This window comes from Diorhabda sublineata, chromosome 3 (assembly GCF_026230105.1).
Source record: "Diorhabda sublineata isolate icDioSubl1.1 chromosome 3, icDioSubl1.1, whole genome shotgun sequence".
Taxonomy (NCBI): Eukaryota; Metazoa; Arthropoda; class Insecta; order Coleoptera; family Chrysomelidae; genus Diorhabda; species Diorhabda sublineata.
The window spans coordinates 26207778-27321842 of record NC_079476.1 but is presented as its reverse complement, the minus strand read 5'-3'; the positions used below and the strand labels follow the sequence as shown (position 1 = coordinate 27321842).

The window sequence follows — 1114065 nt, the reverse complement described above, 5'->3', positions numbered from 1 at the left end:
GTAAGACACTGCGTCGTGTTCAACAGTAGTAGGCAAATGAACCAAAATATGATCATGACAAGAATTTAAAAAAAAAATCCAGTTAACTTAATTACACTGAATATAACTAAATTTCATACTTAATAATTATATATTAACGAGAACAAGGTGCTTACATCTCCTTGGAAAGTTTGAGTAAGTTAAATTTGTATGTTGTTGTTTTCGGCAATAAGATCACTTCTCAGTCTACTATCTGATAGTGTCCATGCTTGAAAGATATTTGTGGAACCAAGAAGGGAAAGAACATCAAACGCGATCTTTTTCATCTGATCGTAAGAGTCAGGACTACTAATCCAAGCGTTGAAAATGATCATATCTCCTTCTCCAGGTAAATTCAAAGCAAACTGTTTGTGTTGTGAACTAACATCTGAAGTTTAGATGATGTCGAGACTATTGAGATTAGGGTTAAGGTCTAGTGTAGAGGCTATCAAATTATATTCAATGTTAATTTAATTAGACTTCTTCGAAACTAGTTTTCTTCGTTTGTCTTATAAAGGGTGGATTTGAGACTATCCGTTTCCTAGATTCCTTACAACAAACAAACATTTGTAGATTAATTAAGAATGCGTACCGTAATAGTTTGCTGCGGGCACCCGTTTGAATTCTCTTTCCTTCATTTCTGCATCTTTTAGTTCTTTCCGATCGCGCATATTCGATTCTCTAGCTGTTCTGGTCGACTTATACATACATCGTTGGATTTTAGATATATACCAAATATTGTATGGTCTTTTTTACGCCCATAAATTTTATTATTTGTATATTTCCATCCAGTTTGAAATTAATTACAAACAAAAAATAATGTACAGAAGAATAATTTCCATAATTTAAAGAAACGCGTCGGCTGCTGTGAACATTTCGGTATTCAGAACGAAACCATTCTTCACTCTCCGTTGCACTCGCTATTGATAAATTCTTTTATTTTCTGAAGGGAAAGCCAATAAATAAGAAGAAACCGAAGTGGATCGTCCAGCATGGTGAAGCGTACGACCATTGTTCAATTCATATTAACTGAACGATGTTGTTTCTACTATTATGGAAACTTGTATTATGGTTGAGATAGAGGGGAAGAAAAAATTTACCACCTTTCACTTTAACTCATCGAACTTTCTTACGCCAAATGAGTCGTTAATTAGATCGTTAAAATATAATTAATAAAAACGATAATATACATACAAGGTAATTGAAATTCGAACGTAAAACGTATGTATGATTAAAGTTATTATTTCTAATAATTACAAATAGAAATAATATTTTCATAAATAGAATCGACGGATTAAAAAATTGAATGGATTTAGTTTGGCCAAACAAACAAGAAAGTGATGTTGAAGAATATACAGTTAATACAAATCCGAAAAGTAAACATAGGGAAACTCCGAATGAATTATACCTACTACCAAAGTTTAACTTGTTTACTTTGGAATTACCTTCTACTTGACGTTGTCGGTGTATCTGCAATTGGTGACAGGTTGCTTTTGAATATTCAATGAACATTCACAGACGTAATAAAAAAAACAGTTTGAACTAACAGATGGTGGTTATGTAGTAGCAGGCGATCTTATTTACATTTATTACGGCATATATTTTTTTAATTAAAAATAAAATTTGTTTTAAAAAAAAGACGAATTTTTTAGTAAATTAAACTCTTGGAAGTAATAACATATCACCTAATGACGATAAGATCGAGGGAGAAACAAACATTGGTTGAAGAAATATAATTTTTATAATTCAGACCCCAGATTTAGATTCCACAAAACATATTATTAATCAAATTGAGGTGGTTGTGTGTGTGAGTAGGAGTTGAGATGGCCTCAGACTAAGGCTATTGACATCAGACATTTCTTTGTACCTACATGATTTAAACTATTCTTTCTATTATTGTATCTAAAATAGCTCTATTTGTGCTGGCTAGGACAGAGATAATATTTATGGGAAGAGAAAAGTTGCGATTAATCAAACAAACGTATAAATTAGCCCCTTTCACTACAGAAAAATATGATTAGTATCCCCTATCGATACGTTGACGCAGCTGTAAAACTATAGTCCAGTCAAAATAGACATTTGACTTAGGCAAAATTCGCATAGCCCTGAAAATTGGCTGAGATGTTGAATATATCATCATAAATGAAATGACAAAAAACCCTTCGATCCTACTTCTGAAAAAAATTTTATTCAAGGTCAAAAATACAAAGTTAAGTTTTTTTTTCCATTTTTCTGAAAAACGGTAAATATTATCGAGAAAACAGGTTAGGCAAAAGTTGTAGATCATACAATTCTCTACAAAAAAGGGGTCCAATCATTTTTTTACGACTCTCCATTCATGAGATGATATCGCGGTTTTAATAATTAAAAAATTCATATTTTACATAATATGCACACATTTCTGCATCACTTATGAGGTAATGTACTTGGCAACGTGATTTCCCCAGTAGGTAAACTCCACGATCTATTGTAATAAAGAAAGTTTGATCAGATCCTATCCTATTAATTGAAAGAATAGTAATATTGCTAAAGATTAAAGTGGAATAGGTCTAATTCTACTTCGACAATTATTTCTTCGTCTTCATTCTCTTCTTCTTACAGAATTTCTGTTCGCTGTTCTAAGAAAAGGGATGCATCAATAGTCTCTTCATTAATATCATAAATATCTTTATTTGTTGTATTTGTTTCAATATAGGAGCAAGTCTGATCCTGACAATTGATGCATACTGGCGAACAAAATAATCCCACTTTTTGACAGCCACAATTTTTACTACAATCTGTCTTGCAGTTACAAAAAAATAGTATTGAGTAGTTTCTCTGAAGCAGGCGGGAGTAAAGTTTGAATTGGCTCCAAATAATTATCTGTTAATTTCCAATCCCATCCTTCTGGCTCCAGCTCATTGCCTAGCCACACTTGAACTTGATAATACACACGATACAAGTGTTGAAAGGCAGAAGCTGATGTTGGAGGCAGAGAAGACAACTGTATTGTTTTATTATTCCATGCAGATTTTTCAACCTTCAAATATCTATATTTGTCTATGGAATCAATTTTTTTTGGAGCACCATATATTGCAAGAAGAAAACGAATTCCATTTGTAACGATGTCGTGTGGAGAAGAGTCAATCTTTGTAAATACTTCTGCGCAATGAATTAAATCATTACGTTTCTCAAGCAATTTAAATACTGATGTTTCACCTCTTTTAAAAATTGCTGATGTAGTATCGCAACCAGTTGTTGCATGTAAAAATAAAATATGAGCTTGACATTTCGGATATGCAGTGAGACTTTGTGATGAATATATTGTTGATTGTACTTGAGCTTTCCCAGGTTTTAAAAAGTAAATAATTTTATCATTTGGAGTCCGCGCAGTCATCAACATCTTCCCCAACAACGACAGTTGTATTTGAACTTTTCCATTGTTCTATTGCTGTTTCAATTTTAAGGACATCAGCATCATTATCAGCTTGTTTTATTGAAATACCAGCAGCTGTAAATTAGGGAATTAGGGACTAACAGTACAGTCGTATATTTTAAAATCTCCAGTTAATGTATCTAAGTTTTATTGTGTAAATAACACAAACCAATAGTTTCTTATTTTCATTTATATTTAACGTCCGGTGACGTATATAGGCCGCATTTTAGTGCATATTATGTACAATATGAATTTAATAATGATTAAAACCGCGATATCTCCCGAATGGTGATTCGTAAGAGAAAAAGTGACTGAACCATTTTTGTAGAAAATTGTATGATCTACAACTTTTGTCTGATCTACTTTCACGATAATACTTACTGTTTTCGAGAAAAATGGAGAAAACCTTAATTTTGTACTTTTGACCTTGAATAAAATTTTTTGCAGAAGTCGGATCGAAGGGGACTTTTGACATTTCATTTATAATGATGTATTTAACGTCTCTGTCAATTTTCAGCTCTATGCGGAATTTGGCTAAGTTATGACTTATTTTTGTCTATTATGACTGGATATATGACGAATCGAAAAACAACAAAAGTTTAATATTAGTCGGGTGATCGTTGCTGTGTATTTTTTACTATATTCAAAATTTGTTAATTACATCAGCAAGACAGTTTAAGTACCCTTCTAATCTGCAAGATTACCTATATAACAGTTATGACCTTTTACCCATATAGGAATAATTCGGTTTTTTATTAATTTATTATTTCGAAAATAAGTTCTTGATTATAAATATTTAATAGAGACCAGCTTAGATAACTGGTAAAACTGATTTTGAGTCTATCATTATGTGGTTTCTTTGATGCATTTGTATATTCCAATAGATAGATACGATGGTTGCTATTTAAGTTTTGAGATAGACAAATGAATATTCGATATGGATTTATTTATTTTTTTCAAAATATCCTCCATTGCGATTAATACACGTTGGTATTTGTTTGAGGTACCTTCAAAACATGTGATTTGAACGCATCAACCGCTTTTTCAGGTGTAGAAAAACTTTGACCTATCAATTTATCTTTGATCTGCGGGAATAAGAAGATATCATTGGGTGCCTGTACGACGGATTATCCATTAATTACATGTTTTGACTGTTCTAAACAATTTTTTGTTTGAAATGATGTGTAAGACCTCGCATTGTCGTGGTAGAGAATTATTCGTTTCCTGCGATTGGTTTCAATGATTTTTTCGAACAGTTCTGGCAAACAAATCACCATTAAAAATGTCAAAATATATAATAACAAAAACTTTGATAGGAACCCTCGTAATAATAATCAATTAACCGTATGTTAATGTTATTATGTTATTTAATAATTTATTTATAATAAAAACCTATATTATTTGTTTATCAAGTTCCTCATCAGTATTCTCATACCAACAAACACGATATAGATATAGCTACCGATATATCTTGACTTAACCCTTAACAAGTAACATATGCCCTGTCGTATTTAGTGTAATCTGGCTTACTCCGACCCCACAACACCCCTAGTAAATCCTGTATAAAAAGCTCTCCCTACTTCTCTTATCTGCTGGTTTTTCACGGTTGTCTACGTAATCAAGTGTGACACTATAATATTAACGATCATTGTGTTTGGGGGAATCAATGAGTGAAAAGTACTGAAGAAAAAATTATACGCTGAAAAATTTATTTACTTTTTGATTTGTCGAATTTCAAAATGACTCACTTAATATTAATTTTTAAAATAGTAGTTGTTACTTTTAATACCATGTTCAGTAACAATAAAATTAACTGGATAACCGAATGATTCCTAACCTTTAGTAAGTAATTTTTATTTTACTTGTGACGAATAACTATCTGCTTTGTCTAGAGGATAAACTTCTAATGGTATCGATAAATAGCAAACGTTTGTGTTTCAAAGAGATATACACATTTTTCTCAGTGTAGAATTAGGGGGCTAAAACGAGATAACATCTTCATAACAAGAAAATTGATTCGCTGCGCGGGTATATCAACACAATTGATGACATTTTTTAGATTTAAGTGGCAATAAATTTTCACTAGTGTAAGGGTTAGTTACATAAAAATGTAAGGGTTGCGGCTATTTTACGTTGAATTTGGGTAATTAACGTTCGATTGTTGTATAAACGTTTGGCAGATGTGGTGGCATATTTCGAATAGAGCTACAAACGCCCCTTTATTCTATAAAGAAACTTAATAATGAAGTTAATTAAGAAAAAACTTCTGTTTGATAAACAGGATTTATGATATATCTCGTATGAGAAACATTTAATACGTCAGGATCTCTTTTTATGGATTTCCATTTTTTTGAGCAACGTTACATTTTTTGTTTTTATAAATACAATTTTTTGATGCTAATTTATGTCGAGAAAAGTTTCACAACCATTGGAAAAAGTTTATTTTGAGATTACAATATTGACCAAATACTGTCACTTTGATAAATGGATAAAGAATTCGATTTTTTTTTTCATTCATATCAAAATCCCATATTCAACCCTCAAAACTAAACGCTTTTGAGGTTTTAATGTTCAACTATTGCTTATAACTTTTGAAAACTTGCTACTGACTCATTTTCTTCGTTCTTCGGTTCTAAAATCGCTTATTCTGTTATAGTTGATGTGAAAACGTTTTTTACGCAATTAGAACTTGTTTTACGTGAATATAAACATTTATATATGGAAGACAAAAAAGGAAATATCTTCGGTTTCTTCTAAATTAACAGAAAACAACAATTCTATTACATCGTCATTGCTCCTTTTCATTTTTTTTTTCTATGATCGAATACACAGTGAACGATTTTTTTCCAGCTTTGACACAACGAAGGCGCAAAAAGGTAAAATTGTGAGAGATATAGTGGCATTTCGAGACGAGACTCGAATGTGATATGAGTACGAGTACATGCAGTTCTTTGAGATAATGGTGGTCTCTTCTGTTGCAGGTGGTCCCCAGTAGTTCAATACGACTGCGAAATCCACATTGCAATGAAAACCATAGACCAGTTTATGAAATCGAAAAAATAAAATAAAATTTCTCGATTAAGAAATAGGCATCATACATTACGCGCATCTCTTAACAATGCCTAATTCATATTTTCAGTTCATTTCTCTCCGCTTCATATTTTCATAATTACTAGATTTGAAGGCAGCCGACATCACTTCTTCATTGTTGGAAAATCTTTGATCACAGAGCCATTTTTTCAAATCTGTTCAAATCTTTCAAATAGGATGCCTCAAGTAGCAATTCAAACTTTAATTCATTAATTTTGGCCATTGCAATAACGGATGTGTGAGCTGGTGCAATGTTTTGATGAAACAACACTTTCTTCTTGGGCGTATTTGCTTCATTTCGTCGCTCAAACGTTGCAATAAGTTCGCTGTCGAAAATTTTTCCTGTTTCGAGATAGTCCATGAAAATTATAACACGCGCATCCCAAAAAACCGACGCCATGATCTTGCTTGCAAATGGAACGGTCTTTGCCTTCTTTTAGAGTCGGTTCTCCTTGTGAAACATTTCCAAACACTCGATGGAAACATCTTCTCGCCACTGTTTTTGTTTCATTGTGTAATATACCGCACTTTTTGAAACGCCTACTATATCTGCTAGTTCTCGCACTTACAATTTACGATCAGTACCGCTTTGTAGGTTTTCTTCAGCATTTCTGGAGTCGTCAACTCATTTGGTTGACCTCTGCGATGCTGATCTTCGCAGGTCGTACAACCTCGTTTAAACTCTGCTACTCAATATTCAGTCTCACCCAGAGTACACCTTTTATATTGGTTGCGATATGGTCTTTCAAATAAATGTATTAACCAATTTTGTTCACTATTGATGGTTGCCAAACTAAACATCGTGGCGACTTCAAACTTAAAACAATTATCTAGGTCAGGCCACATACTTCTGAAACTATCTTTGTATATCGTCTGATTTTCCTCAAATTTTCGACTAAGCTCTAGAGCAAGCTTCTAATATGAAAATGTTGAGGTGGCAGAAAGTTGTTCTTTCAATTTTTTACTGGTCTAAATTTCTTGCCGATATGTGTAATACCTCCCATATCTTATTAGTATTTATAAGCAGAGCTCCTGCATTTTACTATGGTATTATGAGATGAATACATACCAATATTATACAACCGTAATTCAAAATGTCAGTAAGTAGATTTATGAGAATCTTACACCAATACAAGCTGTGTTTAAACAAGAAAATTTTTTTTTATAATATATGGTAGATTTTACTCGTTTTAATCATTTTAGAAACTAAACAAAAAGTAATCGTATAATGGATATGAGAAAATTAATTTCTCACTCTATATATATCGCAAATATAAATTAAAGATTCTTATGCTAAAGCTATAAGTAAAAAAATTGCTTGCATGTACTTCTTATACATTATTTAAGAAATGTCTTTGTTAATATTTTAGAGAAATTTTCAATTATTTGTTTCCTTAGAAATACCGAAAATTAAATCACCTACGATTTCTCTAAACGCATCCTGGTATCGTTTATATTTTTCCCCGTGGCAAATTACTGAGCTAAACTTGGCATCGGCCCCTTTTGTCTTCACACTTTGTTAAAAATTAATCATTGCAAAGAGCGAGAGCACGCCACTCATTATTTTCACCAAATTTAAACCGAAAAGAAATATGAGCGTTCGTGTCTGGTGGCAGTATATCATAGGAGGAAAGAAGAAAAAAACTTTTCAGTGACAGTGCATCTAATTCAGCTTGCAGCCTTAGTGGCGCCTACGGAACGTTCTTTTCTGCATCCGGACCTCAAGATATTATCAAACAAAAATTTCAATTCAACAAAGTATATTACGATTTATTTAACAAACCGTTTTGTTTTACAATAGTTGAGATTGTATACTGTCGTTACATAATAATGTTAGAACGAATTAGAACGAAAAAGCGACATAACTCAATATCTCAATATCTTTTTCAATAATACGGCGCTCGTAAACGCACGAAAATGTGTTTTATTTTAAAATGTTATTCAGAGACTATTACATCCTTATTATCCTATTTATTTTCGACAAATATTTATATATGTAGGGCTGGATTACACGGCTCAAACCGTTTAAATCGTGAATCGTTTTCCCTGTTTAACAAGTTTGGGTACCCAAACGTTCCATAGTGTTAATTTTAGTTCAATGTTACTACTGTTCAAGACACAAATCATTTGAAATGTGTGCAATATTTCCAGCGTGTTGGACTCAATATATTTTGTGGTTTTTCCATGTAACTGTGATTAATTATCAAATTTCAGTTTGAATACAAATCTGTTTTTGACTTTATATTTTCGTGTGTAACACTAACAACGAACAAAAAAACTCAAAGAATCAGATAACAGTATCAAGATTCACCATTAAAAAACAATCCTTTTTATTTTTTTACCTCTATGTGGCATTTGTTTCATCATGGGAAATGCTACAGTAACACAGAACCCCGCAAATCATCTGGTAGACACATGGTAAGCTCTTTAACGGAGTATCATTTCGAAATTCTAATTATAAGATCACGATCTAAACACTTTTCCGTTAGAATTAAGATCGGTTATAGGTTTTAGATGGTGTATAAAGACAAGTCCCGCCGCCAAATTGTTTTAAATATACGGATACTTTATTTCTAAGGCATATGTTTGGGTTTCGAAGAAAATATGATTGATGATTATGTGTCTGACCCGTGGCTAACTTGATGCCGATTTCGAAAATTAATCGTCTGGTGTCAAAAATTTCGGATTAACAGTTTCGGTCTCCCATTTCGTAAAATACTCTAATAAGCTCATTAAATCACAGTAATAGGAACAAATATTCAGTAAAATAACACTGAAAATACATGAGATTTTTCTATTTCTTTTCATAATTATGTAACATTTCAATTATAATTAAAAAAAGTTGTAAGCCGTTACTGTACTAATAATATGATGCATTTCAACTTGTAAAAAATGTGTTTAACACCAAAGAATGCTTTTTACGGTAACTGAAGTAATTTATTTGCGAGATAAAAATAAAAAATGGTGTTTAAAAAATGTATTTCCTCTCTCACCTTATGATTTATTTTTATTGTGTTAAAGGTTTATGAGCACATATAATTACTGTTTATCATGTCGTGTGAGATGTTCCTAGTAATTGCTCTAATCTCGACGTTCTCTTCTTCTTATACAGTTAAACTGATAATGCTCTTAATAGTCATTTGGAAAAAATAAACTTTTAATTGTAAGGTCTACTTGGAAATCTTGAACATAAAAAAAAGAAATAGAATCATTTTAATCTCATACACGCCGGACGATGAGAGTAACTGAGAGAGTTGCTTCGTTCAGGTCAGACTTCCACTTTAATGTCATAAAACCCTAACCAAATAAGGATAATAATTTCCTAATTGGAGTTTACTCCTTAAGAATCGATTTGCATATATAAGGGGCCCGGTATGAGAAAAATGTGAAGAGTAAAATCTATTCATGAATGACCTCGTTACGTTTTTGGTGCGCACCCTATGATGCGCAACTTTCTAATTTGTCAGTGTCAATATACTTATATTGCTGTCATTGTGAAGTTTTATTATCATTGTGTTCCGCTAAAGTGAACTGAAAGTATTTTCAAATAACTATGGCAGAAAGAGGTGTAGATGATATTGCCGGAACATCTAACAAACACGTGGTTGCAAGGTACGTTATAATTCATGTATTATATGTATGAGCATGTGCAATTTGTATTTATTAAATATTTTAATAATTATCGATGTAGTTCATATAAATATATATTTGAAAACAACACATAAAATTAGATAATCAACCCAATATGAATTATTGAGCGCATCCACATAAAATAGAAAATTTCTAACCTAACCAAAAATTAATTTTTTTGTCGATATCTATAAATTCTTCCACGTTATTATGATTTACTTTATAAATAATTTTTAAATATTAACAACTGTAGTCAATAATTGGATAATATTATCAGAAAAATCGACAATATTTTTTCATTATAATGTTTTTATATAATTTTCTTTCGAAAAGTTATTTTTTAGCTTATTTAAATAATTTTCATGTACTATTTATTATTGTATGTAAAAGATTTAGTGACATAATTATCTTTTTATAACCATTTTTGTTAATTATTAAGATAATATTATATTTTAAATAAAAAATTAATTATAATAATTTAAAAAAATGTTTATAAAAACCTTTTTTTATCAATTTTCTTAAAGTCGGTTAAAATATTTATAATTATGCATTTATAAATTTGACAGCGAGCGTACAGATTAAAAAAAAATTAATGAAGGAAGCCCAAAATATTCTGGCAATCAACCAATCTTTTTTAAGTTAAATAAACTCTTTTTGCCTCTGGTTAGACTATCGAACTTAAGGAGTAAACTCCTGTCGTGCGTCGGAGCTGACACACACAATTTTTTTCCGGATAATTTACGTAAATTTTAGTTAAACTTGAAAACAAATTATAATTACAGAGACGACTGGGGAAAAACTAATCTAAACTAATCGTTTATTATAAAAGATTTATTCTCGGCATCAATTGTTCTTATTTCACCGTTGAGTTTAATATCGTTAACATTATAATTTTTAATAATTTCATGAATTGTCTTTTTCTTCTAGTTGCTTGAAACTTCAACTGCATAACTCGTAAACTTCCACATAACGTACGATTGTAAATAAAATAATATTTGAACCACATTTGTAACCTTTCGAAACAACCCTGCTTCCTAATGTTACCGATTCTACTATGTAAATGGTGCGTATTAAAACCATCCATCTCTTTCTTCCGACCAACACAAAAATGAATGAAAATATCAAATTGAAACAGTCTCTGCCGGAAGGTATCACTTGTTTTTGGTTTAACTTGCGGTTACGAAATAGAAAATATTTTGTTATACGACTTTTAATTTTGGCGTTTGTGGACGTAAATGGTTTCCATATAGCGAGTGTCGCATTCACATTTTTTATTTATTTCATTGGTCACTATAATCTTTCATCCTCGATCGTATTGTGTCTTCTAATTTCGTAAAATGATAGCGACAGAATGTAAATTGTTGCTTAAGATATGCAATTAACTCAGTGCATACAAAGGGATGAACAATTAAACAGATATTAACTTACTCAGAGATATAACGTTTATTAGTGGTTAAATTAATTGTTAATAGATGCCGTTTGTTAGTGGTACTAATCGGTCTTCTCTATTGATATTTAATACCAACAATGATTTTATAGGGTGATTTTGAATATTTATATAGTACAGTGATTGATTCAACGAATTTATATATAATTTAATTCCTTCCAATTTTTGTACACCTTTTATGTTTAACGACTTTCAAATCTATCCTCGTATAACAACATTGATGAGTTGGTTCAGTTAAACACCTCAACTTTTGATGTCTAATCATCGAAGTGTGATATTTATATAAAGTTAACGAGATCGTTAATCATATGCTGTTTTACAGTCATCGACCAGTCAAATCAAGCACGATGCCAAGTGGAATTTGAGCCTCACAGATTATTTGGGTTATTCAATCGACTAAGCTCACAACAAACATTAACACCACCATACATTGAATCTCGATGAGAGTTAGCTGGTTTTGTTTGCGTTTCACGCCTTATTTTTTTTTTTCACTTCGTTTAATGAATCGTTCGTTATATTTGTTACGTGCAATTACGGCTCCACCTGTATTATTACTAGAAATATGAGAAAATAATCTAATGCTATGTCATAACATTGAATTTTCAAACAATTTAATTTTCTCAAAAATGTTGTACAATCTTATATATTAAAAAAATTGATGATTTCCATTCCGAGTCCGTTCAGGCCTTTTACCCAACCGATTTGCTTAATTTTTTTTTCAATGAAAGGTATTGATGCACAGATCAGCCATCAACCATCGGATTTCATCTCATTTTCACCATTCTCAAGTTATACTCAAATGCGATTTCCCCCTGTACATTACTTATGGGAGTTTTTCACATACACACGTTCTATCCTCATTATCTCAGGTTCTATTCAAGATAGAGACTTCGTTTTAAGTTAAGAACACTCGCTGAAACATCCTCTTTCTTTTGAGTTTTTGAACACTTTAATCGGTCGAGTTGGAGAGGAACTAGGCGCGGACATTCAATGTGGAGTTAAGGATTTTTGTGGGTTTTTGGCAATTTTTCTACATTCAAAGATCTATATCTCAGGTTCTAATATAGCTAAATAGTTCGTTTTGGTTTAAGAACACTCGCAGAAACACCTTCTTTCTTTTGAGTGTTTTAACACTTAAATCGGTTGAATTGGAGAGGAGCTAGGCGCGGACATTTAATGTGGAGTTAAGGATTTTTGTAGGTTTTTGGAAATTTTTCTACATTCAAAGATCTATATCTCAGGTTCTAATATAGCTACAAAGTTCGTTTTGGTTTAAGAACACTCGCTAAAGCACCTTCTTTCTTTTGAGTTTTTGAACACTTTAATCGGTCGAGTTGGAGAGGAGCTAGGCGCGGACATTCAATGTGGAGTTAAGGATTTTTGTAGGTTTTTGGCAATTTTTCTACATTCAAAGATCTATATCTCAGGTTCTAATATAGCTAAATAGTTCGTTTTGGTTTATGAACACTCGTTGAAACACCTTCTTTCTTTTGAGTGTTTGAACACTTAAATCGGTTGAATTGGAGAGGAGCTAGGCGCGGACATTCAATGTGGAGTTATGGATTTTTGTAGGTTTTTGGCAATTTTTCTACATTCAATGATCTATATCTCAGGTTCTAATATAGCTACAGAGTTCGTTTTGTTTAAGAACACTCGCTGAAATACATTCTTTCTTTTGAGTTTTTGAACACTTAAATCGATTGAGTTGGAGAGGAGCTAAAGCGATCTGAGTCAAAGCGCTTTTTGAGTAAAATCAAAAGATACATTTGAAACTTAATTGTATGTAGTAATTTTTAAAAATCGATAATACTAACCAAGCAATAAAATAAAGTTATCATATTGATATATTTCTATTATAACGATTTCTGATACTTATTTAATGGATTCGATGCGAGCGAAGCCGCGGGTAAAAGCTAGTAAATATATAAACTTGAAAATTTCTCAACAAAAATTTTATCTTTATTTCCAATAATGATAAATTTGGTAGTTTATGTTTAAATAGGAACCATCGCATTATCGATGTATTGATCCACCCAATTGAAACGCAAACTAAAAATGCAAATAAAAAAAAATGAATGGAATAAAAAGACAGAAAACCTTATACCGAAAACATGCATGTCTATTGTGTAACGATCGCCATAAATTTTACGCATTGACCTGTTTTCCGAATTCGGAAAAGGTAGTCTAGTTGGCTTTGTTTTCTGATTCGTATAAATTATCGAATTCGAAAGAACAAATGGCGGAGAACAAAAAATTTTGTTTTATATTCCATTTATTTTTAGTTGAAATCACATTGATATATAACTGAAGGCATGAGAATACTTTATGTGGGAAAAAGTCTACGTAAAAAATAAATGCATCTCCTTTTCAACAACAAAATCTATTCGTTTTTAATGAAAAAATTCAAAAAGTATGATATCGTTTATCCCTAATCATCGATACAATCTAGAAATTCCCCTTATTTCGCGATTATCACAAATACCTTTTGAAAAGCTGCTTCGTGTGTTTCACTATTGCCATTTTGACAAGGCAGGTGCAGCTGTATGATATCTTGGATATTACAAAGGACGCACTCTCCCTAACAAGCAGGTTAATGTTTTTATCCCTCCGTATCTAAGCTAAAGGACAAAACGTTTAACAGGCGTAGATAGCGCGCATTTTAAACCCAGATAATGATTCCAAAGGACAGGAACAAATTTTATACTGTTTGGAATCGTTTGGGAGGAAAATCTGACACACTAGTTAAACTCATATTCATTACATGATTATTATAAACTAAATACTCTCGTCCAACTAATTGTTATCATATATTAAACTCATATTGATAACCAAATTTACTATGTTTATATTAGTAGTATTGGAATAAATAATGTTTTGAATCAATACATTAAGGTACACTCTGTAGAGCTCAATCGACCAAATCCATTCATCTTATAACTTCCGAGAAATTCATTTTGTCTCTAATTACTAGTTCTCTTTAACTATGTTTGTAATAATCACCATTTGCGTTCAGAGATGTTGAGAATTAGCCGCAATTAGTCACGTGAGTAACTCGCTTATTCAGTTGACACAGATAAACTAGGCTATATTGATCTTCGATTGGCTAAATTGAACCGAAATTTCAGGAATGTCGTCTTGAGACAGAGAAATATTACAATGAACAGAAGTGGTTTCAGAAGAAAATTTAGAAATCAACCAACAAATTTGTTATAATCTGAATGTAACGTATTCAAAATGCATTGTTTTGGGGATATAATTGAAGCAAAAAAACGATTTACGGCTTACCAATATATAAAAATGTTCAAACTAACAGATCTTAAAAGCAGAAATTGCTGATAATGTTATTTCATAATTCAACAATAACTAAACTGGGATAAATTTGCAATAAAATCGACACGCTTTTATCTACCCCATTAAATTTACCTAAAACGACCAAAAAATGTATATATAAAAATCCGCCCTTAAGGCTTGGGAACAAAACGACCTGAATAAGGGAAAGAAAACCGAGAACAACGGACTTGGAAATGAAAAAAAAATCTCCCATCAGGAAGGAAGTAATAGGGCCAGTCAGCGGTCCGTAAATGTGACGTATAAGAGAATATATTGAAAGCACTTGTAGCTGGTATTATTTCTGAGTTCATTTCTGATCCGAAACCGGTGGGCTGAACACGTGCTCGACACGCGTATAATATAAACCCATTCATTAGTGCAACCACACTGAAAATCTGAACTATAGGGTTCGCTATACGCCCTACGCAGCGTCCGTGCTTCTATCAAAGGTTTCGAGCACGTTGGGCAAGGGCATGTTTTAATGCCCTCAACTTTTTGTGAAAATTGGATTCGTTATGAGCGTTTGATGGATGTGATTAGTGATATGTGATGAAGTTGATGGGAAAACAATTTTTGCTCCGTTCATTCTTGTTTTATTATTTTTCAACCCGTCTAGTGGTTCACTGTTTTCGATTTAATTTGATACAATGAATATGATATCCACGAAATTTTTATATATATATATATATATATATATATATATATATATATATATATATATAAATAAATTTTTTATTATAATGATCGATCATTTTTCACAAGACAACCACCACGAAACGACCAGATATCACGAAAACCCATCGACCGCAATCACATAAACAAAAATATATTCAATAAATAAAAGCTGACCCCGAGGTCAATCTGAAAATATAAATATCCATCAATTATGTTCGAAACGTCGACGTAGCCTCCCAGACAGACCCGGCAGGGGTCCGTGTTTCGGGCACCCGGCGAAAGTGTATCAAAGGTACCCCCCGACCGTTTTATCAGCCCTGAGATGATAATTACATGACAACACGTGGTTTATAGAGGGCGTTGGGGAGTCGATACGAGTGGGATTTTTGCAGGATTTATTAACAATATTTCGGAAATGAATTGCTGGCTGACACGATGTGTCAGATTAGAAGTGGCTAATTCGTGTCTTATAATTTAAATTAATAAATTGAAATGTTTTCAAGCGAAATTTTCTTTGTACATTTGGAATATACAATCTTAAAAGTAACAACAATAAACTTTGATATTAATTTCAATGTATAGAGAGAGAAAAGATTTCAACTCCACCTTATTACCATATGCTTTCTGATTCTCAATAATTGTATCCCGGGGGATCGTTTTCACGGCCTCGAACCATCCCGACGTTATAGTCGGAGGAACTATAAAACGAGAGAAAGGGATCGTAGAAAGGGCGAATCGACCCTTGCCAATTAGCGTGGTACATTATCCGGTGAAATAATGACGGCATGTGTCACATTGCACTTGCACGCTTGTTGATTTCGAAGCTCTCTTATTGTGTACTTTTTTTTTATACGACACGTGAATACTCTCTTCTGTCTTCTTTTTCCAAGTTCTAATTTAAAAATAAATGTTTGTAATTCTGTTGGTTTCTTGGACTAGCCGGAACCGCGGCTTGATTAAATATTTATAATTGTCATCGTCGGTTCTATTGTACGGACTATCTAACCAGTAGGTGGTGATTTTAACGGGAAAATCAAATAGATTTGTGATCATTCTACGATGCGGGTCCGAGCCCCAGGAGTCGATGACTGTTCTCTTTAACATCGTGCTCTATATATTATTATATTAAATACCCTTCCGGCACTAAGATCTATCGATAAACAAACTCGAAATAGGTACTACCATTACGATATTGTAGTTCCGAAAGTGTTTGAAAGTTCGTAGTTGGAATAACTGAAGCAATTTGATGATATTCTAATAAAAATTTTCAGTATTTAATGAATTTTTGCACACGTCAACACTTGCAATAATCACGTAACTTCAATACAGAAGAAGAAAAAATAATTCCAAATATAAAGAGATAGAAAATGTAATAGAGACTAAGTGTAATCAGTTTTTTTGAGTGTAAAAATCATTTATGTTGAATCAACTACATCAAATGTGACTTTTGAATACTTTTAAAAAATATTTATTTTTTTGTTCATTTCATAAGTTCTTAATATGAAATAATGTCAGAAAGTAAAATATTTAATTGAAAATCGTAAAAATTTTTCTGCTCGACGTTCACAAGGTTATCGTTGCCGGCAACGTAGCGCGTGCTGTTATAAAACAGTTTTCATCTATTAATTACATATAAATAAAATGTTTTTTTATATATATGTAAAAATAGAGTGAATATACCTTTTATATTTTAAGCTCTTACATTATTACATAATGACGTTAAAACTTGAAAACATAATAAACTTAATTACTATAAAATATTAAAATAAGTTAAATGTTAATCTTACTTAGGTTAAAATGATCCTGGCAACAAAAATAATTACAGCTCGCAGGATCGTCAAAAGAACCAATGAATTCGAATTCGAATTTCTTGGCATCAAAAAAAAAACTTTATCAGGTGTTTTAGTCGTAGTATTTTTACATTCTGACACAAAACACGATTTATATACCATTTTCCATATTAATCAAACTTTAATAATAACGCCTATTTCAGAATAACCGAGAGAATCGTATGATCGGTTTTTATTTTAAACCAATGGCGGCCATACTGAAATGTTGAAACTACCTACAAAATTTTTGAATTTTCAATAATTTTTGTCTCTATATATATAGGTATTGATCAAATTTATACATTTTCAAAATTAAAGTTCTTAATTGTCGAGAGAAATAGAAATGAATCTACATTATTCTAGACCACATGGTATAATATTTCTTACTTATTTCCCACCCACATCGATACTAAATTATCAAAATTTTACTCTTAACAATTATCTCGAAAAAAATTTTAATGCATACTTGGTCGGAAACAGCATGTGATTGTCGGCACTCCGTCTATAATTGGAAACCGAAGAAAAAGTCAATGTTTGTATATCTGTGTTGTCAATTACGTGCAATTAGTTGCATGCGCTTTCTGTCAACTGTTCGCGAGAGTGGGTATATCTACCAGTTCCCCATCTTAGTCTAATGGGTGAGCATCTACTTCTATAGATACCCAGAGGATGACAAAGGCATTATCGAGGAAATGGGAATCGAGACACGAAAACTTTCGAATCACGCAAAGCCATCGGAAAGTTTTTTAAGTATAACCACAAAATCCGTTTCCGGTCCGAGATACAGAAGAAATCATAAATAATAATATAGTCGATTTATAAGTTTTGAAATTAGTTTAACAAATAAACTATTTTAAAGCCTTTTGTGGTTAATTATTTATAATTGGTCCTTTTTCTATACATATATCTCATTCCTTATAATTTTCTGAACTTTTTTCTTTTTAATCGTTGTTTCCATTTCCTTGACATCTTTTTAGTTACTGGTTGATTTGATAAAGCTGCCGATATAGATTTTTAACCAAACAAGAGTCATTATTTGACATATATGTTTATATTTACTAAGAATATTACACTGGTCAACAATGGTTTTGGTGCCGAAGATTTTGGAGGTGATTTCTTATGAATTTGATGCTCTGAATTCAAATATGCTATTAGTTTTTGCCTATCACCTCGAATTTTTAAGATATCAACATTTTTGTGAATTATACATAACACTATTTTAAAAGAAAAACTACGGTTTAAAGAAACAAATTAAACAAGGAATTTTTATTATATTACTCAGATATTACAGATATTATTTATTATATACAATAGAAAACAGAAAAAGTCATCATTTAAACCAATTACTCACTAAACATTTCGGAAACTTCTTTTGCGTGACATTCTTGAATGTATTTTAGAACAATTCCGTTTTGTTTTAAAGACCAGCAGTAATCTGCCATCATGTGAGTATCCCATAGTGATCCTCCATACATTTTTTATCTTGTTGAAATCTTTCACCTTGCTCCTGACTAATGTCGCCTAAATTATCAGGAAAACGGTCCAAGTGGCTGTGTAAATAGTGCACCTTAATGCTCTTGTTATATCCAAGTGATCTAAAATTATTCAGAATCTCATTGACTAATTCAACATAGTTTTCAGCTTTGTGTTTATCCAGAAAATTTTGGACAACTGAAACAAAAGAATTCCAGGCTTTTTGTTCAATCCATTCTTATCAAGAGCCTTTACAAACATCTTCATTAGACCCAGCTTGATATGCAGTGGTGGAAAGATGATTTTCTCTCGTGGAACTAAAGGATCATTGATGATATTCTTTTCCCCAACATCCATGTTTTCTCTCCTAGGCCACTCTTTTCTAACCCAGTGTTGCGTTTTATCTCTGCTATTCCAGAGGCACAAGAAAAAGGATACTTGGTGTGGCGACTTTGCTGTTTAAAGAGAAAGTTTACAAAACCAAAGCTTTGATGTCATATTGCTCTTTCATTTTCGTTGAGTGAGCAATTGATATTGAGCCATATTTGCTCCCATTATGTAGAAGAACACACTTCAAACTTTGCTTTGAGTTGTCAATAAATAGGCGCCAATCATCCGGAAAATAATCAGGAACCACTTTTACCAGAAGCTCTCTAATAGCATGGCAAAACACAAGATTTTGTATTTCAGAGAAAAAAGGTAGCAGATCTTTCTCCCTTGTGCGATAAAATGTAATTTTCGTTTTTTGTTCAAGTAATTTTTTTTCCTTCAACCTGGAAGCCAGTAATTCAGAAGCTTCTTTCGACAGGTTGAGATCTCTAATGAGGTTATTTAACTCACCTTGGTTGAAACATTGAGGAATTGATGATATCGTTTCAAACTCACTGTCACCTTCAGTAGTATCAGAATTCTGATCAGAGAGACAATATGTGTCCTAACAGCGTTCTGGTATCTGGTGAAAACTTGGAATTGGCACTTCTTCTGAGTGAGGGATAGGGCGTCTTGCAGAGACTAAATCTGGATAAATCCACTCGTTGCGGTTCTTTCAATTGATTCCAGTAATATTTACTAGGCAGAAATAACAGTCATCGAAGTGTCGTAAATGCTATGTACAAGTTTTACAGACAATATGTGGAACCCAGGTTTTATCCTGATTACCAAGCTTAACAACAAAATATCCAAGCTAAGACCTCTTTACAAAGTCACTAATAGTTTTTCTGTTTTCCAGTAACGTGTATTCTCCACATATGTAGCAAAAAATATCAGGATGATTTACACAGCTTTTTCTACTTGAACTCATTTTATTTCTATTCAAGAACACAAATACAGCAATTCACATTAATAATCTACTTTTCAACATCTCGTTACTAAAGAAATATTTTCATACGACGCTAATTTCTATCTATCTGCACCGCGGGAATTCACAAACTAACCTCAACTCTCAACTGCAGTTTAGAAGGTCACTTCCGATACTGGACAGCTCCATCTATCGGATTTCTATGGAACTAACTGGATGACAGTAATAAGTAAGATTAAATCCCACTTGTTAACAATTTGTCAACCAATCAGTTATATATCTCGTATTGTTAGTCTTCTTTTTGTAATGAATGAATTAAAATAATAATTATTTTTTAAAATAATAATAAGTCATTTCATAAATATTATTATTTTAAGAAGAAGACTGACAATAAGAAAAATATACAAGAATCTATCCCTGCATAAATTTTACAACACTCATACTTGAAAGTATTAAATAGAAAAAAGCATAGATAGATAAGTTAATTTTTCTAAAAATCTAGAGCTGATACAGAAAAACTGCTTTCATATTTAGATTCAGCGATAAAAATATAGTTGAAATTAGTTCAAAAATACTAGGCACCCAAAAAAAATTTTTTGTAAGCTTGTATTATCATAGGTAAAGGACTTTATCTCATCATCGTTCTATTAAACCATTCTTTCATGCTAAGAGGATTTATTTTTATTCTATATTTCATTATTACAAGATTTAGATATATTCTATGAAATCTTCATTACATCGAAATAGTAAAGTCATCATACATAATTTTATTACAAAATTGATCAACTAGTGTTGTGCTCGAAATTTTTTTTGTATCTTTTCATAACTACCATGTACTATTAGATATAACTGAACAATTGATGTACCCAATTCGCACCAACCTTATGGTTAATTACGTAATGTTTTATCAGTGTAGGGGAATATAGTGATAATGAAGAATAATTTTCGAATCTAGATTCCCACGACTACCTGAGAACGGGAATCTCAGTTTATGATAAATTATAGTCTGTCATAAGTACCAATACCGAATGTCAAATATTCGACAGACCGACCCCAAATTACATACAAAGTTCTACATTAACGAATTGTTTAAAAGGTAACGATTTTGAACTATTCAAATTTAGATATGATCATTTCACCTACTAAATTCTAAATTAAAAATTCTAATGTTTTTTAGCTTATGTCGGAAATTTTGTATGTTATAGTTTATTTCAGAAATGTATAGAGCAACAAAACTCATTAGGTATGCAAAGGGACCACAGAGTGTCCCAACAAATATCTAAGCCACTTTTATAGTTTGGCATTGATTTCGATGTAAAAAATTTTTTGTTTATCAAGTGTAGGTAGTACCACCCGGGTTAGGGTCAATTTATTGGTTTAGCTTATTGTTATCCATTCACAAACACTGAAAATAGTGTGCCAAAGGCGTGCCGGTAGGATACTCGTAAAAAGGAAAGAATTTTTTTTTAACAGAATAAAAATTAGGCATTATGTACACTCATTTTTTATTGAATATTATACAAAAAATACATTATATAGAAATTAAATTATAAAAAATCATAATATTCTTCGTCATCTGAGGAACTGTCATCTCTTCTTGACGTTATAATTAACGAGTCGACGGTCCGATCGATCAAGTCGTCAAGATTCCACATTTTCTCCTCTTCATTAATGACATGCTGGACTGGACTGGACTTCGCCAGTTCTCTGGTGTCACCTCCTTAATGGCTTCATCAAGCAGTAGCTTAACGTCTTTCATTTTGAATGTCGTGTTGTTTCTTGCTACAAATCCTTTCACTTGCGTCCATATTCAAGTTCTATAGGATTCGCAATGATATGGCGGTGTGCGCAGCACAGTTACGTTTTCTGCTATATCTTCCAATTTGCTACAGCTAATAGTTATTTTTTTATAAAATTATATTCAAATTCAATACTTTTGATGGTTTACCAGTCAATAATTTCTTGTTTTCTCCAAGTTGGAGTCTTTTCTATGAGTCCAGAATGATAACTTGCGTTATCTATAACTACTACTGAATCAGCCGGAAGATATTTTATCATTTGACCAAAATAGTCTTCAAAAACATCCGGATACATGTCCTCGTGGTAATCTCCCGTATGGCACTACTGAAAGGTTAGCAAACCTTCTTTTAAAAATCCTCTTCGTTTCCAATATGGACGAGTATTAGTCTTTTTCCTTTACCTGAAGGCACCTTAATACCCGTTGACAGGCCTTTCATGAAATTTTGGCGAGCACTGGTTATATTTTTGTCTTGCCACATTATTGGTATTGTATAACCTTCATTAATTCTCGTCTCATCAAGATACAAGATTTTCTTCTGCTCTGTTCTGTACTGCTTTATACTTCTTAAGTATTTTCGTCGCCAGCAACAATTTTATCACTTTCCAGTAAAAGTGCTTCACGGTTATTCTTTTCCCAGGAAAAATCCATATTTCTCAAAGTGGCCCATAAAAGTTTCAACGGAATACTCTCATCCTGGCCAAGCTCCATTAAAATCTTATCTATGGTGCAAAAATTATTGGAACATCTTTTCGTTGGTGTAAATGTCGCCATTTTATTACTAATCACTAATTACGGCTTAACAGCAAATACCGATGCGTTAAACTAAACAAATATAATTATAAAGGTCTAAAATTTTTGGGTAAGGTACCATTGTTCTTACGGTGCATGGTTAAGCCGAATCTGAAATAGGGTTTTAATTAGGCAGAGGCACTAATAGAAGGTTAAACGGTACCTGTTAGACGCAAAACGTAATTGTATAATCTACTACCTAAGTAATCCCTACACAATATTCCAAGACCTACACCTATGGCCGACATCGAAATTGAGCTGAACTGGACAGAATTCCCCATTTTATTGCTCTATATATTTCTGAAATAAGCTATAGATTTGATTACCTCATTCTGTTGGAATGTCTATTTCCAGTCTGGCTCTTCCTGCTCATATTTATTTGGTTCAAATGTAGTGGAAGACGTAATTTTCTAAGATAGTTTTCCCTCAAAGCATATTCAATAGTCTGTTTTGAATCGATAAATTCATCATTCAAAGTTTTGTAGACTTTAGCTTCAACATAATCACCAATTGTATTTTTAGACAAGTACTTTCATGCAAATTTGCCGCCAATCGGTACAAATGGGCATAGACGTTGTTTCGAAAATACTCTCCGGTTGAAAAGCGCTGTGTACCTAGTCACCTGTTCAGTTCTAGAAAAAGATGCTGGTTGCTAAGTGAGAACTATGCGGTGGATGATCGAAATTGTTTCAGATTACGTTTGGTTGAACCAGATGGGTGTGAACGAGCCTTGTTATGAATAAACAACCTTCCAGAAGACGTTTGTTTCAATTAGCTATTCGCAAACGTCGTAAAAGGAAAACATGTTTACATGGTGGTAGTACAATGCAATAAAATCCGTAATTTATATTACTGAAAAATAACTTTTTCATATATGTATTGAAGAAGTAAAAGAATAATAGAATGTAAAATATCACTAATGGATATAAATTATTTTCCCATAAAAAAAGTTACCTTTAGACATCCGTTGAAATTATGTTACTGGCCACAAATAAACTGTCATCATCGTCTATTGAAAGAGGCTGTGGTCGTAGAAAAAATTTCAGCAACGTCATCCTCTCATCGACGAATTTTTTAAAAGATGAATGATTATATTTGCTACTGTTAGTGGCGTGATTAAGTGAATTGAATGCTGCTTTTCGTCGATAATGCGATAAAGAGAGAATATCATTAATTATCGTTTTGAAGAATTTCGAAATTCATTGTTCTTTTTATTTAAAAAAAAACTATCGTGTTTCTTGAGAAAAGGATGTATCTATAGTGACGGGCTGAAAAATATTTATCACTGTCATAATGTTTATCATATGGTAATGTTTAGGTAAAGGCAAAGAAAATATGTTTTCATGGGTGAATAAAATAGGGTGAACTGCCGTTTCTAACGACTTGGATACAAAACCCACAAAGAAGATTGATTCGATTTCTTCGTTTTTAATAAAATAACTCTAACTTACCCTAATATAAAAAGGAGAAAACTAAAGTTTTTGGCATAACACTGATTTGGAAACATTAGACAAAGAAAAAGAAGTTTGAAATTGAAGCAAACAAGAAAAGTATGATTCAAACAGCACAAAATGGAAGATCGTGGTACTGAAATTGTTCTTTACCTTTGAACAAACTTTCTACTTGTGGTTATCATCGATTATTATTATTTGCTATGTATGTGTGATAACCATTTTGAATTTCCGTTCATGTCCATACATATTTTGCGGTTAATATATTCATTTAAATTTCTAAGCGGTTGTCTATCAAATGTAGTCGGTGATCATAATCTTTAATGATACCATTCCTAAATAATATTGTAAAGCGATAGTTCCGACAAGCTTGAGTGATAGCTCTAATCTCATACCTCGGATAGAAAATGCACTTGTACTATATAATTTGCAATGTTTATATAAACTAGTTTGAATTGTAGATACATTTTTTTATTTAATTAATAAGAAAACATTAATTATATTCTCGAATGGAATTGGCTCTAACAATATGTAACGTGTGTCTTTAATTTTGTCTGTTCAATGAATTCTTTGGATCTTAATCAATCTTAATCAATCTTCGATGCCTTTGGCTGGGAAAATTTGCTTCATTGTTTCCCCATAAAAGTCAAGATCGACCATTCGGTCTTGTACCAATTTTTCCCAAACGAATCTTTCTCTTGCCAGAATTGATTGATTAGTATTCTCTATTGAGCTTTCCAGTTCTATGTTCTATAATGTTCTGTCGTCTCTCGAAACATCTTCCTTTTGTAGTAGTACCAAAATACTTTGACTTGCTTATAGTCGTCTACGATGATGCTCCGACTCGTAAAGATTTAATTTGTTCTAGTTCTTTTGGAGCCCCATATACTCTGCTTCCTCTCCATATCTGATGAAAGTTCTTCTATTGTACTTTTCCATAGTAGCTTGACTTTGCAAGTTACTGTCCGCACAAAGAAGATTTGAGTGACGTAAAGTAGGTCAAACTAAGGAATAGGAAATTTCTCATAACCTATTTGATAAAATTCGATTGAAATATGAATCGTGTACATTGTGTATCATAATCCACGACTAACCGTAATAAATAAATCTCAATCATGGATAATTAATTTCTCACGGGTGCGATGAAAGCATCCACGAACAAGAGACGGTCTGATTGAGATGTCAAACTTGGTTGGAATAAAACGGCGGTAATAAATTATCGAGCTTACCCTTGGCTTTGGGTACTTTGGATCATTTGTCAGGGACGGAATTAACATAAATTATTTAAAAACAATTATTTAATAGTAGCATAGCTCATAATACGAGTACTAAATTCACCTACTCTTTTTCGAAACCATACAAAAAGTGAAATTTGGATAAATTGAAACACTAACCGTGATGAAACTGCTTTTTAATGGCTGGACTGGTACAGGTTTGAAATGTGTGATAGTGAATGAAGTCCGTCTCTGGAAACAGTACTTGTAAGCTTTGAACAATTTTTTTCCGAATCGAATGAGTTGCATTTTTGAACAACTTTAACGGCTTTCATTGCCGGCTATAATTAAATTATTAGGTATTCTTCACAGCCGGTTTTTCATCTTGTGGACTCCTATTATTAAAAAATGCCCACAGATTTTTTGACGGATGTTTGTTTCTTCTATTTTTTTTTTCTCTTCGAAGAAATTTGGCGCTGATTATATCGGTACGTCAAGACTTAATCATGAGAATCCTTACGTTCGTATTGTTTGGTAAATGATTATTGAATAAAATAGAATTCTAGATAAACTATTCTAATTCAATCCACCTAAAGAGCGTAAAAATATGAAAAAAAAACTATATTATATACTTTCGATAATCAAATAAAATATTCGTTATTACTTATTTACAATAAACAATTAGTAATTTATTATTTAGTCATTAATATACGTACGGGGCTGTTTCTTTTGAACGGCGCGACCCCTTTCATCATCTACCTCTGACGTTTATACTGATCGAAAAAACATAAACCAAATTGAAATATTAAAAAATGTCGGCGCGTAGTTTCAACAAGTTGGGATGTTGAGTTACGGTTTTCGCAACGCCAATAAATGAGTCCACAAATTGAATATAAACCAACGATTTATCACCCGCCTTTGGGCTAACTAGTGTATATATACAAGTGAATAGGTATCAGGATTTCGTTCATGCGAAAGATATATGAAAATGAGCGATAAATCATATCGTATAAATTGAAAAAGTGTGACAGAAGATAGTGAAGTTTTTTTGAAAAGTAATAGAGAACTAGTATTATTAGTTAGTTAGTTCAGTAGCCAATATTTTATATAAAAAATTATTTTCGTGTTTGTAATATAAACACAAAAGCGAAAGTGAAATCGTTAGATTAAAAATAAAGAAAATTGATAGAACGCAGTAAATAGGGTGATTGCAAGATAAAATAGATAGACATCAACATTCCTTAATGAGCATATTAACAATTAGTAAATGCATTAATGTATTTATGATGCAATTCAAAACAAAATACGCAACATATTTTACGTGTGATGAAAAGATATGGTGAATGATTTTTTTTATAGCAGCAATTACTTGAGATGCATCATTTTCGCGCGTTTCGCTTTACCAACTATCGTCATCAGAGACCGAAAATGAACGGTTTAGTAATAATAGTGAATAGAAGGTAGTATTAATATCACCAACAGTTCCAGAAACTCCAGTTTCAGCAGTGATTTAAAGAGTACCAAAGAGGCTCACGAAATTTAAACTAAAACAACTGTATACTTTCAATTTTACTACAGGTTGCTGGAGTATTTGTGAAGGAGAGTAAAATGTGAAAAACGGGCCAAACACTTTTTTCTTCATCATAATAACACGTTCTGCTACAAGTCCTTGTCTAAAGGAAACGTTTTGATACTATTCCGGACATGGACAAATCAAATAAATCATTTCCAAAAGAAGTTTTCGAGAAATGTTTGGATTTAACGTTGGAGCAACAATAAATTAAATTATCAACAGAAGATAAAGCAAATAACTGGTCAAATGAATAGATCTATTAAGAAATTAGTAAATCTGGCAATGGTTTCACAGAGCCGTAATTTTGATTTCGTGCAATATTTATTTTTATAAATGAATGCTATTAGGAATCATGTCAAAATATTTGATTATTTTTGGTTTGAACATTTTTTTCTTGACAGAAAACTAATTCATTGGTAGATCAGTTGTTAAAAACGACGGCATCCAATTATCTCCGGAAAACGCACGATAATAAAGTTAATTACACGAACGACATGTCGTTATGTACATAAATTACTTGTAGGTACTTAAACTGTCATATCTCAAAACTTTCTTTCTGAATTATTACAACAAATCACACACCGCCCACTCCGTTGGCAAATAAAACAAGTCGACGTATTCGTGAATCTATTTGAATTTATAAATCAATGAAAAACGATTCCTTTGATAAATTATTGTGCTATAAGTGCTAGAATATTAATCATGAAATTAACATTGGATGTCGGGAAAAGCTACAAATGTATATTGACTGTATTCAATTTAAGAGAAAGAATCGTTTTATTGTGCAATTTCAATTCTAATACCCATCAAATTCCTCACCGTACATTTTCCTCTAATTTGTCCTGCTGTTAAAATAAAACGTAGCCATAAAGAAAACTTATGATCATGTGATAGCGTACCAGTCGAGTTGGTAAAATATATCTCCGAAGAAAAAGGTAAATACAAAGAAGTAACTTAGCAGCACGATGATGCTGTGACAGGAAGAATGCCATTACGTGTGTCTAACTTGATCAGATAAAAACAGTAAAGGGTCAATGGGTCACACACTCACGCTGTCGACCCAGCCACTCATTGTGGTGAGCTTCAAAAAGCATGACTAAATCCTGAAATTTTTCAACAAGTTGTTCAGGTACGGAGTTACCCATAAATTTTACAATTTATGAAGAGAGAGAGAGAGAGAGAGAGATAAGATATTCATATTGTGACGTTTTACGTATTTATTTACACTCTTTCTATTCGTGGGGTGAATTAATAAATATTGTCTCTCAATTTATTTACACACTACAACTAAACTAAGCTTATAATAATTCACTTGTCACTAACACTTTAGTAATTTATTCAAACTTTTTGACAGTTTGCTAATTCGTTCTGTTCACTACGACTATTTATTTAAAATTAAACCAACTGCGTTTACACAAATCATTTATACAACTAAATAAAAAGAAGTAAATAAATAGTCTTTCCTAGAAATTATTTAGAAATAAACCGACTGCTACTGAAAAAAAGTTGTATACAAACATCCGCCATTTATAAAAAATGTGAAACACTCCGCGCCAATTCATCAAATTTTTAAAATTCCACAGTAGCTGGACAGGGACAGGCCTAGGTAACCATTTTGCAAACTTTTTCGTAACAAGCATGGTATTCATTTATGAATACAATATCGAAAAAGTTTGGCATGAAAAAATTATATAGGAAATTCATATGGTATTCTACAAAATTCATAAAATTCGGTTCTGTGTTTTTCAACACCCACTGACTATATTTTTCTTTTTTGAAATGATAATACATATTTTGAAACCATATAATAAAAACAACAACATTCCTTAACGCCGTTTGCATAAAATTTTACGAATAATAAACTTTTTTCACTATAATATTATCCAGACAATCTAAAGCCCAAGGATGTATTTAGAGTCGCTTGTAATTTGTCATAAAAATAAATTGAAATTAGTCCAGGAAAATTTAGAGTATTTCCAAACGTCAAACCGTACAATTTCGATATAATCAACTATGAGTTATTTCAATCAAAATTAATAACACTGTAAATTTTGTCTTTTGATTATACTACAGTTATAAACGCGTTTTAATGATCATTACATTCGTTGGAAATGTGAATTTTGAATCCATATCTATACATTAAATTTTATTATATCTCTTTATAATCATCAAAAAAACTGTGCACCTAATAATTATTAAACTATTTTCCCACAAATCATAATAAAAAAGGACTTTTATGGCAGTTTAATTCAAGACAGCGTCCCAAACAGTAAAGTAAACAGAAGTCTGAGAAAATGTTGAAAAAAAAATTACATGGAATTCCTGAGAGTCCTTTAATTTAATTTACACCTGATACCTGTACCTACACAGCAGGTGTTTAATAACTCTGTAGGATTAACACAATAGTTATTATAATAATTTATAAACTATTTTCAGATTGTACTCAGCGGGTTTCAAATTTTTCGAGAAGGTACGCTTGAAAATTTATGAAACAATCTCACAAGCTAATCTATTTTCATCAAATCTGACAAATTACAAACATATCATATAATTAAATAATTCACTTCAATTTTTTTCTAAAAGAAACTTATCTTCATTAACGCATCCAATGTATCTAGAAATGATAACTCGAGGAATGTCAACTTCTTTCTGAAACCCAGGAAACGTTTTATCATAAAATCGCTATCAACATCACTTCGTCCTTCTTGTTAATGAACCAAATAGATTAATAGCCGATCCTGTCCCGAAAACTATTTGAAATATTCCGACGGAATGACCAAACATCACACAAAAATGATTTATCGCCGATGAAGTCTATACCAGCACTAAAAATAACGATGAATGAACTGAGATTTTTGAAGGTGTTTTGTATATAAGTCAGTAGATAATCATAAAATAAAACTTTCTTTTCTAATGGTTAGTTTATCATTAAAAATTATATATACAGCGGGGGTCTTACAGCGTCCCGAATTTTGAACGCCACCTTTTCTATCTATCCACTCATTTTCCTGGATAGCTCTATCTTTCATATTTTGTTCAATTCCTTCCTTCCAGTTCCTTGAAGGTCTTCCTCGTCTCCTTATATTCTGCGGTTGATACATCAATTTTTCCTTCGTCCACCTGTTCTACTCCATCCTCCTCATATGTCCGTACCAGAACAGTTGCTTAGTCTTTAAATCGTGTACACTTTGACTGTTCTTCGTCGTATATCTTCATTCCGTATATTCTCTGTTCTTGTTATCCTGGCACGATCTTTTCAAGTAGTTCACTTCCACAGCTTCTAGATTTTTCTACTGACTATCTGTTAGTTGCCAACACTCACATCTATATGTTAAAATATTGTAATATTTTTGTTTAGGTTAACGTTTGTCTCACCACAGCAATGAATTCAGAATTTCAGCAACTTCCTAGGTATTTGAATTCGGAGTCTCCTTGTGGGCTTCCTACTGGCAGATATACTATTTTTGACATATTGCATTTTGCATATTTGTCGTCCAACTTTCTCAGCATATAACCTGGTTATTTTTATATATGTTTGATATTAATTCTGGTTGCTCATACATTTTTTGCAGCATCAAATCTAATGTATTTAAGTATCTAGGTTATGGAGTTTGAGTTGATCCGATTTGATACACGTCGCACCAGTTCAAACTAACCGCCACAAAATATTGATTTTATTTTTGCTGGTAATAACAGTTTCGAGCTCCAGAATGTAATTTGATCGTCATAATTTTTCCGTAACATAAAATTCATATCAATTTAGTATCAATATCGTTTTCTTTTTAGTTTTTTAGTTACCTAATAATCAAATACAAATGATTCTTTTAAAAGATGCGTGTAAAAGTTAAATGAAAAATAATTTTGAAAGGCGCCCGCGGAAGATTGCTTTTCCTTCGCTCGTAGTCAATAAATAACAAACTAAACAAATATTATGAACAAATTATAATTTTAATGCATACATAATGATCTCGACCGAATCATAAATTTTGTTTTATTTGTTCTTTGAATGTAGGTTCGAGTATGAAATACTGTTTTGTATTTGATTTGGGTCGTAAATTTTTACAGAGCTGTTAACTACCTGCTGATCGAGAATTGAATCAGCTCTCATTCGATTTTTTGTGAGTACTACACTAAAAGCCAACGATATATGAATATTCATTCGCTTCTTCAACTTAATCATTGATTGCACTAACGGTAACAATTCATTAAAAGAAAAAAATGAAAAATAATTACAATTTATTAGTTTCAGACTATCTATTTTGAGGATATTAGCGAATTTTACAGTCATATTATCCCCCTCTCATACATTAAATAAATAAAATGAATAGATTCATTCAAAATTATGAATTCCTCATGTTTTTCGAAACTCTTTTTCTATAAATTACTTTAAAAATGAGGGTATACTCCGGTCAATTTAGAAATTCGTTATATCGATTCATAATAAGCTGAAAATCTATGAAATCGTTCAAAATATGATTATAAACAAAATCAGAAAATTCCCCATCCCTCCCCTTTTTGCAAAAAATTTTATTCAAGGTCAAAGGTCGAAAAAATGAGTTTTTTGCGATTTTCAGCAAAACGATAAGTTTTACCATAAAAATACATCAGACTAAAATTGTATATCATAAAAATATCTACAAAAAATGTATCGATACTTTTTTTCCTACGAGCTACCGTTTCTGAGATATAACGATTCAAAAAGTTGTAAAAATTGTAATCGTCATAATATGCACACGTTTCCACGCCACCTCTAAGGTAGTGTACTTAGCGCGTATTTTTAACGTGGTTTCTCCAATAGGTGTATTCCACGGGTCAGTTGTGATACCGTTTAATTTGAAACTATTGGAAAATAATGAAAATCAGCAAAGACTGGCAAAGATAAAAGCGTTGTAAGTTAAAACAAAATAGTGTTTAATCATCAGATTCGTAGCTTTCAGATTCTTCTTCTTGTTCTTCTTCTTCTTGATCTTCTTCTTGTTCTTCTTCTTGTTCTTCTTGTTCTTCTTCTTGTTCTTCTTCTTGTTCTTCTTCTTGTTCTTCTTCTTGTTCTTCTTCTTGTTCTTCTTGTTCTTCTTCTTGTTCTTCTTCTTGTTCTTCTTCTTGTTCTTCTTCTTGTTCTTCTTCTTGTTCTTCTTCTTGTTCTTCTTCTTGTTCTTCTTGTTCTTCTTGTTCTTCTTCTTATTCTTCTTCTTGTTCTTCTTGTTCTTCTTGTTCTTCTTGTTCTTCTTGTTCTTCTTCTTGTTCTTCTTGTTCTTCTTGTTCTTCTTCTTGTTCTTCTTGTTCTTCTTGTTCTTCTTCTTGTTCTTCTTGTTCTTCTTGTTCTTCTTGTTCTTCTTCTTGTTCTTCTTGTTCTTCTTGTTCTTCTTGTTCTTCTTCTTGTTCTTCTTGTTCTTCTTGTTCTTCTTGTTCTTCTTGTTCTTCTTGTTCTTCTTGTTCTTCTTGTTCTTCTTGTTCTTCTTGTTCTTCTTGTTCTTCTTGTTCTTCTTGTTCTTCTTGTTCTTCTTGTTCTTCTTGTTCTTCTTGTTCTTCTTGTTCTTCTTGTTCTTCTTGTTCTTCTTGTTCTTCTTGTTCTTCTTGTTCTTCTTGTTCTTCTTGTTCTTCTTGTTCTTCTTGTTCTTCTTGTTCTTCTTGTTCTTCTTGTTCTTCTTGTTCTTCTTGTTCTTCTTGTTCTTCTTGTTCTTCTTGTTCTTCTTGTTCTTCTTGTTCTTCTTGTTCTTCTTGTTCTTCTTGTTCTTCTTGTTCTTCTTGTTCTTCTTGTTCTTCTTGTTCTTCTTGTTCTTCTTGTTCTTCTTGTTCTTCTTGTTCTTCTTGTTCTTCTTGTTCTTCTTGTTCTTCTTGTTCTTCTTGTTCTTCTTGTTCTTCTTGTTCTTCTTGTTCTTCTTGTTCTTCTTGTTCTTCTTGTTCTTCTTGTTCTTCTTGTTCTTCTTGTTCTTCTTGTTCTTCTTGTTCTTCTTGTTCTTCTTGTTCTTCTTGTTCTTCTTGTTCTTCTTGTTCTTCTTGTTCTTCTTGTTCTTCTTGTTCTTCTTGTTCTTCTTCTTGTTCTTCTTGTTCTTCTTGTTCTTCTTGTTCTTCTTGTTCTTCTTGTTCTTCTTGTTCTTCTTGTTCTTCTTGTTCTTCTTGTTCTTCTTGTTCTTCTTGTTCTTCTTGTTCTTCTTGTTCTTCTTGTTCTTCTTGTTCTTCATCTTCATCCATTAGCGATGTATCGCATGTCACTTCGTCCGAATCAAACGAATCTTCCATTGTCGGTGATTCAACATTAGAACACGACCGGCCTTGACAATTTGTACATGCCAGAGAACAAAACAGTTCAACTTGTTTGCAACCACATTTTGCACTGCATCCCTTTTTGCAGTTGCAGAAAATCGTGTTCAGCAGTTTTTCCGGCGCAGGTGGAAGTAAAGATTGGACTGGTGCTAATGCATTGCTCACCAACTTCCAACCCCAGTCTGTAGGGTCTAGTTGATTACCAAGCCACACTTGAACTTGGTAATATACCCGAAAAAGATGTTGATGAGCAGCAACTGAGGTCGGAGGAAGACAAGCTAATTGAACTTGTTTTTTACTTTTGGTATTTTTAACAAAACATATCTATACTTGTCTAAGCAGGTCGTTTTTTAAGAGCTCCGTACATAGAAAGAAGAAAGCGAATGCCGTTAGTGATAATTTCTTGTCGAGTTGAATTACTGTTTTTAATAACTTCGGCACTCCTCCTGTAAACTGCAGATGTCATATTACAACCAGTTATTGTTGCGTGTAAAAATAGTACATTATTTTGACACTTTGCAGAAGTAGATAAGCTTTGTAATGTATACATTTCCGATTGATGTTGACCTTTTCCTGGTTTTAAGAATAGTTTTCTCAGTTGGAGTCCGAGCAGTGAGTAATACGAGTAAGTCTACATCTTCACCAACAACAATAGTTTTATTTGTCAAATTGAATTGCTTTATTGCTGTTTCAATAATCAATACATCAGCATGATTATTAGCTTGTTTTACCAGTATATTTTCAGCAGTAAACTTTTCTTTCAACATTGAAATAAACCGAGATTTGTTGTGGATATTTGTAAGAAATTTTTGTTGCCTGGTTGGAACTGTCATATGTTCATCAAATAAAATATCAGAAGAAGAGGGTGTTGCTAAAGTTGGACGACGTTGTTCTGCAGCCTTTATATTTCTTATGCAATCATTATAGCCTTCAAATACGACAATAACTCTGGAACCAAAGTTAGAAAAATATTTAAACATATATTACAACTCGGGAGATGTATATACATAGCGTACTCATGCATATTATGACGATTACAACTTTTTGAATCGTTATATCTCAGAAACGGTAACTCGTAGAAAAAAGTGTTGATACATTTTTTATAGATAATTTTATGGTCTACAATTTTTGTCTGAAGTATTTTTATGGTAAAACTTACCGATTTGCTGAAAATCGCAAAAAACTCATTTTTTCGACCTTTGCAAAAAGTGGAAGGATGGGGAACTTTCTGATTTTGTTTATAATCTTATTTTGAACGATTTTACCGATTTCCAGCTTATTGTGAATTGATGTAACTTCACTCTTATTCTTTGGTCTAATTTGACCGCACTATTATGAGCAGCGCACATGCATCAAGCGCACGGGTACATTTAGAAAACATTTCGTGCAACTAGCGCAAATCCGGAAGATCGTTCGACGAACGCACAAGAAAATTTGATCTGCCGAAGAGAGTTTTAGAGATGGGCAAACATACGAACTTTTCAATAATCATTATCATCAAGACAAAACGAAAAACCATCAGCAACATCAAAGATTTTCCGAAACGAGCAAATTTGCGCGGACCAGTTTAACAAACCTGCATTAGTGCGTGACATACCTATTCTGCGTTATGCTTTTTTGTTGGCTTATATTTCAACGTAATTTAAGATTGTAGACAGTAATGATAAATATAATGAGACTAATAATAGTTGAAACATGTATAAAGACTGATGTGATGTTAATTGTATCAACTTCTTGAGAAATAATTGGGAAAACGGTTTATTTGGAAAAAAGGAAAGTATTTCTAATAAATGAGACATGAATCTTCTTGATAACAAAGTAAAAGAATTTGAAAGATGCTTTAAAAAGAAAATTTATCAAACAATTAGTAATAGAATCTCTCAGTCGTCGTCTTTAATTTCCCAAAGATTTATCTCACGTGTTTGTTTCGCCCTTCTTGTTCATGGTATGGTAACGTTTTGTCATTAAAATTCCTTGGCGCCAAATGTACTATTTCCGATATAATATATTATAGTGGAAGTGGGTGGGAACCGACCCCCATAAATCCATACTACGTGACGTTCTTCTTCGGCTAAATCATTAAAACGATTTACATTTTAAAACAAATATAAACCTCCCGGGTATCAACAGGTACTACTTTTTATATACACTGTATTGTTACTGAAAGATTGTTATTAATGGCTTCTTTTTCTTTATTAGAATTAGATAATTTTTTTCCAATTAACCTCTTTGGCCTTATTAGCAGATATTTCTTGTAAAATATACAAAAACAAGAATAAGTTCTCTGATACACATCTATATATAAATATATACCGGTATGTAACGCAATTATTCAAATGAATTACTATCATTTATTCCACAAGCTGTTAATGCTTATGAAAAATATGTAAAGTGTAAAATAATGGCTACCGGTAAAAGGAAAATGGTTGCTATTAACGCGATACTGACATGAATCAAGTAACTAAGGTAAGTGAAGGTCAGCAAAAAACTTCATAATATGCGAGCTGATATTAATAAATAAGTTAGACCAGTCAACCATCGCACGGTTTCATTTGATTATAATGAAAAATCTCTGAATTTTTTTTACCCCTAAACAGTTGACGAAATTGATAATTTAGAAAGAATCTTGAGGGTACTGCGAAAATACAAATTTATGTAGAGAAAAAGAGAAATGCTTTATTGTCAAAAAACTGTTACGACTTGTAGACAAAAGCTTGTAAAAACTAAAAAACAAACCAAGATACAAATAAAATTTTAATATACCAAAGAAAACCACAATGAATAACAATATTATAAGTAATAGTAATGGATAATCATTAGTATATAAGATTTGATTTCAATTGGCAAGTGATTGTGCAATTTTTTGCATTGTGAAATATTGAGCCCTCAACTAATTGTGAACGTGGAGTAGGTAGGTGAAGTTCCTAAGTGGATAGCCGTGCAACGTCATTTCTGAAATTGGAGAAGCGGGAGAAATAGGAATTTTGGAAAATCCCGGAGTCAAACCATAATGAGTTTCAAGATTTTAAAATGCTCAAGACTTTCCTATATCATCGAGTGTACTTATTTTTAGGACGATATCTTAGTTGCTTGAGACATTAGGATAAATAAAATAGCCCCCGGAAAATTTCAAATATTCTAATAATAACGTGGTAATACAAAGAAATTTTCGTGTTGAATGACCATTAATAAGTGTGAAATATAAGTAATAAACGTATAATTCATTAAACAAATTTCCAAAAAGTGTTAAAAACTTTATAGTTCATATCTATAATTAATTCCTTAATATAAATTTCTAGATAATATATATCACAATGGAAAATGAAAAAAAAAAACCTGAAAATTTGAATAAAATGTCCATTTTTCGAAGATGTGAGATAGTAATCGCCTACTTCTGAACTTTAATTAAAAATTTGTAATTTATACTGATGGAAAGAAATTCAAAAACGCATTCAATTAATTTTTGAAATTTTCGAACACACAAAATCGAGAACTAAATCGAATCTAATTTAACTTTTATTGTTGAAAAGTTCCGTATTTTGATAGAAACGCTATAGATGATTTTTAACGAGTGCGAAGTTCTGACGAAACTCGCATAATTTTTCTTGTAAATCATATAAGTCAGGACTCGTGCGACATATTGCTGGGCGATAATCCGACAGATCAACTGGTGCGGGAATAGGAAATAAGGGAATAGAGATTCGACGACCCTCCCGGAACACAATCCGCGAACTGAAATACGAAGCGATTTCTCTTTGTTTCGTTTGAACGCCCGCCCGAACAACATATGATCGAAATTAAGCTACTTTGGAACTACTGCCAGACGATCACGTTTCTTTGGGGAAAGTTAATGTTTTCGTTTTTTTTTAATGGGGGAGTTTATAATTGGATAGAAACGTTCCCATTCTGTTCTTGTTTTATTCACTTAATCATGAAGTTCACTTATCAACGTTTTGATCAATTTTTCAAAAAAATTTCAAAGTTCATCTTTTCAATTTAACGGTTATAATTAAAGTTGTGATTTGAAAGATTCTCAAGACATCTGAGAACATTTCGATTCGGATTTTTTAATTCATGAAATTTCTTCATTATATGAGGCAAACTATTATATTTGGCAATATCGCAATCTTAAATACTACGAGGACTGTTACTTAAGTTTCGACAACACTGACGTGGTTACAGAGCCGGACTTAGAGTCATCGTGGCCCCCGGGTCAAAATACTTAAGGGGCCTATGTAAGGCGGGCGTTTTACGTGAATTCTTACGTCAAGTTGATTTTTCATTATAGTCAATTTATTCATTATTTCTAACTAAAAATAGTACAAAATTACGTTCATAAATTAAAAACATTTTTTTCTTATTTTGCTACCTACAAATTCTTCAATAACACTAGTGCAGTCAATCGATTTCAGTAGCTCATTTTCATGGATGTATTTTTTCGCTTGCATTCATATGTTTAAAAATCAATCATATGGCTCGTCGCGAGGCCCCCCCGCAGCGGGGGCCCCCGGCGCACGCCCGAGTTGGCCCATGCCTAAGTCCGGTTCTGCGTGGTTATGTCAAATCTGATATTGCCAACTTAAAGTTTGACATTTTTAATGGAAAACGTACTCAGAACGTGTTGTCATACGAGTGTTATTGAAGTTTCCTTTCAGTTATGGAGAAATTACTAAATATTTAGCAGATACACAATTTTAATGACAGAAATATTGAAATAATTATAAATAGCGAATCAACGAATGTCTCCTTATTCAAAGAAAATATTTGACAACCTCGGATTATGTTTTTGCATTGAAATTTCGTCAAAGTAAATAAGATTTTCAAAGTATTGAGTTCTACTTTACGTCTTCTGTAGGTACGTCATTAATAGTTATGTGTGGAAAGAGGCGTTAATTTTGGTTATTGGCGCCGTCGGGCCTACATATTAACAAAGTCGGCATTAACCTTAATAACTCAATAGTATAAAATTTCAAAAGAAGAACTAACCATGAAGGTGTCGCTCCATTTGCTTGCGGAATAATTAAAATACTACTAAAATTCAACACCGTTTGCCTTCCAATGTTACCAGTTTCCATTAAAAGCCAAATCAATTTTCATCAACATAATAACTAGGTCAAATAATAAATAATAAAAATATTACGGTTTTCGGAATTTATTTTATTCTAAAGTTTTGTCATAAATTTTTTACAACAGATTTAATAATTTGTAACAAAATGCGATTAAAAAAATTGAAAAGAATATACTACGAGGTACATCCATGATGTAAGCTCCGTTCATCAATACTGCGATCGCAGATCCAAGCATGCGCGACAGATTCAACCAGGGCCTGTGCACTGGAATGGGAAAAGTTCAGGACGATTTTCAACGCCATCTCTGTTACTGGATCACATCTAAAAGCTTACTTTTTGGTGTTTTATTTTTGAATTTTTGTCAATCTGGATTCAGAAACTAAGTTGCAATCATGCATCGAGAAACAACCAAGATTATTGAATGAACAACGTCCATCTCTTGTACTGACCCCATTACAGTCTGATTCTTCATTGTGTACGTTGTTTACTGAGTGTTTAAGACGCCTCCGACAATCGTCAGTCCCGCCGATTGTGAAGTACGATTTCTTAGTGCTGAAGGCGTAAAACCGATCAATATTCATCGTGAGATCTGTAAAGTTTACGGACAAAACATTATGAGTGATGGAGTGGTAAGGAAATGGGTGAGAGCATTTAAAGATGGCCGCACAAATGTGCATGATGAAGAACGGAGTGGGCGTCCTTCGGTCATTAATGAAAATTTGGTGCAGAAAGTGACTATTTTCCACAATATTCTCGTAGTGTTTTGTATCGCATTGTGACCGACAATGCCCGTCCACATGTGGCTAATCGGACCAAAGACCTTATCAAATCTTTTCAATGGGAAACTCTAGATCATCCTCCCTACAGCCCTGATCTGGCGCCCAGCGACTACCATTTGTTCCTGCACTTAAAGGAACACCTGGACGGTCAGCGTCTTCAAGACGATAACGAAGTCAAAACAGTTGTGATACAGAGGTTAACAAGTCAAGCGGCAGAATTTTATATTCAAAAACTAGTGCCACGTTATGACAAGTGCCTCAATATTCACGGAAATTATGTAGAAAAGTAGATTAAAGTACAGGCTTTCATGTAAAAATAAAATTATTGCGATGTGCCTCGTATATCTTATATAAACCATTTAGTTGAGAAATTTAGATGGTCGGACCTGGTTGTTACATAAATTGTAAACGAAACCAAAATATTTTACAAAATACTCCATTTAAGCATTTTAATTTCAGGTATTTATATTTTCTTGTGAACAACAATATTTGAATTTGAAATAAAAGTATTTTGCATAATACTTTTGTTTCATTCACAATTTGATGCGACAACTAGCTTCGAGCATTTAAAATTACTCGAGTTATTTTCAAATTTCCCGCGAAATTAGCATGGAACCTTAGATCAAATCTTTGATTATTGAAATCTTTTTTCTTGGTACGGAGCCAGCCGGAGAGATGTCGCTAGGATCGAACTTTGTCGTCAAATTTTTATACAGAGTGGCAAATCTATCGAGTATATAATCTTTGGATTTTCAAATCTCTGCTGTCGACGTATTCTTTGTAGTCTTTACGAAGTCAGCCTTAATTGAGAAGCAAAAAAAGTTAAATCGAGAGAAATTCATGCTATGAGTGAAAAATCTTATAAGATAGGTTAGACATATCAATGAAGAACGATTAATTGGAAAGAAGGTGATACTTGATGAAGAGTATAGAACTCACTTAGTGAATATACCTCGTATTTTACAATGAGGTGTGAACTGAAGGCGGTCTTTTATGCCAATTGTAAATTATTTGTCAGCTCTACCTAAATTACAGCATCCTTATAACACCTGCTGAAGAAAATCTCAATGATACATCATTTTGGAAAATCTTACGTCATTATTAAACTATACATATAAGAAAACCAAAATATTGACTATTCATAGAATTATGAATATAATACAATCCTTGTAGTCCTTAATTTTAGAATTGGGTATACGAAATTCATATTTTGTAAAAGACACCTTGTATAACAACAATAATGTAGATTCAGCATGTTTTCCAAAAAAAAGTTGAAGCATTTCACATTGTTAATTTCCAGTGGATAATTAAAATTAATCGTAACAAAAGAGATGTACAAAACGCAATGCCCTTTTGGTGATTTATAGTAGCTCTGATTACAGATAATCAGGATAAACGTAATACAATGTTATCACATTTAAAATCTCCTCCTTCCGTTTTGTTATTTTCTTTATCTAATTCTTCTAAAGCGAATACTTTCCCGTTTATACAGGATGATTAAAACAATAACAACAAACATAGAATGGTTCTCTCTATATTTCACCTTGTGCGCACAAGAAAATTTGACCTGCCGAAGTGAGTCCTAGACATGGAGAAACATACGAACTTTTCAATAATTATTAGCATCAAGACAAAACGAAAAACCATCAGCAACATCTGAAATATTCCAAATTGCGCTCGATACAAGTATTCGAAAATATAAATGCGGTTCGAACTTTTGAATTTATCATTAAACCTTTTTTGGTTTGTGTCACTGTATCGTCTTCTTTTACCCTAAACATACAATATTCGGTTTCCATCTATTCTCAATAATCGTAATTCCGTCTTCAGTAACTATCTCTTATCTTTTCAACAGCAGTGCTAATTTACACGATCCTACTTTTACGAAAACAATAAAGCCTGTTGGCTTCTAAGCGAGTTCAATTATTTCATTATTTTTTTTTGTGTAAATACTCAAAAAAAATGCAAATTTCATATAGTATCTTGAAGTTTCACTACAAATGGAACAATTTAAAGCTAGGTGCAAACTAAAGCCGCGGCGGGCCTCAACGCATCACATTGCAAAATTGCGCCAAAGCACATAGCAGGCGTATCGGGCCTCACCGCAACGCAATATTTTGAATCAGTCGGGTTTTGGCAATCGTAGAAGATGGTTAGTTCTGACGAAGACCTTTTTTTATTCAATATGCTGTTTAACGAAGAGATGAAGGAGAAAAGAAAACGTAGCATATGGGTACACGAGATTTGCATGAGAGAAAGTTTTTTCAATATTTTAGAATATATGAAAAATATTCTGAGCTTCTTGATACATTGCGCCCAGTTTTGAAAAAAACAAGTAACTACATTTCGTGAGCCAATTAGCCCAGAAGAGCGATTAGCGGTTTGTTTAAGGTGAGTTAAGCTATAGTATCAATCTTTAAGCGGGTAAACTAAATGAAACGAACAGTAAATTACGATACAGAAGGAAAACTTTATTTAGAAAGATACGTTATATTATTTATTCAATTTGAGATACTCATCAACTGTGTTTTGGATATCAGTATTCGGATGTAAAGTAATAGTCATTGGTGCGGTTTCAATTTGAGATATTAATCGATTTTCTTCAGGTTGCTGCGTATATGTTTGAAGTATCTTGTACAGTAGAGGGACGACTTTCAACAATACGGACCTCGTTCGTATTTCCAAAGTGATGATTATTCCTTTGTGTTTCAGGATCAATAGAATTATCGGTTTTTATCCTATAAACTTCTCACAATTGTGAACACTTCGCACTTGACACCTATTTGAATAGCTTCTGGAAATGATTTTACTGTTTGCCCCAAATTTTCGAAAAAGGCAACTATGGGATCAAGTTTCTTTTGAATATACTCTTCGAACAAAGAGTGGGTTGCTGTGTTTTCCGTAACATCTTCTCTAGCTCGCGGTCTTTTATATATTTGGTACGGAGTTTTCTTCTTCTTTTCACCCTCTTCGGTTTTAGTAGAAAAATCTGAAGCTTGAGTGAAGCTATCGTCATCTGCACAGGCATTACTCGTTGAATCTAAAGCTGGTATATTTGAGTCCGTATCATTGTCTTAGTCTAAATCTTTAATATTTTTGGCGTTTTGGCCACTTTTAGTTTTCCACAATTTCTTAGCACGTCTGTAATTCTCCCTAATCCTTTTCCACATCTCTCTACAATCTTGAGCTGTAAAATAAAAAAAATTAATTTAATGAAATGCTTTTTTTCAGATTCTTGGCTACAGGGAACTCCTTCAAGTCATTGGCTTTTAACTTTCGGTTAGGAGAATCAACCTTAAGGATGATAATCTACGAAACTGCTCAGCCGTATTTGAGAAGCTATCACCAATCGTCATGCCTCCGCCTGATGAATCAAAGTGGAAAGATATAGAATGACAATTTAGACTGAAAGGAAACTCTCCACGCTGCATAGGGGCATTGGATGGAAAACACGTGCACAGTGGATCTCTCTATTATTGTTACAAAAAAGTTTTTTCAATAGTATTACCATTAGTTGATACAGATTATCATCGTTTCATAATTGTCGATGTGGGTGGTCTTGGGAAAAACTCTGATACAAATATACTGAAGATTTCTAATTTTTGTAAAGCATTCCTTAACGGACGGCCAGATTTACCTGCTACCAGGAGCAAATTTGAGGATGCCTTACGCAATAGTTGGGGATGAAGCATTCCCTTTGAACAAACACTTGATTACATCTTAATCTTGGAAATCAGTTAAATAATGACAAAGAGTAAAAGGTTTTCAATTACAGACTCATTAGGGCAAGTTGAGTTAGTGAAAATGCATTTGGCATATTAGTCCGAAGATTTAGAATATACGAGAGGCGCATGTTAATCTTGTTGTCTTAGTTATTTGTTGTTTGCACAATTTTTTAGTAACTGGTAAGTGTCATTGGGATGAAGAAGACGCGACCACCACAGAAGCAATCCAACATTTACCACACACAGGATTTCATGCAGCTCGATAAGCGGTTCGTATTAGTGACAACTTTAAAAAATATATTTTATATCACGTACCGGCTCAGTTGAATAGCATTGGGCAAACATTACAAGAGGAATGCAAATAAATTCAATTTAATAATGAAATAAGAGGTTATAAGAAAGCATATTCTACGCTAAGTTCGTGCGAATACATGAACGTACCTCTTTGGATTCCACTTATTTTCCGTTATTATAAAAAAGTATATTGCAATTGTCACCCCCCTGACAAATACAGTGAAATTCCCCTTCACGGACACCCCTCATACACGGACACCTCCCTTAAACGGACAGTTTCTCATGGTCCCGACCGACTCTCATATAATTTGCATTGTATAAACTCTCTCTTGGACGAACATTCTCTTGAACGGACGCGGACACGAGAAAATGTTCTCCTAACCGGACAAAAAACAAAATAAAAAGAAACGCCTTGTCTTATTTTTTTTTCTGTTGAGAGTATCGCTCACATTAAAGAAGGAAAAATGTGTTGGGGGTAAGTATCCCAAAGAGAGGTTTACAATTTTGCATTGTGTAAATATGGCGGGTGAAAAAGAAAAACATTAACATAAATGACCTGCCTGTAACTTGGAAATGCAATAAGAAATCTTGGATGACAGGACAAATTATGACAGAGTGGTTGCAAGACCTAGATTGGAAAATGGCTAAAGAAAAAAGAAACATTTTGTTATTTTTAGACAATACGGAATCTCATCCAAAAGACATCCGCTTAAATAATATAAAAATCTTATTTTTGCCCCCTAATTGTACAACAGCTTGTCAACCAAGGGATTATAAAGAGTTTTAAAACTTATTACCGAAGTCTAATACTCAAACACCTGCTAGTAAACATTGAAACTGCTGGTACAGCTTTTGAGTTAATAAAGAAAATTTCGTCATTGGATGCAGTTTATTTGGCAAAAACCGCTTGGGACCAAGTAACCAAAGATACAGTTCAAAATTGCAAAATTTAAGCATGAAAATATCCAAAGTGAAAACCAGTTAACTGAGGCTGATACACCTGACCCAGAAGATGACTTACCACTTAATGTACTTTCAGATATCCTCAAAAATAAGAATTTATTGAAATTGACTGATAATGAAAACCTTAATGATTTTTTGAACCTAGATGAAAATTTGTATGTTGAAGAGCCAGATTCAGGACAACAAATTGAAAATCCAGTTGAAATACAAGAACTTTCCGAAGATTCTGATGTCGATGAGGTTCCAGTACCAACAGAAGCTATCCCAAATTATGGTAAAGCTATTTCCCTGACCAAGCAGCTCAAAAGTTTTGTCGAAAATCAGGGAGATCAGAGTCTTTGGAGCTTCTTTCTAAATTAGAAATACGATTTCAAGACGCCAAAAAAAGGAGGAGACAAACGACAATATATGAATTTTTGCGTCCTTAAAGTGACTTTTCATTTCATTGTTTTGTGTATGTACATACATACATATTATATTATACATATGTACATACATACTTTGTATATATCTAAAGGTAACAAACCTTTTTTTTCTTAAGCTTAAAGGTTTTTGTTTATTTTAAAAACATTTATATACATATACGTTTTAAATGTCCCAGTTTCTTTAATATATTCAGTTTTCATTAAAAACACGATTTTTGTTGTATTTCTTTTATACGGACACCCCTCTTGAACGGACACTTTCAGTCGGTCCAGTTGGTATAGGTCCAAAGGAGATTTCACATTATATTTATTACAAATAATAAATTATTGTAATAATACCTGGTTGTTTTATGATTCCGCCTATTTCTTCCCATATATTATTCCTTCTTTGTACATCGTCGTATTTGGGGTGTTGTAGGTCGTACAATTCGTTATACTGCTCTACTAGACCGGGCGCTGGATGGAGTTGAGTGTGCAAAATGTGAGGACCGCATTAGGTGTATGGTTTTGAACTAAGAAAAGAATGCAGATTATGATTCTGGATGTTGCCAGGAGCCATATTGGTCAATTTTTTTTACACCCCACCCCCTTAGACATCTAGTAAATGGAGTGAATGTTTTAGTGAGAATATCCAATTGATTTTTATGATTAAAAATACTTATAGCTAGTCAAGTGAAAAAACAAGAGGAAAATTAAAAATAAAAACAATTATTATTTTTATATTATTTATATATATATATTTTATAATATTTCTTATTCTGACAATCGTTATTAATGCATTTGCATAAAGAAATACAATAAATATGTAATTTTTTACAAGAGCAAGCCATTGTTTTACAATTGGATGCACACTTACACGGTTGAATCAACAATTCCGGCAGTGGTTGCTTGGTCATTTGTCGTGGGTACAAATTACCATCCTTCCTTTCGTAGCCTAAGAAGGTGCAATCAATTGGCTGTAGTTGAATTTGGTCAGCATCTGATGTGCAAATAACTTTTAATAAATTTAAGCCGAAACCGATATTTTGAGAAATTAACTTATACCGAAGTTCATCAGCAGTTAAGTTTTTTTTTTTTTTAAAGATAGGTGCAAATGTTTTCCAACTCTTTTAGCTGTTCGACACTTAGGTATGGATTTCCCAAATGCTTTAGAGCTTCTTGTACAAAATCCTTCAAAGCATTTTTTTTCGAGCCAAATCTGCTAGTCGAATCGCAACCACTCAGAGCGTGTAATGCTGGCAAAATACCATAAATATTTTCTCCAAGGGATCGAGCAGCCAAATGACATCCCGAAATGAATTTTTTCTTATAGGAGCCGTCGAACCATAAACCTTAACAGCCTAGACGTGCAAGCTTGTTCAAAAAGTAAATTCCGAGAATCTGTATCAGTACTATAATGATTATGATATGGCCAAGTTTGATTTTCACTGCGTGAAATATGCGACGAAACATCCTTGAATCCGCTTCCAAATGGTTAGACTTCAAAAAATAAAGAACCTTGTAATTTGAAACATTTTGTTGGATCATCAAATCCTCCATAAATATATAATTCGCAATCTTCATTTATTTGTGCATATCTAGGGGCAGCATTACATAGAAATCGAACTAGCTATAACTTATTTCTCGACGCCTTTATTTAAATAAATAACACTAATAAAACAGTCGACTGCGAAAGAACTTAAATACGCAAAAATAAACCGTCATGCGCTACAAATTCTTTTCTACTGACTACTCCAAGCGCTATGACTCAGCAACGTGCCGAGCCGGGAGAAATGGAAGAGGATGAGGGAAACGGACCAGCACAGCTGCCGGCATCATGTGATTTTCTATTATTTTGCATATTCAACTCCATCCAGCAACAATTCTTCATCCATGCTGTACCTACCTAAAATAACCCTACCAAACGTGTATGTGAAACAAGCGCGTGATAGGCGAAAAGAATAGTTGATAAGCGAAGAAAATATTAAACATTAGTACGATAAAAAATTACCTGAATAAATATTGTTAACAAAGATTCGGCTTCTGTTTGATAATTCACGAACAGCATTCGTTCAGCCGTCTACTTGTCGCGTCTGCCAACGCACACTCAGGCGGGCCGCATTGCAACGAATAACTTCGCCGCAAAAATACGCCTGAATAGCGATGCGGCCCGGTGCGGCCCGCCTGAGGTGTGCGATAGCTCATACAAAATGTATGAAACTGATTTCAGGACGATTTTTGTAATGCGGTGTTACGCGGCCCGCCTCAGTGTGCGCCTACCTTAAGTATGGGAGCATCATTGTTTTTGATGAAAAAAGCAAGCACAAGAGGGAACTAACCTATGGGCGCTTATTTTGGTGTTCAAGAGAGAAACAACATAAACGATAGTTTGATAACTTTTAAAGTTTTAAAGTTTTTATTATTAAACATAAGCCCAAAATTGGTATTCAGAGCTTTCAAGTGGCCCTTCACTGCTTGGTTTACGCTAACAGAGTTGAGGATGATGTTGCCGAAAAAGCAAAGCAGCAGTACATTAATTTAACCAATGCAGCCAATCTGCGTCTTCACCATGAATTTGAAAATTTTTTTAAAGTACCCACAGATGAAGTTGGTCTTGATAAGTTCTTTTTTGACATTTCGGACGATGATAAAAATTTCGCAGAGTTGTGGAAAGTTGTTAAAATGTGCTTAATCTTCTCGCATGGAAATGCATCTGTTGAGAGTGGATTTTCGATCAACAAATTTTTGTTGATTGAAAATTTGCATGAAACCATATTGGTTAATCAAAGGCATGTTTATGATGGCATTTTAAAAGCTGGCGGCGTTCAGGCTGTAGACCTAAACAAAAACCTTCTGTCTTATGTTCGAAGCAGCCATAAGAGATACAAGACAGATGTTGAAAGTAAACGTAAAATCGATAAAAAGGAAGTGAACAAAGAAAGAATTGTAAGAGAGGAGAAAAGGAAAATAAAGGAATTAAAGGAAAGGAGGAAATAGATTAGAAAAGCTGCTGAATTAGAAGAAGCTGCAATTGAACTTGAGCTAAATACCTTGAAAAAAAGAAAATTATAAACCTTCATATCTAAATGTTAAACTGCTAAGAAATTAAAATTTAGTTTTTGTTAATGTGTACTCATTCTTCAGTTCTCTTTTCTTTTCCTTTATGAAATCATAATTTATTTATTTGAATTGAATTTTAAAAGGAAGATTTCGGTAAGTATTTTGTGCTTTTTTTTCATTTTCTATAACAATTTATTATGCTACAAATTAACCAAATTTATTTTCTCTTTCTAAGTTTTTATTAATTTTTTATAAAAATCAATCTGAAGCTAATTGAAAATGCTTTTAAATTAATTTAATTAATACTAATAATAATGATTAATACTACTATTAACATTAAGTAATCCAAGCTGATTTTGCGCGTACCTTTTGGTCAGGGAATTTTTTGAGTTTTGGTCAGGGAAAATCAGGGAATTTATCAGGCAAATTTTGCTGGGAACCCTGCTTTAGCTTAAAATTATAAATATCGAATGATTAAGCTATGTCACGCGAGGGAAGTCTCTGGAAACGCTTCGTGGTCTCGAGACGGGATGAAATTTTCTACGATTCCAAACGCCTCGCCTGGATTTGTGTAAATATGGAACAAAGAGCAGATATAGAAGGTTTTGGTTTTTCGCAAAGTCAGGTATATTGGGGAAAATTACTTTAATTGTATGTTGAATACCAAGAAAGTTACTAGGAATTTCCTAGATTATCATTTTATCGAGGGAATTTGTTCGGAGAAATGTCTACCTGTATCAAGTATTATTAAATGGTCACATGACCCGTGGATATCGATCCCGAACTAGAACTTTTCTTACTGCTCTGTTTTTAGAAATTGTATTTCCATTGTTTCCAATGAGCTAAATTTGCTTAGCACAAAAAACGAATGGGCTATATGACATAAATAGTATTTTCGAAATTCCTACTTATTCCGAAGTTATTCGTGATCAATTTTTTAACCTGATTAGGGTATATTTTGTTAAAATCATAACCGATAATTTGCGCCCTTTTATAACAAGCTTTTTATTGAAAGTTATAGTTTTATGTAAAACCACCCTCTATGAATCACCCTGACCCACATTCCTAATTATCTACATTAAATACTATATATACCTTTCAAAGCCATGAATGAAAACCTCCACAATCTCTCTTCAACGACCTACTCGGAATAAACAAGAAAAATCTGATGACAAAAGTAACAGTTTTTCTACAAATGTCAGCGGCAGATACTATAAAGTAGGCGTTGATCGTATTTGGAGGGGCGATTGTGGACGTTTCGACTGATTGGACGGATAGTGAACATCGCTACATAGAATAGGAGTGGCGCCAGCTTTTGTGGGGCTGACAAGGTGTGGCTTGTGCAGCATCCCTATGTGATGATACACGGGGCTCTTAGATGCGACGGTAAAGTACAAACGGACGCCGTTCAAAGCTTATATTCAGACGGAAGATTTTTCAGGGGTTTATTCAGAGGGTTTTTGGGTAACGTAAAGTGGCACGCGAAAAGTTGTTTTTCGAAACATTCATCAAAAAATATAGCCAAGAACGTTGTTGTTTTGTGATGTGATCGTAATAAGTGATTTATGGATCTGAATTGATTGGTAAATATTCTTTTCATTGATTTTTACGTATTAATCTGATATTTCTTTAAATCCATGTATAATAAACACCTTGAGATGTAGGAAAACTTGGAGTTGTTGGTCATTTTGCCAATTGGATATTATAGATAATAAACAAGAGTGTAATTTGAAAAATAATGAAAACCTGAAAACCTCAGTCATTTATTTCTGATAATAATCTAATAATTTGTTTTTACCAAAATCTTTTAATTTTTCTAATAATTTTTGCTATTTGATTTTTAATGTTTATTGTTTTTTATAGACAGTGGTATAAAGACGCAAATCATACTTTAAAAAGTGCGATTAAACGATTTGGACGGAAATAATACTTATAATAATAATAATAATAGAAACTTTTAAAAATATGTCAAAACTTCTACATATACACCAAAAAGCGGGTATTGAAGTGTGAACCTTTTTTGCAGAGTAGACACAACCCCAAACTATAAAGAGATATTTGAAGTGCATTCAAGTGTTTCTGTCGAAGAAGAGATTACCTACACTTGTCTATATTTTCGACAGGTACCTACTATAAAGCGAAATGTGAAAGAGAATTGCTTTTTCAGAAGATACGTTTATAAAAGAATTCTTTGTGTCTTTATGCCGTCAAAGAATTTATTTTTAGTCGAGAGTGTAAAGAAGGCGGCACATGGATATTTTTAACGTATGTTTATTTGATTTGTGACGTTCTTCCTAAATAAAACCTCACCTACTGTCAATTCCTCTTCTATTTTCATCTCCTCTAAAGCCATTTTGTCGAATGTTTCCTGAACACAGTCGAAAAAGTTATTGGGCGTAATCATATAGATCAGGGGTCTCCAAACTACGGCCCGAGGGCCACATCCGGTCCGCGGACAGATTTTGTCCGGCCCGCGGAGAGATAGCATACTTGAAAACTCCTTTTAGAATAAAATTCCAACAAAGATGAGTCTTGATATTTGTTCATAATTATATCACTGCACTGTAGATCAATCATTTCCATTTGAAGTTCCGGGGCTAGGGTTTCAATGTCAGTATCAAAATTATTTTGAAAAATCTTATTTGATTCGCAATGGCATCAAAGTCCGAGAAACGAGTATCAAAATTTATTTTCAAAGCACTCAAAGTTTCGATTGCAAAATCGATAGGAAACTCAGTCTCAGTGGTGTGAATATTTCACATGTTTTAAAATGTGAAAAACATTTACTTCGTAGTTGTGATTGAAACAGTATCGATTTCTTCCGGAATGATTTGATATTAGTGTATAAATCAGGAAGATCCTGGTTTTCTCCTTGCAATCTCAAATTCAGTTCGTTCACATGTTTCGTCAAATCAACATAGAATGCTAACTTTTAAAGCCATGCTTTGTTTTGTAATTCAGTAAGAAGGCGATGCTTTTCATTCAAAAAAATTTCGATCACTGCTCGAAGTTCAAAAAAGCGCTGAAGGACTTTCCCACAACTAAGCCAACGTACGGCAGTATGATAAGGTAAGTCATTTTCTCGAATCTCTTCAATAAATTGTCGGAATTGTCGGTGATTCAGCCCCAAAAGATCTGAAAAAATTAACAGTTGATATGACTGGTTTCAGAACTTCACACATATCCAAACATTTTCCGCACAAAGCCTGTTGATGAATGATTCAATGTAAGACTAATGGTTTTGAACCACCGTCATTTTCTACAGCCTTTGACACAAGAGCGACCACTCCTTTATCTTTACCACTCATGTTTTTGCCTCCATCAGTTGTAATACATTTCAAGTTTTTCCATCGAAGGTTCTTTTGATTAATGGCCATTTCAACTCCTTTAAAAATATCTGTACCAGTAGTTGTGCCATGAATACTATACATTCATGCACTTCATAGCTTTTATCTACTCTTCTTCTTCTTCTTCCTGCTGTGTATAGGCATCATTGCCTGTTTTTGTTCACATCATTGCCTCAGCTCAGTCACCTGGGAGGTTGTCACTCCATCTTTTCCTAGGTCTTCCAAGGCATCTTTGTCCTGCTGGTGATTTGTCCCTCGATATTTTCACAATTCGTTCTTCCGTCATGCGGTCAATGTGCTCATTCCGTTTTATCTTTCTATCCAGTACCCAGTCATTGATGTTATCTATCCCGCATGTTCGTCTTATGTTTTCACTTCTTTCTCTATTCTCTAGTGTTCTTCCCGCTATTATTCGAACTATTTTCATTTCTGTAGTCTCCAATATCCGTTTCGTTTTAGAGGTCTCAGGTCGGGTCTCTGTTGCATAGGATAATATAGGTCTGATTGCGGTCTTATATATGCGGGCTTTTGCTTCAGTTCGAATGTATTTATTTCGCCAGATTGTGTCATTTAGGTATGCTGCTGCTCTTGAGGCTCTTGTAGCTTGGTTTCTTATTTCCGTCTCCACGTCCCCGTGTCCAGATATTTCGGTTCCCAGATATTTAAATTTCATTTCCTGGTGTATTATTTTGTTATCCACCACAAGCTTACATCTGATCGGTGTCTTGGAAGTAACCATAGACCCACAAATGTTATCAACTCCTCGAATATAAATCAACACCTGAGCAGTATCTGACTCATCCGAGGCCAAAGAAAACCACTTAAGATGTCCATTTTTGTCGAACAGTTGAGAGGATATATTTCGAGCCACAGAGTTTGCAGACATACTGACAGTTTTTAATAAATTTACCGTTTCAGGGCACATTTCTTCGGCTACTGTAATTATACATTCTTTGATCATTTCTCCATCGGTGAATGGTTTTCCACGTTTTGCAATTTCAAGAGCCACACGAAAGCTGGCACGAGTTGCAGCTTCTTGTTCAGTTTTGAGTTTTGTAAATGAAGATTGCTGCGCTTTCAATCCGCGCTTCATAGCTTAGAATTTTTCTGTGCGCAAACTTCCTGTATATTTTGAGTAATTTTGAAAATGTTTTGTTTCATAATGACGTTTAATGTTATATTCTTTGAGAACAGCTATGCTTTCATTGCGAATCAAACATAGCGCTTTGTTATTGGACTCAATTACGAAATACTGAATGTTCCACTGAATTTTGAATTTTCTGCATTCACTATCAATTTTTCGCTTCTTTTCCATACTATTAAATCACACACAAAAGCAACAATTCAAATCAAAATACTGTTACAAAGATTTCTTAAACTTAAACATGTTTTAAGGAGGTACGCACTATTTTATTTCACAACAGTGTCATAGCAACTGACTTGTGGTTGCTCCACTAGCCTTCTTATATATTCCAATTACTGCCATTTAGAAGTGAGTGGAAGACACCAGAACTTTCTCGAACCAACGAGATTATTCTGTACATGCTATTAGCGCCATCTGTTAGCGTTGTGTCCAACAGATGTCATGTCACGTTACTCCTCATGTCTCGTACTCTACGACTACTCTAAAAATTACAGATAATGACAGTAAAATTAATAATATGCAGTGTTGCCGATTTGCAGCCTTTTCTAAACGTTGCGTACTTTTTCGGAGTTTTTTTCCATCAGTGGACTATTTCACTTTTTACCACCGGCAACAATGATAATATGGTTCTGGCCCTCGGAACTTACTGGAGTAATCAGTATGTCCCTAAGGCTGGAAAGTTTGGAGACCCCTGATAAAGACAAATACAAGCTACAAAACTCCTCATCATTCAACCCAAATTTGTGCAGAGCTTCTTTCACAATGGCTTCCATCCATTATGCTCTTCGCATTCTTAGTAATGTCTAAAGACCCGGAAGTGGCATGGAACAAAATCTGTTAAGTAAGTCGGATGTTAACAGAAAGTCTTTTATTAATCACCACTTCACAAATCGACGCATTACCATGATGAGAAAGCTACACCACATCGTAAAGTTCACGGTACGAACTTTAATGGCATTATGTACCTACATGTAATCAAAGAAAAAAAGGCGATGACCTTCATTTTCGACCTTTTAGGTCAAGTTGTTTTTCCATTCAGAACCCAGGATGATAACTTTTATTTGTGTTTTTTGACATCTATTTCAGCTTTAACCAATTTGTTTAAGATTTCATAGATGCTACAAACACGATATCATTGAAGCAGGACGATTTAAACCAGAACATAGCTCATAGCTTCAATACACGATACTGTGTACTAGTTGATATAAGTTGATGCAAAATTATTGTAGCTTTTCGTCGTTCCCACTCCTTTTTTTCCCTGATATGCCTTCCATTCCATGTTATGTCTATTCTTACCAGTTTCCATAGTTATAACTAGTATTATGACCACTCTGTAGAAGTTTATGAAGCCCCTTCTTCTAATAGCTTTTGAAATTGTCTCTAATTTTATCTTTTTTAGTTTTTTATATTATTCATTACTCAAAAATGTAGAAGTTTTTCTCTATTATATCTTTAACTATTTATTATAAAATTAGTTTGGAGACAAAAATAATCACTTGAAGTCTAAAACATTGAATAGACTCCGTTTTATGTAGTCAAAGAACATAAAATGCACTCTGTTAATTTGTTAATTGCTAATTGTAGTTTGCACTTGTCTGTTAAATTTATTGAGTTGCAACAATACTCGGCGGCCTGTCATGGTATGTTTCACTTTTAACTTTATAACCCATAACAACTGATAAACACCTACCAAATGACAATTTTAATGATTATTTAAATTTAATGCTCTGCTACTGGTACTTAAATGTACGTAAGAAGTTTAATTTAAACAAAAGTCCTTGTTTTGGCATAATAAATTAATAGTTTTGTGTTTTTTATATCTTTTGACCGAAAAATAAACAGTAATTTATTTTTTATCACCAATGAGAAAACACGATAATTGTTCTACATTTCTCACTTTAAACGTAAATGAATAGGATTTCAAAAAGTCCCTTAGTTACGATTAAATAACATTAAAAATCTTATATGTACTACTCAATGAAAAATTGAAGCTTTTGACATAAATTTTCAATCCCATAATTAGAGCTGAGTATTTTACAATTCAGTAGAAAACCAAAGAAATGATAATAGTGTCGATACCATTAAACCCCCGAGGAAATAAAATCCTCCAGGCCAATAGACCTACTACCTGTAATGTCCAAACTTTTTTATTTTAACTTTAGACTCTATTAATGCAGGTGAACCTCAAAGAAGTCCAATATCTTCTCTACACAGTGGATTTATCAACTTTCCAAAAACTATGTGTAAAATTTCATTACATTTCGATAAGTCAAAAAAAACTGACAGCCATTTAAATGAAGATACTTTTGTTAGTTTCAAAACAATTTCGTGTGATAATTTATCATTGCTTCTTGATGAAAAAAAAAATACTGTACAAACTCAGCAATGGCTTCAAAAGTGTTATACGGACTCTGCTCCATAGAAAAAAACTATTTGTAATTGGTTTGCTGAATTTAAACGTGGTCGTACAGACACCAATGATGGTGAACGTTTTGGTTGTCCAATTGACGTGGTTACTCCAGAAAACATCGACAAAGTCCACAAATTATTATATCTAATCGTAAATTGGAATTGCGTGAGATAGCTGAGGTCGAAAAGACATCAGAAGGCAGTTTCTTTACAATTATTCATGAGCATTTGACCATGAGGAAACTTCTTTCAAAGTTGATTCACAGTCGATCAAAAACAACAACGCATTGATGATTCAGAGCACTGTGTTACCATGTCTCCACGTAATAACTCAGATTTTTTGCGTCGATATGTGACAATACGATGAAACGTGGATCCATCTGAGCGGACTGCAGTCAATGAACCACGTCCGAAGCTTCCAAAGGTACAACAGTCAACTGGGAAGGTTATGACTTCAGTATTTTGAGATGCGCATGGAATATTCTTCATCGATTATCTCAAAAAAGGAGAAACAATCAATAGCTAATACTATATTCTATTTCTACCGATTCACAGTAGTTTAAAGTGTAATACTTCATTGTATTACACTTGGGCAATATTACAAATCTGGTCGGATTATATCGCCCACAGTAAAAATCTTCAAACTTAAAGAATATTGATGTCGTTTTAATTTATTTAAGATGAGTTTACAAAATATTAAACTAGTTCTAATTCATAAAAAAAGTAAAATATAAAGAGGAAACATTCAACAGCATTGGAACTCTTCATCGTCGTTAGGCTGAAGACCAACGCATTCCTCGTGATACCAAGTAAAACATTTTGAACACATTCGCATATAAAGTTGGTCTTCTGTTTCACAAGCTGCATATAACCATGACTCCTGTGTAGCTTGATTACACGTGGACTGTGGGATCGAAATTCCTTGTTTGGAAGTTGACGGAACTGAAAGTTTCGAAGCTAGATATTCCTTAGCTGCTTGGCCATGTCCCTCCATGAAAAGGCTTTTTGTTACTTGCTGCGCTTTATAATTTAACGCATTTCGCCCAACCCTAGTCTCTCCAACATTCTTTCCTTCGCTAGGGGTCGGAAGTATTTCCTGAAGAGACGTATTCATTGTATTAGTTGGAGAAGATTGTTGAGAAATTGGTTTGCTTCTTCTAATTAAAGTCGCCAGTGGGACATTTTCATCGTCTGAACTCGGAAGACTTTCATTTATTTCATGGGGCAAGGGTCCTTGTGTTACTAAGGAAGGTGGGAATGCGGCATCAGGTACTGCGTCAGGATTTAGAGGAAACAATCCTGTAGCTCTAAATCCGCTCAAAAAATTTTCCGGCGACATACACTTGGGCCAAACACGGGAAAATATTATGTTGATCTACTCTTGTTCAGGCTCCTTTGTGGGAAGGTATCCCAGTATCTCAAAAGTTCCTTATCCCAGTTTGCTTCAAAAGAGCGAAATACAGCCTTATCCAATTGCTGGAGCTCGTGCGTTGTATTTGAATTCAAACAGAATAAAGTGATACCAAGAGACTCTGCTGTTTCAGCAATGGTAAAATCTAAATGGATTGTAGCTCCACCAAAAACAAGCAGTGTAGACCCGTTCGATTTATACTGAGTAAAATGTCTTAGAAAGTCATTGATGAGGTGTGTCGTCATAGAGCCTTTAGGTTCCATTTTTACCAGAGTTCCATGAGGCAAATTATCGCAAATTTCCGGTTTTAAGCGTTTTCCTCGAAGCAATATCATAGGTGGAATGGAGTTGCCCCTAGCATTACAACAAGCTACGATGGTTACATTTTCGGCGTGTTCAGGCGCAACCATATGAACCCGCCGTACTCCTCTCTCGGACAGAACGCATTGTTGATGGTATATGGTGAGGCGGCCGCCTTTCTCGTCCATCTTGTATATATTCTGGGGTTTATCCTTAATATTGAATGTTGTCATAAGCTCGGTTATCTTGGTGAAGTAGTCGCTCACAACTGCCTTGTTAAGTTTCTGAGCACGGGCAGGATTCATGGGCTGTGCCTTGCGAACGGACAAATCGTCATTTCTTTTTAAAAACAAAGCAAGTCAGTCTTTTCCAGCAAGCTGTTTTTCTTTATTAAAGTTATTGGAAATGTGGTTGATATCACAATATGGAAACATTTGATGTCGCCCAAGTTTGGGAGTGAGAGGCAATCTAATTTGAGAGTATCGCTTAATCCGTTGCACAAAATTTTTCTCCTGTTCCCGATTCAATATACTTGGACGACCCAGTTTCTTTTCTGACAAGCCTTGAACTAAATATCGCCGTAACTTGCGCCTTGGTACCTCGAATTTAGAACATACATTTCTTTGAGATTCTCCGCTTCTGATTGCTGTTACTGCTTGTTCAAGTTGGTCTTGAGCCCAATGCTTGCGCAGGTTTTTGCAAATGTTCCCCATCTCAAATCTAAAGCAAACAAAAGAAATAGATAACAGTTTTAAGGTAATTCCACTGGCGGATTATATAACCCATTGGTTATATAGCCCCTGGACCATATAACCCATCACATCGTCAGGCCATATTAACCTAAAGTACATCCAGACAACACAATGGGTAAAAACAACACTTAATAAACATTCTATGCATAGCTACTTCACTACGTACACTTACCTCTCTTAATTGGGTACGGCGTTCACGTTGATTCTTACAGAAAAACGTGCTTAAGAAATTAGCGGAAAACTTATACCAGCATGTGCTTAGCGCGGCAGATATTATAATGGTGTGCGGAGGGGCATATTGGGCAGTTGCCTACTGATGTCAGACTGCGAATAAATACTTTTTGTGCTAGCAATTTTGGGCCATATTACCCGCTGGGCCATATTCACCTCCACTACCTTAGCTGTTGGATCGTTTGAATGCAAAAATCAAGGAATAGCCGCCTCATATGTTGAAGAAGAAACCACTGTTTCGCCAAGACAATGCACCGATGGTTGAATTGAACGAATTACACTTCGAATTGCTTACTCATCCAGATCTGGTCCACAGTGAGTACTGGCTATTCGCTAATCTCAAAAAATCCTCGCCGGTTAGAAACTCAATTCAAGTGAAGAAGCAACTGCTGAAACAGAAGCCTATTTTGAGGCAAAAGACAAATCGTTTTACGAGCACGGTATTGAGAAATTAGAGAATCGTTGGAATGATTGTATTTCTCTTGAAGGAGATTACATTGAGAATAAACTCAATTTTTGGCAAAAAAAATGTGTTTTTTTAGTTAGTCACACGACTTATCGAGTGATGTGTTACACACGAAATATGAAATGACATTAACTGCAATCAAGATTACTCTAGATAGAGTCTTGGCTGAATAAATAGCGATTCTGATCGAATAAAAACACTATTTTAAGATACTCTGAATTATTCCTTAATAAGATTATTTAGGATATGTCAAATAGCAAGAGAAGATATTAAACAAAAATAAGTATAACTTTCTGTACGATGTTAAAAGCCCATCCTATACACGCTCGCTCTATCTCGTACTTATCGTTACAAAACTGTTGCTCAATAATCCCAATGGAGTTTACTATGAACCTGATTAATGAACCACTCTGTATACTACAATTAGTCATAGTTATAATAACTAATAGCCATTTACGTGGAAAGAAACTGGGTCAGTTTTCATCAGTGGCATGGCATGAAAAGGATTTTCAACAGTCAATCAAGAATCTAGGGTAGATCCCAATTCTCGAAAGGTTTTAGGTTTATTAAATTATTTACTCCTTTTTATAGTTTTAGAGGGTGAAATTGCGAGTTTCTTAGAATAATCTGATAGTCAAACTTTGATCTAGACAGATCTTCATCCTATTTTTAGTATATCGTTTTTAGAGCAAATCTAATCCACCAACTTTCCTTAATTAATGATAACAGAAATGCCGATCAATTTTCTCATCAAAATATTAATCTTTTTCATATATTTCACGTTTTTGTTTATCAATGAGTCCTCTACATGAAATTCTTCATATGTTTCTCATCAAAATATAAAATCTCCTGTTGCATCTTATTCATGCTACACCATTGGCGCCATTAAACCAGATAGAATCAAACGGCGCTTCTTCGGGCGCCTTCATCATATACTTTTCTCGCCAGCCAGTCACCAAACGGTCAATATATTCGTCTTTAATAATTTTTTTTATTTTTCAGAACTACTACAAGTACCGTATCCGCCGTATAAAGACCAGGCAGTAGTGCTGATGATGTTGAAGGAGCGAGATAACGCGTCATCTCCCTGTTCGAGTCTAGGAGGTTCCTCCGGGATGGAAGTATCTTCGTGTTCGGGATGTGGAGAGAGAATCCACGATAGGTACTATCTGTTGGCTGTTGATAGACAATGGCACGCGTCTTGTTTGAAATGTTGCGAATGTAAATTACCTTTGGATTCGGATCTGACTTGTTTCGCTCGAGACGGGAATATTTATTGCAAAGAAGATTATTATAGGTAAGTAAGTGCACTAATTATCATAATTTACCAATTTTTTCCCTCTCGAATTATTATTAGTCGACGTACAAAATATTATGACAAGAATAGAGATAAAGGTTTCAAAAATAACAAAATTTTATCGCTCTATCAATCACGACATGTCCGATTCGTTCCCATCAAAATCATATCTCGACAAATCGAACAAACATTCCCGAGTCTTTATTAACAGCCCTTCATCGACACGCAGACAGTTTGCCATCGTTATTAAATATATATTTTTTTTTGAATTGACAGTTTTGTCATTTATGAAACGATTTTATGATAATTTTTTCTTACAAAGAAATATATCAAAAAGTTGTTTCACATAAATATAGAAAATACTATCCGTATATCGCTTAAACCTTCTTAGTCATTTTATATTTTAACAAAGAAACTTTTTTTTCCTAGATACCTCTTAGCTCTAATTCCGACAATACTATTTAGTGCCCATTTATAAAAAGAGACTTTATTACCTTTTCACAAGTAAAAGACCATTTTTGGGTTTCTCTTTGGGTAGGTATGCATCTCCTTAAGTGGAATCGAAGTTTAATTGCCTTCAAATTACGTCAGTAAAAAATAAATACGTCCCCTTTTAGACTAGAAACATATGACGCTACCAAAATATTGCCCTTTTGACATGAATGGAAAAATGAAAAAAATTAATAGATACATTGCTATAAACAAACATATTGTCATATATTATATTTCAGTAAGCTCGGAATCTCTATATCAGCATGGTTTTCATTCATTTTTCAAAATTCTACAATAGGAACATCATTCGGTTAATTTTTTAACAAAATTATGGTACTTAGCACAACAATAATAACTAATTACGAAACTAATAGAATTGCGCAGTTTAAACGAATTTTATTTTGATTCTAAAATGTTTTCTAAGGTTAATTTTTATCAAAACTAATTTGCGAGAGTAGTCCATAAATTTTTATTTGAATTGTAAACTGTTCTTGATTGAAATATTTCACACTAAACCAAATTGAATAGAACGATCTTATAAAAAAACTTGTTTCCGATGTCAAACATATCAATATCTATTTTTTTGTTTTGTCTATCTAACAGGCGGAATTCAAATAATTATTATTTACATTACATCACTTTCAACGTGTACATTCACAAGCCTTTGATAAATATTGATATGGGGTGTTATGATGGATTTACACCGACAGAATAATAATATTTTCATTCGGGGAAATGATGTTATTATTTCACACAACTCCTATGTTTGTGTTAAGATATTAAACGTCTACTAAATGTAGAATACATTTAATGCAATCATTTTTAAAAAATGAGGTGGTGAGACTAATAAATAACAATTTCTACACGGTAATTATTTTGAATTATAAGTTAAACATAACTTGGAATAATTGGAAGATCAGAATTGCTGTTATGGAGTTATAGGAAGTTCCCAGTATATATTAATTCACTACTATGAAGATTGAATTCATTATCAACGTCTAATGCTCACATTTCCATAGCTAATATCGTCTCTCTTCAAAACATTTTGTATCTTGTTTATGCCCTTTCTTATTCTTAATTCTTAAAACAGCTCAACAGGCCTTATAGGCACAAAGCTTAGAGTCGCTCTACTGTCTTTTGTTCAGGACTGCTTCACGCCAGTTCTTCATTCCGATTCTTTCTAGATCTCCATTTTTTTCGCACCTATTCTTCTAAAGTAGGATTTTTTCACACTGCTATCTTCATCCTTTCTGGTTAGTCTTTTTGATCTCACCACGCACACTATCTCGGCTTGACCATACAGTAGTTTGATTTCTGTATTGGTTCGTTTGTATCCACGAACGTTCTGTTCCCTCTCGGCGGTATTTTATCGATTTCTCTGGTTCCATCTCCTTCGTTTGTCACTGTCACTGTCACAAGTATTCGAACTTCTGGATTCTATCAAATCTATACTCCCTGTTTTGCGTAAAAAACTGTGTAATTACGCCACATAAATGGGAGGCATAATTTTTAACTATAAATTCTATAAAACATCAACAACAACAGCAAAATTTCTTTATTTTAATGAAAAAATCCTGTATATTATCAAGTATCTGGATAGAGCTACTCATAGGGATTCAACATAGAGTTTTGGTACTTTGTATTAACTGTTTTATGAGATTAAAAAACAATAAGCGATCTTTATACCTAAATATTGAAATTTTTAGTTTATTAGATCTTCATTTGAAACCAATTCGGTAACAACAACATCCAAAATATAAGAAATCGGCAGGTAGTAAAACATAACTAGAAAAAAATTAATCACATCCAATTAAATTTAGAGTATAAACACATCTTTCAAAAGCGCGCCCTCTGTCGAAAGTTTCCCGTAAGAATTTTAATGAACCCCTCAAGAATTTGTTCTCATTAAAAACGTTGCGTAAGATCCTAAAGAATTCAGAAGTTTTATGTAAAACTAAAATAAAATGAAGAAAAAAACGTTGTCAATGGAAAAGTGTGGTCGAAGTCAGGATTTACTACCGAAACTTTTAGATGAATGACACTTTTCGGCCAGTAGAATTTTAAAACAAAGAATATCGATTCTGCTAATTGGATCCAAGATTTGTTATAAAACAACCAGAAACGTAACTAATTTCATTTCTATACAGGATGTCCCGACAATAATTGATAATATTCCTGTTTACAATATTATTTTTTGTTACAGAATGTTCGCTGTGACGAGATGCGGAAGATGTCACGCTGGTATATCAGCCAACGAACTAGTAATGAGAGCACGTGACCTGGTCTATCATCTACATTGTTTTTCTTGTGTTTCCTGTGGAGTTCCATTATCGAAAGGTGACCATTTCGGTATGCGGGAAGGTTTAATATATTGCAGGTACAATGCTAAATATAATTTTTATAAAAAAAATAAATGATTCGTTTCGTTTTGTTCCATAGGCCGCATTACGAAATCATAGATTTTTGTGATCCCATGGACGTGATGTACAACGGAGGAGTGTCACCAGGATATTACCCTTCAAGTACACCACCTCAACAAACCAAAGGAAGACCGAGGAAAAAGAGGATAATAGCCGAAGATGAAAGCTCTTGTGGGGAAATACCAGTAACGATGAGAATGGCTGCTGCAACGTTGGGTAAGTAGAAAACTATTTTATCGAATTGTTTGATGTTATAAGTATTGTATACGAGTGGCCGTACATACATTTCTAATTCTACGTAGGGTATTTTATTCGTATTGGGGAGGTATAATGGGAAACGGTAAAACTTGAATTTATTGTTTGGTAATCCATATAAATGGGCGAAAGAGAGGGGTAAAAACAAATACAAAGTACAAAAACAATGAATGACAAAAAAAGAGTGATTAGTATGAACGTTTCGAGTATTGACAATAATAAGTTATTTATGTTTAACAAACTGTTACATGTACAGGGGATAATTTTCGGTTCAATACTCATTCATAGTTATTATGTGATTCTGTATTACAATGTTTAAATGCGACAAAAATATCTATCTATATCTATAATATAGAGGTTGTCTCTCAAATAATGTTTTCCCTGTTCACTTTGTCTATTAAATAATCATTCAAAAAGGAATCGTTTTATATGGTTTTAAAACAAATATCTTTAAACCTTGCTGAAACCATTATTTACGCTTGGATGCAGATGAAACCTCATTAATCGCATGAACTGTCCACTATATACCTCGGCACTGACGGATCGGTTATCTGAAATGCTTTCGAAGTACACTAAACCTTCATAATTCCACCTCTCTTTCCTATAGATTCCGGCTGTCTAAAACCACTGGTTGCCCATGTTTGGGTTGTTTAGTTGAATTCATTTTTCATCACTAGTAAAACAATGAACTCAATAAAACAATCCTCTATCCGTAGAACAAGGCATTTTTCGAAAACTTTAACAACTTCCCCTGTATTTTCTCTCTCCTCTTGGAATTTGGTGTAGATGCGCAGACAGATATATAATTTAATTGTAGATTTTAATAAAACTATAAGGTCGTCAATATTAAGATTAGTTTTATAAAATATATTTCAATAAATTAAGTCCCTTTCTTATTTTTTCTTCTTAGCGAAATATATGGTTCAAAAGCTCAGTTGTTTTCTTGGACGAGCTTACCCCGCCGTTACTGGTTGTCAGATTTTTTTCCTCTCATCGTTTCAACTGTTGTTTATATATTTAATTAATTATTATAGCTATAATACTCATTATTAATTGTTCTATTCTGACTAATCATTTTCATCAACCATTATTTGTTGAAAATCGTGAGCGTTTTTAGACAAATTACAGGTTTTTATTCATATATTATCCTAAAGTTCACACCTCTTTTTGATCAGATGTAGGTACTGCGCTTTATTTTTTCCGTATCCAAATACTTTTTTGTGCAAGCCAAGGAAAAGATGTTTTCAGTCAATTAGTATCGATCTCTTTTTCGAATAATTATATCGGCGATGGTAATAATATTTGTGATGAATGTTAGCACTCGAGCACGTCTCCAGGGGTTGTTAGCAAACTACTCGCGTACTTCACGTCCTTAGCCCGCGTGAGAGACTTCAAACCCTGCACCCGACGTCGTTCGAGAAGAGCACTTCAGAATGACGCTCGTATGCATTTTTGAATAAATATAATTATAACGCGCCTTATATGTTGAACAAAAAAAATTATCTTAGTGTTTAGTTAGGGAATACGAAATAAGAATAAATTTAGGATTTGACCGTGAGGAATAATAAAAAAAAAATTATTTTGTTTTATACCCAAAACGAGTCTTGGAAGGACCAAACAACGGCCTATCATCGACCACATATCGAATTGGTATCGCGAAGGTTATTTATGGTTTCACTTAAACGGTGGGTGGCCCGGTGTTGGGTACGGTGACAGATGAAAAGTATCCCGAGATCGAGGATTGGATAACTAGAATCCGGTAGCCAATTGGGCGGATGCGATGGCCGGTATTAAATATTTATATTCTTGGAAAGATCTATCTTCTAGAAATTCTCATTTGGAATAAATCGATGCATTTCGTATACTTATAATGAAATTTAGTCGTATACGATTCCAGTTCATATATAGCATAACATTTTCCTCCATATTTTCTCCAAAATATCTCTTTACATGAAGAAAAATTGTTCTACACACAGTTCAAACTAGGAAATTTTTTATAGGAAGAAGGCTTAAGGGAGTTGTTCTGGGGTTGTAGAGGTCTGAACATTAATAGGAAAAGCGAACTATCATTGGTCAGAACAAGAAGAAAAGACAGTTCTAGCTTAAGTAAAAACGTTTCTTCGTGGTTCGGGTTTGCTTTTTTTATATATAAAATGTTTTTTGATTTAATTTTGATCCGGTTCACCAGGTTACAGGGAAACCGCAGAAAACCTGCTATACCGACGATCGAAGAAGTGTCTGTAGTAGAGTTTCATCTGATAGATATGGGAAATTGTCTAGAAAGTTAAATTAGTTTTCAGGGAAGTCTTCGTATGCTGTTGCTAACAACCAAAGGGATGGATAGGGGGAGGATATTGATGAGCCACGGGGTAAGAAGGGTTTTTTGGTAGCGGAATTGTTTGATTCGATGGTACAAATCACACAGCGGGTTTTGGAGGTCATTTAGACGTCTTTATACAGCTGGTTCTATGTATTGTTAATCACTCTACTTGAATGTATTCAAAACACCTTGTATATATGTACTAATATTTACTGTATTTTTAAAAATTCCTATCTCTTATTAATAGAAAGTTTTGAATATAATTTCTTAGCTTTATTTTTAAATTGTCACTAAACTAAATTTCCCCCATGAAAAAAAGTAAAAATATCTCTGGTTATCCGAAGATCTAAAGTCAATTAATAGTTTACACAACATTGAAATTGTCCATCAAGAATATCTTATCTAAAAACGCATCGACTAGCTTCTAAAGAGTTTTGAGCAGGTGCTCCAAATTATTTCAACGAATAGTCTCTTGGTTCTATACATTCTATATCTGCGCACCAAATCTCAACTATACACATTTATATCCGGTTATAAAGTCCGTTATATAGGGTAGTCAACCTCAAAAAATATTAATATGAATATGAAAAAAATCTAAACAGAATATCATTTTGTTTTTCTGTCCACCGAGTATAAAATATCTCATTATTTTCGATACGTTTTTCGACATTTCATTCATGGTATCTTCCCATTGTTTATTATAATCTAGATGGTTATTAAAGATACATACGGATTTATTTAATTTGGATGAAATATTTAACATTAATAACAATAATTAAGATAATGAAATTTGATGAAATAAAACCTACCGTTGAAGACATTGGCGGAGAACGGAAACTTCTCGGAGATACAATTATCATAAATATTTGAATCAATTTCTATCTATTAATATATATTCGGATTTTAATGAATTTATTAAAATCATCGTTTAAATATGAACATTTAGTATAATTAGAGTTATGATTATAGGCAATCATATGTTGTTTTAAAACGAAATTGTAGTCTTCAGGTTTAATCTCAACGTAGAATCTTTAATTTTATAGATGTAAACAAGATGATTATGATTTGTTTCAATTAAGCTTATTTGACCATTTAAATAATATTATCGATACAGAAGTTCTTTATCAACTCGTTACCAACGTTGACTATTGACAAAATTATTCTGCGTCTTCTCCCTAGTCTTCTCTTACCATCCACTTTGCCTTAGACAAGCAGCTCCAATGACGGTATTTGTCATGTCTTAGTATATGGCCAAAACACTTCCGTTTCCGTTTTATTATTATAAATACAACTTCCACATTACGAAAGCCTCGGTTATGGTCCTAACCTCTACAGCTTAGAACAAAATATGTAGCACCTAACTGGTCTTTGCTGATATACAGTTTCTTCATGTTGTTAAGCGCAGCTCGAGCTTTTTCTATCCGTGATCATATTCTCATGCCTAGTACCATTTCGCGTGTACTGTGGTTCCGAGGTCTCTACGAGGTCTTGATGTCTTGACAGTTTATCGTTAGACCCACTGAAGGATGTTGATATCTAATGTTGCTGATTGTTTCTCCGTTGATTTTGATTCCATCTGATAGCTCTACGAGTGGTTTTCTAAATATATCTTCTAAGTAAATATTGAATAGGAGAGATGACAGATTGCAGGCCCGAATCACTTCTCTCTTGACAGTACTTTATCTACTTTTTTCTTGCATTTTGACTTCAGAATCTCGATAAGTTTTTCGTGTTTGACGTTACCGAAAGCCTTGGAGAAATCGATTGTACGTCTTTGTTCATATCTCTGCATCTCTGAATGAGAACCTGTAGGTTTAAGATGGCTTCTTTTGTATCCAGTGCGCTACGAAAACCAATTTATTGTGTTTTACAGAAACTATATGTTTCTATTTTTACGTATCTTTCTAGTATGTGTCTTTTGTGTAATTGTATTGTATCCCCACGCGCGCTACTGTCTTCTGTATAAAAGGGAAGTCGCCTTCAATTCCCAAAATAAAAGTTATCATAACGAAATAGATTACGAATGCAAACCCGTGAAATTAACTATAGTCGGAGATATATAACAATGCTTATGTTAAAATTTATTACGTTTTTATATCAATGCCGGCCATATTGATACCGGCGTTATTAAAATGAAAATGTTTAGATTTTTTTCGTAGATATGGAAATATAATTCATTCTAGCATGACTGATAAGTGCCGAAAAATGTTTAAGGTAATTGGCGCTTAATTTTTCATCAAAGTACGAATCAGTCAAGCGTGAAAGGACCCAAAATAACGTGAAACTTTCCAATTAAAAATCAAAAATTAAAAACGTGCTGCAAGACGACGAGACTAACATGAAGAATGATAGTGCTAACGGAAATACGTCATTCCGCTAATTAACAAATTTTATTGAAAAATCGCAGAAATTATGATGGAATCCTTAAAATATCCTGGCTCTAGGTTGTTTACAATTCCATCCTCTATCATTCAATTTATATGTGGTTCCGTTGTTTGTGTGTTTTTCCGAAGATCCGCCTAAAAACTTGATGTTTCTGGGCTTTTTTCTGATGTACAAGTCTGCTTGTTGCTTTATAAATCAATTTTTTCATTTAAAAAACTTTCCACAGTCTTACAAAGAAATTCTTCTGGACCAAAATTAGTATAACATCATTTATAAAATTGAAACTGGATCTATTCCTTCCAATTCTCGCGATATATACTACAAGAAAACAATTTAATGGAGACAATATAAAAAGAAATGAGAAAAATATATAATTTAACGAGTAAACATCTAATTAGTAGCACAATTTTTCGAATAACTGGGAAAGAAAATAAATCATAGATTTAATTGCAAGTACCCCTGTCAGGATGAATGTCGTGTATCAATCAATATCCTTCAGACATACGAACATCGGAGAGCGAAATATAGAAACAGCAGCTGCCCTTGATTTCCGCGGATACCGGTCTAACGTAGAGATGGGAGTCAAATTATTGAAGTAAAAAAGTCGTTACGATTCCAAAGGCTAAAATAATAGTTATTTATCGTAGGAATTGCCGTCGAACTCGTGAAAAAAAGTATTACTTTAATCACTTGTTGCATAAATAACTATTTTCTAAGTCCGTTATTCACGTTTTTTTTCATTCATTTGCATTCATAAAGAATGAATTTGAAGTGAACGCTTTCTTTCTAATATCAATTCGTTTCTCAGATAAACTGTCACGCTTTTTTATCTTGATATTCGTTCAAGAAAATCTGTTTAATTAAAAGGAGTGTAGTATTATTATTAGTGATAGAGAGTAATAGTGAAGAAAGTTCAAACTGCACACCAGAAGATGTTGTTAAATCGGCAACCGCAACGACTATGAATCTTCTCTCTCCCAATAACTATCACCCCATTAGTCTCACACCAATCATCTGTGAGATTATGGGATCTATAATTTCAGAATATGTCAGTGAATTTGTTTTGATCGAAAGAATAATACCTAAACAACAACATGGATATGTAAAAGGTAATGAATGGACAAAATCTTTAGACAAGAAAATCCCGACGGACATCATTTACCTAGATTTTGCAAAAGCGTTCGACCGAGTGCTAAAACGAAGATTACTGTATAAATTGGCATACGAGGTGATCTACTGGAGTGGATTGACTCATTCTTAACAAATAGAAAATTCTGTGTGAAAGTGGGAAATTGTTTTTCAGCTGAGAAACCCCTATTAAGCGGTATTCCGCAGGGATCTTTACTGGGTCCTCTCTTACTTATAATATACGCAAGTGACCTCCAATTTCATACTCAATGCAACAAAGTTTTCTATGCCGACGATTCGAAAATATACGCTGATTCATCTCTTCATATAAATCTTCAAGAGGACTTGGATTCGATCTCTAAGTGGTGCTTAGACTGGATGTTGTCTCTTAATGCAGATAAGTGTGTAGCTCTTTACTTAGGCCTTAAATGAAGTGAATGCTTATAACGAGCTCGGTGTTACAATTACTACGGATTTGAGTTGATCCGAACATATTATAAGTATTGCCAACAAAGCAAAAAGTAAGTTGTATCTCCTCCGCAAGTCTTTCGGAAGGATATCATTACATAATTCAACTCGTTTATATAAAACTTATATTCGCCCAATTATGGAGTATTGTGGAACTGTGGGGTGTCCGGAACTAGATCTTTTCGAAAAAGTTCAGCATCGATCAACCTGATTATCCCTCGGGCGCACAAGACCTAGTTATACAGAAAGACTAAATATAATGGATTTACCGACCTTTGAACAACGTCGTCTTCGTGGGGATATGATAATCATCTATCGCATTTTAAATTTCAATTATGGTAACTTAAGAAACATATTTAATGTGGACACTGATAATCGGTTTCGAGGACACAGATGGAAATTGAAAAAAGAAAAAATATTTATAAGAATGGACTGGATGCTTTTCTATTTTCTAGTTAAATCTTTTTTTTTCCCTTGTAATTTTCAAATTTCTAGCTAGGTACTTTAATTATTTTAATTTTATTGTAATAATAATAATAAATCCAGGGAACAGTATTTTAAAAAATTCTTTCATGGACTGGCGTACTAAAAAAGGCATAGACAGCTTCACAGAAAGAGTGTTGGTAGCTTACTTTGAAATTTAATCCAAAATGTGGAAGTCTTCAATACTTTTGTCGACTTATTCAAAACTAAAATACACCTTAATGGTAAATAACGACGTAGACATCAGTAAACACTCAAAAAATCTAAAACATTTGCCCGTGAAGAAATTAATAAGTTTCTGTTGCAAACTCCAGATGATCATTATCACATGCGTAAGGTATGACAGCAAAAAATTTTAATATAAGCTTAGATATTATATATAACATCTTTCAGGTTGCTTAATATTAGGAATCACATCTCTGCGGTGAGAGGAATTGTATAAAATAAAATGTAACGTTTTTAATAATACTGGAAATATTTTAATTATCATAGTACCTGATACAAAAACTCATATTCAACGTCGATTTACTGTTAAGATTAAACTTGGTATAAAAATTTATAAAAAATATAAAAACCAACGACCCACAAATGTCAAAACATATCATTTCTTTTTGCAGTAGAAAAATGGAAAATTCAAAATCCAAGTTGCAGTTATCAATACCTTTTCAAAAATTCCCTCGCTTATCCCAACATATTTGAATTTACCAAAAAACTACACTGGGTTCTTCGGCGTCTCTATTAGTGAATTTTGGTGTTGATATAATTCAACTAGAGAAACACGGTGGGTGGAAATCCAACACAGTTGCGGAGGGTTGCGTGAACGACTCAATAAAAACAAACAATAGACGATGTTATTTCTTTGAATTCGTTAAATTTTGTCAATTCAAGTACCAATATTAATGTAACTTCTTCTTCACTTCAAATTAATAATGCTCATAGCTGTACTTTTAATATTACTAATACAAAATAAACAAAATAAAGTTTTGTCGAATTCGTACGAACGTAGAAAAGTTTTTGTATGAAATTCGTGAGTAAAGTAAATTTTAAATCGATAAATAAATTCTATATCGTATTAATTTCATTTAAAATATATTTTTCATCGATTTTATTCTTAGTTTCCTTTATATTATGTCTCCAATGATTACTTAGCTTTTCGTTCTTATTAACTTATAACAAATCAATATAACGTTGCCATCTCTACTCTATACAGCGACAAAACTACTTTTTGCCGATTTTTACTACTTGAATCCTTTGATTGGTCAGGCGGTTGATAATGGGAATTTTACAGATGGAACTTTTTTTGTCGATGAATGGAAACAATTTGTTAGGCATTTAGATAACAGTTAATTGTTATGGCTGACTTGTAAGCATGTTTTCGGTAGGAATTCTTATTGAAAGTGGTACAGAACGTTTTTTAACGTACGTAATTGGAAATATAACGTTTTTTATTAAATTCAGATAATCATTGATATAAATTCATTGTATATACTTATCGAATGAAAAATGATTCTACTTTTTTTCGAATCCTCAATCATATTTTCATTTTTTTCAGAAATGCTTCAACAAGGAGACTTATCATCTTCATTAGAATCTTTGTCGTATGATTCATCCGTGACATCACCAGCCTCAAGTAACGGCCACCAGAGTCAAAGGACAAAAAGGATGAGGACGTCGTTCAAACACCATCAATTGAGAACAATGAAAACCTACTTTGCTATCAACCAAAATCCTGACGCTAAAGATCTAAAACAACTCGCGCAAAAAACGGGACTTTCAAAGAGAGTTTTACAAGTATGGTTTCAAAACGCGAGAGCGAAATGGCGAAGAAATCTGATGCGACAAGAAGGTACCAATAATAACAATGGACAAACGCAATGTCCAAACGGTCCTTCGTCATCTGGTTCGGGCGGAATGGATTCCAGCATGCCACACCAGAGTTTGGACGACCTCCATCACCACATACATTCCCAAAATTCACAAACTATTTCGTTTAGTGATATATATTAAATTAGTCGATTATATATTTATTTAAATAATTTAAAATTGTGGACAAGTAATGTTTGTGAGTCTGTTATTTAAAAAACCAGATACCAACAAAGTAATACGTTCGAAAGAAAAGTTAGATCAAACCCCAAGATTGACATTACGTCCAATATAGAAGAGTAGATGGAAGAAACAGTGAAAGAAGAATGTGCAGGAATATTGTAAGACATATTAGAAATGTTTAAAGGTTGAAGGTCAAATGTAACTGTAAATTCCACAAATATTACATCGACCATCTTCCTAATAAAACCAGAAACATATGTTGGAAGAATACCAACTGGGAAAAGTATTTATGAAGGAAAGGAAAAGAAACGTACATATACTATACACAATGATCGCTATTGTATATAGAAATAATATCAATAATTTGAGAACCCATAAAATGGAAACTGCAAAATTCAGATTAAAAGACAGAATCTAGATATATTCCAGAAAGAACTAAGGGATATAAATATGGTAGTAGTTGAGAAATTTTGTCTTATTTCTAAAACTTTACACTTTAGATTTTAGCGTATACACGAAATGTTCCTTTACAAATATAGTGATAATTTGTATGTTAGATTCTGAAATAATGGAACCTATTAATATCTTTGTTAAAGAAAATCTCATCAAGTGAACAATGATTTGATATTATGATACACGTGCATTCACAATTTCAATAATTAAAAAGAGAGTTGCAGGACTAAATAAAGAACTTGAACTACAGAAATCGAAATATTAGGAGATTTCAAATAAATTACCGGAAAATTTTCTTGTACATAAAAATATACGTGCAATTTGAAACATATTTTTTGGTGAAATATGTAAATATTTGTACTTTTAATGTTCATCCCAATCCAAAAGGATAATATTAAAGGAAAAAATTCGCTGTTGATTTTTTGTAGAACTATAATCATTATATAACTGTTACCATAAAATTATTTTCAAAAAAAATCATTTTGATAAAAGTGTAATGAATGAAAAATGGTTCAAAAACATCGACTTTACATTGTATAAAATGTATAGTAATAAATTTATTCATTTCTACACGTGTTTTTATTTTATTAATTCACCCCAATCATGGTCGAAAATAAAGATATGATAGGTATTCATATATACAGGGTGTTTCTAAATGCATACGACGAAATTCAGGTGGTGATTGCTCGTATGAAATTAAGATGGGTCTTGCTGAGGTAAAACACATCTTGATTTCATACGAGCAATCACCTCCTAAATTTTTTGGTACACCGTGTATATCAAATGTTAAACATCTGCGAATTTATACTTTGATGGTTTATATTACTTCACTTTCTGATTTTCGTCACACCAAATCGGTTTCTTAGATACCATTATGATAAATTGTCAAATTTTTAGGTTAGATAGTCATTATCAAAATGTCTAATAAAATATTTCTAATAACTATCGCGATATTAGAAGGAAGACATTATATATGGGAAAATATGGACTCTGTTGTTCTTATTAATATAGACAAATATCGAAAGGCAACAAGCGTAAAAAAGAATTCTAGTTCTCCTTATTATAACGAGGTATCAATGTTATAGAAGTCACTTTTTCGTATTTTATTGTTTAAAAATCTTTTTCAGTATTTCGTTTTTGAATTTTATACAACATTGGATATCCTATTACACAAAAATATTACAATTATGGTGAGTAAATATTTAAAATAGAGTTACAACCCAAAGATAGAGGAACCAAATGGGAAAATACATTAAAAAACCTAATAAAACCTAAAAAATATAGAAATGGGTACATCATCCCATTTATTTACTTTTAAAGGGAAGATTTGGTTGTTTTTTTATTTGGCTCAATATTTGATTGGGAGGATTTTGTATGGTTCTGATATAGGATTCGCTTCTTCTTCAGGGCATTGGTTGGGATCGTTTTTAGTGGGCTTGTTTCAAGTATGTTGTTAAATACAGAGGTAAAAATATGCCTCGGAAACAATTGAAAGAGTTTTAAGCTACAGGAAGATTACAAAAAACCTGCCGAAGAGAAGCTATAATGATAAAAAATTAGTGTTGTAAAATAGTTTTTATTTTTCACGTAACGCTTTTGAATCTAGGTAATACAACCTCGGAATTTATGGCGAAAAAGGAAATTATTAGGTGAAATAAAATTGGACGTAGCTACAGTATGGCACCAAAAACGTAAGATCAGTACAAATGTTCAATATTCATAGTTTTACGCAGAATATTAGTTTCCGCTATACTGACTTTTTGCAAACTGATCCTATTGATGCATGTGATAATTGTAGATCACCAATTTTATCACAAATGGGCGATACTAAATAGTGCCAAAGCGGAAGTGTATAGTGGTCCCAGGGGGTATCTTAAAGTAGATATATGCGTATTGACCAAAGGAGAAATTCCAAAAACGCCTACAAATATAGTAAACGATAACATCGAAGGGTGAGATATATTTTCCAGCTATATTGTTATTATTTCATCTAATGATTTTAGAAATTTGTTGTTATCCGAAGGAAGATTTGTGGAAAGACAAAGAGCTACTTATATTTTCGACGTTTATAGTTGTAGAAATATCATAGAAAAACCGTCTATCACATTTGAAAATGATCTATCACAACAATCTACGAAAAATAAGCAATCAATGTATATAGAAATTACTTTTGCTGGTGTTTCTGTAAGTAAACATAATCGATAATTGAATCGGTACGAAATTCTAATTTTAGGTGAGAACGTCTACTAAAAAAATAGCGTCCTCTATAGAATTCAACGAAAGATTATTTATAACAGATTTGTTTCCACCGCTGAGTCAAACTATAAAAATTGAAGCTTGTTACACTGATACATTTAGAAAAAATGTTCATTCTCAAAAACAGATTGGTCTGCAGCAAATATCAAATGATAAACACGAAGGATTTTTACCAACTTTAGGACCAACTTTTCTACATTTATATCCTGATAATATCATGGAAGGATTTGCGGGAACAATTTTGATGGCTATCGATACTAAACTGGATGAATCGGATGAGAGAAAAGAAAATAAAATTGAAAACATTCCTCCTCTAAATGAAGTATAAGTAAACTAATTTTATTCGATTTATTCTAATTTAAATTTGTTTTATAGAAAAAATATTTTGAATCGAATAATATAATATTATTTACATGCATATCGGATTTGACAGGTATCAGTAAAAAGTTTTCTAAAAAGCCTGTATGTATAAGAATGACGTTTGGTGATACATTTTTCGACGAAAAACAAATTTCTATCGATACAACTGATAGGAGTAAACCAAAAAAGATTCTAAAAAATATTTTCTATCTCGATTATTATACACAAAATCCTTGTTTGTGGATATTTCGAGAAGTACCTTTTTTCAAAAAACGTACTTATAATTCAAATATGTTACATAAAATCGCAACCCAACTGGTAATTAATATACATTAAATTCGTATGGAGATATTTCAAATAAAAATTTGTTTTTAGAAAGAAAAACTTTCGGAAATTGAAAAACTTTTCGAAAATGAAAATTCAGCGAAGAGATATAAAGTACTTAATCAACAAATTTCAAAAGTTTTAGATTTTGTAGCAGCAAGCGCTTATAAATACATCGATATTTTTGGATCTTATAACGAAAATTATGTGACAAAGTTGGATATAGAAAAAAGAAAAATGTGCTTGCAACAACTGGTACGAAATTATCAACAAAATTTTTGACTACTATCAATTTCCAAATATTTTAGACAAATATTGCTGAAAACATAAAAAATGTCGATTCTCAACATTCCAATAAAAAGAAGTTTAGAAATTTACATAAAATTTTGAATCGGATAAGTTCTCTAGTAGAAGATGTGAGTTATATTTTCAAAAATGATATAAAAAAATTTAATATGCAATACTAAAAATAAAATTGAAGAATTCAGGCTTATTACAAAGCTACTCCCAACGAAGAAAACACAATAATCTTCTTTCAGCTCCATACACTTTCGCCAGCGATGTTCAATAAATTCCAAAACCTTTTATATAATAAAAATAGCCATTTACTGCCTACATCACCTCTTCGTTGTTGGAAAATCTTTCACTACCGAGCCATTTTTTCAAGTCTGTTGACAGAAAATAATCCGAGGGAGCTAAATCTAGCAAATAGGATGCATCAATTAGCAATTCAATAATTTTGTCCACTGCAATAACGGATGTGTGAGTTGCTGCATTGTCTTTCTTTTTATCCAAATGCAGCCATTTGCTGACGTGCGCTGGTCTTCATCGAAGATAATAAATACTGTTGAAAAGTCTGTTGTTTTGTATATTGGTAGCACATTGTGGCCTTCATTGATGTTTGATGTAGAATAAAATAGAAATATCAATGTCATTGAAGCAGGAGACAAGCACGATTATAAATATTGACCTCAGCTTTTTTCTCATGACCAGTAAGGTTAAATAGAAAAAATATTGATGAAACAGGATCTGTGGGTGAATTAATTGTTGAATTAAACTAGTAGGTTGTAATAATGCTGAAACATAATACGATAGGTCTCGCAAGCAATGGTTATAAAGTTTTTATTTTCTGACGAATCCAGGTTCAAGATTGCTGGCCGGATATAATATTATGGTTTGTATGCGGGAAGAAAAAAGTCTCGTATATTAAAATTCCAGCTAGAGATGTAATATATTCACCGAATCCAGAAGAAAAAGGAGAATACTGCGGTGTAAAAAGGACAATATGTTTTTATGTGAGTTAGGAATAAAATTCTACTGATTTATTAAAAAATTTTTTATATATTTAAGGAAAATTCCTTAGACGATAATAGACTTACAGCAAAAATGGATTTTACTATGTTTCTCTGTTTAGAAAAACATAAAATACCATGTTTGAGTGAGATATCGTCTATTGGTCGATATTTACTTGAAAAAGTCGATTCAATACCGACACATTTGGTGGAAACAAACAAGAAAGTGAGCATTATATTCAATTCTGAATAATTTAATATAATAAAAGCCAGTTTTCCAGTGTTAGTCATAAGAATAGTTTAAATCATATTTCACAGCCAATTGAAAACACACTTACTTGTTGATGATATTTCACTCTATATTAAATTAATTATTGAGTTTGTCCAGCATAGCAAACATAACAGTTTATTATTTTTAGCTGTTTCAGCTGCGATGTTATTTATTTCAAGGAGAAATAATTTGTGGATTTGACCACAGTGGACTGAGTGATCCATTCGTTAGAATAATATTTCAAAACATGTTACAAGAAACCGAGGTACCTAGTGCTTGATCGAAGTCCTAATATGTTTAGAAATGTTCGCAAGCAATCTATATGTTGAAACCAAAAAAGTACCGCGTTTTTCAATATTCTAGGTTATAGAGAATTCATTAGATCCAGTTTGGGATCAAACATTAGTATTCAATGAAATTTATATGAACGAATCTGATGTACCTTCAATTTTATTTGAAATATTAGACAAAGACGACTTCGTGAGTTTTATGATTATTTCAAATTATTACATATTATGAGAAACAAGACAAATTTTAGGGAAAAATTGAATTTATCGGAAGATCCATCATAAATCCCCAAATAAAATGTCCAGAAAATAATTTGAAATTGAAATGGTATCAAACGTACAAAAATGACGAAGTTACCGGTGAAGTTCTTGCCGCTTTTGAATACGTAACCGTAAAAAAATGAGACATTTTTATATCTATGTTATACATATCGATATTTATTTACCATTTTAGGAGTCTGATGTATCAGATCTACCTAAAGAAGGTAAAATATTCTCTATTCCCAAGGCATTAAAACCCACTTTAGTTTCGCATAAATTGGATGTTTTATTTTGGGGAATACGAAAACCGGGAAAAATAAATTTAATACCAATAAGAAGACCGAGGATAACAGCTCTATGTGGAGATTTTAGTTTAAATTCCGATGTTCTTGAGAATGTATCGGAGGACCCCAACTTTTCACATCAGTCAAACAGCATTTCACTGGTAGATATTTTATTAATTCTCTTTATAATAAGCTCATTATTCACCTCAATTTATGTGTATAGTTTTTTTATAGAAATAAAATGTTGTAGACAATTCCGACAGAAACAGAGTATGCTCCTCCATTCCGTTTTGAAATGTACGATAGCAAGAAATTTGGAGTATACACTTTCGCTGGTGTACACATTACTAAATGTTCGTCTTTCATTGTAACTCCAATAACAAGAAAACAAAGACTGGAAAAATTGGCCGGACATGTTGAAATCTACAATAGCTCTGATTCTGGATCCGGTAGGCAGGATAATTCATACATTTTTCCTCTGATAACAATTTTATCATGAAAATGAATATACAGTCCATCAAATGTATAACGTTACAAACATGATTAAACAAAAACTTCATACATTCTCTCCTTTTTTACTGTAATGATAAGTTGGATGTCTAATTCTAACATTTTAATGCCGATAAGAGATGATAATAAATATTATTAATGAGGATCTAGTCATTTAGTCGTTATCAGATAACGTCACGTTAGTATTTTCGCTTCCAGCTAGAATTTTATAATTGGTTATTCCAAACCAAATTACAATTTGGTAAAAAGTCTTTCAATGATATTAGAATCTAGAAACCGTGTCCACCGAAACGTATTTAGAAAAAAATCTTTGGTATAGAAGAATGAGTCTAACAATAACTAATATATAGAAACTTTTTAAGACTCTCTTCTATTCTTGCAACAAAACTTGGAAGAAATAAAATCACCCATTCGCCCCAGTGAAACTAAAAAGAAAAAACCGAGAAGCTGCTTATTAAGTCGATGTTGTAGATATTTCTGGAATAGAGATAATAAAAGTAAAAGTGTTTTCTGGAATCAATCTTCCGGAATTTACGAACCCTTGAATCAAGAAGATGATGAAGATGTAGAGGATTATGACTGGTGGACGAAATTCTATGCATCAATTAAAGCAAGTACAACAATAATCTAATCCAATGTCGATGTTTGAAGAACTATCTGTAATTTGTTGAAATTTGTTTCATATTTTCAGGACGCTGATACTTTGGAATTAAAAAAATTGAGAACCCTAAAAGTAAAAATTACCACAAAATTTTTATTGTATTTTGCATACTTTCGAAATTGATATATTTTAGGTCTATGATTCGGAACTTGAATCGCAAACGGAATTCAATGGATTCACCGATATACTCACATCATTTCCAATTTTCAAAGGAAAACGTACAGGTGACGAGGTGATTGATCAAGAAAAAATCACGGGAATTTTTAAAGGGTCAATAAAAATCTACAGATATCCAATAATAGGAGACGATGATTATGTTTTTCCTAATGGAGTATCCGTAGAACAAGGATACTTTTCCCATTATCCCGAAAATCATCCAGTTAGGTACCTATTGAGGGTTTATTGTATCAGGGCATTAAATTTAAGACCGAAAGATCTTAATGGAAAATCTGATCCCTACATTATATTATCGTTGAATAAACAAGAAATTAACGATAAAGAACATTATATTGCTAAGAATGTGAATCCCGTATTTGGACAGTAAGTTTTTCTAAATAATGTCTCATTCGAAAAACTTATTATTGAAATTATTGAAATTCCTCAAATATTTTCGAGATAACTGAAGATACGTTTGCAATTTTTATCTGAAATTTGATAATATAAATTATTTTTAGATGTTACGAATTTAAAGCAGTATTCCCACAAGATTATCTCTTAAAAATTAGCGTTTGGGACTATGATTTAACAACAGCTGATGATTTAATCGGAGAGACTGAAATTGATCTGGAAAATAGATTTTATACGAAGCACATGGCTTTTTGCGGTATAGCAGAAACCTACGAAGAGTGAGTGTTGCAATTGAATGATGAAATACATGTGGTGGTTTTCAAATCAGAAACTCTTATGCCAGAAGATCTTTTTTCTAAAATATTTTGGTTTTTAAAGGTTCGGTTATTGTACTTGGAGAGACCAGCACAAACCGACCTGTATATTATCGGAAATTTGTCATAAATGGAACGCAGGTACTCCAGAGTATAAAGAAACATCAGTTCAAATTGGCGATAAAGAATTTTTGGCTGATAATTTTAACCGTAAGTCAAAAGTAATTGAAATAAAAAAGTTTCTATTTCCATTTTGCATTATTTACAAATACTGTGTCAACTGTGCCTCCAAATTTATCGTTATTTAAATGTCACAGTAAAGAATAATTTTTGATTCAGTCTGTAACACTTTCGCCATCTCTTGATAACTATTCCAACTTATACAGAGTCTCAAACAGAAATGATCGAAATTCCGAAATCGATTTTTTAGCAAGTGGCGATTTCGATTACGATAAAGAAGTTCTCGCATTATTCGTTTTACGACGATGGAAAGAGATGCCTTTAATTGGATTTCCTCTAGTTCCTGAACATGTCGAAACGAGGTCGCTGTTTCATCCCTCCAAACCGGGTATCGAACAGGTAGATGATAAACATTATTGACCATGTAAACGAGAAAACTTGTGAAATTGGTACTACATTTGGACAAACAATGAGATTATTTATTAATTTTGGTTAACCAATTTTTGATAATAACTTATTCCTAATGATATAGTACGAATACACACTCTGCAATTTTAGGCCCTCATGCCTTGATCAAATAGATCCCTGTAAGAAATCTGAAATGAAATCAAACGCTTAAGCTACTGAACGCAGTGCGTCACTAATGATCATTCATTTTTATAATATACGTTGTGGAGAATGCAGTCATGTTTTAAAAACATAAATAAGTTAGAAAATATTTGAAGAAAATTATTTTATAATCACGTATACAATTGCAACAAAATTTAAAACAAAATCTGGGATACATTTTTTTTAGAAGATATCTGTATTTTCAAATAGGTTTGAAAAAGAAATCTTCATAAAGATCGAGCGCTTCATCTATTAGGCAAGAGATGTCACCACCATTTAAAATAAATGTTGGATGGATTGAAGAAATACACACAAAGAGTCTATAAACGAATTACACGCTTCATCTACTAGTTAATAGATGTCGATAACGACAATATAATTAATTTTTAAAATGATTTCGTTTTAAAGTTAATTAGGGAACATCTTCAATTTTATTAAGATATTGATTAAACATTAAAATATTTTATTGTTAACGTAGTTCATAAATAATGGTTGGGTGACTTTTATACTTTTAACTTAATAGCTTTGAATATTTCTCCTTTGGTATCTAAATAAAATATTTGTATAATTAATTAATACTGGGTTTTTCTTTGTATAGATTTCTTAACTTTTTTTAACAGGGAAAGTTACAATTATGGATAGATATATTTCCAATATTAGATATCCCTCCTCCAGGAAAAGTGGATATAACATTACGTAAGCCGATCACTTATGAACTGAGGGTTATTATTTGGAACACAGAAGAAGTTCTATTGGACGAAGATGACTTCTTCACCGGAGAAAAAAAATCTGATATATACGTTAAGGGGTATTTATTTTCTTCCCAATACTTCATGGAAGTATAATTTCTATAATATGAGAAAAAAAATTATTTTTCCGTACAAAGAAATGCTAAAATTAATAAATCATAAGACGTGGAATTTTATTTTGTTTTATGACGTTGTTTTGTTTAGATGGGTAGGTGATAATCTTCAAATTCAAAACACCGATGTCCATTATCGTTCTCTAACCGGCGAGGGAAACTTCAATTGGAGATTTATCTTCAATTTTGATTATATACCTGCGGAAAATAAAATTGTAATAAGAAAAAAAGAAAATATATTCGCAATCGATCAGACTGAATTCAAAATGCCTTGTAGATTGACCTTGCAGGTGTGGGATAATGATACGTTTTCGAAAGATGATTTTCTGGGTAAGTAATCAAAATAAGAATTACATAATTATTAGCTCATTGAATCGATAGAAATTATTTTCTTTCAACATAAATTTGTTTCAAAAACTTGCTGAGTCTCACAGTATTGTTCAAATATTGGTGATAAACATATCCATGTTTAAAAAATCATGTACACCAAAATAATAGAAGCATTGAGATGAAATTCGAAAAAAATGTTTAAAAGGGTTAGATATATGTAGAAAAAAATTAAAACGTTTATTGATTCTACGGGGTTGGAAATAGGTGGTATCAAATTTCTTCGATTATTGATGAAAAACATACGCATGTTTGAAAAATCATCCACGACAAAATAATGAGAGCGTTGAGCTGAAATTCTGGAAAGGTGCTTATAAGAGCTAGATGTATGTGAAAAAAATTCAGGATGTTGCTGGGTCTCACAGTATTGGAAATACGAGGCACGAAACTTGTTCAAATATTGATGAAAAACATTTGCATGTTTCAATAATCATCCACGCCGAAGTAATAAGAACATTGAGCTGAAATTCTACAGAGGTGTTTATGAAATAATTTTTCTATGATAATTAGAAGAATAAATAACTAAAATAAACCTACAAGATGTTTAAAACAAGAATGAAAGTGTCCACTTTTCGAACATTTTCGCTAAGAAATATTCTGAAATTTAGGTGTTTTTATATTCATACGAATTTGACACTACACAATTTATTATGATTATTATTGATAAATAATTCTTTAGAAACCGTTATTTTAGGTACATTATCTTTAGAACTAGCAAAATTGTATAGGCCTGCAAAAACTGCCAATAAGTGTACGTTGAAAATTGTTGAAAGAGGAGCGCCAACCATAAATCTATTTAAAATACGGCGAACGAAAGGATGGTGGCCCTTCAAAGCCGGTTATTCTAAAAATGAAACTTGCACGGTAAACATCAAACCCTAATGTCATTAAAAAATACTTATTGCCTTCATCGACAGCACATATTAGATATATTGAATGAACTATTTGGTCTTTTAAGGGTAAAGTTGAAGCCGAATTGGAACTGATTAGTTTGGAAGAAGCTTCAAAAGAACCAGCTGGTAAGGGAAGACACGAGCCTCAATCTTTACCCACACCAAAGTATGTTTCTATTTACTTCATGCTATATCTAATCATAATTTTATAGTCCGGTCAATTAAGACATTAGCAGTTACATAAATTCCCACCAAGCTGATAATAAACTTACCGTTTAGATGAAAATCGCGAAAAACCCATTTTTTGACATTTGATTTAGAATAAAATTTTCGCTATACATGGGGAAAGTTCAAATTTTTGTTTATATTTTAAACAATTTTCAGCTTGAAGCTTATTTAGCTTCATTCTTATTTTTTGGTCTAATTTGACCGGACTATTAATGATTTATTTTACATATTTGTCTCGACGTTTTAACAATTAATTTCGCGAGAGAAGACCCCTATGCCGTTCGATTCTTTATAGACGCTTATATGGAGAAGCTCTGATCAATTGATTTCTATCTCGTTTTCTTGAGGAAAATAATTAAAGTTGATTAAACGCAAAAAGTAACGTGTTATTGTGGTATGTTGTTTTATAACTTTTAATTTAATGAAGCCACAACAACGACAAAACACAACAGAAATAGCACTGACGTTGCTTTGGGGGAAATTAACCAACAAGTCGAATTAATTTTAAGATATAAAATAGTTAGAAAATGGATAAAAATGAAATAAATATGGAGGTAATATAATGTACGTAATAATAAACTCCTGCAAATCATCGGAATATTCTACTTCTTCAGTTTCCAAAAGGTCCAAAAGGTTTTTCAAAATCTACGAATCCATTATCTAGAAATTGGTATTAACGAGCATTTTACATTCGAATTCCCATGATTATCAATATGGTATTTGTTGCGGAATAAAAAATTTTTGTATGTAAATAACTAACTAAATGATGAATTAATTGAAAGCTTTTAATAAATTTTATTGTAGTCGTCCTGATACATCGTTTACTTGGTTCAAGAATCCTTTAAGAACGTTCAAGTATGTTATTTTTAAATTACATAAATGGAAGCTTATAAAATGGTTGATATTTTTGTTATTGGTATTTATGATAGTCGCCGCTATGTACTCCTTTCCTGGATATACGGTGAAAAAAATTCTCGGAGTTTGAAAAATTCGAAAATATATTTACCCAAACCAATTTTGAATATTTTAGCATGTACTTTGTTCGTTATATGTTACCGATCAAACCCGATTTCAGTATATCTAGAAAATCAAAATAAATTGAATGAAATATTCCGTAATTGGAAAGATAATCATTTTTATTAAAACAATAATGATTCGTCATTAAATAATTGGTTATACAAACAATCACACTATAACAAATAATGAGTGTTTTTTTGATACAAGCAATAATCGTACCTCAATTATTACAATTGTTATTTATTTTTACATGATTTACTTTGGTCGCACTTATCATTGCCTAACTAACTATCTAACCTAACTTCATTGATAACACATTATAATGAGAAGACTTTTTACTTTCGCTTTGTAAAATTTTGTAAAAACTAAACCGTGCAACCATATTGGAAGCTCTGAATCGGTGTAGACTAGAACTTACTAGTTTATTCTAGAGTGTGCGTATTTCAGGATCAACTAGTTTGACCTGAAATCAGGTTTGGCCGTAACATATATACATAAGTTTAATAAAATGTTACATTTTAAAGATTTTGTTTTATTTGTTTGATTCCTAACCTGTTAAATGTGCATTGCATCGATTTACATCTTTCCAGAAAACATTATGTTGGTTTGGAACTTAAAGAAACTCGAATAACTTTTCAATTGCTCACGTTTTGTGATAAAAAATTTGTTATTGGTAAAATGCAAAATCTCATAACTTTTCTATTTTGAATACCCGTGTACACGAACTTGTCACCATCGTCGAAAATTTCATTAAAGTAATGTAACATGGGAAAAAATTAAACGCCTCTGGGTGTTAATTTTGTAATGTATATTTACATAGAGAGGCGCGCGTCAAATGATTCGATTCGATCGTATACATATGAAGATTGGTCCTGGACGAGGTAATGTTTATTGTTATGACTTTCCTCTTTCTCTGAAAATTTGTTCCGGCGATTTTTCGTTTGCTACAAGAAAGGAAAATTTGTATACTCATGTCAGTGTTAAACCACGTGAATTTTAAAAAGGTAACAACATTTTTCATACATAGATTTAAGTTTATTCTATAGTCGTTTATTTTCAATGATTTTCTCTCGACTTTTTCTATATTTGAATATTTCAGACATAGATTTACATCTAGTAAGTTTTCACTTTCATCAATATTCCATAAAGCATTCGTGTTGGACCCTTTTCGTATTAATCAAAGTTTTCTCTGCGGTGTCTGCATTTTATCAACAATTTCCTTTATAAAATGGAAAACTTTTTGATCCCCACACTCTACGTAAATTGTTTCATGAAATTCGATGCTGATTAAAACTTTAAATTGTACAATACTCCTAACCATTTAAACTTTTGTAATTGATACGTATAAATTAATTATTAGAAATTCGATTCTCACTATATTAAAGGGTCAAGGATTATAGCGGACGATGAGGTTGAATTTGATTTTGTCAAAAATATAACAATCAACGTTTGTTATTTGAGGAGTTTTCCAGTTTTCACAAGTCTATTTTTCTGAAAATCTTCATCTGTCTCAGACTGTACACTATATGATGCGTTTTCCTGGTTTTTCCTAGAGTCAGAGCGTAATATATCCATTATTTTGGTCCTTTATAAAAAGACGTCCTTTAATTCAATATAGATAGATAACAAAATAAATATTTGAATAAAGGTGTGAAAATCGCAACAATTAGAAAATTAAAAGGCATTATTAGTTGAAGTGCAAACAACTACATTTTTAAACCGTAAGTTTTTCATACAAAATAAAAATCGATTAATTTTATCAAAATGTCAACCCTATATCGTTAAAAAAATATTTTACGAAATAGTCAATCAACTAATTGAATGTTTTCTATCGAGACTTTCTTCATTATTATCTAATTATGTCTATCGTGCCATAAACATTTAAATTTTAATACAAGTAGCGTCCTTGGGGATACCTACAATTTTTTGGTTGATCGGACACATGTCAAGCAAATATAGATTTTTTAATAAGACGTTATTCAGTATTGCTCAATACAGGTTATATCATTCGATTTTATTAGTATCAGATGAAACAAGTCGCTATTGGCAAAGAAGGTAATAATAGATTCAGACGATGAAAAAATATGAAAATTTCGGTGCACAAATACGAAAAACACAAAAAAAATAGACGTCCTGTAAAAAATATGACAGACGAAAATTGTTATTTTTCGCTTAATTCTAGATATTTTTGAAATTTTCTTTTGAAAATGAGAATTTCAGAAATATTAAGTATCTATTGTGTCCCCATTTACTGGAGGACCCTGTGTTTACAGCTGATCTATGAATCCCACACCTTTCAAAAAGTCTAGAATGTGGGATAGCTTCAATTACCAGAGATCTTCGTCTTCTATTTCATACGCACTCAGGTGTAGTGCTCTGGAGCTCCTTCTTGGAGGTTTCATCCTCTGTGGAACAAAATCTATATGCCGCATTATTTGCTAGGTCTAGCGGCTTCAGGTGTTTGTTGAGCGACAGTGCCCCGATAGAACTGTTAGATTGTTCTTAGAATGATACATTCAGCAAGTCTACTCTGGTTATAGTTTCCTAAAGAGTCTTTGCCTTTCTCAACCCCTGTAGGGCGTTCGAATAATTGGTTTTGCTCCAATCTACCTTATTTCCTAGTGTTTTTTTCCATTGTTCTGTAACTGATTGCCCCCGCTTTAGCGAGCTTATCGTTTAATTTTTCTAGGCAATCCTAAACAATTTTGGATTTTATCTTAGTATACTAGCTTTTACCCGCGGCTTCGTTCGCATCAAATCCATTAAATAAGTATCAAAAATAACCTACAAAAATCCATAACTCCACATTGAATGTCCGCGCCTAGCTCCTCTCCAACTCAACCGATTTAAGTGTTCAAATACTCAAAAGAAAGAAGGTGTTTCAGCGAGTGTTTTTAAACTATAACGAACTCTGTAGCTATATTGGAACCTGAGATATAGATCTCTGAATGTAGAAAAATTGCCAAAAACCTACAAAAATCCATAACTCTACGTTGAATGTCCGCGCCTAACTCCTCTCCACCTCAACCGATTTAAGTGTTCAGAAACTCAAAAGAAAGAAGGTATTTCAGCGAGTGTTCTTAAACTAAAACGAACTCTGTAGCTATATTAGAACCTGAAATATAGATCTTTTGAATGTAGAAAAAATGCCAAAAACGTACAAAAATCCATAACTCCACATTGATTGTCCGCGCCTAGCTCCTCTCCAACTCAACCGATTTAAGTGTTCAAAAACTCAAAAGAAAGAAGGTGTTTCAGCTAGTGTTCTTAAACCAAAACGAAGTCTCTATCTTGAATAGAACCTGACATATTGAGGATAGAACGTGTGTATGTTAAAAACTCCCATAAGTAATGTACAGGGGAAAATCGCATTTGAGTATAACTTGAGAATGGTGAAAATTAGATGAAATCCGATGGTTGATGGCTGATCTGTGCATCAATACCTTTCATTGAAAAAAAAAAATGAAGCAAATCGGTTGGGTAGAACGCCTGAATGGACTCGGAATGGAAATCATCATTTTTTTTAATATATAAGATATCATCTTCTTTGGTTTTTCTTCCTTCTTATTTATTCAGTTTTATTTTCCTCTATTTTCTTTTCCATTTGAAAAGATTTGTTTATTCAATATTTTTTTATATTTCAGTAAAAATATTTCAACAAATATACAATTTTTTTAAACATTTGTTACATATAAAAGCAAACTTCTTGAATTCATTTTACGTACATACTTAAAAAAAGTTTCATGTCTTACATGAACCCACTATTCTAACCATAGATCGACCCTTTTTCACCCTACCCTATATTTTATACTAAAGGTATGGCAGACACGTGTAGAGTTTTCTTTATATTGGATTCTTGGAATTTTCATGTTCGTTTTTCTTTTTCTTAGAATACAATGAAAAACTTTCATTACCTTGTATAACGTTTCGATTTTTTTACAGAAAATAAAATAAAAAATAGAACGTTTTCCAAAATGCAGAATTTTCGACAGATTCTTCAAACTATTTCCAATTGGAGGATAGATACTAACGATGATTTTTCTCAACCACCCACTACGCCGATAATCACAGTTATACCGATTGTGGACGATCCTATCAAACAAAAACTGGAAGAATTACGATTGGGAACACAGGATAATAAAGATCGAAAACCTATAATCCAAAATAAAATGGTAAGTAATGGATATTCAAAACTAGAAAACTCTTTTCCACGTCCTATGAAAATTTTATTTTACAATATATGAATTATTCCAATATAATTCATTATAATTCATAATTTATTATTTACAAAAGAAAATGGTGTATTCATCGAAAAAATGGAATAAAGTGATGTTTTCAGGCAAATTTATGGCTATTAATGTGCTCTGCGGCGATTTGAAGTGCTTTACTACAAATTTTGTTATAATAAATTGTGTTAGACAGGAAGGAGCAGCTTTTTACATATCGTATCATCTTACCAAAGTACATAATTTATTTTATAGGGCTTATCACAGTCGATTTTGACATTTTTAATTATAAAACAAATGTTCGTTCTCCTATCCGTACATTTGAAATTTATGTGAGTAGAAGGGTCCAAAATGAGCTACTGTCTTATGTAGAAACACAAAAAATAGGCAAAGTACAAAACTTCCATCTAAAGTGGGTCTTCTATATTGCCCGCTATTTTCTTCCGCTTTAATAAACCAGAAATTTAACTTGAAGGGATTTGTTTTACCCAACAACTTACCGTCGATATTTTCAGCAAACAAAATTAAATGATTATTATTTATTTAAGTCGAGTAAGAGCTTTTTTACTTTGTTAACGGTTTCAAAGAGAACTTTGTTTTATTTGTAATGCCCGTAGCGTCTCATATATCAATTTTCTAATTTGGTAAAAGCCCTAAAGACAAGCGTTCAGTATGATATTTCATTATAATCGACTAATTAATTCCATCACATCTACGAATGTCATTTTGTGTAACTCACAATTTTATCCGTTACGTAAATCTTTTTGTTTTATTGATCTTATTGGAATGAATAAACGAAAATATCAAAAAGTGATTTTAGTGATTAAGCAGCTTCTGATCCAAGCTAATTTCAATTATACTATTTAGAAAATACTCAATACTTGAAATAATCAACCGAGGAATCTGTTTTTTAGACATGGATTTTATCGTCGTTCCAATCGTTAAAATTGAAAATAGGATTAAAGGGTGCTGTAGGAAGTACTGGAGGATTACAGAATACGTTATCGACAGATCATGGAGCAGGACATAGGCCCAGTAATGCTTCAGAAAAGCCCGCGGATGGTGTTTGCCACATTTCGCAAAGTCCCTTCAGAATATTAAGAGTAAGTTATATCATTCTGGAATGTCGGGTGAGAAACAAACCTGTTTAGAGCTAGATAGTTGATCAAAGCATTGTTAATCTTATGAAACCATTTCTGTTTTCTTTACAGAAACAAACCTTGTACAATACTCTGTCACCAGTTTTATTATTCATTCCACATTTTGTGTATTGCAAGGAAATTTCATCAGCTCTAGCTCAGGAAAAACAAATTAGTTGTTCTAAACTCTCATTTGACACATTGTTAATTGTTGGAGGAGATGAAAGTTTGCACTGAGACTAGTCGATAAGCTCAATATAATCTGAGGCAGCAAAATTGATGGTCTGTTAGGCACTTATTCTCTTTTCGAATCTTGCTTTCTAGCTTTTAGCAATGTTCGAAAAGTTAACTGCCCAACATGGATTCTGTCATTTAACGCCATTGCTAACAATAAACTTTCGTAAAGACAAAAAACGCAATCCTCTGAATCACAGGATCAATGATCAAACAATGCTGCCACTAGTAAGTAATTTCATGTCAAACCAGACCACTATTAATAATTCTCAGTGAATTATTTTTTAATTGTACTTCTTGATCTGTGACTTCTCTAAATGTAGTAGTAATTGGTATCTGTACATTGTCATTTTTTTTATCTTGAAATATTTGTTTTGCAATATTGAGTTTGTTTGCAAGTGATGTCTCTAAATCGACTATTTCCATCAGCCGTGTCGTTTGAGCTCTAGTATATCTTCTCCAATATCTACAAGAAGTGTTGCGGTTGGTCACCTGAAGCAGTGACCTGTGTATAGCTCAGGATTATCCAAATTCAGAAATTTTGCAATTTCATACGGAATTTTAGCAAACGTGTTTACACCAATAGCTTGGACTGTGCACTTTTCATTTCGGTAATTAATAAAAAAAAAACGTTTATGTGGAATATGACTGGAACGTAATTTCGTGTATTTAAGGTATAAATCAAATTTTAGCCTTCTTCAACCTCACATCTAATAACAAAACTTCTTTCGTTGTCAGTTTTTGAACTTACTTCTCCTTCAGTATTCAATTTTTGGCGCTTCTTCTCTACGATATGCTCCAGCGATGCCAAATATTGCAGTGACTTATTTTTTCGGAAAATACTGGAATTCTGAGTTTCTTTTAGAAATTTATGTCCCATATTAAATACTTTGGACTTTTTTGACAGAAAATATGTTTTTTAAAACACATTTAGGCATTGTCCACCAACTAAAAACGTATTTTTAAAGAAATATGTCACAAAATATTATTTTATTACCATTGGACAAACAAAAAGTTTTAAAATAAAATATTAAGCGATTTAAATTTTTTTTCAAACTTCGAGCAACATGCGCCTACTAAAAATGATAATTTATATTTTTTTTAATTTTTACTGAATTCTACGTAAAGAACTGCAACTTTGGAATGGTAATGGACTTTCGAAATCACAAAATAGTTATTTTCCTAACAAGTGCGGAAAGTGACTGCAGTTATCCCGGGCAAGCGGTCAAGTGCGGCAAAGACACTTTACTCATGAGTTATGAACATTATTTTTTCTATGACCGTATATACAAAAAACTACTAATTATTATCAATATTAATATTAAGAACACAATTTGTTGCATTCTGTAGACTAGTAAGAATTGCCGGTCCAGTGGAATTATTTGGTTTCAACTGGAAGGTAGATGACGTCGATGAGGATGGCATCGGTTGCAGTTCGCATAAAGATGACGATGACGGTGACGGCAACGGCTTTACGTCATTTGTAGTACAGAGAATTTGATTTGATATTTTTTCTTCTGATTCTCGGAGTCCTCCAAATAGCCCTCAGCGACAGTAGTAGACTTCCAGCCATCGAGATGCTTTAGGTTGGTTATTTCTTAGCCGGAGTCTGCTAGGAACGTTGCCAAAGAACGTCTGAAACTGTGTCCTGTATAACGTTCCGAATCTCTGCTGGCATCTTACCAAAAGTGTTTACGCCAATGCATTGAACTGAGCATTTTCCATTCTTATAATGGATAAAAAATCGGCGGTGTGGAGTGGTAGGTGGTCGTAAATCTGTGTACTTTCTGTACAGCGTCAAATAGGTTCCATCATTTATTTCTTCAGAGAAAACAAATGATCTTGACGAATGATTTTTCGAATCAGAAATTTTCACAACAATTAGGTTGTCTTTATCTTGAATGTCGTCGACAGTGATATTTACAAGCTCGGATCTGCGGAGAGAGCCAGCCAGTGCAAAAATGGTACTCACTTTAATCATCAGGTATACCTCATCGGGAGCTAGCATAACCCTGGATATATCTTCTTTGGTAAAAACTTTCTGTGCTCGAAAACCAATATTTTTTTGTTTAAGAAACGACGTTAGCTTATGGAAGTTTCCTATTTCCAAATTTTGTTTTATATTTACTAAACTTTTTACCATCGAATAGCGCGATCATAATGTATTAGATTTGAAAACCTTACTTAGGTCTGAAAAATACGCCAGAAATACCTCTTCCTTATAAGTTTAGCCCCTTTTTCCTTATACCATGTGACAAAATGGTCGTATTGCTTCTCATACCTTAGTCTGGATTTGGCAGGTAACAGTTCGGAATTAGTTTCATTTGCAGCCTTCAAAATGGCTTCGGGAAGTTCTTCGTCGGAGGAATCCATTAATATTATTGTATCGGATTCGGTTTAATGTGGTTTAATTTAGAAGAAGATTGTACTTATTCGGTCACTTCCAAGACGTTTTGAATAACTTTGAAGTTTTAGTAAGAATTACACGCCTGGGTTATCATAGCAACTGATAGCAAACCCAGGTGGTTTGATAGTTGTTTTGTGACACTCCTTTGAAGAATATACATAGTTTATTATTTTATACTTTCAAAAAATTAAAAATGCTGCAAAAAGCTAGTAAAGGTTTAAATTTTATTCGATGGACTATTTCGTAAATATTTATTTACCCGTAATAACAATAGTTATAACATCCGAAGTAAAAAACTATCTAATAAGGTCCAAATTTGCATAATTTTACTTTCAAAACTAAAATGCGTGCGGGAAAGTGGGTTAAGACGCACGGTCGTAGAAAAGCGTTTTTTTCGAACTATCCTAGAGAGAGATGAACCGTGTTTTTCTTAGTTTGGCATTTAGTTCTTTGAACTTATCTCGTATAAAAAAATTATCAAAAAATAAGACGGTACGTATATTTCTCGTGACTGTTGTAGATATGAACCATGGTGAAATTCTACTGAAATTTAGTTAATAGTTTAGACTAGAATTTTTTTAAAAAAATATGATTCTCTCAGGATATACAAAAGTTTTCGTTTTGTAAAATTGTTTCTCATATACAAAAAAATGTACGAATAATTGAAAACCAATAATTTTTATAAATAAATTTATTATATAATGATTTGAAAAGTTAACCAGTTAAGTTAAAGATAACCATTTTCGCTAAAACTAATGAAAATATTTGAAAATCTATTGGAAATATTGTAGAAGGTCTCTCGTACATTTATGGTGGTGTCCATAGAACAATTTAACCTATTGATCAATATCTTGAACACGAAAACAAATTTTTATCTAATCCACTAGATATTATCATTTAATAATTTCTACATAGAATTGAAAAAAATTACATTTAATTCGCCATATATCGACACGAGACATTACAATCGATATAAATTTAAATACGCGATACCGTATAATTGGAAAATTTGTATAAAACCTTAATTGCATATGTTGAACCATATTTAAAAAAGACGTGGAATTAAAACCAAACAAATCCAATTAAATTTATCAAAAAGCAACTTCTAGTTTAAAAACTGAAATATAATTTTCAAAAGTGGAAAATTTAACAATTGATTTTTCCTTATATCCGAAAATATTGAGTTGCATTAACGCGCTGTTGCCGAAAGTTTTATTTTTCTATATTCTGGGAAAATTGCAGAATAAATTATGATGAATACTTCAAACGTAGTAATATACTTTTAGTGAAAAAAAAATATCTTGTTTACTTTGAATGACTTTCGGTTTGTACTAATTTTTCTTAAAAAATTCTGAAAACATCGAAAACTGCTCGGGTATGACTGAAATTTGAAAAAGTTATTAATTGATCCATTTGAGGAAAAGTTATGCTTTTATACTTTCAGTAGTAAGTAACGTTATAAATAATACTAAAGTTTCTTTTATTAAAAAAAGTTTATTATAAAAAAATCAATATTTTGCAATACTAATCACCCTAAGTATAAAAGAAATAAATGTTACGCAAAAAAATCTAATAATTGCATCAATAAAGCAGACGGTTGAAAGAAAAATTAATATTATTAATAAAAAATAAATAATAATAATAAATATATAATTATTTCTTATCCTATAAAGACTTTATATAAAAAGTAGTTCGTTATAGGTTTTTATTATTTTATATGCCAGAAATAAAAAAAAATGCACGGTTTTACTGCTTTCCCAACATCATCAAAAACTTTTGATGTTCGAGAAAAATCTTCATTCAGATTCGGCGTATGAGGTACGGTAAATACGGCCAAGCAGATTATTCGGAAGCTCCGGCTATTCAGTTGATATCGCGACGTGAGTTTCTAAGTTCGTCAACCAATTTCTACCATAAATTTTTAACCATATTTATATACGTAATTTGAATAAATTATTTTTAATGATATTAAAATTTTTAACCAAAGTTATGAAGTTTTCGTAAGTTTTACAAAATGCAATTTTAAATATTTTTAACAAAATTTACTTTATTTTTGGAAAAACTATTTGAAATAAAATTCCCTAAATATATTATCTTATAATTTTAAAAAACAAAAGTTCATTTAAAAATTGTAATCAACGATCAATTAAATTAAAATAAAATTTAAATTACGTGTTATAATCAAAGTTTACTTTAAAATCAAATATTTAAAAATGTCATAATTAATATGATAAAAAACTAGTTTTCTAAGAAAATTAATCCCCAGTGTGATTCAGAAAATGCGTGGGAACTTATTATGAGAAGATTATAATTTTGAAATGAAACTGGAGGATTATTCAAACGAATCAAAGTGCCATTTGAGAGAGAATATAAACTGATGTTTCGAGAAAAATAAATGCAAAAATATTAAAACCAAGATTATGTTTATTTTTGCGACTGTGATTGATGAAATGTCGGATGAAATTTCTCTTCACCACTGTGCTTACCAAAAGAAAGATTAGTCTTTCAAGACAGACTTTATGAGGAAATTTATTGATTATTAATTTTCAGTGCTCTCAATTTCGTATGTCTAAATGCGATCTTCTTTATGGATGATTAATCTGTATTACGTAATCAAAGCATTCCAATTTCCCATATCATCTCTTTTAAAAGTATGTGTTTATCTTGCCTAATCATTGTCCTAAGTTCATTATGACACTAATACAGTCATAGTTTAATTGTTAATATTCCATTACGTTGTCATACAAGCCTCTTTCTTTATAATTCTTATCTCTCTTTGTATTATTTTTGATTTTTACTTTTACATCAAATAATACTGTATATCTGAATAGTACCATGTCTTCTTGAAAATATGGTTTCAATCTTCGCCAATCACTCTAATTTCTTATCCATATTTCAATCGAACGTACCTAAAGTCTTTCACCGATCATACAAATAAAATTTTCATATTAAACGCATTTTATATAAATTAAGATGTAACGCGTGTTGTTTAATTTACTTATTATGTAAGTAATGCGATTAGCTATTAAAATATAATGGATATATGTATGAAATTGAAGGTACACGTGGTTGAAAGCATGCAATTTCCCAATACTGCTATGAAACAAGATTGTATATTAATATTCATAGTTAGAGATACTGAGTATAATTCAATTTGACGCACAGTCACGATATTCTTTCAACAATAATCCATTTTCGGTATACGAATTTGCTTATCCCGCAAAAGATCTATTTTCTATTAACATTCACACGAAAGAAGTATATATTGAAGAACATTAATTATTTTTGATAATAGCTTGTCTGGTGTATGTTATGAAGTATCTTTCGCGAGTTTCACGAAACAAAATTAAAATATTTGAAGGATTAGAACTAAAAAAAAATTATTTCATTTAAAAAATAACGTATTTGAAAGTTTTTGTGTTGAACCGGTTAAAAGAATTCATCAAACTGGGATATAAACTTACCAAAAAAGCCATGGCCATCAATGGGTCAATAAGGGCTTATAAACAATGGACTAAAGTATTGTTCTCACCAAGAAGAATGACCCCAGAGGATGTCAGTGAGGTTGTTACGGTAAAGTATTTTCAGTCATTTAAAAAACACCACTGTCAGTTAAAAACTTTTTTTCATCGTTCACATTTTTAATGAGATGTTATGCCAGCTGGAAAGAACTCGAATTTTTAACGAGAAAAATTATTGCGGCTCCTCTTTTTTGTATATAAATAAGTTCTTCTAATTACAGGCGGCCGAGAGTGGTAATTTAGATATTTTCCAACGGCTTTACTATGACGATCCTACTCGTCTGGTTATACAAGACAGCCGTGGAAGAACACCCGCTCATCAAGCTGCTGCCAGAAACAGAGTCAATATTCTACAATTTATCCTAGAACAAGGAGGAGGTTAGTTAGATCTTCTAGCTTTACAAAGGTTAAGAAAACTAAGTTGGAATTTCTGGAACCGTTGTTGATATTCATACTGAACACACTGTTTACACAAAGCCAACACTCACAATTACACTGTCTGAAGATTAACCAGTTCACCTTCAGTCTCTGAAGACGATAACTTGGTTATCGAAACGCGTGTCAGATAATTTAATTGCGAGTGTTGGTGTAGTCGTGTGCTCAATAGAACCAGAAAATATTTGGGTAGGAAAACACGTCGGGGATTTTTTGTAATTTCCAGAGGCTTCAGCCACCATTGAAAGTGGACATATTATAGAACCTTCTATTCTTTCAATCATCCAAATTCCAATTTATTGGACTCTCCCTTGATATGAAACATTTCAACATTAAGAAATATACAAACAGCTGGTCGATTTAAATATAAAAAAATTTATAAAATAAAATAAAGAAACATAATTACTGAAGGCGAAACTAGTAAATATTTCTTAGAAATCAAAGCGTTAAAATTCTGTAGAGACTGTTTGGTGTTTCTTTTGGATTTTCCTTCTCCATGAACTCTTTCTTGTGGGTACATATTTCTATACCAAAAGAATATTTCTATTTAGGCTTTTACGTAACTATCTTAATTAATATGTGACTACCCCCGATTCCCAAATGACAAGAAATCTAATCTAAAACCATCTTTGAAGTTTTAAAAGAAATATTAGATTAGATAGATCATATGGACGCTAACACAATAATATTTAAAATTAAGTACCATCTGAAAACTACGACTTTATTTAGAAATAAAAATAAAACTCAAGTGCAAAGGAGAAACTAAAAAAGCACGACTGGTAACTGACGCGTTATCCACTTTCTGAATTGTACACGTTCGTCTCTAAGGATTACTGAAAATAATTCGTGAGCTCCAGATATTTACTTATATATTTATACAGGAAGGAAATAACGCTTCATAAAAAATATTTCATTGAAAATAACAACCTTATTATTAACAATGTTTTTTTTCGCAAAGTCTTGTTTGAAATACATACAATCTAGGGTCGAATGATTTCAATCCTACTTCTTGATAAATCTAACTATGTTTATATTGATAATACCAGGGTTGCTACTCAATCAAGTGTTGAGCTAGACAAATAAAAACAAATATTTGATTGAGGTACCTTCAAAACATGTGATTTGAACGCTTCAACCGCTTATTCATATGTAGAAAATTCGATGTTTTGACTGTTCAAAAACGTTGAACTAATGTATAAGATCTCACATTATCTTGTTGGATAATGCTTGATTTCCCTGGTTTTTCCAACACTTCTAGCAAACAAATTTTGGTGTTCCATTCAGGATTGACATTTCTACGGAACGATAACAACATGTTCAGTTATTTCGAAAAAACAGGTGACCACTTGCTTTGAAGTGCTTCTTGAGCGAACAACTTCTGTTGGATTTGGCTCGTCTTGAAATACCCATACAGAGCAAATCTTTTTGACAGCCAAATTTTGAATGTATACACAACAGCCGATTTTGGACGACCTTTACGCAATTCGTCCTGTAGCGAAGTGTGTCCAGGATTGAATTCTAAAAGCCAATGAAACGCCGGGAGTCATAGAAAATCATCGCACGAAAATGTTGGCGATTTCAATCCATTTTTTTAACAAGAAGAATATTTCAAGTATCTGTAAATAACTCAAATAGCACTTGTATGACAACAAAAATTAAAAATTCTAAATATTGAATTAAAATATTTATCTTCTAATTACAGACTTGAACATTTTGGATTATGCAAACAATACACCTCTGCACATAGCTGTTGAACACGAATCGTTGGACGCCGTTGATTTTTTGTTAGCTAAGTAAGTAACAAACAACGTATTCGAATATATTTTCTTCAATGTCTTTAAATTTTATTTGTAATTATTTTTGTTAATTCCAGAGGTGTGAAAACTGATATTTTAAACGAAAAAAATCAAGCTGCTATCCACCTGGTGACGGAACTTAATAAGGTGAAGGTATTGGAAGTGATGAGTCGACATAAAGAAAAAATCAACATCCAACAAGGAGGCGAACATGGCAGATCGGCGCTGCACATCGCCGCTATTTACGATCATGAAGAATGTGCCAGAATTTTAGTAAGTCATATTATTACATACCTATAAACATCCTTGGATTTTCTATTTGAATAAAGTCAGTTTCTAAGTGCTATGCCGTTAAAAATTCGTTTCGAAATCTGGAAAAGAAAATTAGAGATAATGAATTTTTATGTATACTGCATAGAACGACGATGGAAAAGTAAAATACGATAATCTCGTATCCGCAGAATGTGGAAATTTCATGAATTAGCTGGTGAAAAAAGTTGGTAGTGTTTCAGTTTATTCAAAATACGAAAAAGTTTTTAGAAATTTTCGTTATTTAGTTGAAACTTGTTGAGACTTTCTCTTGAAAGAAATTGATTAGAATTATTTTTATCGCACAATTAAATAATTTTATTTCTATTTTATTATTTTATTTCTACTTTCATTGACGAGTAAATCGATAACTATCATGCTCTATGAGGAAAAATATTTTATTTTGCTTATTTTTTTTTAAAAAATCGTTACTTGTTTCGTATAAGCATTGTACATTGTTTAGTTTCGAATTGATATAAAATTTTATACAAAAAAATGCAACTTTAGTCAATATTTATTATCTTTTTTCCAAAACGTATTATTTAATCTATATTATAAAGAGTATCAATAATTTTAGGGACAAATAGGAAATGTTTTATCACTAATCGACAGAAAATTTTGATAAACCATTTTTTATCGGGACATCTTTTCCTGTCTGAGATAAAAGATTTTATCTTCCTTATTTTTCCCATAAAACTCGTTCGTGAATTCCAAATAAATAAAAAAATGTGAATATTATTACTGAAAATCGGCGTTTATTAGATTTCAGAATTTGGCGCTTGTCCGAAGATACCTTGTAACAACGGCTATTATCCCATTCACGAAGCTGCCAAGAACGCTTCTTCAAAAACTCTAGAAGTCTTTCTACAATGGGGTGAATCTAGAGGATGCAGTAGACAGGAAATGATCTCGTTTTACGATTCCGAAGGTAACGTTCCACTCCATTCAGCTGTCCACGGAGGTGATATCAAAGCTGTAGAATTATGTATAAAGTAAGATATTATCGAAATTATTGTTATAAAAATTTTTACAATTTTTATATTTTCGTTTACTAGATCCGGTGCTAAAATTTCCATCCAACAACAAGACCTTTCAACGCCCGTTCATTTAGCTTGCGCTCAAGGTGCCACCGAAATAGTTAAATTAATGTTCAAGATGCAACCCGAAGAGAAAATGGCTTGTCTACAATCTTGCGACGTCCAAAAAATGACGCCGCTCCATTGCGCCGCTATGTTCGACCATCCGGAAATTGTTGAATATCTAATACAAGAAGGCGCAGATATCAACGTTATGGATAAGGAAAGAAGATCTCCAATGCTACTAGCCGCTCTTAGAGGTGGATGGAGAACGGTACATACTTTGATTAGGTTAGTATCTACCTCATACAATTCTCTCGATAAAAAGTTACTTATTTCTCCTTGGTGTTCACATATTCGAATTTCAGTTATAAGTTGATTGATTTCATTTAGATTGGGTGCAGATATAAACATCAAAGATGTCAATAGAAGGAACGTGCTTCATTTGGTGGTTATGAATGGAGGGCGATTAGAAAAATTCGCAACCGAAGTAAGTGAGGTAAACACTAAACTTGTAGCTTCATTTTATTTTTCATTTTAGCTATTAGAAATTTGAGTAGTACTACACTGAATATAATTTTGCCATTTTGAATATTATTTATGGCAATTACGACAATTTTTTTCACACAAGTAAATTAGATTATAGGTAAGTATTTATCTAGATGTATATCGACACTGAATAAGCATGTTTTTATTTTGAAAACACGGTGAGTTCAAATTTATTTCGAAATTTTTTAATTCACTAATTTCAATTAAAAATACCATTTTATTATTTGTAATTAATATAATTAATTAATTAATATATAATATAATTAATTATATAATTAATTAATTAACAAAACATAGTTAAACGTTTAACTTGCATGATTCCTTTAAATTTACTTTGATTCGCTTTCTTCTCTTCTTTGCTCTATTAAGGAGGCTCCCGCGCTTAATGTCGAAACATATTATTATTTTTTTATAATTTAGAGTATGTGTTATCGATCAAAATCTAAAATAATTCGAGTTTAAAATTCCCATCTTTAACATGAGTTCTTATAGGAGCCATAGTGAATTTCCTTAATTACAAATTAAATCAGCTCTCGCATTACACACTCCTCCACTGTTTACCTCCAGGCGTCAGTCGGCGTTGTGCTACAGCCATGTTAACATGTCCGACATGATTGATGCTCTCGCCAAATGTCAATTGCGAAGTATGATTCGTTTTCTACAAGCTGAAGTCCATAGTACCGCATAAATCCATCGAAGAATGAGTCGTGTGTATGTGGGAGAAATTTCATGAGTGAATGATATCGAAAGTTTAAAGATGGCCGTATTGATTTGCTTGATGAAAGGGACCAAGGCTGCAAATCTGTCGTTTCAGTTGACCTGGTTCAACGAGTTGACAGAATGGTTAAAGAAAACTGCAGATTCAGCATTACTGCTTTGTCTACGGAATTACCAGAAGTTTCGAGGTCTATTTTGTCCTCTATTGATACTAGGCTACATTTGCGGTAACTCTTCGGTGATTATGTCGAAAAGTAACCCTATCTTTTGGTAATAAAGTTTTTGTTTTATATGAACATGTCTTTTATTCGATCTATCGGTTATTCGGTTTGTTGGAATTACTCCTCTGCAGAGCTGTTATATAAGTGTATGTGTGGCAATACTGGACGCTCAATGACTGTTGTTAACGTTTAATTTAGCAACTTTTATGTATTGTTTATAAATCAATGAAATATTGTTTCAATGTGACTAGTTCGGTAGACGCAGGCGATGGTTTGATTATGAGTGAGAAACTGTGTCAATTAACTAAAAACTTGAAGAGGGTTATTCTTCCAGCAGCCCTAAATGTAAATTATATAATTTTTTAGCCATTCGAATATATATATTTAAAGGATAAAAAAAAGTTTATTTCAGCGGATAAAATTAAAAAGACCGCCGATACTTTTAGGTTATTTAGTTGTCACATGTGATACACCACAAAATGAGAGTTGAAATCCTCTGTAAATTGCTTGTTTCTGAGTAGTTTGTGATACGGTAAATTATTTGGAACAAAAGTCCAGACGTATTCGCAATAGAAAGTCAAATTACGAGAAAAATTTAACAAATATTAAGACACATACCAACTTTTATTATCTTATTACGTACACAATGTCAAGCGCTTGCTTTATCTTTTTTAGTAATAAATTTACTTCCTATTATATGTTTAATTTTGTTAGACAACATAATTAATGATAATCGATTTTTTTGTTTCCAAAGTCGAAATCTAAAGAAAGCCTTCTTCAACTTCTAAACGAAAAGGACATCAACGGTTGTTCTCCTTTACATTACGCCAGTAGAGAAGGGCATATTAGAAGTTTGGAAAATCTTATTCATCTAGGAGCTTGCATTAATCTGAAGAACAATAACAATGAGAGTCCCTTACATTTCGCTGCCAGGTTAGTAAATATTTATTTAGAACTAGAACAGATTTATCTTTTTTATCGTATTGACGATCTTTCAGTCTATTTTGTAAATACTGAGATGTCTGCCCTATGTAGACAGCGTCACAATTAGTACAGGGCACTTGATATATAATATTACTTCTTTTGCTTTTTGATATTTTAGATTTTAATTTAGTGAAATATAACTATTGATGAGATTCTACAATGTATGAACGTTAATTGTTGAATTATATTAAGAACGTTGATTTGAATTTCTTTTTACGTAAGGTATGGCCGATACAACACCGTTAAACAACTGTTAGATTCAGAAAAAGGCACTTTTATAATCAACGAAAGCGACGGCGGTGGATTAACCCCATTACATATAGCTTCTCAACAAGGGCACACAAAAGTTGTTCAACTTCTACTCAACAGAGGAGCATTATTGCACAGGTAATACACACAAATAGTATCAGTTAATTTATCCAATCTAACTATACTAATTTTTTAACTGTGATATTTACGTTTACGTTTTTATCTTAACGCTTTCCGAGAGCTGAAATAGTGGAAAATATTGCGTCTAATTAGGGAAAATACACAATTTATTCTACAAATTTGTAAAACAAAGGCTGCCGACACGGTTCACTCGTCACTGCCTATTACCGAAAACCAAGAATATTTGCATTTTTATTGCATTACTGCGATTCGGAGCATTCTAAATGGAAATGAAATATAACTACAATCATTTTTCGTCATGTATCAACAGTAGAAATACGAGGTTTGTCTATTAAAGGACGAGACCGGTTACGAAAAAAGCCACACACCTTTCCATACGTTTTTCCATCGATCTAAGCAGTGCTGGAAGTCTTCTTTGGTGAGGAACTCTGCTGTTTTTGGCTTTACCGTTTCCATCGACTCAAATCGGGTCCCTTTTAAAGGCGCACAGTGCCAAATCTGCTACAGATAGCGCGTTATCGGCAGGTGCGTGCAAAATCGGGTCGTTTTTTACGAACTCGTTCTCGCAGTGTTGTCAAAACTGACAGTCTGACCGTCTGGAACCCATTTAGTCATCACGATACCGTTAAAGTCGAAAAAAACTATCAACATCATCTAGAATTTTGATTCGTTTTGTGTCACATCACTAAAGCTCTTACACCACTCAAAAACACGCGCACGAGATAGAGAAGAGTAGAGATTGCATCAATGTATAGCATTCAGTTGGAATTTTTTTTAATTTAACGAGAAATTTGAGATTGATACGTTGCTTCTGTTTTTCGTCACACATGGTTTTCGAAGAAATACGTTCGTTTAATACAAATGCACTACTCGTTTTTTATCTTACCCGTCTAGGGCTTCATCTAAGCGCGAAGTCTCGTTTTTAATAGCCAGACCTCGTATTGAAGGAAATATTAATCTCTGGATAATAGCTTTTTCTCAATTTGAACGATTTTTTCTTGTTAAATAATGTCCAAGTACAGGTATACTCGAAAAATTTGTCTTAAATGCCAATTATAACACAAAAATACTAATGTGAAAAGTAGCAATCATACTGAGTTTGATTATTTATCAAAAACAAAACCTTGTGGGTTTATTATAGTTTGAAAAAACGTTAAGAAATGTGAATATTTCTTCATTTTAACAATGTTTCTTCCTACTTCATATTTCGTAAATAAAACTGAGTAGTACAAATCCTTCAAATTATTATTTAGTTTGGCCTATTTATACTAAAAATTAAAAAACTGAATCAATTCGTCTATTTTTGAAATTATGGTGAAAGCGCTGGGATATTAAATTATTATTTCTCCTAGTTTCTGAATAAAAATCATATCAAATTCAAGGTTGATTTGTATCGTGTTAGGGCTGATTCAATTTAGCATTCTCTGCGTATTACTTTATAATCCTAGTAAATTGTTCAACTTAGTATTCTGGCTACACGTCATACCGGCTCTTAAGCCCCTTTCTAATTATTCTCCTAATGAACAAAATCATAAAACAGAGGCGTAACGCAGAAAATTATATTGGGAAACTAATTTATGATACGTTTTTTCTCTTCTTAATATTTTTTATATTTAAAAAAGGGGATTTTATACTTTTCCGGTCCCCTCGTTTTTTTGGGGCTCTATAACATAGAAAAATCATCCGATTTCGATGAATTTTTTTTTAAATCTTCGTTTTTACGACGGATTTACGAAAAAAATATATAGTATTAGAAAAAAATTAAAACTTATATTGGTTTCAGGGCTTTAAATGTTCTTGAAAACGCACTTATTCACGTATAATTGTTGATAACTTTTTTACAAATAATCAAATGAAGTTGTTATATTTTTTTCTATAATCTACAAAAAAAAACGAACAAATTGAAAATAATGTATACAAAAATGTTGATTTATCATGTTTTTACAATTAAAAATAACAATTTTTGACTTTTTCTCACATATAATCGTTTGTACTTTTTTTATTAAGTAATAATTAAAATTACATTAACAAAATTATTCTTTAAATCACTTATTGTAATCAAATGTACAATATTAAAAGTTAATTTTTAAAAAATTGAAAATTTTCACCATTAAAAAAATGGTATCATACTAAGGTTGTCTGTTAGAGATAAAAATGAATAAACAAACATTTTTTTCCAAAATGTTCTTTTTTTGTGTAGATTAAAAAAGATTTTAAAAAAAAATTCATCGAAATCGGATGATTTTTCGATTTGCTAGAGCCAAAAAACGAGGGGACCGCCTAAATATAAAATTACCATAAAAAATTTCATATATTATTATTATACGTCGTTTATCGATTTTAATTCAATATCTATGAAACGAATATCTTAGATATCTTTATGGTAAATAGCAATTCGGTATTGACATACATACAGCACGACATAAACTCTTTCAATTATATCTATATCTGTCCCCAGGGACCACAACGGCAGGAACCCATTGCACTTGGCAGCCATGAACGGATTCACTCAGACGATTGAATTGCTACTATCTGTACATTCCCATTTACTCGATCAAACCGACAAAGACGGGGTGAGTTCAATAATTTTTAACAAAAAATATATTAATCTGTATAGTTACTGAAATTGTTTCATCTTTCAGAATACTGCACTACATTTAGCTACCGTAGAGAATCAACCAAACGCGATTGCCTTTTTGCTTTCAGTGGGTTGTAAACTATTATATAATCACTCGGAAATGACGGCCATAGATTACGCCATCTATTATAAGTTTCCCGAAGCAGCTTTAGCTATGGTTACTCACGAAGACAGGTAAGAAAACGTTTTGATTTCAACAAACTTATCGACAACCGAATTACGAAAAAAAAAAAAAAAATGTGTGTGTCAGCTCCGACGCACGACTGGAGTTTACTCCTTAAGTTCGATAGTCTAACCAGAGGCAAAAAGAGTTTATTTAACTTAAAAAAGATTGGTTGATTGCCAGAATATTTTGGGCTTCCTTCATTAATTTTTTTTAATCTGTAAGCTCGCTGTCTCTCGGCTGGAGTTTTTGGAGGTTTAGATTTTTTCCTAGTCAAAAAATATAAAAAAAATTAGAAAATTTATAAATGCATAATTATAAAAATTTTAACCGACTTGATGAAAAAAGGTTTTTATAAACATTTTTTTTAAATTATTATGATTAATTTTTTATTTAAAATATAATATTATCTTAATAATTAACAAAAATGGTTATAAAAAGATAATTATGTCACTAAATCTTTTACATACAATAATAAATAGTACATGAAAATTATTTAAATAAGCTAAAAAATAACTTTTCGGAAGAAAATTATATAAAAACATTATTATAATGAAAAAATATTGTCGATTTTTCTGATAATATTATCCAATTATTGACTACAGTTGTTAATATTTAAAAGAATATATAGACATCCACAAAAAAATTAATTTTTGGTTAGGTTAGAAATTTTCCATTTTATGTGGATGCGCTCGATAATTCATATTGGGTTGATTATCTAATTTTATGTGTTATTTTCAAATATATATTTATATGAACTACATCGATAATTATTAAAATATTTAATAAATACAAATTGCACATGCTCATACATATAATACATGAATTATAACGTACCTTGCAACCACGTGTTTGTTAGATGTTCCGGCAATATCATCTACACCTCTTTCTGCCATAGTTATTTGAAAATACTTTCAGTTCGCTTTAGCGGAACACAATGATAATAAAACTTCACAATGACAGCAATATAAGTATGTCGACACTGACAAATTAGAAAGTTGCGCATCATACGGTGCGCACCAAAAACGTAACGAGGTCATTCATCGATAGATTTTACTCCTCACATTTTTCTCATACCGGGCCCCTTATATATGCAAATCGATTCTTAAGGAGTAAACTCCAAAAATTATGCTGCAGAAGATGATAGGAATCGAATAACTGTTTTTTCTGTTTCTGAATTTATTTATTTCATATGAATTGTAACAGATTTTTGTTTTAAAATGGTAATCATTTTTTGTTATTATTTAGTAAAATTCAATTAAATGTTTTCCCAAATTTTGTGATTTTTCGCTTTTTTTAAAAAAAATTTCTGTTACGGAGACGTGATTAAAGTAAGGGGGGACAAAAAAGGAAATATAAACGGGGTACGTACCGGGTGTCCCAGTAAGAATGGCTCTCGGTCATATCTCGGGAACCGTTTATAGTACAGCTTCGGAAAAACAAAATTTATGACAAAAGTGACCTCGAAAAAAACCTGGAAATTATTTACAGACTTGTAGGTCCACCGCAATTGAATACAAAAAATTATAAAATGAATATTTTACAAATTTTGCCTAATTAAGATGCATCTAAACTATGATTATCGTATTCTTTAAGAAATTCAGCGTATATTTGATTTTACAAGTTTTAGTTTATCTCTTCAAATTAGAGATGGGGGGAAGCGGGAACTTTATTATGAAAACGCCTGTAAGTCCAGTTCTACTTAACCTATCTATGTAAACTTAGTCTTTTTGAAGAGAGCCCCTTTCAACCAATGTAAAACCTATAATTTGAAAAATGTTGAATGGAAACATGCAGTTTTAATTGAGGAATATAAAAGTAGACCAAATTAGCAACAGAATAGCGAAAACCGCATGTCGATATCTTTTTCGTATTGCGACATATCCTAAGAAATGGTAAAAAAAATCCGTTCAGTCAAATCGGAGTAATTTCTGTTTAAAGGAAAATTCTTAAAATTCACACATTTCTTAAGATATCTCGTAATACGAAAAAGATATCGACATGCGGTTTTCGCTATCCTGTTGCTAATTTGGTCTACTTTTATATTCCTCAATTAAAACTGCATGTTTCCATTCAACATTTTTCAAAAATAGTCATAGTTTAAATGCATCGTAATCAGCCAAAATTTGTAAATTATTCATTTTATAGTTTATGGTATTTAACTACGCCCTCTAGGAGAAGACCTACAACTCTGTAAATAATTTCCAGGTTTTTGTCGAGGTCACTTTTGTTATAAATTTTTTTTCCCGAAGCTGTACTATAAACGTTTTCCGAGATATTCTTATTGGGACATCCGGTACATTTAAAAATAATGATAATTCAGGACTACAGCTTCCAATAGCTCATGTTTGAATTTGTTTCAGGGCACAAGAAATTTTAAGCTTAAAATCCAATAAACATCCTTATGTAACTTTGGCTCTAATAGCGTCAATGCCACGAGTTTTCGAAGCCGTTCAAGATAAATGCATCACGAAACCGAATTGCAAAAAAGATTCCAAATCCTTTTATGTGAGTTCAAGTACGTAACATAAATATGTTTAAAAAATTTGAATATATATTTATATTTGTAGATCAAATACAGTTTTTCCAGTCTTCAATTGCCTGCTTCGTCTTTGGAAGATGACAAAAATGCTAAAAGGGAACCTTTACCGGCTTTAAATGTAAGTTTTTTCTAAATAATCCAATGCAGTTTAGTCCTGCGAATTCACATTTCAATCTAAATTTATTAAATCCGCTTCATAAATGAATAATTTGAAAACTTGATTTACAGTTTTCTATATTCCTAAATCAAAATAAATTAACGAGAGCAACGAAGAAGAACGAATCAAACTATTTTTTATATAAATAAAATTTATAAGGAAACTGTATAAGAAGCAATTTTTTGCTGTTTTTAATGTTTTGTTATTTGTAGGCGATGGTGATTCACGGTAGAGTCGAATTATTGGCTCATCCTTTGAGTCAAAAATATTTACAAATGAAATGGAATTCGTACGGGAAATACTTTCATCTAGCCAACATCACTTTTTATAGCGTGTTTTTAGCTTTCATCACGGCTTTTTCTTCTCAATTGATTCAACAGGAACCCCCTCAAGCTAATATCGATTTCAACGTTACAAATATAACCCATGAGGTAGTTGAAATATTTTTTTCTCAAACAGGAATCATTATAGATTCTATATATTTTTAGGAATACGTGATGATGAGTAAATTACGTATACTACGACATATCCATATCAGTCCGATGATGTATATCTGTGCCTTGGGTATAATAGTCTACATTGGTATTAATATATTCAGAGAAGCTCTTCAATTGTACCAGCAGAAATTTTTCTATTGTATGGACCCCATGAATTTGGTAACGTGGTTATTGTACGTTTCGGCTCTCGTTATGGTTTTACCGATATTTCGTGGTACCGAAACCATGTTTGATTTGCAATTTTCCAGCGCTTCGTTGACCGTATTTTTGAGTTGGTTCAATTTGTTGTTGTTATTACAGAGATTCGATCAAGTTGGAATATACGTGGTCATGTTTTTAGAAATTTTACAGACGCTAATCAAAGTATTAATGGTATTTTCGATATTGATTATAGCTTTTGGTTTAGCTTTCTACATATTATTATCAAAGGTAGGTTATTATTAAAGATATAGTGAGTATTTACTAACCGCGATTGTTATTTTTAGGGTGAACATCTTTCTTTTAAGACAATTCCTATGTCGTTAGTTAGAACGTTTTCTATGATGTTGGGGGAAATAGATTTTCTCGGTACTTACGTTAAACCGTATTATTTAACCAACGACGGGCAAGATCGATCTTTTTTACCCTTTCCGATTCCAGCTTTTTTCATTTTGGGTTTATTCATGGTTCTAATGCCTATTTTGTTGATGAATCTTCTCATTGGTTTAGCTGTTGGAGATATAGAATCTGTCAGAAGAAACGCTCAACTCAAGAGATTAGCTATGCAGGTAACGATCATTTTATTATCAAAATTTTTACTTTGTAAATGTACAAAATCTAATGCTAAATTCTAAGCTAAAGCTCTAAGCTAAATTCATAAATCTAGAATGATTTAATTATTAAATAATATCGAAATATTTGTTGTTTTTTAGGTTGTTTTACATACCGAATTGGAGCGTAAACTTCCGACGTTTTTGCTGGAGAAAGTCGATAAGATGGAATTAGTTGAATATCCTAATGAATGCAAAGGCAAAGGTGGTGTATTAGACTTAATTTTAAGGAAATGGTTCGGTTGTCCATTTTCAGATGATGGTAAGACTTTCAATTTTATCGCGAAAAAATAAAATTCATGAAACAAACAACTCGACGATGTGTTGTTGCTAAAAAAATGTTTTTAGGTGCAGTTGATATAGCAATGGACAATACAGATGATTACATAGTTGCCGAATTGGACAAAACTAAGAAAAAATTGAGGGAAATTACAAAAACATTGGAGAGGCAACAACAATTTTTACGTCTCATCGTACAGGTAAAGGATATAAAATGATCAATATACCAAAACTACGATTGAGCTAATCGACGTTTCTTAATAATTACGTCTCTATATTTTTTTTTCTGCCGATTGTAGAAAATGGAAATAAAGACTGAAGCTGACGATGTAGACGAAGGAATTCCATCTAGTAACTTGAATAGGGTGAATTATGGTTCTAATAAATGGACGTCACCGAAAATTCGAAAGAAGCTCAGGACTGCTATCAGTTTCACAAATAAGAGTAACTCTTAAAATATTAGACAAAAAGTTATTTGAAATTTATATTTTCTTATTGTTATCACGAATTATCAAAAATATATTCATAAAAACAAGAAAAATCATTGTTGAGAAAAGTTACTAAAAACAAACAAAATGTTTTGTTACTGAAAAAAAAATTAAAACGAGAAATTATTGATATTTCTATATAATCAGTTAGTTAACCAAAATTGATTCAAATATCTCATTTTTATTTACAAATTCATTTACTAATTACGATAAAAACGATAATTTCCGCCCGTCCATCATTTTCCTCGAATTTTTTTCATCCATTCTTTTTAGCCACTCTGTAGATGAGATAAATATCTTCCTGAAGGTCCACTTTCGCAGAGCTTTTTTCGTCGTCACCTCTGTATACAATTTGATCTCAATCGGTTTATTTTTTTTCCATGTGCTTTTTTTGTAATTTTCCATTTAAATTGCTTTTATAGCTATTTCCGTAATCATTATCATAAATCATTATTGGTATTTTGCGTGATCACACATTATATTTTTTATTTTTATAAACTGCATCATTTTCGTAAATAGTGAATTGATACAAATTATCATTTAAAACAATTTTGATATTTATTTGCTAAACAATATCTTAACCAATTTATTTTATATAAAACTGTTAGATAAATGATTTATTCATCATTGAAATGATGAAAATATATGTCGTGTTAGTTTTAAAAAATTATATTGTATGTTGAAAATTGGAAAATATTAATTTTTGTATGCCGGCAGAGCAAATAAGCACACGTTTGTCAATTTTCAAAATAAAAAATTCACAGAAATATTTAGTTTTATTTAAAACCTAATAAAACTTCCTTCTTTAAATGAATAGTTATGCAAAACAACATACAAAAAATGATAGATTATGCAACCATCTTTACAACTTTTTCTCTTAAAGCAAATTCAGAGAAACGATATACAGAAATACTTAAACAACAAACACCCTAAATGTTTTGACATATTGTCCAGAAATGTTTGTGATTGGTATTGATTGACGTATTTTCTAAATTGATTCATCAGATTTTAAATTACATAACTAATAGTTTAACAACGGTAACCCGCAGATTTAAAGGAAGGTGTCAAGTATCTACACAAACGTAATAAGTCATGAATGTGGTCTGATTTTTTATTTTCACTGGAATTAATCCTATAATGCTTACTTTAGATTTGTATTAATCGATATTTTTTAAGATTCATAAATTCTAAAATAGATAACTATTAGTTACGCAACTAGATTAATAACGGTCACGTGCTAGTTTAAAGGAAGGTTGTCAAGTATTTACACAAATGTAAAACACTGAATATTTTAAATCATGAACGACTATTTGTGGTCTAATTTTTTATTCTCACTGGAATTATTCCCATTATACTTATTCTAAATTTGTATTAATCGATTTGTTTTCATTCATAAATTCTAAAATAGATAACTAATAGTTATGCAACCAGCTTTATAACTTTCAATAGCGAGTTGATAGAGAGGTTATGCAACGACAAGTTGAAAGAAATCGTTATTTTATCACTTTTATTTTTTTCTCTATCAGAAAATGGTATTAAAACACATATTTTAAAATATAGCTTTTATTAAAAATCATCTTTATAAACATATTCATATGGAAAAATTACAAGGCACTTTCTCCTAGAATAAGATGGCACAACTTTTAGTGCTTTAATAACAAAATAATAAGTAATAACAGTTTTTAAGGTCCAAACATTTTATATATATAAAAAATACGTACAAATGAGATTTATCAGAGATTTTGTTATAATATTCGAATTAATAAAATCTTAATGTTTTAACTTGATAGTTTCGTAAGAAATAGCAGCTTCTAGTGACATCTACCAAAAAATAATAAAACTATTATTGATTTATTGACGCTGATTAAAAAGTTTTCTTCTCAATTTTGAAGTAGGTGCAAAAACTAATTAATTATGAGATTTGAATGTCGAATATCGTTTTTGGTCGATGTTAGAATGACGCTTTTATTTAAAATATTCTTAATTATATCAAAATATTCGTATTGTACAAAATTTATTAAAAATTTATCACAGATAGTTTGGGCAAGAATATTTAGGATATTGGCATCACTTTTCCCCTCAATAACTCACCCTAATAGTTAAATACAAATATGTATATATACAAAAAAGAAACGTACACAGGAAAATTGTAAAATCCAAAATACTATAGTGATAGTAGTTCGATTTTCATTTTTCTTGTATCATTTCATATAGTAAAATTTCATGCAAAAATTATGTACATAAGTTTCGCCATCTTCATGGCACTACAGTTATTGTCAATTATTTTGACTTTTAGAGTTCATATATAATCTAATTAAGTAGCATTTAAAACAGTATCGTTTTTCCACAGCCTCGCCTCCGCATTGAAAGTACAAATGCAAACAAAGTCAAAAACAGCTCCAAATTTAAAAATTCAATCGCGTATTGCGTGTTTTTCGATTTCCCTGTTGAGTATAATATGGGGATAGGCTTTTTGAAAATTCATATACAAGATTGGTTGAAAATATAAACGACATAGATTAATTTTGTATATGTTGTACTTATTTGGCGAATTCGGACCATGATATTGCAATTTATACTCACAAACCATCGTGGACTGGCAATATACTCAGATCGCGATTATTTCGACCACAAATCAGAAGAATTTTGAATTATCCTGAAGAATCACATAAAAATATGAAAATTGAAGTTATTAAAATATTCGATGAGTCAAATAAAAGTTTTGGTACATTGCCAGAAGGTTTGGTTTGACTTCCAAATGTCGTTTTGTTCCAAGGAGTGTAATGACCATCGTTAATCAAATATAATAATGAACTTAGATAGAAATGAGCTTCTCCAAGCTTACTATTAACTGTCACAAAAATGTCGGTAAAGAGTTTTTCTCTGGTGCAACAGCGAGATATTTTGCATTGGCAGAAAGTGCTTCGGCTCATTAATGTTCAAAAATAAATAATAATGGGTTTTAATTCGTTAATTGATTTTTTATTAACGTTATATTCCAAAAATAGAAACGATCTACGTTTTCCGTTCAAGTTTTCTTCAAAAAATTACCTTCATGTCCTACATTCTCTTTGAATCTATATCGTTGATATCATATCAAGCGATCTTGAAATCAAATTACATCAATTTTGTTGACTTCGTCTTAATATATGTTTGTACATAATTTTTTGTACATTAGAAAAAGAAAAGATAAAATCCCCGTATATTTTTTCAAACGATAGCCCCGTTTATATTTTTCTGCAGAGGTTGTAATTCTCTTTGCAGCCTATCGAAATCATTATAATACTCGTGATCGGATTCTTCTTCGGTACTTTTTTGCGGTAAATACATTTGAGGTGGTTTAAATCCGGATGCTTGGCCTAAAGTACCCGAGGAAGCGTTAACGAACTCCGAAACTGTGGGAAGTCCTACTGTTTGACTAGGCGTATCGTTATTCATCAGGTATTCGGGATTATCGATGTTGTTTTTGTAAAAATCTTGGTAATTAGTATAAGAAGTTGAAGGATCAGACGATTTGGAATCGATTAAATCTACGTAGGTGGTAATTCCTTGACCTTGTTGCGGAGAAGGCATCAAATAATCGTCTTCGTCGACGGGAAGATCTAATTTCAATGTACCTACTTTAGCTTGCGATCTAGCTACAGAATCGTATTCGTCTGAGCCGATATCGTCTCTCATTTTCATTAAACTACCGCAGTATTTGATGCTGGATGCATCAGATTGTGTAGGAACTGAGGAATCAAATCCATGGGATTGAGCGTACCTCAACAACTTTTGATTCAGATGATTTTGATTTTGGGATGAACTACTATCCGATAGCGAAGTGTGTAGGGGAGCTCTAGATTTGGGCTGTAGGTGGTTATCGTTCTCGAAGGTACTATGCGATGATTCCATGACGGAAGCTAGACTTCGAACAATTTCTCTGTCATTCTAAAATAAAAAAAAATTGTTAAATTTAACATTTCGGGATATTTATAATAATTAGTATTTACCTGTGGGTTAGGGAAATTCGTCAGTCTCATAAATTTATCTCCGGGAATAGCTAAATATCTTCCGGGATCTTGTGCCATCTTGGAAAAATCTTCTTCTAATTCTTTGAAGCAAGGTCTACTTTCAGCGTCCAACATCCAACATTTGATTAGTATCATATAAACTTCTATACTGGCTATTTCAGGTTGCGGTAGCCTTTCGCCTTTTTCTAATAATTCAGGTACATCTCTAGCGGGGACGTTGTCATAAGGGCGGTCGCCGAACGTGAGTAATTCCCATACCGTAACACCAAATGCCCATACGTCCGATTTATGTGTAAAGATACGATGTTGTATACATTCTAAAGCTAACCATTTGATAGGCATTTTACCACCAGCGGCTTTGTACTCTTCTTCATTTATATCTAGTAGTTTCGCTAGACCGAAATCGGTTATTTTAACTAAACCGGGAGTTTGAAGTAAAACGTTCCTAGCTGCCAAATCCCTATGTACCAAACGTTTTTCTTCCAAATAGGCCATTCCTCTGGCTATTTGCGTAGACCAATTTAAGAATGTTTTAGAACCTATTCTGTCTTTATTATTTCTTACAAAGTCCAGTAAACAACCGAGGTACATTAATTGAGTAATCAACATCATTTGAGAAGTCATACAAACGCCTAAAAGTTGAAGCAGATTCGGATGATCGACTGTAGCCATAATATAAGCTTCGTCTAAGAAATCTTTACTTGTATTGGCTCCGGTATCTTCTCTTAATACTTTAATAGCGACGGGTATTTTCGCCGAATTATGACCTTCACCTTCCAAATTCCACACACCCTGGTATACTTTACCGAAAGCGCCGCATCCTAGGATATTAGATTTTCTCAATTCCGTTTCTTTGATGATTCTCAATTTTGCTATATTCGGCATTACATTCGTCGGTCTTAAAGGTTCGTCGTCTTCTAAACCTGTCAAAGCTAGAGTCATTTTCATAGCGTTTTCTTTGAGTTTTTCTTTTCTCTGACAATAATAGAAGAAACCTGCTAAAAGTACCAAAATACAAACGCCTACTATCACTCCTACGATGATAATGATCATTTCCGATGTGTGTTTCTCGGAAGCTAACATAGAACTGGAAGCTATGTTTGAACAGTACGCGTTAGCATCCACCGAAAAAAGTCTATAGGGATAATCTATTGGACAAGTAGTTACGCAGGTGAACTTTGTACTGTTCAAATCGATATAACCGTCGGCGAAAAATTTCGTACTTTGACATTGAATACAATTATCCGGACCTGGACCGGTACAACCTCGGCATTCTTTATCGCAAGATATACATTCGTTAGTGGTAACGTCGGGATAATAATCTGGGGTACATTCGTCTTCGCATTGTTCGCCTTTTTTGAAATGGGTACATTCTTGACATATTGACTTGTGGAAACCGTACTGCGTACATTTCTTGCATCTATAAAAAATATTTCGTCGAATTAAAAACACTCTAAACATTTATTGTTAACAACTTACCTAGGATGACATTTTCTACAGACGGCCGTCGTATTAGGATTCGAACCTTCCAAACTGTGCGGTCCGATATATTCAAAATAATAACCGTCAGGACATGTATCCTTCCTATTCAAACAAACGTAATTATTCTCTTTGATAATGGCAAGTTGGCACGCGTCACATCCTCCTTTTCCAAGAACATTAGAAGGACCGGTACAACTTTCGACGCAGTTTTGGTGGCACTGTTGGCAAAAACCGTGTTCTTCATATTTATTTAGCATACATTTTGACACGCAAAAATTGCCGTCGCGTAAATGTTTGCAAGACGTACAGTTATCAGCTCCGGGGCCGTGGCAAGAAGAACCGCACTGTTCGTGGCACGGCTTACATTCGTTCGTACTGGCTCTATATAATCTACAACAAATAATTTTAAATGTAAAAAATACGTAAAATGTAACCAATTTATCAACAATATATTATAATAGTCAATTATAAATAACTTACCCTGGTTTAACGTTACAGTTCTGCAAACAAGTGCGGCCTAATCTGTAGTTCAAACAAGAGAGACATTGATTAGGTCCAGGACTCCAGCATCCGTCGTCGCTACATTGGGAATCGCATACCAGTCCTCTTTTTTTACAGCTTCCGCTATCACTATTATTCGATAACATAAGATGACTTTCGTTGCTTTTTTGTAGCGATTTCCAATTGATACCTTCGGCGAGACATAAATGTTGGTTTTCTAGTATAGCAACGGTTCCCATTTTTATAGTTTTCAACGAACTGAGTTCCAATGATTCCAAAGACGTTTTAACGATATATAACGAAGTAGAATACTCGTATAAAGTTCTCCCGCCGATTTCTTCTAAATTTCGGAAGCACGAAAGGTTCTTAAAATCGGGATGGTAGGCTTGTATATTTAAATATCCCGTTATTTGTTTCAACGAACTGAACACTTCTAAGGCACTCGGATGCATCGGAGGGTATCTTTCGCCGAAAGTGAAATTATCGTAAACGTGTTGGTAACCGTTCAAGGAAGTCTGAAGGATATTGATATTTCCTTCGAGAACGGTACAGTTCCGAAACGAGTTGATGTTACCGTAATGTATAGTACCGTCGCTGGTACAAGGTTTGGGACACGGTCCTTCACAAGGTACACATTCACCATTCTTGGCGTGTTTATTAGCCGGACAGGTCCTTACGCACGCTCCGTTATCTTTCAATAAATGTTCCGGGCACTTTTTCACGCACGTAGCACCGTAAGCGTATTTTCCGGCGGGATTTGGTTCCCAGGAATATGTACTAGGATTGTAGATCTGCATTGGAGGACATTCTTGTGTACAAACACCGTCATCGTAGAAATTTACGCAAGCTATGCAATCGGATTGGGTCGGACCGGTACATCCTCCGGCGCAAAAAAGGTGACAGCATTCTCTGGGTTTGGTACCGAAACATCTACCACCCGCGCACTGTGGACTACAGAAAACTTTGGAAAACTGTTGACAATTTTTTTTGCCTTCGCCCCAACAGCCGTTTTCACATTCGCGATCGCAAGCGGGACATTGCCTTTCGGGGGATGTGAAATTGTAGACGTAAGAGAAATTTCCGTCCGATATTATTTCTTTCCAATTGATAGTTTTAATGTGGCAAAGATTGTAATTATTCAAAAATCCAACGTCTCCTTTTAAGACGTCTCGCAAAGCAGGAAGTTCTAAACTCATCATCTTCGACATTGTTACTATAAGGGTAAATTCTTCGTTAGCTATATTCATCAAAAATACATTTCTTCCTCTTATAATTTGTAAATTTGGTAGTACCACCTTTTTTACATCGACATGCGAAATTAAAACATATCCTGTTACTTCTCGGATCGACTGTAAGAAACTGAGATCTTGGTTGGGTTCTTGTAGCCATGTTAGTTCGAGATTACCGTCTACGTAAGTGCAATTTGTGTATCTATCCTTCAAATTTCTGTAGTGTCTATCCCGATTCGATGGAACTGATAATCGGCCGTTCGTACCAATACAAACTAGAACAAAAAAAAAACACTCAGTTTTTGTAAATATTGAAATTTCGATCTAATCAGAAGATCAAGAGATTATTTCAAAAATTGATTAAACCACGAGACAGTTTCAAGTCTCTCTATATATTTTTTCGAAGCAACTTTACTCACACCTTGAGAAGAATTTGATTTTTAAAACCTTTCCTTTTACTAAAGGTGGGAAAATGTTTGTTTTATCAACATATTAACACTTTTCTAGGCCAAAATGAAGAGAATTTTTTTAAAAAATAATACGAAAAAAGAGTTTGCGAGAATTGATTCTTCTTCCATAAAACCATTCAAGTTTATTATTCATTTAAGTATCATCTGAAATAGATTCATGCCAAATCCTCATATTCCCGAAAAGTGAGATTTGATAAAACTGGTACCTTGGAATGGTAAAGAATCTGAAGAACACCAATTCAGGGCAAGGGCCCACGTGCTGCCTACTCTAACACAATGTTTATTAAATTGTTAGACACCTCCGTTTTAAGTTGCAATAATTCAAATGTTGAGGTTATAACATACGTCACCTATTCGATTTTTGTCATTTGTAATAATCAATTAGTGGGCAGAAAAAGAATAATTAACAAATTAAAATTTCAAAATATCGATTTCGTTAACATAGTAATTTCCAGAAACATTATATTCCGATCGTAAATTCAATTTATTACCATAACAAATACGGGTTAGTAGTTGATTTAAATTAGAGTATGACGTATTTTTTTTCAAAAACAAATAGAGGCACTGTTATGGCTAAAGATCCTAAAGAATGCCGCAGATATTTGAAATTTAGTCACGGATTCGTGTTACGTTTGCCGTAACTTGTTCGCCCACATCAGAATTCAAAAGTCTCGATGTTGAAAATCCAACGGAATTTATTTTATAAAATCAGTTCAATTGATTCATTATTGAATGCCCAGTTTGATAATTTATAACAAAAAGGAAAGAATAAATAAATAAAAAGGAAATTTGGAATAAACTCGTCTTAAGGAGGTAGTTGTCATTGAAGAATGCCAATTTATATTTCAAAGTCATCATAGTTTTGGATTCTGTCTTTTTGATATCATATAATTTTTTTTAATGTTTTGTGCGTTACGTTTTGCAAATTCTCGAAGCATTCAAAGTCCGATTCTGTTACGTGATCTCTGCATTATAGATGCATTTACCTGTTTTTAATTTAAGTACAGGTATGGAAGGTTGTCGGGCACTCTTCAGGGGGTGTGCGGTGTTTCAAAGTAGCTGAGATTATTCCCGTTTTATATATATATATATATTTATATATATATTATAAGAGAGCTCCTTGGCGCCGTCGTTGAATTCATTCTCGCGAAACAGTGACGTACAAGTTGTAAAAATTTAATTGTTTATGAAATGAATACAATACAAGAAACACCCATTAATTCGTTAAATATTCAAAATTGAATATTCTATTACATCAATATATTTTACGAAACATTCTTCTCATGATGTAGATACATACATATATTGACTAACGTTCCCATTTAATACAAAAGAAATCTATCAACTACATATTGCAAGTCATTGTTCAATTTCGACATCCTTTTATTTCTCGAGATTCAATACACTTTGCTTCTTTTGATCAAAGTGAGACATGGGTTTATCGAAATAAAAAACCATGTTTTATATCTCGCGTTGTATATAGTTGATAGATTTGGTATGAAAAGCTTTGATTTCTGATGCAAAAGAAGAATGTTAATTGATACTCTTTGAATGTATTGAAAAACCAGATTCTAATCGTTCTATTTTCTTAATATCTTCACCATAATACGGCTCTCCGATGCGAAACTTCAATTCCTCTATGTTTAACGTTCATCGTTCAAGTGAGATAATACCCAACTTCGCCATGGTTCTTTTCTATACAAGGTTATACGCGTAATACTAATCACTTTGTCTTCTTTGATATTGCTCCTACGAATTCTGCCATTTTTCTGTCAGTGGGAAGCAAGAAGTTTCAACAGAATAACTCCCGCAATAACCATCATGACTGACTCCTAAACCACGCGATAAATTGAAGCGACTCTCAATCTCTCTAAAGCTGTGCTAGTATTTTTTAACACTTCATTATCGATGCTTAAAAAGCTTAAAAGTGCCATTAGCTTAACTGTTTTTTATCCTGCAAACTTGTCTTCCTTCAATTTTACTATGTTTGTTTATTGTACTATAAGGATAATTGTATAAAAAGTCATTTAATTTCAAAGGAAATGAATTTGAGAGTAAGAATTTTTTTTTTTGCATTTTTGTTTGTATAGATAAGGTGTCAGATTACTACAAAAATTACGTATCTGTTCAATCTCCAAAAAAATTACGAAATTTGATGCCTGATATTGTCCATACAAATTAACCTATAGGTTATTACACATTTCGGACACGGTAGAACAATTACTAAGAAATTAATTGCTAAATTAACCATAAAATACGTTAATCTAAGACCTTTCGTGACTATACAGACAAAAAACATCGATCAGTGTCATAATATTCGTGTACAAATTACATAATATGGATGTAAAAGAAGTTTCGCTAAATTTTTATGTTCATATATCTCTTATATTATTGTTAAGATGTATGTCCTATATACTAGATTCTTATATTTTTGTACAAAAGTAGTCTTCCTTGAAAAGATAAAATAGGAATTCAAAAATCACAACAAAAGTCGTACTGAAGACAAAAAAATGTTGTGCAAATTGTTAGGAACAGGTAAAGTACTTTCAAATTAAGTTGGAATTGCAATGAACGAGTAAACGTAATATTGAAGATGTAAAAGGATATCCTGAGGAATAATTTATAATATTAGGGTCACGAATTTCTTCTTTATCTATTACTGATTCTAGAAATTTATAAAACGGAAGCCAATAAAAACATAATTTAAAATTTAATTGACATTTAACACCATATGATTATTTTTACTACATTTGTTTGAAGGAAATAGTTTGAACAACCATAAGAGAAAACACATAGATTCTGTTGTTGTTATTTTTATGAATTCACAAAATTATGATTTCAAATGACATCAAAAATACTAAGAAACTATGTAGAGGTAAATAAATTGTATTTAAATTAGCTTAAATATAACAATACGTATTTTATGTTTGAATTTCAACAGAAATTTTCGTGTAACCGTTTTGTTTTATTTACCGAAGCATCTCTTAATTTAAGGGATTTATATTTGTTTGATTATAAACTGTAGTGTCTTATCTTTTATATCAACATAATCACGAGATTGTTGTACTTTTTTTTCTATATATTTCAACGTATTTTATTAAATATCTCGCCACTTTTTATAACAAATCAAATTTTACTTGAATTGAGACTATCATCATTTTAATTTTCTATATTCTATACATATCGCGGGATGTAAATTCGGCCAAATCAATCACCTGATCTACGTTTTCACAAAGATCGTTGTAAATTCATTGGTCAAAGTATCACAGAATAGAATTTTTGGAAAATTTTAATCAACGATTGAGTTCTTAACACTTTTGGGGTATATGAGTTGAAAGAAATTTATTGTCGTATAGACAGCTGGTGAAACTAGGTGGAAGTGCTCAAAAAATTTGCAGTGCTTCAATTTGTACCATTGGCGAATATTGATTAGGTTAGGTTTCACTCCTGGGAGCTATAAGAGATTTGGTCGGAGTGTATTTTCGAGCCTGAAAGGGACAAAAACAGGGAGTGAAGCTAAGTAACAGTTCAAAACTACTAATGCCGAATAGGGGAAACTGGTCTAAAGTTTGGATGTACAAATATTGCATCCCGAATTTCTCTGGCCGAAATTACCACACCAAAAGGTCATCTAGTTGTTATTTGGCCGAGTATACGGTTTTTATATCATGATAATGAGATTTGATTTAATAGTTTTCATGAGGATAGTTCGATGACTAATTTTTGCCGTTGTCACGATTATTTATCGAAGAGAAGGTATTGAAAATTCGTGTCAATTTGATTATTATCAAACAAATAAAGCTTAAAATTGCCAGGTGTGTCAATAATACGAAGAAGATATCGGTGTACCTAATATTTGCTTTTCTCAGAAATTTATCAGTAAATAATATATCCTTAAGTTAATATACGTTTAATAAAATTTCTTGTGAAAATATATACGTGCGCAAGAATATATTTGAATTTTTGTCAACGATGTTACTAAAATTGTTTTTTTTTCAAATTATTAACCTAAATAATGACGTAATAAATAACATATGGTAGAAAAAAATAATAAATGATTAAATACCTACATTGCTTCCTCTAATTGATACTTAAAAACTCTCGTATTTTTTATACAAACAATTTTTACTTCACGTAAGATGTTTGTTGTACATCGTTACTTGTGTAGGCAAAATAGAAAAGAACACACCTACGTCCTTGTTCCACAACATTTCTACCTACTGAAAATCAGAAACAACTCGAGTTTCGATTGCTCATATTATAAAAGAAACAAATAGTAAATATCCAAATATATTTCTACCGATGTTAAAAGTAGATTTAGAAAAATTATGAATGTTACTTTATGTATAGAAGTACCTGGCCTGACCTAGAGATATCTGTAGTTACTTGAAATCTACTACTGTCTATACAGCATATGTTTCAAGTTTGAAGACGCCACGTTATTAAGTATTCATTTGGCAGCCATCAGTAGTTAACGGTTGGTAGTACTGATTCACGTTTGACAGTTGGCTTGGAAATATTTGATTTTAAAAGTTTGCTCGAGTCATTCGTTATAAGATTAAGTCTTTCCAATAAATTTCTTCACTTTAGTTTTTATATTTCATGACTACATTTACTTTTCCTAAAACCCCATTACAATTTATTGTAAATAGTATCTTAAAATTGAAATAACCGCTCAACACCTTGACACATGACTGAATAATACAGTGTCCGGTCAGCTGTCAAAATGAAACTCTTATCAGGGTTACCAACTACTAGTTAACAAAAATCGTTTCTTACACGATAATACATGCAAGAATAACATTGTTCTAATACCGAAACAGAGAAAATTTGTTTTACTTTCATATTTTTTTGAATTTCTGATAAATTGAAAATTCTTTGTGCACTTTAGAGCGTCTCCGTATTTTATTGTACTCACGAAGATTTAAATTTTTTCACGTAATATTCGTCAAATCAACGATATGATAAATGAATAGATTCGTAAGTAGTTTGTACACATGTCTGTAAGCAAATTATTGACCAAAGTTTGTATACATAACTAATTATAGGTTCAAATTGTTTATAGTTTATATAAACATTAAATTTGTTAATAATTAATGATAGTTTAATTACAATTATTGATGCCATTTCAAAGTCAAAGTCTCTTCTATAACTTTGCCTTTTAAATATTAAGGATTTTATTTTGTTTCAAACAAATTTAAGTAAAATTACCAACTACCAACTTCATTTTAATGATAATACACGTAAAATATTTGAAAAGTATTACCTGGCAGGCTATTTTAGTCGAAAAAGAAGTAGAAGGATTTTATATATCTTCTATAAGCTCTTAGCAGCACGCAACTCGGACTTTTCAGTGCTGATTAACGAAGTGTTCGGACTTTTTGTTTTGTTACCGACCAAGCCTGTATATTTGAAGCAGAGGTGGTCCGTCAGGGTTAAAAACTCGTAAAAAATATTTTTTCAAATATATTCAATATTAAAAGCTTCGTCGAATCGTGAGTGGCATTTTATCTTGGTTTTTTTGTCAGTGGTGTGGATTTCCAAAAACTAATATTTTAAAAACATAATAATTTCTATTGCAAATTGGTTCTAATTAGTGATAATATTCCAATCTACTAAGAATTGGCAATGTACGGAACCGGTCGACCTACTTCAAACCAAGTTTGATCAAGAAGAGAAAGGCAGTTCAAATGCTTTCAACTCAATTATTAAATTGAACAATTGTAGCAATTTTTTACGACATAAATTATATCATTAGAATGAAGCGTAAATTTCGAGGCGTATTTAGTATATTAAACAACCAAAAATTAAAAGGAAAGTTTCTAAAGTTATCTAAACTGCTTTGCATAAATACTCCTCCTAAAACGCAAGAACGAGAATCTGTTTGCCTAATTCGTAGGTACGATTCTCCAATTTTGCACAGCTATCCATTAGGAACACAGATCTCAACTCCACGTTCGGAATTAGCTAAGGGCTCAATATTTTACAATGCAAAAACTTGCACAATCATTTGCCAATTGAAACCAAATCTTTGATATCTTATTATTTATTACTTATTTTAGGATTGTCGTATAGTTATTTTCACATGTATATTCTCAAAGGTAATTTTTTATTTTATTTGTGTCTTTATTGAGTTATTTGTATGTTTGTTTCTCAGTTTTTCTCAACAAATGGTAAACAATGGTGACCATAAAGTATTCCTCTCTCTCTAGTAATAGAAAGAAGTTTATTGCGTTCTTTAAGGTATGTATGAGGACATTATTCATTTGGAAAAAAAGATTTATTAGATTGAGCCCTGATATAGGAATTTTTAATTTATCAGTTCAGCTTAGTACTAAAAATTCATTTTCTATATTCCTTGTGTGGTAATTACAAAAATTGTTTTTCACGCTGTTACTTTTGAATAAATTAAAACCACATAAATACAGTTTACAAAATGAATATATGTAATAAACAATCATGTTCGCCGTATTATTTATGTAAAGCGAAAAAGAGTTATGTCAACTTACTATGAAAACAATTGAACACTTGCACAAATTTTACACAAAACTGAAGGTGAAACAGGTCCGCTTTCAGTTCATACAAAACAAACTAAAGACATTGATTAATCTAGAAAACCGTTTTAATTTTTCAAGGGCGTACTATTTCCTCAATTTCTTTTCATAGTAGTTTGTACTTTTAGATATTTTAAATAAAGGATCTAGGCATATGAACCCGAAACTAAATAAAGATCGTCTGTAACCAAATCCAACAAAAGTTTTTCACGCACGATGTACTTCGCGAAGCAAACTTGTGTTGGATAAATCAATCGCAGAAATCGAATCACTATCCACCACGACAATGCTCAACAGTACTTGTTTGGCATCTAATGATTCCTTCTAATTTCGGCAAATCAAAAATAAATTACGAGGTCAACGTTCAAATCACATGTTTTGTCTAAAACTGGATTGATTATGATGATTTTTTCCATTTATTTCTTGAACATACTTTCTTATTTATCTACTTCCATTTTTCTTCTTGTTTCCTCTAGTAATAGCTTCAGAGTGATACCCAAAGAAGTTTTTATTGGTGGAATAGTGCGGAAAGGGGAAAATTTCCATCGATTAACTCCTAATAGTTAGATGAGCTAAGGCTTGAAGCCTCGCTAACATTTTGACCTGATGATCTATCTCTCTTCTATGTCTTAAAAAAAATATTTTCAGTTACTTGAAAAACCATCTTAGTCTATTTTTATTTCTTTTTCTTTTGCTCTAATTTTCTGGGCTCAAAACTATTTTTCAAAGGACGAGCCGCAATTATAGTAAATTGTAGTTAGTTTTTTTTTTTTTTTCGTTTAGTTCAAAAATATTAAAAGTCGTACCTGGATTGCGTTTTGCGTGTGTTTCCATATGATTATGCGACTGAACATAGTTATTAGTTTTAAACAAAAACGTCTACATTTCAAAAGAAACTCTTTGTCTCGAAGGCAACTGTTCGTGAAAAATGTCCAGAAACATTATGAAAATTAGTGACTGGTAAGCGTGGGATCAAAAAAATTGTCTGGATAATTACGTTGTTAAATAATAATTGAAGTATGTAGATTTTACTATTCCTTTATGTTGGTATCAAATTATAATTTTTCCAAATATGAATATTTTCTTTCAAAATAACATGTGTGGCTATTAAATAATGAAAATAAAACCATTAGAGTTAAAATACAATTTAACTGATTATTTAACAGTATTATGGAGTTTTTTAATATAATTTTTAGACTTGTACACAGAAAGCTCTTGGTATAACAATTTTTTTTTCAAATCTAGTTTGAATTTTGAACAAAAGAATCATATATATAAAAAAAAACATCTTTAAGATTAATGTAAAAAACGATTAGGTAAATTCAGTGTAATTATAACTAAAAGTGTTTGTCATGACTTGATTGCTGGTCCAATATTTTTTCATTATGTTGGTTATTAATTTTTAAATTGGTTTTTATTATGTTGGCATTCTGAGTATGATAACCAATCGAATGTATATACGGGGTAACCCGCAAAAGAACCGATACAAAGCAAAGACGTATAGGGGAACCCAAAATATGATTATTCGCCTCTGTACCAATTTGCATCCCTCAGGAGTATAGATCTCAAAGAATTGGCTATAAAGTTAATTTTAACATTAAAAAATGTTTCTCTGCGAGGAACTACGTGAATAGGAAGCAGCCTCTTTAGTTTTTTTTATAAATAAAATTGTTGAAGTAATGTCTTTAGTAATTTTACATAGTTTTATGAAAAATTATAATAGCGATCAAGTTTTATAATGAAATTAGTTATAATATAGAAATAAAATTCACAGATAAAAAATATTTAAGGTATCTAACTAATCCTTCAGAATAGTTTGATCGTCTTCTACTTACCAGTTTACCAAACTTGGTATTCCAAAGTTAAAGGGTTGAAAAGAAATACATTTTTACGAAATTTTAGGCCCTATAATTATTTATCAAAGATGCAACTAGGTATAAACATTGGTCATAAATACATACATTTAATTTGTATGCTGGGAAAGTTAACTAAGCATCATCAAGAGATGAAAATTTCCAAATGAAATTTTTCTTGTACATATTGTAAATTCAATAAGCACTTTCACAAAAAACAGATCGCAAATATTACTTTTAAACTGTTTTTAATTATTCTCGTTTTGATTATGACATAAGCAGTATACAAAAATTCAGTAAATCAACGTCCTTTCACTCACTGCATTTGCGAACTAAACTTTCTCCTCCTATTTATTGCGAATCGAACAAATTTCTTGTATTGAAATCTGTAGCAACTCATATTTTGAAACACAAACTAATAAATTAGTTATATCTCGGAAGAAAATGATGGTATATTTATTAAAACAATTAAAACATCAAATTTCGACGTATTACAATATATGAGTCAAAAAATTTGTACTGTCGTATGACAAAGATGTCCAAAACATACAACGACTGCCTCAAAAACAAAAGAAACTGTCCTAGTAAAATCACTACAAATGCGATTTTTCACTGAATATTCAACTGGTACATAATATTTTTGAACTTAATATTAATACAGACACATAACGAATTTTCCATACATTAAAATTTGGAAAAAAAATGAAATAAGCCTTTTCCACATTTTCAGAAAATAATCTGAATACAACAAAACGGGTGTAACTTGATATTTTTGTCGTTAACGAATTTACACAAAACGCATTTTATAAAAAACCTTTTAGGCCTTTGATTCTCTTTCATTCTTTATTATTTTTTGCTTTCGTTTCCCAATTCTGAATTCCTCTTTCTCTTAGGTCTTCCATCATGCTCTGCGTACCATCTTTTCCTTGTTCCTCCATGTTCTATGTTTATATTTTTGTTGCTCTAAAATCTGGCATTCTCTACTACTTTGGATCTTATTATTTTGCTTAGTTCTGTCTCCTTGTTTATCGTCTAGTATCTTAGTATTTTTCTTCCCTATATATCTTTCTTTGTTTTGTAGAGATGCAGCTTTGTTTTTTTGGAGATTTTTTGGGATCTTATTATCGCGTTCAGCGCTCCCAACTGTTTACTTTGCCTCGTCATATTTGCTTCCAGTTTTGCGAGGGATTAATATTTAAAAATAATTATTTGAAATGTATTCCAAAAACGACTTAAAATGAACTTAATATTGCGTTTTGTCGATATATTTTTTATCTACTTCTCACATAATGGAAAATGTTATAAAAAAAATTTATAAAAGTATAAATAATATCTAAAAATCACCAAAAATGTTTGGTTAGAAATAGAAAACCAAAATAGAACTATATTATTAAATAGCTGTTATGTTATAGTGAATTTATTATTAAATTGTAATTATGTAAACAATTTAGATCTTTGTTTTTTTTTCTAAAATAAATTTCAACCGTAAAAGTCGAGAATCGACCACGAAGTAACGCTCTAAGATCATGATCATGACATTTTTGTCAACAGCCCAGCAAAAAGTTTCCAGATAACACATATTTGCATATTTTGCAAAACATAAATAATTAAATTAGACTAGATTACATATAGTTCTAAAGTTACTTATGACATCGTTTTCAGTTTTTATATAAATATTTTCCACGAAACGTGATTACAATAAATTTATATCCATTAGGAAGGTTATTTTTTTTGTAAATACCCCGAAAATTTATAATTTAGCATCATAGGATATTAAAAAATTTATACTAGAAAAAAGATAAATCTAACAAAAACGATATTTTCTATGAATTATTAAAAAATATCATTAATTAGAGTGAAATACTTTCCAAGTAACCAAGAAAATCGAATTAACAGATATATTACTTTGAATCTTGCTTTATTTTGATCTCTTTTTTGATACGATTAAAATAATTATCATTTTACCTACCGACTTTCCATCTGAAACAACAAAAATTCTCAATTATCTCAACTTACTCTTTTCTTTATTCAAAGTATTAGTTTCCTTTTCGGCTACTGGTCCCCTGGAAAGCATATGTTGTTGTATAGCATGCGAAGTATTTGCCTGTCCTTTATTCCTGTGCTTACCACATTCAATACCGTTAATCACAACCACTATTACGAAAAGGGTAAAACACAATTTGAATATCCCCATATTTCGATCGGGGGGATACATTTTGATAGAGGACATCTCGACGTATGGTCACATGACGCGCGATGTTGTCCGGAAAGCATCGTCCGTCGTACTGATTGATGTAGGTGCAGTTTCTTCCATCGTTCTGTAAAACAAACCTTAACTTAGTTTCTTGGTTTACCTGAGCGGTACCAGTACCGCCGCGCTGTTGCCAAACTTAATAATATCGCTGGAAAGAGTTTCATTATTATTTAGATAGATATAAAATAGAATGTGTCGTTGAAAAAAGACCGTAGAAAATAGAAATGAATGGAAAACTCTGAAATGATTTCCAAGAAGAAATAAAAATATCTATCTAAATGTATAACGTAGTCGAAAAAATTATGGAAAATTGATAAATTAGAAGTATGATGAACAAAAAAACAATTTAAAGCTCACTTATAATAATATTTATAACAATAAACAGTTAAAATAGAAGATCCTAACCAAAGCAAAGAAGTTTAACAAACAAAGCTATGAGGATAAAAAGATGATGTAGAAAAATCTGTATTCCATACGTATTCTGGATATTGATTCTTTTTTTTTAAATCCTTATTCACTAAGTTGGGATTTATGGAACCTTTGATGATATTCACAACCGTTAACACTGTTTATCTTCAGCTCCTGAAGGATAACTGGGTTAATAAAATATTAGTAGCAGTAAACTTTGTTTTCAGTATAAATAATCAATCACTAGGTATATTCGACCACTTTTTCGTCCAATTTTAATCGATTGATTGTAGACTTCAGCATTACTCATTATTCAAAAAAATCTTCTATACGATAATCTGATAAATTTGATAAGTTTTGGCACCGCCGCTAAACATCTTAGTTTACCTGGCCGGTACTGGTACAGGTGGGTAATAAAATGTTCATTTCGACGAAGCGGCAAATCGTGAGATGGTTGATGAGATGAGCTAGAAACTTTAACATGCATATTGGTCGTGTTAGGCAAGTGTGGTACAAGAGATGGAGGCGATTATGGGCATGTTTAATTTGATGCGGTTTGGGGTTAAGAAATTGATGACGTTAACTATAATTCATCTGTGTTTTGTATTTAATTAATAGGTAGTGCAATTACTAATGAAGAATTATACGGGGGATGGATTTTCGAAAATATAAATACAAATTTTCAGGAAAAAAATATAATATTAACAAAAATTTTTGGTATATCAAATATCATTTATATGAGCAGATCAACCCTTTCCCATATATCACTCTTAAAAGGTGGTGCGTAAAATTGAGATTTTATTTTATTTCTAAAAGTTAAAAACTTGAAATACTGTAATTTCCTGGCATTCGCAACGGATTAATCAAGGGCATTTTTTTATTATTTTAGTTATATTATACAGGGGCGAAATTGGCAGCTCTTAGTTCATTTTATATCGAAATTTTTTCTAAGAATATGTTTTGTGAAATAAAATCATAACTCAAAATCTTTGTTTTCTTTAAAAATATTATTTATTGTTGTAGAAAAAAAATAAACACCATAATTCATAATTTTATTAATAAATTGAAACTTGTTGTAGGAATGACCCGAATTTTTGTCGCACGAATTTAGAAACACAATGTATGTTACCAAATAGTCCAATGGAAATACTTCACAATTCGAATCTATTTTCATTTGATGCTTATTTCATATATTTTCGCGGGTTTCTTCTGTAGCCTCTAGTTGATGTCTTTCAATGATTAATATCATCCATCCCACTTCTTTCCCTTTTCAGCGCGTGTTAGAAGGAACGTTCGTTTTTGCGACGTTGCCATTAACGAGAATGTTCTTAAATTAAAAGACTTTTTTGTTGAAAATTTAGTGTTCGAGAATTATATTCTCAAACCAATGAATAATCATTCGATTTTAGAATCGATGATCTTTCAAAAATGATTAATAAATTTACGACTACCTGATCTCAAAAAAAAATGAGAGGGAGTTGTCAGTGTATTTAAAAATGAAAAGTCAAATTAATTTCTCTTGATGAATTAACATAGTTCTTTTATTCAATTTACGTTTCAAGTGTTATTTACTGTATTTGGGCGCAGGACAAGTTTTGTGTTTAACATTTTTTGTAGTGTAGTCATATTTTATTATAACTTTTTATCCTGAAAGTGTCTCAATTTATATCGACAGAAGTCAATAAGGCACCAGCTACTGTAGCTTTACGACCTAAAGTAGTTGCTAAATAAAAGATTATTCATAGTGGCGTATGTCTTTTAGCCTTATACTAAAATACCGTTTTGTGCTACCAAAAATCAGCAACTGCTACAGTCTAAGTGCTGTACAGTTAACAAGTACGTGCAGCGCTTAGATATAAATAGGCGTGTGGTTAAAGTAGTTGAAGAACACGGTCATTTTCCAACCATTTAGAATTTTTTAATTATTATGGACCTATACCAAAAATTCTTAGAAAAAACAATGTTGCTCGTTTTGGAAAAACTTAAATGTTGCTGATGGTATTTTGTTTTGTCTTGATGATAATGATTATTCAAAAGTTATTTGTCCATTTCTAGGACTCACTTTTGCAAATTTTCTTGCGCGCAACTATAAAATACAATAATTAGTTAAAAAATGATCGAAATAAGATACAATCGTATCTGTTTACGTAATTAATTGCTACGGATATCAATTTATTTAAATTTGACAATATTCTGAAGCATATTGTGTAGTAAACGAAACTATACCTCGCATAGAATCAGAGAAGATTTAATTTTTCGTTTTTTAGAAACACAAATTGATCCCTACTCATTTGTCTTACACATAAAAAAACTCGTCTACGAAAATCTCATATCAAAAGTTGATAACGAAGATCCTTTTGATGAAAGTTCTCTACGAAAATGTATCTAGTAGTAAATTACACTTTTTGAACCCCAATATTTAATTCCACTCAAGGAATAGAGTGTAGTTCTTACAATACGATTCCTAGAACTATTTCAGGTATGTTTTACATCAAAAAACACTTAGATATACTTGCAAAATCCAAGTCAAAGACATTACAAATCACTGGGGTAATGTCATAAAATTGGGGGTACCGTCAACTGTTTTTGAGAAAAACTTCTAAATATTCATATCTATCTATAGATTAATCTGCGAGAAAATATCTTCATACCGCTTTCTATCGAATGTTATAGATGGTATAATATAATAATTTAGATTTTTTCTCTAAATAAAACTATATCAGGGAATTTACTTGTAAACTATTCAAAGTGGCAACGTCGCTATCTGTTAACCACTTATACATCTAAGAACTCGTGCTTTATTCTTCAAGATATTCAAGTAGAGATCATGATTCGAACGATGCGGCAAAAAATGTTTTGATATCACGTTAAAGGTCTTTGTCAGTGTGGAATTATTATAAAGTGGAGATCATAAAGTCAAGAGGTCTTTTAGAAATTTATTTTATTGTCCAACCTGGCCGCAAACCCGGACTTTTATTATATACAGGTATATAATAAACTCAAACCTATTAGTATACATAATATATTCTTAAAAAAATGTTTTTGATATTTTTTGTCTATTTACAATATAATATCTAAAATAATATATACGAAAAAAATATTATTTTAAACAACTAGCAGCAACGATAATAATCGCCTTTATTAGAATCGAAAAAAAGTGAAATTTCACTTCCACTTTTGATGAGATACTTATAGTTTTACCAATATATTTACCGAAGAAACTACCAGTGAAGAGAAAACACCGAATGCTGTTTTTGAATTGAATTTTTCTGTATTCAGTAACACTATTTAAGAAGAAAAATGTTATTCATATAAGATAGAACTTGATTTAATTAAGATAAATCAAAGTATTGTGAAAATATTGACTGCCAAAAAAATAGATATATAGCTAATAAATGAATGGTGAAGAAAATAAATCCATATATAAACAAAACCACAATAATAACGAATATAACGACAATTGTTGCGGTAATTACACCATAACTTTCGACTTTCATTGCAGTCGAGTGCATTTAAACATATTTTCAAGGTATTAGTTGTCTTAACAAAAACAATGAGATGCTTTAAAGAACGCCTATGAAGTTGCAATTCTCTCGAGCATCGTTCCAGATAGTTTGACATGTTTACACGTACGGTGGAGAATTTATAATAACCAGTAAATTGGAATACTCCATGGAAAATGGACGTCTACAACATCATTTCGAAAAAGAAGAATTTAACGGTCGTTGTTATTAGCAATAAAAACATTGGAATATTTGTAGAATTCAACACTCAAAATTTAGCATACAAATCTTTGTCATTGAAAAAGTTAATTTTTATCAAAATGTCAAAATCCACTTTATTTAATGGACAGATTTTATCTTTTTAGTAATGGTTTAAATTAACAAGTGACATTTGGTAGAAACAATCTTTAACGACCGATCGGATTCGGGATCGATTCGTTTTATTCGTGACACGATTATTGGTTAAATAATAATGGAACCACTTAAAACTGGATCTTTTTCAAAACCCAGCAACAACAAGATTATTAAATGTTCGTTATTATAGTGCAATATAGGAAGAAGAAGAAGAAGAATACAAATCGTAACCTAACCAAACATTTTTTTTTCTTGTAGATACAACATATATCTCCAACGTACACTAAGATATGTAAAGTACGGCGCCATCGTACCGAGAAACGTTCTTCATGTTATTGTTTCGTTCCATCCATATTAATCGAAAAAAAAAACGGTCGATCATGTTTACTAATTTGTAGATGTTAGAACTACTATGTCGTTATAAGCATTACTACGACTCGTTTTACCTTATTTGGTCGGACTCTACCATCAAGGTCGGAGCAATCCGAAATGTGATTTAATACAGAATTCATAATTTCCGTTATAGGGAGATCGAATATAACGAAGAAAAGATAATAAGTAACTTCAACCGTTACAGAAATGACATCTAAAAAATTAGAAATGCAGTAAAACAAATTTCGGCACGTGAAATTTTTCTGATACGACCTCTCGTTTCTGAGTTACTTTCTCAAGTAACTGAAAGGTTTTCTATACGTTATTCAATCTATTTAAAGTAGAAAAATCGGTTACAAAATACGATTCTCAATTGAGCTCATAAATTATGAGATCAAAAACGAATTTATTAATTCGAGAACAATTTCAACCGGTTTTTACACTCAAAAAACTGAACGTAATACAGTGCAACCCTCATATTTGAATTTAACAACCAAATAATTATTGTTCAGGACTATTTTTATCCATAGGTTCGAATTTATTTAAAGAAGACGCGACTACGACCTGGTTAGGTTATAAAAATAATATATACAAGTCAGTTTAAAAAAATTTAGACTCATTCGTGAATAGTACATTGAGCCAATGCTAAACATTCCAGTTCTAACGGTTTTCGTCAAGCTTGCAGTCTTCAAAATCTATTCCATGCAGATGTATTAATTCTACAGTAGTTAGTTATTGATCGGCGAAAAAAAATAATAATAGACACAATAGAAATCTTAAATAAAGTTGTAGGAAAACGTCGTTTTAGCAGAACAAACTGTAACGAATCGAAAGAAGTTATTGAAACAATCAAATATGGAACTATTCTTATAATATATAATTGGAATGAACCAAAAGATCATATTGTAAACTATCAACTTTATGTCCCCGAATTTGTTGCACAAGGACATACGTAATCATCCATTAAGGATCCATAATATTCAGCATTCAGCAGACAGATATTTCATAGCAAATTTAGATAAATAAACACGTGTAATTGATTAATCTACTATTTGTAAATCTATAGTCCCAAAGACTAAGCTTATAAATTATTACAGATCATAAAGGAGTTTCTTTAAAAAAGAAGTTAACACAAAATTCAAATAAAAGTATGTTAAATTAATAATTAATGTATAATTAATACTTTTGTATGCAATAGATTTTGAAGACTGCAAGCTTGACGAAAACCGTTAGAAATGAAATGTTTAACATTGGCTCAAAGTACTATTCACGAATGAGTCTACTATTTTTTTTAACTGATTTGTATACATTATTTTTATAACCTAACCAGGTCGTAGTCGCGTCTTATTTAAATAAATTCCAACCCATTGATAAAAATACTTCTGAACAATAATTATTTGGTTGCTAAATTCAAATATGAGGGTTGAATTGCATTACGTTCAGTTTTTTGAGTGTAAAAACCGGTTGAAATTGTTGTCGAATTAATAAATTCGTTTTTGATCTCATAATTTATGAGCACGTAGAGTGTATACAATTGAGAATCGTATTTTGTAACCGACAGCTACATGATTAGTCGTTTATTTACGATTTCAGTAAATTAACTTCCACCTATTCAAAACTCGAATTTTATAGTCTATTGTAAAGTCAGTAATAATATCTAGAATAAATATCGAATTTATAGGCCGGTCTGATTTAAATGAATTCGTACTATTTGTACCTTGAATATATAAATTATACCATACAAGTCATATTTTATCTAATTTGAGAGATTTTTTCAGATCTCCTAAATTATTTGTTTTTCCTTACATGACTGATGGGTAAATTTTAAATGGAGTGCAGAAACGAACATTTTAAGCATATTTATTTTAAAAGGAAAGAAAACTGTCGTGGTTCACGAAGAATTGGTCTAAGAAATTCCGCTATAGAGATTTTTTCCTCAAAGATGTACTTAAGAAGCTTGATATTTGGGTACCTCCTCACGAATTGAAAAAAATTCATCTAAAACAAAGCCTCAACATTTGCCATATATAACTTAAACGAAATTAAACGGATCCTTTCTTGAAAAGAATCATCACTGGTGAGGAAAGATAGGTCATGTACAGTAACATAGTTCTAAAACGATCATGGACCACCACAAACCACATCGAAAGCTGAAAAATCAAAAAAATCTCATCCTGTCAGTTTGGTGGGATTTTCAAAGGTGTTTGTTTTTTTTGAACTGCTTCCAAGGAACCAAACGATCAATTCTGATGTTTACTGTCAACAATTGATGAAACTGGATGAAAGGTTCAGTGTTCCACCTCACACATCTTTGACAACTCGTGGGAAACTATTGGAGCTTGGCTGGGAAGTGATGTCAAATCCCCCATATAACCCTGATTTGACACCATATTATTTCCATGTATTCCTAAGTTTGCAGAATTCTTTGAATGTTCAAACTCACAAATGATGATGACCTTCGCTCGTACCTTATTCAGGTTTTTGCTGATGAGGACCAGACATTTTATTAGCGCGGAATCATGTAGCTGAAAGAAAGATGGCAAAAGGTCATTGAGCAAAATGGAAAATATATAATATGTAAAAAACTGTCACCAACCCAAAATAATAAGATATACCTCTATAAACTCTACAAAACGATGGAAAATAATGAAAATAGAAGGATTAACGATGTAAATTGAATTTTTTCTTAACATTCGGTATATTATATGTTTTGTCTTTAGATAGTAATCAATTTTATTCATTAAATTATATAAAGAGTAAACATTCCTTTATCGTAAATTCTAGTAGATATTTTGGTGGCATTGAATCTTGATAGGACTGAAAATAAATTTATCTTTCGAAGAATTTCAAAAGTTTTCCACTCGAATTCATAATCCGTCTACGGGGCGTAAATCATCGGAGTCACCACCAGGTGAGAGGGTCTCTCTCTTTTTTGACCTATAGAAAATTTACCTTCAGTTTTTAGATGTGACTTGTGTATTGAAAAGATGATTATTTTCAAATTTTCAACACAAAAGAAATAAGTTTCAAGTAGCAGATGGTTTTTTGAATACGAATAGATCACAAGATTTCTTGATGAAGAACTTGACATTTAGTGAATACGAGGGTTACTACATAAGTTTTCAGATATTTCAACACTGATGTAAATACGTCTAATTTGACATGAGATCGTGACAGAAAGTGAATCAAAGATCTAATATTTTTTGGACTGAGAAGAAATCGATAATTAATCAATTTCACATCGATCTTAACACATTCTCATTATCTTTAAGTTAATATACCATTTCAACGTCTTTAACCTGCAATTAAAAACTATTTCGGGCTTTACCGCCCTCTTCAGAAACTTTTCATGTATTGTTCCCTTTACGGTTGTTATTTAAGATGAATAGGAGCCTTTTATGTACCCAGCGGGTAAGAAAGTATTCCAAAATAAGTACAAAGAGATTGGAATTGTTTTCTAAAGCGGTAGGTATAGATTTACCGAGAGAATACCTGGTTTTTTGAGAAAGATGTAATTGAATTACAAAATTTCTATTGTAGATTCGTTTTCATCCAAACAGGTCGCTCTATATAATAATTTTTATTATAATCTATATAGCTACTACTTTTTATTTTAGAATATTGATTACGAGATAAAAAACCCGAGATCCAAGAAACGCGGAATCAACCTGCACTCAACTAGGGATTTTTATGAAAACAAAAGGTTTGACGTCTAGACAAGTGGAATTTATCGTTGATGACCCCATAGTGAGCTTCATAAAATTCGGGGAACGATTCCAAACGGAGCAATTAAATACATTAGACCCCGACTGTTATTTTTTTAACAATAACCCCAAGACCGATCTCGATTTGGGATGCAGATCTTATGTCACATTCTGTAATTATTTCGAATGTCGCGTATCCATAAAAGTAGTTGCAAAGAATCAACACATACAAGGCTATTTCATAGTTATTAAATAATTATGTTCTTCAGAAATAGAAATATAATAATTATTATTAGTTATATAGTTGAAATAGGTCGGAAATTGTTAGGTAATAACCTTGATGATAGTTTTACCTGTGAGAATATATATTATATGCATATATTTTTTCAAAAAAATCTTTACGCTTCAATTTTTATTTAAATAATTGAATTTATTATTGGTTTTTGAAGGTTGAAACCATTTTATACAATGAAGCTTCTGAGAAATCGTGAAAAGATTTAGAAAAGACGGTTGGGAATTATATAATAAGCAGTTCAATCTTTTTGTGAATATTTATATATCCAATCATTAGATCTTAAAGTTAAACGAACAGCAAATGAGAAAGTGAAAACTGCGTTGACAAAAAACTTATTCAAAAACAAGTTAATGAAGAAAACTGATCCTCAACATAACCCCTTTCCATTTTGTCATCAATATAGAAGAACGTTCCTTGTAATAATTATGGTATTGGTTACATAGGAGAGACAACTCACTATTCGTGAAAGAGAATAATAAGTCATCAAAACAATGTAAAACATTAACAAACCATGAAATATCAAATCAACATACATTTAATCATAAAACATTGTTGTTAATTTTGTATAGTTAAAAAAAATAAACTAAATAACACTTTTCTTCAAAATCGCTCCATCTATATTTTAAATTAATATCAATGGTACTTAATATATTTTTTACAGTGTCTCGATACATTAATATTAAACATTTCGAATTTATACATAAATTTATGCACATTGAACTATGACACTATTTAAAATTGGTGCCTCCTCTTTATTAGAAATTAAAATTTTTATTCCAACATTAACATGAATTATTTATTATGAACGGTTTGGTTTTTTAGATATGGCGTCGATATAAAAACATTAAAGGAGCTAAGCGCGTAGAATTAAAAATAATATTAATGAAGAAAAATATTGAAATGTAAAAAAACCATCCATAGTTGCCGTTTGCGGAACGGTCTGCCGTTAATGATTTTCAACATAAACGAATTTTATTTTTTCCCCTCGGACGTTCGTAGCAATATACAAGAGCCAATTACAAGCGTTTGCGTTTGTCACGTGATTTTGACGTATGACGTTAGAGTGGTTATCAGGCTTTGCTTGTTTTCTCTCCGTTATTTTACCGGATTATAAACAAAAATACAGGAATATCACAAAAGCAGTACACACATCAAAAAATATTTAGATTTAGACGTCAAGTTTATTAGAGCCCAATTTCTCATAAACAATCAATTTTCGGCTTTCAGTAAACTTTTATTCAATGTACCTAGGTAGGTAAGACTGAAGTTTTATTAGAGAATTCATAATATATATTAAAATTCCAATACAACTTGACAATACCGTTGCAAAATGTTTTCGCCTATGAGATAGAATGACTCATGATAATATAAAATGCTAGGTTTTCGTTATATACTAGTTGGATACAAGATAATAACTTACTATAGACCAGTTCTACAACTCAAAAACTTTTCTATTCATTTCATATTTTGTTTTTAGGGCGACTGTAGACAGACCAATCTCTGTGATAGTACAGCTCCAAGTTTTTATTCACGGTTTGTCGTTTGCGGGTGTATGGGGACATCACTAGGTCGATACATAATATTTATCGATTAATTTTCGTCTTGTTCAAATTTATCCAGAACTCCAGTATACGTTCGGATTAAATGACATTTGAAGCTGACACATACGTTCGACAACGTTCTACCACAGAGAGATCTCAATAAATGATTCATTTTGATATAGGAAAACGAACCTTTACGGGGCCTAGTTGCTGATATAAATGATATAAATCAAAATCAAAAATTTGCCATAAATCAAGAACGCCTTTAATTTTTTTTTAAATTTGAACACTAATAGCTATGTAAGGGTTCGTATTCCTATATCAAAATGAATCATTTATTGAGATCTTTATGTTTAAAGCGCCATTTTGAATCTCGTGAAACATAAACATTTATTTAGTGTTTCACAAAAACGACATTTTGGAACAAAGGTTTGAAACATTTCGCAAGCATGCGCTATTATTAAGTAATATCACACCAAAATTGTTATTACGAGGATATATTGAAAAATTCTTAGCCTACTATAGAACCGTGTCAAAATATTTTATTACTCAACATATTCTCCTCTTAATTGGACACAGCGAACCTGCAATGTCTCTAGAACTTTCAAAAAAAATGTTTTTTCTTGCTCTGCAAACCAGACCTTACAGCTTTTATTACCTCCTCGTTGGAAGAAAATTTACGACCTTCTAATCATTTTTTTCAGTTGAGGAAAGAGATGATAGTCGGACGGAGCTAAACCTAGTGAATAAAGGGGGTGTTCTAGTAATTGCAGATTTGTCTGCAGGGGCGTTGTCCTGCAAAAACAAAACTCCTTTGGATAGCTTTCCGCGTCTTTTCTTTTTAATTTTTTTTCGTGGTAATGTCGAATAGTAATCCCCAGTTATCCAAAAAATCAATGATGATTACTCCATGGCAATCCCAAATAACTGAAGCAGAACTTTTCCAGCTGATTTTTGGACACGAAACTTCTTAGGTCTTGGAGAACCAGAGCGTCGCCATTCCATCGATCGTTGATTTGTTTCTGGATCGTAGAAATGTCTCATCCATAGTAACAATTCGGATTAAGAAATCTACAGCGGTTTCAAATCGAGCACAGATCCAACGCGATGCTTCTACCCTTTCACGCTTTTGGTCAACATTCAAACATTTGGAAATCCATTTTGCAGCATTTTTTTTCATGTCCAAATTGACGTGAATTATATGATGTAAGCGTTCGTATGAAATATTTAATGCTTCAGATATCCGTTTTAGCCCAATTCGACGGTCTGATAAAATCATGTCATGAACTGCATCGAAATTTTCGGGGACTGACACAGAAACTTGCCTTCCCGATCAATCATCACCAAGTCGATTTTCACAATTTCGGTGGACACCTGTTTTCTTCTAATTTATTGCGTAATTCTGGTTTACTTTTTTGACGTCAAACTTAACACTGACCCTTCTAATAATTTATTGTTCGTTGCTATGGTAACGCAATATTTTGTTTATACATGGAACTGGTATAGGCTAACTAGATATCAATACACCCTCGTATCTTCAAAAACAGATTATTTTTTCTTTAAATTTTCGATCTCCCTTATTATAAACATCTATTTTAGATATATTTCCATTCGATCGGGTTTAAATTAAACGATAATACTTTCCGTTTTAAATAACTCGATTTCCTGGTCTATTTTGCAATAAAATAACTCCTTAGGAATGTAAGACATACGCCATAGACTTGTATGACTAGTTCTTCGAATCTTTTATCTTTGTTTCTTAGAAAAGGCGAGACAAACTCAATAGTACACGATACGAGAGAGAGGCTGCAGATTCTAAACGTAAAGTGATATCGAAGAGAAGATAAAGTGAGTTGATGAACTGAAGACAACCGAAAGATATATATATTTACAGTTATTTCGTACCACGATAATTTGAATAATTTAAATTCTTACGTTTCTAAACGATTAGGCAGTACCAGTATCAGCATTTCTTACTTATGATTATTTTACATAATTATATTACCGAGAAAAGTTATTAAAAACATTAATAATATCTATAACTATAAAAACAATCCCTTATAATTATTATTAGGGTGTTTTCGACAAGAAGGACTGAATTAAATCTTCTATCAACCACCATGAGGCCACGTCTATTATTCCTTGTCTATCGGTGATCTTAGACCTATCGTAGTAAAGTCTCAAATGATCATTTTCAACCACCTTCTGTGGCTGGTACTTGTAGTACGTCGTATAGAACTTGTTGTCTACGTTCTAGTGAATGATGTTGCACACTTAATTAAGCCTCTTCCACCCTCTTTTCGGGGTAATGTGGCTCTAATAGTGGATGACTTCGAGTTGTGGTTGTTATTTTTCGTGTTAATTGTTAACCTTTGAATACCTTCTAGCATTGTTTTCACCATTTCAAAAAATCATAAGAGTTTGGGTATCGATTGACTGGACCAGTGTGTATTGATCCTGTTTTCTAATTTTGAAATCCCAGAAATATAAAGAAAGATCTACAATATTTGGATACAGAGATATTATCTGCAAGAGATACGTCGAAAAAATTATTTTCAAGCCTTGTTTCGTAATTTTGGAGAATTAGTATAATTTTCTAATATTTCGCCATAAATTGTTTTCAATTCTGTCTTCTTTGTGGGCTTTACCTTTTCTCGCAAGATCTTGACGGGTGCTTCCGTAACTCATTTTGTGGTTTCACAAATTGGTAATGGGGAGGAGCCGGTTTTTATATACCCTTACCAATACCGGTAGCTCCGACAATTCCATAACACATTTACATGGGATAATTGGACGTAAATAGTTCGATAAATTATGATCGGATCAGGTGTTAATTGGACCATGTTTTATGTCTATTAGGGCGGACTATACGATGTACAAAAAAAGGATATAAAATTTAATCTTGTTAAAAATAGTTGCCCCTTTGCAATAATTAATAAATATTAGGATTATACGGAAAATTATATGGAAAATCACATCAAAATAATTTTTTTTTGAATATATGATTTCTTATTAATTTATCAAGTATATATGGTATTAGAAAAAAAAATGAAGGAAAAGATATTACTGAAAAGTCTTATTTATCGAAAATCAAAATTAAAGGTATTCATTTTGAAGGTAGATAGTAAAATCGTCAACCCACTTCCGAACGTCCACACCTGTGACATTTTTTTTTCGTGTTGAAAACATTTACATACACATCGTGTATCTTTTTCTTTTCTATTCTCACTGGACGATAATCAACCATATCACGAAAAAAACTAGTTTCCGTCTTTGTCTTAATTGTTGAAACGTTGTTTCCGTCTCTGTTTAAATATAAGAAGTTGGGCACGTGGATATGTCAAGCCATGTTTGATAAATAATGTCGTTTGGTTAAAAATTTTAATACGTATACCGAGGTCAAGGACTAAAATAAGTTCAAATAAACAATTTTTTTTAATTGTTTAGTATATTTTAGAATTAAACTACATAAGACATATTTTGTAATTTGATATTATATATTCAGAAATAACGTGAAAATAGAAATTAAAATGAATTTCAAGAAAAGTTTACATTGGAAATAAAAATATCTGTGCATAGCTTTAGAACAAAATAAATAATATTCAAATAACGACAAACAACAATAAAATCCATTTTTAGATGTAGAATGATTTTTATTAACTATCATATACCAACTGATCTTTTTCTAACACTATTCCGTCCAACTATAAGACCAGTTTGAAACAAGAGTAGAACTTGAATAAAATCTTAATTTACCATTCTAACGGATTGTAAGTAGAAATACTTCGGAATAATATTGTTTAGAATGGATTATACGGTTCTATACTCACAATATTACAAAGAAATGTGGGTTGTAGGGGACTGTAGGAGCTGCAACTCTTTTTATGAACCAAAAGAGAAATTACCATGCATCGCCTACTTGTTGTATTACGTCACAAACAATTTTATGGGTTTGTGTTCTGTTAGATTTCTATTTGCATAATTTTTACGTTATATTTTAATTTTGGTAGTATTTGCGCTTACATAAAACCAACTCATTTTCCGGTGAAAAAAATCTTCTTTGAATAATAACAATATTACTAAACAATAACACAGTTTTTTATTTCCTTAACCAAAAGTTTTATTTCCGCCAGGATTTTTTTATAAAATTATGAAAAACTACGTTTGTTCGATATACACTGTAGTGATGTTTCGAAAAGTTTTCTTATATTTCTTAGAAGTTCTCTTGAATAAGAATTAGCTGTAGGGGATTTATATTTGAAAAATTCCCATAGAATTCAAAATTGTGAACCTTATCATTAACTAAAACGTTTCTCATTAACATAATCGTCGACTATTTGCCTGGAGACCTAAATCCGACCAAAAATTCTACATATCAAACTATAGAGGTAATCTAAAAAATAGTTTTTATAACAAATGGCAGATAAAGTATTTAGATTGAGGTGTTTCTGTGAAAAATATTCCTTGCTTCGAGGTTGTGTAGCAGAAAACAGCTAAGAGTTTCTCAGTTCTTCAAACCAGGTAAATATCTTCGTGACGAAATATCAGATGAAACTATAGTAGGTCAAATGGTTAATTAGAACAAATAGCCGAACTACAGATTACCAGATCTATTCTCAAATCTTTCATTTGGTTTAGGATTTTAAATCAGAATAAATAGTCACTGAAGGGCAATTGAAGTTTTATTTTTATTTAATGTAACAGTTCACAGTAGTGCTGGAAACGAAAAACTGAGATGTCAGCTTGTTCAAAGGACCTAAATATAATCCAGAAAATGCGCAAACTAATGTAGTGTTTCCCAATCTTTATTGTACCATGCCCCACTCAAACCCTTCTAATATTCTTATGCCTCTTGTTTAATGAGATTTTAAAGCGTCTGGGGGTCCACGCGGACCCTGTCTACCCCAGGGAGGTTAACTGGACCCAGTTGTTATTTTGGTCTCGTCAAACGAATTTAATATATTTGTTGACCGCAATTATTTGAGAATTCACTTTTTTCTTTCAATTTTGGTACCGAAATCTAGCATTGTATTTAAATAGCCCAGAGCCAACCATTTACTGATTTTAAGCAACTGGAAAATCATTCTTACATTACCTAATGGTATTTTTTTATTAGTACTGCTATCAAAGACAGTTTCAAGTATTAAACGAAAAAGTTTAAAATTAATAACAGTTTTCATTAACTATTATTCAGATTGAATAACGACTTGTTACCTATTGACATAACTGGTTTATTTTTCTCTTTCTTAGACTTGGTTTACGGCCATCTAAATAATAAACGTTGATTTCCATTGCAGAAATGAATGATACATTATGGTAAGAAATATCGTTTTTCAATGGGTCATATCTCAAGTAAATTTGACATCTCGAAAAAGTGAAACAATTCTTGCTAGTATATGACGTATTTGTACTTTTTTTTATTATACTGACCACACACATGTAGGTAAAGCTTATTACTACAGATGATAATGATAATATAAACGATGATCTTAGAATTTATACGATTTCACTAATGATTGTTTTGTAGTTGTTTGCCTTTAGTCTTACGCTTTTCCAAATTTTTCATGTCGATTTATCTTTAGTCTCAAAATAGTCTCATTCGATTTACATTTTTTCCCTTATAGTATAAGGCAGATACAGGGTTAATTCAAAGTTTAGTTAATTGAATTTGACAATTATTTTTATGATTGGTGTCGGTCCAAAATCATGCGGCAATAGTCACTATCAGTTCGTATTCGATCCAACCGCTACTTTATACATATTTTCTTATGTAACCAGCTCTTCTAGATATTTTGATCGTTTCAAATGTATTTTTTCGTTTCAAAAACAATGCAAAATTGAATTTTTGACTGGTATATTAGAACCAATTTATTCGCGATTGATTCTGTTGGAAATTTTCTTGGCCACCCGCACTGTACTTTGAAACGTGACTGAAACAATTTTCAAATACTAAATTATTTAAAATTCGTGTTGTGAACCACAAACATGGTGTTTATGCTCAAATGAGTATTAAATAACTTTTAGTTTATCGGTTAACAAGGAGAAATCAGTAATTTAGAACACAAACAATGTACCTGTCTCCAAAATTATAACCTAACTAATTATTGTGAAATATGAGGTACTGAGCATTGTCAATACACGAGGGCCGTTTTTTTTCAACCTCAGGCGTCAGTCGGCGTTGTGCTACAGCCACGTAAACATTCGCCATTATTGATGCTCCCGCCAAGTGTGAATTGCGAAGTGTGATTTCGTTTTATTCAGACTGAAGTCTATAGTGCTGCAGAAATCGGAGAATGAGTGGTGTGTATGGGGAAAACTTCATGAGTGATGGTGTTAAAGTTTAAAGATGGCCGTAATGATACGTACGATGAAAGTGGTCAAGGACGCAAATATATCATTTCAGATGACAAGATTGTTTCCATCAATTATCGATTTTAAAAAAGCTTTCATAACATTCAGATTCATGAGTTTACACTTAAAACTTTTCTTTGCTGTGATCTTTTTTTATTTTTAGATTTTGTTTGTCTGAGATAAGAAATTAGAAAACAAACAACATAACTCTATATAATTTTGACGGAATTTCAAGTTATTCAACTTTTTTATCAAAATTTAAAGTAGGTTATTGAAATTGATAAGACTATAAAAGTATAATGTTTGAACAGACAGTACTTAGGTAAACAAATTGTGTCAAAAGCATCAAGTAACAAATCACAAAAGACTTACTACCTTATGATTACAAAATATAGATAACTTTCAAGAAAAATTTGAATTTTATAAGTTTTAAGAAAACACAGACCTGGAAAATATTTTATCAATCCAATAATATACGAAACAACGTTTTTAAATTCGTTTTTCGGTTAAGAACTAAATGATTCGCTCTCTCTAGTTTCATGGCTACCAATTGTGGTATAATTATAAAAAATCGCTGTCCAAACAATCGCATCCCAAACAATAGTCGAAAATACACTTCAACCAAAAAATTCATTATTCGGTCAATCGTAAACTATACACGTTTCATTTTGTAGTCAAGTGCTAAATCACTATATGGACAAAAAGCTTCAACTTCTGCCTGTACGGACAATTCTTAAAGTTTAGGCTACCAGGTGAGCGTTGGTTAAAATATTCTAATAGTATGAGATGTCATTCGGCCAACTAGTTGAATAAATCTTGTCTGGGCATCGGTTGGTGCTTGAATTATTATAAGCTAGCGAGAAAGGAAGTATCAGAGCCAATTGGTTGTTTCCCAGTCAACTTTCAAGCGAACGATTACTTGCTAAGTTGTTCTTATCTTATTACGACAAGCCAGACCAAAGACATACCATCACTCAGTGAGATAGAACTAAAGAAAATTACGAGGATGATCATGTGAGGAACATGGAAAACGTTTCCGATAATATCTGTCATTTGTGCCAACTATAAAGAGAAAATGGGAAAAGAGAAGGAAAAATTTAATAGGAGGAGGGTTTGTTGAAATGGACCCTGATATAGGAATTGCTCCTCTGCAGGTTCGGGGTTTTGGTGGTTGCATGGGGCTGTGTTTGCTAACTTTTCTAGCGAAGGAAAAGCGGAGAATTAGGATTTTTGGATAGAAGAAATCGAAAAGAGAGCTTGCAAACAAACCGTGGTATAGCTGCGGCTGCGTTATTCTCTATCGACGGCTATTTGGCTGGGGAACCAGTTCACTAGGTTGCAGGTAAACTTCCAGCTCCGACAATCGACGAAGAAGGTGTAAATGGGTGTGAGAGGTCGGGTTTCATCTGATGTACTCCAGTAGGAGGTTTTTGGGTAAAAACGAAGTGGATTAGATCAAGGTTTAGCATGCCTCAAATAAAAAGAGCATTCCATCGTCTTTTTTTCATTCTATTCTATCTTTAACTCACTTTTAGGTCTCTTCAAATCGTTCGTTTATTGACTTTTTTGTTCATAGTCTATTCATGTTAATTCGTCTATTATCTTATTTTGATTTTAGTTGAAGTATCTATTATTAGTTCTTTTAGTTTTTTGGTCTATTTTGGGTAATCTTCTCGCAATAAATTTCATTTAAACTCATCCTGTTGGTGAGTTTTACTATAAAATAAATTTCTTACATGGTTATAAAGTTAACTGAGCAACTTTTTTTTTAATTCGTCGCATACCATTTAAACATATTTTTCGTTCAGATTTTTCCACCGTCAATTTATTTACCGCAATTACCGAGCAATGCAACAACTCCGCAAAGGTACTTTTCTAAATTCTTTCTTTTTACCTGATTGTTGCAATAAGAGAACTCAAATTCGAGAATATACACAGACACACACATATATATATATATATATATATATATGTACGTCTAGCTATTATAAATAAATTCTTAGCGTGTTTCTTTCGGAATTTCTCCCAAAGAAGCACAATACACCAGGCCTTTAATCGGCCGACGTAGATATATGGCTGGTACTTTGGAGTTGGATTTACTAAATTAGGTACGTGGGGATCGCAACAAACAATTGGTGTGGATGGCCGAAATTTAACTCATTATATTTACTGCAAGGTGATAAATTTTATTTTGACATTACAAACAAAATTGTCCAAAGAAAAAATTAATAAGAAGAACGTTTAGTTTTTAAAAAAGAAGATAAACATTTAATATTTCCAGCTCAAGGTAGTACAAATTTGATCAAAATGATGATGTACGAGGATCGCTTCTTAAGTTTTGAAATACTTAAGTGAATATGTCAAATATGATAGTTTCATAAGAAAAATTGATATTTTTAAAGAACGTAACATTCTTGAAACATGCATGTTTTCGTGCGATGATTTTCTATGGCTTTCGACGTGGATTAAACCAACAACTGGTTGACGACCAACTCGCTTCGACTTTGGTGATAAAGCACCATCTCGAATCACCGTGTTTCGCTGGTTTACCGAATTCAATCGTGGTGGCACTTCGCTACAGGATGAATTTAGAGTATGTAAAGTATGTAAGTGACGTAAATATTAATTCCATTCGCAACCATTGGTGCAAAGAACTCTTGGAAAGCTTCAAAAGACACCTATAAGATCGTGACAGGCCACAAATCTTGGATCTATGTATATAAACCCTAAATTAAACAATTGATTGTATGGGTCTTTCAATATAAGCTAAATCCTTCTAAATGTTTCGAGCGCCTCGTTTGTTTTTTTGGAATAACTGGACATGTCCTCACCGTTCCATTAGAGCTATATGGAACGGTCAATTCTGATGGTACACCAGCATTTGTTTGCTCAAAGGGTTCGAAGAAATCAGGGAAACCAAGACTAATCATACTCTACTACGACAATGCGAACTCTCGCTCTTCAGCTCAAAAAATTTATGTACTCTATTGAGAAAATTACTAAATACATTTAATAAATATTCTCATCTTTTAATGCCTTGACTATTAATACTTCGAAGGGGCAGTTAATTATCTCGAATCCTTTGAACAGCATGGCGCCGAATGTCTTAAGGCAATAAAACAAGCCTACAATTAGTACACCTTTCTTTTATCAACCAAACAAATACTCACGAAGTTAGGCCGGTAAAAATGTTTTTACGGCATTCATAAGATTGAGAAATTATCTCAAGAGTTTTTCCAATGAAAAACTGTATCGAATGTATATCACACAATATAGTTTTAATTAGAAAATTCAATTGCGAAGTAAGAATTCCAAATTAATATTTATCTAACGTTGTATTCAGAAAGATTTAGGTCGCAGATTATTGATTAAATTTACTGTACTGTAAATAGAGGTGTATGTAGTTATTTTAATGAGCTATTATTCCTGAGTAGAAGATTCGATAGAGCACTGAAACGATTTGGAATCTCATTACCTTACATTAAGAAAGATGGAGTAAGGTCTAGGACTGAATTTGGACATACGCTTTTAAATAAATCTCATTATAAGACATTAACAAGTTTGGGTCTGATAATTTTTGATTTCCAGCTTGGTCATTGCCACTTCTAGAGTAATTAAGTTAAGAAACGGGAGAGATGGGAATTATTGTACTAGAAAACTTTGAAATGTTCCCATCTACTTGATGTCATTAACATTTTTATTTATATTTGTACCAAATTTTATATTAGACACAAATAATTAATGAAAACTTTACTTGTTTTTTTATATAGGATAGAAATAGTAGACAAATATCAAACTTCGAGAAAAAAAATTGAGAAAAAACAGTACAAGTAAATTAACACGAATTGCGGTTAGCTTTCAACAAATTGGGGGTCTGGATTGGGAGATTTTCTATTTAGATTTTTGAAATGTAAAGTATTTTTTTAAGATTTCACGATTTCTATTAGTTGCGTTCAGAAATTATATATTTATATTATTCATAACATAAATCGGAGCAGTTCGATTTTCTGTCTGATTTTTTGAGTGTCGTGCCTGGCCTAAAATATATTACGTCTACGTAGTTGGTCAACTATTTTATAGCCCAAAATCTGGTACCTGACTTTCGAGAAGAAAACAATTGTCGGTCTACATGGGCCATAAAAACAGGCTTAAGTTCTATTGTGTTGAATATTTGACATGTTACCTACATTTTCAAAAATAATAACTGTTTTTATAAGCAGGTGGATGACAACAATCGGGATCAATGACAATGTCATCGATTTAACTTTTCGTTTCTGGTTAATTTATAGACATAAAACAATCAAAATTTTAATTGATGAAAGTCGGAGCTCGAAAAAAATATGAAAAACACGGAATTATATATTAACGATGGAGTATAGAGAAAATATTGTTATTAAAAAAAAAACAAATTTATTATGTGATGTATTTATTGTTAAAATTGATAACATGTTCGACCTTGTCGTTAATTAGTGTAAAATAAATTAGGTTATGCTAATTTTCCTTCAAATTTCAACTAATTTGAAATTAAATGTAATCATTTTATATATGCGTTATTTAAAAAAGTAATAATCAACAATGTTGCTTTGTAATTTCATTAATATACAATAATTTTACCATAAAAATACAGGGTGCGGCAGCATAACTTCCTTTTTTCAAAAGTTAATAAAACTTATTGTATGAATCAGAAAATTTTTATTCGTTTTTTATAATACAGGCACATACATAAAGTTTTGTTTTACTGAGTTCTGAAGATCAAATCAGTTAGGTGACGTCCCCCATTCTCCATACACTGAGTAAACCGATTTCTGGCGTTTGTCATGACTCTTGCCAGCATAACAGGCGTTATGTTGGCAATTTCTTCCTGGATGTTCGTCTTCAAATCTTGTAGGGTCCTTGGACGGTTCACATACACACGGGATTTCAAAAAACCCCATAGGAAATAATCACAAGGGGTCAAATCGGGAGAGCGGGCTGGCCACTCCAAATCGCCCCTAATTGAGATAAGGCGCTCTGGGAAGTGTTCCCTCAAAACAGCCATCGATGTTCTTGAAGTGTGTGCCGTTGCTCCGTCTTGTTGGAACCAAGTGTCCCCTAAGTCCAACTCATCTAGCCGTGGGAAAAAAAATTCCTGTAACATGTTTACATACCGGTGTGAATTCACTGTCACTGTGACTTCATTTTCCTCAAAGAACCAGGGACCAATAATTCCACGTGAGTAAATTGCACACCACACTGTGACTTTAGGTGAATGCAAAGGCCGTTGATGCAATTGTCGAGGATTGGTATCAGCCCAGTAGCGCATGTTTTGTTTGTTTACGGATCCACACAAATGAAAATGGGCTTCATCACTAAAAAAAACAATAGCGTCCTCAGGAACGACTTCCAGAAAAACCTCACACGCGTTCCTCCGAGAATTGAAGTCACGTTCAGAAAGTTCCTGCACAATTGCCATCTTGTATGGATGAAAATGAAGATCATCATGAAGTATTCTCCTCACAGAACGATCGGAAAGTCCAAGGGCAGACGCATGTTTGCGCGCAGAACGCCGTGGTGATCGCAACACTGAAGTTCTAACTAACTCAATGTTCTCCGGTGATCTAATGGGCCGAGGGACTCCAGTTCTTCGTCTTGTCACACTTACAGTTTGTCTGAACGTAGTGACCCACGTAACAATTGATTTCCGGTCCGGGACAGGGGCCAAGGGGGCTAAATTAAAGCGATTCCGAAAGGCGCGCTGGGTTGCGATCACAGAACATCCGCTCGAAAAGTAAACCTCAACGGCAAACGCACGCTCCTCACTGTTCCAACGCATGATGGCGACTGAACTGTGCCGGGACAAAACTTTATAGTCCCCCCTCTCGAACGAGACCACTAGCACTCCGTTACGACATCTACCGACTAAATGGCGAACTTTTTAAAAAAGGAAGTTATGCTGCCGCACCCTGTATAACTTAAGTCGATTTAACGAGATTTCGTATAGAACTGAACATGTTGTACAACTAATATTATCTAATATCAACTACAAGCGATCAAATGCAATAGTTTTCGGTAAAAAAACGGTAATACAGATTAGTGAGTATCCTTTGGTACACCAGGACACACGAAAATTGCACTTGAAGAAGATACAAGAATTTCGAAGGACTAAGGACGGATCTAAACAAATGAAGAAAAGGAATCATCTATTAAAGTGCCTGCTAATTCATGAGGATTGGTAGGAACACTTCAATGAATCGTTTTTTAAGGGGATTATTCTAAAAGAGACTGATGTGTAAATATATTTATACATTTATGTACATATTTTCAACAAAACCTTGAAATGACAAAAAAATGTACTTAATTTTTGTAAACAGAAAAATTCCTAACGTCCATTTTTTTCATCGACAAACCATTAAAATACACGTAATCCTCTTAGCGCGAACTCTCTTATTTACTTTTTTTATTGACGCTTTGAGATGTGTTCAAGTCCATGTTATACCATTTGCTTAAGCAGTATAAAACACGTTCGGCGGCATTTTTTCCCTCGTATTCTTGCGGATATTTAATAGAGATCGACCGGAGATCTTTTTGATCGGCCATCAAAATCAAAAACAATACTATCAGTTTTACATCAATCCGCCAAATCGTTACATTATACAGGGACAACCGATATAAACAAGAAAACTTGTGTAGATACTCGTCATACACCTGTCTCTTTTCAACGAGAACACGAGCGTAGCAAAAAGAAAAATAAATACAGGGTGGCGCAATAGAACGTTCATCTACTAAGTATAGGCTACAAAAATAAATACATAAGGTATTGTTGAAATAAAAGATATGATGATTAGGCACATAAATAAAGTTTATTTTTTAAAAAATAACATCATCTAAATGACGCCTCTCTCGAAGACGACACTACTCTAAACGCGAACGCAGATTTGTTAAAGCTGCCATTTCCTGACGCATATTTTCCTTTGGCCGACTGATTTCCCTCGTATTGTTTATGTTATCATTATGTTTGAGGTGTCCCTACAAAAATAAATCAAGAGGCGTCAAGTCAGGGCTACGTAGGGGCCAAGGGATATCACTTCTTCTGGAAACATCTGTGTCACAACCGCCGTAGAATCATTTGATGTGTGACAGGTCACTCCGTCTTGTTGGAACAAAGTTCTCATATTCTTTGCTTGAGATTGCTGTCCATACCGTTACTTTCAGACTAAGCAGTGATTTTTGATGTTTTATTTTCGGTCCAATAATGACAATTTTGTAGGTTTACGAACCCATTTAAATGAGTCTCATCTGAAAAAAGAATGTTGTCGAAAGTGGAAAATCAACTTAGCATCAACCTTGCTTCAAAGTCTGTATTACTTATTAATTCCTGTGTTAACTGAAACTTATAAGGATGCAGTTTAAGATCCAACTTCAAAATTCCGATCGATTCCAATCCACATGCGGATTTTCTAGTACTGGCTCCTTCATCAATATCGTCCGTGGTCCTAGCCGTTCTTAGTCGACCTTTTGCTGGTGGTTTAAACGTGGAACCGGTCTCTCCAAAACGTTTAACCCATATTTTAATTAAGAGGTTCATTAATGTGTCTTAAGACGTATGAACGACCGCTCTCGTAAAACGTTTTACGTCGAAGTGACTAATAAAACTCCACGAGTACATTTATCCAACCAAGCTAGGCTCTTGATGAACTTCTTGAGAGGTTAAAATCAGAGACTGCAACTTTGTAGGCTTGGTTATTAAGAGACGACCGAGATCGAAAACGAACTACCAAACTTTCTAAATCCTTGTCAATTAATAGCATCAACGCTCTAGTAGTGCTCATGCAACTTTGAAATTTCTTTATAGACTCTTTGGTTGATATTTGGTACGACATCAAACAAAAATTTTGATTTAATTTGTATCTAAATAACTTCAAATGTGAATTTAAATTAAAAGGATAAATGAAAAGTTGTATTTTTTTAATTTTGTGAAGCATTTTATCGAAATTACTTATCCTTTTGAAAATGTTGGTGATACTTCTGTGGACAACCCGAAAGTATTCGAATTCGATATTGATTAGATCTAGATATGCAGTGAGATAAACGTTGTGGTGAATTTTTCTTTTATGGAAATACTGAAACCAGCATTTTTTTTCAAAAACTTCGTGTTTACCGACTATTAAACTCCCATTTGGAATAGCAAGTTGCTGTAAAGACGATTTATTCGTGTGAATTTTCAAGCAATTGCATTAAATGGAGTTTCGACACCATATATAAAGGTGTTTCGTTTATTTAAACATAAAAGGTTTACCCCCTGAAATAGGTTTCTAATATAGAGAAAAATTCTGATAAATATAGAAGTATAAAACATAGAAAAAAATAATAAAAAAATAGCTTGTTTTAGTATGAGCATGTAGACAAAGGTAGAAGCTTCTAAATATAATAATAAGTGAAAAAAATAATAATAAGGTGGAACTTATTGGAAAAGGAGGAGAATATAATAAAACTGAAAGGTACAATAATAATTTACGAGCGATATGAGGTCTCGAGGGGGTGAGTTTTTAAGAGTAAAAACGGTTTATTTCGATTTCTAGCAGAACTACATGTCTTATGGAAAAAAATTAATTAGCAAGGTTGTAGGTAATAAAAAGATCTACAACTTTTCTATGAATTTTTTCTAAATAACATCGAAATTTTTGTCAAAAAATGAAATAACAAAATTTTTGGTTATTTCTATTATTCACGAAAAACACGAAATTTGGTTAGGTGAAAAAGAAATTTAATTTTTAATCTTAAATTCTCCTATCGAAATATCAGCTTTTTTTAAAAAGTGGCGAGTTTTTTGTTTTGTGAAATCTCTACTTTCTGATGGTGTAAAAAAATATTACCATCACTATTGTGAACTCTCTCGAAAAAGCAAAAAAAACGTAAAAACTCCCATATAAATTTTTTTTTGGATAATTTGGATAATCAACTATGAATAGCACATGAAATATCTCGTTTGTCTTTAATAAGAGAATTAAATTTTGATTATGAACTAAAAATTGTACAAGAGAAAATTTTCGGATACGGATACATTTATTTTTTGGCTTTTCTAAGAAAATTTACCATAGTGATGGTAATTCTTTTTAATTACTCTGAGAAAGTAGAAATTTCAACGAATAGAAAACTCATTGACTTATAAAAAAACTGGTATTTCGAGGGGAGAGCACAGGAAATTCCGACGATGTCAAACTTTTCCTGAATATGAAGTGTTGCCAAATGTAATTTCCCTTCGAATCTAGGACCAATTGATAACTCTGTATAGAAAAACAAAGTGAATTATAGTATTCTCAACGAATTTGAATATTTGATACCCTTTCGTTCCATCAACCCTAGAAGACTGCGGTGATGAAACGAATAAGGAAATAAGATAATATACAAAAACTGTAAAAACTGTTGAATTCACAACATAATTAGCGACTATTATGATACGTTGTAAAACATTCAATGATAAAATAACAAATTGTACTCGCTACTAAGTTTGTTTCAAGGTATCAATCAATCAACCTGAGATAATTGAATTATGTCACCAACAACAATGCTATTTCACAATAATAATTGTTATTTGTTGATAATGTTTACAAGAATTTTCCTTGAGCAATAGTTATGATGGTGATTAGAAACTATAGATTAAAACATAATACTACCCCGATTGCAATAAATCGAATATAAAGAATTATTCTGCAAGGTTGCAATACAAGGAAAAAAGATTCTAAAACACTTATAGTTATACTTCAATTTTTATATCTTTTGTTTGTCATATATGTAAATAATTGAGTGTGAAAAATATGAAATTCGCGTATTGTCAAGACATTATTGGAAACAAAAATTTTAGAGCAACAGTTTCAAGGAAATCTGAGCAGACCCGTTGACGCAAGAGCTTTTGGTCAACAGTCAGATTTTTTAGCACAGACTTTTGTCTTGTGTAATTCCTCGTGTAAAATATCTTTAATGATCTGCACACACAATTTGGTTGATTTTGGTCACTGTTTCCGGAGTTGAAACGGTCACAAGTCGACCTGGGCGCTGGTCATCTTCAGTGCTCTCGTGGCACTCACTAAAGCGCTTACACCACTCAAAAACACAAGCATGAGATAGAGAATTGTCCCCATATGCCTCTTGCAGCAATTTATAGCATTGAATCGGAGTTTTTTTTTTTAAATTTAACGATAAATTTGAGATTCGATTTAAACCGCTACTGCACAAATACTATAATAGTGACGGAAACGTGCTTTGGGACGTGCATGGATAAGATATCTAGATACCCACCCGTCTAGGGCTTCTTCTAAGGCCGAAGGACTCAGTACACTCATACCCTCTTCTTGTACAGATACATATATCTTCCTATGGAAGTTGTGCATACGAATCTTCCTCTTGAAATGTTGGTCTTTCAATGATATTATCTTCTAAACTGCATCTTCCCTTATCAAGTTTTTATTTTCTAACCAGACCTCGTACTACATTGTTTTATATCGTTTTTTATCGTAATTATTATAATTTTGTATATTCACTAAAAGTATTTAAAGTTAAGACCTTCCAAATATTTAAATGAAAGGATAGTTCTTTATGATTTATTATTCAATATATTGTACCAAATATCCGGTTCTATGTATCTAACTCTTAACAGAACCGTAATTTTTGGCGCCGGTCTAGGTACATAAAAGAAATTCGACAATTCCAATAGAAAGTTTTCGTAGTACTTCCTGTTTTTAGAAAATATTTATTGGTACTGTTTAAGAAAAAAAAACGTATATATATATATATATATATATATATATATATATATATATTTAAAATCCTTGCTTTTAAATAATTTATACAAATGATTTCCATAATTTTTTTGCAACAAATATTTTTTGTTAAAGATTATTTAAATGTATAATATGCAGTACATCAAATATATCGACTTTAAAGAGGAATTTCCAGTAATTCAGTATATAATTTTATCTCATATTTATTAATATTTGAGACAAAAACGTCTATCTATAATCAGGTCATTTCAAACCAAGTAGTTTCAAAATGTGGGTGTGTAGTACTGAACATTTCGTTTCACTTTTGAATAAAGTACTTAACGTAAATTATCCGTAATTATTTTTTAATGACAGAAAAATGTATAGAAAATAAATAATTAAATTGGAATGTCGTTGTTTAAAAATTTATGTAAATGCAATCTTCAATATATACGAGGTATAGCATCAAATTTTAGTATCCATCAAAGTACTTTTGGCACTTGCTGGTAAGTCGTCGGGAATAGTGTCAAAATGTTCCAAATTTTCTATTTCAAAAAAGAAGAAAGCGATGATCATAACATTCGGATCATCCATCAACCTTAATCCAACTTCAAATCGCTCAAACTACTTGTAAGCAGTCTCCAAGGTCATTGCTTTGTCAGATTTTAACATTTCGTATTGGAACTGACTAAAACTTGTTATTGCTTGTGTCAATATTTGAGATTATGACGATATGATGAAAAAATAAAAATTTCTATATGGAGTTTTCAAAGAATACGTAATTAATTGAAATACATCTTCATCAAAGAAAGTGGTGGAGTGTACTATGTTCATATCAACAAAACTCCTTGAGTGTTTAAAAGTTTTAGTTGCAGCAGGAATATAGTTGAGTATTTTCTTTGCTCTATCTATCTCTATATTGCTTATATTTAAACTGCCATTACTGCAGTAACAAGATTGACAATTTTTTCGCTTATTTCAATTGTGAAATGTTTTGATTTTTGACCTCACTATCAAAACTAGTTTCGACTATAAGTTTACCAAGGTTTGTTCATCACCTCGAACATAAAATCAACGTTCATTTGTAAACTAATATTAGAATAAAAAAAATAATTGGTAAACAGATTTTAGTTTCACAGCACCAATCAAATTAGAGTTTTAGATCCAATACTAAATTTTTGATTATCGTACTGTTTGTTTAATAATAATAATGTTTACGATCTTAATGCATCAATAGTACCATTACTGATTTTATCAGTTTGCTTTTAATGGGTGTCTAAAATGAAAAGTACTCGTATATAGAAACTTTGGTACAAAAACTACTTACATCAGAACATCCGAAATCGAAAATATCCACACAAGTACTAACAATTTTTTAAAACTATTTGACTGTTCTATTGGGAAAAATAAACGTATGTCACAATATGAAACAAAAACAGCAGAAACAAAACGCAGATGTATGCAACGAACCGCGCAGATCGTACTCCGTTATAACCTCAACTATTCGATCTTCGGTACGCGGGTCTGATTCGATTTTTACAGGTAGGTTTTGGTACCTACGACTTTGACTCGAATGTGTGGTACGACCAAGCACGTTAAGTAAGATGATATGTTTTAGACCCGGTACTAATAAAAGAATATATTTTTTAATTGTTACTATTATTTGCCAATTTCGTATTACGAAACTGGCCTAAAATATTTCACAGAAACAATTTTTATACATATGTATTAGGATCTTTTGTCATAATTTAATATATTCCCGTTTTTTTATTGATCTAATTCCGAGCAGTTGTCGAAGTGGTGTCGACTTCATGAATTATAGAATAAAATAAAAACGAAAAGATCTTTTCGAAATGGTTAAATGATGTGTTTGTTTGATTTTTATATACATTTTGTGTAGAGCGAGACTACCTACCTGTCAACCATTTACAAAAAACGATTTACATTACGAAATGTTCCGGATTCATTTTAATTATGATTGAATTTAGATATTTACAGATAAGAAATTGAATATGCGATAACAGGTTTTATGAATGTTTCATATCAGACTATAAACATATTGAATAAATATTTCTAACGGTTTCCACTTCAACTTCAATAGAACTAAAATAAAACTTTGTTAACCCTGTATTAATTCGGCACAATTTATACCCACATTTATATATTTTAACAATCAAACTGCTAATTCTAGCATAATCATGCTCCTAGGTTTGTAAATACATGAAAAAATTATCAAAACAACTATTAAATTAAAAGTAGTGGTCTCTTAAATCACCTGGTCTAAATCTACTGGATTTTTTCTCTAAAGACTAGCACATAAGCAATATAACATAAACCGGAATACAATGATATCACTCATTGATGCAAAACTCACAAAAACTATATCAGGTAGGATCAAGCTCCCAAAATACATCATCTCTTCGTTGTTAGAAAATCTTTGACAACCGAGCCATTTTTTCAAATATTTACCATTGCAATAAAACATGTGTGAGCTGGTACATTTTCTTGATGAAACTACACTTTCTTCTTTGCCAAATGCGGCAGTTTTTGCTTGATTTTTCCGCTCAAACGTTGCAATAAGTTTGCATAATATTCGATGTTGATAGTTTTTTAATTTTTTAAATATATTCAATGCAAAATTATTCCACGCGCATCCCAAAAAACCAACACCATGACCATGTTTCTTTGGAGCCGGTTCTCCCTTTTCAATCCATGGTTTTGATTGTTCTTTTTCATCGTGAGTGAAGTGATGGACCCACGTTTTATCCATGGTTTTGAAACAAAGTTATATTTCTGTGAAACATTGCCAAACACTCAATGGAAACATCTTGACGAAGTTGTTAATGTTCCATTTTGGGCAAACGCTACACCCACATTGCGCACAAGTTTATAATGTCAAAATTTTCAGTTAATATACGATGTACTTCACTTTTTGATATGCTCAATTTAACTGCTAGCTCGCGCATTTCCAGTCGACGATCATCGTGGATTTTCTAGAGTCTTCATCTCATTTGGTCGACAACAACGATGCTGGTCGTCTTCACAGGTCGTACAACCTCATTGAAACTCTGCTACCCAATATTTTACTTTTGATAACGAAGGATTAATATCACCTAGAGTAGAATCTAGTTCAGTTTTTATATTGGTTGAGTCAATGCCTTTCAAATATCATATGACCATTGTTTACAAATTAACTGAAAACGTTCACTATCAATGGCTAGCGAACAAATACTAAACAACGTGTCGTCTTCAAACTTGAAACATTTGCCGTATAGACAGGGGTAGTTTTAAAGCAACTAGCGACATCTCTAGGTCAAGCCAAGTACTTCTTGAACTATCCTCGTACGAGAACACGACATGAATCTTAGAAAACGGTTATTACAACTTTACTTGTATTTCGTTGTTTCTTTTTTGCTTTCAAAAACGAGATGATGAAACCTTGTTACGATGATAGATGAGGTGCTGGTCATCAGAACAATAACTCCGAATAAATGTCTGTCGAAACGCGCTTCAGACAGTGTAATTTCGAGTGTAGTAATGGTGTAAACAGTGTATGAATATCACCAACGGTTCCAGAAATTTCAACTTAGTTAAATTCCAATATCATAGTTCATTATTTAACATATTCCGATATACACGGATTAATATTGATATTTCACAATGATATACAATGTTTTTAACACATTTCTGTTGGTATTTTGAGTTTATTCAAATTTTTTTCTTATGTCACACTTGATAGATGAACTAACAGGTAATTTAATCTTAAGAACAGGTTTGCTTCATTACTCTTAGGAATCCTACAGCTTAAGAATGTAAAAAAGCCCATTCACTCCACTATTTTTTTTTAAAGAAAGATATAAATTGAGGTTATAAAAACCATTTTTATTTTATGACGATTGAAATTAATAAATATCAAAATTCTTGCTGAAGAATGTTAATGTTAACGTGTTTACACAAAAAAGATATTTTACATATATATATTAATGTGAGTATTTATAAAAATATATCCAGGGGCGACTAAAAATAACAAAATGGCTGCTTCAGAAACACCTAGTCATTACTAAAGCCGTATCCAAAATAAATTTATATATAAGGGCCGCTGGCTTGTAGAGTGAACCAGTTATGAAGAAATGCGGCAAATAATGATGAGAGAGTGCCAGAAGTACTTTCCGAAATAGGCCAGTTCAAAATGAATTATAAAACTTGTCGATCTATATAACAATTTATTTAAAATAACTTCGCTTTTTGATACTACTGTCTTTTATCTATTATTAGATGACATAATAACAACTCTAAATTTTTCCTAGTGAAATTCGGAACATTTTTTTTTTGAAATTTTGAAAAACTAACTTTGTACACCATCAGGCCTAGAATACTTGTGCTCGAAAGTAATCACGCATGCCGTGATCTTCGTGACTTCGATCCAGATAGCGGCGATCAAAGTGCATGATGGCGAAGTGGCTCGCGGGGGAAAATGGTGGAGTACCATCGTATCGCCTTATCAACCGTCATCGTGACTATGTGGCCAACATCGGCAACGGCAAGCCGACATTACTAACTATCTCGCCGGTACTATCATCTTCGCGATGGGATGCTGTGTGCTAAGTAACGAAACAAAGAACGCTTAACGAAGGTCGTCGCTTCGACCGGTACCAATAAGATAATTAAAAAAAAAAACTTCGACGAAATATAAAGAACCTTAAAACTAACATTTAAAAAATCTTTTCTACGAATATACGTCAGTTCAATAAAAAAAATGTAGTAGAAGCTCCAGTTTTTCGTTAATTACGAGTTTGATTGATTATAGTTAATTATACATCAACTTTATAATAGTTATATACACAGTGGTCTAGCTAAAGATAATATTAAATTTGGTTTATGACTTTCTATTCCCACAAATTAAATGATTGAGAGTGTAAAAATTAGGAAAACGAATAAAATTTTAACATCTAACATTGTGTATTCGATCTTGAAATATTGGGATTGAATTTCGAACACCCTTTATACCTTAACCGGACACTGCCATCTAAGATATCACCTTCACACCATGGGCATCACGGATGATCCGGAATGCCGCAGAAGCATGGAGGAGGACGCATGGGTAAACCCCACAGCCTGCCTAACGACATCAAAGGTATCAAGCCTGATCGGCTTCTCAAAGGACATCGAACTTTGGTAAACTATAAACCTTTTATACCGACAGTGTTATTATAAGATAAAATTATAATAATTTAACCTACCTGTGTTAGTTGGCGTCGGTAAAGTGGTGTTTCACGCATTATTCTTCTTTCTTATTTTCGAACTATATCTTGAAAGGAACGAAACGAATATTTCTTGATTTTTCTTCTCTATATCATCATTCTTAACTTAATTAAAGATCTTGATGAAGTAATTAACAAAAATCTATGTAGGAGTTCCAATGAAAAGCAATAAATTTGCATAATAGCTTTAGAATTACTCTACTTTTCAAAAAACTTTATAACATGTTTGAAAATTCATTTGAATTTGTTTTAATTGCTCTAGAAACTACATTCCTCAAAAGAATTTTGTATAATTTTACAGTTTAATTTTATTATTTCAAATTTCTAATGGTTGTGATAAAGATACCTACGAATTTTCTAAAATAAGATTTAATGTTGATTGAGTCGTAAAATTCAATATATAAATTAGTTTTTAATTGATAAATATTAAAGTTAAGACATTATAATGAATGTTTCGTTAAATGAAATATGAATTAATTGGTTAATTATTATTTAACTGAATTTCTAGAAAAATAAAAATTATATAATACAAAAAAATCTTGTTACTATATCTCTTATTGAACCATCCTGTATACTGGGCTCCTGAAAACAACTTTTGATTATTTTGTATTAAGTTATGAAACCACTTAATACATACAATATGGTGCAAATTATTTTTAAACATGCTATTCGTATGGATACCTTTTTATTTTTGACGTCATCTAGGCGAGTGTGATGACGTCATTGCTAAAGTTTTTAATTGGTAATGTAGGTGTTTTTATATACCTGTTCAGCCATATCAATATGTCTGATTGATTGATTGTACTTGTATAAAAAACTTTGGTAATTGTATCATTAAACCCTCACAGTTCCGATGACCTTGAAAAAATCTTCACTCAGTTTTTTTTTGTTGAAAATTGAATCAATATACTGATTTTTTGCAAAACTTAGTAGTTTTTGTTTACATTTCTCGAATATATGCTATTTGTATGATATATGAAGTCAGAATGATTCCACAGTACAAATTTTAGGTTAGGTCAGGTTAGGTTAGGTCAATAGTTGCGTCACAATTGCTAATAAGCTCGAAAAATTTGTTGCTAGTTAAAAAAACTACTAATAACTAATAAATAAATAATTTATTCCTTTCATTTGCACCATACAGTACGAATAAAAATATGTAAACAATGTTCAAAGCAAGTTTCAAAGTAATATCATCTGGTCAACCTTCCTCAAATGATTTTAATAAAATTTGAATTTCGACTATAACATTATTCGTGACCGTCTGGTTCCCATAAAAACCCAAACGTAAAACAACGAAATGTTAATAATTAAAAAAAACGAATACCTATTCAAAAACTACAATAAAAGAAAAGGTTACCAGCTGTGTAACTGCTGTTAATTTATCAAAGTCAAAATGGTGGAGCTTTTGTGGTTACTTTATGAGATCTCAGTAGGTTACGCCGGGTCTCTTGATCTTCTGATAAACGTTCGGTCAGCTCAAACTTACCTGAAATAAAACAAGCGTGTTAACAACTAGAAACATTAAAAATTATAATACTAATAAAATAAAGAAGTATCCTCTCCAAAAAATTATGTCTACAGTTGTTGACAGTTTATTAATTTCATCAAAAGATCTGGTGTTGACTTTAGTAACGTTAATTGGGATAAAAAAACTTGAGTTTAAACTCTAGTTTAAACCAAGAATAAACAAAAATTTTACGATATTTGTTTTAAAGTTGAATCGCTTAAGAAAGTTTTATAAACAAAAAATGTTGGTTCAATTTCTCTGGAAATGAAGCAATGGTTAACTTTGTGAAGAAATACAAAGGAACGGTCAAATCCAAAAAAGTGAACTTGGAACAAAAAGAAAAATGGTTTGGCAACGGATGATGAAAATAACAAAAACTGTCATGTTTTTAATACAATAATTTAAAAATTTAAAATTTAAAAAATAAATTTAAAAATTTGTACTAGGACGAATAACTGTTTTGTTTTCTCTATGCGTCAACAATTTTGATAATTTCTTCATCATCATCGTCGAGTTGATAAAACATAAAAAGCAAATTTCCAATGATTTCACCAAAATTATTAATAATATCGTAAAAATGTGTACAAGTTCTGATCTGAACTGAAGTTTAAACAACCCCCTAACGTTTAAAGCGAAGTTTCTCGGTAAACGCCATCTATAAAACGTGAAAAAATCTATTGTTTAAAGTGACGTTTGGAGTTTGAACTTCATTTGTAAAATTGTGCCCAAGACATTAACCCGAAGAAGTTTATTGATAAATGAAATAGTTTATTTATTTTTTCTTCATTTTCAAAAAATTTCTGTTATTCAGAAAAATGAGTATTGATGTCATTTGATTAATTTAATGACGAAACGTTACTGATACGACACACATTCATTATATTGACATCCTTCTAATATTTATAGTACTCGTAATGTCTGAATTTCTACCTAAAGTTTTATTAAAAAAAAGAAAAATATCTTAGATTCGTTAAATCATCAGAATCATATGTTAATAACTTGATTGTAAGTGACATTTTCGACAACCAATTGTACCAATACATTTTTGCGAACATCCCATATTTATAAATAAAAAAATACCACTTATATTATCCAACGTAATGAATCAATTTTTTCCGTATGTTACTTTTTATAAAGTGGAATACAGCATGGTTCGACATAAACGTTTAGTCGAAAAATTTATTTATATATTGTCGAGAATTCCCGCGGCGAATTTGAAGCACGGCAGGTCTGCCACATAATTAAAATAATAACGAGAAAAACTTTTAATACATTGCTAAAAGGGTAATTTACACGATTAAACTTATGGTAAAAAATAAAAACAAAGTTATCTTATATTGAAGCTGGTACCACACGATGCGTTCAATGTTTTCAACGTTGAAGGCTACACATGGTGCGTTCAATGTTTTCAACGTTGAAGGCTACACATGGAAGTCGAATCTAAAAAATTCCATTCATCGATCTGAAATCTGGTACTCGAAGGTTTTTAAAGGTTTATTTTACATAAACTTACTCACTTCACCCCCCAACAACAACCCCTTTGCATAAAACAATAAAGTTACCCATCACTTCCAAGGTTTTCGAATATCGACTTGAAATTGGTCTAGAAAAGTGAGAAGGAGTATGAAAAGATTTTTTTGACCAGGAAGATATATCATTTGATTAATTGTAACTCTAATGACTAAAAATTTTAGGGTTTTGCATGTGACTTGGTTATTTCGTCCCAGTGTGAACATTGTGTGTGAATGCTACGTGTTTTTTATGAAAAACCAAAGTTACCACTATCAACCAGTTTATTTTAAAAAGTATTTATATCTGTTGCATGATGTTCATCACATTTTTACCACTTTTGCATTTATAAAGGTAAGGTTCCAGAATTGGCGTTGGACGCATCGTGTAGTACCGCCTTAAGTAAATTAATACCATCGTTGTGATAGGAAAAAAAACACGGTTCGCTGTCACTGTTCAGACAAGTTATGCGTTTGTTAACAACATAAATATAACAGAAAGGTGCTGATTTTATTTTAAAACAACACGTGAATTATGTTCAGTTTTTTATTTTCAAATCAAGGCGGGATTTAATTTGTAAAATACGTTAGGATTTGTACTATGCGATAACTCAATATATTAAAACTGAAAAATATGAATTTCGAAACTTTTTTATTATTATTACTTGATAAAACTTGGAACAATTCATGTAAACGAGTCGATAAAATTAATAACTTATATAATTTAAACTAAAACAAGTGAGAAAACACTACGAGGGGCAGGTAAAATATTAAAATTGATATTTTTGAATATAACAAAGTCATTTTGGTTCTTGTATATCAAATATTGTCATATTTATTTGAGATAATGGATAAATCTGGTACTCGAAGGTTTTTAAAGGTTTATTTTACATAAACTTACTCACTTCACCCCCCAACAACAACCCCTTTGCATAAAACAATAAAGTTACCCATCACTTCCAAGGTTTTCGAATATCGACTTGAAATTGGTCTAGAAAAGTGAGAAGGAGTATGAAAAGATTTTTTTGACCAGGTAGATATATCACTTGATTAATTATAACTCTAATGGCTAAAAATTTTAGGGTTTTGCATGTGACTTGGTTATTTCGTCCGCGTGTGAATGCTACGTGGGCAAGTAAAGTATTAAAATCGATATTTTTGAATATTACAAAGTCTTATTGGTTCTTGTATATCAAATATTGTCATATTTATTTGAGATAATGAATAAAAGTATGAATGTTTCGAACTTCATGTCTAAACTTGCTAAAAAACCATACGAGGGATAGCCAAAACGAAAAAGTATCTATGTTCATTCATTTTACATTTTTTTTTGTTTCTAAAGGCTTATAACTTGATGAATATTAAACAACTTGTTCGTTTTTATTATACAGTTGAGTAGAAGACGTATGGTCGCGTGAGAAATTTTTTTTACGTCACTACCGAATTTTTTGCTTCTGTCCCGGAGCACCCTGTATTTTGCTGAACTTTTTATCTATATCGAATTGCATATTCCAAATTGGTACAGAACTATATAAATAATCAATTCTGCTCAATTTCTAACGTGTTTATTTTTCATTCTATAGCAAAGTTACTAACTTATTTTTTGCAATAAACAAATTTGAGGATTTCTAATATCTCTATAACTAATCGATAATTTAATTACACTTCGACCGTATAATAAGGAAGTAATTAGTAAACGTTATTTTAAAATACTTACAGCATACCTTGTTACTATAAACGACTAAAAAAAGGAGGTATACGTAATCGAAATAACGTGTAGATAGATATAGAAGGTGACGCCAATAGTAATATTTGCATATTTCAATGTAATTTGCGATTATATTCAAAAGAAAATATGCTTGACCATTTATAGAAGAAACGCATTGAAAATAACTTATATTTGAAACGATTTTTATATCCGATGAATTTCCAACAACTCGAGTTGAAACGTGACATAATTAAAACAAAATATTTCGATAAAAATCGTAATTAGAATGAAACATAAGAAATATTTTTTATCACTAGAAAAGTTATTGATTAAAATAGACCTAAAATAAAGATAATTAATATGAATGATTAAAAAAAACTGTTGGTTATATATTTAGATATTTTTTTAAATAACCAGACTGGCATTTCTTGGAATGTATTAAATAGAAGTAGGGATAATAATCAAAATATGTTATGTACAAGTTTATTACTTGCTCTTATGGATGACCACTGGTAAAGAAAAACATTGTTGCCAAATTTCAAGCACTATTTCCATCTTATCGATATGATAGATCTCTTAAAAAGACCATCCATATATGCTGTGTAATTTCATTAAATCTGTTTTGATTAGAAACTATAAAACTAAAATTTATTAAATATACAGTCGTGAGCAAAAAAAACGACTCAGTTGGAACCACTGCAATCGTAAGTCACTGATGAAAAACTGTACACGAAATTGTATTTTTTGATCGAGTAGGTCTTGCAAATACTGCTGTAAGTGGAATTATATTGAACAGCCGAGATGCAAGTATGCAGAGTATACAGTTGTTTGTCTGAATGATAGCTCCGAAAACTATCCCAAGTGAATCATCTGTGTTGTAAACAGATTAGAACGAATTCAAATTCATTTTTGGTATGAGAGATTGATTTTCCGAAGTTTGTATTATTATATATCGAAGTGGCAACGATGTACTAACTGGCCTCTGGCCGTACGAGAGCCAGATGATGCGATAGAACGACCAAGAAGACCGAACGTCCGTGACCTTCCTTCTTCACTTCTTTCGTTTCACCTCCCGCGTTCTTTCGGAAAATATTACTATTGCTTACTAGTCAGAAGCGCAGAAGACAGATGGTCATTAAAAAAATTGATAGTAATATTATAATTACTATGAAGAAAAAATTACAACAATAGTTACTCTGGTTTCTTCGACATTTTTGTCAAGTGTGATTGACGTTAAGAAATGAATTTATTTATAAGTAAATATATTAATAATTCAGTTTTAAATGATGGAATTGTAATGGAACGATTGCCAAACGTGTTTTGTTTCCGTTACTTCGTAAAAATTACTCAAATCAGGATATTTATTTATAATAATGTCAAAAACGGATGTACTACATCTTGCAATAACGCGTAAACAAATTTTAAATAATAAATTTTGTTAATAATTCTCGGATGCGTAGTTGCCAAATAAACCAAATATTTCTTCAGATATGATAAAAGAACAAACACAGACTCTCTACACCCATACACCAACGGATTATAATTATTACTAGACTGTTATAAATATAACTCGACTTTTCCAAATAAGATAAAGTAACTCCACAAGCAAACAAAATAAAATTTCTCACAAAGACTCGTCTCACGTTATTCGAATCTTACTTGATATGAGTTCAGACAACAAATATTTGATTTTTAATGTAGAGAAAAAAATATAAATAAACAAACACGCGTTTATACATAATACATAACCTATTTCATTGTTCGCGCGATAATTTTTGCAAATACATCATTTATAGATCGCGATATATCTGCTATTTGTGTACCTACTACTTCAGAGATGATACACGTTACGAATAATCGTTATATAATATCAATAAAATGTAAATAATAAAGATGGTTTATCAAACAACAAACTTTTATGGAAAGCTAACCGATGTTTGAAAGGAAATTTATGTCATAGAAGGTTTATTGATAAGAATTTGAATATCTTCTATTAGAGATAGTATTTTCATCTGCAAATTTTAACGTTTTGGACCAAATCTGTGTTAATAAATCAATAAGAAGGTCTGTACTATGGATTGACCATATTTCGTGTCGAATTTGTAGAGAAACATCAACTAAAAGAGGTGAAAACTTGTTTAATCATAAACGTATCTATGAAAATTCAATTTATTATCAAAAAAATATGGACGCTTTCAAATTATCACTCAATCTTCGCGCTCAAATTTTTTTATTAAATACTAGAGTGCGCATTTACATCAAGTCGAAAACTTCTCGTTTAAAATTCTATTTGTATTTCCATTTTCGAATAATTTTCTACACGAAAACCATGTACTTTTTGGATGTGATCTATATTAGCCGAAACCACCGGGGAATACGCCTCCTATAGATTTCTAGTCATTATTTCTGTCCCTTTCGATTACCTCCTAGAATCCCTGCATTCAATTCCTGGACACCATGTAGAATCGACTTTTGATATTGTTTTTTAGTGATGGTAATAAACAATTAACAATACAAAACTTGACGTAATTTCATCAAGTTTTCATTAAAACTAATTATTTTAGTTAATGATTTTCGTATACGGCTACGTAAATGGTATATCAAATAACGAAAGGAATCTAAAATGTTTTGCAACGGAACGAGAATTATTATGAAAACGCGTGCTTGACCGCAAATACGACAGTAGCGTACTGTTCACAATCATTTTTCAATTTAAAAATAAACAATTAGAATGTTGAAAATATCTGAATGAGAATTAAAAAAAAATTAGGATGAAAAAAGTTTTAAAAACTATGAATAAAGAAGTAAAAATGTTTGTCCTGCGTAGTACGAAGTACACAATATATTCTGTCGTAGAAGATAAATTACCGATAAAAATATTTCATATTTTTATATCATAGTAAACAAAAATAAATGGACGTTATAACATTTTTCTAAATCTGTTTTGAATTCTCGAAACCTCAATTTCTTATGCTACAACATTTCGAGGTGGTTTGAATCGATTGTACTGCAGGTTTTCTGCTGTAACCAGTCAAATGATACAGCTACAGCAGTTAGCATCAATCTACCCTTCTTAATCCACCACAGCTTCAGATTTGCACAGGAATATTTACCTATATCAAAGCCAATCCTAAAATATCTCTCATTCCAAATAAATAACATCCCTATCTTATTCACAAACAACCTAACGAACCTAAGAATCTAATAATTATGTCTTCTTCTAACGTGGCATTTTTATTATTTTGCTATCCTCGAATGAGTGCCAACTCTTTGTTAGATCTGTATTCTATAGGCAAAAATTTTTCCTTTGTAGGAATTATCATATTGTCACTTGTTCGAAGTTGTAAAAACACTGTCAGTCGATAGAAGAAAGTTCAATGAATAATGAAAAGAAAACTAAAACCAAAAAACATCAAGATATTTTCTAATAACATTAATCTTCTCCGAGAAACAAACGACAATTAACCATTATTTAAAAATGCTTTATGATCGCAGAAGAAAACACGCTCGAAGAATTATCATAAAAATATCTTCAACTGCATACATAACATACCCAAGCTCCCCAAATTAAAAGAAAGAATTGCAGCTATTAAAGCCCATCAGTCTTGAAGTTTTTAACACACATTCATTTTGTCCGGTGGTACTTTGAAGAAGAATAGAGTCGGAGTTGTACTTTATTTATAGTTATTTTTTAGTAGCAAACAGTGACAAAGTAATTGTGAAAGGGGTGCAATAAATAGTGATCAAATGATGAACTTAAGCACTTGAGAATATAGTATTTTCGATATAAGACTGTTACTACGAATAGAACGAAAGAAAAAAATTGTACTAGAAAAATCTGAACTGTAACTCTAAATAAAAAACAAACTAACAAGAATTTTTCAAAGTAATCTTACGATTTTCTGATTATTTAGCCGTACCTTTCAAAGTTATGTTTTTGAAGTATTTCTTTTTAGTATTTCCTGTCGTGGATATTAAATTCAAATTTTTTTCATACAACTTCCACACGCTGACTAAAATAACTCTTCCATCTCTAACCGTAGACCACAAAATTCGAAAAAATCTCATTAAACGCATTCCAAGGGATTATTCAAAAGTTTTTGTCGACATTTTATGACCTGATATTAATTATTAAATTATTATTGTTGAGAACATAAATAATATTTCGAAATATTTGTGTCAGTGCGTGTGGCGTACATAATGAAAACAAATTTATGGCTCGTGTATATATATATATATATATATATATATATATATATATATATATATATATATATATATATATATTCATCTGAAGTTGGGTCGTTTGGAACATTGGAACAGACCAAGTACCTACCAGGACTTTTTTTTTAAATTCAATACCATAAAAGTTTTATGGAATGAAATAATATTCATTATCTGTAGCTATAGCTATTAGAGTATTTACTAGGCGTTTGAATTAATTTTTTATTCATAAATGAATGAATATGAAATATTTAATAACCTACATCTATAACTACAATATTTGAGAACCCTGTACGTAGGATAAATGAGAATTAATTGCTGACACATTCATCTCAAAAACACCAAGTCCTTATACGACCGTTAAATACCTTGGTCTTCAAATTCTATAATTACTATAACATTAAGCTGTTTGACAAGTTATGACGAATATTTAATGAGTTTCATCTTTGAGAATCGTGACGTAAATTTTTTACCAGCAGTAGTTATTAATAAACAAAATCAGTTTATTCGGCAGACTACACATTCATTAATTTAAAATCATGGTGAATTATTTGACCTGAAAGTATTGTTTTTACTTATAACTTAAACGAATATATTTTCAAATTCAAATCTTGTACAACCCTCGTAGTTATTGATGAGTTTCATAATGTACCATAATATCGCCCACATTAAAGAAAATTCGTCCCAGTTTAGGAATCGTGGGAGATAAGATTTCAAAATAGCTAGTTATTATTTTGATTACTAGATAATCAAGAAATATCAACAGCCTACGGATTTCATAAAAATTGGGTTCCAATTTTTTAAATCATGATTTCAATATTCCATGTTTATTTAGATTTACTTTTATCTTCACTATAGGCAACCAGTAATGAGTATTTTTATCGCCATCTTATGTGTAGTAGCTCAACTAGCATTCAACTTCTTTGAACTACTAAAAATTATTACTATAGAGTTCTTTCGTTTAGTGTAGTTTATTACTATCTTCATACGATACTTTGTAAAATAAAGCTACTCGTGTATAGATGGCAGCAGTCATTTTGCTAGGAAATTAAAATAATTAAAAGTGAATTCTGAAATAAAAGACTTTTGATTTAAAATAAAATCGTGGAATATATTTTTTAAAGATATAATTTTGTATTATTTGGACTGACATATACTTTTCGAGGTACTACATTTACGAAAGTTGCATGTAATTTCGTATAGATGGCGCCATGTGATTAAAGTGAAAATTACATAGTATGTGAAGTAAATTATTATGGAAGAAAAGAAGAAAAACGAGAAGATTTTGAATGTATATCGTTGTACTTTCTAATTAGATTAGTTTTGTGCTAGTTAGTCAAAGGATTCATATACCGATAATACATAATTTTTCATAGGAAAATCAGAAAAAAATAAATTATGAATCTGTTTTCTAATAGATTTGTGAAACAAATTACGTTCGAGTGGATGGGAATGAGATTACAGCAATATATCTTTCTGTTATGCTTGGTTACGTATCAAACATATTATTTTTATTACGCGTAATTGCATTGGACGGTAAAACATTGTATATAGATAGGAAATATAGTAATCAGAAGTTTATGTATCGAAGCAAACAATTATTTTCTTTATCTATAAAAAAGTATTTCCATTTTCTTTCTGTTAATGCTTTATACTGCTCTCAAAACGACAATTGTTGTACACCCCTATCTATTACGTAGTTTGTCGATCTCTTTAGTTCCACCACTGACTCATAAGTATATAAGTACCTTCAAGGAACTCCCTCAACCATGAATTTTAGAGATACTTTCTAACAGCGTTGCCAAAGTTTCGTATGTTATTCTAAATTAAACGATCATAGAATAATTTTTTCCGATTTAATTAAATCCAAACAATTCGAGTGCCGCAAAAATATAATTTAACGGTCATTAACTCATTAAGCAAGGCGTGTATACAAAAAATATTTGACTAATATTATCATAAGTAGATTTTAAATTTGAAAATTCCTCTGGTGAGGTTCCAAGGAAGTAATCCCTGTATATATTGTGCAAATGGCCGAACCCAAATTCCAGAATACTAATAAAACAACTGATTTATAAATTATTGTTGTTTTTATTATGAACAATAAAGGTTGCATACGTAATTGATCTGAATTGAGAAGGTCATTAAGTAAATGTTATAATTAACAGGTGTTTCTAAACGTGTTTTTCATGTTCTAGAAGAAATTGGAATATAAAGAAAATCGTCTAGTCTATTCGTACGCGAAATTTTTCATTTAATTCTCTTCGTAATTGAGGTGTCAAACAGTAATTTAATAACATAACAAATATCTTAGTATCATTAGTTTTTCCTTTAGATAATTTTGTGTATTTTCTACAGTTTTCTGTCTCTTAAACATTTACCGAATCAATATCGTTAGTAGGTTGTTTCTTATGTCCTAAAAAACATCGTTAATTTTATATTCAGTACAGAAACAGCATAATTTCAAGTATATCTACACGATAAGGCAATATGTTAATAAGTATAATGTCTGGAAAAAAATGCGTGTGTCTATACAGTTTAACAACCTTAATTTGGAATCAGACACCGGAAAGTTATAAGTTGGGGCCTCAGCATGTTCTGAAAGGGTGTAGATACAAACAAAACTGCTTAAAATCGTATATAAAAAATTATTTGATCAAATTTGTATTCGTCAAAACACAATATGAGAAAAAATTAGAATTATGACAGTATCTGACCGAGCTGTTATTTAAAAATAAGTGAAAATAAGAAAAAGAATCAATAAAAAGAAAAAGAAAAGTTCAAATAATATGGAGACGGTAAAATAGATGAGAAGAGATGTAGTGATTGTAAAAAGACAACTAAATAAAAAAAGTGAAGATGTCGAATCACAGACAAAGAAGTTTCTAAAAATATTGAGCATCCCTGCGAATATATATTGGATGTGGTCATAAAATTCCACTTCTGGTTATTTTACTGCCTATCATTGTTGGGTTAATGGACCTTTTAATTTTTATGACATATTTATCAACAGCAATTCAAAGTTTATGACATATTTTTTTCGAGTATCCAATATCCACTTAAAAGCAACAAAAAACTATTATTAAACAATTAAGAAAGAAATAAAATCTTTAGGGGAACGAGATTATTGTACTCTAAATAAAATTTTGTTTAAATATTTGAATTGTATACAAAATTTTTACTTTTCTTGTCACAAGTTTCCTTGTGAAATCAAGATATTTTCTTAAAAAGTATAACTGCTACATTTAGAGATATGATTGCTCAATATGATAAATACTTATGATTTTCGTGAATATTTGGTATCTAGAAGATTTTCAATAATGATCAGCTAGCTCAATATAATAAATACTTATAATTTTCGTAAATATTTGGTATCTAGAAGATTTTCAATAATGATCAGCTAGCTCAATATGATAAATACTTATAATTTTCGTAAATATTTGGTATCTAGAGGATTTTCAACAATGATCTGCTAGCTCAATATAATAAATACTTATAATTTTCGTGAATATTTGGTATCTAGAAGATATTCAATAATGATCAACTAGCTCAATATGATAAATACTTATAATTTTCGTAAATATTTGGTATCTAGAAGATTTTCAATAATGATCAGCTAGCTCAATATAATAAATACTTATAATTTTCGTTAATATTTGGTATCTAGAAGATTTTCAATAATGATCAGCTAGCTCAATATAATAAATACTTATGATTTTCGTTAATATTTGGTATCTAGAAGATTTTCAATAATGATCAGCTAGCTCAATATAATAAATACTTATGATTTTCGTGAATATTTGGTATCTAGAAGATTTTCAATAATGATCAGCTAGCTCAATATAATAAATACTTATAATTTTCGTGAATATTTGGTATCTAGAAGATTTTCAATAATGATCAGCTAGCTCAATATAATAAATACTTATGATTTTCGTGAATATTTAGTATCTAGAAGATTTTCAATAATGATCAGCTAGCTCAATATAATAAATACTTATGATTTTCGTGAATATTTGGTATCTAGAAGATTTTCAATAATGATCAGCTAGCTCAATATAATAAATACTTATAATTTTCGTGAATATTTGGTATCTAGAAGATTTTCAATAATGATCAGCTAGCTCAATATAATAAATACTTATTATTTTCGTGAATATTTGGTATCTAGAAGATTTTCAATAATGATCAGCTAGCTCAATATAATAAATACTTATAATTTTCGTGAATATTTGGTATCTAGAAGATTTTCAATAATGATCAGCTAGCTCAATATAATAAATACTTATGATTTTCGTGAATATTTGGTATCTAGAAGATTTTCAATAATGATCAGCTAGCTCAATATAATAAATACTTATAATTTTCGTGAATATTTGGTATCTAGAAGATTTTCAATAATGATCAGCTAGCTCAATATAATAAATACTTATGATTTTCGTGAATATTTGGTATCTAGAAGATTTTCAATAATGATCAGCTAGCTCAATATAATAAATACTTATAATTTTCGTGAATATTTGGTATCTAGAAGATTTTCAATAATGATCAGCTAGCTCAATATAATAAATACTTATGATTTTCGTGAATATTTGGTATCTAGAAGATTTTCAATAATGATCAGCTAGCTCAATATAATAAATACTTATAATTTTCGTGAATATTTGGTATCTAGAAGATTTTCAATAATGATCAGCTAGCTCAATATAATAAATACTTATGATTTTCGTGAATATTTGGTATCTAGAAGATTTTCAATAATGATCAGCTAGCTCAATATAATAAATACTTATAATTTTCGTAAATATTTGGTATCTAGAAGATTTTCAATAATGATCAGCTAGCTCAATATGATAAATACTTATAATTTTCGTAAATATTTGGTATCTAGAGGATTTTCAACAATGATCTGCTAGCTCAATATAATAAATACTTATAATTTTCGTGAATATTTGGTATCTAGAAGATATTCAATAATGATCAACTAGCTCAATATGATAAATACTTATAATTTTCGTAAATATTTGGTATCTAGAAGATTTTCAATAATGATCAGCTAGCTCAATATAATAAATACTTATAATTTTCGTTAATATTTGGTATCTAGAAGATTTTCAATAATGATCAGCTAGCTCAATATAATAAATACTTATGATTTTCGTTAATATTTGGTATCTAGAAGATTTTCAATAATGATCAGCTAGCTCAATATAATAAATACTTATGATTTTCGTGAATATTTGGTATCTAGAAGATTTTCAATAATGATCAGCTAGCTCAATATAATAAATACTTATAATTTTCGTGAATATTTGGTATCTAGAAGATTTTCAATAATGATCAGCTAGCTCAATATAATAAATACTTATGATTTTCGTGAATATTTAGTATCTAGAAGATTTTCAATAATGATCAGCTAGCTCAATATAATAAATACTTATGATTTTCGTGAATATTTGGTATCTAGAAGATTTTCAATAATGATCAGCTAGCTCAATATAATAAATACTTATAATTTTCGTGAATATTTGGTATCTAGAAGATTTTCAATAATGATCAGCTAGCTCAATATAATAAATACTTATTATTTTCGTGAATATTTGGTATCTAGAAGATTTTCAATAATGATCAGCTAGCTCAATATAATAAATACTTATAATTTTCGTGAATATTTGGTATCTAGAAGATTTTCAATAATGATCAGCTAGCTCAATATAATAAATACTTATGATTTTCGTGAATATTTGGTATCTAGAAGATTTTCAATAATGATCAGCTAGCTCAATATAATAAATACTTATAATTTTCGTGAATATTTGGTATCTAGAAGATTTTCAATAATGATCAGCTAGCTCAATATAATAAATACTTATGATTTTCGTGAATATTTGGTATCTAGAAGATTTTCAATAATGATCAGCTAGCTCAATATAATAAATACTTATAATTTTCGTGAATATTTGGTATCTAGAAGATTTTCAATAATGATCAGCTAGCTCAATATAATAAATACTTATGATTTTCGTGAATATTTGGTATCTAGAAGATTTTCAATAATGATCAGCTAGCTCAATATAATAAATACTTATAATTTTCGTGAATATTTGGTATCTAGAAGATTTTCAATAATGATCAGCTAGCTCAATATAATAAATACTTATAATTTTCGTGAATATTTGGTATCTAGAAGATTTTCAACAATGATCTGCTAGCTTTCCTGGAATCAATTTCCTTTGAAAGCGCTTCTTTATTTAGGAAATGTCCTTATGGAACCTTCCAGCTTCATTCGTCACTCACAGTACCCATATTTACTGGAAAGAAATAAAGATGAGAGTCCACACATACCTATATGGTGCTAACATAAAACAAGTTCCACGGTAAAATACTGACGATCTGGTCGATTTGAAGGCTTTGGAACGGGCAGATAGGTATTATGTAGTACGAGTCCGTTGGCTTGGATACTTGGTTTGGTTGAAATCACTGGTGTAACAAATTGATGTGTCTAGGTTCTTGATCATGTGGAACCCAGGTTTTCTATCATGATTAATGATCTCAAATTTCGATGTTGAGATGTAAAAGTTAATTCTCCAAACATACAACAAAAACTGTAGGGATTGTGACATGTATAAAAGATCAGAAAATTTTCCCTTTTTTATTTTAAATTTTTTTTTAATCAATAAACTAACCGTGTTCTTAAAAGGAATGGTACACCGCTGGTAGCAGCGGAGATTATGGTATAGGGTGACCATAACAGGTCATGGGCAGAATGCAGGTACGAGATTCTACTACCATACTCAGATTTCTTTTCAGTTCCTCAGATTTAAAGAAAGAAGACATATTGCATCCGCTTATAATTTTTATCGCTTCCATATGCATACCATACAAAAACCAGTAGGTATATAAAGAGGTAAAAGTGGATGTTTAATAACATTGTTCAATTTAATTAATTAAATTGTTAAAAAAAGAGAAATACATTGATAAGTTGTAATTCATATATGTAAATCTATATTTATGACGATGTAAAAATCGAATTTTAAATTATGTAGTTAGTGTTTAGAAATATACATTTCGCTATGAAACACGCAATATTTCCGAAGAAGTTCCGCCGATTTGTATAAATGATTACATGATATGGATTCAATAGGTAATGCAACGTTGCATCGTAATTCCAAGTAAATTTTTACTTGAACTTAATTTCTGACCTTGGTACTATCAAGAAATTTTACTTTGAAATTATCAAAATACTTAGTAGTAGAAAATTAATTCGCTACAGTTGAAAAGATTGAAGTTATAATATAATGGATGCCGAAAAAAATACCATACGTAATTTTCTCGGAATATTATTTGATATAATGATGAAAATATTTAATAGAATAACCATTTAATCAATCATAATTGAATTAAAAACACATTTCTGAAGTATAATAAACGAAATTTGCTCTATCTAGGGGTGTAAAACAAAAGATATACGAAACCGCTCCATCGACAAGGATCAGGATTAAGTACCATTAAAAAAGATGCTGGTATGATGAGATGGTATCTCATTTTACGCACCCTTAACCAAATAAAATTTCTTTTGTTTTATCACGTAGTTCTCGATGAGATTTTTTCAAACTGAAAACCTTGCGTTGGGAATATAATAAAGTTATTTTTTCAAACTAAATGGGTAATTCTCATGAAAGCTCGATAAATTGATGAAGAATATTTAAATTAGTTCATCTTTATTTGCTCTGAAATTTGTACTATTTATGGGGAAACGATGGTTATATTTATTTTTCAAATATATGTAAAGTTCGACCAGGTTATATTAACTAACAAATTATTAAATAAAAAAATGGTAATCAAAAAGTTTCAATAAGCAAAAATGTACGAAAACCGAGTTGATCTAGTCATTACCTCATAAACCAAAAAAATACTCTAACAAACTTAAAGTAATTCGCCATTCCGTACTACCAACTGTCAAAAACTAATGTTAATATTACCAAAGTCCCTACTTATCGACTGTTGGTAATACTGTGAGGGAATGATTATTTTTCACGGGCTCAAATATTGAGGTAATAAGTATTTAATGACTTATGATCCTAAATTCGGAGAAATTTTGAAAGTTTGTTGTATTTAAAATAAACAAATCATAGTTCCAAGCCAATCTTTTGAAAACTTCTTAATAAAAACTTTAAGCAATGTTATAATCTGGTTATTGGGACTATATATCTTTTATTTTTCACAAATGCCCGTACGATCCTAAAGTAATTACCAACATTTTTAACCTTGATAATGGAAAAATCCTGTCCTACTAGGACAGAAGTTTCAAGATTCCATGTGAATTACCCAAATATGGAAGTAATTAAAGCTTAGTTATAATTAAGAATCGATGAAATACGGCATAAAATTTTTGTTTACACAATCGTTTATCTCTGATCCACCATGTACTGTAAAGTCAATTAAACGTTAACCTCTGCAAATCAGTGAAGTTTATCGATGTGAAAAAATGCCAGTTAACAAGTCTGTCATGTTAATTTTCTATACTGCAATGCAATCGAACATATTAGATGAATAACAGTTAGTTAAGGAAAAATTTATGGACGCGACATATCTGTATCACGTGTCCTATCGATTCGACTTTGTTTTGGCTTATTAAAATCTTTGCGTGTCCGATATGACGTCATCAAGTTTTTATTCGTCCAATGAGTCAGTGTCCGAAGCGATAATTGGTCATTAGAAATTTTATTTAACATGTTTTCTACTCAGCGTGATCTTATATGAAATTTATTAGTTATCTGAGAAACTTTTTATGATCGTGATAAACAGTTTACAAGAATTAATTGATATATTAATGGTATTTCGTAATAAAGGCAAGGCCTCAATTGATGAAATAGTTTTGTTAATATGTTATTTTGATTTAGTTTAACATCAAAATTTTCTAATCAACTCAATTTTTGAATAAGAAACTTATCATTTTTAACAATACTTTCATAAAATTTTAATTGAGTTGAAAAGGAAATATGTTTTTCATTGTTGTATACATTACTTTTGTTTTGAAACCCTCCAAATTCTGTTCGAAGTTATGGTAAAAACAAATTTCGTGATTTTGAATCTTTCAACTTAATTTATTACCAAATTATTCGGAAAAATCATACGAGATGCTATTACGACAAAATGTCACATCTGCTCACCTGCTTTTTTAAAAAAAAACTTCCACCAACACATTCAATAGTGGCAGGTAGAAAACACCATACAATACCGATGGTATTATTACCAATATATTGTGAAAAAGAATGAAGAACCCCAGATAAATTGTAGGGTAGGTATAATAATAATACGCGTTCAATACCATCAATAAAATGTTTTTTTTTTGGATGGTATTTTTGATAATTTAGAATCGTGGGAGTGCAAAGAGTAAATGGACGATTTACAAAATTTTTAATTTAATTTAATGATAAATACGTGAACAATGGTTTTAATTCCCAGAAGATCAAACGACCTACTTACAACAAACACAAACAAAGAACAAATGAAGATATAATCGAAGAGAAGAAGAAAAAAAACGAATATTATATTCTTCCCATGCTTTACGAATGACACGCCCGCTTGGGAACGTGTTTTTATTCAAAAGTTCTCGTGATGGGAACATTCTAAATACAGACATTCGTTTAAATCATAACGTAAACCAGAGCTACTTGTAAAAAAAAATCTCGAGTGCCTCTTAGAACAGTGCAACGTTATAATTGACAGTTTTACAATTTTTATTAGTATAAAAAAGATTTAAAAAATACCCTGTACAGTCACGATGTTATTAATTCAGAAGATAAGACCGGTTGACGTGATGGCGGACAACGTGCACGAAATTGCAAGTTCAAAATATTGCATAGATGAAGATTGCACGTTGCTTGACTTTATGTATGTCTCTTGCTATTATAATTATACCTGCCACTAACAGAAATTCTATTAGTAAAAGTAAACGAATCCAATTTTTCAACGTAAGTCCATTTTTTTCCAATTTTCAGGTTTTGGTGGTTTTGTAGTTTAAACATCAGAATACATCGATTTTTGTTAAAAAACCGACTTTATCACGAGTGGAAATGGGTCAAAAAAGGGCGCAAGTTCAAAATAGTTTTCTTAAAAAATTTCACTTCCTCTATGGATTCTGTTGTTTGATTTCTGGACTTTCGCCTGTTATCTGCAGTCAGCTGTTACTAAACACATTGTACAGTCTTTATAGGCTTACTATACAGTGTTAAAAGTTTAGTAGTTGTAGGTGACAGGATAATGGATGAAAAATAGTAATTGGGAACTGAACAGCTTCGTCTGTTCAATGATAACTGTTCAGGCCAAAAGAACAACAAAGCGATGTCAAGGTTCTGCTTATACCTGACCGATTCAAATCGTTTCCAGAAGGTCAGTCAGTTCGCGGCCACAGTTTTCTCCCGTGTGATAGGGATTTCGGATTAATATCTAAAGCTTTAAAGAAACACAATGTTCATAAAATAACTGACATAATTTTGCAAAAATCGTCGCGATTTAATAAGTTCACTGTTCTCGAGATTACATCGTTTGATATTGTAGATTTCAGGAAATGGCAAAATAGGTTTTACAAAAAATCGTGTATATCACAAGAAACAAAAGGAAAAAACACAGATAAGAAAGGTAAAATGTGCCTTCTAAGTACTGGCTAAGACAGAAGCAGATACTCTCTCCTAACCTTTGGTTAAGGCTTACCAAGGTCGCGTGCCAATAAAAACTGAGAGTCTACATTCCAGACAAGCATCGGGGATTTTTCGAAGAAATTTGTGACATTCCGACGTTGAAGAAAATAACGATGACCCATTAATGAGAAATTTGGTCTCAAATTTACAATTTCGATTTTTCTCCTCTTTTAAACCCATTTAAGTAATTTTAGTATCTTTTTAGTATATTGTAAAGATTGTCTTACAATAAAAATAACAGTTTTTACTAGAAATTTAATAGTTTTTCCTGTTGTAAATTGAATTTCTTTTTTTAGTTTTCCGAAAGTTTACGCCCGTTTAAAAAAACCGATTCAATTTATGTTTGATATTTTGTGAAAGTAACAAAACTAAGTAAGTAACAAAGTGAAAAAGTGATCACTGTCAATAATCTGCTACTGTCTTGCTTTTGGATCCTGATAGACAGGTTGCAAATGCGAAATCTTCCATGAAACAATCAGCTGGTCGTCATATGCCCATGTTTTTTATCAAAAAATATTGTGCCTTGCATTGCACGTTGCATTACAACATATCAAATATATTTTTTCCGTCTTTTTATCTCACAATAAACCAGCAATCGTTTCCCTTCAATATTTTTCGTAATTTTGCTCAAAAAGTTCGTCGCCGACTTTCCTAAAATTTTGTTTATTGGTATTTATTACAAAATTCGTGCTTGAAATATCTTTTTATGGTTCGGACTGGGGTAGCAAGAACTTCAAAAAAATTCATTTTAAAATGTATCTAAATTGTAGCTAATTTCAATAGCAGTAATTGAGTACAATTTTTATTCTAGTAAGAGAGTTAAGTTTTGAAATTCTTTTAAAGTTTTTTTGACATTTTAAAATGCGCAATTTTACGCCCAACCATTAAGAATCTGAGCCATATTCGACCATCCTGGTTCTTTATATTATTTGTATTCTTTAGTACCATTTAAATCTTGTTGTAACCCTTTTATTTATATAGTCCTTACCTGGAGTGCTTTCTAAAAACGTACTTTCATAAACAGGACGTCTACGATAAATTGAGGAAGTTAGGGCTACATCCGTTTTGAAGAAGGGTGGATTTCCGATGGGATAGATATAAGGGAATTTTTTCGATCACTAGAAATATGCTAGTCAGATTTTTGGCTATAAATTTCTTTAATTTCTTATTTGTTTGATATATTAATGCATCTAAATGTTATTCATTTTAGGTCTCTTCTGTTTCAAAATTAGTTTCAATAATAATTTTTAAAATATGATATTGACACTGACATTGATTGAATAGAAATATATTGAGTGGATTGCTTTCAAATACAGTTTTTTGGACGTTGAAACAAAGTAAATAATTTTATTTTAACCTGTTTTCGTATGTGCTACATACCATGCGATCTAAAGATTTAGTCATGCTCTGATAAAATCCATATAGATATATATCAAACACAATTTTTTAATTTATATTTATTCTATAGACCGTAACTTATTATAAAGTAGTCACCAGAGCAAACAAATTTTCACATTTTGCATAATATTTTTTGTTCTACTTTTTTTTTAATTGAACTGAAAAAAATAGCGATCATTTCTGGGCATGGGTAACAGTCACTTTTCTTTTGAAGGGGTGACAATTAAAATTGACCGTTCTACGTTCCGAAATGTCCAGTTATTCTTTTATTAGATACTGCTCATCTTCAAAGAACTATACAGTCGATAGTTGTTTGATTTTGAGTTCATCTTGTAGACGACTTAGGAAGCACCGTCATTGAATTTTTTCAGCATTTTTTTGCACCAATCGAAACGAGCGGCATCCAAATCTTTTTGACAGACAAATATTGAATGTATGTGCACACAGCATCGATGTTTTTTTGGCCGATTTTGAACGACCTTCACGAAATTAATCCTGTAGCGAATTGAATTCGGAAAATTTTAATAAAATCTCACTGAAACATTGATAGAAATTTTTTTCTCCTTCGCTTCATAACGCATGAAGTTATTTGCTTGCGTTGCTGAGAAATCTAATAACTTTTAATCATCGAATCTCATTATATTAGCTTTCTTTATATTTATCTTAAGCAAAGTACAATGAATAGTTGTCAATTTAACAACATTCGTTTCGTTTTCAACAATTTTTGCTCGTCAGTGTTTATTGTTTTGATCACATCAACAAAAAATATTTCTGATGATGTGGCAGATAAATACGAACGTGTCTCGTTGCTGACGAACCGATTTTTTTTGTTTTGTCTTTGAATTACAATCAATTTCCAAGCAAAGATGTTATTATAAATAATTTGTTACCAACATTTACAAATAAATTAATATAATACGCGAAGCGAGACCGTGAAATTTTTCATTGTACAGTTAAGATCTTCTACAAATACCTCGTAGATATTTATTTTTTTAAATAAAAAGCGAGGTTATTGACGTGCCTTTCTGTATTAAAGTTAAATAAAACTAGACAGCCTGCAGCAATTTGCAAAAGCTGCTGTTCATGAATGAGAAATCTCGTCGTACTCATCTATGGAAACTGGTTTTAGCGTTAATATCCAAGAAGTTTATTAGAGAACATCCCGCTAAACCTGTTGCAGTATGCAATTAAAAATATCGAATGCATGTATAGACAAGGGATATTTGAAAGTTTAAGTAAGAGTTCGGTATTAAAAATTTTATAAAATTGGAAAAATAAATAACTATAAAATATTTTTTAAAACACGAATTGCTGCAAAATTTGTTATTTATAAATAGAGGATAATAATTAATTAATATTTTATCTGATTCTAATGACGAGTTTGAAGAAATTCAGCGTTTAGACTGAATATTTAAACAATTAAAATTACCAAGAATTTGAAATAAAATTGTGATGATTTTCGAAAATAATTGATATGTTAATGTTATTTTTCTTATTTTTTAAGGATCCCTGTGTCTTATTCTTCTGTTTTTTATACGAGAATATTTTAAAATCTCTTTTTAAATCAAGATGTAGCCAATTTCAGTACGCCGTGAACCGTGGGATACATATTACGTGATCAGTATAATCAAGGCCGCTTATTGGTCCAGCAGATCACGAATAGTTGATGATTGCTTCAAAAAGAAACCAACTTTTTCTTTCGTCGATTTTTTAAGAATTTTCTTTACACTAATTTAACTTCGATTTATTGAAATAAATCGACGGATGAACTGGACATTTTAATGTCACAAAATACAACCAAAAAACATAATTAAAAAATGAAGATTCATACTACCATATAAAACACAAACTTCCAATTGACATGTGTTGAATTTCATTGGAATCATAAAAAATAATTGATCCAACTTTGACAAAAAATGTGGAAATTAGAATTGCCTAAAACGAATTTTGAAATATCAGACTTTTAAACGGATACTGCCATCTAAAACATCACCTTCACACCATGGACATCATGGATGATCCAGAACGCCGCTTGTGCATGGAGGAGGACACGTGGACAAACCCCACAACCTGCCTAATGACATCAAAGGTTTTTTTTTCAAAGCGCCTGATTGGTTTTTCAAAGGACATCGGCATCTGGTAACTTCTAGTGGGGCACGACGGGTCTATCTGAAGGCCTATGTGCTCAACGGCTTCAAGGCCGCCCACACCTACGAATTATAAGATATCGCTGCAGAAAACTGGTTATCAAAACACTATCTATGTTTTTACGCTTAAGTACACCTAATGCCGACCTAAAACAATGAATACTGCTTCATATCGTGAGCTATCGCGACGAGGCTAAATCAAACAACAGTCCCATCTGCAGTGGATCCCCCATTCTGAGTTACCGCAAGGTCTGTACCCGCAAATTTGTTTAACAATGTCAGAGGTCACCTCAACGGATTGGCGGGAGACTTCTCCCAATAGACAACAGAGTTAGCTTTTAAACGATGTATTAATTAATGACAAAAAATAATAATTTTTATTTGTAAAAATTATGAGAACTTACAACGAACTAAATATATTTAGTTATAGTGTTTTTCTTTGAATTTCTATTAACGTTTACTAATTATTATTGCCACCGTGGATACCTCTTATTGGCGCTGATATCATGATTTAAATTTCTTGGTTAAAATTCCAAGGATAGTCTTAAATAACTATAATCAATATTCCGAAGACGTTGTTTTTTCAACATACATATCACACATTAAATATTGATTATTCGTGTTACTTAATTCCAGTTCTTGTTAAGTACAGTTAAAACGTACGTGGTCTAGCTCGTAATTTGCCAATTTTTCGTTGTATATGTTTACAGACTTGAAATATAATAATAATATTGTTTATAGATACAGATTCAAACACTATACGTTTTGATGAATCGGCTACAAAGAACGTAAAACCCCGATTCGGGACGTCGAGGTTCTTTCAGTAAATGTTCAATTCCCAGAAATGGTTATCTGGAAACCCAAAATATTTATTACTGTATCCGTCGAGGGTTAATCAGAGATTTAGCTCTAGTATATCCAAAATAATGTCGTGTAATATTGCTCCTTCTTTCAGAAATATTTGAATGAAATTTGATAATTTCCTATATAAAAAATTTTTTCGTTCCTTGGGGGTTTGAGGGAGAAAAATCTGGAAAAAAATGTAGAGTTTCCCTTGAGTAAGTTTTTGAAAATATAGAAAATATACCAAAAAAAGCACAGTTGATATCAGAAATAAACAGCTTTTAAGACAAGGTATTCTTCTTTTAAATGTTCTCAAAGTCAGTGTAAAAACGACCTCGATAAATATGTTTTTTTGTTTTCTGCGTCTATTTTACTTTACACAATGAAAAGTCAAAAGTATAGTTTCTTTTTTTTCACTATTCACTATTCAATATCGAATTCCTGAAGTTCTTGAAAAGGCAAAAATACACAACAGACCAAACAATGTTTGTTGATTACCTCAATGATACCCTCAATTCTATTTATATGTTCCACTTGAGAATGAGAATAAAGATGGTGATATTGAAAATCTTTGAAGGCTGCCAAAAAGGCATAGCGAATTTGATTATTGATGCGGAATTTTTAAAATATCACTATAGATATACACTACAGAGAACATAGTTTTATCTACGGGGACATTTTGAAGGATCATATGTTTCATTAATTTTTAACAAATTTGAATCCTCGTATTTATAAAACCGTAACACTAAGCAAGATGTCGATTTTTTCATGATACTGAGATCCTTCAAGAGGATTGTTCCAAAATTTGGATTCAATATTTCGATTATTTCAGCCCAGTTAATTTTTTGAACAATCTTTTGTTTTTCATTTATACTTTAACAAATTTACGGCCTCGTATTTCCGAAACCACGACTATTAGCAATGTTTCGATTTTTTTCGTTATACAATGGTCCTTTAAGAACATCTCTATCGAATTTCAGCTCAATATTCCAATTATTAGAGCTTGAGTGACTTTTCAAACGAGTATATGTTTTTCATTTATACTCGAGCAAATTTAGAGCCTTGTATGTCCAAAACCACAACTATTAGCAATGTTTTGATTTTTTTCGTTATACAATGATCCTTTAAGAACATCCCGTTCAAATTTCAGCTCAATATTTCAATTATTAGAGCCAGAGTGATTTTTTAAATGAGTATATGTTTTTCATTTATACTCGAGCAGCTTTAGAGCCTCGTATTTCCGAAACCACGACTATTAGCAATGTTCTGATTTTTTTAGTTATACAATGATCATTTAAGAACATCTCTTTCGAATTTCAGCTCAATATTCCAATTATTAGAGCTTGAGTGACTTTTCAAACGAGTATATGTTTTTCATTTATACTCGAGCAAATTTAGAGCTTTGTATGTCCAAAACCACAACTATTAGCAATGTTCTGATTTTTTTCGTTACACAATGATCCTTTAAGAACATCCCGTTCAAATTTCAGCTCAATATTTCAATTATTAGAGCCAGAGTGATTTTTTAAATGAGTATATGTTTTTCATTTATACTCGAGCAGCTTTAGAGCCTCGTATTTCCGAAACCACGACTATTAGCAATGTTTCGATTTTTTTCGTTATACAATGGTCCTTTAAGAACATCTCTATCGAATTTCAGCTCAATATTCCAATTATTAGAGCTTGAGTGACTTTTCAAACGAGTATATGTTTTTCATTTATACTCGAGCAAATTTAGAGCCTTGTATGTCCAAAACCACAACTATTAGCAATGTTCTGATTTTTTTCGTTATACAATGATCCTTTAAGAACATCCCGTTCAAATTTCAGCTCAATATTTCAATTATTAGAGCCAGAGTGATTTTTTAAATGAGTATACGTTTTTCATTTATACTCGAGCAGCTTTAGAGCCTCGTATTTCCGAAACCACGACTATTAGCAATGTTCTGATTTTTTTCGTTATACAATGATCCTTTAAGAACATCCCGTTCAAATTTCAGCTCAATATTTCAATTATTAGAGCCAGAGTGATTTTTTAAATGAGTATATGTTTTTCATTTATACTCGAGCAACTTTAGAGCCTCGTATTTCCGAAACCACGTCTAATAGAAATGTTTCGATTTTTTTCGTTATACAATGCTTCTTTAAGAACATCTCTTTCGAATTTCAGCTCAATATTTCAATTATTAGAGCCAGAGTGATTTTTTAAATGAGTATATGTTTTTCATTTATACTCGAGCAACTTTAGAGCCTCGTATTTCCGAAACCACGTCTAATAGAAATGTTTCGATTTTTTTCGTTATACAATGCTTCTTTAAGAACATTTCTTTCGAATTTCAGCTCAATATTTCAATTATTAGAGCCAGAGTGATTTTTTAAAGAGTATATGTTTTTCATTTATACTCGAGCAGATTTAGAGCCTCGTATTTCCGAAACCACGACTATTAGCAATGTTTCGATTTTTTTCGTTATACAATGCTTCTTTAAGAACATCTCTTTCGAATTTCAGCTCAATATTCCAATTATTAGAGCTTGAGTGACTTTTCAAACGAGCATATGTTTTTCATTTATACTCGAGCAACTTTAGAGCCTCGTATTTCAAAAACCACGAGTTTTAGCAATATTCTGATTTTGTTCACTATACAAGGATTCCTTAAGAACATCTCGTTAAAATTTTAGCTCAATATTTCGATAATTACAGCCTGGGTGATTTTTTAAACGAGCATATGTTTTTCATTTATACTCGAGCAACTTTAGAGCCTCGTATTTCCAAAACCACGAGCATTAGCAATGTTTTGACTATTTTCATCATAAAATGATCCTTTAAGAACATCCTGCTCAAATTTCAGCTCAATATTTCAATTATTAGAGCCAGAGTGATTTTTTAAATGAGTATATGTTTTTCATTTATTCTCGAGCAACTTTAGAGCCTCGTATTTCCAAAACCAGGACCACTGGCAATGTTCTAATTCTTTTCATGAAACAGAGATCCTTCAAGAGCATTGTTTCAAATTTTGAATTTGATTTTCTAAATGAACATTTGTTTCTTGTTGATAACTGAAACCTGAACCAATTTTATTCAAATGTTTCACTCGAGTATTAAAGTCGATATATCGAAAATATTTGAACTCTACCAAAAAGGCAGAGTGATACTGCAGAAAACAGTCACTTATTTAACTTATAAAAACTAATTTTGCATTTAAAATTGATAGACAGATTTTCATAACTGTCATACATCGCGAATTTTTTGGCCATTATAAATGAAAACAGATGTTTGGCCCCACGTATGTTTTTGCTTTGGTAATAAAATTCTTCAACTAACACATGTGGTTTTATATCAATTAAATTGAAAAAGAAAAACGAATTTTAGTGAATAGATTCATTTAATAAAAAACAAAGTATAATATTTTTGTTTTTACTTAAAATGTGATTGCGTCTTAAGTAAGATACTGACACATTTTTTTCTTAATAGTAAATCTTATGATGACTACTATCAATACACTTTTTTATCTTTCGTAATTCCATGGTTTGATTAAACGTTTGATAAAAACCATAGCGTTGTAAATCGAAGATGTAAAAGTATAAAAATTGATATTTACCATGAACTCTCGACGGTAGTAGTCGGCTTCACTTGTCTACTCTTTAGACAATGACGAACCGTTTTCGTCGTGCTCATCTCAAGCTCCTTACTCAACAGGAGAAAAAATACGATTATAACAATTATAATATTATTTATTCCTAAAAATATTCATTTCTTGTTTCGTTTAACATATCACTTCAAGCTCTGTGTTCGTTTCTACTAATTCCAAACAATGTAAATGTTTTTTCGATTTGATTCAGAAACATCACGGATTTTTATTCTTCAACAAGCTAAGCTACTGTCCATGGTAATAAATTAAGTGCCAGGATAATAAAATGACAAAATCGTCTCCTAAAGTTATAAGAAATATTATAGATAATGTTAGCAATACTAATTCCTCTTTAGTCTTCATCAATTGAATATGAATAATCAAATTCCTTCTCGGAACAAATCAAAATGTTATTTTACAGTAAAATAAACTTTGAGCTACTTCCATCAGACGCAAATTCATATAAATATCCATCTGTTGAAGGTGAAGAAATTCACTGCATTTTCTTCATGCGCTGATGACTCTTAGACATGAAATAGAGACGGTATGGCATGAGGTGAAGCTTGAATTATCTCGATTCTACAGACTACATATTTTGGATTAAAACAATCGGATTTTCGAAATTTGAAATCAGCAAAACAGCTCGACATTTCCGGCACAAAAATAATAAAAATTCCAACTTATTTGCAAATAAATAGAAATCTGAAATATAAATTAGCTCGCGTCTTTAAGGAAATATTAATAACAGGAAATAAGGAGTGTCGTCGACGATCCGTTTTTATTGTATTGATCCGACGACTAGTCAATCCGGTTCAATAAGAATCAGGAAATGGAATCTTGAAATCAAGAAACTGAATGTTTTCGAAGAATAATAATTCAAACAGTTAACGGTTGAAAATTGTAATAGGTAGTAATGTAACAGTTGTTTACAAATTGTGATCGTCTCATAAATACGAGGATTCTTAGATGTTAGTTTCACTGAAATAAAGCATGGATCCATCACTTTAAACCCAACACGAAAAAACAATTAAAGAAGGTAAAGATAGTTCCATCTGCAGGCAAAGACATGCCGTGGATTTTTTGGCATCAACATTGGAGCGAACAAATCAATCCAAAACCACCGTATTTGTCTAAAAAGAGATGGTTGTTTCATAAAGATAATCACGAGCTTACACATCCGTTATTTCAATGCACAAAATTAAGTAAGTACAGTTTTAACCCCCTCGGATTATTTTCTGTTCGGTGGTCAAAGATTCCCAATCATGGTGATATAGGCAGTTTTTTCTTTGTTGAGTACTTCCGGAACCCTCCTCGTACATCTCATGATTCTGACTGTTCGATCACACTCGCGTTCGATTATATACATTTTCGAACACTTTTCGTTCCGAATCTTAAAAAGGAGTTTCCAGATTCGTTTAGACGTGTGACGTTAGTATTTATGAAAATTCAATTTCGAAAATTGGCAAAAATAATTACTGCATTTGCAGAAAGTTTTTTAGAAAACGAAGTACATCCGAAAAGCATAGATCATGGAAAAGAGGTTATCGCAGGATTTATTGGAAGTCACATTTTCGAATGAATTCGGATACATTTGATACATCTGGCTTTAGGTTAAGTTTCTTTGGTTAATTGTTTACTGTTCTATGATCTATAATCACGTGAAAAAGATCGCTGTCTGCTCGCTACGTTCCATCAGTCATTAGAAATTAATTAATCATTACCAATTTTAGTTCGATACAAATAACAAGATAAGAGTTTATTCCTTATAGGAAGGAAGCGATTGAGCACCTACCGGGTATTCAATTTAAACTTCCGTTTGTTGTTTACAAATGAAAAAATCTTTTATATGAGAACATATGTCCTATCACACAAAATCAGCGCGAACGTGACGATTTAAAACAAACCTGGATTATTAAATGTATCAATTGAATTTAAAAGTTTTTGTCTAGGGTATTAAGTCTGAATTAGCCATACGTAGAGGATTAAATCTGATTTTATGGGGTGTTAGTAGTAAAAATAAACAATAAAGACAAACATTAAAAAGGATATTTAGAACATAATTAGAAAAAAAAATAAGTAATTTACTGTTGTTAGAGTACAATCAATGAGTAAGTAATAATTACAGAAAATGTCTGATTATTTATTCTATTTGGTATTTAGAAGGTTTACTCGTCAAAAAATAAACTAAAGAACAAAATTGCAGGTCGAAAAAACGTTAAAAGAGCTCACCAGAATGATGATGACTGAGTATAAATCACACACGAGAGAAACCTCAATAATTCGATATAAATCGTGGAGATAGATTATCATCAGTTATTACTAAAGATGATAATAACGAGACGTGCGAAAAGTCTAAAAGAAACATTCTTTGAAATCGAGCTGGAAGCTATTAAAAACTGACTAAAACTAAATGCAGTGAAACCTTAGTATATGGAGTTGAATAAAGAGATAAAATTACTGAAAGGATCCAAGCAGACTACCAATTATACCATAGATTCCGATTCCTAATTTTACTCAAAAACATCAGTAGACGTACTACTGTAACCTACAGAGAAGAGGCGATGAATTTAACAAAACTAATGAAAAAAAAACTTAATACACTCGAAAGATAAGAAGAATAAATCTTAAATGAAGAGACTATCACCGGATATATGAAATTTCGATGCCTAGGACACATAAAACAAATTAAAAATAATAGTGAAACTAAAGAAAAAATAACGGAATGGAAGCCTCATGGAAACCCTCTCAGAGGAAGACCGAAAAGCCAGCTGTAGGCCCGCAAGACCAAAATGAGCAGATAAAAAAAACCAGAAATAACGTACAATCGACAAAACTATTAAAAGAAAATTTGACTACAACAAGAAAAATGTTACGAAGGCTTTTGTAACTTTGTGATTTGTAACTCAGAAATTGTATGATTCTCCGAAGCTACATCACTCGAAAATAATTGTCTTTTTTATTAAACGACATGAAATATGAATCAATTAATTAACACAAATATTCATTAGGTTTACTGCTGTTTTCGATCTGTACGTATTCAATTTAAAATTATTTTGATTGTTCCATTAAAATGATTTATACATTCCTTGTATAAGATTTCTTTAAATTTTCTTTACATAACTGTGTCTTTCTATTCCCACGGTTTTGTTTTAAATTTATCTTCATTATTCGATTTAATATTAGTGAATAAACTTTGAATACCTCAAATGATTTAAACACTTATAACGAAAATATTTACGTAATTAATTATAATTAAATTGGTCTAATACAGAATGCTTTATTCAGTAGAATCAATTTACAAGAAAAATGTAGTGAATAACAAAATAATGATTATAGTTTTCCTCGGAAATGATCAATACAAATCATCCATTAACAAATATTTAAAAACAAAAGACACTTTGAACTTGCTGATAGGTTTACATCATGAAGATGAAATGAAATATTCATTTTGCATGCGGTAGACCCTTTGAAATCATCAAAGATACTAAAAATCGTTACAACTTTGTAACTAGAAGGTTTCTTACGAATCCAATCACAATAGACTTTAATTTGTATTGGAATGTATTCTTAAAATTATTAGTATTGTTTAGATGATAACCCTTCAAAAAACTTGTTATTTTAAAAACGATTGAAATGGAAAATAGAATCTAGTACCAATAATAAAATAAACATCGTTGGATTTAAAAATCGAGTTTATTTTTTAAAAAAAAATGCTGAACAAAGAAACTTAAAGTACCGTTGATAAATAATAAGAATATGTTGAAAATAAAATGTATAGTCAGTAACAAGTCACGTAGAAGTTGATTCTAGTGAATACGTAAGCATTATCGTGTATCACAGAGACATCCTCGTTAATATGAAAGATGAGAGGCATACAAGGTGATCCATAAATAAATATATAGATGACATATTAAAAAATTTCGATATTGATACTATTTCCAACAACTATCAATTCTGAGATATTTATAACGTTTTCTATACAATTTTTTATGAACGTGTTCGGAATATGAGACAGTTTCGTAGGTAAATGTCAGATGAAGAGTGAATGATGGCAACGGTAGTTAAGAATTTTTGAAAGTTGTTTCAAATATCTGTTGATTTTAGAAAAGATAATAACAACAAGTGTGGTTTAACTGAAATTATCTATCTATATATATATACACTAGGTCGTGGAAAGTCGTATCTAAAAGCTTATGGAATAATATAAAAATGTATTGATATAGAAAAAAAGTTTTGTTAAAGTAATTAAAGGAAATTTAACTTGAATAAAGAGGCACCTACGAGGTTTGACTATTAAATAACGAGACTGGTTACGAAAAAAGGTTTTATTATAAAAATTATTCTACATTCGAATGCTTTCCTTCAATATACTCCCCCTTCCCCACGGCACACACCTTTCCATAAGTTTTTTTCATTGATCGAAGCAGTGCTGGAAACCTTCTTTGGTGAGGGTCTTCAGGAGCTCTGCCGTTTTTTGCTTTACCGCTTCCATCGACTCAAATCGGGTCCCTTTCAAGACAGATCTTTTTCTAATCGTTCAAGAAAATCTGTGCAGACCCGTTGACGCAAGAAATTTTGGTCAGGAGTCAGACAGGGCACAGACTTTTGTCATGTGTAGTTTCTTTATCGGCGATTGCAGCCACGGTAATCCTCCGAATTCTCATTCGACGATCTGCAAGCATAATTTGGTTGATTTTGGTCACTGTTTTCGGAGTTGAAACAGTCACAGGTTGACCTCGGCTCTGGACATCTTCAGTGCTCTCTCGACCCTCACTAAAGCGCTTACACCACTCAAAAACGCGTGCACGAGATAGAGAATTGTCCCCATAGGTCTTTTGCAACAATTTATAGCACTCAGTCGGAGTTTTTTTTTTCAATTTAACGATAAACAAATGTAAATAAAAATTTTTCGTTTAGTTGCAAAATGTTTTTTTAAGATGAAGTGATTCGATTGTAATAACTAATAGAAGTGAGCGGCGCACATACTTAATCTTCTTCTATTTCTTATCTAGATTTATGCAACGTACAGTTTATTGACCGTCAGCCAAGTGTCATTATAATTCTCGTTCGCTATCTCTAGAGTTTCGTGAAACTGAGAATTATATAAATTGTATGCAAATATTTTCGAAACGTTGAATTTCAAACAGGTTTTATTTATATTTTATTTATAACAACCGTTTTTTTCTTTATTAAACGAAGCTCTACTTCATATTATGAATGATGATAACTGTGTAGAAGTTATTGTTTTAATAAAACCAAAATCAATTGAATTTAAATGTATCTTCCGTATTTCCACGAATTTTTACCACTTGTTGATCTAATTTAAAAGAAAGATCAAAACACAAATAAATCTGTTGTGGTAGATACAACCTGTATCATATTTGGCACAATTAATGCTGTCATTTAACGTGTTAATTATTTTTGTATAATTGTATTTCCCTCTATTCATTTTCCAGTTTCTCCCATATCTTCCTTATACGGAAGATGAGGTGATGACTTCAGAGATGTTGAAGAAAATCCACTGGATGATCATCGACTGAAAGTTCTCGAGCTAATAGACATAGTAGACATTTCAAAATGAAAATTTGGACATGAGAAAGTTATGTGCGAGATGGATACCGCGTTTGCTCACAATTGAACAAAAACAGCAGATGTTTCCATCGAATGTTCGGCAATGTTTTACAGATACAATTATCAAGTTGTTGGGTTGTTTAAAATGTTGATGAAACTGAAAAAGTATTTGTGAAGTTTGAAATTGATAACTATAGAGAAATCAGCATTTTGATTCAATTGGATTAGAACTTTTACTACCCTGAACTTAATTCTGGGATGTTTTTACTATAAAGAATCTAAAAAAAACTCATGTATCTTTTTTATTCTTTCTGATTTCAGGAGGCCACAAAATAATAATTTTTCACGTAATGAATGTTATATTTAACCCCAAATAATCATTTTCTGTGTCCTTGTTTCAAATGCCGTTGTTAGAAACACCATTTTCAAATTGAATTTACCTACCACCCCATAGTTTTTTCCCTAAAAATAAGATTGAACATAGGGACCGATGCAAAATAGTTTAACGAACTCGCATAATCTTATTATTTAAAAATATTCAATCTATTACTTAACGTACAAGAATTTTTATTTGCAGACGTCAAATTTTATTCATATTACGTAATAGGATCCGATTTTATCGTCTATCAAATTCAATCGACTGGCAGTTATGCAGAAATTCGACACCTGTCTACAGTTTCAACAAATTTTTTTAACTTCATATTATGGGTACACGTATTTCACAGAAAATAATAATCAATTTATTTATTTTCTTCAAATCAACTACGGTCTCATTTCAAAGGAGCTGTCTATAAAAAAATAAACAGTTCGACATCTTGAATAGAAGTTGTAACCAAATATGGCTTCATATATATTCGATATATTCTAGATATAACAAGATGGATGACATACGACCATTTTTAGTTGGTTTTTGCAACAAGAAAATTATACTTATAGGGTGAGTTAAGTTTTAAAAGCGAGTAGTATTTATAAATTGCAACTTGCAACCATTAAAAATTTCGAATTGTTTAAAAAATTATCTCCGCAAATTTAGTTGTAAGATTTGATGTCTTACAACAGAGGAACATAAAAAACGCAAGGACTTTTTAAAAATGGAAGAATATTTGATGACTTTCATATATTTGATACCGATTTGGAAAAAAAAAGGTTGATGACTTGGTAAAAGGTAATATCAAAAAAACGCCGAGTTGCCAAAAACGAAAATTCAATATTATATATTTCTTTTCTTGAAATTCAACCTCAATATTTAGGTAAAAGCTGTATTTTACAAAGTATATAAGATACAGAAAGTACCCTTTAAAACCTAGTAAACCCTATATTGCAAGAATAGGAAAATTAGTATAAACAAATTTCAAGATAATGTTAAGGGAGTTTCATTATTGATATTCTTATAAAACACCCTGTATATAGTAAACCATAAACCCCCTACTCACATTTTTTTAATCCCCGAGGAATAATTACATTTTGACTTGGTTGACCACCGTATTTAGTAGATCTGACTCCCAGCGAGTTTTTCCCTTTTTTCTAAACTCAAATTTTCACTTAAAAGGAGACAATATAATTTTAGAAAATCCTCGTATAAATTCGACGACTTTAGTTTTTATTTTTAACCTTCATCAATTAGTTCCGCAGCTGTTTAATAACAAAAAAGTCGATTGAACAAAAACGTGATGTAGTGCCCTGTGCTTTGTTATATTAATTAATCACTTTTTCAAAATTAACAGTTAGTCTTATCGAAACTTCGTTTGTTAAACTGTTTTTCGTGAATCGTCTTCATTCAAAATGTCTCACACCTCTAAAGGATTGAAGGCTTCAGGATCAAGCGAGAGAATACCAATTTATTCAATTAGATACATAGTGTGATCCATAAGTTCTATACCTCATTTACTAAGCTATATAGATCCTGAATTCTGATAGAATTATAAAATTCGGAGGATCCGCGGCACTTTTGATGTACATTGGAAATACCCGAAATCCGTTTGATGTTTTTCTAGAACTTTCGAGAATTCTTTTCAGATATATAAGGACGGTATAGTGTAGCACAATTTATTTTAGTTTATAATAAATAGTCGTAGTGAACAGAACGAAATAGAAAATAATCGAAGAATTTAAATAAGTTATTGAAGTTAGTTAAGTGATAAATGAATTATAAGTTAGTGTAGTGTGAAGTATTTAAATAAATTAAGAACGTAAAAGACAGTTTCTATTAATTCACCCCACGAATAGAAAGAGTTTGATTAAATACGAAAAACATAACCCACCTAACTATCATATTTAAGTTTAACTTAAAATCAAAATGGCTCACACTTTCTCAATGACGATTTTTTCCCAAAATTTTTACTCTGTTTGTCCTTATTCGCCACTCCTTGTGTATCTATTAGATCTTTGGGTTAAGATATTGAAATGTGAAAAATTTTTGAATCATATTTTCGATCACGATTTTTTCCTCAAAAATTTTGCATTTTCACTCCTATTGCAGGGAATCCATAAATATAATAAAATTGATTTACAAATTAACTTTATATTAAAAATAACGCGTCTTCTAAATATCGAACGATGACTAGATTGGAGTTGAAGTTTAATAAAATAATCAAATACCTAAATGGAAAGTATAAAGACACCCGGTGACACGAGTAATAATCATTCTTAATTGTTTGACAATGCCAGCGGTCTGTGGACTATTTTCGGTTCCCACGCCGACTCACATCTGTTTAACACCACAAGTGGTTGTTGTTGGTTGTTCTTTTCTTCTTTCACACATATGCGTTGTGTGTCTACGTATATATAACTACCGATAAAGCTCAAACGTCTTAATGAAAATTCACAAACGTATGAATTAAGAAATGAGTTACTTGTAGTTACGAGGATACTTCCAGAAGTCATTGTTGGAAAAACTTTGACCACCGAGAATCTGGGATTAAAAAATGATCCTAGGGGGCTAAATCTGGAAATAGGGTGCATGTGGGAACAATTTCTTTACTCAAACGTCGCATAATATTCGCCGTTAATGATTTTTTTTTCTCAAGAAAATCAATGAAATTTATCCCACTCGCATACCGAAAAACCTTGGCATTGTTTGGAATATTGTTAAACACTTGTTGGAAACTATTGATGATCTATTTTGAGCAAAGGTTGCACCCACAACACATTTTGAAATGTCGACGATCATCGTGGATTTTCTTCAACATTTCTGTAGTCGTTCAAGTCATGCCAATTACTTCTGGGATCATCCTCGTATAATGTCAAGTTTCCCAAACATTCATTTCATAACTAGACATGAAAATTTCGAAAAATTAGTTTAAAAAGATGATATTATCGTGAACGATACACAATACACGTCAGTTAAGGAATGGATAAACTCCATAGTAGACGAAACGTTGGGTCTAAAGTAGGATTTGGAAAAGAAAAAAATAGTCGTGTTGCTAATTATACGTCCCGCTCGTAATAAATAACATTTTGTTATTCTCATTAAGTTGTTCTGTTTAATTTGTTAAACTTAATCTCTAATCTAACGCCACTTAAAATTTGACCAAGCAGATGGTTGTTTTCAAGATTTAAACGGATTCGTCTCGTTCACATCATATCAAATTTCAAGAAACCCGAAAAACTAAACTTTATAATTACATTAAAAAATAATTTTCCCTACACGCATAAAAAGATTTAATTTAATTTGTTACAGACGTTACGGGGGTTGTTTGAAAAGACAGTCTACGTTAACTCTGTACAATTGATTGTTTTCTAAATATTGGCGTGTACGTTTGCGAAAGCTGTTGAAAATCTTTCTTCTGCAAGCGAAAATTTAAAGTTAATTATTAGGAAAAAATCGCTTTGGGTCAGATCTAGTGATCTGACCGATTCGCGTATTTTAGCTATGGAAACCATCGGAATGAGAAGGTGTAAAAACACTTATTCCTCAAAAGCGATCACACAATTTTCCACCTTTTCCAGAGGATTTAATATTTGAAATAATCTTCATTATTATTGTATTAAAAAGTCTTCGATTCCGCTAAAGTATGATTTGAAGATATTTCTAACGATCCGGGCCTCTTTAGATAACCTGTTGAACGTTGTAACTGAGCTACTTTTTTAGTAATTAATAGAATCTTGTAATTTCACAGAAACCGCCACTTGACTGTCATTATACCAAAAAAATACTCTCTCTTTAGTGTTTTTTTTTTTCGACATTATCACTATTTTTGGCCGTTCCGAACGCTCGCTGATACTGCCCAAAATTTTACTGTCTCAAATGTTGGTGCAGAGTCTCCGTACGCAGTATCTAGTTTATCTTGAATTTTGATAAGCGCATTATCAAAAACACATGTTCAAACGACAGCTTTTAAATTTTTTCCGTTTTTACAAAAATCTTCACAACGACTACTGACGCATACAACTGTCAAACAATAACTAAGCGTCCAAGATCCAAATATATTTTCCAAGTGACATCTTCAAGTTGAGGTCGTATAATTTTTGATGACTAGTACCTGTATTACATGTGGGAACTATACCAGGTGTAATTTTTTACCTGTATTATCGAAATTAGAAGAAATTCGATATTTATTCAACATATTATCTCAAGGGCAGGTGAATGGTTTACCATTTCGATTTCAAACAAAAATAGGACAAACTAGACTATTCTATTTAATTATTTCGTCTGCGACCTACAAAATATATCTGCTACGTTGCGATTCCGTTGGCATTTTGACAAAACCGATTTTGTAATTGCTACTAAAACTTGCATTTTATAAATAGTCCGGTCAATTTAGAGATAAACAGTGTTCAAATAACTAACAATCCAGGAGAACCAAATATTGGTGGTGAATTGGGGTTTACAATTACAAATGAAGTTTTGAAAATTCCCATCCCATCCTATGTGTCCTACAAAAGTTATTCTAGGTCAAAAGTCAATTTTCGAGGTTTTTTGGAATTTCCTCGAAAACGGTAAGTGTTGTCAAAAAACTTCAGTCCAAAGTTGTAGATCTTAAAATTGTCTACAATAATGTTCAGTGTACTTTTTTTCCAAGAATGACCATTTCTGAGATATCGCGATTCTAAGAGTCACATTCTACATGATGTACACATATCGCGATATCTCAGAAATGGTAACTATTAAGGAAAAAATCACACAGAACATTTTTGTAGAGAATTTTAAAATCTACAAGTTTGCATTGAAGCTTTTTTTCACAAAACTTACCGTTTTCGAGAGAATTCCAAAAAACCTCAAATTTTTACCTTTGACCCCGAAAAACTTTAGTAACAAACACAGGATCGATGGGAATGTTTAAAACTTTAATTGTATTGGCAAACTCTCCACCAATGTTTGGCTGCCCTGGAATATTTGTTATTTTATGTCTATATTGATCGGACTATACTTAATACTCTCCGGATATAAATCCGAAAGTTTTTAAATGATTTTTTATTTAAAATTGCCGTAACATAATTAGTGAAATAAAGGAAATTAAATAGATATAAAATTATGCCAAGGCTCAAATATGAGATTGCACGTTCTCGTTAAATCCATTCAATAGAAAGAGCGTTCTTGTTTATTATAAAACGAAATAATTAACACTGAAAATTGTGTGAATCATCTCCCTACAAGTAACCAGATGATGAGAATAATAATTAATGAAAATCCATGTTCTTAATCGATTTCATCTTCGCTCCAAGATTAAGAAGTTAAGAATACAGAAAAAACTAATGATGATAATAATATAGAATAATATGATAATGTGGTTTACACTAAGAAAACAATAACTGAGATTGAACTGATGGATTTTTAAGCAAATGAAATGTATGTGAGATTAACTTCAGTTAATAATAATTGTATTTACTTATATAATTTCGATTCGACTCCATTGAAATGTCAAATTACTAAATTTCTCACGAAATTTGAAATGTAGTAGTTTAGATTTTGAAATCTACTTAAAAAAGAACAGAAATTTGAATCTGCTAAAACTGTGAACGTCTAAAGAAGTTATAAAATGACTTTCAACAATATTTTAAACAATAATAGATGGACGAAGCTAAAATCGAACTCCATGGTGTAAATCAACGAGAACTAGACCGCTGGAAAATTGAATGTAAACCACGAAATATGCCATTGAGAAGATGGTATGTACGTCGACATAATTGATCATCTAAATACAGTATTAAAAAGTCCGGGATTGATCTAAAAAAAGGTTTAAAAGCGTAGCCTTGACAGGGAAAGTGTCTGTTGAAAGAGAGCAAAAGGTGGCGCTTTAGTAGCAAATGGAAAGATTGCACCAGGCATTATTAGAGTAGGATACCGTTAAATTCGTATCATTTCCAGAAAGATGGACACTTTTTCAAATTTCCTGCTTCAAGATATTCTCAGATAAGCTCAAAATGGAAACTACTCGACGAAACCTTGGACCAGAAGTGGATAGTTAGTAGATTGGAGAACAAATCAAAATTAAAAGTTTTACAACGTCAAGTCTCTCAATTTGGTAGCTACTAAACTGATAATCACACTTTCTAATTATACAATCAAATATCTAAACTACAATATATAAAATTAGACATATTCTAAAACTTTTTAGTGTTTCTAAGATCTAAAAAAACGTATCCCCATGTTAATATTAAGAATGTACATGCACATCAGAACATACAGCGGCCAATTGACTTCTGACCTTTGTTGTCTCTATGACTCAATACAAGCAACTTAGATATAAGATTCACCGGGTAATGTACACTGAAAAAACTGTAACATCGTCATTCTTTGTCATAAGAAATTTGACAAAAGGGATTCTCAGTTATGCCAAATTTTCTTTTAAAACTATATTTTAGTATATTATAATAAAATTAGAAATGTTTTACTAAAAATATTAGTATACAAAGTGTAGATAAGAATTAATTACTTTCTTTTGTAACATGCGTAATGTCAAAATAGATTATTTAATCAATATTTTATTCACACAATTAGTTTTATCAAAAATTTTATCAGATAGTTGAAATATTTTCAAAGTTATGATTCAATAGTTAAATTGATTATAAATAATGATGACTCTTCAATAATCATCGTAATAATAATAAAGAGATACTTGACAGGACATTGATAATAAACATTTTGATGTTTCCCTTTAAATTCACAAAAAGTATTATCGATATCCTCTCGTAAAATTCACATCCTATTCGATGGTATCTTAAGACAGACATCTGGACTTTGAGGGACCATATTTCATCGAAAATACCGGAAGTTGTAGTATAAAAAGGAAACAGTACGTGTAGTATTTTTTTTAGCAAGAAATCTGAATATGAAGATGTTTTTTAAAGGAAATCGTCGAATTTGCAAAAATGTGTCTAAATTAGGTCACTCAAATAAGTACAACTGAACAGATTTTATAAAAAACTCAAAATCTGCCTCAATGGCCTTTTCAAATCAGTCGCTTCCTAACTAAAAACTCGTTTGTCAACTTCAATAGCTTACCTTCTGTTTTTAATTTCTTGATACTTATCAAGTTAAAAACCTCCTTACTGCACAATATCCCACAAACACACTATTATTCTAAATTATTATTCGATTTAAATCGCTATACAATTCGGAAAGTCAAGAAAAAAATTATTTACAAACATCTAACCACGATATTAAGTATTGCGTTCGATTAAACAACTCAAATTTCTCCAGTCGAGCGCGCCTCCATTTTAGACCGCCGGGATATGGAAAGAGCGCGCAGAGCAAAATGGTTATTGTGTTATCTCACACAATCGACTACCAACACTAAATTTTTTTTGTCGTTTCGTCACCACAACACACCAGACACCAAACAATATTCAAAACAATGGGTTTTTCCTGGTAAATCTGTCTTAAATAAGACCTAGGTGGATTCCTCAGCTAATAAAATCATGGCGATCGTTCAATTCGTGTTTCCACAAATGAAATCTCAATTTCATTGAATAAGTCGCGGTCTTGTTAACCCGGACTCGTAATTATATATTTATATTTTTTTGGTTCAACTCTTGAAATATTTTGCGTGTGTGTGTGTATAAATGTATCAGTTTTTGGTCCAGTTCAGTCATTGGCACTGGTGTTCATCTTACCGTGAAGTACACTCAGTTGGAAATTATATACAGCGGCTAACCGCAACTTCAAGAATGTTAACAAAAAAAACTTTGTAATATACATGAATATCGACATCTTATAAACGTAATTGAGATTCAATCTCGATGTATAAGAGAATTTTTTTTCAAATTGAATCATGTACTAGACCAATAAAAATAAAATAAATGAAAATCGGTTCTAAATTCTTGGGGGTATATGGAAAAACAATTCTACAATATTTTGACGAATGTATTCAAATATTCTTGAAGCTCTAGCACGTTGTGCAAAATGTCGTTTCACTCACATAAAAAAATAACAATAACTATTCAATCAACCTTAGTATTCATGGACCCTGAACTGGTGCGATGGTCCGAACCTCAAGATAACCGATAGTGAGCGTTGATCGATGATCCTTGTTGTATCCGTACCCTCAGTTTTCTTTTAAACAATGGGAAGCGTTCTTAGTTTCTTATATAATGCTATTTCAATACCCTTCGCAAACCTTATGTTTTGCAGAATTGAACATGGAAGAAAATTACAAAAATATGCACCAAATGAACCTGCAGAAACGACCAGAGAGACGATCTCAGCGATCTGTAGATAATTTCAGTGTTAAATAAGAGCTATTTGGATTCTCCAGTCAATAAAGTCTTGGCGATCGTTCAATTTCGTTTTTCCAAAAATGTAAATTCCACAAAGAAATCCTATTTCGATACCATTCGCAAATCTTATTTTTTGGAGAAACGTTAATCAAACTGTATGCAGCCTCGGTGCAAAATGAATACAAATTAATTTTCTTTAAAAGGAATCGCTTGGAAAAGATTTTCAGGAAAGGGAATATGGAAAGTAGAGACCAAAAGATGGACCAAATGAAGCTGGAGAAGAGACCAAAAGATGGACCAAATGAAGCTGGAGAAGAGACCAAAAGATGGACCAAATGAAGCTGGAGAAGAGACCAAAAGATGGACCAAATGAGCCTGCACAAACGACCAGGAAGACGATCTCAGCGATCTGTAAATAATTCCGGTGTTAAATAAGAACTAGTTGGATTCTCCAGTCAATAAAGTCTTGGCGATCGTTCAATTTCGTTTTTCCAAAAATGTAAATTCCACAAAAGAAATCCTATTTCAATAACCTTCCCAAATCTTATTTTTTGGAGAAACGTTAATCAAAATGTATGCAGCTACGGTGCAAAATGAATATAAATTAATTTTCTTTAAAAGGAATCGCTTGGAAAAGATTTTCAGGAAAGGGAATGTGGAAAGAAGAAACCAAAAGATGGACCAAATGAACCTGGAGAAGAGACCAAAAGATGGACCAAATAAGCCTTCAGAAACGACCAGAGAGACGATCTCAGCGATCTGTAGATAATTTCAGTGTTAAATAAGAACTATTTGGATTCTCCAGTCAATAAAGTCTTGGCGATCGTTCAATTTCGTTTTTCCAAAAATGTAAATTCCACAAAAGAAATCCTATTTCAATAACCTTCCCAAATCTTATTTTTTGGAGAAACATTAATCAAAATGTATGCAGCTACGATGCCAAATGAATACAAATTAATTTTCTTTAAAAAGAATCGCTTGGAAAAGATTTTCAGTAAAAGGAATATGGAAAGTAGAGACCAAAAGATGGACCAAATGAGCCTGCACAAACGACCAGGAAGACGATCTCAGCGATCTGTAGATAATTTCAGTGTTAAATAAGAACTAGTTGCATTCTCCAGTCAATAAAGTCTTGGCGGTCGTTCAATTTCGTTTTTCCAAAAATGTAAATTCCACAAATGAAATTCTATTTCAATAACCTTCGCAAATCTTATTTTTTGGAGAAACGTTAATCAAACTGCAGCTACGATGCAAAATGAATACAAATTAAGTTTCTTTAAAAAGAATCGCTTGGAAAAGATTTTCAGGAAAGGGAATATGGAAAGAAGAGACCAAAAGATGGACAAAATGAACCTGCAGAAGCCACCAGGGAGACGATATCAACGATCTGTAGATAATTTCAATGTGGATAAAGTACTATAGAGAGGAGATAAATCTTAGTTAATTTTCTATATGAATCCTTTTTTTCACATTAGATTATATTAGAAGTTTGTTTATGGAATAATTGTAATGGTTTTTAAAAAATAAAATCAGCTCAAAATTAAAACGGAAATACTGAAAACCCATTTCCAAAGAGATAGGTTTCAAAATTTCTTTCTTAAATTTGAAAATCTTTTATTTCATGGTATAATATAATATTTTTAATCTTATTTCTTTCCGGGGAAGATTCTACGTATGACAAGTAGTTCCTAGAATATGTTTTCTTGATCCCCATCCCCAAATTTGATCTTTTCTTCTTATTTTATAAAAAAAAACTTACCCCTTTCGTCTGTGATGTGTTGCGCTCCTAATTGGCCGAAAACGGCAAAAAACAATAATAATTCCACAATGGGTATATCCATTTTCAAATCCATATTTCAACAAAAACAATCCATCTCACACAAACATATAGATTTAAAAAAATCACAAAAAAATTGATAATATCGCAACAGTTTCACGTATAGTCACGCTCTAATATCCAAACGAAAATTCAAAACAAAACACTAACACAACCTGTTGATGGACAAGCGTTCGAAACGTTCGTGCGTCGCCTCCCACGATAACTTCGTGCGAAATGACGCTGGAACTTCTGTTAGTTACGTCAAGTTTTAGAGACGATCTGAAAGCTTACGCTGTTGCCATATCTTAACGAATTAAAGATATTTAGGTACAAATATTGTAATAGTGACATTCCTAAATATAACGAGTATTGAATTTAGAAGTTTTCGGAATAAAGGGTTCGGTAGGGGTTTTAAATCAATTAAATGTAATTTTTTTATGGCTCAATCGATTCTGTACTATTTGTATATAAATAAGATAGATTGGTAAAAAATCTGGAAAAGTAAGATTTGTTTTCTATTTTAATTTTTTTTATTTTTCTCCGAACAAAGAATAAATTTATACAGGGTGTCCCACGACGAGTTGAAACTATTTGTATATGATAAAATACTTATATTATATTATATTAAGTCATGAAAATTTCTACGTTTGGGTTTTCGGATACGATCTTTTTAATTAAAATATTTTCAAAGATAGCCGACTTCCGGTTCTACCGGAAGTTGACTGTTATTTTGTTATTTTAAATAAAACAACCTATATGTTAAGGCAATTTTGAAATATACGTAAAATTTTAGTATACTTTTGTCTGAAAACTTTTTTCGAAAAATGCATACTTTTGAGTTATTAATTTTTTTGTAAAAAATTTGACCGTTGCAGGCCGTTATAAATTATTTTTTTACGAGGATACCCTTAAAGATATGAAAATGGTTTTTATTCGGTTGCTTTTAGCAAGGTCGGACGTATTTGAATCTATGTTGAAAAATTTTTCATTTTCTATATAGAACCACCCGGTTTTTTCTATTTTAATGCATTCGGGAGTAAAAAATAAGGCAAATTCATGCCTACTTTTCTATACCTAAACCTTACCGTTATCGAGATATTAAATGGTTTTTGTGAATCTTTAGAGATGCCGATGTGGTCTAAATTTTATTTTGACCCGTTGATACAAGCACTAAGAAATAAAAAAGAATTTGTCTTTATCTTGTTAAGGTCTGTAAAAAAAATCGAATCAAATGGTATTTACTAATCCTATTCCAACTTTTAGTCGTTTCCAAGATATTTGAGGTTTTAAATTATTATTATATTTTTTAACAAGTACGTAGGTTTTGTAAAAAATGACACTTATTTAACTGTTATTAGTCAATTGTTGTAATTAAAATAGAAAATACCGGGTGGTTCCACTTGGAAAAATAAAGAAATATGATATTTTTGAAGTTAAACTTTGAACACTTTCTATACACACCCTGTATAAAATGAAAAATTTTTCAACATAGATTCGAATACGTCAGACTTTGCTAAAGGCAAGCGAATAAAAACCATTTTCGTATTTTTAAGGGTATCCTTGTAAAAAAATCATTTATAACGGTCCGCAACGGTAAAATTTTTTACAAAAAAATTAATAACTCAGAAAGTATGCATTTTGCGCGAAAAGTTTTCAGACAAAAGTACACTAAAATATTACGCAAATTTCAAATATGAATTATTATATAGGTTGTTCTATTTAAAATAACAAAGTTACAATCGACTTCCGGTACAACCGGAAGTTGACCATTTTTGAAAATATTTTAATTAAAAAGATCGTATACGAAAACCCAAACGTAGAAATTTTCATGATTTTATTATAAGTATTTTGCCATATACAGATAGTTTTAACTCGTCGTGGGACACACTGTATATAAAGTGACGTTTATTGATTTCTACAATTTGATCATTTCAAATTCAAAATTGTTGATAACAACCCGCATTTCATACCAAAACGATATATCCAGTTACTAAATTAAATTCATGGTATAAATAAGCATATTTGAGAAACTTTTATATTTATACAATCGATTTGGCAGCACTGTAAGCTCCCCATACCCGTAGATAAATACTAGTCTTGGCTTAACAGGTAAAAAGTATATTTTAACGTGTATGGGACACGATTTGTAGATGCAACAAACTCTTAAGAATTTTGATTTGTTATCATTGACGATATTAATTTAAAAAATTCAGTTTATCAAAAATAATAACATAAAAATAATAAAAATAACACAAGCAAAGAAGAAAATGACGTTTTTTTGTTCTTCAGAAAAAGAAATACATAATTGGAAAACTATGTAAATGTAGAGAGAAAAGACAACCAAGAACGAGAAATTCATGAAGACGACATTGAAAATAAATCTAAGCTGGAGATGAAAAAAAAAGTTTCGTCTGATCCCAATTACACCGTAAGCAATTATAGCATGGGGATACTTGCAATAGCTATCGAAAATCTTATGCAAGCACCAGAGGATGAACGCTATTACATCCTCAGGGTATGCTTGTAAGCATAGGCGAGCAATATTCCAAAGATAAACGAATCTCGACCTCGTAGAGGATTAGAAGTTACTGCGAAGTATCTAACTTTTTATTCTTAAGAACAAGAAGTTTTTGTGAATATGCCTTGGCTAAAACCGCCAGGTGACTATACCAGGACATATTGCTACCAACCTCAACATCCAACAAACGAACTTACAGTGATGTTGATATTTTTTATCCACACAGAACCAAATCTTGAGCTACAACCTGTAAAAATAGTAGCCTGGGTCTTTGCTGTATTAAACTCAATCAGATCGCTTACAATCCATTTCTAGTCGAGAAAACTATTGATCAGGTTTGTAATTTGCAAATGAGGTCACAGGATGCATTCCACCAGCTTTCACATCGAACCTTTAATGGACCAAAATATTCCAGAAATAATGGACACCGCTTCGAGAGGATTTGAAGAGGAGAGCAGGACGTACCACAACATCCTGCCGAATTAAACTAAACCAGGCATCCGAGATCGAGGAAACAGTTGAACCACGACCAGAACTGAACAGACCAGGAAAAATGATAAAGAAGAATAAAGAGGCACCAACTATAAAATATATGAAAGAGAACATCAAAAAAAGAAGTGTTGAAGGAAAGAAGAAATGAATCGGGGAAGAAGCGACATAGAAACTGATATTATTGTAGCACGTGATTGGTGGTGAAAATTCTTGTTTTTTAAGGGATGCATTCTAAATAGAAGGGATTATTTTTTATTTTATTCTTATCCTTGTATGCCATATTATGTAATTTCATAATATAGTTGTAATCATAGTTGTAGGATTTTTGGGGGATTTCAATGAAAAAAAAAATCAGTTTTATTGAACAAATTTTATTAAAATTAAAGTGCTTTCGGTTAAAATTAACTCAGTGAGGCACAATATGCATTTTCTTCATCACATTTTCAATAAACTATTTGAATAATACAATAAATAGTAAAAAAGCGAAAATATTTTTTAATGTTATCAAAATAAATATGACGCGCGTCATCCAGAATATTTCACATACAGATTCTCTCATTTTCTGTAGAAATTTCGTTGATATATGCGAAAAATATAAAAATTTACGTTGTTTGTTGGAGTTGACGGCTATAAATACATAAGTTTGGCAACTATGTTCGTTCCAACCCATCAAAAAACCGTCCGTGATACGGTGTTGATTTTACGCAATAGAGAAAACAGAAAATTTTAAACGTTCCAAGAACAATCCAAACTTGCGGGTTGGAACAAACCTAATAGCTTTGTTCGAGGTAAATACCCCGAAAATATTCTGTCACCAGATTCATACGCAGTTTGAAATTATGCGTTCGCGGTGCTAATAAAAAATATTCAGTGTGTTTGTAGATTACAAATTTCTAATTCCGAACGTATTTTCAATACGTCCAATGTATCCTCGTACATAGATAAGGATGTTTAATATTGCGCATGTGTATTCATTCACGAAATAACCTCTAATCGATCTTAGATTGTTCTTGAAGGAATGTATGATCAGAATACGTCCAGAAGATATTCAGGATACATTGGAATGTGTTCAAAATATCTACCGCAAACGAAACTATTCTTAAGGTCAATTTATAAACGTTCGGGCTCGCGCTAACGCTCTCGTTAGTGTTACGTTCGAGCCTAAGTTGGATCGCTAGCGTTTGTGTTTGTAAATCACAGTTCGTAATCTGTTTAGTTTATTATAACTTGTCCTTTAAACTGATTACGAAGAGTGATTCTTAAACACAAACGCGTTCCAATGCCTAACCAACGGGAAGTCGAACGTAACGCCAACGAGAACGTCAGCGCGGGTGCAAACTTAAGAGTTTATTCGAAATATGAAAATTATATTTAAAAAACGAAAATCCACGAATCTGGTGCATTAAACTTGAAACGAATAAAAGTACAACGTAAATTTTGATTAAAATTGACGCACGTCTCCATTGGCAGGTAAAATTAACATTTGATACTACCTGGAAACAACAATTTTGCGATTTAGTTAGATAAGGAAGAATGTACTTTTATATCTTTCAAAAACTAACCTATAAATTCATAAAAATAATGACCTTTGACATTTGATACAAGCAGAGGGAAGGTTCAGAACAGATTCAGGTTAAAGGAGAGATATGGAGGGGGAAATAAGCTGATACGAATTCGCATCCAAATTTCTAACGATGCCTTGGAACCTCCATTTTGATCTTTGTATAAGATTTATTTCCATATCTCTGGATTAAAGTATTGAAACAATGCGTGAATACTATTAGAATTTTTGAGGTTAAGTTTTTTAATTCTTACTTTGTTTTAAAAATGCCTCGGAGGCGTAAAGATTCGTCGCGGGTTCGAGCTACAAAAGTCGGAGTAAATCGAGAATCTGAGAAAACAACGGCAAAACGATAAAATTTTTTGAAAGCAGCTGAAACTTTTTTTCAAATTCGAGTTCGTTGTTTGTTGTTTCAGATATGTCGAAGCGATTTTTAAGCAAAATTTGCTTTCAATCACTTTGATTCATGCTCAATGCGAGCGAAATCGTCGATAAAAGTTAAAAACACCTAACCTAACCTAACCTAAAAATAGTTATTTTTAGTTTCTTCTAATTACATGTTGTTTCTAGGTACGATTTTTTTAAATCAAAGTAAAATGTTTATTTTAACAATTTAAATGGTTTTTCCATTATTATCTGTACAACCAAAGCTTGCACTAGGACTTATGAGAATAAAAAACGTTCTATTCAAGCAGACCTATGTAATTAATGTCAATAGCATTTCTAGGCTTTTCGACAATTATTCATGATTGTGATTTTTTTTATTTTCGACTTTCTTGCGATATTAATTATAGTTTAATGCAAAAGCCATAAATTCAACAATCGAAAAATAATTTATTTGTCACAATTTTTGATTTACGTGTACCTTATACTCAATAGGGTACTTGCATTCCTTAAAAATAATTTTCATATCAAGTTATTGATATGAAATAAAGTCAGTAAGTAAAATTTTCATTGAAAATCGCGGAAATTCCAAATATTTAACTACATAAGAGAACGATTTTCATTGTTTTTTAATTGTGACGTCGTAGGTTTAATAAAAAGTAGTCGGCTTGATGATCACGAGGTTTTCAGCATCATAAAAAAACTATATCAGGTGTTTTAGTTGTGATATTTTTCCATCCCGATACAAAAATCACCATTTATATATCATTTTTCAGATTAATGATGGCGTCACACAATATTGCGGTCTTACTAAAATGTTTAAACTACCTACAAAATTTTTGAATTTTCGATCATTTTCTTCTCTATAAATATTGATCAAAGAATTAAGAAAATTATAATAAAAGTTGTATATAAACTATTTTTTTCTCAAACCACGCAAGTACCCTATTTTAACCTATTTCAGTTCTAATTTCATATGAAATAACCTCGATATCGATGTACCACAAATCACACCATCATTTTCGTAACAGAATTCAAATCGATAAAATTTGAAATTGTATCCATTTTATTATTTATCTTTTTTTTTTAGAAATCGTGTTATATAATTTCTTCCCTCATGTATATACCATTATTATTTATAAACAAATTTTTTCTACTGTATTATTTTTGACGTAAGAATGGCCGCCATATTTAACCCAAACTGAGTTTATTTATCACTGACTAAAATTTGTATTCATATTATTAAACCATTGAAAAATTTTTTATTAAACATCTTGTGAGTATTAATTGCGATTTTATAAACGTTATTATGAAAAGAACTAAAGTCGAGTATGACGGCCATTCTCGTGTGACCCCACTGTATCTAACAATCCACTGTAACTTCAATCAAACGTAAGCGACCTCTCTGTTTAAAGTATACTACTAGTTACTGCAAATAGAAGGAATCTACAGTCAACTATATAGAACACTTCGGTAGTTAAGCGATACCTTCCGATAGATAGTGCGTCTATAATTTATGTTCGATGTTACTCGAAGATTAATCATTAGAAATCGGCAAAACAGCGTTGCCAAATGAAATATAATTATCAGATAACATAATTTCACAATGTTAACGTAATTTAATTAGATCAAATGACCAAAAACTTGTTAATATTGGGTATTTTCGCGAAAATAGTTTATAGCGCCATCTAGGCTTATGAAATAATGAAATTTCCAAACGAAACTTTATCCTCCAGTCTCAGACCCGCTCAATCCTCATGGAAATTTCATTGAATATCTTTGTAAAAAATGTTATTGTATTGTTATAATCGTTGTTATCACGTTTATAATTTAGAAAAAACAAACTTTTTCTCGGAAGAAATATTTAAACAGAATTTCAAAGAAAATCTGATAATTTTGGCAACACTGCACCATAATTTCATCGAATGTACCTAACGATAGTTAAACATTAAGAGAATCGAATGAAGATCTTCCACCATTTTGTTATTGACAGTTAATTATGATGTATGAGTTTATGGTTTTTGTTAACATTCGGTAGAGTATAAGATGTTGTATAATTTCTAAACTAAAGATATGTGCTTGTTTAGAGTAAGAGCGGCAGTGGTCTACTTTTTTTTTCAATATAAATTCAAATTTCTGTACTGAAATTCATCGCAATTCCGAATAAATACAAAAAAAATGACACCATATCGATTGCTTGATTTTGAAATCTCGACTCCCCATCAACAACCAAATTGAACAATTTCTATATGAATAATTTGATCTAGATTACGAGGGATAACGGAAATGTTTATAAACACAGATTAATAGATAAACAGGTCCGTATCTAGAGTCCATTATTTCGTAATATAATTTTTATATGAAGCGGTGGGGAAGAGAGGGGCAATTTTCGTTAAATAATTTTTTTTTCGGTTTTAGAACTTTTCAGGCATAGTGGCAGTCGTATAAATTTCAATACAGTTAAATGTTTATTTATATATAGTTTAGCAGACGACTGCCGATATGGGGTTTTCGGTAATGTGGATAATATTAGACGGCCAATGCCCCGTGGGGGACATTTTCGATTTGAGCAATTCTTCTAACGAAGCTTTACGGTACATTGCCATTTTGGTTGGAGATAGAGGAGCAACTGCAAAATAAGAAAATTCAAATCGAACAAAACAGATAAATAAAAAAAATTTCAATTTCATTTATATGTTTTTGTTCTCGAGTATTTAAATTTTTCAAAATATTTTACCTTCAAATGCATTATTAATTAATTTTTTGTCAATTCAATATTTACTTTTTATTACAAACGTCTAAAAATACAAGATTATACAAAATGACGGTTTTTTGTAAGCACCCTGTTTTTTTTCTCTGGTATACGTTTGTACAAAATATCTAGTTGTGCTTGCCTAACGGGTAAATATGTATAAACGGGGCTCCAGCCAAAAAAGGAGCCCAGACCCTCACGCTAGATATAAGTTTCGACGAGATGTTGGTATATAAGCAAAGGCACCATTATACAGGGGTGGTATCAATTAAGAAACGGGGCTCCAACCGTAGCTAACTCCAAAAAAAGAGGCGTTCCTCCAGCCCGGACTCTGTCACGCTTGATATAAGTTTCGCCGAGATGTTGGTGTATAAGCAACGAGGCCATAATACGAGGGTCGTATCAATTAAGAAATTAAAAAGTTGAAAATAATGTTCAAAGTAAGCTGTTGGTGTGTGTGCTTAGTTTAGTATTTCGAGAGTGATCTAAATATGTTTATTTTGTTCCGATGATTGCCGAGTGGATACCACCGGTTTTTTCGTAAAGAAAATAAGTAAACTTTGAGGTTAGAGTGTGAATCATTATAATTATATAACAATTTTAAGTACTTTAACGACGAATTTTTTCGTATTTGAATTTTGTGAGATACAAGACAAAAAATTATTAGTAAAATAATTGTTTATCACTGATAGATCGAGGTACGAAAAACATATAAACTAGTTTTGAAAATAGTACTAATGCAATAAAAACAAAAAGTATCCAAATATTATACAATATTTTCTCCTAGAGGTAAAATTTGTTAATATTGATTTTAAAATGATAAAATGTTCTTGCAACTGAAATAAAATCATTAGATGTGAAAATTTTTCAGTTGTAAACGGGGTTTGTCAAAATGAACCCTTGATAATTCGATAAAAATTCTCAGAGATCCTTATCACGCCAAACCGCAGCATACGCCTCCGCAATCAGGCGCTTGTGGCATACTTCACATACAGGGTGAATCGACATATACTATCGATGTCGAAATAGGATTTAAAAAAGTATATACAGGGTTTGTCGAAAAATACTATTGTTAATAGTTAATTTTCGGATAGACGCTGAACAAAGAAGATTTTGGAGTGTACTAGAAGACATTGGATGAACGTCGTACAAAAGGATTCAATTACGGGCTGCTCAAGTCCAGCAATGGATTGAGATTAATGAATAACCAAATAAATGATCTTCCAAGAGTCACATTTCCTACAACAGTCTTTTTCAAAAACGAAATTTTTTGACGTACCCCGTATAAAACTGAAAAAATTTTATACCTGAAGATTGTGTTTCAAATTTTAAAAACTTTTCATCATTATTTTTTGATTTCTAAAATTAATAATAAAAAAGTTTCCTAATTAGGGGAACATACTGTATATATATATAAATTTATTCTAATAATCTACTGGATAATATGTTAATTTGTTTAATTTAAAATTAAATAAATAGCATAACATTCATACGTGCTCAAGATACGCTATAAATTTCATGCGGGAAATGACGCGATGATTATTTAATGACATCATCAAAGAAAATGAAAGATAATCGTTTCTAATAATCAAAATAATTGACGCAACTTTCCATAATCCGAAACGAAAAGAAGAAGAAATACGTTGTATGAAAGATGGGCCTGACTTTCAACGTACATTTGAATGACATAAAATCATAGAGATAATTTTAAAGATAAAGATATAGCAGAGAGAGAGTTAATCACTTTCTATTTGTCTATGATCTATTCTGATTGCATCGAAATGGCGTTTAAGTTTCGAGAGATGGGAACGGCAAAGATGGAGATTAGGAAGTTTTGATTTGAATCGCGAGTTGAGAGAGATAGAGAGTGGTAAATCGATGTTTTTTCTTTCTCGATCAATCTATCTTTAATATTTTCTCTATGTTTATAATTGAGATATGGTGAATCTAGTTCGGTTAGTTTTGAAAATTATCACAAAAATCTTTTTTTTTTTTGAAAATGTCAAATAAATAGGAAAAAACAAAAGATGCGGCTATCAAAATTTCCTATTGAATTACAAAATTTGGAAAACGAAAAGAAATTATTTTTATTTTTTCAGTACGAATAAACAAATCTGTTTTAATGAAAGATTTTTTTTAAATTAAATATTTTGAATATGTCAAAACGAGAGAAAATATTTGGGAAATTATACACTTTCACGGTCACCTGGTTTTTTGGCTCTAGAAAATCGAAAAATGGATGGATTTTAATGATCTTGGTCTCAAAATGTTCTATTTTACGACGAATTTATGAAAAACACGGGGGTAGTGGCTGAATTTGCGGTTTTTAATAGTTTTAAACCTTAAATAGTAGAAAAACTTTTTTTTTCAAAATATTCATTTTTTTATGTAAATTGCGAAAAAAAATATACGAACTTGATTCCACGACGTCAGAAATAGTTACGAAGGATTATATGTAGAAAGTCATTTTTTTGCATTTAAAGTCATGAAACTGTAAAAAATATTTATTTTTTTTAATTTTCGTATTTTTTTTATAAATCCGCCGTAAAATGGAACATTTTGAGACCAAGATCATTAAAATCCATCCATTTTTCGATTTTCTAGAGCCAAAAAACCAGGTGACCGTGAAAGTGTATAATTACCAATATTAGAAACTACACTGATTCTTGACAAAATATTTTGTTGGTTGTCGTAGTTTTATGAACCAAACTGAACAAATTTTTCACGTACCACTTAAAATTCCGATTTATTCCCAAGTGACTTCGATATTTCTATAAATAATCGCTTTTAATTGGAAATATGTTCCCAAAGAGGTTATAAAAATCCAAAAATATTGAAAATTGATGAAGAAAATCTATAATTATCAGATACTAAACTGAAAACCAAAATTATTTATATGCCAGAGATCACACGCTTTTTTTAGGATTTACCTTCTAGAAATAAACAGCTAGATCTCCGACGATCGACTTGTATGGCTAAAACAACAAACCTTCACTACATCTGCCAAAATTAAGGAATCATTTCCCAGATTGTTGTCAAACGATACGTTAATTAAGTTTTAAATACGATCACGTTATTAATTTAAAATATATAATCGTATCTTATTGATCGACACCGTCCAATGGGGTGAGATTGATCACCAAATCACTTTTCCAGAAATTTGAATTTAGCGCCGAAAGTAAACGTTCCAATGTATTGTTTCTAACCTCAAATAAAAGCATCTTGTATTTGTATATAAAAGCAAACATCTGGAACTTTTTTTGTTTAAGTAATTGGTCACACTGGAGTCAGATTCATCAGGTATACGAAGGTAGATTGATCATAATTACAGTGATCAAGTTCATCCCATATTAAATTAAAATATGCCACGAAAATATGAGAGGAGCCTCACGTCCAGATAGAGTCTACCCACAAGATCGAGTTGAGGAAACTTTGAAAAAAATTTCACGGAAAACGAGAAAGAAAAAGCTTTTGATGAAGCAGCTGATCGATGTTAAGTTGCTAGGTCCAAGGAAAACCTGCCTGGCTAAAAAAACACGAAGGTACAATAAAAAAGTCACGTGCTTATTTTTTCAGAAAAACCATAGTCCAATTTTTCCATAATTTGAAAAGAAAGTGTTTAGAAGGTCCCTTCTACTCGTATATTTAATCACGATGAGAAAATGTGGCAACAGTGGACAGAACTGGGCCCAAAAGGCTTCATATACATGGACTGAAACCGAAACTTTTCCGGATTAGTTTGAAGTTGATTTTTTATCCCACGACAAACGTTTGGCAAGTCGCAAAGTTTTCGTCGCAGAAAATTACGTATCCCGCCAAAAAATTCTACCAACATTGATTGTTGGGTTTTTCCGTCCTATTAAATACACTATTTACCACATTTGCCACTAGTTATCTTTTCCAGAAACTAATAACTTGACTTACCTGTTTTATACTGAATTTTCCCGCCAACAAACCTTCTCCCGCGTAAATTAATTTTAACGGGAAAACATCCTTGAAGGGTATCTTCAGATTTATTCCTTGACTATTAACCTATAGATCGGACCAAAGGACCTTACAGCTCACTGTATATTTTAACAGTCAAGGAATAAATCTGAAGATTTCCGCCAAGGATGTTTTCCCGCTAGAATCAATGTCCACGGGAAAAGTTTTATTGGTGGGAAAATTCAGTATAAAACAGGAAAAAAAAGTTTTTTTGTCGATCAATTCAACTCCAAATGGCGGTATTTGTTAAAAAAAATTATCAAATGAAAACTGATATGAAAATAATAGAGATGAGATTCAATAAATATAATCGTTACGAATAATGAAAAATTTAACACGTTTAATATCACATATCGGTTAACAAACACTGAGTCGATGGAGATGTATTGCTGAAAAATAAAAGAAAAAAAAATAAATAATTAATAAATGTGGCAATCGCTTGTATGTGCAATCATAAAAGCAGAACATCATCAGGGAAACTGTGTCCATCATTTCGAAAAAATATTCTTCTGGGATAAACGATTTGTTATTGAATCACAAAAATTGAAGTTATAGAAAAACTATTTTTTTTAATCACATAAGTTTTATTCTTATAAATACAAAATGAAAAATAACTACGAACGTGTTTTTTTTTTCTATTGAAATAAAACAAAAGAAATCTACCAAATTCATTAGTTTTTTTTATCTATTTCTCGTTCTTGGAAAATGTAAACGTGTTTAAATGATTTTCCACATTTCACTGTTAGTTTTTCATTCTTTGACGCACTTAATTGGTAAAAAATAACGGGAGGGAGGCTCCAAATATTCCAGGATAACCAAGAGGACAAACTGTTAAAGCAAATGGCCGACTACTACAATGTTCTGGTGCATTCGATTTTTATCACGATCTATTACCACAAAAAACTAGTTCATTGTCATACCTCAGTCGGTTTACAGTTTTTTTTGTTTATACGGTTAAAAAAAACCTTCATATAATTTTCCGGATGTACCCTGTATTATTACGCACTATTCTGCAATGTTCTGATTGTGTTGAGGAATCAACAGGATATTCGATTATCGAATCGGGTGTAAAATCAACGTGCGACAAAAGAAAAGGAAAATTGGGGGGGTTGATTTAAGATTAATTAATTAGATTAAAATTTTTTTATAAATATATATGATTTTAGTGGATTAAAAAGCAAATTATTCGTTTTTAAATCAATTTATCGTAAGGCGTATAAATCTTGAAGAAAAATATATGTTTGAAAATTGATTTAGACATTTCAGTATTTTTCTAAGACCGTTTCAATTCTCGGACACAGTTTCACTGAATTAGCTGTTGGTTTATAGTGATTAAAATAAAATTTACGAGAAAAAATTAGCGGAAACGACGACGACGATGAGAGGAAGATGATAACATAATAATTATTTTTTTTTATTTATTTACCAATACATACCATTCGCGCATATCCAACCAACGCAACGCAAACATTGTAAAAATAAATAGATAACTCAGTGTATGGTTTTTGTGTTTTATTTATCGTATCTACAATTAATTTCGATTCCTAACAAACACCTTTTGATAAATTATACAAGTCACCGGAAATAAACGATAAATATTCGAAAATCATTCAAAAAAATCAACTCGATAATCTTAAGCAGAGATTAAATAAAACCTAATAATGAACTTGTAAGATGTATGAAAAAAATTACGATTTAACGAATAATATGATTTATATTAGTTTCATATAAACGCATTACTTTGTAAAAACTATTTATTAAGCAAAAAAAATAATTAAATTTAGTTTACGACGAATGTCAAACTATTAAGAACAAAAAGTTTCCGTGTACAAACCGCCTTAAATACTAAATCCTTTCACATACAAAAGTTATAATTAATTATAAAAATCATAAGAAAAACATTTCCCATATTATTTTTTATGAATAGATAATAGAAACGAAGATTAAAAAAAATCTAGATTCAAAAATAAACGGGGTAGCCGCGATAATATGAAATAAGCAAAAATATATATACGTGTAGAGATATTACTCATTTTTTTTTTCAAAAGGAGTTCGTTGACAATTTTTTTTTATTTTAAATCTACATTGCGAAGCAGTGTAGTGAGCTTGTATACAAGTTGCAATAAAAAGCCTAGACATAATTATCATATCATCGATTACATAATAAATAAATGTTGAAAGCAAAATTATCAAAATATATATTTTTTTGTTCCATAAACGTCGATTCTACATTAACACATTTCGTAACGTGATAATTACCGAGAAACTAGACTATTTTTTTTTATTGTAACAATCACTTACCGTATCCTTCGCCCTGTAGAAATAATCTAAACGCCTCACTAACTTTCGCCGGTTGTTCTTCTAAAATCATCCCGCAGTCGGAGATCTAGAGGAAAAAACAACATCGCGAAATTTAGATTAAGGCGAATCATCTACCGGAAACTGCGAAAATTGATTCCGAAAGCTTTTCCTTCGAACAATATTGATCTCGGTTTTGGAAGATTCATTCGCGTACGAGTGATTATAAGAAAGATAAATGTCAGCGAATGATTGATAATTCAAAATTATGAAAAATAAAACAATTTCCGAACGAGTACCGAAGCAATAAACACAAAACATTCGCATGGTACCTACCGAAAGCTTTCACCTAATTTCCCAACTTCCTTTTCAAACAACTGGATTTAGAACCATTCCAAATTGAATCCAGCCTACGAACAGCACAAACGTTTGACCCATCTGGTTCACGTTGTTGTACTTGCAACAGCTTCGTAAGTCCAGGATTTTTGAAACTGTTATTTTGGTGTCGCCGACCTTCTAATTCGGTGTAGCTTCGCTATTTTAGCTTCCATTGACTTCTAACTTGCAGTAAGTCGGTTGTTTCGGCATCGCCGAAGTTTTTATTCGATATAATCGATTTGAATTCACTTATTTTGTCGACGACCTTCCAACATGCAATTTTTCGATTATTTTGGCCTCGCTGAACTTCTAACTTATATTAACTTGATTTTAATTCAATTTTTTGACCTCGACAACCTTCCAACATGCAATAAATTAGTTATTTTGGCTACACTGAACTTCTAACTTATATTAACTTGCATTAACTCGATTTTAATTAAAATTTTTGGTCTCGACGACCTTCCAACACGCAATAAATCGGGTATTTTGGCCCCGCTGAACTTCTAACTCGTATTAAGTCTGTTTCAAATCGATTTTTTGGCCTCACCGACCTTCCAATTCGCAACAAATTTGTTATTTTGGCCTCGTCAACCTTCCAACTTGCAAGAAATCGGTTATTTTGGCCTCGCCGACCTTGCAACACACAATAATTTTGTTATTTTGGCTTCGTCGACTGTCCAGCTCACAATAATTCGGTAATTTTGGCCTCGTCAATCTTGAAACTCGCAATAAATCGGTTATTATAGCCTTGCCGACCTTCCAACTCGCAATAATTTAGTTATTTTGGCCTCGCCGACTTTCCAGTTCGCAATAATTCGATTATTTTGACCTCGCCGACCTTCCAACTCGAAATAAATCGGTTATTTTGGCCTCGCCAACATTCCAACTCGCAATAAATCGATTATTTTGGTCTCGCCGACCTTCCAACACACAATAATTTTGTTATTTTGGTTTCGTCGACTGTCCAGCTCGCAATAATTCGGTAATTGGGGCCTCGTCAACCTTGAAACTCGCAATAAATCGGTTATTATGGCTTTGCCGACCTTCCAACTGGCAATAATTTAGTTATTTTGGCCTCGCCGACTTTCCAGTCCGCAATAATTCGTTCATTTTGGACTTGCCGACCTTCCAACACGCAATAATTTTGTTATTTTGGCTTCGCTGACTTTTCAGCGTCGAACTAACGTAATATTTCAATGTAATTTGGGTAAAAAGCAACTTGTTCCGACCTTCAGAATAAACATATTCAAAATCCGTAATAAACAATTCCAAGCTCGTACTCAATAAACACATGAAACTCAACATCAAATCAGTTTATTTTATGTTATGAATGCGAAAGATATTTGTAAATACGTCTAAATTTGATTGGAGAAAGAAAAAAAAACATATGAAATGGTTTTGAGCAAAGTTTTACTGTTTTTTCTAAGGGTAAAATTGAGTTAACCACCCTTTTGATATAAACTTAACGTCGTGTGATTATAATTTGCGAATATATTCCAAAAACGGTATCAATAAATCGATAAATATATAACGCCCGACATAAAACAAGAATCAATTAAATATTACCATCTATTAACAATTTTTTGGTGATTAATGACTCACCTTCATCCAAGAAGAATTGGTAGGATCGAGTCTGCCGTTAAACGTGACCGTATCTTCCATATGAGGACTCATAGATCCCGTAATATTCATAACAGGCATCGCTAGACTCGCATTCTTCTTTTTCAAAGGATCCATTTCTCTGTATATATTTAAATCCGTCCTCCTGACGTAGCTGTCAATGAAGAGAGCTAAATTCGTTGGATTCACGTTCCTTTCGAAATAACTTTTATAAACTTGAACTAAATCGTGATTCCTCTCTTCTGTTTGCTGTAATAAATCGAATAAATAACACCTTTTTAACCGAAATTGGCGGTATTATAGATATTCACCCTGCCGAAATGATGCCACATCAGATAATCCAACACACCTTGCGTCATCCCTTTCGAACGTAAATGTCTAGTATTGAGTTTTTGATAACCCCATTCGATCCAACCCGCTTGAGTGCTCACGCAATTTACCAAACACAAAGCCGAAACGTGTTCGGGGTGATTTAGGGCGTATCTGCACAAGATGTTAGCGCCAGCACCGACACCGAAGCCTATGAATTGTTTCAAACCGAAATGGGTCATTACGTAACAAATTTGGTTCGCTAATTCGTCCATTGAAGGGTAAATATAACTGAAAAGACAATTTTTCGTACAAACCTTGTATAAACAACTTAATTACTTACTCTTCGGGAAGTGTACGGGCACCTTCTTCTTGCCCGGGAGCATTGATGTGGTAGACGCAGAAATTTTCCAGCAACGCCCTCATATCGATGTAATTGAAAAAAGCTTGGAAATTTGAAACATCTGAAAGAAACGGCACAATTTTCATCCACGGCACAACATTTTCCTACCCCTCGATCCAAGTACAACAAAATAATTTCTAATCCTTTCCTATTTCCACATAATCACCAAAAAAATTGAGGCTCTTATCATCATATCGACCATCAAGATGGAATCTCAGTAACTCGCACCTGCAGTTATCTTTCTAAGAAACAAATGAGAATCACACCTCTTCGTGTATGGAGTTCAAAAGCTGCCAAAATAAAAAGAAGTAGCACGAGGCTAAATGTGCAGAATGCGGTGGATGAAGCTGCAGTTCGTAGTCTAATTCCGCCAAAAGGACGAGGTTAGAGGTATGTGTCAATACGTTATCGTGGTGGAAGAGCACTTTTTTGTCAAATGGAAAATTTTTTTCTTATTGGTAGAGCTCTGCAACTATTTTGTTCTCATATAGACAAAAAAAATGTAGATCACACCTTATAATTCCGCGGAATTACCTTCCCGTCTTCAGGATCAGATAAAGTCCACTGGTTCTTTGATTTCTGGTTTGTACTAGTGGTTCCATATTTCATTAAATCGACGCAGAAACTCTTAAACAGCACTCAACATGATTCTGAAGTAATCTCAATGTTGCACTTGTTGTCCGAAGTGTGCATCCATCGCCGACAGCTTTCTGGTTAAGACCCCTTTTGAAATGCCCATTCTTTCAAACATCTCACGTACATTGAAAAGAATTTTTGTTAGTATATACTTGGAAATCGTTTTCGGGGCACCTGGATGTGTGATTATTCCAAAATTGATTTTGTAGAAACCCATTAAATATATTTTTAACAAATCTGCTTACAGAACAAAGCTCCCGAGTCCAAATCGGCTGAAATTTCGACAGTAGCCGTCAAAGAACAAGTTTTGAACGATATTAGGCTGTGTAAACAACTGTTTTATACACAAAGTTAGATTCAACAAAAAAATTAATAGAAATTGTTGCGGAAAATATGGATGATAACCTTAATTGAACTTACAGTTTAATCCCAGATCGTGGTAAGTCAAAATGGCTGGTTTAGTCCTAGAACCTTGCACCGCAACAACAACATTTCCACGATCGGTTTCCACGATTTCTTCCATTACGGAAGAATCGTCTCTGGATAATGATCTCGCTGTAGGAAATTGCAATTGGATATTTTTCAATTCGATATCGTCCATGCTATCGGAAGGCATAGTACTACAAGATATAAAAAAACAGAAAAGTCAAGTAAAATTTTCGACTATACACATGATTAAAAATCTTTTTAAATTATTATCTCAGTAATTTCGACTTTTGACATCTTCGTTTTTCATTTGAAAGGCATTGAACTTCTCTAGAAGTAACAGGGAAGACCGATTTTTACAGTACTTCAAAGGAAAGTTTATCTTTTGTAAGGAAAGGAACTAAAAACCTAAACATCCTACTGTCAATATACACGGCCAATTATCACACATGGGGCAGTGGTTTAGGGCTGCTCTAGAATAGGCGAGCGGATCACCCCTATTTTTTTTCATGTACCGACCAATCGCGTTCCAGTCGCTAAAAACCGTTTTTCCCAAAGTTGAGGGAACATGGTCAAAATCGCGTTTCAAGTCGAAAATCTGGAAAAAATGAATCGTCGATGTAGGTATATTTCTCAACAACAATAAATGTACTTTCTCTTGGTTCTAGCCCACCAGCTAGACACACTTTTTTATTACCACCAGCCATAATTTTGCATTGAGGCAAATGTTCTTTCAAGTATTCACAAATAAATTTAGTAAGGTTCCATTTATTTTCATTATTTGAAAGTACTTTCTTCAAGTCGTTTAGTGGACGATTTCCAGAGATATCAATTTTATTATCGCCACATCCGTACCTACGCCTTCGTTCTTCTTGTTTTGGATTTGGATTTACATCGTCGTAACGCATCTTGAAATCGCTGTGTCTTTTTTTCTTCTATATATTAAAATCTGAGACTTTTCCAAAAACTTATTCACATCAATAATTTTAGTACCATGCATTCAGAAGTAGTAAAGTTCCTCACTCAACTTTGTCAATCGTATGCACAAAGTCGGGAGAGCCTAAGAAAATTTTTCCGGAATTTTCTATACAGCCGAAAAGTTTTTGGGGGGATTCGGATGTATTTATTTACTTTTTGGATTGGTTCAAGGGTATGCCAAAAAAATTTCATGAAAAAATACTCATTATTCGCCAAAATACAGCGAGTAGAACAGAAAAAATCACGAATTCATCCATTCAAAACTCGATTTTGCCCATGTTCCCCAATTTTGGAGAAAAATAAATGACATATTTGTATTCAGCACCCTCGAAAATATAAAAATCAATGGTTTTTAGCGACTAGAACGAAGTTGGTCGGTTTTTCGTTTTCTAAGTGACTTTTTGGGGGTGGTCCGCTCGCCTAGTTGTGATTCTAAATCTCGCACTAAATCACTTAGAATGTTTAAAAACGTAACAACCACAGAAAAACCGTCTCTAAATAATGATCAAACCTGGGACATACCTAGAAAAAGTCTAGAACTGGAATAGGAGGCTATGGGACCAGAACCAAACACTCTGAAAGTCTTGGCAATATACCAAGCATCATCATCCTGTCCAATAGCCAAGGAGCTATTAGAGCTTTAAGCTTCAATATTATAAAATCCAAGCTGGTATTCTGTAGGAAAATTGAACGAGTAAGGCAAGACCCTTCATTGGATCTGTACACTGTAGAATCAGCTACAAAAATATAGAAAAAGCATTGGAAAAGGAGGTAGATAAGACTCAAAGCAATTATTGGGACAACCTACAGGATCTGAGAAAAGCAAAGACTCTGTTGGTAAACTATAACCAGAGTAGAGAACAATCTACAAATACTAACAGGAGTCCTATCGGTTCATAACAATCCCAGCTCTGCAGAATTAAATTTTCCCAATATCAGGACTATTCCATGTAACCTCACTATCCAAAATAAATCAACGACTTCCTCTCTTAAGTAAAAGCTGAACTGATCGTATAAAGTAAAGGTGAGATATTTTTGTTGAAAATTTTTGTCAACTTTATTTGATTTTTTGATAAACATGATAGCCGAAGGATAAACATGGCTGCCGTGGGATAAACAATTCTCCTACGTATCCGTCTTGGCTTTTCTTGGGTTTCTTCCGTAGTTAGAGTTGTTTTGTATTATTTTATGGACTCCATAGATACTTTTTAGATATGTTTCAATGGAATTAATCTAGAACAATTGTATTTATTTTTTTCTTTTCTCAAATTACGGTAGACATTAATTTCCACCGTAGCGTTAAAGTTTATCAAACATGAGTACTTTTTAGGTTACAAACTGATGCAACTGAAGGTACAATCTCAAAGTTTTGGGTGGTAAATCAACTCTTTTCATTAGATTGTTAGAATCCTGCACAATTTTCCAGTAGCAACTGTTTTTGCAACAGAACTGGAAATATTAAATAACTTCACAAATCACGTAGAAACTTTTGTTTATCCCACGGCGGCCATTTTCAAATTTGCATTAGTTGATTTTGACAACTCGTCAGATATCTCGTTAAAAACTATGTCAATCATTGTTAATATTTTGACGTAAACTGCTCGAGGTTATTATGACACATACGTCAATAAACATGTGATTCATTAGTCATGTAACTAAAACCCAAAAAATTTCACGTATTTTTGTATACATAGCATGTACATGTTCGTTCCTAATTACACGAAATTAAAAGCCCATCTGAGATTAGCGATAATCAAATTGAAACTTTTACAAAGAAAACATTCCGAGTATGTACAGAAAACTAGAAAAGAGATTGCAGATCTAATTTCAACCGGAAAATTCCAAAAAGCGAGATTCAAAGTCGAGCATATTATAGCCGAAGATCTATACGTGGACGCTTTGGAATACGTCGAGATGTATTGCGATTTATTATTATCTCAATTTTCTCTGATAGTCAACAACAAACAGTTGGAGGAGTGTATAGCAGAAGCAGTTTCAAGTATCATCTGGGTAGCGCCGCGTCTTACTCACGATGTATACGAATTCAAAATTATTTCAAATATTTTGAGATGTAAATACGGTAGTGAATATGCCGAGGCTTGCGCAGAAGGTAACGTCGCGACTATCAGTGAAAGTTTAAGAAACAAATTATCCGCGCCGGCTCCATCGAAATTACGCGTTGAAGAATACATGGTTCAAATAGCTAAAAATTATAACGTTAATTACGAACCTCTCGATAATACTGCAGATTTAAAATTTTCGAATACTCAAACTTTAACACACACTCCTCTGGTACATTTCAGTTCTATCTTTCCATTTGGAACATCTAGTAGTACCCATATTCAAACGTCGGATCTTACAGATGACGATGACGAAGTCACTTTAGATATACCGAAAGAAATCGAAAAAAAACTATTAGCTTTGAATAATAATAAAGTGGGAGCGGTTCAATCTTACGAAATGCCAGAATATCCTTTCGAATTCAACGATATTATTTACGACGTTTCGGATTTGAAGCCGGCGTCAGATAAAAGTGAAGAGTTAAGGTTAGCTAAATTGAAAAGGTACGATTTGCCGTTTTCGCCTTTGCAACCGAAACCTTTCGATAGTTCGAATGATTTACTCAACAATTCATCTCCTAATGCTAATTATGACGTCGAAAATAAAACTAATTCGCTACACACACCGTCTGGATCGAAAGATAAAACTAAATCTACATCCGAAGATAAAACATCATCAAAAGAGAAAAAAAATCTAATTATGTTACTTTTTTCAACAGAAAGGGATAATTTAGATTCAGCTATTAACGAATATAAAGATTTTTTAACGTTGCCTTCAGTGGTTAAAGATGAAATTAGTGATAATATTGGAGAAGATAATTTTCTAGAATTGCCAGTCGTACCGGACGAAGATATTGACGTTTTACCTGAATTTCCTTCTATACCTAGTTTAGAAAGTCTGAAAAAAAATCGTACTGAGGTCGATTTTGATGAGTTGTGTGACAGATTTAATAAACTTAGAAAAAAATAAATAAATAAAAATTATATATTCATCTGAATCTTAGGTAGCGTTATTTATTTTGATGCTTTGAATGTTTTATATACACAAATAACAAACCGCGTTTCGAAAACTATATTATCACCTTCAGGTCATATATTTCAACCATATTTAATTCTACTTTTTAAGTAGATTTAATCTGGCTTAACTCCATATCAAAATTTATCCTAACCAAAAGTTTTCTTTTTCTCATTTGCCGGTTTCCTATGCATTCTGATGTTTACGTCAATTTCAGACAAATTTCCACAACCAAAAATCGCTTTCTCTTGAAGTCTATCGTCTTCGACGTCTTCTCCCTGGTGTCTTTCGTTGCAGTGTGTGTGCTGGTCATATTTGAACGTAATCGTTTCATTACATTCTACTTTATGTTTTCATGAATTTCAGACGAATTTCCACAACCAAAAATCGCTTTCTCTTGGAGTCTGTCGTCTTCGACGTCTTCTCCCTGGTGTCTTTCGTTGAAGTGTGTGTTCTGGTCATATTTGGACGTAGTCGTTCCATTGCATTCTGATATTTTCGTGAATTTCAGACAAATTTCCACAACCAAAAATCGCTTTCTCTTGGAGTCTGTCGTCTTCGACGTCTTCTCCCTGGTGTCTTTCGTTGAAGTGTGTGTTCTGGTCATATTTGGACGTAGTCGTTCCATTGCATTCTGATATTTTCGTGAATTTCAGACAAATTTCCACAACCAAAAATCGCTTTCTCTTGGAGTCTGTCGTCTTCGACGTCTTCTCCCTGGTGTCTTTCGTTGAAGTGTGTGTTCTGGTCATATTTGGACGTAGTCGTTCCATTGCATTCTGATATTTTCGTGAATTTCAGACAAATTTCCACAACCAAAAATCGCTTTCTCTTGAAGTCTGTCGTCTTCGACGTCTTCTCCCTGGTGTCTTTCGTTGCAGTGTGTGTGCTGGTCATATTTGAACGTAATCGTTTCATTACATTCTACTTTATGTTTTCATGAATTTCAGACGAATTTCCACAACCAAAAATCGCTTCCTCTTGGAGTCTGTCGTCTTCGACGTCTTCTCCCTGGTGTCTTTCGTTGCAGTGTGTGTTCTGGTCATATTTGGACGTAATCGTTTCATTGCATTCTGATATTTTCGTGAATTTCAGACAAATTTCCACAACCAAAAATCGCTTTCTCTTGAAGTCTATCGCCTTCGACGTCTTCTCCCTGGTGTCTTTCGTTGCAGTGTGTGTGCTGGTCATATTTGAACGTAATCGTTTCATTACATTCTACTTTATGTTTTCATGAATTTCAGACGAATTTCCACAACCAAAAATCGCTTCCTCTTGGAGTCTGTCGTCTTCGACGTCTTCTCCCTGGTGTCTTTCGTTGCAGTGTGTGTTCTGGTCATATTTGGACGTAATCGTTTCATTGCATTCTGATATTTTCGTGAATTTCAGACAAATTTCCACAACCAAAAATCGCTTTCTCTTGAAGTCTATCGCCTTCGACGTCTTCTCCCTGGTGTCTTTCGTTGCAGTGTGTGTGCTGGTCATATTTGAACGTAATCGTTTCATTACATTCTACTTTATGTTTTCATGAATTTCAGACGAATTTCCACAACCAAAAATCGCTTCCTCTTGGAGTCTGTCGTCTTCGACGTCTTCTCCCTGGTGTCTTTCGTTGCAGTGTGTGTGCTGGTCATATTTGGACGTAATCGTTTCATTACATTCTACTTTATGTTTTCATGAATTTCAGACGAATTTCCACAACCAAAAATCGCTTCCTCTTGGAGTCTGTCGTCTTCGACGTCTTCTCCCTGGTGTCTTTCGTTGCAGTGTGTGTTCTGGTCATATTTGGACGTAATCGTTTCATTGCATTCTGATATTTTCGTGAATTTCAGACAAATTTCCACAACCAAAAATCGCTTTCTCTTGAAGTCTATCGCCTTCGACGTCTTCTCCCTGGTGTCTTTCGTTGCAGTGTGTGTGCTGGTCATATTTGAACGTAATCGTTTCATTACATTCTACTTTATGTTTTCATGAATTTCAGACGAATTTCCACAACCAAAAATCGCTTCCTCTTGGAGTCTGTCGTCTTCGACGTCTTCTCCCTGGTGTCTTTCGTTGCAGTGTGTGTGCTGGTCATATTTGGACGTAATCGTTTCATTACATTCTACTTTATGTTTTCATGAATTTCAGACGAATTTCCACAACCAAAAATCGCTTCCTCTTGGAGTCTGTCGTCTTCGACGTCTTCTCCCTGGTGTCTTTCGTTGCAGTGTGTGTTCTGGTCATATTTGGACGTAATCGTTTCATTGCATTCTGATATTTTCGTGAATTTCAGACAAATTTCCACAACCAAAAATCGCTTTCTCTTGAAGTCTATCGCCTTCGACGTCTTCTCCCTGGTGTCTTTCGTTGCAGTGTGTGTGCTGGTCATATTTGAACGTAATCGTTTCATTACATTCTACTTTATGTTTTCATGAATTTCAGACGAATTTCCACAACCAAAAATCGCTTCCTCTTGGAGTCTGTCGTCTTCGACGTCTTCTCCCTGGTGTCTTTCGTTGCAGTGTGTGTTCTGGTCATATTTGGACGTAATCGTTTCATTGCATTCTGATATTTTCGTGAATTTCAGACAAATTTCCACAACCAAAAATCGCTTTCTCTTGAAGTCTATCGCCTTCGACGTCTTCTCCCTGGTGTCTTTCGTTGCAGTGTGTGTGCTGGTCATATTTGAACGTAATCGTTTCATTACATTCTACTTTATGTTTTCATGAATTTCAGACGAATTTCCACAACCAAAAATCGCTTCCTCTTGGAGTCTGTCGTCTTCGACGTCTTCTCCCTGGTGTCTTTCGTTGCAGTGTGTGTTCTGGTCATATTTGGACGTAATCGTTTCATTGCATTCTGATATTTTCGTGAATTTCAGACAAATTTCCACAACCAAAAATCGCTTTCTCTTGAAGTCTATCGTCTTCGACGTCTTCTCCCTGGTGTCTTTCGTTGCAGTGTGTGTGCTGGTCATATTTGGACGTAATCGTTTCATTGCATTCTGATATTTTCGTAAATTTCAGACAAATTTCCACAACCAAAAATCGCTTTCTCTTGGAGTCTGTCGTCTTCGACGTCTTCTCCCTGGTGTCTCTAGTTTCAAAATGTATTCTGGACATATTTGGACGTAACCATTTCATTGCATCGCTTCCTCCTAACCATTGAGATCTTTAACGCCTATGAAGACGCTGAAATGCGACATTTTATGCATTCTGCGCTGTTTTCGTAAACTTTTTCATTTCTTCCTAGTATCTCCCATTTTATTATTGGTTATGGCCGTCTGAGCGCTGTCATTTTTTTGGGCCTCCTTGTCTGATTGTAGTTTTTGAGCTATTGAGCTTTCTACTTCCTTCCGTTGCCATGTTAACTGCAGATCTTGTTACTTGTATGCACATTACTTTATAATTTTTATTTCGTGTTATTGTGGTTGGTTTTACGCGCGATATTTTTGTCTTTATATCTCTTACACACGTATCATAATCAAAAAACCAAAAAAAAGTGATAATATTTGATATTTATATTATAGTACTGATAGAATCTAAAGCGAGCCTTTCCTAAATCGTTTCTGTTTACATTAAGAATATATTCGCTGTTGAGGTACAAAAATATCGAAACTGATCGCAATTTCTACATGTTTGTTGATAACGATGATATGAACGTTAATAAAATCGAACGCTGTTGTAAAAAAAATGCTTTTCAAATAATTTTTCAATTATTGGTAAGTAATCATTGATAATAAGGGGGAAAACGTATGTTTTTATTCGTATTTCGATTGATTTGACATTTATTATAAAACAGTGTAAAAAAACAACAAAAACTACCAACAAGCTGAAATTAAAAATTAAAAAAATTACTTCACAAATTCCATTCGCCAAAATCTGTTATAATATCTAGACTAAACTATTGAAAAAAATATTTCTAAAAAAAAATGATTTAAGCTGATGTGTCCATGTGTTTCTTACCCCAAAAGGGCTGCCTCTTCAGCTAATCCGGAAGAGGGCATTTTTCTGTTTGTGTTTGTGTTAGCACTATCAGTCCTAAAACAAACAAAATCCAGTACGTCAACTACGAAATTTAATGCAAAAACTATTGAAAAACAAAACAACGAGTCTATAAACTATTTCACTTAATGTTTTGTAACTGAAAGACATAAATAATGACGAAACGTTCACATGCAAATAGTTTGTAGTCGTTTTTGTTTGTATTTAGAATATTTCGTTAAAGAAAATTGTCAAAAATAATAATAATAATAAAGACAAAACAAATGGCAGACATGCTTTTTGCTACGTATTTGACTTACCTTATAATTCTGTTGGAATGTTATAAAAATATCCAAAATTATGATTTTGAATTTGTTGATATTTATTGGTTTTTCAACAAAACACTATTTTCAATATTAATTTTTTCTATAGACAAAAATATTTTGAGGTTAGTTCCACGTCTATGATTACTATGTAATTTGGGTCCCAGAAGTATCTGGCCTGACCTAGAGATGGCGTTAATTGTTTGAAAACTACCACTGTCTATACAGCATATGTTTCAAATTTGAAGACGAAACGTGAGTCCATCACTTCACGCCCGTAACAATGGACTGAAAAGAAAGACCAGGCTCCAAAAAAGGCAAAGATCTGCAGGCAAGGTCATGACGTCGTCCGCATTTCGCTAAGATTTGAAAAAATGGCTTTGTGATCAAAGATTTTTCAACAATGGAAAAGTTGGTGTTGAAAATTTGGAACCAGTGTTAAAATTTGGTATAAATTTTTAACATTACAATAAGGACTGTTTGGAAAAGCAGCTTTGGATTCGAACCGAAATAATTTTCTCCCTAAAATCTAGTAATGATTCTATTAGTGACGATTCGCCAATTTTGTCAAAAAGCTAAAGCGTTTTCAGAAAAACGGTACCTTCCGCATCCCTCGAATTACCCAGATTTGTACTACAGCGAGTTTTTTCAGTTCTCAGATTATAAAATCTCAAGGAGATGTTCGCTATACAGATCTTTTTATGAGAAGTTGAAGCCTATTTTAACTTTTCATTCCACCTATTATATAACAAATGATATTACACTCAAAATCGTTGATTATACGGGGAGTAGTAGAGATAAAAAGGATCTTTGGGTGTTAGTCGCATTATAATCATTTAATCATAAAAGCATGCACGTATATTTGGACCAGTTAACAGTTAACATTGAAGTGATAATACACTTACCTTGTTAATTTCGTTTTTTCGCTATCTCTGAGTAGTACCTCGCTGTTTCCATTCGATTCGGCAGTTCCCGAAACGAAATTAAGAGCTCTCCTGAACCCATATAGCAGACCGCCGGCCACCGCGCCGGACTTGACCGGCGGTTGCGTTCCGGAACCGGACGGCACGACCGTGGTGGACCGGTAAACGGCATTCGAACCGGTCAATGAACGGTAAGTGCTCGTCAGACTGCCGATGGGCATGTCGCTTCCTCTTCGCTGCTTTCTGAGTATGATACCATCACATCAAAAGTTCATTCGATATCAGACAGGCAAAGTTGGATCTAGTTTAATCAAGCCGCTAGATTTTTCCATATCTCGATTCGTTTTCGAGGTATCGATACCTGAAATCACTTTATAGAACAGATGATTAAGTTTCTTCGATTTCAAGTATCGATATCTCGAAAACGAAGCGAGATATCGAAAACTTTCATTCCCCATTTTCTAATTATTTTGGGTCGATTTACAAAATGGCATCCTAGCGCTTCGGAAATCGTATTCTTGTCAATTTATACATAATTTCTTTGTCTTTCATGACTCGATTTCGAATTCATGATTTTATCTCATGAAAATCAATAAATATTTCCGTGAATACAATTAGTTTTAGTTGAACTGCCATCTAACTATTATTATTGATTGGTTAAAAAACCTTGGGTGGTGAATTGTAGTTTAAAATTTGCTTTGGGAATTCACCTCACGTCTAACCAACCCCGTTTGACATTTGAGTTACGTAAAACTAGACCCAACTTGTAAAACATGCACATTAAAGCAAAAAAAAGCACATATTACAAACAATAAATAAGAAGTGACATGCTGTGATAATGAACAAATGTTTAAAAAAATCATTTGGATTCAATACGACACTTCCTTAATGCATTAATCTCGATTATATACATTGATAAAAATGTTTTGTATTATAAGTTTTTAAAAAATCTTTGTTATATCCAAGATTTGGATATCGATTACTTCAGTATTAGAAAATGACAACACCCTCAAAAATTTAGCTAAATACAACGTCCTCGCTTTTTCCGCATTAATATAAACAAATTGGCACTTACCTTATTAAGTATAATGGTATTTATTATTAACAAATAGTAACACGATAAATATAAACTTCAACAAGATCTTATAGTGACGTATCCTTATAAACTGTTGTAACTCAATGCTTAACTCGGTCTTATTGGTTGATTATATACCACGTGATCCAAGTAATCAAAGCTATTCCAACACATAAACGTATCCTATTGGCGTTTTAATATTTTTTTATAATTAAAAATATATAAGTACAAAAAATACTTAGAATAAATAGAGAATCTTTTGAAATAAATAATACTTTTATGTTAATTAAAAAATTATTCATTTATTAGAAGCTTTTTAGTGATTATATTGATAATAAACGAGTCGCTTATGATTTGTGACTATGAGCTGCAAGAGAATTATTGATCATAGACCGCTTGGAATCATCAACAGCGCCATCTAAGTCTGAGTATTGAAACGACGATTAACGTTAACTTTACTGTCATGCATATAAGAACAACAGTGGTTTCAATAAGTTTCACTAGATGGCAATAGTAGTTTCATATAAATTTTTACACTAATGGCAATATCATCTTTAGGGTAAAATACTATTATACTATTTAAATATAAAACACAAATTTCTTGGATGTATTCAGAAAAATTTTTGGTTGAAATCCTCTATTCAGGTTAATGGCCATATTTCTTTTGACTTGAAAATGCAATTTCTTATCAACGTTAATAATTATAATCCATTTTGTACTTCAATTATATATTAAAAATTATGTTAATGGAACTCGAAATGAAAATAAAGGTTCGTTCTACATAAAGGTGAATGCATTCCTATTTTTTTATCGATAAGTAAATGTAGGTTGAAGTTAAGTATTGGAAACTATGTCGAACAATTAAAAATATTTATAGTCTGAAAGGGTAGTTTCATTATTCAGAAATATATTGTTGTATACACGATTTCGAAAACTAGGCTTTTTCATACTTTTAGTGGATTATGGCCGCTTGACATGATGCAAGACAACGTGCAATTCAATGCAAGATTTCGGAAGCTATCCATTAGACTCCAAAAGCAAGACTGAAGCATATATAAATATTTCCAGTGTTGTACTGGCCACTTTTTTTTTGTTTACTTTGATTAGTTTTGTTGCTTTCAATTTTAAACTGCCCAGAACATAATAATAAAGTTTGAGGTTAGGAAATTGTTTACTTTTACTTTCGGAATTGCGTAATGTTAAACGACATGCAATATTCGTCAATGTAATTTTTTGATTTTTCGAGGAATTGCATGTAATTTCTTGTACGTTGTCTTGCACCATGTGAAGCGGCTTTTAGAAATTGTATTCTTCAAGTAGACTACTGTTAAAGATATGAATCATTGAATTGGTACTATTTTTTTTAAAATATTAATATGCAAAATTTGATTAATGACGAAAAAATTTCATAAATAAAATATTTGTTTATTACCTTTATAATTATAACCGACGCCTATACTATTTTCAATCAATTTTATCAATAAATTCATAATTTTCATTATACTTTAAAAGTAACCTGTAGTAGAAGTATTCAGCACCTGATAAACAATTATCAGTTAAGGTGGAAAGTTAATGTAGTAAAGATGTTTGGATTGAAGGTAACGAGTCTCGATTCAACTAAATTCAAGTATACAGAATTAACTAAATATACTTTAATCATATTAATTATTTTTTAGCTTTTTTCGTATTCATTTATACTGATTATAACAACATCAGCCAATGGAGAGCTCTACACTTTTTTTCAAGATATCATAACATCTTTAGTTGACTTAACAGGCATACAACCGTTCTTATCACCGTTATATCCAGACAAAGAACTCGAAAGTAATCAGCAATCTTTTATATTTATATTAACATTTTTGTATGCATCCATAGGATCTAGATCCTATCATCTTATCAAATTTATTCATTATCATCATAGTGCGAAGCAGAGAATACCTGTTGTGGTGAAACTATGAGGTTGCTATCCACGAAGACTCTCCATCTCCTTCTGTTTTTAACTACATCTGCAAACTTTTTCTATGTTAAGTTTATCTTCTGCAATTAGTTCTCTATAGCTCTCAATGTTCATACAGGTATTTTCTTAGTCTTTTGTCCGTTGTATCCATAGTTTGATCGTTGTTGTCCGAGTCGTACGAAAACCAATTCATGGGTTTATATTATAGAAGCCTATTTCTTGTACTAAACGTAGCAGCTCACATTTACATATTTGCTTTCTTGTCCTCTGGAAAATCCCGGAGAGGACACTTGGGAAATACTTCTGCAACTCGAGCATCTTGCATGATGCCAATCGTCTTTGTCTTTGTCTCTAGCACTTCTATACATTAGACTTTTGATGACACCATCTTATTCCCTAACATCAGGATGTCTATGGACACGCATAATTGTTTTTTAACAGTTGTTGAAGCTCCTCAATACAGTTTCGTTGGTGTCGCAACAGACATATGGATGTGTGTTCATGTGTTTTTCGTAATTTTTTTTAAACCGTGCATCAAAATTCTTTCTATTGAGCCCACTTCCTTCCGGGGAGATTCCTAATTATTTTCTTCCTAATAATTTTCTTGGAAAGCCTTCAAAGTCTCGAATTATGTGTGTTTACGCCCTCACTAGGTTGTGGATGATCTTAAATTTTGATTTCTCAAATTCCTCTCTTCCAACAATATTTATCGAATTTTTAATGCAATTTTAGTTTTGTTGCATGAACAATGGGATTTCATCATAATCGGATCGAGTCCTTCAGGGATAGTTCTAGCAAACAGATTAACTGAAAATGAAAATATCAACGTTTTATTACTAGAAGCTGGCGAAGAAGCTAGTGTCTTAACAGACATACCAATAATCGCAGGAGCTTTCGGTTCTTCAAACTATGATTACGGATATAAAACAGAACCTCAACCGCATTTTTGTATAGGTTGTACTGATAACAGAGTAAAATGGGAACGAGGAAAAGCTCTTGGTGGTGGTACTATCATCAACTACATGCTTTACGTTAGAGGAAACAAGAGAGATTTCAATCTTTGGTCGGAAATGGGGGGTTCGGGATGGGCATACGATGATTTACTACCATATTTTAAAAAAATAGAAGATACCCGCGTAAATAAAATTGACGAAGACTTTAGAGGAAAAGGAGGATATTTAACTATTTCAGATGAACCGTGGAGAACGAAAATTTCAGAAATATTCGTAAACGCTGCGGAAGAATCCGGACTTAAATACGTTGATTATAATGGCAAACAACAAATAGGAGTGAGTTAAAAATAATTTTTTTTCATTAAATTATATTGTATTAAATTCAGGTATCGTTTGTACAAACAACAACGAAAAATGGTTTAAGAGATAGTGCGGAAAAAGCTTATCTGCGACCTGTACGACATAGACCAAATTTAGTAGTTCAAACTAACGCTCAAGTAACTCGTATATTATTCAAAGAAAAAACCGCTTACGGCGTTCGATATTTCCATGACGGAATTTTTAATAAAGTAACTGCTAAAAAAGAAGTTATTCTATCTGCTGGTACCATAAATTCAGCACAATTGTTAATGCTATCGGGGATTGGACCCAAAGAAGACTTACAACAATTAGGTATGATACAATTTATGTTAGTTATTTTTCCATATAAATCCTTCTTTTTATTATACGCTCTACCAATCGATGTTGTTGATGGTGCTTCTTAGAAGGGTCCAAACATTAAAAAGTCACTCGATGATAAGGCTGGACTAGACTAGTTTCTATCTACAGGGGTTGAGACAGGCAAAGACGCTCTTGGAATACTAAAACCAGGTTACTGAGGATCCTGTTTACATCAATAAGGACAAAATACATTTGGGTTGCAAAGTACAAGATATCTTACTACATGCAGACATAAATACTTGAGGTATAACGATCGCTGTAATAAATAACTTGGTTGATATCCATAAAAGATATCAAAAACCATGAAAGTAGAAAACTCCAGATCGTATTAAATAGAAGACGAAAATTTCTCGCAGTTACAGCCATTCCACTTTCCAAGAGATGTGGGTTAATAGATCAGCTGTTATTACTGACGATCCTCTTTACAGCAATGACATCATTTGGATTGCAATGTACAAGATATCTAACTACATACAGACATATATACATGAGGTCTAACTAAAAAGCCGTGGCTAACAATTTTCCCGAAGACATTCAAGTTTATAATTTCATGCATGCATCAAACTTCACCTTCTTTTTCAAAACATGCTAGAAACATTTTATAATTGCGGCTTTTTGATTATCATTCAGCAACTTTGGAACTGGACATGCTTCTGAAATTCAAATGCTTTTTAATGAATATGTAACTTACAGTATTGATTAACAATTTTAACAGCAGTAACTAGTAAAGCGTTCAAGTGGAAGATCATGGAATGCTTAGAAGAATTAAATGAACTGGTCAAAAAAGTCAAGATATTACTAATCTAGGTGCTAATATATAGAGGTATGAACGGAAAGGAAAAAAACAAAAGAATCTGACTAAACAAGGGGCCGGGACACTCTTAAAGGGAAGCTACTTGAAAGCAGATCAGAATAAAATAGAAAACTGCAACCTTCTATATCCGGTATCAGAACCGCGAAAGGTCTAAGAATATATTAACCTAAGCAGGATAAACTACACAGGAAAGTTCGTATTTTGGAATAAATTTGTTGGAATCTATTCCAAATTTCACTTTCATACTATAATATTCTAGGTATACCAGTACTACAGAATTTACCTGTTGGTAGAAAAATATACGATCATTCCACGTTTCCTCTAATCGCTTACCAATTGAATGAAAGCGTGACCGTTGATACAATAGATTTCCTTAATCCTTTGAATTTATTAGATTTGGCAAAAGGAAAAGGAAGATATACTTCCACAGGTTAGTATAATGTAAAAACTTGATAAACAACGAGTTTGAATCACACATTTAAACAGGAGGTGTCGAAGTCCTGGCTTTTGTTAAAACAAATATTTCAACGGACCCCGATCCTTTATATCCTGATGTTGAACTCTTAGTTTTGGGCGGTAGTGTAGCAAACGATGACGGGATAATATTTAGAAATATTTTTAACATACCACCGAATATTTACGATGTTATATTCAAACCTTTAGAAGGGAAATTTGTTTACCAGGTGAGTAAAAAACGTTTTGAACTTCTGAATGTTCACTTGATATTTTGAAGGTTACACCAATACTATTACATCCCGTTTCACACGGATTTTTAAAATTGAAATCCTCAGATCCATTCGACGCTCCATTATTATACGCTAATTATTTTTCTGATCCCAACAATAGTGATATCAAAACTTTCATAGCCGGTATACGAGAGATTCAAAGAATCAACGAGTTTCCGTCTTTAAGGAAAGTTGGTGCTACCCTCGTAACTACACCTGTGCCAGGTAAACCACTATTTAAGGAGGTCTTGTCGCCAAAAGGAATTAAATCGAATGTTTTAGGTTGTGAATTGTATGTTTTCGATTCTGATGAATATTGGGAGTGTGCTTTAAGGATCGTAATAGGTAGTTATTTTCATATGGTTTCATCTTGTAAAATGGGTCGTTCCGATGATAAAGAAGCGATCGTTGATTACGAATTGAAGGTATTCGGAATAGACAAATTGCGAGTGGTGGATGTTGGCGTGATACCACTACCTTTGTCAGGTCATACTATGAGTCCTGGTTATGTCATCGGTGAAAAAGCCGCCGATATAATAAAACGGTCCTGGAATATTTAATAAAAAACTAACAAAAAGTAATTCGTCTTGTTTTCTCTTTTTGAAAAACATAAAAATTTTGACGTTTCGACTACTTTCAGTCTTTATTAAAATAAGAATATTTAGAAATATATACAGGGTAATTCACGACGAGCTAAATAGATATGCATATGGAAAAGTACTGGGACTAATGTTCTGAAAATTTGCTTGCATGGGTTTTCCGAAATGTTCATTTCAGCTAAAATCAGCAAAAACTTCCGGTTATACCTAACCAAACTTCGTTATTTTTGTATTATTTCGAAATTTTTGGACACATGCAACTCTCCACTAAAAAAATTATATTTCCAAGTTTAAGTGAGTCACGTCTAAAGTATTTGAAATTTGGATAAATAACACTTACAGCTGTCAAAATATGTGAAAACCTCGACAAAAATTTATACAGGGTGTTCAGAAAATGGTGCCGAATATCGCAATGTAAAAATTTCGTAAACTTAATTTTTTCAAATGGCAATTCCCATTTTTCTCTTTACCATTGGATTTGACGTTTTAAATTAAAGGGACTTTGTTAGTAAATTCATATATCTCAAATTAACGGTTGTTGTAGAAACTTGAAAAAACTGAAATTTTCATGGTTTTTAATTGTCGGTTATTACTGAAGATTATTTCAATTTTTTATATATATTTTTATATATTCTCAAGTTTATTAATTAAATAATGGGAAAAATGGGAATTGCCATTTGAAAAAATTAAGTTTACGAAATTTTTACATTGCGATATTCGGCACCATTTTCTGAACACCCTGTATAAATTTTTGTCGAGGATTTCACAGATTTTGAAAGCTGTAAGTGTTATTTATTCAAATCTCAAAAATTATCAGACCTGACTCACTTAAACTTAGAAATATAATTTTTTTAGTGGAGGGCTGCATGTGTCAAAAAATTTCAAAAATGTGAAATAATTAAAAAATGGTGAATTTTAGACACACAATGCCTCATATAAAGTTATATTGAAATTTTGTTTAGATTCCAAAAAATTTAAAAAAAATCATAATATTCCGTTTAAAATAACGAAGTTTGGGTCCACTTCGGGTATAACCGGAAGTTTCAGAAAACTAAAATTACTTTAGCTGAAATGAGCATTTCGGGAAACCCATACAAGCAAATTTTCAGAACACTAGTCCCGGTACTTTTCCATATGCATATCGATTCAGATCGTCGTGAAGGACCCTGTACAGTGGGTTGATATTAAAAATTTAGAAGCAATAATTTTAATGACATGACATACTTTTTTAGACACACCTTGTATAAACGATTCGGATATATTACATCGGTTTATTTTCTTTCCGTCTACGTTAGGTCAAGAATTAAATTAACTGTATATTAAAACAAGTTAAATCAGTCACATAACGGTTATATAAAGATTTATATACGAATTTTGTTGTTGTGAAACATAATTTGGAAATAAATTGTAAGCCCCTACTTTCTCTTAAAGGTCATATGAGGATAAATATTCAATTATTATTACATCCAATAGTAATTAGATGAATTTAAACAAATCAATGTTAATAATTATTGAAATCTATCAGTAGTTTAGTCATTATTGACCTCAGAAAATCGACATACCCAGTATATATAACGCCCTCTATCTCGAAAACAGTTCAAGGTATAAAAAAATGTTGATAACAAAAGTTGTAGAGAATTAAATTCTCTACAATATTGACAAGGAATACAACTACCGTAAAACTCATAGAAGACGAGATATTTGCAAAATATGTAAAAAAATTCATTTTTGTGATTTTTCACCTTTTGAGAATAGTTTTAGGATACCAAAATACAAGTTTTTACATACTGGGTATGTCGATTTTCGGAGATATTCATCATATATGCAACACTTTATAGTAGAAATCGGTATGGTGAGTTGCCTTTAATTTAAAACTGACCATTAATAATTGCAGACCGAAAATGTTATTAGTAAAACTTAATAAATATCGAGCGAATACACAAAGCGTTTTCAAATTCATGTTTAATACAAATATTTCTAATTTGTTATTTAGATGCAATATGCAAAATTCAAGGCCATAGACTTAATATAGAATATAGAGAGAGCGAGGTATGAAAGTTTGTTTATGTGTACTAGAACCGCTGATAGAAAGAGAACGAACATCGTTGTACCATTCTTTATCTTTCTAAATTCTGATTCTGATTGGATCGCCAAAGTAATGAGTGGTGGGGACGGCGAAGGAGGAGAATAATAGGTTTGATTTTATTGGCGAATGGACCGTAACAGAGAATGGTAAACCGATGCTTTTTCTCTTTCTTCTAATAGTACAATTTCTTATATATAGTGTCGTAAAATAATAATGAACAAAATGGAGGTTATACGTTATCTACGGCTGACCTTTTTAATAAAACAATCTGACAAAACACAGTTTCATCTTGTTTATTATTGTACCCGAAAGTCCAAACGGTTGTTTGGACTTTCGACGACATTTTAACTAAATTTGCAACGAGATGTTGGACATCGAGTAAGAATTTACGACTATTAAACTTATTCCACCATGTAGGGTAGTAGATTTAGTTCTTGTTAACACTTTCAAGTTTAAGGAAAGTACGTTGCTACTTTGTTTTGGGGTTGTGGAAATACTTTTTACGTACAATGTGTGGGATTGGCTCCTCGCTGCGGGGGAAGCCATACCCACTAAAACCGCACCTCTTTCTGACTCCAACTTTCTAAACTTTTGCTCAGGTTGTCTAATATATTATATCAGTATATTACTATTGAGTTCTGAGTTATGTAACTTAATTGACAAACTTTATCTCAAGATTATCTTTCATAATAAGTCATCAGGAGTTCCGAAACATCATGTTCAGTGAGTGCCTGTGTAAAAAAGAAATTCATTTCGTCGTGTTTTCTGTTGATATACTATGAGAAGTTTTAAATAAGTGCTCTGCACACTCTTGCCATTCAAGGATATGTCGAGCCGTAGTTTTACCAATAATTGCTTTCTCTATAAACTGGAGCTGTCTAGAGAATGGTTGGGTAGGCATCTGAACACAGAATTTGTCTTCTGTTCGCGTTTAGTCGTACTACATTTGGTACCAATAACTTTTGATGTATTCTAGATGCGAAATTTTTAGTTTTTTGTCCAGACATACTTCCAGATACTTTAGCCTTATTCCTGTTTTCTTCTTTGAAATCAATTGAGTCTAGTCGTCTTTCTAATGTCAGTAGAATCGATTATTTTTTTTTCTGGAGCTAGCTTTAGTTTTGTTGTGTTTATCCAGAATTGTGATTTTTATAATAAGTTGACCCATGAATCACAATATAAACAACAGAATTCACTTTAAAGCAATTTGTATTTAATTTGTAACAAATAAAAAACAACATTTTCTAAAAGGTTTGCTTGAAATTTTACATTCAAAACGGAAATTCATTAATATTATTTGAGTTTTATTATGCCTACATACATTAATTGCTCACACCGGAGTTTGTTTACAGTCATGTTATCGAAGAGAGGGATTTAGACCAAATCTTTTAGTCTACATGGTCGAGTATTCTTGAGTTGACCATCGCTTGTGTGTGACTTGTGCAAAGGTTATTTAAACACGTAATTAACCAGTATTTTTTATTCGAAATCTTAATACAAAAAAAGTGGGATTGAAAAGATGTGAGTATTTTTTTATAGTTACCAAAAAATTTCACAGCTTTCGGATTTTTATTTATTCACTTTTGATATTCCATTATTTGTGTATTACATAATGATTAACAAGGGGGCAAATCTATACAGTGGGTTTAAAAAGTAACCCTTAAATTACATTTTAATATGTTTTTCTTGATAAATAGTCTTTTTTTTACGTTTCTTTTGAAAGAAAATTAGTTACCTAAAAACAGGTTAAAATTGACGATTCGACCTATTTTAGTCAAAATATTGATAAACAATAAATTTGATTTTTTTTAAACTATCATGTGGGGGTGAATTTTTTGATTCGCCGAGCTAATTTTAAATTAATTCAATATAATAGGAAATTTAGAGTTCCTTAAACAATATATTTTTCTCAATTTCTAGTTATTTTTCTTACACACGGCCCCAATTTCGATATAAACATCTATAGAATTTAGTTTCGTAAATTCAAGAAAATATTTTTTTTATTACAATTTCGAGATTTATAACAAATTTTAGTATAACATTATATGACTACTAGTTTTCAGTTGAACAAATTGTACGGTCCTGAATTATTAGAAAACCAATTAAAAAATTGTCAGTACAAACCTGACCCTAACCTTCATTATTTTTGCGAAAAATATGAATGAATTTTCATTTCCAAAAATATAAAAAGCTTCTGGTGTTGTACGAGCTGAGTTATTCTTTTCCAAATTTATTTTTTGAATTATTGACTCGAATACGAGGTCTGGCTATAAAATAACGAGACTGAGTGCTATAAATTGATGCAAGAGTCCTATGAGGACAATGCTCTAACTCATACGCGTGTTTTTGAGTGGTGTAAACGCTTTAGTGAGTTCTGAAGATGACCAGCGCCTAGATCGACTTGTGACTATTTCATCTCCGGAAACAGTGACCAAAATCAACCAAATTGTACGGAAAAATCATCGAATGAGCATCCGAATGATTACCGAGACTGTAAACGTCGATAAAGAAACGGTTAAAAAACAGACAAAAGTCTGTACGAAGCTGGTACCAAAAAATCTGACTCCTGTCCAAAAGCTAATTAGAAAGATTAGAAAAAGATCTGCTTTGAAAGGGACCCGATTTAAGTCGAAGGAAGCGGTAAAGCAAAAGCTCCTGAAGACCCTCACCAAAAAAGACTTCCAGCACAGTTTAGATCAATGCAAAAAACGTATGGAAAGGTGTGTGGCGAGGGGAGGAGAGTATATTGAAGGGGAGCTTTCGAATGTAGAATAATTTTTATAATAAAACCTTTTTTCGTAACCAGTCCCGTTATTTAATAGTCAAACCTCGTATGTGATATAGTTATATTGAAATTCACCGTATATTCTAAAAATATATAAAAAACACTTTTAATAAAAACAAAGTTGAGCATAATTGAAAGCTGTAGATGACTAAAGGAATTAAAATTAATAAGAATAAAGTTCAAGATCAACTTCAACAAAGCATGTACAATAATTTTTCCATTTTCTGAAAATCTACGAAGCATATTTTTCAGGTATAAAATCATTGTTGGCATAATTTTTAAATTTACCTTGGTTTCCTCTTCTATTTTATTACCCATATATGAAAAAAATAATTTGGAAGGTAAGTAAATTTTTTTCATTTTATTCTCTTTCCCATCCATTTTTGTAAATTAATTTGTAAAAAAATTAGAAAGTCTAATTACGTGTCGCTTTGCAAATCTGAGTATCTACATTTGATTGATAAATCATCAACCTCCCTCATCGCTCGCAATTTAGAGCGACTTGCGAAGTTTATAACGGACCGTGTGCACAAGAAATCAGTGCACTTGTATTGATAAATTGGTGATCTCGGGGTATACTTGGGAACCGAGCTCCAAATGTACGAGTAATATTTAAAAAATGGACGAATCTGTACTTGTGGAAGATTAGAAGCTGTTGCGGGATAAGATAATTCGACCACGTGACATATAACACCCAAATTTAACACCAAGTTTATTAATCACGAATGTAAATAAACTTTTACAGATTGTGATTTCAGATCAATGAACTAACAATTTTTGATTGATACTTTTATTGAATCGAACAATAAAAATCTTTTCTACGTACTGATAAATGAATGCATTAACGATTTCATAATTAACTCACGTTCTAACTTGACTCATAATATTCTTCTTCTCTATTTGGTCAAAGGAAATGGCATCGATTGAGAATTAATCAGAAACATATAACCATCGTATTCCTGTGATACATGTATGTGTTCCAAATTATGTACTTCAAAATTATTTTTTTAGGAAAATATGGCGCAAACCAAACTTACGATTTTATCGTAATCGGTTCAGGACCTTCTGGTGCAGTAATCGCAAATAGGTTATCAGAAGTACCAGAATGGAACGTATTATTAATAGAAGCCGGTACCGTCCCTAGCGTCCTTACAGATATCCCTGCGATATGCGGTAGTTGGCAATTTACAGGGTATGATTGGGGATATTGGACACAACCACAACATCAATTTTGTAAAGGTAAATTGTATAGTAATAAGCCTCAAAAATTGATCAAATGTTATAAATTTTGACTCCTTCGCATGTTTTGACGCCAGGGATTTAAGATTCAAAGTCGAAAATTGTGTAATTTTAGTAAAAAGCTCAAAAATTGATCAAATGTTATAAATTTTGACTCCTTTACATGTTTTGACCCCAAGGTTTTAAGATCCAAAGTCGAAAATATGTGAAATTTCAATAATAAGCTTCAAAAATTGATCAAATGTTATAAATTTTGACTCCTCCACATGCTTTGATCCCAAGGTTTTAAGATTCAAAGTCGAAAATTGTTTAATTTCAATAATAAGCATCAAAAATTGATCTAATGTTATAAATTTTGACACCTTCACATGTTTTGACCCCAATGTTTTGAAAATCAAAGTCGAAAATTGTGAAATTTTAGTAAGAAGCTCAAAAAATTAGATTAACAGTTCATTAGCTGTATCATTGATTTCCAGGTGCTTTTTCTTTGATTTAGGTATCATGTACGAGACAGAAACGTGAGTTTCACGTCCTGAAAGTCTAATCCTTATTCCTAATTTGTTGTACCCTCCTCGACAATATTCCGACTGCACTCATTGAGCACCCTGTAATAAAATTCTATACAACGCAGATGGTTTGTAGTACCAGGAGTTGAAATTTTCCCAAATCTGGTATGTCCAGGTCCCGGTCCCGATTTACATTTTCTCTTTTCATCGAAATGGGGCTTAAAGTTGTCAGCATTCAAGAAATGTTTTCCTCGTCAAGTTCAGGATGATTTTGGTACACAATTATTGGAAATACCTTTGAAACAGGTAGAAAAATCATGCTGCTCCTAGGTCCTGTAGCTTACAAAGGTGGTGAATCAACTTACCACCCTTGAGTGGTGGTATTATACCTCAAATTGTAAAGGATGGACATTAGCTTAATGTAGACTTCGATCTCGATTAGTAGTTTGGTAGTTTACACGAAGAATGACTTCCAAGTTAACATCGGCAAAATAATAATGTGGTAAAAGTGAAATTTTCATACCCTACCTATCCCACGTCCATCCCTAGACAGAGACGCCTAGACGCCATGGCCATTTCAAACATTTAAAGCCTGGTCAACATGAGAACCACGTAGCTCTGTAGAAATTATGTAATAATTGCAGGTTGTATCAAAAATTCCCTCAAATATGGACACGGGAAAGTACTGGGAGGTACCAGCATAATCAATTTCATGATACATGTACGAGGTAATCGCAGGGATTACGACAGATGGGCTAAATTAGGGAATCCTGGATGGTCATACAAGGAAGTTCTTCCTTATTTCCTCAAATCAGAAGACGCAAGAATAGAAAAAGCAGATAAAGGATATCACAATAAAGGAGGATATTTGACGGTTAGCGATATATCATTCAGAAGCCAGTTGATTGAAGATATGGTCCAGAGTGCTATAGAGGCCGGATATCAATACGTCGATTATAACGGCAAAGAACAAATAGGAGTGAGTAAAAGATCATTTCGAAAACTCGAAAAATTAAATCAGATTTTTAGTTTATTTATAAAAACTTTAGGTTTCCTATGTTCAATCTCAAACACGCGATGGAAAACGTTGTAGCGCGGAAAAAGCTTTCCTTAGACCCATAGCGAATAGAAAAAACCTAAAAATTCTTTTGAAAAGTAGAGTAGTTAAAATTCTCATTGATCCAAATACGAAACAAGCTTATGGTGTTAAATTTGCCAGAAACAAAAAGTACTACTACGCTTTCGCTAATAAAGAAGTAATTTTAAGTGCTGGTGGACTAAATTCACCTCAATTGTTGATGTTATCGGGTATTGGACCTGAGGATCACTTAAGAGAGCTTGGTAAGTCGAAAAATTCATAAAATTTGCTAAATAGTAGAATTAACATCAATCTTTTGATTGGGAGATATCGTTAAACACATTATCTGTATCAACTGCTATTTCTAAACATTTCTAATTGGTTATATATCTTTATTATGAGAAAGTTATTTAAAATTAACAGGTAAAACAATATTGATAATGTAAAAAAACGACATTATAAACATTCAAAATGTCTAAGTATTGATCTATAACTCAATTCGTGCGGATTGATAAGAGATGACGTAACTTGTATAATATAACATCATTCCAATATTTCGAACCTGCATTGGAAACCTACTGTTTTTGTACGTCTTTCCAGTATATGTCATTCATTTGAAACGTTAACAACATTTTTTTTCACTCAAATATGTCAAAAAACTGTTTTTAGGGAGAGTTCTTCTCCATTACTTTAATATGAAGAAAAATGCAGCCGTAAGTCGTCGTATTTTGGTAGAAGTTTATGGTGAACACGCTGTAGCTGAGCGAATGTGCTAAAAGTGGTTTGCACGATTTAAAAGTGGTGATTTTGGCTTGGAAGATGGTTAACATCCTGGGCAGCCAAAAAAGTTTGAAGATGAAGAACTGGAAGCATTACTCGATATGAAGATTGTTGCCAAACACAAGAAAAACTCGCTGCATCTTTGGGTGTAACTCAAGCAGCCATTTCAAAACGTTTAAAAGCAGATGGATACATTCAAAAGCAAGGAAATTGAGTTCCACATGAACTCAAGTCGAGAGACGTCGAAAGGCGGTCTTGCATGCCCGAAATGCTACTGGAACGCCACATTTTTGCATCGGATTGTTACTGGTAATGAAAAATGGATCCATTACGACAACCCCGAGCGCAAAAAATCATATGTCAAATCCAGTCAACCAGCCAATTCAACGCAAAGTCGAATATCCATGGCGCGAAGGTAATGGTGGGATCAGAAGGATGTACTGTATTATGAGCTGCTAAATCCGGATGAAATCATAATTGGAGAACGCTACCCAACCCACTTAATCCGTTTGAAGAGATCAGTAACCGAAAAACGCCCAGACACGAGGCAATAATTTTCCATCATAACAACGCTCGGACGCACGTTGCCATTCCGGTTAAGAACTATTTGGAAAACAGTGGAAAGTTTTACCTCATCCGCCTTATAGCCCAGACCTTGTCCCTTATGACTACCATTTGTTCCTGTCGAGAAAGAACGCTCTCACTAGAACAGTTCACATCAGAGCAAGATATCAAAAATTGGTTTGATTCATTCTTGGCTACCAAGCCGGCGCAGGATGGGATCCTTAAATTGCTAGAAAGATAAGAAAAGGTCATAGCTTCAGATGGGCAATACTTTGAATAATACTATTGTATTAAATAAACGTGCAAATTTTGAAAAAAAAACCGAACGAATGAAGTTACTGACCTAACTAGATTTAACTTATGAGATTCTGCCTACAATTAAATTTATATTAAGTATAATCGTTCTAGATGTGAAATGATAGATTCATGATTCATTTTTGTCACCATTAACTCCAAATATTGCTCAGAATCATCAATTTCTTGTTATTTTTTGTCGGTTGCGAGCTAGCGCGGCATCCATTATGAACAGAACTTTCGATTACGCCGCACGATATGTCCAACACGTTTCTATGATATATTCAGATTTCCTGCTATCTCAAACAGTTTCTTTTCACAGTTACTCGAAATTATTTTGTGAACATTTTCGATATCGTAGTGAGAAAGAGCCTTTTTGAGGCATCCTACTTAAACTGTATGTGTCAAAATAATCATTTTTATGAGTTAGCTCACGTTGCAAATGGCATAAAATGTGATCACCTACCATGTGCACATCTCCGAGATCTCGTCCAGAACCAAATATGCAGCTCACGACGTGGATGTTAGTACCTTGAGCTTCAAGTCGAGGACCTAATTTTCTTCTAGTACACCACAACATCAATCTCAAACCTAACCTAGTCAATAACTGTCATCACTAAGCCCCTAAAAGCTAACTCGTTGAAACGGTGGATCAGATCTGATGTACTTTGAGTGATGATTAGAAACAATTTTCAAATTAGTTGCTTAAATCAAAATGGTATAATTTTTGAACTAAAAGTAGGATAGATATTAATATTATAGACGTGTTTTTTGAAGGTGAGAGTTAACTGAATGTCGTATGGATTTAATACTAGTAGCGCCATCTATATGTTAAACTACGAACTACGAAATTTTAACTTTGATTGGTAGGTGTATTGATTTGATTTTTCAGATATACCTTTATTAGCGAATTTACCTGTAGGTAAAAAAATGTACGATCACGCAACCTTCATGGGACTATCTTTCGAAATAAACGAAAATATATCTCTAGATCAGATAGCAATAATAAGAAACGTCACTACTCTAATTGATTTCGTCGAAGGTAGTAAAGGACCTTATACCAGCATAGGTGAGTGTTTTATAAAAAATTCTACGTCCTTTATTAATATTTTAATTAATTTAATTAATTTAGGAGGCGTTGAAGGTTTGATTTATCTACAAACGAAAGAGTCAACGGATCCTGATCCGCTTTACCCCGATATGGAATTAATACTTCTAGGAGGAAACTTAGGGTCTGATAGAGGCCAAACTTTCAGAGAAATGTTTAACATACCTCGCAGTACTTATGATAAAGTTTGGAAACCGTACGAAAATAAAGGATGGTATCAGGTAATTTATTCAACTTCAACAATCGATTATTTGATACAAAAAGATAAAAATTTTAGATAATGCCGATGTTATTACATCCTAAATCGGTAGGTTCGTTAAGATTGTCTTCAAAAAATCCATTCCGTTGGCCCAAAATATACGCTAATTTCTTCACAGATACAGAAAATAAAGATATTAAAACTTTCATAGCCGCCATAAGAGAAATTCAAAGACTTAGTAGAACTAATGTTATGAAAAAATTAGGAGCTAAGTTAATACGAACGCCAATACCTGGTAAGTAGTACTGAACACACTACACCAACACTCACAATTACACTGTCTGAAGGTAAGCCAGTTCCACCTTCAGTCTCTGAAGACGATAACTTGGTTACACAAAACGCACGTCAGACAACTTAATCGTTAGTGTTGGTGTAGTTTAAACAGTGTGTTCAGTATGAATATCATCAACGGTTTCAGGGATTCCAGCTTAGTAGAATCGTTTGTTTTAATTAATATTTTTTTAGGTTGTGAAGGTGAAATATTCGACAGTGATGATTATTGGGAATGTGCACTTCGATCTCTAACTAGTTCTTTGTGGCATCAAATATCTACTTGCAAAATGGGTCCTAAACAAGATCCCGAAGCTGTGGTAGATAATGAAGGAAAAGTACATGGTATCCGAAATCTCAGAGTGGCTGATACCAGCATCATACCGATCACTTTGAGTGCTCATACTGCAGCTCCTTCTTATATGATTGGAGAGAGAATATCTGACTTTATAAAAGAAAAATGGAACAAGTTTTGAATTATTTATGATAATTAAGTGTCATATTTTCGAATAGCGAATTCTGAGTTGAGGATTTTCGATAGTTTTTTTCAAAAATTTCATTTATTTAAAGTCGTAGCGATTCTATAAGTATCAGTTTTCTTTCGGACCGAAGGTAATGTTTATGAGCTTCGGAAAAGATTTATTTTGGTAAAATTTGTTCAAAATTTTTTCAATTTAAATTCATAATGTAGTCAGATTATTAATTAAAAATAATGTATTTTTGACTTGTAAGTCAGAGGAGATTTGGAAAACACTTAGTAGTCTAAAATAAAAAGTTTTACCCAAGTTAAAAGGACGTAGATTATAAAAAACTATCAACCTCGTAATATTATTATTTGTGATAAACCAAAGCAAGATAGTTTTCTAGTATTTTTTATAAAAAAAATTTATACAAATAAAAAAAATGAAACCAATCGCTACCTTTTTTTTAAAAAAAACTATGGAACGGTTTGGAAAATAGAAATAGAATGAAATCTATTAGAAAAAAAGAAGAAAATTACAAAAATATTGTTGCTAATAGAAAATTCTACAATTTTTGTGTATTCACTTTCCCACATAATCTCAAAATTTATGTAAAAAAATAAAATCAAACACACATACAATTTTTATCAGTTTAACAATTTTTTTTCCATTTTCTGAGAAAATTCATCATAGTATTGTTAATTTTTCCATACTATCAAAAAGTAAAGTTTTCAATAAACTAAAAGCCCAACGATTTTTAAAAAAAAACGATATTTGGACGTAAAAATTCAAGATTGAAAATTAGTCAAAATAAGGTAAAAATAATATATTACATTACAAGGGAGGAAAGTCGAATTTTTGATCCTGCGCATCATGATTCCCGAGGTAAAACTTTCGGCACGTGTAGTATTTATGATTTTTCTCCATACCCGGTCGAAAGTTCGTTATTAATTTCACTTTTTTTAAATTTAAATGTTAATAAGCATGTTTTTGACACCTGCCTAAGAAAATTCTAGGCATAAAAAACGATAACAAATATAGCGACTTGATATTTTAAACAAGCAATACCAAAAAATTACTCGTTATAACATAACTTGTACTGAAATTCTAAAATTCGACAAGCGTGCACCGGAATCCGTTTGATGTTTGTTTTTTTCTATCAGTTTCTATAAAAAACGGTTTATTTATTTATTTGTTTCGTTACTTTATTTTTCTAGAATTCTCAACAACTTCGTTTGGATATATAAACGGGTTGGTTTAGCGCAGCTCAGTTCAGTTTATACTAAATAGTCGTAGTGTAAAGAACGAATTAGTAAAGTAATCGAAAACTTCAAATAAATTATTGAAGTTAGTGTATATCGATGTTGGTGACGAACAGTCAAAACAACAAGAAGTGGCGCCGACAATAGGATTTCTGTGTTGACATATTTTATTTTTATTATCGAACAATCACTACCTATATGATAAAAACTATATTCCAATAAAAACTTACTCGTCGAAATCTACGAAGCCGAAGTTTACGTGTCCGGTGTCATGTTTAAAGTACGCCAATCGACCTGTCGACCCTTCTGACCTCCCTTCGACGAAATTATGGACCTCGGGGACTTCGAGGGCAGCAACACTTGGATCGCCACTTGAATTATTCACTGTTCTCGTCGTACAAGTCCCGCTCCTTCCCCTGTCAATCTTCCTACACGAAATAAATTCAAGGAGAACTTTTCGTCGTTTTACATATAGGGTTGATCTTTGGTTTGATTATGGTCGATACGGTGTTTTAAATAACATAACATTGATTATTCCTACTTACTATTAAGTCTATTTTATTATTTCCACTTACTCTAAGTTTTTCTGGTACCATTTTTGAAGATCTGCCGCGTTTAGATTCAACATTTTTCACAAACAAACTAGTTTAATCTAGTTTGTTGCTATAAATAACAATCAACCTTTTATTTATTCGAAATTATTTTATAGCCAAGTAAATTGAAACAAGAATTTTGGTACTAAAAGTTATTTATTCGTAATACAATTTTTCTAAATATTATCATTTTTTTACATATATAAATTGTAGCATTCCATAAATTATTATAAGAAAATGTAATATTGCGTTATTGCCAAATGTAAACATAGAATTATTTTGAAATTTATAAAATTTCGTAAGTAAATCAAAATCATTTTACCAGTCTATCGAAACCAGCCCAAATAAAATTGTAAAGAATAATAGACGGGAGTGTCCTTCAATAGTTTGTAAAACCGATTTTCATTATTTAGTAATCACTAAAAGTTGATTAGAAATTTTATCTTCAATTTTATAACTTTTTATTGTTGATACTCTCGAGAGTTTCAATTTCTATAGCAATGAAAACATCAGAACGTGAATAAATTGATTCAAATAGCTCAAATTTAATCAAAATTCACACTAGTTGCATTGAAACTTGGTTCAATACTATTTTAGTAAATGATGGTTTATTTTCTAGCGCGACAAAAAGAAAAATTTAGCTTTGAAGCAACGTCATGTTTAACTTGAAAAGTTCGCTGCAATCCGTGCAATTCTAGGTTAGAAGATGCTTTTTTGCGACTTTATAGCACTAATCACTAAACTATTCACTAAATTATCCACTTAGTCTTAATTAATCACTAAATTATATCATTTATTTGAATTCATCGTTTACTTTTAAATCTCGATTTGTTCACGACGACATTCAATTATTCACTGACTATTACGGCTGTAACAGACCCGCTTATACACGCTTTAATCAAATACAGAATGTTCCTGACCTCTAATTTGACGTAAATAAAAAAGTAATTGTTTCAATAAAAATTACTACAACATACTGTAAATAAGGTATAAAAACAATGTGAAGAAATTAATTGACGGCGTACATAAAAAAACATAAAGTGAAATTGCCCGCTACATCCGCCAAATTTTAGATAATAGAACAGGACGGACTTCACGATCTACGTCATAGGATGAGATCGTAGCAGTAGTCATTAAGATCAAGAAATGTTATGGTTCATTTAGATGTGACATATAGAGGCATTCTTGGGCTTTAGTTCAATACGAATACATTCAAAATGGCTGTCAAAAAGATTTGTTAGTATTGGATACCGCTCAAAAAAAGTTCGTGTCGATTGGTACAAAGAAATGCTGAAAAAATTCAATTCCGGTGCATGTTTAAGTGCGTGACAGGCGACGAATCATGGATCTGAAGACTATATGTGTCTTTCAAGACGAGCCAAATTTGGTGAAACCACTCGTAGAAGACGAATCCTTCTCCTAGTTCGAACAAATGCGTTTTTGAACAATCAGAACGTCAAATTAATGGGTTAACCGTCGTACATTCGTCGTCGTACATACAAAATAAATTGCGGAGTCAACGTTTTTCTACACCTCAAGAAGCGGTTGATTGAACCATCTTGATGAAGAATATTTTGAAAAACAATGTTTTTGTTTATCTATATCAAAACTTAAGGAGCAACCCTCGTAAGTATATATTGTCAAAAATTTTTAATTGTATTAGATTTTGTGAAACTTTTGAATTTGCTCTTCGAGTACATCACGGACGCGTTATTTTGGTGAAAAATTTCTTAAGATGGTCAAGTTACTGGAAATTTTAAATCTGTTCAGATCATTTTTGAAAATTGAAATATAAAAGTTTGATAATAACGTAAAATGCTTGGTGATTTATATTTTTCTTTGTAATCTAAGTTTCAGTAAAGCGATAAACTTTCTACAGGGTGAGTTTTTATTTAAATTATACAACACGTAAAATTATGTACCACGAGTCGACACTGCATAAACTGTAAGAAATATCTAGTCAAATTAGAAAAATACGGAAAAGGAAATAAGTAAAAATTTAAATGAATGAAACAAATTATAATTTATAAACAACAGATACATACAAATTCAATAGAAATGTCATATTTCATTCAACTAAGTTAAAAATTTAAATGACTAGAAAATGACAATGAAAACAAAAATTATGTACATACAGTTTTCAAAAACGTAATGTCAAAAGTTTTAATTTTTTCTTACGCAATTTGATGTTGACAGTTTTGTAATTACATGAAAACCAATGCTGCTTTGGATTTATTTACTAAACAAGGAAACAGTTTAACTTTCAATCGACCAGCGAGTTTTAAGAGTCTTTTGCGGAGGCCCAAAAGTGAAAAATTACTCTCTAAAAGAGGTTTTCGGATCTAAAAATATCGATCACATACGATACAACGGCAACGTTGTAGAAAAAGATATTAAAACGAAGCTTCAGACTGTTGTATCTGCCTCATGATAACACGTGCTCGTCGAGTAGACGCATTTTCATAATGATACAAGTTCATTCTTCACTCAATGTAGAAGATGTGTCGGAGATTATAAAAAACGGGCTTTGTTGCCGACGCGCCGCGTTTTGAACGACCGGTATCTGTAACAACCAAATCCTCCACGCAGATTATAATTTTGCGAGTGGTACCTCGAATGATCCGCAGTTCCAGCATTCCAAAATGTGGTCATAAGAAGCTGCCTCTGAGTTAAACGGTACGGTTAATCGACATAAACCAGTGGGTACTGGAACGACCAGAATCCACACGACGAGGATTCGTTGAAGATCATGTGACCCGCCTCTTAGTTGAGAAACATTGCCGTTGATAAAAATGGGCACAAATTTGGACAATGTTTTCACCACCACTGCATCAACACTCAAAATTACTCTGTCTGACGCGCATTTCGGTAAGTTATCGACTCCAGAGACTAGAGGTGAACTGGTTTACCTTGCAGGTCAGTGCCTTCGTTATATTCGACTTTGAAAATGTATTTTTCCCATGCACAAATCCTAGTTTGATTTCCTATTCAGAGTTTCTCGAGGCTCTTCCGAATCGAATGGCATTTTGTTGCATCTTGATCCTTCTTACTGTTTTGACCTTTTTGGACTTGGTGCTTCAGTTTTTGCTATAGCATTGCAATTAAAAAAATAAGTTTTCTATTCAAGTATTCGAAAAATGTACATAATTTTTGGATGTAGATTGAACTGAAGTATTAATCTATACAATAAATTTATTTTGGATTAATAACTATAATGTCCTATGGCACTAATATGAGTATTAATTCAAAAGAAAACACTCTTACAGTTAATATTTATTTACGTAATTAGTCTAAAGAAACGATCAACGGGATACCATACAAAAAAATCGGATATTTTGACGAAGGAGAATGTAGAAAGATTTATAAAAGAGACTGAAAACGAAATTTACAAAAATACAACTTAATTTACTATAATTTTGATATGATTTATTATTAAATAATCTGTCTTTAGGTCAATACGATAATAGGAATCGCGGGAGCGCGCAGAACGGCTGAACTAGAGTTCCTACGAGAATTCCAGGATACAAAACACTTTACAAAAATACAACTTAATTTACGATAATTTTGATATGATTTATTATTAAATAATCTGTCTTTAGGTCAATACGATAATAGGTATCGCGGGAGCGCGCAGAACGGCTGAACTGGAGTTCCTACGAGAATTCCAGGATACAGAACATACGTTATTTACGGAATTTATGCTGAAAATATTGCTCAGTACTTGGATCTACAAGTTGTTTAAGACACTCGTCACTGCGTCTCGTGGTAGACTTTGGAGCAGAGAAAGGAAATCCAGCAGTTTAGCCGAAGGTTCATTGGAAAATGAGGAAAGAAAACATTTTGAAACAAGCCCCCTGGCAAAAATACTCAAGCTAGAATATTAAATACTAAAAATATAATCTTTTCAAGTAAGTATTTTCAGTTTGAAGAAAATTTACATCATACAACGATGTGGAAATGTGAAAATAATATAAAAACACTCAAAATGACGTTCGTTTTGTTTAAATTTTTCAGTCACTTGTCCCTTTAGGTCCCAGTTGTAAGGCTTCTTCTACTATTTCTTGATTGACGAAGCCTGTACTGCGCCTATTTGATAACCTATTTTTCGATCTTCTTTTTCTTTGCGTTTCACTCCTATCTACACTGAAAAAGAAACAGAAAACACAATTTTTTCAATCTCTAAATCTCGTCTCGGTACTTTTCAACAGTTACCAAAACCATTGTTTGTGGTAGCAAATTTTTTAGTCCCTGCGTTAAGGTCAACTAAATCCAGTTTGATATTGACATCTGAGATATGACATTATTCAGAAGGTTATCGGTTTCTATACATTATAGATTAAACTGTGACGTGATGATAATTATTTCGATTTATAAATGGAACAGATAAGGAACGAAAACATCAGTCTAGGTTTGGAAAATATACGCGTCAATAGATTGAATGATTTATCACAACGCTTAGTCATTATTTGATTTCCTAAGGCCACGAAAATGTTGAAAGTGATATTACATCCTTAGAAAACGACTGCGCACATATTTCTGGATTTGACGATACCGATTTGTCACCAATCTGACTTTAAAATGGTCAAAACACCGATGGATATTCAGTTATTTTATAATTTACCATAAAACTACTTTTTCGTAAGATTCATTCCTTGAAATCTTTAAAAAAAAAACATTAAAAATCTGTCGTTGATAATTACTTACTTGGAATTGTTTCTTAATTTTACTGCAGGATGATCGGCAGGATTATAATTATCAGGAACTCCGTATTGCGTTCGACATGGTGCTACATTATCCGTTTTTTCATTAATGAAACTATTTAAGAAAAAAAAAAGAATATCACATTAACTAATTCATTCCTCGATATTTGCGTAATGAAATTATGTATTGAAAAAACTATTTTTTGTCGCCTAAATTCATATAGATACGAGGATGATACCAGAAGTATCTGACCCAACGCAAATTTTGAAACCTCCATACACTTTTCCCGGCGATGTTTAATAAGTTCGATATCCTTTTTATAATAAGAATCGTAAAGCTCCTGAAAATAGACGATATCACTTCTTCACCGAACCATTTTTGCAAGTATGGGGACAGAAAATAATCAGAGGAGTCTTAATCTGGTGATTAGGGTATGCAACGAATGAAACAACACTTTTTTCTTAGCCAAATGCGACCGTTTTTGCTTCGCTCAAACGTTGCAATAAGTTCGCATACTGTCATTGATAGTTTTTCCTTTTTTCAAAATATTCTATGCAAAATAATCCAAAAAACCTAAACCATGACCTTGCCTTGCACACGGAATGGTTTATGTCTTCTTTGGAGTGGATTATCCTTTTTCAACCCATGGTTTTGACTGTTTTTTTGTCTCTGGTATAAAATAATAGACCCAAGTTTCATCTATGGTTATGAAGAGGCTTTATTTCAGTCAAACACTCGATGGAAACATCTTCACTACACTGTTTTTATTATGTACTGCACTTTTTGGAATGTCCATTCTATCGACTAGATCGCGCACTTTCAGTCAACGATCATCGTGGATTTTCTTCAACATTTCTAGAGTCTTCACTATTGATGGCTGCCAAATGAATACTAAACAACTACCGTTATCTCTAGGTGATGCTAGATACTTCTGTGACCACCCTCGTAGACGACGTTAGCAGTTCAATGAATCGTTATACTGAAGATTGAGTTTCAAATTTGATTTTTAAACATTTGATTTCATTACATCGACATGGCAACATGTTAAAGCGATTTATCAAATTTTTGCTAAATATTATTTTCGTCAGGTCAAAAACTCAATTATCAAACATGATATTGACACGAAATTCATTCGACGATATTCATGAATTAATAACGAAATTACTGTTATCACCATTGTTGAAATAAATCATTTGAATGTTGTCATGAAGTTAATAATTCCTTCATTATTACACGTTTATTTTAGCGAAGGGATTTTCTATGATTCTAATTAATTAATAAATAAATTAACTAATGCAATCTTGATAAGTTTGTTATGTATAAATGTTGATGAAAAAAAATATTTATATTACATTCTCGCAAAATGATTTTAATAACATCATATTGTTAATTTCTTCATTATCTTTAACTCCCTTTTTGATTTGTAATCAACCCAGTAACGTCGACGAGAATAACTTAGAAATCACACATGTCCGAATCAGGTGAATATGCTGTATAGTGTGTGATTTATTTTTCTATTTCTATAATTAAACTGACTATATTCTATACAGTATTTAATCTTTCAATTCTTCATTTAATCATCTCACTGATCTACTGATTTCGGTGATTTATTATCATAAAACTTCGACATTTTTATCCACTTGACAAAAAGAAAAAAAATCATAATCGATTCTTCAAAATCACCTGATTTTGATTCTTGTATCGTAAACAAAAGACTTAGGGGTAAATAAAGTTATTTCGAAAGCATTTAAATGAAATATTACTAGTGAAAAACGAAAAATTTGTTTGCTCTAAAGCTAATTTTAACATTTATTTATATAAATATCAAAACCTGCTGCTTTAAATGATGATCTTAATCTAAATCTATGAACTAAACGCGTCTGTATGGTGCACAAGATTCTATTTAATCCGAGCTCTAATTATATTATTAAAAAGCCTCAAAAGTTTTCTCCAAAATAAGGTCACGATTATAAATACTAGGGGTATGTCTATGGAAAAATATAAAACATTCTATTTTGATATTATGTATATTTATTTATTACCACGTTGAATATACACCCCTCCTCTATTACTACATAGTTCCAAGCGAATCTTCCTTTGTTCTAAACACTGCAAGAAGTCAGTTTCTTCAGGACGCGCGTCGCTTTTTCTCTCAGATCTTCAACAGACTAAAATCTTGATCCTTTTAATGCAGATTTGATTCGTCACAAGTTATTACCTTTTCTAATCAGTTTGAGTCATTTTCAATCGCATTCAAAGTGTCAATAACTTCTTGTTGTTCAAATATGAAGATTTTAGGCATATACTTTTCGCATGTTAAAACTTTCACGTAAAATCTACCGTCCACTTTATTCCTATAGATTCGGCAATTGCACAAATACTAATTTCATTAGTTTTTTATATGAAAAGGCGAACGCCTCGGTCAGTTGTCAATTTTTTTACATCTGTCATACGCATTCGAAAGAGTACGTTCCACGTTAAACAGCTGACAGTCATTGTCGCTTGCATACACAGATTGAACGCGCTCTAGACGTTCATAAATATCAAAAATAGTTTAAAAAACGGTGATAACGTACACAACGATCACGCTTATACGAGTTCTTGACGTCGAAGTTAACCAAATTTCTATTTTTGACGTGCTGAACGTCAAAAACATAACCTCACTTTTCTTGTGTAGTTTGTATTTACAGATGACTTATCTGAGTGAAAGGCTGATGGAATTTGTACGTGCTCATGAGTGTTTATTTAACAAACAATCGACTGGATGCAAGAGAACTAAGATTTGGCGGAATATAGAGAATCATTTTCTTATTTGAAAACTTGGAATTAACTTCCTGATCTAATCGATAATCAGATTTTCTTATTGAATGTTTTGTAAAGTCTCTGGTAAATAAGTTGTTCATATTAATCCCAATTCATTTAAAAATTTGTCTGAATTTTAAAATGTTTTGTAGAAAAGTAACAGTAGATTCAAATTGAGGGATCTAACCACCAACGCCGTGCTAAATGTCGGTTTTATATATATTTCTTTATACATTTATACAGTGAAATAAATATAATAATAATTCGAAACTCGTTATAAATTTCTTTATGTGCTTTTGAGGTTATATCTGTTATGGCGTCTAAAGTGCGTCATGTTCGAGACTTTTTGAGGTTATGTCATGAAATATCTTATTAATTTGACATTACAAAATTGATATTCGTATGTCAAATTATATTCGATCAAATGTCAACGTATTATAAGAATGTTTTTTCCTAGTTTATTATTTCTATTGATATTTTACACTCAGTTGAATCAAGGTTACATTTATCCGCTTTTTACCGAATCGTCTCGTCACAACGAAGAATATTTTTCAACAAAATCCTTAGTAGAAGAAGACAAAGATTTTATTATGGATATTATCAAAAACATCGTTATACCTATCAAACACGGTATTTGTAATATATGGTTGAACTACTTGGAAGTTTACGAGTGTATTTTATATAAATTGTCGTCTATCGAAGAAGAAATAGAAAAAGAAACTTCTTATATACAAGAAGCTCTAACTTGGATGGGTTTTAACGAAGAAGAGGAAGTGAATGCTAAATGTTCTTATTATTCCATCACTGTTGTAACCGGGACTTTCACTATTATCGCAGCTTTGGTATATTCCATGAAAAAAACCATCGATTATTTCAGAGAAGAGGATTATTTGAACGAACAGTTTGAAGGTAGTTTTAACAAAAGATTAAAAATGTGTAGTTGTAAATTAAATAGAATTATTTATGAAAACTAATCATCATTTTTTGTTTTTCAAATTGTATGGGCATATTTATTTACAAAATTTTTAAATATCTCAAATTAATGATTTGGTTGATGTTTATGATCATTATTTGCGACACTAAATTAGGTGATAACATAATCTTCATAAATGATTAAAAATTAGATAAAACAACAGACAAAATATCAAATTTTCCAATAAATTTGATACAGATATTCGTAAAATACTTAATTTCCTATTTTTCCAACTATTTCCGCAAACTCCAGCAGTTTACTTAGAACAGTGATTACTCTAAATTACCATTCGTCTAGTTGATCAAATGTAATTTAAAAAATGCATTTTTTCATCTTTTTTGACTAAATTATCGTTTACATATATATATATATATATATATATATATATATATATATATATATATATATATATATATATATATATATTCAAAACATTTTGACTAGTGCTTTCAATTATTGTTTTAACTGGTTTACAAAAAACTATTGGTATGAAGATAATATAAAAATTGATTGATCAAATTATCAAAAACTTACCTTTCATTGGCGTATGACATTTCCACGTTCCCATTTTCCATTTTAAAACTTTCGTAATAACAACATACGGCTAAAATGAGATATACTACTCGAAATACGTATTTCGTATGAACCTTATCAGTTATCAGTATTAACTAAAATGAAAAGTAATCAAGTGATATAGTGATCAACATAATCTATTTGGCCTTTTAATTTCAATCTGTTTAGATGCAACATTAAACAATGGCGTAGATTTTATTAAATCAATTATTTTTGAATTATTCTGTTATAATAGTCGCTTGTATCATTAATAGATAATTAAAAGTATAATAAGAGCTATAGTTTACAATAGAAATATATCAGTACTAACACATCATCCCCATTATTATCAAAAATTAGTACCATAAATAAATAGCTAGTCCGACACTGTATTATTTCAAGATAAATTTATTTACTAAATCTATTAGTATATGTTTGAAGGTTGATATTAGTAATTTCATGGACGATAACAAAGTAAATAATTTCAAATATACAATAATGAATAAAAGTAGTTTTCAAAAAAACATTTAACCAACCACGAAATATTTATATGCAGAAAATCCATATCAATATAAAATTTGTATAGGCAACCACTAATACAAGTAAATAAAAAAATTGCCTATTACTGTAAAACTCATTCTCGTGTTAATAGAATTTGAAAAACAATCGTACATATTGAATAAGTTCCAATAAATGTCGTTATCATTATCAGTAAATATTTTTTTATGTTTAATAAATACAATAATATATAACATTTGCTTAATCAAGAATACACGCAAGAAAATTGCGTTTAATTAAATAACTCGTTTTCTCGTATTAACAATTGGAATATTATAATCAAAAATCATATATATTAAATAAGTACGAATAAAAATACTAAATTCCATGATTAATTGAGGGTAATAATGATTATGCACGAGAAATAATAAATCAATGTTGCATAGGCAACCAATAATACACATAAGTAAAACAATTGAATATCACTAAAAATTCGTTTTTTCTACAAGCCTATAATAATATTTATATTATTTTCGGCAACACACTTCGTAGAAATAACCTACTTTAACTAGAAAAATTATGAACGCTCATTATTGTACTAGTAACAAAATAATGAGAAACTATAGCAACGTCTTATTATGGGCTTTGTAACCAAGTAGACAGGAACTGTCTTTCAATTTTTATTTAATTTTATGTTGATTTGATGCTAACGCATCGGCAGTTCAAGAGTCTGGGCTCAACAATACTCCTTGTAACATAATGTGTTATTCTTCAGTTAAGAATAAAAATGAACTATTATTAATCTGCAACTTTTGAATAAAGAAGAAGAAATAACATATCAGTTAAGTTTGCATATGCAACCAATAATACATATATGTATATAACTGAATGAATTCAAAGTAATACATGTTGTTTATTAAATAATTAGAAACGAATTTCTTGCTAGATGTGAACGAAAATTTAATCATATTATAGGAAAAAACGTATAATGATATAACGTTTTCATATTTTTCTGGATACTCGCAAAATAAAAAATAATGTACACCACATTACCTACCAATAATCGTAGAAGTGATACATTCACATTCTCAGACCTATTTTCTTTACCTACGTATACGAGGAGTATACTAAATTATTGGATTTTATTAATATAAGATCGTTTTGGTTTAAAATTTTGAGTACGAGTTTAGGTTATAATTGTTTAAATATAGATGACGGAAAATTTAAGTTAACTGCCTTATCGATTCATAATATCAACAAATACTAACAGGTGGCGTACTAGAATAATCGAATTATGATATTGTGTCAAAAAAACTGTATTCGTATGATAAAAAAAAAAAACTTTTTCGATTCAATTGAATCAACCCCGTATACAACTTTAAAATGTATTGGAAACGTGAAGCAGTAGCTTCTAATTTATCGTATCACTATGTTCATGTAAAATTTAATAACGACCATGATCTGTTGGTTATTTAAAAGTCCAGGCAGGTTTCTAGTTCAGGAGTCAGATATCGAGATCGGGAATCATGTGGGAAGGAAGGGATAATATAGGACAGAGGATGTTTCGAGAATATGTACTGACTTTAGTAATCGGTATATAATATATGAATGTGTATGTAGAGTATATATTTCAGACGTAAATCTGATTGAAATTTATTAGAGAACATCAAAGAAGTAAATTCTAAATGTGATTGGTAAGATTCTATTGAAAATATATTGATTTATAAACTTCTATGAACTTTGAAGAGAAATATATTGTTTCATGAAGATAAAAAAAATAATTATGATAACAAAGTTGAGTAATTGTAGATAGAAAGATAATTGGGAAAATATGATAAAAGAAGTGATGGAGGTATTGGTCAAATAGTGGGAAAAGATATATTTATATACGGGGGAATGTAGATAGTTATACATTTAATTCTTAGATTTTGAGAACAAAAAAAGATTTGAAAGTTCGAACTCGTATTTTGCAACATATAGAAACTTTTAGATTTTCGAAAAAGGCGAATCGAAAATGAAAGTAAATGGAAACGTGAAAAAATCACAATTATGATTACGTATGAATATACGAGGATTCGTGAAAAATTATATCCATAATCATTTTTCTACGAACATGGGTTTGAAAATTACAAAATAGAATTATCAGTTGGTTAGTAGATAAAATTTGATATAATTTCCTACCTATGAACGTATTAACGAATCATTAAACTACATTTTCTAATCATTACACTTATATGAACTTATAATACAATTCACCAGAAATCACAAAAGAAAACTCTTTTCTCTAAAACCATTCTTCCACAGAAAATGAGTCAGCAGGTAAAATAAAACGAAAGCATAACTATAATCCGTTGTAGGCTGAGAAGTACAGGAACGGACTGCGAAAATATTGTTAAAAAATTGATACAGAATTTTTAATTTCGTCATACTGCGAGTTGCCTCCTCGTCAGAATAGTAAACATGGTCGGAAATTTTCAAATAATGAAGTTATATATTGTTAAAAATAAATAGAACGTGAGCTTCGCTACAAATCGTCCCAAATTAGCCTAAGAATCATATCAAAAATTCATAATTTCCGACATATAACTATCCTGCAGGATATGGGTAAAACAGGAAAGAAGAGTACAAAGAATCAATTAGCTCTCTAAAACGGATTGAATCATTTTTATAAGTCTATAAGTCAAATTACCAAAAAAAAACAGCATAATTTTTTAATATTTATTTGTAACATTTTTTACATATGCATACCTATATATTTTTTATTCTATTATTATTTCTATAATTATTTCCAATACAGACCTGTGCTTTTCCGTATATGATCATGCACCATGTGACTCGTTCAGTTTTCTTTAATTCATTCAATGTTACGCTAACCATTTTGAGGTTATTGCTATTTAAGGTGACATCATTAGTCGATTTAAAATATTTATTAGGAACGTGTATTATACTTTATCGACAATCACTGTTGCTTAGTGACGTCGAAAAACATTTTATTACTCTAAATACCCCCAAAAATATTACTGGGACAAACTGTATACCGTTCAAAACTGATAAAGAGGCACGTAACATAGGTTATAATCCCGTTTCATATTCGGTTTCTTCCCTACAGGTATAGATATAATCCCGTGACATTTCGACGAGAGTTCATTCAACAAGGTATTTGATAAGGGGAAAAATTCCTCCAAGGACTTTTCATATAAATAAATCTCATTGAAAACAACAGATTTATCCGTAAACATGAAATAATTGGCATCGAAGCATTTTTTAATGAATTCGTATCCTATTATTGTATTATATTATACTTCTGAAATAATTGCGTGTATATTAATGTTTTTCATGCTAATTCACAGTTATATTCATGATAAGAATACTTCCAAAACTAAAAATAATAGTTTTTGATTACATTAAACTACACGACATAGCAACATTAAATCAAAAATTAACAAACCTAACCTAACAAAAAATGTTTGTAGACGTCAATTATTATACTATAAACAAAGTTGTATTATTTTATATAAAAAATAGATTAGTCATAGCGAATTAATTGATTAAACAAATTATGTAATTACATAATTCAACTAAGGTTGTTGCTACAATTTTTTTGTATATTTATCCGGAATTTACATTAAAAAACCACTGTTATTATAATTACTTTTTTTCTCTTTTATTTTTTTATTATTGTCTGCATCTGGTAAGTAAACAATGAACTCATTCAATAACTGATCAATTAACAGGTTAAAGTTTCGGTAGACGTTTCACGTATTTGATGTGGAATTAGTCACGTGTATTTTTTAACCAACCAGGCGTAGACCTGTGGCTTCTTCATTTCCACTATTCGCATTACTTGTGTGCTGGAAAGAGATAACTATTGCCAACGTCAGAGCTGCAGCGTGGCATGCTTTCATACTCGTGGCGACTGCTGTATTCACATAGTCATAAAATAATTTAAGTTGCCAGATCTTCCATACAATCAGAATTTTCGTGAAGTTTATTCGATAACAAATAGATCATTTTATATCGAATTCAAACTTTTCAAATATTTCAATGAACACTCAACTAATATAGTATGAATCTTTTTATAGTTTTCCTATTTTTCAATTGATAGCTGTATTTCCCTCCATTATCAAATTTTAAAATTATTTCTTAGTATTTGAGAATATTTTTTTTATCATATATAACACAACTTTTGTATGTATTAATATATATTTTTAAATAGATAATAAAACCATGATATAGTTGGATAATTTACAATGAAAACTGACACCACTGCCTGTAAATTTGTGACAGTAGATATCTAATTTTCATTGCTATCTGGCGGAACTTCTTTAAATCGGATGGTTCAGTTAAGTTCGCAACTTTGTTGTGTTTGGATAAGAAAAAAATGTTTTCTTTCACGATATCAATCAGTGTATTTCTAGTCGTATTTTTCGCTGTAGCATACTGCGATAATGATCTCAAAGTTGAAGTGTTGTATAAACCGGAAATGTGTGAAAATAAATCAAAAACTGGCGATATGTTGACCATGCACTACACGGGTACTTTGACGGATGGTACCAAGTTCGATTCAAGGTAAAGTTTATAAATTATTCGAAGATTCATTCAATAACAATTATATTGAAAATAATAGTTTTTGTTTATTAAATTTTTTATGTGATAACTTGAGTTAACCTATATTTAACGCGGTAAAAGGTTGTTATCCTAATTTAAAGTTTTTTTTTTAAATATTTTGTACCTTTATAATAATTATTAATAATAATATAATATTAATGATGCCTCTCAACGTGTTTCACGTAATTAATGTCTTGAAGTAAAAGAATAAAACTTAAACAACATTTTCAAGTTCTCTCTTTAAGTCGAAAGTACAAACTTTGAAAAAACTTTGTTCATTTTTCTACTGTCATATATTGTACGCATCTTGCTAATAATTACGTTATTTTCAATAGTGGTTTGGGTTAATATATTTGAAATAAATAGTTTATTGATTACACTGAGAAAAAGAAAAGTTCTATAACGTCATCAAATAAACCAATCAAGAAATTTGATAAAAACAACACTTTGTTTGAAACAAAAATTAATAAAATAAGTTAAACCAAACGTTTTATTACTTCCTACAACAGCTTTTTATCTTTGAAAAAAAAAATATGATGTCTATCAAATAACATAATCTAGTTTCCTGTAGTGATTTCGATTTTTTTTCCTATCCTGTGATAAATTCACTTTAACTTAACCCTCCCAACAACCTCTTATATATAATATACGAGTAGTAATATACCTCGTTCGTCATTGTTAACTTGACATATATTACTAGATTGGTGTCGGTTATATCAATTTATAAACGTTCGTTTTAACGTATTATACGAAAGGGACGCGAGGTTTTATTCTACATTTTTCATAAATAAAAAAAAATACCATTCTCGAAATTGATGAATAAATTATTTAACTTGATATTCAGATCTAGAGATAGAATAGAAAGGACCAAACGAATCGAGAAAGTCAAGTTATAGTTGAAATATTACACCATTTTAATTGTCTATTATTATTAAAAACAACGATTCGAGCTTTGACTCTACGATAACGGGACTATAAATTTGTCATAAAACTTTTTCACAATCGATGAGGAACGATTTTTCTTGTATCTAACACGGTGAACGCGTGCTCTAAACCGCTTAAAATCTAAGATTTCCGCATTTGTTGACAGTTGACAGATTAGGGTTAGTAATAATGTAGCGTTACATCATATATCAACGTGTCTTCATTAAAAAATATTGAAATCTTGGCGACCGCAGAATATTTTATACAAAATATGATCAATTTCGTCCAATATAAGACAAATAATTAAAGCATTCCGGGAAACAAAATACTAATTTGTTGTATACGTATACACACTAAAGATCTGCGTCTTCATGCTTACAAAATTCAATTGACATAACATCGAAGCACAGCGAAGAAAGTTTGTTAAATGGATAAAGTACATTTTCGCCTTGATGAGTTTGTTAATCGGTAAAATGGCCACTTGTAGGGCGAAAAACCAATCCATAACGTCTCATTTTTATTTTTTAATTATCGTATCGGTGAAGTAACTTGGGACAACCCGTATATATGGTGATTTCGTCCTTTGATTCAATTAAGAACAGAAAACTAAACTCTTGTATTAATTCTTTTAACGTGTTTTTATATTATTTGTTTTCATCTTGCTAATCCTTCCCTCGGGAATAAAAATGCTAATTAATGAAATGGTTTTCATGTAATTCTTAAATAGAAACAAACACGGCAGCAACTTTTGTCTTTATGTTTCAAAACTTTAATTAAGGTAGAATAAAGTACGTAACCGAAACGTATATAAGTCCCGAGTGGAGTTTCGTTACGGAAGTTTCTTGAATTTCTCGGTTCACATTGCAAAATACAAAGTCGTATAATCAAATTTTCTTATTTTCGTCAACAATTCAATCAATGTCATAATTATTCTAATCTCTATGATTGATCATAAACTCTACATAACTTACTTGAATCATATTTGTATTTATATATAACAAATGAAAATCTACTAAAACTAATTGTAGTCCTACTTGGAACTACTTAACTTGCTTCAACTGGATATTAAATTATAAAACGTAAATAGACGAGTAAAATGTATCTATCTGTAAAGGCGTTTGGTTTAAACAGGATACCAGACGTGAACAGATCTTTTTTTGTATTCCATTCGTTTTTTTTTCCTGGAAAACGAAATATCAAAGTAAAAACCATAAAGGAATATAAGTTATTTGCAAATAAATAAAAGAAAAAAAAACATTTCAAATCCAAATTATCTTTATAAATAATTATAGTCGAACCAACTGAAATTAACTACATCTAACTGTCAAACCATGTTTCATTTAGATGAATTATGTGACTATTAGTCCTACGTAAAAAATCTTGAGTAGCTTTGTCAACTGATTTCAGTTTTTTTACATGTTTTTCCAAAGAATGCCATATTTCTATTTATTTGAATAAATTTATGTACTAATGAACGAATCTCACCAAGCGACGCCACTGTTTATCGCAGACTGTCTGACAGGAATATTTCGAAGAAATTGTGTACATACGTTTTCCGACAGCTTTGACCAATAGAAATGCATTTATGTTTACGATTCGATGTTTTAATTGATAAACAGTGGAAATGATGAGTCCTCGTGGAGTGACGGTTTGTTAGATAGAATTTTATACGGGGAATAAACATTATTTCTTAATTTAGTATGAGTGCTGTGCGTTTTTATTGAAATATTGTTTCTCGCATAACTGCAATTGATATTAGAAGATCTATATCTTCGTATCTTATTTACTTTGATTATCTAATACACGCGGCTGAGTTGGTGATGAAAATTGAACACTTAAGACGTTTATGGTGTTTATTCTTCATTATGGATGGATTTTTGCATAATGAATAGTTTTGTAGTACAATCAAACCCTTTTTCTACACCTATGACTATATTCACACATAACCTTACTTTGAAACGTCTTTCGATAGTTCAGTTGATCTTAGACATTAGACGAATAAAATGTATCTGTTGGCGTTTGGTTTAAACAGGGCACCAGACGTGAACTGAGCTCATTTTTTGTACCCCATTCGTTTTTTACCTGGAAAACGAGATTTAAAAGTAAAAACGATAAAGGAAAATAAATTTACGTGCAATTTCATTATCTTTTTTCGGTCATAGTCTTAAGCACGCCATATTTCTATTCATTTAAATAAATTTATGAATTAAATGAATCTCACCAAGCCACACCAATGATTATCGCAGACTTTCTAGTGGGAATATTTTGAAGAAATTGTGTAAACAGTGGAGATGATGGGTCCACGTGGACTGACGGTTATACGAGAAGTAAACATTATTTTTCATGTCTTAATTTGGTATGAGTGCCGTAGTTTTTGTTTATGAATTACCTTCCACTCAGAATAAAAGTGTTTGGAGGTTTCCTTTGATTCTTCATAGAAGCGACGAGAGTGTTTTCCGACGTTTTTCAGATAATATTTCTGTAAACATTTTTCGAAGCTAACAACTCGCTTATTTTGGGACATCCTGTATTAGAAATAACTTTCTTTATTTATTATATCATATACATACAATACATGTCATTTCATTCCATTTATAAAGTTAATTGACTACGTATTATGTGAGAGAAAGTCAAATTGATGGGTATTGATAAACATTCATTTTACGTACATACGAAGCATCTTTCTATTTATTATTACATTTTACAATTTACGCATCATCGTGAAATCTACAGGGTAGACAATTAAAATCTAAAACCAATAGATTTATTTTTTCAGTACAATAATGTATTCACATACAAAAGAATGTTTAATTAAACGTTTGGAAATGAAAACTGTGAAAACAGTGGCCTGAAAAACGTAGCAAATTCTAGTGGATTTTCTTCGTGGCATTCCACAAATCCTCCACCAACGAGTTGTTGAGTCGACTTGACAGATTGAAATATTTCTTTTGGCAAATATAAATGTTTATAGTATGGAAACGTTATAATCGCACCGTAAAGAAGAATATAAACTTCCAAGGGATAAACATAAAACAAATTATACCTTTATACAAGGACCGGCTTTTGAGATATTTATGTGTAGTAGCGCAAATTAAAAGAACCTTCATTTAACTAAAATTCACAAACTAACCTTTTCCTTCGTTTCCCGACATTTTAAAAACCACTAGGTAATATTAGACCGTATTAATCAGCATCTACTTTTTCTAAAAGTAAAATCTATTTTTTTACTCGATAAAACGCTATTTCTAAATCTATAAATCACTTTAAAAGCTTCCCCGAGCGGATTTTTCGCGCTTGATGTAATGAGACACTTTCGCGAACTTAAGACCATAACCAAAAGGTGACACCATTTGCTTTTGGATCCCGTTATCAAAAATTCTGTCTATCAAATCATCTAATAACCTTTGCTGTACGTGAATCCCTCGTAAAGGCCGAAACACACCACAAAAATGACGAGTTTGAACACCGTAGTTCACACCTAAAGTGCAAACTATTCGTTTAAAGTCAGCAGGACCTAGGATTGTATATCTGTAATGAATCAGGACGATAATAAGTAAGAATATACCCAAAATTTCTTAATTTTCCTCTTCTAAACAAATTTCGACCATCGCAGTTGCTGAAAGGCGAATATATCGAGCTGAAGCTGTCCCGGTCTTTAACTGTTTGCTTCATCCATTAAACTAGACCGTTCTCCATCAGCAGAGACGTTTATGGTAGTGAGAGATCGAAAAAGAGTGGTCCATGTGGAACTGGATGCGTAATCATATTTTACTTTGCAAATGACCCTCGTAAATTCTGTTTGGGTTTTTTTACCTTCATTTAACATTTTTCTGTAATATTTTCGTCTTTTTTCGAATTTCAAGTCCGTCCCTTATTTTAAAAACATAACAGCTGGAATTTTATTTATCTTTTTATATATTATCCACGAAGTTTTTACAATACCCCGTGAATATATGACATCGCGGTCGCTTGTGCATGCATCTGATGTAATTTTTAGTGATAAATTATCTCAAAAGTATCATCCAGTTATATTTCTTTGTATAATAATGAGTCTAGCGATTATTTTCTAGAATGAGATGGGAAAATTCGAATTTATAGAAATCTTGTAACATCAAATCTAGTATACGATACAGGTTAATTTATAGACGTTATTAGAAGAGTTTTTTCATTCAATCACTCTATATAATTGCTTATTTAAAAAAAATCATCAAAGTGAAAATTTGGTAAAATGGCAAAAACTTATAACTGGAATCTAATCTTCCTCAAATCTTTTTACTGTTGATTCAAGTTGAAGTTTTGATCTCTTCTACGATTTCCAATTACTTGGATTTGAGGCGGTATTTTTGTTCAAACATACTATGCCAATAGAAGCAATAATCTAATTAAAAGATCTTTCCAATTATCGAGATATTTATTTTAAAAATATTTCATTTTTACCAAACACGCCTTTTTATATACTTTAAATTATGTATAAAAAATTTTCACGTATCTTATTTTATGGAAAACCTGCAATTTATTCCACCGTGAACTCTACCTGACCTCAATGTAAAGATTAAAATTAAAGAACTCGGAATTTATCATGCCCTAAGGTCAACGGAACTATCGAAAGATGTTTCAAAGTGAGATTATGTGTGAATATAGTCATAGGTGTAGAAAAAGGGTTTGGTTGTACTACAAAACTATTCATTACGCAAAAATCCATCCATAATGAAGAATAAACATCATAAACGTCTCAAGTGTTCGATTTTCATCAACAACTCAGCCGCGTGTATTAGATAATCAAAGTAAATTAAGATACGAAGATATAGATCTTCTAATATCAATTGCAGTTACGCGAGAAATAATCAATATTTCAATAAAAACGCACGGCACTCATACCAAATTAAGAAATAATGTTTATTTCCCGTATAAAATTCTATCTAACAAACCGTCAGTCCATGTGGACTCATCATCTCCACTGTTTACTATTGGCCGAAGCTATCGGAAAGCGTATGTATACAATTATTACTGTCAGACAGTCTGCGATAAGCAGTGGCGTCGCTTGGTAAGATTTGTTCCTAAATTTCTACAAATAAATAGAAATATGGCGTTCTTTTGAAAAACATGTAAAAAACTGTAATCAGTTAACAAAGCTACTCAAGATTTTTTACGTAGGACTAATAGTCACATAATTCATCTAAATGAAACATGGTTTAACAGTTACGATGTAGTTACTTTCAGTTGGGTTGACAATAGTAAAAATTACTGTTTGAATGGACCATGTTCTTAACAACCATTCATAATTCAATCAAATGATGACTCTAGTTCAAACGAATACTATAATTATTTATAAAGATACTTTGGAATTGGAATGTTTTTTTTTCTTTTACTTTATTTACAAATAACTTATTTTCCTTTATGGGTTTTACTTTGATATTTCGTTTTCCAGGTAAAAAAAAACGAATGGGATACAAAAAGAGATCAGCTCACGTCTGGTATCCTGTTTAAACCAAACGCTTTTACAAGCAGATACATTTTACTCGTCTATTCACGTTTTATAATTTAATATTCAGTTGTAACAAGTTAACAAAGTATGAAAATTATTTTTCCCAAGTTCCAAGTAGGACTACAATTAATTACATGATTTATAATGATTCGATTGCTTTTTAACTCATACTTTCTCGCTTAAAATATAACTATTTTTAAAAGTATACATAAAAATAATAAATTTATAAAATGAGGTATCTACGCCTATGGTAGATCAAACAAAATTGTTAGAAAGGGTTTTTACAATCTGCAATTGATATTTGAAGAATTATAACGAGTGGGAATGCGTATGACGCTGCAAGTCAAGTGAGGAATTTACGCTTTTGTATCTATCACTTTCCGACGAGTTTTGTACAAAATTTTTCCCACGGTTCCTTTTTTTTTTGAAATTACATATTTTCAAATTAACAATTTAAATTATTTACATAGCAACAGTAATTTTTATTTGTGATAGTTACAAATATTTATTGTTTGGATAATTAGTAAAATTAAATGGCGATTTATAATTTGCAACTGTAGTTAATTTGAGGGTTGTCCAGATCAGGATTGTCGCGGAAAACTTTTAGTACATTACCAACTTTGTTTGAAAGGATTTATTCCTTTTTTAGCCATTTTTTCGTGAACATGCGAATTTTCCTTTGAATAATTCTCTACATATGAGCTTACCATTTAAAATATTCAAAAGCCTCACAGATGCAAGCACGACACACAACGGATCCTGTACAATTTGCATCTTTTCTTCTTCTTATTTCGATGTCGCATGGGCGACCACGAAAATTTTTGTAAACGATTTCGCGATGCGAAAGAATCCTGATGGAACGTAGTATGTGCGGTTTGGCTTTACTCTGCTCGTATGTATGAATGATCTGTTTTATTCATTCCAAGTGTATAACATTTCTGCAGAAAGATCTGTATGCTGAATATTCCAGAGCGTTTTTGTATCGGAAGGGTAAAATGTATTAGAATTCCTTTACATCCTCAACATGTTGGATACGAAAACGTTAAAAAAATCAAGAATTTCACTTCGTCAATAAGTGGGTATATCTACAGAGTAGTTTTGGGGAAAAATATGCAAAATATCCATCATAATCCATTAAAGTTGATGTTATAACAAACCTCGATAAGCGTCTACACAAACACAAGTTTTTAAACGAAGTGTTTGGTTTGGAGCGAGCGATGCATCCAAGTCTTGTTTCTCGTGGTTGTTTCAAATCGTGTGAATTTACCATAATAATTTCATTGTACCACCGATATTATCAATATTTTTTCACAATGTAACCAACAGATACATTTTACTATTAATATTTATAAATATAATTTTGAAAGTTGCCCCTCAACATTTTCTATATAAACATTTAAAAACTTCCATTCGTTTCCAACTATTTAGCATAAAGAAGAAAATATGTTTATGTTGGAATGTTCAATGTTTTCTCTCGTTCCCGATATTTTCAAATGGTTACGGAACAAGTTACCGGATTTAATTAAAAGCCAAGTAGCGTGGTATTTGAATTACAGTTAAAAACGTCTGTATGTTAGTCGGAGCGAGAAGCGATTTTTGAGCCGCTCTATTACGTTAAAACCGCGCGGAAAAGCCTTTCACACAAAAACGAAGCCGCTCAAAACAAATATACGCAATTAAAATCGCGAGAAGATGATTTTCCACATGGAATTTACCATTACAAGATTTTCAAATAGCAAAAACGCACACCATCAAATATTCACCCTCCAATGTTCTATTAGTACGTTATGTGGTGTCCTCCTTTTTGGAGAAGTTTTGTAGACATGAAAACTAACAAAAACAAAAAAAAACTCTGTCAATTTTCTTGATAAATATCTTCACAACAATGATTTAGATGAATCAGAATCCTTTCATCAATAATACTGTTTCTTTGCCAAATTTCCTAATCAGAAATTACCAATACTCCAAACAAACACCTTCGAAAAGTGTTGTTGACACTTTTGTCCCACAGAGGGCGTTCGAAAACAAACTTTGGGACAAATCTACCGTATTCTCAGACTTTTTGATTTTTTTCTTCTCCTTTTGTTTCCAAATGAAACAACCCGTCAGCTGATTGAATTTACCCTTTAGTCTACAAGAGTTGAAATGATCCCATATCCATTTTAAGACTTTTTTCTCTGTAGAAAGGAAAATCCTCATCGACACCCGGCGTCATTATCAGGTAGTGTCGGACTTTTACCCCTCTAAAACCCCCCATGAGCTCCCGCACTTTTCAGTCGTATCCCCACTCTCGCAAGTTATGTCTAGTTCCTTCTATCTTTCTGTTTGGTTTCTATTATAGCTTGTATCGTTTCATGAGTATTTCCAGGACTTCTCTGATTCTAACAAGCATTCCATCATGTTCTTCCACGTTTTTGAGCATACAAGTTTCTTCCCATCTGGAGCAGTGGAAGAGCGTAAACTCCGCATCATCTTCCTGCAGTAGGTGCTTTCAGGAATGTATGATGATCCTCGCCTGGTATAAACCGTCCATGGCCTGTGATTGCTTGTGTTAAGAAGTAGTCAGTTTCCTCTTGCTTCCAGTTCACCCAGACTTCGATAATAGGAATGATACGGTGGGTCCATCGCCCCATTTCACTTCATAGGAGCCATCCCTTTACCCCTATTCCTTCGGCAGTTACAATCCGGTAGGCACTGCATATGTGGATAGCTATCTTCCTTTGTAGTACGGAATCCGCTTGAAAGGATTTGAAAGGATACACTCCAGAAATAAAGAGTGTTTTTTGAAGCTGTCTAGCCAAACGCCTAGATATTTTACTATTTTAGTAGACCTAACAATCATGTCTTGTACACTAAACCATATTTGCCCAATTTTCCTTTCATGCCTCAACAGGACAGCTTCTGTTTTTATCTGGCACTAGCTCTAGACGTTTGCTTTGAAGCCAGCTTCATTTAGAGTTGTTTTGTGACAGCTGTTACCGCTAAAGCGACATCGTCTGCAAATTTAACTAGGATAACTCTAAAGAGTCCATCGTATAAGATGTTCCATGGAGTTGCACAGATCCTTGTAGTACTCCGCTGTTCACGTCGAAGAACCTGGAGGCGTTAACTGCTTCGGCGATTATCTATTCGAACTATAATTAGTTTATAAACGTAGACAACAATAAACATTATTAAGGAGCTGTATAACGAGCGAATATAATTTCAGTAAAATTAAATACAAAGATAAATTTGTTGGGTCACTCTTAAAACTTAGAATAAGCACTTTTTGATGTAAGTTACTCATAGTACTAGTAAATGTTTAGCGGAAAAAGTTGTTTAAACATTTTTTTTATTTTTTCTGATTCTACAAATTCATTATTCAGTTTGCAGTGGGGCATCTCTTATCTCTATTTATGGTGATAAGATTTCTGTTTGTTTGGCTGTAATAATATTAATCGATATATGGAAAAACGTTATTTTTCATCTACAAATAATAATTGTCAATTTCAATAACTTTTTGATCATAAATTCCCACTGGATATTATTTCAATGTATATATCAAATTCAATAGCTAACATATATGTCAATTTTACGAGTACATACATTAAATTCAGTCATTGAATAAATAATTCGATTATGATTAAACAGTGTTGAAAGCAGTTTTATCGACTAGCAACGGCGATAAACTGCTAAATCGACAATAATTCGTTAGTCAGTGTTGTAGGTTTCGTTCATTTCCAGTAAGTCTCCCTTATTAGTTACCTAATTAAAGGGATTATTCAGATACCGATCTAATAGAGACCTCGCTTGGAAACGTTTGACAGATCGGCCATATTTCCCTCGGGAGTTATACTTTACGTACGACTACAGGGAATTCCCTTGGTCGGTGTAAATCGGTACTTGATCTCTCTGACACCATCATCGTCGAACCTGACTCAAACCATGAATATATTTATAACAAATTTCGTACTACGAGGGTTATATATTTAGTCGTAAATTAAAGTGGATGCTAGTATTAAACTTTATCTAGTTTTACTTGGAGGAATGTGAAAAATATCAAAGAATTCCGAAGGAGTTGCTAGACATTGGAAATAATAAACTCGCAGTGGACACCTCGACCGGATTCATTTCATTACCCACAGATTTCTTTCACTACACAGACTCAAAAGAGCTGACAATGATGACAATGACAGATTTGACATATTCACAACGCAACCAACTGTTTTGTTGTTTTGTTTTTTAAAAAAATTATCACAAAGAATTTGAAAAAATTGATGGAATCTTTATTGGAATCGATAGAACGATCAATATAATTTAATGTTTGAAGATGATTTCATGCAAATATTGGCCACGGCTCCGTTTTGGTACCCCCAATGCGCTAGGTCCAATTTTGGCATACTCTCTCCAATGTATCGGCCGGTATTTCACGAATAAATGCTTCAATATTGGCTTCAAGTGCGTCAATCATTGCTGGTTTATCCCTGTAGACATGACTCCACAAGAAATAATCCAAAGAGGTTAAATCACGATCTAGGCGACCAATTGACGGGCCCCAAGCGGAGATGAACTGTTCACCGAAGGTGGCTCTCAATTTGGCAATTGTGTCGCGTACCGTGTGACATGTGGCGCCGTTTTGTTTAAACCACATGTCAGGAATGTCCAATTCTTCCATTTTGGACAAAAAAATCGTCAATCATCGCTCGCTATTCACAGTAACGTTCCGGCTTTTGAAAAAGTACGCCTCATAACCAAACAGTGACTTTTTCCGGATGTATTGGTAGCTCTTGCAATGCTTCTGGCTTGTCTTCACTCCAAATGCGGCAATTTTACTTGTTGACGTATCCATGAGCTTCGTCGCTGAACACAATTTTTCGATCAAAAAGTGGATCTCCCTCCAACTTTGCCAGTGCTCATTCACCAAATGTTAGACGTTGTGGGAGATGGTGTAGAGTCGATTCATGCACCAGCCTTACCTTATTAGGTTTTACACCAAAATCCTTCGATGCTTTGATGGTAAAATTCAGTAATTTGTAAGCGTTGTTTGTTCGTAAGTCGATTCATGATTAAATTCTAGACCAAACTGAACAAGTTTGACAATGACACAAGACACGATTGACGCGTGATCTGTCAAAAACAGTGTTACCAGAAATATACCAGCAAAAGAATCACTATAATTGGCTGCAACCTATTCTGAACGTTAGATAGAAAGTTACCTCAGACAAAAAGAAACAACAAGAGTTTAAAATAGATAGTAATTAAAAATTTTGTATGTAAGTAGTAATTGAAATTGGGGATGAAACATTTTGTTTCGTATTCCGTTCTCCGTTTCGAACAAATCAAAGTTTTAGGAGTCACTAAGGCCATAAAGGATTTTTCTTCAGGTTTCTAAAAAACATCTGCCGACCACTTTATGTTTATTGGTTCGAGATAAATTATAAATCGCGGGTAGGAGTTTCGAAAAAAATAAAGTGTATTTCAGAGACGGTTCGTAATAAAATTTGCAGTTTGAAGTTGTTAAGGTTCGAGACTCCACTCGCAGATTCCGGCATGTATTTTGGATAATATAAATAATGGTTGTCATATACCGAGTATATTTCGACGTTTTATTTATTTATGTATATACGAGGTTTGAGAAAAAATAACTGCTACTTGTTTTCTTTTTTGTTTACTTCATAAAAAGATATCGTGGTAATTTTGAAGGGAAACTTCCACGGGTAACGTTAAATTTGCATATTAAAGTCTTTCTACTTATACTACTTATAAGGAAAAGGAATAACAATGAGGTCTCATACTACCAAACGATATTTAAGCTTTACAGCAATGTAAGATGTAGTATACCGATTGTCCCATTTAAAACATTACATCATTCAAATGTGGACTTTTTTGGACGTATTAGAAACTGGTATATGCTATACTAATGATCTAAAAACACCCAAAACCAGTTATACTTAAGAAAGAAGCTCTTGCTGTTGCTGCAAAATAATTAAAATTGAAGTGACCATTCAAAAGGCTTGCATCCATTGTCCAAAGTAAATTGGCCCTAGTTTAGCTATCGAAAATTGTTAACCATAGTTAAGAAACGAAATTTCAAATGAATATATCGACTAAAAACATTGAAGAAATATTAATTGAACTTTATATATGAGTTTGATGTCACTAAAATGAAAACTTGCTGTGATTTGCGACATCACAAAATTGAATTGTGTAAATGCATTGCGAGTAGTCCGTCTTATGCCTTATAGAAAAGTCATTGGCACAAACAGAGAAGAAATGCGCCTCTGGAACAAACAGAGAAGAAGAGTAATTGTGGCACACACAGTGAAGAAACGCGCCTCTGGAACAGAGAAGAAAAGTAATTGTGGCACAAACAGTGAAGAAACGCATCTTTGGAACAAACAGATAAGAAACGCGTCTTTGAAACAAACAGAGAAGAAAAGTAATTGTGGCACAAACAGTGAAGAAACGCATCTTTGGAACAAACAGATAAGAAACGCGTCTTTGAAACAAACAGAGAAGAAAAGTAATTGTGGCACAAACAGTGAAGAAACGCGCCTCTGGAACAAACAGAGAAGAAAAGTAATTGTGGCACAAACAGTGAAGAAACGCATCTTTGGAACAAACAGAGAAGAAAAGTAATTGTGGCACAAACAGTGAAGAAACGCACCTCTGGAACAAACAGAGAAGAAAAGTAATTGTGGCACAAACAGTGAAGAAACGCACCTCTGGAACAAACAGAGAAGAAAAGTAATTGTGGCACAAACAGTGAAGAAACGCATCTTTGGAACAAACAGATAAGAAAAGTAATTGTGGCACAAACAGTGAAGAAACGCACATCTGGAACAAACAGAGAAGAAAAGTAATTGTGGCACAAACAGTGAAGAAACGCGTCTTTGAAACAAACAGAGAAGAAAAGTAATTGTGGCACAAACAGTGAAGAAACATGATTGCGGCATAGAGGAAGAATGTGATTGTGGAACAAACATTCGTTCATTATTAGTTTTTCATCAAATAAATACTTTCTCTCGTATTTTTTATGTAAAAATTCGTTCAAGCCGCAGTCTGATAATTGCGTTACTAACCTCGTTTAATTCATTTAAAAAAAAACGTTTTGCTTCGACAAAAGTATTCTTTCTAGCTTATATATATGTATACCGTTTTTCGTAACTGCGGCAAATTTTACAACAGACAAGTGATGAATACCAAACAGTTTAACTTACAGTACTTTCTCTTCGTTACGTTCAAGTTTCTTTTAACCGTTCTTTTGTGAAAACAATGACCTGCCAACTACAATTTCCTAAAATTACACTATGTTAATAACAAAATAATTATTATTTATATTAATGTTAATCAGTTTGTACACGTACGACATTGAAAACATCGACATCGACATTTTTTATTCGTGTGTATGTTAAAACGAAAGCGATTGTTGATTCAGTAAACAGTAACAAAACAATTTTTGGATCAGTTTTTCTTATAATTAATCGTAATACTATAAAAAAGTGATTACCAATAAAGAGAAGACATTAAACAGTTCAAAAAATTGCGTTGATGTAGACCGAGGGTTTGAATGTAGCAAAAATTTGACTCAAATAGTACATTATTAAAAATTTCAACGACCTGCATTGTATAAAATAAGATATAATCAATCATAATTACTGTAAAATTCTCCCTGAACCTAACGTGGCGCTACCCTCATTTAACATTGACACTTTTTCATAATACACAGATTATTTTCGTTACCTCTAACCACCATAATTGAAAGTAGGGTGCAAGTCGCGAAGTAAACTTTAGTTTATTTAATCTGATAACATTATTCTGCATTGCAAATTAGCAAAGTCACGTCCCACGGTATGGTAGCTTTGCAGGGCTTATTTCAAGTTTCATATAAAGCTTGGTATAAATTAATTTAATTCAAAACATACATCGATACATAAATGAATTTAAATCATAAAATGATGACGATACCTATCAAACGGTAGCAGCAACACTTATCTATCATAACAATTATATTTCAAATATGGAGATCGAGCAACTTTAGAGCCTCGTATTTCCCAAACCACGACTATTAACAATGTTCTGATTTTTTTCGTTATACAATTATCCTTCAAGAACATCTCTTTCAAATTTCAGGTCAATATTCCAATTATTAGAGTCTGAGTGATTTTTCAAACGAGCATATGTTTTTCATCTATACTCGAGCAATTTTAGAGCCTCGTATTTCCGAAACCACGACTACTAGCAATGCTATGATTTTTCTCGTTATACAATTATCCTTCAAGAACATCTTGTCCAAATTTCAGTTCAATATTCCAATTATTAGAGTGAGTAATTTTTCAAACGAGCATATGTTTTTCATCTATACTCGAGCAATTTTAGAGCCTAGTATTTCCGAAACCACGACTATTAGCAATGTTCTGATTTTTCTCGTTATACAATTATCCTTCAAGAACATCTCTTTCAAATTTCAGGTCAATATTCCAATTATTAGAATCTGAGTGATTTTTCAAACGAGCATATGTTTTTCATCTATACTCGAGCAATTTTAGAGCCTCGTATTTCCGAAACCACGACTACTAGCAATGTTATGATTTTTCTCGTTATACAATTATCCTTCAAGAACATCTCTTTCAAATTTCAGGTCAATATTCCAATTATTAGAGTCTGAGTGATTTTTCAAACGAGCATATGTTTTTCATCTATACTCGAGCAATTTTAGAGCCTCGTATTTCCGAAACCACGACTACTAGCAATGCTATGATTTTTCTCGTTATACAATTATCCTTCAAGAACATCTTGTCCAAATTTCAGTTCAATATTCCAATTATTAGAGTGAGTAATTTTTCAAACGAGCATATGTTTTTCATCTATACTCGAGCAATTTTAGAGCCTAGTATTTCCGAAACCACGACTATTAGCAATGTTCTGATTTTTCTCGTTATACAATTATCCTTCAAGAACATCTCTTTCAAATTTCAGGTCAATATTCCAATTATTAGAATCTGAGTGATTTTTCAAACGAGCATATGTTTTTCATCTATACTCGAGCAATTTTAGAGCCTCGTATTTCCGAAACCACGACTACTAGCAATGTTATGATTTTTCTCGTTATACAATTATCCTTCAAGAACATCTTGTCCAAATTTCAGTTCAATATTCCAATTATTAGAGTGAGTAATTTTTCAAACGAGCATATGTTTTTCATCTATACTCGAGCAATTTTAGAGCCTCGTATTTCCGAAACCACGACTACTAGCAATGCTATGATTTTTCTCGTTATACAATTATCCTTCAAGAACATCTTGTCCAAATTTCAGTTCAATATTCCAATTATTAGAGTGAGTAATTTTTCAAACGAGCATATGTTTTTCATCTATACTCGAGCAATTTTAGAGCCTAGTATTTCCGAAACCACGACTATTAGCAATGTTCTGATTTTTCTCGTTATACAATTATCCTTCAAGAACATCTCTTTCAAATTTCAGGTCAATATTCCAATTATTAGAATCTGAGTGATTTTTCAAACGAGCATATGTTTTTCATCTATACTCGAGCAATTTTAGAGCCTCGTATTTCCGAAACCACGACTACTAGCAATGTTATGATTTTTCTCGTTATACAATTATCCTTCAAGAACATCTTGTCCAAATTTCAGTTCAATATTCCAATTATTAGAGTGAGTAATTTTTCAAACGAGCATATGTTTTTCATCTATACTCGAGCAATTTTAGAGCCTCGTATTTCCGAAACCACGACTACTAGCAATGCTATGATTTTTCTCGTTATACAATTATCCTTCAAGAACATCTTGTCCAAATTTCAGTTCAATATTCCAATTATTAGAGTGAGTAATTTTTCAAACGAGCATATGTTTTTCATCTATACTCGAGCAATTTTAGAGCCTAGTATTTCCGAAACCACGACTATTAGCAATGTTCTGATTTTTCTCGTTATACAATTATCCTTCAAGAACATCTTGTCCAAATTTCAGTTCAATATTCCAATTATTAGAGTCTGAGTAATTTTTCAAACGAGCATATGTTTTTCATCTATACTCGAGCAATTTTAGAGCCTAGTATTTCCGAAACCACGACTATTAGCAATGTTCTGATTTTTCTCGTTATACAATAATCCTTCAAGAACATCTTGTTCAAATTTCAGTTCAATATTCCAATTAGTAGAGCCTGAATAATTTTTCAAACGAGTATATGTTTTTCATTTATACTCGAGCAACTTTAGAGCCTCGTATTTCCGACACCACGACTACTAGCAATGTTATGATTTTTCTCGTTATACAATTATCCTTCAAGAACATCTTGTCCAAATTTCAGTTCAATATTCCAATTATTAGAGTCTGAGTAATTTTTCTAACGAGCATATGTTTTTCATTTATACTCGAGCAACTTTAGAGCCTCGTATCTCCGAAACCACGACTATTAGCAATGTTCTGATTTTTCTCGTTATACAATTATCCTTCAAGAACATCTTGTCCAAATTTCAGTTCAATATTCCAATTATTAGAGTCTGAGTAATTTTTCAAACGAGCATATGTTTTTCATCTATACTCGAGCAACTTTAGAGCCTCGTATCTCCGAAACCACGACTATTAGCAATGTTCTGATTTTTCTCGTTATACAATTATCCTTCAAGAACATCTTGTTCAAATTTCAGTTCAATATTCCAATTAGTAGAGCCTGAATAATTTTTCAAACGAGTATATGTTTTTCATTTATACTCGAGCAACTTTAGAGCCTCGTATTTCCGAAACCACGACTATTAGCAATGTTCTGATTTTTTTCGTTATACAATTATCCTTTAAGAACATATCGTTCATATTACAGCTCAAAATTCCAATTATTAGAGTCTGAGTGATTTTTAAAACGAGCATATGTTTTTCATTTATACTCGAGCAACTTTAGAGCCCCGTATTTCCGAAACCACGGCTAATAGGAATGTTCTGAATTTTCTCGTTATACAATTATCCTTTAAGAACATCTCGTTCATATTACAGCTCAAAATTCCAATTATTAGAGTCTGAGTGATTTTTAAAACGAGCATATGTTTTTCATTTATACTCGAGCAACTTTAGAGCCCCGTATTTCCGAAACCACGGCTATTAGGAATGTTCTGATTTTTCTCGTTATACAATTATCCTTCAAGAACATCTTGTCCAAATTTCAGTTCAATATTCCAATTATTAGAGTCTGAGTAATTTTTCAAACGAGCATATGTTTTTCATCTATACTCGAGCAATTTTAGAGCCTCGTATTTCCGAAACCACGACTATTAGCAATGTTCTGATTTTTCTCGTTATACAATTATCCTTCAAGAACATCTTGTCCAAATTTCAGTTCAATATTCCAATTATTAGAGTCTGAGTAATTTTTCAAACGAGCATATGTTTTTCATCTATACTCGTATACTCGAGCAACTTTAGAGCCTCGTATTTCCCAAACCACGACTATTAGCAATGTTCTGATTTTTTTCGTTATACAATTATCCTTCAAGAACATCTTGTCCAAATTTCAGTTCAATATTCCAATTATTAGAGTCTGAGTAATTTTTCAAACGAGCATATGTTTTTCATCTATACTCGAGCAATTTTAGAGCCTCGTATTTCCGAAACCACGACTACTAGCAATGTTATGATTTTTCTCGTTATACAATTATCCTTCAAGAACATCTTGTTCAAATTTCAGTTCAATATTCCAATTATTAGAGTCTGAGTAATTTTTCAAACGAGCATATGTTTTTCATCTATACTCGAGCAATTTTAGAGCCTCGTATTTCCGAAACCACGACTACTAGCAATGTTATGATTTTTCTCGTTATACAATTATCCTTCAAGAACATCTTGTCCAAATTTCAGTTCAATATTCCAATTATTAGATTCTGAGTGATTTTTACAACGAGCATATGTTTTTCATTTATATTCGAGCAACTTTAGAGCCTCGTATCTCCGAAACTACGACTATTAGCAATGTTCTGATTTTTCTCGTTATACAATTATCCTTCAAGAACATCTTGTTCAAATTTCAGTTCAATATTCCAATTATTAGTGCCTGAATAATTTTTCAAACGAGTATATGTTTTTCATTTATATTCGAGCAACTTTAGAGCCTCGTATTTCCGAAACCACGACTATTAGCAATGTTCTGATTTTTTTCGTTATACAATATTACTTGAGCAAACTAAAAACCTCGTATTTTCAAAACCACGATTATTATAATAATGTCTAATATACCAATCATGGGTGGCCATCATGAACCACATACCGCCATCTATTAAACAGTAGTGACAGCTCTTCTTTTGTGTTTCCTAGTTATTTATTATTAACTTCATCACACATAATCATAATTTTTTCACGTTTTACTTAATAAAATCGCGTATTTAGAATATTTTTTTATAAAAGAAGTATTATATTACGAGTAAGTTTTATCTATATAGTAGACATAGTTGAATTTTTAGGTTACATCCAGCCAGCTCAATGTTTTCGTTAAAAAAAGAAAATGAACGTTTCCCTTGGGAACCTTTCAGAATATGGTATAGAGTCGCGGTTTTAAATATTTAAATATAGTAGTGCACTTTCGCAAGATCACCTTGGTTATATAATTCATAAATAAATTTTTACCATATCAAGATATATCTTAAAAACTTTGGGAATCGATAATGAAACGTATCTTATTAAGTTTTTTGTACGTGGGGTCGAGTGGGGCAACGATTATTGGTTTTATTCCACATAGAAGTGGACGTACTGTATAAAAACTATATTTCTAACGATTTATCAGTTCATAGCACACTCTGTCGTTTGTAAATACTGCATCAGAATTATTATGATCATCATTACGATTATTCAACATTACGTAATGATGTATATTCAATATATCAATTTATCGGATGAACAAAATTTGTTTAAAGATGAAAATTCGCTTCCATTTCATAACAATTATCCACGTTTATGTTTGTATATCGTTAAGATTCTCAATTTATTAAAAATTTGTGTATCTACGAAATTTAAATTTAAATAAGAATCGATTACCTAAAAGAATTAACAGACGACATTTAAAAAGACCAATAATGAGAATATCACCTGCCAGATTGAAAGATTGTAGAATGGTTAGAAATAATTAGCAAATAATCCACATCCACAATTGATCAAGATATGGAGTTTATTAATAACTAAAATCAATCCAAAACAATCTCCAAGTTTGGACCAAATTACTGGAGAAATTATGAAACAAAATCTCATTATTGTCTGTTATGTCTTATTAACAATCGACCAAGTCCATAGAATGACCAATATTATAGAGAAAACAATTGTGTTGATATCTTTCTTGATGTAGCACAAGCGTTTGACAAGGTTTGACATGACGGCCATCAAAACTTTTCGTACCAAAACAATATTCAGATATCTTCCGTTTACATATATCTCAAAGATAATTTAGAATCAAACAAGAAGAAGCATATTTCAATATTGAAGAAATTAAGATTGGAATACCACAAGGAAGTGTTCTAAACATACCATATCCGACGTTCAGCGCATCTATGGACGAGGAGATGGAAAATTAATGGTTCTAATTGCACACTATTACTTTAGATAGAAAGTTCATGTTGAAAAGAGATTGGACTGAAATTTACTGGCTAATTAGAATAAATTCCACTCCACTAATCAACGATGGGAATGAACCAAAACAAACAACTTAGTAATCATTCTAAGATTCCAAAAACAAGCACTGAGGAATAAAGTAAAAGTTCATTGGTATATTCTCAATACTGGGAATGGACACTGATGACCAGACCTTTAAGAAATTAGCCGTCATCATGTTAATATCGAGGATAACCAGTTTCTTGATAATACTGGGTTAGAAAGAAGACTTTAGAGCATCAAACCCTTCGAGTTAGTTAAACTTTAGTGCAATTTATATTACAGAACTTAAGGAACGTTGAAGATTATACCTCACTTTTGAATTTCAAACTTTATTATATTAAGTTAGAATTGAAATCTTCATTGGTCACTGTTGACCAGATTGAATGAATTCTAAATGCCTTTATGAGTGTTTAATTGGAAAAAAATATATTTAGATTCGAATTAGGATTAGGAACGGATCCGTTTTTTGTTTGTATAAAATATGATATCTTTTTATATTCAAGAGAAACTGCGGTTTTTTTGGATTCATAAATCTATTTCAGAAAGTAGAACTGGAAGAAAATAATTCTAATTATTGGTAATTTTCGATTTCTGGGACTACTTCGTCTTACAATTTTTTGTGAAGATCCATGTATGTGTTTTTTCCACACATTTATCTCATCATTTTTGGTAATTACCTTATTTTTTTGAAGCTTCCATTCATTTCACACTTTTTTTTAAACAGATGTATAATACGTCTCCATCAACTTATCAAATATCATTTACCTATTTAGTTATTCATATTTACAATTTCGTAACATTGATTTTTCAACGTAGATCCATTTATTTGATTATCTTTAATCTAAAGTGAATTTTTTATGTTTTTTTGTATGTCTTAACGGTTATGTTGTTTTAGAAAGTTGTTGATATACTGCAGATAGTCGTAACTCATATTTATTAAGATAAATTTGTGGTAAAACTGCGTCAAACTAATATAATAAATTAAGAAGAAATAGAACTTCAATTTTATTTTAAAAATTTATTACCCGTAACTTTACTTCTTTAGCTAAAATATTAACTCAACTTTCTTGACCTAGAGATGGATTAATAACTACCACTCTATTAGAAAGTAAATTCTACACAGCATATGTTTCAAGTTTGAAGACGTTGTTTGGTATTTGTCTGGCAGCCATCAATCAGTGAATTTGTTAACATGGAAAAAATTGGACATCGTTATGTGATACATTTATTTGAAAGGTTTTATCCCAACCAATATACAAACCGAACTAGATTCTACTCTGGATGAGATTGCTCCTTCGTTAATAACAGTAAAATATTGGATAGCAGAATTTGAACGAGCTGGTAGAACCTGCGAGGACCAGGTTCGTAGTGGTCGACCAAATAAGGTCACGACTCCAAGAATGTTGAAGAAATTCCACAAAGCGGTATTAGATGATCGTCGACTGAAAGTGTATGAGCTAGCAGACATAATAGATATTTCAAAAATAGCGTCGTGAAGACATTTTCATTTAGTGCTTGGTAATGTTTCACAGGAAGAACCAGTTCCATCTGTAAGCAAGGTTATAGCGTCTGTTTATTGGGATAATTTTCATTGATTATCTTGAAAAAAGAAAAACTTTCAACGGCCATTTTTAACTAAGAGAAAGTGTTGTCTTGTTGGACCTGGTACTTCTGGGAAACATCTTTACACTGTATTTGGAAACAGTATTCGATAAATGAAAATCTATATGCAGAATAATCCGTTCTAAAAAACTTAGATCATGTATTTCATTCTATTTAGACGACAAAGTGCTATTAGGACTAACGTCAAAATGATCTTGTCGTTTCCTATGATCCCTTTGTTGCTTTTAATGATTCTAGAATAATTAAAAATCGTTTTCAAGGATTTTATTCGAAAATTTCATGAGAATCGGAAGTGATTTTAATCCTAGTCAAGGAATCGAGACGTTCGATTAATAAATGCAAGATTTGGAATCGATTTTTGAAACAATGAACATCTTTTTTTAAGAAAACGAATTTCTACTGGTTCTACTGGTTGATGGTAGACCTAATATATGTTTTTCCACTTTTTGTTATAAATAATACGAGAAGCAGTACACTATGTAATTGTATTATCGAAAATAACTTCAAATTCATCTCTTTCATCTTCCATTTGCTTTCGAAATTTTCTATTGATGCTCCTTTTTTTTATTTTTGCAAAAATAGAAAATCCTCACTGGTTAACGTTAATCCTAATATATGTTTTTCCTCTGTATCTATTGCCTTTATTTATTTTCTTCATTATTTTATCAAAATCTACTCCTTGTTGTCCTAGTGTCTATAAAGCATATAATTTCCTTATGAGTGCTCCAGGTTCGCGAAAGGCTTCCTAGAGGCAATTGACACGAATCTTTGAAAGTGGAGACAGCAAAAGTGCTAGCTATCCACACTCTCGATTTATTCAGTTATTCGATATATATACTACAAAATGAACGTGATTTAACTACAGGAAACGGATTTAATAGCTTTTTTTCCATATATCCTCTACCATGTGTAGAGTACGTACTTTAGACACACTTTCGAGGGCGTAAAAAACGTATTATTAAGGTCTCCGTAGCGTATTGGTTCACATGCGAGCAGTTCCAGGTTCAAGTCTACTTATTTTGATAAAATTTTCGCTAATAGAAAAATTATTGTATACAATTCGTGTGTAAATGCTTTTTGTGATTGTCGCTTGGGCCAAAATTATATTTATTGTCCTCAAGCGCCAGAAAAATCGAGATAAGTGCCTCGTGAAGAGTCTGGATGGAGCTATACAAGGAATATCGCTTCTGTCAATTTTTATTTCCTTCCATAACTTTCTATATTTAACTTTGTCATGTCTTTCTTTTTGATCCTCCAGTTTCTCTGTGAACTACCACTTTCTAAGAACAAAAATACTTAAAATTATATTTTTAACGTTTTGTTTTTTGTTTTTATACTTTTAAAGAAACATTTTATACCCCTATTTTTTATTACATTGTCAAGTAAGTTTACGGGGTTGCGCTTTTCTTTTGTAATATGCATGGCGTGATATTTATTCATGTCGAGAGGAAATTGCTAGATATACACTACATTTTCAGGATGTTGAGCATTTCTACTTATTTTTTTTATTCTTTACGGTTTTTATGATATGAAATATATTACTGACTTTATCATTATCCTCACATATCACTCAGAAAAACTGATGTTTTCATAAATAATATCGCGTGTAACATATTTAGGAAACGACATGTTTTAAGGACCAAATTTGAAACGAAAAAATGTTATTTTGAAATAATGTGATATTTTACTTCATAATTTTTTTTTGTTGTACTAGTAGGTGATTTATTTTCATCAAGTTTGCAAATTTTCGACTCCCTTTGCTTCCAAATTATAAGGTTAGCGTTCCCTTAAGGATTTACTAGAAGCGACAAAACTTTTCAAAATTAAGAAAGTAAGTAACAGCTGAAGATAAGGCATTTTGTTTTCAAAAAAAATCGTTCAATATTTAAGCGAGATGCTCGGTGCGTAACGATAGTATAGGGAAAACCGACACGGGAAATTTAGCGACATAAAAAAACTCCTTTTTACCTTCAGAGGCGGTACTCTTAAAATCAAATAAAAAAAATAAATTGGAAAATAGAAGAACCTGGACTGAAATTCATCGAAATTTGGTTACAAACGTATTTAATGATACTCAATAACTATATAATTAAATGGATAATACTAGACATGCAAACTATTTAATGGAAAACAAAAGGGAAATATCTAGAACAGATACTAGATAGTAAACTCCTCTGGAACAAACATCAGAAAGAGGTAACCATGTAAACGAAGATCTTGCTGTTAATGAATGTATGGGACACTAGTTTGGGGTGCAACACCTTGTCCGAACTCCACGAGGAACAAATTCTTGAAGATACAAAGACTGGTTTAAATATGTTCCAAAGATCACCAAAACTGGGACGTGCAGACACACAACCAAGCACTCTAAAAGTCTGAACAACATTCCAAGCATTTGATAAACGTGTCCAGTCCGAGCAACTATTAGAGCTATAAGCTCCAAACTAGTTCGGGAATACTTGGACAAGTTAAAGGAGCTAGACAAGAAGAATATAGAGAATTCCGAAACGAAATAGCTAACGGACTCACTAAAGTAATCAGACAATCTGACAACTTGAACCCTTCTGAAGAATCAGCTACAGATAGTATTGGAAAACAAACCCCTCCAAAAACTACACCTGAAATTGAAGACGAAGATCTCTGGGACTTTCTAAAAGGAATGGAATTAACATATCAGCTACAAATACCGGGAAATCATTTATTTTACTAGTTTTAATAATGAGGGGGCCTCGTAATTGCTATCTGGGGAACTGTAGAATCTTCCGGAGTTAAAAACAACGAAATCATATCGTGTTAATAGGAGTTACAATATACGATCCAAGTTATAAATGAATTTTCTGGCATATGCCATGTCTCTTTGTTTTTCATCCATTCCCATTGCCTCATAGCAGCTGTATCGCTTTTTTCCAGTTAATTGTATCAATTTAGAGGGTATTTAGAAAATGTTTTCGCACGGTACTGTTTTTATAAAACAACAGTCTTAAAATATTCAGAAACTCATGCATACCAAAACTTTCTTAACATAAACTCCACTGCGTTTAAAGTCGATAATATAGCGAACGGTAAATACATTATTTTTTCATTAATTATTATTATTTTTTTTTTAAATTTAATAGTTCGGTTTAAATGTACAATATCCAAACTTTCTTTTTAATTATATAGTAGGATTTTCCGTGGTACTTTTAGGAGTTAATTGACTCACTCATCGTTAATTCTAGATTAGATAAGAGGATGACTATTTTTATCTATACTAGCTTTCTACTATTAAAAACAGTGGCGTCTCCATTTTTTTCATCACCTTAAGTTTATTATTTTACTTATATATGACCCTCACATTGTAATTCTTATTATTAATTACTACCGATTAAAAACACCTTGACTGGCCCATGTATTTGTATGGGAATCGACCTTTTCGCCATCTGCCATCGAGGAACCTACACCATTCAAATCCTTTACAGATTTCTCCACTTAATATTGATTTAAATCTTCTTCATTGAATACATAGGTCTTTTAGATATGTCGATGTTGCTAATTAACTTTTTGAATTATATTTTGCTTACCATCAACGTATTTCGAAAATTCGAAACCTATTATTGTTGAAGGCATCAACTGTTTCTTCAGTTGGAGTAAAACTTTGAAATCGCAATTTACTTTTGATCTGCGGAAATAACAAATCATCGGGTACCAAATATACGACATACCAATTCGATGTTTTGATTGTTCAAAATCGTTTTTATTTTCAAATACTTGATGGTGTACAATTCAGAATTAACCGTTCTGCATTGTCAAGTTATTCCGAAGTATCTGGTATCCATTTACTGCGAAGAACTTTTGTTGGATTTGGTTCGTCTTGAAAGACCGATACAGTCGATTGTTTGTTTCTTTCAACTAGTTTTTTTGTCAAATTGAGCGGTATAAAACGCGAACAAATCTTTTCGACGGCCAAATGTTCGTGCAATATTGAATGTATGAGAGAGGAAGCCACAGCATCGATGTTTTTTGGCAAAACAGCTGATTTTGGACGACCTTCACAAAATTCATCCTGTAGCGAATTGCGACCACGATTGAATTCGGGAAACCAGCAAAATACGTTGGTTCACGATGGTGCTTCATCACCAAAAGTCGAAGCGAGTTGATGGGCATATTGCTGTTGGTTTAATCCACGTCGAAAATGATCGCACACAAAAATTAATGTTTCAAGTATCTTAAACAACTCGTATAACAACAAGTTCTAACAAAACTTAAGTAACAACCCTCGTATTTATTGTTAAGGAATTTTAATTAATTTTTTCATGATTTGTTTTGGAAGAAAAGATAAATTAGCAACGTTTTACAAGGAAACCTTTTTATTTTATAGAATGTGTGTTTAGGGTATTCTTAATCTAAGATTTGAAGCCTTTTCTATTAATATTTTTGAGCCCCATTTCACCCTATTATAAGTACTATTGATATATAATGTACACGAAAATTTTTGGTTTCAAACTGTAAAAAGTATTTTTTAAACGATAGTCGAGTGAAATATTTTCTGTTCCAGTTTGGATAGGGATCAACCTTTCTCTTTTCAACTAGGCGTAGGTCAAGTGATAAAAGGCTGGGATCAAGGTTTAACGGATATGTGCGTAGGGGAAAAACGTAAACTCACCATCCCTCCGCAACTAGGATACGGCGATAAAGGTGCCGGTAACGTGATCCCTGGTAAAGCGACTTTGATATTCGAAGTAGAATTGATCCACATCGGCGATGCTAAGCCGGCTAACGCGAACGTTTTCAAAGAAATCGACGCCGACAAAGACAATCAGCTAAGTCGAGAGGAAGTAAGAGAATTTGTAAATATAAGTTTCGTTTAGTAGAGTCTGGTTGTTTTTTTTTATTTTAAATAACAAAGCCGGACTCGATGTTTCGAACGGTCTAACCGTTTGATGGTTTTAGGTAAGCGAATATCTCAAAAAACAAATGGTTGCGGCCGAAGGTGAAGTACCTAGCGAAGAAGTGAAGAACATGCTGGCGGATCACGATAAATTAGTCGAGGAAATATTCCAACACGAAGATCAAGATAAAAACGGTTTTATTTCGCATGCTGAATTTTCGGGTCCGAAACACGACGAATTATAAATTTTTATTTCGTTTATTTAGTTAATTATTATTGATATTTTTATATTTTTTGTTAAAATTCCGTACTTACTAAACCAAAACCATCTCAATTTACAGTTGTAGCAATTTGATTATTTTCCAGAATTATTTTATTCAATTGACGTTATTGATCTTATTTTTTGACTAATTCAAGGTTGTTGTTACGTAATTAATTATTTACCTCGTTTATATTTGTTCAAAAGAATAATTGTAGGAAACTGTTTTTATACGATTTTACACAAAATGTTGTTATAGGTACGTGGTTTGTAGACAAATAAATCTTTTTACCTAAAATTCTTTTATTTCACCCTGTATACCAGAAATTGTTCTCCTCCAACTCTAGCAGGAGACGCGTAACTTTTGTGCCTCTTCTGAGAAGATTTTTCCAAAGAAATTACCATCAGAAAGTAGGAAAATCCATCAACTTTTTTAAAAATGCCTAAATTTTGTGGTTTTTGAGTTTTTCACGTATATTTTTAGGTTATGTGAAAAAAGTGTAAACATGTACATCTTTGTAGTTTTACCGTGATTTATAAACAAATAAATTTTTTTAACTAAGACTATTTAATTTCACCCTGTATACGAAAAATTATCCTACTATTCTAATAGTAATTCTAATAATAATATAGTAATGTGTCCTTAAAGTATGCAACCATTTATACCTTGGCTTGCTTAATGTATTGTCTATCTTCACATCTGGTTGTGTATTTTACATAGTTGCCACGTTATAATTTTTATCAGGTTAGTATAAATTATTATCGTGACTATGATATAATAGAAAATTAAATCGTAAATTTTAAGATATTCTAGTTTGAAACTCTTTTTTATCGTATCTATAGAATCAAAAATCATTCAATTTATAGTTCGATAGTCTGACAATTTTCCGAAGTTCTTCATCAATATTTCATTCGGTTCAACGCTGTTGTTATTAATAATTTATAAATTTCACACATTACATTCAAATTCTCCTTTTTTTAAATAATTTATAGTTGTCGTTAAGCAATCAATTATTCAATTGATTCTATTGATTACAGCAGTAAAGCGAATGTAGTATGTTCTAAAAGTATGCAACTATTTATACCTTGGCGTGCTTAAAGTATTGTCTATCTTCAAATCTAGTTGTGTATTTTATATAGCATCCACGTTGTAATTTTTTTAATCAACTTTACACATAATGTTGTTATAGGTACATGGTTTGTAAACAAATAAATCTTTTTACCTAAAATTCTTTTATTTCATCTTGTATACCATACCTATATCCTACTACAACGCTAGCAGTGATCATATAAACAAAAAAATCTCTTTAATTGGAACACGAAGTAAAAGTCAATCAAAGAAGTGAAATCTACAGCCAGAAAGACGAAGATTTATATAATTTATCAGTCATTTACAATTGAAATTCAATATTATTTATTGAATATTTTACGTATGCAACCATTTATACAACGGCTTGTTTAAAGTATCGCCTATCTTTACAGTTGAACAACTTCCGTGACTCCAGCTGACGCCACGTCATATGATTGTCAGCTCAAAATGGAAAAAAATTTCGTCACTTACCTCATGAAAATTTTTATACATTGATTACTGAAGTTGAATGAATATACAGGGAAAGTGAAATGAAAACAAAAAAGGTTTAACAAAAACTGATTTTATTATACATTTTGAACAAGTACATACTAAATCGAAAATAACATAAAACACAGCATTAAAAAAAAGAAATAAGATAAAAAAGGAACCTATAATAAAAGAGGCGGATGTTTTTTTATCGAAATTAATAATAAATGTACATTTTTCATGCCATTAAATCTCCTTACAATCAAAATAAGGATAAAGGAAGTTATGAATGATCCTTGCTATAATTACGATAATCATCCATGGATAATGTAATAATTTTCTGATTAGTGAGTAATTTTTTCTATTCAGATCGATTTTAACTTCTGGATTTTGTTGGATTTTCTAAATTAATAACAAAAAAAAAATATGATCCATTTTTTTTTTAATTTTTATGAACGCTTATTTACCGACCATACATAAAAAAGCATTTCAAATATCGAAGCCAGAAGCTAAAATCACGTTTTGAAGTTGATAATTGAAGACTAGAAGCAACTTAAAAGACGCTTTCTGTTATTAAAAAAAAGTGTTAACAGCTGTTTCTCGTCCCTTATAAAAAAATAATAAATAAGAAGCTAAATCGTAATAAACTAAAAAAAAATATCTAACTAAGTACACATAAATAATAGTAAAAAAAACAACGAGATGAGTGAGCAGCCATAATAGTATCACATAACAAATTCAGTATAAAAAAAATGTTTACAACTTATTAACAGATGTTGTAAAGATAGTTCCACAACTATTATTTCAAATTATGATACAGTTTGCGCAAAAACTATTGATGTATATTTAAAAAAAGCTATAACAGTAGTAATTCACATTAACGACGCCATATTTGTATTCCTACACCGATTACGTCATCTATTTAACCAGAGACGAAACTAAAGATTAAAAAAGAAGAAAAACTACAAGAGTGAAATAGCGTTGACAAGTTAAATCACGCTCTAACCACCCTATAGAAAAGATTAAGACATTTTCACGAAGGTTTGTTTTGTCGATTTGTTTTCTCTGTAATTTCGATTCGTATTGTGGAACTAGCCCGTTTTAATGGTGAATTCATGAAAATTTTTTAATAGGACACAGCACTTTTTGATTTCCAACTGATTTCTATAATTTTTTTTTCAATATCCTTTAATGAAAGCTGACAGATGATTTTTCTCTTCTTCGGATAAACCGTTTTTCAGCGTTCTGCGAACTAAATAAGAGAATTTCTGAATAGGAACGATCATAATTTAATACTAAATTCAAAATATACAGTGTGTCACGTATAAGAAAAGCAGACATTTCACGTCGACTCCAACTTTTGGTTATCGGATTTCTCTTTGAATAATAATAGATAAAAAAAATGACATTTTAAGGTTAGATCATCCTAATTAATTTGTTAAAAGGTTGCAAAGGATTCAATAGTTTTCGAAATTTTAGTTCTTATTAAGAAAACAACCTTGTATAGAAGTAACAGTCATTGATTTGTTCTGTTTCGGTTCGTATGCGGGACACCCTGTATAGAGTGATTCATAAAGTGAAACATATTACGAAAATAGTTAAATTATATATTTCGAAAATTCTCATGAATCACTCTGTATACTATGATGCAAATAAACACAACAACAATTAGTAATCATACAGACAACGTCAAAAAGTTAGTGAAAAGTTATAAAGATGCATTAAGTTTTTTTGGAAAAAAAACGTCACACCCACATACCAAAGTCGATTATTTCAAGGAGAATCTCTGCTACCAAACGGGTTATTTTCCCTAGTTCTAGACCTTTTTACTGTATACAGAATAAATTTAACGTTAATAATATTCGCATTCATTTATTTCAGTTTATATCATATAAAAATTTAATGCTTTCCTTTTTGAATAATCGCACAATTATTTTTCCGAAATTGTTAAGTTTGGCAACCCTGCTTAACAGTAACTTCGTTGTATACAAAAGGTCGATTCGTATACTAATGATCGTTAAATTTGTGGGACGTACTGTAATATATTTAAATAAACATAACCTCAAAATATTCTGGTCTTCTTATATTTAGTTTTATAAATTTACATGTATTTAAAAAAAATTAATCAGGGTTCTCCAAATTTCGTATCCTGATTTTTTCTTTAGGCACTCGAGTGATGCGGAGCCTCGACTGATTTTGCATACAGAGAACAAATCATACCAAAACCGAATCCTACCGACGAATACACACGATACAGACTGACAGTTCAGTACAGAAACTGTATTTGCTAATGATGGAACGTCTTAATAAAAAATTAGTACTGTAAAAAATTCTCTAGCAAACCAGATTTAAAATAAAGACGTTTTACCAAAAAAATAAATTAAAAGATCTAAGAACTAAAAAAAGAAATTCAGCTCTTCAATATAACAGTTTTAAGTAACAGCGATTCACTCTACTCACATCACTGCGTTCGTACATAATACGGTTACAACGTTGCCACGTTTATTTTAAAATTTTACGAATTCAATTAATGTACCATGACTTATAGTGAATAATGAATTTAAATTATAATTATAAAAGAAAAGTGATTTATTAAAATTTATATGAATTTGAAAAATAAAAAATTTTAATTGAAACGGAATTCGATCTACTTACGAGATTTTCTGTCGGCGTGCCTGGTTCTTTTCCTTTCTCTAGGCGCTGTTCTTGTCGAAGGAGCTTTGGTTGCGGTTTTCACCAACGTTTCGATAAGTTCGTCGTCTCCATCAGTCAAATTGCCGTTACCAGGACTCAAAAAAGATCTGTTGCCGTCTTTGCGCGTTCTCCTCCAAGGTAAAGTACCTTGTAGACTTTCTACGTCCGACATATCGCTACCTAATAGTTGTCTTAATTCCGCGTCAGCTCTATCTTCTTTCGACCTAAATTTACCAACCTAATAACAAAAAAAAATTAAATAGAAGTTAATTATTATTTTTTTTTCTCAACTTACGTCCGTAATCATTTTTCCTCTGGTCTTGTTTCTCTCTCTGTGATTAGCTTTTTTTTCTAGTTGTTGAAGTACTCGTTCTCGTGTCGTTCTGTATTCTAAAGCGAATTCAGATACGATTCTACAAAACTCGTTTGGTTTGGTGTCGGAAATTTGATGTATCGGTATCCCTAACCAAAGTAAAAACTTGTGGAATCTGAAAAAAATCATTTCTTGAACCATATGTTATACTATCACTACGTTATATGGTCGTTCGAGCCGGGTAAAAACCAGTAAAACTTGAAGTGTATACTTTAGGTCGTAGAAAATGATTATTGTAACTCGAGATAAGAGTATATCGTGAAAGAATATCACCCTGTACGTATAACAATCGCGATGATAACAAAAAATTATAATTTAACAATTCGAAACATTAAAATAATTTATTTTGTTTCATATAATTGGCAATATTTTGGAACACCTCCTGTAGATTAGAATTTCATTGAAACACTAACAACGCCATTTGCTATATTTTTTTTTGAATTTGATGTAAGTGTAGGTATTTAGTATAAAAAAATGATGAAAATTAATTAAAACCCAAAATACAATGAATTTATTTTTGATTTGATTATTTTTTAATAGAATAAAAAGATCGCAAATTCAGAGAAAAATAAAAAAAATTGGAATATTAAATTCATTTTTCCTATTAGATTATTATCGAAACTTTTGTACACTTCTTTTAGTTTAGAATTACATTCAACTACAACAATATGAATCGAATATATCTAAGTTTCTATTTTTTTCTTTAGTGCCAATAGATGGTGAAGAAATATATTTAGAGATCTAAATAAATTTTTGAAAGTTCAAAAAAAAGTTCCGTTTTTTTATATACTAAATAAAATAATTTTGAGGATATTTGACATAAAATGTTAATGCTGCCATCTACATTATTACTGGAAAACAAAAATCAAATAGATATCTACTTCTAGACCTAGACCAAACTGATTTCGGATAAAACATCGATTAATAAGTTCTCGATTTGACAGATAGAGGCCACCACAAGTTGGTTTTAAATTAACAAAGGACAAAATAAGATGGATATCACCTCCAAGTATTCATTTATAGAAATTAAGATTAAAATATTTAAAATGAAATATCATTAACACTATTTAATGTTTAGTAAATCTAGTGGCAATATAATACGAGGGTAATTAGAAAAATAAAAGTTTACCTGTTGATGATTCGTCTGTGTACGATTCCCAATAGAATAATCCTTTCAGCACAATCTGATAAAAAATCAGACATTTTCACTTTCATCATGGTGGAACCGTCATGTTTAGCAATTAATTTCAGGTGGTCCCATGAGGCTTTACAGTCCGATTCGAGTCTTTGGATATTTAAAGCTAGTTCGTCGAAATCGATTTTGGAAGCCCTGGTAATTGCACCAATCTAAACAGAATAAGATAAACAAGCCTCTATTTATACAAAATGGATTTCTCGATAATTCCATTTCTAGAATATAAACAAACGAAATAGTCCAGGCTACTAAGGTAAATTTGCATACAAAATTGGAATTGACTTACCTTTACCATCAAAATCTACCCCATGACGATATGTGCTTATTAATCTTAGGGGTGAAAACTACCCCTCATGGAAAAATATTAATAAAATTATAAATATGAGGATTTAATAATTAGAAAGATACTTTCAAGGTTTGAAAAAAGTATGTCATCCCTCATAAAACATCCCCGGTTAATATGAAATTGAGAAAATATTATTTATTTATTTCGTGACTCTTTTCAAATTGACATTTTTTTGCTCCAACATTTAAAAAAAAAGTGTAATTAATTTTTTGGCCATATCTCTGTTAATTTTCAAGCAAATTACTTGTTCAAAACGTAGATTTATAGGGAATTTTCTAACCTATAAGTTTGTAAACGTTTCAAATTTCTTTAGCCCTCATATTTTTTAAGTGCAACGTTTAAAGGGTTCGAAAAAAACTTTTTGAATCTCATCAATTTTTATGTATATCCTATAGTTTTTCAGGAAATTTTTTAGAAATTTCGAAAATGATTTGTCGACTTTAAACATAATTTTTTTTCGAAATAATGTATTCTTAATCGTTCATACTTCTAAAAATCGTTATTGGTATGTGAAATAATGAAAATAATCACCGAGTTAAATTTTTATTACAATTTGGGTACTATTGCTAATGGTGAAATTCAGATTTTTTTCTACAAAAAAATATAAATCGATTTAATTTCAGTCATAACTTTCTTAGTTTTTCTACTAGATAGTTCTAGTATCTCTCATTTTAAAGCTTTTTAAAAGTACATTGACAAAGATTATATGCGATTATCTCGAAAAGTTGATCGTTTTTCCGTTAATCGATGTTGAATTTTGAAAAATTTTCATTTGGTAAAAATATTCAATCTTCAATAAATCATAACTCGGTTTGCATTATGCCTAAAGCAAATTAAAAAAATTCAATCTCTTTGTGTTTTTATAAGCTACAATTTTGTTCATCATACTTTTTTTGATAAAATCGAAAGTATTTGAGTTATTCATAAAAAATCGATTTTTTTCAAGAAAAATATTCCAATTGCGCATAACTAGAAAACTATTGATTTTTCGAAAAAAAACCTAATCACATTTTTTGCTTAAAAATTGGTCGTCTATGAATTTCCGCGGTTATTACATAAAAATTTTCACCCCCTAGTTGGGGTTGAATTCACCCCTAAGGCAAAAATACACATCGGCGTAGGGTAGATTTCACTTTTTAATGTATTCACTACATGCTGTCGAAATTTTAGGTAAAAACCTTTGTAGCCTGGACTAAAAAGTTCATAATACATCCTGTAAATAAATTATAAAAAAAAATCGCCGCCGAATATAAAAGATCCTTGCGAGAATTTCCGCATCCCCCAAAATCTAGTTTCTATTTACTAGAACAGGACCGTCTTCACAATCTACGTCAGTATGCGTGTTCGTAACACGAATATACACTAAAAAAAATAAAACTTACCTCCGAATACAAATCAGTGGCGTCCGGAAATTTCTCCATAACGATATGACAAAGATGATGCAGCAGAGAATGTTTATGAACTGTATCCTTAACTTCAGGTACTTTGGCGAGGTACTCGATCTGAAATCCCTTCACTTCGTTCCCGTTCAAGAAATTCCCGACGGATAATAGTGTGCTCAATATCCCCCTGAACGTTTTATTCACTTTCAATACTTCGAAACCCTGTTTGAGATCCATCAGAGGTTCGGCGATTTCCCTTTCGGAATTTTCGAAATCTAATTTGAAAGCCCAAAGTTTCAATCTGGCCGGTAATTCGGAAATGGAGGCGAGCGTAAGCAGAAATTGTTCGGCGCTACCTAGAGGAATTTCCGGATTAGCGGCTTGAGCTTCTTGGATTTTGGTTCGTTCTTCTTCTGTCGGTAACATCGTGAGGAGTTTTTCGATGCCTTCGCGGTTCATGATCGTCGCGTCCATTTTTAATATGGCGGTTTTGATCGAACGAGGCGGCGGGAGTTTCGTCATGCCGATGTTTATAGCGTTCGAACGTTTCGGATCCAGTACGATTATTTCTTTGTTTTTGTTCATTTCTTGTTGTTTCTACAGAATTTTTTCATATAAATACACTCGCGAGCAAAAAAAACCACTCAAGGCGCACAATCGCAGTCAAAAGTCTCTAGCAAAAAATTTGTAGCAACACGCCACGCCACGTATCGATTTCATTCATTTCTCTGCGTACACAATCAGCCGCCACTCGTAGCACGATGCAAAATTCTCATACGACATATACACATATATTCAACACGTGGCGTGGAGTAGCGTGGCGTGTTGCTAGTGGGTTTCAACTTCTAGTCTTACTATTAGTTTTATAATGTGACGGTTTATATTGTTATTGATTGGTGAATTACAAATAACGAACGAAAAGAACTTTTAAACAATAAAATACCCAAAAGCAACGTTTTCTTTTATGCAAAACTGCGCGAATCTTTTTTCAGATCTTCTGTAAACACGTCTGCTTTAATCTGAGAAGTTCGTCATTCTAATTAACGTGTTCTCAGGAAAATTAGACGTGTTGCTTGTTCGTTTGAGATCAGCAGCTGGCTTTTTTGACTCAATATTAAGTCTTCTTCTGATTGTCCAACCACTCGAGTTTCTGGTGACAATTAACGAAATTTTCTACTTTTTCTTCCGGAACCGCGTTTTTGATGAAAGTTCTCGCTGATTCTGGGCCTTTAGTGTTCAGTTTTTTTGCCAGTGACTTGCGATTGCAGGGGTGTTGCCTGAGTCGTTTTTTTTTCGCTCGATGGCGTTTATTTTTTCTAGTTAATAAATATTAGGGTTATTAATATTGTAGGGATTTTAATCTTGCGTTTTTGGCTTGAAATATATACTAGGTGTGATTAAAAAAATACGATGAATGAATTGTTAAGTGGCAATCATTAATTCTGCATTTATTCATATTAGAAGACTTCATAGCTTCATGTTTTGAAGCGAAGTACCAAAGAAATGTCAAAATTTGTCTATTACTACGAATTTAAAACCAAAATTGAGAATTCCTAAGGAAATTTTGATCTGTCAATAAAAAACAAAGTACAGGGTCATGGTAATGGATTTTTACGATTACGGAAGGCTTAGAACAATCAAAACTGGTTCTAAGAGGAATTTTATCTGGAGATACTGGATTATTTCCTAAACCGAAAATATACCTAACCAGATTCGCAAAGTCCAAATCGCGAAAGAAATTTTTGACATTAAAAACAAAGACAAGACAGAACTTTGAATATTTTTCATTCATAAATGCTTAGAGCCGTGGATTAAACGTTAAGGTGAATTCACTGCTAACCAAGGACAGTATTTGTTGCTAATTGATCGTATTTTTTCAATCACACCTCGTATTTCATGCAATAACTACTTATTCCAACTTAGAGTCAAATTTAGAGGTTTATAGAAAGGTATTAAGAAAAGTTGGGGCAAATATTAAATCATATTTTATCTCCGGTTATACTATACATGCTTTGACGTAAAAAGAAGAAGAGAAAAAGAAAATGGAGGAAAATGTAGCAGCCATATTTTCATGCTTTGTATATAATGCGTAAGTTTTGGTGATATTCGTATAGAACACGCTGTATAATACAACTACACAATTACGTTGTTTGGTACTTCGAGCCGGGTAACAATCATGAAATATTCGATGTACCAAACAAAGCGATGATATACAGTGTGTTGATTCAAATTTTAATTTTATTTAATAAATAAGCTTAACTAATTTTGAAAGTAGGATTTTTGTAGAAATATTGAGGGTGGAATATGGATAAAAATAGAGAGGGGTCCATCACCAAGATATGGAAAAAAACACTCACCTCCTAAAACCCGCACATGCGTAGCGAAGATCACCAAAGAAAAAGAAAAAATATATATAAAAAAATGTTTTTCTTTCTCAATTTTTTTGAAATACTCACAGAAAAATTTCGCATTTTGCACTAGTTGCGAACAAAACTAAATCATTTACAGTATTAATTTTTTGACGTTTCGATCTATTTCGTATCCACCAAAAAAAATTTGAAACGTCAATATTTTTAATTTTTTCAACAACTTAATTTTCATTTAAAAGTAACCTAAAGTCAACACGATTTATTAACAAAAAAATGCAAAAAGTAAAAAATTAGAGTTAAATCATTATGTACAGTGCGATTCATTATTACTGATATTTTATTTTGATTAGAGTAATTAGAAATAGTAAAAATAATGAAAATAACTCACTTTAGTGATAAGATCCTTTGCCCTAGATTCGAAAAGGTGTTCCAGTTTTTGAGTATCCACATTAACCGGCGACAGTTCATCCCATATGAAACCGGTTTTCAATTTCAAATGCGTAATCGGATCATCCCTGACTTCTTTCCAAAACAATTTGACGGTTTTCTTATTTTTCTTGATGGGTATTTTCGTTTCGGCCGTTTTACAAGTCCTTTGGTGATTGAACGTCGGCGGGGCAGGTGCCAGTGGCGCTACCCTAGGAGGTGGAGGCGGTGCGGTGCATATATCTTTAAGAGGAGGCGGCGGTGGGGGTATTCCGTTGGATACAGTAACCGGGGCTAATATATCCACTTCGTCGTCGCTACCCAGATCGGTGAAATCCATATCGCATAAATTTAATGATCTGTTAAGGTTCGCCGTTAATTCCTCCCAACGAAGTTCGTTTTCTGATTTTTTCGCTTCGGTTTTAGCGAGATTTTCGTTAGTCGGACTCTTGATTATTTCAATTTTCGATTTACTTTTCGCCAGACCTTCCTTAGCCTTCGATATCAATCCCGACATATCTCCGATCCTGTTTATTTTTTCTTCCGAAGGACTGTTGAGTATGTTTTGATTCGCTAATTTTTGCGTTATATCTTTGACCGTGTTTTCGCGTTTCAATTGGAGTAAGACGTTTCGTTCGTTATCGTTTCCGTTTTCGATTTCGTCTAATTTTTCTTGATTTTGGATCACGGAATAAATCCACGGTTGTTTTTCATCGGAATCTAATTTGTTAACGGCGTTCATTAAGGGTGTTAAATCTTTCCTACTCGAATTACGCATTATGGAAGTCCCGTTGGATATGCGTTGTTGAAATTGGTAATTTCCTGAAAATAATACGTGGATTCAATAGAAGATTTATTGTTGTTGTATTTGGGAAGGAAATTTGCTGATAAGCCGGCACCTACCGTTTTCGTTTTCGTTTTTTCCTTCGTGTAAAAGGCAATTCCTGAAGAATCCCGTCGATTCTTGTTCTTTCATGAAACTTCTTTGTCTCTCGGCTCTTTCTCGGCGACGTTTTAAAGCTGGGGTCACGCCAGCTTCGTAAGCTAAGCAAAGCAAAACTATTTATGCAGCAGTTATTTACATTGGTTCAAACAAGCAGAAAAACACCTTAATTTAAAAATAGTGGAAATCAACACACACGAAAATGTTAAAATAATTCGTATTTACCTCGTTATTATCAAATTACAAAAACTTTAATATGAAAAGACAAATTTTTTATTATTATTATTAGGGAACCCAAAGTTTCTGAGCTCATCGATATTTTATTATCAGTCATCAGCTTATTGTATATTTCGGAAGCGTGCCAAAAACATTTTTTTTTTCAATTTTTACTCATTCAATCCTCTTCCTACCCTTGTGGGTGTATGGAATCGCGATTTTTCTGTAGCCCACTCAAGTTGGATTCGTCGAACCATTTTCTTTTGCTGTTTATCCTCCAACTAGTTTTTCTTCGTCACTATTCCAACTTATTCTTCATTTTTTTTTTCTAGCAATCACTTCTTCTTTTCTTTTACGCCTTTTCGAGATTCAGAATTTTGGGGTATTAGTTTTCATTCTCCTTTTATCGATTTTTTCTTTCAATTGGTGTATTGCTTTCCCCTTTTCCCTCCTTTCTGTGCTACTTGTAGAATCTAAGTTTTCCTGGGTTTTCCTTTCCTATATCTTTTTCTTTCCTTTTCTTTACGAGTCCGTACCAGTTTAAACATCTATTTTTTTTATTGGTTTTGAGCTTTTATTTTTCTGATCTTTTCCATCGTCATTGTCTTCTTTACCTACTCTATTTACTCTTCCTCCATTGATTATTAACCCTTTCCAATGTTCATTTTTTTATGCTTTTTGATTTTCTCAAAGGTTTCGTGCTAATTGCAGAACTTGAAACAAATCCTCTCGAGACAACCGAGAAAGTCTTGAACCACCATCAAAGAGCTATTGCAGAAAAATAAACAAAACGAGTGTTTGGAATAGCCATAATCGATTAGGAAAAAACAGTCTTTTACAAGCAACGTATTGCTTTAAAAACACTCTACAGAACAGTTTTTTGATAATTGGAGATTAGAAATTGATCCAAGATGCAAAAGGCTTTAACTAAATGACCACGAAGTACTGTAAAACCGGATTAACATCCCCAAAAGACACTTTGGATCTTTGGTGGAGAATAAAGTGGACAAACTTTACGTGTAAATTTTTTTTGAACAATTGGATCCAGAGTACAAATCTTCAATATTCAATAATGATGTCCAAAATGCCATATCGAGATATTTTAGTCAAAAACGATGATTATAATACTCGTAATCATCTTTCTAATCCCCCTCTATAATTTCAGGTAAAAAACTATTATTTTATGTACAAACACAAAAACATAAAAGTTAAAATAATAAAAATGATCCTTACCTTTATTATTATCCTTATAGCTACCATTGAGTTGCGTATTGTTTATCCCAGAGCTCTGGGAACTCGACGATTCGTCATCTTCGTCTTCCCTATTAGTTTGAAGTATCAAATTATTCCTAATCATTCCTGGTGTATTTCCCGTGGAATGTCTTCTACTTTTTCTCCTTTCCGCCGATTCTACAACCGATTTTCTATTCCTTATCGTTTTTCTCAAGCTCTCGTCTAAATGTCTGATCGGTGTGGTGGTTTCGTCGCCGTCTTCGTATTGCAGTACCGCTTCGTAAATTTGAAACTGTTGCAACAGATCTAAATCTGTACCTGGTTTCGACATGTATCTCTGAATCACAGATTCCAAATCTTGTTCTTCGAGCGCGTCGCTTTGATCGTAATAAGTATCTTGATCGGGGACTCCACCGAGGATTTTGTTTATAAGCGTCATGGCGTAGATCAAAAGTTCCGTATCGGCAGATTCGAAATCTTTCAACAATTTCATTATATTGTGATAGGGGAAAACACCTTGCGAATAATCAACTGAACGTATAGCTTTTATCAATAACATACAATTCGATTCTGTATATTCGACGAATACGAGCAGGAGTTTCAGCGCTGTTTTTACTACCAATCGGAATTTAGAAGATATGAGACTGTAGAGCCATTGGATGGTTTGGTTGTGTTCCATAACGCCGTTCATTCCGTCAACGTAAAGCATAACTTGACCTAAAGCTCTCAATATATAATTCTGGTAATTCTGATCCGCTTCCGAACCTACTTTTATCAAACATGATAACCCGTCGTTTTGTACGAATTCGTGTACGAGATCTTTATCCTCTTGGAAAATTTGTTTTAACGAAAACAGAGCTCTTCGGAGTTCGCGCCCTTCAGACGTCAGCAGTTTTTCTAAAAAGAAAAAACACTCAATTGGCGATTCGATTTATACCCGCGTCTATAGAATATTTGACAAAAAAGTAAAAATTATAAGTTCAACAAGTCTTATAGGCATCCCTTCATCTATTTATTAGTTCCAGGATGCTTTAAACTGATTCTCTATTCCTATTCTTTCTAAGTCTTCTCTACATCGTTTTTTTTTCCTTTAACCACGATTTTGTCCAACTATCTTCAACCTCTGAGGTTATATAACCTTTCTAACAGAAAAACCTTTCATTTCTATATGTTTATTTCATGATCAAGATCCAACACTCACTGCCATACAGCATCCTTGTCTCATGATTCCTAACTTGGTGGCTCTTGAAATATGTTTTAATCTCCTAGGTGTTCGATCTCCTGGATCTTATCAAATCTACACTTCCTATCGTAAGTTTCAATTGGTTGGAGTTAATCAGATCCCTTCCCTTTATATGTAACATTCTGGAGCATTCTGCTAGTCCAAACTTCCTATCATATTATGGCCGACAAAAAGACTTTAGCTTCAAGATCTAAATCAAAACTATCGTTGGTTGTTTCCCTTTCCACGTCCAAAACTATTCATTCGCGTAGATTTTAAATGAAATAATGTCTTAATGCCTTAAAAAACTACAGACCGGATCAGCTAATATTCTGGAGATACACAGATGAATCCAGATTGGCTGGCTTGACCGGAGTAGGTTTTTACGCAGGGCACCTTAAAATAAGCGAAACTTCCTCCCTCGGAAAACATGGAACCGTCTTCTAAACTTACGTATTTGCTGTGATGGAAACAGCAGATTTTCCATCGAGCTATGACCTTCGAAATTGTATGTTGGGGTGTGAGAAATTAATACAAGAACCTATCCATAATGTAGTTAAAAGTTTATCAACGGTTTGCTTGGAAGACAGGATCTGGCATAATACCAGCTACAGATAAGCGTTTTGGCTCTACTAAGCAATTTCTTCTCTTAAATAGACGCGAAATTCAACTAGTTCAAGCCGCAGCGTCTATGAACTCTAAACATTTAAGTTGTCTTCTTGCTCCACACCATGGGTATTATGAAGAGCCTAAAATACCGCAGGTACCTGGAAAAAGGGAACCACGTAATCTGTGAGTTCCCAGCTTCACATGGACGTGATACTCACACTTAACTTAAAAATGCACTACGAAGACTTCTTTCTCCACACTATGGTATTATAGAAAACCTAGATTGCAGCTGGTACATGAAAGAGGAGGCTACGTCATCTTTGGAATGTCCAGCTTCACACGAACGTGATTCTAACACTTAAGCAAGCTTCACAGCTTTCCTAATGATGTTAAACTGTTCAAGCCAAAGCGTCTATGAGCTACGAACACTTTTTGCTCTCTTTCTCCACACTAGGAAAATTATAGAAGACCTAGATTGCAGCTGGTACATGAAAGAGGAGGCAACGTCATCTTTGGAGTGTCCATCTTCACACGAACGTGATTCTAACACTTAGGCAAGCTTCACAGCTTGTCTAATGATGTTAATCTGTTCAAGCCAAAGCGTCTATGAGCTACGAACACTTTTTGCTCTCTTTCTCGACACTATGGGTATTAAGAAGACCTAGAATGCAGCTGGTACATGAAAGAGGAGGCTACGTCATCGTTGGAGTGTCCAGCTTCACACGAACGCGATTCTAAGTCTCGCAGTTAGCCTAATGACGTTAGAAGGTTCAAGTTGCCCTTTTTCTCTTCAAAATAGGCGTTGTCTGATGGAAAAGCACTTTAGTTTACCTTCTCATGTTATTATTTGCTTAAATCGGGTCAGTTTGGCCAAGAAAATGTGATTTGTTGTTTTAAATAATGAACAAAACGTTAAACACTAAAATGTAAAGCCCTTTGTAAGAGGATTTTTTCAAGAATTAAGATCATGGAGTCATAAAGAACATAAGACATAATCAATTATTGTTAAATCGATTTTAAGATACGATTTGAATAAGTTATAAAGCCACTCAAATTTAATGGGATAGTTAAACGATCATAAAAACGAATTTCCCATCGAAATACAAAACGTCGTGACCATCAATTATAGTTTCCGGTCATTTCCAATAATTAGTTTTTTTCTTTAACAAATCCGAAACTTTCGCTTCGTGATCTAATTTTTTTTGAAATTTGATCGAGATTAGAGGTGTTTCTACAAAGTCGTTTGCTAAATTTTTGATGATCTGTATCGACACGATGTAATTTTTGTTTTACAAGCCTTCGTTTTTGAATTATAAGTGGATAAAGTTTCAAAACCATTCAGCATCATTCAATGATTTCGTGAACGTTATATTTTTGGTTTTTCATTTTTGATACATGGTAGAATCTCAGGTAAACATACAGGAAAAATATAAATTAATACTTCTTAACGTTCTATTAATTAAATGTTAGCAGTCAGTTGTTGGAAATGGTTAAAATTTCAAAAAATACTCACCAATAATTGTGTGAACTCTGACAGATAGCTGCGTCCTAAGAACTATCGAATTCTTTTTACTGAAACAAAAATAGTTAATTGGGTATTGAAACAACAAAATTTCCATATTATAAGTTGATAATTCGAGCTCTAATCCCTTTAGTACAACAAGTTATTAAAGAGCTACAAAATGTTTCGTTCATAACTTGTTTCAAGTTTCAAACGCTTACTCGCACGAATATATCGATCCGAAGATACTTAGCAATCCTAAAAACAACTTCTTCACCTCACTGCAACAATTTGGAAGACTATTCCATGATTTCTGGATCTCTAACTCATCTAATTTGATTTTCAACTCTGTATATTTTCCAATTTACAAAGCTTCAATTCCAAATGTCTAAATATAGATTTCGTTACTATTTGTGTTCAGAGGATCTGCTGTTGAAGCTCTAATGCTTTGATCCATCACCGTGTCAATAGTTTGGTAATGGTTCTATCGTGGTGTTGCTATGTTGTTATGCAAAAAGAATTGATTTTTCTTCAAAAGAAACCTGCAATTTTAGATTTAGTCGGTTGAATTATATCCATTATAATATACAGTTTTTGCAACCATTTGTCGATTTTTAATTCAAGAATGTATTTATTTCGTTCGAGCACAAAGCAAAACGTTTTATCCTTTGGAAAGCAATTCCTTAAAGGTTTATTTTGCTACGAAGAGTCGTTGTTGTCTCTAGTTTATCCCCAGAGCGTTAGAGACCTTCTTTTGGCTCTTCGGAAGACATATATCTGATGAAAATAGAAGCTTGCGACGTGTCTTTCTGTCGCATAGATAAAAATATTTTAGATGTTTTAGCTTGTACTGTTTTAGTGGTTTTTGTATTGGTTTGGTTTTGAAATCATAAAACAGTTCTTCAGATGCAATATTTGGCGTGTGTCACAGAGGAAACAAAAAAAAAAGCAAAAGATGAATCGATTTTTCCATACTTATACCATAGATTCATTGGGAATTTCATGTCCATAGATCACGCCTGTTGATAATATAAACAAAAGTAGAACAAAAGATCAAAAAAATTTTGAAACAAATAATCGTGACATAAAAACACACGAAATTGACCTTGAACAAAAACGAAATTTGTAATGAACCATATCTAATTTTTGTAACCTAAATATTATTTAGAAAAAAAAAATTATCGATTATAAATTTATAGATTTATGTTTCAAATATAATAGAAATAGAAAAAATTGAAGTAATTCCGTTTATAAAATGAAACAATAACAAGAGAAATTAATATTTATGATACCATAGCAGTTCTCATGATTTCAAAATGGGAACATTGAAACGTCGAGTTCTTATAGGTACTTAGTTATGTTGCTAGCAGCTATTTTTTTTCAAATAATAAATCCTAACAAGGCTACATATTTTCCTCCTTAAAAAACCTTGAACTTTATGCTTTAATACTATATACAGAGTCGAAGAAAGCCTCAATATTAAAACAAAAACCTCTATAAATACATAAATTGTTGGGTTTTATTCATCTGGGATACACGGACATGTTCTGCACGCTCTTTCCATGCATTAACTCTCGTCGATGAAACCAATGAAAATATGACAAAGACTACACACTATTAAGAGTTCATGTCATTTAAGAGGATTTCGTCTCACCTGCAAAAATAGCACACGGGGCCCAGAGTGCAATTTTCCGATAGAGCAACTAATAAATCAGGTTCACGATGCGCGATGCTTCTACACGGTTGCAAAGCGAACACGTCACTATAAAAATCCTCATCGTTTTCTTCGACTATATCAACGTCGGTATCACTAAAACTACTACAAGTTGAACCCAGTGAATTCGCACGCTTATCTTCATCTTCGTCGCCGCCTAAATATCGTAACCAAAATAGAGACGATCTCGTCTCTAATTCGTGCAACCATTGGGATAGAAGATTGTGGGATGATTCTTTATAGTATTCAAGTTTATTTACATCTTCGTGTTTATCAAGTTCTGAAGATTCGTCGTTCATATTCGCTACAGAATTAAATTTAGAGAAGGGTATATATTTGAGCCAGTCAAAGGGTTTTTCAGGATCTATCAATGTCATATTTACTTTTATTAATACTCAAATTAACCAATAAATAGATAGTACGAGGTTCTAAACGAATTTTCACAACGAAAAACACGTTTATTGGTATTGAATAGTACATGTTTGGAAAACTTAGACTTCGGTTGTGGAAAACAATCCTTCCAAGGGTTTCTCTAATACTGGAAAGAGATGGTAATCACCGGGGGATAAATCTGGGCTGTAAGACAGCATCCTATCCAGTTCTGCATTACTAATGGAAGTTTCAATCTTTCACAGCTACCAAGACAATGATGAACGTCGCCAAGTTCCATCTAAAAGCGTTCCTAGCTTCAGCAGCTCTTTGAGAACCTCATTTTATTAATAACCCTCATATTTTGTACGGAATTTGAAAAATTGATCATCATCGTCTTAGATCAACTATTATAATAGCTGAACTAGATGCTTCTTCTTTATAAACTATTGGGTATAAACGAGGAGGTAGGACCTGCGAGGACCAGGTTCGTAGTAGTCGACCAAATGAGGTGATAACTTTAGAAATGTTGGAGAAAATTCACCTGGATAATCGTCGATGGAAATTCAACTACATTCGTAATCAATTCGGACTAAACTGTTCAGTTTTTTTTGGCCTGTGAAGTTTCTGAAATAAGTTTTTATTAGAGAAGATGAAGATCTATCAAAGGTGAAAATGTTTGGGGATGGAACTTCATTAGTAATAATGATAAAAGAAAAATTTGGACCTCTAAAATAGGCCAGTCAAGAAAAATATTTTAAACGTATGTTAAGTATCATGTATTTCATAGATCTTGAATTAATACAGAATGTAGTTTCTTTTCGAATGTATCAAATATTTCGGGCTGGCCTAGAAGAAGAACACCTGTTTGACGTCCATGCATATACACTGTATCGAATTGTATGCGTATCTGATGGAAGAAAGAAGAAAAAGAAGAGCTCGAAGGCATAGGTAACCTAGTGACCGCAGCCGGTCTGTTAGGGCACAGGGACGTATTTAGAACAAAATTTTTTCGCAAATATATAAGGAATAATAATTAAGTGAATTATTGAGAATAAATGAAAAATTTAATATATGATTTAGATCACATAAAAGTAAATTAAAAGTTTATTTGATTGTGGCTCTTTTTTATAATAATAAGTTTACAAAAAATTACAAAAAACAGAATGAGTCAAAAGAAATAAATTAACAAAAAATTGATACATACGTATAAACAATGATCCAATATAATTTTTTTACAATATTCAAAATTGTAGAATTAGAAACAAAAGATGTTTTTCTAAATACGGTCCTGTATTTTACTTGATGAAAACGATGAGGATGAACGGGCAAAAGAAGAAGAAATCATAAATGCAATCATGTTACCCAACCCATATTTTGGCATTTTTGTAAATTTCTATTATAAAAATTATTTAAATAAACATAAAATGATTAGATTTTACTAATTAAAATAATATAATATTTTCGTGGATTATCTAGTAAATGAGACAAAAAGACAACTGGAAGGACTCATCTAAGCTGTAATTGAAAAAAAATCTCAACCCAATCAGGACCTTTCTTAACCTGCAACTACAATCAAATCAAATTCACTGGATCGAAAATTTCAAATAATAAAAATTGATTATTCAGCAAATAACGACAATTTTGATAGCTAATATTCTATTTCGATTCACGTAGGAGGTTTACAAAGACAAATTACTATTGCAAAGAGGCTAAATTTTTGATGTTTTGTATCATTAGCCTTCGTTTTTGAATTATAAGTGGATAAAGTTTCAAAATAATTCAGCAAAAATTAGAATTAATTTCGATTTGCATGATTTCGTTTTATTTAAATCCCAATTTTTGATTTGTTTATTCTTGATACATGATAGAATCTCAATTAAATATACATGGAAAATATAAATTAATACTTCTTAACGTTCTATCAATTAAATCACTATTGTAAACGATTGGAGTTAGTAAAAAATAAGAAAATGGATGATTTTTTGAGTTTGATTTTATTAAATTAAATTAATTAACAGTGTATCTAAACGTCTTAATATCTTAGTGTATACCAGAACCTCGTAGGATTCGTAGAGGATGCAATATGCAGATTCTGTTATATACAGGACACATTATCTGGATGTGAGTTACATTTGGTAAAGAGTGAAATAGAAGATGGAAATCTTTTGCAGCTAGAGCCGCACCAGGCTTGAAAGAACATAAACACAATAGTTGTTTTGATCCAACTTGAGTTGGATCTCGCAAAACCCTTCACAAAATCTTCCAATTAATTAGATCAGTTTAGGGTAGTTATTCTCGGAATATATCGTTCTAAAGTTATTTAAAAAATGTCAATTACGTAAAAAATCCGCATTCCAAGATATTTAGAAATTTATTTTCTGGCGCCTATGAATATTTTAACTAACGCGCGTTAGATCGTTGGAATATTCCAATCAATTAGCCGTGAAAGTGTTGATTTATTGTTAAATATTTTTATGTAAGAATACATATTAATAACAAAACAAATATTTGCGTGAAATCAACAGTTACATGGATTTAAAATTCGGTTCCCAATGAACCAGACGCTCAGCAATTTTCGAATGAAAATTCATAAGACAAACATAAAACACTACATATATAAATTTCCCCTTAATTTCGATGCGTTCTCCCTTAGGATGTGCACTCAAACACCCCAAAAAAGAAAAGGGTCCAACAATACGTGCCGTGGAGTTTCATCTTAATCTTAGTTATTCGTCGACACCTTCTTAATACAGTTTTGACCCTCTGGAGGTGATATCAGCTCTCCTGGGTGATTCGAAACCTTGTTGATTGTCGCATTAGAAAAAAATTATATTTTTTTCTCAGAGATACCCTTTTTCTTCAAAACGCCTCTTCGTTAATCATCAAATTATCCAAGGGGGTTAAATTTAGCCAATAAGGTGTACGAGGTATCAATTCAAACTTTAATTAATTAATTTTGTCCATTGCAATAAGGTGTCTTCATAAAACAACATTTTGTTCTGAGCTGATTTGTTCAATTCCTTCGCTCAAACTGACGCCATGACTCTATCTGTAAATGAAACGGCATTTGTCTTATTTGGAGCCGATTTTCCCTTTTCAGACCATTGTTTTGATTGTTTTTTTTTTGTTTCAGTTGTGAATTGCTGAATCCACGTTTCATAACACTTCACGACGCTGTTTTCGTTCGATTATAAGCAAACGCGACACCCATATAGCTCGCAGCGTCCAAATTTTCAGTTAATATGGGATTCACCTAATTTTTTCAAAATTTCTGGAGTCTTCACCTCATTTGGTCGACCACTGGTCTTGACCTCGTTCAAACTTCCCTATCTCGCCCCAAAGTAGAACCCAGCGGTCTTTCAACGACTATTTTTGTTTTAGAAATCTAGGAGAATCATCTTCTCAGTTCTTCTTATCTGGTTCTGTAATTGTAGAAGTTCACACTCGGAAGTTAGAACGTCTTTAGTTATAAATGATGTTGTTTCAAAAACGTATCACTCAGAATTTGTTTCAAGCAGATTTAGATTCTCGTAAACTTATTTCTTTTTTTTTGGTTTTTATTATCTTCCTTGGTACAGTTATCTAAGTGTCGAAAACAGAATTTGCTGCGGGTTTCACTTGTTAAATCACGTTATAAATATTCAAAAGGATTAAAAAAATGTTATTAATACATTATGTCGATTTGAAGTTATGCAATGAATTTATTTGGTAGTTGTAACACATTTCTCTGGTTTATTTTCAAAATTATCTAATTATTTTATTGATAAGAACCATTTTAGTTATTTGAGATGAGAATGCGCCAACTCGGGTCAGGAATATTTCAGGTAAACGAAAAGGTAGTCCGACTACGTATTACACACTTGCAATTGGTTAAAATTTTACCGCCAACAATGCCACCACCCTTTGTCAAATTAAAATAATAAATTAGTTGCTCCGTTCTTCATTATTCATCCCCTATCAACCCGCTTCCTATTACTATTGCTGGTAATTGATGATTTTCAATTTGAAAAACAGATATTACCAAAATTTGGCAAATATTTTTCATTTTACAAACAAAATCCCGAGCTGCGTAATGTTCCGTAACTAGTTGTCTAATCTTCATGACAACCACGATCACAGTTGAAATTTTATGGTGGTTGGCGCACGCCCAAAACGTCAAAAACGACACAATAAAAAAGTAAATTAACCGAACGAAAAATTTATAGATCATATTGAGTAAAAATAATTCATCATTGTCATGTCAATTTTTGAATGGAACATATAAATCAAAAGTTTAAAAATTACTTCATCCTAAATTTCAAAAAATATTCAATAGTTTTTATTTAAATTTAAAAACATTTTCGATATCAAATGTCGATTTGAATATTGATATTTAGATGTTATGAATTCAATAATTTTTTTAAAAGAAATAACATTTAAAACACCGCATTTCTTAACAAATTAATTCCTCGATGATAAAGTATTAGAAAGCTCGGAAATATATTAGAAATAGTACACAGTAAGAAAATGATGAATTCGGTTCAAATAACTATATTATGTTTCTGTTTTTTTTTTTATATTTAATTAGGCTCAAATATAACCCTTCACCTCAACCCTAAAAATATTATTGGAACAAACCAGTTGTTAACCACCATCCCCTTTTACTAACGACCACTATTAGAAATCCACCCGCGATTGTATCCACTCACATAGCGTCAAATAACTTAAAATCAAACCGACACTATTTAATTAGATGAAATTAAAAAAAAAAAACCGAAGCTCACTGTAAGTCAAACAGCTGAGACTGCGGATCAAGTGAATGGGGTACACTCTGCTTGAGATCCAGTACCGACAATCTGATCGGTTCGTGAATGGAAATTAGATTTCAAGCCGGTGTTGCCACATGTTTCATATTTATTATTTGATTATAAAAAATCGAAATCGTTTTTTATTTTTTATATTTACGATAAAAGTTAGACCAAAAATCAAAAAGACCCCGCTCAATCTTTATAGAAATTGGGATTCTGAAACTAGGCGCAAATAGTTTCGAATGGGCTCGAAACCCCAATCCCCCCATATGATAGTTTGAAGTCAGTCTCCACCCAAAACTACCCTCGAAAGGTCCGAGAGCATCTTAAAAGGAGGGGTGTCGGCTATTTCTTTTCAAACTTGACACAGTGATAATTCAAAAAAAAATATTCAAAAATCTTAAAGGTAGTTTTGACGGGATTGGGGGGATGTGATTTGAGGTTTCATGTCCATTTAGATTTTCAATCAGCTTCCTTTGAACTATCATTGTGTCTAGTTTCACAATTAATTATAGTCCAAAACCAATTTATTTATTCCCATGGTAACTTCGAACAATTCAGGGGTAGTTTTAGGAGGGTTATGATAGTTTTAGGGGGTTATGGAATTTCGTGTCGATTGAGACTTTCAATCAGCTTTATTTGAACTATCATTGTGTCTAGTTTCATAATTAATTATAGTCCAAAACCAATTTATTTACTCCCATGGTAACTTCGAACAATTCAGGGGTAGTTTTAGGAGGGTTATGTTAGTTTTAGGGGGTTATGGAATTTCGTGTCGATTGAGACTTTCAATCAGCTTGATTTGAACTATCATTGTGTCTAGTTTCACAATTAATTATAGTCCAAAACAAATTTATTTACTCCCATGGTAACTTCAAACTATTCAGGGGTAGATTTAGGAGGGTTATGTAAGTTTTAGGGGGTTATGGAATTTCGTGTCGATTGAAACTTTCAATCAGCTTGATTTGAACTATCATTGCGTCTAGTTTCACAATTAATTATCGTCCAAAACCAATTTATTTACTCCCATGGTAACTTCGAACAATTCAGGGGTAGTTTTAGGAGGGTTATGTTAGTTTTAGGGGGTTATGGAATTTCGTGTCGATTGAGACTTTCAATCAGCTTGATTTGAACTATCATTGTGTCTAGTTTCACAATTAATTATAGTCCAAAACCAATTTATTTACTCCCATGGTAACTTCAAACTATTCAGGGGTAGTTTTAGGAGGGTTATGTAAGTTTTAGGGGGTTATGGAATTTCGTGTCGATTGAAACTTTCAATCAGCTTGATTTGAACTATCATTGCGTCTAGTTTCACAATTAATTATCGTCCAAAACCAATTTATTTACTCCCATGGTAACTTCGAACAATTCAGGGGTAGTTTTAGGAGGGTTATGTTAGTTTTAGGGGGTTATGGAATTTCGTGTCGATTGAGACTTTCAATCAGCTTTATTTGAACTATCATTGTGTCTAGTTTCACAATTAATTATAGTCCAAAACCAATTTATTTACTCCCATGGTAACTTCGAACAATTCAGGGGTAGTTTTAGGAGGGTTATGATAGTTTTAGGGGGTTATGGAATTTCGTGTCGATTGAGACTTTCAATCAGCTTTATTTGAACTATCATTGTGTCTAGTTTCACAATTAATTATAGTCCAAAACCAATTTATTTACTCCCATGGTAACTTCGAACAATTCAGGGGTAGTTTTAGGAGGGTTATGTCAGTTTTAGGGGGTTATGGAATTTCGTGTTGATTGAGACTTTCAATCAGCTTGATTTGAACTATCATTGTGTCTAGTTTCACAATTAATTATAGTCCAAAACCAATTTATTTACTCCCATGGTAACTTCGAACAATTCAGGGGTAGTTTTAGGAGGGTTATGTCAGTTTTAGGGGGTTATGGAATTTCGTGTTGATTGAGACTTTCAATCAGCTTGATTTGAACTATCATTGTGTCTAGTTTCACAATTAATTATAGTCCAAAACCAATTTATTTACTCCCATGGTAACTTCGAACAATTCAGGGGTAGTTTTAGGAGGGTTATGTTAGTTTTAGGGGGTTATGGAATTTCGTGTCGATTGAGACTTTCAATCAGCTTTATTTGAACTATCATTGTGTCTAGTTTCACAATTAATTATAGTCCAAAACCAATTTATTTACTCCCATGGTAACTTCGAACAATTCAGGGGTAGTTTTAGGAGGGTTATGTCAGTTTTAGGGGGTTATGGAATTTCGTGTTGATTGAGACTTTCAATCAGCTTGATTTGAACTATCATTGTGTCTAGTTTCACAATTAATTATAGTCCAAAACCAATTTATTTACTCCCATGGTAACTTCGAACAATTCAGGGGTAGTTTTAGGAGGGTTATGTTAGTTTTAGGGGGTTATGGAATTTCGTGTCGATTGAGACTTTCAATCAGCTTTATTTGAACTATCATTGTGTCTAGTTTCACAATTAATTATAGTCCAAAACCAATTTATTTACTCCCATGGTAACTTCGAACAATTCAGGGGTAGTTTTAGGAGGGTTATGTCAGTTTTAGGGGGTTATGGAATTTCGTGTTGATTGAGACTTTCAATCAGCTTGATTTGAACTATCATTGTGTCTAGTTTCACAATTAATTATCGTCCAAAACCAATTTATTTACTCCCATGGTAACTTCGAACAATTCAGGGGTAGTTTTAGGAGGGTTATGATAGTTTTAGGGGGTTATGGAATTTCGTGTCGATTGAGACTTTCAATCAGCTTTATTTGAACTATCATTGTGTCTAGTTTCATAATTAATTATAGTCCAAAACCAATTTATTTACTCCCATGGTAACTTCGAACAATTCAGGGGTAGTTTTAGGAGGGTTATGTCAGTTTTAGGGGGTTATGGAATTTCGTGTTGATTGAGACTTTCAATCAGCTTGATTTGAACTATCATTGTGTCTAGTTTCACAATTAATTATAGTCCAAAACCAATTTATTTACTCCCATGGTAACTTCGAACAATTCAGGGGTAGTTTTAGGAGGGTTATGATAGTTTTAGGGGGTTATGGAATTTCGTGTCGATTGAGACTTTCAATCAGCTTTATTTGAACTATCATTGTGTCTAGTTTCATAATTAATTATAGTCCAAAACCAATTTATTTACTCCCATGGTAACTTCAAACTATTCAGGGGTAGTTTTAGGAGGGTTATGTAAGTTTTAGGGGGTTATGGAATTTCGTGTCGATTGAAACTTTCAATCAGCTTGATTTGAACTATCATTGCGTCTAGTTTCACAATTAATTATCGTCCAAAACCAATTTATTTACTCCCATGGTAACTTCGAACAATTCAGGGGTAGTTTTAGGATGGTTATGTTAGTTTTAGGGGGTTATGGAATTTCGTGTCGATTGAGACTTTCAATCAGCTTTATTTGAACTATCATTGTGTCTAGTTTCACAATTAATTATAGTCCAAAACCAATTTATTTACTCCCATGGTAACTTCGAACAATTCAGGGGTAGTTTTAGGAGGGTTATGTCAGTTTTAGGGGGTTATAGAATTTCGTGTTGATTGAGACTTTCAATCAGCTTGATTTGAACTATCATTGTGTCTAGTTTCACAATTAATTATAGTCCAAAACCAATTTATTTACTCCCATGGTAACTTCGAACAATTCAGGGGTAGTTTTAGGAGAGTTATGTTAGTTTTAGGGGGTTATGGAATTTCGTGTCGATTGAAACTTTCAATCAGCTTGATTTGAACTATCATTGCGTCTAGTTTCACAATTAATTATCGTCCAAAACCAATTTATTTACTCCTATGGTAACTTCGAACAATTCAGGGGTAGTTTTAGGAGGGTTATGTTAGTTTTAGGGGGTTATGGAATTTCGTGTCGATTGAGACTTTCAAACAGCTTTATTTGAACTATCATTGTGTCTAGTTTCAAAATTAATTATAGTCCAAAACCAATTTATTTACTCCCATGGTAACTTCGAACAATTCAGGGGTAGTTTTAGGAGGGTTATGTCAGTTTTAGGGGGTTATGGAATTTCGTGTTGATTGAGACTTTCAATCAGCTTGATTTGAACTATCATTGTGTCTAGTTTCACAATTAATTATAGTCCAAAACCAATTTATTTACTCCCATGGTAACTTCGAACAATTCAGGGGTAGTTTTAGGAGGGTTATGTTAGTTTTAGGGGGTTATGGAATTTCGTGTCGATTGAGACTTTCAATCAGCTTTATTTGAACTATCATTGTGTCTAGTTTCACAATTAATTATAGTCCAAAACCAATTTATTTACTCCCATGGTAACTTCGAACAATTCAGGGGTAGTTTTAGGAGGGTTATGATAGTTTTAGGGGGTTATGGAATTTCGTGTCGATTGAGACTTTCAATCAGCTTTATTTGAACTATCATTGTGTCTAGTTTCACAATTAATTATAGTCCAAAACCAATTTATTTACTCCCATGGTAACTTCGAACAATTCAGGGGTAGTTTTAGGAGGGTTATGTCAGTTTTAGGGGGTTATGGAATTTCGTGTTGATTGAGACTTTCAATCAGCTTGATTTGAACTATCATTGTGTCTAGTTTCACAATTAATTATCGTCCAAAACCAATTTATTTACTGCCATGGTAACTTCGAACAATTCAGGGGTAGTTTTAGGAGGGTAATGTTAGTTTTAGGGGGTTATGGAATTTCGTATCTATTGAGACTTTCAATCAGCTTTATTTGAACTATAATTGTGTCTAGTTTCACAATTAATTATCGTCCAATACCAATTTCTTTACTCCCATGGTAACTTCGAACAATTTAGGGGTCGTTTTAGGAGGGTTATATTAGTTTTAGGGGGTTATGGAATTTCGTATCGATTGAGACTTTCAATCAGCTTGATTTGAACTATCATTGTGTCTAGTTTCACAATTAATTACCGTCTAAAACCAATTCATTTACTCCTAGGGTAACTTCGGACAATTTAGGGGTGATTTTGGGGGGATTGGGGAGTTTTTGAGGTTTCGAGCCTGTGGATATTTCAACTATCATTGCACCAAGTTTCAGAATAACTGGTCGAGATTTCGGAAACATATTAGGGAATTTATGGTTGTTATATTTTTTTCATATTTTGTAATTTTGATTTTAAATATGTCGAAAAAAAGAAAAGGGTTGACACCCATTTTCAAACATTTGCTTCAATTTAAATGATTTTTTGAATTTCATCAATTATTATATACGAAAAATTAATAACAAATTTTGTTGTAATAAGATTTTTATAATTTATTTTTTAAAATCTCTTTAATGACATTTTGTAATCGTCTATTATTTTAATATAATGAGTACTATACACATTTCGTATGTTTCAATGATTAATCTACGTACGCGGCAACGCTGTATCACTGACCACGGTTTGCTGAGATGCATGCATAGTGACACATTTAGCGAACCCACATTCACGGTGAGTTTGGTTATGTTACAGACAACAGACAGAGGCTGAGAAAACGATAAAACGTTGTGAACCGGAGCAGCACACCTTCCTTCGCATTTTTTTAAATTGTAAATAATAATTTTCGTATACGAGGTGCGGCTAATAAATAACGAGACTGGTCATATAAAAAGTTCCATTATATCGCAGCTACAACGGACTTAAATAGTTTGTGTCATATTTAAATCTCAATCAAAGTGTCAATAAACGGCTACACAGGTTTGTCTACATACATCGTATGAGTACTTTTTGTGTACCGGCGACACACATTTAATTAAATACATCCATTAATAAACTGAAATTAACATGAACGTTATATTTGAAAATAAAACTTTTTCTCGTAAATACATTTCGAAAAATTACTACTAATTGCTGTTCTGCTATATGCGGTTTTAAAGTTGAGAATAAAAAAGAAAAAATGTTTAATTTTTGTCTGTTTCTTGTGGTAAACTATCTAATTCAAGATATTCTCAGTTCTAACATTCACCGCTTTGAATTTTTCTCATAACCTGATTCACATGTTAAATAATGGCAATTCGGACAATACCACAAGATAAACATTTTCATTTTTTAGAGGTCAAGGATGTTTTTATTGTTCTCTAGTTAAAATTCTTATTTACGTTTCGTTTTTTTTAAATTATAACTATATATACAGCATGTATACAAATTTCTAGTTTCAGTATCATCTATAAAAATATATTTTGTAGATTTTTTTTTATATTTTTTGGTTTCTTCGAAATACTGTAGGATTTTTAATATTTTTCTCAATATAGGAATTAATTTTTATTAACAATAAATATACTGAGTGGATCGGAAAAGATAGTTTAACCCGACTGAAATACGATTAATGTTGTTTAAATTATTGAAATAAATTATTTTTTTATAATCACATTTACGAGAATGATCCTGGCCTGACTTAGAGATGGCGGTAGTTTCTTGAAACCTACTACTGTCTATACAGTTTCAAATTTGAAGACGCCATATTGTTTAGTATTTATTTGGCAGCCATTTAACGAAAACACTTGATTGACATTTCACGACTAACTGGATCCTCAGCTCGTCTAAACTTCCCTTTATTTATTTATTTATACAAATAACTTTTGAAAGAGGTATCATTCAACTTTCCTTGCAGTATAAATTTTTAAATGGCGTTTAAAAGTATTTTTATAAAATGTGTCCCCTTTGAATTCGATGTTTTTGAATGGTTACTTCGGGACAACGTTTATAAACAATTGATTATTTTTATAACAAGGACGTCAACTGATTCTTAAATTATACAAAGCATTAATGCATATTACGTGTATAAAGTTATTTAATTAATAATAAATCTGGTATTTATCATTTTTAATGTCAAGAAAAATAATTCCGTGTTTGAATCATCTCAATAAACTAGAAGATCAACATATTGATTTTTGAAAATATATGTATAAGAAAAAATTGAAAATATTTACATATTTAGTATTATCATTTACTCAATTAACAATGTAAATAGGTACCTGGAGGGGTCAAAAACGTCGTACGTGAGGTATCCCATTTTCCAAACGTTTTTGTTTTTTTTTTTTTGAAAAAATTCACATATCAGAAATAATATTATCGAGTCGTTTGTTTCGTTCGAACTAAAATCGAAAACTGAAAATATTTCTGTTCTCGAAATTCAAAAATAAGTTTCCCGTCGATGCCAATTATACATTATAATAAAAGCTGAGCCAAATACTTGTAGCAGGTGTTTTACGATAATAATTTTTAATCAAAGTATAACAATCCATCGTTGCTGTCTAATCTGCCGCCATTTTTTGTTTCCTAACGTTTCGTAACTTTTGTCTGGTTAACTTTTTTGATCTCCCACGTATATTTCTCTCGCTGGATGCCGTATCTCAGGAACGGATTATATTAAAGCTTTAGGGAAAAAATAATAACAAAAATTGCTTCGAGAAACATGTGGAAATTAATTTCAGAATTCGCGGTCCACCCACTAGATAAAGTTTTCGAAAATATAAAATTTAAAAAGAAAATTCTTCAAAATTTGATGATCGAATTCTTCGATAAATTCTACGTATTTTTCAATTTAAATTGTTTAGTCTATATCTTCAAATAAGAGATGGGAAATTTGTTGAAACAACGCCTTATAGCACTCACGATACTAATTAAATTGCTTAGTATTCCTATATTTTGTATTAGTGGATAAAAGATTTTTCAACATCGAGTTTATAAAAATCGACTGAGCAGAACCGGACTTACAAGCATTTTTTTCGTAACAAGATTCCCACTCTCCCTCACCTGTTATTTCAAGTGATAGATCAAAAATTCTAAAATGAAAAATGTGCAGAATTCGTTAAATAATTCGATTATCGTATATAACATATCCCTTAATTGGGTAAATTATAAAAAAATTTACTAAAAATAATTTCCACCTGTTTGTCGAGGCCACTTTTATCGCCCTGTAGATATAATATAATTTGTTCCTGAAATATGACCGAAGACCGTTCTTATTTGCTCACTCGGTTTTGTTTGTTTAAGCAAAATTTACTTGAAAATCTTTTCCAAATAGATTTTTGTATCAAAACATCGATTTTTTTCAATTCTTCGGAAAATCCTATATACAGAAATTAACAAAGACTAAATGCTAAATATCAACGAAATCAAATTATTATTCCCCATTTTTTTATTTCTTTGGATTTGACCAGTAAAATGACTTATCCCTGTATATTCATAACAAAAAAATGACAATTAACTTTTCTATGGTAAACGGCTCTCGTACTATGACTAATTCAAATCATTTTTCCACTTTTACTTAAACATTTTCCATTTCATAATGTATTGTAACATAATCGATATCAAATTACAAAATTTTGTAAGCCCCTGTATATTCATAACAAAAAATTGACTATTAACTTTGTCATTGTAAAGTAACATCAAACGGCCCTCCTCCTGTAACTAATTTAAATCGTTTTTCCACTTTTCTTCAGAATTTTTCATAAAAAATTGTTTTGAAACATCATCGATATCAAATTACAAAATTTTGCAAAAACCCCTGTATATTCAAAACAATAAATGTTGTCAAATTGCCAAGAATCATTCCAAGGTTATATCATTTGGCAAATAAACTGTGCTTATTTGAAATGATTCAACCCGATTACTCAAATTATATTCTACAACAGTTTAAATTTACTCACAAGCTAATTTATCTCATGTTAAACTCGTAAAAGATTTGCTTCTATTATAAAACCCATCAACTTGTACTATAAAATTGTTAATAAATAGATTTTATAAGATATACTATTACCGATTAGTATGCAACCACCAATACGGTTGAACGCATTATTAGTTGCCTACGGTTCAATTTTAATGACGTAAATAAATAGATTTTGATAATACATGCATATGTAGTATGTAGTATGCAGTTGAGAACGTATAATTTTTTAGTTCCACATATTTTTATGTACGATGATTTATATGTATGTTGTAGCCGGTTTTGAAACCAGAAACTCATCAATGTAACAATGTAACAGTATCCGGACAGACAACTGAAAAATACAGCACGGGAAGAAACCTAATTTAACCTTTCGTGACCCCATTTCTCAGGTTTAATCGGAATAAATAAACGTACTGGAAACTATTAACAAATTAGATATCCTCAATTTATATTATTTATTTATTTTTTTTTGAATATATAGTCGACTTACTTTGATTGAAAACCCTCAAATTCTTCTTGTTGTTCGCTGATAGAGGCCTCGAGGTCAAGATAAGATCCATAATCGCCATCTTTGTACAACTGAAGTGCCGCATCATCCAACTGTAACAGAATAAATCCTTATTATTTTTCATGAATAGTTCAATAAATTTTGTATTTATAGTCATTTCGTACATGAGCGCACATACATAAATTATAAAGAGGGATACACTTTTTATACTCTTTTTCCATTTACATTGATTCATGTTGTATTTAAAATTCTTCTTTTCAAACGTCAGACGTGGATATGCCTTTTATGTATTTATAAACAGATAACCGACAAATATTTATAATTAATTATTACATTTAGAAAAATACGTTAATAATTATATGTTAAAAAGGAAAACTGTGGTTCTGTCAATAAAATAATTTGTCGATGGTGTTTGATATTTATGACGTAATAGATCTGGGTCATAGAACTAAAACTTTTTCAGCTTTGACGTTCATAATTATGATCCTAAATAGGATATTTATATTTCGATAACGGCACTATGGACTGTAGTAATGATACCAGCAATTAAACAGACATAAAATAAATACCTATTTCATATTACTGTCAATTATTCAACGCAAATAGCAATCATTATCCAATCTCAATAGTGACAATCCAACCTAACCTAACTAAATTTGCATAGCATCTTTAGATTCGGTATAATTCAACGAAACCGTTCGAAATATTAATGGATGTCGTAATTCTGTAATATTTACGACGTCACGTAACATATTATGGTAATGTTGGCCGTTGTCGACTACTTCTCGCCGCATGACGTGGGCTTGACAATATTTATTTGTAATTATAACCATAAAAACTTCTACGCGAGAAAACTGTGAAATATGAGTCTAGAAAATAACGTATCAAAAATCTAGTTAAGAACTAATCTGAATATTAGTGAAAATATTAAAAAAAATAAGATGATTGTAAAAATAATTTACAAGTTCAAACAAATATTAATCTAATAAATGTAGTTCTTAGCGGATGACCCTCGTAACATCATTTAAATTCGGATTCGAAATAGGGCGCTTACATTTGATTGTTTATTACTTTGTGATGTGAAAACAATTACATGTCAAATCTTACATGATTGTTATAAACCACTGATTTACTGCTACCATAAATAGATATTTGATTTATATTCTAAGAATTTAATCAATTGAAGAGTTATTGTGTATGAGAATGTGTCATTTGATTTATTCACTTCTAGTTTGTTGAAAACATAATTTGATTGACACAATTTCGGATCATAAATAGGAGATAAACATTTTTATTGTATCCAGAGAGAATTAGTTTCAATCCTAACGAATGTATTTCAAGGTTATTCATTTCTGTAAGTTTGTGACTATTTGAAAATAGATTGTACTAAATATAAATTCTAAAACGAAAATAAAAACATCCTCTAACTTGACATGAACATTTTTATTGTTAATATTAATTTAACGTTAAATAATTCTAATAAATATAATATGCAAATATTGAAAAATATTTCAGTATTGTGAATTTGTGACTGTGTCACCCTAGAGTAGATTATACGTACTGTTGCCATAATTCATTCCGAAAAACCAAAAGGAATAGGATATACTGTAATAAATGTAATGAAAATATATAAAGATATTTTGGTAACGAGAATTGTTGACTATATGACTTTAGAAAAGTCTTTAGCAAAAAATCTGTATCTTCAATTCGATTAAATTGTAACTATTTGAATCTAGCTGGCCACCTATTGCCATAATTTCATATTATAAAACAAAATAGCTCCTAAATACGATATTCTTAGAGTCTATATTCGTATGTATAAAACATGATTTGAATTAAATAGTTTCCATCCTATCAACATAGTTGTTTGTGGTTCTCAGAGATAAGACTATGAAGAAAAAAAATCTAAACAAAAAGGCAAAACAATGTATCTTGAATTCTTTTTATCTCTTACAACCACTGAGAGTACAATTATATAAACCCCTGAAGCGTTAATTGGTCTTAAACTAAGATAGGGAACAGTAAACAGTTAAAAGACTGACAGATTAATTCCACCAAAAAGAAATTGTTAAAACAATTATATATACATATATGAGTAATTCAAAAATATCTTTGTAGTGACACCTATGGCAAAAAAATGAAGATTTAAGCTTTATAAACATTAAAATTATTATTAGGAATATTATCGTTGTAATAAGTACTACGAATAAGAATCAGTTTTTGATTTTTGGTGGAATATTTCGAAGGAGAGTACTAAGCAATAACAAATAAAATCAAATGGTGAATTTATAGTTGAGAGTCCCTGTGAAATATTTACTGAAGAAAATTCTCCATTAACTACTTTTATGCTTCGTATTAAATACCTTCGGGGTGGGTACGAGATTCACCAGTGTCGGGTATATTAAATTATTTAAATTTCTTAGACCTTTTGATACGTTTATGTTTCTAAATAGTCTTGATTTTGAGTTTCTTCCAATTTAATATTAAATTATTTATTCACTAGAAAATCAGTGGCGTACAAATAAAATTTCGATATTGTCCAATTTATAAACGGGTCGAGTTCATTTTTTTTACACCTGTAAAAACCGTGGTCCAACAAGATCCAATTTCAAATGGTAAAAAAAGTCGGCTAGAAAAAATTAAAATGAGATTCTTATTAAAAATATTTTTGTGCGACACCTCTTTGCACGTGATCATCGTTCTGATTCGATTCGAGTTAATAAAGCGTTTAAATTTCTTTGAAATATTACAATATAGTTTGATATTGAATGTACTCTTTAAAGAGTTAATGCGGCTTACCACTTTCACCTAACCTCAATGTCCTTCAGGAGACCGTTGACTTCGACTTATTCACATCGGTCCAGTACATAGGCGTACGGAAAAAAATCTATCATTCAGTAAAACATTTTTCAAATAGTTATTCTAAAGAAAAATTACGTTAAAAATTATTATTTAACCTAATCTGTTACAAATGTAGTTTCATCTATCACATCCGGGACACAGTGTATACATAAATTGAGAATAGATGCCATTTCAAATCCCACAGTACCTCTATAATATAAACAATTGATTTTATTATGAGAATACGGTTTGTTCAAATCTCACACATTATACTAATTAATCTGGCAACAGCGCATCTAACTAGAATGTTTATGCAGGTTAGTTGAGATAAAGATGGCGCTAACAGAAAAGTAACGTCAGAGTATTAAAAAATATCAACACGTTCTTCTGCTACTATTTTTCAAATTTTATCAATTAGATTGTAATTTTTAACTAACAAACTAAATTCCTGTTCAACGGAAATGAAATAATTATTTTCTTCATTTGCATTTATTCATTTTTTCTTTAGCAGATTCACTCAGCATGACGTTCCCACGCGTTGGTATTGGAGAAATAATTACAGAAACGTAGGACTCAGGGAAACCCTTCGGACAACAACAAAAAAAGTATTCTCCACTATATTATGTTGATGGTTTTGTTTAAATCGCCGTAAAAATTTTAAATAGATTCGAGATATTATGTATTCATTGTTGTCTGCTCGACGACCCGTATTATTTCGATGTCGTGGGTTAAAACATAATATAAAAAGTAAAGCGTGTCTTGTCGCTTCGTATTTTCTTCACAAAAAAGTAAATAAATATTGTACCGTGATAAAAATATCTATTTTAATATATTCCTAGCGTTTAAAATTAGTTTTAAAACACTGATGTTACAGAAACTATTTATTATATACTACATTTTCGAACAGTGAAAATAACTGTTTACAAATTCCATCCCATCTCTACAGTAACAGTATACAATATTCTTTGTTTGAGACCCCTTAGTGTGAAGAATAGTTTGTTGAACATCGTCCGACTGTATATTTCGTAATACAACTGGAGTAAACCGTGACAAAAATATTTGTGTATCAATATTTGATATTAAACTCACGTTTCACTTCCTTTACCTCTCTACCCATAATATTACGAACGAAACGACGTTAGAACGTAAAGACAATTAGATATTTTGGAAGCTGAGAGCAATAACCTTCTATAAAATATTAAATTTTCATTATATAACCATTATACTTATAATTCTTTCAAAGGACAATAAACTACTAAAAGCCGTTTGATTTTATTAAATCGATTATTCAACAGTTTTAGATAAGTACAAATAAAGTGTGGTTATGTTCATCTTTATTAGAATATGTAGGTATATCCAAATTATTGTAGTTTTTAATGAAAATGAGGATAATATAAAAAAAATATTTCTTTGTGATTTAAAAGAAAACAAAAATAAGTAATTTCATTTGAGTGCTTTTAGTAAACAATGCTACTGGTCTCGTACCTGTGAAAACCAAGCTACGTTGAACTATAGGTTATTCAAAGTCACGTGATGTTAACGTTTCGACCATTTTGTGCGTAGAGCAATAAATATCATTTTACCATAAGGAACAAATAAATCTATGATTTTTTATGTATAAGTTAGTGAGATATCTATTTTAAGTAAACTGAATAGAAAATATCTTTATAGAAAACTGTTTTGTTCAGATTACAAATATACAGATCGCTAAATCTGGCCACAAAATATACTATTACATCTATTTTTACATAAATCTACTTTCAAAATCTGGTTAATACGTGTCTGTCCTACGCGAAAAATGGCGGACGTAGATTATAAACTAACGATCGGTTTTTAGGTTACAATTGGTTATAAATAAATTCTTGGTTTTCACCAATGAATATCCCGATTACGATCCCCGAAAAGTTTTCTTGAAGACGTTCAATTTGGTTTCTCAAGTATTTATTTTTTGTTGATAAATATATTCAAATTATTATATAGTTTCATCGTTTTTTTATCACATTACTTTTTTTTCAGTGTATAATATTTCACGTAAAATCTTATTGTTTATTTTGTGATATTTTTATAGAAATATTGACAAAACGGTTGCGTCAAAGCTTGGAAATTTAAAATTAAAATTAGTCATGTGCTATTTTCAAATTTAGTTTAGATAGGTGCACCTATGGATCCGAACGTATGATACAGATAATAAAACGAAAAAGTATTTTCGGTTCTGGTCAACTTTACATAATATGTACATTCCGTTAATTTTAATTCACGTTAGGTGCAAAAATACGATAAAAACTAGCCCATTAACCCTTTTTTGTAACCAGTCTCATTATTTAATAGCCAGACCTCGTAATATAGACACTGGAAACAAATCAAATTTGAAGAAAATGATTTAAGGGGTTTTTGATTAGGGTTTTATGGAGATAAATTTTTTAGAGTTGGGAACACTGTAATATCGTGTATTAGTGTTTGATTTGTTACCTTTTTTTATATTTCTTCTTCTTTTTTTGATTATTCAATTTATTGTAATAAAATATTCCGTCTAGGTGTAGTTGTTTTATTGTTATTTTTGTAATAATTTGACTGGTCTATTATACCGGACATCGACCCTTTTACTTTTTGAAGTCTCCAAATTCTATTTATAAACATACATTCGACAGTCCGTGAAAAAATATGTTTTCTTGATGCACCTGTTCGTTCTCGTTAATAATTGCAATTTGGTTCCCATATAAAATTAGGTTCAGACGTAATCTTAAGACATTTAATTGAAAAAAATTAAAATCTAAATTGATAGGCATCATGAATAATCTACCACGACACCAACACTCACAATTACACTGTTTCGATAAGTAAATTATCGTCTTCAGAGACGGCGAAGCTCAGTTTATTTTCACACCGAATATTGACTGTTTTTTTTTACTTTTATTAGTAATTTCATTGGTAAATTATTTTATATATTCTACCACGTAAAATTTTTTTGTTCTTGCTTTTAAAATCGATTTTTATCAATAACATTATGAACAGATGTCGATTTCGTATTGCCATATTTTCTTAAAGAGAAATTGTCCTCTTTAAATTATATTTTTTTTGATAAAAATTTGAAATCGTTTACCGCTTTAATTATATAGTATTAAAATCAATATATTACCATGTTATTGTTAAATATCTTAACAACAAAAACCGGATTGAATTTTTTTATTTTTAGAAGGTCTTAATGCATTTTAGATAAAGATCGTACATATTTTTTAAAAATAACTTTCCCTTAAATAATGCAGACTTTCCAATGAAATAATAATTATACCTACAGAATTTTTTTATATAAAAACCTCCATGAAAACAACCAACTTTCTATTATCTATTATTGTAATTTCAAATTGAACATAATCGAATTTTTTACTTTCAGTAGCATCATGTCCAGCTTCTTTACAAATTGGTCTGTCCAATGAGCTCCGCCTGTTTTCGTTCTTTAACCCACCTCACCACATCCTGAATTCATAGTATATTACAAGGCCAAAACTATCATAATCAAGGTTAGAAGCATAAGAAACTAGACCAGAAACATCAGAAACGAGGCTAGTAACATCAAAAACGAGACCAGAAATATCAGAAACGAGGCCAGAAACATCGGAAACGAGGCCAGACCATGAGAAACAAGACTAGGAAGATAAAAAACGAGGCCAGAAACATCAAAAACAGGACCAGAAACATCCAAATAAGGCAAGTAATATCAGAAACAAGGCCAGAAACATCAGAAACAAGGCTAGAAACATCAAAAACGAGGCCAGACCATGAGAAACAAGACTAGGAAGATAAAAAACGAGACCAGAACATCAAAAACGAGGCCAGAAACATCAAAATAGGGCAAATAATATCATAAACGAGGCCAGAAACATCAAAATAAGGCAAATAATATCATAAACGAGGCCAGAAACATCAAAATAAGGCAAATAATATTATAAACGAGCCAAGAAACATCAGAAACGAAGCTATGAATATCAAAAACGAGGCTAGGAATATCAAAAACGAGACCAGAACATCAAAAACGGGGCCAGATACATCAAAATAAGGCAAGTAATATCAGAAACGAGGCCAGAAATATGAGAAACGAGGCTAGTAACATCAAAAACGGGACCAGAAATATCAGAAACGAGGCCAGAAACATCGGAAACGAGGCCAGACCATGAGAAACAAGACTAGGAAGATAAAAAACGAGGCCAGAAACATGAAAATAGGGCAAATAATATCATAAACGAGGCCAGAAACATGAAAATAAGGCAAATAATATCATAAACGAGGCCAGAAACATCAAAATAAGGCAAATAATATCATAAACGAGGCCAGAAACATCAGAAACGAAGCTATGAATATCAAAAACGAGGCTAGGAATATCAAAAACGAGACCAGAACATCAAAAACGAGGCCAGATACATCAAAATAAGGCAAGTAATATCAGAAACGAGGCCAGAAACATCAGAAACGAGGCTAGGAGTATCAAAAACGAGACCAGAAATATCAGAACCGAGGCTAGTAACATCAAAAACGAGACCAGAAATATCAGAAACGAGGACAGAAACATCGGAAACGAGGCCAAACCATGAGAAACAAGACTAGGAAGATAAAAAACGAGGCCAGAAACATCAAAAACAGGACCAGAAACATCCAAATAAGGCAAGTAATATCAGAAACAAGGCCAGAAACATCAGAAACAAGGCTAGTAACATCAAAAACGAGGCCAGACCATGAGAAACAAGACTAGGAAGATAAAAAACGAGACCAGAACATCAAAAACGAGGCCAGAAACATCAAAATAAGGCAAGTAATATCATAAACGAGGCCAGAAACATCGGAAACGAGGCTAGGAACATCAAAAGCGAGATCAGAAACATTAGAAACGAGACCAGAAACATCAGAAACGAAGTTAGGAACATCAAAAACGAGGCTAGGAATATCAAAAACGAGACCAGAAATATCAGAAACGAGACCAGAAATATCAGAAACGAGGCCAGAAACATCAAAATAAGGCAAGTAATATCATAAACGAGGCCAGACACATCGGAAACGGGGCTAGGAACATCAAAAACAAGATCAGAAACATTAGAAACGAGGCCAGAATAATCAACCTTCTCTTAAGCTCCAGCTTCTTTCAATTGGTCTGTCCAATGAGCTCCGCCTGTTTTTTGCCCAAATGTTTTCTTTTAACATTATTTCCTCAACCTCGTTTTCGTTCTCACCACATCCTGAATTCATCTCTTAGGTTCACTTCCTCGAACCACATCCTGAATTCCTAGTTCTTTTCTAATATCTTGACTTTTCATTCTACCTCTAGGTTCACGTCCTCATTGGTTTAATTTCAGTTACGGCTTTTGTTAACAACAAAAAATTTTAAATGATCATTTCCTAGGTATTAGCTGGTCGTCTTCTTCTTTTTCATAATATATCTAGCTCCTTCTTCGATATTTGTTTCGTGATTGACTTCTACTTCGTGTTGCAAGTGCGTAAGTTGTTGACGTTTACAGCTGTACTACAAAATCCGCGCATGTCAATTTTTTTAATGGCGTCAAATCTCGTATGAAACGTTTAAATGCTTGGCAAGTCTCGATGAATATACTTGCAACAAATATAGCGTATGTTTACGTTCCGTTCCCTTTTTTTTATTTATATTTTATTTAGATATATGTCGAGACAAATAGCTAACACAACTTGAACGTCGATGTCCGCCGTGTTTACCTACACAGCTTGCTTGTTCCGAACACGCTAAAGGGTATAAAGCGTTTGTGAACGTTCCCCAAATGTCAACAATTGTATTTGACAGATTTGTTGCAATAATAAGGTTTGTAGTTTATTGACATTGACATATTCTTTATAACTATACTCCGACTAAGAGAGGTCGCCATCTTTGTCAACGCAAATTTCAGCGTCGTTTGTTCCCACACAAAAACTGTACGCATACTTTATGAATGAAGTTAGTACAATCGATTGTTCTACTTGTACTTCCTTTCTAGTATTAAAAATTATCGTGACTAGAACATTGATTAGGTCAAAAACCGGATCGGTTAATTCACAAGATCTTAATAATGGCATCCTACTGAAATAAATCTCGTTCTTGAACAGGTAACTGAGTGTACTTTTAGTTTTATAGGTCAGACAAGCGGTATTTATGTAAATGACAACGTTTACATAAAATATGTATACATTTATAACATGTAGACCGCTTTCCCTATCTTTGAACTAAATTATTTTTATAATAACTTATTACCGAAAAAAAAAACTTCTAAATTTTCGTATCCGCTACCGAAATTTAGTATCAAGTTTCCGTATGAAGGTAATTATAGTTTTCATGAATTCATACGTTCAAAATCTGTCAGGCAACAGAGAAAGAAATACAAGTATATATATCAGAAACAAGGCCAAATCCTACAAAAAAAATTATAAATAAAGCCAGAAACATCAAAAACAAGGCCAGAAATGTCGGAAACATGGCCAGAAACAACAAAAACAAGGCCAAAACCATCAAAAGCAAGACCAAAAACATCATAAATAAAGCCAGAAACGTCGAAAACAAAGCCAGAAATATCATATATCGAGCCAGAAACATCAAAAACAAGGCCAGAAACATCAGAAACACCGGGAACTAGGCCAGAAACATAAAAAATGGCCAAAAACATCAAAAACAATGCTAGAAACATCAGAAACAAGGCCGAAACCATCAAAAACAAGTCCAGAAACATCATAAATCAAGCCAGAAACATCAAAAACAAGGCCATAAATAACATAAATTAAGCCAGAAACATCAAAAACAAGGCCAAAAACATCAGAAACACCGGGAACAAGGCCAAAACCATCAAAATCAAGGCTAGAAACATCAGAACCAAGGCCAAAGCCATCAAAAACAGGGCCAGAAGCATCAGAAACTAGGCCAGAAACATCATAAACAACAGAAACAAGGCTAGAAACATCAGAAACACGGCCAGAAAGAACTGAAACAAGGCCAGAAACATCGGAAACAAGGCCAGAAATATCGGACACAAGTCCAGAAAGACCGGCTTTCAACGTTGGGCGCTGTTATGATTGGACGCATCGTGTGGTCTTAGTACGCATGTCATTCGACGAATGTTTTGCTTCCAACGTTGGCTATGGAAAGTCGGTACAACCACACACGCTGTTGCATGATAACTTCTTTACCAAGTTTGCATTTCTTTAGATAAGGTTCCAGAATTCGTCCAAAGTTTAACCGTACGTTGAAAGGTGAATATTGGGAGTAAACGTTGACCGCATCGTGTAGTACCCGCTTTAAAGTATTATTTTTCTAGTCTACAATAATCCATAATAGATATTCCATTTTAAGTTTTTCGCTAACATTTTTTGAGTTAAAATTTTTTTTAGGAGTTTAATTTGCTATTTATTTTCAAACTTTTATCAGTTTTTGGATTCGTTTTTCGTTTGCACCCACATGGTGACTTAAAAATATAATTTATAGTCATGTGTTCATTGAGAGCGATGATTTACTATATTTGAATCGATTTGTTTTGGTCTAAAATATCGATAAACTTATCTACAGACAACTCACGTATCTTATATTAGAGTTTTTAAATTACATTGTTTCGTGCTTATAATTAATTCAGTACCTACTCTTTTACGTATTCCACGCATGTCAACCTTAGAGTTAATATAAAAGAGAGAGAGATAGAGAGCGCCATGTAAATAGAATTCGGTTATGAATTCCCTACCACTCGAAAATTTGTCCAATCAGAATAGAGTAGAGAGAGAGATAAAGAGTGTTATACCGATGTTCACGATACAGGCACGCGCCATCTCCCTAGTACAAAGTGACGTCACGTTGAAATCAAAAATATGTGAAGTATAATGTGTTGTTATAAAATTGATTTTGATTTCAAAAATAATATTTGATGCAAATACATATCTAGTGGAAGTACACTTTCTGTTTTCCACTCAGTGACTTCTCCGTCTAGCTGGAATCCTTCATCATACAATTTACGAGATAAATGTGCCCAAAAACCTACATACGTTATATTTAGAAAACATTAAATTTTATGCACATTCGTGGAAAAGTTTGTAAATTATAGATGTTTATATTTTTGTTTGGGATATATCTTTATTTAATTTTTTTTTTTTTCGAAAAACGTATATACCACTGCTGTTATTATATATGACATACCATATGTCAATATCGTTGAATTTATACAGTGTCTACCAAAAATATGTTACGAAAAAAAAATTTGTTAAAAGTTTAACTTACCCTGTGAGGTGATTTGAGCAATCGATGTATGGCCGCTAATTGATTGATGAGCGGCAACGTAAGGCTGAATGTATGAAGGGGAGGTCTCGCCGGATCCGGAAAATTGGTAGTATAAGAAAATGGGTCGATGTCGTTCAAATATTGAACTCGACATGTCAGAGCCATAATGCGGCAAAAAGCACATCACAAAAATATCCACACGATAAAAAAGTTTTTTTTTCTTTTCAATTCATAGTCGAAATCTTCTGTTTAATAATATACGAGGGAAGGTTAATAAATAAGAGACTTTTTGATATTTTTTTATTAGGAAATAACAGAATGTTAGGGGATTCCGTTAAATTTTCAAAAACAGAAGTTTATGTTCAAAAAGTCGAGTATTTATTAACCCACCATCGTAAAATATTGGTATCTAGTATGTAAAAAATTGATTCCAATATTTATTTTATTTATTTGTATTTGTAACAATCACTATTTTTGGATATGAATCCAAAGAAGTCTTTTTTCATTTTGGATTTTGGATAAAACAGATTTTAAGAAAAATGAATCTTGCGTTATTACCTAAATGTATAAAAACAATTACAATAAAAAAATTGGTTAAAAATTGGTTGAAATTAGAAGCTCTATCAAAAAATATAAGGAAAATGCTACATTGAACAAAGTTCAAATTAGCCTAAAGAATAAGCAACAAAATCAATTTTAAATGTGGTCTTTTTGAAATAATTTTTAAACGGCTCTACTGATCGATTTCAAAAATTTATCAGCTCTTAACTTCAAAAAACCACCGCCAGAAAGAAACCCGAAAATATTCCGGCAAGAGAATTGAAAATTTTGAAAAATCGGGAAGTTATTGGCTTTACCCCGTTTTTCGAAAATCGAGTTGTGTGCATGTGACCTTGAACGTATGAGTGGCTCGACCGATTCCATCGCGAAAGGACTTGACCAAATTCAGATTTTGAGTAAAATTTGAACCGATTTGGATCAGTAGATTTTAAGATATCCCCAAAAATATCAATTCAAATGTGGTTTTTTTGAAATAACTTTTAAACGGCTTTATCGATCGATTCCAAAAACTAATAAGCCCTTAACTGAAAAACGTAGTCAGAACGTGTTGCCGTACTAGTGAAATTTGAAAAATTTTCTATCTTTCGACGAAGATTAGATTATTTTGGAGGTACCTCAATCGGAGTTGGTTCAAATGCAATCAAAAGTATATATAAAAAAAAACAATAAAACCGTATCTAATTATGAAATTTTTATTTATTTATCTCGAAATTCAAGTAGCAACCCTGATAATGAGAAAAAAATCAGGCCTAGACGATGATGATGATGAAAATGTTGATGTAAAACAGTGTTTCACAAACATCCTGTATATTACGAAAGGTAATTTAATAACTTAATTTGACATTATGATTGATAGACCTAAACGATTTTTAATTGACACAATGGAATCCCGAAAAATTACCATAATTATTATTTTACGAAGTTTAAAACAAATAAAAAAACTCATTTGGAAATATTAATCATGTTGTTAAAGATAAAATCCTTGTAAATGGATCGATATTCAATTTTGAAAAGCATTTCAAATTGACACCCCGTATATACATAGTGTTAAAAGAACCTTCAAACTGTTTTTTTTTCTACTTACTTCATCTGCATTTCTAATTCATAAACTGTTTATGAAGATTCATAATAAGAATAATGTTTCTTCGATAATAAACATTAAATGATAATTAGAAACGTCTTAAAATTAATGTCAAGAACGTATTTATAAACAAATGATTTTTCTTATATTTCTGGAAAGCTTAAGTATCAGATTTATAGATTTTTTATAGTACAACCTTCAACTTTGACTAGTTTCTTCATATATATCTCGTTCGAGATATTTTATCTATACTGCGCATGCTTGAGATTGCACAGAACCGAGCTTGAACCTCGTTGTCATTCTATCCTCTTTAGTGAGTTTCTTTTCTTTCAATAATTTTTACAACATTTATTTAGAAAATATTTGCGTTCCGTGCCTGTACTAGTCTTAGTATAAATTATGTTAAATCTGATTACCTTGTACGTAAAGAGTTTATTAGCATATTTCAAATAAATGATCTACTTTCTCTTTCTAGAGCAATATCGTGAACAGAATGTTTCTTCTTTTTTTTATTTTGTTAACGTTTAGATTTTTATAGCTATGGGATAAACGAGAAACTTTTTGTTGTAACTGATTTTAATGAAAGTTAAAATATACAGAAGCGATTTGCATTAGGATTTATGTCGTTAATATACTAACAGCTGTTTTAGTTTGAATCAAACAATTTATTTAGTTTCTAATATTATGACAACTGAATGATGACTGTCACAAAAAATAATAAAGGTAACGAAAGAGAAGAAGTAAATTCAAGTCACTTCCGTTCTAGAATTATTTTACGAACACCTTTTCTGGTACTGATATGTATTTGAGACATAAGTGATAGAAAAAAATTCATTGCATTCTTTAACAATAAATAACAATAGTGAATGCGGTTTTTATATAATAAGGATATTCCTTGGTAAATACCTATCTGCCATTCCTTATGAATCAAACATTTTGCACGTTTCAAAATAAATAATTGAAAACGTAACATTCACATGAAGTTATTTAATTTACATTAAAAAAACATTAACATAAGTCATTTACCTCAGAATAGTTGAAATATAAACATTTCCAAGAAACTAAGCCGGTTTTTTGTCAGTTAAACTTTTTGTTTCTTCGCCAAGTACTTAATAGTACGAGGGTTGTCTGTAAAGACGTCAACCAAACACAAAAACAAGATAATTAGGCCAGTACATATATCCAACTCTTTCTAATTATAGTTTCCGTCTAATTTTCTCCAAAATATGGCTACAACCTCCTCGTTTAATGAAAATCACTTTTTTTAGAAACTAAATTTTTAGGTTTAGTCAATACAGAGTAAACAATACAAGGTTAAAAAAATTAATTCATTAATTTTAGTCATTGTGAAACATGGGCAGTTTTCCATACAGTAGCCGTTAGAAACCCATCGTTTTGGCTATGTTCGGATTGGAAACTTTTCGAACAATCCTCGTATTCACAAACTTTTAAATTGTTATTATCAAGTAAATGTGTATAAAAGCGTGATTTATTATTAAAATATTAATAAAATGTTGATTCTATTGATATTAGGACATCTTCTTTTATTGAATTAAATAAAAATGTCACTAATTTTTCAAAGGATATTTGTAATGATGTAATCAGTTTGGTTCGATGACGTTATCTTTTGAAAATAAAATTACTCATTATTTTGTTTCAAGATAATGAGTAATATCGATTATATTGATTACATTTTTTCTAAGTAAAACCTTTTTCAAGTTTAATGTTATGACATTGAGTAATAGTAAATAAACTTTTACTTTTCCCATCATAAAAATTAATTATTTCCAAATATGGCAGCAACCCGACCAGCTAAATTACGCGATGTTGCCATATATCTGATAATAAAATAAAGCCTCTATGAAATTCAATTAATTTATTACTTTTTGAACATGAATATTTCGACTATACCGAGAAAATTTAATAATTAATATTTGTATAACAATAGAAAAGTATAATATATTAATCTTTGTGGCAAACTATTTCATCTTCATCAATTTGAATTTATTATTGTAAATAATTTCTTGAAATTGCCTAAATATCATAACGTAATATTTTGAGTTATCCTGGTATAGAAAATGTTATAGGAAAATTTCACTTTATGATAACGATACAAAGCCAATTTTATTCTCAGCTTATAAAACAAGTTGAAAGGTGTATAATATCGGTAGGTGTATTCTTTGTTCGGCGTAGCTCCTAACCAAACAGGTTACTGAATTCGTTAAATTTTAAATTTCAAATCAGCTGATTGCTGAAGTGGAATGGCCGATGTCACATTAATTTCTTTATATAATATCAATGAACTGTATAATACAGTCCCATAAATATAAACGGAATAAGAAAATAAAAAAAGGGACATCAAATTATTATTGTAATCAAACTAAGATGGTGTATCTCATCGAAATTGTGGTTGTTTTATTTCATTGTATAGTTTCATTTATTTACAATGTAATTCAAGTTCAACTTTTTATTTTATGTGATTCATTTTTCTTTAAAACTTTATTGATTTCAAAACTATTAATTGATCAGTGAATACATAACCTCAAATTCGTTGCTATCCAAAATCCAAACATCGATAATTCTTTAAGATTATTTTTTAAATAAACAAAGCACAATTAACACTAAAAGGATGTGAATATTAAAAAAAATCACTGGTATCACCGGTTTTTTTCTGTCGATTGGAGAGAAAAAAATGTACCCGACTACCTGTTGGTTTTTTTTAAATTTAGGGTCCAACGTCCTATTTACAAGACAACCACGACGAGACTGTTTCTTTGGTACGGTTTGGTAAGGTTGGTTGGCGGTTTGTATACACACCGGCAATTTCAGCAAGCAGCGCAGATACACACTGGACAGTCGGGAAAAAATTAGGTAGGTCGTTGAAAAGCGCCTACGTATGTATAAATTATGTCAAAACTTTTCCAACAAAGTTGGACGATAATTTTTTTTCATAATTAAGCGATATAATGTGTGATGTATTGAGTTTAATTTTAATTATTGTCAATAAGGATAATGAAATCTAGTTCCAACAATTTCTATACGAAATATACAAATTTTCGGAACCGTTGGTGATGTCTGACGCACGTTTCGATAACCAAGTTAACGTCTTCAGAGACTTGGCTAACGAAACACGCGTCAGAGAGTGCAATTGTGAGTATTGGTGTAGTGATAGTGTAATCAGTGTGTTCAGTTAGGTTAGGTCCGAATTCAAGGGATCTAAACAGGCAACATCTTGTATAAAGTGGTGTATAGTGCGACCTAAAGGATCCTTTCGTGAAGTATCCTAATATAATTAATTCGTTTATGGAAAATATGGTCAGTCAAATAAAAGATGCTAATTATTTTTTATCATAATTATTTGTCATAATTATGTACTTTCTTTGGTTCAACGTCTGGTCTAAATTCAACAATCTGTACTAGCAACAGCGTGTGTAAAGCCTCTTAATGATAATACAGGTAGAGTTTCGAAGTAAAAATAGTTGGGATAAAATTACCAAAAACAACTTTCTTTTATATATAAATAAATAACTTTCAAAAATTACTTTCCATTGCGAAAACGACAATTCTCCAGTAGAAGCCTGTGGTATTTTCAATTTAAGTTGATTAACAGTAGCTGAATCCTGTTAATTTTTTAATACGTTTACGTAATATCCTCTTAATACTATTAAAGAGGATTTGTATTTTTTTTTAATGTCGTAATCGTCCTTGACTTTGAACATAAATTGATTCAATAAACAAAAACTGTTAATGGTATATCACATCATTTCATTGTAGCTAAAGATTTTTTACAAAAAACATTTTTGTTTACTAATAATACAGTGAGGTTCTGAAGTTACGAAATAAACAAGTAGAATTTGTTTATTCGATTTATAAGATGTAAAACAAAACTTACCTTAACTTGTTGGGATTGTCCATATTCTCTGAAATGGAAAAAAATCGTTAGAATGCTATTTTGAACATGATTTTGAACAAGTTGATAAAATAAGGAAGAGAAATTGGGAAAAGTAAATCAAGTATTTGAAACCACAACTGATCGAACTAAATAAATCGTTACATGATATGATCCAATGAAGAATTAGTTGAATAATAATCAAAAAGTGAAGGAACAAACAGAAAATCTAATGAAAAATGAATGAATGAATATATAGAACATACGTAAATCATGGAAGAAGTGGAAATTACAATAAATAACACTTGAATAAATGAATAAATTATAAAATTCGAAAAAATCATGAATAAAACGCTGAATAACTGCCAGAATCGAATGAATAATGAATAAAATAATGAATAAATATCAGCATTGAATAAGTAATGAATAAAACATTGAACATATTGAAAAATTGAATAAATGACACATAAAACGATGAATAACTGCCAGAATCGAATGAATAATGAATAAAACAATGAATAAATATCAGCATTTAATAAGTAATGAATAAAACATTGAATATATTGAAAAATTGAATAAATCACACATAAAACGATGATTAAATTTGATAAATCCGAATAAAACGATGAATATTTGCCAGAATCGAATGAATAATGAATAAAACAATGAATAAATATCAGCATTTAATAAGTAATGAATAAAACATTGATTATATTGAAAAATTGAATAAATGACACATAAAACGATGAATAAATTTGAAAAATTCGAATAAATCGTGAATAAAACGATGAGTTACTGTCAGAATCGAATGAATAATGAATAAAACAATGAATAAATATCAGCATTGAATAAGTAATGAATAAAACATTGAATATATTGAAAAATTGAATAAATGACACATAAAACGATGAATAACTGCCAGAATCGAATGAATAATGAATAAAACAATGAATAAATATCAGCATTGAATAAGTAATGAATAAAACATTGAATATATTGAAAAATTGAATAAATGACATATAAAACGATGAATAAATTTAAAAAATCCGAATAAATCGTGAATAAAGCGATGCATAACTGCCAGAATCGAATGAATAATGAATAAAACAATGAATAAATATCAGCATTGAATAAGTTATGAATAAAACATTGAATATATTGAAAAATTGAATAAATGACATATAAAACGTTGAATAAATTTAAAAAATTCGAATAAGTCGTAAATAAAACGATGAATAACTGTCAGAAATGAATGCATAATAAATAAAACAATGAATAAAAAAAGTTTGAAATGAATAAAACAATGAATAAATGAAGTGTGTTATGAATAAAACAATGGATATATTGAAACATTGAATAAATATCACATAAAACGATGAATAAATATCAAAATTGTATAATTAACGGTAAAAATAATAGAAACATCGAAAAATTTTTAATAAAACCACGAATAAATTTTGAATTAGTAAAAAAATCGAATGAATTATGAATAAGCAGAAAAATTAAATAAATAATGAATAAATAGAAAATTATAATGTAGAATGAATAATTCAACGAATAGATAATTGAATTGATAAATAATTGAAAAGTGAATAAATGAATAAATTTTGAATAAATCAATGGATAAAAGAAAAAATCGAATTAAAAATGAAATAATGGAAAAAAGATATAGAAAATGAGTAAAACGGACAACACGTTAGAAAATTGACAAATGATGATTGAATGAAAATAGGTATAATTAAATAAAAATATCGAAGAAAAAGTGATAATTAACAATAAGATTAAATAAATCGATCAATAAATGAAGAAAATGATAAAAAATTAGTGAATCAATAAAGAAACAGGAAATTAAGATCAAAAAATTATGGAAAAACATATTAATCGATGTTAGTACATACATTTTACCGGTTTGGACATTTCCCACGGTCTGTTTCCCTTGGAAACAACCCTCAGCACGTGTCGTTTCCGCATCATTCCCATATCCATATATTTTATCCAAATAAGGGTTCCAAACTTGCGTACTACCTCCTAGTACTTCATCGATATTAGTATGTTTCGAAATAAACAGTCGAGGAATTTCGATTTTAGTGTAACTAGCAGGTACGTTATCGTAAGGACTTTGCCGTCCTTCCGAATCCTTCGGCATCTCTAGTCCTTCCGGACTCGCTCTATCGCCCAAAGGAGGTTCGTTACTTTGATCTTGATCGTCCAACCACCATGGCGTTTCTTCGGTATCTCGATGGGGAACTGTGTATTTCTGTTCATCTTTTTGGACTCCTTCTACCAATTCGGAAACGTTTTCCGAACTGTTCAACCACCAAGCGCGTTCACCCGAATCTATATGTCTCAATTTATGTTGATCTAAATACTCGCTATCCAGCGGATTATTTTTATTGGAATCCGTTTTTTCGGTACTGGTAAGCCACCAAGAACTCTCGTCGGATTCGTTGTTTCTTTTTTTATAAATTACTCTACCGTCTTGAGTGGTACCGTCTTCTTGTACCCAATTGGGGTAAGTTTCAATACCTTCTGGTATCTCACCGTTTTCGTCCAACCACCAAGGAAGCTCACCGGACTCGACGTGTTTAATAGAAACTAATTTTTTCGTATTATTAGACTCTTCGGATTGTTTTTGTTCGGATTTAGTCGCTTCGCTAGTTTCTTGTAACCACCAAGGTAATTCTCCAGATTCTACTCTATGGATAATTATTTTCGCTGGTAATTTAGTGACATTTGTATTTATTTGGTTTTCGTTATTATCTTCTTCTACTGGAGACACAATTTTTTCCGGTGATCCTGTTTGTTTTGTTTTAAATAAACTAGTAACTGGAGCTAGAGCTCTCATTAGGAAAGATTTAGCTTCAGCTTCATTTTTCGTATCTTTAACACGAGGACTTTGCGGAGGTTTTGGGGATTTATCGGAAGATAATTCATCGGCTGAAGAGACGTTAACGGACGTTCTTGAAGATCCTCCACTTCTTAATTTCTTATTATCCTTTTTGCTTTTTATATCTTCTTCGCTACCACTGGTAGTAGCGCTAACGCTCGCTTCCGAACTTGGAGATCTCCGATTCGATTTTCCGTCGGATATTTTTGAATGATACGATTTGCAAGTTGCTAAATTTTCGGATACGTCGGTTGCGTCGGGATCGGCAACGTCGGAATCTGCTGAACTTGCGGAATGACTACGTCTACCGATTTTCTTATTGGATCTTCCTTCGGGATTCATATTTAAAACCGATTTTCTGAAATCTTTATTCGCTGGATTGGAGGAATGTAAAGAATTCGTTTTAGAAGAGTTTTCACTTTTCGGTATTTGAGGTGGTAGTTGTTTTTGTTTGAAAGGCAATTTAGACTTTGACGATTTACTTTCTTTGGATTTGTCGTGTTTGACGCAGGAATGTTGGATGCTTTTCGAAGAACTTTCTCTTGATAAACTTTTCGGACTTTCACATTCGTTAGTAGAATTTTTCGGTTTCGAATTTGGACTGGAAAATTTCATATCTAAAAATGAAGACCAAGGTGTTGAAGATATACGGGAAGCTCCTACGAATCTCGACATTTTCGTTGAATCGTCCAATCGATCTGATTGTATTTCTTTATCGACCATGGTATGAATCGGTTTTTTAGGTCGGGTTATTTGTTTTTCAACTGTTTTAGCAATTTCCAATCTCCTACTACGTAAAAAATTATTAGGTTGAGACATTTGTGTTGGGGAAGTTGATCTGGTAATAACTGTTATCGTTACCATTTCGATTTCTTTTTTAATATCTTTTTTTGGTGAAATATCTTCTGTTGTTAGTGAAGAACATCTACTAGGAGATCTACTGAGTCTTTCTTGTTCTTGTTGTATATGTAATACGTTGAGTAATTCTCTATTTTTTCTACTAGATTCGTTTGTCCTTGTTGTAGAAGGTCTAGAATACGCCGTATAACTTTTCTCGACACTATTTTTTGGTAGGAATCTACTGTTTATATATTTTTGTGAACCAGAAGAAGACAGATCTTCTCTTGGGGACGTTCTATCTCCTATTTTATATCTAGAAGAAGAAATTGGTTCTTCTTTAGATAAAGAAGATCGTCCGGAATATTTAGATACGTCTTCTTTATTAACAGACGTTCTTCCCGCATATCTGGGCGATTCTTCTTTAGTTAAAGATGTTCTTCCGACAAATTTTGGTATTATAGATGTCGAACCAATTGATTCAGTACGTTCTCTACTTACAGATCTCTGTATCGGTTTAGGATATAATTTATTATAATTATATCCCGATGAAGATGTTGAGCTTTTTTCAGATTTTTCTACTGGACTTGGATCGCGCGATCGGGAACCGGTTCTTGTTATTGGTCTGTAGGTTATTGGAGGATGACTGGAGTCTTTTTTATCCAATAAAGGTTTCGCTCTTGTCGATCCCGAATAACCTAAAAATCAAATTACGTATTATTATAAAGCAAAAAAAATTCATTGGCATGTTTAATCGTATTTTAACTTACTTAATATAATATTTACCTGTAGATGGTAAGTTGTCCCGGTATCCGGTAGAGAAAGAATTATACCTGGAACCGATTCTACTTTTTTCATCTTCAGTTTTTTTGGCTCTACCCAACGATGAGTCATACTGCAAATTAAAATAAATAAAATAGATCGTAATCAAATACATTTCGTTCAAATTTCAAAAAAGATAACACGTATGATTATCCTAGCCTAGAAAACAGTTAGATGATAAACATTGATGGGGAATACACCAAGGAAATCAGTAAAAAAAGTCAATTAATTAATTTTTGAAAGATCTACGGGTTTCATTGAAAGATCAGCAGATTCGTGAGTAAAGAAAACCCTATCTAGTGATCGTTTTCAATTATTAAGAAGAGAATCAGGGCATGGTACTGTTCTGAAAATACTTCCATTAAACGTATTGGAGTATCGATGTAAACTGTTGACCTCATCGAATGAAATGAGAAGAGGTTGTGCGTGTGATGAGTTTTTCCAATCTGAATCTTAGTAAAAGAAGTCTCTTTATGAAACTTTCATTAATTTTGGCTTTTGAAATAACGGACGAGTGAGCTGGTGCATTGTATTGATGAATAACACTTTCTTTTTATCCAAATGCGATCGTTTTTGCTTGATTTCTACGCACAAACATTTCATAATACTCGCTGTTGATAGTTTCTCCTTTTTCAAGGATAGTTAATCCCACTCATATCCCAAAAAACCGATGCCATGCGGATGGAACGATCTTTGCCTTCTTTGCACCTGGTCCTCCCGCTTCAGTCCATGGTCTACCTTATGAAACATTGCCAAACACTCTATGGAAACATCTCCACGATGCTGTTTTTGTTTTATTGTGAGCAAACGCGGCATCCATCCTGCACACAACTTTCTCATGTCCAAATTTTCTGGAGTCGTCACTTTATTTTATCGATAACTGCGATGCTGGTCCTTGTAGGGCTCGTTTAAATTCTGCTCTGCCATCTCTAGGTTAGGCCAGGTACTTCTGGGAACAGTTTAGTAATACGAATAAATAAATTATTGATCAAGTAATTTTTTTGTGTGTACGCTAATGTGAGGCTTTTATTGTTTTCACAAATTGGTACAATTATATTCAAATGCATAAATTTAATTGTCGAATATTCATATTTATAAGTTATGAAGGTAAGTTTGTATAAAAAATTTAGAAAATTGTTTCACATAATGAAATTTTCTTCTCCAGACTTTAAAATTTATACCTATTGGAATTCTATTTCTCATAATATCAAGTGTAGATTGTCGTATTTATCTTTTATTAGCAGAAATAGTGAATTTTCTATTGGAACTTACCAGAATTCAACCGCTACTTTTTCCTCAATATCAACAATCGAGTATTAGTAAGTAATTTTTTTAATAATAAGTTGGAACAAATTTAATTACATTTCTTAAAAGGGTAAAAAGTGGATAACGAAAAACCTCTAGTATTACAAAGTTTTCCTTCCAAGCTTATTCAGGTAATAAGATTTCTACGAACTGTAAGTACCAGGTAACTATCATCATCAAAAGCGGTTGTTACTTTTTCACTTTTTCTTAATTAGTTTCATGAATCGATTATTCATCAGACTGTATTAGGTTTTAGAAGACTCTTCGAAAATTAATTTCTTTCCTACCACCAAAATTCACTCAACTAATTGGAGTCTGAAACGAGTCTCATTATGGAGCTTAAACCCAACTAATTGGAGTCTGAAATGAGTCTCATTATGGAACTTAAGCCCAACTAAATGGAGTCTGAAATAAGTCTTTTTTTGGAGCTTAAATCCAACTAATTGGAGTCAGAAAGAAGTCGAGTCTCTTTATGGATCTAAAACCCCAACTAATTGGAGTCAGAAAGGAGACTCTTTATGGAGCTAAAGCCCAACTTATTGGAGTCTAAAACGAGTCTCTTTATGGAGCTTAAACCCAACTAATTGGAGTGTGAAATGAGTCGAGTCTCTTTATGAAACTTAAACCCAACTAATTGGAGTCTGAAAGGAGTCTCTTTATGAAGCTTAAATTCAACTAATTGGAGTCTGAAACGAGTCTCTTTATGGAGCTTAAATCCAACTAATTGGAGTCTGAAACGAGTCTCATTATGGAGCTTAAACCCAACTAATTGGAGTCTGAAATGAGTCTCATTATGGAACTTAAGCCCAACTAAATGGAGTCTGAAATAAGTCTTTTTTTGGAGCTTAAATCCAACTAATTGGAGTCAGAAAGAAGTCGAGTCTCTTTATGGATCTAAAACCCCAACTAATTGGAGTCAGAAAGGAGACTCTTTATGGAGCTAAAGCCCAACTTATTGGAGTCTAAAACGAGTCTCTTTATGGAGCTTAAACCCAACTAATTGGAGTGTGAAATGAGTCGAGTCTCTTTATGAAACTTAAACCCAACTAATTGGAGTCTGAAAGGAGTCTCTTTATGAAGCTTAAATTCAACTAATTGGAGTCTGAAACGAGTCTCTTTATGGAGCTTAAATTCAACTAATTGGAGTCTGAAACGAGTCTCTTTATGGAGCTTAAATCCAACTAATTGGAGTCTGAAAGGAGTCTTTTTATGAAACTTAAACCCAACTAATTGGAGTCTGAAACGAGTCTCTTTATGGAGCTTAAATCCAACTAATTGGAGTCTGAAAGGAGTCTTTTTATGAAACTTAAACCCAACTAATTGGAGTCTGAAACGAGTCTCTTTATGGAGCTTGAATCCAACTAATTGGAGTCAGAAAGGAGTTTCTTTATGGAGCTCAAACCATTGTTGAACAATTTGGTTAAAGATTTGTGAAATAGTTTTCATAATACGATTTTTACACTTTTGAATATAATGTCCTAGATTTGCTTAGGGCTCAAGATAATTAATCGGAAATAAAATAAATAAAAAGAAAAATTTTTCAAAACCCGACATTATATTATCATCTCCAATAATGCAAATTTCAAAATTTATTGTACTAAAAAACATAAATTGTGTCTCTCTAATTCGACATTAAAATTTTGATAACTTTAATGGAGTTAACACTTTCCCCTGACTCGATAGCAGTTCAATATTGGTTTTTTCTACTTTTTGTTCTTATTTCCTCTCTTTAAGTTTGTTTATTTTCATTCTTTATTTTCCCAGTAGCTGTTCAATGTCCACATTGGCCGAATTCAAAGTTCTTAAGTCTTAAGTATTTGCATCGGATGTTTTGAAATGTAGTTTTGTGAAGTTCTTTATGGTCGTAGAAAGTGTTGTTCATTCTGAGCTCGTTAATGGCGACACAGATTAAACCGAAAACCAAAAGAATGATGGAAACAGCAGAGATTAAAGTGCTACGCAGGATAGCCGGAAAAATCGAAAGGATAAGAAGTGAGAGCATCAGAAGATTGTGTCAACGAATGGATTCTATCAAGAAAGAAAGAATGGAATGAGCACATAAGTCGTATGGATAACTGAGGAAATGGAAAGGATGGAGATTCTGATCTAGCATAAGCTAGTAGACAAGATGTTGCCATATCGTACTCAATGTTACCAATCTCATTATTTTGCTCAGATCATTTGTTATTTGTCTTATTTTTTCAGTGTTTTGTTCCATTTTAAAATATATTTTTTATTGTTCATATCTTAACAGGAGTTGGAGTTTTTATGTTAAATATTTTTTGATTGCAAACTTTATCTTGTTGAACGTGGTTATAATTGTTCTATAGATTACCACGTGCTTAATTTAATTATAGTTTTTAATAACATTATTGTTTTCGAATATTATGATTAAATTTTCACAGCAAATAATATAAAAAATGCATTTATAATATAATTTTTAGGAGAAAATGTCAAATTCGATTTTATAATAGTTGGAGCAAGTCCTTCAGGATCAGTCGTAGCTAATAGATTAACAGAAAATCCTGATGTGAATGTACTATTATTAGAAGCTGGTGAAGAACCTAGTTTTATCACGGACGTACCATTCGTAGCAGGATTTCTAGAATTTACATCTTATAATTATGGTTACAAATCGGTACCACAAGATGGATTTTGTAAAGGTAATATCACATTAATTCAAATAAAGAAAAGCTGTAATTTATATTTTACTTCTAATGGAATCATTCTTCAAAGCTTTCCAGTCAAAATTGGTGAAATGAGAGCTAAATCGGTGTTACAGAATGGATGGAATCAATGTTCTTTTATATAACGTTGCCGATTTGACTAGGTTTTACTGGTGCTACCACGGCAAATCCTCTTTCGAGCTGTCTAATTCCACCTAGAGCAATTTTCGGAAGATCTACTCGAAAGACTTGGCTCAACAATACTGAATTAGCCTACAGGCGCTCAGATTTTCTATTTATCAAGATTCATTTCTTTGGAGAAGTGTAAAAATGTGGATTCAGCTGCTAAAGCACGTCTTTCTCGAGCACTACAACCTACAGAAGTTCAAAATCTATAGTGCTAAAGGATTTACTCTCTTGTGCTTGTTTTTTACATAAAAAGCCGAAATTGTCTAGAAATTAGAGCCCAGTTTCTACATAATCAGGTTTTTGTAAATAATAAAGACAAAAATTGACGATATGCCAAAAAAACGCACGTCTCTCCCTTTAATTTCACGTAGTTTCCTTGCTACAATGACTGCTTTTAACTTTAGTTTCCAAACACGAACAAATATGTAGAGGCATTAATGGTATACAATGATGGTCCCAGAATTACCTGGTCCAACGAAGAAAACGTGAAAATTTTGGAAAAAAATATATTTTCCCTTTTCAGCTCTATATTTCTCCCAGCGACGTTCAATAAGTTCGATACCGTTTATAATAACAAAGATTCGTTAAGCTCCTCAAAATAGTCATTAACTGCAGACTTCACCTCTTCATTGTTGGAAAATCTTTGACCACCGAGGTAAATCTGGCTAATAGGATGTATGAGGTAGCAATTCAAACTTTAATTCATCAATTTTAACCAATGCATCAACTGATTTTTGAGCTGGTGCATTATCTCCATAAATCAACACATTTTCTTCGCTAAATACAACCGTTTTTGCTTGATTTTTTCGTTCAAACGTTTCAATAAGTTCGTATAATACTTGCTGTTGGTAGTTTCTCTTTTTTCAAAAATAGTTAATGGAAATAATACCACGCATATCCTAAAAAATCAACGCCAAGACCTAGCCTTCAGATGGAACGATCTTTGCCTTCTTTTAGAGTCGGTTTTTCCTTTTCAGTCCATTGTTTTGTTTCGGGTGTGAAGTGATGGCGAAAAAATTTGGCTTCATTTTTGTAAAACATTGCCAAACACTCCATTGTGAGCAAACGCGGCACCCATCTTGCGCACAGTGTATTCCGTGAGATCTCATTAAGTACTGATAATAACTGATATTATCAAGAATATATCAATCAGATTCAGTCAATAAGAAGATATTTAGACACTAGCGCTCAGCTTTATCATCATCATTTAGCAACTTTTCTCATCCATTGCGGCACAAGTCTTACTTAACCTAGACTAGTTTGATCTATCTTGTGCATCTTGAATCCAGTTGGAAGATATCGTATTTAAATCATCCGTCCATAGCATCGGCTCCTGTTTTTAGATGCTTCATCCCTGGGACAATTGCATTACTAACTTCTGTTCTTTGATGCAGTTCTTCGTGTCTGATTTTATAATGCCCCTGCCCAAACTGACGCATTGATCAAACACTGTTTGAAACCTGTCGGTATATCTTCACTCGAATAAATGTCTCAGCTTTCTAAATGCAGCTCCTTCTGCAGGTCTCTACCCATTCTGATCTCATGTCCCAAATATACTTTTTCCTTCTAACATTAGGTTACGATTGGGAACTAAATTTGTGGAAAATTAAGTTTTGCTAATGTTTTTGTTTGATCCTACTTTTCGGGAAGTTGTAGATGACGGAGGTTTAGCTTCCCTCTATTCGCGTTTATGCCATATTCGATTATGAAACGACATAATTAGTTAAACCTTAATGTTATTCGTTATCTAGGATGTATCGATAAAAGTATGGAATTATTCCACGGGAAAGCGCTCGGAGGTAGTAGTATAATAAACTATATGTTGTTTATCCGAGGAAATCCCAAGGATTTTGATAATTGGGCTGATCTAGGAAACCCTGGATGGTCTTACAAAGACATGTTACCTTATTTAAAGAAACTTGAAGACGCCCGTGTTAAAGTGAAGGATTCACAATATAGAGGAGAAGGAGGACCTTTAACAATTAGTGATATTCCTTATAGAACAAAATCTGTTCATCATTTTGTTAATGCTTGTATAGAAGCTGATTACGATTATGTTGATTATAACGGTAGAAAACAAATCGGGGTAAGTCAAAAGTATTATCTATAGATTGAGATAGAATTTTTTTCAACTTTTAAATAAATTACAAACTATTTTTCCCATATTAAAGGTAGAAGAACATTTTTTTTCAATCCCCTGAAGAATATTTTTCATTTTTGTCATTCAAAATGCACGTGGACACGTTAAAATATTTCAGGTGTCTTATGTACAAGGTACTATAAGAGACGGTGCACGCTGCAGTGCCGAAAAAGCTTATCTTAGACCGATAAGAAATAGAAAAAATTTGGTGATCCAAACGAATTCAAAAGTTACGAAAATTCTGATGAATAAATATACAAAAACGGTTTTCGGCGTCGAATATTTACATAACGGTGAAAGACACGAAGTTTTTGCGGAAAAAGAGGTTATTTTATCAGCGGGGGTATTCAATTCTCCCCAATTATTGATGCTATCTGGAATAGGACCAAAAGATCATTTAGAAGAAATCGGTAGGTAACGATCATTCATATAATCAAATCACTAAATCAATATTTTCAGGTATACCATTAATAAAAGACTTACCAGTTGGTAAGAAAATGTATGATCACGCAGCTTTTCCTGCTGTTATTTATGAGCTGAACAGCAATGCTGTTATTGATCTTATACCAATTCTCGCGAATCCTCAATCCTACATTGAATACTCGAAAGGGACAGGACCATTTACTAATTTAGGTTGGTAAAATTATTCATCATTCTTTCCATTTTTTACTTGTGCGAAAATATATTCTACTGCTTGAGGAGACAAATGTGGTATTCAGTCCAGTCATTTTCTCGAAAAAAAATTATTATAGGCGGAAAATTCATGAAAGTAAATTTTTTTCGGGAAACTATTCATTTGATCTCGGAACTGACATGATTTTTGGAGTTTGCGGTCAAAAATACGTGATATTCCAAGGATTTTTTTAAACTTTTGACGTAACGGTGTATTTTCAACTATTATGTGAAAAAAGCTAGGAAGAATTTGACATGCTTATTAAAAAATTCTATACTTCCGAAACCATTCAAAATATCCAATTGTTTTCGATATGAATCAATTGAGAAAACGTGTGTTTAAGTGACTTCATATATTGAATTCGTTCAGTTCCATATTTTTAAAAAATATACAGGAAAATCCAGAATTTAAAAAAAATCACATGCTTGTAAAAAAATTGTATATTTCTGAAACCAGTCGAGATATCGATTTGTTTTTGACATGAATCAATTGAGAAAACGTGTATCTAAGTGACTGCATACATTGGATTTCTTCAGTTCCATATTTTTAAAAAATATACAGGAAAATCCAGAATTTAAAAAAAATCACATGCTTGTAAAAAAATTGTATATTTCTGAAACCAGTCGAGATATCGATTTGTTTTTGACATGAATCAATTGAGAAAACGTGTATCTAAGTGACTGCATACATTGGATTTCTTCAGTTCCATATTTTCAAAAAATATACAGGAAAATCCAGAATTTAAAAAAAATCACATGCTTGTAAAAAAATTGTATATTTCTGAAACCAGTCGAGATATCGATTTGTTTTTGACATGAATCAATTGAGAAAACGTGTATCTAAGTGACTGCATACATTGGATTTCTTCAGTTTCATATTTTCAAAAAATATACAGGAAAATCCAGAATTTAAAAAAAATGACATGCTTGTAAGAAAATTGTATATTTTTGAAACCCATCGAGATATCGTTTTGTTTTTGACATGAATCAATTGAGAAAACGTTTATCTAAGTGGCTGCATATATTAAATTCCTTCAATTCCATATTTTCAAAAAATATACATATAAATCCAAAATTTAAAAAAAATGACATACTTGTAAAAAAATTGTATATTTCTGAAACCAGTCGAGATATCGATTAGTTTTTGACATGAATCAATGGAGAAAACGTGTATCTAAGTGACTGCATACATTGGATTTCTTCAGTTTCATATTTTCAAAAAATATACAGGAAAATCCAGAATTTAAAAAAAATGACATGCTTGTAAGAAAATTGTATATTTCTGAAACCAGTCGAGATATCGATTAGTTTTTGACATGAATCAATGGAGAAAACGTGTATCTAAGTGACTGCATACATTGGATTTCTTCAGTTTCATATTTTCAAAAAATATACAGGAAAATCCAGAATTTAAAAAAAATGACATGCTTGTAAGAAAATTGTATATTTCTGAAACCAGTCGAGATATCGATTAGTTTTTGACATGAATCAATGGAGAAAACGTGTATCTAAGTGACTGCATACATTGGATTTCTTCAGTTTCATATTTTCAAAAAATATACAGGAAAATCCAGAATTTAAAAAAAATGACATGCTTGTAAGAAAATTGTATATTTCTGAAACCAGTCGAGATATCGATTAGTTTTTGACATGAATCAATGGAGAAAACGTGTATCTAAGTGACTGCATACATTGGATTTCTTCAGTTTCATATTTTCAAAAAATATACAGGAAAATCCAGAATTTAAAAAAAATGACATGCTTGTAAGAAAATTGTATATTTCTGAAACCAGTCGAGATATCGATTAGTTTTTGACATGAATCAATGGAGAAAACGTGTATCTAAGTGGCTGCATACATTGGATTTCTTCAGTTTCATATTTTCAAAAAATATACAGGAAAATCCAGAATTTAAAAAAAATGACATGCTTGTAAGAAAATTGTATATTTCTGAAACCAGTCGAGATATCGATTAGTTTTTGACATGAATCAATGGAGAAAACGTGTATCTAAGTGGCTGCATACATTGGATTTCTTCAGTTTCATATTTTTGTTAACTATACAGGGCTTAAGTAATTTTTTTTTGTAAATTAAAAAAATATAAACTTATAGTATCTACAGTTCTGCAATAACAACGTTGTAATCGGAAAAGAATACAAAATACAACAGCTTTTTCGTGATAATACAAAGCGAGTTGAGGAAAATTCATGAATATTGGATTTTCTCATACTCAGATACAAAGGATAAATTTATTTTTATACTTAAACTAGATAATCCAAATTCGATAGTCAGAAAAAAGTAACATCCATTTAAGGGAAGCTACTTTTGATATTTTCAAAACAATAGAGTAAAAACTATTTCGTAAGTTAATTTATCATTACTTCTTAATGAATAAAAAAACTGTACAAGCCCAGCAATGGCTTCAATAGTGTTATTTGGACTACATTGAAAATAGACACCGATAATGATGAACTTTCTGGTCGTCCCTTTAGGGTGGTTACTCCAGAAAACAACAAAAAAGTCCACAAATTGGTCATATCTAATCCTAAATTGAAATTTCGTAAGATAACTGACACGCTAAAGATATCAGAAGGCAGTTTATTTACAATTTTTCATGAACATTTGACCATGAAAACGCATTTTTCAAAATGGATGACACGTTAACTAACATTCTATTAAACACAACAACGTGTTAGTGATTCAGAGCATCAGATTTTTTGCACGATATGTGACAAAGGATAAAACATGGATCCATCACTTCACTCAGGAATCAAAACGATCATCATCTGAGTGGACTACAGTCGGTGAACCACGTCCGAAGCGTCCAAAGGCCCAACAGTCAGCTGGGAAGGTTATAGCTTCAGTATTTTGAGATGTGCATGGAATATTCTTCATCTATTATCTCCAAAAGGGAGAAACAATCAATAGAGAATATTACATAGAGTTGTTGGAACATTTGAATGCAAAAATCGAGAAAACACGAATATAAAACTACTGTTTCATAAAGACTAATGCACCGATTCACAAGGCGTTGGCAACGATTGTTGAATTGAACGAATTGCTTCCTTATCCACTGTTTAATCCAGATCTGCCCCCCAGTGACTACTGGCTATTAGTTGATCTCAAAAAAACATTCGGAAGAAAGTAAGAAATTCCGCTCAAATGAAGAAGCAATTGATGAAACTGAAGGAGATTAAATTGATGAATAATATCGATTTTTATGAAAAAAATATGTTTTTGCACAACTTATTGAGTGATTATTAACGTATAGTTGTACAGATTGATTTTCCTAAGACCTGTGTAGTAGTACTTAGCCATGTTTTATTTTATATAAGATGACTTTGATGATTTCTAGGTGGCTGTGAAGCTATTGCTTACATAAATACGAATACTACAAAAAATCTTACTGATATTCCTAATATAGAATTATTAATGCTTGGAATAAGCTTCAGCACCGATTTCGGTATTGCCTTTAGAAAAATCTTTAATATACCCTCAGAAACTTTCGATATACTTTTTGGACCGTTAATAGGAAAAAACGTTTATCAGGTGATTCAATTTTCACTTGTAAATTCATAAATTATTAGTTCGATTGTAGGTCATACCAACATTGATATATCCGAAATCGTTTGGATGGATTGAATTGAATAAAAAAGATCCAGAAGGTGCACCTTTATTGTATTCTAATTATTTCTCTGATCCCGATAACGACGACATTAAAACTTTGATACAAGGTATCAGGGAAATAGAAAGGATAAACCGTATGCCTTCTATGCAGAAACTTGGAGCTAAAATGGTGGATACACCAGTTCCTGGTGAGTTTTTTTTTTGGGAAAAATAGATAATTTCTACATATCATCAAATTTCTAGGTTGCGAGCATTACAAATTTGATTCTGACGATTATTGGGAATGCGCGTTAAGAACTTTAATAGCGAGCTACTATCATCAAGTGGCAACTTGTAAAATGGGTCCTAAATCAGATCCAGAAACAGTAGTTAATCATAAATTAAAAGTTCACGGAATTAAAAAATTACGAGTTATTGATAATAGTATCATACCAACACCACCAGCGTCTCATACAGTCGCTATGGCGTATGCGATTGGGGAAAAAGGTGCGGATTTGATCAAATCTTCATGGAATTTGTAAGAATTATTACAATTAAATGTATTTTCCCATTATACTATAATTAGAATGTTATTGCTTTCTTTGTACCAAAACTACCACATTTTCGAATATTTATAATTTCAGCGAGAAATTCTAAAAGAGCTTCTCGTAGAGCTCTTAATACATTTCTCGCAACACTGTCATATTCATTTCTTTAACTGTATTTTAATTTCTGTAGCTGATTTTTCAATTCATCAATGATTAATTCCATTGAGACACGCTTCAACACGTCGTGATTTTTTTAGTTTATTTCCACATTTTGCCCCAGGAATGTCAATTTTCTCGCGGTTTTCTCGCTATCTATCTTCAACATATACTTCAATAAACTCTGTTTGATGTCGTTCTTAAATCGCATCGGAGCAAAAAAATCTTGTAATAAGAACAGTGAGGATTCGAATTTTCCCTTCCATGACATAAATCAACAAAAAAAATTTGTAAAATTGGGATAAAAGATATTTTCAATATAGCTTCTAGCTTTTCGTAAATATTTTCGTGTGTCGAATAAGCGCTCCACGAAGTGTTTTGAATAAAAGTTTACATCTCATTATTTTCGTTCATTCTTGTATATAATTGAGGTATCTTGGCAGGTTTTTTTCCTGGGTGTATTGGCTCAGCAAAGGGTGCACGAGGTAGCAATCGCGACCGTTTTTGCTCGATTTTTTCGTTCAAACAATGAAATAAGTTCGCAAAATACCCGCCATGACCTTGTCCGCCAAATGGAACCATCTTTGTCTTCTTTGGAACCTGTTCTCTCTTTTCATTCCATTGTCTTGATTGTGAAATGATGGACCGACGTTACATCCATGATTATGGATGACAACGCTGTTTTTTTTCCATTGTGAACAAATGCTGCACCCACGACGATCATCCGGTACCGCTTTGTAGAGTTTCTTCAACATTTCTGGAGTTGTTACCTCATCCTGGTCTTCGAAGGTAGTAAAGTCTCGTTTAAACTTTGTTGTACAATATTATACTGTTGATAAAGAAGGAACAATCTCACCTAGAGTAGAATATAATTCAGCTAAGAACTAAGGACTAAGAACTTGGATAAAAACGTGAAATTACTTGGATGATACCAAGAATTACCAAATAGATCACGTTTTGATAACAAAATGAAGATTAAAGATGATACAAGAATTCAGATCTTTTAAATGTTTAAAAAGTTTATGCAATATTAATAATCACCAGAAACTATTAACAGATTTTTTCAATATAATTTAAATGATACCGTAAAATTTGATTTAATATTTAATTATTTCAAATTTTCGTAAATTATTCAATGCTGAACACGTACTTTCGATAACCTAATAAACTACTACTGCGACCTTGGAATTTTATTAAATTTATTTCAATATTTTCCAAATTTTCACAACAATAAATCATTTCCTCTATCATCTACGTGACTAGATCAGAAAATTCTGAAAATTTTATGTGTACGTACCTTGGGAATACCAACGGCGATTTCGTTTTTACCAGAATAATTCGTACCAGAAGTTGTTTTGATATTCCATGGACTCTAAAAAAAATGTCAATAATAACGAATAGTATTCAAACTCGTGTATACCAAATTTTTTTCGAATATTGCGTTGGTACAGATTTTGAAATTTTAAAATAGAAAACGGGATATTCAGTGAAACACCAACACAGTTTCACTAGATGTACGTAATTCGTGGGAGTATTATTTTTGTTTTTTCAGCCACGTACGCCAGATACCTCAACGCAAGGTCGTTGGGGCATCGTCCATTCAAATTTATAATTTAATCAAGGAAATACAACAAATCTGATCTAAAATTTAACCGATAACAAAGTAAATTACCTGTATAAACACGTCAATAATAAAATGTCACAATATCTATATAATATTAATACAAGGTCTGTTCTAAAAGTAGTAGGAATAGACAAGAAACGATTTGAAGTTGAAGAGGCAGATCGTTTGTACTATCGAACTAGAATCATGAAACGTTTACTCATATTTGTGTAAACGATCAATAAGACATGATTAAAAACGATTATTGTCATATATCGAGTATTTTTTATTAGCAAAAGCTATTCCTAGTAGTTGGTGCAACAGTGAAAGCTGAAGACCTTTCGATTAACAATACCAACGGATATGATCAATTAAACTGTCCCTCGTATATAAAATTCGAACTAATAATGCGATTTTCATGTTAATTGACATTAAAAGTCTCGTTACTTAATGTAAATATCTTATTTTTATCTGTTTTGTAATTAGAAAAACCTTCGAAGCTTCATTCATACTGTTAGTCTTCACTTCAATTAATATGACCGAAACTCGGATTAAAAAAATTATTTGGAAACTTGCGTGAATGAAATTTTGTGAGAGGAGAAAGAAAAACGTAGTTTCCTCCACAGGGTTCCGCGACCGACAATGAAGAGAAATAAAACAGCGCTTTAATAAAAACATTTTGAAGACTTGAACACTTCTGTGAAATCGGCTACAAGACAATAGACAAAACGCTAGAAAAAGAAATTTAGGCACTTGGTACTCCTGTGAATCTATAACCAACAGAAATCTAATGGATGAATCTACCTAAGTGCAAAGTGCACTAGGTTTAGATATAGAGAAATGCAAACTTTCTAAAAGGATGAGTCAGTTGTAAACATTGAAGATTTCCATATATACGTAGATGGTTCTAGAAGTACTTGCCCTGACCTAAAGATGGCGGTAGCTGCTTGAAAAAGACCACTGGATTGGAAAGTACACAGTTTGAAGACACCACGTTATTTAGTATTTGTTTGGCAGCTATCAATAGTGAACATGAACGTAAATAAAGGCGGTTTATAACCATGAAACGTGGGTTCATCACACCAAAAACAAAATAACAATCAAAAACAATGGAATTATAAAAGAGAATCGGCTCCAAAGAAGGCGAAAACCGTATCATCAGCTGGCAAGGTCTTGGCGTCGGTTTTTTGTAATACGCATGGGATAATTTCCATTTACTATCTTGAAAAATGAAAAATTTTCAACGACATGTATCAAACAAACTTCTGCCAACGTTTGAGCAAAGAAATCAAGCAAAAAACAATACACCAGTTCATACATCCATTATTGCAATGCACAAAATTAATGAATTAAAGTTTGAATTGCTACCCTATTCGACAGATTTAGCCCTGACGGATTATTTTCTGTTCCCAGACCTGAAAAAATAACTCAGTGGTCAAATATTTTCCTACAATGATGTCTGCAGTTTATTGTTATTTTGAGAGTATCGAATTTATTGAATATCGCTGTGTAAAGTGTATGGAGGTGAAATAAATATATTTTTTTCCAAAATTTTCTTTGTTCTTTCTACCTCGGGAACCATCCTCGGATATACAAACAGATGCAGTCTTTTACTTAACAAGTAAGACAATCTTTATAAATGAAACCACTTTTATATTAGTTAATCAACAAAATTGTAGATATTTGAAGCAATGATAAAAAATTCAAAAAAAAGGAGTATATTGAAATGATACTTTTCCCCTAAATTTCGTTTTGAGAAAAATTTTTTTTCAAGTTCGTTGACTCAAATTTAATTTAATTACATATTCTAATAGTCTCGAATTTCATTTCCAAATTATCATGTTTTTTTACATCTTTCATTTATCTTTAATTAAGTTTATTTCATTATTATTTAATTTATTTCTAGTGTTTTCAATCTCTTTTAAAATTATTGCTTCTCCTGGACGAACGGACTATAATTATCGTCGTATAAATAACGCGTCAACAGAAGAGTAGCCACTACCTATTTAATGTCATATATTTGATGAATCCAAACGGTAAAAGTTATTTTTAGTACATTGAAGTTGCCTAATAGGAATAAAAGGTAAACAGAATGTTTGCTTTGATATCCCTCGAAATAGAAATTGGCTGTAAAGGTACAATGAGAAATAAAATTGGCACGTGAAGTTACAAGAACCAGAAGTCATCTGGAATTTTCCATTTGATTTATACACGACAATTCAAATTTCGTTCATCTCATAGAAATTCTTTTTACGCCCTTATTATCTAAATATTTATAGTAGGACATGTGTGACTTAAAATTGTTGACACCCCAACAGATTGGACTTATATAAAACACCTTTATTAATGCCAATAGACATTCAGACTTTATTTATATTAGTTACTTCCTGTTGAACGTTTCCGGTGTCAATTTTAGGTTCGGTCCCCTATTAAAGAAGCAACGCCTCAACAAATTTTATTGTCTTTTAATCTGCTAAAGGAATGAGGCTTCGCGTATACTTAGATATTTTAATTTTAAATTAGCTTGGAATGAATTAGTTGAATAGTAGAAAAAATTAGTTTGGAAATATTGTTTCTAAATTTAACTTTTATTTGTATTTCTTGGCTTGAACAATGGAAAGTTATATAACAAATTTGATTATTTTTATATATCGATAACAGTTAATGAAATTTATTGTTCTCGAAAAAAATTAATCATCTAAAAATTTATAATAGTTATAGTCACACCCTGAAGTTATATGTATAAAATACTTCCAAGTATTGTATATTGCCTATATTTTCGGGATAATTTATGTTTTTTTATGCCTATTCGGTGATACTACCGAATATTTTGAAGCATCCATATTATGTACCAGTAGTTAATTTAGGACAGAAAAGTAATAAAAAAAGTATGGCGTATAAAGAATTTCATATGGACGAAAACCACGTGTCCATAGATGACGCGGAATTAGTCTTCTATAAGGGTGTTTGCTGTTGTTTAGTTTTTTTTGTGTGGTTTTAGTTGGATTTTGTTTATTTCTGTAATTTCCGTTATTTACTAAACGTGTTTGTGTGGTTAGAACAAAAAGTTGTATTTAAGAATCGGTCTAAAAATGATGAAAATTCAAGTAACCTTGTTTAACATTATGGAATATATTGGAGAAGCAGATCACAAAAAGAGAAGTGGTTTTTAAAGTATTATGGGGCCTGGAAGAAACAAATTTAAAAAACATCGAAAATTTGTGTCAACAGACGTCAGACTACTTTTATGAGATAACAATTAATCTGAATGATATTATTAACTTTTTCGCATTTTTAATGTTTTCGAATGATGTGTGATTGTTTTTTATATCAAAAAAGCACTTTAAATAGATATATTATTGTTTATAAAACAACAAAATTGGTTCATATTTTGGCTTTGTTGTTAATCTTCCATTGAAGTTTGAAAAAAAAATTAATAGATGTCACTCACTTCGTAATTGCGAATATAATAGTTTAAAGATGGGACTAATATAATAATGTATATAGTTACTTTTAGTAATAAAAAAATGTTTTCAGTCAAAAAAGACTTAATAATATTCAGATTGTTGGTTATATTTCTAGGAGATATTCCAAAAAGGTTCTGAAACTCGATACTTTAGTGGCTGTCATTAAAAAAAAAGGAATTAAATTTAGAGATATTCCATAAAACAAATCGTTAACTTCCGTATATCAATCTCACTTCTAAAAGAATCCAAACCGTGTTTGAGTGAATTGAGTCAACATAAAGAAGATATGTTCTATTTCCAGCACTCAAGCAGTCTATAAAATAGTCAACAGTAGTTAACAATTTCTTTTAATCGGAGGTTCTTTCGTTATTTTTAGTGCTTCCCATTTAATGTTATGAAATCGTTGAGTTTTTTATTTCATAATATTTCGGTAAAACATATGGCGACATTATGAAACATCGATCATTAATAAGAAGTTAATATTTAAATCGCATAGTTGTATAAAAGTTCCTATTTTACTAGAGAATAACACTAGATTATTAACAGATTTGACTTAAGAAAATGTTATTTGTAAACGAATACGTTTCCCACCTCTATATCATTTTACAATTTTCTGTGCGATTTGGTCTGAATTGATTTTTTTTTAGTTTGCAGTTTATAGCTCAGATGGCGTGACTTATAATTTTTATTGTTCCTAATAAGGCAACGAAATAAATAGTAGGGTGTAAATTAGAATCAAGGAAGTATAACTAACAAAATTTTCGTTAATTGAGGTCATGATGGAAGACGATTTACAAATTTTAAGTATTCCGTGTATGAGAGTAAAGACCCCTTCAAGCTCGAAATATCAATTTCAAAATCGTTTCCCATATAATTTTCCTTCCGGGTGTAATTTTTGGCAAACGGTATTATATGATTTCTTTTATTACGTTAATACATTGACCCAACTACAAAATTTAGATCGAGAACACAAATTAGCGAGCAATAACATGTGCTGGTTTCATACACGAAAATTATCCGGACTCGATCTAATTTTATTACATTATTACATATGTTTAACTCGTAAATTATATTTTTTTTCAATTGTTCTACATAAAGCGCTTCTAGAAGTACACCGATGAGCAAAAAAATCGACACAGGCAACATCCCTGCAATCGAAAGTAAAAAAAATTGAACACCAGGACATCACCTTTACTGGTGTCCAACAAGAGCTCATAGAAACGCGAGTGGTTGGACAATCAGAAGACTTAAGGCAGTTAACAATTTCGGCCTAAGCATCAAACTGTCAACCAGTTGCCAAAGGAAACTTTAATTAGACTGTCGAAATATCTGGACCTGAAGTGGACATAAAAGGTCGAATTCTAGAGTCGATTTTATTACTCGCAAGCATTCAAAACGTTCAATTTCATCAAAAATATCTTTCTTGTGTTTAAGTATGTCAATAATTTCGATACATAAAACCTCCTGGTTTAATAAACAACCTATCTTCAGAACCCAAGAAGCAACGTCTTCGTACTAACTGACCTGGTGGTTTTTTTCTTCCCTCTTTTATCGCAACAATCAATTTAACCTTGAGTATTCAAAAATTGAAACCCTGAAATACTATAAATATATGCTAAAAACTAAAAAAAAACTGGTTAACGAGCTCTACCTATAAGACAAATCTTTCAAGTCAGGTGGATTCTGTATATTTCCGGAACATATTATTTTGGCGTCTTGGACGTATTGCTTGTTTTCACATATTTCTTCGTCTATGTTAAAAAGGAAAACATGAATAGACAACTTCCTCTGTTGATAGTTTTATTTTGTTTTGTGTAGTGGCATCAACGTTTCAGGCTCGTTCAAATCGTTGCAAAAATTAATTGGGAATAAATGTTATTTTGATTTCGATATTCTAAATTTTGTGTTTATATATTTAATAATACATAAACATAAAACGATTATGCATAAATGTTTTTTGTTGTTCTCCATATGTTTGTTCAATGTATGCCTATTTATTGCCAATAAAAGTTTAACACCGATCTGGTTCGTCTAATCTAAATAAGCGTTTCTAAAAATATATTTATTGTCTATCATTAAAACTCATTTTTGATAATAAAACTCCTTAAACATAACCTTATAAAAGTATAACTCTAAAAATTGAATATAGGTTATGTTACTTATTACAAAATGGGAGAATACGTATTTGCCATTATTCGAAATAAGTAACTAAATCATAATAAAAAAGGAAATTTGATATTTGTTGTATAAAAATGAAAACTTACATATGATCTGTAGCCACTCATTATTCAAAAACTAGTAAAATGAACCACTTCATCAAATCACACTATAGCACTAAATTACTAAAAACGTTCTAAAATCACCCTGTATATATTCAATTAAAAAAAAATGATAATGCTCTACTACTAACTAAATTTAACTAGTTTTTCATCCATGTTTTTACTAATTTTTCATTAAATTCGAAAGACAAAGTATATATGAACATTCCGTATAGTTTGTGCATTATTCTATCTACTGTTTGAGTGTCTGAGTATTTTTGTGATTTCGACGCTCAGCGTCTTGGGCGCCTAGGCGTCGAACGTCGACGAAAAAATCCGGCCATTCACGATAGGACTATTTAAAGAATTAATTTTCGAATTACTTCAGACTATTTAATGATAATTCTTATTATTATTAACATCTATACTTTTGATACAAACATGATTCTAAATATACCTGTATGTAATTAGTATTCAAACTGATTTTTTCCTCAATTATATCCAACAATATTCATCAATAATATAGTACGAAACAATTCATAATAATATCGATCATTTCAATCGAAAACTTTACCATACTAGACTAAAGCGCAAAAGAAAATTTAAATAATATAATTATTTTATCATACTACTCGTATAATTATATTTTGACTAAAATAATTCGTATCTAGTTCTTCTTTTGACTACCTACTATATCTGCAAATCTTTCTACAGTAAATCATTGTGTGTTGCATAGAATATTTTAAGTTTTGTTTTTCAATTCTAGTGTTTCTGTCGGGTATACAATACTTAATACATAACCTACAACGTATGCAACCATTTTTATAAGTTTATACATTACTCAATACATAACCTACTACGTATGCAACCATTTTTATAAGTCTTTATATTGTATGCTGCATAATATTAATTACTTTCAATACGGGAAATTAGAAAAATAATAAACTACGTGGATTTTATTAAATATATATGTAAACTTGGATTCTAATAGATTATTCGTGTTTTAAGGAGTCTTTGTGTAAAAATATAAATGCTAATCACAAAATCTAGATTATGAATTTTGGATTCCTATAAATCGCTTGGTTTCAAGATATCGGTAAAATAAGGATGGTATTAAGGACAATGAGATTTAGCAATGATGGGTGATTTAGTAAATCGAACAAATGTTTTTCACATTACCCTCGATATTTTTTTTATGTTTCAATTTATAGTATAGGAGGAATTTTATTTTTCATAATAAAAAAAATGGCCCATGGGGGGATCGAACCCGCGACCTTCGCGTTATTAGCACGACGCTCTAACCAACTGAGCTAATAGGCCGTTGAATAAAAACTGCCTACAGCTATATTTGTATATAAAGTTGCGTATAATGAACCAAAAAATATATTTGTAAATATTAAAGCAATCATAAAAAGAAATACTTAACATACTTTGACATAGTAACAGAAAAACCGAAGTAGGTCGAAACGTCAAATTATTACCGATTATTTTCAACTGATTTTATAAGAAAAAAGACCTAAAATCAAGAAAAATTTAAAGAAAATCATTTTGTTATGTAGAGGTTTACATTGATTAAGAAACCATTTGTTTTTTTTAAATGAGTTATTGAATATATTTGAGTTATCGGAAGTAACATTTTTTCTAATACTAAAAGAGTATTCAGTTTTTATGAATTCCTCATCTGACATAGTCATATTATTTAGGAGAATGAATGTATACTAAACAGTACACGAAGAAAATATAACTTTATTTCCGATATATATAGAATAATAGAGAATATTATTTATCATTTGTTTATAATGAAAATTCGTCTGTACTCGTAGAGGACAAAAGTATTTGAGTCATAACCTAAATATTTGAAAATAGAGTGGGCGTTGGCATCTATCCAGGTTCAAAATTGGTTTTTAGCTACGAGAAAACGACGAATTATGAAAGGAGGTATTAAAAAATCAATTTAGCAGCTGTACAGTTTAATTTTTTTATCCGCTTTTATCTACCCTGTATCTACATTTATTGAAATGTGATTGTCCATCTTGAACATGATTAATCTGTGTAGAGATGGGAATTTAATTTAGAAAATAACACTTTTTCGCATCATTTTACGAAAGACAAAACAAATACTTTCATGTCTATATTCAGCTACGAATATTGAATTAAATTATCTGTATTATATGACATAACTGCTTCCACTTCCAAAATGTAGTTCTAGAAATGAACTAAAAGCTATTTTCACTTCTTAAACATTTTTTTAAGCAATTAACAATTAATACAAAAAAGTCAAACCTATTGGGTAGGCAACCCATAACAACGCATCATCCAAACGTCAAATCTAAATTCTTCGTCTTCTTTCAGCATTCCTCGTACGTGCTTCTTCCATAATTCTATTCTTTTCTTCCCTTAACCAAATCAGAAAACACACGTTCTAGATCGTACACGTGTCTGTAAATCTCATTTATAACGTGATAACGAAATTTCTTTGTTTACATATAAGCTTTTTTCTATGGGAGCTTTCTCTGTACTTTTTATTTATCTATTGGCATTTTGTTTGGTTATATTTTCAAAAATATCTTTTGTTATTTTTACCAATAATTAAATGACAGATTATTTTGAATAATTTAAGACGAAAACATGACTACCTATGTATTTTCCAGTCTGAATCCTTTGGCAAAATCATTAAAATTTAAAGTAGGTAACGACTGATAAAAATAGAAAGGTTAGTAGCTTCGGAATCATGTCGTGACTAATGATTTGAATTATATTTTTTTCGTAGTATGATTTTCGAGTTTCTCTTTATAATTAGTTTCATCCATTTAGAAATCATATTGGCATTAAATAAAATCAAATACAATTAAACGTACAAATGATATAACAAAAATCCAAAATTACACATCAGGTGAATGCTCTGCCGCAGTTATTTCCAGAAATCAGGAATGGAATGGAATCTTATTACGAACGTATATCAAAATATAAAACTGTTGGGTCGGCGAAAAGAATTATTTCACCAGGTAGTGCAATGTTGCCATGTTATTTATTCTTATTTATACACAATTTTCGACTCAATATTCTTTATATTCTACGCATTCAATCCAGAGTATTTCGGTTCCGCCTCTGTTATTTCCTCTTCATTTATCTAGAATCGCTTTGCACCACGCCGAATTTAAGATAAAAAAATAATCAAAAAGATCCAGCTCAGGTAAATACAGTAAAGTATAATAAACAAAATATTTCTGTTACTACTTGATTTTAATCACGCGTTAAGTTTATCGTTCATTCAAAATATTATTCATACGATTTTATTTATTTCCGGAGAACGTTAACAACGTGGCAACATCGTTGGAGTGAGCACCTCCACATCGTTATTAACCGGAGTTAACGCGCGTGTCTATAAAAGGATGCCCCCCACTACAGGTAACTTGAGCTAAGCACCTCTCAGCGTAGCTGTCATAAAACAAATTCAGCGGTGTTGTCGCGTCTATTTATTTATCAGCGTATCCGCGATGTGAATTTTACAATTGGTTTTCGAATATTTTCGTGGTTTTTAATTTTGTTTTTGTCGGAATGTATCAAAATAGGCAACATCGTTAAAAATTTATATATAACTTTTATTCGGATAGCGAGTAATAAAAATTCTCGTATAGAAACAATAGAAATTTAAACCAGAATATGAATTTTATTATAATTAATAGTCTGTAACGTTTCTTAATATAGTCGCTTGACTAACTAACCGAAAATCGATTTTATTCATCAATTTAATCTCCTTTAAGAGCGATACAATCATTCCGATGCTTCTCTGTTTGTCTTTTGCTTCAAAATAGTCTCCAGTTTCATTAATTTAATCGTCATTTGAGCGGAATTTATCGACAGTAGTCACTGAGGGTCAGATATGGACTATACGGTGGATCAGGAAGCAATTTGTCCAATTCAACTATCGTTCCAATCGATTTGTGAATCGGTGCATTAGTCTTGGCGAAACAGTCGTTTTTCCTTGATTTTTGTATTCAAATGATCCAACAACTGGATCTGGATGATTTATACTGTGGATGATAAAGCAATTCGAAATGTAATTGTTGTTTTTTTCTGAATATTCCATGCGCATCTTAAAACACTGAAGTCGTAACCTTCCCAGTTGACTGTTGTGCATTTGGACGCTTCGTACCTGGTTCACCAACTGCAGTCCATTCTGATGATGATGGTTTTGATTCCGGAGTGAAGTGTTTGATCCATGTTTCATTTACTACTCCATAAAAGTCATATGAAATCCCTCTAATTGCTTTTCCACGTAAAAAATAATGTTTAGTAAACAATCAAAACAGTTTTTTTCATGTGATTAGTACATCAGATTCATGTTATATTTTGACAAAAAAAACTGACAATTATGGAGGGTAGACAGTATGAAAACAATCTGTGAGTACGTCGAAATACGTTAAATAAGGGTGGTATTCATTAGAATTAGGGTAGATTTCTTTTAGGTTATTTTTTCATACAACGTAAGTCGTTGAAATTTCATAAGATGATTTAATGTATCTAAAATACTTATTTATATTTAAAATCTTCTTGTGAACTTCTAGAGTACGTTGTGTATGAAATTTTTTCGTAAATTCCACCGGTTGAGTCTAACATAGTAGTTTGATTACCAAAATGCACGTGAAATGCATAAAAAAATCGTCGAAAATAACCCAGAAAAAACATGAGTCACCGCCGGTGCGCAAAGTCGTTCGCGTATCTATTCCAAAACGCATGTGCCGTTCGAGACGCCTGACTTTATTCCGACGACGGCCGTCCCGACGCTCAAATACGAACGACTCAGCCACCACTTTCAGGCGGCGAAGGCACGCGGGTTTCACCTCTGAAATTTTCGACGGTCAGTGCATACTCGACTCGATCAAATACCAAATAGTTGAAAAGAATTTAATATTGATAAAATGGCTTCTTCCTCAGTGGCGAGGACCTCCAAATACTCGTATCGTTCCTCAGGAACTGCAGGTGGTGCCGCCGATGTCAGCATCGAATACAGCGCGGACTTGACTGCTCTTTCTAGGCTTGAGGTAAAAATAAAAATCGTCATCGGGATCATGTTGCAACGTTGTGATAATTTTTTTAGCCAATTTGTGATATTTGTGAAGTGGATTTTTTGTAAAAAAAGTGATTTTTTGGATTAGCCTTTTGATCGGTAATTTTTGTGAGTGGTCAAAAATTAGAATTTCTATACAAAAATTTTGTAAAAAGTTTTTATAGTGCAAAGTTTGTTTTTATAAAATTTGTATTACGTACGATTTTTTTGATATTTAAAATTTGATAATGAGGAATTTTTCCAGAAAATTCCTATATTTTAAGCACCTATTTTTAACTAACTTTTTACCACGTTGCCATATCTCAATGAACGAATTTCCTAGTACAATTTTATAAACTTGAGAATGTTCAATGTTCAAATAACGTTAAAATAAATGAAAAATTTTCTTCAACAATTGTTTTTAGATTCAAATTTGCATAAATCACTTTTGTATTAATACCATATTTTTACTAGATCTTTTTTTTCCAAAAATACACGATTTCAATCTAGTTTTCATATAAATCTTAATTTAAAAAAGATTTGCGCTAAAAAAAATCAATTCTAAGTAACCTCTAATTACATATTTTCATTATGATAATTCGAAAATTGCGAATTAACTAAAATTATTATTTCAAATAATACAATTTGGCAAATTTTCAAGTCGAAATTTCGACGTGAGTTATAAATATAATTATTTGGCTTGTATTACATAAAAAACATCGAAATTCGTTTTTTGAAACATTAGATTTAAATTGTAAAAACGAATTTAATCGATTCGTCCGCCAAAAGTCGGGAAAAATTTAAAATTATGGTGAACGCGCGGTAAACCTCCACCAAAATTATAAATGGGATACCTTAATGATAATTTTTTGTTTCACAGGATAAAATCCGTCTCCTTCAGGATGACCTCGAAATTGAAAGAGAACTTAGAGCTAGAGTAAGTAAATATTCAATAGTATTAATTTTAAATGTTCATGCACAAACCATATTTCGTTTATTATTGAAAATCTAAATGAAAAATTCGTTACTTGATGTGTTGTTGTGTATAAATAGTAAAAAATATATCAAACCAAGTTGAAACTACAATTTTTTTATATATTTCAAACCCAAGATGTTATTAAAAATAGTTTTCGGTATTATTTTCTTATCATTTTCACTAAAATCGATGTTTTGTACTGTTCAATTTGATTTATTTCATATAATTTTCAGAAAAATTTTATTTTTAGTCCACCAATTCACAGATAGATTACTCACCTTCTTATTTTAGAATTGTGACTCAATTAGGTTACTTTTATTTTTAATTTATGAAACGATTCATTTATATTACAAGGTTGAGAAAAATAACGTGCAAAAAGTAATAAAAATTTTTGAAATATTATCATTATTTTCATAAAAAATGTATTTTAGAAAAGTGAATCGCGGTTAATTAGTTATTTGTTTTGTTGTGATAGAATATTCAAACTCGTGACACGATTTTGAATCGGAAAAATAATTTTTCATTGAATTTTTGCTTATGTCTCGAAACAATTCAGTTCGAGATAAGAAAAGGCAACTTTAAAATCCATCAGGTCCATCAAATTGTGTCATAAAAGTCACCAGAATAAAACATAATATTTATTGATGTGTCACAAGCATTCGGAAAAGTTTAAGACAAAGAATTGGAACATGAAATGAAGATGTACATTAAGTTTTTTGATATCTCTATATTTCAGGATTAAAGCGTAGCTCGAGAAAATTAATTTAGAAGTGCTACAGGGATGTGTTTAATGACCTTTTGTACATTAATTACATGCCTAAATTAGAAAATGATAATCTAATTAACTTTGCTATACTTCCAGCAGGAAATAGACATGAAGAAGCTGTAGATTTAGGTATCAATCAATGAAATAGGCAAATGGACAAATAAGTGAAAAATTAAAATAAATGGATCCAAATTTATACTTGTAAACTCACCAACAAAATACTAAGTTTGATTCAAATATTGATAAGTGTTTACGTTTTTAAACTTCTTAATTTTAGGTCTCTTCTGATTTAAAATTAGTTTTTGTTTATAGTTTTTAAAAGACAGTCGATTACTTTCAGTTTTCACCAAAATATGATTTGAAATTATTAAAAACAACTAATTTTAAACCAGCAGAGACGTAAAATTCACGATTTAGAAACATAAACATATAAAAAAGATGTAAGAAATAAAAAATTGAAGATATTTATGAAAAAATGTATGTAATTACTCAATCTATTAGTATTATATTGAAATATGGGATTGTGCTAGCCCAAACAGTGTCCAAATCATTGAAATATTCCAGAATAAGGTACTAGAAAACATCGTGGATGTACCTTGGTCCATTAGAACCAGTAGTTTCTACAAGAATCTAGATACCGATAGCGTTAACCAAACCAAAATCTCACTCTACCTTCCTTATTTATCTTTGAATCCGTTTGCCTAATTTGCCTAAGCAGGTTCTCCAATTTCAGAAAGATCGTTGCAAGGTTATCCATTTAGGAAATTAGGCTCAATATTTTACAATGCAAAAAATGCACAATCACTTGCCAATTGAAATCAAATTCGCAATAATTTGAAGGCATATTTACGTTATTTTCTTTCTTAGTTGGTTACCCAGATCAGATTGTAATCCAAGGATAATCAACTGAATAGTATAGCAGAATAAGATACAAGAATTTGCTAACATTGACCTTTCGTTCTTTATTTATAGTGCTTAAAATCTTTTATTTTTTCTCAGATCGAAAGAGAAAAGGCCGATCTCAGCGTACAGGTAATCCAGTTAACTGAACGTTTAGAGGAAGCTGAAGGTGGTGCGGAAAGTCAGGTAAGCTAGTTTACCTTGGTATTTACAAAACGATTATTTTTTCCTGGAGGTTATACATATAATTCGAAATTTGTACTTTTTTCTCATTTTTTTTTTAGTTCTTTATGCCAATTGTTTGTAATTTTATTTTGTTTTTTATAAAAACCCAGCTTTCTCTACCATTTGCGTTCGAGTCTTATAAATTTTGAGTTTTTGGACACGCGATTGTTGATTATTTACTGCATTAAATAGATTGAGGAAACTTCCAACGCACTGATTTATCCCTGAATTAGTTTTTATTTTACTCTGGACAGGCATTTAAGAGCTGAAGAAACAAACAAAAAGCAATTTCGTCTTAGTTTTGAATTTTATTACATGCTAATAAGATTTAATTTATTGTTTTGCAAACGCTCCAAGTATCTGAACTTATCGTTTGTTTGATGATGGAAAACTTTCATTTCTGTGTTTATACTAAAAAATGTATATGTAGTAGTTATGTGTGTATCATAAAACCATTATTTTCTATCCTTTTATCATTATTTATGTAATTATTTATATATTTTTGATACAAACCTGACTATTATAATTTTAATTTTCAATTTACGTAGTTTGAAATCAACAAAAAACGCGACACAGAATTATTGAAGCTTCGTAAGCTTTTGGAAGACGTACACTTGGAATCCGAGGAAACGGCCGCCATTTTGAAGAAGAAACATCAAGAAATCGTCGTCGATTTCCAAGAACAAATTGATTCTTACGCTAAAGCTAAAACTAGGTGAGCCAAAATACAAAATATATTAATTAAACATTTTTAAAACTCCTTTAATTTTAACTCTATTAGACGTACTCTGAATCTAAGAATTAATAACAATTTGAGATAAAATTAATGGTTGATGATGATCGTTGGATTTGAGCGTGGATCTGGTACACTCCTTTCTGTTCTTAAACCAATCATATATAACCTTCTTCAAACAGTTTTGTTTAAAATAATCGAGACAGGAAGTCTGCAGCTCGCAATTTTCGAAAACTTCTTCAGGTGTACCATACCATTGACTTTTATATCGTACGTTGCTTAAATAAAACGTCTTTTAGACGTCTTTCAAAGCACCTAGATTGAATTTTTTTCAGCATTTTCTTGTACCAATCGGCACAAGCTTCTTTTTGAGATTTTGTCAAATTTTTCGACCGAACATTTTTGAAAACCAAATGATCATGCAATATTGAATGTAGACTATTGAAACTAATGCTAAAGTTTATCTCAATCTCTCTAATATATTAGTTTACGGTCAGCATCGATGTTTATGGGCACAGCAATTGATTTTGGACGACTTTAAGAAAATGTAGCTTCATTATAAAATTCGAAGCGACTTGATCGACATTGCCATTTGTTTAATCCACGTCGAAAGTCATAGAAAATCATTAAACGAAAAGTATTTGTATGACAAGATGTTCTGAGTACGTTCACCGATAAAAATGTCAAATTTAATCATGACAATGTCAGATTTGACATGTTTACATTGCCATATCTCAAAAATTAAGTAGTATGTGTTTCTTTTAAACAGTGGGACATTCCGTAAATATTTTGTAGTTCAAGAATTGATTAAATTTTGAATATTTATCATTAAAAATATTATCAATTATTTGAACACCTTCGTTATAATTTTTTTACAAATTTATTGTATAAAAATGGGGCGTCGTTTCAACAATCTAAATCTTTGAATCAAACTTTGAAATTAGGTAGTATGTAGATTCAGATTTCTCTCGAATATAAATACGACTAGAAACTAATCAAATTCGATGATACAAAATATTTTTTTTAAGATTAGATAATAGTTTGAGTTGGAACCGTTTTAAACGACAAGCTCGGCGCCGATAAAAATAACCTCACACGTATCCTAGCCTTATTTGTCTCGCTCAAATACAACGTTCTGTATATGCCATGGACGAGGACGTTTTCCGCAACAATTTTTTTCAAAAGCGTTATCGAATTTTCCGTAATTTTTATCATTTAATACTGACCGAAATCTTTAAATGAAAAGTATAACATCCTATTATATGATTATGAATCGTTAATAGTTAATTAATTATATTTTTACGATTAATTTCCAATTAGTTTGGAAAAAAATATCATTGGGAAGTGAAAAAGTTGAAAAAAAATTTAATACAGTGATCAAAATTATTTACAAGTTAATTTTCTTTTGTTATTTCAAGGGAAACCCTTTGGAATGAAAATTAAACAAATTCTTCGTATTTATATCAATTTTTTTTTATTTGTGATATTTTCTACATGACTTTTCAATGAATTTATTATTTCTTAGTGCAATTAATGAAAAAACTTTTGAATAACTCACTTTGTTTTGGTCAATTTCACATTTACGAAAAAAAATCAAAAAGAAAGTTTCGTGTATACTTGTATATGTAAAGAAAAATAACAATAGACGAAAATTGAGTATTGGAAAACTCATGATGTCAAACTATTTGAAACAACCCCTATTCTTATTTCATCTTTTCCTCGTTGGAAAAAGCAGCAACCAAAATTTAAAACATCCCTAATTATGAATAAACCGAAACGACTATTTCTAAATTTGATCAATACCACTCATTACAATAAAATTATGTATACTGATGCATCAAATAATCAAACGACATCGTTTACCATCTTTCGCTAGCATCTACGAGTTATATCAGATCCTCAAATTTTTAATTATCTATCTTCATATAATCAATTGTACGCACAGATTTGCTCGAATCAATAAACTCCATTAGACAAATATATTCATGACTCTATTGACCATTTTGTTCTGGTACTACCATCACTTTAATTTGGATACCATCTCACACAAGAATACATGGGTGCGAACTTGCAGAAATCGTTGTAGCCACTAGGAAGTTCGCTCCAAGAAAGTCTTGGTTATAATTTTCTTCTTCATCGTCATCATCGTTTTCTCTAATAGTCGTGATAATCAAGTTGTTAGAATATTTGTATGGGATGATTTTGATTCTAATTAGTTCAAAGGCTCTTCATATGTTAAAATATCTTCAGTTTTTTCAGTGTGGTGATGCAATTCTAAGCTTATACAGCTATTTTGATTTACATCAAATTCTTCACGGTTTTGCCCTGATTAATTATGATTGTTTATAGTACAGTTTTAAGCTTTCAAAATCCCCTTCGGTTGGAATGAGTTTCGACGACGATATGAAAGATATATTATGAAAAACCAGAGTTTCTTTTTTCGATTCAAACCCACCTGTGTAAAATTTTCTATAATCCAACTGCAAATTAGCGATGGAAACAGTTAAATTGCCAACGCGAAAAAGCGTCCAGTTTTCGATCTAAAAATAAACGTTTATAATTTGTACGTATATACCTACGGCAAGAATTTGGAGCAAATTCATACTCGTACATATTTTCGTAGGTTAAAAATAAATTTCAAATGTTTATGAGAGAAATATTCAAGAAAATAAACCATTAAACGGAATAGCTATTTATAATTTTGTATCATTCAACAACTATGGTAAGCTGTAATAATCAATTTCAACATTAGTTTTAATTATTCGAAAATTTATTGTCCAAGTACGTAAAGACAATCAATTTCGAACAAATTATAGTCATAAATGTCAAGCAGATCGCAAGAAACTAAAAGAAAAAAAACTGAAAAGATGTTTGGAATGTAAAAATCTCGTTCAAGTTGATGAAACTAATAGAAATGAAGGGATGAAAAAAGAAGATGAACTAACAGCAAAATTAGTCTTACCACTTACCATTACACCCTTAATTTGAGCCCAGTCATTTCATCTACTACTATTTCTTTACTTTCGTTTTGCTTTCGTTTTGCTTTCGATATTTTCAAATTGTATCTCAATGCCGAATTATATCATTTTTTTTGGGGGTTGATAATGAAAATATAACTCTTCCAGGGCCGAAAAAGAAAAAAGCAAATTCCAAACTGAAATCTATCAACTTCTAGCTCAAGTTGAAAGCGTCACCAAAGAACGCCTAATTGCTATCAAGCAAGTTGAAAAATTAGAAGTAACCGTCAACGAATTAAACATCAGAATCGAAGAATTGAATCGTACCATCGTTGATATAACTTCCCACAAAACTCGCCTTTCCCAAGAAAACATCGAATTAACCAAAGAAGTCCAAGATCTTAAAGTTAATATAGAAAACGCTCTCTATCTCAAGTCGCAGCTCGCCGGTCAATTAGAGGATGCCCGCCGCCGAGCTGAGGATGACGAGAGAAGACGTTCCCTTCTGGAAGCCAATCTCCACCAGGTCGAAATCGAGCTCGAATCAGTCCGCGTACAACTTGAAGAAGAAAGCGAAGCCCGTCTCGATCTAGAACGTCAATTAGTTAAATCCCAAGGTGAAGTTCAAGTTTACAAATCGAAATATGAGACCGAAGTCGCCGCTCGCGCCGAAGAAGTCGAAGAACTCCGTCGTAAATTCAACGCCAGAATCCAAGAACAAGAAGAACACATCGAATCTCTGTTGGTTAAAGTTAACAATCTCGAAAAACAAAAATCTCGTCTACAATCCGAAGTCGAGGTTCTCATTATCGATTTGGAGAAAGCTAATAACACGGCTAGAGAACTCCAGAAACGCGTCGAACAACTTGAGAGAATCAACATCGATTTAAAAACGCGTCTCGATGAAACCGTTCAATTGTACGAACAGAGTCAACGCGATCTTCGTAACAAGGTCACCGAACTTCAACGCGTCGTACACGAATTGGACAAGACTCGCGAACAAAAGGACCAGCTCGCTAGAGAAAACAAAAAATTATGCGGTCAGTACTAAATATTTATTAATTATATAATCACTAAACTTTTTTTTATTCAAGATGACCTTTCTGATTCCAAAAATACCATCAGCGAGCTTACTCGTCGTCTACATGAACTCGACTTGGAGGTTCGTCGTTTAGAAAACGAACGCGATGAGCTGACTGCAGCTTACAAAGAAGCTGAAGCTGTAAGTATTAATCTAACTTATATTTTCGATAGTACAACTAAATTGATAATATTTCTTGTGCAAGGTGTCACAAAAGAAAGTTAACATTCTAGGGAAAGGAATAGGTTTATTAAAAAAAAAAAAATTTATATATCGGAATATATTGCTTGGGAATTTATTTCTCATAAATAACATCGCGATCATCGGTTGGTTGCTAGTCGTAGGTTTAAGCTTTAGATTTGATATAACAGGAAAAAGTCCATAGGTATTAAATTGGGATTACATGGAGTCTATGTCAATCCACCACGCAGCACTAACTAGTGACTAAATTCCCAAAATCCGGAGTATCGATTGACATATCTCCTGCGTCCCTCTGAATGGCTACGTTCACGCAAATACAAAGATGAACTTTTTTTTGAGACACCCTATATTGAAACATTTTTTTTTAATAACTGTGTTTTATTTGTTAATATATTTTTGAGAAGCATCATTATAAAGATTTAAAATCTACAATAATTTCAAGAAATCGTGAAATTTTTGAAAGTATGATCCTTTTTTATTTTATAGGGGTGTTAATTTTTTTATTTAACTTTCTACTTTTAAAAAGTTACCATTTTTCCAGCGTGTTTTACATTATTGTTCATGGTTTTTCTTTTTTTTTTTCGTTTTCGTGACATTATACTTTCCAAAAACTGGTTCTGTGTTATCCATGTGCTTTATCTCACATTCCTTCTTGTGTTCTAAACATCTCTGGTATATCATATGTCTACTTTTTGTTTCTTTATACACGCATTTCAATAATTCGCCGTTAACATCTTTTATTTCCATGTCATTCCATATTTTAGTTCGTGAGATTTTATCAAAAGTATACTAATTTAAATCTTGTCATATTTCTAAACATTATTTCTTTTATAATGAACGCTTTTGCTTCTCCTAAATCCAACTCACGTCTCTTTCAAATCTCTTTCCGATTGTTTATTTTTTTCCTCTATAATTGTTGTCTCCCCCTTTATATGCCTCCCAAATATCTAAACCATTTTTTAATATTTAGGAATATTTTCTTGTGTCCATAGTAGAAAGTAACTTGTTAATTTTCAGGGACGTAAAGCTGAAGAACAACGTGCTCAACGTCTATCTGCTGAGCTCGCTCAATTCCGTCATGAAGCCGAAAAACGTCTACAGGAAAAAGATGAAGAAATTGAAGCTATTCGGTAAGTTAATCTCATTAATTGTGTAATGAATCTCGAAAACTTTCTTAGTTTGTTTATATAGCATCTAAAATAACTTTTTGGCAGTGTTAAGAAAGAGTAAAGGTTGGGAAAAGGAAAAAAATAATTCAAATTTTCAAAATAAATAACGTTAAATGTTATACAGATGGTTTTAAAACCACCGAAGGAGCTGGCGATGGAATATTTGGAGCAGGAATAATAAAATGCTTGTATTAGAAAGAAATTCGAAGGATGGCAAACACCATGTCCAACAGCGCAGAGTTTTTCTATTCATTTTTCTTTGATTTTTTTCTCGTTATATGATATTTATTTAGAAGATGTGTTGAAACCATCTAACTCGTATTTATAATACCAGTATAATTGATAGTTGATTGTAAGCAGCTGTTCTTGATAATTTCACCTTATAATTTCCACTGCCTGTACAACCTGTATAACAAAAAACCTTTTTGAAGAAATAGTCGCTATAAATAACAAAAAAATCTACTTGACATTAATTTTGAATTAATTGAGAGCAACTACTAATAGAAATGGTTTTTTATTAATGATTTTATATATTTCATCAAGTATATAAAATGTGTTACACGTTACATAGAAAAAGTTTACGTATCGTTGGTTTAGAAGCCACTACTAATTGATATATAAATAGTAATCTAATAATTCTGCATTTAAATGATCACTGAATCGGAATGCATTTGATTTATTTACATTCTAAATATATACAACCGTGAACTGCCAATATTCGATTAGTTGGCATAACTAATAGATAATCAAAATATATAAAAACACAGAGGCATCAATAAAAATATTCAGTTGTTAATTAAGCATCAAAAATGGCGGTATCGAGTAGCAAATGGCGTCCTAAGACTTCCGCTTACGATTACAACTATGGCGTCGGCATCAATTTCTATCAACCAATGGTGGATTTTATAGAAGATAAAAGTAGGGGAAGGAAAGTGATTATGCCCCACCTTCCGTGGACCGACGAACTGGGCTTGGAACAATTCGATCCCCTGAAAATAAAATCATATTCGCAAGAAGATCTATCGAGAATTTCTCGACAAACGGAAGCTAGTGCCAAGACGAAATTGAGAGATTTCAAATCGAGTGCTAGTTCTAGTTTTGTGTTACAAAAGTCAGTGTCTGCGGCTACTATCACGCAAAAAGTAAAAACCGACACCAGAAAAAAGAAAACTATGTTGAGAGATATTAGAAGAATCAAAGATAGAATGTACGAAGATTTGGAAATGTTCAATCCCGATAAAGACAGGGATTTGGAGAGAGAATTAAAAGCCTCCCAGAAGTTTTTGAGAGGTAGATCTGCTAAACAAATAGAACAACAGCTGTTATCTCAAAGTAATAAAGCTATTGCTGAAGCGCTCGATGAAGACATTCAAAAATCTAGTCATGTATCGTCTAGCGGGAAATTCGTTAAGAAATTAACGATGAGAAGTCACGTTAAATTCATGGATGAAAGGATTCAATCCCAATTGGAGGAAAGTTTTAAGGAACCCCTCGAAAATCTAAGCGTCGAGCTGAAGGACTTCGATAGACGATCTGCGCATTTTTATCAGGATAAAAGGTGAAGAATGTGGTGTTTGTTTTTATAGTTAATTGAAAATAAATGTAAGTAGATGTTCGTTTTGCGTAAACGAATTTTATCAAGTTTATTTTTTTCTTACTTTAAATATTTTACAGTTTTTTAAACGGTCGAAAAGTACATACTTGGAACTAATTTACATCGAATGCGTTTTTAGTACGAAATAACCTCAAACTTCACTTCTTTTTTAGAAAATTTATTTCCATTTTCCGAATATATTATGCATTTCTATGAATAGGTAACAATTAAATTCTAAATTTCTAGAAATATAAACTTCTAACCCCTATTTTACACTTATAAGGGTTGATTTAGTACTTATAAAGATGGTGGAGAAGATTTTCAATAAGTCTTCAATGCTGGGCTTACTCTATATGTCTGAAAGTATCAATCTTGAAGGCCGCTTCATAAATTTGACGTTTGCCGTTGCCGTTTGACGTTTGTAGAAAATTCTACATCCTATGTATAAACTTGACGTTACTTCCGTTAACCTAAAAATTTTGTTACTCTTTTTGACGTGTGTACTGCTTTTTTGTTTTTTGTTTGTAATCCGGTAGATAATTATGGGCAATAAGGTTCGAAATAAAACTAATGAAAAGTGGTTAAGAATCTTGCGGTAATTTCAATTACCACATAAAAATGAAGTCATGAGGTAAACAACAATCTTTCAAATTAACCAGGATGACTATTGACGGCTCTTTTCAATTTCTACGAAAGTTGCTACGAGGGGAAAAAATAAAACTCGGTGAAAGGGAAACTATAAGTCTTTCAGACAAAACTTCAACCACTTTTCACCCTTTATATATACAATGTGGAATTTCCAGTAATCTCCATGAAACATTGACCAAAACGTTTCTCACTTTATCTATCGCGAGAAGGGGGATTTTCCCTCACCCCCATTCTGTTCTTTTTCCTTTTAAGAGGTGGAATTATCAAAAACACGGCGTCCCTTATCTGGATTTTGCCCACTATTTTAAGCTTTGTAGAACCGTTTTCAGGAAAATCTCTGTCTACATCTTTTTATGGCTTCTGCTTGATTAGCAGCCCTGTCCATAGCCATTCATATCCAATACCTCACCCCCATTTTGTTCTTTCTCCCTTCAGGGGGAGGAATTATCAAAAACACTTCGTTCCTTATTTGTTTTGTAGAGCCGTTTTCAGAAAAATCTCTATCTGCGTCTTCTTATAGCTTCAGCTTGATTAGCAGCACTGTCTACAGCCATTCTTATCCAATTCCTCACCCCATTTTGTTCTTTCTCCCTTCAGGGGGAGGAATTATCAAAAACACTTCGTTCCTTATTTGTTTTGTAGAGCCGTTTTCAGAAAAAGCTCTATCTGCGTCTTTTTATAGCTTCAACTTGTTTAGCAGCACTGTCTACAGCCATTCTTATCCAATTCCTCACCCCATTTTGTTCTTTTTCCCTTCAGGGGGAGGAATTATCAAGAACACGTCGTTCCTTATCTGTTTTGTAGAGCCGTTTTCAGAAAAATCTCTATCTGCGTCTTCTTATAGCTTCAGCTTGATTAGCAGCCCTGTCCACAGCCATTCATATCCAATTCCTCACCCCATTTTGTTCTTTCTCCCTTCAGGGGGAGGATTTATCAAAAACACTTCGTTCCTTATTTGTTTTGTAGAGCCGTTTTCAGAAAAAGCTCTATCTGCGTCTTTTTATAGCTTCAACTTGTTTAGCAGCACTGTCTACAGCCATTCTTATCCAATTCCTCACCCCATTTTGTTCTTTTTCCCTTCAGGGGGAGGAATTATCAAGAACACGTCGTTCCTTATCTGTTTTGTAGAGCCGTTTTCAGAAAAATCTCTATCTGCGTCTTCTTATAGCTTCAGCTTGATTAGCAGCACTGTCTACAGCCATTCTTATCCAATTCCTCACCCCATTTTGTTCTTTCTCCCTTCAGGGGGAGGAATTATCAAAAACACTTCGTTCCTTATTTGTTTTGTAGAGCCGTTTTCAGAAAAAGCTCTATCTGCGTCTTTTTATAGCTTCAACTTGTTTAGCAGCACTGTCTACAGCCATTCTTATCCAATTCCTCACCCCATTTTGTTCTTTCTCCCTTCAGGGGGAGGAATTATCAAAAACACTTCGTTCCTTATTTGTTTTGTAGGGCCGTTTTCAGAAAAATCTCTATCTGCGTCTTCTTATAGCTTCAACTTGTTTAGCAGCACTGTCTACAGCCATTCTTATCCATTTCCTCACCCCATTTTGTTCTTTTTCCCTTCAGGGGGAGGAATTATCAAAAACACTTCGTTCCTTATTTGTTTTGTAGAGCCGTTTTCAGAAAAATCTCTATCTGCGTCTTCTTATAGCTTCAGCTTGATTAGCAGCACTGTCTACAGCCATTCTTATCCAATTCCTCACCCCATTTTGTTCTTTCTCCCTTCAGGGGGAGGAATTATCAAGAACACGTCGTTCCTTATTTGTTTTGTAGAGCCGTTTTCAGAAAAATCTCTATCTGCGTCTTCTTATAGCTTCAGCTTGATTAGCAGCACTGTCTACAGCCATTCGTATCCAATTCCTCACCCCATTTTGTTCTTTCTCCCTTCAGGGGGAGGAATTATCAAAAACACTTCGTTCCTTATTTGTTTTGTAGAGCCGTTTTCAGAAAAATCTCTATCTGCGTCTTCTTATAGCTTCAGCTTGATTAGCAGCACTGTCTACAGCCATTCTTATCCAATTCCTCACCCCATTTTGTTCTTTCTCCCTTCAGGGGGAGGAATTATCAAAAACACTTCGTTCCTTATTTGTTTTGTAGAGCCGTTTTCAGAAAAATCTCTATCTGCGTCTTCTTATAGCTTCAGCTTGATTAGCAGCACTGTCTACAGCCATTCTTATCCAATTCCTCACCCCATTTTGTTCTTTCTCCCTTCAGGGGGAGGAATTATCAAAAACACTTCGTTCCTTATTTGTTTTGTAGAGCCGTTTTCTGAAAAAGCTCTATCTGCGTCTTTTTATAGCTTCAGCTTGATTAGCAGCACTGTTCACAGCCATTCTTATCCAATTCCTCACCCCATTTTCTTTTTTCTCCCTTAAGGGATGAAAGGATCAAAAACACTTCGTTCCTTATTTGTTTTGTAGAGCCGTTTTCAGAAAAATCTCTATCTGCGTCTTCTTATAGCTTCAGCTTGATTAGCAGCACTGTCTACAGCCATTCTTATCCAATTCCTCACCCCATTTTGTTCTTTTTCCCTTCAGGGGGAGGAATTATCAAGAACACTTCGTTCCTTATTTGTTTTGTAGAGCCGTTTTCAGAAAAATCTCTATCTGCGTCTTTTTATAGCTTCAGCTTGATTAGCAGCACTGTCCACAGCCATTCATATCGAATTCCTCACCAAATTTTGTTCTTTCTCCCTCCAGGGGGAGGAATTATCAAAAACACTTCGTTTCCTATTTGTTTTGCAGAGCCGTTTTCAGAAAAAGCTCTATCTGCGTCTTTTTATAGCTTCAGCTTGATTAGCAGCACTGTTCACAGCCATTCTTATCCAATTCCTCACCCCATTTTCTTTTTTCTCCCTTAAGGGATGAAAGGATCAAAAACATTGATTTTAAACTTCCTAAACGAAATTCAAAATAGTAATATTTGCATTTGGTGAACTTTTATACAAATTTCCAATTTTTAAAATTGAATTTTACGGTATTTTCATACATACAGAACTTTATTTGTTTCTCGCCCTTTTTATGTGCAATAACACGACGTTTGATATATGAACTTTGGCCACTCTTTTGAGCTTTATGGGGCGTTTTTCAGGAAAAGCTCAGTCCCCATTTTCATTACACTTTCAGATTGCTAAGCAGTCCCTTCCCATTTATGATTATCGATAATTATTTCCAAGCAATTCCTTGCCTTAATGTTATTTTTGCACCCTTATGACGTGAAATTATTGGAAATGTTGATAAACATGTTTAGCTCAAAATTCAAAATAGGAAAATTTAAATTAACGAAGTTTTATAAAAATTTCAAAACCCTAGTTAGTCTGTCCTCCAAATTGTTTTTATTCGACCTTCTAATATCCCAAATGAGTTCAATTGAAGGTGAGTTATTGGTAATTGAATGGAAAATTTCAAAGGAATATAAACAAAAACTAAATATATATATTTTCAAATTTCTTTTATCTTGTTTAAAAAACGAATATCTAATTCGACTCATTGTATAGAGGACAATGTTATATAAATAAAATTGGCAAGACAATCTCGCACGAGTTGAACTTAACATCGAACAATTATAATTAGACTGCATTGTCTGATTAGTTATGTAAATCTAATATTTTTTTTTTAATTTAAAAATAGTACTTCTTAATGTTAAAATACAACGTAATGTTTTTACTATTCGATTATTTTCTAATTAACACTATTTCACACACTAGAAACGTATTTCGTAAACTCGAAATTTTCGTTAAAAATTATTCGTTTTTGGTTTTAGTAAGGCTACCAGCATCGAAATCGAACAGCTTAATGCCCGCGTCGTCGAAGCCGAGACTAGACTCAAGACCGAAGTAACTCGCATCAAGAAGAAACTTCAAATCCAAATAACGGAATTGGAAATGTCCTTGGACTCCGCCAATAAACTGAACATCGATCTCCAAAAGACCATCAAGAAACAATCTCTACAGCTAACCGAATTACAAGCTCATTACGACGAAATCCAACGTCAATTACAAGTTACTTTGGATCAACTCAGCGTGTCTCAAAGGAGAGTTCAAGCACTCACAGCTGAATCTGAAGAAATCAGGAGCAATTATGAAAGTGTAAGTATATTAAATGACATCACACATATTATAGGGAATGGAAAGATTGAAGAAAAATTAAGAAGTAGAAGAAGAGTATGAAGAAAATATAATAAGGTATATAAAACCACAAAGACTAAATTGGGCAGGATACATCTTAAGAAGGAAATCTACAGAAATGGTGAAGGAAATAACACAATTGAAGAAGATACCAGAATTATAAGAATAGTAGACTGGAAAACCAAATGCGAAAATAATGGAGAAAGGTAATGAACGAATCCAGGACTAACAAAAGAACACAGGAAGTAGGTAATCACCGAAAACGCCAATAATAATCCAAGAGATTAAACAGCATGATAATGATATTGAATGATAGATATTAAGTTTGTTATTTATTTTAGGCTCTTCGTGGTAAGAGACAAGCTGAACAACTTGCTGAAGAAGCTGGAACTCGTGTCAACGAACTCACTACAATCAATGTCAATCTAGCTTCCGCTAAGAGCAAAATCGAACAAGAATTATCGGTCGTTATTTCGGACTACGAAGAAATCAACAAAGAACTTCGTATATCCGACGAACGTTACCAACGCGTGCAGGTAAATTCAATTCTAGTTTATATATTTTTTATATAAATTTGGGTGATTAACTAGATTAGGGCGCGGAAATCATCCCTTCAGATACTTTTTTCGTTTTGATAATCAAATAATTTTAACTATCGATTTTTATGAAACCATCATTGGATTTTATTAAATGATTATTTGAAAATTAATCATCGAAAGGAGTGGAAGGATTTGGGGGAGGGAAGGGGTGTTGAAATTTTGTACTATTTTTATACACTATCTTAATACAATCAAACAAAATAAACGAATAAACGAGGGTTGTTATACCTCTCTGATGAGACGTGATAACGTCGAAACTAGTCAGTGGTTACAGATTATAAACCCTTCCTTGCAATTGCAAGCCATTAACCAGCTGGCAAATAATTCTTTTTAATTATGTATATTTATGTTCCGAAATCGTCTCGAATTTAATTATCTTCTGTTATAAAATGAGTTTTTTTTATAATTTTTGAAAGACAGATAAAAATTTTATTTACTTATTTATTTCATTTCGTTTATTTATTTATTATATATATTTTAGAGATATAAATTTTGATCCGTCTTTCAAAAATTATAAAAAAAACTTATTGTAAAACAGAAGAGACCTAAAATCAAAAACATTTAGAAGCATATATGCATCAAAATAAACGATTCCTACTATTCACCTCTAAAATAATTAATTTAAAATTTCGAAAATTTGTTCTGCCGTTCTTCAAAAGAGAAAAAAACTACTTTCCTGACTAATACCTCGACGAATATTGAATTATATCCCCTCTTAACATCCCCAATGACTCTCAGCTGCAAGGAAGGTTTTGTAACCTCTAGTTTCGATGTTATAACGTTCCATCGGAGTGGTTTAAGAAGCTTTAAATGAAGATGGCGCCAGTTGGCGTTCGCTAGAGAATGTTTAACTACCTGAACCAATTAGCGACACTCTTTGACGTCTTCAGTTTGAGTTCAAGACCAAACAAGGATTGTTAAACCACTCTGATTATACGTAATAACGTCGAAACTAATCAATAGTTACGACCTCTTCTTGCAATTGCGAGCTATTGGTCATATAAATATCGACGAAAAAGGATTATCGATATCACGCTCATCAGAGGAGATGTAATTCAATATTCGTCAACGCATTAGTCAGGAAAGTAGTTGCTTTCTCCTTTGAAAAACGGAATCGTTAATTTTGATATACAGCGTAATTTTCTCTATAAAATACTAAAATTTTAACCTAATTTAGATAATGACCAAAAATTGTTGTTATTTATAGGCCGAATTGAAACACACCGTCGAAATCCTTCACGAAGAACAAGAACGCGTTGTAAAGATCGAAGCTATAAAGAAGAGTCTTGAAATTGAAGTAAAGAATCTGTCTGTAAGATTAGAAGAAGTCGAAGCGAACGCGATCGTAGGAGGAAAACGTATAATTAGCAAACTGGAAGCACGTATTAGAGACATCGAAGCTGAATTAGACGAAGAAAAGAGACGTCACGCCGAAACCATCAAAATCTTACGTAAAAAAGAACGTACTGTTAAGGAGGTTATGATCCAATGCGAAGAAGACCAAAAGAATATTGCCCTCTTACAAGAAAGTTTAGATAAAGCCAATTCGAAAATTACCATATTCAAGAGACAACTTCAGGAAGTCGTAAGTACCAAAAAACTTTCGGTTTAAGAAGAAAAAATGTTGAATAATTTTTTTTTGTAGGAGGGTGTATCTAGTCAAAGTATAACTCGCGTGCGCCGTTTCCAAAGGGAATTGGAAGCAGCTGAAGACCGCGCCGAAACCGCCGAAAGTAGTCTCAACTTAATCCGCGCCAAACACCGCACTTTCGTCACCACCAGCACCGTACCCGGCTCTCAAGTCTATTTGGTACAAGAGCAACGAGCAACTTCCGAAATCTAACCATTCTACACACTATAGCTACTAATAGACTGCCTACAACAGCCTTTCAATATTTTATTTAAATTATTATACACATACATCAGAATTGCTATTTAAATAAAATAATATCAAAACTTCAACTGGAGTAGTAGCCACTGCTAGTTTTACCTCAAAATTTGAAATGAAAAACGTCGCTGTAATGTATGAAAGATACGTTCCACAAAATTCAATATCTAACTCAATTATCAACAATATAATTATAACGAGCAAACTTCACTTCGTTGTCGATTATGATGCAGCGCTATTTACGGATATAATTGGAACTAAACTACGTTACAGCGACGTTTTTTAATACCCAACGCGCCTTTTTGTATTACGGCGATGGCATCGACATATACGTGTCTTCTGGATTGTGACGCGGTGGAAATCGTACCAAAATATATTTTTTTTGTTTCTCTTTTCGTGCACATAAGTAAATAATACGTACTCTCTTTGAAATATATTGAAACGTACATATTTCAATGTAATCACCGATTCATTATGGTGTTTATAAATCGCGTGAAAGTGTCCTATAGAAAAAGAAATTTGTAGGTTTCGCATTGTAAAATTTTAATTATACTTAAATGTGTGCTCCTGTTAGAGGTACTTACAGGGGTTAATTGGATTGTAATTTATAAGTTTTTGAATGTAACGTATAGGAAATAAATTGCTTATAAACAAATCGTTTTTTTAATGTCTTTCCCGAGCACTACACCCTACAGTTCAAGATCTCAAGTGATTGCTTTTTACAAAAAAAAATGGTATTCAAAATTAGAACCACTGGAAAATCTACTTGAAGTTAAATATCTAATAAAAGTAGCATTTATATTCTAAAAATTAATTTTATTCTAAATTTACGATAAAGGAAAGACAACACAGACATTCTGGTAACATTTAATTTTAAAACTAATTTGCCTAGAAGCCACGACGAACTTTATCATTAAAGAAAACAATAACACATATCTTTGATAGCAATTTTTATCCAATCTATCACCCCTATACTGCTCTTTTACCCTTAAAGGGTGAAATTATCAAAAACCCTAATATATATATGTTTATTATAGACCATTGTATATTTTCTAACTTCATTATTCAAAATAGCAAGATGTTAAATTTACGTACTTTTATACAAATTTCCAAATTCACATTATTCTCATTCCGAAAGTTATAACTTATAATAAATGACAATAATTATTAAAATAGTTTATTAAACACATTTAATAGCATATGAAGACAACCGTTGATGGAAATTTGGGGAAAATTACCTATTTTAAAAACCAAACAGATTTTAATTAATTCACTATTATTAAAATTACGTTTATGATAAAAAAATACATCTAAAACAATCACAATTTATCTAATTACTATTAGATTCGGAATCAGTGTCTTTTTCTTTCTTCTTAATCTTTTTATGCTTCTTCTCTTTTTTGTGTTTGTGTCTCTTCTTTTTCTTGTCAACATCGCTGCTACTAGAAACATCTTCCTCCTCGTCGTCACTCGATGTATAATTTTTTCTTTTTTTACTTTTTTTCTTGTGTTTCTTTTTCTTTTTAGTATTTTTTAATTTCTCCTTCAATTCTTTCTCTCTAAGTTCTGTAAGGGGAGTCAAGTAATCCATGTCTGATTCACTACTAGTGCTACTTACATCCAAAACTATTTCCTTATTTGGGTCTACTTTGATAAAATTTCGACACTGATATGTTAAATGACCAGCGTAGCCACATTTTTTACACGCAGCACGAGTACTAGTCTCTTTAGCAGGCGGTAATAATCTAGAACCGTATTCATTCATTACGTATATTAAAATTAACAAATTTCAATTCAAAAATATTCAATAAACTTGGTTAAGTACTACACCTTCTACTTTTGACAGCTGTCACTAATAATAGTCTTCTTTTCTATCCATTTGTTTGATAGTTTTTAATAGAACGTATCGTTATAACAATGAAATTGGAAACTATAATAACGAAAAAGTACATTTATTATTTATAAATTTCATGTATACGGGATGTGTCCAATATGTACTTTGTAACTATATCCATAGACAAACTAAAATAGTGAAAATTTCGTTGTAGTAGTGATTTTTATATTATTGCTTCTACAGCAAAATAATTGAAAAATGTATCAACAAATATGTGTATATAAAACTACCTTGATCCTATATTAATAAAGAAATTATGAATGAACCTCATTCCTTACAACTTAATGTTCTAAACATAATTCTGTAGTTTAACCTAAATAATGACGTATGTCATTGAGATGTTTGTTGTTACTGTGCATATAGTTTAATTTGTTTTGAAAATTTTTGAACGAAACGATTAGAAAATACTTGCAAAATGAATGAACAAGTGAACAAAGACTGTTTAACTCCTAAATCTCATAAAAACAAGAGCACGTCGAAGAATAACGGTTCAGAATTAATTGGAAGTATCAACGCATGTCAGATAAGTGATGAATTTTTTAAAAATCTTATGAGCGATCCTTCAAAAAGAGAATTAATATTAAACATAATAACATCGGAAAGAGATAAAATAGATGCTTATAAAAAAAAGTTAGAACTAAAAAACCAAAGAAGTCCTTTTTATAAATCGTTAAAAAAACCGTGCGAAAGCCCCACGGCTTTACACAGAAGACGAGTATTAGAGCGATTAAGAAATCCTCAAACTTCTGATAGTACTTCGGATAGCGATAGCAGTAGACCAACATCTAGACAATCCACATCGTCTAAAGTAAATTCTTCTGTGCCTTTCGATAAGATTTTAGATGGCGTTATAGCGTTTGTAGAGGTAAAAAGTGGCGTACGAGATCGTTCAGAAGCCGTAAAATCACATTTACGTTGTATGGGAGCCGTCGTTAGAGAAAAATTTACAAAAGACGTTACACATGTAATATTTAAGGTTAGTTTTTTTATTTCTTTAATATATTACGTTGTTTTTGAAGTGAATATTTTAGGAAGGACAATTTAGTACGTACCAAAAAGCAAATTTAATGAAAGTACATTTGGTATCAGTACTTTGGTTGGAAGCTTGTAAAACCAGCGGTACCAAAGTACCTGAGAAAAAATATCCTGCTTTTGGAACTACAAATTATGATCATAATGTATCGATTCTTTGTTCTGTAAGTAGATATTTCGTTTAAATTTGTGTAGAATTTTGTTAATTTAATGCTGTTTTTATTTATTGGGAACAAATTTCAGATTTGAACTGTTTTCTTAGTGTATTAATAGCTAATTTCATATTATCGCGATCTTTTCGTTTTTTGATTCTATAAAATCGAAAAAAACATCAGATTTTAATGAATTATTTTATAAAAATGTTCGTTTTTATGGCAATGAGAAGAAAATGAAAACTTTTATTAATTTTCGTCATTTTAAACGTTTAAACACACTCCTCCACATGTATTATAATATGAATATATTCGAAAGAACTAACCTACTGTCATCATCTACTTGTTAAACGCTAAAATATTCAAAACAATGTACTTATTGTCCCTTTTCAGTAAAGACGAGGAATGCATACAAAAGAACGCACCTACTGTAATTATCTATTTGTGTAAATTCGAAAATACTTAAAAGAACGCACTTAAATAGGAGGAATGCATTTAAAACACAACGCACTTGTCATTATAAATGTAGTTAAATTTGAATATATTCAAAAGAACGCTCTTATTATCATTTTTTAATTAAATAAGAAAAATGCATTCAAAAGAACGCATCTACTGTCATTATGTACTTGTGTAAATTCGAAAATACCTAAAAGAACGCACCTGATTAAAAGGAATGCGTCCAAAACAACGCACTATTCGTTTTTTGATTCGAGTCGAAAAATCATCAGATATCAATAGATGTTTAAAAAAAATTTTTTTTTTCTTTGATTTACAAGAATAATAAAAATGAAAACTTTTAATAGTTTCAGAGGCTTAAATTTCCATACAAATCCACATATAATTGTTTATAGTATTTTCACATGTAATTGAATGAAATTTTTATTTTTTTCTCAATATTATACAAAAAACAAATTGAAGAAAGTTATCCTTTTATAATATTTATATATTATGATATTAAATTTAACTAACTTAGTGTCAAAATGTGGGATTTGAACTGTTTTCTCAGTGTATATATTATAAATTCTCCATGAAAACAAAGTTTTTAATAACAAATTCATCGAAATCGGAGAATTTTTCGCCTTACTTTAAAATTACAATTGTTTTTACTAGCAAATCCAAAAAGACTATGAGGAAATAATTCGCGAGGAATACCAAAGGACTAAACAGACTGGTACTTTACTACCATCAACGACATCTCTCGTTGATAGACGCAAAACCTTCACAAACCACGTTACAAGAACCAATAAAACAGGTTCTCCTACAGATAGTTATATATTTGATGATGATACAGCATTTGATGAAGATTCTGATACAAATCCGATCATAGATGGAGATTTTTCCGAAAATAACAGTGAAGTTTTCATTAGTAGAAGAAAAATGGGAAATTTCGACGAAGATATGGATTTGACTAACGTACTTGGAGAAAGTAGTAAAGAAAACCGTTCTCCTAATAATAAATCGAAAAATGATGATTTTTATAAGAGAAAAACACTCAGTAATTCGAATACAGATAAACCAAAAAGTACTCGTATATTTAATAAACAGGAATTGATAACTGATGATGCAGTTATGAATTTAACACCAAGGACTCTTCGTATTTTTAATAAAGACGACGTAGTTGATGGTACAAATATAGAAAAACCAACTGAATCCACCGGTACCTGTATGTCTTCGTTACGTATATCAGACAAATCGAAAAACGGAATAAAAACTAGTTTCAACAGTGAAACATTCGAAATATCTTTCAGTCCTCTCCCTCCGAACGTAATTAACGACGTTTTGGATAAATTACGAGATAGTTCCGAGGAAAACGATTTAAAAATCGTAAAAAACAAAACACCGATGAGTAAAATGAAAATTACTTCTCCAAAAAAAGATCAAAATGAAATTAAAACGAGAAGACAAACCATGAACGTTGCCATTTTTAATAAAAGTCCGTCTAAGCAATTAAAACGAAGTAAAAGTTCGATAGATTTAGGTAAAAACCTATCCCCCGATTCGCAAAATAAGAAAAAATTCAGAAAATTGTACACCCCTACGGATTTTCGAGAATTAGTCGTAGACGACGAAAAAGAACGAGAAGAAAAAAGAAAAGCGAGAAAACCGAAAAGTAGAAGCGGAGTGTTCATCAAACCGATAACGCTTTTTCAAAAAAATAAAGATCCCGTTGAAAAAAACGAAGAAAATATAATAAATTCGATAGAAATTCAAAAACCCGCTGATAAAAAACGTGATAGCGATGAAGATGAACAAGTGGGATTAAAAAAGGAAATTTTAAATAAACAAATTGATAAAGAAACGCCGAGAAGACGATCCGTAAGATTGATCAATATGAAAAACACCCCAGTAACCCCATCGATTAATAGAAGGAGTACGTTGGAATTTCAACCCCAAAGCGCGAAGAGGAAATTGAAAATAGACGTTTTGAAAAAACCGAGTATAGTTTGTACTAAGATGCATAAATCTGAAGTTCAAATATTTTTACAAATCGTTAAAAAAATCGGGGGTTTCGATGTTGAAGATGAAGTTTCGGAAAAAACCACCCATTTAGTGGCTGGGGAACCTAAAAGGACGATAAATATGTTGAAAGCACTCGCTATGGGTTGTTGGATTTTAAAAAAAGAATGGGTAAGTTTTTATTCTCTGTATAACACATTTTATTTTCTTGTTCTAGATAAATCATCTTGATTTTAGGTCAAAATAAACTAAAATCCGACGATTTATAAATAAAAACATACAAAAAAGTGTAAAAAAAACAATTATTTGATTCGATTTCAATATATTTTTGATAAAACTTCCGTTTGCTATCGAAATAATTAACGTATTCTCATTATCATCAAAAATAATTTCTCGTTTACTAAAATTAATTTCTAAACAATTTGGCAACCCTAGAATTCGGGAATGTTGAAAAACGACATGAATTATTACTAATAAAAGAAAAAGAAGAGACCTGTGGTGATTTAGCGATTTAGAAATAACATTTGATATAGGAGAAACTATTTTTGGTTCTTGTTAAAATAATTTGACATAAATTTTGTTATATAATTAAATTTCAAACGATTTATTATGAAAATTTACAAAAAATTTTATTTTATTTCAAGTTAAAATGAATTCGAATCTAATATCGAAATATTTCATGTGTTACGTTTATCATCGAAAATATTTTCTAGTTTACCAAAATTAGTTTCTGACGAATCTGTCAACTATAGAACTCGAATATGTTAAGAATCTAACTTATTTCTACATAACCATAGATAAATCAACGTTTTCATTTATGATCAATTATTAGAAAAAGAAGAAAAAACTTTTACGGTTTATGTCTAACAAGCAATGTAGAAATTATTTTTAATAATAAACGGTACGCGTGAATTTTTGTTGTGAAAGTAATTTGGCACAATTGTTTCATAAAATATCGAATTAAATTACAGTTATTTTCTTCGTTGGAATCCGGTAAATGGCTTCCAGAAGAAGATTTCGAAGAAACCGATTTCTCGCCTGCGGTGCAGGTAATTTATTATGAAATAATTTTCATAACATTCGAATACAACTCGTATCATTTTTTTATTCAGAAAAATCGTATTCAACGTCAAGCCTTCGGTCCCTCTTACACAATGGATATTTTCCGTGATTACGGACCTATGTATGTTGCCAAAGGCAGTATACCGAGATGTTCGGATTTACGTGAACTTATTCAGTTATGTAAAGGAAGAATAACTGCCGTTCCTCGATGCGCTAGGATCATTATAGGAGAATATGTTGAATACGACGCAGTTATTTGCGTTAAGGAAACTTGGGTTTTAGATTGTATCAGTCAAAATAAAAAATTCCCATTTAAAAAATATCTCATCAAATAAATTTCCTTTCAGTCGGATCTTTATCAAAAATATACGATTTTTAAGTCGCAAATATTTATTTACAGTTATTGTTTTCAACTATTATTTACTGTTTTGTTTTTTCAACAATATTTTCATTTCTTCAAATCTTCATATTATTACAATTTCACTTGAAACGATTTTTATAAAACTTGTTGATGCTCAAATATATTTTTGTATTTTATTCTTTGGGTTTTTATTTTCCTCACCTTTGATCACTACACACCGTCAGTGACAGCTTAATATGAAAAAAGCAATGGCGAAATTTGACACATAAATATGGCATTAATGAGATATAAAAAGTATGTCAGTATAAAGTTAGTTAATTCTTGTATTTTATTGGTTGGTTTTAATTATCCAAACATTTTATTACAACAAAACAAGTTTGAAACATAAATGCATTATTAGTGGGGTAGAATGAAAAAAGGAACTTTATTACAACAATACTATAAGAATTAGTCAATTTTTAAGTCATATACAAACATAAATTTATGAATCAGAAGTAATAAGGTCAACAAAATGACGAAATTAAATATGCTAGGTACTTAATTCTTAATTAAATTTAATAATAAATCTTCGTACCCCTCCCTAATAAAACCAATATACAACACTTTGTAATTTTCTTTAAATAATGACAATTGATAGATTGAGAAGTTCTCCTTTACTCAATTTTTTGACCTCCACCATAATATTACATAAAAAAATATTTTTATGACAGTTTTACCTATTTTCTAATTAGTATGAGTACATATTCCCACCTCTATAAAAGCTTAAACGTATTTTAACACTTAAATGAGATATTTTAATGAAATTTTCAATCGATATTCTAAATATTGTTTGAATATGATACTTAATAATTTTAAATACCATTAATGAACAGCAATTCGTAGCAATAGATACGGATGTTATTATGTATTCAATAAAAATATAGAATTATGATGCAAATAACAATATAATTATTTCTCCACGACGTATTGTTTTAAATTAATAATCAAAAATTGTTAGCAAAATTTTTTCATTGATAGGTTGCTTCAAAAACGAACAAGTAAAAGGCCAATCTATGTTATACGAAAAGAAGAACTGATTCATGAAATGTCATTCCAATAATATTCTTATTCAAGTAATAAGTGTAAATTTTGTTTGTTTTTACGTAGCTTTGATTATTACTAAAGTGAATATATCTCGTTGAGTAAAGTCGAATTAATATATTCTATTATTTAAAATGGTGGATAGTGACAGATTAAGGAGCTGGTTATCAGTTGTAAGACAACTTTTCTTATTGATAATTAACATTTTGATAATCACTAATAATAATGTTAATTTCGTTTAGATTTTTTGATTATATCATTGAAAATACAGATAAAATGATAGTAACAAAGAACAATTAGATTATATATATGTATATAATAAAGATAAGATATTAAATTTATAAATATGGTGATTTTATACTTTGTTTATTAACTTTCATTCTTAGGATACGTCTAATGAATAATACGAATATGTCAAAACTATTAAAATATATGAAAAAAAATGTGAATATAATAGTATAAAGTTTCTTTCAGATTTAATTTCATATGTTTTTTTAGTATCACAATCCTGATCTGGCTTACAGGGAAATAATGAGTGTTAATCAACAATATAAAGGTTTACATCCAGAACAAAACACTTACAGTGAGTATTTATAGTTGTTTATCATAAATGTATTGTTTTAAATTTAATTTAAGTTTTTAATGATGGTGTTAGAATGGAACTTGTAAATTTGAGCGGTACCATTCCAGTGCGATACAAAGGTAACTTATACAATATACCTATATGCATTTGGTTAATGGACACTCATCCCTTAAACGCTCCCATATGTTATGTAAAACCCACTATGGATATGTCCATAAAAGTATCCATGTTTGTAGATCAAAGTGGGAAAATATATTTACCTTATTTACATGATTGGGTACCGGTAAGTACTATTTTACTATAATCTTTTTTATTTCATATTAATTTCTTTCGAATATTTCAGTTTTTATTTAATTTTGATTGGTTTATGTTAATAATTCATTTCAATTTTATAAGATCTTTTGGTTTTGTATTTTTTTTGTTTTGGTTGAAAAAAAACTCGTTAATTGTGATGAAAAACACGACTATTTCATTTTTGAAATGAAAAGAATTTAAGAGGTGTCACTAAAAAGTAATAGTTATAATATATGGTGTAAGGTCGATTCATACGCAACCGTACCGGTCCGGTACCGCAAATCTTCGAATGGACATTATTCATTTGAATTTCATTTCATTTAAACTTTCTCAATTTTTCGTGAAATATAAATTATATTGACGTATAATTTGAAATAAAGGTGATTTCACGCGTTAATAACATCGTGTTGTCGACATTACTTGTTTCTTTACGAAATATTTGTTTCAATAAAGAATATTAATTGGAAATCTTTTGGTATTCAATTATTTATTGTTTGGTTGACGTAATGGTTATTTTTTATAACATAGATCAATTTTTAATAAAATCATCATTATGTACACTTTGAAGTAATGGTATTTTCACGCGGTAATTACACCGAACGGTCGCCGTTACGCGGGCGTCGACCTTAACCAATCAAAATTCGCAAATTATATGTAAACTTAAATCTTCTTTCCAGAACGAGTCAGATTTGTTAGGTTTAATTCAAGTTCTAATAGTTACGTTCGGCGATCATCCCCCCGTTTTCGCTAAAGTCAAAGACAACGTTTACCCCCCGTCAAATCGTGAGTATTTAATACGAAATTCACTAAAAAATTTTTTTATGGAACATTTTATTCTTTTAGCGTTTATGCCCCAACCGGTTGGAGGTTATAATATGCCTCCGAATCCTGCTCCTGTTTACGGTCTATCTGCAGGTTTCAATTGTCCTCCTTATCCCCCGCAACCCGTTAGACATATGAATTATCCTTTCCCTTTTCCAAATAATAATAATTTCGGAGGCTCAGTACCTCAATCGGGTACAGGCACTATAAAAGAAGAACATATAAGGGAGTCATTATTGACTGCTTTGGAGGAAAGATTGTTGAGGAGGATGAAGGAGCAATTCCAGCAGAATCAGGCCGAATTGGAGACTTTGAAACGTACCCAAGAGGAATTGAAACAAGGGAAAGTCAAGTTGGATAATATACTTAGTCGTTTGGAAAAAGAAAAGGTTTTTTATCAGTTGTTTTTTTTTCGGAATTTAGGGCTTGTATTTAGGAGATTTGCTTTTTAGAACGATTTGGATAAAAATATTACGATGTTGCAAGATAAGGAACAGGAATTGGATAAGGCGATCGAAAGAATAAGTAATCAGGAGTCGATAGACGTCGATGATGCCGTTACAACTACAGCTCCTTTATATAAACAGTGAGTTTTAATATCGTGATATGGAAATTTTTTATTTACAACTCCCAATTTCGGAAACAAAATGTATATCCTCTAGTCTCCCTCGAAAAAATCTCATTTATTTCCAGGTTCACATTAATGAAAGAGGATTTAACGTAATTTTTCGCTTTTTTTTCAATTTTCCAAAAAATCGAGTAGTCCAAAATCTGGAAATCTTGGTGGCTGTTTAATATCATCTCTTCCACCTTTCAAATTGTTCAGAAAAACTACTCTTATGATATTTGGAGCGACATAATCTTGTTGATGATACTATTAAAGTGCCAGGCAGTGAACGTGTTGAAAAATTTGTTATAGGAGACAAGTTTTTCCATAATCTCATGGAAACCGTAATAAATTTTTGGAATTCATGGTGCTATCATGGAAACCTCCGGACAAATCTGTTATATACAATAAAATCTGCTATTTCGGAACCATTTTAGGACCATTTTCATACCATTTTATGGTATTTACCATTTATCGTATGGTGTTTTCATCTCGATTGCTTCTACAGCTAAATTTTGTGGTAAATCTTTTTTCTCAAAGCTCGGTATTTCGTCCTGATGCGTGTCCCAAGTTCATCATTTTCCTTTGGTCGTTTTTCATTATTAAATCCTTTAGAGTGACATAGAGGTGGAAGAATCACTTCTAGCGCACGTTTTGTTTATGATTTCGTTCCTCGTGGTGTTCAGACTAGTTGTAGTACCTCAAACCACTGCCTCATATGTGATGTTTGGTCAATTCAAGCAAGATATTCGAGCTACGTCCCCAATTTCTCACTGCGAAATATCTGCACACAGTCAGCCTTTTATGGCTTTATGGTTATTACCTTTTCATGTTTTTTCTTGAGGAGTGTGAATTGGCACGTTAGATTTGCGATTATTTTGTATTTTGGTACATTGAAACTATGGAATCAATATATGACGTGTTATTTTTCTCGTATGCCCCATTTTAGTACATTACAACATTCCTATGCATTTCTACCATTACTGGAACATATTCCTGCTAATAATAACGTCCATGACTCAATATTTTAGTTGGTAAAAAAAATTCTAGGTTGTTGACAGCATTTGCTGAAGAGGCGGCACTAGAAGATACGATTTATTACATGGGGGAAGCTCTGAGGTGCGGCGTCATAGATTTGGACGTATTTTTGAGACAAGTAAGGAGCTTGTCGAGAAAACAATTCATGCTTCGAGCTCTTATGCAAAAATGCCGTCAAAAAGCTGGTTTATCAGTATGAAAAACCGTTCTAAAGCCATATATTTGATGTTTTTACTCATATAATTCTTAATTTGAATGTTATAAAGAAATTAAAGTTTTTATTCATTTGTACACTGTTTTACGCATATATAATCGCAAATAAATTGGTTTCTATTTCTTCCTATGTTTTTATTTCATACGCCTCTTCCTTTTCTAACAAAATTTATATTGTTACTAACCTGTCCACTGACATAAATCGCGAAGCCGATCCTGTTCTAATATGTTATCCACCATAAAATGCTTATAATTGAAAGAGAATCGATTATTTGAAACTTTTTCTATATGATATGATTTCATTCGATTGTAGTTAATAAATAAAACGGAAAAGGCCGATTATTTTCTCGATTTCATGTATTTGCCATAGCGAATTAAATAAAAAATCGTTGGAAGAGCGATTTCGTGAACTGATTTCATTCGAATGCAGCGAATTGACAGACGATTGTTTTCGTGAATCAATTTTAATCGAACTCATTGACAGATAATTTCGAATAACGACTTTTGGTATTTGTAGTTCACACGATACCGTAAGATGCTAATAATTGAAGAAGAATCGATTTTTGAACAAGATTTTATTCGAACAAAGTGAATAACTGATATATATATAATCGATTGTAGATCTCTTGTTATACAATTCAAATTCGTGTTTTTGAATTTTTTATGGGATATGGGAGATGAGTACAATAAAAGACATGTTTTTAAAATTTCGTTTATTCCTAACAATATATTGAAATCGTCGATAATATTGTTAATAATTGCACCTATATTTTCTCTCATATTTAACGACGACGTCAATATCTTGACAAGAATTAAAAAAATTAACAATGAAATATTAAACTCGAATAGTGCACAGCATAAACAATATAAACATTATTAATATAATAACCAAACAAAAACAACTGCCCATAAAATTTTAAATCAAAAATTCTTTTATAGGGATAAATATTTATACAACAAAAAAAATAGTCGTAAATAGGCTCACTGCTTTTTTTCGCAGAATCATTTTCAGTATCACAGTATCCTAAGTGATCCTTAAATACATTCGAGTTGATTTCAATTTTTTAAAAACATTGCAGCTCGTTTAACAAAAACTCAAAAGGGTTTACACTTTATTAACATCAATTTAAATATATTTAATCGAATAATATTGAAACCCTTTTCAGTTTTTAGATATCAACGCGAATATATTTAAGATTTTTTTTATACAAAGTCATCATCAGTATCAAAAATCTAAAAATAGTCTTAATATGAGTGAATATATACATCTTGTTACAGCAAATTAAGTCTTCTTCTTTTTCTTATTTAAATAATTTCGTAGCGTAGCACCAAATGCGGAAGAAATATTCGTCTTTCTTTAATAAAGTCCCTTTGGAATAAGAATGAATATCCGCGTCCATGCTGTTATCTCTCAACCAAGAAGTCGAGGTTTCAGTGCTGTACGAAGTGGGTTCTCTATCAGTCGCTTCCTTGAAGTCTTCTTGATCCGTATCTAAAAAAAAATATATTTTTTGGTAATTGTGCTTAGTTGGTTAGACCCGTCGTGCCCCATTTGTCGTTATCAAAAGTCGATGTCCTTTGAAAAGTCGCTCAGGAGAACCCTTTGATATAATTAGGCTTGTCCAAGTCTTTAAACCGTGCTCCTTTGAGTACAGGTCATTCATAGTTGCAGTAATTGTTTGACGTGGGACGCAGAAGGTCTATCTACATGTGTCTTGCTTGTCTCATGCCAAGTGTCTTTATTTCATTTCTGTCGAGCCCGTCTTGCAAATAGATCGAGATAATAATGAATTTCATCCGATGATACACGTTCGAAAGCCAACGAAGTCAAGCCTCTGACTAGCATCTCGAGGCTTCAATTCTTGCACCAAATGGATTTTGTAAGGTCGCAGCCCTAAATCTTTGTGTAAAATGGGGTGGATACAGCTTATCGCCTGTTATTTCAGAATATATATACAGAAAAAAACTACAAATAGTTGATCTATCAGTAGAAGATTGAAGACAGGAGAATATTAGAGATGCTAGCTAGTGGCGATTGATGGTATTTGTTAATGATTGAGTATCTAGATCAGGCGAATATAGTGGCTTGTATATCTGGAGCTAATGAATGAAGAAAGAGCAACAAAAAAGATATATAGAAGGAGAGTAGAATGAAAAAGAGGGAAAAGCTTACGAGAAAAATTTGAAAAACAACACCAGGAGTTGGGCGAAAAAAAGCACTGTACTGTAGAACTAAATTTAAGTAAGCACGCGATATTAAACAAGATTTATTTATTAGAAACAATTATTTACCTCCAGACGGGAGTACTTTGAAAGGTTCATCAGATTCAAGAGGTTCACTGAGTCCAATTTCATTCTTGGCAAATATTCTGATCATATATTCGTGATCTTCTTGCAAATCTCTTATAGTGAATTTTTGTACGCCCTTCGGTACACGTCCGATTTCCATCCACATCGTTTTCTTCGTGTCTCTGATAGCGACGTTATAACCAAGAAGAGGAGAACCTCCATCTGATTCTGGTATACCCCATTCTACTACTATAGCGTTAGGACCGATTGTTCTTATTTCCAATGGCGGAGTAGGAGGCGAAGGCACAGCTGTAATAAAATTAGATAATTAAATTGTTTCTAGTTTCTTCGTCGATTAACTTACTGGCAAGCGTTCGCATTTGTACAACTTCCGAATTAGCTGGAGGGCTAAGTCCGACGCAATTTTCGGCGTACACCCTGAATATGTAATCGCTCTTCTCTTTTAGATTTTCGAAAGTATATTCTAAAGAAAAAGCTTCTAAAGTGAATACTTTTTCCCATTTAGGCATGTATTCTAGTTTCTTTTCCACGACATAACCAGTTATTTCGGTACCGCCGTTATTTTCTGGTGGTTCCCAGGTAAGCGTAGCACTTCTACTTGTCAAGTTTTTAATCTTGAGGTTGATAGGAGGCGATGGAGGTGCTAGAAAAAACGTGTTTTGAAAAAAAAATCATTGATAAGTTGAAGTACTTACTTCTATGTTCTAATTTAGTCGGCGGGAATATTCCTAGTAAGCAGTACAGCGTTTCGTCAGTTTTATCAAACTGATAGTTAATTCCTGCATTTGAAGCAAAGCAAAGTGTTAAAGCAACGAAGCGTTAAAGATAACAAGCGTCTTAGTAGAGAGAAGCTTTTTTTTATAGATAAATTATAAGCATTGTTAGTGAAAAAATTATAAAAAAAAACTTACTTATTCTGGATCCGGCTATTATCGTATCTTCTGGTAAATAAGGTTCACTAACACCTATAGCATTTCTAGCTGTAATTTTGAAATTGTAGCCATGTCCTTTATCCAAATAGTTGATAGGGAAGTTGGTAATTTCTCCTTTTGTAGCCCCAAGTTTTTTGAAAACCGTTTTAGATTTAGCCTCCTTCATTTCAACAATGTATTCTATTATAGGTGAACCACCATCGTTTTCCGATGGTTGCCATTGGATGGTAAAGGAAGTATCTGTCATTCCAGATATTTCCAGAGGTCCTCTCGGTGGAGACGGTTTATCTAGAAATAAACGTCATATATAAAGAGGTTTATGTAGGGAAGACTTTTTTATAGTTTTTTTCAATTTATGGTAGACCTTCACAAGGAATAATTTGATAGGGATAATGATACTAGATAATCCTCAAATGACTCATACCTGTTATATCAGACCAACGAATAATTTTTGTCTCAGGAACGTTTCTAAACATCAGCCAAACCTCTGATATTAAATTCATATTTGGAGTATATACATTTCTTTGCAAGGCAAGATAAACATAAGGTACTACTAAGTTAATTTAACATTAAAAACCTCCGAAGGTTTCAGAATAAAGCTCTTGAAACTATTATGAACGCCCCCGATTCCATCATCGAAAAAACCTTGAAGTAACTTACGTTGGAGATGAAATCAAGAACAAAATATTAAATACCAAATTACCAAATTAAGTGTCGACTCTAATGTATTCATGAAATATTTAGCAAGATAAACCTACGGGATTACACCCAGTCAATTCAGTACCACAAGAAAATATACTTGGACCTAGACTCTATTTAATTTATGTTTCTGATCTACCAAATATGAGGAAAACAGAAGTAGGAAAATTTGTTGATGACACAGCAATTTTTGCATACCAATCAAAGTAGAAATTCAAGCCTAACGTAGATAGGGAATTAACATGATAAAGGGGAAACAACTTAGTATTAAATTCAGAAAAATTGAGCTACCTGATTGGTAGATTAAACCCATACGGACCTGTGGTATCCAGTTCTAAGGTATTGCAAGTTAATTTATATTAAAAACCTTCGAAGGTTTCAGAATAAAGCTCCTGGAACTATTATGAACGCCCCCGATTCCATCATCGAAAAAACCTTGACGTAACTTACGTTGGAGATGAAATCAAGAACAAAATATTAAATACCAAATTACCAAATTAAGTGTCGACTCTAATGTATTCATGAAATATTTAGCAAGATAAACCTACGGGATTACACCCAGTCAATTCAGTACCACAAGAAAATATACTTGGACCTAGACTCTATTTAATTTATGTTTCTGATCTACCAAATATGAGGAAAACAGAAGTAGGAAAATTTGTTGATGACACAGCAATTTTTGCATACCAATCAAAGTAGAAATTCAAGCCTAACGTAGATAGGGAATTAACATGATAAAGGGGAAACAACTTAGTATTAAATTCAGAAAAATTGAGCTACCTGATTGGTAGATTAAACCCATACGGACCTGTGGTATCCAGTTCTAAGGTATTGCAAGTTAATTTATATTAAAAACCTTCGAAGGTTTCAGAATAAAGCTCCTGGAACTATTATGAACGCCCCCGATTCCATCATCGAAAAAACCTTAAAGTAACTTAGGTTGGAGATGAAGCCCAGAACAAAATTTGAAGTACCAAATTAAGTGTCGACTTTAATGTATTGATATAATTTTTAAACAGTCAGTCAATTTTTAAACATAACTAATAAAAACTTTTTAAAACGTTTTGTCCGTTTTTATTTTAAACTTACCTCCGATTTTCAATTTTGAAGAAGTTCTAAGTTGATATTTATCCACGGTACATGAATATTCATATTCGTCTTCGAAAGTAGTCTTACGTACAATCAATCTTCTTATTCTACCTTCTTTAATGATGGAATATCTTGAGGATTTTTCAATACGTTCTGATTTTCTGTACCAAGTAACTTCTACGTCTTCTTTAGAAAGTTCTACTTCGAATTCGGCATCGGTGTTGATTGGTACAATCGTAATTTCTGGTAGAGGTCTGATAAACGTACAAGTCGGTACTTGTACGGTGAGTTTAGCTTTTGATGATTGCGTACCCAATTCGCAGGAATAATTACCTTCGTCTTCTGTTTCTGTTTTGTATATTTTCAATTTTTGTCTTTTACCGTCTATAGAAAGTTGAACGTGTTCGGAGAATTGTATTTCTTTACCGTCTTTGTACCATCTTGCTAAAGCGTCGCCTTTAGAAAGTTCGATTTCGAAAACGGTTTTGTCTCCCTTATTGACCACTTGGTCTTTGAGAGGTGTGATTATTTCCGGTGGTAATTCAATTACTGTTACCTCCGCTTTGCATTCTTCGTCGACTAGTTTACAACTATATTCACCTTCGTCGTGAATGGACGTGGTTCTGATTAAAAGTCTTCTTACACCGCCGAGTTTTTCTGTATCGAATTTATCGTCAGTTTCTTTTAAAGGCGTACCATCTTTGAACCATTCGACATTAGCACTGTCTGAAGTTATTTCGACTTCTAATACCGCCGTGTCTTTTTCGGTTATTTCTAAATCTTGAAGTTTCTTAACGAACTCTAATTTACATTGTTCTACTTTTACTTTTGTTTCAGTTTTTTGATTTTTAACCGTACATTTATAAGTACCTTCATCGTTTTTATTGATATTTTTAATTATTAATTTATGAGTACGACCATCTTGGGAAACGACGCGGTGATCCATTCCACTAATTTCTGTGTTGTTAAACCACCATTTCGTTCTAACCGAATGGGAAGTTTCACATTCCATTTCTAATGTTTTTCTTTCTACGGTTTCGTAAATTTCTTCAAGTTCTTTTGTAAATTTAACTGTATCTACCTCGATGGATATTTTAGCACCATGAGAAGCTTTTCCTGCATTATTCACAGCTACGCATTTATAGTCTCCTGAATCTAATTCCGAATTGGTTTCGTTTATTTTCAATTCTACGTTTTCGCCATCGAATAATATTTTAATTCTATCGGATGGTTCCAACGGTTCATTATTACGTAACCAATAAACTTCGGGGATTGGTTGGCCTGTCACTTTGGCTTTTAATGTGAGAGGAGATTTCTGCGGTACTGTTTGTTCTTCGAAACGTTCAACGAACAACGGTGGTTCCTGGTCTTCAGGATAATCTGTAATTATAATTAAAATATTATTATCTTCAAAACAAGTTCCATAATAAGCTACAAAAGCGAAATATATCGATGAGAAAGGATTTAGGTCATATAAAGAAACACCAGGGTCGTACTAATCAATAATCTGACGTTTCATGCCTGTCTAGAACACTTTAGATACTTCCTGATTCTCTATTTTTGAAATTTTTAGAAATCTAGAAAAACCTTGTTAACATCCGGCTCGAAGGACCACATGTACAGGTTAGGTAAGGTTATGATTATCTATCGATGTTAAGACTATTTTTTAAGTATTGTTGTGAATAAAAACATGATTTTTTTGTTATTAAACGTAAAAAAATAATTTATAATATTAATAAGTTTAAAATATGAACATTTTAATATATGGGGACAATATGAAATTATGAATTTTAAGCAATGATACATTTTATAATCATAATTCAATCAGAAAAGTGAAAATAAATCAATAATTTTACCTCATTTTTATAGATACCTAAAAAACATTCGACAGCATCAATAATCAATTTAAATCACTTAAAATGTTGTTTTATTTGAAAATACAACATCCCGTACTTCACTACGAGGTATTTTTTTCATAAATAATCTTTGTTAGATAAATACACAGTGCAGTTTGGAAAATTAATGTTAATTATTAAAAAAAAAATAATTTATTTAGAAATAATGTAAATATAGCAGCCAACTATAGAAGCATTCTTTGGTAATCTAAAGCTCAAAATTGCAGGCAGATCTTCTTCATTTACTTGCAGATGGTTTATTAGACGAAGCCTACAAAGCAAAAGCATCGATTTTCGAATTCTTCCTTTGATTCCTTATCCAAATACTAAAGCATAGCGGAGAAACTACAAAATATTCAATAATTAAGCAGAAGCAGTTATAATAATACAGATGAAAACAAAATAATTTACCTTCAACGGTAACACTCGCAGTGGTTTCTACATAACCTAAAGAATTCGTGGCTCTAACTGTGTATTTACCAGTATCTGATAAAGTACTTTTTGTAATATTAACGGTGTAGGTATTATCGTATTTTTTGTATAACGGTTTACTCAACGGTTTACCATCTTTAAACCACTCGATAGTTGGTTCTGGATTACCAGATATGACAGTTGACAGTTTTACGGGTTCTCCTTTTCTTACGGTAAGTGATTCCAACGGCGATAATAATTCAGGAGGTTCTTTGCTCTTCGTTGTAACTTTAAGAGTGAATTCTACGGAAGCTTCACCTTCTCTATTCTTCGCTACAATCTTGTATCTTCCTTCTTGCTTCTTTTCCACTTTTTTTATCTTCAAAATAGTTTTGTAAGTATAAGTTTCCGATGTAGTTATAATTATAACGTTTTTCTTTGTTGATAATTTCTTGCCGTTGCAGTACCATTTGATTTCAGGTTCCGGTACACCGACTAGGGTACTTTCTACTTCGACGTCTGTTTCTTCTGGTATACATTGTGGTTTAGGTTTCTTGGCAAAAGTAGGCGGAACACCTTCGAGTATATCAGCGAAAGAAGAAGTACGAGATAAACTTTTTCGCGAAATAGAAGTTAAATCTGAAGCGTGAGATGATAAAGGTCCTTCGACGATTAATTCTGTGGTACTGGAAGCGAAACCGGCGGAATTTTTAGCCACGCAAGTGAAAGTTCCGGCGTCTTCCGGGAATACTTCTCTTATTATAAGTGTAGCTACGTTATCGTCGTCGTAATACATTTGGAAATCTTGTGTTGTTTTGATTATATGAGTTTGTCTGAACCAAGTCACTTGTGGTCGAGGGAATCCTTCTACTTTACATTCAAATTGTACGGTGTATCCGTCCGGAGTTATGATTGGTTCAAGCTTCTTGATAAATTTGGGGGCTGAAGCCTTTTCTTTCGATTTAGGCTCTGAAAATAAGAACATAAAAGATGTCACGGGGTATTTTCGGAAATTTTTGATCAGTACTTACTTTCAAACACGGGGAGTTTATCAATTTTCTCGTTTAATTTTCTCTGTACGTATTGCTGATATTGTTCTTCTTTCATCAGTATTTTAGCAGGAACCCATCCGGTTTCTTCTGTCAAATGTTTCTTCACTAACCACCAATCCGAATCTGGGTTTTCGATAACGTAAACCTTTTCACCTTCTACCATATCGATTGCCTGATCGGCTTCAGCGTCGTAGATGGTGATTGAATAATAAACGTCTCCTACTTCAACTTCTTCTTCGTGTATAACCTCTTCAACTACTTCTTTTTCTTTCGTTATGCTTAGAGAAACTGCTTCTATTTGGAAAAATCAATAAATAATTAAATAAATAAAATGTATGAGTATTGAAATTACCTTCGTCGAATATTACAGATTCCTTTCTTTTTGGTTTAATTGTGAAATTGCCCTCGCCCTCTTCTTCATAATCGACTTGTTTGATTGGTGTCTTGAAACTGACTTCTTCTTCATTTTCTTCCACGACTGAGTATTTCCTGGAAGGTCTTCGTTTGAAAGAGATATGGAAACTTTCCGAGATATCATCGTCTTCGGGAACTTCTTCTTCAGGTTCATCGATTATTTCTTCAATAGTCGGTCCTTCGTTTTCAATTTCTTGCGTGATTTTAACAGTATCTTCAGTTGTTTCTTCGGAATATGTTAGTGGTTTTTGTTTCTTCAATTTCACTTTTGTCGATAGAGATATTTCTTCTTCTGCGTATTCGTCGAGGGATATTTTGAATTCCGTTTCGACGTCTTCTTTTGTTTTCGTTGTTTTTGGTCTAAATGTAACAGTTTCTATTTCTGCTATATCTGGAACTTCCGGTTGAGATGGTTTCCTAACTGGTTTCAATCTTTGAACAGTTAATTCATCAGATTGCTCTTCAACGGAAGGTGTTTTTCGTACTGGTTTCTTAACCTTTATTTCCACGTTTTCTTCGACATTTTCCGGCTCTTCTTTAGGTTTCATAGTAATTTCGGCTTCGGTATCTTCCTGTTCAGGTAACTTCTCTTTCGGTTTCTTCTTGATGATTACTTCAGTTCTTTCATCTGTTTCTTCTAATGGTTTGTCATCGACGATTTCGTATTTTTTAATTGTAATTTCGTCTTTTTCTTCGCCTACGGGAGTTTTCTTTGCAGGTTTCAATTTTAGCTCGGCCTCTTCGTCATCTGATACTTGTTTCGGTACTGTAACTTCATCTTCTGTCACAGGCACATGCTTTTTAATCGTGATAGCATCTTCTTCTTCGTCTTTAAATTTGGGAGTATCTTTTGTTTTTTGTATTGTAATTTCAGTGTCTTCTTCTACTGTTGGTTTTACCTCAATCGTTATTTCTGCTTCCTCCTCTATCACAGGTTTACTTTTCTTCTTAGATTTTGGTTTTTTGATTTGTACTTTTACCTCTTCCTCACCTTCAGGCTGCAGCTCAGGGATATATTTTTTGATCGTTAGTTCATCTTTGTCTTCATCTTCTTTCTTAGGCTTGGTCTTAGGCTTCTTAATAGTAACCTCTTCTGTGCTCTTTTCTTCCTCAGGTTTGGGTTTTATCGTTATTTCAGCCTCAACCTCATCTATAGTTTCTCGTGTTTCGTCTACTTTGGGCTTGGGCTTTATTATGACCTCAGATTCGTCAGTAGGAACCTCTTCTTTTTCGTCTTTGGGTCCTGGAACGAATTTTTTAACAGTAATCTTATCTTCGCCTTCATCTTCTTTCTTTGGTTTAGTCCTGGGCTTCTTAATAGTAACCTCTTCTTTGTCTTGTTCTTCGTCTGGTTTGGGTTGTAAAGTTATTTCTGCTTCAACCTCTTCAACAACTTTTGGTGCTTCTTTTACTTTAGGCTTGGGCTTAATTATAACTTCAGATTCGACAGTAGGAACTTCTTCTTCCTCTTTGGGTACTGGAATAAACTTTTTGACAGTTATTTTATCTTCTCCCTCATCTTTTTTCTTAGGCTTAGTCTTGGGTTTCTTAATAGTAACCTCTTCTTTGTCCTGTTCTTCGTCAGGTTTGGGTTTTATCGTTACTCCTGCTTCAACCTCTTCAACTGCTTCTGGGGCTTCTTGTACTTTCGGCTTGGGCTTAATTATAACCTCAGATTCGACAGTAGGAACCCCTTCTTCTTCTTTTGGTACTGGAACGAATTTTTTAACAGTAATCTTATCTTCGCCTTCATCTTTTTTCTTTGGTTTAGTCTTGGGCTTCTTGATAGTAACCTCTTCTGTACTCTTTTCTTCCTCAGGTGTGGGTTTTATCGTTATTTCTGCTTCAACCTCTTCAATAGTTTCTGGTGTTTCGTCTACTTTGGGTTTGGACTTTATTGTGACTTCAGATTCGACAGTAGGAACCTCTTCTTCTTCTTTTGGTACTGGAACGAATTTTTTAACAGTAATCTTATCTTCGCCTTCATCTTTTTTCTTTGGTTCAGTCTTGGGCTTCTTAATAGTAACCTCTTCTTTGTCTTGTTCTTCGTCTGGTTTGGGTTGTAAAGTTATTTCTGTTTCAACCTCTTCAACAACTTCTGGTGCTTCTTTTACTTTAGGCTTGGGCTTAATTATAACTTCAGATTCAACAGTAGGAACCTCTTCTTCTTCGTCTTTGGGTCCTGGAACGAATTTTTTAACAGTAATCTTATCTTCTCCCTCATCTTTTTTCTTAGGCTTAGTCTTGGGTTTCTTAATAGTAACCTCTTCTTTGTCCTGTTCTTCGTCAGGTTTGGGTTTTATCGTTACTACTGCTTCAACCTCTTCAACTGCTTCTTCTACTTTCGGCTTGGGCTTAATTATAACCTCAGATTCGACAGTAGGAACCTCTTCTTCTTCTTTTGGTACTGGAACGAATTTTTTAACAGTAATATTATCTTCGCCTTCATCTTTTTTCTTTGGTTTAGTCTTGGGCTTCTTGATAGTAACCTCTTCTTTGTCTTGTTCTTCGACAAGTTTGGGTTTAATTGTTATTTCTGCCTCAACCTCTTCAATTGTTTCTGGTGCTTCTTCTACTTTCGGTTTGGGCTTTATTATGACTTCAGATTCGACATTAGTTTCTTCTGTTACTTCTTCTTTAGGAGCAAGTTTCTTAACTACAATTTCATCGCTTCCTTCATCTTCTTTTTTAGGTTTGAACTTCGGTTTTTTTATCGTGACCTCTTCCTTTTCGTCAAGTTTAGGTTTAAGTACAACTTCAGCTTCAACCTCTTCTACAGTTTCTGGCTGAAGTTCTGGTTTCGGTTTGATTAAAATTTCTACTTCTACGGTTTCATCTTCTTTAGTTTCATCTTGAGGAAGAGGAACGAGTTTTTTAATGGTTATTTCTGCTTCTTCCACAGTTTTCTTTTTAGGTTTCGTTCGTTTTTTCTTGATTGTAACATCTTCAGTCTCTTCCCTCTTAGGCTTTAGGAGGATTTCATTCCCTTTTTCATCTTCCTTTTTGATTTCACCTTCAGGTTTGTATTGAATTTCTGTTTCTTCTTGTGGTTCTTCCACTTTAGGCGATTCCGGTACTTCTTCTTCGACTATGGGGGTTTCTTCAGGTTTTTTCTTCGGTTTTTTCTTCAATTTTATTGATACTTTTTCGGTTTCTATCATTTCTGTTTCTTCAACAGTTTTAGTACCAGGAATAATGATATCATTCTCAGTTTCTTCCTCTACTCTGCTATCTTCTGGTTTTTTACTAATTTCAACTTCTTGGATTATTTCTTCTTTAGACTCAGGTTCCTCTTTTTCAGGTATTCTGAATTTAATATCGGCTTCCTTTTCTGGACTAGTTTCTTTTGGTTTTCCTTTGACGAGAACGATTTGTTCGGGCTCTTCACCGGGTTTGTCCTTATCTTCTGGTTTTTGTTTAGATTTCTTCTTTTTAGGTTTTTCCGGTTTAGCTTTGTCGATTTCTGGAAGATCTAAATCTTCTTTTTCTGGAGACTTCCTATCGATATCGTATGGTTCGAAAGGTATTTTTTCAATAAGTGTTTCTGGTTTCTTTTCACTCACTTTACTTTCTTCCGGTTGTGGTTTTTCCTCTTTAACCGTTTCTTCTTGTAGAGTTTCTTCTTCTTTGGAAGGTTTACTTTTAAGCTTAACTTCTTCTGATTGTTCTTCTTCTTTAGGGATTTTCCCTTTTTGTTTCTTTAGAGGTAAAGTTACTTCAGGTTCTTGTGGTGTTTCCTTTTCTTTCTTTTCATACCGATATATATCGTCTACTGTTTCTGGTTTATTTTTCTTCAGTTCTTCAAATTCCAAGTCCAATTTTTCTAGATCTGTAGGTTCTTTTTCTACTTCTTTGAGCTTACGCCTCTTGGTTTTCAACGTTTTTTCCGCTTCTTTTACGTTTCTTGATATCTCTCCAGTGCCTCTTATTGTATTGAGCTCTGTTATTTTTAGAGTATGTAAAGTCGGTGGATAATCCACGTAATTTATTCTACTCTTCAACCTTGGTTTCAATTCTTTCTTTTCTTTTGGTTTTTCAACTACTTTCGGCTTCGGTTTTGGTTTTTTAAGTTTAATTTCATCTAATTTTTCAGGTTCTTTTGGAGTTTCTGATACAACATCTTTCTTTTCGTCTTCTTGTTTTTTTATTGGAACGATTGGTTTTTCTTGTTCTGGTTTTTCGATCTTTTCTTCAACTGAAGTAGTTTCAGTATCAATGGGAACTTCTAAAGGTGTTTCTTCGCTTATCTTTTCTTCTGGTGATTCTTCTTGTGGTTTTTCTTCGCTTGAAATAGAAGGTTCTGGTTTTTTAGTACGTTTCTTTTTAATAACTTTCTTTTTAATTTTGTCTAAATCTATATCAATATCACTCTCTTCTTCTTCGTCATCTTTAATATAAATAACGGTTTGAGTAGGCTTATCTGGAATTTCTTCTTTTATATACAACACTTCTTGGTCGTCCTGTTTTTTGAATGGTTTTAATTTTATTCCTTCGGGAGTATCTTCAGGTTTATCTTTTTTAGGAATTCTGAATTTAACTTCTTCCGGTTGTTCCTCTTCGGGTTGTTTAGGTATACCTTTTTGTAATAAAAATTCTTCAGTTTCTGGAAGTGGTTTGGTCTTCTTCTTTTTAACATATTTTGTTTTATCTTTTGGAGGTTTTTCTTCTTCTTCCTTTTCTTCTTCCGGTGGTACGTATTCTTCTTTTTCTATATCGTTTCGATCTATATCGAACGGTTCGAAATCTATTTTGTCTTTAATTTCTTTTTGTTCTAATTTATCTGGTATTTTTTCTTCATCTTTCGGCTTCGGTTTTGGTTTTTCTTTTTCGGTCTCTTCTTCCGGTTTAGGCTTTCCAGGTGTTTTCTTCAGAGTAATATTCTCATCTGGAATTTCAGGAGCATCTGGTACTTTTCCTTTACCTATTTTAATTGTAACTGAAGGTTCTTCTTCGTGTGCAGCAGGTTCTTTGGGAGTTCGTGTGAATTTCGCCGGTTCTTCTGGTTCTTTCGGTGCAGGTTTTTCCGGTTTTTCTATTTCCAAATCCACTTTTTCCAATTCGATTTTTTCGGGTTCTTCTTCTTTTGGTTTCACTTTACGTTTTATTTTCTTCAATTTCTTCGCTTCTTCTATATTACGGGAAAGTATGCCATTTTCCCTTACAGCGTTTAATTCAGTTATCTGAAGTTTCTGTAATATTTCTGATAGAGGTGGGAAATCGATCCAGTTTATTCTGCTTTTCAATTTAAGTTTCGGAATAGTTACACTCTTTTCTTCTTTTTTCTGGGGAGCTTTAGACTTTTTCAGTTTAATATCGGCGAGATTGATAGGTTCTTCTTTTATTTCTATTATTTTTGGTTTCTGTGCTATAACTTCGATTCTAACAATTTTCATAAGAACTGGTTTAACAGGTTTCTTAATGACCTTGGGTTTCTTTCTATAAGCTTCATCTACTTGTTCCGGTTCCGCTTTCTTTAGCTCTTCAAATTCTTTATCTAATTTTTCTAATTCCTTCACTCTCACTACTTTCTTCTTTTTAGGTTTAACCTTTTTCGCTTCTTCTACATTTCTAGATAAAACTCCATTTTCTCTATAAACCGGCTCTAATTCAGTGATTATTGGTTTGCATTCTTTCTCATTCAAAGGTGGGAAATCTATGTAATCTATTCTACTCTTCAGTAAAACTTTCGGTACAATTTTCTTAGGTTTTATATCTTGTTTAACCGCTTTAGGTTTCTTTAGTTTTATTTCGGCAAACTCTGGAATTATTTCACTGATAGTTGGTATTTGTGCCTTTTGTACAGGTATACGTTCAATCGAGACGCGTACAGGCTTTTCAGGAATTGCTTCGTCAACTGCTTCCACTTTTGGTTTCTTAACTTTAGCTTTTTTCACTTTACGAGGCTCTTCCTCTACTTTTAGCTCATCAATTTTATCCTCTTCAAGTTGAGAAATCGGCATTTCGTATTTTTCTATATCCTGCTGTTCAGGTTTCAATTTTTCTTCCTCTTCTTCTACTGTAGACTTATCTTTCAATTTTTCTTCCTCTTCTTCTACTGTAGACTTATCTTCTGTAGGAATTTGCTGCTTTGTATCATCTACTTTTTCTTCTTCCAGCATAAAAGGTTCTATCGACTTTTCTTCTTCATTTGGAACTTCATCTTTAGATTTTGATTTTGGCTTTTTGATTTTTCTTATAACCTTTTTCTTTGTTATAACATCTTCCTCTTCTTCTGCTTCTATGTATTCTACTGCGGATTTGAGTGGTTCCTTGGGTTCTTCTACAGTTACTGTATAAATTTCGTTATCATCTTCTTTCTTAAATGGTTTGAGTGTAATTTTTTCTGGGCTTTCTTCGGGCTTTGGTTTCTGTTTATATTTTTTGTCAATTTCTGGTACATCTTCTACATCTTTTGGTTTACCTTTACCCATTTCCAGTTGATGTTCTTCAGTTTCAGGTTCTGCTTTTTTCTTTGGTTTTTTCGGTTTCTTAGAAACAGTTTCGGGTAATTTCTGATCAGTTTCTTCTTCGAATGCTCGTGGAATATACTTTTCTAATTCTGTATCCTCTTTATCAAAATCTTTGGGTATAAATGGTTCCAAATTAGGAGATTCTTTATCGTCTATAACTCTGGAAGCAGGTTTATCTTCTGTACCTTTAGGAACTTTTATTACTTCTGGTGTTTCTTCTTCGGAAGGTTTTTTAATTATTTTCTTAAGTTTTATCGGTTCTTCTTGTGGTTTTTCCTCAGGTAATTTTCCTTTTCCGATTTGAATCTTTTTCGGTTCTTCTTCGGTAATTTCAGGCTTTTCTTTTGGTTTTTTAGGCGTTTTATATTCTTCGTCTACCTTTTCAAGTTGTTTTTTAGATTCTTCAAAATCTTTATCTAATTCTTCCAACGATTTTATTTCTCGTTCTATATCTTTAACTTTTATACGTTTTTTCTTTGGAACCTTTTCAGCGTCTTTGATATTTCTCGATAAAACTCCATTATCTCTATATACAGGAGGAAGTTCTTTGATTATGGGGATAGTTTGAGCCTCGTGCTCAGGCGGGAAGGGTACGTGGACTATCCTACTTTTAAGTAAAAATTTAGGTACCTTGGTGGTTTTTGGTTCTATTTTTGTGGGTATTTTGGGTTTCTTCAATTTAATTTCCCCAAGTTTTACTGGTTCATCGAGAGTTGTTACAACCGAATGTTGGACTTTGGTTGGAGTGATTTCAACTTTGAGTTGTAATTTTTCTGGTTTTTCGTCTTTTTCTAAAGGTTTTACTTCCTCTGGTACTGAATCTGCTGCCTTGGTTGCTTCTTTCACCTTCTTTTTCTTGATTATTGTTTTCTTTTTAATTTTCTCTTTTTCAGTTGTTCCTTCGTTTTCGTCTTGTGGTAAGACTTCATCCACTGTTTCTTCCACGAGAGTTTCGGTTTCAACTTCTTTAATTTCTTCTATCGGAAATTCCTCGACTTTTTCTTCTACCGGCAACTCTTCAGGTGATTTAATTTCTTCAGCTGAAGACTCTTTCGATTTTGATCTCATCTTTTTAACTTTTTTCTTAGTGGGCTCTTTTTGTTCCACAGTGTCGATTATTTCTTTTTCTTCTACAGAAGGAATTTGGGGAAGTTTCGATGTATCATCAGTATCAGGTTTCATTTCCTCTTTTTCTAACGGTTTCATATCCTCTGGAATTTCATCTGCTGCTTTATCTGTTTCCTTTACCTTCTTTTTCTTAATAATCGTTTTCTTTTTAATTTTTTCTTTTTCAGTTATTCCTTCTTCTATTGGTATTTCTTCCTTGTCTGGTAATATTTCATCCACTGTTTCTTCTAGAACAGTTTCGGTTTCGTCAATTTCTTCGTCTTTTTCTTCATCTGGTACTTTAATTTCTTCAACTGAAGGTTCTATCGTTTTTGGTTTAATCTTTTTGACTTTTTTCTTGGTAGGTTCTTTCTGTTTAACGGTTTCGATTATTTCTTCTTCTTCTACAGTAGGAATTTGAGGAAGTTTCAAAGTATCATCGATATCCGGTTTCATTTCTTCTTTTTCTTCGTCTTTTTTGAATGGTTTTAGAGTTATATCTTCAGGTATAGGTTCAGGTTTAGGTTTCTGTTTATATTTAAGATTTATATCACTTTCGTCAGGTTCTTCTTTTTGTTTTGGTGTTCCTTTTATAAGAGTGATTTCTTCTGTTTCTGGAGGAATTTTAACTTTCTTCTTCTTAGGTACTTTCTTCATTTCTGGTGTTGGTTGTTCGATTGTATCTTTTTCTTCTTCAATACGCTCTGGTTTTTCTAATTCGACATTTTCTCGTTCTATGTCGTAAGGTTCAAATTTCAATTTGTCGCGCGTGTCTTCTTCTTCTTTCACTTTAGGTTTATCTCCAGAAGGAACTTTCTTAATAACTGGTTTTTCAGAATCTTCTTCTTTTTCAGTAGGTTTCTCTGGTACTGCTTTTAATTTAACTTGTTCATCAATGTCTTCTTTTTCTGGTATTTTACCTTTCTTTTTAATAATTTGTTTAGGTTCTTCTTCGGAAACCGGTTTTGATTTTGGTTTAGCTTCATATTTGAATACGTCATCGACTTTTTCTAATTCTTTCTTTTTCAGTTCATCAAGTTCTAGATCTAATTTTTCTAGATTTTTCATATCAACGTCCTTATCTCTAAGTCTTCTCTTCTTTGTTTTCGGTACCTTTTCAGCTTCTTTAACATTACGTGATAAAACTCCATTATCTCTATAAACAGGTTCTAATATCGATATTCTCGGTAAACTTTCCGATTCCGTTTCAGGTGGAAACCGAATAAAATCGATTCTACTTTTCAATAGGAATTTCGGTTTTTTAACTTTATCCTCCTTTCTTTGTACTATTTTTGGTTTTTTCAATTTGATATCCCCAAATAATGGAACATCTTTCGATTCTACTACTTTAACTTTTTGTGCTTGAATTTCTTTCCTTTCTATAGGCATAAGTACCGATAGTTCCCTTCTAAGTTTCTTGGGTTTCTTTTCCTCAGATATCTCTTCTGATGGGGTGTCTTCTATCGGTTGTGCTCCTGAAGGTTTTTTCTTTTTCACCTTTTTAATTTTCGGTTTCTTCAATTGATCTTCTTCTTCATCTTGATCTTCTATTTCGATAATTGAAGAATCTTCTTTTGTTACCTCTTCTACTTCTACCATTTGTTCTTCTAGTAGTTTCTCTTCTTTAGGTTTCTTCTTTTTAATTTTCTTTACTTTAGGTATTTCCGCTATTTCTTGTTCTTCCTCTAACACTATACTATATTGTGGTTCTTTTCCTTCTTCTTCTATACAAAGGATTTCTATTATTTCGTCTTTTGTCGCTTTAGGTTTTTTGAATCTTCTTTTTATTATCTTTTTCGTTGGTTCTCCTTCATGTACTTCACTTTTGGTTATAACTACTTCTTCTGGTAGCTCTTCTATGTAAGATGGTATGCAACTTGTTACTGAAGGTATCGTTAAAAGTTGTTCCGACGATAATTCGTGTTCTTCTACAATAACTGTAGTTTTAGGAAGTTCACCCTCTTCTGTTACCGAGAAAATTTCAGTAGTTTCTTCTTTATTTCCTGTTATTTTTTTAATAACTTTCTTTTTAGAAATTTGTTTTTTAGGTACGCCATGTTTATCTATATGTTCGATAACTGTAACTTCTTCGGGACTTTCTTCAATATAAGATGGTAAAGAAGATACTTCTTCTGTTACATCAATTTCTTCTATAGTTACTGATCCCTGAGGTTTTTTATCTTCTTCTTGTACTATTTCTATTTTGATTATCTCATCTTTGCTACCTTTTCGTTTCTTCAGCGTTCTCTTTTCGACTACTTGTTTATTTGGTTTACCTTGTTTATCTGTTTGTTCGATTATTTTTACTTCCGAAGGAAGTTCTTCTATAACTATTTCTGGTATTACGAACGTATGTGAAAGAATTTCTTCAAATACGTCTTCCTCATCAATTACAACTGAGGTTTGGGGTTCTTTACCTTCTTCCTCTTTTGTAACAATATTTGTAGTATGTAATTTGTTTCCTTTACGATGTTTTATGGTTCTATGCTTGACAGTACTTTTTTCGATACCTGTTGGTGTTAGTTTTTCTATTATTTTTACGTCTTCGGGAAGTTCTATTACATATTCAGATTCGTCGATAGTTAAATCTTCTTCTGGTACGATAATTTCTTGAATTACCACCGTGGTTTGTGGTTTTTCACCTTCTTCTTCTCTAGTTATAATTTCCGTTACTTCTTCTTTGTCATGACCCTTACGTTTTTTCATTATTTTCTTTTTGATTGTCACTTTTTTATCATCCTCTATTTTAGTTTCAACTTCTTCTGGCATCTCAATAACTACGGTAGTTGGCATATCTTCTGGTTGCTCTTCCTCAACAACTTCTTCTATTACAATTGACGTCTGTGGTTGCTTTCCTTCTACTTCTATTGTACGTATTTCTGTTATTTCGGTTTTGTCATCTTTTTTCTTTTTCAAAATTCTTTTCCTTACAGTTTTCGTCAGAGGTTTACCATTTTCATCTTCTATTTCTATAATTTGAACGTGTTCGGGTAGTTCTTGTAATACTTCGGGTTTGCCGATAACAACAACTTCGTTTTCCCTATGGGCAACTTCCACTGTCGGTAAAGCTAACGCTTTCTTCAGAAGTTCGATTTGAATCATTTCCTCAACCCCTTCGGTTGTTTCTTTCTGAGATAATGTGGGAACTATCAAAATATTGTCTTCCGTTATTAATGTTGGTTCGGTTTCTTTGGGTTTCTTTTTAATCTTTTTCTTTATAGTTTTCGTTTCTTTAACATCTTCAACGATAACTGTTTCTTGTGGGACTTTAGCTTCTTCTTCTTCTTCTACTACTTTAATTTCTTTATCGTCTTTTTGTTTCTTTATAATCTTCTTTTTTATCTGTTTTTCAATACCCTGTTCTTTTGGAACTTCCTCGATAATTTCAGGTAATTCCACTACTGTTATGGTGGTTTCAGGTTTTTTATCTTCTTCTTGGACAGTTAGTATTTCTGTTACTTCTTGTTTATCACCTTTTCGTTTCTTTATCGTACGTTTTTTGGTTACAGTTTTTCTTGGAACTCCATCTTCGATAGTTTCGGCTACTGTTACTTCTTCGGGTAGCTCTACAATAATTGGTTTCGTTGTTTCTTCTTCGATGGGTTCTTCGCTGATCATTATAGATGTTTGTGGCTCTTTTCCTTCTTCTGTTACAGTTACGATTTGAGTTAACTCTTTCTTGTCGCCTTTTTGTTTTCTAAAAACTTTCTTTTTGATTATTTTCGTCTTTGGACCTTCCTTGGTGTCAATTTCAGCAACGGTTATTGTTTCGGGCAATTCTTCTACAATTGTTGTTTCTTGCGTTGTTGGTTTTGTTGATTGTAGTTCTTCTTCTCGTTGTTCAATTTCAGTAATAGTAACTGTAGGTTCTAGCATTTTGCCATCTTCTTCAACGGTTGAAATTTCTGTTGTTTCTTGCTTTTTACCTTTTTGTTTTCTAATAACACGTTTAGTTACTTTCGTTGTTTTTACTTTTCCTTCATCGATGGTTTCCATGATTTTAACTTCTTCTGGTAGTTCCTCTACGTACGTAATTTCTTCTTTAGGTTTCTCATCTTCTTCGTATACTGATACGGATGTTTGAGGTTCTTTACCTTCCTCTTGTACTGTTAGTATTTCTAGGGTCTCTTGGACACCTTTTTTTATTTTTTTAATGACTCGTTTCTTCAATATAGTTTTCTTCGGGACACCATCTTCAATAGATTCGATAACTTGCACGTCTTCTGGTAATTCTTCAATATCTTCAGAAATAACTGATGATTTTTGAGGTTCTATTTCTTCTTCTTCTACAAAAAGGATTTCTGTGGAACCAAGTGTGTCACTTTTTGGTTTCTTGACTATTTTCTTTTTGACGATTCTTTTCTTCGGGGTCTCTTCTTCAAACGTTTCTATTGCTTCTTTTATCTCTGTCTTTTCTGTAACTATTTTGAGGAAATATATTTATTAATGAAGAATTGAAATTTTCGACATGATCTCCTACAACTTACCTTCTATTGGTTTTTCTATTTCAGGAATTTCATCGATTGGTTTTTGAGTCTGTATCGTTTCTATGACTACTGATTCTTGAATTTCACGTACTATTTGAGCTTTTCCTGATTCAATAGATGGAGTTTCTAAAATATAAGTAATCAGTAATTCATGTTTCAACAAGAACTAGTAGTGGTTATTTGACGTCAGACTTAATAGCAAAGAAAAAACCTTATTTAACATGTAAATAGTTCTGATCAAACCACTATTTGTTCTTTTAAATGAAAATTGAATGTCAGCTTACCTACTCCTACATCCTGTGTATTTTCAGATGTGTAAACTTCAGTAATTTGTTTTGGAGTGAGTGGTGTGATTTTTGGTGTTAAAGTTTCTGGTATTATTAGTTCAGGCTCCAATGGAGAAGTGACTTCGTTGTATTCATGTATATAAACGTTTTGTTGAGGTTCTTTGTTTTCTTCAAAAACTGTAACGATTTCTGTGGCTTCTATTTTGGGGCCTAGTTTTTTCAATAACGTTCTCTTTTTTGTTATTTTCTTCGAAGGTTTCTTACCCGCGGTACTGATTTCAATAACACTAATATCTTCAGGCAATTCAATGAGAGCAGCTATCGGATGACGTGATTCTTCCTTTTTAGGAGCTTCAGTGATTTGTACAGATCTTACAGATTCTTCATTATCTTTATCTTCGGTAAAAATCTCTATTATTTCTTGTTTCCGACCTTTCGGTTTCTTTAAAGGTCTCTTTCTTATGATTTCTTCATCCCCGGTTTCTGAATATCGTTTGATGATTTCTTCGGGATATTCAAACACAACTGCACATTTTCCAAGTGTAACGTTGAGTTCCAAAGGCATTTGAGGCAGAGGATGAGATAGATGCTTTTTAATCAACTCTATTTTCAAAATATTCAATATCTCTTCATCAGTGAAATCACTTTTTGCTTCATGTAAGGAAGGGACGAAGAGAATTTTTTCTGGCTGGACTGGTTCTTCAGGAACCTTCAGTTCTTCTATAGTAACTGTTGTCACTGGCTTTTTACCTTCTTCTTCGACAGTAACAATTTCTGTCTTTTCCTGTTTTCCGTCTTTCTGTTTTTTGATGACGCGTTTCTTTATGACCTTCTTCTTTTTGTCGCCTTCTTTGGTTACCACTTCTGTGACTTGTACTTCCTCTGGAAGCTCTTCAACAACGAAAGCTGATTGTTCAGGCGTAGTCTCTTCAGGAGCCTCGAGTTCCTCCACAGTAACTGTTGTCTCTGGTTTCCTGCCTTCTTCTTCGACAGTAACAATTTCGGTCTTTTCTTGTTTTCCGTCTTTCTGTTTTTTGATGACGCGTTTCTTTATGACCTTCTTCTTTTTGTCGCCTTCTTTGGTTACCACTTCTGTGACTTGTACTTCCTCTGGAAGTTCTTCAACAACGTAAGTTGGTTGTTCAAGCACTGCCTCTTCAGGAGCTTCGAGCTCTTCCACAGTAACTGTTGTCTCTGGTTTCTTGCCTTCTTCTTCGACAGTAACAATTTCTGTCTTTTCTTGTTTTCCGTCTTTCTGTTTTTTGATGACGCGTTTCTTTATGACCTTCTTTTTCTTGTCGCCTTCTTTGGTTACCACTTCTGTGACTTGTACTTCCTCTGGAAGTTCTTCAACAACGTAAGTTGGTTGTTCAGGCACTGTCTCTTCGGGAGCCTCGAGCTCTTCCACAGTAACTGTTGTCTCTGGTCTTTTGCCTTCTTCTTCGACAGTAACAATTTCGGTCTTTTCTTGTTTTCCGTCTTTCTGTTTTTTGATGACGCGTTTCTTTATGACCTTCTTCTTTTTGTCGCCTTCTTTGGTTACCACTTCTGTGACTTGTACTTCCTCTGGAAGTTCTTCAACAACGTAAGTTGGTTGTTCAAGCACTGCCTCTTCAGGAGCTTCGAGCTCTTCCACAGTAACTGTTGTCTCTGGTTTCTTGCCTTCTTCTTCGACAGTAACAATTTCTGTCTTTTCTTGTTTTCCGTCTTTCTGTTTTTTGATGACGCGTTTCTTTATGACCTTCTTTTTCTTGTCGCCTTCTTTGGTTACCACTTCTGTGACTTGTACTTCCTCTGGAAGTTCTTCAACAACGTAAGTTGGTTGTTCAGGCACTGTCTCTTCGGGAGCCTCGAGCTCTTCCACAGTAACTGTTGTCTCTGGTCTTTTGCCTTCTTCTTCGACAGTAACAATTTCGGTCTTTTCTTGTTTTCCGTCTTTCTGTTTTTTGATGACGCGTTTCTTTATGACCTTCTTTTTCTTGTCGCCTTCTTTGGTTACCACTTCTGTGACTTGTACTTCCTCTGGAAGTTCTTCAACAACGTAAGTTGGTTGTTTAGGCACTGTCTCTTCGGGAGCCTCGAGCTCTTCCACAGTAACTGTTGTCTCTGGTCTTTTGCCTTCTTCTTCGACAGTAACAATTTCTGTCTTTTCTTGTTTTCCGTCTTTCTGTTTTTTGATGACGCGTTTCTTTATGACCTTCTTTTTCTTGTCGCCTTCTTTGGTTACCACTTCTGTGACTTGTACTTCCTCTGGAAGTTCTTCAACAACGTAAGTTGGTTGTTCAGGCACTGCCTCTTCAGGAGCTTCGAGCTCTTCCACAGTAACTGTTGTCTCTGGTATTTTGCCTTCTTCTTCGACAGTAACAATTTCGGTCTTTTCTTGTTTTCCGTCTTTCTGTTTTTTGATGACGCGTTTCTTTATGACCTTCTTTTTCTTGTCGCCTTCTTTGGTTACTACTTCTGTGACTTGTACTTCCTCTGGAAGTTCTTCAACAACGTAAGTTGGTTGTTCAGGCACTGTCTCTTCGGGAGCCTCGAGCTCTTCCACAGTAACTGTTGTCTCTGGTTTTTTGCCTTCTTCTTCGACAGTAACAATTTCGGTCTTTTCTTGTTTTCCGTCTTTCTGTTTTTTGATGACGCGTTTCTTTATGACCTTCTTTTTCTTGTCGCCTTCTTTGGTTACCACTTCTGTGACTTGTACTTCCTCTGGAAGTTCTTCAACAACGTAAGTTGGTTGTTCAGGCACTGTCTCTTCGGGAGCCTCGAGCTCTTCCACAGTAACTGTTGTCTCTGGTTTTTTACCTTCTTCTTCGACTGTAACAATTTCGGTCTTTTCTTGTTTTCCGTCTTTCTGTTTTTTGATGACGCGTTTCTTTATGACCTTCTTTTTCTTGTCGCCTTCTTTGGTTACTACTTCTGTGACTTGTACTTCCTCTGGAAGTTCTTCAACAACGTAAGTTGGTTGTTCAGGCACTGCCTCTTCAGGAGCTTCGAGCTCTTCCACAGTAACTGTTGTCTCTGGTATTTTGCCTTCTTCTTCGACAGTAACAATTTCGGTCTTTTCTTGTTTTCCGTCTTTCTGTTTTTTGATGACGCGTTTCTTTATGACCTTCTTTTTCTTGTCGCCTTCTTTGGTTACTACTTCTGTGACTTGTACTTCCTCTGGAAGTTCTTCAACAACGTAAGTTGGTTGTTCAGGCACTGTCTCTTCGGGAGCCTCGAGCTCTTCCACAGTAACTGTTGTCTCTGGTTTTTTGCCTTCTTCTTCGACAGTAACAATTTCGGTCTTTTCTTGTTTTCCGTCTTTCTGTTTTTTGATGACGCGTTTCTTTATGACCTTCTTTTTCTTGTCGCCTTCTTTGGTTACCACTTCTGTGACTTGTACTTCCTCTGGAAGTTCTTCAACAACGTAAGTTGGTTGTTCAGGCATTGTCTCTTCGGGAGCCTCGAGCTCTTCCACAGTAACTGTTGTCTCTGGTTTTTTACCTTCTTCTTCGACTGTAACAATTTCGGTCTTTTCTTGTTTTCCGTCTTTCTGTTTTTTGATGACGCGTTTCTTTATGACCTTCTTTTTCTTGTCGCCTTCTTTGGTTACCACTTCTGTGACTTGTACTTCCTCTGGAAGTTCTTCAACAACGTAAGTTGGTTGTTCAGGCACTGTCTCTTCGGGAGCCTCGAGCTCTTCCACAGTAACTGTTGTCTCTGGTTTTTTACCTTCTTCTTCGACTGTAACAATTTCGGTCTTTTCTTGTTTTCCGTCTTTCTGTTTTTTGATGACGCGTTTCTTTATGACCTTCTTTTTCTTGTCGCCTTCTTTGGTTACTACTTCTGTGACTTGTACTTCCTCTGGAAGTTCTTCAACAACGTAAGTTGGTTGTTCAGGCACTGCCTCTTCAGGAGCTTCGAGCTCTTCCACAGTAACTGTTGTCTCTGGTATTTTGCCTTCTTCTTCGACAGTAACAATTTCGGTCTTTTCTTGTTTTCCGTCTTTCTGTTTTTTGATGACGCGTTTCTTTATGACCTTCTTTTTCTTGTCGCCTTCTTTGGTTACTACTTCTGTGACTTGTACTTCCTCTGGAAGTTCTTCAACAACGTAAGTTGGTTGTTCAGGCACTGTCTCTTCGGGAGCCTCGAGCTCTTCCACAGTAACTGTTGTCTCTGGTTTTTTGCCTTCTTCTTCGACAGTAACAATTTCGGTCTTTTCTTGTTTTCCGTCTTTCTGTTTTTTGATGACGCGTTTCTTTATGACCTTCTTTTTCTTGTCGCCTTCTTTGGTTACCACTTCTGTGACTTGTACTTCCTCTGGAAGTTCTTCAACAACGTAAGTTTGTTGTTCAGGCACTGTTTCTTCAGGAGCCTCGAGCTCTTCCACAGTAACTGTCTTCTCTGGTTCTTTACCTTCCTCCTCTATAGTAATGATATCAGTTCTCTCTTGCTTTTTGTCTCTCGGCTTTTTATCTATACGTTTTTTAATGATTATTTTCCGTTTTATTCCTTCGGGTGTAACAGTTTCCAATATTTCATCTTCAGGTATATATTCCACCACGTATTGAGATGGCTGAAACACATCAACAACTTCGGGTTTCATAATGTCGGTCGCTCCTCCTTTTTTGAAAGGTTTAAGTGCTATATTTTCGGGAATTTCATCTGGTTTTGGTTTTTGTTTATATTTCAACGACAAGTCATCTTCATCTGATTTGTGTCGAGGTTTGGGAATTCCTTTATCGATGGTTGTTTCATCTGTTTCTGGTTTACCTTTAATCTTTTTCTTCCTCGGTACCTTATGTTGATCTTCCTCTATATGGTCTTTTATTTGTGTGTCATCAATCTTGACATCTGGTTCACCTGCATCATTCTTTCCTCTTTCAAATTCCATTGAGTCAAATCTAAGATTGTTGGTATCATCATCTCCTTTCAAAGTTTTCGATTCAAGGGGTCTAGGCATATTTTCTTCTTTTACTTCATAGGTATCATCCTCGACTTTTTTACTAGGAGTTGGCTTCAATTTTACTACTTCCAGCTCTTCTTCTAATTGTGGAATTTTTCCTTTTTTGATAACAAGTTTTCTAGGCTGATCATCTGGTGATGGTTTCTTCTTAGATACTCGATCCTGTTTATACATATCATCTAATTTTTCAAGTTCGCTCTTTTTCAAATTATCTACTTCAAGATCCAGTTTTTCCAATGCAGCTGCATCATAGTCTTTGTCTCTCAATTTCCTTCTTTTCGGTTTCTTTATTTTTTCAGCTTCTCTCACGTTACGAGACAAAATTCCATTGTCTCGGTATACAGGTTCGAGAATGGATATCCGTGGTAGCTGTTCCCTTTCTTGATATGGAGGAAAGTCGTCAAATTTGATTCTACTTTTAAGTAGAAATTTAGGAAGTTTCACTTTGTCGTCTTTCTTTTGGATGGATTTGGGTTTTCGCAGTTGGATTTTGGAAAAAAGAGGAATATCCTTGCTATCGACCACTTGCGCTTTCTGTGGCTTTATTTCTTTGCGTTGTATCGGCATCAGAACAGACATTTCTTTTCTAAGTTTAGTTTTTTTGTCATCTTCTGTAGTAGCCTTAATTTGAGGCTGCTCAGTGTCTTCTAATTCTGATTCTTCCACAGTAACTGTTGTCTCCGGTTTCTTGCCTTCTTCTTCGACAGTAACAATTTCGGTCTTTTCTTGTTTTCCGTCTTTCTGTTTTTTGATGACGCGTTTCTTTATGACCTTCTTTTTCTTGTCGCCTTCTTTGGTTACCACTTCTGTGACTTGTACTTCCTCTGGAAGTTCTTCAACAACGTAAGTTGGTTGTTTAGGCACTGTCTCTTCGGGAGCCTCGAGCTCTTCCACAGTAACTGTTGTCTCTGGTCTTTTGCCTTCTTCTTCGACAGTAACAATTTCGGTCTTTTCTTGTTTTCCGTCTTTCTGTTTTTTGATGACGCGTTTCTTTATGACCTTCTTTTTCTTGTCGCCTTCTTTGGTTACCACTTCTGTGACTTGTACTTCCTCTGGAAGTTCTTCAACAACGTAAGTTGGTTGTTCAGGCACTGTCTCTTCGGGAGCCTCGAGCTCTTCCACAGTAACTGTTGTCTCTGGTCTTTTGCCTTCTTCTTCGACAGTAACAATTTCAGTCTTTTCTTGTTTTCCGTCTTTCTGTTTTTTGATGACGCGTTTCTTTATGACCTTCTTTTTCTTGTCGCCTTCTTTGGTTACCACTTCTGTGACTTGTACTTCCTCTGGAAGTTCTTCAACAACGTAAGTTGGTTGTTCAGGCACTGTCTCTTCGGGAGCCTCGAGCTCTTCCACAGTAACTGTTGTCTCTGGTTTCTTGCCTTCTTCTTCGACAGTAACAATTTCTGTCTTTTCTTGTTTTCCGTCTCTCTGTTTTTTGATGACGCGTTTCTTTATGACCTTCTTTTTCTTGTCGCCTTCTTTGGTTACCACTTCTGTGACTTGTACTTCCTCTGGAAGTTCTTCAACAACGTAAGTTGGTTGTTCAGGCACTGTCTCTTCGGGAGCCTCGAGCTCTTCCACAGTAACTGTTGTCTCTGGTCTTTTGCCTTCTTCTTCGACAGTAACAATTTCTGTCTTTTCTTGTTTTCCGTCTTTCTGTTTTTTGATGACGCGTTTCTTTATGACCTTCTTTTTCTTGTCGCCTTCTTTGGTTACCACTTCTGTGACTTGTACTTCCTCTGGAAGTTCTTCAACAACGTAAGTTGGTTGTTCAGGCACTGCCTCTTCAGGAGCTTCGAGCTCTTCCACAGTAACTGTTGTCTCTGGTATTTTGCCTTCTTCTTCGACAGTAACAATTTCGGTCTTTTCTTGTTTTCCGTCTTTCTGTTTTTTGATGACGCGTTTCTTTATGACCTTCTTTTTCTTGTCGCCTTCTTTGGTTACTACTTCTGTGACTTGTACTTCCTCTGGAAGTTCTTCAACAACGTAAGTTGGTTGTTCAGGCACTGTCTCTTCGGGAGCCTCGAGCTCTTCCACAGTAACTGTTGTCTCTGGTTTTTTGCCTTCTTCTTCGACAGTAACAATTTCGGTCTTTTCTTGTTTTCCGTCTTTCTGTTTTTTGATGACGCGTTTCTTGATAACCTTTTTCTTCTTATCTCCTTCTTTAGTCACCACTTCTGTGACTTGTACTTCCTCTGGAAGTTCTTCAACAACGTAAGTTGGTTGTTCAGGCACTGTCTCTTCGGGAGCCTCGAGCTCTTCCACAGTAACTGTTGTCTCTGGTTTTTTACCTTCTTCTTCGACAGTAACAATTTCGGTCTTTTCTTGTTTTCCGTCTTTCTGTTTTTTGATGACGCGTTTCTTTATGACCTTCTTTTTCTTATCTCCTTCTTTAGTCACCACTTCTGTGACTTGTACTTCCTCTGGAAGTTCTTCAACAACGTAAGTTGGTTGTTCAGGCACTGTCTCTTCGGGAGCCTCGAGCTCTTCCACAGTAACTGTTGTCTCTGGTTTTTTACCTTCTTCTTCGACAGTAACAATTTCGGTCTTTTCTTGTTTTCCGTCTTTCTGTTTTTTGATGACGCGTTTCTTTATGACCTTCTTTTTCTTATCTCCTTCTTTAGTCACCACTTCTGTGACTTGTACTTCCTCTGGAAGTTCTTCAACAACGTAAGTTGGTTGTTCAGGCACTGTCTCTTCGGGAGCCTCGAGCTCTTCCACAGTAACTGTTGTCTCTGGTTTTTTGCCTTCTTCTTCGACAGTAACAATTTCGGTCTTTTCTTGTTTTCCGTCTTTCTGTTTTTTGATGACGCGTTTCTTGATAACCTTTTTCTTCTTATCTCCTTCTTTAGTCACCACTTCTGTGACTTGTACTTCCTCTGGAAGTTCTTCAACAACGTAAGTTGGTTGTTCAGGCACTGTCTCTTCGGGAGCCTCGAGCTCTTCCACAGTAACTGTTGTCTCTGGTTTTTTACCTTCTTCTTCGACTGTAACAATTTCGGTCTTTTCTTGTTTTCCGTCTTTCTGTTTTTTGATGACGCGTTTCTTTATGACCTTCTTTTTCTTATCTCCTTCTTTAGTCACCACTTCTGTGACTTGTACTTCTTCTGGAAGCTCTTCAACAACGAAAGTTGATTGTTCAGGCGTAGTCTCTTCAGGAGCCTCGAGTTCCTCCACAGTGACTGTTGTCTCTGGTTTCCTGCCTTCTTCTTCGACAGTAACAATTTCGGTCTTTTCTTGTTTTCCGTCTTTCTGTTTTTTGATGACGCGTTTCTTTATGACCTTCTTTTTCTTGTCGCCTTCTTTGGTTACCACTTCTGTGACTTGTACTTCCTCTGGAAGTTCTTCAACAACGTAAGTTGGTTGTTCAGGCACTGCCTCTTCAGGAGCCTCGAGTTCCTCCACAGTATCTGTTGTTTCTGGTTTCTTGCCTTCTTCTTCGACAGTAACAATTTCGGTCATTTCTTGTTTTCTTTCTTTCTGTTTTTTCATAATACGTTTGTTCCCCTTCTTCTCACCAACTTTCGTATCTTCAGATATGTCACTATCATCAACAGTATACTCATAGACTTTCACTGTTTTTTGCGGCAACTGATTGCCTTCTTGAATAGTTATTATTTCTGTTGCCTCTATTCGCGGTCCAATCTTCTTGAGCAGTTTTCTTTTGGTAATTGTTCTCTTATACGGTTTTTTTCCTTGAGGTTTAGCCTCTATGATCGTGATATCTTCGGGAAGTTCTATAAGAGCGGCACTTGGGTGTTGAGTTTCTTCGGTTTGAGGTAATTCGAGAATTTCAACAGTCATTTCAGGTATATTATCAGTTTGTTGCTGCGAATATATGTTTATCACTTCTTGTTTACGACCAAACTTCTTTTTCAATACTCTCTGCTTGATAATCTCCTCCTTTCCGTTTTCCAATGTCCTTGTATTTGTGACTTCAGGATATTCGAACACAACCGTACACTTTCCCAACGAGACGTTTAATTCTGTCGGCATTTGAGGTAATGGATGTCCCAAATACTTCTTAATCATTTCTATCTTCAAAATATTAAGTATCTCTTCATCTGTGAAATCACTTTTATCTTCATGTAAACTAGGAACGAATAAGTATTTTGTTTCGAGAGCTCCTAACTCTTCTACAGTCACTCTTATTTCTGGCTTCCTTCCTTCTTCTTCAACAGTTGCAATTTCCGTTTTTTCTGTTTTACCATCTTGTTCCTTCAATAGAGTACGTTTCCTTATTGTTCTTTTCCTCTTCTTGCCATCTATATCAACGATATCGATGATATCAACTTCCTCAGGAAGTTCTTCGATAATCTGGTACGGTTCTTCGTCTTCAACACATTTATCGGATATATCGATAACTTCTACGTTAACGATTGTTTTCGGCCTTTTTCCTTCTTCTTCTACTGTCAAAATTTCAGTGATCTCCATTTTTGCACCTAGTTGCTTATTAATTTTTCGTTTTTTAATGGTTTTCTTCTTTTTCTTTCCATCTTTAGTTATCGAATCTAGAGTTTGTATTTCAACAGGCAATTCCTTAATTATACATTTGGATTGTTTTGACATTATCTTATCCGGTAATTCTAGCTCCTCCATAGTTACCGTTGTCTCAGGTTTTTTACCTTCTTCTTCCACAGTAACTATTTCGGTTTTCTCTTCGTTGCCATCTTTAACCTTTTTAATCACCCGTTTCCTAATCACTTTCTTCTTTTTCTTGCCGTCAACAGTTACTACAGATTCCTGAACTTCTTCAGGCAATTCCTCGACAACTAACGTTGGTTTTTCTGGCATAGTCTCTTTCGGTGCTTGTAATTCTTCGACGGTTACTGTCGTTTCGGGTTTCTTGCCCTCTTCTTCCACAGTTACTATTTCGGTTTTCTCTTCTTTGCCATCTTTAACCATTTTAATCACCCGTTTCCTAATCACTTTCTTCTTTTTCTTGCCGTCAACAGTTACTACAGATTCCTGAACTTCTTCAGGCAGTTCCTTGACAACAAACGTTGGTTTTTCAGGCACAGTTTCTTCTGGTGCTTGTAATTCTTCGACGGTTACTGTCGTTTCGGGTTTCTTGCCCTCTTCTTCGACAGTTACTATTTCGGTTTTCTCTTCTTTGCCATCTTTAACCTTTTTAATCACCCGTTTCTTAATCACTTTCTTCTTTCTCTTGCCGTCAACAGTTACTACAGATTCCTGAACTTCTTCAGGCAATTCTTCGACAACAAACGTTGGTTTTTCAGGCACTGTCTCTTCCGGTGCCTGTAATTCTTCGACGGTTACTGTCGTTTCGGGTTTCTTTCCCTCTTCTTCTACAGTAACTATTTCAGTTTTCTCTTCTTTGCCATCTTTAACCTTTTTAATCACCCGTTTCTTGATCACTTTCTTCTTTCTTTTGCCGTCAACAATTACTACAGATTCCTGAACTTCTTCAGGCAATTCCTCGACAATAAACGTGGGTTTTTCAGGCACGGTCTCTTCCGGTGCCTGTAATTCTTCGACGGTTACTGTCGTTTCGGGTTTCTTGCCCTCTTCTTCCACAGTTACTATTTCGGTTTTCTCTTCTTTGCCATCTTTAACCTTTTTAATCACCCGTTTCTTGATCACTTTCTTCTTTCTTTTGCCGTCAACAGTTACTACAGATTCCTTAACTTCTTCAGGCAGTTCCTCGACAATAAACGTGGGTTTTTCTGGCACAGTCTCTTCCGGTGCTTGTAATTCTTCGACGGTTACTGTCGTTTCGGGTTTCTTGCCCTCTTCTTCCACAGTTACTATTTCGGTTTTCTCTTCTTTGCCATCTTTAACCTTTTTAATCACCCGCTTTTTAATCACTTTCTTTTTTCTCTTGCCGTCAACAGTTACTACAGATTCCTGAACTTCTTCAGGCAATTCCTCGATAACAAACGTGGGTTTTTCAGGCACGGTCTCTTCCGGTGCCTGTAATTCTTCGACGGTTACTGTCGTTTCGGGTTTCTTGCCCTCTTCTTCCACAGTTACTATTTCGGTTTTCTCTTCTTTGCCATCTTTAACCTTTTTAATCACCCGTTTCTTGATCACTTTCTTCTTTCTTTTGCCGTCAACAGTTACTACAGATTCCTTAACTTCTTCAGGCAGTTCCTCGACAATAAACGTGGGTTTTTCTGGCACAGTCTCTTCCGGTGCTTGTAATTCTTCGACGGTTACTGTCGTTTCGGGTTTCTTGCCCTCTTCTTCCACAGTTACTATTTCGGTTTTCTCTTCTTTGCCATCTTTAACCTTTTTAATCACCCGTTTCTTGATCACTTTCTTCTTTCTTTTGCCGTCAACAGTTACTACAGATTCCTGAACTTCTTCAGGCAATTCCTCGATAACAAACGTGGGTTTTTCAGGCACGGTCTCTTCCGGTGCCTGTAATTCTTCGACGGTTACTGTCGTTTCGGGTTTCTTGCCCTCTTCTTCCACAGTTACTATTTCGGTTTTCTCTTCTTTGCCATCTTTAACCTTTTTAATCACCCGTTTCTTGATCACTTTCTTCTTTCTTTTGCCGTCAACAGTTACTACAGATTCCTTAACTTCTTCAGGCAGTTCCTCGACAATAAACGTGGGTTTTTCTGGCACAGTCTCTTCCGGTGCTTGTAATTCTTCGACGGTTACTGTCGTTTCAGGTTTCTTGCCCTCTTCTTCCACAGTTACTATTTCGGTTTTCTCTTCTTTGCCATCTTTAACCTTTTTAATCACCCGCTTTTTAATCACTTTCTTTTTTCTCTTGCCGTCAACGGTTACTACAGATTCCTGAACTTCTTCAGGCAATTCCTCGACAATAAACGTGGGTTTTTCTGGCTTAGTCTCTTCCGGTGCCTGTAATTCTTCGACGGTTACTGTCGTTTCGGGTTTCTTGCCCTCTTCTTCCACAGTTACTATTTCGGTTTTCTCTTCTTTGCCATCTTTAACCTTTTTAATCACCCGCTTTTTAATCACTTTCTTTTTTCTCTTGCCGTCAACAGTTACTACAGATTCCTGAACTTCTTCAGGCAATTCCTCGATAACAAACGTTGGTTTTTCAGGCACAGTTTCTTCTGGTGCTTGTAATTCTTCGACGGTTACTGTCGTTTCGGGTTTCTTGCCCTCTTCTTCGACAGTTACTATTTCGGTTTTCTCTTCTTTGCCATCTTTAACCTTTTTAATCACCCGTTTCCTAATCACTTTCTTTTTTCTCTTGCCGTCAACAGTTACTACAGATTCCTGAACTTCTTCAGGCAATTCCTCGACAACAAACGTTGGTTTTTCAGGCATAGTTTCTTCTGGTGCTTGTAATTCTTCGACGGTTACTGTCGTTTCGGGTTTCTTGCCCTCTTCTTCGACAGTTACTATTTCGGTTTTCTCTTCTTTGCCATCTTTAACCTTTTTAATCACCCGCTTCTTAATTACTTTCTTTTTTCTCTTGCCGTCAACGGTTACTACAGATTCCTGAACTTCTTCAGGCAATTCCTCGACAATAAACGTGGGTTTTTCTGGCACAGTCTCTTCCGGTGCCTGTAATTCTTCGACGGTTACTGTCGTTTCGGGTTTCTTGCCCTCTTCTTCGACAGTTACTATTTCTGTTTTCTCTTCTTTGCCATCTTTAATTTTTTTAATCACCCGTTTCTTAATCACTTTCTTTTTTCTCTTGCCGTCAACGGTTACTACAGATTCCTGAACTTCTTCAGGCAGTTCCTCGACAACAAACGTTGGTTTTTCAGGCACAGTCTCTTCCGGTGCCTGTAATTCTTCGACGGTTACTGTCGTTTCGGGTTTCTCGCCCTCTTCTTCTACAGTAACTATTTCGGTTTTCTCTTCTTTGCCATCTTTAACCTTTTTAATCACCCGTTTCCTAATCACTTTCTTTTTTCTTTTGCCGTCAACAGTTACTACAGATTCCTGAACTTCTTCAGGCAATTCCTCGACAACAAACGTTGGTTTTTCAGGCACAGTTTCTTCTGGTGCTTGTAATTCTTCGACGGTTACTGTCGTTTCGGGTTTCTTGCCCTCTTCTTCGACAGTTACTATTTCGGTTTTCTCTTCTTTGCCATCTTTAACCTTTTTAATCACCCGTTTCCTAATCACTTTCTTTTTTCTCTTGCCGTCAACAGTTACTACAGATTCCTGAACTTCTTCAGGCAATTCCTCGACAACAAACGTTGGTTTTTCAGGCATAGTTTCTTCTGGTGCTTGTAATTCTTCGACGGTTACTGTCGTTTCGGGTTTCTTGCCCTCTTCTTCGACAGTTACTATTTCGGTTTTCTCTTCTTTGCCATCTTTAACCTTTTTAATCACCCGCTTCTTAATTACTTTCTTTTTTCTCTTGCCGTCAACGGTTACTACAGATTCCTGAACTTCTTCAGGCAATTCCTCGACAATAAACGTTGGTTTTTCTGGCACAGTCTCTTCTGGTGCCTGTAATTCTTCGACGGTTACTGTCGTTTCGGGTTTCTTGCCCTCTTCTTCGACAGTTACTATTTCTGTTTTCTCTTCTTTGCCATCTTTAATTTTTTTAATCACCCGTTTCTTAATCACTTTCTTTTTTCTCTTGCCGTCAACGGTTACTACAGATTCCTGAACTTCTTCAGGCAGTTCCTCGACAACAAACGTTGGTTTTTCAGGCACAGTCTCTTCCGGTGCCTGTAATTCTTCGACGGTTACTGTCGTTTCGGGTTTCTCGCCCTCTTCTTCTACAGTAACTATTTCGGTTTTCTCTTCTTTGCCATCTTTAACCTTTTTAATCACCCGTTTCCTAATCACTTTCTTTTTTCTCTTGCCGTCAACAGTTACTACAGATTCCTGAACTTCTTCAGGCAATTCCTCGACAACAAACGTTGGTTTTTCAGGCACAGTTTCTTCTGGTGCTTGTAATTCTTCGACGGTTACTGTCGTTTCGGGTTTCTTGCCCTCTTCTTCGACAGTTACTATTTCGGTTTTCTCTTCTTTGCCATCTTTAACCTTTTTAATCACCCGTTTCCTAATCACTTTCTTTTTTCTCTTGCCGTCAACAGTTACTACAGATTCCTGAACTTCTTCAGGCAATTCCTCGACAACAAACGTTGGTTTTTCAGGCACAGTTTCTTCCGGTGCTTGTAATTCTTCGACGGTTACTGTCGTTTCGGGTTTCTTGCCCTCTTCTTCTACAGTAACTATTTCGGTTTTCTCTTCTTTGCCATCTTTAACCTTTTTAATCACCCGTTTCTTGATCACTTTCTTCTTTCTTTTGCCGTCAATAGTTACTACAGATTCCTGAACTTCTTCAGGCAATTCCTCGACAACAAACGTTGGTTTTTCAGGCACAGTTTCTTCTGGTGCTTGTAATTCTTCGACGGTTACTGTCGTTTCGGGTCTCTTGCCCTCTTCTTCGACAGTTACTATTTCGGTTTTCTCTTCTTTGCCATCTTTAACCTTTTTAATCACCCGTTTCTTGATCACTTTCTTCTTTCTTTTGCCGTCAACAGTTACTACAGATTCCTGAACTTCTTCAGGCAATTCCTCGACAACAAACGTTGGTTTGTCAGGCACAGTTTCTTCTGGTGCTTGTAATTCTTCGACGGTTACTGTAGTTTCGGGTCTCTTGCCCTCTTCTTCGACAGTTACTATTTCGGTTTTCTCTTCTTTGCCATCTTTAACCTTTTTAATCACCCGTTTCTTGATCACTTTCTTCTTTCTTTTGCCGTCAACAGTTACTACAGATTCCTGAACTTCTTCAGGCAATTCCTCGACAACAAACGTTGGTTTTTCAGGCACAGTTTCTTCTGGTGCTTGTAATTCTTCGACGGTTACTGTCGTTTCGGGTTTCTTGCCCTCTTCTTCGACAGTTACTATTTCGGTTTTCTCTTCTTTGCCATCTTTAACCTTTTTAATCACCCGTTTCTTGATCACTTTCTTCTTTCTTTTGCCGTCAACAGTTACTACAGATTCCTGAACTTCTTCAGGCAATTCCTCGACAACAAACGTTGGTTTGTCAGGCACAGTTTCTTCTGGTGCTTGTAATTCTTCGACGGTTACTGTCGTTTCGGGTCTCTTGCCCTCTTCTTCGACAGTTACTATTTCGGTTTTCTCTTCTTTGCCATCTTTAACCTTTTTAATCACCCGTTTCTTGATCACTTTCTTCTTTCTTTTGCCGTCAACAGTTACTACAGATTCCTGAACTTCTTCAGGCAATTCCTCGACAACAAACGTTGGTTTGTCAGGCACAGTTTCTTCTGGTGCTTGTAATTCTTCGACGGTTACTGTCGTTTCGGGTCTCTTGCCCTCTTCTTCGACAGTTACTATTTCGGTTTTCTCTTCTTTGCCATCTTTAACCTTTTTAATCACCCGTTTCTTGATCACTTTCTTCTTTCTTTTGCCGTCAATAGTTACTACAGATTCCTGAACTTCTTCAGGCAATTCCTCGACAACAAACGTTGGTTTTTCAGGCACAGTTTCTTCTGGTGCTTGTAATTCTTCGACGGTTACTGTCGTTTCGGGTCTCTTGCCCTCTTCTTCGACAGTTACTATTTCGGTTTTCTCTTCTTTGCCATCTTTAACCTTTTTAATCACCCGTTTCTTGATCACTTTCTTCTTTCTTTTGCCGTCAACAGTTACTACAGATTCCTGAACTTCTTCAGGCAATTCCTCGACAACAAACGTTGGTTTTTCAGGCACAGTTTCTTCTGGTGCTTGTAATTCTTCGACGGTTACTGTCGTTTCGGGTTTCTTGCCCTCTTCTTCGACAGTTACTATTTCGGTTTTCTCTTCTTTGCCATCTTTAACCTTTTTAATCACCCGTTTCTTGATCACTTTCTTCTTTCTCTTGCCGTCAACAGTTACTACAGATTCCTGAACTTCTTCAGGCAATTCCTCGACAACAAACGTTGGTTTTTCAGGCACAGTTTCTGCTGGTGCTTGTAATTCTTCGACGGTTACCGTCGTTTCGGGTTTCTTGCCCTCTTCTTCGACAGTTACTATTTCGGTTTTCTCTTCTTTGCCATCTTCAACCTTCTTAATCACCCGTTTCTTAATCACTTTCTTCTTTCTCTTGCCGTCAACAGTTACTACAGATTCCTGAACTTCTTCAGGCAATTCCTCGACAACAAACGTTGGTTTTTCAGGAACAGTTTCTTCTGGTGCTTGTAATTCTTCGACGGTTACTGTCGTTTCGGGTTTCTTGCCCTCTTCTTCGACAGTTACTATTTCTGTTTTCTCTTCTTTGCCATCTTTAATTTTTTTAATCACCCGTTTCTTAATCACTTTCTTTTTTCTCTTGCCGTCAACGGTTACTACAGATTCCTGAACTTCTTCAGGCAGTTCCTCGACAACAAAAGTTGGTTTTTCAGGCACAGTCTCTTCCGGTGCCTGTAATTCTTCGACGGGTACTGTCGTTTCGGGTTTCTCGCCCTCTTCTTCTACAGTAACTATTTCGGTTTTCTCTTCTTTGCCATCTTTAACCTTTTTAATCACCCGTTTCTTGATCACTTTCTTCTTTCTCCTGCCGTCAACGGTTACTACAGATTCCTGAACTTCTTCAGGCAATTCCTCGACAACAAACGTTGGTTTTTCAGGCACAGTTTCTTCCGGTGCCTGTAATTCTTCGACGGTTACTGTCGTTTCGGGTTTCTTGCCCTCTTCTTCCACAGTTACTATTTCGGTTTTCTCTTCTTTGCCATCTTTAACCTTTTTAATCACCCGTTTCTTGATCACTTTCTTCTTTCTTTTGCCGTCAATAGTTACTACAGATTCCTGAACTTCTTCAGGCAATTCCTCGACAACAAACGTTGGTTTTTCAGGCACAGTTTCTTCTGGTGCTTGTAATTCTTCGACGGTTACTGTCGTTTCGGGTTTCTTGCCCTCTTCTTCGACAGTTACTATTTCGGTTTTCTCTTCTTTGCCATCTTTAACCTTTTTAATCACCCGTTTCTTGATCACTTTCTTCTTTCTTTTGCCGTCAACAGTTACTACAGATTCCTGAACTTCTTCAGGCAATTCCTCGACAACAAACGTTGGTTTGTCAGGCACAGTTTCTTCTGGTGCTTGTAATTCTTCGACGGTTACTGTCGTTTCGGGTTTCTTGCCCTCTTCTTCTACAGTAACTATTTCGGTTTTCTCTTCTTTGCCATCTTTAACCTTTTTAATCACCCGTTTCTTGATCACCTTCTTCTTTCTTTTGCCGTCAACAGTTACTACAGATTCCTGAACTTCTTCAGGCAATTCCTCGACAACAAACGTTGGTTTTTCAGGCACAGTTTCTTCTGGTGCTTGTAATTCTTCGACGGTTACTGTCGTTTCGGGTTTCTTGCCCTCTTCTTCGACAGTTACTATTTCGGTTTTCTCTTCTTTGCCATCTTTAACCTTTTTAATCACCCGTTTCTTGATCACTTTCTTCTTTCTTTTGCCGTCAACAGTTACTACAGATTCCTGAACTTCTTCAGGCAATTCCTCGACAACAAACGTTGGTTTTTCAGGCACAGTTTCTGCTGGTGCTTGTAATTCTTCGACGGTTACTGTCGTTTCGGGTTTCTTGCCCTCTTCTTCGACAGTTACTATTTCGGTTTTCTCTTCTTTGCCATCTTCAACCTTCTTAATCACCCGTTTCTTAATCACTTTCTTCTTTCTCTTGCCGTCAACAGTTACTACAGATTCCTGAACTTCTTCAGGCAATTCCTCGACAACAAACGTTGGTTTCTCAGGCATAGTTTCTTCCGGTGCCTCTAATTCTTCGACGGTTACTGTCATTTCGGGTTTCTTGCCCTCTTCTTCGACAGTTACTATTTCGGTTTTCTCTTCTTTGCCATCTTTAACCTTTTTAATCACCCGTTTCTTGATCACTTTCTTCTTTCTCTTGCCGTCAACAGTTACTACAGATTCCTGAACTTCTTCAGGCAATTCCTCGACAACAAACGTTGGTTTTTCAGGCACAGTTTCTGCTGGTGCTTGTAATTCTTCGACGGTTACTGTCGTTTCGGGTTTCTTGCCCTCTTCTTCGACAGTTACTATTTCGGTTTTCTCTTCTTTGCCATCTTCAACCTTCTTAATCACCCGTTTCTTAATCACTTTCTTCTTTCTCTTGCCGTCAACAGTTACTACAGATTCCTGAACTTCTTCAGGCAATTCCTCGACAACAAACGTTGGTTTTTCAGGCATAGTTTCTTCCGGTGCCTCTAATTCTTCGACGGTTACTGTCATTTCGGGTTTCTTGCCCTCTTCTTCGACAGTTACTATTTCGGTTTTCTCTTCTTTGCCATCTTTAACCTTTTTAATCACCCGTTTCTTGATCACTTTCTTCTTTCTCTTGCCGTCAACAGTTACTACAGATTCCTGAACTTCTTCAGGCAATTCCTCGACAACAAACGTTGGTTTTTCAGGCACAGTTTCTTCTGGTGCTTGTAATTCTTCGACGGTTACTGTCGTTTCGGGTTTCTTGCCCTCTTCTTCGACAGTTACTATTTCGGTTTTCTCTTCTTTGCCATCTTTAACCTTTTTAATCACCCGTTTCTTGATCACTTTCTTCTTTCTCTTGCCGTCAACAGTTACTACAGATTCCTGAACTTCTTCAGGCAATTCCTCGACAACAAACGTTGGTTTTTCAGGCACAGTTTCTGCTGGTGCTTGTAATTCTTCGACGGTTACTGTCGTTTCGGGTTTCTTGCCCTCTTCTTCGACAGTTACTATTTCGGTTTTCTCTTCTTTGCCATCTTCAACCTTCTTAATCACCCGTTTCTTAATCACTTTCTTCTTTCTCTTGCCGTCAACAGTTACTACAGATTCCTGAACTTCTTCAGGCAATTCCTCGACAACAAACGTTGGTTTTTCAGGCATAGTTTCTTCCGGTGCCTCTAATTCTTCGACGGTTACTGTCATTTCGGGTTTCTCATCATTTCCTTCTTGGATATCAATTTCAGTTATATCATAAGCCGTCGCTTTATGTTCAACAGAAGGCATGATTTCATCTAAAATCTCTTGTATAACAACACTACCACTATCTTCTTCACCCTTACTCCTAATTGTCGTCTTTCTCTCAACTATTGCTATATTATCAGTACCATCGGGTGTTGACCTAAACGTTGTAATAATCTCTTTCGTTTCTTCTGTGTCTGTATGGTGTTGAATGTTTGTCTGCACGTGCTCTGCCATATTATCCTGAGTACTTGTTCGTGTATGTCTGGCTTGTGTTTTATGTAATGCTGGTACTTCCAGTGTTCCTGTAATTCGTATCGTGTATATAGTAAGAAAATGTTTCAAAAAAGGATAGTGTTAATGTGTTTTGTGTATGATATGGTTCACCTATTAATGGGTGTGATAACTTACCCTCTAATTCGTGCAGCAAAACTTCACTTATCTCTACACTCGGAGTCAAATCCTCCATAACAACTTTGACTTTCTTTGTTGTGGCTTGTACATTTTCTAATAATTCTAAACCTTCCGAAATTACTTGATCGCTTATAATAATTTCATGTTGAGGAAAATCCGCGTACTTCATCTTCCCTTTATGCGGTATAGTAGAATCCGGATTTAATATATCGTGCGATTGAAGACTCATCACTTCTTCATTGATAAGAGATACTTTTTGAAGTATATCTTCGCTCGCTGTTGTTTCCGTAGCTGACGTTTCCAATATTTCTTCACCAGTTTGACCGTGGGTTATTATTTCCGTGACCGTTATACCTTCTTGAAGTGTTAAAATCTCGTTAGCGATTTTCGAATCCGGTATTTGCGTTGTTATAATTTCTGTATTTGATTGAGTTTGTACCGTCGTTTCTGTAACTCCATGTAAAATATCTTGTTGAGTCGAAGCTTGACGAGGAAATTCTTGTTTTCGTGGTGTTAATTCTCTTAAACTATCCAATGATTCGACATTTCTCTCCACTATAGAAGTATGTTCGATTATATCCGTAGAAGCGTGCTGTTTATTATATTTTTCTTCTCCTAAAGGTTCTTCAATTTGGTTGGTTAATATTTGTGAAACTTCAGCTGTTTTTCCAGGTTTTTCTAAATTAATATCAGCATTTGATACTTCTTCTTTTTTAATCTGTTCAAAATCTATTTCTTTTTCCGTTAATATCGTTTCCGTTACGTTGATTTGATTCAAAACGATCAAATCTTTTGAAGCGAATTTTTCTTCTTCTTTACTTATAGTTAAATCACTTATATTTTGATCCGAACGTATTTCTGTTATTTCCGTAGCTTCTTGTGGTACCACCGTTTTCTCAGCAGATGATATTTCAACTGGTTTCTTAACGAAAATATCTTCTAATTCCGTTGCTATTATTTCACTTATGGAAACGTGTTTTTCTGGTACAAAATCTACTGTTACCGTTTTATTTTCAACTTTATCTTCCTCGAAAGGTTTCTCGGATTCTTGTACAAGTTTTTCAGATATTAGAACAGTTTCTTGTTGATCTTGAGTGACTACAACATTTTCTTGTAACATAGGAACTTCATGGAATTTATTTGTCGTATCTCCTGCTATTATTTCTGTTTGCGTTATGGATTTTATTGGTACTACAGTTATTTCTGATTTTCTTTCTATTATTTCTTCTTGTGGTAAAGGTATTTCCGATTCCCTTGTTATTACTTCTGAAACCCCTACGCTATCTACAGGTGTGATAGTTTTATTAGCGGTTTTCAAATCAACTATTAGTACATCGTTGAGTTCTTTTTCAGTTTCATGTACAACGTTTTCTGTTGTTATAATACCTTCAATTGTATCTCTCTGAATCTGCACCACGGATTCTAGTAAATCTTGTATGCGAAGATCTGAAATATTTTCTGTAGTAAGCACTTCTGAAGATTCGAGATGTTTTCTTGTATCTATTTGTTTCTCGGCTTTGCTTGTCGTGATTTTCGTAGTTTTATCAAATTCTGTCGCTACTGCTTCTGAATGCGTTTCGCTTATAATCAATTCTGATAGGATATCGAGTTTTTCTTCTGCTGTTGTTTCATTCGGTTTCATTATATCATTAAATTTATCTATACTTTCAACTACAATTGGTTGACTTTGACTAATAGATTCAGAAGGATTAATTTTAGATGTTGCTGTTTCTTTTTGTATCGATTCGGGTTTAACTTCTTCTGTTTGCGAATGTGTTAAAACCTCAGTTATTTCTGCACTTCTATTTTCTAAAATAGATTGTACTGCTGAAACCGATTCTGGTTGTTGGAATTTATCAAAAGTACCTTCTACTTCTGCAGGTATAACTTGTGTAGCAGATAAAGCACTTTCTATGTCTATTTTAGATTCAGCTTGTCTTTTAGATGTTTCAATAGTTTCGTATTCTCCTTCCTTTTCTTGTACTTGATGATGAGTTTCCACTAATTCTTGATGTGGTATCATTTCAATATTCGCGTTTATAGAATCTTCTTTTGTAGTTATTAATTTTTTAAAAGTATCTTCTAAATATATTTCGGAAGTTTGTGGTACAGTAATAGTATCAATTTCTAGATTAGCTATTTGACTAGGTTTAGTACGGAAACTATCTAAATTATCTTCTTTATCTTGTACTATCAACTCAGTTATAGTGATTCCATGAGATTTTTCTTGTAAACCAACATTAGCTTCGCTCGTGAAAGGTTTAAATTGCCCTGTAAATTCAGTTTCGCTTTCTTGAGATAAATTTTCTGTGATAATCAAAGGATTTAATACTTCTTCGTTTTCTTTAGCGACAACTTCTTCTGAACTAACTTCTTTATATATTCCAGTACTTTCTATTATATTACTAACATTCTGTTGTACAATTTTATGTACAACATCGATTTCTGATTGAGCTTGTTTGGTTTCTGGTAAAACGAAGGGCTTTAGTACACCTTCTTTTTGACCTAATATTTCTTCATTAGTTGTAACAGATGTTTTAGCTTCGAAACTAACTGTAGCGGAAAATTCAGCTTCTCTAGTTTCTTTTGAAAATTCCTCCTCATTATCTATAATTAATTGTTCCGATATAGTTATATGATCGTGTGGTAAATTAGTTTCTATAGCATTTATTGATTCTAAAGTTTCGATAGTAAGATCTTCTAAATCGTATTCAGTTAAAGGTTGTGATTGTGAAGCTATAATTTTAGTATCTGTTAAATTAGAATCAGCTACTTTAGTATCGATTTCCATTGGTGAAAATTCTATTTCGTTTTCTTGTACTATAACGCTTTCTACTGTAATAGATTTTCCTTCATCTATAGAAATTGAAACTTCTTGAGATTTTGGCTTTTGATCTTCAGGAGCAGTACTTTCAACTTCAGATGTTATAGTTTCATATTTTACTGCGGTTGATAAAGTATCAAATTCTGTATTAGCACTAACTTCAATAGGTTTATCGATGTTTATATCACTTATTGTATCCATTATTTTATGTTCAGTTGTTAGAGGAATTGTATGAGATTCTAAATCAGTCGATGCTGTTAATACATCTGGTTGAATATCAGGTTTTAAAACAGTTTCAGCTTCATTACTAACAGTTTGTATTACTGTTAAACTTTGATCAGCTATAAAAGATATATCTGCATTTTTGGAAGGTATATCGAATTTTTCAAAATACGTTTCAGATTCTTGTACTAAAGGTTTAGTTTGTACAACTGCTTCAATAGTTGTTTGCTCAATATCCGCTGTAGTTGAAAGTATTTCATCTTTTCTAACGGTATCCGTAGATTCTTCTATTTGTATAATTGTAGTTTCGGCTACTGGTTGCATATCTATTAAAGAAGTTGATGGTTTTTTAGGAATATTTTCTTGTATTTGATAATCGGTTTCAGTTTCTGATGGTACTACTTCAGTCGTTTGGGAAACTGTCAAGTTTTCGAAGTTAATATCTGCTGTATATTTAGAAGGTTTTGCACTTTCGTTAAAAGCATCTTCCTTTTCATTAATTATAGTTTCTGTATTTATAATACTTTGATTTTCTGATTGTACTGTAGTAGCCGAGTATGAAATAATATCATCGTCTTTAAAATCTTTAATATTATCTTGTATAAGTACTTCTTGTATTTGTATAGTATCTTGTGGTATCAAAGTTGAACCTACAGATTTTACGTCAACTTTTTCTTCATCTAAAGGTTGTTCTTTCATTTCAGTTAATACAGTTGTAACTGATAAACCTTCTGCTTGTTGATAATCACTTTGAGCTTGTTTAGTACTTGGTTGTATTTCAGATAAATAACCTTCAGTTTCGTATGTAATAGCTTCTGTTGTAGTCAAGCTATCGATTGGTAATAAATCAGAAGAAGCATTTACAGTATCGAATGACTTATCTTCGAATTTTGATATATTTTCGTTTGATAAAATTTGTTCAGTAATAGCACTTACGAACGGTACTACGGATGAAGTACCTTCTACTCCATCTGGAACTTTCGTTTCAGATAAAACATTTTCTTTATCATCTGTAGTTATTTCTGTTATATTTAAACTCACAGTTTCTGATATTTCTACATTTGCTCGTTTCTTATCAGGTACTATATCGTCTGGTTTATCTTCTTCTTTTTCTCCAATTGTTATTTCTGTTTGTATTAGAGAGACTGTTAGATCTTGTGTAGTAGCAGCATTGAAAGTTACTGGTACTTCTTGCGTGAAATCTCCTGGTACTGCATTTGCTATAACTTGTTCTTTTACTGCTAAATTTTGTTCATCGATATTAACAGAAGCTGAAGTAGTTTCAACTTGTGGTACTTTTAAGTCTTCTTCTTTTTGATCTACTACAGTTTCAGTTACAAATAATGCTTGTCCTGGAAGTATATCTACGTTAGCTTTTTTCGAATAAGGTATATGATCTTTTGGAAGTTTGTGTTCAACGTCTGTTACATTAGTTTCTGTTACGATAAGTTCGTTAAAAGGTTTCGTGAACTTTTTAGCTTTGCCTGTTGGTATTTCTTGTTCTTCTATTAAATCAGCGTGTACTACACTTTCAATTTCGGATGTTACGAAAACGTTTTGAAATTCTAAAGCTTTAGAAGCTAAAACTTGTAGTGGTTTAGGCTGTTCTTCATATAAATCTTCTTTTTCGTTCAATACTACTTGTGATACATTAACTCCTTTAAGTACATCGCTTATTTCTACTACTATATTTTTACTTTCTGGTTTCTTTTCTAAATATTCTTCTTCTTTTTCCGCTGTTTCATGCTGGGTAATTTCTATTGTGCTTAGAGTTTCTTGCTCTGGGATAGCTGTAGCTTCTTGAACTGCTTCAATTTTAAAAGTATTTAATGATTCTTGTATTTCTGTTAAAATATTACTTGCTACTTGTTGTGCGGATATATCTAAAGTAGCTTGAACTCCTGATGGTCTTTCGTTTGGTGAGTACTGCTTTTCTTTGTCTTCTGAAGTAGTTTCTATTACGTTCAAAGCTTCTTGAGGAAGTATTGTTTGTGTTGCTTGTTTTGAATCTGTTTTAACGTCTTCAATTTTTTCCACATCTTCTGTTATTTGTGCTTCACTTACTACAATTTCATTATGTAACGATTGCGAAAATTCTGCTGTACTCTCGATATTTTTAATCAATTTGAGACTCTCTATACTATCATCTGCTATTATTTCTTCAGTCACTCCAGTAGGTAAAAGCGTAGTGGGAACTTGTTTTACTTTTTGCGTATCTGGAAGCTCAAATTTCTTTAGATGTTTCTCCATTTCTAATAATTGCGATTCGGTTATTTCCACTTCCTGTAACGGTCCAGTTAAAGATGTTTCTATATTATAACTTTCTTTTTGAGTTACTTCGTATGTCGTATCAGTTTCTATAACGTTTGTTTCAGTTACGTGAGTTGCTTCTTGAGTTTCTATATCTAAAGAAGCTACATCAGTTGTAAATTTAGGATAATCTTTAAAACTATCTGGTAGTTCGTTAGTTTCTATTTCTTCAATTGTAAGAGATTGGTTGGGGGAAAACGAAGAAACTGGAAGTACTTTTGTTGGTTGGGAGTATACTGGTAATTCATTTTCTGATTCCTCAATTGTAGTCATTGTGTTACTAGGAATCTCTATCAAATTAAATGATGTATCAGCTGTTTTGAAAGAAGGTTTTTCTTCTTCGTAATGTTTCTCCATCTCGTTGAAAAACGTATCTTGTGATACCAAAGCTTCTAAAGGTGATAATTCAACGGTACTCTTTTTATAATCGATAGTTTCTTCTAAAATTTGCTGTTGAGGTTGCTGACAGTCTGTTGTGGTAACCACGATTCCTTCGGAAAACAAAATATCTTCTGTAGCTTCAGCAGTTTCACCTTGTTGAAACTTTTCTAGCACTTTTTCTTTCTCAGATATTTCTGTTTGTGATACAATTATTCCTTCACCGCTAGATATATTAATCTGAGCTAATTGTCCTGGAGGAAGTCTTCCAGGGATATATTCTCCTTCTAATTCGGGAGCAATAGTTTGATGTTGCGATAAAGATTTTTGCGTAATGAAACTTTTTGAAGCTATTTCAGTAGCTACGAAGGCTTCTGGAAAATGTTTACCGGGTTTATCTTCAGCTAAAACTTCTTCTACTGTTAGAGCTTCTCTCGCATCTAAATTGTATTTTGGTGTTACAGCTTTTGGTTTTTCTAAAATTAAGCCCGCTTCTGCCATACCTTGTTGGACTTCCTCGACGTTAATACCTTCTTTAGTAGAAAACCCTGTATCTGCATGAACTTCTTTGGGTCTTGTGAAATCTTCGAGTTCAACTTCTTTTTGAGAAATCAATACTTCCGAAATATGTGTAGCTTCTTGAGGTATAATATTTATGTTTGCTAATCCGTGTGCGGCTTCTTTTTGTTGTAAATCAGCAGGTACATCTCCTAAATAATTTTCTTGGATAACTAAACTTTCTTTGGATATAAATTCTGTTGAGGCGCTTGTTAAATTAGGCGATGTTTGAGTTATATAGTCACCTATAGAGTTTTGAACATTAGTTTCAGTTATTTCGAAAGCTTCTACAGCATCTATTGATCTAGTAGCAAGTGAAGTACTAGGCTGGAAATCTTTACCAGATCTTTCTTTTTCTTCTGCAAGAACTGTTTGTTCCAAAATCGCAACGTGTGGTACAAGATCCACAGTAGCTTGAAGTTTTTCAACGTCTTCATCAGTTTGGGCTACTTCGCTTGTACTTGTAGCTTCAGAATAAATAGCAGACATATTTATCTCAAGAGGTTTAACATTTTCAACGGAAGCTGGAGTAAATTCAGTCTCTTTTAAAGAAACTTCTGTTTCTGAAATAGTCGTAGCTTCTTGTGGAAGTATAGACATTGTAGCTTTGTTGTCAGGAACAAAATGTTCATCGTACGTCGTGGAAGTGTCACCCAAAGTCACTTCTTCTACTTGTACAGTTTCATGAGGCTGTAAACTCTTTTCAGCATTGATCAAATTTGGTGTTTTCTGTGGGATATGATCACCTGTAGAGCTTTGAATAGTAGTTTCAGTTACTTCAAAAGCTTCCACAGAATCTATCGATTTAGTTGCTAATGAAGTACCAGGATGGAAATCCTCACCGAATCTTTCTTTTTCTTCTGCGAGAACTGTTTGTTCCAAAATCGCAACATGTGGTACAAGATCCACAGTAGCTTGAAGCTTTTCAACGTCTTCATCAGTTTGAGCTACTTCGCTTGTACTTGTAGCTTCAGAATAAACAGCAGACATATTTATCTCAAGAGGTTTAACATTTTCAACGGAAGCTGGAGTAAATTCAGTCTCTTTTAAAGAAACTTCTGTTTCTGAAATAGTCTTAGCTTCTTGTGGAAGTATCGACATTGTAGCTTTGTTGTCAGGAACAAAATGTTCATCATACGTCGTGGAAGTGTCACCCAAAGTCACTTCTTCTACTTGTACAGTTTCATGAAGCTGTAAACTCTTTTCAGCATTGATCAAATTTGGTGTTTTCTGTGGGATATGATCACCTGTAGAGCTTTGAATAGTAGTTTCAGTTACTTCAAAAGCTTCCACAGAATCTATCGATTTAGTTGCTAATGAAGTACCAGGATGGAAATCCTCACCGAATCTTTCTTTTTCTTCTGCGAGTACTGTTTGTTCCAAAATCGCAACATGTGGTACAAGATCCACAGTAGCTTGAAGTTTTTCAACGTCTTCATCAGTTTGGGCTACTTCGCTTGTACTTGTAGCTTCAGAATAAATAGCAGACATATTTATCTCAAGAGGTTTAACATTTTCAACGGAAGCTGGAGTAAATTCAGTCTCTTTTAAAGAAACTTCTGTTTCTGAAATAGTCGTAGCTTCTTGTGGAAGTATGGACATTGTAGCTTTGTTGTCAGGAACAAAATGTTCATCATACGTCGTGGAAGTGTCACCCAAAGTCACTTCTTCTACTTGTACAGTTTCATGAGGTTGTAAACTCTTTTCAGCATTGATCAAATTTGGTACTTTCTGTGGGATATGATCACCTGTAGAGCTTTGAATAGTAGTTTCAGTTACTTCAAAAGCTTCCACAGAATCTATCGATTTAGTTGCTAATGAAGTACCAGGATGGAAATCCTCATCGAATCTTTCTTTTTCTTCTGCGAGAACTGTTTGTTCCAAAATCGCAACATGTGGTACAAGATCCACAGTAGCTTGAAGCTTTTCAACATCTTTATCAGTTTGAGCTACTTCGCTAGTACTTGTAGCTTCAGAATAAACAGCAGACATATTTATCTCAAGAGGTTTAACATTTTCAACGGAAGCTGGAGTAAATTCAGTCTCTTTTAAAGAAACTTCTGTTTCTGAAATAGTCTTAGCTTCTTGTGGTAGTATAGACATTGTAGCTTTGTTATCAGGTACAAAATGTTCATCGTACGTCGTGGAAGTGTCACCCAAAGTCACTTCTTCTACTTGTACAGTTTCATGAGGTTGTAAACTCTTTTCAGCATTGATCAAATTTGGTACTTTCTGTGGGATATGATCACCTGTAGAGCTTTGAATAGTAGTTTCAGTTACTTCAAAAGCTTCCACAGAATCTATCGATTTAGTTGCTAATGAAGTACCAGGATGGAAATCCTCACCGAATCTTTCTTTTTCTTCTGCGAGAACTGTTTGTTCCAAAATTGCAACATGTGGTACAAGATCCACAGTAGCTTGAAGCTTTTCAACGTCTTCATCAGTTTGAGCTACTTCGCTAGTACTTGTAGCTTCAGAATAAACAGCAGACATATTTATCTCAAGAGGTTTAACATTTTCAACGGAAGCTGGAGTTAATTCAGTCTCTTTTAAAGAAACTTCTGTTTCTGAAATAGTCTTAGCTTCTTGTGGTAGTATAGACATTGTAGCTTTGTTATCAGGTACAAAATGTTCATCGTACGTCATGGAAGTGTCACCTAAAGTCACTTCTTCAACTTGTACGGTCTCATGAGGTTGTATAATTTTTTTAGCACTGGAGCTCGAAGGTTTGAAAGTACCTTCAAATTGTTTTGGTATATCATGAGATGTTTGCTCTGATATTTGTAAAGCTTCGACGTTGTCTATACTAGTCTGGGCTTTTGTAGATAAATCTGTAACTTTGTCATATTTCTTTCCGCTTTCGTTTATTAAAACTTCTTTTTGCTCAATTGCTGAATGTGGAAGAACTTCAACATCTGCTTTGGAATCAGTTACGATTTCGTTTAAGTGAGCTAAAGCTCCCGTTGTAACAGCTTCCGAAACGACTTTCGAAGTATTTAAAGGTAATTGTTTATGAGATGGTAGTTCGATATCTTCTAGAGGTCCTAAATCTTCTTCGTCCATACCGAATTCACTAGTTCTAGGTTTATACATCTTTATTTTCTTTTTAATATCTTTAGTTTCGTCTATAATTTCTTCAATTTCTATTTCTTCTTCTTGTTTTAGATCTTTTTTAGCAGTTGGTTTCTTTAAATCGATGATTTCCTCGATTTCTACTTCTTCTTTATCATCGTCTTTTCGTTTTTGTTTTTTAATTCTAATTATTTTTTTCTTAACGTCTCGATTTTCCTCAACATTTTCATTTGTCACTTCTTCTACAGTAGGTTGTTCTTCTTCTATTTCAGTGATCTCGGTGATTTCTACTGAATGTTTTTTCTCTGGTAGTCGACGTTTAATGACTTTTTCTGTATCTTCTTCTTCTTCAACGGTTTCTGTGAAAGTGTATTATGATAGTTTTCGTGTTTTTGTGCGATAACTTATCAATATTTATTGTTATGTGCTGCGTATAGGCTTAAGCTTAAGCTATAGCCTAATTGTTTGTGGCGATTGGTGAAGATGTTATGCTAAATTATGATCTAAGAGTAATTTTGTTGTGAACGTTAATATAGAACTCACCTTAGCTGAGCTGTTAACACTATTTAAAGCCATGCTTCACTTTATCTACACTTCCTACGACACTACGCAAAAGCTGATTTTTTTTTTGGAAGAAAAATTATTTCTATAGGCTTGCGTTAGCAGTTTTCACTATTCTATGCACAAAATTTTTTTAAAAATATGTAGATATGCGACCCGATTTACACCAGAAGCACTTACTAACTACTAGTGTAATTAAAAAATTTTCGAAATATAACAATAACCAAAAACACATAAATCAAGTTATCTCACCTTCAATATCTTTCTTCTCTATCCTATCCTTTCTTGTTATTCTTGAATCTGAAATTAAATTTCTCAAATTTTCGATTTCGTTTTTAATATAAACTCACCTTCAATTATTTCAACTTCTTCTCCAATTGTAACAATTTCTGTAACTGTCTTGGAAGTAACCTGAAACAAACGACGTCTATAAGATCATGACAGGCATTTGGGTCTTTTAAGATGAGCCACATCCAACAAAAGTTGTGTTCAAGTTCGCCGGCTCCATTAGAGCAAGGTAGAATGGTCAATTCTGAATGATACAACTACCTTCGTTGAAAAAATCAGGGAACCAATCGCAGAAGATGAATCATTAACCACGATGATGTGAAATCTCACAAATCAATTCAAAAGAAAACGTTTTTGAACAGTCTAAACATCGAATTGATGAGTAATTCGCCGTGCAGTTCTTGTTTGCAACCCAATGGTTCAAATAACCAAATTATTCGATCGCAGAACCTCAAATAACTGGACATATCGTCATTTTTCTATTAGAGCAAGGTAGAACGGTCAATTTTAAGTGGTTCGAAAAAATCAAAGAAACCAATCGTTCTCCACCACGACAATACGAGCTCTCAAACATCAAAATTCAATCGAGCAAGCAAATCCACACTTAACAAAAGGAATTAACAATCCGAATGAAATATTTGAAAAGCATTAGATTTACCTCAGTTACTTCTGCAGTTTCCCATAACCGTTGAAGGAAATCCTGAGGAGTAAAACTAGTTATGACTTCTTCAATAGTGACATAGTTAGCTTCCACCATTTTCATGAACGCTCTGAAACCTACAGTAGCAGCAAGTACAGTTTCGTCAACGGTACTCTCTTCAGTTAAAACTTCGGATACCAACGGTCCGTATCCTTTACGCTCGACGACGTTCACCATGGCGGATTGGGCTTGCGGTGATTTCAAAGAGGGGAATCTGTCTTCTTCGTAGAGGACTGTAATTTCTTTGACGGTAATACCGTTTTTTAGTAAATAGCCGATTTCTGCTATTTCTCGTAACGGATTTTCTCCCGGTCCGAATTCTTTAGGTTTTATAAATTTGAGCATTTCCGAAACTTCTTTAGCCATTTTAAGCTCGCTTTTACGAATAATCTTTTCACAACGTTCGATAATTTGTTCCAAATTAACTTCTGTTATATCAACTAATTCGGTTACACCAGACTGAACAGTTCTTGTAGCTTTAGATGTTCTCGGAAGAATCTTTTCTATATCTTTAATAATTTCTTCGGTAAGTATTTCTTCGGCGTAAGTCGCTTCTGCCGGCGATAGTAATTCTGTAGCTTTTTCTTTTGGTATTTCTTCTGATTCTTGATCATCGATCTTTTTAGCTGTAGCAATGGCTTCTGTTTTAAGAGGTTCTTTAATGTCTAATATAGGTTTAGCTTTAGCTGGTTTTTCAGCTTCTGGTATTTCTTCAGTTGATTCGATTGCTTGTATTTCAGTTACATCTACTGGTTTTTCTTCATCTGTTATTGTTGTTGTTACGCGTTTACGTATGTCTTTCTTCTTTTCAATCTTAACGCGTTCTTTCTTAACTTTTTCTTCTTGTTCTTTTGCTTTTCGTATTTTGATTTGTTCTTTTTTATATTCTGGTATTTCTTGTACGTTTAAGGTAGCTTTAGTAACGGCTTCTCCTATTTCGCTTATTGCTTTACAAACGTATGTTCCCATATCTTCAAGTTGTACGTCTGTAATATTTACACTCGTTGTATTATCTTCAATCTTCACTTTGATACGGTCAGTATTCCGAATGATTTTGTCGTTGTGATACCATATCACATCTGAAACAAAAATTATCAGAATCATTTGATTCTTCTATATCTTTTTTTGATATTTTCACCTGGTTGAGGTGTCCCAGAAATGAAACATTCGAATTTTATGGTTTCTGCTTCAGTTGTGAAAATGTTGGTGATTTCTTTAATAAACGTCGGGGGACTTTGCGCAGCTAAAAAATTCGAAAGCTTTAGTCATTTGATTATAGAATTTTTTTTAAGATAATGTTAACTACATAACTTATTAATAATGGAGAAGGAAATATTTTCAAACTCATATTATTAATTTAAGGGTAACATTTCTTCAATAATAACATTTAAGTATTGCACAAAATTTTGGGCTAATTATTTTGAATGCAAAATCAGATTTTGTAAGTTGGATTTTCTTCGAAGTTACACAATTAAAAAGAAATAATTTGCATATTATGATGATATAGCCAATGAAGACATAAACCTCTCGAAGATCATCCTAGTTTTATTTACTAGAAGAAAAAGCCCTCGGAATGGACGAGGTCCATTTATCTCTTGAGTCAGACTGACATAGATGCAACACCTCCAAGCAGTAAGCCATAAATGATGGACTGAATGTACAAATTACTATGAAACATTGGAAAAACAATCCTAGATAAGCTGCAACGCGTCCAACGGCAGCACTACGAGTTGAAACTTCTTTTATATTATCTTTATAGAAAGTGATTGAATACAGCGGACAAAGAAGTCCCCAGCGACTTGACTGGGGGATATCAGCATTCTAAATAAATGTAGGGTGTCCATAGATGCCATGTCTTCCAAACTATGCTTCAATAAAAACACTATGAAATTAGTCTACAGTAATGGAGAAATTGAATTCCAACGAGGTTCATTTATGGCGCAAAAATGAAACATGGACAACTTGGATCAAACTCGATATCTCAAATGGTTTATAACTTCTCCATCTGATAGATATTAGACCAGAGCAGCCATTTGAGTACTTGATTTTTATAAAATTGAGTCAAAGCTAGTATGGGACTGCGCCCAATCTTTGATATCTGATGTATACCTGGAGTAAACAACAGTTAGATGAGCTAACTAGAGTTATTGGACACTGTTCCATCTGAATATCATCGTAAAAACTTCCTACAACTCTTGTAGTTTCTTTAAGAAAGGAAAAGAGACCACTGAACGACAAGCTTTCTACTGCCCGAAGTGGTAAGCCTCAATTTAAAAAGTCTTTGCTAATTTATTGGTAAATTCCCGGCCCTTAGATTGCAATTCATTTCAAGATGGTAGGGTGAACAAAACGAGATCGAGAGTCATCTAGAGTTTTAGATAATAATGAAGAATATCCAACTCAAAGGAATAAAGTTAAACTAATTTAGACTATTGATTACCTGTTTTTTTTTTCAAATGTTCATTGTCTCGCCATGCTGGAAGGTATTCTACTGGTCTAAACAAGATGCACAAAAACAAACAACAACAAACATAAAATTAGTATCACGTCACACACATCCGGGGTTAGATGTTACCTTTGGAATGTTCGTAATTCGAAGAAAGGAAAGCGGAAGCTAATCCTTTATCATTATCTCCCATACACTCGCTTTCTAATAACAAAAATTCTTGTAATTCTTCTTGACTATCAGCGGTGTGTAATTGGAAGAACGCGCTTGGATCTATCTCTCTAGGTTCCAAGGGATACATAGTACTATTATCTACTATTTCGTAGTCTTCTTCGTCTTTTGAATAATTTTCTTTATTAACCCTCGGGAATGTTTGATATTTTTCTGGCAAATATTTACCGTCCATAGGTTCTGAAGATATAACGTTACAAGAGCTTGAGTATTTACTAAACGATTCGTATCGTCTTTTTTCGGAACCGTTACTTCCCTTCAAACTACTGCTTCTAGTAGACGGTTCGCTTTTTTCTTCTATAGGTGACAGTATATAGAAAGGTTCCGATTGATTATCGGGTTCTAGTATATCTTTATCGGAAGAAGCAGCTTCCGCTTCGAAATATTCTTCGGCGTCGTACGTACCAGTTGAATTTATGAGTTCCATAACGGAACTAAGGGAATGTCTGTGGGAATTTAGATAATCGCTCATTGCTGTAGAGATAAAATTGTTGGTTCTCTGTAACGCAGCAGTGGGTTCGCTTTGAATTGAAATATGCGATGAAGCTTCGGTTAAATGTACTTCTTTTAAGTAAAAATGTTGTCTAGTTTCTTCGTTTTCTCGGCGTTGTTCAACCTTACCTTGCTTTGGTATGTTTTCTAAGCTATCAGCTGATAATTCTGATGAAATAGCATGCTGCAAGCTGGTGTATTTGTGTTTATTACCTTTAAGGGCCGCGGATAATTCTTCCATATGTGTTACCCATTCCGGTTTACGGTATTCCTTTGTACCTACAATACCTGTTGAAATATATCGATATTAAGTTATTGGAAATTATTAGATTTTGAGATATTTGGTCGTACTGTATATAAAGATCAAAATGTTTCAGTTTTCATATGGAAATTAACGTTTTATAACGATGTGAATAATACGTTTAGTAAAATCGGTGTCGTGTTAAAAATATGTGGAAAAACCTGGGGGAATTTAAAAGGAAATAGGTTCGAAGCCACAATCGCTGAAATAAAAAATATTATTCATTATCTAAGAATTAGAAAAAAAGTTTTACCTTCGACTGTTTCTACGACTAATTCAGTTGTAGTAACGGCTACACCGAGTGGATTTGTAGCTTCGTAAACTATATCTCCGGTATCATCAGGAAATACTTCAGAAATTGTTAAAACCGAAGTTCCATCATCAAAGTTTTCGATAATGAATTCGTTAGAAGGAATTATTTCTTCTCCGTGCTTCAACCATTTTCCTTCGGGTTTTGGTTTACCAGTAGCTTGTACCTCAAATCTAAAACGAATGAATGCAATATATATATATATATATATATATATATATATACTGGATGTTTCAAAAAAGATCTTTAGGATATGTAGAAAAAAAATTTATACGCACATAATACGATTTTGCCGAAGCTATTGACAACATTGTAATTGTTTTCATATATATGACGCTCATAGAGGGCGCTAGTAACACGGTTCGTACCATGTAGTATTGAACATAACTTTTATAAGGTCAGATTTAAAAAGATGAAAGTCAATACTATATATCAGAGTATTTCGAATTGAAAATAACGAAGTAATAATCGTTGCAGGTATAAAACAATGATAAAGATATTAAAATTAAACGAAAAATCACTAGAAGAATGTAAGGTTAGAAGGAATAAGAATATAAAGCAACTACACTAAATAGTTCTTTGTCTTAAGAATTTAGTACAGTTGGAAAGCATGTATGACCTCTTTTCCTTCAGATATGACCAAAATTTATAGCTCAAAGGATTAACATCGCATGAACGGATTTCTTTCTACACTTTTTCTTCTCCAACTTCCATGATTGTCTCTTGTGCATGTGCAAGTGCATTTTCCTTCCGTAGATTGTTTAAAAAATGTTTCTTTCTCATAATATTTCTAATTTAGTTTTATTTAGACCATAATTTCTTCGTCTATGCACAATCAAACATATAAATGTGGATGTTATTGAATCTTCCAGAATATCTGTTACAGAATGAGTTCTTGGCATCACGCATTAATCGCAAGCGTTAGTGACAAGTCTCAGCAAGCTTAAGACAAGTTTCAACTTGCTGCTTCGAGTTGTTGTTTTGTTTGAAAAAATATCACAAATCCAGTTTTAGCTAAAGAAGGATTAAACACCTCGCTGAATATTGGAATCATCACACGCGTTGGAGGTCCTGTGAAGGTGACTACTCCAGAAATCATTAAATTAGTAGAAGAAACTTTTTTAGATAACCGCCTAAAAGCAAAATAACCTTGAGTATATAGAGGTCTTTCCAAAACAAGTAATCTAAGGATCCTATATGAACATTTTAATTAGAAGGGGCTGCAAAATCAACCAAGTTGCTTCATGCCAATACTCGAATCCATCGCTTTCCAAGGTAACTGAACATAAATGTGCTTCGCAGATATTATAAACTCTTGATATGATCCCCGATCCATGGAAAATAATAAAATAAGTATCGTACCTGGTTATTTCTCCATCTTTAGCTTGAATCACTTGCGGCAACTTTTTGATTATCTTTGGAGCACATTCTACGTCGCTGTCCGATGGGAAGTAGTCAGTTTCACTAATAGTCTACGAAATATAAAGTTAATTGTTTTGAAAAAATAGTAAAAGGAATAGTTTTTTTTACCTTATCGGCTAAAAGGTCTTCTTCGGATCCAGTCATTTGTCCTAATTCAGAATCAGGAACGTACTCGTAAGCTTCGACAATTAAAGAAGCTTTACAAATAGCTTCTCCTTCTCGGTTAACGGCTAGACAAGTATATTCACCAGCGTTTTCCGGAAAAACTTCAGTAATAGCTAGAGTACAAACTCCTTCTGTATCTTGATAGATTGTAACGTCTTTAGCTTCTTTAACTGGTAAGTTCTTATGGAACCATTCGACTTTCGGTGTGGGTTTACCTGTAACTACACAACTGAATTCCACTCGATCTCCGTCCATAACTCTAATAGGAGAAAGTCTTTTGACGAATCTTGGATACACCAATTCGGTTGTTTCTTCGAAATCTGTATTTTCTATTATTGATATTGTCGCTGAACAAGTTACGGAACCTGCTACGTTTTCAGCTCTGCAAGTAATCGATCCTGCGTATTGTGGGGTGATTTCGGAAATTAGTAGAACGGATTTGTTGTCTTTTGTAAATATACGCGTAGCTTCTGACGTTTCTATGGGTGTAGTTTCGTGGAACCATTGGAACGTAGCGTCTGGAACAGCTTCAACTTTAGCTTCCAGTATAACGACTTCCCCGAATGTAGCTTTTTGAGGTTTGATAACTTCTGTGAATCTCGGCGGTTGGGCGTCGTATGTTTGTTCGACGATTTGTACGGAACCGGAAGATCTGGCTTCGCCTCTTTCATTTTTCGCTCGTACTTCGTATTTTCCACCTTTCTGTTTCTTGTTCACTGTTTTCTTTATTATAAGTTTTGTGTTATTATCAGTAGTTTCGATGTTATAATCTAGATTTGGTTTGATTTCGGTACCGTTTCTTAACCAAGTAATTTCTGGTGTTGGAGTACCTTCGAAACTAGATTCCAAAACTATATCTTCATCGGATCGAGCTAATACTGCTTCTACAGGTTTTGTTATCTTCGGTGCATGCATAACGATCGGTTGTGTTACTGCTAACGATTTAGAAATAACTAAATTGGCCCTACATTCGGCGCTACCAAACTTATTTTTGGCTTTAACACTGTAGACTCTTTCATCTAATGGTGTCGGTTTTAAAATTTCTAACGTAGCCGAACCAGTTTCGGGATTAAAAGCAATTTTATGTTCAGGACTCGATTTGATAGGTTTTCCTTCTTTGAACCAAGATACTTTTGGTGTTGGATGACCGGTTACTATGCATTCCATTCTAGCTACGTCCGTTTCTTTAACTATTTGAGGTTGTAGAGGTTGTACGAAATGAGGAGCTTCGCCAGTTTCTTCTTTTTCTACAAGAATTAATAAAAAATAAATACATAATTAAAAGCAAGGTATAAAAAGCGAAATTTTTAAAGAGAGCAGCGATTGTTAAAGGCAACACAGGCGATTTTATAATTAATTCTTATTTTGATTCGAAGCCACACTACAAATTATTTTGTACCTAAAATGACAAGGTTAGCTGTAGATGTTGCTGCACCAGCCGAATTTGTAGCTTTGCAAGAATAAATAGCAACATCTTGAGGTTCTACTTTCGCAAACTCCAAGGTGACTGTATCTTCAACGATATTAACGAAAGCTCTTTCGTTAGCTTGGAATATTTTTTCGTTTTTGTACCATGTTATTTCGGGGAATGGAGTACCTTCAACTTTACAGGTTATAATTGCCGGTTTACCTTCTTCCGCAACAACAGGTTCAACTCTTTGGATAAATCTGGGAGCAACGGTCTTCTTTTTGGCTCTCCTTCCGATAGTTTTTTCCATTACTGTTTTATGCGTTGTCTTTTCTTTAATTTCTACATCGTCAGTTAGATTTTCTACTGGTAATTTATCGATTGTTTCTGTTATCCTTTTTTGAGAAATTATCTCTAATTCTGGAATAGGTTGACTATCATCAAATGAAACCATCTTTGGTTTGTCTTTTTTGATTTTTTTAGATGATATTTTCACGGTAATATCTTTCTGGAATTCTTCTTGATCTTTCTCTTCCGTAGGCTGTTGCACAATTTCTTCGGGCGTCTTGGATACTACTTTCTTCTCTATTAGTTTTATTTCAGTCGTAGACATGACTACTTTGGTGTCTTCTATGGGAACTTCTTCTACTTTTTCCGGTTTTAGTTGTACAACTTCCTCAACTTCTGGAGTTTGATAATCTATCTTTTCTTCTACTAGTGATAATTCCGGTTTTTCTGTTTCCGGTATTTTTGATTTTGTTTTCTGCTTCTCTTTCTTGGTTTTCTTTGCGATTGGCTTTATTGATATTTGATCTTCGACCTCTTCTATTTCAACTTCTGTTGGAGTTTCTCGTTTTACATCCTCCGTTTCAATTTTATATTCTGGCAGAGCAGATTTATCTTTGGAAATGGGTTTGAGTTTGATATCTTCTTTTTCTTCCTCTGGAATAGGTTTTCTTTTACCTTTAGGCCAATCTTTGGATTCCTCGATTTCTTTCGGCTTTTCTTTTGGTGTTCTCCTCCAAGGAGCTGTCGTTTCTTCAGCTATGGGTTCTGCTTCTCGAATTTCATCCGATTGTGCCACCGGTTGCATTATTACGACGTCAATCTTCTCTTCTTCAGTTTTTGAAGGTATCTGTAAGTTAATTTCTCCTAAATCTTTAGATTCAACATCAGTTTTTGGTATTTTCTTTGGTGTCGTGATTTCCGTTATTTTTTGGACTTCTTGTGGAGTTTTCTTAACTGGTTTCAAATTAACCTCTTCTTTTGTTTCCTCTTTTTTAGGTATTTTTCCTTTTCCAATTTTAATTGTAATTTTTTCTTCTTCTGGGATATCCTTCTTCGGTTTTTCTTGTCGTTGCCATGGGATACTCTGCGTTTCTTGTTCCTCCTTTGGTTTTTTGTCGAAATCGACTTTATCCGCCACTTCAGGAATGTATTTATCGTTATCCTCAATTTCAGGCAGTTCTTCATATTTTGTTGGCTTCTTGGGTTTAATTTTTCTTGTCGTTTTCTCTTCTATTATAGTTTCTTCTTTGGGGATTGGTTTCAAACTGACTTTTTCAATTTCAGTTTCTTCTTCAGTCTTAGTTTCGGGACGCTTAACTGGTTTCAGTTTTACTTCTTCTGGTTTTATTTCTTCTTGATCGTATTTTTTAGCAACTTTAGGTTTAAGCTTTTCTTTATCTTCTACTTTTAATACTATAGTATCTTCAACTACTGTAACTGTTTCTATTATAATCGAATCTGGTATTTTTTCTTCTTGATCTCTCTCTTCTTCTTCATCTTTTGATTGTTCGACTGCCTTTTCATCAGGAATTGCAGTTTTCTCTGGTTTTACCTTTCTTTTCTTCTTTCTTATCTTTCGCTTGGATTTATCGGTATGTATCTCTTCTTCTTCCTCTTCTTCTGAGGATGATGAAATTATTTTACCTTCCAAGGTCTTTTTCTTCAAAGGTCTAAGTTCTACTTTCTCTAAATCTTTGACATGTTCTTTCTTTTGTACTTGTGTTGGCTTGAGTTTTACAGCTTCTTTATTCCAAGGAATAATTTCTTCCTCAGTTTTTTGAATGATAATTTCTTCCTCGTGTACCTTATATATATCTTTAACTGTTTCTTCTGGCTGTTGAGTTTCTTCAGGCTTGAGTACTTGTTCCTGGGCGTCTTCGCCTTTAATTGGTTGTTTCGGTTTACGCCATGATTTTGTTTCAGGTTGCTTGGTTTCGGGAACCTCTTCCACCTCTGCTGATTTGGTTTCGACTATCTCTTCTTTAGGAAACTGCACTTCTTGATCTTGTTCTTCAATTTCAATTCTTTCATCTTTCAATTTTTTGTCTTCTCTAACTTTTTTGATACTCTTCTTCCGTTTTTTCAAATCAATATCTCCCTTTTCTTCTTCTACATCTTTTATCACATCTTTCTCTTCGATTTCCTCTTTCTTGAATGGTTTCAGCTCTACTTTCTCTAACTCATCTTTAACAATTTCCTTTCGTTCCTTTTTAGTTCGTTTCAAAGTAATAGCTTGTTTGTTCCATGGAACTACTTCTTCTTTTGGTTTTCGCAAATCAATATCTTCTTCTATTACTTTAAATATCTCTTTTGGAACTTCCTCAGCCTGTTCCTCTTCAAGAACAATCGGTTTTTGCTGCTCTACCTCCGGCTTCAGAGGTTGTCTAGGCTTGCGCCAAGATTTTGTATCAAGCTGTTGGATTTCAGGAACATCTTCCACCTTTGCTATATCTGTTTTCACAGTTTCTTCCTTTGGAACTTCCTCGGTTATCTTCTGTTCTTCAATTTCGATTCTATCATCTCTTACAATTTTGTCTTTTTCAATCTTCTTGTCAACTTTCTTTCGTTTATCTCCTTCTTTATCCTCTTCCACGTCTTTTATAATAACTTCTTCTTCTATATGCTGCTTCTTGAATGGTTTCAACTCTACTTTCTCTAACTCATCTTTAACAATTTCCTTTCGTTCCTTTTTCGTTCGTTTCAAAGTAATAGCTTGTTTGTTCCATGGAACTACTTCTTCTTTTGGTTTTTGCAAATCAATGTCTTCTTCTTTTACCTTGTATATGTCTTTAGGCACTTCCTCAAGTTTTTCTTCTTCAGGAACAACTGGTTGTTGCTCCTCTACTTCTGGCTTCAGAGGTTGTCTAGGCTTCCGCCAAGATTTTGTATCGGGCTGTTTAGTTTCAGGAACATCGTCCACTTTTGCCATATCTGTTTTCACAGTTTCTTCCTTTGGAACTTGCTCGGTTATCTTTTGTTCTTCAATTTCGATTCTATCATCGCTTACAATTTTGTCTTTTTCAATCTTCTTGGTAATTTTCATTCGTTTATCTCCTTCTTTATCCTCTTCCACGTCTTTTATAATAACTTCTTCTTCTATATGCTGCTTCTTGAATGGTTTCAACTCTACTTTCTCTAACTCATCTTTAACAATTTCCTTTCGTTCCTTTTTCGTTCGTTTCAAAGTAATAGCTTGTTTGTTCCACGGAACTACTTCTTCTTTTGGTTTTTGTAAATCAATATCTTCTTCTATTACTTTAAATATCTCTTTTGGAACTTCCTCAGCCTGTTCCTCTTCAGCAACAATCGGTTTTTGCTGCTCTACCTCTGGCTTCAGAGGTTGTCTAGGCTTGCGCCAAGATTTTGTATCGGGCTGTTGGATTTCAGGAACATCTTCCACCTTTGCTATATCTGTTTTCACAGTTTCTTCCTTTGGAACTTGCTCGGTTATCTTTTGTTCTTCAATTTCGATTCTATCATCTCTTACAATTTTGTCTTTTTCAATCTTCTTGGTAATTTTCATTCGTTTATCTCCTTCTTTATCCTCTTCCACGTCTTTTATAATAACTTCTTCTTCTATATGCTGCTTCTTGAATGGTTTCAACTCTACTTTCTCTAACTCATCTTTAACAATTTCCTTTCGTTCCTTTTTCGTTCGTTTCAAAGTAATAGCTTGTTTGTTCCACGGAACTACTTCTTCTTTTGGTTTTTGTAAATCAATATCTTCTTCTATTACTTTAAATATCTCTTTTGGAACTTCCTCAGCCTGTTCCTCTTCAGCAACAATCGGTTTTTGCTGCTCTACCTCTGGCTTCAGAGGTTGTCTAGGCTTGCGCCAAGATTTTGTATCGGGCTGTTGGATTTCAGGAACATCTTCCACCTTTGCTATATCTGTTTTCACAGTTTCTTCCTTTTGAACTTGCTCGGTTATCTTTTGTTCTTCAATTTCGATTCTATCATCTCTTACAATTTTGTCTTTTTCAATCTTCTTGGTAATTTTCATTCGTTTATCTCCTTCTTTATCCTCTTCCACGTCTTTTATAATAACTTCTTCTTCTATATGCTGCTTCTTGAATGGTTTCAACTCTACTTTCTCTAACTCATCTTTAACAATTTCCTTTCGTTCCTTTTTCGTTCGTTTCAAAGTAATAGCTTGTTTGTTCCACGGAACTACTTCTTCTTTTGGTTTTTGTAAATCAATATCTTCTTCTATTACTTTAAATATCTCTTTTGGAACTTCCTCAGCCTGTTCCTCTTCAGCAACAATCGGTTTTTGCTGCTCTACCTCTGGCTTCAGAGGTTGTCTAGGCTTGCGCCAAGATTTTGTATCGGGCTGTTGGATTTCAGGAACATCTTCCACCTTTGCTATATCTGTTTTCACAGTTTCTTCCTTTGGAACTTGCTCGGTTATCTTTTGTTCTTCAATTTCGATTCTATCATCTCTTACAATTTTGTCTTTTTCAATCTTCTTGTCAATTTTCTTTCGTTTATCTTCTTCTTTATCCTCTTCCACGTCTTTTATCATAACTTCTTCTTCTATATGCTGTTTCTTGAATGGTTTCAACTCTACTTTCTCTAACTCATCTTTAACAATTTCCTTTCGTTCCTTTTTCGTTCGCTTCAAAGTAATAGCTTGTTTGTTCCACGGAACTACTTCTTCTTTTGGTTTTTGCAAATAAATGTCTTCTTCTTTTACCTTGTATATGTCTTTAGGCACTTCCTCAAGTTTTTCTTCTTCAGGAACAACTGGTTGTTGCTCCTCTACTTCTGGCTTCAGAGGTTGTCTAGGCTTGCGCCAAGATTTTGTATCAAGCTGTTGGATTTCAGGAACATCTTCCACCTTTGCTATATCTGTTTTCACAGTTTCTTCCTTTGGAACTTCCTCGGTTATCTTCTGTTCTTCAATTTCGATTCTATCATCTCTTACAATTTTGTCTTTTTCAATCTTCTTGTCAACTTTCTTTCGTTTATCTCCTTCTTTATCCTCTTCCACGTCTTTTATAATAACTTCTTCTTCTATATGCTGCTTCTTGAATGGTTTCAACTCTACTTTCTCTAACTCATCTTTAACAATTTCCTTTCGTTCCTTTTTCGTTCGTTTCAAAGTAATAGCTTGTTTGTTCCATGGAACTACTTCTTCTTTTGGTTTTTGCAAATCAATGTCTTCTTCTTTTACCTTGTATATGTCTTTAGGCACTTCCTCAAGTTTTTCTTCTTCAGGAACAACTGGTTGTTGCTCCTCTACTTCTGGCTTCAGAGGTTGTCTAGGCTTGCGCCAAGATTTTGTATCAGGCTGTTGGATTTCAGTAACATCTTCCACCTTTGCTATATCTGTTTTCACAGTTTCTTCCTTTGGAACTTGCTCGGTTATCTTTTGTTCTTCAATTTCGATTCTATTATCTCTTACAATTTTGTCTTTTCCAATTTTCTTGTCAACTTTCTTTCGTTTATCTTCTTCTTTCTCCTTTTCCACGTCTTTTATAATAACTTCTTCTTCTATATGCTGCTTCTTGAATGGTTTCAGCGCTACTTTCTCTATCTCATCTTTAACAATTTCCTTTCGTTCCTTTTTAGTTCGTTTCAAAGTAATAGCTTGTTTGTTCCACGGAACTACTTCTTCTTTTGGTTTTTGCAAATCAATATCTTCTTCTATTACTTTGCATATCTCTTTTGGAACTTCTTCAGCCTGTTCCTCTTCAGGAACAACTGGTTGTTGCTGCTCTACTTCTGATTTCAGAGGTTGTCTAGGCTTGCGCCAAGATTTTGTATCGGGCTGTTGGATTTCAGGAACATCTTCCACCCTTGCTATATCTGTTTTCACAGTTTCTTCCTTTGGAACTTGCTCGGTTATCTTTTGTTCTTCAATTACGATTCTATCATCTCTTACAATTTTGTCTTTTTCAATCTTCTTGTCAACTTTCTTTCGTTTATCTTCTTCTTTCTCCTCTTCCACGTCTTTTATAATAACTTCTTCTTCTATATGCTGTTTCTTGAATGGTTTCAACTCTACTTTCTCTATCTCATCTTTAACAATTTCCTTGCGTTCCTTTTTCGTTCGCTTCAAAGTAATAGCTTGTTTGTTCCATGGAACTACTTCTTCTTTTGGTTTTTGCAAATCAATGTCATCTTCTTTTACTTTATATATCTCTGTAAGTTTCTTTTCGAGCTGTTGAGTTTCTGGTACAACTTGCTGTTCTTCTTCTACACCAGCCTTGAGTGGTTGTTTTGGTTTTCGCCATGATTTCGTATCAGGTACATCTTGTTCCTTTGGAATCTGTTGAGATTCTACTTCCGTATCTTTAATTAGAGTTTTTTCTTCAACGTGATGTTTTTTGAAAGGTTTGAGTTCGTCTTCTTCCACGATATCTTTTACTTGTTCTTTCTTTTCTATCTTAGTACGTTTAATAGCGAGAGCATGTTTTTTCCATGGTACAATTTCCTCTTCACCTTCCTCAAATGTGGATACTTCTTCTGTTACTTTATATTGCGGGATTTCAGTTTTCTCATCTTCTATTCTCTCTTTAACGATTTCTCTGTGTTCCTTATGCGTTTTCTTCAATTTAATCTCTTGTTTATTCCATGGCATCTTAGGTTTTGGTCGTTCTTCAGTTTCTGGTTTCTTGCGTTGTCTCCAATCACGTGCTTCTAATTGTTGACTTTCAATCACGTTCTGATTCTCATCTATTCTTAAAACAGATGTATCTTCAACAATCTGAGTTGATTCTATTTCTTGTTTAGGTTTCCTCATTTCATCTTCATCTGGTTGTGTTTCAGATCCGGCCTTTAACGGTTTTAGAGAAACTTCTTCTAATGTTTCTTTTGGTATTTCTTTTTGTTGTCTCGGTGTCTTTTTCAATACTATTTCTTGTTTATTCCAAGGTATTGGTTCTTGTACTGGTTTTTCTATTTCTCTTTGAACTTCTTCTTGCTTTTTATGTGGAATATCTTCAGTTATTTTTTTCTTTCTCCAGTCTTTGAATTCTGCAGTCTGTTCTTGTTGTTCAGTAATATTTTCATCTAATTTTAACAAAATTTTGTCTTCTTCATGGAATTGTTTTTCTATTCGAGTTCTTTGCTTACGCCAATCTTTTTGTTGTAGTTTTTGATCAGTCTCGATTAGTTCTTGTTCTATAATTTTCAATTTAGTAGTATCCTCAGTTTCAAGGTGTTGTTGTATATGTTGTTCTGGTCTTCTTTCTTTACGCCAATCTTTCTTAGACAAACCTTTTTCTTGTGTAATTTGTTCTGTTTCGAATTCTAACATAGTCTTATCCTCAGTTTCTGTATAAGGTTGTTTAAGAGGCTTCAAAGTAACATCCTCTAATTTTTCTCTTTCAATATCTTTCTTTTCTATTTTAGTTTTCTTTAGAATTATCTGTTGTTGTGTCCATGGTTGAACCTGTGATTTTTGTTGTTCTTCAATTCTTTGAAGACTCGTTGAATCTTTCCTGTAAGTTTTTCGCACTCTTTTTTGTCTCCAAGGCAATGATTCATCGCCTACTGGTAATTCAATATCTTCTTGCAGTTGTTGCGAACCTCCTTTCGAACCTAATGTTGCTTTTTGTGAATTCGTTCCCGGACCTCCACCAATTCCATCCTTAATGTATGTTTGTTTGTCTTCACGGTCTATTATTTCGGTTTTTGATGTTTTTCGATACGTTCCTACGCGTTCTGAAAAGTTATTTGATCTTACTAATGTAGAAAATATCCTAAGTACACAAATTATAATAATTTTATAAGAAAGAAAAAGAATTTTTTAACCTGACCTCGTATATATTATAGAAATAATAATATAAAACATAAAAAGTACGAAAAAAGGTTTCTGTTCTAGTTAGTTTCAACTAAAATTAAATAATAAAAATATAAATAACAGAAATATTTTATTTATTGTGTATACATAAAACAATTTTTCATGGTGTATTATTTATGTTATCCTAATTTCCAGATATTGGTGAAGTCTCACATATGGTTTTTTCTCACATTTTGACCAATTGCCAAGTTATGTAACTACTAATTATTATAATAAACTAAATATACATTCGCGAGCAAAAAAATTGATTCGAGTCGTACAATCACCATCTCATAGCCATTGGTCCTAGCTTTATAATGAGTTATCTACGTTGTTATTGAGTTATTTTTTTTTATAATTTATTTGGAATTAACCCAACAATATTTCCCTTGATCTAACAACAGCTTCCAATCGATTTATATGGACGGGCATTGTCTTGGATTTTATTTAAGACTGCGCGAATTTTTCACTGGCTCTTCGTCAACCTCTAACATATCGTAAGCGAGCCCGAGCTTGGGATTAATTTGAGGCCAGTACCTGGCCTTTATGACTTAAGGTTAGTTGCCTTGATTCTTCTTTTTACTTTGGAAACGACAGTCAACTCTGGTAACAGAAAATCTCGCTCTGACCTCTAATCACAGGAGTCTGAGTTGCTTTTTTGTTCACGAGATATCAAAAAACTTGAAATTCTATTATTAAAAATTGTGTCAAACTTTTCGTGACCTTGAAAAATCCCTCGACAGGTAAAATAAATTCTTGGCACTCGTATTATTTTTCGGATAAAACAAACAATATGGAAACAGTAGTTTGTACAATATTCAAGATAAATGAGTCCTGATGTCATTGAAAATTATGAATCATTAATCAAAACTGTGTGTCTTGCAGAGGCGGTTTACGTGTAGTGCCAATAATCGTAAATGAAAATTGGCTGGGTTGTAAAATTTTTCTTTATAATTTATATTCACTCGGATTAATTTTATATCAGAATAAATCGAAATTTTCAAAATAAACTTCCTATTTTAAAAGCCACGTGAAAGATTTTAATTTAGACACATTATCATTATAAAGTTATTAATTTTTTTAATGAATTTTCAATAAAAAAAATATTATTTTCAAAAAATTTAGTCTTTTGTTATATACTCTGTCTAAAGAGTTGTCCACCACAAGACCTGATAATTTTACAGAGTCAACGACGACGACTTCACCTTTAGAAACTTTGTTTGCAAGAAGACAACCATGCGAGAGGTGTTTCCCCGTAGACGATTTCGAAAAGTGCCATTTTCTAATGAAACATTTTTAATGTCATTAATTGTACTAAAAAGCTCTGCTAAAACTAGGGGGAGGGCATATAAAAGAAACTGAAATGTCTCGCATGAATTTAGAAACACCCTGTATAAATTTAGTTATAATTTTTTTACCGCGCTTTAAATATAGTTATTACAATGTTGTCATATATTTTGTGATAATCGCCGGTACGTTATTCGAAATTGTTTAAATTTATTTTTAATTTCTAATTTAATTTATTTGTGAGATAAAATAGATGAAACCTCCCGAAATCTATTTTTATTTCGTATATACATCAAAATTTTATAGTTATAACTCTCTATGATGTAATAACCATGGGTGAATTTAAAGATAAACATTCTAAGGTTAATTTTCTCGTGGAAGCGATTACTAAATATAATTCATCATCTCCCGCGTATTTTTATTTTTGTATGACCAAGTTTGGCCTACTCTTTGACGTTATTTTTAGCATAGTGACTCAAAAAAAGTACAATTGAAATTTAAAAACTAAATTGAAAACGTTGCACACGTCACTCGGCGGCCCCCACCACGCTGTGTGTCATATCCAACGGCCAGACGTATATTCGGTTAAGTTGCAGTCGTGTTTTTAGTATTGGCGCGTAAACTTAGTGGAAGTGATTTACGTGTGGTTTTTTGTGTTTGTGAAATAATTTCGTCGCCACATAATATTATAGATTAATATAAAGGGTTAAATATACTTTCAATTATAATAAAACGAATTGTTTATTTAAAACTTTTGAAATTACATCTATAATTTTATGTGGCTCGTATTGAACAGGCTAGACTTGTTGGTGTATGTAAAATATTGATCAAATTCCAGCTTATTGTATATAAAAAAATTGATTGTTCACTGATTTTCTTTTCTGTATTTCACTAACAAATAAAATAAGAACTTATTGTAGAATTTCTTTCTGGAAAACCGCCAATTATCGTAGTGAGAGTGATTCATAGGATATAAAAATTATCATCGTAAAATTTACTAGGAAAAAAAATTTGGTTGTATTTCAAATTACTCTCTGTTATATTTTTAAGGTGTAATAACATCTAGCAAGGTGCAAAGATCTCGGTGGGGTCTCCAAATTTAGAACGCACATAACGTACAGTTCGAAAATAGTTTCATTATGTGTCATCGTGCACACGGCCCCACTAGTTTTACAAAATTTCTATTTCTTCGAAACGGATTTAGAATTTTATGATTAATGTTGTGACTGACAGATTTTATACGTTACGACGGACTTATCGTTTAATAAAAAAATTTAAACAAAAATTTGTTTTATTTCATTTTGAAGCATATCGAAATCGTATATACAGGAGGGTGAATCATTTTCTAAAACTAATATTAATCTATATATAGAAAAACAAAATCTACAAGTTTGAGCTTTAAATATCAATTTTTAGTATTTAAATATAAAGTTTCACCGTTTAAAAAGCATGTAAGAAATTTTTATTTCTAAAACCACTTTTTTACGATAATACAAAATAGTTTGATGGATCTTGTGGAGAATTTTATACTTTTCGAAGTCGTTGAAACACATTTTTCAACCAGTGCGAGTTACCCCCAAAAAATGATTTCGAAGAGCACAAAATTCTCCACAAAGTTGATCAGACTGATTTGCATTATTGTGAAAAGTGAAAAGAAAAAAAAAATATTTGTTACATGTATTTTATACTTAATACACGATTATACTGTCTGACGCGCGTTCAGTCTCTGAAGACGATAACTTGGTTATCCAAAACGTCAGATAGTGTAATTGTGAGTATTTGTGTAGTTTAAACAGTGTGTTCAGTATAAATAACATCAATGGTTTCACAAATTCCAATATTTTAAATGGTAAAACTTTATATTTAAATCGTAAGTACCAAAAATTGATTTTAATACTTCTAAATGTTTTTAATTTTACGTCTCTTCTGTTTTAAAATTAGTTTTTTTTCAATAATTTTTGAAATATTGATAAAAAATTGACTTTTCGATTTAACTTCAGTCTTTATCAAAATATTTTGATCAAAAATTATAAAAAAAACTATTTTAAAACAGAAGAGACCTAAAATTAAAAACATTTAGAAATATTAATATATTAAAGGATCTAAGAAATAAGAAATGGTATTTGGAACTCAAAGGTGGTGCGATTTTTTTTTTCTATACGTAGATTAATATTTAGTTTGAGCAACGAAAAAATTTTTTTCGAAAATAAATCAGTGTTAAGTGTATACAGGGTATACACTTAACACAACCCTACACACTGCCACTATATTTATTTTTTTTCAAATTAATAAAAATACCAACGAAAATAAGTTTTTTTAATTTTGTGTAGAATCAATAATTTGTTGTCGTATATGTATTAGGGAAAATAATTTATAAAGAGACACTAATTATTATACAGGTTACTTGAAACTCGTTTTTTTTAATAATAGCATTTTATTAAATAAATTACGGCATTTATACATGAAATTTTAAAACTTAAGCCAGCTTTCAGCGTATTAGAGCCAAAGCTGCGTGTATATATATATATATATATATATATATATATATATATATATATATATATATATATATATATATATATATATATATAATATAATCATTCCTCAAACATATCACGTGGAACTTGAACAACATTTGACGTCACCATTGCTATTAACCTAACTTTTTGGAATTTTTTTCCTCTCAATCCACTGATTCATTGTTAAAAACAAAACGATATTTATAATGATCAATCAATAACTTTTCATGAAAATCGCTATTGATTAATTATTATTTTGTAAAAAAAAATAGAGCAGCTCAAAGCTGTAATTACTAATAACAACTATATGAATCAAAATTTAACAATTTATATTTTATAGCAATCATTTCTTACTTTTGACTATTAGTTTAGCGGATTGTTCAACTTGACCTGCCGACGAAGTTGCTCTGCAAGTGAAAATTCCTGTGTCTTCTTCGTACGTCGAAGATATCAATAAAACGGCATTATTTCCTTCTTGAATCATCTACAAAGATATTTCAATTAACGAAATGAAATTTTCGAAGCTGTTTATTTTGAAAATATTCAGAATAGCAGAGCAAAGATAATCGAAAGATATTTTTAGTTTCATTTTACCTAAAATTTTGTATAGCAACAATTGTCAAGAATAATCCTTGACAAGACATTGTTCAACTAGGACCTCTTTCATTTTCTACCAGAATTAATAGTCATATTAGAAAACTAGTAAGGAGATGTAGTTTGGTTTAGATACGAAAATGTCTACAGTAGAACATTTTTCTGATCCACAAAAAATTAACGACCTTCAAAATACTTCTTTGTCTTCTCGTTCCTTCTACAAGAATCATTGACAGTCTCTTCCTTACGCTTGTCTACTTTAAAAAAATACAAAATTTTATATCTCTCCCGCTCTTTTCATCTGAAATACCCAATCATGGTTACCCACATCTGATCATATTTTGTAGTTGCAAGTTTGTCATCGAGATCAACAATTCATCAAGATGTCTTTTGGAGAAGAGACAGCAGCTATCAAGACACATGTTTTCCTAATAGTACAACCTAAAGAGGTTTCAATATCTACAGGAATTTCTTTACCGTTACTCTATTTTTTTTCTTACTAAGTACCATGATAAAATTAGCAAAACAGAATGAAAAAATAATCTGTAGTTTAGATACGATTTCTTACCTGAAAATCTGGCGATTCCGGTATGAGGAAACCTTCTCTCAACCATTGGATAGTAGGTTTAGGTTTACCAGAAATGGTAGTTTTAAATTGAGCTGGACTACCTTCGAGTACGGTTATATCTTTCATGGGGGACAAAGATGGAGCAACTTCTTGAGTTTCGGGTACTACGACTTTTAATTTTGCCTGAGTTGATACGACACCGGCTGGATTTTCAGCTACGCATTTATAGATTCCTTCGTCTTCGGGGAAGGCTTCGGAAATCTTTAGCATACAAAAATCTCCTTCTTTGGTCATTTGAAAGTATTTGGAGGGTTTGATAACTTTGTCCGCCTTTTGCCATTTGATAGTCGCAGTCGGTTTAGCTGATATTTTGCATCTAAACATTACGGCTTGGCCTTCTTTTATTGTTTGATCTTTGAGTGGTTCTATAACCGTAGGGGCTTTCTCGGAACCTGGAGTTGTTGGTTTGGAAGGTTTTTGAGATGAAGATGGAGTTGTTATTATACATTCAGCTTCGCATCGAGCTTCGCCCGAATTATTAATAGCCACACATTCGTATTTTCCGGCGTCTTCAGGTACCACTTCAATAATCAATAGAGTATATACCTCGTCTTCTTCCAAAGTTTTGTATCTTATATCTGAAACGATTTTCTTCCCGTTTTTCAACCAATAGACATCGATGGGTTTGGTACCGTCTATTTTAGCGTCGAATCTTACCAACTGTCCAATATTGGTTCTGGTACTTTGAATTGTCGTGGTGAAACTTGGGGGAATAGCGCCGCGAGTACCATGTCTACGTCTTTCTTGTACCACCAAGTTAGCACTACATTTAGCAGTACCGCCACGATTTTCGGCTACAACGCTGAACACCCCCGAATCTTCCATAAATACTTGTCTTAGTTGTAGAATAGATTTTGTACTGAAGGTGTAAATTTTTAGATCGGGGGAGCTTGTTATAGGGAAGTTTTCTCTGTACCAGGTTATTTTTGGTAACGGATCCCCATCGAATTCGACTTCGAATTTAGCCGAATCGTTTTCGAACGCTCTCACCGGTTGTATCTTTTTAGTAAATACCGGAGGGTTTGTTGGTAATACTTGTCCTTGTACCACCCTTTCGGTAGTTTTTCCTTTATGTTCAACGTCGGTTGTTTCGGTGGCTGTGATATGTCTCGTGATTTCGGTATCTCCTTTTACTTCTTTTTGCGTTTGTTTTTGTTTTGATACGTGAATTTCTCTTCCGTGTACACCGGATTCTGTAGGTTCCGGCGGATACGCTCCTTTTTTCGAATCGATTTCAACTTCTTGTTGTATGAATTCTTGACCTTTATCGGTTTTTCTTAATCTGACCATATCTTTATGCGGTACTTGTTTAGGTTGCTCGGGTTTAGGTAGACGAGGAATCGGTGCTAAATTAACGTCATAAGAAGGTTTTTCTTCCCTTTAAAAAAAAAACAGAAATTATTTTTTTCATATCTAATCGTATTAATTATATACTTACAAATTTTCTTCATATTGTTGTGCCATTCCTCTGGTGACAGTACTGCTTACAATCTTTTCTCCCGGTATAGCGAATTGATGAGATTGCTCGCGTAGTCTAATTTCTTTAGATACTTGTTGATTTTCAAGTTCTTGTAATTTGCTGTAATATTCTTTGCTTTTTTTGTCTTTTATAGTTTTTTGCCATTCTGTATCTGGTTCTGAATATTCTTTGGATTGCACGTGAATTCCAGTAACATTCATACCAGTTTCTCTTAAAGTAGTATTGCGCTCATCAAACACTCGTTCGAGTTCGGTTTCGGTACGTTCTTTTTGATAATCGGCTAGCTCCAGATCATACCAAGCTAACAAATCATAATAAATATGAGCGTCACCAACAAATTTTTTAAAAATAACATAGAGTAATTTATTTTTGTAATCACCAATTAATTTAATACCATCTCTTATGAGAATGTATAAAAAATTTATAAATTACTCTATATAACGACAAATTTTAACACTGTACATACACTAAAATAGTTTAATAAAGGTAAAACATTATAAAATTTGAATGAAAAAGGTTTTTAAATTCAACGTTTATTGTATGTATTAAGATTTATAGTACACGATCTTAATGAGGACCCACATCATAGATGATCGATTCCGGGTCTCCCTTGATGTTTTAATACAACAAATATGGTCAATCATCATAACTTTTACATTGTTTATATTCTCTAATTTTATAATGTAATACCTACAATATGCACAATGACAAAATTCTGAAAACAGACAAAATCTCAACAAGTTTAGTTGCTTATGTCATTTTCCTTTGCTACGTCCATAGTGGAGGCGAGGCTTGTCTGAAGGATCTATCAAACAAAAAATATATTTCTACAATATACCGAGTCTTAACGCGAATATAAACGCTGTAAACTAACATATGCAGTTGAAGAAACCTCATATTCTGGTTCTAGTAGAAACAAAGATGAATTTAACAACATCCAAGGTTCACTTTGGATATCCTATATATATTCAAATATAATTTTGGACTCGTTTCGATAGGGAAGAGAACCTTGAGCTTTCAGATCAGCTGGTTGCAGCAGAACTAACGACGAGAGGTATGAAGCTGAAGATTTTTTCACGGACTGAACCAACTAGAATCCCCGATGACTTTGGTAGCCTCTTAGATCTGTTTCTAACAACAGACCCTAATCTGTATAACGGGATCTGTACCTGGGACTGCAGCTCAGGATTTGGTCATATCTGATTATGAAATAAGATCATTTGGTTGTTTGGAGTTGAGGTCGCGTGGCCGAATTAGCTAAGACAGCTCCACAAAAACTTGTTGTCTTCTTTGAGACTAAAAAGTTAGGTACTAAGCAACAGCTTCTAATGGTCTACAAGTCCCAAATTCGAAATATTGCCCGCTTATTTGGAGTTCGACATCCAAGCATACCCTAAGGAGGCTTGACTCGATACAGAAGGAGGTGATTCGGTTTATAGCTTGATCAGAAACCTGAACAGCATAAAGCATAGAAGAAAGGTCGCTGATATCAATCTGTTTTACTGATATTATCACAGCTGTTCCGAGCTGTCTAGCATAATCCCACCTAGAGCAGCTTCTACTAGATCTATATGACAGGCAGACGTGGTTTATGAATGCCTAGTTCGTCTACAGACCACTAGAACGAGACTCTTTTCTTTAGAGAAGTGCCAGACTGTAGAATCAGCTACCAAGGGATGATTTACAACGAAATGAACACTAAACTTGGTTGAGATTTTATTTTTGTACTTATTTTCCTATTTGTGAAATAAAACAAATGCAAAAATGAACAAAATTTGAAACTGAGACTTTCGGTTCAAACGAAATTATCTTGAAGTATAAGCGTTTAATGGTACATAAAAGAACTAAAGCACAACATCTAATGCATACCTGTCCGAAAACCTTCATCGGCGTAAGCTTTTATCCTGTGCTTCAAAGCGATTTATGGCTCAAAGAAGAAATTTGAAAGGAAAGGAAACGAGGTGAAGGAAAGAAAAGAAAATGTTTCAGAAAAGTTAGTGTATTGTGCGAAAATGCGATCTATGCCTTTTGTAGTTGTTAATTGTAATGTGCATCGTATATATATAGGGTGTTTTAATAGTAAACAGTTAAAATTTAACGATCAAGTATCCATTTTTCAGCACAATTTGATCATGAAACCATAACTTTTTTATTAAACACCCTGTGCATGTGAGTATATAGCTTGTGTATCAATTTCTCGAACAACTTACGTCTCGGTGAATTCTTAAGAACTCCGCGGTAGTCGTCATGTCTTGGTATGATTTTTAGTTCAGTTTCGGCGATGGCTTCGCCAACCGAACTACGAGCGATCACCTCGACCTTACCAGTATCGTACTGGCGAGTTTTCGGTATATCCATATGGTACATTCCGTCGTAAGTAAGCTTGTAGCGTGAGCCATTAACTACAGTATGACCGTTAATTAACCACATAACACGAGGACGAGGATGACCGGTGACTCTGCAACAGAATCTCGCCCATTCTCCTTCTTCGACTGTAACTGGTTCGGGTTTGCTGACGAATACCGGTGCTTGACGCGGTTTAGCGTCCTCGGGTGCTTCTTCTGGTACACTGTAATAACAAATTATTTGAATATTGGATTAATTTATTTTATAAATTGAAATTACATTTGCCAAGCGGCTTCGAGTTCTCTAATTTTTTCAATACTCTTCATTCCTTTAGGTAATTGCGAATCGTAAATTATTCCAGGTTTACCGGTTGTTTTAATTATAGCTCTAGTTTCGTCCATGCCATACAAATTCGTAGCTCTACATAAATATTCTCCGCTATCTTCGGGATAAACCCAACCGAAATTCATAGCGACGTAACCGAAATCGTAAATGGGGGTAAATCTATTTTCTGGAAATTAAAAAAATAAATCCATTTTGAGATTTTTTAAAACGAAACTTGATATAAGATACTTACTATGTGGTAGAGGTTTTCCGTTGAGGAACCATTCTACTTTCATATTAGGATCTCCGACAGGTGCTAATTGACATTCGAATTTAGTAGTTTGCATTTCTACTAATTCAGTTTGATCTTTGATTTGCGTTACGAATCTCGGAGGTTGTTTCTTTTCTACATCATACAAATCGTCTTCTGTTAAATATATTTCTGAAGTATACTTTTTAATTGCCGCTTCCATTTGCATAAGAGTCTCGGATTTTTTCATACCTTTCGGTACTTGATTTTGTAAGATGATATTCGGTAGTTTTTTACAAGAAACGCTGGCTTTAGTAAAATCTTCTCCGTAATCATTGACAGCTCTACAAACGTATTCGCCGGAATCTTCGGAATAAACGTAAAGGATATCAAGTGATATGAAACCCAGATCGAAAACTGTTCTATAGCGATGTCCTGATGGTAATAATTTACCGTTTCTGTACCATTCTATTCTAAGTTTAGGATCATCTTTTGGTTCGACTCTACATTCGAAATGTACCGATTCGGCTTCTTCGACTGTGGAGGATTCGATTTGCGTGATGAATTTCGGTGGAGAGTAAGTTTTTTCTTTATCTGGAGCTTGAGAAACCGGTCCTTTTTCGAGTTCTTTAAGTTTTTCGGCGCTCATACCGGAAGGAAGTTGACTTTCTGTATCGATATTCTTTTTTGTTTTAGTAGTAACTGTAGCTTTAGTTGTAGCCGTTCCCCATTTATTAGTAGCTCTACAAATATATTCACCAGCGTCTCTGGTATACGAATAATCTATATCTAAAGATATAAATCCGAAATCGTTGATTTGATGTACTCTAGAACCTGTCGCGAACGGTCTTCCGTTATGGAACCAATCGATTCTCATAGTAGAATCGTTTACTGGTTCGACTCGACAATCGAAATGAATAGGACCACCTTCGGGTACATCAACATTATCTTTAATTTCAACTGTAAATCTCGGCGGATTAGGTTGTTCTTCTTCTGATAATAATTCTTCTTTTTTATGAAGTTGTTCTTCTAATCTCTGTATACTTTCGGTTCCCGTACGGAAATTTGAAGGTAATTGCGGTTCCATGATGATACCTTGTCGTCCTTTCACTTGTAATTGACATGAAACTGTAGCTTCTCCATGGCGATTTGTTGCTTTACAAGTATATAAACCGGAATCTCTTTGATATACGCCTGATACTTCTAAAATTACGAAACCGAAATCGTTGATTGTTTTAATTCTAGATCCCGACCAGAGCGGTTTTCCGTTATGGAACCATTCCACTCTCATACTTTGATCGTTTACGGGTATCAATCTACATTCGAAATGAGCTAAACCGTTTTCGTTTAATATCAAATCCGAAGGGGAAGTTATAAATTCCGGTGGTTTACCGGTATCGTCGTCTGGTGTTAATTGAGCAGGCGCGGCTCCTAATCCTTCTAATTCGGCGATTTTATCTATAGTACCTTCCATACCTTTAGGTAATTGTGATTCAAGTATGATACTCCTTTTACCGGATACTTTCATTGATGCTGTAGTTACCGCTTCGCCGTATTCGTTGAAAGCTCTACAAGAATATTCTCCGGAATCTTCGGGGTAAACCGGCGAGATTTCGAGTATTACGAAACCGAAATCGCAGAAAGTACGGAATCTCGAACCTGTTCGGAGAGGTTTACCATTCCAGAACCATTCAACTTTGAGTTTAGGATCGTCCGTTGGTATAAGTCTAGCTTCGAAATGAGCGTTTTCTCCTTCTCGGAGACTGTCGATATTCGACAATGGAACGGTGAAAACAGGCGCTTTACCAATCTTTGTGTCTTCTCTTTCTTCTTTAGTTCGTATCATCGAGTCTTCTAAAGTTTGTATTTTTTCTAGACCACCTTCCATGCCCTGAAAAAACAATTATTTACAATAAATTTCGAAGTAAGAATGATTTATTAGTAAATTTACCCGCGGGAGTTGCGAGTCCAAGATCAAATTCGTCTTCGATACGCATTTCAAATAAGCCTTAGTGGAATCTTGACCGTATTTATTGTACGCTCTGCATTCGTATTCTCCAGAATTTTCTTCGTAACAATATAGAATATCAAGAATAACGATACCGAAATCGTGGAAGGTACGGTATCTATGACCGTGAGGTAGTTTCTTACCATTATAGTACCATTCTACTACAAGATCCGGATCGGTAACTGGAGTAAGACGAGCTTCGAAGTGCGCGCTTTGTCCTTCGACCAATTTCGTAACGTCTTGTATTTGAGTGACGAATTTGGGTGGTTCGGTAACTGGTGTAGACGGAGCTTGAGCTTGTTGACCTTGTAAACTTTCTAATTCCCTAATTTTAGCTAAAGATTCCGGTTGTAGGGTATCGGTGAATACGCCCGCTCTTCCACGAGCTGATATCGTAGCTTTAGTGAAATCTTCGCCGTATTTATTATAAGCTCTACAAACGTATTCGCCAGAATCGTGGTCTTGAATATAAGAAATATCCATTACGACGAAACCGAAATCGGATACGGTTTTTATTCTGTTTTTATCTAAAATTGGTTGTCCGTTATGGTACCATTCTACTTTAAGATCCGGATCGTTAACTGGGATCAAAGTACATTCGAAATGAGCCGATTGGCCGTCTTTAAGACCGACAATATCTTTGATATGAGTTGTAAATACCGGTTTTTGTCCGGAAATTTTCTCCGTACATTGTAAGGTGACGCTTTGTTCGGCTTTACCCCATTTATTAGTAGCTACGCAAGTGTATGTACCGGAATCTTCAATTTTAGTTCCGAGAATTTCTAATACGACCATACCGAAAGCATGTACGGTTCTAAATCTATGGGAAGCTTCGATAGTTTTACCATTATAAAACCATTCGACTTTCATAGTTTGATCACCTACTGGAGTTAAACCAGCTTCGAAATGGGCTATTTCTCCTTCTTTAAGATTAGTGAGGTTGGTAAATTCGGAAGTGAAGACGGGAGCGTGTCCTTCTTCGAGTTCAGCTTTCGGCATATCCGGTCGATGAAGCGAATCCTCCAAATCTTGTATCTTCTCAAGACCTTCTTGTCCTTTAGGATGTTGAGTGCGTTCGATTAGATTAGATTTGCCGGTACAGTATATGGTAGTTGAAGTAAAAGCTTCGCCGTTTTTATTGGAAGCTTTGCAAGTGTAGATACCTTGATCTCTTTCGTAAACATCGGTGACATCTAATGTGACGAAACCGAATTCTTGCGTGAATTTAAATCTGCTACCGTGTTCGATGGATTTTCCGTTAAAGAACCATTCGATTTTCATGTTAGGATCTTCTTTGGGTTCTACTGTACCTTCGAGATGCAAAGGTTGTCCTTCTGTGAGTTTAAATTCGGGATTAAGAGGAATAACCCAAACGGGTTTACCGTAATCTTTTTCCGGTGCTGATGTTTGTCTTCTATATTTGCCGGCGATGGCCTCTTCGACGTCTTGTACAGCTTCGAGTCCGGCTTTACCTTGAGGATGTTGAGTATCTAAATAGATGTTCTGTTTGGGAATACAACGTAACGATCCGGAAGTTGTAGCTGATCCTTTGCTGTTGGTAGCTTTACAAGTATATATTCCGGAATCGGATTCATAAGAATGAATTATGTCTAAAGCTACGTAACCAAAATCGTAAGTCGATTTATATTTGGCACCAGACGGAAGAGGTTTTCCATTTACGAACCATTCTATTTTAAGAGTTGGATCTTTTGAAGGTTCCACATTACATTCAAAATGTACGTTATCTCCTTCCATACATTCGACGTTGTTTAAATGACTTATGAAAATAGGAAGTTCGTATACTGGTTCGGGAGTATCTTTTTTAACTTCGGGATGTTTTTCGAGTGCTTCTAATTTGGGAATAGCATCGGGATGTAAAGTTTGTCCTAATAACCAATGTCTGTCTTCGATCTTTAACGAACACGTCGAAATAGCTTCTCCGAGTTTATTAGTCGCTTTACAAGTATATATAGCCGAATCGTCTTCTCTTAATCCGTTAATAGATAAAGTAACTAAACCAAAATCGAAAGTACTACGTAATCTAGTACCGGTAGCTAAAGATATTCCGTTCTTAAACCATTCGATACGTAAATTAGGATCTGCTCTTGGTTCTACTTGCGCTTCCAAATAAACGTGTTGTCCTTCTACGAGTTTATCGTAACTCTTTAAATGCGTAGTAAAAACTGGTGGTTGTTGAGGTGTAGTATCGACAAACATTTCTGGTACTTTATTCATTTCGGCTTCTTTGAGTTGAATCTTTTGCCAAGCGTCGGGTTGCAAAGGTTCGCCGACGATATTAGATCGAGGTTTAACTTTCATAGATATAGAAGAAACTGCTTCTCCTGATTTATTGATAGCTTTACACATATAAACTCCGGAATCTTCTTTTACCGTAGACATAATATCCAAAGTAACGAATCCGAAATCGTGGGTTACTTTGAATCGCGATCCTAGTTTGAGTTCGACTCCGTTGACGTACCATTCGAATTTTAAATCGGCGTCGCCGACCGGTACGACTCTAGCTTCAAAATGAGCGTGTTGTCCTTCCCAGAGTTCGGAAGGACCGGTGAGTAATTGAGTAAATATCGGTTTTTCGAATTGACGTTCGGGTTCGTCCGGTTTAGGAGCTTGCGGTTGTTCGAGAAGAGCTATTCTCTTTTGAGCTTCGGGATGTTGAGTATCCAACAGGATGCTGGCTTCAGCTAAAATATAAATTCGTTATTAGATTTAATATTTATTATATATAAATGTTTTACTTACTTCTAATTTTCATAGATGCTGTCGTAACGGCTTCTCCGAGTGGATTTGTAGCTCTGCAAATATATACACCTTCGTCTTCAGCTCTTATATGTGTGATATCGAGGGAGACGAAACCGAAATCGTGGATTTTAGTTATACGAGAACTATCTTCTAACGGTTGTTCGTTTCTGAACCATTCTACTTTTAATGTTGGATCTCCTACGGGAATCAAACGACATTCGAAATGAGCCGTTTGTCCTTCTTGAATAAAATCGATGTTTTGAAGTGGTTGTGTAAAGACAGGTCTTTGTCTAGTGACGGGTTCTTCGGTTTCTGGACGTTTATAAGGTGTATGTTCTTCGAGTTGTCTAATTTTTTCTAAACCTTCGGGTCTTTGTGATTCTAATATGATATTACTTTTAGCGATTACTTTGAGGTTTATAGAAGAAACGCATTGACCTAGATTGTTGATAGCTTTAACGGAATATTCACCGGCGTCTTCGGGTACGGCGTGACCGATATCGAGAGCTATATATCCGAAATCGAAAGTAATATGGAATCTGGAAGCTGAAGGTAATGGTTTACCGTTATGGTAGAATTCAATTCTCAAATTTGGATCGTGAATTGGTTGAACTTGAGCTTCGAAATGAGCCGTTTGTCCTTCGTAAATTTCCGTAGTTCCTCTTAATTCCGTTACGAAAGTAGGAGGTGTAGGTGTGGGTTCTTCTATCTCTAAACGAGCGTGGTGTCCTTGCGCTTCCAATTCCCTAATTTTTTCTAAACCTTCCGGATGTTGAGTATCGAATATAATACTTTTTCTACTTCCACATTTAATCGTACACGTATTTACCGCTTCCCCTACTAAATTAGTAGCTTTGCACATATATGTACCGCTGTCTTCGGCGTAAGTATACAAAATATCTAAAGCTACGTATCCAAAATCGTGCGTTGTTCTAAATCGATGTCCAGCTCGTAATTTTACACCGTTTACGTACCATTCAATTTTTAGGTTAGGATCGTTCACAGGCTCTACTCTACATTCTAAATGAGCATGTTCGCTTTCTTTGAGATTCTCCAGACTTATCAATGGAGTTAGGAATACCGGCTTTTGTGGAGCGGTTTCGATTTCTTCTTTCTTTGGTCTTTCGTAGCTTTCGAGTTGTCTTATCTTAGATAAACGTTGTTCATCGAGAGTTTCTAAATAGAGACCGGATTTTGCTGTTACTGATACACCGGCGGTTGTTACTGCTTCTCCCACGGCGTTTTTAGCTTTACACATATAAGTACCGGTATCTTCTGCGTAAGCGTACAAAATATCTAAAGCTACGTAACCGAAATCGTAAGTAGTTTTGAATCTGTGACCAGTTTGTATCGGTCTTCCGTTACAGAACCATTCAACTCGCATAGTCGGATCGTTTACTGGAGTTAAAGTAGCTTCTAAATGAGCGGTAGCTCCTTCTGGTAAATTTTCGATTGTTTTTAATCCTCTACCGAATTGTGGTTTCTCTAAAACGATAGCATCTTCGTGTGATATACGTTTATATTTTGAATCGTCTTCTAGATGTTGAATTTTTTGGAGAGCTCCTTCGTGTTGAGTATCTCTAATAATTGATGATTTAGCTGAAAATATGTTAGAATTAAATAGATATCTAATTGTTGAAACGTTTTAACTTACATTTAACGGTTGTTACGACTGAAGAACTAGCTTGCCCGATACGATTTGTAGCTCTACAAGTATATTCACCGGTATCTTCAGCGTAAGCTGTCAATATATCGAGACTGGCGAAACCAAAATCGTAAGCTGTTCTAAATCTATGACCAGTTGTTAAAGGTTTATCATTATGGAACCATTCTACTTTGAGATCGGTATCCATGTACGGTTCTATTCTACATTCGTAATGGGCACTTTGTCCTTCGAAGATTTCGGCTGGACCGTTTAATTTGGTAGTGAAAATCGGTGCGGTAGTGATTGATATTTCTTCTTCTTCACGTCTTTGGTATCTACTAGAATCTTCTAGTTGACGTAATTTTGTTAAAGCTCCTTCGTGTTGAGATTCGAGTTGAAGAGATGCTTTAGCTATAAAACGAAATTATATTTATAATTCTGAAAATTTCGGCTCCCATTTCGAAGCCATTATCAAGAAAAGAATAAGCTTTTACTAATAAGAAGTGATCCGATTCTGTAAATCACATTTCAGTTGATTCCGAGGCCTCAATCTGTTTCTTTTTATATTTGTTGTTTCAGCTTTTATTATCTTTGGAATTGGCAGATTGAAGCTTTGGAAATAGAAACAAATCATTACAAACACGAGAAGATCTTAGAAAAAATAACTTACATTGAACAAACAATGTTGCTGATGTAACTGCTTCACCTAAATCGTTTACAGCTCTGCAAGTATACGTTCCAGAATCTTCCGGATTGACGTATTTCATATTAAGAGCGACGTAACCAAAATCGTGCATCGTAGTTAAACGATTTGCTATAAATAAAACGATATATTAAAAAAAAAATTAATCCGACTAATATTTAGTACTTACAAGCTTGTATAGGTACTCCATTTCGTAACCATTCGACTTTCAAACGAGAATCTCCTACTGGAATTAATCTAGCTTCGAAATGAGCTGCTTGATTTTCTGCTACTTTTAAATCTTTAATCGGCATAGTGAAGCAAGGCGCTTGACTGATTGTTTCTTCTTGTACAGTTTTTCTTTGATACCTCGAGGAATCTTCTAGCTCCGTGATGCGCTCCAAAGCTCCTTCGTGTACTGATTCCAAGTAAATTGATTTTTTAGATTGGACGTTACAAATGGCAGAAGTTACAGCTTCTCCTAAAGCGTTTGTAGCTCTACAAGTGTACGTTCCTGAATCTTCCGGATAAGTATAAAGGATGTCTAAAGCTACGAAGCCGAAATTATTGGTTTCGGTGAATCTGGAACCAGATTTTAACGGTTTTCCGTTATGGAACCATTCGACTTTCATAGTAGGATCAGATACTGGAATCAATCTACATTCAAAATGAGCTCTTTGTCCTTCCCTGATATCGATATTTTTTAAGGACGTCGTGAATATAGGAGCTTGTGTTGTTAATTCTTCAACTTCTTCTTTTCTATGGTATCTAGAACGATCTTCTAGATGTTGAATTTGTTGCAATCCAGTTTCGTTTTGAGTAGAAGTGATTATCTGTCCCGAAGGTCTACATCGTAAGACGCAGTTAACTTCATCGGTTCCGACTAGATTTGTTGCTCGACACGTATAAGTTCCGGAATCTTCAGATATAAGATCGACAACATCGAGAGCTACGTAACCAAAATCGTGAATTGGTCTAAATCGGTGGCCCACCGTTACCGGACGACCGTTTTTAAACCATTCGACTTTCAAATTCGGATCGGTTACCGGTTCGATTTTACATTCGAAATGAGCGTGTTTACCTTCGGTCATATTTTCCAAATTCTTCGGTTTGGTTACGAATTTCGGTTTAACCGTAACTTGTTCGTCAACGAACTCGGTTCTTTTGTATCTAGAGGAATCTTCTAGATACTGGATTTTTTCTAGACCCGCCGGATGCTGCGATTCGAATAATAAATCTTTTTTCGCGATTACTTTCACTGAGCACGACGTCACCGCTTCTCCTAATTGATTTCTAGCTTGACAAGTATATACACCGGAATCGACGGGATATACGCTCAAAAGATCTAAAGCGACGTAATCGAAATCGTAAGCTGGTCTGAATCGGTGACCAGTTTTTACCGGTACGCCGTTTACGAACCATTCAACCCTCATAGTAGGATCACCGACGGGTTGAAGACGACATTCCATATGTACATTAGTACCTTCGACGGTTTCGATATTATGTAACGATCTAGTAAACTGCGGAGCTTGTAAAACAGTCACATCTTCAGCTATGTGTTTACGATAGCGCGAAGAATCTTCTAGATGTTGAATTTGTTCGAGGGATTGCTCATGTTGTGAGTCGGTTATTATATCTGACGATGAGGAAATAACTCTAACGCAAGATGAAGTATGCGCTGAACCTAATTGATTAACAGCTCGTACTGTATATTCTCCGGAATCGGCGGCGTTCGCGTGGATAATGTCTAAAGCAACAAATCCGAAGTCGTTGTACGTTCTAAATCTAGAACCGACGGTGACTGGTCTTCCGTTGCAGTACCATTCTACTCTCATCGTCGGATCGCCCATCGGTTCTAATCGACATTCGAGATGAATATTTTTACCTTCAGATACCGGAGCTGGATCCGATAGAGGTACTACGAAGACCGGTTTCGATTTACATAGTTCTTCTATTTGGTATTGAGGCTCGACGAATTTAGATTGTTCGATATGTTTGGTTTTGTCGTATGCACCGCGATGCATACTTCTTGTATCGATACTGGATCTCGCTATAAAAATAAATACGATTCATATTTTATCAAAAAAATATTGAATATAATAGATTGTCGATTTTACTGACAGTTGATTATGACGAAAAGAATTCACCAATAGGATTTTGCGAACAAAAGAATTTTTATTTTAGGCAATAGAATCAAAGACGCTTGGTGATCATGCTTCGATCAAGCATCGATTGTTGTTTGGGTCACTCTAAACGTAAAATTCCAGGGACAATTATATTTGAATCTAATATGTTCAAAACCGAGCAAAAAGATCCAGGTTAAGACAGGTTTATGGACTTATAAATGATGACGATAATTAGATACGAATACTTACTTTCAACTGTCATGCTGGCTGATAATTGGGCTTCTCCTAGAGCGTTTCTGGCGACAACCGTGTACGTTCCCGCGTCTTCTTCTCTTACACTTAAAATATCTAAAGCGACGTATCCGAAATCGTAATAAGTTTGTATTCTGTTTGCTGGTTGTATTGGTTTACCGTTGAAGTACCATTCAATTTTCAGCGTGGTATCACTTTGAGGTTCTACTCTAGCTTCGAAATGTCCGCGTTGTCCTTCAACGATTCTATTTGTGCCTTTTAGTGGTCCCAAAAACCTAGGTTTTTGCGTAACTTGTACTTCCTCTTTGGAAGTTCGATTGTATCGAGTGGAATCTTCCAAGTGTTGGATTTTTTCCAAACCACTTGGGTGTTGGGAATCGAAGCTAATATCTTTTTTACTTACGACGCTAAGTTGAGCTGTAGTCGTAGCTTGTCCTATAGCGTTGTACGCGCGACATGTATAATGACCTACATCGTGTATTGTTACATCTTTAATAGTTAATGCTACGTAACCGAAATTGAAGAAGCTAGTTATTCTCGAACTGGCCTCTAAAGGATGATTATCCTTGAACCACTCGACTTTGAGAGTAGAATCTCCCACCGGTTCTAAGCGAGCTTCAAAATGTGCGAATCCTCCTTCTCGTATTTCGTTTTGATCCTTGATAGGTGTCTTGAATACTGGCGCTTGAGTACTTTCGGGTGATTCCAGAACGTACTTTTGATGTTGTTGTTGTTGATAAGCTTCTAATCTTTCGACTTCTTCGATGTATTTTTGTTGTTCTGGTATTCCCAGATCACCGGTGACTGAAGATTTTGAATAAACGTTTATATTTGCTGTACTGATAGCTTCTCCTAAATGATTTACTGCCCGCACAGTGTACGATCCTGCATCTTCGGCCCGTAGGTGCATTATATTGAGAGAAACGTAACCGAAGTTGAAGATGGTGGTAATTCGTGAACTGGCGGTAATAGGTCGGCCATCTTTGTACCACTCCACTTTCATAGTCGGATCGCTTACTGGAGTTAGTTGAGCTTCGAAATGAGCGTTTCTACCTTCCTGCAATTCTCCTAGATTTTGGAGTGGACGGATGAAATGAGGCTTTTGATTTGTTCTTTCCTCTAAACTGTCCATTCTTTGATATTTTGAATAGTCTTCCAAGTGCTGGATATATTGTAAGCTATCAGGGTGCTGACTACTTTGTTCAATAGAAGCCCTGGGGTTAATGCTAAGCATCGCGCGGGATTCTACGCATCCCGTTGCGCTTGTAACTCGACAAACATATTCGCCGCTGTCGTTCATTATTAAGCTAATTATATCTAAAGCTATAAAACCAAAGCGAAATATCGACGTGGTTCTACTACTAGCTGCTAAAGGTTTTCCATTCAAAAACCATTCTACGCGCATCGTCGGATCTCCAACTGGTTCAATTCTAGCTTCGAAGTGGATTTTTCCCCCCTCAAACTGAACTGCATCCCTTAAAGGAATGATAAATTGAGGCGGAGGATATACACGATCCTCATCGCCGGGTGCTGCTTGAGGACGAGATCGTTCAACGTGGCGAAGATAAATCACTTCTGGGCCAGGTTCGGGTCTGAAAAAGAAAAATCTTCATCATACCTAAATATTACATTCCTAATAATCAAATTTCCATTGGTTTAATCATGAAATAATGCAAGCAGATCTAGGGGATAGATATTCCAGAAAGATTTCTAAATTCGTTTCAAAACTACTTAAATTATCGTTATTCTAAAAGTGAAAAGAAGAAACTGCTTTCTTTTTTAGTCACATCTATTGATAAATCATCGATCTAGTAGACAAAACAGAAGAAATTGCAGGAGTTTAAAGATCCTACAAGAGTACTAGGTGGATGCTTTAACTTACTAAGGCAGATGCGTCAAAATCAACCGAAATGTGCGCTTTCCAAAGCCACTAACGTGGATTCAAGGCAATTAAACACCTTCTGACTTTTTTTAGTTCGCAAATCTGAAGGCCGAGTTAAGAGATGAAAGATTCAGCAACGAGGCAAGAGAGTCGGCGAATGAACATTTTGACTCAAACATCTTTCTTTTTGTATTCTCTTTAGCATGAAAATCGGCTGCAATATCAGCGTTAATTAAATGATATTTATTTTCTTTGAGTATTTTTTGAAATTCGAACAGATTATGGCCGAAGCGCGAGCAATTGAAAACTCAATTTGACCATCAATTCCTTTTTGGAACTCCAAATTATTACTGGTTGTTCGCGATCACATCTGACCATTTCATCCTGTCTCTGTTGGTATGAATTTTTGTTATTGTGAGGCCTATTTTTGCCCAATCCTCTTCTTACTTTCTTCTATTTTGGAATAGCACAGACCATGAGTAACATTTTGTGGATCATATTTTGAGGTTTAGGTGAAAAGCTTGTCAAAACTTTTTGGTTCAAATTGTAGCAGGAAATGAAGTCAAAATTTGACTGCTATCGAGGTAATTTAAGTAAGTAGTAAGAACATTATTTTTGCTATTAGATTCATAAAGAAACACGAAGAAAAGTAATGACACTTTCTAACTTTATAAAATAAAATTTATATGGAAAATAAAACATTAGAAAGATGATAAAACATTTGGTATTAGCTGTAATCTCTCTCGCCGAGAGTACGACGACTTTTTTTACTAGTTTACCGTTAGCAATCAGTAAATATTAACAAAAATAAGTTACGAAACATTTTCTATGAGAAAAATGACATTTTGATGTATTTATTTAGTTTTGGGACAGTTATACAGGAATGAAATGATTACTTACTCAGGTTCGATGACTTTCGTGGGCCTAGGAAGATGTAGGCGTCTTGGTTCGGGCGTCGTACTCTGCGGTACTTGTACGAATAATCTAGCGCGAGTAGCGGTGGAGCCGGCGACATTTTGGGCAGTACATTGATACCAACCAGCATCTGAAGCTTTTGCTCTCGGTATGTCCAAAGAGGAAGCTCCACCGTCAGTCGCAATCCTAACGTCGGGACTGTTTACTAGCAGTATACCATCCTTCTGCCAAGTGATACGTGGTGTGGGTGTACCGACGGCTCTAGCATTCAATATTACCGGTTCTCCTTCGGCCACGTTAACAGTTGTGAATCTTTCGACGAATTTAGGTGCTACTACTTGTTCTTTTTCGATAACGTTGAGGTTACATTGGAAGGAGGTTTCTCCAGTTTTGTTTCTAGCTACGCAAGTTACAACACCGGAGTCGTTTCTACTAACTGTTGTGATCATAAGAGCGTGATTACCGGATTCGTTTACTAATATCTTATGATTGTGGTCATCTACTACTTGTTTACCGTTGATGAACCAAGTAACTTCCGGATAAGGACGACCAGTGACTCTACAATCGAACCTAGTCATTTTTCCTTCGGTTACATCTCTGTCGTTGCAGACTCTTACGAAGTTTGGTGCTAACGTTTTACTAGAATCTGTTTGATCTATTTCGATTTGTTGTTGTTTGAAAGTCGATTCGTGGATTAGACCTTCTTGTGTCGTTACTGGTTCAATGGCTAAATATGCTGAAGAAACAACGCACCCTTGAGGATTTTCGGCTAGTAGGGTGTAATGACCGGTATCGTCGGATGTAGCTTGTTTAACTCGTAAAGAAGCTTGATTATTCGTAAAACTAGTTTCGTATTTTTGAGAATCGGTGATTCTTTGTCCGTTTTTAAACCAAGTAATTCGAGGTCTTGGATTAGCTGATAGTTTCGAGCTGAAAACCGCATCAGAACCTTCGAGTAATTTGGAATTTCGCGGCTTTTGTGCAAACTGCGGGGGTGCTGGGGGTCCCAAAGACCTTTCGATCGTCGTCGATATTTGGGAATCTTTTTCGTAACTAGATCTTCTCGTTATAGATTCTCTAAACGAAACTTCTCTCAAAATTCTATATTCGAAAGTGTCAATTTTGAAATCTTCAGTTATCGTAGTAGTAGTACCATTGGTATAACTGGTCGTTTGATCAAATTTAGAAAACGCTTGTCTTTGAGGTATCTGCATACCTTCTGGAGATATATAAACCGAACAAATAGCGGCGCCGTATTGATTTTTAGCATTACAAACATATTCCCCTTCATCTCCGGGTCCGATATTATTTATTTCGAAGATAATATCCCCGGTAGATTCATTATATGTTAATCGATGTTTTTGAGTACTAAGTAGAGGTGCTCCGTTTCTCGTCCAGGTTACTGTTGGTTGCGGTTTTCCCGTTACTCTACCTTCGAACGTAGCTTTTCCTCCTTGGGCGAATCTGGCGTTGCTGAACACCTTCTCGAACACCGGAGGTTGAGCGTTAGGGCCAAAGCCGGGAATTTGCTGAATTTGTTGTTGGGACATCTGACCACCTGAAACAACACGATTTATACAGTTTTAGAAATAAATACGAGGGTCTATGAATATGAAGCTGAAACTGAACAATAATCGATTGTATGGATCTTTCAAGATGAACCAAAAATGGTGAACTGGCAACATAGACCGGTCAATTCTGAATGGTACATCAGTCTTTACTTGCCAGAAGTGTTTGAAAAAATCAGTTAACCAATCGCAGAAGACGAATCATTCTCCACCACGACAATAAACAGTCAAAATATCGAATTGATGGGTCATCTGCCTTACTCAACGTTTTTCTATGTATGAAGAAGCTTTTGATGCGTTCAAATCACGTGTTTTGGAGGTACCTTAATCGTAATGGAAAAAATTCTTCGGTAATTGGTTCAAACGCATGCAAAAGCATATTGATCTTAATGAAATATATTTTGGAAAAACTTGACTTGAGAAAACAAAAATTCTATCAAGAATAAATCAAATTCAAAAAAGTGATATAAGGAACCAAAAAAGCTCAATATAAGATAACAAGATAGTATAATAAAGTTTTTTAATTTCGAAACACAAAATGGAATGAATGTAACTAGGACTGCGCTTCCAAACCATAATTTCTTCAGAAGCATTTGAGGAGACCACAATATTACTGAGGGGTTAAATAGAAATCACCATGAATATTTGAATGGAGCTAGAAGATCGTTCGCATCTTGTCAAATAGTACCATACAGACCAATCAAGATTCGAGCGAAACGTCTAATTCTAATAGTGGTCGGATTGTTATTTGACAGATTTGACCTAACAATTCGCACATGGAAAATCAGTGGTAAGACAAGAGAGAAAAGTTTGATGCAATTCTAAAAGTTCAGGGTTCTTCGAAATGTATAAGGTTTGACTTTTCACTACTAGATTACTATTTATTCAGATCAGACAAGACAATTTAGCGTGGGAAAAGATTTAAATTCAAAGGAGATGCTGAAAATGCCGTAAGACTTTTTTTGCAAGTAAGATCAAGATCTAAAGGATTCTTGAATACAGAAACTTTTTTTTGTTAAAAGTTACGTTTGTTACATGGTAAATATTCGCCTTTTGGATTTGAATGGATCCAAAAGATCATGTAATTGATTGTTACTTTTATTTGTTTTAAACTAAAGCCTCCACCACCGAATCCAAACACACTCCAGCATTCGCCGAACTGTTTGTGCTGAAGCTTCCAAATTAAGCAAAAAGTCTGGATTCTGATCCTAGTTCAGAAATTGTTCTTGGTCAACCCAATAAGGAGAACTTTTGGAGTCTAGATTAATCGACTGGAATTTACTTTTTCCTGGTACTTATCTGAAGCAGATTGAATTTTGGATATTATCCAAGTTACTGGCGATTGTTCATTGATTCCTCAAGAACTAGCTTGGAAGCTATACAACGGAAACAAATGTCCTTCATGGTGCCCATGGTTCTGATATGAAAGAGACTTACGAGAACATGGAGTTACTTCTTGAAAAAATTAAATACAACATGTTTGCGGATATTTCAAAGTCAGTGCTCTTTTGTTTGATGTTACATTTGCTAGTGGGACAGGAGAGATAAAAAAAAGTAGTGGATCGCTTACTCCAGGTCAGAAAAATGTTCAAAAATGATCCTTTGGTTAACCCTGAGGATATACTTTCATCACCGTTACATATAAAGCATTTTCCAAACTCAGCGATAAAATTGAGGATACAAACTTTGAAGGAAAGCTGAATTATTTGGAAAAAGTGGCCTGGAAATGTTTTGGAAATTCTTCATCGAGAAGCTTTTATTCCCTGGGTGGTTTCATCAGCATATTTCCTTAATAGAAAAGCTCTAACAAGGAAAAAGAAGTCCAGAAACGTTAAGACTACTGTTGGAGATCTACCAGAAGCCGTACATTCACGAAAATCATAGATATTTATTGTACATTAAGAAACAAATGATTTTGGTAGTGTTTATGAAAATATATGTCTTGATGCTACAAATAAATCTGATGCGTCAATTTTTTTTCATTGATATATTATTGTTTCGTGGATTATTTAGAATTTGTTGTGACAAAAATTCAATTTTCTTGACCAGTGTTACAAATTTAATATTAGAAACCGTTTGTATTTATAAAACACTCTCTATATTACATGATTATGAGCTTTTCAATAAAACTCATGTAAGTATTATGTAATTTTGTTTTATTTATAGCTGCTTTTGTTCTAAATAGATTGTTTTTTAGTGTAAAAAAGTTTAAATAATCCATATTTTTAACCCATTGGAATTCAGTTTATTACGAAGGCATTTTTTAGAAAATGACAACGAGAGAATGTCTACAAACATTATACCGATACTATTTTAGCCCGTTGGATCGCGTTTCAGGTTGCCATTTCGGGAGCAACTATTTTTATCAAGCCAATCATCAACGGCGATGTTTTAAAATACAGAGTGCTCGGTTCATAACCGACGCGATATAGATTCATACATATTTATTTTTCAAAAACCCTTTCCAAAATTTATCTAAATATGTATCCCTGAGAGTTATTTACTTCTACTGACTTCTTAGATTTGTTTCTTCTTCTTTTTTTCTTTAAAAACAACTGTAATGTGGTTAAATCAGTTACTTACCCCAATCGAAGTCTCTAATTGTAGTTAGAAATATTTTTTCAAAATAACAATTATATACGTAAATTATATAATGATTAATAAATTGTTTTGTAGTATTTGGTAAAAAACTTTTGAATAAAACACATTGTAAGTCGGGGAGAAGTAATAAGCACGCTTTTTAGATACAATATGTTTATTTTAAGGGTTTAGAGGGGTCAAAATCTTGTAGATTGTTATTAGAATAGGTCATTTTGGAATCTGAAGCTACGTCAAGAAAGTAGAAGTGAAAATTTTATTTATATGGATTGAAAATTGTTTTTATTTTGTATAAACTTCTAGAACTTACAAGGAAAGAAAGAAATGGATTATTTTTGTTCCAAAAACTCATCAATTTTAGAAACGTTATCACCAGAATCGAAATTCTAGTTTATATCGACTCTTTTAATCAAAAATTTTTACAAAATAAATTATTTGGTGTGATGCCAGAAAACACCCACACAGATCCAAATGAAAATAATTCTAATAAATCGTCGGTTGAAAATTATTTATATAAATAATGCATCCTTTTAAAATAAATGTATAGGAAGCTTTTAGTATCATGAAAGCAATTAAAACTTTTTTCATATTGAAAGGAATTGAACAAAAACTTTTCAAAAAATGTATAAAGCAACAATGCAGACGTTTCGGTTCCCACCATTATCATGAAAAGAGTGGTCATAAATAATATAATAAAACCGTCAATGTTTTGTACATTTTTGGTTATTTTTTTAAGCATCTGTCTTCAACTTTAGACTCTACATCAGCTAGAATTTACACTTTGATCGATTTCTTCAGGTGATACATCTAATTATTATCTTCAAAACGTAATTATCGTTTTATATATTTCATTTATTTTGACTTGTACAGATTCAAATATCCAAAAATCCAATCGGGATTCATATTTTTGCAATTAAAGCAAGTGCAAGCCTTAAAACCATAGAAATTTCGAATACAATTAGGTTAAACCAGTTATTCATATGAAGCGACAGTTTGAATTGATATTTTTTTAGAAGAAAAAAAATAATTCTAACCTGAAACATGTCCGGTGACCTGCCGGGTAATATGTTGTTCAGTTCTAGTCACCTTTTGCGTGTGCTGAGTTTGACTCTGTTGCGTTTGACTCTGTTGAGTCTGCGAAACTTGCTGTTGTCGATTCATTCTATTCATTTATTTTTTCACCACAAAACCACACAAATCGGAGGAAAAAGAATCACAAAAATTTTAACACATAAAAATCACAACTGGGATAAAATTACTAGTCTCTTTTATATTAATCGTTTGCCTTCCACGGGCTCAGTTAGCAGAAGTTTAAGTCATCATACCCGATATCTATACCAAGACGTCGGTCGTTTGCTAATTGCGAGCGAAGAATAACTTTGGAAACGTCTCCCGCCTTGGACGCCTCTGAAACCTTCTGGTGGGGGAGCCTGAAACGCTGCAAGCGTCTTAAAATAGTCCCCTAGAGCATTATATTTGTAGTAGAGATGGGAACGGCTGAAGAAAATACGGAATAGTTACTTCAGATACTCTTACTTCCATGTGAGTAACTCCGAGTGATCGTTTTTCAAATCGATGCAATATTAAATTACGTTATTTCGACATTTAATTCCATCTACATATTGAAATTTATTTATCAGGAATAAATATCGGTTTCAAATGATTGAATAAATACTTCCCATCTCTAATATTTTGTTGACATGCGATCCGATCTATTCGAAGTAGCTTATGCTTCTGATGTGACTCAGTAAAACCTACTTTATAATTATTATCTGTCACCTTTACTCACAGGTTAATTTTAAATTATATTGGCGAAATTTCTAGACCATATTTTCATGGAAACATTCCATAATCATTGAGTGAGTGTAATTTTCTATCCAGCTCTAAGTTTTATCATTATGTAGACTACTCTTTCAAAATAAAAAGGAATATTCCCCTCTTCAAATAAAAAAATATATCGAGATTACAAATTTGCAAAGTTTGGTTCTTCCTAGAGCTGGAAATATTGCAGCGTTGCCAGTTGCAGTTTTACCAATATCTGAATAAATTCCAGGGTTCAATATACAAAACCATATCAAAATCACAGACCTGCTAGACCTAATTATTCCCAGAACTAGGAGATTGGATGATACAAGAATATCTGGTGTTTACAACGTTGTCAGTCGGTTTTTTTGCAAATCTAAGTAAATTTCAGTCTTCGATAAGAAGAAATATATCGAGATTATAAAGTTGGAAGTTTGGTTATCCCTAGAACTGGAGATATTCAATGAAACAAAAAAAATTGCTGCTTACAGCGTTGCCAGTTACAGTTTTACCAGTATCTGAGTAAATTCCAGAGTTAAATATACAAAACCACACCCAAATCATAGACTTGCAATACCTAATTATCCCCCGAACTAGGGAGATTCCATGATTCATGAATATATGATGCTTACAACGTTGTCAGTCGCAGGTTTTCCCAAATCTAAATAATATCAATCTTCAATATAAGAAAAAATATAATGAGTTTACAAAGTTGCGAAGTTTGGTTCTTTCTGGAGCTGGAAATATTGAATGACACAAGAAAATCTGGTGTTTACAGCTTTGCCAGTTGCAGTTTTACCAATATCTGAATAAATTCCAGGGTTCAATATACCAAACCATATCAAATCCACAGAGCTGCAAGACCTAATTAGCCCCAGAACTAGAGTTTTCGATGATACAAGAATATCTGGTGTTTACAGCATTGCCAGTTGCAATTTTACCCAGACCTGGGTAAATTCCAGGGTTTAATATATAGAACCATATGGAGATTATATCGCTGGGAGGTTTATTTTCATTATTTTGCATATATACTACAAATTAATATTTAACAATTGCAGCAGTGCCAATTCCAATTTTACCTACAACTATGTAAATATCAAAATTTACGGGATCAAATAAAGCATAAAAGGTTAAAAAATGAAAATATGTTGTGATACGTGAGATTGAGAAAATTATGATTTTTCCGAGCAATAAGATTTAGTATGAATAATTTACAACAAAAAATAGTTGGTAATAAAATTTTCGAAACAGAGACAGTTCTATCTGATTACCCATCATTGATTGCATGAAATAATTTGATATCTATTTATTAAATTACAATCAACATAATAATTAAAAAACTATGGATATATTTCAGAAAAAAATTCAGTATATATGTACAGGGTGCTTAGATTTTTTGGTACTAATTAGTAATAACAAAAAAAAGAAAATTATGAAGTATTAGAAGCTAGCTTCTGCTTGTAATCTTCATTCTCTTAGCAGCTCGACTTTTTCCTGGACTTATTTTGCCAAATATTTGTATTTGTAGACAACGTATTGTTGTTTGTTTCACTAGATCAAATGCCTTTTCATAATCAATAAATCATATATATACTTAAGCTTATTGAAGCTAAAAGGGTAAGCCGCGTGGTCCAGAGCTATCTGACTGGTAAACAGTCTTGGCAAGGAAAATTCACTGTCTTCAGACTCCAGTTTATCTAATTTAATAACAAGTGAAACGGTTTTGAATAGTCTAAACACGTGAAAGGATTAAATTATTTACTAATACAGTGTGTGTGTGTGTAGAGGGAGCCTTGGTCTGTTTAATACCATATTTATATGGATAGATTAGTAAGAATCTACCAATTTTGCAGAAGAGTTAGGTCATTTTTTAGTTGTAAAGACATATAACAATTCTAAAATAAATCATTTATTAGTAGAAATAGTTTCTATGTACAAAATAAACGTATATATATTATATTCATATCATATATTAGTATTATTATATGTATATACATAAATATTGTCTTAGTTATAATTTTCTAGAAGACAGTGAAGACCAGAAGACTTACCAATGGGAAACGGTAAGTTGCCAGGAGATACCGGACGTTTATATAATTCCAAATCAGGAGAAATATTCCTTTTGACAGTAGTAAATTGTCTATATGTACCGTACATATGAGAAGGAACACCTGTAAAAAATTATTAGATTTAATTGAATAAAAAATAATTAATAGAAGGTTTGATACAACAAAATTTATTTTTTATTATTTCATCGGCTGTTAGAAAAAAGGGATTGTTTCAATGTCCTTGCCAAGGACAGATTGTATATGAGATAAAGTTAAAACAAAAGTTATAAACACCGTTAGTCATTTTTTTCGAAAAATCTTGTTATTTATCACTCCCACGTATCCAAACGCCCACGTTGAATATTTTTCATGTGAAACGTGCATTTCGAAATCTATTTTTGAACCAAGTTGATTCAATTTAAGTCAATATTATTTGAAATTAGCACGATTTCTATTTCTTAAAAGTCTATTTCGCTTATATCTAGTCAAATGCTTTTTATTAATCTATAAACACAGCGAGATATTTCTTCCTACTTTAAGTGTCGCATAATATGCTATTATTTCCAATCTAGAAACATAATACTAGAAAATATGAAGCTTTAAAATTTGCGAAAAACTGCGACTGGCAATGCTGCAAATACATTATCGAATATTTGCAGGGAGAACCAAATCTCGTATCTATGTAATTGAGATACACTCAATTACTCAAATCTGGGTGAAACTGTAATTGGTAACGTTGTAAATACACAATTATACTTGTTTAAATGATTATCCTCAGCTCTAGGTATTACTAGACTTGGCAACTCTGTAATTTCGATATATCGAACGCTGATATTTAATTAGATCCAGAATTTCATTAATTGGTGAAGTATAAACTACCTCTACATGTTTTAACCGTTTTTCCCCTATAGTTACAGAAGTAAATAAAGAAAAACATCCCTTTAGTTACGTAATAATCTTCCAAGTTTATTCTATTCAAGACTGGTTGAATCCTACAACTTAATTTTATTTTTTTTGTTAATGACTACTTAATTTTTGTTAAATCTGTTACATACAATCATTTAATTACTTCGTAATGATTTTTAAGTAGAATTCAAACGATAAACTGCAAAAAATTCGATAAAACAATTTGTCACGGTGTCTAAATTAAACTTGGCAACATCTGGTTCAAATTGTGGCCAAGTGATGATTTCAGTTTTATTTGAGACATGCAACGCTTTTAGAAATTATGAAAAGCTAACAAAATCAATCGTGTCTTAAATAAAAATCTCAACTTTATTTTTAGTTTGAAAATTTCACCCAGGTGTTAAAAAATTAGGGAATGGGGACATCATAGATGTTATTATAAAGAAACTAGGATGATATTACTTTGTTTTTTAAATGTATACTAAAAAAACATTCTACTAACAATAAATTATGGTTTAATCAAATTAAAAACTAGGAAAAGAAAGTTTTATTTAAGAATAAAGATGCTGATGAAAAAATTAATGTCACTGTTATAAAAGACATTAAACTAAACTTGCTTTTTTTCACCAATAGATCTAAGTCTTATTTCCAGTAAAGGGATTATTCACAAAGTAGGAATTCCCTTTCCATTATTAGATTTCTGCATTTTCTCCGTGGGTCTACGTATCATGCATAGGGCGATGAAGAAAATCTAGTACCAAAATGGATATAGAGAATCTTCATTAAAAAGTGGACGTATGGTTTATTCTCCATTAATATCAATAGACTTTTGGATGCGTTTGAGCTAATTTTAACTATTGAGGTACCTCCAAAACATGTGATTAGAGCGCATCAACTGTTTCTTCAGATGACTTCGCAATTTATCATTTATCAATTCGTTGTTTTGACTATTCATAAACGTTTTTGATTCAACTGATGTGAGATTGTCGTTTTCGAAAACTTCTGCTGGTGTACCATTCAGAATTGATTCTTCTGAGTTGCTCAAATAAAACTGTGGCGACCATTTGCTTTAAAGTGCTTCTTGCTCGAACAACTTTCGTTGGATATGGTCTTCAAAGATCCATACAGTCGATTGTCGTTCTTTCGAATTAACTAGATTGAATTTTTTCAGCTTCATCACCAAAAATCGAGTTGATTAACGCAGTGAGTTTGGTTTCATTTATAGAAAATATTTGTAAACAGCTCAAATAACAATCGTTTGAGTACGTTCAATCATTCAAATTATTGAATAAGTAATAAGTAATAAGTAATAAAATTTTTGGTAATTATCTAGATTAGGTTGCACCGATTTCGTTGAAATTTTAGTATGTTATAAAGATAATTACGCTGTTCAAGAATATGTATATATATGGCGCAGAAATCATCCCTTCAGGTACTTTTTCCCGTTTAAAGAATCCAAAGAAACCTGACCTAACCTACATACTTCTCTACAAAATGAAATCCAATCACAAGCAGGGGTTGCTGTTATCGAAAACTCTTCAAAATATATATATATATATATACAAATATATACAAACTGTATGTAGAATCATCGCTTATTTTATTTATTGTCGACCACCCTACATATTTTTGTTTAACGTAACTTTCTTTATAACATACTAAAACTTTAACGAAATCGGAAGGTGTAACCTAATCTGGACAATTACCAATTTTTTTTTAAAGAAATAGTTAATTAATTTTTCGTATAAATTTGAATAATAATCAAGAGGCGCCCAGAGCGTTGGTGGTGTTAAAACCGGCACTCCTTGTACATATGATATAAATATAATAAAAGAATTTCTGTCGAGTTGAATCACAAAAAAATTCATCTTATAATAATAAGCAAGTGTAATCAGAACCGAATATCTCACACACGAAAATCTATTTTCGAACGCTGTTGGGCACGATTCCACGGTACGTGGGGGTTCGATGATTTCCATGCGCTCTCATTGGACGAAACTGATATTTTTTCGTAACCAGAGTGCCAGTTTTTATTGCATATGAGAAATTCGCGAGGAATTTGTTTTGAATTGTGTCAATCGGATATTATAGAATCTTTTGTTTGTTAGTCTGCAATCAGTTGAATTTATTTACAGTCTCTTTTAGATTTATAAAATATCGTTTGCCAAATGAGGTTTCAATTCGATAAAAATCAAAATATAGTACTCGTATTTTCTGCAGTATACTAAATACTTAAACGTTTCTAATTGTGAACTTTGGAATCGAATTCCAGAAGTCAATAGACACGAAAAAAGATAAATAACCTATAGCAAACCTTAAATCCTCTATTCTACAAGTTATCATTAGTTTCAGAATCGCTCCGCCCGGCACGTAGATCATTATAATCTCAAATTTTCTCATTTAAATAAAGATTTCATTGTGTTTATGCCATTAAGATAAAAACGTGAAACTTAAAAGGCTTTCATATTATCTGGTGCATTGCTCTACAGTGCATCCAACATCAAGAGCTCGTGTTTCAATCCTAAAACTCTAGAAGACCTCAGTAATTGCGCTGGTGCGCTAGCCCACCCACAGAATCTTCATTCGCTAGTTTTTACCAGATCTAACGTACGTTAGAACTGTTTGTGAATCTATTTGTACTAATTTCCTAAGGGATTTTATTAAATTTACTAAACAAAGCATTTATACATGAGAAAGCCTCTATAATAAGACTCTAAATTGTACTAATACTATCAAAAATTCACTTATTAGTCTTGTATTATTCTGATTTCAGATTTCATTGGTAAGTTCAAATTATAGCATTGGAAAACCTCCCTTTTAAAAGCTTACCAACTAATATAAAAGTTCATCTAAAAAGTTTAGAATCTGGAAGTTAATTGGAGTTGAAAAGCTTCACCACGGGTACTATACAGATCACTAGTAAACATCCTATACTATAATCTTTTTTCAAATTTGCTGATTTCTTCTTTGTTGTTTGGAAATTTCAGTTAATCACTCTATTTTTCAATTAGAGACGTACCATGGACCGGCTCTATCACTTTTTTGGGTTTTAGTTACTGGCTAAGCCCCAAACAAGATGCTTTAAAACGGATTTGTATATAAAGAACTGATTTTAGTATAATTATCATGATTATCCAGTACATTTCTTGCAATTTGAGCCCTAGCTGTTCTACCTTGGACAATATATGCTTCTTCAAACTCAATATTCCATCCAGATGTATGCCTTTAAGGATGATACCTGGCTTGACCTAGAGATGGCGGTAGTTGCTTGAATTTTAAACGAGGTCGAAAACCAGGATCGCAGTTGTTTCATAACCATGGATGAAACGTGGGTCCATCACTTTACAATTGAAATAAAAGAGCAATCAAAAGAATAAAATGAAAAGGAAGAACCGGCTCCGAAAAAGACAAAGACTGTTTCATCTGCAGGCGAGGTTATGACGTCGGTTTTTTGGGATAATTTTCATTGATTATCTTGAAAAAGGAAAAACCATCAACGGCGAGTATTATGCGAACTTTTTGTAAGGTTTGAGCGAAGAAATCAAGCAAAAACTACTGCATTTGGCTAAGAAGAAAATATTGTTTCATCAAGGCATTGCAACAGCTCAATTATCCTTATTGCAATAGTCAAAATTAATGAATTGCTACCTCATGCACCCTATTCACCAGATTTAATCTCCTCAGATTATTTTCTGTTCCCGGATATAAAAAAGAGACTCGGTGGTCAAATAAAGAGATAATGTCGGCAGTAAACAGCTATTTTGAGGAGTTTGGCGATTCTTATTATAAAATGGGTACCGAACTTATTGGGAAAAGCGTTTTCTTTGTTGCATCAGGTCTTTCTCTGCAGGTTGCTTAGGAAGACGGATGGACGGTATCCTTCAGCGCAATTTAAATGTTATATTTTGTCTCATTTTCTTTAATATACTTTTTTGAAATCATCTTACAAATTTGAGATCGATCCCATATCGTTTTTACATTTTTTATTCAGTTGTATTCACTATATATTCATTTTCTATTCGGGTATATACAAAATTAATACTTTTATTTATTTTCTTTTATGATTTATCAGCAATCAACACAAATACAACTCTTTTAGATGATGATATAGCTTCCGAGATGATGTCTTCTCAAACGACAAGTCTTCTTTATTTGTAGGTATGCTGGATAATTTTTTTAGTCTTCTACAGTCTTGTGATTTTTATAATTAACCATGTTTCTGTTAAGATATTTGCGCAACCTCAGAGGTCAATACCATACATCACCAGTATGAATCTTTCCCTTTCAAGTTGATTTGTTTGCTTTTTTTAATGATATGGTCTACGAATTTTGTTTCATGGAAGCTGCAACTGGATTTTCGTTCGATTTTTATTCTTTTAAATAAATTTATTTTCTTTGTAATTATGAATGAAATTCTGTGCTAGAAGGTCATTACAGGACGTGCAGGTGGTTGAAATTTTTGCGTTAATTTTTATTTACAATCCAAAACTCACCTTAATACCCCAATGAAGCACCAAAGATAAAAGGAAAGGAAAGGTGCAAAATTATAATTAAAAAATGTAAATGCGGAAAAGCTTTAATAATGAAAAATAACAGACACAATAAATAAAATAATTTATAGTTGAACGTAACAAATATTTAAACATACATTTTTTTTAAATTATTGTTTAGTGAAATAAAAATTTTGAAAGAAAAAAATCGATAATAACCACAAAAACAAACACTTTTTTTTCTATTTAAAACACTATCGATACATTTTTGGCAACATGTTTAAGGCACTTTCTGACTAGTTTAGGACTGCTTAAACGGCAGAGTGAAATAATTAACAACCATGTTAAGATACCACCACCATCTACTTTATATATTGCGATCTGCGCTCACCTGGTACTTCTAGAGTAGCTGTCGTATTGGCAGTACCTACTGGATTAGTAGCAGTACAAGCGTACACTCCCGCGTCCTCTGGAAGACAATACAACGTTAAGAAATTTCAATATTCAAACTGGCAACGTTGAATTGGTGTAATAATGTTTGATTAAGGCTCTAGTGAATAATACGAATCATTATAATTGTAGAAAAGATACTACTAGGTAATTATCTGCAAGGTATGTCTGAACAGTGGAAATCAAAGCCTAAATACGATCCTTCTATATCAAAATACACTTTTACAATCGAAATTCCTACGCAGCTTAGGCTTCCCTTCCTGGAAGGTTTCAACGAGATGGTCCCTCATCGTAATTGCTCCAGAATTATTAGGGAACTCCAAATATTGCCCTTTCAGCGATCTTCTTAGCAAAGAAAACATAAAGAAGTATATGGAGGCTGTAGGCTGTGTTGTTATGGTGGGGTTTCCAAGAATCGTTGATATCTGAACTGACCCTTTCATATTAAATTTAGCAATAACTGTTTATAGCAGAAACTCGATCTTTTCCGATCATTCCGATGAATGATTGGAGGAGGAGAAGGAGGCCCACGGTGATGCTTCCATGTCTAGATCGAGTGTTCCTGAATGGCCGATATGGTGACAGAAAACTTAAGTTTGTTGGAGGTTGTTACAACTGGAAAGGGATCTGCTAAGATCTTCTTGGATCCGTCAGACTTTTATCTATTCCCGACGTACGAAGGGAAGCATCACGACTCGGTGGATGCGGTCCAACAGCTTGTGACGTTTGAGCTGAATAGAATTGCAGACCAAGAGTTCCTGGAGGGAGGAAAACTCGTTATCAGCTGTGTGCAGATGAGGAAAGATGCTACCTTGAAAAATTTATATCGTTTGTACAACTTTCATGAACAAGTTTCGTTTTTAAATGAGTCCTACTAATTTCTTACAGTCCACATTATATATCTTCATACCTAGAGCAATCTATTACACCTAAAGTTAGAAAGAAATAAGGAAACACAGCCTTTGATCAATATGAAGCTAGTTTGGAAGTAGATTTGAAGGTTAAAGAGAGGAAACCTCCTACAGATATCAACTTACCAGGATAAGCTTGCGATATGGTCAATCTACAAACTCCATTCCTGAAATGAAGTTGATAATCCCTCGAATCTTGGATGATTCGTCCGTTTTTCGACCAGAGAATGTTGGGTTGTGGTTCTGATTGAACGATGCATTCGAATTTGGCGGCTTGACCGGCTACAACGGCGATATCACGAAGAGGCTAAAAACACAATAACTAAGAATAATTTATTTGATTTAAATTATAAATGGCGGATTACCGTTATAAACATGGGAGCTCTAGCTTGGGATGGATTCAAAATGTGTTTACCATGAATACTGCCTGGAGTGCTGGGACAACTCGGTGGTGTTTGAGGTCTTCCCGGTACTATAATTCGATTTATTATAATTATTAACGAATAAATATGATTTATTCATATATTTTTTATATGTTTCGTATTTTGTGATGACTAAATATATTCCGAAACGTTGTAATTCTATTTATAAAAAATGTATGAATAATAACTTGATAAGCAATTCATTTAATGATAGTTTTGTTTTTATTTTGATAAAATTCATTCAATATAAGAATGTACATTATATAGAATGTTAAAAACAAAACTTTCATGAATATAAGCAAAAATATTTGAAGAAAACTGTTTCTAAATACACATTTTTGCAAATATTCCACAGCAAATGAATTTTTCAATTCACAGCATATTTTTTATGCTACCTGAAAGCTTTTAAGCAAATAAGCTGCTACAAATGATCCATATGTTAATTTTTGAAGTATAAAAATCAGAAAATGTTCAACGTCATCGAAGCCTACCTAATCGAATTCAATTCAACAATCTTGAAAGTTTAAAAGAGGAAGGAAGGAAGGAACTAGATGATTGGCATTAGGCTCAGCCCTTGAAAAGATTTTAAAATTTCATTCTGATCTCCTGCCAACATGATAAAACCAAATAAACTCCTTCAAAAACTGAAATCAGCGCTACTGAAGTGATCGCAACTATGACACATTTAGAAGGACAAATTATTAATAAGAAAGAAGAATATTTCTTTGGTTCCCATCTAAGGATGGCGAAAAATCAATCAGATGTACACGTTTTTCAAAATGTAGTTCCCGATGTCGAAATTGCATATAAATTTTGGTTCCAATGACGATAAGCATTAAAAAACATTTTATTTATCCATGACAGAGGATATTTCTATTGAAGGTCTTGTAGAAGCTGCCACTTTAGTGTAGAGAATAATCGTTCTAAAGTGAAACTAGTTTTCTCTGAAGTTAATAGGCATTCAACTTTGACAGTTCAGGCTAATGTTCAGACCTATGTCTGCAAAAAAATGATTTCTACTATTCGCCTCTGAAAATTATTTCGAAAATATATTCTGCCTTCCTTCAAAGGAGAAAACAACTACTTTCCTGGCTTAAGCCTCGACGAATATTGGATTATATCTCCTCAGAAGAGGAGACACATCCGAGAAACTGAACTAGACATTCACAATGATACTTTCATTTTCACACTCATATAATTTTGTAAAAATGGAGATGAAAATATGAAGATTATATTGTTATTATCATTAATTGAAGAAAAAATGAAGCATTAGAAACTGTATTGTGGAAAATTATATATTTGTATAAAACATGAACTTTCATGTGTAAGAGAAGAATGATTTAAGCGCTCTAAACAGGCTCAATCAACACTAAAAATATGAACCTTATTTTGAACCTGATAATAATTTAATCCGCAACCTTTTACATCCAAAGTTATTGTTTCAAAATACTTGGAAACATCAAGATTTCAATTGCTGGTACGTATAGGTTAACATCAATTAACGAATAATATTTATATTTGTATTTTTGAAGATTGACATTCAAGTCCGATTCACTAAACTGTTTTCAACGTTGTCTGTCTTTAAATTCAACAAATAATCACTTATAATACAGTCTGTAAATTGAGCAGAAACAAATTTACAAATAAGTGAAAAGATCTTTCGCGAAAAAATGCCTAATAAATAGGCGTTAAGGTTAGCTTATACTACAAGGCATTTTTGAGGTTATGTTATCAAATAACCTATATGATATTTTGTGTCTAATCATCTTCTTTTTGAATAATTTCGGCGCCTATTTCATTAAAACTTCGCAGATATACTGCTGTTTACATTCAAGAAACATTTTTCAAAAAGATACAGTTTTTTTTACGAATTGCAGAATCACTCACAAACTAATCACGAAGAAAAGTGTTGAAGAGAATGTAATAAACAGCAAAGAAATTAAGTACATAGTATAACAGATTCTGATCCAAAAATTTCGTTATAAGTTAATTCATGTTAGCAAAAAATTAATGTTTCAATGACCTTCGAACTTTTATCTCCCAACTTTTAGGTTCCTTCAACAACCGATTTTAGACGACCTTCACCAAATGGTGCTTCATCACCAAAAGTCGAGACAATGTTCACCATTAAAAATGTCAAACTTCATTGAAGAAACGTCAGGTTTGACATATTCACATCGGTGTTGTCATATCTCAAAACTTTACTAGCAATCTTCTTCAAATTTGAATATAAACTTATATAGAAATGGAATTGAACCTCGAGTTGAATTGGTGAAAATGTTGAGAAAGTCTACAAATCCAAAGAGATTTAAATTGGAAACTGTTGAGGTCTTAGTTAACTATTAATCCCTAATTCTGTTTGTTGTTGATATATATATAATTTTCCACATTGCTGTATCATGCGACACTTAGTACCTGCGAAAGTATTATTAAAAGCTGGTGACGTGCTAGGTAAACTAGGTGACAAAGATGCGGGACTACATGAAGACGGTTCCCATCTCGAACCTTGCAACAAATTCGCTCCTTTACCATCTCTCTCGTAATCCGACATCTCGCTTTCCGAAGTCGGTTCCCATTTCCCGGACTTATTAAATTTTTTCGGTTTAAATTGCGTCGAAGAATTGAGATTAGGAGTCGTTTTTTCGTGGTAAACCGGCAATTCGATGTCTTTGGTTCTTTTAGGTGGTTCGATGACTGTCTTCTTCGGCGCGGGTACCACCCCACCTTGTTTACCACCTTCACCTGGTAAGATTATGCCGAATTCGTAACCGAAATCGTACTTGAAGTAGATTAGGCCGGTATCTGGGTCTACGTGTTTTGTTCCTGAGCAAAAACATATACAAATATTCATGCAAGGACTAGAGACAATTTTACAAGGAATCTACTTACCTCTAAGACGTTTATAGTCGAATAAGTAATATTTAATCATCGATATTTACTGGACTATTGATAAGTTCTCAACCAATTTGACTTAAGACACAGGATTAAAGTTTCCCTTCACCAAATGTAACTATATAGTAAGTACTTACCGTATTGGGCGGCCCTAGATTCCTCCCTATATACTTGCGCATCTCCATCAGGTCCATTTTTCAAAGTTTTCTGTTTATTTACATCCTCCATAATGTCAGTAACGAATTTTTGAGTTTTCGATTTGAAAGCTTGAGTCATGCTGTCCATGTGTTGAGAAGCGACTTTAGTGGCTGTTTGCTTAACTATTCTTTGATCAGTAGCGTATCCATACTCGGGAGGAGATCCAGGTTTGAGTCCAGGTTCGTGGGAATAACTCCTTTTTACTAAATTCGTATTATTATTTTCTGTGAATTTTCTATAAACGGAATCGTAGTGTTTTCTACTAGCGCTGTCTGTGTAATCTAATTTAGTTGGTGGCGTATCAAAGTCCATCGGACTTAGTACGCGATCTTTTGGTGCTGGAACGCTAGAAGATCTAACAGCCGCCGGGGCTCTAACTCTCCTATATTGATTCCTATCTTCGCCGCCGCGCGGTGTCCATTTTTGTTTTATTTTCGTATTCTCTACTTCGCTCTCGTAATCGCTTTCTCTGAATTCTCCCGGTATGAATTTTGTCGGAGTGGGAGGTGGAGGGACGCTGGTCGATCTTCTATTACGTTCCGGTTCAGGTTGGAAAGGAAACGGTTCTAATTTTTCTTCTTTTTTATATTTATCGCCGAATTTGATGATTTTATGTGTTTGTTGTACGCTCATCGTTCTGTGACAATTTTCAGTTGATTCGTTGAAATGAACTACATTGGAAGTTTCTTGTTGAATAGCATTCGTATAGGGGGCGCTAACTGTAGATTTGTAATACTGCGTTTTCTTCGGAGCAGGAGCGTAAGCGATCTCAGGAGGAGTGCCAGGTTGTAATACGATATCTTTCTTTATATATTCTGCAGAAGTCGCCGATATAGGTTTAGGTTTATAAACGACGTTCTTCTGCGCTGGTTTTATTTCGGGTTTGATAGGTTCAAATTTGGGTCGAGCGGGTGAAAAATCTTGGGGCGGTCGTTCAAACTCGGTGGGTGGGGTAGGGGTGTGTCCGTATTGTTGACCATGCTGTTTAGTCGGGGTTAGAATCGGGTGGACCGGTTTGAAAGATGGTTCTTGATTAGAACCCCATATTGCGGGAATCTTTTTTTCGTAATCGCTTTCGTAGTCACTTTCCCGGAACTCACCTTTGACGAATCTCGATGGACTCGGCGGCGGTGGTACTTTCGTTTTCGCTTTTTCTGGTTCCGGTTTGTAAGGAAAAGTTTCATATTTCACCTGACTTGTTACGATTGGCGTAGTCACTAGTTCCTATATACAAAAAATCATTTTTTCAAAACTTTGACGTACAATAAATTCACTATAAAATATTTTATATTGTAAATAACAATTTACGAGGAAAAAATGATATTTTAGGAGTCCATAAGTCATTTACGTTTTGTTTCTAGTGTCATCCGTCTAAATTTTACATTAATCATTAATTCAAAAAACACCTTGGTGGTAGCTAAAAAACGAACTTTTCGATAAAATTTTTTCTACCGAAAAATCGCCCTTGTATATACAAAATTATATCCATATTTGACAAAAAAAAAATAAAGATATTTTGAATGTTGTTATTTACAATAAAAATTGTCCAAATTCAATAAAAAATCGTCCAAATTGCGCATATGCAAATAAATTGAGTATGTTTGGTTGCATATGTACTGCCAATTTCCAACTTTGTGTATTATTTCACGCACGATATGATTCAAAGAAATTTTTTAAATTGAAACCTCAAAAATTTTATTTAAATCCGAATATTAATTTTTATTGGTTTAAATAAATCGTTAATTGAAAGATTACACAATCCAATATTTCATATTATAAATAACAATGTATTTTCGGACTTAGCGATTCAACCTCGTAGTTAATTAATTCAAATAAAGTCCATTTCTGGTTGCCTAATACTTGGCGAATAAGAATCTCTGGAAACATCCGAGAGATGGCAAATCACGTTCAACTAAATAAAGTATCTTTATTTTCTTTCAAACAAAATAAACGGCAAATGACTACAACCATCATATTGTATTTAGAATGTATGAGGGTAGTTGTACGAAAAATTGACATTTTAAAAGTCAATTACTTTTATTTTGTTCATTTCTGCTTTGTTTCTAATGTCATCTGTCAAAATTTCACATAAATTTGATCCAAAATTCCAAAGAGGGTTCGATAGAAAGCTAAATAATTAAAATTCTTAAAAAATATGTTTTTATACAAATCCCGCTCATGTATACAAAATAATATCAATATTAAGCAAATGTAGTTTGTCTGGTTGCACATATAGTATTAATTTCCAACATTTACGAAGATCGAAATATATAATAAATGATTTCACACGTGTGCAATTTGAAATGATATCTATTAAAACTACACGTATCGAATAGAGAATTTTTTATCAGTTCTACAGATAAGTACTGACTGGGATAATTTTAACTATAGCAATTAGAATTGTATGTATAACTGAGGATTAAATTTTGACAGTTGCGATCAAAGATGCGACGTTGCCAGAGTGTTTCAAAAAGTTAATATCGCTAGAAAAATTACGGACTTTGGAAAATTTCGGTTTTTTTCGTATATCAATGGCGAAAATTGATATGAGAAAGAAATTGAAGTGCAGGATTGAAATATAAATGAAATTGTCCAAAATAGAAGATTTAAACGATTTAGTATATTTTTCAGTAAAAAAATTCGGAAATGAATGAATCAAATAATAAATCGATTCAAATTCCTAACATATATTTGTATTTGATAGTAGATTGTAACACAAAGTTGGAAACTTATAAACAAAGCGGAATATCAAACTTATCGTTATATTTGAGTAGGTGTCTCAAAAGCGAATGTTTTAAATATCTTTGTTTCAAAAAAATTAGTCTATGGTGTACCAAACGAAAACAAAACGTGAAAGCTTGAAGTAAATAATGTTTGTCACTTTATTTTCAATTAATTGTGCTCCAATATAAGGTAATTTCTCCATGGATACCATCTTATAATTCGTTTTTAGTTACATGAAAACATTATTTACTTGAAAAAAATGGAAAACAATTGTATGAAGCGTCCATACAAAAAAATCAAGATAGTTGAAGCAAAATGTCCCATATGGACGAAAAAAAAACCATGCAAATACGAAAATGTGATTAGTCGAGGATCTAGGATAAACACATAAACCACACAAAAATTCAAGCGAACCTTATGGAAAGTTTGGGTCTTCTTAACAACCCTAGGTTTTTGCGCAACCTTTTGGGTTTCTGTAGTATATTCACTTGTTTTTAAAAGCTGTGTATACTCGTCCTTACAGTACTCCGTATCGGCCATGTATCCATCTACGAATTGGTTTTGCTTGGATTTGGGAGAATCGGGTTTTTTCACTAGGGCGGGAAAGTGAACGGGTTGAGGAGCTTGAATTGCAATTCTTTTCGAATCCCTAACGTGTCTTGATAATTTCTTCACTTGTTTGAATTCGTCTACGTTCACTTCCGGTCGAGGCGGTCCTTGACTCACCGGCGGCTGTTCGAATTTCGAAGGTGGTAAAACTTCGGGTTCTTGAGACCGCGATCTCGTGAAATTCACTTTGGGAGCGGCGACTTTACGATAACTAGGTTCTTCGGTATCGCTCATAGCCGGTTTCCATTTGGCGGAAATTTTCGCGCTTTCGAAATCGCTTTCGTAGTCGCTATCGGTGAATTTGCCTTTAACGAACTTCGATGGGGTAGGAGGAGGGCCTATTCTAGGTGGCTTGGGCCTCTGAGGTTCGGGTTTGTACGGAAAAGGTTCTAAATCGGGAAACTTTTCAAAAGGCGTGAAATCGTTAAGCGAGATTTTCTTTGGCTGCTCGGCATGCTTAAGAGGCTTCGCAGGAACAGGAGGTGCTTGTGGTATTACCTGTTTGGGGGGCAAAGGCGGAGGTGGGGCTACCCAATGTTTCACAGGTAGTTTGGGAGCCGCCCATTCCTTGGGTACTTCCTTAGGAGGTGGAGCAACCCATTCTTTTCTTTGCGGTATTGTAGGTTTAGCAGGGGGGGCGTAAGCTATCTCTGGTGGAGGACCAGGCTCTAAATATACTTCGTCGGTTATATCTTGTACGGAAACAGGTCTTATCGGTAGAGAATCTATTGTAGTGAAAGTTTTAGTTTCAGTTGGTGGCCAGGATTTAATTATTTCCGAAGGTTTTACGTTGTTTTCTTCTACTATATATTCAGATTTGCTCATAGATTCCGAAAGGATTTGTTTATTATCAACTATACTTCCCAAATTACTAACTTCCGCTATATAATGTTGCTTAGGTGTTTGTGGTTCTACTTTTGGCGTCCATTTTTTTTCTAACGTGCTGTCAACCGACCAAGAAGGTCGAAATTTAATATCTTCTTGTTGTGGTGGCCAAGATTTTTCTTGATGGGTTTCCGAAAATTTATGCGCCCATTGCTTCTCCATTATCAAACCTTCTTGCGATGGTTCTCCTTGAGCTGATAGAGGTCTACCAAGTGAAAGTTTTTCGTAAGGTGTGTAACTTGAAGTAGTCGATTTTGGTCTTTCGGTTACCCAAGAAGATTCTTCGGTTGATTTACTAGCGGTACTTTCAAAAGTACGACTATACGATGAAGAAGTCGTTTGGTATAAAGATTGTTCGTTTATTTTTTGAGTTGACGGGAAGATTCTAACGGCTCCTGTTGGTACCTCGTGCGGAGAAAGTTCTTTTTGATTTTCTGATATCTTTTTTATTCGTTCGGTTACTTCTTGTTTTTTGTAAGATTGTGGTTTGGGTGCGTAACATATTTCCGCTGGTGGTTCAGGTTCTAATTTCAATTCTTTTATAACTCCACTATTGGATATCAACGAATCTTGAGGCTGTATACTTTGAGACGATGTATAAGACTGATATTCGTGACGAATTGTTTCAGATTTCGTAGGTACTGGAGACGTAGATTCGAATTTTTTATAAACATCTTGTTTAATAGGTTCGGGTTGAGGTAACTCTTTTTGTATATGTATCGGAGTTTCTCCCTCTTTGATTTTTTTAACAAAAAATTGTAGAGACGATTGTGTAGATATAGAACTAGTTTCAATTCCTTCTTGCACATCAATTTTCTTTTCTTGTACGATTTCTTCTTGTTTTGGTAAACTAGCTGGACGATTTATTTCAATTTCGTGTTGTTTTTGAATCAAATTATCTTCTACTTTAGATATTATTTGTTTTGGCATCGGTATATCAGGGATTTTATGCTCTAATTTAATAATTTGTTTCTCTTGTGATAATATATTCTCAGTAGTAGATGTTACTTCAGATTTAGCGGACGTAGATTGAGATAGTTGATTCGAAATTAATTTCAAAGGTACGGGTTTGGATTCTACGGTTGATATTTGATCTGCAGCTGAAGCCTGCGTTTAGAAAAAAATCACATAACCTGATAAATTCGAAACTTTCATCGATTAATATTATAAATTAATTAATGTTATTAAATTTTGTTACTTACGAGTGTTTCATGTTTCTTTATATCTTCAAAAACGACGGTTTTAACAACTTCTACCATACTATCTGGAGCTGGTTCGATAACAGCTATATCTGCTATACTTTGAGCTTCTCCTCCAGAGTTTACAGCTCGTACCATAAATCGACCGGAATCGCTCATTTCAGCTAAAATGAAACGTTATAATACAAACTAGAAAATTAGTACAAATCACACATGGACTACTAAATATGGTGGTGGATACAAGACATAATTTTCTCAATTATTATGGTACAGAAAAACCTGTAACTTCAATAACAGTTTACCAATGAGTATAAGGAACTGGAAACATACTAGATAAGAAGCAACCTTTTTGGAAATTTATCAGAAGGTGTTAAAAGGGTAAGGAAAGCAATAATCAGAATCTTATGATGATCAGAAGAAAGCTCCGGATTAATAGTTAAAGGACTAGACGAATTTTGATTAATTGATTATTTCACTGAACTCCAATATACATAAGAGTTATTTGTACTCAGAAAAAGTGACATTCTGGTACGCTCTTGGATTTTCGAAAATGACCAGATCTCTGTTATTGTTGAATTAGCTTCAAAAAGACGAGGATTTCCTTAAAAAGTATTTGGTTCCAGCAGGAAGAAGCATAATCACATAGCACGATCATTTCATCAACAATTCTTAGATGCATGTTTACTGGAGAGATTATTTTCGGTCAATCAGATCTCCTGATTTATCATTGTGTGTTTTTTTCTACTTTGTGAACCAGAAACCACGAAATTTGTACCATGTAACCTAAGAAATTGCTACCATACGTATTAATATGGAATGGCAGTTTACTTACCTTTACCAATAGTAAGGGTATGGTTTTGTCCCATCGATTTTATTTTATAACCAGTTTTCGTAGAATCGCCGATGAGGTTCCCATCTTTATACCAAGTAACGGTTGGTTCTGGGGTACCGGTCACTTCGACTTCCATTACGACCCTATCACCTTTTTTTATAACCTGAGCTTGAAGACGACGACCAAAAACTGGAGGGAAAATAGTTTCTGGAAAGAAATTACAAAAATAATTATTCTCGTTTGTTTTTAAAAAAGAAAATTACTTACTTCTAACCACTAAATCTGCGGTACTAACAGCAGTACCGGCTTCGTTGATAGCTGTACACGAGTACCTTCCGGCATCTTGTACATTAACATTTTTAATCTCCAAAGTGGTTTTATTTAAATACCAAGTAGTAGTTAGTCTGTTATCTTCTTTGATATCTTCGCCATTCTTAGTCCATTTTATTTGAGGAGTCGGTTGACCGTCTAAAATCCCCTCGAGAATAACATCCACATCTTGATCCACTATTTTACCAATAACCGGCGAAATAAATTTAGGAGGTCTGATTTTAGACGGAGTTTTTTGAATTAGTTCTTGATTTGACGTTATATGTTTTTGAGCGTTCCCTATAGCGAAAGTAGTCGAAGTTTTTTCGTGAAACACCGGCGGTTGATCTCCAATTTTGTGATACTCCTCCGTTTTTTGACATTCCCTCACATCCGGAGTTTCTTGATTTATTTGTTTGAACGTTTGAGCTTTTTGAGACGAGACACGATGTTCCTCGATATACGGTTGAGTCATTTCCGAATTGGTTGATATTATTTTGCTTGTGTGAGACGTTGCAGATTGAGTCACCACTTCTCTACTGATTCTATACGAAGTTTCCGTATGTTGGGTCTTTTCGGTGGATAGAGGTAAGATAGGTCGTAATTCTAATTGATTTTCTTGTTGAGAAATGGAACCAGCTGGTTGTATTTGTAGATTTGCTATGCAAGTAGCTTTACCAACTTCGTTTTCCGCGACGCAGGTTACGGTACCGGAATGTTGTTGTTTGGCGTTTGGAATGGATAAAACTTGTCTATTACCAGAAGTTGATATCAAAAAATCTTTGCCTGGAAATTTAATTATGAATTAAGAGTTTATCCGATAATAAAAGGGACGAATTTTGCAAGCAAAAGATCAGATAATCAAAACTCCTAACTGAGAAAAACTGGGGGTATGGGTAGGTATGAGTAGGGATCAAGCTTTTTTTCTAAGGGTTTTTTTATCCTACTTCCAATTCCTTCGAGGTACCTAATAATTATGTTGAAATAGGCAAGTAGATGGCTTATCTGCAGTTTTTGTCTTCTCCAATCGTTTTAAGAAGGTATTAGATGAAGCTGTCTGCTTCCTCGTGGCCTGGTATACTCTGGTGGCTTAATAGCTACTTAAGGATTATTTCGTTTTTGATAGGGACATCCCATCTATAGTCTTCAAAGTCTAGAATATGAATGTGATGTATAGTGAGGTTTATATCAACTCCAGATCCATTGATATCAGCTATATATTTATCCGGTGAGTGTGGAGAGTTTACGAAGTAGCCCAATCGATCTTCTAATCATCTGTATACCACAAAGATGTATTTGGAGCTCGAAGTAGATCTTTATCGTCCTGTGATTGGTGGTCATTGTTTACCACTTAAAATTGGATGTCTGGAACCATCATCCTTTGGTTTGTCACTGTTTTCTACTTTATCGATGTTATAAATCTATTGGATTTGCTGGCTGGAAATGCTTCTTTCAAAAACATATGAAAAAAAAGACTTGCGTGTTTCGAAAATTATTTCAATTTGAACCCAAGCTTCTTCTTTTGCTTCAAGAGCTGACCTTTTCTCTATACCAAATAAAAGGAGCATATGTTCACTTTATTAGTACTGGTGTTAAGTTATGAGTCACATGATGCTAAATCTGGCTGATAGTTAGGTAAAAAAAGACTTTTAGACTCTACAAAACTGCAAAGCAGAATGAAGATTTATCATAATGAATGAAATATTTATGGTTGAGTTTGCATATCTCTTTTTGACAAAACATGGTTGTTATCAATCTTTATATTATGTAAAAGTTAATTTACTATTAATTTACCTGATATTTGTTCGCCATTAAACAACCATTTTACTTTCGGTGTGGGTTTTCCCACGACGATACATTCGAATTTTGTGGAACTTTCTTCCACGATGCTCCTATCGCTGAATCCTTCCTTAAAATCTGGAGGTTGCTTCTGTTCTTCGTGTTGGACTGTCTCCGTTGGTTTAAACGATTTCACTATCAACTGAGCAAAACATTTTGCTTCCCCTATAGAATTCGAAGCTTTCACAGTATACACTCCTTTATCTTCTGGTTTGACGTTATTGATTTCTAGCCTAACATTTCCTTCGTCGTCGTAAGTGAAAATAAAATGTTCAACATCGGTTATCGGTAAATTATTTAGCAACCATTTTATTTCGGGTTTCGGTTCGCCGTTTACATTTCCTTCTAGAATAACTTTGTCTCCTTCGGAAACTAACACGTCCGTTAATAATTTCGAAAATTTCGGCGCCGTTCCTGATTTTTCTTCTTGTAGTTTCTCTGTATCTGATTCAGTTACGCTCAACGTGCATTTACTAGAAGTCTCGCCAGCCGAATTCAACGCGACCACTTTGTATTCACCAGCGTCTTCTGGAAGTACTTCTAGAATAATTAAAGAACAACGATCGCCTTGGAAAAGTAGCTGAAAGTCTTGGGATTCTTTAACGGGTTGATCGTCGTGGTACCATATTACTTCTGGTTCCGGTTGTCCGACTATTACACAATCTAGTCGTACTCTGGTGCCTTCTTTAGCATTGGTATTGGTGAGAGGTAGTTGTACTGAAGGTTTTATTGGTTCCATGTCACTTGCTATTTCGGAATCTGAGGTTTCTGTTGGTAAACGACCTTTAACGGAAACGCTACAGGTGCTAGTAGCTTCTCCGGCTAAATTTTTGGCGATTATCGAGTAAGTACCAGCATCTTTTGGGAATGCTTCTAGTACTAACAGAATTGCTTTGTTACCTTCTTGCTGTAACTGCAAAATGCACACGTTTTAATAAGAAAAAAATTAGATTTCTCAAAAGAAAAAGAAAAGAAAGTTGAAGAACAAGAAACAATATCCAGTGAAGGAGGACAAATGATAGATGATATTTTAATATTGAGAAATGTGATAAGAAGAAGAACAAGCAAAGATGATAAAGTTTTATGATGGAAAAAAGGATAAAACAAGGAGGTAGACTGAGTTTTAGGCTTACTATATGCAGACGACATCGTACTTATAGCAGAAAATAACAGAAAGTTGGAAGCACTAACAAAAATTTGGATAGAAGAGGATTGCAATGGATTTTACCAAAACAATGATAATTAATGAGAAAAATGGATACAAAGTTGGACTTACAGTAAAAGAAACTAAATGGAATAGTCACAACTTTTAAATAACTTGGTACAGAGTCAAAAACTATAGGAAAAAGGAGAAGGAGCTGACGAAGACAAACAAAGATGATAAATCAAATGGTGATACTGGCACTGCAAAAATCGATACAGTTAAAATTACCAAGAATTGATGAAACTGAAGTCTATATTAAGGCAAAATACTTGTACAAGCATGGCATCAAAAAGTTTTTAATAATGAATTAATGTGAAGAAAAGAATGTAATCAAATTTTTTGTACTGATAAAACTTACCCTAAATAAGTTTTTTTATTTAATAAAACATTAGAAGTAACTGAAACTTATCTTAACTATAATGAAAACCAAAGAAAATGGTTGAATATGCAACGAGGACTCTTAAAAATAAACCTCACTATTTTAAAATGCATTTCAAACGAACATTGCCAAAAAAACTAACGACCCAAATCACACACAGATAAATAATACACGTTAAATATAAATTTTTTTGATAAGAATCTTTTTAAAAATAAAAGTGTTAATTAAAAAGAAAAAAAGAAGTATAGTACTTACTTTAATTTCACGAGTTTCTTTGACTGTTTTCCCGTTGTGTGACCAAGTTAGAATTGGTGGGGGCAATCCCGAAATTTCACATTCCAATTTTATCTTCTGACCTGCCCTCGCCATTACGTTCGACAATGGGGTAATAAATACTGGAACTTCAGCAGGTTCAGACGCTTGAATTTAAAATAAATATAATCAATAATTCATAATAAATCCATTATTTATAAATAGACTTCAATTTTAAGTCAAAAATTAATCGAAAAAATTATGTAGTAGATACGAGGGTTAGTTTATATGTTCATATTTCAAACTATCTTAATAACGTTCCTATAGATGCTAATTTGAATCAGAAAAATACGTATTTTTGAATAATTATTCCATTAGAGTAAATATTTATCAAAAGCTATTGCAAAATAGTGAATTAATAATTTTTTTCTTTTCCTCGATTTCCATAATACTTTTAAAGCCCGGCAACGTTGTTAAGCTATAATATACTAGTTATTGTAACATATAACTTACAATTTATTCATTCTCTTTCATTTTTTTAAACAAAAATACAAAGTTTCGATTAATAATGTATGTTCTTTTAACGCACCTCGTAAATCGTTGTTTCTGAATCTTGTAACTACATAATTTTCTTTTGAATCTAGATCTTTAGGAAGATAATTATTGTAAGGTCAACAATCCATTTTAAAAATAGAATTAAACGGCTATTAGTAGAAATCCCTCAAAATTTCCATGCCATTTCCTACTGCTTGTTTATTTTTAAATATGGTCACAATGATTTCTGCCAAAAATTAATCTGGGGTTATTCAACTTTTCGTTTTTTCGGAAATACGATTTTATAGCACAGGTCATTTTTTCCATTATTAAAAACGAAATCCAAACTAAAAAGTTGTTAAGAAAAGTTAAATATAAATCGTCACTCAAGAAATAGTGTGACTGACACATAGATGGCGTTGTCATTATCAACTGACTATGTGCTAAATTCCATGATTAGTCGATCAGTCAGAAAAAAGTGACAGCCATTTGAGTGAAGCTACTTTTGTTATTTTAAAATCAATTTCGTGTCTTATTTATCATTATTTCTTGATAAAAAAATACTGTACAAGCTCAGAAATGGCTTCAAAAGTATTATTTGCACTCTGGTCGTACAGACAACGATGATGGTGAACATTCTGGTCATGGTTACTTCAGAAAACATTTAAAAAATCCACAAATTGGTTATATCGAATCGTAAATTGAAATTGCGTGTGGTTATTGGAGGCTTCAAAGATATCAAAAGCAACCCTCGCATCAATACTACCAAAGAATTAAAAAAAGTAATAAAATATGTATTCACTTACGTGTAATTATTAAATTGGCGGTACTTTGAGCAGTACCCAGTTGATTAGAAGCCTTGCAGGTATATTCGGCTTTATCATCCAATCCCACTTTCTCAAATTTCAATATAGCATTTCCGTTATTATAAGTAATACCAAACTCAGGAAAATTATCGATACAATCAGAGTTTTTGTACCATTGAACAGTTGGTAGAGGATTCCCGTCCACTTGACATTCGAATTGAAATGTCGTACCTTCTTTAGCTACGGAAGGTTGAAGTAATTTGACGAAAGACGGTGCGGCTAGCACTTCTTCAGGTTCGTTTTCTTTCACCGATAATACCGCCGAAGTTTCGTCTTCTCCTGCTTGATTCGTTGCTCTACACGTATACCTCGCCGAGTCTTCCGCGAAGGTTTCTTCTATTGTTAAAGTGCACAAACCATTTTGAAAGGAGGTTCTATAATCTGGGTTATTTTGTATTGAAAGTCCTGCTTTGTACCAATGGACTATTGGAGTTGGATGACCTGTAACTCTACACATGAAAGTGAATTTATTTCCTTCTTCGATTACCGCATCGCTGAGAGGTGAAACGAAAACAGGAGCTTCACTAGCGTCTTCTACAATAGGTATTGGTGATGGTATTCTTTTATTAGCGGCGTTTTGTATCTCTATTTTATGTACGTCGGTAATTTCAGTTATTTCTAAAGTATGTTTCTTCAGTTCCGATATTTTAGCTTGTTCCGCTTTTTGTCGTTCTTCTTCTAATCGTAATCTTTCCGCTTCTTTTTGTTGTTTCAATTTAATTTCTTCGAGTTTACATTTTTCTTCGGCTAATCTAGATTCTTCGGATCTTCTAGCTTCGGCTAATTTAGCTTCCTCGGCTCTTCTAGCTTCCTCTTCTATTTTAGCTTGTTGTAATCTTTGTTTCTCTTCTAGAAGTTTTCGTCTTTCTTCTGCTAATCTTTCTTCTTCTGCGCGTTTAGCTTCTTCAGCTTGTCGTCTTTCTTCGGCTAGTCTTGCTTGTTCGGCTATTTTTACTTCTTCAATTTTTCGTTTTTCATCGGCTAATCTCCGTTCTTCCGCTTCTATTTTTTCTTTAGCTATTCTAGCCTCATTTGCTAATCTAGCTTCTTCTGCTTTTCTTCGTTCTTCGGCTAATCTAGCTTCTTCCGTTTTTCTTGCTTGTTCTGCTAATCTTTCTTCTTCTTTACGTTGAGCTTCGGCTTGTTGTCTGGCTTGTTCCGCCAATTCAGCTTCTGCTTTCTCTCTTTCCGCTCGCTTGCGTTCTTCTTCTGCTTGTCGTAAATTATTGGCTAACGTGTTAAGCTCTTTTATAATAGATTTGAAGGATTCTAGCATTTCTTTGTTCCCTTTTAACACCGGAGCGTATTTAGATTGATCTTGACCGTATAATTTCACTGCTAATTCCGATATATTTTTTATTCTTTCGTTTTGTTTTTCTTCTCCAGGCGTAAGGAACTGGGAGATTTCGTTAAGTAGTTCTTCAGCTTCTTCAGGCTTCTTTATTGCTGTGGATTTTCTTGCTATGGTTACTAAAAGTTTACTGCCTTCTCTAAACCATTCGTCGGCCTATATTAATAACAAAAACTTGTATTAAAATATGCTTTAAAAAATTTTTATGTCATATTTTACTCCTGAAATTGTTTGGAAATCCGGCAACGCTGCGTTATGAAAAACTTATGCAAAAAATCTGATTTTTTTCGTGTAAACTTAATCAAACACTGCTCTGAACCCATTATATTGAAAATAACAAAAGTAGCTTCATTTAAATAGCTGTCACTTTTCTCTGACTAATCCAAATGACATGAAATTTTATACACAGTCTTTTGAAAGCTGGTACTTCATTAACGTCATATGAATTTGACATTAGCAGCGCAATCTGTGTGCTAGTCACACGACTTATTTAGATTAACGGCTTCACTATTTGTCTTACAAAAATAGATAAAGAAAAAGAAAGTACTACAGTTGTTGTCATCAATTTTCAACCTCAAAATTCGTAGGCAGCAAAACAAACGATTTTTTTTGGATTTTCATTTTGATTTTCGCATAAAAACATTCAAATTCATTGAAATTCGTTGAAATGAAGCTCTTTCTAGTCACAATAATTATACATCCAGTATTTTCCAAGAAATTGACAAAAATTTCACTATTATCTGATCAACGAGAAAAAGTTAAGTTTGTAGGTTTTATCAGCTGTTGCCAGATTGTAGGTTATATCAGCTATTACAAGATTTACTTGAATATAAAAGATACACATCCATACACATAATCAAAAATTCTACAATAATTTTTGTTTCCAGCATAACCTCAAAAAATTGTTCCAAGCAGCTGTTGCCAGATTTGTTCCAGTAGCATTTCCATGAGCTGCATTTCGAAATTCAACTTTAAACATTTATTTGATGTATGTTACCATAATAAATAACGAAATATGATTTCAAATTACCTCTTCTACAAACTGGAAATATCTAATGCTGGTATCTATGAGGTTCCTAATTGTTTTCATTTGATTTTTCAAGTTATTCCATTTATCTTGCAGAGCGGATATTTCATTTTGGACGTGTGGTGATTCCTTATGATTTTCAGATATTAATTTGTCACTAGATTTAATGAAAGATTGAATTCTTTGTTCTAAAGTCTGAAACAGTGATATAAAATTAAGATAAAATATTTTAATTTAAATTTAAAAAATATAGGGTGAGCAATAATGGACAACATTCATCTAGTTTTGCAACTGTGAATATTTTAATTAAAAAAAATTCAATCAATTATCCAATTTTGTTGTCCAAAAAAGTTTCGAGTCACAATATGGTTTTTTACTATACCAAAACCCACTACCTAACACCAGATCAATATTTTATAAAAATTAATAAAATTGTTATTTATCAGATGCAATTTCTTTTCCTAACCTGAACACTTTCCTCCAAATTTCCAAAAGCTTGTGACGTGGCTTTAGCACTTGATACCGCTTCTCCGTATTGCCCCGTAATATTTGTCATCTGCCTGTCTAAATCATCTATGCTATCATTAATTTTCATAAGATCGTGGTCGAACGATGATATTTGTCGATGGGCTAACAAAGAATCTTGTCTCTGTCTCCACTGATCTTCAAATTGCGATGTATTGAGCTCTAAAACATGTTTAAGTTTGTTGATGTCGTGTTCGGCAGCTGTTTCCGGCTCCTGAAATTCATAAATTTACATAAAATACAAAGTAAAAAGAGGAAATAATCATTTAATAACTCTTCAATACCTTTTTACTTAGATATAAAGCTAGTAGAGGATTGTAAAGAATCACCAAGACATCGTAACATCTTCAAAAGGATAGAAACATTAATAAAAGCTCTGGAAGAGAATAGATACATTCTATATGCTTCCACTACGTGCCTTTTAGGTAGTACAAGATTTAAAAGAATTATTGAGCCAATAGAGGCTCTATAGAAAAATTTAAGCCAGAAAATGTTCTTCGAGAGATTTCAGACATTCTACAACCCTTTATTATATCCCTTCTCAAACCACAAGGTAGTATGAGATTTAACAGAATAATCTAGGATAGAACCATCGATAACGAAGTCATCAAAAACTCCTGAAGAGAATAACCACATTCTATAAGCTTCTACTACAAGTTTTATTTGAGCCAAAGGTAGTACGAGATTCAAAATAATCATTAAGCCAACAGAGGCTCAGTAGGAAGATATAAACATCATTAACCAAGCTAGACCTCTAGGTGATTCAGCCAACAGATAAGCTTTGAGACATGCATCAACAAAAGTTCTTTAAAAGGACGAACACCCCATAAAGACCCCAATTAATACAAGAGTCGTACGATGTCTATTTGCATTGAGCATGTCTCACCTGTTTCCTGATCCTTTCGGCGACCTGGTCACATTCGGCTTGAGCGAATCTCAATCTTTCAGTTATAGTTTGCTTTAAAACCTCGTGTAGCTGTAAGAACCTATCGACAGTGGTAACATCTTTAGGGTAACCAGTTTTTTCCAATTCTGCGTTATATACTTCAACTTTCTTTTCGATTTCTTCCAAATTTCTAAAGTATCCTATTAGAACTTGAGACAGTACTTGATAATCCGACACCGCATCTTGAAGTTTCTGATTAATTTCGTCCAGTTTCTTCTTAACGGATAAATTAGTTTCGTCTTTATTTTGAGTTTGTTGAATTAGAGCTTCTGTTGTTTTTATCTTTTCGTTAACGTCTGCTTGAGATTTTCGCACCTCGGGGATGAGTATCGATAATTTATCTTCGATGAAATCGGCTATTTGCTTTGGTTTATTGGAGTCGGTGGTTATCACAGGGTATAGTTTGTCGTCTAGTTTCGAGACTAAGTTGATTGTCTGAAATTGAAGAAGAATAATCTTTAATATACGAGGTGTTTCTAAATTCATGCTATAAAACTGGTCTGAGGACGGTTATCGCAATCTGCGGTTAGACGGACGATAAGGATACTACGACTTAGTTCATATTCGTCACTTTCGTCCCCAGACCAGCTTAAAACATCTACTGAGGTGATTGCTCTTATGAAATTAAGGTCTTTTCTATAACAAAATTTCCTCAGTCAACTTTAGATATGAAAAAAAGTGAGCATTATTGAAATTTTCAAATATTAGAAAAAAATTAATAAAACTGAATTGTAGTTACCATCTTTTGAGGGTGGTGAGGAAATTTTGTTGTAGGAAAGACCCATCTTAATTTTACACGAGCAATCACCTTCTGAATGAACACCCTGTATATTTTTTTACAGAAAAAATTTAGTAGTAGACTCACCAAAATATCTCTAATTGTTGTCTGGCTCCAAAAATATCGTTTCAATAAAAAATATATGAAAATAAAAATTATTAAAAAAGTAAGAAGAACTATTAAATGCATGCTTTATAATTTGAGCACTGTAAACAAACTAAATAATGGTTGTGTAAGAAAAAAAATCTTCGTGGGAAGTATAAAATATAGATGCTGTACATCAGTATCAATTTATATAATTTATATCAAAGTATATAAATTTTCGTAAAACTTTTTTTTGAGAAGTATATAGCTAAGATTGATGTACGGTTTGCAAATTTTCTGTGGGACATTCTGTATAACTCTAAGTATACAGTTTTATTGCAGAAGCTAGAAAATTTCATTTATTTCAAGAAAAAGGATAAAGAAATTTGATTTCTGCATCGTGGTTCTAAAAATAAAAGTCGTATCCAACTGATTTTATTTCAACAAACGATGTCAAATAATAATTTTCATGACTCCCACGTAGTTATTTCCAAAATAATTATATTGCCGCAGATTTCATGCCAAAATTTTGATTCTATTAAATAAGAAACGCAAAGTTTGGAATCAATATTGGAATCAATATTTGAAAAAAAATTTTTCTTACACTGATGATGATTGAAACGATTTCTTTTAGTGAAAAAAGTGTCATCACTCACAGACTAACAAAAAAATACTGAGGCGAGATTTTAATTTAAAGTTTCTAAACATATTTTTTCGTAAAAATAATTTTCACTTAATTATCGCAACTGTCAATATTTGGAGACCTCCCAAAATAAATATTTCAAAAAGAATAAAAAAATTTTATTCATTCCTAAAGATATTTATAAATCTGTGAATCGCAAACACTGAAACTAACCGATCATCAAGAATTCAATAACTAAAATCCAAAAAACTAGATAAAAATTTTCAAAATTTCTTTACTTCACATTGTATTATTGACGTCCCCACTCCGAATCTCACAGGTGTCACTGTAAACACAGGTGTGTGTTAAAAAAAATTACTAACCTTGGAGCTTTCCTCCATGGTCAATTCGAGGCGCACCAGAAGTTCGCGTTTCTCCACCACCTCGGTGTGGAAAGTCTGCCAGTTTCTAGTTACGACTAACTGCCTTCCTGACAGTCTCTCAAGAATGGACTCAACGCACAGACATGCCCGTTGAGTGTCGAGATGTGGTTCGGATATCTGGAAATATAAAATTAGAATTAGATTTAGAGAAATGGCGTGCATTTATCTTTTTCGAATGCTCAGACACGTTATTTGTTTGATATGTTGGTAAATATGCATTGTATATACAGAGTGGGTAAATAAAATTGACTACATTTTTTTTTTCGCTGAAATTCAAATTCTGACATCTGATTTTAAAGATACAGTGCGTTTGATTATTATTTACATATAGATTACGTAGTCTGCATTTTATCTCATTGAAATTTATGTTTTTCGTGGGATCAAATAATACGAGGGTCGTTCGAATCAAATGATTCACTTTTATAGAGTCATACTGTGGTTTTTTTCTCCAAAATTGCTTAATTATTTTATCTATTCTATTCTCAATCGTGAAACGTCGAAGTTTAGTACTTATTTCTTACTTCCTTCTTTAAATTCGTGTCACTCGTATATACTGGGATGCAGAAAACGAATAGACTTCAAGCTAGATCTTCATTGAGGACATCATTGAAGAAACAACAAAGTCGAAAATCATATAAATGTAGTACGCCATCTATTAACAGAAGCCGATAAGACTCAAAAAGCAATGGTCATCATTTTATTTGATCTACAAATGATTTTACAAAATTTTTTCTCTTACCAGCGATTTATTAATGAATTCTGATATATTTTGTAATAAAACATTTTCTTGGCAACATTCATGAAAATTTTTCATTTTAAAATAAATCGTCGGATCGTGTTGGTGTGGAATTGCAATACAAACATACTTTTTTTATTCTCAAAATACTATTTTAATATTCTAAATAGATTGTTTCTAAAAACAATTTTGTATAAAGTGCAAAGCATAGATTTAATAAAGAGAGCTCAAAATAAATCAAAGCCATTCAACACTAAATTAATATATTAAATATTTTATGAAACATTCTGATTGGGGTTTCACTAAAACCTCGATAAATGTAGCCAACTAAAGATAATTTTACATATTATCCTACTGACTGCGCCAAATAATTGATATTATTCAAAATAATTTATAAATTTTCATTAAAAATATATAAATGTGGATTTACTAGGATTGAATTGATCATAACCATAGAACCAATTGAAGCTTGAAAGCTTCGTTTCTAGAGATATCCTGCGAAAAAAATAAGTATGAACTGAACTAACTTTGGTTTATAATGAAAAGTATGTTTGGAGATTTGTTTCAAAATTTAACGATTCGACTTTTTCGTATTTACATTAATAAAACAAATAGAAAAGAAATTTACACTGATGGTGTTCGTACGATGTGTGAAACATTTTAAAGTATACAAATATTTGTAAAACAAAACAGATTTGTAAAGTTACTGGACGAATGACATGATCCGTTATAAAAATTGGCAGTTCTATGGCACAGAGGAACCATAAAAAACTGAAACGTTTCGAGACGATAAATTTTTGATGAAATTAAGTTAATTAGTCGATATATTTAACGAATTAAAAGGATGTTACTAATCGGTAACTACTTCCTAAGATATCTTAATTGAATTGGAAGAAATCTCCGTAGATTTTACTATTAGGTCCAAGCATTTCGTTTATTAATCTCATGTTCAAATAGATTATCCTACTGACTGCGCCAATTACCTAATAACCACGTCGATTTCTGTTTTAGAAGCAAATTTAATTACAAAAAGATTAATAAACTTGTGATGCAATCGCAAGGTATAGAAATTTATTTTACTGTCTTCATTTTTCCAAAAGTTATAAATTCCACTATATATATTTTAATATTGGGTAAATATTGAAACAACAGGTTATAGTATCTTCCCTTTGGTTAGTAGAAATACATATGACACATAAAATAATTTTGGAATATTAGAAAGACGACAGCTATTTCTGTTTTGATTTATTTTGAACAGTTGCTGGTTACTGGAAGACACTTTAATCTAAAAATAGCGATGATCGGTAACGAAATGCGATTCTCCAGCCGATTTTAGTACGAGCGCATCGCCGTATCAAATAAAAAAATTAATTGAAGCTCAAAAAATTTATTATTGAAATTATATATTAACCACTTATTCAAACATAAATAGTGTGTCCGTACTAAATTCGATATAGACGATTTTTTTTACCAATCACAGTGCCCAAAATACAGAATATTTGGTGCACTGGAAATTTTATCAAGCACGTCATCAACAATGTGAATGAAAAATGAAACCAGTTCGTTAAACTTATTTTCAGATGGAATGTTTGTAAACTAGCTCAGCAGTCTTCTTAAGCTAGAGAAAAATTTCTCCAAATTGTTAACAGATATGGAAAGATAGTTTTTAAGAGGACATAAAAGTCATTACAGTTTACAATATAACCAGTAGCAATTTCCGGAAGACTTTCAGGATTTTCTTGGTTTAAACCAGTATATCTATGACGTTAGTAAGGTTTCTCAAAACCTGAGAGAAATCTGTTTTGAGTCATCTTCTATTTTAGGAATAAACTATCTTCAACTAAAATCATCGAATCATGTCTTTCCACCAATCGTGTATCGCTTTTGTTCGAGATGAAATTCAGTTATTGTTGAATTCAAGATATCTGATCTCTTATATGATATGATTTAGAGCACACAGACTTTTTTGATGAGACCCATTGTCGAATTGGGCGTCCCCTTTTCCATGTGTAATCTCCTTCTTGTCGTCCAAGTCGACCCTGTTCGTGAAGGGTATACACCCTTGTCAGCACTTCTAAAGACAGTTCCCTTAGTTCTGTAGGAGATTCCGGAAGGTCCTCTCTTCTTGTAAATGTTTAGTTCTATGGTTATATAGCCTTGTCAGCACATACAGCATGAAATTACCTGGAGATCTACTCTTCTGGTGAAGGTGTAGTTTCGATGACTATGAACCTTTGCCAGCACTTACTTCTTAAGTAACCGTGTCTGGGAATGTTTTCTTATGAGTTAACTATGATCTGTTTTTTGGGAAAGTTTCATCTAACAGGTCTTCATCGATTTGCACGTCGTGTTTTTCACGTGTAATCTTCTTCCTCTCCTATTAGATCTGTGGAAGAGTCTTCTGTACTTGTGGAGGGTTAGGAACAAGAGGAAAAGTGGTTCGAGATTTAGATTTTTAATTAATTTTATAGAAAAAAAAACTCACCGATTTTGCTTGATTTATAAAAGTGAGTCCAGTATTTTTTGCGCACTCGTAAAAAGGTACTATACTCTCGAACTTCTCCTCCAACTTTCGCATCGTTTCGTCGTCTACATTATCTTTATTTTGAACAAGGAGATTATCCAATTTGTCCATTTCTTTATTAACTATATCCGCTTCTTTATGGAATTTGACGTATATATTCGCCAATTCCATTCTTATTTCCAAGATATTCTTCAGCTTCATCCACCTTTCGTGGAGTTGTTCGACTTTAAAGTCCACGTCTTTTCTCTGATTATCTTCCAAGTATTCTAAAATAGGGGGTAGTGTTAGTAGAAGCGTGTTGATTTCGTTACCTTTGATCTGAAACAAAACAAAATTACAGCAAATTGAAAACCCATAAATAAAAAATAGAATTTGGAATTAGGAAATGTCTTTAAGCCACCAGTGAGAGGAATAGAAAAAAGAAAACAAATATCCCCATTATAGATAACTTTCAATAAATATAACTGTCTAATAAACTCGTTGTCATTACCGAAGTCCTTTGTACAGGTGTTCAAACGCTTTATTTAACCTTTTGACGTTATTAATAAAAGTGTGAGGCTTCTTAAGTGCTCAAACCGCGCCCTTGTGATTCACAAAAGACTTGGTATGCAGTTTCTTACCCCTTTTTGCACAGTCGGCACTCCGGATCATTCGTGAAGCCTATAAAGCGAAGCTAGAATCTTATATGATCGTGTTTGGTTAAAAATATAATCACTAATCAAATTTCGCACCTATTTAAGTGCTAACAGATCGTTGAGAGATGTAATAGCAATACCAGTTTCTAGGTCTATTAGTGGATTTGCCAATATTTAGAACTGTTAAATAATTTTTTCATACCTGTAAATCGTTAAGCAACTGATTATGTAACTCGTAAAAATCGCTAGCTAATGGTAAATCGCTTCCCATATCTCTGTGTCCTTTAAGAAAAGCCTCCGCTATGGTTAACAACCACGTATAGATTTCGTTGTGTTTTTCCAAAAAGTTATTTAAAGCAGCGTTCACTCTAATATTTTCCTCCTTATGTGCAGTACATAATCCTTCAAGGATTATTTTCTTGTTTTCCAATTCTTCTACCATACGTTGTATACCTTCAGTACCGGCAGTACCACGTCCTGAAAATAAAAAAAACAATGATTAAGTTAATCACGTGGATAACTTTGTTTTAATTGATATAGGTTTCTAATACAAAAGTCTTTTCACCTGCAATGTCTAAAATGGCGTATCCTTCGGTTATGGGAGCTCCAGTAGCATCCTCTATCGCTTTCGAACATTGTTCGTGAAGTTGTACCAATTGCGGAGATGTTTTCGGAAGTTCTGTTGCTGTTAATTGAATTTCCAACTGATTCAATTTCGTTAAAACCTAAAATTTATTATTTTATAACAAATATATTTAATATATTTCTTCGACTTACTGTTTGTGCTGTCCTGAAGAAAGATTTAACCCTCTCCAACAATGATTCTCTTGTCTGAAGGTCAGTCAAATAATCAGATGTAGAAGACAGTACGGCGTAAGATTGTTGCGAAGCTTCTTCGCCAGCGAAACATCCTGATGCTACTAATTGTTCGGTGGCTTTGGTGATTTTCAAAGCTCTTTCTTGAAGCTGTTTAGCTTCCGGAAGTAATTTCATGTGTTCGTGGAGAAATAGCTCCGCACTAGATGAAGAATCTCCTGGAAACGATACTAGTATTAGACTAAATAATCTGGAATTCAGATAAGACGCTTACCATATTGATTGCTATTAGCTAGTAGATCTCTTCGATGTTGTACAGTTTCCTCCAATTCCCTTAAATCAGTTGCAAGAATCGCTAAAGCTAAACATTGTTCTAACTGGGTCTTCCTGTCGTTGAAAGTCCCTTCTAGAACTTGTCTTCTCAAATGTAAATCATCTAGCCATCCTTGTACTTGGGATATAGCTGAAAAAAAGGAGTTGAAAACTTTACTCACGTGCCAAGCCATCTATGTTTATTGTACAGAATCTGATCAATGAATATAACAATAATTTTTGTATTTTTTTCAAGAAGGCTTTTCAAAATTTGGAAAGATTGTCTCTAATGATGAATCGAGGGGTAAAAACTTATTATATACCTTAAAATCAGACGTAAATTGAAATGATATTATTGTTTTCAATCTGCTTCAATCTTTTGGCATGCAATCAACATTTTTTCGACTACTAGAAGGTTCAAATGTCAACACGAACTTGAATTTAACATAATTAGTTCATGACTGGATCGATAACGGTTATATGATTTGTAAATATAGGACAAACATCACGATATTATAAAAATAGATCAACAAATCATTTAAATCATAAAAAGTGACAAATTATATTTAACTGAAAAAATTACCTCTTTTAACAGAGCTTCGAATTCGATTTGGTCTGGAATCAAGTGTTCCTTCGGCTCCAAGTTCCTTCAGTTTTCCCAATAAAGAATTTCCAGCTTGCAACGCAGCCATTAGAGATTCCAAAATGGTTCTTCTTTGATCGTGTATCGATGTTAGGAATACTTTTACGGTTTCAATTTCTATTGGAACTGTTTTATCTTTAGACGAGGCGTCCAAGGCATCCGATTTATGGAAAAAATCTTCAGCTCTCTTGTGATACAAAACGTTTAGATCTAGGATGAATTTTCTGATTTCGAGAGTGGAATTTATGTCTTTCCAAGCTCTGCCGAGGGATTCCGCCATAGCGGCGTAAACTTCTGCCCGTGGTTTTTGGGTAGCGATGAGTTGATCTGCCTGTCGGAGGAGTTCCTCCACTGGACTCTGTTTATTCTGGGAAAATAAAATATTTAGAACGATACATAAAAAAATATCAACCTGTAGTATATCACTAGATATCAGTGATTTTCTGTTATTTTTTATTCTATTAACTAAAGCTACGTATGGTCAATAAATCGTTTTCAGAACTAACTATTTGTTTGTCCAATATAACATATATATTCCCATAGATATTCTGGAAAATTATTGTGGTTAACGACAAAAAATACAGTTTGGCAACTCTGGTAATTTCTCGACCTACATCAGCACAACCATTTTTTTTATGAACTGTATTATATTACAATAGTTTTTCATAGTTTTACGATATGGATTTCCTTTGACCACTCTGTATATTTTAAATATTCGTATTCAAATATAAATAAACATGTTATGGCATTGTTAACAGTGTTTGACCTTTAGCATTATTTTTTTTTCTGTATTTCAAATTCAAATTTGTCATTTGAAGATGTCTGAATGGATAATAAAAGTTGTTTATATAAAAAAATAATTATCGACCTTGAATTTTTAGAATATGTTACGAATTCATCTCATTCTATTTCAAATATAACAAAAAATAGAATGAACAGAAAAAATAGTGTTGACACTCCTTTTTTATTATACTAGGAGTACTTGGCTTGACCTAGAGATGTCGGTAGTTGCATGAACATCCTATATTAACTGGAAATTTGAACATGAGAAGGTTGTGCACAAGATGGGTGCCTCCACAGGCCGTTTCATCTACAGGTAAAGTGATGGCGTCGGTTTTTTTGGATGCGCGTGGGATAATTTTCATTCATAAAGGAAAAATTATCAACAAAACTATGAAGTGTTGTTTCATCATCCCCTTAACTAAAATATTGTTTTGGTTTGTTATACAAATAAAAATCTACTGCTCAGGATTTTCTTTTTCAAATTTCTTTCGACACGAATATGTATACAGAAAGTACGTTGTTTGTTATAACTGAGAAAGTAACTGTGTTCCAATTTCCTAAGTTCTAAAACCGGCGATTTAATAGAGGCATTTACAACAAATTAAATTTAGATCTAATTTTAAAAATACTGTTATGAATATTAGAGATGTAACTGTTATTTTTAAATAGCAGCGATATAAAGTTTATGCTGATAGAATCTTCTAATTAAAATATAATCAAATCCACTAAGATTATAGAAAAAAAAAATGAAAATTTCAATATATTTCTGATAAAATCATATGTGAAATGAAGTATTTGAATTATATTTCTTACCTGTAGTTGTCGAAGAACTTCATCATGTGCTTTTTGTAATTCGAGAGCTTCATCCAAAGTGTTTCCTAATGTTGTTAACTCAGGTGTGATTTCCAAAATTTTCAAACTGATCCAATCTCCGCACTAAAACAAAAATGGTAAACTTAAAACATCTGATAAGCATGTAATAATAATTTAAAATATACTTCAAGGACATTACTTCCTTCCAGTTAGAAAGTGATACCTCTAGATTTTCAAATTCCATTCAATTTGTATGGGGTTTGATAGAAAAGAGACTTACATTTACCTGAACTACCTCCTACTATCATTTTTAATTGATACTTATTTTCGCACATCCCTGTATATTTTATCCTGAATAAAGTTTTTTCTTGAAAAGTGCATATATAAACAAAGTAATGATTTATCCCGTAATGTTTACAGTACGTCATAATTAAAAGTGTCAATAAAAAAAATAAATATTTAATCAAAAAGTACAAACAAGATTTTTTTAAAAAGTTTTGAATCGAACAGAATTCATGAAGAACCTGATATACTACACAGTCTAAGCATTGTTTCATTATGATCATCAAGTATTGAGATATTAGAATGTTAATAAATTTTGGGCATACACCAAAAGTACGTGATATTTTGATTATATTATAATAAACTGGTAGGTAGACATTCATTAATATCATTAAATAATTATAAGTTGTGTCACTATTCGTAGTGTTGGTTTTTTTTTGTTAACGGATTAATAATTTAAAAAAAAAATCATTCATTTACTCCTAGATGTACACTAGGAAAAATACAACATTTTAGAATATAGTAGCGTTCAAATTAGATATAAATTTAATCTATAATTCAAATAAATACATTACAATGTTTACTCGAATTAAAAAACAAACGTCTATCGATAAAATTATTGTTAGTTTCATTGAACTACTATTTTCGTTGTATAAATATTTATAAAATTTCCATTTTCGCAAATTCGTTTCAGTCTGATTTATTTAAGTTTATTAATTAACTTGTTTATTAACAAATCTTTTATTCTATTGATAAAAATCACGATTATTTAAATGAGGTAAACAAAAAATATTCGATGTGTGAATTATTTCCAGTCATAAAAAAACGTTTACTAAAAATAGCAGATGATCTGACGTGTTTATAATACTCAGATTATACTTTGCGCTACCTCACTGTATATATTGCGCAAGCAAATTTCTTTTCACACTACCTTGCGTAAAATACGTAATTCAGAGTGTGTAAAACGTTAAGAAACATACTTTAAACAGTAGTGAATAAAAAAAAGTTATTAATAAGGTCTTCGTAGAGGTTAGACTGCAAGGCGGAAGGTCCCAGGTTCAAATCGCGCTAATTGTGTGGACAATTTGGAGTTCCTTCTTAGAAGCTATTTTTATATTTAATATATTTATCTCTTGAACGTGGGTTCTCCACTCTTTCATATTAGCTTCTTCGTTGTCTTCTCTGAAGGCCAAAATAGTTCTGAATATTATCGTGGAAGTAACTTGTAATTTAGACCCTTATGACAAACTTCATCCGAAGCCTTAGCCATGTTTAGTTAAGCAACAGAACACACTAGGTTTCCCTTCAAGAAGTTTTCGATTATATCTGTGATCTTATGAACTTAATTCGATGGTTTTTTCGTAGAATTCCGAAACAACAGACAACAAAGCAACAAAGAGACAGTCTGGTAGGATGTAACAACAGATTTACCTTGCTTAGGTATCATAATCAAAATTAATCATAAATAAAGTTGGTAATTTGATTAAAACTTTGCGTGGAAGTTGATTCAGTATTTCCTCAATGATGAGGTCAAATCGAGGGCTTTCTTAGGGTTTAAGTTAATTACAATTTCTGTAGAAATTTCTTTTGGAGAAGCAGGTCTAACAATGGACTCATTCCAGTGTTTTATCACCTTTGTTGGTGCCTTTTGTTTATTATCTCTTGTCCAACATTCATTTTTTCTTCTTGGTGGTTAAAGTAAAATAGACATTCCAAATCCAAATCCAGTATTTAATGGAAAAAATGTTTTAGTTTGGTGTTATATTGATATAATATTTTTAATATAAAAAAAGTATGTGATCGTCATTATGGTCAATTATAAATCTGTCACAATAAAACCTTGATAGAATGGAATATAAACATACTTGTCTCAATATTTCACCTTGAATCTCAGAATCGAATACAAAGTGTCGTAATATTTTGCTTTGGTTTATTATAAAATTAAATCCACGACTTGCCTTGGGCGATGACAATTGATTTCACTCTTAGCAAACTGTTTTATCGCCTTTTATGGATCTCACAATCTTCGTGAATACACGTGTTTGAAGTTATGAAACGAAATTTCAGATTTCAAAGGGACTGACCCCTTTAACTTTGCCCATTATTTTTTCGTGATTCATCTTCAAGAAAAGTCTTTACGAATTGTTTTATAACGCTTAACATATATTGAATCTACAAGGTTTAAATGGAATGGCAATCAATAATGGAATATATTATTTTTAATATATATTCGAAGGTTTCGATTAACTATATATTCATCATCAGAGAATTAATTAAACAAGAATTACGCTGAAATATTATTTTAATGAAATTTAAAATTCAAAACACAACCCCTTTTAAAATAATAATGAGACATAAATTATCAATTTATATACATGCCAAATTATCCAATGAATTATTAATATGATATGAGGTATTTTTGGTTAAATGGCTTTTCAATATCGGAACCAATTTTACGAAGATTATATTTTATACTATGTGGTAAGAGCGTGTGCTTTCCCAAACGGATTACATGTGATAGTTCACGTTATTTTTAAATTCGTTTATTTGTTCACTTCTAAACATTATCTCAAATTTATTTTTACTCGTATAACTAACTAGATTAACCGGCTTCTGAAATCTGTATAACGAAATTCAAATTCGGTAGGTGGAGTTTGTACATCGTAAAAAATTTTGCTGGAAATGCAAAGCTTGTTCTATTTTCATTTGAAACAAATGTTTGTTTCCGGATTATACGATTTCCTTTGACATATTTTCCTTATTTGTCGTCTAAATCGAAACGATTCGCCAAAATATTATTGTTTGGCTCATATTTGGATCTAATTGATTTGCTTGTTATTTTGTAAGTAATACAGACTTGAGGTTCTCAAAATTTCAGTCTTATATCTCTTATATTTCGTTTTTGATCGTACAAAAAAATCATCAAAATTTGTAGGAAATTTAATACTGTATACAACTCAATTCAATTTTCGAAAAATTGATCCAAACGTTTATCAATATCTCCTTTTAGCTCCATAAACAATATAATAAGGTATGAAAATTTGGTTTTATCATGTATTAAGGCATTAATTAATTAAAGTTTTGAGACCTCAAAACGTAAAAAAATCAAATTTCCTATATTGTTACACCTATACTAACCAGTAGGAATTTAATTATATTTTTCACCGAAATGTCAAAAAAAACATCTGCAATTGTTAAGGAAAAAACTTGCATTACGATCAACCGCCTACCCATTCGTCTTTCATTATTGCAGTAAAATCACTCGAAATGTGTTACTGATCTAATTCACCTCCTACTATCTATTTCAATGTAATAAACAAAACTTTTTACTGATAATGCCGATTGATATAGACCGTGAAGCAGGCCTTGTTACGATATGATAGTTAAACTAACCATTATACGATTATTTTTATAGATAATTTCTCAAAAGACCTTTATTTTGTTTACTCAAACTAGAGATTCTCGGAAATCGAAGATTCTAGAATGTTATTATATTATATAAATAGAGAGTCGAGATTTAATATAATTTAATACATCGGAAAAGTAAAAATGAATAAGAAAATTTATTTAAATAAATACTTAGAATGTGTACATACGTTTAAGTAAATAAATAACCTACATAAAAAAAAGTTTGACAACGAATATGATCATAATATAGAAAATAACACTGTTTATTTGTCTACCCTGTATAATAAATGTCTAGAGATATTTTAAAATCGATATTTTAAACTGGAAAATGAAGTAAAAAAATTTTGTGAGTTAAGTTCAGATTATTATTATAAATAAGTTACTAGCAGGTTCCTGCAGACTCGACTTAAGTAACAACGTTCATATTATATATTAAAACGTATAGGAAAAGTTGAAAACGAAACAGATTATAGTAGAATATAATTACACTTGTCTACCTTGACTTAAAAAAAATTTTTATATTGCTAACTATAAAAAATAACGAGTATATAGTATGTAAACTATTTTTAAGCTATTAGCAACTCTATATAATCATACATTTCTTCAATTTCCTATTTCGTAGACACTTTTTTATTTGTTTCTAGTAATTTAATATAGAATTAAACAGTCGGTGTTTCCAATAATAATTCTAATAAAACAATTAATAAATGCCATCATTCAATAAATTGAAATTTTATTCAATTATTGGCCTCTAAATAAAACTAATATCTATTTGGTGAACGGAAAACTCAATTATCGTTTGTTTCATCACTTCTGGTAATGAAAATACTCACCCTTGTACTCAATTACATCCCCTAAATTGTTTTTATAATCTGTTTGATTCCCCAAAACTTCTTTAAATTACACGCAAACTCTTCTTTCAGTTTAGCTTTCGAGATATGTGGTTCATCTTCAAGCAATGTCTTCATCAACTGTTTTAAAAGTCTTGAATCTACAAGATTCATATGTATAATATTCTAATCAGTTTCAGAGGAATCAATAAAGACCCTCCAAGTTATTTTCTTATATAAAACCTTCATTAATTAGATCATTAATATTTAGTTGATCTGATTAAACCATTTTGCCTCCACAACTCTACAATTTTTTGTAATATGAGGCTTGTCCAAAAAATGAGGTTTCCAGCTAATTTTTACAACGAAAAACATGTTTATTGCATTGGATAACACACGTTTAGAAAGATTAGACTTCCCTCTGCTTTTCGACATTTACATATTCTTTATGATGGGTCGTAGAGGTCTGCCGCCGCGTGGTGAAGCCAGCTCAAGACCTATTCTTGGTTGGTTGTGAAATACGCGGCTTCCAAGTGCTTTTCCAATTCAGGAATAGAGGGCAATCTCACACAGTTGGAAATGAATGTCCACCGGCACATAAAAAACAAATCACGAAGCGTAATTCGCACCTGGAGTGAGAAGCTAATATTTCACGGCTACCAAAAACAAGAATGAACGTTGTAGACAGCTCAGTGGGCCAGGAACTTATAGAAATAGTACCAAGCTACAAGCTAGTGACACTAAATCATACCTGCAACATGCTTAGCATCCGTAAACAACTTGGGAACATTTCCACTATCTTGTTCTCTAATTTTTCTTGTAATATCAGTTTTTCCGTTAAAACAGTATTTATGTCATTGAATGATTCAGTTAACAAATTTACTGTTGTGACCATCAATGTCAATACGACAACAGTAGTAATCATCAACAGATTTAAGGATCTTAAGTGTTGTAGTTCCCCAAGAATTCAGTCAATACCAGAGGAATTTTGTGATTGGTATAATGCGCCGTGACGTTTGAACAAGTTTTACAACGATGTTTTGGTTAAACACATCGTTCAGCTGTCGTAGTAACCAGATTAAACTCCCTTTGACTTTTTCTTTCTTTCGAAACTTAAAAATCCGCACCATGAGAATATTGAAATCAATTCGAGTCTAGGTTAACAACAAGTGTTTGGACGTACAGTTCAAATTTGATCGTATGTCCAAGAAACGTGAAAATGGACTTTTTTGAACGTCATCTACATCCATAGGATCTATTTTTTGGACTATTTTCAATTATTAAACAGCTATTCGGTTGTTTTAATCAATATCCTGTTTTATATAAATACTTTTTCTGTTATTATTCGAGAATATAATATTTTCTGGTTAAATATTTAGAATTGCATCACTATTAGTAAATTAAATGCGTTGTCTAACATAAGATTTGAATATTTCGTTGGTAAAAAAAAAAGAATAAGTAATCGGTTGTTGGTATGGATGTTCTGCAGACTGTGAAAAAATAACAAAGAGCGGTCAAGGTGTGTTAACACCTTTACTACCATAACCGAAACTATGCTAATAACAGTTTTAAAACTCAACGGTATGTCGAAACAGTTTATACGGGGTTGTGTGAAATATTTTCTCAATAATATGCAATTTTTTATTTTATCCTTTCACCCGGATATAACCCAATTTATTACGTCATTACTTTTTTCTGTATTTCGAAAATAAATATTGAAAAATGTGATTTTCTAGTTTTGAAATCGATCAATTTAACAACGAACATTTAAAATGTCGCATAGATGATGAATACATAAGTATTAGAAAGCTTGAAATATATGACAGTTAGTACACTTTGGTGTTTAATTTTGCCACAATCCCACTACTAAAACCTTGTATATACTTTGTGGGTATAGGGTGTATTTGTTTTTTTTTGTTCCCACACAAATATTTGCTTTTTTTTTGTATTTCGAGCTTTTTTCAAAGATTTATTTGGACGTTCTCGTTTCCATTTCTCCAGCTTGTCAAATTCTTTTGACAGTCTGTTGCTTTCCATTCTATGAAAATGTCCAAATCTTCAAAACTGTTTTGCTTTATTTAGTTATAATATTAATTTGACTTCATTTCAAACTGCTTCTTCGATAATTGATTTTTTTTAAATCAAACTGTTGTAATAATCTAAGGTCAAGTGAAAGTGTCATTAGGTAATCAAAATTGCAACCAAAAACAGTTTAATGTACTTGCAAATGAACAGAAAGTTGAAAATGAGGACTAAAATGATAAGTAAATCTTGGTAAATGTTTATTTTTAAATTATGCAAGAGATAATGTAGTTGAGGTTATTGACTTTATTAGTAATAATTTTTTTTACTTAACCCTCAAAATTATTATAATTACATCAATAAAACAAAGAGTTGTAATATTATAGATCTTGAACTATAGCTCCAAAAATATACTCGAATTGTAGAATTTTGGGATAGTTTTATTTGAGAAGTGACCTTGGGGATCCTGCTCATAATTTGTTGCTCTAACGTTCCTAAACGTTAAATTAACTTGGGGTAGCTACCTGCGACATCTAGCGACACTAAGAGTTCCCATTATTAGTCCTAAATCTCTTCTTTTACAATTTTTTTTATGGAAGTGATTCCTAAAGATATTCAATTGTGAAGCTGGTCTGTAGCAGTACCAACGCTCGTGAATCTTGAGAAAATATCGAGGCCTTAGAACTATCATGACTTTTGGATTTAAAAACACTTTAATGGAATGGTATCGAATCATTTTCAGAACCGATTTTTTTTACAGATTTTACAGTTAATGGGGTAGTTTAGAATGAAATGTCATAATGAATTGTTGTTCAAAGCTTTCTTCGTTAGTATAATGAAACTAAAATTCTAATGTAAAGAGAAAATTATTGAAACTAGATGAACAGATATGGGTGTTTGCCTTGAACGCTAATTTTCATTTCATACTACCAGTTTCTTATTTTTCTCTATAAAAGGATTAAGTAGTGACCTGGACCTAACCAAAAATAGACATAGAAAGTTATTTTGATGTATTGAATTGCGTAAATTCGTGTTTTTAGTAAAAATAGAAAAAAAAATACGAATATAACTTGATATAAGAATTTAATTCATATCCATACATTTCCAGAGCTTTGAAGCACTTTTAGAAAATCATTTTTCATGAAAAAAATATGAATTAAAACTTGTTGTACGAGATTTGTTAAAAAAATTATAAATATAACCACCTACTGACTATTAAATTTTAATAAAACTTTTAGTATATACAAATATTGAATGCAACGAGTCATAAATCTGAAGTTTTTATTTCTTTTTAAATAATATTTCGTATAATTTCCATAAATTTGTTATATTAAAAGTGTGGGGACAAAAAATACGCACATTTTTAGACAGCTTAGCAAATAATATGGCAGGTTTAAAATGTCCCAAGTATAAACATTTTCTTTCAAGTCTGGAAAATCTAAAAAAAACGAACGATCTGAAACAACTGCCCAGTTTTCTGAACAAAATCAAGATTCAAAAATTCGATTGAAAGAAAGGTAAATATCCGACTGAGAAGCAAAAAAAATTGCCAAAAAAGCTTCTGTTAAAGCGAATACTGGGAGTCAGTTCGATAAGAAATATGTAAGCAGCATTCTAAAATAATGTAGTTCAAACATAAAGAAAATCTACACTCAAATAATTCAGAAAAGCAACAATTAGAACAAAAATCAAAACTTAGAAGTTTCAGAGTTGGTATGGTCGGAAATGAATTTCCTTAACCGTCAAAATATACGAAAAATAGTGTGTGTTAGATCTAGATTAAAGCAGTTCATGAAGAACAAGCAACCTGAATGAAATTTTGTGTTTTGACCAGTTATGGAAACTGCTTAAACGTTTTCTGAAAGTTGGAAAGCAACTACACATGAAAAAATATTCCCTAAATTAAAGCACAAATAATTGAATTAATATAATATATATAATTATATCACCATATTTGAAAAAAACCTACATGTAATAAAGCTATAACAATCCTAGTTTTTCCGCTTTGTACTGCAATCGTACTGATCGTTGTAGTTTTAGCCATCGAACTCGATGGTATATCTTCGTATCTGGTTCCATTCTCAACCGGTCCCATAGCAGCATCCATCTTTAAATCCTTTATTATTTTTTTTTTTTCAATCTAAAAACCTTCACTAACTCATAACACTAATAGATTATAAAAATAGCGGCTTCTGTCACTTTTATCACGAGAAAAAAAATCGGGAAAGCGTTTTGGCAAGTGTTTAAATAACGCGTATTTTCTTTTTAAAATTATGTGTTCGGTTTTCGGTTCGATTTCGTTGAATGTCTCTAACACGGAGCCTCGGAACACACTGCGTTCAGATTTCAATTTTTGATACGCGACCTCCTTCCACTCTAATAACAATATGTACCATCTCGCGTTGATGGTCATGCTGTTTCTCTTGTTTTCTCTGCTATTTGGTCTGCAGACCGACTTATTTTATACAATGAGATCCTAAATTAACTGTATCATGATATATTTCGTTATATCGATTCTTATTTTGATTCAGGTCACTTTTTAACCATGTTGTACATTATCGGAAAATAATTTCCAGCTCAAACCTTCAATTTCCATTATATAAAAACATTTTTTTATTTTCATTCATAATTAGAGTCGTAAATGATTGTTTAAATGATCGAAATACAAACAATCACTAATAATTGGTAATTACCAGATTTTTCTTCATTTTTTAGACAGTATTTCTCTAGATCTATAAAATACTACGTTTGGCAACACCACAATCTTCATATGTAATATCTGTAATTATTTAGGGAGGCATCTCCCTTGATTTGAGAAAAATCGACGTAATGACAATAAAAAAATGTTTCGTCTTTAAATTTCTGTAGATTTGGAGAAAAAACATTTGGCAACAGCTCAATTTCCAAATGTAACTGTAAATAAAGTCGTTACATTTTTCTAGATTTAAAGGAAACTGCGTTTATTAAAAACCTATGCTTTTATATAATCAATTTTTAATTTCTTTATATTTGGGGAAAAATAACGTTGGCAACATCGCAATTTCGATATGTAATTGTACAGAAAGTTGTTATATATCTAGTTCATATTAATTAGTCGTAAAATATACCTAGATGGAGGAAAAACTTTATTTTGCAACATTGGAATATCCTAAAAAGTATTAGGGGCTTCATTTTAGTGGATCTAGAGGAAACTAGTTTCGATACCTTTACATTTATTATAACTAGTCGTGAAATTTTCTTAAGAGTGTGAATTATTATATTTGGCAACATCGCAATATAATTTTATCAGTTTAATTAATCAATAAATGGATGTGGTGCAAAATTTATTTGGTAACAGTCTAATTTCAATATTTTTTTATTTTATCGTAGAATTCCGTAGATGTGGTACAAAATTTCATAAGGCAACACTGTGGTCTCAATATTTCTTTATATTTCACTAAAATTGGGGATAGAACTTTATCCAAAGATTTTTGTATAATTGTTTATTTTTAATACACACCAACTCAATTTTCTTTTTATAGCTAATCACGAAAGTGGAAAAAATTGAATGTGGCAACACTGCAATCCTCAAATATTTTTAGTTGGCTAGTTTTCTTAAACTTGAAAAAGAGATTGGATGACGTCATTATTTCGATCTGGTTCTCATTAGATTTTTTCAGATTCGGAAAAAAATGTATTTTAAATATTATTTTCACTGTTGCTAAAATCTTTAGAACCCGTGAATGTTCATTCAAAAAATTATCAAGAATTTAATACAATCGCCCACATACGGTGACGCAATTGCGATATATCTTATTTCAAAATCAAACATTAAATTTAATAAAACACATCATCATACATCATAATTTTCTTTCTACGTGCTTATTTACATTTGGTAATTAATTTTAGTTGATATTTCACACATTTTTATATAAATTGAACCCATTGTGGTTTGCTTGTTTCTACCATTTTGTGATTCACGAAATACCACAGACTATAAATACACACACCTGTCATTTAAACGATAACCTACACATAAACGAAATGAGATATTACGTAAACGAAAAAACGATAATAATCTCAATGTTTTTCAGAATTCAAGAATTATTTTCAAGTGCTTAAAGACAGCCATAAACTATATAACATTCATATTTCCAGAAAACTAACCTAAAATTATAGACTCGTGATCAAACAAATAGACACACGAATTTTTTGTAAGGTTTGAGCGAAGAAATCAAGCAAAAACTGTCGCATTTGACTAAGAAGAAAGTGTTATTTCACCAAGACAATGCATCAGTTCAAACCTTAGTTGATGCAATGGTTAAAATTAATGAATTAAAGTTTGAATTACACCCTATTCGCCAGATTTAGCCCCCTCGGATTATCTCTGTTCCCAGACTTGAAAAAATAGCTCGTTTGACAAGAATGAAAAGGTGATTACGGCAGTTAATGACTATTTTGAGGAGCTTGATGATTCTTATTATAAAAATCGTATCGAACTTATTGAACATCGCTGGGAGAAGGATTTGAATCAATTTTCTTGCTCACTAAAATACGTTTCAAGTTTGTTATATACTCCTCAAATGAATGTGTATATAAAAATATAGAAACGATAATTTTTAATTAATTTCAGTTAGTATAAACATATTTTTAATGATATGTCGAGTGTATCGATAGAAATATTCTTGCTGCTAATTTTGAAATTTGTTATGACGTTATTCTAATTTTAATCGTCGTAATCAGTAAAATTCGTAAATATAATTCAAGCCAGAAAGTATCAAAAGTATTTTTAGCTCATAAAACTGTTCATTGTTAAAAAAAAGTTTTCGATTTAAATATATAATAAAACTAATTCAATTTCTTAATTAATTTCGTATTTTATCATTATCTTCTTATCTTATTCAAAATTTTCAATCTATAAGAAGTTGTCTTGTTTATTCTTATCAAATAAATTACAGCGTTGCCATATGCTCGTATATATAATAAGACAATGGAATATTGGAATTTTTGTAAATATGCGATTTATTTTATATAATAAAAGTTTCCATGAAAATACTTTATTAGAACTTCTGTGGATGAAAATACATATAGAATATCTGATAAAACTCTTGAGATATTGGAATGGCTACGAGTGATTACATCAGAGTTAAAACCCGTTTCCAGTTGTCATAAAAACTAATTTCCATTTGATAGGTTCCGGATCATTAAAACACAGTGAAGAGCTATGGACAATTGCCTTTGAGTTAAAAAAAATTGAACGTTCCAGTCAGATTCTTTGTCGTACTTTTCAAATTATAAATTTAAAAAAAAATGTAATTTGAATAGAACTTTAATAGAATCTTCTCGCATTCCAAAAGTTTGAGTATATGGTGGATAATTGAGATAGAGGTTTGCATATGAATATGTCAAAAAAACAGAAGATCTGCCGGTAGAAAGCACTCGAAGAGGCCCAAGAAAAGACGATATAACAAATAGAGTTCAACAAGTACAAAAAACCAACAAACATGTAATTTGAATAGAATTTTAATAGAATCTTCTTGCATTCCAAAAGTTTGAGTATATGGTGGAGAATTGAGATAGAGGTTTGCATATGAATATGTCAAAAAACAGAAGATCTGTCGGTAGAAAGCACTCGAAGAGGCCCAAGAAAAGACGATATAACAAATAGAGTACAACAAGTATAAAAAACAACTCACTACTTTGTCAAAAAAATTAACCTAAACAAAAAAATAACAATATACAAAGTTATAGTGAATCCTGAAGCTGTGATGGATAGACAGGGGAAAACGATAGAGATTGTGAAAATCTTGCAGGATGTTCAGAACAGAACATATACAAAATGATATACGACGAATAGTCGTGGGTAGAGTATCCACGACTTCAGAGAGAATACAGTTGGCCAAAGAAAGTATTGATGTATCAGAATAGAAGAAAACGAGAAAAACACCCAAGGACCTGGAAAGAAAGGATTGAATAGACTATGAAAGGCAGAGGTATACTGGAAAACGAGTAGGTAGAATAGGGAGGCGTACAACTTCTCTGTATGCTGTAATATTTATTTATTTGGATGTAATTTGTTGTTAGTGAGCAAATAAAAAGCACAAACGTACGAAAACAAATTTATTTAATAAAATAAAACAAAAACAATAACACAAAATATAATAATTATTAACTCACGATAAGAGACAGTGTATCCAAAAGACAAAATTTAATATTTTTCTAATTACATCAATTTTTTAAACCTTTTTTGTATTTGATTATACTTCCAAATTAATTTTGAGAGATATATGCATTTTTATTTAATCACTCAAAAGTACTTTTCCGAATTTTTTCTATGCCTGAGGAATATTTTTTTTACTGAAAATTAACCATTTAAAAAAATTATTAATAAAATAAATTGATAAAGGTTAAAACGAGTTTTTTTAACTTCTTGTTTAAAAGCACGAAACAAACAATTTCTTGAAAATAACTAATAAAATAATTGGTTAAAAAACATCGAAAAACTTTTTACTTTTTTTAATCGTTTAACATGTCTATAAAATATACTGAGCGTTCAAAAATCACTTTTATTGAATTATTATCAAAATAAAAACCATGAAAAAATTTATGAGACACTTTTTGTTTCAAATTTTGGTTGAAAAAAAAACATTTTTCGATACTAATGAAAGCTAATATATTAATAGATTAGTAAGGTACATTTACAAAACAAAAAAATAAGATAATTATAAAAATAATAAAATATAAATACGTCAAAATTTATTTCGATTTATTATATTATTTATAAGTAAATACCAAATATCAAGTTTCTAGTGAATTTTTTCATTAATCTCCATTTACCCCCCCTTAATAAGATAAAATATTTGTCAATTATTTATTTTTAAATGTATGCATATTCGAATTTAATTAATTTAATTAATTTTTAAATATTGATTCACTTTTCATATCAGCAGATTGTTTCAAGACTTTTGATTTACACTGTATCTTTTTATCGTTAATATAAGATAAAACAACAAAATTTATTAGTAAATAAAACACATGCGTTAGCAATTTTCATAAAACAATAAAAGCATAATAATTATTAGTATTATATTTTTGTTAATTTATTATAAATAATTTATAAAGTTTTGTATTACAAAAAAAATAAATATAAACAATCAATATATGTTTAAATAATCAGTCATTATATTAGACATTTTTTAAATAATTCGAATAAATATAGAGGAAATAATAATTGTTTGAGCAAAATGTTTAAAAAAAATCACTTAGTTTTCTCAAAAGAAAAGATGACGTAATCGTAGTCACTTTTTTTTAGGTCTAGATAATGAAAAAATCCTCCGATTTCAATGAGTTATTTCAAAAATTTCGATTTTCACTGCGGATTTGATGAAAAAATTAAGAAAATAAAAAAATTAAAATTCATAGTAGGTACCGAGCTCATTCAATTAGATTTGATAATAATTTTCTACAATTATCGAATGGAGATTCACTATTTTTTTCTTGATATATACAGCAAAACATACAAATAGAAAAAAATTAAACAAAAAGTTGTTTTTTCCTTTTTCACCCACTTGAAATAATGTTACCAATCATCCACTAAAATAAACCGTGATGCCGGTCCTGTTCAATTATATTAATCAATGTTAAAATTTGGCGAACGCGCCTATTAATCACATACTTTCACTATAGTGGCTGATTTTGTGTAGTTTTTTGTGGGTTCTTTACATTATGTTTCCAAAGAAAAATTTGGAAATTCTATCTCTTAGGGCACAACTCTCCTATGACCTTGAAATATGTCACTTCTTGGTTCATTATAAGCATCCTTCATGTTTTTTTCTATCCAAAAATTCGTACTTCCAAATTTTCTATACCTTCAGGTCTAGTAGGTACTAAACTAACCAAACCTAATCAACGTCAAGGTCATAAGAGAGTTGTATCCTAAAAGATAAAATTTTCAAATTTTAGGTTGAGTTAGTTTTGTACTGGCTACAAAAATGGGAGCAGTGTGCATAGAAATGGAGGCATGAGCTTACATAAACATGCCCCGAATGACATATATCAAGATCAAGTTCAGAGTTGTCCTTTAATAAATCGAATTGTCGAAAATTTCTGAAAAAGACTTTAGTTTACGGCAAATTAGAAATGTCGAGCATACTAGAAAATGATTATAGTATATATAAACGAGTCTCTAGCAATATTAGAAAATGATTATAGTATATATAAACGAGTCTCTAGCAATATAGTTAGTAAATAATTTGATGTCATAGTGAATACATCGGTATAGTAAAAACTAAGCGATACGGCGTATTTAGGTTAGGTTAGATTTGAAATGAGTATGATCTAACTCTAAAAAACAATGTGATATAGTTAATAATTAGCAGTATAAACCTTTAATGGCATATTTAGTAGCGTTATGATAATTTTTCCATGCTTCAGCATCACATTCCCCTACCTCCTTCAACCTCTTCTCCAAATCTCCTTCATTCATCTTAGTTTCGATTTGATCTATCACTTCACCATCTTCGTTTGTTATTTTTATCATCTCCTCTCTTCTAACACACGTTCCTGGTTCATTATCTTTGACTGTTTCCGAAGTAAGTACGAAAGAAGATACGCCGAGACTATGAGATTGTTGAACCTAAACAAAATCCAAAAAAAAAATTAATAATCTACTAAATAATCGTAGTTTGATTAGTATACCTTCAAGTGGGTGGTTTCGGTGACTTCTCTAACGATTTTTCCTGCAGGAACTTCCGGGGATGATTTAAGAACTTCCTTAGCGAGAGGAAGCTCGGGTAATCCCACCGCCAATACCATTTTTTCTTTGGTTATATCTTTACCGAGATCTTCTTTACCGTGTTCCCACCAAGGGGAGTAGCGATTCTCGCATTCCGATGCGGTGTTGTACGAAGAAGATCTCGAATGTTGAAGAGTACTGTCAGAAGCGGTTAGGAATTCTTCGTCGGATTTGACATCTTCAAGTTTAGGAGGTTTCTGTAGTAAACAACAAACAACCTATTATTGAAATGTGTTGGAGTTTTCAAGATAGTCAAGAAGATGTTGAAGATGGTGAATAGAAATAAATAGAAATTTTTGTTTACTAAATTTTACCTCTGGAAGATGTGGTGAGTTCTCCATTTCTTTTCGCAAAGTTTCAAGTGAAGTATGTTTGCTTAAAGAAGACGTCGACGTTGATATAGAAGTCGTGAATACTAAACAGTCTTGTTGGGCGCTTTGTAGGGCCGAATCGAGTTCTTCGGTCAAAGTACCAATTTCTGAAAGTCGTTCTGAGATCGCTTCGACGGCTATTTCATTCTTCGTTACGGAATCTGAAAGATCTTCTTCGGAACTCGAAGATAAAGAGCACAACGACCTGAAATGAATTTTCCTAATTTATTTTGAACATTTCATCGATTCCATGGTATACTTAAACAATTATTGAGCACATAAATATTTTTATTATCCTTTAAGAATTGATTTTGATAACGCTTGTACCAAATAATCGGTGTAGAAACAGCGTTAACCTTGTAGTTACATTTTTTTCTAAAAATAATTTCAACCTTTACTGAAAAAAAAACGATTTGTGTGATTTTGGAATGGAAAACAGCGATGATAACCAAGGTGTGATTCATAAAATGATATTCAAAGGAAATCAGAGGTGAAATAATTTTTTTTACTTACAGTTTTTATTCGGATGTGGAACTTGGGCCGGTCTCACTACCACTGCCACATTTAGTTTCCCCACCAATACGTATTTCAAAATTAGATTTCAAAAGTAGATGAACTCGAAGTGCACTTTCTTTAGAAATATCTTAATTTCGGGATGGGATTTTCGACGTCTAGGGTTAGGAATTGTTGAGATATTCCTCGTACAATGCAAAGAAAATTCTTTGTCGATGATATTGAAATGTTTGGAGAAAAATATGATTATAGTGCTTGAATTATAATGATGGAAGATAGCTTATAAGTAAATTTCGAAATGAATCTCGACAGTATTCATTTTTTTTGTAATTGAATAACTTGTATACAAAAAATTATTTGAATAATTCATGAACTTTTGAATTTTTTGCCTTCGTAAAACGTTCACGTGACTGAATTATGATAGTTTTTTGTAATTTTTTTCAAGTTATTAAATTTCTATTTTAAATAAGTCACAGAATTTTGTAAAAATTTAAATTAGAAAACATTTAAATGATATTTTTTCGGAAACTATGCTTTGAAAAATATTTTTTATGACTAGTTTTCTATAGGACAAACATTTCGTTAGATTTTTTCATATATTTCTATAATTTGATGAAAAAATGGTAATCCTAAAATATAATTTTGATAATTTTTGGATACATACTACGATATAGCTTTTAAAATTTTGCATACTGTGACTTGAAATAATTTTCAAATGATTGATTTTGCATGCTTTTTTGATATTTAATCAAAAAAAATAGTAAGTATAGACTATAATTTATATAAATTTGAGAATTGAATGCTTATAAAACCGTTTCATAAAGGATTTTTAGTTCTTTTCTTGACACTAGATCAAAAAATGGTAACTCTATTACGTAGTTCTAAATATTTTGAATACTTTTTTAATATTTAATCAAAAAATGGTGAGAATAGACTATACTTCACATAAATTTGAAAATTTGATACCTGAAAATAGTTTCATCGACGATTTTTATGTTTTTTTTGAAACTAGATCAAAAAATGGTAAGTCTATTACGTAGTTCCTAAAATTTTGAATACTGTGACTTGAAATAATTTTCAAAGGACTGATTATATAAATTTGAAAATTGAATACCTAAAAAACGGTTTCATTTTTATGTTTTTTCAAACAAAATAAAAAAATGGTAACTTTATCACGTAATTCTCAAAGTTTTGGATACTATGACTAAAAATAACCTTTAAAGGACTGTTTATGTATACTTTCCTTGATATTCGATCAAAAAATGGTGAGAATAGACTATACTTCACATAAATTTGAAAATTTGATACCTGAAAATAGTTTCATCGACGATTTTTATGTTTTTTTTGAAACTAGATCAAAAAATGGTAAGTCTATTACGTAGTTCCTAAAATTTTGAATACTGTGACTTGAAATAATTTTCAAAGGACTGATTATATAAATTTGAAAATTGAATACCTAAAAAACGGTTTCATTTTTATGTTTTTTCAAACAAAATAAAAAAATGGTAACTTTATCACGTAATTCTCAAAGTTTTGGATACTATGACTAAAAATAACCTTTAAAGGACTGTTTATGTATACTTTCCTTGATATTCGATCAAAAAATGGTGAGAATAGACTATACTTCACATAAATTTGAAAATTTGATACCTGAAAATAGTTTCATCGACGATTTTTATGTTTTTTTTGAAACTAGATCAAAAAATGGTAAGTCTATTACGTAGTTCCTAAAATTTTGAATACTGTGACTTGAAATAATTTTCAAAGGACTGATTATATAAATTTGAAAATTGAATACCTAAAAAACGGTTTCATTTTTATGTTTTTTCAAACAAAATAAAAAAATGGTAACTTTATCACGTAATTCTCAAAGTTTTGGATACTATGACTAAAAATAACCTTTAAAGGACTGTTTATGTATACTTTCCTTGATATTCGATCAAAAAATGGTGAGAATAGACTATACTTCACATAAATTTGAAAATTGGATACCTAAAAAACAGTTTCATCGACGATTTTTGGTTTTTTTTAGAATTAGATCAAAAAATGGTAACTCTATTACGTAGTTCCTGGAATTTTGGATAATGTGACTTGAAATAATTTTCAAATGACTTATTTTTCATGCTTTTTTTTGATATTTAATAAAACAATTGTAAGTTTAGACTATAATTTAAAAAAATTTTAAAAATTAGGTACTTAGGTACTTAAAAAACTGGTTCATCAACGATTTTTAGTTTTTCTCTTGAAACTAGATAAAAATATGGTAACTCTATTACGTAGATACAAATTTTGAATACTGTAATTCGAAATAACCTTTAAATGACTGTTTTTTTATACTTTCCTTAATATTCAATCAAAAAATAGTAACTATAGACTATAATTTAGATAATTTTAAAAATTTGGTACCGGAAAAACCTTTTCATCAACGATTTTTTCTTAAGAAGAGATAAAAAAGGTAACTCTATATCGTAGTTGTTGAAATTTTGGATACTGAGCTTTCAAAAACTTTTAAAGATACATTTTCAATATTTTCTTCAATATTCATTCAAAAAAATGGTAATTTTGAAACATAATTTAGTTTAAAGTGTAAATTTTCAAAAAATAAATCATATAAATCCGTAAATTACCCATTAGGAAAACATTTAAACGACTTATCTTCGATTTTCTTAGAATTTAATAAAAAAATTAACTAATTTACATAAAAAAATATGAAAATTCTTCTTCACTATTCATGTTTCGAAAATTTCCAAGCAATTTCGTCTTTTGAAACTTATTTAGTAAAGAAATTCATACAAACTGAAGATATATTACGATTCATAAAGATTAAATGATATAAAAACAACTTACTGTTCATCGGAACACAAATTTTCTTGTAACCGATTCCTCAACATCTTCCCCAACCTAACCATCCTTCCTACCTCCACCATAATCTTCTCCCTTTTACCAAAATAATACTCAACCAAGTTCTTCTTTTTCGCTAGTTCCATCAACGGAATCGTGGCAACGTCTTCCCTTAAATCTCTCAACTGGTTGCACTGTTCTTCAACGGAACGATGAAACACAGCAGACACCCGTAACCTCGTCATTTGCTCTTGACTAATCGAAAATAATTTCTGCCAGGAGGTTTTTAAACGTTGATATAAATTAGCGTGATCGTCTAAAGGAAGTTTACAGGATTGTCGTAAAATTAAGGAAGCATTGAGTAATTGATATCCGTAATTGTATGTGCCCTACAAATAAATATAAATCAGTGGAATAACTAATTTTTATAAATATAAAATTTACTTTTGCTGTTTCTTGAAATAAAAGGTGTTCTTCTTTTTGTTTCTGTATTTCGTAAACGGTACAACCCACGTGATTATGGTATCTCAACATCACCTTCAACAACTCTTCCAACCATATTATAGCTTGAACTGTGTCCTTTTCGTAATCGTCGATATGCGTTACTTGCTTGAGGGTTAATTTTTGTAATTCGACGCTATCGGTGAAAATGTTTTTACGCGCAGTTGTTGCGTCCAAGACGTCCTTGATATTTACGATGTCTTCGGAATAATCGACGGGTATATCGCGGCCGAGGCAGTCTTTAACTGGCATTGAAAGTAGGTCTGATAGTTTTTCGCCTTCTTTGCGAACTTCTGATTCCACTTGATCTACATTTAAATTTCCATATAATCTACGCTTTTCGTGGACGAATTTCGAGTTATACAAGTGAAAAATATAATAATTGTTTTAGGAAACAAGCTTTCAATTATTTCGAATACCTTAGGTTTCTGAGAGGTTGACGTGTTAAAAAATCTTATTGGATGCTATTTCATTCCAATATTCAATCAAAAAATGGTAAGTTTAACTTATTATTTATATAGTTTCGAATGTTGTGGAAAAAAGAAGAAGAATTTGGAAGGTTCGTCAAAATAATTATATAATGTACTTCATGAAATTTTTGAGACTGTGTTTTAGTAAAAAGTCTATGTGACTTGTTTTCGATATTTCTCTCAATTTTTTATTCTAAAATGACAGTTTAAGTTTACAAATCTTATAATTACCAAAATTTTGTACTAGAGCATCTGTTTGATATTTATTTTAACTTTATCCTAAAAATAGTGATATTACGACGTAGATAACAAAATTTTTCTTTAAAAAATTCTGATTGTTGATTTTTTTCTTCAAAAAATGGTAACTGTAGACTAAAATTCATATAATTTTGAAAAACATTGCATCGCTCATGTCGTCAGATTTTTCATAATTTTTTCGAGAACACGTCAAAAAAAGTTAATTCTATTTGAGTTTAAGAGATAGGTATTGAAAAATCATTTAAATGATACTTTTTTGGAAATTTATTCCTAAAAGGTTAATTAGACGACGTAGATTTCAAAATTTTGGATATTGTGGTTTGACAAAACTTTTAGATGACTGGTTTTTGAAATTGTCTTCAATATTTAGTCAAAAAGGTAATTTTAGATTATGATTCATATAATTTTTGAAATTTACCACTGGAAAACCATTTAAATGTTAGATTTTTTGTTATTTTCCTAAATTTAGTCACAATGGTAATCCTGGCATATATGTATCAAATTTTGGGAAATGGGCAGTCGCAATATACTTTTTTTTTTAGAAATTTATTCCTAAATGGTTAATTAAATGATGTAGATTTCAAAATTTTGGATTCTTTGCTTTTGACAAAACTTTAAAATGACTGGTTTTTGATATTGTCTTCAATATGTAGTCAAAAATGGTAATTTTAGATTATAAGTCATAATTTTCGAAATTTTTCATTGGAGAAACATTTAAATGTTAGTTTTTTCATTATTTTCCAAAATTTAGCCACAAAAAATGGTAATCGTGGCAAATATTTATTAAATTTCGAGAAATAGGCAGACACGAGAGATTTTAACGATACTTTTTTTAAAATTTATTCCTAAAAGGTTAATTAAATAACGTAGATTTCAAAATTTTGGATACTGTGCTTTGATAAAACTTTTAGATGACTGGTTTTTGATATTGCCTTCAAATGTAGTCAAAAATGGTAATTTTAGATTATAATTCATATAATTTTCGAAATTTTCCACTGGAAAAACATTTAAATGTTAGTTTTTTCGTTATTTTCCGAAATTTAGTCACAAAAAATGGTAATCCTGACAAATATTTATTAACTTTTGGGAAATAGGCAAACACGAGACATTTAAACGATACTTTTTTTGAAATTTATTCCTAAAAGGTTAATTAAATGACGTAGATTTCAAAATTTTGGATACTGTGCTTTGATAAAACTTTAAAATGACTGATTTTTGATATTGTCTTCAAATGTAGTCAAAAATGGTAATTTTAGATTATAATTCATATAATTTTCGAAATTTTCTATTGGAGAAACATTCAAATGTTAGTTTTTTCATTATTTTCCGAAATTTAGTCAAAAAAATGGTAATTCTAGCGTATAAGTGTAATTAGACGACGTAGATTTCAAAATTTTGGATACTATGGGAACTTCCTCCAATATTCCATTAGGAGATATTCCAGAAACTGTGTGAAAATTTGTTTATTTAATCTTAATATATAGAAAGTCAATTTGTGACATACTACTATTATGTATTTACCTAAATACTCTTGGCTCTTCTCCAACATCTTTAACTTCTCACCGGCAACTTCGAATTCCGTAATTTTCGTCCCCATAACTAAATTATCAAAAACTTCCGCCGTTTTATCAAAATATTCCGAAACTAACCTATAAAATCTCAAAGAAGTTATAAGAACGTTCCGTCGCCGCTCTAATCGCATCGCGAAACTTTTACAAACAAAATCCATGAAATCCTTTTGGGATATCAAATCTCTATGTTGAGCGGTCAATGTTTCGACGTTAGCAAAATTATCGATCTTGTGTATTAATTCCGCGTAAGTGCCGTAAGTTTCCCAACATTCCAATTCAATTCTTTCGTGTTCTCTTCGAAGTTCTTCGGCGGAAGCGACGTCGTAACCTACTTTTTGGTAAGAGTTGAGGAGATCTTCGGCCGGTCCAAGAATCCAATTGATCACCTTCGCGATATTTTCTTCTAAGCAACCTAAAAATTTGGAAAAAAAATATGAAATCCTCAGCAAATCTCTAAGGAATATTTACCTAAATCTTTGGTATCAGTATAAACTTTTTGCATCTGAATCCACGCTTCTTCTATTTGTTCTTGCTTCTTTTTAATATCGTTAATAATTTCGTCTATTTTTTTCATAGTATCCAATGTGTCTTGTGGGGTTGTACAATCCACAGGTTCGGAAGCTAATTTTCTTGTTCTATTATTATATTCGATATTCTCCACGAGTTCTTTACCTAGAATTTAGAACAGAATATATTTATAAAGAATTAATTTTTTCAATATAATATTTTTACCAGTTTCAGTTGCATTAAAAACTAACATTTTAGTCGATTCTGCCATATCTGAGCTCGTATTCATAGCCTCTTGGACTTGACTAGCTCGTAGCAGTTTACTTGCCAATACATACTGGTAAAGTTCATCTAGTTCTTTGAGAGTTACATCACAGTCTCCATAAAACTCCTCAACTTTCTAAAATGTACCAATTAACTTTCAAAAGTATTCACTAGCCAATGAAATCTCTTTAATAAAGTAAACAATTATTCTTTGCACTTCTTACAAAATTATTCACCTCTGGGAACGTCTTGGCCAGCCAGAAGACTGGATCTCAACTCTATTGACATTTTTACATAACATTTCATAAAAGAAGGCGATTATTCTATGAAATAATCAAGAATTAACAACTTGGATAGTCAATGAAGTAAAGACTTTAAAAAATTATGTTTTGAATCACTGATATCATGATACTGATTAAATTATATTATATAAAGAAATGTGAGGGTGTTTTGGGGATTCTAAATATTTCAGGGGTCGTATAAACTTACTTTGATTTGAACAAAACTATTTCATTTATTTAAAAAATGCCAGTGACTTTCTAAACTATTCAATTCACTTTTTGAGACGTAAAAACTTTCAAAAATGATGTTTTGAATTAATGATATCTGATGGGAGTTTGGGGGTTTTAAACATTTTTAGGAGCCGTATAAACTTACTTTGATTCGAAAAAAACCATTTAATTTATTTATAAAATGCCAGTGACTCTCTAAACCATTCGATTCACTTTTTGAGCCGTAAAAACTTTCAAACACGATGTTTTAAATCAATGATATCATGATACTCATCAAATTACATTGTATAAAGAAATATGAGGGGGGTTTGGGGGTTCTAAACATTTTTAGGGGCAGACAGTGTGATTTAAAAATCTATTATATTTAAATATTTCTAATAAGTATTAAAAATGTTTGTCCTGAATCCGTACCTGTCTATTTTCGATCCACTTGTCATGATTATAAAAAAAGTTGCCACCTAGTTCAGTGGGAAGTTGAGATAAGTCCACAAACTTGCACAAACGGGATCTCGGAATATAGAAAACCTGAAAAAAATATCTAATTGATTAGTCTACTTTTTGTAACTCGTATATACACTGCTGGCTGCACCACGTTCAAACATAATTATTTATCAATTGTTACGACAGCCCATGAGATAAATAAAAGAAATACACACCTTTATAGTGTATTGTTAATATCGAATAACTGAAGAAAACATTCTTTTATTTACTTCCAAGTTATTGGACAATAAACATATATCGTTTCCAAATTCCGTTTCCTATCATAAAGATTATTCAGCTTCTAAAAACACGTGCCTTCGACTAATTTTTACCTGAGGTTACATGGGTTCGCTCAGAAACAATTTCAATTAGTCAAAACTTGTGGTTTCTGCGGTGAAGAGGTCTTAATATGGTAAAACCATGTGATATAAAGGCAAACTCGAACGTGAGAATGGTCATCTCGTCAAGTGAAGATAATATCATTGGTATTACCAGCTACCAAAGGTTTAGCGTTTCAAAAAGAAGAATTTACGTTCTACGAAGTGCCCAGGCCCAACAATCAAGCATAGTAATGGTTCAATTATCATCTAGTCTTGCTTTTCTATAAATGGAAATAGCGATTTGATTAAAATTAACGGAATTATGAAAAAGAAATAGTACAAACAAATTTTTAGAATAAAATTTCGTACATTCGGATTTGCGATTAATTGGAGATATAACAATTTTTCAAAATACTCAATATAGGTAGAGATTTTTACGAAAATCTTCCTGCGATAAAACGATAATCCGTCCACATCTGACTGCATGATACCTGACCCAGGAAATTCTAAGTAATATTAAGTCTAGCGGTCATACAACCATGTCATTGATCCCAAGTATAGTTCTCAACTATACTGTACCTCAGTACAAGGCAAAAGGGGTGTAAATAAATACGGTTTGGCCTCCTTAGAGACCGGATCTCAATCCGATTGAACTTTTGAGAGAAAACCTTGATAGGAACGTCGGTAATTTTGATGAAGCATCGCGTGAAAAAATGTACGAAAGTTGTGAAAAAATACATAAAATATAGAGGAAGATTTCTTGATGGAAAATCAATTTAGTTAATTGTAGCCTTTTTCAGCATGGGCTTTTGATATTCCTTTACGCTTTTCGAGTGTATTAATGTCAAAAAAGTATTTCATTGGATGATTAAACAGTTTAATAGTGCATTGAAGTTTTATATAATATCCGCCGAAGAAGACGACGAATATCTCCAGTTAAGATCATGACGTTGGTTTTTTGGGATAATTTTGAATCTTGAAAAAGGAAAAACTTTCAACGACTAATATCATTTCAGCGAAAAAATTAAGCAAAAACGTTTGACTAAGAAAGAAAGTGTTGTTTCATCAAGACTGCTCAGTGGTCAAAGGTTTTCCAATAATGATTATAATTATAAAAATTTTTTTGTTTTCTTTGTTTGGCCAGACGCTTCGTAATACCAATACGTATAATGAACCTCGTTTGAAATAAAAAAATGTATCATTGATTAATTGCATAATACAATGCATTCAATTATAACCTTGAAAGTATATTGAAACAATTTGTTTTTTAAATAAATTCTCGTATCAACATCGATTTTTTTTCACACTCTTTGTTGTCGGTTAGTCTAATCTGTAATTCGATATCAAAATGCATAAAGTGCAATTTGATATTGTAATTAAATACTGAATTATAAAAAACTGTTCGTTGAAGTACATTAAAATATTTTTAAGATTAATTTATTATTAATATCGTAGTAACAAAAATATTTATCTACACTATTTGTAGAAACTCATTTGTAGCATGCTGAATATGTTTAAAAATCGAACCAGGATCTATTAAGGATATCGCTCCATACAATAGACAATGTGGACTATAATTTACCAATCACTCGATGGATAAAAGCGCAGATTAGTTTCTACCACTATGAGTTAAGCCCAATACATCTCATGTTGAAAATGAAAGAACAAAGAATTATGTTACTTCCTAACCTAGCTTAACCTAACCTCAAAGTCGTAGATAAAACTTATCGAACATAGAACTGAATTTATCCACCTCCTTAACAGTTTATTATGCCCTTATTGAGTCGAAATATATCTAGACGAAGAATTATTTTACCTGTTTGTCGTTTGATGAATTTGTACAATTTTCCACTCTTTGTTTGTCCCAAAAGGCATCAGGTCTTACCACGATTAATTTCGATAGCTCTTCCGGCGTAAATATTGCATTGACTTGCCGAATACATGACCTTGCAATCTTCCAAGATCCTTTTCTAGCGTCAATGATCACCGTTAGACCCCGCGCTCGACTGGTTTTACTGTAACAAATTTTATATACACTACAAGTCGAAAGTTTATTCATCCACCAGGAGCTTTGGCGATATAAAACGTTTAAGGCGGATAAACCACAACCACTGAAGATAAACGAATTGTATTGATCAGTAAACGTGATCTATAACTTAAAGATACCAGCTCAGATCAATAAATCTAAAGATCTATCTTCGAGTACTACACATAGAAAAGTTGAATTGGCGAAGTTGGCAATGACGAAAACGTCAAAATAAAATTAAGAGCTTGCAGTGGGCTAAAGATAATAGAGAGTTTTATGAGTCAAAGTTTGAGTATTTTGGGTGTAAGAAAAGTTTTTAAACGCAGGTCAAAAAGAAAATGGTTGTTGAATCCATATGTAATTACCATTGTAAACACTAGACTCGGTGACCTGGTGGAAATTAAAAGGATTTTAAAGAAAGGGGGCTATAAAAAAGATTTTAAAAAAATTTAGACAAAATGACAACGATCTCAAGCATTTGAAAGAATTCAAATTAAAGAAAGTAATGATTTGAATGTCATAGTCGCCAAACCTTAGCTTCCACACTAGAATTTTTTGTGAGGACTCGATAAAGACCTTATCAGGTCAAGATAACCTGGCAAAGACTTGATGAGGATGTAACGCAGATCACTGATGAGGCCCTGATCAGGTGTATCTTATAGTTTTCGTCAGAATTGCCTCAAATACTTTCTTTCGTGATTAGTACTGATCAGATCAGATTTTAATTTGCATGGTTAAGGTTAGGATTGAAGCATGCGGTCCTGATTTCGATCACTGGTATGTATGAGAGTTAACAGGTTAAAACATGCAAACATTATTTATAAAAATACTTTATTGATCATAGAAATGTTGAAAGATTGGAAATGATCGGGAAATCCTAAAGAAAAATTAATTTATTTTCAATGGGGTCATTTTAAAATGATTATAGTGTGGACTCCACCAGGAAAACCTGAAGAAATGTTCAAATCAATTTTTATTTTTCGACATTATAACAGAAAATGTGAAAGTTGTGCACTGAAATAATAAAAGCAATCGATATTATTTTCAAGTGTTGTGGGTATTGATAAAAACTAGTGTATATCGTAAGTGTAGAGCACGAATTTCACGTTGAAGATAGTTTCTCTTCATCTTAAGTAAACGTATTATAGAAAAACAAAAAATAAACAGGGAAATGAATATAAATACGACCCTGTACAACCTCGTTCTCACCTGAATAGAGAAAGTAAGTACTGAAGCGGCGGTACGGCATCTATTTGAGGAGAGTCTGATGGGATGGTTATTAAAATTAAAGAATGCCCTTCTTTATCACGTCCTCCAGGTATTATTACTTGTTTTCCGTCGAGACATGAAACATCATATCTACTTTCCATAGCCTATATAAAAAAAAAGCATTATTTATTATTAAATGTTAATTTCTTCGTGGTACTTGCTTCGCGTACCAAAAGAAAACTTTTATATAATAAATTCATAAGTTTCTCAAAATTATTCATGCAAGAAGTGACTGGGATCCATCTACGATTAAGAGTCGTGATGAATTGGATCTTAGAAATTTAACAAACTCTTTTTTTCGCTATATAAATGGTAAAAGCTATAGAGTACCACTGGAATAAAAGCATTATTGTAAATGTAAACGTCCATTGATACTTATAGTTATTGATAGAAGTTGGGTAAAGTTCAATAAATGAAGGTAGTCACTTATCAAATTTCATATTTTTTAAAATACCTCGTGTACGATTAAAAGACTTGGACGCAACTCTCATAGTATAGAAAAAGGATCAATAGATCCATTAAGTTGAGCAGTTATTGATATTCATACTGAAGACCTCTATGGTTTCATAGTTAAAGAATGAATTTGAAGGAGGTTTTCCCGCTGTAATTATTTTTTACCGTTAGAAAGTTTATTGGTGAGAAAAGTCAGTATAAAACAGGTAAATCAAGTTATTAGGTTTTAGTTTGCCCTCAGGCTATGAAGACGATAACTTTGTTGTCAAAAAGCGCGTCAAATAGTGTATTTGTGAGTGTTGGTGTAGTGTAGTTTACACATTGTATTCAATTCCAAAGATCTATGTTCCAAAATGTTCCTAGATACGTCTTTTCTTTTCATAACATTTCAGATGTTAAACATAGTTTTTTAACTTCGTAACTTATGCCGAATGACGACTAAGAAATTAAATTAATCTAATAAAATATAATAATTAATATTTTTCGTTGGTAACTGAATAATTTTATAATATGTTTAATTTTAAATTACAAGGTTATTACAAATATTAAATAAAAGTTTATTATATAGGAGTGACATGTTCAATAATGTCAATTATGGATTGCGTGACAAATCTTTGAACAATAATCATGTAATAACAAAACATACGAGGTGTATACATAAAGAAAATCGAAATTTTTTAAATAAGAATCATACTGTATACAAATTACATACTATCTCTAACGGAAGTAGATATATTCTAGATGAAAATTGTATTATTACTAATTCTAATCCACATCGAAGAATATCTGTCATCAAAACAGAATGAACGTGTCAAGTTTTGTGTGATGATTGTTAAATTTTATCTAGCGAACAAAATCTAGTAATTCGGTAAGTTTCAAGACTGTTTTCAGGACTTTGTCTGCAGATGGAACGATCTTTGCCTTCTTTAGGGCCGGTTCCTTCTTTCCAGGAGACCATCCCCGTAAATACCTTCAGTTAGTAACTCCAATGAGTTCCGGATGAAGTAGTGGAAAATATTTGCTAAAATAGAGGCGAATAAATTTTTAGTAAGACCTAGGTTCTTCTGTGTGTGAGAGACTGTACCTCTGGGAGCATATTAACAGAAAAGAAGATTACAGCAAGATAGGGAAATCGATAGAAGTCCGAAAAGTTCCGCAAAGAGCAAAGACAAATTATATTTCTGAATAATAATCAACATTCTCAATCTTAGTACCTTATTACTTTTTTATAATACCCTGTATCATAGTTAACTTACAACATAAATAAAAAAATATAGAGAATTTATTTTTTTTGTAATAAATATTTTAAATAAACTAAAATTTATTAAAATATAATTAGTAGTACCTCAATTCCGGATCGACTTTTGAAACGAATCACATAATGACCGAGTACCCACTAAAATCGAATTCTCGACGCACCTTGAAGCACGTGGTACTACCAATGGTACCGTCGTGGTACTGCCATAGTAATGCTGGAAAAGTTGTCTCCTTGAATCCGGATGCGCTGTTGCCACTAATATGTGGTACATGGTCAAGCCAATATAAATAATTATAAATCTCATTTTCTACATCGTAGAAGTACTTTAAGTCATACCCTCAAACTTGAATTATGAATATTTTAAATTTTACATACAAAGTTGAGTGACTTTGAATGCTTGGTGACAAATCTAGGTATAAATAGCGAGGAGTCGAAAAAAATGAAGGAAATCGACCAGATAGACCAGCCGGATGGACTGCTATTAGATATTTAATATATAGATAGTAATACTCTACGTATTTAGTCAGCAACTCATTCTAAATTAACAAAAATAAGTATTGTACTTGATTTTTACAGAAAAAAAGTTTCAGTACATTATAAATTATGACTTTAAAGTCCGAGAAATGAGTAATAATTTTTTAATTCATTCTCAATTAATTTTAAGAATATTTATAATGTAAATTTATCAGAAATATTCGTATTTATATATAAATAAATGATACAAAGTGAGTTTTTAATATTTTTTTATTTCCTCAGTTTCATCTACAACTGTATATGTTTGGCAACACTGTATAGTAAAGCCCGGACAATGAGAGTGTGTCAGGGCAGACACGATAATTTTGGTTACGATTACATATTTGTATACGTTGAAAAGTGTCCTTCGTACACCTCGTATATATATACAATTTTTTTCTATTATTCCGAATACTTGAAACATCACATATTCCCACTTAAGTAGAAAAATTATGACTTAAATATTGTAATGAGCATATTTATTAGGTGCTATCAAGATACAAGTTTGCCCACTACAAAGTTCGTTGCTCCCACAATAAACTTCTGGGTTTTCTCAATTCTTCAATTAGCTGATGGTCGAAAATTAGTATTTTATATCGTAAGAATCAAGCTGAAATTATGAACATTCAAAATAATACAAGCAACAAAATCTAATTACATTTTTCGCGATTTTAAATTTATACAATTTATGAAACCTAGTTACGATTGAATAAATAATTTTTAGTTTATTATCATTCCATAATAACCTCAACTAATTTCGTTTCGTCACCGTCATCGACATTTCACATTATAGAATAACGTAAAATCCAATGAAACAATGTCATCAGACAGGTCAAGGTAATTTATTCTACTTTCATCTTGGAAATGCAAAATATCACTGCCCAACACAAATTTATCTGATTTGATGATACAATTTGTATGAGCAGTGTAAAATTATAATGGACAGTGTCGAGGTACCGTTGGTACTGCCTCGGGATATACTCTCACAGCAGTAGGGATAACACCAATAATTAAAATCGAGCACATCCTCTTTAGCCAATTTATTTAACAGGTTTTTTATCATTGTTTGGTTTATATACTAAATTAACGCATTCATACTGATAAAAAACGTGAATATATTATTTGAATTAATTTTTTAAAATAATCTTTCACATCCATATTGTAATTTTTTTTTATTCGCATGAATGAATGAATCCATAACATTAAAATAGATTTTTCAGTGTTATGCAACAAATAATACATATGAATCATTAATATTTAAGAGTTATAGTTTCTAAACCATCAAATAAAACAATTAATTAAATATTCTAAACTGTAGATATGCAACACTTTATACTTCTATTAACTACGGAACATAAAACAAGTTTTGTTCTATAGTATTAACTTCGTAAACTTAGTTATGCAACGCAATATACACATAAGTTGGCAGCTGTCACTGATTCGATGTAAACATATCCTCAATAATTTTTTTTTAAATTAAACTACTAATTTTACTTAAACATTTTTATTTTATTCAAATATCAAACAGATACAAATTCAAACATCAAATAGAACAAATTCAACGTATCAATCAAGTTACATTTTGAACTCACCCCAACCCATGAAAAAATAAAACATTGAAAATATATCCCCTAAATCGAGTCCCATATTTTTCACATCCGTCAACATTTTTTTAACTTCTGGTAAACGCACGACGTCTTCAACAATAATTTTCGTCTCCGGCGTTTTCAATTTTTCCAGTATCTTGTTGAATTTTTTGTTATCTCGTTGTTTTTCGTAGAGTTTCATGATGATATCGGTGAGCGGGACGACTTTTTCAACGTCAATCATGAAAGATGTCAAATTTTTTGGCGTATCCTCTGGAACTTCGGGTACCGTCACCATTTTCAAAAATGATTCCATACAAAATATTAATGTATCGACAGGAAAACCGATCGTCGAGAAAAATGATTTGAAACGTATCCATTCCGGTTTTCCTCTTATAATTTCCACATTTTCGTTCCAATCATCACTTTTCATGAATTTTATCGCTGCTTTGAATCCGTCGTCGCTTACTAAATGATTCTTAGCAATTTCAGTAACTTTTTCTCTCGGTATTAGTTGTAGGATTTCGTGTATTTCGGCTTGAAGAGAATCAGGATTTTCCGTCGTATTTTCTTGGCCACTTAGAACTCCTATTCCATAATAAATACATAAGGAAATGATGAAAAGACACTTCATCGTTACAAACGAGACAAAATTCTTCTTAAATATTGCAAAAGCTGATATAATATGGAGCTCTGCTTTTCAGGAGATTATTCGAATGACAGATCTTCAAATTAAATAGTCGTTGCTAGGTAACTAGCCGTTTTTTGTTCTTCTATTTGTGACGTTGATTTTCGGCCATATTTAAAATTAAACAGCGGCGACGGTTGAACTTATTTTTTAGGGTACAATTTATTGATAATAAAAACAATTATTATTAATAAAGATTTGATGAAAATTCTTTCAATATCAGTTGTAGAGTAAATAAATTCAAATACATCTCACCTAGAGCAGTATCTGTAAGACCTAATAAACAGGCAGACAACAAAAATACTCATAATTAGTACGTATTATTATTACGTTATCTATATACATTAGTATTAGATTGTTTTCAGTTAATCAATTTTCATGTCCAAAAAGTGAGTCATATCTTTTTTAAAACGAAATAAACTTCGAGCAATCTCCCTCCAACATCTCCTTCGTGCTTTCTTTTATGTGTTTTGAAATCTTATTGTCCGTCTTCAGATGATACCTAATAATAAAGTTGGTGGATACGCCCGTTGTTGTGGCTGCTTAAATCACAAATGTATGTTCGCCAATCGTTTCAGTCTACGAAAGTTGGCACTCTAATTCTAAATATACCTACTGAATGAACCTGATGTATTTGTAACAATGGTGTCGTGATATGTATTAGTGGCTATGGGGAACGCTCACATCAAACCCCATCCTCGACAAAGACACAAAAAACAAGTGCATTGGAAAGCTGCTGGTAAGATTTTTCTATTTTTTGTTGGTTTCCCGAGTATAGTTTTCGAAATATATTGTTTTTCGATCGCGGAATGAGAAGTGTAAGCGCTATTTTTGGACACTTTGCTGTTATATTTTTATCTTACTTATATATCGGCAGTGCGGTGGAATTTTGTTGATATTATAACGAATATTCAGTTTACAAAAGTTCTTTAATTTCATCAATACTGGCACTATTAACTTTCGATCTCTGAAGACGATAATTTGATTATCGAAACGCGTAAACGTGTAATTTTTTGAGGTGAAAGTAGTAAATAAAATATCCAGAACGCAATTGAGGGTAAATTATAATGTCAATACAATTTCTTATATTTATAATTGATTTTTCATTTCGTATTGTTCACGATGACTTATTTTTATCAGTTTCTCACTCCTTTTGCCAAAAAACAAATCTATAAACAAAATTAATGTGTCTTAATTATAAAAAATATATTCCACAAAATATCCAATAATTTGTTTAAGTTTGTGACTTATTGAACAGAAATATTAAGCGCCACACAATACGTTGCAGTATTATGGGTTGCCTAACAAGTAGGTCTTTTTATGCTATTTGGAGTATTGAAATTTTTGATATTTTAATACTTAAAAGACAATTAAAGTATTTTATCTCATGTTAGTACAATTGAGATTATGAAATTATGAAAATCAATAATCTAGTATTATATTTTGAAAATTAACTGAATGTTTGGAATCATTTGAATATTCTTAATAAGAGATTTTATGACTAAACATTCAGAATAACGTATTTTATTATGGGTATTATTGGAATTACTGGTATATTAAAACAACTAAAATAATTTTTATTGATGTTATATAACCCAAATAATGGATTTTCTACTGAATGTTTGTTACGTAAGACCATTGAAAATTGGGTTTGTGGGTTTACGATTATAAATTGGCAAAAGTATTTAAAAAACGAGATCAGATCAGAAATAATATATTTTTTGGCCTGTTAACAATGTTCTTGATCTTATTCGATAGGAATTAGAATCATAGCAGAACTAAGAGAGGCATGGGTAAATCATAGATATCATCAATGCCCATTATTTCCAAACTTACGATCTTCGAAGGTAGTCCCACTACGAGATCCTCTTCAGAACGTAAATTTAGTGATTTGTGATTTCATCCACGTCTAGCTACGTTACTGATTTTCAGTATTTGTGTAGAATGGTATCGAATGGGAAATTTCACCCAGCGAAAATGTATAAATTAACGTCAGAAATTTGGCAATGTGTTTGTTTGCTTTGCTAACTGATCAAAATAACAAAGTAAAAATGAAATTAGTCAGTTATATCGATAAGTAAACACATTCGAAATCAAGCATACATCCGAATTTCTATAACTTTTTTTAAATAAATTCCAATAACTTCTCGAAGCTCCATCATCTCTACTGCTCATATTCCATTCTTCTTCTTTGTTATTTATATTTCAGCGCGACCTTACGCTCCGGGAAAACCATTCCTCGTCACCGACGTAGAACCAACTCCGGATCTGGTGACTATCCGATGGATAAAACCAATCAGCGATGGAGGTTCACCCATATCCGGTTATTTAGTAGAACATCGACGAGCTGGATCCCCACATTGGGTCCGAGCTACCCCATTATTAGTACAAACCAATGAGCTAACAATAAGTGGACTGGAACCGGGATGGCGGTACCAATTTCGCGTGACAGCTGAAAACGCCGTAGGAATTTCTGATCCCAGCGAACTATCCGAACCGATAACCGTAACTTTACAACGATCAGCTGTTACAGCTCCTAGAATAACGCAAGAACTGAAAGACACTGATGCTTTAGAAAACGAAAAAGCGGAATTTGTCGTTCATTTCTTAGGACAACCGCCTCCGAAAGTTTGTTGGTATAAAGACGCTTTTGAAATATTTAGTAGTAGAAGAATCCGCATACTCACCGAATCAGATAGGAGCGTTCTAACAATACATCAATGCTCTCTATCGGACGAAGGGGAAATTAAATGTACTGCTACAAACCGCGCGGGTCACGTAGCTTCCAAAGCTAAGCTTGTAGTGCAAGCTCCACCTAGCGTACGCCTTCCGAGACAATACGAAGAAGGTTTACTTTTCGAAATAGGTGAATTGATCAGACTGAAAGTTTCAGTCGCCGGACGACCGACTCCTTTGGTATTTTGGAGCCATAACGGAGAATCTATTAAGAATAATGATCGATACGAAATGGAGTACGTGGATAACTCAACGATATTAAAAATAACCGACGCAAAACGCGAAGACAGAGGCGAATATTTAGTGAAAGCTGTTAATAAACTAGGAGAACATACTCAATCGTTTCTAGTAACTGTAACAGATAAACCCTCACCTCCAGGTAAAGCCAGAGTATTGATGGCGCTTGGTAGATCCGTTACCCTCACTTGGAGCGTTCCCAATGATGACGGTGGTTGTAAGATAGGCAATTATATAGTTGAATATTACCGCCTAGGTTGGGACGTATGGCTCAAAGCCGCAACTAGTAGACAGGTCACTACTATGCTAGGTGATTTAATAGAAGGAAGCGAGTATAAATTCAGAGTTAAAGCCGAAAGTCCTTACGGAGTCAGCGAACCAAGCGAAGAATCAGAAGTTATTTTTATACCAGATAAAAAAAGAGGAATATTGGAACCGTCAGCTCGCAGTAGAAGTCAACCTAGGGAAATAGAGGAGCCCCCAATGGTTAAAAGAAAAAATAGGTCTGCTACAAGGATGGATAATTTACCATTAATACAGGAAGACGAACCTCCAAAACGTCCTATACGTACAAAAGTGAAAAGTCCTTCGAAAACTCCGGAAGCTTCTCCACTACCTACCAAAAAAGATTTAAATAACCTTAATAATAAAAGAGAACTTGAAACTAAATTAAATAAGGAAATTTTCGAAAGATCTGATAGCTTAACACGAGATTTAGCCTACGGAAGTCCAGGTATCAAAGTAAGAAAAGAACTTTCGCCAGAGTCGAATCAACCTGATATTTCTACTAAAACTGCAACTACGGATCATGCGGTATTTAAAGTTCGTATAGAACCTCCTGAAACTGAACAAAATCCTTCAAGTACTAAAGACAAATTACCAAGAGACAATAGCGATAACTTCACAGGTAGCTCGGAATTTATGTTGGTTCTCTATCCTGATGAAAACCAAAAAGGTAAATTATATTTTTTTCCATCTTTCCGAATTTGAAGTTTGTAAATTCATAATAACATGAAGGGTCAATGTCAAGCGTGTTATAGCTTTCCTTATGCTTCTTTTGGTTGGTGTTGACAAAAAAAATTATAGAAAAGACTTTCTGCAATGTCAACCGATTCAATTCGTCAACTATTACTATGCTTTTCAGAAGTATCAGCGTCTGTCTGTGAACTTTGTACTGCCTCCCAAAGCTCTCTATGTTCTAAAAACGTGAATTTTCACTTATTTCGATTTAAGAAATATTATAGCTATAAATTACAGATTCCAGAGGTTTTATTTTTATTCTTATCTTCAATCTTCATTCAAATATTTCTTTGTTCAGTGAACGAAACAGTTTTTCAGAAAAACTGTGCTGATTTAATGATGGTTAATTATAATTGTAGGTCAGACAGATTTCGATTTGGATGACGATATGATGCCGCCTCCAATGTCATTATCCGCCCCCGAATTAGGTAACGAAGCTCCAATATTCAATCCGATAAAATCGTCTGCTAGTTCTACGGAACTTTTACATGAAAGAGCCATGAAGAGATTGTACGAAGCAGCTAAAGCCGAAGAAAGGGAATTAGAAAGAAGAAGAATATCTGCTGATATGAAAGGACTTAACATAGAAATACCAAAAATACAAATCAATTCGAAAGATCAACCGGAAATAGAGAGAATAAAAAGAAGATTATCAGGCGGAAGTGCGCAACAATTTTGGACAAGAAGACATAGTTTGAAAAATTCTGAAGAATTCGGTAAATTCAATAATAAAAGATCTAAATCTGAAGAAATAGAAGAAGAAATTTTCGAAAAAATCAGGTCGGGAAATCAATCTAGAGAAAAACGTAAAATAAATATAGCCGATGTAGAAAAATGGGCCGATGATTATGTTTCTAGTACAGAAGAATCCTCAAATGAAGAAGACGATAATAAAAATTGTTATTTAACAGATGAAGAAGAACAAACTTATCATCCTAGGGGACTAAGATCGATGTCTTTTAGCAAAGAAGAACCTTTCGAAATATTAACAAAAAGAAAAGAGCCTCCTAGTCCCGATTTCGTACCGAAACCGATTTTAAAGAAAAAAGAACAAGAAGATACGCAATCTCCATCAACATCGCCTAAATTAAGAAGATCAAGTTCCCCTATACCTCCGAACATCACTTCAAATCCAACAATTAATTTTCCTTTATTACAAAAAACGATACCAGAAGAAACTTCTAGATCTCGATCGTCTTCCCTTACCCCAAATGATAAAAAAGAAAATAGACCGAGTAGTCCGAGGAAACGAGCGTTTTCTTTATTACCACAAATCGATCTTTTTGAAAAATCAAATCAAAAAGAACCATCTAGAAAACGATCATTTTCTCTAATACCGCAAGAAGATTCTACAGAAGGAGTTATACCGGAAACTATATATAACTTACCCTCGTCGAAACCTTCTTTTTTAATGCAAACAATATCAGCAGCAGCTACTATATCTGGTATAACAGCAGCTAGTATAGTAATACCCGATAGATTAGCGGAAAAACAGAAAGACGCCGAGGAATCTAAAGTAGTCGTAGATCACTACAGTGATATCGTTAAAAATTATGGAAATAGAACAAAATCTTTAACACGTAGTAGGGAATCTTTACAGAAGAGTAAAGATTCTTTACAGAATATTGAAGATACTAAACTAACACAAATCAGTAGTGAAACTCCTCGTAATTATCATGATAATTATCCTTCTTACAAAAACGTTTCGTCTGATTTAAACAATAAAAATACAGTTTTTTCATCAACTTCTTCAGCTGAAAGTGGTTATATTAGTTCTAATACATCTAAAGTTACAACTCCTACAAAAGAGGAATCATCATTTATTCAAAAACATCCTACAATTAGTCAAAATAGCGAAAATCCAGTAGAGAAAGAAGAATCAATAAAACCAGAGGAGGTGATATCCTCATCGAGTTATAGACCATTTTCTCCTAATAAGGAAAAGAAGAATAGACCGTTTTCTCCGTCTAATAGATCCCCAATGAGAAAATCATCCACATCTCCTTTAAATAAACCGGAAAAGAGAAAAACTCCTTCGCCTTATCCCAAATCTCGAATCAATAAAGATGATATAAAATCGTCTCGTTGTATCGAAAAATCTCCTGTCAGGATACGACATCCCAAACTAAAAGAAATCATGACTCAAACTTCCGAAGGATTAGGATCAATGGATGAAAATTATCCTGAATTTTTACGCCAGCAACGACAAATGGAATTAACAGCCGAAGCGGAAATCAAAGTTCATAATTTTTTCGATTATATAACAGATCTGGTTATGTTTTCTTTAGCGTGTTGGTTTTATCTATTCAGTAACGAGTTATTTGCCATTCCTGTATTGTTGGTATTGGTCTATAGGCAACTGCAAGCGCAATATAGGCATTTTAGAAATAGATGTAGGCAGATACAAGATAATATGTCGAGAAGAATACCTTTATGGTTTTTGAGGTTAATACGAAAAAGTAAAAAGGAATGAAATTTTCTTCTTTTCATTTAGAAACGTCGAAATTTATTTAAAATTTCATATAATTGATATTCTTTATTTTAACAAGTTATAGTATAACTTTTTGAGCAACCCTCGTATATGCAATTTATTTTTAAACGTTTAAAAATTTTCTTGTATTATAAAGTCAATTAAAACAAGTTAATACAGAGGTATAGAATATTCGTTTTGATTAATTTTAATGTAATTGTTAATTAATTATAAAAATAAAACGTTTTTATATACATTATTTGTTTTTATGGATAACTCAAAAATACACGAAAATCCTCTTATAGAAACCTTCACTCACTTAACCTTACTAAAACTAATATTCAACAGAGAGAACTATAAACCTTTAACAAATATATTATAGGAAACTATCATTGTTATAAAGAATTCTATAATGTAGTAATGCCTTACTATAACTACTGTTCAAAAGATGGAAATATAAACCTTTTATAGAAAACTGTGATTTTTAAAATGGATTCTATGATGTAGAAAACTTCAATGAAATTGAGACAAAATATCATGAAGTATGTATAAAACGATCTAACAATTAAAAAATTAGAAAAATTTATAGCCTCCCATGCTGTACATTAGTTTTACTAAGGTAAGTTTTGTAGTGAAGGTTCGTCTTCATCTTAAAATAACAAAAAATTTATTAAGCGTTTATATTGCCATCTATTGAACATTAGAGTAAAGTAAGGTAAATAGAGAAGGTTTCTACTTCATAGAATCCATTATAACTATGACAGTTTCCTATCAAAGATTTATAGCCCCATCTGCTGAACATTAGTTATAGTAAGGTAAGGTAAATAGGGAAGATTTTTACATTATAGACAATGACAGTTTCCTATCAAATATTTATGAAAGGTTTATAGTTTCCTCTGTTGAATAGAACTACAAATATATGTTTTCATTTCTCCTTTTTTATCCAAATTATAGTAGTAGTAGCATCTATAAACAAAATACAATCCTAAAAGTAATAGCTTCAATTCACGTCGTAATTTTTTTATTTTTAGTATAAATTTTACTACTGCTTACCAGATGACAATGTAAATCATAAATTAATTTTTCAAAAACTTTCAAACGCCGAAGTGAAAGTTGCATATTTAGTAGGTACTATAACCATACTATTTGATTATGAAATTTATGTTAATAATTTAATTAATACAGTTAGTTTTAATAATAAAAAATAAAATTTAAATTTACGGAACAATGCCAGATGTGAAAATAAACTTAAACTTTTCATTTTTATCTATTTTAAGGTATTTTAGTTACAATTTGCTTGAAATAGAATCAACATAAAATTATGTACATCATTGTTTATTCCCGGCATTCGTTTAATCTATTTTTACGTATGATCTGCACACCCTTCATGCTAAAAACGATTGCCAATTTTTAATAGACCAGTTTATTATAGTTAAACCAGATTTTAATTAAATATACTTTTCATTTTCATACGGTTTCTTATCGTTATAAAATAAGAAAAAACAATTAATTATAACATCTAATATTTATATGAAATGTTTGTAATACTTATAAAAAAAGTTATAGCTTGAAATTTTTCAACTCAAAAGCTGGCCTACGTTTACTTTTACACATTTTCCGAATGATTTCAGAGTTTCATTTCTCACTCTAAATATTGTCAATACGGTATCGATTTTTATAAATTTTTCTTTAATAAATTCACGTTTTTTGTTTATAATAATGTATTGTGGAGATTGTGCTGAAGCTACTGCAGAAACTTTGGACGCTATATCCAAAATAAGTGGAGTTTACAAGTATTCATATGAGGTAAGTACAGAAGCAATGTTCTTATCAGAATACGTATCAAATCGTTTCTTATATTTGTTGACCTTGAGTTTTTTTACAACATAACCGTGTTTAATACAACTTATGATGATAATATACAATTGTGGAAAGTATTGATTATCGATTTACCAATGGATACAAAATAAAATCAGTCAAACAAGCGGCAGTATAAATAACTTGTCAAATATAACGTAAACATATTTTTTTAATACGAATTTTATTTTTAAATATTTTTTAACTTATAAAATTGAAACACCTCCTGTCGCTGGAGGGAAATAATCAATAGTTTTGTTTGAAGGGCGTGTTTTTCCACCCTGTCTGACTATGTCGTCAAAGGTTACTTAGTGTTATTAACGAACATTTTAGTTCCAATGAAACAGCCAAGTTTTCTAGATAAAACTGGAATTTCATCGATTTCTTTGAAAGGCTAATACTTGTAGCTCCATATATTTTCATAATTTTCACTTCTTATACTTTTTTTGTATGTTTTCCGTGATTATTTGTCATGATTTTTGTATATGTGGAATATCTATTTATCTATTTGGTTTTGGTAGTTTCAAAACTTTTTATGGTAATAGTCGTTGCATTAAAATACGAAATTTCTCTTAAATAAGTATATAGGAAATAAAAATGTCATATTCAACTTTTTAATCAGTTAAATCACCTATAAATCGTAATTAATACAGTCCCTTCTTTTTTTCTTATACCGATTCTTATCAAATGCAAGAGATACGCACTAATGATAAAATTACAGGTCATGAAAGTATTGTTTTAATGAATTATCGGATTAAGTTCGTAGGGTAGTAGAACAAGGCCAATTTGAGTGAATCATTCAACTCGTACAAAAGGTTACGAATCCCTTCACCGCACTTCATTGTATTCTTTAATATATTTAGGTCGTGTTAATTTTCCCACCTGCATTTCCTTATCTACGATTTCTGCTCTTCCTTTTTTCTTATGGTATTTACTTTATAACCTATTCAGGTATTCGGTTGTCTAACATTCTTTTTAGATGATCACTCTACAGTAGTTAATTGGTTCTAATATCATCGACGATTCCCACATCTTATACTGTTTCCTCTGGATTTATTTTCGACAAAGAAATCATCAATATTTAGTTTAATTTCGTTTAAATGTTGATGAATGGTATTTGCATCTTATTACACATTATTTCGTCTTCTTTATTGTGTATGGAAGTTACGTGTGTACTTTCTAATCCGGATTATATTAAAAAAAAAACATAATGAAAACGAAATGACTCCTCAATGTTATTTGCATATAATATGACTGTTACGATATAACTATAACTGGAATTAATACTATTTTTATTATAATTTTCTAATATAAGATTGGAAAAAACAAGCATAAGATGTTTATGGGGCAAAAAACTATGGAGAATCATACAAATTTATGATTTATGAACAACGTAATAAGGATAAATACAAAATCGTAGATTTTTTTATAGAAAAAACGAAAGGAAGAAGGCGATTTGACGCCCTTTTGTAACCATTATAGCCTTAGAATGTTCTCAAAAAATTATTTACTTCATCCTTAATCGTGAGACGTCGAAATGTATAACCAGAAATTACATATAGACAAAAGCTCGTTGGTTTGTTTGTGATTTGTATAAGAGAAGATTTTGCTCTAATATAGAAAAGATTGCAATTTTCGGGGAGGTCGTTAGCATGAGAAAAGGGTGATAGGGAAGTTTCCTCTTGGGTTTTAAGGGAAGGGACCGCTCTGTGGGTTTTTGACACAAAAATTTTTGGATTCGATGGTACGAATCTCAAATCTAGAATTGTACGTCCTGTATAAATTAATTTATATCAGTAGTTGTTGACGTCAGTCGAAATAATTCTAAAGTTTATTCAACAATAACAAATATTTGGTAGTTTTATCTGTCTGTACACTTTTTTTCACGTTCTTCACCTTGAAATATAGACGTAAATGCAAATTTCAAAATCTGTTAGTTTACCTTGGAAGTCTGTTTAAAAAAAAAAGAAATATTCTCACTATCGAAAATTGAAAAGAAACGTAATCATTCATCACATCGACTTTGTGTTCTAAATTGAATTTAATTTTCCTCAATTGATCAGGGACTCAAAGATGGAGTCCCATGACATTAGTGGAATTAATTATATTAATTTTAAATTGATCCTTTAACCCTTAATCATAATTAACAAAATTGATGTTAAAGTTTTTTTTCTTTAAACCCGAATAAAACAATAATGTATTCTTTAATACGAGGAACAAACTAAAGGACACCTTCAGGAACTAATATAACGAATTTAACTAATGAGATGCCTTCAAAAACAAAATTTACGACTTAATGTCTCTCGATATAATTTTTTCAATGTTTCCTTTCGTTGTTGGTTATCCATATTTCGCAAATCTACTTTGAAATAAGAGAAAGTGACTTTTTACTGTTAGTATATCCCACCACTTTAATTGCTTTAGTTAGACGAGTGTGCTAAAGCCTCATGTCGTTGCCGCTTTAAATTCGTTCAGCAAATTTTCTTTTTACATCGTAATACATTTTACAATTGTCTACCCTCCCTGCACTCCAATACTAAAGACGTTTCAAGTTTTCTTTCAAAAACTATTTTCTACGTTTTAGTATAATGTGATTCGAAAGGGTATTTTTTTTATTTTTAAATCGTATTACAACGAAAATGGTTTTTTTAAGAAAACATAATGACATTCAATACCAACCCTTCTAAATTACTCTCACGTATTTGAGATATTCTCAGAAAAAAAAAACGTTTTATAAGATTATAACAATGAAATGTGTGACAAATTTTGTTAATTGAAGTTAACATCTATGTCAGTATGCAGCCATTGTCTTTTTATTCAATTTGGATTAGCGGAAATTGAATTAAAAATACCGTTGGTTGAAAAAAAGGGACAACATGTATAGGTTAATTAGTCAAACAGATTAAGCAATTGTTCTAGGTTTATTTGCCCTCAATTATTTTGAGATAACACATTTTACATTCCGAGGAAGTGACATCAATTCAAATATGTACTTGAGATGTGTACAAAAAATGTTTATGAATACATTATTGAACTGAATGACAATTTTCATTAAGTAAAATAGTTTTTTCTATAAAAATATAATTAATAAATTGTCGTATATAAAAATATTGTTATAAGAGATCAAATTGTTTACGTTTTATCTAGGTAGTTGAAAATTGTATATAAGACGCATCCTATTAACTGCGCCAATTCATTTTTATGAAACGGTGATGTCATATGAATGTTTTGTATTTATTTTAGATACAAAAAATGTTTTTTTTTTCAGTTCATATAATATCAATTTTGTTAAAACTAAATGAAAAAGTTAATGAAATAATTTTATTTATATCTTTTCCTCTTTTGTTTTAAGGTCATTCCCACATTTTGTTAACTGATATGGTAAACGTAGTGAACTATAAAAGACACACCTACCTAGACGGAATACGTTAAATGATTAATAAATTAAAACAACCCTCTATTTTCCGTGACAACAATTTTAACTGTCATAAGCGGAGTACAAACTTTTTTCTCGGATTTTCCATAGTAGAAACAAACTTTTCAAAAATGAAATTGCTTAGTAACGTAACGAGCTTTACGGAAAACCAATTAGATGAAATCAAATATGGAGATGGTCACAAGCGTTGTCAAAATTGATAATAAACATAAGCAGATTTTTTATAATCAATTTATTTGTAATCGTTCTACATTTAGTTGAACCAAAATGGTACAAAGATTCTAGTGGAGATCTTTGCATTTAGGCAAAGATCGTTAAACCAAATAGATCAACTAGCTACATGTTTTATTCCCAGATGAGAAACTTCTGCAATTCCATGGCCGAACTCAATACTTTGAAAGTTTTAAATTCTTCCTCGTTTTTACAACTTGTACGGAAGCCATTTGAGCTAAAGCTTAAACGGAAACTATGACCTCCCAATAGACTTCTTTTTGAACGACGTTAGTAAACCTTGACCTCTTCAAAGGTTCAAATTGACACTATATATATTATTGAAGTCTATTCCGTTGCTTCTCTACAACTCATAACAATACCTGGCCTTACCTAGAGATTCAGTAGTTGCATGAAAAATATTAGAAAGAACACAATTTAATACATCAAGTTTCAAGTTTGAAGACCTCACGTTGCTTAATATTTGTTTGGCAGCCATCAATAGTGAACATTGGTCATCGTTATTTGAAAGGATTTAGCCCAATCAATATACAAACCGAACTAGATTCTTCTTTGGGTCAGTTTCTCTGCTCTGCTTCTTCGTTATCAACATTAACAGAGTTTAAACCAGGCCTTATGACCTGCGAAGACCAGCATCCACAAAATGAGGTGACGACTCCAGAAAATCAACAAAGCGGTACTGGATGATCGTCAACTGAAAGCAAAGATCGTCCCATATGCAGGTATTTCATTGATAAAGGAAAAACTATTAACGGCGTGTATTAAACAAACTTATTGCAACGTTTGGGCAAAGAAATCGAGCAAAATGGCCACATTTGACTTAAAAAAAGAAGAAATTGATTAATTAAAGTTTGAATTGCTACCTCATGCACCCTATTCGCTAGATTTAGTCCCCTCAGAATATTTTCTGTTCCTAGATATTAAAAAATATCTCGGCGGTCAAATATTTTCCAATAATGAAGAGGTATAGTTTTTTTTTCAATATTTTGATAAGTTGTATAATATACCTTAGCAGCAAGTTTTTTTTTAAACGTTTTAAGTACCTTGTATACTATTTTTTAATGCTATAATTAGTACAATACGTAATTGGTACCATATATTTAATTTTTTGTTTATAAAACTATAAAAAAAACGTTTCGTTTCAGTCTTTTCTCCACGTCTATGTTTTTATACAAGCTTTCCTTCCTATCACTTTCCATTATAACATTTTCTCGCTCGCAATTCAGTGACGAGTCTTAAAAAATCACGTGCGGTCTACAGTTGTTCGCGTACATCGCGTTAACTTAGTTGTGAAATTCGCCACCACATTTTTCTTTTAAATCAAAAGTGTTTAAACTTCCACCTGAGCGAATATAAGACTTTTAGTTTCATACTTTGATGTGTGCTGTTTTTTGGATCAAAATTCAAGTGTGGGACAATTAAAAAATGTGTTTTTTTAAGTGATTTATTAGGGTGTACTTAGCACTACATTTTAATTCATTTAGTTTTTATAAACATTCAAAAAATATCAAAAACTAGTACAAATATCTCCACATTTTTACTTGTAGTAGATTTAGTTTTTTAATAATTCTAAATATACATAAATTAATATTCTTTTTATTATCGCTAACAACCATTTTGTGTTTTTGATATTATTTAAAATCTATTTCTTTTTTATTGAAAACAAAATTCAATATGTATGAAAAGTATTTGAAAATTTTAAAAAAGTAGAATCGTGTTTTGAACTACGAAAAATCAAATAAATTGATACTATTATATTTATTTAACAATCGCACTTCGTTATAATGTACTTTTCATGTACCAAACACCATAAATGTTATTAAGAAACATAGAAATTTAATTAGTGCGAGTCGGCGGCCTTCAATTTGTTTTGGATGTGTTTTTTCGAGTGTCCCCCTTTTGTGGATTCACCAATCATGGCTTACGTCATTTGGAGAGTCGTAATGAACAAATATTCAAAAATTCGGTTGGGGCTAGCTGGATCAACGGTAATAATTTATTTATTTGCTTAATAACAATTATAATTTTATTATAAGCAATTGTTAATTTGAAACCTCTGTACTAATTTTCGTTATACTGTTACACAATCTTAATAATTAATCAATAATTTATGTTTATATCATTTGTCATTATATTGTTGTTAATAATATAATAATAATAACACATTATAATCAATATTAGAACGAAGTAGGAGGGTTGCTACTAAAGTAAACAGGTAGACAAAAATTATAATTTGATATTAGTTTATTTGTTTTTCAAAATATTCTCCATTCTTTTTATATATTTTTCATCTGTAAATTACTTTTTTCAACTTTCCCGTATTACATATTTCCTTATTGCAACTTCCTCATCTTATTATGCAGAAACCAGTTTCCCATCGCTATTTATTTGGATTAAGTTACGTTTTCGATTTAATTGGGTGTTTGTGAATTGTTTTTTTTTATACGAACGGAAGTACGTCTTTATATGCAATTTTTGATGGGTATCTGATGTGTATATTCCCGTCAAACAATGGGTTTGTTGTTTAGTAAATTGTCCTTTTTATAATAAAAGTGCTAATACGTTTTTTTTTGCTAAAAATAAACGTGACAAGGATGCAAATCGATAACAATAAGTGACTGTTTTAATAAAAATTATTTGTTCGAATGAATTTTTGTTCACATGACCTACTGTACAAATTATTATTAACCTAAACAGATGATTAAGCTTTTGAGTATTTATCAGGCTTAATCATAGGACAAATTTTTTGCTAATTATATAAAAAATATAAAATAAAAACAATTTACTCAAAAGAAAATAGTAAAGTGAAAATACAGACGTATTTTATTTTATGTTCAGGGTACCCTCGTTTTTTGGCGCTAGAAAATCGAAAAATCACGCGATTTCGATGAATTTTTTCGTTTTTATGGTGGATTTATAGAAAAAAAATATGGAAAATATTTCACCTGGAGATTTCATATAGTTTTATGATTTTAAATGTGATCATAAATGCATTTCTTCGCATATAATCATTCATAACTCTTTTACAAAGTATATACAGTGCTTTTCAGATAAAAGTATCCACCTTTAATAACTTTTGTAATACTGGTATTTAGAAAAAATCCAAAAACACGTCAATTTATGTTGGAAGGGGCAAGCATTATGGCTTATTTGAACTTACTGGAAAAGCCACCCCCTCACCTCTAGCAGCATCCCCCTTTTTTTTTTAAATTACTTTTCATATTTTTTATGTAAAATTTGGATACTCCTCTTTGAGCTGATTTCAAAAATGTATAATACTTGTAGGTTAAAGTGGTTAGTTTATGAGATAAACAATTTTTCTTTTAAGAGCACAAATTTTACTTATTATTTACTTTCACCTTATTTGCCTGTACTAAAATGGGTTGTACAACAGTTCAAACTCTTTAATCTTTTTAACTGTGCTATTTATTATGAAGTTACAATAAGTGTTCAAAATGAGTACCATTCACTTCTATACAATGGTATAATCTATTTTGAAATGCCTCTCTGACATTGCTTAATACGGCTGGATTTAATTGTCGACATTCATTTTCTATCCTCTCTCGTAAATCATCCAGAGATTCTGGTTGGGTAGCATAAACTTTTGTTTTTAAATACCCCCATAAAAAGAAGTCTAGGGGTGTTAAATCCGGTGACCTAGGTGGCCACTCCATCATCTGCCCCCTTCTATCTATCCAACGAGCGGGGAATGTTTCGTTTAAAAATTGTCGGACAGGCATAGCATAGTGTGGGGGAGCTCCGTCTTGTTGAAATACCAGTAAATCTTCGGAAAGGTTATCATCATTTTCTATTATTGTTGTAATACGTGGGTCAACCCCTTCCCTGAGTAACTCAAGATATGATTCACCATTTAAATTTCCGTTGATGAAGAAAGGTCCGACAATGTGGTCACCTAGGATACCACACCAAACGTTTAACTTTTGGGGATGTTGTGTATGGAATTCACGCATAATATGTGGATCACTTTCAGCCCAATATCTACAATTATGCCTACTTACTAAGCCATTTAATGACCATGAGCATTCATCAGAAAAGCAAATATTGTTTAACAATTGTAGATTGTTATTGATAATTTGCGTCATTGATTCGCAAAACTCTAGACGACGATCAAAATCATCTTCATTCAACTCGTGCACCAACTTAACTTTGTATGGGTGGTACTTGAATTTATGTAGAACTCGGAAAACTGTAGAAGATGAAACACCGATCGCTCTACTTATTGTTGACAACGATTGGGATTGTTGAGCCTCTAAGCTGACTTGCCCTAAAATTGCCACTTGGATTGCTTCGTTATTTACGAGTCCCTCTCGCTTATGCACTTTATTGCAAACAGACCCTGTTGTGGTAAATTTCTCCATCAGTTGAATTACATACTTATGAGTTGCATGTCTTCCGTCATGTAATTCGTTAAATATTCTAGCAGCAGCTTTTGCACAATTATTATTTTGGTAGTATAAACCTACAATTTCAATTCTTTCTTGCAAAGAGTAAACCATTTCAGAGAAAAAAAAATAAATAATGTATCAAATTACACTATCAATAGTGACTACAAATTCTAGTTGACAATGTCAAACTTTAATAAAAAGTAGAGTTTTTTGTTGTTTGGATTTTTTAAGTAGAATAAATAGCACAGTTAAAAAGATTAAAGAGTTTGAACTGTTGTACAACCCATTTTAGTACAGGCAAATAAGGTGAAAGTAAATAATAAGTAAAATTTGTGCTCTTAAAAGAAAAATTGTTTATCTCATAAACTAACCACTTTAACCTACAAGTATTATACATTTTTGAAATCAGCTCAAAGAGGAGTATCCAAATTTTACATAAAAAATATGACAAGTAATTTAAAAAAATAAAGGGGATGCTGCTAGGGGTGAGGGGGTGGCTTTTCCAGTAAGTTTAAATAAGCCATAATGCTTGCCCCTTCCAACATAAATTGACGTGTTTTTGGATTTTTTCTAAATACCAGTATTACAAAAGTTATTGAAGGTGGATACTTTTATCTGAAAAGCACAGTATATATAAATCGATTAATTTTTGATTACAAACTTCATCGCCCCTATTCACAATACAAAATCTTCCTCCGCTTATTTTATATCTATGTGAATAGTTTACTTTCGGCACTCCTAAATCGTAAACAAAAACAGACTAATGGATACGTTGAGGTGGGCTTATGACCGAATCTAAATTAGTGTGTCATTAATTTCTTAATATCCTATTTCGACATTAATGATTCCGAAATGAGATAATATACAAGGTTAGTAAGATAGTTTCTACAATACAGATTTAATACGTGACATAACCTCACAGGATAAACTTCATAGATGTCAAATCGAGACTGCGTGGACGCTAACTTATGTCACATCTTCTGAAGATCAATTTGCCATAAAAAATTTGACAAACTCGTGTCAGATATCTGTTAGTTACTGCTGGAACTAAGTGCTTTGGTTATAACCATTGAAGATTTCCAGTTCAGCTGCAATAAGAAACATGAAGTTGAGCTTTATTTTGAAACCCCTGGTATGGAAACTTGAAGGTACTGAAAGCTACGAATTGGTAGAAAAAATTGAGATGTAAGATAGAATGGTAAAAGATGGTACAGAAAGTGGAAATATATGCAATTCTTTGGTAGATATAACTAAGTAAAAATGAGAAACCTTAGATATTATTGGTTTAAAAATTAAATAAAATATACGTGGATGGCCCCAAAAGTACTTGATCTGATCTAGAGATGGCGGTAGTTCCTTGAAAAAACCACAGAACTAGAAAGTACACGATCATAACAACGTTTATTAGACAGTCAGCTTTGTCGTTGGAATGTTGCAGATATTTCAATTCGAGTTTCCAATATAAATCAAGATTTCTTTACTAGCCTCTCGTCCCAAGTGAAATAGAGCCCTTTAGCTCAGCAATTTGACTATTGACATGACAGTTTTGCTTGAAAATCTGCCTGTCAATGACCAGTGGAGTGGAGAATTACCAGTAGCTGATTCCTGTGAGGTTCAAGACCTCATTTTCTTCTTCTCAAATAATATTTGGGAAGTTCCATGATAGATTATCCAGATCTGTAGTGATTAGTGATTTTTTCTATGGTCAAACGCCATCTGTCGAATTTGATTCGACTATACGTTATGATAGTTCATGAAATTTCAACTTTCCCGAATAATACACAAATAAATTACATTAATAAGCCTTCTTGTCATCGCCTAGTGTTGTTATTTACACAAAAGAATTCATTTATAACAGAATGACATTCTTTCTGAATCATAATAGCAAATAAATATCATCTTAAAACCTAACTATTTCTCAATGTGGGAAAGGAACAATAATGAAAGTGTTGTAATAAGAAACAATTTTCCGCTTTAAAAATTATTAATAGACGTTTTATTCACACAAAATTATAATAGCGGACGTTTGTTTTGTTTCTTATTGTATAAACGACACTATAGAAAGTGAAAACCTCAATCCCAGTTAAGATTACGTTGAATATTAAGTTACAAAATATTTAAAAACAGAAAAAAAAGTTGAGTAATTTGATAAGTGGTTAAAACGAAGATTTATTTTAGTTATATATGTTGTAACATCAATAATAACAATGGTAATAATACCAGGTACCTAGACAGACTTAGAGATGGCGGTAGTTGCTTGAAAAATGCCACACATATGTTTGAAGACGCCATGTTGTTTAGTATTTGTTTGACAGCCATCAATAGTGAACGTTTTCAGTGAATTTGCAAATATAGAAGCTGAATTAGAGTTTAAATGAGGCCTTATGACATGTGGACTACAGAAATATTGAAAAAAATTCACAAAGCAGTACTGGATGATCATCGACTGAAAATATTAATTGAAAATTTGGATATGAGAAAGTTGTGTGCAAGATGGGTGCCGCGTTTGCTTACAATGGAACAAAAACAGTGTAGTGAAGATGTTTTCATCGAGTGTTTGGCAATTTTTCAAATAATAAACTCTTTATTTCACACTCGAAACAAAAAATAATTAAAAGAATTGACTGAAAAGGGAGAACCGGTTCCAAAGAAGGCAAAAACCGTTCCATCTGCATGCAAGGTCATGACGTTGGGTTCTTGAAAGAGGAGAAACTATGAAAAGTTTGAATCGGTACCTCATGCGTCCTATTTGTCGTTTTCTTTTCCCAGGTTTGAAATAATTGCTCGATGGTCAGAGATAAAACTTTGGTCTTTTCAGATTCCCAACCAATTATTAGGTTTCAAGAATAATAAAGAATATTCGTTATTTTTTGTATTTTCGACGTGGTTTAATTCAAAAATAGTCCAGGTTTTCACCCTTTTCTTTTTAGTTGTTTCGTAATTTATTTAAAAAAACTTATTTGTTTATATTATTAATGAGTATTGCACGCACTCATTACTTTATAATTTTATTAAAAAAAACTCAGGAAAGTAGGTAGAATTATATCCAATTAATTAATAAATGCAACAGTGAACAATATAAACATGTTAGCCTTGATATATTCTAGAAACTTCGCTTTTTATTTTTCTAATTGATAGGAACTTACGTCTAATTTATATGAAAGCGTTTATTGTATTTCAAATATTATCACATTTTTTTATACAATTGTATATTGTATTGACAAACATATGTTTAATAAGAAATATTGTTTTTATTATTAAATTAGTTTAATGACGCTAGATTTCGACATAAAAGAATCAGGTTCAAAGTGTGAATTAGAAGTGGAATTAGGAGCATAAAAAACTGTTTCATTTATTATTGATCGAAACAAGAAATTACTACAAAGTCTAAGTCATCTAAAAGAAGAAGAAGCCTTGTTGCCAAGTTAAATGATAACGATGTGGATGTATCATCTTTCTGTAAAACCCGAGTTAGGCTCGTTGATAATTTTGGAATAATCTAAGAAACGAATAGAACCAAACGACGATTATTTATCAAAATTATTACAAAAATTAAATCTTAAACTGTTTTATAGGGTGGGCAAATTCTTGTAGTACCGATTAACACCCGGTACAACGAATTGATTAAGACTTTACCATTTCCAAATTCGTTATGACTTAGTGACCAAATTTTCTAACCCATTTTTATCTAACCTCTTTAAAATCGTTAACGAAAAAATCAAACAATTTAACGCAATAATTAGTAATATCCTTTCGTCCTTCATGGTATTTAAGTAATGATGTGCGCACCTTAATAAAATTGACATTATTCCTAAATAAAAAGCACGAAACTGTTTAAGAGGCTAGGCACTCCTTTATTTGTTTAAACAAAGTACCGCCACTGTGTGGGTAGCCCTAAAAATGATCCTAGAATGTGGTAATACAAAATACTTTAATAATGAAATTTTATTCATTAATAACTTGTTTATAAAATTAGTCAACAGATGTCTCAAGTTGTAAATTGAATATATTTAATAATAATAACAAAATGGGTGATTATAAGTCTCTATATATTATATTATCTTCCTACAAATATTTTTTATATTCGATGATTCATATATAAATCAAAGCCTACACAATTTGACTAACAATTATTTTTAATACTAAATTTGTACTTGTTGTATTCAATGAAATTCATATACATATATTTATCTAACAGTACTTGTTTCAAGGACGATTACACAACAATAAAAATTCAGTTATATGAAAGAGGTACTTTATCGTTGAAATTACGCAATAAATATATTAAAATAAACACTATGATTCTATTATACCGGTTTTTGTTTTAAAATTTCATAATGTAAAATTAATTTTTTAATACAGTGTAACTCATTTTTCATTTAATTTCTAATATTACTAAATTTATTATAGTTATAATTAATTTAATAACACACGCCACCTATATTGTCTAAATTCTAATTACATCCAATTGGTGAATGTAAGAAAAGTTTCCTACATCAAATGTTTATTGTAGATGTCTAGTGAAACAGTAGCGGCCACTTATTCCATTATACACTAGGTGGCAGTAGTAATAGTTAAAATCAATTATATTCATTGTTTACATTAGACTTTAGAGTTTTCTAGCATATTTCTAAGAAATGTGAAAGAATAAATATAAAAATAATGAGGTTCAAGTACATGGAATGTGTTAAGTAAAGTAAAAAATTGTTTTCCGCGAGTTTCTGCTAATAAATATCTTTAGTATGAAAGTTCAGAGAAAAAATTACGTATACAGAAAATCGTTCTGTTTAAACAAAGTATTAGATGTTCACCGAGTTCTTTTTTCATCGAAAAATGTAGAAGGATTAACGACAAAATGTTCTTGTACGTCTATACATGATTTTATATTCCTTTTACTGCTTTTAGTGAGTAAAATTTGAAACCTAACCTAAATTAACCACGACGACGTTTTTTTCTGCATATAATGGACAAATTTTATAATTTTACAATACTTTGAATTGTTTTTTTATAGTCACTTTTCATTTTTAGTTTGTTAGAATATAGTTCATATAACATTAGTTAGTTTGATATCGCTTATATAGATTTCTACAAAGTTTTTGAAACCCCGTGGAAAGAGATTAAAACGAAGCATGTTCGTAATACATCAACAATTTCCAAACTTGCGGCTACCAAATCGTTCAACAGTATAAAATACGCATCGGAGATTCTTAAAAAGGGGCTCTGTTGCAGACGCGCCGCCCAGGCGATCAGTGCGGTCATAAAGAAAACTCCAAATATCTTTACGACGAATGCTGAAACACATACACAATCGAGTCTTCATTGGAGAAGAATTAAATCTGCCTGGGATGTATTTGTGGGTTTCCATCCGGGATATCTCGTGGGTCCATACTTTTTTGGGGGTCATGTGGCGGGCTTAAGCTGCCAGAATGCTCGAAGATTTACGTGGGCAAATGGCAAATAGGCAGACGAGGATTGGTTGAGTGGCCCGCACGATTAGGTGACCTGACATCTTGTGATTGGGGTTTTTCAAGGATTGTATTAGAACCACTTACCCTTCCAGACCTTCAAACTGCAATTGCAGAATAATTCGAAACTTTTCATTTACCCTTTTTTCGAATCCATTTTTTGAATAAATTTCTCGGTTTATCTCTGTATTAGAATGTGTTTCCAAGAAATGAATTATCAGTATATTAAATGATATAATACTTGGCGAATGGTATCTCGTAGAAAATACCACATAATAATACATCATAGTATTTATAATCTGTTTTAGCGGTGTCATGTCAAAGGGTATTTATTTGTAATAATAAGGTGCGCCGATTTATTCTGTAACGCCCAGTATGTTGCAAAATTTTCATCAAATAATGGTAACAATAAAATAATTCATGAATAATGTCAGATGATATCATTTCGAAATAAATAGAGAGAAAATGGACCTTGAAATAGTTGAATATGTATATTCATAGAATTGTAAGTTCAACGAAAGTCACAAAACAACGCATTTTCAAATTTTAATTACACACAACGTACGTAGTAAAAATTTTTATAAGACAGAACCGTTGGAATGTGTAGAATGACTTCCAATTTTGGTCTTCAATAAATTATCAATAATTGCTACCTTGTTTTGTTCTCTATCACTTTCAAAAAATGCTTAACAATGCCTCTGAGGTGCATCTTCGTTAGATTGCAATTTATTTTATAGTATATAGACACTAGATGACCTTCTTTGGTAAACCAAATTATCATTTTGATATTTTTGTTTCGAACGAAGAACGGTGAGTAGCTTTCACCTGTTAATTTAATTTAGTAAAGGTCTTTGTGATTTTCTTTTATTATATAATATAATGTCATTCAAATAAACTGCATTCGAATATGTTGGAAAAGGAATTTAAATAAAAAAGAAACATCAACAGAAGCATGGAATAGAAGGGGAGATACCAGTCTCGAAACTCACCCAAAATATAATCTGACATCGCCATCATAAAAATTGACATTTTGATGAATCACCCTCTAGTTGGTTTTCCGTATTCAATCGTCGTCGTACTGAATGAATTTCGTGTCCAAGGTCGCCCAAAATGTGCTGTTGTGCTTAAAAATTAAAAAAGAAGTTCGGGGCGATTGGTGCTGTGCTTCAAAAGACCAAATCCAACCTGTTTTTACGAAATTACTGGAGATTTCGCCATCGTTTCAACGTAACAACGTATAAAGGTCAATTCTGAATGGTACACCTGCTTTCGTTTGAAAAAATCAGTGAAACCAATCGCAGAAGACGAATCATTCTCCACCACGACAATGCAAGCTCCCACACATCAATTCAAACATGTTTTTGAACAGTCAGAACATCGAATTGGCGGGATTTCTTCATATTCCCGTAGATCGAAAGTAAATTTCGAGATCAACGTTATTCTACACCTAAAAAAGCGATTGATGTGTTCAAATCAAATGTTTTGGAGATACCTCCATCGAAATGGAAAAAAATGCTTCGACAAATGGATTAAAAGCATGCAAAGGTTTAATAATTTAGATCAAAAATTAACAATTCTAATATTTGGTCTCTTTAGTTATGAGCGTGTTTAATGGAGGTGAGCTTAAAGCATCTTTGGTTGGTTAGTATAAAATTTTTTGGTGAAGAATATGGTTTAACCACCGGAGGTACTAAGTTCTTATAAGTACGAGATCTACGAATGTTACTATCGATCATGTAATACCTTTTGGTGCTTATATTCATATAGAACCAAGATCGTTTCCATCCACAACAAATTGTTCCTTATAGAACATCTGTAGGAAGAGGTTCTAAAGTCATCGAATCCAAACTGCCAAATTTAAGAGTGATAACATATTCTGCAAGTCTTCATTCCATTTGACGATTTTGAAATAGTCACGAATCTTCGTGAATCACGTTTTTAATGAGCGTGACTACAACTAAACTAACAAGTGACGAAGTTTCAATTTCAAGTCAATAGTTTGATTTAATGGTTGGGTAATTTTGTCCAGGAGTTTATCCGGAATGAAATGGTTAGTTTTTCGATTGCTTTGTTCTATTTGCGTTCAAATTAACAATGGATCAAGAAGCTGATCGTCAGTATCTTTTATATGTTTGTAATATTATTCAAAAGGCGTATAAATATAAATAATGCATCAGATATATATCTTCAGATCTTAACTGACAATTAACTACCTAGTATGAAATATTCATGGGTACAACTAGCTACAGAGACGGTGTCTAAAAGAATATATATTAAGTAAACTTACGTGGAAATTTTTTTATTTTTGAAAAGTGAAGAAATATGAATAAATCGATGAAGTTATTGTTGAAATTCGAGTCTATTATAAGACAGAAGAAGAAGCGTGACGGAAAAATGTAATTTGATCAAAAAACAATTGATTATGTGATGAAAATACGAAAATAAAGGAAATTTTATTAAAAAAGTTACGACTAATATATATTCCGAATCAATTCATAATCAATTCAGTATTGATTACGAACGGGTTCAGAATTTTATAAATAATTTGAGGACTGAAAGAAGAGATTTTTTTTCACTTTTCAAATGTTATTGATGCATCTTAGCTTTTTTACGTCTTGTAGCTTGCTCCACCACTAGCAGGTCTTCGATTTTGTGTTTGAACGTTATTACAGAAAACTTACACATAGTTTCATGCTGGTTCTAGAATCTACTCAAATTTTTCTACCAGCTCTTCGACTATAAATTTGTCTTTTGTTAATTGAATGTTGAACTGAACAAAGTTGGGATCAGGACCTGGATAATATTTTTTAGATGCAGTTTTCTCAAACGTATTTATTTCCTTTCAGAAATGATGAAAATTATTAATTTATGTTCACTAATATTGCGGGGTTGCCTAAATTAGTTTTTATCCAGCAGAACTGGACACATTTTTTAGATTTCAGTGATGCCAAATATATCTTTGAGGAAATATAAGATTTGGATAACGTTTTTTAGATGCAGTTTTGTCAAACGTATTTATTTCTTTACAAAAATCATGAAAATTATTAGCTCATGCTTACTAATATTGCGCGGTTGCCTAACTTAGTTTTTATCCAGCAGAATTGAAAACATTTTTGAAGATTGCAGTGATGCCAACTGTTATTTTTATCCAGTTTTCTAAGAAAAATGATGAAATAATAAATTTATATAAAAAACGTAAGCTCGTTAAGATTTCGGCGTAACGTAATATTTATCCCGTGTTTAATGAAATGGAAGACCGGCTACAGGGTTGCCAAATGTAATTTTTTCTAACATAAATGTGATTGTGATCGATATATAATAAATTTTAAAGAAATTTCACTAGATTTTACTAGATTTGGAGGATTGCCATACGCTAGTATATAAAAATTGATGTTTGACGGAATAGATAGTATTTAGTTCCAAATTAAAAATAATAGTATTTTTTCAAAACCAAAATTTGGATGAAATGAATGAAGTTTCATCTAATATCGGCTGTGTATTAAAAAATTATCTCCAAAAAAATACTAACAACGAACAACAGTTAGTGACATCGATTTGTATGTCAGTTCTGATCAGTTCCATGCATCTTTCGTCAATTGTTACACAATTCAGCGACCAGACAAGCATTTCACTTTCATTGTATATGTCTAACGATTATAATTGAAAGTCGAAAAAAAAATCAATCGTGAACCGTTACATTAAGATCCTGTCATCGTTAGCATTCTCAAGAATTTCATTCGCTTCTTTAAATAACGTACGTGTTATAAAATATGAACAAGCGGACATTTTTTTTTGTATTTTTGATTGAAATTGTGATGAATGATTCGGCGAAAAATTCCAAGTCAGAACATTCTCATCGGGAATAGCGAAATTTCTAAAAAAATCAAGCAAATTTCGAAATAATTTCCTGCCAGAATTCTCTGTTTTGAATATTTGTTCAAGTAAACAAAAATTTTAGAAAAAAATGTTAATTACTTTGTATTTTTGATTCATCTTATGATATGTGAGTTAATTAATTAATTTTTAAGCATTTTGGGAGGCTTGAGAAAGGAAAACCAAGACTCGAATGGTTTGGACATGGAAGACAATACGAGGAAAAGAAGAAGAAGGTCAAAAATGAGATGATTTAACAGTGTCATGGATGATCGTGATCTCATGATCCTCTACCATCGATCCATGACTAACCAATATTAACTAGAGTTTATCTTTATTAAATCTAGTGCCTTTATATCTTTATAAATCAATTCGTTGTTCTCATCATATTCCTATACAGCTAGAGAGACCGCTTTCTCGTTTCTGGTGCTTTGAAAAACCGAACGGTCATGGCAGCTTCTGTTTGAGATCATATGCAAAAAGTCTGGATAGTTAGGACAGTACTGCAATTGCTGGATTATCTTCCCGAGAAGATCTACTGGACCGCTGCTTTCCCTTGAGCATCGTGAACTTTTAAATCCCATTGACCATGTTGGGCATGAGATGGGGAGACGTTTACAGAGACATCTATCTGCTTCAAGACATTCTAAAGAGCTTCGAGACATACTGAATTTACAAAGGCACTTTCCAGTAAATGTGCCCTCAAATTATTACGGAATGCGGTAAAAGATGATATCAATTTGATTCCAGCTGGCAAATGATTGTGCATTTTTTTCGCATTGTAAAATATTGAGCCGTGGAGTTGATAGATAGAGGTCGTGCTCCGTGTTCCTGGAGAACCGTGTTTTGGAATTAGACAAACTGATTCAAAGATGAATTTTTAATCTTTTAAAGAATTCCCTGCAGTTTGAAGATTCCCTCAAATATTTTTATTCAAGCAGTCACCAAACGACAGTGTATTTCGAGCGTAAACAAAATTTCATTCACTCGGTTGCCCGGATACCGACGCCGGCGCGATCCGACGCTTAACGTCGATACGATGTTTATTCGCGACGTCTTTCGGTCTACGCAGTGCGTGTAAAATGTTAGTGTGAATTTCCCACCCGATTTTGACATTTCCTATATACAATTGGACCTTACGCGCGTGTGATTAAATTACTAATGACGTGCGGAGAGATATTTGTTTTCATTTAGACAATGTGAGAAGTTTTTCTAATAATTTTCGTAATTTTACATCAATAAGTTAGTGAAAAAGAAGTTGCATTTCGAGTAGGGTTACTAAGGGAAGTTGAATCAATTTCTTCAGTTGAAATAATCGCTTATACATCTTTCTTTGGGATAATTTGGGGTTATCGAGTAGCTATCACAAATTCGTCGTATACAATTCCAGGTTAGAACGATTTAAAGAATTTGAAGCTCTTAATCATTTCTACAATAAATAATTTATCTGTTTTTCAGTTTTTTTTTCATTTTATGATACCATAAATTAATTTCTAATGGATCTACTCGATTCGTTAATAGAAATAAAATCGTATTCGTGTTTGTTGTATCAAAATTTTTTTCTAGTTTGCGTGTTATACTGTACTATTGTTAAATTATCGATCCAACAGCGTTGTTTGACCGGGTTATTTGCAGGTAGGTCATTCAATACCACGGATTTCACTCGTTTTTGTTCAACAACGTATAGTTTCAAGAATATATTCATTATATACCCGCTTATTTTCGATTCTATATGACTATTTTTACATGAAATATTCCTTATTCTATTCAATTTCGTTTCAGTTTTCCCATCAAATATTTTTGTAACAAGCATCGTATATATTCTTCATTATAGAAAACTTTACTTCGAATTCTAATAGTTTTTCATCACTACATACTTTTTCTTAGTGTATATTTTGTATTAATTATTTTTTTATGCGTAGTATTGACCTCTACTACACTCGACTCAATCGAATTATAGTCCATTCGTAGAACAAATTTTACTTCTCTGAAAGCAATAACAATAAAAAGATTCATCATCACTTATAGTTAAACATTATTTTAGTTTAACCTTCTTATTTATATCTAGAATATTCATTTGAACATTCGATTCATCTAGATAAAATAGTTACTTGACATAACCTCAAAGAAAATAATCGAATTTCTTCGAGTAAATAAATTTTGTGTTTTCTTCGAACTGTTGTCAAAATCTTTGATGGAGATTTTCGTCGACCCATTTAGTGGATTGGATTTTGAATTACTGTACAAGCTAGATTTTGAAAGTTTGTAAGTCAAGATGGCTCTTTAATATTTGGAAGGGCACAATCCCAATTGCAGCAAACTGATGCATTGGATGTTCTTCAATGCAGCGGCTACAACTTTTTCAGTACAAACTTTTTGGTGCACATCATCAAAGATTGAAGAAGAGAACATTATTGATACTAAAACAACAAAAATCAACTATCAGTTGTTATATAAATTAAAAAAATACATCATGTTTATCATCACCAATTATTAATAGACGAACTTTCTCAGTTGAAGCTTTCAAACCCATCCATAAATTCTTCATAATTTGCTAAACTTCTGTGAGATATCTGAATAGATTAATTTTACATTTATTCTTAATTTCCCTTTCCAATAAATTCTTTCTACCAGTGCTATTTCCAAAGGAAACTCAAGTTCTATATTTTTTTCAGTTAGACCGGTTTCTTTTACATAATTAGATCTGCATATAATTTAACAATATTTAAATTCATCGTTGATGTTATTTATCTCACAAAAATCGTTAGTTTTATTATTTATAATTGAGCAAATTGCTACCTACACTTGAAGAATAAACCATAGCTTTTCAGATCGTTGTACCAAACCAAACAGCTTGTAGTTTTAGTTTTGAGTGCCCATGATTCAATTTTTTATTGGTTTCAACATACTAAAAATTCTTTTCTCAATCAATATTTCGCGTTTCTAACGTTAATAAGTTATAAAATAAAAAGTTTTTGTTCGGAGGACGACGCTGGGTTTTTAATAGAATTAAACTTCCATAGATAAATTTTGGATTCGTGTTTGAAACTTTCACTATTATAATTTCAATTTTATATTAACTAATTTTCATATATTTGTCATAGTTTTGATGCAGACATAACTTGAAAGAAATCAAAATGAAAGCAGATATCTCTTATACCATTTTATCAATGTTTCTCAACTACATACTTGAAGCAGTACCAAAATGATTAAAAGAACTCGTAAGGTAAGTCAATAATTCCTAAATTGATCACCCCGTGAATATTCTAGAATGTAATATAACTAAAAAAAAAATACGACATATTTATTTTTGTATCAATCAAACTTCCCTAAAACATATTTAACATGTTGTTGCATGTAATCCGATATATCCCCAGATGTGAGGTTTTACTTGAGATAAAATAAACAGAAAACTAAAATTAATTTTTCCTACTGAAATAAAAGAGAAATGATAAAATTTCTTCTGAAATAAACATCAAATTATCGATTTATTTGCATGTTATGATTGAGTATAAACTCTAAATTCCATGTGAATTATTAGAGTTGATTCACCCCTAACAATCAGGATTTATGTCAAAAATAAATCCAGAGATATCGTCAAAAGGACTGAATATATGATTGCATTTTTTCAAAGTGCAGTATTCCAATGTTTTCCTGGAAACAAACATTTTTCTATGTGCATTGGATGGAACAGAAAATTAAATACCAAGTTTCTGCAATTGCCTTATTTGGAGCCGGTTCTGTCTTTTCATTTTTGTTTTGTTTTGATTGTTCTTTCTCAACTCCCAATAAAAAAAGTTCGATTTTCAAATTTTCCCTAGATCTACTTCGAATTTTCTAATCAGACAATGTTTTTCTTTGTACGAAATCGTCGATGATATATCGAAATGCATAAAAGAAAATGCGTATAATCAATCATTTTCTTTGTGCACACGTAATGACGCGAATGAATTTTCATTCACTTACTCCCCTTATTAGATAACTTAGGGATACTGCGGTGTAAAAATACTATATAAACAGTGTTGACAAATTTCTTGAAAATACTATTTAACATGATTCTGGTAAAGTTTTTTCACCACGTGCTGAATTTATTATATACTAGCTTTTACCCGCGGCTTCGCTCGCATCGAATCCATTAAATAAGTATCAGAAATCATTATAATAGAAAAGAACGAACTCTGTAGCTATATTGGAACCTGAGATATAGATCTTTGAATGTAGAAAATTGCCAAAAACCTACAAAAATCCATAACTCCACATTGAATGTCCGCGCCTAGCTCCTCTCGAACTAAACCGATTTAAGTGTTCAAAAACTCAAAAGAAAGAAAGTGTTTCAGCGAGTGTTCTTAAATCAAAACGAACTCTGTAGCTATATTAGAATCTGAGATATAGATCTCTGAATGTAGAAAAATTGCCAAAAACCTACAAAAATCTATAACTCCACATTGAATGTCCGCGCCTAGCTCCTCTCCAACTAAACCGATTTAAGTGTTCAAAAACTCAAAAGAAAGAAAGTGTTACAGCGAGTGTTCTTAAATCAAAACGAACTCTGTAGCTATATTAGAACCTGAGATATAGATCTTTGAATGTAGAAAATTGCCAAAAACCTACAAAAATCCATAACTCCACATTGAATGTCCGCGCCTAGCTCCTCTCCAACTAAACCGATTTAAGTGTTCAAAAACTCAAAAGAAAGAAGGTGTTTCAGCGAGTGTTCTTAAACCAAAACGAACTCTGTAGCTATATTAGAACCTGAGATATAGATCTTTGAATGTAGAAAAATTGTCAAAAACCTACAAAAATCCATAACTCCACATTGAATGTCCGCGCCTAGCTCCTCTCCAACTAAACCGATTTAAGTGTTCAAAAACTCAAAAGAAAGAAAGTGTTTCAGCGAATATTCTTAAATCAAAACGAACTCTGTAGCTATATTAGAACCTGAGATATAGATCTTTGAATGTAGAAAATTGCCAAAAACCTACAAAAATCCATAACTCCACATTGAATGTCCGCGCCTAGCTCCTCTCCAACTAAACCGATTTAAGTGTTCAAAAACTCAAAAGAAAGAAAGTGTTTCAGCGAGTGTTCTTAAATCAAAACGAACTCTGTAGCTATATTAGAACCTGAGATATAGATCTCTGAATGTAGAAAAATTGCCAAAAACCTACAAAAATCCATAACTCCACATTGAATGTCCGCGCCTAGCTCCTCTCCAACTAAACCGATTTAAGTGTTCAAAAACTCAAAAGAAAGAAAGTGTTACAGCGAGTGTTCTTAAATCAAAACGAACTCTGTAGCTATATTAGAACCTGAGATATAGATCTTTGAATGTAGAAAATTGCCAAAAACCTACAAAAATCCATAACTCCACATTGAATGTCCGCGCCTAGCTCCTCTCCAACTAAACCGATTTAAGTGTTCAAAAACTCAAAAGAAAGAAAGTGTTTCAGCGAGTGTTCTTAAATCAAAACGAACTCTGTAGCTATATTAGAATCTGAGATATAGATCTCTGAATGTAGAAAAATTGCCAAAAACCTACAAAAATCCATAACTCCACATTGAATGTCCGCGCCTAGCTCCTCTCCAACTAAACCGATTTAAGTGTTCAAAAACTCAAAAGAAAGAAAGTGTTTCAGCGAATATTCTTAAATCAAAACGAACTCTGTAGCTATATTAGAACCTGAGATATAGATCTTTGAATGTAGAAAAATTGCCAAAAACCTACAAAAATCCATAACTCCACATTGAATGTCCGCGCCTAGCTCCTCTCCAACTATACCGATTTAAGTGTTCAAAAACTCAAAAGAAAGTTATTCACGCAAATTCGAAAATTCCTATTAAGTTATATATAAATGTCTAATACTCAATTTTTATTAGATTCACCGTATATAATTAGACAAAAATATCTTCTTATTTTTTTTTTCTATTAACAAATTATAAGTATGTAAGTGAATTTACCATGCAGCAACGCCTGTCTATTATCTAACCATAAATGGTATATGGAATTTATATTCACATTTAATTACCGTACTTGTGAAGTTATAATGTTCTATATCATATAATTTTTACGGTTCTACTTGAGTATACAGGGTGTTTCGGACAAAAAATTCGGGAGTAAGTAGATGAAATGATTGACTATAAAGCAAAATCTTGGAATACTCTTACAAATTACAAGAATTTTATCAAATTGAACAAAGAGTATTTTTTTGTTGAAAAATAGAATGAAAAATCTATTTTTACTATCTTTATATTGTACAGATTGCCCCTGCAAAAGTTATGGATTGTTAACCACACGTATATAAGTATTGGTTTCGCAACTTTGCAGGCCTATAACTCAGAAACGATTTATCGTATGAGAAAATTTTTTTCAATGTCGCAGTTTTATTTTTGTTTGGAACACTCTGTATTACGTTGAAATTAGATGATTGTTCAGTAGAATCTGTAAAAACAGAAAATTTAATTGTTTCTGTTTTGTTGTTGAAAAAACTACGCAAAAAAAGATTAGAAAATCAATATTTTCGATTTTCAAAGAATCATAAACACATTTTTTAAAATCGTAGTATTCTATACCTTGAAACAAGTTTTTCTGCTTGTGGGAACTTTCGTATAAATATAAGATGTTCCTGAAAATTGCTTATAAAGTTTTTATTTCAAACATTCTGTTTACTGGTTTCCATTTACATCAAAACTCAGATTATTCTCATTTTTGACTTCAAAACTCAGTACAATTCATCTTCTTTTTCAGTGTCAGACCTGAGTTTTTAGCAGCAACCTGCACAAGCTTGACAGCGTGTTCTTTAGTGAGTTTTGTGATCTAAGATTAAAAGTGAGGTTAAGGATATGACGTTGTCAAATTTTGACATCGAGATAAGCAAATAAGTACGCAATACTAAATTTGAAATTGAATCTAATCCAAATAAAATACTCAGAATTTTCCATACAGATTTTCAAATCAAATTTCAGTTCTTTAATAAATTATGTCACGCTTTGGTATAGAAGCGACGTGTCGCAGCGTCTGATTGACCGTTATAACGAAATTAGAAACCTTCATTATATTTCACGTTAAATGGATATACAAACATCGATATCTGTCAACGTTATAATGTATTAACAGCTGTCATATTGTAAAGAAAAAAAATTAATTGAATTTTAATAAAGTTGTAATTATGTTTATTTAATAATCATTAGGATTAACCGTTTTTTTTGTAACATAATATCGTGTTTCAACAACAGATTCATGAAAAGTTGAGAGAGATTCGAGGTTATGTTATACTTAAAATCAGTGCCGTGGACTTTGATTTTTTAAACTTAATATAATTTTTAATCGCAAAATTACTAGATCAAAGTTATTGGAAAGCTATGTAAAATTATCACCCTGATTTGAATTACATAATTAAAAAAAAAGATAATCTTGAAAGTAATTCGCTTTCGCACTTTTTTAAGACGATTATGATTTTGGGGATGATACAATTAGTGAATAGGGTGGTTATGATGATGCTAGAATCGTTCTGGAAGCTAGAAACTGCTTAAGACTCATAGTAGCAGGGTGAATTGTCCTGATATAGCACCCTAATGTTCACGAACTATTTAGAAATCTACTATGAACGTCTTAGAAGTAACTGATGCAAATTTTGGGAAAAACCAGGGATGTTCAATAAGTTCAATACTTTCTAATACAGTGGTATTTTCCAAGCAGCTACCACCATCTCTAGGTCAGGCCAGATATTTCTGGAACCATACAAGTATTAAATTTCAGCCTCCGAATTGCCTAATTTAATACAAAATTAGTAATTTATCTCAAATATTAATAGCCACATTTTTATTACTAATTGTAGATTAGATTGAATCATCAAGTCCTTTAAAAAGCTATGAGTTCATGTCAATAAGAATTTTTTTAAGGTACTTCACGCGAAAGCACAAAAATTTAAATGTCTATATCTGACTTAATTTTTATTGAACCAAAAAGGAAAAAAAGAAAAACTCGTACAGAATTTTGAGTATGATTAATAGTTTTTGAGTTTTTATAACTGTTTTTTTTTCAAATGGAGTGGAAACGAGGGTGAGATTTTTTCCAACGAAAAAATATTAATCAAAATTAATATCTTCAAAACTCGCTAGAAACTTTTATAAGAAATAAAAGCAAATGTTTTTTAAAAAAATGTATTATTTTTTGGTTATTGTAAATATATTTTGAAAATATCAATTGACTTTCAACAAACGTTAATTCCGTTTTTACATTTCCAGTAATTCCTAAAAAAATATTCGAAAACGACGTGGTTTTCTGTCAATTTCACTTGCGATTAAGTCAAAAAGTATTGACTTTAAGAAAAACTTTATAGAAAGAAAGTTGCTTATAATTAGTCAGTTTATCAATTTCCGCACTTATTTTTGATGAAAAATTGTTCGTTTCTGAGAAAAAGTAGCATCCACGCCGAGGGAAAAAATAATTTTTGGTACAGTGTAGATTTTGAAATAGACTATAATCTGTACTTTATGTGACGAATACACAAAAAAATTGTTATTAGAAAATAAAAGAACAGACTTTAGAAAATACAATGTCTATCTGTAGTCTTTCAATTTTAGTATACGAGGGTTGCTATTTAAGTTTTAAAACACGGCGATACTGATATGACTTTGAACGTGTGTTATTTGAGTACAAATATTTGTTTTTATTTGATATCTCAAAACACTTCTGTAACCAAATTGTATCTTTTCTAGTTGAATTATTAAAATTTGGAGGCATCTGCGACACGTCACTGGTAACAAAGCAAATTCAACTGTTACCTAATTTAATTTCTTCGCGTTTACGAACGAAAGTGATCTTTTTATACGCTTCTACACAGTGACATTAATAGGATCAACGTCACTCAAAGTTCGTGCTGTTTAAGAGATAAACTACAAAACGTTTCTCGAATACGGAGTTAATGAATTTAAGTTGTCGGAATCCACATATTCGATTCTAACTAAGTGATTTTTTTGTATAAAATATCATTTCATAGTTGATTTTATTATTTATTATAATTTTTTTTACTATTTTGTTATAAAAAGGTTTTGGTTTATTAAAGAATTCCTCTGGACTATAACATTACGAAATTATCTTTTATCTCTATTATTGTAATAATTATTAGAAACAATGTTTTTGAAAGCGATCTATCAGTAGATTATTGTTGAATAGAAGAAATTTTTGCTAGCTAAGTGTCAGTGAAAGTAATTTTATTATACGCAAGTTTCCAATTTAGCTCCAGCAGAAGAGGAATACCAAAAGGAAAAGAATTTTGAACGTCAAAGGTCGGTTTAAGTTATTTTTTTCCTTTTATAGTTGGCGTCAACTGATAAATTTCGTTTTAAACATAATCAACAGTCTGGAAGTAATTTAAACTACAGTTTAACATTATTCGTTTTTGTTATTTACATTATTGAATTTCCTACCAATTTTTTCTATTTTTCTCCCAAGTTATCGTATAATTTTTTTGTATTCGACCGTTTCTATTTATTTCTACACAACGTTAACGAAAACTATTTTTGTTTATTAAACTTTCTTAAACGATTCAAGTTTAACAAAAACTTTGTTATATTTGTGACAATTGGTAGAAAAATTTTTTATTAATCTGTGACCTATGAAATAAAGCAATTTCGTCCATAGTTTAATCCCATAGGTTTTAAATTTACCCCTAATATTTTACAATCTAATACACGATCTAAAATACGTGATATACGCGGATCGATATGTTTCTGATAGTCTCTAACTAATACTAACCAAGCTCATATTCTTGTTGGAACGTCAAACTTTTTAGGTCTGATTTCACTTGAAACAAAAGATTCTTTCGAAACTAAACGATTCCTTCGAAGTAATAAATCTATTTTTTAAATCTGTAGTACACAAGTACCTAGTAGTTCTCAACGAGCTTCAAACAAAGTTTCAATTTTGTGCAAACAACCACTCAGTTAAATTGTCTTGAAAAATGACACAAATTGAGCAATTCAAAAACAAAACGAAACCTGTTCATAGCAAATTGTTTCGCCGAGGACTAGGAGCATTAAAAGATGATGATGATGATTCCCAAACAAGTAGTATATGTAAGCATTTAAATATGACAAAACTTTGTGAAAGGTGGATGATTCGAAGACTCAACGCAGTGCCATAGCAGTAGAGTCGAGTAGATCTTTACCTCGAGTACCAAGAAGATGTGAAAAGAAATTCCATGGAGTGGCAAAGCACCCAAAAAAGTGATGGCTACAATATGTTGGGGCTTCTCGGTTTTTGATGTATGTAGTATGCTTATCGAGCAACAGCAAGACCTTATCTTTTTTTTCTAGGCTTGACAACAAAAGCAAAATGTTCCAACCATTGATAGAAAAGTTCACGGTTACCAAGCTTCCAGGTGGAGCTCTTTGAATATTATCAAGGCTGGAATAAATTAACCAACGATCATTGTTGTATTATAACATCTTCCACAGCTGGTTAATGCTTAAACTTGCTTTTTTCTTTGCCACCTACAACTTTTTGGGGCTTATTTCGCATTGTTTGGAATCCGTTGTCATCAACATTCAATGTTTTGTTGGCATTCAGCTGTTAGTGTTAATTATTTGCTCATAAATATCAGTTTCGTATGCTTTCTATATTCCTTAGCAATTTGGTCAGCAAGTCTTCTAAAATCTGTGATGGTAACCCAAATATGTGTTTCTTCAATAATAATATTATACCAAGGCAGTTGCGTCAAAAAATTGTCGAAAAGAATCAGCCGCGGTATGGACTTGCTTCATGTCAGTGCTTCAGTCAACACTGTTTGGTTTTTTAAGGTTATTGAACACGAATGAGCTTCACAGAGATTAAACTCCCACCACATATCCTTAATCTGATTTCTTGTGATTATTAATTGCTCGTGAATTTGAAGTTTGAGTACGAAACTTATAATTATGCGTCATATTTTTATAATCAGACGTTTTGAAATAATATGAGAATAAATAAATTGAAAAATAATCACAGTTTTTGTTTATTTATGACCTTCTTTTCCTTATCTGATGGACCGCACTAGATATATTATCATCTGCGAATTTGTTTGAATAGAAAATCGTTTTTTGGTGATATTCACTTTTCATTTTAAATTTCCAGGTAACGCCAACGGTAACAAAGGCCGTTACCTATGACGAGGAGTCATGGAAACCGTCCCCCGAAGATATATCAAAAGACGAAAGAGATTCTTTAAAATCCTCGGAAATCCGGCAAAGTAAAACGAAACGCGTAAAAAACTACTTGAAAAAATGTAAAAACGCATTGGGTAGTGGTAAATATGCGAGTTTAGACGTTTCGTCAGTTTGCAGTGCAAATAACTCTTCTTGGTACATAGAAATCAAAGAACCTCAAGTTAATGAAATCGAAGATTTATTTGAAGACGTTCAAGTTTGTTTGAATATAAACGATTGCAGTAGTTCGTTTCAAGTAGCTAATGTCGTTGAAGTTAGGGGACCCAAAATCGATGAAGGCTCTAAAGTTACCTCCCCGTTTTTGAAGGAATTTCAAAAACAGGAGGACGGTGAACGGGAAACGAAGGAAAACCGAATTGAAGAGAACTTTCCAAAGGTAAGTGATTCTATAATATTCCAATATCATCACGTAATCGTGATAATATAGAGGTTGGAAGTCGTCACCAAAGATTATCAATCGGAAGGCAAAAGCCACAACTTCATGACCATTTTGTCATATGGTGATAGTCTTTCTTATATGAACCAGGCAATATCTAGAAAAACAACGAGGGCGGTTCAAATATAAACCGGAATTTTGTTATAATTTTTCACAATCTCATAGAGAGGGTGTTCGAGGGTGTTTATAATCCAATTCGTTGGAATTGGAATTGGAATACCGCGATGTTTTGATCTGTAAACAAGTTTTACCATGTTTTTAGGTTATGTTAGGTTAGTATCTAGAAAAACAACGTGGATGGTTCAAATATAAACCGGAATTTTGCTACAATTATTTTCAATTTCACTTAGAGGGTGTCAGAGGGTTTTCTAACCCAATTCGTTGGAATTGAAGTTGGAATATCTCGACGTTTTGATCTATAAACAATTTTACCATGCTTTTTAGGTTAGGTTAGGTTAGTATCTAGAAAAACAACAAGGATAGTTCAAATATAAATCGGAATTTTGCTATAATTTCTCACAATTTCAGAGAGAGGGCGTTCGAGGGTTTTCTAACCCACTTCATTGGAATTGGAATTGGAATATCCCGACGTTTTGATCTATAAACAAGTTTTACCATGTTTTTTAGGTGGTTATCATAAAACTACGCGTTTGAAGTTCGTTATTCAGTAAGAAAATCAACTTCTTTCATCTCCCAAAACACGGTACACAACATCTTTCTTACTGATATGTAACCTTCGCTTCAACTGGCGAGTTTTCATCTTTATTCATCAATTCCATAGACGTGCGTTCACTCTACATAATATAATAGTTTACCTGAAGCTAACGAGTGATAAATCTTCGTGGTAATAAATTATTTACTTCTTTTTCATACCGCTGCAAGAAACGCGCACAAACTTGCCAGCGATTGAATTAGTGTTTGAAATTCAGAGGTCTTGGTACTCATCTGGTTCAAATTTTTGGGTAACAGAGACGTTCATCAATTATTTGTACCATATTACCTAGACTAATGCCCCATTGGTCACTGCATACTTCCATACTAGGCTGAGGTTCTGTTTACAACCACTTCCCGACCTTTTTGGATTCATTCACACACTTGAGTCTTGGAGAGGCATTCTCGAATTGCTTCAGTAATTTTCATGATTCAGAATGTTCTCTACGACTCGTAACAGACCAGACAAAGACTATTTCTTTAAAAGTCCTTCCTGGATTAGAATATAATGTATTTAATATAGATTTTTCTTGTATAATTCAATTTCAGATGTCTTAATTCATGTTAGTTTCGTAAAACATTTCCATTGTTCACCAACAAAATCCTTATTTTCTCAATTTTCAATTTCGTGGTAAGTTTTTCGATTTATTCAATTAAACCTGTTGATATTATGAAGTACACTAAATAAGAAACGATTTTATTCATAGATTCACGCTAAATACAATCGTCCTTACTTCTCTTCAAGGATTTTTGTAGCTTACTCGTGCTTTTCCTATTTCTTATAAATGGTGTATAGGTCACAGTTCATTGGAAGCCAGGAAGTTCGGTAAACGTTGTCAACAGCACGAGTCCACTTTCACTACTTCTTAATATCATCAACTATATTAAATTCGTGGCCAAAGGGCCGTAACCAATTTTAAATTCGAGTTATAGCTGAAGGAAATCGACGACAACGGAGTTAATAGATCGTAAAGATATTTATTTAAACGAGCCGATCAGAAATTATACAGAGAGGAATTGAATTCCCCAAATTTAAATTGTTAATTATTTCCTACAAGTTTTGTAATTGGTTTTTTAATCATGGGATTCATATGATTCCGATTCGAACTATTCCGAAAAAACTCGTTAACAATTCATCTTTCTTTTGGATAAAAATCTAACATTCAATTTTCGTATTGGAACTTGGTCTTCATCGTCAAATTCAGTTTCAACAGAGCTTTCCAGTGCAATTAATGACATAAAAAATAAATCCTCAACTGGTATATTCTGTGTTTATGCAAAGCAAGATGCTGGTTTTTTGCACCAGTGATTTTTTTTAGATACTTCGACCTCTTACTCATGTTTTTAATCCTCTTACAATCTGTTTGATCCTCTTGTTGAGGACGTACAACAGTCCATGATGCACCAGCTGTTGATTACATAATTCAATTTGATTAGAATGATTACAGATCTAAATGTAGTGCACAAGTGAAAAATGAACACTCTGTATATTCAATGTCGTTATAATTTTCATCAATTCAAAAAAAATTGAATGGACTTATTAGAATTATTTGTTCAAGATGGTGGTTTCTAAAGTATGTACAGATGAACTCGTTAAAATCTAAGATAGCTTTATTTGGTGACACAATATGGTTATGCTATTGTGAACTACCTGTATAGTAATAAATACAGTCTTATTGAATTAAAAGGATCATTGTTTATTAGAAATAATGATAATGTCGGCGCTTTTGATATCGTTGAAATTCAAGATACGCGTATCAGCAACAACCTTTTATAGGCGTTCCGGGATTTGATGCGAAAAAAAAACTTTTTTTAACCCAATAACAAGTAGGCAAAACTTATATACTTTTTAGCAAAAAAGTCGTACGCAGGCGCTCTAACATCTCTATCATATATTATATCTCTAGTACCAGAAACTAATATTTTAGACGACGCCATCCGAAAGTTATTCGTTCTGTATTAATTTACATACCGAAAGTTGCGTTTTGAGTGTTCCATGTAGTGAAAGTGACAGTTCCGTACTGTAAAACACTTTCAGGACGCTCTGGAGTAGCCACATCAATGTTGACAGTTGACAGTTTCACTTCGATGATTTTGCGTAACATTAAATTTTTAATTTTCTGAAATTATTTGTTTTATCCGAAGTTTTGTCTAAATTAATGAATAACAATGAATGAAGATGAAAAAAATTAAATGAAGATCTAAAGCAATGCAGCCGTTATTAATTCGTTGCCGGATAAATCTCGTGCAAGGTACGAAAAACAGTAAGAGCTCTTTATGAAGTGGTGTCACCAGAAAAAGGCGAAAATCCCAACGGAAAACGTAGTGCTCGCTTATTTTTCAGAAAAATCTAAAATCTGGAAAAGTTCTATTTCGTGGTCTACATTCTCGATGATTAAAAGTATTCTCGCAATAAAACAAGATGTTCACATCAACAAATATCCAAAACTCATCAATTTCCTGAAGAAACAAAACAAAATGTACACTGCAAAAAAATCAAAAATATAAGTTTTTGATCTTGTGCGTCGTCTAAAAAATGTTGTGTACGCCGCGGCTGAAATACTACCTTGTTGGACTCGTCTCGCAGCGCTCGTCTCGCAATTTATAAAAACTTTTAATTTAAAGGTGGTCAGTGTAAAATTATTAATAAATACTCACCAATTAACCCCCTCTACATCCTATGTTTGCATCAATGGTTGCCTAGCTGCAGCTGGGATGAGGAAGATTAGCTCTATACCATTTTGTAGATGGTCAAGATGTATTTGGTTTCTCTTCTTTTCAAATCATTACCAACCTGTCATCTGATATTCAGTCCACGTGATCTCTCTCTATTCGTTTCGTCGATTTCTCGCCCATCTCACTACATCCTGGTTATCAAATATCTCCCTTATTTCATCATTTCTCTTAATGTGTGTCCCGCTATTGATTCCTTCCGCGATCAGTAATTCTTAGTTATGGTCTTCACTGATTTTATCGCGTATGTCATTACTGATCTCAAACAGATCTTGTATATTGTGATTGTGCTCCTGGTAGTCATATATTTATCCCGCCCAATTACATCTTTCAAGTATCCTGATATCCTGATATTAATTCTTTAGTTTTCGCTTCTAAATATTTGAATAACATCACTTGGTCTACACTCTGATCGTATATTGCGTGTTCAAATCTTCTCGCTTTTCTATATACTGCAAAAGATTTGCGGAAGCTGTCGCTATTTGTTCAAACCTATGCAGTAGCTTTTGTAAATTATCTGCGTCATCAGCATAACAAACTATTTGTATTTCTTTGTTTACTATATTGTCCAACTTGCTTTACCTTGTTTATAATCAACTGAGACATGAGAAATTTTGATTTGATTCATATGAATATCGTTGGTGGTGTATTAGTCACGTGATGGAATACCTTCTACTTTTAATTGCGTATTTAGATGCCTCGTATTTACAATTATCTCTTTGTAACCAACGGTAAATTATTTTTTATAGGTTTGTTAGTAAAAGTGAGGTTTTAGTCACGAAGGCATTGAAAAATGGCACAATTCATAGACTAAATAATAATGTCTTTGTTACTTAGCCTCGAGTTTTATTTAGACTTCCGTCATTTGATTTTGACGTTTTCTGTTAATATTATAATACTTTTTCATTAAATCTTCATACCAATTCCAAAATCATCTTTCAATTATAATAAAAAAACTAATACACCGACCAACAAATTTTTTTTTTAACATGAAAAGTTATATCAAATCCTGCAACTGTTAATTACACATACGGTTCCAACAGGAATGTCTTGGCCGGAGCAGGCTTCTGCAAAGGACGCCCCAAAATAAGCGAATACAAGCTGTAACAGCTGGAAAGATATGCTCTAAGCTAGCGCTTAATTACAAGAAATTCTTACAAAATCTGGTGAGTGATGGCTTCAAGAACCAGCTCGTTTTGGTGCCCGGTAACTCGTACAACAAAGACGACGATGAGACGGACTCACTAGCCAGACTGCGATGAATCCAGAACCCACCTTGGTATTGGTTGGTGGGATTGGTAGAGATGAATAGAGACACCTGGTACACTTAGATGGATTTTGTGACTGATTGCTATCTAAGACGCCATATATACATCATGAACATCACAGACGATCCGGAGTGACGTTGGTGCATCTTAGAGTGTTCTACTACTTGGACAAGCCTCACAGCTGCATGATATATGATTATCTGGAGGCTTATGTGCTAAACGGCTTCTTAGCCGCCAACAATGTAACTATGAACTATGAACTGTTGATTGAAGGCAAGATCGAGGGCCTTAGAAGGATCAGTTACTGTATTTGTAGATCTAAAAATATTCCATCTGTAATCATTTCTCCGCTGGATTTTGGTGAAGAATATGTCATGTCCATATACACTAAAGGATTATTTGTATAGCTCGGACTATGTTTTGTGTAGTCCAAGCAAAAGTGAAAGTATTCAAGGAAGTTTTTTTCCGTTAAGCATAAATATTGCATACAAATTAGTTGTGCCAATGAGCAAGTTAATAAATTCATCAAAACAGAAAGTTTATTACAATAGATCAAATTGCCTGCTTTATAAAAGTTTTGTCCCATCTTCTCGACGTAACAATACCTCAGGGAAGGATATTCGGCCTCAGAAAAAGATGAAATATTCTAATTTAAATTAGTGTCGTAGATCAATTTGTGATTTATTATTTTGATTTCATGTTAATTTTTAATCTCCAAAATGCCTGATATCAAAGAAAACACCCTCAAAGGGAGTTGATTGACTCATAAGTACATGGCGGAGATTTTTTTAGTTATGGTAGTAATTTAAAATGAATTTTTCACATTTTTAGTAGATTTAAAATGAAGTTTTAATAACACAGTGTGTGTGAAAGTGTTTGTATCTACCTGTGGAAAGATTAATATCTCATTTAGTTTACACCAAAACAACAAAGATGGTGGATAGATAATTAAAAACAATAGTTTATGCGTGGTACTTAAATCGAAATAATTGACACACTTTTATAAGCTGGATACATATAGGTTGTCCCAATCGTACGTTCAAGATATTATTCCAAAAACATATTCTAACATCGTATTTGTCATGTGAGGATTGCTACTCAAGTTTTGTGATATTGCAACACTGAAGTGAATATGTCAAATCTGACATTGACATCATAAAGTATAATGGTGAACGTACTCTAAACGAGTTATTATACGTGTGCTATTTGAGTAGTTTATAGATACTTGAAACATTCTTCTTGATCAAAAATTATGTGCCAATCAAATCGTATCGACTTTTGGTGATGAAACCTTTCTCAGGCCATCGATTTGTTCGCGTTGGATACCGCATAATTTGACATTCGCTCAAAAAAATCTCGTTTCCATTGCTGAACAAATCTAATTGCCATTGCTCAAAAGACGTCTTATATAAGATCGTAACAGACGAAGAATTATGAATCTAAGCATACGAACCCGAAACTAAACGATAATATACTCAACGAGCCAAATCCAAAAAAAGTAGTTAGCGCACGAAGCACTCCAAAACAAATGGTTGCAGGTTTTTTCTGAATATGTGGAAATGTGTTCGACAAGATCAGGGAAATCAAACGTCGTTTCCACTCCGACAATGCGAGCCCACACACATCAGTTTTTGAACAGTCAAATCATCGAATTGATAAGCAATAAAGCCATATCCGATTGTCTACTTCAAAACGTATTTTTCACAAAATATTTCTAGAATTCTATTTGAAGTAAAGTAAGGGAAACAGAAAGTGTTATAATATAGCATTCCTTTAGATCATTATTGTGAAAAATTTCACTCCGTTGGATATATTTATTCTTGGTAACAAAACGGAACGTATTCAGGTGTGGTACTTAGACTACAATCGATTTTGTCATCAAAATACTAGTCATAGACCGAGAAAACACGTACAAAAAATAATAATACCTCTGATTCTCCAAATGGGAATGTTAACAAATATGTAACGTTTCTTGTTTCAAATAAAAACAATTTAACAGTTTTTATATAAATTCTTGATATTTCCAGAACTAATTTGTTTGTAGTTATGTCAAATCAAGTTTCCAATAGATGGCAATGTTATATTATAAAAAAAAGGTTAAAATACAGAACTAAAATTTGAGAATCAAGGCTCAACCATCATATTCCCCAGATTTGGCTGTCATTTCTTTCTATTTTCAAAACGCAAAAATCCACTTCAATGAACGTGCCACAAGTTCGTTGAAATCATAAAAAATAATTATCTTAAATTAATGAATGCCATCTCAATCGAGGCTTTGCCCAATTTGATTTAGTTGTGTATCTTCAAAAAATGACAGAAATCATTCAATATCTGGATAATAGTAAGATTTAGGTATAGGGAAATATATGAATTTGCTTTATTTTTTACCCCTGAATGCATTAGAATAGAAAAAAACGAGTGGTTCTATTTAAAAAAATAAAAAAATTAATATTTATTAAGTTAAACTTTGAATACTTTTTATACACACCCTGTATAGATTGAAAAATTTTTCAACGTAGATTCAAATACATCTGACCTTGCTAAAAGTAACCGAATAAAAATCATTTTCATATCATTAAGGGTCTCCTTGTAAAAAGATAATTAATAAGGCTCTGCAACTGTCAAATATTTTACAAAAAAATTAATAACTCAAAAACTACGCATTTTTCGAAAAAAATTATGAGACAAAAGTTTACTAAAATTTAATGTAAATTTCAAAAATGTGTTAATATACAGGGTGTTTATTTAAAATAACAAAGTTACAGTCGACTTCATGATTTTAGTATTTTGTCATAGTTTTAACTCGTCGTGGGACACCCTGTATATTACAAGGAAGTTATTGTAATATTTATTATAAAATTCACTTAATTCCTTTCATATTAATTACCATTTCGAAACTTTCTTTTAAAACGTTCATATTTGTATTCAATTAATCACTTAATGTACCACCAATTTTTCAATTAAAAAATCTACGAATCAATAATATTAAACACACTTTTCTTGGTCTATTAGCATTGGTTCGTATAACATACGGTATATTTCTTTTGAAATTACATACATAAGTGAAACAGATAATGATCATATTATGTACGGTTGTTTATCAAAACAGTTGCATTCTGAACGAGATTATTGGTAACTGATAAACGAGAAAAAAATATTATTAATGATGTACGTGATACATCAACACCGTTCAACACTTTATTTTATCATTTTCTATAAATTTTATTACTTAATAAGTTTGAAATTGTACAATTTATATCGTAGAAAGTATCATGATATAGAGGGTGTACGATAAATTCGAATAAAACATCGCTTTTGTTAATCCCATATCAATTTAAACTGTTTCGAGTTGAAAGTTTGAGGTTATGATTGAATTCTTTTAAAAACCATAATCTAGGTTCTAATTTTAACTTTCTAAGACTATTCAAGATGCTACATTCCTAATAGTTTAAAGAAAATTTGTTATAAAACACGAATAAAAACTCCATTGAAGACAATTGACGTCTACTGTTATTTGATATACGTGAAGAACGGGTTGATGCGTTCAACTCACATGTTTTGGAGGTACCTCAATCGGAAGGGAGAAGTGTATTGATCTCAATTGATAACCATCTCAAAACATGACACGAATATCATTTAATATCTAGAAGAAGTTTGTTAGATTGTGTCACTTATTTTGTAACGACTTTGTATAACCAGGAAGGTTATACAAAGTATAACGTGTCCCATCTCCGATACCATTGAACTCGATTAACACCAGAGGAACAAATATCGATGGAATTACCATAAATTGAACAAACCATTAGAAACCATCGTTTACTGCGATGGAAAATAAATATTTGTTTTTGAAATATCGAGAGCGTCTTAGCGAAATTATTTAACACTGAAATTTTTGTTTAATTTGAATAACAGTTATATTAGTTGTATAAATATACAGGGTGTTTCAAATAAAAGAAATATCGTCTCTAGGATAGATAGAAAAATATTTGGGTTGATGATATTCCGAAAAGTGTATAAAATTAAATGATGTTTAAATTTACATGAAATTTTTCTTAGTAAATGTTCAATACTACTTGATAAAAACCGTGTAGCTGGCGCCCTCTATGAGTGTTAAACATAAAAATATTGGATGTATCAGCTACAAAATCTTAAAAAATATTAATAATATTCTTTTCCTTCAACGTCCTGTATCTTGAATACGAATGACTTTACGAAATTTTTTTACCGAATAAACCCTAAATATTTTTCAGTTTTCTATCTATCCTAGAGACGGGATAACCTTTTATTGAACCACCCTGTAGAGTTGTGATATTGTGAATGCGCACGTTTTATTTGGAATTTTTTTGTAGGCAAATATGATTGTTGGTAATGGAGATTTACCACCGATTGAAATAGACGTTCTGCAACTCAAAAAATGGATTATTTTGGGTTTATAAATTGGAAAAATGAGAAGTGAGATCTGTCACGAAAGAATCATTGATATCCTTGATGTTTTGAATCGAATAAAATTAACTAAAATTGTGTTATTCATATTTTTTTACAATATTTATTTAAGAATCAATAACTCTTCGTAAATTGAGTTAAAGCACACAAAGTTTTATATTTTGTTCATACTGCAGAATCTTCTGATTATGATACATTCAATTGAAAATATTAATTAGTATACAAAAATAACTGATGAATTTTATTGTGGTATGTGTTTGAGCTTGGACATAAACTGCTCGAAAAATTTTTAATTGCATAAAAATGTGGTTCTTTTTCATTTTATTTGGTTTTAAATTCTCTTAATCTATTGATTTTTAGTTATGTTACAAGTTTCGGATACAGGATGACTTTTATAAATTAAGTTCAAACAAAAAATCTCGCTTCGATATTTAATTTGAACAAGAAAGGCTCTTCTACATTTATTTTTAACTGAAAATTGAATTAGGAATTTAGGGAACAGAATAAATAATTTTCACATTTTAATTTTGACAAAAAATTAATTTTTAGAATTTAGTTTCGACAAGAATTAGTTTTAATTAATTTAGTTTTGATGAAAGTGTTTAATGATAATTAATTTGGACAAGATATGGTTTTATCAAACCAAGGGAGTAGTGAAAACTTTTCCTTATTTAAATTGGTCAAAAATGCTTCAATATATTTATTATGGAGCAAAATTAGTTTTTCCGAATTAAATTCGAACTGAAAATGAGTTTTTCAGATTAAGGTTTCTTCATTTTTTTGACAAAAATTGATCCACTTTTTGCTTTTTGGATAAAAATTGGAATTGGACTGGAAGACAAATGGTTTTTGTTATTTGTTTTGAAGAAAAATTGGTCTGATTTTGTGCTTTGAACATAAAATGGATTTTTTTATGCTGGAGTGAGGAAAAAATGGATTTTTCGAACTTACACTGAAAGAAAAATGACCTCCTCTCATTTAATTTTGACAAAAATTGATCCTCTTGTTCCTTTTTGGACGAAAAATGGATTTGGACTGGGAGCAAATGACTTTTTGTTATTTATTTTGAGTAAAAATTAGCCTAATATCTGTGATTTGCATGAAAAATGGTTTTTTCGAACTTACACTGAAAGAAAATGGCCTCTTCACATTTATTTTTAGAAAAAATTGATCCACTTGTTGCATTTTGAACAAAAAAAGAATTTGGACTTGGAGCAAATGCCTTTTTGTTATTTATTTTGTACAAAAATTGGCCTAATATCTGTGATTTGCATAAAAAATGTTTTTTTCTAAGTTACACTGAAAAAATGGCCTTTTCTCATTTATTTTGGAACAAAATTGATCACTTGTTGCATTTTGGACGAAAAATGGATTTGGACTTAAAGCAAATAATTTTTGCTGTTTATTTTGAACAAAAATTGGCCTAATAATCGGTGTTTTGGACAAAAAATGGTTTTTTGAACTTACACTGAAAGAAAATGGCCTTTTCTCATTTATTTTTGAAACAAATGCCAAAAATGGATGTTGATTGGATGCAAATGGTTTTTCCTTATTTATTTTCAACAAAAATTGGTCTGAATTTCGACAAAAACTGAATTCTTCAATAAAATTTAACTTCCAATTTATTTAGTCTGCCAAAAAAATTGAAGTAAAATAGAAAGATGAAATGGTTAAGGGTTTTTTCTTATTTTCTTATGGGATTTGGACACAAAAGCTTCGAAACACTTATTCTGAACTAAAAATGAAACCGATTTTTTTGTGTCTATTTATTTCCAATAAAAATTGATTGAATTTTTTCAATTTAGACAAGAAGTGTATTTTCAAAATTTATACAGTAAAAAAATTGCTATTTTTTAATCGACCCGAATAAGTTGTTATCAAATTTGAATACAAGTTAGTACAATATATTGATTTTTCACCAAAAATGAGTTTCACAAATTTATATATGAAAAAAATCTCTTGTTTTCATTTCATTCATACTGAATAAACAATATTCCTCGAAAAAATCCAATTTTTCCAATTCAAATTCCATGAAAACTGGTCTAAAAAACATAAATTGTTCAAAACTATTTGAAACAAATCCATAATTTTATTTTATCATAATTCACGTGCCCTTTAATCAAATCCAGTTGTACTATCATCATCAATGATATTTTCACTTTATTTTTTAACTTTTTTTACGTTTATGAGTATTTTCTTGAATGATGTTGGATATTTTGAGAATAAACCGTAAAATCAGTAAAACAATTATTAATTTCTTTCCGATACCATCGAAGATATTTATTTCGATCTATTATTAATACCATTACACCTTTCCACTATCTGACGCGAGTTTCTACAATAAAATTACCTTTTTCAGAGACCAAAACACTTCACTTTCAATCTCGGTATTCAAATCATTTAATTTTATTTGAATTAATTGAACATAACCTAGTTTTTCTATTACATGATTCATACTAAACGTCTGTCAGTATAAAGTAATGTTTCTTTTTAATTATTAACAAATTACGACCACCGTTGTTTAATGGTTGTGTAATAAGCATCACGATCGCGAGTTTCATTTGCAAGGAAACAATGCGTTCATAGATTATTTAGATTGTTATAAGAATATTAAAGAGAAATAAATATTCAGTTAGTCTCGTTGAATGATAAATAAACGAGAACATAAAATGAGTCAGAAATCTCACCAACAATCAAAGATTATGGAATATTTTCGCTTTTTACGATCTAGAGTCTCGCATCAAAAGTTTAGTTGAAGTATTCGCAAGAATATTCTGGTGATTTATAATTTGAAAAGTGTAGAACATGATTATATACAAGGCTATACATTTTAGTTTGTTTTATAGTCGCCAAACTTTTTTTTAAACGAACATTAAAACTTGAACAACTTTGAAGCCTTATATTTCAAAATCCATTTCAGTAGACAACGTTTTGATTTTTTTCCTGGTATAAATGTTCCTTAAGAATACAGTTTTTAATCAATATTTCAACTATTTTAGCTAGAGAGATTTTTAAGGCGGACATATGTTCTTAATTAAAATTCGGACAATTTAGAAGCATTGTATTTCCAAAACTATGAGAGTAAGCAACATTCTGGTTCTTTTCTTCATTTGGGAATCCTCTGAGAAGATTTCTCCGAAATTTGAGCTCAATATTTCAATTATTTCGACTCGAATGAGTTTTTGACTGATTATATGTTTTTCATTAAAACTTGACCAACTCGTATTTTCAAAACCGTTACAGTTAGCAGTATCCTGATTTTTATTCTCATTAAGAGGTCTTCTGGAAACATCTCTTCGAAATTTGAGCTAAATATTTCAATTATTTCGACTCAATTGAATTTTTGAATGAATATATATTTTTCGTTAAAACTTGAACAACTTTGGAATCTTGTATTTTCAAAACCATTGCTGTAAGCAGGATCCTGAATTTTTTTCTCAATTAAAGGTGTTTTAGAAACATCTTTTCAGAATTTGAACTCAATATTTCAATTATTTCGACTCGAGTGATTTTTTGAATAAATATATATTTTTCATTAAAACTTGAACACTTTTGGAGCCTCGTATTTTCAAAACCATTAATTTAAGCAAGATCCTGATTTTTTTTCTCAATCAATAATCTTTTGAAAACATCTGTTCAAAATTTGAGCTCAATATTTCAATTAGTTCGACTCCAGTGATTCTTTGAATGAATATATGTTTTTTATTAAAACTTGACAAACTTCGAAACCTCGTATTTTCAAAACCATTGCTGTAAGCAGGATCCTGAATTTTTTTCTCAATTAAAGGTATTTTAGAAACATCTTTTCAGAATTTGAACTCAATATTTCAATTATTTCGACTCGAGTGATTTTTTGAATAAATATATATTTTTCATTAAAACTTGAACACTTTGGAACTTCGTATTTTCAAAACCATTAATTTAAGCAAGATCCTGATTTTTTTTCTCAATCAATAATCTTTTGAAAACATCTGTTCAAAATTTGAGCTCAATATTTCAATTAGTTCGACTCCAGTGATTCTTTGAATGAATATATGTTTTTTATTAAAACTTGACAAACTTTGAAACCTCGTATTTTCAAAACCATTGCTGTAAGCAGGATCCTGAATTTTTTTCTCAATTAAAGGTGTTTTAGAAACATCTTTTCAGAATTTGAACTCAATATTTCAATTATTTCGACTCGAGTGATTTTTTGAATAAATATATATTTTTCATTAAAACTTGAACACTTTTGGATCCTCGTATTTTCAAAACCATTAATTTAAGCAAGATCCTGATTTTTTTCTCAATCAATAATCTTTTGAAAACATCTGTTCAAAATTTGAGCTCAATATTTCAATTAGTTCGACTCCAGTGATTCTTTGAATGAATATATGTTTTTTATTAAAACTTGACAAACTTTGAAACCTCGTATTTTCAAAACCATTGCTGTAAGCAGGATCCTGAATTTTTTTCTCAATTAAAGGTATTTTAGAAACATCTTTTCAGAATTTGAACTCAATATTTCAATTATTTCGACTCGAGTGATTTTTTGAATAAATATATATTTTTCATTAAAACTTGAACACTTTGGAACTTCGTATTTTCAAAACCATTAATTTAAGCAAGATCCTGATTTTTTTTTCTCAATCAATAATCTTTTGAAAACATCTGTTCAAAATTTGAGCTCAATATTTCAATTAGTTCGACTCCAGTGATTCTTTGAATGAATATATGTTTTTTATTAAAACTTGACAAACTTTGAAACCTCGTATTTTCAAAACCATTGCTGTAAGCAGGATCCTGAATTTTTTTCTCAATTAAAGGTATTTTAGAAACATCTTTTCAGAATTTGAACTCAATATTTCAATTATTTCGACTCGAGTGATTTTTTGAATAAATATATATTTTTCATTAAAACTTGAACACTTTGGAACTTCGTATTTTCAAAACCATTAATTTAAGCAAGATCCTGATTTTTTTTCTCAATCAATAATCTTTTGAAAACATCTGTTCAAAATTTGAGCTCAATATTTCAATTAGTTCGACTCCAGTGATTCTTTGAATGAATATATGTTTTTTATTAAAACTTGACAAACTTTGAAACCTCGTATTTTCAAAACCATTGCTGTAAGCAGGATCCTGAATTTTTTTCTCAATTAAAGGTATTTTAGAAACATCTTTTCAGAATTTGAACTCAATATTTCAATTATTTCGACTCGAGTGATTTTTTGAATAAATATATATTTTTCATTAAAACTTGAACACTTTGGAACTTCGTATTTTCAAAACCATTAATTTAAGCAAGATCCTGATTTTTTTTCTCAATCAATAATCTTTTGAAAACATCTGTGCAAAATTTGAGCTCAATATTTCAATTAGTTCGACTCCAGTGATTCTTTGAAAGAATATATGTTTTTTATTAAAACTTGACAAACTTTGAAACCTCGTATTTTCAAAACCATTGCTGTAAGCAGGATCCTGAATTTTTTTCTCAATTAAAGGTATTTTAGAAACATCTTTTCAGAATTTGAACTCAATATTTCAATTATTTCGACTCGAGTGATTTTTTGAATAAATATATATTTTTCATTAAAACTTGAACACTTTGGAACCTCGTATTTTCAAAACCATTAATTTAAGCAAGATCCTGATTTTTTTTCTCAATCAATAATCTTTTGAAAACATCTGTTCAAAATTTGAGCTCAATATTTCAATTAGTTCGACTCCAGTGATTCTTTGAATGAATATATGTTTTTTATTAAAACTTGACAAACTTTGAAACCTCGTATTTTCAAAACCATTGCTGTAAGCAGGATTCTGAATTTTTTTCTCAATTAAAGGTATTTTAGAAACATCTTTTCAGAATTTGAACTCAATATTTCAATTATTTCGACTCGAGTGATTTTTTGAATAAATATATATTTTTCATTAAAACTTGAACACTTTGGAACCTCGTATTTTCAAAACCATTAATTTAAGCAAGATCCTGATTTTTTTTCTCAATCAATAATCTTTTGAAAACATCTGTTCAAAATTTGAGCTCAATATTTCAATTAGATCGACTCCAGTGATTCTTTGAATGAATATATGTTTTTTATTAAAACTTGACAAACTTTGAAACCTCGTATTTTCAAAACCTTTAATGTAAGCAAAATATTTTATTTTTTTCTCATTTAATATTCCTTTGAAAACTTCTCTTTAAAATTTGAGCTCTATATCCCAATTATTTCATCTCGAGTGATTTTTTGAATAAATATATGTTCTTTTCGGCCCCTTGCTATTAGATTATTTCATACTGGCCTATCGTTTGAACACATCATTATTAACATTTGACAAAAAATTTTAAAATGGGAATTACGTAAACGATACGAACGAAATTTAACCTATGATGAAGTCGACTTGCTGATTGGAACAAGTTAATTATGATAAGAAGTTCGAATGGGTCAAAACGGTTTTGTCTTTATACCAACACTTCCTACTTTTACTTAGATTCGTTAAGTTAAACATATATTGTTTGTATTCGTGATTACTGTCAACGAATTAGACATAAATTATTTCATATAAAATATACGAAAACGATCAAAAATAAGTATATTCGTTATTCGGATGATTTCACAATTAATTAGCTTCGGTACGAATAATTCAATTAATTATTTTTAAAATCTGTTACTAGAAGACGGTTAATCATTTGTCAAAAACATCGTCAGCTCTCATTTTCGTCTAGATTTGACAAAAAGAAAGTGTTCTTAATTCAGATACTTCTATTTTCATCCGAGATTCAGATTATAATTTGCCTTAGAGACATTGAATTTTTTTCTTATACCCGTATTTAAGTCAAGCCAACTATTTTTATTAGAGATGGGAAGTTTTTATATCACAGTATGACTTATAAACGTAAGATATTAATTTTTTTCGCCGTTTTTAGAAGAATTTTGATATAAGTAGGTATTTTTGACTTTTGACTTTCTACTTATGACACTTTTTATGCGCAGGATTCGCTTCCCACATCCATTTTATACGTCATCCATTCCTTCTGGATTTTTATATACCGTTTTTAGATCCTAGGTACTTTTTATATGTCGAACTTACTTTCTAGAATCATTTTGTGTGTCTTTCTTACTTCCTGGACATTTGATATGTTGTTTTTAGAACTTAGCCGCTAAACTCATTTTATATTCCGTTCTTGTTTCCTAGTTACTTTTCATTGACGTCCTCGTTTTCTAGACATATTTTATATACTTTCCCCGCTTTATAAAATGATTTTTTATGTCATTGTTTCCCAGACATTTTATATACTGTTTTCCAAACCCAGACTTTTTTTATATGAGGAATTCGCTTCATAAATTCATATTTTATATGCAACTTTTGCTTTTCATGTAATGTTCTCGCTTTCTAAATTTATACTGTTTCCAGATTTTAGACACTTTTTATATGCTGTTTTGACTTTCTAAAATCATTTTTTTGTCGTCCTTGCTTCCCGGACTTTTTATATGCTGTTTTCGCTATCTAGAATAATTTTTTTGTCGTCCTTGCTTCCTGGACTTTTTATATGCTGTTTTCGCTTTCTAGAATCATTTTTTTGTTGTCCTTGCTTCCTGGACTTTTTATATGCTGTTTTCGCTTTCTAGAATCATTTTTTTGTCGTCCTTGCTTCCTGGACTTTTTATGTGCTGTTTTCGCTTTCTAGAATAATTTTTTTTGTCGTCCTTGCTTCCTGGACTTTTTATGTGCTGTTTTCGCTTTCTAGAATAATTTTTTTTGTCGTCCTTGCTTCCTGGACTTTTTATATGCTGTTTTCGCTTTCTAGAATCATTTTTTTGTTGTCCTTGCTTCCTGGACTTTTTATATGCTGTTTTCGCTTTCTAGAATCATTTTTTTGTCGTCCTTGCTTCCTGGACTTTTTATGTGCTGTTTTCGCTTTCTAGAATAATTTTTTTTGTCGTCCTTGCTTCCTGGACTTTTTATGTGCTGTTTTCGCTTTCTAGAATAATTTTTTTTGTCGTCCTTGCTTCCTGGACTTTTTATATACTGTTTTCACTTTCTAGAATCATTTTTTTTGTCGTCCTTGCTTCCCGGACTTTTTATATGCTGTTTTCGCTTTCTATAATAATTTTTTTTGTCGTCCTTGCTTCCCGGACTTTTTATATGCTGTTTTCGCTTTCTAGAATAATTTTTTTTGTCGTCCTTGCTTCCCGGACTTTTTATATGTTGTTTTCGCTTTCTAGAATAATTTTTTTTGTCGTCCTTGCTTCCTGGACTTTTTATATGCTGTTTTCGCTTTCTAGAATCATTTTTTTGTCGTCCTTGCTTCCTGGACTTTTTATGTGCTGTTTTCGCTTTCTAGAATAATTTTTTTGTCGTCCTTGCTTCCTGGACTTTTTATGTGCTGTTTTCGCTTTCTAGAATAATTTTTTTTGTCGTCCTTGCTTCCTGGACTTTTTATATACTGTTTTCACTTTCTAGAATCATTTTTTTTGTTGTCCCTGCTTCCTGGACTTCTTATATGCTGTTTTCAGATCTTAAATACTTTTTATATGCTGTTTTACCTTTCTAGAATCATTTTTTATTGTAGTCCTTGCTTCCTGGACTTCTTATATGCTGTTTTCAGATCCTAGACACTTTTTATATGCTGCTTTCGCTGTCTAGAATCATTTTTTTGTCAACCTTGCTTCTTGGACTTCTTATATGCTGTTTCCAAATCTTATACACTTTTTATATGCTTTCTTCGTTTTCTAGAATAATTTTTTTTGTCGTCCCTACTTCCTGGACTTCTTATATGCTATTTTCAGATCTTAAATACTTTTTATATGCTGTTTTACCTTTCTAGAATCATTTTTTATTGTCGTCCTTGCTTCCTGGACTTCTTATATGCTGTTTTCAGATCCTAGACACTTTTTATATGCTGCTTTCGCTGTCTAGAATCATTTTTTGTCAACCTTGCTTCTTGGACTTTTTATATGCTGTTTCCAAATCTTATACACTTTTTATGTGCTTTCTTCGTTTTCTAGAATAATTTTTTTTGTATTCCCTGCTTCCTGGACTTCTTATATACTGTTTTCAGATCTTCAACACTTTTTATATGCTGTTTTCGCTTTCTAGAATAATTTTTTTGTCGTCCCTGCTTCTTGAACTTCTTATATGCTGTTTCCAAATCTTAGACACTTTTTATATGCTGTTTCCGCTTTCTAGAATCATTGTTTTGTCGCCCATGCTTCCTGAACTTCTTATGAGCTGTTTTCAGATTTTAGACGCTCTTTATTTACCGTTCTGTCGTTGTGACCTCCTCAACTGTTTTGTACATTTGTTTCCTAGACGTTTATTATTATGCTTAGTAGTCCCATTAGTTACGGTTGTACCACTTTTATAAATATTTTATACTATTTTTATATTCCTTCTTTTTTTCTAGTATCTATTCATGATTTCTAGACTTTCCTCTAGGCTATTCTCGCTTCCTATGTATTCTTAGCTTTCTGAAGTGTTTTATGTATCAATATAGCTTTTTATTCTTTTTTAATTTGCTATTCGTGTTTCATCAACTCTTTATTGATGCTGATCCTTGATGGATCTTGTGAAATTGCAAAATACTCGTACTATGTTTCGATTAAAAAGTGGAAATTAGCAAAAAAAACCATTTGATTTGATAGTTTAATAACGGTACTAACTCGATACAAGTTTTGTCATCTCTACTTGTTATTATATCCACGTTATCAAATTCGTAAGTTATCTTAAACGGTATCTAAAACATCAAAATTTAATGGTCGCAATCGACCTAATGTACATATTAAGATAATTTAATGTATTATAGAAAATTATATACTGAATGAAAAATGAGAAGAAGAGAAAGTGAAATTTTTAAAAATCGATATGAAAGTCAATGGAAATCAAAGCCTATATTATATTAGTGATAAAAACAGATCATTTTTTAAATTAGATTTATCCGAATACATCCAAATTACTACACTAGAATAAAAAAGTCAAATGTGAATAACGATCCCTTTTATAGTCTGAAATTTAATCTTCTCTCCCTGGAAATGATAAAATTATCCAGCTGGAACGAGAAAGAATAAAACGTCTTGTAATTTAGTTCTCGCGAAATTTAACGCCAACATAAAACTGCTTAGATAGATTAAATAAAGAGGAAATGTGCAAATGTAACAATAAAGTTTACATAAAAGCAAATTTAAAAACTCTCTACTGTAAACTTCTTTCTTGGATGACCAGAATAAATTCAAAAAAAACTTTTTCAAAATAATCTTTATTTTTATTGTGTTTATATCTGTCTGACGCAAGTCTCGATCGGTGTTACCAAGCTAACCTCTCAAAATTCCCTTTCTAGACCGCGAAATTCGAATTAAAATATAAAAATGCTTACACTAGAAAAAGTTTAACGTACAAATCATTCACAAATCATAATTCAAAATATGACGAGAAATGGTAGATGCCCAATGATAACCATCACTAAATAAGTCTAAGAAAAACACATTTTTTGCCAAAAAATAGATGTTATTCATCAATATAATCCCCTTGAAACTAATACAATCGTGCTTGTAGAAGGATTTGTCTTTTGCCTCAAAGTAGGCTACAGTTTCAGCAGTTGCTTCATCTCAGCTGACTGTTGTGTCTTTGGATGTGGTTTACTGGCTGTAGTTCACTCAAATGATGTTTGGATAACACTTTTGAAGCCATTGCTGAGCTTTTACAAAATTTTTTCTCATAAAGAAACAATATAAAGTAACACACGAAATTGTTTTGAAAATAATAAAAGTAACTTCACTTAAATTGCTGTTATTTTTTTCGGACTTCGGACTATCGAAATGTCATGAAATTTGACACATAGTTTTATGAAAGTTGGATTTGACATTGGAAGCGCCATCTGTGTGTCAAACACACGACTTATTGAGTGATGTTATATGTATCAAACCACCCAATCGAAGAGGACCTAAATGTACTAACAACGAAAGAAATTATTGAAGAAAGAATAAAAAAAGATCTAAAAATACACTTCAAGATCTGTTAGAACCCATACAAAAAAAAACTCTAGCCACTAGATCTTAATTGAAGTGTTAAAGAATACATCGTTAGATGTAAACAATGCAGATGTTTCGAATGAATAAATTAACGTGAAAAAATATGCAAAATATTTCGAGAAAAGTTTTCTAATATATTTGAAAGTGACGACGAAAAAAATCTGGTTTTGATCACCTTTCATCAATGCATCTCATTTTCGTTTATCTCTATAACCAATCTACAAATATGTCACTATTCCACCAATCCTAATTAACGAGTGTTTCACTCAAGTGCGTCCCTAATTAAAAAAAATAAACAATTAAAATTTACGAAGCAAATTGTATAGAAAATACTGTCAGCGCAATCGATGGGAAATAATTGATCACAAGGATAAGTGAAATTTGTAGTTCTCGTCCGAAATTATGTCATTGGACCCAAAAAAAAAGAAAGTAATAATAATTTTCGATTGTATCATTTCAATTATTAATTTTTTATATATTCGCTACTATGAATATGACACTTCTGTCAATCATTGTAGGAGCTAATTCGTTTATCTCATCCTAGATTATTTCTTGTCGTTAAGGACACCAAAAAAGGACACTTTAAGGATCAGAAGCATTTTAACATCGTAATATGACTCGTAACTGTCAAATATATTATATGTATTTTATAATTATTATTTACAGCTGTTTTGTTACAAAAAGAAAGTCCCAATATCCAACGTATAACCCGTAGTTTTAATCAAATATTCAACAAGTTCAATACCATCAAAATTACTCTACGTAACTTCAGTTGTCCACTATATTGATAACTCAACCATCTGAATTCATTTCTAATTAAATTAAATCTTCACAATTCCAAAATTGTCCACTTGAATTGACTTCTGTTTGTGACAGGTCCTTTGGCTAGTCACTTTTTTTCAGTGTATTTTTTAAGACAATAAAACTAAATAAACACAGTGAGATTCATTTTCTTAGATAAAATTAATTATATTCTGATTATTGTCTTGTCGACTCGTTCTAAAACATATTTATTAGTGCTGAAGTTGTCTTTCAACAAAATGCGATCCTCTAAATTGAAGAATGAACTATATCTAACCACTAACTGTTTTAGTTACTGAACATCCCTCACATTAAGGCCATTATAATATTTACATTCAACCGGAAGTTCATATACCCGATAAGTGTGTTCCCTACGTGCATAAAAAAGAAGAGGGTGATTCGCACACTTGATCGGAGCCAAATTACATTCGATTGTTGAGTGTAGCTCCCTCTATCGGAAACTGGAAAGCAATAATATTTGTTGTTGAAAAAAAAAACAGATGCTTCGATGAATGACGAATTAGTGCTTATTATTTATAATACGAGGGTTGATACTTAAGTTTTGAGATCACAAATATTTATTATTGGATATGCTTTTCAAAATATTCTCCATTAAGATCAATACACTTTTGGATTTGATTGAGATACCTACAAAATATGGTGACGACTTATCAATTCGATGTTTTTAAATGTTCAAAAACGTTTTTGTTTCTATAATTCTTTTGAACATTTTTAGCAAACAAATATTGGTGCACTATTTTATGCCAAAGACTTGTTGTAGTTCATTTCAGAGATTTCAAAAAGTTTTTTATAAAAAATTGAGCGTTTTTCCGTTATTTAACCTAAAAATGTTTAACTGCGAATTGAAAGTTTTTTCCACAACGCATATCTCGGTAAATATTACAGCTATGACAATAATTAAAAAAGCAAAATAATCAATAACTTATTTACTTTAACTTTGCACTAATTTATTTTTTTCGGAAGATGCATGGTTTTTAAGTTATTTAAGTTTTTAAAGTTTTTAAAAAAAAGTTAAGCGTTTTTCCGTTATTTAACTTAAAAATTTCCAACTGCCAATTGAAAGTTTTTTCAACAACGCATATCTCGGTAAATATTACATCTATGAAAATAATTAAAGATAGCAAAATAATCAATAACTTATTCACTTTCACCTTGCATTAATTTATTTTTTTCTTAAAATGCATGGTTTTTATGTTATTTAAAAAAAATGTTCGAAAACATGCATTTTTGTATCTAAAAACGTATTGACTAGTTTTTTGAGAAAAGTTGAGCATTTTTCCGTTATTTAACTTAAAAATTTTCAACTGCGAATTGATAGTTTTTTTAACAACCCATATCTCGGTAAATATTGCAGCTATGAAAATAATAAAAATAGCAAAATAATCAATAACTTATTCACTTTCAACTTGCACTAATTTATTTTTTTCTTAAAATGCATGGTTTTTATGTTATTTAAAAAAAATGTTCGAAAACATGCATTTTTGTATCTAAAAATGTATTGACTAGTTTTTTGAAAAAAGTTGAGCGTTTTTCCGTTATTTAACCCAAAAATTTTCAACTGCGAATTGATAGTTTTTTTAACAACCCATATCTCGGTAAATATTGCAGCTATGAAAATAATAAAAATAGCAAAATAATCAATAACTTATTCACTTTCACCTTGCACTAATTTATTTTTTTCTTAAAATGCATGGTTTTTATGTTATTTAAAAAAAATGTTCGAAAACATGCATTTTTGTATCTAAAAACGTATTAACTAGATCAAAGAGGTTAGTTTGCATTTATTAGCTTCTACCCCCGAAAAGGGGTGGCGTTAACCTACTGGTTATGAATACACAATATAATGTCATAATTTTACGAAATAATTGCTAGATCCTTGGGGATCGTATATATTATACACTAAAATAAATAATATGTAAAATACTGTTAATCCTTTGAAATATATGGAACGAATCTCCTTTCTCCTTCAACTAGAGATTGATTTGTTTCACAATGACCATCAAGATCAATAACTAATTGTAGGAAGTTAATATCATTGTTTAACATATCAAAATTGACGTTGTAAATCCGAGAGATATCTTAAAATCGGTCTATTAGTGAAAGTTCTAATTAAATGATAGAAAAGTCAATATTTTTTTGTTTAATGTCCTTAATACAACTCTGTTTAACTCCGAATTTAGCGTACCTAAAATTTATGTGACAAGTACTCGATATATAATTAATGGTTTTCATTTCGTTGTTATATAATTTCGAGACAGGTCAAGTGCACGGGATTCGGTTATCGGCATAGAATGAAGATGAAATACCTGGTGAAATAAACATATAAAAACCGGAAAACAAAGTTTGTACCAATAGAAATTACCAATAAACCCAAAGCATCTTAAATTTCGTAGCATTTAGAAGTAAAAGTTTTACCATTAAGTTTACACAATATATGAATGAGAAACTAGATGAAAATTTACAGATGTCAATGAATATAAAAATACAAAAAACAACAACAGAAAGGACTAATATATAATCAAGAGAATTTCACTATTCAAATTCTTCCAAAATTACAAGCAGAAGAAATTTTAGAAAGCTACGAAGACGACAATTAATTAGATGCTACAACAAAACTGGAAAATGTATAAACAGCTCTGGTTATAAACGTTGTATTTCCAAAAAGTATTAATTAATACATTTCAAACAGTCATTCCTTCAAAATAAGCACATTGGAGTGCCACAGACTTTTCTTCCTCAACTATCTCCACTTCTTGTAGCAAGCCTGTAAATTTGACAATGTTAACATCTTTAGAACCACTTTCTTCTGCTGGCGAATAGACTCAATCGATCCCACAGGAGCCTGATTAAAGTCGTGTCTTAGCACTTAAAAATGCGAGGACAAGCCTTACAGTTCTTCGAGTTATGTTGAACGTTTCAAGTTAGTTTTTCAAAGAAAATCGCTGTCGTGGTGACCTGACGAGGAATCCATTCTTGTCGTAGCTCTGCTAAGATTTCGCACAGGTATCTCGTCATCTTTCACCTCTTCAAAATTTTCTCAAAACTACAACATATACAAAAAATGTAGATAAGAAATCCTCTCATTTATTTTGATAACCAAAAATTATTCTTTCAATCTGAATGTCTCACCCGGTAGGTATAATTTTCCGTAACGATTACAGGTAATTGCCTCACTTCCATCATGTCACGAAATGAGGTAAGTAATAAATTTGACCCCAATAATACCGCATAAACATTCTTTTAAGTTCCCCCCAAGCGAACAAGCGAAATTTCGACTAAAATAAAAATAAAAAGCTCGAATTAGCATTATGGAAATCTAGATTTTGAAATGTATTGTTTTTACCACGAATTTAAACGTGAATGTACATGATTATTTTTTCAAAACTTTCGCTATACTTATGAATTTGTGTGAAAAGTAATAATTAAAACCAAATCAATAATTTTTCTTTCTTCTATAATAGATCTAACGAGACCAGAGACAATTAGTTTAATGTAGATATTCAACCATCAAATTTTTAATTTAATTATACAGAAAAAAATATAAATAAGTTCTTCAAAATAGAGGTCCAGTTACTTTGGGTCTGTCGAAGGTCTAGGGCTGGCCAGATTAGGATCATTAAAACAATCAATGATCCTAGAATCCATTATCGGTGTAGCTATTACGATCCTGAGTAGTCTGCTAATAAAACAACTTCTGAGGAGACGGATAGAGACAGTTCACAATTAACTGCTCTATTTAAACTTCTGGTAACTGGTCTTCGGAGATTTTTAAGATGCAATCTCCATCACGAACGATCCAGAATGTTCAAATGTTTTGTTTGAACACTTAGCCTCACAGTTTGAAGGTGCTTGGTTAGTACAACGACCCTTAGTAGTTTTAAAGGCTCTATGCGACTATGAAAATATTGAAAAAATCGAAAAATATAAGATGTAATATCATATATTATAATACAAGTTTATCCAGGTTTTGGAAACTTACCAAAACTTATAAGAAATATATAGAGATGCTTTTTAATGGATCGTAGACGTAGGAGCAGCTACCAAATCAATGCCCTCATCATAACAAATTCCTTAGTTATTCAAAACACTCTTTGGTTTATTAAAACAGAGCTTTACATTACCAAAGATGAGACTTTCTATGGATCCTATCCCAAATTGAAATGAAGACGATCTTAAATCTTTTCGTCTCTGGCTAGGACATATCAAATTTACCCAAGAAAAAACTGTGGACTGTCTAATATATTTAGTGGCCTATTTCGGGATAATAACTATGGTAAAGTGATAATATTTTTAAAAATAATCAATGTACTCGATTATTTCCCAAATAATTACGGTTCTGTTAAAAATATGGACTATAAAAAGGTGTTCAGTACACCATTATTGAGTGTAGGTCCCATAATTTTGTTATTATTAATGTTTTGGTAAGGGCGTGGTATCTTTTCCGATTTGATCGATATCTGTTAATAATGGGACCTTGTTTGGACATTGCTTTGATTATAATTAATAGCTTCTCTCATACGTTCAATTTAAATAATATTGTGCAATCTAATTTATCATTTTTCAATCCAGTGCATTAAAATCTGAAAGATTTTATTTATATTGCAGTCGCTACAAATCTTTTAAGGTCCATCAATTTCATGACATTAATAAATTCTTTCTCCTATTCTATAAATCCTTCTTCAATTAATATTTCGATTTTGTTTTCTTAGTGTAGTGGTTCACCTTATTACTAAACCATATCATGTAGAAAAATTATCGTTTTTTGAGGTTATAATTATAAAAATGGGGCAGGAAAATTTAAACGAATTTAAACACTTCTTGTACTGTACTAAAATAGGGCGAAATTATCATTTAATTAGGTTCTAGAGAAGAAATTGAGTTCCTCATTCAAGTAAGTCTAATAAAATATTATATATTTATTGCATATTCTATTGCTTATTTCTAGATACTGTTTTCTCAGTGTAGTAGCTCATTTTTTTACCAAATTATAGTAAAATAGGAAGAAATTATCCTTTTTTTTTAGGTTATATTGAAGGAATTGAATTCTTCATTCAAAAAATTCTAATCAAATTTCATATATTTAATGCATTTTCTATTGCCTTCTTAAAGATGCTGTTTTTTCAGTGTAGTGGCTTATTTTGTTACTAAACTGTACTAAAATAGAAAGAGATAACCATTTTTTAAGGTTATATAGAAGAAATTACATTTCTCATTCAAATAATTCTAATCAAACTACATATATTTAGGGGGCGTGGTATATTGCTTATTCCTAGACACTGTTTTCTCAGTGTAATGGTTCATTTTGTTACCAAACTATACTAAAATAGGAATATATTATCATTTTTTAGGTTATATCGAAGCAATTGAGTTCCTCATTCAAATAATCCTAATCAAACTTCATATATTTATTACATATTCTATTGCCTACTTATAGATACTGTTTTTACAGTGTAGTGGACCATTTTGTTACCAAATTATAGTAAAATTGGAAGAGATTGTAATTTTTTTAGGTCATATCGAAGAAATTACATTCTTCATTCAAATAATTCTAATGAAACTTCATATATTTATTACATGTTCTATTGCCTACTTATATATACGGTTTTCTCAGTGTAGTGGCTCATTTTGCTATTAAACTGTACTGAAATAGGAAGAGATTACCATTTTTTAGGTTAAATCGAAGCAATTGAAGTCCTCATTCAAATAATTCTAATCAAACTTCATATATTTAATGCATTCTCTATTGCCTACTAATAGATACTGTTTTCTCAGTGTAGTGGCTCATTTTGTTACTAAACTGGACTAAAATAGAAAGAGATTACCATTTTTTAGGTTATATCAAAAACATTAAGTTCCTTAAACAAATAATTCTAATCAAACTTCATATATTCATTACATTTTCTATTGCCCATTTCTAGACACTGTTTTCTTAGTGTATTGGCTTATTTTGTTACTAAACTATACTAAAATAGGAAGAGATTACCATTTTTTTAGGTTATACCGACGAAATTACATTCTTCATTCAAATAATTCTAATCAAACTTCATATATTTATTACATATTCTATTGCCTTCTTATAGATACTGTTTTTACAGTGTAGTAGACCATTTTGTTACCAAATTATAGTAAAATTGGAAGAGATTGTAATTTTTTTAGGTCATATCGAAGAAATTACATTCTTCATTCAAATAATTCTAATCAAACTTCATATATTTATTACATGTTCTATTGCCTACTTATAGATACGGTTTTCTTAGTGTAGTGGCTCATTTTGCTACTAAACTGTTCTGAAATAGGAAGAAATTACCATTTTTTTAGGTTAAATCGGAGCAATTGTGTTCCTCATTCAAATAATTCTAATCAAACTTCATATATTTAATGCATTCTCTATTGCCTACTTACAGATACTGTTTTCTCAGTGTAGTGGCTCATTTTGTTACTAAACTGGACTAAAATAGAAAGACATTACTATTTTTTAGGTTATGTCGAAGACATTGAGGTCCTCATTCAAATAATTCTAATCAAACTTTATATATTCATTACATTTTCTATTGCCCATTTCTAGACACTGTTTTCTTAGTGTAGTGGCTTATTTTGTTACTAAACTATACTAAAATAGGAAGAGATTACCATTTTTTCAGGCTATACCGACGAAATTACATTCTTCATTCAAATAATTCTGATCAAACTTCATATATTTATTACATATTCTATTGCCTACTTATAGATACTGTTTTTACAGTGTAGTGGCTCATTTTGATTCTAAACTGTACTGAAATAAGAAGAGATTACCATTTTTTTAGGTTATATCGAAGCAATTGAGTTCCTCATTCAAATAATTCTAATCAAACTTCATATATTCATTACATTTTCTATTGCCCATTTCTAGACACTGTTTTCTTAGTATATTGGCTTATTTTGTTACTAAACTATACTAAAATAGGAAGAGATTACCATTTTTTTAGGTTATACCGACGAAATTACATTCTTCATTCAAATAATTCTAATCAAACTTCATATATTTATTACATGTTCTATTGCCTACTTATAGATACGGTTTTCTCAGTGTAGTAGCTCATTTTGCTACTAAACTGGACTAAAATAGAAAGAGATTACCATTTTTTAGGTTATATCAAAAACATTAAGTTCCTTATTCAAATAATTCTAATCAAACTTCATATATTCATTACATTTTCTATTGCCCATTTCTAGATACTGTTTTCTTAGTGTATTGGCTTATTTTGTTACTAAACTATACTAAAATAGGAAGAGATTACCATTTTTTTAGGTTATACCGACGAAATTACATTCTTCATTCAAATAATTCTAATCAAACTTCATATATTTATTACATATTCTATTGCCTTCTTATAGATACTGTTTTTACAGTGTAGTAGACCATTTTGTTACCAAATTATAGTAAAATTGGAAGAGATTGTAATTTTTTTAGGTCATATCGAAGAAATTACATTCTTCATTCAAATAATTCTAATCAAACTTCATATATTTATTACATGTTCTATTGCCTACTTATAGATACGGTTTTCTTAGTGTAGTGGCTCATTTTGCTACTAAACTGTACTGAAATAGGAAGAGATTACCATTTTTTAGGTTAAATCGAAGCAATTGAAGTCCTCATTCAAATAATTCTAATCAAACTTCATATATTTAATGCATTCTCTATTGCCTACTTATAGATACTGTTTTCTCAGTGTAGTGGCTCATTTTGTTACTAAACTGGACTAAAATAGAAAGAGATTACCATTTTTTAGGTTATATCAAAAACATTAAGTTCCTTATTCAAATAATTCTAATCAAACTTCATATATTCATTACATTTTCTATTGCCCATTTCTAGACACTGTTTTCTTAGTGTATTGGCTTATTTTGTTACTAAACTATACTAAAATAGGAAGAGATTACCATTTTTTTAGGTTATACCGACGAAATTACATTCTTCATTCAAATAATTCTAATCAAACTTCATATATTTATTACATATTCTATTGCCTTCTTATAGATACTGTTTTTACAGTGTAGTAGACCATTTTGTTACCAAATTATAGTAAAATTGGAAGAGATTGTAATTTTTTTAGGTCATATCGAAGAAATTACATTCTTCATTCAAATAATTCTAATCACACTTCATATATTTATTACATGTTCTATTGCCTACTTATAGATACGGTTTTCTCAGTGTAGTGGCTCATTTTGCTACTAAACTGTTCTGAAATAGGAAGAAATTACCATTTTTTTAGGTTAAATCGGAGCAATTGAGTTCCTCATTCAAATAATTCTAATCAAACTTCATATATTTAATGCATTCTCTATTGCCTACTTACAGATACTGTTTTCTCAGTGTAGTGGTTCATTTTGTTACTAAACTGGACTAAAATAGAAAGACATTACCATTTTTTAGGTTATGTCGAAGACATTGAGGTCCTCATTCAAATAATTCTAATCAAACTTTATATATTCATTACATTTTCTATTACCCATTTCTAGACACTGTTTTCTTAGTGTAGTGGCTTATTTTGTTACTAAACTATACTAAAATAGGAAGAGATTACCATTTTTTCAGGTTATACCGACGAAATTACATTCTTCATTCAAATAATTCTGATCAAACTTCATATATTTATTACATATTCTATTGCCTACTTATAGATACTGTTTTTACAGTGTAGTGGCTCATTTTGTTACTAAACTGTACTAAAATAGGAAGAGATTGTAATTTTTTTAGGTCATATTGGAGAAATTACATTCTTCAATCAAATAATTCTAATCAAACTTCATATATTTATTACATGTTCTATTGCCTACTTATAGATACTGTTTTTACAGTGTAGTGGCTCATTTTGATTCTAAACTGTACTGAAATAAGAAGAGATTACCATTTTTTTAGGTTATATCGAAGCAATTGAGTTCCTCATTCAAATAATTCTAATCAAACTTCATATATTCATTACATTTTCTATTGCCCATTTCTAGACACTGTTTTCTTAGTGTATTGGCTCATTTTGTTACTAAACTATACTAAAATAGGAAGAGATTACCATTTTTTTAGGTTATACCGACGAAATTACATTCTTCATTCAAATAATTCTAATCAAACTTCATATATTTATTACATGTTCTATTGTCTACTTATAGATACGGTTTTCTCAGTGTAGTAGCTCATTTTGCTACTAAACTGGACTAAAATAGAAAGAGATTACCATTTTTTAGGTTATATCAAAAACATTAAGTTCCTTATTCAAATAATTCTAATCAAACTTCATATATTCATTACATTTTCTATTGCCCATTTCTAGATACTGTTTTCTTAGTGTATTGGCTTATTTTGTTACTAAACTATACTAAAATAGGAAGAGATTACCATTTTTTTAGGTTATACCGACGAAATTACATTCTTCATTCAAATAATTCTAATCAAACTTCATATATTTATTACATGTTCTATTGCCTACTTATAGATACGGTTTTCTCAGTGTAGTGGCTCATTTTGCTACTAAACTGGATTAAAATAGAAAGAGATTACCATTTTTTAGGTTATATCAAAAACATTGAGTTCCTTATTCAAATAATTCTAATCAAACTTCATATATTCATTACATTTTCTATTGCCCATTTCTAGATACTGTTTTCTTAGTGTAGTGGCTTATTTTGTTACTAAACTATACTAAAATAGGAAGAGATTACCATTTTTTTTAGGTTATACCGACGAAATTACATTCTTCATTCAAATAATTCTAATCAAACTTCATATATTTAATGCATTTTCTATTGCCTACTTATAGATACTGTTTTTTCAGTGTAGTGGCTCATTTTGTTACTAAACTATACTAAAATAGGAAGAGATTACGATTTTTTTAGGTTATATCGAATAAATTGAATTCCTCATTCGAATAATTCTATTAAATCTTTTATCGTTTTATATTTATGTGTGTTTGCATTTCAATTATTATTGTTTGTTATTTAAGGTGTGTCATGTGCAGTGTCTCGAGCATTATTCCAGATATAAAAAAGTGCTTTCTCACGATAGACGTTCGCTGCTATTATTTGGACCAGAACAGTACCTAAGGGCTTGATTAAACAGCAGTTTAGTCATATACTCGATGCCCATCCTGTACACAACATCTAATAACGTTTAATATATGTAATCGTAATATAGATACAGTGCATAACCGAATAAAGTGTCATCAATTATCGAAAAAATCAGTTTTTTTGGAAAACTTGACAACATTGTAATTATACGAATGATAGGTAGATAGAGCATGAGCATAAACGGAAGTTACGTTTCTAGAAGGCGTGTTTTTGAAGTAAACACCATTTTGAAATAAAACCGTATTTAAATAATTAACGTCGTTTATTTTAATAACAATTCGTTTTGACATCACTTATGGAAACTACAGAGAAGATAATCAACTTCATTTTAACCAAATTTACGAGTTATATCATGTGTTTGATCAGCTGCATCTTGATGAGAACTATCTTAAAACAGAATGATCCACGAGTAAAACTTCTAGTCGAAACCTCACAGCGTCTATTCCTATGGATTTTCTGATTAAATTCTTCCACCAGATTAATAGCGTTTCTCCTTGTGCATATCTGTGTGTCCATTTTCAAAAGCTTCAATCCTCAAAATATTGTTTTATAACCATAAGAAGCTCTGATTATCAATATTTGTGATTTGATTAACATCTTGATGCAAAGCGGTTGTTTTTGTTTACAAATTCACTGAAAACGTTCACTATTGATATACTAAACGTGGTTTTTTTCTCAAGCAACTACCGCCATCTCTAAGTCATGTCAGGTACTTCTGGGAACGTCCTCGTATGACCCAAGTTTCAGGTTTAAAAGGATTAACCGATCCCTAAGGACCCTCTCTGCAGCTAGCGCCTCAACTAAATATGGCGCATGAATCGATGAATATATAATTACATAAATCGTCTTTGTAAATAGTTTATAAACACGCATATGAACCCTTTTCAAAATTTATTGTGGAAAATCAAATAAAGAAATACAACTCATGCAGGAAATTTTAATAAAACATAATTTAAATACTCTTGGGTATTATTTAACTTGAATTTATGTATTTACTTACAGATCTACGGTATTAATATTTACTAGATATATAAATTTATGGGTTTGTGTAGTAATTTTGGGGTTCTATCAAGAGACAGTGTCGTAAAAATATTTTAAGAATAAAATATTGCGATAAATTGTATCTACAGTTCAATAACCAAAAATTTGGGGGATGTCAAATACTTGAAGAGAAGATTGAATGATTTTTAAACAAACACAAACCCAAATTTCGTTTAGACCATAATCGAAAACTGAAAAAGACTAAACCCTACGAATTAGTTTATTATTTAATGTGAAAAGACTAGAAATAATTTATTTATATATAGAACGCAAGTTTTAATGAACATGGAATGTTTTTAATCGCTATTAAGTAATTAATAACCCCGCTAGGTACTTTTAAAAAACATTTTTAACAAAAAAAATCAAAGTTAAATGTATTATGATCTTTTTTGTGTCAAAACTCCAAGAGATTATTGAACGAACGTTATAAAAATCATAATAGTCTCCACATCTAACTGTTAAACGTTTTCTATAGGGATTAATCTGATTTTATGAACCATTTTTTTAAATAATTAAATAGTTTTTAGAAGGGCAAATAGTTTACAAACATCTACTCACCATTTCCCTCGAATCTCAATTCGACAACTTTTATAGACCGTACCTGAAGATTTTAGATGGCGATATCTTTAGAAGATCCAAAGGATTTTTATAATTGACTTAACATCCAATGTTGATAGAAGATCTAAACAATCTGATTGAGTTTAATGCAGGAAATAAACAAGCTGCTGTTTTCACAAAGAAAGCTGGTACTACATCTCAAGATTTTCACCTGTTTGAACAAAAAGCATCACCGTCACCGCAAATTCAATTGTTAGGTATTGAGGTTGAGTCATGTGGATGAATTAGTGAAGGCAGATTAACAAAAACTAGAAGCAAAGACAACAAAGCTAATTACTTCCTATTCAAACAGAAAAGAGGGATGTTTAGACTCTGTTTCACCGATACCACCACAAATGCTCTTCCGAGCTGTCCAATATAATTCCACTTAGAGCTAAACCTTCTCGACAGGTAGACGTGGTTCGTGAACATCGAATTCACCTACAGACGCACTGGATATCAATGTATCGGGGTTACTTTCTTTGGAGAAGTGCTAAGGTGTGGAATCAGCTACCAAGAAGCGTCTTTGACGAAAACTACAACCTACAGAAGCACCACTCGGAACTACTTGTGTGTAGGTTTGGATATTTGGGCTTACTGTTTATATAAAAAAAGACCTGAGCTGTTCTTTACAATTGCAACTTGCAAGCAATGAAAATGACACTAAAACGACATGAAACAATCAGTTGAATTTCATCTGCGCATGGTTTTGATAAAAAAATATAGTGTCCTGTACCACGTTGCATCATATCGAGCGGCCTTATCATTAATTGTAGCCCTTCATGTACGCCAATGCGGATAAATAGTAAATTATGTAGTTTTTTCAAGCCGGTAACGCCTATTAGACAAAGTGATGGTTAGTTAACGTTGCATAAGGGAAATCTAGACCATCATGAGGGTATATCGTCGAACAATGGGGAGGTAATTACAAGGGAGAAAAACGTTTTATTTGAACCTTTTTTTTCCTCTCAATTGGTAACTTTGTGTTGTATGAGATCTGATTTCCTGTTGTGCTGGGTGGGATTTTTTTTAACTACGTTTATCCATTAAAGATGAAAGGATGAGTAGAATGGGGGTTTAAATTGGGAAATTCGTCACGATTTTGAAAAAAAAAATATTATAATAAATTCTTAATAGTATTAATTAGTTCATCTACAATTATTTCAGTTTTAATATAAGCAAGGATAAATTTGAATTCATAAAGATCCCGTTTGCAACGTCCATAGTGAAACTTGAATCTTCTACAAGGTATTAAAGATTGATTTAATACAGAAAATATTAGATATAATATAACTCACTCGTCATTAGTTGAATTTTGTCCCCTTGTGCTAAATCGGGTCTAATTCAGTTCACAGATCTTTCAAAACTTCAACCTAGTTCACTCTGTGGTCGGAAGAGACAAATTTCTTGTGAACAATACCACTAGAAACAAACAAAACTATTAAAATTTGTCTTCACATTGGATCGGCTTTCCGTTTAATTTTAATTCCTCACAGAACTCAGTCCTTTATGCTTTCTGTGCGATGTCTTACAATTTCTTCATCTCGAGCTTACAAATTTTTGAATAATCATACAAGGAGGTACCCAAAGGTTGATTCCAAGAATTCGATGTGGCTTAGATGGTTGTTTTTGTCGATTTTGTTTTCCCATACATATGATTGTGGACACTCCCCAACTTTCCTCCAGTCTAGGTGCACTTTCCCTTCAAGGGATAACGAACCAGCTACTAAAGGTGATATTGGCGCAGACAAAGCATAAAACCTCGCCAAGGAGCCAAAGACATCACCTCATCCAGGCGTTTATATACCATCCAATTTAGTACAACTGGAATCATCATTTTTTTTAAACTGTGATTTGACAGGTCATCATCCATAGTTTTAACTGCGAATCTACGATTGTTCACTTCTTCACGGTTCGTCTTGACGTTCCTCCGGGTAATAAAAATCAAAGTGCTCTGACCAGTACAACTTGTCGACGTCTGCAACCTTTCAACTTGGATCTAAACAAATCCCGTTGTCTATCTCTAATATATTTCATTTTGGTTTCCATTCCACATAATTAAAGACCTATTTTTATAATATGTGTATGTAATTTGAAAATAAAAACAAACTTTTGTAACAATTAACGTAATCAAGAACCGAAAAGTTCTTAATACGCGCGTGTTCGTGATTAATAAACATTATCATTTATTTCTGGTGAAGCGGAAGTTATAAAAGACGTTCGTCTATTATTTTATGCACATCTCCGTGCACTTGCTTAATTATGAATAGTAAAAGTATAAAATGTCACTTTATAATTTATTAGACAGTGATATGAAAATAGAAAGAAATTATCAGGTTATGATATAGATTTTGATCTTGATACATAATCAAAAACCTTTTTTTCAATGTTACCGTCAGGTATATTAATAATTTAGTTCTCAGTTTATGAAAGCTTTTAATCCCGAGGGGGTTTTTAATAAACCGATTAACATGGAAAAACTATTAGAACTACAACACCTGTTTATAGAGTATGATTATACGCATTTTCGATAATTTATTGGAAAATACCGAAGTGAAAAGCTCTGAAAACAAACTTAATAATCTTATCAATTAAGTTAGCTCAACTATTTTTGATTACTGAAGCTACGAAGATGCCATTAAGTATCTGTATATCAAGACTAAAAGTATTTCTCACTTTTTTTAAATCAATGCGCTGCTATTTCTAACTCACATAATTCTAATGTTAACTTAAGTACCATACGAATACGAGCTTGCAACTGCTGCTGTCTTTCGGAAGTTTTATTACAGTCGAAAATCAAAGAAACTTCAGTAGCTTTAACCGACACAATTCCTGCTGCTTCTCCTGCTCACCTTTCGAAAACTGTAGCATTTGCTGAAGGATACAGGTAGTTATCGGTATACTTTTGTTTACCAAAAAATCAAAAATAAAAACATTTCCCACTAAACTAAATGTTAATTTGGCAGCTTCTATACATACTTCAGTGGATTCTAATCTAAACTCGAAGAGTTTTTCAGTTCTTGCTCGGCTATCTACTCCTGGTTCATAGGCAAAGCAAATATGAACTACTTGTAGAAGAGATCGAGCTTCTAAAAGCTAAATCTGACTAAATACATGTTCGACTACTGAATGGTAATGAGATCACAGGTTCAACATGACATCTAGCTCCCAGGGGAAGCCCAGATATATGGGAATGGAATAAAAATCAACAACAAGGTCTATAAAAGGAATACCAATGTCAGTTTTCATTGGATCCATATCAACAGGTGGTGCCAGTTTAACACTAATGATAATTCTTCACACTTACAACGGTTCCAACGTGAAAAAGACTATATTTGAAGCCGAGTAAAAAAGTAAAAAATAAAAACGTCCTATATGTAAGTCGCAGTTACCTATATGTCAGTTTTTTCTCCAAACGTGTGCCCAAATTTTTCACACCACTTTTTACAAAATTATCCCTCTTAGTTGCTCCTAGAAATATCACTTTTACTATGACAGATTTGATGATATTGAAACGTCAAAGTTTTCCAAAAAAGAGGAAGAATTAAACAATTCTCTTGATAGAATTGGCATGATTTGAATATCATTAAATGTTTCAGATTACTTTTTGTATATCCCACGTATATGATTTTAATTAGTTTTGACGACGGTCCTGTCTTTGTCCATAAATTAACTAATTTAGGTACGTATACGTAGGAGTATTGTTCATAATCAGCTGTCGATGACCGATGCGTTTTGCATCTGTTGTGTTTCATTTTCGTAGCTGTGCCATGTGGCCAATCTCCATAGGTGTGACACAAGAGCTCCTGGAATGCATCAATTATTTAATATCTACAAAATAATTATAAATAAATCGAATACTCAAAAACATCACACTCGATTTTTAGGTTATGATAAGTATAATACCGAGTTCTGAATTTGTATTAACAGTTGGCGAATCACAGCTTATTTTTTCACGTGTTCTTTGTTATTAAGTTGTTGTTTGTAGTAAAATAAAATTCAAAATGAACGAGAAACGACACGATTGATAGATAAACTAATCCTAAGATCCTAAATAAGTTTATAACCAAGCATGCGCACTACAGTGATCCTAAATTACCAACTGATTCCGAATCGATTCTAAATTGATCTCGAACAAGTGCTCGTAGTAGTCTGAGATCAGGATAAGTTGCTAATAACCTGTTTTTTGATATAATTGATGAATTTTATACCAGGCGCATACCAAAATGCAAATGCCATAACCTTGAACGCTAACTTTACAGTCTTACAACGCTTTGGAGTCGGTTTATCACGTGTAGTCGATTTGATTGACTATTGATTGGATTCTTATGTGAAATAAAAGAACCATGTTTCATCCATGGTCAGATATCAATACAAAAATTCGGGTTTATTTAGTTGCAACGGCTTGAAACACTGGTCATAATCATTTTTCGAAACTAAAAATTGTTGCTTTAGCTAAACTACCAAATTATACACGTGTCTTTTGAAGATAAGGGCTAATTGAAAATCATATTGATTTAATAGTAGTAGCACCATCTATGTGTCCATATACGAACTTCTCAGCCCACCTAATGTGGGTGAATATCTATCTAGGTTGTTGGTTTCGAATTTTTGTATTAATTTAAGGCGATGGATGTTCATTTCATCAATCCAAACATAATGCTTATTGTTGTCCGTAATGATAAATGTTCTCTTTCAACGCTAAACAAATAAATAAAAATTTCGTGTTATTATCTCATTGTTGGAACTACCTGTCAAACGTTTCAATAAAAACACTGTTAGAATGACTAATTCTTCATTATTCGTTTCGTTTATCATCCGGTAATAAATAAAATTACATACTAAAGCTTAATTAATTATTTAAAAGAGTCGTAAAAGACGAAACAATGTCTTCTTCTTACCCACATACCTAAACGACACCTTTATGGTATTCACGCGTCTGGTATAACCCACTAACCTCCATATTATGAAAATACTAAATAAATTTTAATAACCGTTTGACATAACGATGGATATATTATTCAAAATACATTTGTTTATCAAAAAAAAAACTGTTACTTCTCCTTATTTTTCAAAGCAAAGTAATAAATTGGTATTAACGAGGTTATAATCATAATCAATATTTCGCACGTCAGAACGTATCTATACTGTCAAAAATTTCAAAACACAGATATACCAACTGTCAATAAATTAAAATATACTTGTTTATAGAAAAAAACAGTTACTTCACATGATTTTATAAAGTAAGATGATAAATTAATATAAATGAGGGTACTATCAACAAAAAGTTCTACTTCAAATGATCTTATAGGTCAAAAGGTCCAAGAAATAAGAAATTAAAGTAATTATTTTGATATTAATGAAGTTTTGATCGATATTTCGCACTTAAGAACGTATCTATACTATCAAAATATCCAAGCGGGATAGTGGTAGATGTTTTAACTGTATACAAATCAAATTAGACTTAGATTAACATTTCACACTTTGGAATATTATCAAAAATGTTAAAACATTATAGCGACAGATATACCAACTGTCAAGAAATTGAAATATATTTGTTTATAGAAAAAAATTATTCCTTCCTATGACATTATGAAGTGAGGTAATAAATTGATATAAAAGAGGGTAAGATCAACATTTCCCGCTTCAGAACGTACCTATACCATCAAATATGTCAAAACATGATAGCGATAGATATACCAACTGTCAACAACGTAACATATACTTGTTTATTGAAAAAAACATGTACTTCACGTGTTCTTATAAAGTAAAGTGATACATTGATATTGAAGCGGTTTTGATCAATATTTCGCACTTCAGAACGTATCTAAACTATCAAAAATGTCAAAACAAGATTTACCAACTGTCAACTACAGGGTTGTCTCGGCTAATTACATAAATATTATTATTTTTTTTTTAGTTTTTCCTGATTATATCAATGTAAATTTAATTTTTGATATATTCGTAAACGAAAAATATAAATTCAATCCTATAACGACAAAGATATACCAAAAAATTTTGAAAAAATCTTTGTCTTATACGCTATGTTGCCAAGTAGAAGATTAGAGCATTATTTAGTTGTTTTAGCTCTTTAATAGGGACTATATTCAAGCCTTCCGATTTGAAACTTGTATTGAGAATTTGTATAATAATGTTTAACTAGATATTACACGTTCTCTTTTAACGTTAAGTAGCAAATTTTTATGTACATTTAATGGAATGACAGTAAACTTCGTATATGTAGGAAAAATTATAGTTTCAAGAGGGTCGGATATATGAATAGCTGCATAATCAATAGTTTCTAAAGCAAGATGGTTATCCAAACAATACTTACTACGTATTATCTAGCTTGAATTATAATTTTGATTTATTTGTTTCAGATAAAAAGTGACGTGGAAACTTTGGTTGACAAATATTTCGGGAATTTGTACAGAAATTACGAACATTCCCGAAAATGTTTGATCAGGCAAGCACGTGACGTACTCGTATGTGAATATCATGGTTGCCTGCAGAAGTTCGAAGGAGAATTTTGCGTTCAAGCTGAAAAACTGCTCAGATATATCAAGGTATATTATAAATCTTCTATATTATTATTTCCACGCTTATTATTTTGATAATTATCTACGAGAGTGCCACCTCGTGTAGTTCTAGAAGATCAAAGATGGACAAATCGATCTTTGATTTCAAAATATCGTAGACTATCATAGGAAAAATCTTTTCTTTAGATAGATTTTGATTCTATACTTCAATCTAGTTGCTTCTGTAGACGATGTAAAGGTTAGAGCGGTCACAAAAATTTTTAATACCGTTTTTATAGTACGATTAGTCTTTAGCGTCAACGTTTAGAGGTGGTTCGTCACGTGTCAACTGTCAATTGGATACTGGTGTGAAATTATTGAGTCTTATTCAGATCGAACAGCTCCAAACATTGCTTAGATTAAATAGTTCATTTTAACAACACTCGTATATCCAAATATAAATTCACTATATTGCTAATATCTTCATAATCTCAGCTAATTCAATCAGCTTCATTTTACGATAACATCTGGTTTGTTGAGGCAAAGTCTGAATTATCAAGCTAATTCTGGATTTATTTAATAATATTATTTCAACAAAAAACAATGTTTTGTATCACACGATATTCCTTTTATTTTATTTTCTCATATTAACCAAAGTAGATCTATTTAAAATGCTTTTATATGAATCGATTTGTTAATAGTGGCGCCATCTATATGTTTAAGAATTTTTCAATCCATTATTTTTGATATAATTTGTATTTAGAAACGCCACGAAGACAGTTTTTTGTTGAACTGAATTAATTTACATCGTAAATCCATCCAAAATAAATGCTTAGTGTGCTTAATAAAAAAAACACGAATTATTACAAATTGGACATTTCCTGATACCTTGACGGATTTACAACTACTGACATTTCATCAAGGTGCGGCGCTAATTAAGTAGAAAATTTTTTTGAGGTCTCACAATTAGTTTCCTAGATTCTTCGGATTATAGTAGTTATACCAATTATTTTCATTAACACGAAGAAAACGATTGTAGAATCACAATATATTTTTAAAGCTTGCACTTAAAAAAAATTTCCAAAGTTTTAGTAAAAATCATCTTCATGTGAACATATTGTTGCCAAATACTCTTAACGATTGACCGTTGATCAAGTACTTGTTGAAACCTAACCTAATCAAATCGATTAATAATAATATGACAGTGACAGAATGATTGATTAGATTCAGGAATGCTAGTATAACTTTAGACACAAAAGATCTGCATCGCTAATATGAAAATTGAACGAAATATCTTCATTGGATATCGTCTCTGAGGTAGCCTGGTTCTAGCGTCGTAAACAGCGGCTGTTCTTCTTGGGTTGCTGGCTGCCCCTGGAACGGAAATTGCACTAAACCATGACACTCAAGAGTAGAGATTTGAGAAAGACTTTGAGGCCAAACGCAATTGGAAATGTACGATTTTCGTTTCTTTGACCTGTCTGTGTTTCAGTTGAACCGCTTCAGCACACGTCCAGCATCTAGTTTCACCTTGTAATGGCACGAACCAAGGCATTCAGCTACAGGTAAAAATGCACCTGGACCCGAGGGCTCATAAACTGGACGGATACGACGATGACAATGACAGAATTAATGATTGCTAGAGTTCAATTATCAGTTTCCTCGTTCTTAATAATCTTTTCTTCAAATTATTCATTTCTTAATTGATGTAAATTGACCTTTTTATGTTTATACACGAATATCAAGTTTCCTAATTATGTCGTGGGAATAATTATTAAATTTGTAATCAATATATTTTTAAAACTTTCTCATTTATATCAATTCTAACGTCCAAAAGTTAAATTACGTTCGGAAGATAAAACGGTATTAACCGATGGGTAATAATCATGTCTGGTGTATCGTATCTCATTCAAAATTTCTCAACACTCAGATTAGTTTACAACCTACTGAATGTTCAATTAGTAACAAACGGCAATTAACGACAAAATCTCTTATTAAAAAAATACTCCTACGTCGATGTCCAATACGCTTTTGAAAAAAAAATATTGTAAATGTTTAATTATGGACGCGTTTAGATTCAAAAACGCAGCGGGATGAGACACCAAATAATATATCGATGTTTTCCGACTTATTTCAATTAATATTTGTGTGGTAAGATGGGTTCGTCAAATATAATATGTAATAACAGGGCCGGTTCAAGTAGAAGAAAACTTCAATTGTTTGTGAAAAAGAAATATAAAAACCGTCACGCTCGCCAAACTTTGAACTCTTCCATTATAACCGAACAGTATCGGCTTCACGCACGATGTCGTGGAAGTGTTTGTAACAATAAAAATGAATCTCAATTCTGAAGTAACCGAGAATAGTTGATATTTCGAGTTTGAAGTATATTTATACTAAACTTGTACCCAAATATCTAAATCTTTCACAAAAACAACATAGCTGAAGACGCTTCATAAGTGGTCACGAAACGTGGATTTATGAATATGACGTTGAAATTGTACTAAAAATACCAAATGGGGGTTAAAAAATGAGCCGTGACTAGATTTGTTGGTAGACAACTTAGGGGTTAAAACGATGTTACATTGCAGCATGATTTTGACTTGTTTTTTACCAAAACACGAAACGTTTTCATCAGAATTGGCTCCCTGTGATTTTACCGATCTTGAAAACATGCTAGAGTAGGGCTGGAACCAATTTAATTGAGTCTAATACAGGCTGGCACTGCAGCTTAGAATTTGAAACTGCTTGCACATAAAACACCGCAAATTTGCTTGTCTGGAGCTAAAATTAGTAGTAATATTTCTTTATAGTCTCGTGACCGAATTAGCTAAGGTATCCTTACAAAAATTTGTATCCCTCTTCAAGACTAAATAACTATGTACCCCGCAACAGCTTCTAATCCTCTACAAGGCCTAGATGCGTTCATTCTTGGAGTATAGTTTGCACATTTGGAGCTAGGCTCCCAAGAATAGATTCTCCACTCAATACAGAAGACTTATAGGCGATTCAAATATGACCTTGGGCAGCTTAGAGCAGAGGAATAAGTTGTAGGAGACCTGTTGTATCGATACTACCACAGCAGATGTTCTTCCGAGTTGTTTAACATTATACCACCTAGAGCAATATCTGCAAGACTTACTTGACAGGTAGATGTTGCTCATGAAGATTGAAGTCGCCTGCAGAATATCAATTAATACGGACTCCTATGTCTTTTTGTGCTCGATTTTTTCGTAAAAACATTTTTTTGAAGGTTTCAATAAAGATATTAATTGAAATACGTGAAAATCTTATTAATCTTTATCAATGATACTGCAATCCAAAGGGTTGTATTCCCTAATTTTGATGTCATACAGGCAATGCTTAGTTTTTTCTATCCCTCAAACAACGAAATTTATAATTTTTTTAATATACATTATTAAAATCTACGCTGAAATCAACTTTTATCCAAAATGGTGATTCAAACCCTATTTTTTGAACTATATATTCTTTTTATACCTTTTCCTTGACAAATGGATTTGATTTTAGGTTTTTTTAATTGCGACGGTTTTCTTTTGGATCTAATTTCCATATTTATTAAAATATTCTTCTATTTCTCACTATTATTGAAGTTTTAATGGTCCTTCGAGTCTGGTTAAAAAATAAATTAATATTTTCTGAATAAAATAATGTAAGTGGCAATCAAATATATTATTTGTGGATGTTAAATTAACAAAATAGACACAACCAACCCTATAATCCACCCTGGCTACCTGCCATTTCCTTTGTTTACCTAAACCTACCCTAAAACTTGTATCCTATGCATAGATCTTATCGGGACATTACGCCGCGTGTGATAGATTTGAAATTTTGATTTTCTCACAGGTGAGGTAAGTGCTTCAATCTCCTGAACAGAAAAACAATGTTAGGCACTATAAGCTCGCTGAGAAGATTTATCTATGCGATATAGGTAAAGCCGACAGTTTTTTCTAAACGACTTACATACAAGGGTAGATGAAGTTTTCTAGGAAATTTACCTAATGAGACTCCTACGTTTTTGACCACCCGTGATGCTGGAGACGTGGAAATATATATTACTGAATATATTCGTTGTCTATAACTAATTTTTTTTTTATTTTTAAGTAAAATTCATGTACAATATCCTATATTTATCTTTAAACGTTTCAAAGTTATCTAAATCGAGGTGATTAGTTTTGTATTATTACGAACAAGTTCGAGAAATGGGTCTTTAACATTGCAGGCGGTTTATTTACAGTATTTCTTTAAAATAAAATCTAGGAAAGTTGTGTTTCTTTTTGTTTTGTTCTAGAAGTTAGTAGAATTCTATTTAGGATATATAAGGAGTTCTTTAATTCTAAATAAATAGTCGTCGTGAATAAAACGAATTAGTGAAGTGTATAATGTGTAAATTAATTAAGAACGTGAGAGACAGTGTTTATTAAATCACCTCACGAATAAAAAAAGGTGAATAAATACGAAAAAACATTACAGCATACAATATTTTTGACATATCTTCACAAAAAGAGGTCTAATAGCGTCAGATCAGGTAATCGTGTAGGCCATTTTACATAAACTTAGATCAATACTCTCAGACTTTGATTTGGAAATAAATCAATAGTCCATTTTGCTTGAATCATATTATTTTCGAAGGAACTTATAGGTATTCCGGATCAGAATATTAATTTCTTGAAATCAGTATAATATTTTGGAGCAGTTCTAAATATTTATATTCATTCAAGTTACCCTCAATTGAATAAGTACCTACGATATAATTTAACGGCAATTTTCACAATTAACATGTTTAATTTTGAGAAAAACCCAAATTCCTTCAATTTTTATTAAATTACTTGTTTATTGAGAGCGAATTAACAATATTTCAATAATTTTAGACCAATATGAACAATTTTCAAAACAATTTTTTTCTTATTTAGGTTATTATTGACGTTAATCTCAAGAAAATTGATTGTGTATGAAATAAATGAAAATTCTGGGAATTATTCTGATTGCCAGGAACTTATGATACTTTTACAATATTCATGATCATAGAATCCTCTTTGAAACTATCTAATCGTTTGTCCCATGCTTATTTACGAGTAAATGTCAAAATTTCGTGATTTTTTGCCAAATCTTTGATCATAATCAATAAATTAAGAATATTCCAACAAATCTATGTCGATATGAAGGATTTTTACATCAATTTCTTCAGATTTAGGAAATTATTGACGTTATTTTTATTGAAATTAATTGTATTTGGGATAAATGTTAATTTTGGGAATGCTTCTGATTGCCACAAACTTATTTCATGATACTATCACTTTTACAATCTTAATGATCATGAATTCCTTTTTGAAACGATCTAATTGTTTGTCCAATGTTTATTTTCGAGTAAAAGCCAAAGTTTTGTGATTTTTTGGCAAATCTTTGCATCATAATTAATATTTCTTGAACCATAGTATTTTCGAAGGAACTTGCAGGTATTCCGGATCAGGTAATGAGTTTGTCGAAATCAGCATATTATTTTGAAGCAGTTCTTACCTTCATTCAAGTTACCATCAATGGAATAAGGACCTACGATATCATTTAGCGGTAATTTTCAGGAATGAAATGAAGTGTAATTGGGCTAATATCAGATAACAAAACATCTTCTTAGTAGTAAGTAATTGGATCACATTCCCATCATAGAAATCCTCTTCCATGAGGTTCCTTCAAATAACGTATCTAGCAAAAGTTTTCGAAAAAATTTGTTGGCTACAATTCAATTCTAAATAACTAATATCTCAATTTTTAAATGACATTTTAATTTTTGTCAAATTTAAACATGGTTATGTACTACAAGCTAGATATCTAAAAAATAAGCATATATGTCAAAAACTGAAATTGTGAATACATTTAAATAGCAGATTATATTGTCGTTTTGACTTTTTATATGAAAATAAGTGATGTACTATCGTGTTTAAACATTCCAAAAAGTGTGCTGTCTAAAATTTTGACTAATAACCAGTAAAATCGATTGGTAGAATAAGGTGAAGACAAATTAGGAACTTTAACTCTTCTAAATTATCCTAATGACGTCCAAAAAGAAATTTGAAGTTCAAGTTTTCGTTTGGTATGCCATATCTTCCAAAATTGATTGAATTTATTAATACACATCATCCCAATAAGGAAATAATATTTTAGGAGCTTCAGAATAACCAGATATTGTATTGGGGCTCACGATATATCATTTGTATGATACCGATCCCCCAAACTCTCTTTATTGAAGAGTTGTGGACGATATTGAGTAAAAAAATGTGTGATAAGGACTGGGAAGCCGAAGCTTCGATGTAGAATATTTCAAAAAATTGATATTCGAACATAATATCTAATTTCTTATCATCACTTTCTGCATTGACAGTCATGAACATGAATAAAATCGCGAAACTTATTCTTTGATTTTCTAAAAAATGAGAAATTGAAATACCCAAGTGCTCAATTTTGCTAATATTAATGACGAAATTTAAAAATTACCTCACTAATATATGAAACGATAGTGAAACTCATAATTATGATCTAGAATCTCATATTTTCTTAATAAAATTCTCATGGTAATTGGAATTCAGTGCGTGCAATAATTCCGTTAAAATCTACAAAAATATTCCCACACTTTTTTTTGTCGTTAAGCTCATTATCAATTATAAATAACTAATGAAATTAATTTAATTGGCAACAGCGATAAAAGATCACATCTACATTAGTATAACGAGTGTCGCATATTTTTTCCAAACTATTTTAATTCATTAAGCAGAATTTTCATTTTAAAATTTCTGTAGTAAAATCTCCTCCACATTCGACGAAATTTCTGTATAAATAGTCAAAGATTGGATGAAATAATTAATTAAACCCACTTTGAAGTACTCCTCTTGTGAAAAAATTTGCAGGGGCTAAATCTGGCGAATAGGGTGCATGCGTTCTGTTTATTTTCCTCGCCCAAACATTGCAACCTTTTTCAAGATAATCAATGGAAATTATCCGAAAAAACCGACGCTATGATCTTACCTGCAGATGGAATAGTCTTTGCCTTCTTTGAAGCCGGTTCTTCGATTTCATTTCATTGTTTTGGGTGTGAAGTGATGGTTCCATAGTTTTTATTTGTGTGTAATATTGTCAAACGTTTAATGGAAGCATCTTCTTTTGTTTTAATGTGAACAAACGCGGCATCCATGTCCAATTTTAAGTTAATATGAAATACCTACTACGTCTGCTAGTTTCGTACATTTTCTTCAACATTTCCGAGTCGTGACCTCATTTGGTCAACCACTGAGTTGTTGATCATCTCAATTCGTACAGTCTCGCTTAAACTATGCTACTCGATATTCCACTGTTAATAACGAAGGATCAGTCTCACCAAGAATAGAATCTAGTTCAGCTTTTATATTGGTTGGGCTAAGTCCATGGAAATGTTCAGTATTGATGGCTGCCAAACAAATACCAAACAACTTCTTCAAACTTGAAAGATTTGTTGTATAGATTGTGTACACTAAGTCAGGAAGACTGACAGCTGAGAAAATAGTGTAATTTATGAATGCGAAACGAATTTTGCAACTATTTAGAAAACTATTTCTATACGCCTTCGTTTTCCTTGTACAATTAAGAAATGAATCATAGAATTAATTGCTACCTCGGAGTAATAATTTATGAGTTGGTATGCGTATTAGAAACAGGCGGAATCATATATGAACACATATTTATAATATCCATCGAGAGTGGTAACTTCTTTTACAAGGTTGATGAAAGTAATTTAATTCAGTTTATCAGATAATATTAAATTATAGCGATGGGAAGACTTATAAAAGTTAAAAGCTTATTTTGGACTTCAAATTGATGAATATCATATCACAAACAATTTAAAAGTACTAGTCGTTTGTTTAATTTGTATATAACAAGACTACAATTGGTTAATAAACAATATTTGAACAATGTTAATAACAAATTGATTTTATTTAGGAGACGGTATACGTTTATTTCATTGGATTTAATCATATATTGAGTTAAATAGTCAATTTTACAACATTAATGAATATTAATTCTCCTTTAGAACGAGCTAATTGTTTGTCCAATGTTTAATTTCGCTCAAAATCCAAAATTCTATAATTTTTAGTAAATAATTTAGAAAATGATAACAATATTTCAACAATTCTAGACCGATATGGACGATCTTCATAACAAATTCTTCTTTTTCAAGAAATTATTGACGATGATCTTATTAGAATTAAATATATATGTTAATTTTGGGAATGATTTTGTTATTTTACAATATTAATGATCATAAATTCTTCTTTGAAACGATCTAATTGTTTGTCCAATGTAATTTTGAGTATAACCCAAATTTCTTCAACTTTTATTAAATCATTTGATTATTGTGAGTGAATTAACAATATTTCAACAATTCTGGGCTGATATAAACAATTTTCAAAACATTTTTTTTCTTATTTAGGTTATTATTGACGTTAATCTCAATAGAATTAATTATGTATTATGTATTTTGGAAATTATTGACGTTAATTTGATTTTGGGAATGATACTAATTGCCATGAAGTTATTTCTTATTAAATATCGATTCACTAACATTTTAACAATAATAGTGATCATAAATTCTCTTTTAAAGTCATAGAATCATTTGTCCAATCTTTAACTTCGTTTAAAATCGAGAAATTTCTCAATTTTCAGCAAATGTATCAGACAGAGTAAATCAATATAAAACTAGAATGAAATAAATAATTATTTGCTATAATCTGGGTTTTTGTCGAAATTTAAATTATCAGATTTAATCATTTGTCAAATTAAATGATGCTTTTAGGCCTTATAGTGATTAATTTCACGAATATTTCAACAATATTGACATCAATGAGTTCTTTGAAACGATCTAATCATTTGTTCAATATTTAATTTTGAATATTAGTGATTCTCACAAATTTATTTAATAGACAATGAAAACGAAATTTTCCATTGTCATTTCAGTTCTAATAAACAAAATCGAAAGTTAATAAATGATGTATAAATTCACGAAAAACACATTAAATTATTTTTTTTAATATCGTTTTAAACAAAAGAGAAAACTGACCTACGCTATCCAGTTAATATGAGAAATTGGAACACCTCGATTATATTGGATTTTGGTTTTTGGTCACGTTTTCCATCTCCAAACCTTTATATGATTACTTCACACCTAACAATTCCACCAAAAATTCTACTGCGATTTTTATGAAGACGTTAATTTCATTGGAATCAATTATGTTTAAGATGATTGTTGATTTTGGGAATGCTTCTGATTGCTACAAACTCATGTTATGATAAGGATCAACTCAATATCATTTTTACAATATTAATGATCATGATTTACTTTTTGAAACGATCTAATTGTTTGTCCCATATTTATTTTCGAGTAAAAACCAAAGTTTCGTGATTTTTCGGCAAATATTTGCATCATAATCAATAGATTGAGGAAATTTTAAAACATCTAGGTCGTCTTTTTTAGCAATTTCATCTTATTTAGGAAACTGTTGACATTAGTTTCGTTAGAATTAATTATGTTCAAGTTGATTGTTGATTTTGGGAATGCTTCTGATTGCCACAAACTCATGTTATGATAAGGATCGACTCAATATCATTTTTACAATATTAATGATCATGATTTACTTTTTGAAACGATCTAATTGTTTGTCCCATATTTATTTTCGAGTAAAAACCAAAGTTTCGTGATTTTTCGGCAAATATTTGCATCATAATCAATAGATTGAGGAAATTTTAAAACATCTAGGTCGTCTTTTTTAGCAATTTCTTCTTATTTAGGAAACTGTTGACATTAGTTTCGTTAGAATTAATTATGTTCAAGTTGATTGTTGATTTTGGGAATGCTTCTGATTGCCACAAACTCATGTTATGATAAGGATCAACTCAATATCATTTTTACAATATTAATGATCATGATTTACTTTTTGAAACGATCTAATTGTTTGTCCCATATTTATTTTCGAGTAAAAACCAAAGTTTCGTGATTTTTGGGCAAATATTTGCATCATAATCAATAGATTGAGGTAATTTTAAAACATCTAGGTCGTCTTTTTTAGCAATTTCTTCTTATTTAGGAAACTGTTGACATTAGTTTCGTTAGAATTAATTATGTTCAAGTTGATTGTTGATTTTGGGAATGCTTCTGATTGCCGCAAACTCATGTTATGATAAGGATCGACTCAATATCATTTTTACAATATTAATGATCATGATTTACTTTTTGAAACGATCTAATTGTTTGTCCCATATTTATTTTCGAGTAAAAACCAAAGTTTCGTGATTTTTGGGCAAATATTTGCATCATAATCAATAGATTGAGGAAATTTTAAAACATCTAGGTCGTCTTTTTTAGCAATTTCTTCTTATTTAGGAAACTGTTGACATTAGTTTCGTTAGAATTAATTATGTTCAAGTTGATTGTTGATTTTGGGAATGCTTCTGATTGCCACAAACTCATGTTATGATAAGGATCGACTCAATATCATTTTTACAATATTAATGATCATGATTTACTTTTTGAAACGATCTAATTGTTTGTCCCATATTTATTTTCGAATAAAAACCAAAGTTTTGTGATTTTTCGGCAAATATTTGCATCATAATCAATAGATTGAGGAAATTTTAAAACATCTAGGTCGATTTGAACGTTTTTTAGAAATTTCTTCTTATTTAGGAAACTATTGATCTTAATTTCATTGGATTTAATTATTTTCAAGATGATTGTTGATTTTGGGAATGCTTCTGATTACCACAAACTCATTTCATGATAAAAATCGACTAAATATCATTTTTACAATCTTAATGATCATGAATTCCTTTTTGAAACGATCTACTTGTTTGTCCCATGTTTGTTTTTGAGTAAAAGCCAAAGTTTTGTGATTGTTTTCTGATTTTTGACAAATCTTCGCATCATAATCAATAGATCATGAAAATTTTAACAAATCTCGGTTGATATGGACGTTTTTTTAGCAATTTCTTCTTATTTAGGAAACTATTGACGTTAATTTCATTGGAATTGATTATGTACTCACTTCGAAATCCTTAACGTTTATTTTCTCTTCTTTATGTACCAAAGGTAATGATTTGCACGTGAAAATAATTATTTTTTGAGGCTTGTTCAAGCACTTGACATCTATATATTTATTTAAAAATATATTTTTAGTGGAATTGATTGAGCTACTTCTAAATTAGGTAGGTATCTTCTTTTGTTGTCGTATATAGCTTAAATACATCATTTTTTCTCTATATAATATACCCGCCTCACTTTCTATTTCATTTATAGGATAAATTTGCTTATAATAACATTCAAAATTCTTATGAAAATAATATAATTAACGAAAATGACGAATTTTTGCAATCAAGTCTCTTTCGAACGATGCTATTGATCAGAATCTATTTATCGCTTCGAATTTAGACTCTGATTATAAATGGATTTAAGGGCGAAGGGTACACAAGGTCTGTGGCCCGAGACGAACAATCTTATGACAGACAATACCCTAATCGACCATTCAAAAATGACGAAGATGAGGGCGTTAATGAAAGCAACATTGTTAATTTGATGATGTGGTATTCCGTTTGTTTCATCCAACCGACATTATTAGTAGTTATTTTACTACATTGTTGCCATATGTTAAATCAGTTTTTGACAATATTAATATATATCATAACGTCAATTAGTGGTGTTGTTCCAGCAATTTTGAAAGTGAATAAACGACATATTTGACACTGAATTATCATCAACGTTCAAACTTCATTCTTAAATATGTATCCTGAAGACGAGATTCATTAGAAATTAATCTATGTGACGGTGATTACTGTTGTAGAATTTTTGTGGATCAGGTGAAGTAAATAATAAACTCGTGAAAACTGAATACTTTAATTAAAACTCGTAACTCGAACGTTTACAAGTAAAGCAAATAACCGACTGACTCTAGTAAAAATACGATACACTTTTTAGACCTCTTTAAACAAGAAGAGAGCGTCATTCTTATCGTTAGCAAAACATACACATAAACGAAAAACTAAACCAGTAGATATAAAAACGGTCAACAAATGTATCGATTACAAAAAACTCGTATTTCAGCCTAAAAATGCCGACACGCTAGTCAGTGATGCTTTTAAACACTTCAATAATTACTTCAAAGAAAATTGAATTTTTCTAAGGAACCGGCACCTTAAAGCAAAAGAAATTGCAAAACAATTGTTCTAAATATCCTTCATGAGCGTTTAAATATTACAAATGCAAAATGGGTGCTTGGAGTTCTTCGCAATGCAAAAGAAAGTGTAGCCCAATCAATTTTAACGCCCTAAACAAGTTATGGCCACGAAAAGCGTCCAGAAAGTGATGACTACAATATTTTGAAACTCATTTTGATACTTAGACTTACATAGGCAGCCGGGACTTGCGTTTGCTTCACTATATGGCCCTGACCTGGTCCCGTCCGATTATTTGTTGTTCCTGAAGTTGAAGACCGAGCCAAAATGGTTAACGAGGAAAATTTACAAAGATGCACCATGTTTTACTGTAATACATATGTCTAAAAACAGTGTTCGGAGTTTAAGAAAGTGTTTTTATTGAAAATAAGTAGGCCTTATTAACAAATATCAAACAATCTCTTATTTATAATAAAATAAGGTGGACATAAATGGCGAAAAATATTTTCTTTACTACTTTCCGTTGATTTTTATAATGCAAACCACGTTCTTGAGCAACTTTTTCCCAACCGTTCTAAATTAATGAGGAGAAAAAGAAAGATTTACATGGATATGGTACCATACTCATATAAATTATTGATCTTATTTAACTTTAGCTTAATTACTAAAAAAAAATACTTTCACATGCCGACTAATTTGAACCCATACACGTGATAACTTCTATAAAAAAAATGAGTGAATGGATGTTTTGCTTTCGTTTAACTTTGACCTCGATAAATGTCTTGTTATATTTTATGACGGACGCCTATGCCTGCAGACAATAATACTAACACTTTCTAAGAAATTCCACACGTTTTTTCTTATAAACATTTCAATAATTATAGTTTTCCCATAAATTTCCTTCTTTTTATCTAATTTTTAACACACTGTATGCTGCTACTATAACGTTACGTTGTCTGGTCCTTCGAGCCGGAAAAAAACATACACTACTTAGTAGATTGTATCTAGGAAAAGTAAAATTGGCTTTAGAATTGAAATAAACTATGAAAGGAACGGATATTTTCTTATTTTCTCTTCTAAAATTAATTATTTAATCCTCACTGATTCCTTATGTACCGCCTCTGTTTCTAGATAGTTTAATTTCCCCTAAAGGGACAACTGAGATGAAAACTCGTTAATGGAAACAACTGCAACCCTTTGAATGATTTGTTTTGATGGTTTCCCTTCACTTCAATCAATTAACTGTTCGTTAACGTTATTTTTCGAAACTTGTTGTGAGAGTTGATTCAAGATAGATTCTAAATTCGTTGGAAATACGTTCTAAGACACAACCAAGTTTAATATCGAGTGATTCACACCACTTATAGATATCTTCACAAAAAAAAATCGAGAGGATTGTGTCCAGGTGACCTAGAGGCCCAAGTTTCTGCTTTCCAGTTGTAGAGTTTTTATATTTCTGGGTCGTCTAATGTACAATATTCAACACTCAGTATATCATGTACATGTTTCTGAGAACTTCTCATCTTAAAATGGAGTGACGGAATAACAAATATTACAGATTACTTAGGAAACATCCTGTATTTAAGTAGTACGGCTACTGAATAAAAATGGAAAGCTGCATTGTCAGGGATGGTGAATTTAGGTGAATTGAAGGCATTTCACTTTTGAACAGAATAGGCTATGGAGAAAGTGGAAAAGAATCATCAACAATAAAAAACTAAACGATAAAAAGTATGAAAAATAAAATATTTTTATTAGAAAAAAAAATTTAAGAGAAGTAAAGACTTTTTTCAATCATTGAAAGTCAAATTACTTCTATGTGTTTGGTATAATAATGAATATAACAAAACATTAAAATTAATTTGAATAACGGTAAATATTTTGTGTACTAAATAAACGAAGTTGAAGTTATAAACTGTCCACGAGTTGTTAGTGCGTTATACACGTGCCGAAAACCATGAGTAACATATCAATCCCAAATATTTCGTTAAATTGAGAAAAACACGCGACTGAGTGCTATAAATTGTTGCAAGAAGTCTATGGGGATAATTTTCTATTTCGTGCTCGTGTTTTTGAATGGTTTAATGCTTTGGTGAAGGCCGTGAAAGCACTGAAGATGACCGGTGCCCAGATCGCCCTGTGACTGTTTTAACTCCGGAAACAGTGACCAAAAACCACCAAATTGTGCGTGCGAATCGTCAAATTAGCATCCGGATTATTACCGAGACTGTAAACGCCGATAAACAAACTGTTAGAATAATTTTACACCCGACAAAATTCAGTGTGAAGCTGGTGCCAAGAAATCTGACTTCTAACCAAAAGCCTTTGCATCAACGGGTCTGATCAGATTTCCTTGAAAGGTTAGAGAAAGATCTGCTTTGTAAGGGACCCGATTTGAGTCGTTGGAAGCTCCTAAAGGCGCTCACCAAAGAAGACTTCCAGCACTTCTTCAATCAATGGAAAAAACTTATGGAAAGGTGTATGGCGAGGGGAGAGGTGTATATTGAAGAAAAATCTAGTATTATCTTCAATTACTGCATCTAATTCGTCTTAACTTACTAATTTCTTATCGTTAGATGACTTGTAAAGTTAAATAACTGCACCAATACTATAAATATAAACTTTGTCTGTACTTGTAGTAGAAAAAATGTAGTACAACATTTGAAACGTCATTGCTGGTGATTCAATATGATTGTATAAGCAAAAAACCTTTTTATTTACCATAAAAATTCGTTTAAATAATCATTTCTAAGGTCTAGATCCTTTTAAACCAGATATCATTTCTCATATTATTTCATACGTAGAGATCGGTCTAATTTCCATTTACACATTCTATTTTGATAAATCAAAAGTTAGTTTAATCGGTTGGTTGAAGGCATCAGCCGGGCAATAACACCAATTGCATTAAGTTAATTTAACAACAATTAAATTATTGTCAATTGACCGTTTAACGTCCTTCTTTAACTGCGTTCTGTAATTGAAATCGTTTATTGTTTCAATTAATTGAATTATGTCTTTCTGTGTAAAGTTATGTATATTGTCTACACTTCACTTCACTACACTCCAATCCCTAAATAATCTGGAAAATATTCCCTTCCACCCTTATTTAATAACTTGTTATTCATAGCTATCAATGCTTCTTACCATGTGGGTTTTGTCTTCAAAACTTGTCTTATCACCACATGACTTTCTCTATTTGTTTTTTGTTATCTTTTGGTTTCCTAAACGTTTTTTACTTGTCTCGAATTACTCGTTCTCTGTGGATATCCCCACCAGCTCAATTGCCTTTTTTCAATTTCACCGCAATTTCTAATTTTATCTTTTTTTGTCATTTTTTTCTTTACTCAAATATTTCTTGTCTATAGCTTGTTGGTTTAGCACTCATGATTCGTAACCATAGGTCAAAATCTAGTTCCAAATACTTCCATTTTGGATTTGACACTTTTTTCTTAGCTATGAATCCACATTTTCAATTCTTCCGCATTTTGTTTATTATCGTCACCTTAGTTTTCTTTCTATTCATTTTCTTTATCATCAGCAAATGTATAATATGAAATTTTTAATGAACAACATTTTTTTCCTCATCTTGATCCTTTTTTTTGTTATAGATGTGTCTTAATTTTCTTAAGATTTCTTCCCTATACTTTTCGAACCGTATCTAACACCTTCTCCACATCGATAAATGAAAAATACTATCAATATTTTGTTTAGTATTTCTTTTAGTGTAAAAATGTGGTTTTGTATACTTTGTGAAGTATCGTTTCTACGATACATCTCAGCTTTTTTTCCATTATATTTTCATAACCATATTTATCAAATTCCTTCCTCTATATTTATCACAAATCGCTTTGTTACTTTTTTTGCATTATTAATTGCATTCTCTAGCGCATATTTGAAATAACACAACATTTCAGATGTTATTTCATCATCTCCGGGGACTTTTCGTTCTTCAAATAATAAATTGCTTTTTCCAGCACTTCTTTTGTTGTTTTCCCATTTTTCTCGTGGTTTTTTTTGCAGTTAATCTATTATATCTTCCTCTGCGTTTGTATTGTTGCTTTATATCCTCGTAAATTATTCAACACTTTATAAAATAATGTTTGTTGCTATTTAACTATCTAATTTCAAATCGTATTTTTCCTACCTCCCAGGTAAAGGTTTATAGATCAATATAGACTTACTATTCATGTTAAAAAATTCGTTTTTCATTTACTTCTCATCCCCATACAAAATTTTTTATACAGTTTGAAGTATATGTTTCAAAATTTCGTTCGAAACGAGTATCATCATCAGTAGTTTTTTTTTTAATAATACAGCGTCTACCGACTGTTCGATACCGGGGATACGAGCGTGTTGTGGGGGCTCTCAAAGCAGTTCGTCGCGCCGTAGTACATTCACATTCACAAACTAATCTTTGATCCCATCCGATCGAGGTCTATCCATTTACTATTCATCCACACGTTGGAATAACAACAACTCCGTTGGTCGCGGTTAATCGACGTTCCATCCGGCTCTTCCGTTGTGGTTTTCCCAATTCGTGAATGTAGTTTTTGAATATTTTTTCAGCTCTCGGGACGGTGATTTTTGTTGTGCCGCGTCTTGTAGTGATTCCGTCTGGTGTCATCCCAATTTGTGATCATCATTATTTGATAAAATATATAATGGATACTTGAATATAATTGAGGTAATTTTTAGTAAACGAATATTGTTATATATATTACAAACTCGAAATAAAAATATTCACGCAGATTTATAATTATTTTCTAATTTTGACGCAATTTTTTGATAGAAATATACAAATTTTGTAAATTCACTAAATTCACTAAATGTTTTTAAATTCATTCTAAATAAAAATTATTGCCAAATTAAAAATTATAAAAGGTTTATTTTTGTTTTAAATTCCGGATACATTCTGTATGTATTCACAACTTTTTGATTGTCAAAATGATAGTGAAAAAAAACCGTTTTCATCTCGAAATAAATCTACAGTCACAGATTTGAATCAAATTCGAAAAAAATCTCGTAATTTTGGATTTCCCATCAAACTAAAAATAAAATCCCAATGGGTATGTCAGAGGGAGTGTATTTTTCATCATTGCAAACGGAAATAAAAATATTCACCGAGGTTTATGATTTTTTTCTAATTTTAACGCAATTTTTTGATAGAAATATACAAATTTTGTAAATATTCACTCCCCAACATTTAAAAATAACCTCGTAAATTCACTAAATATTTTTAAATTCATTCTAAGGGTTTACAATTACGTCTGGATCAACTACATTGAATTATACTAATTTTTTTTTATAAAAAATCTCGTACCAAATATATATGATTGCTAAATCATTTCATACAATATAATACAAATATTAAAAATTGTTTTAAATAAAAATTATTGACAAAATGACAAATTATGAAAAGTTTATTTTTGTTTTGAATTCCGGATACATTCTGTATCTGTTTACAACTTTTTGATTGTCGAAATGATAGTGAAAAAAAAACCGTTTTCATCTCGAAATAAATCTACAGTCACAGATTTGAATCAAATTCGAAAAAAATCTCGTAATTTTGGATTTCCCATCAAACTAAAAATAAAATCCCAATGGGTATGTCAGAGGGAGTGTATTTTTCATCATTGCAAACGGAAATAAAAATATTCACCGAGGTTTATGATTTTTTTCTAATTTTAACGCAATTTTTTGATAGAAATATACAAATTTTGTAAATATTCACTCCCCAGCATTTAAAAATAACCTCGTAAATTCACTAAATGTTTTTAAATTCATTCTAAGGGTTTATAATTACGTCTGGATTGACTGCATTGAATTATACTAATTTTTTTTTATAAAAAATCTCGTACAAAATATATATGATTGCTAAATCATTTCATACAATATAATACAAATATTAAAAATTGTTTTAAATAAAAATTATTGACAAAATGACAAATTATGAAAAGTTTATTTTTGTTTTGAATTCCGGATACATTCTGTATCTGTTTACAACTTTTTGATTGTCGAAATGATAGTAAAAAAAGTTTTTATCTCGAAATAAATCTACAGTTTCAGATTAGTATTAATTTCAAAAAAATCTCGTAATTTTGGATTTCCCATCCAACTAAAAATAAAATCCCAATGGGTATGTCAGAGGGAGTGTATTTTTCATCATTGCAAACGGAAATAAAAATATTCACCGAGGTTTATGATTTTTTTCTAATTTTAACGTAATTTGTTGATAGATTAATACGAATTTTGTAAATATTCACACCTCAACATTTAAAAATAACCTCGTAAATTCACTAAATGTTTTTAAATTCATTCTAAGGGTTTATAATTACGTCTGGATTGACTGCATTGAATTATACTGATTTTTTTTATAAAAAATCTCGTACAAAATATATATTATTGCTAAATCATTTCATACAACATAATACAAATATTAAAAATTGTTTTAAATAAAAATTATTGACAAAATGACAAATTATAAAAAGTTTATTTTTGTTTTGAATTCCGGATACATTCTGTATCTGTTTACAACTTTTTGATTGTCGAAATGATAGTAAAAAAAGTTTTTATCTCGAAATAAATCTACAGTTTCAGATTTGTATTAATTTCAAAAAAATCTGGTAATTTTGGATTTCCCATTACAGTAAAAATAAAATCCCCATGGGTAAGTCAGTGGGAGTGTATTTTTCATCTTTGCAAACGGAAATAATCATTAAATGAATCAAATAATTGGTTGTTGCGCTACCTTTTTTTTCGAAAATAAAAGAATGTGTTGGTATTAAAAATAACTCCATCAAGGCAATACCACTATGGATAAAACGTCGTTGACCTTCCTCGACGTACCTGCATTGAATTGTTTCGCATATTTTCGATTGTATCAGCCATTTGTCAATGTTTCACTCGCACTTTTTACCCGACACGTTCTTAAACAACCCTACCATTTAAGGATCTGAGGAAGGTATAGCAAAATCGAAACTTTGCTCTATAAGATTTATAGAATACATAAATAAATAAAAAATTGTACAATACGGTCATAGTGAGGTGTATTCGACAACGAATAAAACGATAATAATTCTATTAAAAAAATTTGTTAACTACGAGGCGCAGTCAAAAGGTTATATATTTTAGCGGTTATAATATAATAATTACTGAAGAACAACTACAAGATATAGAACTTTCTCGAAACACAGTTCTGGATCTAATTCTTTGCTTTTGTGATAATAATACGAGGATGGTTCCAGAAGTACTCGACCTGACCTAGAGATGGCGGAAGTTGTTTTAGTATTTGTTTTGCAGCCATCGATAATGAACGTTTTTCAGTGAATTTGTAAACATGGAAAAAATTGGTCATGAGATAAAATAGTTTTAGCTGAACTAGATTTTACTCTGGATGTGACTAATCCTTCATTATAAACATTAAAATACTGGGTGGTAGAGCATCTACTGGACGATCGTCCAAAATTAATGTATTTTGGTAACCTTGTGATATTTATTGTCGATTTATTGCATTACAACCCCCAATAACGATTTTCAGTTGTAGTTCAAATTATTATTCGATGTCACTGACACTGCACCTACGCAAATAATTTTTTCGTCGTTAAATGAATCATCGATCGACTTGTTAATCTTTTTTCTCGAATCGGACATATCCAACTATTACGAAATTAGAAAAAAATGTAACTGTAACTTCAACGGAAACATTATCTAATGTATTGCATGTCATCCAATTTATGAAACAAACAACATGTTCGACGAAACTTGTTTTTAATATCTTTTTGTTGTAGAAACTTACAGACAGTCATCAATCACCAATATTGTTGATAAACAAATATATCTGTATATACATATCATTAGTAATAAATATTATTTATATACTTTATAATTATTTATTGTTATATCAATACGAGGATTTACTAGAAATTTTCCGACCTCAAAAAAACAAAAATTGTTTATAATTATCTCAAGTTCATACAGTTCCAATCCAATTTTTTTCATATCAGAACTATAATTATTCATCCAGGTATGGGTTTTTAGCAAAAAAGCTTTAAAAGAAAAATTGGTTGTCTATATCGTCTTCTCTGACTTCTATTATTTTATTAGTCTTTTCCAAACTTTTCTTCGCCTTTAACAAATATTTGTTTTTTTGGAATTTGAATTGAAAAGCAGATTTAAAGAATATAAATTTTCTATAATACCAAATCAAATAAAATGATCGAAACTGCTTTTCTTTATCTTCCCGATTTCTGCTATTCACAAAATTCTAGAAACAATGTCATCAGTATCTAACATTTCATCATATCCATCATTTTTTGTTGTTCTAATGTCTGACATAATCTATTCATTCGAATCTTATTATTTTATTAAATTCCGTTTCTCCATATTTCGTTATTTGTTCTTCCAAGTCACCATTCCTTCATTTTTCTACCCCCTAGTATCCTTTTCCATTACTATAAATATGAATTTTCATCGTTTGCTTTAACCAGAACTCAAATTTCGCGCGTTGATCTTATTCTTGTTTTTTGTAGATGTAGTGGCTTCGTTATGTCGGAGATTTTTTTGGAACTTATTCAGTGGTCCAAATTGTTTCCTTCCTCGTCATCGTCGTCTTTGATAACCACCCCAAGATATACACTTCCAGGTGATGAAACCTTCTTCTACATCGTCTTCTCTGTCTTCTTTTATTTTATTAGTCTTTTCCAAACTTTTCTTCGCCTTCAACAAATTTATGAACACAAATATTTGTTTTCTTTTGGAAAATGTTCTAAAATATGAAAAGCAGATTTAAAGAATTTATCTTCTATAATACCAAATCCAATAAAATGATCGAAACTGCTTTTCTTTATCTTCCCGATTTCTGCTATTCACAAAATTCTAGAAAAAATGTCATCAGCATCTAATATTTCTTCATATCCATCATTTTTTGTTGTTCTAAAGTCTGACATAATCTATTCATTCGAATCTTATTATTTTATTGAATTCCGTTCCTCCATATTTCGTTATTTGTTCTTCCAAGTCATCATTCCTTAATTTTTCTACCCACTAGTACATTTTTCCATTACTATAAATATTAATTTCCATCCTTTGCTTTATCAAGAACTCAAATTTCGCGCGTTGATCTTATTTTTGTTTTTTGTAGATGTAGCTTCGTCTTCTTGGAGATTTAGTGGTCCAAATTGTTTCCTTCCTCTTCACCGTCATCTTTGATAACCACCCCAAGATATACATAACTTCAAACTTACTCTAGCTCATTAATCTTTGTCTTCATTCAAACGTATTCGAAAATTTTTGACTGCTCCTTTTCTTTGTGGTGTTATTTTCGTTAAATCGTATATTCACTGTCTCTGCCATTTGTACAAAGGCTCTAAACATTTCGTTAAGCTCTTCTTCTGTTTTTGGTACTATCCAATCGAGTACTATATTGAACAGCTTAGTGGATAAAATATTTTCTTGTTTCAATCATGTATTGGACTGGTTACATTTTGATAATCCTTGGTTAGCCTTTATTTTCGTTTTTGTATGTTTAAGTTTCATTTTGGCCAAACTCATTACTTTTTCTGAAATGTTAAAATCGGTCATAATGCTGTACAAATAATTTTGACAGTACTAGTTAAGGATAGTAATATTTGAAAATGTATACTTTGATTTTTTTTAACTTTTGGTGGAATAAATAACTATTTGTAGTAGACGTATTATTAATAATTTTTGTAATAATTTATGTTCAATAATAGAATTGATGGGAAATTGATCTAAATCAGGAAATAATTTTTTCTATATAAATATACAGTGGAATTCATTAAGTCTCTTTTTCTTTATATTAATTATTAGTATTACGATTTAACAATAAACAGGAAACAACAAATGATAATTGTCTATAAAAATATTCATCCTTGTAAGGATATACATCCAAGCTTTTAATTAATTTATAAATTTTTCATTCTTTCATTCCAACTTATTACCGTGAGTACTTTTTTTAGTAAATTCCACCAAAAGGAACAATTCAAAGCATGATTCTTGCTGTTTCTTCCTATAAAAGAAATGATACTTTCGTTTAATTTAATCATCCTGTATCTATAAGGATTTGTTTCAAGGTTTCAAGTCGTTTTTTCCGTACATCAATATTTACAATTATATACCATGCGTTCAAATTAATAATTCATACTCATACATTTCTCATAGAAATATTTAGACGATTATAATATTAATTTATCCTGTTATCCTAATATAATTATACACTAATTTAGCATACAGTCCAGTCATGGAAATGGAATATTCTACGTATGCCCATTAATTATGAATTTATCGACATATGGCGGACCACCCGCATTTCATCTCATTGATTCGCTTATTTCTATCCCGTCAGGTATTTCTTGAATAAAATTATATACGAGGATGATCCCAGAAGTAGAAAACACAAAAATTTGGGTAAAAAATAGTCCATTGTTATTTCGTTTCTGGTGCATTTCTGTGGAATACTGGATGGAAACATCTTCAAGGCACGATTCCAATCTTGCGCACAGGTTTATCATAATCAAATTTTCAGTTAAAATGTGATGTACTGCACTTTTTGAAATGCCTACTATGTCTGTTAGATCGCGCACTTTCATCCACTGGATTTTCTGCAAAATTTCTTAGTCGTCGTCATCTCTTTTGGTCGACCACTGCGAGGGACATTCGGCCTCGTTTAAACTCTGCTACCCTGTTTATAACGAAGAAGTAGTCATGTACTTCTAAAGTGTTGACAGAACTATCAACTGCACAAAAATGCGTGATATAAAATTTGTAAATTGGACTAGAAATGGATTTGATTTAAACGATTGTTCAATAAAGATACTAATTCAAAACTAACTTCCAAAAGGGATCAAGGAAAGAAAAGCGGCAGGCCTAATTACTTTCCACCCCTCGTATTTATACTTATATTTCTGTAATAATAAATAAGTTTGAAAATCAAAACGTTTCAAATGATTTTCCACGATAAACACTAATACGCCTCGGCTATTTACTTCAATTATGTAAACTCGTCGCTTTATTATTTTTTGTCGAAATTGCGATTTGTACCAGTACGTCCAATGACAATGACATTGACGTACGCGTCTTCTGCGCGGCCTGCTTTGCCAAGAATTATCAAAACGTTGAACTTAACTGAACCAGAGACGTACTTAGAAATTTAATTTTGTTTTTCGTATACTTCATGGTTTGTTGTTTTTCCTAAAAGTATTTCAATAATTACAAGATGTTTAATTAACTTTTTTTGGGTGTTTTAGATTTTAGTTTCGGGCTGTAGTACTCTAATTATAATTATTTATCATACTTTCTGTATTTCTCCTTCTTGGAAACGATGTTCATTATCATCATTTTCACTACCTCCAAATTTCTTCGTTCTCTATCATTTTCTTTAAAAGATCTTTTAATTGGTAATTTATGCAATTTTTTGTGTCGATGTGTAAGCGCTTTAGTCAGCGCCGAGATAGTATGGAAGATGATCAACACCCAGATCGCCCTGTGATTGTTTCAACTCCGGAAACAGTGACCAAAATTAACCAAATCGTGCGTGCTAATCGTCGAATGGTCATCAGGATGATTACCGAAGCTGTAAACGCCGATGAAGAAACGGCTAGAAAAATTTTACACGAGGAATAACACATCTGACCCCTGACCTAAAGCTCTTACGTCAACGGAAATGCTCAGATTTCATTGGAAGGTTAGGTAAAGATCTGTTTTGAAAGGGAGTCGATGGAAGCTCCTAAAGGCGCTCACCAAAGGAGACTGCTTCGATCAATGGAAAGGTCTATGGTAAGGGGAGGAGGGCGTTCGAATGTAGAATAAATTTCCCTTTTTCGTAACCGGTCTTATTATTTAATAACCAGACCTCGTATGCTACAGAAATTTTTAACAAAAATGGTATTTTTCTTATAATTTCTACTGTATAATATGAAACAGCTGGTAAAACGTCTAACATCTGTCCTTAGCTAAAGCCCTCGTACATATGAAATGGTTGCAACTCAAATTTGGGGCTGTTTGCCTATATTTTGGATTGTTTATTTTTCCACGGTGAAATAAACATAGCGGATTATTTGATTTCATTTGATAAGGGTGTAATTGAATAGGCACTTGCAAATATTAAGGGTGTGGTATACATTAAAATCTTTTGTTGGGGTGGAAATGATTTATGTTCAAATATTAACAAATAACATTGAAAAACATTTCTTTTAGTATTTCTCGCGTGCCGAAAATATTAAAATCATAGTAAACGCCTTCCATTTTCTGGTATAACGACCTCTCGTGCCATATTTATAGAAATGTGCTATGAATAGAGATGCACTTTTAGAGATTTTAAGCTCTGTTTTACGAGGGTTGTTAGACTAATTGCGAGATAAAAGAACTATCAAAACAACGGACTGAAAAGGGAAAACCGTCTGAGAAAAAAGTAAAGATTGTTGTATCTGTAGGCAAAGTCATGGCGTTAGTTTTTTGGGTTTCGCTTGGGATAATTCACATTGACTATGCTTAAAAACTATCAATGGTGTACTTATAGCAACGTTTGTGCGGAAAAAAACGGTCGAATTTGGTTCGTTTCATCGAGATAATGCACCTGATCACACATATCTGTGATTGCAATGAGCAAAATCAATTAATTAGAGTTTAAATTGCAACCTCATACACCCTATTGGCCAGATTCATCTGCCTCGGACTAATTTCTGTTTTTTTTTTCGGACCAAGACATAATTTCACCAAATCTGCTGTAGTAGAACCTAAAATGGGCTCAAACTAGAATCTTTTTCACTTTTAAGTCGCTAATTTTACTATTAAACTGTCTTTAAAGTCACTAAATTATCCACATAGATAAATTTTGACAGTTTTAAAGTTTTTTTGATGCATTTTTCAAATTTAAACGCTAGTTTGTGTCGATTCGTTGTTCAATTTCCATAATTTTACCAAAACTGCTGTAGTAGAACCTAAAATGTGCTTAAACTGGAATCTTTTTCACTTTTAAGTCGCTGATTTCACTAGTAAACTGTCTTTAAAGTCACTAAATTATCCACATAGATAAATTTTGACATTTTTAAAGCTTTTTTGATGCATTTTTCAAATTTAAACGCTAGTTTGTGTCGATTCGTTGTTCAATTTCCATAATTTCACCAAATCTGCTGTAATAGAACCTAAAATGTGCTTAAACTGGAATCTTTTTCACTTTTAAGTCGCTGATTTCACTAGTAAACTGTCTTTAAAGTCACTAAATTATCCACATAGATAAATTTTGACAGTTTTAAAGCTTTTTTGATGCATTTTTCAAATTTAAACGCTAGTTTGTGTCGATTCGTTGTTCAATTTCCATAATTTCACCAAATCTGCTGTAGTAGAGCCTAAAATGTGCTTAAACTGGAATCTTTTTCACTTTTAAGTCGCTGATTTCACTAGTAAACTGTCTTTAAAGTCACTAAATTATCCACATAGATAAATTTTGACATTTTTAAAGCTTTTTTGATGCATTTTTCAAATTTAAACGCTAGTTTGTGTCGATTCGTTGTTCAATTTCCATAATTTTACGAAATCTGCTGTAGTAGAGCTTAAAATGTGCTTAAACTGGAATATTTTTCACTTTTAAGTCGCTGATTTCACTAGTAAACTGTCTTTAAAGTCACTAAATTATCCACATAGATAAATTTTGACATTTTTAAAGCTTTTTTGATGCATTTTTCAAATTTAAACGCTAGTTTGTGTCGATTCGTTGTTCAATTTCCATAATTTCACCAAATCTGCTGTAGTAGAGCCTAAAATGTGCTTAAACTGGAATCTTTTTCACTTTTAAGTCGCTGATTTCACTAGTAAACTGTCTTTAAAGTCACTAAATTATCAATATAGATGGATTTTGATATTTTTAAAGCTTTTGTGTCGAATCCTTGTTCAATTTCCATAATTTCACCAAATATACTATAAAGGAACTTAAAAGGGGCTCAAACTCGTCATTATTTACCTTAATATAGGAGGGTAGTACTGAAACTAGTCCAAATAACTGCAGCATGAGTAATAAACCGACTACCTCTAAAAAACTTGTTATAGATACATAAATAGATGTCGTTGTCATTTTTTTAAATCCAGACCAGATTGGTATCGAAGAATTAGATGTTATTCACATTGACTATCTTGAAAAAGGAAAAACTATCAATGGTGAATTTATAGCAAGATTTTAGCGAAAAAATTAAGCAAAAACGACCGAAATTGGTTCGTTTCATCGAGATAATGCACCTGCTCACACATATCCGTGATTGCAATGAGCAAAATCAATTAATTAGAGTTTAAATTGCAACCTCATACTCCCTATTGGCCAGATTTATCTGCCTCGGACTAATTTCTGTTTTTTTTTGTTGGACCTATAATTGATTAAGACCTAATGATTTATACCCTAGAACTTTTTTTACGTGATAATAATAAATCAAGTCATTAAACTTATTTGAAGAAGTTCAAAAACATCAGTTCGGTTATGGAATTTACCAAGACATTTATTTAATCCAATTAGATACGTTTTTTTAGTTCTTTTCTGCTTTTTATCCGATTTAATGCTTTTATACCTTTAAAAATAAATGAACCGTGTCTTTATTGGATTTATCGATCATATTAATAAATCAATTTCAATACAAAAAATAAAATCTAATAGAATTCATACTATAGACGTTATACAATATTTAAGGGGATTTTATTTGCTGTATTGCTCTAAATTGATTCATTGATTTCTCACCAAAAAGTCAGACAATCGATGCACATGTCTGGTACAAACAACTGCCGACGATTAGTAACAAAAAGTGTCGTGTTGAATCATCAAGAACTTTCTCACTACACTTGGCGATATATTGAATGAATGACATGTCATTTATTTCTTTATTTCACTCCGGAATGCCTTTTACACCAACCACAATTGAATAGCGCCCAAATCTAAAAAGAATTCTGAAGAAATGTATATCAAAGTCTGTTTTGTCTGCATATATTAAAAAAAGGCGTCAATCAACAAGCAGCAGCAACCGTAGGCAAACAATCCCCTCAGAAATTCGTCTAGACTACAGTCGCCATTCAAAATCTATTCGATAAATCGTTGCAGATCGCGGACTAATCATTAAGTTCGTTCGCAAGGCTCGGTTAGGTTAGGTTAAGAGGCGTCCGCGCACGTTTAAACATGTGCTATGAAAATGGAGTTTACTTATGACGGTAGTGAGTTTATTCGGTGCTATGAAAATGGAGTTTACTTATGACGGTAGTAAAGAAAATAAATAACTTCTTACAAGAAAGAACTCAACTACGGGATTTTCTTTTCTTTTTGCGTAAAGCTAGCTGGGGGATAGCGCAAGCGCTTTATCACGAACGACGAGTTTTTCTTCGGCCAAGCACTGATTATGGACGCGCTACCAACGTTCGATAAACTGCGCAAATAAACTGCGTAATCATTATTTTTTTTAAACGAAGCTTACTTTACAGATATACCTCGTATTCTGATATGATACTGTATGGATTTCGACAAATATAATCGTTCTATTTTAGTTAAAAGACATTTCTATAAATATATTAATTAATGTCGTGATTCCGATTTCGATATTGACATTTGTTAAACTATATCTTAATGGTAATAGTTTAATTAACACTATAAATGGTTGTAAGGTAATATTCATTCGGAAATTATGAGTTTCAACGAGACCGTGAGAATATTAGTAGCTCGGACTCCTCAATACATAAAATAGGAACAAGGCGTTTCCTTCTTAGGTCAGATACGTACTGGCAATTTCATGCCCGGCGTTTAATCAAAATTTTAAACAAAACAGTGGTAAAATAAAGTTATTAATGATTCATTAGTCATATATTGAGACATAAGATTCAATCGTTACAACTAACATCTACACCCACCCATATAAATGTCAAGATTTCAAAAGAAAACTTCTTAGGAATTGGTAGTTAAAGTATATAAATTACTGGTACTTATATCTTCAAACTTGCAAGCAATGTTCGAAAGATTGACGAATCTAGAAGATTAGCAGCTGTTACGGACCTTGTTGGTATTTCTGAAACTACCATAATTAATTTAGCTACGTGGTTATGCCGGGTCAAGTTTCTCCCAACCTCAATACCCAATAGACATCAGAATTAATGTCCAGCAGAACCTTCTATGTAAAAACATGGTTTTTTGTTGTATTAAACTCAATTAAATTGTTTCTATTCCACACCAGGGTGTGTGGAATTGACAACGGTGATCTGTCGGGTGTTTGCCTGAGTTTACAGGACACATAAACCTTGACCTCAAACCTTTCTGAATCGTGTCCATCGATAGCGACTTGGTACGATGTATTATCACTTGTTCAAACTATTTTTCATAACCATTTCATTCGATTTTGTTGTTGTTATTATTATCTGCTATACTGCCATAACTATTCTTTTAACCATTTATACGTTTTGTTTTATATCTAATCCTGTTCGTTTTAACGTTTAGCGACTAATTAACGTTTATATCTCGTAGTTTCAAAGTTTTCATTATATTGTTAGCTTAATTTTCTTTACTTAACATTTCTGTTTGATCGTGTTTTAGTTACAAATTGTAGTTGTTTTAGGGCGAATACTTGGTCTGTGGTATCTATGCCTTCCCTTAATTTCTTTTCACAAATCCACCCAAAATTATTTGATTTAAATCCAGTTTTTTCATTTCTATTTGTGACGAGGGTCTTTGTTAACATTATTAGATGAATTGACATCGTTTTCGTAAAATAGTACGCTGATTATTCTTGAAGAGAAGAGAAAAAACGAAGGTAAGATTTTTAATTGCGCAGGTTCAGAATAGAGCAGCTGGGCTGTTTTCATTAATTCAATAACAATGAAATGTATTATTATATAAATAATTTGTTCATTGGTTTTACTAATAAAGTTCCATTCATATGAATAGTGAATTGTTTGATAAGAAAAAAACGTTCTAAATGAAAAATACAATGAAATTCAATTAGAGCAATTTATACGGTCGAAAATACAACAATAGAGAAAAAACAAAATGAATATACAATAAAAAATATTTGCAATTTAAATTTCGGCAGAATAAAGGTCAAGCTATTAAATACAAAAACCAAAAATGGCAGTTGTTCATTAAGAAAGTATTCAAAATCAATGTTGCAGATATACAAACAAACGTAGGTGATTAGTTTAGCTTGCGAATGAATTAAAGCAATGAAAATAATAATATTCATAAATTATTACCGTCATTTTGAACGATATGGAATATAAAATCTAAATTTTTAAATTTTTTGAGAAATAAAAGCTAAGCTTCAAATATACATGCAAAAACGATAAAAAAACTTGTTAAAACAATTTGAAGAAGCTTTTAGGTAAGTCTGAGGACAAAAAATAATTTGAGGGGGTTAAATATGACGCATAAGGTGGATGAGGTAGCAATTTAAACTTTGTGTGTGTGATATGGTGTATTGCTTTGAAGAAACAACATTTTCTACTTAGACAACGGAAATTATACCAAAGAAACCTACGTTATGACCTTGCATGCAGATGGAACTGTCTTTCCCTTTTCAGTTTTCTGATTTTTCTTCACAATTTTTAAAGTTTTCACTTCATTTGATCGACCACTACGATGCAGGTCGCTTAAACTCTGCTACCAAATATTTTACTGTTGATAACGAAGGATTTATCTCACCTAGAGTATAATATTGGTTGGGCTAAGTTTGTTTATGGTCATCCTCTATTCCGATTTCCAATCATTTTCAGTCTATCGTCTGTCATTCGACATCTGCTAGTTCCTCTACCGCCCCGGTATCATTCACTCTGTTTCTAGTCGCTTTTTCTTTGCATTTTTGTTCATTCTTCTAATTCCGAGACTCACAAATGGTCTATTTAGAATGAAACACATCCTTTTCTACATGTTATATCAACAGATGAAGTATATAAAACAAATAATTGTATTCTTGTAGAAGCACCGACATTATTATTTGATAAATCTCGCGTTATAAAAAATATGAGTAAATAAACTCGTGTTGTTGAAACAACGAGTAGATTAGTATCTAAAACGATGCTTGCATTATTCATGAAATATAAAAAAATCGTGCTTTCTTATGAATCCGCCAAGGTTAGAGTTTAACGAACTTTCAAACTCATGTTTACAGTTTTAGCAAAAATTAACAATTATTCATAAAACCATAAAAATCTAGTAGAACGTTTTGTCGACCATATCGATTCCCTATTTCAATAACGATTATAAATGATATATTTTCTTGACCAAATTCGGTGCACATACAGTTTTAAGATACGACGATGATCCAAGAAGTGCTTGATCTGATCTAGAGATGGCGGTAGTTGCTTGAAAACTACCACGCATATGTTTCAAGTTTGAAGACTCCAAGTTTAGTATTTATTTGACAGCCATCAATAGTTTTGGGTTCAAGACCGATGCATCTGCAGACAAAGTCATGACGTCGGATTTTTTGGGTTCCACGTGGGATAATTTCCATCTATCTATCTTGAAAAAGGAAAAACCATCAACGTTTGAGCGAATAAATCAAACAAAAACGGCCGCATTTGATTAAGAAGACTAGTACCAACTTCCTCGGATTATTTTCCATTTTCAAACTTGAGCTTGGACCTGTCAAAATGAAGGATACATAAGGAAGTTGATAAATGACAAGATCAAGAACGGGGAGAAAAAAGACGATATAACAACTGTGATAAAAGATCTAAAGGTTAAATGGTTTGGATTTATACGAAGAAGAGATCTGAAAGGTAATAGATTCAAAGTAAGCAATTAGATGGTGAAGATGTCTATCTAAAGCACATCATGGGAAGCTGTGATAGATTGGGAAGTAGAAAGGAAGCTCAAAAGGTGAATCCACAGAGCCTGAAAGTTAATATATGTTCAGTAGAATGATTTAATTTTATTACTACTAACCTATCGAGTATTGCCAGCGTGATTTATGACTCCACCTCAGTCTATTTAATCTCCTTATATTTTCCTATAAATATTTTCAATATGCAAACCTGTAATTTAATATTGTGTTATCTAGACAAGCGTTGTTCCGGTTGGCAAATAAACTTATTGTCGTTTATATTTATCGAACATATTTATCTATTCATAGAATGTAGCATATTATATAAATAATATCGATTACATGGGATTTATGAGTCTCGAATTAATATTCTTTGAAGAATCATGATAACTTGATGATTAAATTGTATTCTAAGAAGATCAGAAAATAGTAATTAACGAAATAAAAGAAGAAATTATAAGATAGATATTGAATAAACGATTTGAAATTCTGAAGAAAAAAAATAGTACTGGTAACATCTATACATAAGAAAGTAGACAAAAATTAATTTTGTTCTAACTAAATTATGTTTATAAAAACTAATACTTTTATAGAAATCGATGATTATATTAGACACAAGATAAAACATGTTTGGAACAAAAGAAACATCTACCATTCATACATTTTGAAAAAACGGTTGGGTTAAGACAGAAAATATTAGAAAATAAGTCGTACGAACCCATTTAAACTTTCCTACTCAATATTTTATTGTTCATATTGAAGGAACAGTCTTTCCCAACAGTAGGATTTAGCCCAGCTTCCATATTGGTTGAGCTAACGTTTTTCAAATAAAAATTTTCTATCACTATAACGAAGACCAATTTTTTCCATTCAAAATTTACTCCAAACGTTCAGTATTGATGGCTGCCTAAAAATACTAAACAACAAACTTGGAACATACATTATATAGATTGTGTACTTTTTCAAGCAACTACCGCCATCTCTAGGTCAACTCAGCTACTTTTGGAACAATCCTAGTAAACTGAAATTACTAGTAAATGATTTCGAGGCAAGAGCTATTGAAAACTTCTTAAGAAGCAGATAAAAGTCTTGGGGTACTAACTCAGGGCTATAAGCTAGATGAATCAAATATTCGTTTCTGTGAATCCTGGAAGAATGTCTTTACGGTCTCAAAAAACAGCATCAAAAATTTGGTTTGATTTTACGTATTATTTTTCGGCAGATCGATGAAATTTCTTTTAATGGAATTGGTCAATCGTGAAGTCTCCAATTAGATCATTTATCATTTCTAATCTATTTACTACTCGTTCTGAAGCTTCAATGAAGTTCGAAACGTAAATACACAAACTCAACCTCTCAAGGAACGAGCGAAAATGTTTATTGGTTTGATGGCTAACCGATAGGGTTGTATACCCTATTAGCCCTTTACAAATCCGGTAGCCCACGGGACGCTACTAGTATACAACGATAGTGATATTATGAACAAACATAAAAAGGGTAGTTATTGATCATTGTGGAAGTGAAAGAGACATTTTGTAGTTATATGTTTCGTGTTCGGTTTTTTTGACAGTGAATTGTCATATTTCTATTGTGAAAAAATGAAAAAATCGTGTTGCAAGATTTAATGATCAAATATTTATCATAAATTAAATATGTAATTTTTAAAATATTACTAGCGCAATGTCGTCACATTGTTTGAATGTTGCATCGAGGAATTTTACGATAAACGGAAACAACTAACAAACATTACAAAGAGACTTCATTCATTATCGTGACAAAATACAATGGACTCTGTCTTCACAACGTAAATTTGTGTTTAGAATTCCTTCAGCTCAGTAACTTATTATATAAATATTTTCTAACACGTAAACAAGTTCGGAAAAGTTCTTTATTTCAGATAAGGATCTTTTATCAAAGACTACTCTGCATACAAGAATCTTTATTACTAAGTATATGTTAATACAGGGTCGTATCTAGACGAAATTTACATACATTACACACGAAAATTTTTAGTTTTAATTTTCTGAGTATAAGGCAACATTGCACGAATGTAACCTAGACAGAGATACAATCTCTTGTGTTAAGTGATACAAAGTGTCCTTTATTTCATCCTCCATTAACGTATCATCTCGGATTACCTAATTTTTATATTAAATTAATGTGAATGTGAAGAATATTAAAAATAACCTACCTAACTTTAAGTTATTATATTCGTTAAGATTTATTCCACCCTGACCACTCCTTATGGGAACTAACGTCATAGTTAAGCGATTCCAAGTGTCTCTTACACACTTGAAGTTCCATTAAAGTAATTACTTACTTTTATTTTATATTATTATTGTAATCATAAATATAATTATCAAAGCTTTTTTTCAACAATAGACTTTTTGAATTTAAATCGGTTTGTAAACAGATACGAGATTCTTAATAATTTGGTTTTTTCGGATTATTGAAACCGAGCTTAGTTTATATAAAGTAGTTTCAATGTTGTGATACAAGGAATATGGTCAACCATCATTCATTACAATAATTAAATAACTCATTTGTTGTTAAAAACAATTTATAACGTGATCGATAAATATTATTAAGAACCCAGTATCAGAGTACAAACTGACTTAAATACTAAATCTCATCGTATACAATAATAACAAAAATAACTATGAAATCAGAAGATAAGGATATTTATAAAATACCAGCTGCACTCTAGTGATACTGCTGATAAGGATTTGTAGAACTTTGGAAAAAAAATTAAATTATGAAAAATTTGATTTGATAAATTTTTTTATCGTGATAGTGTATTTGTAATCATTATTTAACAATTCTTGTGTTGTTTAAAGTGAGGTTAATATATTTTCTAGCTTTCTCAGTGAATTTCTTTATCGGCGCCGAGAAAAGTGAAACGCTTTTACTCAAATGGCAACGATTTCCTCTCAATTAGAACCATATTAGTCTTAGAAGTTATCAACGAAGGTCGCCCTATCAAGTGATTTATTTATTTTCATTAAAAAAGCAAAAAGTAATTGATTATTTTTATTATGCCAGAGCTACATATTTTTAATAAGCTTTGTAAGGTATTGGAGCTCGTGGACTCGGTCCCGGTTTTCAAAAACACATAATAATTCTATGAGAAGAAACGTGAATCGATATCAATTGATAGGAAACAACATCGAGTCACAATCGATCTCAATCGGCATCAGTGGATAGGAAATCGACAAAATCTGACAAAAGTAGATGCCAATTGCACTTAAAAGATATGAATTTTAACGTGAATGGATATCAATCGACGTCAATAGACTTCAATCAACATCAAGTTACAATCGGCTTCAATGGATTGTGAATTGACAAATTCTGGCAAAAGTAGATGCCAATTGCATTCAAAAAACATGAATTAACGTGAGACTGCAATCCACGTCAATAGACATCAATCAAGTGACAATCGATCTCAATCGACTGCAATTGATTGGAAATCGACAAAATCTGACAAAAGTAGATGCCAATTGCATTCAAAAAACATGAATTTGAAGGTGAATGAATATCAATCCACGTCAATAGACATCAATCAAATGACAATCGATCTCAATCGACTGCAATGGATTGTGAATTGACAAAATCTGACAAAAGTAGATGCCAATTGCATTCAAAAAACATGAATTTGAAGGTGAATGAATATCAATCCACGTCAATAGACATCAATCAAATGACAATCGATCTCAATCGACTGCAATGGATTGTGAATCGACAAAATCTGACAAAAGTAGATGCCAATTGCATTCAAAAAACATGAATTTGAAGGTGAATGAATATCAATCCACGTCAATAGACATCAATCAAATGACAATCGATCTCAATCGACTGCAATGGATTGTGAATCGACAAAATCTGACAAAAGTAGATGCCAATTGCATTCAAAAAACATGAATTTGAAGGTGAATGAATATCAATCCACGTCAATAGACATCAATCAAGTGACAATCGATATCAATCGGCTTCAATGGATTGTGAATCGACAAGATTCAATTCAAATGTCATGAAATTTTCAATATAGTATTTACGGAACTTTTTTTCGGCTTCTTCGACTGTTCTAGGACGTAAACTTATAATCACCGTAGCGATTAAGTTTTCTGCTAACAATTTTCGTATACTTCATGTTTATATAGTTTAATTTCAACAAAAATTAGTTTTTTTTTAATGAAATATACTTTTCTTTTAATATAGTTGAGTACGTCTATGGAGGCAGGTTATTTCAAATTCGTTACGGCCATGTGGTACGACTAAGCCGCCAACAATTTACGTCTCCGAAGAGATATACGACCCATTGCAATTTAAACAAAGTGCTGAATAGCACAACTTCAAATTTTTCACTTTTTTTTTCCAATTAAAAAAAATGGTTAGGTAAAAGATCTCGTATGTAAATGTGATTCGTTGTTTTGTCTACGTTCCAAATATTATTTTTATTTTTCGACTCAAAACAGCAACGATTCCGTTTATTTTCACATCGGTGTTGAAGGTTCACATTCTTCCTTCCCAATTCTGTCAAATACACAAACTTCTAGGAATGCAAAACATCCTCAAACCATCCCCAAATCTCCTCGAGATTAAATATGGACCTAACATCAATAACAACGATGTTTCAGTCTAAATTACACTCGGACTAAACTACAATCATAAACACCGAAGATATCGTTTCGAATGAAGTGGGCAAACTTTTTGTACAGTAGTGTATATTAATTCCTATTCGACAAGTATATAAACGAGGCGAAACATTTCAAATTCTTAACAATTCCATGTGTATTATTTCCTAACTGTAACTGATAGAAATTTTCTAATTTGTTTTAATGCATTACTATAAACAGTATTCCGTTTTTCATATAAAATAATTAGTTGTAGGAATCTGATAAACTGTCACGTTTAATATGATTCATACATTTGTCGACTACGAATAGCGGAAACATCAACTTTATACGTGTTATGTACTTTATTTATCATATAAGGAATGAACCGGCTTTTTACTAGGATTCGAAACTAACAATAAAAAGGGTTTTAACAAACTTCGAAATATCTTTTTAAATAATATATATATAATTACTTGTTTGAAAGTATGGTATAGGGTCGCAAAATTTTCGCTGAATGAATCAGTGTTTCGAAAAATTCGAACTGAAGATTCCTTGTCTGAAGAATGCGACCGAACGGGTCTCGTAATCTCGATTATATAGGGTGATATCGAGAAAACAAATCTTCTAGTTTAATAAATCATTTTTTGTTAAATTTATAAACAAAAAATATGAACAGAAAGTGATTTTTCTGCAATACGAGGTCTGGCGATTAAATAACAAGACTGGTTACGAAAAAGGGATCCTTTTCAAAGCAGATTTTATAAAACTCAAAAACGGCTGGACCGATTTGATTAATTGAAAAATAAAAAGGAGAGGATGTCTTGATTTACCATTCGATTTTAAACGTATACAATTTTCGGTACGTCTAGGCTTTGTAATAATAATAAATAAATCGCAAGGCTAGTAGTTGGAAGTTTGCGGAATTAACTTTGAGTTGTCCTGTTTCGCGCATGGATAATTCATACATCGCGTGTTTGTGAAAATACGTAGAAAGCTTTAAATTGATTAAAAGACTATATAATAACTGTATGTGTATGTCAATATCAAATTGAAAACTTATAAATATGTAATTAGTCGAAAATAATAATGAAACTTCACTTATATGGAGCATTTTTTTTATTTTATTTTATACAAAAGTTTAGATTTTTTATTTATCGATTGAGGCAGTACGGGGTCTGTTGGATCAGTTAGTTTCACTGATATTTCGCTGAAAATTTCGAAAAAAATCATGAATTTTGATTTCTTAGACATTGTTTCAAATTATAAGAAAGAATTTCATCATTTTCTATGCGTTTTTACAAGGAGTAATAGTTTTTTGTTCGGAAAAAATTTCAAGCTAAAATATCATCCCTTGGGCTTCAACCACCATAACTTTATAAATATCAGCAATAGTCAAACATATCCTATTATCTTTTTTGCATAAAATTAGAAGTTCTAAAACTTTGATTGAATATTTTTTAACTTTTGAAGTTATTCTAAAATTCGAAAAGTGAATTTACTCAAAAACTCGTATTTGAAATCTTGAACTATTTGATAGAAATTCTGTGAAAATAAGTCTTGAGATGCTGGTCAAGACTAAGGTAATTTTATAATTTCGTGGCCACCTCGTTTTTTGGCTCTAGAAAATCGGAAAATCATCCGATTTCGATTAATTTTTTTTAAATCTTCGTTTTTACTCCGCGTTTATGAAAAAAATATGGGAAATATATCACCTGGAAATTTCATATAGTTTTATGATTTTGAATGTATTTCTTCGTAATAATCGTTCAAAACTTCTTTTAAAAGCATCAAACGCAGTTTATGTCTTTTTTCAATTTACTTAAAAAATAAACATTTTGGAAACAAAAAATTGAAAAATGTTTGTTTATTCATTTTGTATCTCATTAACAGTGAACCTTAGTTAGATACCATTTTTTTAATGGTGAAAATTTTCAATTTTTCAAAATTAACTTTTAATATTGTACATTTCATTATAATAAGGGATTTTAAGAATATTTTTGTTCATAAAACTTTAATGATTACTTAATAAAAAAGGTACAAACGATTATATGTGAGGAAAAGTCAATTTTAAGTAAAATTGTCAGGTCCCGATTAAGCTAGAGGCTTGGGGGGGCTATAGCCCCGGGCCCCAGGTCCAAGAGGGCCCCTTCATTCTGTATTTTTTGATATGTTGATACCACAAATGTAATGTACTGATATTATTTTGTGAATTTTTCCGGGTTTCCGAATTCTTTAAGGGGGCCCCGTCATTATTTTAGCCCCGGGCCTTATAAATCTTAATCCGGCCCTGAAAATTGTTATTATTTTTAATTGTAAAAACATGATAAATCAACTTTTTTGTACAAATTTATCTCTCAATTTATTCGTTTTTTTTGTGTTGATTATGAAAAAAAGGATAAAATCTTCATTTGATAATTTGAAAAAAAGTTATTAACAATTTTACGTGATTGAGTGCTTTTTCATGAACATTTAAAGCCCCGAAACCAATATAAATTTTTATTTTTTTCTATTCCCATAACTTTTTTCGTAAATACTCCATAAAAACGAAGATTTTAAGAAAAAAATTATCGAAATCGGATGATTTTTCTATTTTTTAGAGACAAAAAACTAAATTAAATACATAAATCTAGGTTTTGATTCGAATCACACTATAAAAATCGTACCGCTCGTTGTAGAGGTTACTAGTACACCCATCTGGATGTTCACAATTTATTTGAAACACTAATAAAATCATAGAAACAACTATTATCATATTGTTTTTGGAATTTATATGAACGTTCTAGTTCCCACCTCTAATTTTATCTATTTTAAATAACCGTTGTATTTGATCGTACCGTATCGGAAACAGAAGTACCCGCGGTACGCGATTATAAAGCAATATAGATAGTTATCTCGATTGAATAAGATAATGATGGTATTACCCATATCACCGTAAAAGGAATTAGCAAATTTCTTTATACCATCAGAGCTAACGGACTGGTGTTATCTGTGACTGTTAGACAACCAAACAACAACAAGAAATAAAAAATATATTGTTTTGTGGGTTTTGTTCAACGTGGGAAATTTTCTAATATCATACAGTATGTGTATTATTTAAACGAATGCATTGTATATAACAGCGATTCTTGATAGGAAGAATGTTGAGAGAGACTGGTCGTACTGGCGCCTCTATAGAAAAACAGTTAGGTATGAGTATCCATCTTTATATGGACTGAACTAATAGCGAAAAACTCCACCAAAAGCTTGGTAAAAAAACAATTCACTCGATGTTTATAACCAAACCTAGAAACTACAAATACATCAAGGCAGTATCATAAGAATTCACGAGAACTAGATTTTTTTAAGGTTATGGACTTTTCTGTAGTATAAAACACAAAATACGTTAACTAATTTTCAGTACTATAATTAAATAACTCAATTCGCCGATTTGCTTTTTTAGAAACAATTTATTTGGCAAACTGAGGATTTAATAATTTAAAGTTGCAATTAGTTACACAAATCTGACTGGCGTACTAGACGAATATCAAATCGAATGAACAAAATATTAGTTTTACAGACTTCTTTATATATTAGTTATTATCTTATACAATAATAATCACAAAATTAGATAAACATATTTATGATTATAGACAATACCTTAATGGGGTTGAAGTTGAATCTATAAAACTGAAGATATAGTAAACATAGACAATTTATAGTAACGATAACTTAGTTAGGTTAGAGTTCATAATAATAAATAAGTAATTAATGATGATGCGCCGCTGTGAAAACGGTTGTTTTGGATTACTTAACTCTATTATATTACAAATGTTTGATATATATCGAAAAAAAAAAAAATTATTAATGTTTTTACCCACGTGCTACAATTTACTATGTTTTCAATTTGCGTTGTAAACAAGCTAACAACAAGACCCATATCTGGGTAGAATAAAAACGAAATTCGAGTTATTCTGATGCTGGGGATTGTGGGCGATATAATACATATCGTACATGAAGTTTACAGTGTCTCAAATCGTTTTCAAACTACACCAGATGCTTCTAAAAGCTTTAAAAGAACATAGTTTCGAATTTTAATTGTGTGTAGGGAAAAACGATGATTCCATATTGGAAAATTATATTATTGCAAATCTTGAAATATAAAGTGAAAAATATATGATTTTGAATTTTTTGTAGCTCCACCAGCCAAAGCAGCGTCATAAAAATTTCGGGACTTAAGCTCTACTCACCCCCTTATCAAAATGTATCTGTACCGAATGGTGCTTTTCATTTTTTAGTGAAAACTGCCTCCAAAAAAGACAGCTCCAAAGGCGAATAGCCGTTTGATTGTAAAAAAGACAGTCTCTAAGGGAAATTGACAGATTATTTGAAAAAAAGCCGTTTGCTTGTAAAACAGACAGTCTCTAAGGGAAAGTGACAGTTTATTTTAACAAAAGCCATTTGCTTGTGAAAAAGACAGTCTCTTAAGAAAATTGAGAGTATATTAAAAAAAAGCCGATTGCTCGTGAAGAAGACAGTCTTTAAAGAAAATTGACAGTATATTTAAAAAAAAGCCGTTTTCTTGTGAAAAAGACAGTCGATTTATTTCTCTTAAACAGTCTCTGAAAAAACTGTTTGCTTATTTCTCAAAAAGACAGATTCTTCTTGAAAAAGACGGCTTCTAATGACTAATTACTGTTTATTTCTAGAAAAAAATAGTTCCTAAAGTCAAATGACGCTTTGGTTGCAAAAAAGACTGCTTCTTAAAGCAATTTATAGTTTAATTATGAAAAAGACATTCTAGAGATAATTGGACAGATTGTTTTCAAAAAAACACAGCTCCTATTTTTGAAAGGAATATTCTCTGACGGCAACTGTTGGTTGATTTCTATAAAAGACAGTTCCTAAAGTCAAATAATGATTTGGCTTTAAAAGAGACCACTTTTTAAAGCAATTAATAGTTTACTTATGAAAAAGACTGTCTCTAAAGAAAATTGACAGATTTTTTTAAAAAGACATCTTCCAATAACAAATAACAAATAAGACATATGCCGATAAATTTCTAAAGCAGACACTATAAATAAATATGAGACATTTTTTATTAAACACAGTCTCTAAAGACAAATTACAGATTGCTTTTTGGGAAGACAGCTTCTAACGACTAATTACTGTTCATTTCTAGAAAAAAATAGTCTCTAAAGGCAACGGCCCGTTCATTTCTGTAGAAGATAATGCCTAAACTCAAATAACGATTTGGTTTCAAAAAGAGAGTCTCTAAAGTAAATTGACAGATTTTTTTAAAAAGACATCTTCCAATAACAAATAACAAATAAGACATATGCCGATAAATTTCTAAAGCAGACCCTATAAATAAATATGAGACATTTTTTATTAAACACAGTCTCTAAAGACAAATTACAGATTGCTTTTTGGGAAGACAGCTTCTAACGACTAATTACTGTTCATTTCTAGAAAAAAATAGTCTCTAAAGGCAACTGCCCATTCATTTCTGTATAATGCCTAAACTCAAATAACGATTTGGTTTCAAAAAGACAGTCTCTAAAGTAAATTGACAGATTATTTCAAAAAAAGCAGCTCCTATTTTTGAAAAAAATAGTCTCTGACCGATTTATTTCTAAAAAAGAAAGTCTCTAAAGAGAAACGACAGATTCTTTTTGAAAATGGCAAATAAGGAATATGACGACTTATTCCTAATAAAGACAGTCTGCAAATAAATATAACAAATTTTTTGGTAAAGACTGTCTATAACGACAAATTCTCATACCCAACCGGACAAATACAAAAAGACAAAATCCAATACGATGTTGTAGCTGATTAATTTCAATTTTAGTTTATTATTTAATCCTACATCACCGGAATATCTTGAAAAATTATTTCATTGATCTCTTTTGCTATTTTTTCCAAATTTTAATCCTTTTTTAATAGTATTTTTACTATTTACTGTTTTACCTTCTAGATGTAACATCAGTTTGGTTATTATCCCCACGGCTTAAGTCAATATGATTCAATGACACACTTCCAATGTACAAAACCTTCAATTAATACATAAATTTACTACTCGAAATGCGCAATTTCGTTTTATATACAGAGATAATTATTTATTTTAGACAGGTATTTACAGTTTGTAAAACAATTCGGTAAGTTGAAAGTGAAACAAACCGTATAATTAACCAATATTGATCCGCAGACATTTTCATTGCTTACTAATCATCATAATTTCCGGTGAATGTTCCTTTTTCCGAATCCGAAGACATATCTACAGGGTGGACTATAGATTAGAACCGGTTCAGTGTGACATATCTAGATATCTACATAGTTTGCGAATTGGTGAATGTTTTGCTTTTAGTTTTGTTTTCGATATTAAATTTTATTGTTATTATTTCATTAAATGAATGAATACATTTGTACTGGCACGATTTACATCGTAAAATAATGAAATCCGAACGAGAATCATGTGTAATTTCAAGTTTTATTCGTGATAATAAATATAATCTCTTTGACACCGTTTCATAATTGCTAGTTTGCATAAATGACTACGGCATTAAGTACGCTACTTCATTTATTAAATTTTTTCACTTTCTAAAAAAAACGTTGTTTATTTATAGTTATTTGTTTGTATTTCTATAATTAAAGCATGAGTGATTTTTTTCTAAGCGAACATTGAAACTTGTTCAACTTTGAAGACTCATACTTCAAAAACCATTTCAGTAGGCAACGTTAGGATTTTTTTTTCCTGGTACAAATATTGCTTAAGAATACCATTCTCAAATTTGAGCTCAATATTTAAACAATTTTAGCTAGAGGGATTTTTAAAATGAACAAAAGTTTTTAATTGAAATTCGAACACATTTGAAGCTTTGTATTTCCAAAACCATAAGAGTAAGCAACAATCTGATTCTTGTCTTCAATTTGGAAACCTCTGAGAAGATCTCTTCAAAATTTGAGCTCAATATTTCAATTATTTCGACTCGAGTGATTTTTTGAATGAATATATGTTTTTCATTAAAACTTGACCAACTTTAAAACCTCGTGTTTTCAAAACTATTACAGTGAGCAGGATCCTGATTTTTTTTCTCATTTATAGGTCTTTCATGAAGATCTCTTGAAAACTTGGGCTCAATATTTCAATTATTTCGACTCGAATGATTTTTTAAACAAGCATTTGTTTTACAATAAAACTAGATTTGGAATAATCTCAATAAAACCGATAAAAATATTTTTTTATTAGGTAATTTTTCTGTACTCTTTCACTGTTTATTTCTTTGTGTGTTCACCCCAGTGAAACAAGTTTTTATTTAACACTTTCCAGGACCTGTTTCGCTGAAAGTAATAATATTAAATCAGACTTTGCACAAACATACACAATGTGTTTGTTAGATTTAAATAGTGAATATCGGTACTGAGCTTTTCGAAAGTAATTTATTCACAACATTCACGTACTGAAAAAAATTTGCATTATCAGCCAATGAAATAATAAATATTTCAAGATGCTATCGTAGATTAAAGAGATAATAAAAGAAAATAAGAAAAAAAATTATTTTTTCTTCTGTATATTCTCATATAATTAAACAATTTCAAATGAAGCGACATAAACATTGACTTATGATGGAAACTTTGAACGAATTGGGTTCTGATAGACTGGAACACCCTCTTTATAGTCCAGATTTGACACCATGCCACTATTATTATTAAAACTGAATCAATAATATGAGTATTAGCTAAAACGATGTCTGTTCATGTGAGTTTAATTATTATTAAAATGAATTAAGTGGAACTAGACAAGAAAAAGATAAAAAGGAAACTGAAACATCCTCGATGCACTTTGCGTATGTAAGTAATTAACATGAACTAGTGGGTGGTATAATATGAAGGCCGTTTCTGTCATTACCACTCCATGTTTACGTTTATACATATATGAACATTTATTGCAAATAACTCATTTGAAATTAAATAAAATTTTATCATACTAGGTGAATTGAAACGTAATTTATTGTATTATGTAATGAAAAAACGTACAGGCAGTAAATTTAACTCTTGAACAACTTTGAAGCCTCGTATTTCAAAAACTGTGATCCTAAGCGAAATCTCAATTTTTTTCCTTATACAAAAATTATTTTAGAGTACTTTACTAGAATTTGAGCTCAATATCTGAATTATTACAGCCCGAATGAATTTTTGAACAATCATATGTTTTTCATAAAACTTGAACGACTTTGAAGCCTTGTATTTCAAAAACTATTGTTCTAAGTAAGGTCTTAATTTGTTTCCTCATACAAAGATTCTTTATGAATACTTTACTATAATTTAAGCTCAATGTCTGAATTATTACACAGCCTAAATGAATTTTTAAACGTTCATATGTTTTTCTTAAAATTCGAACGAAATTGAAGCCTTGTATTTCAAAAACTATGATCTTAAGCAAAGTCTTGATTTTTCTAGTTATACAAAGATTCTTTATGAATACTTTACTATAATTTGAGCTTAATATCTGAATTATTATACAGCCTAAATGAATTTTTAAACGTTCACATGTTTTTCATAGAACTTGAACGACTTTGAAGCCTTGTATCTCAAAAACTATGATTCTAAACAGAGTTTCCATTTTTTCCCTGTACAAAGATTCTTTTTGAATAAGTCTTCAAAATTTGAGCTAAATATCTGAATTATTACAACCTAAATGAATTTTCATACGTTCATATGTTTTTCTTAAAACTTGAACAAGTTTGAAGCCTAGTATTTTCGAAACCTTGATCCGAAGTGCGTTCCTGATTTTTTTTCTTTCACAAACGTTCTTTAAGAACACTTCTTTAAAATTTGATCCCAATATTTCACATATTTTAGTCTGAGTGATTTTTTCATCGAGTTTATTATATATTCAAAAATATATCAAACTCATATTTTGGCATAAATATGTGCACCTAATTAGATATAAAGATAATTTTACATTTCCTCGTTTTTCATTCTCTTTTTTTAAGCGCGGCAACGTTGTACTACCTTGAAACGACTTATTAAGTATACGGCGCCCTCTGTAATTAAAATCCAAATTCCACTAATAGTATAGCGATTTGGTACGGCGCTAAATGAAACGTATTATTAATATTAGCCACATTCAAGATAACCTTGCTATATCTTCTTCTTTTTCGTGTTTAAAAAAGTACATTTTAATTATAGTCTTCAAACATATAATTAGATTATTCAACTGATTTCTATTCTAATATAATAAGTCTGGCAACTATATTATATTAATATCAGAACGAATCTATTGGAGTGTTGTAAATTATTGTTACTTTTAATTTGTTTCTTGAATTTAAAAAAAATCATTTTTGAGGTTATGTCACAATTTTTTATTGCCTTTGTGGCTTTAATAAAGAATATACTTGCATTTTTGACAAAAAATCAGAGAAGTTATGGAAATATTACATTAAACGAAATTTCTCACTTTGATGTGTAAAGTAGAATAAACCAAAATTAATGCTGAAAGTATCACAAAAATCGAAATTCCGTGCCAAAACTTAGCTCATGGTAAAAATAATACTGCCGAAATTAATGTTGAAAATATTATATCAATCTCAATTTTGTGGCTGAAAATTTCACAGAAAACAAAATTTTATGGTGGAAACTTAGATAATCCCAAATTGAAGCTGATAATTCTATATGAATCGAAATTTATTGCCAAAAAAAACCAAGTCGAAATATGCTGAAAATATTAATTGGAGTTAGTGCTGAATCGTGCTAAAAATTTCACTTTAAACAAAAATTCGTACTAAAAATTTCACATTTCATGAAATTAGTGCTGATCATTTGACACCAACCAAAATTTCATGCTGAGAATTTGACATGAATAGAAAAATCGTGCTGAAAATTTCACTTCAAACAAAATTTTGTACTAAAAATTCCACATTTCATGAAATTAGTGCTGAGTATTTAACAACAATCAAAATTTCGTGCTGAGAATTTGACATGGATAGAAAAATCGTGCTGAAAATTTCACTTTAAACATGATCCTCGTGCTGAAAATTCCACATTTCATGAAATTAGTGTTGAAAATATCACACAAATCAAAATTCCATTCTGATAATTTGACATAAATCGAAAAATCGTACTGAAAATTTAACATAAATCATAATGTCGTGCTGAAAATTTCAAGTTCAATGAAATTAGCGCTGAAGATATAACAATAATCAAAACTCTATGCTGAGAATTTAACATAAATCGAAAAATCGTGGTGAAAATTTTACATAAATTATAATTTCGTGCTGAAAATTTCACATGAATGAAAATTTCGCGCTGAAAATTTCAAGCTCAATGAAATTAATGTTGAAAATATTACATGAATCACAATTACATGCTGAGAGTTCAACATAAATCGAAAAATCGTGCTGAAAATTTCACGCAAATCATAATATCGTGCTGAAAATTCCACATTTAATGAAATTAGTGCTTAAAATTGAATACAAATCAAAATTCCATGCTGAGAATTTAACATAAATCGAAAAATGCCGTTGAAAATTTTACATAGATCATAATTTCGTGCTGAAAATTTCACTTCAAACAAAATTTTGTGCTAAAAATTCCACATTTCATGAAATTAGTGCTGAGTATTTAACACCAATCAAAATTTCGTGGTGAGAATTTGACATGGATAGAAAAATCGTGCTGAAAATTTCACTTTAAACATGATCCTCGTGCTGAAAATTCCACATTTCATGAAATTAGTGTTGAAAATATCACACAAATCAAAATTCCATGCTGATAATTTGACATAAATCGAAAAATCGTGCTGAAAATTTAACATAAATCATAATGTCGTGCTGAAAATTCCACATTTAATGAAATTAGCGCTGAAAATTGAGCATAAACCAAAATTTCATGCTGAAAATTTCAAGTTCAATGAAATTAGCGCTGAAGATATCACAATAATCAAAACTCTATGCTGAGAATTTAACATAAATCGAAAAATCGTGGTGAAAATTTTACATAAATTATAATTTCGTGCTGAAAATTTCACATGAATGAAAATTTCGCGCTGAAAATTTCAAGCTCAATGAAATTAATGTTGAAAATATTACATGAATCACAATTACATGCTGAGAGTTCAACATAAATCGAAAAATCGAGCTGAAAATTTCACGTAAATCATAATGTCGTGCTGAAAATTCCACATTTAATGAAATTAGTGCTTAAAATTGAATACAAATCAAAATTCCATGCTGATAATTTGACATAAATCGAAAAATCGTACTGAATATTTAACATAAATCATAATGTCGTGCTGAAAATTTCAAGTTCAATGAAATTAGCGCTGAAAATATCACAATAATCAAAACTCTATGCTGAGAATTTGACATAAATCGAAAAATCGTACTGAAAATTTAACATAAATCATAATGTCGTGCTGAAAATTTCAAGTTCAATGAAATTAGCGCTGAAAATATCACAATAATCAAAACTCTATGCTGAGAATTTGACATAAATCGAAAAATCGTACTGAAAATTTAACATAAATCATAATGTCGTGCTGAAAATTTCAAGTTCAATGAAATTAGCGCTGAAGATATAACAATAATCAAAACTCTATGCTGAGAATTTAACATAAATCGAAAAATCGTGCTGAAAATTTCACATGAATGAAAATTTCGCGCTGAAAATTTCAAGTTCAATGAAATTAATGTTGAAAATATTACATGAATCACGATTACATGCTGAGAGTTCAACATAAATCGAAAAATCGTGCTGAAAATTTCACGTAAATCATAATATCGTGCTGAAAATTCCACATTTAATGAAATTAGTGCTTAAAATTGAATACAAATCAAAATTCCATGCTGAGAATTTAACATAAATCGAAAAATGCCGTTGAAAATTTTACATAGATCATAATTTCGTGCTGAAAATTTCACTTCAAACAAAATTTTGTGCTAAAAATTCCACATTTCATGAAATTAGTGCTGAGTATTTAACACCAATCAAAATTTCGTGCTGAGAATTTGACATGGATAGAAAAATCGTGCTGAAAATTTCACTTTAAACATGATCCTCGTGCTGAAAATTCCACATTTCATGAAATTAGTGTTGAAAATATCACACAAATCAAAATTCCATGCTGATAATTTGACATAAATCGAAAAATCGTACTGAAAATTTAACATAAATCATAATGTCGTGCTGAAAATTCCACATTTAATGAAATTAGCGCTGAACATTGAGCATAAATCAAAATTTCATGCTGAAAATTTCAAGTACAATGAAATTAGCGCTGAAGATATCACACAAATCAAAACTCTATGCTGAGAATTTAACATAAATCGAAAAATCGTGGTGAAAATTTTACATAAATTATAATTTCGTGCTGAAAATTTCACATGAATGAAAATTTCGCGCTGAAAATTTCAAGCTCAATGAAATTAATGTTGAAAATATTACATGAATCACAATTACATGCTGAGAGTTCAACATAAATCGAAAAATCGTGCTGAAAATTTCACGTAAATCATAATATCGTGCTGAAAATTCCACATTTAATGAAATTAGTGTTTAAAATTGAATACAAATCAAAATTCCATGCTGAGAATTTAACATAAATCGAAAAATGCCGTTGAAAATTTTACATAGATCATAATTTCGTGCTGAAAATTGAACACAAATCAAAATTTCATGCTGAAAATTTTACATAAATCGGAACTTAGTGCGGACTATTTCACACGAATCAAGTTTCCATGCTAAAATTTCACATTTGTTGACATTAGTGCTGAAAATTGAACAAAAATCAATAATTCATGCTGAAAATTACCTAAATATCAAAATTAACTGCTGAAAATTTCATACATAACGAAATTAGTGTTGAAAATATCACACAAAATCAAAATTTCATTCTGAGATTCTGACATAAATCGGCATTTAGTGTTGAAAATGTAAAGTACATCGAAATATCGTGCTTAAACTTTTCCATAATTCGAAATAAATAGCTGCAAATATTTCAGTATGCAAAATTTCATACTGAAAATTTCACATTTAACGAAATTAGGCCTGAAAATATTGCACAAATTGAAATTTCAATCTGAGAATTCGACATAAATCGAAATTTCGTGATGAAATTTTACTATAAAACAAATAAGTGGTAAAAATATTATAAACGCCGAAATTTTATCCCAAAAATTTTCTAAATATTCTAAAAATTTTTGAAAATATGATGTAAAACGAAACGTCGTGATAAAAATATGATATAAATTGAAATTATATACTTTCAAGCAAAATGTTTGATGAAAATTCACAGAAATCGAAATTTGTGTCTAAATTATCACATTTGGCAAACATTAATTGACATTAGTGCTGAAAATATGTGATACAACAAAATTTCGAGCTTGTAATAACACGTCAATAATTTTTTTTAATGTCGCGGCTATCTCTTCAAAAAACTCAGGTAGTTACTTCCTACATTCTTTTAACTTCGATATGATTTCAGTTTTTACCCACGGCAAAACCAATGAGTTACATCTGTCGCTATTGAGAGACAAGTACACAATGAGTCACTGGAGGCAGTACTACAGCCTGTAGTACTGCACTAGTAAACATATTAAAAGTGAAAACTTCCGTCTTTCGATGTACACGATTATAGCAAATCGATTAACATCTCGGAATCGTCAAGCAGAAAATTTCCGAATCGAGCTGTCGACTCTAATGATTTTTCACCATGATGTGAACAGGACGAATCAAGTTCTTCAATGTGAAAGATTCTGTTTCATTTAAAATTCAACGTTAAATGATGCACTCACACCGAATCGTCAGTAATTTTGTGATGGACATTATTATGAATAATATTTTCTCTTTAAGGTGTTCGAATGGTAGCCGCCCAGAGGCGAAATTTCAAACATAATCCTTGACCTTGATCAAATTTCGGTTTGCGTCCGTTTTTTAAACAGTCAGGTTCGTACTTTCACGATGACTTCTTTCATATAAAGCGAAATCCCGAGCTGAAAAATCAAAATTTCAAAATATTACACAAATTGATATGTCGTGTCATATAAATCGAGATTTTGTGCTAAAAATTTCACGTAGACGGAAAATTTATCCTGAAATACCATATAGAGAGTATTTTTGTTCTGAAAATTCCTCATATGATGAAATTAGTGCTGAAAATGTTACACAAATCGAAATTTCTCACTGAAAAATATCTTGAAATCAAATATCCATGCCAAACAATACACGTAGATCGAAATTTCATGCTGAAATATTACATAGAGCGAATTTTTTGCTGAAAATTTCCTATAGGATGAAATTGATGCTGAAAATCCTGAAACCATTACACTAATTGGTATGCCGTGCCGAAAATTTCATATAAACCGAAATTATTTTGTACTCAAAACTCCATTGGTCAAAAGATATCCAAATTTCATGCTACAAATCACACAGAACGTAATTTTTTGCTGAAAATGTATTATTTTAGAAATTGGTGCGCAGAAATCTGAATTTCGTCCTAAGAAAATATCACACACATCGGAATTTCCTGCTGAAAATTCAATATAAATCGAATTCAGTGCTAAAAATTCCACATAAACCCAAATTTCATGCTAAAAATCACACAGAACCTAATTTTTGCTGAAAATATCTCATAAATCTAAATTAAATGCTGAAAATATCACGTATTGCAATATTTTATGCTGAAAATTCCACATAAATCCAAATTTCATGCTAAAAATCACACAGAACCTAATTTTTGCTGAAAATATCTCATAAATCAAAATTAAATGCTGAAAATATCACGTATTGCAATATTTTGTGCTGAAAATTCTACATAAATCCAAATTTTCATGCTAAAAATAACACAGAGCGAAATTTTCACTAAAAATTTCTCGTAAAGCGAAATAAAGTGCTCAAAATATCACACGCATCGGAATTTCCTACTGAAAATTCAATATAAATCAAAATTCAGTGCTAAAAAATCAACATAAAGCCAAATTTCGTGCTAAAAATCACACAGAGCCTAATTTTTTGATGAAAATATCTCGTAAATCAAAATTAAATGCTCGAAATATCACGTATTGCAATATTTTGTGCTGAAAATTCAATATAAATCGAAATTCAGTGCTAAAAAATCCACATAATTCCAAATTTCACGCCACGAATCACACAGCGCGTAATTTTTTTGCTGTAAATTTTATACAAAACCAAAATTCACGGTAAAAATTTCAAATGATTCGCGTTTCCATGCAGAACATTCCAAAAATATAACGAAATGACTACCGAAAATAATAAAAAGAATAAAAATCTTTATGGAAAATTTGATACAAGCATCCGTTATAATCGACGTTTAAAGCTCCCGTTATCAGTATATTTATTTCAAAAATTCTCATTACTCGAGACTATCATTAAACTTAACGTACGTCTTGTATAAAGTGTGGCAGTTGTGCCGTATTAATGAGAAACGATACCATGAATCATCTCGGCTTTATATCTGTCAGAAGCATCATCAATGTAAACCAGAAATCCACATGGTCTGACACGGAAACGTTCGGCAAAACTCAACGTACTTGCGCATGTTCCTTTTTTTTGGACAACTATATCCTTATAAGTACACCGACTAATTTCTAATGCTCCAAGTTAACTTGAAAAAGACAAGTAGTTTATTGAGGACAGTAGCGGAGACGCAGATAATTTTTATTAGAAGATAACAATTTTTATATATTTCAAATAATATAAAACAAATAATTTATTCTTCATTGACTAAAGAACTATCCTTTTCACAAGGACAAACAAGAATGTGACTGGAAAGAGCTCAAAAGGTCTTCCATTTTTGAACCTAAATATTCCATTAGGAGGACAGTAAACAAGCTGAATCTTCTTCTTCTTTTTTTAGTCATTAACAGATGTTGATTATCCAATTGTGGAGCCTTGACTTCCTCTTTCTGCTCAATAAGCTACATCCTTCTATCTTTGTTTTTATCAAGAGTTGTAGCTGATGGTACTATTTACAAATACAAATAATTTATTTCTCATTGACTTACGATCGATTCTTTTCATAAGGAAAAACAATAATGTGAATGGAAAGAGCTCTCAAGGTCCTCCATCTTTGAACCTAAATATTCCATTAGGAGGACTGTAAACAGACTGAATCTTCTTCTTTTGCTAGTCATTAACGGATGGTGCTTATCTTTGTCCAATTGTGGAGCTTTGACTTCCTCTTTCTGGTTAATCAGCTTCATCCCTCTATCTTCTTTTCTATCAAGAGTTGGAGCTTTTCACTTTATTTTGAATCTTCCTAAAAATTTCTTCGTTAGTTTTGAGAACTGGACCAATCGGCCGGGCGAAAATTTGGTTGCAAAACGTGGCAATATACAAAAAAAACGAACAGAAAACCTTGTAAAGATCTTTGAATGAGTTTCGGTTTAAGATATATTTTGAAACTTATGTATTACGTTTCGACCATCGGGTTGAAACTGTTCAACAAATCCATATATTACTTTGTGGAATGTTTATTTTGCATTGTTTCTGACATTTTTTTTTGTAGAGATATCAACAGCAGTTGCGCCTACAGACCGACAGAGCACCCACGATATTCGTGATGACTGTAACCTTGCAAACTAAACTATACCACATGACCCAAAACGATGTTGTCACGTTTTTATAATCAAACAATGATTCAATATTATAATAATAACGAAAAAAAATTTTTTTTTTTGGAAAACGATGGCATAAATTCGTAGAACAGTAAAAAAATTTGGAATTTGGATTGGAATACAGAACAACTGGTATTGACATATGTCAAACACAGAACTAGATCGGTTATTTGTATAGCTTTGTCTGTCACACATTCGTTCGCTCTTATCTCCGGTGAACCGTTACGTGTATAACAACCATAAGAGTTAATTTACTGTGCAAGTGAAGCAAATCAAATTGATGATCGTAAATATAAAGAAAATTGCATAATTATCGTGAAATAACACTAGAGATATCTGAAATCATTGAATTTACCATTTTGCATCAACATTTTTGGTTGCTCAAAGCAAAAACGGCTATTCAAAAAGCTGTTGAATCGAGATCAGATCTAATGTTGTACAGAGTCTTTAAATGTCTAGAGATCTAGAGAGACGCGCACCAAGCACCCTATTCCTCCAGAAGCTCGAAGCTCACTACAACCTGCTGCGTTGCCAATTCCGCTTCCTACTTAGCTCTATGGACATGCGCTGTTACATATAATAGCTTTGAATGAAAATGTGACTTACCCTGTAACTGCAATTGAATTGAAGATATTGTTTTCATTAATAGAGAAAAACCAGTAGAAAAATATAATTTGGATAAAGATAATAAGGAAAAAACTTGATTTTGAAGAGGTTTTAGGAGCTCAATATCAATTATGTTGTAGATAATTATGAATTAAAAATAGTTGCAGCATATGAATTAGCAATTGACGTGGTTCTATTATAAATTTTTAATCGTCATATTTAGAGAAACCATTCGAATTGACATTGGAAGTTCTTGTGAATTTATAATTGAATATTTCTTGTTATAGCCATTTTTAATGAATCTGAAAATAGCACTCGAGTTTTAATACCTAAACTAATGTAAATTGTGGTTGTTGTGGCAACGTCGCTTCTAGAAAATGTTGTAACTGAAGCTTTTATTATACGCAATTAGAGTTTATGTGTGTTTGTCAAAGTTGACGGTGTTTAACCAGAACCCGCCTTCATTTTATTAGATTTCATTATTGTTATAATATGAATGGCAGACATTCATCGTAAAGTAACTTGACACCGATTTTTTGTTGTTGTTAAATCGTGAACTTATGCGCATTGCAATAACGTAGAAATTTTTTTTACTCGCCATTTCTTAGGAATGTCTGTACGTTAATAAATATTCGTTAAGGATATTTCTTCAAAGAAATGAAATATTTGCGCATTAATACAAACATAATAGTATACAGGGTGCTTCTAAAAAAAGCGACTCCGTCTCTAGGATAGATAGAAAGCTGAATGCCGTCGTTATACACTTTTTTCACAATTGTATCGAAACTTTATACGAATAACTCGTCCACGACATAAAGCCGGCTTTGTCCGGTTATAATGTGAGTCTAAAATTTTGCGCAATAGCTGCATGTTCGTTTGAAGTTTGTTTTTTTGATCACTTTCCAGAATTCTAGAAATATCGTTTATGATATATATATATATATATATATATATATATATATATATATATATATATATATATATATATCGAGCATGTTTAGCGAAATTAGTTAGTTTATAATATATAGTCATAGTGAACAGAACTAAATAGATTAAACAATGAATTTAAATAAATTAGAAACGTAATTATACAAGTAGTGATAACTAAATGATAACATGGTAAACAATGCAGAAAATACAAATATTGTCACAAAGTCTTATCTACACGATACCCTAGTAGTCGTCGACTGCCCTACATTTATTTAGAATTGAATGTTTAACTACATTAGAACACGTACAGGTATTTAATTTTATATTTATTTGTAAAAGTCATTAAAACGATAAAAAAATATAAAACAGACGGGCTTATTTGAGGTTAGTTGTAATGTGGAAAGTATGATTTCACCAACTTGCATTGACAAACTTGACAATTATGGAAATAATCGAATTTCAGTTCGTAAAATCGATAATTATGTAAAGATTTTGTTTTTTATTTTAGAATATTTCTTTCATCGTTTATAAACAAATATTTGTATAAACTTGTACAGTTTTGAAAATATAAACCTATTAGATATTTTTTTTTTGGTTTTAAAATAACACTCTCAAATCTGGCCGAGTTTACATGCATCCCAAATATCTCTGGCGGAATTTACTACCGCCCAAAACTATGACGTATACAATCGTTGTTAAAATCAGTTATAGTCTTTTCCTATTTGTTTTTTTAATGTATTTTATATTACAAGTAAATTGTTTTTAGTGAAATTAATCTCACAATATCTGTACCAAGCCCCACCCAAGCAATTTGCCAAATTCTAATATTTAAATAAGTTTTTTTCCCAAGATGAAAGCAAAATTTTTTTGTTTATAATTCACGTATCGAAAAAAGTGTTTATTACAAACGAAATAGAGATGGAACTAGTTTATCAATAAAAATTATAACAGTTACAATGAACAATGAACAATGAATAATCAAGATAGCTGCCAAACAAATACTAAACAACATGGCGACTTCAAACTTCAAACATATGCTGTATAGACAGTGGTAGTTTTCAAGCAACTACCGCCATCTCTAGATCAGGGCAAGTACTCAGTGACTTGAATCTATTAAACGACAGTTATTTATATCCATAGAGATAGTTACTTACAACTCTATTTTCAGTAGCTATGAATAGAATATTGCTTGAGGCTTCTACGGAGATTAAATTCAAAAGATTACTCAATTATTTTCATATTTTATAATGAATGTTCAAAGAATTACTTTCTTTGAATAGACTTTCATATGAAAACTATCGAAGTATTTTCAAAACTTCAAACCAAATTATGTGGATCACTCAGTTCACTGTTTTTGCTTTTAGAATTCACGTTGTCATCATCAGAAATATCATCCTCATCAAAATGAGTATTAAAGAGTTTTCTTTCTTTTCTTTCTTAATACAGCAAAATCAAAAATTAATTATTTTTACAGTTTCAAATGTTTCCTTCAGATCGATATCTCAAATTTTCTCAAATATGTAGTTAATTATTGCAACGACTTTTTACATGGTAGGTTTTCACTCAGAAAAACCAAGACTAATTCAAAAACGTCAGACGAAGTTTTTTTTGAGTGTCTACGGTTTTTGCCAGAACAAATTACACATAGATAAAAATTTTTAGCTAGAACTGGATCATGCCTTTGGTTGTTTATGTCTTAAATCTTTCAGATCAATTTTATCAGAGTTAATTTTCTTTGTTATCTTCGATCTATAATTGGTAATTAATAATAATCAAATTTAAATTAATATATTTTAAGGTCCTTGTCGTCCTTTGAAACTTTTCCATTTAGTATTTATTGTCTATTTATTAAAATCTTTCTCCTGCAAATGAGGCTTTGAAGTTTGGAAACAGAAAAACGTATATGGGAGCCAGATCTGTCGAATACGGTGGATGATTAACCAATTCGAAGTGCTATTCATGCCACAGCTATCAAGTAAAATATAATACAACGTTGTATTTTTTTCTGCAGTCTTCAAACTAAACTATCAGTTACCAAGCTGTTTATTTCACAGACCACTTTCAAAATTTTGGATCAGTTGGATGCCTGCAACTACATTACTTATAAATTTCCCAATATGGAAAACGAAATTAGAAGCTTTTGCAGAATTCCTCGCGGTCCAAGATATTTTATGGGTATTTACATTCTTCATTTTCATCAAATGGATTTATGATACATGGTGGTATTTCCATCTACAGAATATCTGATTTTAAAATCATCATGCAGGGTAATCAAATGCTGAACGAATGTCTGAATATCTTCAACACAAATTCGAAAACTGCGCTGATGAAAATTTCAGGTCATTAGGGTTGACGTCATGATATTTTTCGAATAAATATGTCAAAACTGCTTTAAAATTGATTATTTTCTCACGTAGACCCTCCATCGAGTCTCCTCTGGTGAACACTTTGGAAATCAAGGATCTAAACTAATCTATCCATCCACGTCATTTATATCTTATCATAAGCTGATGGTAGTGCTCCATATGGTACTTTACAACCTTCAAAAAGGAAGCATCAGCTTTCTAAGACTTAAAACCAGTAAAAGCTTCAACTTTCCATGTCTTGATTTTCTAGAAAATTCAGTTTTTGTGTGTGGTTCGCTCATTTTCTTTTTCGCTGGTATCCCAAACAGTACCGTTACATCATAATGAATTGGTTGCCTGAATAAACATTTACTTTGTTTCTTTTGTATGTTCTAATTCAACCCTTATCAATACTACCCCAAGCTTACATTTATCTCTTTCATGTTTTTGGTAGAACGTGAAAGATGATGTCTGATGTAGAATCTTCAGAGGTTTTTATTGAGGTTGATTCAAAGTCTCTAAATAACATATTTATTTGCTGAAAACTCGATGAAGAATTTAAAGATGAAAATAATATAGTCTCCTCTGGGAGTTTTTTTGTATCAAACGTTTAGCCTTGAACCATAAATTTCCTTCCCAAACAAGTCGAGAAATCACTTTTAATATCCATAAATAAACAACGTCTCTTTGGGAATTAAAAAAAAGACAAAAATGGACTTAACAACATCGACGAGTGAGATTTCTATTATTTTGTAGTAGCTGAATCATGGTCGTACAAAAAAATCTCATTTCAACTGATTCATAATTCAATTGACACACATTTAAATAGACAGGGGATATGAGTAAATATCTCATTCATACATTGATTAACGAAATCCATTTCTAGAAACCTTTTATGATATTTATTACTTACAAGCAGTACTCTTAAACGATTCTCTATCGTTTATTCTAATGATAGAGCCAAGAAATATAACTCAATAATGTATATCATCGTCATGGACTCTTTTTCTTTCTAATAGTCAATAAATTTTTCAAAAAAAAAGTGCCTCTCATAATTCCCTACTATCTAAAAGGAATTTAACACCTGCTGAAGATAGCATCTGCGAAAACTAAGAATATAACCAGCTAAAGATAGTACAGGGGATACGATAAAATGTGAACAAAGATTTTATCATTTTTTATATTCAGAATTTTCAATGGGAAGTTTGTTTGAGTGAAATTCTTCAACACGTGTGCATTTTATATAAAAACTCATTGCAGAAGATTTTAGAGTAACTAAAGTGTATTTATTTCTATTTATCGGCATGATTTGAGCCCTTTTCGCTCTGTTTTCTTGTGTTTTACATCGAATATAATGTTTTTTGTATCGAATCGTTCCCAAGAAATCAGTTGATCTTTTCTACTAGTTTTACGTAAGAAGAAAACCATTAAAACACAAATTGATAATCCATTTGGACGTTATTTGACCTTCAGATTCAAATTAAACATTTAAAGAAGGCATTTGACGCATCAAGACTCGAGTCTCGAGGCAAGTTTAATATCAAGCTATCAATCTGTTGGGCTTTTACCTTTGATTGGTGGAAAGAAACACCACTTGTAACAAATGATATAGCGACAAACATGCTACTGGAAATCGGGATTTCTTCTTTCGTTTTCCATGAACAACGGTCAACGATGACGAAAAATGCGGCGTTGGCGTTGTTGATGAAATAAATTCAAAACTTAACAGATTTAATATAGTTTCCATTATTGATTGCGTTTAGATTAGGTTAGTTTATATTCAATATCTTCTACTAGTTTTTCTAAACATCTACAGCAGTGTAAAAACAAGCTTTTCGGATATTATAGAAGACAAATTCGTACTTATCTCTCGTACTAAATGTTTCTGATCTAGTGCAACTGGTTTGTGACACCCAGAGGCGTCAAAAATGTCATAATTATTTCCTTCGCTGGACATTAATTCCGTTTGAAACGTACAAAGGATAATAGCTAAAAAGATACTTATAGTTTAAGAATTTACGTAAGCTTTTTCATTGCGAAATTAGAATGGAAAGAAAACGCTTAATTTCCCCTATCTATTCGTGTATAGTAGCAATCTATTGTATCTTTGGAAAACGTATCACATAAATCTTAATTTCGTAATTTGATGGGGTACTTATTACCAGAGGAATATCTCTTCTCACGATTACTAGATCCCCTCGGTCATCACGACATTGTAAATAGTATACACTGAATTTAGAGGAGCTTGAAAAATCGATTTGGTTTAATGAAAACACGGGAAAACCAAGTTACAGCTAAAAAATCAAAAGACCAACGATGGTTCTAGATTTTCCAGTTATTTCACGGTTGACACAGCTTCCTGGTGTCAAAATTTCCAGTTAATAAGCAATGTACTGAACGTTTTAAAATCACATAACGATGACAAATTATTCCCATATTTACAAATACACTAAAAACGTTCATCAAATAAATACTAAACTTTTTAATAATCTGGTATTTTTTTAAACAACTACCACCATCTCCAGGTCAGTCTAAATACTTCTGGGATCATCCTCGTAGCCTCTATGAGCTTATAACATGGTAATAACTAACTAAGAGAAAAATTGAAGCTTTTCCTTAGACTAGTCTTTGATTTAAGAAAGACAAACTCCATGGGGGACTAGTTTGTGTATTTATATTAGGAAACATGGAAACCGCGGCCAATAAAGTAGTTCAGAATTGATGTAAATTGTGGAAAAATAATAATTTTGATTGCAAAACATTCCAAGATGTTAGTCAAAGTCTAGTTATTCTGAAGCTTGCCACGTGTCCATCGATACAGACAAACTTAGAGAAAAATTGAAGCTTTTCCTTGGACTAGTTTATGATTTAAGAAAGACAAACTCCCTGGGGGACTAGTTTGTGTATTTATATTAGGAAAAATGGAAACCGCGGCCAATAAAATAGTTCCGAATTGATATAGAGTGTCGAAAAATAATAATTTTGATTGGAAAACATTCCAAGATGTTAGGCAAAGTCTAGGTATTCTGAAGCTTGCAACGTGTCCATCGATACAGACAAACTTAGAGAAAAATTAAAGCTTTTCCTTTGACCAGTCTATGATTTACTAAAAACAAACTCCCTGGAGGACTATTTGTGTATTTATATTAGGAAAAATGGAAACCGCGGCCAATAAAGTAGTTCCGAATTGATATAGAGTGTCGAAAATTAAAAATTTTGGTTGGAAAACATTCCAAGATGTTAGGCAAAGTCTAGGTATTCTGAAGCTTGCAACGTGTCCATCGATACAGACAAACTTAGAGAAAAATTAAAGCTTTTCCTTTGACCAGTCTATGATTTACTAAAAACAAACTCCCTGGAGGACTATTTGTGTATTTATATTAGGAAAAATGGAAACCGCGGCCAATACAGTAGTTCCGAATTGATATAGAGTGTCGAAAAATAATAATTTTGGTTGGAAAACATTCCAAGATGTTAGGCAAAGTCTAGGTATTCTGAAGCTTGCCACGTGTCCATCCAAACAGACTTTTAAGAATCAGAGTTTTTGTCTCAATCGATTCATGTCAAAAACGAATCGATATCTCGAATTATTTTCGAAATATAAAATTTTTTATACACGTACCCCAAATATTTCTTAAAACTTTTGTATTTTTGAGGTAATAGTTGCAAATACAACAAAAAAAAACAATTATAATAATGCATAAAATTTCATTACGTGTATTTATTTTGAAGAATGTAATGATGATAATAATTTTCTACGCTATCTTCGATTAACTCCAACGACAGTTTCCTGATAAACTATTTTCTTGGCGAGTAGAGAACAGAATCTCTTCTATTGACCATAATGGGTAAAATGTGGGTCAGTAGAATCGCAAATGTTTTCCAAATATAAACTTCTTTAGATTATTCTAACATGGATCGGACTCGTTTACAAAGATTTCCATTTCATAATACAAAATAGATTAATTTCAATAGCGCAATAAAACGAGCATTTATTAAGTATAAGCCTAAAACAATAAATAATTAAATGAAGTTATTTTTTTTTTTTCGAAAATAACATCATCTAAATGACGGCCCTCCCGAAGACGGTACTCTCTAAACGCGAACGCAAATTTATAAAAACTCTTGTCAATAAATCTAGGCTGATTGCTGGCAAAAAAATCAAGAGGCGTCAAGTCAGGGCTACGTGGGGGCTAAGGAAAATCACCTCTTTTAGAAATTAGTCTTGCAGGAAACATCTGTCTCACAGCCGCTCCGTCTTGTTGGAACCAAGTTCAAGAATTCGCTATTCTCGCAAGTTCTGGAGTCTTCGAAGAAGAAAGGACCAAAAATTACTTTCGGACTACGCAGTGGTTTATGATCTTTCATTTAAATCGGTACATTTTAATTCCTGTGTTAAGTGGAACTTATAAGGATGCAGTTTGAGATCCAGCTTCAAAATTCGTTGTAAACTTTGTCGTGACTAGTTTAAAGCCGCCAATCGTTTCCAAGTAGACACATGCGGATTTTCTTGTACTGATTTCTTCACACTATCAATATTGTCTGTGGTTCTAAACGTTCTTGGACGACTTTTTCTGGTAGTTTAAACGTGGAACCGCTTCAAAATGAAGAATTTGTAGAAAAATAAATATAATTTAAGATTTTGGACAGAGTTGAAGATATTTAAAGTCGTGAAAAGATTAAAAAGAAATTAAATAAAATATGAAAGCAGATAGTTCTAGAAAAAAATAACAAAAAGCACAAACCCAAAAGGAAAATTCGTGTAGAAGAGTCGATGATTTTTTATAATAAAAACGAATATCAGAAAAAAAATTTGCTGATTATAAATAAGGTTGAAGATTATTTGGGAAGTCGTTTTGACTTTTAAGTCACTTCACAAGGTTTTAGTCCTACTAATTCAAGGTACTTAAACCTTTTGATGAAATTGGTAGGACATTTGCGAAGTAGTTTATCCGATATTTCCTCTGCAGTTGTCTTTCTCTACCAAACCTTGGATAAGATAGTAAAAACAGTTGAAGAATGAGGAAAACTATTAGATATTATGAGTGGAAATAAAAATTTTTATTTTTAATTGTCGAATTTGTAAGAAAAAACGAATCAAATGAAAAAATAAACATCTAACATGATTTGATATGTTAATGAAAATGATAAAATAATTGAAGAATATAATAAAGCGAGAAAATTATAGTGTATCAGTACGGTCCTGGACATTTCTACCTTCTCTTTTTGAATAATTAGCGACGTGAACGTGTCTTAGGAAGACAATGTAGACACTAGATAATTGCAAACATAGAAAATGTCGATAGATATAAGAATTCTTGACCCTGCAACGTGAGTTTAGAAAATATTTTGTACACGAACTTCGTAATCTGTGACAGATTTTTACTTGAAAGAAAAATAATAATTTCCACGTTATACAATATTCATTATAAATTATTTCTTCTTCATCATTCTCGTCACCGTTTAATTGGACTTCTTAGGGCTTCCGACATTGCAGTATTTATATACCAGAAGTTTTCGTGAAAATCACGGAATCGAATCGTTTTCCACCGCTACAATGCGAGCTCTCAAACGTCAGTTCAAACTAGAACGTTTTTTGAACAGTCAAAACTTCTAATTTCGTTTCGCTTGACACCTAACATTTTTCCTTATTTCCACAAATTAAACATAAATTGCGGGGTCAACGTTTTTCAAAGCACTAGCAATAAAGCCATATTCAATTATAACTATTTGTTTGTATTTGTCAAAATTAAAGTTGCAACCTTCGTAAGAATGATGTCAGGTAAAATCTTCTTCGCTATTAAATAAAATCGATATTTCGTTTTGTAATTTTTTGATTTTGATGTCGCATTTAAGCAATTTCGTTGGTGATCTCATCTAATCCAGGTCGATTTTGAAGAGATTCAAAATGTTTTAGCTTGTTAATTCTATGATTTTATCTTCCCTATATTCATTTTCTTTTTGTTGTATAGATTATTTCCACTTCTCTGAGTTTGATTCTTTTTCGACTTCACACATGTCTCAGTCCATGTCTTTTGATAATTTTCCTTCAATTTTCTTCAGCGTTTACCTCGTTTCGTTTTCTCCGATAGATGTTCTAGTTTTCATGAATCTAATTTCGTATTTATCGAATATATTTTTTATACATCCTGTATAATGAGAACTTCCTCAATAGCATCTTATTTACTTCTTTCGTTTACCATACTAACTGTTACTAATGCCATAATTCTGTGGTATGGTATGAATCGAAAGTAAATAATACACCATGGCTTTGACGTAATTACTATGGTTGTTTAAAAATTCTTAAACAAAATCGAAAATTACCGTTTAATTCGTCGACACCCACTTTCATTGGTCAGGGAATTTGCATATTTTCTCTATATTATTCAAAAAAGTTTATTTTGAATTAAAAATACTGAAAAATAACTGGAAACGAACGTTTATTTTGTCGTTGGACACACAGATGGCGTTGCCATTGTCGAATCCATATGACGTTTATGAAGTACCAACTGTCAAAAGACTCTTGATAAATTGACTTTCTGATCATTTGCAAACGAACTGCGATGCTTAAGAGCCAAGTCTGCTTGTCGAATAGATCTACAAAAATACTGCTCTAGGTAAGATTGACAGCTCGGATAAATACCTGTCAGTTTTTACCTCCATCAAAACGCATCGATCTGCTTGAAATTTCAACAGTAGACAGTAAATATCTTAAAAAGCAAAATCTACTCTAAGTTTTGGCCATTTTTACAATAATTTGTTAATCTTGGAATGTGTCTGGATAAAATTCTGAGATGATACCATATTTTTATGGTTGTTCACTGGACTATATCCTCCAAGGATAAACAATCCTGGGGGTTATGATGATTTTTTATATATAGATGATGTTTTTGGTGTTTTGAACTCAATCAGATTAATTCTAGTCCACTCCAAAAGTCGCTAAAAGCTGAATCTGGAAAATCTAGTGGTTACAGAAGCAATTAGAACTTACTGTCATTGTTTTATGAATGATTATTAGACGAAACAGATTATGGATCGTTATGATTTCATTCTCTAGTTTATCTAATAATAGTGACTACATTTTTTTAAATAATCGATTACAAATATACAGATGCCTCAACCTTGAGTTATCAATCAACAGATTATTTGGTCGATGTATCAAATATGAAACTTCCTTATAAATTATAGGTTTATCTGATTACCTCTGACTTAAAAATAATAATAAGATATAAAAGATGAGTTATCCTACAGACAAGACCTACCACATAGCCCTTTTATATCCTTTCACAATCTTTATATACGTAAGTATTTACCTAAGGTCAGCGACGATTACCTGTATGGTGGCTTTTGGTTATTGATTAAGTGAATCTGTTTATAAAAGGTGTGATGCCTTCGCGGCTCGAGGCGCATTCTCATGCACTTTGGACCTTTCTATATACGTAGCTAAGTTTGTCATATGTAAACGGAATTTCCTTCTAACGCAATATCTTAATCGTGAATTTATTGTAAAGATAATGCACTCGATGAATCAAAATAATTATTAATTTATTCTTAACTGTTGTATTAAAGATTACTGAGCATTCCATATTGGTAACTGACCCCTAAAATGTCTATAAAGTACAAGAAATATTGAATATGAAGACGAGTTTTAAGTCTCTAAATAAAACTGCAAGTGAGGATCATACTCTGAATAATTCTTTCGTTTTTTTTACATCTGCTCTTATGTGATCTTGTCCATGAAATACTTCCACCAGTATCTTTATGGAAGGTAGTTTCTCTTTTGCACCCATCATTCAGCACTCAAGTGGTTAATGCTGTTTAAGGATCCCTATGGGCGTATTAAGAGTCGGTGGTGGAGTTTTTCCATTATAAAATAATTTTGTACTGGTGGAATCTTGGTAAAACTGTTGCAAATGGATTTACATCTGCTCTTATGTGATCTTGTCCATGAAATACTTCCACCAGTATCTTTATGGAAGGTAGTTTCTCTTTTGCACCCATCATTCAGCACTCAAGTGGTTAATGCTGTTTAAGGATCCCTATGGGCGTATTAAGAGTCGGTGGTGGAGTTTTTCCATTATAAAATAATTTTGTACTGGTGGAATCTTGGTAAAACTCTTGCAAATGGATTTACATCTGCTCTTATGGGATCTTCCACCAGTATCTTTATGGAAGGAAGTTTGTTTTAAGGATCCCTAGGGGCGTATCAAGAGTCGGTGTCAGTCATTTTAAGAAATACAACGGTCAATGAAGAATAATTATCTCTAAGAATATTCCAAACAGTTCTGGTACTAATATTTACTTCATCAGCAATTTTTCTGGTACTAGTTGGTCAATAATCTGAAGAAAATAGTTCTTTAATTATGTTTTCGCTTTATCTGGGTCGTCCAATTTCTTTGATTTAACAAAAACTCCAGTTTCTTGATGACGAAAACCTTAAAACTAAGGTTTGACACGGCATTTGACAATATTATTATTTTTGTTCTTACTTTTGGTAGTGTTCACAAAAAAATTAATTTCATTAACAATCAGAGCTTATTTATTACAAATAATTGAACACCCAGTATCTTATTAATGAGAAGACTTATCACAGATGTTTATAGGAACTTTGAGTCTCAAAAATATCTCATTACACGATATTTTAGATTACTTAGTAAACACCTATATAGGATATTTTAAAATTTAAAATGGAATATGTGATACTGTATGTTTAAAAATTAATTTTTTTCTATTAAAAACATTCTCGATTTTTTTAAAAACTTATTGTAAGCCTAATAAAAGGATATGTCATTGTAAATTCCATTGGAGGCGGTTTTATCAATGTAATTCAATATTGCTTAACGATTGTAGTTCGTAGAAGTAATAAAATAATAATAAAAATTAATAACAATGTCATTTTTGCATATAGACTCGAGCTATTCCCTTGTATTATTACACATACATTTAGAGTGGTAATAAATAAAACTTTATGACATAGTTCGAAAAAAAAAAAATATACGTATACTTCGAAAATTTTTACAGACGACTCTTTATTCTCGGTATAATTAGAAGTTTACTTGTACACTGAAATATTTTTCCAAACCACAAATTTCCATCTCTATGAATATTTTCTACAGTTTTGCGTGAAATAAAAAGTTTGGACTGGTTAAAAACCCTCTGTATTGAAGATTGAAGCTAGACACTTCAATTGTTCCAAATCATTTACGGAAAACCATTTATGTGAAAGTGTTGATGACGCAGTGTTTGGAAATCTACGATTTACTATTAAAGAAAACAAATGCTGCGAGTTCCAAACGTAAAGTTACAAAAAAAAACAAAATTTCGAATAGAAAATCGTTTGAAAGGAAAACTTTGAATTTTGCGTTCTTCTTTAGACAAGAATTTCCGACATTACACAAAGTTCTTATCAAGATTCGAAATGATAAGAATTATCCTGAATTTTATCCATCGCTGGTGGTGGATTCCTTCAGCTTATCTGGAAAGTATGAATTCTTCAACATCAGTCGGATCCGTGGGGTTTTTGGACGGACCTGCAGCTACTTCATATTCAGAATAATCTGGAACCACGTGGTCGTGATGTTAGATAAGATGTGAGACAGCCTCGTGGAGATTTGATATTTTCCTAGAGGCACGTCGAGTTTCTTTGGTGGTCAGGGTGACAGACAACGTATGGTTCGCTTATTTTTAGTGCGAACTTCGTTGTGAAGACATTCCAGGATTTCCTCAAGGTATGCGCGTCTACGAGCACGTTATCATTGATCTTAAAAAGTCGAGTCGCAGTTTATTATCGAACAATTCATCTATTGACTCAAATCCACCAATTGCAAAGGGGTTAGGTTAGGTTAGGTTAGGTTTGGGGTGTAAATTGATAATAGTACATAACTCCAATTAAAAGGGTTTTGATTCCGATGACTACCATTAAACTCCTAAAAAAAATGTACATCTCTTAGTTGTAGTAAAAAATATGTTTGGTATATAAAAAGGTTTAAAGATCCCTATTTTATCTTCGTTCTGTCACTGTTTGTTATTGAAGAAATCTCAACAAGAGATGTTTTATTACCACCCTAACCATGGGATGTCAAACTCGTTCCATGAGACTTGTTTTTGTTAGAATTTTCACAATGATGATTTATCACTTCTCGTTTTAAACCTCTCCACATAATATATATATTTATATATATATTGTGTGTGTATTATTATGTTAAATTATCAACAAAAACCCCGGTGTGGTAAACATTTTATTGCATAATAATTTATCTATCATCCATTTATATTACATTTCCACGAAAATTTGAAGGTGCTATTATACACATAACGTCAAGATCTTAAACCCTTGAGGAAATCTAATAATTTTATTTATTGTATACAAAAAAGACGTTAATATGTTTAATATGTATGACATTTCTTTTATATTAACCATATCTTCATAATCTAATCTTTCCAGACCTAAAAAAAAGCAAAAAAATATAAAAAACAATTAATTAACTAGAGGACTTATCGGAAATTAAAATCCAAGTTCAGATAGAACACTGATTGAGGATCCTAGCCCAAAACGAGATTTAGATCAAATTTTTCGAACATCGCGTTCAATTTTCTATTGAAATTTCAAATTTAAAACATTAAACAAAAACTTCTTTAAGCGTTAAATCTTCAATGATATTTATTCAGTTGTATAACAGATTCCAAATGTTATTGAGCAGTTAATAAAGACTGACGGATTTTCCACTAAAGTTTCAAGCTATTTTCAAGCTGAAACGCCCAAATGATAAACACCACAAACCTCAGTAACCTTTGACAGCCATTTAAGGAGAATAAATAACTTAATAAGTACAAAAACTATCTGAATCATCATTATTATCATCTATATCATTACTTTTAACGCTTTAAAATCCTTTTTTCAGGTGGTTTACTCCTCGTTTTCTGTTTTTGTTTTCTTTATAGTTTAGGTTATTAATTTCTATCTTATTCGTTTCCGGGATTTTGCCCTTCAGTTCTCTATATTAAGTGTCTTTCTCTATTTCGTTTCTCCAAACCTTTCTCGGCCTCTTCTCCTTGGCCACAATGAGGTCCATCATTATCATCATCTATATCATCACTTTTAGCGATTTAAAATTCTTTTTTAAGATGGATTACTCCTCGTTTACTATTTTTGTTTTCTTTATAGTTTTTGTTATTATTTTCTATCTCTTTCGGTTCCGGGATTTTACCCTCCAGTTCTCTATATTAAGTGTCTTCCTCTATTGCGTTTCTCCAAGTCTTTCTCGGCCTCTTCTCCTTGGCCACAATGAGGTCCATCATTATCATCATCTATATCATCAATTTTAGCGCTTTAAAATTACCTCGAACGTGTTAGTTTCCGAACAATCAGATCATTGTCTGGTTAACTGGATCATAGTTGAAGCAAAAGGAAAATCATTATGTAAAACCAGTGGAGAAAGGTTAGAAAAACTTTGTTCTGTCAAATAACTCATTAACAGATATCTATTTTATCTTTGGTGGAATGATTATATGGACAAAATGCCTCTAGTATACCGGCAAATTGTCTGTAATCTTCTAAAATTATGACTCAACTTGACTTGTAACTATTCATGCCTTTACATGCATTCGTAGGATCTCTTAATGAATTTAAGATTTAATTTGTAAATGTCGGTTTAAGAAATAGGCCGAGCTTTGAATCATTTCCACTGAATTCATTAGAAACTTGAAATTTGTTTGGACATTATTGATTTGACAACGCGGAATTTATAAAAAAAAATATTGTTTATCATCTTATACAACAAAAATTTACCAAAAACTAACCTATAAAGAATAATTTATGTCTTATGTTTCACCTGATGTATCTGAAAATTGAATTAATGAACTGAATGTTGTAAATTATCTTTTAGATCAAATATTTGTATGAATAACGTCTTATTAAATAGAACGTGTACGTTTATTACAATAAAATAATTAGTAAAGTACTATATAATTAGTTTTTGACGGTTTCACTTTCAAAATTGTTTCTTAAAACTACAAAAATATCGTAGCTAAACAATCTTGATTTATATTTTTTTCTGATAATCGTAAAGTTTGTTTTTACTATATAAACAATTTTCTAATAATGTTTTTCTTATTTATTATATCCTAATCTGTTCTGTAGATCTTTAACACTCTATTTACATTCATGAATAACATCTTGTTGTAGGTGGAAAGCAGTTTAATCTTGTTGAACTAGGTAAAACATAGAAAGTGACATTTTTTCCCCATTGAAATCAAATGTGAATCAACTTGCTATCCATATTCCGTGTCAACTATAAACGACTGCAACTTGAGATATTTATAACTACATAATAGACAAAGAACACCTTGAAAAAATATTAAAAATTATATTTTTTTATGTTTCACCTTTGGTCAAACGTATAGGAAACACGATCTCGTCTATTTTTCATTTTCATATAAGGCCATCGAGTATATCTCGTGGATTTTCTTTCTGTAATCGTAGAAAGTAGAGAAATAATTAGATTTACTAGGAATTCATGCAAATATTTGTTGATGAGATGTTTATGTTTAACAACCATGTTTGGTAATAAACGTATATTATTCCAAAAGTAGAATTTACTCTCGATTGGTTAACCTATCCCATCTATAAAAATGATCTTACGAATATAAATTTTATACAGGACGGTTATTCTTCTTGAAAATTGTCGTGTTTTCATAACAAACACGTAACTAAGTCCATCCTATACTTTAAAGAGAGCTTGTGAATCCCGGTCTAGACCTTCCACGAGGCTACACGAAAAAAAGCGATTTGAAATCGATTAATGGTAGAATCGATTCCTCTAACCAAATAAACCGATGTCTTAAATCGAAATGCTGTACTGAATAGATTCGTTCAATCAATATTATACACTTGAAAATCGACAATAAATTTTTTCTTAGCGACGCCGCGTGGATCCCAATAAACTCGATTTTTTAGAATCGATTTATCAGGTTACGATTCGAATCGAATAAAAAATCAATCTTTTTTGGAAAGAATCCCCATCGCCTCACTTTATATATTTCTATGAGTATCCAAAACTTATGCTACGACCTTTTAGGAGTCTTCTCGGGAAAGTATGAACTGGGACTGACGTTTTTTAGTAATTTATGATTTGTTATTAATAATTGATCTAGAAGAAACATCTAGAATGTTCAATATGGAACGATTTATGCAAAACTGACAGTTTAATTCAGTTAAGACCATTTCATAATAAATATTTTCACTATAAATTAATCCGTATTTTCTTCTTACTTATTTCTACTATACATTAGCGTAATTTTTCAGTTCCTGTATTATTATCCTTCATTATTTTCAATCTATTACTATTTCCTTCCAATTCTTAACTTCCAGAATCTTCTTTTCAACTATTATCTTTTCTTTGTATGCGTCTCTCCGGTTTCTTGTTCTTTACCATATCTCCTCTTTCCTTCTGGGTCCTTTTTTGTAGTTTTTACGATCCTAGCATTTTTTCAAATATTTTTCGTTCCTAGTTTATCTTCGTCTAATTTTTACTGAATATTGTATCTTCTAAATACGACTACAATTGCTGGCCACTACGTAGACGGGAAGTGCTCGCCGATAAAACCATAAAAATTCCTGCTCAAACCATCCACAAACCTTCTCCAAATGCTACGTTTTCTTTCATGATACATTCTGTTTTGGTCTGTAAAGACAACAAAGCCTCATAGTCTTTCCAATAAGCGTAGACGTGCTGCTCTGAGAATTGAGGTTAATTTGGATTAGTTGTTAGATTAGTTCTCTGAGCTCTTGTTGATCTTGGATCACCAGTAAGGATTCTGTTTCTTAGCGATGTACTACCAATGAATCTAGTATCTTCATTCAACTATTTTTGCCATTAAAAAAAAAAGAATGATGAAATATTGACGAAGAAATCTTTTGTTACAGTATGATCATTCTTGCACATCATCTACCCCAACCGGATGGCCTTTATGCGTCGGAAAATCGGCCGTAGTCCTCCATTTAGGCCAACTGGACCAATCAAATGTGAGAAATAAAGACTGTTACGTTTGTGTTCGAAAAAAAACCTCATCACCAGGTTTGGAAGTTGTCCTTTTCTGGCGACAACAACATCAACTTCACTGGTATTCAATAGCTCAATTTAAAGATCCAACGCAATCGTTAGATGACATAATGTGTTCAAACCTCAGGTACGTATAACAAATAAGATCCGAGAAGATGTTTTCGATGTTATTTGTTCCAGATCCATAGCGGATCTCGAGATACATTCCTATGACGATTACGATGGTAACGAATTACCGGAAATGCTACAAAATTTATTAGTTTCCGTCGAGCACGCCATCGAACGAGTGCCTTTGGACGATTTAACTTTTCCTTGTCCGCAATGTCACCAGTACGTGCCTCTGGATAGACAGGAGGACGATGTTATATCGTGTTCGTGTCAGTGTTCGTGTAAGTTATCAGACAATCAACTAACGAAGAAAGATTCCTCGATACAGACGAGTCCCATGTTTGAATTCGTCGGTTCGATACCGCATATCGATAGCGACGAAGATGATGATAAGGAATCTATCAAATCAGGTAAATCTTTATCCCATTCCTTCTTTGAAACTCCCCATTATTGATATGAGTTCTTCTAAATCAAATATCTGGTATAACTTTCATGATTTAAAATCGCATAAACCTGATTTGTACCCTCTGTATAATATTTTCAACAAACATATTTTCGTCTAATCCAATTTCCTTATCATAAATTATCAACAACTGACAAGTGTAGAAATCTGCTACATAGACAAAATGGAAGTAGATAAAATGTTTTTGGTGGAATGAACTCGTAGGTTTATACACGATTAATATTTTTCCACTTTCGTTTAAATGTAACATTGAATTAATTTATTTCTTTTTGAATGGGAAGATTGTACTGCAATTATTTCACTATAGTTTGTAGTTTTTTTTTAATTCTCGTTTGAATGATTTAGGCAAACATTTCAATTAACCAATCAACTGGAGGCTGGAAATCGTATACGAAATATGTAATTTATTGATGTTCAGTGACGTAGTAGTACTTTTTTATATTTCGATTAACAATTTAGAGTAGTGAATTATTATAAATATAGCTTCAAATGAATATCAATTGAATACCTAAGAAGACCTTTTTTGTAAAATGAATTGTCTCGTCGAAATTTACTTTTTTATTAACAAATTCAAAAGTATACATAATTACAAATTTATCAAAACTAGTACTAGAGTTAGATTGATATGGGTGACATTTTAATAACTGAATCAGTGTTACCAACGCTCAATAATTTATCTCACTAAATCTACAATCAAAAATCCCTAGAATCACCAGGGATTTCCCCTAAAACAATTCATTATTTATGAAATGAAAAATTAAATATTTTTACTTAAATAACATCAAAAATAATGAAATCGTTTTTTTCAAACTCTTTTTTTATAAATTATCAAAAAGTTCAAGTAACAAATCACCTTTTTCGGATTCTGATTTTTTAAAATCATCATATTGACATTGTTTGATTTTAATATTTTTGTGGATGATTGGATGATCCACCATCCCTTAAAAATTCCATCCCACATTTTCCCTTTAAATTTGAAGGAAAAACCCCTAAGTTTGGAGCTCTTTAGTCAGCTCGCAACTATAAAAAACTGAGTCTGACTTTTGTCAGAGATTGCTCAAATAGTATTTTTTAATTCTTCATCTCTAATTTGTTTACAACCCTTAGAATCCATACTCCTTATCGTTTTTGACTTTTTTGCCCAATTTTCGCAAAATGACCACGATTTTTTCCATGAGTCACCTCAACCAAAGCTTCTGATTTTCTTTCAATCGAAATATCTGTCTTAACGCACACCGATAAATATCCTGAATTGTCTGGTCGTTCCCATTTATTCAAATCTTGATTTTTCTTCATTATATTTTACGTCTTACGTTTTCTTTTGGATTTTCTATACTTTAAAATAAATTTCTAACATATATCCACCTTCAACTTGCTATAATTTCACCTTGGAAACGACTGGAGTAAGGCTCTTCCTATGGAGTGTCTTACTCCAAGTGCCTTTTGAGTCCAATCTAGGATTCTTTCCATTGTCGCCGTTGGACAGGTCTTTTTAGTTTTATTTTCTTCACCGTTGGATTATAGTCGACCCTACGTCCTCTCAAACTGTTTTTGACATTTTTCCTTCAAGTTCACTAGGGTTCTAGCTTTCTATTATACGAACGAAATTGCATTGATTATAGAATTATTTGTGTTGGCAACACTGTATGTTAAGATATAAAAATTTCTTCTTCTCTACGCTACTGTATCGGATTTTCATTTTTCTTTTATCGCAAGAGTGGAAATTGATCTTGAAACAACCAAGAAAGCTGCATTCATCATTTTTAATTATCACCTGCAGGAATTGAAAGTGATTCTATTCAGTATGTAATAGAACTTTTTCAGGAAGTTGTAGTCTTCTGTCATGTTATTGTAGTGCCAATAAAACATAATAAAATTGAGATTATATCTCAAACGGTTCATAAAACAATAAATATTTTGTATTGCTAATATTATATTTCGTAAAAACAACTCTCGTGATATAAAGTTCGATTGGATTCTACAATTCATGATTAAATTGTTAAAAAAATTCTTTGAACCTCAATTTACCTCTGGGTATCAAATATCTACGTCTTAATGATAATTTTAACAACATAGAAAATCAAATGGTTGCATTATAGTCCAGTCAACGACGGTCCATCGAAACTAAAAATCAAAATAGTTAATTGAGAAAAGATTTCAAAATATCTGTAAACCGTATGGAATATGGATCTCTAGATAGTTTGTTAACTAGAATGTTGTAGATGTATCTAGTATTTATGAGGATCCGTAGTAACTAGCCTGACCTAGAGATGGCGGTAGTTGCTTGAAAACTGGTCGCCCAAATGAGGTGACGACTCCTGAAATGTTGAAGAAAATCCACTGGATAATCGTCGATTGGAAATGCACGAGCCAGTAAACGTTATTGTAAACATTTTTGTCCTATTTAATCATATTATCATTTCGAAATATACAATAATTTATCAAAAAGTGAACGTACGATCACATCGTGTCCCGAATGCATATCAAGTCTCAAAACAAGAAGAAATTATGCAACAGTAAGAAGACGCCAACGTACATTTACGAAATTGAATCATTTTATGTCGTCACGTGATCTATAATGAGTTGTCAACCCACTTGGTAATTATAGACGGGTTTTCAATTCCTGCAACCGAACTAACAACGAATTATTATAAATGTAAATGACTCTTTAGGTAGATTGTTTATTTACATAGCGCAACGACAACTTGATGTCTATCTAAGTGAGCGAATGCTCGACTCTATTATTATGAAAATTTACTTAATTGCGAATATATTTTACATAATTTTTTGTTTAATAATAACATTTTATACGCGCACAAGTTTTAAAAACTTCACAGTCTTATAAATCCACTTAGAACTAACTATCAGTTTATAAAAATTGAGAATGCTGATAGTCCAATGTCAAATAATCCTTCTAACGAAGACATTATAGTTGAAAAAACAAATTGTCAATGGTATAGATGAAGTACCACCAATCGTATTAAAAAAAAACAAATCCTCTTTGCAAAATGTTTTCTCTATCTTACAAAAGAGGTCATGGAGAAAGTAGCAGAAAGACATCTTGACATTGTTAACATCATCAGAGGAATCTCCTGGTCTATCACCAACGTATGGGCTAAAGTTATAGAGAAATATGGGAGATCCCGAGTAATTACACTAGACAAGGTTTGGCTTTCTCGATCGGTCATCAAACCAGGTTCCTATCGATGAACAAATCTCAGAATATTTTTCCCAGCCACCTCCAATCCGTAGACCATTACCCGGGGAGTTTTACGATCCCGGATAGAAAACCAAGAAGCTACACGTCGGCATTTTGATCTCCTACGACTAACACCTATCGAACGACGGACCTTACGAAATTACTGAACGAAAGGAAGATCAAAGTCCGCGGAAAAGGAAAAAAACTGATTGAAATCGGGATACATACTGAACGAGACATCACCAGATGATAATGATGTTAGTATCCACCTACGAAGTTGACAGGTACCAGCAGCAGCAACAGATATCTCGAACATCTAGATCTCTGCGGAGCCATACTGTTTTTAGAGATTCGGCACGCGCACTCAAAGAAGAGATAAAGAGGATTGCTGAAGGTCATAAACAATGACGTAAACTTCAATTTTTCAAGTGAATTATTGAGGACAGTAAATTATTTAGTAGATGAGGTGGGTTTCTTTCGCGTAAAAAATATATCGAGCGTCATTTCCAATCGCCTGCCCCTGGACTATTATTAATAGATTCACGTGGGATTCTTACGTAAATTATTTAAACTAAAACTGTCTAGTAACAACATTCGAAGAAGGAAATGAAAAAAATCTTAACACAGTGACAGGTATCGTGGAAGTAGGTCGAATTTGTTTTCCTAAGCATTTATACTACAGGTCGTTAGCTTAGATATTAGTTGGAGTAAAAAAAATATTTTTAAATCAATGAAATTAAATGTCGAATAGTGGAACAATAACTTGCCATTTGTTGTACCCTTCAGTTTGTACAATAATATAATTTAGAAGGGTTTCCACATGTTTTTTCCGATTTTATTTACGTTTATCAATCCCACTAGATCCTGATTTCTCTATCTATTATCTCCAATGTTCACTCTCTTGATTTTTCTTAATGCTTTTATCACCTCCTGAATTAAATCTCTTTCACTATGTTGTTATCCATAGTTTGCTATCTAATCTATGACCATTTTTTGGGTTTTCTTTAATAAAATGTTTTAATATTTATCTCGTTGTCTTTATCCTAATCGGTAGGCGCTGTTTTTTTATATAAAAAGAAAGTAAACTCTTTCACACTCGAGATACTTGCGGATATTGATCTTGAACATCTTTAGGTTGTAGTGCCCGGCAAGAACGTGCCTTGATAGCTGATAAATTGAAGTTCTAAGCGTCTGCAGGCAAACTCGATATTCTTAAATCACGTTTACCTGTCGAGTAGCAAAAACAACTGTAGTTCTAAGCTGTCCAAGTTTCTGGGTCGCCTATAAACCATCTGCTCTCTTCTGTATTGAGTCCAGCATCTTCAAGGTATGTTTGGGAGTTTCTCCGTGACCTTGGCAATGACCGAGACCAAAGCAATCAGACGGTAGTTATTTGGGAACCGTTTTTTCTCTATTTTTGTGATATGGATTGAACCATTGGGGCCAGTCGACTAGGATAGTCTCATTCTAATACTCACGATACACTCGTGAGAAGTCAATACCAAGGAAATTGAACAAGATCAGAAGACAGAAGACCTGGGGATAGTTTCGCGCAGTGTTGTGTCTTTTGAAGGTGGTTTTTAGATGGTTTGGGTGGGAAGCTGAAATCGAGTTGGTTTTCATTGTAATTAACGGCGAAGCACCGATATATAGAAGAAAATTCAGGAGGTCACATCATTATCTACGCTAATATTAAGATTTTTTTGTTTTAATAACAAAAAAAATTATTAATATACGTTGACAAGTCTATTCAGTTGATTCAAATGTGGTATAAAGATTCTTAGGACAACTTGTATATAAAAATAAGTAACATCTCGATCTAAGAATAATATTTTTAATATGTACGCTGGTACGGTACAGTTAACACATAATGGTAATGAATAAATATATGGAGACCATACAATTATGGTAGAACTGATAGTTGAACTAACGGCTGTACTACTGAGTTACTTGCCTCTGGTGACAAATGACTTAGTTTGTTCAAATAAGTGATATTTGCGAAATGGGACATTGAAATAAACGGAAGAACTTTGAAATTACATCAAAACGAACTACAACAAAAAATAATTGGTATTAAATGTTTTAAGAGAATTTAATAAATATTCTTTTAGATTTATTTAGTATATAACATTAGTTGATTAAATCGTTACTAGATATGGAATGATTAAGGAATTATCTTACTTTCAGAATGTTTAATAACTCTTTCCATGAATGGTTATCTATCTAAATTTGTCCTTACGGAATTGCCTTCGGCGCAATGGTCGTGTCTTTGTCTTCGAATTTATGTTTTGAATCTAAGTATAATTGTGTCTTTTCTAATACAAGCGGTATTTTCCAAACAACTACCGCCAGATACTTCTGGAACCGTCCTCGTATAATAAAAAATATCGTTCATCACACATCCACAAATGGATTTTTCCGTCATTCGCACATAGAAAACTCCTTATCTATTTCATTTTTTCGTTAATATTTAGCAATTCGTGATTTGTATAGCAAATTTCGAGCGAGGTATTTTTTAAAATCAATATTTTCCAAAAATAATTTATCCATTCTACTTTCCGTATAATTTTTATTAGTATCAAAGCACCGGTTTTGGAAAGTCCTACAGTACTTTGAAGCATTAATCAAGATTCAAAAAATTGATCAAAAAATACACTGCATAAGAATTTTTTGATTAGAAATTACTTCTGAATGTAATTGATTGCAGTTTCGATTTGATTTTTATTATCCAGAGTATACGTAATTTCCCATTTCGTTTTTGTACGGCCCTAATCCATTCTATACGATTCAGTAATCATATGATTTCATCATAAAAATCAGTAATTTGACGATGAAAATCATCGTATTAAAACTTGTATTAAATTTGAGCTAACCTGTATAAAACATTCAGTAGCATTCATACTACAGGTCAATAATCTCGTAAAAACTTTTTCTATCGGATTTAGTATTCATTCATATATATATCGAGCATTTTCAATAGAACATAAAACCCTATAAAAACCCATTGATGCTTTATGAAAAAACATTGAATGACATGTAGTTAGGTTTGTTTATAGAATTGATGAATTGTCGTTTTGTTTGTTAATTTCCTTTATTGTTTGTTATGAATAGACTTTTTTATAATTTAAAATTTCAAAACATTCTTTTTGACTTTTTGAGGTAAAAATTATGTTGTAAAACAAATTTCGCAAGGTCGCCACGTGTTTCTTCTTCTTTTTATTCGTTTGTAGGTCACGGTTAAACCATGTGCATATTTTAGCATCGAAAATAATGTTGTACTACTGGTTATATAATTTTGAAGTAATTTCCAAGTAGGCGATCGAATAATCAAGTCAGAATTTTTTTTAATACGGCTATTGAAGAAAATATAGGAAATAATTTATAATTACGTGAAAAAAATTTTTTATTTATTCATTTTGTACTAAATATCAATTTTTTTCATGAAGATTACGAAAAAACAAAAGCAACGCTAGAAATAATCTAATAAACTACAGTTTTGATACGTTTTTGTCTTCGAAATCAACCAACGCCTCTTGCATTTGCCATTTCACCATATCGTGCACCTGCATACGTTGTTTAATAATTGTATCTAAAGCCTACCACCGGGTTTTCACTACCTACACGGCATTCCTTCAAACTGGAATTAAAATAGTTTGATAAGAGGTAGGTGTGACCTACTTTAAGGTATCATTATTTCACCAAGAAACAGGTTCGATTAACATTTTTTTAGAAATATTCGAATTATAGAAAACTACAAATGTTTAAATTCAGGGTAAAACCATCCGTTTTATCCAAACAAATATGAATTTACACTTTAAAAACCAGGAATAATTCTCGTTTTTTTATTAAACTTTTCTATTTAATAAATCTTTCATCTTCAATTATATCAACGACAAGTTTATGAATGATTTTTAAGGTTTTTCAACCGGAAAAATCTGACATAGAATTGAGCAATGTTTTGATTTCAAAAAGTGCTAATTTTGGAGGCTATTATAAATTTCTAGCCGATAATATCTTCATTGCTATAAACACGTGCGTTGTGAGCAGTTCTATAAACGTACGAAGATGTTTCCAGAAGTACCTGACTTGGTACTACTGTATTAGAAAGTACACAATGTTTCACAATAATAAACCAAAGTTTTTGACCGGTTTTATAACCATGAATGAAAACGTGGGTCCATCACTTCACACCAGAAAAAAGAATAATCAAAACAATAAATGAAACAGGGAAAAGAACGGAAAGACTGTTCCATCTGTTAGTTTTTTGGGGGGATAATTCTCATTGACTATCTCGAAAAAAGAAAAACCATCAACGGCGATTATTATGCGAAATTTTTGCAACGTTTGAGCGAAGAAATCAAGCAAAAACTGTCGCAATTTAAATTTGAATTGCCACCTCATTATTCTCTTTTCATAGACTTGAAAAAACGATCGACTATTTTGAGGAAATGGACGATTCTTATTATTAAAATGTTAACGAACTTATTGAAAAGCGTATGGAGCTAAAAGTAGATTACGTTGAAATATAATTAAATGTTTCTCCAAAATTTTAGTGTTTTCTTCGTTGGGTCAGATACTTCTCGAATCCCCCTCGTATATATATGAGAAACGCGTTCTTCTATGCTTCAAAAGCTTTGAAAATCCATTGAGAAATCAACTAAACGATTCATCTTATGAACGATTTCGAAAAAGTGTTAAAAGTTTTAGTGATACCAGATGTTTTTATCGTTTTAGATAATTTGGAAACCACTTAGAACTTTCCCCACACAGATTTTTAATATTATATATCGTTCGTTGAAGAAAATGGATTATGGACTCTATTCCTTCATGTTAAAGAATCCTGATTCTACAGTTATTTTTGTAGCGGAGACTACGGTAGTTGGCGGCACTGCTTGTGACATTAAGTGCTGCCATCTTGACTTCTATTTTACTTCATGTATGATTTCTAGTGCGCTTGTATTCTAAATTAAACCTCTTAATGCACAGTGCAGAATTTATTTGTCAATTGTTATTTATTCGAATACTTTTACCGATTTTTTCAATATTTTCATCCATATTTGAAGTGAAACCCGAACGCTCAAACTTTCCCAACGATCATTTTTACGGCCACCGCTACACTGATTTGTCTATAGACTCAGTAAACATCGCATTCCAAAAATTAGACTTCGGGCAAAAACGTTGACAGTCGCTAATTTTAGACACATGCGTATTTTTTCTGTGGCAACAGATGTATCGATACTGATTGAACATTTTTTTTGTTTCAGGCGCATTTAATAAAAAAGTGGAAATAGCTAGGCCTAAACGTATAAGTGAACTACCAGATAAACTTTTAATGTCCGGGATAAATCTACCAGGTACGTATATTTCCGTGGAATTCACTAGGTATTAGATCTTGTGATTTCGCAGGCGTTTAATGATAAAATAAAGTTTTTGACCTACTGAAGTGATTTTATTAATCCAATTCGATTTTTTTTAAACAATAAACGTGTGATTACATTTAACAGCGTTACATAAAATAATATTATCCAATTTAAATGTTAATTCCAAGGGAAAGTAATATAAATGATAATTTAACGTATTAACACAAATACCGTTATAAAAAGAAAAATTCTGTAATACAAATAAATGAAAACACGCGTGCTTTCAAAGCATAACATTACGTTTAAATTCGTATACAAGGTAAATCGAAAAAACATACCTTATCTTGTTTATTTACAATGAAATTTGTATAAAAAACAATCAGATGTATCAAAATATTATACAACGAATTGTTTGTTCGGTTGACTATATCATGTGACTTATAGTGAAAATTTTGGGAAACTATCTTTTTGTGCCAGTTACCTGCTTGATTTCATTAAGAAAAAATAAGCTTTTTACAGAGTAGAAGGCACTACTTCCAGTAGATATACCTTCAAGTTATTGCGAAATACGAAAAAAGATGTTATAGATTCGACTACAATTGGCAAATGATTGTGCACTTTTTGCGTTGTAAAGTATTGAGCCCTCAACTAATTCTGAACGTGGAGTGGGTATGTGAAGGTCGTTCTATGTCTTCATGTAGTATCAGAATACGGAAATTACGTATAAACAATCATTTTGTTAAGAAATATAATGATTTCACAAGGTCACAAGGTTCAAATAACTCTAGTTTATAAGGGAGGAATCGATTTGATGGACCAATTCGTAGGATGGGAAAGATTTCCCTATTTTTTTCTGGGTTATAAATATTTGTATAATCCAAGGATGTTTATTACATAGTTGTTTAGATTCTAGCATAGACTGTTTGCAATTCCATAGGGAATATATTCTGCACAGTCTCCAGGATTAAGGTCTGGAACCACACCTAGCTCATACAACAAGAGATGAGCTTGGTTTGGTGGGGTTAGAACATTTAATTATAAAAATAGAAACCAAATATAAAGTGATTTATAAAAATAATTGATGTCATCATCCTAATCCTGATTTGATGGGTAGAAAGTGATCAGAAACAACTTCAATTGCTTGACCATAACATTTTCAAACAAAAATACTGGAAAAGCTTTTTGAAAAAAGTTAAAAATAGAAAAGTGGATTCAAATAGTTCAGGTACCCTCTTCCTTGGTTTTCATTGCTCTTCAGAACATCGCTTGCCATATTGTAAGACCTTCTAGAGTTTTAACTTTCGTTTTATTTAGCTGAGGTATTTTCTTAGACTAGTCTGAAAAGTTTGTTGCAACTATAGTAGTTTTGAACTATCTTCAGCTATATTACTGGAGCTGTACGTTTTTCTCTCTCTCCTACAGCTCAATCCGCAAGCTATGAACCTCCACTGCAAGTTCCGTTTGGCTTTCTTCAGGTTTATCTATTTGGTCACCAGCTTAAATGTCTTGAAACGTTCCAGAATCAACTTAGAAAGCATTAACGCTTTTCAAGTTTGCCATAACATAGAAACTTGTACGATTCTTGTGGTAAACTTTTTGGTTAGTTAAATAATCTCTTTTGGTATTAAATCTATTAAAATTCTGGACATATCGTCGGTCATTTATTTGAAATCTCGATTCAAAATTTTCACGGCGACAGTTGTTTGTAGTTGAGAATGTTACAGGAAGTATAAAAATTACATTAAAGTTACTTGTCGTGATTAATCAGCTATTCAAAAGACTACTACTTGAATGGTGAATAGAAGCTAGTTGTTTCTACAAATACAAGCTATGACGTTTCTCAATAATACACTAAAAAAACGTGAATCTTAGAAAAAATAAATTTTTGTTCGAAAGAAACATTAATACAGAGGGTAGGAATGTTAAAATTCATTAATCTTCGTAATTTGTATCCATATCCTTATCCGAAAATCCTTCCATAACACGAATTAGTTTCCAAATTATAATGAAATTTTTCTCTAAAAAAGTCTTTTATTAGTTAGACATTTTTTGAATTTACAAGAGGCACTTTTGAGATTTTGGTTGAAATTCGGATAAATCACAACAGTTATCAACCACCAAGACAAGAGCTTCTACAAAGCGAAAATGTTCACCTCTCGAAATATAACTATGACTGACACACAGATGGCTCTGCCATCGTCAAAACTATATGACGTTTATGAAATACAAACTGTCAAAAAACTATGAGCGAAATTCCATGATTAGTCGATCAGTCAAAAAAAGTGGCAGACATTGAACAATTTCGCTTATTAATGAAAAAAATACGGTACAAGCTTAGCAATGGCTTCAAAAGTATCATCAGGACTCTGCTTCATCGAGAAGAACCTGAATTCAAACATGGTGAACGTACTGGTCGATCAATTGAGGTGGTTACTCCAGGAAATATCAAAAAAATAATGAATCAGATTTTTTGCTTTGATTATGTGGCAATGGATGAAATATGGATTCATCACTTCACTCCAATTATCATCTGAGGGGACTGCAACCGGTGAACCACGTCCAAAGGCACAATCAAGTCACAGGCACAGCTGGGAAGGTTTAGGCTTCAGTATTTTGGGATGCACGCGAAATATTAATCATGGAATATCTCCAAAAGGGAGAGACAGACAGTTTGAATGGAAAAATCAAGCAAAAACGGCCTCTTACGTCGAATAAAAACCACTGTTTCACCAAGACATTGCAACGATGGTTGAATTGAATGAATTACGCTTCCTTATCTACTGTATAGTCCAGATCTGACCTCTAGTGCTCGCCGGTAACAAATTCAGCTCAAATGAAGAAGCAATTGCAGAAACTGAAGACTATTTTGAAGCAAAAGACATGACATCGAGAAGTTAGAGAAGCGTTGGAATGGTTGTTCTGCTTTGATAAATAAATCCAATTTTTAAAAAAAAATGTGTTTTTTTAAGTTACACGACATTTTACATCCTTCAAGAAATCGCTCGTCGTAGTAAATTTTCAGTTGGAAGACTGGGCAATCCCATGTCGTAAAACTAATAGATCCGATCGATTTGACGTCCATTAAGTTCTTCTATTGTCACTGAATGGATAATAATTGGTATAGAAGGTTTCTATTATGTAATAACAAAACTTTTAAATTATTTTTTTATAAACAATCGTTCTTATAAAGAAAATACTTGATATGCAAGACCTGTATTAGATAGTAGATATAAGAAAACACGGCATTTCTTTCTATTTTCAAGTTATAACTAATTTATACATAGGTTATTAACAATATTAACCTCCAATTATTAAATAATCAAGTAAGATATTTGCGTGCATCGAGTATCAATAATTCAAACTCGAGAAAACGAGATACATGACTTACTTAACCTAGAATTCTCATGCAGGGATGGTAAGTAAATATTTAATGACAGCTATGCGGAAGCCTCCAAGGGTCGTAGGTCATCCACACCTGTAACCGATTGACCAGATCCATCTTAAACGTGGGGGAAATCGAGGCATTTAATTTTTTCGCTTCACTTCGTATTTCTCATTATATAATTGAATAAAAAAAAATGTCACTTCTTCTTGGTTACCACTAATGTATTGTTAACATTACAGAAGCCTATGTAAATTAGTAAAGGTCGCGGAAGGTTCGTAAACCGTGAGAAAACTACTAAACGTGCTTGAATATTTGATTATTGCAATTTAACGAACTTAAACATTGATAAACTACAAAATAAACTATTAGAATTGGGAAAAAATTATTTCATAATTTCTTTTCGAATTTAAACAGACTCTGGGGTGATTTGGAGAAGTAAAAAAGCGAGATTCTGATAGAAAAACCCATCATGAAACGACTAGACAACGACTAACGTCTCAACGACATTAAATATATAAAGAAAACATGAATTTCAAGCTTTTTAAGAACTAGATACTACTAAATCTCAAGAAAGAAGTACCACAAACATAAAATTGAAAGATGACACACACAAAGAAACGCGCGCAAAACAAAACCCGGTTCTGTTAAGTATCCACCCTTGGTTAAATCCACGGATGGATGCATAGCAAGACATTCATCCACCCCTTGTTGATCCGATAGATCCTAATCTTGTTCTATGATATCTTTTAGTCTTGTTTAATATAATATCCGCTATGAGTACAAAATGAAGATAATACAGATCCTATTCTTATTATTTTCTTCGATTCTAAGGTTCCAGTAGGGGTTCCTAATTATTCTCAGGTCTTAAATGTTAATTTCTGTTTCTCAAAATATCATTTCGATCTACGTCTCCGAATATTTGTATCGGGATTTACACTGAGTAAAATTTTTGCTACGTACAGCATTTATAAACTCGAGATATTTGGCTCTAACTTTATTTGTAAATTTTCTTAATTAAATTTAAAGAAAAGCTACAAATTGTACTTATTATCAAATAAGAAGTTATAGGGAACTAGTTGAGAAAAAACTGAAACATGTATTGTAGTTAAAAGTTACCAAAGACTTTCCTCGCACTCAATCCAGAAACAAATAATATATTACATTATTCTGAACGAAAAAATAAACCCAATTAATGTATAATGTATATTCTAATCACGAAATTTCAATTTTACAGCAACTTAAACATTATTATCAGTTATTAGTATTAATTAAAAAGAACTTTCCTTCCTACTATGTCACAATTCATTGTTTTTGACGTTTGAATGTTATTATAATTAATATTTTCTCTTGTAAACCCTCATACGTGAACACATTTCAATTATATCACCTTCGGGCACTCGCACACATATGATTAGAAAATTACACTATTAAACGTCAATAAAACATAGATAACAGTTAACAAAACATTCACACAAACACGTAAATTCAATAAAAACAATTCGTCAAGTACAGGGTGTTGCTATAAATAATAATTTTAAAGATATTTACGTCATTTATATCACCATTAATCTATTATTGGGACTAAGGTAGCTCCATCTATAAATAAATAAACGTATAGACAGAAATAAACGGTACTGAAACGGAAACAAAGATGTCTCTGTGTGCTCGCTGTCATACCCAAGCTTAGTATTAATTTCGCTCAAACAAATTCTGCCGATTTCATGGTACAAGTCTGCGATCAATTCACATCACGATTTAATGAACGTTTTCCGAGTAATTTTGAAGGTTATTGGAAAGTTCCAACGAAAAGGAAAATCTGGACATTCCAGGATAATTAACGACAACAATAACCATGAACTTATTTTTAAAAAAATCTTCATCAATCCTATCAATTCCCGTTAACCATTGGAGGTGTACCTGGATCAGTTTGGGAATCATTTTTTACATATTTCAATGTAGATTTTACCAATAGTTAACTAAATGATACACATAGATTCCTAATACAATTTCAATATTGATTTTTGACATTTAACTGTTTATATCTTGTTTTCAAAACTTACTATCTTTAAACAGTCACCAGAAATCTTCTTCTTCTTTTGCTAACAATTAATTGACGTTTACGATCACTTCTGACCATTTTATTCTGTCTCTGATGCTATAAATGTCTGTTATTATGACGCCATTACATCCTCTATATTTTTTCTATAAAGGTATCTCTAGATTTCTTCTTTGGCTCCTCTTAAACTCTCAAAATTATTCGGTAGATCTCAAATGCATCCCATCTGTTCATGGTGTTAACTTTCATGTATTATTCTGAGTTTAAGGTGAAAATCAGAGTTCGTAAATACGTTTTCATGAATGAGCTTCTTGTTTTCTCTATCCTGCACTTGACTTCTACGTCTGATGACCAGTTTAAACATAACCCAGTTCCCAGATAGTTAAATTCCGATACGCGCTCAATCCCTTCGCGATTATACTATCTTTTATGTTTTTTATGTTGATATTGATTTCCATGAGCCGATTTTGTATTCCAACTACGTCCAAGAGGACTTAGAGGTTATTATGTTGTTTTTACAATCGACAAATAAACAAAATTATAATATATTTTTAAGTAGTTACATCCTGTATAGCTTCTAGTTATCAGGAACTCAGTGCAAGTGTCTATACATAAACTATCCAATTTACGCCGTTTATACAGCCATCGGGCCGTTATCGAAAGAACGTGTGGTCTTTGAATGGTGACAGTAAAAGAGAAAATATTGTTGTTGAATTATGCATTAACCTCTCCAAACTATAACTAATTCTTCTTGCCTGACAGCAACTTTTGAGATATTGAGGAAAATACTTCTGGTTTGACAATTAACTTGATGGAACGTACTTTAAAAAGACAAATTGAATATAATTGAACTGTCATTTTTATACATTGCAAATAAAATTAATAATTAAGGATTCATTTGTCATTTTTTATGAGGAAAATACATTTTTTCGGATTAATTTTATGCGTTTTTGTAATTATTACATTGTTCAGTTTTTTTTTCACCTCGAAAGTTGTTTTAAAAACAAATAAACCACCAGTTATGAACTGATTTTATAATGTATTGAAGGAAAAATTACAAAATGTCCATACAAAAACAGTTAAAGACATTTTCTTAAAGAAAACTTCTGTTAGATGTTTTCCTATCATATTCAATCGAAGGAAATTCTCTCGAACAGTAATCGACTATCATTTCTGTGTTCTTGGTATCTTTTTCTAATATCTCGATGAAATCTCTCACTTTCTCTTCGTTTACGTCAAATTTTCCGAGAAATCCAAATGGGAATGTGAAAGGTGAATTTTCACGCTGATAAGACAATATTTTCATCACATTTCAACATAGTTTTGATCTTTATTATTTCCTGTACAACTTTATCCATTAAACTCTTCTTCTGTGGCACTACAAAGATGATTCTAAAGAAGAATATTCTAAAAAACTATTTAAAACAATTTCCTTCTTTTTGCAAAATTTATCATAAATTCAAATTTGATGGAAATTGGTAGTAAAACTTTTCACAAACAGTAATTCCTCTAGATTTGCATAGTCTTCCTTTCAAGTGCCATTATATAAAAAAACAGCTTTAAGACTCATCAACTTGATCAATAATTCCTTGGCAGTACACCTTCACGACTTTTCTTTCTTTAACCTAGACCCCAGTAGTTCAGAAAGGTCTTTTGGAAATTCAAAATCTGGTCTGGTTTGTGAAAATAGTTGTGATTGGTTTTGACCTGAGATTGATTGTTCTAAATCACTATCCATAGCATAGAGTGAGCTGTGAGCTCAAAAGCTTCAAGTACTTTCTTTCATTCCATTGTAATCGTGACCAAGATCTCGTCATCAATGATTACTGGTTCATTGCAGAGCAGAAAATAATAATCCAAGTGAAGAAATAAGTCATTAACGAGATTATTATCCATCTAAGGTGATCTAAATTTGGGAGAAAGATTTTTCCATTTGTTAGAAGTACGTACTGATGAAATTAAACCTCATGCATACATTTTTCCCTGCTCCCCTTTCCACCAGATTTATTTTTATGGTGATTTTTTATTCAAATTAAATCTACTTCGACAAAGATTTTAATAAAAAAATTAACGTCTCGAAATGACTAGAAATCCTCATATATACGAAAAACGTGGCTTACTCTAGTCGAACCGTCCTTATTTGGAATATTCTCATTGACCGATCATAGCCTTAAGTAGGCTAATATGTCTGTTGTCAGATCGACAATACCAAAGCTAAGATAATTTCTCGAATTGGGTATCATCGTGCGGCACGCCCCTCAAATCGTGATATTATTGTTAACTTGTTAGAAACGGCCGCGCCGCTTCAGCTTGACGCTTTCGCGAACTTACTTTCGATGCCAAATTTACAGAATGTCGCTAAATGATATGAATGAAATAACAAGATTTCATTGCGGACGTACTGTATTAACTTCTCGGTTACTTTGTACATAGTCTACCGATGAAAATGTCTAAAGCATGTCGCATTGTTGTTTTAACAGGGTGGGATCCAAATTTAAAGACAAAACTGCTTCTTTCAACATATGTCTATCAAATTTGTATCATGTAGTTTATGGTTTACAGCCATTGATAGTTGACCACCAATCTTTCAATCATTCCTGAACGTACTGCAACCCCCTACACCTCTACGATCTGCATTTGCCATACTAAAGATTTGCTTTAACAGATTAGTTACCACAAACCAAATTTTGGGAAAAATCCACGATAACCAACACCAAGATGTTGTAGTTGATCCTGAATATGTTATTAGTACTAAAAAATGTCACTTTTTATCTTAAAATACAGCTTTAAAATACTAAAGATTCAATATTGATACTGGACGATCTGCATTTGCCTTACTAAAGATTAACTTTAATAAATTAGTGACCGCAAACCAAATTTTGGGGAGAATCTACGATAAACAACACCAAGATGTTGTAGTTGATCCTGAATGTATTATTAGTACTGAAAAATGTCACTATTTATCTTAAAAGACAGCTCAAAGATACTAAAGATTCAATATTGATAATGGACGATCTGCATTTGCCTTACTAAAGATTTGCTTTAACAGATTAGTTACAAAAAACCAAATCTTGGGAAAAAAACCACGATAACCAACACCAAGATGTTGTAGTTGATCCTGAATGTATTATTAGTACTGAAAAATGTCACTTTTTATCTTAAAATACAGCTTTAAAATACTAAAGATTAAATATTGATACTGGACGATCTGCATTTGCCTTACTAAAGATTAACTTTAATAAATTAGTGACCGCAAACCAAATTTTGGGGAGAATCTACGATAAACAACACCAAGATGTTGTAGTTGATCCTGAATGTGTTATTAGTACTGAAAAATGTCACTTTTTATCTTAAAAGACAGCTCAAAGATACTAAAGATTCAATATTGATAATGGACGATCGGCATTTGCCTTACTAAAGATTTGCTTTAACAGATTAGTTACAAAAAACCAAATCTTGGGAAAAAACCACGATAACCAACACCAAGATGTTGTAGTTGATCCTGAATGTGTTATTAGTACTAAAAAATGTCACTTTTTATCTTAAAATACAGCTTTAAAATACTAAAGATTCAATATTGATACTGGACGATCTGCATTTGCCTTACTAAAGATTAACTTTAATAAATTAGTGACCGCAAACCAAATTTTGGGGAGAATCTACGATAAACAACACCAAGATGTTGTAGTTGATCCTGAATGTATTATTAGTACTGAAAAATGTCACTTTTTATCTTAAAAGACAGCTCAAAGATACTAAAGATTCAATATTGATAATGGACGATCTGCATTTGCCTTACTAAAGATTTGCTTTAACAGATTAGTTACAAAAAACCAAATCTTGGGAAAAAAACCACGATAACCAACACCAAGATGTTGTAGTTGATCCTGAATGTATTATTAGTACTGAAAAATGTCACTTTTTATCTTAAAATACAGCTTTAAAATACTAAAGATTAAATATTGATACTGGACGATCTGCATTTGCCTTACTAAAGATTAACTTTAATAAATTAGTGACCGCAAACCAAATTTTGGGGAGAATCTACGATAAACAACACCAAGATGTTGTAGTTGATCCTGAATGTGTTATTAGTACTGAAAAATGTCACTTTTTATCTTAAAAGACAGCTCAAAGATACTAAAGATTCAATATTGATAATGGACGATCTGCATTTGCCTTACTTAAGATTTGCTTTAACATATTAGTTACAAAAAACCAAATCTTGGGAAAAAACCACGATAACCAACACCAAGATGTTGTAGTTGATCCTGAATGTATTATTAGTACTGAAAAATGTCACTTTTTATCTTAAAATACAGCTTTAAAATACTAAAGATTAAATATTGATACTGGACGATCTGCATTTGCCTTACTAAAGATTAACTTTAATAAATTAGTGACCGCAAACCAAATTTTGGGGAGAATCTACGATAAACAACACCAAGATGTTGTAGTTGATCCTGAATGTGTTATTAGTACTGAAAAATGTCACTATTTATCTTAAAAGACAGCTCAAAGATACTAAAGATTCAATATTGATAATGGACGATCTGCATTTGCCTTACTAAAGATTTGCTTTAACAGATTAGTTACAAAAAACCAAATCTTGGGAAAAAACCACGATAACCAACACCAAGATGTTGTAGTTGATCCTGAATGTATTATTAGTACTGAAAAATGTCACTTTTTATCTTAAAATACAGCTTTAAAATACTAAAGATTAAATATTGATACTGGACGATCTGCATTTGCCTTACTAAAGATTAACTTTAATAAATTAGTGACCGCAAACCAAATTTTGGGGAGAATCTACGATAAACAACACCAAGATGTTGTAGTTGATCCTGAATGTGTTATTAGTACTGAAAAATGTCACTATTTATCTTAAAAGACAGCTCAAAGATACTAAAGATTCAATATTGATAATGGACGATCGGCATTTGCCTTACTAAAGATTTGCTTTAACAGATTAGTTACAAAAAACCAAATCTTGGGAAAAAAACCACGATAACCAACACCAAGATGTTGTAGTTGATCCTGAATGTATTATTAGTACTGAAAAATGTCACTTTTTATCTTAAAATACAGCTTTAAAATACTAAAGATTAAATATTGATACTGGACGATCTGCATTTGCCTTACTAAAGATTAACTTTAATAAATTAGTGACCGCAAACCAAATTTTGGGGAGAATCTACGATAAACAACACCAAGATGTTGTAGTTGATCCTGAATGTGTTATTAGTACTGAAAAATGTCACTTTTTATCTTAAAAGACAGCTCAAAGATACTAAAGATTCAATATTGATAATGGACGATCTGCATTTGCCTTACTTAAGATTTGCTTTAACATATTAGTTACAAAAAACCAAATCTTGGGAAAAAACCACGATAACCAACACCAAGATGTTGTAGTTGATCCTGAATGTATTATTAGTACTGAAAAATGTCACTTTTTATCTTAAAATACAGCTTTAAAATACTAAAGATTAAATATTGATACTGGACGATCTGCATTTGCCTTACTAAAGATTAACTTTAATAAATTAGTGACCGCAAACCAAATTTTGGGGAGAATCTACGATAAACAACACCAAGATGTTGTAGTTGATCCTGAATGTGTTATTAGTACTGAAAAATGTCACTATTTATCTTAAAAGACAGCTCAAAGATACTAAAGATTCAATATTGATAATGGACGATCTGCATTTGCCTTACTAAAGATTTGCTTTAACAGATTAGTTACACAAAACCAAATCTTGGGAAAAAACCACGATAACCAACACCAAGATGTTGTAGTTGATCCTGAATGTATTATTAGTACTGAAAAATGTCACTTTTTATCTTAAAATACAGCTTTAAAATACTAAAGATTAAATATTGATACTGGACGATCTGCATTTGCCTTACTAAAGATTAACTTTAATAAATTAGTGACCGCAAACCAAATTTTGGGGAGAATCTACGATAAACAACACCAAGATGTTGTAGTTGATCCTGAATGTGTTATTAGTACTGAAAAATGTCACTATTTATCTTAAAAGACAGCTCAAAGATACTAAAGATTCAATATTGATAATGGACGATCTGCATTTGCCTTACTAAAGATTTGCTTTAACAGATTAGTTACACAAAACCAAATCTTGGGAAAAAACCACGATAACCAACACCAAGATGTTGTAGTTGATCCTGAATGTATTATTAGTACTGAAAAATGTCACTTTTTATCTTAAAAGACAGCTCAAAGATACTAAAGATTCAATATTGATACTGGACGATCTGCATTTGCCTTACTAAAGATTAACTTTAATAAATTAGTGACCGCAAACCAAATTTTGGGGAGAATCTACGATAAACAACACCAAGATGTTGTAGTTGATCCTGAATGTATTATTAGTACTGAAAAATGTCACTTTTTATCTTAAAAGACAGCTCAAAGATACTAAAGATTCAATATTGATAATGGACGATCTGCATTTGCCTTACTAAAGATTTGCTTTAACAGATTAGTTACAAAAAACCAAATCTTGGGAGAAATCCACGATAACCAACACCAAGATGTTGTAGTTGATTCTGAATGTAATATTGAACTTAATTAGTCACTTTTTTATCTTAAAGACAACTTAAATATACTAAAGAAGCAATATTGATACTGGATCATGGAAAATGGATGATTTATGTAATCAAATTTCAGCACGTGGCTTATCCTGTTAATACCTATAGCTAAGAAGACAGCACACGTCAAATAGATAAGCTATGATAATAAAAATGAACATTTATTGAAAATTATTTACCGAAGATGATGAGTTCTGTAGGTGCTGGCCCCCTGGTTTTTGTTTTGGGGCTTCAAATGGTTACCGCAGACCAAGGATATAAATTAAAATAAAATCATGAATTTTTATAACCTTTTCTTTTCATATCACGAAAGGAAAATTTCATTAATTACTAAGAAATTATGCATTTTGCTAATTTTAAATTTATTTATGGTTAAATCGGTCTCTAATGCCAAAAAGTTTTACTTTAACTTGAAGCTAATACTTTCACTATACTTTTTAATGAAAAAATTCTCTTGATCTCAATATATATTAAAATATCCTTTCAAGTTACATTTTTTTCTTGTGAAATGCCATTTTATATAAAATAATGTGATAGTTAAGTCCGTTTTCTGCGAAACGTCAGGTGAAAAAATTGTATACGATCATCTCTCGTCGATTAACCTATTTAACAAAGGTAATTAAGATCAACAAAAGTTGTAATTAGTTGTAACAACATGAATTAGGCCGGTTATTATAATTTTATAAACATTTTTGTGACTTTAATTTGATGCTACGGGAATGAAAAACGTTAATTCTTTCGAAAAATAGCCCATAAAGGTGTTTTACCATTGATTCACTCAACTATTAAAACACGAGAAGCTTAGATGGTCAAAATGGTGAAAATCAAACATCAAAATTATCCGTTACCATGACTTTACATGCAGATGGAACGGTCTTTACCTTCTTTGAATTTATTTAATGTTTATTTACCATGACACATGTTATAATTCATCTACTGTCTAATAGATGGCGTCAGTTACCCCAGTACTTCCAATAAACGTTATAAAATGTAAAAGTTTACGTTGGAAGATTATGTTGAAATTTCTGGACATAATAAAACACCTCAAACGTTTAAAAGATATGTAGTTTTTGTTTCTAATGGTTTATTTTAATTAAAAAGATATTTGGAAACTCAATACCGAAGTTTTAATATTTGACATCCGATAAATATTATTTTGGATTCATTTTACTTTAGTTTCCACGAAATTTAATCAGTTTTTTTGACAACGAAACAAATATTTTATATTAACAGCACGCAATGAAGATTTTTCATGTGTGTCAAAATTTTTGTCAGTTTTATCTGTTAATTTAAATATTCTCAGTTTTTTTCATCAATATTGAAGTACTGATATATTCGAGGTAGCTTATCTAGATGCTTCGACAAACGACAATAACGAAGCGGACTAATAATTTTCATAAAGCATGCGCAAACAAATACCAGGTGTAACTATCAAATAACAAAAAACTTGTTTCTTTTAATAAGTCGCAAGGTTTTTTCGATATATTCATCCATTTTAGACGTGAAAGGGCGACCTGAACGTGAAGTATCTTCAACAACGTCTCGACCATCTTGATAACGCTCAAATCATTGAAAAACGATAAAAATTCAATAGCATTAATCAATTATGAGTTACAGATGCAAGTTTTCGAATTTTCGTTTGAAATTTCACAACAATACGTTGCCTCTATACAAACTAACGCAACGGCTATACTGGTTTGTCTACAGACACGGCAGGTATCGTAATCGAAAGAATAGTTAAACAACTGACAGTTGTCTATCGTTTGTGCTTACAGTATTTCGATTTGTATTACTGTTTAATAACATAAAATATGGTATTATTTTGTCAGAATAAGGCAATTTCACAACCTCAGATCTCGGTCTATTCATAATACAAAGTATTAACTTTCTCTACACCCGCAATAAGCTAATTTGTACTTTATTCGGTCCATTAGATAAACAAACTTAGAAAATAACGTTTTGAACATTATAAACGATTCTTTTTATAATTTTTAATATTTATTTCACGATAGGCAGATGCTGTGAATAATTGATTTTAATTATAGATAGAAATTTATTTTCAGAACATCTGCATGCTAAATTAATTCCATCGAATTCTGTTTTGCTAATTGTTGTTTTTAAATTTAAATCTAAATCATCTTATCACTGGTGTTTGATTCCAAAATAGTACATTTAAAAATTGAAAAATAGAATAGAATAGAAATAAAAAATAAAACTTTGAGCACTGAATGTGTTTTTCTCGTCTGAATTTCTAAACTTTATAAAAGACTTTTGTTTCAGACCTTACTACATATTTCTGTAACCACTTCTAAACCATCAAATTTTATACTTACTTCTATAGTAAATATACTAAAATCAAATATTGAATAATTCATATTCGCAGCTAGATAAAGAGCGTTTTCGTTGTGGGATTGTAGTAAAATTAAACACCAAAGTGTTGTATTCCCAAACGATAAATACATGAATATTAGAAAGCTCGGAAATATATTAGAGTTAGTACACCTTAGTGTATAATTTCACCACAAAAGGATTACCTGGTACAACTTTTAGAGATAATATGATTTTTTTTGAGGCTCAAACATTATTTAACTAATCAAAATACCATTTGAATATCGAATATACAATTTATATGTTTCGTTTAGGATTTTTTCATGAATTTATTTGTTTGTTTCAGGAACTACCGATGTCGATGGTAGACCTATAATCTTGTGCTACGCAGAATGTATATCTAGAGCTGGATTGAACAAATATGAAATAGCAAAATTGTTGTTATACTATTTTTCAATTCCACCGTGAGTATTATCGTTTTGTAATAGAAAATTGTTATATCTTTGAAGGTTAATCCTATTGACAGCGCCAGTTACTTTATACGTTTGTGACTATAAACACAAAACGAGCGAAATTAATTGATTTTTCACTTTTGAATAAGAATTAATAAAAAATTTATTTACTTAACATATGATTAATTGAAATTATTTTATTTGTTTCAGAACCGAAATTAAAGAAAAAGGTTTTACTATACTTTTATTAGCAGAAAACGAAAAAAATCACAAAATATTGGAATTGTTAGATAAAACTGTATGCCTTATAGGTAATTCGAATATAAACAAATTCGTTATATGGATTCCAGGTACTAAAGGCATTAAAGAAGTAAAAAAATTGACGAGTCAATGTCAGGTATATCCATAATTTTCATACTTACTAAGAAGTTTATTTTTTTTATTCTCCTCGTATACTGAGTGCAGTTATTCCTATAGATAAAATGATGTTCGATCGAGTGCTCCTCAATCAATCAGATTTAGACCCCAAACAAGTTTTTTCCATCACAATTTAATATATAATTATTCTTGAAGTCACTATTTTCTAACCTAGAAGTTTCTAGGTGTTTAACAAACCGTTATTACTATTTCCAGGCTGTCATATTGACAGAAGAATCATCTATAGATAAATACATAACGAAAGATCAATCTCCAGCAAGTTGCGGTGGTATCTGCACCCATGACCAATTAGAATGGGTGGAGTTTTATAAACAATTAGAACCGTTTTTGATAGATTGTAAAACAGCTGGAAAAAATTTATTGACGACTTTATCTTTACTGCAAAACGACAAAGTGTCTAATCAAGTAACGAGAAGGTTTTTGAATCATCAATATCGGTAAGTTAGGAATGTTTTTATACAACAACCGCGCATCGTCCTTCCGGTAGCCACGCCTTATAAATTAATATAATAAGATGGGTCACGACCTGTTTTTCAACCCAAAGGTGTGTCTAAAAACGTTTCCAACAGTTTTAAACTTAAACTATATCATGATTAATAATATAAATAGATTTGAATTGAATTTATACCATCTGCGAATCATAAATTAATAAACCGAGCATACCTACGAGGGTTTTACCAAAAGTAAGATTCCCAATGAGATACAGCTTCGATGGAAGATCTGTGCTCGACAGATATTGCCGAAAAGACGTCTGATAAAGTGAGTCGTGATTTTTCACGACAATACCTCATACCACGTACAGCCTTGGAAACCACTCACTTAATTGTTGTTGTTTCCTGTTTAAGGTTAATTCAGCTTCAAAAATTGTCGCGTTTCAAGGTCGCGTGAAACTATTTTTACAAGCGGAAAGAACTGTTTTGTTTTTTGTATCAAATAGTATCGTAACTACATATAAATATGAAGCGAAGTTGATTGAACACATTGTATATCAGTAATTATGTTAAATAAACATTTTGTGATAAATTCATCACCAATTAAATGTACAGATAAGACAGTTTGAATAATGAAGTATTGCCAACATTCTAGTATGATTTCAAGGAGTTCCTTATTAGTAACATTGATTTGAAGACAATATCTGTTGATTTATGACGTAAATCATATACGGTTACATTCAAGTGCATACTACGAACACACCTTAATCTTCGTCCTGTATTATGAAACTTAGAAATACCACAGATCTAATGTTAGTTGAGAAAGGTATGAAATTTGTGGAAACAATTCGATCATTTTTCATTTTAAATTGATCTAAAGTAGGATGAGGAGGTTTTCTATCAAGTGATTCAATCTACGATTTTTCTACGTTCTGTTTTCTTTTATCACTAAAAATCGATCGAGTATCCATCGAGTAATGAGAAACCTTCACAATTTTTACTTTAGTTTGATACTTTTTGACTTTTCTTGATATAAATAACAAAAATGTTCAAAAATGGAAACTACAATTTATGTAACTATGTATTAGATTTTGAAGCAGAAAAAAAACAGTGAATGACCACCTGGAAAAACTTCTAATACTACGTAAAATATAAATTAACAAACTATAAGATTAAACAGTAATTTCATACATTATACGAGTCGAGTCATAACCAAGTTTGATATACCCAAAGAGAGAGAAATTAGTTTTGGATTGGAGGAGCTTCATTGGATTTGGCCCTGATATAGTAACTGCTTCTCTGCAGGGCCTAGATTATAGTGATTGGTTAGTGATTGCACCGCTTCAGGCCAGAAAAAGAAAAAAAACGAACGACCAAACGAGATTTGAAGAAAGAATGAGAAAAAGCAGTTTCTTTTGGATTTTAAGGAAAGGTGCCGCTGATTAGCGGCCCGGAAGGTCATTTAGACAACTTGGAATGGAAGTTATGTCAATATTGACATAAATGGTGTTAATGATGGTGAAACGGCTCTTGTTTTGGCAGTACCAGAGAATAGACTGTTCACAAGATGAGTTCACAAGTGTTTACAGCTGATCCATCAATCTAATTCCTTTTAAAAAATCTAGAATGTGGGATGACCTCAATTTCCAAAGATCTTAATCTTCTATTTCATAGGCTTCCAGGTGTAGTACTCTGGAGTTTCTTAGTGTTTAACATTTCAAGAGAATGTAAAGCAAAATCTGCACGTCACATTATCTGGTAGGTTTAGCGTCTTCAGGTGTTTGTTGAGGCGACAGTTCCTCAATAGCACTGGTTATAATTTCCCCTGTTAATTAGAACTTACTGTCTAACTGGAAATGATTTTAGATGGTTCAAAGTATATAAAGAAAACAGTGTGATGCAAAATTCAAGCTCCTCAACGAATTCTTTTGTATTTTTTATTATAGAAAATTATTTTACAAAAACAAATTATATCATCAGCGTTTTCATTGTGAAAGAATGTACTGTCATTGCCACTACTTCCAACAAATATTTAGTCATACAATTGTTTATACCAAATATGCATCATACAACAGACATTTTCTATTTAATTATTATAATCTGATACTTTGTTTAGTCAAATCACGAAAGCTCTAGAATTCGAATTGGTGACCAAATTAAAACGAGAAGGTAGAAAAACTTTGAGTAGTTTAGTAGAAAGAAGTCAGTGGTTATCTGGAAGCAAAGACGTCCAAAGAGGAAGAAAATTTGCTGGGGAATCATTTAACGCCGTGGATAAAGTAATAAAGAAATTGGAACAACTGAAACAGGAGAGAATAGATAAAATGAAGGAACTTGCTAAGTTCAGGACGTTGCAAGATGAAGCTGATGAGGTAAGTTGATACATTATAAGGAACTATGAGTTTTTAAACTAAATAAAACGCATCAAATTGATGTAGTCTAAAGGATATAGTGAATTAAGCTGCAAATTAGTTAGAAGACAAGATCGTTTAACCAGATACTATAAAAGTTTATGTACTTCCTTATTGTGTCCATGTGGATTCGTGTCAGCGTGTTGCATGACATGAAAATAACAAAAAAAAAACTGAAAATGTTTCATGATAGAAATTGTCGTGCTTCCAGTTTGTAAATCAGAAGTTCGTTTATCCATTATTCAAAATTGTAAAATACGAGGGTTGCTATTTAAGTTTCGAGACTGAGAGAAAGATTCGTTGGAAAGAATTTGGTAGCCTCGATGTTTTTATGCCAAATTTGTTCGAGATGATGCTTCATCACCAAAAGTGAAAGTAGCAGCCTTCGTATAAAAGTTATGATACAGGATGTCTTAGTTTCATTAATACTATAACTCATTTTCAATGAACCAGCACGACTTTTCCTTTTTCTTTTAAAGTGAATATCCTTTGTGGCCGTATAAAACTTTCTAAATACATTTTAAGATGTAGATTTGGACTTTTCTTTCTGTCCTTTGTTTCTTATTCTAATTTTTTCAGGTACAACTCTTCTTCTCTTTTCGTTATTAGTGTTTTGTTTGTTAGTTTTTTTAACATCTTCGTGTTGGCATGATTATTTTCTTCTATTTCCGATTGCTTGTAATCATATTTAAATTTTTATACTTCAAATTCATAATCTCCTGTTTCTTTCTTAAACATTTTCATCAATTTCTTCTCTTTTTGCTGATACTTTCTTTAGCATACTTCTTTGTATGTTATTTTGACATTTGACGTGTCTTACATTCGTTTTATGCTCAAAAGATAGATGAAGTCTTCTTTCAAATAGTGTAAGAAGAAGAAAATAACCAATATTCCGCGACATATTTTTATTCTCTCAAACAAAAAAAGTGTAATAGAAAGTCGATGAGGTGAGGTTTGCTGCAAAGTGGTCGGGATTAAGTAAATCGTCTTAATAATAATCAAATAAACACTATATTCATCAAAATCGTGATTGATGGCTATCACAGTAAGAGGATCTCGTTTCAAGTCGACCTTTTTCGCAAGTGAAATAACAGCTAGAGGTGGTTTTGTGCTTTGTGGGTGGCCGTTAAAACAATATAATTATTTCTATAGGAAGTAAAGCAGCAGTTATATTTATATTAATAGCCTAATAAATTATTAACAATCTTGATAATAATCATTAAATGATATTATTGTGAATTTATATCTCATTATTACCCATATTTTAGTACGTAAATTTGTAGATTAGTTGAGGTTATGTTAGATAATTCCAAATTTTGATTGTTTTAAAATAATCACATCAAAAATTGAAAATATAACCTATATTTGAATTAAACGGTGAAATTTCGTTTAAAAATCAGTTGACAATCAGTTTGAAACATTGAATAATCTGAAGAATTATCGATTATACAGGATGTCTCATTCACAATTAGATTGAAATATTAAGGAATCTGTGAAATTTCCAATCTTAAGGGTTGTTTCATTGACGAATGGTTTGAAATATTGAATAATCTGAAGAATTATCGATTATACAGGATGTCTCATTCACAATTAGGTTGAAGTATCAAAGAATCTGAAGAAATATCATTCGTAAGGAATGTACCTTTGACAAACATTTCGAAACGTTGAAAATCTGAGGAATTTCCAATCTTAAAGGTTGTTTCATTGAGAAATGGTTTGAAATATTGAATAATCTAAAGAATTATCGATTATACAGGATGTCTCATTCACAATTAGGTTGAAGTATCAAAGAATCTGAAGAAATATCATTCGTAAAGAATGTACCTTTGACAAACATTTCGAAACGTTGAAAATCTGAGGAATTTCCCATCTTAAGGGTTGTTTCATTGAGAAATGGTTTGAAATATTGAATAATCTGAAGAATTATCGATTATACAGGATGTCTCATTCACAATTAGGTTGAAGTATCAAAGAATCTGAAGAAATATCATTCGTAAGGAATGTACCTTTGACAAACATTTCGAAACGTTGAAAATCTGAGGAATTTCCAATCTTAAAGGTTGTTTCATTGAGAAATGGTTTGAAATATTGAATAATCTGAAGAATTATCGATTATACAGGATGTCTCATTCACAATTAGGTTGAAGTATCAAAGAATCTGAAGAAATATCATTCGTAAGGAATGTACCTTTGACAAACATTTCGAAACGTTGAAAATCTGAGGAATTTCCAATCTTAAAGGTTGTTTCATTGAGAAATGGTTTGAAATATTGAATAATCTAAAGAATTATCGATTATACAGGATGTCTCATTCACAATTAGGTTGAAGTATCAAAGAATCTGAAGAAATATCATTCGTAAAGAATGTACCTTTGACAAACATTTCGAAACGTTGAAAATCTGAGGAATTTCCAATCTTAAGGGTTGTTTCATTGAGAAATGGTTTGAAATATTGAATAATCTGAAGAATTATCGATTATACAGGATGTCTCATTCACAATTAGGTTGAAGTATCAAAGAATCTGAAGAAATATCATTCGTAAGGAATGTACCTTTGACAAACATTTCGAAACGTTGAAAATCTGAGGAATTTCCAATCTTAAAGGTTGTTTCATTGAGAAATGGTTTGAAATATTGAATAATCTAAAGAATTATCGATTATACAGGATGTCTCATTCACAATTAGGTTGAAGTATCAAAGAATCTGAAGAAATATCATTCGTAAAGAATGTACCTTTGACAAACATTTCGAAACGTTGAAAATCTGAGGAATTTCCAATCTTAAGGGTTGTTTCATTGAGAAATGGTTTGAAATATTGAATAATCTGAAGAATTATCGATTATACAGGATGTCTCATTCACAATTAGGTTGAAGTATCAAAGAATCTGAAGAAATATCATTCGTAAGGAATGTACCTTTGACAAACATTTCGAAACGTTGAAAATCTGAGGAATTTCCAATCTTAAAGGTTGTTTCATTGAGAAATGGTTTGAAATATTGAATAATCTGAAGAATTATCGATTATACAGGATGTCTCATTCACAATTAGGTTGAAGTATCAAAGAATCTGAAGAAATATCATTCGTAAAGAATGTACCTTTGACAAACATTTCGAAACGTTGAAAATCTGAGGAATTTCCAATCTTAAAGGTTGTTTCATTGAGAAATGGTTTGAAATATTGAATAATCTAAAGAATTATCGATTATACAGGATGTCTCATTCACAATTAGGTTGAAGTATCAAAGAATCTGAAGAAACATCATTCGTAAGGAATGTACCTTTGACAAACATTTCGAAACGTTGAAAATCTGAGGAATTTCCAATCTTAAAGGTTGTTTCATTGAGAAATGGTTTGAAATATTGAATAATCTGAAGAATTATCGATTATACAGGATGTCTCATTCACAATTAGGTTGAAGTATCAAAGAATCTGAAGAAATATCATTCGTAAGGAATGTACCTTTGACAAACATTTCGAAACGTTGAAAATCTGAGGAATTTCCAATCTTAAAGGTTGTTTCATTGAGAAATGGTTTGAAATATTGAATAATCTGAAGAATTATCGATTATACAGGATGTCTCATTCACAATTAGGTTGAAGTATCAAAGAATCTGAAGAAATATCATTCGTAAGGAATGTACCTTTGACAAACATTTCGAAACGTTGAAAATCTGAGGAATTTCCAATCTTAAAGGTTGTTTCATTGAGAAATGGTTTGAAATATTGAATAATCTAAAGAATTATCGATTATACAGGATGTCTCATTCACAATTAGGTTGAAGTATCAAAGAATCTGAAGAAATATCATTCGTAAGGAATGTACCTTTGACAAACATTTCGAAACGTTGAAAATCTGAGGAATTTCCAATCTTAAAGGTTGTTTCATTGAGAAATGGTTTGAAATATTGAATAATCTAAAGAATTATCGATTATACAGGATGTCTCATTCACAATTAGGTTGAAGTATCAAAGAATCTGAAGAAATATCATTCGTAAAGAATGTACCTTTGACAAACATTTCGAAACGTTGAAAATCTGAGGAATTTCCAATCTTAAAGGTTGTTTCATTGAGAAATGGTTTGAAATATTGAATAATCTGAAGAATTATCGATTATACAGGATGTCTCATTCACAATTAGGTTGAAGTATCAAAGAATCTGAAGAAATATCATTCGTAAGGAATGTACCTTTGACAAACATTTCGAAACGTTGACAATCTGAGACATTTTCAATCATGAGGGTTGTTTCATTGAGAAATGGTTTGAAATATTGAATAATCTGAAGAATTATCGATTATACAGGATGTCTCATTCACAATTAGATTGAAATATTAAAGAATCTGTGAAATTTCCAATCTTAAGGGTTGTTTCATTGAGAAATGGTTTGAAATATTGAATAATCCGATGAATAATCAATTATACAGAATGTTTCATTCACAATTAGTTTGAATTATGAAAAATATTATCTTATACGGATTGTCCTACTGTCAATCTCATTAAAAAACAAATATTATCAATTATAAGGGTTGTCTTACTGACAAAAAGTTTGAAATTTTGAGGAATTCGTTCAAATTATCAATTATATGGGATGTCCCATTGTCAATTACCTAGAGACATCGAAGAATCTGAAGAAATATCAATTATAGAGGATGTTCCAGTGTCAATTAATTGAAAACATCGACATTCTCGGTTATACAGAATGTCTCGTTCACAATTCGATTGAACTATTGAAAAATCACTTATACGGATTGACTCACCGTCAATAGTTTCGAAAAACAAAAAATTTCTACTTGTTTAGTAATAACCTGAGAAAGTCACGTAATTATTCATCTCAAAAATGATTCAAATTTGTGTTCTAAAGTATTTTAATGTCAAAAAAATAATTTTTGAAACGTCTTAGAAACTTATAAATGATATTCTACTATCGTTTAATCATCTGATTATGAATAATCCATATCCTTTTGAAAAAAATTCGTAAGTACGTCTATGCCTATAGTTTAATATAATATAAATACAATTGTAAACACAAACGAAATGTTACTTGTTGACTCAAACATGTAATTACTCATAATATATAATGTTAAGTCAACATTAAGTCTCGAGTAGATGCGTATTTAACTTAGATATATGTTAAAAGTTCAAACCTCTTAAGCTGTTTGTACTAAATTTAAAAATACAGTTTCCTACAACTACATCAATATTTTAGTCTCTGAAGACGTTAACTCGATTAACGAAACGCGCGTCGTAAGGAATATCGTCTACGAAAACAAACCATCCAATCTTTATCTAAATTTATACAAATAATAAACATTCAATTGATATATTTAGACCAATAATTATCAATTATTTAGTACCAACGTTTCATTGCAGCTAATGTCATGGACGAAACAAATCGGGGAAGAAACTCTTAACAATCTTATGGTGCTTTTACGATCGGCAGTAGACGCTGCTGCAGTAAAAAACGTCGCGAACGATTTTGAAAAGTTTTTCTTCAACGCATGGGTAAGTCAACAACTTACCTATAAAATGTTCCGCGATAAAAATCTTTATTTATTATTACAACAAACACTAAACCGTTTTCGAATTGAAAACTATCTAAAACTAATACTAATATCTTACCATAAGTTAACCATACTACAAAGAACCGGAGAGATTCCGTGGAAAACGCACTTTAGGTACATTCTGAGATTTGTAGACTTTTACCTCATCTGTTGGATGAAACCTTAGTAAAAATTGAAAAATGAAAGATCGGCGTCTTCTTCTTCAGTGATGGTTGGCGCATTTGGTGTTGGTTCAACATGGAATATGTGGAGGATGATGTAATGGACCACTAAAAGGATTTATCGTGTTCGCTTCTCTTACTACGATACCGAAGAACCCACCAGAATGTGGGATTAGTGTTCGAGCGAATGTGGATAGAGGTTTCGTCTTCTGTGCAACAAAATCTTCACGTCCCATTATCTGCTGAATCTAGAGTCTTCAGGTGTCTATTGAAGCCACACAATCTGCCATATTCTAAAATGCTTTTTCTAATGTTTTGTAGCTAATATTCCAGAAAGATTCAGGTCCCATGAAGGGCTTTTCCACCCCTGCTTTAGCGAACTTACCAGCTTCACTCCGGTGTGTTCCGGATTCCATTATAGGGTAACTTTCAAATCAAATCTAAGATATTCGATTTTGGTCATTTCAAAAATATGCGATTCATTATTTTTTCACCAATTTTGGAGGCTTTGTATGATATCAGATTTGGAATTTTGAGGACACTGTACTTGAGATAATAAAACTTTTTTTTTGAGTTCAAAATTTTGTTTTTTCGGAATTTTGAGTCACTACTTTTCCCCCCACTACAGAAAAAGTCCAGGAATCGCTAAATATAGAATTTGGAGCCGTAATTTCCGGAGGAGCGTCCATAAGTGGATTGGGCTCAAAATATTTTAACGATTTCCCAATATCCATTTGCAATGGCTCCGAATTGCATTGGGGGTCTTGTTTTGGTATAGAAATCGAGGTGAAAAACAAAATTGTAACCTCAAAATTTCAACTTTGTCTTTTACATTCGCTACTACCATAATTTTGTTTTTCTCTTTGTCTATTTTCAATCAGTTTTCTATCAATTGTTTGTTCCAATTGTTTCGAATTTTTTTGAAATTAAAAAAAAATTACAAAATCGAGTATTTTTCCCTTTCGACATGTTATTTTTTCATGAATCCTAATCGTTTATTTTCATATATTGCCGACTCCTACGGATTATAGTTAATTTCAATTATAAATTCAACTCTCCTCAAATTTCCATCATTAACTTACAATCAAAGTCTGAGCAGTACATTCTTAGTCTTGTTTTGATTCCGCTCAATTCCAATTCTAATTTGCGTTTTATCATTTTGTTTGCGCGAATTTTTATATTTTAACGAAACTTTCAGAGGCAAATCGAAAAGTCCAACGACCTTTACGAAGAATGCAAAATTATAACGAATGCCAAAGGGCAACAACTAAAAGAAACGTCGAATAATTTGCATTTCCTGATGAAAGCGTTTAGAGAAAAACTAGAAGAAGGACGAGAAACTATAGAAGATACTTCCAGATGTTTTTTATTACTAGAATCCTGTCAGGATATTTTAGACGATGATAGTAAGGAACAGGAGGAATTTTTTAAATTAGCACATAATTCCGGGAATGAAAAATTGATACAGTTATGTCAGGTGAGTTTGTGTGTATATAATCTCGTTTTGTTTTAGATTTTTCACATTTTCGTTTACAATCTCGTCTGAAATCTCGCACAGGAATGTCACAAAAGTTAAAATGAAAAGTTTTGATACATAAACATAAAAAACTGCGAGCAATTCTCGTGCAAAACATGATTTTGCGAGACGAAATTTTTTTACCGAAACAAAACGAGATTTAATCGCCACGTCTCGTATGTATTTTCTAATAATTAATTTTTTATATAGAAATCGCAGTTTATGAATAGCAATTATAACAAACCTCCTGATAAAGATGAAGATATAAATCTCTCTTATTATCCTTCGGAAATAAGTGCTTCAAGTACACCAGTCAAGCATCAAAACACGCATATCAGGTTAGTTTTTCATTCATACGAAATGGTCCTAGAAATATCCGACCCAAATAGAAAACACAACAAATTTGTAAAAAATTTTGCTAGATTTCTTTACTCAAACGTTGCATAATACTCGCCGTTGGTAGTTTTCTCTTTTTCAAAATAGTTAATGTAAATCGCATCTCAAAAAAATCGACGCAATGACTTTGCCTACAAAGGAAACAATCTTCGTCTTCTTTAGAGCCGTTTCTTCCTCTTCAGTCCAATTTCAATCGAAAATTATCCATTTTCTTCAACATTTCTAGAGTTGTCTCTTATCCAGGCCTTCGTAGGTCGTACGGTCTCGTCTAAACTACGCTGTACAATATTTTACCATTGATAACAAAGAAATAGTCTCTCCAAAGTAGAATCTAGTTCATACTGGTTAAGCTAAAGCCTTTAAAATAAAAGTATACCAATTTTTTCCATGTTTGATACTTCTGGGATCATCCTATCATAGTTTATTGATAGTTTTTGAACGTAATTGGTTAACGGCGAAATAAATTATTTTCAGGAGAAGATCGGTGAGTTCTCTGGCCTTCATCTATCATTGTAACCACCATGCTGCTGGGGAAATGTGTAATTGTTGCGAATCTGACACGGAAAATACGGTATCTTATAAACTGAAGAAGAAATATATTCAAACATTACAAAATTGTCCTTGCAGTTCTAAAGAATCACTAGAAAGAAAAAATAGCGGAACTTTAGGTGATATTAATCATTATTCTATTATTTTAAATTATATTATTGAGCATTCCCCGTATAATTATAGGTGGTATTAAAGAAGAAAGTGTAGAAAATCTTCTAGAAAAAATCGATTCCGAACATAATGATTGTAATAGATGCGACAGTGGTGTATCTACTGCAGAAAACTCAGTTGGTGATGAGATTTTATATAAACAAAAAAAATTGCAGTGGATTTGCTCGTGTCAATATTATAAGGAAAGTTGCGCTCTATGTAGCGCTGGTAGTTCTAGTACGGGATCCAATCAGGATAATACAGAGAATCAACAGTATAGTATCATCGAAGAAGGAAGCGAAGGATTCATAAAAAGGTTCATGATTTACTTAATATAATTTTTTTATTTACTTACACAATTTTAAATCACAAAAAGCTGAGATTCATCTATATACACGGTATATCTTCATTTATACACTAAACACTTACACTTTACACTTCACATCTAATTTATTTAAATAAACCGTTGAGTTTATGTGTTCATTAATTCTTCATTAACTCCTACAACTGCTAGAACATCGTTTTATATAATATCATGGAATTCTACCATCTTGAATCGGTGGAAGTTTCTAATTTATTGCTAACAAACAAACAAAATGTTTCTATAAAGAATGTAAATAGGTCACAAAAAAAATTCTAACAAAATTTAGCTCCGATTCATATATTAGAATAAAACCTGATTCACCGTCTATATCATTGAACGAGTTTTCAATAATTATTTTTGCATTGTTGTACTGAAACTTAAATATTTAAAAATATCCGCAATACATTTTTAAAAACAATATAAACCCTTAAAAATGTTTTTATCTAAAAAAATCATTGCTGACATAATTTCTCGAAGATTGTGATTTACTATCAATTAAACTTGGCAACGTCGTAACTCATTCTACAAATAATGACAGTTTCTTATAGGTTATGTTAAAAATGGCGGATATTATGAAACTTAATGAAAGATATTGAAATGTAATAAACTACGTCACTCAATAAATCGTGTAACTGGCACTCAGATGGCGCTGACATTGTCAAATCCATATGACGTTTATGAAGTACCAACTTTCAAAAGACTGTGTGTGAAATTTACATGTTTACAAGTAATAAATCAATTTTTTTGCGCCAATATGTAACAATTGATCCATCACTTCACTCCGGAATCAAAACGATCGTCGTTTGAGCGAACTGCAGCTGGCGAACCACGTCCAAAGACACAACAGTTAGCTGGGAAGGTTATGGCTTCAGTATTTTGGGATATGCATGGAATATCCTTCATCGAATATCTCCAAAAGGTAGAGACAATCAATAACGAATACTACATAGAGTTGTTGGATTGTTCAAATGCGAGAATCAAGGAAAAACGTCTTTATATGTCGAAGAAAAAATCACTGTTTCACCAAGTCAATGCACAGTTTCACACGTCGATAGTTAAATTGAATTAATTACACTTCTAATTGTTTCTTCGTCCACCGTATAGTCCAGATTTGGCTATTGACAGAAACTGAAGCCTACCATGACACATAGAAGCATGGAAGGAGATAGATTACAAGATATTTTCTGGGATCATCCTCGAAAACAGTGCTATTAGCAACAAAAAAGCTGTACATTTTGACAGGTTTTATACAACAGATAAAATCAACTATAAAACAGGAAATTATAGTAAATTTTATGTAGAGAGGAAGATACAATTTTGAGTCGAGTCGGTACTGCAACGAGTCGAAGATCAAATATTTGTAATTTAGATCGCTACCTAATAAAAAATGAATTTACCATGTTGCCAGGTTTAATGCATTACTGAGATTTCAAACGATTATTTTATATAAAATCAATTTTTATACTAATGGAATATGATGCCCACTTTTTTCTATTTATTATTTCGAAATTGTTCAATAAATTCCCACTATTTATTTCTTGGATATTTTTATGTTTTTCGTGATGATTTACCCTAATTTTGAGTCTCAGCTTTTGATAGAAAATCATATTTTGATAAATATCGAAATAAATCATTATTTTAAACTGATTTTCTATTAAAAAGACAAATCATAACGAAAAAAAAATTTTTAATCCTCTCAGTATGACGGATGATATAGAAGAAGATCATTTTTCCGAAGAAAGACGAAAAGTACCTCCAGTTTCAGCCAACAACCATCTTTATTGTCACTCCTCAACTCTAGATTTGCCCTCGGATGCTTTATATCACAACATGGACGCAAAAACTCAAAAGTAAGAACAAATTTAGTATCCATAAAATATTTTAACACAGTTTTTTTTTCCAGGACTTTGAGTTACATCATTAAAGAAATGATAGAAACCGAAAGAGACTACGTAAAATCATTGGATTACGTAATAGTGAATTACATATCCGAGTTACAAAGAGACGATATTCCGCAAGCACTTCGTGGACAAAGAAACACGGTGTTTGGCAACGTCGAGAAAATATACGAATTCCATAGTCAACATTTTCTAAATGAATTAGAGGAATGTATCAATAATCCTTTACAAGTAGGACAAATATTCCTAAAATACGATAAAAGGTTTTATTTATACGCTCTGTATAATAAAAATAAACCGAAATCGGATTCGTTGATGTCCGAATACGGATCGTCTTTTTTCAAGGTAAATTCAGGGAATTTCTCATAATCCATTTTTCAAAACTTAACTACTAAATTGGCATTTCCGGCACCGTTCATGACTATCATAATGAACATATTGTGTACACTACACCAACACTCACAACTACACTATCTGACGCGCGTTTCCATAACCAAGTTATCGTCTTATAAAACTTCATTTGAAGAAAAATTGTTGAAAATATACATCTAGGGAAATTACACCGTAACATAGATGGTTGATTGGTAGTACTGATTCATGTTTGACAGTTGACAATCCTTAGAAAGTACAATGTATTTAAAATCCAGACCTGTTATTTTAGTATTTAGATTAGGGAACAGAGGGCGCGTGAGTAGTAGGAGTAATATACAGGGCGACCAATCCACTACGAAAAATTACCAAAAATCATTTGAAAATGGATTCCGTTCTAACATAATATTCTCAGATTTTTTCTGTCTTGGTTATATTAAAGAAATCGCTGTTTCTTACATACCTTTTTATGCATTTTTATATAATTTCAATACTGATAATAATTTAAAAAAATATGTTGTAGAGTAAACAATTAGAATTAGGTGATAAAATGGATTTGGCCAGTTACTTATTGAAACCGGTGCAAAGGATGGGCAAATACGCTTTGTTACTTCAACAGATGATGAAAGCTTGTCCCCCGCCTACGTTAGGTTCGTCCGATAGGGTATTGCAAGAGATGGAAGACTTGAAATTAGCTGAAGAAATGGTTAGGTTTCAATTGAGGCACGGTAATGATCTCTTGGCCATGGATTCCATAAGGGAATGCGATGTAAGTCAATGTTCAACTCAACTTTTTTAACTTCGTTTAGTCGTCAAAAATATTTATTTTAGCATGAATGTGGAGGATTTATAGTTAAAAATGTTCGGTTTCATTTTGGGGGTGGAAAATTATTGGTAACTGTCTTTCTTTTTTATGAAAATTTGTTAAAAATGTTGATGGATGTGATAAAACAGAGATTTGCAATAGAAACTAAACGATTTCCATACAAAATGAGGTTTTGGCAATAAAATTAAGGTATTGGTATATAAAATGGGATTTTTGTGATAGAAACTGATTTTATCGCTTAAAAAAGAGGTTTTTGCTGTGTTAACTGAAGTTTTTACAATAAAAAATGGATTTTCGTGATTAAAATTGAGGTATTTGCTTAAAGAAAAGATTTTTCTGTGGAAACTGAGATATTTGCTATGAAAATTGTGATTTTTCCAATAAAAACTGAAGTTTCCAAATAAGAAATGGGATTTTCGTGATAAAAATTGAGGTATTTTCTTTAAAAAGAGGTTTCTGCAATGTAACCTGAAGTTTTTGCAATAAAAAAATGTATTTTCACGATAAAAAGTGAGGTATTTGCTTGAAAAAGGAGTTTTTGCTGCGAAAACTGAGATTTTTGCAATAAAGAAAATGGAGTTTCATGATAAAAACTAAGGTATTTGCTTAAAAAAGAGGCTTTTGATGTGAAAACGGAAATTTTTGCAATAAAAAAATGGATTTTCGTGATTGAAACTGAGATATTTGCTTAAAGAAAAGGTTTTTCTGTGGATACTGAGATATTTACTGTAAAAATGAGGATTTTTCCAATAAAAACTGAAGTTTTCACATAAGAAATGGGGTCTTCGTGATAAAAACTGAGGTATTTGCTCAAAAAAAGAATTTTTTGTGTGAAAACTGGGATTTTTGCGATAAAAACTAAAGTTTTTACATAAGAAACGGGGTTTTCGTAATAAAAAATGAGGTATTTTCTTTAAAGAGGTTTCTGCTGTGTAAACTGAAGTTTTTGCAATGAAAAAAATATATTTTCGCGATAAAAAGTGAAGTATTTGCTTGAAAAAGGAGTTTTTGCTGTGAAAACTGAGATTTTTGGAATAAAAAATGGAGTTTCGTGATAAAAACTAAGGTATTTGCTTAAAAAAAGGGTTTGTGATGTGAAAACTGAGGTTTTTGCAATAAAAAATAGATTTTCGTGATAAAAAGTGAGGTATTTGCTTGAAAAGGGAGATTTTTCTGTGAAAAATAAGATATTTGGAATGAAAACAAGGATCTGCGATAGAAACTGAAAGATGTCGTTAGAAAATGAGGTTTTTCCAATAAAAACTCAGGTAAAAACTGAGGTATTTGCATAAGAATGAGATTTTTGTTATAGAAACTAAGGAAATTGCAATAAAAATTGAGATTTTTCTAATAAAAACTGAAGTAATTGCATGAGAAATGAGGTTTTCGTGATAAGAACTGAGGTATTTGCAGAAAAACTGAAGGATTGCAATGAAAATATATAAAATTTAGGATTTTGCAATAGAAACTGAGAAAGTTCTAATAAAAACTGACGTTTCTACAATAAAAATTGAAGTATTTGCATAAAAAATAGGGTTTTGCAATAAAAACAGAAAAAGTTGCAACAAAAACTGAGACATTTGCAATAAAAACTGAGGAATTGGTAATAAAAACGCAAGGATTTATCAATTTTCTTCCAAATTCTGGTTAAAATATTACTCGCAATTATTATCGATTACTCTAGTTTTGTTTTGTTTTTATAGGTGAATTTAAAGGAACAAGGTCGACTCCTCAGACAAAACGAATTCCTTGTTTGGGAAGGTAAAAGTGGCAAAAAGTCGCTTAGACAAGTTTTCCTCTTCGAAGATTTAATACTATTCAGTAAAGCCAGAAGATTTCCAGATCGTAAGGTAAAGTATTTTCACTACGATTCTTAATCGGACGTATGTAAAACGGGCTTTAACTTATCTATTATTTTGATGCAAAGTTTTTGAAAACAAAAAAAATTGACGTGTATACTAATAAGTCATATTTTAAAAACATTCTCACAGATTAAATTGATGTTTTAATAAACTGTGCGATTTTTAACCGTCCGGCGTAATCTCCGCTTAACGTAATATTAGATATAATAAATAAAAATTATAATCTTTGTAATAAATTTCAAACTGTAAGGTATATAAAGTGGATTTTTGAAATATGTTTTGATGATTTTGCAAAATTTATTCTTTTCATTAATTAATATATTTTGATTTAATATTTTTGTTACTTTAAAACAACAATAATTGCATATTTTATATAGTTATATAGACAAAATTTTTACTTGAAATCAGTTAAACATATCGAATTTTAACATTTTATTTTGCATAATACAAAAAACGATATACCGTACGGCAAAAAATCCGCAAGTAAAAACAGGGCTTAACCGATTTTTTTTTTCAAATAATCGTTTCAGAATCTCGACTTATACATATACAAAAATAGTATTAAAATGACTGATATCGGATTGACTGCAAAAATAGGCGAGAGTCCGACGAAATTCGAAATTTGGTTTAGAAAAAGAAAACCCAACGATACGTTCACTCTTCAATCGATGACTGAAGAAGTGAAAAAAATATGGACTGAAGAATTATCGCAATTATTATGGCGACAAGCTATCAAAAATAGAGGTAAATATAACAGATAAATTAACATTAATTATTTGTTAATTGTTTTTGTTTCAATGTTTCAGCTGTCAGGATGGCAGAAATGTCCTCGATGGGTATAGGAAATAAACCCTGTTTGGACATAAGACCCAGCGATAACCAAATCAGCGACAGATCCATTAGTTTTGCTCAACTCAGTCGAAGTAAGTCTGATACATTTTTATTTCGGAAAAATACCAAAATTTTAAGCAATTTAAATTTACAAATATCGAAACCTCTTCCACAAACTTTCAAATATTTGAATTTTAAACCGAAAAAAAATCACTCAAAAACTTGTAAATGTTACAATTCCCATATTTATATTTAAATTGCTTCAAATTCTCATATCATCGACACGATTATTATTATTCATTATAATTCATTATTTTGTTTATTAAAAATTATATTTTATCTATTTACTTACCATGAATGTTTCCAAATAAATGTTGATTTTTAAACTTTGAGCTTTTTTTTTCAATTGTCAAAGATCATTTAATTCTTCTGCGTGAATCTTACACATCTATTCGGATTAACGTCAACCTCAAATTCTTCTTCTTTTTTAGAAACTATTAAATTTACATTATATCTGATACTTTTAAATTGATTAAAATTATTGTCAATGCTTGTAAAAGCTTTTCCGAGCAATAAAAACATTGAAAACGCTTTTCAATTTCAATAAAATGAAAATTAATTAGTGGTTTTCCAATTCCACTGTGTAACTGTATGGTCTAAAAGGTATCAAGCCATGAAGTTATGAGAAGATTGAAGTCTTTGAACTAGATCCAGAGCTGGATTTAGGAGGTAACAGGCTATACAGAAAATTATTTTATTATTTTAAAATAATACGATACCATAAAATTAAGTTTGTTATTTAAAAACTCGAAAAAATTATATTATTCTTCTTCAAAATGTGAATAAAACATATGTTTCCAAAAAATTATTTTCAATCACAAATAAATTAACGTTTTCTTCTTTTTTATTTTAAATTTTCTTTATTGATTATTTGTGAGGTAGTTTATTTTTAAGTACTCACATGAAATCAAATCTGGCGATAACGTGGACCACTCAATTTTACTTTTTTCCTTATCCAGTCATCAAATTAGTCTTCATATTTTTATGAGAAATATGGAACGTTTTGTAATTTTAAATTATTGTCAAATCTTCTTTTAAATTAAAAATTCCTAACTTAACAGTGGAGTGAACGTATAAATTTAATTTATCTAAACACTTAACTATTCACGATTCACGATGCGTTTGAGATAACCTCAGTTTATTCACTTATAACTGGCTGATAAACAATGGCCTATTTATACACAACGGATTTCTCGATAATTCGGATTCTAGAATGTGAACAAACGAAAAGGCTTCTTTAGAAATTAATTCTATATAAACGGTCATAACATATTGTAAACAGGTTATAAAAAACAATTCAAAACTTTGGAAATAATTACCGGGTGCTTTCACCAAGTTTTAGATCTATTAACATAATCGAACAGAACTAGCTTCACGGTCTATGTTAGTGGAAGTCGGAACAGATAGATGCATACTGTCATTTTAGTTATTAAATTTGTAGCTAAAAAAGGGGTCCTGTGAACTATATATGAAAAGCAGCTTAAAAAAGGGATCTTTTGTTGGAAAATTTTTTGCTGTAAACTATAAATCAGTCTACAGGAATTTCTTACTGGTATTACAACACGTTCTGAGTACGTTCACTATTAAACATATCAAACTTTTATTATGGCAATGGCAGATTTGACAAATTAGTGTTGCCATATCTCAAAACTTAAGTAACATCCCCCGTATATGATACATTACACATTTTTTTCAACCAAAACATTTTTTTTGTATATAATAATTTGTAATTTTTCAAAACTATGCTAACTATTTGTGGTATTCTTTTCCTATTAAAAAAAATGTTTTCTAATAAATTTATCATTGTCATTGTACTGATTCACATTTTGAGCGACTGATTCAATCAAAAGCTATTTGTTGTCATAGCTTTTCATCCACGCTTTTTCCCATTCAATTAAATGCATTTTCTTTATTTTGCAGCTGTTCCTCGTTTTCGTAATTCCATCGCCGGTTCTATGGCTGAAAATTGTCGTCCAGTGGCTCGACCTCAATCAGTCATATCAATGTCGAGTATTTCGTCGAGTAGTACAAGTTCTGGAGGATCAGCTGGAACTCCAACAGGACCGGCTCCATTAGGTTTTGAAAATTGTGAAGGATCACAGACTTTTAACAAATCTTCCACATTGAATAGCCAATGTTCTGTAGGTAAGCATTACTACAAGAATTTAATATATCGAAAAATAAATATTTTTATATATTTATAGAAAGTGGCATCATAGCGGATATGTCTGTGGGTTCTGACGAATTTTCTGAACAAGCACCGACAGGCCTTTAAAAACATTAAGAAAATTTCTCGTTTTGGCTGTTTTAAGTCAACACACACCATGTGCCAGGTTATATTTCTAATTATCATTAAGTATTTTTTTCATTTTAAATATAAATCATTTTATAGATTGATAAATTTAATTTATATTTGTAAATATTACTAAATTTTATGTTCCTCAAATTATTTCGGCTCCATATCGATCCCAAAATCCACTCGCAGATAATTGAAACCACTCAAAAACAAATTTTTAATATTAAAAAAAGTTTGTTGTTGAAAATATTTCAATTTCTAGCAAGTATATAGATGTAATAAAACATATGTGGTAGAATCTATTGCATGAGTTAAAATTTTTTAAATATTAAACTGCATTAGATTTCACTTTTAAAATTATTATTTGTATTTTATAGATTGTAGACCACATATAAGGTATTATAAAGTTCTTACTTCGCAATTTATTTCAGTCAAAAATAATATTCATCCAATTTAATATTTTTCTATTCTTGAAAATCACAAAGCCGGTTCTGAACTAAAGCAAACCAGTTTTCTTAGTTACTTGAAGACAGCTGCATTTCTTCTTACACTATTAGATTGGTTTTTATCTCTATAAACTTACAACCACGTTGATGTTTGACTCACGACGAAAACTGGTTGAAAGCTAATAGTAATCAAGACCAAACATTATAAATATAGAATACTTAACAGAAAAGGTTGAAATAATATCAATTCATTGAATTTCATTCACAATAATAATTTTTTTTTAACAAAATTGAATTATAATGTGTTATATAGTGATTATATAATATTGTGAAATAATAATACAGTGAAATTTTTTATAATCTCGTATCTAGTAAGTAGAGTTACGGAAACTTATTAATATTTAAAAATTATATTGACTAGGAATTTTAAATTACCTTACTTGGTCTGCATATACATGTAGTGAATAATAGAGTAACATATTTTATTATCATTGAATATTTTATTTATTATTTTATACTGAAAATTCGACAAATAATATTTGGGAGTTGAATTATGGCCTAAATCATTGTTATTATTAGAATAAACAAAGTTTGTCATATAATAACATCGGTTTAGTGAAAAAAAGTCATTTTAACCTTCAAAAAATATTTGTTAATGCGTACTTAAATAATGTTATCAGTTTTATACTATCTAGCAGTATATCATTGATACTGGCACGTTTAGAGAATCAGTACTTCTTGGTTATTGACAACAAAAAATTCTTCTTCTTATTTCTGGTCATATTTCGTATACAAAACAAGTCATTAAACTTTATTCTATTCTTCTTCTTTTATTTTTATTTTGATAAGCAAAGATTGACTCTTTTTTTAAATGTTTCCATTAATTTTTGTTTTGTTACTGATATTGCTGCTAAAACTTAATTAAAACACCATAGATTCAGGGAATTGATCACGTGCTTTGTACATATATATACAATATTTTCAGTCATTAATACCTGATCACTAATACAAAAAATAGATTTAAACGAATTTTTGTAAATGCATGGATTTTTTTATAATATACTGTGTAGTCATATTCAAAAAATAATGGAATATATAAATATAATGTAAAAAGGAAATTCGTGTATTTGTTTTTAACCTTACATGTCCTTTTCCCAATCCTTCTTACAAAGGAATTTATACATAGTCGTATATACGAGATATATTCGTAAAGTAAGGTAAGACATTTCCTTTATTTTTCACGAGAACGCTACGATCGCAATCGCTTGTCACAATTTTAATCAAATTTTAGGTTATGTGTACCTTATTACGGTTGGGTTTGTCAGGAATTATATTTATGAGAAAATTCAGAGGCTCAATTTCTGAATTCAAGGATAGTTAAACAAAGTAAAATTCATTAACAAGTATTAAACATGTATAGAGAAACAAATTTTTAATTCAAAGATAGTACAATGAATATGAAAAAATAAGTAGCTGCAGTTACGTTATTTTTCATCATTTTCCGAACTTGGTTTCTCCATCTGAAGTTTTTCCTATGTAGATTAATACATTATGTTAGATTTGGGAAAACTTTACAAATTTATGTGATCATACATTAATTACTTATAATATAAAATGAAAACTAAAAGAAAATATGAAAATAATGATTTATTTGACAACACACAAGATGGATGCCACACGTTTATCAATTTTTCGGATATAATCCATACATAATACACTAGCAATGATTTCACTTACACTTTAATTACAAAAAAGATTCAATTTTGTTCTGAATGAAACGTCTATAAAATAAGTGGTTTGTAATTAGGACACGAAATGAAGTCAAGAATATAATAATTTAGTAATTAGTCAATATTTTTATATTATAAAGATAATTGTTGTGTTGAGCCTTCTATTGCCTCTAGTGGAAACTAATATTAATTAATTTTCTTACAGATTTCTGTAACGAAACATTTATCACTACTTGTTTATAAGCGACAATGCTAGATGGCGAAAGTAGTATCGAATAGTTTTATATTAAAGTTATTGTCCTCCAAGTAACAGAAAAATATCAATTATAATCTGATTATCAAAATTTATTGAATCTAAAATTTTAAAAATGTCAATACGTGATGAATTCAATTTTATATAGATTTCTTCTTGCATTGAAATTATGACCAATTTCTACTATTTATCAGTTATAAATAATATCACTAGATGACACAAGTAGTATTAAATAATTTATTTTTTACAATGTTTTAGCTTTATTTGTTTTTAAGCATTAATAATAGAAAAAGTCGATTCAAAATGAATATACGTAGTTTTTTCTACAAATTTTTCATTCAAGATAACAAAAAATTCTTATGTGTATATTTATACAGATTCCTGCATAAAAGTCATAATTAAAAATCATTTATTAACAGTACCGCTAGATGGCGGGTGTAGTGACAAATCGAGAATTTGATGTGAATATTTTCTACAGTATTTGGTATCATTTTTTGATTTTGTTCTATATATTTATGGCTATTTGTTCGTATTGTTAACTTAAAATTATATTATTTGTTGTACCCATATGGGAAGAATTAGTAATGATCAATTAAAGTTTATTTCGAACGTTTATTTAAAGAAACTATAATTAAAACTCTCGCCGTCTTCAAAGTTTTCCACCAATAGATCTATTTTCTCCAAGATTTCGTATTGTCTAGAAGTTAGAAGTTCTTAATTTCAACGAAACTAAACCATAAAACTAGAAACTGCATTATAGTTTGAATTTTAGTAAAATTCTAGACAGGAATACTTTCCCAAAACATTCCACGTTTAATTAAGCTCTAACATATTTTCCAGTTACAATAAATTAGCAAAGTTTCAACGTAAAGTGCAGTTATATCAACGCAATAAATTTTAACATGAAGGTAAACGCGATATATGAAAAAAATCTACTTCATGTAGTTAATAGAGATGGAAAATGAATCTTACAACGTCCCATTGTTATATTAAAAAAAAACTATTGACGGTAAAATTTATATCGTCAAAGTACCAATCATAATCATAATTGCGTCACTAAAAGATGCAATTACGAGAAGTTATACTAAAAATACATTTTCATTGTTTCTTCTTAGATGGTATTAACCCAAGAAAATGTACGACAATTAATCTTTCCTCAAAAGGCAATTGCAACCTCACAAAAAGCCACTAATGTACAAAAGAAACCTTCGAGTTCGTTCAGATATTCAAAGAAAATGAAACCAGAATTCTCCTTTATATAAATAAAAGAGAATTAATATCAACGTCGAGGAGCTTACGAAATTATTTCCCTTTCAAATCTACATTATTCACCAAGTATTTGATTCAAGAATTTTGTTTACTCAATACTGCGTTTATTTATTATGAAAATAAATCGAAATAGTCGTAGAATCACAAATAGAAATTAAAAACTGGTAGAGTTGCGAGAAGTAATTTCCATCTCTATACCTGCTTGTTAGTACCTCAATGTAAATATTATTTTTACAGTTTTCTGTGTAGGCGTTAGAAAAATTAACCTTTCGAATTTGCGGTTCAGATGGCGCTGTTAGTAGACACTTGAATAACTTTATTTACCATCACATTAAAAACTTGTAAAAAAAATAAATTTTCGAATTTGATTGATGTACATTTATCATGCTCTAGTTGTACCTCTCATATACTCACGTTTATATTACGTTTGAAACCCGCTGTTCTATTTACGAATATTGACAAAATCTATTTAAAACTAAACATATATATATCTTTTTTATATTTTCTTAGGTTACAAATTCTATAAACGTGTATCATTCGTATTTTTATTTGGACACAAATATTTCATATTTTCAAAGATGAAACGATATTTTGAATACGTAATCCATCTCTTCAACGCCAATACAAAAGAAAACGAGTCGATGTTTTCTGTAAAACCAGCGAATTGAACAATTCGGACTGAAAATAATTCTGGAATATACAAAATGACTCGCCAAACTCGAGCAAATACAAGTTATATACACAGGACCGTACTAAGTGCCTGTAAACTATTAATATTAATTTTATGTTATTTATATATAACAAATTTTTCGTTCCATTTTATTGTGATGATATTATTGAATAAAAAGATAAACGTCGATTGTATATGGGGGAGGATCAAGAAGTCAGCTACCGAAAGGTCAGCAGGGAGACCTCCAAAGAGATGAGTCGATTCATGGACATCGACGGGGAACTGTCGCTTTAACAAGCACCCGAAGACGTAGATTATGAGGATGAAATCTCTATTTACATTTTCTCGAAGTGTGAAAACTACAGAGATCCAGAGTACTACACCTGGAAGCGTATGAAATTAAATACTAAAGTAACGAAAATTATTGTTATTTAATATTTGTTTTGTTAAAAATTTTTGTACATATCGTTACGAATTCGGACGACACGGACCGTGATGCCGATACGGTCCGGTTAATTATAAAATTCGGGAAATTAGCGACGACTCTAGCTCTTTTATTTTTGATGATAGTTCTATGATAGAAACGAGAAACGACTCTATGTTTCCAATAACACTCAATGAGGGAAAAGTGGCATCTGTAAATAATAAAGAGGTAGATAGAACAGATGTTCCAGCCGCAATATAAAGATGAGTTTGCATGCATATATTGCGTCGCAGCCGGGCGAAATTCAAAATAGGAATGTGTATATATATATATATATATCCTCGGTCGTATTGGTCTTTGGAGAGAAACGCTTCTACATTTCCGTCTTACTTAACTATGCATTAAAATATCTGGATGGGATGTGTTCATGGACCGTTTCGCAGATATGAATACGGATAACTGAACGTTTTTCGGCTTATTTCGTTCAATTAGGGTGAATTTTCTTTATACCTGGTGGAATAAAATGAAAAATTGTACGGTATCTCGAGAGAAAATTATTGCCGAGTATTTAGGGTGATGTCTTCGTTACTGTTTTTCACCGCGTTGCTTGGAATTATTATTAATAGTTACTAGATAATAATAATTAACTGATATTTATATATTTCATCATAAATTTCTTATCTTAAGACGTTTGTTTATACAATGCTTTTATTTGAAAGGCTTTAACATTTCTTTATCAACATGAAAATATTGGGTTGCAAGGTTTAAACGAGACCGTATGTTCTGTGGAGACTAGCAACGCAGTGGTCGATAAAATGAGGTCACGACTCCAGAAATGTTGAAGTAAATCCACTGGATCATCGTCGACTGGAAGTGCACGAGCTAGTAGACATTTCAAACAGGAAATTTGGACATGAGAAAACTGTGTACAAGATTGGTGTCGCGTTTGCTCACAAAGGAACAAAAACAGCGTCTTGAAGATGTTTTCATCGAGCTTTTATCCACAGAAATAAAACAATATTTTAGCGATTTTTCTTAATCGTGGGTCAATCACTTCACATCGAAACAAAAAAACAATCAAAATAATGGACTGAAAAAGCAGAACTGGCTCTAGAGAATGCAGATACCGTTACATCTGTAGGTAAATTCATGGCGTCGGTTTTTTTTGGGATTTACGTGGGATAATTATCTTGAGAAAGGAAAAATCAAGAAGAAATCAAGTAAAAACGACCGCAATTGGATAATATATGAATTAGAGTTTGAATCGTCGGATTTAGCCCCATCGGATTATTTTCTTGGTAGTCAAAGACTTTCCGTCAATGAAGAAGTGATGTCCTTAGTTATTTTGAGAAGCTTGGCGATTCTTATCATAAAAAAGGTATCAAACTCATTGATAATCGCTGTGAAAAGTGTATGGAGCTAAAAGGAGATTACGTTGGAAAATAAATATAATTTTTTTTCAAAATTTTAATGTTTTTTTTTTGGATAAACAAAATTCTTTTCCCTATGGTTTCCTTCTTTGATATCTCGAGTTCTAATTGAGTTAAGTTGTTTGATTCAGTCTAAGAACCTTCAGTAAATCGAGATATTTCATTTGAGATATATTATGAGTGAGTTGATTCAATTTGAAAATCAATTTTATGACGAAAATATAATTATCCGTATATTTATAGCTGCAGGTGTCAACTGGTTGATATTGAATGGAAATGTAAACTGGTTTTTTTCTTCTTCTTTTCTTATTTCTTTTTGATTCTGTTACTTTTCTTATTAAGCTTTGTGGTGTTTCTTTCTTTATGTTTCTTGTTGTTTATTACAAATTCCCATAAAATCTATAACGTTTGAAAATATATAAAAAAATAAAATCAGTTTACGAGATCAAATTTTCAAAATTTGAAAGTAACAATTTTTTTAGAAACATCTCCTCTATCTTTTCCTATAATATCAAATCTATTTTGTTACTTACCTTATAAATATAATCAAATTTTTGTAATATAAAATCTTTTTTCTAAATATGGTTCTTTATTTTTGAAACCCAAAATTTTCTCGTACGACCAAAAATGACAGAAATATCAATTCTTGAAGCTGTGCTTGCAAACTGAGTTTAGAGAAATCAAAAATTTTCCATCTCTCCTGGACTATGAAGTATAGAGATGTAAAATTAAAATTTTTACGAATTTCGATATACTTTGAACTCCATCATGTGCAAAGTGTAGTTTAAGAAACAGCATATACAAACGACATCTATTTGTACAAGTTTTTAGGGAAAACCTACGGATTCGAAAGTTTTCACCGACTGCGTCTTTTTACCGGTAGGAAGTTAAAGTCTTCTCATAAATATGAGCTCCAGAAACTTCATAAACTTACTTCAGAGATATTATCGAGAAAATTTCTATGGGAACATTGATGCTACAAATACCAGATCGCAACTTTAGTTTGGAAATGATTTATTATGTACAAAGTTACTTCAATAGGTAAAAATTTCAAAAAACGAAACAGGAGTTGGGGAAACGAAATTGGGGTTTTTGTGCGAATTTTCATTCATAAATATGAAATGAATGATTCCGAAAAAAATCATTGAATCGTTTTGGCGTGAAAAGTCTCCAAAGACAATGTTTGGAGAAATGGAAGTTGCTTTATATTATTGGAATCTGACAATCAGGAAGGATTAAGTTCGATTTCTATCCACAGAAGATGGTACGTAGAAAATATAAGATGAATCGTAGATTAAGTTATAAGATGAAGGACCTCCACCAGTTTTTCACGATTCCAAAATGACGTATATGTTCCATAAGTTTTTTTAGACGGTAAAAACCAGAAGGTGAACTTGTGGATACATTCTGTGTCGCATGTTTAAGTAATTGCTTTTAAATAATGAACTTAGTGACTAATTTACGTATAGAGATTAAATGCACCCTTTAATTTTTGAGATAAATGTACATGTTCAATTAAGGGAATGGATAATTTTGACTAGTAAGTGAAAAAGACAGATTATGTTTTTTTTTTGGGTTCTACGTCCCGTTTTCTTTGTCACGATCAATTTTATTGTTTATAATTTCGAGTAATAAGATAAAGAAAACTATTAATTTTGATTTTACGCCCGAATTTTTTTTCACCACTTACACATATGTCCCATAAATATACTACGCTTCTCTTTACTGCTTTCTACAAACCTGTCTACCTCTTGAAAATTTATTGTTTTCAATAGAAATTCGATTTGCAGGACAACATATTTTTCACTTACGATTTATTTGGAAGGTATTCGAATTCTACAGAAATCGCACCCCGGTGTTGTGTCACAGGGTGAAATATAGTCTTTTCTCGCTTTTGCGGATTTACGGTAATTATCTGCGGGCAAACAAACATGTTCCTAGAAATTCCTAGCGGCTACTATGAAAATACGAATTCGATTTACTATAAAAAATTTATAAACTCTCTGATCAACTTCTTTAACCTAAAAAATTTAGTTTTTTCTCAAATCCTATACGAATTTGAACTAATTTGTCTCATTTTTCTAAGTAATCTCCAATTTTTTATTGTTGATAAATCGATCAAACTGGAACCGATTCAATTTCGTTCTATTTATATTTTTGATTCCAGATTTTACAAAATATTCTCCTACAACAAACAGATTCTTCATTCAATCTATTTTTTATCAAATTATGTATGGGGAGCTACTATGAAAATACGAATTCGATTTACTATAAAAAATTTATGAACTTTCTGATCAGTTTCTTGATTTTTTTCGTTCTCAAATACAAACAAGTTTCTTTAATCAAGAAATTTTTAAGTTATTTTAAGAAAAAAAAACATTTTCTATACATTATATTAATAGTTGTACAATTTAAGGTGTAGGATCTATTTTTTTTTCTTAAATCCTATACGAATTTGGACTAATTTGTCTCATTTTTCTAAGTAATTTCCAATTTTTTATTGTTGATAAATCGATCAAACTGGAACCGATTCAATTTCATTTTAGTTATTTTTTTGATTCCAGATTTTACAAAAAATTTTCCCCCAACAATCTAAATATAACAAAAATAGATTTTTCAACAAAAATTCCTTGACTCGATAAAATTCAAGGCTTAGAAGATATTTAGATTTTTAGATCGTTCTCCATAAAGAGACATTCTGAACAAAATTATCATAAAATACTAACAGTTGGTATTAAATCCCTATCCTAAAAGCCTGTCACTAAAATTTTCTACCAACTTCTGGAGTTTACAGTGGATATTTTTTTGAACTTTCCACCAAGAATCTGCCTCATTGCGTCACAGTGGAAGTTTATTCCATCGATTATTTCGTTCCATGTGTTTATAGGTGTTGCTTATACTATATCAAGTTTCTAAGATATCCAAAAATTTAGTCTAATATACTTAAATCAGGGGAACGTGGTGTCCATGCAAATGGACTAATCCACCTATTAGAAAAAATGTTATTTAGATGATTTTTCACGTTATTTAGGAAGTGGGGCTTGCAATTTTCAATTTTCTGTATAACGAACGATACAAAAATCTATATATCTCCTAAACCATAAATTTTATCGAGTTAAAATTATAAAGGCTGTCTCTTTAAGAGTTACGGATTGTTAATCATTGGGCATGACCCGCCTCTGGCCTTCAGATTTTTACCTGTTAATTAAATAAACAAAATTACATCAAAATAATCGAATAATTAGAATATATTGAATAATTCATCATATTTTTCATTGAAAAAACGAAAATTTCAATCGAAGTTCGACCCGAATACAATAAAGGTCAAAGTACGTCCAACAATATTTCTTTATGCGCCTTTTTACCCTATTATACAATACCTACACCTCCCGTAAGTCGGAAAAACAGAATTTTCCGCGAATAAAATCGGAAAAGGTCGAGTTGTACCGATTGACTGTCGCGATGCGCCAATGTTTACTACTCGACGTCGAGACGCTTTTCTTTAGTTTGTCGCATCGCGTCGTTCAGCGTCGATCGCTGATAAAAAATAACTTAGACGTATGTACTTACGCCGGTACGTGTTGTGGACTTTTTTGCGTGATCAGTTTTTTCTTAAAAACAAGGGAAATTTTTAGAAACAAGGGTAAGTTCGAAAAAAAAAAAAAAGATTATAATGAGTAAGTTATCAAAAATATCAAATAATTTAACTCTTAAATGATGATAGATATTTTTCACTAATTTTAATAATTTTCTAAATTATAAACAAACCGAAATCAATTGAATTCTGTTTAAAACATTAGTACAATAAACAACTTCTTCAATATATTTATATTCTTAAATTTATTATTTCAATTATAAAATTAGATCAAGATCAATTTTGAAAACATAACTTAGAAATATATTTGAGGGATTGGGTTTATTTCAAACATATCTTACATTGAGATTGAACGGATCAGTTTAACCTTGCAGGTGTTTTTTAAGGTAAATAAATGAATTATAAATGTTTAATAAAATCCAAATGTGAGTTGATAAATTGAGCCTCTAAACCCACTCTACTAATCCTTCTAAATCATGATGATACCCAATTTGGTTTTACAAATGTCTCTAAATAAATCACTGTCGAACTAGTAAATAATTACCCCATAAAAAATGAAGAAAAAGAAAGTTTTTTCATATGTTTAACCATAAAGTCTTATTCATAATTTGGAAGTAGTAAGAAACGTTTATATGTATGTTTTTATGAGACAAACAATAAAAAAACTGATGAGAAAGCAGAAGACAGAGACAACGTTTTCGAAATAGAGAAAAAACAAAATTCAGGTTTTATGGGGTCGAGAAAAAACGAAAACTGTAGATTTTGAAAGGTATATTAACAATTAAATTAGTTAAAGGACAAACTTTTTGGTCAGATTCAAGGATACCATTCGTACCAAAATAAAATAACCACATAATAACCGTCAAATTGAAGTTTTTTGGGCAAATTTGTCTGGCAAAGTCTACGATGATGGTTCCAGAAGTACTTAGCTCAACAAATAAAACAAAAAAATATAGTTCAATATCCTTTTTATAATAAGAATCATTATTAAATGAGAATAATCCTTGGGGATTAGATCTGGCGAATAGGGTGTATGAAATAGCATTCATGGTATAATTTTGTCCAAATTTTTGTCAGGGTTTCTCTGAAATACCGATGTCGAAGAGAAATAATTCAAAAGCTTAACTTTAACTTTGATTTTATTTGCTTGTTTCTACTATTTCCTTTTTTCTCCTGTACTATATCAATATTTCCAAAAATAATAAGGATCAGATTTAATTTTGTGGGCGTTTGATAATAAATGACTGTTCCAGTTAAACGAAAAGGAAAACTTTCGAAACAATTTGTTTAAAACTATTTTTTAAAAACCTTTCCGCTGTCAGAAGAAGAATGCTATTAAATTGAAACTATATTTCATTTTCCGAAGACTTTCAAAAAGAATGTTTGTCTTATAAAAAGAGTCATAGTAGGTCACCTTTTATTGGATTAAAAAGAAACAAGCGATTCTTTATAGCTTCTATCTACACAGTTAAAATCAGTTTTCCATAAACTAAAATCTATTTAGAGAAAATTTACAATCGAAAAGTTATTTGGTGCTATGAGATTTCTCAACAAAAACGTACTAAAAGTGTCTGAAAAGGTCATTTCCAGGAGGGTTAATAGGTTCCACAGGATTTTAGACGAGGAACTGGAAGAACCAGAGTCAGCATTAATTCAAATAACTACTTTATCCTGAGAAAACATTTTTTTTAATGATACAAGTGTTTTGTTTGCTTATTGAACATTAAATAAATTGACGAACGCGGTCAGTATAAGCAACTCGTTATTCAAGAAATTTAGTTTTCTTGTTGATAACGTCAGTGACTTAATAGACAAAATCAAAATTTCCTTCAACTATTTTTCCATCAAACATGTTTGGATTCAATCACAAAAAAACACACATAGGATTTTGGAAGCGTTAATTTCGAGCTGGAATCAGAGAAAGTGCTAATCAAGGAATGTTCCCATTAATTCTCGTATGACAATACGTTGACAATTAAAAATGTCAATTGTTAGATTTGACATATTAATATCAGCGTTGCCATATCTCCAAACTGTAGCAAAACTTTAGATGTTTCTTATATTCTATGGAAATGAATTTAACAGTGTAAATAATAGTGTCCCGTTTTTGTGAAAAATATCCTCGTAAGACAGTGTTAGTCCCTTACAATTTTACAGTCAATATTTGGTGAACTAAATTGACATCCTTACTCTTTGGGATAAAGTCCTGCCGTTTAATATCCCGATGAATTTAATAACACATAAATAAAAATACGAAATTGTTTACGTCTAAAGTGTTTTTAATTTTAAAAAAGAAAATTACGGTTTTAGTTTATATTTTTATATTTGAAAATCCTCAATATTTATAATAATATAAAAATACGTGCTCTAGTAATTGATTTTTTTTTCTGTGTCTTCTAATACTAGAAAATTCCTGTTATATTCGACATCCACTTTACTATGTTATTTCTTGTAACCGAAATAATTACACGGCTTTGAAAACATGCTTCTGTCTACCGTATTTCGCAGTAAATTGCAGTAGACACTTCTGGAAAGTCCAAGACAAGACCTACTTAGGTATTTGTCTTGTTATAGAGGTTTAATGAGCTCTAATATAAGCTACAAACGAACTTGCTTATATTTCGACTAATGAATAATTAAAAGCGAACTTGTAGTATTTATCTTTTCTTCTGTTGGCAGTTGAAGTAGCACCAATTCCATGGAATTAGTTTAGAATCTCCTCAGTCGTAATTTCCGGAAAACGAAATTAGTTCCTATTGTTTGGAAGCAATTTATTTCGATTTTTCCCTGGGATTAAATAAGCAACAAGTTTGAGGAATATGTATGGATTGTGGGGGTTCAAAAACCGTTCTCGGAAAATCATAAAACAATCATTGTTATAATAAAATAAATATATGACGAAATGATCGATTTTTTTAATAGTTTTAAATAAATTAGTAAATCAAATCCACACTGGTAACGAAGATAAAATATATCTAGAATTGGAAATTTCCATGGAAAGTTTTAAGGAACTGGTACCAAAGTACCTGGTATAACAAACAAAGCTCCATAAACTTTTCCCAAAGATGTTCAATGAGTCAAGCTTCTCAAAATAGTCATTAACCGACATCGTCTCTTCATTGTTGGATAATCTTTGAGTACCACAGAGCTGCATTGTGGATTTTCTTCAACATTTTTGAAATCGTCAGCTCATTTGATCGACCACTACCATTTTGGTTATTGCAGGTCGAACGGCTTCGTTGTACTTTTGATAACGAAGGATCAGTCTCACCCAGAGTAGAATCTAGTTCATATTGGTTGAGCTAAAGCCTTTAAAATAAAAGTATACCAATTTTTTCCATGTTTATATGTGTTCTTGAACCTCATACACATGTTGTTTATCTTGTTTATTATCTTTGAGAGTTTGGAAACATGAATTGTTAATACAGGAAATTGCTAAAAAAGTACCAAAATAAATTATCATTTATCTTTGATTAGTTTGGAATACTCAGTTTTTTGGAGTTGGAGATAAATTTTGTACAAAGAATTTCAAAAAATACATGATTTTTGTGTTTTCTATAACATTTTTCCTCATTTTCTCATACCATTACGTTCGATTGCATTTTTGCAGCTAGTAAGTTATTAAACTCGATCAAATGATAAGGTCTAGGACGACCAGTCCATTTTTAACTTACATCAACATGTTTTGTAATCAAATTTATAAAATACGCAAGATTTTTCTGTGTTTTCTATAACATTTTCCCTCATTTCCTCATACCATTACGTTCGATTGGATTTTTGCAGCTAGTAAGTTATCAAACTCGATCAAATGATGAGGTCTAGGACGACCAATCCTTTTTTAACTTACATCAACATGTTTTGTTATCAAATTTATAAAATACTCATGACTTTTCTATATTTTCTATAACATTTTTCCTCATTTTCTCATATCATTAGGTTCGATTGGATTTTTGCAGCTAGTAAGTTATTAAACTCGATCAAATGATGAGGTCTAAGACGACCAATCCTTTTTTAACTTACATCAACATGTTTTGTTATCAAATTTATAAAATACTCATGACTTTTCTATATTTTCTATACTATTTTACCTCATTTTCTCATATCATTAGGTTCGATTGGATTTTTGCAGCTAGTAAGTTATTAAACTCGATCAAATGATGAGGTCTAAGACGACCAATCCTTTTTTAACTTACATCAACATGTTTTGTTATCAAATTTATAAAATACTCATGACTTTTCTATATTTTCTATACTATTTTACCTCATTTTCTCATATCATTAGGTTCGATTGGATTTTTGCAGCTAGTAAGTTATTAAACTCGATCAAATGATGAGGTCTAAGACGACCAATCCTTTTTTAACTTACATCAACATGTTTTGTTATCAAATTTATAAAATACTCATGACTTTTCTATATTTTCTATACTATTTTACCTCATTTTCTCATACCACTACGTTCGAATGGATTTTTGCAGCTAGTAAGTTATTAAACTCGATCAAATGATGAGGTCTAAGACGACCAATCCTTTTTTAACTTACATCAACATGTTTTGTTATCAAATTTATAAAATACTCATGACTTTTCTATATTTTCTATACTATTTTACCTCATTTTCTCATATCATTAGGTTCGATTGGATTTTTGCAGCTAGTAAGTTATTAAACTCGATCAAATGATGAGGTCTAAGACGACCAATCCTTTTTTAACTTACATCAACATGTTTTGTTATCAAATTTATAAAATACTCATGACTTTTCTATATTTTCTATACTATTTTACCTCATTTTCTCATATCATTAGGTTCGATTGGATTTTTGCAGCTAGTAAGTTATTAAACTCGATCAAATGATGAGGTCTAAGACGACCAATCCTTTTTTAACTTACATCAACATGTTTTGTTATCAAATTTATAAAATACTCATGACTTTTCTATATTTTCTATACTATTTTACCTCATTTTCTCATACCACTACGTTCGAATGGATTTTTGCAGCTAGTAAGTTATTAAACTCGATCAAATGATGAGGTCTAAGACGACCAATCCTTTTTTAACTTACATCAACATGTTTTGTTATCAAATTTATAAAATACTCATGACTTTTCTATATTTTCTATACTATTTTACCTCATTTTCTCATATCATTAGGTTCGATTGGATTTTTGCAGCTAGTAAGTTATTAAACTCGATCAAATGATGAGGTCTAAGACGACCAATCCTTTTTTAACTTACATCAACATGTTTTGTTATCAAATTTATAAAATACTCATGACTTTTCTATATTTTCTATACTATTTTACCTCATTTTCTCATACCACTACGTTCGAATGGATTTTTGCAGCTAGTAAGTTATTAAACTCGATCAAATGATGAGGTCTAAGACGATCAATCCTTTTTTAACTTACATCAACATGTTTTGTAATCAAATTTATGAAATATAATTCAAGTTTTACTATAATGAAAAGTTACGTTAAATCGTAGAAGAATCGCGGAATCGCTGGAGGCAGTGGAATCGGTATTGCACGGGGGCGCTCCAACAGCTAGCGGCGGGTCTGATAAGCTTCAATTTCAACAGTCACTTCATCATTTCAACCACAATTTTCATCTCATATTCTTTTTCATCTACAAGTAACCAATAGTTACCATAAAGAAAATTTGAATAATTCTGAATGTGCTTGTTTGATTTTATAACTTGAGTTTAAGATAGTTCTAAAAAGTAAATTGTTGTTGAAATATTTTTTGTAAAGTATTGAAATGATTTAATAATCTGTAAATAAAATAATGGTAGTTCAATTAATATATATGGAATGAAAATAAATTTTTTATTACGAAATTTTTAACGTTTTACATGAATTTACAGTTCAATGATTAAATTACTACAATTCCTAATATTTGCGTTACGGAAAATACAAATTCAATATAATAATTCTATTCCAATAATCGTAGTTTGAATTTTCATATTTTGATATCATTTATATATTATCTCAAAAAAAAAGAATATAAAAAACTTCACGTAAACGATCTTAATTTCAATAATATCATTAAGAGAATATTGTCCATTAAGAATTTAGATTTGAATCAAAGTTGACGACGACAATGTAAATAACAAGTTATTAAGGGGAAGAAAAAACTGAACAATTGTAGTTTCAAGAGTAGCAAATATTTACTTCAAATTCTAAATAATACGACTAGTTTAAAATGAAAAATAAATGAAAGAAATAATGATTTAAAATAGAACGTGATATATACCAGCACTACAAAACATTTGAAAATTCTAGATAATACAAAAGAGACACTTTTTTTTCGGAAATTTTGATTTCCTGGTGAAAGTACATGCGGCTGGGCGTTTCTTATGGCATTTAAAAATCTGAAAATGTTGTTTCGATTTTTACCATCGTTGTATTTTGTTTTTCGATTCGTATTGCTGCTAATTCGATCTATTCTTCAATGTTTCAAAAACAAAATTTCGTCACATCGATCGCTCAAAGGGTGCGTCATAATTTACTAAAGTACTAACCTCTATCAGATATAAATCTTCAGGTACATAGGATTTAAATTTTTCTTTTTTTTTTGTTTTATAAAGGCATCCACAACAAATCTTGTGTGTTTTGACGTTGGTTGAAAATCGCGTTTATTGCCTTCGGAATTTTCATAACTTCTATGTCTTTAAACTAGCCCTAGATGTATAGTTTATTGAATATGATTTCTACACTTGTGAGATTTGTTTAATAATCAAAATTTTTGCAGATAACTGTCGTTACACCACACATTTCTTCTTTGTTGTTTTATGTATCTTTGTCTCGTGACTTTGTTGTATCCGCATGAGTAATAACCAATATTATTCACTCTTATATTATTTTCAATTCATCTCAATACATCTGTTTCGATATTACGCATTGCAGGATGTTATTTAGATCGTTATTTTTGAAAATAAATTATGTCGTACTTAATATTTTAATAACTAAAATTGAGATTGACGTTCTGGCAATAACAAGCTTATTAATTTACAAAAATATGCAAGAAGTTCATCCTGGAATTCCACCTTGTATTCAAATTAAATTCTTATTTTAAAAAACGTAACTAGCATCATTTTTTATTCTTTCTAGATGTTATCTACATGTTTCTATCTACATTTTCCATGGTAGCTCCATCTCGATCTTTCTCCCCTTAATACAGATCTTTTCACCCAATTATCTTAGTCCATTCTGTTTTTTAGTCTTTTTAATTTGACCATATATACCATTTGAGCTTGACCATGCACTTTTTTGATATATGCGTTAGTTGTAATTCTTCATAAAGCATTTAAAATGAAACTATGCAAATTTTTTTCGAGGTTTACAAATTCAATGGAAACGTTCATAATTAATGGCTGCCCAAGAAAATCCTAAACACGTGGCATCTTCAAACTACGGTTGTTTTTGAAAAATCTTTTCTTCAAACGTTTTGTTTCCTCTCGTCAGTTTTTGTTATTTTTTACTGATTCCATATGTTTCCTTTGTCACTGTCACTTACAAATATTCGAATTCTTGGACTTTACCAAATCTACACTTTTTGTTTTACACTGTCGTCACTTTTAATTGGTTGAAGTTATTCAAATCCTTTTCCATATCCTTATATTTGATCTTTTGTCTGATTCTGATTTATACCGAGTCCGTAATCTTTTAATTTCTTCTTAAATAGTACAAACATCATTTCTACATCTTTATGAGTACAACATCATCTGCAGTTTGTTTTTTGTTGTTTTAAATCATCCTTTAGGTTCTACTTTTGTTCTAAATCAAAAAACTGAAAGAAAAAAGAAAGTGAAACTCGATTTTATTGAAAAATATTGGTTTCAAAAGGGAAGAAATTAGCAAAAAAATGAAAGAATCAACAATAGAAACATTAAAAATGCATAAATACTAGAAGAAGCTTCGAAATTAAAAAAATTAGATAATATAGCTGATTAATTTCATTTTTTGTTTGTTATACTATGGATATTTTCATACTAATATCGAAAAGAAGGAGTATAATACTTTTTTTTTTCTATTTCAAGTGTCCATTATGATCATAAATGCTGCAGCGTTTTCGGTTCGATAAATAAATTCAAATTTCCGAGCGATTGGATCAGATTTGCTGAGACCCCGGGGCATATTTTTTGTTCAATGGTAATTGTATACGTGTTCGCACCTAATATTTCAAAAATGTAATACGAAATTGATTTTTCGAAGTTTTATTCACATTCCCTAGTTTCGTTCTTCCATTCCATTCCTCATTTTTTAATATATCATCAAACCGTCCAATCCAAACGAAACCAGATATAACTAGATTATCCAATAACTTGTTAATTATTTGTTGCGTGAGGATCATTTCTTAAAAAAGTGTTACTATATTTATAGTGTGGGAATCGGTTGTGGTTAAATTATAAAACGACAGACGGTCGATTGGATTTCTTGGAAAGACAGTTCATTTAAAAACAAACACGTCAGCAACGACAAAAGACAAGTAATTCATTTCCGGTTGATTTCAGATCAAATTGACTGTAAGATGTAAGGGCAATCTGGGTTAAATCACTGGGTATTTCGATCAGATGTAGTTCGATGGTTTGACTATTCAAAAACGTTTTGTTTGAACTGTTCTACAAGTTCTGTATACCACAATTTTGTTTTGTCTTCTCTTTGCCTGTCTAATTTATTTATATTTCTCTTTTCGTTTTATAATCTTCTCTATCAATATCAACTTCTGCTATAACTAATTCCATGTTTTAGTTTTTGGGTAGTAATTGGATAAATGAACAAAACTGAAATTTAGATAGTTGAGTATCAACTTTTTCAAAACAAATAATTACTTTTATATATGTGGTGTATATGCAGTGTTTTTTAAAAGTAATAATGCCTCATGAACAACATAGTTTCATAGTTTTATTATTAGTTTTTCCAAATACGTTTTATCAGTATCATAAAATTAATAAAAATGTCGATTATATTCGCCGTGTGTGCTCAAATATTGGCCAATTATTCTTGTTTACAAATTTCGTTCTTTTATAAAAAGGAAAAACCGTGGGTGGTGCTTTCTTAGTAGGGGGTAGATTATTTATCTATCTTCTCAAACAAGGGGGAATCTCAATGAATTTTATCTTTAAGAATGTTAGAAGAAAAAGATTTTCATGGTATTGAATATGTTTTAGAATTTTGAAAGTAACTGAACTTCTTTGATTTATTTAACAAGAGAAACGACTTCTTTATTAATATAAATCACGTAGAAATTCTCATTTGAATCAGATTAAATGTCGTGAAGAAATAACTTAAACAGATAAAATAAAGTGAAAAAATCATTGTAGAAAATTTAGCACAAAATTTTGTTTTTTATTAGACCAGAGACAAGTTTTTAAAAATGATAGTGTAAGAAAAATAATCGTAGGATGAAACCCGTTAAAAAACTTATTTACGAGCTATCTGAAGTCGAAAAGGAAGAAAAGGGTGAGTTTTTAAGAATGAAAAACGGTTTGTCTCGAAAGTTGTAAGTAATAGAATGATCTACCATTTTTGTATTTTTAGTTTTTCCCGAAACCTCAAATTTCTTTTGAAAAATATCAAGTTTTTAGGTCTTTCATTTTTATCTTTCACAAAAAAAAATCTTTTTCCACGAAACTTGGTGAGAACTTAACTTTTTATTTCCCGAACACATTGTAATCTATTCGATTTGAAATATTTATTTTTTAACGTTTTTTTACTGCTTAAAAATACCCCAGTTTTCAATCTAAAGTTCTCGTATCAAAATATCAGTTTTTTTTTTAAATCGATGAGTTATTAGTTCGTTAGAGTCTCCACTTTTCAATGGTGTAAAAAACATGCAAAAAACGCAAAATAACAAAAAAATTTTTTCGAATTATTATTTATAATTTTCAGATATTTACTAAAATTATTCTATAGTTAATCATATATTTAGACGATTGAATTTTAACAAATAAATTGTACAAATAAAAAAATTCGGATAAGACTCATTATTTTTACCTTTTTTGAAAAAACTCACCATTACAACGGTAAATTTTCTTTCACCATCAGGAAGTGGAGATTTCAACAAACAAAAATCCCATTGATTTTGGAAAAAAAGCTAATATTTTGACGGGAGAATTTTTGATTGAAAATTAGGGTAGTTTTTCGATAATAAGTCAATATAAAATTAAATAATAAATATCTCAAATCGAATAAATCACAGTGTATTTGGGACATAACAAGGTTAGTTTTCACCAAGTTGTTTTTTATAAAAAATAAAAATTAAATATGAAAAATCTAGTTTTTTGAATCTACCATATAAATTTTGAAGTTATGTAATAAAATTGTGTTTACATACATTTTAATAACCAACACCTTTGTCATCCAGCTTTTTTCCATAGGAAGGAGAATCGTTTTCACCCTAAAAATCTAACCCCCTTCTTCTTTCCGACCTCAGAACGACAGTAAATGTTTTTTCCTTCAATTTTCATTATATTATTCTGATTTTCCAATCAGTGTCATTCCACTATTAAACATTAATTTCTTTTGTAAACGTGTTTTGTATAAAAAACCCATTATACGAGGTTCACCATAATTTAAATCAATTGATATATTACGTAAGAAGTATTTTTAAACCCAATTATTTGTACGATAATTGATGTTTTCACTTTTGGTAAGTTCCGCCTATGCGTTCTTTAATGGCATCTGCAAGAAAACCACATATATCTTACAGCAGCTCCAATTTGTAGCAACACCCCTTAAAAGAACCCCATGAACTCAGGGATCGTTCACACTTGTTATTTGTTAGGTTAGAATCGACCGATCTTTATATTAGGTGTGGATTGTAATGTATTACCAACTACACATACGATGCCTTCGATATATATTTGTTTTGGTTCTTTTGGGTTTTTTATTTGAGACATTGATTGATATTTCTGGAAAATAGGCTTCGGAATTGCCTACATTATATCTAATATATCATTTAGTAATTGTATGTTTTTTAATATTATTATATAGATGAAATAACAGAAAACTTCCTAGCAGTTCAAGAAGGAATCTTGTTGTTAAATTTGATTATAAAAAACGAATATCAATATACCTTGAAGTGTTTTCAAATTATGGATAAATTTAATCTTTTTCCGTTTAATTTGATCCTTTAGCTTCGCCAATTTACACCAGGTTCCTTCCACATTACCACTACTGTCAAGTTCATCTTCTCTTTTCTTCTTTTTTTTCATCTTTTCCACTTGTACTAATACTTTTTCTCGCCAACTTCAACCTTTGCCCTTTGACATTGCTTTACATCCATCAATTTTTCTTCTGTAGATCCGTTTAGGAGTATCATCAAGTATTTTATCATCTGGGTAAATAATTATTTGTCTAGCGGTTAAACTTCAATGCCTTTCATATATTTTCCTCATTATGTAGTCTAATGTTAAGTTAAATATTGTTATCCATAGCCTTGTCTTACTCCTCTGTTAATAACAAACTCATCAGATTCTACTTTAGCTCATAATCAACTTGATTGATCTTCGTAGTTTTGCATTTTTTCATTGATGTCAACAAATCTTCACTAAGTCAGATTTGGTATAGGAGATTTTTTCCTCAAAGTTGACAAAATTTCTGGTCGTCCTACTGAAGTTAATGATGATCAAATCAAAGTCATAATTGAAGATGATCGTCATATAACTGCGAAAATGTCTTGGGTCTTGGTATTTGGGTACCTCCCGAATTTAAAGAATCTACATTTGCGATATGAACTTTGAACTAAATGAAATCGATCCTTTCATGAAAAGAATCATCACTAGTGATGAAACATGAGTGCAGTAACATCATGCTATTAGTTTAGTGGGATTTCAAAGGTGTTGTGTTTATTGAGGAAAGGTTTAATATTCCATTATGATAATTCAAGACCTCATACATCTTTGGCAACTCGTGGGACACTATTGGAGCTTAGCTGAGACCTCTACACAACCCTGATCTGGAACCATGTGATTACCGTTTATTTAGAAGTTTGCAGACTTCTTTGAATTATCAAACTTTTACAAATGACGTTGGCCTTCCATAACATTTGGTTTAGTTGTTTGGACTAGCTATAAAAGCTGAAAAACCACTAAAAAAATCTCCTGCTGCGAGTTGGGTGGGATTCAAAAGGGGTTGTGTTTATTGAGCTGCTTCCAAGGAACAAAACGATCAATTCTGGTGTTTATTATCAAAAATTGATGAAACTGGATGAAGCAATAAAAAAATGGTCAAAATTGTCAAATCGGAAAGGTTTAATATTCCATTATGATAATTCAAGGCCTCATAAATCTTTGGTAACTCGTATAAAATTTGTTTAATAAATATTATACATACAACGACACGTTTTTTTTTGTTAGTATATCTTGCATCTGACTCGATTCTTCGTTATATCATCAAAGTGTATACTTATTAAAAAAGAAACACATTTTACTCGAGATGTTGCTTTTCTAATGTCGCCTTAGTGGCAAAACTTCAACATGATTTATAGTATTTTTCAGTTGCAGCTGTCAAGAGCAGACAACTCCAGCACTAACGTTAGAGGCTATTATATATTTCAGTGTGCATCTCCCAATTCTGGAGTGATAAACTGATGTATAAATCAAAAATTTATCCTTAAGAACTATAAAACAAATGTACTTTCGGATACCAATCCTAAACTTTCTGTCTAATTACACAAGAATAATTTATCTGCTTATTTTTGGTCAGAATAATCCATAGTTACGAATTACCCTGTATAATAATAAATCCCGAAAACGATTTAAAAAATATCAGGTACGTTTGTAAATGATAACTTGAACTTAACGCCCGAAACAATGCCTGTTGAATGAATTTAATTCCGATGCCGGAAATTAAAATTCAAATATGAACCAGTTATGGGTTTTTGAAGTTATTATATTGTCACGTTTAATACCTACAACAAGAGATTCCGTAAAAAATGTACGTTTAATTAAAAGTTTAATCTGAAAATGAAAATCCTCCCGTTCTTATATTTCTTAAACGGATTTTTCATTTTGAAAAAACATCGTTTTTTTGATGGACAATATATGATAGTTAAAATGTATCAATAGAACGCTCTTTTGAAGATGAAAGTAGGAATAAGTTCCTAATGCATGAAAGTTTTGGAAAATGTTATAGAAAACAATGTGCTGAATACTATGTAATGAAAAATCTAACCTCACAAAGTACTATATCAGAAACTAAGTGCAATCGACTCAAAATAGTTCATAGAGTTTTGTCAATAAACACTAAAAGACAGTCAAATTGCATCAATAAAACGCTCTTTTTAAGATAAGAGTAGGAATAAGTTCCTAATGCATGAAAGTTTTGAAAAATGTTATAGAAAACAACGTGCTGAATACTATGTAATGAAAAATCTAACCTCACAAAGTACTATATCAGAAACTAAGTGCAATCGACTCAAAATAGTTCATAGAGTTTTGTCAATAAACACTAAAAGACAGTCAAATTGCATCAATAAAACGCTCTTTTTAAGATAAGAGTAGGAATAAGTTCCTAATGCATGAAAGTTTTGAAAAATGTTATAGAAAACAACGTGCTGAATACTATGTAATGAAAAATCTAACCTCACAAAGTACTATATCAGAAACTAAGTGCAATCGACTCAAAATAGTTCATAGAATTTTGTCAATAAACACTAAAAGACAGTCAAATTGCATCAATAAAACGCTCTTTTGAAGATAAAAGCAGGAATAAGTTCCTAATGCATGAAAGTTTTGAAAAATGTTATAGAAAACAACGTGCTGAATACTATGTAATGAAAAATCTAACCTCACAAAGTACTATATCAGAAACTAAGTGCAATCGACTCAAAATAGTTTATAGAGTTTTGTCAATAAACACTAAAAGACAGTCAAATTGCATCAATAAAACGCTCTTTTGAAGATAAAAGCAGGAATAAGTTCCTAATGCATGAAAGTTTTGGAAAATGTTATAGAAAACAATGTGCTGAATACTATGTAATGAAAAATCTAACCTCACAAAGTACTATATCAGAAACTAAGTGCAATCGACTCAAAATAGTTCATAGAATTTTGTCAATAAACACTAAAAGACAGTCAAATTGCATCAATAAAACGCTCTTTTGAAGATAAAAGCAGGAATAAGTTCCTAATGCATGAAAGTTTTGGAAAATGTTATAGAAAACAACGTGCTGATTACTATGTAATGAGAAATCTAACCTCACAAAGTACTATATCAGAAACTAAGTGCAATCGACTCAAAATAGTTCATAGAATTTTGTCAATAAACACTAAAAGACAGTCAAATTGCATCAATAAAACGCTCTTTTGAAGATAAAAGCAGGAATAAGTTCCTAATGCATGAAAGTTTTGGAAAATGTTATAGAAAACAATGTGCTGAATACTATGTAATGAAAAATCTAACCTCACAAAGTACTATATCAGAAACTAAGTGCAATCGACTCAAAATAGTTCATAGAATTTTGTCAATAAACACTAAAAGACAGTCAAATTGCATCAATAAAACGCTCTTTTGAAGATGAAAGTAGGAATAAGTTCCTAATGCATGAAAGTTTTGGAAAATGTTATAGAAAACAATGTGCTGAATACTATGTAATGAAAAATCTAACCTCACAAAGTACTATATCAGAAACTAAGTGCAATCGACTCAAAATAGTTCATAGAGTTTTGTCAATAAACACTAAAAGACAGTCAAATTGCATCAATAAAACGCTCTTTTTAAGATAAGAGTAGGAATAAGTTCCTAATGCATGAAAGTTTTGAAAAATGTTATAGAAAACAACGTGCTGAATACTATGTAATGAAAAATCTAACCTCACAAAGTACTATTTCAGAAACTAAGTGCAATCGACTCAAAATAGTTCATAGAATTTTGTCAATAAACACTAAAAGACAGTCAAATTGCATCAATAAAACGCTCTTTTGAAGATAAAAGCAGGAATAAGTTCCTAATGCATGAAAGTTTTGAAAAATGTTATAGAAAACAACGTGCTGAATACTATGTAATGAAAAATCTAACCTCACAAAGTACTATATCAGAAACTAAGTGCAATCGACTCAAAATAGTTCATAGAATTTTGTCAATAAACACTAAAAGACAGTCAAATTGCATCAATAAAACGCTCTTTTGAAGATAAAAGCAGGAATAAGTTCCTAATGCATGAAAGTTTTGGAAAATGTTATAGAAAACAACGTGCTGATTACTATGTAATGAGAAATCTAACCTCACAAAGTACTATATCAGAAACTAAGTGCAATCGACTCAAAATAGTTCATAGAATTTTGTCAATAAACACTAAAAGACAGTCAAATTGCATCAATAAAACGCTCTTTTGAAGATAAAAGCAGGAATAAGTTCCTAATGCATGAAAGTTTTGAAAAATGTTATAGAAAACAACGTGCTGAATACTATGTAATGAAAAATCTAACCTCACAAAGTACTATATCAGAAACTAAGTGCAATCGACTCAAAATAGTTCATAGAATTTTGTCAATAAACACTAAAAGACAGTCAAATTGCATCAATAAAACGCTCTTTTGAAGATAAAAGCAGGAATAAGTTCCTAATGCATGAAAGTTTTGAAAAATGTTATAGAAAACAACGTGCTGAATACTATGTAATGAAAAATCTAACCTCACAAAGTACTATATCAGAAACTAAGTGCAATCGACTCAAAATAGTTCATAGAATTTTGTCAATAAACACTAAAAGACAGTCAAATTGCATCAATAAAACGCTCTTTTGAAGATAAAAGCAGGAATAAGTTCCTAATGCATGAAAGTTTTGGAAAATGTTATAGAAAACAACGTGCTGATTACTATGTAATGAGAAATCTAACCTCACAAAGTACTATATCAGAAACTAAGTGCAATCGACTCAAAATAGTTCATAGAATTTTGTCAATAAACAGTAAAAGACAGTCAAATTGCATCAATAAAACGCTCTTTTGAAGATAAAAGCAGGAATAAGTTCCTAATGCATGAAAGTTTTGGAAAATGTTATAGAAAACAATGTGCTGAATACTATGTAATGAAAAATCTAACCTCACAAAGTACTATATCAGAAACTAAGTGCAATCGACTCAAAATAGTTTATAGAGTTTTGTCAATAAACACTAAAAGACAGTCAAATTGCATCAATAAAACGCTCTTTTGAAGATAAAAGCAGGAATAAGTTCCTAATGCATGAAAGTTTTGGAAAATGTTATAGAAAACAACGTGCTGATTACTATGTAATGAGAAATCTAACCTCACAAAGTACTATATCAGAAACTAAGTGCAATCGACTCAAAATAGTTCATAGAATTTTGTCAATAAACACTAAAAGACAGTCAAATTGCATCAATAAAACGCTCTTTTGAAGATAAAAGCAGGAATAAGTTCCTAATGCATGAAAGTTTTGGAAAATGTTATAGAAAACAACGTGCTGATTACTATGTAATGAGAAATCTAACCTCACAAAGTACTATATCAGAAACTAAGTGCAATCGACTCAAAATAGTTCATAGAATTTTGTCAATAAACACTAAAAGACAGTCAAATTGCATCAATAAAACGCTCTTTTGAAGATAAAAGCAGGAATAAGTTCCTAATGCATGAAAGTTTTGGAAAATGTTATAGAAAACAACGTGCTGATTACTATGTAATGAGAAATCTAACCTCACAAAGTACTATATCAGAAACTAAGTGCAATCGACTCAAAATAGTTCATAGAATTTTGTCAATAAACACTAAAAGACAGTCAAATTGCATCAATAAAACGCTCTTTTGAAGATAAAAGCAGGAATAAGTTCCTAATGCATGAAAGTTTTGGAAAATGTTATAGAAAACAACGTGCTGATTACTATGTAATGAAAAATCTAACCTCACAAAGTACTATATCAGAAACTACGTGCAATTGACTCAAAATAGTTCATTAGAATTTTGCCAATAAACGGTAAAAGTCGGTCAAATTGTATCAATAAAACGATCTTTTAATGATAAAAGTAGGAACAAGTTCCTAAAGCGTTCTGTAAAGCATCGTTTTCGTTGTGTTTCGGAAATCATCGAAAAAAACATTTCAAACACTTTTTTAATTTTATTCATTAATTTGTAACAATCAAATGAGTTCATGGTAATAATGAGAATTGATTTTTCATTCATGTATATACTAATCACTTATAAATATTATGTTGCAGGTATATAAGAATTGAGTTAAGTAATTGCTTGTTATATAAAGACACTTAAGGTTTGAATTACACACCAGAGTCAACGATCATTTCTATATAAAAATCAATTTAAGTAATTAGTTTTGACGAAAAATAAATGATTTTATTGGTGATTATATCAAAATTTATTGTTTATATTTGTTAATATTTACACCAAACGACATAAACCGATAGTTAATTTCAGAATCGTTTGGTAAATACATTGATCAATTAGTAGATCAACGAATCAATCGGTTAATGAAAGAATCGATTGACGAATCAATCAAGGAATCAACGAATTAATCAATTGACTATGGAAAAAATCAGAAAATCGATCAGTCCATCGACGCAATAATTAGTAGATCTACGAATTAATCAGTTAAATAACGAATCGATTAAGAAAGAAACGAATTAATCAATTGACGATGCAAGAAGTCAGAAATTCCAATAGTTAATCGAAGCATCAATTATTAGATCAACGAATCAATTAGTTAAAGAACGAATCGATTGGGGAATAAGCGAATCAGTGAGCACATTATAGAATCAATTGAGAAATTCGAGAATCGATTGGTATATCGACTAATCAATCAGGAAACCCACGAATAAATTGATTGACGATGCAAGAAGTCAGAAATTCGATTAGTTAATCGACGAATTAATTAGTCGATCAACTAATCAAACAGTTAAAGAACGAAACGATTGAGAAATAAACGAATCAGTGAGCAAATTACCGAATTAATTGAGATAGCCGAGAATCGATTGGTATATCGACTAAACAATCAGGAAATCAAATAATCGATTGGTAAATCCATAAATCAATTAGTAGATCAACGAATCGATCGGTTAATGAACGAATCGATCGACGAATCAATCATGAAATCAACGAATCTACGAAACAATCAGATATCCAACTAATCAATCAACGAACCAGTCGTCGTATCAACAAATCAATTTATGATTGGATCAACGAATCAATCAATCATAAAAAATTCATTTGCAACTCAACGGTAACAAAACACCTTTACACATATTGTTAGGTATAGTCGACGAATAAACAAAATTTTGATAAAGAAACTTCCAGAACATAAATCAAGAGAAAGGAAACGCTTGTCACCTTTATCGGTATCATCAATAAGCGATGGCATTTATAAAGAATAATAATCAATTGTAAGGGAATTGATATACCCAAATTTGATGTATTAGGGAAATAAATATTAGTCTGAATGTATGTCACGTGTTAGATTAGTTGAAAGGATTATATCAGGATGAGGGAAAGTGACACAAATTGATTGTTGTGAAGATATAGAAGACAATATGAAGATCGCGGAAAAAGCCTGAATTATCACACAAAAAAAAATGTACAAAGATACGTGTTTGGTAATATTCATCTAAAATTATAATTGAATATTTATTCTAAATATCAAATCAGGTCGTACATTCGATCGCCAATAAGTATAACTGAGAGTTTGAAAAAGTGACAACTCCAATGGGACGTCATCAACTAGAAGCAAATTAACTTCGAATTCTCCGGGGTGGTATAACTCCTGGTTTTATCCTTCGGTCGCGTAACGTCAAGTTACTGCCCCTCCTTCTCGTTTACACTGCTTGTAGGACGTTCCTTATTGCTACCGGGATTTACCCTTGACTGAAATCTAATTATTGTACAGCCTTTATAAAATCTCGATGCGAAGCGTTTTTTTGTTTGTTTCTTAATCCCGTGGATTTTCTACGAAGTACAATTTAGATATAATAATCATATTCAAACAAAAAGAACGAAATATATCGGACAAATAACTAGATCGTGACTAAATAGAATTAAGATACATATCTTATTGCAGAAATTTTATTTTTAAAATATTTAAAGCGTTTCCGTCTCGAAATGCATAAAATATAATATGTTAAAGAATTTTATCATCTTCAGAAAGTTCGACATCGAAAACCACTGGAAACGAGAAACATAAAATCCCTTTTTGTCGTAAAGACACATCAGATTTGAAACCTCATAAGAACTTTATTTGGATTTCGACTTTAGAAGAATTTAGGGCTTCTATTGTGAGGTGACGCGAAGCATGCCAAACTTTGTGACCTATTAAAGCCCTTTAGAGTTCGATCAGAGGCGCTGGTTGAAAATAGGGCAGAGGTTTTACGTGGAAAAGTAGAAAGTCGTTTTGGTATGTACAATACTATATTATCTAAATTATTTAACTGATTTCTTCGCGTTGAAATTCTTCGTTTTTTAATTTTTCATACCTTTATACCTACTATTAATATTAGAAAAATCTTTATAAACATAATTCACTCATGAAAAGCATCATCGTCATTATTTATGGTGTTAGAAACCTTGTAAAACTTTATAAAACCATAATTTGCTTAAAAACCCATCATTAAGAATTACACAGGGTTGTACTTAATATAACAAGCGAATATAATTTCAGTAAAATTAAATACAAAGAAAAATTTGTTGCTTAACTTGAAATCTAGAATAAAAAAAATGTTTGTTATAAATATTCCCAGTTTTCGTATTGAACGTACCTCCAAGAATATGTTTCCTTTTCAGTTGTGCAAGAATATTCGGTATTAAGTTTAATGCGAACATACTGCAAATAATTTTTTACCATAATTCCATTTAGTAACATTCGGAATTCTAATAGATTATTTTTTATGTGTATATATACTTTTGAATGATTCGTTGATTCTAAAAATTATGATTCAATTCGTAGTCTCTTATCTGTTTTGGTAGAGAAAATATTTTCGATTGGTATGTGACTTTCTTCTGAAAATCATGTTTATAATAAAACCTGTCGATTCAATATCAAGTATTCAGAAAACAAAAAGAAATAACAAACACTACAAATCATATTTGTCATACAAATATTGGATTGATTAAACAAAAAATCCAATTCAGAGGACTAAAAAGAGCTTTCTAAGAAAAATAAATAATAAAACATTAAATGACAGAATAAGGAATAAAAATATAAGGGAAATTAAAAGGGAAACTAAAACAAGATAAGAAAAATCGAGGAGGAGCTGGAGAGAAAAATGGAGATGTCAAAACAAAAAACACTCGATAGAAAATAACAGCAACGATTGTGTTTTGATTCAACTCCAGCAAGCTTTACATCTGATAAGCTTTGAAGGAATCAGGATTAAATGGTAAATAAGTAGATATTGAAATTTTAAAATAAGTTTTATTTTTATTTTTAAATCAAATATTCAGTTCTTCATCAGTATCATCCTCGTTATTTCTTTCATTACGTATCTTCCATCTTATTTTCTTCAGTTTCAATTATCTTTTTTGCATGTAGTAGCCCATATATTCTATTTTGATATTAGACTTTCGAATTCATTTGATTAAAATCGAGGATACTTAAAAACGTGTTAGCAATATGAAAATTTCTTCCTTACACTTTTTTTAAATAAAAAGATATTGAAAAACTTGATGCTGATACTTCTTTGTGAACTACGTCGAACTTTCCTGGCCCATTAAACTTTCTTCGAATACGATTCATTCAACTTGTATCTGAAAAATTTTTCACAGTGTAAAGAATGTGTGGATGATACACAATGGATCAACGAGGAAGTAGGAATATTGTACGACGTTTCTAAAATCCATAGACGTACAATGGAAATTTCTCTTAAATTTAGCGTTTTTAGATTGCCCACAAATTTTTTCAAGAGTTTGTTTTTTAAAAAAAGGCGTTTCTGGATAATAGGAATCATCAATACCATTAATTTTTTATATAAAATATAAATAGGATTCATTTGGAAAGTAAAGAAGCGTGGAAATAACTGAGTGGATAGAGAAAACAGAAAACGGAAACAGATGAAGAGGAATGGAAGAGAAAGTAGTTGAAGAAACCAAGATTATAATTTGGAAATTAAAGAAACAGGTCGATGAATCTCGATGGATTGAAGCGTGGAAATAACTGAGTGGATAAAGAAAACAGAGAACGAAAACAGATGAAGAGGAATAGAAGATAAAGTAGTTGAAGAAACCAAGATTATAATTTGGAAATTAAAGAAACAGGTCGATGAATCTCGATGGATTGAAGCGTGGAAATAACTGAGTGGATAGAGAAAACAGAAAACGGAAACAGATGAAGAGGAAAGGAAGAGAAAGTAGTTGAAGAAACCAAGATTATAATTTGGAAATTAAAGAAACAGGTCGATGAATCTCAATGGATTGAAGAGTGGAAATAACTGAGTGGATAGAGAAAACAGAGAACGAAAACAGATGAAGAGGATTAGAAGATAAAGTAGTTGAAGAAACCAAGATTATAATTTGGAAATTAAAGAAACAGGTCGATGAATGTCGACGGATTGAAGAGTGGAAATAACTGAGTGGATAGAGAAAACAGAGAACGAAAACAGATGAAGAGGAATGGAAGAGAAAGTAGTTGAAGAAACCAAGATTATAATTTGGAAATTAAAGAAACAGGTCGATGAATCTCGATGGATTGAAGCGTGGAAATAACTGAGTGGATAGAGAAAACTTTAAATTTCATCTTGTCCAAATTTTCTTTAATTGTTTCAACAATCGGTGAAGATATGAACTGCTATGTTAATGGTCAGTCCTGTCTAGTTTTCTTGTGATCTATCTGAGTTTTAACGTTGTTGTCCGACCTCTTACAGTTGATGCATTCTAAAACTGCTTTTTTACAGCTACAGGACGTTCTTCGATCATGACATAACAACTGTCATCATCATTCAATAAATTTTTGTTAAAAATGACGCGGGTATTGTCCGTTACACGTTTCTACACATGTAAAAAGACAGTAGAGGACATGGACAAGAAGAAAAGGACGAAGAAGCTGTCAGGATACACCACTGATTCTCTATATTGGAGGACGTTATAATAACAAAGAGAATTGAGCTGTTTAAGAATCTACGACGATGTTAGTATGAGAAAAGACAGATAATGTCTTCAGTGAATACATATCTAAAACTCACATTGTGTCACGTACTGGTGTTACTTGTTTTACAAGTTATTTTGTTCCTAACTTGTGATTTTCAAATTCTCTTTTACAAAAAATTCAGCCCAAGATACAAGGTTTATTATTATATATCAGTAGAAGCGAAATAATACCGATTGATTTGAATTTTCTAGTTTTCCTCCCCAAAAAAAATCACTCGTGATTACATTGTCTGACTTCACTCATTCCATGCAATTATAATTGGACAATATTCATATAAATGACACTATTAATTCGTGCTTTTCTATTTGATATCATCGTTTATTAATTGTTGAATTTCCATTAAATATATTCGTAGGCAACAATCAATAATTTTAATACAACTGATAGCTTTCAGTTGCATGCTATGATGATCTTATCGAGTCATTAAAATCTACACGCTAACATGTCAAATACGAAATTTAGATTTCCATTTGTTAAATAATATAATTACCGTATGCCAATTTGACGATATTTAGACTATGAGATCGATGGGACGTTATTTATTGTATTTGGAATAGAATCAATTCAAGCACTACATTATAATAAACAGTACATCTTAATAAGAGAGTAAATATTGTTTACCTGGAGGATTTTAACGATATAAAATGAAAAAATAATAATTACCAAAGATTTTATTCCTTTCTTTTTATCTGATACGAAGATAATACCATAAATATCTAGTACAATCTAGAGATGGCGGTAGTTGTTTGGAAAAGTACATGTTTCAAGTTTGAAGACGCCATGTTGTTTAATATTTGTTTTTGACAGCTGTCAATAGTAAACGTTTTCATTGTATATGTAAACATTCATCGTAATGTGATAGAATATTTTTATTTGAAAGGCATTAGTACAAATAACAATAACAAAATAAAAGCTGAACTTGATTTTACTTTGGATTAAACCACATGAAGTAACGACTTCAGAGTACTGAATAAACGTCGATTATCTAGTATTAACTAATACATGAGAAAGCTGTGGACAAGATGGATGCCGCGTTTGCTCAAAATGGAACAAAAGCAGCTTCCATCAAACGTTTGGCAATGAAACAAAAAAATAATCAAAACAAACGACTGGAAAGAAAGAACTGACTTCAAAGTAGGCAAAGACTGTTTTTTGGGATGCGAGCTGGATAATTTTTCTATAGAATGTGAGTCTAAATTTTCCTTATAAATCCTCCATTCAATTTTTGTACTCAAACATCGCAAGTGTATAAAATCAAAACAAAAACGATCGCGGTTCATGAAAATAATCAAATATAAAGAAGTGAAGAATAATGAAACAAACCGCGACAGTATACAAAAGAGGAATAAATCCTAATTTTTGATATAGTAATGAAAAAGTACCAGAAATATTTTCTAAACGTAGTAGAAATTCCACAGCAACAAATCACTTGAACAAAACGCGGTGTCAAAGTTATTACAGTTTATGGCGTTCAACGCTTTATTTCAGCACATTATGATGATTGTACGGTATTTCGAAACACCGAGAGCTTAATACCAACTGGTTGTATAATTTAAATTGCAACGGCCTAGGATTCAAATAATATAGTTACAAATATAAAGTCCCCTACAAAATTAAACCACAGTTTTATTTTTTGACTAATTATATAACTTATTGTTGTAAATCCTCCGACTACACCCGAGTTTTGTTTACAAATAAAACTGGAGATAACCTCAAATATCCATGCACAACCTCCACATTGGAAGTATAGATAAAGCCGAAGGAAAATTGATTAAGACCAAAAAGAATATGGCAACTAACGAGCCTTACTTAAAAAAACGATGACAACACTGGAAAATTCATCATCATCAAAATAAGTGTGTTTGTGATAACGGATCTATACAGAGCACCGGCTGCATCCTAAACAGAATGGAAAAACACCAAATTTTAGAACTGCGGAGGAAAGCACCCTACAAACTGAAAGGTGGTGCTCGAAACTCTCAAAGAAGACGGAAAACAAACCAGTGACGAGCACCACACAAACAGAACGTAACTATGCACTACCTGATAAGAAAATGACAGGACAAGGAACCTAACCAAACAGCCTAATCTCTAACAAAAAGATAAGACATCCCAGAATCTTCCATAGAACTCAAGGGAGCGGAAACTGCGAGGTTAAGAGGATGAGGATCTGTCGAAAAGACAGGAGATTGTTGGAATGTCCGTGCACAGTAGCCATAGTTCAACGCTGACTTAAATCCAATGGAATACTTTCGAGATGTTCCAAAAGTTTGATATCTAATCAACATGTAGAAATCTTCAGCTGTTGTTATCTTGAGGACCCTTTTTTCCTTCCTTGATTGGTAACATCCTGAAAGAGGATGGTACCAGTACATTCTGTCTTGTTTTCATTGCTTTTGATATCAACATAACGTGTATTTATTCAAATAAAAGATTGCTTAAATAATTGCAATTTCGTCACGATTCCGTAGAATGGACATCCGGATTATGTTATTGAGGATAGGACACTCTGTATATGAGAGATATGATAAGCGGTTTGTGCATCAATAGCTTCTTTAGATGTACAAAAACTTACACCTCGTAATTTATTTTTTGATCTGCAAGAGTCGAAGAAATCTTTGGTTGCCAAACAAAGACCTTTCAATTCGTTTTTGCTTGAACTGATATCTGGTTTATCTTCTTCGATTGGTTTCCCTGATATATAAATGCTGTTGTAACATTCAGAATTGATCATTCTAGATCAGTCAGTAGCCTAGTTTATCATTTCTACTTATTTCCAGGTTATATTTTCATCAATTTTTGTATTAAAATCATCGTCAGCTTTCTACCAAAACTGCTGATGGTAATCCTTCTATGATTGGACCTCATTTTAGCAACTCGTAGACAATTTTAACTTGAAGAAAACGAAATTTATTTGAACTACTCAATTTAGTGATAGAGCCGTGAATATTTTTGCTGTACGTTTCTCTATTCAATGTGGTACATAAGAAAAAACCAAATCAATTAATTGGCGACTAGATTTTGATTTCAAAGTAAATATATTATATTGAGACCATGGAAAAGTAGAAAAAAACATAATTTTCTTCACGTGAAATCATTCGGCAGTGAAATATAAGATTATATAGGGTCAAATAAGATAGTTAAATTGACAAAAATGAGGTTAGAAAAATTAGAAACAGATATAATATTGTGAATTTATTTCGTTAGCAAGTAACTTATCTTTATATCGTCAAAATTGTGTATAAGAACGATAAGCATATAAATGAGGTTAGCTTATCCTTCTTTCTACCCCTATTGTGATGTAACTCGTTCTGATTAACGAACCCTTTCAACAAAAACGTTTTAACTTAAAAAATATACTGGGCAGTATAAAGCTTTGTAAGCTTATCTTTTAATAAACATTTCGATGAATAATGTTCATTAATCACCCATATTAATCACTACATGCTTATATTGCTTAATAAAAAATATGAATATACGAGGGCTGCTACTTAAGTTTTCGTGTTTTTCTAAATATGTAAACTTATTTAAATTCAAACTGCGAAAAATACAATTTTCAGCTACTATTGAATTTCGCTAGAAATCTATTCATAATAGTTAAAAATTGTTATTTTCAACCTTAGAAAAGGGAAAAAAACTATCAAAAAGGTCGTATTGGAATGACGCAGAATGTTTCAAAATGTTCTGGAAGAGATTCTAATGCTGAAATGATAATAAAATTACAAAAAAGTTACAAAATGATTTGAACTGCTCAGTTGAAGGATATAAAACGTTTTGGATTCATTTCATATTTAAAAACCCGAGCTGCATAATCTTCCAGTACGGGTTGTCCAATATTCAAGACAACCACGATCAAGCGTTGGCACATTGTAATAGAAATGAAAATTTTATAGCTGGTATTGAATTCAGGACCTGGCGTAATCCCTAGATTTCAATCAGCACGTATTCGGAACAACTAAACTCTACAATAAGCCACCATATTCGCTAGATTTGACTCCTAGTGACATTTTCCTATCCACTAATACGAGGGAGATTTCCAGTAAACGACGATGTTATTGTTATTTTTGTTTATTATTAAAATTCTTGAAATTCTGTAGAATTATGAGCGGAAATGCATGGGGAATAAGCTGATTTCCTGAATAGAGTGGATAATAGATGATTTTAAGATCGAATGTATAATTTTTGTAATGTATCGAACTCCAAGTTAGTTTGTAACTACAACTACTACTTAAAATTATTATCAGATGAGGTACAATTTGTCTTAATGGACAAACGGATAGATTCCACCGCCCCTATCGGTCACGCAACTTCTTATTGGTAATAAAATGGCGTCCGCACAACGAGAATTCTTATCAGGCTAATGTATTAGAACGAATTAATGAATTAAATATATTAATAGATTAAAAAGAAGAAGAAATTATATCCAAATAACATTATCTAAAAGAATATAACACTTTTATGAAACGGTACCAGAATAAAGGCCGATTCATAAATTTGATTTTGTGTTTCCCGTTATCGTTGACGTTTGCACTAAATTGAATAACATCGAAATGCATAAAATCATTCAAAGTCGAATTTGTGGATAGAATCTATAGATGTCAAACGACTAACGGATAGTCAAAACAGGGTTAATAAAGTCAAACGGCAAACGTCACCCGCAAACGGCAACGACAAACGAAAAATCAAAACAGGGTCAATGAAGTCAAACAGCAAACGTCACCCGTGGAAAGACAACGGTATAAGGAAAGTCAAATATTTGTATAGAATCTATAGACATCAAACGGTTAACGGAAAGTCAAATTTGTGAATAGAATCTATAGATGTCAAACGGCTAACGGATCGTCAAACCAGGATCAATAAAGTCAAACAGCAAACGTCATCCGTGGAAAGACAACGGCATACGGAAAGTCAAATTTGTGGATAGAATCTATAGACATCAAATGACAAACGGAAAGTCAAATTTGTGGATAGAGTCTATAGATGTCAAACGGCTAACGGATAGTCGAAACAGGGTTAATAAAGTCAAACGGAAAACGTCCCCCATGGAAAGTTAACGGCAAACGGAAAGTCAAGTTTATAAACGTATGTTCTAAGCTCATTTTGAAGAAAGGTCTAAAAAATTTGATCCTCAACACTATAGTCCAGCTATTTAAAACTAAAACCAACCTTAATTATAAACGATAATTTTGATTTAAGTGAATAAATATGTCAAATTAAAAAATCTAATACATTTTCAAGAGATTCGCATAAAAAGTCTTTTTTTCACTAATGAAATTGCCATCAACTTTTCCCCCAATCGTTAAAAGAAGTGCTACTTCATGTACTTGTTGTATAAATTACCATTATGGAATTTATTTTTTGAAAATTAATTATCGTGAAATATTCACAAAATAATATCCTAGATACGGTTCTGTGGGGGTAAGTTTTATCGATATATTACGACTGCAGGAGGCCACAAATATATCTTCGAACACTATACTTGCACATCCTGTGTTTGAACAGCCTCGGTGTGTTTACTGGTGGTATATTTGCCCTAAACACGGAAGGATTTAACATTTACATTTCTTCCTGTAGACCTAAATAACTTAAAAATAAATCACTCGCCTTGATTTGCGTATATCTAAGATACGTGTCTTCTTTTTTCGTTAAATTTACATTCAATTTGTTTAAGGATTTCTCTTTTCCATTAGCGATCACGCTTCAAGAATGAGTTATGTCGTATCTGCGCACGAACGCAATTATGTGGAAGACGTAGAGGAATTTCTTAAAAACGGGCTCTGTTACCGACGCGCCGTGTTCTGGACGACCAGCATTCCATTTTGTGGTCGTTTGCAGTAATCTTCAAGCTGAACGTACGGTACAGAAACTGCATTTACTGGAATGACTAGAGTCCTCACGTTTTAATTCGTTTAGTGGTCCGAAATAACCTCACATTTTGTTATTTCTTCCTGTAGGACTTTCTCAAGGATCACGTTTTTGGAAGATCAATTTGAACACTCGCAGTAACATTTTTCCGAATCCTTTACCTTTCACAATAAACTTACACTTTTTCGAAATACTGACTTCTTGTTTTAATTATATGATGGGGATTGCTTTCTGTAAAACACAGTTGAAAGTAAAATTTTTCAGTCCCGTAGTTTCACGTGCATTTTTAATAAACTTAGAAGATTAATCTTACTGTAGTTGAGGGTTCGTAATTAAATAATCTCATGATTCGTTTCTCCATCAAACTTGTCAGATTTCAACGAAATTAAAAATGAAAAATGATTGAATATAAAGAGAATAATAAAATAGATTTTTTTTTCGTTAATGTGTGCTGATTGTATTCGTATATTCAAAAGAATTACAATATGTATTATTCATCAAAAAAGTAAAGTAAACTATATATCCCAAAATAAATTATCAAAAAATAAATAAAACAATGAATAAACAGACATTCTTATAACCAATGTAAACGAGGATCAAACGCGGTTTGTAAAAACTACATCAAACACATCACCCAATTTTATAATTCCATTATAGACGGACAGGACCGATATCGCGGACTTGTTCGTAACATATTATGGGGTGAATAATTGCAAATCAATATAGGAACCCTTGTTTTGAAATATTGACTCGCCAATCCAATTCAACTATCTTGGTCATAGCCAATTGGTCGCGGAGACTTTGATTACCAGGTAGAAGATGCACCGCGAATCGTGTTTGTTCCTCAGCTTCTTGCCGGGATCTGGGATCTACTCTTCAAGTTTCTCTAATCGACCAAGAGATTTCGGAAACTACGATTCCTATGATTCGACAGATCATCTATCAGAAAGGACGTTTGCCTCTGTTTCATAAATTATGAAAAGGCATTCGATCGCGTACAGTACCACAAACTAATGCAGCTCCTCAAAAAGCTCGTTATAGATCAGAAAGACATTCGATGCATTGAAAACGTTTCCAAGATGTTCTAGAGGATATAGAAATGGGAATCAAAGTTATTGGGACGTGGATTAACTATATTGAAGACAAATAAATGAAATGTACTATTCAACAAGCCTAATAAGCATTATTGAGGTACTTATTTGTCCCGATTTTGATTTTAACCTACGATTGAGGTTCGTGCTAAGTTTGGTCGGTGGTTTTTTACAGCGTGGAAGGCTGGATATTGAAGACGATTCGATTAACAAGTTGGAGGATCTCGAGATTTATATCCCGTTTTATAATATAGGTTATTTTCAATTATAAGTAGATGTTAAAATACAAATACCCACTCAAATACATAGCGAGGTGAAGTCAAAATGAAAATAGCTAATTATTCATACACCTGCCTTGGCATGTTTCGCAGAGTAATTTGTAAAATAATCCTAAACTTATAATTGTCGACTAATACTTAATTAAAATATTTTCGTTATATTATGTAAGTGCGATACATAAATAATCATCCAAATTAATGAAATATCATGAAAAAAGATAAAGTAGATTGTTTATCAATAACATATCTCGAAAGTTACTGTAGAAATTATAGAAATAAACCAAAGAAAAGTTTTTGGTCTTCTATTTATCAATTTTAGATGAAATTCTTTGAAATGAAACGAATTTTATCTCGAAAAATGATAAAGAAAAGCCAAAAATCAAAATGGATATGTTTTTACGAAGATGGTTCCAGTGATGTACCAGATTTGACTTAGAGATGGCGGTATTTGCTTGAAAAATACCACTGTGTATACAGTATATGTTTGAAGTTTGTAGACGCCATGTTGCTTAGTATTTATTTGGCAGCCATATAGTGTCCATAACCTCGATATAATTTTAAGAAATTCCAAGACGAACTTCCAAACGATATTTTCAACTTTTCTAAACACAGTTCATATTAAAAACCTAATTGTAAATTTGTAAATAAGAACTAAAGTTCGTAATTACAATTATATGCACCGTAGATGTTCTGGAAAGTTGCGGAAAATAAATGGAAATGAATCCCAGACACTGGTACAAAGGAAAATAAACCGAGAGAAAACCGGTTGCCATTTAAACACAATATTCATTTATTTTCAACACCTAGGTAAACTATGGTAGTTTTTACAAAAAAAAGATGACCTAAAAGAAAATTAGTAATACGTGATTCGTACTTGTCACTTGTCAATGTTATTACATCAACACTGTTAATTAAATATCAGTCTATCTTCATTACGTTTAGAATCTTGACAACCGCGCATTTCACACATTCAATAATTTAATAAATGTTAACAGGAGCGAAAGTCTTCCTTTGGGGTTAAAATTATTTGATTCTCTATGCTAGTTCCACCTCCAATACTCCAAAGTACCTTAACCTTAACGAACAAATTTATATGAAGCATAATAATCATGTTAACAAGGATTCTAATCGATTCAAGGCTTGTAAATAGGAATCTAGCATTTTTTGTGTTGTTGTGTGGTGTGTGGTAGTAGAAATCTGCTGAATCCTTATAATACAATTTGAAAACCTTATAACCTCAAATTCCTCAACGAAAACTCTTCCTCAGAAAGTGGTATTCGTCATATGAAAAACTGAAAACACCTAAAAATAGCGCTGAGATTTATCTATATATAAATCCGGGATGGTTGTAGCCCACAACCGAATTCCCTGTTGTCGTAGTGAATTTATAGTTTGGTGGTTAGATTCTACGTAAGAAGGAACGAGTAGTAGAACAAATTTGAATTGTTTTAAAATGTAACCAAATATAACCAAACTGAAATTTGTTCTATTCTATTCGTTTTGTTTTACGGATTTATATGGAAACAGGAACCAGCTTTTTAGTTCTTCAGGATGATGTAAACTGTAGACCATGTTTCTTAGAGGAAAACGAATAGAGGTAAGATTGTCTAGATACGAAGTAACTTTAGATATGAAGATGTCTTTTTGGCCTCACTACAGAAGACGGCCGAGTCTTAATGGCAAACATTAGTGAACCACGGACGAATAAACGAAGGTTGCTGATGGTTTTCCTGCCTGATCAGAGGCCTCCTAGATGAAGAAACATTGCAAATCGATGACGATGATGCAGAGACAAGAAGTGTTGAATATCGCCAGCTCCTAACGGACTGTCTCTGCACAAGCTGTCCAAGTGATAATGGGTGTAATCCCCGTGGACCTCCTGGGGCAACACTCATGCTGAAATCCGTTATTTGGATTCCGTGTTTTGGAATTTAGTAGCTCACCTGGTGGCTAGTTTTGCTTGACAAGCAGGCAATATTTATATAGATTTTGAACGTTATGTCCTACATTTCAAAAATAACGCGAAGGAAATTTGGAATTTGTACTTAATTAAGACGTCATAAACACATTGATTCTCATTCTTTATCACATGACAATTCAATCTCATTTATACTAAATTATAAAGTTTCTTATACAGCATATTCAATGAATTGTTTAAAATGTTGTTAGAAAAATTGATAGGGTGTAGAAAAACTTCAATTGAACAAAAGGTTTGTCTAGATTAGTTGAAAAATAAACTGTCAATGTTGAAGTTTCATTACTCAGGGGGTTATTTTAAGGGAAAGAGATTAATAAGCTTAAATCCATTTCCAAAGTTTATATAAATGGAAACAATGCGAAAAGATTATTTTTAGACTAGATTTCCTGGACTATGAATAGAAATATACTATAATAGAGTGTATTTGAATATGTAAATTGTCAACTTCAAGAGATATAAATTGTTATAAATAGGGAAAAATGCTACAAAAATAGTTATATGATTAAATTAAACAAAAAAAAGGATTCTTTGATTATCCTGCTTATTTTTTTTTGGATTATTAAACTTGTAGCAATAAATGAATTGGTCAAATTCCATTTTAGCGTATTTAATATGATATTTAATGCCCTTATTAGACAAGGCTATACAATTTAAAAAATGACGATGAACTGATTTTTTTTCCAATAATTTTTTGATATAGATGCATCCTGGCGTGCCGCTACTGTCCGGTGTTCCAGCCCTGATTAGGCAGGGGCGTAAATGGAATGACTTAATCCCGCTTATGAGCGGGATATGAACCTTTAGCCTTTTTAGGTATATACAGCAATCGAAAAACCGCGAGTGTGAGTGTCAGTTTTTTTTTTGGAATTGACATGATTGTTTTCTAAAATTGATCGAATCTAAATAGCTTAGCACAGGATTTGATGATTGTTCTACTGGAGATCTTCAAAACATTCTGATGGAACGAGTATTGATTAGTTTTATCCGGTTTATCGAATTGAATGTATTCGGAAAGAGACGGAAAATGAAAAATCATTAGATTGAACATATCTAAAAAATTGGTATAATAGTGCTCCAGTATTAATTTTTGAAAAGAATTTTCCAAAGTTCTAAGTTCAAATTTACTCGCATTGTAAATATTGAAGTACGAGGATGATCCCAGTGAAGCTTTTCAAAATAATCAATATCTGCCGGCATCACTTCTTCGTTGCTGGAAAATCTTTGACCGCCGAGCTATTCTTTCGAATTGGGAACAGAAAATGATCCGAGGGAGACAGATCTGGCGAGTAGGGTGCAATTCAAACACGCGCATCCTAAAAAATCGATGCCAAGACCTAGCCTGCAGATAGAACAATCTTTGTCTTCTTTGCTCACTTTTCAGTTCGTTATTTAGATTGTTTTTTTTGTTTCGCATGTGAAATGATGGATTCAAGTTTCATCCATGACGCATAAATTCGGTTACTGGCGATTTGGTTAAGGTCTAATTTCTACATAAGCAGTTTTTGTTAAAATTGAAGGTATAAAGTCTACATATTTTGTGATTACATATTTTAGCTTATTTTGGTATTTTCCAACGGCCCAAACGGCATTATTATCATCTAAACTGGCAGTTGTATAGTATTTAAGATCTAGCATACTCAACTTGTAATTTAGGCCCTTTATATACTCAAAAATTGCGAATTTCATGCAGGTAAATGAATTAGAATATCATCAAAACATCTTTTCGTATTTATCATTTTATTTCATGTAGAATTTTTTTGATTATACATGTGAAATTACTTTATTTACAATCGTAATGTATATGTCGTGACATCTACAGTTTGCGGCATGTAAATTACCAAATTATTTGCACCCCAGTGAGGATATAAAAGAGACTTAGTCATTTCGCTGAATAAACTGTTGTTTCCCCCATGACATTATCGAATTATTTGCATACTATTCGCAGAAAACATACTTCAAAAAAACGTTATACCGAACGACTGTTGTTTTTTCTGAAAATATAAATGTTTTTGGATTTGTTTTGGTATTTAGAACGTGTAGAACAACGAAAAAAATGTAATTTTATGAATGGTCTATATACGATTTATTAGCTTTATTTTACAAGCTAAACAAATTTCTACCAAACTTGTAGAACAGCGCTAAAAGTTGTGTGGTGTATGTGCTTGTTCATTAAATTGAAAAAAAAACTCCGACTGAATACAATAAATTGTTGGAAAAAACCTATGGGGACTATTTTCTCGTGAGCGTGTTTTTGAATGGTTTAAGTGCTTTAGTGAGCTCCGAGAAAGCCCAAATCACCCTATAAATGTCTCAACTCCGGAAACAATGACCAAAATTAACCAAATTGTGCGTGCAGACTGTCGAATTAGCATCCGGATATTTGCCGAAGCTGTAAACGCCGATAAAAAAACGATTAGAAAAATTTTACACCAGGAATTACACATGATACAAGTCTGTCTGAAGTGCCAAAAAATCTGACTTCTAACCAAAACCGATTTCAGTCGATGGAAGCCTGTAAAGCAAAAAACGGCAGAGCTCCCGATGACCCTCACCAAAGAAGACTTCCAGTACTACTTGGATCAATGGAAAAAACTTATGGAAAGGTGTGTGGCGAGGGGATGGAAGTATATTGAAGGAGAACATTCGACTGTACACTAATTTTTTTACTGAAACCCTTCTTCGTATATAGTTATTCATTTGGAAGACGTACCACATCTATTTTCATTAGCTACCTCTTCAAAACCGTACAGTGTACATTTTTGTTGATAAATTGCTTTTTTGTTTTTGTTAGTTTCCTTTTATTACCAAATACAAGGTGTCTCAAATGAAATTTCACATTTGAAATAAGAATTTTTAGAAAAAATACGAGTTTATTGAAAAAATTTCATACAAATTGGAAAATATTGCTTGGAAAGTCGTTATGTTTCTTTAAAATCCATAGATATTAAATCGGGAGTGCCTGGATGCTAACTTATGCCCGGGAATCAATTTGACGAGAAAAATTCGTGGCAGATATTTATTTTTATTCGAGAAATCGCTTCATCCTACTGATGAAAATGAGTTTCGATCAAATTACATGTTGGTAAACGTTGGAAAGTGCTTAATCAAGTCAAGCTTCTAACCAACATCCTAAGGCTTCAATTTTTTCACTAATTGAAATTTGTAATCGTGCAGACTCAAATATTTATGTAGAATATGAAATAATGATGATCTATGCAGGTTTATCTAACCTCATAATCAACTGTGAACCAGAAACACTACTAAAAGTATATACCCTATATAAATAATGTCGTTTTCTATCTATACTTTTAAATGATTCTCTTATTCTGAAAATTAGTTGTAATGCGAACCTAGATAGATTCTTTACCATTCAGTTGGCAATAAGTTGTCTCTTATCACGTTTTTTATATGAAAAACAAGTACCAGAGGCTAAATCCTTTCACATTTTAGTACTTCGGTTGTAATACTAGGAAAATACGTGCCTTGGTAGCTTTTTCCACAAATTTGCACTTCTCCAAAGTAACGGATTCCGATAAATTGAAATTCTGAGCGAATGCAAGCGAACTCGGTGAGTCGGGTCTGCCTATGGAGAAGGTTTTGCAAAAACTGGAATGTTGGATAGCATTTGACATCGTAGTATCATTAAAACAGAGTTATGTTGTAAGTAGTCCAAGTTTCTGGTTCTGGATCGCTTCACTTCTATATTGAATCGAGCATCTTTATACAAGAAGTTTTGCCTCATCTAAGTGTCGAGATCTTCTTCAGTTTTCGACTAAAAAAAAGTTTTGTCATTATCTGCATTATAAGTATATTTGTAAGAAAAAACATGATCAGGTGCAGTGGTTTTGCAGGCTTCTAAAAGATCAAAAGGTAGTTATAAAGAACTGTTTTTATTAGATTGTGTTGACAAATTTTACCGACAGTAACCAAACGAAAACCTCATAGAAAAAAAAACGAAAATAATTGTACATCCCATCACGAATTGCGGTGTACAAACATGCTGTTCAAAGGGAATATTTCAGTCGAATAGCAACATTGATTTATAACCATTATTACCACAAAATAATGGGCTTTTTATGGGACATAATTGTTTGGCAATTAACTTGTATATTGAAGAATTCCGTCCACTGTTCGTTGAATTGAACATATTTAGTTTTGCGAATTCTGTTGTTTAATATTTCGCAATTTATATGAAAAATTGTTCGAATGTTTCCGGTTTGGTAAAGTGCTATTAACTTATTCATGAAAACGGCATTTCACAAAATCCAATATACCTCATAAAACGAATATAATTTTAATGATAATTTATTTGTTAATGTAATTTCGTTGCTACCACTTTTTGAATATTTGACCTCATTTGCGAGTTATTTATATATTTAAAACAATCCCGAAATATAGGTCATTAATTTAAAATAAATTATCAACGTGAGAAACATAAAAAACAATTTATTTCATCCTATTTATATCCATGCAGAAAGGACTAAAAAGATCCAGAAACTTCAAAAATATAAGCAATTTTTAACCCAGAAACAAAGCCGCTGCATTGTACAACATATTTCGAAAAAATTCCTTCATTATTGCAAAATATTCAAGTCGAATCCAAATGGAACTGAACATACAGATCTCACAATTACCTAGCCTGACCTAGAGATGGTGGTAGTTGCTTGAAAAAGTACAAAATCTTTACAGTATATACCTCAAGTTTGAAGACATCAAGTTGTTTAGTATTTGCTTGGCAGTCATTCATCGTTATTTGATAGAATACTTTTATTTGAAAGGCTTTAAACCAAACAATATAAAAACTGAGCTAGATTCTACTCTGGTTGAGTCTTTTCCTTCGTTATCAACAGTAAAATATTGGGTAGCAAAGTTTAAACGAGACCTTACGTTCTGTGAAGACTAGCAACGCAGTGGTCGATCAAATGAGGTCACGACTCCAGAAATGTTGAAATAAATCCACTGGATAATCGTCGACTGGAAATGCCCGAGCTAGAAGAATTAGTAGACATTTCAAAAAATACGGTACATCCTACATAAACTGGAAATTTAGACATGATATGTTGTATATAAGATTGATGTACAAAGGATTAAAAACACCTTCACGAAGATGTTTCCATCAAGTTTTTGGTACCGTTTCACAAAAATAAAGTTGAATGAAATAATGAACCAAGGAATTGAGCAAAAACAGCCGTATTTGACTAAAAAAAAATGTTGTTTCATCAAGAAAACTTTTTTAAAATTTTCCAGAAGTGTTGATTAACGTTTCGTATTCTATAATCAACGAATCCTTTGATCCTTTCTTTAGCTTTCTAGTTTAGTACAGATATAATTGTTTCCTTGTACAAGGGTGGCGAAAAAATACTTATCTAATAGAAGATAATCGAAATACTAATAGAAAATCATATATTGTCTTTTCTTTTTAAACACAAAATCTATCATTCACATTTTTTTATATTTGTACTAACAACTTTAAAAATATCCAGTTTTTAGGCTTTTATTTTATGTTGAGCTTGTTTGATGTTTTTCTTATCTTAATAATTGTCAACAGCTTTCTTTTGCGTCCAGGGTATCTTCAGGATACGTCTATAGAGCCACATCTCAAGTTTTTTTATCATTTGAGCCTTCAAGGTCAAAGTTTCCAGCAGAACTGACCACACATAACATTCCATGAATTCTGGAGATTTAGATTTCTGTTTAATGATTGTCAACAGTTTTCTTTTGCGTCCGGAGTATCTTCAGGATACATCTATAGAGCCACGTCTCAATTGCCTCAAGTTTTTTGATCATTTGAGCTTCCAAGGTACAAGTTTCCAGCAATACTGACCACACATAACATTCCATGAATCCTATTCTGACGTAGAGGTTTAGATTTCTGTTTAATAATTGTCAACAGCTTTCTTTTGCGTCCGGAGTATCTTCAGGATGCGTCTATAGAGCCACGTCTCAAATGCCTCAAGTTTTTTGATCATTTGAGCTTCCAAGGTACAAGTTTCCAGCAATACTGACCACACATAACATTCCATGAATCCTATTCTGACGTAGAGGTTTAGATTTCTGTTTAATAATTGTCAACAGCTTTCTTTTGCGTCCGGAGTATCTTCAGGATGCGTCTATAGAGCCACGTCTCAAATGCCTCAAGTTTTTTGATCATTTGAGCTTCCAAGGTACAAGTTTCCAGCAATACTGACCACACATAACATTCCATGAATCCTATTCTGACGTAGAGGTTTAGATTTCTGTTTAGTAATTGTCAACAGCTTTCTTTTGCGTCCGGAGTATCTTCAGGATACGTCTATAGAGCCACATCTCAAGTTTTTTGATCATTTGAGCCTTCAAGGTCAAAGTTTCCAGCAGAACTGACCACACATAACATTCCATGAATTCTGGAGATTTAGATTTCTGTTTAATGATTGTCAACAGCTTTCTTTTGCGTCCGGAGTATCTTCAGGATGCATCTATAGAGCCACGTCTCAAATGCCTCAAGTTTTTTGATCATTTGAGCTTCCAAGGTACAAGTTTCCAGCAATACTGACCACACATAATATTCCATTAATCCTATTCTGACGTAGAGGTTTAGATTTCTGTTTAGTAATTGTCAACAGCTTTCTTTTGCGTCAGGAGTATCTTCAGGATGCGTCTATAGAGCCACATCTCAAGTTTTTTTATCATTTGAGCCTTCAAGGTCAAAGTTTCCAGCAGAACTGACCACACATAACATTCCATGAATTCTGGAGATTTAGATTTCTGTTTAATGATTGTCAACAGCTTTCTTTTGCGTCCGGAGTATCTTCAGGATGCATCTATAGAGCCACGTCTCAAATGCCTCAAGTTTTTTGATCATTTGAGCTTCCAAGGTACAAGTTTCCAGCAATACTGACCACACATAACATTCCATGAATCCTATTCTTACGTAGAGGTTTAGATTTCTGTTTAGTAATTGTCAACAGCTTTCTTTTGCGTCCGGAGTATCTTCAGGATACGTCTATAGAGCCACATCTCAAGTTTTTTGATCATTTGAGCTTCCAAGGTACAAGTTTCCAGCAATACTGACCACACATAATATTCCATTAATCCTATTCTGACGTAGAGGTTTAGATTTCTGTTTAGTAATTGTCAACAGCTTTCTTTTGCGTCAGGAGTATCTTCAGGATGCGTCTATAGAGCCACATCTCAAGTTTTTTTATCATTTGAGCCTTCAAGGTCAAAGTTTCCAGCAGAACTGACCACACATAACATTCCATGAATTCTGGAGATTTAGATTTCTGTTTAATGATTGTCAACAGCTTTCTTTTGCGTCCGGAGTATCTTCAGGATGCATCTATAGAGCCACGTCTCAAATGCCTCAAGTTTTTTGATCATTTGAGCTTCCAAGGTACAAGTTTCCAGCAATACTGACCACACATAACATTCCATGAATCCTATTCTTACGTAGAGGTTTAGATTTCTGTTTAGTAATTGTCAACAGCTTTCTTTTGCGTCCGGAGTATCTTCAGGATACGTCTATAGAGCCACATCTCAAGTTTTTTGATCATTTGAGCTTCCAAGGTACAAGTTTCCAGCAATACTGACCACACATAATATTCCATTAATCCTATTCTGACGTAGAGGCTTAGATTTCTGTTTAGTAATTGTCAACAGCTTTCTTTTGCGTCAGGAGTATCTTCAGGATGCGTCTATAGAGCCACATCTCAAGTTTTTTTATCATTTGAGCCTTCAAGGTCAAAGTTTCCAGCAGAACTGACCACACATAACATTCCATGAATCTTGGAGGCTTAGATTTCTGCTTACAAACATTCCGGACTACCTGACAAATGCCTTTCAGTTCTGATCTCCTTTTTTTGGTTGTTAACCTTTTATAAATTCTCTATATCTTCGTAGTTGTTCTTGTAGTTATCGCAAAAAACAAGGAACTGCAGTGTATCTACATGATAACGTATCAATTTAGCATATGCACGTTTCGTAGTACAACTTCCTTCAAAGTATTTTGCCCTTAGGGTTGCACGCAATGATGTGCATATTAATTACTTCGCTTCGCTATCCGTAAGGTTTCTGTTTATCGTCCATCTTCGTTTTACGGTTGTTATTTTCTCTGACTTTAGTTGTTCTAGACACGAAACGTAAGCAATCGGTGGGGGAATTAGCGTACACTAAGAAAAATTATCTGTACTCGATATTTTTCTATTTAGATCCGTGTAAATAAGGATTTTAAAGTTTTTTCTTTCATAAAAAATTAACTTTAGAAATTGGATAACGTGTTTTGAATATCTATTTATTATAATCAACTTAATAGGAAAATAAAATTAAGAAATATTTGAAGGTTTTCCAGATCTTAAATAACTAGCCCTTCACCATTAGAAATAGATCTCGTATTTGCAAAATTAACAAAAATTTTTACCCCGAACTGAATTATTTAATGTTGATGTTGATTTTTCTACACAAAATGCGAAAATGATAAAAATTTTGATTGATTTTTTGCTTGCAGTTATCAACTAAACAGTCTGTAATACAGATTTCTTTGAATTTGGTTGAAATTCAATTTCTTATCACTCTGTATAAATTGTTTTGTTGCTTTTTCAATCAGAAAAGAGATTCATTAAATTTTTACCATAAATTATTTCGATTTTTTTGAGAAAAATCAGTATTTTTAGCGATACAAAGAGAAAAGAAGCAACGAATTTATTCTTTTAAAATGTCTAAATACTAATTTTGATTACAATTCTGAGATACGACAACACTGAATACGTTAAATCTGACATTGCCCTCATAAAGTTTGACATCTGACATATGACTTTCGACATGGATCAAAACGACTTGTGCTGATGAATTCCTAGAATGCAAAATATACAATTTGTTCTATGCATTTTGTGTATTAAATCACAGTTAATCAAAGAAAAAGATATAAGAAAATGATGGTTGAAAAATACGAGATACGAAGAGTAGTTTAGAAGTTATCAGAACCTAATTTGTCTACACAGAATATGATAGATACCATCATAAACGAGTTATCAGAAATTTAAAGACGAAACTGGAAAATCATGATATTTAGTGAAAATCTAAAAAACTTGAAAATATTCATTTAAAAATTACAAAATTCTTTTAGTACTTCGACTTGTTGCAATATAGAACAAGTTATAATATCTGTTTTCCATTTTCGAATACAAAACAAGCAGAAAAAAACTATAAAATCATTAATAAAATATTTACGCAGACTAATTTTATTATTATAAACGCGGATTAAAAATGTGAAACAAGATTATGAGACAACCACAGCCACAGTTAGTTCGTGAACTATTTATATTGTAGTCCAAAAATAATTTAGTCTAATTTTCTCACCTATTTTATTTTCAGAACTTTATTAATATACGTTTTTTTTTACCTGGCAGAAGCATACTCAATTATTATGATCTTGAATCTTGAAATTCATAAATTTAGTCACAATCAGTTTGGGTTGATTATTCTAATTTAAATTTTTAGTATCGTTACAGTTTGATATAAAGGTTGTCCCAAATATATGCAATGTGATATATTTTTTTTAAATTTATGTTTAGAATAATTCAATCTTCATTTTTTTGGTAAAATGAGTCGAAATCTTTTTCAAATCAGTACGTACAGTCTAAATAATTGATTCATTGAGCAATGTAATAAAAAAATTCTCAAAATAAGGCTAAATGCGATGGATAAAAATTGAAATTAGCCAAAGATCTTCAATGTAAGTAGTCGGGTTCGATAAAGATCAGTCCTAGGAATACCTTGTATGATGGACTCTTTAAAATAAGGATACTACAAGGAATTACTTCCTAATTAGCTTTGCAGACGACATTGCCTTATTAGTATAAAAACAACCGGGCTAATATACCACTGCAATCGAAGGAAACTAGCTTGAAACTAAACGTCTAGAGATAACGCCTGGGAATGTCCAAGGAAACGAAACTCAGCTTCAAAAAACATGTCGAAAAGACGCTAGTAAAATCTTTCAGCAAACATTGGCCCTTGTCAAAGGTACCTCAGTATATAAAAGTTTTACCGACTACAGAAAAAACTGGATATTCAGTGCTTGGACAGATACCATTGAGAAATGAGAAAGTCCATGGATGTTTTAGTCGATTATACTCGACATGAGCTTCTGTTGGTTTCCATAACGATTTCCCAACAAAAACAAAGACAAAATGGAGGTTTTCTATGATGCCTGGGCTACGAATTTTTCCCTCAACGTCGCATTTGTATTCACCCCGCAGGATATGTGAGATCGTTTCAATAATAGCTTTCCACTTTATTAAAAATGACAATTTACATCAGATTTTTTTGTTTATAGTGAAAATTCCACTAGTTTCTTTCACAAATTTTATGGAACATTCAACTTCATAATATGGTGGATTTTTTACGGAAAATTTGATCGAAAGGTTCCACATCAATGAAGAAGCTTTATGAAGGAATCTTCACCTTTCAGAAACTCTAAAATTGAGTCAAAGAGTCAATACGTCTTTATACAGTGTTGTTACTCAAAGGAATTATTTTCAGTGTGTTTCTAAAATCTCTTTGAAATCGAGTAAAATTAACTGTTCTCCAATGGTGTGTGGTTTTTTAATTTTTTTTTTATAAGTAGTGAGATACTTCAAGCTGTCATCGATGCTTTTAGACGTTGAAGCTAAAGTACTGTACGCGACGGATCTCATTTCATATTTTTCATTCAATGTTGCGGACTCTTCGGCGGCCGGCGCGGCATGGGCAAGTCAATATAGACTATACAAGTAATTTCGCTGAGATTCTTGAGATATCATCTGTTTATATTGAAGAAATTAACTTACTCATAGAGTCCAGTTTACGATTATGGACCACTATACTTTGTCATGTCTAACTTAGACCCCCGTCGAGTCTCTTGTGGACCCATTGCGGAATTAGAAGTCTAAATTTAGCTGTGATTTTTTTTACTTCTTATGATATCAGAAAAACAACTAACCACTCATTATTTTTTCATTCACATTTTATTATTTGGTGATCCTAGTATACAGAGTATCCCAGATAAAACTATCTGTATATGGCAAAATATTTATACTTTTGGGTTTTCGGATACGATCTTTTTAACTAAAATATTTTCAAAGATGGGCGACTTTGGTTTCTGCAAGAGTATATACTTTATTTGCTGCTATTTACAGGCCTTATTTGTTACTCCTGAACGTATTAAAATAGAAAAAAACGGGTGGTTCTATTTAAATATTGATATTTATGTTAAGTTAAAATTTGAACAATTTTTATACACACCCTATATAAAATGAAAAATTTTTTTATAGAGATTTCAATACGTCTGAGTTTGCTAGTAGCAACCAAATAAAAACCATTTTCATATCTTTAAGGGTATTCTCGTAGAAAAATAATTTATAAGGGTGTGCAAGGGTTGAAATTTTTTACAAAAAAATTAATAACTTAAAAAGTATGCATTTTTCAAAATAAGTTTATAGACAAAATTATACCAAAATTTTACGTAGGTTTTAAAAATATATTAATATACAGGGTGTTCTATTTGAAAATTTGATATTTATGAAGTTAAATTTTGAGCAGATTTTATACACACCCTGTATAAAAGGAAAAATGTTTTACCAAATACATCTAAGTTTGCTAGTAGCAACCAAATAAAAACCATTTTCATATCTTTAAGGGTATTCTCGTAAAAAAATAATTTATAAGGGTCTGCACGGGTTGAAATTTTTTACAAAAAAATTAATAACTCAAAAATTATGCATTTTTTGAAAAAAGTGTTCTGACAAAATTGTACCAAAATTTTACGATGATTTCAAAAATATATTGTTCTATTTAAAATAACAAAGTTACAGTCGACTTCATGATTTTGTCATATACAGATAGTTTTAACTCGTCGTGGTACACCCTGTAGGTTTAAATTTGATATAAACAGTGTAATTTAAATAGAATAGTCCAGAGTAATCCAGTGAAACATATTTCAAGTTTCCCTCTGAAGTTATATGTAAATTAAATTCTAAAATCGAGATCTCTTAACACCACGACTATATTATTTCGAGTCCTCGTAGGTCACGTTCTTGAAACTCGATGAAATATTTCAAAACACTTGCAATGAATGTATATAAACGGTAAGTTATGACAAGCCTGTTTCCTTCGCCTCCTCATAGATAGCTGTCGGCATGTTTTGTTTTCGCTGCCTATATAATGTGTCGCTTTTGTCTTACAAACCCTTCGCGTTTTGTTTCGAGAATGTAATTAAACATGTTGCTTTATAAGGATTAAATGCGAAGTACTCACCCCCCAGTTGATATATTTGTATCAATTACCACGCGTATAACTTTGAAAATTGATATTTTCATTAGCTAATTCATGTAATTCGTTTACAATATCTATTTTAGATTAAAAATATGATGAATTAACAGCTAGTTATCTCTTTAAGATACAGAACTGTGCAGAAATTAATCAACAAGCGCCACCGAAAGGTCTAAAGCGAATAGAAATTAAGCACTAAAAGGGGCAAAACCGTGGGCAGTACGACGACAGATCAAGATGCAATAAAGTGCATTCGATTTGGAATTGCCTCAGGAAAGTTTCTGATTGGCAGACATCTACATCGTCTTGTAGAATCCCGTGGAAATTTGTTGTAAAATTGATCAATATATACATCCTGGAGGCTTTGGAGATTTCTGAAGTCGATAATCCCCACGGACATATCCTGCGAGGTACCTGGTGCTACCTGGTACATAGTACACATATTGGCAGACATCTACATCGTCTTCTAGAATCTCGTGGATATTTTTTATGAAATTGATCAAGAATATACATCCTGGAGGCTTTCGAGATTACTGAAGTCGATAATCTCCACAGACATATCCTGCGAGGTATCTGGTGCTACCAGGTACCTAGTAAACAAATTGGCAGACATCTACATCGTCTTCTAGAATCTCGTGGACATTTTTTATGAAATTGATCAAGAATATACATCCTGGAGGCTTTGGAGATTTCTGAAGTCGATAATCCCCACGGACATATCCTGCGAGGTACCTGGTGCTACCTGGTACATAGTACACATATTGGCAGACATCTACATCGTCTTCTAGAATCTCGTGGATATTTTTTATGAAATTGATCAAGAATATACATCCTGGAGGCTTTCGAGATTACTGAAGTCGATAATCCCCATCGACATATTCTAGGAGGTACCTGGTGTTACCAGGTACATAGTACACATATTGGCAGACATCTACATCGTCGTCTAGAATCTCGTGGACATTTTTTATGAAATTGATCAAGAATATACATCCTGGAGGCTTTCGAGATTTCTGAAGTCGATAATCCCCACGGACATATCCTGCGAGGTACCTGGTGCTACCTGGTACATAGTACACATATTGGCAGACATCTACATCGTCTTCTAGAATCTCGTGGATATTTTTTATGAAATTGATCAAGAATATACATCCTGGAGGCTTTCGAGATTACTGAAGTCGATAATCCCCATCGACATATTCTAGGAGGTACCTGGTGTTACCAGGTACATAGTACACATATTGGCAGACATCTACATCGTCGTCTAGAATCTCGTGGACATTTTTTATGAAATTGATCAAGAATATACATCCTGGAGGCTTTCGAGATTTCTGAAGTCGATAATCCCCACAGACATATCCTGCGAGGTACCTGGTGTTACCAGGTATAAAGTAAACATATTGGCAGACATCTACGTCGCCTTCCAGAATCCCGTGGAATTTTTTGACACATTTGCTTGGCGTAGCTTAAAGAAATTCCACTGCAATGTGCAGGCAATAATTATACACAAATATTCAAAATTATTCTGTTAGAGTAAGTGCAGACGAAGAAAATGAAATGGAAGATGACGAAAATGAAGAAACAGAATTATAATGCAAAAAACGAGCGGAAACTGATTTTAGGCAATTTGGAAAAGTGCCACTTTGAAACGAAATGTTTATTAAAGTGGTAATTGATTTAAAGTTCATTCCGATAGATTTTAAGACATATTTAATGTGATTTTATTGATACCAAATGAATATCTATGTCATTAATTATACAGGCGTTAAAAATTATGATGATTTGGGAATGGATCATGAGAAAAATTGAATTCATTAAATTCTTGGTGATATTATTGGGGTCATCAAGTGAAGTGGATATTTTCATCAATGAAAGATTATTAATATCCTAGGCAGTTCAAAAACTAGGTTAAAACTTTCATAGTTTCATTTAATAATGTTCAAAAACATAGTAAATAGTTGAGAACTGAAAATATTTGAATTTTTTGAAAAATGTGATATATATAAAAACTTTCTCGTCTATCGCTTTTCTAATAATGACATTTACATTATTACTTTCACGAAAAGGCAATACATAAAATGAGAATTTAATTAGTTTCGTAAAGTTAGGTTAGGTTAGGTTAAGTTAGGTTAGGTTGTACTAGAGATTGAAATAAAGGTAAACAAAAATAATTTTCTTCAATCAAATATTTTAATTGGATTTAAATCTGTAACTTTCACATTTGAAAATCTTTTTTGATTTTTTCTTGCTGAAAAGGCGTTTCTTAGTTTTCCACTGGGAGACAGGAAAATTTCGGTTTTGTGATTATGTATAGTATAAATTGTTAATCATTCGACGGGGATTTGATTCAAAGTCTTGCAACAACTTCTTGGAGTTTCTTCGAATCAAACGTAGCCAACTAGCAAGATATTCTTCAATGATATTATCGAAAATTCTTCTGCATTCAATTTGGTAAACAACTTTTAAGAAATTGAGTGTATTAGTTTTCGTAGAATATTCTAGATTGTTTGTATTTCAAAAAAAACTGGTCAATATTTCATTTCGGTTTCAAACAATTCCCGTGTCTTTATTCTACAAGACAAATGGTCTTAGACTCATTTTATTAATTTCAATTGTAATTTGAATTGTAAATTTTTGATGGCTGTCTTACCGGAGTAATAGGTATGGAAATTCGAGTCGATTTATTAACATATTGTTGCGTGTCTTATTAAAAAATCCCTTTTTTCGTCTTGTTAGCACTTTAACCCTAATTTATTAACGCCATCGCAATATTTCTTATAGGGTGGATGAGGAATTTTTATCAGTTGGTGTTATTTCGCACATGCACAATATTCCGATGCAATCGACAAAAAATGGATTCAAATGTATGCAATTATCACGATTCATGATTCAAATATACAGTGAATAGCAGACTAATTGAAATAGAAATTTTTTTATAAGCAGAATCGAGAATATTTAGTTCATTCCAAGTCACTTTTTGTTCTACTGGTAGTCATACAAGTAAAAGCTTTACGCTTAAATTACAAGAATGTGTTCTTAAAGGACCTTTTCATGTGAAGACTGATCAGGATGTTGCTTGGAGTCATAATTTTTGAAATATAAGGCTTCAAAGTTGCTCAAGTTTCAATTTAAAACATACGCTCGTTTCAAAAAGTAAATAAGACTCAAATAATTGTAATATTGAGTTCAAATTTCAAATTGATATTGTTAAGAGAAATTTACATAAGGAAATAAATCAAAAATTTGCTTGGAGTAATTGTTTTAGAGATATAAGGCTTCAAAGTTGCTCAAGTTTCAATTTAAAACAAATGCTGGTTTCAAATAATAAATTATGCTCAAACAATTGTAATATTGAGTTCAAATTTCAAATTGATGTTTTTAAGAGGTATTTATGTGAGAAAAGAAATTAAAAATTTGCTTGGAGTAATAGTTTTAGAGATATAAAGCTTCAAAGTTGCTCAAGTTTCAATTTAAAACAAATGCTGGTTTCAAATAATAAATTAGGTTGAAATAATTGAAATATTGAGCTCAAATTTGAGATAATTATTCTTAAAAGTTATTTGTATAAGGAAAAAAATTAAAAAGTTGCTTGAGATCATGGTTTTGGAGATATAAAGCTTCAAAGTTGCCCAGGTTTCAATTTAAAACTAATGCTCGTTTCAAATAATGAATTAGGCTCAAACAATTGTAATATTGAATTCAAATTTCGTATTGATGTTTTTAAGAGGTATTTATGTAAGAACAGAAATTAAAAAGTTGCTTGGAGTAATCGTTTTAGAGATCAAAGATCAAACTAATGCTCGTTTCAAATAATGAATTAGGTTGAAATATTCAGAATATTGGGCTCAAATTTTAGATAATTATTTCTAAAAGTTATTTGTATAAGGAAAAAAATTAAAAATATGCTTGGAGTCATGGGTTTGGAAATACAAGGCTTCAAATTTAATCAAGTTATGACTTATGAAATAAGGGCACTATTGAATTTGAATCCTAAAAAAATAATGTTTTTATATAAGGAAAAAATCATTAAACATATTTTTTCTTAAAATTCCATTCGAATTCAAGCGATTTTCTTAATGTTTCAATTTTAGAGAATTTTTCTTGGAAATCATGATATTTTCCCGATATTTTCGAAACATTTGTTGGAATTTTTCAATTCCAAGGGGGTAGTTCTTTCCAAAATCAACTTTTCTTGGTTTTTAAAACACTCTCACAACATATTTTCCATTAAAAGAGTCTCGTAGTATGAAATTTTCATATTTTTTGAACGCCATATCCATATTTTGTTCATATTCCAATTTAGAACAATCTTTTATTCAAGTTTCTATTTTGTAACGTTTTTAGATTTTTCACAGTGAATTTTTTCCTGATTCCAATTCAAATGAACAAAAAATTTTTCGTAATAAAAATTTTTCAAATGAATAAATTTCAATTCTCAAAACATTTTTCTTAGTTTCATTCTAATACTTTTCCATTTTTTCTAGATATTAATTCAAAGGTTAATTGTATAGAAAAATCTATTATCCATATATTTCTATAACATTTTCTGCAAGAAAATTGACAGTTTGCTAAATATTTTCACAATTTTCTATTAAGAAAACCCTTGCGCTTTCTCTCGATGTTAACGAGGGTATTTTTTTTTTCAAAAAACCAAATCACATTCATTCACATTTTCTGTATAATATGTTTTTAGTTCCCTCTTTCATATCCAACTCCAGAGAAACTCTATTAAGTAAGAACTTCAAACAACTCCATATGTTTATAACTTCATTATATTCAAAGTTGTTCAGAAATTTTGCATTATAAAGGAATTATCTTCGATAACAAAGGGCAATAAAAGTGCGGTATAGCCACAAAGGTCGAATTCACGCCAGAATATATAGCTCCAGCTATAGATAGACCTATTTCGAAAATAGAATCATCAATGGATTTCCATAGAGTGTCCTGGGGTCTATAAGAAAATTAATTCATTGTTTTAGCACATATTGATTTATTGTCTTCAGTATAAACTTTAATAAAGGCACGAAGAACTCGAATAAATAATATATTCTCACAAGAAAACACCATCTTAAACTTGCTGTTGTTTGTTGCAGATTTGAGAATCACATGGATGGATATTCTGGAACTTAACAAAATATCTGCAGCCCCAAAAAAGGCCAATCAAAAGTAAGTGATCATTTTGTGATAATTTTTGAATAACCATAAAAAAATGGTTGAAGGATTTGTTGGATGAGATAAAGCAAATTGCTTTATATCATCCAACCAAAGAAAACTAAACTATTTGATTAATTCACCCTGTAAATTAAAGATATACACTACCCATCAAACAGTTTTGCCCACCCTATAACCACCAGGAGCTTTGGCGCTGAAGTTTTGGAAGGTAGTGATAAAATTAAGAAGTTTCAGTTGGCTAAAGAATCCAAAAATTGGTATGAAGAGTTGGAGACAATTTAATAAAGTGTTGAGTGAAAATTTGAGATATTTAACTGAAACTTAAGAACAAACTTTTTGGACCAAATACCTTTTTGGAAGTTTTGAAAATGAGATTAAACGGAACTGGAGCTTTTGGAAGGATTGTAGTAATAAATTTAAGAAGTTTCAGTTGTTTAAAGAATCCAAAAATTGGTATGAAGAGTTGGAGACAATTTAATAAAGTGTTCAGTGAAAATTTGAGATGTTTAACTGAGACTTAAGAACAAACTTTTTGGACCAAATACCTTTTTGGAAGTTTTGAAAATGAGATCAAATGGAACTGGAGCTATTGAAAGTATTATAGTGATAAAATTGAGAAGTTTCAGTTGGCTAAAGAATCCAAAAATTGCTATGAAGATTTGGAGTCAATTTAATAAAATATTGAGTGAAAATTTGAGATGTTTAACTGAGACTTAAGAACAAACTTTTTGGACCAAATACCTTGGAAGTTTTGAAAATGAGATCAAGTGAAACTGGAGCTTTTGGAAGGATTGTAGTGATAAAATTATGAAGTTTCCCAGGCTTGGTGATGGTTTGGGCATGTTTTGGACTACAGGTGACCATACCTGGTGATAGTTGAAGGGATTCGAAAGAAAGAAGGCTATAGAATATATTAGATGAAAATGTAGTACATTCTGACCAGCCCTTGACAAGCAGAAATCTATTCTTTAACATAAAAAAGTTCCCAAGAATTTCTTGAAGCTGCGTAAAGAGTTTTTGAAATAATTCGAAAGTTAGAATACATCAAAAATAATAATTTAGCCACCATAGTCAATTGACCTTAAAGAAATTGAGTTGTTTTAGAAGAAATCCACATATTTGGAATATACAAGGAGATATTAAACTTAATCGTTATGTAAAAACGAACTAGCGTTATTTATGGTATACCAGAAGATGCAAAGATCCGTCATTATTTATCAGTTATCTGTGTGATCCAATATCAGATAAGTCGAAAAATTAATATCTCGGCAATATTCGAAATTAAAAATCATTGATCTGGATAAAAAAAAGTTCCCCGACACTCTTAATCGGTATTAAAACAAATTACAAGAAAAAAATACTCCCTACCAGCGCGATATCCGTGATGAATGGCTATAATAATCTCGATTTTTAAATATCAGAGTTCGAATTGGAATACTGGAGATATCCTGTTCGAACAATGATAAAAGTCGAAAAAGTCGACGTCCTCGATAGCCTTTTGTTTAAATTGATTCGGTGGAATTTAATACCATTCCAAGAGTCGGTAATTGCGAGATAGATAGGGCCAATTCAGTCCGGGCGTTGAGAGAAAAAAAACGTATATAGAACTTTCTTTTTCACTGATTCAGAAGTTCATATTAATACGCTTCTTTCTATACAACAAAAAGTTAATATTTGAATCATGCAAAATACTATAAAACTGCATGGTTCAGTTCTTGATATACAAGATACCTCATTTTCAAAACTTTGGATCCCCCACTAGAGAACGTATTTGAAAATATGAAATAAAACTCAAAATTTTTTAAAATTCACTCAATTAAGTGTCATTTTATGTTTTATAATCGATTTTCCCACAAATTCTGCACTTTTTTGTTTCACGAGGTTTAGTGTATATCTCCAAATAAGAGATGGGGGAGAGTGGGAAACATGTTCTGAAAAAAATGCTTGTAAGTTCGATTTTACTAACTTCATCAGAAATCCTAATTTGTTTATTTGAATCGTTCAAAATACCATAAAACTCCATGGTTCTGTTCTTGATGTACAGGGTAGGCAAATAAAAACGACCGCACCTTATTTTAAAAAATTTTAGATCCCCCAATAGAGAACGTATTTGAAAATATGAAATAAAACTCAAAATTTTTTAAAATTCACCCAATTAAGTGTCATTTTATGTTTTATAATCGATTCTCCCACAAATTCTGCACTTTTTTGTTTCACGAGGTTTAGTGTATATCTCCAAATAAGAGATGGGGGAGAGTGGGAAACATGTTCTGAAGAAAATGCTTGTAAGTTCGATTTTACTAACTTCATCAGAAATCCTAATTTGTTTATTTGAATCGTTCAAAATACCATAAAACTCCATGGTTCTGTTCTTGATGTACAGGGTAGGCAAATAAAAACGACCGCACCTTATTTTAAAAAATTTTAGATCCCCCAATAGAGAACGTATTTGAAAATATGAAATAAAACTCAAAATTTTTTAAAATTCACTCAATTAAGTGTCATTTTATGTTTTATAATCGATTCTCCCACAAATTCTGCACTTTTTTGTTTCACGAGGTTTAGTGTATATCTCCAAATAAGAGATGGGGGAGAGTGGGAAACATGTTCTGAAAAAAATGCTTGTAAGTTCGATTTTACTAACTTCATCAGAAATCCTAATTTGTTTATTTGGATCGTTCAAAATACCATAAAACTGCATGGTTCTGTTCTTGATGTACAGGGTAGGCAAATAAAAACGACCGCACCTTATTTTAAAAAATTTTAGATCCCCCAATAGAGAACGTATTTGAAAATATGAAATAAAACTCAAAATTTTTTAAAATTCACTCAATTAAGTGTCATTTTATGTTTTATAATCGATTCTCCCACAAATTCTGCACTTTTTTGTTTCACGAGGTTTAGTGTATATCTCCAAATAAGAGATGGGGGAGAGTGGGAAACATGTTCTGAAAAAAATGCTTGTAAGTTCGATTTTACTAACTTCATCAGAAATCCTAATTTGTTTATTTGAATCGTTCAAAATACCATAAAACTCCATGGTTCTGTTCTTGATATACAGGGTAGGCAAATAAAAACGACCGCACCTTATTTTAAAAAATTTTAGATCCCCCAATAGAGAACGTATTTGAAAATATGAAATAAAACTCAAAATTTTTTAAAATTCACTCAATTAAGTGTCATTTTATGTTTTATGATCGATTCTCCCACAAATTCTGCACTTTTTTGTTTCACGAGGTTTAGTATATATCTCCAAATAAGAGATGGGGGAGAGTGGGAAACATGTTCTGAAAAAAATGCTTGTAAGTTCGATTTTACTAACTTCATCAGAAATCCTAATTTGTTTATTTGAATCGTTCAAAATACCATAAAACTCCATGGTTCTGTTCTTGATGTACAGGGTAGGCAAATAAAAACGACCGCACCTCATTTTAAAAAATTTTAGATCCCTCAATAGAGAACGTATTTGAAAATATGAAATAAAACTCAAAATTTTTTAAAATTCACTCAATTAAGTGTCATTTTATGTTTTATAATCGATTCTCCCACAAATTCTGCACTTTTTTGTTTCACGAGGTTTAGTGTATATCTCCAAATAAGAGATGGGGGAGAGTGGGAAACATGTTCTGAAAAAAATGCTTGTAAGTTCGATTTTACTAACTTCATCAGAAATCCTAATTTGTTTATTTGGATCGTTCAAAATACCATAAAACTGCATGGTTCTGTTCTTGATGTACAGGGTAGGCAAATAAAAACGACCGCACCTTATTTTAAAAAATTTTAGATCCCCCAATAGAGAACGTATTTGAAAATATGAAATAAAACTCAAAATTTTTTAAAATTCACTCAATTAAGTGTCATTTTATGTTTTATAATCGATTCTTCTACAAATTCTGCGCTTTTTTTGTTTCACGAGGTTTAGTATATATCTCCAAATAAGAGATGGGGGAGAATGGGAAACATGTTCTGAAGAAAATGCTTGTAAGTTCGGTTTTACTAAACCGATTTTCATAAATTTAATGTTGTTCGAAAATGCTTTTACCTATCAATACAAAACATATAAATTCAAAGCAATTAAATTAACAACGTGAAAGCTAGAGGGCGTTGTTTCTTATATTTTAGATAGCGTGATTACTCTTAACAATTTTAAATAAAAACATAAAATTTTGATTAAATATTTCAAAATTAAACTGAAATTACAAAAAACCTATGTCAATATCTCTTTTTCTGTTCGGATATATGTTAAAAAGTGGGAGAATTTTCCTTTAAACTTCTATAAGGTTGTTTCACTCAAACGGAAATTAAAAATTTATTTTGTATGGAAAGTTCTAACATTGGCACGACAATCCTGAAATATTTTCACGAATATTGTGCACTGATGAGACTAAGTTTCAAAATAATTGTAAAATAAATCGCCATAATATGGATTAATAGTACGAAACGAATCCGCTTCGAATTCAGCAAATCCAACATCATGGTCGTTGGTCTGTAGAAGTGTAGCCTTTTAGAATATTCCATATACGTTCCAAATTTTTTTGGATCAAAAATACCCTACTATAAAACGTGAGATATTGGGCTCTTCCTATATATATTTTTTACCACCAGTACTTTTGGTGCAGATCATCTGGAAATTCGAAAGATAAATCGAAGCTCTTGAGAGTTTTCTAAGTGGTACTAACTGATATAATACATTATGGTTCAAAAACGATATAGACAGTAATTTCTTCAGCTTCAAATCCACAATGAAGTTTTTGTTTTCATCGGAAAATGAAAAAAAAATTACAAGCATATCAATTGGATTGAAATATAAAAATAAAAACAACGAGTTTAACGAGAAAACACCAGTGGAAAACAGAAGAAGGAATTGGTAGTCTAGAGATTTAACTACATAGTACAGAGATGAAGAAAATGGATGAAATAGTTTAGAAAAATGACAAGAAGATCTGGATATGAATGGATTTATATTTGTATTATATTTCGCGTTGATTTTATCAAATATCTCTTCGATCTCAATTTTCTTTAATGACTAGCTTGCACATTATCAAATTATGTTGTCTAAATAAAAGGGAAACGCCGACTATTTGTTTTCCCAAGTAATTAGTTCGCTTTGAGCAATACTGATAACTGCAGTCCGCGGTTGTTGCTTTGATGCTCACGAAATTCCAGGGAAAAATCGCTACAAAAGCAATCACAATGTAATTTGTAGTGATATGGCGTTCCATATATGTATATTGTATAATGAAAAACATGAAGATCAACCGATAAAATAACTAGCCAAAGGTCCATACAAAATGTCTCTCTAACTAAAATCATTGTAGAGAAGAAGATACAAAAGATGAGTTGGAAAAATAGATAAGGATGATGGAGATCAAATCGATAAAGAAGAAACCAAGAGCAAAAAATCTTTTTTGGTTAATCAAAATCGGAGCGTATGAAATAATTGTATGATCACCAGGTCTATTCATCATAAACTTAAACAATGAAGAAAAAAATGAAGAATCGAGTGGAAATACGCGAAATAAAATATGTGATAGGGACGAAATTGCAGAAGATATTTGAAGAAGTAAAATTAGATAACTGGAGATTATATAAAAGAAATCGAAAGCTTTCATTACCCATGACAAGTATTTAATCTTTAATCCAAATATAAACATTTCGCAAAGAATTCTTCTGATATTACCTGTATTCGTAGCTTTGAAATTTTTCCAATATATTTCGATATTCCAAATAAATACGACTCTTAAATTTCATTTTTTACTCTATTTCAAGCACCTACTCAAAAACCTTATCCAAAATCCCTTAAGGGACGCTAAAACCCTTATTTGCACACAGGTACCAGTGCAATGGCTCTGGTTTATTTTCGTCGTGTTTTGTAATATAATTTTTTAGTATTGAAGAGCGTATGACAAATGACTGCTGGCATATTATACAAGTGACATTTAACTGATGACAGTTGACACAATTTTCACACAATTTCTTCATTCTTCATGGATTTAATATTCTATGAACTGTTATATTTTTATATTCGATTTCTATTTTTTTTGTTCACGATTTGACATAATTTAATAAATAACCTAATTATTCTTATATAGTTAAGACTCGTTAAAAGTTTAACTAACATAGTGTCAAACTATTCGTTATTTTTAATAAAGCAGTAGCCGGTAATTGATCAAAATAGCACGTCCATAATTGCGAGAGCTACTTGATGATTGATTGTGTTCTAATTATATCATTCATTGGTGATTGACACTAGGCAATTTACGGTGGGGGTACATACATGGCTCCACTTGTATCTCGATGTGTATAATGTCACCCCTATCGTGTACCTTCTAATCAAGTCTTCCGGTATTGAATAGCGTTACACCTTGGGGGGAGATTTACTACGGTTTTACAACGTGTTCCAGTAAGTGGACATGCGTATTTCGATCGTTTTTTTTTGATATACACGGGATGTTGAGCGAAAAGTTTTGATTTCAAGTATTATAGGTTACACGAATTATAAAACTGTGGGTTTACGATGATGTTTAGTACAAATACAACGTTGTGGCAACGTCGACTTTTTTTATTTTACATGTTCAACTCATTAATATTCCATACAGAGTGTTTTAAACTTTAGATTGACGATAAAATAATTAACAACAATTAACATAATGGAATATCTTGAAATTAGTTGGATTTATAAGAAGGGAAAGTTTATATTAAAGGAATAAACCAAAATATACAGTGGAAAATGTAATAAAATACAGGATGTTACAACTCATAGATGAATTAAAGTGTTTATGTTGACGGCGAGGTTTAAAACACCCTGTATGAAATATAATTGGAATGAACATACTAGGATGGTTCTAGAAATACTTGGCTTGGCCTAAAGATGGCGATACTGGATTAGAAAGTCCTTAGCTCAACCAAGCTAGACTAGATTGTACTTTTGGTGAGACTTTTCCTATTGGGTAGCAGATTTTAACCAAGGCCGTACGACCATCGAAAGCCAGCATCGCAGGGGTCGACTAAATGAGTTGAAGGCTCCAGATATGTTGAAGAAGATCCACAAAGGGGTAGTAGGAAACATTAGAAACAAAAGAACAGTGGAAACAATGGAATGAAAAGGGAGATTCGGCTCCAAAGAAGCCAAAGACCCTTTCCATCTACAGGCAAGGTCTTGACATCGAAAAAATTCGTCTCAATGTAAAATAAAAAAATTTAAGGCCTTTTTTGTAATTGTTTTTGTTAATCGCAATATTAGAAATTGTGTAAAAATGTTTAAGGGGTGGAAATTATTTGTATTTAACGCTATAAAAGTTCATTAGGGCTGTTTTCATCATCCTGTGCACTTAACCGCCTTCGTTCCAAGATGGAAAAGTAAAAATAAGATACAAAAGTCTTTATTTTAGCTGCAACGTAAAAATATTTTAGAGTACTACGTGATATAATTTTAAATATTCGTAAAAATCTTATAAATGCGTTTACGCTGCATAAAACTCACCCTTATACGAATATCACGTGTTCAAATTCATACAGTCTAGTACATGCCATTTCTAACTAGATTACACGAACTAGGCGATTAACCGGAAATTGACTATTGTAACAGGAAAAATAACAAACACGTGTTTTATTCATGAAACATGTAAAATTCAAAATGGAATTTTCCTATTCGGATTTGTTTCCATCTCATTTTTAGGAATATGACACAAATTCTCTCTATAGAATTAGTTTAGGATAAGACGTAGGGTTAAAATAAATATGTGACGTATCACTTCAAACGGATACGGAAGTTATTGCCATTATTTAACCTAATATAGTTTTAACAATGAATCCGAACACCACGAATCTCACTAATGGATTACACGAAATATTTGAAATTCTATTAACCATTTCATAATTTAGTAAACGTAAAAGATACCGTCGATTTATTTAATGATGTATATCCTGACGGAATTCTTCATAATTCTATATTGTCTCAAAGTGCGAAGAAACTTAATGAAACTGGCATTTTAGAAGATATTCCCGATTTTTAGTCTAATTCTATAGGAAAAACCCAGTTTTTACAGCTGATCCGTTAATTCCAGTTGAAAATAGAGAATGTGGAATGGTGTAGCTTCTATTTCATCTAGCGTCCTGAAGTGTCCAATTTGGTGCGACCTGGAATCCATTTCTGGGCAATCCCAAACGAATTTGGACTATAAGATATTGGAGGTTAAAGATCCAATGGTTGAAAAACGCTTGGTTAGGTAAGGCCCGTGCTTTCAGAGTATTTGGTTCTGGGCTAATACAATCCTTTTCCAGTTCTGTCAGCTGCTTTAGATTCTGTTCGTTTCTTTTATTGTATTTTCGTCTTCAATAGCTTATAAAGAAAATTTTTCTCAAAATTAAACATCCTGAAGTATCTTCTAGGTTTGGTCATTATTTAGGGACAAGGTTTTTAGTACTATAAGAAGAGATGGAAGATTTAGAATCTAGTGTAGCTTCGATTGCTTACTAGCTTCAAATTTATTGATTTACTAGTTTATTTCCACAGATACAGTTGGCCGGAAGACAATACTGTCATGCAATTATTACAAATTTTGTATTATTTGTATTGTCAGGTACCCGCTAAATCTTGTATCAACATCTAAAATATTACCTGATGACGTTATAAGTCAAAAAATTTGACATTAACAGAAAATCTACTAACACTATTAGATAAAATACAAAATATATAAAATAAAATATTTGAGACAATTATTTAAGTCATAATTAAGCTAAATTGATTCCAATCAGATTCAGTATTAGTTTTATTCATATTTATTACTAGATATGCAACACACTTGACACTATGAATCATTGTAAGTTGCCTAATTTTAGTTGAAAGAGATAACCGATTCATTATCAGCACATCGTTGGTGTGATTTACAGAAAACAGTAAATAAAATATTAATAGGTTCATAATAAGTTGAAACAAATTATTATTTTGACGAACTTTAGCTTATATCATATTTACTGTTAGTTATAATCTTTTTTCAATGTTTTCTTTTCGTAAAGTTAAAACTTGAGTCGATTTTTTCGCTCACGATGTCGATTTTTGTTTTGTTTCGAAATTCAGTCAAAATACACGTATAAAAATAAATTCTAATTGCCTTTTTTTTGACAGCGACCTCACATTAACACTATTAATTATAAAATATAACGGAACCGATTTTTATGTTCTGAATAATTAAGGTGGACGGTTATTCATGTAAAATGTGTTTAACGAAGCTTCTACACGTTATATCAACATTGTTATTTTTAATCTATAATAAATATACAACGTGGGATTTTGAAAATATGTCGAGATAGAAAAATATGACAACGCCTCGCAAATCCAAACACAATTTATCATCAGAAATAACAAACGATTTTTGTCAGTGTATATAATATATTTGATTGAAAAAACAGTTAATAAAAACTGTTAATATTTATAATATCAATTTATAATATTTTTCTTCGGAATGTCTCTTTATGGCGAACGAACAAATCTACTAAACCATAAATTTCAACGATTTGAACCTTCCCTGTAAAAGTTACAGATTGATAAGCCGTCCCTGTCCTACAGATGATAATGTAAAATTATTTATTCCTTTAAACATATTAAATGTACAAATGTAATCATCTATCAAAAATTCGAAATATTGGGATTTATAATTTATAAAATATACTTATAAATGAATTTCGCAGCTTTAAACGCCTATAACTCAGAAATTAAAAAGTTATATTATTATTTTAGCGTCATCTACTCACTTTCGAAGTCCTTGAACATCCTGTAATTGAGAAATATACAGTACTTACGTAGAAATAAAACGTTTTGATAATCATAACCTTTTTTTTTTCAAAAAAAATGGATGATGACAAATTAAGGGCATTTTCTGTCTAAACAATTGTTGTAATTTGAAAATTTAAAGGAGGTTTTAAGCCCAAGTCTTCTTAATCGATTTCTTGTACATTTAATTTAATTTTTCATATAATTTGCACGAAATTTTTAGGCTGTTAGATCAGAAAGTCCTTTAAAACCTGTAGTCTATCCATCAAGTTATTAAATCAGTTAATATCCATTGCATTGTCTTTTCTAACTATTTTCTAGAATTTCGAGGGCTCCAGATTCATTGTCTAGAGTATAAATATATTTCTAAACTAAACGAATCGGGAACCAAAGTCATACAATTAGATTTTCTGTCATATACAACAATATACAACATTATATTAGTAAGCTATACTTATGAATTTAACGATGAGTTAGATACAAATAGCTTGATGGCAATTGATACCAATATAATAAAAAATGAATTAAAAACAAAACGGAAATGTGAATGAAAGAATATTCGACGCTTCGTTTTCCAGTTCCAGTTCACTAATAGATCGAAATGACATTCGATTGACCAAGTTTCAAATATTGATGCAAACTAAAATATAATAAAATATAGAAGATTTGAGCTACTATAAAAAATAAGGAAGATTTTCAGGAAAAAGTTGGTAAACCAATCAGAAGGAATCTACTCGAATGAAAATGGCCAGAAATACAGATTGAAAACGGTGAAATATGTCATGGGAAATGAGGGAAAGACACCACGAAATAAGTAGGTCGATGATCATGGATCAGAATTGAGTGAAAAAATTAGTTCTAAGAGGGAAATCTTTGATCTAAGTTATCGCTCAAAAAGTTTTTGCTCACCAAACACAAATTTCTATTTCGTATTGTCAAGGTAAAATCGAAACGGTATCTTATGATAAATTTGATGTATTTTTGACTGTTTTTCTTGGTATTTAACCATAAAAAATATTAAATATACCATTGGAAAATAACGAGGGAAATGAATTTACTGATTTTGTAAAATATCAAGTTTTATCAATAGCTTGACATTGAATAGGAGATTGAAAGTACCGTGGAAAGTATTATTAACCATGTCCCAACTCGAAATCAATATTAAACAATATCATTAAGAGGAAATTACTTTTCAATATTTGATGAATTGGGTATTAATAACGATAGTTTTCATACAAATATTGCTGCAATTAAAATATAATCAAGAAAATAATGTCTATAATAGAAATTTTGGTAAGTTTTCTGGAGAAAGTTTAATAATAGAAAATGTCTTACAACTAATTTTGGTATTCAAATGTTGTAAGGATTAGATAAAAAATAATTACCGCAAACAAAGGTCCATTCGATTGAAAAGTTTTGTGTATCTGATGGAATTATGACATCTGACAGCTCCAGGCTAAGCATCTGACAGTTATTAATTTTTAGCTTATTAACCACACCTCGTATACAATTTATACAAGGTTTTGTCTGTGAAACAATGACATTTTTTATTGAATCATACTGTATATGGATATAATAAGTTTATTTATTAGAAAAAGGCTAACGAATAGCGAATAACGTATTGGTGAAAGTTTGAAGTTAAAAAAAATTTGTTTCACCCTATAGGTTATCTCTTTACTTAAAAGAATAAATTACTACCCCGAATTTATATCATCAGGTTATGAGTCCTTATTTTCCACCACATAAATCAGTATTAAGTAGATTAAAAGCGGCCCCTTTCCCGAAAAATTGTTATTTAAAAGATCAAAAATTTGCTCTGGGGTCTCGTAAGACGGCCCTCTCGAAATAATGAAAAAATGCCGCAAACTACGACGGAAAATAAATTTTCAATGACAAAATATTAAACCGCAATGAAACCCACCTCCGCTGTAAAGCCTAATTGAACGTCCCGGACGCGTGAAGCGCGGTTGCCGAATTTACAATCTTTAACATTATCTATGGAATTTCGACAAATAAATTATTTAAATATTGTATCAATTTGAGTGTCATATTGAAGAGTAACACTCCTTTTAAATATGAATACTGAAGTAATTTAAACCACTTTGGTTTTTCCTCGATCAAAATCTAGAGCAGGAACTAATCTCGAGTTTATTTTTGGGTTAATGAGTCATTTAATTACTTTTATATACATCGCAGGTTAATGACAAGTTATGTGGATCAAAAATAGTACAATTTGACATTTATGCATCATTTTGGTGAGTAAATTACTAAGTTAACGGTTACAAAAATGTAGTTCTGAAAAAGCAAAGAAAAAAATGTGATCTTTCATTAAAAAAATAATCTATGCATAAATATAATTCAACTGGAAAGAATTTATTTAAGATACGAACGCAATTTTTAAAACAAATCATATCGGATGATAATAATGATAAAATTATAAGACAATTTACAAAAAAGTTTAACAGGACTCTACAAATTTATACAAAAACGAAATAATACAAAAATGTTCCAAGAAGTACCGGTCCTGGACTAGAGATGGCGGTAGTTGCTGTACTAGAAAAGTCACAATCTATGCAGTTTGAAGACGCTGCGTTGTTTAGTATTTGCTTGGCAGCCATTGATAGTGAAGGTTTTCAGTGGATTTGGGAAAAAGAATGGAAAAAATCCACAAAAGAATGATCAAAATAATGGACAGAAAAAAGAGAACTGGTAAGGTCAAGGTGCTGTTTTTTTGGGATATACGTGGGATAATTTTGTTTGACTATTATTAAACAATAACAACCATCAACGACGATTATTATTGCAACGAAAAAATTAAGCAAAAACATACATACGTCATCGCAATAGCCAAAATTGATCGATCAAAGTTTGAATCCTACTCGCCAGATTTAATCCCCTCGGATTATTTTAGATGTAGTTTTTTTATAAACAAATATCTCTAGTACAATTAATAAAGACATATTAATAAAAAAAATTTGGAGATATATACAAAGGTGAACATTTTTCAAATTTGGGAATAAAATATTAGAACAAATTGATGGTTGTGCTATGGGGGGATTCATATCAAGTGTTTTAGCAAAATTAGTAAACGAAAATATTAAGCAAACTCTATATAAATATTACATTCTTTTTTCATATTGCTGGTGTACCAAAAAACGAAATGTAGACTCAATTCAAGGTATTTAAACTTCAATTCATATCAAACATCAAAATGTAAAACATTTCCAAGGACTTTTCCATCGAATTAGTTCAATTACTATAGGACTTGAAGGACATTATCAAAATATTTCATTAAACTTATGATTGTGATGCTGTTTACATACGACAGACATCTTAATCTTTGAAAAATAGATTGAAGCTTCATCAATAATATATATTTTTGATTATTAAATTATTTTCTTGAGGTTAAAACAGTTTTTTATTTTTATATTCATATTGTAAATGATCTATTAAATAATATAATGAGTTATCAAAGTCAAATCATATTTTGATAAAAACCTAAATAGGTCGAATGGTCAAATTTTTGCTATCCAAAATCTAATCAATCAATACACAATTAAGTTAGGTTATGTAATTTTTCAAGCAACGTTTCTCTTAATATTTTGTTTATTATACTGGATGTATTCGATTAGTAAGGTCTCTATATTTGGTATTAATAGTAGAAAAGTTTATTTATCAAAAATTCCATGTATAAATAGTAGTATAGATAGGGAAATTTTTTGATAACCGACAACGTCGCGCATTTATATCTCGTATAACAGATCGCATAAGAATCCAGATATTTTAAAGTCAAATGCCGTTACCTACAGTTTCATTATACGCGTGGTTCTGAAAAATATCTTGCTCGAGACAATTTTCTTTTTCGCAACGAAACCTAATTTTCCGACTCTGAAACAAACCCCCATATTTCCAGCTACATTACTTGATTGAATGATATGAAGGTACGGTAGTGTGGAAAGCTACAAGTCTCGATTGCCTTCGAGAATATTTTCGGTATTAGACCAAGTAAATTGTATAATGAAACCTGGTAGCGAGACGGGGATATTTCGAACAACCAATTTCACTATTATCCCGGCTAGAGGTGGAAATTTAGAGAAGGAAGATGTGAATAAATGAAAAATTACGAGATTGGAGCGAAAATTATATTGTTAAATGTGATTATAAGAAAAAGAAACGATTTTATCCATATATTCACCATATAATGATAAAAGGAAATTATTGAGGTGAAATAGAAAAATTATAGTATACAACACGTGAAGAAATAACCACCAGGATCAAGTTTGGTTATAAAGCACGCAGTCTTAGATAAAATCGAAAAGCAACCATCAACACATCTGTACATATTGAGGAACTAAAGTTGAATTGAATTAAAAGGAAAACACGTTTTGAATAATAATACCTGGTGAGTTCTGTCAGTATTCAAGAACGTTTTTTTTTATGGGGCAGTGTATATATCCAGTAAGGTTTCAAAGAAATATTTTCTTTGATCAATCAAAAAATAACTAATTAAGCAACAACCCATCATTGTTGTGTGGAATTTAAAAACAAATTTATGTAACTTTTAGACCATCTATCATAATTTAATATGAAAAAAGCCATTATCCAAAGGAAACATTCAAGTTAATGACTTGCTATTATATCTATGTTCGAACAAAGAGTTGTGGATGAAATTACGGTAATAATATGAAAAATTACTATAACCGCAATATTATTTTTCTTTGATAACATGTTAAATTACAATTTCTCGCTATCATTATTTGAATTTTGAAGATTTCATACTGATTACGAGGGTTGCTACTATGAATATGTCAATATATCATAGTGTCAAGTGTCAAGTTTGACGTTTGACAGATACTCGAAACATTCATTTTGTTCATCTCCAATCACCGTCTTCCGTTTTCTGTATTCATTCGTGATTATTCGCGACAGCATGAATTCCTTGAGGATCGTTCAAAATCTGTTGTTGTGTCAAAAAACATCGACGCTTTGGTGAACTGATATTGCAAAAAGACAGACTTCTACATTAGTTTGTAGTTCGAAGCAAATTATTGCCCGTTTCATTAGAGCAACGTAGATCAGTCAATTCTGATTGGTACACCAAAGTTTTTTTGTTAAAAGTGTTCCGAAAAATCAAGAGAAACCAATCGATTCACAAATACACACATCAGTTCAAACAAAAACGTTCATGACCAATCAAAATGTTGATTGTCTTACAACTGAAGTAGCATTCATTAAAAAATTGAAAATGTCGTATATACCTCGCGAAATTAGTAGATGAAAAAACTGTTAATATTATTTGGGGTGATACATCATCTATTATCTCCATATATACCTTACAGGGATCATAAACTAAATAGAAGTTGTTCGTTATCACAATCAGCTTAGCATCCAATTGAAATTCAAGTCACAATCTGCATATTTAGTTTTAGCAATAAGATTGTTGCTTCCGAAACGCTGTCTTACATTTTCTCATTTTCCCTTTGATTATTATGTCGTGTATTTCGGAAAATTACCTTAAGGAAGCTCCCAAATTATATTTTATGTATGAGGAACAACTTCCAATTCACCTGAACAAAGCCTATTAGATACTTTGAAACTGTATATCTAAAATGATTATTTAGTTATTTTCAAATATGTAAAAATTATAATTTATAGTATTATTATTAGTGATTTGTTTATAAAACTGATAACCAGGGGTGGTTCGTAGTAAAAACATTGTAGAAGGCTGTAAAATTTTTGTATATTCAACTAATCAACACAATCTAATTAAACCATGATATTTCTTGGAAGTATTTTCATTATCCAACTTAAATATTTTTAAAAAGTAAACAGGGAAAATAATATGATTAAAAATCTATCTAATTTGTGTAATTTTATAATCTTAGCCCTTCTAATAAATTCCATTACGTCATGGCTCATCTTCATCATTATTTTGTTAAACTTGATCTCTTCTTGGGGCTATAAGAAAACCATCCATTGATTGGAATGATCTAGTACAAAAAGAATCATGTGTCTAAATCTAATTTTTTCTGTTTACAATACTCAAAATAAACTAGGGAACGTCTGGAAATCTTAATCAAAGTGCTTTAGGTAAAAATATGTCAGTGAACTTTACAAATTGTTATTAAAACTTATGTTTGTCAAATTATTTGAGGTTATATGCGATGCAAGCAAGACTTAATATAAATCGTAGTTGAAGACGCCTTCTCCATTAATATATTGGCTTTCCTGCTCTGTAGTCTTTCTTGATCAAATTCTGAATCCAATTTAGGGCGTAGAGACTTGTTAAGAGGTAGCAGACGTTGTAGACGCCATCAACCTTCTAAAGATAAGCAATTAGAAATAAGGATCAAAACAATAGATTTGGAGAAGAGAACCAGCTCCAAAGAAGACAAAAACGTATTTTGGGATGCGTATGGGATAATTTTCATTGAAAAAGAAAAAACTATCAAGAATTTAAGCAAAAAATGGCTGTATTTGGAAAAGAAAAAACTTGTTTTTCATCAAGTTAATGCACCAGCTCAATCATCCGTTATTGCTGGATCCAAAATTAATAAATTAAAGTTTGAATTGCAATCTCAAGCACGCAATTTACTAGATTCAGCTCTCTTAGATCATTTTCTGTCCAAAGACAGCAAAGATAAGCAATTAGAAGAGGACAATTCTGGGGAGGATCAACTGGAGGGAAAAATTTAGGGAGCTTAAAATCCACAGTACCATAAAAGAAGAGCAGATTAATGTGGTACTCTTTTGAATTCAAGACCTCCAATGCGTCCACCTTTCAGAAAACAGTCAAAACGATGAATTTGGAGGAGAAAACCAGCTCCAAAGAAGGCAAAAACGTGTTTTGGAATGAGTGTGGGATAATTTTCATTGAAAAAGGAAAAACTATCAAGAATTTAAGCAAAAATGGCTGTATTTGGATAAGAAGAAAGTTGTTTTTCATCAAGATAATGCACCAGCTCAATAATCCTTTATTTCAAGATCATAAATTGATGAATTGACGTTCAAATTGCAATTTCCAGCCCGCTGTTAACTAGATTCAACCCCCTTGGATTATTTTCTGTTTCCAGACTCAAGAAAATCTCCCGGTGTTCAAAAGATAAGCAATTAGAAGAGGGCAATTCTGGGTAGGATCAACTGGAGGAGAAAATTTAGGGAGCTTAAAATCCACAGCACCATAAAAGAAGAGCATATTAATGTGGTACTCTTTTGAATTCGAGACCCCCAATGGTCCATCACTTCAAAAAACAATCAAAACGTAGGATTTGGAGGAGGAACCAGCTCTCAAGGAGGCAAAAACGTATTCTGGGATGCGTGTGGGACAATTTTAATCTTCTATCTTGAAAAAAGAAAAACTATGACCGAATTTGGATCAGAAAAAAGTTGTTTTTCATCAAGATAATCCACCAGCTCAATCATCCGTTATTGCAAAATCCAAAATTAACGAATTAAAGTTCAAATTGCAATTTCCAGCTTTCTATTCACTAGATTCAACCCCCTCGGATTATTTCCTATTGCCAGACTTGAGAAAATCCCTCCGTGATCAAATTGTCGATAGTCAATGACTATTTTGAGGATCTTGATGATTTTTATTATAAAAAGGGTATCGAAAATCACAGGGAAAAGCCTATGTAGCTAGAATTAGGAAAATAAATATATTTTTCTCCGAAATTTTTGTATTTTCTTTGTCGAACTAGTTACTTCTCGAATCAACCTGTATGTAAATGACCGATTTACCGAACTATTTAAATCAAAAAGATTATGAGAGGAATTCCAACCAAGCAGGTAATGGAAACCTGAGGGTCTTAACTGATAATTTATGAGGATAATTGATATCTGGAAAGCATCATGTTGATGAACAAATTTTGACTCAAAAATGTTATCATTAAATATAGTAAATGTGTAAAAACAATTATGAAAGATGCAAAAATAAGTAGTTTTCTTATTATTTCTTTTCCAATATCGATCAATAGAAAATCAATTATTCAATTTGAAGTTATCTCAGTTTGGCCACGATTTTTGAAAAAATATTATCAACTATGCGAATCACGATACAGTAACAAATTAGATTTAGTCTCGCGGACGAGTAGGCACGGCAAGATGGAAGGAGAAGCTTTAATGGGAGTTTTATCGTCAAAACCAAAATTGTAGTCGATGTTGCCAGTCAATTGAATGAGAAAATTGGTACGCTTAACCTCCGATGAAACGATCTTATAAGCTGTTAGCGCGTCATACGGTGATGGTATTTAGGGCTGATCTTTCTTTGCACTTTTTACACTTTTATCCGATTTAGTGAACAGAATAAATCGCTTACTAGCTGGAAACTTTCAATGGTTAAAGTTCGAACACGAGGTGGGATATTACTTATATAAACTGCGCTCTAAAGCTAAACAATTTTAACTTTTTTTTAGTTATGATATAACGTTTTTTTATGTTAAACAAAAAACATCAAAATTAAATGCTTTCATTCATTATAATATTCAAATAAAGCCTTCTAAATGTCAAAATAATTAACTACGTGCCAAATTGTCGAATTCAACTGACAAACTGCGTTTGATTTATGACCTAAACTAGTTTGTATGCGCAACAACCCATCCAAAATTCAACACGACGATATTACACTGATTAGTATAATGTTAATTGATTCCTATCCATTCCAGCAATGCAGTATTCTATGTAATACCCCAATGATATCAATTACTGCCCCAATGTCTCATGTGTTTAGCTAATTTGTCATATTCAATATGTCGATTTGGAATATTTAAGATGTATACTAGAATATTTGTTACTTTTTTTATAATATTACGGGTAGAAAAACAAAACAAAAATAATAATGCAGATCCGTCGTCTTAACAAACACCTGAAGACGATAAACCTAGCAGATAATGAGTCCTGCATATGTTGAAATAGAAGACGAAGATCCCAGGCAATTGAAGCCATCCCCCAACAAACATCTCGTTTCCTAAATCATGAATGTCCTTCCATATTCATTGATCTTCAGCGTGCTGTACCAATACGTGAAAAAAACTGATCTGTGATTAGTTTAATTTGATCAGACCATTTTTGAAGTACACGATTCACAAACAAAAACCAAAAAACCGAAGATCCGTCGTCATAACAAACACCTGGAGACTTTAAACCTAGCAGATAATGAGTCCTGCAGATGTTAAAATAGAAGACGAAGATCCCAGGCAATTGAAGCCATCCCCCAACAAACATCTCGTTTCCTAAATCATGAATGTCCTTCCATATTCATTGATCTTCAACCTGTTGTACCAATACGTGAAAAAAACTAATCTGTGATTAGTTTAATTTGATCAGACCATTTTTGAAGTACACGATTCACAAACAAAAACCAAAAAACCGAAGATCCGTCATCCTAACAAACAACTGAAGACGATAAACCTAGCAGATAATGAGTCCTGCAGATGTTAAAATAGTAGACGAAGATCCCAGGCAATTGAAGCCATCCCCCAACAAACATCTCGTTTCCTAAATCATGAATGTCCTTCCATATTCCTTGATCTTCAACCTGCTGTACCAATACGTGAAAAAAACTAATCTGTGATTAGTTTAATTTGATCAGATCATTTTTGAAGTACACGATTCAAAAACAAAAACAAAAAACCGAAGATCCGTCATCCTAACAAACAACTGAAGACGATAAACCTAGCAGATAATGAGTCCTGCAGATGTTAAAATAGAAGACGAAGATCCCAGGCAATTGAAGCCATCCCCCAACAAACATCTCGTTTCCTAAATCATGAATGTCCTTCCATATTCCTTGATCTTCAACCTGTTGTACCAATACGTGAAAAAAACTAATCTGTGATTAGTTTAATTTGATCAGACCATTTTTGAAGTACACGATTCACAAACAAAAACCAAAAAACCGAAGATCCGTCGTCATAACAAACACCTGGAGACTCTAAACCTAGCAGATAATGAGTCCTGCATATGTTGAAATAGAAGACGAAGATCTCAGGCAATTGAAGCCATCCCCCAACAAACATCTCGTTTCCTAAATCATGAATGTCCTTCCATATTCATTGATCTTCAGCGTGCTGTACCAATACGTGAAAAAAACTGATCTGTGATTAGTTTAATTTGATCAGACCATTTTTGAAGTACACGATTCACAAACAAAAACCAAAAAACCGAAGATCCGTCGTCATAACAAACACCTGGAGACTCTAAACCTAGCAGATAATGAGTCCTGCAGATGTTAAAATAGAAGACGAAGATCCCAGGCAATTGAAGCCATCCCCCAACAAACATCTCGTTTCCTAAATCATGAATGTCCTTCCATATTCCTTGATCTTCAACCTGTTGTACCAATACGTGAAAAAAACTAATCTGTGATTAGTTTAATTTGATCAGATCATTTTTGAAGTACACGATTCAAAAACAAAAACAAAAAACCGAAGATCCGTCATCCTAACAAACAACTGAAGACGATAAACCTAGCAGATAATGAGTCCTGCAGATGTTAAAATAGAAGACGAAGATCCCAGGCAATTGAAGCCATCCCCCAACAAACATCTCGTTTCCTAAATCATGAATGTCCTTCCATATTCCTTGATCTTCAACCTGTTGTACCAATACGTGAAAAAAACTAATCTGTGATTAGTTTAATTTGATCAGACCATTTTTGAAGTACACGATTCAAAAACAAAAACAAAAAAAACCGAAGATCCGTCATCATAACAAACACCTGGAGACTCTAAACCTAGCAGATAATGAGTCCTGCAGATGTTATTATAGAAGACGAAGATCCCAGGCAATTGAAGCCATCCCCCAACAAACATCTCGTTTCCTAAATCATGAATGTCCTTCCATATTCATTGATTTCATTGATCTTCAACCTGTTGTACCAATACGTGAAAAAAACTAATCTGTGATTAGTTTAATTTGATCAGACCATTTTTGAAGTACACGATTCACAAACAAAAACCAAAAAACCGAAGATCCGTCGTCATAACAAACACCTGGAGACTCTAAACCTAGCAGATAATGAGTCCTGCAGATGTTAAAATAGAAGACGAAGATCCCAGGCAATTGAAGCCATCCCCCAACAAACATCTCGTTTCCTAAATCATGAATGTCCTTCCATATTCCTTGATCTTCAACCTGCTGTACCAATACATGAAAAAAACTGACCTGGAACTTGTTTAATTTGATCAGATCATTTTTGAAGTACACGATTCAAAAACAAAAACAAAAAACCGAAGATCCGTCATCTTAACAAACAACTGAAGACGATAAACCTAGCAGATAATGAGTCCTGCAGATGTTAAAATAGAAGACGAAGATCCCATGCAATTGAAGCCATCCCCCAACAAACATCTCGTTTCCTAAATCATGAATGTCCTTCCATATTCCTTGATCTTCAGCCTGCTGTACCAATACATGAAAAAAACTGACCTGGAACTTGTTTAATTTGATCAGATCATTTTTGAAGTACACGATTCAAAAACAAAAACAAAAAAACCGAAGATCCATCGTCTTAACAAACACCTGGAGACTCTAAACCTAGCAGATAATGAGTCCTGCAGATGTTAAAATAGAAGACGAAGATCCCAGGCAATTGAAGCCATCCCCCAACAAACATCTCGTTTCCTAAATCATGAATGTCCTTCCATATTCCTTGATCTTCAACCTGCTGTACCAATACGTGAAAAAAACTGATCTGTGATTAGTTTAATTTGATCAGATCATTTTTGAAGTACACGATTCAAAAACAAAAACAAAAAAACCGAAGATCCATCGTCTTAACAAACACCTGGAGACTCTAAACCTAGCAGATAATGAGTCCTGCAGATGTTATTATAGAAGACGAAGATCCCAGGCAATTGAAGCCATCCCCCAACAAACATCTCGTTTCCTAAATCATGAATGTCCTTCCATATTCCTTGATCTTCAACCTGCTGTACCAATACGTGAAAAAAACTGATCTGTGTTTAGTTTAATTTGATCAGATCATTTTTGAAGTACACGATTCAAAAACAAAAACAAAAAAACCGAAGATCCATCGTCTTAACAAACACCTGGAGACTCTAAACCTAGCAGATAATGAGTCCTGCAGATGTTAAAATAGAAGACGAAGATCCCAGGCAATTGAAGCCATCCCCCAACAAACATCTCGTTTCCTAAATCATGAATGTCCTTCCATATTCCTTGATCTTCAACCTGCTGTACCAATACATGAAAAAAACTGACCTGGAACTTGTTTAATTTGATCAGATCATTTTTGAAGTACACGATTCAAAAACAAAAACAAAAAAACCGAAGATCCATCGTCTTAACAAACACCTGGAGACACTAAACCTAGCAGATAATGAGTCCTGCAGATGTTAAAATAGAAGACGAAGATCCCAGGCAATTGAAGCCATCCCCCAACAAACATCTCGTTTCCTAAATCATGAATGTCCTTCCATATTCCTTGATCTTCAACCTGCTGTACCAATACGTGAAAAAAACTGATCTGTGATTAGTTTAATTTGATCAGATCATTTTTGAAGTACACGATTCAAAAACAAAAACAAAAAAACCGAAGATCCATCGTCTTAACAAACACCTGGAGACTCTAAACCTAGCAGATAATGAGTCCTGCAGATGTTATAATAGAAGACGAAGATCCCAGGCAATTGAAGCCATCCCCCAACAAACATCTCGTTTCCTAAATCATGAATGTCCTTCCATATTCCTTGATCTTCAACCTGCTGTACCAATACGTGAAAAAAACTTATCTGTGATTAGTTTAATTTGATCAGATCATTTTTGAAGTACACGATTCAAAAACAAAAACAAAAAAACCGAAGATCCATCGTCTTAACAAACACCTGGAGACTCTAAACCTAGCAGATAATGAGTCCTGCAGATGTTAAAATAGAAGACGAAGATCCCAGGCAATTGAAGCCATCCCCCAACAAACATCTCGTTTCCTAAATCATGAATGTCCTTCTATATTCCTTGATCTTCAACCTGTTGTACCAATACGTGAAAAAAACTAATCTGTGATTAGTTTAATTTGATCAGACCATTTTTGAAGTACACGATTCACAAACAAAAACCAAAAAACCGAAGATCCGTCGTCATAACAAACACCTGGAGACTCTAAACCTAGCAGATAAGATCCCAGGCAATTGAAGCCATCCCCCAACAAACATCTCGTTTCCTAAATCATGAATGTCCTTCCATATTCCTTGATCTTCAACCTGCTGTACCAATACGTGAAAAAAACTGATCTGTGATTAGTTTAATTTGATCAGATCATTTTTGAAGTACACGATTCAAAAACAAAAACAAAAAAACCGAAGATCCATCGTCTTAACAAACACCTGGAGACTCTAAACCTAGCAGATAATGAGCCCTGCAGATGTTAAAATAGAAGACGAAGATCCCAGGCAATTGAAGCCATCCCCCAACAAACATCTCGTTTCCTAAATCATGAATGTCCTTCCATATTCCTTGATCTTCAACCTGTTGTACCAATACGTGAAAAAAACTGATCTGTGATTAGTTTAATTTGATCAGATCATTTTTGAAGTACACGATTCAAAAACAAAAACAAAAAAACCGACGATCCACCGTCTTAACAAACACCTGGAGACTCTAAACCTAGCAGTTAAGATCCCAGGCAATTGAAGCCATCCCCCAACAAGCATAAAAGTTGACATAAAATTGTGTCATTGCTGTGCTTTTTATCAAAAATTGACACTTGTTAAATAGATTCCAAAATTTTATATAGTTAAAAGTAATAAAGAAAGTTAAAGATTTTACTTTTGAAAATCTTTTTTAAAAAGAAACTTTATTGTTACAAAAAACACAATTTACAATTTTACAAACGAATGAACTTAATTAATTTCACGATCGAATTAACAAGTTTCATTGAATGAACTAGATGCATTATTCATATTTACACTAATAATATGCTGACAGTTGTTTACGTAATTTGATCTTTAGAATGTTCTGGATTTTTCTTCACATAGCTCTTCACAAACAAAAATAAATGATAGCTCAATAAGAAATAGGACTCTGAATATACCAAGATTTAGAGAAATTATCACAACTCAAAAAAGAATAAACCGTTTTAGTTTGTGCAAATAAAAAATTGATATAAAACAAAGTCATTGTTTTACTTTTTATCAAAAATTGACACGAGTTAAATTGATTCCAAAATTTCATATAATTAAAGTAATAACGGGGATGGTTTTTGAAGTACACTTTACGGAAAATTTACGATAATAAACAACTTATAAGGGATTAAAAAAAATATTTAATAAACAGGGAACGAAATCAATTCATAATCCAATAATAAATTGTGTGTTATATTGACGCAGAACCAAAAAAACCCAGTGAATTTAGATTAAACGCTTTTTTAATCAATTTTAATTTTGTTTCGGTTCTAAAAAATAAAATCGTCAGTTTAAAAAAAGAAAAATCCCGTTAAGTTAACTGTTAGTTCGCTATTCATGGTTTCCATATATATTCTAAATAACTTTCTACATCGAAATATGAATTTTCCAAAAGAAATTTACGTACTACTAAATGTGAATAACTGAAATTCAAACAGATCGTTTCAGATTTGCCAACTTATCGAAACAAAAGAAACTGTACTCGACAACAAACTACAAATCCTACTCGTCCTGAATTCTGATGTCTTTTAAGAGGTTTTCATTTCGATGTTTCGATTCCTGGATTTCCATTTATTTAGTTCATCACAATTTGTTTCAATTTTAAATGCGCAGGCTTTAGTTTTTGAATAAAATTACAAAATCAGTTTCTTCTTGAACAGAGCTATTTGTAGATGTTTTCTTTATGTTATGTAAAAACTTAATAATCTTATAATAAAAAATTCTCTTATCCTTTTTGGGCTACTCATAAGATCTTCAATAACATAGTCTCCCTTGACAATTATCCTATTAGCGTTCTTATTGAATTTACACCCTAAAATAACATATCTATTGATTTCGTTTTTCAGTTTTAAAATCTAGTATCTACCATCTTGGTTGTTAGTAATTTCCTACTCGAAGAATTATCTATAGATATTCTTTTGCCCAAGAAATTTTTCAGCGCAACATCACCTGGATGATATCATCAGGGCTTAAGCTGCCTACTTCCTTTCTCAAACCCTTCCAGTGGTTAGACATGAAGAACGTGTGTTTGGTATCATCTGAGTCGTGTCTTGTGGAGATACCATCGGAAATATCCAAGTCCCTTTAGAAGCTAAATGATATAGAAGTTCTAGTACTTTCAATGGTTTTCGTATTCTGTTGTCTTTTATCTGAACTGTTTCTTTATATCTTGTTAGTCTCGAAAGCCAGAAGGTCCACGGGGATGACACTCACCACCACTAGGACAACCTGTGAAGAGACAGTTCGGTAGGAGCTGGCAATTCCCAGTGCACCTCGTTTTTCTATATTCTTGTGGTGTTTTATTAGATCTCACGCATATAGAAGAATTTGGTGAGTCGTTGCTATCAGCAGCTTTCGTTTCTTCGACTCTGGGTCGTTAATATTAGGCTCAAAGAGCTCTCGACCACCTTTGGAGTTATCTTCCGTATGTATGACTAGAAATATATGTTCATATCCAAAGTTACTTCCAAATACTTTCAATTTCGTTTGTATCGATCCCAATGGGAAATCTTGTCTAAATTCACTTCCATCAGCTTCGTTTTTTACGTGAACTGTCAACCATCTTGTAATACGTCTCATTGTTTGGTATATGTTCAGATTAAGATACATTATTTGGAATTATAATAAAAATTTTGAAAGAGGAATATCAAAATTAACGATTTAGATCAAGATGAGGCAGATTCAAAAGATCATTTATATCGCATCGGTTCCGTTCGATTGAATTTCGTGATAACAGTCAGATGGTCGTGTAGAAACAATTCCTAAATGGTAACCGCGAGATAAACGTTACAAATTATATCGAATGCCCAAAACCACTTTCGATAAACAATTTCCATTTGTCGACATTTCGATTTAACCCTATAGCGACTAGCTAATCAATAGGTTACGAATGTGTTGTCGTAAGTCTATATCATTGCATACAATCTACTTGGTCACAATCAATTAAGCCGTCACAATCACTGCATACCATAATTCAGTGCAATTCATTACATCCAGACGCCTAATCCAAACACCGAATATTAGTACATTTCTGCTGCTCGTAGCATTAGAAACAATGATTCAGCCAAGTTTGAAGACATGGGCGTACGACTTAATATTCTTTATCAAAAAGTAACGAATCCTATATCCTATTGACTGCGCCAATTATAAAATCGTAAGATATTGATCATATGTTATAAATATTAATACTATATATACTATATAAATATTAATGTTATAAATATGATTCCGCTCACTGAATTATCAAAAAACGTACAGTGGGAATATTCCTTTGAAAATGTAGAGTGATTAAAAATTAGCTAGGCTACGCTCAAATAAAAAAAAACGTTTTTACACTTTCCGCTATGAAGGTGACAGCGCTAGGAATAAATACCATGAATTTTAATAAATTTTCCAGAGCTATGTATTGTACAAAGGTTATCTGAAAAGTTTCCAGCCCAATAAAGAGACAGATTATTTTTTTTTATTATCATTTTTATTTTTAATCCCTACACTTAGTGATATAACTCTTCGAAATTATATTTGATGTCTTTCTACTCAAAATAGACGTTCAAGTCTAATGAAAATCTCTCTTCTACAGATTAAAAAACGGGAATAAGTCACTGGGAGTCAGATCTGGTGACGAATACGTCATTCAAACTAATACGGCCTTATTTAAATTTTTTTTATCCACGGCTTGTTCATAAAATCTGTAATTTTCGTCTTCTACCATGCCCATCTTCTTAAGGTGGTATTCCACGTAGACTGACCACCAGTTTCATATCGTTTCTGATAATCACGAGAAGTTCTAGCTGATATGAAGATGTGATTATGAATCTTTTCGATTATCTTAGTCCTGGAGTACTTCTTCAGTAAGATTCCATCTGATTTTTTCACCATTCGCTTAATTCCTTATTGATATTACGTCTCGTGAGGCCATAGTAAGCTCTGGTCAAAAATATGGAGTCGTCCCTTTTTTTAGCAAGGTTTCTCTCTCATTTCCTGATATACCCTAGGAACTAATTGACTAATCCTTCTAGAGTTTGTTTACCCTCCCATACCAGTTTTCAGGATAATTTTCAGGACCTTCAAGGGGTTGTTTGGTTTATGTACTTTATAGAAAAGTTTTGATCCAATTACTCCTTTGTACCTTTGGTTATTACTAGCAACTTTACCTGGAAAATGGTGATTTATATTCCCAGATATATAAAGAGCTTTCTTTTTGATCTAGCAATGCTTAATACTGGTCCATCAAACCGTCTGAGTACCAGATAGCTTACAGAAGATTTTCATTGATCTTGTCCAATATATTATGCATTTGGTCCAATGGTTTGTCATAACTTTCTGGCTCTATTAGCTCTAGAAACTTTAGAAGACTTATAAGATCCTGGCTTTAGTTTTACTGTCTGGATTAGCCTGTAAAAGTCTTCATTACAAGTTGAAGAGGTTGGAGGTTCAGTAGATTGACAATATCAAGACCAAGTTTTTTCTGAGTTGTTTGTACAGTTTTCAACCACCAAACAAGCGTTGCATTGGTGATCATGGGTTTGATGATTTGGTTTATCCAGAATACCAAAACAAGCTTACCATATAACCAATTACCTTGTCGAGGTGATTGATCCAAGTAAGTGTTTTATCTAGGACGTCTATTTGGTTTATATAAAAGATTATAGGTGATTATTTTATTGTCGAAATGTCGAAAAACAAAACCTTAGTAACCTGGCGATTGAGCTGATGAAAAATGACCAAATAATGATGCAAAAAGATCCAAAAAGTTTTTACTGAATGTAGGACGTTGTTTAAAGGTGAAACAAACATTTTGCTTTGTTGTTTGTTGTCTTAATACAATTTTGCAATAATTATAATAGTTTTTTTAAACCATTTGCTATAGTTATACTAGTAAACAGTATCGGAAATTTCTGCTTGCAAATAACCAGAGTTTGAATGGGAAAAAACGGTTTTTTCCATATTTTGAAACACCCCTGATAAAAATTGAGCATTCAACGTCGAATTTCGAACGAATCAAACTACAATGAACATAAATAGGTTACTAATTTAGAAACTCGTCAGCATTCGTATCATGTACATCCGACATGTTTCATTTCGAACAATAGGGTGGATTTTTCCTACATTGATACACCGTACTCGGTATAATACAACGAGATCATATCCCTAGAAAATATTATTGAGAATGTGCGATGATGCTCATTCGTTTTGTTTTTAATAATGAGATGACTTGCTAAGTATGTGGATGAAGCGAAATGTAATTAAAAATATAATTATGCCCGTTGTGCATATTGGTAATAGAATGAAGCTGCAGCTCTCTCAACAGATGTTCCGCGTTTTTAATACGTCAAAAAATAAAGAATTAACGTTCTTTTCATATAATCTACATGAAAAGTTCTTCACTATATGGAACTAGCTACATTTATTCGAGAATATATACTCATATTTTTTTATTAGTCCGGTCAAATTGGACTAAAAAATTTTTATTCAAGGTCAAATGTGAAAAAAATTAGTTTTTGGCGATTATCTGCAAAATGGGAAGTTTTACCATGAAAATACCTCAGACAAAAATTGTAGATCATAAAATTATTTATAAAAAACGTGTCAATACTTTTTTTTCTACGAGTCACCGTTTCTGAGCTATAACGATATAACTTTGAATCATTATATCTCAGAAACAGTGACTCGTAGGAAAAAAAGTATTAGCACGTTTGTTGCAGATAAATTTATGATTTACAATTTTTGTCTAAAGTATTTTTATGATAAAACACCGTTTTGCTGATTCAAGGTCAAAGTTAATAAAAAAATGAGTTTTTTACAATTTTCAGCAAAACGGTGGGTTTTAACATAAAAATACTTCAGACCAAAATTGTAGATCATAAAATTATTCACAAAAAACATATCAATACTTTTTTTTCTACGAGTCACCCCTTCTGAGATATAATGATTCAAAAAGTTGTGAAATTTATAATGTTTCATATTTACTGTCGTATTTAATGGCTATAATAACATCTTCGTCAATTGATAATTTATTTGATAAAATTATGACAGTTCTCATCAGTCAACAGTAATTTTTTACAAATACTCGGTTTATTTCAATATTGTAAGAAAAGTTTACTGCTTAAAATGGCGAAACGATTAAATACGACAATTTTTACAAATTTGAATCATTATCTCAGAAACAGTGGCTTGTAGGAAAAAAAGTATCAATACTTATCATACGTATCAATACAAGTTTTTTGTAGATAATTTTATGGCCTACAATTTTTGTTTGAAGTATTTTTATGAAAAAACTCACCGTTTTGCTGAAAATTGAGAAAAACTCATTTTTTTGACATTTTACCTTAAATAAAATTTTTTCCATGCACAGAAATGATGGGAAACATTCAAATTTAATTGTATTTTAAACAATTTCACTGATTTTCAGCTTAATCCAAATTTTTGTAGTTCTGAATGTCTAAATTGACCGGACTATTACGTTTTTTATTCCGTTCATAAATTCAATGCTGAAAATCTGTCTCTACAACTTCCCTTATTTTTTTATTTAACTTTTTGATACTTTTTTTTAACAACAAAAACTTTTTTTTCGTATTTAATATATGAATAATAAACTAGAATGATAATTTTTATGTAGACTTATCATTTGATACTTTAGTTTATTCCTTGAGCAGTAATTCCATTTCTACTATAATCTGAACACGAATACCACCACAGAGAAAATTTAGATTAACACGAAAGAGGATTTAAAGCAAAGAGATAAAAAACTAAATTTAATAGAATGCTTACCGACAAAATCTAGTTCTGCGTTTGCTATTCATCGATTACAGATCTACGATACCATCAATAGAAAAAAATATAGAAAGCGATGTAAAAGTAAACTAAACCAGATCCAAAAAACACAGTGTAAAATAAAGACAATAAAATAAATTATTCCACTAGAAAAAAGTGAAAAAAAAAACTTCTAAGAAATTAACAGCAATGTCTAGCATATCTGGATGACCTACGACTAATGATAAAATGTCGAAGGATTATGTCCAAGTGATCAAGTTAAACTGGATAAATGGCAAGGAAAGACAAGACAGAAATCTTCTTCGTCTTTCATTGCCGTATCCGTTGCAAACTCTAGTTATTAACAAGGTTAATTTCATCTTCTTTACTTGGCGTAGGCTGCGCTCCTTGGTCTCTTCGTCTTATCCACTTTCTTATGGACAATTAATTACAGAAGATGATGTGTTACGTCTTAGTACAAGAATCCATGTTCTTCAGTTGCAGCGTATATTTTTTGTATAATATTTTGTATTTCTTCATTTTTATTAACGATAATCACTATATTGTCGACATATTTGATGTAATTGTTTGCTTCTTCGTTAATATCATCTGATAACTTATGTTTATTTTAAATATTTCTCGTTTTTATAATAATATTTGTAATTAATTGTCAATTTCTTAACCTAAAGTTGTTTGAAGGAGGTTACAAGTAATTTAAGATTATTAGGAAGTGCTAAATTGGTAGAAAATGTAATGAAACAGTTATAGATCTCGAATCCAAGGGGTGGATAATCCTGAGGGGTTGATACAGCTACTGGGATATTATTTAAACCGCCATATTCATACATCATCGTTCATGTTTATTAGGATTTCAATAATTTATGAAAAAAAATCTGGACATACACGTTTTGTCTACTTGATATGCATATGAATGGGATTTGATTATAATCAAAATGAATATATATGCGGTATTGCCAATAATAATCTGGTATTGAAAATGCGAACGCGGTAAAATGAATTTCAAACTTTTATTTCACGGTGATTGTAATTCAGAATCGGAAATTGTTGAAATTTGATGCATTTACAGGGTAAAGCACACAAATAAAACGTGATGAATACATCGAATATTCCTTTGAGTTGAAGATGACATTGAAATTGTAATATTTCATTATATTTTGCTTGTTGTATGATTAAATTGAAAAAAACTTCGACTGACTGCAATAAATTGTTGCCTACAGAGACAATCCTCTATCTCTTGCGCGTATTTTTGAGTGGTTTAACTGTTTTAGTGAACGCCGAGAGAGCTTTGAAGATGACCAGAGCTCCAGGTCGACTTGGGACTATTTCAACTCTGGAAACAGTGACCAAAATCAAATAAATCGTGCGTGCAGATAATCGTATGACCACCCGGTTGATTGCCGAGACTGCCGAGATTAGAAAAAGATCTGCTTTGATTTGCCTTGTTCCTGAAGACCTCCACCAAAGAAGACTTCCAGCACTGTTTGGATCAATGGAAAAAATGTATAGAAAAGTGTATGGCGAGAGGCTTTCGAATGTAGAATAATTTTTATAATAAAACCTTTTTTTCGTAACCCGTCTCGTTATTTAATAGCCAGACCTCGTACAGCCGATTTGAATAAAATATTTAGATTTGCATAGTAATTTCGGTGTTGCATACATTCCGAAATTATCGAAGCATCTGATTTTTCAATGTTTGTATTGAATTACAAATTTTGTTTGTTTTGGGAAGAAAATAAACAAAATAAATGTCGGGACGGACGCGTATGCGAAAAAATAATATTTAGAATTTTATTCGTTGGTCAACATTCAAAAAATTTTCGTTTTACTTCACGTATAATGAAAAAAATGTGAAATATGAAAAAAACTATGGAAAAAAATGTTAAATTTATTTAATTATTCTAATTGTTAATTATATTTTGGAAATAAGTCGAAATATCAATTTTTTCCTGTCATTTTATACTGATTCTAGTTCTAAAATGAAGAAAATACATTATGAAAAAATTATGAATACATATATTTGAGCTATAAAGATTTTTTAGACCCTCTACTTCAATATTTATTTTCGATTTCTAGTTCCTGTCTCAACTACCGCCATTGAGAGTTCTCTTCTTCTTTCTCCACCTTCTCATTCTGTCAACTGTCTTAAATCCTTTACCGTTGTTTTTTTGACACCGTGATTAAATTTTTCTCATATTTCTAGTTTATTCTCATTTTTTTCTTAAATTTTTGGATGTTAATATTATTCTTAGACAAACAGGAAATTAACGTCAATAAAAGAGATCAAATAATTTTAAAAAAGAAGAAGAATTAACCTATAAATGATAGATTTGTGGCAAAAAATCGTTAAATTTGTCAAAAATCGAGCTTTTTTCAGATTTTGGCGATTAAAACCCTTTTTTAAAACATAAATAATTTTTTTTCAAAATGTTTGTGTTTCCAGTTTATTCTCATTTTTTTTCAAGTTTGTAAATATTAAAGATATTCTTCGACAAACAGGGAATTAACGTCAATAAAAATAGATCAAAGAATCTTAAAAAAGAAGAAGAATTAAACTATAAATGATAAATTTGTGGCAAAAAATCATCAAATTTGTCAAAAATCGAACTTTATTCAAATTTTGGCGATTAAAACCCTTTTTTAAAATTTTTATATTTTCTTTGTTGGGCCAGGTACTTCTGGAACCATCCTTGTACAAAGCGAGTTATTAAACAAAATTTCAAATGAATTATTTCCTACGAGAAGTTCGAGAAATATGTAATTTGCTCAGAAAATAAATTATTATGGGAGGAAAATTCATGGAAACTAGATTTCTTGGAAAACTGGAAAAACAAGGAATAAACGTCAATAATAGAGATCAAATTACCTTAGAAAAGAAAAAAACCTATAAATGATAAATTTGAGGCAAAAAATGGTCACATTTTTATAATATATTTAAAAAAAAGGAATAGATGGAAAGAAAACTTTGAATAAGTAATGAAAATCCAATGAAAAGTGATGTGAGGAAAATCAAGACCATATTGTCCTGAAATCTTCTTCTGGAAAAGATCAAGATCAACAGATGGCTGTTCTACTAATTAAAGACCGATTTGTAAACAAAAATATTCTTTTTTTATTTTAATAAGCAGTTTTTTTAAAAATATCTCCTTTTTTCAAAATAATAAATATCAGATTGATTATTAGAAACATTGGAATATTTAGGCAACTTTCCAGGTGCGTAATCAAACTCGTGATCTTAATGTCTGCCATAAAATTCCAATTTCTGTTACAATGTGCCAGCGCGTGATCGTGGTTGTCTTGAAGATTAGACAACTCGTGACGGATGATTATGCAGCTCGGGATTTTAATTATGAAAGGAACCTAAACTTTACTTTACACCCTTCTACAAATCAAGAACAAAGATGTCTGACACTGTTTTGTTTTTTTTAATTCGAAATTGTTAATCACAAGTAATTTGCTTCACAGCATTAAATGTATCTTGTCACAAACACCCATACCACGTTATCTGGTTTGAGAATGAAGAACGTAGCAACGAATTTATTATTTTCATTTGACAAAGGGTGATTGTAGTATATTGTAGTATAATAGTCACGAGTTGTATTAGGTAATCGGACTACCTTTTCATTTACCTGAAATAACCTCGACAGGAGTTGGCGCATCCTTAGTAAATTGTACTTAAAAGTGGATATAAATTGTAATGTGATAATAGACAAAAAATTGGAATCAATAATTTTCTTGTATGGTCGTTAATTATACTTTTTATTTGTTATAGACAGTCAACGAAGATGAAGTTAAGCAAAGTTGGAAATCAAACTAATTCGCAAGACCCACAAGCGGTAAATTCACGGTTATTCGTGGGAAATTTAAATACTTTTCAATGTTCAAAAACTGATGTTGAGAGGATGTTTCAACGATATGGGCGTCTAGCTGGTAAGTAGAAATTTTATACGATTTTTCTATGTTTTTCATTTCGATTTTGGACCAAGTGGTTTCGCGTCATCATAATGAATTAACCCATGTACCAGGAAATGGAGACTGGACGTTTGAAATTGGAGACTGGACGTTTGGAAATGGAGACTGGACGTTTGGTAATGGAGACTGACGTTTGGAAATGGAAACTGGATGTTTGGAAATGGAGATTGGACGTTTGGAAATGGAGACTGGCCTTTGGAAATGGAGACTGGACGTTTGGAAATGGAGACTGGACGTTTGGAAATGGAGACTGGACGTTTGGAAATGGAGACTGGCCTTTGGAAATGGAGACCGGGCGTTTGGAAATGGAGACTGGACGTTTGGAAATGGAGACTGGACGTTTGGAAATGGAGACTGGACGTTTGTAAATGGAGACTGGACATTTGGAAATGGAGACTGGCATTTGGAAATGGAGACTGAACATTTGGAAATGGAGACTGGCGTTTGGAAATGGAGACTGGACGTTTGGAAATGGAGAGTGGACGTTTAATATTTGCTACAATGAAAATAATCACTATGCATGTACCTACACGTAGAGGTGTTTTTCCTAAATAATACAAATTCTAGCTGATCACAATTCTCAATTATTGATGTATCTAAAAATGGTAACTGTCTACATGTTTTTCTTCTTCGGGTGCCATCTCCATTTAATGGAGGCTGGCGAATTAAAGTTGATGTGCTCACACCAGTCCGATCGTGTATGTTTTTTAAGCATGTTGTCTGCGACCAAGACCACGTTTTCCCCTTCATCTTTAGGTATATGTTGAGTCCATGATGTTTTTAGTAGTCTACACAAGACCCACTTTCCAAAAGCTTCGAGTCTGTTTATGGTATCTACTTTTAATGTCCAAGTTTCTACTCCATGCAAGAGAACTGATGTCTTCTGATATCTTCTGACGTCTTTTGATGTCCAATAATAGTTTTTACCTTTAGGTCAAGGTCTCCATTTGTCCATATCTTTAAGCAGTTTACTTTTATTTTTGTTGTATTAATTTCCATGCCTAGTCCATCTCTTCTAGGTCATCACTTCTACAATGATAGTGCGTTAGATGGAATCTTTGCAATGGGTTCTATTTATATAATGGGATTAAAACAAAATAATCAGTTTTGGTTTTAGTCCAGTAGCTTATTACATTACAGCATGCGTCAAACCTTGTACTTTTGATTTTTTGTAAACTAGTTGGTCTAATGAATAATCCAAGTTTATGACCTCGATCGCCGAACGTAAATTTGTCAAAGGTCAAGCTTCTTTTGAATTTTGACGATTAAAACCCTTTTTTCAAAGATAAATAATTTTTTTCTAAAATTTGACAGTTTACAGTTTATTCTCATTTTTCTTTAAGTTTGTAGATGTTAAAGTTATTCTTAGACAAACAGGAAATTAACGTCAATAAAAGAGATCAAATAATTTTTAAAAAGAAGAAGAATTAACCTATAAATGATAGATTTGTGGTAAAAAATGATCACACTTGTCAAAAATCGAGTTTTTTGTCAAATTTTGGTGATTAAAACCCTTTTTTGGAAGATAAATAAATTTTTTTCCAAAATTTTTGTGTTTTCTTGTTTGGGCCAGATACTTCGGGAACTATTCTTGTACAAAGGGAGTTATGAAACAAATTTTCAAATGGATTATTTCTTACGAAGAGTTAGAGAAATATGTGGTTTGCTAGAAAATAAATTATTATAGGGGAAAAATTCATGGAAATCAGGTTTATTGAAAAAGTATGGATGTTATCTTTGGAAATAACATTAATTTTTTAACCAAAATTCTCAATATTGAGCGATTTTTTTCATTATTTCTCTTCGAAAAGTATATTTTCAACTATTATGTCAAAAAATCTAGAATTTTTTAAAAAAAATTTGACATGCTTGCGTGAAAAATTCCATATTTCTGAAACCATTCGAGATATCGATTCATTTCCAGCATGAATTAATTGAGAAAACATCTATTTAAACTTCATTCTATATTATGTTAATTAATATTCATATTTTCGAACAAAAAATAGGGTTAATTAAGAGTGAATTCACATTATATAAATTAATAGTTTTTAAAATTTGAGAATGACAACATTGTAATACAAAAAAATCAGAAGGGGTAAACTACAAACTGGTTTTTCAAGATGACTTAATAAATTATTTATAACTATTAAAACCCACCAACAATCGATCTATTTTGAAAAATTGCAGTACTCCATAAATTTTCCACGAGACTTTCATTGAAATTAATCGAGGGTTCGTACGGTGTATTTTAAGACCGAACTGAGACTAGCATGTTTTTGTTTTTTTTTTTTTTATAGCTTCCAAAACTAACTAAAATTTGTTGGTTTTTCTAATGTTAACTCGCTAATCCGAGATATACAATATGTTTATAGAGATAAAAAACTAAGATTGGTTGTAGTTAAATCTGTGAAAATGATTTAAACAAATCACCTGGTACTTATCGAAGCTGTGACATTTGTTTGTCATAAAAATATGAACAGAAATAATACAAAAAAAGATCTAAAATCTATTTCTACCACAGATTTCTCTTTCCAAAATTTCTATTAATTGTTTTTGTTACACTTTATCAAATGCCTTTTCATAATCGACAAAACAGACGTATACATTTAGGTTGAGAGAGATACTAGTTTGTAGACTAAAGCTCTTAAAAACTAAAAAACAAACATAAAAATAACTAAATAAAGATACAATTGAAATAAAATTTCAATATACGAAAGAAAACCATAATGAATAACAAATAGAAAGCACTCTTTAGTAAATATGCCCTCAAATTATTGCGGACTTGCTGATTTAACTTCAATTGGCAAATGATTGTGCATTTTTTCTCATTGTAAACTATTGAGCCGTTAACTAATTCTTTGGAGAAGCGTGTTTACGAATTAGTTGAACGGATTAAGAGATTATCAATCTTTTAAAGAAGACACGACTCAATAAGGCCTTAATTGACTGTTAAGGAGATGGATAAATTCGGTTTTTTGGAAACTGATCTCGGCGCAAAGCAAGAGAAAATTAATTTTTTAAATAAAGCGACAATATGTAATTCCCATTTCAAGGAATTGACCACAATAAGAGTTTTACAGATTCAACGACTTCAATGGTGGGTCCAATGTGTTTTTATATGATAAAATTTTGGTTTTAGAATGTTGATATAGAGAAAATTAGAATCGCACCATGATTTCATGGTTATTAGGTTACTAGATATGGGCTTAAAACTGAACCTTATGGCACTCCAAACTCTATTAGATATGACTTAGACGATGCGAGAGGTCTTCGGCTGCAATTTTTTTATTGTTAATGATTAACACAATCGAAAGCCTTTGAAAAATATATAAATAGGGATTAAAACTGAACCTTGTGGCACTCCACATTTTTTAGATATGACTTAGACCATGCGAAAAGTTTTCAGCTGCAATTTTTTGATTGTTAATGATTAACACAATCGAAAGCCTTTGAAAAATCACTAAAAGTTGTTGCAGTGGATTGATTGTTAGTTTAGGTTTTTAGAAAAGTAAGTAATTTGTTGTGTGCAGTTTTAGATACACGTCAAATTATTCAAACAATTTCTAATTTAGTCTTCACACTTTGTCTTTAAGCTGACTAAAAATTTGGACAATTACTTTGGACTGCAGAAAACTTAATCAGATTTTAGAGTTAATTAGGTTGAATGGGGCGTGAAACATAATGGCCGACGAAAATTAAGCGAAATATAAGAAATTGCGAAAGGGAGAAATTCCAGTTTTAAATAACAATTCACAGGAATATACGGGATGTCATAATATTATATAAATAACATAAATTTATTCGTATATTTATGTGATAACATACAAAATAAACGAAACGAGTTTCTCTTTGAGTTAAGCGTATAAAATCGATGGAATTTTCCCTGAAATTTAATCTTTAACCTTATGAAAAGTTAATATAGTCGAGAATAACCCCCGCGATATCTATCAGGATACATTTCCTCAAATTCTATCTTCGCTGTACTGAATTATAATAAGGTACGAGATTTCGATATAGCTGTCCATAAATCAATCCTAATTGAGTTTCCATATTAAAGTGTGCATTAAATTTCTTTAGATAGGCGACAGACATTATAAAATGATAACCTTATTTTCGCCTTGTGTCATTTTTCAACATCACGGAGCCTTCCTAATCTATTTATTTAAACGATAAAAACCGAAATAGAATACGAGAAACTTGCTAATATACGAATTTGTGAACAGAAAATAATCTGTGGTGGTTAAATCTGGTAAATAGGACGTATAAGGTGGTGATTCAAACTTTAATTTAACTATTGCATTAAAAAATGTGTGATCTGATGCATGAAACAACACTCCTTAACGAAATGCTGTAGTTTCTGTTTGATTTCTTCGCTCAAACGTTGTAATGACTTGATACCATTGAACAAATATCATTTCTACGAAGCCTGGGCACCAGCAATAAGACCCAAACCTCGAAATCAGATCAAGAAAAACAGCATGAAGACACTTCTGGCAAACCGCAACCTCAACTTGGAACTCCGGATCAGAATGCTTCTCTGTCGATATAAGACAAACATAGAGGTTTTACAGCAACAGTCTTGTTGGGCATTTTTTATTGATATTCTTCTAGATTCTTCTAGATCTATTTGGTTGTTATAAGTACAGTTTTTTCAATTACATAAATATATACAGGAGATTCAAAAATGAATTTACGTTTTCTCTGTTGAAAACATTGAATTTTCTCGGTTTTCAGGAGTTTTTTAGTGAGAATACGACGAATATTCTGCAGTAAAAGTTTTTTTTGTAGCAACGACAGGCAATAATGATTCTGAGTAATTAGCAAACGACAATTATATGTTTAATTAAAATATGTCGTTTTTAGAACCTTTCTAATTATAAATCTCGTACGCTTTGGTTGATTTAGAAGGTCCCCTTTCGACTGACATTTACGTTGAATTTTTGAGAGCCATTGTCCCCTCTCGAACCCTAAAATATGCATGTTGATACTCGTCTAAATTGTATGGCGTATTCAGGACCATAACGTCGAATACAGAGCATATTAATAATTTAGTATGTAGACTGAGTTTTTAATTGGCGGACAAGAGTATTGTAATTTTGATATAACAAACGTCAGCTGTATCAACATATGAAACGAAACATGAAATATTCAAATGACGGATAAGGGGGTAGTTTTGCAATTAACTATATAACAAAAAAACTCGTAGTTACAGAAAGTATCAAACTTCAATTGATGAGATTATCTGGAGAATTATATCAGAAAAATTGTTTCCACGTACTCGAAGACAGTAAAAACCAGAAGTTGAAATGATAAATAACATCGAAGCTCGGCTACTAAGAAATAAAAACCTTGTAAAATTAAATCGAATTTTTAGACAAAAACAACAAGAAATGAAACTGCTACATATATTGTTGTCGATATAACCTACAAAGAAACGAAAATTAAACTCTGGATGTACATCTTTAGTATAAGAAATAAATAAATAGACTTATTTGAAAGAAACACCGTAAAGAAACCGCCTGATATTAGAAAAATTATATACAAATAAACATCAAACGAGTTTCGGTAACCCCAAGACACCGATGTCGAAAATTACCACAAAACCACACTTAATTTAAATTTTCTTATTACTTTCTACAAAAATATAAACATATATACGTTATTACGTCTAATCAAAATGGTTTAACAACCTTAGTTCGAGTTTGAGGCCCGAACTGAAGACAACATCAATGAGGATCGTATTTGGTACATGTAGTTAAACATCGGGTCTCACGTACGAACGAGGGTTGTTAAACCACTCTGATGAGACGTAGAAACGTCGAAACTAGTCAGTGGTTACAAATCTCTCCTATAACCGCGAGCTATTGGCGATGTTAACATCGCGTTCTTCAAAGGAATATGGTATTAGCCAGGAAAATAAAAAACATTGAAGGTTGTACACGGTGACGAAGATAATCCACGTGCTAAAGGTCCTGTGATGGCTATTTCATAGAAAACATTAAATTAATGGCACCTGAAGCTAGGCATTCCCAAAACAAAAGTTATATGGATCATTCTACAAAGTTCTAGAACAAACAAAAACAAAAGAAATGAATGAATAGACTTTCCTTAGAAGAAATACTGTAAATAAACCGTATGCTACTAAAAAAATTATGTAAAAATAAACATCAAACGAGTTTCGTTCGTGTGAAAGACGCCGATCGAAAGCACTTCGCGAATTCACCGACTTTTTAAAATTCCATAGTAGCTGTAGAGGTCCGGGGCTTAGGGAACCATTTTGCAAACTTCTTCGTAGCAATATGATACAAATCAGTACAATATGTGGCTTCAAAGAGATTGAACACCTATTATATAGCCCTAATCTGAACCCCTTCGACTATTATTTGTTCGTAAAGCTCTGAATTGTTGTTTGAAATATTGAGAGAAGAAAAACACAATTTATTATTTCACATTTTCGCTAAAATCTTATAAAAAAAATAAAGATTTGTTTTGTATCTATTCCTTAACACAATTCCTATCTAATATACAAGGAATCAAATGTCCCATCATATTTGTTCTGAGCTAGCCGCGTAATTTCGTATCACTAACCCAATTCCCTTGATTAGATTCTGGATGGGTAGCCAATAAATTGCCTTGAGATTTCATCCATTCCTCATTTCTAATATGATTGCCATTTCGAGGACCAAGAGTTCGATTTTCAACAACTCCAGATATTTTATCTCGAGATTTATCAAGGAAGTGATCGCGTTTTCACGTCAAAAATTTAATATTTAGATTTTTTCCCATATTATTATTATTTAGATATATTGTTTTTTTTTGGAAAGTATCGATTGTTTTCCATTGCTAGGGTGTTATTTTCTCTTGTTCTTTTTCAAGTTATTCAATGAAAATCATCCCAAAAAAACGAACTTCATGACTTTGCCTCCAAATGGAACGGTCTCTGAAATTTGTCTGCAGATGGAACAGACTTTGAACCTTGCCTGCATATGGAACAGTTTTTGGACCTTGCCTGCAGCTGGAACGGTCTTTGGACCTTGCCTGCTTATGGACGTTTCAACCATGGTTATGGAACGGTGATTTCTGGTACAAAAACTGATTTCCGACGACCTCCACGAAATTCATCCCAAAGCGATTATCGACCACGACTGAATTCGTAAAATACGATGGCCCCAGATGTTGCTTCATCACCAAATGTCGAAGCGAATTTATCGGCATACTGCTAATGGTATATCCACGTCTAAAGTGAGGGAAAGAAGTTTTATGTATTAGTTAGAAAATAAACCACTTAACTTTATCAACAAGATATGATGCAGTCTGTATTTGAACCTCAGCTCATCCCAGTATATCAAAGACCACGATTACCGTTTGCTGAAGACTGTTAGAACGATCTCAATCCATAGAAGAGCTAGCACAGTATTCAACTATAGTATACATAAAACGAAAAGCTATACAAATATGGTGATTATGGAAATAACCATTGATTCACCTTGAAGAGATCAAAATCTGAGTCTAGTTTCTTAAACCAAAATCCATTATCTTTGATATATGGATTTGGGGATGCTAATTTTTATTTTTTGTACTTTTTTTTCCAAATTTCTGAATGTGGTGATTGAATCTACGTACTAAAGTCAAAGTCATTTGATTGGTGGAATTTTTAATCGCTGAATTTCGTCGAATTATAACTTTTCCGAAGTTTGAGATATGAATTTCCAAATAATTCGGTCCATATTTGTACGTTACGAAAAACTTCCATCTTATACGATGAAAAGTTAATTGAATTGCTGCACCAAACGGAAAATGGACTCACTTAAAACCACTTATAATAATTGAAAATATAAAATATCATTTTATCGTTTAAATTAGATGTAATAAGTTTCACAATTAAGTATCATTTTCAGAATATATAAAATACGATTCAGCACAAAAAATATCGATGAAAAGAAGTTTTTGTAACGATGAAAATTTAATGATGATAATGAAATGATTTGATATAATTCAAAGTAAGTAAATAAACAAAAATTCTATTCCAATTTTTTTTCTACGTACCAATTCATTTTCGAAAGTTGAGTAGGTCATATGAATTATGAGCTATAGGATCTATAGTACTTTTATAATTTGGCAAACAAAAAAAATCTATTAATCCTTTTAAGTATCTCTACGTCCTTCTCAATTTTTCTCAATATATCAATATTAGTCACATTCTACGGTAGGCTCTATAAGGCCGCTTTTCACTCGCAAAATGCTTAAAATGATCCAAGTTTCTAAACCATACAAAAGGTCTGAAAATTCATCATTTGAGCAAACGTTTTCGTAACTACAAACTCAGATGGCGGCTACAGAGAAGCTTCTTGCACTTCCCCATTTGAATCCTTATTTCTAAATAATAATCCACGGAGTAATCAACATTTGCAATCAGATTTTTTTGGTGACATGATTCAACTTGTTTCGTAGATCTCACAAATTTCCCATCGCATCGCAGTGGTCAACTAAATGAGGTGATGACTCCAGAAACGTTGAAAGTAGTACTGGATGATCGTCCACTTAAAGTGAAGATCCTAGAAGACATAGTAGGCATTTCAAAAAGTGCAATACATCGTGTATAAACTGGAAATTTGGACATGAGAATGTTGTATGCAAGATTGATGTTGCAGGTGTTCACAATGGAACCAAAACAACATCGTGAATATGATTCCATCCAACGTTTAGCAAGGATGAAACGTAGATCCATCATACTGGTTCCAAAAAAGTCAAAGATTGTTCCATCTGCAAATAAAAAGTTTGCAAGATATTTAAAGCAAAATGTTTTAATTTTTTTTTTTATTTAAGAACAGTTTCTGACGTGGTTGGCATCAAAACTATTCTGTTAGTTAATTGCTACAACGCTGACTAATTTATTTGAGTAAATTTTAGTTATTGAGGTTATGTTTCTCAGTTAGATTATTCAGCAAGAGATTTGATATTAACTTGGTTGCTTTTGTATATGGAATTTTATTGAAAATCCAGTTTTCTTTTCAGGTATATCAATGCACAAAGGATACGCTTTCGTCCAGTTCACAAATCCTTTTGATGCTCGGAGTGCCTGTTTAGGAGAAGATGGCAGAACCGTACTTAGTCAAATATTAGGTAAGTTACAAGAACTATAAAAAAATATCTAAATAGAAAAGAAAACGTTGAAAATTACGAATACCATGCTGATTTTTCTTGTATTTTTAATTAGAAATAAATTTCGATGAAATATTAGAAATTTATCTTCATGTTGAACAATCATTAGTCACCATATTATGTGTAACCTATTAAATCAACATGATTATACAGTATGTATGTCAACCATGTATATAATCCGGGATAATTAGATACTTAGCACTGTAAAATCAGAATTTCTGGCGTCGAGGTGTACCTGGTACCGAATATTTATTTTTCCCAACTGCCTATGTTTGCTTTCTTCATAATTAATACCGATAATAACTCTACAGTGAACTTACAGCCCTTTAAATTGATAAAATACGACCGAAATTTGATTATAATTTTATCGTTTCGTCTTGTTAATGTAAATAGATTGAAATGTTATAAAATCCAAACCAATATCGATTTTTTACTATCAGAAACACTGTCGATAGAGAAATTATATCATATTAAAATTAAAAATTATGAAAAATTGTAGTATTTCGAAAAAAAATCAAAAACTTCACTCTTTTATCGAGACAGTAAACATTTTTGGACACTATGGTTAATTTAGTCTGGACATGAATCCGGTTGTCGTTGAAAAAATTACATTTGGTTCCAATAATCAAACACAGTATTAGTGTACAAACCTCCTTAAATACTAATTCTCATCAATCAATACATAAAGATATTTACGATTGATTACAGTCATATTAATATAAGATAAATAATTAAAAATAATACCTCAATAGTGTTAAAGTTGACAATCTATAAAACTAACATAAATATGAAATACAAACATTTTATAGTGATGATAAACTTATTGAAGTTAGAGCTTATAGTAATAAATAGTTGATAATGGAGCGCGATTCTGATAAGGGCCACTTTGAATCACTTAACTATATAAAACATATAGATTTAGTCCAATTTGTGCGTCATTTGACTCGATTTAACAGATGAAGTATAACTGACCGCTCTGAAGCTTTAGAAAACTCTACAAATTTCTCATATAAATCCATACAGGCACCAAATCATCTCTATAAAGCTCTGTTACATTCGTTTTCTTGGATAAAATCCCACCTAATACAGACGCTCTGTTGAATCCTCTTGCCTACAATCTTCCAACATTTTGTAACAACCACATCATCAAGTATTTCAATCCTTTGGACTATGGCTTTTAGCGTTTTAAATCCTTTTTTTTTGGTGGATCACTCCTCGTTTTCAATTTTTGTTTTCTTTATAGTTTATCGTTTGTATTGGCTGCTTTTGTTATTATTTTCCTTTCCTTTTTATTTTGTTTGATTTTTGTCTCTCCCAAAGACTTTATCTAACTAATTAACCCTAATTATGTGGTAATCAATTGTAATAAAAGTGATTTTAATAAAATAACTTCTTTGAAAAATTGTACGAACCGAAACCGAATTATTATACTCAAAGTTTATGAGCTGTAGCACATAGTTTCCCACTTTCGAATGCACATTTCTCCAAGGGTTGCAATAAGGGAATTATAAGAGCTGGAATACTGTTAGTTTGCAGGGAAATAACACCAGCCCATTGGGAACGTGAAGTAACAATTCAATAACTTCAAAGTTTCTGAGAATAAACTCCTGTATGTACAGTTACACAGTATTTAATCAAGAATTGAATTATAAATTACTCAATAATTATGAATAATAAGATTCGGGAAAATGATTATTACCTGAAAATAATTGGATTCTCAAGCATATCAATTTTTGTCCTGTAAAAACAGTTACTAAAGCTATAACATACAGATGTTCTAGATCAATACGACAGGAAGATAAAGAATCCTTAAAAACAATCATGGTTCCAAGAAGATGAGTCGTTGTTTCCTGTAGAAAGATATAAAAGTATACGATGATAAACCCTTCAACGGATCCGTGGAATATTTTAGAAAGAAAACTAGCACTGCAGCTCAGAATTTGGTCAAGACTTTATATAAACTATCACCATCACCGCAAATTCGCTAATTGGGTGATGAGTTTGCAAGCAGAACGTCCAGAGCTAAATTAACTGAGACGGCTTCACAAAAACTTGGTGTTCCTTTTAAAACCAAAAAGCTATTTACTCCGCAACAGATTCTAATCCTGTACAAGGCTTAGATTCGTCAATTTTTGTCCTGTAAAAAACAGTTACTGAAGCTATAACATCAAGGATCAAAATATGAGATGAAACTAACTGTCAAAAATCTTCATCATATAAATTGAGCTGGAATTCTGAAGAATCTGAAACTGAATCTGCTAAACAAATCGTTTTCAGTTGAGATTAACTGGGCTAGGCATCCCAAGTTAAGATCTTACGATGTTTGACTGGATAAATTTATCAATTGCAAATAGTTTTACTTTCTGCATTGAGCAGGAGTGTATCTCGGGATCCTTTCGAGAGGATTGCTCTATAAATAATTTGATTGTAGTTAATGATATGCAGCTCCTCTGGAACCTTAAGAGTCGTTTTATATAAATGATAAACGCATATCCAAAACAAGCATCATAACACATTTCCACTGAATAAGTTTCGGATTGATGTCAAATTTTCTATTCGTGTTAATGCCTCTATTAATATCGTTGCTTTTTCAGTGACGGGTAGTATTTTTTTCCGGTAAAAACACCCCAACAACATTCACAATTCATAAACCTCTAGCTAAACCATCTTAAGAACAGGAGGAGGTATCTAATTTGTGGTTTTTGTAGTTAATTTAACAAGCTCAGGATACGGTCATAAATTATTACGAAAATTATTTTTTCAAAGATATTTGAGATTTGATTGATTTGTTATTATGGTAATATAAATGTACCAGGTGACTTTTTGAGAGTTTTTAACAATATTTTTAAAAGAATTTTTATGTAAAGGAATTTAATACGATAAAGTTTACTGGAAACTAAATCGTCAGAAATTTTGAATTAAACAAACAAAAATTACCAAGTTTCTCATATCAGCGACAACTAGGGAAGATTTTTTATACATTCACGTGAAGAAGTTAAAAAAGGGACTCAATACTTTAAAGGAATTCAACTATACAAGAAGAAGAGCCTAAAAAAAGAAGAAGATATAGGAATTAAGTGATTAAGAACAGATAGAAAATTTGAAGAACCATAAGCATAAGAATACAAGAAAGAATAAGCTAAAATTATAAAATTCGGCGTGGAGGATATACAGAAAAGAATATGAAGAATAATACAGAAAACGAATAAATGTCTGATAGATGTAAGGGATAGAAAATTACAAAATTGTAACTAAGATTGTGAGAAACAGACTCAACGAGTACCATGAAAGGATATTTACCATTAAAACGATCAGGGATAAACCTATGCGCGAAATTTAAGCCTTCATATTATATTTATAGATTTTTAGAAGGCTTATGACATGGAGTAGTACCTCCTCTAATGCTTCTAGTCTCCAACGAAAAAGTTTATACCAATTTTTTAATCTTTTTCATTTGTATCGATGATAATTTTAGACTAATTTCTAAATAACTGAAGGTAAACTCACCTTCAGTCTCTGAAGACGATAATTTGGTTATCGAAACACGCGTTGAATAAAGTAATTGTGAGTGTTGTGTAAAGCTTATTGCAAGAAACTGCTAACACAGTCAATTAATTCATTTATTGTTTTTATAATTAATTTGAAGTACTGACATCATTTTGTTGTATAAATCGTGAACTTATTGTAAGCTAGTAAATAATTGATTATTATCAAAATATACGTGGTAACTAGTTGTTTTAATGAACCCTAGAACCAAATTAGGCTACTACTACTTCTCATTATGATTTTTTTGTTTTTTTATTTCGATACAAACTTTTTCGTATGTTTATTTTTGTAAATGAAGCAGGTGAAACTTTGTTAATCAGTTTTACAACAAAAACTATGTATTAAAAATGTAAACTAAGTGTATCGATTAATTATCTTTCAATTTAAAACTTTTTACCCAACTACTCGCTTGTCAAGTATCCTTTCTTGCAACAAAAACCGTTTGAACTTTGTTAACAAACTAGAAACTGTATAAAGTATACTAAACAGGTAAAAATTTTGGATGAACTAGAGTATAATTAATTTTTCTTTAGAGTTGATAGAAAGATGAGATGAATGTTGAGAAAAAACATAAAATAGTAAATCAAAAAAAAGCTTGTTATATAGATAATAACCGGATTGTTAATCATAATTTTAACACAATCAAAGTCTGACTCTTCAATTAATTATTAGAGATGGAAGTTAAAGTTAATAACTGCACTGAAGATGGTGCTTCATCTCTAAAAGTTTATCAGTATACTGCTGTTGGTTCGAAAATTATAATCCCACGAAAAAATTCATAATCTAATTCCATTTTTTAACGATGAACGTTTCAAGTACCTCAAATAAATCGTATTTCAACACGTTCACCATTAAAAACGTCAACGTCAATTTTGACATATTCACATCAGTGGTACCACATGTCAAAACTTGATTAGTGAACATCGTAGCATGGAAAACAGTTTTTGGTGAATTAGACTAATAAATTATCGAAATTAATTCAATTAAAGATAATTAATTAATTGCAAAAAAGAACCGGAAAATCACCTATATATATACCTGATAAAGTCAAATCAAATTTATCTTGATTGAGCAGGAAGAAAGTTTTAACTGACCTGGACAATAACGATTGATGGCATGTAGCGAATCAAAGAAAAAAAACCGGCAAAAGGAATTAGATTTCTAGAATTTTCGTGCAGCTTTTATTGTGTATAGTTACAGGAAAAGTATAAAATATGTGATGTTATCTAAAAGCGCCCTTAAATAGATCTTATTTAATATATTCTAATCACCTATTGATTCATTTCTTATAATTTCAATTTAAAACTAAAAATAGTACTGTAAATATCAAATATTGATTTTAAAATTCGACTTAACATATCAATGAATGAATCCCTGTTGAAAAAAAACACTTTTTCTATGATCTACGTTTACATAAATATCTTTATATCTTAGGCTAGGTTCATTAATTTAAAAACGCATTATTTAACTGCTGCATCCTATTAAAATAATCCTATAAATGAATTCTAACGAATTTAAAAACTTGTTATACAGATAATAACGGAATTGTTAATCATATTTTTATCACTATCAAAAATGAATCATTAGAGAAGGAATTTTAAAGTATATAACTGCACTGCAGATGGTGCTTCATCTCTAAAAGTTTATCAGTATACTGCTGTTGGTTTATATCACTTCGAAAATTATAATCCCACGAAAACATTCATGATCTAATTGCAATTTTCAATGATGAACGTTTCAAGTATCTCAAATAAATCGTATTTCAACACGTTCACCATTAAAAACGTCAACGTCAATTTTGACATATTCACATCAGTGGTACCACATGTCAAAACTTGAATATTAAAATTCGTAGCATGAAAAACGCATCCTTAAATATTTTTTATTTAATATATTTCAATCACCTATTGATTCATTTCTTATAATTTCGATTTAAAACTAAAAATAGTACTGTAAATATCAAATATTGATTTTAAAATTCGACTTAACATATCAAAGAATGAATCCCTGTTGAAAAAAACACTTTTTCTATGATCTACGTTTACATAAATATCTTTATATCTTAGGTTAGGTTCATTAATTTATAAACGCAATATTCAACTGCTGCATCCTATTAAAATAATCCTATAAATGATATCGTCAACGTCAATTTTGACATATTCACATCAGTGGTACCACATGTCAAAACTTGAATATTAAATTTCCTAGCATGGAAAACGTGCTTTTAAATATTTTTTATTTAATATATTTCAATCACCTATTGATTCATTTCTTATAATTTCGATTTAAAACTAAAAATAGTACTGTAAATATCAAATATTGATTTTAAAATTCGACTTAACATATCAAAGAATGAATCCCTGTTGAAAAAAACACTTTTTCTATGATCTACGTTTACATAAATATCTTTATATCTTAGGTTAGGTTCATTAATTTATAAACGCAATATTCAACTGCTGCATCCTATTAAAATAATCCTATAAATGATATCGTCAACGTCAATTTTGACATATTCACATCAGTGGTACCACATGTCAAAACTTGAATATTAAATTTCCTAGCATGGAAAACGTGCTTTTAAATATTTTTTATTTAATATATTTCAATCACCTATTGATTCATTTCTTATAATTTCGATTTAAAACTAAAAATAGTACTGTAAATATCAAATATTGATTTTAAAATTCGACTTAACATATCAAAGAATGAATCCCTGTTGAAAAAAACACTTTTTCTATGATCTACGTTTACATAAATATCTTTATATCTTAGGTTAGGTTCATTAATTTAAAAACGCATTATTTAACTGCTGCATCCTATTAAAATAATCCTATAAATGATATCGTCAACGTCAATTTTGACATATTCACATCAGTGGTACCACATGTCAAAACTTGAATATTAAATTTCCTAGCATGGAAAACGTGCTTTTAAATATTTTTTATTTAATATATTTCAATCACCTATTGATTCATTTCTTATAATTTCGATTTAAAACTAAAAATAGTACTGTAAATATCAAATATTGATTTTAAAATTCGACTTAACATATCAAAGAATGAATCCCTGTTGAAAAAAACACTTTTTCTATGATCTACGTTTACATAAATATCTTTATATCTTAGGTTAGGTTCATTAATTTATAAACGCAATATTCAACTGCTGCATCCTATTAAAATAATCCTATAAATGATATCGTCAACGTCAATTTTGACATATTCACATCAGTGGTACCACATGTCAAAACTTGAATATTAAATTTCCTAGCATGGAAAACGTGCTTTTAAATATTTTTTATTTAATATATTTCAATCACCTATTGATTCATTTCTTATAATTTCGATTTAAAACTAAAAATAGTACTGTAAATATCAAATATTGATTTTAAAATTCGACTTAACATATCAAAGAATGAATCCCTGTTGAAAAAAACACTTTTTCTATGATCTACGTTTACATAAATATCTTTATATCTTAGGTTAGGTTCATTAATTTATAAACGCAATATTCAACTGCTGCATCCTATTAAAATAATCCTATAAATGATATCGTCAACGTCAATTTTGACATATTCACATCAGTGGTACCACATGTCAAAACTTGAATATTAAATTTCCTAGCATGGAAAACGTGCTTTTAAATATTTTTTATTTAATATATTTCAATCACCTATTGATTCATTTCTTATAATTTCGATTTAAAACTAAAAATAGTACTGTAAATATCAAATATTGATTTTAAAATTCGACTTAACATATCAAAGAATGAATCCCTGTTGAAAAAAACACTTTTTCTATGATCTACGTTTACATAAATATCTTTATATCTTAGGTTAGGTTCATTAATTTAAAAACGCATTATTTAACTGCTGCATCCTATTAAAATAATCCTATAAATGATATCGTCAACGTCAATTTTGACATATTCACATCAGTGGTACCACATGTCAAAACTTGAATATTAAATTTCCTAGCATGGAAAACGTGCTTTTAAATATTTTTTATTTAATATATTTCAATCACCTATTGATTCATTTCTTATAATTTCGATTTAAAACTAAAAATAGTACTGTAAATATCAAATATTGATTTTAAAATTCGACTTAACATATCAAAGAATGAATCCCTGTTGAAAAAAACACTTTTTCTATGATCTACGTTTACATAAATATCTTTATATCTTAGGTTAGGTTCATTAATTTATAAACGCAATATTCAACTGCTGCATCCTATTAAAATAATCCTATAAATGATTTCGTCAACGTCAATTTTGACATATTCACATCAGTGGTACCACATGTCAAAACTTGAATATTAAATTTCCTAGCATGGAAAACGTGCTTTTAAATATTTTTTATTTAATATATTTCAATCACCTATTGATTCATTTCTTATAATTTCGATTTAAAACTAAAAATAGTACTGTAAATATCAAATATTGATTTTAAAATTCGACTTAACATATCAAAGAATGAATCCCTGTTGAAAAAACACTTTTTCTATGATCTACGTTTACATAAATATCTTTATATCTTAGGTTAGGTTCATTAATTTAAAAACGCATTATTTAACTGCTGCATCCTATTAAAATAATCCTAGAAATGAATTCTAACGAATTTAAAGACATTATAGATGATAATACTAACAATAAAAAGATTATTTAACCATTTTATTTTTATTTCTAACAATTTTTAACCTAGACTAAGTTCTACTGTGTCAATTTATAATTAAGCTGTTTCTTCTAAATAATTCACTGTGTTGTGCACCAATTGTTGAATCAATGATCAATACAAACGTCTTCTACATCGAGTGTTGCTTCAATCTTATCATCTTCTTCGTTATCTTTTCATTTATTCTTGTTCAAATCTCCATCTTCTTTATAATACCTTTCAATTCCATAGTTTACATATACCCAGTAGAAACTAACATCACGAATCCAAAAGAGTTTAATACAACACGTGATTTCATTGCTTCAAAGTCTGTAGAGCTGTTCTTGTAGATTTTAACAGCTCTTTCCGTTTCATAGATTAAAATCCTTTTCTTAAAATCCTTATTAATGATTATATATTATAGATCATTTATTTTTTTTCCTCTTATCTATCCATTTCCAGCAGGATAATCGTATATTCACGGGATAGCTTCCATCTTTACTACACGTGTTATTTCCCATCTCTATACGATGTTCTATATTGAATGTTGTCTGAAACTATCACTTCGATGCTCGTAATTTAAATATTGAATTCTAATCGAATGAATAGCCGCCTAATTCGAAATCAATGTCATGAAAAGATTTGAAATCAACAGTTTCTTGTATCAGGTTTATATTCAAGTTAAGTAGAACGTACAAGATGATGGAAATTTGTAATTAAAGAGTCAAACGAGTCCTGCATTTCATTTTTCATCTACAGTTATTGAACTCAAGATTTAATACAAATATTTTCATACATCGTTACGTACGAGGATGGTTCGAGTAGTGCGTGGATTGACCTAGAGATGCCACTGGATTAGAAAGTATAAAGCGTATATTTCAAGTTTGAAGACGCCATTTTGTTTAGTATTTGCTCGACAGCTATTAATAGTGAACGTTTCCATTAAATTTGTAGATCTTAGCAGAAACAATATAAAAACTGATCTACATTCTATTCTAAGTGAGATTAATCCTTCGTTATAATCCGTAAATTATTGGGTAGAGGAGTTTGAATGAGGCTGCAAAGACCAGCATCGAAGTGGTAGAACAAACGAGGTGACGATTCCAGTTGTTGTTGAAGGAAATCTACAAAATGGTACTGGATGATCGTCGACTGAAAATGCGCTAGCTAGACATGGATGGAACAATTGAAACAATGAACTGAAAAGGAAGAACCGGTTCCAAAGATCGTTCCATCTGCAAACAAGAGGAAGCTAAGAATAATTTGCTGTTTCATCAAGATAATAAATGCACCAGCTCAAGTTTGAATTACTACTTCATGCTTCCTATTCAACAGATTTACCCCTCTTCGATTATTTTCTGCGCATAGACTTTAAAAAAATAGCTATAAAAAGGTTATATTGGTAGTTAATAGATATTTTGACGATTATTTGTTAGAAAATTCATTGTTTACATTTACTAAATCACTATTATTTGTTATATCAAAAAAAGTATTGATTTAGCAACTTGTTTACTTGAAATTACGTATAGTTTTTAGATCGAAACGGTTCCCATTTTACTAGACATCGAACGAGATATCCCAGAAGAGTGAACTTCGAACTAATCTAAGTTTAGAAGCCGGTTCAACTTGGATTTGTATCGCAAATAGTTTACGAAGAAACTTATTCGGGATTTGATGAAAAATAATGTACATTTCGATCTAATTTTAAGGTTATGTATCGTCTCAATTTCAAGGTGGTTGTTAGTTTGAATCATCCCTAATTAATCTCCTAAAATCGTTTTCTGTTAATTCACTCTGAAAATATTTTGAAAAAACATTGTAAAGAGAAAACGAGACATCAATTGATAGTTACAGTGGACGATAAATTTTTCAAAAATCTCTTGCGACAGATGGAAACTCACGAGACGTATTTTCCGTTTGCAAAGTTACAAATCGACTGTGATATGGGTCGTGGTTGAAAGGTTGAGAACATGATGAGGGCCTGAGTGGAAACGGAGCAGCATCAGTATTCATAGCAACGGTTGTCACTGGAACTCCTGCCCGTCGAATTTGCAGGTCAACCGCTGTCAATGCTTGTCTCCGTCCAAATTGCTGCACTTTGTAACAAACGTTTAGTTATGACCCCCATTCAATCACAGTCAGTTCGAGATGTCGGTGGAAAGAGTCAAAGATTTATTTCAGTTGAGACATCGTTGACCGCTTGTTTCCTTGCGAACAAACCGGATTTATTAATGTGCGGTAGAACTTTGCTTGGGATCAAATTAGAGTGTTTTTTGGGATAAAAAGGATGTGAATATGCTCTAAAATATTTAATATGACGCTGTTTGTCACACACATATGATTTTCGTGAAATAATTCATCTTTATTATCCTGTACAGGGTGTCCCATCCCATGATAAACTAAAACTATCTGTATATGCAAAATACAAAAAAATTTACGGAAAACATTTAATATCTAGATAACGTTAAGGTTTAGGTATAGGGAAATATATATGAATTTACCTTATTTTTTACCTCTGAATGCGTTAAAATAGAAAAAACCGGGTAGTTGTATTTAAAAAAATGAAAAAATTTGATATTTATAAAGATGAATTTTGAACACCTTGTATACACACCCTGTACAAAATAAAACATTTTTCAACATAGATTCAAATACGTCTCACCTTGCTTAATACAATCAAATACAAACCGTTTTCATATCTTTAAGGGTATTTTCGTAAAAAAATAGTTTATAAGGGTCTGCAAGATTCAACATTTCTTACAAAAAAATAAATAACTCAAAAAGTATGCCTATTTCGAAAACAGTTTTAAGACAAAAATTTTAGTTAAAAAGATCGTATCCGAAAACCAAAACGTAGAAATTTTCATAATTTTACTGTAAGTATTTTGTCATATAGTTTCAAGTCGTCGTGAGACATCCTGTATATAACTATGAATCAAACTACACATGCTTGTATGAAAAATTCAATATTTTCGAAATCATTCAAGATATCGATTTATTTTTGACATTAATCAATTGCGAAAACGTCAACTTAAATGTTTGAGATCTAGCAATTTTTGGAAAAAAAAATTACAAAAAATCTTATATTTCGGAAACTATTCAAGATATCTATTTATTTTTGACATAAAGCAATTTAAAAAACGCGTATCTGAATAACTTTCCATATTGGTTTCCCTCAGTTTCATATTTGTGAGAAATATACAGGGTGAAAGCTGAAGTATATTTTTTTTTGGAAAATAATACTATATAAATATAACTTATTGCAGTTACGGAATGGCAACGTTGTAATACAAGAAAATCTGAAAAAAAACGTTGACAGTGTCATAAAAAAATAAATAACTTCATCGCGGATATACAGAGTAAATTATAAGAAATAAACTTATAAGTTATGAAAAAAAAGTTTAGATTTCAAAGGGGGCCTTTTAGCTCTGAATATAGAAAAAATATTTTCTGTTTTGCTGAATGTAAATAAAGAAAGGGATTATTTGATACGAGGGTTTGAAAAAAGATATCAGTTTGTCGAAAAAAATTATAATATACGGAAAATTGAGGAAGACTCATGAAAATTGTATTTTTCGAAAATCTATACATTTTATTTGGAAAGTAATATGATTTTTATATTTTTTAGACTGAAATCCATAATGTCTCATATATTTTTGCATAATTTTGCCGAAAAATTCATATTGATATCAAATCATTTTCAGTTATCATATGATATTTAGCAATTTTTACAAAATTTTAAAAAATATTATATTTCGAAAACTATTGGAGAGATCTATTTATTTTTGACACAAAGTAATATAAAAAACGCGTGTCTAAATAACTTTTCATAATGGCTCCCTTCAGTTTCATATTTGTGACAAATATACAGGGTAAAATTAAAAACAAACTTTATTTTTCGAATTAACACTGTATAAACTTATAGTATCTACAATTGTGGACTGATAACGTTGTAATACTGTCAAATAAGAAAAAGAACGTTGAATCTATAACAAAAAAAATATAAAAGCTTTTTGAGGGAAACAAAACTTCCATAAACTCTACCTTCAAATATTTCCAATTTGACTGTTTCGCATTTAACCTAAAAACACGTGACAAGTGACAAGTTAGTAACATCAATTCGCGGCTAATTTCATTCGTATCTCGAAACAAAACATCCACATCTAAAATAACGATATTGATTTATATATTTAGACATTTCTACGTTGAATTCCACGTAATCTCAATGCTTAATTTCGAATTGTGTCTCTATAATATTATTAGCTGTTTATATGTATAAATAACAAAAACAAAGGGCAGGTGCGAGTCCAAAACCCTGCGGTTCATTGAGTGGGTTTAAGCTTTAGCGTAGCTTAGTCGATGTTTATTGTGCTTTCTTCTCTTTTACCACAATGAAGTGCACAAAAGCGACTGTTCATTACAAGGTGAATACTCTAACACGCAGTTTCATTTATTTCCGGAAAAGATCAATAATTATACACATTTTGTAGACTTTTGGAAACTGTAAACTGTAATTTATCATGAATTATTATTTTTTTATGAGAAATTTACGAAAATAAACTGTCGAGAAAAGTTCTACGAGCGATCTAACTGAGAAAAAAACTTTCTGATGAAAGATAACAAATTTTCTTGATTTAGAAACTGAATTTGATATATTTCAGAATAGCAGACGTCCTATGTTTATAAAATATGAATCTAAGATAGAAAATATACAAAGTGTTACAGGATTTGATGCAAAATGTAACATTTTCTAAATACTACATTCGTACATTATGAATTTTTAATGGATGATTACGTATACGTGTAGTTAATAATCCGTAACATTTACAGGGACAACCTGTACAATCTAAAAATGGCGAAAATGAATTTTTCAATAGATTTTGCAATAAAAAGATACTCTTTGTATAACTCGATAAAATTTATGGTTCAAAAGATATTTAGATCGTTGTACATAGTTCGTCAGAAAGAAAAATTCTGAAGAAAATTACCATAAATTGTAATTATTTATTAAAAATACTTACAGGAGCTATTAAAATATAATTAAAAATTTCTAATTGAACTGTATACTTATTCAAATCTCGTAGAAGAAACAAATCAAATACAACATTCTCCAAGTTACCTTCTTGGTGATAATCTATTAATGATTTTGTAAATGAAGATGAACTTTTTAGAGATCCGTAATCTTTTTATATATTCCGGTCAGATCCAAATGGTATCAACATAATATTAAATCAATATAACCTGTAAATCGCTCCCATATAAATTTATATCGTTTTGATGTTCGGACGATCAATCTTTAAATCCTCACTACATAAAATCGGCGAGATTGCTAAATCGAAATAATTGATGTATTTTCAAGTCAACTCACGTGCCAAAACGTTATAAATTGCGGCTAGAAATAGGAATACAGTCAGATATGTTATTTATCGATTATCCGAGTGAATTTAAAACTTCAAAGTGGTTTTTAACACTTTATCGATTTAAAAAATTCAGTATTATCAATTAGATGTTTTATTACTAAAAAAATGAATCGATTTTTATGTCATTTACGTTTGTAATAGTTTTGGAATGTACTAAAATGATCCAACAAAGACACAATCTTCTTTCGGCTCCATACACTTTTTCTAGTGATTTTCGATATACACTTTTTATAATAAAAATCGTATAATTTCCTCAAAATATCCGATATTACTTATTCACCGTTGTAAAATCTTTGACCTACGAGTCTGGTAACAGAAAATAATCCGACTCCAGTGGATTGGGTAGCAATTCAAAGTTTAATTCTTCAATTTTGGTCATTGAAATAAAGGAAATGTTGGTGTTGACGAATCAACACTTTCTTGTAAACCAAATGCTTGATTTATTCCCTCAAACGTTTCAATAAGTTCGCAAAAAACTCGCAGTTGATAGTTTTTCCATTTCCAAGATAGTCAATGTAAATTATCCCAAAAATAAAACGACGCCGTGACCTTGTCTGCAGATGGAACGATCCTTCTTTGAATTCTCCTTTTTCAGGCCTTATACGATCCCTAGCCACAATATCTACCAGACTTTGTCTCTAGGAATGTATCCAGAGTCTATTGAAACCATGAATGATGATTTGCTCGAAGCAAGCTTGAAATTTGATGCGTTTTAAATCAAAATCTACGAATTATTATATAAAATAAATTAAAAGAATTTATGGTGTTTTAAAATATGACAACTATAAATCGTTAACAGCCTTTTTTTCCGAAAGTTTACGTCTAATTGATTATGTGATTATAATTAATAAAAATTGAGGTTATAGAACGTGTCAAGTATTAAAATATTCTTATTATAATAAGGATAATCTGTATAAAATCTAATGGATACTATTTCTGTATTATATGATCTCAAAATAAGCTATAGCAGCGATAACCTCTTCATTTGAGCAAAATTTTTGCCAACAATCATTTTCTTGTAGTCTGAGAATTAGAAACAGTCGATGTGGTGCAAATTTGGTGAATACTGTGGATGTTGAAGCTATTCTAAAATCAATTTCCCGTTCCCATATCGCTTTATAATAATCGCTGTTTGTTGGTTTTTTCTTTTTTCAAAAATACCGTCTTAAATGAGGTAAAAACATATTTTATGTTAAGAAGCCTTTTAAGAAATGAAAATTATACAAACTGCGGAAGGAAACTCACTAGAAATTCTCGGAATATCTGATATATATTCGCTTCATTGTACAAGTTAAGTTGAAAAAAAAGTTTGACGTAGCTGAAAAGTGATATTTCCCTATTCTTTTTCCGTTAGTAAAAAATTATGCGGCGAGTAACTGATTTAAAAACTTTCATATCATTCAAATGAAGTGAAATTTTAATCTCATTTTAGAACTTCCAAAGTGAAGAAACATGTAAGTCGAAAAGTTGCATCTTCATAAATCCAGAAGTTCTGGTCCTGAATAAATTTTTTGCGAATATTTGAACATCAAGTTTTTGTTTCCTGCCTTATAATTACCATTATAAGCAATGGGAAATTTATAATAAGAAATCCTGGTTTTCTATCCTTAATCCACATAAAAAACACATCATTTAATTTAGTTTATTTATCTATAAAATAATCGATCTTTATGAATACAATAATTTGAAAAATAAATGAAGATTCTCAGAAATTTTTGGTGGTGTTTGAACTGAATTGTGTCTGCCATATAACTAGTTTTTGAATTGAAGTATTTTCAGTGAAACAACTTCTGTTATTTTGAGAAAATCGATGATGGTTCTGAGCAATATTTGGTGGTGTTTAACCTGAGTTGTGTCTGCCATATAATCAGTTTTTGAATTGAAGTATTTTCAGTGAAACAACTTCTATTATTTTGAGAAAATCGATGATGGTTCTGAGCAATATTTGGTGGTGTTTAACCTGAGTTGTGTCTGCCATATAATCAGTTTTCGAATTGAAACATTTTCAGTGAAACAACTTCTGTTATTTTGAAAAAAAATGGAGATAATTCTGAGCAATATTTGGTGGTGTTTAAACTGAATTGTGTCTGCCATATAACTAGTTTTTGAATTGAAACATTTTCAGTGAAACAACTTCTGTTAGTTTGGAAAAATCGATGATGGTTCTGAGCAATATTTGGTGGTATTTAAACTGAATTGTGTCTGCCATATAATCAGTTTTTGAATTGAAGTATTTTCAGCGAAACAACTTCTGTTATTTTGAAAAAAATGGAGATGATTCTGAGCAATATTTGGTGGTGATCAACCTGAGTTATTTCTACCATATAATTAGTTTTTGAATTGAAGCATTTCCAGTGAAAAAACTTCTGATAGTATAAAAAATCGATGATATATCTGAACAATGTTTAGAGATGTTTAACCTGAGTTGTGTCTGCCATATAATTAGTTTTTGAATCGAAACATTTTCAGTGTAACAACTTTTGTTATTTTGAGAAAAATGGAGATGATTCTGAGCAATATTTGGTGGTGTTTAACCATATAACTAGTTTTTGGATTAAAGTATTTTCAGCTAAACAACTTCTATTTTTATAATTTTGAACAATCGATTGTACGTGATGAAGTGCAAAAAAGAAATATCTAAAAAACAGTTAAGCCTAAGTACAAAATTCACTGCAGTGCTAAGAAAATATCACCAAATTCTATGCTGCACTACTTTTGGGACATCTTGTATGGCTGTAAATAATTTAAGACAGTATCATGAAGTTGTAGACACGATGTTTCGTCAGGAATAAATCGGACTTAGTTTAAACATCAACGAAACATTTATATCAAGAAATATTTTCTTCTTTCCGACTGTACAGCAATCAAAGTATAATTGCCTTCGTCTTCTAATTCGAAAAGCAGCTGGGCATGAAATTGCAAACTAGTACATGTAACTAAGATATACGGTATCCAATGTAAGTGTAAATGTAATATTTTTAGTTGTATGTTGTGCGAGAACAGTTATATTGGACTGGTTATGGATGGGCGTTGTTAATTGGTTTTTCGGTTGATACGGACCTTTGCGATTCGATAAGATAAACGCTGAAATATCGAAGTCATAATTTTGTAGATATTGTCGATAATAAAGAAATTTATCATTATCATTTATATAATAACTAATAAACACTGTGGTTAAGGATATTTTCGAATTAAAATTTTTGTATCTTTCGAAATACACAATAAGTCTCACTTTCCACAATTTCACTCTTGTCAAAAGTAAAATATGACTCGTCGTCGATAATGATTTCCAAAATTTTTTTTAACTAAAACTTCGATTGGTTGCTATTAAGAATATTTGGGTGCCGATTTTCTTCATTTTTGAACTACATTTTGTTACTTTAGAATCTTTATACATATTTCTCAATAATTTTGAGTTTTCTGCTTAATTTTCATCGCATTTTATTATTTAATGAAGTACACACCGACAGATATTGTTAATTGTTTGGTTATTTCTTCATTCTTTCTTCAGATCTTGAGATTGTTCATAAAAATTCGTTTTCTTTTAGATTTTTCGTACTTGAAAATAAACAGAGACGTAATGGGGAACATTTCACAACTGCCAAATTACTAGAAATCATTATAAACTTTCTCAGTCAACTTGCTAAACTGTCAAGAGAAATTATTCATTATAACGATTCACATTTTTAAATTCAGTTGATATATAATATAATTTACAGTTTTTTTTATATATATAAATAAAAAAACTGTTTTGTATTCATGTGTTTTACGAAATCTTTTCATAACAAGATCAAACAATTCGTCAGAATCTTCTGACACATTTTATAAACTTTATGTTCGCCTTTTGAATTTATTACCTTTTTTTTTATCGATGGGTTGATTTGAAGGAAATATTAGACAGTTTTTATACTAAAGTTGATTCAAAAGTTCATATAAAACAAATAATTTATTAGTATTTATTTAATTTTGAATTTGAGTGTTTTTAATTAAACATTCACTTATTTATTTTTCTGAATTCGATAACCAAAAAAATTAGTTAGTATTAAAGTCGTTAATAACTGCTAATTAACCATTTTTCAACATCTAGAACCTATTATACAGCTAAATAAATATAATGCAAGAATGAACACACAAAAATATGACAAAAATCAAAAGATAATGTTCTAAAATGTTCCAAACCCATAGAAATTTATCATACGACATTTATAATTATTTGAAAATATGTAGTCAAGTCAATATGGGAAAAAAATTAAGAAGCTTTTTATCTAGATTCAATGTGAAGTTCTAGAAATGCTAAATGAACCAGAGAAAAAGTTTCCTGGAATCTTTTTTATTCATTTTATAAGACTGCATGAATATTTACAGCAAATATGACTAATTCTAACAAGAAAATCTCATAAAACACATTAAGTCGCTATAAGTACACGTACACGCATGATAGAAAAGAAACCATATTAATAAAGTGTCATTTAATCTTTTTTTTTTCATTTTTTCATATAAGATGTAAATTCAGAAGACATAGGAAACTTCGAACTCGAATTAGTTGACTCTCCCATCCTTAATCATATTTTGAATCCATTTGGTTTTGTTTCAGAAGGCTCAATCCTGTACGATGTGAAAAAAATGCACAATCATTTCCCAATTGAAATTAAAATCAAATTTTCTATACCATTTCGCAGAAATTTAAAGACACATTACTGGAAAATGCCTTCTACGACTTGAGTAATCTTCTTTCTTTTTATTTTTTCATATAAGATGTAAATTCAGAAGTCTATTTCAAAAGATATGAAAGCATCGAACTCGAATTAGTTGACTCTCCCTTCCTTAATCATATTTTGAATCCATTTGGTTTTGTTTCAGAAGGCTCAATCCTGTACGATGTGAATAAAATGCACAATCATTTCCCAATTGAAATAAAAATCAAATTTTCTATACCATTTCGCAGAAATTTAAAGACACATTACTGGAAAATGCCTTCTACGACTTGAGTAATCTTCTTTCTTTTTATTTTTTCATATAAGATGTAAATTCAGAAGTCTATTTCAAAAGATATGAAAGCATCGAACTCGAATTAGTTGACTCTCCCTTCCTTAATCATATTTTGAATCCATTTGGTTTTGTTTCAGAAGGCTCAATCCTGTACGATGTGAATAAAATGCACAATCATTTCCCAATTGAAATAAAAATCAAATTTTCTATACCATTTCGCAGAAATTTAAAGACACATTACTGGAAAATGCCTTCTACGACTTGAGTAATCTTCTTTCTTTTTATTTTTTCATATAAGATGTAAATTCAGAAGTCTATTTCAAAAGATATGAAAGCATCGAACTCGAATTAGTTGACTCTCCCTTCCTTAATCAAATTTTGAATGCATTTGGCTCTTTTTTAGAAGGCTCAATCCTGTACGATACGAAAAAAATGCACAATCATTTTCCAATTGAACTAAAATCAAATATTCTCTAGAATTTCGCAAAAATTTCAACTCAAATTACCTGAAAATGCCTTCTACGCTGTTAATATAATGTTATTTCTTGCTTTTTCTCATATACCAAAACAAAAATTAGAAAAACGAGTCCACTAGATGCTAATTTGGTTACATAAAATGTGTAAAATTATAATTTAGTATCCACTGTTTCATAACGTAAAGTATTCATAATTAAAACAAACAATTTGTACAGATTTTCCGTCCACACAATCTTATTACGAAAAAGTTGACATAATTAGTAAGCGTATAATTTTCTTTTATATGTTTACCGCATTTACCTGATCTCATATATTTTCATTCCGCATTGAATCCTTGCCAGGAATTTTCAAACACATGTATGAAATATTTCCAAATAAATTAGAGCAGGTGGCGAACAGGATTTAGATAATATGATTCAGAATTTGTGAAGTACTACAAAGGAATTTCAGAACGTATAAATAGATTTAAAACAGTTCTGCCAATTTATCTAGTAATATTTAAAGAATCACCTTCAGATTTTAAGTTACTAGAATAAATAAATGTTCCGAAATATTTTACGCAATCCTATATATTATCTGTATGGTGAATCATCACTAATAGTCAACAAATGGTGAAAATAATCGGTCTATCGACTCATGTAATACCCATGAATTTAATTCGCCATAAAGATCAGTTATCTGATGGTGATTTGGATATAACATCGATAAATAATTATGACAGCTGTCAACATCAGATCTCTATTGTACACAGGATATATCAGAGGCTTCCTAGAAAGGAATATCGTATTTATATCCGATAATTTTAGAAAATCTAACAAATAATAACTGAAATTAGTTAGCTGAATAAAAGCGATTCACGTGATGTTTATTGCTACTAAATTTCCTCGAATTAATCGACTAGTTTATATATATTTGGCGCAGTCAGTAGGATTGTCGTGAAAACGATGCAATGAGCTTATTTCAACTGTTGTATGAGAGGAAAATGTTTAGATTGTAGAAAATTAAGAGTCGAATCATTTGTTGTATGTCACTCATGTTTAATAGTTAGATTTAGTTAGGGAACGTGGATCTACTAATAGACTTGTCGAATCCAAATTAAAGTAAATCAAAAACCTAGACTTAAACCTCTTAAACCCAGAGACCTTAGTGAATAAAGTAAGCTGAAATTTTAGCAAACTGATGAAAGAATTTAGCTGGATTAGCACAACAAAAATCATCGTTGGAGGATGCATGATTAACCCACCCTTTGTATTGATCTATTTGAAATTCAATAATTTCGAATAGAGGGCATTGAGAGCAAGAAATCGGGCCCAATAGGGAACGAACTGGTCCACAATGGCAACTCATATAGGAAATGCGGTAGATTTCCAAAGAAAAGTACCAGTAATTTAAATTTCCAAGAAACCAAACTAATCCATTTTTATAATGCCTTCTTAGAGTATCTTTTGCAATAGGCCATCTCCTTTTGGAGTACGTTTGGTACGACTCAATTAGAACGAAGCTGCAAACTACAAAACAGACTGAAACTTCTTTTGAATCCATTTTCCTCTGTTTTAGAAGGCTCAATCCTCTACGATGCGAAAATATGCACAATCATTTGGCAATTGAAATAAAATCGAATTTACTTCAGTATTTCGCAAAAATTTGACAACAAATTACTGGAAAATGCCTTTTACGACTTGTATTATTCTCTATTTTAATCGCAGATGTCAAAATTTTGAATAGAAAACGAAAACGTTGCATATACAAAACGTATTTTTTATAATGGTTGAGCTAGCAAGTTGTTGATTTTTCTCCAATTGAATCTTACCTAAATTAAGACTTCTGTGGAATTTCAACTCAATGCAATCATTATTTCGAGAGATACGATTTTTGAAACATGGGTATATTTCAAATCGATATTTGTTGATACGTATTTCCGATAATGGTTGAGCTAGCGAGTTGTTGATTTTTTTTCAGTTGAATCTTCCCTTAATTAAGACTTCTCTATAATTCCAGCTCAATACACTCATTATTTTGAGAGATAGGATTTCTTAAACATGCGTATATTTCATATCAATGTGTACGATGTGAAAAAAATGCACAATCATTTGCCAATCGAAATAAAATCAAATCTTCTTCAGCATTTCGCAAAAACTTGAACATAAATTACTGGAATATGCCTTTTACGACTTGTATTATTTTCTATTTTATTCGCAGATACCAAAATTTTGAATAGAAAACTAAAAAGTCGCATGTACAAAACCAAAGATTTATTTTATTAGTCCCTTTCATAGAAATTTGTTATTGGAACCAAAAAACATTTTACATCATGTTGAACTGACTTTGAACAAACTTTGATCATATAAAGAGTTTTATTCCTTCGCAACTACATTATATTAAATTAAAAAAAAAACTAGTAGAACCAGTAGAAAAGATAATAAACCTAATTAACTAACCTAAACATAGAATATATGTTATATGTCAGTGACTACAGGGAATGTCTTTTGGTGGAACGGCATCTTAGGATGCAGTTTCAATAAATAAGCGAGATACATTAACAGAATTGCGATCATTCTGTCTTATTTCGAGCTATTCTATAATTCATACACTCCTATGTTTGGATTAACTCAACCACATTTTGGAGTGTGAATTACAAGAGCGCAAGGTAATAATAAATTAATGATACATTTCATGTGATAAATCTTTGAATAATTCTGTTATACTCGTATATAATATAATACATACTGAAATTAGAATAGTTCCTTGTATTTTATGACGTCTTTTTAGTTATAATCATCAATTAAATGAGCTCAAAATGTTATTACTTTTGAGATATGATTTCATATACATACTTGAAGCACCATCTTGAACCAACGTGTTTTGATGGTTTTCCGTATTCAATCGCGGTCGCACTTCGCTACAGGTTGAATTTCGTGAAGGTCGTTCGAAAACAATCGCTCAAAACGAAATGGTGCAATGGAATGGTGAACAAAAGTTTCAAAAGACTTTGGATCTTGCATAACGTTAAATTTTGAATGGTACCAATCGTAGAAGACAAACCTTTTTCCGCCACGACGTCGCCAATTCTCACAAATCAGTTTTTGGAACAGTTAAGACATCGAATTGATGTTTGGCACCCAATGGTTTCTCTCTATTCCCGCAGATAAATTGCGACGTTTTTCTATAACTGAAGAAGCAGTTAACGCGTTGAAAAAACATGTTTTGGAATGGTTCGAATGCATGCAACGTATTGATCTTGATGAAGAATATTTTGAACAACGATAAACCCAATTATGAATATCTATAGTAGATCTAATCAGTTCTTGAACCCAAATGAGTTTTTCCAACCCAAATGAGTTTTTATTATTCCCGCAGATAAATTACAACGTTTTTCTATAACTGAAGAAGCAGTTAACGCGTTGAAAAAACATGTTTTGGAATGGTTCGAATGCATGCAACGTATTGATCTTGATGAAGAATATTTTGAACAACGCTAAACCCAATTATGAATATCTATAGTAGATCTAATCAGTTCTTGAACCCAAATGAGTTTTTATTATTCCCGCAGATAAATTGCGACGTTTTTCTATAACTGAAAAAGCAGTTAACGCGTTGAAAAAACATGTTTTGGAATGGTTCGAATGCATGCAACGTATTGATCTTGATGAAGAATATTTTGAACAACGCTAAACCCAATTATGAATATTTATAGTAGATCGAATCAGTTCTTGAACCCAAATGAGTTTTTCCAACCCAAATGAGTTTTTATTATTCCCGCAGATAAATTACAACGTTTTTCTATAACTGAAGAAGCAGTTAACGCGTTGAAAAAACATGTTTTGGAATTGTTCAAATGCATGCAACGTATTGATCTTGATGAAGAATATTTTGAACAACGCTAAACCCAATTATGAATATCTATAGTAGATCTAATCAGTTCTTGAACACAAATGAGTTTTTATTATTCCCGCAGATAAATTGCGACGTTTTTCTATAACTGAAAAAGCAGTTAACGCGTTGAAAAAACATGTTTTGGAATGGTTCGAATGCATGCAACGTATTGATCTTGATGAAGAATATTTTGAACAACGATAAACCCAATTATGAATATCTATAGTAGATCTAATCAGTTCTTGAACACAAATGAGTTTTTATTATTCCCGCAGATAAATTGCGACGTTTTTCTATAACTGAAAAAGCAGTTAACGCGTTGAAAAAACATGTTTTGGAATGGTTCGAATGCATGCAACGTATTGATCTTGATGAAGAATATTTTGAACAACGATAAACCCAATTATGAATATTTATAGTAGATCGAATCAGTTCTTGAACCCAAATGAGTTTTTCCAACCCAAATGAGTTTTTATTATTCCCGCAGATAAATTACAACGTTTTTCTATAACTGAAGAAGCAGTTAACGCGTTGAAAAAACATGTTTTGGAATGGTTCGAATGCATGCAACGTATTGATCTTGATGAAGAATATTTTGAACAACGATAAACCCAATTATGAATATCTATAGTAGATCTAATCAGTTCTTGAACCCAAATGAGTTTTTATTATTCCCGCAGATAAATTGCGACGTTTTTCTATAACTGAAAAAGCAGTTAACGCGTTGAAAAAACATGTTTTGGAATGGTTCGAATGCATGCAACGTATTGATCTTGATGAAGAATATTTTGAACAACGATAAACCCAATTATGAATATTTATAGTAGATCGAATCAGTTCTTGAACCCAAATGAGTTTTTCCAACCCAAATGAGTTTTTATTATTCCCGCAGATAAATTACAACGTTTTTCTATAACTGAAGAAGCAGTTAACGCGTTGAAAAAACATGTTTTGGAATGGTTCGAATGCATGCAACGTATTGATCTTGATGAAGAATATTTTGAACAACGATAAACCCAATTATGAATATCTATAGTAGATCTAATCAGTTCTTGAACCCAAATGAGTTTTTATTATTCCCGCAGATAAATTGTGACGTTTTTCTATAACTGAAGAAGCAGTTAACGCGTTGAAAAAACATGTTTTGGAATGGTTCGAATGCATGCAACGTATTGATCTTGATGAAGAATATTTTGAACAACGATAAACCCAATTATGAATATTTATAGTAGATCGAATCAGTTCTTGAACCCAAATGAGTTTTTCCAACCCAAATGAGTTTTTATTATTCCCGCAGATAAATTACAACGTTTTTCTATAACTGAAGAAGCAGTTAACGCGTTGAAAAAACATGTTTTGGAATGGTTCGAATGCATGCAACGTATTGATCTTGATGAAGAATATTTTGAACAACGATAAACCCAATTATGAATATTTATAGTAGATCGAATCAGTTCTTGAACCCAAATGAGTTTTTCCAACCCAAATGAGTTTTTATTATTCCCGCAGATAAATTACAACGTTTTTCTATAACTGAAGAAGCAGTTAACGCGTTGAAAAAACATGTTTTGGAATGGTTCGAATGCATGCAACGTATTGATCTTGATGAAGAATATTTTGAACAACGATAAACCCAATTATGAATATCTATAGTAGATCTAATCAGTTCTTGAACCCAAATGAGTTTTTATTATTCCCGCAGATAAATTGTGACGTTTTTCTATAACTGAAGAAGCAGTTAACGCGTTGAAAAAACATGTTTTGGAATGGTTCGAATGCATGCAACGTATTGATCTTGATGAAGAATATTTTGAACAACGATAAACCCAATTATGAATATTTATAGTAGATCGAATCAGTTCTTGAACCCAAATGAGTTTTTCCAACCCAAATGAGTTTTTATTATTCCCGCAGATAAATTACAACGTTTTTCTATAACTGAAGAAGCAGTTAACGCGTTGAAAAAACATGTTTTGGAATGGTTCGAATGCATGCAACGTATTGATCTTGATGAAGAATATTTTGAACAACGATAAACCCAATTATGAATATCTATAGTAGATCTAATCAGTTCTTGAACCCAAATGAGTTTTTCCAACCCAAATGAGTTTTTATTATTCCCGCAGATAAATTGCGACGTTTTTCTATAACTGAAGAAGCAGTTAACGCGTTGAAAAAACATGTTTTGGAATGGTTCGAATGCATGCAACGTATTGTTCTTGATGAAGAATATTTTGAACAACGATAAACCCAATTATGAATATCTATAGTAGATCTAATCAGTTCTTGAACCCAAATGAGTTTTTATTATTCCCGCAGATAAATTGCGACGTTTTTCTATAACTGAAGAAGCAGTTAACGCGTTGAAAAAACATGTTTTGGAATGGTTCGAATGCATGCAACGTATTGATCTTGATGAAGAATATTTTGAACAACGATAAACCCAATTATGAATATCTATAGTAGATCTAATCAGTTCTTGAACCCAAATGAGTTTTTATTATTCCCGCAGATAAATTGCGACGTTTTTCTATAACTGAAGAAGCAGTTAACGCGTTGAAAAAACATGTTTTGGAATGGTTCGAATGCATGCAACGTATTGATCTTGATGAAGAATATTTTGAACAACGATAAACCCAATTATGAATATTTATAGTAGATCGAATCAGTTCTTGAACCCAAATGAGTTTTTCCTATTCCCGCAGATAAATTGCGACGTTTTTCTATAACTGAAAAAGCAGTTAACGCGTTGAAAAAACATGTTTTGGAATGGTTCGAATGCATGCAACGTATTGATCTTGATGAAGAATATTTTGAACAACGATAAACCCAATTATGAATATCTATAGTAGATCTAATAAGTCCTTGAGCCCAAATGAGTTTTTCCTATTTCCGCAGATAAATTGTGATATTTTTCTACACCTGAAGAAGCAGTTAAAGCGTTGAAAAAACAATTATGAATATTTAGAGTAGATCCCTCGTAACTAGTTAACGTTAAATATATTCTATGTCTGCATTAATGCATTTTTTATATGTTGCATCATATCTTTCAACGGTTTTCAAATGGCAAAAAGTTTCCTCGGTTTTTAACTAATGAAAGCTTTTTGAATCCGTTTCAAGCAACGAATCTAATAGCCGTTTTAACACGTCTTCACTAAGTGCACGTACTAAATACTTTTTGTTAAAAGGGATGTTCGAAAAGAAGCGTCCATATAAATTGAAACAGCTATATTTTGAATTATAATAATAAGTATAAACTACAGCGATGTAAAAATGAGCAAACGAGGGGATATGATGATAATAAACATAACCCCACTAGTTGAGTCGTTCCCACAGGAAAATCACTCGAGAGGAAAGTCGAAAACCCCTTCAGACACACCTACATACACCAAGAAAAATGATACGGAAACGATACGTAGAATTAAATGATTCAAATTCTTGTAGAATTTAGTTGTTTATCAAATTTTTCTTTCAACAATAGTTTTATTAATAAACCTATTGATTTTACTGTTTCATGTTACTTCATTTTCTAGATGTATCAAATGTAAATACGAGATTCTTTATCTTTATAATGAAGACTTTAGAATTCAATTAAGAGACGAGAAAATCTTGACAAAGAACCAGGAAATTGGATGCAAATTTACAAATAAATAGGGATTCATACACAACCGTGTTACTTTTTAAGAGATTTCCAAGTTTGTAATAGATTAAAGTATTTAATGTAAGCAGAAATCAAAATATGCATCGTTTTTTATTTTTTACACCCCTTTACTTTGAAAATACCAAAAGTAGTGGTGAAAAAATATATTTAATCTGCTAACATAGATTTCTTGGACTGTATCTTCAACGTATTAACTGAAATATGGGGATATATCGAACGCTTTAGACCCAGTTTAGTATGTTAACCACAAACCTCAAAAAGCTTGAGATCAAAACTGGTGTTCCCCATGGATGAATTAGAAGTATTTTTATCTGTCGATTCGAAAAAGTTATTTGTTGTGGCATAAATTTGATTCGTTCTAGATTCGGTTAATTTTTTTAGAGATTAAAACAAGGTCTATCAACTATTTTTTTTTCTAATTTTCTTCGCAACACATAATGAAGAAAATTCATTTTAATCGAAGGAAAGCAGATATTATTCAAAAGCTGTCAAATATAATTTGAGTTCTGTGTTTAATCAAGATTCGTTGCCAAACTAAAAGCGAAAATCATTCGAAAATCAACAAGAGATTAAGACAAGGTCTATCAACTATTTTTTTTTCTAATTTTCTTCGCAACACATAATGAAGAAAATTCATTTTAATCGAAGGGAAGCAGATATTATTCAAAAGCTGTCAAATATAATTTGAGTTCTGTGTTTAATCAAGATTCGTTGCCAAACTAAAAGCGAAAATCATTCGAAAATCAACAAGAGATTAAGAAAAGGTCTATCTACTATTTTTTTTTCTAATTTTCTTCGCAACACATAATGAAGAAAATTCATTTTAATCGAAGGAAAGCAGATATTATTCAAAAGCTGTCAAATATAATTTGAGTTCTGTGTTTAATCAAGATTCGTTGCCAAACTAAAAGCGAAAATCATTCGAAAATCAACAAGAGATTAAGACAAGGTCTATCAACTATTTTTTTTTCTAATTTTCTTCGCAACACATAATGAAGAAAATTCATTTTAATCGAAGGGAAGCAAATATTATTCAAAAGCTGTCAAATATAATTTGAGTTCTGTGTTTAATCAAGATTCGTTGCCAAACTAAAAGCGAAAATCATTCGAAAATCAACAAGAGATTAAGACAAGGTCTATCAACTATTTTTTTTTTCTAATTTTCTTCGCAACACATAATGAAGAAAATTCATTTTAATCGAAGGGAAGCAAATATTATTCAAAAGCTGTCAAATATAATTTGAGTTCTGTGTTTAATCAAGATTCGTTGCCAAACTAAAAGCGAAAATTATTCAAAAAACAACAAGAGATTAAGACAAGGTCTATCTACTATTTTTTTTCTAATTTTCTTCGCAACACATAATGAAGAAAATTCATTTTAATCGAAGGGAAGCAAATATTATTCAAAAGGTGTCAAATATAATTTGAGTTCTGTGTTTAATCAAGATTCGTTGCCAAACTAAAAGCGAAAATCATTCGAAAATCAACAAGTGATTAAGACAAGGTCTATCTACTATTTTTTTCTAATTTTCTTCGCAACACATAATGAAGAAAATTCATTTTAATCGAAGGGAAGCAAATATTATTCAAAAGCTGTCAAATATAATTTGAGTTCTGTGTTTAATCAAGATTCGTTGCCAAACTAAAAGCGAAAATCATTCGAAAATCAACAAGAGATTAAGACAAGGTCTATCAACTATTTTTTTTTTCTAATTTTCTTCGCAACACATAATGAAGAAAATTCATTTTAATCGAAGGGAAGCAAATATTATCCAAAAACTGTTAAATATAATTTGAGTTCTGTGTTTAATCAAGATTCGTTGCCAAACTAAAAGCGAAAATTATTCAAAAAACAACAAAAGATTAAGACAAGGTCTATCAACTATTTTTTTTTCTAATTTTCTTCGCAACACATAATGAAGAAAATTCATTTTAATCGAAGGGAAGCAAATATTATCCAAAAACTGTTAAATATAGTTTTAGTTCTGTATTTAATCAAGATTCGTTGCCAAACTAAAAGCGAATAGTATTTGAAAGTTATGAATATCAGTAGTTTTATTTCTATGTCAAGAATTACTTTTCACTTTTCAATTTGTATAATCCCGAAACTATTTTCATCAGTTTTCTCAAACTATGAAAATTTTGTAACATATTTTATAATAAAATCTATAGTCTATAGTGCGATTGGTAATAGACCTAAAATCTGTCACTAAAATAGTGTCACCATACTTTTCTTTACACGAAGTAGTTTTTCATAAATATGGGAAGAGATATTCAAATACTAATTACCAATATTTACAATAATGGGTATTTGTGGGAGAATCAACATACATAACTCGATAGAAAATGTATTTTGTTATTGTTTGTTGCAAAATTTCCCAATTTTTTGTTATATTAAACAATAAAAACTATCTTCGTCAATTCAGTTATTTTCAAATTAATTCACAAACATTTATTTTGTTAATGTTAATAATATTTACATTCAAGTAAATAATATTTCTTTTTATAACTTTTTTTCCAGTGTAGATAAATATCTATTCTTTCATGTGGAAAATATCCGAATAGAAGGGAAACTGGGAACGAATTTGGAGCCTTTACACACGTATTTTGTTCATATAGAATAACGTCAATATGAACGACTGGGCTGTCGAGTTCGAGTCGACCACTTTTCGTAGGCTTCTTTCGTTAATGCAGGACTCGTGTAGGGATGCTGAAATCGCCTTTGGGTTCTCATCAGACTTTCCCGGTTACGGCCGACACGTTACCCGGAATCAGTGCCGGAGACTTCAAATGAAAATTTCTATTAATGTTATTCCAACTATATCAATTTTAATATCAAAATCTTCGTCAGGCAGTAGCGAAATACTAGATGTTTTTATTAGTTTTTGCTCCTAAATTTTCTGTGTTAACAATTTTTTGGAATCCTCCACCACTGTTTCCTGAATCGTTATAAATTGATAACTTTAGTCCAAAATCTAACGTTCTTTTGGACTAATGTTTAAAAGGGGATCACTCGGATTAGGGAGTTCTTTCTCCACCACCACATCCGTTGAAAGGAATATATAAATTCGGATGACAATTAGGGGGTTGAAATTGAAAAGACCCGAAACGAATAATTGTAATTTCCTGGCCTTTAGGTGTATAAAAGGAATTTTGAAGTAACTTTGAAAAGGAATATTTCGTAAATTGTGTATGATGTTATTTTTCGGGATAATTGAACAAGCTTTTTTGATACGAAATTAGTTTTTTATACGTCATTTCCGAAAATAATCGCGGCATATACAAATATTTCATTTTCGTTTATCAAATTATATATAATACGATCGATTTTGATAATTATGATTTAAAGAACATATAGAGATAATAATTAAAACTACCCTTCCAGAAAGGCCAACTTTTCTCATTGAAATATCACTATAGAAGTACCAAAAGGCAGCTCCTGAGTCGTGGATCTGGTTTACTGATCAATAAAATTCGTTTATCTTCAGGGGTTGTTGTTTTTTCGTGGCATCCCTGAACCTTTTTCTATAGCCAAACCTCCCGGTGGATGTATATTTTTCCACTTTGTAATTCACGGTACTTCAAGGTGTTTTCAACTCGTCGGAAATGAGAATTTTTGTTTGTTTTGGGGGTACATTTCCTCTCCGACTAGTGGGAAAACCACCTGGTCAGATTAGGGTAGAAACAATAAAATATTAGGGGTTTATAAAAATTATAAAAACATATTTATTTACAGATGTAAATATGGTGGCTGAACCAAAACCCCATCAAACTGGTAGGAAACGACAAAATATTGCCAAAACAGGAAATGATTGGTAAGTATTTGACTAAATATTATACAGAGGTACACAAAAAATTTCGAAAACAGAAAGTAATTGATAAATATGACAGTTAACATCATACAGTTTCTGTTACTTTTTATTTTCAATTGATTAAATAAATATCATATGTAGAAACATTAAAAACTCGTAGAAAACAAAAAAAAATAACGAAAACCAATTATTTAGTACTAATAGACTCAAAACGAGATCTCAGAACTAGATTTTTGAGTTTCTAAAAGAGAAAATAAGTGGAATGAAAGCATTTAAAATTTTGTTGTATGAAGAATTGAAGATTGAAACTCACCAATGGATTTACTGAATAGATTTTGAGATTTATTCTTAATTAGAGTCAACGATTTTCAAGATACTGTATGCAACTCGATTCAATATTCAAAATCTTCTATAATTTCTATCAATTTATGTGTCATATTTTACTAAAAATCATCAAAAACTATTAAAAAGGCTAAAATATATCAAATAATTTAGTATGGCGTGGAAAAATGTCATTTTTTATAGGAAGTTTCTTATTGATTAAAGAAAACTTTTTATTTGATTTGAAGTTTTCGGTGGAATTGAAAAAAAAATAATCTATTATTAGTATTCCATTCACTTTGGAAATGCCCTGTTCACATGCAAGGGATATCAATCGGTGTCTGTGTGTCATTTTAGTGAATTTCAAACACGAATCCAAAAAATAATTTAGACAGTTAAGTCACTAAAACGAATTTATTATAAAAATTTAAAACGTTTTTGTGAATATTTTTATATATTTAGAAGAAGCGCGAAGATTTTAAAAAAGAATTTACTAACTCAACCATACATAACATTGTTTTATATACAGGTGAAGATACAAAAATTCATGTTTCGTTTGTATAAACATAAAAAAATACTTAAAGAAAGAGAAATCAACATTAATAACCTTAGAATCGAGAGAAAAAGTTAAAATGTATATCTTGGTATAATTATGAAAGAAGAATTTTGATTTACTACATTTTTTCCATCCTGTTTTAAGGAGTTAAATCCTGGATCTTGAACGAAGATTTGAATAAAAAATTGGAGGCATTATAAAAGTGCTGATAACCATAAAAAATCGTAACCTACAGAAGTTCGCTCCCAACTATCCAAGGCAAAATATTTGGAAAGGATGGTTCAAGAAGAAAACAAAAATTTTGGCCTCGAAAATTCGACTATTTATTCATGGATAGGCACTACAAAAAAGCAAACAGAACATAAAGAAGATGGCGGTTCATAGAAATACTATCTAAGCTAAAACCGAACTTGCGTATTCTCGTTATAGTCCAGTAAATAAGGTTTTTTACCTTACATCAAAACGTATCGAAAATAAGTTTATTTCATGAAAAAAACGTCGTTTCAACCCTGTTATTGCTACCCTAATTGCAATAAAATTCACAATTAACTTCAATTGAATATAAAGAAGTATTTTTTAATTAGAAAAAATGTCTTTATTAAATATTATTAAATGAATTGTTCATAATATAGGTTGAAATACATTGATTAAGGGTTGATAAATTCAAATAGTATCCTAAAATATCATACGATCTTCATATTTATTCTGCAAACGTTTTTTTTCAACATTATAAATGTTTTAACTTTTATTTTATTAAATTTTGACAATAAAGGGTTGTTTTAACCCCTTACAATAATTTACACGTATTGGCATAGGGTATATTTTCAAGTGAAGTGTAAATACAACTTAATTCTAAAATTTCAAGCAAATCCATGCGTCGTAATGTAATTCTGAGGTGATTCCGTCATTCACTGGACTATAGATTCGTCGGCGGACACGAGCATTACGCTGTAGTGCTTAGTTAAAGGAATAGAGATGGGAGATAAAAAGAACGATAACTAAATGAGAAATAAAACGATAATTTAATGAAAAAAAAAACGAAACTGGATATTAGAAAAATTGTCTACGATCAAAATAGCTGTGTCGTCGTTTATATTTAAGAGATGTCGGTAAAGGACGTTGTGGTACACGCGCATTGATTTCCTTTAAGTCCGAATAAGCATCTTCTTGCTTTTTTTGATCGTTTTTTTTATATAGAAATCTAAAAGTTTTGCATACTGGTTAGACAACGAGTTTATCCAGTTTATATTTGAGCCCTTCATGTTAAACTTTGTCAAATGCCGGTGCTACGTCTAAGAAAACAGAAAAGTAGACTTTTGTCTTTTCTAGTCATTTTTGAAACGAGGATTGGTGAGTTTTTTGTTTGTTTGTTCATTCAGTAATATATATAAAGTTAATGTTAATTTCATCATCTATTTTTGAACGTAGAATCACTTCTCAATTTGTAATAACGCTTTTCAAAGTATTTCTCACTGTTGATTATGAAATTTGGTATCCAAATTGAAGGATTATTATTTATTTTGATATATATATATATATATATATATATATATATATATATATATATATATATATATATATTAGAGAAAATCCTGGGGTTTGTACATAGATATGCAAATTACTAAAATCGTCGGCTTTGAAAAAATAAAAAGGCGAAAGGTATTGAGATCACCGCAGCGACATCGGCATCACACGCCGAAACGGTAAATCCCCTATTAAGACTGGGATTAAGGGCGTTAAAAGGGCTCACAACGAGACTTGAAATTGCATACTTGATTTCCCGTTTCAACCGGAGGTTTAAGAAAAGGTATTCGTAATCGTTGAGCCATGAGGTTTATTGAAGAATTCCCCCAAAAAATAGATTTTTTCATAAACTAATTCTATAATTACTTGAATAAATAATAAATAATAGCACATCTAGAAGTATTGAGAAAACTATTTTCATTTAAACTTGGAAAACTTCGATTCCAATACTTTCTTTATTTGAACTCGACTATCGACTTTGATCAAGACGATATCTCAAATTGTTTTCTCAATTTTGTAAATAATTCCAAGGGTTTCATCGATTTCGATTCATCTCCAATGAAAAGAAAAAAAATTCTAAACCTGTAAGAGAAAAGTCAACACGAAACTCGGTTTTATTACAAACGAAATTTTATAAAAAGAAATTACAGTCCTTGTAAATAGAAATTAAAGTAATAAAATTATTTACAACAAAATAATTTGGTGTTAATCTTCATGCACCATCTCTAGATATTTTGTAGCAAATATTTGACCTCCAACAACTATTTAAACGTTCTCAATTGCTTTTAAAAGAAACAGATCAGTTTTGAATGATGCTTCGTGGTTCAAAAAGCAATACTAAACTACTTGTAGCAAATATACAACGGAGAAAAAACTAAAAATGGTTAGGATAAAACAAGGTTATGTAACTAAAAGTAAAAGTCCCAATTTTTCACAAACTAAATCAAAATAAACCCGTTTGGAATTGGTAATGAACAGCGTCAAACGCAGTAGCTGAATTTATGAACCAAAACTAATGAATTGATGTGTAAACTGTTAACGATGTTTATACCATTATCAAGTGTGATTGCTGATTTGTGCATTTTCTTGATATTCATGAAGCAGATCAAAAATACATGATTGCAAAAGTGGAAGAAAGAAAAAATGAAAAGAAAGTAAGCGGAGTGAAAAATTGGAAAAAGAACAAACAGTATTCAGTAAAGGAAGACAAATCATGGATAATATAATAGAAAGACGTTATGGATAAGCAGATATTCTACACAACGTTGATAAATCTGAAAGCAGCATCCGAATCAATCCAAAGAAACATCGAGTTGAAGATATTAAGCAAAAAAAATATAACGGCGTATATAAAAGAGTAAAAAGGAAAATAAAACTGAATGTATAAAGAATAAAACATATAAAACTTCTAGTAACTTTTCAACAATTATCAAATTATTATATTCCATTTAAATCTTTAAATATCTTGTTTAACGTTGACCTAGATCAAACGATCATTTCCATCTAATCGATTTCCGAAACCAGAAATGTAGTATCCCAATTTAGGACATGTCCAATTAAATATCCTAATTATTAACGTAGTGATTAACTAAATGCGAGACTTGAACTTCTAATACAACTAACAGACGTGCCGGTTGGACAACAGATTACCAAATAGAATGCAATTTATTTGGAACTGAATTTCTAATTAGTTTCCGGATCAAATCGTCTGTAATTCGGTCATAATAACTACAATTTAGAGACAATATAATTGGTATGTATGAGCCTAGTTCTAATTGACACAACTCGAAAATTTTAAGAAAGTTAGTTACTCGTTTTGGAGGTTTTCGTAGTTGTTTGAAACAGATTTTGAGGTTAACTTCGACTCACGACTTCTCCAGGACGATTATTCAGTTGGGGAGCGGTTTCATCCGTTGGAAGAATCCAAAAACGTTGAAATAGGATTTTACTTGATTTCGATTCATATTTTATTTAATAACTTTATTTCTTTTAAAAAACCTACTCACGAAATCATTTATTATCGTTCCGCAAAGCGTTCCTGGTCAAAGGAAATCACACAGACTACATTTTCTGTATATTATGAAAGAACCAAAAGTTGCAGTTGGTTCCAAATGTCTAATTTCTTCAAATACTGTTACAAAATGTTTTTTAGACTGTTTGGCATTTACTACAAATAAAAATATGACCTTATAAACCATACTTTCATTATAAAATGATCATACAAACTAAAAGTACTGTCAAAGTATAATAATTTTGAGGTCATATTAACAAAATGTCAAAATATAAGATAAGAGTGAAATTTTGATGTTGAATTAGGAAATTTTATATATGAAAAAGTTAGTTTCCACGAATCCTTTTCGAATATCAACCATCTTGGGTTAATTTTTTGATTATTTCAATATTTAATGATTAATTATTGACAGTTCTGGTTGTTGTCTGTCTTCGCTCGTACTTATTTAGTGGTTAGATTGCATTTTCTGGGAAAAAATAGAAAATAACTTGAGCACCATTATCCTGACTGAGTGAAAGCTATCAAAGTAGCACGTTTCTAATTCGGGGACAATTTCACAAAGGAAAGCCATCCACATTAGTTTCGTACGAGTCGAGGTGTCGCATCGACATTCTTATTTTTTTTTTCTTTCTATTCGGAAACACACCCTGAAATATCCGTTCGCTAAATTGGAAACATCCACTCGAAATCTTTTACAAGATTGACTGCAGATGTTGATCTGATTCAGCTGAAAAGAAATTATTCGTCTTACACAATTTTAAATAAATTTTCTTTCATTTATCATCAATACTTTCAATTCCATATGAAATACTATTTGTTCAAAATCTTTTTCCGCGGTTTTGAAAACTCTTTATTTATTTTTGTATTAAACTAAAATCCTGAATTATCAGTAACTAAAAATTGTTACTGGCTGGTTATCAAAACTTTTTTTAGCAGATATGAAAGTTTAAAAGCTAGAAAAATGAGAAAAAACTGAAAAAATATTAATAATTTGGTCCTTTTTTGGATAGTTTTAAAATGTATTAAAACGTTTTGAGTCCGTTTACGGTATTTTAAAAATCATTTTAACAAAAATAAATTTACTTCATATATATACAGGGTGTCCCACGACAAGTTAAAACTATCTGTATATGATAAAATACTTATAGTAACATCATGAAGTCGACTGTAACTTTTGGTATTTTAAATAGAACACCCTATATATTAATACATTTTTGAAATCTACGTAATATTTTGGTATAATTTTTTCTAAGAATTTTTTTCGAAAAATGCATACTTTTTGGGTTATTAATTATTATGTAAAAAATTTTGAGACTTTTCAGACCCTTATTTTTTACGAATATACCCTTGAAAATATGAAAATGGTATTTATTCTATTACTTTTAGCAAGGTTACGTATTTAAATCTATGTTGTAAAATTTTCCATTTTATAATGGGTGTGTATAAAAAGTGTTTAAAGTTTAATTTCATAAATATCAAATTTTTTTATTTTTTTAAATAGAACCACCCGATTTTTTCTATTTTAAGTTGAAGTTTTCGGATACGATCTTTTTAACTAAAATATTTTCCAATATGGCTGACTTCCGGTTCTACCGGAAGTCAAATGTAAGTTTGTTATTTTAAATAGAACACTCTGTATATTAATACATTTTTGAAGCTTACATAAAATTTCAGTATACTTTTATTCGAAAACTTTCTTCGAAAAATGTATAATTTTTGAGTTATTAATTTTTTTGTAAAAAAATTGACCATTGCAGATCCTAATAAATTATTTTTTTACGAATATACCTTTAAAGATATGAAAATGGTTTCTATTCGTTTGTTTTAAGCAAGGTGAGACGTATTTGAATCTATGTTGAAAAATGTTTTATTTTGTACAGGATGTGTATAAAAAGTATTCAAATTTCATCTTCATAAATATCAAATTTCCTAATTTTTTTAAATAGAACCACGCAGTTTTTTCTACTTAAATGCATTCAGGGGTAAAAAATAAGTCAAATTCAGGTATATTTCCCTATACCTGAACCTTACCGTTATCCAGATATTGAATGTTTTCTGTAATTTTTTAAAGATGCAGCACTAAGAAATATAAGTATTTTTCTTTATCTTGTCAAGGTCTGTAAAAAAATCAAATCAAATTTTATATATTGATCGTATTCCAACTTTTAGTCGTTTCCGAGATATTTGAGGTTTTAAATTATTATTGTATTTTTTATAAGTTTTAATTTTTTATGTATACTTTTAATAGGGTTTGTAATAAATGACACTTATTTAACTGTCATTATGGTGAATGTGACGAAGTTGTTACAAAAACATGTACTTGATTTGCTGCTATTTACAGGCCTTATTTGTTACCCCTGAACGTATTAAAATAGAAAAAACCGGGTGGTTCTATTTAAAAATTTGATATTTACGAAGTTAAACTTTGAACACTTTTTATACACACCCCGTATGAAATTAAAAATTTTTGAACATAGATTCGAATACGTCTGATTTTGCTTAAAACAAACGAATAGAAACCATTTCCATATCTTTAAGGGTATCCTTGTAAAAAAATAATTTATAAGTGCCTGCAACCGTCAAAAACAAAAAAATTAATAACTCCAAAAACTACGCATTTTTCAAAAACAGTTTTCAGACAAAAGTATACTGATATTTTATGTAGATTTCAAAAATTTATCAATATACAGAGTGTTCTATTTAAAATAACAAAGCTACAGACGAGTTCATGATTTTAGTATTTTGTCAAAGCTTTAACTCGTCGTTGGACAAGATATAACGTTTTCCGGTGGTATCTATTTCATCACTTTCATTGATAATCTTTCTTCTATCATCCTGTAAACCTCCTAGTACCATACCAGATGTATCCTTTCTATATCTGTCTCTTCTACACTCATTTACACTTCTTAGCTTTCTAATTGGTCATTATTATGATTTATTGTTTTATGAATTATTTCCTTCAATTTCTTAATAGTTACTTCATCCTAAGCTTTCTGTAAGTCAATAAACAATAGATATATCGCCCTATTTCTTTCTGTAGCTTTATATTTCCTCATGAAAACATCTTCTTGGTCTTTATTGAGGCATTTTGTAAACAGATAAATCAGAAACGAATACAGATAATCAGTTCTGCGTTTGAATCACCAATATATGTCTCAGCTTCTTTTTATCTTATTCTTTGTTATGTTTTCTTCTCATCTTCAATCTATCTTCTTTAAAATATATTAAATTATGACAGTTCCCACTGTTGTAACTTCATTTGAATAATTTTTTTTTCATAAAACGACGTTTATAAATTATTATGAATAACCCAGTAACTATCTACGATTAATTGCCGTTTTCGTTTCGAAAATCGTGTGAATGAAAGGAGCAATAAAAAAAAGAAAAATCATGATTTATCTACGACATATGTTATTTTCCTTTAGATACGAAAGTAAATTTCGAAATATCACGTCTCATTATCTTTCGACTTTCTCGTTACCTTCATCACTTGCCCCTTGAACCTAATGGAGATAAGACCGCGCTTTACCGGAACTCATCCATTTTTCGCCTTTATAAAATTGCCGACTAGAAAAAGAAAATTGAGAAGGAAAATAACCACGTCGCAAACTATATGTCTGGCTACCCGATCTACTCTTTTGACAATGATACACTGCTTTTTGTATTATATGACAAAGATTTTCGCTTCTTTTTTAGTTATTTATGGAGTTAAATTCACAATATTTATTAGAATATTAAACGATTAACCAGTCAAAACACTCGATTACATTCTATTCCTAATTTTACCACCAAAGACATTAGTTTTAGTTCGACTCTGGGTTGTTGTTGAGTTAATTTCTAACCCAAACTTTTCTCTTAACTGTACATAACCTGCAGTATGTGCATTGTCCTGCACGAAGTTTCCGCCGTCGAAACTAGTGTAGGAAACGACATGATTACCTGATATTCCTCCACGTTTTTTTATGCGGGCATCTTTCTCCGTGTTTTCTGTATAATCATTTTCTTCGACCACTACCACGCAAACACATTCCGCTTAATCTGAGAACAGATTTTGTAGCGAATCAGTGAGATTCGGGGCCTTTTTAGCGCAATATTTCTCTATTTATTAGTGGACCGACTCGATTTCCTGTTTCACGAAACCCAACTTTTCAATTCCTTTGAATTGTCTACTAAAACCATCTAGGAATCTCCACTGAAATCCTCCACTTTTCTTTTATGCGGAAATCTTCCTCCGTGTTTTCTGTATAATCATTTTCTTCGACCACTACCACGCAAACACATTCCGCTTAAGTCTGAGAACAGATTCTCTTTCGAATCAGTGAGATTCCGGGCCTTTTTAGCTCAATATTTCTCTATTTATTAGTGGACCGACTCGATTTCCTGTTTCACGAAACCCAACTTTTCAATTCCATTGAATTGTCTACTAAAACCATCTAGGAATCTCCACTGAAATCCTCCACTTTTCTTTTATGCGGAAATCTTCCTCCGTGTTTTCTGTATAATCATTTTCTTCGACCACTACCACGCAAACACATTCCGCTTAAGTCTGAGAACAGATTCTCTTTCGAATTAGTGAGATTCGGGGCCTTTTTAGCTCAATATTTCTTTATCTCTCGGTGGGCCGTTTCGATTTCCTGTTTCAATGAAAACCAACACTTCAATTCCATTGAATTGTCTACTAAAACCGTCTAGGAATGTCCACAGAAATCCTCCACGTTTTCTTTTATGCGGGAATCTTCCTCCGTGTTTTCTGTATAATCACTTTCTTCGACCACTACCACGCAAACACATTCCGCTTAAGTCTGAGAACAGATTCTCTTTCGAATCAGTGAGATTCGGGGCCTTTTTAGCTCAATATTTCTCTATTTATGAGTGGACCGACTCGATTTCCTGTTTCATGAAGCCCAACTTTTCAATTTCATTGAATTGTCTACTAAAACCATCTAGGAATCTCCACTGAAATCCTCCACGTTTCTTTATATGCGGAAATCTTCCTCCGTGTTTTCTGTATAATCATTTTCTTCGACCACTACCACACAAACACATTCTGCTTAAGTCTGAGAACAGATTCTCTTTCAAATCAGTGAGATTCGGGGCCTTTTTAGCTCAATATTTCTCTATCTCTCGGTGGGCCGTTTCGATTTCCTGTTTCAATGAAAACCAACACTTCAATTCCATTGAATTGTCTACTAAAACCGTCTAGGAATGTCCACAGAAATCCTCCACGTTTTCTTTTATGCGGGAATCTTCCTCCGTGTTTTCTGTATAATCACTTTCTTCGACCACTACCACGCAAACACATTCCGCTTAAGTCTGAGAACAGATTCTCTTTCGAATCAGTGAGATTCGGGGCCTTTTTAGCTCAATATTTCTCTATTTATTAGTGGACCGACTCGATTTCCTGTTTCACGAAACCCAACTTTTCAATTCCATTGAATTGTCTACTAAAACCATCTAGGAATCTCCACTGAAATCCTCCACTTTTCTTTTATGCGGAAATCTTCCTCCGTGTTTTCTGTATAATCATTTTCTTCGACCACTACCACGCAAACACATTCCGCTTAAGTCTGAGAACAGATTCTCTTTCGAATCAGTGAGATTCGGGGCCTTTTTAGCTCAATATTTCTCTATTTATGAGTGGACCGACTCGATTTCCTGTTTCATGAAGCCCAACTTTTCAATTTCATTGAATTGTCTACTAAAACCATCTAGGAATCTCCACTGAAATCCTCCACGTTTCTTTATATGCGGAAATCTTCCTCCGTGTTTTCTGTATAATCATTTTCTTCGACCACTACCACACAAACACATTCTGCTTAAGTCTGAGAACAGATTCTCTTTCAAATCAGTGAGATTCGGGGCCTTTTTAGCTCAATATTTCTCTATCTCTCGGTGGGCCGTTTCGATTTCCTGTTTCAATGAAAACCAACACTTCAATTCCATTGAATTGTCTACTAAAACCGTCTAGGAATGTCCACAGAAATCCTCCACGTTTTCTTTTATGCGGGAATCTTCCTCCGTGTTTTCTGTATAATCACTTTCTTCGACCACTACCACGCAAACACATTCCGCTTAAGTCTGAGAACAGATTCTCTTTCGAATCAGTGAGATTCGGGGCCTTTTTAGCTCAATATTTCTCTATTTATTAGTGGGCCGACTCGATTTCCTGTTTCACGAAACCCAACTTTTCAATTCCATTGAATTGTCTACTAAAACCATCTAGGAATCTCCACTGAAATCCTCCACTTTTCTTTTATGCGGAAATCTTCCTCCGTGTTTTCTGTATAATCATTTTCTTCGACCACTACCACGCAAACACATTCCGCTTAAGTCTGAGAACAGATTCTCTTTCGAATTAGTGAGATTCGGGGCCTTTTTAGCTCAATATTTCTCTATCTCTCGGTGGGCCGTTTCGATTTCCTGTTTCAATGAAAACCAACACTTCAATTCCATTGAATTGTCTACTAAAACCGTCTAGGAATGTCCACAGAAATCCTCCACGTTTTCTTTTATGCGGGAATCTTCCTCCGTGTTTTCTGTATAATCACTTTCTTCGACCACTACCACGCAAACACATTCCGCTTAAGTCTGAGAACAGATTCTCTTTCGAATTAGTGAGATTCGGGGCCTTTTTAGCTCAATATTTTTCTATCTCTCGGTGGGCCGTTTCGATTTTCTGTTTCAATGAAAACCAACACTTCAATTCCATTGAATTGTCTACTAAAACCGTCTAGGAATGTCCACTGAAATCCTCCACGTTTTCTTTTATGCGGAAATCTTCCTCCGTGTTTTCTGTATAATCATTTTCTTCGACCACTACCACGCAAATACATTCCGCTTAAGTCTGAGAACAGATTCTCTTTCGAATCAGTGAGATTCGGGGCCTTTTTAGCTCAATATTTCACTATTCATCAGTGGAACGACTCGATTTCCTGTTTCAATGAAAATCAATTCTTTAATTCCATTTAATTGTCTGCTAAAACCATCTAGGAATCTCCAACGAAAACTGTCACGTTTTTTTTATGCGGGAATCTTCCTCTGTGTCTTCTATATAATCGATTTCTTCGACCACTACCACGCAAACACATTACGCTTAAGTCTGAGAACAGATTCTCTTTCGAATCAGTGAGATTCGGGGCCTTTTTAGCTCAATATTTCACTATTCATCAGTGGAACGACTCGATTTCCTGTTTCAATGGAAACCAACACTTCAATTCCATTGAATTGTCTACTAAAACCGTCTAGGAATGTCCACTGAAATCCTCCACGTTTTCTTTTATGCGGAAATCTTCCTCCGTGTTTTCTGTATAATCATTTTCTTCGACCACTACCACGCAAATACATTCCGCTTATGTTTGAGAACAGATTCTCTATCGAATCAGTGAGATTAGAGGCCTGTTTAGCTCAATATTAGCTGCTTCAAGTATTTATCGGACTGTCCAGCTACTCATGGCCATTCCTCGCTTTTCTATAAGATCTTGTTGCATTTGAACACAGTGAGGGTTCGATGAATCTGTCATATCTCTTGGAAGCGCAGTTTTTTCTTCCGGAAACTTGCTGTGAACATTTTTAAGTAGATTAATTTTCTGTTTTCTATCGGTTGATGATTTACTGATAATAGTGGGCTAAATTCATAACATTTCAACCCTAATTAGCATAAAAATCGTGGTTGTTTTATTGTTATTGCTGGACTATAAAAGAAAGAAAAATTACGATATTTTGAAGCTTCAAAATTTGCTTTGATTGCAGGGATGTCACCTGAATCGTAGAATGTAGTGAATGATCTTGTTTAGGTGATAAAAATATATATTTCAAGTCATTTTTCAACGTGAGACAACCACCTGTCTCTTGTGATGCTTTTCTTTAAAAAAAAAAGTAGATTCAAAGCCGATAATATAAAGGGAAAATCACCAGAGGCGACCTTTTACAATAGAAACTTCTTTACGACCTTTGAAGCGGTTAAATAACTAAAAGCTTCGTTGCCACTTGTTGCGTGCATACATTGATGCCTCTACAATTCATTTAGCCTAGTAACCTAATATAGTTTATCTTACATTGAATAGGGATGCTAAAATAACAATTTTTCATATCGGCAACTATGTTTATTATCAAAAATATTGAATTTTTGAAAATATGAGATTAGAATGATTATTTTGAGGCATTTCAAAATCATTAAACTTTTTCTATATTTTCTAAATCAATATTTATAAATAATTTAACGTCATCCAAAAGAAGATATACGGTGGATGGTCTAAACAACTATTTACATACTAAAACGACTTTCTACATCAGAAAATAAGCTTTGACAAAATTGCAGAACCTTCGAGTCTTCATAGAAATGGTAAAGACTCAATGAAGATAAATTGATGTTAATGACAACACTACAAATGAAATAAACAACGAGAAAAAGGTCTAAAATCACCATTCCATTCAATTTAATATATTTTCAACAAATTGCTCCTATAGAATCCAAATTGGTGAAACGTAGAAACATACAAAATTATTTTTGACGATTTTGTACAATAATTCTTAAATTAAGATCAGGAAATCGATTTGTGTTCCACCCTGTAGTTAATATAAATGTTGTATTACTTATTTTTGAAGTAGAAATTTCTTATTTTCCGTAATGCAGATTCGCTGCACTCACTTAGACAATCGACGAAGCTCCAGAAACAATTTTACCGTATTGAAAAAGAATAAAATCGTGGAAAATGATTAGGTATTCTCGGTCTTTAATAATACCAAATAAATTATCTGCGACGAGGAAATCGAAGTTATGAGAACTCACAATTTGAAGCAAGCGTAGAGTAAAAATTAATGTGGCTTCGCGAAAAGAAGGAAAATCAGTCTGATATCAAATCCTATTATTTCTTATCTCATTATTCTAGTTAGAGTGTTTACGTCGTTTGAATTCGCGATTTTTAACTTATTTTTTCTATTTTCTATAATTTATCCTTAGTTTCCGGAGACTTAGGTGAAAAAATGCGCGTCAAACAGTATAATTATTAGTGTTAATATCTCTTGAAGTATTGAACGCAATGTTTTTTATTTGCAATCAATCTTTTTAGGAAGAATTACTCTACAAATAGTGCAAATTTCATCTATCTAACTCTAATAATTTCCAAGATACAGGCTGACAAACTTCGATAACATATTTTCAAATAAAAAATTTTAAAAAGTATTACAACTACTCATATTTATGAATATCTCCCGAACTATTAGTTTCACCGTTTTATGGTTACAATCAATATTTTTAGGAAGAAAACCTCTAGAAACCGTACAAATTTCATATGTCTAACTTCTTTAGTTTCTAAGATACAGAGTGATGAACTTAAAAAAATTTTTGTAAATCGAAAATTCAAAAAAATGTCCTAGTTACCATTATTTTCTAATATTTCCTGTACTATTGGACCCAATATTTTATGATTGAATTAAATCTTTTCAGTGACACAACTCTACAAATCTTGCAAATTTCATCTCTCTAACTCTATTAGTTTCCAAGATATAAGGCGACAAACCTCGTTAAAATTTTTTCAAATCAAAAATTCAAAAAAATATCACGACACATATTTATGAATATCTCCCAAACTATTAGACTCGGTGTTTTATGGTTACAATTAGTCTTTTTATGAGAAATACTCTAAAAATTGTGAAAACTTCATTAGTTTCCAAGATACAGGGTGACAAACCTCGATACTACTTTTTCAAATAAAAAGTTCAAAAAAATATTACAAATACATATATTTACAGATATCTCCAGAACTATTAGACTCAATGTTTTATCGTTGCAATTAATCTTTTTAAGAAGTATCATTCTACAAATTGTACAAATTTCGCGTATCTAATTTCATTAGTTTCCAAGATACAGGGTGACAAACTTCGATAACATTTTTCCAAATAAAAAATTAACAAAAATATTACAACTAGACATATTTATGAATATCTTCCGAACTATTATACTCAATGTTTTATATTTGCAATCAATCTTTTTAGGAAGAAATACTCTACAAATAGTACAAATTTCGCGTATCTAATTTCATTAGTTTCCAAGATACAGGGTGACAAACCTCGATACTACTTTTTCAAATAAAAAGTTCAAAAAAATATTACAACTACATATATTTACAGATATCTCCAGAACTATTAGACTCAATGTTTTATCGTTGCAATTAATCTTTTTAAGAAGTAATACTCTACAAATTGTACAAATTTCGCGTATCTAATTTCATTAGTTTCCAAGATACAGGGTGACAAACTTCGATAACATTTTTCCAAATAAAAAATTAACAATAATATTACAACTAGACATATTTATGAATATCTTCCGAACTATTATACTCAATGTTTTATATTTGCAATCAATCTTTTTAGGAAGAAATACTCTACAAATAGTACAAATTTCGCGTATCTAATTTCATTAGTTTCCAAGATACAGGGTGACAAACCTCGATACTATTTTTTCAAATAAAAAGTTCAAAAAAATATTACAACTACATATATTTACAGATATCTCCAGAACTATTAGACTCAATGTTTTATCGTTGCAATTAATCTTTTTAAGAAGTAATACTCTACAAATTGTACAAATTTCGCGTATCTAATTTCATTAGTTTCCAAGATACAGGGTGACAAACTTCGATAACATTTTTCCAAATAAAAAATTAACAAAAATATTGCAACTAGACATATTTATGAATATCTCCCGAACTATTGGACTCACTGTTTTTCATTTGCAATTAATCTTTTAAGGAAGAAATATTCTAAAAACAGTACTAATTTTGCGTATCTAATTTCATTAGTTTCTAAGATACAGAGTCACAAACTTTGATAAGATTTTTCCAAATAAAAAATTAACAAAAATATTACAACTAGACATATTTATGAATATCTTCTGAACTATTATACTCAATGTTTTATATTTGCTATCAATCTTTTTAGGAAGAAATACTCTATAAATTGTACAAATTTCACATATGTAACTTTATTGATTTCCAAGATACAGGGTGACAAACTTAAAAAAATATTAAAACTTTTTATATTTGTAAATATCTATAGCAATGTCTGAAAGCTTTTTCTCGCACATTAATATGAAATAATATTCTACCGTCACTTCCAACCTTCGTATTGTAGAATAAAAATTCTTACTTAAACGAGAAATAACTGGTTTTGTCTCTCTTGAATCTCAGGGAGAAAATAATTTCATTATCAAGACTTCTTTCAGATTTCAGTACTTTTATTTTTTCGTTGTTATTTAAAAAGTTTTTTTGCGAAAAAGGTCTAGAAATATCAGTAGATTCTAAGAAATTCTACCAAGGTGTTTTAGATTTATTATTACCTCATTTTGATACGAAAAATTTGAACTATGTAAAATTTCTGCTGCTATATTTCAATATACATACGGTTTTCATGTTTCTTATTCTTAATTCAACCAGTTGGAATCTTCAGAAGCTATGAACAGAAATAATCGTAGCTTCTGAGGATGTTAACTTTTCGTGTCAACCAACGACTGCACAACAGCCCAAGAATTGTACAAATATTACTACGAAAGCTTTAAATAAATAAAATTATATTTAAATATCAATCAAACTGACTGCAGCTTCTGAAGATGTCGACGACCGTTGAAATATTTGTTTTTGAATCACCCAATAAAAATAATAACTTTATAGTTGAAAGATTTTTTATAAACAAAGATAATGATCTACATTAATCTACCTTAAGATTAATAATTACAATTTGTGATAATTTTCCTCAGAATGTCTCTTTATGGCGAACGATTTCAAAATCTAAATATCTCCTAAACCATAAATTCTATCGAGTTAAATAAAGAGTACCTTTTCGATAAAAAATCGATTGAAAAATTAATTTTTGCTATCTATATATTATACAGATTGTCCCTGTAAAAGTTATCGATTGTTAACTATAGTGCATTTGTTAGTAATTCACTGACAATCGATTGTGGATTACATTAAAGAATTCTTCCATCGCCATCTCTGTAATCGACGTTTTCTATTCAACAAAATATTTTATGAATCGTATAAATAGAAATTCCAACGTGTGTTCGGATGCTTACAGGATATCAACTAAGTTTTTACACAAAATTGAAATATCTCCCTCGAATCCGCTTTACAGATTTCATAATTTAATATAAATTTACTTCCAGTCTTCTCTTTCGTCTTAGCGGGATTATATAAGATGTCATTTCCACACCAACTTTCACCTCCGGCAGATTTATGCAAAGCCGAGAATCGTTTCCGAGTAACGACGGACAGAATTGTCTACACCTGGATATTAATACGTTTCGCCGCCGACGTCGTTTAATGTATGAAAAAACTTAACCCTGAGGTCAATTTGATACTTTTGTTAAAATAAATTCACGGTTTATTCGAAATATCTTATCAACCGATTAACCGTTTTTCATATCATAAATTAGATAGAAAAAAACACACTTTTGAAGACGTCATTTTATACCTTCCAACGTCCTAGTCCTAAGTCTTCATCGTCTCTCCTAAATGTTCAAATTATTCTTCAAGCTTTTGGAAGAGGTGATAATCTACGGGATAACGCTTAATAGAAATAGACAGAGAGAAACTTTTTTATCAAAAAATTTGTAGACAAAAGTATAGAAACTAAGAATCAAACAAACTGGATAAAGACACAAATTTCCTCTGTGATTGATCAAAGACGTGGAGACGTGGCTAGCAAAACTACCATTGTACAAAACGATGATTAGACTGTACTGTTTGGTGGTGAATCTTGAGGGTGGAAGGGTGAATTTCTCTGAAAAATACTGAGGGTACAAATGAAAAAGATAGAGAATCGAGGGAAATAACTGGGTGGTCGAGGCTCATGGTGAAGAAATCGCCAACCATGGGCAACTGAAATGCAGAAATCAATAGAGAAGACTGCAAGTAACCTTCTAGAGGCACCACCAAGAACATACAAGTGTTAATTAGACCTATTAATTTGCGAAACATAGGCAACATCCAAGACTGGAATTATCGATGTAGAATGTTCCATATTACTGGTATGGTTTGTGTCAGCAGCTTTTCTCCCCTACTAAAGTACTGGTTTTTCTCCAGGTACTTAAGTAGTCACAAAGATTAAGGCTTTACAATTTGTAAAGAAAAATCATGTTGTGGTCCAACTGGTTGAATTCCTATCCATGAAGAACGTTATCAATTTTTCATATTTCTTCACGAAAAAACATATAATGAAAATGCCACTGTTGGAAATGCTGTTAGTAGATTCAAGTCTACACTTTTCGCGTCTAGTTTTGTGACATCGTTGAACCGAACATTCCCTCTCAAAAAAACTTTGATTCTCTTAACAAACCTGGTACTTCAAATAACATTCTAGAGAAAAAACATCCCAAGTCCATTTCTATGGAAGTTGTAAGATTGTTAAGAAAGAAACTTCAAAAGTTTTAACCGTATTTTCGTATTAAATGAGTTGGAACAATTTTAAACGAAAAAGAAGAACTTGAACCTTCTGGTAATCACTCTTATGAAGAGGATGATGCAACATGCATCTACTGTAATGAACTTTTCAGTTGAACCAGGTCCAAAGAACAATGGATGAAATAACTTGGACTCTTACTATTTTTTTGTGATGCATGCATGCAAAGACTTGTTTAAGCATGTAATAAACTGAAGTTTTTATGTATAATTTCACATATTCAAATTTATTAGTTTCCAAGATACAGGGTGACAAACTTCGATAATATTTTTCCAAATCAAAAATTCAAAAAAATATTACAACTACACAAATTTATAAATATCTCCCGAACTATTGGACTCAATGTTTTTCGTTTGAAATTAATCTTTTAAGGAAGAAATAATCTAAAAACAGTACTAATTTCATATATTTAAATTCATTAGTTTCCAAGATAAAGGGTGACAAACTTCGATTTCTTTCCAAATCAAAAATTCAAAAAAATATTACAACCACACATATTTATAAATATATCTCCTGAACTATTAGACTCAATGTTTTACAGTTACAATAAATCTTTTTAAGAAGAAATACTCTGAAAATAGTACAAATTTCACATATCTAACCTAATTAGTTTCCAAGATATAGGGTGACAAACTTCGATAACATTTTTCTAAATCGAAAATTAAAACAAATATCTCATTTACCAATATTTTTGAATATTTGCTCTACTATAGAACCCAATGTTCTATGATGGCATTAACTCTTTGAGGTGAAATTACTTTACAAATCGTCCAAATTTCACCTATATATCTCCATTAGTTTGGAAGAAACAAGGTAACAAAGTTCGATAACATTATTTCTAATCAAAAATTGAAAAAAATATTACAACTACATATATTTATTAATATCTCCTGAACTATTTCACTCAATGTTTTATGGTTACAATCAATATTTTAAAGAGATAATATTCTACAAATCGTGCAAATTTCATTTATCTATCTCTATTAGTTTCCAAGATACAGGGCGACAAACTTCGATAAAATTATTTCAAATAAAAAATTCAAAAAAATATTACAACTACTCATATTTGTGAATATCTCCCGAACTATTAGACTCAATGTTTTATATTTGCTATCAATCATTTTAAGAAGAACTACTCTAAAAATAGTACAATTTCTACATATCTGACCTACTTAGTTTCCAAGATACAGGGTGACAAACTTCGATAACATTTTTCTAAATCGAAAATTCAAACAAATATCTCATTTACCAATATTTTTCAATATTTCCTCTATTATTGAACCCAATGTTTTACGATTGCATTAAATCTTTGTGAAGAAATTACTTCACAAATCGTGCAAATTTCGCCTATCTATCTCCATTTGTTTCGAAGATACAGGGTGACAAACTTCGATAACATTATTTCTAATCAAAAATTGAAAAAATATTACAACTACATATATTTATGAATATCTCCCGAACTATAATACTCAATAATTTATACTTCCAATCAGTCTTTTTAGAAAAAAATATTCCACAGTTTGTACAAATTTCACATATTTAACTTGATTACTTTCAGCGATACAGGGTGGCAAACTTCGATAACATTATTTCAAATCAAAAATTAAAAAAAATATTACAACTGCACAAATTTATGAATATCTCCCGAACTATAATACTCAATAATTTATATTTGCAATCAATCTTTTTAGAAAAAAATATTCCACAATTTGTACAAATTTCACCTATATATCTCCATTAGTTTCGAAGAAACAGGGCGACAAACTTCGATAACATTTTTCAAAATCAAAAATTCAAAAAAATATTACAACTGCACAAATTTATGAATATCTCCCGAACTATTAAACGCAAAGACTTGTTTAAGCATGTAATAAACTGTTTTTATGTCTAATAAGAAAACTTTTTGATTTTTTTAACGTATTTGAATTTCCTTTTGTGATATTCTATACAGTTCTGGACATATTCTTGGTGCTAGAGAAATCGTTTAAAATTGAAATATCAATATTTATATTGAACAAGCTTTTTAAAAAATTAAAGTGTTATTTGTTATATAAATTAATGGAAATCGATAATGGACAATCACCTTATAACGTGAGAAATTTTCGCAAGCATACAAAGAGAATATTGAGTTTCATTTAATAAGACGATATCGGGTTTTGTGCGAAATTGAACGATGGACTCGAAATTAAACGCCCTTACTCTAATCCGTTTTACTTCAAACTACCTCTTAACGTGAAAGCAGATTTGATTCGAACCTGTGTAATTGCTCAGATGGCTCTGGTATCGTCATAGTTTGAGACCAATTATTAAAGCGTCTAACTTGATTTACCTACGTTTAAGGATGTACTAAAAACCATTATAAATTTTAAATTATATCCAGTCGAGGATTATTATATTCGGTAATAAATCAAAGTTATAAAGTTTCTGCCGCTTCTACAATGAATTCGCTGGAAAATATTGAATTAAAAACACCATAAATGGTTACTGATTACCTGTTTTTGTTAAACCTAACCTCAAAATATCGAAAACATCTACAATAACTCTTATTTATAGTAGTATCTGAAGTTTTAACGTCAAGAGTAGTACAAAGAGACGCTATTTAAACAAACTTGATCATATTTAGTATATACGTTATTTAAATATTGTAGAAAAGAAATTTCTATTTATTTTGCATTAGTTTCTCATAAATTTTCTTCAATTTGTATTAATTCTGCTGCAATTTCTCAACAATTTCATCAATTTCCATCGATTTTGCTTCACTTTCACATCAATTTCTTCCAATTTCTATTGATTTTGCTTCAGTTTCTCACAAATTCGTTCAATTTCTTTTGATTTTGATTCAGTTTCTCGTCAATTTCATTCAATTTTCATTGATTCTGCTTCAATTTCCCAAATTTCCATTGATTTTACTTCACTTCCACATCAATTACTTCCAATTCCTATTTATTTTGCTTCAGTGTCTTACAAATTCGTTTGATTTCTTTCAGTTTTGATTCAGTTTCCCATCAATTTTCTTCAATTTACAAAGATTCTTCTTCAATTCACCAAATTTCCATTGATTTTGTTTCACTTTCACATCAATTTCTTCAAATTTCCATCGATTTTGCTTCACTCTCATATCAATTTCTTCCAATTTCAATTGATTTTGCTTCAGTTTCTCACAAACTCGTTCAATTTCTTTTGATATTCATTCAGTGTCCCATCAATTTTCTTCAATTTACAAAGATTCTGCTTCAATTTACCAAATTTCCATTGATTTTGTTCCACTTTCACATCAATTTCTTCAAATTTCTATCGATTCTGCTTCAATTTCTCAAATTTCCATTGATTTTGCTTCACTTTCACATCAATTTCTTCCAATTTCTATTGAATTTGCTTCAGTTTCTCCCAAATTTGTTCAATTTCTTTAGAGAAGTTTTAACGTCAAGAAGTTTGAAATGCTCTAGGATGAAAATGAGATATTTTGGGCTCCCAATTGTGTTTGTAAATATTTAAAATTATCGAAAACTACCACAGAAACTGCTTCAAATATAGTTTCGTTAAAAGTTCAGTACCTAAATGAAGATCCAAACCTTTAGAAGAATACATTGAAGAACCAAGCTCATAAAAAAAGATGGCTTATTCTAAAAGTGTGTCAAAATGGTCAAAATCGTTCTCCCAAAATGAGTTAGTGATATAAATATTTCTAAAGAAGCTTCGGAATTGTTAGCATCAAGATTAGAAGTAAAAAATTGCTGAATAAGTTTCCTAATTTTGGTATTGCCTTTTGTTTAGTTGTCAAAAACTTTAGTTTCTTCGTTAATCTTCGGTTTTGTATGTTTTTCAGACAATTTAGTTCAACAAGAACATTGGCTATAGTCTATTTTTATAGTTTAGAGAGTAATAAAAAGATGAAGCATTCGTTATCCATAGTCGTATCATTTTTGGACTGCTTTTAGGACTTTAGTTTATGACGTGAGAGATTTTGTGGTGTTGAAATATGATAACTAACATTTTTTGTCTCTGATTAGTTAAATTTTTCTTAGTGAAAACATGTTTTGGTCTATTTTATAGCTGAAACTCAGAAACTAGAACTGATCGATATCCTTTAACAGTATTTATAGAAATAGTTGTAATCTGCATTAGATGTATGGTATCAATACAAATATTAAATGAAATTTTTGACCAAAAATTAACGTAATAGTCGATTAAATTCTTTATTCCGCTTTTTTATTATTTGTGTGACTTCTACCTTTATAGCTAGAGCAGTGACCTCTTCCAACTGTAGTATACGACGTAAATATAAAAGGTATAACGATCTAATGACTTTTTTCTACCAATTTCAACGTTAAACTCTAAAAGGAAAGTTGTTACTAAATTTACGGTTATGCAATTTATAGTAAATCAAATATTACGACTTGTTGAAAGCAGCTTGATAGAAAATTGTCGTAAAATCCCAATAAAAATAAGTTGGGATCATATGAAGTGAATACAGAAGTTAGCAGATGGTGAAAATATTAATATTTTCCATGATAATTGTATTTTTCATTCAACTAAATATCACTTGAGAATAGGAAATGTAAAAGAAGTTTCTGGAACCGTTAGTGAATACACTGTTTTCAGTTATCGTCTTCAGAGACTAAAGGTAAACAGTTTTCCTAGCTAAGAAAAGAGGTTGTATTGAAAAATTGCTCTGAAAATTTCTTCAAGTTGTTTTTTCGTACCGATTTTTACTTTATACTTAACATTAAGTTAATATTGTTTTATATCAGTCCCTTATTAATGTGGGGCCTCCATTAAAGAATAATTGTTCGAACAGGAACAGGACAATGGAGGTTTTCTGTGGAAATGTCTATTCCGACTTAACGTTGCTTCTAAATAATGAACGAATTGACGAAGTTAGAAAGCACAGGAACTTCGGTGGAAAGACGAAATTAAGATGGAGTTCTATTTAATGCGTTCGATTTTTTATTGGTTCCAGAAACGAGAATTTTTTCCCGGAATACATTTTATTAAAATACGATAAAATAATTGATCGGTTCTATTAGGATTTTGATTTGACAATTGACAACTACCTGTAGATAATAGATTATGCAACGATTACTATCAATGTTCTTTGATTTTTGGAGATTTTCATTATTTTATGCTAAATTTTCTTTGGTTTTTGTTTGCTTTCTCGAGCTATCTACGTTTTTCGTTACTTGCTATTATTTTATTAATTTTCTTTCAATTTTTCTCCATTTTCTCATCAGATTCCTTCGAATATCGGTTGACTTCCTTCAGTTTCTCACAAAAATAGTTCAATTTCTTTTGATTTTCAGTCAGTTTCTGATCAATTTGCTCAATTTCCATTGATTCTGCTTCAATTTCTCAAATTTTCATTGATTTTACTTCATTTTAACATCAATTTCTTCCCATTTCTATTGATTTTGTTTCAGTTTCACAGAAATTCGTTTAATTACTGATGATTTTGATTCAGTTTCTGATCAAATTGTTCAATTTCCATTGATTCTGCTTCAATTTCTCAACAATTTCATCAATTTCCACTGATTTTACTTCACTTTCACATAAATTTCTTCTCATTTCTATCGATTTTACTTCAGTTTCTCACAAATTCGTTAAATTTATTTTGATTTTCATTCAATTCCTCACCAATTTCTCCAATTTCCGTTGATTTTGTTTCACTTTGACATCAATTTCTTCCAATTTCTATTGATTTTGTTTCAGTTTCACAGAAATTCGTTCAATTACTGATGATTTTGATTCATTTTCTGATCAAATTGTTCAATTTCCTTTGATTCTGCTTCAATTTCTCAACAATTTCATTAATTTCCACTGATTTTACTTCACTTTCACATAAATTTCTTCTCATTTCTATCGATTTTACTTCAGTTTCTCACAAATTCGTTAAATTTATTTTGATTTTCATTCAATTCCTCACCAATTTCTCCAATTTCCGTTGATTTTGTTTCACTTTGACATCAATTTCTTCCAATTTCTATTGATTTTGTTTCAGTTTCACAGAAATTCGTTTAATTACTGATGATTTTGATTCATTTTCTGATCAAATTGTTCAATTTCCATTGATTCTGCTTCAATTTCTCAACAATTTCATCAATTTCCACTGATTTTACTTCACTTTCACATAAATTTCTTCTCATTTCTATCGATTTTACTTCAGTTTCTCACAAATTCGTTAAATTTATTTTGATTTTCATTCAATTCCTCACCAATTTCTCCAATTTCCGTTGATTTTGTTTCACTTTGACATCAATTTCTTCCAATTTCTATTGATTTTGTTTCAGTTTCACAGAAATTCGTTTAATTACTGATGATTTTGATTCATTTTCTGATCAAATTGTTCAATTTCCATTGATTCTGCTTCAATTTCTCAACAATTTCATCAATTTCCACTGATTTTACTTCACTTTCACATCAATTTCTTCTCATTTCTATCGATTTTACTTCAGTTTCTCACAAATTCGTTAAATTTATTTTGATTTTCATTCAATTCCTCACCAATTTCTCCAGTTTCCGTTGATTTTGTTTCACTTTGACATCAATTTCTATTAATTTTGTTTCAGTTTCACAGAAATTCGTTTAATTACTGATGATTTTGATTCATTTTCTGATCAAATTGTTCAATTTCCATTGATTCTGCTTCAATTTCTCAACAATTTCATCAATTTCCACTGATTTTACTTCACTTTCACATTAATTTCTTCTCATTTCTATCGATTTTGTTTCAGTTTCTCACAAATTCGTTATATTCCTTTCTATTTTGATTTAGTTTCTCATGAATTTTCTCCAATTTTAATTGATTCCGCTTCAATTTCTCGCCAATTTCTCCAATTTCCTTTAATTTTGATTCAATTTCTTCCCAATTTCTATCGATTTTACTTCAGTTTCTCACAAATTCGTTAAATTTATTTTGATTTTCATTCAATTCCTCACCGATTTCTCCAATTTCCGTTGATTTTGTTTCACTTTGACATCAATTTCTTTCAATTTCTATTGATTTTGTTTCAGTTTACACAGAAATTCGTTTAATTACTGATGATTTTGATTCATTTTCTGATCAAATTGTTCAATTTCCTTTGATTCTGCTTCAATTTCTCAACAATTTCATTAATTTCCATTGATTTTGCTTCACTTTCACATCAATTTCTTCCCATTTCTATCGATTTTACTTCAGTTTCTCACAAATTCGTCAAATTCCTTTCTATTTTGATTTAGTTTCTCATGAATTTTCTCCAATTTCCATTGATTCCGCTTCAATTTCTCACCAATTTCTCCAATTTCCTTTGATTTTGATTCAATTTCTTCCCAATTTCTATTGATTTTGCTCCAGTTTATCACAAATTTCTTCAATTTACATTGATTCTCCTTCAATTTCTCACCAATTTCCCAAATATCCATTGGTTTTGCTTCACTTTGACATCAATTTCTATTGATTTTGCTTCAGTTTCTCATAAATTCGTTCATTTTCTTTTGATTTTAATGCAGTTTACCATCAATATTTTCAAATTTTACTTCTCCACCAAACGTACAAACATCAATCAATAAAACATATCTTTGCAGATTTCAGTTTCTGTTTTTCACATTTTTTTAATTTCCATCGATTTTACTTCAGTTTTTTATTAATTTCCCTCAATTTCCTCCAATATATATCGATATTAATTCCTTTCTACTGAATTTTCAATGATTTGTGTTTCCTTTTTCGAGTTTTCTACTGTTTCCATTGATTCAATTCCATCCATTCCAAGGATTTTCCTCCAATTTCTCATCAAAATCTTCCATTTTGTAGCCAAAACTCTCCCAATAACGATTAATTTTGCTTCAATTTTTCACAAACAAAAGTATGAGTTTCCAACAAATTTCCATTGATTCTGCTCTAATTTCCATTGATTTTACTTCAGTTTCTTATCAATATTTCTCAATTTCCATCTATTCCTAACCATTCTTCAGTTTCTCGCCAATTTCTGTTGCTTTTGACTCACTTTCTCATCAATTTCTTCCTATTTCCATAGATTTTTCTTCAAATTTTCATCAATATCTTACAATTTTCATCAATTTAGCTCTAATTTATCATCAATTTTTCTCAATTTCCATCGATTCTCAACTATTCTTCAGTTTCTCGCCAATTTCTATTGCTTTTGCTCACTTTCTTATCAATTTCTTCCTATTTCCATAGATTTTGCTTCAATTTCCCATCAATCTTTCAATTTTCATTGGTTTTGCTCTAATTTCTTATCAATATTCTCAATTTCCATCTATTCCTAACCATTCTTCAGTTTCTCGCCGATTTCTGTTGCTTTTGACTCACTTTCTCATCAATTTCTTCCTATTTCCATAGATTTTTCTTCAATTTTTCATCAATATCTCACAATTCTCATTAATTTTGCTCTAATTTAGCATCAATTCTTCTCAATTTCCATCGATTCTCAACTATTCTTCAGTTTCTCGCCAATTTCTACTACTTTTGCTCACTTTCTTATCAATTTCTTCCTATTTCCATAGATTTTGCTTCAATTTCCCATCAATATTTCAATTTTCATTGGTTTTGCTCTAATTTCTTATCAATATTTCTCAATTTCCAACTATTCCTAACCATTCTTCAGTTTCTCGCCGATTTCTGTTGCTTTTGACTCACTTTCTCATCAATTTCTTCCTATTTCCATAGATTTTTCTTCAATTTTTCATCAATATCTCACAATTCTCATTAATTTTGCTCTAATTTAGCATCAATTCTTCTCAATTTCCATCGATTCTCAACTATTCTTCAGTTTCTCGCCGATTTCTGTTGCTTTTGACTCACTTTCTCATCAATTTCTTCCTATTTCCATAGATTTTGCTTCAATTTCCTATCAATCTTTCAATTTTCATTGGTTTTTGCTCTAATTTCTTATCAATATTTCTCAATTTCCATCTATTCCTAACCATTCTTCAGTTTCTCGCCGATTTCTGTTGCTTTTGACTCACTTTCTCATCAATTTCTTCCTATTTCCATAGATTTTTCTTCAATTTTTCATCAATATCTCACAATTCTCATTAATTTTGCTCTAATTTAGCATCAATTCTTCTCAATTTCCATCGATTCTCAACTATTCTTCAGTTTCTCGCCAATTTCTACTACTTTTGCTCACTTTCTTATCAATTTCTTCCTATTTCCATAGATTTTGCTTCAATTTCCCATCAATATTTCAATTTTCATTGGTTTTGCTCTAATTTCTTATCAATATTTCTCAATTTCCATCTATTCCTAACCATTCTTCAGTTTCTCGCCGATTTCTGTTGCTTTTGACTCACTTTCTCATCAATTTCTTCCTATTTCCATAGATTTTTCTTCAATTTTTCATCAATATCTCACAATTCTCATTAATTTTGCTCTAATTTAGCATCAATTCTTCTCAATTTCCATCGATTCTCAACTATTCTTCAGTTTCTCGCCAATTTCTACTACTTTTGCTCACTTTCTTATCAATTTCTTCCTATTTCCATAGATTTTGCTTCAATTTCCCATCATTATTTCAATTTTCATTGGTTTTGCTCTAATTTCTTATCAATATTTCTCAATTTCCATCTATTCCTAACCATTCTTCAGTTTCTCGCCGATTTCTGTTGCTTTTGACTCACTTTCTCATCAATTTCTTCCTATTTCCATAGATTTTGCTTCAATTTCCTATCAATCTTTCAATTTTCATTGGTTTTGCTCTAATTTCTTATCAATATTTCTCAATTTCCATCTATTCCTAACCATTCTTCAGTTTCTCGCCGATTTCTGTTGCTTTTGACTCACTTTCTCATCAATTTCTTCCTATTTCCATAGATTTTTCTTCAATTTTTCATCAATATCTCACAATTCTCATTAATTTTGCTCTAATTTAGCATCAATTCTTCTCAATTTCCATCGATTCTCAACTATTCTTCAGTTTCTCGCCAATTTCTACTACTTTTGCTCACTTTCTTATCAATTTCTTCCTATTTCCATAGATTTTGCTTCAATTTCCCATCAATCTTTCAATTTTCATTGGTTTTGCTCTAATTTCTTATCAATATTTCTCAATTTCCATCTATTCCTAACCATTCTTCAGTTTCTCGCCGATTTCTGTTGCTTTTGACTCACTTTCTCATCAATTTCTTCCTATTTCCATAGATTTTTCTTCAATTTTTCATCAATATCTCACAATTCTCATTAATTTTGCTCTAATTTATCATCAATTTTTCTCAATTTCCATCGATTCTCAACTATTCTTCAGTTTCTCGCCAATTTCTATTGCTTTTGCTCACTTTCTTATCAATTTCTTCCTATTTCCATAGATTTTGCTTCAATTTCCTATCAATCTTTCAATTTTCATTGGTTTTGCTCTAATTTCTTATCAATATTTCTCAATTTCCATCTATTCCTAACCATTCTTTAGTTTCTCGCCGATTTCTGTTGCTTTTGACTCACTTTCTCATCAATTTCTTCCTATTTCCATAGATTTTTCTTCAATTTTTCATCAATATCTCACAATTCTCATTAATTTTGCTCTAATTTATCATCAATTTTTCTCAATTTCCATCGATTCTCAACTATTCTTCAGTTTCTCGCCAATTTCTATTGCTTTTGCTCACTTTCTTATCAATTTCTTCCTATTTCCATAGATTTTGCTTCAATTTCCTATCAATCTTTCAATTTTCATTGGTTTTGCTCTAATTTCTTATCAATATTCCTCAATTTCCATCGATTCCTAACCATTCTTCAGTTTCTCGCCAATTTCTATTGCTTTTTCTCACTTTCTCATCAATTTCTTTCTATTTCCATAGATTTTGCTTCAATTCCCCATCAATATCTTTCAATTTCCATTGATATTGCTCCAATATCTTCTATTTCCATTGATTCCACTTGAGTTTCTTGCCAATTTCTGTTGCTTTTGACTCACTTTCTCATCAATTTCTTCCTATTTCCATAGATTTTGCTTCAATTTCCTATCAATCTTTCAATTTTCATTGGTTTTGCTCTAATTTCTTATCAATATTCCTCAATTTCCATCGATTCCTAACCATTCTTCAGTTTCTCGCCAATTTCTATTGCTTTTTCTCACTTTCTCATCAATTTCTTTCTATTTCCATAGATTTTGCTTCAATTCCCCATCAATATCTTTCAATTTCCATTGATATTGCTCCAATATCTTCTATTTCCATTGATTCCACTTGAGTTTCTTGCCAATTTCCGTCCTGTATAATGTAATATTTCTAATGGATTCCACAAAAAAATTTATGATTTAATCAACAGGACCGATTCGTCTGGTCAATAATGCACAACGTAGTGAATTTCATTAAACCCCTAGAGAGCAAAAACCGAATCACATGATGAGACTGCGCTTCGATAACTTCGACACGATTGTCGAAAATCCTGGACAGATTCACCCGATATCCTCTATACATAATTTCCCTTGTGATCATCGCCGACGCTTCCACTAAGTTACAACGTAAAAGTGAATTAACGAGGAAAATAAATTTGACTTTAGGATGCACTCTTCTACAACTTCCGGCAGAATTCAATTACTACAATTAGTGTTTGATTGGAGTTGTAATTGTTTTATAAGAGGCTATGTCGCTATCAAGTAGATGGCGCTACTTCTACTAGACATATTAATTATACCTCTAGATATACGGGGTATAAACTAATATCCAACAGACTTGTCAGAATGTAATTTTAGTTGTTTGTATAGTTTTCCTTTTTCTCTAACTTTCCAAATATTTTTACCTTCAAACACATCTTGATAATATGCATGACAACATCTGAAGTCTCCATTGGATGTAAATTAAAACTCGATTCAATCGATGTGATTCAAGCACCTTCGAATACGTTTAGCCGGAGCAAATACTCGAATTTACAAAGCAACAATCAGAAATTGGACCAGAAGCATCAAATGATTCTTGGAGTCACGGAGATGAATATTATCAAGTAGAAAAACACTTTGATTTCAATTGGCAAATTATTGTGTATTTTTTTAGCATTGTAAAGTATTGAGCCGGAAGTGACTGATTTTCTTTTAATCGTCTTTAACCTCTTCAAACAAATTCTTTCCCGCAAACCATAATGACCAAATTCCAAACGACTGTCGTGGTTATTAACCCCGAAGGTTATAAATATGAACTAAGTTGAACCTCCGCAAAGGACAAGGTTGATCGAAATCAAAATAAAACAACACAATATAGACCACGAATGAAAATATAACAAATAATCCAGAAGATATGTTGGAGAGGAAGTTATTTAGTAGGATATTGGGAGGAAAAAAGGATGGACAGTAAATCATAAGATCCTGAAGACTAAGACGACTGTGAACGTCGGGATTACGAGCGACAAAGAAATTAAACGAAATAAAATTCAAAACGTGAGTAATAGAAATACGAGAAACGTTTTATTTTTGAGTTCTTAAAGTCGATTTATTAACTACAGTCTGGATGTTTTTAAATAAACATAATTATTGATGATCCATAAACACATTCCGGCACATGCGAAGCAATTAAAGTTAAATGGTTTTTCAGTGTTCCGCATTAAATTTTTTTTTGAAATGTGTCACCTGTGTCAAGTGATGCGACAAATTACAATTTTACACCGAAACGTTCAAATTAATTTCTTTTCGCAACGTCTATCGAAAAGAGGTACAATGCCCTGAATAATCATTCGACTCGTATGATTGATTCGTTCGAATTGTCGAACAATTCCATCAATTTCAATGAATGTCAAACGAAGCAACACGCCTGCGGTGTCATCTGTTATAACCAGGTTATCATTCAATTCTCAATATTTGATTATCAATAGATTTTCGAGTGTGTCGAATTGGCAAATTAATCAACTATGAAAGGTAGGGAAAATATTTGTTTTACACAGTTTTATTTTCACCGAGAAATCTAGTTTCGACCACTTGTTTGTAACGATACATTTCACGTAGAAAAATATCTTCTAAAATTTCTTTAAGAATCTATTAATGAATTTCCATTATTGTAGCACTTTCTGAACTTAACACACTGTATACTATTTATAAAAACTAGACGATTTTTCAGCTAAAACCTCAAATTAAATTGGGCGATTTTGATTTTTTAAATTGGGATTCCGTATAAGTCGACTCAACAAAATTACGTGCCCGGATTCTCGAAATTTTGATACTCGAAAAAATTTTGAAACGCGAATAACTCGAAAACTATGAGGAAATCGAAAAAATTTGTCATAACAAAAAATGTTGAGTAAAAAATTCTCTACAAAAAACTATAGGAAATATTTGTTCCTCACCTCAAAATTTTCACCTAAAATTGCGTTTGAACGCTCAAAAATATTTTGAATTGCGAATAACTCAAAAACTATGAGGAAGTCAATGAGAACTTTCATTACAAAAAATATAGTGTAAAAAATTCTCTACAAAAAAGTATTCCGGGTATTTGTTCTTAACCTCAAAATTTTCACCTTAAAATGGGTTTGAACGTTCAAAAATATTTTGAATTGCGAATAACTCGAAAGCTATGATGAATTCGAAAAATACTGCCATAACAAAAAATGTAGAATACAAAATTCTCTACAAAAAACTATCTCAACTATTTATTACTAACCTCAAAATTTTCACCTTAAAATGGGTTTATACACACTAAAATATTTTGAATTGCGAATAACTCGAAAGCTATGATGAATTCGAAAAATACGGCCATAACAAAAAATGTAGAATACAAAATTCTCTACAAAAAACTATGTCAACTATTTATTCCTAACCTCAAAATTTTCACCTTAAATTGCGTTTAAACGCTCAAAAATATTTTGAATTGCGAATAACTCAAAAACTATGACGAATTCGAAACAAACTTTAGTTACAAAAATGTAGAGTAAAAAATTCTCTACAAAAAATTATCGCAGGTATTTGTTCCTAACCTCAAAATTTTCACCTTAAAATGGGTTTATACACACTAAAATATTTTGAATTGCGAATAACTCGAAAGCTATGATGAATTCGAAAAATACTGCCATAACAAAAAATGTAGAATACAAAATTCTCTACAAAAAACTATGTCAACTATTTATTCCTAACCTCAAAATTTTCACCTTAAATTGCGTTTAAACGCTCAAAAATATTTTGAATTGCGAATAACTCAAAAACTATGACGAATTCGAAACAAACTTTAGTTACAAAAATGTAGAGTAAAAAATTCTCTACAAAAAATTATCGCAGGTATTTGTTCCTAACCTCAAAATTTTCACCTTAAATTGCGTTTAAACGCTCAAAAATATTTTGAATTGCGAATAACTCAAAAACTATGACGAATTCGAAACAAACTTTAGTTACAAAAATGTAGAGTAAAAAATTCTCTACAAAAAATTATCGCAGGTATTTGTTCCTAACCTCAAAATTTTCACCTTAAAATGGGTTTATACACACTAAAATATTTTGAATTGCGAATAACTCGAAAGCTATGATGAATTCGAAAAATACTGCCATAACAAAAAATGTAGAATACAAAATTCTCTACAAAAAACTATGTCAACTATTTATTCCTAACCTCAAAATTTTCACCTTAAATTGCGTTTAAACGCTCAAAAATATTTTGAATTGCGAATAACTCAAAAACTATGACGAATTCGAAACAAACTTTAGTTACAAAAATGTAGAGTAAAAAATTCTCTACAAAAAATTATCGCAGGTATTTGTTCCTAACCTCAAAATTTTCACCTTAAAATGGGTTTATACACACTAAAATATTTTGAATTGCGAATAACTCGAAAGCTATGATGAATTCGAAAAATACTGCCATAACAAAAAATGTAGAATACAAAATTCTCTACAAAAAACTATGTCAACTATTTATTCCTAACCTCAAAATTTTCACCTTAAATTGCGTTTAAACGCTCAAAAATATTTTGAATTGCGAATAACTCAAAAACTATGACGAATTCGAAACAAACTTTAGTTACAAAAATGTAGAGTAAAAAATTCTCTACAAAAAATTATCGCAGGTATTTGTTCCTAACCTCAAAATTTTCACCTTAAAATGGGTTTATACACACTAAAATATTTTGAATTGCGAATAACTCGAAAGCTATGATGAATTCGAAAAATACTGCCATAACAAAAAATGTAGAATACAAAATTCTCTACAAAAAACTATGTCAACTATTTATTCCTAACCTCAAAATTTTCACCTTAAATTGCGTTTAAACGCTCAAAAATATTTTGAATTGCGAATAACTCAAAAACTATGACGAATTCGAAACAAACTTTAGTTACAAAAATGTAGAGTAAAAAATTCTCTACAAAAAATTATCGCAGGTATTTGTTCCTAACCTCAAAATTTTCACCTTAAAATGGGTTTATACACACTAAAATATTTTTAATTGCGAATAACTCAAAAACTATGACGAATTCGAAACAAACTTTAGTTACAAAAATGTAGAGTAAAAAATTCTCTACAAAAAATTATCGCAGGTATTTGTTCCTAACCTCAAAATTTTCACCTTAAAATGGGTTTATACACACTAAAATATTTTGAATTGCGAATAACTCGAAAGCTATGATGAATTCGAAAAATACTGCCATAACAAAAAATGTAGAATACAAAATTCTCTACAAAAAACTATGTCAACTATTCATTCCTAACCTCAAAATTTTCACCTTAAATTGCGTTTAAACGCTCAAAAATATTTTGAATTGCGAATAACTCAAAAACTATGACGAATTCGAAACAAACTTTAGTTACAAAAATGTAGAGTAAAAAATTCTCTACAAAAAATTATCGCAGGTATTTGTTCCTAACCTCAAAATTTTCACCTTAAATTGCGTTTAAACGCTCAAAAATATTTTGAATTGCGAATGACTCGAAAGCTATGATGAATTCGAAAAATACTGCCATAACAAAAAATGTAGAATACAAAATTCTCTACAAAAAACTATGTCAACTATTTATTCCTAACCTCAAAATTTTCACCTTAAATTGCGTTTAAACGCTCAAAAATATTTTGAATTGCGAATAACTCAAAAACTATGACGAATTCGAAACAAACTTTAGTTACAGAAATGTAGAGTAAAAAATTCTCTACAAAAAATTATCGCAGGTATTTGTTCCTAACCTCAAAATTTTCACCTTAAAATGGGTTTATACACACTAAAATATTTTGAATTGCGAATAACTCGAAAGCTATGATGAATTCGAAAAATACTGCCATAACAAAAAATGTAGAATACAAAATTCTCTACAAAAAACTATGTCAACTATTTATTCCTAACCTCAAAATTTTCACCTTAAATTGCGTTTAAACGCTCAAAAATATTTTGAATTGCGAATAACTCAAAAACTATGACGAATTCGAAACAAACTTTAGTTACAAAAATGTAGAGTAAAAAATTCTCTACAAAAAATTATGGCAGGTATTTGTTCCTAACCTCAAAATTTTCACCTTAAAATGGGTTTATACACACTAAAATATTTTGAATTGCGAATAACTCAAAAAATGAGAAATTCGAAAAATACTGCCGTAACAAAAAATGAAGAATACAAAATTCTCTACAAAAAGCTATCTCAAGTATTTGTTCCTAAGCTCAAAATTTTCTCCTTAAATTGCGTTTAAACGCTCAAAAATATATTGAATTGCGAATAACTCGAAAGCTATGAGGAATTCGAAAAAAAGGCGGAGATTCTAAGCTTCAAAATGAGTCACTTTTCTGAAATTATTTAGAAGAAACACTGTGATTAAACCGCCTGCTACAAAAAAAAATTATATTTAAATAAACATCAAACGAGTTCCGCCATTTATAAAAAAAGTGAAAGACGCCGCACGAAAAGCGCCGCGCAAATTTGCTGAATTTTTAAAATTCCATAGTAGTTGTACAGGGCCGGCCTAGGAAACCATTTTGGGAACATTTTCGTAACAATATAGATTCTACCATTCTAATTAAGCTAATTAACAAAGTGATTACCTCACTTAAAAAGCTTATTGTTATGGAATAAACAGAACTAATACTAAGTTCAAGCTTTTTCTAACAATTTAAATTTGAAGTCAGTTTTAGCTGGTCAAAAACATAAAAAACAATGCATCAAAAAATACAGAGTGGCCCAATTTGAACGCTTAATAAAGGAACATAAAAAAAATGAAAGGACATAACATAATTAAGGGAGACAAAAAATTCAATACACACTTATATAAATTCGAATGCAAACACCGATTCAACCTAGTCTAATTCCATGGTTTAATTCTAAAGGTGAGGCAGTTTAAATATTTACCTTGTCGGAATACAAATCAAAGTGTAATTTGTTCTATACAATACGTTGTAGAACAAAACATTTCAAAGCTGCTTTTATAACAGAGGCGGAATAAGCAACAATGTCATTTATTTCCAACAATTGAACTATAATAAATTATAAATCGATATCTGGTAAATAAGTTTCAAAAATTTGTATATAAACGAGGTAATTCAATTTAAGGAATATCAAATTTCAACCCCCACATCTAAGAAGTAATTGGTTGCAGCAGTATTTTTTTTAATTGAAATTTATTACCAAAACAAAAATTTTTTTTAAATCGAATCAATTTTTAAAAATATGTAAGTACAGCCCTGATTTCAACCACTTCATACATTCACGCCTATTCTTCTACCCTGTTACTTCCGAGACAAGTTCTACTCACTTTTCCTAAGGGGTAAACAACTGGACTGTTCTTTCGACAAATATTTAATTTTCCGCTAAAGATTCGGGTTTGTTTGGATTTCGTACATAAGGGTAGATGTTTAGGGTGATGTGGCGTCTATCAAACATAAAATTTAACCCCTGAAATTAACTATATAATACATATATACAATAAATATTCGTTTTTAAAAAGAAATCATTGTTTGAAACGATAACTAATCTTGGTATTGCATTTAAAAGATGTAAAATCAATTCTAAACCTCGAAATTCCAATATCATTAGAGATGGATGTTTTTAATATCAATTCACAGTTATAAATAAATTCCAATAACTAAATTTCTAAGTCATAAGTCAGGCTCTGAAAAAACCGTTTTCGAAAAACACGTTTTATCAAATATCTCCCGATCCGCGCATCCTACAGCACAAATTGTGGAAATCATTATTGAAGATAATAATATTTGCCATCTTTTTTATTTCAAACTTTTTTTTGTATAATGCATAGGTGTTTAATTATAGCGCTCCAAACTTTTTTCTAAAGTTTTTGCTAAATATTTAGTTAATGGTCAATGATAAATTAAAAATGGTGGTAACTGAATTTCATTGTAAACCTATGCGTTATACAAAAAAAAGTTTCAGATAAAAAATATGGCAAATATTATTATCTACAATAATGATTTGTACAATTTTTGTCGTACAAAGCGCGGTTCGCAAGATATTTAATACAACGTGGGGATACCCCTGAACATATTCAAAAAAAATACCTTTTATAATTCATCCACTCTGTATACTAAATAAACTCAAAATTTGACATAATAATGATAAATACTGTATGATACATCTGGATAGTATCAAATACATCATTTTTAAATATTAATTTCACAATCATAGAATCCATATATTCGAAATGAATTATTCATTAGCTCGAAATGTATTGAAAATCTACTAATAGCTTCCCTATATGCAATTTTCTGCTCATACTGTCAATTTATTGAGTGTAGCGGGGAGGATATTCAAATTAAAATAAAAATTAAATACAAAAACTCCATATTCAAACAGTTTAATTGAGAAAAACCATCGATTGACTAGACTTAGAAACTGGCTTTCAAGGAATCCTCAAAGCTCAGAAGTATGTTAAATTGCGAATAACTCGAAAACAATGAGGATTTCGAAAAAAAACTTCCGTTACAAAAAATCTAGAGTCAAAAATTCTCTACAAAAAATTATGAATATTTGTTCCTAACCTCAAAGTTTTTACCTTAAAATGGGTTTGGACGCTCAAAAATATTTTGAATTGCGAATAATTCGAAAACTTTGGGAAATTCGTAGAAAACTTCCGTAACAAAAAATGTAGAATACAAAATTATTTACAACAAAGGTATTGCTAACCTGAAAATTTTCACATTAAAATGGGTTTATACACTCAAAAATATTTTGAATTGCGAATAATTTGAAAACTATGAGGAATTCAAAAAAAACTTCCGTTACAAAAAATGTAGAATACAAAATTCTCTACAAAAAACTATTGTAAGTATTTGTTCCTAACCTCAAAATTTTCACCTTAAATTGCGTTTGAACGCTCAAAAATATTTTGAATTGCGAATAACTCGAAAATAATGAGGAATTCGAAAAAAACTGACGTAACAAAAAATGTAGAATACAAAATTCTCTACAAACAACTATGTGAGACATTTGTTCCTAACCTCAAAATTTTCACATCAAAATGGGTTTATACACTCAAAAATATTTTGAATCGCGAATAACTCAAAAAATATAAGGAACTCGAAGAAATTTTCCGTTACAAAAAATGTAGAATACAAAATTCTTTACAAAAAACTATTGTAAGTATTTGTTCCCAACCTCAAAATTTTCACCTTAAATTGCGTTTGAACGCTCAAAAATATTTTGATTTGCGAATAACTCGAAAATAATGAGGAATTCGAAAAAAACTGACGTAACAAAAAATGTAGAATACAAAATTCTCTACAAAAAACTATTTCAGGTATTTGTTCCTAACCTCAAAATTTTCACATCAAAATGGGTTTATACACTCAAAAATATTTTGAATCGCGAATAACTCAAAAAATATAAGGAACTCGAAGAAATTTTCCGTTACAAAAAATGTAGAATACAAATTTCTTTGCAAAAAACTATTGTAGGTATTTGTTCCTAACCTCAAAATTTTCACCTTAAATTGGGATTGAACGCTCAAAAATATTTTGAATTGCGAATAACTCGAGAACTATGAGGAATTTGAAAAAACTGCCGTTACAAAAAATGTAGAATACAAAATTCTCTACAAAAAACTATCTGAGATATTTGTTCCTAACCTCAAAATTTTCACCTTAAAATGGATTTATACACTCAAAAATATTTTGATTTGCGAATAACTCGAAAATAATGAGGAATTCAAAAAAAACTGACGTAACAAAAAATGTAGAATACAAAATTCTCTACAAAAAACTATGTGAGATATTTGTTCCTAACCTCAAAATTTTCACATCAAAATGGGTTTATACACTAAAAAATATTTTGAATCACGAATAACTCAAAAAATATAAGGAATTCGAAGAAATTTTCCGTTACAAAAAATGTAGAATACAAAATTCTCTACAAAAAACTATTTCAGGTATTTGTTCTAAACCTCAAAATTTTCACATCAAAATGGGTTTATACACTCAAAAATATTTTGAATCGCGAATAACTCAAAAAATATAAGGAACTCGAAGAAATTTTCCGTTACAAAAAATGTAGAATACAAATTTCTTTACAAAAAACTATTGTAGGTATTTGTTCCTAACCTCAAAATTTTCACCTTAAATTGGGTTTATACACTCAAAAATATTTTGAATCGCGAATAACTCAAAAAATATAAGGAACTCGAAGAAATTTTCCGTTACAAAAAATGTAGAATACAAATTTCTTTACAAAAAACTATTGTAGGTATTTGTTCCTAACCTCAAAATTTTCACCTTAAATTGGGTTTGAACGCTCAAAAATATTTTGATTTGCGAATAACTCGAGAACTATGAGGAATTTGAAAAAACTGCCGTTACAAAAAATGTAGAATACAAATTTCTCTACAAAAAACTATCTGAGATATTTGTTCCTAACCTCAAAATTTTCACCTTAAAATGGATTTATACACTCAAAAATATTTTGATTTGCGAATAACTCGAAAATAATGAGGAATTCGAAAAAAACTGACGTAAAAAAAAATGTAGAATACAAAATTCTCTACAAAAAACTATTTCAGGTATTTGTTCTAAACCTCAAAATTTTCACATCAAAATGGGTTTATACACTCAAAAATATTTTGAATCGCGAATAACTCAAAAAATATAAGGAACTCGAAGAAATTTTCCGTTACAAAAAATGTAGAATACAAAATTCTTTACAAAAAACTATTGTAAGTATTTGTTCCCAACCTCAAAATTTTCACCTTAAATTGCGTTTGAACGCTCAAAAATATTTTGATTTGCGAATAACTCGAAAATAATGAGGAATTCGAAAAAAACTGACGTAACAAAAAATGTAGAATACAAAATTCTCTACAAAAAACTATTTCAGGTATTTGTTCCTAACCTCAAAATTTTCACATCAAAATGGGTTTATACACTCAAAAATATTTTGAATCGCGAATAACTCAAAAAATATAAGGAACTCGAAGAAATTTTCCGTTACAAAAAATGTAGAATACAAATTTCTTTGCAAAAAACTATTGTAGGTATTTGTTCCTAACCTCAAAATTTTCACCTTAAATTGGGATTGAACGCTCAAAAATATTTTGAATTGCGAATAACTCGAGAACTATGAGGAATTTGAAAAAACTGCCGTTACAAAAAATGTAGAATACAAAATTCTCTACAAAAAACTATCTGAGATATTTGTTCCTAACCTCAAAATTTTCACCTTAAAATGGATTTATACACTCAAAAATATTTTGATTTGCGAATAACTCGAAAATAATGAGGAATTCAAAAAAAACTGACGTAACAAAAAATGTAGAATACAAAATTCTCTACAAAAAACTATGTGAGATATTTGTTCCTAACCTCAAAATTTTCACATCAAAATGGGTTTATACACTAAAAAATATTTTGAATCACGAATAACTCAAAAAATATAAGGAATTCGAAGAAATTTTCCGTTACAAAAAATGTAGAATACAAAATTCTCTACAAAAAACTATTTCAGGTATTTGTTCTAAACCTCAAAATTTTCACATCAAAATGGGTTTATACACTCAAAAATATTTTGAATCGCGAATAACTCAAAAAATATAAGGAACTCGAAGAAATTTTCCGTTACAAAAAATGTAGAATACAAATTTCTTTACAAAAAACTATTGTAGGTATTTGTTCCTAACCTCAAAATTTTCACCTTAAATTGGGTTTATACACTCAAAAATATTTTGAATCGCGAATAACTCAAAAAATATAAGGAACTCGAAGAAATTTTCCGTTACAAAAAATGTAGAATACAAATTTCTTTACAAAAAACTATTGTAGGTATTTGTTCCTAACCTCAAAATTTTCACCTTAAATTGGGTTTGAACGCTCAAAAATATTTTGATTTGCGAATAACTCGAGAACTATGAGGAATTTGAAAAAACTGCCGTTACAAAAAATGTAGAATACAAATTTCTCTACAAAAAACTATCTGAGATATTTGTTCCTAACCTCAAAATTTTCACCTTAAAATGGATTTATACACTCAAAAATATTTTGATTTGCGAATAACTCGAAAATAATGAGGAATTCGAAAAAAACTGACGTAAAAAAAAATGTAGAATACAAAATTCTCTACAAAAAACTATTTCAGGTATTTGTTCTAAACCTCAAAATTTTCACATCAAAATGGGTTTATACACTCAAAAATATTTTGAATCGCGAATAACTCAAAAAATATAAGGAACTCGAAGAAATTTTCCGTTACAAAAAATGTAGAATACAAATTTCTTTACAAAAAACTATTGTAGGTATTTGTTCCTAACCTCAAAATTTTCACCTTAAATTGGGTTTATACACTCAAAAATATTTTGAATCGCGAATAACTCAAAAAATATAAGGAACTCGAAGAAATTTTCCGTTACAAAAAATGTAGAATACAAATTTCTTTACAAAAAACTATTGTAGGTATTTGTTCCTAACCTCAAAATTTTCACATCAAAATGGGTTTATACACTCAAAAATATTTTGAATCGCGAATAACTCAAAAAATATAAGGAACTCGAAGAAATTTTCCGTTACAAAAAATGTAGAATACAAATTTCTTTACAAAAAACTATTGTAGGTATTTGTTCCTAACCTCAAAATTTTCACCTTAAATTGGGTTTGAACGCTCAAAAATATTTTGAATTGCGAATAACTCGAGAACTATGAGGAACTTGAAAAACTTTCGTTACCACAAATATAGAGTAAAAAGTTCTCTTCAAAAAGTATCTCAGGTATTTGTTCCTTACGTCAAAATTTTCACTTTAAAATGGTTTTCTACACACAAAAATAGTTTCCATCGGGAATAACTCGAAAACTATGGAAAATTCGAAAAAACTTTCGTTACAAAAAATGTAGAGTAAAAAATTCTCTACGAAAAAATAATCCAAGTATTTGTTCCTAACCTCAAAATTTTTATTTTAAATAATTTAAAGGAACCCGTACAAATATTTATAGAAAGAAAATAGTAAAATTCACATCCCCACGCCCTATAAAGTAAAAATAGGATGGATTACAAGTGAATACCCTTTGAGACCCTGTAAGAAAATGTTATTTTTATAAAGTTACCAGATACAGTTCCAAAAATTTGCTTACTACATTTCCTTAGCAATACGACTTGTACCACATGGACCAAATCTACAAATTCCATCTAGACCTAATATTTTGATCTATTTACCAGCTACATATTAGAATGAGGTCAATTCATCACAGGAGGAATTTATTCCAGAGCAGAACTAAATGCTTTGGTTAAAAATTTGAACCTATCGAAAGAGAAGTCCAAAAATTCAAAATCTCTTAGCTCCTGATACATTTTGTTCACGGTATGGCATTTTTGACACTTTTTATTAATTCCTCTCAAAGAAATTCTTCTGTATAATACACCTCCAATCCAGTTGTCCATTTCGAAGGAACATTTGAAAATGGAGAAGTACCAATCGATTTTTTGAGGCAATTTCAAAATTTTGTACCTTTCGCTAGGTCAACAGCTGGGTTATACAAAAATGCTGCGCTTCTTATATAAATGAATCTCGTGACAAACATTGGAAACAAAAATTTTAGTTTAAACGACGAAATTTTGTACGTGGTATCAATTTTACTGCTCATAAAGCTCGTATGATGAAAAAATACAAAAATCAGACGTAAATTTTGAAAAATGTATACATGAGAAAAAAAACTAGATTTCTATTATCAGAGAAAATTTTTTTAAGCTATAAGTAAAAGTTATGAAGTTATAGTCAACTTCAAATAGTCAAACATATAAATAAGAATTTAAATTGAAGTGAATTCATGCTTATGATAAAATATGAATAGAAAAAAAAGTAAATACGGTGGATTAAATTTTATGTTCAATTACCATTATCACTTTAGATCTAATAGCGTGACGCCTAATAAAAACTGTTCGGTTAATTATTTATTTCTCGAAAATGGCAGTCAGTTTAACAAACTTTTAATGTTTTGTATGTTTGTTTTAATTCAGTCTCTATCTCTTTATTGTTATTGTGAGAATAGCCCAGATGTATGTTAATTTTGAAGCATGCAATCAATTTCAAAAGTAATTTGGTTCACGAGAGATATTAGATACCGAAATAACTCATTTTGTACGAGAGTTTCCAAGATAATTTTATTAAAAAGTTGTTATTATACACGGAATTAATCTTTCCGTGGATCAAAGATTAAAAAAAGTATACAATCAATTATTGTATATTCAGTAAAATATTTCAACTTATCTATATTGACTTTGATACGGTTTTTACTTGATTGGAAAGGAGTTTTGACAAACAATAATGTTTTTAAAAGAAAATTCTTAACATATAAAGCGAAATCAGCACGATCCATATTATATTTTCCATAAATTTTGAATCGGTTTTTCTTTAAACAGTCCAAATGAGTTTTTTTTTAATTCCATTATCTCTACGGATTCTGTTGTTTGATTTTTGGACTTTCGCTTGTTATCTGCTGATACTATTGTCTAGTTGTACTAAGAGGGTAGTACGAAAAACCCCTAATGAGGTTTCCTTTTGATCAGTGATAACTGTTCAGGCCAAAACCAAAACTATAGGATTTCATTGTGGCGGCCAGATTTCAAGAAATGCTTACGTAAAAAAATCGTGTAAATCACAAGAACCAAAAGGAAAAAACACAGATAATGTGTTGAAGTTTATCCTAACTTTCGACCTAGGTTTACCAAGATCAATAAAAACTGTAAAATTGGAAAATATTTAAAAACTGAGAGTCAACATTACAGACAATCATCGGGGATTTTTCGAAGAAATTTTTGACTGGCCAACTGATGACAGAGATTACCAGCGATTTCGAGATTTAAGAAACCAAATAATTCAAAAATACGGAACAACTTCGATTTTTTTTCTTCTTTTAAAATATATAACAGTTTTTACTTGGAATTTAATGGTTTTTCCTGTTGTAAAATGAATTTCTTTACATTTTAAGAGAAATATTTTGATTTAAACAGTTTTTTCAGCCTCCCGAAAGTTTAATTTCTTAACTTAAAAATAAACCGATTCGAATATCATTTTTTATTCAACGAAAGCTCAGTTTTTTACGATTCACCATGAGCTTAATCCATCCTAAAAGATGGATTGAACAGTTTCCTTCCTACAAGTGAATCATCTATTCAAAAAATTCCTTCGGCCCACCGTTTTCTTTTTATTCTAGCCATATAAGACGCTCAGTTGATGTATTTTGTTTATGGTAGCTTCTTTTACAAGTTTTCCCTTATAACAAACAGGATTTTCGGATCTAAAGACATGATTGAGCGTACCAAAAAGTCTGGTTAGCTTTGCCAATGCAAATATCTTGTTTATCATTTGATACTAGGTTTGTCACGTTTTTATTCAAGTCCATCCCCAACTTTTGAATATTTATTTGAAATAAGCTAGTTTATGTCAATATTTTTTATGTAAATTAGCGATTCGTTGTGGTTAAAATTTTGGTGGACGACCTAATCGTGCTTCCACCATAATTTTAAAATTATAATTTCAAAGCCAAAGGTGATTAAATTTAATGAAATCTTATTTGTTTCAGGGATTACTACTACGATAGGTAAGTCTCACATAGAATAATACATGAATTAACGTTAATTATAAGTAAATTTATTGGAAAAACTACAAAATATTAATTGACCCACTCGTTTTTTGTAACATTTTATGTGAAAATTAATCCTTAAACGTAGAGATTAAGTGCAGGATAAAAAAAACAAGAAATTTCGCGGATCTACCGAAGATTTTCAATAAACCAACAAAGAAATTTCGAAAAAAATAAATAGAAAACATGAAAAACGGCATACTTAGGTCAGAAATCAGCAAATATCAATGTATAGATAACCAGTAAGCTTTCTCTTGATGATAATTTGATAGCAGAAGTTTTTATAGACGAAATATATACAGAAAAACAACTACCAGCTTCGAATAAAGTAGAAAATACCATTAAAAAATTGAAACTAAACAATGCAGAAGTACCAGATGAGATCATCAACGAGATGATAAAATTCAAAGAGAGAATTAAGTACTAAATAATCTTCACCATTGGATAGAAATATCCACGTTCTATTTATTGATTTGAGTTGAGCTTTCGACTAAAAGACACGTCCCAAAAACATTAATAGACCTCACGAAAATGATGTTGTTAGAGTGTAAATCACGTGTAATTACGAGAGATTGAAAAACTTGAAGAATCGATATAAATCGAGCTCCGATTTAAACCGAAAGTCAAGTAACAAATGATTTGGTGTTCAATATAGTGAATTTTCTATCGAATTTAGATCAGGACTGCATGCTGGCCACTCCATAACCCGAAAACCAAATATGGATAAGATGGACTATGCTTTGGACCAATACCAGGTCTAATAAAAATTCCTCGTACCTCACGAAGCTGTCGTAGCACTTGAACTGTGTTAAAATGACGATTTCTTAATGTTGCTGACAAATTTCCTGCTCCAAGTCGCTCATGGAAGATTCCAGTATCCTAATAATGCGGGTCTGATCAAATCCGATGCGAATATCGTTGAAAAATCTAAAAACCTTTAGAACTTCATCGTTTTGAGAAATAGATCAAAAATTACGACATTTAGACAAACAAACACACCCAAATATATTAAATTCAGTAATCAAAAGTTTCCATATTCGGAAATAAATTGTATTTAATTGAATCTCTTCTAATGAGCAGTATGGTGAAGCTGCAAGCTTAAAATGCACTCCGCATCACCATGAAACAACGTTTAATCCTATCAGAATTTGTTAATTAACGATCCTAAGCTTATTATTTTCACTATAAAATACACAGGGTGATATGCTTTTATGGTTACATTTAGTGAATCTTTGCATACTAATTTCAACCATCTTATAAAATAGTTTCCGTATAGAATTAATTAAGCTGGTCCTTCGAGCCGTATTAAACCCGCATGGAAATAAAACGGGAAAAAATACACATCCGGCAACTAGGTCCTAATTCAAAATCCATTACAAGGTTATTATTAGAGCCGAAGGGGTGTAGATGCTTTTTTACAGCTCAGCGCGAAGTTTGTGTAGACGGATCAACCATTAAAGTTAATTGAATTTCCTTCGCGTCTGAATGCGGGATGTTCAGTCAGTAAATTGACTTGGAAATGACCGTGAAGGCGGCGATGTATTTTGGAATATTTGAATGGCTGAACACCTTGAGATATCTGAAACAGGGGCGTAGGGAAAATCATCTTAAACATCAGAAATATTTGGATATTTCGATATAGTAGATGAAATGTTTGTTTTTCAAAATTAGAAATACGGAAATAAATTTATGAAACTGTTAAATTTATAACGAGTTGTCTGGTTATCAATTTGCAAAAATAAAAAAAATCTTTTAGCTAGTAGGATCGACTAAAAAAAAGATATTTTCGACTAATTAAAATCAGCACATGAATTTTCACATAGCATTAATGCAGTATGACATCGGAATTCCGTGTAAAAATTAATTAAAATACTCCGATTTGGATGTGTGAAAAAAAAAAGAAAAAAATTTGTACTACATACGTTCTAAAATATAGTATGAAATCGAATCGCATTTTATAAACCCAGTTGACAATCAAAAAATTCGTTTTTGAACTTCCTCCATTTGTCGTTTTATTCATCTTCTTCTTCTTCATCGTATGCTACGACTTAGTTTGCTTCAATAGTTGCATAGCTGCAGCCGGGTTGATGAAAACCAGTTCTCATACCATCTTGCAGATGGTTTTCCTGGTGCTCGGTTTTCCTTCCTTTGTAATCCATTTTCTTCGACGTTTTCTCGCCCAACTCACATCCTGGATGTCAAATATCTCCCTTATTTCATCATTTCCTTTCTGGTCAAATAAATAAAACCGTGCTCATGAAATTTCCGGTTCTAATAAGCAAAAACTAAACCAGATGTTATGGAAGGTCATTTATAAAAGTTTGATCATTCAAAGAAATTTGCAAACTTCTAAATAAACGGTAATCAGATGGTACCACATCAATGTTGTATGAAGGATGTGGCATCACTTTTGAGCCAAGCTCCACGAGTCGCCAAATATATATGTGGCCTTGAATTATCATAATGGAATATTAAACCTTTCCTATTTGATAATTCTGACATTTTTTCTTTGATTACTTCATCCAGTTTCATCGACTTTTTATAATAAACACCAGAATTGTTCGTTTGGTTCCTTGTAAGCAGCTCAATGAACACAACACCTTTTGAATCCCATCCAACTCGCAGCAGGAGATTTTTTTAGTGGTTTTTCAGCTTTTATGTTTAGTCCAAACAACTAAAACAAATGTTATGGAAGGTCATCGTCATTTGTAAACGTTTGACCATTCAAAGAATTCTGCAAACTTCTAAATAAACGGTAATCACATGGTACCAGATCAGGGTTGTATAGAGGTCTCAGCCAAGCTCCAATAGTGTCCCACGAGTTGCCAAAGATGTATGAGGCCTTGAATTATCATAAGGGAATATTAAACCTTTCCTATTTGATAATTCTGACATTTTTTCTTTGATTACTTCATCCAGTTTCATCGACTTTTTATAATAAACACCAGAATTGTTCGTTTGGTTCCTTGGAAGCAGCTCAATAAACACAACACCTTTTGAATCCCATCCAACTCGCAGCAGGTGATTTTTTTAGTGGTTTTTCAGCTTTTATGTTTAGTCCAAACAACTAAAACAAATGTTATGGAAGGTCATCGTCATTTGTAAACGTTTGACCATTCAAAGAATTCTGCAAACTTCTAAATAAACGGTAATCACATGGTACCAGATCAGGGTTGTATAGAGGTCTCAGCCAAGCTCCAATAGTGTCCCACGAGTTACCAAAGATGTATGAGGCCTTGAATTATCATAATGGAATATTAAACCTTTCCGGTTTGATTATTCTGACATTTTTTCTTTAATTACTTCATCCAGTTTCATCGACTTTTTATAATAAACACCAGAATTGTTCGTTTGATTCCTTGGAAGCAGCTCAATAAACACAACACCTTTTGAATCCCATCCAACTCGCAGCAGGAGATTTTTTTAGTGGTTTTTCAGCTTTTATGTTTAGTCCAAACAACTAAAACAAATGTTATGGAAGGTCATCGTCATTTGTAAACGTTTGACCATTCAAAGAATTCTGCAAACTTCTAAATAAACGGTAATCACATGGTACCAGATCAGGGTTGTATAGAGGTCTCAGCCAAGCTCCAATAGTGTCCCACGAGTTGCCAAAGATGTATGAGGCCTTGAATTATCATAAGGGAATATTAAACCTTTCCTATTTGATAATTCTGACATTTTTTCTTTGATTACTTCATCCAGTTTCATCGACTTTTTATAATAAACACCAGAATTGTTCGTTTGGTTCCTTGGAAGCAGCTCAATAAACACAACACCTTTTGAATCCCATCCAACTCGCAGCAGGAGATTTTTTTAGTGGTTTTTCAGCTTTTATGTTTAGTCCAAACAACTAAAACAAATGTTATGGAAGGTCATCGTCATTTGTAAACGTTTGACCATTCAAAGAATTCTGCAAACTTCTAAATAAACGGTAATCACATGGTACCAGATCAGGGTTGTATAGAGGTCTCAGCCAAGCTCCAATAGTGTCCCACGAGTTGCCAAAGATGTATGAGGCCTTGAATTATCATAAGGGAATATTAAACCTTTCCTATTTGATAATTCTGACATTTTTTCTTTGATTACTTCATCCAGTTTCATCGACTTTTTATAATAAACACCAGAATTGTTCGTTTGGTTCCTTGGAAGCAGCTCAATAAACACAACACCTTTTGAATCCCATCCAACTCGCAGCAGGAGATTTTTTTAGTGGTTTTTCAGCTTTTATGTTTAGTCCAAACAACTAAAACAAATGTTATGGAAGGTCATCGTCATTTGTAAACGTTTGACCATTCAAAGAATTCTGCAAACTTCTAAATAAACGGTAATCACATGGTACCAGATCAGGGTTGTATAGAGGTCTCAGCCAAGCTCCAATAGTGTCCCACGAGTTGCCAAAGATGTATGAGGCCTTGAATTATCATAAGGGAATATTAAACCTTTCCTATTTGATAATTCTGACATTTTTTCTTTGATTACTTCATCCAGTTTCATCGACTTTTTATAATAAACACCAGAATTGTTCGTTTGGTTCCTTGGAAGCAGCTCAATAAACACAACACCTTTTGAATCCCATCCAACTCGCAGCAGGAGATTTTTTTAGTGGTTTTTCAGCTTTTATGTTTAGTCCAAACAACTAAAACAAATGTTATGGAAAATCATCGTCATTTGTAAACGTTTGACCATTCAAAGAATTCTGCAAACTTCTAAATAAACGGTAATCACATGGTACCAGATCAGGGTTGTATAGAGGTCTCAGCCAAGCTCCAATAGTGTCCCACAAGTTGCCAAAGATGTATGAGGCCTTGAATTATCATAATGGAATATTAAACCTTTCCGGTTTGATTATTCTGACATTTTTTCTTTAATTACTTCATCCAGTTTCATCGACTTTTTATAATAAACACCAGAATTGTTCGTTTGATTCCTTGGAAGCAGCTCAATAAACACAACACGTTTTGAATCCCATCCAACTCGCAGCAGGAGATTTTTTTAGTGGTTTTTCAGCTTTTATGTTTAGTCCAAACAACTAAAACAAATGTTATGGAAAATCATCGTCATTTGTAAACGTTTGACCATTCAAAGAATTCTGCAAACTTCTAAATAAACGGTAATCACATGGTACCAGATCAGGGTTGTATAGAGGTCTCAGCCAAGCTCCAATAGTGTCCCACGAGTTGCCAAAGATGTATGAGGCCTTGAATTATCATAAGGGAATATTAAACCTTTCCTATTTGATAATTCTGACATTTTTTCTTTGATTACTTCATCCAGTTTCATCGATTTTTTATAATAAACACCAGAATTGATCGTTTGGTTCCTTGGAAGTAGCTCAATAAACACAACACCTTATGAATCCCTCCAAACTCGCAGCATGAGATTTTTTTAGTAGTTTTTCAGCTTTTACTATAAATATTGATTTTTTATGTTAAATAAATCTCTTTCAATTCGTGAAGTACCCAAATATCAATCCTCTTAACTAGCCCAAGACATTTTAAATCTTCTTCAATTGTTTTATGACGATTATCTTCAATTATGACTTTGATTTTGTCATCATCAACTTGAGTACGTTGTTCATCACCAAAATTGAATTTTTTATACCAATTCTGATACTAATTAATCATTTATTACTGTGAAGTTATAAATAATTCATATATCGAATGAATTTATGATAAACTTTCGTTAATTATAACTATTAGAAAAATTCCCGTTTCATATTCATGAGAAAATCGTCGAATTTTCTTAATAACTCGTTTTTGGTTGGAGGAAAATATAATTAAATTGTTTGGGTCTATTAGAAGTTACGAAGTCGTTAATTCTCTTGCTACCAACTCGATGTTCATAATATCAAACAACTAACTAACTGGTACGAAACGTTAAAAGAAAAGTAACTTCGGTTTAAGGTATTTCTGAAACAGCGCCAATCAGTAAGGATTCAAAAAATATTCAAAATAAGACATTTAATGAAGCCTTTTTGTTCAATTCATCTTATGAAGAATTCCATTTCATTCAACAAAGTTTTTTACATTTGTCGTTCCCTGCACAAGTTGAATCTTGGAAGCTTCTAGTCTAGATCTAGTTCCTTCTGCAGAATAGAAATTCACGACTTCAGCTGCTGATAAAGGAGATGCACTAAATGATATTGAATTAGTTCAAATGCGTTATAACTTTCGTTAATCCCTAAATAGTTAAATAATCATCGACTATCTTTAAAGAAGTAAATAGTACTTGATAAAGTTAAGGTAGAAATTCCAAGAAAGCGTATCCCATGAAAAATAAATGGTTTTTCCATCAGTATAACGAATTGGTTGACTTATTTACTAGTTCTGGTTACTGGGGACTTTTTATTGTTTCCTAACTTTGAAATTTCACTTGCTGGGATTATATTTTCATCATACGAAGACCTTATCGTATAGGAAAATTCATTTTTTGAGAATAAAAAAAAATGGAAGGAATTTGGAGATTAGTTCGAATAAAAAAATAGAAAAAACGAAAAACTTTGTCTTGGAAGAAGCTAAAAGATAGAAAATATATCAATTAACAACCAGGTAGATATAACAGAGACCTGGAGAGGTGGAAAAACCAAGAAAAAAGAAGAGTTTATAACTAAAGAAGATTTGGTGGCAGCTGAAAAAGATAAAATCACATCAAAGATGATGAAGAAGATGGTAATGAAAACTACTAGGAACTTTTAATAGAAAGTGAACAAAAGAAAAAATTCCTGAAGAGTTAATACTACCAGGGACACAACAAAAGATAAAATAATTATTTTAGGTACACTGTTAAAGCTAAAACTATAATGGTGTGATCACATGTAGAGAATGGATACCACGAACAACATTGATAAACAGACTAGTGTTGCTCCGAATGTATTAGATCTAAAATTAGTTATTCGATCATGAAATTTCGATCTAAATGTTTCTAGTGTTATGATACTTTTAATTTGGAGAAAAAAATTACACAATCACAAATGCTTTTAGTAGCAATTTGAACATCCTTAACATAAAAAAAGATAGTTGATGCCTGCACTTACCGTTCCGTCATTTAGTGCATATCCATTTAGATTTCAGTTGAAAATTATTCACAAGATAATACTTTTTCGCTCGATTTGATTTTAGTATAGTACAAGATTACTTTTCACAATTACTTTGCTCCAAATAGCTCGAAACGTTGAATTAATACCTTCCTCTCTTTCTACGATCCATTCGCGAATTATTCATTATGAATAAGTCCGTATTCAAATGAAATGAAGCTGTTGGAAAATCTGTTATCAATTTGTAGATGCATAATCTTCTCATTAAAACTGCTGAAAATGATTCTGTATTACGAGTAGTTTTTTACAAATAAAATTTTCCGAATTTCACTCATACTCCTTTTATTTATTAATAATTTCATAAATGTTTTTCGAAATTATTTTCGTCGAGTGGTATTACCTCGAGTTCAAATAAGCCCTGACCATTTACTTTCGAAATTTCTTTCATTTGGTGGGACGATATATTGAATTAATTAAATATATCGCGATTTTAAGTAATTTTTGAACTCTTTTTGAATCTCGACATAGTGTCCGTCTTGTTGAAACTTTTGCGCAAAAATAGCAAGCTTCATAAAAGATGTAATTGTGGAAAAAGTATCAAAAATGAAGTTTGAAAACTGATAATTTGGCACAATTTTCGTAGAGAATCAAATCAATATTTGAATTTTGAATCCACAAAGTTCTTTCTCCTTGCTTCAATTTAGACTATCATATTCTAATCTATTTTAATCGAATTTTCACTTCTCAACTCATTTGGTAACATCCAGTAGACTTTTCTTATTGAAAAATTGCAGTATCGATCTTTTTTTAAACGAAAAGAAATAATCGATTATGATAATAATATGGTAATGAAACAAGAACTCGAAAGGAGGTTTGTAAAATTTTTTAATAATAAATATCTTGCTCAACACGTTTCGCAGTCTACAGTTAGCACAAATATCGAAAAACCAGGTAGAAATGTTCAATTTACTGATGAAAAAAGTTGTATTTCTAGAAATTGAAACAGACAAATCTTGAATTTGAGATGTTCCTTTGAACGAAACGCTCAACAAACTGAAATGTAGATATTGGAACAGAGAAAATCTTCATTGGATGTTTGAACCTTAAGATTTCTGTGAATGTAAGATATTCAGAATGAACGCAGTTCATAAACGACGTTTCATTTGAACGAAACACTCAACAAACTGAAATGTAGATATTGGAACAAAGAAAATCTTCATTGGATGTTTGAACCTTAAGATTTCTGTGAATTTAAGATATTCAGAATGAACGCAGTTCATAAACGACGTTTCATTTAAACGAAACGCTCAACAAACTGAAATGTAGATATTGGAACAGAGAAAATCTTCATTGGATGTTTGAACCTTAAGATTTCTGTGAATTTAAGATATTCAGAATGAACGCAGTTCTTAAACAACGTTTCATTTGAACGAAACGCTCAACAAACTGAAATGTAGATATTGGAACAGAGAAAATCCTCATTGGATGTTTGAACCTTAAGATTTCTGTGAATTTAAGATATTCAGAATGAACGCAGTTCATAAACGACGTTTCATTTGAACGAAACGCTCAACAAACTGAAATGTAGATATTGGAACAAAGAAAATCTCCATTGGATGTTTGAACCTTAAGATTTCTGTGAATTTAAGATATTCAGAATGAACGCAGTTCTTAAACAACGTTTCATTTGAACGAAACACTCAACAAACTGAAATGTAGATATTGGAACAGAGAAAATCTTCATTGGATGTTTGAACCTTAAGATTTCTGTGAATTTAAGATATTCAGAATGAACGCAGTTCATAAACGACGTTTCATTTGAACGAAACACTCAACAAACTGAAATGTAGATATGGGAACAGAGAAAATCTTCATTGGATGTTTGAACCTTAAGATTTCTGTGAATTTAAGATATTCAGAATGAACGCAGTTCATAAACGACGTTTCATTTAAACGAAACACTCAACAAACTGAAATGTAGATATTGGAACAGAGAAAATCCTCATTGGATGTTTGAACCTTAAGATTTCTGTGAATTTAAGATATTCAGAATGAACGCAGTTCTTAAACGACGTTTCATTTGAACGAAACACTCAACAAACTGAAATGTAGATATTGGAACAAAGAAAATCTTCATTGGATGTTTGAACCTTAAGATTTCTGTGAATTTAAGATATTCAGAATAAAAGCAATTCATAAACGAAGTTTCGTTTGAACGAAACACTCAACAAACTGAAATGTAGATATTGGAACAGAGAAAATCCTCATTGGATATCTGAACCTTAAGATTTCTGTGAATGTAAGATATTCAGAATGAACGCAGTTCATAAACGACGTTTCATTTGAACGAAACACTCAACAAACTGAAATGAAGATATTGGAACAAAGAAAATCTTCATTGGATGTTTGAACCTTAAGATTTCTGTGAATTTAAGATATTCAGAATGAACGCAGCTCTTAAACAACGTTTCATTTGAACGAAACACTCAACAAACTGAAATGTAGATATTGGAACAGAGAAAATCCTCATTGGATGTTTGAACCTTAAGATTTCTGTGAATGTAAGATATTCAGAATGAACGCAGTTCATAAACGACGTTTCATTTGAACGAAACACTCAACAAACTGAAATGTAGATATTGGAACAAAGAAAATCTTCATTGGATGTTTGAACCTTAAGATTTCTGTGAATTTAAGATATTCAGAATAAAAGCAATTCATAAACGAAGTTTCGTTTGAACGAAACACTCAACAAACTGAAATGTAGATATTGGAACAGAGAAAATCCTCATTGGATATCTGAACCTTAAGATTTCTGTGAATGTAAGATATTCAGAATGAACGCAGTTCATAAACGACGTTTCATTTGAACGAAACACTCAACAAACTGAAATGAAGATATTGGAACAAAGAAAATCTTCATTGGATGTTTGAACCTTAAGATTTCTGTGAATTTAAGATATTCAGAATGAACGCAGTTCTTAAGCAACGTTTCATTTGAACGAAACGCTCAACAAACTGAAATGAAGATATTGGAACAGAGAAAATCCTCATTGGATGTTTGAACCTTAAGATTTCTGTGAATTTAAGATATTCAGAATAAAAGCAATTCATAAACGAAGTTTCGTTTGAACGAAACACTCAACAAACTGAAATGAAGATATTGGAACAAAGAAAATCTTCATTGGATGTTTGAACCTTAAGATTTCTGTGAATTTAAGATATTCAGAATGAACGCAGTTCTTAAGCAACGTTTCATTTGAACGAAACGCTCAACAAACTGAAATGAAGATATTGGAACAGAGAAAATCTTCATTGGATGTTTGAACATTAAGATTTCTGTGAATTTAAGATATTCAGAATGAAAGCAGTTCATAAACGACGTTTCATTTAAACGAAACACTCAACAAACTGAAATGTAGATATTGGAACAGAGAAAATCCTCATTGGATATCTGAACCTTAAGATTTCTGTGAATGTAAGATATTCAGAATGAACGCAGTTCATAAACGACGTTTAATTTGAACGAAACACTCAACAAACTGAAATGAAGATATTGGAACAAAGAAAATCTTCATTGGATGTTTGAACATTAAGATTTCTGTGAATTTAAGATATTCAGAATGAAAGCAGTTCATAAACGACGTTTCATTTAAACGAAACACTCAACAAACTGAAATGTAGATATTGGAACAGAGAAAATCCTCATTGGATGTTTGAACCTTAAGATTTCTGTGAATTTAAGATATTCAGAATGAACGCAGTTCTTAAACAACGTTTCATTTGAACGAAACGCTCAACAAACTGAAATGTAGATATTGGAACAGAGAAAATCCTCATTGGATGTTTGAACCTTAAGATTTCTGTGAATTTAAGATATTCAGAATGAACGCAGTTCTTAAACAACGTTTCATTTGAACGAAACGCTCAACAAACTGAAATGTAGATATTGGAACAGAGAAAATCCTCATTGGATGTTTGAACCTTAAGATTTCTGTGAATTTAAGATATTCAGAATGAACGCAGTTCATAAACGACGTTTCATTTGAACGAAACACTCAACAAACTGAAATGTAGATATTGAAACAGAGAAAATCCTCATTGGATATCTGAACCTTAAGATTTCTGTGAATGTAAGATATTCAGAATGAACGCAGTTCTTAAACGACGTTTCATTTGAACGAAACACTCAACAAACTGAAATGTAGATATTGGAACAAAGAAAATCTTCATTGGATGTTTGAACCTTAAGATTTCTGTGAATTTAAGATATTCAGAATAAAAGCAATTCATAAACGAAGTTTCGTTTGAACGAAACACTCAACAAACTGAAATGTAGATATTGGAACAGAGAAAATCCTCATTGGATATCTGAACCTTAAGATTTCTGTGAATGTAAGATATTCAGAATGAACGCAGTTCATAAACGACGTTTCATTTGAACGAAACACTCAACAAACTGAAATGAAGATATTGGAACAAAGAAAATCTTCATTGGATGTTTGAACCTTAAGATTTCTGTGAATTTAAGATATTCAGAATGAACGCAGCTCTTAAACAACGTTTCATTTGAACGAAACACTCAACAAACTGAAATGTAGATATTGGAACAGAGAAAATCCTCATTGGATGTTTGAACCTTAAGATTTCTGTGAATGTAAGATATTCAGAATGAACGCAGTTCATAAACGACGTTTCATTTGAACGAAACACTCAACAAACTGAAATGTAGATATTGGAACAAAGAAAATCTTCATTGGATGTTTGAACCTTAAGATTTCTGTGAATTTAAGATATTCAGAATAAAAGCAATTCATAAACGAAGTTTCGTTTGAACGAAACACTCAACAAACTGAAATGTAGATATTGGAACAGAGAAAATCCTCATTGGATATCTGAACCTTAAGATTTCTGTGAATGTAAGATATTCAGAATGAACGCAGTTCATAAACGACGTTTCATTTGAACGAAACACTCAACAAACTGAAATGAAGATATTGGAACAAAGAAAATCTTCATTGGATGTTTGAACCTTAAGATTTCTGTGAATTTAAGATATTCAGAATGAACGCAGTTCTTAAGCAACGTTTCATTTGAACGAAACGCTCAACAAACTGAAATGAAGATATTGGAACAGAGAAAATCCTCATTGGATGTTTGAACCTTAAGATTTCTGTGAATTTAAGATATTCAGAATAAAAGCAATTCATAAACGAAGTTTCGTTTGAACGAAACACTCAACAAACTGAAATGAAGATATTGGAACAAAGAAAATCTTCATTGGATGTTTGAACCTTAAGATTTCTGTGAATTTAAGATATTCAGAATGAACGCAGTTCTTAAGCAACGTTTCATTTGAACGAAACGCTCAACAAACTGAAATGAAGATATTGGAACAGAGAAAATCCTCATTGGATGTTTGAACCTTAAGATTTCTGTGAATTTAAGATATTCAGAATGAACGCAGCTCTTAAACAACGTTTCATTTGAACGAAACACTCAACAAACTGAAATGTAGATATTGGAACAGAGAAAATCCTCATTGGATATCTGAACCTTAAGATTTCTGTGAATGTAAGATATTCAGAATGAACGCAGTTCATAAACGACGTTTCATTTGAACGAAACGCTCAACAAACTGAAATGTAAATATTGGAACAGAGAAAAACCTCACTCTGGATGCTTGAGGCTCACACTCAAAATCCTAATAAAGTGAACGTTTGGACTGATACCATTAACAAGGAAATTATTGGCCCTTTAATTTTTGAGGGAACATTAAAAAGATTTTTCTTGATGTTAATCTTCAAAATGAGATAGATCAATTCACTAATAACTAGATGGAGCTCAACCGTATTTCGCACGTACAGTAGGTGAATTGGGACGTCCAGATCCCCAAAATGTTAAAAAAATTCAAAATATTGACAGAAACTCACATTTTCCTATTCGTTTTCCATGGCAACTTCATGTTTTTAAGTAATATCTGTATATCGATTATTCTATTTGAAACCTCGAGGTTTTGTTTCCTTTTTCCATTCCATAGTCAAAAGTATTCAAGTGATACGAATTTTTATTCAACCATTTAGCTCATTGATATGTTTTAGAGGTATCCCTAGGGCGATATCCGACATAGTTGTAAAAATAGACAGCTTCGAGTGTTATAAGGGAACTGCGAATAGAAAATTGAACCCTATTCATACATCTACGAAAGGTCAATGGTTTGAAAAGACAGAAAAAAACGTACGCCAGAACAGCAGTTATGGGAATTCAACCGGAAACAGGAACAAGCGAATTAAAACAGTGTCGGGTCAGATACTTCATAGAAACAAATTGTTAAACCTGATCTTTAAACCAAAATGTATGACTTGAATACTGAGATCTACAAGGTAATATCAGATCTAAATTGTTAATATTGGATTAAAAAAGAAGACCTAGAGCAATATATCCATATAATTCCATGTAAATTGTTAGCTTATGGTCAGGACAATCAGAAAACGAAATTTTTAGAACTTCTCAATTTTTTCGACACGATCTGAATCTATGCGACTTTTTCCTATCCACAAAATTGATAAATTACATCGAGGGAACTTATTTTGGTCTGAATTTTCATCTTCATTTGTATGAAATCGCTTCCAGAAATTTAATATTCACTATAATCTGGGAATAGATAATAATAGGGAATAAATTGATTTTCTTTATCAATGTAATTTTCCTCAACGCTTCACTAGAAAGATTTGTCTTTTGCCTCAAAATAGGCTTCAGTTCTAACAATTTTTTCTTCATTTGAACTAAATTTTTGACCAGGAAGCATTTTTTTGAGATCAGCGAAGCAGATCTGGATTATACGGTGGATAAGTCCAGTTTAACCATCGTTGCCATCGACTTGTGAATCGGTGCATCGTCTTGTTAAAACAGTGATTGTTTCTACGACATAAGAGGGTGTTTTTCCTTGATTTTTGCATTCAATAACTTCAAAATTCTGGAGCCATAACCTCCCCATTGACTAGTTTTCCTTTGGACGCTTCGAACACGTTTCACCAGCTGCAGTCCACTCAGATCATAATCGTTTTCATTCCGAAGTGAAATGATGGATCAATTGTCATATATTAGCGCAAAAAATCTGATTTACTACGTTAAAATATGGCCAAATCTTGATCTGAATCATCAACACGTTGTTTTTTATCGATTATGAATGAAAGCGGTACCCAAGCTTTTTCATGATCAAATATTAATGAATAATTTTGAACACACTGTCTTCTGATATCTTTATGGTCTGAGCTATCTCAATTCACTTTTAGATAATACTAATTTGTAGATTTTTTTGATGTTTTCTGGAGTAACCAGGACCAAAACCTTCACTATCATCAGTGTCTGTTGGACCACGTTTAAATTCATGCTTGGATGGTTGGATGGATGAAGCAGAGTTCAGATAACACTTTTGAAACCATTGCTGAGCTTGTACAATATTTTTTTCATTAAGAACCAATGATAAATTAACACAGGACATAGTTTAGAATCCATTGTTTTAAAAATAACAAAAGTAGCTGTCACTTTTTTCTAACTAATCGAAATATTTTTAAATTTCACTCATAGTTTTCCCAAAGCTGCTACAACAATAACTCCACGTAGTTTTTGGTATTGATTATCTCTCCCTTCTGGAGATAGTCGATGAAGAATATTCCATGCGCATCCCAAAATACTGAAGCCATAACCTTCCCAGTTGACTGGTGTATCTTTGGACGCTTCGAACGCGGTTCACCAACTGCAGTCCACTCAGACCATGATTGTTTTTATGCCGGAGTAAAGGGATGGATCAATCACATATTGGCGCAAAAAATCTGATTTATTGCTTGTAAACATGACCAAAAACTGTTCAGAATCATCAACACGTTGTTTTTGATCGACTGTGAATAAACGCGGCACCCATTTAAAAAAAAATCTTTCTCATGATCAAATTTCATACATAAGCTCAAACACACTGTCTTCTGATATATTCACGGCCTCAGATATCTCAATTTGTGCTTAAATAATACCAATTTGTAGACTTTTTTTATGTTTTCTGGGGTAACCACGACCAGAACGTTCACCATCATCGGAGTCTGTTCGACCAGATTTAAATTCATGTTTGGATGGTTGGATGGATGAAGCAAAGTGCAAATAACACTTTCAAAACCATTGCTGAGCTTTTACAGTATTTTTTTCATCAAGAGCCAATGATAAAGTAACACACGTCATCATGCAATGTTTTGAAAATTGACACGTAGTTTTACCAAAGTTGCTACAATGGATTTGAGAATAGCAGCGCCATCTTTGTGTCAGTCACACGATCTTAGCAATCAAAACTTACCAGCAGACCTTTTACTAACTAATCGATATTTATTTTGAATTCCAAACCAATAATACCACGACTTTTTTGAATGAAAAATACTTTTAATTCTTATTATTCAAATAAACTTTATTTTCGTGATTAATCAATATCGAAAGCTTAAATCCATCAAAATCTTCTTCATAATTAACGATTATATCAAATTAAAATTTATTATCTATGGTATAATTTCAAAAATAAAAAATTTCTTTCCTCTCTCGTTAATAAGATCGCGATCTGACTTTAATCCCGACACACCTCGTATTTCACAAGTTAAGTGAGACACGAAGAACATCAGGTAAATCCCTTAATGAAGCTCCTCCGATGGAAATTAATCTTTCGGGTTTCGTATCGCATTTCTGCGAAATATTATTTGATAAGGAAACTGAGAACTGAAACGAAGAAGCAATCAAAGAAGAATATGAGTAAGCTGTCGTGGGGCGGTATGATTGAACGTATCGGAATCGAGTAACTGTCTTTCTACGACGATGTATCCATCATAAAAAGAAATACTATACGAAAAGAGAACGCGTTTACATTTACATCGGATTTACTGGTAATTGTACATAAATATTTTTTGATATTTAAAGAAAAAACGATTTAACATCATAAAATTCATTAAAAGCCATCGGCAGCTTGAAAATTTCGTCACGCTTCACGCATTTTCACTTGAAATTCTGGGAGTGGAAAAGTCATCTGCCACGATAACAGAATAATCGAGGTAAAGAAAAGTTGGGATCTTGATTCACAGCACACTCTACTTTATACCTGTTGATTTCACGTACACTCTTATAGTCCAGTCAAAGTGATTATATTACATAAACTATTCGAAATTGAACCAGTCCCACACTACCACACTAGCGGGTTTTTGATAAAAAATTGATGATACTTCAAAAACTATTATACTAATAATCATTTAGGATCTTACTTATATATTCTATAATAAATGTAGAGAATCAGTGTTTTCTTTTTCAAGTCATCTAGATTTTCAACTCCATCTATCTCTTCAACTGTTTTGTCTTCCTTCACTGTCACCACGTGCTCAAACCACGTTTAATTGAATCATTTCATCTAGTATCTTTACCCACTTCTCTATTGGTCTCTGTAGGTACAATAATTAAAACCACAGGATTCTAGTTAGAGGTTTGGATTGGTAAACAAGATTATTGAGCGATTTAAAATACCAACTAATTCTCGAATGAATCTCATTTTCATATTAATAGATATCAACAAGCAAAATTCCTATTACTGTTTACCTAAAATGATATTTCTATAAAGCGTTCATTTAAATATTGAATTTTGAAGTTGATTAACCTAATTTTCAACTAGCAAACAATGGATATATAAGTATTAGAAAGCTGGGGAATATATTAGAATTAGTACATTTCTTTGTTTAATTTTGTAACGATATAATAAATAAAAGTTGTTTTCCATATGAAAACGGTTAAAAAAATTATTTTAAAGGTCTAGTGAAGCTCTCAAACTTATCTAGAAAATTTAAATGAAACACCGGCTTTGATAACAAGCTTTGAAATTTTATTATTTCAAACTTTTCTCCAACTTCTATTATCCAGTAGAGTGCGCTTCATCTAATTTCGCTATGTCAATTTAAATTACGAATTTTAAATGTTTTTTTTTCGAAGTTTTCTCTTCTAGAAGCTCAATTTCACATTTATTTGGTTATATGAGTTTCTAAATTTTCTTTTTGACTTCAATAAGATATAAAATCACGAAAAAATTGATTCTTATCTAGGACGTGTCACTAACAATTAACATACATTCTTTTCTATACTACTAGTTAAAAAGAGATAAATATATTCGATTCGTTAGCAGTCATTTAAATCCTTAACGGTAGCTGTCAATTATATTTTCATTATGTCTAACATTCCATTTATCGGATATAATGTAATCAAAAGGAATTTGATTCAGTTTCGTCATTTGTTTATTAAGCATAGTTTCAATGTATGTATAGGGTATATGTTTTCGAAAAATTTGTTCTAATTTAAATCACGAATGAATTGATTGTTATCTTGAAGTGTCACTGACCATTAACATACATTCTTTTCTATACTACTAGTTAAAAAGAGATAAACATATTCGATTCGTAAGCAATCATTTGAATTCTTAACGATAGCTGTCAATTATATTTTCATTATGTCTAACATTCCATTTATCGGATATAATGTAATCAAAAGGAATTTGATTCAGTTTCGTCATTTGTTTATCAAGCATAGTTTCAATGTATATATAGGGTATATGCTGTTGAAAAATTTGTTCTAATTTAAATCACGAATGAATTGATTGTTATCTTGAAGTGTCACTGACAATTAACATACATTCTTCTCTATACTACTAGTTAAAAAGAGATAAACATATTCGATTCGTAAGCAATCATTTGAATTCTTAACGATAGCTGTCAATTATATTTTCATTATGTCTAACATTCCATGTATCGGATATAATTTAATCAAAAGGAATTTGATTCAGTTTCGTCATTTGTTTATTAAGCATAGTTTCAATGTATGTATAGGGTATATGTTTTCGAAAAATTTGTTCTAATTTAAATCACGAATGAATTGATTGTTATCTTGAAGTGTCACTGACCATTAACATACATTCTTCTCTATACTACTAGTTAAAAAGAGATAAACATATTCGATTCGTAAGCAATCATTTGAATTCTTAACGATAGCTGTCAATTATATTTTCATTATGTCTAACATTCCATGTATTGGATAAAATGTAATAAAAGAGATTTTGATTTAGTTTCAACAAATGTTTATTCAGCATAATTTCAATGTTTGTGTAGGGTATATGTTTTAGAAAAATTTGTTCTAATTTAAATCACGAATGAATTGATTCTTATCTTGAAGTGTCACTGACAATTAACATACATTCTTCTCTATACTACTAGTTAAAAAGAGAAACATATTCGATTCGTAAGCAATCATTTGAATTCTTAACGATAGCTGTCAATTATATTTTCAGTATGTCTAAAATTCCATGTATTGGATAAAATGTAATAAAAGAGATTTTGATTTAGTTTCAACAAATGTTTATTGAGCATAATTTCAATGTTTGTGTAGGGTATATGTTCTATAAATTTTAGTTTTTTAAAGAAATTGAATAATCAACTAAATATGTGGGGTAGAATTACGTTAAATCAAGTTTATTGTTTATGTTAGGTTAGGTTTTTGTTATAGCTGTCAGCCATATTGGTTAAAACACAAGCTTACTCCAGATACAACGAACATCAAATATGTCAGTCATACAATGATTCAAAAATCATTATTTTAACTATTGACACATAAACTGGTATTAAAAAAAACTTTATGAACATGATGAATAAACATAGAGATAGATTATAATTTATGTAAATAATAATTTTACAAATACCAAAAAGAAAATTGAACGAGGAAATATCTATTAGCCCACGGATCCGTAAAGATATTTGGTATTTTATTGGTCAAAGGAAAAGATCCTTGGAACTTATTAAAAGTTTTTGTGAGATGAAGACTAGCATTTCCTGCACTTACATTTGACCTAAGGATCTATGAGAGGAGTATTTGCATCAAGAAAATCCTCAAATTACCAATAAAAAAATAAAAAATTACGCAAAAAGTCATCATCAACAACATATAGCTCGCAGTAAAGCACTTTTCCATGTTGGTGCTTCGGTAGCTTTGGTATAAGGATTACGTCATATATCTTCTTCGGTTTTTTGCTGTTTCTATAGCCTCTTCAGTAGTTCTTCTTCAAGTTAGTACAGGTCTGCTTATTTTTCTTCTATCTGTTGTATTATAGTTGTCCCAGAAGGACCGTGTTAAAGAAAACACAAAAATTTGATACCCATTGTTGAAAAATCTTTGACCACCGAAACATTTTTTTAAGTCTGGGAACAGATAATTAACCAAGGAGACTTGGTGCATTGTCTTGGTGAAACAACGCTTTCTTCTTAACCAAATGTTGTTGTTTTGCTTGATTTCTTCACTAATTGCAATAGTTGATAGTTTTTCCTTTTTTGAATGAAAATTATCCCGAAAAACCGACACCAAGACCTTTCCTCTAGATGGAACGATATTTGTCTTCTCTTTTTTTAATCCATTGTTTTGATTGTTATTTTGTTTAGAATACGAAGTGATGAAACCACATTTCATCCATAATGCAAACCTAAAACTCGATGGAAACATCTTCATGACTTTTTGAAATGTCTAATTTATCCACTAGATCGCGCACTTTCAATTGACGATCATCCAGTGGATTCTCATCAACATTTCTGAAGTCGTCATCTCATTTAGTCGACCAAGTTTACTATTGACGGCTGTCAAATAAATACTAAACAACATGGCGTCTTCAGACTTGAAACATGTACTTTTCCAAACAACTACCGCCATCTCTATGTCATCAAGTCTATTTTCTCTTCTAACTTGTAGACATCTGTTGATGAACGTTTGAAGTTTAAACGTTTTTACTAATAATAAATTCATTTCTGCACGATATCGCATGAAAATAAAAACAATTAGAATAGGATCCGTCTCTGAATGAAAGGAAAAGAAAAAGCGGAATGACGTCGTGTCAGATTCGAATGGGTATTGTTAGTAGCAACTGGTGTTGACACGAAGATAAATCCGAAACGTATAAGATTTGTACTACATCATTAATGGTTGCCCCTAGATAAACGGCATGTCTGTTACAGTAGCCATATTGATTTCAGGATTCCGAATAAAAGCCAATGTATGTTTCAGTTTAAGCGCCCGATGTCGCATTAAATCCTTATCGTATCAAATTTGAAACGAACCGTAGTGTCAACTGGAATATAAAGAGAAAATTGGATTTTGCGTATTTTGGATATTTTTCATTTGGAATTTATTTTCGAAATTTCATTTAATCTTGAGTTGAACGATTCGGAAGTAGCTTCACCATCATTTCTATAATTATAATTAATTATTTTACTCATAAAAAATTATAAAAACATCCCTGTATAATACATATCTTATATATACGAGGTCTGATGATTAAATAACGAGATTTATTAAGAAACCTTATTCTACATTCGAATGATTCTCAAATCGGGTCGTTTTCAAAGCAGATTTTATCTTCGGAAACAAAAAAAAGTCGCGCTGTGCCAAATCTGGTAAGTAAGGCGGTTGTACTGCGCTTACTGCTTCCCAGATACTGCGTTATGGTGCAAAATCATTCTCGCAGTGTTGCCAAAACTGACAAATAGTAAATTTGACCTTCTGGAACTCATTCGGTAGTTAATAGGCTTCTTTCAACAATTTATATCACTCAGTGGGAGTTTTTTGTAATGTAACGAGAAAAAACACGTTCGTTCCAAACTGTTATTGTACAAATACTATAATAGTGATGGAAACGTGTTTTGGGACGTGCATAGACAAGATATTTACATAACCCTCTCGTCTAGAGCGCCCTCTAGGCGCATAGTATCGTTATTTAATAACTAGACCTCGTAGACTAAACTTTCTTGATTTTAGTTGTTTTATTTCTTTATTTTGCGATATATCAGTCACATATGTTGGTCAACAAGAATAAATACACTACCCGACACTAAACTTTACTATAATGTCGCCAAATAGAAATATTAAACAAAAAATACTGTTTATTATCAAAGACATCGTCGTTATTTTATAATAGGGACGTAATGATACATTTATATTTGTTATGTTTGATCCTCGGGGAAATAAAACTAAAAGTTTTCCTTATACGAGTTTTCATCGACAAAAAAAACTTTTCCTTCACGACTTGTAGAACGAAATAAAAAAAACTCCGGAAGGATCTTCGATTTGGTTTGTGCTAAAAATTTTTCATCATATTGTGGTTTGGAATTAAATTACGAAATTGGATTTGCGTCAATTTTAGTAAGGATTTAAGTTGTTGGAAAGTTACATATAGAAGAGGTTCGAAAGATTGAAAAAATATCGGCTACTACGAGGGTTGCTAATAAATAAGCAAAATCTTGCATTCCATGGCGATATGTCTGCTTTAGATCTTTTTGAAGTGATCCAACGTATCAACCAACTCAATTCTGTAGAGTATCTGAATGATTTTGTGTACTGGTAACCAAAGAAAAAAAATTCTTAAACCTAATTATCGTATAAAGAATGTCTGATTGCTTTCAAAGTGCAGGTATTATTTAGTTTTGAGTAGGACACGCCGAATTTCTCCAATTAATTAAAAGTATAAGTTATCCAGGAGGTTAATTGAATTAACAAAAAAACTTCTTGAACTTTAATTGCATTATAATCTTATTAGATGAAGGGCGAGATGGTCGTGTTGCGGAAAATTCTTCGAGGATAGAAAGGAACGAAAGATATTTCTGGATTCTTGAGCATTTGGTGAACGATTAATGCTTATAAATTATATTTGAGAGCATTAATTCGATTAGAGTGGAGAAATGTCAATGGATACAGGATCGTATTTTATCCTGATTTTATCCCGAAATTTGATGCTCTAATTCAGTGAAGGATTAGCCCAGAAAGGATCAATATAAAAATTGAAAAATGTAGATTAAAATTTATCAACTATTGAATTAATCCAAATTTTGTTCAATTTAGTCGATCGGTTGTACATATGAAAGGAATAAAGGTTATTATATACAAGGGTTGTATGAAAAGTTTTCTCTCTCAAACTGTCAAATTGTATTGGACGGCCGTTGGATTGAGGTTTTTACCATCTTCTGATCAAATATTATGTATATTGACCCATCCGCGTGTTTAGTGCCGTTCAATTTACTTTTTATCGAACAGTGTTTCGGAATGACCCATTCCAAAGCTTTGTTAACAAAATTTAACCAAAATTAATTGAATTGTTTGTTCAAATTCATAACTGTAGATAAATCTTGTATCTAACTTTGTATTTCTATAATGAACAACCAGTCAAAACAGTGAATTGCAACTCCAGGAGACAAAGTTGATTTAAAGGACGGTAATTAGAGAAAAAAAAATCTGACCCTCATCGACTCTTTTCCATTCTTTAAACTTGAAGTTTTGAGGAGAAAAATTATTTGGAAGGGTTGAAAATATTTGAGGTGTATAGATTTGAAAATAGACTAAATGATTACGGGAAAACAACAAGTAAACAATCCTCGTATATTTTGGAATATGACTGTATAAATATTTTACGAAATTAGATAAATTTGTATAAAATTTCCAGGCACATTCACCCTTTCTTATAGCAAATATCCCACTAGATTGTTCCAAACAGGTTCATCATTGATATTCAAGACGTTTTGAATACACAGCGTTGTCACATTTCAAGTAAATAGGGAATAAATTGAGTGTCAGATTCAAGTGAATAGATCCACCTGGGATTCAGTCCATTTCTCCCAATTGGTTTTTATATTTGTACACGGAAATGTAGACTTTGTGCAAAAAAAACAGATTCATTCAATTCGATTCAGTTTTTTATTTATTTACTTCAAGACTATCATTAACTCCCCTTCAATTAATTATACTTTAAAAGTTTACCAAATAATATAAAAATTCTGGAGCGTAAATCGTTTTACCAACAACGGACTGGAGTTTATCAGCTAAACAAACATAGACAATAATCAGAATGTAAATTCGCCAGTAAGCACTTTCTAAGTAAATATAATTAAATCTTGCAACCGCTGTACAGAAAAAAAATGGACCATAAGAAAGTTCGTTAGCATAAACTCGGGGGAGTTTGGAAGTTGTTTATAAACGCCAAATAGATAAATTTTTACTTTATTTTGCGTTAAATTAAATATGATAATATTCTTCTTTTGATTTGAAGATAATCAATAAAGAAATATTCCAATGAATGTATGAGCTGGTACATCGTCTTTCTTCTGAGTCAGTTGAGTCGAGTAATCAAAGCCATTCGGTAGAGATTGTGAAAAAAAACGTAAAGTTGATAGTAAATGCAGAATTTTTCAATCTAAATGGAAAATCGCGTATTTTTTCATAAAATGGATGTATGAGCTTGTGCATCATCTTTCTTTTGAGTCAGTTGAGTCGAGTGATCAAAGCCATTCGGTAGAGATTGTGAAAAAAAACGTAAAGTTGATAGTAAATGCAGAATTTTTCAATCTAAATGGAAAATCACGTATTTTTTCATAAAATGGATGTATGAACTTGTGCATCGTCTTTCTTCTGAGTCAGTTGAGTCGAGTAATCAAAGCCATTCGGTAGAGATTGTGAAAAAAAACGTAAAGTTGATAGTAAATGCAGAATTTTTCAATCTAAATGGAAAATCACGTATTTTTTCATAAAATGGATGTATGAACTTGTGCATCGTCTTTCTTCTGAGTCAGTTGAGTCGAGTAATCAAAGCCATACGGTACTGATTGAGAAAAAAACGTAAAGTTGATAGTAAGTGCAGAGTTTTTCAATCTAAATGGAAAATCACGTATTTTTTCATAAAATGGATGTATGAACATGTGCATCGTCTTTCTTCTGAGTCAGTTGAGTCGAGTAATCAAAGCCATTCGGTAGAGATTGTGAAAAAAAACGTAAAGTTGATAGTAAATGCAGAATTTTTCAATCTAAATGGAAAATCGCGTATTTTTTCATAAAATGGATGTATGAGCTTGTGCATCATCTTTCTTTTGAGTCAGTTGAGTCGAGTGATCAAAGCCATTCGGTAGAGATTGTGAAAAAAAACGTAAAGTTGATAGTAAATGCAGAATTTTTCAATCTAAATGGAAAATCACGTATTTTTTCATAAAATGGATGTATGAACTTGTGCATCGTCTTTCTTCTGAGTCAGTTGAGTCGAGTAATCAAAGCCATTCGGTAGAGATTGTGAAAAAAAACGTAAAGTTGATAGTAAATGCAGAATTTTTCAATCTAAATGGAAAATCACGTATTTTTTCATAAAATGGATGTATGAACTTGTGCATCGTCTTTCTTCTGAGTCAGTTGAGTCGAGTAATCAAAGCCATACGGTACTGATTGAGAAAAAAACGTAAAGTTGATAGTAAGTGCAGAGTTTTTCAATCTAAATGGAAAATCACGTATTTTTTCATAAAATGGATGTATGAACATGTGCATCGTCTTTCTTCTGAGTCAGTTGAGTCGAGTAATCAAAGCCATTTGGTAGAGATTGTGAAAAAAAACGTAAAGTTGATAGTAAATGCAGAATTTTTCAATCTAAATGGAAAATCACGTATTTTTTCATAAAATGGATGTATGAACTTGTGCATCGTCTTTCTTCTGAGTCAGTTGAGTCGAGTAATCAAAGCCATTCGGTAGAGATTGTGAAAAAAAACGTAAAGTTGATAGTAAATGCAGAATTTTTCAATCTAAATGGAAAATCACGTATTGTTTCATAAAATGGATGTATGAACTTGTGCATCGTCTTTCTTCTGAGTCAGTTGAGTCGAGTAATCGAAGCCATACGGTACTGATTGAGAAAAAAACGTAAAGTTGATAGTAAGTGCAGAGTTTTTCAATCTAAATGGAAAATCACGTATTTTTTCATAAAATGGATGTATGAACATGTGCATCGTCTTTCTTCTGAGTCAGTTGAGTCGAGTAATCAAAGCCATTCGGTAGAGATTGTGAAAAAAAACGTAAAGTTGATAGTAAATGCAGAATTTTTCAATCTAAATGGAAAATCACGTATTTTTTCATAAAATGGATGTATGAACTTGTGCATCGTCTTTCTTCTGAGTCAGTTGAGTCGAGTAATCAAAGCCATTCGGTAGAGATTGTGAAAAAAAACGTAAAGTTGATAGTAAATGCAGAATTTTTCAATCTAAATGGAAAATCACGTATTTTTTCATAAAATGGATGTATGAACTTGTGCATCGTCTTTCTTCTGAGTCAGTTGAGTCGAGTAATCAAAGCCATTCGGTAGAGATTGTGAAAAAAAACGTAAAGTTGATAGTAAATGCAGAATTTTTCAATCTAAATGGAAAATCACGTATTTTTTCATAAAATGGATGTATGAACTTGTGCATCGTCTTTCTTCTGAGTCAGTTGAGTCGAGTAATCAAAGCCATTCGGTAGAGATTGTGAAAAAAAACGTAAAGTTGATAGTAAATGCAGAATTTTTCAATCTAAATGGAAAATCACGTATTTTTTCATAAAATGGATGTATGAACTTGTGCATCGTCTTTCTTCTGAGTCAGTTGAGTCGAGTAATCAAAGCCATTCGGTAGAGATTGTGAAAAAAAACGTAAAGTTGATAGTAAATGCAGAATTTTTCAATCTAAATGGAAAATCACGTATTTTTTCATAAAATGGATGTATGAACTTGTGCATCGTCTTTCTTCTGAGTCAGTTGAGTCGAGTAATCAAAGCCATTCGGTAGAGATTGTGAAAAAAAACGTAAAGTTGATAGTAAATGCAGAATTTTTCAATCTAAATGGAAAATCACGTATTTTTTCATAAAATGGATGTATGAACTTGTGCATCGTCTTTCTTCTGAGTCAGTTGAGTCGAGTAATCAAAGCCATACGGTACTGATTGAGAAAAAAACGTAAAGTTGATAGTAAGTGCAGAGTTTTTCGATCTAAATGGAAAATCACGTATTTTTTCATAAAATGGATGTATGAACATGTGCATCGTCTTTCTTCTGAGTCAGTTGAGTCGAGTAATCAAAGCCATTCGGTAGAGATTGTGAAAAAAAACGTAAAGTTGATAGTAAAGGCAGAATTTTTCAATCTAAATGGAAAATCACGTATTTTTTCATAAAATGGATGTATCAACTTGTGCATCGTCTTTCTTCTGAGTCAGTTGAGTCGAGTAATCAAAGCCATACGGTACTGATTGAGAAAAAAAACGTAAAGTTGATAGTAAGTGCAGAGTTTTTCGATCTAAATGGAAAATCGCGTATTTTTTCATAAAATGGATGTATGAGCTTGTACATCGTCTTTCTTCTGAGCCAGTTGAGTCGAGTAATCAAAGCCATAAGGTAGTGATTGAGAAAAAAAACGTAAAGTTGATAGTAAGTGCAGAGTTTTTCGATCTAAATGGAAAATCACGTATTTTTCCATAAAATGGATGTATGAGCTGGTAGCTTCTCAGCTAAACGCGGTCGTTTTTGCTTAATTTCATCGCTCTAATTAACCCCATAGATAAAAATAAATCGCGAGGTTTTTCTACACCTCAAAACGAGGTGGATGCGTTCAAATCACATGTTTTGAAGGTACCTCAATCGGAATGGTAAAAATTCAATTATTCCCGTAGGAAAATTCAACTATTCCTTTATTGTTTATTACGCAAAACCCCTTTTGCAAACAGAGACCAAATTAAATGCCGCAAATGCTTACTTTGCATGTGAACAATTAAATCTGTTTCCTGCAGTTTGTGAATGAAACATTCTCAAGAAAGCGCCCGACCGCATTCCTTATTCAAAAGGATTCCCAGGATCTATATGACCAACAGTAAATTTAATCTCTGGTATAAAATGAATTATACTGGTTATTATGATGCATTTAATATTTATATACAGGGTGATACAATAGTGTACTTTATTAATTTACGTATTTAAAAATTATTTATAATTTAACTGGGTATTATATCATACAAAAATTGTATATTTTTGAAGAAAACACTCTATATTTCATTGTATATTAGTAATCAGCTTGTTCTACGGGGTATTTAAAAAGTTGTAAATAATTATCAGTAAAAATCGCAATATATTACATACCCTGTACAATTCAAGAGAAATTTAAGTATTAAAATCTATTACAGATAAATTATTCAATAAGTGGTAAAATTTTTATAAATTATTTTTTTAATATTTACTGAATATATTACAGGGTGTATCAAAATATTAATTTTTTCAAATAAATTTTCTATCAACAAGTAATTCTATATAAATATTTTGAAATACATTTCGTATTCTATTCATAATGTGAATTTTTATTGTTGAGGATATTTTGTACATTTTATATTTAATATGACCCCAAAAAAGTAAATCTATCTTATTTAGAACTGGTAATTCTGGTGGCCACTATACTGGATTGTTTTTCCCGATCCATTTTTCATGAATAACATTATTTAGTTCACTATTAATTAATTTATAAGCCTGAGGAGATGCACCAGCATGTAGAAACCATCATTTAACATCTACGAACTTCTCAGGATTAGAAAGTGTCACTATGTGATATGTAGCTTCATTTTCAAAAGTTTTTCTGTTCATTAATTTTTTGTATAGGCACAAATTTGATGTATGTAGATATTTAAGTGGAAATTAAACAATTTTCTGTCTTGATTCACATTGAAAACAACAAGTTATGAATTTCCGAATAATCTGACTTATAATTTGTGTGGTATATGTGTAAAGATCGAGTTTAAAAAGTCACGTAATCGAAAGAAATCCGAGTAATATGTGACAATCACCTAAAAACAAACAAAACTTCATGCAAATGGCTATCAGACAACTCCCGATTTAATCTACCATGCAAATATAGGTGTGCTTAATTATAGTTTGTAAGTAAAGTAAATATTCCTTTATCGTTTCGAACAGACCGCAGCTTGTCCAACAGATAACCCCTGATGAATATGTAAGAGGGTCCCCACAGAGAATGCACTCTTGCTCTCCTTTTCTGGTGTTATAACGGTTCCAGGAATATTTGCTTACACCCCAAACTTCAACATTACGGCCTCTAATTCGACTTTATTTTCAGCTACATAAAATTTTAATTCAGCCACATTTCTGTGGATGATCTCGACGTGACGGGGGTTGATTGTTTGACGTTGAATTTTCTTTCCATAATTCATTATCGATACACAAATTTCTTCAATATTTCAACTATCAGAATTTATATTTTTAAGTCTTTTTCTGTTAGTAATGTACAAAATAAAAATAATTTTTGTCGCGAACGATTAAATCTCCCACGTGGTTTGAATCTAGACTAAAAACTTCCTTAACCGTATAAAACGAGTGCGTTGGTGCGACGTGAGTCAGTTGAGTCGAGTAATCAAAGCCAAACGTTAGTGATTGTGAAGATTTGTGCATTTGGATTTTGGTATAATGTCACAAAAACGTAAAGTTGATAATGAGGTGCAGAGTTTTTCAGTTTAAATCGTATTTTTTCATAGAATGGAAAGGTTTGATTTGTAATCGAGCAGTTGCTGTTTGTAGGGAGTTTAATTTGATTGTTACATTGAAAAAATCTAAACTTCAAGGTTAACAATCGATGTTTACTGAAGCTAATACAGAGAACTAAGATGCATTGAAATCAAAATCAAAATCTTTCACTGATGTTTCAAAATTTGGTTCTTGAACTGGAAGAGAAAATTAAGGAATTTACAAACTTTTCACTGGCTGTTGACGAGAGCACTGATACTGTTGATAAACCTCAACTTGATGTTTTTATAAGAGGCGTTACCAGTAACTTTGAAATTGAGGATTTGATTTCAGAATATGAACTCGACTGGAATTTATTTAGCAGTACCACTACAGATGTCGCTCCTGCTGTAGCTGGCAAACATTCGGGCGTTGTAACTAAATTAAAATATAAAATATCAGGGAATTTTATGAGATTTCATTATATAATTCATCAGGAATCATTGGCATCCAAACAATTAAAAATTAACCATGTTCTGCAACCTATAATTAAAATTGTAAGTTTTATAAAGAGCTGAGGACTAAATCATCGACAGTTTAGGCAATTTTTAATGTGCCTGTTCGGTAGATATGGATAAACACTTGACTGATCTGAATATAAAGTTACAGGGTAAAAATCTGATTGTCATTCAAGGCTTTGAAATAAAGTTGAGGCTGTTGGAAAATCAAGCTTTGGACCATTTTCTTCATTATAAATCAGTTGTCACAGTGAATCAGAAAAAATTGGACGAATATTCTCAATTTCTACAAAATTTAATTACGAAATTCAATTTGAAGACACAAAATGAATGAAATGGAATTCTCAATTCAATTTTGAAGCTTCACAAGCACCAGTTCATTTGCGAATGGAGTTGATGGATATCTTCAATTGGACAGTATTTTGAAAGAAAAATTTAATTTGACATCTCTGCTCTATACTAATATTTTGTTAATGTTTTCGATCCCAGTGGGAAGTAGAAAATAATTCATTTCCATAGAAAAATATGAAAAACCAACCTTCCAAATGACTGTATACAGTAAAAAGTAGATGTCCATCAACAAAACAAAGAGAGATTTTTGTGTGAAAAAAACCTCGAGGGCAGCAAAATGCAAAATTTCTAAATAAATATCAACGTGTCGAATTTTTCATTAGAAGATTGTTAAATTATCTTCATAGCTCTATAAAAATCGACTGGAACATTTTGATACAGATACGGATTTTGGAAACATCAAAAATTATCCAAATATATATTACTTTTTATTTTGCAACAAAGGACAATCTATATACTTCTAATGGACTCAAGCAAATTGTCGAAATTTTACGAAAAAACTTTTATCCACCGCTCAAATTCATAAGCAGAACCAACTTACAACTTTGATCAATTTCTATTCAATTATTTATATTATTAAACTAAAATAAGCATTAAAAAATTCCTCTATAACAGTTTTAATAACTTTTTCAACGCATCTGTTTGTAACTAAAATATTTTTAAACAAAAAACTATCATAATTTAAAAATTATAAAACATCTCGTCTATTTATTTGCATTGGAATTAACTAAATCCGGCTCTGCATATCTGTATATGGTATTTTTGCAAATTTTATCTTTGTCCTAAGCTCGTCGAGATGCCTCTGATCGGGAAAAGACGTTTCTAAAGGTAAATAACTCACTATCTCGTGAAAAAAGAAAAGAATCGTCTCGGAACACCTCTTAAATGACATTCCGATGTCTATATACGGTTTTTTATGTAATCTCCGCCACCAACAAAAAAATCTTACGAGGTAATGTTGAAAAATAACCATACGGGAATTATGTATAAAATAAGATACAATTTTTTTTTGGAAAATGTTCAAAATTTTGAATTAATTCGATGGTTTCACATGTTATAGTGATAAAAGTAAAACTATAGAAATGTCTATAATTAGATATGGTTTTATGACTTTTGAAAATTTTATTTTACGTACAGAATCGATGTTTTGGACTAGTTTTACGAAATTCATCACCAAAAGTCGAAGCGATTTCATTGACACACTTCTCGACCAAAATGAATGGTTCAAGTATCTGTAAACATCTCAAATACCACTCGTATGACATTAAAAACGTCAAACTTCATTATGTCAGTGTCAGATTTGACATAATCACATCGGCGTTGCCATTTCTATAAACTTAAGTAGCAACCCCTATTTATTTAACGTTAAGATATTCAACTGGAGATGCGTCCTCGGGGAGTTGTATTCTCATTTTGAGTAAACAAAACTAATATTCACCATTGACAAATGGATGTCATCAGTTTAAAGAAAACATAAAAAAGCAAAGAAGATGAAAAAAATATGAGTTTACTCATAAGTACAAAACTATTCTTTAATACAGTCTTTTTGAACTTGATAAACGTGAATAAATAACTATATATAGTGAGAAATTTGTTAACCACTCATCATATTCGTCAGATATAAGTACTAGAGACATTTTAGGAACAAATTAACAGTATTGATGAAAAATAGAGGAAAATACTATTCCATATCTCGAATAGTGATGGTGAACGTTGAAAATAGTGCGACAAGAAAATATTTTCCATCCGGACAACGCGCCTTCACGATCTTGAGTGATCACAATGTCTAAAATTCAAAAATTTGTTAACCATTCACCGTATTCGTCAGATATAAGTCCTAGAGACATTTTTGGAACAAATTAACAGTCTTGATGAAAAATAGAGGCAAATACTGTTCCATATCTCGAAAAGTGATGGTGAAAATTGAGAATAGTGCGACAAGAAAATATTTTTCCATCCGGACAACGCGCCTTCACGATCTTGAGTGATCACAATGTCTAAAATTCAGAAATTTGTTAACCATTCACCGTATTCGTCAGATATGAGTCCTAGAGACATTTTAGGAACAAATTAACAGTATTGATGAAAAATAGAGGAAAATACTATTCCATATCTCGAATAGTGATGGTGAACGTTGAAAATAGTGCGACAAGAAAATATTTTCCATCCGGACAACGCGCCTTTACGATCTTGAGTGATCACAATGTCTAAAATTCAGAAATTTGTTAACCATTCACCGAATTCGTCAGATATGAGTCCTAGAGACATTAAAGGAACAAATTAACAGTCTTGATGAAAAATAGAGGCAAATACTGTTCCATATCTCGAAAAGTGATGGTGAAAATTGAGAATAGTGCGACAAGAAAATATTTTTCCATCCGGACAACGCGCCTTCACGATCTTGAGTGATCACAATGTTTAAAATTCAGAAATTTGTTAACCATTCACCGTATTCGTCAGATATGAGTCCTAGAGACATTTTAGGAACAAATTAACAGTATTGATGAAAAATAGAGGAAAATACTATTCCATATCTCGAATAGTGATGGTGAACGTTGAAAATAGTGCGACAAGAAAATATTTTCCATCCGGACAACGCGCCTTTACGATCTTGAGTGATCACAATGTCTAAAATTCAGAAATTTGTTAACCATTCACCGTATTCGTCAGATATGAGTCCTAGAGACATTTTAGGAACAAATTAACAGTATTGATGAAAAATAGAGGAAAATACTATTCCATATCTCGAATAGTGATGGTGAACGTTGAAAATAGTGCGACAAGAAAATATTTTCCATCCGGACAACGCGCCTTTACGATCTTGAGTGATCACAATGTCTAAAATTCAGAAATTTGTTAACCATTCACCGTATTTGTCAGATATGAGTCCTAGAGACATTTTAGGAACAAATTAACAGTCTAGATGAAAAATAGAGACAAATACTGTTCCATATCTCGAATAGTGATGGTGAACGCTGAAAATAGTGCGACAAGAAAATATTTTCCATCCGGACAACGCGCCTTTACGATCTTGAGTGATCACAATGTCTAAAATTCAGAAATTTGTTAACCATTCACCGAATTCGTCAGATATGAGTCCTAGAGACATTTTAGGAACAAATTAACAGTCTTGATGAAAAATAGAGACAAATACTGTTCCATATCTCGAATAGTGATGGTGAACGCTGAAAATAGTGCGACAAGAAAATATTTTCCATCCGGAAAACGCGCCTTCACGATCTTGAGTGATCACAATGTCTAAAATTCAGAAATTTGTTAACCATTCACCGTATTTGTCAGATATGAGTCCTAGAGACATTTTAGGAACAAATTAACAGTCTAGATGAAAAATAGAGACAAATACTGTTCCATATCTCGAATAGTGATGATGAACGCTGAAAATAGTGCGACAAGAAAATATTTTCCATCCGGACAACGCGCCTTTACGATCTTGAGTGATCACAATGTCTAAAATTCAGAAATTTGTTAACCATTCACCGAATTCGTCAGATATGAGTCCTAGTGACTTTTTTCTATTCCCTAACCCCAAAGTTTTTATCAGAAAGTGATTTTATCACATACGTAAACGTCTATTTAGAGAATAAAGACTGCAATTACTATTTAGAACGAGTTGTTCCTAAGTTTATAAACTAACCGTTAATTTCGCGCTACAGTCCAACTGTTTCCAAGAAAAACTCATTTCTTGATAAACATTATATGAAAACCAATTGTTTTTTTTTTCCCGATTCTACAATCATTTATTGTTGTGTTTAAAAGTCCGTAAAACAATTTTGATTTCGATTGGTAATTTTTCTATTTCAGTTATTACGCTTCGACAGCGTTTCCTGTCGGACCCACTCGACTGGTTCCTCCTATAAAGAGACAGAGGTTGATGACCACGACTAGAAATGGTAAAAATCAATCTCAAAAAACAACGATTATTCCACCACTCGACCAACTCAAAGTTTATAGTAAGTATTATTATAAAAATGAGTTTATGTGTTATAACGTTTAAAAATTTAAAGTCGGAATCCGACATTACGTAAGAAACGATGTCATTATAAAATGGCGACACACGCTTATGACGTCAAACTACGGGGGTTATTTGAATATTTAATTCGATAGCGATTAATATAAAGTGGTCATTAGGATTGTTGGCCATTGTTTGAACTCTAGAGGATTTTCCTACTACAAGTTCCAAATTAGTTGTATAATTAAAAACAAATGTTTTTTGCTGTTTGCATACCCCAGTTTTTCTTCTTTTATATCGTGGTATTAACGTTAGTACGATTAAATTAAATAAAGTGCTAGTAAAGAAATTGAAAAAATAAATGATGACAATAAAAAAATTTCTCAACTAGTTTTTTAATCAAATCCAATGCATAAAAACTAATAAAATCATAAGGGTGTTGATTGCATCATGGAAAATCTTCTTTATTCACTTCAAACTCAAATCATAATGTTTTCCTTCTCAGAAAATCGAATAAATGCATTAATCCTAAAAAAAAGAAAAAGTTTTTCACGTAGTTTACAAATTTGTATACTTTGTTTCAGGTAATCAAGATATATTGATATGCGGTAACTGCAGAGAACTTTTTTCCGAACTCCAAGAACTCCTCGAACACAAAAAGACCTACTGTAAATTACGTTTCACCTGCAAATGTGATTCAAATAAATCCAGTGAGTATTGTTTTCGTTCACTTTATATAATTAAGGACGCGTTTTCAAAAATAAATAACCAAATCGTTCAACAGGGTGGAAAACGTACCAGAAATTCTTAAAAACGGGCTCTGTTGTCGACGCGCCGCGTTCTAATCGACCGGTATCTGTAGCTCTGGCTTTAATTGAGCAGCCAAACCAATTTGCAGTGCGGTTATCGAGATATTTTCAAATATACGATCGTTTTTACGACAAATGTTTCTCCACCAGGATGTTATCCATCGCAAATTGGAGTTTTGCGATCAGTACCTCGAACTCAATCAGGATGATCCGTAGATTAATCGTAATAACTTTACTGGAACCAACAGAATCCTCACGTCTCCATTTAAGAATAATTAAAACTGTCGGTGGGGCAGTATTATTTAGAAGAAATACTATAAATAAACCGCCCACTACTAAAAAATTATATACAAATAAAGATCAAACGGAAAGCACCGCGCGAATTCGCCGAATTTTTAAGATTCCATAGTAGCAAGACAGGGTCAGTCTAGAGAATCATTTTGCAAACTTATTGTTAGTCTTTTCACATATTGAAACTTTAGTATCAATCGTCGTGTATAGAAAATAATATTTTCTTTGAGTTTTCATTGAATTGTTACAGAATCTCCGGAGGATCCTCACGCATCAGCTTCTCTCTTATGTGTTCAATGTAAAGACGCTTTCCAAAATGCTTGGGATCTCATGGTACACGCCCAAGCTGCCCACATGTTGAATATATACGAATTGGGTATACCATCAATGGAAAACTGTTCTCCACCAACGAATTCTCCTAGAGATAATAACACACCAGATAAAGTAAGAAGTTTCTTCTTTCATATGAATTGTCTGTGTTATATGTCAAATTCTTACTAAACTGTCAGTCAAAAATAAAAAAGAAGAATTTATAATTTTGACATTAGAGATTTTTTTTTAAAGTAGCAGTTGGTATAGTTGATTACTATGTATAAATACGCTACAACTAGTTTTTTCATTATTTATTTTTATCACTATATCGTTAAAAAATGCGTGACGTCTGTCACAACTATTTTTTAGATACCGATAAGTCAAAATTTCTTGTTCCGATATTAAAATCTAAATAATGAGTGACCATATATCATCAAAAAATGATTTAGATACCGATGAAACGACATCGTGGGAAATTTTGAGCGATCAACAAAGTTCTAGAAGCAGTTCTATAGAAAATATCGCAATCGACGAATTTGACAAGACCGAATTACAAGAAAAACTTGATAAAACCGATTTAGAACATGTTTTAATTGATATTCCCGATGATAAAAATGATAAAGAATCGCCGGTCGAAGATAAAACAGAAGAAACGAAAACGGATTGGAAAAAACTTAAATCGAAAGCTAAAAAGAAAATGAAAGCTCCGGAAAATTTAACGATTTTATCAATAGCTGCTTCGATATTTACTATAACAGGTTTAACTTTATTATGTTGTTTATTTCCTTCGGAAACGGATAGAACTAGTTTAGAAAATATCAAAAATGATTATTTCGAAGTTATTCGAGGAGATACAAGTTATGTACAAAACGCTTTTAATAAAACAACTGAAATTTTGACCGCAATCCATAATTCAACTAATTATCGTAATGCAACTAATCAATCTTCGGAAAACGAATGTTTAAATGATGAAGAAGATTATAGCTTCAATTTTCCAGATGAATTCACACACGAAGAACCTTCTACAAGTTTTGATAGTTATTCTTTGAAAAATCTACAAAATGCAACGTCGAATTTGATTTTTAATATACGAGACGCTTGTTTAGACCCAAACGTTCAAATTTTACTTTGTTCTTTAATGCAAGATGTTTTATTGATAAAACTCATACAACACATAGGAAAAAATCAAGTTTTCCCTACTAATTTAAAAAGAACTAATAGATTAAACAAAAAACATAAAACGGACGGTAAAAAAACTAAAAAAACAGATAAAATAATGACTAAATCTACAATTGGTATAGGAAAAAATTCTGGTAACAACAGTTCTGATGATACGACAAAAGAAAATGGTAAAAGCGAATGCGAAAGAAGATTCGAAGAACTAGAAAATAAATGGCAATATGTAGGAAAAAACCATAGACAAAAACTACAAGAAATAAAAGAAGAATTCAAATCGGAAATATTCCAAATGAAAGGTAAAGAAAAAGAACATTCATTAAGGAAACAAAAAATCAAATCAATAAGAGATAAATACGTTCAAAAAATTAAAGCCGATAGAGAAAGGTATTTGAGACAATTAAAAAAAATAAAAGATGAAAGACATAGAGTGATGCATGAAATATGTAAAAATAAAAAAATAGAAACTCAATCTAAAGATGCAGCGGTAGGAAATTACGGAATGTTGATACCAGAATATGATTTAAAAACAAGATTAAACAACTTGAACAAAATTAAAGAACCTGAAACCAACGGAGCGATTCCGGTTTTAACCAACAAACAATTCGAGCAATGCAGTAAGTTCTGGAATAATTTCCCAGCTCCAAAATTGAATAAACAAGAAGAAATATCATCCGAAGATGATTCGGATGATGAAAATACTGATTACATGCGGGATTTCGTAACTAAATTAATTTGTATGACGGTATCTTTCGATAACGGTCAGGATATTTGGTTACCTCCTAAAAAGTTAAATAACAAAAAACCTTACAGGAAAAACGAAGCCGGGGATCTAATTTGGTCTCCAATAGATTCCAACGATTCGTTATCGACAATTATAGCTAATTCGAAAATTAAAGAAAAAAATGTATCAGATACGTCGAAAAAATCTTTACAAACCCCCTCGACTGCTAGATTTGCTTTGAGGAAAACTTTCGAAGAAACCGATTTTTCTGGAATGAACTGGAAGAAAAATCAAATCACGAAAAATGATACTTCGAAGAAAGGATCGAATGAGAAGTTTCCGTTTTTGTCTGTTCCCCCGAAAAATTCCATTTCGATAGCGGAATGTAACGAAACTGATAATATTCCGAAAAACAAATCGATCACTTTGAGAAGTCTGTTGAAGAAATCGAAAACATCTCCGAATACATCGAAATCAGGAAGTATCGTTGATAAAAATGATTCAAAACAAGTAATTAATATTAGAAATGAATCGAAAATCGATAATATTAAGGAAGATACTGTAAAAAAACCAGATTTGTATCAACTTTTATTCGATGTTGATGGGGAGAAAGTTAGGAAAAAAGAAGAGGAAGTTTTGGAGGGATCTCATAAGAAATTTACACCGCCATCTCCGGTTCAGATGATGAGCAAGCAGAATCCTAAGTTGCCCAAGAAGGTTTACTTATTTAAAGGGAGATTATGAGCAGATTTTATCAAAAAAACACGATTTGGAAAAATATAATGAATAAATTTTATATTTTGAATTATTTCATGTTATAATTTTTGTTTATCGACGACTGACGAAAATGCAATGATTCGATTCGAATTTTTTAATTATCCTGATTAGATACATCAGGAGACATAAATTTCTTTCAGTATCCTTTGCATTAGAGTGGGAAAGATAGAACTATTGAGCGAGCTACGTAAGCCCGCAGTTCCAGACTTATAAAATCGAGATGAAACCGTCAACATTTCTATACATTTCGAAATATTGAACTGTATTAAATAACAAAGAATCGAATTGAGTTAAAAAAAAACAATAGATCAAACTCAGTTCTATTAGTTATAAAACGCAGATGGCTTAAAGTGTGTTTTTTCGAACTATAGTTCTGCGAGAAGATGAAAAACTAACTAAAGTTAGTATAGATTTGGTCAAAATGCAGTTTTTTTCGTATAAATTCAAAAAAAAAATCAAGTTTTCACCATAAATTTCAGTTTTTCATCTACATATTTTGATAAATTTCTTTAATTTCTCATTTCTTAGACCTTTTAATATGTTTATGTTTCTAAATGTTCATGATTTTAGATCTCTTCTGTTTTAAAATTAGTTTTTTCGATAATTTTTCGAAGATAGATAAAATTAGACGTTTCGACTTTTAAATTATATCTATCTTTTAAAAATTACTAAAAAAACTAATTTTGAAACAAAAGAGACTTAAAATCAAGAACATTTAGAAACATAAACATAATTTATAATTTGAAAAATCAAATACGGCTCAGAAACATTTCAAAAAACCTATTTACATCTTTTCCCGACAAAAGATAAAATAATAACATTTTTCTTGGTGTATAGTTATTTGGAACAAATCCCAAAATCTTTAAAATCATCTGATAGTACGAGGGCTGTTCATAAAATAAGTTTTCCGCTCAGGCTAAACCAAATAAAAAAAAAAGATTAAATTCTTAAAGATGTGTTTATCAGAATTAAGTTCATTAAAAGGTATACGAATAAAAATTAAGGGTTGGAGTTAATCAACATTAATTCCACCCTAGAGTGTTATATTTTAGAATACAAACTTGAAACCGACAGGATCATTAACTTTCGGTATAATTTCGGCCTCCCATTAGGGTAAAAGAAAGGGAAAACCAAAGTTACGAATGTGTTTCATCCCTTATACTCTAGAGAACAAATAAAAGGTAAAATAATGAAAAAAAAATGAAATTCGATTTTTTTTCAATATAGTAATTACAGTTTATGCTTTATCCTTTTTTTTTATCAAATTTTCTTTGTTGTTATTAATAAAACGGCACTATGTGACGTATTTATGTCTATCTTACTACTTACCGTACTGCCCCATAAAAAAAACCATAAACATGACACACTTTGACGTTAATTGCTGTTAATCATCCAATAAAGGACCGGCCTCAATTTATTTTTACGATATTCGCAAAACTCAAAATAATTTTTTATTGTAGTTTAAGAAATCGATTTGGTTAAATTTTTTCAAAAAAAAAACATAACTCTCGATACGCTAACATCGAAGCTATATAAATTTTTATTTTTCATATAGTTCTTTATTGCAATTTGCTCAGATATCTATTTTTTCCACTAAATGAATTCAATTACAACAATTACAATAATTTCCCATAAACATACAATAAAATTTTCTTATGTCTGATAATCAAAGTTCAATCTATCTATAAATTGGCAAATGATTGTGCATTTTTTTCGTGTTGTGAATTATTGAGCCCCCAAGTAATTCTGAACGTGGAGTAGATAGGTTAAAATCCACGTTGTACCGATTTATAAAGACAATTTTTGTCTTTCTCGTCGTTTTACTTGGTTTCTTTTCCTTCGTTTGTCACTGTCATTTCCAGGTGTTCTTATTCTAGATTTTATCTAATCTATACACCTGTCGTAGTTGAATAAGGTATATTTAGATCTTCCTTCATCCTACTTACAAATTTGTCAAATACTATTTAAAAAAAATAAAAATTAAAGAGAGGTTATGAATTTGATGTATTAAAGTGAGGTTATGAGATCCATATATTAAAGTGAGGTTATGAGGTCGATGTATTAAAGTGAGGTTATGAGATCGATGTACAAAAGCTCATAATTTGTCTTGTATAATCAGAAATACTTAACCTAACTTAATAAAATAAACGTAAAAAAGTTTTTGAAACATGTAGTAAAAAATATCGAGTTTAAACCAGCCCTGTGCTACCATGAAATTGTAAATATAAAACAAATTATTACCAAGTACGTATAAAAGAGGAAATATAAATTTTTAACGGTTGTTCAAAATGCGAAAGAGGGCGTAAACGCGCTGATACTATCAAACAAAAAGAGACGTAAAAAAACTATTAAAACGTATAAAAATTTTCATAAATGTAAAATTGAAATATGGGTATGAATAGGAAAATAATCCATATTTATGATTATTTCAAAATAAATCGATGAAACGAGCTCGAAAAAAATAAATTTACTATCTATGTTTAATATGAAAATATTGACAAGCAATGACAGCTTTTTAACCTTGTCAATTGGATAATATTGACAGATCAATTGATTTATGTCATTCAAAAATCTTGTCAAATGTCATGTCAAAGTTTAATGTACAATTTTGGGACTAGTAAAAGATGCAAGGCTACTTTAATCTATTTTTTTCTATTTTGTACATATGAATGATAAGCAAACTAGTATTATACGCAAAGTTTTAATGTTGGCAATGACGATCTGTCACTGTTAAATGTCAAATGTCAACGAAATAAAGTAAACACCAAATTCATGAAAACTAAAACAATTTCTATAGAAATAGTTACTTTGTTGATAGTATTGGCAGCAACGAAAGAAGGTCGAAAGCTTCTAACATAACCTCATAACTTTGGTTACATGAATCCCGATTTTTACTCGGAATATTTTTGATTATTTTGTACATATCGTTAGCGTTGTATTTCCAAGAAAAATTTTGAATTATTTCATATTTGAAGTATGAATTTTGTTTGTTTATCAATATCTCCATATCACCATAATTTTAATTGAAAAAATCTGTTGATGCGATAAACAAAATTCAATTTACTACTAACCTAATCTAACCTAATCTAACCTAACCTAATATAACCTAACCTAACCTAATCCTATCTAACCTAACCTAACCTAACCTAAATAAAATTCAATTTACTACTAACCTAACCTAACCTAATCTAACCCAACCAAAATTCAATTTACTACTTATTATTATACTAAACATAGTTAATGCCGTCCCAATGTTGTTTAAGTGATTTATAAAATTCCAAAAGTTAAAATTGATTGAATTCGATTTTTAAAGCTACAAAAAAATTTTTTCAATAGGTACTGAAAAGTCGATCATAATTTTTCGTTTTCTTATACATTTTCATATGTTTTGGATAAGACATTTTTTTATGTCACAGCATTAATTAGACGTCGTCTACTTACTCCAAATTTTTTTGTATGAAATCCCGGAGCACTCCGTATGACTACGTCGTCTATGTTTTGTCTTGATTTCATTCTATTCAATCATAAAAAGAAATTTCTGCCCATTCCATAATATGGTGTTTGCATTTTATCAAAAAGTGTTTATTTCATGAGTTTTTGTCACAAATAATGTCACAAACTATAAATAATATTTAAATATTTAACTGAAACTACACAAGAAAACGATTCTCATTGGTTTCCAGTTGTGACGTCGTAGGTTTAATAGAAACATTTGTCTGCTTGATGATCACGAGGTTATCGTTGCCGGCAACGTAGCATGTGCTGTTATAATACAGTTTTTATTTATTACTTTCGTATAAATAAAACATTTTTCCATATATGTGAATTTCTAAGTCAAGTTCTCAAATTATTACATAATCACGTTAAAAATTAAAAGCATAATTTCTATAAAATATTAAAATAAGTTTGATTTGAATCTTACTTATATTAAAATAATCTCAAAAGATCGTGAAAAAACCAACTCTTTCAAACCATATATTCAGTGTTTATTTTATACTTTGTACATCACGCAATATGGCGGTGTTACTGAAATGTTTAAACTACCTACAAATTTTTTGAATTTTCAATATTTTTTTTCAACAAAAACTATTTTCTTTTCAACTTCTTTCTTCTTCAACTCGTTTGATGTTTATTCATATATATAACTTTTTTAATAGCAGACAGTATTTCTTCTAAATAATTTCCAGAATTTTCTTAAGGTATATAAATGATTTATGGAACCGCAATAAGTTAAATTTTAAAAAAATATTCTTGATAATTATAAGTAAATTATTCTTCATAATTATAATAAATAATAAATTATTCTTGATAATTATAAGTAAATTATTGAAGTTAAGTGTGTAAATAAATTAATTAACCCCAAGAATACGAAGTGTGTAAAAAGATACGTAAATCATTATAATATTTCCATGAAAAGGGTGAGTTTTTTTGTTGATGTAATGATTTATTCATAAACAGTCGCAAATATGCATAAAACCCATCTATTTGTTTTCACTAACTGTTAAACCGATTGCCCTTTTATACTCATAGTATATCGAATATCTGAGCAATTTTCACTTTGACTAAACTATCAAACACACCGCATTTTGCAGCTACGCTGTCGGTAATAATGATTCCCTAGTATGATAAATTATAGGGGCTCGTGCAAGGTAATCACAAGTCGCGCCCATTTCGATACGCTCTAATCTATTCGTTAATGTCTCTCTTTGGCCGATGTTATCTGGATATTTTAACCCAAACCTTCTATCCCAGAGATTGTATATACAACTACAGATGACACAGTTTCCTATTTAGATATCATTAAATATCCTATTTCTACAAAAATCCTTGAAAAGAAAATTTTTATTCACAATTGTTGGAGGCAATACCAATGATTAATGTCCTAACGTATCTACAAATGGTCTTTCCACCATTCGATTCGATTGGGATCATCTCAGCCACAGATTTACTAAATTACAAAGTACTTTGGACATCCAAGGATTTACCATATCGTCTGGTTAATTCTTTCACCGACAGTTGTAGCCTCTTGATTCAGGATCGTATTTACCACCACCTTCTGTCGCTGGAAACGCTCCAGCGATATCTGAAGCAATCCTTTTGGAAAAGACTTTCCACATTATAGTGCTTCTCTTTCGTTTTGGTCCTATACTTAAACTTCTTATACCAGTCCTTCATTCGTGAAAACCTTTCACGAACTTGCTGAATGAAAACAACTAAAACAAGTTAACTTATGATATACCCTGTATTTTCCAAGTACGGCGCTGAAATTTTCTTATTAGTATAACTTCTGGATAATTGTGGATGTTCATTGTAAACGTTTAGATACGTAAATAGCACGAGGGATGTAATAATCGTTTAGACAATCATTCGCAAATTCCCATAATTCTTTGTGTTTTCCAATTGAAGCTACTAGACAAAACCGACTCCTAATTTATATTCCTTAAGAATTCTCTCGAAACCTTAACTTGCAGATGACAGTTAAAACAATAACATCTCTGTTTTGTGACGATATTACATCGAAATGTTTATTTAAATTAAGGAATTGGTTTTTGTCTGCGTCGAAAGAGATTATAAAAGACATCAGGTCTTCAATTTTCTTCATGTAAACAATGAAATTTTGAGGTAAATTCCTAACGTCGGTTCCAGTTGAATGAAAAACACAAAATTTTATTGGTAATTACATTCCATTGTTGCCGGTTTTAAAAATAAACAAAAGATACAGGGAAATATATTTCTCACCTTTCGACGTATTAGATGCTACTTAATTTTTTCCCTGTAAGGTCTTTAATAGGTAAAAGTTGATGTTGTTCTAATTACTTAATCACATGAACATCAATTTATCAAAAAAAAATGGAATTTTGGAATGATTCAATTGAAGTTTTTCTAAAATTTCTCAACGATCCTTTGTTCCTATTTTATGAACAAACGGAGGCCACCACTACACTGATTTGTTTACATATCTCGTTATTTAATAACCACGATTCGTAGATTACCATAAACACAAAAAAAGCTGTATCAAAAAAATGTTTTTTTTGAGCTTATTTAATTTTTCTTCAAATAAAATTTTTAGATTAACATTTATCTAAATCAATTAAAAGTTATTTGGAATATTTGAAATTTCGTATATAAATCCGTTGAGCAGTTGAGCCTCCAATACGGGAAATCTGTAGTTGAGCTAATTGGAAATCCTTTTAAGTCAGAAAAAGGTATAAATCTCAATTTCAATCATGTATTCATGTGTTAGGGAATGGAGTCCAGATACAAACATCGGCGGCCGTTCTGAATTCGCAAAAGTCTAGAAATGAGTTTTCTTTGAAACGTAGACTAAACATTGCATTGGGCGCTTTCAGAGCGGTATATCGAGCTTATCTATGACATTCTGAAAAGCACCATGAAAGCTCTTCCACCAGTCATATTTACAGATTAGTTGTAGATAAAAACATTTACTCAGATGGACGAGTTTGTACAAGGGAAAGGATATACATACATACATAAATATTTTTCTTTTCTTTGTTTAAATTGCACTATTTAAGACGTGGACATTTGAATTCTTGTTTCGCGGAATTGAAAATGGGACATTTTTAGTATTACATCGCGTTTATCTTCGAAAGTCAGGAAGCTTAAGAACTTTTGGTTTTTTCCTTGTAAGTTCTATGTGAATCAAGAAAAACCCCCGATATTATTATAACACAAATTAAAATGATGCTTATTCTATTCCATATATTCATAATTAATTAGAAAACTACTGAACGAATTTTCCCGCAGTTTTCACCAATAAATATAGGGATTCATGGGGAAGATTTTGATATACAATATGACAAGGTTTTTATGTGAATTAGTGAAAATCATTACAAATTACAAAACTAAGCCCTGTAATCTTCCTGTTGTTCGAAATATTTGTAATTAATTCAAATACTACTGAACGAATTTTCACGCAGTTTTCATCAATGAAAAGAGATATTTATTGGGAAGATTTTGATATATAATATGTCAACGTTTTTTTATGAATTATCTAAAAACCATCACATATTACAAAATAAAGCTTTATGACATTCCTGTTGTTCGATTTATTCGTGAATAATTCAAAAACTACTCAACGAATTTTCACGCAGTTTCCACCAATAAATAGAGTTATTCATAGGGAAGATTTTGATATTTGATATGTCAAGGTTTTTTTATGAATTATCCCAAAACCATCACATATTACAAAGCAAAGCTTTATGACATTCCTGTTGTTCGATATATTCGTGATTAATTCAAAAACTACTCAACAAATTTTCACGCAGTTTCCACAAATAACTAGAGTTATTCATGGGGAAGATTTTGATATATGATATATCAAGGTTTTTCTATGAATTATCTAAAAACCATGACATATTACAAAGCAAAGCTTTATGATATTCCTGTTGTTCGATATATTCGTGATTAATTCAAAAACTACTCAACAAATTTTCACGCAGTTTCCACCAATAACTAGAGTTATTCATGGGGAAGATTTTAATATATAATATGTCAAGGTTTTTTTATGAATTATTTAAAACCATCACATATCACAAAACAAAGCTTTATGACATTCCTGTTGTTCGATATATTCGTGATTAATTCAAAAACTACTCAACAAATTTTCACGCAGTTTCCACCAATAAATAGAGTTATTCATGGGGAAGATTTTGATATATGATATATCAAGGTTTTTCTATGAATTATCTAAAAACCATGACATATTACAAAGCAAAGCTTTATGATATTCCTGTTGTTCGATATATTCGTGATTAATTCAAAAACTACTCAACAAATTTTCACGCAGTTTCCACCAATAACTAGAGTTATTCATGGGGAAGATTTTAATATATAATATGTCAAGGTTTTTTTATGAATTATTTAAAACCATCACATATCACAAAACAAAGCTTTATGACATTCCTGTTGTTCGATATATTCGTGATTAATTCAAAAACTACTCAACAAATTTTCACGCAGTTTCCACCAATAAATAGAGTTATTCATGGGGAAGATTTTGATATATGATATATCAAGGTTTTTCTATGAATTATCTAAAAACCATGACATATTACAAAGCAAAGCTTTATGATATTCCTGTTGTTCGATATATTCGTGATTAATTCAAAAACTACTCAACAAATTTTCACGCAGTTTCCACCAATAACTAGAGTTATTCATGGGGAAGATTTTAATATATAATATGTCAAGGTTTTTTTATGAATTATTTAAAACCATCACATATCACAAAACAAAGCTTTATGACATTCCTGTTGTTCGATATATTCGTGATTAATTCAAAAACTACTCAACAAATTTTCACGCAGTTTCCACCAATAAATAGAGTTATTCATGGGGAAGATTTTGATATATGATATATCAAGGTTTTTCTATGAATTATCTAAAAACCATGACATATTACAAAGCAAAGCTTTATGATATTCCTGTTGTTCGATATATTCGTGATTAATTCAAAAACTACTCAACAAATTTTCACGCAGTTTCCACCAATAAATAGAGTTATTCATGGGGAAGATTTTAATATATAATATGTCAAGGTTTTTTTATGAATTATTTAAAACCATCACATATCACAAAACAAAGCTTTATGACATTCCTGTTGTTCGATATATTCGTGATTAATTCAAAAACTACTCAACAAATTTTCACGCAGTTTCCACCAATAAATAGAGTTATTCATGGGGAAGATTTTGATATATGATATATCAAGGTTTTTCTATGAATTATCTAAAAACCATGACATATTACAAAGCAAAGCTTTATGATATTCCTGTTGTTCGATATATTCGTGATTAATTCAAAAACTACTCAACAAATTTTCACGCAGTTTCCACCAATAACTAGAGTTATTCATGGGAAAGATTTTGATATATGATATATCAAGGTTTTTCTATGAATTATCTAAAAAACATGACATATTACAAAGCAAAGCTTTATGATATTCCTGTTTTTCGATATATTCGTGATTAATTCAAAAACTACTCAACAAATTTTCACGCAGTTTCCACTAATAAATAGAGTTATTCATGGGGAAGATTTTAATATATAATATGTCAAGGTTTTTTTATGAATTATTTAAAACCATCACATATCACAAAACAAAGCTTTATGGTCTTCCTGTTGTTCGATATATTCATGATTAATTCAAAAACTACTCAACCAATTTTCACGCAGTTTCCACCAATAAATAGAGTTATTCATGGGGAAGATTTTAATACATAATATGTCAAGGTTTTTTTATGAATTATTTAAAACCATCACATATCACAAAACAAAGCTTTATGGTCTTCCTGTTGTTCGATATATTCGTGATTAATTCAAAAACTACTCAACCAATTTTCACGCAGTTTCCACCAATAAATAGAGTTATTCATGGGGAAGATTTTAATACATAATATGTCAAGGTTTTTTTATGAATTATTTAAAACCATCACATATCACAAAACAAAGCTTTATGACATTCCTGTTGTTCGATATATTCGTGATTAATTCAAAAACTACTCAACAAATTTTCACGCAGTTTCCACTAATAAATAGAGTTATTTATGGGGAAGATTTTAATACATAATATGTCAAGGTTTCTTTATGAATTATTTAAAACCATCACATATCACAAAACAAAGCTTTATGGTCTTCCTGTTGTTCGATATATTCATGATTAATTCAAAAACTACTCAACCAATTTTCACGCAGTTTCCACCAATAAATAGAGTTATTCATGGGGAAGATTTTAATACATAATATGTCAAGGTTTTTTCATGAATTATCTAAAAAACATGACATATTACAAAGCAAAGCTTTATGATATTCCTGTTGTTCGATATATTCGTAATTAATTCAAAAACTACTCAACAAATTTTCACGCAGTTTCCACCAATAAATAGAGTTATTCATGGGGAAGATTTTAATATATAATATGTCAAGGTTTTTTTATGAATTATTTAAAACCATCACATATCACAAAACAAAGCTTTATGACATTCCTGTTGTTCGATATATTCGTGATTAATTCAAAAACTACTCAACAAATTTTCACGCAGTTTCCACCAATAAATAGAGTTATTCATGGGGAAGATTTTGATATATGATATATCAAGGTTTTTCTATGAATTATCTAAAAACCATGACATATTACAAAGCAAAGCTTTATGATATTCCTGTTGTTCGATATATTCGTGATTAATTCAAAAACTACTCAACAAATTTTCACGCAGTTTCCACCAATAAATAGAGTTATTCATGGGGAAGATTTTAATATATAGAATGTCAAGGTTTTTTTATGAATTATTTAAAACCATCACATATCACAAAACAAAGCTTTATGACATTCCTGTTGTTCGATATATTCGTGATTAATTCAAAAACTATTGCACGATTTTTCACGCAGTTTTTACCAATAAATATAGTGATTCATGGGGAAGATTTTGATATATGATATATCAAGGTTTTTCTATGAATTATCTAAAAACCATCACATATTACAAAGCAAAGCTTTATGATATTCTTGTTGTTCGATATATTCGTGATTAATTCAAAAACTACTCAACAAATTTTCACGCAGTTTCCACCAATAACTAGAGTTATTCATGGGGAAGATTTTGATATATGATATATCAAGGTTTTTCCATGAATTATCTAAAAACCATCACATATTACAAAGCAAAGCTTTATGATATTCCTGTTGTTCGATATATTCGTGATTAATTCAAAAACTACTCAACAAATTTTCACGCAGTTTCCACCAATAACTAGAGTTATTCATGGGGAAGATTTTGATATATGATATATCAAGGTTTTTCCATGAATTATCTAAAAACCATCACATATTACAAAGCAAAGGTTTATGATATTCCTGTTTTTCGATATATTCGTGAATAATTCAAAAACTACTCAACGAATTTTCACGTAGTTTGCACCAATAAATAGAGTAATTCATGGGGAAGATTCTGATATATGATATATCATGGTTTTCCTATGTATTATCTAAAAACCATCACATATTACAAAACAAAGCTTTATGACATTCCTGTTGTTCGATATATTCGTGAATAATCAAAAACTACTCAACGATTTTTCACGCAGTTTTTAACAATAAATAGAGGGATTTATGAGGAAGATCACGTATTTCAAAACAAAACCCTATGATGCTTCTGATATTCTTCTGAATTTACAATACTAGAAATTTTGGTGGCCACGCCTCGAGCGTTAAAATTTTGGTGGACGAATTTGTTTTACTTTCTACCAATTTTGTAAATCTAAAATAATAATGACTGAAAACATCACGTGCGTGTTTAATTCTTGTACATTCATAATATTTACAATGTTTCAGCGAAATTTAATAATTTTTTTCCACACTCCAACGACCACTATCAGATTTAACACGAAATAAGAAAAAAAATTGTGAGTAAATGAAATTCGTTATACAGAGCACGATTTCGGAAAAAAAATGATACAAAGAGACGTTATATGTAATGAAATTTATCATTCATACATAATTAATTTCGTGAAAAAATGCAATTCAAACTCAAAATTTATTAAAACAAATGTAAAGAAATGAATATTTATCGTGTCCAAGTGTTTTTGGGTGTTTTAACAGTTCTCAAGATGTCCCAGAAGATTATTTACGTTTCGATGTACATTCCACGTCAGAAACGCAAATTTTTCATGAAAATTTCAACACACGATAAGTGTGTGCAAAACTAGTAACTGAAATCCTCAAATCTAAGTTGGATAATACAGGGTGTATCATAATTAAGCTCTTTTAAATATGTATTGATCAGATCAACTCGTGTCAAATCGATAATCATCATTTCGATATAGTTTATCATTCATACATGATCAATGTCGTGGAAAAATGCAATTGAGAGGGTGAAAACGTTAATAGAAAAGTATGGTACTACTAGAATTCTATTGAAAAAGATCTATTTTGAATAAAATCTTTCTATACAAATTATACAGTCTTACATTTTATGCTTTTATTGGTACTATAATTCGTAATTAAAATCATCCACATGAAATAATCGTAAAAATTCTATCATTAGTGGTTATTTGGTTATCCTGAGATATCATGATAAGAACTTTATGACTCATTTCAATTGGATTTCCAGTATTAATATAAACGACTAATGAAAATCGAAGTAAACAAACAAGAAATTAATTTGAATTCGTCTCCAATATTAATTTATTTATTGAGGTAAATATCTCAGTAATTTCATTATATCATGTCAAAACCAAGCATGTTCATTTCTGTCATAAAATCTCGTCCGTTTCCACAAATATTTTGTTACCAAAAACATAAATAATTAAACTGAGTTTGGTTTCTCTTATAACTTATTTAGACGCACAAATATGGTCTTAGAAGTATCTAGCCTGACTTACAGATGGCGGTATTAACTTGAAAAAGTACATGTTTCAAGTTTGAAGACGCCATGTTGCTCAATATTTGTTTGACAGCTGTCAATAGTGAACGTTTTCAGTGAAAAGGTACTTTTTGGATCATCCGCGTATGTGCGACGATAAATATCTATAAAATTGGATCGAATATTCCTGCTAGATCTAGAATTATAATCAAAGAATAGACCAAAAATTATCAAATCATGATTCGAAGCACTTACAAATATTTGTTCCAATGTTTTCATTCTGTTTGGTAATAAAACCAGAAAACCTCATCGTTTTACCTCACAAATCACATTTTCCTTCACCACATACGGGTGGTTTTTCTCAATTCATTATCGAATAGGTCTGAAAATTCATAATAGTCGAAATTACTGAAAAAAATCTGGTTTGCAGAGGGTCCACGGGATCCAGATCTATTTACAGAAGGTCCACGAGATTCAGATCTAGTTTAAAGAGGGTCCACGAGATCTAGATCTATTTGGGGAGGGTCCACGAGTTTCAGATCTATTTACAGAGGGTCCATGAGATCCAGATCTAGTTTACAGAGGATCCACGAGATCTAGATCTATTTGGGGAGGGTCCACGAGTTTCAGATCTATTTACAGATGGTCCACGAGATCCAGATCTAGTTTGCAGTAGGTCCACGAGATTCAGAACTAGTTTGCAGATAGTCCACGAGATTCAGAAAATAATCTATGAAACGAAAAGTTTGATTCGGACTATCCCAATGCATACTAATTGAAAATATGTCTTATGCCTTTGATTTGGTTAGGTTGGATGTACCAAGGCGATTTGGTGGATTTTTGTCACGTGGTAGCAGATTTTATTATATCTCGTTAAGATATGAATTTTGACAGTCCAATTAACAAACGCTTTTTGATTTTTCCATTCTTGAAATTAGCCATTAAAATAAAACTTAAATATCGAAGATACTAAAGCCGTTTCAAGTGGTGAATCTAAGTTTTTACCAGATTTCTCTTATAGAATCTTATTGGAGCGATTTCAATAATGATTATTCTGGAATTCAAAAGCAATTAAGAACGAATTTTGAAAAATCTCTTGGGATGTTCTCTTCACAATTAAATTCATGTCTTCAAATGTATTCTCTCCACGGATCTTTCTAGTTTTTCTTTATAAATTGAGCATGTCTAGTACTCATTATAAAATAATTATAATTCGCACAATACGAGGGATTTTCAGAAACGTTTTGGATTAAAAAATAAAACTACGCTCGAAAAAAATAACTGACACTCAATTTTTAAATTAAATAAAGATCTGTCGGTAAAAAATGAACTCAAAATTATATTCTTCTTTTCAAAATGATATAAAAGTTTCTATTTCTCAAAGTCCAACAATTTAGTACGATCGTAACTACCCTTTTTATGTTTATTTATAAAAATGTTAATTGGGGGTAACTGAACGTTATATCAGGTTACCACCACTATCAGTTAACCATCAAAATGGACACTACAAGTGATAAAGATGCTCAAGGGGTTACCCTATTTAGATAAGACCAGATTTAGCGGAAAAAGTCAATCAATTCTTTCCAGAGTTTACCATCGTTACCAAGGGATTTATAACTTTCATCGATGATGACAAATGTTGCATATCTAAGATAGATAACCCCGAGAATCTTTTATTAGGCTAGTATTTCGACGAATTTCAACGAATTTCGACGAATATCGACGAATTTCGACGAATTGCCACGAATTTCGACAATTTTCGACGGTTTTCAACGAATTTCGACAAATTAATTAAGATTAATTTTCATTCAACAGACCATTCATTATAAAACTAATACTTATGGTTTCAAAATACCGATATCAGAAATAGAAGCTACAAATTTTTTGCTAGTAACTTTTGACGGCGAATCGATTTTTTTTAGACTTTCCAGACAACATTTCAACCATTTTAAATATAATTTTGTATATCTTATTACAACTATTTGTGTTAATCCAATATTTCTGCTCCAAATAGAGTTAGATTTGAAAAATGTCTTTAGGAACATTAAACATAGAGTATAATCGTAATTTTTAAAAACAGTTTGATGTAAAAATTCGTAATTAACAACTTTAATAGTAAACCAGAGCATGAACTTTCATAATATCCACCAAATTCCTCAGATTTGTATCCCTTTGACTTCTAACTGCTCAATGTAGAAACAATTAATTTATCTATGAATATTTTGATCGAAAGAAGTTTTTAATTCGAATTGGAAGTTAACAAATTGATTCAGGATGAAAAAAAACAAATTAGACATTGTATATACGTTCTAAGATATCCTTAGGAATAATAAACATCGATTCACCACCCCTCTTCCTGTCTAACCCGTTATTTCATTCTTTATCATGAACTGTCATGCAAAGTACCCGTTGCCTGTTAGTTTAATGTTACTAATTGGACCCCTAGCGAGATTTTCCATTACCCCCGACGTTATACGGTTTGTTAGATATGGGGCGAGTAAAGGGGGATGAAAAACACGAGGTGAAAGTAAAGGTATTCGACCTCGCGGTTATTTATTTATAACTTTCCAAAGCACGCAATTTATCTAATCTTCCTTAAATCAGATGAAGTCGAGGTGCATCAATTGATGAATTGATTATATTTCAAACGAAATTCTTGTTTCAGGATTCGAAATCCCACACCGGCGACGAAGAAATCGGTAACGCGGACTTGGAAACCGACGACCACGACGGGGAATTCGTAGAAAACGGCCGCGACGGTCTGACGGGTACTCCCGATTCCAACGATAAAGAATTGGAGGATTTAATGGACGTCCAATCGGCGCCGAAAACTTGCATTATGCACGCGTTGAGTATAGTTAGTGCGGCGCCTTCTTCTCAACCGGGTTCGACTCCGCCGCCTCTGGCGGCCGTAGCGCCGCATACTCCGAACGGAGACGCATGGAAACCCCACACGAGACTATCGCCCAAGTTAGAACAGCAACCTTATTAGTAGTTCCCTAATTTTCGTTTAATGTTGACCGTTTTATAGGTTAAGTTAAATAATTATGTCGATATTAGAGTATGAATTAGGCCAGTGCTTTATCAGAAACATATCAAAAAAACGACATATCTTTCCAAGAGGTGGTTGTTTTGAAACCATTACTATCAAACAATAGTATTTGTACTCATTTTTAATTTTATCGGTTTTGCACTCTTCGTACGAGCTGTGTCTGAAGTTATCCTCTAGAATCAAAACTAGGTTCAATAAATTACTAACTTCGGAACACATTTACAACTCAAAATAAGGTTTTTTTACTTTTACTAATTCTGTTATTGCTTCCGTTTCATTTACAGTTTTATCATCCAGAATTTCACTTCAGATCACCCCCCATGTATGGAATCTTGTACCAAAATCGAGTTACCAGTCTAAAGGTCTTCTGGATTGATATTTTACACCCAACCACTATTCAATCTTTTCACCTTTTCTAGCTTTTCCAACTCCTAATAACGATTTTTTTAATTCTGTTATTTCTTCGACATCATTTACAGTTTTATCTTCCAGAATTTGACTTCAGATCACCCCTAATTTATGGAATCTTCTACCAAAATCGAGTTATCAGTTTAAAGTTCTTCTGAATTAATGTTTTAAGCCCAACCACTCTTCAATCTTTTCTTTTTTTTATCTTTTCCAACTCCTAATAACGATTTTTCTAGTTCTGTTATTTCTTCGACATCATTTACAGTTTTATCTTCCAGAATTCGACTTCAGATCACCCCCCATGTCTAGAATGTTGTACCAAAATCGAGTTATCAGTCTAAAGTTCTTCAGAATTGATGTTTTACGCCCAACCACTCTACAATCTTTTTACTTTGTTCAGCTTTTCCAACTCATAATAACGATTTTTCAATTCTGTTATTTCTCCGACATCATTGACAGTTTTATCTTCCAGAATTTGACTTCAGATCACCCCCCATGTATGGAATCTTGTACCAAAATCGAGTTACCAGTCTAAAGGTCTTCTGGATTGATATTTTACACCCAACCACTATTCAATCTTTTCACCTTTTCTAGCTTTTCCAACTCCTAATAACGATTTTTTTAATTCTGTTATTTCTTCGACATCATTTACAGTTTTATCTTCCAGAATTTAACTTCAGATCACCCCTAATTTATGGAATCTTCTACCAAAATCGAGTTATCAGTCTAAAGTTCTTCTGAATTAATGTTTTAAGCCCAACCACTCTTCAATCTTTTCTTTTTTTTATCTTTTCCAACTCCTAATAACGATTTTTCTAGTTCTGTTATTTCTTCGACATCATTTACAGTTTTTTTTATCTTCCAGAATTCGACTTCAGATCACCCCCCATGTCTAGAATGTTGTACCAAAATCGAGTTATCAGTCTAAAGTTCTTCAGAATTGATGTTTTACGCCCAACCACTCTACAATCTTTTTACTTTGTTCAGCTTTTCCAACTCATAATAACGATTTTTCAATTCTGTTATTTCTCCGACATCATTGACAGTTTTATCTTCCAGAATTTGACTTCAGATCACCCCCCATGTCTGGAATCTTCTACCAAAATCGAGTTACCACTCTAAAGGTCTTCTGGATTGATGTTTTACGCCCAACCACTCTTCGATCTTTTCACCTTTTTTATCTTTTCTTAGTCCTAATAACGATTTATCTAATTCTGTTATTTCTTTCGCATCATTTACAGTTTTATCTTCCAGAATTTGACGTCAGATCATCCCCAATGAAATCTTGTACCAAAATCGAGTTACCACTCTAATGGTCTTCTGGATTGATGTTTTATGCCCAACCACTCTTCAATATTTTCACCTTTTTAACTTTTCCAACTCATAATAAAGATTTTTCCAATTCTGTTATTTCTTCGACAACATTTACAGTTTTATCTTCTAGAATTTGACTTCAGATCACCCCTAATTTATGGAATCTTGTACCAAAATCGAGTTATCACTCTAAAGGTCTTCTGGATTGATGTTTTAAGCCCAACCACTCTTCAATTTTCTCACCTTTTTTATCTTTTCCAACTCATAATAACGATTTTTCCAATTCTGTTATTTCTTCGACATCATTGACTGTTTTATCTCTCAATATTTGACGCATTTATCACGAAAGGTTTCTCCATTGGTTATTAAATTCTGTTTAGAAAACGAACCAAAAAGGAAAAGACAAGCTTTTAAACCAAGTTTCGATCTCTATAACATAATTCTTTTAAAACATCTTTAGGATTTGAGGCGATAAATAAATCCATTAAATTTAAATTGTTTCCTGTATCTTTTCAGTTCAAAACTAACCAGTTTCTAGATGACTTTGGAAATAGACAAATAAAACCAAATATTTATCATTGAGTGCTAAACCAGGACTGTACGCTGGATGAACCATCGATTCAATGTGTTAACTGTTCGTTTGAATTGATTTCCTGCTATTGGTTTCCTTTTTTTTTTTGTGTTTTCGAAAACTTCTGACATAAAAATGTTGGTGTATCATTCAGAATTGACCGCTCTAATTGAATAGTTTTCTTCTTTGAACTATTGGGTTCCAAACAAAACAATGTTTCTGACACAACAACCTTCACGAAATTCATTCTGTTTAATCCACGTCAAAAGTTAGATTTGACATATTCATATCAATGTTGCCACATTCAAAAACAGCAAATCTCACATAAGGATTGTTATTTTACCTTACAAATTATTTAAAAATAGCCTAGGGGGCCTAGTATTTTATTTAGTCCACTAATATAAAAAATCATTTTTTTTTTAAATAAACTAACAAAAATCACGTTTTAGTAGCTTTGGTCACCTTTACTGAAACAGTTCGTGTTTTAAACTAATTTGCTTGATAATTTCTTGCCTACCCCGTATAAATTAATGCAAATATTATAAATCGCGTATTATATAAACAATACGTCGCGTTTTCATATTAGAATAACTGGCCTATCTATACTTTATTTACCTTTTGGTTTAATTTGTACCCTTTCTCATTTCACCCTATTTAATATTTGATGAGGGTCAAAATTCAGTAGAAGGGTGTATGTATGTAAGTTCGTATCCCGCATATCCCTTATCCAATGAATGTATGTGTGTCAAAGCATCTGTCGACAGTTTTCGAAAACCACCATAATTATAAATATCTAATCCTAAACAGGATATTTTGTATGACGAGAAATTCCCTGACCAATCCGAGACAAACTTAAAATTGAACACGTGCGCATATATATAAATAAATGAAGTATCCCGGATTTTAGTTTTCTGTTGCTGCATTTTATTTATTTTAAGTATATAGAAGACAAATTATAGAAATAAATATAACACTGGTTACATTAAAAAAACCAATCTCTATGAAATTTGTAATAAAACAACTTTTTTGTTATATTAAGAAATTATAGGAACATCCAAATGTTATACGTTCAAAATTTAAAAATTTGTACGCATCTGTTTTTAAAACAAACTTAATAACGACTAAATCGATTCATTTTTGAATTATATAACCTCTCAACTATTAATTTGTCTATTGATCAGCTAACTTCATATTTACAAGAATGTCATATGAAAATAGCGGGATATTTGAATTATTTAAATTATCTATATCAATACAGAAATTGTACAAGGACTAGATATTTAAAAAAAATACGATTTTCATGGAAAATTTGTTTAGTATAATAATGAAATGAAAAGGAATAGATAGAGTGACCAAATTTGGTATAATATCGGTCCAAAGGTTTTTCTTTCTTCTTAAATCATAATTATTATTTTTTTTTCACAATATTAATCAAATATTCTCATCAAATATTAAATGAAAATATTAGATAAAAGACATAAATCATGTAAATATATATATATTTTATTTATAACATTGATTTTTATATAATATTGACATTATATTATAAATTCGGTACATTTTCCAAATCACTGCATTTTATTCAAAAATGAAGATCTACCACTGGACCATTTCTTCAAATAAATTCATTAAAAATATAAATATGTCTTCATATATTGATCAAGCATATCCGTATTCTATAATTTCATCATATCCAATCGATCATTTCGTTTAATTACGCTTTCCAACCTCATCTCTAAATACCATCCTCAAAACAAAACCATTTCTGTCCAGCGAGTATCCTCTTGAAGCCTGAGAACAGGAAAAGTCACTGGGAACCAGATCTGGAAAATATGATGAACGCAAACGCGAATTTTTCCATAATTTTCAATGTTTCGTGACACAGCTGTCTCTTTCCAGCTCCAGGTATTGCTCGGATTCAATTTGTTGTTAAAATCAAACTTTTTCGATGTTTTCATCGATTGCAAGACGTCCATTACGTGCATCGACCTCGATTGTTATTTAAACTTCGGATTTAATACCAGTAGCACCATTTATGTGTCAGTTTATCCACCTTAATTGTTGAAGACAGATATGTGTACAATAATTTCATAAATAAGTATAATTATCCTTGTCAGGTCCACCAGGGTATCAAATGACGAAACATATTTGTAGTTTCTAGATTGTTTTATAAATTTGTAGGGTTATCCAGGTTAACCAAGAGGATATATAAAGGATTTGATTTTTACACACTTTTAATTCAAATTTTGCATTCTCAAAAATACAATAATTTTGTAGTATCATCATGCTAAACGATCTAATGTCTACTAGATATAATTCAGTTAATTCCGCTGTCATTTATCTATGTTCTCAGTTTATTAATGCTGAAAAAACGTTTACGTATTAGCACTTAGCCGCTTATAATAAGAAGCTAATTGATAGAAACTTTTTGATACAATATACGAGACATAAATATATTTTGTTCAATACAACTTATTTTTGAACCGATACAATGTAGAAAATTATATTTGTATCGGATTTAAAAACATTTCTTGTACATTAATTTTTGAAGTGAAAACAATCTTAGTCTTGTAAATACTTTTGTGTAAAAAAAATAAACGGACATATCATATACATATACAAAAAACAAAGATTTATTTGTAAATTTTTTGAAAAAACGTTAAACAAAGACATTTATTTATTATCAGAAATTGTTTATTATTACGATCTATTCAAACATTTAACAAGCTTCTTTTACCATATTATATAGGGTGAATCATAATTTAAACATGATACGATTTGTGAATGTTTGTATAGATTAATTTTTTTATCCTTGCATATTGAAAATTATTGTAAAAAACGAGACCAAATTATTTAACGTATTCTTAGTCAACCCCTCCACGTCCAGGTGCATTTCAAATAACAAATAACAGTAAAAAAACCGTTATTAGTTCTTATAATCGATCGTTAAAATCGATCTACTGGCTGAGGAAGTTTGCAAAAGTACAACTGCCATTATAAAAAGAAAACGTTTTACTTAACTCAAGCACTAACTGCGCATGGATGCGATTAAATAACAAAAGAGAATATTCGAAAACTGGAAAGTTATACAAAACATGGTTAAGAGAATCCTGAAAAGCGGGCCCTCGATTTTGCACAATCTTGTGTTTTGCCTCCATCTTGGATCTTGGATCTTGGATCTTGAATCTTGAATCTTGAATCTTGAATCTTGGATCTTGGATCTTGGATCTTGAATCTTGGATCTTGGATCTTGGATCTTGGATCTTGGATCTTGGATCTTGGATCTTGAATCTTGGATCTTGGATCTTGGATCTTGGATCTTGGATCTTGGATCTTGGATCTTGGATCTTGGATCTTGGATCTTGGATCTTGGATCTTGGATCTTGGATCTTGGATCTTGGATCTTGGATCTTGGATCTTGGATCTTGGATCTTGGATCTTGGATCTTGAATCTTGAATCTTGGATCTTGGATCTTGGATCTTGGATCTTGGATCTTGGATCTTGGATCTTGGATCTTGGATCTTGGATCTTGGATCTTGGATCTTGAATCTTGAATCTTGAATCTTGAATCTTGGATCTTGGATCTTGGATCTTGGATCTTGGATCTTGGATCTTGGATCTTGGATCTTGGATCTTGGATCTTGGATCTTGGATCTTGGATCTTGGATCTTGGATCTTGGATCTTGGATCTTGGATCTTGGATCTTGAATCTTGGATCTTGGATCTTGGATCTTGGATCTTGGATCTTGGATCTTGGATCTTGGATCTTGGATCTTGGATCTTGGATCTTGGATCTTGGATCTTGGATCTTGAATCTTGAATCTTGGATCTTGGATCTTGGATCTTGGATCTTGGATCTTGGATCTTGGATCTTGGATCTTGGATCTTGGAACGAGCGTTGCAGCTTTGGTTTTCATTTAAACTAATTTTGAAATCAAAGATAAACATAGCAGTCGTTGGAGGTTGTTACTTAATAATGGTGATACGTCTTCTGTCTCTGTCTCTCCAGCTTCTACGTGGTCATCTTCTTCTCCTTTTCCCTTATGGTGTCCACTTCAGGATTCATTCAGATTTTCTTCAACTTTATTTGAATTTGAACATACCAGATTAGTTATTCGGTTTTGATTTCATCGATTAATATGTGTCTAAGTGCATTTCGATTGACATGATTATGTTTTGTTTGATCCCATGATGTTCTAATCATTGTATTCCTTGCGGTGTTTTAGTTGTTGTATCGTCCTCGATGTCGATATCTTCTGCTGTTGCTCCGATACACATATCAGATATTTTTACATTTATTTCGAGTTCTGTATTCTTCTAAGAGTTGTTATGTAGCTCGAATCGTCACGAAATCATCTGCGAAGCAAAGCTTGTACAATGTAGTGATGAATAATCATTCAGTTCCTGCTCCAAGTAGATCTTTAATGGCTTTAACAAGAGGCGAAAGCATTTTTCTTGACTGTAAAACAATCTGATAAATTCTTGCTTTGCTAGGGGGTACATTCTGTTTTGGAAATCCTCATTTGGTCAATTTTGGATCTTCTGGTATGTTTTCTTAAAACACACATCGAAGTTTTTTGTTTAGTAATGGATTTGGAGGCGGTGAGATGATTTATTTGTAGAAAATGACTTTATAGATTTCTAACTAAAATTGTACATACATAAAAGGATTTTTGTTTATTTATTTGATGATTTTATAGTTTTTTTTTTACTCAAAATGGACGCTTTCTTTGCTGTTAAAGGATTCGAAGAATAGCTTCTAATATTCTTAGGTTCTAAATCATTTTTCTAAGCTTTCTTTATGTTTTATTAAAAGTTTTCTAATATTTTTATAACTAGAGAGAAAAGAAAAACGAATGAAAGTTTTGATGCATGTCAGTAAATTGTGTGTATTTATGATACAATCATTGAAAAGAAAGTACGATTATAATGTATGCCTTTTGAATAACGTTAAATATAGAGCTTTAATTTGATTAGAAATCGCTAATGATGTTATGTACGTCTATGTAAGAAAAAGAGTAATCTTATTGGTAATATATGTCCTCCATCATATTTGTTTTTTTCTTTAATCCCATCCCATCCTATGAAACGACTCAAATATTGAGTTTCACTTCTGCGAAACGCTCTGACTGTCACCTCCGACAGCAGCTTCGTTTGGGTGTCTTCGTAATAAAACGAAATCAAACGAAAAACTACAAATTCTGATTTTGCATCAAGCCCCTAAATGACAGAAACCTTGGCTTGAAAAATATGTTATTTTGATTCCAAATTAGCAAAAGTAGCACCCAACGCGCGGCCATTCCGGTCTCTTTTACCTTAATCTATCAAAAAGAACCATTTAGTGAACTCTTTCTAGTTTATCGAAATCTAGAATGCTTGTCCTCAGCCGAGCTGATAAGAGCACGTTTTTACCCCATTCTTAATCGTCTAAGTGATCTCCAAGCCGTATAAATATCCTCCAAGTTGTCTGAATAACCTTCAAGCTGTTTAAAGATCTCCAAGCCGTCTAAATGACCTCAAAGCCGTCTGAATGATCTCCAAGCCATCTAAATGATATCCAAGCTGTCTAAATAACCTCCAAGTCGTCTGAATAACCCTAATGCCATTTAAATGATCTCCAAGCTCTCTAAATGACCTCAAATCCGTCTGAATGATCTCTAAGCCGTCTAAATGATCTCTAAGCCGTCTAAATGATATCCAAGCTGTCTAAATGACCTCCAAGCCATCTGAATAGCCTCCGAGTCGTTTGAATAACCTTCAAGCCGTCTAAATGATCTCCAAGCTGTCTAAATGACCTCCAAGCCATCTGAATAACCTCCAAGTCGACTGAATAACCTTCGAGCCGTCTAAATGATCCCCAAGCCGTCTAAATGATCTCCAAACAGTCTAAACGACCTTAAATCCTTCTATGTGATTGGCACCATTGAATCAAACATCTCCGCAGCCAAATAAACTCGTATTACTCCCCAATCTGCCTCTTCGACTACTAGTAACAGTTTATGAAGACGTCCCCGAAATCTCCTTAAAGTTCTTATACAAAATTCTTCAATAGCTATTAGGTAAAATCATATTTTTACACTTTTTCGATCGTCTGTGTTAGCAATTTACTGTGGTTCTCCTGTAATGTGGTGAATTGGTTCGATGCAGCTGCAGCTATACCTGCACGCCCCCAATTACCCCAATTTTTGGATGCAGCTCTCTTTTCTTCTCCTTGAGTTGGAGCAGTACAAACAACTCCATCCCTGCAGAGGAGCAGCTCCTATATCAGAGCCAACTCCAATGAACCAATTTTTAAAAAAAAATTATTTTTAATTGTAAAAACATGATAAATCAACATTTTTGTATAATTTTTTTTACCAATTTGTTCGTTTTTTGTGTAGATTATGAAACAAAATATAATAACTTCATTTGATTATTTCGAAAAAAGTTATCGACAATTATACGTGACTGAGTGCATTTTCATGAACATTTAAAGCACTGAAACCAATATAAGTTTCCAATTTTTCTTATTTCCATAATTTTTTTCGTAAATACGACGTAAAAACGAAGATTTTTTAAAAAATTCATCAAAATCGGATGATTTTTTTAGAGCCGAAAAACAATAAACCGCGAAAATATAAAATTCCCAGATTGAGATCGGAAACTTTTCATATAAACCTCGTATTTTGTCAAATTGTTCCAATATTTGATTTATATTAAAAGTAATATTGATTTTATATAAATTTGTTTGTGTGTATAAAAAAATCGTATTTTATATTTCTAAAACGAAAACAAAGCTACTTTTTACATAATGACTTGTCTCGTTATAATACAAAATAACGATACCGCAATAATATCAAACATAAAACAACAATTAACGAGAAATATATGTAGATATCCATCATTATAATGAGCCTTCTAACAAAAACCTTCTATTTTTAGTTGACACAAAATATGTGTTAATAGTGTAAGGTCATTTAACATTCTAAATCTCTCTTAATACCGTTATAATAGATAGTTACAACTTAATAACTTACGTTCCTAAATAACGTTTCGAATAACTGTTTATACTCTACGATTATTCTTTGTTTCCAGTTAACGAAATAACGATTTCCCTTTATGCCAAGTCTGCAACTATTCTGTAGTTGATAACACGCAATTAGAAACAAACAAAAGCATTCGTAAGGAAAGGATGTGTCTGTTGGAATTCTTTGCGCATTTTAACTTTGATTATGAAGCAGAAAAATCGGTGGGTTGGCCGTTGTCATAAAACACAATTAGAAGCCCTCGGTGCAAGGCAGTGCGAGTTCGGGAGTGGTGATGAATGTTCTGTCAGCATAAATATAACGCCGGCACGCGACAAATTAGTTCTTTCTATGATAGAGATGGACAAGTTATTCTCAAACTGTTTTATATAAATTCTTAACTATAGACATTAACGTACATGAAATATTGACTATATTTTTACGAGAATGTCGTAGTTGTCACGTGATATCTACGAAATATAATACACTCATATACAGTGTGAGATATAACTAAGCTACAAGAAATTACAACTTAGAATATAATACCAGGATGGTTCCTTAAAACATGTCCATCGGATATGATCCAAATACGTAAAATAAAACCAATGATGTTGTCCAATAAAACCAATAAAAAATATTCTTAGTTATTTTCCTTAAATACCGGATTACAAACTCGAAAACACAAAGCATAACACGTCAAAATAATAAAATTTTTAGGTTAATTTCTGATAATATTTACTACAATTTTTTCCATCTTCATAACCTCAACTTCTTGGTTATCATCGATGTCAAGTTATTTGACGTTTCTAGTTATTGTAACTGTTCCAAATCGAATTCTGGTATATTCCATCTCTAAAGCAATGATTACGATAACAAATTGCAGATTTTTTTACCGTAAGGTGTTGATTGTTGATTCATTTATATAACAATTAACTTCTACTTTTATAAAGAATCATAAATCTTTCGGTTGATTCTTGTATGAAACATTTATAATCCAGATAAAGGGCGTATCCCTGCGTACCTTTCAATAGTACGTCTAATTTAGGAATAATAAATCTTTATTAGACAAAGTGTTACAAACAAAACTCCGGTGAGGCATTGTGTTACATACTTAGGTCATCAATCAAACAGATTGGCCCGTCATTACCACAACAATTTTAGTTCGTGTATATTCTTTGCATCCACGTCTGTTTAATATACTAAAAGGTCAGTTAAACAACAAAAAAAGTTCTTACAACATTTTTTTATATAATTAATGCTAATTAATAACTACACAACGCAAAACTACGGAAAATATTTTTAAAGAAGAAAACAGTAAAACGTATACACTATGACATGTCATCTCTACCTCGTCTGATTAAAATTTCTATCCTGTAATTGAAACTTTGAGGTTAGAAAACAGGAAAAAGTCGTTAGTGCCCAGATTGGGGTAACACAACTTCAAAAAACGGTTCGAATCCACTGTTTCGAAGGTTTTCAGTCAATCAGTTTTCCAAACCTCGTACGTACGCCAATGGTTCCATACGAGACTTGTGTTTAATATTTCACAAATTTCTATCATCTATTCTAAGCGCATTTCAGCTCGAGATCGATCTTTCAGTGCTATAATTTATTAAAATTTAAAATAAAACGTCACGGAAATTTAGGTTGGATACATATTAAATCCGATTCATGAAGTTAATGTAAACCAACGAGCTGTTGTTGTTTCCCTTCGATTTTAACTTATTTATATAACTACTCAGAATATATTATCAATATAATACGAAATTCTTATATCATTATATCTAAATACTTTCAAAATTGTCACAATGTAATATATAACTTCAAACTAATAGAATTGAATCTATATGATAGGTATTAACCTAAGTTTTTCTACTAAAACTATATATCTAATTCAAAAATTCTGTATATGATAAACGATAAATATTTATCTTAAACAAAAACGACAACAATAGTTTCCCATTCACCTGCTAAACATTTATATAATTTGAAAATTTATGTCCACATATAATTAACATCCCTGTTCATCCCGATCGATCCTGTTGGTAAATGTAAGTTATTAAAAGTTAAAACAGAGTGACTGAGGCAATTTAAGCGGAGTGGACGGACGTAATGTGTGTTGCAGACATGCAGTCTCATCAATCAAACCGTGAAGGATACCTCAACACTCTCCGGTCTAATCAAGATCCTGCCCTCTCTCGCCTTGTTCGCTCATTACATTTAGAAATGAAATACGATTAGGAGGTGTTATGCGTTAATTAATATTACATTCGGCTTTGAGATATATACATACTTGTAAGGTAATTTAATATTCGGCGAGGGTGTAATTGAATGGAAACTTGAGAGGCTAATGCAGTTGATGTATTTCTAATCGAATAAAATGTAAAATTTACATTTAAAACTTGTGTAAAATATGATTTTAATAATAATTAAGTAAAACTTGTTGTTAAGAAATGCAGGGTAAATGAATATTCGTAGAAGAAACATTTGACAGAAATAATATAAAAAAGAAGTAGAACGGTATTTTTGTTAATAATAAACAATTCTAAGATTTTATTATTTGATAATACTGTAAATGATTGTGTAAGGAAATTAAAAATCATCTAAAAGTATTTTCATTATCTTTTTTTGTTTTATAAACATATAAATTACGTAAATAATTAATTTCGTTAAGATAATTCCAGAAACTTGTTTATTGTTTTTGTTATGTAGTTTTTCAAGCACTGTTACGAGAATATATCAAATGAAAGTGTATTTCTAAAGTAAATATTTTAGAAAATAAAGCTTTTCATCGTTAGTACAAATAAAAATTAATTATATTGTTTTTTTTTCGATACAAACAACGTTGGAAGTTTTTTTTCAATATAAACACGTCACATCTTTCTACTTTGAAAATATTTCCAAGTTTTACCTATATATTGAGCCTAAAATAATTGATGCTGCAATAATTTCTGACAAAAAATGTCAATAAATGACCTAAAATACGAGTTGGCAGTTGATCTGTATAAACCAGAATCTCAAATTATATGACACTATGTCCAGTGGCGTAACAAATCTAGAAATACTTCGGAAAATAAAATCATTTTGTAACACCCTCGTTTTTTCAAGATTTGCTTTTTTTGCCTAAAAAATACGTGCAAAATAGCATTTTCGGAAATTACTTTACCGATTTTCACCAAACAATATTTACACAAGAATTTGTAGAACACAATCATTGTATTTCTCTTAATATATTTTCAAGTTGCTCTTCAGAAAATAACTGTTTGTTTAAAATGTTTAATAACAATTAATTACTTATTATTCCAATTAAAGCGATTCTCTCTTGTCTTTAGTCGAGTATTCTCCTTAATCAGTGAGTTTTTGTTCCTCGTATCCCAATTTAATAAAATAATTATTCGAAAGCGTCCTCGAAAACTTCCAATGAATATGACGACGTGCAGCTACAATCAGGACCGTAACGTTAAACTAAACATTATGTACCTGGAAATTATGCAACACATTATATACGAATGAGTCACCAAACGCGTGATTTAATGATATTGTATTTCATTTCATTTTGAAGAACAAATTTTGGAACGATTTAATATGGCAATTCCTCTTAACCTACTTTATAATTATGATAAAATTACTTAAATAATCATTAGTAGATTATTTTGTTTGTTTCCCGTGGTGATTCATACCTTCTTTTCATAAATGGTAAGTACGTCACTGATTTAAGTGGAGTAGCAAACTCTTAAGCTATCATAAGTTGATAAATAGTTGTTCTTCAAAGAGCTCTCAAAGCGTTTGACTGTTAAAGTCGCTGTATACGGATTTCCTCTTACCTCTTCACGTCCCAAACATTTACACAAGTTTAAGGATTTTAATTATTGAATTTCAAGTAGAATTCGATCCATAAATTATGAATTTCTACGCATTCTACTATTTATTTAATGTGATACAGAAAAATACGTGTTAAATTTTTATAAGATATCGTTAAAAACAAGCGAAAATTTTTTCAAAATATAGTAAAAAAAATAAAATTTTCGTATCATAACCCAAGAATCGAACACGCATCAATTAGTCAACCGATTCGATCATGTGACAAATTTAACACTACGCCACCAAGTTCCTCATATAAATCTTTCATGATACTATATTTTACTAAAAAAGTTACGTTTATAATAAATATCAATTTTTTTAATTAAATTAAAGTCTAATTTGAATACATCAACATGTTTTATCATCAACTTTTAATGAACTATTCATATATATATATATATTAATAATTTTTTTCGATTCAGTTCAATAAAAAACATAACATGTTGAAATAAAAAAGACGACATCTTGTTAACAAACATAAATACGCCCAATTTATCGGTTGTTACAAGAAAAAGTTGAAGCCTCGTCACTGTAATCTCTATCACAAAAATTCAAATTTATTCCCAAGATAAAACTCGATATAACTGACAACTCGTACATGCTACAGAACAAATTGAATATATACGAGGGAACTTCCATAACACTGAGTAACAAATTGTATTTCAATATCAGTTTTTTGTGATAAAATGTATTTTTTTTTTCGGTGGAACTTATCAATTAATATTTCTATTGATAGTCTATCACTTCCTATAGAAAGTTAATTACGATTTAACGATATATTTTTGACTATGAATCTTCCTTATCTCGGATCCTAGATAACCCTTAATGAAACTCTCGCTATATAAACTACCCTCTACTTGTTTTGAAATACTTACGTCAAATTTAATCTTTATCTGACATACATTTCCATTATGATGAATTTACGAAAATCGCAGGATAAATTACTGCCTATAAAATTTATTGAATAGTCCCTGTATCATAAGAGAAACAACGCGAAATCTATGAAGTATAATGGCATCCGATAATCATGTCTAGAAAACAGCAAAATATAGCGATAAAGCTGCATTGGGACGCTTCACGCTTTCGACATAAATCTAGGATTCTCTCTCGGGATCCGGGAATCCTCTTAGTGTAGCGCGTGTGTGGCTTCCCCATGGATCTTTCTTACGCGGGGGATTACATTCTGCGGCCCAATTCGGCAACGCCGCTTCTACTTTGATAAATTAGCGAGATTCCAAATTGAACAGTTTTTTTATTGATGTCTTTATTTTCTCAAAAGACTTTTTTAACTTCTTGTAAGGTTTGATGTACTGTTTTATTTTTAAAAGTCAACACGAAAAATATTTTATTCGTAACTAGGCAACCAGCATTACATTAAATATTAATAAGAGTTAATATAGAGAAGTTTTTATGAAAATTAATTATTTTTCTATTAGACGTAAACTTTATTTTTTGAAGTATTAACTATATTTACTTAATAACTACAGTGTGATACCATTACCAAACATATTAGTAATAGATATAAATTAAATTATTATATAGACAACAAGTATAACACGATTGTAAATTAGTCAAGGTCATTAAAAGGTTAAATTAAATTTTCGTAATAAACTCAATATGTGTATACAGCTAATTGTGAACTGTTATTATAGTATAAAAACATTATTTCAAGATATTTACACAATAAATATAAGAAATGAGCTTTTTCTCTCACATCACATACAATTTCAAGCGTCGATAAAAAATTTTAGTTTCTAATTTAGACGGACATTTCGCTAGTTGATTAAATATCTGCAGGCTGCACTTTGTCGTGTGGAAATAAAGCAAAGCGAATTGCTGTGTTGTGGTTAAGTGTCTCTCAAACTGTCCCCCTACAGTCCGGTATTCACTATTCATTGTCCGCATCGGGTACTTCTCCTCTTTCCGCAATCAAACGCATTTATTTACGCCCTCAAAGTTTCGTACAAGAGATCGATGTATAATCAAACTTTAAAAGCGGTTGTATCGAACTCATTTTTATATGAACGTATTTGATAGAGAATATAGACCAAGAAAAATAATTTTTTACTAAAAAAAATGAAAAGTGACGTAATCACAATTCTTCTTTTTTAACTTATTTTATAATTATAATAAAATAAATAAAATCTTTAGAATAGTCATAATTTAATAATCATGTTATGTCCTTTTTTGTCGAATGTAATATTAAATTTTTCAAAATTTATATAAAAAAATAAAATAGAAACTAGGAGGATTCGAACTCGTGTCGTTAGGACTAAAAATTTGTTTAAACTAGTATTTTAACCCTACACCATCAAATCGAACATCAATGATTTAATAAAGTATATTTTAATAATAAAATCATGTTTTTTTAATAATAATATGTAGTTTTTTATATTTAAATAAACAAAATAAACGTATTGTATATTCGTATCGATTATCTTTGCTTGAAAAATAAACGCAATTATATCGAACTGCAATATTTTTCTATGAACATATTTTATCGAGAATATATACCAAGAAAAAGAATTCGTGACCAAAACAGAACACAACGGGAGAACATTTTTATTGAGTAAATAGTATATCAAACAATAAATTATTGAATATTGTATAAAAAAGTTAGTAGTAGTTAAAATTTTTATTTCTATTTTCATTTATATCAGACTCTCTGTGTCTGTCATATTTTTTATAGTCGCAACGAACTTCACATTTGTATCTGAACGGCTAGAACAAGTTCCATTATCGTAAAAATTTATGTGGTCTCATCTTTGGCGAGAGGCAACTAAAAATGTTACCTGGAAAATGCCTTAAACGTTTGTTTGATGGCGTTCCTCGCTATATTCCACGTCATTAAGGTCCGCGTATTCATCGGGATGTTATCTTGGGATGTTTTTGATATCGTTTATATTGCTGATTCCCTTAATAAACACAGTGTGGTACATCAATGATTCTACACACAGAAAAATGCTACTAGATATTTATACTATTACCATAACACGATGACAAGACAATTCATTCTGTTGTTACTCATAGATGGCAGAAAAGTCTACGAGATGTTTTAATTATTGAATTTTTATACATACCTAAATTACATTACATTCTGATAAGAATTTAGTTAAATATGTAAACACGCAGATTTTTTGTCCGATTTAACCTAACTTTTAGTGTAATTTCGATTCTTAAACTCCTGAAGTCTCCATAGAGAATATTCGACAGGAACTCGGGATACTTAATGATAAAATTACAATAAAAAAGTATCATATTCATTGAAAGCATTAGAAAAAACAGCAACGTGACAATTTTAGTGCTAGATTGTATATTTATTATACAAATTCGTTTGTTGCTATGTAGACAACCAGTATAACACCATTGTATATTGAAATGCATACCATATATTGATACATTTCATTACGTTATTTTATTTTAAGAAAAATATGACGTAAATCGTGTGTTGTTATTTATATAAAACCAACATTTCACGGTTGTATATTAGAATATTTGCCATTAATAGGTAAATTAGTTAAAATAATTTTATACAAAAAGCTTTTGAATAAATATGACACATATCGCGTTTTGTTAAATAGACAACCAATATTACACGATTGTATAGTAATGTATAATGGTAAATTCATTAGTATTATTTAATACAAAATGTTTTTTGATTGACTTGATTGACGATTTTAAATAAAATAAAATTGTACACGTATATCCGTTTCGTAAGAATGATTCGTCATAATGAATTTCCGCCGAGACAACGTATTCTTTCTGCATTAATTAGCAGTTTTTTGTATAAATTATGATCGCGTGACCGATAATAATTAAATCCGAAAATTTCATGTTCTGCAAATATACTTAAGTAAAATTAATTGTTCGAGATGTAAATCGAACGACATGTTTCTCTATAAAACGGATAGGAAGGAATTTCGACTTTTGACTAGATGAATTTGGCCGCCATTTTATTGATACAATTCGTTCCAAGTTAATTTGAATAACCGCTTGTCAGTCGTTTAATTTAGTTGAATATATTTTAAAACTAAATTTCTATTTTAATGTATGCAATATGAATATAACTTTTACGTAAAGTTGTCTTTTCAATTGACAGTATTTTTTGATAGCATCTCGTACATATATAATGTATAGAAACGTGAGGTACGTTTTTATTTTCAATTTAGCAAGTACCAATATTCAAATATTATTACAAGTCCATGCAATTTGACCACAATTGTTAGATTTCTACTCCTCTACAAGAGCAGATCAATCGAACAATTACAATATCCTTTGAGATCTACAAGTTGCTAACAAGAATATACCTAGAGGGTACAAATAAACGACTATACCTTGTCATTAATTTAGGAAAACCCTTCTGGCTATATTCTCATTGGGTTAATGACTATTACAGAGACATTGACGATACGAAACTCCTTTGTCAAGCGTTTCTGTTGAAGCTTTTCTTAGCTGGAAGTCTATATTCAATTAGTTGCCTTTGTTGAGTCGATTTCCATCCAATATGGCCCCGTCCGTTCATTTCTTCTTTTTTATATAAAATTGTAATTGGATTTGTTACGAAGTTTACAACTTAAATTGACAACCAAGGTGATTGGTGAATTATTAATTGACTTTATAGTCATATTATTACACTACTATTTACTTAAAATACTTTATTTACGTTAAATATGACAAAAAATGTAATGCAATGAACTGAAATGAAATAAGAACGTTATTTATTACTTTCCTGTATAATGTCAAGTAATTTAAAAGCTGGAATTTCGTTCTCTTTGCTACAAAATTAAATTTTCTCGATAAACATCACATTTTTTTGTTCATTTCTATTAAGTCGCGTTTCTTTTTCAATCGATAACCCTTTCTGTCTCCAGAGGAGAGCTTTACATTAAAAATTAATGAATCAAGAAATATTAAACAAATGGGATCAAACTGTAACTGTTCATGAAGTTACAGATCACGTAACAAGGTTCTGAATAGCGTGAGCTTTAACATTTAGATACAAAATGTCGCTTCGGTGCTTTTATTCTTATTCGGGCCATCCCATGCTATTACAGACGCCAAAAGACGTACGCCCAGTCGTGACAGAAAAGGTCATTGAAATTTGTTATCATTAGACGTCATATTTATGAAATATGACCTCAACGAAATAGAGGTGGGAGAGTATTTATAAAATACCAATAGTTGTAACGGTTTCGATTTAATATAATTACAGTTAACAGTTATATTAGTTAAATAATAAGCAAAATTAACGTAAGAGAAATGAAAAGTTGTATTTAAATTTTTAAGGTAAGTATACTTATTCTTAATGTCACATTTTACTAAGGTCTGATCTGATATTTTGAAAATAATTGTGACTACAACTATGTTTGAATCATTTTTCTACAATTTAAATAACAATAAAATAAAATAATTTACGAGTTCAAGAAGTTTCGTTGAAAAAATATATAATTAACTCACATTTATAAAGTTATTTAATAACGGAGGAAGTCCCATCTTTTCCAGGCGCAAGGCACCACTTTGAATTTTAGTGTTTTGCGTTTGATGTACATGTAGAATCGAAAGCGAAGTAAAGAGCGCGAGGTAAAAATTTATGACTTGTTGCAGAAGGTTATTTCGAAAAATGGGAAATTGCAGATCATATATTATATAGAGTCGATATGAGTTGGAAAATATTGACAGAACTATAAAGCACAAAGAAATATGTCTATGTATATCAAAAATAAATATCTTCGTATAAAACTTGAAATATTACAAACTAAATTTTTAAATAATCAAAGTTATTAATTATTATTATGATTATTTCATATAATTCATATAAATAAATATAATAATAAATTCCTCTAATATTTCGCGGTTATATATGATATAAGATGCAGCGACAAACATTAGGACACTCGTATTTGTCTATGGTTCTGTAATTATTATTTAAATTGATATTAACATTAACATATCTTCGAATGCAATCAACAATAACCAATTTCAATTGTATTTTTCTTAACTATATTGGTTTTAAAATATTTGAAAGGCTTTAAAAAATAATTTGAAAGATTCTTCATCTACTGTATTCAGTATAAATGCTTAATTACTTCATGACAGGTAAACGTTTTATTATACTATAACGTCAAAAGCAAAAATACAATTCATTGAAAATGTTTTTCTAAAATTCTATTTAAAGATTTTTATTTTTTCTAATATGTCTTTATGAAACCTTCTTACGTTATTATAAAGAAAAAAAGAAGAATTTGATTTATGTCAAATTGAAATTGAGATTTGACAGTAACGTCAACTGTTTTAAAAAAATGTGGATTTAACGGTTTATTCAAAAGTCGAGGCACTTTTAGTTTGGTGATTATTCATTTTTTGAATCTTGTTTCTGATTAAAATATATTTACGTCTCAATATTATTTATACATGTAAGATGAGTACGGATACTGAAACTCCAAAGAAAAACAAAGCCCCTGTACCACCTAAATGCAGTACCCCTAGTGTTAAATTAGAACATTTAGACACCGATGTTTTTACGAAAACATATATAGATACGTGTGTAGAAAAACGTTCTAATGAATCTCCGGAATACATAAACAAAAATACGGAAATCGAACCATCAACTCCTCGTGCTCATATCGAATTTAGTGAAGAACTACGAAAAGTATTACATGACAGAAATGTGTTGACTTCAAAAACAAAAAAAACAGTGTTTGAGGCACTAGATGAAATAAAAACTAAGGGTGAAGAAGAAAATCGAAGGTACAAAAGAGAAAAAGCTTTATTAGAGATTGTTAATAGTGAAATAAAATACGTTCACCAATTGGAAATTATTATTAATTTTTTTTCGAAACCGACGGAAATTAATAAATTGTTGAAAAATGACGAATTTCAAACAGTTTTTGGTAGCATTTTACCAATTTATAACGTCAATAAGGAACTTTTGGATGAATTAGAGAAGAATCCAGGTAAAGTCGCCGAGGCATTTTGCAAATTTGCTCCGTTTTTTAAAATGTATTCAGTGTATGCTTGCGAATTTAAAAATATTTTAAATATATTACAGGTGAGTGAATTTTAATAAATCGATGTTTTTTTATAAATTATTTGTTAAATAGAATGCGAGATCGCTTAATCCCCAATTTGCTAAATTAATGGAAAATCAAGAATCGAGACCGGAGGTTCAAAATAAGCTCTCAGCCCTTTTAATCACCCCCATTCAAAGAGTACCGAGATACAAGTTACTTTTAACTCATTTGCTACAATTAACTAAACCTCATGAAAAAGACCATAAGCAGTTAACTGGTAAACAAAATATGTTATTTACCAAATTTTTGTTTTTAATCAAAAATGTTTTTTTTACTAAGAATGTTTAGAAAAAATTGAAGAAGCCGCCGATCATATCAATAAAATTGTGGAAGATCAAGAAAATATGCGGAGATTATTGGAAATTCAAAGGTTTTTGAAAAGCGGGGAGCCTAATATTGTGAAACCTGGTAGAACATTGTCTAAAGAGGGGATTTTAGTGAAAATGGGCACGAAAAATGCTCCCAGTGAAAAATTATACGCAGTTTTGATGAATGATATTATTTTGTTTGGTAAAATGAAGAAAGATGAATTGAAAGTTAATTCTATGAAGTGTGTGGGAATATTTCCGCTTGGAAAGTGTAAAGTTTTCGAAATACTGGATAAAGGTAATGATTTTTCAGTATTATTTAATTTTTTAACCATTTCTTAAGAATTTGAATCAAAATTTTAGTATAATTAGTTGAAATATACATTTGTTTGATTGAAACTTTCAAAAACTTGTTTTTTTCTTGGTGAAAATTGGGATTTTAACTTTAAATAAAAAAAACTATTTTTTATTGAAAAAAATGTACTTCAGTTCGTGTTTTCCAACTAATAATCGAATTTCCAACGATTTTAATAAACAATATAGTTTTCATCATTTTGGTTTATTCCACCAAAAGATAAGATTGAATTATTATTCAATGATTTTGAATTTTTACTTTGTATATTTTGATAAAAGTTTTAGCATAATATTAGTTGAAATATACTGAATATTGATCAAAATTTGTAAAATTATCTTTTAATTTATGAGAAATTTTCAAAAATACGGTTTTTCATGATAAAACTGGTAATTTTCACTTTAAATTGAAAAAAAAATTTTTTTATTAAAAAAAATGTATTTCAGGGTGGTTTTCACAACTAATAATCGAATTTCTATCGATTTTAATGGATAATATAGTTTCATTCATTTCGGTTTATTCCACCAAAAAATAATATTAAATTTTTCTTCATTGATTTTTTAATTTTTGATGCATTTTTTCCTTAGATTTCTACGAATTTTTCACAAAAACCCAGTTTTCCAACTAAAAAATCCACATAGAATTTAATGGATAACATAATTTCATTCATTTCGGTTCATTCCCCCAAAGAATTTTTTTTATTTTTGGTTCATTCCACCAAAAAATAATTTAAATTTCCTTTCGGATTGTTCTAAACTTATTAATAATTTCCCTCGTATGCACGACATAAATAATGACATAATCAGTTGAAATTTGTCAAAATAAACCAGATTTAGTCTATTTTATCCAAAATTTATGTTTTTTTTTTAAATCCTTTAAACTGACATGAAAGCAAAACATATGACTTCGACAAAGACGTATCAGACATTAAGAAAATTGGGGGTGAGTGGGGTTGTAAAAAAATTGATAAAATAACATATCTGTCAAATTTTGATTTTTTCCAAAGGTTGCATGAGAATATCGTGTCAAGAAGAAGAACTAATTTTATACCACGATCAATTCAGCCAAACGAAAAGCTGGATAAAAGCCATAAAAGAAGCCATAGACGTACATTTAACGGGGAAAAAAACCTTAAGAAAAGACAGTTCGTCGCGACGACCCGTCAAAAGAAAAGATCTATTCGAATATCACGAAGTTGGTCTGAGTCCCGGTAAACCTTTGACAAAAAGAAGAAAAATTTCTAGCAGGAGACCGATATCGGGGGCTCTAACGAATACAAAACCGGAACCTTTTTCTTATTTACCCCCGGTATTGCGGAGTTGGGATGAAAAAGAAGATTTGTCGGGTCGAACGTCGCAGAAAAAAGAAGAAGAATCGGTTAATGGGAAGTCTAACGAAATTTTTTTGTTTGGGAAACGGCAGGATGATGCAGGATTCAAAGTTGGTAAATTTTTAGGAGTCGTAGGGACTTCTATTAAGAAATTGTTTGGTTTCAAACATTGATATTTAAGATAGTAAATAGTGGAATTTGAATTGTTTTTATTAAATGTTTTTAGGCGATCGTAATTTTATTTGTTTTTGTCCTTTCCCCAAAAAAGTAAACTGAATTTAATTTTTTTGCCTTTTTTGTATATATTTTTTTTAGATTCATGAAATCGTTGGTCTTTTATGCCATTGATGATAATTTTTGTTGAAAATTAGGCCAATTTCTTACTAAATTAAGATGTCGCATTTTTTTCATTTTTTTTTTTTAATAATTTTCAATTTTCTGAATATATTTTGTATTAAAAACGTTGATACACATTTTTTTTATCGGTTTCGAAAAGTATCTTGAGCATTTTACTATCGAAAGTCCATAAATTTTGATAAATTCCACCAAAAATTGAACACGATTTTTTCGTCTTCATACATAAACTGTTTTTTTAAATTTTTTCCCATAAAAGGCAACTAATATTTTCTATTACCATTGAAGTTCTCATTTTTTGAGTCAAAAATGATAATTTTTGTTAAAAATTAGGCCAGTTCCTCATTCAATTGGAATGTTTCATTTTTTTTAATAATTTTCAATTTTCTGAATATATTTTGTATTAAAAAAGTTGATACAATTTTTTTTTATCAGTTTCGAAAAGTATCTTGAGCATTTACTATCGAAAGTCCATAAATTTTAATAAATTCCACCAAAAACTATACACGATTTTTTCGTCTTCATACATAGGCTATTTTATTAATATTTTTTTAAATTTTTTCCCATAAAAGGCAACTAATATTTTCTATTACCATTAAAGTTCTCATTTTTCGAGTCAAAAATGATAATTTTTGTTGAAAATTAGCCCAGTTCCTCATTCAATTGGAATGTTTCATTTTTTTTAATTTTTTTCTAATAATTTTCAATTTTCAGACTATATTTTGTATTAACAAAATTTGATACAAATTTTTTTATTAGTTTCAAAAAATATTTTGAGCATTTTACTATCGAAAGTCCATACATTTTGATAAATTCCACCAAAAATTAAACACGTTTTTTTTGTCTTCAATAAGTGATTTTTTCACAATTTCTTAAAAAAACTACACAACAAAAAAAATCGCGAACAAATTTTGCGCTAATAACATATTTCAGTTAATTCCACCAAAAATTAATCTCGATCCAATTTTTTTCCGGCTGAATTTTTTTGAACTATTTGAATCGAAAATCTTCCAAAACCGTTGAAATTCTTCTTTTTTAAAGCAATGAATATAATTTCTCTTAAACTTTAGGCCAGTTCTCAACTATAAACCATCATGAATCCTGACCACTCAGTACTAAACGATCATTTTTTCAAAAACCAACAAAAATAAGTTGAAAAAAAAACAATTTTCTATTAAAAAAATTTATTCCCAACAAGATATTTTCCCCATAAACTTTTTCAACCTATCCCCATCGACATCATTATCCCACTTTCCCCCTTTTTTAAAATAAGAACCGACAATTAAACCATCAGCCGATTTGAAATTCTCGACATTTTCATACGTAACACCGGACCCGATCAAAACAGGAACTCGAACCGCCCTTTTCACATCCTGCAGCTCTTCAACATCCGCAGCTTCTCCTGTCGCAGCTCCTGTAAGGATAACACCGTCGGAAAGAAAATATTCCGCAGCCTTAGCAGTTTCCACTGTAGAAATATCTCCAGTGATGGCATGGGAACTAAAAACCACCCTTAATGAATAAAAAAAACGGTTTCGTCGTATATTACCTGTGTTTTTTCTTAATATCAGTGAAAACTAATATATTTTCACCCCCGATGGTTTTTCTATATCGCAATATCAACCCAGCGTTGGCGTCTGTTAAACCCTCATCGGCGACGTGGCTAAAAACGTACCCCTCTGCTCTAATAAAATCCATATCGCAAACTTTACCGATCGCTAGAGCTTCTTTATTACCACACGAAAGCACCTGAAACACCAATCATTCGAAATCGAATTTTTTCCCCGAAATGAATTACCTGTATGCCGAAAGGTGTCGTTCGAGGTATAATTTTCCTCAATTCGGTGCATATTCTCGACATGGAAGCCGTTACTTCGGGACCGAAGTGTTTAGATTGGACGTACGGTATATCGTGCATATTTTCTACTAATATTCCGTGCTGTATAAGAGAAAAAATTATTTTTTTCCAGTAAATCTAATTATTTTTCGATTTTCTTACCAATCCGTGTTTTAAATACAGCTCACTTTCGTAACAAGCTTTTTTAACTATATCGTTAATCGAACCGGAATATTTAGGACAACCTGTAAAAAAAAAGTGTACAAGGCAACTTCTATAACGCTCTTGTAATGTAAGTTGCATAAATATGCTAGAACGGTATATTGAGTTACATAAGTGAATGTTAATCACGTAGTATGCAACTTTTAAAACAATTTTGTAATGTGGGTTGCATATGTATTGGGGGTGTAAATGAAATTGTTTACTTTGTAATGAGAGTTGTCTAAGTCCTGAAAAAATATATTGATTTAAACACGTGTTTATATCGTTATTTTTTGGTTGGTCATCGAATTTTAATTAAAGAGATTATTTTTGGATTAAAATGATATAAATACCTGGAAGTGCTCCAACGTGGATCATTCCAATAATAGAACATATTTTTTGGAATAATTTCCTGAATTTATCCATTCTTGTAAGTACTAACCTAACTTTTAAAACTTCGATCTTTTTTTGACCTATCTTGATACGTTATCGCCGGTTCGATAGTGGAAATAGCAATATATAGTGTGTCAAAAATTTTTCATAAATATATTCTATAATAGATATTTCTAGGGTTTCAAATAACCTTTATGGTGTATGACGTGATTTTTGTGAAATAAGTGCGAAATTTTGAAATTTCCAAGTATAAGAGAATTTTTTACGATTCAAAGGCCCTTTTTATAGATTTTAAATCCAACTTTCCCACTACTCATTACTAACTCCTTAAAATATTTAAAAATTGAATTTCGGTGAGATATAGAAGCCTGTTTTCTCAATATAAGTTGATTTTATCGTACATTCGATTGGTTTGTAACCGAAAAAACGTCTCATCTAATTAAAACTATACAATAAAAAAACTCCACAAACTATTTTGAAGAAATAACATTTTGGTTGATTCCACCAAAAATTAAACTTCATACCATTTTTTTTGAACTATAAGAAACAACCAGTTTACAAAACTGTTGAAATTCTTCTTTTTCAAAGTAATGATGATAATTTCTGATAAAAAATAGTCCAGTTCCTTAATTTTCTAATTTTAATCAGACTAAACTAATTTAACCAATTTTAACGCTGCTTTTATTGTTATATTCCTCCAAAAATTGATTTTTTCAATTTCTAATAAAAATGTACACAATAAAGAAAATAACGTTTATGTTAATTTGAAGCAAATACGTACATTCTGAAACCAAAGTACTCAGGTTTACAAAAGCCAAAAAATACGCATATTTACATAAAAAGACGTGCAGCTGGAAATGCTGGAGAAAAATATGAAGTTTTGTAAAAATTGCGCCACTGCCTTGAAGCAATATAACGGAAAATTTGCTTCTTTAGGTTGTTGAGTCATGTGATGTTGCCAATTTGTACAAATTTGAGAAGAATTCGTAGATTCTGAAACCAAAGTTTTCAGATTTACAAGAAATACCTAAAATCCTTAGATCTGCATAAAAAATATACAACTGACAACGCTGAAGAAAATTGTAACATAGTGACCATAGATAAACTTATAATTTAGAGGTACTATTTCGTCGAGTTATAATTACAAAGTTTTAAAATTTCTTCTTTTTCTTGCTTTTAACGATTTTTGTTTAGTAATAAACGTTCTTTTGGAAATAACGTTGTCAGATTGTGTGTTTTCTCCGTTGATCAACATATACTACCATAACCCGCGATTTTTATTGAAAGGAAAAACTCGACGTTGCCAGAATGTATGTTTTCTCCGATGATCTATACAAATTAATATAATTCGCAGATTTTTATTGAAAGGAAGTAACTCAACGTTGCCAGAATGTGTGTTTTCTCAGTTGATTAACATATATTATCATAACCAGCTATTTTTATTGGAGGGAAATAATAAAACGCATAAATCAACATAATTAATTTTATTGTTTTCAACTTTTTATATCATCTTTTCATACTTTTTTCAGAATCAACACCAGAAAAATGTGTTTTTTTTGTTTTTTTTCACATATTGCTTCACAATTATACATTCACTATGCATACAAATTAATAACTATCAACTAGACGTGCTCCATAATACATTCCTTTAACTTACATATAATTGTCTGCTCACATATAATCAAGCTAAACACAAACCATACTGAAATAAACCTAATCCTAATTTCCGTTTACTTATTACGAGGATTGTACGGAAAGTTTACATATAATTTATAGTATGGTAAAAATAACTTTTCGACAATCCTAGTATACGTTAGGAAAATGCAGACATTCTCAACCAACCTGTATATAACACACTTTCTGTAATATAAAAAATAAATAAAAATATTTGCAATAGTAAACAAAAAAAATATTTTTTTGTGAGTTAGCTTAATTTTCTAAATATTTCGAATTTTATCATTTTTTTTTGTAGTTTTCTCTGCATACACAATTATTTTGCTAAATTAACGAAATACACGTTATAATTGAGATAAAATGAAAAAAATACATGCAATCTAAAATTTAAAAAAGAATCGACGGATATCAACTAAACTATATGTGCTCAATCAAACTTAAATAATTAATAAAAATCTTATTTCTAGGTTATGTTTTATGCGAGGATACGTATTGAATATTATTAATCTTCATGTTACATCTACACTCCTATGCCTTTCCCTTCCAAATAAGCACAATTCAATTGTAATAAACTCTTGTTATTCAGACACAATCGCCTAACCTAACCTAACTCAATTAAAATAATTTACTTTTGCAACGTTGTCACGTTGTTTCGAATATTTGGAATTAATCAGCGTCGTATTTATTTTGTTTTGTAATTCAAAAGTAGTATGATGTATATGTGGTGTTTTAAAACGATAACTTAGAATAGTTCGTGAGTCATGGATAGTTGCAGAATAATAATTATCTAATTTTCATTTATGGTAATGACGCTTAGTACTATTCTATGGTATTAGGATGTGTTAATTTGATTCCTCAATATTAGTTACTGAAAAAATGTACAATCTGGCATCAACGTAGACTCGCATATGAAGTGGAATCGGTTTATTTCGGAACTATTCGGGAACGTTCACTGACTCAACTCAAAATGATGTGTATTTAGCGGCGTTGCCACTTGATCCATATGTTTGCAGTCAGTTGTAAACGTTTTTTTGGATTTACCAGTATCTGTGATTCATATGGTGATGTGTTGTTAATGGTTTTTTATGGAAGTAGTTCATTTTATTCGTAATTAATGGTGGTGGAGCGTATTATTCTATGGCAACTGAGTATAGACTTCCATTTGTTGTGTAGTCGTGTTATTTCGAACTATTCGGGAACGTTCGCTGACTGAACAGAAATGAATATATATTCAACAGCGTTGCCACTTTATTGTAGTTATTTCGAGTTATTTTGTAAACTTTTTTTTTAATTTACTGTGTGATTCATAAGGTGATATGTACATTAGTATTTTTACATTGGAAACTGATAGAAATACTTTATTTTAATGGTAAGTAATAGTCGTTAAGCGTGTTATTCTATGTGTACGTAAAATTAGTTACTAACAAATTTTACAATCTGGCAACTGCGTATAGTCTTCCATGTGTTGTGTATTCGTGTTATTCTGAACAATTCGGAAATGTTTGATAGTTCAACTGTGGAAAACGTTGTTGGTTTGTGATTAATTTAGATGAGAAGAAACTAATTTTTACTTATTAAGTTCAGTTTTTCAGACAATTTAAACGGAAGAAAAGGTTTTTTGAAAACATTCCAAGCTACTGTAAGTGAATTTATGAAAAATCCCCAAATCAAAAAAAAATCCGTATGAAGTGTATAGAACATAACCTCGAATTGTGAATTTTTCCATAAACGTATTGAGCACTATAAGTAAGCTGATTTTCATTGAAAAAATTAGTAAAAATACTTTTAATTTAAAAAAAATTAAAACTGCAATTTTAATATTTCACTTTAATGCTTCATAAAAATTCCACGTAATACATGCATATTGCTATTACCAAGGGCACACGAAATGTTCTCTCACAACAAAAATTTCTTTAAAATCATAATGAAAAAATTTTTTTTGTAGTATTGCTAAATCTTTGTGCCCTTTTCGTTTAAAAAAAATCATCGATATTCACCTATTATTAGATTTGTACTGTATCAGTGACATTGCGTGGATGGGATTTGTGTTAAATGAGCCAAATCTGCGCGGTAAATTGGCCAAATCAAAAAATTTTTTTCGGTTTTTATATTTTGATTTTTTTTTTCATTTTTCAAATATAGATACCATAGTTGTAATTAAAAAAAAAGTGTATTTTTACATTTTTGGCAGATCACTTTTGGAAAAAGTTCAATTGGAGGACGATATAATTTGGCCAACGTTACTATTTTCGAAAAATACGATTACATCATCAGTTTTTTTCCAGGAATCTTACCGAAAATGATATATAGTGTGAGTAAAATGTAATAATAGTTTTTTTTGGACGACATCGTAAAATAAACGAAAAAATAAATAATTTTTTCAAAATGTCTCACTATGATATTGATAAAAATATATTTGTATCTACATTATATTCGACCACACTACTTAGGCTGTTGAAGAGATGTGCTAAAAAACCTGTCAAGTTACAAAATAACTTATTTCTAACACACCTCTACAAATCTCTTATTCTCAACCGAGTCTTACCTGCAATGTGATTGATTTAAATTATATATTGAAAGACGTAAAATTAACGGCAACATCCGAAGATAATAAATATCTGAACATGGTGCTCTTTTTTCATTTATTTTTTTTAAATTTCATTCTAGACCTTATAAAGAAAAATATTCACAATATCGAAGGGATTTTTAATCAATATTCCCCTTATGTCGTAACGGATACATATTAGAGAAGCCCTAGAATGATATTTTTTTAACATCCTGTTATGTAAATTTAAATCAGTTTCGCGTTAAGAAACTTTATCCTCCATCTTCATTAAATTTCTTACAGTATATTTTTATTAAAGTTGGTTATACTGAGTAGGTTAGATTCAATAATTACCGCGGGATTTTCAAATATTGAACTTGTGCGTTTGCGCGTTTTTCAAATCTAACATGGCGTAGATGTGAGGGATAGTAGAGGTGGGCGCGATATAGAAATATAACTGTTGATCATAAGAAGATAATTTACATAAGAGGATGATTCTTTTTTGTATATTGATATACGAGATACACCAAAATTGTAACATATAGAAATATAATAAAATTTGAATGCGACATTTGGAAAATCGTCGGATGTTGCGAAAAGAGATCAATAATTTTAGAAATTTTAACATTTGCGATTGTTATTTGCGAAAGAACGTCTCGCACCTTGGGAACGTTCTCCGCGTCTTTGTCGTCGGTTACGACTATTGACTTCACGAGCCTTGTTGTTCCTCTCCAAATTACCCCTCTTGATAGTTTCACATGCCTTTTGCACTTGCACCTATAACAAACCGATCAAATGGTCATGAGACGTGCCAAAAAATAGTTCAACAAGATAAAACTAATTTTCCCCCAAAAACAAATTGAGATACTGAAAAAAAAGGGCAACAACTGAAATATTTTGTTTTGCCGGTAACTGGAAATCTAGTCACGACTGCTATTCAACGCGCGACGTTGCCACATAACTTTTAAGAAAATCCTGGCTTGTAAAAATTTGTTTAGTGAACTTTATGAGTAATTTGGGATAGTTTATTGTATAATTTCAATGAAACTGTCATCATTGTATATTTTATGTTTGATTTCTCATATTAGGTAATACCAAAGTTCAACTGAAACATTTTGTAATTTGATTTACTCATATATAATCAAGGTTGGATTCCTTTTAACGGCGAGGTCAGTGTAGCAACTAATTTTTTTTTATTTACAACTTTTTATGAACATTTTTTGTTATCAACGTGATCGATATTTTCATTTGAGAATAAAAAATTTAACCTTTTAAACGAAAAGGTAAAGATACTAGAGGTGGGCACTTACTGGTATCTAGAACGTAGAAAAAAATTTAGTTGACTCAAACTAGAGATTAATGGTAGATGTTATTTGGTAACTAAGCGAAAAATTTATTTAGAGATCGACAGTAGTTGTCATTTAGTAAAGTAATGAAAAAATTATTTAGAGGTGGACAGAAGTTGTTATTTTGGTAACGTAGCACAAAAATTATTTAATTGTTTAAAACTAGATATGGAGGATATTTGTTATTTGGGAAAATAATATTCTGAATTGGAAAATTATTTGTTAATTTTTTTTAAATCGAGTGTACCATTTAATGAAATAGATGATTCAATAAACTAGAGGTGGACAGTTAGTAGCTGTCATCCAGATTGCGACAAAAATCTTATTTTCTGATAAAATAGAGGCGGACGGTAGTGGTTAACTATCAACTTTTGAAAATTCTTTTATTTTGTCAAAAGCTTTTTAAAAATCGAGTCTACTGGAAAAAAAAATTTTTTTTGATACTTGAACTAGGAACGAAAAACAACTAGAGGTGGGCAGTGGCTGTTATATGGAACGTAGTAAACAATTTATGTATTTAGTGGCCGAAAAGTAGAGGTGGGCGGTACTTTTTATTTGATAACTTTAAAGAATATTTATCAAGTTGACTTTTTATGAAATTTGATTTTTGAAAATTTAGTTTTTTCGTCAAACTATTTTTGCAAATCGAGTATACTGAAAAAAAAACATTTTATTTTATCCTTAAAATAGGAATCAAAAACTAGAGGTGAGTAGTAGTTGTTATATAGAACGTAGCAAACAATTTTTTTATTCAGTAGCCGAAAACTAAAGGTGGGCGGTACTGGTTATTTGATAACGTTGGAAAACATTTTTGATGGAATTCAAATTTTGAAAATTCAGTTTTTTTCTACAAATTATATTTGAAAATTGAGGAAAAAAATATTTTAATTTGTGCTGGGAATAGGTACCGATAAAAAGCCATTTTCAATCGCCTTTTTTTTTATAAAATTTGCATTCAAATTTTGAAAATTAAGTTGTTTCATCAAATTATTTTTAAAAATCAAATCAACAAGGGACAAATTATTTTATTCTTGTAATGAGAACGGAAAAAACTAGAGGTGGGCATTGACTGTTATATGGAACGTAGCAAAAAAATTTTAAAGAACCTAAACTAGACATGGCGACTGTCGTTATTTAATAACGTGACAAAAAATTGTTCGTAAAATTCACATTCAAATTTTGAAAATTCAGTTTTTTCTACAAATTATTCTCCTATACCGGGAAAAAATATTTTATTCACTTCTCGAAATAGTAACCCCTGAAAAAAACTAGAGGTGGGTAATACCTGTTATAAGTCAAAAAAATTTCAGTCGATTTTTCATAAAATTTTCGTATTAATTTCAAAATTCATTTTTCAAAATAATTGAAAAAATCGAAAATTATTTAAAAAAAAGATTCAACCTTGAAACCGAAAAAAAAGAAAATAGAGTTGGGCGAAAGCTGTTATTTTGGAACGTAATTTTAATGTCTTCATTTTCACAAATATAGTTTGTTAATTCGAAAATTTGATTTTTTTATCGAAAAAAAAAATGAAAATTCAAACTTTTTTTCAATCCAAAAATCCTCCAATAACCCCAAAAAAAAATATAAAAAAAATATTCACCTTTTGCGCCCTTTTGTGCTTGTACCTTTGCCTTTCTTGCTGTTGCATAACTTGTAATCTATTCAAACGAGGTATCCTATTAACTAGGGCAATATCCTGTCCGTCTACGTCCTCGTCCTCGACTTCCAAATCCTCTTCTTCTTCATTGCTTAATCTCGAAGCCGAAGAAGCAGATCTGACGGGTACCGTCACCGTAAAATGTCTCCTACTCGGATGAATGCGGTAAACACTCATGCTGGGATGTTCGATGAGGAGATTCTCCAATGGAGAAGTCTCCATATGGACAGGCCCTTGCGACGTGAAACACGGCGGCGGTGTTACGAACCACGATTCCTCCATATTAGAAGCGCATAATAGAGACGACGTTGAACTCGATCTGGTTAGAACCCGTTTCATAACGGCGGGTACCTCTTCGTCGATGTCATCTAAACTTTCCACTGAACAAGTGTCCGAATTGCCTTCGCTATCTCTGTCCACTAATACCCAATCGTCCTCTTGTACTTCGGATCTTAACCTTATCGTACCGTCGTTTTGGACCCCTTCCGCTGTTACTCCGCTTTCTTGACTCATTACGGAGCCTAACAAATAATTGGCCAAGTTTTGAAACATTGTCTGAAACAACATGAGAAAAAAAATCATATATACCCCATTTTTATTTTATTTTAAACAAATACTTTCGCTTTTTGTAAATTTTTGTTCAAACCCTGTATAATTTTTGAAAAAAAAACTTCTCTCTTGTGCAAAAAATAGAAAAAAATTTACTTTTATTCTTTACCCGTATCATTTTTGTTCAGACCCCGTATAATAATTCTGAAAAAAAAAATAATTTTTGTAGAGTCCCTGTAGATATAAACTTACTCTTGTTCCTCCCTCGTATGCACAAATAGTCAAAAAACAACCTACAGTTATGATTAAAATTATTTTTGCAAAACCCATGTATACAATATCAAAAACAGTTAAGAAAAAAAAGCAACTTTTCTTTCAATCCCGTAAGTTTATAACTATTAACCTACATTTGTGCTTCACCCCGTATTTTTAAGATCTATACTGATAGCAATTACTAAAGAAAAAAATGAAATTGAATTTTGTTCTACCCCCGTATATTAATACTATGACGAAGTGAATAAATTTTTTTGTACAGTCCCCCTATAATATTAATAATTTACTTTTGTTCGACCCCCGTAGGTACAGTGGAATCAACCGATAAGAAAGTACTAAACTTTTACTGCATACTAAACAATAACTACTATAAAAAAAAACCCTGTATATTTAGATATGTATATTTGCTCTAAAAAATTATCATTCTGCTCGGGCCCCGTATATAAAAATTCTATCAACCATTAAAACCTATATTCGATCACGTATTATGTATTTTTGTACAGTCCTCGTATATAGTGTTATCCACAAGCATTGAAAAAAGTCCCCGTACTTATAAATGTTAAGAAACAATTCAAATTGTTTTTATTCAATCCCCGTATAACGAAATAATATGTAGAGTTTGCAATATAATGTTAAATGATACAGTAAAAAAGAAGAATGTCTCCTATTGAATTTTGGCTGACAGAATAGTGTCAATTATGTTATAGTATCTGTCAAATTATGCCTTAATTTTAAATGTTATTGTCAAAATAACAACTTTTTAAAATGGTTTTAAAAGTATAAAGTTGGAATAAATTCTAATGCTGTGAATTGAAACTGTTATAAACTCTAGCACCGCTACTGTCTAATAGATGGCGATACGTATTGTCTTATTACCCTATATGTATTTTACATTTGTATATAATGGATCAAAACAATAACAATAAAAATTTGACTGGGTTATATCAATACTATATACAAAATTGACCTCGAAATTAACTTTAAACACATAATTAATGTTCTACCTACTGTCACTATTATATAAATTTCTAATTAGTAGCCTAGCAACATTAACACTGAACAAAAATAATTTTTACACATACAGATAGTTACATCATATATATAATTTTATTTGTGGTATACGAATTTAACTGCAATTTATCTACTTATGAATTAACAGCTGACCGTCTGTCTTTTGTGTATGTATAAAAGGTTGCATCATCTTTTGCAAACTTGTGTGCATAATGTTTAAATTGGCTCAAAGTCAAAAATTACAATGCACACGATTTTATCTATAATTTGTATAAAATAATTCCTTTATATCAACAAACCGTTACATAATAATTAATATAAAACAGTTTTGGAAATTTTTGTGTTGTAAGTTTCAAGATATGGGATGTCAAAGTTAGAATTATGTTTTGACTAAAAAAATCGTCCTGGTCAAAATATTGATGATATTATCTCCATGTTTCACTAAAATGCTTTTATGAGATTGATCTACGAGGACAAAAATCAAAATTGCTCTCAATTTGAGATATGGTATGTTAAAGTTGAAAATATGTTTTTACTAAAAAAATCGTCCTGACCTAAATAATGCAAAAATCATGTTCATATTTTACTAAAATACTTTTAATTAAGAAAAAAACAAAACTATTTTTAAAATTCAACTGATTTACATTGCTAATTTTTTAAATTTTTCGAATAACACACTGAATCATCATTTTGAATAATGGAAATGTCTGAGTTAAATTTGCAATGTCAATAGGTCATTGTACTTTTCAATGGCAAACACAAAATATTCGCAAAAACACTTTTGAAATCCGTTGAGCAGATTTTTGAAATTACGTCATTCAGATCGCCATTTTCCTACAATAACGACTTTTTATTCGTTATAACCCCCTCTTCTTTATAGTCAAATTTCACTTTCTTTTCATGAGCCACTATGTATATATCACTATCCAAAATAGCCTTCTCATTACTACTTAGCGGACGTACAATAATTAGAATTATATCGACCATTAACTTGTCATTTTTAGGTTAATAGTATATAGTTAAAATGTAATTTTCTTAAAACAGTTATATTGATGATTTTTTTGTCATTAAACCATTTTATCCTCATAACAAACTATTTGTACTGACCCAAATACAAATTGAAACATAGATAAAATATAAAAACATGTACTCACATATTGATTATAACCTAATATCACAGATCACTTTACAAATTTTGTATGGTTTACAATAAAATGATATTTACGACGCGGAGTTTGATAAAAAAAAAATGTTTGTAAACCTCTAAAGCGTCTCAGCTGATCGCCGATACACTGGTTCGTCAGCTGTTTTGTTTGGATTGCTGTTTCCTCCTTGCTCGACCAGCTGGCTGGGCTCATCAGCGACGCCTGCGTATTATTCGTTGCTTTGTGTTGATAGCTCGACGTTCGATAAAATTCGGAATGCTACGTTGCCGGATTTACATATACAAACAATAAGAATATAATTTCAAATCATAATGGGATATTCGATATATTCATAATTTTATTAATCAAATTATTTATTTATTATTATTGTTTGCATATTTTGGAAACTTATTTTTAGTTATATAGATTTATAACTTACAGGATTATACGAAAATAGAATTTTTTCACTTATTTCCATGACAATAATTATTTTTTAATGTCGTTAATAGTTAACTACACTTTGTACTAAAAATTGGTATAAGACAAGTTATTCCTCAGGTAAAAATTATTATAATTATTATCATGGACAAAAAGTAGTTTCCAGGTATACCATGGGTACCTTTTAACGATTTTATGGACAAGCTACGAATATTATTGAAGATAGTTCTGAGAATTTTTTAGGCCAGTCATAAGAAGAAATCTTATATTGAAAAGAAATAACTTCAAGTTGTAACTAGTATTATACAGAGTCGATAGAAAGTTGTTATAAGGCGAATGAGGATTACATTTTTTTAATAAAAATTTTACATAAAAAACATCGAGATATAAAAATATTCCGAAAACGGTACACAGTATCGATCTTTACCAAGAGTACCTTTTTGGTGTAAAATTGATTTTTGTTTAATAAATCTAACCTTAAAAAAGTTATGAGCATAATTATTTGATTTGAATCGTGTAACTATCGACCTATATGAGATTTCATTACAATGTTGCCAATAGTTTCGGCAACATCACAAAAAATGGTTTATCATTATATTTTCCTCAACACCCCGTATCTGGAATACCAATAGCGTTACAAATATAAAACAAATTCATAGAACATAATAGCTTCCAAAACGTATTCCTATAAAATTTACTTGCAATGTTGCCAGTAATTTCGGCAAAATTATTAAAGTATAAATTTTTTTCGTCAACCCCCTGTATGATGAATACGAATAGAGTTACGGATATAAAAACAAATTCATGGAATGTGCCAACCTTTAAAATACATTCGTATAAAATTTAATTACAATGTTGCCAGTAGTTTCGGTAAAAATCGTAAAAAGTAAGGACACTCAAATTATTTTACAGTTTACTTTGAATCACCCTATTTATATGATGAAATATTTTTTTATTTCGCCATGTACTTAAATTTAGACAATTTACTTTGTTATCAATTCATAGTATCTTATAGAAGGTCGCTGTACGTATTGTTATTATAATATTTAATTTATTACATTTACCCACTGTTATTGTCAGATAAAAAAAAAGTCGATGGCCTGTCAACAAGTTCTTACATCCAAGCTAAACCCTCGGACAAGAGTAAACATCATCGGAAACTTTCTTGCATATTTCGATGGTTGTTGCCAAGTTTCCTAATCACCTCAAAGCGACATGTTTGATTCAACTACTTTAAATTTTTTAACGAGCAGTTATTAAAATTAACACGAGAAAATTGGATAAAAAGATGTTAAATATAACAAAGTCCACTTTTGCGTGGACTTCGGAAAACGTCTCGTAATAATTACTGAAAATAGATAAACTTTAAGAGGATGAAAACACTTGAAAATCAAAAATTTTTAACAAATTATTAGATAAGATAAAAATGGAAAATTTCTGCGCAATTCTACAGTCGTCATGCAGTCTATACATGTTTGTACAAAAATTATTTTATTCCACGTGTTTGTGTCATACGCAGTATCAGGAGCAACGTTGCCAGACGTACTACTAATATTTGAAGATAAGAAAATGCAAATTATAACAATGAAAATAATCGGTAAAGCAAATCTATAATGATTAAGGATTTAATATAGTGCAATGTCCACTTTATACAAAGTATATGTAAAAGAAAAACCTATTATCTGATTTTTTCTTAGAAAATGTGCGTAATTACTTCCCAGTATTTAGAATTTACTTTGTTGTTTGGATATACACGTGTTTAAATGACACAAAACAACGATAGTACGTTTTGCGTTGTACTTATACGTGTATATACATTGCTCGTCAAAAGTTTGTAAACATGGAAAAAACAAATAAACAATTATACGTCAAAATACAACGAAATGGAGTTGGATATAACTAGAATTGATTTTTTACTACCCGGCAATGGTCTCCAGTGTCAAATTTTACTTGAAAAATGTAATGCAATAATCGTCGTGGTTTATAGACAAGCGAGTGGTTGTTTTTTTGACTAAATTTGATTAAGACTCTCAATTTTCGCATAATAACAAGGTGTAATTCTAATTTTCACGTTAATCAAGCCTCTTAAGTATTTTTGTATGAATTTGATCCGAATATATCAATTTCCAATTTCCTGGACTTCGATAAATGGATTCTAAGATTTCGAAAATGCTAAACAAACGTGTTTTTATGATGATACTAAACCAGGCAAGTAGGGGATTTTTCCCATTACGTTATATTTACAGTTATTCTTTGGGGTCATAAAGATCTATGGCAATTATTGTACAAAATTCATCATTTAATTGATATTTAATTAATATTTTGAACAAATAATTAAAATCATTAATTTTTTGATCAAATATTGTGATCCTTTCATTTCAAAATTTCCTATAATGTTTTGAACAAAATTTAGTAGTAAAATTGGGACAACGTGTATATTAAAAATTTTTACTTACAGATAAAGATCTATCTCTATCCCACAAAAACACTGTTTATAATATTAAAAACACTACATTTTAATGGCAATCACTTATTATACGAATATACAAATTCCAATGTGTCACAGAAAAAACAACTAACTGTATATGAAAACGGAACTCAGTCAACTGATGAAATTGTTTTTTATCCACGTGTTCCAACGAAAGAGAAAACAAAATAGAACGTTACACGCTTTTAACTCAACTGACTGCGAAATAAATTACAGCCCAATAAATTTTAACAAAATAATACGCCATGTTTTGCACAATAAATTTATTATGAACATTTTGTTATCAAGATCGCAACTCCAACTTACGAGGGAAATGTAAAATGTGATTTTAAAATAAAAGTAAAATTGTTCATTTACATACGACCACGTAAAGATAATTTCGGTTATTTATATTAAAAACTATACATCTGGCAACGTTGAAAATTTTAAGTTTCTATAGCCTGAATACCGTTGATGACGTCATTATCAGTAAACCTTATAGTCCGGGGGATTTCTTCGGATTCTATAATAAATTCCGCCGAAGCTTAAGTCTTTTATTTTTGGTCGTAGAGAAAATTTTAGGCATCAGCCCTGATGGAAATTTTATGTTTTATAACAGGCTAAAAATTAAATTTTGAACCGAAATTTTTAATTTCAAAATGGCGGCCGCGTAAACTGAAAAATTTTAATTGTATTTTTTTAACAATTGGATAAAAAAAATCATGTTTCAAATTGTGAAAGGAAGGAGTATAGACGAAACTGGACGTTTTGAGAAAAAATCTTTAAAAATATGACCATTAAAAGTCGAAATAACTAAAAACAAACTCGTCTAGGTTATAAATTTCGAAAAAAAACTAACTAAAAGTTATAAAAATGGAATAAAATTCCATTGACATCATGTCAAATAAGTATTTCTGTATCAATAACATGTCAAAATTGTTAATATTGATAAAATCAATGAAAATTGAAAAATATATTGTTACGACCTCGCCCATTGATATAGATCGTCAAGCTGGTCCTGTTTTATTATGTTAATCGATGTTACAGTTTGGTGGATGCGCCAGGTACATTTCATAATTGCATAATGTTTTTTTATGACGAAGTTATTTCTTTGTATTGTTTTTGTAATTTGTGTACATTATGTTGTGATTATTTTTATAGCGACAATTTGTAGGAAGGTCATTTAAAAAACAAAATAAAAAATATTACGCGGTCGCCATTGTGAATTTTCTAGAGACATCTCTATATTTCCATATAATATCAACTTAATTTTCTTTATTTTCATTATATTTAGCACATATATAACCAATTATAAACTTTTTGACAATCCACAATTTTTCAAAAATTAAGCGGTAAAAAACTTTTTTGAAAATCTAGTTCTCTAATGTTATAGAGCATAAAATTTATCAGAGGATTCAGAAAATAATTCGAAATTAATTGATACATTTTTATTTATAATATTCCGTCTTCGAGAAACCGAAATATTATGTTCACTTTTCGATCCTAACTCCCGGACTATTATAAATTGAAGAAAGTAAGAAATGTCATTGGCGTATCGCCAACGGAGTCACTGCTTATAGATATACCGACTCCCTGTGATGGTAAGAGAAAAATTTCAGTTTTTATGAATATTTTATTCGTAATTAAATCTTTTCATTGAAGTTTCTCATCGATTTAGATTCTAATATCGCCATCTTGTACCTATATGATTAATAATAAACCTCAGATCTTTGTTTACGAGTTTCATTGTTTTGCTAGGAGCTTCTTTAAACCCTTATTATTATCCTTCAATCATACATTCTTATATTCTAGTTATACACATTTTTTCTGAGTGTAAAATCAACCTATTGATATTCACGCGGGAGAGTTCGCCTATCTCTCTCTGTTATTAGACGTACAGTATTTGTTATCTTTGTTCTCGAGAACGTCTATCGTTTTCATACCCATGTTGCCACGTTTTTAACTTGTGGTAATTATAATAAATAGTGATAAATCGTATTATCGAAAACAATGGATATTTTTCAATAATTATATAGTATTTTCATTATAACTAGTATAAATATTAATACGACATAATACAATTCCTATTAATAAATTTATTTTTAGTTTCAATTCGATTAAACATGACAAAACTGTATCCAAAGTTGCTCGAAATCATTCTGGAAATTTTTAGGTAATATTATATATCACTTATTTAAAGATATATGTTGTATAAATATGACTGTAAACAAAAGTTGAACGTTTTCCATATAACAAACAACTTTTTTTTCTTATTTATATCTTTATTATTTAATTACAAAAATTTATACTCGTTATCAGTTTTGTTGTTAAGTCCATCCTTATATTTGTGGTAACTACTATTCTAACCTATATAGTGTAACAAAAAGCAATTTTAATCTTTTCTATCAATTCCGGCAACGTTGTAAACGAACTGTTGTCAAGGAAATTAGAATTCCATATTGCCAACCTCTGAATATAAAATGACCAAGAAAATAGTAAAAACTTGACCTTGAAAAATGCTTAATAAAATAATTTAGATATTCAAATGACTACGTTTTTTGTGTGAAACTTTGGGTACAGATAGCCTGTACGTCTATGCGATTGTGACACCTTGAACCTTCACTTTCAACTTCGAAATAGGCCAATATAACGGTGGTGTTTGTTAATATGCGTAACGCGCATGCAAAATTCGCAATTTCTCGTCCATAAATTTACTCGTTAAATGAATTTAACGATGTTTCAACAGCGTTGCCACATTTTGTAACTTTCCGGAACACAACAAACGGGACTGTTGATACAAAATTGAAAGCTGAATGAATTTAATCAAACCGATTTTAACACGTTGACCGCCAAGGCAATTTTCAAAATTTGATTTAATCGTATTATATCGTTATAAATAGTAATTTGAATACAAAGCTACCTCGGAGAAGCATACAAAAAATAGGATTTTCGAAAAAAAAAGGTAACGAATTTTTTCCTAGTTGACTTAATGTAAAAAAAATTTCTTCAAGGAAGTTAATTACGAAATATTTGACGTAATTAGCAGTTAACTTGTTGCATTAAACATTCAACGAAAGTTTCAATATCTGAAAACAAAATAATATGGTTCATATAAAATTATATATTAAACTGAATATTTACTGCATAATAGTCAACTTTTATATTCATATTATGTGTTAAATATACCAATTAAATTATGAATTTAATATCACTATCACGCGTAACTTGATTTTTATGTAAATAAACCGTAGTTTGACCATATTATAGATTAGATAAAATTTCATGTACCTAATCGAAAACGTCGAACTTGGCAACACTGTTAAAATTAGTGAGACTTTGATAACTAGATTCTGAAACAGTTTTACTATTTAAATCTCAAGTATTATTATTGCTTTGTCCTTGAATAAAATATTTTCTCAAATGTTTTTTTTTTCGTGCCGTTTCTACAAACAAAAATCAATCCCGAACACAAATGAAAGATGGCGTGACAGAATTTCAATAACAACGCCTTTCCTCAAGGTCGTTTCGTATAATGACGATTATGGCGAAAATGCATGAGGGGAAAAAGGGGTTAAAAACGTGTTCTTGTTGTTCTAGCCACTACCCCACACGATTCGTTAAAATAAATATCTTTTCATTTATACATTTCGTTTTAGATTTATGTGAAAAGAAACTATGAATACTTAAACCGCAATTGTCTTTCTTTATTATACGAGGGGTTATTCAAAAAGTAACATTTTGGAATTATAAATAATGTTTATTTATAGAGGAATGATGAATGTAAGGAAATAAAAGTTGTTTTAATTTTAATTATTATACGAGGGGTTATTCATAAAGTGATTTTAATTATAATACGAGGACTATTCATAAAGTGATTGTAATTTTTTATTGCAATTGCAATTCCAATTATTATACAAGGGTTATTCATATGTTTACGTAAAATATGATGAAAATATTTTGTTTAAAATGCAAGTTTCGTTACTATACGAGGGCTATTGATTTTAGAATAAAAAAAAAAGATTTTATATAAAAAGGAATGAAGAATTTGTTAAATAACTACCCTCGACGACCCCAGGCTTTATGTGGAACGATAAAGGAGGTGTTACAATAATTTCTGATAAATATAACGTAACAATTATGTGATAAAGGCATTCAGAAATATCCGAGCTGCTCTTAGTTGTACATTTGTTGGTCTATAAGGAGTTTTAGCACCCAAATTGCATCAAATTTGTTAACGTAGCAATTTTAAACAACAAAATATTTGAAATTTTTAGAAAGGTATCATGAAATGAAACGTAATTTCTTGATATCCCTCGTAAACATTCAGGGTGTAGTTCCGATGGTATGAACCCTCAATTAGACTCAAACCTCTCTTTAATTAGATAAATTAATCCCTCAGGGGATTTTTAGTCATAAAGCTTCATTTTATAGCTCTAAAAAACCAAATTTATTAAATATCTTCGAAAATATTGTTATTAGAAAAAAAAGTTTTAAATAAAAAATGAAGCTCATTAAAAGCTCTACAAGAAAGGTTATATATATTTTTTACGTAAACATATAGGGGGATTACAAACTTGGAGGAAACTAGAAATTTTGAGTAATATCAGCCAAAAAAATTGATTTACGTAAAAAATGTATATAAGCTTTTTGTATAGCTTTTTATGGGCTTTAATTTTTATTCCAAACTTTTTTCTATAAAATCAACATTTTCGGAGATATTTACTAAAATTTGAGGAATGATTTATAATTTTGACATATTTACAATTAAAATCAATTAAATTCAAATGTATTCATGATAAAAATATTCATTTAGCACGAATCATAGATAAAAAAATTTTCACAAACAATTTATAACGAATATTTTATTAAAGATAATATTTAATCACTACCATGATTCGTGATACAGATCGGTCAATAGGCTCGATTCTATAATTATCGTGATGTCATTTTTATTATTTTTAATTTTATTCCATATATTTTTAAATGAATAAATTCAAAACAATAATATAACTAAACAAAGAAAGAAATTAAATGAATCGAATTCGTCATACGTTAAATACTGATAGGGCTTATATTTGTTATTACAACGTTGCCACTACCTCCGGTTCGTTGTAGTAATTTATATATTCACATATAAATATGATTTCGAAGTCTAATTGAAATACTACACTTCTTGGAAGCCATTCTAGTGTTAGCGTAGCACAAATGACGTCGTTTCCTGGTAATACCCTCGAGCATACTACCCTTTCCACCTTTTTAACACCATTTCTTGCGTGTTAAAACAGTTGCTGCCATAATTTAAAAAAAAATCATTCATTAGGGGAAAGTTTAATAGCAATGAGAAAAATTTCATTTTAGTTGACTTAGATTTGAAAATTCGTAAAGATTAGGTTCTATTTTTGAATTTCCTCTAATTCTCGTTTCCTGGTAATAATTATCCAATGTGGGTCGTGAAAATCGAACCGATATGCATAATTATTTCGTGTAGGAAATCGTCCATTTCTATTTTTAAATTTTAAATTAAAATTATATTCATATCCACCCTATAAGACGACCTCGATACTCCTATGTATCCAAATCCAAATTTCGTTTTAGACTCATATTTTTATGACAAAAATAACATTTTGTAATCGGTTGCGAATCTATTTTCGAAATCACAATATTTGGAAAAGTGGAAAATACGTAATAAAACTGAAATCCACGTAATTACAACGTTCTGCCAAATATTTTCATATTCAGCCGTTTTAAAGAATATCATTTTTTTCTATTTGTAACTTTGGCAACGTTGTATACAAGAACTGTCGTGGTTTCTATGTTAAACATGATGTTTTAGATTGATTTAACCTTGGCCTTCAAAGCGGAGGCGTGTTTACATCAGCGATTTTATTGTACGTATTTTTCATTATAATTTATTATTCATATTAAAGAGACAAATGGAAGTTTCTAATTTAATACTATAAGAATTTCTAATACAACATTAGCGTCAAGTCGATAAGTAAGAAATCTACTATTCAATAAACGAGTTATCAGACGTAAAAACATGGCGTCATATTATGAAATATGTAATATAACTTACCTTTTATTGTTGCTAGACAAAAGTAATGATAATTTTTATTCTAATAGTTGTTTTAATTGTTGTAAAGTGATGTTTCTGTAATGAATAAAAACAGACTATTACCATGATAATTTTTTCGATGTTCACAGCTATATCAGTAGTTCATTTACGAGGGTTATATAGAAAATTCTCGATGTAACAAAGAAGACATTTTATTTTCAACATTAGCTCCATACGTAATTTTTTATATTCAGAAAATTTACAACAAAATAGTAAAATAATATATTTTTCATTTTATATTGATAACTGCTCAACTACAGGTCGAGGTCGAAAACTTTTCTTACAAATCTCGTAGTTTAACCTCAAAACTAATTGATTTTTACGTATTAATCGTTCTAAAACGTTAGTTGTGTTGTCAACAATGAGTTTTATGATTTTCGTGAGTACACTTTTGTGAAAAAAAAAACTAGTATTAAATTTTTAGATTTGGATAAGATCCCAATTTTATTAAAATTTTATCACGTAAGTTTTTTTGGCACAAATAGATGGTAACAAAATAACAGCGGCCAAATTAAAACAAATATAGATTAGAAGAATGTTCTAAAATCATTTTGGAATAACGAAAATATATTTTTAAATGATACCTGTTTTTTCGTCACAACTAGCATATAAATACCGATAAATAAATACCAAAAAAGTCGTTATATGTAATTTTTTTTACTTCTACATTATACTTTTTCATTCTAATATTTGTTTTTTTTTTTAATTTTGGCTTTTAAATGCCTTTTTTGATGTAACTATTGTTGTAGTTTTCTTTACTATGTTTAGGACCATCAATGGATTGTTCCAAATTGACGTTAAGATCTTTTGGAACAACTTATCCCAAGCCCAAAGCAACCTCAAACCGTTTTTGATGGATAATAATCGTTTGAGTCAACTTTCTACTCAATTTTTTAATATTATTTAATATAAATAAGTTTGGGATTATCTGACGCATTTATTTACCCTTAGCGCCCCTAACACCTTAATTAAGCTACAGTAAACGCGCCAAAAGTCCATTGAAGGCATAAAAATAATTTCCTCAAGGTCATTCTAACCGAAGTTTACGACAAGTGTAGATTTGTTTTAAAATCTTTAAAAATATTTGTTCACCTGGTATATACAAATTCGTATTAACGAATGACCCTGGTAAATCACCTGTTCAAAATAACAAAATTCTGTTACGCAATATTTATATTTTGAAATATCTAAATTTTTTCGGTAACATTTTCTGAAATAGAATTGAAGTTGGCAACGTGGCAATTATAACTTAATACATTCGATAATGTACTGTCATCTTTATATATGGTAACATAATTTACATAGTTGCCATGTTTTATAGTCGAAAAGCTACTTTCTATGTTGAGTTGTACTATTTTCTAAATCAGTCGGTATTTTTATTACTTCTACAGATGGTTATATATATTTTTTTGTTTTCTCTTCAACTTCGTCGATTTTCCATTCTTTTCGCTAGTTAAATTTATTCCGATCGTAAACAAAGGACGACATAAACATCCTACAAAATTATATGTAATAAAAGCAGCTGGTTTCCTTGTTAACAATCAAACAAATGATCAGTTTCGATGTTTCCTTTGGTATATTGTTCATCGCTGACAAGACGTTAGTATCCGGTAATAAATATGGCGATTATTTCCTGTCGGACCCATATTTTCCTCTTAAATTTGCATTTTTAATAATGCGGGTTACTGGTTACTAACATCGACATCAATTCATTTTAGAACAAATTCGATATGATACTTCCATCATCATTTTAAAATCGAACGTCCTTTACATATTGAATCGTATAGAAATGACATTAGACGTAAAGTCTGATTCATATTCCATTCTCTTATTAATGATATTCAACATATGAAGTATTGTGAATATGAAAAATAATTTATAATATAGAAAACATCGAAATATTGAAAAAAAATTAACAAAGCAATGTCTGGGTAGAAACATTTTCTTAATGTTCTTATCTATGTAAAGTAGTGTAAAAAAAAAGAATCACGACGTTGCCAATCTCGTTTACATAAATATTTAACCTGTTGTGACTCGTCGCAGCTTGTCTACGTATAATTCAGGACCGTATTTAAGTAAAAAATATTCAGTTTTAAATAACAATTTTATTTTTCTAGTAATATAATTTGAAAAATTAGTAATTTTTTTAGTCAATCTATATATTAATCTGTGAACTAAAATAATTTAAGTATTGATAAAAAATTCTGGTTATACTTTTTTTCGTCGTAAATTCCGATATATTCATATATTGAGTTATAATTATTTTAAATGTGATTTTACTAAAGAGAATATAATGATTATCAAATGTATAAAATCAATTGAGAAAAAAAACTTTAACACTAATTTATATTGATAATTAAAGAAGCTTATTTCGTATTACAATGTAATTATAGTACGTAAATAGCAGATAATTTTTACAAAGTGGCAACAGCGCTTAATATAAAATGCGTACGCAACTCACATCTTTCTTACTCCCATTATATTACACTAGATATCTCTTTCTATAGCAAAATTATATCATCGATCGTAGAGCGCCTTCTTCAAACTATACGATAAAGAACAAAGAAAATTTATTTTTTAACCAATACCAAGTAAAAATTTTTAAAATATATATTTAATATAATTAAATTTAATAATACTCACGAAAATTATATAAAAAACGATATGATAATAGTGAAAATAATAATTTCCGTGTTAACGTCAAAATCAGCTGATCGCCTATAGAAATAAACACAACTACTTGTCAATTCGCGCTTCCGATATTTCACTTACTAATATTACAAAAATACCTTATTGTTGTTGATTAAATGGAGACAACAGCTAAAGGGGTCAAAAATTACAACTTTCGGGACGAGTTTCGACGCACAACACCATTCAGCCTAAGGCAGGCGCTGAATAATCACCAGCGTTAGGTAAAAGGGCTCATGACCCTGCTAGAAAACGCGGGGAAAGGAAATCACACCTATATACCCGTCTCTTTTTCTCTTATTAAGGAACGTATAGCTCTATTTTCGTTTGATACGGCACTTGCGCTTGTTTTCCTAACGCAAGTGTTTTATGTACATCGTTTTGTTTGGTGATATAAATTATCACGAATAGTGTCTAAACTAATAATAAAATTTGTGATGTTTCAAAATATATATTTACATATACATAGCCGCTTAATAATTCAGAGTAACCCATATAAGAATTAATGTTAGAAAATATTAAATTTAAATTGAGGCGCCATCTTTGTATTGAACACGCAACGTATGAAATCGTTCACTTTGGTTAAATCTACAGTTTTACGTTCTTAACGCCATCTATCTTGAAGACTTTAAATTATTGTAGAATATGAATTTTATAAAAACTTTTTGAGGTTATAATTGTTTATTTGGAAGTCGTTTCATTATTTTATTATAGATGATGATATAACAAAATGTCAAGATCATTGAAACGTTATATATACAAAGGATTTTTACAAAAAAACACTAGAAAATTGTTTAAATATACAAGTATTGGTTTAGCAATCACTTCAGTGCCAGTTATATCTAATTATAATGATGGAAGTGCTATAGTGAATCAAGCAAATGGATTAATACGGTTTTTAAGGTAAATTTTCTTTCAATTTAAATCTAATAGTATACAATGGGATTTAAAAATATTTCCTTTCTACAAAATCACTTGTAGGTCATTAAAAATAGGATTATCGATATCTTTAGATTATTATATATACACGATAGGTTTAAATGAATCATCTCCTAATTACAAACCGATGATGAGTCGTATTCATAAAAAATCCGCCGAAAATATTCTACGAGGTTGTTTAACAAACGGCGGATCTTACATAAAATTAGGCCAAGGGTTAGTTTCAATGAGTCACATCCTTCCTAAGGAATATATCGATACCTTAAAGTGCTTACAGGATAAATGTTTGACGAGGGACGAAGGAGAATTACGCGAAATTTTTTTGAAAGATTTCGGAAGAGAACCCGAACGAATGTTTCAAAAATTCGATAGGGAACCGATAGCCGCAGCCAGTATCGCACAAGTGAGTCCGAAATCGAGATTATAACAATTTTTTTTATAAATATATTTGAAGGTATATAAAGCTGTCACGAATGAAGGCGCCCCAGTGGCAGTCAAAGTCCAATACATCGATCTTCAACAACGTTTCAAAAACGACATTAACACTATTAGAATGTTGTTGAAGATCGCCGGTTTTCTTCATCCTTCTTTCGATTTTTCATGGGTAATTGACGATATGGAGGAAACTTTGAAACAAGAACTCGATTTTATTAATGAAGGATTGAATGCCGAAAGATGCGCGCGAGATTTACGACATCTCTCGTATATACATGTCCCTAAAGTGTTTTGGGATTATACCAGTTCGGTAAAGTAATGATTCGTTGGGAAATTTCTGTTTTTGTGGTGTTTTTTTTATGTACGAGGTGTAGCAATTAACTAACGAGATTAACTGTTTAGTTTAGAGCCTATTCTTTTGAATGCGATGTTTACTGTGTCTGTAGACAAACCAGTGTAGCCGTGGCCTTCGTCTGTATAGTTTTTTTTTGTTTTGCAGTAAAAATAAAGGGAAAAATAGAAGAAGAAAAAAGGTTTTGAAATTTCATATAATTACCAACATTTCGTTATTTAATGGACACACCTCGTAATAATCACTTAATTATCTTATACCGTTGCGAGTTTTTGATCATGGAAAATCGATTTCTATGGAATTTTTTTCAAGCTTTCATTTTCAGGCGGATTTACGAAAAAAAAAACTTCAATTTAAATTTAAAAAAATTGAAATGTTATTAGTTTCAGAGGTTTCAATGTTTCATCAAACATAGTTTTTATATTTTTTTCAAAACAAACAAATCAAGAAAATTTTATAAAAAAATATTGATTTTTCATGTTTTTTCAACTCGACATAATACTTCCTGTAAAAATTGACTTTTCGTATATTTTAATTCATAAAAAATTAATAAATAAACTTTTTCATACTATTTTTTCATAAAATACTCGTTTTTTTGTGTATTTTAACAAAAAATAAATAAATATAAACATTGTTATAAACTTTGGAGAATAAATTAAGAACGATTATATGAAAAAAAGCGTGTTCAATATTCTAAATCTTCTAAAAAGATAATTCTCTGACTTTTTTCAGAAATCTTCTTTAAAAACAAAGATTAAAAAAAATCATCAAAATCTGATAATTTTTCAATTTTCTATAGCCAAAAATCCCCGATAGTATGAAAATACATTCACACCGACCCCGGTATACAATTTCTGATTAATTTTTCGACAAAAATATTACGTTGCAAACGTGATTTCGCTTTTAGAGGGTTTTAGTTACCGAATTCATCGACGGTTATGGAATTAGCGATATGGAAAATTTGAAAAAACAAAATTTTTCACTATCAGACATAAATAAAAAATTATTTGAAGCTTTCGGTCATCAGATATTCCAAACCGGGTTCGTTCACGGCGATCCCCATCCCGGAAACGGTAAGAACAAAACTAATTTTAACATTTCAGGCATACCTAATTATATATAGGGTGAATCATAAATACCGAAGTAATTTTCAACTTAAATTTCAAAATTATCTATAATTTCAATTTTTTTTTTCGATTTTATCGTGAATAAATACGTAACAAATCACCTGTCAATTATTTTGTCGTGTCATACATCTCGAATGAATTGGTACTAACTGCTCGTTTAGATGCATAATAAACCAAAATAATACACATTCATTTAACGTTTTCGAGGTCGCAGAATCCATTTATCAATTTACCAAACTTCCAGTTTTATCTATAATTGGATTAATTTATTTCTGTTTTCTATAAAAAAATCTTTTTCTTCGAGATTTCAGTTAAAATCGTTCGATTTAAACTCAAAAAATCGAATCAGGAATCGAAAAATCCAATTATATGTAAGGTAGTACTAATTTTTGACATCTAGTACATCGATAAATGGATTTTACGATACCGAAAACGCTAAATGGACGATTCTAAACAGAAAGTTCCTTTTTAGTATTAGTGAGGAAAGTTAAAGGTAAAACGGAATTGGTATTGTTAGATCACGGTTTGTACCAAGAGGTTTCAAAAGAAGACTGTTTTGCTCTTAGTAATTTATGGAGGGCTATCGTGTTCAGTGACCACGTTAATGTTGAGAAATTCTCGAAAATGTTGGGAGTCGAAGGTATAAAAAAAACATCCGGAAATTTATTCGAAATTCGTTAGTTTTTTTTTTCGAAAACTTTCAGATTTCGAATTGTTTGCCGAAATTTTAACACAATCTCCGTTGAGATCGCGAGGGTTTCGATTGAAAGTCCGCTTGTCTGAGGAAGATTTAAGACAAATGACAGAATTTGCTAAAAATAGGTTCGATAACATCATGGTGTGTCTAAGAGAAATGCCAAGGTCACTTTTATTGGTATTAAGGTAAGTTAACTAACTAAATCAAACATATATTATTTAATTTAAGGTGAAAAATTGTTTTAATTACCTTTTTCCTCATTATATTTCTCGTTCTAATTTCCATTTTTTTGTATTCAAAATAGTTTTTCTTGACCGTTTATTTATTTCGCACTAAGTAACTAATTATAACATAATTTGGCAACGTTGTTTTTTTTGTATCAGAAAGAAACCTAAAGGTAAGAAAAGTACAAAATTTTCATGAAAAATTTATCATTGAAATAGTCACTTTATCACTTTATATTTTATTAACAAAACTTCACATCACTTTTTTTACTTGTTTAAAACATTTTTGAAGGTTAAAATCGTATGAAAATTGCCAGATTTTATAAAAAACTTATCAAGAAAATAGTTATTTTATCATTTTAGCACTATATAATTTAAAAAGAAAAGTTCACATCACTTTTTTCAACTATTTGGTTAGGTTAGGTTCTTACTTATTTACTTGTGGTTTAAAGCACGGCGTTTTTTAAATGTAATTTTAACGAAAACTTACAAACTTTTAATAAAAATGCATCTTCAAAATAGTCATTTTATCAATTTATATTCCACAAAGAAAAATTTAAATAACTTTTTCTAACTAGTTTTTTCTCATTCACTTTTGATACCACGACATCCACTCATTATTAAATATTATACTGTTTAGGTTATAATAGCCATCTTGGACTTCATTTGTTACATAGCAATGTTGCCAAGCTTAATCACTTTTCAAAGTTGATCTCAAATGAGTATTTCCAACCATTTTTTCTAATAATTCTTGTAGCATAATGAAATTTGAATAATTTACCCACAAAACAAAAACTCATTTCTAGGGTTTACGTATCTTGGTAATATAACAGTGACTATGTTATCGGTAGCTCATTTGAACACATTCCGAATATCTTCTGATCGATTTAAGTTCACATGCTCTCTTCATACAGAGTTTTTATTTACGTTTACAAGTATGTAAAAAATTACATATTAGAGGTTAGTTTATGGTAAATATCACAATAGTGGCAACTAGAAGGAACGCGTCAAGATCCGAGGATACAGATGTATTCAAAACAGGTTCGGAATTAGTTATCTGTGATACATGAATGCAGAATTTCAAATTCCGAACGTTCTGTATTTGCACTACAACCGCACAATGTCAAACTGCGCATGAATCTGATAACAAAACGTGTACAGGAGTATCTACCACGAACAAAACTAATATGATATGAAGTTTTATATAAAATATCTTACAGTTTTTAGAATGTATGCTCAGATTATTTCAGTTTAAGCTGGTACCTTATTATCCACCCTCTTTGTGACAAAAACATTCCCTTTCGTAAACAACCGATAAGAGTATTTATCTAATCACTCTTCCAACCCTCGCCTTATCAGTTATACGGCGAGATGGAATGTTATTTCAAGATTGATAATTTAATAAAATGATTAAATCATTTATTTGGCTTTTAAAATATTTCAAGTTTAACTTTAAAGTCGATTGTGTGAAATGTAAAACGGATAAATGTGTGGCAACATCGCTTTGTTGTTATAAAAAATGATGTGATATTCATTCTTTTTATTGAATTTGAAGGTCTAGAGGTGCGCATTACTTTAGTCAAAGTTACTTTGTACCCATATATTATTTTTAAATGAATGATAATTACTGAAAAAAAATATTAATACGATATATGTACTTTAATGATATTTTTAATTTATAACAAAATAACAAAAACTCGAACAAATACAGTATCATCAATAATTATTTAAATTCACAAAACATCTGGAAATTTTCAAGATGGCGACCGCTCTCTGAGACACTCCCATTCAATAAAATTAGATTTAAAATTTTTACGTTGGCGCACGCTCGAATGCATTCGTTGGAAAATATATTTTTGATTTTCATCTGTTGCTGGGGATCTAATTGACTGGCTCTATTTTGAACCAATCCGAAATGTCATTTCACATAACGACAAAATATTTTTCGTGTTTTGACATTTCATTTGCATGGAATTTTGTACCTCTATGCTTTGATAAAATTAAAAATGAAATTACATCGATAAAATTTGGTTCTCCTTACTACGAATGCATGATTATATGACCGGATATGTTTTCAAAGAAACGCGAGCGTGTGTGTTTATAAATCACATTTTGTAATTTATTTAATTTATATAGAACGAGGCCGTCAACACGGGCTAAATTGATTATACTTTCGAAAATATTTCATCTAGTTGTAACGTCTTATCGCCCACCTCTATTCAAATCTTCATATTGTCGTTGTTAGTATATAGGCTCGTTCCAACCTATCAAAAAACCGTTATACGTACGATTCTGTTTTGTTTTCCAACCGTTTCCGGGACGTTCTTTTCGATACTTGGTTGACAGCACGTACTGTTACAAGAACTGAGCATAGCCGGAGATTGCGCAGAAAATATTGGTTAAACGCTAAATAATAGTTCTAAGAAAGGTCCGGACTAGCAGGTTGGAACAAATATTCTAGTTAAATGCGTTGTTGCCACTTTTATTGAACGTAGACGGAAATTTGTTAAGAAATTATATTATTTTCAACAAATAACGGTTTTTTATTAAAAAATATTCATGATTTGATATTGAATTTAATTTTAGTGTTTATTTAAATGTAAATGTGATTATTTAAAAATAAATATAACAACTCAAATTTTTCATTTATATTTATAAATATTGGATTTAATACGAAATTAGACATTCCACGAGGTTGGTATGAATTTTTTTTATAGAAATTTGAACACGATACGTGCGATAGCACATCACCATGGAAATCCCATAGATAGATATACAACTTTAGCTAGAACGGCAACGAAATCGTTATACGGCGATGATAATACCATAGGAAAGAAATTTGTTCACTTACCTGGCTATATTTACTTCGAAATTGTTTTACAGTAAGTTTTTTTTATTATTAAAAAATATTTATTCAATTATATTAGTAGTTCAAATGTAACAAAAGCCGTCTCTGTACTTTCATTCGAAACTCGTTTAATTTTCCATTTAATTCCAATAATTAGTGAAAAAAATATGAATATCACAATAATTTATGATTTTATATACAGAGTGTTTAATTTTCTAGGTTCAGGAATATTTTTTGCAAATTTTTCGATTTGGAATTAAATCTACTGAAATTTTTTGAAAAATGTATTTTTTTTCTTATAAACTTCTTCAATTAGTGGAAAAATGTTTAATGTGACATTTAATTTTGAATTTATATACAGGGTATTCTTTAAAGTATGTTTTTTACGACTTCCCTGTATATTATGAACGAAAGTTAACAAAATCTTCAAAAAAAGTTTTTTCTCAAAATATCAATTGATGGATAAGTTACGAATATGACACTCATTTTCAAATTTAAATACAGGTACCTTCTCATAAATTTTTCAATTTCAATCAAGATTTTTGTGTGATTTTTCATAACTTTGCTTTGTTTTGAATTGAAATCATCAAAATTCTCTGAATTGTTTTGAAAAATATGGAATTTTTTCTCAAAATTTCTCTTCATCTCCCTTAATTAGTTGACAAGTTACTAAAATGTCACTTCTTTTTGAATTCATATACAGGGTACTCTCTAAATTTGGCTATTTTTACAACTTCGCTTCATTTTGAAACAAAATTATTGAAATTTTCCAAAAAAATTGAGTTTTTTCTCGAACTTTCTCTTCAACTTCATTAATTAGTGGACAAGTTATTAAAATGACACTTTTTTTTGAATTCATATACAGGGTACTCTCTAAATTTGGCTATTTTTACAACTTCGCTTCATTTTGAACCAAAATTATTGAAATTTTCCAAAAAAATTGAGTTTTTTCTCGAACTTTCTCTTCAACTTCATTAATTAGTGGACAAGTTACTAAAATGACACTTCTCTTTGAATTCATATACAGGGTACTCTCTAAATTTGGGTATTTTTACAACTTTGCTCCATTTCGAAGTAAAATTATTGAAATTTCCCCAAAAAATGGATTTTTTTACAATTTCTCATCTACACCTTCAATTAGTGAAAAACTCACGAAAATGTCACTCGATTTTGATTTTACATACAGGGTGTTCTGTTGATCAACACTTTTCTACAAATTCACTTTATATCGAATTGAAAAAATCAAGTTTTTTCCCAAAATAACGATTAAAATTTATCAATTAATGTTCGAACTACGAATTTCACAGTTATTTTTCAAATTTATATACGGGGTACTCCCAAAATTAAAACTTTTCAAAAATTCATTAGATCCTGAACTAAATCGTCCAAATAACCAACAATTCATTGTAAATTGTCAAATATTTAACAAAATTTTGTTACTAAAACGTTCATTTCTTCAAGATTCCAAAGAATCGGAAGATGGTTCAAGAAGAAAACATTAAAAATTATGTATTTATTAGGATTTACCCCTAATATCGAATTATTTCAAAAATTCATACTGTAAAAACATAAAATTTTGTTATTAAATCGTTTAATAAAAATTTTATCGTTTCATTTATCCACAGAAAAACACCCCAATTCAATGAAACTGTTTTTTTTAATTCAATTTTTACATAAAAAATTTTTTCAACGATAAAAAAAGATAAGAAAATTCATTAAAATTTAATTATCGGTCAATAAAAAAATGTTATATACTTAAAATTGTTGGATATATTTAAATATTGTTAAATTTATTTAACATTTTTGCTAGTTGTAGTATCCCGCAGCACTTTTATTGTTTTATTTATTTATCCAAAGTGCCGTTTTACACTTTAAAAAAAAAAAAAAAAAAGAAATAAATTGTGTTACACTGTAATAATTAAAATATCTACATTGATTATGCTGTTTTGGCTCGAATGGCGGCACGTTTCGATGTGACGGCCTAAAAAATAAGAATTTATCAGGATAATACAATATCAATATTAAATATTTGAGAAAAAACAAAAATAATGGATGAAATTATTGGAAATTAGTAATAATTGATCTTATTTATCGAAATATGTGATTTGAATGGTAATGAAATTGAGATTTATCATCAAAATTTGGTATAAAAAGTCAAACGGAATGAGTTCAATGGAATTTTTGATCTTCACTTTATAAAATTGACCCAACTACTTCCAAAGTTTTCCATGAAAAAGGCACAATTCATCAATTTAAAAGATGTAGAAGATCTAAATTGGACATTTATGGCCAAATTTTTATCCCTGGCAATCAAACAAAATGATTTCAATGGAATTTTCAATGTTCGGGCTGTGAAATTGACCAAACTACTTCTAATTTGAATGTTTTCCATGAAAAAGGCACAATTTATCAATCTACAAGATGTACAAGACTCTAAATTGGACATTTATGACCAAATTTTGATTCGAGGCAATAAAACGGAATGATTTCGATGGAATTTTCAATGTTTGGGCTGTGAAATTGACCAAACTACTTTATCAAATGTAGAAAAATACAATGAAAATCATAAATATCATCAATATAATGGAAATTTAATCAACCGTTGAAGAATATCATAAAAATACCATGAAATTAGTGGAAATTTAATGCCATAAAATGGCAGTTTCTACCAAATTTACCATTGAAATAAACTTCAAAAACCCCGGGATTCCAAGATGAGACTCAAAAACATAGATTAGTTAATAAGAAGACAATTTTTTAGGAAAAACTTCATCAGGTGTGGGAAAAACCACCAAAAAAGTAGTGAAAATTTCATTATTTACAATTATTTATTATCAACATTGACTTTAAAAACCCACAAATTACAAAAAGGCGACCCAAACCATTCAAGACTTGGATAATATATAATATAATGATTTGTATTTAAAAAATACAATTGAAATTGTAAAAATTTCCTGTCATTTTTTTCCAAATTTTTTATTCGAAATCCCACGAATTTGAATGAAAAGACAATTTTTACCCAGAATTTTACCAAACCCAAATGAAAAATACACAAATCTCTGAGTTATGTAATGATAATACAATTTTCACTAAATAATGTCTTTTCCTGACATTTTTCAAATCAATTTCACAATTAATCAACTTTAAAATCCATAAAAACAACGAAATTCATCAAAATTTGCCAAAATATCAACAAAAAACCTTAAATAAAAACTACTAAAATGAAAAATAAAAAAATATACGAACCTGGAAACCTGATTTAATACTAGCTACAGAGCACCTTGAACCACAAGTTTCACACTGTAAAAAGAACAATCTCGTATCTTTTTGTAGAATAGTATCTGGAGATCTACAAGTATGACAGGTGACATATTCTTTAATATACCTGAAAAATAAATAAATAAACAACCGATTCAAATACCACCACGATTTTTAATACCTCCTAAGCACATTCTCAATCTGTTTCTGCTGGAACCTTCCTTTAATAATCAATTGGCTATTACCGTCCACGGACCCGCTGGTACCCAATTCAGCCAACAAGAAATCCAAGAGATGCTTCGGTTGACGATGCAACATCTTGCAGATTTCCGTAAAATTAGCAAACGACGTTTTTTTAGCGCCGATTTTGACGACTTGCGGTGGTCTCATGACGAATTTTTGTTTCTTACCTGCTGCCATATCGGGATTTTTATCCCTCATTATTTCGAAAGCGCGATTTAATAATTCGTCGTAAGTATAATCCCTATCGGAATTACCCCATTGAGTAGAATTATCGTCTACTGTTAAAAGAAAAACAAAAAAAAATCAATTATAAACAAAAATCACCCACGTCGTCGCATAAAAATTTAACAAAAATATTTACCTGGTTCCACCACACACTCAACCAATTGGCAGCATGTTAACAACAAATAATTATAACAATATATGTTTACAAATAAATATTTCACTTCAACACATTGACTGCCAAGACAATTTGCAATAAATCACATTATATCATTAAAAATACTAATTTAAATACAAAGGTATCACCAAAACATATAGAAAATGTAGGATTTTTAAAAAAAATTTATCTTTCAATTGATTAACGTAAAAAAATGTTGTGGAAACAAAATTATTTTCAGTCGTCAGTAAAAGTGTTAAAAAAAATTAACAAATTATGTATTTACCATTTTCGAGATCTTCATCCTTTTCCTCTGTTTCTGCGATCAAATCGTCCAAATTCTTCGGTCTTTTCGTTTTCTTCTTCTTCTTGGTTCTACTGAAATCCATATCCAAATCGAATGAATCATCAATACCTCCATCGTTATCCCCAGCACCATCCTGAGTGGTTTCGTTTTTATTTTCGTTCGCAGCATCACCATCTTCAGTAACGAAAGGTTGTTTTTTCTTTTTCTTCTTCTTTTGTTTCGTAAAATCTAAATCGATATCGACGTTACCGTCATCTTGATCTTCATCATTTTTTGATTCGCGAACTTCAGTTTCGGGACTTTCGTTATTTACTTGTTCATTTTCGTTATTACCTTCTGCTAAAGCAGCGTCGATATCGAAAGTCTTCTTCTTTTTCTTTTTCTTCTTGAGTGATGGATCGAAAATCTAAATAAGAGAAATACATTCTGGAGATTCAATTAAATTACCAAATAAAATGATAATTTAGTTGAATTCTAATAAAAAAAAATGATAAATTTTTCAAAATTATAAATGTACAGTTTATATTTATACATTTTATTTAAATATTGGTATTAATTTATCAGCATATGCCTATAATAGAATCATTAATGGATTATTTATTTTAAAACTTACTGCATCATCTTCAGACATTGTAATAGACGCTAATAAACACAAATATCTGTTTTACACTAATATATAGCGTAAAATTTTATAAATATGCACTAAATAGAAATATAACTTATTGCATCAGCCAAATTGTCAAAAATCCACATGGGTAAAGACATGTCAATGTCAAACCGGTGAATGTCATTTAAAACTAAGCAGCTGCGTTCCGCTTAAACATTATAAATCAATTTTTTTTTTCAATACATAATATTGAATATATAAAAATTTAACATCTCACAATTTGAAATCATATTTTTATATCTACAAAAACATTCGATTGAAATAAATTTATATAGTTTATACTTTTGGAAAATATCGAATAATTTATTGAACGCAGCTGACTTATGTCAACGTACTATTGTGTCAAATTTTATTATACAATTTATTTTCAAAGTTTTTTAATAGTGCTTTATCTGTTTTAATAAATAATTTTTGAAAAGTATGTCAGGAGGTGACGGAAAACTACCAATGTCTTATTTAATTCCCAGTCCTATAATAACGAAAAGAACAAGAACACCATCAGTGTAAGTAAAAGTGTAATAACATTAAATCAATTAATTGTAAATTAGAAAAATTCTAGTTCTGAACGAATTGTTAAATCTAAAACACTACATGGGACGATAAAGGAGTTTTGCCGTGAGAAAGGACATGGTTTTATAAGTCAAGAAGACGGATCTGGCGATATATTCGTACACGTTTCTGAGTAAGTTCTTAATACTGTTATTTTATAAAACTATTAAAAATATTTTCAGCATTGAAGATGAATACGTTCCATTACCAGGGGATCGCGTGAAGTTTCAATTGTGCCCGATACCGCCGAAATTTGAAAAATTCCAAGCGGTTCACGTGCATATTGTCGATCTTAAACCTGAGGTACACAGAAAATGGGACAATCTGTAGGTATCTTTTTCTACTTTTTATATCCACAAACTTTGATGTAAATTTAATTTTTTTTATTTTAAAATAAACATCCTCGAGTAATTTAAGAATTTTTGATTGTTTTTTAAAGTTTTTCTCACATCAATTAGGGTACAAGATAGTCTAGAAATAGTGATTATGATACATTTGTATGGAATTTTTTCATTTTTACGAGGACAATAAAATTTTCAGTCAAAACTAACTGTTGTGCTTTTAATTCATTATAAATATCATTAACCTTGTTCTATTCCAGTCAGTATTGTAATTATATACATTTTATACACATTTTTCATAGATAAATATACAAAATTGAGGTTATACAAGTTTATGAAATAATAGATTTGTAGAATATACAAAATTTTTAATCCTCTATGTGATTTTGTTAGTAATTTTAGTTAAATAATGTATTATGATGGTAAATGTCGTAAATATATATTTCAGAAGAATTGAATTGTGTTTTTTTCCTTAATAAATTTTTTATCAAAACAATTTGTTTTTTTTTTCTTTAAAAACCTCGAAAATTAACGTAAATCAAGTTACTTTTCAACAGTTTCCTAAAAACTGTGGATTTACCAAACAATTTGGCAACAGTGTTTTATTCTACAATCGAATATTTGAGAGATTTTTAAAAAGTGGTTTAAACTATATAAGTACTTTTAATCGTTGGTGTTGACAAACAAGATAAATCATAAAGAAAAACCTAAAAAAGGCGTAAGGAGTAAAAAGTTGAAGAAAATACATCTAATTAGATACAAAAGTATCACAATTTTTTTAAATTAATATCACATTTAAATGTTCGGTTTAAACCTGCCGCTAAAACTCTCATACTAATATGGCGGTACACTGACGTCATTATGTCAAACTTGTAAATAAGTTTTCTATGACTTTACCTCAAACGAGAGTCAGCTAACAAATGACATTCATGAATTTTTTAGAATGTTGACTAATTAGTGATGTTAATTATTCCGACTTTCCATTCAAATTTTTATATTAAGTACTACTAAAAACTATTCATCTAGTAAGAAATTAATTCTTAATATTCGGCAACGTCGCTTTAGATGTTTATTCACTTTCTCGCCCAAAGTAGCAAACATTTTTTATAACTCTGCTAAAAGCCAGTTCTCATTACTAATTGATTAATTATTGATTTAAACACCTTACTTTGTTACAGAATGAAATATAATCAACATTTATTATAGGTCGTTTCCAGTAAAATGATTCGAGTCGTCGGCCACATTGTTGTGGTGAAAAAACAAAAAATTTATCTGTTTTTTATACAGAATTGATTGTTTCTAGCATTTTTGAATGAAATAAATAGTTGTGACAAAAAAACATTTAAAACCATTATTTTAATGTAAAACGCGATATTTTTCCACAAGACAATTTGACAGCTGGTTGTAACTTCATTCCAAAATGATATATTCATAAGTTCAATAGAAATAATGAATTTATATAAGAAATGTATCCAAATATATCAAAATAAGTTGTAGGATTAATTCAAAACAAAAAAATGTTATTTTAAAATTAATCGGCAGAACAAAATTTATTTTTCATATCGATCATTTTTATTCATTATATCTGGCAACCTCGCGCTGTCATGTAGCGAATATTAAAAGAGCAGACATATCGTATCCGATGAGGATAATTTGGTAGATTTTTTTTCTAATTTCTATAAATTGATATGAAAATAAGTATTATTTATCATTTTATATTTCTTAACGTAAATTTCTCTAATTATTTTTAAATAATTAGTATATTTTAACGGTGATGTTAACATCAATTGTCATATATTTTCTGTTTAGATAAAAATTCTAATTTTTCAAATCAATTAATTAGAAATACGATATCAATATATAGGCACAATATTTAACTCGAGAATTTTTCATCAGTTTTCCTGTACAAAAAAAATGTTGATATAGTATTAATTTCAGCCAAAAGTATAGGGACGGCTGTAGGTTTTAACGCTAACCAATTTGTAACTATTGTGATTAGGACTTGGGAAAATGAAACAAAATACTTAATTCACATCTTTATTAAAAAATTTTAGTGAAAAATTGAAAAAACAAATTTAAAATGGACGGAATAATAATTGAGATTCAATATAAAATCAGATCTAAAATTGAAAATAGTATAAAATTAATTATTATTACTAAGGCTGCCTTGTAAAGGCACTTGTTATACATTAAACTCATTATTCAAGCTATAGAAATTTCTTGTTCATATGCACGAACCCCATACTGATAAACCTTTCTATCAGGTAAAGCAGTATGGCGAGTTTTACATATTACAGGGCCCCATTTCAACATCACCATAATCACCCCCACTATGAGAAACAATGTAAGTGCGCAAGTTGCAGGCCAATACAAATGAAACATCTTAAATGTCGCTTTCCCGTTTTTGCAATTCCAAATACTGTGAAGGCAATTTTTGGGAAGTAGCCGGTTGATGTTCTGAATAATACACAATTGGTTTTTGAATTTCAATACCTTGAAGTTCTGTGTAGTCTAATGATGGTTGTTGATGAGGCGTAGACGTCCAAAGAGATACGATCCAACGATTACCTAACAAAAATATCTGAAATATATTCATCCACACTCATAAATAGGTCATTATTAGTTTACCTGTATATCTGTCTTGCCAATAAGCCGAATGTCGTGAACAGCACCCTAATACAACGTTGAGTAATATTAGAATCAGTACAATTATCGAGCAGATTGTAACAGTGATATAAAATGGGGTGAAATCTCCGTATTCGGGTTTTTTGAAGTATTTGCTGTTTAAATATTCGTATCTGTGATCAAGAATTGAAGACATGGCAAGTCATCTAAACTTTTTGTAGTTGAAATTTTTCCAAATTATATCTGAAATATTTGGAAATTATCTAACTTATAATTTTTATAAATCAGATTAAGTTGACGAACTTATTTTTTGGGCGCGGCTATTATGAATCATGTAATGAATTAATAATTAATCGAGGGTTATTGGTTAATTATAATAACTCAAATATATTAATTAAGAATATATTAATATACAAATAATAACACAATCTATTATTAAACATAATAATAAAAATACTTACGTATACAACTTAGTTCACACCTTTTCTACAATGAAAATAAACAAGCAGCTGTCAATAGTGTCAATTGTCATTAGTTCAATAGATAAATTATATTAGAGCAGAGGCAACAATCTTTAAATTATTATCTGTTTGTCTATTGGTATTTAGGAGATTGTGTTAAAAAAAGGAGATAGACAGGACCGAACTTTTTTTATTCTTAATATTGATTATTTAATCGTATATAAGTAAAGTAGATTTTAAAATATAAATATAAGACAAACGATCATATTTAAACACATGATTTAAAATCATATTATTATTCTATAAGGATCCATTATATGAAAACATCAAGAACTAACTTCATAATATAATTTATTTGTTTATGAGTGTTTAACTACGATTTTTGGTAAAGCTGGCGGGTTACCGGGGCAATTACATGCTGAATTAGCCTAAAATGTGTAAAAAATTACGTGAAAAAATAATCAAATATCGATTAAATACAAATAGATCTGTATGTATAACTAAAAATTTTAAACTCACTTTGAAATTTGGATAATATTGCTTTCCAACTGTTCTTTGAAATGTTGTTGATGATTTTACTGTACTAGAGGGACAACCAAGGGTCTGTAGGACAAAGTTAATGATGGAATCAGTTACAAAATGTTACTATCACTTACCCTCAAATCAGGAGCAGATTTCGTCGAGTTATATGATGGAGCAAATGTCTAAAAAATAATTTTTAATGAGCAGCGTCCACAAAATTTTAGATAAATGGTATTTTTATTAATATACCACAAAAAAATGAATCTCGGATGAAAAATGTCTTGTTTTAAATGTTGAAATTCTATTTACAGGTTTAATTTTTTTACAAAACAATTTGGGAGCGTCTATAAACAACATATTACAGTCCTTTTGGGAAACCTCTCCCTCTTGGCTTAGCTTGGTACTTTATAGACGTTTCCTTTGTAGATTAATTGATATATTTTCATTACAATAAAAAAAAACTTACTGATGTAGATGAAGGATTAGACGAAACGTGATTTGTTTTATCATTTTTCTAAAAAACAAATTTGAATTTCTTAAAAATCCGATTGTATACAAAGCATTTTTACATCATGAAAAGATTTTGTAAGTAATATTTTAAGAATTATGAAGCCGATATAAAAAATAAGCAAGTACAGCTCTGTAAATATAGCAACGTGTAATAATGTAGAGAAATATCATTGACATAAATGACTTTTTATAGTTGGTTATGCAGCTACAAATAATTACGTGTATGTTAAATTAATTTTTGATATTTATAAATCGTCTAACGAAAAAGAAGAAAAATAACTTATACTCACAGATAAGTTTGTATAAGATCTTGAACCTGTTGTATTTTTTGATATAATCTGTAAAAAATGAAAAGAAACAATGTGTTTACATCGAATGAATGTAAATTTAGTAGTAGTGGTCGTTAATTTCGATTTTTTTCATATTTGAATAATCTTTCTTACTTTTAAGGAAGGTGGATTTTTAACTGCGTTAGATTTTATGCTCCTGTTAGATGAAGTATTTACATTCTCGCCGTGTCCATAATCAATGTTCTTAATGGATATCTGGAAATTTAACTGATTCAAAATTACGAATACAGATTATCGTACGATAATTAATTAGTTACGTACGTGAGATTCGAAAGATTTTTGGTGAAATTGAGACGATTTCAAAGTAATCACTGCTTCACTAACAAACTACAATGTAATAATAGAAAATATATACATAAATTTATTTTAAAATGCTTTTTTACTCACCTGAGGCGTTTTCGATACCCCGCATTTTGATTGGCAACTCATAATATATAATTTTATCAACTTTAAATAAATGTTAAAACTTTTTAAAATCAAACTTGCCAGAAATTTACCGATTCCGAAATAATATCAATTTTTTGAGCTATAAAAAAACTAGTTTCTCATTTGATACAAAAAGCAGTTTTAATTTGAAAAATTAAATCAAACAAACTGTATCATAAAAAAATCTCGTCATGCATGTATATCGTGACCTGTATTTCTTATGTGTATTGTGTGTTGTCTATACTACTACTATAAAATTGAATCAGTGAACGAACTATTATTTGAATTGAAGAGAAAAAACAGTTTTTATTCTTTTTATTTTTTTTAATCATAAACTACATCGGGTTATTTATGAAATAATACATCTCACAAATGGCCTCTACGGATTTACAAACTTATTCGCATAAATGTGGCTGAATTTCGTTGATGCAACGTTGAATTTCCTCCTTTAATGCACGCTTGGTTGTTGGCATTGTTGGCGTAGACTAGTGATTTCAAATAACCCTATAAAAAGAGAACTAATTTGTTGTAGTGATTCAACGATTATTTTGTTTGAGAAAACTAAAAATACTTTTCTTAGTTAAACAAAACAATACGATTTTATATCAAAGAAAAACAATGTCTCTTTATATGCGTGTTCGTTCTTCTGCTTTCGTTCCACCTGCCATCTAGCGAGTATCTTCAGAGATTTTTGAGTAGCATTGAAATCATAGGTCGCCTACTATTAGGCAACCAAAGTGGACAGGATTTGAATAAAATGAGCCCGAATCACTAAGTACCAATTCTGATCACCGAAACGTATCATGCAGTAATTGAAATGTTTCATGTAGCACCGTCGTGTTGAAACCACGCCCACATTAATTTTCTTCACAGTAAAAGATTATTTTGTATGATGTTCTATATCCATTTATACTAACCCTTAACTGTCAGCTGTCGATTCGTTTTTTTTTCTAGGATTGTCAACATTTTTCTTTATAAATGGCGGCAAATTTTAATCTTGCGTTAAATTTTGGACACCTTTTAGTTATCGTCTCGATAAATACCAAATTTAATGACCTAATATACTAATGATTCATCATTAGAAAAACAATAAGTACATTATTAATGACGAAACGCGGTTCTTTTGTCTTCTTAGCAGTAGTCGGGGCTCTGTATAATGCCGTCGTTAATAATCTAGTGCATCAAAGTTATTACGAACGTAACGCAGACCTTGAAACAAACCCATCTTACAAATAATTTCATAATATTCACATTAACATATCACGTATTTTAAATGTTCATGAAAATTAATCTATATAGAACAGTACCATATTAAACAGGGTGAGTTATAAGGAACTTTGCATATTTTTATCGTTATTGAGGCTACTAAAATGTGTTAAATCTTGCATAAACTTAGAAATTCCAGGACCGGCTTGGGAAAAATCAAATTAGGGATTCGTATTGAATATTACAAACTGTATAATTTCTTTTTTACTGCTATAAGTGATTTTTGTAATATATAAGTGACGAAAGAAAACGACGTTCAATTTTTGGTGAACAATCAAAATTTCAGAAAAACATCAGGTTTTTAGAAAAGTTGCAAAAATTTTTATAGAATCTAAGTGATTTTTTTAGAAAACCAGTTTTTAGAAAATGTGGAGATTTCTTAAGAAGCCCTCAGAAATTTTCAGACGTAATTAGATTTTGAGGAATTTCTAGAAAAACGCCATTAATTTTTAGAAAATGTAAAAAAAAGCTTCTGGATTTTCATAAAAAGGGAAATTTCTGAAAACAAATGTCCAAAAATAAAGAAATGGCGTCGTTATTTTTCGACAATCTACTGAAATTTTTGAAAAATAAAAATTTATTCTTGGAAATTCATATTTTTAAAAATACGACCGAAATTTTTAGAAAATATTAAATTATACAGGGTGCAATATCAAATACGAATCCTTGAATAAATCTTTCCAAAGCCAGTACTGGAATTTCTAAATATAGTTAAATACCAGTCGAAAGCTGGATCGCATCATGAAAAAATTTAAAAAACCAAATGGTCAATTTCATAAATCACCCTGTAAATTAATAAAGAAGAAGATTTATCACTTTCTAGTACCTTCATTATATGGGGGCACTACATATGGTAAAAGTATGCAAAGTTCCTTTTGACTCACCCTGTATTATAAAATTGTCGAATAAATTTGTGATTTATCGCTCGATTGACCATGAGTTTTTCTATTTGGGTATTTGATTAATAAGATAATTTAGTTTATTTTATTTTGACGCTTTAAACGGTTCTTATAATTATTAATATAACACCCCGGTGTCTTATTAGTTATCACGAATACATTTCATTTAATTACAACACAAATTATTATCGATAATTTAGCTGGAAGTTTGGTATTTCTAACAGCATTCGAGAAATATTAATTTCGATTTAAGCAAGGTAAACCACCATCGCCAACACCGAAATCAATCATCTATATGATCCTATTCATTATACTTGTGCATCCTGATGTCATTTACAGTCATAGAATATTGTTTTCTTAATTTACTATTTAGTAGAAAAAAACGATGTCTTTATCTTTTCGTAAAATATTCACGTAATTTGAAAGTAATTGTCAAAGTAAATTATCTAAATCTATTTAAATTGTTATGTTCGTAAATGAGTTTTGTATGTATCTACATTGTTGTCATGTCTAGTATTTTTTTTATAAAAGTAAGAAATTAATACATAAAAATTGTTATAATACTTTATTTATTTTCCTTTATCTCAATACAATTTGTACAATAAACAAAGCTATTCTATTTGATAATTATTATTAGATAATCTATAAATTATCAATACATTAATCGAAATATTATTAGGTTATATTAAATTTATGTAAAACTAAAAAGTTTGACATCAGTGTATTTAAACGACACCATTTTAGGCGATTATTCGCGTTGTTTCTTCACTTTTATATTAATATTGAATTATCATCCCGAGTTAACGAGACAGTGGCGTTACATATTTTGATTAGTTTCTACGAAAGCGTACATTGATTTATATCATTAGAACGTACAGTTTCTGATATTTTCCATTCACGTAAAATAAATGAACCTTAGTTATTCTGTATTAATTTGCGAACTATGCAATAAACTCAATTATCCAATTATTTTACAACATAATAAAGTATGTTCTTATTTTTAACAAAGGTTACCTGTCCGAAATGATGTAAATCAATGGAGATGAGAAGATTATTCAATATAATTTGTATTCAGTAGTTGATGTTTATAACAATATTGAGTAATAATTGTTATTTTTAGAAATAATAATAACTTTTCAACTAATTTCGTTCGACCTAAATTTCATGATACAATTCGATTTTTTTTTACTTGATTTTAATAAAAATACAAATTACAAATTAAATAGTGATAATATACGAGGTATATTAACTTAACGTTACGTTATTGAAGCGAGTACATAACCTTGAAACTTTTTTTTCTTATAGTATCATCCCTGGTTCAGTTTCTGTTACGTATTTATCAATTAGTCCCGCTGTTTAAATAAACAAAAAAGCTGAACCACCTTAAGCGATTCTAACAAATTTATTTCGTTATTTAAATTTATGATTTTCCTTCGACATCGAGGGAATTTGTTCGCTAGAGGGTAATTACTATATACCATTGAAATCCAATACCATTATTCATTACTATAATGTAATTAAATATGAATTATGGGCCTAAAAAATATTATTTCTTATTCGTTTTGAATTTGTCTAAAACCCTATTTTATTTGTTTATATTAAATATTTCATTATTATCCTCAAGTGTTTTTCAATATGGTTTCCATTGCATCAGCAAACATAATGCTAATTTGAAAATAACTATTTTCTCCAAATTATATAATAATTATATAATCAGTGCCGCTACTGGAAGGTACGTAAGCAGTCAAACGGCGCGTTAACAAAAAAGGCGCTAAATCTCGGTAGTATATTCCCTCCACATATAGAAATAATTTCACAGTGTTATAAAAAACTAATTTAATACTAGTAGTTGTGTTTTTAAAATAATTAGAATAAGTGAAGTGGTTTAAATAATTCAGTTAATATGTATATAACAAAAAAGAAGAAGAAACAACGATAAATAATTTTGTAAGTAATAATTTATTATTTTCAACGATTATATTCATTAATAGATGAACTTTTTTCAACAAATTCACGATGTAAATCCAATTTAAATAAATTCTTATTGATCTTAAATATTTTCTAGTAGCAATAAAATTTAATAATATGTTTCTGGTAGATTAATTATTTTCAAGACGTGTAATGTGTTCATCATATCCGCGATTGCATACTTATACAAATAACACCCAATAATGAAATCACAGTCTATATGGTAACACACTAATTATTAACGTGACCTTATGCAAACACCTCTTATAAGTTGAAATGTCTTCGGATATAAATCTTGTGAGGATTGCCAACTACAGACAAAATAATAGATAGTTATTATAGTTTATTAAAAAATGAAATTAAATTCGTAAAAAATCGTAAGGTTAGACACCTTTCAAGGTTCACAAAACAATTTTTAGTAAAGTATATCGAGTTTCTCATTCCGATTGTCAATATATTTTAGGTTAGAATTCAGATCTTCACCTAAAAATTCACTTTTACTTTCATTATATGAAGTAAAAATGCATCTCGTAATACTATATTATATTTATAATACTCGCAATTCAAATTAACATAGTACTCAATCTCTTTATTATTCCTAACGAATATTTTCAACTAAATTGCTTTTTATATTTTTGTTACAATCAAAAACGATTCCCATAACCTTCTATATAATTAATGATATAGGTTCGGACTTTCATTGGAATCTTAAGACAAAACCGGAGGTACAAAATCTAGGTTAGGTTAGATAATATCAGAAGACAGTTAATGTCAAAACAACATGAACAAATAAAGATAATTCGCCAACGATGTAAAAAAACTGCGTTTTGTTACGATTCATAATATATCCAAATGAAGAAAATTAATATAATGCTTTATTTAATTAGATCGAGATTATTTGTACAATTTATATCATTCGGGTTATTGTACTACCGATTTAGTTCGGCTTCTTTTTTTCAATTGTTCAACAGAACTACTTTTAAATCGCAATGCTTACATTAGTATTGGTAATAATTTTTTAAATATTAGCAATAAAGATTAGTGCGAAAATAATTATACTAAAATAACAATAAATAAGTAATTTCAATAATCTATGAAATAAATTTGACATTGGCTACAACGAATTTAGTTAAATTTCTTTTTAAGCAATTGGTATTACTGAACTTCTATTTGACTTATATCATTAAGAAACTATTGTCATGATCAATGATAGAATAACAGCGTTGCCAAGAGTTATTAGATAAATTCCTATATAATAAAGGTCAAAAATTCTTAAACAACTACGTTTTTACGACCATATTTTTTATCTCCTAACCTTAAGTTTTAGACCAAGAATTGTTAAAAAAAATACGAGGGCTGCTCGATAGGTCCACCTGAAGACATTGTTTCAATTAACAGGAATTGTTAAGAATATTACGAGGGCTGTTCGATAGGTTCGCTTGAAGAGGGAATATTCGTATTTACTGTGCTATTTTTGTAAAATTTTCACTAACACAGTATACGTATGTCTTTCATTAGATTATTTGAAAATAATGATGATAATTATTGAGAAGTATTAAAGGTTACATTACATTGCCGAGGAGCAAAAAATAGTTCTAATACATTTTCAAGGATGGTAATAATGATTTTATGTTGAAGTTGTTGAATATCAGTCGTAATCAATTTTGAAATACCTTCGTGAGGGATATGGGAACCATATAAAGAATTTTATTATCTATTTTTTATTATTTCTAATAAAATTAATTGTCAAAGCAAAAATTACAATATGAAAAATGTTTCTCTGTACCAAAATCCTCATCAACTGTGCCTAAAATCGTACTCAATTGACATATGATTAAATTAAATTCTATTTACAAACGATCTTTAATTTACTGAACGCACCTCGTATATAGTTGTAATAAAAAATCCGCCACGTCATTTTTTTTGTTATATTGAATTACATAAGTCAAAAGAAGGTGCACTAAGAACGAACCTCCAGATGATTCTCGACATTTAGATGGAAAAGTGTATTACATTTTCAAGGATACTGATTCAGGACAATCACTATATCTGCATTCGATTCACTATTATCAATGTTTAGAGAGTGTAATCGATATTAAGCTATAACTCTAAAAATACCCTGTATATATATATATATATATATATATATATATATATATATATATATATATATATATATATATATATATATATATGGAAGACCCTGTATCGTTAAGAAAACTTGATTATTTATAATTATTATCATTGATAGTATTTTTAGTTCTTATTGAATTGAAATAATCCTTATGAACCTGAACATCCTTGGTATCTGACTGTTTAAAGGATATATTCCAAAGTGTGTGAACTGCAAGTCATCTTAAATACATGTATTCAATAAAAAAAATTATTTATCGACTATAGGATGAGTTTGATATCATTCAGATAACGTATATTAATAATCCAACGATGAAAAGTGGAATTCTTTTGCTTAATACCCTTTTTAAACGACGAGAAAATCAAATGGGACATGACATAACCTCACATTTGGAATAGTTATCGAAATATTTAAATTATTGTAACATAAAGACATTTTACAATTAATCTAATGATTAATATTCTACACTGTGACTTTTTACACAAATTTGACGGTAAAATTAAATCAATATAGTGTTGAGTATACGGGGTTTGTTCGAAAAACTTTCAGACTAAACGTATACAGTTGTGTAAATTGCAGAATGAATTAAGCACAAAATTATTATTAAATATTTGTTTTTGAAAGATAAACTTTTGAGCACGGAATTCAAAGATGATTCGAATAATCTAGATCTACTGAAAATGAGCTTCGTTCAAAAACAATATGATGTAGTCTAGTGTTTCTTAACCTAAAAATGTAGTTGTACTACAAATTTTCAGATCGAACGTTTATTTTCCAGAGAAATATTGTTTAAAATGAATTTTGGGTTGAAAATTTATTAGACAATCTTCGTACTAGTACTTACAAATATAGTTAGTACCTATCGAAGTGATTTATACCTGAACCTTGACATTTACAGAATAAATTAGTACCTAACACGAGAATTGTTTTATTTTTCGTTTCTTAAAATTTAAACTATAATTTCCTTATTAAATTTATACCAAGTAATTCAAGGCCCAAGTATAAATTCGTTGTTCTGACGCAACAGTGAAAATGAAATTTTTGAGAATTAACTGAAATTCCAGTATTATGATAGTCCAGTAAACAAGGTTAAAAATATGGATTTGCGTGGAATTCTAGAATTTGATTCTATTTAACCTTAACTTTACAATCTAGCCTATGCCAGTATGTGCAAATTATCGTAAGGGGTGATAACTACCCCTTATTGTCAAAATTAAAAAAAAATAAAAATGAACGTATTTAGAAAGTTGTAAAACTATTTGTAGGATTACTATTGGTTTGGAATATATTGAACCATCGATTTTTCGAAGGGAAATATTCAAAGGGATCCAAAATGGTACCAATCAAACGCTACTATAAACTTTGAAACGTCATATTTCGGTTAATTCTGAAGTTTAAAAAAAATTAAGAAAATCAAAATTTTTAACAAAAAAAAACCCAACTTTTTGTTCTGTGGTAATTTTAACGTATCCTTCACATTTTTCGAATTATTTTTAATAAAAGATAATTTTTTTAAAAATTAATTTTCTTTCAGAATCGAGCTTTCCAAACCATTCAAACTTCTTGATTTGAATTCAATTAAAGTAATTTTTTGGAATTTATAACATTTTATTTCAATTAGGGTGGAAATATCAAGGGTAGAAATGACGTTTTTTCCATGAAATCTTATTTATGTCATAACTCTGTTATTTTATATATTAAAAAGTCTTATAAAGTCTCATTCGAATGGTTTTTTTGAGATCTTCAAAAAAGACTCAATACATTTTTTTCGTAAAATTGACCCTTTTTGAGTTATTTTGAAAAATCGATTGTTTTTTCAATAACGAATAAGTCAATTGATTTTTCGAGAAAACCCCGTAGAATAATTTCTGCTTAGAATACTTTTTTGATCTAATTCCACGATTAGTTTCAACAAAAAACCACCCTCAGAGTAAAAGCACAAACCTGCATAGGGTAGATTTTACTTTTTTAGGTATTCACAACCCACTGTTAAACATTCGAGTAAATCGATGGAAATTTGAAGCAAAAACCGTTGTTCACTGGATTAATATCACGAATCGACTGTTTATCATGAGGTTTCTCTTGTTTATATGATTCCAATCGAATATTTCGAACCGAATATGAATTTTGCACGCTAAAAATATTTCAGTTGATTCCCAGCTATATTCCATCAACTAATTTCATTTTTTTTCTCAAAATATACTCAATTTTGTTTGAAAATAACACGTGGGTATTGCGTGAACACGATAAATATCGAATAGACACGACAAAAAATTAACGAAATTTAGAAATCAGTGATTTTACAACCCACTGTTAAAACTTCAAGTAAATCGATGGAAATTTGAAGTAAAAACCGTTGTTCACTGGACTAATATCACGAATCGACTGTTTATCATGAGGTTTCTCTTGTTTATATGATTCCAATCGAATATTTCGAACCGAATATGAATTTTCGACGCTAAAAATATTTCAGTTGATTCCCAGCCATATTCCATCAACTAATTTCATTTTTTTTCTCAAAATATACTCAATTTTGTTTGAAAATAACACGTGGGTATTGCGTGAACACGATAAATATCGAATAGACACGACAAAAAATTAACGAAATTTAGAAATCAGTGAACCCCATTACGAATAATAGCCATATGCATCAGTTTTAATTTAGTCACAATAATTAATTCAGGGATAGTTCTAATTGACGGGTATCACTATATAATGTAGCAATAATCTTCACAAATTGACGTTACATAAATATTATTAATATTTAAAAAAAATATCAGTAGGTTGATTGGAGTGCAATACGAATTTTTCGATAATAATATTACTCTTCGCAGACCTACCTAGTATGTTATAAATAATTCAACAAATACGTTACCATCGACCAATCAATTAATAAATCTGACCTTCCTGAGAAAACAATGGAATTTATCGTACAGGGACGTACTAGATACAAACGATAAAAATATGAATAATATTTTTTTTTAGTGTAGGTTATTTCTTTTGTAATACGAGACAACAAAGCTATAAAATAATTATTATCGATCATCTATTAAAATAGTTAATTTAGCTGTTTTAAAAACTTATAGAGAATGGAGAATATTTTGTTATAAAGACGACAAAACATTTGAGTCGATTTCAGAAAGAATAAAAGAGCAGTTGTAAATGTTTTTTAGTGTTAGTTCGACAAATCGGGTCGTTAAAATGATCGAAAATGCTAAATATTTGTCTATGGTTTCTTCAAAGTGTCAAATTCAATAAATTACGGCACTGTTGATATGTGATTTTTAATTTCAATACCCTGTATATCAGAAAGATTATTTTTTTCTAGATAGATTGACCTTATGAACTTAATATTTGTATTTTTTTTAATATGATGTTTTAAATAAGTGATATAGCGCTACCTTTTTTCACAAGGAATTATAATATAAACTATCGATTTATGAATTACAAAGTTTTTGACTTTATTACTTATTATTTTTCGAAATATAATACTTGAAATTTGCTATCGATTTCTATTTTTGAAAATGTGTAGCTTTTTGTTGTAGATATTCGTAATTTATAAGATCGAAATTTAGCGCAACCTTTTTTCACCATAACACATAGTAACATAATTGGATTGATTATTTTTTTGAGGTATAATGCTTTAAAAAGGTCTTTAATTTCTTTTTTCAAGTTGTACAGCTTGTTGTAATGAATAATCCTAGTTTTAAGAATTAACGCTACTTTTTTTTCATTTAACACATAATAACATAATTATATCTTGCAAAATGTTTTAATATTCGGCGTTACCTTTTTCTACATAACATAATTATTTCATTCTAATCGTTTGTCCCGAATGTATTAAAAATCATCTATAAACTTTGGAAAAATAAATTAATAATTTTTGATCATTCTATGATACTATTTTGATTATTTTCGTATTTCAATACTTTAAAGGGGCCCTTTAATTTAATTTAAACCGCTTTTTGTTCTGAATAATATTTGTAATTTTAACATTTAGCTTTAGCGTTACCTTTTTTTATATAACACATTATAACGTAATTATCAATCAATCAATAGTAAAAATGTTTTGAAATTATCACGAAAGGTAAATTAACACTTTCTGATGATTTCATTATAATTTTATTGAACTATAATCTTCAAAATTACCCCTTATTTCTTTTTTTGAAAGTGTACATTTTTTAGTTGTATATATTTGTAGTTTCAACATTTGGCGTTACCTTTTGTACAGCTATTTGTTATAAATATTCGAAGATTTAACATTTGACGTTACCTTTTTTTACATATCACTTAGTAACATAATTATTTCTTGCTAATCGTTTGTCCCGAATCTATTAAAAATCATCTATGAACTTTGGAAAGATAAATCAATAATTTTTGATTATTCTATGACACTATTTTGCCAAAGTTCAATACTTCAAAAGGGCCCTTTTATTCAATTTCATTTATTTTTAAAAATTATACCGCTTTTTGTTCTGAATATTTGTAGTTTTAACATTTAGCGTTACCTTTTTTTTATATAACACATAGTAACAATAGTAACATCAATCAATTAATCGTAAAATTTTTACCATGAATGTTTCGAAAATTATCAGGAAAGGTGAATTGATAATTTCTGATGATTTAATCATTTTTTTGAAATATAATCATCATAATTTCTTTTTATTATCTGTAAAGCTTTTAGCCTAGTTAGACATTTTTAACATTTAGCGTTACCTTTTTTATAATAACACATAGTAACATAATCATATCTCATAGAATGTTTTCAATGAATGTTTTAAAAGTATCAGGAAAGGTAAATTAATAATATCTGATGATTTCCTTATCATTTTTTTGATATATAATCTTAAAAATTATAGTTTTTCAATTCTCTGTCTAATTATAGATATTTGTCAATTTTTAATATTCAGCGTTACCTTTTTTTCTCAATAACCTGCAAAACGTTCGTTTTGAATCCCAAAAAATTATCAACAGATTTTGTAAAGGTTAATGAACAATCTACTATGATTTTTTATTGTTATTTTGGTTATTTTTTCTTAGTAATTCAGCTTTCATTTCTTCTTTTGAAATACCACATCTTTTGTTTCAAATATTCTTGATCCACTATTATATATTATGTTGCAAAGAAGAAAATGCGTCTCCCTTCTCTTCCCCATCCTCCCACTGAAGACACCAGTATAAAAGTATTCAAATTTGCAGCATCCTTTTCAATAAAAGTTTCAGTGCCGGTCTAAGGATATATTTCAATTCGAAAGTGATTTTTATTTTTAATGTTCTGCGGACTTTGTGTGGATAATCTTTAAGGCCGGAAAATGAGTATAAAGGTAGGAAAATTTTAGTATACAAGGTGAATCAATAAATTTACAAAAAATAAATCACTATTTATACTAACTTTTCTATTTTCAATTTTTTTCCATTTTTCTACAAGTCTTTGAGGTATATCTATAAAATTTTCATAGAAACAGTTAGATCGGGAAAACTAGGTGGCCATTTTGATAACTTAATAACGAGAAAATGTCTACCAAGAAATTTCTCTACTTACTGACTTATTTAAAATTAAAATTTTAATCCAAATGACCTTGTAAAAAATATTTTTTTATAAAAAAGAAGTTGTCTATCCTATTAAAATTAACAATTATTTATATCCTTAAATTGAATTTTTTATGGAAACGTAACGATAATATGGTCAAAATAAATAACACGTTAGTCCCACATATCCATTATATATAATGCAGAGGTGTTCATCATCATGTTTAAAATCAAATCAGGTGATTCAACATCATTTATATACGGGGTTTGATAAAAATAACTTCTATCCACCTATCCCAACTAATAAAAACCTAACTAGAAGTATTTCTGGAAGGTTCTTTTTTAAAACGGTTCTTATTTTCTTCTTAGATGAAATTTCATCAAAAGTTTTACTTCTTAACGTATTTTTCATATGAGGATATGTCAAAAATGACATCGCCATCATAAAATTTGACATTTTAATAGGGAACGTACTCAGTACGTGTTGTTCTGTATCATAGAACGATAAATTCTGATTGGTATATTGATTTTGATGGTTCAGCCCTTGTTTGGTACCCAATAAAACGTTTTTCTACACTTGAATAAGATTACAATTCAGAACAATGAATCTTCGAGTACTTCTACAGTGAAAATGAGTGCAGAAACATTTTTTAAGATGTCAATAAAACGAAATTCCCCTACCTCTTCGAATAGCTTCCATCACAGAATAAGCAATCAATATGTGAACTTCCTTTCGAAACACCTCGTATATATACACGTTTTTTTCACAATATAAATCGTTAAACGTCATTCGTTGATTCATTTTTACTTTTTATTAGTTTCTATTGACCATTTTTCATTATTTACGAAATATAATTTACGAAACTATCCAGAGACGTATTAAGAAGCTTCACCTAGCAAAAAGCCTCGTGGAAATCAAAGGAAACCCCGAACGTGGTCATTGTGAGAAATAGTAATCGAGAAACATCAATTTTTTACACCATTACAACAAAATGGCCACTGAGACGCATGGAATTTTAGTGAAAGTATTTGAATCGGAACACATCACCAGAAACAATGATCATGATTGGTTCAAACGTTTTAGCGATAGTCTGCTACAAATTTTATAATCAGAACGTAAAATGGAGGCCTGGTGGATTCGATCCATCCACGTAGAGGCCTGGTGGTCTTGATCAATCCACGTAGAGACCTTTTGGACTTGATATATCCACGTAGAGGCCTTCTGGATCGGAAGACATCCCCAGAAACAATGATCTACATTGATTCAAACTTTTTAGCGATGATCTGCTACAAATTTTATGATCAGAACGTAAATTGGAAGCCGTTGGAGATTTGATTCATCCACGTAGAGGCCTGGTGGATTCGATCCATCCATGTACAGGCCTTGTGGACTTGGTACATCCACGTAGAGGCCTTGTGGATCGGAAGTCATCACCAGAAAACATTATCATCATTGGTTTAAACGTTTTAGCGATGTTTTGCTACAAATTGTATGATCAGAACGTAAAACGAGGCCTGGTGGATTCGATCCATCCACGTAGAGACCTTGTGGATTCGATCCATCAACGTAGAGACCTGGTGGACTTGATCCATCAACGTAGAGGCCTGGTGGTACCAGTTTCATTCGGTTTCCAAGCGTTCAGCGTCTTCCTGACTTTCTCAAGTCTAATTTGAGTAAAAACTTTGGTTCAAATCGTATTCTACGAGGAATTTTGAAACAGTTGTGATGTACTATAACGTAAATGGTTTCTAAACGGTTCTGAAGACGCGTTGGTTATTCAAAATCACGTGATAGTTTAAAAGAGATATTTTCTAACAGTTTTCATCAACTTTTTTTTGTAAAATTGCCGATAAAAATAATTGATTTGTAATTTTTATTTTATTTATTTTAAACGACTTTTTAGACACACTCTGTAGGTTTTTTTTATTAGTTCTTGTAGTAATAAGTGATTTTTATCTGAAACTACTCACTAATTAACTTTGTGTTAAGAAAAAAACTAATTTCTTTAAGTTCCCACTATCTTAAGTAAATAAAAACATAGTATTTGAGAAATATAGTTCACGGCCGATAGTTTTTGTTATTTGCAACAGTTAATTAGGTTTCAAGATAATTTTTTAGACACGACAACAATGTAGTAACCGCTAAAAGTATGAATATATACGAGGGTAATAAAAAAACATAACCTTTCTTTATAATAGTTCTTTTTTTGACAGATACCTAAGCTTGATATAGTTTGAACCTTCAAAAAAGTGAAAAAATCGACAATTTTTAATTAAGAAAGCGAAAAACAGAGTCGGGATTTTCGTGTGAATAAAAGGACAAATTATAACTACTTATAATCAATTTTATACATTGTTTTTTTTTTGTTATTGTTGTCATTAAAAACGAGAATAAAATCCATTAGAAGAATTTTTCAGTCTCGAAACTTTCTCTGCAATTTGTCAGTATTAGATACATTTTTATGGTGTCGCAATCGAATGTAAAATCGACCTCACTAATGAGTTATTTGAAAATCTCGACTTGTGGGAACCCAAACGATAAATTAGAAAAATATATTGTTATAAGAAAACATCGGATTGCCTTATAAACACTTTCATTTCTAAATTTTATTCAATATCTTTTTGGTGATCAGTGGCGTGCACGGAAAATGCGTAATTATATGGAAATACTCCCTTTCCTTAATAAATAGGTTTTCATTGCCTCCCCAGGCCAAGCCCCAACCCCGAAGACACCTTTTCAATATAGTACAGTGAATCAAGCAAATTACATCGCAATTTTAAAGATCTTCATGGATTAGTTTGAAATTTTGATAGAAACACAAAAATGATGTAAATAACAAACCTGATTTGATGTCAATGTATGCTTCTACCCCAGGGGTGGATGCTACCCTTACTCGGAGGTGGAAATTGAAAATTTCAAAATAACATAAGTAATCGATAGAGAATTTTATGAAGAAAATGTGGAATGAGGTTTTTTATTTAACTCGATAATTTCTGAGTTATTCGCGATTGAAAATTGAAAAAAAAAACACGTTTTTCAATATTTTTTTACGAAATACTCGAGAATTACGCATTTTCTGGTAAAAATTATTCTTATCAAAATTGAAGCTTATAAAAAAACAAAGTAATTAGTCAGTTTAAATTGAATTTTTTAAATAATATTCAGCAACGTATGGGTCAATGAAAGCCAATTTTGTCTTTTTCGTAAATTCATGCAGAGGTTTGAACTCAAATAACGGAAAAACGAACAATTCTTCATAAAAAATTGTGATAAACATTTTTAAAGTACTTTTTCAGACCTTTAAAATGAGTTTTTATAAAAACGTCTAGCATGGAAATTAAGCGAGTTATGACGAAAATAAGTTAAGTAACTCAAATTTCAAAAAACATTGTTTTCTTTTTCGTAAATTCATGCAGAGGTTTGAGCTCAAATAACGGAAAAACTATCAATTTTTCATAAAAAATTGTTATGAAAATTTTTAAAGTACTTTTTCAGACCTTTAAAATGAGTTTTTATAAAAACGTCTAGCATGGAAATTAAGCGAGTTATGACGAAAATAAGTTAAGTAACTCAAATTTCAAAAAACATTGTTTTCTTTTTCGTAAATTCATGCAGAGGTTTGAGCTCAAATAACGGGAAAACGAAAAATTCTTCATAAAAAATTGTTATAAACATTTTTTAAGTACTTTTTCAGACCTTTAAAATGAGTTTTTATAAAAACGTCTAGCATGGAAATTAAGCGAGTTATGACGAAAATAAATTAAGTAACTCGAATTTGAAAAAACAATTTTTTCTTTTTCGTAAATTCATGCAGAGGTTTGAACTCAAATAACGGAAAAACGAACAATTCTTCATAAAAAATTGTGATAAACATTTTTAAAGTACTTTTTCAGACCTTTAAAATGAGTTTTTATAAAAACGTCTAGCATGGAAATTAAGCGAGTTATGACGAAAATAAGTTAAGTAACTCAAATTTCAAAAAACATTGTTTTCTTTTTCGTAAATTCATGCAGAGGTTTGAGCTCAAATAACGGAAAAACTATCAATTTTTCATAAAAAATTGTTATGAAAATTTTTAAAGTACTTTTTCAGACCTTTAAAATGAGTTTTTATAAAAACGTCTAGCATGGAAATTAAGCGAGTTATGACGAAAATAAGTTAAGTAACTCAAATTTCAAAAAACATTGTTTTCTTTTTCGTAAATTCATGCAGAGGTTTGAGCTCAAATAACGGGAAAACGAAAAATTCTTCATAAAAAATTGTTATAAACATTTTTTAAGTACTTTTTCAGACCTTTAAAATGAGTTTTTATAAAAACGTCTAGCATGGAAATTAAGCGAGTTATGACGAAAATAAATTAAGTAACTCGAATTTGAAAAAACAATTTTTTCTTTTTCGTAAATTCATGCAGAGGTTTGAACTCAAATAACGGAAAAACGAACAATTCTTCATAAAAAATTGTGATAAACATTTTTAAAGTACTTTTTCAGACCTTTAAAATGAGTTTTTATAAAAACGTCTAGCATGGAAATTAAGCGAGTTATGACGAAAATAAGTTAAGTAACTCAAATTTCAAAAAACATTGTTTTCTTTTTCGTAAATTCATGCAGAGGTTTGAGCTCAAATAACGGGAAAACGAAAAATTCTTCATAAAAAATTGTTATAAACATTTTTTAAGTACTTTTTCAGACCTTTAAAATGAGTTTTTATAAAAACGTCTAGCATGGAAATTAAGCGAGTTATGACGAAAATAAATTAAGTAACTCGAATTTGAAAAAACAATTTTTTCTTTTTCGTAAATTCATGCAGAGGTTTGAACTCAAATAACGGAAAAACTATCAATTTTTCATAAAAAATTGTTATGAAAATTTTTAAAGTACTTTTTCAGACCTTTAAAATGAGTTTGTATAAAAACGTCTAGCATGGAAATTAAGCGAGTTATGACGAAAATAAGTTAAGCAACTCGAATTTGAAAAAACCATTTTTTCTTTTTCGTAAATTCATGCAGAGGTTTGAGCTCAAATAACGGGAAAACGAAAAATTCTTCATAAAAAATTGTTATAAACATTTTTTAAGTACTTTTTCAGACCTTTAAAATGAGTTTTTAAAAAAACGTCTAGCATGGAAATTAAGCGAGTTATGACGAAAATAAGTTAAGTAACTCAAATTTCAAAAAACATTGTTTTCTTTTTCGTAAATTCATGCAGAGTTTTGAGCTCAAATAACGGGAAAACGAAAAATTCTTCATAAAAAAATTGTGATAAACATTTTTAAAGTACTTTTTCAGACCTTTAAAATGAGTTTTTATAAAATCGTCTAGCATGGAAATTAAGCGAGTTATGACGAAAATAAGTTAAGTAACTCGAATTTGAAAAAACAATTTTTTCTTTTTCGTAAATTCATGCAGAGGTTTGAACTCAAATAACGGAAAAACTATCAATTTTTCATAAAAAATTGTTATGAAAATTTTTAAAGTACTTTTTCAGACCTTTAAAATGAGTTTGTATAAAAACGTCTAGCATGGAAATTAAGCGAGTTATGACGAAAATAAGTTAAGCAACTCGAATTTGAAAAAACAATTTTTTCTTTTTCGTAAATTCATGCAGAGGTTTGAACTCAAATAACGGAAAAACTATCAATTTTTCATAAAAAATTGTTATGAAAATTTTTAAAGTACTTTTTCAGACCTTTAAAATGAGTTTTTATAAAAACGTCTAGCATGGAAATTAAGCGAGTTATGACGAAAATAAGTTAAGTAACTCAAATTTCAAAAAACATTGTTTTCTTTTTCGTAAATTCATGCAGAGGTTTGAGCTCAAATAACGGAAAAACTATCAATTTTTCATAAAAAATTGTTATGAAAATTTTTAAAGTACTTTTTCAGACCTTTAAAATGAGTTTTTATAAAAACGTCTAGCATGGATATTAAGCGAGTTATGACGAAAATAAGTTGAGTAACTCAAATTTCAAAAAACATTGTTTTCTTTTTCGTAAATTCATGCAGAGGTTTGAGCTCAAATAACGGGAAAACGAAAAATTCTTCATAAAAAATTGTTATAAACATTTTTTAAGTACTTTTCCAGACCTTTAAAATGAGTTTTTATAAAAACGTCTAGCATGGAAATTAAGCGAGTTATGACGAAAATAAGTTAAGTAACTCAAATTTCAAAAAACATTGTTTTCTTTTTCGTAAATTCATGCAGAGGTTTGAGCTCAAATAACGGAAAAACTATCAATTTTTCATAAAAAATTGTTATGAAAATTTTTAAAGTACTTTTTCAGACCTTTAAAATGAGTTTTTATGAAAACGTCTAGCATGGAAATTAAGCGAGTTATGACGAAAATAAGTTAAGTAACTCAAATTTCAAAAAACATTGTTTTCTTTTTCGTAAATTCATGCAGAGGTTTGAGCTCAAATAACGGGAAAACGAAAAATTCTTCATAAAAAATTGTTATAAACATTTTTTAAGTACTTTTTCAGACCTTTAAAATGAGTTTTTAAAAAAACGTCTAGCATGGAAATTAAGCGAGTTATGACGAAAATAAGTTAAGTAACTCGAATTTGAAAAAACAATTTTTTCTTTTTCGTAAATTCATGCAGAGGTTTGAGCTCAAATAACGGGAAAACGAAAAATTCTTCATAAAAAATTGTGACAAACATTTTTTAAGTACTTTTTCAGACCTTTAAAAGGAGTTTTTATATAAACATCTAGCAAGAAAATTAAGCGAGTTATGACGAAAATAAGTTAAGCAACTCGAATTTGAAAAAACAATTTTTTCTTTTTCGTAAATTCATGCAGAGGTTTGAACTCAAATAACGGAAAAACGAACAATTCTTCATAAAAAATTGTGATAAACATTTTTAAAGTACTTTTTCAGACCTTTAAAATGAGTTTTTATAAAAACGTCTAGCATGGAAACTAAGCGAGTTATGACGAAAATAAGTTAAGTAACTCGAATTTGAAAAAAAAATGTCGGTAAATTTGACACAATGTGAGGTAAAATTAAAACTAATCGTAGCCCATATAAAATTATCTTTTTTTAAGCCCTAACAACACGTACCAAAAGTTTGAATTGTTTAGAACACGTGTATTTTGGAAAAAGTTTTTTAATGTGAAATTTTTTTATCGATTTAAAAAAAACGTTATTTTTCCAAAATGTCTCAAATACTATTGGATCAACGAAAGAATTTTTTGTAAATAAAATTTAGCTTTTATTTTACTGAACATTTCGCTTTTTTTTAAACTCATATAGCTTGAAAATTAAACGAGATCTAATCGATTAAACTATTGATTTCAAAGTTAAGTTTTTTACCCTTTAACATCAAAATTTTCTGAAGAAAAGAAAGTAATCAGCTCAAAAACTCAATCTCCTTCGATTTGGAGTAGATATTTTCAATTTAAGATCAAATGGAAACCAGTTTTTGGACTGCTACTACTCTGGTGCAGTTTCTAGATGATATCAAATTCGTCAACTTTCCTTAATAGAGATGATTCATACTAACAAGTCATTTTGAACGTTATTGGCCATCTTCAACAATTATTACCTTCAAAAACTAATACTACGACGAGATAAATCACTGATTTCTCATTAACAACTATGAATTTTTATCGTGGTATTACCCAACTTTCTAATAATAAAATCCGGATCTACCTGAAGGCATTCTTTAATTGCTAAGAAAATTAAAAGATTAGTAGCTTAAAAAATGAACATACCACTTGAAATTATTAGTCTTAGTATGCCTCAATCTCCATGAAGATCTTGCAATATCAGTTTACGTACACCATCGATGTTTCCTGGTGGTTCTAGATGGTGTTTAATCAAAGAAAATCGAAGTGAATTTGTTTAATATACGTCGAAAGTCATAGAACATCATCTAAGTATCTTCGTTCAAGATCCAGGTCTTAATTCCATAGAACATGTTAGACTCTTGAAGAAGGCACTCATCTGGTTGATAGTTCATAGTGAGCAAATAGTCATTCAGATAGTTCCAGAGATCGATGTCTTTTAAGAATCCAATCAGGAGCTTTGGCTTGAATCATTTGATGTCGTTAAGCAGATTATGCACTAAGAGATGACGTGGTCTGCAGTTTTGTCTTCCTCCTTGCACCAGTGGCACTCCGGATCATCCGTGATGTCCATGGAGTCTAATTAGCTGGAGCAGTTGTTTGGTGTATATAAATCACATACCAGGAGTCTACTTCAACGTTTTTGGTTACACCAAGGATGTGTTCTGGACCCATTGGTGGGTTAGCTGATCCCAGTAGCAGTTTTTGGAATTCTTATCTGTTCGGACCTCTTCTTCATCGCCTTTCCTATTCCAAAAATTGTTTCTTTTGATCTACATGTGGTTTTTCGGATTTTTCTGCAGGATCTTATATAATTAAGTGATGGATACCCACAAGAAGTAGATTTTATGGTTATTTAACTTGTTAATCCGCTTGTTTATATGACTAATATAATTAAGAATTTCAAACGCGTCTTCGTTAAGTATTATCAGTAAATAAATGTCAGGAAGTTTTGTATTATTGAAAATTATTATCAGTTCTAAGTATTTAGTATATTCGATAAATTAAAATATTTCTAAGCTTTCTTCAGCAATATAAATAGATAATTTGTTTACGTACGGGAATTCCACGCCAAGTAAATTTATTTTCAAAGTACACTAAGAATTTATAGTTTTGAAAATTGAATGGGAAATCGATGACATGAGATAAATTCCTCATCAAAACCATTAAGATCTGTTAACAATATTATTAAGTTACATAATGGGTTAGTTAAAATTTATTGACGGGATTTAACGTCTTAGTTAAGCGATTCCACATGTCCCTTATACACAAATTCCATTAACTTAACGACCACTACCTTCGTAGGAGCTTTTTTAATGTCTAGATTGTTTGAACAAACTATGACGCGAAAACATTGGATAGGTACCTCAAAATCATGTGATTTGAACGCTTCTTTGGGTGTTTGTATATAAGAAGGAACCATTGAGTGCCAAACACGGCAGATGATCCATCAATTCGATGTTTTAACTGTTTGCAATGATGTATGAGAGCTCGCAATGTCGTGGCGTCTTTTGCGATTGGTTTCCATGAACTTCTGACTTGAAAATGGTGATGTTCCATTCAGAATTGACCGTTCTACGTTGCTCTTCAACAATTTGGTTCGAATTGCTTGGTACGCGAAGAAATTTCGTTGGATTTGACCCATACAGTTGATTGTTGTTTGGTTTCCTGGTTCTTTTGGATCCTGGATCTATTGAACTACGAGATTGAAGCCAAAGTATGTTTCAATCTCAAGCTATGTCACATGATGATGTTGCAATATCAGTTTACGTACAGCATCGATGTTTTCTGGCACAACAATCGATTTTTGACGACACGAATTTGCTTTTCTGATTTCCTCGTCGTGTTTCATTTCTTAACCTGGAAAGATTATCATTCCACCAGGAAACTTGCTCCAGTTGTAGTTGGTGTTGTTTTTTTTTTGTTTTCCTTGGATTCCTACTGAATTTTAGCTCGGTAGAATCGATTTATAGACTCAATATGACCAAAGAAAGACGGTTCGGTGAATATAAACATTTAAAATGAAGTAACTCGATTTGTTTTAAAAATTTTGAGGTTAGATTTGATGAAAAGTCAATATTATCAAACAAAAAAGTCGCGGAAACACACCAAAAGTTAAATTTGTGAATCGTTGACAAAGGAAATGCATTTTCTGTATGTAGAAATATCTTTAAGGTCGAACATTCTTTTAAAATGTGCGGGAGGATTTGTTTAAATAAAATTAACAATTTCTGTCAATGCTAAACCGCCTCAACATCGTCTCGCATTCTCACATCAAAATATTCAAATACCATTACACAACATGACTAACAAAAGAAAAATTAGGTTGATTTCGGAATGTCAATGTTACAAGAGAAGATCGAATGGAATTTTTTCTTTTTTTTTTTTCGTTATTGTTCGACTTTTTTGTTGAAATAATAGTTTTTAATTAGGTTTTATACAATCCTCAATGAAATCGTTGAAAAAATATATTCACGAAATCATTAAAAACCAATGTAATATTTTATTTTTAGTACGAGGGTCATCTGAAAAAAACGATACATTTCTTGTCTTAATCCTCTCTACTGTTAGTAATATTTCGAGGTTAGGTAGCAGGAAATGTCATAAATGTCATTGTCAACCATCTTGACGTACTAATCCAGTCATAAGAACTAATTTCTTTCCCCCAAAACGCACGTTTCCCCCCCTAGGAGTATTCAGTTTTAAGGAAATAAAAATTTCTGTTTAAAATTTGAATTGACAGTAATTTTGACAGCAAAATCTTCACATGGTAATAAATAATGTTTCTCATGGTGATAAACTCAAATTTCCTATGACATTTCGTGAAGTTTTACTATGAATATTTCTGAAATTTTTTGATTAATTTTTCATGTAAATTAGAATTTGTATTTTTTAACAATCTTCAATCAAAACCATTTTTTTTTTCGTTATTGTTCGACGTTTTTGTTGAAATAATAGTTTTTAATTAAGTTTCATACGACCCTCAATGAAATCGTTAAAAAATTATATTCGCGAAAACATTAAAAACGAATGTAATATTTTATTTTTAATACGAGGGTCATCTGAAAAAAACGATACATTTCTTGTCTTAATCCTCTCTACTGTTAGTAATATTTCGAGGTTAGGTAGCAGGAAATGTCATAAATGTCATTGTCAAACATCTTGACGTACTAATCCAGTCATAAGAACTAATTTCTTTCCCCTAAAACGCACGTTTCCCCCCCTAGGAGTATTCAGTTTTAAGGAAATAAAAATTTCTGTTTAAAATTTGAATTGACAGTAATTTTGACAGCAAAAACTTCACATGGTAATAAATAATGTTTCTCATGGTGATAAACTCAAATTTCCTATGACATTTCGTGAAGTTTTACTATGAATATTTCTGAAATTTTTTGATTAATTTTTCATGTAAATTAGAATTTGTATTTTTTAACAATCTTCAATCAAAACCATTTTTTTTTTCGTTATTGTTCGACGTTTTTGTTGAAATAATAGTTTTTAATTAAGTTTCATACGACCCTCAATGAAATCGTTAAAAAATTATATTCGCGAAAACATTAAAAACGAATGTAATATTTTATTTTTAATACGAGGGTCATCTGAAAAAAACGATACATTTCTTGTCTTAATCCTCTCTACTGTTAGTAATATTTCGAGGTTAGGTAGCAGGAAATGTCATAAATGTCATTGTCAACCATCTTGACGTACTAATCCAGTCATAAGAACTAATTTCTTTCCCCTAAAACGCACGTTTCCCCCCCTAGGAGTATTCAGTTTTAAGGAAATAAAAATTTCTGTTTAAAATTTGAATTGACAGTAATTTTGACAGCAAAAACTTCACATGGTAATAAATAATGTTTCTCATGGTGATAAACTCAAATTTCCTATGACATTTCGTGAAGTTTTACTATGAATATTTCTGAAATTTTTTGATTAATTTTTCATGTAAATTAGAATTTGTATTTTTTAACAATCTTCAATCAAAACCATTTTTTTTTCGTTATTGTTCGACGTTTTTGTTGAAATAATAGTTTTTAATTAAGTTTCATACGACCCTCAATGAAATCGTTAAAAAATTATATTCGCGAAAACATTAAAAACGAATGTAATATTTTATTTTTAATACGAGGGTCATCTGAAAAAAACGATACATTTCTTGTCTTAATCCTCTCTACTGTTAGTAATATTTCGAGGTTAGGTAGCAGGAAATGTCATAAATGTCATTGTCAACCATCTTGACGTACTAATCCAGTCATAAGAACTAATTTCTTTCCCCTAAAACGCACGTTTCCCCCCCTAGGAGTATTCAGTTTTAAGGAAATAAAAATTTCTGTTTAAAATTTGAATTGACAGTAATTTTGACAGCAAAAACTTCACATGGTAATAAATAATGTTTCTCATGGTGATAAACTCAAATTTCCTATGACATTTCGTGAAGTTTTACTATGAATATTTCTGAAATTTTTTGATTAATTTTTCATGTAAATTAGAATTTGTATTTTTTAACAATCTTCAATCAAAACCATTTTTTTTTCGTTATTGTTCGACGTTTTTGTTGAAATAATAGTTTTTAATTAAGTTTCATACGACCCTCAATGAAATCGTTAAAAAATTATATTCGCGAAAACATTAAAAACGAATGTAATATTTTATTTTTAATACGAGGGTCATCTGAAAAAAACGATACATTTCTTGTCTTAATCCTCTCTACTGTTAGTAATATTTCGAGGTTAGGTAGCAGGAAATGTCATAAATGTCATTGTCAAACATCTTGACGTACTAATCCAGTCATAAGAACTAATTTCTTTCCCCTAAAACGCACGTTTCCCCCCCTAGGAGTATTCAGTTTTAAGGAAATAAAAATTTCTGTTTAAAATTTGAATTGACAGTAATTTTGACAGCAAAAACTTCACATGGTAATAAATAATGTTTCTCATGGTGATAAACTCAAATTTCCTATGACATTTCGTGAAGTTTTACTATGAATATTTCTGAAATTTTTTGATTAATTTTTCATGTAAATTAGAATTTGTATTTTTTAACAATCTTCAATCAAAACCATTTTTTTTTTCGTTATTGTTCGACGTTTTTGTTGAAATAATAGTTTTTAATTAAGTTTCATACGACCCTCAATGAAATCGTTAAAAAATTATATTCGCGAAAACATTAAAAACGAATGTAATATTTTATTTTTAATACGAGGGTCATCTGAAAAAAACGATACATTTCTTGTCTTAATCCTCTCTACTGTTAGTAATATTTCGAGGTTAGGTAGCAGGAAATGTCATAAATGTCATTGTCAAACATCTTGACGTACTAATCCAGTCATAAGAACTAATTTCTTTCCCCTAAAACGCACGTTTCCCCCCCTAGGAGTATTCAGTTTTAAGGAAATAAAAATTTCTGTTTAAAATTTGAATTGACAGTAATTTTGACAGCAAAAACTTCACATGGTAATAAATAATGTTTCTCATGGTGATAAACTCAAATTTCCTATGACATTTCGTGAAGTTTTACTATGAATATTTCTGAAATTTTTTGATTAATTTTTCATGTAAATTAGAATTTGTATTTTTTAACAATCTTCAATCAAAACCATTTTTTTTTCGTTATTGTTCGACGTTTTTGTTGAAATAATAGTTTTTAATTAAGTTTCATACGACCCTCAATGAAATCGTTAAAAAATTATATTCGCGAAAACATTAAAAACGAATGTAATATTTTATTTTTAATACGAGGGTCATCTGAAAAAAACGATACATTTCTTGTCTTAATCCTCTCTACTGTTAGTAATATTTCGAGGTTAGGTAGCAGGAAATGTCATAAATGTCATTGTCAAACATCTTGACGTACTAATCCAGTCATAAAAACAATTTTTTTTCCCCTAAAACGCACGTTTCCCCCCCTAGGAGTATTCAGTTTTAAGGAAATGAAAATTTCTGTTCAAAATGTGATTTGACAGTAAAAACTTCATATGGTAAGGAATAGTGTTTGTTATTGTCATAACCTCAAATTTCCCTTGGCATTTCGTGAAGTTTTACTATAAATATTTCTGATATTTTTTGATTAATTTTACACGTAAATTAAAATTTGTATTTTTCAATAATCTTCAACTAAACTTCAATTAAAACCATTATTTTTTTAGTAAAATCGTTGTAATTATATAACAATCCGTTAGTACTTTGTTGTGGTACTAGAATACCACGAGGACTGAGCCGTAATTCATGACGGAGACGTGACCCATAAAAATGTGTTTCGCATTAATCTGTTGCTGTATATGGTTTGAATTGTTTTTACATTGAATCCGCTTACATTCATTATTCAGCCGTACCTTTAACTTTACCGGAAAAAAACTACATTCTTCTAATTCACTCTGATGTTAATTTCAACAGGGTATCGTTTCAAATAGTACATTTTAACACGTTGACTGCCAATTACGAAATGAGATTTGTCTTATAATTTTTTGCGTTTAAATTGTTTTGTTCAAAGATTTATCTAGCCCAAAATGATTGGAATTTGGAGCTGAAATTCTGGAAAGGTGTTGATTAAGGTTATATATATATGCTGAAAAAAATCAAGACATTGCTTGGGGTCACGGTATTAAAAATACAAGGCTTCAAACGTACACAAATAATAACGGTAAACATAAGCTTGTTTAAGAAATCATCCAAGCCAAAATAATCAGAATTTGGAGCTGAAATTTTGGAAAAGTATTGATTAAGGTTAGATATATGCTGAAAAAAATCAAGACTTTGCTTGGGGTCACGGTATTAAAAATACGAGGTTTCAAACTTGCTCGAATATCAATGGGAAATAAATTCTTATGTAACAGTTAAAAAACAATACAAAATGAAGCCAAACTGATATTATTTTATAAAAATGGTTTCAGTTATGGTATTGCCACATCACTAGCTAAGGATAGTACTTAAAATCAAATTTATTCATTCATTAATTTATTCCCGTGATATAAGTATCTATGCAGATTTAGTTTTTAAGTTTCACTCTATGCTCTGTATTTGTCTATGTTAGACACAATGTAAAAAAAGAAGAATAAGGTGGTTAGGTTTTGTTTCCTTATAAACAAGCGACCTGTATGAAAAGATTAATCGATTATTATTTTTCACTCGTAGCTTGATGTAATTCATGTGAAACCATTCTAACTACATTCTCGATTATTTTCGAATCGATTATCGGACCTACTAGATGCGTTGTCGCGTCGTTTATGTTCGTTATCTAAATTTTATTTACTTCTAGTTGTTTTAAGCAATTAAATGTACATTGAACTACAACAATCAGAAGTTTCAACATCATATTATCACCTTTAGACGAATAGAAAGCTTCGGAAATGATTATTTTTACTTTAATACCTAATCGAATATGGGTTTGAGTGAATAATAATGGATATAAAATGGCGATAAGTACGTTTTAAAAAATTACGGCTTCGATTCCAAATAATTGACATTTAAAATGTACTAATAGTTCAATGAACTTTGGTAATTCACAAAAGAAGTTAAAATACCTATTTAAAATAAATTCGATTTAATTGTAGAATATTTGTATTGTATTGTATTTCGGTGCATGAGGAGTACGAGGGTTGTTTAAAAAGAAAATGAAATGCGTAATTTTTCGATCATAAAATTTATGGGTTGATTATAATAATGCATTCCGTTTAATTCTCTTAATTATCATATTTGTCAACATTGTAAGTGAATAGCTATAATTTTTTTTTTGTATATTCATACATTAAACTAAAATATCTATTTAGCATAATATCCTCGAAGATACCATGCGTTGATTAAATAATTGAAACAGGCCTTCAATTTAATGTCATGCACATTTTGCATTATTCAATATTATGCAACTACTGTTTTCCTCGTAAACAAAATAAAACAATGCCAGACGTACACTAACGGTCAAAATTTTTTACCCATTTTATAGTTTAACAAATAAATTTTATACGGTCGCACTCACAAAATATAAATATGCCCTCGTATACAGTAAATAAGTACAACATCGTTTCGATCTTTTCTAACAATATGTGTATAATAATTTGAATTTTAATTAATGAAATCGAGAAACTTTTGACCGGTATTGTACATTATTAACAGCAGACACCCGCAATATTGCCACATTTTTCGTATCTCTCTGAACATAATAATAAAAATCAGAATCTCCCTATAACTTTAATTTATATCAGTTAAAATTTAGTTAGATTTTTTTTTAACTTCATGAAGTATTAAATGATATTTTCAATAAAAAATTTTATCAAATTTTGAGAATTAAGTAACGATATATTGGGTAAATATGGCAACGCTGTACATGTCTGTTCAGCTGTGCCATCAACCGAGTGAAAAAGCGGTGTTGTCGGCATGTATCAAAAGTTTAGCATTTCGAGTTATGGACAGTTTTAATTTTATTCTATACATTATATTTATTAGCTATAAAAACTTAATATCACGAAAATTTCAGTAAAAAAATGTTTACGTTTGACAACATCGTAAATTCTTATTAATCATAATATAAAACAATCGTTCGATTAGTAATAGACAGTGTTGCCGGGTGATAAAAAATTAATTTATTTACACAATAGAATATTTATAGAATTTTATTTATTTATGCTTAATTTATAAAATAAACAATTTTTGATAAATAACGTCGTATATATTATTTCATTTTCACTTAAGGAAACTCGTAAATAATTTTTAATTAAATAATGTATGTTAGTAGAGAAGTTGTAATCGTTAAAAATTTATGATCGATGATTTCAAAACGTTTGCTGTAATATTTCATATTTTTTTTAATAAATCATCAGGAATCATAAATTTTCTTTTTGTATGATTGTTGGAAATAACTTGTTAATGAATCTACCGTTGTTACCGTCATAAAGCTTGTCTAAAAAGTTTTCTACCTCAACCTGAAAACGTCAGAATTTATATTTATATATATATATATATATATAATTGCGCATGCGTTAAAATATTCTTATGTCAGCCATATTGGATACTTTGTGTCTGACATTTCGTATAATTTTGTAATAAAATCTATGTAAAACTATGGTATACAAGTAAGAAACTTGACAATGTGTCTTAATATCTTTTATATGATGTAAACTGTTACAAACAGTTCATTTTGATTTAATAATTAATCAAATTTCGACTGTTTTAGACTTGTTACTAATCCCGTTGTTATTAATTTTTAGTTCAATTTAAATTTATAATAAAATTTTAATTTCATTGCATAATTCGAATACCAACGACACGACGTATAATTTATTATACAACTATCGAAAATTCTCCATAAATTTAAAGAAATTTCCTCGTATTGCACCAATCGAACTCAATATTCAGGATCAAGTATACGGTCAATATGTTGTCTTGCTGGCTTTTGACCGCTGGTGGCGCCTAGATATTACATAACCACATTTTTCTTTAAATTCGTATTAACAGCTTATACATTTTTGCTTGGGTGAATATTTTACGCATTTAGTTCGTTATCATAAAAAAGACGAACGCGTTTATAAAATATACAGGGTAAAAGAAAAATATACTTGATTTAACACAGTAAAGTTGCATTTTTTTTACTAAAATACATGGAAACAACTATATGCACTATAAAGATATTAGTTCTAACGAGCACATACGGTGCAAGCTGGAAATATCAAATTCCGCCCTTTTCAGTGGCGTGCTAATGTTAAAATAATATACATTAATTGTTGCCAGGAAGGATATTTTACGTATTTAGTCCATTACCACAAAAAAGAAGAACGTGTTTATAATATATACAGGGTAAAAGAAAAATATATTTAATTAAATATAGTAAAGCTGCATTTAATGAACATCAACTTTTATCTCGGTGGATAATTTACGTATAAAGTATATTACCATAAAGAAGAAGACGTTTATAAGATATACAGGGTAAAACAAAAATATATTCAATTTAATATAGTAAAGTTGCATTTAATGAACAGGAATTTTTATCTGGGTGGATAGTTTACATATTTAGTCCATAACCACAAAAAAGAAGAGCGCGTTTATAGTATACATACAGGATATAACAAAAATATATTTAATTTAATATAGTAAAGTTGCATTTAATGAACATTAATTTTTATCTGGGTGGATAATTTACGTATAAAGTATATTACCATAAAGAAGAAGACGTTTATAAGATATACAGGGTAAAACAAAAATATATTCAATTTAATATAGTAAAGTTGCATTTAATGAACAGGAATTTTTATCTGGGAGGATAGTTTACATATTTAGTCCATAACCACAAAAAAGAAGAGCGCGTTTATAGTATACATACAGGATATAACAAAAATATATTTAATTTAATATAGTAAAGTTGCATTTAATGAACATTAATTTTTATCTGGGTGGATAATTTACGTATAAAGTATATTACCATAAAGAAGAAGACGTTTATAAGATATACAGGGTAAAACAAAAATATATTCAATTTAATATAGTAAAGTTGCATTTAATGAACAGGAATTTTTATCTGGGAGGATAGTTTACATATTTAGTCCATAACCACAAAAAAGAAGAGCGCGTTTATAGTATACATACAGGGTATAACAAAAATATATTTAATTTAATATAGTAAAGTTGCATTTAATGAACATTAATTTTTATCTGGGTGGATAATTTACGGATTTAGTCCATTACCATAAAGAAGGAGACGTTTATAAGATATACAGGGTAAAACAAGATTTTTTTGAATTCAATATAGTCAACTTGCATTTTTTTACTGAAAGATTTTTAAACAAAAAACTATATGCACTATAAACATAAAATTTGTGAAATAACAAAGGATTTTGCAGTTTGCAGTGGCGTTGCATTTTTAAAATAACCAAATTATAGACATTCATGTTATAAAATATATTTTATATTGGAATTTTACGAGGGTTATATGAAAACAGTTACCAATATATTTTTTTCTCATCCTGAAAACATTAAATAAACCATTTTTGTGAACAAATTTTACCAAATACATTTAATCTCTAGGTTTTTTTGAAGTTTTACTTTATATTAGCCCCGAAGCGTTTTTATTTTTAAACCCACGCTAGGAATCCACTGGTTATTGCGATATAAACTTCAATAAAGTTCAATCTAAGTATTGCATGCGATAACCGGATGCTTGGAATAATCGTGCTTGTCATGTATAGGTTAAGGTTGTTTCAGGCCACAATGGACGGAAGGATATGCTCAACACAATCTTATTTTACTATATCGCTGACCGTTCACTTTCTATTTTGTAGGCCAGAATGAACAAAAAAGAAAAAAATAATACTTTTGTAATAAAATAAAATTCGTATTTATAATCGTAAGAAATAAGTTTGAGGTTATGTACCGTCGGCCATTCCTCAGGAACGGATTATATCACAGCATTTTTTATTTTAGTCCGGTCAAACTAGACCAAATATTAAGATTGAAGTTACATATATTTAGAAAAAAGTGAAAATTGGAAAAATCGTTCAAAATATAATTACAAATGGAATTTGAGATTTTTCCATATTTCCCCTGTATGGGAGATTTTTTATTTGAGGTTAAAGGTCAAAAAAAAGAGTTTTTCGCGATTTTCAGCCAAACGGTAAGTTTTATCATAAAAATACCCTCGACAAAAATTGTAGATCATAAAATTATCTATAAAAAATACATCTATAATTTTTTTCATACGAGCCACCGTTTTCGAGATAAAAACAAAATAATAATAGAATCAAAAATTGACTGGACTATTTCACAAATTTTAGTCTCTCTCGAAAAATTTCAATAGAAGCACAAAATTTTGAGTACGTATTTTAAAATTGAACTAAGTTGACATTTAAATAGCGAAAACCGCATGTTGATATCTCTAAGCAGAACCGGACTTACAGACTTATGTTCATAAAGTTTCCCACTTTCCCCCATATGTTATTTAAAGAAATAGACTACAACTTGTATGATAAAAAATACGCAGAATTTGTTGAAAAATTCGATTGTAGTACATAAAGTGTCACTTTTTAAAAATTCTACTTTCTCAATTTTATATTTCCAAATATAAACACCCTATAGTTGTAGACTAAAAATTTAGAAAATTATTTCCACGTGTTTCTCGAGACCACTTTTGTTAGAATTTTTTTCCCCGAAGTTGTAATTCTAATATGGCCGACAGTCGTTTATTCGCTGTGAGAGACGGTATGGTAGGGGAAATTAAATCGACTGAAGCGTTCGCAGTGGTCACTTTGAGCATTACGGGAGGCTATTATAACCGAAATTGGGTCACCAGAGTTGTTGTGTAGTGAATTTTAAAAATACTAGCAGAAAAAGTAAGTGCAAATTTTATAAATTTCCAACCGCCAAACATGGAAAATAAATCAACGTTATCAGTGGATAGCTGTAGTTAAAAGGTTCAAGTAAGTAGTATCATAACCTTATGTTGATAACAATAAGGAGTATTCTAAATATTAGTAATATTGTTAAGTTTGGTATAAGTAAATCATTTTTATGGAATTCTGTTATAAAAAAGTAAAACTAAAATTTATAAATGAATAAATTTTAATATTATAAAAATGTAATGATCAAAAGAAAAATGAATTACAGTGAAAAAATTTTATTTTGCAAACAGTTTAATTAATACTGTGATGAAATTAATAAAAAATATAATTTTTAGCGTTGATGGATCACCGTGGGTTCCCAAGTCATATGATTATATTTGTAGTGATCATTTTATTGGAGGTAAAAAATCAGATGAGGAGTTGAGTCCTAGCTACATTCCAACAATATTTCTACAAAGTTCTAATTGGCAAAACTCCTGGAGGTTTTATATCCTTAAGATCTGACGTAGCTGGAGGACGGAAATTAAATTCTCAGCTTACAATAGAGTCAGGGTTGATGGATTTATAGAAGATGGTGACATTGTTTTGGCTGACAAAGGTTTTCCAGAAATTAGAACAGTGATTGGGGCAAGTGGCAAGAAAGTGCAAATGGTTATGCCACCTTTTCTAGAGAAGAAAAGTGAATTTTCAAGTGAAGAAACTCAACAGACATACAGTGTTACAAGGGTTAGGATTCATGTTGAAAGAATTATGCAGCGGTGAAGGACTTATCATATATTGCATAAAATTCCACAACATTTGTTCCACTGCATTGATGACATTTTGCATATTTGTTGTGTTTTGGTAAATTTACAGCCTCCAATAATTTCTGATAAAAAAGATCCTGAAAATGAGGGATGAAAAATATTTAATTACTCATGAAAATTGTTCATTGAGTACTTGTGATAATACAAACGAAAATTTGTAAGAAATTTTAAATTTATTGTAAGCTTTTCATAAAATTAATAATTAAACTTATTGTAATAAACAGTTATATTCTTTTAAACTTGTTTATAACTAACAAATTAGTAACGAATAATAAAATTCTTTCAAATAGACATTATTGTAACACACAATAACACTTTTTAGTTTTTACTCACTTAATAAATATTGCTTTTCCAGTAACTAATTATAAAAATACTGTATGGACTTTTACACCATTATACATCATAGAAAATAAATTATTACCTATATTAAAATACTTGCAAGATCATTTCCAGTAAAGCTTCGTTTTTGAGATGTACTTTCATCTTCTTTGTTACTAGTATCTAAATTATCAGAAATTTTTATTCAAAAGCTGTCAAAATTTCATCGATGTTCCTCAACTTCTTTCACATGTCCAGCAAGAACAAGATTTTTACCCTTGGTTATAGTTTCTGGTTGAAATTTTATTTGATGGCTGATAGACTGAAATCCTGTTTTTATAATAATATCCATGACTTTGGTTCAACTAAAAATAATGAAAAAATTAATTAATTAAGCAAATATTTACTTATTCCATTGAAAAAACAGTTTAAAGCAACTTAACCTCATATATGTTTACTGCATTCTGTTATATATTTTATCATTATACTTACTTGTGTTTTTGGCTTGTTCAAGATAATTATAAAATTGTAGTAAGTATTAAATTGTCACATTTATTCTTGACGACTAATTTATTACTATTTATTATACTTATATTCCAAAATTTTCTGTTTAAAACATGCTCTGACAGCCTCCCGTTCATATTCACTGTGACGCTACAGTCACACTCTGAGCGAATAGTTGCCCACCCGGTATATTTTTTACTCCAAAGTACAAATACAAAGTTTCCACGGAATTTCGTAACAAAAAACAAATTTTTTCAAGAAATAACAATACGAAACGTAAAACTGGGATCTTTGAATTTGTACACAAATTTTGAGGTTATCTGAAAGAATCGTAAATATAACAGTTTTACCGCAAATTATTATAAACTGTTTTTCACCCTTAAATAACTTCCCTCGACATCAGATTTTATTATATTCTTCTCCTTTTCACAATGAGTTTCATCCTACTATTTTTTTATCATTTCTCACCGTTTTTAAAAGCTTTAAACCCTAGTCTTGTTTGGTAATATCGACGTCGTTATTAACAAAAAACAAATTTCGCAATATCGAAATGATTCAATATCAATAAAATCCAAAACGCGTAATGATCAGTTTGATCTTTAATAGCCAATATAAAACGTTTAAAAATTTTATGATGCTAAGCGTGATATGCTACATAATGAAGCAACCACACCCATTCGACAGTAAATGTCGTTTGGTTCATAATAATTACAATACGCAGAATTTTATATTGATATTTTTTTTTTCGAAAAAATTAATTAAAGATGTGTTCAGAATTTGGAAACAACGTTTTTTATTATTCGATAAAAATTTTGTAAATGTCATTAAATGTCAAACGAATAAATATTTTTTTTAATGATAATTAAAAAATTTCGTGTTATCATCATTTCGAAATGATTAATTATTTTTAGAAAGCCCTTTTTTCCAGTAAGTACATTCAACGAAATAAATAATTAAATTGTAATTATTTTTTTATACAGGACGAATTAAAAACTTAATGGCTTTAGCTAAAACTTTATGGAGGTTCATAGAAATATTATTATTAATTTTGGGTCTAATATTTCTACAATTAGCAACCAATTTTTACGGAAGATGGGTATTCGAAGGCCTTGTCATTTGTAAGTCAAATAATATTTTCCCATTATATGTTCCATAGAATATATTTCATAACTTCAAATTACAAATGTGATACCTAAAAAATATAGTATAGGGTCTTTTTTATGAGACATCGATATGCAATTCACGTCACTTCCACGTGAGATATCTACGAGGGTGATTCAAATTCAACCTGCTATAAAAAATTGTATTAATATGTTACAGAAACTGAATTTTTTTACAGTTTTTTTTTTGGTAACCATTGATGGACATCTTAACTTCTATCATAGCCCGAATTTAATCGAATATATCTATATATTGTAATTGTTTTTTAGGTTATGGAGGATACCTGCTGATAATAACTGTATTTTTACTCTATTCGATTATTCACGAGCCCCCCCATTGCCTCGAAATTATTTTTCTTTTAGTCGGTATAGTCTTAAACGTAATTTTTGGTCTCATTTCATTGATAGCCCATTTTACGCACGTTAAATGTGAAATAATATGCGACAAAAATCCTAGAATCGTCGAAAATTATATGGGAGCGTGGTTAGGCGTCACGTGTTTCCTTCTAGCGTTATTATTGGTAGCTGATACGATCATACTGTTCAAGGTCGGCCATAAAGATCCCTGCGAATGTTATTCTCAGACGAAATGATTGAAATATAGGAAAAATTTTTAGTAGCATCATGCGATCATCAAAAAATAATATCTCGAATATAATAATAAATAAATTTTTCCCACAAAGTGTATTTTATTGTGAATTATCGTAGATTTTTCATATTCTTCAAACAAACAATAGAAAATCTTATTTCTTTTCAGATAACCCCCGTAAATAACTCGCTAAAAGATGACACGTATAATCAAATAAAACGTTGTTTGGTATACGATTATAATTTTCAGAATCAAATCGTATTTTTACCTGAATGAATAATTAGTCGTTACTTTTCTTATAAACCTCGTATATCGGTTAATTATATAGAATAATAACCTGCGGGTGAAATCAAATAATTGTTCAATATAATATAAAAAACTTGTTGATTGTCAAGGACGTTGAATAAGGATACAAATCATTAAATAACTCGCAGACAGATGATATCTATAAAACGTCGTTTGGTATATGATTGTTATTTTCAGAATCGAATCGAATGTATTTGGATATAAATCAGCGGATTGTATGAATGTTTGTTGTAGTTTATTTCTACGTCATAACAGAACAGAAAATAATATTGAATATAGGAATTAATCATCAAATCATGACTCATCATCATTAAAATGTTAACGATAAGTATACGATTTATAATCAAATAAATCAAATAAAACGTCGTTTGGTATATGATTCCTACTTTCAAAATCAAATTGTATTTTTACCTGAATGAATAATTAGTCATTACTTATAAACATCGTGTATCGGTAAATTATATAGAATAATAACCTGCGGGTGAAATCAAATAATTGTTCAAATAATATAAAAAAATTGTTATGATGGCCAAGGACGTCGAATAAGGATACAAATCATTAAATAACTCGCAGACAGATGATATCTATAAAACGTCTTTTGGTATATAATTGTAATTTTCAGTATCTAATCGAAAGTATTTGTCAATTGGATATTAAATTTTTCAGATTCCGGCAGTACTGTGCTGCTTAACTGCAGCAGCTTTTGCTGCCATAGCACCAGGTCAAAACGCTTATCTACCTCCGAAGCAAGGCTACGAATATCCAACTCCTAATATACCATTTACCACACGTCCACCAGTAGTAACCCTCCGACCTACACCATCACCGTTCAAACCCACAGTGACTCAACCTCCCTACAGACCTACCTCACCTCCTTATAGACCTCCAGCAACGCCATCTCCTAAACCACCTACACAACCACCTTACAGACCACCTGTAACTCAACCTCCTTATAGACCTACATCGTATAGTCCTCCGAAACCAACATATGGTCCACCTCCTACACAACCTCCATTTAGACCACCAGGTACTCAACCTCCTTATAGACCTACATCGCCTCCGTATAGACCTCCCGGAACACCACCTCCTTTTAAGCCAACTGGACCTCCCAGACCGACTTACGGACCTCCTCCGACACCAGGACCGAGACCTTTTCCTACCCCGGGAATACCTCCGAGACCTGGATCAACACCGCCGTTTAAACCAGGACAACCAATACCAGGAAATGGAGAAGTGAGTTCATTATGTTTGATATACGAATTTAATTATAATTTAATTATTTTTTTGACAGAACGATCATCTTCTTCTTCCACACAAGCCCGCAGAACCGTTTCAATTTAATTACGAGGTGAAAGAACCGCGATTCGGTAACGATTATTCTCATAACGCTATAAATAATGGCGATCAAACGAATGGAGAGTACAGAGTGCAATTACCAGACGGTAGGATACAAGTCGTCAAGTACACCGCCGATTGGGCTACCGGATTTCATGCCAAAGTAAATTTCCAGCAAAATAAATGACAGATTACGATTATTTCGTTTTTAATTTTCAGATCCGATACGAAGGTACACCTAACTACCCGTCTTACCCGGCACCAAGTTACCCGAAACCATCACCGGGACCTAGTTACCCGAAACCATCACCGGGCCCTAGTTATCCGAAACCATCACCGGGCCCTAGTTACCCGAAACCTTCGTATCCTTCACCGACACCTAGTTACCCGAAACCTTCGTATCCTTCACCGGGTCCTAGTTACCCAAAACCTTCCTATCCTTCACCAGGACCTTCACCAACACCTAGTTACCCGAAACCTTCGTATCCTTCACCGGGTCCTAGTTACCCAAAACCTTCGTTCCCTTCACCGGGACCTAGTTACCCAAAACCTTCGTTCCCTTCACCGGGACCTAGTTACCCAAAACCTTCGTTCCCTTCACCGGGACCTAGTGTCCCGAAGCCTTCGTTCCCTTCACCGGGACCTAGTGTCCCGAAGCCTTCTTTCCCTTCACCGGGACCTAGTTACCCTTCGCCTAGCAGACCTTCCCCATCTCCAGGACCTGGACCAGGGTATCCGAGTGGTAAACCTCCAGGTCCCTCTTTTCCTACTCCTATAAGGCCACCTGTAGGTCCACCTAGAGGTCCAGGAACAGAGTATTTGCCTCCTGATGATAGACAGAAGTATGCACCGGGTGGAGGTTATGCGTATTAGCCGGATGACGTAGAAACTTTTTTTTTAAAAAAAACTGTTCAGGAAGTGAAAATGATAAAAATAATCAAACTGCCTTATAGAGATAATGTTTCTTTTCATAAGAATTTTTTTATTTGTAAATAATAAGAGTTGAGGTTATGTCCGAAATTAAAGGTTACGATAATCGGCAACGTAGGTACGAATAAATACTTTTTGACGTTGACAGACAGCTCAGAAACTGCTTAAACGTGATTTTTTACTATTTTTTGTTATCTACAAGAAATAAAAAAAACTACACTGCCAAAAATGCTCCTCTATTCATTGAAATTTAGTTAGAAGCGATATAAAACGTGAAAATGACAATAATTTAGTTTCAGTATTGATTTTTAAACGCTATTTGCTTAGGCTAAATTATAAATGTACTTATTTGACAATAAAACAATATTTTTGTAAATTGTGATTTTATTTATCACCATAATACCAAAAATATATATTTTCTACGAAAAGTAAGTATAGGAAAGTACTATCACCTTGTATAATTATCACTAATATAAATCTCATTTTTTTTGAGATCTTTTGTATCACCTTGTATAAAAATAAGGATACGGATATAAATATAACTTCTAGAATCCCAATTATTTGCGATCTCTCGTATCACCTTGTATAATAATTACAGATATTAGATTAAACTTTTTTCAAAAAATCCAATTTATTGCGATCTTTCGTATCACCTTGTATAATTATGATAACAGAATAAAAATAACCTCTAAAATCCGAATTTTTTTAAGATCTTCATATCACCTTGTATAATAATAAAAACGTGAACTTAAACTTTTTCCAAAAATTCAAATTTTACGATCTTTCGTATCACCTTGTATAAAAATAATGATACGGATATAAACCTAATGTCTCAAATCCCAATTTTTCGCTATCTTTCGAATCACTTTGCATTATAAATAATAGAGATATAACATAACCTCCAAAATCCCAATTTTACGATCTTCCATAACACCTTGTATAATAATAATAATAGAGATAAGGAATGAAACTTTTTTCTAAAAATCCCAATTTTGCGATCTTTTTGCGTTCACACACATTGAAACAAATACAAATTTTGCTTATAGTTAATTCCATCGAACTATTTAGCCACACTTAAAAATTCAATTTCTTGTATTATTCGTGTTCTAATCATTAATTCTATTCTTTTACTTCAAATTATTCTTCGTGACATATTTTTTCTACCAAAGATTCCAGGTATTATAAAATTTGATAAATTCAATTCTAAGGTAGGGAAAATATCCCTCTGTGTGTAGATGTCATACTAAAATCTTACATGAACTGTTCCCTGGGAAGTAAACTACAATTGTGACGTAACTATTTCAAAAAAAAACAATCGCTAGATGACGCTGACAAAACGTTCTATTATTATGTTTTTTTTTATTTTCATTTTACCCTAGTGTTTCAAACTATCTATAATTATATATTGTTTTACGAATCCAATCCATTGAAATTTACAAATTCCAAAATTAACAAGTATAACACTAATTCATTTTTCTAGAAGAAAACTACTATTACGAGATAATTATTCCAAAAACCAACCGCTAGATGACTCTGATTTTAATATCACGTTCTAATATACATATAATGATAAATATTCATGTTCGCATTTTGATTTTAATATAGATACTTGGTATGGTATTTCAAATTATTATTTATATTATTTTTCTACTACACATTACATTTGGTTTATTCTACTATTGAAAAAAACGAAAATAACTGAACATGATGCCAAACACGAAGAAAAACGATTTTACTAATTTTATAGGTTACTATTTTAATAAATAACCGCTAGATGACCCTGCCGTTGATACAAAATTAAATTTAGAATTGTACCATGATGCATACAATCGCCATAGTAACAAGACGTTAATCAGCAACGGTCATAATTTAACAATTTATGCTAGCGATGTTGCCAAATAGATTCGAAAACTAGTATTTTCAATAAATATAGAGTCAGACAATTACTTTTGTTTATTGGTAATAAATTAATTTAATTATATCATGGTTGATATAGCATACATGAAATTTTTTCTCTACCTAGTTATATAGTGAATGATCGTAAATATTACGCGATCGATATTAAATTGAATGAAAATGAAATGTTAATAAACACTCACAATATGAACAGTAATCCAAGTTAGGCCATTTTTACATTTTATATACGTTTTTTCTTTATAATAATTAATGATAATTCAAGACTATTTATTTTCGTTGATTCGCGAAACGATTGAAAGTAATTTATAAACTCAGCAACGTTGCGCTTCCTCAAGTTGATTTATATTATGACCAAGGGGAATTTAAGATTAAATAACAAACAATGACATTGTGTCTACGTCTCATGCTAAATTATTTTAATTATTTAAAAAAAATAACATAAATCTATTATTTAACATATTTTTCCATGAACTTTTTATGAAATTCCGATCTCACAGAGTCGTTTATAAAAACTTTCGGGTTTCTTTCGGGTTCTGTCTTGGCGCAATTCTTGAAAACAACATCTTCATCCCATCTCCTTCTAACTTTGCGGTTTACCTCATTTGCACCCATGGAATAATGCGTTAATAGGGGATTTCCGCTCAAAATATTTTCAATTCGAACTCTTTCCTCTTCCTGTTTTCTTTTAATTTCTCTTTTCGCGATATCGACTTCTCGTTCTTTTTTTATTTTATTCAATTCAGCGAGTAAAGCCGCGTCGTCGTCGTCATCGCTCGATTCGGAATCTTCTTCATCCAGAGGATCGTCCGCGTCTAAACTCGCAGCTGGAACTTGATGTAATTTCAACCTTTTGTTGGAATTTTTTCCACGTTCACGTTCTTCTAGTTCTCGTTTAAAATTTCGGATCCTAATTTCGTCGATTGTTCCCTGTCCGTATTCCCTATATTTTAATTTCGTTTGACCCGGTAAATCCCTACTGGAATACTGCCTGGAAATGACGCTAAGATCTTTTTCGTTTTTTCCCTGACCACCCCTTGCAGGCTCGAAAGTCGGACGGGCTGCTGTTGTCATTTGATCACTTTGAATATAACTGATACAGTGACGTTTGACGTTTGACAGGGAATATGAGAATAGTTAAAAAAGTAGTTGCCAAATGAATAATCACAGAAATACAAATATGGTCGTGGAAATAATGACGTAAGATTGAGTTAAATAATGAATAATCGCTGAAAATCACATATGATTGTAAAAAAATGATACAAAACTGAATTTTACGTATTTAAACTGACTTTTAATTAGAAATAATAAATTTCTGATTGACACATGACATAGAACAAAAAAATTGAAGTAAATTTGTGTCAGTTGTATGTATTTCAATAAAATCGAATTAATGTATATGATTTGACAACGTTTGACGTATATCACGGAAGGTAACAAAAATATCACTAAAAATCAAATGTGTGAGATTAATGACATAAAATGTACATCAACTTGGCCCAATGCTGACTAAAGTACGGAATGTATCTGTTTTATGTTTGACATATGACATGGAACACTAATTTCGAATAAAAACGATGTACAAAAATGATTAGTCGCCAAAATTCACGTGTTGTGTATGTATATCAATAGAAATGACTCAATATACCCGATTCGGCAACGTTTGACATATGTCACAGAACACTAAAGTCGAAAAAATTTAAGATAAGGAACAAACAATCTTGGAAATCCAAAATAATGACAGAATTATATGCTAATCTACCAAAATGACAGAATGTGATCCATTTGACTTTTGACGTATGACATGGAACACAAAAGTTTGGAACGAACAAGAGCAGAAAGTCAAATGTTCACGTTAACGACTATTAAAAAGGATGAGATTGAACAAAAAATACTAAATGATCCGTTTTATATTTGAGATATGACATGGAACACAAAATTTGTAAAGAAATGCTGGATGCGATATAAACAATCGCGTGAATTCCACCATTGTGTATCAACCGATTTGACGTTTGACACATGACATGGAACAACTGAAATGACGGAACGACGTTTGACGTATGTCACGGAACACGAAGTTTGAAAAAAGTGATGTAACATCAAGTTGACTTATTTGAAGCATTAATAATGCATTTATTATTCATTTAAAACGATAATTAATCGCATTAATCGACAAATTATCTTGTTTTTTAAACATTTAATCTTTACTCACACTGTAGACGTAACGGCTGTTTGGTAATTGGAGAATTAATAATAACAAAGACCTTTTGTCATGTGATATATAGACTAAGTTACTTATTCCCACAGTTATAAGTGCGAATTGTATTTAAATTTGCAAACTATGGGAAAAAACGTTACGTAACAGCAATAAATTTTTAATAACTTTTACGTAAAATGTACCGGGGCTGGTAGAAATTTATTTCCCTCCAATTTGACCTTTCTAGACACTGGTTATAGATTATACGAAGAATGATCGAATAGTGACGTTGGATAGGAAAAGAAGAAGTAGAGAAATATTGATAAGCGCCATTTTGTTCTAAAAGTGAAGTTATTACTATGGAAAAAAAAGAAATTTTGTTTTTTTTTGATATATTTCAGTACAAAAATATAAAAAAAACATATGTACAAATATTTGAATACTTCGAAATTTCTTTTTTGGAAAGTTTGGTTAGAATACGTTTCTTTAAATCGATATTTTCAATATAAACCACATTCCAATTTACATAAACAAATTAATTTTTATTTATTTAGAGACATTTTCTACAAGAAACCATATCTCACGTAAAAATGTCCCTATCTCCCCTAGTAAATCACAACAACTAGTTTCTCTCTCTTTAGTTTCTGGTGACGACACGAGATATATAGTCGTACATAGTCGTGTAAGATCGTGTATAATATAAAAGTATTATAGCCTATTTCACGTTAGTGAGTACAGGGGTGGACTGGTTTCGTTACGTGTATTAAATATTTTTCAAATCCATATTTAACACCAACCGCGATGTTCAGCGGACGCACATATGTATAAAAATCATCCATTCACTCCTATTCGACCTTCGTATAGGAAAATTTTTCATATGAAAAATGTTTTTCAAAACAAATTATATCTCGAGTAAAAATGCTCCATCTCCCCCCCAGCTACACGTCGTGCTTCTCTCTCTGTCTCACTCTTCTAGAGCCATTTACACGAAATATAAAATCGCACATAGTCACATTTGTGTATACAGGGTTGGACTATGGATTAGAAAATGATATCGTAGGGAGATTTACAGAAATTCTTCTTTTTGTTTGTCATATCGTACTAAAGATGTTAGGAAAATTTAATAACACAGGGTGAAATTCGTCGATAATACCACCCGATATGAATCCTATAGAAAAAAAAATGATTAAAAATATTTTTAAACTAAAATATCCACCGGGTAAGTCGAGAGAAATTGTGAATTTCGAAGAAAGAAAATATTCGCCATAAATAGATATATACCACGTTAAAAAATAGGGGTGTAATATTTTCGTAAACTAGTATAATTTTTTCCAAAAACCTAACTTTCCAAAAAAAATTTTTAAAACTAAATTATATTAAACAAATCGTGATACGTAAAAACTAAATTATGGGGTTCCATAACTGTTACTTGGAGGTTTGCTGCTGTAACCATTACTGTAAGAATCGTAATTATAGTTTCCACCTCCAGCCAAATTGTTAATCGCGGAAGCATCGTTACCATTATTGTATCCTAGACAAGATTAATAATAGAAACATAAATTGACGTCACATTATAGTACAAATTAAGTTGTAATTACCGTTGTAAGAAGGTGTACCATATTGATTAGACACCCCTTGGTAACCACCTTTGTTGTACTGATCTGGGAACTGCGCTTCCCCTTCGTATTTGACGTCGGCGTGGAAACCGCTCTGCCAGTCCGCCCAGTAGGTGACGATTTGTGTTCTACCATCCGGTAGAGCCACCCTGTATTCTCCTCTCACTTGGTTACCGTCGCTGGTTTCTTGTTTGTTGTAATTTGTACCGGTGTATTCGTCTCTTACTTGGTATCCGTATTCGTAAGATTTTGGCTGTAAATAGTAAATAATATCCACACCAAGAAACTAAATCTCAAAACTTCAGTAGCAACCCTCGTATAAAAAATTAGCTACCACGGGTCATAACTCGAAGAAAAGTCGACAAAATTAGACGGACGGATCACTAAACCAATTGATTTAATTCATTGTCTTTTTGATTCAATATTTTTTTAGAATATTTTTATTAATACTACATAATTTAGAAGTTTTTTTCGTAAAAAAATGAGTACTAATGATTTATATTTACTGGCCTTTATAATTTTCTGAAAAGTTTTTTTTTCTAATATTTCTTTCTGATCTTACAAAAGTAGCTGATAGGGGTAAGTGGGGCAGCTGAATTTAATACTCAATATAATATCACGTCATCTTTTCTTCTTTAATTCTTTAATTTAATTCTTACTTGAAATATTGTAGACACTGCATTTCCATATCTAATTCAAACGAATACCAAAAATGTGGATAAACATAAAATGCTACTATTATAGAAAAATTATGTTTAAAGTTATTTTATAAACTATTTTGTGGTATTATACAAGATTTTTGTACGAATGCGATTGATAATTATTTCTTTTAAGATGATATACGAAATACAATATAAATAAATTACAAAATTGTATATAATGATGTAATCTATGATATTTCACCCCTTAAACCGACAGAGGAAAATTTTTCATATATCATAACCAGTTCCAAAAAGAAAACATCCTACATGAAAATGTCCCAATCTCCCCTAATAAAATTACTATAACTATAACTCTGTCTGTCTCTCTCGGTATTTTACCAGAGGCGTAGTCAGAATTAGATCGTTGTTTATAATGATGTACAGGGTCAACTGCACCTATGAATCGAGTTTGGATATTACAAATATTGCATTAAATATGATTTATTTATAAAATCGACGGTTCAAAGACGAATTAGTAACGAAAATAAATATTCAAAGTATTAATTTCTTTTGAAGAAAAAATTCAAAACTTATACGGATTTAGAGTACTCTTGCTCATAAAAAAATTTTATGTATCAAAGTTGTGGGAAATTTTAATCTCTATACCATAATGAAAATAAATTTCCAAAAAAATGTTTTCTTCTAGCGTTTATCGTTCAAAAATTGTAAAAAATTTGAAATTTTGTTTATTTACATGGAAAATATAGTAAAAATAATAAAATCAAATCGATATTACATATATAAAAAATAATTTTGAAAAAGTTGGTGTTTTTAAATTTTGAAAATTCAGAATGGCTGACGCTGAATATGAGTTATTATAAATATTTTTTTTCGAGAAACGGTTTACTGCAGAGAGAGACTTTTACTTTGCTATGAAATGAATATATAAACATATACAGGGTGTCCTATAAGTGTTTAAATTTCGTTAAAAACAACCTTCAGGTCTGTATTCTTCAAAATAATACATGGTTGATAGAAAATTGGTTTTAAAACAAGAGATATACTTTTGAAAAGTTTTTCTCTTTATGATGTCGATTTATTACACACGAATTTTCAATAAATTAACGACTCTAAGTCATTATAAACACAATTCAACCATTTAGAAATGTGTTAAGATCAAAAAAATACTAATTTAAACAACACCTGCTGTTTCTTAATGATCTAATTCGAATTTAATGTTTAAATCGTGAATTGGTATTATTTTCCAATTTTTTTTCGTTAATTATAATCATTAGAAAATTCCACATATTTTAATGATCAATAATTACCCTCGTAGTAAGAAAAAACTTACTTCCCCATGGTCATAACCGTGTTGGTGGTCATTTCCACCGTTATAAGCGTTGTTGTTAATATTGTAATCACCCTGTCCGCTGTATAAGGGTGCAGCTCCGCCAAAATTTGATCCCGAGCCTCGGTAATTTGTTATAGGGGATCCCAAAGGAGTGCCGTAACTTGTACTAGGTGGTTCACTTCTGGCAATCGAAAATACCGCCATTAAAAATAACGCGCTTCTTATCTGTGAAAAAAATTGTGAAAATTTCCAGAAGTAATCGAATTACCCATTGCCTCAATTATAAATAAAAGAAAATGTTTCAATTTTCGAGAAATATAAAAAAAAATAGAGAAATTGCGTCAAAAAATAATATAATTTCGAGTTTTTCCAAAATTGCTGGAATTTTTTAGAAAATAATCAAATTACTGAGAAATTCCTTTAATTTTTTCAGAAAAAATGAATTAAAACTACCAAATTGTCGAGAAAATCAAGAGATTTTCTAAAAGTATCCAGAAATTTTTCAGAAAAATATTTAATATAATTTCAAACTTCCGTGAAATGGCTGAAATATTCTAAAAATGTATCAAAATGTAAGGAATTGTTCCAAAATTTTCAAAATAATCGATACAGTTATCAAAATTTGGAAAAAACTGTTTGAATTTCCAAAATATCCAGAAATGTATCGAATTACTCAGAACCTAACCTCAATTAAAAAAAAATACGTTATGAAATTTTTCCGAAAATATCAAAAAATCCATAAAAACATTGCGAAATTACTCAAATTTCAAAAAAAAATAAATAATTTCAACTTTTAGAGAAATGGCTGAAATTATTAAACGAATTTATCAGGATTTTTAGGAATCCTTTGAAATTTTAAAATAAGGTTCCGCCTTTCGAAAAAATTATTAAATATTCCAAAACCAACAATTATCGGGAAAGAAAATAGTAAAATATTAAAAAAAATTTCGGATTGTTGAATTTTCCTGAAATATATTGTATTGTTTAAAAATTAATTGAATTTTTATTGTTGTGTTGCCAAACTATCAGAAAAATTTTGAAATTTTTCGAAATCATTGAAAAATTGCTTGATTTTCAAGAGAGATCCAAAAAACATAAGGTTAAAAAATGTTCTAGAAAATACTATAACTTTCCAGAAATATCCACGTTGTGAACTCGTTAAAATCAACCATCATAGCTATTCCCAAAAAAAACCATATCCTATATAAAATGTCCCAATCTCCCCTAATAAAATTACTATAACTATAACTCTGTCTGTCTCTCTCGGTATTTTACCAGAGGCGTAGTCAGAATTAGATCGTTGTTTATAATGATGTACAGGGTCAACTGCACCTATGAGTCGAGTTTGGGCATCATGAATATTGCATTAAATATGATTTATTTATAAAATAGACGGTTCAAAGACGAATTAGTAACGAAAATAAATATTCACAAAAATTTCGAAATGCTGAATTTTCCTGAAATATATCGTATTGTTTAACAATTAACTGAATTATTATTGTTATGTTGCGAAATTATCAGAAAAATTTTGAAATTTCTCGAAATCATTAAAAAATTGCTTGAATTTTACAAAGGAATTCGAAAAACGTTCCAAAAAATACTAGAACTTTCCAGAAGTATTCGCGTTAAGAACTCGGTGAGATTTTTCATTAAGTCATCAAATTTTCAAGAAAATACTGAAATTTTCCAAAATACTCAGAAATTGTTCAATTGTCGATAAAATTTTCCGCTAAAATTTAGCTAAACTTTCGAGACTGCTGAAAGTTACCCTAATTTGACAAATTTCCCCAGAAATTGCTTTTGTTTTCGAGAAAATGCTGGAACTTTCCACAAACATCCAATTGTCGGTTTTTCAAAAAAAATCCATAAAGTTATCGGATTTTTAAAAAAATACTTAAATTTCCCAAAAATATCCTCCAAAAAGATATAAAACTTCACAAAATATTCGAAAAACAATGCAAAAACCTTAAGTAAATATTCAAAAAAAACCAGACCATTATCAATTTTCCAAAAAAGTTCCAAATATTCTCAAAATAACCAAAAATTAATTATATTGACACAAGATTGAAGATTCTAAAATGTTACAAAAATATCCAGAAAATTATTTGAGTTTAGAAAAAAATTTTCGAGAAAATATTGAAGGATTCATTGAATCGTTAAGAAATTACTCGAATTTTCGAAAAAATCTTCAAACTCCCTCAGTTTTTCAAAATTGGCTCTAATTTTTCTAAAATTTATTTTTCTTTTCGAATTTTCTATAAAAAAAATATCAAGGATTTAAACCAACATACTACAACACCTAACATAACCTAAAACAAATCCTATTCGTCTTTGATTGTAGTTTACATTACCCTAAATTTGGAAAAATCGATAAAACCCACAAAATACTCACTCCTACAAACATTTTGCTAATCCAATCAAAAATTTACGCACAAACACCTATCAAAATGAAGATGAAAATAAAACACCCAGTTCCAAGTGAAGATTAAATTAAATAACTACCATTTACCAAATAATTTTCGTTTATATACGGATGAACGTATTTACTAAACCCATTGTATATACATCACTTTTACTCTAGTTTCCTCCCACGCCGTTTTTATTTGGAGTAAGATTGTATCATCAAACGTGATATCCCCCCTTTTTACCAGTCGGTAAATCACTAGATGGGTTTCATGTTAACAAATACCTGGGAAATGACCATTTGTTTACTAAATTCTTTAGTAATAATAATAAAATTTATCTACGTATTTTGTTTTCTATTTATTACGATATACAAAGTATCACGACTTTTATAAATTTTTCATTTATGTTTTGTAGCTTTGGAAAATACGGTCCTGCTACGATCAGCTGATTGCGGATCTTAACCCAAAACGATCAGATTCTAAACGTCATGTGAAAATTTTTCGATATTTGATGTTTATATATTTACCTAGTTTTTGTGTTTCCAGACCTTTATTCAATTTTTTTATTCTTCACCAGATACATCCAGTCACACACAGATTATACACAATAAATTCTTAAGAATTAATCATAGATAAACTTTCCGAATGACTCTAATCGGGTTAACTCGATCGTAGTTTCCGAAAAGCCCTAATAAGGACGATATAGTAGTATTTACATTGTTGTCATATCTTCTTTTTCCCTGGAATTATAATTAATTCTGGGATTTTAAATAGGTCAATATTTAAGAACTAACAAAGATTTAGGTGGACATGTGTGGACCTTCCTTTACCAAAAGATTCGAATGTTTCACTTAATGTTTGTTTTATGCTAATTATATAATTAAGTTAATTAGTATAATTAGGATTATCTACGTATATATTTGAGAAATGTATTTGTAACGAAACAAGGAAACATTCGACTATAAATATTCGGTTATGTAAAGTACCTAGCCGGTAATAAAAATTCTTTTTACAAGATTGTTTCAAAATTTACAATTTGTTTACGTTAATCTAATAATCTTATCTGAATGTTTTTGAAACATGAACGGAATATTAAATCTAATAAAAAAAAGTGGTTTTTTTATCACAATTAACTGATTTTTATCATATTCCTCAAAATTTTAAATATTATTTTTTCGTTGCATGTATAAAGTACATAGCAATCAAGAAATAATATTTCAAAGGTTCCGCAAGGCAACGTCGCATCTGTAACCTATCGTTTGTCTGTATACGTCTACAATCAACACAATTTCAATTTGTGATATTTTGAATTGATTAAAAAATTAGTTTTATACTTGAAGAAAAAATAGAAATTATCCTTATTCATAGAGAATGTAGTACACCGTATATTTGTAGTTAATTATTTTTTACAACAAGTTGAAATAGTTTTTGTTTTGATATTCAATTCACGTCATAGGATACTGTTCCGATGATTATTCGATAATTAACGAAAATAAACGACTCTTTGAATATAGACAAACGTATGCACTGTTGTTGCCAAATTTAATGTCTTGAAACTTAATTTTTTTTGTAACACAAAATAAATTGTAGGTCAGCTCTACGGGGTGAGATTAAAAATCTATTAAACGTGTTTTTTTTGAAAATGTATCATTTTCTTCGAATAAATATGTTCATTATGATGGAAAACATACTTTTACGAAAAACATTCTATTAGAAACATCTATATTTTCACCGATTTTAATAAAAACCTGTTTAGTAGGTTCTTGTTTCGTCAAGGAAAAATTGTTTTTCCATGTATACATATTTAATTATTACAAATCTAATAATTGTCTACAACCGAGAAACATCTCGCATCAAAATTATAAGAATTTATATATCAAACTAGTTTTAAATTAGGCAACGTCGCTAGAGTTAAGATCAGACGCCAACAGACAATGTTGCCACGATGATAATTATTTAAAAATTAATATTAGTTGAAAATTAGGTTATTTTAAAATAGACTTTGTAGAAAATTATGGCATCAATGTAGTAGATAAAATTGCCGGGAAACATTATTGCCAATATTGAATTTACCAAATAACAACCATAAAATAACGTGATCTATAATTATCATCATTTTATATCTTCAAGTCGTTTATTTTTATATATAGGTATTCAAATATCGAAATATAAGATTTAGAACTTTGATTATTACTATAAATATAAATTTAATATTGATATATTTAGTTGACTTAAGAAATAAATTAAAATTTATGTAACAGACATTTTATATTGTATCGTGTACAATTAAAATTTCAAAAGATTTCAGATTTGCAAAATCTAACCTTGATTTAGTCGATATTGACATATCAAACAGCCTATATAAAAAATATAAACACGAAAAAAAATGATATTTATATTAGAAAATGTTTTTTTGTCATATCAATTTTCGTTTTACAGTAAATGTCGACAGAAAATGAAAATGCAGGAAGTAAATACTTTTACGTCAAGACGTTAACATCTGACAACAATGTTCCATAATCTATGTATGCGTGTGTTGACGACACCGTTCATTTTCTGGATTAAATGGAATAATTTATAAAATTTAATAGTAAAATGGAATGAATTAGAGAACAATGATGATCATTAGGTAAGACTAATTCTCATAATAATTTTCGTAAGAATGTTTAAATTACCAGATAGCTGAGAATCGCCAAGCATTTCAGAATTACCTAATTAACATATAATTATTAACTAGGAGAGATGTTGATAATTTTTGGAAAGTAGTACAAGTTTGATATTCCATATTTTCATGTTACACTGAAAAAAAGGTTTAATTGAAAATATATATACACATTCTCAAGTTGGCGAGTAGCTAGTCCAATATTTAAGACTTATTGTTGAAAAAATATTAATTTAAATAATTTATACGACAAATAAAATATTTGTGGTTTCAAATAAAAATTAAATGTCTCACAATACGAGGATACATATCAAAATTATTATGACGAAATATTTTTTTTTAGTGTAATCAATTAAAACTTATATTAATCCCATTTCGTGATCTTGTGTAACGATAATTAAATTTTTACAACACTTATTATTAATAAGACTGATATATAATTTTCTCTTACCAATCCAGATACTTAATTAACATTAATTGAAACAAAATGCACTAATTAGAAGCAGTTCCAACGTGGGAGAAATAAATTATGATATCTTGATCGGATTACATACATACTTTGATGGGAAATTCATACCAGAAAGTCCCCATTACATTCACAATCATGTAGTAATAAAAATCGTAATAGAAAATTAGATTTATTGCTTACATTTCAATCAGTTGGAAAATAATATTTTATTGAAAGTAGAAACGCCCATCTCTATTGTTTTTATCACAGTTTCCTGTAATACCACACTATAATGAACCCTTTGGCTTTGCTATCCAAAGTGAAGATGGCGTCACTAATAGATTTAATTATTAAGTATGTACAGGTTAATTTGCTATAAACATCGATTTTCATAACTTTATTATTAGAAACTTATGTAGAAACACCTCTATGATACATATATTTCTATTTTTTTCATACACCGAGTTAATGATTATTACTTTCCTTGTTTTCACAATTTCTATTTGGAAACTTTGCGAATCTCCTTTGAGGTGTATTAGAATTGATAACAGAGGGCGTTATGAAATATGTTAATAGTAGAACGAAGATTTTAAACAGTATTATTTGTTTATAAAAAGTTTTATTCTCTAATTATATTTATGAATAACCTTGTATAACCGCACACAGCTTTTCGAACGAAACACCTGTCACAAGTAAGTCAAAATTAAACTTTGATGCAATATTTCATTCTCCCATAGAGACTGTTCTTCATCTAAATCGAAGCCATTAGATTACAAAAGCAGTTACCTAATTATTTTGTTTTCTTTTAATATCTATCGATGATTCAATGGAATATGCAATGTAATTCCGATAATTTGTTACATTAAATCGCTTTTAAGTCTGATTCCATTCAAAGTAGTAAACGTTCAATTTAATTGTCCATATTATTTCCCATAGTCATGGCGATATAACAAGAACGATCGTTTGAGGTTATGTAATCATTCACTCTTAATACAGTTTAATTACGAAAAACTAGGGCATGTTAATTATAACGAAACTCTTTTGTTCTATACTTAGAAAATTATCGGTTCGAATTGGCAAACTGGGTTATATTTCATCCTATTTTCATAAATAATTTGAAAATCTACATAAAATAATATATATGTGATTAAATATATCTAAATAAACATCTAAAATAAATAATGTGTACTCCACAGCATCAGTGTAGTATATCGATACTAATCATCAGTACAATGTTGCCTATGTGAGTTTTAATAAAGATCTTTGACTAATATTTCATATGTTGATTTATACCTCTCCCCAGTATTTTATCTTTTTTTTTTATTTATCCATTCCATTTTGATAGTTACAACATTGTTTATTATATAAACAATTTAACAAACAAACTTGCATTTCGACATTTGTATTACGATTTTGATAAGGTAAAAGTTTCACTTAACAAAAATATCTTCCAACCAAATTAGTTAAATAAGATGCTTCTTAAGATATACGAACTGCATAAATACACATTTTCTGACTTAATATTTTTAGAAGAAGAAGAAAAAAGCAAAGAACGATGTATATTAATTTTTGTTCCTCCTGGATATTTCAAAACGGCGTCTTTATTAACACGTATTTTATTTTATTAACAAAAAATGGAATATATTTCATACTATAATCGCATTTAATCATGAATTTATCGATAATTTTCTACCATTATTGTTGGTTTCCATATTTTATAATCAATTTGACAACGTTGCAAAAGATTTAAGGCTACTATGATCATCAACTTAGTTCGAACCAAGGTAGTGTAATCTTCTTGTTAGGCAACACTCAATACTACCACGTATTGCATAATATCTGTTATCTAACGTATTAAGAATATTTATTTTACATTTATGAACCTATAACATATTTTTTTGAAATTACGAACTGTCGAATTTTCAGTAGTTTCAAGTATTAATTTCCTACAAATAAAATTACACGTAAACGTATCTTATCGATCACAGCTTAAACAAATATCAAATTAAGTTAGTTGACTATTAAATTTCAGACTTTGATTTCACTCGTCAATTACATTTTTATTTATTGTTTGCTCGTTAACCAAATGAAGTTACTTCATTACGTAGTACGTAAGATTCTACTATAATTTAGTTTTGTGTACTGGCAACACACAATACAATGTCGTATTAAGAACAGTCTAATTAATAGTTCGTTATTAAAGCTTGCGATCTATATAGATCAAATGTCCATCCATCTCCGTGGTTTTTAAGAACCAATATAACCTTTTATATTTAATTTATTACCAATAAAATATTCGTTTTCGTTATCCATAAAATAAAAACAAATATGTAAATATTCGACAGTATAACATAGAAGAAAGAATATTTTATCTACGGGTAGCGTGGTCTGTAACACCGATGATGAACGACGAACGACGAACGGAACATTAAGTTTATGAATCGACCAGTGAAAAATTAAAATATTTGAAACAATCATCTAGTATTATATATATATAAGCTATACAATTTATGTTAAAACTTTTAAATAAGAATTTAAAAGACACTTTTATTATCTAAAATAGAATAAATAGTAAATTTGAATGAAAATAATTGATACCATTGTTGCCTAGTTTGAATTTATAAATTGACATTTACGAGGTTAAGTCAGATGTTAACGTCTGTTGTGAATAATTTATAACTTTGGAATACATGAACTGTTCTTTTTTCATAAATTAATAACTTCATAATCTTTTTTTTTTTAATTTTTGCTCCAGATATATCAATCGCTCAAAATACATTGGCAATTAATAAATACCTAATTCGCAACAAACGAAAGTAAAAGTATATTGCTAAATATACTAAATCCATCATAACCAGATGTCAACCGCTTATAAGATATAATATAAACTGGTCAGTTTTACTTTTAACTATTTCATAACTTGAAATCGTAAATTAAAATGGGTGTGTACGAATTTACGCTCTCTATGTATATGTAGAACTTTTATAGATGATGGAAAGTTAGATTTACTATAATGTTGTCTTTTGCAAACTTGTACTAATGTATCGCTGGACATAAATAGTTTTATTTATTACAAGGGGCGTATAAAAAATACAAATTATCAGTAACAAACTGAAATTAAAGATGCAGTAGGTTAAAGTAAAATAAATAACTATAAAAACGACTATAGTAGATGGAAAGTAGCAGATATATTCATTCATTTCATAATATAAATGATAATTTAAGTATTTATAGTTTAATTTAATTATTATATTACACGTTAAATATCTTAACCTTCTAGTTATGCAACACTCAATACTACCACGTATTATGTAAAATCTATCATTAATAGTATTTAGTGTAAATAAATTGGAACGGGTAGAAGTCGTTAAAAATAATAAAAAGTGAAAACAATAATAGTAGCATGAAACCTATTGGAAGAGGATGAGAATATGATAGAAATGAAAGGAAAAATAATTTAGTGATTATCTATGATCGGAAAGGGAAGAGAGGGGGCGCAGTTTTTGAGGTTAAAAACCGGTTTTTCTCGATTTTCCGCACTACTACAAGTCCTATGGCCAAAAGTCAAATTGTAAAGTTGTAGGTAATGAAAAGATGTACAAAATTTCGTAACATAAACTTAAAGCATCAATTTTGTTCTCATTTTTCTCTCATTTTTCGTAATAAATAATATATCTAATAGTAGGGTTCTGAATAATTCTGGTTCGATTGAACAGGTTCTACATAACCGCATTGTTGCCACCGTTTTACTTTTAATAATTGAATTAGTATAACCGTGAATTCGTTTTAATTCTATGTTCGGTACTAGTCTCCGATAAATAATAAAAAAAATTAACTTTCGATGATCTACTAATTTAGTTACATTAAACACACCCAAAAATAAATTTTACGTTACGAAATTTAATAAGATAATTATTTTTGATAATACTTTTACTTTCAATTATGTTTATATGTTTGTTCACTTTCTTAACGTTTCCTGGCATTCGCCGGAAACAATTAAATCGACGTTCAATATTCAAATTTGTACCCAGATATAAATTATATGAAACAATTATTTGATCACACCCGGTATAATATTTATTTAATTCTCTTTTAAAACGTTGGTGAGCTGATACTCATTACATTTTAGTATTTTGAAAGTGAAAATTATTGTAAATATGTAAACCAGTTTGACATCATATATTTAGAAATGTCTACTAAACCAATAGGCAGTGGATTTATAAAAAAATAACATCACAGTCGTTAAAATTTTGTATTTTACACTAGTAAAAAAACAACACATCTTCGTAATGAAAGTTGTGGTCCAAGAAATTATTTTGACAATACGAAAAAAAATTTTTTGTATAGCGTATAATTTTGAAATTTTCTGAATGGATTATGGTGTGGGCAAAAGCTTTTGACCGGTAGTGTGTATATTTATGTGTTTAGACAATCAGTGATAAGTTTGAACCTGTCAAATTGAAAGCTTTTTCATGTAGATTGGGTTTTTACTGTCAAACTTTTTATTGGAGCTATGATTTCGTAAGACCAAAATTTTCGCCTTGTGTATATGAATAAAATTAAAATGACAAGGTTATAGTTTGGTGACAATTTTTTCTCATATGGTAACGTTTCTTCCCCTGTTTATTCCGCCATAATATTCAGATTTGCCTCAATGTTGTGTTCTTTCCCAATTTATTTTCACTACACTTCGTAGATATACATTTTCATGTATTTTTCATGATTATAATCTTGCATATTTCTCAACTTCCCCTCGTAAATTATAATTTATCTAATATAACATCCAATTTTTGTTTAATTCAATGCGTGTCTTTGAAATAATTAACATGAAGTGTCATTTAGGTTGTATAGACACTTCCGATTGATGGCGTGTTGTGATTAATGGCGGGATGTCAGCGAAGATGGGAAATGTGCAACTCATTATAGTTTACAATTATTTCTTCTTTATTCTTCATCAATTGTAATTTCAATTGTTTTTATGAGAAAAAAATATTTTCTTACAAACACCATTGTGTAGTATTTCTTTTTAGAATCGAGACATTTTAGTGTAACGAAATGTCTAGGTTGCCAATTCTCGTTTATCTCACGTTATATTAATTTGACGTTGTTTGTGATCAATAACAATGAAAATAAATCAAACAGGTGAGAGTGACTGATAATATGTAATATTGACAATTCCAAAGAGATCTCAGAATGTAATAAAAATGTCTGACAGAGTAATTAAGAGTGAAAGTTTTTTTTTATTTTCCTACACCTAGAACTGGTTCAGTCGCCTCAAAGTATACCATACGATCAGTTTGAATAGTTGATTTTTATAAGCAGATTTATCGACATGATCGAGTTTTTGATACAATATGCAAAATATTTTTTATCGTTCAAAACTAGGGCGATTACAGAAAATAACCAGTATTACGTAAGGGATATACTAGTAACTTACGACGTTTACGTAGGCTTCGGTACAATTTCAGGAAATATCAGGATCTATTTTAATATCTTAATCTCATTATAAAAATTATCTAAAAGTTTCTGTTTCCTCATTTCTACACGTGAATATTATGTCCGCTATTATTTGTTATCAGTTTGGACAACGTTGCCAAATCTAGTGAAATTTCTTAATTCAATCGAATTTATTCATAAACTTGAAATTGTCGTATCATATCTACGAGGGGTGATCGGTATTCAGGTATATCTAATGAATTTTTTAATTCAATCAAATTTATTCATAAGCTTGAAATTATCGTATGATATCTACGAGGGGTGGTCAGTTTTTTGGTATATATTATAAATTATGGAACACGTTGCCAAATCTAGTGGAATTTTTTTATTCAATCAAATTTATTCGTAAACTTGAATTTTTCGTATCATATCTACGAGGGTTGATCAGTATTCAGGTATATATATTAAAAGTATGGAAAACGTTGCCAAATCTAGTCGAATTTTTTAATTCAATCGAATTTATTCGTAAACTTGAATTTTTATGATCATATCTACGAGGGTTGATCAGTATTCAGGTATATATATTAAAAGTATGGAAAACATTGCCAAATCTAGTCGAATTTTTTAATTCAATCAAATTTATTCGTAAACTTGAATTTTTCGTATCATATCTACGAGGGTTGATCAGTATTCAGGTATATATATATTAAAAGTATGGAAAACGTTGCCAAATCTAGTCGAATTTTTCAATTCAATCGATCTATTCATAAACTTGAATTTTTCGTATCATATCTACGAGGGGTGATCAGTATTCAGGTACATATATATTATAAAGTATGAAAAACGTTGCCAAATCTATTCGAATTTTTTAATTCAATCGAATTTATTCATAAACTTGAAATTGTCGTATCAGACATCAGATCTACGAGGGGTGATCAGTGTTCTGGTATATATATTATGAAGTTTGGAGTGTGCCTCACGTAATTTCGGAAGTAAATTAATATAATAAACACCTGTGATTATTTCTAACTTTCTCAAGTAATTTACCAAAATTATTTCCTAAAAACACCAAATCCAGTTAACGGACTTTCGTTATAAGTGTTGGGACGGTGTTAACGATGGCCAGGGACGGATCGTGGTAAAAAATTTCTAGTGTTTAAAAAAATTTTAAAACAAATGGATCAACCCTTGTATGTTTTAAACATCGAAAATACAATAAAAAACGAAAAGTAATGAATGAATTAAACGAAAAAAAGTAATTAAACGATAAATATAAAAGCGATTATTGTAGGAAAAAGAAATGCCAATATCCTTATAACATTTTTTTTTAATTTTTATTCAGTTTGTGCTAGAAATTGTGTCCCCCATTTCACGCTACATTTATTTCTTGCAATTTTACAAGACGCGGCACTCATCTGACTAAAACGTTCCTACTATGTGGCAAGGTCGAGTTTAATATTGAGAAAGAAAGTCGTAGAAGGCGCGCCCACGTCGACATCGAATCTTTAAACTCCCGCTGACCATATCAAGACGACTCAAAACTATAGTCAAGTCTCTTAGCCACCAATTAAACAAATAATAAAAGTGAATTTGGGTTTTTTTATACAAAAACTCCGAGTGTGCATTAAAAAATTATCGTAAATTATAATTTTTTCTTCAACCTATAATATATTTTCGAAGTTCAACGTATAGACGATCTTATAGTCCGGGCGCTGGTAATACCAAAACAACGAAACGGCATCCGTACTTCGAATGGTTTGACCACCCACTATATACGCCAGATCAGTCCCTTAGGGACCCCGTAATACGGGGTTTATGCAGCCTAGGAACCATCACATAGGTCCCAAGATGACCCCAAGGTCGTTATTCACCACCAAACATCCACATCAATTACCAGAAACGGAAATATGAGACGCCATTTTGACACTAAGGACATCGGGGACGTTCCGGTGTACTGTGGTGTTAGTGCCCTTGTCCATATTTCATAATTTAGCGATATATACCAGAAAATTGAAAATGCAGTGATTGATTAATGAATTAATATGTTAAGCGTCCCTACCAAAATACCATTGGTACTTTGATGGGCCATAATCGGCCATAACGTCTCTTGCACATGATTAATGGTAATTGGAAAATCAACGCTTGCTATCAAGGTTTTTTTTTCTCTCGATTAGGATTTACGTAATCGTTGAAATTCGAGAATCCGATATAAATCTTTTCGGAAGAATGTTGATGATCTGGGAAATTATTTTCTATAAAATAATCGAGATTTATTAATTTGACATGTTCTTTGAATAATTTTCAAATATCCCCTGTTGTTATTAATAATTATTTTCATTTTATGGAATAAAACGTTTCGAATTATAAATAGCTAGTGACATTTGGACCTCCTGTATATATTAAATAAAATTAATGGAAAATAAACATCGTATATTGAAATTTATGTATTAAATTAGAGGATTTTCGAATTTTTTTTTCTAAACCCCCTAGGGCGTTATTCGATAGCGTAATAAATTATTTTCGAATGCCCGCATCATCTTCAACCTTCAACTCGAATTTTAACCTTCAAAAGTGAAATGATTCTACTAGAAATTTCTATGGAGATGCAGTTAAGGCCGTTAGCCTTTGAAGATGCAAGGTTTAGTAATATTTACGTAATTTTCATTTAATCACGGCATATACATGTTATCAATATGTAAACTAATATTTACATTGAAGATTTGAAAAAATTAAATGAAAATGACATCATATTGAGGGTTATAATTGATATTATTGAAAAGTCAGTTGTCGTAAGTGATCTGTATGCTGATCCTTTTCAATTCCACATAGTAAAAGCAATAAAAATAAGATCAATCTTTATAATAACGTATATTGTTTTTAAATTTAGCTCTACCCTCGTATAATACTATTTTTTGTTTCTAATTTTCATTTTCACTCGTTATTTTTCGATACTGTAGGTTGCTCCTTCCCAATTCCACGAAGTAAAAGCAATAAAAATAAGATCAATATTTATAATAACGTATATTGTGTTTAAATTTAGTTCAACCCTCGTATTATACTATTTTTGTTCCTAATTTTCATTTTCACTTGTTATTTCTCGATTCTGTATGCTGATCCTTTTCAATTCCACAAAGTAAAAGCAATAAAAATAAGATCAATCTTTATAGTAACGACTATTGTTTTTAAATTTAGTTCAACCCTCGTATTATACTATTTTTTGTCCCTAATTTTCATTTCCATTCGGTATTTTTCGATTCTCTATGCTGTTCCTTTTCAATTCCACAAAGTAAAAGCAATAAAAATAAGATCAATCTTTATAATAATGTATATTGTTTTTAAATTTAGCTCTACCCTCGTATTATACTATTTTTTGTTTCTAATTTTCATTTTCATTCGGTATTTTTCGATTCTCTATGCTGTTCCTTTTCAATTCCACAAAGTAAAAGCAATAAAAATAAGATCAATCTTTATAATAATGTATATTGTTTTTAAATTTAGCTCTACCCTCGTATTATACTATTTTTTGTTTCTAATTTTCATTTTCATTCGGCATTTCTCGATTCTGTATGCTGATCCTTTTCAATTCCACAAAGTAAAAGCAATAAAAATAAGATCAATCTTTATAGTAACGACTATTGTTTTTAAATTTAGTTCAACCCTCGTATTATACTATTTTTTGTCCCTAATTTTCATTTCCATTCGGTATTTTTCGATTCTCTATGCTGTTCCTTTTCAATTCCACAAAGTAAAAGCAATAAAAATAAGATCAATCTTTATAATAATGTATATTGTTTTTAAATTTAGCTCTACCCTCGTATTATACTATTTTTTGTTTCTAATTTTCATTTTCATTCGGTATTTTTCGATTCTCTATGCTGTTCCTTTTCAATTCCACAAAGTAAAAGCAATAAAAATAAGATCAATCTTTATAATAATGTATATTGTTTTTAAATTTAGCTCTACCCTCGTATTATACTATTTTTTGTTTCTAATTTTCATTTTCATTCGGCATTTCTCGATTCTGTATGCTGTTCCTTTTCAATTCCACAAAGTAAAAGCAATAAAAATAAGATCAATATTTATAATAACGTATATTGTGTTTAAATTTAGTTCAACCCTCGTATTATACTATTTTTGTTCCTAATTTTCATTTTCACTCGTTATTTCTCGATTCTGTATGCTGATCCTTTTCAATTCCACAAAGTAAAAGCAATAAAAATAAGATCAATCTTTATAGTAACGACTATTGTTTTTAAATTTAGTTCAACCCTCGTATTATACTATTTTTTGTCCCTAATTTTCATTTCCATTCGGTATTTTTCGATTCTCTATGCTGTTCCTTTTCAATTCCACAAAGTAAAAGCAATAAAAATAAGATCAATCTTTATAATAATGTATATTGTTTTTAAATTTAGCTCTACCCTCGTATTATACTATTTTTTGTTTCTAATTTTCATTTTCATTCGGTATTTTTCGATTCTCTATGCTGTTCCTTTTCAATTCCACAAAGTAAAAGCAATAAAAATAAGATCAATCTTTATAATAATGTATATTGTTTTTAAATTTAGCTCTACCCTCGTATTATACTATTTTTTGTTTCTAATTTTCATTTTCATTCGGTATTTTTCGATTCTCTATGCTGTTCCTTTTCAATTCCACAAAGTAAAAGCAATAAAAATAAGATCAATCTTTATAATAATGTATATTGTTTTTAAATTTAGCTCTACCCTCGTATTATACTATTTTTTGTTTCTAATTTTCATTTTCATTCGGTATTTTTCGATTCTTTATGCTGTTCCTTTTCAATTCCACAAAGTAAAAGCAATAAAAATAAGATCAATATTTATAATAACGTATATTGTGTTTAAATTTAGTTCAACCCTCGTATTATACTATTTTTGTTCCTAATTTTCATTTTCACTTGTTATTTCTCGATTCTGTATGCTGATCCTTTTCAATTCCACAAAGTAAAAGCAATAAAAATAAGATCAATCTTTATAGTAACGACTATTGTTTTTAAATTTAGTTCAACCCTCGTATTATACTATTTTTTGTCACTAATTTTCATTTCCATTCGGTATTTTTCGATTCTCTATGCTGTTCCTTTTCAATTCCACAAAGTAAAAGCAATAAAAAGAAGATCAATCTTTATAATAATGTATATTGTTTTTAAATTTAGCTCTACCCTCGTATTATACTATTTTTTGTTTCTAATTTTCATTTTCATTCGGCATTTCTCGATTCTGTATGCTGTTCCTTTTCAATTCCACAAAGTAAAAGCAATAAAAATAAGATCAATCTTTATAGTAACGACTATTGTTTTAAATTTAGTTCAACCCTCGTATTATACTATTTTTTGTCCCTAATTTTCATTTCCATTCGGTATTTTTCGATTCTCTATGCTGTTCCTTTTCAATTCCACAAAGTAAAAGCAATAAAAATAAGATCAATATTTATAATAACGTATATTGTGTTTAAATTTAGTTCAACCCTCGTATTATACTATTTTTTGTCCCTAATTTTCATTTCCATTCGGTATTTTTCGATTCTCTATGCTGTTCCTTTTCAATTCCACAAAGTAAAAGCAATAAAAATAAGATCAATCTTTATAATAATGTATATTGTTTTTAAATTTAGCTCTACCCTCGTATTATACTATTTTTTGTTTCTAATTTTCATTTTCATTCGGCATTTCTCGATTCTGTATGCTGTTCCTTTTCAATTCCACAAAGTAAAAGCAATAAAAATAAGATCAATATTTATAATAACGTATATTGTGTTTAAATTTAGTTCAACCCTCGTATTATACTATTTTTGTTCCTAATTTTCATTTTCACTCGTTATTTCTCGATTCTGTATGCTGATCCTTTTCAATTCCACAAAGTAAAAGCAATAAAAATAAGATCAATCTTTATAGTAACGACTATTGTTTTTAAATTTAGTTCAACCCTCGTATTATACTATTTTTTGTCCCTAATTTTCATTTCCATTCGGTATTTTTCGATTCTCTATGCTGTTCCTTTTCAATTCCACAAAGTAAAAGCAATAAAAATAAGATCAATCTTTATAATAATGTATATTGTTTTTAAATTTAGCTCTACCCTCGTATTATACTATTTTTTGTTTCTAATTTTCATTTTCATTCGGTATTTTTCGATTCTCTATGCTGTTCCTTTTCAATTCCACAAAGTAAAAGCAATAAAAATAAGATCAATATTTATAATAACGTATATTGTGTTTAAATTTAGTTCAACCCTCGTATTATACTATTTTTGTTCCTAATTTTCATTTTCACTCGTTATTTCTCGATTCTGTATGCTGATCCTTTTCAATTCCACAAAGTAAAAGCAATAAAAATAAGATCAATCTTTATAGTAACGACTATTGTTTTTAAATTTAGTTCAACCCTCGTATTATACTATTTTTTGTCCCTAATTTTCATTTCCATTCGGTATTTTTCGATTCTCTATGCTGTTCCTTTTCAATTCCACAAAGTAAAAGCAATAAAAATAAGATCAATCTTTATAATAATGTATATTGTTTTTAAATTTAGCTCTACCCTCGTATTATACTATTTTTTGTTTCTAATTTTCATTTTCATTCGGTATTTTTCGATTCTCTATGCTGTTCCTTTTCAATTCCACAAAGTAAAAGCAATAAAAATAAGATCAATATTTATAATAACGTATATTGTGTTTAAATTTAGTTCAACCCTCGTATTATACTATTTTTGTTCCTAATTTTCATTTTCACTTGTTATTTCTCGATTCTGTATGCTGATCCTTTTCAATTCCACAAAGTAAAAGCAATAAAAATAAGATCAATCTTTATAGTAACGACTATTGTTTTTAAATTTAGTTCAACCCTCGTATTATACTATTTTTTGTTCCTAATTTTCATTTTCACTCGTTATTTCTCGATTCTGTATGCTAATACTTTCCAATTCCACAAAGTAAAAGCAATAAAAATAAGATCAATCTTTATAATAACGTCTATTGTTTTTAAATTTAGTTCAACCCTCGTATTATACTATTTTTTGTCCCTAATTTTCATTTCCATTCGGTATTTTTCGATTCTCTATGCTGTTCCTTTTCAATTCCACAAAGTAAAAGCAATAAAAATAAGATCAATCTTTATAATAATGTATATTGTTTTTAAATTTAGCTCTATTCTCGTATTATACTATTTTTTGTTTCTAATTTTCATTTTCATTCGGCATTTCTCGATTCTGTATGCTGTTCCTTTTCAATTCCACAAAGTAAAAGCAATAAAAATAAGATCAATATTTATAATAACGTATATTGTGTTTAAATTTAGTTCAACCCTCGTATTATACTATTTTTGTTCCTAATTTTCATTTTCACTCGTTATTTCTCGATTCTGTATGCTGATCCTTTTCAATTCCACAAAGTAAAAGCAATAAAAATAAGATCAATCTTTATAGTAACGACTATTGTTTTTAAATTTAGTTCAACCCTCGTATTATACTATTTTTTGTCCCTAATTTTCATTTCCATTCGGTATTTTTCGATTCTCTATGCTGTTCCTTTTCAATTCCACAAAGTAAAAGCAATAAAAATAAGATCAATCTTTATAATAATGTATATTGTTTTTAAATTTAGCTCTACCCTCGTATTATACTATTTTTTGTTTCTAATTTTCATTTTCATTCGGTATTTTTCGATTCTCTATGCTGTTCCTTTTCAATTCCACAAAGTAAAAGCAATAAAAATAAGATCAATATTTATAATAACGTATATTGTGTTTAAATTTAGTTCAACCCTCCTATTATACTATTTTTGTTCCTAATTTTCATTTTCACTTGTTATTTCTCGATTCTGTATGCTGATCCTTTTCAATTCCACAAAGTAAAAGCAATAAAAATAAGATCAATCTTTATAGTAACGACTATTGTTTTTAAATTTAGTTCAACCCTCGTATTATACTATTTTTTGTCACTAATTTTCATTTCCATTCGGTATTTTTCGATTCTCTATGCTGTTCCTTTTCAATTCCACAAAGTAAAAGCAATAAAAAGAAGATCAATCTTTATAATAATGTATATTGTTTTTAAATTTAGCTCTACCCTCGTATTATACTATTTTTTGTTTCTAATTTTCATTTTCATTCGGCATTTCTCGATTCTGTATGCTGTTCCTTTTCAATTCCACAAAGTAAAAGCAATAAAAATAAGATCAATCTTTATAGTAACGACTATTGTTTTAAATTTAGTTCAACCCTCGTATTATACTATTTTTTGTCCCTAATTTTCATTTCCATTCGGTATTTTTCGATTCTCTATGCTGTTCCTTTTCAATTCCACAAAGTAAAAGCAATAAAAATAAGATCAATATTTATAATAACGTATATTGTGTTTAAATTTAGTTCAACCCTCGTATTATACTATTTTTTGTCCCTAATTTTCATTTCCATTCGGTATTTTTCGATTCTCTATGCTGTTCCTTTTCAATTCCACAAAGTAAAAGCAATAAAAATAAGATCAATCTTTATAATAATGTATATTGTTTTTAAATTTAGCTCTACCCTCGTATTATACTATTTTTTGTTTCTAATTTTCATTTTCATTCGGCATTTCTCGATTCTGTATGCTGTTCCTTTTCAATTCCACAAAGTAAAAGCAATAAAAATAAGATCAATATTTATAATAACGTATATTGTGTTTAAATTTAGTTCAACCCTCGTATTATACTATTTTTGTTCCTAATTTTCATTTTCACTCGTTATTTCTCGATTCTGTATGCTGATCCTTTTCAATTCCACAAAGTAAAAGCAATAAAAATAAGATCAATCTTTATAGTAACGACTATTGTTTTTAAATTTAGTTCAACCCTCGTATTATACTATTTTTTGTCACTAATTTTCATTTCCATTCGGTATTTTTCGATTCTCTATGCTGTTCCTTTTCAATTCCACAAAGTAAAAGCAATAAAAATAAGATCAATCTTTATAATAATGTATATTGTTTTTAAATTTAGCTCACCCCTCGTATTATACTATTTTTTGTTTCTAATTTTCATTTTCATTCGGCATTTCTCGATTCTGTATGCTGTTCTTTTTCAATTCCACAAAGTAAAAGCAATAAAAATAAGATCAATATTTATAATAACGTATATTGTGTTTAAATTTAGTTCAACCCTCGTATTATACTATTTTTGTTCCTAATTTTCATTTTCACTCGTTATTTCTCGATTCTGTATGCTGATCCTTTTCAATTCCACAAAGTAAAAGCAATAAAAATAAGATCAATCTTTATAGTAACGACTATTGTTTTTAAATTTAGTTCAACCCTCGTATTATACTATTTTTTGTCACTAATTTTCATTTCCATTCGGTATTTTTCGATTCTCTATGCTGTTCCTTTTCAATTCCACAAAGTAAAAGCAATAAAAATAAGATCAATCTTTATAATAATGTATATTGTTTTTAAATTTAGCTCTACCCTCGTATTATACTATTTTTTGTTTCTAATTTTCATTTTCATTCGGCATTTCTCGATTCTGTATGCTGTTCCTTTTCAATTCCACAAAGTAAAAGCAATAAAAATAAGATCAATCTTTATAGTAACGACTATTGTTTTAAATTTAGTTCAACCCTCGTATTATACTATTTTTTTCCCTAATTTTCATTACCATTCGGTATTTTTCGATTCTCTATGCTGATCCTTTTCAATTCCACAAAGTAAAAGCAATAAAAATAAGATCAATCTTTATAATAATGTATATTGTTTTTAAATTTAGCTCTACCCTCGTATTATACTATTTTTTGTTTCTAATTTTCATTTCCATTCGGTATTTTTCGATTCTCTATGCTGTTCCTTTTCAATTCCACAAAGTAAAAGCAATAAAAATAAGATCAATATTTATAATAACGTATATTGTGTTTAAATTTAGTTCAACCCTCGTATTATACTATTTTTGTTCCTAATTTTCATTTTCACTCGTTATATCTCGATTCTGTATGCTGATCCTTTTCAATTTCACAAAGTAAAAGCAATGAAAATAAGATCAATCTTTATAATAACGTATATTGTTTTTAAATTTAGCTCAACCCTCGTATAATACTATTTTTTGTTTCTTATTTTCATTTTCATTCGTTATTTCTCGAAACTGTATGCTGATACTTTCCAATTCCACAAAGTAAAAGCAATAAAAATAAGATCAATCTTTATAATAACGTATATTGTTTTTAAATTTAGCTCAACCCTCGTATAATACTATTTTTTGTTTCTTATTTTCATTTTCATTCGTTATTTCTCGAAACTGTATGCTGATACTTTCCAATTCCACAAAGTAAAAGCAATAAAAATAAGATCAATCTTTATAATAACGTATATTGTTTTTAAATTTAGTTCAACCCTCGTATTATACTATTTTTTGTTTCTAATTTTCATTTTCACTCGTTATTTCTCGATTCTGTATGTTGATATTTTCCAATTCCACAAAGTAAAAGCAATAAAAATAAGATCAATCTTTATAGTAACGTCTATTGTTTTTAAATTTAGCTCAACCCTCGTATTATACTATTTTTTGTTTCTAATTTTCATTTTCATTCGTTATTTCTCGATTCTGTATGTTGATACTTCCCAATTCCACGAAGTAAAAGCAATAAAAATAAGATCAATCTTTATAGTAACGTCTATTGTTTTTAAATTTAGCTCAACCCTCGTATTATACTATTTTTTGTTTCTAATTTCCATTTTCATTCGTTATTTCTCGATTCTGTAGGTTGCTCCTTCCCAATTCCACGAAGTAAAAGCAATAAAAATAAGATCAATCTTTATAGTAACGTCTATTGTTTTTAAATTTAGTTCAACCCTCGTATTATACTATTTTTTTATTCTAATTTTCATTTTCATTCAGCATTTCTCGATTCTGTATGTTGATACTTTCCAATTCCACAAAGTAAAAGCAATAAAAATAAGATCAATCTTTATAATAACGTATATTGTTTTTAAATTTAGCTCAACCCTCGTATAATACTATTTTTTGTTTCTTATTTTCATTTTCATTCGTTATTTCTCGAAACTGTATGCTGATACTTTCCAATTCCACAAAGTAAAAGCAATAAAAATAAGATCAATCTTTATAATAACGTCTATTGTTTTTAAATTTAGTTCAACCCTCGTATTATACTATTTTTTGTCCCTAATTTTCATTTCCATTCGGTATTTCTCGATTCTGTATGCTAATACTTTCCAATTCCACAAAGTAAAAGCAATAAAAATAAGATCAATCTTTATAATAACGTCTATTGTTTTTAAATTTAGTTCAACCCTCGTATTATACTATTTTTTGTCCCTAATTTTCATTTCCATTCGGTATTTCTCGATTCTGTATGCTGATCCTTTTCAATTCCCCAAGTAAAAGCAATAAAAATAAGATCAATCTTTATAATAATGTATATTGTTTTTAAATTTAGCTCTACCCTCGTATAATACTATTTTTTGTTTCTAATTTTCATTTCCATTCGGTATTTTTCGATTCTTTATGCTGTTCCTTTTCAATTCCACAAAGTAAAAGCAATAAAAATAAGATCAATATTTATAATAACGTATATTGTGTTTAAATTTAGTTCAACCCTCGTATTATACCATTTTTGTTCCTAATTTTCATTTTCACTCGTTATATCTCGATTCTGTATGCTGATCCTTTTCAATTCCACAAAGTAAAAGCAATAAAAATAAGATCAATCTTTATAGTAACGACTATTGTTTTTAAATTTAGTTCAACCCTCGTATAATACTATTTTTTGTTTCTAATTTTCATTTTCATTCGTTATTTCTCGATTCTGTATGTTGATACTTCCCAATTCCACGAAGTAAAAGCAATAAAAATAAGATCAATCTTTATAGTAACGTCTATTGTTTTTAAATTTAGTTCAACCCTCGTATTATACTATTTTTTGCTTCTAATTTTGGTCTTCATACGTAGTTCCTCGACTCTGTATTTGGTTCCTTCCAAATTTTATCAATATTATCAATATATCGTCGCATGTAAATTGTCTCGCTACCCAACAAAATCGGGCTGGGCAGGTGAAAGGACTTGTGTAAGGATTCAGATGAAATTCTGATACATTTCTAAAAGAGATCAGTTCTAAAGAGAACTACGGTGTCTATGCATCTCAGTATTCGTGTTAAGAATCCCGTTTGGTAGTACTTCTTTCAAATTTAGTTGGTATCAAATTTTTGTTTTGTTTCAGTTTGTGATAGTTGTTAGTTCAAGGTGGACATTTATTAAGAGCCATGCTGAACGGCATGCAGGTCAGTACAAATCAAAATTACCGAAATTTTTCGAAAATATTAAAGAAATAATTTCTTTAAATATAAGTATATACGCGTCTTCTATACCTATTTTTTCATAATTAATTTAATTATTCGATGTGACAAATTTTCTTTTATTAAATAAATAAAATAATAACAACTCGGGAAGTTATTAAAAAAGTTTTTGAACAAAAAATGATACGTGGGCCAGACCTACAGCAACTTCGGATATTTTAACGAAATTTGATGAAAAATTTCCGATTATTTTTTTGAAAAATAAGCTTTCCATTCCAAATAAAAAAAAAATAATACACAATATGACTAATTATCGTTAAACGACTTTTATGAGAGAATTAAAACAAAATTTTAGGTAAGAAAAATGTAATATACTTCATAAACTTTCCAAAAAAACTATTTTTCTAAAGAACTTCTTTTATATACACTACCCGTCAACAGTTTTTACCCACCCCATAGTTTGCATGATATATGTTAAAAATAAAACGATCGATTTCGATATTTCAAACAACACATATATACAGGGTGCAAAAAATTCACTAGTCAGTAGATGAAATGAAAAAAAATTCTCATACCACCCCTCGTTTCTGAGTTATAAGCTTTTGAAGTTACAAAATCTGATATCATATTTTCAAAATTATACATTTGAACATTATTAATTTTAAATAGAAGATTACCTCCTTTTGGTCTATTTGACGAAAAAAAAAAATGATTCTCCACTACTATCTGACCGCCAGGGACGGCTCAAGTTCAATGTTAAGTGATTTTGAGTTTGATATATCAATATTCATAAAGTCGAGGTATTTTTTATTAACTATGGGAACTTGCGATCTGTACACCAGTTTCAGCCGGCAATTTCTTGGTTTTACCTGTTTTATAATTCACAAAAAGACATCTTGATCCATCTAACTAGAACTAAACTACAATTATAAACATTTACGTACAAAATATTAACATACCCTCGTATAAAGTAAACAAATGACCCGTTTCGACCGCTTTTTTTTGACAATATGAAAGAGAAATTGGTTAGGGGGTTTTATTTTGAAAATTAAATGAATGAATTACAGGGTGGGCGAAAACTATTAACCGGTAGTGTAAATTTTTTAATTTTAATGGATATTTGTTAATAAACTTTCACTAGTTGATGTTTAAAGTTAGTTTACACAATTATAACATAAAACAATGCCTATATTGAGTTTAAACTAAACGAAAGTTATATTTCTAATTACTTCAGACGTTTAACTAGATAATCCAAATGATTAATTTCTGATCTCGATTTTACAATCAAATAAATAATAAAAAAAATCGTTTCCATAAAAAAATCGAATAAACAATTACTTCAGTATCATTAGAGTACAAGATTTTAGTAAAAATTCTTCTCTATGATCTTTAGAGAAGGTTCCTAGTCAAATTTGGAAATATGGCAACACTGGATATGTTGTCATACGAGGGCTGATTGAATTGTTCAAAGACACGATCGTAGAATCGCTTTGAATGTGGATTAAACCAACAGCAGTGTACAGAAAGAAGTGACAACCATTTATCATTGCTTCTTGATGAAAAAAAACTGTACAAGCTCAGAAATGGTTTCAAATGTGTTATCCAGACTCTATTCTATCGAAAATAACCATTTGCTGAAATTAAACATGGCCGTACAGACATAGATGGTGGTGAACGTTCTGGTCGACCAATTTAGGTGGTTACTCAAAAAAAAACATCAAAACAGTCCACAAATTGGTTATATCTAATCGAAAATTGAAATTGCTTGAGATAGCTCAGACCATAAAGATATCAGAAGACAGTGTACTCAAAATTATGCATGAATATTTGACCATGAGAAACCTTGGGTACCGCGTTCGGTCACAATCGATCAAAAACAACGTGTTGATGATCGAGATCAATATTTGGT

General features: G+C 31.4%; 31 protein-coding genes, 1 long non-coding RNA gene and 1 other non-coding gene across 67 annotated transcripts in view; 18 read left to right on the top strand and 15 right to left on the bottom strand.

Annotated features, from left to right (window-relative positions):
• The first annotated feature begins 48953 nt into the window (after positions 1-48953).
• On the top strand, positions 48954-71967 carry LOC130441373 (LIM/homeobox protein Lhx9-like). Its single transcript, XM_056775026.1, has 5 exons — positions 48954-49173; positions 58653-58947; positions 61643-61816; positions 61879-62075; positions 70451-71967. The coding sequence occupies exons 2-5, from the start codon at positions 58703-58705 to the stop codon at positions 70903-70905; spliced, it is 1071 nt and encodes a 356-aa protein (XP_056631004.1). The 5' UTR covers positions 48954-49173; positions 58653-58702; the 3' UTR covers positions 70906-71967.
• A 347-nt stretch (positions 71968-72314) lies between these two features.
• On the top strand, positions 72315-87463 carry LOC130441744 (otoferlin-like). Its single transcript, XM_056775528.1, has 26 exons — positions 72315-72467; positions 72525-72587; positions 73004-73088; positions 73196-73349; positions 73401-73581; positions 73631-73975; positions 74700-74753; positions 75480-75632; positions 75688-75855; positions 76058-76165; positions 76264-76380; positions 76439-76579; positions 76642-76893; positions 76983-77181; positions 77605-77852; positions 78037-78443; positions 78578-78748; positions 78849-78994; positions 79215-79363; positions 80194-80381; positions 80527-80765; positions 81517-81686; positions 81781-81881; positions 82748-82904; positions 86953-87132; positions 87254-87463. The coding sequence occupies exons 1-26, from the start codon at positions 72315-72317 to the stop codon at positions 87461-87463; spliced, it is 4539 nt and encodes a 1512-aa protein (XP_056631506.1).
• Positions 87464-88151: 688 nt separating this feature from the next.
• On the top strand, positions 88152-109304 carry LOC130441236 (transient receptor potential cation channel subfamily A member 1). The gene is made up of 19 exons (XM_056774822.1): positions 88152-88289; positions 94709-94865; positions 96625-96715; positions 96796-96991; positions 97790-98019; positions 98083-98394; positions 98497-98602; positions 100345-100523; positions 100797-100961; positions 103423-103537; positions 103607-103776; positions 106129-106273; positions 106336-106425; positions 106677-106895; positions 106953-107390; positions 107447-107728; positions 107873-108032; positions 108119-108249; positions 108349-109304. The coding sequence occupies exons 4-19, from the start codon at positions 96884-96886 to the stop codon at positions 108502-108504; spliced, it is 3006 nt and encodes a 1001-aa protein (XP_056630800.1). The 5' UTR covers positions 88152-88289; positions 94709-94865; positions 96625-96715; positions 96796-96883; the 3' UTR covers positions 108505-109304.
• Positions 109305-110084: 780 nt separating this feature from the next.
• On the bottom strand, positions 110085-203372 carry LOC130441592 (epidermal growth factor receptor). 2 transcript variants are annotated; one of them, XM_056775333.1, is made up of 6 exons: positions 155485-155697; positions 126656-126957; positions 114513-116037; positions 114030-114422; positions 112530-113970; positions 110085-112467 (listed from the first exon to the last, which is right to left on the bottom strand). In XM_056775333.1, exons 2-6 carry the CDS (start codon positions 126867-126869, stop codon positions 111748-111750), a joined length of 4293 nt encoding a protein of 1430 aa, XP_056631311.1. In that variant the 5' UTR covers positions 126870-126957; positions 155485-155697; the 3' UTR covers positions 110085-111747. The 2 variants fall into 2 exon arrangements, with proteins under 2 accessions (XP_056631311.1, XP_056631313.1); XM_056775335.1 differs by lacking the exons at positions 126656-126957; positions 155485-155697 and adding an exon at positions 203074-203372.
• A 3126-nt stretch (positions 203373-206498) lies between these two features.
• On the bottom strand, positions 206499-231357 carry LOC130441291 (protein NDRG3). Of its 4 annotated transcripts, none has more exons than XM_056774897.1 (9): positions 231234-231336; positions 230141-230401; positions 228895-228969; positions 220889-221088; positions 219773-219893; positions 219432-219720; positions 219103-219369; positions 217126-217210; positions 206499-210717 (listed from the first exon to the last, which is right to left on the bottom strand). In XM_056774897.1, exons 2-9 carry the CDS (start codon positions 230377-230379, stop codon positions 210572-210574), a joined length of 1422 nt encoding a protein of 473 aa, XP_056630875.1. In that variant the 5' UTR covers positions 230380-230401; positions 231234-231336; the 3' UTR covers positions 206499-210571. The 4 variants fall into 4 exon arrangements, with proteins under 4 accessions (XP_056630875.1, XP_056630876.1, XP_056630879.1 ...); XM_056774900.1 differs by lacking the exon at positions 206499-210717 and adding an exon at positions 215116-215213 and having other exon boundaries at positions 231234-231357; XM_056774898.1 differs by lacking the exon at positions 228895-228969 and having other exon boundaries at positions 231234-231326.
• Positions 231358-232816: 1459 nt separating this feature from the next.
• On the top strand, positions 232817-236962 carry LOC130441743 (glucose dehydrogenase [FAD, quinone]-like). Its single transcript, XM_056775527.1, has 8 exons — positions 232817-232831; positions 232910-233057; positions 233923-234479; positions 234530-234815; positions 235937-236107; positions 236164-236360; positions 236411-236627; positions 236685-236962. The coding sequence occupies exons 1-8, from the start codon at positions 232817-232819 to the stop codon at positions 236960-236962; spliced, it is 1869 nt and encodes a 622-aa protein (XP_056631505.1).
• Positions 236963-240492: 3530 nt separating this feature from the next.
• Positions 240493-249003, top strand: LOC130441478 (glucose dehydrogenase [FAD, quinone]-like). The gene is made up of 9 exons (XM_056775183.1): positions 240493-240608; positions 242125-242213; positions 242884-243111; positions 244262-244596; positions 244667-244958; positions 247226-247402; positions 247466-247662; positions 247719-247935; positions 248166-249003. Coding segments are annotated over exons 1-9 (1818 nt in total). The 5' UTR covers positions 240493-240606; the 3' UTR covers positions 248447-249003.
• A 15097-nt stretch (positions 249004-264100) lies between these two features.
• On the top strand, positions 264101-291510 carry LOC130441184 (uncharacterized). 2 transcript variants are annotated; one of them, XM_056774746.1, is made up of 3 exons: positions 264101-264381; positions 290614-290905; positions 291009-291510. In XM_056774746.1, exons 1-3 carry the CDS (start codon positions 264194-264196, stop codon positions 291189-291191), a joined length of 663 nt encoding a protein of 220 aa, XP_056630724.1. In that variant the 5' UTR covers positions 264101-264193; the 3' UTR covers positions 291192-291510. The 2 variants fall into 2 exon arrangements, with proteins under 2 accessions (XP_056630724.1, XP_056630725.1); XM_056774747.1 differs by having other exon boundaries at positions 264107-264381; positions 290614-290893; positions 291009-291509.
• A 1331-nt stretch (positions 291511-292841) lies between these two features.
• Positions 292842-363327, bottom strand: LOC130442177 (FH1/FH2 domain-containing protein 3). 13 transcript variants are annotated; one of them, XM_056776280.1, is made up of 16 exons: positions 363088-363327; positions 357051-357125; positions 344436-344544; positions 341824-344347; positions 339929-339956; positions 323291-323400; positions 307285-307343; positions 303941-304837; positions 302452-302592; positions 301511-302370; positions 298754-299350; positions 296960-297177; positions 295753-295945; positions 295419-295695; positions 294523-294592; positions 292842-294015 (listed from the first exon to the last, which is right to left on the bottom strand). In XM_056776280.1, exons 1-15 carry the CDS (start codon positions 363106-363108, stop codon positions 294537-294539), a joined length of 6165 nt encoding a protein of 2054 aa, XP_056632258.1. In that variant the 5' UTR covers positions 363109-363327; the 3' UTR covers positions 292842-294015; positions 294523-294536. The 13 variants fall into 13 exon arrangements, with proteins under 13 accessions (XP_056632258.1, XP_056632256.1, XP_056632259.1 ...); XM_056776278.1 differs by lacking the exon at positions 294523-294592; XM_056776281.1 differs by lacking the exons at positions 294523-294592; positions 302452-302592.
• LOC130442179 (glucose dehydrogenase [FAD, quinone]-like) lies at positions 345350-355642 on the top strand. Its single transcript, XM_056776292.1, has 9 exons — positions 345350-345578; positions 345637-345790; positions 348221-348439; positions 350383-350717; positions 350890-351181; positions 351231-351404; positions 354799-354992; positions 355042-355258; positions 355314-355642. The coding sequence occupies exons 1-9, from the start codon at positions 345573-345575 to the stop codon at positions 355589-355591; spliced, it is 1869 nt and encodes a 622-aa protein (XP_056632270.1). The 5' UTR covers positions 345350-345572; the 3' UTR covers positions 355592-355642.
• Positions 363328-364327: 1000 nt separating the features above from the next.
• On the bottom strand, positions 364328-364401 carry Trnai-aau (transfer RNA isoleucine (anticodon AAU)). Its single transcript has one exon. It is a non-coding gene; the product is annotated as a tRNA-Ile (tRNA).
• Positions 364402-367818: 3417 nt separating this feature from the next.
• On the top strand, positions 367819-386164 carry LOC130441964 (paramyosin, long form). 2 transcript variants are annotated; one of them, XM_056775896.1, is made up of 11 exons: positions 367819-368126; positions 369012-369068; positions 370873-370959; positions 371547-371713; positions 374857-375728; positions 375783-375910; positions 376988-377100; positions 383147-383471; positions 383852-384046; positions 385317-385694; positions 385755-386164. In XM_056775896.1, the coding sequence occupies exons 1-11, from the start codon at positions 368004-368006 to the stop codon at positions 385950-385952; spliced, it is 2643 nt and encodes an 880-aa protein (XP_056631874.1). In that variant the 5' UTR covers positions 367819-368003; the 3' UTR covers positions 385953-386164. The 2 variants fall into 2 exon arrangements, with proteins under 2 accessions (XP_056631874.1, XP_056631875.1); XM_056775897.1 differs by lacking the exons at positions 367819-368126; positions 369012-369068; positions 370873-370959; ... (2 more) ...; positions 375783-375910; positions 376988-377100 and adding an exon at positions 377934-378697.
• Positions 386165-386792: 628 nt separating this feature from the next.
• LOC130441963 (protein SREK1IP1-like) lies at positions 386793-387881 on the bottom strand. Its single transcript, XM_056775895.1, has one exon. The coding sequence runs from the start codon at positions 387760-387762 to the stop codon at positions 387328-387330; it is 435 nt and encodes a 144-aa protein (XP_056631873.1). The 5' UTR covers positions 387763-387881; the 3' UTR covers positions 386793-387327.
• A 315-nt stretch (positions 387882-388196) lies between these two features.
• On the top strand, positions 388197-393131 carry LOC130441962 (uncharacterized). Its single transcript, XM_056775894.1, has 5 exons — positions 388197-388867; positions 388923-389087; positions 390186-391703; positions 392504-392581; positions 392645-393131. The coding sequence occupies exons 1-5, from the start codon at positions 388307-388309 to the stop codon at positions 392927-392929; spliced, it is 2607 nt and encodes an 868-aa protein (XP_056631872.1). The 5' UTR covers positions 388197-388306; the 3' UTR covers positions 392930-393131.
• Positions 393132-394016: 885 nt separating this feature from the next.
• On the top strand, positions 394017-397718 carry LOC130441961 (tumor susceptibility gene 101 protein). 4 transcript variants are annotated; one of them, XM_056775892.1, is made up of 7 exons: positions 394017-394208; positions 394534-394618; positions 394672-394901; positions 395590-395695; positions 395756-396123; positions 396187-396320; positions 397392-397718. In XM_056775892.1, exons 1-7 carry the CDS (start codon positions 394170-394172, stop codon positions 397576-397578), a joined length of 1149 nt encoding a protein of 382 aa, XP_056631870.1. In that variant the 5' UTR covers positions 394017-394169; the 3' UTR covers positions 397579-397718. The 4 variants fall into 4 exon arrangements, with proteins under 4 accessions (XP_056631870.1, XP_056631868.1, XP_056631867.1 ...); XM_056775891.1 differs by lacking the exon at positions 394017-394208 and adding an exon at positions 394294-394479 and having other exon boundaries at positions 397392-397717; XM_056775890.1 differs by having other exon boundaries at positions 394027-394208; positions 395590-396123; positions 397392-397700.
• Positions 397719-398290: 572 nt separating this feature from the next.
• LOC130441960 (titin) lies at positions 398291-557519 on the bottom strand. 2 transcript variants are annotated; one of them, XM_056775888.1, is made up of 69 exons: positions 557412-557519; positions 555554-555717; positions 554135-554333; positions 551930-552043; positions 550968-551142; positions 550704-550907; positions 550186-550647; positions 547880-548244; positions 547442-547824; positions 544025-544286; positions 543614-543907; positions 543431-543551; positions 543366-543391; positions 528396-528518; positions 526740-527166; positions 526119-526307; positions 525806-526062; positions 525594-525753; positions 525231-525505; positions 524355-524711; positions 521074-521250; positions 519147-519641; positions 518202-518474; positions 517739-517930; positions 515298-516864; positions 513961-514124; positions 512078-513035; positions 510242-511069; positions 509975-510181; positions 509146-509306; positions 503665-504949; positions 503051-503458; positions 500579-500685; positions 500340-500520; positions 499244-499321; positions 493460-493579; positions 485425-486997; positions 482640-484234; positions 480455-482314; positions 480253-480396; positions 479592-479993; positions 477938-479536; positions 475121-477879; positions 473173-475060; positions 472875-473106; positions 472460-472818; positions 470208-470550; positions 468710-470147; positions 467902-468031; positions 455656-463623; positions 454200-455503; positions 454032-454141; positions 452613-452842; positions 452272-452346; positions 450028-450132; positions 448848-449968; positions 448252-448312; positions 448154-448201; positions 437974-447699; positions 418743-437867; positions 418459-418584; positions 406333-418392; positions 405960-406274; positions 404929-405897; positions 402623-404002; positions 400814-401122; positions 400246-400545; positions 399885-400190; positions 398291-399084 (listed from the first exon to the last, which is right to left on the bottom strand). In XM_056775888.1, the coding sequence occupies exons 2-69, from the start codon at positions 555712-555714 to the stop codon at positions 398894-398896; spliced, it is 81906 nt and encodes a 27301-aa protein (XP_056631866.1). In that variant the 5' UTR covers positions 555715-555717; positions 557412-557519; the 3' UTR covers positions 398291-398893. The 2 variants fall into 2 exon arrangements, with proteins under 2 accessions (XP_056631866.1, XP_056631865.1); XM_056775887.1 differs by lacking the exons at positions 493460-493579; positions 499244-499321; positions 500340-500520; ... (31 more) ...; positions 555554-555717; positions 557412-557519 and adding exons at positions 400598-400681; positions 490640-490976.
• Positions 557520-559412: 1893 nt separating this feature from the next.
• Positions 559413-560057, bottom strand: LOC130441742 (uncharacterized). Its single transcript, XM_056775526.1, has one exon. It carries the CDS (start codon positions 560055-560057, stop codon positions 559413-559415), a length of 645 nt encoding a protein of 214 aa, XP_056631504.1.
• Positions 560058-560640: 583 nt separating this feature from the next.
• On the top strand, positions 560641-566830 carry LOC130441524 (uncharacterized). The gene is made up of 3 exons (XM_056775245.1): positions 560641-560850; positions 562321-564039; positions 564464-566830. Exons 1-3 carry the CDS (start codon positions 560781-560783, stop codon positions 566575-566577), a joined length of 3903 nt encoding a protein of 1300 aa, XP_056631223.1. The 5' UTR covers positions 560641-560780; the 3' UTR covers positions 566578-566830.
• Positions 566831-568209: 1379 nt separating this feature from the next.
• Positions 568210-752548, top strand: LOC130441613 (uncharacterized). Of its 4 annotated transcripts, none has more exons than XM_056775371.1 (24): positions 586888-587041; positions 588947-589068; positions 596956-597423; positions 636595-636780; positions 706759-707021; positions 707075-707412; positions 715929-716018; positions 730758-730875; positions 731074-731260; positions 731497-731738; positions 733849-734104; positions 739516-739647; positions 741066-741344; positions 741594-741721; positions 742254-742447; positions 742512-742794; positions 744543-744692; positions 744746-745085; positions 745633-745878; positions 747639-747785; positions 748328-748541; positions 748604-748720; positions 750609-750833; positions 750893-752548. In XM_056775371.1, the coding sequence occupies exons 2-24, from the start codon at positions 589048-589050 to the stop codon at positions 750961-750963; spliced, it is 4695 nt and encodes a 1564-aa protein (XP_056631349.1). In that variant the 5' UTR covers positions 586888-587041; positions 588947-589047; the 3' UTR covers positions 750964-752548. The 4 variants fall into 4 exon arrangements, with proteins under 4 accessions (XP_056631347.1, XP_056631346.1, XP_056631349.1 ...); XM_056775370.1 differs by having other exon boundaries at positions 586897-587232; XM_056775369.1 differs by lacking the exons at positions 586888-587041; positions 588947-589068 and adding an exon at positions 568210-568380.
• An 8168-nt stretch (positions 752549-760716) lies between these two features.
• On the top strand, positions 760717-979342 carry LOC130441848 (heterogeneous nuclear ribonucleoprotein C). The gene is made up of 10 exons (XM_056775659.1): positions 760717-760849; positions 809488-809560; positions 843021-843178; positions 852236-852343; positions 882733-882811; positions 926562-926579; positions 959716-959864; positions 960448-960573; positions 961214-961407; positions 978998-979342. The coding sequence occupies exons 2-10, from the start codon at positions 809505-809507 to the stop codon at positions 979322-979324; spliced, it is 1215 nt and encodes a 404-aa protein (XP_056631637.1). The 5' UTR covers positions 760717-760849; positions 809488-809504; the 3' UTR covers positions 979325-979342.
• A 19445-nt stretch (positions 979343-998787) lies between these two features.
• Positions 998788-1001839, top strand: LOC130441812 (FYVE, RhoGEF and PH domain-containing protein 4). The gene is made up of 4 exons (XM_056775610.1): positions 998788-999591; positions 999644-999830; positions 999893-1000219; positions 1001280-1001839. The coding sequence occupies exons 1-4, from the start codon at positions 998962-998964 to the stop codon at positions 1001774-1001776; spliced, it is 1641 nt and encodes a 546-aa protein (XP_056631588.1). The 5' UTR covers positions 998788-998961; the 3' UTR covers positions 1001777-1001839.
• Positions 1001840-1003124: 1285 nt separating this feature from the next.
• Positions 1003125-1004485, bottom strand: LOC130441833 (uncharacterized protein F13E9.13, mitochondrial). Its single transcript, XM_056775640.1, has 5 exons — positions 1004349-1004485; positions 1003957-1004039; positions 1003756-1003896; positions 1003507-1003706; positions 1003125-1003457 (listed from the first exon to the last, which is right to left on the bottom strand). Exons 1-5 carry the CDS (start codon positions 1004419-1004421, stop codon positions 1003142-1003144), a joined length of 813 nt encoding a protein of 270 aa, XP_056631618.1. The 5' UTR covers positions 1004422-1004485; the 3' UTR covers positions 1003125-1003141.
• A 1372-nt stretch (positions 1004486-1005857) lies between these two features.
• LOC130441831 (tumor protein p53-inducible nuclear protein 1) lies at positions 1005858-1026535 on the bottom strand. Of its 7 annotated transcripts, none has more exons than XM_056775635.1 (4): positions 1026401-1026535; positions 1023573-1023647; positions 1011557-1012168; positions 1005858-1009384 (listed from the first exon to the last, which is right to left on the bottom strand). In XM_056775635.1, exons 3-4 carry the CDS (start codon positions 1012163-1012165, stop codon positions 1009229-1009231), a joined length of 765 nt encoding a protein of 254 aa, XP_056631613.1. In that variant the 5' UTR covers positions 1012166-1012168; positions 1023573-1023647; positions 1026401-1026535; the 3' UTR covers positions 1005858-1009228. The 7 variants fall into 7 exon arrangements, with proteins under 7 accessions (XP_056631613.1, XP_056631614.1, XP_056631616.1 ...); XM_056775636.1 differs by lacking the exon at positions 1026401-1026535 and adding an exon at positions 1026255-1026318; XM_056775638.1 differs by lacking the exon at positions 1023573-1023647 and having other exon boundaries at positions 1026401-1026484.
• Positions 1026536-1026646: 111 nt separating this feature from the next.
• Positions 1026647-1034571, top strand: LOC130441828 (uncharacterized aarF domain-containing protein kinase 5). The gene is made up of 8 exons (XM_056775631.1): positions 1026647-1027202; positions 1027281-1027641; positions 1027693-1027983; positions 1028933-1029098; positions 1029625-1029792; positions 1029857-1030034; positions 1032791-1032955; positions 1034383-1034571. Exons 1-8 carry the CDS (start codon positions 1027030-1027032, stop codon positions 1034483-1034485), a joined length of 1605 nt encoding a protein of 534 aa, XP_056631609.1. The 5' UTR covers positions 1026647-1027029; the 3' UTR covers positions 1034486-1034571.
• Positions 1034572-1034671: 100 nt separating this feature from the next.
• Positions 1034672-1037897, bottom strand: LOC130441830 (eukaryotic translation initiation factor 2 subunit 2). The gene is made up of 5 exons (XM_056775632.1): positions 1037722-1037897; positions 1037088-1037514; positions 1036361-1036700; positions 1036168-1036306; positions 1034672-1034902 (listed from the first exon to the last, which is right to left on the bottom strand). The coding sequence occupies exons 1-5, from the start codon at positions 1037737-1037739 to the stop codon at positions 1034858-1034860; spliced, it is 969 nt and encodes a 322-aa protein (XP_056631610.1). The 5' UTR covers positions 1037740-1037897; the 3' UTR covers positions 1034672-1034857.
• A 186-nt stretch (positions 1037898-1038083) lies between these two features.
• Positions 1038084-1039123, top strand: LOC130441827 (cold shock domain-containing protein CG9705). Its single transcript, XM_056775629.1, has 3 exons — positions 1038084-1038278; positions 1038335-1038457; positions 1038507-1039123. The coding sequence occupies exons 1-3, from the start codon at positions 1038196-1038198 to the stop codon at positions 1038652-1038654; spliced, it is 354 nt and encodes a 117-aa protein (XP_056631607.1). The 5' UTR covers positions 1038084-1038195; the 3' UTR covers positions 1038655-1039123.
• Positions 1039124-1040688: 1565 nt separating this feature from the next.
• LOC130441610 (uncharacterized) lies at positions 1040689-1041047 on the bottom strand. The gene has a single exon (XM_056775365.1). The coding sequence runs from the start codon at positions 1041045-1041047 to the stop codon at positions 1040868-1040870; it is 180 nt and encodes a 59-aa protein (XP_056631343.1). The 3' UTR covers positions 1040689-1040867.
• On the bottom strand, positions 1040689-1043692 carry LOC130441609 (uncharacterized). Of its 2 annotated transcripts, none has more exons than XM_056775363.1 (10): positions 1043521-1043692; positions 1043395-1043460; positions 1043227-1043340; positions 1043074-1043121; positions 1042740-1042787; positions 1042408-1042455; positions 1042271-1042354; positions 1041752-1041776; positions 1041294-1041338; positions 1040689-1041233 (listed from the first exon to the last, which is right to left on the bottom strand). In XM_056775363.1, the coding sequence occupies exons 1-10, from the start codon at positions 1043560-1043562 to the stop codon at positions 1041049-1041051; spliced, it is 705 nt and encodes a 234-aa protein (XP_056631341.1). In that variant the 5' UTR covers positions 1043563-1043692; the 3' UTR covers positions 1040689-1041048. The 2 variants fall into 2 exon arrangements, with proteins under 2 accessions (XP_056631341.1, XP_056631342.1); XM_056775364.1 differs by having other exon boundaries at positions 1043227-1043328; positions 1043521-1043687.
• Positions 1043693-1055026: 11334 nt separating this feature from the next.
• Positions 1055027-1081567, top strand: LOC130441440 (basic proline-rich protein). The gene is made up of 4 exons (XM_056775130.1): positions 1055027-1055150; positions 1079593-1080159; positions 1080218-1080424; positions 1080481-1081567. Exons 1-4 carry the CDS (start codon positions 1055139-1055141, stop codon positions 1081132-1081134), a joined length of 1440 nt encoding a protein of 479 aa, XP_056631108.1. The 5' UTR covers positions 1055027-1055138; the 3' UTR covers positions 1081135-1081567.
• Positions 1075446-1077542, bottom strand: LOC130441443 (uncharacterized). Of its 2 annotated transcripts, XR_008909616.1 has the most exons (3): positions 1077249-1077542; positions 1076860-1077191; positions 1075446-1076732 (listed from the first exon to the last, which is right to left on the bottom strand). It is a non-coding gene; the product is annotated as an uncharacterized LOC130441443 (long non-coding RNA). The 2 variants fall into 2 exon arrangements; XR_008909615.1 differs by having other exon boundaries at positions 1076860-1077534.
• Positions 1081568-1083555: 1988 nt separating the features above from the next.
• On the bottom strand, positions 1083556-1084179 carry LOC130441442 (spliceosome-associated protein CWC15 homolog). Its single transcript, XM_056775134.1, has one exon. The coding sequence runs from the start codon at positions 1084177-1084179 to the stop codon at positions 1083556-1083558; it is 624 nt and encodes a 207-aa protein (XP_056631112.1).
• A 1498-nt stretch (positions 1084180-1085677) lies between these two features.
• Positions 1085678-1091901, bottom strand: LOC130441441 (pro-resilin-like). 2 transcript variants are annotated; one of them, XM_056775133.1, is made up of 4 exons: positions 1091843-1091901; positions 1088911-1089135; positions 1086901-1087171; positions 1085678-1086833 (listed from the first exon to the last, which is right to left on the bottom strand). In XM_056775133.1, exons 2-4 carry the CDS (start codon positions 1089112-1089114, stop codon positions 1086709-1086711), a joined length of 600 nt encoding a protein of 199 aa, XP_056631111.1. In that variant the 5' UTR covers positions 1089115-1089135; positions 1091843-1091901; the 3' UTR covers positions 1085678-1086708. The 2 variants fall into 2 exon arrangements, with proteins under 2 accessions (XP_056631111.1, XP_056631110.1); XM_056775132.1 differs by lacking the exon at positions 1091843-1091901 and adding an exon at positions 1091303-1091478.
• A 20222-nt stretch (positions 1091902-1112123) lies between these two features.
• LOC130441741 (putative mediator of RNA polymerase II transcription subunit 26) overlaps positions 1112124-1114065 on the top strand; it is a 6026-nt gene continuing 4084 nt past the window's right edge. Inside the window, exon 1 of the mRNA XM_056775525.1 lies at positions 1112124-1112141. Coding sequence (XP_056631503.1) covers positions 1112124-1112141 — 18 coding nt within the window. The remainder of the gene's footprint in view (positions 1112142-1114065) is intronic.

Excerpts from the sequence above, each read along its gene's own strand:
- LOC130441373 (XM_056775026.1), top strand. The coding sequence starts at position 58,703 with ATGATGTTGAAGGAGCGAGATAACGCGTCATCTCCCTGTTCGAGTCTA. Across the intron at positions 58,948-61,642 it reads TGCAAAGAAGATTATTATAG|AATGTTCGCTGTGACGAGAT; the intron begins GTAAGTAAGTGC and ends TTTTTGTTACAG. Across the intron at positions 61,817-61,878 it reads GAAGGTTTAATATATTGCAG|GCCGCATTACGAAATCATAG; the intron begins GTACAATGCTAA and ends TTTGTTCCATAG.
- LOC130441744 (XM_056775528.1), top strand. The coding sequence starts at position 72,315 with ATGTCTAATAAAATATTTCTAATAACTATCGCGATATTAGAAGGAAGA. Across the intron at positions 73,350-73,400 it reads GTAAACGATAACATCGAAGG|AAATTTGTTGTTATCCGAAG; the intron begins GTGAGATATATT and ends TAATGATTTTAG. Across the intron at positions 80,382-80,526 it reads TCTGATATATACGTTAAGGG|ATGGGTAGGTGATAATCTTC; the intron begins GTATTTATTTTC and ends TGTTTTGTTTAG.
- LOC130441236 (XM_056774822.1), top strand. The coding sequence starts at position 96,884 with ATGAGTCGACATAAAGAAAAAATCAACATCCAACAAGGAGGCGAACAT. Across the intron at positions 98,603-100,344 it reads TCGCAACCGAAGTAAGTGAG|TCGAAATCTAAAGAAAGCCT; the intron begins GTAAACACTAAA and ends TTGTTTCCAAAG. Across the intron at positions 108,250-108,348 it reads TTTTACGTCTCATCGTACAG|AAAATGGAAATAAAGACTGA; the intron begins GTAAAGGATATA and ends TGCCGATTGTAG.
- LOC130441592 (XM_056775333.1), bottom strand. The coding sequence starts at position 126,869 with ATGTCCTCTATCAAAATGTATCCCCCCGATCGAAATATGGGGATATTC. Across the intron at positions 114,423-114,512 it reads AACTGTAACGTTAAACCAGG|ATTATATAGAGCCAGTACGA; the intron begins GTAAGTTATTTA and ends TATTTGTTGTAG. Across the intron at positions 113,971-114,029 it reads TGTAGAAAATGTCATCCTAG|ATGCAAGAAATGTACGCAGT; the intron begins GTAAGTTGTTAA and ends TATTTTTTATAG.
- LOC130441291 (XM_056774897.1), bottom strand. The coding sequence starts at position 230,379 with ATGCCCATCGGCAGTCTGACGAGCACTTACCGTTCATTGACCGGTTCG. Across the intron at positions 228,970-230,140 it reads GAAAAAACGAAATTAACAAG|GACTGATAGTGCTAACACAA; the intron begins GTAAGTGTATTA and ends TGTTTGTTTTAG. Across the intron at positions 219,370-219,431 it reads TGTGGCATCATTTCGGCAGG|CAAACAGAAGAGAGGAATCA; the intron begins GTGAATATCTAT and ends GATTTATTACAG.
- LOC130441743 (XM_056775527.1), top strand. Across the intron at positions 236,361-236,410 it reads AAGGGAAATTTGTTTACCAG|GTTACACCAATACTATTACA; the intron begins GTGAGTAAAAAA and ends GATATTTTGAAG. Across the intron at positions 236,628-236,684 it reads CGTAACTACACCTGTGCCAG|GTTGTGAATTGTATGTTTTC; the intron begins GTAAACCACTAT and ends CGAATGTTTTAG.
- LOC130441478 (XM_056775183.1), top strand. Across the intron at positions 243,112-244,261 it reads ACAACATCAATTTTGTAAAG|GTTGTATCAAAAATTCCCTC; the intron begins GTAAATTGTATA and ends TAATAATTGCAG. Across the intron at positions 244,597-244,666 it reads ACGGCAAAGAACAAATAGGA|GTTTCCTATGTTCAATCTCA; the intron begins GTGAGTAAAAGA and ends TAAAAACTTTAG.
- LOC130441184 (XM_056774746.1), top strand. The coding sequence starts at position 264,194 with ATGTTTTCTTTCACGATATCAATCAGTGTATTTCTAGTCGTATTTTTC. Across the intron at positions 264,382-290,613 it reads GGTACCAAGTTCGATTCAAG|TTTGGATAGGGATCAACCTT; the intron begins GTAAAGTTTATA and ends TTTCTGTTCCAG. Across the intron at positions 290,906-291,008 it reads GAGAGGAAGTAAGAGAATTT|GTAAGCGAATATCTCAAAAA; the intron begins GTAAATATAAGT and ends TGATGGTTTTAG.
- LOC130442179 (XM_056776292.1), top strand. Across the intron at positions 351,405-354,798 it reads AGGACCATTTACTAATTTAG|GTGGCTGTGAAGCTATTGCT; the intron begins GTTGGTAAAATT and ends GATGATTTCTAG. Across the intron at positions 355,259-355,313 it reads GGTGGATACACCAGTTCCTG|GTTGCGAGCATTACAAATTT; the intron begins GTGAGTTTTTTT and ends TCAAATTTCTAG.
- LOC130442177 (XM_056776278.1), bottom strand. The coding sequence starts at position 363,108 with ATGAGTGGCTACAGATCATAT. Across the intron at positions 344,348-344,435 it reads GGACAACTTACCATCTACAG|GTTATTCGGGATCGACAAGA; the intron begins GTAAATATTATA and ends TTTGATTTTTAG. Across the intron at positions 302,593-303,940 it reads CTATAAGGATAATAATAAAG|CTTACGAAGCTGGCGTGACC; the intron begins GTAAGGATCATT and ends TGCTTTGCTTAG.
- LOC130441964 (XM_056775896.1), top strand. The coding sequence starts at position 368,004 with ATGGCTTCTTCCTCAGTGGCGAGGACCTCCAAATACTCGTATCGTTCC. Across the intron at positions 369,069-370,872 it reads AAAGAGAACTTAGAGCTAGA|ATCGAAAGAGAAAAGGCCGA; the intron begins GTAAGTAAATAT and ends ATTTTTTCTCAG. Across the intron at positions 384,047-385,316 it reads AACGTTACCAACGCGTGCAG|GCCGAATTGAAACACACCGT; the intron begins GTAAATTCAATT and ends TGTTATTTATAG.
- LOC130441963 (XM_056775895.1), bottom strand. The coding sequence starts at position 387,762 with ATGAATGAATACGGTTCTAGATTATTACCGCCTGCTAAAGAGACTAGT.
- LOC130441962 (XM_056775894.1), top strand. The coding sequence starts at position 388,307 with ATGAATGAACAAGTGAACAAAGACTGTTTAACTCCTAAATCTCATAAA. Across the intron at positions 389,088-390,185 it reads ATGTATCGATTCTTTGTTCT|CAAATCCAAAAAGACTATGA; the intron begins GTAAGTAGATAT and ends TGTTTTTACTAG. Across the intron at positions 391,704-392,503 it reads GGATTTTAAAAAAAGAATGG|TTATTTTCTTCGTTGGAATC; the intron begins GTAAGTTTTTAT and ends ATTAAATTACAG.
- LOC130441961 (XM_056775889.1), top strand. The coding sequence starts at position 394,432 with ATGAATAATACGAATATGTCAAAACTATTAAAATATATGAAAAAAAAT. Across the intron at positions 394,480-394,533 it reads TAAAATATATGAAAAAAAAT|TATCACAATCCTGATCTGGC; the intron begins GTGAATATAATA and ends ATGTTTTTTTAG. Across the intron at positions 394,902-395,589 it reads ATTTACATGATTGGGTACCG|AACGAGTCAGATTTGTTAGG; the intron begins GTAAGTACTATT and ends TCTTCTTTCCAG.
- LOC130441960 (XM_056775888.1), bottom strand. The coding sequence starts at position 555,714 with ATGGAAAGTAGATATGATGTTTCATGTCTCGACGGAAAACAAGTAATA. Across the intron at positions 480,397-480,454 it reads TGGAGTACCTATACAAGCTT|CAAATCGTTTAACTACGATG; the intron begins GTAAGTACTAAA and ends TTTTATTTATAG. Across the intron at positions 473,107-473,172 it reads CGGAAAACCTCTACCACATA|AAAATAGATTTACCCCCATT; the intron begins GTAAGTATCTTA and ends TTTAATTTCCAG.
- LOC130441742 (XM_056775526.1), bottom strand. The coding sequence starts at position 560,057 with ATGAAGTGTCTTTTCATCATTTCCTTATGTATTTATTATGGAATAGGA.
- LOC130441524 (XM_056775245.1), top strand. The coding sequence starts at position 560,781 with ATGGGGAACGCTCACATCAAACCCCATCCTCGACAAAGACACAAAAAA. Across the intron at positions 560,851-562,320 it reads AGTGCATTGGAAAGCTGCTG|CGCGACCTTACGCTCCGGGA; the intron begins GTAAGATTTTTC and ends TTTATATTTCAG. Across the intron at positions 564,040-564,463 it reads TCCTGATGAAAACCAAAAAG|GTCAGACAGATTTCGATTTG; the intron begins GTAAATTATATT and ends TTATAATTGTAG.
- LOC130441613 (XM_056775368.1), top strand. The coding sequence starts at position 573,973 with ATGTGTTTTTTCGAGTGTCCCCCTTTTGTGGATTCACCAATCATGGCT. Across the intron at positions 597,424-636,594 it reads TTGAAGAGAACTTTCCAAAG|ATAAAAAGTGACGTGGAAAC; the intron begins GTAAGTGATTCT and ends TATTTGTTTCAG. Across the intron at positions 748,721-750,608 it reads TTTTGCTCAACTCAGTCGAA|CTGTTCCTCGTTTTCGTAAT; the intron begins GTAAGTCTGATA and ends TTTATTTTGCAG.
- LOC130441848 (XM_056775659.1), top strand. The coding sequence starts at position 809,505 with ATGGATATTCTGGAACTTAACAAAATATCTGCAGCCCCAAAAAAGGCC. Across the intron at positions 852,344-882,732 it reads CGTACTTAGTCAAATATTAG|ATGTAAATATGGTGGCTGAA; the intron begins GTAAGTTACAAG and ends ATTTATTTACAG. Across the intron at positions 961,408-978,997 it reads ATAATAACACACCAGATAAA|GATTCGAAATCCCACACCGG; the intron begins GTAAGAAGTTTC and ends TTCTTGTTTCAG.
- LOC130441812 (XM_056775610.1), top strand. The coding sequence starts at position 998,962 with ATGAGTACGGATACTGAAACTCCAAAGAAAAACAAAGCCCCTGTACCA. Across the intron at positions 999,592-999,643 it reads ATATTTTAAATATATTACAG|AATGCGAGATCGCTTAATCC; the intron begins GTGAGTGAATTT and ends TTTGTTAAATAG. Across the intron at positions 999,831-999,892 it reads AGACCATAAGCAGTTAACTG|AATGTTTAGAAAAAATTGAA; the intron begins GTAAACAAAATA and ends TTTTTTACTAAG.
- LOC130441833 (XM_056775640.1), bottom strand. The coding sequence starts at position 1,004,421 with ATGGATAAATTCAGGAAATTATTCCAAAAAATATGTTCTATTATTGGA. Across the intron at positions 1,004,040-1,004,348 it reads CCACGTTGGAGCACTTCCAG|GTTGTCCTAAATATTCCGGT; the intron begins GTATTTATATCA and ends TTTTTTTTACAG. Across the intron at positions 1,003,707-1,003,755 it reads CGACACCTTTCGGCATACAG|GTGCTTTCGTGTGGTAATAA; the intron begins GTAATTCATTTC and ends TTGGTGTTTCAG.
- LOC130441831 (XM_056775633.1), bottom strand. The coding sequence starts at position 1,015,069 with ATGGAAATAAGTGAAAAAATTCTATTTTCGTATAATCCT. Across the intron at positions 1,012,169-1,015,030 it reads TTCTATTTTCGTATAATCCT|ACAATGTTTCAAAACTTGGC; the intron begins GTAAGTTATAAA and ends ATGTTGTTTCAG. Across the intron at positions 1,009,385-1,011,556 it reads AGCACAAAAGGGCGCAAAAG|GTGCAAGTGCAAAAGGCATG; the intron begins GTGAATATTTTT and ends GGTTTGTTATAG.
- LOC130441828 (XM_056775631.1), top strand. The coding sequence starts at position 1,027,030 with ATGTCAAGATCATTGAAACGTTATATATACAAAGGATTTTTACAAAAA. Across the intron at positions 1,029,793-1,029,856 it reads GAAAATGTTGGGAGTCGAAG|ATTTCGAATTGTTTGCCGAA; the intron begins GTATAAAAAAAA and ends GAAAACTTTCAG. Across the intron at positions 1,030,035-1,032,790 it reads TCACTTTTATTGGTATTAAG|AAATTTGAACACGATACGTG; the intron begins GTAAGTTAACTA and ends TTTTTTTTATAG.
- LOC130441830 (XM_056775632.1), bottom strand. Across the intron at positions 1,036,701-1,037,087 it reads GGATGAAGATCTCGAAAATG|TAGACGATAATTCTACTCAA; the intron begins GTAAATACATAA and ends TTCTTTTAACAG. Across the intron at positions 1,034,903-1,036,167 it reads GTATTAAATCAGGTTTCCAG|GCCGTCACATCGAAACGTGC; the intron begins GTTCGTATATTT and ends CTTATTTTTTAG.
- LOC130441827 (XM_056775629.1), top strand. The coding sequence starts at position 1,038,196 with ATGTCAGGAGGTGACGGAAAACTACCAATGTCTTATTTAATTCCCAGT. Across the intron at positions 1,038,279-1,038,334 it reads AGAACAAGAACACCATCAGT|TTCTGAACGAATTGTTAAAT; the intron begins GTAAGTAAAAGT and ends GAAAAATTCTAG. Across the intron at positions 1,038,458-1,038,506 it reads ATATTCGTACACGTTTCTGA|CATTGAAGATGAATACGTTC; the intron begins GTAAGTTCTTAA and ends AAATATTTTCAG.
- LOC130441610 (XM_056775365.1), bottom strand. The coding sequence starts at position 1,041,047 with ATGTTTCATTTGTATTGGCCTGCAACTTGCGCACTTACATTGTTTCTC.
- LOC130441609 (XM_056775363.1), bottom strand. The coding sequence starts at position 1,043,562 with ATGAGTTGCCAATCAAAATGCGGGGTATCGAAAACGCCTCAG. Across the intron at positions 1,043,122-1,043,226 it reads AAAATCCACCTTCCTTAAAA|ATTATATCAAAAAATACAAC; the intron begins GTAAGAAAGATT and ends CATTTTTTACAG. Across the intron at positions 1,041,777-1,042,270 it reads AATATTATCCAAATTTCAAA|AAAAGGTGTGAACTAAGTTG; the intron begins GTGAGTTTAAAA and ends TTTTCATTGTAG.
- LOC130441440 (XM_056775130.1), top strand. Across the intron at positions 1,080,160-1,080,217 it reads CAATACCAGGAAATGGAGAA|AACGATCATCTTCTTCTTCC; the intron begins GTGAGTTCATTA and ends TTTTTTTGACAG. Across the intron at positions 1,080,425-1,080,480 it reads CTACCGGATTTCATGCCAAA|ATCCGATACGAAGGTACACC; the intron begins GTAAATTTCCAG and ends TTTAATTTTCAG.
- LOC130441442 (XM_056775134.1), bottom strand. The coding sequence starts at position 1,084,179 with ATGACAACAGCAGCCCGTCCGACTTTCGAGCCTGCAAGGGGTGGTCAG.
- LOC130441441 (XM_056775132.1), bottom strand. Across the intron at positions 1,087,172-1,088,910 it reads ACGGTTATGACCATGGGGAA|CCAAAATCTTACGAATACGG; the intron begins GTAAGTTTTTTC and ends TACTATTTACAG. Across the intron at positions 1,086,834-1,086,900 it reads TGGTACACCTTCTTACAACG|GATACAATAATGGTAACGAT; the intron begins GTAATTACAACT and ends AATCTTGTCTAG.